We start from the raw sequence: 1153433 nt of genomic DNA on the forward strand, positions 1-1153433 counted from the left end.
TTCAAGCCCCAGTACCACAAAAAAAAAAGGAAAAAAAATAGATTTAAGTCTAAGGCATTTTGAACTAAAGCAACATCATGCTTGCACAGAAGGAAAAATGTAACAGCTTTTCAATTTGTGTGCTCATGTTCAGAACACAAAAATGCTGTAAATGTTATTTAACAATTTTACACAAAAATAACTGTGCTTTCATACCTTGTCCAATGAATTTCTGAAGACGTCAAAAACTCAGGTTAAAACTGTTTGACAAATGCAGCTTGAATTTCAAATACCCCCATGTTACTGTTCTATAGTATAACTTAAATTAGACTGCCATCTGTGTAAACACAGGACTCTTACAGGAATTTATTACTTTTTATAATAGCTTTTGCTAGTTTTTTATTACTCATTTTGTTCTTGTTAAAGTATCAGTCTTTTTTTTGGTGTAAATTATTTTTACACATAAAAAGTACTGTCTTTAATCACATAATATAGCAAAAATCTCCTACTTTTAATTTCCCTTTAAAAATGCTAAAATGTAGCGTAGACACTGGTGGCTCACGCCTGTAATCCCAGCTAAGCAGGAGGCAGAGATAGGATCAGGGTTCAAAGCCAGCCCTAGCAAATAGTTTTCGAGACCTATCTCAAAAAAACCCATCAAAAAAGGGCCTGAGTTCAAGCCCCAGTACCAAAAAAAAAGCTAAAATGTGGGACGGGGGTATATAGTTCAGTGGTAGAGTGCATGCTTAGCACACACGAAGCCATGGGTTCAGTTCTCAATACCAAAAAAATAAAAGTACTAAAATGTGAAGATTTTGATGACACATATGCAACTAATGCAGACATCTTACATGTGTCTGTACAAACTTCATTATTTTTCAAGTTGACATGGTATAATACATTTCTTTCAAGTTAAGTTTGAGACTTGAAATATATTTAAGTCATCTTTTTTTAAATAATGAATTTTTTTTCTTTTATTATTCATATGTGCACACAAGGCTTGGGTCATTTCTCCCCCCTGCCCCCACCCCCTCCCTTACCGCCTAAATAATGAATTTTTAAATACACGTATAACAAAAATAGTTCAGAATAAAAAGGCCATTTTTATCAGCAAATATTTTATTTCTAACGGCTATTTTTGGCATTGTAACCAACAATATAGGATGTTTTCTTGAATTTTATGACTTCTGTTGGTATTCTGGGGTAAACTAGACTGGATCAGAAAAACTGACTTAAGTGAAATATTAAATTGTAAACTCAAGGAAGGTCACCATTAGTGGTATCAATTATGTTTCTTCATTACTTTGAACTATCATAACATTAAAATTATCTGATTATTTCTTTTTAGTAACACCTTAGAGCTCCTAGGTCAGATAATTAGTTCAGACATGACAGACATTTTAATATTTTTATTAGCAATATGACAATGCTTTTGGATCATAAAGTTGAGAAAAAAAAATTTTTTTTAAAGAACTACATTTTGCCAGAATTTAATGGTACTGAAATAACTACTTTGAGGGCCAGTTACTATAGTGCATACCTGTAATACCAGCAGCTCAGAAGGTTGAAGCACCAGAATTGCCTTAGCCTAGGAGTTCAAGGTCAGCCTGGGCAACATAGTGAGATGCCCTCTCAAACCAAACCAAACAAAAACTATTCTAGGACTGGTGGAGTGGTTCAAGCAATAAGAGCTCCTGCCTAGCAACCATGAGGCCCTAGGTTCAAACTCCAGAAGTGCTGCAAAAAAAAAAAGCAAAAACTACTCTAAAATAATTAGAGTTTTAATTTCTAGTGGTTACATTTTATACTCAAATAATTTTTGGTTAAGTTAAAATTACAACTTGTCCTTTGAGCTCGTTTGTCAGTATACAGATTGATGTATGTCAGCGTTCTAGAGGTGGAGAACTGAGCTACTTGATAGTATTTGTCCTACCCCATGTGAAATTTTATTTTTGAAAGTTATGCTAATGACTTTCTAGTATATACAGTGAAATCTTTGGAGGTTGTCAGGTTGTGCTACAAACACAGATGGTGCTTGAGAATTTTTAGTATATATGAATTCACTTGAAATTGTGTACTATGGTACTTATATATATAGTTTAAAATAGATACCAACCCTTTAAAATGTGTAACTGGTACTTAGAAGTTGTGAGATCTTGAAGGTCTAGAGGTTTGTTATTAGACACTGAAACTCCACAAATATCTAGTGTCTTAACTAATTAGATAGCTCTGTTGTATTGGTTTCCTTGCTGGATAGAATAACAGTTAATCATTTTTAGAAGAGTTTTAGATTACTTGCCATAAAATTTGTATGTGTCTCGGCTGTTTGGTAGTTTAGGAGCACAGGTGGTGTTAACTAGTCCCTTCCCATTGATATTGCTGTATGTGTTTGAGACAGCTGGAAACAATGCTCTTATTTCCAAGTTCACTCAAACCTAAAACTATTTAGCTTCTTTTTTTTAATTTGTGCTTAAACTCTTAGTAAATTAAATGTAGATTTTATTTGAAAGCATAAAATGAGTACCTAAATTGCATCTTAAGTCACCAAAATGAATTCAGGTATTACCTCTTTAAAAACTAACCATGATCTCTGAAGACTGTAAGATGTAATGTAAAAAAGAGTAACACTTCCCCAAAAATTATACCTTAGGACTCAGATAATTCACTGTACAGGAATAGTAACGTATTTTAATATGTAATATACAATTAAGAGTTGGTGGAGAGCTTTTGCTCCCATTTCCTTCGAAGGGAACAGGAAATGTCTTTGTCTTCTGACCCTGTTGCTCCCTCTAGAGACACCCGCTTTCAGGCGGTTGACAGTGTAGCTTTCCTAATGAGCTTTACTCTTCCTTTCACTGAAAAAAAAAAGAGCTGGTGGAGTCAAGATATGGGAATGTAACAGTAGAAGGAAGTCACTTGGTCAAAAGAAACCAAGAGGCAGCATGCTGCTGTCTGCCTAGGAGAGAATACAGACAGCAAAGCTACTCCTGCAGATCACCGAGGACAGAGGAGAGGAGGAGACCATTCTGAGGCAGACCATAGACTGCCTAACCAACTGGATAGAAATGAATAGTTTTCCAATCAACAACCAAATGTACAGAGATGATCAGAATGCACCAACAAATGTTATCTGTTGAACAAACAAACAAAAAACCATGCTGAAACAGTTCAAAAGGGATTTCTGGTACATTTGTCGTTTACTACTACCAGGAAGAAGGTCATGAAAACTGCTATTCCAAAATTTAAATTTTCCCACATAGGAACAATTGGTTGACCAAGCTGAAGGAGGAGTGTGAACCTTTGAGAAAGGAGCCTTACTACCTTAGTTCTGGTGAGCCAGATCAAGGAATAATGGGAAAGTAACCTTAATCACTAGTAAAGAAATTCAGGGTGCAGTGTACTGAGAGAAAGATGCCATACCCTTGTGGGCTGAGACTCAGAAAAGTTAATGGCTTAGAGGGCTTTATTGCAAATTATTAGGATTTCTTGCCCACATTGCAGATGATTGGTAAGGACGGTAGTGCCCCAAACCAGGATTTTTATGTAGAAATGTGAGTTAAACTCACCTGGGGAGCATTATTAAACTGCACACGTCCAGAGTGCCCCTGACTTTAACTGCATCATTTCTTACTTTACAATTAAACTGTAATCCTAGCTAGTCAGGAGGCAAAGATCAGGAGGATTGCGGTTTGAAGCCAGCCTGGGGAAAAAAATCTGCATAGATAGTATCAAAAACATTTTTTTCCTGAAAAAAATCTACATAAAAATACTCTTTAAAACATGAAAGTACATTTTGTTGTTTTAAGTTAAAAAGTAGTGTTATTGCTGGTGAAATGGCTCAAAGCAGTAAGAGCGCCTGCCTCATAAGCATGAGGCCAGAGTATAAACCCCCGTATAAAACAACCAAAAAAGTAGTGTTGTTAATGTATCTGGAATATTTTTAACTTTTCTAACTGAAAAGGTGTTTAAGCCTGTTAAAAATTTGTTTTCATAATTGGCTTTATACATAATTGGTTTATTGCAGAGGACTTAATGAAAATTAGATAAAAAGAATTGATCCTTAAATATTCAATAAATGTTTTCTGAGTATCTACTATGTACTAGGTGCTGGGGCAAAAATGGAACCCAAGACACCATTTTCTCACCTCTTCTTCCTTATACTGTGATGGAAAAACACTTCACAAATTAATAATTTCAAGTAAGTACCATTCAGGAAAAGCATAGAATGTATTAAGATAATACAGCCTAATCTTGTAAGGTTAGAGGCTGAAGGTGTAACATTTGAACTACTGGTAGATATAACTAAACTGGGGAGAAGAAAGCACTCAGACTGCAAAGGGCCTGTGGTAGAAAGAGATTTGTATTAAATGTTAATAGTCTTGTTTATTGAGCATGTACTAAGTTCTAGACATTGGTCTAAACATTTTAGGTGAATCAATTCACCCCTCACAGCAACCTTCTGAAATATGTGTACTGTTACTACTTCCAACTTAGAGACAAACAGGTGCAAAGTAAGAGGTTTTGAATTCACAAGCACCTGAAGAGGCTAGATTAAGCCGTACCAAATACAAAATGAGTATAAATAAGATGGCCATATTTTTTCCAGAGATTCAGTGGAGCAGAATCTTTAGTATTGAAACTGGGCCTGTAGGGGTTCATTGAATTGTATTATTTTTCATTAGTTTTGTTTTTGTTTTTTTTTGATGGTGCTGGGGTTTGAACTCAGGGCCTCACACTTGCTAGGTAGGCACTTTACCACTTGAGCCAATCTAGTGAATTTTAATTTATTTTTAAATTTTTTAATTTTTTTAATTTTAAAAATATTTTATTTATATAGTTTACTCATATTTAATTTTAAAAAGTATTATTTTAAAAATATGTTTAAACATTGTCATAGTTCTTTAAAGGCCTGTATACATGGAGCTCAGTGAGGTCGAAGGGAAGCTGGGACCCAATAGTGCAGGCCCTTGAGGCCATGTTAAAGGTGGTGGTCATCATCCCAAGAAGTCAGGACAACCTTTCAAGAGAAGGAGTGATGTGGTCAGATGTGAATTTTGAAAAGATCACAGTGGTGGTAATGAAAAGGGAACAAGAAGGAGTATGAGCCTTTGCATAGTAATTGAGCTGATTCCAAATTACTTTACTCAGGGTAAAGTATACAATTCTGCCTATGGTCATTGCAAAGGTGAAATAATGGCACATGATTTGAGTGTTTCATTTGAAACTTCTTTTAGACACCTACAACAAGTACCCGAAAAGATGTTCTTTTTTTGTTTCTTCCCCCCAAGAATCTTTTGTTCCAGTCAGAAAATTTTCTTTCTTTGTAAACAAAGGATGATTAAATATAGTTTAAATGTGTATAGCTGAAAATGGAGAGGAAATTACTAACTGAAGATATTGATAGAAAATTGATTTTTTAAAGTGAAGTTATTTGTAAAGCATGTGACAGTACCAAGGGAAAAAAAATCATTAAAAATGTTAAAGATTTATGTTTTTTAACTTTAAACGTCATAAAACGAAAACAAAATTAGAATTAAATGCCAACATTCCATTGCTTTCACAAGAAATGTACTGTATGAGGTTACTCCAGAGGCACCAGCACACCCATGTTTATTGTGGCACTATTCACAATAGCCAAGTTATGGAAACAGCCAAGATGCCCCACCACTGACGAATGGATTAAGAAAATGTGGTATCTATACACAATGGAATTTTATGCAGCCATGAAGAAAAACAAAATGTTATCATTCGCTGGTAAATGGATGGAATTGGAGAACATCATTCTGAGTGAGGTTAGCCTGGTCCAAAAGACCAAAAATCGTATGTTCTCCCTCATATGCGGACATTAGATCAAGGGCAAACACAACAAGGGGATTGGACTATGAGCACGTGATAAAAGCGAGAGCACACAAGGAAGGGGTGAGGATAGGTAAGACACCTAAAAAACTAGCTAGCATTTGTTGCCCTTAACGCAGAGAAACTAAAGCAGATACCTTAAAAGCAACTGAGGCCAATAGGAAAAGGGGACCAGGAACTAGAGAAAAGGTTAGATCAAAAAGAATTAACCTAGAAGGTAACACCCATGCACAGGAAATCAATGTGAGTCAATGCCCTGTATAGCTATCCTTATCTCAACCAGCAAAAACCCTTGTTCCTTCCTATTATTGCTTCTACTCTCTCTACAACAAAATTAGAAATAAGGGCAAAATAGTTTCTGCTGGGAATTGAGGGGGTAGGGGGAGATGGAGGGGGCGGAATGGGTGGTAAGGGAGGGGGTGGGGGCAGGGGGGAGAAATGAACCAAGCCTTGTATGCACATATGAATAATAAAAGAAAAAGGGAAGAAAAAAAAAAAAGCTGGTTAAGACCTTTAAGGTGAAAAAAAAAAAAAAGAAAGAAATGTACTGTATGGGTGTAAACTTAAAGCAATTAAAATAAACTGACCTAGTTCTGCAGCATTTCCAAGTGTGCTCAGAGAAACCAGCCAGGGTACCTGTAACAGTTCTATTTTGTATCACTTGCACTTTAATCTCATTCTCCTATCACAGCTAATTGGATGTAGGCTGAATACCTGATCTCACGGAAAGTTAATTTGTAGTCATAGGACCTAGCAAATAAATGAAACAAAAAAGTTCAAGCAGATCTGGTCATTGGAAATTTAGGTTAAAAGTAGGAAAGAATTTGTGTATTGGAAGAAAAGATGTGTTAGGATGACTGTAATAAATTACCCTATTTCTAAGATATTTTTACCAATAAGGGAATTTGAGTTTGCATCAGAATCACATGGAGAGCTTGATAACACAAATCACTGTGTTTGGTCCCCAGAGATTCTGATTTAGGCCTGCCCTGAACCCTGTAAATTCACATCTCTTAACAGATTCCCAAGCATGAGCACACTTGAGAACCACCGATGTGTATGACTTCTTGGCGTTTTCAGTCAATAGTGTGAAAGCCTCTCAATACAGAGAAGACCAAGAAAGCCCCAACCACAAAGCATCTGAATTCAGTGAAATACTGTGTGAAGTTATTTTATCCAATTCAACTATGTTTTATTTGTAATTACAAGTAAACATGAGTATCCAAGGTAAACGATCACACCATACAGGTTTTTTTTTTTAATTGGTACAGTCTGAATTTTTCTTAAACTATTTTAAGAAGTTTTATTCTTTCATATTTTCCCCATTTCATAGTTTTTCTCTACATCTCTGTATAATAATACACACTGTTAATTTTTTGTTTAAAAAAACTAGGATAATTCTATAAACACTTCAGAATCTTTCTGTTGTTTCAGCAGTAGCATGTGGGAATTATTTTGTCATTGCCTTTAATTTTTCTACTAGGCAATGGGTATGCTATGGTAACAATTCCAAAACCTCACGGCCTACCCTCCCCCAACAGTTTCCTTTCTTTGGTCATACTTCATGTCCAAAAGGAAAGTAGAGGGGCTCTGCTTATTAGTTACTCAGCTACCCAGAGTGATGAAGCTCTAGGTTGACCCTAGCTTCCATAACCACTCCAGAGTGGGACAAGAAACTGGGGAGCAGCACATTGACTCAAAGCTTGCACCTCAAACAAGTTACATCACTGACACACAGCACTGGCTTAAGCAATCTTGTGCTTTCCTGACCTCAAAGTGAATAATAAAGTTTACTTTTACCTGCTCTCTCAAGGAGGAGGAATAGCTTTTTGCCCAGGAGGACCTGGACGTGATCTTTTTCTTTTCTTTTTTTCTTTCAGAACTGGAGTTTGAACTCTGGGTCTCAGGCTTCCTAGGCAGGCGCTCTTCCCTTGAGCCACCCTGCCAGCCCTGTGATCTTTCTATTTTGGCCTTCCTACTGTCAGTGGAAAGACAGGCATATGCCACTACACTCAGCCTTTTTCTGTCGAGATAGGAGTCTTGCTAACGTTTTGCCTCTAACCACAATCCTCTAGATCTTAGCCTCCCAAGTAGCTAGGTTTACAGGTGTGAGCCCAAGCGCCCAGACTCCCTGTTTCTTTAAATGGTGGTAGTTTTATTTCTTTGGATTAGATTTGCAAGGATTGGAACAAAGGTAACATATTTTTTTATTTTTACAGATATTATCCACTTGTTTTCCAAAAAGATGCAACAGTTTACCTTTCCTACTATAATTTATCAAAATATGTTTTCTCTGCATCCCCACCAATACTGATTATACTTCTTTTTAATGTTGTAAGCTTTTTGCACATAAAGATATCTTTGGTTATTATTTTGATTTACATCTCCATGATCCTTAGTTGAAAATTGAGCATTTAATAATAGGTTGTGCCCATCATTTGTCTGTTTTTCCATTGGATTACTCTTTTATTTTCCATTAATATCTAGGCCTTCTGCATATTATATTGCCACTTTTGTTATAAATGTACTTTTTTATTTTTTATTTTTTTTTGAGCCCAGGCTTGCCTGGAAGTCATGATCTTCCTGCCTCAGCCACCCCAGTACTGGGATTACAGACATATACCACCATGCTTTGACACAAATGTACTTTTCAATATCTATTACTTATCTGTAGACATTGTTTACATTTTTCATAATAGAATTTTTATTTTTATTTATCTTTTGAGTTTTCAACATCAGTTAAGAAGCTCTTTAACTCAGGATAGTACATATAGTCAGATATTTCTTGGAAGATTTTTTTAAAATTTAAGTAATAAAACTGAAATTTTTTCAGCATATGGCAAAATTTTTGGTTGTTAAATTCTTCAAGATTATTATTTGTGTCAGCATCATTTATTAAAAATCTGGTTTTACATTAAAGTAAATTTCCATATTTCTCAAATTTTTATATCAACATTAATTTCTGAAATTTCTATTCTATTTCTTTGATTTGTATACTCTTTACCTCATTATACCTGACAACTATTTGACACTTTGAAAACATCTCAGAAGAAATTTATAGATTTAAACACTTCTATTATCAGACACAAAATGAAAAAATAAAGAAATTAAAACCTCATATTAAAAACCAGGAACAGAACAATCAAAAAATTTTCGCCCAACCCCCAGTGGCTCATGCCTATATTCCTAGCTACTCAGGAGGCAGAGATCAGGAGGATCACGGTTCAAAGCCAGCCCAGGCAAATAGTTTGCGAGACACTATTTTGAAATACCCTGCACAAAAATTGGACTGGTGGAGTGGCTCAAGGTGAAGGCCCCAAGTTCAAGCCAAAAAAAAAAACCAATTAATATCAAGAACTACATAGGGTCTCATACTAGTCAATGTTTTTTGAATTATAGCAAATGTAATAACACAAGAAAAGTGAAATAACTTGAATAAACTTTGTAAAAAATAAAAGGAAATTTTCTGGTGAATAGGTGATTATATAAGTAAAAAATTTAGGAAACTTGTTTAAAACAAAAAAACAAACCACCAGGACAAATAAGAGAATTGGGTATAGTGCCTGGATAAAAACACCAAAAAAGTAATTATAACAATGAGAATATAGAAAAGGAATTAGGAGACAAAAATATTCAGAATAAAAAAAAATTCAGAATAATGACCAAAAAATATAAAACATAACTAAGAATAAAACTAATAAGAAAGACATGACCTGGATGAGAAAATCGCAGTTCACTGAGGGATATAGAGCAAGACCTGTGAGAATAGAAAGATCATATTTTTTAGATGGGAAGACATATGCAAAAATTTTAGTTCCTTCCTAATGCTATATTTTCCTAATGCAGTTTCAAGAACATAGTACTGAAGTAAGCCAGACTATTAATTGTTACTACCCCTCTACCTGCTGTCCATTTAGGTTGTGGGTTTTAGAATGAACTTAACTGCTTATTATCAACAGAATTTGAAATACTAATTAGCAGACTTTCATAAGTTTTTTAGTTGTTATTATTAAATCTTTAGAGATTTGACTACAAATAGGACAATCGTAAGACTGCTAAGGAGAAATTATTCTCTGGTTATGGCAGTGGTCATAATTTCCTCAAGTTGCCACATGACCTAAAACCCCAGGAGAAGACTAGGTTCATTAACTGGAGATTTATCCTTTCTAGAATAAGCAATGGCTGTCAGACTTTTTGACACAGACATCACTAATAAATATATTTTAGATTTTGTCTCAAAAAAAGTACATTTGTAACAAAAGTAGCAATGTAATATGCAGAAGGCCTAGATAATAATGGGGGGAAAAAAAAGAATAACCCAATGGACAAATGATAGGCACACCCTACTATTAAATGCTCAAATATCAACTAATGATCACAGAGATGCATAAATTTAAAAAGCTAATTCAGAAAGTCTCAATGTTCAGTTTAGCTAATTTAGCTAAACTTGAAATATATTTTTAAATTCTGAAATACTTGGAGGGTATATATTCAGGCAGTTTGTTTCTTAATTTTCTGGCTAACTTTATCATTCTTACTGGCATGATCTAGGTACCATCTTTGTTTGTGGTGCTTGGGATTAAACCCAGGGCCTTATGCATAGCACACAAGTGCTCTACCATTGAGCTAGACTTCTGGCCCCAGTCATTTTTTTAACAGAATATTCCTATGTTATACAGCCTGGCCATGATCCTTCTGTCTCAGCTTCCTCAGAGGCAGGGAATATTGGTGTACACCACCATAACCTTGCATGATCAAATTGTTTTGATCTAAATTCATCTCTCTAGAAACATTTGTTTTAAATATCAAAAGCAAGGTTAGAAGGTTTGATTGCACCCAGAAATCACCTTAGAAATTTTTATGAATTAACCTGAGTTAATTAACTTAGCCTGGTTGTATTCATATCATTAATAAATATGCAAATATGGCTTAATTGCCAGTATGGCATGGCTTTGGTGGTCTTTTATTTGAAGTATTGTGACACAGAAGTCCCCAGTTCATGCACAACGTTTCTAAAACCTTTTTATCTTCTTAAATGATAGAGATAAAATGAACATCTTTCTTGATTTCTTCTATTCCTTGTAAGTTCTTGAAATTGCTCAGGAGCAATAAAGGGGAAGGGAAGTATCTCTTGTTATTCATAGAAGTCTTTTTCAACCACACCTGAGTCTATAGTAATGAGGCCACTTGTCCAGCCTCTTAGCATGAGAGGGCTGGTTGCCAGAGGAACATGTGATTAGCAAGTTGGAACTTTCAGCCCCTGTCTACCAAATCAAACAAAGAAAACACACATACACAACAACTGCAAAAAGCAAAAACAAAAAACAACTTTGGGATCTGAAGACTTGCAATTCGTAGACAGAGATAGCTATTGGGTAGCTATAGCCCAGTGTTCCAAAGGACACAGGCAAAGTGGTAGCGTATATAGGCAAACAGTGCTGATTTATTATAAAGCAGTAAAAATTCCTTTGTAAAAAACTTGTATTGAATGTTGAGAAATATCAGGGGCTATGTGCTCGGAGCTAAATGGCTGGCAGAAGACGAAGAATGTATATATTTAACAGAAGAGTCCATAAAACAGGAGTTCTATAACCTCTCACCAGGATGTGTGATTATCTGGTCGTTCCAGCTGCCTGCAAAGAAAAGGCCAAGATGATCAAAGTTCACATTCCCAAGCAACAGCTTGAGATTATTATATTTCCTGATTGGCTTCCCTATTCCATTTTTAAATGCTTTCTCAAAGTTGCTTTCATTGTGATTTTCATTTTATTTTCACATTTCACACCCCAAACCCAGATCTCCAAAGAGGGGAAATGGCTGGAGAATGACTTAGTCACCAGTGGACAATGATTGAATCAATCTGCTTATGAAACAAAGGCTCCATAAATACCCTAAACTATGAGTTTCTGGATTGGCAAATGAATTCACATGTCGGAGGGTGGCATGTCTGAAGAGAGCATGTGCCATGCAAATTCACATATTAATGGAGACCTTTGGGAGATAACTTGGATTAGATGAGGTCATGAGGTGGGAACCATGATCACATGAGCAGCTGTATTAAGGAGAGGAACAGAGACCTGAGCTAGCATGCTTGCTGTTTCACCACATGAATGAGGCAGCATGTTAGGTTGTATCAAGAAGGCCCTTATCAGATGCTAGTATCTTGGTATTAGATTTCCCAGCCCCTAGAACCATGAGCAAAATAAATTTCTATTCTTTATAGTTGTCCAGTCTCAGGTATTTTATTTTAACAACAGAACAAGTATCTCTTCCATTTGGGTGTTCCAACGTTCTGCCCTTTATAATAAACATAAATAAATGTTTCCCTGAGTTGTAAGTTGTTTCAGCAAATTATCAAACCTAAGGGGGTGGGGGTGGGGTCACAGGAATCCCCAATTTATAACTGGCTTGTCGGAAGTACAGAAGATAACCTGAGACTTGCCACTTTGAAGTGAGAGCAATTTTGCATGAATAATCAGTGTTTTGCTACTACTCCAGGTAGACAAGAGTCAGAATTTAACTGACCTACAGGACACCCAGTTGATGTTGGGAGAGTTGGAAAAGTGTATAATGTGAGGAAAAACCCCCACACATTTCTGTGAGACAGGCTGAGGGTATAACTCAACGGTAGAGTAGAACGTGTGAGGCCCTGGTTCAATCCCCAGCACTCTCCACACTCAAATGTGTTCTGCGATTGTCTAAGAAAAATTTGACTTTTATAATACAACTTTACACATGTAGAAAAAAGTTAACAAAGTCAGGCATGGTGGAGCACACCTGTAGTGCCAGCTACGTGGGAGGACCAGGCAGGAAGTTCACTTGAGCCCAGGAGTTCGGGACCAGCCTGGGTGACATAGCAAGACCATATCTCTTGAAAGAAAGGGAGGAAGGAAGGAAGAAAGAAAGGAAGGAAGGAAGGAAGGGAAAAGTTTAAGAAAAAGAAGTGCAGTCATAGTGCATGTACAGACAAAGCAAACACACATGTATTCTTTCACCCAGGTTAAAAACAGAATATTACCTGTATATCAGAAACCTTCCACAAGCTTCTTTTTATTTTGCAGTGCTGGGGTTTGAACTCAGGGCCTACACCTTCATCCACTCCACCAGCCCTTTTTTGTGTTGGGTTTTTTTAAGATAGGGTCTCTTGAACTAACACTCTCAAATCCTTTTGCTTTAATTTGCTTTTCCAGACAGTAATGTTAGTCTCAAGATAGCTTTACCAGGGTTGGCCGTTCTGTCTGTAGCTGGGACCACAGGTATGTACCACCACACCTGACTTCATCTGCCACTGGTGGAATGTGGGCAGAATTTTAAGCATAGGTTTCAAGAGGTGCCACTGCTTCTGATGCAAGGAGAACCTGCCCAGGCAGCAACCAGGCCATTATCTCGAACTCCAGAGTGAGACACCTAAAACAGACTGAACTGACAAACAGCCTGAATGAGGGCTGCCACAAGTGCCCCACATTCTTTCCAGGAAGGAAATGAATGCTTTTTGCATATACCATTGAGATTTTGTTGGCTACACAGCAAAGATGACTAATATAATAATTATTTGGTAAATCTCAATAAAGCTTAAATGAATCAGCACAGGTTATTACTCTGTAAATTCATTTAATGCTTTGTTCACTCCAAATTTAGGGTTACTATTAACTGTAGGATAATATTTAACTCTGATGTATATTCAGTTAGAAACTTCCTGGTTAGTGATTCCTTGGTACTTCCTTGATCTATTTCAAGATACTACTATTTTTTAAATTTTTATTTATGTGTGTGTTTATTTATTCTGCAGTCCTGGGGCTTGAACTCAGGGCCTACACTGTGAGCCACTGCACCAGCCCTTTTTTGTGATGGGTTTTGAGGTAGAGTCTCATGAACTGTTTGCCTGGGCTGGTTTCGAACCACGATCCTCCCAATCTCTGCCTCCTGAGTTGCTAGGATTACAGGTGTGAACCATATTATTATTGTTGTACTGGGTGGGGGTACAGTGTAGCATTTACAAAGGTTCTTACAATGAAGATACTACTATTTTTAAGGCAAGGAAACTAACCATTACCAAACTTTTCATTTATTTGATGAACATTTCTCAGAAGAATACTAAGTATCACTAATTTCTTTAGTACTCTCCACTTTCAGTGTTTTCTTACTTTTTATTTTATATATAGTAAATTTTATATTATATGGTATCAAATTTGCATATTTTATTTGTTACCTTGAGAGAGGGTACAATTTATTTTCATTTCTTATGTTTTTTGTAAGATAGCAGCATCATAGAGTATCTTACACAGGAGGAACTAAAAAATAATTGGTGAAAATAAAAACTGAATATTGTGAAATTTCATTGTATAGAAAAATGAGATAAAATACCTATCTATCTATACTTTATAAAAGCTCAGTTACCTGTGGAAGTGATTTTATTCATTCATTCAGTTAGAAGTGCTGGGAACGGAACCCAGGTCCTCGCACATGCCAGGCAAGTACTCTCCCACTGAGCCACACTGCTAGTCCTTAAACTTGAAGTTCACGTTCCCATGGAGACTTAAGCAAAGCCCCATGTCTTCTATAACATAGCTCCAAGATATTCTTAAACATATCCATTTCTAAAGACTCCACTGTCAAGAGTATGAACCTGACAGGCTAAAACTCATTCAGTTCTGTACAGTCCATAAACTTTCACTGAGTGTGCCTTTCATGTCCCTCTGGTTTGGGATGCCCAAAGAGAAGCAAGACTCTGAAATCACAAACATAGAAATAAAACTCTTGAGAACCTGGTTCCCCATCTTTGTGGCTCCACACCTTGGGTCCTCCTCATACTGTTCATTGGGTATTAAAAGACCAGTGTCCTTCAGACCATGGAGAACTGGCTACGAGACTCTCACAGATACTAAAATCCAGGCATGCTCCAATCCCTTATAATAAAGTGGCATAGAAGTTGCATATAACCCCGGGGAACATGGCCCTGTGGCCTTTAAATGATCTCAGGTTACTTGTATTTCAGTGTAAATCATATATAGTTATTATTCTGTATTGTTTATGGAGTGATAACAAGAAAAATGTTGCAAAACCACCACAGGCCTGACTGTACAACACCCAGTCCGTGGGCGACCAAATCAAGGATGTCAAGGCTCTGAGTTCAAACCCCAGTACCACCAAAAAAGAAAAAATGATTTATGATTTCACAATGATCACATCAAACTGTATTAAAGTTTATTTTTAAACTTCAATTTAAATTTATTAAACTATTAGAGTTTAATGAAGTACGGTCGATGCAGATGTTGATGGTATATGGCTTGAGGTAAGATACACTGTAAAGAAAAAGGCGTAAAATTGTCTCTGTAGGGAATTGTTCATTTCCTGTAGTTTATTTCACTATAAATTCCCAATGATTGGCTTTAGCACATACTTATTAATAATTACTAATAATGGAGGAAATAACCAAAACTACTTTTAGAATTTACAATATTATAAATGTCATATTTTATATACTTGAGCATTTTAAACACTTGAGTATCTACTCATGCACTCTTCTTTTGGAAAATGGGATCATGATAGAACTTCTCTGTGTAGTCTGGCTGACTTATCAAAAAAAAAAAAAAGAATGTCTTGGAAGAACATTATGCAGCTCACAGAATCACTTGGGCTGGTAGAGAACCAGGTGTGGGAAATGTGCAGGGCCACCCTTTAGGACATCATTGTTGGCACAGGCATTGGCAGACCCTTGCTGCCACATCACCCACATCACCAGGAATCATCTCTTTCCAGCTCTGGATCTTTGCATCACTTTGCCTAAGTTTCAGGTAAGAGTATCTAGTTGGCTTAGTTTCCGTCCAGTGCCAGGTCTGTATCCTACCTGTCAGGTAGTGAGGAGGAGGACTCCGGCTCAAATCAGTTTCCAAAGTGATGCGGCCTCTGCCTCCACCAAAATTCAAAATTTTGGTTAAGGAGCCTTCACAAATAAGACGGAGTTTAGATACCAGTTGGGCAAAAAAGCAAATGATTTTTCCATTGCCTCATAGGACTATGAGGAATTAATGGAAGAATGTCTGTAAAGTGCTTAGCGTAGTGCAGGCACTTGTTTTTTGGCAGCACTGGGGTTTGAACTCTAGCATCTGCTAGGCAGATGCTCTTACAGCTTGAGCCACTCCACCAGACCTTTTTTTGTGATGGGTTTTGCAAGATAGGTTCTTGACATTTGGCTTGGCTGGCTTCAGACCTGGATCCTCCTGATCTCTGCCTCCTGAGAAGCTAAGTTTATAGGCATGAGCCACTGGTGCCTGGCTAGCACTGTTACTTGTATTAATTCAATGAATTAGGTACTGTGTAAATCTTTGGGGATAAGAAATAATAGGGAAGAATTTGTTTTGTTTACCAGGCCTCCCAAGCAGCTGGGACTACAGCTGCATACCACTGCGACTTGGTTAGGTAGAATTTTTAAAATTTTAAAAATTTACTGAAAAAAAAAAAGCTCACTATTTTGTGTTGGGGTAGAGTTCAGTGCTAGAGTGTGTGCTTTGTGTTCACGAGACTCTGGGTGTGATCCCCAGCACTGTAAAAAGAACAAAACAAAACAAATTAAAATCAGTATTTTGGAGGGTTATTAGAGGAAGAAACAGATGTAAAAACTGCTTAACGAGTGCTACAATATAGCTATGAAATGGGTGCTCTGGAAAATAGGGGAAAGAAAAACTAATTTTGCCAGAGTCAAGAGAGAGGTCAACAGTTAAACTGAGTTTCTGAGGATTGAGGGGACATCATGAAGTGGCATAGCCTGTAACTATGACTGTAGGGTGTGTTTGAGAGTGTTCTGAATACCATATGAATGAATTTAAATTTACCTGAAAGGTGTTAAAGAAAATATATTCCACGATATTTGTTAAAGTAGAGTAATTAAGACTTTATTCGGGACCATCAGGATATGCATAGGGACAACGGGCAGTAGCATTTAACAGAAAGAGACTGGGCTCAACTCTGAACACAGCATGAACAAGTGGGAATTTATAGTAAAGGTGCTGGGTGAGGGTCAGCAGATAGAAAATTACTGAAAGATAAGATTCCACCTTACTCCTTGTTAGAATGGCTACCATCAAGAACACAAACAACAAGTGTTGGCCAGGATGTGGAGAAAAAGGAACCCTCATACACTGCTGATAGAAATGTGAGCTAGTACACCCGCTATGAAAAATGTATGGAGGCTCCTCAAAAAACTAAAATTAGAACTGCCATACGATCCAGCAATACCACTCCTAGGGATCCTGAAGGAATGTGAGTCAGGTTACAACAAAGGCACCAGCACACCCATGTTTATTGCAGCACTATTTACAATAGCTAAGCTTTGGAAAAAGCCAAGATGCCCCACTACTGATGAATGGATCAAGAAAATGGAGGGGGAGTATATATACCTGTTGAAACTATTCAAGGAATGGGGGGGGTAGAGAAGGGCAGTGGAGGGGGTGAATTCAAGTATGATATATTTGATACATTGTAAGAACTTTTGTAAATGCCACAATGTACCCCCACCCAGCACAATAAAAAAAAAGAAAGATAGAAAATTACTGAAAGACAACACCACACGTAAAAGAGATTCTGAGTAAAGCAACCTAACAGGATCTAGCTGAGGACAAGGCAAGGTGATAAGGTGATAAGACATCACGAGGATGAGGTGGTAGAAAAACCTGATCAGATATTGAGGGTGGGGTGCTTGCTAAAAGAAGTACACAGATAGCCCTAGGAGAACTTTTAGAAGCCTGATTAAAGTTTCCTTAAGTAAAGAATCTTGCCAAAGGCACTGGCCTTGGTAAAGGTGTAACATAATCAGATTTTTGGGAGAGTAGTAACTCTCTAGGAGTATAGGAAAGAATAGCCTAGAATATCAAGAGTTCAGATAAAAGAAGATGGTGACCTATTCTAAGAGAGAGAGAGTAAGGCATCAATTTGGAATTAAATTTATAACATAGAATGAACTGGATTTGGTGATTCTAAAAGTAGAGTAGAGGAAACTGGTGCCTGACAACAGTATAGGCATAATGAAGTCTGTTGGCAAGGGAATTACTTGAACATTTGGAAAGGAAAGTACTGAGCTTCCCCAACATGCTGAAGGACTGCATGGTCACTGGCTTAATTAACTCCATTTTATCCCTGTCTGACTCGATTTTTGCTTCTTCTTCTTTGTTTTTCATGGAACGCTTCATGCATTGTGCAGGGCCATGCTGATATCCTCTGTATCGTTCCAATTTTAGTATATGTGCTGCTGAAACGAGCACTATTTTTGCTTCTTTAACCTTTTTTTTTTCCTCCTGAGTCTCTCCCTTGCATTCACCTTGGAATTTCTGGAAAGACAGGACTAATGGATAAACATCTTGTGACAGAGCCAGAACTGGTCCTGAGACAACAATACCTTTCTTATCATGACCGGATACTACCTGATCATTCTGAGATGATTAACTGGACTACATCTTTTATTGGGACAGCCTAATTACACATACCTCTCACCCACACCCCAATTCTTCCTCCATTTAAATCTAAAGCACTTGTTTGTGCCCCAGACAGTGGGCTGAAGTGTTTCCTTGCTTTTTCCTGTGGTATGCCTCTTCCTGTGGCAGTGTTAATAAGTCTCCTTTCTCTGCCCTTCACCAATACTCATCTCTTTATTTGGCAAATGTCACAAGTGGCTGGTCCTGATATGTTGGAACCCTTGGAGTTGGGCCTCTGGGCCTAGAACTTCTGGTTGCCATACCTGTAGGAGTTCAACCTACTTTGCTTTAGGAGTTGGCAACATAGATGCAGTTGAAGATGTTGAAGAAGATATCAGCCAGGAACAGTGCACAGATCCTTCATAAATTCCTATTAACATGAAGAAGCAAACCCACAAAATTTTGCACGTGGTTAAGTCAGAGAGCCAGAGGGTGGGGGTAGGGTGGGGGCAGATTCTGTTTATAGAGCTCTCATCTATGATAGATCTCTGGGTCTCAGTTTAGAAATTCCCAGGGTAACACAAGAAGACCCAGATGACAGTCTTACAGATATTCATGGGTCAAAGCAAGGTTTTAAAATTCATAAATAAGAATATTGAATAAAATGTTAAGGTCAGTTTGGGCAAGACTGCTATGCTAAATGACAGTATGTACAATTCCCTAGAATTTTCAACTGCTAGTCATTTGTTCCTCCATCCACCCCATTTATTCATAGTAATACTAATTAATGGAAGGCACTGTTTAAGGAGTGCCTACCATGTGAAGCCACTGTGTTTGGCACTAGAAACACAAAGAAATGTCTATTTTGTCCTCAAGGAGCTTACAGTCTAGTTGGGAATACACATAAGTAAATTTAAGTAGCAATAGTGAAATATATGTTGGAAAAGATAAATTGTAAATAGGTATCAAGTGAGAGATGGGAAAGAGCACAAATTATGCCTAAGATTAGTCACAAGGGACTTTAAGGAAAGAAGCTTGGAGAGGACAAATAGGGTTTGTTCTGAACGATTCATTTGGATTTCGCCTGGCAACACTCCAATGTAATAAATAGCAAAACTGTCTATTTTAGGACACACTGAGCACTTCACAATGGCTTGAGTGTAAAGCAATAGAGAAAGGCAGTGGGTAGAAATAAGACAGGCCAAATAAGCAGGGATAGGACAGTGGTCCAAAATGCAAGTGATTCCATGACAGGCAGGTAACATTGTGTGAAGATACATTGTGTGTGGAACAGCTTTGTGGAGTTTAGGAGCGTGACGAACTGGGAACCATATTACCAATGAAAAGGCATTCAAATTCAATTAATCAAAAACAAAGCAAAAGAAACCCTCACTATGCTAGTCAAACAAAAGCAGCCAGTTTTGTGACTTAAATTAAGAAGAATCTTAAAAAACATTTTAGGGCTGAGGCTGTACTTGAATGGTAGAAGGATCACCTAGCATGCTGAGGTCCTGGGTTCTATCCCCAGCAAGGGAGGGGGGAACGATTCATCTTGAGAGGAAAGAGTACAAGAGCATGATTACGGGCTTTAAGTAGAAAAGACAACCAGATTTTTAATTTTATGAAAGATGAACTGGTGGTATTGTAGATTGGATTAGAAGTGGATGGATTGCAGTGTGGGAAACTGGATAGGTGGCTATGAGTATGCAAAACTTGAAAAGATGATGTTCTGAAAAAAAGACAATGAAGGTCGCTACGAAGAGGAAGTGGATCAAAAGAGAGACGCAAGGATTGGAAGTGGCGGACAAAGAAGAGAGAGAGAGAGAGAGAAAAAAAAAAACCCAGAAAAGTGTGATTAGTCACACTAAATTGTTAAATGTAATCGCTTCTTTTGGCTTGTCAAAGACTTCAATATTAAAATTAAGTCAAAACAGTGCACTGAAATACACAGCAATAGTCATCATTTGAATTGATTTTAAGTCTAGTCATGCGTATTCAAGGTTTACTTCCGTCAGATTATCAAATCTGGAATTAAACTGAGATTGCTGTGAATTACTTCCTTTCTTGATTTCTCTTCCTCTTTCGTACTTCCCTATTTTATTATTAAGGTCTTACTGCTTTAGTTGTATGATAAATGTTCTCATAAGAAGGTAGCTTTTACACCTTCTGTAGGAACTGTAGGGCGTTTCAATATCTGAACCTTCCAGATTCCCTGAAGTTTCCAAGTGGCAAGTTGTAAACGCGGAAAAGGGTACTTACTCCTCATTTGTAAGTACTCTTAGCTTTTTCAGCACATTTAGTGTTGCAGTCAATCGTTTCAATTTCTTAATTGCTTCTTTTCATCGTAAAGGCGATGTATGTTTTCATTGTAACTCAAATTTGCATAGGATCTTCCTACTTGACTTTCAAGGATGACTCACAGATTTGCCACAAAGACACTAACATTAAAACAATCGGAAGCACCAGGATCTCTAAAGTAAATCCGGCGGCGGGTGGGAGGGGGACAAAGGCAGTGACATGCCAACTTTCCATCTCTGGCCGGATCCCTAGCAAATGAGCGGGTCGGGAAGTTTTTCCTGGCGCCTGGAGACCACGCATCCGGCTCCCACGGCGGCGTCGGGGCGCAGCGCGCTTCTCGTCCGCGGCCCGCGCGCCCCCCGCACAGCTTCGGGCTGCTGCGCCCCGCTCGGCAGGGAAAGGCCAGGCTCCTTCCCGGCGCCGCGGAGGCGCAGCGAGCGCAGGGCGGGGCGGCCGCGCGCGGAGAACGCGGCTCCCTCTCCACCACCCCCCGCGCCGCGCGCCCCCGCGGTCCCGCCCCGGCCGCGGGGCCCCCGCCCCCTCGGGCGCTCCGTAGCCGTGACGTGCGCGCGGCGGGGCTGGGGACTCGGCGGGGCGCCGGCCGGCGGGCGGAGACGGCCGGGATCTGTCCGAGCAGGAAGCGACTGCAGCCTGGCCGCGCTCTCCTCCCGGTCGTGCCGCTCCGCCGCGTCGTGGTCCTCGTCCCTCCCGCGCCCCCGCCCCGCCCCCAGCCTCGCCGGCACAGGTAGCCCGGCCGCCGCGCACCTGCCTTCGCTCGCGCACCGGTGAGTGGCCTGGGCTGCGGGCGGCTGCGGGGCCCTGCGGCTCTCTCACCTCCGAGAGCCGGGGACTCAGGTGTCCCAGCTCGGACCCGAGCCGTTCGTGATCGTTTTATTTTCTCTTTTGTAAACTCGCTTAAATGCAATGCAGGAAGAGTGTAGTTTTGTTCTCAGATGTGAAGATCGAATGATCCCATTAATAATTGAGTCGTGTAGATCAGGTTGGAATTCTGTAAAGCTGTATTTTTAGTCTCTAGGCGGTCCAGTTTCTCGAGTGTGTTAATTTACAAATGTAGTATTGATAAAGAACTTTATGATGTGTTAGTATAAAAACTTACTGCTCTAACTTTGGGATTGTATTTTTAAGAACGAAATGATTTGGCAGGGTTATTGGTAGAACACTCGTTTTTATTTCCGTCCGTTTCAGGGAACACTTTTTATCTGATATGAAGTATGTAGTGGGGGATGCTTATATCCTAATGTATAGGTGTTCGTGGGAAACTGCAAACACTGCTCTAATTTAATAGACTACTGTACGTGCTAAGTTATGTTCTGGTGGTATGCACACACTATGTCCAAATCTAGCCAGAGTTTCGAAATTTTTACAAACTCCTACGGTTTAGCATAAACTATCTTCACATCGTAAAATGTGATTCTTGAACTTGGTCATAGTGCAAAGGTTGGCAGAAAAACAGCATTTCTGTACAAATTAACTGAACTTCATATGGGTCTTGGGTTGTGGTTTTCCAGTTGTAAAATGTTTAGTGAAAAAAATTACCTTAGTGTCTTCCAGCATTAAATTTAGAAAGTCACAAATATTACAAAGTGGGCTAGAGTGAGAGCCTGAAACAATGCCGGCGTTCAAAATAGCTCATTGACTTTTAAATAGCCAGCTCATTTGGAGTATTTTTCAGTTGTGCAGGAATTGCATGCACAGTGGGAAACAAGTCATTTTCCTCTCATGCAGATTTGCTCACGCGTTTGCATTTTGTTTTTAAGTTACATATTTTCAAAAAATAACTGTAAAGGAACATAAGTATGGTCTTTAAGAAAAGATTAAAATTTAAAACTGGGGAATACATAAAAATATAGAATATAGAATATACACACATCTCAGTGTTAGTGCCTAGAGACATGAGCAAGAAAAACTAATGGCTGTACTGTTTAATGTAAACTAATGTTAGATGTTACAAAGATCATAAATCATAACCCATGGGGCTTCTCTGAAAGGGATTTTTTCCCCCTGTTTATGTTTGTGTGATGAAGTTTTAAAATAACAGTGGCCAGGAAATCTGAGAGAGGCTGAAGGCTCTTTTTTCATCCTGTTGTGACTTTGCCTGGAGTCTGTGGTGTATCATGTAGCCCATTGTTTAGACAACTGGGCTGTATCTGGGTTCTAAAACGCAGCTTTCTTTAGAAAGTTGAAAAGATTTGACAATATGAGGTTTGAATATGAGCACTCAGACATTAAAAAATTAGCCAGTTTTAACTTTGTGTTGATAGTGGAGGCTCATCTTTGATATGGTAAATGTCAGTTTTAAAAAGCTTTTCAGACTGGGGTGTAATGCAGTGGTAGAGCTCCTGCCTAGTGAGTATGGTGCCCTGAGTTCATTCCCCAGCACAGGGGAGAAATAGTTTTCTAATCTCAGTGAATTTTTCATTTTGGCCATCTAGCAGTGAGAATTTATTACCCATTTTCTAGACATCTGCCATATGAGAACAGAAACCAAGAGCTTGATCTGTTGAATAATTTTCCAGGTTGATGGTCTTGTTCTTTCACAGAGGAGAAAATTGAGGCTCAAGAGACTTAAATACTGGCTCAAGGTCACATGGCTCCAGAGGGGCAAAGTCTGGCTTTCTGCCAGAGCTTCTGATTGTGAGGTCCCCTGCCCTTTCCGCCAGATCAGGTCACTTATTTCAGTTCACTTGAAATAAAGCTACAGAACTGGTGTGCGGATTTGAAGAAGGCACCAGGAGTAGTTGTGATAGGCCATGAATGTGGTCCTGGAGCTGATTGAGAATTCATTCTGTGTGTGTCTTCATTCTCCAGGAGACAGCCTGGACAGTAATATGATAATGCCTTATCATTTCTGGTGTAGATCCAGCATGCTACACTGCTACACATATTCTTTGCTTTTTATTTTGAAGGTTTTATAGAAATTAGAATTAGACCGTACTCTAACACTGGAGATTTCATTATAGCTAAAATGAGTAGTGCAGTTTTCCTGGTTAGGATGCAGTTTTGAGATTTTTCCTCAAATGAGGTAGATTGTTGCTCAAACATGCAGTAATTATCTTTTAAATGTTACATAATTCAGTGTAATCTTGGGTGGGGGTTGTTTTAAGATTATGATTAGATCATCACCACATGTACCATTAGGAAACGTTCTTTTCTGTAGCCCAGGTTTACTTCAGGAATATCCCTTGAACTGTAATAGACCTAAAGGACAAAAATAGCAATAAAATCCCTCTTTTGTAACTGAGAGTAACACATTGTAGCAGGAGAATGTAGTTTGATAAATGCACAGAAAAAAAGATAAACCTGAGTTGGGTAGCTACTTTTACAGGTGGTTTCATTATTTGCACTATTAGGAATTTTGCATTTCAAGGATATTTATATTCAAATATAAATACCAAGCCATTCTCCAGGAGCTTAATATAAATTATTAATGGATGACTGATGACACATACATCTGATTTTTTTTTTGGGGGGGTATGGATAATGAAGAATTAACTAGCATGAAACAAACTTAAACTCTGTTATGTAATGTTCAGAGGGACCAGGGTCTTTTGTATTTAGGACAGTAACACTTTTGGACTGGGGCATGGCTGTAGTGGTAAAGGGCTTGCTTAGCAAGTGGGAGGCCCTGAGTTTAATCCCAGAACTGCAAAAAAAAAAAAAAAAAAGTTTTTAAAAAACAGTTATGCTTTTACTTGACAAATTTTAGTGGACTGGTAATAATCTTAAAACATAAATATTAGAATACCTTTATGTTTATGGTTTTCAAAAACATTTTTTTTTCTTGTGATTAGTATAGGAACAACCTAAGGTTTGAGAAATGGCCGTGAATTCACCAGAAGTTTTCTGTGAGTAGTGAAGTATAGGAAGTAAAGCCCAAAGAAATGCAGGATCTTTAGACATCTAGGTGAGTGTTCAGGAGAGGAAGTCATTTGCTGTACAGAAAGCATGTGTCAAGTGAAACCAAAACACTGCAGCACATTCCTGGGTGACTGTTCATTCACACAGGTACATATTAGTGTTCATGCTGAGTAATGTGCACCAGGGAGGCTCCTGACAAAGACACAGGCGTCTCTTGTGTGTGCATGTTATGGCATTTGTTATTGTCTTTGAAAGGAGTCAGCTCACTGACTTTTACAAGGCGGGATATTTTCATGTGGCAGAATCTTGATTTCTAAAATATGAGGATGAGCATCTTTTTCAACAAGTATTTAGTAATGGCCCACTATGCTTTGGTTCTAATTGTAATTTCTCTCTGTCCTGGCAGGTCTGTGGATGTAGGAAATGGGAAGACTGGCAGAGAGGTAGAAAGATAAATCCATTTAAAATGTGGCCCTGGGTATCCAGTAGTTGTCCCAGCTACTTGGGAGTCTGAGGTGGGAGGATCTGTTCAGCACAGGAGTTTAAGACCAGCCTAGGCACCATAGTGAGATCTCCTCTTAAAACAAACAAACCACAGGTTAAAATCTGAAGATGTTTATGTCAAAAGATAATACTTTACATTTATATGACATTTTATTGTTTTGAAAAATCATTTTATGTACATTTTATCCATAAAACACATAGATAGATTTTGTAAGTTTATCCCTATTTGCAGGTGAAAAAAATGAAGATTCAAAACATTCAAAGTTACTCAAGACTAGGCATGGTGGCTCATACCTGTAATCCCAGCTACTTGGGAGGCAGAGACCAGGAGGATTTATCATCCAGGCCAGCCCTGGGGAAAAAGTTAGCAAGATGCCAGCTCAACCAAAAAAGCTGGGCACAGTGTCTGTCATCTCAGCTATGAGTGAAGTGTAAAGTGGTCCAGGCTACTCTGGCATAAACATGAGACCCTGTCCAAAAACTAAGCACAGAAATAAAGACTGGGGGCTTGGTCCAGGAGGTTAAGCACCTGCCTAGCAAATGTGAGGACTTGGAGTACCATCAAAAAAAAAAAAAAAGTTTACTTGAAATTAAGGAACTTGTTCAAACTCATGGAGTTTAGAAGCATCTCTGAGAATGGAAGCTTTGTAATTCCAAGAGTGGTAGGACCATCCCCTTTCCCCATTCACAGTATTTCTCTCTACTTTCTAAATGTTTTAGCAAAGACTTATTTCATTGCAGGACTTTAAATCAGATAGTCCAGGGAATTCTGAAAAATCAGGATCACTCAATTTTGTTGAAGATTATTTATTTATTTAGGAGATAGGGTCTCGCTGTGTAGCCCAGGCTACCTCCAACTCATTGCCTTCCTGCCTTTACCTCCTGAGTGCTGGGATTACATGTGTACCATCATGTCTGCCTTTGGAGGATGAGCATGACTGAGTTCTTATGGAAACTACATAAACATTTCTGATATATGAATGGACTGAGGTTGGAAATTAACTTTTCTAGTTAGAGAGTTTTTCAAGGAAATCAAGAATCAGTTAAAAAAGAAAGGAGAAAAATGTTCTGGGAGAAATTTGGAGAATAAATTATTACTTGAGACCTTGATATTGACCTAATAACTATGCCTGCTTTTGTAAAGAATAAATAGCTAAGGTTTGTCTGTGATGGTTCTTTGTGACTTCATTAATTTAAAAAGTGTTTGTCTATGAGAGAGCAAGTACTAATCTCAGTGCTGAGGATACAGTGATTAAACTAAGACCAAGTCCTTGTGCTGAGTGACTTTTATTGTTGTTTTGAATTAAGTTAATTATAGATTCGTCATGCTAGTATGTAATCAACAGGGCTGTGTCTAAAGTTGGGAAATAGACAGTTGTCAATGTGGTGCAATCTGAGGGCTACTGAAAGACTTTTTGCTTTAAAATATTCGACTCCTGGCTTTCTGTTGCTGGAGACATGCAGTTCATTGGGTTATAGCACTGTACCACTGTTTTCATCATCCATTATGATCTCAGGAAACAAGACTGAGAGTCTATAAATGGGACGTGAGACTGATGTGTTGGTGTTTTAAGAGTAAGGATTGGCAAAGTAAAATTTTAATAGCAGCTATTGTTTATTTAGCTTTTGCTGTGCCGTAGATATTATGCCAGGCAAGCTCTTGATGTGCATTAGCTCAGTTAATCACTCTATCAGTGGTGTTAGCAAAAGGACTCTTGCTTTACTGATCAGAAAACTGAGGCAGAGATGTTAAGTTTGCTCAGGCTCACAGACAGCACTTAATAGCATGGATTTGACCCCTCCTGGTACTTAGCATAATACTCACCTGGAAAGAGTGCATACAGATATGCACAAACTTCTGCTGTGTGCAGCAGATCTTGTAAGCAAAAGGCCTTGGTGAGGGTGTGATGGGTGGGGGAGAGTCCAGAGAGCTTGTTGGGTGAGTGGTAACAATGAGTTGGGTAGACAGGAGGGTATTGCTTGCTGAACTGCTTGGTCCTCAGACTTACTCCTTCCTGGGACAGCCCTGGGGCTTCAGAGTTGCATTTAAGCACAGACATTTCCTTGTCCTGTTCACGGGTAAGAGGACAGGCACACTTGAGGGGTTTTGGTTTTGCCGTTCATTAACTTGGTCAAATTAATTAGTATCTCGGGTTTTAGTTTTTTCATGTGTGAAAGGGAAGGAGCAGTATTACTTATCTGGTGTGATTCTTGAGAGGACTGAATTAGATATTAATGCCTCCCTCCCTCTCTTCCTTGCCTCCCTCCCTCTCTTCTTGCCTCCTTCCTCTCTTCTTTTCTTGTGGTACTGGGGTTTGAACGCAGGGCCTTGTATTTTCTAGGCAGTTGCTCTTTCTACTCCTTTTGCCAAAAGAAAGAAAGTCCTCTTTCTTTTTTTTTGACCTTATTTAATGTGGAGTTTTCATCCAGAAAGGAATCTTGAAGTTGGTCACTGTTGTTTAGTTCTGAAACTTAGCTGTGCATCAGAATTACCTGGGGAGCTGGTGAAAACAAATCAGGAAGGGTTGGATTGGGCCTGGGCCTTAGCATTTAATAGGTTTCCCTCTTGGTTTACATGCATACCAAAATTTGAAAACTACTGGCTTAAATCTTTTGTTCATCCTGTGCTTAGGGAGGCCTCAACAATAAAATCAAATTGTTTGGGTTAACCAAACAATTTCCTGGTAGCAGGAAGTGGAATATCAGTTACTGGAATCTCTTTATTGAGTTTTGCTTTTTAAATTCTTATTTGGGCTTAAAGCATTTATGTTGAAAGGACATGGTAGTGTTAAGTTTTACACCTAAATGAAATTGTAGACTATTTTAGCTTGTTAATCAGCTTTGTTGAGAAGTGAGATAGTTATATTTAATATTTAATCTATTATAAGAGTAGCAGTAATATAAATTCATGCTTGCTTTAACTCTGGTTTGAACTCAGGGCCTCATGTTTGCTAGGCGCTCTACCACTTGAGCCACTCCACCAGCCCTGTTTAACAAACTTTTTAATTGGATTTCTTTAGACAGTGCACTATTGAATAAGCAGACTTGGTGCTATTAGTCATGACAGGCAAAATGCTGTCAGGAAAGGGATTTCTTCCTTGGTGGTTCCAGTGAAGAGACTATTTGCAGAGTTTAGGGAACAAACAAGAGTGACACAGCACCTAGGGACCAGCAGTAACACAAAAGCCCTGAATTCCCCCAGAGATTACCAGAATTTAGAGCTGGCATTGTGGAGGAGGAGGCCTGTGGGAGCTGTGGCTTTGCAGGAGGCTAGGAGGAGTGAAGGGTCCCTGACCTCTCCTTCCTCTACCTTCAGGTCTTGGCCAGTGACTTTCATAGCTAGGACCCTGCTGGAGAGCCCAAGTGATGATCTATTGCTGCAGGCTTATCCTCCCAGTACAAGAGCAGAGCAGAGGATGCCATGGGCAGATGGAGAATAGCTAGGACATTAATTAGAACCTTTGGGAATTTGTAGCATTTCGTTGGTGCATTTTAAATAACTTTTAGCATTTTGATACATTTGTAAAATGCTGGGAACTATTTGTCATATGCATGCCTTTAGAAAATAGATATTTTCTCATTTAACCAACAGTTATTTTTAGAAACATAATCTAGGTCTGGTAACATAAAACATTTTTTGCTATATGTTATTATACCTTCGTGAGATTTTCTGAAAATTGCTTCATCAGGTAGTCTTGGTTTAATGGAATAAATGGCTTTCATTTAGAATATCTTTTAGTCACTAAATTTAAAAATTGTTTGCAAGAAAAGTTCTTTTCATTCTGAAATTTATACTTGCTGTTCACTTGGACTTTTTTGATAGTGAAAACACCAAAACAGTGCTGATATAACAATAGAAGTAAGACTATTGGATGTAATTATTACTGTGTCTTTTTGATGATGAATTAAATTTCTGTATAAATCTTTTGCAATTACTGTTAACTCATTTCTCTTCTGCTAATTCCAGTTTTACCTTGTCTTTTTGTTGTTGTTGTGGGTGGTGCCATGGACTTATGTATGCTAAGCATGTGCTCTTGCCACTGAGCTAGTTAGTCTTAATTCCTGGAGAAAAGTTCGTGTTCATCATTTTGGATAGATTCCTGAGAGCTACTAAAGAAAGGGTTTCTCTCCTTAAAGAGATGATACAAAGGATCCTAGGATATAAGCAGTACTCCTCCCAGAAGATTAGATTATGATTCATATTTTCTTCTCTTGAAGGTCCCTTGGAAAAGTAAGTGTAAGGTCTTGTTCCACCAAAGGAAGAGCCATATAGCCTTCAGTTGAGCAATTTAATTTGGCTATGGAGAATTGTGCAAACAAATAAAGGTTACCTCTGGTTGTAAAATGTGGTAACTGAGCTTTTAAAAAATGGGTTTCTCAGCTTGTCTTTTTAAAGAGAATATGGTGAAAGTGAGGAGTGGGTTTGGAATGAATAGATTTGGGAGGGAGGTGGCCCAAATAATGTATACATATGTAAGTAAATGTAAAAACAATAAAAATAAAAAACAAAACAAAACAGTATCTGTGCTTGGACTCATGTAATCAGGTGTTTTCTCTGTAAGTGACTTTTTTTTTTTAAAGGACAGATTTCAAACTTTTTTGGAATCTCCTAAAAGCATATTATTTATTTTGATTTGGTACTGATAGAGTTAGTATCCCACAGGAGAGAATTGAAGTTGTTGGCTTTTTCATATTATGTTCTTTGAATTTTTCTGATTTGAGGATTGAGTTATTTCAGAGGGAACTTTTCCTCTTCCTTGTTATTTTTTTTTCTAAAATTAGATGTACCAGCTGTGTTTTGGTTTGTGGGCATGATTTTTTTTGTCTGTTATTCTTTTGGGCTTAGTATTTAGGGAAAGAACAAAGAACATGTGTGTGTTTTGGAGAGGAATGTATTAGTTTCTCTTTTTCGTCTTCATCATTATTGATCTTGAAGATTAGAAGAGCAAGACGATTTATTTATTTATTGTGATGGTGCTTGAGATTTCAAACAAAACCATGGCTTGTGTTAGCCATTGAGGTGATGGTGAAAATGGATGAGTGAAATGTATAAAACTAGTCACCATGTATTCAGATGGCTAATTGAGGAGGTTTATGTTAATTTAAGAAAGATTTTCTACTGGGGGGTGGAGAGGAAAAGGGGATAGAAATTGAATGAGTTTGACCATATAACTAGAAGTCACTACAGATGTTTTAGAAACCAGAAAAAAATTCTTGTTTCAATCAGAATTTTTATGTTTCATAGGGACATATTCTATTTATAAGCTTGGTTTTTGAAAGGCAAGATGGCATAAATTAGGAATTTATAAGTAGGTTGTTTAATGTGGTGATTTTAATAAGTTGTTAGCAAAAAAAAAAGAAAAAAAAGCCACTAGCAAAAATAGAGGCAGTGCCCATCCTGTAGCAGAATGTGGGCTGTTGATCAGGGGTTTGTTCGGGAGCTGGTCCAGAATGCCATGGACTTTGGTCCTGTTCCTTAGGATCCAGCTGTTTGACCTGTAACATTAACATAGAGTAATTTAAAAAAAAAATAGGAAAAAGACCACACAAAATTTATTATACACTTCAGTAGGGGCTTTTAGATTCCTAGATGAGTTTGAGGACATCCAGACAGCTGACTAGGCCAGCGTGACTGAACACTGGGAGGTTCTACTAGATGGTTGTGGGGTGGCAGTGTAGCAATGATGGATCGAATGAATAAGTGACTAGGATCCTCCAAGAACAGTACAACTCTAACAGTTCTTGAGGGCCAGTACATGCCAGACTTCATTTTTTTCACTTCATTTTCACATTAATCCTATGAGGTGGCTGTTAGGATTATCCAGTGTTGCAGTTAAGAGAACTGAGGTCCAAGTAACTTGTTAAAGTGACAGGAGTAGTAAAGTGCTGAACTGAAATGATGCCTTCACATGGTCTGGCTCCAGAATCTTTGCCTAACTTAGAATTCTATGTTCTTACTTTTTGTGTTCTTTTAGTTGCCTTGTTTTTTTTTTGTCTTTTTTGTTTTGCTTTTTTTTTTCTATTTTTTCCTTTTTTTCTTTTCGGTGCTGGGGACCAAACTCAGGGCCTTGCACTTGCCAGGCACGCTCTCTTCTGCTGAGCTAAATCCCCATTTTAAAGGGCATTTTAAAGGAAAAAAAAATTCCTTAAGGATCAATTCATTCTCTCTTTATATATCTACACAAAATCAAGACACTCATGCAGTTGTTGCCCATTTTCAAGTCCAAGGTAGATAGTTCCTGTGTGATGCCCGTTTTCCTCCTGGGTCTAGACTTGCCTTCATATTCCTACTCCATATGAGGCTCCAGCCTCCTCTGCCAGCTGGTGAAGTGGAAGACATGGATGTGCAGTGTGTGGCCAGTCTGTGCAAATATCCACTTAATGACATATGTGCTTTAAACAAATGTGTCCCTGTAAAGTTTTGTATATAAGTTCAATAATGAATTGAATTAGTTTTATTTTTGGGGGGATAGGATCTCACTGTGTAGCCCATACTTGTCTTGAACCCATGAATCTGCTGACTCTGCCTTCCAAGTGCTGGGATTACAAGTGTGAACCACCATGCTGAGTTGAATTACAGTATTTTTACTATCCTGGAAAAGCTTCCTATCTATTCAAGGATCCCAGTGGTGATTTCTTTTTAAGAGGAAGAATCTTTTTATAAGATAAACACTTGTTTTCTAGATTATACTAATAAAATAGGTATTTTTCACATATTACTTTTGTGTAAACATAGGTTCAACTAAATGTACATTTGATATAGATATGCCAAAATGAAATTTGAGCTTATTTTGTACTCAATAAAAAAGGATTGGACAATAGGTTTTGCTTAAATTGATGTCATTTGTTGAACTAGCAATAAAATGTGTTTTAGTAGGGTTATATATACTAAGAATACTCTATTAAACAGTAGATTGAGGTTCAGTACATAGTACAGTTATAAAGGCTTTTTGTGTTGCAAAATTTATGATGTAAATGTAGAGTTCTCCTGTTTGTGCTAAAATCATTGTTTTATGTGACTGAAATAAATGCTCCGAAAATGGATACATTTTAGAGAGATAACTTATTTAAACATTGCTATGGTTGAAAAGCAGACAAACTGTTGTTTGTAAAACTTATTTTCATGTAGCCCTGGTAAAATTGTTTCTGTACCTAATATGCTAATGAGGCTTTGGTTCCACATTTGTTGTAATCTGTGTGCTGTCCCATGGTGACTATGCTGTAAACTCCTCATTAATAGAATCAGTAGCCTCATTTAGATCATCATTCTTTTACAGCCTCTTCAGCTGTTGGCCAGCTAATCCCCCTTAATTCTTTCTTCCTGGTTTCTGTGGTCCTGTGCTCTTTCAGGTCTCTGACTTCTGTTATATTTTGTTATTTTCCTCTTCCCATTCCTTTGCTGTTCATACTTTTTTAAAAATCTTGTTCTTGGCAGTTTGTCCTGTTCACTCTGTTTTTGTTTTTGGTCACTCTATCAGTTCCATTATTCAGATTCTCTATCATCTTTAGGTAGATTTTTCCAAAATTTCTTTCTGTATCATCTCGACTAGCATTTCTAAACTGATGCTGTTAGAAATCTTAATATTTCACACATTCTCATCAACTCATTCTCCTTTCAGAAACTTGCAACTTCTCTTTTCTGCAGCGCACCACTGTTGCCTTAGAGAGTTTCTGCTCAGAGCCTGCATCAACTTTTTCCCCTATTCACTTGGCAGATCCTATCAGGTGCCCAACCCAGTTCTGCCCCTGGAAGGTTCTCTTAACTGTGCATTGCCAATAGGGTTATATTTCAAAGTAGAGCTGCTCAATAAGAACACCCGGTAGCACTTTGTCAATACATTTTTGAACCCAAACTCTTATTGTGGGATTCAAAATCTTTTTTTTTCCCCCACTTCTTTTTGGTCCACTTTTCTACCACAGCACTCATCATACCTCTGTCATACTGTGCTCTAGCCTTATTGGCCTATTCCCCAGACGTGTCTCCATTCTCCCTATTCTTGCTCAAACAGACTTGTTTTCTGGAATGAGTCAGTTTTATCTATCTTTCAAGTCTTGCTTGAATTAACTCTTTCAAAGTAGTCTTTTGGGATGGAGGTGTAGCTCAGTTGTAGAGTACTTGCCTAGTATATGCACGGCCCTGGATTTGCTCTCTAGTACTGTCAAACAAAAATACCAATAACAGCAAACCCAACAAAGTAGCCTTTTCAAATTTACTATTTGAAATTATACCTGTATTCTAATATCTACCAAAATTATTCAATGTGTGTGTGCCCTCAGTCCCTCTTTCATTAGATTGTGAGTGACTAGAAAGTACAAACTGCTGGTCGGTGACTTTCTTGGTTTTTTTTTAGTCTCTCACCAGGTAGTTCAGGTTCACCTGGAACCCACTCCACAGCTCAGGTTGGCCTGGAACTTGTGATCCTACTGCCTCCTGAGTGCTGGAATTACAGGCATCACCACCACATGAGACTCTACCCAGAGGCTTTGTAAAGTTTTATGTACACTAGTATATCTAGTATCTCTGGACTCCATAAAGGTTTTTGTTTTTTTTTTTTTAAGCTATGGGACTTTGATGTAGGTTTTTTTTTTTTTAATTGTTGTGCTGGGGGTACATTGTGGCATTTACAAAAGTTCTTACTATGTAGCAAATATATCATACTTGAATTCACCCCCTCCACCATTCTCCTTAATCTCCCCCTTCCCTACTCCTGCAATAGTTTCAACAGGTATCATTTTTCCATTTGTATTCCTGTATACACAGTAGTTATACCATTTTCACCCTCCTACACCCTTCCCCCACATTTTCTCCCACTGGTACCAACCCCCAGAGCAGGACCTGTTTGGGCCTCCTGTTTTGTATAAGTTTTGTGTAAGAAAAGAAGAAGAAAATGCCATTTTTAATTGTTCAGGAGCTACACAGGAGTTTCCTTGTGGGGCTTCTGTGTCCATATGTATTGTTGCCTGATTTAATTCATCTCCTTTGTTTTTCTTCTTTCGACCTTAGTCCCTTTCTTATGCTGGTTTCAACCAGTTTAAAAATTCTATGTTCATTCTTTTATAGAGAGTACATCAACCATATTCACCTTCTTCCTTCTTTTACCCTGTCCCTCTCATATGTGACCTCCCCTTAGTGTGACCTGTTTTTCATATTGCTATATTCGTATTTGGTCTGTATTCCACATATGAGAGAGAACATGTCACTTTTGACCTTTTGCACCTTGCTAACTTCACTTAGGATGATGTTCCCCAGTTCCATCTATTTACCTGCAAACAACAAAATTTTGTTCTTCTTTGTGGCTGAATAAAATTCTATTGTATATAAATACCACATTTTCTTAATCAGTTCATCAGTAGTGGGGCATCTTGGCTGTTTCCATAGCTTGGCTATTGTGAATAATGCTGCAATAAACATGGTGTGCAGGTGCCTTTGTTGTAACCTGACTCACATTCCTCTGGGTATATCCCTAGGAGTGGAATTGCTGGACCATATGGTAGATCTATTTTTTTAGTTTTTTGAGAAGCCTCCATACTGTTTTCCGTAGTGATTGCACTAGCTCACATTCCTACCAGTATAGTAGCATATGAAGGTTCCTTTTTCCCCATATCCCTGCCAACATTGATTGTGTTCTTCATGGTAGCTATTCTAACAGGAGTGAGGTGGAATATTAACGTGGTTTTGATTTGCATTTTTTTCCATAAAGATGTTGTTGATGTGGGTTATGTCTATGGATATTTACTGTGTTAGAAATTAAAACTTAGAAATTTTAAAGTTATTTAATCCATAGAATGGGCTATTTTCCAAAAAAATTAATGAGAAGAATAGCATTATTTTTCATTTTTGTAAATCTCTGTAATGTCTAACTGAAAAAAGATGGCTAGGTTGTCATATTTGTTTATGCTTTCAACTTGTTGCCATCTGTTATTTTGGTCAAAGTATAAATATGTGAAGAAAACCTACCCTTTCCTTGTTGGGAAAGGGAGAGTATTTGGCCTCTTTAGATAACTTATGTTTTCTCCTTTGATCTTTCACCGAACTCAGCAGATGCAAACTTCTTGAAGTTCTAAGGAGGAATCTTAAAGGCTGTCACTGAACTTCTTGTACTCTGTTACAATACAATCCATTGGTCCTTTTTACACTTTGAATGGATCTTTTACCCATGCAGGATTTTGTAACATGATATATTGGTCATTTGGAACATGCTGCTTTACTGAATCACACAGATTTTCCAAATTCAAGTAATATTAAAAACTCATTCTGATCTCGTCAGAAACAGCTTTAAGTATTGGAAAGCTGTTATATTCATGGTGGCAGATAAAAGTTCTACTTTTGTAATTTTTACTTTCTTGAAAGCTTGAATTTTATCATTGTCCACAGATAGAGTCAACTGCTGTCCTTAAAGTAGTGTAGCAGTCTTGACTCAAACAGAAAACATGAATAATGGAAATATTCCAGGTTTTACAAGACTCAAGGTTGACTAGCCATGGTAAGTCTTTCCATTAAAAATGGTGTTTCATGAAAAAAAGGGCAGTTCCTAAAGATCACGACTGAAAACATTAGTGTAAGTATTTTCCTTGAGGCCAAAATCATACTGTAAGCGGCAGAAAGAAGTGCCTATGCACACTTCCCATTTCACCATCCAGAGTGTTAGACATATATTTATTGATTTATTGTTGTGCTGGGTGAAAAAGATGTACATTTAGTGGTCAAAATGAAATAGCATTAGTTTTTTACTGCTTTATCAAGGGCGTTCTTCCATGAAATGTCATTTTTTTTTTCTCTCAAAGTGCAGGAAATACTGGTAGAGTTTGATGGCGCTGCCCTGTTAGAGGCTGAAGCTTATAAGTTTTGGGTTTTCTTTTGTCAGTACTGGGGTTTGAACTCAGGGCCTTACACTTGGTAGACAGGTGCTCGGCCTCTTGAGCCACTCTGCCAGCCCTGTTTTATGTTGGTTATTTGCCTGGGCTGATCTTGAACCACAATTCTCCAAATCTCTGCCTCATGAGTAGTTAGGATTACAGGCATGAGCCACCAGTGCCAGGCTAAGCTCTGTAAGTTTTATCCACCATTGCTTCTACATCATTTTATCATGAATCCACACAGAACCACAGGCACGTGTCCTGTATTGTTGGGAGAACAGTTGTGACCTTGTTGACTCTGACAGTATCTCAGGGAGTCCAGATCCCACTGGGTAAGAACTGCTGGTTTACACAGTTGTCTACTTGAGAAAGTGTTCAGGTTTTCTGTAGACTATACATGTAGCAGCCCAAAATATTATAATTTCATTGTATCGGAGTTAAAGTAATTCCAATTCTTTACTAAACTTAGAGAGGTCAAAAGACTTGATGAGGGTCAAGCAGAGCTGGAGGATAATTCATATGGTTTAGTTCAGGTTCATTTTTTCTGTCAGTATTGTGCAGTTAAAAAAGTTAGAGGTAATTTCAGGCCCATTTTATATAAAGCTGTGCTAAGATTTTCTTTTTGTGCTATAGTATAGATACTGTTGAAATTCCTTGGAGTATAGATTTTTTTGAACTTTTGTACCCAGTACTCTAGGAACAGCTTTCATTTATTTTCTCATCCTGTTGATGTGAAATTGCTTGTCATTATCAGATGGAAGATGGGGTGAGAAATTGGGATAGCTGGATATTTAATGCATAACCATTGATTTAGAAAAAAAAAACTTTAAACTATCCCCTGGTAAAAAATAGGTATCACCAGTTGGGCATTTAAGAGAGTAGCATATGATTATACATAAAAGTGAAAAATAATTGAAAAATGTCATTTTTGGTGCTGGGGATTGAACCCAGGGCTTCACCAAAGCTTAGCACGCTACTCCTGCCTCTAATTGAGCATTTTTAACAGTATTCTTTTCCTTTTTTTTTTTTTGTGGAACTGGATTTGAACTCAAGGCTTTGCACTTGCAAAGCTGGTGCTCTACTGCTCGAGCCATACTTCCAGTCCATTTTGGTCTGGTTATTTTGGAGATAGGGTCATGAACTGTTTCCTTGGGCTGGCCTTGAACTGTGAGCCTCCCAGTCTCTGCCTCCCAAGTAGCTAGGATTACAGGTTTGAGCCATTGGCACCAGCAAGTTTTTCTTTTTAAAAACTATTTTATTGTGGAAAGGTTTAAGCATATTAAGGAAAAGAGAAAAGAGTATAGGAACCACTCCGTTCACCTCATTCAGATTCAAGTTATCGACTCAAGCTAAACTTGTTTTCCTTTTCTTTATAATTATTTTTCTTTTCATGAAAGATTTTGAATCAAATCCTAGGTATCTCATAATTTTACATAAATGTATTTTTCAAGAGATAATATTTGTTAAAACTTGTAATTAGGCATGTATAATGAAGTTAGGACGTGGTACCTAAAGTAAATTGAATTAATCTCTCAGAAGTCTTTTTCCAGTTTAAACAACAAAAATTAGAAACAAAAGCACCTCCTTTTATACTGCTATCCTCCTTGCTCCACTGCCTTACTTCTTTACTCCTTACTCTAAATTTGTGGAAAGAGAAGGCTCTGTTAGCTGTTTCTGTTTTTTTTCTCTGTTTGCTCTCTTAGCACTGAGTACCATTTCTGGCTCAGTGACTATTTGGAGACCACCAGGACCTTTGCCATTTCCAAACCTTTTAGCTTGTGTTCAGGTGTTACCATCCTCTTCTTGCTGAGGCTTCTTTCTCCTTTGGCATAGTGCTCTTTCCCAAGGCTTTTTTTTTTTTTTCAACCTTTCTGTTTACTTTTTCTCCATTGATTCCCATTCTTCCTTTAAAATGACTGGTTTCTGACCTTAGTCCTGTTCTTTCTTATTGTTAAACTGCTAGCTCTCTCTTAGGTCAGACCTGGTGCTCCCTTTTCATAACAATTATTTTGTAATATACCTTTTACTTTTCTGAAATTAGTAGACAATATAACTTGTATATTCATCTTAAGTGACTATATACATATATACTTGTAAATGTAAAAATTAATGTAGTACTGAAAAGAAATTATGAATATCAATTAATTATAGTAATTAAATGCTTTAATTATGTGTTTTGGTATGCAAAGGCTCAGGCAGTCCTGTATTCCATGGTAGAGTAAAGTAATCAGATCTTAACATCATTATGCAGAATACTCATGAAAGCAGCAGCTGCAAACTGGACTGATGAGCAGGTGTGTTAAATTGGCGGTCCAAACCCTGAGCTTAACACTGCTGTGCTGTATGAGTTTTCCAGAAATGACAGACACCTTTTGGTAAGGTTCCAAGTTAAGGACAATTTTCTTTTAATGCACGTGGTATTATATTTCTGGGAAACCCAGTATATATTAAAACAATGTGAAATATTTTGAATGTGCATCTGCATATGTATATTGGGCTATATATTCTGGGCTTGCCTATCTTTTCCCTTAAGTTTGCTGTTTACTTTGCTGTCAATACATCATTAATGGCGTCAGAATAATTTGAAAATTTGCAATGAAAAATACAGAGTGCTCAGCCCCCTCCCCACAGGCATTGGCTCAGTGTGGAGTGTCTTTCTAGGCATTTGTGTGGCTACAGCATTTAAAAAATTCAGTTTTTTTTTATTGTTCTCCTGGGGATACATTGTGGCATTTACAAAAGTTCTTGCATTATATCATCTATATCCTACTTGAGTTCACCCCCTACATCATTCTCCTCCTGCTGCAGCATTTTTGTTGCATCTTCTTCCTCAGTTCATTTTTTTTTTGTGGTACTGGGGCCTGAACTCAGAGCCTACACCTTGAGCCACTCCACCAGCCCTTTTTTGTGATGGGTTTTTTTCAAGACAGGATCTCGAGAACTATTTGCTTGGGCTGGTTTTGAACCCTAATCTTCCTAATCTCTGCCTCTCGAGTAACTAGGATTACAGATGTGAGTCACCAGCACCCAGCTTCCTCAGTTCATTCTTGAGTGTTGTATGAAAATATAAAGAATAAATGAAATAATAAAAACATTTCATTAATACTAATGTAAACTAGAAACTGCAATAGGTAATAATACAGTTCATTTTAAAATATCACATGATTTACTAATTCCATTCTTAGAATAGAAACTTCTTGTATTTAAAAAATTAATGTACTATCAAAATCATATCTTTCTACCCCAAACATTTTACTGTCAGAATTTTAAGGCCCTATCACTTGTACAATGCATACTCCCAAAATTGGGGTTTCACTAGTATGGTCTATTTTGGATGTAAATTTAAGTATAAAAATTTTTCCTTACTTTATAAAATCAAGTTTCTTTCTAATTGTAAGGTATCTATTTTTATACTACCAAAGAGTAGTGAGTCTGAGAATGAGCAAAGGTTGTATGTGAATATTGTCCATAAAATATGTGAGTTATTTTGCGCTGGAGAGATTGCCATGAAGATACATAGACTGTGTAAAGAGATAACTGAAAGCATAGCCAGAAATAATTTTGTCTTAATGTTCATCAGTATAAAGAAGTTGTTGTGTGTTTAGAAATTGAATTTCTAAACTACCCCCATACCTTAAATTTTATAGACATTTACCTGTGACTATTTTTTGTGTAACTGAAAGTTGTGTGGGGTTTTGTTTTTTGGGTGGGGTGGGGTATGGGGCTAGATTTGAACTCAGGGCTTTGTGTTTACAAAGCAGGGGCTCCATCACTTGAGCCATACCTTCAGTCAGTTTTGCTCTGGTTAGTTTGGAGATGGGGTCTTGTGAACTATTTACCCAGCTTGGCCTTAAACTGTGATCTTCCTAAGCACCCATGTGCTTTACCATTTGAGTCATGCTTTCAGCCCTTTTTGCTCTGGTTACTTTGGAGATAAGGTCTAGCTTTTTGTCTAAACTGGCATGAGCCTTGATCCTTCTGTGTTATGCTTCCTGCCACTGCCATTACTGAGATGAAAAGTGAGTGCCACCATGCTCAGCTTTTTTTTTTTTTTTTTGGGATGTGGTCTCACAACTTTTTTTGCCCAGGCTGACCTTGAACCTCCATCCTCCTGATCTCAGCCTTCTAGTAGCTTGGGATGACAGGCATGAGCCACTGGCTTCCAGTGACTTTATTGATTATTTGATGTCAGATACAAAAGTTAGCAATCTTGATGGACAAAAATAAAGATTTTAGTGTTGTTGATAAAGATAGTATAGATGGCATTCCTTAAGAAATATGTAGAAATGTGAATTTAGAAGACACATTTGTGTCCTTTCCACACATTTGTGTGGAAAGGATTGAATAATGTATTTTATTTATTTATTTTTTACAGTACTGGGGTTTGAACTCATGGCCTATGCCTTGAGCCACTACACCAAGCCTTTTCTTGGAAGGGTTTTTTTTTGAGATAAGAGTCTCAAGAACTATTTTTTGCATGGGCTGACTTCGAACCTCAGTCCTCCTGATCTCTGTCTCTTGAGTAGCTAGGATTACAGGTGTGAGCCACTGGCACCTGGTTAAATCCTGAATTTTTTTTTCTTTTTTTTTTGGTACTGGGGTTTGAAGTCAGGGCCTTGTGCTTGCTAGGCAGGCACTCAGTACTTGAGCTATGTTCCTAGCCCTTGAATAATATATTTTAACTCAGGATGCATTTATAGGTACTTATTCTTTACCAGATAATAAGTATTTCTCTATAAATAGAATTAAAGGGAAAACTAAGCAGTATAAAGAGATTCTGAACAATTAAGAACTCCCCACATTGAACCAAACAAGGTGGTATAGGCCTGTAAGCCCAGGACTTAGGAGGAGGCAGGAGGATTGCTAGTTCAAGGATAGCCTGGGCTACATAGTTAGACCCTGCCTCAGAAAACTAAACAAGTAGGACTGGTTGTGAAGCTCAAGTGGTAGAGTGCTTACTTGGCAAGTGCAAAGCCCTGAGTTCAAACCTCAGTGCCACCAAAGATAAAAGTCCCTAGATTGAGTAAAATAATCTGAAATTTCCTTTTTTCTTTTTCTAGTATAAATGAGAATTTGGGTGACTTTTCAAATAATTATTGTATCAACATGATACATGATGAAATTTACATTTGCTACCATCAGAGGTTAGAGAATTTTAATAGTAGGGTTGTCATCCAGCCCAAGTCATTAATCCTGGAGTGTGGAGGATGGGAACCTAATGTCAGCAATTTCTTAAAGATCCCCAGGTAATTCCAACATACAGTTCTGTTGAACCTAGTTTTTGTTTTGTTTTGGTTTGTTTCCTGGCAAACTATCTAAGTCATTCAAAATAGATCATTTACTGTGTTAACATTTCTTTTTAAAAGATTTTTTTGAAGCAGGGTCTTGCTATGTAGCCCAGTCTGGTCTTGAACCTGCAGTCCTCCTGCCTCGACCTGCTTCGAGTACTTGGATTACAGGTATGTATCACCATGCCTAGCCAGAAATGCTAATGTTTTGAGACAGTACATGATCTGTGTTTGTGACCTTATGATCTCTGACTATTTTAGAAAATATTTAAATTGATTCCATGAGGTAGGAGAGAGATACACTATTCCTCCTTTTTCCAAGTGGGATGCATCCCAGGACCACAATGGATGCTGAGCAGTGGGTAGTAATGAACCCTCTGTATACTGTTTTTTCCTATACATTGCATCTCTCTGATAAAGCTTCATTTGTAAATTAGGCACAGTGGGGATTAATAACAACAATAATAAAATAGAGGAGTTATAACGATATGGTATAATAAAATTGCCAGCATCACTACTCTTATGTTTTGAGGTCATCATTAAGTAAAATAAGTGTTGCTTGAACACTGTGATAGCCCTATAGATGGTGTGATAGCCAGGATGGCTCTTGAGTGACTAGTGGGCCTGCATATAGCATGGATGTGATGGACAAAGGATGACTCATGTCCTGAGTGGAATGGAGCCTTATGGTGTGAGATTTCATCATCCTACTCAGAATGACATGAAATTTAAAACTTATGGATTGTTTAGTTCTAAAAATTTCCATTTAATATTTTCAGACCATGATAGCAGGCTATAAGTCACAGAAAGTGAAACCATGGATAAGGTGGGGACTACTTACTGTATGTTTATTTATGTGTGTTTTTAATGGTGACTTGAAAACAGACTAAGTAATTCCCATAATTATGGCATAGAATCCATTAGAAGTGAGATAATAATAGTTGGTACAACTGCTATGTCGATGATGGTGATGAATGGTGAGAATGAAGCAGTATTTAAAATTTCATATTCTGGTAGGGTAGACTGTTACTGTTACTGTTACTGTTACAAGGGATATTGTAAATGCTTGATTGAATTACCTCTGATCTTATATAAGATTATAAATATTTCTCTATAATTAGTAGTAAATAAGAGTTGGTATGTTTGTTGTAGTACTGAACTCTGTAACTAGGTCATTGTGGAGAAATGGGTTCAGAATGAGAGCCACAAAGTTGGAGAAGATTGTAGGAAGCTGGAATTGACTAAGTTGAAAGAAAAAAGACCATTGAGGTGACTCAAGTCTTCAGGTACAGAAGGTAGTTGTAGTGTGTCAGTCAGTATTTTTTAGTAAAAACAGGAAACCAAACTCATATGGCTGTACTTTAAATAAGTTCTATAAGTGTAATAACAGCATGTGATGGGAAAGAACAGTGAAAGGATGTGGATTTTCCACAGTGAACAAAATAAAATTCAATTTTGTATGGTAGGGGGCAGATTTTTAAAGAGAACTTTTGTGGGCTAGTGAATAAGAATATTTGATATTTCTACATAGAGATGATCATTACTGTTTTGAAGGCCATAGAAATTAAATGCATTTTCATTTTTGTAAGTTAACTGGTAAATTTGTTTTCCAGACCTAGAATTTGAGATTGATGGGTTCTTGACCTTTTCTTCTGTATAAAGAAGAGTCCTTATCCTTACAGAACTTCTGTAATGCCCTTGTGGTGCCCCACTTAATAGTTGCTTAACGACTTATGTAACTGAAGGTCATTTTTTTCTATTTATTTATTTATTTATTTATTTTTGCGGTAATGGGGCTTGAACTCAGGGCCTTTGCCTTGAGCCACTCCCTCAGCCCTTGTTGTGATGGGTATTTTCAAGGTAGGGTCTCATGAATTACTTGACCCAGCTGGCTTTGAACCGTGATCCTCCTGATCTTTGCTTCCTGCATAACTAGGATTGCATAACTAGGATTACAGGTGTGAGCTACCATTGCCTGACTGAAATTCATTTATAGTTCAAAGCAAATGTGATTTTATAGAGATTACATATATATGTATATGTAACAAGTAATATAAATGCTTTTGCCTTTTAATTTTTTTACATAATAAGTAGTTATTAATTATGTATATTTTCCCTAGGACAGTATATTTTGAAAGTATGATAATTTAATATTCTTGTACCTAATAGTTTTAATGAATTTATATTAATATAGCCCTATACAAATTTAAATAATAACTAATAGTTTGAATAAATCGACCTTTTATTTTGGCATTTTTTCCATGCATCCACATCTTTCTACCACTAAGTTGCTGATACCTTTTCACTTGCCTTTGTTAGAGGATGAAAATGATTTAATGTTGTATGTGACTGTTGAGCTCTTTAAATACTGAAATTCCCTGAAGTAACATGGCTGTCTTTACTTTTAACAATTTTCTTCTACATTTAAAAAATAGCTTTCTTAAGTAATAGTTGAAATTTTGTAGTATATTTTTTGGAAATTAGGAAAATCAAGGAAGTGAGTTCTTTTCTTTAACCTTCTACCTTCCCAATTTCCCTTCCCTCCTGCCCTTTTGTGAAATGGTGCTTAAAAACAGGGGCAGTTTAGACGGAGTTGTTTCATTTTGTGTGTACGAGATGATACCTTGACATTCTTAAGCACTTAGTGATCCCAGTAGACCAGTGAGTTCTCTCCAGTTAAGATGGTCTTCTAGGACTTGGTGTTTGTGGTTGTCACAGGTAAGGTGAGAGTCTGGATGGTAAGTGGGTTGAGCGAATTCTTCTGTGTCTAGTGACAGGTGTGGGAGAAGGTGTGCAGGTCACCTATGGGTCGAGAACACATGCAGAAGGTACTGCCGTGCAGCTCCTGGCATGGAGGTTGGGCTGGCTCTTATCCCTGGGAGCTTTGAATGAGACGTGCTGGCAGCCATCCAGATTGGAAATTTACCCTCTCAGGTTCCAGGCCCGCCTTGGCTTGTGTGTGGACAAAGCAGCACCCAGGCCGAGGCCCATCTTGCCAAAGAGCAGTCTTGGTCTGACAGCTGTGCTGCCTATCTGTGGACAGACAGTCCAGGAGCAGACTGCCAGACACAGGTCAGGAGGGGTGGGTGACCTGTAAAAGAATCTGCTCTCTTTCCAACTAGGCCATTCAGGTACTGTTATTTCGTTATTGTTAACAGTTTTGGTGCCTGGTCATGTATTTGTTTGTGCCAGAAGTCATAGTGCTTGCTGCCCTGTGAAGGAATGGAAAAGTGGGTCTTAATGGACTAAGATCCACCAGTAACATTTACAAGATCATTTGAATGGTATATGTAAAGCACACTGGTGTGTTTTGTTAAGGTTTTATCCTGTTCATCTTTTAATATTTTTTTGTTTTTAGTGGTACTGGGATTTGAACTCAGGGCCTTGTGCTTGCTAGGCGCACTCTACCACTTGAGCCACTCCACCAGCCCTATCCTGTTCATCTTTGACTGCACAGTTCAAAAGGGACTCCTTTGTCCTCTCTTGGTCCTTTCCCTTCACTGCCTGTCCCTGCCCCCAGGACTTCATGTCAGCACTTCAGATATTGCCCTGCAGCATTGAACTTGTCTTTCTCCTTAAGAAGGTTATAAATACTTGCATTTTATTCTTGTGTCTTGAGAGCATAGTACTTTGTCCTGTTGTAAAAGATGCTCAGTAAATGTCTATCCAGTAAATAATTTTGCCATAAATTTTATTTTATTTTTGGTACTGGGGTTTGAACTTAGGGCCTGTAACCTTGAGACACTCCACCAGCCCTTTTTTGTGTTTAGTGTTTTTGGGATAGAGCCTCTCAAACTATTTTCCCGGGTTGACTTTGAACTGGGACCATCCTGTCTCTGCCTCCTGAGTGGCTAGGATTACAGGTGTGAGCCACCAGCACCTGGCTAATTTTGCCATAAATTTTAACTGAACATATTGTCAACTTATTTTAAAACTTATTTTAAACATTATTTTCTCCAAATATAAATTGTAGGCAGGCTTAGGATAAAGACCCACTTTACTGTTTGCAGTTGCTGCGTGGTGTTCTGGAATGCAGATAGGATATGGTCTTTAAGTCATTGTCTTTCCTGATCGGCCTTCAGACTGCCTCCACTTGACAGGTGCTCATGGTGCAGTCTAAGGAGAGCTGCAGACAGGACTCTTAAGGTGACAGTCCATAGTTACTATAGCAGCTCAGTGTTACAGAGTTTTACTTTTTTATCACTGTGTGGTGGGTGGAAAAAGTATTTCATTGTTGTTTTGGTTATATGTATCATTGTATTTCCTGAGGGGGAATATCAGAATGTAACGATAAAAATGGATAAAATACGGTTTCTGAATAATTCTTTACATTCTTTACGTTGTTTGGTCTTGTGAAAAAAAGACTTCAAAAAGTTTAATAGTTGAATTTGTGATTTTTATGAAGAAACACTTACCTTTCACTTTGAAACTTTATCGTAGTGTGTAAATTTTGCTCTAGGAGTTATATGTTGTGTTCATTAATATTTTTTGGATAATGGAAAGGGTCATTGTTACAATAGAACACTTTAAACATGGGATGTAAAAGGACTGCTCACGCGCTGGTTTTACTCTTTGCAGAGACAAGTTAAGGTGCCTATTGAAATCTTGGGGCGATGAACTGATAATGATGAGCTCTTCTTCTGCTTCCTCGGAAGCTTTAATTGCGGCATTTGAGACAGGGCCATGCGTCGCGGGTTCAGACCTTGGGGTTGGCTCCTCAGCTGTTCAATCAGCAAATGTCTAATAAGTTCTCACTGTCGTAGGTGCTGGCCATTTGTGGATAAGCTGGCCATGGTTCTTGTCTTTAAGCTGTAAGGAGAGATGACAACTTAACAACAAAGTACAAGAGCAAGCAGAGAGCAGGCAGAGCGCTGTAAGGTGAACGCAGGCGCAGAGGACGGAGGACCCCATCCTGAGAAGGGTTACGGTGGAGAACGTCCGGGAGGAGAGACTTGCTTAATTTGTGAAGCAGTGAGTAGAAATGCCATGCCGTGCACGAAGACGAGGGGAGAGATCTGCGGGTGGGAGAAGAGCAGGACTGGGGACTGTGTGCGTGGGGTGGAGCCCGCAGCGCGTGGTTCAAGGACGCGGCAGGTGCACGGGATGAGCTTGCAGAAGCAGCGCGCGGGACCGTGCCAGATCCCCGTCTCCAGCGGGGAGCCCGCAGGCCTGTCTGCTGTGAAAACTCAGCTTTCCTGGTTTTCAAGATTGCATGTGTTTCATCTCGTGTCACTCGGATAAAGAAACTGTATCTCCTCAAGATAAGATGGGACAAAGAGGCGGGGGAGGGCGCTGTCACCTAAACCGCGCACGGACAGATGAGGGCCTGTGCAGGAGTTGCGAGTGACACTCACTGTTTTGATTAACCACTCTCCGAAGTTAAAGTGAGGCGAGTCTGTAAAATGCAGGCAGGAGAAAGGAGATAACGGGAGTGGGTTTCACAGTTCTTTAGCTCAATAGAATTTTTGTACATATGTAAATAGAATTTCCCTTGCATTTTGATTCTGAATTTGTGCTAGGCATTTTGTTGAAAGTGATGAGTTGAGAGGCAATTACTGTGTATTAGTTATCTTAATTTATATCAGTTTAAAGAAGCTCTATGTTGTTCTGGATTTATCTTGATTTTAATCATTATATTCAAGATTATGGTATCTTACTGCTGCTACTTCCAGTCTTCCTTTTTTTTTTTTTTAAATTCTTTTTTCTTTAGCTGGTTAAAAACAAAAGCAGGAAAACAGATTTATGTTTCAGTCATTTGCTACAGTGATTCTTCCAGACTAACTTCCCCTTTGCCTGCTATTCATGCTGTGTGACTTAGCGTTTCTTAACCCGCTTGTCTGCTCTGGTTGTTACACTTTTCGTCCTTGCCCTGATACCTCATCTCTAGATTCAAGTTTCCTTTCTCCTCTTTCCTTTTCCCTTGTAAGCCTGCTTTCCATCTGCCCTTATTTCCTTGTCCCATATCTGTTGTTTTGTGCTTACTATTTCTTAAATTGAAAACAGATTCTCTCTGTTTCACCAAGGATTCTGACTGTCTTCATGGACCTCTCTGAAATCTATTTGTTGCAAATTTAGCTTTTCACAAAAGAACAAATGATAAGTGTCTGATATCCCCACATAGCTTTTTAGGCTCCTTCTCCAGAGTTTGCTCCTGAAGTTTTAGTTTTTTCTTTCCCAAGAAGGAACCTTACGTGCATAAGGCCTTGTTTTTATTTTGTATGGGAAATATTGCATGAATTACATGGTTGGGTTCACTAAACCAGTAACCCGCTTGTAAAATTAGGACTTTGAAGTAAACTTGTTATGTGAGACTTTCAGCATTCCTCTCTACCTTATCCTGTACTTTGGTGACAGCTCACAGGATGGAATTTTTTAAATTTTCGTAATGAAATGTTTTATAGAGCTGGTAGTTTCCACCTCTGAAATGGCATTTGATATCTCATTAAACAGGACATTGGGCTAAGTCTCGGGGGTCAATAAAATTGATTTATTTTGACAGTGAAGACAGGACTTCTTTGCTAATATACCAGATCCATCTACTTGGATTATTAGTCTGTATTTTCTAGCATTAATTTAGAAGAGTTGGAAATTTCTTATCTAGACTGAGAAACAAAGGACTTGGGACATGGCTCAGGTGGTAGAGCACCTGTGGAGCAACTAGGAGGCCCTGAGTTCAAACCCTAGTACTGTTCCCCCCCAAAAAAAAAGATTTAAAAACAGTTACATTATTTTTATTTGTGACTATTAAATGTATTTGTTGGGGGAGGGTGACAAAAACGGAGACAAGTCAGATTTATGCCTTAAGGTTGAAAGGATGGAGTGAAGAAGTTTGGATGTACACTTCATCAGTTTGTTTTCAAGGGAATCATGGCGGAATGACCTTTTGTATGAATGACATGAGAGATCGTGAATTGGAGGACTTTTTTGAAGGGCCGAGTATTGGGAAGGAGGGGTTAGGGTTGGACGCCAAGAAAGGAGGTGAATTTGAAAACCAGGATTGGGAGCATGGTTCTTAGGGTAGAATCAGGTTGGACAAACCCAAAATATAATGCAATATCTTTTACAGCGTCCAAGAAAAAGAAGAAGGTAGAGCAGAACAAAGCATTAGTCTACTGATTGAGAGGTATTGCTGTAGTATGACACACTGAAAGACATTATTAATTATTTAATTTGTTAATCTTTAGAGAAAGGAGTCACTTGTCACTTTGTAATTTGTCATATATTTTCTGTTTTTTTTTTTTTTTTTTTGAGATACCAGAGGTTGAACTCAGTATCTTATACTTGCTAGGGAAGCACTGTGTACCACTTAAGTTGCACCTCTAATCCTTTTGCTTTTTAGTTTGTTTTTATATAGGGTCTTATGCATTTGCCCAGGCTGGCCTTAACTGTGATCCCCCTACCTCCATGTACCTGGGATTATAGGTGTACACCACCACATTCAACTTGTTTTTGACATAGGGTCTGTCTCTCTGACTTTGTCCAGGCTGTCTTCGAGCTGTAATCCTCCGATCTCCCCTTCCCTAGTATTCATCATGTTTTAATAGTCATACTTTTATTTGTTTTTCAAATATGCATTCATTATATGTATAATTTTTTTATTAAGTATATGTAATTTTTACTTATTCATCTAGCTGTTTACTCATTGGGTATTTTATTGGGTGGCAACTATATGCTAGGCTCTTACAACTCAAGAGAGAGATGTAAATACAGTCTGTTTGTTTCATATAAACAGAACAGTGAGCACTGTATAATGTGAAGGTTGTATTGGTTTATATATGATTGTTCCCAACAAGTTAAATTTTAAAATGTTTTTGGTAGTACTGAGGTTTGAACTCAGTGCCTTGCCTTTGCTAGGCTGGTGCTCCAGCACTTGAGTCACTCCCCCAGCCCTACAAGTTAATGTTTTGAAGCTGAGAGTAGCAAGCTTTCTCATATTGAAGACGAAAGGTAGAGCAGCATTTAAGCCATAAGAAAAGCTGAGAATTCTGTAAAACTGAGTTGTTTGGGGGAAAGTAGTGTAGTAATTAAAAGCATTCTTTTTAAATTAACATATATGTGTGCTTATTTATTGGTTACAGTACGATAACTCAGTACATCTGTACAATGTATAATAACCAAATCAGAGTAAGTAGTCTTTCCATTTTCTCAAATATTACCATTTCTAGGTGTTGGGAAACTTCAAATCCTTCCATAGTTATTGGAAATATATAATGAATTGTTGCAACTATAGTTACCTAGCTGTACTATTGAACATTGGAACTATTTAATGGTATGTGATTACCTATGACCTAATCTCTCACTTTCCCTCCTCCCACCTTCCTAATCTCCAGTGACCTCTGCTTTACACTTTACTTTATGTGATCAACATTTTTAGTGTCCACAAATGGGTGAGAACATGCAGGTTTTGTCTCTCTATTGTTGGCTTATTTCATTTAACATGTGCTTTAGTTCTATCCATGTTACCATAAGTGACATAATTTTCTTATTTTTTGATGGCATTTGTTTGTTTTTTGCGGGACTGCGGCTTGAATTCAGGGCCTTCACCTTGAGCCACTCCACCAGCCTTATTTTTTGAAGGGTTTTTCAGGATAGAGTCTTGTGGAACTATTTGCCTGGCTGACTTCGAACCTTGATCCTCCTGATCTCTGCTTCCTGAATAGCTGGGATTACAGTTGTGAGCCACCAGTGCCCAGCTTGATGTCATTTTTAAATATACCACTTTTTTTTTTTTAATCCATTGCTCTGTTGAGGGACATCTGTGTTGATTCTTTATCTTGGCTATTGTGAATAGCCCTGCAATAAACATGGGAGTCCAGCTATCTCTTTGCTATCATGTCTTCAGTTTCTTTCACTATATACATAGTACTGGAATACCTGGATTATGTTTAAATTCTGTTTATATTTTTGTGAGGAATTTCTATCCTGTTTTTTGTAATGGTTGTACTAATTTATTTTCCTGTAACAGTGTGCAAGAATTTCCCTTTCTCTGCTCTGCATCCTTGTCAGCATTTGATATTTTTGTCCTTTTGATTATTGACATTCTAATGGGTGAGAAAATCTACTAGAAGAAAATAGGAGGAATACCTTAAGACATCAGTATAGACAGAGACTTTCTGGATAAAGTTGTGAAGGAAGGCAACCAAAACAAAATTAAACAAATGAAATTATATCAAACTAGGAAGCTTCTGTCCAGTCCAGGAAATAGTCAACAGAGTGAAAGACAGAAAACATTTGCTAACTATTCATCTGACGGGGGATTATCATTCACAATATAAGAGTAACTCAGTTTAACAACAACAAAAACTCAAATAAGCTGACTCAAAATAGATAGGCAAAAGACCTGAATAGACATTTCTCAAAAGAAGGTGTACACACGGCCAACAAGTACATAAAAAAATGCTCAGCCTCACCACATTGTCAGGGAAATGCGAATCAAAGCCATGATGACACTTCCTTTGTGGTTCTAAGTTCTCTGTTCTGAAGTTATGAAGATAACCTTCTGTATGAATTTATAGAAGATGCATTGTTTGTCTTTCACATATGCACACACACATATAACTCATCTGTACATAATTTTTATGTATGACACAAGGTAGGGCTCAAATTTCATTTTCTCCACCAATGTTTATCCATTTGATGGACACACACACACACACACACACACACACACACACACGTCCTGCGCTTAGTTTCTTTCCTTTGGACTGATGGGATTGATCCCAGGACTTTGTGCATGTGTCCTTGGACAAGCATCCTCTACTGAGCTGCACCCCAGCCTTTTCCTGAACTTTTTGAGCATGAGTTGCATGTGTGTGTAGTCCTGTTACTTCTCAACACTTGGGTTTTCCTTGTCACATTTATTGAAAAGTTTCTCTTTCTTCTTTTGTTGTACATCTAAACCATATTCATATATGTATGAGCTCTTGTTCTGTTTCACTGGTAGATCTATTCATGTATCATTACACACTGTTATTACTGTAGTTTTTTTAGTAAATCTTATCTTTCAGTTGAGTTATTCTTTAAGAATATCTTGGCTATGCTTAGCCCTTATGTTTCTGTATAACTTTTAGAGAATAAACTTGCTAAGTTCTAAAAAGTGAAATCTTTTGGAATGTTCATTGGGATTACATTGAACCTAGAGATCACTTACTTTGGAGAGATCTGTACAGTATTGAGTCTTATCCAGAGTTGTAGTGTGTTGCTTATTTAGGTCTTTGTTAATTCCTCTTTACTCATAGTTTTCTCTCCATTATTATTTTATGTTTTAAAAAACTTTCACTTTGCTCTAATTTCATTCTTTCAGAAGAGTTGCAAGAACAGTACTGTCCAAAGAATTCTTGTATACCCTTTACCCAGATTCCTCAAAGGAATAACTGAGCATGTTTTCTTTATTCCCTTTTCTCTCTTTTTTTCTGCATATGTACACAATACACATGCCCTATACTTGCACCTCTACAGTACTAGGGATTGAACCCAGGACTTGTGCATGCATTGCTGCAAGTGCTCTTTCACTGAGCTGCACCCCAAGCCCCTTTTCCTAAACCTTTTGAGCATAAGTTGCATGCTTCCATGCCACCCCCTTTACCTGTAAACACTTTGTGTGTTTCTCCTAATAACAAAATCATTCTACCTGAACACTGGTGATGGTTATCAATACTGTAAGTTAAAGCTTGCAGTCCTTATTGAAAGTTCACAGACAGTTCTAAAGATGGTGTTCATAGCCAGATAGGTAAATCCCAGATAACATGTTCCATCCCTCGTCATAGGCTTTAGTCTTCTGTCAGCTGGGACAGTTTGTATTTTATAACCTTGAACATTTTTAAGCAGTTAGTCCAGTTATTTTGTAAAGTGCCTCTCTATTTGGGTTTGATTGATGTTTCCTCACAGTGAGGTTCAGATTGTATGTTTTTTGCAGGAATACCACTAAAATGGTATGGTCACTAAGCAGTAACCATACCATTATTAATTATTTTTTTTTGTAATTATTTTTTTTTGTTTTTTGGTTAGGATGGTGCCTGCTACTCTGTGTAAAGTTACTATTTTCTGCTTTGTAAATTAATATCTTTGGGGAGATGTATGCATTTTTAAATTAGTTTTATTTCTTTTGATGTCTTGTATGCTGTGGTAAATATTATCTTTATAAAATTTAACTTCTCACTTTGTTATTGAGTATGGAAATATCATTCATTTGTACATTGATCTCATACTCCACAAACTTACCAAACTCCCTTGTTATTATACTTTATCTGTTTATTTGCATTAGTCAGATTCCATTGCTGTGAAAAGATACCCAAGAAAACAGCTAAGGGAGGAAGGATTTATTTTGGCTTCTGGCTTCAGAGGTGTTAGTCATGGCCTTGTGGCTCCTTTGCCTCTGGACCCATGTGTGGTGAGGTAGACCGTCATGGTGAAGGTGTTTGGCAGAGGCGAACTGCTCACCTCATAAAGCCCCGAAAGTAGACAGAGAAGAGGAAGGGTCAGAAACAAGACAGCCCTTCAATGGCTTACCCCTTGTGACTTCCTTTCTCCAAACAGCCCCACCTCCTAATAGCCCATCAAGCTATGAATTTATCAGTGGATACAGTCACCTCTCCATAGGGCCACCCAACTGGGGACCAAACCTTCAACACCTGAGCTTTTTTGGGGGGACTCTTCATATCCAAACCTATAACAGCATTAAAAAGTGTTTTTGTAATCCTGTATGCACATAGGTCTGTCTTATGTTTCCTTTTCAGGCCTGTATCTTTTGTTTCTTTTTCTTAACTTTGTGTATTGACTAAGACCTCGATTAAAATGCTAAAGCAAGTTGGTGGAAACTGGCACCTTTACCTCATTTCTACTCTAACAGGGAAAACTTTCCAGATTTTACTGGTAAGTATAATTTTCCTTTTTCCATAGACAGCTACATCAAATTAAGAATTCACCTTTCCTCTCCTCCAAGTTTCCTGAGGTCTTTTTTCTTTAACCATACCGGCTGTTGAATTTGAATTTTTATCAGCTTTTTTTTTTTCTTCTTTTTTTTGTGGTACTGAGGATTGAACTGAGGACCTTCTACTTACTAGGCAGGTGCTCTACCACCCGAGCCAAACCCCCGTCCCCTTGGTTTCAGTCATTTTTCAGATAGGATCTTATACTTTTTTCCTGGGCCACTTTCTTCCTATGTGTGTGTCTTAGTGGCTGAGATGACAGGTAGGCACTGTCACATCCAGCTTGTTATCAAGATAGGTTATTACTAACTTGATTTTGCCTGGGCTGGCCTTGAACCACAATCCTCCTGTCTTACTCTTCCAAGTAGCTCACTATCAGACATTTATGCTATTAATTTGGTGAGTTCTCATGATTATCTTACAAAAATTGCATTTATTGGGGTACAATGTACACATAGTAAAATTCCCATTTTTAGGAATTCAATTCGAGATATGGTTGTTTCCCCTAAAAGTTACCTCATTCCCCACTAGAATCAGTTCCATTCCCTTTTGTTAGCATCTGGTTTCTGCCGTTTCAGATTAGTTCTATAGTTTCACATGATACAGTCTTTTTTTTTTTCTTTTATTATTCATATGTGCATACAAGGCTTGGTTCATTTCTCCCCCCTGCCCCCACCCCCTCCCTTACCACCCACTCCACCCCCTCCCGCTCCCCCCCCTCAATACCCAGCAGAAACTATTTTGCCCTTATCTCTAATTTTGTTGTATGATACAGTCTTACACTATGTATCCCTGGGCTCTGGTGTCTTGCGCTTAGCATAGCTTTGAGAGTTACTCATGCTGTGATGTCTCTCAGTAGCTCTGCTGTTTATTCCTGAGTAATTTTCCAGCATATGGGGTATGCATTTATCAGCAATAGTTGGATACTGAAGTTCTTACCAATCAGGCATCTGTAAGCATCCATATGTGAGGCCATTGTGTAGATAAGGCACACTGAGCATCCTGAAATCCGAAACAATTCAAAATCTGAACCTTCTGGAGTCCCAACATGATGCCACAAGTGGGAAATTCCACACCTGACCTCTCATGATGGGCCACAGTCCAAGGACACGTGCACTAAAAACAGTGTATAAAACTACCTTCTGTCCGTGTATAGAGTGTGTATCAAACATGAAGGAGCTCTGTGCTTAGACTTGGGGCCCAACTCCAAGACGGCTCATTATAAATACATATGCAAATCTTTTAAAATCCGAAAAGATCCGAAATGTGAAACGATTCTGGTCTGAAGCCTTTCAGATGGCAGATACTCGGCCTGAACTGGGAGTAAAATTCCAGTAGTGTGAATGCAACACATAAGAGCTCCTGTTATTCTGCATCCTTGTCACGTCTGGTGCTGTAAGTGAAAACGTTGAGTCTGGCAAATTCATGGTGGTGCCTCATGCAATAATTCTGAACAACTTTTCTTGCACTGCTTTGACATACACAATTTCAGTGAATGTTAAATCAAGGCTGTGTTCTTGGCATAAAATAAATTTGGTAACAGTATGTGATGCTTTTAACTTACTGGATTTTGCTTGCTAATCTTTCGTTTAAAATTTTTGTAATATATTCATGAATTTTGTTGTGAAGGTTATCTGCTTTCAAAATGATTTGTGGATTTTTTTTTTTTTTTTGGTGTTACTGTCTCATGCTTGCTAAGCAGGTGCTCTACGATGTGAACCAAACTTCCAACCCTTTCTGTTATAGTTGTTTTTCAGATAGTGTCTTGTGTTTTTGCCCCATCCAGCTTGGACATGATCCTCCTCTATGCCTTCTGCATAGGATGATGACAGATACCTGTAACCAAGCTCAGCTTATTGGTTAAGATGGGCTGGCCTCAAACTGAACCTCCTGATCTCTGCCTCCCAAGTAGCAAGGATTACAGCATGAGCCCAACCTTGTGGAAGCTTTTTTTTTTTGCATGCAAGTTACAAAAGATATGTGTCATTTGGTAGAATTTGCTGGTGAAGATAGATGGTCCTAATTTATGTTTTTATTAAATACAGACTTTATTTCTTTAAGTTTCTAGTGTATTAATCTTTTCTATTTCTTCTTTTGTTAATTTTGGCAAGTTATCTAACTGGAAATTTATCCATTTTAACTAAATTTCAGATCAAGGTTTTTGGTATAAAATTATGAAAAATATCTTGTTATTGTTTTTTATGTCTGTAGGATCTGTAGAAATGTCTCACTTTCAGTCCTGTCTTATCTTTTCTGTCTTATCTTTATTTCAGTCTTAACCATGAACTAGTTGTGTTCATTAGTCTTTTCAGCAATTCCAGAACTACTGTGCTCGATATTGGATTCATTTGAATTAAACCTGCTATTGAACCTTCAAGGGTAGCTGAAGATAGTGTGCAGAGACATTGCCACAGGAGTAACAATTTGATTGAAGAAGTCTGGATTGGATTTTGATGAAACTGGTTTTATTGCTGTTTTGTTTCTGCTTGTTTTTCCCATAAGCCTTGTGGAGCAATTTGCATGATGTAAAAGTTTTATTTTACAATAAAATATGATAGGATATTATTATGCTAGAAGAGACAGGCAGTGAGGTGAACACATATGAATTGCCTTTTCTAGTAGATTTGTAGGTTTGCTAAGGGGGGATGAGTGGAGATCTCAGAGATGGGAGGAGGGGGTCCTGGGAAAGGAAGTTTGCCAACCCACATGAAGAGCAAGTGAGCATGTGAGATGAGAGCAGTGGTAAACATAAGACTGGAGAGAGGGTGGAGTCCAAGTCACAGAAGATCTGATTTGTGCCCTAACTGAAGGATTTGTACTGGAGCCCATGTACACTTTGCTCTGTAGACCACCCTCAGGCCCAGGTCAGCACCACCTGACTGCTGTCATACAGACAGACTTTACTGTATCTGGATATATGCCATTTCTGTTTTAGGCAGGAGTTCTAATTAAAAGAAAGGCCTTTGAAGACTATTATAAATACAGGAATATTGAGAATTTTTATTAATGTTACTGGGAATTGGACCTAAGACCTCATGAATACCAGGCAAGTGCTTTACTTCTTGCACCCTATCCCCAGCCTAAGGAATTTTTATTAATTTTTTTTTTTTAAAGAGACAGGGTCTGTGTTGCCCAGACAGATCATGAGCTTCTGGGCCCAAGGGATCCTTCTGCCTCATCCTCCCAAGTAACCAATACTACAGGCACCTACTACCATACCCAGCTACTTAGACAGATTTTAAGTTGGGCAGATTCACAATTTAAGAATTTCACTTATTGTCATTTTGGAAAATAGCTATTTTTCTGACTAGGTTCTCCCCCCACTTCAGATTTTTGGTAAAAGATAGTTATGAAAATATAAAATAAATTTGGCTTTTCCCCACTTTCATGCATTGTTTTAAGGTTACTTTTATATTTCTTATAAACATCATACTAATTAAATAGCTAGGCATTTAATATTTGCTTGCTAAATTTATTTATTTATTTCCTTTCTTGCTTGCTAAATTTAATATCTTATTAGATAATTTGCTGTCTTTAACAAAAGTTTGAAAATCCTTTTAGCAAAGATGGCTATTATTTCATTTTTTTTTTTTTGGTTTTTTTTTTCTTTTTTTTTTTTTTTTTTTCATTTTTCTTTTATTATTCATATGTGCATACAAGGCTTGGTTTATTTCTCCCCCCTGCCCCCACCCCCTCCCTTACCACCCACTCCACCCCCTCCCGCTCCCCCCCCTCAATACCCAGCAGAAACTATTTTGCCCTTATCTCTAATTTTGTTGTAGAGAGAGTATAAGCAATAATTGGAAGGAACAAGGGGTTTTGCTGGTTGAGATAAGGATAGCTATACAGGGCATTGACTCACATTGATTTCCTGTGCATGGGTGTTACCTTCTAGGTTAATTCTTTTTAATCTAACCTTTTCTCTAGTTCCTGGTCTCCTTTTCCTATTGGCCTCAGTTGCTTTAAGGTATCTGCTTTAGTTTCTCTGCATTAAGGGCAACAAAAGCTAGCTAGTTTTTTAGGTGTCTTACCTATCCTCACCCCTCCCTTGTGTGCTCTCTCTTTTATCATGTGCTTATAGTCCAATCCCCTTGTTGTGTTTGCCCTTGATCTAATGTCCACATATGAGGGAGAACATACGATTTTTGGTCTTTTGAGCCAGGCTAACCTCACTCAGAATGATGTTCTCCAATTCCATCCATTTACCAGCGAATGATAACATTTTGTTCTTCTTCATGGCTGCATAAAATTCCATTGTGTATAGATACCACATTTTCTTAATCCATTCGTCAGTGGTGGGGCATCTTGGCTGTTTCCATAACTTGGCTATTGTGAATAGTGCCGCAATAAACATGGATGTGCAGGTGCCTCTGGAGTAACAGTCTTTTGGGTATATCCCCAAGAGTGGTATTGCTGGATCAAATGGTAGATCGATGTCCAGCTTTTTAAGTAGCCTCCAAATTTTTTTCCAGAGTGGTTGTATGGCTATTATTTCATAATGGCAAAAAATATTTTAATGTAAGTACAAGGTAATTTTGTAACTTAGCCTTGAGGAAATTCTTATTTTCAGATTACATACAGCAAATAGTATATTACAAATAGTAACATGAAGTACTTAAATACTTTGTTTTGGAAGTATATTGGGTGAATAAAATATACTATATTGGGTGAAGAAAAATTGAAATCTGTTCACATTTTATGGTACAAACAAGTATGACTTAAAATATCTGGAGTGTACAGGGCGTAGTCGGATCTCTGGTTATCTGTTTGCAGTCTAAACCCTTTGGGGCATGCAACATTTATGGAGGGTTTACTGTATCCTTGGCTGGAGGATACATACATGAATCAGATATCGCCATCACCAGGGTTCTTCAGTTTAGTGGGAAGAATCTAAGTAAATACTAGCAATACCATTTTCTTGGGCTCTGCTGGAAGGGTGTGGGTGGGATGCACAGGGAACAAAGGTGAGAAAGTGGTGGGAGAGACTTAGGGAAGCTCAGAGAGAGATGAAGCCAGAACTGGTTTCTAGAATGGTTTTGTCAGAGGAAGCCATTTGAGCCCGAGTGTGGAGATGGAATCAGCTTCAAGTACTTGTGGAATGTGGAGTAGTTGCGCTGGCTAGAGTATGGACCTGAGAAGGAGGTGAGAGAAGGTAGTTACTTGAAGAAACAAACATTTTCCATTCCATAAGCAAGCAAGCATGCAAACAAACAAACAAAAAACTGGACTGGGCCTGGTGGTGAATGTCTGTAAGTAACACCAACACTCGTGCTGAGGCAGGAGAATGGAGAGTTTGTGGCAAGCCTAGGCTATACAGCAAGATCCTGTCTCAAAAAAAAAGGTGATAGAATAAAACAAAACGAACAAAAAAAGAACAACAACAAAAAAAGGTGGAGGCAGTGTGGTATTATATTAATTTTCCTTCATCTGCAATGTACGCCTTAACTAAAAACAATAATGAAAGCTATTGTGCATGCTACGTGTGCAACCGATGACGTCAGGCGGAGGCTGAGAAGTCTCCAGACTCACTATCTGGTTGATTCATTTCAGACCATCTTCCTCAAAATACATTGTGCCTTTCAGTTTTGTGCTAGGCTCCCTCAAATCTAGAACACCATTTGTTACACAGTTATTTCATATGTTCCTAAGAGAGAATAAAATCACTGCCAGGTAATGGATTGTTGCACGCATCTTAATATGAAGCCAAAATAATAAAGTAAAGAAAACAAAGCAGAACTGGGATTGCTACCAGGGTACTGGCTGTAACACACGGAGGAGGATGAACAGTGGTAACAATGATTCTGGTAGTTTGGGAACTTATTTTTTTCCTTTATTGTGCTTTTTCACGTATTGTATGTATTTGAGCATTTCTGTGACGCTTGTTTTCATTTCACAGTGCATTTTGTTCCTTCATATTGTTTTTATTTTCTTTCAGATAGGGTCTCGGTATGTTGTCCAAGCTGGTCTCAAATTTGTGGGCTCAGATGATCGTTCCGTCTCAGTTTCCTGAGTAGCCGAGACTACACATGTGTGCTACCATGCCTGACTGTGATAATTTTAACATTTACAAGATCTCAGAAGACTTAGCTGTGCCCTGGAGTCAATCGTCTTTGTCTTTATGGAACACGCTTCCAATTAGATAGTGAGAGTTAGAAAAGAAGTCAGTGAGAACAAGATTTTCTTACTTGAAATGTATTTTATAGCAACCTCTTTTTTTCCTGTACTCTAGTTGAACCTAGCGCCTCAAGAATTGCTAGGCAATGCCACTAACCTACCACTGACCTATGTCCCCAGCTCAGCAATCTTAAAGACTAAGTTACTTTTTTTTTGTTTTATGGTACTAGGGGTTGAATATTAAAACTCTTAATGAATTGTATTAATACAATCATATAGATCAATTAAGTTCTATTAAATATTCCCAAGACAATGATAAAAATATTGAAGTAATGAAAATAATGATCTTTATAAAGATGTTTTACCTTGTAAATGTTAGACTTCTTGTTAAATATGGAGAATTGTTTGCAAAGTTATCTTCTCTGTCTTCTAAAATTTCAGTTAAATGACAATAGAGAAATTGAAAAGCAAAAGAGAATACAAATGTACAAGTGTAAAAACAGAAGAAACCTCAATAGCAGAAGAGAATGCTGAGCAGTTTTGCAAGATGGACAGCAAGACAGAGCAGTGTTAACTGATTTGATTTGATTTAATTTGATTTGACTCAAATCGAAGAATCCCCGGGGCCTTAAATTTTGAAGGTTCTGAGTGGAAGCTCAGGGTAGAGTGGTGAGTCCATGGAAAGGCTATGTGTCAAGAGGTTAGGCCTCCTGGCCCTTAGTGGCCTTGTTCTCTGGAAACCTGACTTTATCACAGGAAGATCAGCAGATACTAACAGTTGGGAACATCTCTATAAAAATGTAACTGGTGCTGTCCAGTCTCTCTTGACTGAAAACTACAAGGTATATTCTAGGCGACAGTGTCTTATCTGTTTACCCATAGCTGCTTTTTTTGTGACTTCTGAATATGTTGAGGGAAGTGTTTCCATGAAAGAGAAGAGTGAAGCAAGAGCAAACAAACAAGAAGGAGACAGAGACAATAGAAATTAAAAATGTGATGAGGAAATTTTCAACTAGAAGAGTTAGAAAGTCAAGTGAAAGACTTCCAAGAAGGCAGAGTAAAAGGATAAATTGGGTAATTGGATAAAGAGAAAATAAAGAGCAGTCTCATAGGGGCCCAATATGGAAGAATCAAGCTTTCAGAAAAAGAGGACAGAAAACTGTTTTTTAAAATAATAGAAATGATGGATGGAATTGGAGAACATCATTCTGAGTGAGGTTAGCCTGGCCCAAAAGACCAAAAATCGTATGTTCTCCCTCATATGTGGACATTAGATCAAGGGCAAACACAACAATGGTATTGGACTATGAGCACATGATAAAAGCGAGAGCACACAAGGGAGGGGTGAGGATAGGTAAGACACCAAAAAATTAGCTAGCATTTGTTGCCCTTAACGCAGAGAAACTAAAGCAGATACCTTAAAAGCAACTGAGGCCAATAGGAAAAGGGGAACAGGAACTAGAGAAAAGGTGAGATCAAAAAGAATTAACCTAGAAGGTAACACACACGCACAGGAAATCAATGTGAGTCAATGCCCTGTATAGCTATCCTTATCTCAACCAGCAAAAACCCTTGTTCCTTCCTATTATTGCTTATACTCTCTCTACAAGAACATTAGAAATAAGGGCAAAATAGTTTCTGCTGGGTATTGGGGGTGGGGGAGCGGGAGGGGGCGGAGTGGGTGATAAGGGAGTGGGTGGGGGCAGGGGGGAGAAATGAACCAAGCCTTGTATGCACATATGAATAATAAAAGAAAAATGAAAAAAAAAAAAGGTACAAAGATGAAAAAAAAAATAATAGAAATGATATCAGAACATTCCTCAGCATTGTGACTGACCCGTGGTCTCAGAATGTGAGGCTTAGTGAGTTCAAGCAATGCATACCGAGCCATTTACCATGGAAGTTCAGAGCACCCAGGATTAAGACAGGACCCTTTAAGTTTTCAGGTCTTGGGAGAGAGACAAAAGCAGGGTACACATCATCAGGAACCTGAAAGGCATAGCAGTTCTGCCTGCTAAGCATGTTTGCTTATACCTCAAATTCCTGAGGAAAATGACCCAGAATTAAATTGTGTGTTTGGGTTCAGTCTATCATTTAAGTATGAAGGTAGAATAAAGACTTTTTTGGATGTGAAAGGGCTCAAATGTGTGCTCAGGAGAGAGTGGAGGGAAGTCCCAGAAGCAGGTCCAGAGAGCAACCAAATAAGAGGGAGGAAAAGGTACCCACTGTGGTGGGTTAAGTAAGCTTTTTAATGCCACATTTGGCTTTAAAAGATAAAATGTGTTCTTTATCACTTTATACAAAATTAATATATAAGTTCATCTTCCTGAGATACTGTCAATATTGAATGGAACTTGTGACATGATTGTAATTGTGAGTACTACTTTAATGTGATCAAATGGAAGAACCAGCTCTAGCATTGAATGCAAACAAAAAATTGTTTCTTTTAAGAGAGTCACTCAGTAATTCTAGGATGGCAGTTCTTGTGAACTGAGACTAAATTGTAGCTGAGTAGAATTTTAATTGTTGTGAACAATCACTTTGTAATTAAGTATAGAGAATGAGATTATAAAACAGTGGGTAATTGAACTAACTCTGATTTAAAGTTTTTGGATTTAACCCACCTTAATAACTGGGAGCTTTAAGTAAAGTTGATAGTGAGACTCAGAATGGGCTTTGGTGTGGGAGGGAGGCAGCCATTTATAAAGGAAGTCATTGCAGCCATGATGGTGGCGAGGAGGATTGGCAGAATGCCCGAAGAACAGTGAGCAAAGTTTTCATTGTAAGATCTGCTGGAAAAAAACCAATAAACCATTCATTCACTTACTTCTAACTCTGGGGAAATAGAAGCCCTTTTTTTCTTTTAACCTTATAAATAGCATTCACTTAAGGTATTATCATGCTTTATAAGCTGGAAAGGTACAGGGTGCTTTTGATCATATAATCAGTCTTTTACATTGTAAAGTATTGGTTATATTTGTTTTCATGAAGTTAACTATTTGAACAACTTCTTAAATACCTTGGTAAAACTTGTCACTTCACAAAGAATTGTAATAATGCATATATTGTGTTTGTTTCAGGTTTTGCTCTAAAAAACATTGAAAGTCCAGGCAGATTATTTTACTCAGACAAATTACTATTATAGTATTTGATTTACTTGGCTTCTTAGTTTAGATTTATTTCGGTCTACTGAAAAAAAAAAAACTTAACTCCTACTTAGACTAGTTAAACTTTGCCTTTTACTCATATTTTGATAACCTATTCTATTTCTTTAATTCTATTAGTCTGCACATTTGTATGAAATCTTGGATGACTAGCAGTGAATATATCTGATTTGAGGGATATTTGTAGTTGAATGAATTTGGAGCAACCAGAAAAATCTAGCTGCTGAATAGTCACAGTAAAAAATGATTGCTATATGAATTTGCTATTTAGAGGATTTGCGAGACAAAAATATAACAATCTTTATATATAGGAATTAAACTTCTAATATATGTGTTCATTTTTAACTTATAACACCCAGTACTGTCTGTTTAATTTTTTTGTTTGTTCACGCATTTATTATTTGTCACTATCTGCTTTTTCTCTGCTACTGCCCTGTTTCTGTTGTCTTTTTTCCCCCCTGCTCTCTTAATACTGGATTCTTGTGTATAGTGTTTTCTACCAGAGTACCATGATCTTTCTAACATGTAAATCTAAATGGATGGTTACCCCTTGTCTGTAAAGATTAAGAGCTAAGGCCTCACACTTTGGCATGGATCTGCCTGTTGCCTTTCTTTCACTGAGCTGCTTTTTTCTTCTTCTCTCATGTAATCTAACCCCTTGTCACACTGAGTATCCTTTGTATACAGTATTTCAGCTTTCAGTTTCACAACTTGGAATTTCTGCTTTTGCTATTCATTTGCTCAGAATCCTCCCCACTTCTATGTTTGTTGAAGTCTTTGGTCCTTCAAAATCCAGTTGAAATTCTTTTTCTCTCTGAGCTGACTTCTGTTAAACAATCAGAAATCCTGTCTTGATGCTCCCATATCAAAATTTTCCTTTTTTCCCTTACTTATGTGGAACACCTTGGCTAGGAAAGATGTTTGCTGCAAGAGGATGGTAGGTTGGCAAAGCAATATGGATGTGGTGGAATTGCAGCCTTATTTTTCTAGTTTATCATTAGTACTTGAAAATTTAAAATTAGCCCTAGGGAATTAATAAGGCAAGCAAATCTACAGATTTGTTTATAAAGCAAGAAAATGTTTGCTGTTTCCTTTTAATTTACTTAATGAAAAGTAGAGTTTGTGTGAACTAATGTTTGAACCTTCATTTCAAGGAATGAAGATAGCCCTTGTTCCTTGATTTTTGTCAGTTCTGTGACATAAGTTAGTGTTCGCACATGGGGAAAAGATGAGGGAGGAGCGTGTGGCTTACTTTACATACTTCACTGTGCTTATGGGTGGTAGTACCTGCCTAACACTGGGGCATTTGGGTACCTGGGATTTTATCACATTAGTTATCCCCTCTCCTCCCCTCCCAAATAATTTATTCAAATTCTTTTGGGCAGTATGTGATAACTGTAATTTTATAAATTTGAGATGTTATTTCTCCATTTTTTAAAAAAGAAAATGTGATTTTGTTTAGGATGAGAAATACTTAATTCTTTTTGGTGCTGTGATTGACACATCATAGAAACCGAGTAAATGTTTGTAGAACGCCTTTGTAATGGTTTCATTTCATGATTCAAAGTCTTCTCCACATTCTGTTTGTTAAAATGAAAGGTGCAGAATGGATCAGTAGGAAGACAACTCAGTGTCAGTGCAGGGTTTATTGTGGACAGGTGGCCCTGTTGAGGGGACCCCAGCAAGAGAGCTGGAGGCCACAGCTGCTCACAGACTGGGGGTGGTGAGTGAGTGATACTGGGTACTGAAGAGATGATGACCCTTTGTGAGAAGACGTGTTTAAAGTATTCGGTCTCATCATCCAGTTACTACATCAAGTAATTCTTCATATTTATAATCAGAAGATGACTCTGGGAGCTCTTTCAGAATGAATTTGCCAGAGGTTTCACATTTAAATGTTTTCATGGTTGTCTGTCCTCCTGGTGGTTGGTAGTTAAGAAATAAAAATTATTCCTGAGGTCCATAAATGTTTCTCAGTTTGTCCTTCCAAAAGTTAGTGATATTACTATTGCCCAGAGGAGTTAGGAATTATTATTAGGCAATGTGTGAATGATAACCCTTAATTCTAGGATACTAAGCTGAGAACTAATTTTGTGAAAAAGATTCATTGACTTTATTATACTTGCTTGCTTTTTTTTTTTAAATCCAAGTGTCTAGAGGAGTCAAGTATAGTATTTACTCTGATTTTAATTAAAAGTTAGAATTTACGTTCTGTTGAAAAATCATTCGTTTTCTAATTATAAAGAATGTTGACTGGATGTGGTGGCTCACTCCTGTAATCCCGGGTATGTGGGAGGCATACATTGGAGGATTATCGTACAAGGCCAGCCCCAGGCAAAAACTTGAGATGCTATCTGAAAAATAAACTAAAGCAAAAAGGCTTGGGATGTGGCTCAATTGGTAGAGTGCCTGCTTTGCAAGCAAGAGGCCAGCAAAAACAAAACTGTTCTGTTAAAGATCCATCTCAGGTAAGTAGTAGGTAAGTAGTAGAGCAGCGCTTAGCATTCATGAGGCCCTCGGTTCAATCCCCCACCACCAGTAACAACAAAAAAATAGAGAAGAGAAAGAAGTAAAAGACCTGGCCCAGTAAACAGTGAGCTTTGCCAGAGCTCCTGTGTGTGGTAGGAATGCATAGCTAACCATGAACATTTGGCTGCTTTTTTCTTGGATTCCTGTTTGTTTTAATTTACGTTACACGAGACGTGTTGCTAAAGTCTTGCTGGCTCACTTGCCCTTAGCAGCCCTTACTTTAACCAAAGAACACTCAGAAGTGGTATGCATCTAAGCAGATGGGAAAAGGTCAACACAGTCACGTGGAGATACCATGATGTATGCTCCCTACACACCTGGGAGCTGCTGCAAAGTACTGCAGTACCCCCCCACCTTTTTTTGTGTGTGGGTGGGACTGAGGTTTGAACTAAGGGGTTTGCACTGGCAAGGCAGGTGCTCTACTGTTTGAGCCATACTTCCTGTCCATTTTCTCTGGTTATTTTGGAGATGGGGGTCTTGGGCTGGCCTTGAGCTGTGATCCTCCTGATCTCAGCCTTCCAAGTAGCTAGGATTACAGGCGTGAGCCACGAGCACCCAGCTTGTAGTTCCCATCTTAAGGGCCTTTGGGTATAGGTAGATCTCAATTTGTTTTCAGTATTTCCAAAGCCTGATAGAGGGTTTGTATTTGCTATAATGAAGCTGAAGTACGCTAACAATTTCCTTACTTTTTTTTTTATCTCACTGCAACAACACTAGTTATTTTATAGTTGACAGGACAATAAAATGATTTGTCAATTTAATAAATCCTTATTGTATACTAAATACCATGCTGGGGTTGAAGATTTATGGCACTGAACAAAACGAAACTCTTGAAGAACTTTATATTCTTTTTTTTTATTGTTATTATTCTTGTACTGGGGTACACTGTACATTTGTAACTTACAAAAGTGCTTACACTATATCTTAGTTAAATTTACACCCTCCTTCATTCTTTTTTATTCTGGCTGTACTCGTGTATGAAAATGGAAAAATGAGACCTGTTGAAAGTATTCTAAGAAGCTTATATTCTAAATAAGTAAAATGTAAGTTTGTCAAATGTAAGGTATTATAGGAAAAACAAAGCAAAGAAGAATGTTAAGGTATGCAGGGTTGGAATAGACAGGTGGAGTTGCTGTTTTAAATAGTAGTCAGAGAAGCCTCCCTGAGAAAGTGATAGTGGAACAAAGACTTGAAAGACAGATGGGGGCAAACCATTCTGATATCTTCAGGCACAGGAATTGAGTACTGTGAAATGTATGCTTGTTTAGGGTGATCAAAGAACAGCAAGGGGACAGTCATGGATCAAATAGAGTGAGCAAAAGGCAGTCAGCGTTGGAGAGGTTATGGGCAAGAAGGACAACGCGCGAAGGCCCGTGGGCCACTGTGAAGAGTTAGGCTTTTGTGAGAGTGAGATGGTGTGCATTTGGAGAGTATTGAGCAGACATACTACACAACTCAGGATAAAAGGCCAAATTGACTGCTGCACTGAGAACTGATTGGAAGGTAGAAAGGAAATGGAGGAAGCAGGGAACCTAGTCAGATGCTTCTGTTATAATCCTGGTGAGAGACGTGGAGTAGGTTCAGGATACAATTGGTTGCACTATGAGATTTTGTCAGATTCTGGGTGAAATTTGAAGATAAAGATAATATCATTTGCTGAAAATTGGAAGTTTTGACATAGAATGTGAAAGTAGGGAGTCAAGGATAACTTCAAAGTCTGTGCAGCTGTGAGGCTGAAATTGTCATTTAGTGAAAAGAGGAAGACTATGAGAGGAACAGACTTAAAAGGCAGATAAGTCAGTTTAGAGTACACTAAGTTTGAAGTGGCTTTTGGTCTCCTAGGTAGTGATGTTGAATAACATATGAGCTCTGGAGGGCTGGAGATCAGGGCAGAGGTGTCAATTCCAGCTATTGGCATATTAATACTATTTATGCTATTAGTAGCTGGTATTAGAATGTTTATAACCTTAAATGTTTAAAGCCAGAAGGTGAGAGTAGACAGAGAAAAACTTAAGGATTTATCCACAGAATTTCTGACATGAAACAGATAAGAAAGGCCAGTAGTAGAAGGAATAGATAAGGAACTGAAGGAATATTTTGGCTAAAGGAGACCAACAAGGAGTTGAGGCAATGCAGGAAGAGGTGGGGGCACGAGCAAGGGAGAGAGAGAGAGACTCAGTCTCAGAGAGACTGAGACTGGGGAGGGGCGGGTGTTAGGATCTGGTGAGTGAATAGAGAGATAATGGTCTCCAAGTAATAATAATTTGGTCTTAGTAACAGAACAGGAGACAGACTATATGAATACTCATCCAAATTGAGGAGTAGACGTGGCTGTGAGAGCTTGAGGAATATTCGATTATTTTTTAAAATGAGAAAATTTTCACTTGCTTTTTTAGAAGTAGAGTAGTAGATACCACCGTCTTCAAAGTGCATTAAGTAGTGGATTCGGAAGTAATTAAATTGGGCTTTGAAATTTGAATAGATAGCTTAAGTGTCTCATTTGTAGAATATCTGCATATATTTGTGATATTATAATGTGTATATATTTTGGTTTTCATCCTTGGTCCCTGACTCATAATATTACTGGAAAAAATGCTGCTGAAAATTACCTCAGTTCTTGTGTCTGGCAGGAGAAGAATTCAAGCAAGACACGAAGATTTAGTAAAAGTAGCAGTAAAGTTTATTAGGAAAGGAACAGGTGGAGAAAAGAGAGAGAGAAGCATTTCCTGTTCCCTACATAGGAAATGGGAGCAAAGACTCAAAATGGTGGTCCCTAACTCCTAGTTAGAGAGCTGGGGGCATACACGTGGTCAAAGATAAGGGGTGGTGGTTTTGTTGGCAAAATAGGGAGGGGTCACCCTCCCAAATCACACCCATGAGGCACCCAGGTCACAGAGACAACAGATTGCTTTAGAACTTCCTTTTTATTACTCTCTCTCCATTCAAGGATATTGGTAGCTTGTTAACGTCTCAAAGAGGAAAGCAGAAGCAGGTAGCTCCTCTTTGTCTCCCTGTTTCTGTAACTTTTGCATCTAAAATATGGGAGGGGGCTAGCTGCTCTGGCTCTCCTTGTTCCAGTGTCTTGAGTCTGACCCTTTAAATATTTATTAAAATAATAGGATTTTCCTGTCTCCTGTTATGGCCATCGCTTATGTCACACTGCTACCTATCCTTAACTCTTATCCTAAGGAAGGCCACAGAAGCTAGAATTTCTCTTTTCCAAGGTGATCATAGAAACTCTAATCTCTAACCATCATTCTGTTTAGAACTGGCCATTAAGAAATTCTCTGACCTATCCTGTCTGGTAGTAGTTAAGACCCTCCTCCTTCTAGAGGGGTCCTGCCCATATGCTGGAGGGAAAATACTGCACAGAGAAGCCAAGACAAATGTTGAATAAAACAGACCTCCCTGCATTTCCCCACCCAGACTGTTGTCATTACAGCATACCCTTGTGTCCACTAAAGTTTCTTTAAGGTTGGCGTCTCAGTTATGTCTGTGCAATTAAGTCTCCACAAAACCCTGTAAAGAACCTCCCATACCTTACCCTATGCATCTCTTCATCTGTATCCTTTGTGATGTCTTTTATAATAAACCAGTAAGTGTGTTAGCCCTGCGTTCTGTGAACTGCCTGAGTAAACTAACAAACCCAAGGAGGGAGTTTTGTGAACTTTTATAGCCAGTGGGTCAGGAGCATGGGTAAAACAATCTGGAGCTTGAAACTGCATCTGAAGTGGGAGGAGGGAATGCAGTCTTGGAGTCTGAGCCCTGAACCTTTCTGACACTGTCTCTCTCAGTTGACAGTGTCAGCATTGACCTGGATTAGATGCTACCCAGCTAGTGTCCACAGCTACAGAACCGATTGCTTACTTGCTGGTGGGGGAAGAGATCTCTATACCTTTTTAGGTCACAGAAGTCTTTTGTGTTGATTGTGGTGTGAGTGTAGAGGAAACAAACAGGTTAATCACCTAAGATTTGGTTAGCTGCTGCCCTATGGAGTCAGTGAATCTAGAAGCAGAACAAGCTGGCCTGTTGGAAGATGGCTGGCTCTTGCTTTTCAGCCAGCATCTTATCTCTTGCCCTAAGAGAATCTTTTATGTGATTTTTTTTTTCCCCACTCCCAAAGGGAAGGTATGTGGTTCCCAGACAGGTGTGAGCCTCTGTATTCCAGTGGTTCAGAGTAGCCTCTTCTGGAGCTGGCCTGGATCTTACCTTTTTCACATAAGTATGTGGGAATGGAAGTTCAGTGGATCTAAAGAAGACATAACTAAGGTTTCTTTGTTGATTAAGGAGATTTGTGTCTGGGTTTTGTTGTGATCAGCGTTTCTGGCAAGCACCCTTCCAGGTATGACCCTCTGTAACTTGGGTTGCTGGGGAAAGGAGGTTTTCTGTATTCCTAGCTAACTTTAGTGTGCAGCTGTTTATCTGTATAAGATAGACCACAGCGGGCAGCTAGTCCTTAAGAGATAGAGCAGGCAGGAGCAAGGAGAAACTCCTGAGAACTGGGTCTTGAGAGGGGACTTATGTGTGCTTTCACAGGCAGCTGTTCTTGACATAATATTTACCATGTATTTTTTATTGATATGTCAATTTAGAGAAAAATCATAACGTAATAGTATTTTGCAACTGAGCCAATAAGTGAAAAATTCCAATAAGAAGCTCCAGTCTGTTTTATTATCTTTCTGTTTCTTAGTCATTTCACTGCAGTATTAACTGGAAAACAAAATTAACTCCCTGTAAAAGGTATGTTTGCCTTTTAGCAGAGGCCATGAAGTTTAGTTTCTACTTTTTTGTAATCCGCTCATTAAAGAATTTAAATCCAAATATAAATTAAGACTTTGCAAGTCAGAAATAAAATTTAATGTTTACATAAGAAATGAGAAGATTTTCATAAAGTCTTTACATATCTTTTAAATTGGATTTATTTTCTATGCCATTAAAAAGTAGGTTAGGACAACATCGTATTAGATAAGTAAATCTTTTTCCAGAACTAGTAACAAATATTAACTACTGGTGCAGACAAGAAGCTCAGTTAGGCAAAGCCAGCTAGTGCAGTGATTACGAGTTTGAACTTGGAGTCACTCCGGTTTTAAATCCTGCCTCTGCAAATGTTTCCTAGTTGTCTGTATTTGGGCAAGTAGCCAAAACGTCAAAACCTCAATTTCCTCTGTTCCAAAACAGAGATTCTGGCAAACTGCCAGGGATTTAAAAACTGAATGAAGGCTAGGGATGTAGCTCTGTGGTAGAAAGCTTGCCTGGCATGTGCAAGGCCCTGTGTTCAAGCCCTGGCCCACAGACACACAAGAAAAATTGAGATAACATGGAAATTACCTTAGTGCAATGTTAGTGTATAACAAATGGTTTGTGAAATGTTGTGATTTTGTTTCCTTTGACCAGCTGTATTTTTTTTATAAAATTTTTTATTAGGACATATTCATTATACGGGGGGTGATTCATGGTGACAATTCCAATTCGACTTACATTGCATATTAGTTACATTGTCCCCATTGTCTCCAACTGGCTGTATTGAACAGCGTAATAGTTATTAGGAAAAAAAGCTCAGTTTGTTGTCATTCTGATTTTTGTATGGTATGCACATCTGTGCACACACAGCCCAAATTAGTAGAGTTTTAAAAAATTAAGTCTTGTGAGTTACATGAGAATATTATTGAGTATTCTACATTTTATTGACTCCTTTATGGGTGAATGGTATAATTTACTGTTGAACAGCACCTTCCACTCTTCCCTTCAATTTCTATATCCCTCAGTTTATTTCTTCCTTTTGAGTTTTAATTTTCTCCCATTTAGCAATCTCTGAACTGAGGAGAACAATATTGCTCGAATTGGGTTGGACTTCAGGTCCCTTCCTAAAAGGAGCCTGAGGCTTACAACTTGTGTTTTAGGGAGCTTGAGGAGAGGTAAAATGTTAGAGATGTTACAGATGTATTTTAGAAGTCTTACAGATTGAAGAGAATTCTCACCACCTTCATTAATCACGGAGCGCCATGTAAATTGTGGTTTTGTTTACATGTAGAATTTTTAGTCCTTGAAAACCTAAGTAACATTAACTCAAGGACGTGATTCAAAATAGGAAATGTTTCCATTTGAGCAGAGTGTGAGCACTATACAGAGGATCCATTTGGATCCTTCTTGCTCTGGGCCTAACGTAGCTTCTGGAAATTTGATTGGTTTTTTTCATTAACTACTTTTGGGGAGACCAGTACTATCCCTTGGGAGAAAAATGGAATTAAAGTCTAAAGTATTTTGTTAATTCCTTTTTTATCTGAAAGACTAACACGTTTCTAAGAAGTGATTTTTAAATCTAACACAAATTATCAAAGTGAGCAATTGTGGGTGTAGTCATTGGACACTAAATAAGATTAGTCACAGGGTTAACAGCGCTGGCGCAGTCTGTGATCAGAAAGATCCTGTTTTTTTTGTGCTCCAAATGGAAAAAATCCAAGCAGAGCTCGTGGATGGGGTGAGATAGGATAGTTTAATTGAGAAAAGGGGAGTCACCGTTCTGCCAGATGTGGGAAGGGAAGAAGAAGAGGGCATGGTGGGCACAGGTGGAGTCTGCTGGTAGAGAGAGCTTTTCTTTCTCAGGTGCCTTTAGAACCTACACTATCCCGTGGGAGGGCAGGTCCAGGAGGTTCCCACCCAATAGTGAATGAGTGGGGAGGGGCATGTGTGGTTCCCAGCCAGGTCAGGGTGGTCCGGCCCATCCCCAGGCAAGCAACCTATGTGAGCCCCAAACTTTTCCTACTTCTAGCCTTCCTCAACAGCATATGGAAAATTTACCACCCAAGATAAATTAATATCTTGCTTTTATTATATATATATATATATATATTTTTTTTTTTTTTCCAGTACTAGAGCTTGAACTCAGGGCCTTCAGGAACTCAGCACCTGTGTGAGCTAGGCAGGTGCTCTGCCACTTGAGTCATGCCCCCAGTCCCTGGGCTGCACTGTTCCTAAGAATCAAGTGATAATGGACTTTATAGGTGCTTAATAAATATTCATCAAAGAATTGAATAAATTATTATCCAAATTACTTTTTGTGTCTGTGTGTGTGGTACTGGGGCTTGAACTCAAGGCCTATATCTTGACCCACTCCACCAGCTCTTTTTTTGTGATGGGTTTTTCAAGATAGGGTCTAATGAGCTATTTGCCTGGACTGGCTTCAAACCTCAATCCTCCTGATCTCTGCCTCCTGAGTAGCTAGGATTACAGGTGTGAACCTCTAGTACCTGACCAAAATTACTTCTTTATTAAATCAGGTATTCAGTTTTTGGATCTTGTTAATTTTGAGATATTTTCTCATTTCTTTGTCCTGAGTTTGGACTTTAGTGGCATTTTCTACTCATTGTTATTGAATGTTTATTTCTTATAAAACCAAAGTATCCACAACAAATTTTAATACTAAGGTTTAATTAATACATAATGTTATAATAAAATAATGCCCATACTTTGAATAACTAGCTGAAGAAGATTAACTTGAAAATGTTTTCTAGGGTGACCCTCTCAAAGGTAATGTAGTGAGTCCTGTTGAAAAGTTTTTGAGAATTTTGGTGTACAAATGTGCTCTTCTGGGACTGAGGTGTCTGATGAAAGATGGTGATAGGTACATACAAGATGCACCAGTCATGGCCGGCTGCTGCCTGTGCGCAGTTTTCTCACAGTGCCTGGGCACCAGGGAAGCTGTAGCCCTGGGGACACTGATACAGGTGAGAGGACTCGCCAGATTAAGGCCGCGTGCCAGAGGTGCACACGACGTTGTTTGGAGCAGCAGGGCCGAGGACCTAGCCAAGCGAGAGAGTAATCTTTTTAAAAGGCAGATTTGATATAGCCACCTTAGCTCTTTAAACCCTCCCCTCTACGAGAACTTAAGATCCTCGGGACGGGGATTTTGGCAATTTTGCTTACCCATCTACCCCAGTGATTGTTTTCTTGTTCGATAGAAAGCTCCCTGAGGCCAGTCATCGTGTTTCGTTTTTGCTCACCATTATATTCCCAGCACCTGCCAGTCTGTGACCCCTAGTAGTTGTCTAAATACAAAAATTAACAAAAAGAACGACTGTGGAAGACAGTCTTAGAAGTGTCCACTTGTCTGCTTGTCTTATTTAGTGCTTCTTCTTCCTCTCTGGCTACCTTATTCTAGCTCTTTCTGTTAACCTAAATTATTTTTAGCTGGTGCTTAATTTCTAGTATCTTAAATAATCAAATGTAAGGTACTGTTGTAGATCACAACTATGTTCCTTAAAGGTCATCTTTGAAGGTATGGTGGCATAGCAGGTAAAGGCTGATATTTTGTAGTGTGAGTCTTCCCATTCTGGTCACTGTTCATGAGCGTTATTGGGGTCATCCTGTTGTGATGTTGTTCCCTCATGATCCTCCTGGTGATAGCCTTTTCACCTTTCAACAAAGAATAAATGAGAGGTTGCCTTCTATAGATGACTTAGTGCTTCTGCAAATTGCTTTTATAGGTTACTAGAGTGCATAGTTTTAAAAAAAAGTATCAGGCTGACAAGATAGTTCACTGGTATTAGCAAGTGTGAAGCCCTGGGTTCAACCCCCAGCTCTGCAAAGCTGATAATAAACGAGTAAGAATAAATAAGAAAACAGTATCAATGGCCTAATGGTAGTAAAAATAATTTTTCAGTTGATGAGGACAGTTCCCTCTTTCTTGATAGAATTTTAAATTTCCTTAAATAACCTCAAATGATTCTTACTCTTTTCCTTTCCCCTTAGTGCACAGACAGTTTTTAATGTGTTTAATAAGGCTGCCAGTGCAATACCACTGGGAATTGAGCCTTTTTACAATTCCCTTCACAGTGTCTTTTAAAATACTCCTCATGCAAACATGCTTAGTAAGAGTGAGTGTGGATTGCATGGGTTTTCTGGAAGATTTTCTGGGACCAGGTAAGCTGCACATCTAAAAGAATTTTGTTGTATTTGGTGAGATGAGTAAACAAGGCTTTATTAGTGAAGGATAATTTATAGTATAAACATTTAGGATTCCATAAGCAACTATATGAAGGACTTACTTAAGAGTTTTATGCTAGTGGAAATGTAGTACTATATAGAAAGCATTACTTTTCTTAATGAGAAAGGGTGAGAAGTAAGTGTTCACAGCTTCCTCCATGGGCATGTATCTCATTATTACACAGTTATAATGAGGTAACTTCAGGTAAGAAGCTGGCTCAGATTCACTTGGTGCAAGGGCAGTGAATGTTTTTTTGCCTTTTTTTTTTTTTTAACCAAACTGGGATTTAAACTCAGGGTTTAGCGCTTGCAAAGCAGACACTCTACTGCTTGAGCCACACCTCCAGTCCAAGTAGATTTTTTTTTTCAAGGAATTGGGGTTTGATCTCAGGGCCTACACCCTGAGCCATCCACCAGCCCTTTTTGTGATTTTTTTTTTTTTTTTTTGAGATAGGGTCTTCCGGACAATGCTCAGGCTGGCTTTGAACAGTGATCCTCCTGATCTCTGCCTCCCGAGTAGCTATAATTACAGGCTGAGCCACCAGTGCCCGGCCCAGTGGATGTTTTTGATGATAATTCCCAATGTGTCTGATTCTTGGGTCATATTTTACCAGTCTAGACTGGTAGTTTGCCTAAGTAGAGTTCTAGGTTGGAAATAATTTTCCTTCAGATTTTTAAAAGCATTGCTTTATTTACTTACTACTGTTTTGAGTGTTGTTCTTGCCCTTCTGAGTCATGGTCCTTTGGATGTGACCTGTTCTTTTTTTCACTTGCCTCTGGAAATGAGTTGCAGCTTTCTTTTGTTTCTGGTGTCCTGAAATTTGACAGGAGTGTCTGCTTTTTCAGTTGTACTGTTAAGGACTCAGTGGATGTTTTGGGCTAGACTTAAGAAAATCATCATGTCATTCAGTTCTGGTGAATTTTCTTTGGGTATTTCAAAGCTTCCTCTTTATTTTTAGGGACTAGAGAGTTTAGTTTTTTTCCTGGTTTTGAGGCTAAATCTTTTTTACTTATCTCATTTTTGTGTCTTGCCTTGTTCATTTTCTTTTCTTTTTTTGTTACTCTTTTGTCTCCTTTTTTTGAAGATTGATTCAACTTTATCTTCTATATCTTCCAATGAATATTTCATTTCTACTATCATGTTGTTAAAGAATTATCCTGACACTTGTTAAGATGGTAGGAATACTTTATTCAGGACTGTTAGAGGAGAGCACATTAGTTGGATTGGGGTGCTGTAGAACAGTACCATAGCTGGGCAGCATAAACAACAATTTTATTTTCTCACAGTTCTGGAGCCTGGAAATCTGAGATCAGTCTGCCAGCATGGTTGGGCTCTGGTAAAAGCACTCTTCCTGGCTTGCAGACAGTTGTCTTTTCACTGTGTGCTCACATGGTTTTTCTTGGCATATGTGCATGGAGAGTCTTTCTCTCTTGCTCTTTTTATAATGCCACCAACCCTCTCTGATTAGAACTCTACCCTAATGAGGGTAGAGTTAAACCCTTAAATGAGGGTTCAACTATAATTACCTCCCCAAAGCCTGCTTCTAAATGCAGTCACACTGAGTGTTATGACTTCAACATATTATTTTAGGGGGACAATTTAGTCACATACATTTAGTTCATGACAAGGGATTTTGCAATGGAGGAGAGCAATGGGGCTCAACTCTGAACACAGTGAAGAAACTGGGGATTTATAACTAAGGAACAGAATGGTGAGAGGAGACCTGAAGGGTATGGGAACTGTTGCTGCACTGACTTACCAGGATTTTTGCTGAGGAAAGGTTAATGTTAATGTCTTATTCATCAAAGGTGGGGGATAAGGAACTTAATCAAGTATCAGGGTAGACAGTTCTCTTGAAACTGTCTTAGCTGCATTCTTGGTACAGCTGGGCTGCAGGCCTGGCAAGGGACAGATTGGTCCAGGAGAGAGTCTTTGTCCGTGTGCAGCAACTCTTGTATGTATGCCTTTTATAGTTCCGGATGATTCTCTCTGCAGGAACCTCCCTCTTTTCCAGAGAATAACCTCTAAATGTCTCTTTGGCAGGAGAGCCAGGAGAATACGTTTGCCCAGCAATAAGTGTGTGTAGTTGGTGTGGGGGCATCTCCTCAGCTTTTACCTAGTATTTTCTCCCTAGTTCTGTAAGTACCTTATACTGTCATTCTTGGTTTGTTTGTTTGTTTGTTTGTTTTAAGGATTCTGTGGTAAATTGATTGGTTTTCATCTTTCCTAATTCCTGACTTGGGATTCAGCTCTCTTGAGTTTGTTAGTTGTCTCTTACCCTTTTGCATTCTAACTTTCAAAATGCAACTGTTGTCTTCTCTTTGTGTTCCCCATCCTTGTGGCCTGATACCCTCTTTTAAAGAATCCCTTCACTGTAGAGTTAGGGCCTTGATGAAGGAGTAACACTAGATGTATGCCTTTAACTTTAGTCTTAACCAGGAAGCTGCAAATGCATGGTGTAGAATGGGAAAGCAATTTGAATAGCTCAGGGAACTTGCTTTCATTTTAAAGCTTTGGGTGTTTTGCTTTGCTGTGACTTTAAATTTTTTAGAGTAGATATTCCTAGATGATCATTCCTGCCTAGTCTTCAGTTTTCCTTAGTATTTAGAACTATCATAAGACCATTGTCTTGAAACTGATTGTTTCAAACGAAGAAGGTGGAGGAAAGAGGGAGAGAGTTGTGATGAGCATCTATTGGGTGCCATTAGAATGGTGATCTCAGTTTTATGTCACCTAATCCTCACAGCAATTCTGTAAGGTAAGTGATATTATCCCACCATATGGATAAGGATAAAGATAAAGATCAGAGAGGTTAAATAACTTGCTTAAGAGCCAGAGTGTGGTAGAGCTGAATTTCAACTCTAGGTTTTAAGCGCATCCAACCCTTTGTAGTCTCCCATCTCCTTTTACTCTTCCCAAACTGTGGGAACAATTCATTCACCCACCAGTGACTATTGGGTTGCCTATTGTATGCTGGGCTGTAGGGGCAGGGGAGAATAGTCCATGCTCCCAGATGGAACAAGAATGACATAAGGAAATTTACCTTGCTGTGGAATTACTGGTGATCTCTGGAGTGGCAGCAGTACAAGCAAGCTGCTCAGACTTGGTAAAAGATGATGTTGGTTTGGACTAGGCATCCTTTGGATGGCAGAGAATGTGCAGGGAAGTGGTAGATTTGAGAAATCTATTGGAGGAAAAGCTGACAAGATTAGGAGTTGATAAGAATTTAGAAGGAACTGGAGGAATTAAGGATGACTCCAAGTTTGACTTGAATTGAGGGTTGTTGTTGCCTTTTACTGAGATGGGGAAGAACAAGCTGGGGAGGTGGACTAGAGTAATAATAACATATAATATCTATTAGATATACCCATGAGGAGGTGTCCAGTAGGCAAGTAGGTATGTGGGAACTCAGAGGAGATCTGGGATGGAGAAATAAACTTGTGTATCACTTCAAATGGTATGAAGTTAAGTGTGATTAGGGAAAGCATGCAGATGTATTTCTGGTAATACAAGCCTGAAGCATGTTATTGATTTACTTCTATGGATAATCTTCAATCAATGTGTTAACTTGGTCTTATACACAATCCTAATAGCACTTGCTGGATGGGGAAGCAGCCCATCCTGTAGTGACTGCATGGAAAATATTAACCAATAATTACATAAGCACATTATGCAAATGCCAATAGTTAGCAATTTTTTTTTGACTGAACTATATGCCAAACATCCTTGACTCTCATGAGAGATTGCTTCTGAGAGCATGCACATGGGGATTCCAGATTGAGATCACAGCCACACAACTCTTCTTTAAGTATAGATAAATAGAAAAAAAGTTAAGTTTCCAGTAAGATGCTGAAATTAGATCATCTGGGATCTCTCACTAGCTAATTCACTGTTACGTCATAGTCTCTTCTCTTACAAGCGCATTAAAAAAAGACATTTTGGATATTGTATACCCAGGCCACTCTTAATAAACAGAATTATAAACACTTTATCTCAGATTGCCAAGCTTTATAGGAACAATAGATAAATTAGACTGAAATTTGCAGTAGGCAAACCTAGAAACAGTCCAAGTGTCCATCAACAGGACACAGATGTGAGATAATCGTTTGGTGGAATGGTACACACAATGAGGTTGAATATAAAAAGACTTTATTAAATAAAGGAGCCAGACACAAAGTAATGCGTACTGTATGATCTCATTTATAGAAAGTTCAAAAATGGGCAAAAGGTAACAGGACAGGGGGGTGAGGGCGGTAAGGACTGACTAAAAAAAGGCCTGAGTCAGCTTTCAGGGGTGACAGAAATGTTGTATGTATTGACTATTGGTATATTCGTTTGTCCAAACTCATCAACTTTTGGATACTTCGGTTTGTATATTTCCCTGTATTAAAGTTTTATCTCAGTAAGAAACTAGAAAACAGTGAAGACTGTATACTGAGTAGTTGTGTGCGGATGAGTACAGGGAGCACATTCTTAGAATCTCAGTGTCAGAAGTCCAGAGGAAGTCATCTGTCTTTTCATCCCTTCAGATCCAAAATGACTTTTTTTCCAATGGTTAGCTAACTCTACAGTGTAACATCTATTCCTACAATGACATACTTAATTTATTGTGAAAACCAGGATGTTAAAAAGGGAGTGCTGTTGTAAATGACAGTGAAACAGTAGGTAAAAATCATGATAGTTTCTGTTTCTGCACTGTCAAAGTGAGGCGCTTCACTACAGTCACAGCCGGAGGCAGACAGTGGCCGAGCAGGTGATGCCTGAGGGTAGAGCAGCCTGGGCCTGGCCGTACTAAAGGGGATTAAAGGGGGAGGAGGCAGTGAGATGGAAGGGAGAAGGTGAATATTTTCTGGAGCAAGAGTAGATATGTTTCTATGAGTTGTGATTTATACATGAACTTAAAAACAATTTTTTTTTGTGTTAAGTTTCCGAAGTTGTTCATATGTTTTTATTTGTTCCTTTGAAACAGAAGATTGTGCATAACCCCCTTCAAAAATGGAAGATGGAAAGCCCGTTTGGGCGCCACATCCTACAGATGGATTTCAGCTGGGCAATATTGTGGACATCGGCCCTGACAGCCTAACAATTGAACCATTGAACCAAAAAGGCAAGGTGAGTTTCTCAGAAGGATTTACAATGTGACGCTTTCAAAAACAGACATCTTTCAAAATAGATAGCTTCTGTCTTCTTAATGTAGTAGATATTCCTGGCCTAGGAAAGGGAAAAGCACAATTATGCTAATTTAATGCTAGTTTTCTGCTGACTTCTTTGATTAAATGAAAAGTATGTATGCTAGGGGAAAAATGTGTCCTATGATAAAATCAGACAGAAATTTAGTGAATTCGGAAATAGCTGTTTAATAAAATATAAACAAAAACTTTTTTACTACTATGCCACATCATTAAAACTATTAGTATGTCTGTGATGTATTCAACGTGTCATGAAAATGTGAAAATGAATGTGGTTGTATTATCAAATTTAGCTTTCTGTTTTTACATAGATCTTTGCTTTTTAAAAAATACATTTTATTTAAAAGTTATTAGCATGTGATTTGGATAAATGTATTTCTATTATGTAAAGATACTTAAGTCTTGAGACTATCCATCTTATTGTTTTTACAATAATGATAGCGTAAAAGAATGCTTTAATTCTATAAACATGTTATTTCCTTTTATTAAAGCTTAGACATAGACTAAATAATAATGCAAAATGCAAGTTTTGAGAAAAGTGACCAGGAGTTGTGAATTGCTTACAGAGATGCAAATATATTCTTCTTTCAGTCTTTATGAGGACTGATAGGATTTGTTTTCGTGGGAGAGCTTCACAGTTTTCAGTTAAACAAGTATTCATGTTATACACTTTTTCTAAGTTAAATTTGTAAATGTCATTTCTGTTTATGCTCTGTACATGCTCGTGAATAACTTATATTCTGTCAACACATAGCTAACTCATACCATATGACTGCCATCCTACGGGAACCTTAGAAAAACAAGCTGGATCTCTCATGAGGTCTTTTCAGAGAGAATACTATTCTGTTACTGTAAACAACCCAAGAACTGAAATGCATAGTATATTTTGTGCCGTGTTAGACGAGACCAGTTACCTTCAGGAATGGAGATGAAGATTTTCCTGTATTAACAGGCACCTATTTGTACTTACAGTACATGTAATACATGTTAGAAAGTGAGAAAAATTTAAAACTTCAGTATTTTATGTATTTGAAAGATTTTTTTAAACATATTTTATAAACAGCAAATCAAAGGGCCAAAATGAAAAGAGAAGCATATTTTCCTAGGTGTGTTCTGTTATATGTACTCTGTTATATCTTCAGGTGACAAAATAATTCAGCTCAAGTGTAAAAGAAACTTGCTTTAAGTGGATATTCTTTTTTTGTATTTTAAATATTTTGATGTACTTTAAAGTATCAATACTAAATTAGTATTAATCAGATGCACATACAGAATCAGTAGAGACACATCTTAAATTACACATTCATCTAAACTTTATGGATTTGTAGATAATTCCATAAACTAAAGACTAAGTGTCTTTCTTACAAAAATCATTGAGGATTAGCAAATTCTCTAGCTTATTACTTTTATCATTCTCCTTTTTTCTGATCAAGGTCTTAATAAATTATTAAGTATCACAAGAGCCATATGCTTTAAAAGATCCATAAGAGAAGCAATCTTTTGCCTTGATAATTCATGGTCTAGATCCCCGTGAGCCTTTAAATGTTAAAAGACTAAGTGCAGGAAACGATGGAGCAGTCAAGAACACCCATGTGACGGAGACAGTGAGGGCAAAGAGAGGGAGTGGGTCCCACTGTGGTGCTTTCAAGTATTTTTTTGATTGTGACACATAGTAAGAACTTGATTTTATATCGTATGTGGATTTTATATGTTTGAAATGATAAGAAATAGGTTTTTCATTTTAACAAGTATGTGTATTACATGTATGTTTGTGTGTGCATTCATAAACAAAAAAGCAGAGTTGATCAAGTGAAGCATATACTACACGTTACTCTGTTAAAAATTTGGTCTTGAAGCCAGGCATGGTGGCACATGTCTGGTGTCTCAGCCAGCACTGGGAGGTTGATCCTGGGGGGATCATGAGGTTGTGGTTAGCCTGGGCTACAGTGCGAGTTCCGAGTTACATAGTGACATCCTGTCTCAAAAAAATATGCAATTGGGCTGGCGGAGGGGCTCAAGTGGTAGAGTGCCTGCCTAGCAAGTGTGAGACCCTGAGTTCAATCCCCAGTACCACCAAAAAAAAAAAAGCTGTCTTGACCCCTTAAGTTTATTTCACTTTCATATTTGCAGCTAAGCTAGCTTTTAGGCTGAAGCCCTAATTATATGGCATCTAAGAGTCTACATTTTCTTTTCCCTGTGTACTTTGTTAGTCTTATATTCTGTCAGCCAACACTCTCCTCTTCATATTTCTGCCTAATTCTTTTGTCCATTTTCTCCTTCTCTTACACGTCTTCCTTCTATAAGCGTTACATGAGTCCTAACCATGGACTAGGTGAGGTTGTAGACTTTGTGTCATTCTTTTTGCCTGGTATCCCAGTCTGTATAGATCTTTGCTTAGCAAATAACTTATTTATCTTTCAAGACTCTGATTGAGGTCATCTTTGTGAAAAGTTTCCACAGATACCCAATCTTTCCCTCCCATAAAATAGAATTAACTATTGATGATGTTTTCATTTGAGACTAGTGGAACTAAGTTCTCCTGTAATCTTCATTGGCTACATTTGTTTGCACGGATCTTCTTTCCCTATTGTGTATTCTTCTCAAGGGAAAGAGTTATTTTCATAGAGCCATTCTGTCATTGGAGTTCAGTGCTCTATGTTTGCTGTGCAGTTTGTGTTTAATGCTGAGTGACTAATGTGTCCTTTGTTATGTGATATTTTTTCTGTAGGAGGAAAAAGTCTCCTCCATTTTTTTTTTTTTTTTTTGCTTATCTCATTTATGTTTTTATTATATTCTTTACAACATTATAACATTTGATCTGGGCGCAGTGGTTCATGCCTACTCATGAGGCAGAAATTAGGAGGATTCAGGTTCTAGGCCAGCCAGGGCAAAAAGTTTGAAAGACCCTCATCTCAACCCAATAAAAGCTGGGCATGATGGTACACACCTGTCATCCCATCTACTCAGAAAGTGTAAGTAGGAGGATTGCAGTCCAGGCCAGCCCATGCATAAACAGTGAGGCCCTATTAAAACAACAAAAGTAAAAAGGGCTGAGGGTGTGGCTCAAGTGGCAGAGTGGCTACTTAGCAAGTTCAAAGCCCTGAGGTCAAACCCCAGTAGCACCAATAAATAAGTAAATAACAGTTGAAAATATGATGGAATCAGACTGCTGATAGAAATGCCGTTCCCAAACAGTAATCAAAGAAACATGCAGGAGTTGCTCAGCAGGGCAAAAGGAAGTTTTACTTCTGCAGAAGGGTGCAGCCACTGACCATAGTCTGATAGGCAGAACACACTGAGCAGGGAGTCAGCTCAGTTTTTAATCTCTCTGCCCCTCACCCTGATGGACAGGTTTGGGTTCACAATCTTCCTGATTGGCTAGCTACTGTTTGGAGTAAGGGCAAGATTTTCTGACGCAGTGACATTTTTACAGCTCAGTGAGAAAGTGATTTCTCAAGGTCCCTTGAAGATAGGGGATAGGGGCTGACATTTTACTCAGTTAAGAAAAACATCTCTTCATCCCACCTCCTCCATTTAAGAAAAAAAAAAATCTTCTTGATTAAGCAGATTTTTTTTTTCTTGGCAAGCAGAAGAAAATGGGGTCTGGTTGATAATTTGGGGTATAAAGAAGGAGAGGAACTATTTGTCAGGGCTTGTCTTAGCCTGCTGTTAATATTCTCATTCTAGCAACCCTGTCTTCCCCCCCTGCTCCACCTTTCACTCCTCCATCTTCTAACTTCGTGGAGTCTTTTTTTTTTTTTTTTTTTGTGGAGGGGGGACATAGCTTCTTCCAAGCTAAAACCAAATTGTGGAGTCAAGGGAGTCCTTAACCCTGTTGCCAAGGCTGTGACAAGTGGGTACACATCATTCTATAACAATAGCAGCTATTTCTGAATGAATTTTTCTATAGAACAAGTGTCGTAACTGTGGATTGTTTTATATTATCATTTGTGTAGTTAACATAAATTATGGATTATTTTAGTTTTGTGGTCTAGCCTCCAGACTTTTCCACATTTATAACATTGAGAACACATGTACTGGGTTATAAATAATTAACCTCCAGAGTTTTTAGAGCATAACAATATTGTAAATTGAAACTTTGAGTCGATGTAGTCCTTATAGCCTGGGTTTTACTTTGTAAATAAACTACAATAGTAGTCTTATCTTTGGCCTTACACAATATTCTTGCATATTATATATATGTGTATATATGTATGCATACATATGTACATACATATATAGACCTACAAATACCATTGTTACTGTTATTTTTTGGTGCTGGAGATCAAACCCAGGGTCTGTACACACTAAATAAGCACATACTCTACCACTGAGATACATCCCAACCCTACAGATATTACTTTAAAATAATTGAACCATTTTTCCTAAGACTTTTGTTTTGTACAACTGGAAACTTCAACCTCGATAGTAATTGTAATTGTTTAAAGGTATAAATTTGTGAATAATTGTTAGAATAACTTGGATTAAAATTTAATTCTCTTTAGATGTCATTTGAGATTATTTGTTTTTTCCTAAAAGAGAAATTTTGCAGTGTCCACCATAGCATTTAAATGAAGGTTATTTTTAAATGGATACTTATAATTTTTTGGACCAAATGTTTTTGGATACTGTCTATGTATCTAGCACATTTGTATTAAATATGTTTTACCCAAATAAAAGCATAAATGTAATCGTTTTTGTTATACTTTATTGAATGTTACTTTTTCTATTTTTGAAGCAACAATTCTGTGTATACAAACATTAAAATTCTTATTGTCTTAAAAATGTGCTAAGTAGCACATTTGTAAATACATATTTAATATTGATGTTCTTCTTGTTTTGTTCCACTGAAGGTGCAATAGCCTTATGCTGTTTATTTCCTGATTGCTGTTGTTGATTCCTGTCCATAGTAATAGAGTGGGTTATGATTTTGAATAAAGTTATTGTCCTGTCTTTTTAAGTTATAGGATCTCTGTTTTATGTTAATAAGTCATACATTGTTATCATTTTTAGAATGTGTGTAACTCATTAAGCTCCTTTATTTTTCTTGCTAGCTGTAAGCCTCCAGTTTAATGAGTTTTTATTGTGTTTATGTTAGACATTTTTGGCTCTCATAAACCAAGTGTTCCCTGCAGAAGAGGACAGTAAAAAAGATGTGGAAGATAACTGTAAGTATAAGTTGAAAGCTATTTCTCAGCATAGAAAAAGAAACTTTACTTTCAGAAAATAAATTGATAGATATATTAAAACTATACTTACTAGGTTCAGGAAAAAATGTAGCCTTTTGACAGGAGGGTTCATGTAAGTGGAGGAGCTTGAAAGTCCTAAGTTAATTATTGTCACAGATGTGCACTTTGGTGAAGGTGTTTCTTAAATGTCATTTTCAGTGTTATTTCAGCTTTGTGAATGTATGGAAGGTGATAATTTCCTATGAGACTTGAAGGTCTCATGAGAATAGTCCTAAAAGTTATTTTGAACCTTATGTAGAGTCAGGTGATTTTTACAGTAATAAGATGTGGCTCAGTAATTTGGAAGTTGGATTGGTAGGAATCATTTAACATTAGTGTTTGAAGAAAACAAGCATTTAAAACTACTGCTCTATTACTACTAATTGAAAATTTTATTTAGGAAATTATATTAAAATACAATATTAATTTGACTTATAAATACTTTAGCATGTTTAGTGATAAAAACATTTATTCAGTGAGCAGACTCTTTTTATTCTTATGTTTTCAGCATTAAGAAATAATCACATTGCAATTTTTTATGGGGAGTCAGCTTTCTGTTAATATGACAAGATACCTCAGTTAATTTAAAAAGAGGAAAGGTTTATTTTGGCTTACAGATTTGGAAGTTTTAGTCTATGTTCGGGTGATCCCATTGCTTTTAGGCCTTGGATGAGGCAGTATATCATGACAGGAGTGCATTGTGGAGGAAGTTGCTCCTATCACAGCAGCCAGGAAGCAAAGAGAGTTAGAAAAGGCTGCATTCCTTCTACCCACTTTGATGGCATGACTCAAATGACTTACCTAAGGTCTTCTGCAGGGCTCAGCTCTTAAAATTCCCATCATTCCAGTAACACCAAGCAGAGGACCAGGCTTTTAACACATGAGCCTTTGGGGACTTTCTAGAAAGTGGCAGCAACAGGGGCAGGCTAGGGGCATTACTTAAGGATCATGTCCAGTTTTCATGGAATTCATAAAAGGCACTTAACATTTGAAACTCTAAAAGATAAGAGAAAGGTACCGACTTGTTCTTATCATTTTCACTGGTGTTTATGTGTAACTGAGCCTGTAAGATCCCATATGTAAATAGGGCATTGAGGAATAGTGGGCAAGGAGAGGGCCCTGGCTGTGGGCTCAGACGGCCCGTGGTCTGATTCGGACTGTGGTTAGGAAGCTTGTTGGCCTGTGGCCACTGTGACTCTTGGGAGATTCTCATCTGTAAGACGAGAGTAATAAAGTACATGTTGCATACTTGGAGATGAGGGATTTAAAATGCCTGCCATAGTCCTTCCCCTCGGACAGACTCAACAAATGATAGCTATTATTCTTAGGTGCAAAAGTTGAGGAAAGAGTGTGTGGTTCCTTCATTCTCCACAGTTACTGGAGAGTTCATCTGATGAGCTAATGCATTTTTGAACAGCAATCAAAGCAAAATAAAAAGAAGAATGAGACTATACTGTAGCTAAAATAAGAGAGAATATCTTTCTGTTGAAAATTTTGAGGGTATGCAAACTACTAACTAACACTTCTCATATATTAAAACATTTTGATTCATATAATATATCCATATCTGGTTAAACATGATAGATTGAAGTTTTTAAATCCATTGATGTACTTCTGGTTTTGTTGCACTGCAGGTGTGATAGCCTTGGGCTGCTTATTTTCTGCTTTCTTTTATAGATTCCTGCCCCACAGAAATAGAGTAGACTATGATTTTGAGTAGAATTACTATCCTGTTTTTGGGTTAATGCCTTGTTAAATGATAGGAACTCTATTGTATGTTAATAAAGAGCATATTGTTACCATTATTACAATGTATGCAACTTTATCAAGCTCCTTTATTTTTCTTACTATCTGTAAGCCTTCAGTTTTTGAAACATTCTTCCCATTTACTTTGCCTTGATATGCTTGGCTATCCTTGAGAAGGCAGGTGGTGAGTATGGAAGGGGGTAAAGAGAGCTTGTACTCATTCGCACGTCAGTATATGTTTATATGATTAACTTTTCAAGGAACTGTACTGTGGGATTAGGAATTTTTACTTAGAGGAAGCAGATGATATCATGTAACCAGCTGTTTCAGCGGCAGGTGAGGTGTGGGGGAGTCATTCAGCAGAGTGCTTTGAATAAAGACATAGCAATATGTAGGCCAGGCTTCGAGGGGATAAGTGTGGAAAAAGAGTAGGGATATAGAAAGGTGATGAAATACTCAAACTAGGGACACTTCTGCTGCTTAGCCCTCTCCAAATCCTTCCTCAGTTTAGAGGGCAGCTGCTTTTCAATTGTTAGGAGGCTCCATCTACTTCTTGCTCTTTTTTTTTTTTTTAAATCTGCTTTAATGGCAATTGGAAGCAGCGAGGCCCTTGGAAAGTGACCTGGCTGCATGGTATAAGTGCAGAAACATGGACTTTCTTTGTTGAGATAGGTGTAGCAAGAGACTCATTGATAGCATTGATTAGGTGTTGAATTGTATGCCAGGCATGCATGCAGTGTAGACACAACCTCAGTGAGGGACCAGACACAAATGAATGAAGTAGCATCTGCCCTATGGGTTTCGTTTAGTAGTCAAAACCATATATGTATGGTCAGCACCATAACGAAAATATAAAGAAGAGAAGATCTCTGGTGGTGGTGGTGGTTAGAATGGCGAAGTTATCATTTGTGAGATAACTTTTGAACTTAAGTATAGGTAACTTTTTGTTTTGATTTTTGGTTGGGACTGGGGTTTGAACTCAGTACTTTGTGCTTACAAAGCAGACTCTCTACCACTTGAGGTACACTTACAGTCCATTTTGCTCTGGTTATTTTGGAGATGGGGGTCTCGCAAACTATTTGCCCAGGTAACCTTGAACTGCAATCCTCCCTATGTCAGTCTCCCAAATAGGTGGCATTACAGGCGTGAGTCACAGCACCTGGCAAACATAGGTAACTTTTTGACAGAGAGGTAGAGGATATTCTAGGTAGAAACCAATGTGTAAATAGTTTCTAGATTTGATATACAGTTCAATCTGTCTATAAGTTAGATCATACTAAAACAAATTGTAGAAAATTATATAGAAAAGACATTTGAATGCAGGTTAGAGCCTTGATAAGACTTGAATGTGAGGGTTGATAGTTAATAGAGAGCCACTGATTTTTTTTTGAGGCAGATATTTAATTAGAGTTCTTGTTTAGTTAATGTGCTGAGCAGTCTGGATTAGCAAGAGAGACTGAGACAATAGACAGGTAAGAGGCTACTATAATACCAAAAGTGGCAATGAGCCCTAAGCAGGGATGGGCAGTAGAAATGGACAGAATGGATAGACGGTTCAGAGATTGAGATTATGCTGCTTTTGGCATGCTTGCCATAAGCCTGGCAATTACTACACGTTTTATGTTATATAAAGGCTTGGATGTTGATTTATAATAAGGAGGATGAGAGAAGATAGTTCTGGTGTTGGTATGGTTTGCAGTTTCTATGACTGGGAGAGTGTGGGGATAGTAACAAGTGAGGTGGTTGAGAAGAGGGTGGTTTCATCTGCTCTAGCATGTGGTGAAGATGAAGCGCAGGGGACTGGAGGGCACTGGAAAGAAACTAACATATCATTAAAACAAACACTAGAAGAACAGGGTATCAACCTCAGTTCTGCCATTACCCATCTCATATCCTGGGATGAAACATAATTTCTCCAGGACTCTTCCTGCATCATGTTAGTTGTCAGGAGTGAATGAATGATCTGATGGTTCCTTGCCATTCTACAGTTTTCTCTTTTATGTTTTACCTTTTAAGATACCTAGAATAGATTAGGGTCTCATTAATAGTACTCAAATAGTACTTTTTTTCTTTATATTTGAATTATACTTGACCAACCTTCATTGGCATGTATTCTTCTGGTACTCACCAGATGTACTTCCTTAGTTGGGAATTCATCATTTAAAAATCCCACATAACATGTATGTAAACTGGATTTATTTTGGGCAAGCATTCTAACTCCACTTCACCCCTAGGTGGATTTATGTTAAATCAGTCCTAGGGGTTTATATGTACCTGGGTTTTAAAAAGATAGAATTAAATGTAACCTAACAAGTGAATTTTAGGTTGGGTCAAAGTGATTGTGATTAGGATAATATTGTTTTCTTTTCTTCTCTTAAACTGTGTGATGATTTAAAATTTTATGTCTTAGGTTCACTAATGTACTTAAATGAAGCCACACTCCTCCATAATATCAAAGTTCGATATAGTAAAGACAGAATTTATGTGAGTATGTAACCTATGGCTTATGTTTTTGTGGGGATAATTAGTTTGCATGCCACTGTTTGATTTCATTAGGCTTAAAATTTTGTACTGGGAAATCATGCTTGATCTGAGTCTGTTGAATAGCACTTGAAATCCATGAAGACAAGGATTGTTTTTCTAATTTGCTGCTGTACCTCTAGGACTTGGAAAATGCCTGGTACACAGTGGGTACTTGGTAAATATTTGTTAAGTGAAACAGGAATTCAGAGCATCATTTAATACCTTTCAGGCTTAAAAATGTCTAATGTCAGTATTTTTTAACTGACATTAACATAACATTATTATGGATTTTGATTTCTTATTTTTGTATATATGTCTGTAGATCTGTTAAAGTAATTTCACTTTTCATATCGTTTTGTAGAGAATTTATTGCAGCATATAAGGATTATATATTGCAATGTAAAATTTTAAATGAGGAAAAATCTGTAAATTAGAGGCAGTATCTGAGGAAATATCAAGAACACACAAATGCTGATCAAAGAGCCTAAGTAATGGCAGTGTTTCAACAGACTCTAGAATATTAGAAAAAGAAAGATAATGCTTTCAATGCATATAGAGTTTGTACCAAATCATTCAGGTGACAACTACTGTGTTTTACTGTATTTATATTATGCTTTAATCATAATTATTCATTGGCACGTACAAGATTTTATTCTAATATGACCTAATCATAGATTCTTTTGTTGGCTGGAGATAAATTACCCCACTCTAGTTCTCCTATTATAAAGATGGGTCTCTTCATTATTTTTGAACGAAGAAAGCACATAGCTTCTTTGACACTTACTAGATCAAATGACAGCCTTAATCTTTTATATCACTATCAATTTGCCTAATTGTACTTACTTAATTCTGACTAAATTACATCTACTCTTTGCCATCTGTCCAAATAGTGACAGCTGGGAAATAGAGCTAGTCTGTTCCAAAAGCATTTACTTGCCTTCTTCTGATTATGCATAGTATGGAGACTTTACTTTCCTCCTTGATTCTTTTTTTCAAAATCAAGCAAATAAAGAGTATTTTTAGCTTTAAATATGGGTATTTTTGAATTAGAAATATATTTAGAAACAAAATTCACTCAATCAGCTGCCTGATGTTGAGGAACTTCTAATGTGTGCCAAATGCTCTTTTAGATACTGAAATTTTATAAAGTTTTGAAGCTTGTTAAAGAAGCTAAACTTATAATAAATCACTTCGGATATAGTCAGGATACATTATCTTTGAAGTAGAACTGGAGAACCAGTATTTTCAAGGTTAACCAGAGCCATGATTGGTATGCTTTTTTCTCTAGCCAGTTAAGCCTTTTAGTTACAAAAAAACCATTAAATGTCAGCAATACATAAATATAGCTGTTTCTGTTACATGTCAATGATGAGGCCATTACTATTGTATAGTACACGTACATATATACATATACATATATATAAGTGTAGGAAGCAATTTAGAGTAATAGTTTAAGGTTTTCATTTTGAGTTTCTTGCTAATCAGAGTAATCACTAATCTCCCTTATATTTGAGTAAAACAATAGCTAATCTGTGTTTTTATGATATTAAAATCTCTGAAACTTCCCTTTTGTTTTCCCTAGAAAGATGAAAATCTGGAATTTGTTTTATTGTTTAACTGTACTCTGGGAAACATCTTTGGGAGCATTCCCTGCATTTCTAGATGAATAATCTGAGAGTTCAAGATTTCCACACCATTTCTCTTCCATACTTAGAAGCAGGAAAGTGAAAAATATGGTTCTGTGTGCCCTAGTTTTGTTTACTAAACCACAACTCTCTATCTACCCAACAGGAATTTTATAAACCCTACTGGTAAAATGTATTGACGTTTTAAATTTAAATTCCAAATTTAAAAGAATCTCATTAAACATTTAGCCTGTCAGTGGTAGCATATGTTGTTTTGCAGATGTCTGGGACCAAGTGGTCACCTCCGAGTTAAATCACTCCTTAGCATTCACTGATGGGGATGGGCCCAGAGTGTGCTCTGACCTTTCTTAAATCCTTCAGTAGGGGTGAAACAGTCTATGTGAGAATACAAATGAACAAAATTCAGCTAGGAATAGAATGAGAGGGTAGATTTTGTAAGTGGAATCTACAGAAGAAACCCAATTGAGACAGAGGTTTTTATAGACTGAGATTTTTGGTAGTGATACCATGCACCTGAGAGAACATGTAGAAAGGGGATGTTTTCTGTGAGGCAGAGGAAGGTGGACAGAGATAATCTTGACTTTGGATGTGCTGAGTTTGAGGTTTCTGAGTGATAACAACATAAAAAAATATATATTATGAGTTGGAGAAATAATGAGTCCTAAAAGTCAGGGAATACTTAGGACTAGAAATGCAGACTTTGGAATTCTGTTTGTAAAGATAATTGGAAGTCTCTGTTTGCTGTGTATTTCTTTTTCCCATTAGCCTTGTTCAGCTTTAAATGAAAATAGTAATTGGAAAATTCCCTGTTTATGCTTTTCCCACATAGACATATGTCGCCAACATTCTGATTGCAGTGAATCCATACTTTGATATACCTAAAATATATTCTTCAGATACAATAAAGTCCTATCAAGGAAAATCTCTTGGCACAATGCCACCTCATGTCTTTGCAATTGGTAAGTGATTTAATTATATTTGAATTTTTAGATTTACAGCATTCAAATTTTATTAGTTTTTCTTTTGGAATAATAAACTGCACCACACATTGAATATATGCTTTGGAAGACCTGTGTGGATATTGGGTGCATCAGCATTGTTAGGAGCTGGTATCTCAGATGAGATGAAGAGGATTTCTGCAGCTACCTTGAGCATCACTATCTTCGGTGAATGCCTGTGTCTTCTCAGGTGTCTCTGCCCAGGTGAAAGGGGGATGTAATAAAAGTTGACCTAATGGTACTTTTTGACTCATCCCTATATTCAGGTCCATCTTAAAAGTTGTCACAGCTTTGAGGCCAGTCCTCATCACTTGTGAGTGCATTACTTGGGTCATATTTGGGCTGTCAGGTGAATTCTCTTGCATCAGGGCTTGAAAATTAAAGGAAATCACAGATATCTGTGGGAAGAGGCTAGTGTTACTTTGACTTTTCTCAGCCTCCCTCATCTTGAAGCCAGAGCCCTTTTGCTCTGGGACACAGAGAGATGGAATTATACTATCATGATTAGAGATTGCCCCACCTCGCTTCTACCAAGCCCAGCGGTGTTAGCCAACTCCTTTGCATCCAGACTAAATCAGTAGCTGAAAATCATACGTGGGTTTCTTGGTGCACCCTGTTTTTCTCTGGGCATTAAGTTTTGGCCTAATCACCCCTCACTTTTTCAGGTTTGGTTGATGTGTGTGCTCTGTACTGTGAGACAGTAATATGTCAGGCAAATCCAGTGCTGATTTGGTTTTGGTTCTAAGATGCTTTGATGAGTGTTGGTATGTTTTCCTCTCAGTCTGAAAAGTGGTGCACAATTGTTAGAACATGAATAGTAGCAAGCTCATCACTGGGGATAAGTAAAATGTTTAAAATGTAAATAGACTAAGAACTGGAGACATGGCTCAAGAGGTAGTGCACCTGCCTAGCAAGTACAAGGCCCCAGTACTTCTCTCCCAAAAGATAAATAAACTGCCTCTTTTTTTAGCCTTACTGCTAAAAAAAAAAGTGTTTAAATGATTCTGTAAAAGTAGGTGGAATGGGTTTTAATAAAGTGGATGAGTGTACTCTTGCATCACCTTTGTGTCACTGTAATGAGATACCTGACACAGGCTACTTGTGAAGAAGATACAGAGTTCAAATGGTGTAGCACAGGCTTTGTGATGTGGGTCACCCCTTGACTGCCTCATTTCATGGGTGATAGCAATGGCTTAGAGGAGGCAATTGATTCCATCTCCAACCAGGAGCGGAGAGAGGATGGGGAGGGACTGGAGTTGCTCATTTTATAACAATTCCCCAGTAACCCAAGGCCTTCTACTGGGTCCCACTTCCCAAAACTCCGACCACCTCTGGATAGCACCACCCTGGAGACTGAGCCTTTGATTACAGTGTACCCTTGGGTGGTACCTAAGCCATGTCCAAATCATAGCATTTGGTCTGCATTCTGTCCTTAGAGCAAAAGCCATTGTAAAACCTTTTTCATTTGTATGGGTAGCATATGATTGAGGTGAGAAATAGTTGTCTTATCAAGCCAAATTGATCAGGAACTAATTTTGACTTAAATTTGTTTTTAGACTATATTAACACAATTAAATTGTGTTTCATTTATCTGTATAGACTTAAAGTTTAAGACATTGTATAGCTTAAGTTGTTGTGTAAGGAAGATAGTTAAAAATTATATATAAATAATAAGTGCTGGGCACTGGTGGCTCATGCCTGTAATCCTAGCTACTCAGGAGACAAGAAATCAGGGGGATCATGGTTCGAAGCCAGCCCGGGCAAATAGTTCTCAAGACTCTATCTTGAAAAAAACACCAGAACATCACAAAAAAAGGGCTGGTGGAGTGGCTCAAGGTGTAGGCCCTGAGTTCAAACTCCAGTACCATAAAAAAAATTGTATATAGATAATTGTAAATGTAGGAAATTTAAAGCAGTTAATTTTGTCTATCTTTGAAATACTGCTATATTCTACAAGATGCTTAATAGTATCATGCAGAAAACCCCACAGAATTCATTTTGCAATTATGTGTTTTTCTCTTCAGAAGAAATTTTGGTCACCAGCCTTCTTAATTGGAAGATTGTTACTTCTTGCTTTTCACTGGGGACTTCATTAGTTCTGCATTGTGAGCATTTTTTATCCCTCTGCTGATCTGCTTTGGTATTAGGCAGAGCGGAGCCACAGCTCCTAATATGGGGACAATTCTCACACAAATTTCAGAGTTGTTTATTTGGATTTCACATTACTTAGCTGTTAAAATAACAAGGAAGAACAATGAAAATAAATACTTTTTGAAATTTTTGAATACTTTTGAATGACCTTCTCTTAAAATTTCATTACAACTGTTGACACATATTTCAGATTTCCTTAGGAGCAATGGCTCCTACAGTGAACTTTCTGTGACTTACGACTTTGTTTAATGTGTTACTCAGCACTAATGTGTTCTTTTGACTCCAGCTGACAAGGCCTTTCGAGACATGAAGGTGCTCAAAATGAGTCAGTCTATCATTGTATCTGGTGAATCAGGAGCTGGCAAAACAGAAAATACAAAATTTGTTCTAAGGTGAGTAATGTAGAATATTTTGAACAGGTCGACATTACTTTGGTGGTAAAACATGAATACCACAAAATTTGCTAACTTAACCATTCCTAAGTGTACAGTTGAGCAGTGCAAGGCATATTTATATTGCTGTTCTGCCACTCTCCAGATATGCTCCTCTTGCAAAACGGATGCTCTGAACCCATTAAAGAACTCTCTATGTACCACCCCCACACCCCCAGCCTCTGACAAAATGCCATTCTATTCTCAGTTTCCGTGAATTTAACTACTCTAGTTAACTCATAAATAGGGCCATGTAGTCCTTATCTTTTGTGACTACTTATTTCATTTAGCTTGGCCTACAGTTCCCCCATGTTTGGGCTGGCAGTGGTGGCATATGCCCATAGTGTATAGTGCCAGTTATTTGGGATGTTGAAGTGGGAGGATCACTTGAGCCTAGGAGTTTGGAATCAGCCTGGAGAACATAGTGAGACCCTATGTCTTTGGAAAGAAAAGTCACCATGTTGTTACATGTATTAGAAATTTCCTTCCTAAATTTTAAAGGGTGAATAATAGTCCACTGTAGGCATATATTACATTTTGTTTATCCATTCATTTGTTGATAGGCACTAGGGTTGCTTCTATCTCTTGGCTATTGTGAATAGTGCAGTTTTGAACATGGGTGTGCAAATATTTCTTTGTTAACTTGAATAGGTTGACTTTAGTAACTTTGCATATTTTGTGGTACAGTTTGAAATGGAAGGTTCTGTCATTTTTAAGAAACAAACACCTTGTAGAAGCTAATCTGTAGGTTGTTGAAAGCCAGCTCTGACATGTTATTTCCATGAGGATCCTAGTATAGATTAGTGCTGGTTAGGCAAAGGGAAATCCAGGAATGTTCCTTCAAACTCCAAAGTCCAAATGGACATTCTGTTCTCAGTGTTTCTGCTATTTGTGTGTTTGAAGCCATTTTTACCTTAAGTTTATGGGGATTGACCTTTTTATTTCTACTTCCTCATACTCCTCCCAACAAATTTCCTTTGCTGCCATAAAATGAAACTTTTAACATTTTGTTTATAATCATAACATTTTAAAATGGAAGGAACCTTAGCATTCATTATTGTTTCATTCTATCAATTTATGTACCCACTGAAATTAAAGCTAGTGATGAAGATACTGCTGGGACCAACATATTCTGAATTTTTACTAATGTTGTTCTTAATGTATCATAGTTCCTAGATGACTGTTAGGTGCTGTGACCTTCTTTGAAATTTTGCTATTTGCTATGTAAATGTGTATGAGAATCTGAGTTAGTTATGTAAAGCAATTGAAGAGTTTTATGTTTTTAATAGGAAATTCCGGTTAAATGAATACTTCCCAATAGTCTTGGAATTCTAAGAGGTTCAGTTATTCTTTATCTTTTATGTTATAGTCATATGGCAAGTCTATGGCTAATTTATGAAACTGAGCAAAAAGTTAAGGAGCTTTAACATTATAATTTGCACTTGCATTGTAAATCAAAGATTGTTTTTTGTTTTGAAATGTGGCAGACAAATAATCATTCCATTGTGTTTTACCTTTCAGTGTAACAACTTAGATTGATGACTTTCAGTTGCTTAGTTGTTCATTGTCTTATTTTCTGTAGTCATTAAGGTTGAATTAATAGGTGATTGCAGAAGGCTTTGAAGTCTCTTGTAGTGGATGAATAATCCCATGTGAATTGTGTTACATATTTAAAACCAAATGGTTGGTAAAAAATCAGAATATCCCCCCAGAACAGCTTCAAAAAGATAAGACTGATTTAGATGTTAAAGGCAATCTGTATAGAATTTTAAATAAATTTAAACCTATAACATAAAAGTTACATTTGGACAGAAATTCATAATTTTTAAACAGTTATAATGATGACCCAGACTTCAGTTTTGCATTGAATAATAACATATTTTGTATTAAATAATACTAAAATTATGAATATACTGTATGCAATATTATTGTCATCTAGTTTTTTTTTATCTTGTATTTTAAATAGATATCTGACAGAATCCTATGGAACAGGTCAAGATATTGATGATAGAATTGTTGAAGGTATTGTCAGTTTTTATTTTCTATTGTTAGGTGTATACTGAAATTAACTTAGAAGAAGCCTTTCAATGGCCTGGAATGTTCTTCTCTCAGAAATGCAGAAAACTTCCATCTGCTGCAAATCTTTGCTCAGACACTGTCTTCTCATTTACCTAATACCTGCTGTCTCTCTCCGCACTTCTGCCCCTGTAAGCACTAAGCAGGCAGGGATTTCTGTTTATATTTCATACTCCTAGAATAGTGCCCGATACATAGCATAAGTATTGATTGAATGAGTGAAAGAGATACAGGAAGCTCTTTGCTTTTCTGTATATTGTTTACTATAAAGAAGGAAAGAGAAAGAAGAGTTATTTGAGGTTATTAAGGTACCCTTTTTCAGAAAATTATCTTAACAGAAGTGTTCCCTTTGAAGGTAAGAATATGTGAATGGATCTCTTAAGCTGTCCATGCTTTTGCCTATGCCTTAGAAAGCTTCTTGCACCTCAGTTTGGAGAATCCTAGTCAAGGCCATCATCATATTGAATTTGTACCCTGCCTGTTCCACCATAACCCTTATCTGGTCTCCTCTCTTACATTCTTGCTTCTCTTTAATCCAGATCCAGTATGGAAATGGGAATAATCTCTTCTGTTTAAATCTTTTAACAGCTTCATATCTCTCTCATGATAATGCTCTTAAACCATAATGCCAGCTGTGGTGTTCTGTGTGGTCTGGCTCCTGCCTATTCTGTCCTAATCTTGAGTCTTGTTTCCTTAACTCCCTCATGCTTTATTTTAGGCCTCTCCATCTATTCTTTCTTTCCCCCTTCCTTAGTTTCCCCCACTAGGTACTCAGTACCACATTCGGGAGATACGGGAATAGGTAGAAAACCCAAAACATGAAAGCATTTGATGTTCCCACTCCAGAGGAACTAATACAGAAACCTTAAAGCAACAGAGGTCAACACGAGAAGGGGATCAGTAACCAGTGTAAAGATCAGTTAGAGTTGAATCAACCTGGGTTGTAACACATTTGTACATGCAAGCAATGCTGGAATCTCTCTGTATAGCTATCCTTATCTCAACTAGCAAAAATGCTTTGTCTTCTTATTATGCTTATGTCTTCTCTTCAACAAAATTAGAGATAAAGGCAGAACAGTTCTGCCTGGAAGCAAGGGGGGCAGGAAGGAGAGGGTGGAGGAAGGGGGAAAGGGAAGAAATGACCCAGTGTATGCACATATGAATAAGTGAATAAAAAAAAATAAAGTAAGAACCCATAACAACTGAAAAAAATTGAGTAAGCAAATAGAATATAATAAATTACGGTTTAAAAAATTTTTTTTACTAGCATATAATAGTTGTACAGAGGATACATTGTGATATTTACATATGTGCTTATAATATATCTTACTTAGATCTACCTCTCCATTGTTCTCCTTCCCCCCCTTGCTTAGAATAATTTCAACAGGTTTCAAATTCTTCTGTTTTCATATATGAATATAAAATACATCCACCACATTCACCCTTTCCTTATCCCCGCCGCAACACACTGGTACTCACCCCTGGACAGGAGTTATTTTTCCTTCCATCCCTTCATTTTTTAAAAAAGTGTATATTGATGGTCCAAGGGGGTTTTGCCTTGGTACTTCAAGCCTGTATATATCATGCTTTAATCAAATTAACCCCTCCCCTTAACTTACTCTTTCTCTATCGCCATGCTCCTCTAATACTCAGCCGCTTACAGCACATTGTATTATCTTCATCTATAGATGGGCTATTTCAATATTTCTCATCCTCTGATGTTTTCTTTTTCACTATCGCCTTCTATAGTCCCCTCAGACAGAACTCACTAATGCAATCTTACTTTCTCTTTCACTATATAAAAATATAAAATATTTTAGAAAAGTAAGTCAAACAGTAACTTTCTTACCTGTATTTTGTCACAAGATCTTTGGTTTTTTTTTTTTTTTTTTTTTTTTAATTTGTGATCAACACTCTTATAGGGCTGATGTGCTTGTTAAAACCTTGAACATTTAGGTAGTAATTTTTAAAGTTGGTGTAACTTAGTGACTTTTTGTAGTTCAGTTTTTCCTATAACATTTACATTTTCTTTTATATATTTTGAGTAATTTTTCTGTCTCCTACACTTGAGTATAGTACCTGAACATAGTGAGTAATCATTAAATATTTGTGGAATTTGACATTACTTAATAGTTTCTCCATGTTAATATTTTTGAGAATATTTACTCTAGCGTTTTTCCTATGGAGACATTTTATGCATATTATTTTGTAAGCTTCCTTCATGCTCACTTTTTGATGAAATATTTTCATTTTTTAATAGCTAATCCACTCTTAGAAGCTTTTGGAAATGCAAAGACTGTTCGCAACAATAATAGCAGTCGATTTGGAAAATTTGTAGAAATTCATTTCAATGAAAAGGTAAGTGAAAGTTACTTTTGAGATGTTTGGGAACATGTTATGTTTGGCGAATGTTTGTGAAAAACACAAGGATCTTATTAGAATTGGTGTTATACTTGAACTTATGGTAAATTTCTTTAAGTTTGTTACTTAATGGATTTTTAGTCATATATTATATTTAAAATTTTTTGAGACAGTGTCTTGCTCTGTAGCCCAGTTTGGCCTTGAACTTGAGATCCTCCTGCCTTACCCTCTTGAGTGCTGGAATTATAGGAAAGCACCACCGTGCCCAGCTTCTTTGTTATTTTAGATAGGACAGTATGTATTTCACTATTCCAAGAGCTCCTTTCACAATTTATAATGCAAGTACTGGATTTGACTATAGCATTGAGTATAAGTTTACATGTAGTTTTTTCCCCTATAATTTATTCTTTTGATGTTTTGATTAATATGTAATCATTGTACATAATTGTGGGATACATGCATATATATTCATATACATACATATATCTCTATCTGTCTATCTCACATACATACCAGATATACTGATTACATCAGGGTAATTAGTATTTCATCTTCATTCTTTACATTTGGTGCCTTTGAGCTTCTATCTTCTGGTTCTTAATAAATGATAGGATAGGTTATTGTGGACATCAGCATTGAGCTATAGTGCAAAGTCAATTCTGATCCTATAGCGCTTCTGATATGGATAGAGACTTGAAAATGTTTAAAATTAAGGATGCCCTCCATAAATACTCTAAGCTTATGTTTAGTTATCTGTTTTTATACCTATATTTGATGAATATTATAACCTTTTTGGTAGACACATTTATTAGAAAAGATAAATTTAGCATTGTTAATTTATACTTTGTCTTTAAACGCAAAAAATATATCTTTGTGTTTTTTTTTTTTTTTGTAGAGTTCAGTTGTTGGAGGATTTGTTTCACATTATCTCCTAGAGAAATCTAGGATCTGTGTTCAAGGCAAGGAGGAAAGGAATTATCATATCTTTTATAGACTGTGTGCTGGGGCTTCTGAAGATATTAGAGAAAAACTTCATTTGAGCTCCCCAGATAATTTTCGGGTAGGTTGGAAGAAAATAAATTTCATACAATGTTTGCAAATTGAATTGCTTCAGTCCTAAAACTTATTTTGGTGTGTTTGGATATCTAGTTTTGTACATACCTAGTTTACGTTGAATAAAATACACATGTCCTCAGTATGTATGGGTTCTGCTTCTGTGGCTTAAGCTCACTGTGAATTCAAAGTATCAGGAATGAAAAAGTTGCATTTGTATTGAATATTCCAGGCTTCTTGTGCTTGTTATTATTCCCTAAACAATAAAGTGTTACATCTTTGCATAACATTTACTTTGTATTAAGCAATCCAGAGATGAGTGAAAGTATATATGAGGATATGTATAGGTTATATACAAATACTGTGCCAAATACTATGAGGATTTGCAGATTTTGGTGTCTGGTATCCACAGGGGGGAGGGGTCAATGAACCAACCCCCCATGGGTTCCTGGGAATGACTATATAATGTATTAGGATGATGGCGGTAAAAAGGGGATCTCTACCGAGGTCGATTTCTGAGGTTATAATACAGGCTAAGCATCTCTGATGCAAAAACCTAAAATGCTAAACACTTAAATCAACTGGTACTCAACTGGAAAGCTTACACAAATACTCCAAGATTTAAAAAACTCCAAATTTCAAACCACTTACCACAAGTATTTTAGATAAGCAGTGCTCTACCACCTCTTTAACAGTAGATGAAACGCTGTGTAATGTGATAGGGAAAAGGGCAGATGTTAAACCCATACTGATTTCAACTCAATTAGAAATTTATAATAGTTCTGTACTACTAGCTTTAAAGTTACCTTTGACTTATCTGCAAGACAGTTTGACCACTGAATTAATGTTAGTAAGGAACACATGATTCCTTAATACATTTCAATAACAAGTATTTAGTGCTTGCCTGTTGGGTGCTAGACATTGTGCCAGGATTAAAATGATATGCAGTCCTTGTCTCTGAACAATTTAGAATGTGGTGGGAAATGTACCCAAAGTCTTACTGATGGGTTGAATAATGAGAAAGAGATACAGTGAATGCTGTGGCAGTTGGGAATTTAAAAAAGCTTAGTGGAAGAATTGAATACTTGGTAAGAATCTTTGGGCACTGATGGCTCACACCTGTAATCCTAGCTACTCAGGAGGCAGAGATCAGGAAGATCATGGTTCGAAGCCAGCCCGGGTGAAAAGTTCTTGAGACCCTATCTCGAAAATACCTAACGCAGAAAAAAAAGGCTGGTGGAGTGGCTCAAGGTGTAGGCCCTGAGTTCAAGCCCCAGTACCGCAAAACAAACAAACAAACAAACAAACAAACCTTGAGGTATTTCCAGTGTTAAGTAGTTGAAGAAAGATGTAAAAGGTATTCCTGGTAGATGCAGAAAATGAACAAAAGCAAGACAAGAAACATTCTTTTAGAAAGTGGTGGGAGGGAGACTGGAGAGCCAGCCAAGGTTTTTAAATACAAACACTATCAGAGCTGTGTTTTACTTTAGCTTTAATATGGAGGATGGCTTGAAGTGGGGAGAGGAGGAGAAGGATAGAAACTAAAATCATAAGTAGACTAGTTAGAAAACTATAGCTAGAGTTGAAGTAAGAGTAACTAAGGTACCTGAATTGCAACTGTAGCATGATGGAGGTAGGGTTGTATAATATATTGGAAAGTGACATTGATAACACTGGGATACTAAATGTAGTAGAGAAAGGGAAGAATCTAGAGTAATTTTCAAAAATTTGACTGTGGTAACTGAATGGATGTAAATGCTATGATGGGGACCTGGCATAAGGCTGTAACATTTAGTTTTGAGCCTATGGATCACCTAAGTGGAGATGTCTGGAAAACGATGGGGTATGTTAATCTCAAGATTGGAGTCTGTGGTGTTTAAAACAGTGGCCGTGAGTGGATGTGATTGTGTCGGGAGATGGCGTAATATAGAGAAGCATGTGCCAGCACCCAAATGCTGGAGCTGATAGGGATGGGGAGAGAAAGCACAGATGGAGTTGTGAGAACCACAAGACCTCAGAGAAGTTTCACGAAGTTGTGATTGGGATGATTAACGTAATTTACAAAATCTCAGCTAGAAAATAGTGTCCCTATATAGGGTAGATGGCAGTTAAGGAATGGGCGTAGGAAATTTAGTCCGTAGAAGGTTGTCCAAGTGATAATCCTCTTTTGGCAGGAGTCCTCCATTGGAGAGTCTGTGGACTTAATTATTGCTCTGTATATGTGTGCTCATTCACTGGGTTTTGCAGATAGCATCGCTTTCACTTCAAGCAGTTTTTTAGAAGAAAAATGTACAATTGGAAATTTTAAAACTTTATTGATTTTGCTTTATAAACGTATCTGTTTATATGCTTGTAGAACATCCAACCTTCTGTAGAACTCTCTAAATTAATTGAAATTTGAAGTTAGTTGCTCACCTAATCTTCATGAAAATGGAATAGGCATTGCTGTAGTTTGGTTTTTAGAAAAGGAATATAAGTTACTTATGAATCATGAATTATAATAATGACGATCTGGCTTTGTCAACACTTAATTGATAATAAAATGATGGGACTATTCTGATATTTATCTAGTATTTCTGTTTGCTTGGAGGCTTGGGAACATAATATTTCAGTATTTCAGAATTTATAGCCTTTCCTGGCACAATAATAGGCATCCTACAGGAGCACATACTGAAATTTATCAGAACAGTAGGTTTCTTGCCTCTGTGTTGTGAAACAGCAGGGATGATGGAGAGCAAGGGGGCACACTCTGTTGCCCTACATGTTCCTCTCTTGTGTTTGCATACAAACACGCCCCTTATCCCTTCCCCAAAGAATTCTGATTTAAAGCAACTTGGAAGTGTGTTGGTAATTTCATCAGGTTTTTCTGTAGTTAAGCCCCATAGTGATAACTGATCATGTTGTAAAAGCAAAGGAGAACCCTAGAGTACTTCCAAATTAGCTTGTACACAAGGAATTATAGAGATACATCTATTTGAAAACATTTGTGTAACTGCATGTGTATTTTAGGGAATAAAAAGTTAAAATGCTCACATTATTAAAACTTTTCTAATATTTTCACGTTTTATGGAAACATTTGGAATAGTCATGCAAAGATCCTTGAATATAAGGAAAGCTTGGATGGAATGACAGTGGATGGCAGGTGCAGTTGCAGCTTTCTAATTATAGAAAAGTTGGAAGAAATAAGTATCTTTGCTAGGTTATTTATTTATTTATTTATTTGTAGTGCTGGGGGTCAAACTTAGGGCCCAGTGGTGGCTAGGCAAGTAGTAGACCACTGAGCTGCTACCCCCACTGCCCAAGGGTTTTTAATTTGTTTTTGAGATAGAGTCTTATTCTACAGTCCAGGTTGGCTTCAAATTTTCAATTCTTTTGCCTCAGCCTCCCAAGTGCTGGGATTACAGGCATGCCACCAGCATGCACCATAGGTTTTAATGTTAGGTTCAGCTAATTTCTGTAAGTCAAATATTTGACCAAGCAATTAGAATGGTGAAATAAAACCCTAGAGAAAACACTTGTTTTGGCTCTACATGGTTAAGCTGTTATTACTCTACTAAATACAACAGCTCTTTTTTTTTTTTTTTTTTTGGAGATAGTTGAAAATGCTTGTTAGTTTTATTCCCTTTCTCTTTTTTTCTTTATTTCCTCAAAGATTCATGGGTAGAAAAACATGTCCACATCATTGTCTGATTTTGCTGTATCTCAGCAGTTAACTATAATGAAGGGGTAATGAAACATGCATCTAAAATATTAATTTGTCCCCAAATCACTAAATGCACTATAATTTTCTTCATATGTGTTTGGTTATAATTTATGCCAAGGAACAGTGGAATCATAGTGATAATGATTTTAGAGAAACTGAGATGTTCAGAATTTTTTCTATCTTCTATGTGCTTTTTTTCCTGAATCCTTTACAACAGATTCTCTTTGAAACCAATATATTACAGATTGAATATCCCTTATCTAGAATGCTTGTAACCAGACAGGTTTCAGATTTCGGAGTTTTTCATATTGTGGAATATTTGCATAGATTTTACCCTAATCTGAAAATCTAAAACCCCCAAATCTGAAAATGATTATGTCAATGCTCAAAAAGCTTTAGATTTTAGAGTATTTTGACTTCTGATTTTTGCGTCAGGAATGCTCAGCCTGAATTTTAGTCATACTCCTTCTCTTGTTCTGTGTATTTAAAACACAGCGCTTTTTTTCCTCCTGTGCATATGCTAGGAAAGTGCTCTTCCACTGAGCTATGGTACCATTCCTTGCATTTAGCTTTTAAAATGCTTTAGGAAGCAGTATAAATCATTGAGATAAGAAAAGCTAAAATTATTTGATCCATGAAACAAGTATTATGATTTACATATAGTCACTGTTAACTGTCAGTAAATGTGAGTCACATTTTGAAGAACTGAGTCTAAAAATCAGAAATTAGGAAATCTAGGCTAATACTTCTTAATTATTCTTAATTCAAAATATTACTTGAGTGCTGGCCATTTGGCTCAAGTGGTGGAGCACCTGCCTAACAAGCGCAAAGCCCTGAGTTCAAACCCCAGTGTAGCCAAAATATTGCTTGAAATATTCAACCACAATGTGTGTGCTTATTTGAAACTCCAAAACTTTAATGGGAAGGTGATTACTTACAGTTGTCTTCTATAGTACTTATATTATCAGCTGTATTTTAAAAGCAATGTTTGACACCTAACATTGATGTAAAATTGAAGAAAAGATGTAAATAAAGATGTAAAATTGTTGCCCTTTGAAAATAGAAAATTATAGTATTGATTTTTGTTTTAATCATTTAATTAAACTATTTTCAAGGATTAGGATTTTTAATAGCCCTAGTTTGACTAGGAGGAATCAAATGCTTATAAAATATAGAAGTACTGATTTTTATTGAAAGATTAATACTCAAATTAAGTTTAAGAACATTTTTGGTTAATACTAGGAACATTTATGGTTAATATTATTTGATATGGTGAATTTTCTTTTGTTTTGTTCCCCTGTGGATCATACATACTAATTATAACTTAAATTTCTTTGTTACAGTATTTAAACCGAGGATGCACTAGATACTTTGCTAACAAAGAAACTGACAAACAGATTTTACAGAACCGCAAAAGTCCTGAGGTATAGTAGACTACTTTTAAAAACTAAAATATTTGATGTAAAAAAAAAATATATATATTTTATTTTGGAGCCTAAATAAGATTTCTTACTTTTAGATTTATGTTTCAAAAATCTAATCATTTAAGTGTCTCTCTTAATACAATACTTTACCTCTGTTAGTATCTACAGAAGCAACTTGAGCCATAATACACTGCTTTTCTCTTGCTCTTTTTCCAGTTGTGAAGGTATTAAATTGCATCATCATCTTTTAGCATACTTACTTGTGTTTTACCCATTGAGATTAAATATATGCATTAGTCAGATTCCTGTTTTATTGATAAAATACCTGAGAAAATCAACTTAAAATAGGAAAGACTTGTCTACAGCCATACCACCCTGAATGTGCCCGATCTTGTCTAAAATAGGAAAGACTTATTTTGGCTCATGAGTTCAGGTTTCAGTCTGTGGTCACTTGACTCCATTGTTCCTGGGCCCTGGTGAGTCAGGACACCTCGGTAGGGGGATCATATGATAGAGCGAAGGTTCCCACCTCATGACGGCCAGAAAGAGACAGGGACAAAAGAGAGGAAGGGTTAGGGGCAGGGACAAGACACAGACCCCTGTGACCTGTTCCCTACAGCTGGGTCCCATCTTCTGAATTTCCAGTACCTCCCAGGAGCCTATCAAATGGATCAGTCTATTGATGAGCTCAGATCGGTCCGTTGATGATTCAGTGACCTTCAGAAAACCTATGTCTGAACACTGTTGCAAGTCTTCAACACATGAGCCTTTTGGGAACATTCAGATCCAAACCATAACAGTATAAAATGTGTTTGTTAATTTATTATCTACTTCAAGGCTGAAATAAGCTTTGAAAAGATAATAAATTAAGCATTCTTGTGAAAGGGTGCTTGTATATTACAGAATTGCTCTTTAAAACACCCGACTTCTGGAATGTATTATGAAGAGTTTTATATGTTGGTCTCATTAAGTTTGTTACAGTATTTCTAAAAATAATTAGATTATTCCATGCAGGACTATTTTAAAAAAACATTAAATCTCAAAAGATCTTCAATCTTTGTAAATTTTAATATGCAGTGTTTAAGTAGTAAGTGGTATTCAGTTGTATCTATACAAGTGGCTTTAATTATGCAAACTAAGTCAAGATTGTTCAAGACTCTAGTAAATCTTGCCTTTATTGATTTTATTAAAAGTTACATTAAGTATTTGATTGAACAAGTTTGTATTATAGTCAGTTTTTAATTTTTCTACACTGTGTCTGATATTTTGACTCCTTTCAGACTGAGTGAGATGAATTACATCTTAAATCTATTTATATATAAAAGAGAGCAAATAAAATTCCCACTATTTCAAATTTTAAGCAGATGAGTCCACAGTTAATTCTTACTTAATTTGATATTTTATCTATCATTTATATATCAGTTTAGGCACAGATGTGTGAATTATAAGTCATAAATTTTGTGTTATAGCTATATAACACATTACATTTATACATTAATATTTATTTTGTTATTTTCTTTTGTCTTGATAAGACTATATTTTTATAAGATACCATCAAAATGTAGGAGTTAAATTCTTTGCATTAAGATAACTAAGACATTTCCCAGGACATGACAGGTATCCTAAAGCAGGGAAAATATATATTTATAAATGTGAGTTTTTGGCATAGAAGAAACTTTGTAGGGAGGAAAGAAAGGTGGCACTTATTTCCAGGGTAGCATGCACTCTACCAAGGAAGAAATGCAAATTTCGTGATTGTAGATGAAGTATTCTTTGAAAGGAATCTTATTCACATCATTGAAACAGAATGTGTATGTGTATAATATACATATATATATATGTATATATGTAAACAATGAATTAATTTGTTTAAATTACTTTTTATGTTTTCTTCATCAGGAGGACGAGGTGACCATATTGACATTAAGCCTTTTGCCTAATTCCATTTGAATGTCTTTAAGTTGTGTGTGATTTTTAGGAGAATGCTGTATTTTTAGTCTGCTATAAAGCAAATATATTCATTAACATTTGATTAGAATTAACATTTGATTAGTTTTTAAATGAAGCAAGCCTTCAATTGCAAGACTAAAAATTGTGCATGATATTTGTTTTCTGTTAACTTGAGCTGCATGCGGTTGTTTCTTTTGCTTCTTTTTAAGAATAAAGTGGAATTTCATTTTCTAGACATTTTCCAGAAATTTCACACATAATTGAACATTTTAAAGAGTTTTGTTCTTGGAAAGACAGAACTTTAGCTGGGAAGCAGTTGTTTACTGGAAGAAAAAAATGTCTTCTGAGGCATCATTAATAGCAATTAATTCTGTTTCCTTATTTTAACTTTCCTTCTTCATTCTCAAGTTCTGGAAAATTCCTAGACCAGTTTTTCTATAATAAGTTATCCTTCTAGCTTCTGTAGGCCTTTCTTCTTTCCCTTTTCTGAGTTTATTATAGATCCTAACAGATGAATGCTTCAGATGCAAGTTCTTTTAAGAGAGAAAACAAATTTTCTCTTCATTTTTTTCTGAAATGTTTTAAGTCATTGCATAAATTCTTAGAGTAAGCCTAATGCTTATATCATGTGTGCTTTACATCACATATATATATATAAAACAAGATTAAAAAATATTTCTCAAGCCATTAAAATTGTATCATCCTAATATTTCACTCTGTTTAACATTGATGCATTTGGAGCTAGTTAACCTAGTGTCATGCTAATTTAAATTTATTTTTTTATCTTTTTGTTGCTTAACTTACTTTTAAGTGACAAATAAAAATTGCCTCTATTTGTAAAAAACTTTGGGGTATGATACATTTTAATAGGTCATACATTGTGGAAAATTAATCAGATTAACTAATATATCCATTACTGCCTCTACTCTTTTTGATCTGAAGAGGTGAAATAATTTTTACCATGGACATTCCCTCCTTTTTCACTGAATTTGTTTTTTATCTACTATCCTATAATTATAATGCTTTAGAATTAAAGTTAGAATTTTATTGCAAAATATCTCTTTCCATTCTTTCAATTGATACTTTTATTCAAATAACTGTCAATTCACGGGTAGTTGTGAGAGATAACAGAGAGAGATCGTGTGCACACATTCCCTACTCCAGCAGTTTTTTGAGTGTGTTATAATGCTTAGGTTTTTCTGTTGACAGATTTTTATTTTGCATGTTACATTCTATTGGTAAACCTGGTGTGGTAGTTTTAGTTTACTAAGGTAATATAAAGATCAGTTAACTGATGCCTTCTTGTTTTGCAGTATATTAAGGCAGGTTCCTTGAAAGATCCTCTGTTAGATGACCATGGAGATTTTATTAGGATGTGCACAGCCATGAAAAAAATCGGTTTGGATGATGAAGAAAAACTCGATCTGTTTCGAGTAGTAGCTGGTGTCCTCCACCTTGGAAATATTGATTTTGAGGAAGCTGGCAGCACTTCAGGTTTGTTCTTTTGTTGTTGTTTTTTAAGAGGAATATAATTAGATAGAATTTCTGTCATTTCTTAGACATGTGAGAAGTCAGTCTGCTTATGTGCACGTTTGTTACAGTTTCTAGAATATGCTGTGTTACAAGGTGACTCTGCCAAAGGAGGGATGTTACATTATATGCTTTGTTTTGAGCAAATTAGTAACTCTGACAAGTAGTAGGTTTATACTTAACTAGTTTCCAACTGATATTATACGTTTAATAATTACCATATTAATTGTCTATTATCCATTAATAGAGAATTTGAAATTTTTCTGACTTGTGGATCTAAACTTGGGTCAGTTAGTTAGGGCAATTAAATACATAAAGGCCTACGTACTTTACTAGTGGGAAGTGAAAACAAATGAAAACTTTCATTCTTACGGACGCTGAAGTAGACTTAAATGCCTGATGATAGTAACCTTTCAACTTTAGGGCTTCATTCTTTATGTAGTCTGACTTTGGCATAGTTCTAAATTTGATTTGTGTCCATGGGTCCAGATCACAGCCACCACCTGTTTTTGTCAATAAGATGTTCCTGGAGCACAGCTACCTCCCCACCTGTGAATTGTCTGCTGGTTTTCATGCTGCGGTGGGAGGGATGAGAAGCTGGGGCAGAGATGGCATGTCCTGCAAAGTCTGAAATGTTTACCTTGTGACCCATTAGGGAAAAAGATTTTTGACCCCTGCATTAAAACTTGTGTCAGATCTTACACCAAGTTAATATAGCATTCAGTAACATGGGCTTTGAGTCAGATCTCTGAGGCTCTCTGAGCTTGGTTTCTTCATTGGCAAAATGAAATCATTCATAAGAAATGCTTTTAAAATACACTATATAGCAATCTTGTACATGCAAAAAAGGAACACAAAAAAAATGAAAAAGACCATTTTAAAAAAGTATGTCAGGACTGGGGAGTATAGCTCAGTTGTAGAGACTTGCCTAGTATTCTTGAGGCCCTAAGTTTGATCCCTAACACTACCAAAAAAAAAGAAAAAGAAGTGCTAAGATCCTTCATTCTGTATTCATCATAATCATAATTGAAATATCATAACCGTAATGAGATAGGAGATAGCTTCTCCATTTTGCAGAAGTGGGACATGTTGTGTGGTGCTGTGAAATGTATGCGATGAGACACAGCACAGTGTAGTGGAGAAGCACATGTTTTTTAATTAGGCTGTTCTACCATGTCCTGTGTATTTGTGTGACCTTGGGCAAGGTGCTCATCATTCCATGCCGGTTTTCTCAGCATATAGGAATAATAACTGTCCCTACCTCATGTTGAGAGGAGGAATGAATGAGTCATTAATTATAAAATGTTTTGAGTGCTTGTATTTATCACATAGTAATCACGGCAATTGATTAAAAAAATAAAAGTGAATAAACAAAAATACAGATTAATTTCTCTTTAAAATGAAAAACAATTAAGCATACTTAGATATCTTTTTAGTGTGCACTAAAAAGTTTTATGAATTTTTTAAAGGAGGAGAATTTATTTTGGAATTGTAAGTTATACTAGCATACATTTTGTTTTGCTGTTTTGCATCGTTACACAAAGTGGGCATGTGAACAGTTCTAAGTAACACACACAAAAGATTCTAGGTTAACTAACATCAGAAATGTTAGAAGTGATGAGTGGCATTCTCAGCCTCTTCTTAGTGCCCTTGTGGAAGAACATGCAGATGTGCAGAGTGTCACAAATGTTGGAGAGCACTAAATAATCAAAAGGGAAGTAGCACATGTGTACTTCACCTCTCATCTCTCACAGTTCTTTCTGTTTCAGGGATGAGCAGAATGCAGGGTAGATTCGAATGAGGCAATGGATCAAGATAATGAGCCAAATTATATTTAATTTATTTTGGCCATTCTGGGGTTTGAATGCAGGGCCTCTCACTTGCTAAGCAAATGCTCTACCGCTTGAGCCACACTCCAAGTCTGTAGATTATTTTAATAGCTAAGATTTTGCTATATTAGACTTCATCTTTCCTGTGACTTCCCATAGAGCCAAATGATTTCTTTCTACGTAGACGTGAGGAGTTTTTTCTTAGCTCTATTTTGGCATGTCCTAACAGTTTTGGGGGGAAAAAATCAGTATTTTTATAATTATTTTATTAGAAAGTTTATTCCCTAATAAACACTTGAAAGTCTTTTAACTGTCATAAGTTTTTGCATGATGGAAATGTGGACAATACTACATTTCCACATAACAACAATGTATGTTATTAAAGGACAAATTTAAAAAACATTTGAGGAATGTTTTTAGAAAGTGAGTGACATGAAAACCCTATTTTATTTTATGGTCTTTGGCCTTTTTAAGACATAAAAATAATTTTATCATCCTAGTCTTACATAATTTCTGAAGGTAATAAGAAACTTTGCAATGTAGTGAAAAAGAAGAAATAACATAAATGAATTAATTCTCCCCTATTTGAGAATTACTTAATTGTAGTGTGTATACACTGAGCAAAGGGGTGATTCACGTCCCCGGAAGAATGGCACAAGATTCTATCATCTTGTTCAGAATAGTGTATAATTTAAACACAGGAATTTTTTATTTCTGGAATTTTCCGTGTAACATTTTCAGACTTCAGTTGGTAGCAGGTAACTGAAACTGTGGAAAGTGAAGCTGCAGTTAAAGGGGGTCTCTTATATTGTGGATCTCTCTCATACCATGGACTCACCCTGAGTTAGGGTCTCTCGTTGACCTTGGTAGTAGGGGTGTCTAACAAGAATGGAAAAATATGAAGTGGATTTAGGAGTTACAAATAAACTCTGTTCTATAATTTCATATAACTGAAGTATAATTATAAGAAATGGGTATTGAAAATTGTGCTTAGATAATGTTAACTTCAAATTAAGATATGTTTCTCATTTTTTCTTACTTTTTTATTAGAATATAATAGAATATTTGTTGTACAGGGGATCCATTGTGACAATTCCAAACAGGCTTACATTGCACATTGTTTAGATCAACCCCACCCTTTCCCCCTGTAACTCTCCTCCCATCCCACTTAAAGCAATTGCAAGAGGTTTCATTGTTAAAAATATGTTTCTTTAGGTGGTTGCAACCTGAAGAATAAATCTGCCCCATCTTTGGAATATTGTGCTGAATTACTGGGTTTGGACCAAGATGACCTTCGTGTAAGTTTAACCACAAGAGTTATGCTAACGACAGCAGGGGGCGCCAAAGGGACAGTTATAAAGTAAGTTCTTCAACCCTTGTGCTACACAAATCCTGCCTTGCAGCTTGTCAGGGGAAAGTATATTTTTTGAGCCCACTGAGATTTAAAGTTCATCTTTATGTATCATTCTTTCTTTTGCTTTTGATGTTCTAAAAAGCTGTGATTGATAGATCAAAATTCTGTGCATCTGACTGCAGTAATCCACCACATAAATAAATGGGGGTTTGCATGGCTTAAAGTCATTCCTTGTAAATATTTGACACAAATTTGGAATTTATGAGAGAGGTTTACTTTTGTAATAGCTATGAAAATACATGTTAATTATCTAAATTAATACCACACTGTTTTAGGCAATAGATTATTTTCTACTTTAAAAGTGGTTTTCTGTGCAAATGATAAAACTTCTGTTAAGTAGAAATCACTTTAGGAAAATACTCAGCAAATGAAGTTTCTTACCTTTAGGATTCTTCATTTAGAGGAAATTGGAAATGATAAGTAAATAAGAATCTAAGTAAAAAAATTTAAAATTAGTAACCAAGAGCTTTTAATTGTGCCTGTGTGTGTATAGTGTTAGCTCAATATCCTATATTTTATGCATTTTTGGGTTTGGTATTGTAGAATAGGATTAATTTAGGCTTATCATCTTGAGGTACTGCAAGAGCTTCATTTGCGAGGAAGAAAGTCAGGCCCTCTGTTCTTTGCTAAATAATTAGTGAGGCAGATGGTGAGTGCTAGTGACTTAATTCAGAAAAATATTCAAAAATTAAAACAAGAATTTTGTTTTAGTGGATAAAATATCTTTAGTAAATTGATTATTTTTGCAGTACTGGGGAATCAAACCCAGAGCCTTATGTGTGTTTCCCAGGCCTTCTACCACTGAGTTACACCCTCAGTAGTTAATTTGTTTTTTATTTTTAATTAATTTACTTTTATTTTTTTAAGAGACAGGATCTTACTGTTTTGCCCAGGGTGGCTCTGGACTCTTGAGCTCAAGTGATTCTCCCACCTCAGCCTTCCAAGTAGCTGGGGCTACATTTGCATGCCTGGTACAGAAGGCCGAATAGCTGGTTAGCTGCTTGGTTCCCCAGAAATCTCTCTGGGGCCCAAGGGAGGGTCCATACAGGCATGGGCAGTTGTCCTCAGATATTGCTTCTTCCATTTCCCCATTTCTTCTTTGTTCCAAAGCATTTCTTTTATGTTTTCTGTATGGTGTACCCACATAAAATTCATTGTAAGAAATGATTCTATTGCAGGAAATATAAGTAGGGAAAGGACTAATTAGAGAGTATTCAAGTATCAGGCTGACTTGAATGATTTTTAAAATTTCTTCCAAATTGACTTTTTTTTTTTTGGTGCTTCCATAGTGCCCCATACATTTCATTATGATAAGATTTAGCATGGTGTATGGAAATTTTCCTTTATTTCAGTCTCTTTTCATTAGATTCTAATTTCCTTGACAACAATAGTTTGTGTCTGTATCTGCAACATCTAATGATGTCGTTCCATATAGTTATTTAGAGAGTTGGACAGTTTAGGATTTTAAGAAGTCACCATCTTTACTGAACTTTAAAGTTGTCCTGAATTAAGCACAGTTTGTTTCACATTTAAGAAAAATCAAAAGGAAAATTATTCCTCTGAATGATTCATATTAATTCAGCATGTAAAGCAAAGTGTAAATTAAGGTTAAAATGAGTTTTTTCAAGCCTAAAGTTCTTTTATGCCATAGATTTTTGATCTAATTTTAGGTAATCTCATTAGTTCTTCTGTTGTAGTTTTCTTCTTCACCCCACTTCTCTGTGCCTACTCACAAATGACCATTGGTAACTGTTTGTTCTTCACAGTGGGCTAGTTCAGGTACTTGTCTTTGGGTATCTGGTGTTAATTGTCACAACGTATTGCTACAGGAATTTTCATTAGTGTGATTTTTTTTTTTTTTTAAAATAGGGTTCCCCTGAAAGTGGAGCAAGCAAACAATGCTCGTGATGCTCTGGCAAAGACCGTCTATAGCCATCTTTTTGATCATGTGGTAAACAGAGTAAACCAGTGTTTTCCTTTTGAAGCTTCATCCTGTTTTATTGGAGTCTTAGACATTGCTGGTTTTGGTAAGTGTAGTTTCTTTTGTAAGTTTATACTTGAGCTTTTTTAAAGTACATATCAAAAATATTTTAAAAAATCTTTCAATTGTTATAATTTTAGTTTTTTCCTCATACTTGTATTTCATAATATGACTTACATAGTAAGCTGATTATTTTATTTGCTCTTTTATTATCCTATTATTGTTGAACTGGGGGTACATTGTGACACAATGCACAGATGTTACAAAAGTGCTTATAATCCAGTAAGCTGATTCTTTAAAAGAAAAGAAAGACTCCTTTGGGGTAGTTTTGGTCCAACAAATGCTAAAATTAAAATACGCTTATTGAAACTACCATATCCCTATACTGTAGATGAATACAACTCTGAGTGTTACTAATAAAGACAATAGGGTCACTAAATATAAATTAAGATAATAAATTCACTAAGACAACACTATACTAACATGTAGGCTAACCTTATTATTATGTGTAAAATAAATATTCATTGCTAGTGTTGTCAACAAATCACTATTTCAGCTCTTTTTCCATAAATGAATAAGATATCAAGATAAGTCATTGTGAACAACTCTGGAGGTGTTTAGCAGAAATTAAATAGACCACACCTGCACCTGCATACTGCTGTGTTCTGAATAATTGTGTTGTAAAAATCTTGAAGTAAATTCAATGGTTTCATAGATGTTATTGATGTGGGCATTTCTTCTGTCTCTAAGGTGTGGTGTTTTTCCTTGTGGTTTTTTGCCTTTGCCAAGGGAAGATAAGAGCATTTACATTTTGAGATAGAGTTTTGCTTTTGATATGGTGTATATTATCAGATTTTCAATAAATCATATATATTTTCAAATTTTCAATAAATCATTACATTTTGTTCAAAGGCAGATAAACCCACCCTTAACTAATTTAAGATTTCACAATCTTAAGACATTTATTTCCTGGTCTACACCAGTTTTAGCATGATGTGCACATATACAAAGTGATAAAATTATAGAGATTTGTGGGTTAGACATTATGTAATACAATCCTTTAATTTTAGAAATGAATCAGTAACCCTAGTATTTGTGTTAACTGTAATTTTACAGATTAATTAGGAAAAACCTCCTCTAAAGCACTTGGATTATGAGTCATTTTGTGCTTCAGATTGCTTTTAAAAATTACCTTATGGGTGCCAGACATGGAGGCTCACACTTGTAATCCCAGCTACTTGGGAGGAGGAGACTGGGAGGAAATCACTGTTTCAGGCCAGCCTGGGCAGAAAGTTAACAAGACCCCAACTCAAACACTAAACCAGGCATGGTGGCATGTGTCCGTGATCTGATCCCAGATATGGGAGGCTGTAGGTAGGAGGATTGCAGTCTGAGACTGGCCAGGGCAAAAAATGAGAGGCCTTACCTGAAAAATAACTAAAGTAAAAAAAGGGGGGGGGCATGGCTCAAGAGGAGGAGCTCCTACTTAGCAGGCGTGAAGTACTGAGTTCAAACCCAGTACTGCCAAAAACCAAATTACATTACAAATAGCTTGCATGCTATTTTATTTTATTTTTTACTGTACAACATCTTATCTGACAAATACCTCTTTGTCAGTTACAGCAAGGTATTTTTTTAGTAGTTAATTTGAGTGCCTTAATTTTTTTTTTCTTTTTTGTGGGGCTAGGGTTTGAACTTAGGGCTTCATGCTTGCAAAGTAGGTGCTCTACCACCTGAGTCACACTTACAGTCCACAAAATTTGTTTTGAAATAAGAACATTGAGGGAACGTAGAAAAATTCTGTGTATTTTAAAGCCTAATTTTAAATTGAGCCATTGAGACAATAACATTTTATCATAAGATAAATTTACATGAAATTGATCTGATGATTTCTCTTGGTGCTGGTTTTATGTTTTCAGAGTACTTTGAGCATAACAGTTTTGAACAATTTTGTATCAACTATTGCAATGAAAAACTTCAACAATTTTTTAACGAAAGGATTCTGAAAGAGGTAATTGCCATTATAATTTAAGTTTCAGACCTACATGAAGGTATTTTAAATTTTAAGGAAGAGAAATATACTACCCAGTTAATGGGGAGTACTATGAGTTGGTCAGGGAATGGGAAAGTCCAGCAGTTGTTAGTGGTTTAGCTGAGTTTAGGGACCTGATAAAAGCTCTTAATAGGTGCTGTCTCAGAAGTGAACATCTGTAATTTTTTTCTAGTGACTTTTATCAGATTCTTCCTCCTCCTCCTCCTTCATTATTATTATTATATATATATATATATATTTTTTTTTTTTCTGATTCTAGTTGCCTCTACTCCTACCACCACTAAACAGTTTTCCACTCTCATCCCTGACCTTGACTTCTCCCACCATTCTTCCCAGTGTGTGCTTCTGCTCACCTGCTCCCCTTCTTGCTGTGTGTAGTGGCAAAGCCACCATGCCAGGAGATTCCATGCAGCTATTGGGCTGGAGTGCCTCTGGGTAGCCCTCTCCCTGCCGTGTTACCTTGGGGACAGCCAGCTGGCCCCCGTTTTTGGTCCTACTGGAACTTCCTGTCACTGCTCCTAGTAAATAACTATGGCATGGCTAATACTTAGAATACAGAGGCTGGCACAGTTACTTTGTTATTCTTTAGAGAGCAGTAAAAATAAAGGTAACATTAGATCAATTGATGTGTGATTAGGTTTATTATTTTTTTTCCCTTATGTCTGAATTCTCCAGTATTTTCTCCCAATACCCTTGACTTTCCTTCCTTGGTACCACTTGAGGTATGCTTTACTGATTGAAGATATCAGGGTTAAAGGGACCTGAGAGGTCATATAGTTCAGCCCTTTATTTTACAGATGAAGAGGAAGCCAATTCCCAGAGGATTTTAGTAACTTCTGCAAGCCTGTGCCTCCTTTCCTGGCTGCTGGCACACCCCGGAACTTTCTTTGTATTAGCACTGCTGTTTCTTTTTCTTTTTTCCTTTTCATTTTTCCCTCCCTCCTTCCCTGTCTTTTCTCTTCCCTCCCTCCCTCCCTTCCTTCCTTCGTTCCTTCCTTCCTTCCATCTTAGAAATGCTATTTTCCTGACTTCTGTCCTCCTCTTTGTTGGGACTGAAATGTACTGTTTCACATTCCATCTGTCTTTTCCCACAACTTTATTATGTTTTGTCTTGATGGGCTTGGCAGCACACCCCAGCTTTTGTACATTTCACTCATGTATTGTTCTTAAGCCATAGAATTGTAGCATAAACAAATGGGTGAAACAAGTAGTTACTGGTAAAATTGCTTCTTTGAAAATGTTTTTATCCAGCTGCTTCAGTTCTTCCATTGCTGTGTGAAATTATACATGCATGCCTTTCATTTACCATACCCTAACCTAGCAAAATGTTAGTTAAAAGCAGGTCCTATATAGAGGAGACACTGTCTTGATTTGTGTCAACAGTCCCTTAGTTTAAATGTGAATTTCAAATTCTGATTGGATTCTAGAATGTCAGAAAGCTTTCCTAGTGTAGCTCATAGGAGGAAATATTTAAACATTCAGGAAAAATTGTTAGGGTACATTAACTTAAGCTCATTGCATAGGTCACCCATCTTATAAAATCCTTTAATTTTTTGAAAAGAATATACTAGACTTACATCTGTGTACTCATTTTTCATTTATAAATTATTCTTCCAAATTGTGTTTCTTCTCCACAAATACATGGTATATATTATATTGCTGTATTGGTATTTGAGCCCATTTGTAGCTAATTATTATTTCCTCGATTTTAGTACCTGTCTGCAAATCAAAATTTGTTCTTAGGGAAATCATTTAGGACTATCCTAACTGGTAAAACTTTTACATTTTGACTAATGAATGTGATCATTAGAAATGGCACAAAACATTGACTCCATTCTATATTGAAACATATTTGCATACCTACGATTACAGTTATTTCATTTATAGGAACAAGAACTCTATCAGAAAGAAGGTTTGGGTGTTAATGAAGTTCATTACGTGGATAATCAGGATTGTATAGGTAGGTGCTTTTTGTTCCGTATTTGGGAAGTGTGGGAAGATACCGCGAATGCCGTTACTAGCCACTTTCCTGTGCTCTGATTTACGTATAGTACTAGTTATGAAACTGGTCTGGCCACTGGCCCCTAAATACCAACTAAAGAGTCATGGTGAAGGCAGAGAAAGGAGATTTATTACATGTCTCGGGACATGCTGTGGGAACAGGCAAAGTAAGCACTCAGCTCATCTTCAGCGTCTTCAGGGTACAGACATGAGCTATAGGTTTAAGTCGACAAAGAACTGGGGACAGGAGACAAGGTATTAATGCTTACGCAGTCCCAGTCACAGGGGTGTTCCGGTTACCATTATCTCAGTCCGGGAGCAATCTGGTTCCCAGGAGATGACTACTCCTGCTCCAGGGTGTTTACAGCTGTATCATTGTAAGTAATTGTTCTCATTTGGAGGGGTGGTCCCGCAAGGCTCCACTGTTCCTCAGGGGAAGTTTCAGTCTTTTGTTATAAAGATGTTATCCATCAGTTCTGTCCTTCCTTGATTTCAAGGTGGCTGCTGGAGAGAATGGCTCAGAGCAAAGGACAATAGCTACAATATGGAGACAGATGTTTTTCCTGTTTTTAGTTAATTCATGGGCCCAAGTAAGGAGCCAGTGCTCTTCAGCAAAAACAGGTTAAACACCTCTTATAGTTAAGCAACTTGGAACTGTGGTATTTAAGAGAAGGTTGCTTTTTTAGTACTATTTGGAAGCTGTTTTTGCTTCCAAAGCATTAAATTCAGCTTTGTTCAAAGTGTTCCTAAAATCGCTTCTATTTATTATGATTTGTATGCATTTTCCTACTTAAACGGCTAATGTGTGAATCAGTTAAGGAGAAGAGTCAGTTGCTCAGGCAGCAGATGGCTTTATCATCTCACATGATGAAGTCCATAGTTGGGCAGGCTCCAGGAGAAGTTTGCCAGGGGTTTCCTTGGTTCTATTCACCTCTGTGCATTGGCACAGCAGGTGAACTGCAGGCTGGCCTTAGAAGGTCCACATGTCACATAGACATAATATTGTGCGCGAGGGTCTCAGTTTTCCTTGTCTGTTTTAGACACTTCCTCTTGTAGCCCTCCTACTAACTTTCAGTCTTCCTTTTCCTTCCCATCCTATCTGAAATCAGAGATCGGACTGTTTTGAGAAACCAGTTTGACAATCTAGTCAGTAACTAGATTTGGACAACATAGTGAGATATTAATAGTAATGTTACTGTATTTTAGTACCACTTTCCAGGGAACTTTCACATCCTACCTGATACACAGCGTTCTTTAACCCACCATGTCCTTCCTTACCTCAGTGCTTTTGTGTGATTCGAAGTCTGGCTGGAATGCCTTCCCTTCTGTTTACTTTTCATCCCACCCACACCTCCTTCTACATCTGTCACAGGACTCCTCATTTACAGCTTAGGTTACCACGCTCTTCCTTCACTACCACTAGTTACTCAAGAAGCATCGTTTTCTGATTGGTGCAGTTAGAATTTTGATTTCTCTTTCTGTGTCCTGGAGCTCTGCCCCACTCAACAGTTTTTATATACCACATTTAAGGAATTTAAATTTTATAGTTATTTTGGAAAGGCAGAAAATTCAGTCACCAGGAAGGAGCATAAAAATGTGCTGTTGCTGGATACATTTTGTTTTAAAGTATTAAAATCAGTCTCTGAAATTAGTACTAAAGAGCGCCACATACGAAGTCTTTGTCGTTTTTCTTCACTTGCAGTATCAAGGTCATCTGGAAAACGGGGAATCTTTGCTTCCTTGGCTTCTTATTCTGGTTTACAAATGGAGTGATTAGTAATCACTTTCTTTATGGAGTTGTTTTTCTAAAACCTGTATTAAAACTATGATCTTACCTTCTAGCAAGTGGCCAGATTTGAAATAAAAGTTCATCTTGCTCTCAGTGGCCTTTGATAAAATACTTTAAGAATCATCTGTTACACTGTTCTAACCAGTCTTTGAAATTTTGTGATCAGTAACTTGCTGACGTTATCTTTAAAGTGTTATTTTTACCCTATCATGATTTTGATTTTTGAAATAGATTTAATTGAGGTGAAACTAGTGGGAATTCTGGATATTTTGGACGAAGAGAATCGCCTCCCTCAGCCAAGTGACCAGCACTTCACATCTGCGGTCCACCAGAAGCACAAGGACCACTTCCGACTCACAGTGAGCTCACCTTGCTAAACTCGATGCTGTTGGGAGATCTTTAAACAGATGCACTAGCAGTCAGATAGTGTTAGACAATTGGAATGAGAAGTTACATAAGGTGTACGGCATATAATACACATATGTATGTATATGTTTAGTTGACGATAAAGCTGGATGTAATCAAGACTCTTTTCTCTGGGTGGAAAGTACATTTCACCTATCTAAAGTGTACAAAGAGATTGCCTACTGGTTTCATGTTCTTCCTTCTGAACTAAGTGGCCATCAGTGGGTCTGCTTTGCATCATGTGCCCTTGATCTCCTTCTAAGGTTTGACATCTGGAATCCCATTTGCTAGTCCATTAATAAACAGCAAAATCACAATGTATGCATGCATCAAACAGTTACTTGGTGCCCCGTTAATATGTAAAAAAGGAAAAATTTAAAAATGATTTAAAAAACCTTTGACAAAAAAAAAAATCAATGGTAAGTAGGTTAAATGAATTTACTTGAAAAAGTGATGCAATTGTGTTAACCTTCTTTAGGGTCTGGAGTCTCACAACTTCTGTTCCATTGACTTGCAGTTCTGCGTCCTAAATATTTCTAGTAGTTTGGAGCCTATTACACTATTACTTCAGTGGAGCTAGAACAAAACGATATGTATTTTCAACAAAACCTTTGCTTAAATTTAAAACATGTATCCAGTCCTATTTTTTCACAGCTTTCTGATTTTTGTTATGAGCACTGATCTCATGGCAACAGAATTGTGACCAGGATCAGGCATGTAACTTAAACTGAAGCATCATGAATGAGGTCTGGCTGCTTTTCTCAAAAGAGGACAAGAGCTAGGCAGTAAATTCTCTTCATAGAGGCTGCCACTTTTATTGTATTTCTTTGGAAAATATAATCACCTTTTATGCAACACTTAGCATAGGCACTTTTAGAATGCTTTTACTTGAATTATATCATTAAATCCTATTAGTGTCCTTAAGCTAAAGATAAGGAGACAAACAAGGAGAAGGTAGGTGACGGGCAGGTATGGCATATGAGGAAGCAGTGGCATGGAAGCAGGCAAAGCAGTTTGGCTGCAGAGTTGTTCTGACTCGTTCTACTTTGCGAGGACAAGAGGCTCTTATTTTAAGAGCTCTCTGGCCTTGAGCAAGACACTAAGAGATCCACTCTTAAGTGTTCTCATTTTTAAATGAGGTTACTTTTCTTTAGGTTATTTTGAGGGTCAGATGTGATTACATATGTGCAACTATTTCAGAAACTTAAATCCAAACATGAGATACTATAATTAAATGGTACATGCTTAAAATGATGTTTCCTTGCAATGGATTCAGGCTCAATTGTGTAAAAATGTTTGGATGGTTGGTTTGAAACAGTGGGGAGTTCCTGTGCTGATTTCAGGTGTTTCTTTACCTGGCTGCAAATGGGACTCTCCTGATGCAAATGCTACCAGCTTTCAGAGGTTTGGAAGATGTCTGGGTGATTCTGATAAGTACCAAGATTGACAACCACTGCTTTAGATAACTTTATAAAATGCTAACTGTGTTTTTGCATTTGCTTCTGAATTGTGTATGTGTATTTCCTTAACACCTATTTTTTTTCCGTAAGAGATTGTAACCCAATTTTTTGTTAGATTTCACTGGTTCTTCAAGGCACAGTAGATATTTAAAAGTACTATAATTGTGAAAAATATATAATCCCCTTATAATTTTAAGTTTTTTTTTTACTTGTCTGATTTTGTCTAAAGAAAATTATCTACTGTATTCTTGATGACTTAGTAACTTGTGTGTGCACTGTTTTCCAGATTCCCAGGAAGTCTAAGCTGGCCGTTCACAGAAATCTCAGAGATGATGAAGGCTTTATTATCAGGCATTTTGCAGGAGCAGTGTGCTACGAAACAGTGAGTCTGGCACTTATAAGCAGAGATCTACTTGATACTGAAGTTGCACTGTGCAATATGGTGGTCTCTAGCTATTTAAACTTAAATGAAATAAAATTCAGAAAATTCTGTTCCTCAGTATACTAGCTGTATTTGACATACTAAATTTCCAACTGGCTAGTGGCGACTGTATTGGAGAATGCTGAGGTAAAACATTTCTCTTGTCACAGAAGTTCTGTTGGACAGACCTGACCTAAGGGATATTTTTCACAAGAAGTACTGAAACTTACTTGATTTATTTTTCAGACCCAGTTTGTGGAGAAAAATAATGATGCATTACATATGTCTCTTGAATCCTTAATATGTGAATCCAGGGATAAGTTTATACGGGAATTATTTGAATCGTCTACAAATAACAACAAAGACACCAAACAAAAAGCAGGAAAACTTAGCTTCATCAGTGTGGGAAACAAGTTTAAGGTATTTGTGTTAAATACATTGAATTTTTTTACTGTGTTTAAAATTAAAATGCATTGGTTTGTATTCTAAAGTGGATAATGTAGGCGACAGTCAGAAGTCCCACGGTGAGCAGACCCTGCACTGGGTGTGCTTGTGTGTAGGACATCACAGTGTAGCCCTGCTAGTAACCAGCCCTACCTAGTAACTGAGCATACAGACGCGAATGTGTCCATCCTCAGCTTACCGCCTACCTGATCGCTTCTCCTAAGGTTCTTGCTTCTGCATTCTGTCTGCTTAACCTTCCAACCTTCTCTTTCCCATGTGTTTTCTGTTTCCTTCCTCATCCAGCAGTTTTGTTTTAGCTGGAGTAGTGCAGCTCGGGATGGCTAGAGAGGACTAGTTGAGTTGAAAAGCAGGCACAGCAGGGGCTTCAGGTAAAATGACTTTCATGGACTCCTGTTTGTCGAGTGGTTGCTGCTTGTTAAGAGCCGGCTCAAGTTAGCGATGCAGTTCGCGATTCATTTGCGATGTGTTCTCTCTCACACTGGTGTTATACGCATGCATATTACCCTGCACATTGATGAAAGCCTTCATAATGTCTATAAAAAATAAGTGCTCAGGTGTGGCCAACTTTAAATTGCTGATTAAACGTTAAAGAATGTTAGTTGTGTTATTAATTTCAGATCAGGAATTTAGTCTTTGAAATCTGACATGGAGTTGTCATAAGATGTGCCTTAGAAATGGAACGCTATCAGTTAATGTAATAATTATTTAGTATTTAATACAGAAGAAATAATTTAAAAAATTTAATGAACAAAAGCTGTAAGACATAGAACAAAGAAATAGAATTAATTTTTCTGCATTTCCATATAAATTATTATAATTATTATTACAACAAATGTCCTTATTTGCTTTATAAAACTTCTACTTTAGATATTAAAAATGATGTAATCAGGGTTGGTGGAGTGGCTCAAGTGGTAGAGTGCCTGCCTAGCAAGTGCGAGGCCCTGAGTTCAAACCCTGGTACCATCCCCCCACCCCCCCAAAAGAAAAGATGTAGTTAGGAACATATTTAAGCATCAGAATACTATGATATAACTAGCAGCATAAACCTTCTCAAATCTCTTTGAACTGAAATGGGCCCTAAGTATCTAACTTAAAATTGTATTTTTAAAAACTAGTTTTTTAACCAGTTTAAGCATAAATATAAGAGAAAGCTCATAATACATTATAGGTAATCAAATACAAAGCTTTGAATTTTGTTTTAAGTTATATTAATGAATTATGAGTTCCTAAGATGCTCAAGCAATATTTTCATTTGAGCATTTTCCATTCTTGATTAGACATTTGATAGGAGATTGCTTTAAAAGCAGCACTTTAGCTGGATGTGGTATGTGCACCTGTAGTTCCACATACTTGGGACACTGAGGCAAGGAAGATTACTTGAGTAGGAGTTCAGGGCCAGTCCTGGGCAATGTAACAAGATTCTGTGTCAAAACAGATAAATAGATATTATTTATTAAGTATTTCCCTACTGCAGTATTATAGTAGAATGATGGGTAAGAACATACTTAAAATTTTAGGTGATACTAACTAACAAAAAAACAATCTTAAAATTCCTCTTTGGTTTACATAATCTTTTATGTTGAGTCTTGAAATGCCTTGTAATTGTTTATATGTAATATATTGTATTTCTCATGTTAATTGCTGAAAGCTGTAACAGTGATATTAATAGCAGTGCATCGCAAACACTATTAAAATACCTTACTATTTTCATAATGAAATTTTGCTGAGATACGTTGATATGAAATGCTAATAGTGATTTTAAATATAGCTAGATAGCTCATTAAATGAAGTTTGAGGCATGTAAGGCAATACCCACAAAATAGGTTGCAATTTACATAATACTTAGCCATCAACATTGTGGGAACCAGAAGTTTTCCACCAAAATGAAAATTTCAGGTTATTAAAACATAATCACCCTTTTACTTTCAATCCTGTTTTAGAAAAAGTAATTCTTTTTGATGGAAATTTTTCACTATTATAAACATGAATATGTATGTTTTAAAAATAAAACACAGAGCATGAGTTGCCAGAGGCTGTCTGCCTTTCTGCTGTATGGTCCTTGACTTCTATTTGCTGATTATTGGCTTGCTTTTTTCTTTTTCTACTGTTGCTAGTTTTCTTCTGTGGCTTCTGTTCTTGTGAATTCACTGTCCATTTTGAGGAGCACACAAGCAGAGTCTATGGATTAAAGAGCATGGACCTTGTGACACAATGTTTTTTTTTTTTTTTTTCCTCCAAATTAGCAGCTCTTATGCTTGCTTTTAAGTTGGGCTCCAGATAAATGAAGGTTGTCAGAATTCTGTCAACCAGATAAGTGGGGTCTGACTATGAATTCATTTTAATAACAAATAATATGCAAGGCATACAGAGACATCACACATAGGAGATGAAATACATGTCAGGCCTACGTTGGAATCACGGCTTTGCCATTACTAGTTCTGTGGCCTCAGACATACGGTTTATCTCCCCGGACCTCAGTGCTGCCCCTGTATTAATGAGGCCAGTAGTATATTCTTAATTAAGTTTATTGCATTTTATCCTTAATTGGATCAAGCATAATGATGCTCTTGAAAACTTTGAACAGTGCCTTACTGCTGAAAGTAAAGCATTCAATAAAGTATACGTGTTGTTAATTATAGCTGTGATGAATGTAATATGCTAATTTGAGAATTAACATCTTAGCCAGACGTGGTATTGCACAGTTGTAATCCTAGCTACTTGGGAGGCAGAGATCAGGAGAACTGAAGTTCAGAGCCAGACCTAGCAAAAAGTAAGTGAGCGAGACCCCCATCTCTTCAAAACAAACCCAGTCTAGTGGCACTTTAGTGTCTGTAATCCCAGCTGTAATCTCAGAATGATAGGTAGGGGGATTGCACTCTGAGGCTGGCCCCAGGCAAAAACATGAGATGCTATCTGCAAAAAAAACTAGAACTAAAAAAGAGCTAGAGGTCTGGGGAGAGCACTTGCCCAACATGCAAGGGACCCCGAATTCCAACTCCAGTACTGCCAACAACAACACAAAAATGTAAGAACTAGCATCTTGATTTGACTTTTCAAAGTAGTATAATAAGCATCTCAATATAAAATCCAGATAAAGAATTTTACATAATTCATTTACTTTGCAGAGTAGTGAAGCAAATAAGTGATTTTAATGTACTGAACCAGGATAAGTTATAATTAGTATTATAAAAATAGGATAAGTATAGTAACATACTATTCACTGTTAGTTTTTTTAGAAAATTGTATAAATTAAAAAAAAAAAAAAACAGTTGAAATGCAAAATCTTTAAAATAGTGAAGAGAATTTCCGAGCTGGAGAGTTTTGTTTATGCTAAGTATTACACAGAACAGTGCCAATGGATAACGAGAGACATATTTTAAATGTCTTCAAACTTAACAGCTCGTGACACAACTGCGCGCAGTTTGCATGTACTCAAATACTAGCCGTGCCACCGATGTCCCATTGCGCATGAGTGTGCCTTCACCGCCCATGTGCTCGCTCCTTACTTACTAGTTTTACTGCTTTTCATTCCTTTAATTATACAAGTTCTGTGTAAGTAAATAAGTTATTGTCCTTGACATTTCATTAGCCATTTTGCATGATGCCGTCTGTTACAGGGCTTGCTGCCAGGGTTGCTGCACTGTAGTGTGTTGTGTGTGAATGTCACCCGGTGTTACTTTATTTTAATATTGTTACATTGTCATGTGTTGTGTGTGAATGTTACCCATGTTATTTTATTCTAATATTGGAGAGTTAATGCTAACTTGTGCCACTGTGTACTTTCACTTCCCGAAATAAGCGGATTTCTTTTTCTTTTTCTTTTTTTTTAACAGACACAGTTAAATTTGCTTCTGGATAAACTTCGAAGTACCGTGAGTATACTTAAAAAGAAAACAGGTTTTTTTTTTTTTTTGGTAATGGTCCTCTAACACAATTATTAGTAATTACTCAAGTAAGCACAATAACCTTGGAATAATTAGAAGTATATTTTAAACCAAATTCCCTTCATTAAAAAGACATTAGTTGACAGACACAGTGGCCCTTGCTTGCTGTTCAGGATGTGAATATTGAGAAGAATGTGGTTCAAGGCCAGACTGGGCAAAAAGTTAGTGAGACCTCATCTCAATAAATCAGCTGGATGTGGCACATCATGTCTGTAGTCCCAGCTATGTGGGAGGCCATAGGTAGGAGGATTGTGGTCTGAGACTGGCCCCAGGCCAACATATAATATCCTACCTCTAAAATAACCTAAAAAAACAAAAAGGGATGGGGGCAGGGCTGAAGTGGTAAAGTGTCTTCAGCTCACATCCAGTTACCACCAAAAAAACGTTTTTTAAAGGGCCAGGCATGCATGGCGACTCACATCTACAGTCCCAGATATGCAGGGGGTGTAGGTCGGAGGGCAGAAGGATCATGGCTTGAGATCAGCCTAGACAAAAGGTTAGCGAAACCCTGTCTCAACAAATAAGTTGGGTGTGGCAGGATATATTATAATCCCAGCTAGTGGGAGGCACAGGAAGGAAGATCAAAGTCTGAAGCCCACCTGGGCAAAAACTCAAGGCACTATATGAAAAATAACTAAAGCAAAAAGAGGACTGGGGTTTGGGTCAAGTGGTAGAGCACCTGCCTAACAGGTATGAGGCCCTGAGTTCAATGCCAAAACAAAAAGAAATTAGTTTTCAAAATGGCTGTTATTTTGTCTAAGTTTGTTCTAAAGAAAGGTTGAATGTATATGTGAAGTTAAATTATTTTATAAATATATGGACTCTTTGAAATGATCAAGATTATCCTGTATGTTCACAAAGGTGAAAATAATTAGTAATTATGGAAAAAGAATTTTTTAGTTAGGATTAAAGGCGTGTAATTTAACTTGATGTTATTATACTTACAGTTATGTTCTCCAGAAATGGCAGTGCTGATCTGACAAAATGGCATCTTAGTTGTATGTACTTTTATAAAGGCCAAGTTCATCTGAAGCCTGGTTACAACTTGCTTTTTAGTAATTCTCCCTGATCTTTTTCTCAGGACCAGGTGCTGCACACTGAGCTGTGTCCCCAGCCTTGTTTTTTAGAAATAGAAAGAATCAACCTACATAGTTCAAGTTTCAAATTATGAAAATATCCTAGTAAAGTCTTAAGCTCCTTCATGATTATGTTGCATTTCATGAGCTGCTGTTAATATGGGTTGAAGGTTGGTGATAGTCACAGAAATAGAAAAATGGGAATGTTGTATGTATCGTCTCAGCAAGCGCCTTTGTTCTCCTAGGGAGCCAGCTTTATTCGCTGCATCAAACCTAATTTAAAGATGACAAGCCACCACTTTGAGGGTGCTCAGATTCTGTCTCAGCTTCAGTGTTCAGGTATTTCCATATTTTTATAATCTGAGTGCCTGTGTGACTCATTTGTTCCTTCCCTCCCGGCGACCCTCCCTCTCTCTCTCTCTCTCTCTGGTTGAACCCAGGGCTTCGTGCATGCTGGGCTGCTACTCTGCCACTTGAGCCACACTCCAGTCCTTCAGTATAATTTAGTAGGACCAATGTTTTGAAATAATTTGCCATTACCTTGATTATTTTTAAATGCAATAAGACTTTATGTTTCCCTTAATCATAAGAAAAGCATGAGGTATAATTTATTATGAAATAAAACTATTTCACATCCTTGAAGTAAGATTGATAACACTTTTAAATAGCAAAGCTGAATCCCCTGTAGGTTGGCTGCTTTCCTGTGGTCTCAGACCAGCCATGATTTATTTCTGGTTCCCCATATGACTGGGTTGGGAGGGAGTTTTGGTGTCCTTGCTTCTCCTCCACCCCATGTGAAAACATAGAAACATGGTGAGACCACTGACTTCTGTGGTACTGATGTGCATTTGATTAATCCCTTCCCCCAGCCTGGTGTCTGCCCTTGCTCAGTCACAGAGCCTCAGGTAGCAGGCTCTGTGTTCTTTCCCCCTGCCTGCCTGTCCTCCATCCCAGCCACAGCCTTCTTCCCTCTCTGTGTGCCTCTCCATCGGCTCGGGCCCCTGACGCTTTCCCAAGCTCTCTTGCTTTTCCGGTTTCTTGGTTTTCTCCTCTGAGAGGCTGGCTTGCTGTGAAGCTCAGGTCTCCTAGGCTTTACAGCCTTTCTTTCCTTTAACCCCTTTTCAATGCCCTGAGCTTAATTTCGTGTTCTTCTTATCATCTGTAATTTTGTATTATTCACTTAAAGAGCCTTCACCAATTCTAGAAGCTTCAGGTTCCCCAAACCTGAATCTACCCCTGACTCCTTACAAAACCCAAGCTACTGATGAATCTAATTCTGCCTTTTTTTTCCTTGTCCGCACAGGGTTGGTAGGATGACACCAAGTCTTACCATGTAAATTCATGGTCACTGACCCTTCGAGGACTCTTTGAACTTGCCCTGCCAGATTTCTCTGGTCAGCACGCTCTGTTTCTCCAGAGAACCAGACACTCACCCTGCTCTCCTCAGACCCCCGAGTCTTTGTCAGTAGATGGCCTCCACTCTGTACTAAGAAGCTAAGCTTCACCTGACTGCCACTAGGCACTTTTCCCGCTCTGGACTGGGGCTGTCGCTCAAGTGGTAGAGCCTAGCAAGCGTGGGGCTTGGATTCCAAGCCAAGGGCCACAGAACAAAAAGAAGTCAGCAGGAACAGGTCTTCAGTACTGGTCTTGTGCACCCATCTTCTGAGATGGATCTCATGCTAAAATCTTACCTCTGATCCATTCTCCCCTGCAGACGCTCTGTCTTTCTCCTCAAGGTTTTCCCAGTTTCCTTTTCCCTCCACCAACAGTCTACTGATTGATAGCTCAGTCTGATGTCTTCCTCTCACTCTAATCCCAGGAGGATCAGCTCTGTCTTGATAAGGATTCTAGCGGTTGACTTATTCCTAAACCAGAGATGTTCATGTTGCAGTCCTTGTCGTGAGAGTTTTCAGGTTTAGGTGTGCCTGTTTTTGGACTCATTTTATGTCAACAATATCCGGTAGAACTTTCCAAGATTGGAATATTGTGTATCTGTGTTATCCAATAAGGTAGCCACTAGATAGACATGTTTGGTTATTAAGCATGTGAAATGTGACCTGTAGGACTTAGTTAAAATTTAGCTAAACTTTATTTTATTTATTTATTTTTTTGTGATGTAATTTGTATTTATTTTTATTTTTTAATTTTTTTATTATTCATATGTGCATACAATGCTTGGGTCATTTCTCCCCCTGCCCCTACCCCCTCCCTTACCCCCCTCCCTTACCACCCACCCCGTCCCCTCCGTCTCCCCCCACCCCCTCGATACCTGACAGAAACTATTTTGCCCTTATCTCTAATTTTGTTGAAGAGAGAATATAAGCAATAATAGGAAGGAACAAGTGTTCCTGGTTGAGATAAGGATAGCTATACAGGGCATTGACTCGCATTGATTTCCTGTGCGTGGGTGTTACCTTCGAGGTTAATTCTTTTTGATCTAACCTTTTCTCTAGTACCTGGTCCCCTTTTCCTATTGGCCTCAGTTGCTTTTAAGGTATCTGCTTTAGTTTCTCTGCGTTAAGGGCAACAAATGCTAGCTAGTTTTTTAGGTGTCTTACCTATCCTCACCCCTCCCTTGTGTGCTCTCGCTTTTATCATGTGCTCCTAGTCCAATCCCCTTGTTGTGTTTGCCCTTGATCTAATGTCCGCATATGAGGGAGAACATACGATTTTTGGTCTTTTGGGCCAGGCTAACTTCACTCAGAATGATGTTCTCCAATTCCATCCATTTACCAGCGAATGATAACATTTCGTTCTTCATGGCTGCATAAAATTCCATTGTGTATAGATAACCACATTTTCTTAATCCATTCATTGATAGTGGGACATCTTGGCTGTTTCCATAACTTGGCTATTGTGAGCAGCACTGCAATAAACATGGATGTGCAGGTGCCTCTGTCTGTGTCACAGTCTTTTGGGTATATCCCCAAGAGTGGTATTGCTGGGTCAAATGGTAGATCAATGTTTATCTTTTTAAGTAGCCTCCAAATTTTTTTCCAGAGTGGTTGTACTAGTTTACATTCCCACCAACAGTGTAAGAGGGTTCCTTTTTCCCCCGCATCCTCGCCAACATTTGTTGGTGGTGGTGTTGCTGATGATGGCTATTCTAACAGGGGTGAGGTGGAATCTTAGTGTGGTTTTAATTTGCATTTCCTTTATTGCTAGAGATGGTGAGCGTTTTTTCGTGTGCTTTTTGGCCATTTGAATTTCTTCTTTTGAGAAAGTTCTGTTTAGTTCACTTGCCCATTTCTTTATTGGTTCATTAGTTTTGGGAGAATTTAGTTTTTTAAGTTCCCTATATATTCTGGTTATCAGTCCTTTGTCTGATGTGTAGCTGGCAAATATTTTCTCCCACTCTGTGGGTGTTCTCTTCAGTTTAGAGACCATTTCTTTAGCTAAACTTTAAATATTATTTAATTTTAATATGTTAAAATTTAAGCATATGTGTCTAGTGAAGCTAAGAGCCTGTGGCTAGTGGCTGCCGTAATGGGCAGCACAAGATTTATTCTTTTTTTTTTTTTTTTTCCTTTTATTATTCATATGTGCATACAAGGCTTGGGTCATTTCTCCCCCCTGCCCCCACGCCCTCCCTTACCACAAGATTTATTCTTTATTTAAGTCTTCCAAGTCCTATTGCTATGATTTCCTAAACAGTGAGTCCTACTCCTTCCTGACTCAAGTGGTCACTTCCTCTCTCTCAGTTTTTTGCTATAGCTTCGTAAGTATCCTCATTGCATGTGCTTAGTGTGTTCTTCACGTGTGTCACAGCTCAGTTCTGACCATGTCTTTTTACTGCTCTGATGGCTCCTAATTAGTACTGAGGTAAAAAGCAAAATCTTGGTAGGATGTGGAGCCCCGTACAGACTGTGTGTCCCTTGCTTTCTTTCCTCTCTCTTCTCTCTGCTCCAGCCACACTGACTTTCCTTTCAGTTCCTTTCTTGATATTTCTGTCTTGGAAGGAAGACTTAATGATGCTGAGTTCTGGTGCCTTTACTTCACAATCATAGCTATAAATTTTATGTACATTTGTATAATTATTTAAAATTTTCTTCCTCTGTAAACTCTATGAGTGTAGGAACTGTATCTGTTTTGATTTATTCAAAATTATCTTGCTTCTCTGATATGTACTAGACTCTTTTATTGTTGGAAGAAATGTACATTGTAGCAGACATGAGGATTCCTTTGTGATTGATTTTAACAAACACTGGAAAATCAAGTAGTTTATGCCTGCTGTAGTCCTGCAGATGAGATGTATTTTTATAAATTGTCTTTATGGTGTTGTTACTTTGAGCTTGATTTTTTTTTCTTATTTAAATTCCTCTTTAGGATTTGCTTATTACAACATAACCAATTCATTTCCTAAGTAAGCATCCCCTCTCCTTGGCACATCAAGTATGTTTAGCTATAGCTATGTATGATATTACATTAGCAGAGTATGGGCTTATTGGTGTTTTAGTGAGGATTCCTCTTTTTGTAAGCACTATATTTTAACATGTTGAGAAAAGTTTGTACTTTAATAGATCTGGGTAATGAGAAAAAAGCAAAAATAATTATTAGAAAAATATTTGTGAATTTTTCTTAAGTAAGATATCTAATATAAGACAGTCTGTTTTGCATTTCTGTTTGTATTTTTTTTTTCCATTTTGAGGAAAACTAATTTAAGATGCCTGCTGCTAAACCTACTGGTCTGACTAGCCACCACCAGGATGAAGTAGGGGAAAAGGAGAAAAAGGCAGCCTTGAGGCTGTGCTTCTTGTGTAGCAAAGAGGGGACTTGAGTATAATTAGCAAATGTAGCACCATGTAGGTTCTTACCAGACTGTCATCGTAAGAACCAGGCCATGAGAGTTTCTAGAAAGAATAATACTTGGCTTTGTGATTTTTTGGTGGACAGTATTGAGGTTTGAACTCAGGTCTCCATGCTTGCAAGGCGAGTGTTCTGCCACCTGAGCCACACCTCCAGCCCTTTTTCTCTGGTTTTTTGGAGATAGAGTTTCACTTTTGCCCAGGCTGGCCTGGACCACAATCTTCTCATTTTACTTCTCTCACCATAGCTGGGATGACAGATATGTACCACCGTGCCTACCTTTTTTTCCATTAAGATGGGGTCTCATTAACTTTGCCTAGGCTGGCCTGGAACTATGATCCTCGTAATCTCAGCTTCCCATGTAGCTTGGGATGACGGGTACATGGCACCATGCCCAGCTATTGGTTGAGATGGCGGTCTCATGAACTTTTTTGCCCAGGCTGGCCTCAAACTGTGATCCTCCTGATCTGATCCTCTTAAGTAGCTAAGATTTAAGTGTGAGCCACCAGCAGCCAGTTTTCTTGGCTTAGTGACTTTGAGGCTTCAAAAGCTCTTAAGAATAAGTGAGCGTCAAGTCCTGTGAAGTCCGTTGTAGGCTTGGTAATTTGTTACACTCCGTGAAGCTCTTAATGAACTTCTGTAAGCCAGGTCATAGTTTGTGGGGAAAGCCAAGCAACTTGGCGGTAGTGAATGAATTTCCAAGATACTTGATGTAAAAAGGCAAAAATTATGATGTCAACCAAACCTTACTTTTATTTCTCCAAGTAAAGCCTAGAACTAAATCTTGTTCTGCTGGTTGTTTTCTCATGAGAATGATGGTCTTGCTGGCCATGGTGGGACATGCTTGTAATCCCAGCACTTGAAGGCAGAAGCAGGAGGATCACAAGTTCAAGACCAGCCTGTGCTATATAGCAAGACTCTGTCCCAAAAACCCAAGGGCTAGGCATGTATCTCAGTGGTAGAGCACTTCCAAAGTATATGCAAGGCCCCGGGTTCAATCCCAAGCACTAGAAAAAAAATATTTTTTTGTTTCATTAATTAGCATACACTTTATATATGTCTCGGATATATATATATATATATGTATATATATATATTTATATTTTTTTATTTATATATATTTTTATAAAAATATATAAATATATAATATTTTTATATATTTTTATGTTGGTTAGATAAAGCTGTGCTCTATTTTTTAAAATTCATGTATGTTACTCTCATATGGTTGTAATGTAATTTAATCATGGATACTTTAGTTTTATGTTTTTCTGTTGTAAACAGTGATCCAGTGTTTACACTCTCCACACATATCTTTGTTTACAAGCATGAAAAATTATAGGTTAGATTCATAGAAATAGAAATTACTGAAGCTGTAATCCCAGCTACTCAGGAGGTGAAGATGGGAGGATTGTGGTTTGAGGCCAATCCAGGCTAAAAGTTATCAAGACCCTATTTCAAAACCAAACTGGAATGAGACACCAATGGCTTATGCCTATAATCATAGCTACTTGGGAGGCTGAGATCAGGAGGATTGTGGTTTGAGGCCAGCCTGAGCAAAAAGTTCATGAAACCCTATCTCAGAGGAAACAAGCTGGGTGTGATGGTAAGCACTTGATGTCCTCGTAGAGCAGGAAGCTTAAGGAAGGAAGAGCAAGGTTGGCCTGGGCAAGACCCTATCTCTAAAATAACCACAGCAAAACAAGGAAGGTTGTGGCTCAAGTGATAAGTGCCTAACCAGCACGTATGAAATGCTGAGTTCAACCCCCAGACCTACCGGCAAAACCAAACCAAACAACAACAATAAAAACAATGAGCAGGGCTTGGTGGTGCACACCTGTGCTCCCAACTGCTCAGGAAGTAGGATTGCGGTCAGAGGTAGGCAGGGCAAAATTGTGAGACCCTATCTGTAAGACAAACTAAAAAAGTAAAAGGACTGAGGGTGTGTATAAATCCTTCAGTTCAATCCCCAGCACCACCAAAAACCACAAACAAAAACAAAAACTCAACAAAAGAAAAGGGGTAACTATTTCTACATTGCCATCCACATTTGTTGCACTAGTTTACTCCTTCACCAAGAGTGTGTGTGTGTGTTTTCCTGTGCTGTTGTTAACTGAGTACTTTGAGCTTTTATATTTTTACCAGTGTGATAGGTTAATATTCAGTCTGACTGCCTAGAAAGGCTATCTTTCCTATAAGATTATTTTAAAATAAAAATTCACTCAATTAAAAAATTGTTATAGCTCCATTTTTAATTTAAATTTTTGACCAGTTTATTTTGATGTAAGGAAAGAGATGAGTGTATGTTATTTTTCTTATTTTTGTTTTTCACATGTTAGTAACTATTTCCACCCTTAACTTCTTTAATGTTGATTTATTAGTTAGCAGCCTCAAAATTTTAAGCACAATTGTTGTACTTAAATAGTCAGTCTTACAAGTTGCATTAAAAAAATGACTAGCCATCTGTGATAACAGTTCTCATTGAATAACTTGTTTTCCCTGTTGGTTTGAGTCGTTCCAGTGACTAAAATCCAGGTGTTGCTGTGAACAAAGGTTTTGGCATTGTCTTTACCTGTTTTTCCAGTCTCAACCTATTGTACTCCTCTCCTGACCTGAAAAGCTCACATTGATTGAGGCTCAGAAAAACCACTTTTTACAATTACACTGATAATGCATGTTTATCCTTAGGTTCAGCTTCCCAGTAGATTAGCTTCTTTCAGAGGGGAGTGGCAGGGGCTGTTTATAGTGAAATAGTGACCTGTTATTTCTCTTCCTTTTGCTTTGTCTAAGTGAGCTATTATTTCTCTTGCTTTGTTTAAGTGCTTAGGAAAAGTTGGGAATGTTTTTGACTACTTTTTGGAGACTCTATCAGGAATCTTATTTTAAAATTAACCTCAGGACTTAGAAAGTGACCAAGTGCATGTATTTGCTTTATATACTCTTAATATTAATGTAGATTAAAAGAAGATACAAAGTAGACTCGAGTTTTCTAGAGACCACTGGTTTGCCTCTAAGAAATGGTTAGTCATGATAGCTTTAGATAGAATTTCATTGTAGTAGTTTTAGGTGATAGATCAGTTGAGATATTTTGGCTAGAAGTACATTTCCTTTGTAATATTTCATTGCTGAGAGTCCCTACAAATTGTTCTTTCCTAAACATGAATTTGTAAAATTATAAAATCACAAGTGGTTCTGGACTTCTGTGCAGTGATTGGCAATGATTTGTGTCTATGAATCCAGGCATGGTATCTGTTCTGGACTTGATGCAGGGTGGTTTCCCATCACGAGCTTCATTCCATGAACTCTACAACATGTACAAAAAGTACATGCCGGATAAACTTGCAAGATTGGATCCAAGGCTATTTTGTAAGGTACAAGTGCCACTTAAAATTTCTTGGCAATAAAGTCTTTCCTATTAATTACTAGTTGGAATTTAACTTTTAAACTTTTCTTTTCCAGGCACTTTTTAAGGCTTTGGGCTTAAATGAAATTGACTACAAGTTTGGGTTAACCAAAGTGTTTTTTAGACCTGGCAAGGTAAATATATTTTTATTTGAAACTTTCACATTGTGAAGGTCCTAGTTGGAGTGTAGATAGCTTTAAGTAATTAGTATTATTAAGTAATAATAGTTTGTGTTATTTTTTAATTACATGGTTCTGACAACATGAAATATATATCTGTATATACACATTCATGATTTTCCTATTTTGACAAGCTTATAATGTATAATTCTCTAAATATAAATTTTATAGTTTTATTCAGTATTGGAATCAGCACTGCTTAATCGACTTTTTTTCTTTAAGGGTTAACCAGAAAATACTAACATTTTAAACAAGTTGAAAGTTTAAAAAAAATATATTAATTTAGTCTTCAATGGACTTTGAAGTCTTCACTGTGAGATAAAATTCTAGAGTTGGGAAGATGTATAAGATACAAGAAATTGAATTTGGACTGGAGTTCATACTCCTGCCAAAACTAGAATGAATGAGTGTATAAATGCTTTTGTGTGGAACATGTTTATTTTTAGGCTAATACATACATAGTCCTGTAGTTTTAATACTCAAAGGTTGTAGAATACTTTTTAACTAAATGTATTCAGTGTAGAAATATGTAAATGTGGTTCACATGTTAGTGATTATATTTTTACTACTCCTAAATTCTTTAATATTGATGTAATAATTGCATCCTCATAATTATAAACACATATTGTTGTTATATTTAAATAACCAATCACAGTAGTTGGATTAAGCAAAATCATTAAGAAATATATTTAGTATCTTCAGGATAAGTTAATCATAATAAGTCTGATTTCACATTTTTGAGCATTAGATGAAATGTATATATACATTACCAGTGAACGTACTGCCTGTAAATATTTTTATCACAGAAGACCCATACCATTTCCTATAAAAATTAAGAGAAAAAAATGTTCACAGTTGCCTTAGCTTTATTCATATATATTTATCATAATCTCAACATTTCTCTTGTTTGAGAACTATACTAATTATTTAAAAATTAATAGCCAGATAGAGAAAGGACTTGATCTTATTTACCTCTAGAAAAATTAGTAGGTTTTGTTGAAAGCCTAAGGCAAATTGACTCAAAAATCTACAACTTCATTATATTACCTTTAATTTAATTTTTATTATAAAAAGATTTTATATTGATTGGTATGTGACATCCTAAATATTGTGGTGAGTTATTTGGTAAAAGATAAAAGTCATTTTAGAATTTGGTCATAAATAGTGGAAATAATATATTTTATTGATGAATAACCAAATAGGTATTTTATTAGAGTTGTCTGTCTCTTTGTCTAAAATGGGGGTGGGTGTTGGGTGAGACAGATGATTTCAGTGGTACCTGATATTTTATAGCTGACCTCATCTTGGAAAGAGCTATACAGATATCTAAGAACCAGAGTGGGCTAATTCAGAGATATGTTAGTCCTTTTCCACCTTTTTCTCAACCAAATATTTTTACCAGTCCTCTTCAATTAAATCATTTAAGATTTTTTTCCTACTTTTTAAAAATTGAATCTTCTACCTTGTAATAAGTAACCTTTCTTACCCCCTAAAAAATGTCATGAAGAAAAGAAGGAAGAGACACTATGTTTGAGAGTTTGCTGTACACCCTAGTAAGATGTACCTAGAATTAGCATACAACCATATTGGGATTTCATTTCTATTTATTTTGTTTTCTTTGTGTTTTATTTTATTTTTTAATTATCATTATTCATATGTGCATACAATGCTTGGGTCATTTCTCCCCCCTGCCCCCACCCCCTCCCTTACTACCCACTCCTTCCCCTCCCTCTTCCCCACCCCCTCGATACCCGGCAGAAACTATTTTGCCCTTATCTCTAATTTTGAACACATTATTTTAAATGCTGATATTAATTTACTTTGCCTCCTAGTTTGCAGAATTTGATCAGATTATGAAGTCTGACCCTGACCACTTGGCAGAGTTGGTTAAAAGAGTGAATCATTGGCTCGTCTGTAGTCGCTGGAAGAAAGTTCAGTGGTGTTCACTCTCAGTCATCAAGCGTAAGTGTTTTTTGCAGGTGTGGTGGTACCCATCTGCAATCCCAGCACTCTGGAGGGTGAGGAGGGAAGAACTCACTATAGTGAGTTTAAGGCCAGCCTAGGCTACATAGCCAGGCCCTGTCAAAACAAAGCAAACAAATCCTAACCCCCCACCCTCCCCTTAAAAATGTGTTTTGTTTCACACCCAGACTTTGTTGCTTTGGACGTGAGGTTGTTTGTGTGATGTTACAAGGCTGTCTTGGGGTTAAATGCTGAGCAACAGAGATGTGACTTTTGTTCGTGCTGTGCCTCTTGGTCTTCAAGCGATGTCTCAGGTGTAGGATGTGATAAACTAGCACTTGGAGATTTTTTGTGTTTTTATTTTTTGAATATATGACACTTATTTTTCACATATGAATGTGTTATAAGAATGAATTTCATCATGTCCTAAACAAAACAGAGCTATCTTGATTCTTTCTCTCTCTCCCTCTCTCTCTCTCTCTCTCTCTCTCTCTCTCTCTCTCTCTTCCCGTGGTCCCCCAGCACCATGTCCTGTTCACTTAGATTTAAACCAGAATTTTTTTGCTTGTACAGCATCTATAATAAGCAATCCAAATGTTTCAGGATTGCAATGGCTCTCACTTACTCATTTATGTATGTATATATGTATGTATGTATTTATTCCTGAGGTGCTGAGGATCAAACCTGCGGTTTCTCACATACCAGGGAACACTATACCATTCAGCTGCATCCCCAGCCATTGCCTCTTCTTTCTTATCTTTGAAATCTCATCAGTCACCAAATCAAGTTGGTTTTCCTGTGAATACTGTAATTCTTTATATTTTATTGCCAATGCCTTAGTACAGCCTCTTTCTCCCACTTGCATGGTAACTTCACTAGCTCCAAAACTGGTTTTCCTGTTTCTCAGAGTTACCTCTCTGAAGTAAACCCCTCCTGTGACCCTTTGTAAATAGAGAGCATAGTCTGAATTCTTAGAATGTCTTTCAAGACCACATAAAATGGGCACCTTTTCTACCACGCCGTCTTAGACCCTGTCCTTTGAGACACTGACTGAGCTACTTCTGTGTGTGTTTCTGCCAGGTTACAGCAACTATTTATCTGGCCCAAAATAACAGTGAGAATATTTTTGGGTCACCCCAGGGTCTGTGGCAAAACTTTAATTGTTGAGAGCTATTTGAGCACCAGTAACTTGATTAAATTTATAATTGCTACCCATACTCACCAGAATACCAGAAATAATGCTGGATACACAGAAAGGATTTAGAATCATTCCTTATTAATTGAAAAGTAAAATTCATTTGGCCCAATTAAAGAAACTGTGCAAACAAAGGTTATTTTTGAGATCTTTTGTTAGATGATTGTGAATATGTATGAAAAGAAACCTATAAGGAAAAAAAGATTAGAACGCCTCTTTTCCCCATCATTTTTCAAGTAAAACCAAACATGTTTGTCCGGCAGCTCAATGCTTTTTGCTTTATATATTGCATTTTGGTGGAAAACACATCATATTAAAATTATCTCTGTTAAAGCATCATTTGTGGACTGTGTTATACAGACACACTGAGGTCAGTAACCTCTGGACAGAGATTTTTGCAGAATGTTAGTAGGGAAGCTCTGAAAAAAATATTTCAAGGTCAGATCATCTTAGAAAATTCTGGGTTACCTGAAGTTAAAAAGATTCCTTTATTATAGGATTCTCAGAGGCCTCATCCACTATGTTCATTGTGAGTTTCTAAAAGGAGGTAAAGTGTGTGTCTTTCCTAAATTAACTTGACTCATTTTATAAAAAAGATATGCCTATTTACATTTAACAGAACAGATACAGCCTTGAACAGTTTGGGAAGCAGTCATGTCTCATCATAAGGAGATAGTACACTTAAAGTGTAAACCCAGTCATATACATGATAGACTTTTATTTTAAGAAGAATTAAGAATTTAACATTAACCTTCCTGATTTTTATGTCTCTGGTGTAATATATTTGTCAGAATTTTGTGTTTCTTGAGAATTGCTTTGTGAAAATGTGTGGGTTTTTAAAAATATGTGTCTAACTTAAAGTGAATTTTTTTCTACCATTTTATTTTACTCTCATGCTTAGTGAAAAACAAAATAAAATATCGAGCCGAAGCTTGCATTAAAATGCAAAAAACTGTTCGAATGTGGCTTTGCAAAAGGAGACACAAACCTCGGTAAGATGAATGTCTAAACAGCCTCCAAAACCTGATTAGCCTCGTACAAAATAGCAATTAGAGTCTAAATGAAAAGCAGTTTGAATCTCAAGTTCTTTGTAAACGTATATATTATTTTGTTATTTATTCAGTACTTGCCTCATTCTACAAAAGGATTTGAAGTGACTTACAAAAATGTAAATACTGTAAAAGGTTTGAGACAAGTTCTATTATTTTTATTATTTTAGTGATTTGAGTTTCCTAATGATGTCAAGTTGACATTGTTTTTAAAAATGTCTTGTTAACATTTTGACCATACTTTTCAAGATTATCCATAAGGTTAATTTTGTTTCACTTGTTTACAGTTTCATTATAAATTAAATTTTTACTGCTTATTTAAATGTTTCACTACTAATTTAGACTTTTAAACTTGGAGATATGTATAACTATTGATCCATCACACCTTTTTATAGAGGTTATTAGGTTAAGTTCTGCATACATACATGATTCTTTTTACCCTCAGTGACAGATCTGAACAGCATACAAAATAATTTCAGAAAAGAAATACAGTGTTTAGCAATATGTGTTAAATAATATGTTATTAATGGAAAATCTACCTAAAGCATCAAATGTTGAAGTTGATCTCTGATGAAGTATTGTCTCTACAGCATTGATGGCCTGGTTAAGGTGGGCACACTGAAAAAACGGCTTGATAAATTTAATGAAGTAGTAAGTGCATTGAAAGATGGAAAACCAGAGATGAACAGACAGATCAAAGATCTTGAAATTTCTATTGATGCTTTGATGGCCAAAATTAAGGTATGTAATTTTAACCCAGATGATGCTGGTTTTTATATAATTTAATAGCTTTTGTTACTGGTATTGAAAAAGTCCTTATTTTTTCAAGATGTCAAATGTCAACAAGCAGATGCTCCTTATCCTCTCTCCCCATTTCTGTGTTTGAAAAATTGCATAGCAGAAAGATAATAAAGACAACTTGATGAAATTTTATCTGTTGTTAGGAAAAATATTTTCTCCTCAAAAGGGTAACTAAAAATACTACACTTTGCTGGTAAACTTTTGTATAGTCATGACTCAGACAGGATCAATGCAAGTTATTTTAATTTGTTTTATGCTTCTCAATTTTCAGAAACTAGATTTTATCTGATCTTATTCATTTTCCTTTGTGATGGCACTGGGGTTGGAACTCATGGCCGGTATATGCTAAGCTGGACTCTCACTGAGCTATATCCTTACTACCCCAGAAACTGACTTCTGAATTATAAAAGTGATATAACATTATTAAAACTTTGAAGAAAAACACCAAAAAACAGCTTATACTCCCACACTAATATATGCAGCAAGTATGCTGTGATGCATTCCCTTGCAATCTTACTTCATATGCATACTTTCTACACGGTTCTTCATTATTCTATGCATTTAATTTTGTATCTCTGCCATTATGTTACATGGATTGTTTATGTTTGCACTTTATTTTTATAGAGTCTATAACATAATTTACTTGACTGCTATAATAGTAACAATTCCCTCAATTTTGTAGGGAAAAAAATGGGTCCACTTTTTTCTCATTTTTACTTATTTGATTACTAGTGGGGTTGAGAATTTTTTTCTACATGCTTGTTTGTTGATCTTATTTCCTCTTTCTCTTCTAGCTTTTCCTCAATTTTATCTTAGGGTTTTACAGTTTTTCTCAGCTAGCTTCATAGGTCAGTGCAATTCTGTAGATAACATAAGTACCTTAAAGTATGTCTTTTATCATATTTTCTATAAATATTTTATGTAGACAATGGCATATCTTAGAGGTAAAAAGGGAAACAGCATCAAGAGAAAAAGGAAAATGCTCTCTCTAGACTTAGCTGATTTTATAAATCCACCCTGGGCCATCCCTATTTGTCAGGTACCATTATCAGGGAAAATTAACCCCACTATATTTTTGGAAGACTCTTAGGAAAATTATTCAGCAATTTTAGATGTAGGTAGTAATTTCTCAAATATTCCTTTTTGTTAAGTATATTCACCATGGCTGCAGAAGAGAGAACTTTTAAAGTATGTGTTCATTGTTTTGTTTTTCAAGTCCACTATGATGACAAGAGAACAAATACAGAGAGAATATGATGCACTAGTTAAAAGCTCAGAGGATCTCCTCAGTGCATTACAGAAAAAAAAGCAGCAAGAGGAAGAAGCAGAAAGGCTGAGGCGGATTCAAGAAGAAATGGAAAAAGAAAGAAAACGACGTGAAGAAGATGAACGACGGCGAAGAAAGGAAGAGGAAGAAAGGCGGATGTAAGATGTTATATTTTTTGAACTAGAGACTTAAGGTCAAATTCTTTGTGTTGCTAATGGTTAATGTCTATCCTTAAAACTGTGTTCTTTTTTAATCACCTAATTTTAGGATGAGTTTGAAAATTGAGAAAGCAAACTCATTTAAAAATAATTATATAAAATGATTTTAACTATAGGTTGAGTATCCCTAATCTGAAAATCCAAATCTAAAATGCTGTGAAGCCCAAAACTTTTTAAATACCATGTGTTGGTGGTCATATTTCAAATTCTACTTTATATTTTAATCGTATATATTAATGGTATTTACATGTATACAGTGTGCATTGACGATACCTGTCTACCATTCTTCCCTTCCCCTCTGCCCCACTCCACACACTTTCGAGTTTCTAGTAATTCTTCTATTTTCAAGTAGACTTTTTTGGCTGAATAACTCTGTGTGTGTGTGTGTGTGTGTGTGTGTGTGACATTTCTTTACCCATTTCTCTGTTGACAAGCACCTAGGCTGATTCCCTATCTTAGCTATTGTGTTCAGTGCTGCAGTAAACATGGAAGTGTGGCATCTCTTTTATATGCTGATTTCATTTCCTGTGGAGGTGTACTCGGAAGTGGGATGTTAGATCATGTAATACTCTAATTTTAGGATTTTTTTGTTTTTGTTTCTGTTTTGAGACAAGGTCTCACTATGTATATATAGCCCATGCTGGTCTTGAACTTGAGCTCTTCCTGCCTCAGTTTCCTAAAAGGTGGGATTAAAAATGTGTGCCAGCAGACCAGGCTCCTATTTTTAGCTTTTTGGGGACTCTCCTTAATGGCTGAACAAATTTACATTGCCACCAAGAGTACATGAGAGTTCTTTTTTTTCCATATCCTCAGTAACTTTTGTTGTTAGTATTCTTTTTTTTTTTTTTTTGCGGTACTGGGGTTTGAAGTCAAGGCCTATACCTTGAGCCACTCCACCAGCCCTTTTTTGTTTGTGATGGGTTTTCTTGAGATAGGGTTTCATGAACTATTTGCCTGGCCTGGCTTTGAACCGTGATCCTCCTGATCTCTGCCTCCTAGGTAGCTAGGATTACAGGCATAAGCCAACAGCACCTGGCCTATTTTTGTTTTCTTGTTGACTAATAATATTGAGCATTTTAAAATACATTTATTGGCCATTAGTACTTCTTTTGAGAACTATCTATTTAGATCATTTGTCTGTTTTTGATTGGCTTCTTTTTTAAGTGGTTAAGTTCTTTATATATTCTGGATAGTAACCCTGTCTCAGATGAATAGTTGACAAATATTTTCTCCCATTGTGCAGGCTGTGTCTTATGTCTGTTGATTATTTCCTTGCCGTGCAGAAGCTTTTTAGTCTGATACAATCTCATTTGTCAATTTTTGCTTTTGTTCTATCCCTTCAGAGTCGTGTCAAGAAAATCTTTGCTTAGACAAATATCTTGAAGTGTTTTCCCCTAATAGTTTTAGAGTTTCAGGTCTTACAGCTATTCAGGGTCTTCTGTGTTTTCATATGAATCTTAGTATTGTTTTTTCTGTCTCTGTGGAGCATGCCATTGGTATTTGATGGGGATTGCACTGGATGTGTAGATCATCTTGTGTAGCATGGACACTAACAGTGTTACACAGCTCATGCACCTAGAGGGTCTTTCTACCTTTTGGTGTCTTCTTCAGTTTCTTTCATCAGTGTTTTACAGTTTTCATTGTAGAGGTCTTTACTTCCTAAGTTAAATTTATTCTTTGTGGGTTTTTTTTTTTTTTTTGGGGGGGTGTGTGTGTACGTGGCTATTGTGAATTCCTGAATTGCTTTCATGGTTTCTTTCTGGGCAATTCATTATTCATATAGAAAAATTACTGATTTTTGTATGCTTATTTTTGTATTTTGCTACTTTGCAGAATTCACTTAGCAGTTTGAATAGTTTTGGTTGAATCTTCAGGTGTTTCTATAAAGAATCATATCATCTGCAAACAGTGACAATTTCACTTCCTCTTTTCCTATTTGTTTGCCTTGTATTTCTTTCTCTTGCCTAATTGCTCTGGCTAAAATTTTTAATTGAGTAAGATTGTTGAGAATGGACACCTTTCTCTTGTTCGGAATATAGAATACTTTCGTTTTTGTTCTCATTCAGAATGATGTTGTGTGTGGGTTGGTCATATGTAGACTGATTTTCAGAATAAGGATGTTAAAATATCTATAGGTATTCCAAACTCGAAAAAAAAAAATGAAATCTGAAACACTTCTGATTCTGAACATAAGGAATACTTAACTTGTATAATTTGAGACCATTACATCTTAGAATTTCTTAACTTCTTTTGAAAGTTGTGACTGTATATTATTTTATATGCTAGAAAAATGCACTTCCCTTTCCTGTCTTTAAAACTCGTAACATTTTGGAAAATTGCCATGACAGGGGAGACAGAAGGAATATGAATTGTTGAGTTAGAAAGGTAGTAGAGGGAAGTGCACGTAATTAGGATCTTATACCTACGCTCTATAACCAAGCTAATCTAGAAGTATTAAACTTTATAGAATAAAATTGTGTTTGTTTTATTTAAGGTTTGTTGTCAGTATAGTCAATTTTTTTATTCAAAATAAGTTGGTAATATATGTGGCCAGCAGGTTAATTTGAGTTCTCATTCTGTCATTCTGTTACCTTTATTTATAGTTAAGTTGCCTTCTAAAGGATTCATGTTTTCTGTTAGAATGTTGAAGAATTTTCTGTTTTTATTAGGAAACTTGAGATGGAAGCAAAGAGAAAACAAGAAGAAGAGGAGAGAAAGAAAAGGGAAGATGATGAAAAACGTATTCAAGTATGTACTCAGTGACTGAATTTCTATCAAAATAGAATCTACTAAGCTATAAAAGAAGTGAAAACGAAATCTTGATTTGCTAAATAAGCTGTCACTGGTTTGTCCCATAGGTTAGAGGCAGCTTCTGAAGTTGTTATAGAATAAGACTTTTAAGCCAGGGGAGTGAGTTCAAATCTAGGCTGTGTCGCTAACAGATTGTGGCACTGTACACATTACAATGAGGGATGGTATAGGCTGCAGTTTCTGTAGAGTGTGGATACATAGTAGCTGTGAGTGTTGAATGAGTTAACACATGTTGAAACATTTAGAACAGTGCCTCATTCAATAAATAATAGTGTTGCTGTTACACCTAGGGGAAAGTCCGAAATACATTCACTTAAAACATAGTTCTTATATTTTAAAAGACTATTTTTGTAACTGTAGAGATACTGGTAATAGTAGATTAGGTTAAGGTATGCACTCTACTCTCAGTTTTTTTTAGCAATCAAACATATCCTTTATTCTCACAATAAGGCCCAAATTTATTGTTCCTTTAGGACAAAAAAGAGGCCCAAATTGTAAATCCAACAGAAACATTATGGATTAAGCATTGGAGTGGTCTACACAGCAATTCTCTTGAAAAAAGAATAAAAAGAAAAAAGGGCAAGAGAAAGAAGAGAATGAAAAGTGACGCACAGTCTAATATTAATGAGAAATCTTGAAACTCTACTATTAAATGTGCTACATTATAATAAAGAGATTTACAAATAGATCTCAGAGGAAATCAAATGAGTCCTCACTAGATTTCAATGTAAAGAGAAAACTGATTCTTGACAGAACAGGCATCATACAATGGTGGCAAAATCAATAAACACTTTAAAATATGAGACAAGGATAAATCCTGGTTCTACTTGAAAACATGCTTTCTATCCTTGTTTATATCTTGGACAATATGCAAATTGCAATGGGAAACAAGATAGATAAAATCTAAACACTTTCAAATGTATCATTTCACATGTTTTTCATCCCAGCATTGGGAAAAAAGAAGTTGGAACATTCTAAGATGAAAGTCACCTGTTACACCTATCCAGTTAAATAAGTACCTGTCTCACTATAAAATGTAGAGCATGTTGAAAGTCACAATCAAAAAGACACACAAAGGGCTGGCACCGTCGCTTAAGTGGTACAAAATCTGGGCAGCAAGCATGTGGTGCTGAATCCAAATTGCAGTTCCACATACAAGGAAATTCTTAAGCCACCCCTTCCAGCACTTAAGCAAGTCTATTGATGCAGGATTCCATGTGGCTGTCTTTATTGGCTGGCACCAGAATAAGAATAAAGACTGTTCTAGAGAAAAAATGTAGACATACATACTCCACAGATCTCTCTAAGTATTTATAAGCCAATTGCCAGTGGCTCAGGCCTATAACCTTAGTACTTGAGAGGGTAGCCACATATGATTGGAGGTCATCCTAGGCAAAGAGTTCACAGGCCCTTGCTCCAAAATAACTAGGAGAAAACAGACTGGATGTGATGTGCAGCTTGGAGATACAGTCCTTTCCCTGGAAGCAAAAGCCATCAGTCACGTCTTCTCCTCACATCATTTTTCATTATTTATTTGGAGAAAAGAAGGTGATATGGCATGCTGTAACAAAACTTACACTAACTGGGCAGTGTCACGAGCGTGAGAATGGAGTTCCTTCAGGTTTCTAAAAGGAAGCAGGATAATAATAGTGTTGCTGTTACACCAGATATACATTCACTTAAAACATAGTTCTTAGGTTTTAAAAGACTATTTTTGTAACTGTAGAGATACTGGTACTAGTAGATTAGGTTAAGGTATGCGCTCTACTCTCAGTTTTTAAAAAGACTTATGACTGGAAATAATTGATGATGTATTCACGTTTCTGTTTGCCTGGACTTTTTACATCATTATAAGCATAACCAGGGAGGTGGCCCAAACAATGTATACACGTGTAAGTAAATGTAAAAATGATAAAATGAGAGAGAGAGAGAGACAGAACAAAGAAAAGAAAGAAAGAAAGAAAAGAAAAGAAAGAAAAAGCATAACTAACACTTTAAAGTCATGACATCTGCTGTCAGTGTGGGTGTTAATTTGACACCTAGGGACTCATGTTTCCGGTACTTACACTGTCCTTATTGAGTGGTAGAGTTGTGTTTCTTCTACCTTCTTTTGGTTCTGTGAAAGTGAAGCATAAATAATATAGAAGAAAACTAGATAGCATCTGATGTCCTCAATGCAGAGAAACTAAAGCAGAAACTTTAAAGTGGCAGAGGCCAACAGGAGAAGGGAACCAGGAACTAGAGAAAAGGTGAGATCAAAAAGAATTAACCTAGAAGGTAACACACACGCACAGGAAATCAATGTGAGTCAATGCCCTGTATAGCTATCCTTATCTCAACCAGCAAAAACCCTTGTTCCTTTCTATTATGGCTTATACTCTCTCTACAACAAAATTAGAGATAAGGGCAAAATAGTTTCTGCCTGGTAGTGAGGGGGTGGGGGGAGGGGGGAAGAAAGTACCCAAACATTGTATGCACATATGAATAAAAGAAATTAAAAAACAAGAAAACTGAGACTGAAGAGGTTTGGGGCTAAACTGTATATTCCTTAGGCAAGAACTTGCGTGGACTATGAAACTTTCCCTTTGTTTGAAGTTATAATTGGAATGATCACTTAAGAAGCGAAGAGCTAAATGTCTCTGTGCTCGGCAGGCTGAAGTGGAGGCGCAGCTGGCCCGGCAGCGGGAGGAGGAGTCCCAGCAGCAGGCAGTTCTGGAGCAGGAGCGCAGGGACCGGGAGCTGGCACTGCGCATCGTCCAGAGTGAATCTGAGCTCATCAGCGATGAGGGCCAGGGTGACCCGGCGCTCCGGAGGTACGGAGCCCCTGCGTGGGCGGTGGCACCCTCTCGTTTGCTTTCTTCTCTCTGCTTCTCATTTTCATATGAAAGGGGACAGGGAAAGTCGTATTACTTAGGTTCTAGGATGTTTGAAGGAAAATTATTTTTAAACTATCTGGATCCACTTTTAACCAAATGACTGAAATGATTTTCCATCAAATCGTTGAACTGTTGGAAAATTAAAACAAAACTTCAGTTAATGAATACTGTGTTAAGAAAACAGATCAACTTTTCCTCTAAAATTTTCTAAGATATATCGGGTAGACATCTAGTTTCTAAATGCTTGTCATTAAACACAAAGTAGTGACTGTTATAATGCAGTTTTATATACTTGATTTTAAGATATTTTTACTTTCCTAATGCAGTCCTTTTTTTTTTTTTTTTAGTATATCTTATATCTTAAAATTTATCCTCCAAAGTCTTAGAATAAATGGGTTTTCTTTCCAAGAAGGAAGGTTAATCATCTTGAAATATTTTGACTCCCCATATTTCTGAATATTTCTAATACTGTAATGCAGTGTGGAGGAATTTGGAAGATCTTAGTATTTTGCAAGAAGTTATAGAAAGGTTTTAGTATTTTTCATTTAATATTTTAGACTATAGAAACATTAGTTATTTTGATTATTTATTTGTAAAAACAAAGCAAAACTTTTTTATAAAGTTCCTTTCCATGTTGGTACCTATGCTGTCTGTATACTGAAAGGCACACAGATCCATGAAACCTTGCTTTTCAGAACATGGAAACAGTTTATGACAAAAATAAATAGTGACCACTAGATGGAGCTATTTCCTTATGAAAGTGAAAAAAACCTGGGTTCAAATTGCAATGCAGATTGTTAAGATTTCATTTAGCTGAAAACAAAAGGTAGGAGAGAGAAGGGATTAAGTTGGCCTGCACACACTTTTCTACCAAGTGTTTTTTAAAGATGTTCTGAAGTCTGAATTACATATGAAAGTATATTATGTTGTTAATGAAATGAATAGGGCTGGGCAAACCAAAGGTGTAATTATTAAGCTCTTGGGTCTGTGCCCAGTATTTGGGCTGTTTATTAACATCTCACTTCAATAAAAATATTTTGGCCTCACTATGGCTTTTATAAATGCAGACTGGCCTCAGTCTGTTCTTCCACCTGTGTTTTTTGGAGTGGCTGGGAGCCTTTGTGTATAACTGGGTAGCAGCTAGGTCAAGCTTTTAGTGAATTGGGCTCTTACAGCTGCTATTCCTGATGTCTTAGCAGAAGTATTACAGTTTGAAAAGTAGGATGCATTGTGGCTGAAGTCCATTTCTTAGGTACTTGTTAATGGAGTCATTATTGGCACTCATTGCGAAGCTTTACATTTAAGCATTTAAAATATTAACTTGTATTCAGCGCCATTCCTCTTGCTGTGGACATGCCACTGGCTGTATGCAGACTTTTTCCTGTCTTCAGGAAGGTACACATCATATAGCATTAATGTTCGCTGAGAAAGGGTGGATATTTAGGACCTTTCGTGTAGGTGGCAGGTTACCTGTGATTTAAGTTAAGTAGAATTAGCTACACAATGGGAACCACTATTAAGTAGTGAGGTATCCAAGCCAGCGTGACTTGAAAGGCAGAATTGTTAGCTTTACTCTGCCGTGGGCGAGCCCTGGGAATGGGTGCCCTCCTTTGGATGCCCTTTCAGATCCTTCTGCCAGCCCGCTTCCTTGACCCCCCAGGTCCTCTGAGACCCTTCCATTTTCATGGTTATTGCATACTCCGTACTACAGACATTACAACTTCATTGTGGATGATGATCTGTATAGACCATCCATGTCTTGACAGTCTCATCCTATTTGGTAGACTGCAACTCAGTGTTTTTGGGTATTTATTTTGCCTTTGTCAGCACTGAATTTTTTTTTTCTATAACTCATTTGTGAGTGATAGTCTCTAGGTAAGCCTGATCTTAAGATATAGTACAGAAATGTTGTTCTTGGGTTCTGTGATGTGTTGACAATATATAGAAATGGATTCTGCCACAATAAACAATTTGAAGTTATTTTTTCCAGCTTGAATTCCTGCCAAGTAACTTCTAAGTAGAGATGTTTTTACATATGTTTTAAAATGTAATCTCAATAAATTGCACATGATTTTTGATGCAAAGTGATGATTTTAATTGCCTGAAATTGTAATATCCACATTTCCACTAACAATAAATCTTACAAATTATAAATTTTCCAATCTAGATGTATTTGCTCTTTACCTTTATTGGGATCCTTTAATTTGTTCTTTTGCATTTCTCTTAATGAAAATTCCAAGTGATCTCGTGTAGATTAAAGATAATCAAAGTCTTAAAATCAATGCGTAAATAATTGGAACCAAATTTACAGTTCAGATTTTTATAATTCAGAGTTGGTGATGCTATTAACGAAAATCCATTCTTTTCACAGAAATGATGGAACAAGACCCAAAATGACACCGTATGTCATTTCCTTTTGTCTTTTTAAAAAAATAGGTGGTGTATACTATTTGGAGAGAAGTAGTTTCTTACTTACAGTAAATTTTAAATTGTTTCCTTTTATTAAAAGAGGATGAGATAACTCATTATTTTTCATGCCTGGGGAAAATGTTTAATGCTCCCTTTTGATGCTCAATCATAGAGTTTATGATTTGGTTTCCTTTTTTCTGTTGTCTTTGTCTAAACTCTAGTGCCAGTTTGTTTTATGTGTTTTTAACTCCCCGTTAATTTACGTATTTATAGGAGCGAGTGTACATGAATAAATAAGAATAAATGAAATATTTGGCTATCAATATATGGTTAATTCTACTAATATTTTAAGTAGATCATGATCTGAAGTTATGTGTATAATGTCAGTGTCTCCACAGAGAGAGAGATTCCTAGTAACACTTGGAAAATGAATATGTTTAGTATATATATGTAAGATATTTTGGAAGATATGTATAAAAGCCAAATTCTAACAGCTTTAAGGACTCCAGCTATAACCTTTATAGTGATAGTGCTCTTCTCTATCAGACTTTAGTACCAATAATACTGTACAAATGATGTAACCTATGTAAGTAATTCTTTCCAAAAATATCTGTAAAGGAGAAATAAAATGACAGTCACTTGTAATAAAACATTTATTTTAGATGAGAATGCATAGTTGCAGCAGAGAGAAAATCAAGTGATCAGATGATTTTCTATGCAATCAGCATGAATGCATAGGAGAAATTTAAATTGATATAGGAATGTTGTCTGAGAAACTCAAACGCCATGAAATTGTGAACAATTCTTTTTAAATTTAGAGAGTTCAGTACAGTCTCCTCTTAATTATACAATATTTACATCCCTAGAAAAATTCTTAATTAAAACTCTGCGAAATATGTTGTTTACATGTAAAACTTTGTATTTGCATATGTGTTTTTCACTATTATATATCTGGCAGACAATTCTTCTTGTGAAGGGCATTTGGAATTCCTGATTTCACACCTCAACACATGCTAGGAGAGCACACCTACAATATATTTTTACCTCAGTGCCACCAAAAACTTACAAAGTGTCTCTGAATGGGTACTGTTTGCCTCCCAAAGTAATTAGAACAATTACTTTGTTGTATTTGCAATATAGTTTAGTAAAATCAGAAAGAAAAAAGCACCTAGATGCTGGGACCATTTCTGCCTAATGAATTTGGTGTAATGTGTTTGGTGAAGGTCAGGTGTATCCCGATGAGAGGGGGTGAGGTAAATATCAATCTGTAGAGATTGCCATCCATTGTAGTGATGGAACCTACAGAAAGTCTTTGTATAATCATCAGGCCACATGGTAAAGAGATTTGAAAAGGCACTTGATTCCTATGAAACATGCTCTGTGAGAACAAATGGAGGAAGCTTTAGGAGTAAAGAGATGGTAATAATAGACAGGAACCTTGAAATGGGGTGATAATAGAAATAAAAATACTGACCAAAATCATACTGAGTTTGAAAGATAGAAAATTCTGAGAAACCACTAACTTAGAGAGATTCCTCAAAAGATAATTTTTATTAGATGGTATTTGTGTCCTTTATTTTGTATTTTTTGCTCTTCCTAATCAGTTTCAAAAGGTTAACTTTCCTCTGGCCATGCTTACTTGGATAGACCTCCGTCAGTATCTAGTGGTAGCCAGTATTCATTCCAAGAACAGGGTCTCAGGGCTTAGCAGTGTCCAGGAACCTGCTCTGCAGCAAACATACCCACCTTCTTTTCTCATGATGTTTGCTGATTTGTAAGGTTTTGAGGTTACCAGAACTGGATGAACAGAACAAATGAGAAAATGATTATGAAGGAAAAGAGCGAAGGGCAGGAAAATGAATTAATGAAATTAATAAGGTGTTGATGAATACACAATGAAATTTCCATTCTATTTCACAGAATTAAATCCTGAGAAAAGTTAAACTCCCCTGGGTAATAAAACAAAAACAGGTTTTTGCTTTGGGCAGTATTTATCTTTGGAATGTCAGAATGATTCAGGTCTTTCATTCAACAAGTGCTTGTATTGCTTTCCTGTTCCTTTTTTCTTAAACATACTTTGATTTAGTATTGTAGAGCTTGCTTTGAATACATTAGGTTCTTAAACTCTGGCACTAAAATATATCCACATGGTTTACCACCACCTTGTCTAATTAGTATTTACTCAGCATGTCTAGTGCAATAGTCCTTGTATAGAATCCATGCCCTGCTAACTTTCCTGCATGTATTTAGAACATGCTACTTATATTCTTTATATAAAAAATATCAAGGAAGCGTGTCTTTGATGAGATTTTTATCTTGAAGTTTCTATGCAAAAATGTGTTCAAATAACTTTAACTGGATTTAAACAAAATTTTTACCATGTTTTATGACAAGATTTGTTGAAAAGTAGATCACAGACTTACAAAGTAAAATAATTGTGAATAGTGAATGAATTAGTAATCATATTGAAAATATAAATTTTAATTGTAATTTTGGATGTTCTAGGCAATTTATGTAGTGTGCCTTGTATATAATTATGTTGTATTATCATTTTTCTTATAGGGAACAAATGGCCAATGAAATGTCAGAATTTTTGAGTAGGTTAGTGCAGTGTGTTTGGGGAAATAAGTGTTCACCACACAGATCACATTTTAAAATTACTCATGATTGTTTGGACTAGAACCTGTTCTATGAATAGCCCACTCTTTCCATGTAAACTTTCTGAGGAAAAAAAATGTTGTCTCCCCTTCACCTCATCTGAACACGGAAAAGATGAAGAGCAACATTCCTCTCAATTGATGTTTCTCAATGAGAATGCAATTGCAATTTGAATGAGGCAGTTCCTTGTCCTTTTGGTTACTGGCCACTCATTCTTGGTGGGGGAATCCCCCCCCCCCCATCCGACAAAACAACCATTTTGTCACTTTCCTTGTGAGGTGCTGCCCCTAGTGTGGGGACCGCTGTGCCCAGCTGAAGGAAGAGTGTGGCTTCTTTGGGGCTTTGTCTCATTTAAAAACCATTGGCACAAATTGAGCCCCCAAAGAATCTTAACTTCCCAGCAGGATCTGGTCCATTACTTTCATGAACAGATGTGAATCAATAACATTTTAATCAACTTCCAAGTTACAAAGTTAATCAGAAGTGTTAAATTAATATATATATATTTTTAAAATATCACAGTTTTGCTACTACTTTATGTATTGTTTACCTGATTGTCTTTATAATAAGTCTAATAATCAATAAATCACGCCTTTATTTCACTGTCCAGAGATGAGGGGAGGGGCACGTTGAATGCATTGTGTTCATGTAATTCTTCTAACACCAGATGTATTTTCAAGTAGGCACATTTAACTTGAAGTAATATGAATGAAAAAACCAGTGTTAAGATTATGTTTTAAGAGTTAATGATGATTTGAACTCAATTTATGTCGTAGAAGTATCAAAACACACCTATATATGTTCTAATGTCTTATATTCTGAAACTATATTATGAAATACATTATATATTATATATATTTTATGAAACTATATTATATAAATAAACTTTCTCTTTCAAAAGAAAAGAAAATAACAAAATCCATAGGAATTTTCAGTAGCTCTTTTAGAAAGATTCCTGGAAGATAAAGGGAAAAATGAGTATATTTTTTGGTTAGTTGATTAGGTATTAATTTAGTGACATAGAAAAGAATGTTTGAATAAATATTAAAGTGTAATTTATTGTTAAGGGAAACAGAGGATCCTTGTGATGCCCAGCTACATGGAGCAGCCAGTCTTTCATGCAGATGTAGTTGGTTGCAGAATAAAAAAGCTTTATGGAAGATTGCTGGTCATACAGCTTCTGAAAAATAAAGATTCTTTAGGGAACCTAGAACAGGTCTTAACCAGAAGACTGAATGGTCACATTTATTCTTTGGCTAGCCATCTATGTAAGACAGTAACTATGTTGAACAATTTTAGTGTGAAATATGCTGATTTTTATTCTCTAAAATGAAAACATAACATAGGCCTTTTAAAGAGGCAAAGATACCTTATTTGCTTCATTATCAGCTGACTGTTGACAGAGTACTTTTCTTTACCTCAGGAAGAAAGTCACATATTTTTAAATACCATTTCCCATTAACATTAGTCCATTCATGTTCAGTGTCTATATCTTGACCATTTGGCAGGATTGCTGTTATCTTTCAAAACATAAAATGGCAAGAAAACATGTGCTTATTTTTGTGTAGTGCATGTTTATCATGTCTAAGTAAATATTTTCCAGGTGAAAAGTGATAAGGGAGAATTTACTTGTTTGATACCCAAGAAGCAGTATTTTAGCTCTTCGATATTGAGTTACTTTAGTATCTGTGCCTCCTTCTTTTCATGTCTTGCATCTTATGTTTCAACTCTTGCTTTGCTACATTGAGTTTAAAAGGCTTCCAGCTTGATTCTGAGTGTCTGCCATGTGCAAAGTATAATCTTTTCTGAAAAATAATGCTCATTATTACATAAAAATTGTTCAGATACTTCTGATTAATGATCTTAAACTTATTAATTTATATAAATATCAACTCTTAGCCAGCACGGTGGCCTACCCTATAATCCCAGAACTCCAGAGGCTGAGGCAGGATTGTGAGTTCAAGGACAGCCTGGACTACATAGCAAGACTGTGTCCAAAAACAAAACAGCAAAATAAATAAGATTCCCAAGTCTTAAGCCCTCAGTAGCACTGCTATGCAAAAGTTGTGTTTATCCATTTTATTGAGCACTTTAGATTTTTCAGTTTCCTTTTCCTCATGCAAATGTTCTCCTAAATGGGTCAAGACAAACTCTTGTGCCCTTTGAAATCTCATGTTATCTGCCCCATCATCTAAAATCTCTTCCTGCAATATTCTGGTCATTGTATTGTGACTCACCAAGCCTAGAATGTCTGCTTGTGGAAGTTTTCTTAGTATTCCCAGGCTCCAGCAATCCTTTCAGCCATCTTTAATTCTTTGGAGTACTGGTTGCAGTTTGGTCACTCACCTGTGGATCATGTAAACATCCAGATGCTCAGGGATGTTCCAGGCCATCTGTGGCTTTCAGTAGTCTGCAGCATGTACTGGGCTGCCTCCTGGCTCATAAACAAACCATTTGTGTCCTGCTAATCATCTTTCAAGTCTGTTGAGGAGTTCTTTCTTGATTTTGAAAAACACATATTTTATACTTATATAAAATATATATACATATATATTTTAAACCTTATTCATATAGCCATCAGTAAGAACATTGAAAATTAATTGACTTGGTCATCTTTTGATGTACTTTTTTAAAAAACGGTGGTGTAGCTTGAACCTAGGGCCTTGTGCATGTCTGGCAGGTGTTCTATCACTGACCTACAGCCCTATCCCTAGTACATAGTCTTAAATCTCACCTGCCAAAGATAAAAAAACAATTATATGTTTTTCTAGTAGGTACCAGTTTTCAAACTTACGTATACTTTCTCGCCTCTTTAGTCAATGTTTCACTCATGTTTCTAGTTTAAATATGTAAAAATTTATACTAATTACAGAGGTCCTGCTGTACAAGCCACCAAGGCAGCTGCTGGTACCAAGAAACACGATCTTAGTAAGTGGAAATACGCAGAACTTCGTGACACCATCAACACTTCTTGCGGTAAGTGTATGGAGAGGATGAAAAATAGGAATGGTCCATTCTGACAGATAAAACAGTAAATACCTAGGCGGGGTGGTATGCAGGTATAAATAAACAAGAATTTAATATAAATATTAAGTTAGCTTAAGCCAGTCTCTTTGTTACTCTCACAGCATTCAGGATACTCTGACTAGGAATGAAAGCATCATCATCTGGCAGAATTTCTCACAATGTATAATTATAAACAAAAAATGTGCTGCAGTTAAATCGGGCTTATATGTGAGGGCACTGACTTTATTCTATTTTCAACTTTTCTGATTCAGTTTCTTTATATGCAGAAGGTGTAATTAGTTCAGGGTCCTGTATGAAACAAATGACATAAGATAGTAATAATGTTTGAAAAAATGCTCTGTAAATATGAAAGAAAATATTACACAATGCTCATCATTATGAGTAATTAAATTTTTGTTTAGTACTATTAAGTTAAAAACAAAAACCTCATTTAATATGTATCTGTTTATGCCACAGAATAATTATGTTAGATGAATAAATAAAAGGATGTTAATTTTTTTTTTGTGGCTCTTTCTGTATAATCAATAGATATTGAGCTCTTGGCAGCTTGCAGAGAAGAATTTCATAGGAGACTAAAAGTGTATCATGCTTGGAAATCTAAGAACAAGAAGAGAAATACTGAAACAGAGCAACGTGCTCCAAAGTCTGTTACTGACTATGGTAAAAACAAATCTGTACTTTTGAATGTTCCAAAGTATATTTATATAAATGTATGTAACTATACATAAGACATTGGGTAAAATATCCAATATAATTTTTCTCTTATTGTACACCGTGATCCATTGAACCTGATACAACTTTGATGGTCTATCTTTTATAACATTATTTCTGCTAACTATATCTTTAAATTTGTATTCATTATGATATATTGAATACAATTGTTAAACTCTACAGGTAAGAATTTTCTTGTCTGTACTGAAGAAGTTGTATAATACTCATGTAAATATATTGTTTCCAGACAAATACACACACATACATCAAGATTACATGTGAAATGTAAAGATTACATATAAAATAGTCATTTTATACTTCCTAAACAGAAGCTTGTTTAATCCTTATTTTCTAAATTTTTCCTTATTTTAAAGTTTAATGTAGTTCTCTGTTTTAGACTATTTCCCTAAAATATTCAAATACTACTTTTTTTTTTTTTTTTTTTTTTTAGTATATAGGCATACATACCTTCTAGTTTCTCTCAGAGTAGGATTATAGCCTAGCAAGCAAGGAATTGGTTTGTGTGTTTCATTAACATTCTCTTTTCTTTAAAAAAAGGTTTACTGAAAACATTCTTTTATAATACTGTCAAAATTTGAGAGTGAGAAACGTTACCTTTGTTCAGACTAGAGTTTTGCCTAGACCAGGATTTGATTTTTTACTGGGATCTTGTTATGCAAAAGGCTAAGTGTATACTTGAAATTGGAAAATAAAGCAGGATAGATCGAAACTAGTAAAAGCAGCATAAGCTTTAACATTAACTGAGAACACTTGTGATGTATGAGCTGTAACTTCAATCTCCAAAACAATAATTGGAATTTCATTTGTCAACTTATTGCTTTTATACTGGCGTAAATTATTAGCTGAATTCCTGTTCATGTCAAGTTGACAGAGGGTTTATTTATTTGTTTTTAAGGGATGTATTCTTAATGCATGATCAAGTTTACTTAGACATGAGCTCTTGGAGGTTTTGTTTTTCTCATCATGTTCCAAGTAAATAAAAGCAATATTGGAATAAAGTCAGTTAAATGGTGGAATTTTAATATTGCTAAGTTGTTGCAAAGAATATATTGAGGGCAATATCGTTTTAATAAGGAGTATGTTAGTGCCAGTGATTGCTCATGGATTGTTAATCAGGCAGAATATCCCACTCCAGGGACATTGGGAGAGGGCTGCAGCTCAGAAATGGCAGGTGTCAGACACACTGAACATGGTAACCATCACATTCTCTTTGTGCTTAAACCCTTTCTCAGTGTTATGAAGATGATAGAATGATTCCATTACCTGTTCATTATCTGTATATTAAGTTTCTGCCACAAGTTATCTATTTTTATAAAAAAAATAGGAACGAGTTATTCTTTTTAGCTGTCATCTTTTTAGCTGTAAATGTTTAAATGATTACCTTTAGTCTGACAGGCTTTCATTCTGTTCTACTTCAAAATTTATATGTCTGAGTGAGTGCACTTCTTAAAACAAAAAGAAATTAATATATTATTTGGCACATAGGTTTTAAATGAATATATAAATATTTCATGTATTTTTAAACAAAACTTTGATGCCATGGTTTATCTAGCTTTGCCTCCAAAGGTGCAAATAATAGTGGCTCACCTTGTTAATTCAAGTGCTATTTCTGTTCCTGATTTATTTGTGAGAACAAAAAACTAGATTAGGAGACTGAGATTGGGAGGATCACAATTTGAGGTCAGCATAGGCAAAAGGTTAAGCAAGAGCCTTTCTCAACCAATACCTAGATGCGATGGAGCACACCTGTCATCTCAGGTTATGTGGGAGCCTGAGATTGGATCAAGATTCCAGGCCAGCCTGAGCCAAAAAAAAAAAATGTTTGTGAAACTCCATCTTAATGGAAAACTGTGTGGTGGGACACAGCTATGGTGGGAAGCATAAGCAGAAGGATCAGGTTGAGAGTGGCCTAGGCAAAAAGTGAAACCTTACTTCCAAAATAACCAGGGCAAAAAGGGCTGGAGCTGTGGCTCAAATGGTAGAGTGCCTATGCAGCAAGTTTGAAGCCCTGACTTCAAACCCTAATACCACCCCCCAAAAAAGAAAAATTTCTGAGTCCCATCCAGGTATATGAGTAAATTCAGGAATTTTATGTGAACACAGTCCATATATATTTAGCTTTCAGATAATTTGGTCATGAGCTATTTTCAGGATAAAATTTAACTTCTCTGAGAAGTACTTATATTGCTTTTGTCTGTAATTTTTTTCCTCATATAAAATTCAACCTTGACACAAGAGCATAGCTGATAGAAACACAGAGGACATTGAGATGTTTAATGTAAAAGTTCAGTGAAGAAAATTCTGTACTTAGGTGGTTTCCAAATGGGGCAACTAAACAACCCTGTAAAAGGAGTTGCTACATGGTGTAAAATTTAAAAGGATTAGAAATTAGGAATTTGAGAACATAAAGTGTTAAAAATTTATGATTAACAGAAATGTAACTTGATATTATTGACTGTAAGACTAATGCATTGACAACTCATGGTAATTTTCCGTAAGAGTGAGCAAGAAGCCTCAGACCCTTTACCTAACACTGTGTGCACAAGCATGCTGTCATCTCATTCATTGCAGACAGATTTTCCAGAAATGATTTGGGGGCAGTGGCAAATAACCCAGTAAATATGTATGATACTTAGTTGCTTAAAACAGTGATTTTGAAAATAGTTTCATTGTTCCTAAAATAAAAGTGGCATGAATTTATGATTTACAAAAATTTGAGGAAATTAAGATATACTAGTGTATAAACAATGCACTGTGTCTGTTGTCATCGTGTTAGGTTTTTGTTTGAATATCACTGAGTCCCAAAATTATAAGTGAAATATAATTTTTAAACTTTGGTCCTTTTCACCTGTGTCTCAAACAGAGTATCCTAAAACATCATGAATCAAAGTAGCTTTTTTCTTCCCCAAATCATAATGCAGTACCTTCTTGTAGGTAATTCCAAGAAGAATTTGGCTTAGGGTTAGGACTTTTACTTGTTATTTACGACCTCAATTGATGGGATGGATTTGTAAATTAGAAAAATGCTCATTTAACAGTTTTGGCATTTTTATCTTTTCTTCAACATAAAATATTTATTCACAGATTTTGCACCATTTTTGAACAATTCACGTAAGTCAATGGTTGGTAACTCATGAGCTAACTGGAGGATGGGTTAAAATACTTTATAAAGTACTAACTTCTGTTAAACACTGTTTTGCTACAATTTTAAATGGAATTGTAGTACATTAAAGTTGGTTTATCTATGTTAAGATGTGTGTTTCAACTTGAGATGATGCATTTATTTGGATCATTCCAAAATATATATACAGAACAAAAATTAACCAGATTTTTCTGTTCTTTTATCAAATTGCTTCCATTTAAAAAATTATATTACACTACGAACATATACAATTCTCATTGTAGCAAAACTCTATCTTAATATAGCAGCTAATCTTTTAGAAGAAAGACTAACTTCTAGGCGCTGGTTCCAAATGCTGTGTTTTCAAGCATCATGCTGGTAGCTGCATTTCTATCCAAAGAGATTTGAGGGTTTTTGTTGGAGTGGGGATTCTTCTTGGTGTTGGTTTTTCTTGAAGGTTAGCAAAGATTTATTTAGCAAAGCAAAACAGTGAGAAATGGAAAGGGAGAAAGAAGCACACCCCAATTTGCAGGAGATAGGAGCAAGAGGCCCCCAAATGGCAGTCTATGTCCTGCATATATTTATATTTTCTGAGCCGGGCAATTCCAGCCCAAACCCTTGCCTAGACACATGTTTTCATTACCCAGCAACCCTTGATCATTTTGCTAAGTTCCTAAGCATGGAGACAATTGGGTTTAGGGTAGGTCTGTTACTACCCCAAATATGGAGATAAAGGGTAGAGCATTTTGCAGTTTCATTTTTGGTGAAATTTTATTTTTGTATGGTATGTGTACAAGTTTAATAATGATATCTCCTAATGCGAAGAGATGATTTTGTTACCTTTATATCTTCCTATGATGTCTGTTGTTCTGTACATTTAGATGCTTTGAGTTAATTTAGTATATAGTAAAATTTTCTAGAACTAATTGAGCAGTAATGATTCAGATACAATGTCATCCTCATTTACTATCTAGTTGGGTATGATTTTTTAAAGTGCTTTGAATAATTTATAGAGCTGTGTTTGAAACTTATTTCACACTTTGAAGATAATGCAATTGAATGTGAAGGAAAATTGCTTAGAAAATTAGTTTCAAGCTTTTAATGTCTGTATTTTTTAACTTCTCCAGGTAGATATTAGTTTTCAGCCTTCTTCAACAATTCAGTTCTTCTAGTCATAGAAAAGACTACCAAATACTTTTGTTTGGTTTCCTAAGTTTACTCAATGTATAAAGTTACAGGAGACTTATTTTAGAAGGGAAAAAGTAGGTTAATTAATGGCTGATAGCAGTAGAGTAGTAAATTTCCGATTAAACATTAAATTGTAATTTACTTGTAAAGATATAGGAAAGGAATTTTTTGTTTGTTTTTGACCCTTTCACAGGTGTTAGTGTATTTTCTGCAGAGTGAGTAATGTTTAAAACTTAAAGTATAATCACGGCCTGAAGTACTATTGGGGAAATAGGAGCAAAAGAATAAATAAGCACATCTCTGTTCATATGCTGAGGTGAAGCGGTGTTTAGTCACTAACAAAACTGCTGGCTTTTCTTTTATTCAGAGGCATATGAAGCTTTGCTAACTGCTTTTTTGCTTTCTCTGGTTTGCAAAACAGTAAATTCAGCTGCTATAAACCTTTTGCTGTTTTTTCGTATAAAAAGTAGAGTGAAGAGTATTTTCATCCTTTCAGTATTTGTAAGTTCTTACAAAAGCCATGTGGCTGTTCTTGATTTTTATATTATGCATATTGTATAGATACATATTTTTTCCCCTGATGTACTTTGATTTTCATACTGAGATTCTCAGAAGTACAGTAAATGGTTGGTCTACTTTTAAAGTTGTAAATATAAAGCATATTAAACAAGCTTATCAAAATTGTGCTGCTAAAGGTATAAAGTTATTGCTCCAGGAGAGTGTTAAATTTGCAGATAAAATAAAAGGCCTAATTCTTTAGTAATGAAAACTGAACAAGGAAGGAAAGATTGATATGAGTGCAGTGCTTAGTATCAGCAGAAAAGCAAGCCTTTTTCTTTCCTCTTGGCTAGGAGAATCAAATATTATACCCTTTTTACTTATTTCAGTGGATTTTATTCCAAGAGAAATCTGATTTTGAAGTAAATATTTCAGAGAAAGTTTATACTTACAGATACAGGTGTTTTTGGTTTGAATTTTTTTGTCAAAACCTGTCTAAATATTATTTATATCTATTATCCTGGCCTTTTAAAATTTCCGAATCAGTTGGCCGAAGAGAATATTTTTATATGGCTTCTACTTTTAAATTAACAAATGTCTAGCTTCCAGATTTTAAAAAATTACTGTTTATTTTGTTTTATTTTAAATAGTCCAATAAAAGTTATCCTGCAACTTACATTTAAAATATTTTGAGGAAAATATAAATCTAGTAAATAATACTAGTTTGCTCTCCCTGACATGTGAGTTTATTGCAGATTACTAATAATGGTCATTTGTGGGAATCTACTAGGGTTTTACTGTGGTTGTTGGTGGGGGGGGGTGGTGTGTGTGTGTTTGCGCACATTGTCAAAGAACATATTCAGGGAAAGACAGTTCTAAGAAATCACCTCTGAATTGCATTCATTTAGAGACAATTAATGTCTGTACTTTAAGCTCACTATTAGGAGCCTCTCTTCTTACCTTTTCAGGTACATTTTAGGAGCAAAGTCTGTTGTTTTCCCTCAGGCTGCTGGTGTAACTTTCCTTGTTCTGTGTTACACATAGCTCAGCAGAACCCTGCAGCTCAGCTTCCTGCCAGGCAGCAGGAGATTGAGATGAACCGGCAGCAGCGCTTCTTCCGCATCCCATTCATCCGCCCTGCTGACCAGTACAAAGACCCCCAGAACAAGAAAAAAGGCTGGTGGTATGCCCACTTTGATGGACCCTGGATTGCCCGGCAAATGGAGCTGCATCCCGACAAGCCACCCATCCTTCTTGTGGCTGGTGTGTATGATTCACATGAAAAAATTACAGAATAAAGGAGTATAAACCCTTCTATATAACATTCTAATATATAATGAAATAAGCCACTGATTTCAGAGTTGAATGATGGAGTAAATCACACTTCTCATTAATTGAAGATTAACTGATTAATAAAGTACAAATGCTTGTGTTATGTCCTTGTAGATCACATTGAAATTTGTCCAAAGAAACTTTGTTCATGTTTGATTATATCCATTGTCTAGTAATAGCTTGAGGACATGTAGCATTTTTATTAAACTTGATGACTTGTTTGATGAACTGGGGTGGGGGGGTTATAAATTTCAAAAGGGTTCTTAGTGGGGGACAGATTTGTTTCTGCAAATTTATTAAGCAAATTTCTATCATAGAGAAGATACAAGTTTTAAAAAGCCCTCACATCTATGAAAATGGGTAGGTTTTCCAGGAGTGAAGCTCATACATATAAATGTGAAAAGTGACATGGCAATTTTCTGATGTCTCTTCTGTGTAGGTAAGGATGACATGGAGATGTGTGAGCTGAATCTTGAAGAGACTGGCCTGACTCGAAAGCGGGGTGCGGAGATTCTGCCCAGGCAGTTTGAAGAGATCTGGGAGCGCTGTGGAGGCATCCAGTACTTGCAGAATGCTATTGAGAGCAGACAGGCTCGGCCCACGTATGCCACAGCCATGCTGCAGAGCCTGCTGAAGTAGATGTTGCACAGGAGCCTTGTGGCGAGGAGCCCTGGCCGTGTTACTAGGTAGGGAGTGTGCCCAACAGAGTTAACCCTTCTCGCTTGTCTTAGAATAATTCCTTATGCAAAGTGAACAGGTTTTATTAATCATGGCTTTTTGAATTTGTTTAAGGTTAATTAAGGTTGTGGTAGTGAATTTGGGATCTAAAAATTATTTTCCTGTACCCAGCTGTAACCCGTACACCTCTCATTATGCTAATGTTTGTTATACTTGGACAGATTGTAGCATCTCTCATTCTTTACCAACAGACTACCTTAAGTCCATCATGAATGTTCTCAAGGAAAAGAGAAATTGTTTTTAAAGGATGACACAGAACCTTATAACTGGAATAATGAAGCCTTAGCTTAAGTTTCTTACAAGAGTTAAGGTACTAAATGATCAAATCCCTGCTGTATATTTTGTCTACTTTCTCAGAAATTAATGGAAATTTCCATCTTTGATGGAAATTCTGGTTTTGCCCCCTCCCCTTTGCAGCATGTCTCCGTTTGGGTAAAGCAATTCTCCCTAAGTTCTGGAATTCTGGAGAGAGCCTTGATGTATGTCATGTGACAAAGGAGGCATTAACGGTATCTGTCCATCCAGCACACGTTTGGTTTTCTTTTCTGTCCAGTTGTGTGGTGTATCAGAATGTTACTTTGATATTTCATGGACAAATAAAGGAAATTCAGATAGTTTAAATGCCTCAAAGTTTTGAGATAAGTTTTGTTTTATTTAGAAAGGGAAACAGAAGTGGCACTATGTCTTAACTGGACTGAACTGAAATATTCTTTCAACTGCATCTCAGTTTCAATTTTTGTATCAGAATCTTGTCCAAGTTGTTTCATATGATTTAAGCTGGTGTTGTTCTGCTTCAAGCATCTCTCTCTCTCTCTCTCTCTCTCTCTCTCTCTTTTTCATTCCTGGTGTCTTTTTTGGACTTTGAGATTTTGGTAATTTTAGAGCTGTTTTATAAACTTTTGAGCCCTTGTACTTCGTAATTGCTTGTTTCATGTTACTGATAATTTTTTAAAAGTTTTCTTTGTGTGCTGTTAGTCTTGATCAAACATCAGCAGGTTTAAGCCTAATATGTATGACTTTCATATTAGGAATTTAGAGAAAAAAAATACATCAAGGAGTTAATGTTGACATCCTAAGGAGTCTTATTTGTATTTCAGAATAAAATTAGAAAGTAAAATTATTCTCTGTACTTTCTCTCTAATTTTTAAATACCCAAACCTTTGAAATGAAATTTCAGTGAATTTTTTTCCTAGAAAGAATACCTCAGTTAGGAAAATATTTCTCAGCTGATTAATGTTTGGAAGCCACAGACACTGTTTTCAGAACTGCCTCTCTCATAATGTCTTAGTACAGATATTTATTTATTATGATTCTGTGCAAATGATTACCTTGTGTTAAGAACAGTCTGTGCTGTTAATTGAGCATATGAATGTGATTATCTTTGGAGACTGTATTACTGCTTAGACTCACCCACCCTTGGGTCATTTGGTCCTGTGATTGGTGACAGAAGGTGCAGTTACTGAAATAAATGACCTGTTCTCTCTGTTCCATCTCTGCCTTTAATTGGTGTTTTTATTTGTGTAGGGTAGTGAATGATAAGCTTTATTTCCTAGCCAGTAATGAATAAAGTCCTTGAAAAAATAAGCAACCAATTTAATTTTTAATGACTTGTCCTTTTAGTACTGTTTTCTAAGGTACTTTTATATACTGCCTAGTATGTGAATAGGCATCAAATGGAAAATTAGTCAAAAAGGTTAAAAATATTATAATGAGAGACTTTACTGTTTTCACAAATTTGTAAGAAGTATGTGACAGCAAAGCATTATTATAAATCTTCTTAGTTTTTGACTCTGCTGATTAATCATAAACCCTGATGTTTCTAATTATACCACCCAACTGTCCTAGAACTTATCTATTTAAAATCGTCTCCTGAGTTAATTTTGCCCTCCAAGAGAACTGCCCTAATTCAAACAGTCTTAGAGTAACCTACATGCAGTAGATGTGCACACACAAAGAAGATGGTGGCTACAGCATTTTTGGACCCAGCAGCCTGTTAGGGGAGAGACAGAAACGGTGTTCTACTAACCATGTTCATTATTGAACCTATAAGAGCTAGGTGAAAACTGTAGGAGCTGAAAGTTAATTAACTCCTATTTTAATCAGCCATTTTAATTGAGATTTAAAATTAAAAGTTTAAGCCAATATACTGTATATAAAGAACTAATCTTCTCCTAATGCTTGTCTCATCAGTTCTTAGTGCTCATTGTCAACACTAGTTCCTTCCATAGTGTATGCTTTGCAAAGATAGGCATACAGAAAATCTTAAAAAGAAAGGAATAATATTTTCACATTCAATTCAATTATAACGTAATCCCTCATCCCACCAGCACAATTGAGACATGTATTATGAGATACGACTTCTCACTGAGAGCAGGAAGTTTCTGTAAGAGAACACGGAGTTTTCTTAGTTGTAAAGTTGGGGAGATGACACCAACTCAGAGGATTTATACAAGTATGAAATAAAATGACTTAGGAACATAAGCCTGCACAAAAAAACATTGTTACTCTCACTTGGCTTCTGTAACGACTTTTTATAGGTCATTCTTCCCAGCAACACTATGAACCCTTTTGTTCTATAGGCAACCAAGTAAAGATCTTAAGGAGGAAAAAAATAGGTGATGTTTGTGAAAGGTTAAACAATAGAAACTTGTAGACAGAAGAATAATACAAGCTTGTTATTTGTAGAGCTTTATCAATTGGATTGTTTTGCAGTGCTGGGGATTGAACGTGGAGCCTCCCATGTAGTAGGCACGTGTTCTACCACTGAACCACATTCCCCAGCCTCTAATGGGATATTTTTGAAAGATATTTTCACTCACAGGTTATTACTGTGGTTCTCAGGGGACCCAAATATGTAGATCTTTGGTTTCTTTGTTTGAAGTAGATTAACAGTACTTGGATCAGCAGAATATTCAGTAACACAAAGTTTAGTGATAGACCTACTTTCCTTACATGAAAGAGGTAACAAAAACCCAGAGAGGTCAAGTAATTTAGATCTAGACCATGAAAAAGATAGAAAGGCTTTGCTCTAATCACGTAGCAAAAATCATCAAAGCAAATTTTTAGCAGCTTCCTAAGGTTTTACGTAGGGTTACTTCTCTGTCACTCGCATCTTCCAGAGGTGTGTCAGATTTCCCATCCCTGTTCATTATTGCCAATGATAAACAAGTACTGGGAGTTTTAATTTCTCTCAGGTATACTTACAAGGGTGAGGACTGGGCAGAGGATATCTAAAAATGAGAACAGAGACAAGTGGAGGGAGTAGAATAATGAAAGAGAAGAGAAGTGTTAGGAGGGAGCAAAGTCATGTCCCTATGCAGATGCTATACCCTCTTTGGGAAACACTGATGCATTTTAGGCAACAAAACGTGGCTGAGTTTTAGACTGAATTGCACATAACATAAAAGCAGTACTGTGGTTTTAAAGTTGGATCATGCTACATTTTAGCATGTAGGAGTGGTGCTGCTACATGGGGTGGCCAGCAGTAAGTTGGCGTTGTGTGAATGAGCCTCACGGAAGGGCAAGGTGGAGATATTTTAAAAGGGAAGTACAACCTACCTGTGTGAGGACCACATCTTCGAATCCAGTTAAGTTCAGATCAGCTCACTCTTTCCCCATCACTAACCTCTAATATGTGAGGTAAGTTTAGTTGTCTCAGAAGTTTTTTCAAGAGGTAATCAGGAAAAATGAATGCATGTTCAAAAGAGAACAAACTTTAATCCTAATTTGTACCAATGTAGAAACTCATCTTCAAATGATAAATAGACTTATTAATTGGCCACTTCTCTTTTCACTTCTGAAAATTTGTCTATTTGCAATTGTTAATTTTTCCTCATTTCATGAAAAATGTATAATTCTTTCCTAAAATACTGGTGTACTGCAAATATAATAAATGCTTTCTCTGTGGAACTTCTTGCATCTTGTGCTTTTAATATAGTTATAGTTTATAAATATTACACTTATTGGCCATTCAGATGGAATAAGTTGGGAAAATCTGGAATGCTGAATTTTATCCAGTCTCCAGGCCCAGACACTGCCCTAGCTCTGCTAGGCAGCTAAAAGAAGAGGCGAGGGACTCAAGGGGATTTAAACTTCCTTGAACCTTGGTGCCAAATTCCAATGTGATTTCCACCCCAGGGAATGGGCCAGGACTGTGTGGGAGCCCCTACTACCCATTTTACCTAGATTGGAGGCACACCAAATCTTGGCTGCCTTTCCCCCAGGTCCTTACTAATCTGTTTATGAGAAGACACAGGATGTAAAAACTGGGGCTCTAAAGTGGACTCTTCCCAAATGCTTTGAATATAACTGGTCTGGATAGCCTAATCTATGCTCCTTGGTCTGGAACCTGCCATGCTCCTGGTGGGTCCTCTGAGAATGGAGAGAGACTGGCCATCTTACCTCACCAGCTCTTCTCTAGCTGCTTGGTTAAGAGTAATCCAAAAGATGAGTGATCCAAAGAGTAAGCGACATTTAACATAAAAGGGGGCCCCTCCTCATGGAATAGAGAGCATTTATCTACTTTTCTTTCTCTACCAAAAGCTATATTCTCTGTACGAGTTAGACCATGACTAAAATGTAGTGGGCACATTATAGACCCATGAATGTGGGCATATATTTTCTCGCTTGATGAATTTTTCTCATGTGCTTTTGGTTAGCTTGTCATGCTTCTAACAAAAATTTGCTTTCCTCTGGGAAGGTCCAGGGATATAGAAATGGGTAAGTATATCCCTGGCCACCATTCTTTGCTCTGTGACACTTGGCACCATATTATAGATACTCCACACATTATAGATAATCACTTTTGGGGAGGATTGGGGTGGGAATGGAGAGGAAAGCTATGCATTTGTGAGATCTACAGGAGTGAATTTTCAAGGATTTATATTTTTGCTCCCTGGGGGAGATACCACTTCCCAGAAGGTTGTCTGCATTATTAGAAACACTTTATTTTCATTTTGGTAGCCTACTGTTAAATGTTGCTATCAGTGTTTATTATTTTACTTTCTTTTGGCAGCATTAAGATAGCCCTCTTAAAATCATTTATTAAATCCATAAAACAAATCCAGGGGATAACTAGTAAAACACAGACTCATTTTATTATAAATCTATGGTTATAGTACTTATATCTTACTGAGAATTAAGATTTTGCAATAAACATATTTGATAATGGGACATTTGGAAGAGATGTGGAGGAATGGATTTTTTTTAAGTAACATGTTAAAAATGGACTGAACTGGATTACATTGATGTCACTCTAGGTATAAACACCACAGTTGGTATGAGGAAATATTCAATAGAGTTATTATAGGTAGACAGTCATGTGGTGGGAAACAGGAATTAGTTATGTCATATAGTACAACCCCTTGCCAATACAATATCTTCCTTTAAAAATACCTTTGTGTAGTAACAAGAAAAGTAAGATTTTTTCCCCCATGGTATATATAACTAAACCTCAGTTCCTCTTTTTTTTGAAAAGCAATTCAGAAGTTACAGGCAACAAAACAATCTAGTGTTTATGCAGTAATTGCTTATATAAAGCTAGTGTGCCTAAAAACTGCCTGAAGAGGGTGCATGTGCGTCTTGACAATGTAGTGCAGAGCACCTGTACACGTATCATCATGCTTACATATTACATTCATGCATTTAGAGAGACCTGTGTCTCCTTGCAGAACCGAATATCTTTAAATGTACATTCTAACATAGGAAGAGCTTCCTTACTGATTTATTGTTCAACCCCCAAAACAACAAGTTGCATTTGTTGCAAATGATTTTTGAATAATATTTTAAGGATGGCTAGAAGCAAACCCAGTTTACTATCATCTTGACTGTTATCCAAGAATAGTAAAAATACATTTTACTGGCTGTTTTAGGTTTTGATTAAAAGTGTCCTTTTTTTTTTTTTTTATTTTTGCAGGGTTTACCAGTTGTCAAGTACATGACTCTAATGTACTTGAAACCTGGTGTATACTGGTCCTCAGTGTTTATCATATCCCTGTAGTCTGATGTCCAGGGAATATACCTGCCTCTGTTTTCAGAATAAAATCATCTCTCTTGAAATAGCTTAAATGATAATTTGTATGTTTTCAGTTTTTAATTTCCTTCCCAATCTTGATGGTTAAATTCTTCAAATTCTATACCAGTAATTCAGAATTTCTTTTCTTCGCTACCTGAAAGAGAAATAGTTTTAAGAATTTAAGAAAAAAAACACATAAGGTAAAAACAATGGTTCATTCCAATATTATCCCCATTGGTGGATGAGATGATGTCTTCTTTGAAAGATTGGAAGTTTCCTCCAAATATTCTTGGCTTTATAGCCTACTAGGAATGTAGCCCATCTTTTCTTAAATCTACTTTTATTTTCAGACTGACAAGTCATCTTGGAATAGAGATGGCAAATAGTCTGTATGTGAAATTATAACACTCCTCCTCATGGAATGTAAATGTGTTCTTGGAACACAGAAACACATGTAGCCTTGGACAGTCAGCATCAGTATTTAATGTTTGTCATTATTGCCTTGAAGTAAGATATAGTTAGTTCTTTTTTTCCTACTATGAAAAATCAGTTTATTTCCTACAGTGAAAAATCAGTTTCTTTTATTCACTTCATTTGAAATGTGGCCTTTAACTCTAACTGATATGTCAAGGTTTTATTGGTATTTGCCTTATTCTGGATATTTTGCCAATGTCAGATCCTTGGGTCTATCATCATTTTATGGTCCTTGTTTAAACTTTTTATGCTTCAGCATTTTTCTTGGTTCCAAGAAATTAAAATGGCACACCTTATTCCCAGTGTGCAGTTCAATTCAAAAGTTATAACGTGATATGATTGATTGTATACTGACTATGCTAACGTTTTCAAGTGCAAGCTTTGAGGCATTTGTTTTCATCTAGCACATAGGTCTCAGACAGAATGGATGCTGGCTGACTATAACCTATTATTACCATCAAAGACTTGGTGTAATTTTTGAAAATAGGTAATTTTAGGGTACAAATATTCAATGTTTCTCTCCATAGTTATTTTTTAAAAAAACCCTAAAGCTCTCTGTAGGATAGATATGTAATCTGGCTATAGATGAGTTATTTTTCTTTGTAAAATAAAATTATCTTTGTAAAATCATATAATTAAGTGGGTATTTTATGGAAGAGGTATCTATCTGGGACGCTGGAGAAAACAATTTATCCAAGGAAGAACTTTTAGAAATTTTTGGAAGTTGCTTATTGTTCACAAATTATGTTTCTTGTACATATCTTGACTTTAGCTGATTGTTTGAAATCAAAAGAAATTTTAAAATAGTCTGTATGAAATTATCCTGTGCCAGAAATATTAATTGTTATTGTGAAATTTCACTTAATGTATGAAATTATCCTGTGCCAGAAATATTAATTATTATTGTGAAATTTCACTTAATGTATGAAATTATCCTGTGCCAGAAATATTAATTATTATTGTGAAATTTCACTTAATTAAAACACATTTAATTACCCACATGTGTAAGAAAAGGTTGGGAATATTATAAAATATTTGGATGGTTTATTTTGTTATTTTAGCTACATTTACTTATCCCTATGTAAAATAAGTCAGGTACAGAAATGTTTTAAATTCTTTCAAAATTCAAATTTCAATAATTCAACATGTAAAAGAAAGAATGATTTCACCTTACTATCTTGCTGATGTGGGAACTCGTTAACATTAGTTTCATGTGCTTGGTTCTTAGAGTGTTCCAGCAACCTACAAAACAAAGCAACAGCATGATATTTGTTTTCTGGGCTCAGCAGCAGCAACAGCAGCTGTAGCTTTCTCACATCTTAGTTTTAAGATTATGACAAATGAAAGTGCCTAGCATGATTTTGTAGGTATCCTCCCAGAGAGGTGGAGGGAGATGTGTTCTGAGTCCCCGGTTTTGTCTCTCTGTGTGCATATAGGCAGTGGTCTCAGAAGGACAGAAAGAAACTCCTGGAATGGATGAAAGGATAAATTCATCTTGCAGTGGAGTTACCTTTTTTTTTTTTTTTGTGGTGGTGAGGATTGAACTCAGGGCCTACACTTTAAGCCACTCCCCCAGTCCTTTTTTGTGTTTTTTTCAAGATTGGGTCTGTGAATTATTTGCCCAGGCTGGTTTTGAACCTTAGTCCTCCTGATCTTTGCCTCCTGAGTTGCTAGGATTACAGCCGTTAGCCACTGGCTATCTTTCAAATCAAACTCTTGAGTGTGGTTGCTGAAAAGCAAATCTGTAAACTTTAAAAATGCTCCTCCATGTCTTAGTGTATGTTTTACTGTCTTATAGCGAATCTACTCATTGTTGTACTTTCACATTTTTTATTCGCATTTTCATTTCCAGGAAACGTTGGGACCCATATTTCAAATTCCATAAGGAATCCTTTTAGGGTTTTAATTGTGATTAACTTGGAAAAAATTTACAGAATATCTTCCTCTTCGCTTCTCTGAGTGGATACTCTGTGCCTGATGATCTTTGTAAAAGTAAAACAGTCATTTCATATGCCCCTTGCAGAAACCCAGTGGGTGGGCTTTACTTGTCTCTTTGTCTTTTCTTTTTCTCTTTTTACTCTCTAGGCAGTACTGGGGTCTGAAATCAGGGCTTCTTACTTGCTGGGCAAGTGATCTACCACTTGCACCACAGCCCCAGCGCTGATTGCTTTAGTTATTTTTCAGATAGGGTCTCACTTTCGCCTGGGCTGGCTTCTGACTGTGGCCACTCTTTCGTTACCTCCAGCATAGCTGGGATTATAATTGTTCACCACCATTTTGTCTCATTATCTAATAAGGACATTGCAGTTTAGAGAAGTTAAGCAATTTTGTCCAAGGTCCCCTGAATAGTAAATTACTAAGTTAAATTTTAAGCATAGACTGACTCCAGAACATTGCTTCTTAGTTACTATCTGATACTTGTTATTAAAGTAGTGTTTTTAAGAAATGGTGTATTTTATCAAGAAAGAGGTGGAATATCATTGTTTTCTTATGGCTCAAGTTTTGGAAATAGCCAAGAGTCACCCTGATGAGAAATTAAGGACTGTGGCCACCAGAATGAACAGTAGGAAAGCAAAAACAAAGAACCCAGGATGATCTGACAGTGAATTGGATCTGAGGAAATGTTCAGGTGTTAACTGGAGGCCATGACTGGGAAAGGCTGGCAGGATTCCCCAGAGTGGCTCAAGGATAGTTTCATGCAGAAGCCTTCTGAGAGCTAACTTTACAGATTTGTCTGGGTGTCACAGAGGTTGAGAAGAATTAGACACCTTTGTGTTCCTACTTGTTCCCTAAGTTCACCTGTACACAGAGAGCCAATTACATCTTACTTTCTTCCCCCTTTCCACCAAAGTGCTTCTCTTACTCCTTTCTTTCCAGGAATGAAGGACTGGTTAAACACGTCATAGCACCTAAGACTTCTAGAGAAGGGACTACTACAACCATCAAAAATAAGGCCACTGAAAATATTTAGTGACAGGAGGAAATGTTCTAGATTAAAATGCTGACTATAAAACAGGAACTCAGTCTGATTACCATTTTGTTAGAAAATTGTTACAAACAAATTCTGTATAAATATGGATACCAAATGATAATAGCAGTTAACGTGACATGTCACACAGGATACTTCTAAGAATTTTCCAGCATTGTTATGATGAAAGCTTTCATGCTTGCAAACAGAGAAAAACCCCACATTTTACCCAGGCACACCAATTAGGTAATAAACCAAGTGTTCTGATACAGGCTCTTTCATCCTGTCCCATTGGACTTACAGAAGTTCTGCCAAAAAGCCCAGAGCCAGGCTCAAGTGTGGTCGTGCAGAACAGCATGTGTGTTCCTGGGTCCCACCCAGACCTGCTAAGTCAGAAGCAGAGCAAGGCCCAGCAATGTGAGTTTTAACAAGCCCTCTTCTGGGTAGTTCTGGTGCTCACTGAAGTTTGGGAACCATAGGTTTAAAGGACCATATGAATTTTTTAACCAACAAAATAGTTTGATTTTTTTTTTTTTTTTTTTGTAATTGACAACATGCACAATACAGCAATTGTATCATTGCAATTTGGTTTCTTAAGTGTCACTTAACAATGCATTAAAAATATATTTACATTTTAGAAATGGGACACATTAAAGAAGTCCTCTGCTCATATAATAATTTGTCGATATATTTTCCTACTTTGTTTTATACCTAAATAATTTGTTCTACAAAATCATAAGTGAAACTATCAACTCTGGCCTAGAGAACTATATGAAATTATCCTGATGATAGATTTCTCAGATGTGTAAGTAATGAATTCTTGAGTCTGGGATGCTAGTGTCCTTGACGTACCTGCACGGAGCTCCCTTTCCTTGGATGGCCTCACATGCCTCTCCAGGCGCACAGAGGCCTTCGTCCATGTGGGTCACGCCCTGCCGGCTCTCATATTCTGGTCTGCAGCGACACTCTGCTTCCTTGGTCCACTCATGCTTTATGCACTGGGCAAACTCACCACAGGCCAGGAATTTGCAGGGATCTGCCTGATCAGCTGTAAGAGATGGGACAGATTTTGATGAATGATGGTTTTCTAAACAGTGGAATGGACAGAAGTGAAAGGTAAGAGACAAAATGTCTTTGCTGTCACTCCATTTTGGAGTGGTTGTACAGTGGTGATAACAGATGGGTGAAAAGAGAATGAACTTTGTATATTTGATAAATGAATTGACAGACATAAGTGATAATACACCTCACTGAAGCAATAATTATGTGTGGAGTTTAGAGTGCTTCAGAATCATCTACAGGCCTTGTTAAAACAGATTCCTCTGGAAGGTGGACTCAACAGCATCTCAGAATATTTCACTCTGAAGGAACAGTGGCCCCTGTGATCCCTCCCTTGTCTCTACAGAGTGGACACAGAGCAGAGAAGCAAATGTCCAGAGTCCCCAAGTGCTGGAATCAGGGCAGGTCATCAGTCATCCTGTCTGCACCAGAAGGGTTTCCTGTTTGATCCCATCAGCCATTTGTCCTTTTAATAGGCATTATTATGAGTGAGGAATGGCAATAATGTATTAAACTTGCAATCATGTATAAAACTGTTCTTCTAACAAGCCTAGGGGAGGTAAGTAATGTAGACAGATAATCCTACACAAGACGTCCAATGCCTCATCTCGTGAAAGAGGTCTTCACATGAAGGTAAGTTTGAAGAATAGATGGTACTGGAGGAGATTGCTCTGGGCTGCACATTTAAAGTGGACTGCTTTTGTGTGGGGGCATGTTTCCTATTTGTGAGAAAAGAACAGAAATCTGAGAAAAAACAGGAAGGAGCAGAGACTTACGAATGAGAAGGAATGAATGAAGACTGGAAAGATAAGGCCAATTCCTCAATGCCATGCTACAGAATTTGGACTTTTCCTACCCTTCCCCACTGACACCTCTAATACTCCCCAGGAATTTGGGGTTTATGGTCAGGTGGGAGCCACAGATGATTTTTGAACAAGGGAGAAGTATGGTTAGAATTGTGCTTTAGGAGGTATAGAAATAGAACTTAAGAGTTTTTAGAATTAGAATGACTTCAGAAATCATTTGGTCCAATATTTCCCAAGTGGGAACATTGCAGAACTCTAATCCAGCAGGATTTGATATATTTTATACTAAAAAGGGGTTTGATGACTAACTAAGTTTTTAAAAATGCTGTGTGACTGTTGGCGAGAATGTAAATTAGTACAGCCATTATGGAAAACAGTGTGGAGATTCCTCAAAATAGTAAAAATAGAACTACCAGATGATCCAGAAATTCTAGTGCTGGGTATATATCCAAAGGAAAAGAAATCAGTATATTGAAGAGATATCTGTACTCCCATGTTCATTGCAGCATTATTCACAACAGCCAAGGTATATTATCCACCTAAATGTCCATTGGTGGATGAACAGATAAAGAAATTGTGGTACATATATACACAGTGGAATACTATTCAACCATAAAAAGTGTTCAGATCCTTTCATTTGCAAAAACATGGATGTGCCTGGAGGACATTATGTTAAGTAAAATAATCCAGGAACAGAAAGGCAAATATTGCTGATCTCACTCATGTGGAATCTAAAAATGTTAATCTCATTAATGTTGAGAGTAGATTAGTGGTAACCAGGTGCTGGGGAGAGTTGGCAGGAGGGAGGGACTTGGAGAGGTTGGTCAACAGGTACAAAGTCACAGATAAATAGGAAGAGTAAGTTCTCTGTCTCCTATTGTGCAATAAATTAACAACAATGCATTGTGTATTTCAAAATAGCTGAAGAGAGGATTCTGAATCACAAAGGAAAAAGCAGTGATAAGACAATGGATATGTTTATTGTCCTGATTTGATTATTGCACAATGTGTACAAGTATTGAAAAATCATATTGTATCCCCAATATGTACAAATATGTACAATTGCTTATCAGTCAATAATAAAAATAAGGTTGCTGTGGTATGTGTCTGTAGTCAGAGCATTCGTGTCATTCCATTTCAGAACTTGTCCCTGAAGTCTTAAGAGGGTTCACTTGAGGTTAGCCTGGGCAACATTTGAGATACCACCTTTTTTTTTTTTTAGTTTTAGTTTATTTTTATTATATTATTGTTGTACTTGGGGTACATTGTGACATTTACAAAAGTGCTTACAATATATCTTAGTTAAATTCACCCCCTCCATCATCTCCTGTTTCCCTCCTCTCCCCGTTAGAATAGTTTCAATAGATCTCATTTTTCCATTCACGAGTACGTAATATTTCCACCATATTCACCCTCCTTTACCCCTTTTTTATATCCTCCTCTCTCCTACTGTTACCAACCCCCCAAACAAGACCTGTCCTTTGTTTTTGAAAAAAAAAAATTAGATATCTATATAGGGAGTTTCATTATGACATTTCCATGTATGTATGTATTATATCTAAAATTGACTCATTACCCCCATTTTCCTCCTTAGTTCCCTCCTTGTGGTGATTTCAACAGGTTTAAATAGTCTGTACTCATTCTTGTATAGAAAGTATATCAGCCATATCCACCTTCTTAATATCCTTCTTTTACCCCCTCTCTCCTGTTTGTGATCTCCCCTTAGCATGACCTGATTTTCATTATAGTCCTTCATTGTTTAGGTCTGAGAAGACACCATCTTCAAAAAAATAATAAAGTAAAAATAAGGCAAGGAAGAAAAATATATTTTATGAAATAAATATAACAAGTCTTCTTTACCTTGCTCTTTCACTCTCCAACCTCACCCCTTCTCTTTTTACTTTCAAACCTTCTAGGGTCACTAATAAGGTCATGTCTTATGAATCTGCAAGCAGAGAATGTAGTCAGGTGCTTTGCTGGATTTTCAGACCAGGGAAACTCTGTGGGTGGCATGAACCACCCATGCTGTGCTCCCTGTTCCCATTGAACGCCTCCTGGTAGCAAAGATAAAACAGGCAAGAACAGGTTTTGAAAACGTTTTTGGGTCTTCCAGCAAGGTAGACTGCTACAAGTCTTGGTGTGAAGTTGTGTTTCTCTGCAGCCTTCAGGTCCCCTATGGACAACCAGACCTGTCTACGTGAATGTTTTTCCCTGCTTCATGATTCCTAAAACTGCTCATGTTACAGAATCCATGTAACGATTTAGGAAATAAATTCAGATTTACACTGATAGCCAGATGATTTCAGGACCAGTGTCCTGTTTAGTAAATAACTGTCAGCAACTTTACACTCAGGGCTGTATTCTAGAAAACAGAGGCCAAGAGAGAATAGTCAAAAGCTGCATATTTTTTTTTCTCTCTCTGCAATGGAGAGAGAGAGACTGGTAAAGCTGATTCTTCCCCTCTGAAGAGCAAGAGCAAATGTGTGATAACCAAAAGAATTTCCCTGTGAAAATAAATGTTTCCATTTTACCATAATTTCCTGTTAGCCAGCATCCCTGAAGTCTGTAAAGTTCTACAGCACACACAGAGAGAGGCAATGTTGGAGCAATGAGTTTATCCAAATCTGGGGGTCCTGCCTAAGGGATATTTGAAGAATGAATGCAGCCAGTTTACAAACTGCTTGATTTTCCCATGTTATTTATTCAGCATCAGTCAGTAGAGAGGACACTTCAAGTCACCAAGCTTATGTTTTGTTTGCTGTGTATACATTCCTCGATACTAAGACAACAGCTGTCCACTTGACAAATATCAACTTGGCCTTTCAAACCTTTCGGCAATGAGGATTTCAGATTTTTATTTTATCCATATATAAAACTTTGCATTTTAGATAGAATTTTAGAGCTACAAGTTATTTTAGAGACCTTCTAGAGTCATTTGCTCACTTTGCTCAATGAGGAATGTTGCCAATATCATGCCTGTCTGTGCTCAAGTCCTCTGATGGTGCCTCAATCTTACACTGTGTGGACTGCATGAGAAGAACCAAGGAAGCCATTGGACCACCTACTACTATAGCAAATGAAGGCAACTACAATTAGAGTCAAAGCAGAAGAGACCTTATTTACAACACGAATGTGTGAAGCAACTCATACTGCTTCCACTTGTATTACCTTAAAAATACTTTCCCTAGATATTTTGATAACCCTCCTTACTTCCATGTCATCTTTTAAGGGACACCTGCAATCCTGGGCTTTAGACAAAGACTGACAATTGGATTGATTCTGGGGAAGAAGAGCCATAGATGAGACAGAAGAGAAAGATTGGCTCTATGAAGAGTGAACGCTTCCTTATGTTATCATTTTCTTTCTTTGTCATAGGCCATAGATATTTCTCTTTAAAATGATGGAGTCATTTGTGATAGTCATTGTGATACACTGTTTGTTTTCCTTAATAATCCCTGGACATTTGTCCAAAACAAGTTAGACTTCTATTCTTTGCTCTTAATTTGGTCAATAATAATAATTCATACATTATGTGGCAATAACCTAAAATTCATTGTCTGAACATGGTTCTATCGTTTGCAAAGAGGGAGGACAAGGAGACTTGAGATTAACTTCCTAGTCTTCCAAGTAGACTAGGAAGGAAAAACTTGCATGCCATTTTCTATGAAAATATTTTCAAGTCATAATCAAATTATGTGTTCAGCCAAGGGAGTGAGGTCATTATGATTGGTTTATAGACTGATTGATCTATAATTGTCTTAGTTTCTTGGATTTGCTTAGATCCCCTTTAAATAGGTTACTTTTATATTGGCACTATAGAGGAGTTTCTCCAAGAGCCTGAATCACACTCATGGTTGGGAGCATCATTTCAACTTACTGTAATTGTTTGATGCAAAATGAACTAATTCTCTATCTTTAGCTGGTCGTGGACAGTTCTTCTGCAAAACACATATGGCAATCTGTCCACAGAGGCAGCCCAGGGTCCTTAGCGTTAGTGAGTTTAGTGTGTCAATCTGCTGGAACACAGCTGGCGGGAAAGGTCCAGTTCCAACTGAGCCCCAGAACCTGGCCTAGTGCTTAGCATCCCATGTGGATTCTAGTCATAGAGCATGTGTCATTCCATTCCATAACTTGTCCCTGAAATGTCACCAGGGATCGTCACCCTGAACCTGTAAGTACCCTCAGAGTGGAAATGGCAATAGTTCATATAAACAGGAAGCTGACATTTGTCAAGAACCATGTGTTTGGCACTGTACCAAACACATTTAACATGCGTCTTAATATTTGCAACCATCTTTTAAATATATATATAGATAGATAAATTAATATTTCTGACATCATTTTCATAGGTGAGAAAATTGAAACCTATTTTAGCTAGTAAATATGATGTAACATCCATTGATGTGTTTTTTACATCACTCTAGTGGTTTTAAATATGGGGTTTCCAGGAGACACCTCAGGGCCCATAGGGGTCTAACAGAGGATGAGGGAGAGAGGGTGGGAGGACCCCTGCACAACAGTGCCTCCACTCTCATTGGTTGAGATATCAAACTGTCCTTTCATTAAAGCAAAGAACGCTTTCCTTTGATTAAAGGTCCTCCCAAGTAAATAAGAGCTCACAACCGCGGTCTGCCCCCACTCTTTCACCAGGCAGAATGTTTCTTGTACAAAGTGCAGTCTGACACTACAGTGGTTCCAGATTTTTCCTCCTGTTCATCTGTGACAGCAATGAACATGTGTTGAAATAAGCAAGCTGCTATGTAAGACTTGGAAATATTTTTACCATTCTGAGATTTCTCCTGTAAGCACATTTTTACATATCAATTTCTTCCCTGGATTTGCTTATATAATGTCATTTATATGCATTTCAAAGGTGTAGGAAAGCATTCCCAACGAGCCGACAGAGGAATGTTTTTCAGCTCTCCATCTCATCGTAAAAAACGCACTTAAACGAACACTCAGACCTGCAGTCGGGGCCTTTTGGCCATTTTACAGCTAAGGCTTAATAAAAGACTTTGTTCTTTTTAATCAACGAGTGTGTAAGTTCCCGGGGATCAAAGGTCCCGGACGCTCCACGACTGTCTCTTTTTCAAACCCGTTTCTGGTCCCAAGGGCACACATACTTGACAGGCGCGAAGGGGGCCCTCCTGGTGTGTCAGGCCCTGGAGGGTCTCGGACTCCCCTGGCCCCTGTCCTGGTGGCTGCGTACAGTTTGCCTTTCTCTCCCTAGACGTTATCATTTCATCATCACCTTCCCTTGCGCTCACCTAACTTACAAGTGGGACAGAAAAGAAAGCATCTTCTTTTTGGGGGTCTTGTCCAAGACAAGATTTCAGTTTAGATGAAATTAGGTTTGAAACACAGGACCTTTGATGTCTCTTGCAGTTGTTTTCGCCAATGCGAGGCAACGCAGCGTTCGCTAGGTGGAGCTCAATAATAAAAGAAGCGGGACCTGATTCGAGTCACGTAACTGCACTGACTTTTGTCTGCTAAAATCCAGGGCGCGGTGCGCGGTCGCGAAGGGCGGGAAGCATGGCCGGGAGCCCCGGGAGCCCCAGGCTCGGGGATTACGGCGGGGCGGTGGTGCCAACGCCTGGGCATCTTTGCCCATCTTGGAAGCGCAGCGCTCGGGCTCCGAGTCCACAAGCTGGAGGACCCCGGCCCGCACCGCCGTGCCCCCGGCCCAGCGCCCCCGGGCTTCAGGCTCTGCAAAACACCAGGCGTCAGTGGTTTCCGCTGACCGCACGGCCCGGCCGGGCCTCCTTTCCCCATCTGACGCACGACTGTGGCCTTGGCTTTGTTATGCCATCGTTCCTTGCCTAGAGCATCAGAAAACGGCAAAGTCACACATCCCAATCAATCTGCAGGACGTGCAGCCTTAGTGCCCACCCTACTTTGAGGGATTCACGAAAATATTTTAAATCAGAAGAAAAAAAATTAATATAATCCAGACTGGTTTTATTCATGCAGTTTTAAGAGATTGTTTTAAATATTTCTTATTAATTCATATTAGTATTCTTTTTTCTCTCCTTTTATTTTATCGTTTTTACATTCACTTACATGTGGATACATTGTGCCAACAAACACCTCCTCCCCCGCTTCCAGGCAGAGCCTGTGCTGCCCTCTTCTCTGATTTTGTTAAAGAGAAAACATAAGAGATAATACGAAAGACAGCATTTTTGCTAGTTTGAGATAAGGATAGCTATACAGAGAGATTCCTTGTGTTGTTTCCATGCACATGTGTATTACAACCCACATTGGTTCATCTCTACCAGACCTCTTCACTACTTCCTGGACCCCTTCCCATAGTGGCTTCGGCCAATTTTTGATTCCTTTATATAGTATTCTTATTAATATTAATGAAGGCAAAAGTGCCTAGAGCCGACGAAATCACGATGTGGCCCCAGTTGTCTGCATGTTCCCTTCTTCACTCATAAATACACTTTTACATAATACTTGTGGCTCAGCCATTAGTCATTTGAATATATCTACCCTAACACCCACAAATGGGGCTTATTTCCCCAAGTCCTGAGGGCACCTTGGGCCTGGTTCCCATAATTGTCTGTGACCTTGGGAATGTACATGTTTGGATCTCACTTTCTCTTCTATAAAACGAAATATTTAAACCAGGTGATCATTAATGTCCCTCCAAGTCAAATGCAAATCGCCCTTTCTGGGTGTTCTACTGGGGTAAAGGCAAGAGACCCACAGCACATGATACTCCAGAACTGTTGACACCACTCAGTGATTAAAAGAAAATTTAAAGAGTTACATTTAAGTTACTGTTTCATTGCTTTGATATTTTATTATTGGCCAGAAGTATTTTGCTTATGGCCTACTGCTGAAAAGTAGGATTAGTGTGAGTATAATTATTCAATGATACATTGAGTGATTGGAGCTTAATACTTGTTTGTGGAATGAGGTCATTAATGGGAGTCCTTCCTGGTTTAAAGGCACAAGCCATGTGAAGCATTTTGAGTTTCATTTCCAGACTTCACCACTCTCAAAAACCACCACAAACTGTTTATAGGTGGCCCCCACTAATTCTTGCACCAGTGGATTTGCAAATGCCTAAAGGTAGCTCGCTCTGTATGTGAGGTTGAAGAATTTTCTCAGCTCTTAGTCATTAACTAACTGTCTGCCAAACTGAGGTGTTCTGGATGGAATGGTGTTAGGGTGAGGGTCTCAGTGTTCCCAGATCAGCCAGTTGTGGGGAGTGGAGGTTGGGCTGCAGCTGGACTGGGGGCCAGACTTGTGGAAAGGGTTTGCATTAGGGCTTGAAGGAAGACCTACAGGGCATCTTAAGGAAGATCCATCTGGTGGTGGGATGTGGCATGAGGACACAGGTTCAAACTGGAGAGGGGTGAGATGTTTCTGGCAGTGCTGACAGTGTTGGGGTTCCCTACCAGAAGCAAGAGTTCATGGACAATCCTGGGAATTGACAACCCAGGAGACAAGGAGCCAGCACTGGAACACAGGAAACAGGGCCAGGGACATAGGAGGCAAATGGACAGAGAGGCAAGGCAGAATCACCTAGAAGGGGAATAGTGACTTCCCCAGCTAGGCAGGGACACTTCCAGCAGTGCACATAAAGGGGACATTTGGAATTTTGGGACTTTTGTTCCTGAGAAGAAATACTTTTTTTTTTGCACTCCAAATGAGAAAACATTCATTCATAAATTTATAAATGTATAAAAATTTATTAAAAATGCATTAAAATTTTCATTTGGTGTAGACTAACAGAATTCACTTAGGATTAATTAAATGCAAGTGCATTGTCAGTTTTTCTAAGTAGATTAAACAGCCACTGAATACTGAGTTGGAGGGCTTGTATGATTTCTTGTGGTAAAGAGGCCACAGGCCTCAAACCTGGCTTTGGATTCCAGCTACAGCCCATGATAATCATGTGACAAGTAAAAGTTCTAATTGTATAACTAATGTAGTTATGCATTAAGATTTAAAGTAGTGTCCATTGCTGGGTGCCTGTGGCACATGCCTGTAATACTAGCTATTTGTGAAGCTGAGACCAGGAGGATTGTGGTTTGAGTTCAGCCAGAAAAAATACTTTGTGAGAGCCCATCTCCAAAATAACCAGAACAATAGACTGGAGGTGTAGCTCTAGCGGTAGATCACCTGCTTTGCACTTGAAAAGACCTGGGTTCAAACCTCAGCACCACCAAAAAAAAAAAAAAAGTATCCATTAATAGTAGCAATCACAACTAATTTTATTGTCTTTATTGTAATGAGTGACATCTACCCCCTATCAGAACTGGGGACTAAATGGGAGAATGACAAATAATGCACTTTACATAAAAATGAGTTTGTTCCATGTTTTCACTGGAAGCCTCCTGGATTTCTATCATTAATTTCAATGTTTACCATTTATCAGCCTTTGGATCTGCCCATTTTTGAGGAGGCTTCTTAGGAATTCAAGTAGAGAAGAACTTACATGTGGTTTTGCCATTTTTGAAATCTGCATCTTGCCCAGCTATGTGGCATAAAAGCCTCCACGCTTCTGCAGAATTTCCACAGCAGCCTAAGTGAAAGACGACTCCAGTTGCTGAAAATGCAGGCAAAATACTGAACAAGCGTGATTTATTCAGTTTTTCGGCTTATAAATCACAGAAAGTTCTAGCATTGGTTTATACTTTTTCTATCACAGATTCATGTATTCAGGGAGTTCTCTAAAAGAGAATGGCAAACCAATTTTTGTAGTAAGTATGTCACGCCTCCTACAGGTGTCTGCACTGCTGCAGGCATTATTTGGCCTCAGGGATCCTGACCTTCATTTAGAGGATTTCAGGTGGTGATCTGAATGTGGAATCTTCACCAGGAAAACTCACTCTCTCTCTCATTGCACCCAAGGTCTTATGGATAATATCTCCCTCTCCCGGCATTACTGTTTGCAAACCACTTTTTGAACTATGATCTTAGGTGGAAGTAAAAAATGAAAGGAAAGGAAAAGACTTAATCTGACTTTCAGATTTTGCAAACAGAACTAAGGAAATGGTCTGTAAATATAATAAGATTGGGGCAGAGACAGGAAATCCTTCTCCTTGAGTTTATTCATCTTTGGACAGACTTCCTCCTGACAACTCCCTGACTTCCCTTTCCCTAGAGCATTTATTTACTTTAGAAAAATTGTAATTGCAATTTCTTTCTCTGCCCCCTTTGACATGTAAGTTTTTAAAAAGCCTCTTGCCAGGCCAGCATGCTGCCACAAGCCTGTAATAATCCCAGCATTTAGGAGGTGGAGGCAGGAGAACAGGGAGTTCAAGGCCAGGCTTGGCTACACAGCTAGATCCTGTCTTGGCATTGGTCATGCCTATAATCCTAGCTACTCAGGAGGAAGAGATCAGGAGGATGATGGTTCAAAGCCAGCCCCAGATGAATACTTCATGAAACCCATCTCTAAAAAACCCATCACAAAAGAGGGCTGGTGGAATGGCTCAAATGGAAGAGCACCTGTATAGTAAGCATGAGTTCAAACCCCAGTTGCCTCAAAAAAATTTAAAAAATACGATTTTTGGTCTTTTGGGCCAGGCTAACCTCACTCAGAATGATGTTCTCCAATTCCATCCATTTACCAGCGAATGATAACATTTCGTTCTTCTTCATGGCTGCATAAAATTCCATTGTGTATAGATACCACATTTTCTTAATCCATTTGTCAATGCTGGGGCATCTTGGCTGCTTCCATAACTTGCCTATTGTGAATAGTGCCTCAGTAAACATGGGTGTGCAAGTGCCTCTGGAATAACCTGTGTCACAGTCTTTTGGGTATATCCCCAAGAGTGGTATTGCTGGATCAAATGGTAGATCAATGTCCAGCTTTTTAAGTAGCCTCCAAATATTTTTCCAGAGTGGTTGTACTAGTCTACATTCCCACCAATAGTGTAAGAGGGTTCCTTTTTCCCCGCATCCTCGCCAACACCTGTTGTTGGTGGTGTTGCTGATGATGGCTATTTAAACGGGTGAGGTGGAATCTTAGCATGGTTTTAATTTGCATTTCCTTTATTGCTAGAGATGGTGAGCATTTTTTCATGTGTTTTCTGGCCATTTGTGGACATTAGATCAAGGGCAAACACAACAATGGGATTGGACTATGAGCACATGATAAAAGCGAGAGCACACAAGGGAGGGTGAGGATAGGTAAGACACCTAAAAAACTAGCTAGCATTTGTTGCCCTTAACGCAGAGAAACTAAAGCAGATACCTTAAAGCAACTGAGGCCAATAGGAAAAGGGGAACAGGTACTAGAGAAAAGGTTAGATCAAAAAGAATTAACCTAGAAGGTAACACCCACGCACAGGAAATCAATGTGAGTCAATGCCCTGTATAGCTATCCTTATCTCAGCCAGCAAAACCCCTTGTTCCTTCCTATTATTGCTTATACTCTCTCTACAACAAAATTAGAAATAAGGGCAAAATAGTTTCTGCTGGGTATTGAGGGGGAGGGAGGGAGAGGGAGGGAGCAGAGTGGGTGGTAAGGGAGGGGGTGGGGGCAGGGGGGAGAAATGAACCAAGCCTTGTATGCACATATGAATAATAAAAGAAAAAGGAAAAAAAATAAAAAAATAAAAATAAATGCCAAATCAAAATCAAAACTGACTCATCACTTTCACAACCCAGTAATGTCTTTCTCTAGGATCTGGGAGCGATCCCTTTGAAAGGCAATTATCAAGAAAGTTAGTGTCCCTGACTCCCAGTGTCTCAGGGAAGCTGGAGCCTGACTTCAAAGGAGGCTTGTCTCTCAAGTTGTAGGACAGAAGGGACATTTGCCTCCAGCCTCACTGGAGTATGGCTTGTACCCTGGCCATCGCTAGCCCACTTTCCCAGAGGGTTCGAATGACCTCTGAACTGTTCACTTAATGGTCTCCACCCACTGCCCTCTCATGGCTGCTGAAACTGATGACCGCTGTGCCACCTCTCTCCCGTGCAACACCATTCTGTTCATGGTTTCTCTCTCTTTTCTTTCTTTCTTCTTTTCTTTCTTTCTTTCTTTCTTTCTTTCTTTCTTTCTTTCTTTCTTTCTTTCTTTCTTTCTTTCTTTCTTTCTTTCTTTCTCTTTCTTTCTTTCTTTTCTTTTCTTTCTTTCTTCCTTCCTTCCTTTCTTTCTTCTCCTCCTCCTCCTTCTCTCTCTCTTCCTCTCTCCCTCTCTTTCTCCTTCCTTCCTTCGCTCTCTTCCTCTCTTCTTTCCATTTATTTCCTTTCTTTTCTTGATGCCTGAGAGCAAACCCCAGGTCTTGAACTTCCTACTCTTTCTTGACTCCCATTTCACTGACAATCCTATTTACCATGTAGTATCAGAATCTCTCAGAGTTGTAGTCCCACCTTTCTTCTGCTTCTGCATTGCCCTGGATCATCTTTACCTGTTTTCTGGCTTCAGCTGAGGTTTCCCATATGTATGTGCTCAGCCTTGGCCTCTCCACACTTACTTCATAAGCAGAGATCAAGTCATCTAATGCCTATTTCCTTAGAACTGTTCCCCCTCCCTCCCCAATTTTTTCAGTATTTTTAAATATTTAAGGTTATGATCTGGAGGTGTGGCTCAAGTGGTAGAGTGCTTGCTTTACAAGCATGAAGCCCTGAGTTCAAACTCCACTCCAAAAGAAAAAAAAAAAGGAAAGGTTTATTTTAGCTGGGCACCAGTAGCTTTCACCTATAATCCTATCTATTTGGGAGGCTAAGATTGGAAGGCTTGAAGTTAAAGACCAGCACAGCAAATAGTTTCTAGAGACCCCATCTCAAAAATAACCAGAGCAAAATGGACTGGAGATGTGGCTCAAGCAGAAGAGTGCCTGCTTTGCAAATAAGAAGCCTGAGTTCAAACACAGTCCTACCAAAAAAAAAAAAGTTATTAATATTGGCCTTAGTTTTTGCATTTAAAATTTTGAAAAAAATGAATTAATCTGTGAACCACCCTTTGTACCTATGTATATATTTTAAGTATTTCCCCCAAACGCAATTTTTATGAATGATAAACTAAATATTTTTAGAACACTTTAAGGACTGTTTAGTACTTACTTTGAAGACTCTGAGTTTTAAAAAATTTATTAAAACCTTACTTTGAAACTACCCTCATGATGGGGAAAAAAGAAAGAAAGAAAAATAGAATACCAACACAGATGCAAATAGTTTTGGCAGGGTTTTGAGACAACCTGGCTTTCAGTGAACTGGCTTTGCTGGCTTTCCCATTGTTCTAGTGAGTTCCCTTCACTCCCTACTCTGTATCTATCACAGTAGAATAACAGAAATTCCTTGTTTCCAGAAATACCTGCATTTTCCTCTTGGCCTTCTGGAATAGCTCTTCCCTACTTTCTTAGCCTGTCCCCTCCTCCCATTCTATGCCAGGGCCCGTCTGTTCTGCTATGTTCTCTTCTTCCTCTTTAGAATTAATTACTCTCTCCTCTGAATTTTGAGAGCATTATTGTTCATATCTTGATTATAGGACTCAGCAGACTCCACTACAGCTTTTGGTATTTGCTTCTATTTCTCTTGCTAGGCATTTAGCTCTTTGAGGCAGAGATGGAGTTGATTCCTACTTGGGTACTGGTGCCTGTAATAGTGTCTGACTCATAGTAGGTAATCCATATTTGTTCACGGAATGTAGGAATGAACAGGGCACCCTAATCACCATTGCATTATCATTTACTTGTTTACTTTCCTATAACAGCAAAGATAAGGGCCAGAGGGAGTAAAAAGCTGGGTGATTGCTGATGGCTTAAGAAAAATTATCCAGTATTTGGAAATAAGAAGAAAAGTTGACTGTATGACCTTCAATGTTATGCTCGAACATGAACTATTCCACCAGGTACACAGGGACCATCTGTGGGCCCATTGGCTCATTTGTTTGCCTTTTTTTTTTTTTTTTACAGTTTTAAATGGTTAAATTTTAAATGGTTATGTAAGTACTTACATAACATTTTTGATTTTGACTTGCAAAGCCTAAAATATTTATTGTCTAGCCCGTGAAGAAAAAATTTGCAGATGCCTAGAAGGCAGTAACTTTATTTGGCTCACTATTTACTATTGATTATGGCCCAGACATTTTACAATTTTATGAAGTTAAAAGGTAAAGCATAGAAAACCAATTTCTGGTTTATATGTACCAGTCTTATTTCAGCATTCTGTTTTGTTCTCCAGCTCTATAAAACCCCAGCTTCCATATCCTCTTTATACCAGCTTTGCTGAAACAGGCTAGAATTAGGGAAAGGTTGGGACTTGTATATTGTATAGGTGTGTAGGTTGCCACCCCTGGCTCACCTGGCTTGGGGTGGCCCATGACTTTCCCCACTCATTGATTATTGGATGGGACTCACCTTGTTCCTCCCTTCCCCTAGGTTAACATAGGTTTTTAAAGCACCTGGAGAAGAGAAGCACACTCTGCTTCCCGGCTTCCACCTGTGTTTCCCTTTCCTAACTTTTAATAAGCTCCATTTACACCCCCCGTGTCCTGCTATGGATTCTTCCACATGAGATACAAGGACTTTGGAAATCTTCTGCCCACAGACGGCACCACTGCTGTTAACATGTGGTGACACCAGTTAGGAGAAAAGTTGAGCCCAAGACCCTGTATTTTAAAGGGTCATTTCTAGTCTCTTTTCTTCTGTTCCTTGGCCTCTGTCTCTCTGAAACCACAGCCAAGGGAATGGGCTGAGCTCTGCCCTCAGGAGATGCAGCTGGGGGTTGGGGGGTGCCAGGACCACCGCCCCTGTGGGCCCCAGCTTTTCCATGTGCCTGGCGTCCCATTGGGGTCCAGGATCTCCTAGGCTACATGCGACGTGGTGCCCCAGGGGCACATGACCTAGGGAGCAGGTTGCCTTAAAACTGCAATGCCCTTTTCTGTTGTCCTTTCTTCTCCCCCTCTTCCTCTTTTTTGCACAATAGACTCGCTTTCCCAAAAACACTGCTGTGTGGAGTGTGTGTGGCAGGGTCTCTGACCACTGAGCCCAGGCAGCCACATGGCCTGGAGAGGGTGATCAGGACCGCCCCAAGGTGGTCCTGCCCCGGGCACTTGGTCCAGACCCCTCTACTGGTGACCCAGCCGGCTCAGGACTTAACCTGCCTGAGGGGCAGGGGATGTAAACCCACCAGCCAGGCCTGTGGCGCCCTCAGGTCCCCAGCCCCACCTCTCGGCCCTGGGGCCCACGGTGCCCCAGCAGGCAGCGTCTGTAGGCGGCTGGAAGGCTCATGGCGCCTGGGCCACCGGGGTCTTCTGCCCGGCAGCCTCCACCCGGCAGCGTGAGGAGGGAATGGCCAGAGCGCTGTCACTGCCCCCAACCAGAGCTGGGTGGGGAGGTGGTCTAGGGCTGCTGCCAGCACCCGGGGAAGCTAGGAAAGGCGCCAACTCTGGCGGCCCTGGGTCTCAGGCCAGACCCCTCTTTTCGTGGCTGCCATGTGTCCACACCCTTCTTCCTCTCCCTTCTTTGTCCCGCTGTCTACCCGCCAAGCGTTTGTTTGCCCTTGTCCCCATGGTCTGCTGGAATCGCAGAAACGTTCACCTCAAGGTCACATTCCCCTATACCAGGGACCCATGCCCCAGCTGACAGTAAGCTGCTGGCACCCGTCACTAATGGTGCTTATGGGGTTACTTACCAGATTCTAAAACAGACTCTAAGTCTCCTCTCTTTAGGAAAGCTAACAAGAACTGGCAGAGTGGCTCAAATGGTAGAATGCCTGCCTAACAAGAATGAGACCATGAGTTCAAATCCCACACAGTCAGGGGCCCCTGCCTTGTTCACTCCAGAGATATATGAGGGAACCAGGTTGAAAGGACCTGCATTGGTGACTTCCTTGATATCCAAAGAAGGGACACCTCACAGATGCAGGAAGCTCTGGCTCTTTCTTAAAGGGTAATTTCCTCCTTCCCTTTACCTTCTCTTTCTCCAGCAGCCAGCATAGGGGAAGCCTGCATATTCACTCGACTGTATCCTTAAATAGTGGGAATGCTTTGATCCTGCTAATCTAAAAAAGATGACTAACTGATACAGACAGTAACACCTGTCTCAGTCTTCTGTTCCTATAACAGATTGCTATTTTGAGCCTGTATGTTACATGTAATATGCCTTTGTGTTCCATTTGAAAGTCCCTTTTGGAGAGACCATGTGGTCACAGGAAATGTGAAGGCCAGTAGGAAACTCATGGGTGATGCCATATTGTCATCTCCAGGAAAATTAAAACTAACTTGTGGTTAAAATTTTCTAAATTAAGATAAGGGCAAAATAGTTTCTGCCTGGTAGTGGGGGGAGGAGAGGAAGGGGGCAGGAGGAAGGGGGGAAAGGGGGGAGAAATGACCCAAACATTGTATGCACATATGAATAAAATAAATTAAAAAAAATTCTCTAATACGTTTTTAATGCATTAATCTGTTAAGGATTGGACAAAGAATAGGGTATTTGTGTTAAAGATCTATTGTAAACTACTTAAAAATTTAGCTGACTAACCTAAAAATAAGGACAAAAAATAATTTCTTTAAGAGGGCACTCTGAATTAATGTGATTTGTTTTGTGCGTGCGTCATTGTGCATTTTCTGTGTGTGTCTTAGTCTGTCTTCTACCAATGTAATTGTGACCACTGAATTTTTACTTTTTTGAGCTCATACATGTGTGCTTAAGTTGATATATTTTGGCATGCCTAGGTCAAGACAGTGTGTGTGTGTGTGTGTGTGTGTGTGTGTGTGTGTGTGTGTGTGTGTGTAGGTGTCTTTAGGATGGTTCTTGAACTACTTTCATGAAGTTAATATGTAAAACTATTATTTAAAAAGTTATCTAAAGTTCTCATCCCAATCAGGCCTAACTATCCTCTGCCTTAGGACTATGGAAAATTTATGGACAATAATCTGTTTCATTCTATTGTGGATGTAATTTACATTTAACTCTTTTATAATAATTAGGTTTATTAACCCATGTGTTCCTATAGATTGCTGTTGTAAAAAAAAAAAAAGGATGGTTTAATTTACTTTTCTTCCTGAGTCTTCTAAGGTATAAGGTTGCTAAAAGTTTTATTAAAAACAGTATTATCTAAATTTGGGTGTTTACAAAGGTTGTTTACAACGGTTGTTTTGAGATACGATCTTAAAGTTTGTAAGTTTATACTAAGTCGGCTATAGTTTACAGTTTGCCTAGAGAATTTTCTGAGGTCAGAATTTAAGATACTAATGTATGTCTAAAAATAGGTTTTTGTTAGCTCTTTTATCCAAGGTACATTCTAGCTAATAAGGTCTTTGATATTTCAGCTGTTTATGACAAATGCTATAAGTTCTGCCATTTAGGCCTGATATCTGTTGGATCTGACATTAGTTGGATAAACATTGTTATACATGCATATTATGCAACATTAAAACAGCGGCTATTTAGGATTATTGACACTGTTTTCCCTTAACTAATGGAAAATTTAGGGTTTTTTATTGTCAGCCCTGTATTGTCAGTACTGAAAACCACTAACCTGTTACTTTACTTCACCAAAATTCAGTGTTTAAACTGTGGTGGTCATGTTTATTGCAATACTATTCACAATAGCCAATTTATGGAAACAGCCAAGATGCCCCACCACTGACGAATGGATTAAGAATATGTGGTATCTATACACAATGGAATTTTATGCAGCCTTGAAGAAGAATGAAATGTTATCATTCGCTGGTAAATGGATGGAACTGGAGAACATCATTCTGAGCGAGGTTAGCCTGGTCCAAAAGACCAAAAATCGTATGTTCTCCCTCATATGTGGACATTAGATCAAGGGTAAACACAACAAGGGGATTGGACTTCGATCACATGATAAAGCGAGAGCATACAAGAGAGGTATGGTAAAACACCCAAAAAACTAGATAGCATTTGTTGCCCTCGATGCAGAGAAACTAATGCAGATACTTTAAAGTGACAGAGGCCAATAGGAGAAGGGCACCAGGAACTAGAGAAAAGGTTAGTTCGAGAAGAATTAACCTAGAAGGTAACACCCATGCACAGGAAATCAATGTGAGTCAATGCCCTGTATAGCTATCCTTATCTCAACAAGCAAAAACTCTTGTTCCTTCCTATTATTGCTTATACTCTCTCTACAACAAAATTAGAAATAAGGGCAAAATAGTTTCTGCCGGGTATCGAGGGGTAAGGGGGTAAGGGAGGGAATGGGAGGGTAAGGAGGGGGCAGGGGGAAGGGGGGAGAAATGACCCAAACATTGTATGCACATATGAATAAAATAAAAATTAGAAAAATACATAAATAAACTGTGGTGGTATTACTGGCTCCTTCATATGTTAGGTGTCTTTGTGTTCTTCCAGTATATAAGCTTCCTAAAGTAGAGTTATAAAGACATTGTACCAAACTGGTGTCTTAGCTTCTTTTACAAGTTTGTGCATATGTTCTCAATGGTAATAAAAAGTTTAGTAATACTATATAGAATTATAAGTAACTAGAATGTTAGGTTAATTGCTAAACTGTTAACCACAGTTACGTTTTGTCATTACAGTTCTGATCCTACTGAAACATGTACAGACAAGCCAATTGAAAATGACCTTGACAAAAGCTTATCTGTCAACCTGGACACATTCTTTAGTATTGGGGTCATTTTGTATTTTCCTTGTAAAACTTTATTACTGTTTTCTGTTGGTATTTTACAACAGTTTAAAGGTGTCAGTACATGCTCTATGGAACAATTTTATTTAATCCTAGCCTAAGAGCCATTTAAAAAATGAATCTCTTTGTTGCTTAATTTGGCCAGAAAGGTCACATTGGTACTGACTTCTGATCTGTTTGATGTGTTACTCTCCCTCCTCCATGGGACAAAAATCTTACTTTCCAGGAGAAGTTACTCCTGGCTCTGAGGGAAAAAACTGCCAAATTGGCAAAATCTTCAGCAGGAACTGTTCAGAACTGTTTAAGAGGGCTACAGTTCAAAAGGGCTACACAAATGAGGGAACTTCTCCAGATCTAGATGGAGTCAATTATGCCAGACCTCTAAAAGTAACCATAGCTGAGAGATTTTTAAAAGGCTCTTACACATGTGCTCTAATTTTTAAGCCTTCTAGGCTCTGGCAAAGAGCAAACTCATGTCTTTGGCCAAGGCCTTCTTTTAAACAAAGTCAATATGGCCATTTCTACTACCTCCAGATCTGTCCTTCTAATAATACTCAGAGTTGTTTATATTTTTTCTTATACTCTACTTTCAATGGTATTTAACTCACATTGTGAGTCTTCTCTCCAGAGACAAAGCTGAGTATTTATTCTTGACATACAATATTTCCAGTAGCTGCCCTTATTCTCTGTGTAGATTTCCTGCTTAATTCTCTTTCAAGAATAATTTCTTCAAGAAACTTGGACTAGCATGCAAATACTCAAAAGGTCAAAACCTGAATTAGGGCAGTTTCTACATTTATTAAAAATGACCTTCTGGTATCACCAGGTACTTTATTGGTGTCCCTCAAGCCATTGAGCTTGAGGATGGGCACTGCTGCAAGCTAGCCCAAGCCTTCATTAGCTGAAAAGACTACAGCAGTAATAGAGCCAAGAGCTGTGTAAATTGGAATCTGAGTCCTTGTTCTCTAGAAACTAGATATAATTATCCTCATTCAGGGTCCAGGGACCTGAGGCAGCAAGAGCAGCTGGTTGCGTTTTGTCTGATGTACTCGGAGGCCATTTTAATCAGTTTACCTATCAATCACCATGACAGCTTACAATCAAACACAGTACCAAAAGGACCAAATCAGGATCAGCCAATCACACTAAAAAACTAGCAGCAAAAGAGCTGTCATATTGCTGGGTTAAAAAAAATATGATTGAAAATCTTCTCCATATTTTTCTTTGTTTTAAAATTTAGACAACTGTTTCCTCTATAATCAAAATAGAGTATGGGGGGATGTAGCTCAGTGGTAAAGAATTTGCCTGCCATGCATGAGGCCCTGGCTTTGATCACTAGTACTAAAAAAAAAAAAAAAAAAAAGAAAAAAGTAATTTTGCATTTATGTCCCCAAGCTAAAATAGTATAGGAATACTAATGCTATAATTGTACAGGCTTTTTTTTTTTTTTTAAAGAACTAACTCTATCCAGAAGTAATAGTGGTGAAGTTTTGGGGTATTAGAGGTACTGTCTGTACCCTGGATTGAAATTAAGGCTGTGAACAGGAGGAGGAGGTGTGACTACATGTGAATGAGGGTGATGTTCGTGAGTCTATGCAGACTAATGACCACATTCTTGGTTCTTTTATATTGCTATGTGACCTGTCAATGTCTTACCTCCCCAGCACTAGCCCTTTGTACCTGCTGATGGCCATGAAGTCCTCCCCATTGTCAACCATCTTAGGCTGGCTCATAACTCAGCCTGGATGGACTAATATTCCTTGTATTAGCTCTACTCCTAAATTCTCTCCTATTCAGGTTACCAGGCCTCAACTATCTGAGATTTAAAGAAAACTGCAATACTCTTCATTTGGGATCATCCCAAACCCACAGGAATTTGGACCATCTAGCATATAAGAAAACAGTCATTAAAAAGTTTTTTTTTTTAATGAAAAAGATATAGTTTTGATCTCAGCATGGCTTTCAGATGTCTCTTTTCAATTTTCTGCAGTTCTTTTGGGCAGAGACTGACTTTCATACATTACCAAGTTACATGGCGGTAGATGAAGGCATGCTAGTTTGCATTAAGCAGATGGAAGATGGTCAGTGTCCCGGTCATCAGCTCTGTCATCCACTTCCTGGCTACTTGGTTGAATCCAACCTTTGCCTTTGGCAAAATAGCTAAGTTAGGATCTCCAGCTGTGAGGAAGCCCACCTGGTCAGTGCCTGTCCCTCCTGCCTGCTCCTACCTTCTTCCTTCCCCATCATTGTTGATTGGGAGAAAAATTTTGGGTGCGGTTTAGCACTGTGGTTTCTCACCTGTGCATAGCACAGTATTGATAGTATTAATGTTCTGTTGGATATCATATTTGTGCATTTCAATTCATATGGATGAATTCATATAGTTCGTTCTTTATTTTTATAAAACCATGTTTGATTTTCTAATTTTTCTGTCCTCAAGCCTTTTTGGTTGAAGCACTGCTTATGTTCTAGCTGGCTCACCACAGCTATATCTTGGCAGGCTTCTTTTTTTTTAAATTTAATTTAATTTAATTTTTTTCTTTTATTCATATGTGCATACAATGTTTGGGTCATTTCTCCCCCCTTCCCCCACCCCCTTCCTTATCCCCCTGCCCCCTCCCTTTCCCCCCCACCCCCTCGCTACCCGGCAGAAACTATTTTTTGGCAGGCTTCTTACAATTATTTATTTCATTCATTGATTCATTATTTTATGAGTTTTCTGTGTATTAAAATCTTAAGGTTTTCTGACTCTCCAGTTATTTAGGAAGGAATAGAGTATGGACTACCATTTCACTGAAAAGCTTCGTGTAACTTTTTGGAGCTTTTGCATAGTATCTCCCTTGTAGATACCAAGAATGGTCATTCATTCACTCAATAAGGTTTCATTCAGATTCACTGCTTTGCCTGGTTAAATATGTCTACTTCTCTGGAAGTTTCTGAGCTGATGAGGCTCAGGTTTGAGCTACCTCTGAAAAGCAGGCAGATAATTTCTCAGGTTGTCCAGCATTATCAGGATTTTCTCTATTGCTCTTCCTCTAAAAGTACAAAGAGGGCATGAGCTCCACAGACTACTGGGACAGCCTAGAGGCATTTTTAGCCTAGTTAGCTCAGCATAAGTTTGACTCCATCAGGGACTCACACTGATTTAGCATCATCTCACTTCTGTTGGTTGCTTAGAGGAAAAGTTATATAGCTGAACTGTTTGTAAGAAATTAGTGAAAATAATTTCAGCTCCAACTTCCAAATGAATACCTTGCCATGCTACTTAAAAAATTATTTTTGCTGGTACCCTATGCAGGTCACAAATTTATAGTCAAATTATTATGACAGGTTAGTACCTAACCTTTATTAAGCAACAATAATGTATCAAATATTGTGCTAAGGATTATAAATATTCTTTTGGTGAAGTCTCACAATTTACTGTCTCCGTGTTCTGGTTGTGGAAATTGAACACTGCTGTTAGCACACAGGAGTCACATTCAGGGCTATGTGATAGTAGTACTTCTACTCACAAGATGGGGATCCTAAGATGGAGAATCCTTGGTTCAGTACATATGTGCAGAAAGCTGTGTATCTTTTCCTTCCTTCCTTCCATCCTTCATTCCATCCTTCCTTCCATCCTTCCTTCCTCCCTCCATCCCAACCTCCCTCCCTCCTTCCCTCTTTTCCTCCCTTTCTCTCTCTTAAACTTCTTGACCTAGGATTCTGGCTCCACCTCATTGCAAAAATGACCCACCAACAGATAGGGAGGAGGACTGGTGTGAACCAGATAGGAGAAGGCCTGATATGGTCATGGCCTCCCCAAGATTCCCAAATGAGACAGGTTCTGGTCTAATCAGTTAATGTGGGCTACTCAAGTTGTCTTTTGTCAATTGATGTGGGAGACCAGTGACTAAATAGACTGAGAAGGAACCTTGCCATGAACATGGCCATGTCAAGGTCCTTTGTGCTGAGAAGGCAAGGCCCCTGCATGAAGGAAGGTTCAGCAAGGCTGCCTTGCAAGAGGGGAGACTGAGGCAGTGGAAATAGACCTTGACATGGGCATGGCTCTGTCAAGGGCCTCTTGGCTGATGGGCATGGACACAGCCAAGGGGAGGCAAGGTTCAGCAAGGCTGCCTTGCAAGAAAAACAGGACACACTGACCTGGGCAGGATAGTTTGTCCTAAATAATAACATAGCACAGCTGCACTGTTCCTGCTGCCTATGAGACTAGACCCATGAGAACTCAATCTGCATGTTACCCTGCTTTCCCAGACATGCTGTATAAATAGATGTGCCTGGAGGCGGAGGAGCTTGCCGGTGTCTCTCATCAGGAGTGTTGGACCCACCTGACCCCAGCTATTCTCTGTGTCTGTCTTTGTGTCTTTTTTCTAATCCTGACTTGCTCCCAGTCAGGTCAAGTGACCTGCTCACACTGGCTGTGAGAAATTGATATGTCATTCACTACATCTCATTGTACTTTAAAATTTCCCCTCTCTGTGGGTTTTTCTTAAGTGGTCATGGGTAATCACATGTGCAAAGTGATTTTCTGAGATGTGTTATAATTCACAACCTTCACGTTAATCACTCTCTGTAGACTGGGCTTGGGGAGGGACTTTGTGCTCCAAGCCCCTTAAACTCCAGCAAAAGCTTGGGCTGGTTTGGAAGTGATGGTTGTTCTTGACCTCTTTCTCTGAGACAACCAAACTTACACCTCTGAAAGTGCTTTTCTAGTCTAAAAAACTATAATTTTTACTACTCTGCTTTGTGTCTTGCCTGAGCTCTTCTCTTACTGGACATAAGAGTCTATATGACTGCACAGACTTCCCAGTCACGTGGACTTCCAAGGCCGCCCTGATGCTGTGCTTCCTTCCAGTATCAGCAGTGTCCTTGTGAGGCAGGATAGATGAGACAGGGAGCTATATTACTTTAATAAATATTTAAAGAGCCAGACTCAGACATTGGAATGAGGAATAAAAACTGAAAAGCCAGAGCAGCTAGCCCTCTCCCATTTCCTTAAGTTACTGGAAAAGGGACACATAAAGGAGCTACCTACTTCTGCTTTTCTTTTTGAGTTGTTAACAAACTCCTAGGCTCTTTCAATGAGTGGAAAATACCATGTCTGGCAGAGGGAAGTTCTAAAGCACATCTTTTCTCCCTGTGATTTGAACAGGCCTGGGTGACACCAATCTTAGCTACCCAGATCCATTATCTTTGACCACGTATATTCTCCCACCATTTTGAGTCTTTACTCCCTTTTCCTCCATTTCTCCCACTTTTATCCAGATATACTATATTCCTTTTCTAATAAATTTTACTATTATTTTTACTATATTTTTGCATCTTACTTAAATTCATCTCTTGCCAGACTCAAGAACTGAGGTATCTGCCCCAGTAAGAGGGGCAAGTGACTGGACCTGTGGCCCTTGTACAGCTCTGGCAATGCACTCTCTTTCTAAGGCACATCTTAAATCGCTACATTGAAAATCCTTTCCTCACAGATGCATACCTGGGCTCTCCCCTGCCTCATCCTCCTTACAGTGAACTTGTGTTGTTGGATGTCTCTAAATAAACTGTCAGCTCTCTGAAGGAGGAAAGAAGGGAGGGATTAGGGTTGTCACTTCAGTTCTCCCCATATCCTTCCAGTTACCTTTATCAGTTGACAGACATTAGACTCCCCATCTTAACTGACTCAGTTCTGTGGCAATATTCAGGGGAAGAAGCAGTCAGTCTCTGGCTGGCATTCAGGAGTCTTTGATTCTTAGGGGGTCCAGGGGCTGACTTAGTTGCTCCCTTTCTGAGGTAACTACTCCCAAACTCAGTGCCTAAGGGTGCTGCTCTCTATCTTTTTAATGACCTGTTTACTAAGTTACTGAGGCAATTTTCTTAAAGTTGCTCAAAACCCTGCTCTGTCAAAGAAGGAATGTTTCCTACTGAGCTTTTTTGGCTTGCCAGTTTTTTTTGCCCAAGGCCTTTTCCCTCTTCCTTCATTGTTAGCCCACAGAGAGCCAGAGAAGGTGTTTTAAGATCCACTTCACTAATTCATGGCCAATTAGGAAGCTTTGTTTTGAACCTGACTGCAAAGTGCTTTGGGAGGCCTGGAGCCCTCTCCTCTTGCACTCCAGGGAATTAAAAAACTTCTTTCAGTTGCTTAGAAAACAGAATTTTTAAACTAATGGTGGAAACCGCCCTGATTTAGGCATAGCTGGTTACAATGACACATATGCTCTGCTTTATTACTGCAGCAAATGCCTGGTGTCTACCATAAAATTTCTAGCTGATCCTTTGTTTATGCTACACAAGGAAGCTGATCTAAGACATACTACTGAGAAGGGAGATTATATTCCTCCTTTGGTGACTGTGAATTGACTTTCCCCAAGTTTAAATTTTCATCTGATTATTTTTCTCTCTTGGATTATGTGGAGAAGAGGCTATTCTGATGATGGTTTACTGTGACTGGAATGGTAGAGGTAGAAGTCACCCAGGTTGTGGCAGTTCACTGAAAAAGTGCTTTTGACTTCTACCATAAAGCTCTCAGATTGTGAAGTAAGGATTGTACTCACTCTTGGATTTTTTTTTTTTTTTTTTTGGCAGTACTGGAGGTTGAATTCAGGCTTTTGGGCTTGGTAGGCAGGCACTGTAACACTTGAAACTCCTTTTAGCCCAGGGTGGCCTAGACTCCAATTTTATGCATCATGCCATAGCTGGGATGACAGATGCATGCCACCACATTCATCTTTTTTTTTTTTTCCCCGTTGAGATGGTGTCTGGCAAACTTTTTTGTTCAGGCTGTCCTGGAATGGGAATCCTCCTTATCTCAGCCTCCTCTGAATTGGTTGAGATGGGGTCTTGTGAGAACTCCCCACACACAGCACCCCCAAATATGCATGCACACAGGTCTCCCCATCTCAGCCTCCCAAGTAGCTGGGATTATAGGTGTGAGCCACGAGTACCTGGCTCACTCTGTGCTTTTTGTTTTTTTTTTTTTCATTTTTCTTTTATTATTCATATGTGCATACAAGGCTTGGTTCATTTCTCCCCCCTGCCCCCACCCCCTCCCTTACCACCCACTCCACCCCCTCCCACTCCCCCCCTCAATACCCAACAGAAACTATTTTGTCCTTATATCTAATTTTGTTGTAGAGAGAGTATAAGCAATAATAGGAAGGAACAAGGGTTTTTGCTGGTTGAGATAAGGATAGCTATACAGGGCATTGACTCACATTGATTTCCTGTGCGTGGGTGTTACCTTCTAGGTTAATTCTTTTTGATCTAACCTTTTCTCTAGTTCCTGGTCCCCTTTTCCTATTGGCCTCAGTTGCTTTAAGGTATCTGCTTTAGTTTCTCTGCATTAAGGGCAACAAATGCTAGCTAGTTTTTTAGGTGTCTTACCTATCCTCACCCCTCCCTTGTGTGCTCTCGCTTTATCATGTGCTCATAGTCCAATCCCCTTGTTGTGTTTGCCCTTGATCTAATGTCCACATATGAGGGAGAACATACGATTTTTGGTTTTTTGAGCCAGGCTAACCTCACTCAGAATGATGTTCTCCAATTCCATCCATTTACCAGCGAATGATAACATTTCGTTCTTCTTCATGGCTGCATAAAATTCCATTGTGTATAGATACCACATTTTCTTAATCCATTCGTCTGTGGTGGGGCATCTTGGCTGTTTCCATAACTTGGCTATTGTGAATAGTGCCGCAATAAACATGGATGTGCAGGTGCCTCTTGAGTAACAGTCTTTTGGGTATATCCCCAAGAGTGGTATTGCTGGGTCAAATGGTAGATCGATGTCCAGCTTTTTAAGTAGCCTCCAAATTTTTTTCCAGAGTGGTTGTACTAGTCTACATTCCCACCAACAGTGTAAGAGGGTTCCTTTTTCCCCACATCCTCGCCAACACCAGTTGTTGGTGGTGTTGCTGATGATGGCTATTCTAACAGGGGTGTCACTCTGTGCTTTTTGATGTAAGAAAACTTTAACTTAGGACTGTCTTCCTAATCACATGACCCATAGCTTCTGCAAGATTGTGTTATCAAGTGTAATTTTAATTTGACTTTTGTGGTTGGACAGCTAAAACCGCCTGCTCAAAAACAAAACAAAATGAACAATAACTTATGATAACTTGCTCTGTTGGATTTGTTTACCTGGTTCAATGTTGAGAGAGTAGTTGTCTATTTCCAGATCAAGTTCAGCTGCAGTGGAGCAGAAATCCTCCAGGATCCCGTGCACAGCCTGGGTGAGGTTATATGGCACTGACTGAGCAAACCTCATTTTGCTATTCACAATCACACTCCCATTTCGGAAGTTAAGAATTTCAAGTTGCTTAAACCCTGTAAGATTGGACCGTAGATATGGAACCAGCTGCAAAAGAAAAGATTGTTTACTTTTAACTGTTAATTCATTTACACTCAGTTTTCACTGTCCGAGGCAGGCATTTCCCTTCCTTTCTATGGTTTTTATTTTTCCTTTTGCATTTAAAGGGAGCCCAGAATACCATGACTTAATGATCTACTGGTAGTAATTATGCCCATATTTCCATCTTTCCCTGTATTGAGATGGATGGGCAGTGATTTCCTTTCCATGAATTATGAGAACAGATGAGCTTTAAAAACCTAAGCCAATGTTATTAGCAAAGAATGCCAGGGCTAGTCATTAAAAAACAAACAAAAAAAGTAAATAAAAACATGTTTCAATGTGAGCTGAGGAGCAGACTGGCCTACGCCTGTGTAAATGGGGCATCAGTTTGGAAAGGACCAATTTTAAATGACCTGTAGAAATAAACAACAGCTTAAACATCAGTGTGTTGGTCTATGCAGAGTGTTTCATGGCCGACACAAATGTGGTGTAGGGGAAACAGCTGGGAGCTGGCAGGCAGGAGACTTGGATGCCAGGCCTGGAACTGTCCCTAACTAGCTGTGTGACCTTTATCAATCCACCACTGTGTTTATACCTTCATGCCCTTATTTGAACAAAAGTGGTGCCCAGGGGCCCAACTATAACTTAATAACCTCAACAGTTTCCTCATGGCATTGTGCCTCGGGTTCCACACTTACCACTTGTGAGCTGCAGCCATCTTTGAGATCATTTTTTTCAGAAATGAATGAAACTCATCGATGTCTGCCTCGTCCCTGGCCCCAAAAGTAAGCACCCTTATTCAAGAACTGCACACCTACGAACACACACAACACAGAGATACGAGCTGCAATCTCCAGGCTTGGTCTAGATCGACTTTTTCCTTTTCTCCTGTCCGTGCTCAACCAGACTGTTGACTGTAACCCTGACACATACTCTAGTACCTCCCTCACCAGATTACTGTGAAAATAAAGTGAAATTTTATACAGGGGCTGGAACTTTTTTCAATCTACTCACTCCTGATTTCTCCTACTTGCTTTGTGCTCATTCTTTGTGCATCAGCATTGCTTTGGCCTCTGGTAGGGATTTTCTGTCTTCACCTGTGTGCAGCTGGCTTGCTGCCCCTTCTCCCTCTCTCATTTCAAGCTGTGATGGAAGAGAAGTTGGCTCATTAGAGACCATGTTTCTTGGCCTCCCTTGCAGCAAGATGTGACCATGTTGCTATGTCCCACCAAAAGCATGTGAGTGAAGGCCATATGGGCAACTTTGGTGTCACATGCTGACAAGGAACTGACTTTTCCTTCTCACAAGTGGAAACAGGGACATTCCCATGACCTAGAGTTTGCTATGCAAATGAGGTTGACAAGGTCACGGGTGGAAGAAATATGGGTCTGTGAATGACCTTGTACAGCAGAACTGTCTTACCTTCCATGTGAAAGAGAAATAATCTTGTATCTAATTTGTTACTGTGTTCTTGATGTCTTCATTATGGTTTCTTAGAACAAATCCCAATGTAGATAGCATCTGGGCTAAGCTCACTGGGCCACTGTTCCCTGAGACTGTCCCAACATCTACTCCCCTCATGGTGTGTGTGTGTGTGGAGGGGGGAAGCATAGAGAGTCTTACTTTAAAGCAAATGTTCATTTGAGAAATTAGATTTTAATTTGCATAATTATTTAATATGAAGCATGCAAGTATTTTATTTTCAGAAATTCTGCAATCCATGCTATATGTATTGTATAACTAATTTTAATGGATGTGGCTCTGTAGGGGTATCACATAGTTTAGCATTTCTTATTGTATAACATGTAGCTTGTGGGTGTTTATTACCAAAGACATGACTAATCATGACAATCATCTCACTTTCTTTATTAAGGATCAGGATGAGAAGTCCTGTAGTCCTTTTTTCAAGTTTATAAGAACTTAAGGGAACTAAACAAAGGAGACTGTGCTCTTGAACTCAGCCTCATCTGTGCTGACCAGTATAGCTTTTGTTTCTTTGTTTTTGAGACTGGATCTCACTATGTAGCCCAGACTGGCCTTGAACTTGTGATCTTCCTGCTTCAGCTTCCCAAGTACTGGGTTACAGGTATGTACCACCATGCCTGGCCTAACCAGTGTAGGTTTGTCCCCTTTCACAGGATGGCTGTAATTTAAGAAAAATTTGCCCATATTGTGTTTTAGATTCCAACTTTCAGTGATTTTTGTATTATTCCTGGATAAAACAATTTACGAAGAACCAAAATGAGGACATTTTAAGGCTATCTTGTTGTTGTTGTTTTTGGTGGTGCTGGGGTTTGAGCTCAGGGCCTCATGCTTGCTAGGCAGGTGCTCTACCACTTACCCGTGACTCCAGCTCTTTTTTGCTTTATTTTTTGGATAGAGTTCCTCATTTTTACATGGGGCCAGCTTTGGACAGTGACTCTCCTATCTCCATTTCCTGCATAGCTGGGTTCATAGAGGAGAGCTACCTATCATGCCCAGCTTGTTTATTGAGAAGGGAGTCTTTCTAATATTTTGTCTGGACAAACATCCTCCTCAATTAGGAGGATTGAATCATAATCCTCTTAATCTCCTCTTTTTGATTACAGGCATGTGCTACTATGCTTAGCCAAGGGTAAATTTGTTGCCACCAAGCTGGGTAGTGATATCTGCCTCTAGTGTCATCCAAAGGACTCACTTCCCTAATTGGATGGAAATCCATCTCAAAACTCTAGTTGAATGCCTTTGGCAACAGCTACCTTGGAGGCTTATCTCTTGTAACCTCCATTGCTTCAGACAGCCAATGATTCTACTCTAAAATGACAACAACAAGAAGGAATGGAGGGGGCTGAGAATTGTGAGCAGCACCCACTTACCAGCTGTGTGAATCGTTGCTCCAGAGCTTGGTACTCCAGAGAGCTCTTGTTGAACAGGTCATCAGAGAAGGGCATATTTGCCACACGCAAACTGAAGAATACAACCAGCTCTTGGCCCCTGGAGGCAGTGGTCATCAAGCTGGTGGTAATGTACTGTGGAGCAGGGACAGGGGTTGTGGTGTCCAAGAAATGGTCAGGAGTAGAAACATATCCATTCTGTCTGGGTACCTCAGGCAAGGCAGGAGTGTCAGATGCATCCATCCCATCGAGAGCTCTCATTATTCCTCTGTGGCCTGCACTCAACCTGCTGTCATCTGAGGGTGCAAGTGAATGTGAAATTTCCAGAGTCAACTGGCTAGTGGCAGAAGAATCCACAGTGGGGAGGGTGAGCCCAGGGATTAGCAATGTCTGGCCAAGGGACGTTAGGTCTGTGGCTCTTTGATCAGTCAGAGAGAAGATGCTTGATGTGGTAAGGAGAGGTGGAGTTTCAGATGGGGAGGCAGAGTCCACTGCAGGTGTAGGCCAAGAGCTATGTGTGGAGGACATTCCTGAGACTGATTTTGTTATGATCAATTATTTACCAAAGAAGAGAAAATGGGAAAAAAAATCAAAATTAGTTAGGATTAAATTAAGAAAAAGATATTTGCATTGATTGCCTTACTGGTCATTTTACACAAAGAGAAGTTGATAGGAAGGGCAGGTACCACCATATCCAAACCTAGGGAGACAAGGGCTAGGTCCCTGAATTCATTTTATTCAGGCCCAATACTTATATGAGACACAAAGAGGACCCATTACCCAGAATTTCTGGAATTACTGCCCAGCCAGACCCAGCACACTTGGGGACCACAGTCCTCCCACATGGAGTGTCCAGAAAACTAGCTGCACATTTTTGGTCCAGAAATTTTATTCGCCTTCTAATAATGCAAACCTACATTACATGCAATTGAATTTTTTGTATTCAATTATCACATTTTGGTAGTTTTACCAAATTCAGTTATACTTTTTCAAAACTGGGTGATCTGATTGAATAACTTGCCAATTTGTAAAATGGTATTGAGAGTGTAAAGGTGTCTGTGACACATATAATTTGAACTTTATATTGGTCAGCTTGCTAAATATTTGATAATATTCAAAATCTTTGCCAGTGTTGCATTATTATGCCCATTGCATTGCTTTCTTGGGTAAGTACACATTGAACTGATGAAGTCCACTCCATTTCTGGTGCAAAATTAAAGTCAATAAATGTTTATGAGCTAAGAAAGTGGTTCTATGAAATTTTCAGGTAAAGAGATTGATGGATTATTAAAATATTCCAATAAACCTAAATCCAGAGCCACTGAGGATGTTTAAGACATAGACAGGGAGCTGTCTATGATTCCTGCAGTGGCATTTTGGCAAATATGTGAGAAAGCTCTGTTGAAATCCAAATGCTAAGTATGATGAATGGACTGTCTGGTGCAGATATCATCTCTGGACTTGCAGTCAGCTAATTTACTATAGTGCAATCACCAAAACTGAAACTCCAAGTGATAAACAGCCCTGATAGGTAGAATCATATTAGTTTTATTACTTTCTTAAAATGAAACCTGACCATTGGTGAGTTATGCCCAGATTTCAGAGAAGCACTCTCTTTTCTCTCACCTGCAGAGTGGTTAGGTGTGTCTATCCATAACTCAACTGTCCGAAATAGTACTTCTTAATATCTAAGATCTCTGTGGACATAAACTTACAATTTTATTCAAATCTTCTTTGTTATGGACTGAATGTTTGTGTCTCCCTCAAGTTCATACAGTAAAACTCTGCTCCCCAGTGTGATTGGAAAGGGGGACTTTAGGAGATAATTAGGTCATGAGAGTGGAATGGTAATTAGGTCATGAATGGAATTGTATTTGTGTCCTTATAATAAGAGGCTTCAAAGAGATGACCTCTCTTTCTGCCATGTGAGGATATAGCAAGAAGGCATCCATCTTTAAACAAGGAGAAGAGCCCTAATCAGGAACCAAATTTGCTAGTTCCTTGATATTGAACTTCCTGAACACCAGAATGGTGAGAAATAAATTTCTGTTGTTTATTCCACCCAGTTCATGGTATTTTGTTATGGTGGCCTGAGCTGACTAAGATATCCATGGAAGGCTCTGGGATGAGTGAATTGAAAGGCTTCCAGTGATATCTGTGATTTGATTTGACTTCTTTGCACCATGGGAAATACATTTGAATCTATGTTGCCATGGTGTGATCTCTGTTCTACTACAGACGACAGGGGTGGGCAAATCTGAGGCAAGAAGCATAGTGATGGATGTCTTCATCCTGCTCCTGGACCAGCATCTTATCACTCACACTTTCCTCACAGCACAGACTTTAACCAGCCTAAAATAAGCTGCTGTATTATGGCAACAATTACCGAGATTCTAACCTACTCTCTTTGTGCCATCTTAATGTTAATCCTCCACATTCACAACAAACCTAACCAAGTGATTTCATTGATGTCACAACTGGCTATTTAAGTGGAGGGTTGCCTCTTACACTGCTGGTGGGAATGTAAAATAGTACAACCATTCTGGAAAAAAATCTGGAGGCTACTTAAAAAAGCTAAACATTGATCTACCATTTGATCCAGCAATACCACTCTTGGGATATACTCAAAAGAATGTGACACAGGTTACCCCAGAGGCACCTGCACACCCATGTTTATTGCAGCACTATTCACAATAGCCAAGTTATGGAAACAGCCAAGATGCCCCACTACTGACGAATGGATCAAGAAAATGTGGTATCTATACACAATGGGATTTTATGCAACCATGAAGAAGAATGAAATGTTATCATTCGTTAGTAAATGGATGGAATTGGAGAACATCATTCTGAGTGAGGCTAGCCTGGCCCAAAAGACCAAAAATCGTATGTTCTCCCTCATATGTGGACATTAGATCACGGGCAAACACAACAAGGGGATTGAACTTTGATCACAAGATAAAAGCGAGAGCACACAAGGGAGATATGAGGATAGATAAGACACCTAAAAAATTAGCTAGCATTTGTTGCCCTCAACGCAGAGAAACTAAAGCAGATACCTTAAAAGCAACTGAGGCCAATAGGAGAAGGGGACCAAGAACTAGAGAAAAGGTTAGATCAAAAAGAATTAACCTAGAAGGTAACACACATGCACAGGAAATCAATGTGAGTCAATTCCCTGTATAGCTATCCTTATCTCAACTAGCAAAAACCCTTGGTCCTTCCTATTATTGCTTAAACTCTCTCTTCAACAAAATTAGAGATAAGGGCAAAATAGTTTCTGCCAGTATGGAGGGGGTGAGGGGGAGAGGGAGGGGGCGGAGTGGGTGATAAGGGAGGGGGTGGGGGCAGGGGAGAGAAATGACCCAAGCACTGTATGCACATATGAATAAAAAAAATAAATAAATGGAGGGTTACTTGATAAAAATACAGGGTACCCATCAACATACATATGTGCTAAAAATTATTTTTGTTTATGAGAAATTCAAATTTAACAGGACATCTTATATTTTTGATTGCAGAATCTAGCAGCCCTATTTAAATGTGATTTTGAGACTATTCTCTTTTTGACTCAAGATTGAAGCAACTAAGGCAACAGGCACTTCCTTGGAGGGAGTAGAGTGGAGAATCACTAAAACCTTACCACAACTTTGGAATATTATTAAATAATTATGCTTTTGTCTAATTCTTATGTAAAAATTAGACATGGCAGTATCACAGGCTATTCCAATATTAAGCACTGTATACTGCAATAAGAAAGTCAAGCACTAAATGCCAAGGTCATTTATTTCATCATGAAGTAAGAAAAATAAAAAGATTCAAAGTACCTGTTATGTTAGGGTGTGAGGGATTCCCATGAAAGCGTGGAGAGTGTTTATATGTATGTGTACATGGTGTAGGCACTAGTTAGGAGTCTGGAAACTGGGCATAGACTAAATGGCTGTTTCAGTCCTTTTCTAAGCAGGAGGTCTGTCCAAAGTCAAGTGCAAAGTGAGATAAGTCAGCAATAGGTGAAGATGAGTGTAGTGTATACATAGGGTGGTGCTGGGGGTTGTAAAGTCCTACCAGTGGCAGAAGATGGCAGGGCAGAGGGTGAGTGTGGTGAGCAAGATGTGCAAAAGAAGGGCCATTTGAAATGCTGCTCGAGGCTCCCAGTTATGCAATGGGTGATATGTGTCAAGTGGTTGCCTATTTCATGTTAAAAATTCTAGGGGGAGGGCAGGGAGGGAGGTGGCCCAAACAATGTATACACATGAGTAAATGTAAAAACAATAAAATTAAAATTCTAAAAAGAAGAGATTCCATAATCTCCTTTAGATTTTCAAGTGGTGTGACCAGCAAGTTCTTAATTTGATATGGAACCAACATGTTTTTACTTGTCATAACTAGAAAGTTGTATTCACTTTTGGCATAGAGATAGAAAATAAGTGTTTATTATTAATTCATTGAGCGAATATTGATAGCTACTACACGACCAGAACAAACAGCTTTTGGCCTCAATGAGCTCACTGTCTAGTAGAGAAATACAGAAGAAAGAAAAAGAAACAACAAAACAAACCCTCAAAGGAAAATACATATTATGCCAGGTGGTGATAAGTATTGTGGAAAAAAAATGAAAGAAGGAAGGGAGATGGACATGCAGATTTGCAAATTTATAGAGAGCGGTCACTGAGATTATAATCTTTGAGGCAAGTTAGCCTGTAGCAAATGCAAATGGAAAGGGGACAGGGAGAGGAGTATCTGTCAAGTTCCAGGAATAACTCCCTGGAGGTCAGCATGACCAGAATGCAGCTCTGTGCCATCAATCAAGCATCATGGTGAATAAAGTTGTCTTCAAGCACAGAGTCTCAAAAAGGTTCTCTCAGGTATGATTTCTTCGGGTGTATTTACCTAAAATGAGGGAGTAACTCAAGAAAGGGGGAGAAATGGGATGCTAAAAAAAGTTAGGGAATGCTCAGGAAGATGACCAAGAGGTGTCTCAGGAGACAGGTGTTCCAGGTATAAAAAGAACCAGTGAAAACTGCACTTGTCTTAAGAGATACATGAAGTGCTTCTATGAGATATATGAAATGCTTATATCATCAAGCCCTCTCACATTGTACCAATTTAAAGTGTTTTACACCTTTGTTAAAGTATAATTGAAAATTGTGTATCAATTTTTTTTTAACATGACAAAACTACTGGAGGATGAAAGTATCCACAGAACAAAAGGAAACTCAGAGACAGAGGCATCAGGGAATCCAACTCAAGAGAAAGGCAAGGTGTCTCCTCTCTGGGTGATGGTAAAGGGAAGACCAAGGTGACAGCTGCCCAAAAGGCAGAGACAGCAGCAGTCTGAGATAAAGAGAAGAATGTTTGTGACAATGGAAGCTGATAAACTACCTGATGTGGAAAGTTATTCTGGAAATTGCAGTGGGAAGTTTGGGAAGAATTAGCAATAAGAACAAAGAAAACTAAGCAAATGAAAAAAATCAAAAGAAAACATTATTTTCAGGAAAATAGAAAGGAAACATAGCAAACAGGTCATCCATGAATATACAGTCAGTACATAGGAAGGATTGGGGTATGCCGAGGGATGCATTTATATATTATATTACTTATAATAATAGAAAGTAGATAAATGAAATGTAAAACTAGTATCTTTCAAAAGAATGAGGAAGACAAAATGCTGGAAGAAACAGCTGAGGCAAGAGGGACTGTTCTTTTGAGTGGGAGCACATAGTAGGCAGACATAAAACTACAAAAACCTATCTTTGTCAGAACACTTTACTAGGATTTAACTTAAAAAAAATTAACCTTTTATTTTGAGATGATTGTGGATTCAAATGCAGGTCCCTGAAATAATTCAGGGAGTGGCATCAATGAAAATGGCAGAGAAATTTCAAAAATCTGTCCCCTCCACAAAAGCAACCAAAAGCTGATGAAAAGTGTTACAACCAACCATGTCAGCACTAAAAATTAACCAAAAATATGCAGCAATTAGGGATGCTTAATTAAGCAAAACTGGCTGAAAATAAGCACAGTGAACTTTGTGGCATTTTTGACTTTCCTGTTCTTAACTCCCACTCTCTAGCTCAGTGGTAACCTTGAAAACATCAGCCCTCATTCTTAGAATCCGGACCTCAGGGCACAGAATAGACCTTCTTAACAAGGAATTGTAATTATTTGTTGTGATCTGTCTTGTGACTTCGTGGAAGACAAACTGGAAAGGCTTGCCTTTTTTTCTCCTAACTAGGAGCCCTTCTGAGGCTAAAGTGGCTCCCTGGGGAAAATCTGTTGAAAATACAGGCAAATGTACTAATTGCCATTGGGGCAAACAACAAATCAACTAAAAGGACTGGGCAGAAAGACTGGAGAAAAAAAAGCTTTGGGGAACAAGGGATTCCAGAGCTCTGACATAGGCCTGGGAGGAAGGCCACTCCACTCTATGCCCTTTCCTGGGCATTCTCAGGAAAGGACTTAAGAAGAACCTATACTCATCTCTGTTTAAAATTCAGGCTTCTGCTAAAGCAGGAAGTGAAGCCTGAGGGGGAGTGGTTGCTGTATGGGTACAGTCTTTCTTTTTGGGGTGAGGAAATAGTTCTGGAATTAGATAGTGGTGAGGGTTATACAACATTGTTACTATAGTAGAAACATTGTCTACTTAAAAATGATTAAAAATGGTAGCTGGGTATGGTGGCACACATCTGTAATCTTAGCTACTTGGGAAGCTGAGATCTGGAGGATTGCAGTTCAAGGCCAGCCTGGGCAAAAAGTTCACTAAGACCCCCATCTCAATCAATAGCTGGATGTGGTAAGAAAAGTGGTTGTAGTGGCACACGCCTGTCATCCCAGCAATGGCAGGAAACTTAACAGGGGAGGACTGAGGTCCAGGTTGGCCTGGATACCTTATCTCCAAAATAACCAGAGTAAAAAGGGTTGGAGTCTTGGCTCAACAGGTAGATCACCTACCTAACAAGTACAAAGCCCTGAGTTCAAACTTCATTACTGGGGGCAGTGGGGAGAGGCACAGTATGACAGAGGAAGGAGAAGGGAGAGAAAGACAGAGATAGGCACAGCATCAAACAGGATGTTGACACTGATAGTCTATATACAGAACGTTTGCATAGGCACTGGTCCTATGGAGTCACCCTCACTTCCTCTTTCATATCTGGAAACCACTAATCTGTTTTCCATTTATGAAATTTTGTCATTTTAAAAAATGTTGTATGGATGGAATAATACAGGATGAAACTTTTTGAAATTAATTTTCTCACTCAGCACACCCCTCTAGAGATTCATGTAAACTGTTATGTGTATCACGAGTTTGGAGTGGCATTCTATGACAGGGACAAACCACAGATGGTTACCCACTGGAGGACCTCTGGGTTTCTAGTTTTGGGTTGTATGAACACTCACGTACAGGTTTTTATAAGTTTTCTTTCTCTACAATAAATGCCCAGTAATAAAACAGCTTGCACGACAGTTGCATGTCTAATCTTTGGAGACAGTGTTTTACAGAGATCTGGACCATTTTTCATTTCCACCAGCAGCAGAGTGGTCCAGCTAGCTACTCTGTGTCCTCGAGCATGTGGTGTTGTTACCGTTTTTTATTTTAGACATTCTGATAACATGGAGTGACATCTCATCCACTACCTTATCGTCTGCTAATTTTCTAAGTGGGTATTTGTTTTAACTGTTGGGTTTCAAGAGTTGTTTATATATACTAGCTACTTGCCCTTGTCAGATATGTGCTTCACAAAGTGGTTTTCCCAGTCTGTATTTTTTTCTTCTAATCCTCTTAACAGTGTCTTTTGGAGAGTCTTTATTTCTTCAAGTACCTGTTTAATCTGGGATATATGAGTCAAGAAGAAAACTCAGCACACTCAGTACCCTGTCATTCCTATGAACCCAAGGTCCTTACCTGGCCTGGCTTCTTCTTTCTACCAGAGTCTTCCCCTGCTTATTTTGTATATAATGTCCAAGACATTCAGTTGTAGTTAGCAGGAGAAATAATAAAACAAAGTACATTTTTTTGTTTTGTTTTTCATTTTTATTAGCATATATTCATTGTGGGGAGGATTCATTACATCGTACACTGGTTAGATTGCCCTGCAATCCCCACCCTAAAAAAGTACATTTATTAGGTGAAAATCTATTTGACTTTTTAAACAATTCCTTATTTTATGTGTGGAAAATTAATAAAAGATATGAAACAAATATGACTGAAGAGAGCCAGGCCAATACTTATAGCTTACTGACAGGAAATCATTAAAGTTAATATGAAAAAGAAGAAAGTCAAGAAACTGATCATAGAAGAGATCCAAAATGAAAGTTAACATCTTAAATAAGGGAACAACAGAACAATGAGTCAGAAAACATCTTCAAAGCTGTGACACAGACTTTTCTGGCATATTAAAATGAACAGCTTTGAATTTAGATGTCTAAAAGATATCAGGAAAGAGCTCAAAATGGAATTAGTCATGACAAGACTTGCTAGGGTCTGAATGCTCGTGTCTCCCCAAAATTCAGATGCTGAGTCCTAACCCTGGGTTTCTTAAGACTCGGAAGAGCTAGCTAGTCCCTTCCACCATGTGTATATACAGCAAGGAGGTAACTGAGAGGAACGGACCCTCTTCTGATTTTAAATGTCAGCTCCTTGATTGTGGGCTATCAACTTCCAGAGCTAGGACTGGAGGTGTAGCTCAAGGGCTCAAGCATTAGAGCACTTCCTTTGCAAATGTGAAGCCCTGGGTTCAAACCCCAGTCACACAAACAAACAACAACAACAACAACAAAGGAGAAGCAATTTTAAGTTAATTCAATCAACTTCCAGAACTATAAGAAATTTATTGTTTCTACTTTATCCAGTCAAAGATATTTTGTTATAGTAGCCTGAATGGACTAAGACATCTATCAAGAAAGAAAAGTTTCAAATCTTAAAAAAACAAATAAAACATCCTGGTATCTAGTTAAAGGAGGCTATATAGACGTGCCCATTAACCCCCTAAAAAAAGAAGAAATGAAAAATCATGCTGGTGTCAACTAATCATATAGCTAAAGACAATGGGATAAATATGTAAGTGAAAGAGTAATTAAGGAATGTTATATTTAGCTAGCCCTCTTACATTCAAAACTTACAGGCAAAAAGCTCCCGGCCTGCAGGAGCTATGGCCGCCAAAGCTGCCATACAACGACTTGATTATATATTCCAGCCAATCAAAAGATAAACAGAACTCAGGCATGGGGCAGATGTGGTAGAAGGTTTGAAGGGATCTCCAAATCCATTTGAGTATTGAAGTCAGTCCATATACTTGTGAGTATAGAACAAATTCTTAAAGTTTGGGGTGTAGGAGAGTGTGGATGGGTGGACTATCAGTGCTCTGAGAATTTCATCTTTTATAAAATTACTTTAAAAATCTTGTCTAATATTAAAACACATAGTGTAAGTGATTATGACTCCAAGTAGTTTAGGTAATCTTTCTTCTTAAACTTTGGGGATCTTTTAAGAACAAATAGCTCATGAGAAGGAAATATTTATCTGAAATTCAGCAGAAAGAAAAGAAAAAAAAATTATTTTTTGAGACAGGGACTTGCTATACAGCACAAGGTGGTCTGGAACTCATTATGTAGCCCAGGCTGGCTTCAATGTCATGGTCCTTCTGCCTCCACCTCCCAAGTGCTGGGATTACAGACATGAACTACCAAGCCAGGCAGCTATTTCTGGAGTTTCATTCTAGTTTCTTTTTCTTTTGTTAAAGTCAAGCTAAATTAAATGTAGTATTTTTTATTAGAAATATAGAAAATTGTATTTTGTAAGAGTACTTCTATTTATCTGCTTATAATTTTAAATGTCAAATATATCTACCTTTTCAGAATGAGAACTATCTGGAATGATAGCTATTCAATCAACTATTTATTTCAAAATAGGAACGTCTTGGCATCATTATTTTACTTTCCTTTATGAATTTTCTCAACTATTTAACATTTTAAATAACTAGTGTATACCACTTGTTTTGAGTAAATTAGTAATTATTATTTTGAAAAGTCTCTATTTAGTCATTCAACCTGTGTAGTTTTTTCACGTCCATATTATTTTTACATTTCTGTTAAGCTCAGCATTCCTATGTTCATTGCAGTATTTATTCACAATAGCCAAGATATGGAAATAACCTAAGTGTCTGTCAATGGATGAATGGATAAATAAAATGTTATACATATACAATAGAATATTATTCAGTCTTCAGAAAGAAATCTGTCATTTGTGACAGCATAAATGAACCTGGTGATATTATATTATGTGAAATAAGTCAGGCACAGAAAGACAAATACCTCAAATCTCACTTCTATGTAGAATTTTTTTTGGCTGTACTGGGGTTTGAACTCAGGGTTTACAACTTGAGCTACTCTACCTGCCCCCCCCCCCCCTTTTTTTCCTTTGTCATTGTGCTGGGTGGGAGAGTACATGGAGGCATTTACAAAGGTTCTTACAATGTATCAACTGTATCATACTTGAATTCCCTCCTCCCTCCTTTCATGGAATGGTTTCAACAGGTATCAGTTTTGCATTTACATGCACATGTACACATTTTTTTGCACTTTATTCCCTCTTGTCCCCCTCCCACTGGTACCAACCTTCCCTACTGGGCAGGACCTGTTCTGCCCTCCTATTCTCTGATTTTGCAAAAGAGAAAAGAGAAAAAGAAAAACATGACATTTTTGCTAGTTTGAGATAAAGATAGCTACACAGGGAGTTTCCTTGTGATGTTTCCATGCATATATGTGTTATACTCCCAATTGGCTTATCTCCTCTGATTATCTACATTCTGCCATAGTCCCTTTCTTATGGTGGGTTCAGCCAGTTTAAGATTTTCATATTCATTCTTGTATAGAGACTATATCACCTGTATTCAAGTTCTTAGTTGCCTTCTTTTACCCTCTCCTTCCCGTGCATGATCTCCCCTTAGTGTGACCAGTGTTTGTATTAGGTCTATATTCCACATATGAGAGAGAACATGCAGCTTTTGGCATTCTGAGTCTGGCTAACCTCACTTAAGGACAGAATAGAATGGTGGTTTCCAAGGGCCTGGGGTGGGGTATAGGCTTGGGGAGTGGTTAGTCTAAGGACACACAGTTTCATTTAGACAAGAGGAGTAAGTTCAGGAGATCTATTATAAGTTGTGGTGACTATAGTTAATAACAATGAATTGTATTTTGAAATTCACTAAGAGAACAAATTTCAAGTGTTCTTATCATAAAAATGATAAGTATGTGACATAATGCATATGTTAACTCCATTGAGCCATTCCCCAATGTGTGTGTGTATATATATATATATATATATATATTTCAAAACTTTATGTTGTACATGCTAAATATGTACAATTTTATTTGTTAATTAAGAAATATATATATATTTCAAAACTTTATGTTGTACATGCTAAATATGTACAATTTTATTTGTTAATTAAGAAATGACACCTTGGTTATCTTGGATAAAGTTGAAATTTTAAAAATACCTGCATATTAAGTAAAGGTCTTGAGCAGAGGCACCAAAGAAGGAAAACATCTTACAGCCATCTTTTTATTACTAATAACACTAGTATAACATCTGGAGTAAAACTGAAACTCATACAAAATTTAATTCCTAAACGCTGGGGGACTTCATTGTTATTTCTTACTATTTTGGTTAGGTGTGTCTATGGTCTTAAAATCCACTTTTAGACCCTTGGGAAGCAGGACTGAGGAAAGGATGGGAAGAAGCTGATATCTCTTTGGCACCTGCTACGTTATTATAGGCACTATGCAAAGGGTATTTTAAACATTTGTCCTAAGCCATTTAATAAGCTCCCAACTGACTGTATTCTCTGCACTTCCTACTTGATGTGGCTTATTGGACTACTTGAAGAATCAGTCTAATTATGTCTTTCCTACGTGATTAAAATGGGTAACTAAGAGAGGCAGCCCAAGGCTACAAGGACCCATGCCCCCTTGACCAGTGGTCATCATTAGAATGAAATATGCACACCAACTTAAAAAAAGATAACGTATTCCTCTTCTCAAACCATCAATCCATGGCACATTTTTCCAGTCTAGCTTTTCACATATTTCTCTCACTAAACAGAAATGCTGAATCTGAAATATTGTTGGACTTAAACAATCCCTCATAAAACTACAGCGCTCATGCCTTATTACTTTCTGTCTCCATTTTGATAAACATCATTCCCACTTGCTTTCGATTTAAAATCACCCCCTGTGTGAGGAAATTGTGAGCATGCCTTTGGAGAAAGAGCCTATCTGTAATTTTCCCAGATTTGTTGGTGACCTGAATAAAATTTGTGGTTGTCTTCCCTGAAGAAATGAACATTTAGTGACAAATGAAGCAGTTGTGGATTTGACTTGCAGTGATGTGCCTTTTAAGAGCATGGTCATAGCTCAATTCTGGATGGTTTGACTTCTTTCAGCTTTGATTTGTAAAGCAAAATAATCAACATATTCTCACAATTAGTAACTTTATGTGTGCCTGAGAAAATGATAAAGGTTAGTACCAAATAAATAAAATATCGACTTGGGATCATGTAAAGCACATAGGACATTACACGGCATGGCAGTCGGCCTCTAAGGTGGCCATGGATGATCCTTCTGTGGTTCTTTTCCCTGCTCGGCCCCTTTGCACATTGCGTGGGGTGCCTTCCACAGAGCGCTGGCATTGTGTGATCCTGAGGCTCGGGCACGAAGCATCTTACTCCTTCTACCTTTCTCTCTTGGAGCAAATGTCCTGGCAGCAGTTACCATGCCCCAATCTCCCTTTAATTTACCCACTAGTTGTATTCCTAGAAAATTCAAATTTAATTAAAAATTTGCAAGATAAACCTTGCAAATTAGGCTTATATAAAACACCAAGTGTTGGAAAAAGATGAATGACTATGTAGTGAAATTTCCAGGCTGTCTGATTTCTTTTTTGTCTTTGCATTTTTTTAGTTATAGAATACTTGTAGTATTGCAGATTATTCTTGTTCATAGAAATGCAAATGATTTTCATCAACAGTAATATAATTGATTATTTTCCTATAGATATTGAGCAGTTTTGTACCTACTTGTGCATTTATTTCTTCACTTCTGATTGCTGATTGGGTGCAGCTTGGATTTTTTTTTGAGTTGGTCTTAGCATCTTAATTGTTACCTCATTAATTAGCTTGTTAAGTATAACCTTTGTCCATGTTCGTTTTATTATTGAATGAGAATGTAATCTTAACTTTTAATATAGTTTTAGATTAAGAGGAGTTAAGGTCTAGGCTTGGAAATGGGCAGTTTTTATGTTCACATATAGGAATATCTCACAGGGTACTATAAAACAAATGGAACTAACATTTATTTAGTTATTTATTTTTGTGGTACTGGGGTCTGAACTTAGGGCCTCATGCTTGCTGGGCAGGAGCTCTACCACTGAGCCACATCCCTGGAACAAACGGACATTTACAGAACATTTCATCCAAAAACAATAATGTGCTTCTCAAAAGCACATGCAACATCTCCAGGACAGATTTTATGTTAGGCTACAAATTAATTCTCAATAAATTTTAAAAATTGAAATCATATGCATCTTTTCAGACCACTAGAGAATAAAACTAAAAATCAACAAGAGAATGGAAAATAAGTAAACACAGAGAAACTGAACAACATGCTCCACAATGATCAACAGATAATTGAAGAAACTGAGAGGAAAATAATGGAATTTCTTGGAACAAATGTTAGCAAAAACACAATGTACCAAAATCTGTGGGATGGGGGGCAGGGAAGATAAAAGGAGAAAGATGGAGGGGGTGAATCTAATTAAAATATTGTAAATACTTATGTAAATATCACAATGTACCCCCTGTACAACAATAACATGCTAATAAAAAAACCTGTGGAATATAGCAAAAGCACTGTAAGAGGAAAACTTATAGCAATAAGTTAGCAGATCAAAAAATGGAAAGACTTCAAATAAATAATCTAACAATGTACTTCAGAGACTTAGCAAAGGAATCATAAGCCAAACCTGAAATTAGAAGGGAAAAAATAATGATCAGAGCATAAAGAAGTAATTGAAACAAAAAATATAAAAGATCAATGAAACAGAAGGGTTTTTTAAGAAAACAATAAACAAAGTTGACAAACTTTAGCTACTCTAATCAAGAAGAAAAAAAGAAGAGATAAGTAAAGTCAGAGATGAAAAAGGAGACATTATATCAGACACTACAGAAATATGAGAGATCATAAAAAACTACTGTGAAAGACTATATGGTTATACACAGGAGGAAATGGATAAATTCCTGTATACATACAACTTACCAAGATTGAATCAAGCAGAATTTATTATTTATTATTGATCTAAACAGACCAATAATTTGTAATGAGATTGAAGCAGTAATTTGTTCTTCATGAAAAAAAAAAGTTCAGTATCCGATGGCTTTACAGCTGAATTCTGCAAAGCGTTAAAAGAAGACTAATTTCAATTCTTCTAATTCCAAAAATGGAACAGAAAGGAACTCTGCTAAACCCCTTTCTTGTAAGTCCAGCTTTCCTGATCCCAAGACCAGACAAAGACGTGACGAAAAAGAAAACCACAGCTCACTGTTCCTGATAAGCATAAATGCAAAGATTCTCAACAAAATACCAGCAAGCCAAAATCCATGGCACATCAAAACAATCACACGCAATGACAAGATCAAGTGGGATTCATCTCAGGGATGCCAGGATGGTTTAACATTCACAGATCAGTAAATGTAGTATATCACATCAACAGAATAAAGAACAAAAACCATGCAATCATCTCAAGAGATGCAGAAAAAGCATTTAATAAGACTCAACACCTCTTCATGATAAAACCTCTTAAAAATCACATATAGAAGGAACACACCTCAACATACCAAGGGCTATATATGAAAAACCCATGACTGACATTACACTTAGTGAGGGAAAAGCTTAATGGATTTCCACTAAGATTGGAAAAGCAAAGGGTGTCCATTCTTATTAAAAATAGTATTGGAAATCTTAGCAAGACCAATTAGGCAAAAGAAAGAAAAAATGAGCATTCAAATGTGGAAGGAGGAAGTCAAGTTGTCCATGCATGAATGATTTTATGCATAGAAAAGCCTAAACACTCCATGAAAAAGCTGTTGGAACTGATGAACAAATACAGTCAGGCTGCAGTATACAAAACCAACATATGAAAAAGTAGTATTGTATTCATGAAAGGAAATCCATTCACAAATAGCTACAAAATTTAAAATATTTCAGAATAAATTTAGCTAAGAAAGTGAAAGATCTCCACAATGAAAGTTATAAAATACTAATGCAGGAAATTATAGAGGACACACAAAAAGAATGATCATATTCACGTATCAGAAGAATCAATATTGTTAAGATGACCATATTATCCAAAGCAGTCTATAGATTCAATATAATCTCTATCAAAATACCAATGACATTCTTCATAGAAATAAAACAAACAATCCTAAAATTCATATGGAACCACAAAAGACTCAGAAGAGCCAAAGAAATCCTGTGCAAAAACCCTAGAGTTGGAGGTATCACAACACTGACTTCAAAACATAGTACAAAGCTATTGTAACCAAAACAGCCTGGCACAGGCATAAAAACTGACCTAGACAAGGGGAACAGAGCAAAGAATGCACAGATCCATGCACATACTTGATTTTTGACAAGGACACCAAGGATCTACTTCCAATTTTTTTTTTTTGATGGTATTGGGGTTTGAACTCAATGCCTCATGCTTGCTAGGCGAGCACTCTACCACTAAAGCCACTTCACCAGCCCCCTTGGAACTATATTGGAGAAAGGGATTCTCTTCAGTAAATGGTGCTGGTAAACTGGATGCACATATGCAGAAGAAAGAAAGTGGATCCCTCCTACCTCTCACCATACACAAGTCAGCTCAAAATGGATCAAAGACCCACATGTAAGACCTGAAACAATGAAATTACTACCTGAAAACATAGGGGAAATACTTTAAGACATTGATATAGGCAAAAATTTTTGAATAGGATCCCCAAAGCACATTGAACTCTTATACATTGTTTGTGGGACTATAAATTAGTAGAGCCATTATGAAAAACTGTATGGAGATTCCTTTAAACACTAAGACCAGAGCTACCAGGTAGTCCAGAAATCTCACTGGGACTGAAATCATTTTATCGAGCAGATACCTGCACTCCCATATTTATGACAGCATTATTTGCAATAGCCCAAATCTGGGCTCAACCAAGGTGTCCATCAGAGGATGAATGGATAAAGAAAGTGTGGTATACATACACACTGGAATGTTATTAAGCCATAAAAAGAATGAAATCCTGTCTTTTGAAACAATATGGATGAAACTGGAGGTCATTATGTTACGTGAAAAAAGTAGACTCAGAAAGACAAACACCACATGTTCTCACTTCTTTGTGGAAATTAAAAAGTGGGTCTCACAGATGAAAGAATGGAGTAAAAGAGTTGTGACTAGAGACCAGGAAGGGTAGGGGTAGAGGGGATGGAAAGGAGTTAGATAAGTGGCAAAAAACCACCATTAGACAAGAGGAATTAGTTATGACTTTCTACAGCACAGTAGGGTAACTAAAGGTTATAATGATCTATGACTGTTTCCCAAATAAGTAGAAGAGCATGAAAGTTCTCAGTGCATAGAAATGATTAAAGTTTGAGGCAATGAAGTGCTTATTATCCTGATTTGATCTTTACACATGACTGTATGATTATAGTATATACCAAGAAGATGTATACATTTTGTTCCTAAAAAGAGATATACACATCTTGTTGGAAACAGGTGTTTTCTTTGTTGTGTAGTGTTGTCTGCATATTACAGAATTACTCTTAGTCACTACATATTAGCAGTGCTCTCCCATTATCATACCAACCAAATGGTGACTGCCCAATCCTGCCAATTTGCAAGATAAATTGTATCTTCAATGTATCTTCTCCCCATTTGTCAATGGAGGGAAGTATGGTCTCTATTAAAAATTGCTCTGACTGGACCTTCACCTGAACTTTTTAAGTATCCCCACTCATCCCAACTTTTTCTTTTCTGATCTCGGAATGGAATGGCTAAGGGCATAACTTAAGAGATGACTTGCTGTCTACACTCTCTCTGGACTCCCACAAGACTTGGGGACAGCTCTCTTGTTTCCCTGCCTCTGTAAAGTCCTGTTCACTTCTTTAAAAAATTCCTCAGTAATGAGTACTCACTATTATTGTCTCAATACAATTGTATCCCTCCTTAGTTGTCTAGTACATTTTGTTTTTCACAGTGCTCTGAGCTCTAACTTTACCAAATTATTTGGATATATGCATTCTTCAGTTATTCTCAAAATCAGTCATTCTTCAAACATTTTATTTACTTATTTATTTTTTGCAGTACTGGGGTTTGAACTCAGGGCCTTCACCTTGAGCCATTCCGCCAGCCCTTTTCTTTGTTGGGTGTTTTTGAGATACGGTCTTGAGAACTATTTGCCCAGGCTGGCTTTGAACCACAATCCTGATCTCAGCCTTCTGAGTAGCTAGAATTACAGGCGTGAGCCACCGGCACCTGGCTCAAACATTTATTGAGTACCTATTCTATGCCAGAATAAAATGGCAATTTAAATCAATTTAATCAATTTAAATCAATTGCTAGAGTTGCATTTATGGTTATTTTATAGGTAGCAGGATTAAAGCCAAGGACTGGTGCGGCAAATCCAGAAAAGAGAAATTTTTCATTTAATTCAATTAATTTTTCAATTAATTTCTTCAGAGACTCAGTGGAATCAGTATTTAACAATTTGCTAGAATCCTGCTTTTTTCCCCCTAAAATTAAGTTTTCTGTGTATTAAAGAAAGTGTGGAAGAAGAGGAAAAAGCAGTTGAGTTGAAATGTTTGATCCATGTCTGCTTTTACTTCACTCAATCATTCATCCATTCATTTAGCAAGTATTTATTTTATTTTTTTGGCGTACTGGGGTTTGAACTCAGGGCCTACACCTACAGCCACTCCACCAGTCCTTTCTTGTGATGGGTTTTCTCGAGACGGGATCTGACGAACTATTTGCCCAGATTGACTTCGAACTGTGATCCTCCTGAGTAGCTAGGATTACAGGCATGAGTCACTGGCGCCCTGCCTACCAAGTAGTTGTTACCTGTTGACTTTGTGTCAGAAATTGTACTAGATCATAACAATAGCTCTCAGTTTTTAAGTACTTTGCTCTTGCAGGCACAGTTCTAAGCACTGCACATCTTCACTCAGAACCGTATGAGGAAAGGTACTTTATAATCATCTCACAAATGGCTAGCTGAGGCACAGAGAAAAGCCACTCATTGGCCCAAGCCTACAAATGGTGGGACTGGGATTGAAGGCACATTCAAACTTCAGAACCCACCTTACTATGCTGTTGAGGCAGAATGGTGAACCCCAGGCCTAGCCTTCTCTTCAGGGAACTTTCAGTCTGTAAGATCTCTTCTCTAATTCCTAGTATACCAGGGGCTGCAGAAGACGGGCTTTGGGAGATGTAAAAGGGGAGACCTAAATCTCTTTAGCTTGATGGGTCTGCATTTGTGAAATTAAGCTGAAAAGATGTGCCCTGCCTGCTTCAGGGACGTGATGAACAAAGCCAGATTGTAAGAAAGCAAAAATTAGCAAGTACAATTGTTTGCATTTTGAAGAAACACAAGCAAAATCAAACTATTAAATGCTGGAGATGCCATCTGGCTTCTACTGTAGTTTGCAGGAAGAGCCTAGTCAGAAAATGACCTTAAACAATTTTGACTGTGAACTAGAAACACCCATTTTTAAGATAACACAGTCATTTAGACAAATTTGGAAAATTATTTCACAAAAGGTTTTCATAAGAATATCATGAAAACACTGAAGGTGTGTTTAAAGTTTTCTTTTCTTTCTTTCTTTTTTTTTTGGTAGCCATGGGGTTTGAACTTTGGACCTTGAGCTTGGTAGGCAAGTGCTCTACTACTTGAAGCACTCTCCTAGCCCTGAGAATTTTCTTTATTGCAACAAATATTCAACAGTTCAAATGAACATAAGGTTGATTTAAAAGTAAAAAATAAACGGTTAACTCTCCAGGGTTCCAGAAGTCCCAAGTGGAGACCCCCACGCTGCTTAAGTAACCTCCGACATAACAAAAGGCGCAGCTGCCTGAGACCACCAGGACACTTCCCCTTATTGCTTCTTGACTGCCTGCAAGGCACAGCTGCCTGAAATCACAAAGACACTTCCCCTTATTGCTCTCTGGCTGCCTACCCCATAGAAGCTCCTCACCACTCTCCCAGGCGCCTTGCACCTCAGCCTGTTGAGAGTGCAGGATGCCCCTCACCACTGCGAAATAAAGCGTGGTCTGGTCTGTAGAGGTCTCCATCCCTTTTTCTTCTCTGCGTCCTCTTTTCTAACAATAGATACATTTTAGAGGATGTTCAGAGATTTGATTTTTACACCTTTTTTTTCTAGTAAATGAAACAAATTCAGTCTGGTAAGAATTTTAGAGAATGGCAGGGTACAGTCATTCGTGTGTGCATCTACTAGGGAGGCAGAAATCAGGAAGATCATGGTTTGAGGCCAACCAGGACAAAAAAAACTAGTGATAGAAATTTATCTCCACCAATAAAAAGCTGGGTATGGTAGCATGCACCTGTTATCCCAGCTACTGTAGGAGGCACAGATAGCAGGATCCACAGGAGGAGACTGTCAGAGGTCAGCCCTGGGCAAAAATTCGAGACCCTATCTGAGCACTAACTAAAGCCCAGCTCTTGCCTTCAGTGGCTCTCTGCCTGGAGTACTTTGCAATATGGCTGATAAGGATTTGTGTTTGGTCAGTGAATGAGAAGCTCATAACTAGGGGCATATTAGTGGTGCTTAGTCCCTGGCACTTCCCAAGTTCCTAGAACAGGCAGAGATGTGTTGTAGAACAGATAAGGGATTTGGCCATGTCCCAAGCATAGCTGGAATCCAGTGAGATCTGGTCAGAGTCTATCTCTGATGTCCTGAAAAAGTTAATGTGGTTTAGCTCATGGCAGGAAAAATTGTGAAAAAATTTGAGATGAGTTTAAAAGATTACTTAGTGTCTTTTCAATGGAGTGCTGAGCATTGCCTAGCAGACCTTTGGGGTTATCTAATTTTAGAGGATGTGGTGCTTTTCATTGTCTGACTGGGCTCTTTGACTCCATAAGCTGTAGGAAACTAAGGGTAATGCAAATAATTCTAGCTCGTGGAGATGCAAGCAAGTTTTATGTGATGCAGATGAGACTGATTTTTCCTTGTGAGAAAATGATGCCAACATTACATTTTATTGCCCAGTGGATTCTGACCGGTATTGCATTATTTTGCAACATTCCTGATTGCCTATATCAGGACTCAGAGAATTTTTTTTTTGTTTGGGGTTTGGACTTAGGGCCTTGCGCTTGCCAGGGGCACTCTACCACTTAAGCCACACCTCCCAGCCCTTTTTGCTTTAGTTAATTTTTGATTAGGGTCTCCAGTTTATGTCTGGCCCAGCTTAGACCACAATCCTATTTATGTTTCCTGCATGGCTGGGATGACAGACATAAGCCACCACGCCCATTCAATGCTGACATATGGTCTTGTGAACTTTTTTCCCATGGGCTGGCCTGGAATCACTATTCTCCTGCTCTCTCCCTCCCGAGTAGCTGGGAGCCACCATGCCAGGTAGCAAACTTTTTTTTTGTTTTGGAAAAGGGCCAAACGGTGAATATTTTAGGCTGCATGGGTCATGTTAGTCTCTATACAACCAGTACTCAACTGTGATGTCTAGCACCACAAAAATAAGTAACTAAATAAGTATTTAAAAATGAAGGCAGTTAATAGAATCCAATTGAGGGGTCTGGAGACCATGAATCAAAGGATGAGTGCCTCTTTCCCCAGAATTCTAGAATCTGGGCAGGCTTTAGGACTTCGGCCATACCTTGTCCCTCCAGGTGGTAATAACGTCTAGCACTTCTGTGATATAATGTGTGTAACATTCTTTAACTGTAAAGCTTAATAGGAAGACCCAATTATATAAAAGAGAAGATAGAGTTGATTTAATTCATCTCTTCTTACAGTATTTCTAATTGTTTGAACTTGGCAATTTAAGATTATTGCTAAAGAATTAAGTACACATTTTATTTATTTAAATCTCCCTTTAGTCCATAAAGAATTATAGGTAGACCAAAGTCCTGGGAGTATAACAACAAAGTATGCAGGGTTATAAATTTCCTCTTTCTCAGAAAGTTCTTAGTTCCTTAGATGGGAAGACTTGGAGAGTCTTTTTAAGGTAGGAACTCCATATTCTCCAAATTTCACAGTTTTGAGTGACTTCATGGTACATACTGCAAATGTAATGGCTTAGTTACAAAAACCAAGCAATTTCTTCTTTGCAAAGGAGTAAAATTTTATACAGTGTGGAGTTCTCCCATATATTTTTATCCACTTTTCGCCTCCAAGGTTTTAATAAATAGCATAAAATTTGTAATTTATTTTCCACAATAAACCAACATTTTCCCCATTATTTCACTGAAGGTCAGTTTCTCAAATACTCAGTACACACCAGGCCTCCACTGGCTTTTTGTCCTGGCTCTCTCTCCTTTGCTTTGTGTAGTGTGTGGCTGGGTCCGCCCTTGATGTCCTACAATCACGCACACTGCAGCTTTGCTGCACCTCTGAGTCTGCATGCAAGGTTATGCATTTTCCTGCCTTCTCCATCTTTCTTTTCAATATGTCCCAGTTCACTTCCATTGCAATATTTTTCTATTGCATTCTTTTCTATATGCTTGATTTTTAGTTCATTTATGTTTATTCACACTGTTCTCAGAAAGGTGAGGAGGTGTTGTTACACATCTTTTACACATCTGAGGCTCAGAAAAATTAATAGTACTATTTAAAATTAACTTATTCTAACACCAGTAATATATTTATTAATATACTATTTTATTTCCATAAAAAAAGCCAAAAGCTTTTCTTTCCTTCTTTGCAGGGCTTCATTCATTCATATATTCATATTTTCATTAATTCAAAAAAATATTGAATATCTACCACCTGCCAGGTACTTTCAAGGCATTGGGGCAATAGCAACAAATAAATACATTCCCTTCCTCATGTGCTTACAGCACCTGAAAATACTGCAATAACACCAGTTGATTGAATAGTTTGTGTGTATCATAGCATCCAAGGTCACAACCAATTTTGAGTCATTGTCACCCCCACAGTGCAGAGTAAAGAAACAGAGGCATAGAACGATTAATAAACGCTTAGTATAGTATCAGTGAGGAGTCCTTACTAAGCTTGGAATGGAGGTAATACATTTATGCTCTTAAAGAGTAACTGGTAGCTTAGCAAGGAGCTAGAACTAACGTAGGTTATGAAGAGTTGGGTGGAAAAGGTGTTGGGAGTGGGTCCTTCCAATGACATGGAATTGCTGAATCTCCTGAATGAGTGTTATATACAGAAACAGAGCAATGGTCCTGCCAGTCAGGAACACATGGGCTTACTACCACACCATAGAAAACAAAATGTCAGCCTTGTACTTTTCAATACTGAATCTGCAACCTCTCAAATCCTGCTTTACAGGTGGTATAACTGTCTTCAAGTGCTGGAAGAGGTAGGTCCACCAACAAGCCCCCTTCCCTTTATGGTTGGGGAGAGTAATTGCCAGAGAATCCAGAGAAACCTTTTCAAATGAAAGTACAGACTGTAGCTATTTCGAGTTGTGGAAATTACATCAGGTGCATTTTAACAGTAGTGAACGTGGCAATTTAGCAAAAGGCTAGTTTTTATTCCTCATAAAATTTCACAACAAAAGAGTAATTATATTCGTTAGCAATAAACTTTTTTTCAGAAGAGCAGCTTACCTTGTTAAACCCCAGGCCATGATGAGGCTAGGGCTTACATTTAATGAGCCAATGGAGAAATTGACAGACTGGAGTCAAGGCACTTGGGATAGGAAAAGCAGACTAAATCCAATACGAGAAAGGAGAATCTGGTTCCAAACAATGCACTGGGGGATTAGCAACTTGGGTTTCCATATGAAGAGTGGGTTTCACCAGCCGTGCCTAACATGCTTGAGCAAGAGTTTCACACAAACACACTTATGAAATGGTTAAGATTTAAAAAGAAGTGCCACAAAATGTGCACATTTGAAGGAGAAATTGGATTCATGAATGTAAAAGAGGACAAAATACATTATGGATGTATAAAAAAAGATAAGCCATCCTGATTTCACATATATTAAACTTTATGAAACACTTTCCTGGAAAAATTTAAACACGAATAGGAAGACACATCAGGAAGAGAAGATAGCAAATGCTAAGGCGCCAAGTGGAAGATACCAGGATTCCCATAACACAGAGGGCAGTTAGGGAGACTTGGACAATGGGTGATGGGAATGGAGTGAGGGCAGTCTTAGGTGACTTTTAGCACATTCATTGATGGTTTTTGTATTCATTGAAACAAGAAACACAGGAGGAGAACTCACAGTATTTCTCGTTGATAATTATAAAATGGAGAGAAGAATAGCTATTTGTTGCATTTTACAAATGGATTAGAAATAAACTAAATAAAAAGCATTAAAGAGCCTTAAAAATGTTAATGCTCATGTATAAGCTATAGTTGCCATCACTGTGGAGCAGTGATTCTCCAAGCTCCTTCTCCCTGAATCAGAATTCTTTGAGTTTGTCAGAAATGCAGATTTGCCCCACCCCAGATCTACTGAAGAAACTCCTCCTGGGATGAGGCTCTGCAATCAGTGCTTTCAGCAGCCAGCAGAGAGAATTCTGATTCATGGAAAAGTCTGATACTAGGAGAAGAAAGGCTCTATAATTTGTTATGGAAAAATTTAGTGAATGAAGTGCGATACAGCCTTGATGTGTCCCTCAAGAGAATGGAAAGCGAGTTTTCTTCTGTCTTTATACCTTTGCTACTACATCATCCACAGGCACTCTTATATTTTGTTAGTATAGAGTCAGGTCAACAAGAGCTATGCAAATATTTATGTTTAATACCAAAACCTAGTGAAGTCCACACAGGGAAAACTCTGATTTAGAATTAATTCAATTAAAGGCAAAAAATTCAACTTCAGGCAGTAGCTTTGTACTTTGAAAAGTAAGAATTCATAAAGTGATCATATTGAAGTTCCTTTAGAAATGTTCTTCCATTTGACATTTAAAACGCTTTTTATATCAATGAACGTCATTTAGGAAAAATAAATGACATTTTCTGCTGTAGATCTAAAGAACTTGTTAAAAAGCAAATCCGTGCTAAAAAGTATGTCTGAATTTCTAGATTGTTGTCATTCCAAGCTGGTTAACATCCTTCTTTGCTTACTAGTAGTAAGCAATCGAATATAAGTCTCTCACAGGAACGATAGCTTGCAGTGGCCAAATTATAGTTGCATGAGGTGCTTGTATTTCAGCTACTTAAAATAATTACATCTTGCCTCAAAGCATTCTGTAAGTTGGTTCTGTAAATGTATATGTATAATGTGTGTGTGTACATGTGCTGAGCTACACCTCCCAGATCTTAGAAATATATATTTTGAAAACATTACTACAGTACATTATATTGTAGCCAGAGGGAACCATTATGTGCAAAGAAAGGAAGCATGCAAGAGACTGGCTCTAAACCTCTGCTTTTAAAAGACAGCTTAGCAACGTGAACTTTTTGGGGATACCTTAATAGTTCCAACTGGAGCTACTTCAAACTCAAATTTCTCAGCATTACTCATCTCCAAGTGATCTACACAATGCACTTGAACTGCCATGAGTGCATTAGATGTCTGAGTAATTTCATGCCCTTGATATTGATAATTATATGTAAAATGTGGTGTAGCACCCCCTTTTATTTTAGAGATGGTTTTGGAGAGTTTGCAAGATTTATTAAGGGAAATGAACTGAATTGGAAAAAAAATCAAAGCCTAATCACGTTAAGTCATAAAAAATTCAGCTCTATAGGACATATTGTTGGGTGTTGATGGTGTTGTAGGGGAGGATTTATAGCATTCTGCAAAGGCTGAAAGGAGTATGAACATTTGGAAGAAGAGCTGAATGATTCAAGTGATAGTTTATTATTTACTAACTGAATAAAGAAGGTATATTCAAACAACTCTTCACCTGCAATGAAGAATGCCTTAATGTGACAATCTTTCTGAGCAAATCACTTGTTTCTATTTTTAACATTTACCTGTGGTTTGAAGATAAAACATCGAGAGACTCCCATTTCTCATGACTGCATCAGCCGATGACTTTATAGTTCTCATTGTCACCAAGAGAAAGGGTGGAGACTGTTCCCACATTTAAATTCCCAGCACATCATATTATCATTAATATACGTTCATCTTCTATGACCCCTCCCTGCCTCCCTTCCATCCCCTCCCTCCCTCACTCCCTTCCTCCCTTTTCTTCCCTCCCTCCCTCCCTTCCTTCCGATAGAGAATGTCCTTGGGCCAGAGGAAAACGAGAAAATGGGTAAGAGTAAGTGTGAAAAGACTGAGTGAAATTGTTTCAATTCAAGGGCAGCTAGAATGGATAACTACATCAAGAAGATGTCAGCCTTAAATGGGAACTATCCCAAGTGATTATGCTATTTATTATTTTATTGAAACTGATAGATTTTGGTGTACAAAGAGATATTTCCCCAGGAAAATAAGCAGTTCTTTAGCTACTTTAGATTACTTAATACAGAGAGAGCACAGCCTCCTGCTTTTAATCACGTACATTTAATAAGGGGAAAGTTTTGGATGACCTTGTGGACTTGTGGCCCCTACAATATTGGAAATGAGCTAATTAGGTTATAAGCACTTTTGGCTGATGCTGTGGGGGCAATATTCAGTGGTGTTACTGGAAGTGCCACATTGCTATCTGATGATAATCAGTCTGATGATGGAGCCCCTTATTTGGGTTCTGATCTGATCCTGGGCTCTCAGAGTCATTCCTTGACCTTCCCTTACTGCTAATATTTCAGGGAGGTGGGGATGGGGTTTGTAGCCCTTCAGGTTATATCAAAGGCTTCTGTATGTTCTGGTTTCTGGTTGGCTTTGGTCAATGTGGGACTATTTCTCTTTTTGCCTTAGTGTACCAAGTGGCTACTCTGGCAACAAATCTCCTCTGTGGCTCCAGCTCCTACATGACATGTGTCCCAGGCTGTCAGCTTCCTGCAAGTGAGCTGGTCCTAGACTCTGGTAGTAGTCCTACTTCCTTTATCTCTAGCCTATGGGCAGCAGAAATGTCTTGCTCTTTTTAATCTCTGGGTATTTCTTTTTTCTGTTTGGATTTTCCTTCTCTAGTAGAGTATCACTTTTCATATACTAAGTTTTTTCCTGTGACTAAAAGTCTGAATCATACAAAGTTGCTGATATTTGACTGTTTTTAGCTTAGGAAAATGACAACCTAATGCTTGATTAGATTCTGACTAATATGAATCAATTAAGGAAGGTAACCAATCCACCAAAAAGGGACTTTCAAATGCTGGCCCAGGCATAGGCGATGTGGTGGGAGCCTATGAGCCCAGGGAGGAGGCAGAGAGGCAGAATCACCTGCTAGTCCTGGGGATGTGCACAGGCAGCCCACATTCTCCAGGTGGGATCAGATCAGAATATAATCTTAAATAGTTTGGTTGAGTCATTAGGGAAAAGAAAATAGAATGCTAGTTCCAGAACCTTGCTGAAAATTATTTATATTTCAGTGAATACATGAAAAAATTAATACATGTCTCATCTAAAATAATGCTTTAGTGATTTATGATAAATCCTCTCATATCCTCGCAAATACTGCTTGTGTTGTCATCTGGACTAGTTTCCCTCCTACTCCTTTATCTAGCACAAGGCTGGACAAAGCTCGGAAAAGAGTTCCACTTAGAGAAGGTAAAGATTTGGGGATCGTAACTTGACTCTGTTCTGAGCTATTTCACCCAGAGGTTATGTGAGAAATGCATGGTCCTGTAGACACGTATCAAAATAAACTTCCAAATTTTGAACCCCAAAGAAAAAGTTAAGGAACAATTTTTAAAAATCACCATATTTGAAGTCTCATGTTGCCCAATCTGTTTGTACTCATGTCAACCCTCATAAACCTGCCTAAAGGGTTTGGCAGACCAGGAACCATGGGTAGTTTGGAAATGATTATTTCTGATACACAATTATGTTTGTAAGACAAACAGCAGCCTATCTTTATCTAAAATTTTGATATTTTTTCATTGTGAAATTTTGCAATGATTCTGATTTTTTGAAATATTGCATTTAAGTATTATCTTAAGCACTTAGTTTTTGGCTGCCCCTTTGAACCCAGGCTGTGCATGGGGACTTCATCTCGCATATGCACAGAGGGTGTGCTGAGATTAGAGGAAGAGAAAGGAGCAAGTCTGCACAGGAATTCATGACAGGAAGTTTCTAAGTAGCTGAAAAAAATATCCCAGTATGGACTTAAGGCTTCATGATTATTATAATAAAGTCTGAGGGAAAAAAAAAAAAAACTAGGTCCATCAAATCTTGGACAAATTGGCCTTGAATTGCTAGTGAGGTTACTGAAGGTTCAGATCCAGATGGGGCTTTATTGCAGAATATAAGTTTGCAAAGAAAGTTTGAAATTAGGAAAATGGCCTTAGAATAGAGGAAGATGATACTTGTAATACAACTTGTCCTTATCAAGCAAAGTAGTTATCAGTAATGAAGACTGAAAGATACCATTATAGGGATATTGCTATAAAATGCATAAAATGTCATATCAGATATCTTGCCCAGCCTGTGCTCCACAAAAGGAAGCAGAAAAGGTTAATATTGAGTACAGGAAATGAGACTGAATAGGGAAGACATGAATTGAGAAGTACATTAGTTTATATGGGAAGGATGCAAACTTAAAAAAATCAAAACAAAACCAGCAAACTCACCAATAGAACTTGAGATGATTCTAAAGAAACAGGAGAGTTTCATATCTTTCATGTATTAAAAAAATGGGTCAAATTGCTCCATAAATGTGATGCTAACATATAACTAAATTTTAGGAAAGTTTCTCAAAATCATTGTTTTCTTGTTTTTAGCCAAGAATTGAGATCTTGTCCTACAGCAGGTTTTGTTTCCCACAGTAAATATGAAGACCTAGGCACGTGGTACTGGTTTCCTGCTTTCCTTTGGCTATGTCTAAGCTCCTCATTGCATAGGAAAGAAGTCCTATTGGGCAGAGTGTTATGTGAACAGACTAACCTGGAATGAAACAGCCAAGCCCTCAGCAAGGGCCAACCACAACTCTTTGCTCTGGCATCCACAGGAAGATGGGAGAATCTTTGGACTTGGGCCTGACACTAAATTCTTGTTACTTACATGTTCTCACTCTCATTTCCATGAGAAGCCATTCAAAATTTCAGCATTTTAGAGCAAGGCTAGAATCATGAGTGAAGCTATAAGAAAGTTAGTAAATTACAGGCACACAGCACAGTAGCAGCCTGGCTTTTCCCACTTTTCAAGATGAGCCTGATTTCCTTTAATTAATTCTGCTTTTCTCCTTTCCCTGACCTAGTGCATGCTCTTCCCCACTCTAGGGTCTAGATGGAAATGTTATTCTTTTAAATTGGCTCTCCTGGGGAAATGTCCACACTGTCCTCTCTTCCCTTCCAGAAAGCCTTTGTTTCCTAGAATCGACATTTCAACCCAGCTTGGATGTCTTGCTCAGCACTGCTCCACTACTGGTCTATTTTCAGGGTCTCCAGCCTTGTTCAACTTCTTTTCTGCTGCCTTACATATCTTGTGGTTGTAAGAAACATTTCTCACAATGAAGATGCTACTTTAGCTATTTCAGTTTTAGTCTACCTTGCTTTCCTTCCTTCTTGCCTTCTTCCTCCTCTTCACAATTCCTTGTAGGATTTCTTGAATACAGGAAAACATCATGTGCAACTGAGGCAGGCTAAAATTAGGGAAAGTTTGGGACTCATAGAAAAAATATTACATCTCAGATTAACCTTGCTCTGGCTCAGGAACTGCCCTCACCTGGCATTGATTATTGGATGAAAATCACCTGGTTCCTCCCTTTCCATTGATTAGCATAAGTTTTAAAAGCTCCTGGAGAAGAGAAGCTCTCTTTCTGCCTCCAGGTTCCACCTGGGTCCCATCATGCTCCCTTTTGTATTTCTGTACTCTAACTTTTGATAAACTCATTTACACATTTGTGTCCTGCCATGGATTCTTCCCTGTGGGACACAAAAAATTTGGAAGTCTTCTGATCACAGACTCCACCCTGCCAGCAACAGAACTACCTTTGCTTAAATTTAACACAAATAAAATGCTTAAAAAAAAAGGATACACATAAAATGGTAAGTATCCTTGAGATAATATAGCTTTCAAAATTGAAGAAATTTACTGAAAGATCATTCAGGAACCTCTTGAATGATCAATGTATAACCTGTTTAAACTATTGCAAACTTTCATGAAAAATCTTCAGATCAGTGGGAAATTTGCCATCCTACGGAAGGAAGATTAGTTTGAGAATCTAAGATAAATTCCAAATATGGGCAGATACCACACATACACAAAAGATAACTGTAAAAGAGAGGAACTGTTAATTATCTTGACTGCGGTAATGAGTTTATTATACATTCATCTGTTAAAAAAAGTCATGTTGTGGTAAATTGCAAGATGGCAGAAGAGTAGAAGATTTCTCCATCGCATTGGACTCGCAAACAAGAGTCTGGATAACAAAGTCTACAAACAGAAGAACAAAAGAGAGGAAGAGATCTGAGAACCACAAAAGAGGGACAGCACAGCTAAAAATGGAGAGAAAAAGAAAAGCAACAAAGTAAATTAAGAAACAGTTTGTGGCTTCAGTCCCAGTTCCCCAGGTGGTGGTAGGGGAGAGTGTGGGCCCTGAAGCCTCCACTCCAAGGTAAGTCAAGTGGCCTCCACAACAGACTAGTAGACCTAGCTGTGGGACAAAACCCACGCCTCCCACAAACTTTAACCCTAGTGCATGTATTTGATGGGACAGTCACTTTTCCCACACAACAGGGCAGCATCAAATAAGACAACCTGTCATTCCTGTTAGCTTAGAGAGGTGGGGCAAGTCTCCATCTTGAGGGGTGGAAAGAGGTTTGTTTTGAAAACAATGAGTCATTGCAACTTAGTGCATCTTGAGAAACCTGACCACAGTTTATGAGATGGAACAGCCATGAGAGGTTTTATGGAGCACGAGAGGCTTTGATTTGGGGCAAGCTGAGAAGTTAAAGGGAGCACTAGAAGGGAAACGTGCAGCTCAACCCTACCTGTCTGTGGAATATTTCAAAAACAAAGCACCTATCGTTCATAGTAGAGAGCTCAGGTTACAGAAGCTGCCTGCAAACAGCCTATAGGCATGTAAGCTTTGAGACTAAAAAATGTATGGGATTTGAAAAATCACAGCCCAGGGAGTCCTGGGCTTACTGGCTACAGCACTCTTGTAGGAGACTGCCACCAGAGGTGGACATAGAGAGGAAGAGGTTTTGACGGGTTTGCTGAGGGCTCCTGGCAGGATCCTGGGAAGCAAAAAGAGGACCAAAGGTAGGCAGCCCCACCCTATCTACCCTGTGACAGCAGCTCCATTGACTAAGGTCAATTTAAAAAACAAAGTGCCTAGCTCTACTGGCAGAGAGCTCAGGTTACAGGAGCTCCCCAAACTTGCTGGTGACCTGGTGGGCTTTGAGACTAAGCCACTGCAGGCACTCAGAAAATTAAGGAAATATCACAGCTCATGATCACAGGGTTGAGAGAGAGAGACAGCCAAAAGAAGTGGTTGAAAAGAGAGAGGAGCTTTGATATGGATGAGCTGAGAAATTAAAACAGTACTTGGAGCTCAGGCAGCAAGGACCAGCGGTTGGTGGCCTTGGCTACAGCAAGTCCCAGTGCCAGGGGACCACTGCAGAAACGGCACCAAGTCTGAGACTGGCACAGTGCTAGCATCCAGGAGCTATCTGGTGACTCTAGGGGCTTGTTATCATGGAGGCTGAAAACTCTGAGCATAGGAATTGGGGCTTATGCAATATCCCCAGCCTCATCCCCTCCATAAGGTGGAGAACTGCTGGAGAGAGTCTGAAAGAACTGAGACCTATAGGCAGAGCACCTGAGCCCTTTGGCTCACCACTGGTGCAGAGCTCAGTGTGCTATTTGTTCCCACCACTATCAGGTACATTTGGGATATTCTGAGACTTTCATGGTAATGTCCTAGGAACACAAAGTAGGGAAGAAGGGGTGACCTGTGTAGCATGTGGGAATTTACCTGGCTTATAGACAAAAGAGCACAATGCAAACAGAAATTGCTTCCAATACACAAAAAGGGAAGCCTCTAAGTGGAAATAACATAGAAGTGAACAACTGATCTTTGGCCAGGATCAGCCCCACCCTCAACCTATTTATAACACTAACTCATACACAAGGAAAAGCAAGACACTCCAGCTACTTTTCCTCTATCTCAGTGGTGCTGGTGGATGAGGCCTGGTGCCTTGGATACACTGGCAAAAGTTTGTCTATGGAGCCAAGTACTAGTCCAATAGTGAGATACTATACTGCAACCTTCTACTATACAGTCCTGTGTGAACACAGAGTACTTTGACTGCAGACCACTGGTAATTAAAACTAAACAATGAACTTGGCCACAGATGCCTAGTTCTCAATGCAGAAACATAAGAAATATCAAAAAACAATACATTGCAACACCCCAAAGGTTAACAACCCCACACTAATAGGCAAAAAGGATAGGAAAGAGGAAGAAAGCACAAAGAACTCAAAAACATGATTTTATAAGAATGATGAAATGAAAGAGAGGACATGTATTAAAAAGAAGTATGAATTTAAAGAAAGGAAAGAAGTCATGTATGAAAAGATTAATGAATTCAAAGAGGATACAAACAGCTGAATGAGATTAGGGAAATAGTGCAGGACATGAAAGAAATTAAAAATAGAGACAGAAATCCCAAAAAAGAAACAGGCTGAAATTCTAGAAATAAAAAGCTCAATAAGTCAAATAAAAAATTCAGTGGGAAGTCTCTCTAGTTGAGTGGATCAAATTGAAGACAGAATATCAAAGCTTGATGACAAGGTATATGCATTAGGATGGTAAGATGAAGTAAAAAGAAAGTAAATAAAAAGGTACAAATGGAAGGTGCAAGAACTCTGCAACTCCATTAAAAAAAAAACCTAGAGATCCAAGATGGTGGACAGGAGAGGGAATCAGAATTCCTGAGCTCCATGATTTCAGAAACCACTTGGAGTTGTGGTAGTTACATTTGGGAAAATCTTCAACAGATAGGCTGCACATAAAATTCAAGGACTGACCCTTAAAATAGCTTTTAATTGCTCCTAACAGTTGGGGAAATCCCAGTGCAACACAGCCACTAGCGCATGTCTGCTGTTTCTCCCTCCCCTCCCCTCTTTTTTTCCAAAAAGCAGAAAACAGAGGACCAAACAGAACTGAATTCTGCAATGTACTGGACCCCTAACCCATGGAAAGCCTACATATGCCCTGCCAGCCTGGATCTAGTCCCAGTGAATGTCTGGCTTAGGAAAAGCCACCTGCCATTTCTCCCCTCCTGTCTGGATCCAAATCTGCCTTTGTAAATCCGCAAACTCAACAGGTGAGCTCCTCACACAACATGAACTTCTGGGACCATAATCCAGCACAGCTCATGAGTGCACCCCCCATGAACAAAACTAGATGACATAGTGAATATAATTTACCATTGTCAGTGGGGGTGACACTGAACCAATCTCAGAGAGTGACAGTGAGTTGAACCCTGCAAGTGAGTTGGGGACAGGAACAAATGCTGAGAGAGAGGGTGTGTTGAGAAGCCAAGCTCCCAGAGTGGGAGCCTGGTGGATCACTGAGCTAATTTCATGGGACTGTGGGTGGTGCACAAAACTGAATTGCCCCACCATGTTGGGGAAGCTGCTGACCAGCCCGAGTTGCAGCTCTGGAGCAACTCAACTGCACCTCTGGTGAAAACAGCAACAGATCTGATCACCTTGGACAATGTGGTAGTAAGCAAGCACAGACCTTAATTGAAATCTGCCCTATGGGCAGAAGGAAGCAACTACTACTCATAAGCCAGCTTTCTGGGGAGATCACTTCAAAGCTCTTGTCTGCACCAGATGGCCCATCAGACCAAGGAAAACAGGACCAAAAAAATCTCCAGCTGACTCTAACCAAGCTGTCTGACAAGAGGGGCATCACCCTTCTCCACACAGCCCAGAATACCATCCCTGAGAAGAGACAGGGACACTGAGAAAGCCCTAATCATAAGTGCCAATACTTGGATTTGATGTCAAGGAATAAGTCCAGAAGTTTTGCTGAACTGATTTTATCACTTTTGTTGTTGTTTTTACTTTATTCCATTTTTTATTTTATTCATTTATTTTATTTTTTTCTGTCTTTCCCATTTTTAATTTAGTATTTTAATTTTATTACTACTATTTTATTATCTCTATTCTTACTCTGTTCAATTTCTCTTCTTTTCTGTGCTATAATCCATTGTTTTCCCCCTCAACTATTTTTTTCTGCCCCATTTCATCCATTCTCTCCTCCTGACTTCACCTCTCCCTCCTCATCTCCCCTCACTTTTCACTCCACCACCCCTTCTTCCCACACACTTACTACCTGCTGATTAGTTTATTATACCAACTGTACATACCTCTATCCCTCTATAATCCCTGACACAACCACCCTTCACTACAACAACTGAACTACACCCCAACACACACAAGGGTTCTAAAACCCATCCCCCCCCTTTTAGGTTCACCTTTTCAAATTGCCCAAGTATCTATTTCTAGCCAAACAATCACAAGCCCCACCAGTTCCCACTGCTTATAGTTATTATTACCAAGAGATTCTCTATATAATGTGTAAACAACTGGTCTGGCATTGAACTTGTGAATTTATTGCTAATTTACAATTTCAGGTCAGGGACAGAAATAGTACATTACCTTAGCTAGTGACTAAGCCAGTCACAACACAGTAATTATGTCAAGAGAAAGATAAAAGCATAGGGAGAAGTAGGCAAGGAAAGTCTACCCCTTAAAAGACCAACAGTTCAATAGAGGATTTAGTGGGAAATGAAGAAAATGAATACCCAGTTCCTGACCCCAACAGACGATGATAAATATGACCACTGAACTAAATGACATCCATACAAAATCTCTCAAAGAGGAGATCATGAATGAGCTCATTGAGATACTCATAGAGAAGCTACAAGAGATGATTAAACAAAATGTATGGGATAAACTCAAAAAATATCAAGACACCACAAATAAAAAGCTTGGGAAGATACAGAAACAACTAAATGAACTCAGAGAGGACTTCAACAAACTATAAAGTGAAACAAAGGAGACTATTAAAAAAAAAGAGATAAAGAAGATGGTACAAGATATGAAAGAGGAGTTTAACAAAGATATAGAAAACCTCAAAAAAGAAACAAACAGAAATTCTGGAAATAAAATTTCCTCAAGTCAAATAAAAAGTGCAGAGGAAATCCATTTAGCAGATGAGACCAAGTGGAAGACAGAATCTCAGGACTTCAAGACACAGTAGATATTTAAGAAAAAAAACCAGAAAAACTCTTAGCCAAAAGACTCAAGAGCTTCGAAAGGAATACACAAGAACTCAGCAACTCTTCAAAAGACCAAACCTAAGAATCATGGGCTTCAAATAAGAGGTGTAAGCCAAAGGGATTTGAAATATGTTCAACAAAATAACACCAAAAAATTTCCCAAATCTCCAGAAAGAGTTGTCCATTCAGGTATAGGAAGCCTCCAGGATGTGAAAAAGTCTTGATCAAAATAAGACATCTCTGTGGCATATTATCATTAAAACAGCTAGCACTGAGAATAAGGAGGGAATATTGAAAGCTGTAGGAGAGAAAAAACCCGAATGACACATAAAGGTAAACCCATCAAAATAAGAGCAGATTTCTCAACAGAAAACTTAAAAGCAAAAAGGGCATGGAGGAATAAATGTCTTTCATGATAATGGTAACTAAAACAATATATAATTACCAAGCCACCACTACAGAAGATTCTGAAAGGAATCCTATTTACAGAAGACAAAAACAAACATAACCATGAAAGGATGGGAAGTATTAAACCTCATGAGGAGACAAGTACTCAGAGAGCAGAGCACTGAATCAGCTGTGAACACGTAAATCCTTAAACAACAAAAATGACTAAATGGCAGGAATCACCACATACTTCTCAATATTAACACTGAAAGTTAATGGATTCAACTTTCCCATCCAAAGACACTGGCAAACTGGATTAAAAAGCAAAACCCGACAATCCGTTATTTACAAGAGACCCACCTTATTGACAGAAACAAACACTGGCTTAGGGTGAAAGGCTAAAAGAAGATTTACCAAGCTAATGGTCCCCCAAAACAGGCAGGAGTAGGAGTACTTTTATCAGAGAAAGTGGACTTCAAACTTATTAGTCAAAAGAGACAAACAAGGTCACTTTATATTAATAAAAGGAGCAATACATGAAGAGGAAATAACAATTATGAACTTATACACACCCTATGTCAGTGATCCCAATTTCATTAAACATAAACTAAAGGACTTAAAATCACATACAGACCCCAATACAGTGGTAGTGGGAGACTTTAATACCCCTATGTCACCAATAGATAGGTTATCCAGACCAAAAAATCAACAAAGAAATCCTAGAACTGAATGACACCATAGATCTAATGGAACTGACATATGTCTACAGAGTATTCCATCCTACAAAAGCACAATATAAATTCTTTCTCCAAAATAGACAATATCTTAGGGCACAAAGCAAGTCTCAACAAAAATAAGAAATTTGAAATAACCCCCTCATACTATTTGATCACAATGCAATAAAAATAGAAGTCAACAACAAAAATAGAAAATTCTCAAACAACTGGAGGCTGAATAACATTTTGCTCAATGATCAGTGAGTCATAGAAGAAATCAGGAAAGAAATCAAAAAGTTCCTGGAATTTAATGACAACAAAAACACAATCTATGAACCTATGGTACATAGCAAAGGAAGTTCTAAGAGGAAAGTTTATAGCCATGAGTGTATATTTTAAAAACACAGAAAGATCTCAAATAAGCAACCTAATAACTCCTAGAAAAACAAGAACAAGCTAAACCCAGAACAAGCAGAAGGAGAGAAATAATAAAAATAAGGGCTGAAATCAAAATAGAGAACCCCCCCCCAAAAAAACCACACAAAGAATCAATGAAAAAAAAGTTGGTTCTTTGAAAAAAATAAACAAGATTGACCAACCCCTGTTAAATCTGACTAAAATGAAGAGGGAAAAGACCCAAATTAATAAAATCAGAAACAAAAAAGGGGAGGTAACAATAAACATCAAGGAAATCCAGGGAATGATTGGGGACTACTTTGAAACCTATATTCAAATAAAATGGAAAATCTAGGAAAAATGAAAAAATTTCTAGATACATATGACATCCAAAACTGAACCAAGAGGATATTAATCACCTAAACAGATCTATAACATGCAATGAAATTAAAGCAGCAATAGAGTCTTTTAAAAAAGAAAAGTCTAGAGCCTGATGGAGTTTCACTGAATTCTATCAGACCTTTATAGAATAACTAATACCAACACTCCTTAAACTTGTCTATGAAATAGAAAGGGAAGGAACACACTGCCTAACTCATTTTATGAAGCCAGTATTACACTCATCCCAGAACAGGACAAAGGCACATCCAAAAAAGAGAACTAGAGGCCAATCTCCTTAATGAACATTTATGCAAAAATCCTCAATAAATTAATGGCAAACTGGATCCAACAACATATTGGAAAAACCACACACTATGACCAAGTCGGTTTCATCCCAGGGATACAGTGGTGGTTCAACATGTGCAAATCCTTAAATGTAATACAGCACATTAATAGAAGCAAAGACAAAAACCACTTGATCATCTCAATAGATGCAGAAAAAGCCTTTAATAAAATTCAACACCATTTTATGATAAAAGCTCTGATGAAACCAGGAATAGAAGCAATGTACCTCAACATAAAAAAAGGCAATATATGACAAACCTATAGCCAACATCATACTTAGTGGGGAAAAACTGAAACCATTTCCCCTAATGTCAGGAATGAGATAAGGTTGCCCACTCCCTGCATTCCTATTTAACAAAGTGTCGGAATTCCCAGCCTGAGCAATAAGGCAGGAAGAAGAAATAAAAGTAATGCAAATAGGTAAAGAAGAAGTCAAACTATCCCTATTTGCAGATGACATGGTCTTATATGTAAAAGACAGGAAAACTCCACCAAAAAACTCCTAGACACCATGAACAACTTCATCAAAGTAGCAGGATACAAAATCAACTTACAAAAATAAGTTGATACATCAACTTTCTATACACCAACAACAAACAGATTGATAAAGAATATAGGAAAACAATTCCATTTACAATATACTAAAAAAAAATCAAATGCCTAGGAGTAAACTTTTGTCATTTTTACATTTACTTACATGTGTATACATTGTTTGTGCTACCTCTCCCCTCCTCCTTCTCTCCTTCACCCCAACCTGCTTCCAGGCAGAACCTGTTCTGCCTTCTTGTTCTCTGATTTTGTTGAAGAGAAAGCATAGGAGATAATAAGAAAAACATATCATTTTTGCTAGATTGAGATAAAGATTGCTATACAGAGAGATTCCTAGTGTTGCTTCCATGCACTTGTGTACTGCAACTCACATTGGTTCGTCTCTACCAGACCACTTTACTACTTCCTGGTCCTCTTCCCATAGTGGCCTCTTCCAGTTTAAGATCACTATATTCGCTCCTTTACAGTGAGCACATCAATCATATTCAAATTTTAGGTTTCCTTTCCTTTCCCTATTTCTCCCATGCATGTTCTCCCCTTAGCATGTGAGCCATGTCCAATAATATTACTGCATTTGTTTTAGGTCTGTAATCCGCATATGAGGGAGAACATGCAATTTTTTGCCTTGTGAGCATGGCTAACTTCTCTTAAGATGATGTTCTCCAGTTCCATCCATTTACTTGTGAATGACAAAATTTCATTCTTCTTTGTGGCTGAGTAAAATCCCGTTATGTATAGATACCATATTTTCTTGATCCATTTGTCAGTAGTGGGGCATCTTGGCTGTTTCCATAGTTCGGCTATTGTAAATAGTGCTGCAATAAACATGGGTGTGTAGGTGCTTTTGTAGTAACTTCAGTTGCATTCCTCTACGAGGATACTACAAACTATTGAAGAAAGAAATTAAAGTAGACTACAGAAGATGGAAATATTTCCCATACTCAGCGATTGGCAGAATCAACATCATAAAATAGCTACACTACCAAAAGCAATTTACATGTTCAATGCAATTCCCATCAAAATCCCAAAGACATTCATTACAGTGATTGAAGAATCAACCCTGAAGTTTATTTGGAAGCACAAAGGACCACGAATAGCCGAGGCAATACTGAGCAAAAAGAGCAATGCTTGAGGTATCACAATTCCTGACTTCAAACTATACTACAGAGCCATAGCAAAACAAAACAAAAAACTGAAAAACAAAACAAAACAAAAACCCAGCATGATACTAGCACAAAAACAGATATGGACTCCAGTGGAACAGAAAAAATTGACCCATCGCTTCTCGGCCTTTTGGCTAAGATCAAGTGTAGAAAAAATTGACCCAGATATGAATCCACACAGCTACTCCCACCTAATTTTTGACAAAGATGCCAAAAATAAATGATGGGGAAAAGACAGCCTCTTCAACAAATGTTGCTGTGAAAACTGGATATTTGCCAGCAGAAAACTGAAACTAGATCTATGTGTGTCTCCCTGTGCAAGTATCAACCCAAAGTGGATTAAGGACCTTAATATCAGAGCTCAAACCTTGAAGCTGTAGTATACGAAAGAGTAGGGAATACACTGGAAGCAAAAGGCATAGGTAAGCACTTCTTCAGTAGAACTCAAGTGGCTCAGCAACTAAGAGAAAGGATGGACAAATGGGACTACATGAAATTAAAATGCTTCTGCTCAACAAAAGAAGTGGTCTTTACATTGGAGAGACCACCAACACAATGGGAGAAAATCTTTGCTAGCTATATATTAGACAAGTAACAGATAACCAGAATATAAAGAGAGCTCAAAAATCTAAACTTCCCAAAAATCAATGACCCAATAAAGAAATGGGCAAATGAACTAAACAGAAGTTTTTCAAAGGAAGAATTCCAAATGGCTAAAAAACACATGAGAAAATGCTCACCATCCCTGGCCATAAAGGAAATGCAAATCAAAACCACCCTAAGATTCTACCTCATTCCTGTTAAGACAGCTACCATCAAGAACACCATCACCACCAAATGTTGGCAAGGATGCAGAGAAAAAGGAGCCATCATAAACTACTGGTGGGAATGTAAGCTAGTACAAGCACTATGGAAAACAGTATTGAGGTCCCTAAAAAACTAAAAATAGATCTGCCAAATGATCCAACAATACTACTCCTAGGGATAGACCCAAAAGAACATGAATCTGGTTACACCAAAGACTCTTGTATACCCTGTTTATTGAAGCACTAGTCACAATAGCTAAGCTATGGAAACAGCTAAGATGCCCCACTACTGATGAATGGATTAAGAAAATGTGGTATTTATACACAATAGAGTTTTACTCAATCACAAACAAGACTGAAATTTTGTTATGTGCAGGTAAATGGATGGAACTGAAGAACATCATCTAAAGTGAAGTTAGTCAGGCTGAGAAGGCCAAAACTGCATATTCTCTTTCATATGTGGATTACAGACTTAAAATAAATGCAGTAATATTATTGGACGTGGGTCACACACTAAGGGGAGGTCACACAAGGGAGGGCTAGGGCTAGGGAAGGAAACCAAAACTTGAATGTAGTTGATGTGCTCACTATACAGGAATGAACATAAAAATCTTAAAGTGGCCAGGGCTACCATGGGAAAGGGACTTGGGAGGCATGAAGAGGGCTAGAAGAGATGAACCAATTAGGGTTATAATACATATATGCATGGAAGCCACACAAGGAAACTCCCTGTGTAGGTATCTTTATCTCAAACTAGTGAAAAGGTCATGTTTCTCTTTTTATCTTTTAAGTTTTTTCTTCTACAAAATTAGAGAACAGAAGAGCAGAACAGGTTCTGCCTGGGAGTGTGTGTTGCAGTGCTTGGCACCCATGGAGAGGGGAGATGGTGGGAAAAGGGGTAGAAAGATAAATATGGTGCAAATAATGTATGTAAATGCAAAAATGACACCTGTTGAATGTGTTCCAGGAATCTGGGGAGATGGGATAAAGAAGAGCAATGGAGGGGGTGAATTCAAGAATGATATATTTGATGCTTTGTAAGAACCTTTGCAAATGCTACTGTGTACTCCCACCCAGCACAAAAATAAAAAAAAGATGAAATGTACAAATCATGGACATAGAAATAGGAGAAGATGTACATGCTAAAGGTATAGGAAACATTTTCAAATAATTTTAGCAGGAAAATTCCCAAATTTTGAGGAGATGCCCATCCAACTCTGGGAGGTGTCTAGGACTCCAAAAAATATGACCAAAATAGAACCTCTCCACAGCATACTATAGTTAAAACATTAGGTATGAAGAACAAGGAAAGACTATTGAAAGGGTCAAGGGAGAAGCTTTTCTGATGGACAGACCCATCAGAAAACAACAGATTTCTCCACATAAACTTTGAAAGCAAGGAGGGCAAGGAATGAGGTATTGCAAGTGGTGAAAGAAAATAATTTCAAACCTAGATTACTCTACCCAGTAAAGCTATCATTCATAATAGAAGGAGAAATAAAAAACTTTCATGATAATCAAAAACTAAAGCAATTTATGAACACTAAACAAGCACTGCAGAAGTTACTTAAAGGAATCCTACATACAGAAGAGCAAGGAAAATGTAACCATGAAAATGTGGGAACAAAAATAAATCTTACCATATAAATGTATAAGCAAATGAAGAATAAAAAGAATTAAACATTATGAAAACAATAAACATCAGGAATTACTACCTTCAAATATTGATAGTGAATGTTAATTGTCTCAATTTTCCAATCAAGATAGTGAATAGAAGATATCAAAAAGCAAGATCTGACCATTTGTTGCCTACAAGAAAGGTATCTCACTTACAAAAATATACATTGTCTCAGGAAGAAAGGGTAGAAAACAATTTTCCAAGCAAATGGACCCTGAAAGCAGGCAGGAATAGCTATACTCACATTCAATAATGTAAAGTTCAAGCTAAAATTAGTCAGAAGAGATAAAGAAGGTCAATTCATATTAATAAAAGGAAAAGTCAGTCAAGAGGAAATAACAATTGTTAGCATACATGCACAAAATGCCAATGCACCTAACCTAATTGAGTGAACAGTATTGAACTTAAAAGGACAGCTAGACCCCAACACAATAATAATGTGAGAATTCAGTGCCCCACTCTCACAAATAGATAGGTAATCAGGACAAAAAAATCAACAAAGAAACCTCAGAATTAAGTAACACTGTAGAACAAATGGACTTAATAGAATAGTCTACAGAGTATTTCATCTAGCAGCTACACAATACACATTCCTCTCAGTAGCCAATGGAGCTTTCTCCAAAATAGATCATATGTTAGGACACAAAGCAAGTCCTACTAGCAAATAAATAAATAAGCAAATATAAGAAAATTGAAATAACTCCCTGTATCATATCAGACCAGAATGGAATTAAACAGGAACTTAACAGCAAAAGAAACTACAGAAAATATTCAAACACATGGAGACTGAATAACATATTGTTGAATGATCAGTGGATTATCAAAGAAATAATGGAGGAAATTCAAAAGATCCTAAGATACAATGAAAATGAAAACACAACCTACCAGAATCTTTGGGATAAGAAAATCAGTGTTAAGTGTATAATTATGTGCATCTACAATAAAAACAAAACAGAGATCTCAAATAAATAGTCTACACCTCAAATTAGTAGATGGAATGAAATAATAAAGATTAGAACAGAAATGAACAAAATAGAATCTGAAAAAAAATTTAAAGAATCAATGAAAAAAGTTGGTTATTTGAAAAGATAAATAAGATGGATAAATCCTTAGCCAAGCTGACTACGATGAGTGTAGGCCCCAAAGTGACCACGCAGAGAGGAGTGATCTGGCCAAGAGATTCTTTATTGCCCCCTGGGAGAGGGAGAGAGCCAAGAGAGAGAGAAGCAGGAAGGGCACAGCCTTAAATACCCCTTGGTGGGATTTGGCATGATCTGATTGGTTAGGACCCTTTGGTCCATGCTGATTGGAGGTTGGGAAGTAAGGAGGTCCTAAGCTGGGTGGTATTATGACCTTGGGAAACTGAAACCCAAGGGCCCTGGGAAATTGAAACCTAAGGGTACAATAAGAAACAGAAACCTATCTATGCCATTATTGCCAACAATGAGGAAGGAAAAGACCCAAGTAAATAAAATGAGATATATTAAAAAGGGATATTACAACCAATATCAATGAAATCCAGAGGGTCAAGAGAGAATACTTTGAAAACTTATATTCAAATGAACTGTAAAAATCTACAAGAAACAGATAAATTTCTAGATACATTTGACCTACCAAAATTAAACCAAGAAGATATAAAAGATTTAAATAGAAGTATAACAAGCAATGGAATTGAAGCAGTAATAAAGAGCCTCCTAACAGAGAAAAGTCCAGGACATGATGGATTTACTGTCAACTTCTACCAGGCCTTTAATGAAGAACTGATATCAACACTCCTCAAACTATTTCATGAAATAGAATGGTGAGGAACTCTACCAAACTCATTTTATGGCCAGTATTGCACTCATCCTAAAACCAAACAAGGACACAACAACAACAAAAAAGAGAATTTTAGGACAATTTATTTAATGAACATAGATGCAACAATTGTTAATAAAATATATTAAAAAGATTTTGCTTTTAATATATTGTTGAATTTAGTTTGCAAGTATTTTATTCCAGGGATGCAAGGATGGTTCAACATATGTAAATCAATAAATGTAATACAGCATATAAACAGAATCAAGGACAAAAATCACATAATCATCTCAATTGATACAGGAAAAGCTTTTGACAAAATTCAACATCTTTTCTTGATAAAAATTCTGAAGAACTAGGAATAGAGGGAATGTACCTCAACATAATAAAGATTATAATTGACAAGTCTATAGCCAACTTCAAACTTAATGGGGAAAAACTAAGCAATTCCTCTAAAGTTAGGAATATGATAAGGATATTCATTCTCTCCACTCTTATTCAGTATAGTGCTGGAATTCCTAGCTATAGCAATAAAGCAAGATAAATAAATAAAAGGGATTAAAATATGGAGGGAAGGAGTCCAGTTATCTCTATTTGCAGATGACATGATGCTATACATAAGACTCAAATGATTCCATCAAAAAAACTCTGAGATCTGAAAAACACATTGAGCAATGTAGCAATATTTAAAATCAACATCAACAAGTGAAAATCAGTAGCTCTTCTATATACCAGTAATGAACAGACTGAGAAAGAAATCAGGAAAACAATCTCATTCATGATAGTGTCAAGAAAAACAAAACCAATTCCAAGATGGCGACTAGAGGTAGGAAGCAGAAAGCGAGCCTCCTATAGTGAAATCTTGGAGAGACACTGGAGACACACTTTGCAGGCATAATCACCGAGAAAAGGCATAACTTTGACTCCTCCACATCTCCAGCCGGCACAGAGAATCTCCACTTCATGTTAAACAAAGAAACGAGGAGGGCCCCCGGGGCCGCCAGTGGCCGGCGCCCATACGGCTTGGGAAGACGTGGACCAGGTGAGCTTTGCGGTACCGCGGTAGCCCCACAGACAAGCCTGGGCCAGAGCAGCATAGCCCCCTGGACAGACTGACCTCCACCCGGGAAAAAAAGAGAAACTGAGTAATAAGCAATATGAACAGTTAAGACACGCTGGAAAGAGGGTGGGGCGCCCTGAGAGCTGAAGATTGGGGGAAGGGAATCCTTCCCGGGACTGTAAATAAACAAGCCAGGCGGGCCGGAGAGCCTCTGGCGGGAGCCGGGCGCGCCCAGCAACCAGGAGCAGGGAAGCTTGTGAGAGGAGGGAAGACCCACTTCCCACGTGAACTGTAAACAAACATGGCGGCTGCCAGGAGCAGCAGCACTGCCCAGTAAGCAGGAGCAGGAAAGCTGCTGAAAGTGGCAGTGGGAGGAAAACTTCAGACGAGAGGGGGGAAGACCCACCTCCCACATGAACTGTAAATAAACACGCAGGCCTGACAACGCAGGGGCAGTGTCACCTTTCCCAGTGCTTGGAAAGGGGAAAGCCTGTACCAGAGGCTCCCGCACAGGAGAACTCTGAGCAAACAAAGCCTGTGGGACCAGGTGAGTGCTAGCTCACCCCAGAGACCTGCATAAATAATGCCAGCTACAGGCTGAGAGCAGCAGGCAGGCAAGCCACAGTTGCAGATACCAGTCTCAGAACTGTCTCCAGACGCTTTTTTTTTTTTCTCCCTACCTTTGATGAGAGAACAACCGAATTACACCTGCAAGCTGAAAAACTTACTGAAACTGTATTGCATTTGAACTGGGGACACTTGGTGGGGCTTTTTGTGTGTGTGTGTGTGTGTGTGTGTGTGTGTGTGTGTGTGTGTGTGTGTAGTTTTGTTCTACTTTATGCTTCCCCTTCAATGAGACAACAACATCTGAGGCACCAACTCCAGGACTGGAGATTGAGACAGACACCCAAATTATTAAGAGTGAAACTGCATTGCATATAAACTTGGAAGTTTTTTGGTTTTTTTTTTTTTTAAATTTTCTATTTTACATTTTATTTTAATTCATTTTTATATATAGATATTACTTTCATTTACTTATTTTTTATTTTTTTATCTTTGATTTTCAATCCTCTCTCTGTCTCTCTAATGTCTGTTCAGCTTACTGTCGATTAGTACACTAACACTCCCTGTTTATACCTTTGAAACTCTCTTGTCTGATACCTTGTTCTGCTTTCTCCCTCTTGTCTGTATATTTGTTTTCCCCTTTTCTTTAACTTCTTGCTTTCCATCTCAGCTCACTCTTCCATTCTAAATATTACCATTGTTATTATTACAAGCTAGAAAATACTTAATTGCACACAGTACAGGGACAGTAACAACACCAAGGACAATGATGGGAAGACAGAAAAAACAGGGAAACCAGTTCCCCACAGCAAAAAATTAGTACAGGAACCAGAGGGGAATGAAGAGAACAGAAACTCAGATCCAGACTCCAACAAAATGAAGATAAACTATGCCAAAGGACCCAATGAAGCCCACAAGAATAATTTAAAAGAAGACATACTACAAGTACTCAATGAGAATTTTATAGAGATGATACTGGATTGGGTCAACCACAATGTACAGGAGACACTCAAGAAATTCCAAGACAATAAAAATAGAGAATTTGAAAAAGCAAAAGAAGAAATAAAGGAAACCATAGAAGCACTGTATAAACACCAAAGTGAAAGAGAGAACACAATGAATAAATGGATAAATGAACTCAGGACAAAAATAGACAACAATAAAGAAGAAAACTGCCAGGATATGGAAAACCTCAGAAAAAAGAACGAAACAGAACTGCAAAACAAAACGGAAGGCCAATCCAGCAGAATAGAACAAACAGAAGACAGAATCTCAGAACTTGAAGATGAAATGGTAATTAAAGGAAAAACAGAAGAACTATTAATTAAACAACTCAAGACCTGTGAAAAGAAAATGCAAGAACTCACTGACTCCATCAAAAGACCAAACTTGAGAATCATGGGCATCGAAGAAGGAGAAGAGGTGCAAGCGAAGGGAATGCGTAATATATTCAACAAAATAATAACGGAAAATTTCCCAAATCTAGAGAAAGATATTCCCATACAGATACAAGAGGCCTCCAGAACACCAAACAGACCAGATCAAAATAGAACTACTCCACGACATATCATCATTAAAACAACAAGTTCAGAAACTAAGGAAAGAATATTGAAGGCTGTAAGAGAGAAAAAACAAGTAACATACAAAGGTAAACCCATCAAAATCACAGCAGACTTCTCAACAGAAACATTAAAAGCAAAAAGAGCATGGAGTGAGATCTTCCGGGCACTGAATGAAAATAACTTCAACCCAAAGATACTCTACCCAGCAAAACTATCATTCAAAATAGATGGAGCAATAAAAGTCTTCCATGATAAGCAGAAACTAAAACAATATGTGACCACAAAGCCACCATTACAAAAGATTCTGCAAGGGATCCTGCACACAGAAAGTGACACCCAACTTAACCATGAAAAGGCAGGCAGCACCAAACCACAGGAAAAGAAAAAGCAAGACAGTAGAGAGTAACCTCAAGTTAGGTACACACAATCAAACCTTCAAACAACTAAGACAACTAAATGACAGGAATCACCACATACCTATCAGTACTAACGCTTAATGTTAACGGACTTAATTCACCCATCAAAAGACACCGCTTGACAAAATGGATTAAAAAAGAAGATCCAACAATTTGTTGCTTACAGGAGACTCATCTCACCGACAGAAATAAGCATATGCTTAGGATGAAAGGCTGGAAGAAGATTACCAAGCCAATGGCCCCCAAAACCAAGCAGGAGTAGCAATACTTATCTCTGACAAAGTAGACTTCAAACCTACATTGATCAAACGAGATAAAGAAGGACATTCCATACTAATAAAAGGGGAAATAGACCAAAAGGAAATAATAATCATCAATCTGTACGCACCCAATGTCAACGCACCCAATTTCATCAAACATACCCTGAAAGACCTAAAAGCATATATAAATGCCAACACAGTGGTTGTGGGAGACTTTAACACCCCATTATCATCAATAGATAGGTCATCCAAACAAAAACTCAATAAAGAAATCCAAGATCTAAAATATGCAATAGATCAAGTGGACCTAGTAAATGTCTACAGAACATTTCATCCAACCTCTACACAATATACATTCTTCTCAGCAGCCCATGGAACCTTCTCCAAAATAGATCATATCCTAGGGCACAAAGCAAGCCTCAGCAAATATAAGAAAATAGAAATAATACCGTGCATACTATCTGACCACAATGCAGTAAAAGTAGAACTCAACAACAAAAGTAAAGACAAAAAACATGCAAACAGCTGGAAACTAAATAACTCATTACTTAATGAAGAATGGATCATCGATGCAATAAAAGAGGAAATTAAAAAGTTCCTGGAAGTCAATGAAAATGAAAACACAACCTACTGGAACCTATGGGACACAGCTAAGGCAGTCTTGAGAGGAAAGTTTATAGCCATGAGTGCATATATTAAAAAGATTGAAAGATCCCAAATCAATGACCTAATGATACATCTCAAACTCCTAGAAAAACAAGAACAAGCAAATCCCAAAACAAATAGGAGAGAAATAATAAAAATAAGAGCTGAAATAGAAACCAAAAAAAACCATACAAAGAATTAATGAAACAAAAAGTTGGTTCTTTGAAAAAATAAACAAGATCGATAGACCCCTGGCAAACCTGACTAAAATGAGGAGAGAAAAAACCCAAATTAGTAGAATTAGGAATACAAAAGGGGAGATAACAACAAACACCATGGAAGTCCAGGAAATCATCAGAGACTACTTTGAGAACCTATATTCAAATAAATTTGAAAATCTAAAAGAAATGGACAGATTTCTAGATACATATGATCATCCAAAACTGAACCAAGAGGAAATTAATCACCTGAATAGACCTATAACACAAAATGAAATTGAAGCAGCAATCAAGAGTCTCCCCAAAAAGAAAAGTCCAGGACCTGATGGATTCTCTGCTGAATTCTATCAGACCTTTAAAGAAGAACTGATACCAACCCTCCTTAAACTGTTCCACAAAATAGAAAGGGAAGGAAAACTGCCAAACACATTTTATGAAGCCAGTATTACACTTATCCCAAAACCAGGCAAAGACACCTCCAAAAAGGAGAACTATAGGCCAATCTCCTTAATGAACATTGATGCAAAAATCCTCAACAAAATAATGGCAAACCGAATTCAGCAACACATCAAAAAGATTATTCACCACGACCAAGTAGGCTTCATCCCAGGGATGCAGGGGTGGTTCAACATATGAAAATCAATAAATGTAATAAACCACATTAACAGAAGCAAAGACAAAAACCACTTGATCATCTCAATAGATGCAGAAAAAGCCTTTGATAAGATCCAACATCATTTCATGATAAAAGCTCTAAGAAAACTAGGAATAGAAGGAAAGTACCTCAACATTATAAAAGCTATATCTGACAAACCTACAGCCAGCGTTATACTTAACGGAGAAAAATTAAAACCATTCCCTCTAAAATCAGGAACCAGACAAGGATGCCCACTATCTCCACTCCTATTCAACATAGTACTGGAATTCCTAGCCAGAGCAATTAGGCAAGAAGAAGGAATAAAAGGAATACAAATAGGTAAAGAAACTGTCAAAATATCCCTATTTGCAGACGACATGATCCTATACCTTAAAGACCCAAAAAAACTCTACTCAGAAGCTTCTAGACATCATCAATAGCTATAGCAAGGTAGCAGGATATAAAATCAACATAGAAAAATCATTAGCATTTCTATACACTAACAATGAGCAAACTGAAAAAGAATGTATGAAAACAATTCCATTTACAATAGCCTCAAAAAAAATCAAATACCTAGGTGTAAACCTAACAAAAGATGTGAAAGACCTCTACAAGGAAAACTATACACTTCTGAAGAAAGAGATTGAGGAAGACTATAGAAAGTGGAGAGATCTCCCATGCTCATGGATTGGTAGAATCAACATAGTAAAAATGTCGATACTCCCAAAAGTAATCTACATGTTTAATGAAATTCCCATCAAAATTCCAATGACATTCATTAAAGAGATTGAAAAATCTACTGTTAAATTTATATGGAAACACAAGAGGCCACGAATAGCCAAGGCAATACTCAGTCAAAAGAACAATGCAGGAGGTATCACAATACCTGACTTCAAACTATATTACAAAGCAATAACAATAAAAACAGCATGGTACTGGCACAAAAACAGACATGAAGACCAGTGGAACAGAATAGAGGATCCAGATATGAAGCCACACAACTATAAGCAACTTATCTTTGACAAAGGAGCTAAAAATATACGATGGAGAAATAGCAGCCTCTTCAACAAAAACTGCTGGGAAAACTGGTTAGCAGTCTGCAAAAAACTGAAACTAGATCCATGTATATCACCCTATACCAAGATTAACTCAAAATGGATCAAGGATCTTAATATCAGACCCCAAACTCTTAAGTTGATACAAGAAAGAGTAGGAAATACTCTGGAGTTAGTAGGTATAGGTAAGAACTTTCTCAATGAAACCCCAGCAGCACAGCAACTAAGACATAGCATAGATAAATGGGACCTCATAAAGCTAAAAAGCTTCTGTTCACCAAAAGAAATGGTCTCTAAACTGAAGAGAACACCCACAGAGTGGGAGAAAATATTTGCCAGCTACACATCAGACAAAGGGCTGATAACCAGAATATATAGGGAACTTAAAAAACTAAATTCTCCCAAAACTAATGAACCAATAAAGAAATGGGCATGTGAACTAAACAGAACTTTCTCAAAAGAAGAAATTCAAATGGCCAGAAAACACATGAAAAAATGCTCACCATCTCTAGCAATAAAGGAAATGCAAATTAAAACCACACTAAGATTCCACCTCACCCCTGTTAGAATAGCCATCATCGGCAACACCACCAACAACAGGTGTTGGCGAGGATGCGGGGAAAAAGGAACCCTCTTACACTGTTGGTGGGAATGTAGACTAGTACAACCACTCTGGAAAAAAATTTGGAGGCTACTTAAAAAGCTGGACATTGATCTACCATTTGATCCAGCAATACCACTCTTGGGGATATACCCAAAAGACTGTTACTCCAGAGGCACCTGCACATCCATGTTTATTGCGGCACTATTCACAATAGCCAAGTTATGGAAACAGCCAAGATGCCTCAGCACTGACGAATGGATTAGGAAAATGTGGTATCTATACACAATGGAATTTTATGCAGCCATGAAGAAGAATGAAATGTTGTCATTCGCTGGTAAATGGATGGAATTGGAGAACATCATTCTGAGTGAGGTTAGCCTGGCTCAAAAAACCAAAAATCGTATGTTCTCCCTCATATATGGACATTAGATCAAGGGCAAACACAACAAGGGGATTGGACTATGAGCACATGATAAAAGCGAGAGCACACAAGGGAGGGGTGAGGATAGGTAAGACACCTAAAAAACTAGCTAGCATTTGTTGCCCTTAACGCAGAGAATCTAAAGCAGAGACCTTAAAGCAACTGAGGCCAATAGGAAAAGGGGAACAGGTACTAGAGAAAAGGTTAGATCAAAAACAATTAACCTAGAAGGTAACACCCACGCGCAGGAAATCAATGTGAGTCAATGCCCTGTATAGCTATCCTTATCTCAACCAGCAAAAACCCTTGTTCCTTCCTATTATGGCTTATACTCTCTCTACAACAAAATTAGAGATAAGGGCAAAATAGTTTCTGCTGGGTATTGGGTTGGGGAGAGGGAGGGGGCGGAGTGGGTGGGTAGGGAGGGGGTGGGGGCAGGGGGGAGAAATGAACCAAGCCTTGTATGCACATATGAATAATAAAAGAAAAATGAAAAAAAAAAAAAAAAGAAAAACAAAACCAAAACCCCAAAAAAACTTAGGTATAAACTTAACCAAGGAGATGAAGGACCTATATAACAAAGAGTATAAAACCTTGAAGGAAGACACCAGAAGATAGAAAGACTTCCCATATTCAGGGGTAGCAGAATTAATATTGTGAAAATAGCTACACTACTGAAAGCAATCTACAGATTCAATGCAATTTCCATCAAAATCTCAATGTCATTCTTTGCAGATAGAAAAGTGAATCCTAAAATTAATTTGGAAGTTAAAAAAACCCCTAGATATCATAAGCAGTCCTGAGCAAAAGAAATAAGCCTGAAGGTATAACAATACCAGACTTCAAATTATATTGCAGACCCATGGTAACATAACCAGCATGGTACTGGTACAAAAACAGACACAAATACCAATGGAACAGAAGAAAGGACCCATAAATAAAATGACACAACTATATCCATCTGATCTTTACAAAAGAATCAAAGACATACACTGGAGAAAAGATAGCCCCTTCAACAAATGGTGCTGTCTACATACAGAAGACTTGAAAGTAGAACCCTATCTCTTACTTTGTACAAAATCAAGCCAGATGGATCAAAGATCTTAATTTGAAATATGAAACTTTGAAACTACTATTGGAAAACAGGGGAAACTCTGGAAGATTCAAGCATAGTAATTATCTTCTAAATAGGACTCCAATTGCCTAGGAAATAACAATAAGAATTGGCAAATGGGACTGCATCAAGTTAAATTTTCTGCATATCAAAGGAAAGAATTACCAGAATCAGGAGACAACCTACAGAATGGCTTACCAGCTCTTCAACAGATAAGGTATTAAGATTCAGAATATACAAAGAACTCAAAAAACTAAAAAGCAGAAGAACAAATATTTCAATTAATAAATGGGCAAATGAGTAGACAGTTCTCAGAACAAATGCAAATGGCTAATACATTATTAATATTCAACATCCTTAATCATATAGGAAATGCAAATGAAAAATACACCAAGATTCCATCTTACCTCAATCAGACTGGCCATCAGCAAGAACGCAAACAACAGCAAAAACAGACGAGGACGTGGGGAAAAAGGGACCCTCATACACTGTTGGTGGGAATATAAACTAGTGCAACCACAATGGAGGTTCCTCAAAAAACTAAAAATAACCTTACTTTATAACCCTGGCATACCACACTGGCATATGATTTACACTCTTGGGAGTTTATATCCATGTATGTGAGGTACCTGGGTATCCATGTTCATTGCAACACTTTTCACAATAGTGAAACTGTGGAATTAGTCATGGTGCCCAACAATCAATGAATGGACAAACAAAATATGATATATAACATATTTTAGTAATATTAATATATTACTATTACTCAGCCATAAAAAATGAAATTATATCATGTGTAAGAAAATGCATGGAACTGGAGATCATTAGGCTGAGTGAGATAAGCCAAGCTCAAAAGGCCAAATATCACATGTTCTCACTCCTTTGTGGAACCTAGGCCTAAAATGATGATGATGATGATGAAGATAATGGGGCATGAATGTATATGAGGGAGTGTTGGGAGGGAGAATCAGTGGGAAAGGAGGGAAAAAGAAAGATACTGAGGGGTGAAGAGGATGAAAGCATGCTGTGTGTATATATATGTGAGGACAGCACAATGAAACCCACCAAACACTGTTTGATACAGAGGGGAAGAAGGAGAGGGAAAATGGGAATATAATGGATGGGGTGAACTTGATCAAGGTACACTGTACACATGTATGAAATTATCACAGTGAAATACTCTCATATTACTAATGTATGATTAAAAAATTGTGGCCAGGCCTGGTGGTTCTTGCCTTTAATCACAGTTACTCTGGAGGTGGAGATCAGGAGGATCATGGTTTGAGGCCATCCCAGGCAAAAAGTTTGCATGAACTTATCTCATCCAGTGGCTGGTTGGTGTGCTCCTGTCATCCCAGCTATGTGGGAGGTATAAATAGGAGGATCAAGGTCGCCAACTGGAGGTGGGTGGAATGTGAGACCCTATTAGAAAAATAACTACAGCAAAGAGGGCTAGAGACATGGCTCAAGTGGTAGAGTGCCTGCCTAACAAGCCCAAGGCCCTGAGTTCAAACACTAGTATCACAAAAAAAATGTTGTATACATATATGTGCAATTTTTACTGAAAAAAAACTAAAGAAACAGTAAACATACTTATTTAAAACAAACTTAATGAATACAAATAGATGTATTCTTTGACCTGTACATAAATACTTTCAATCTGTTCCATCTTTATAAAAAAGTTTGGGGAGTTTTGGAAATGCTGGCTTTGGATGATATTTAGTAAGCATTTTATTGAAATTCTGTGGATTAGTACTTGTCTTAACATTTTAAATGGCATAAAGCTAATACATGTGCTCTGGTGAGGTGTGTTTAACCTGACAACACAGAGCACTTGCCAACTCGCAATGGAGAGTTGTTATTTTTCTTCATTCATTGCCAAGGAAGGAAAAGGGAGGTAGAAGAAAATGCAAATCCTCTCAATCTTTTGCTTTCTAGGTGTTCAAAACATGTTAAATTCTCTCTGAGATTAAAAATATCTATTAGACAATGATCTCATTTTCCTGACATTTGCATTTTTAAGGTCAGGAGGGTGGTGTGACCTGTTGCTCTGAGCAGAAGTGCGTGATGATTACAGAGGGCTGCTCGGTTACTGTTCTGATGATCCTTCTACAAACTGACCACTGCAGACAACTTTAGAGATGAGTTTTCAAACCTTCTCCTTTTTCTTTAGAACTGAGGTTTGAACTCAGGGCCTCTTCCTTGCTAGGCAAGTGCTTTACCACTTGAGCCATGCCCACATCCCTTTTTGATTTGTGTTTCAGGTAGGGTCTTCATTTTGTCTGGGTCCAGCATCAGACCATGATGCTTCTACCTATACCTCCTGAATAGCTGGGATTATAGATGTGACCATCATGCCCAACTTGTTATTTGAGATAGGGACTTGTTAACTTTTTGCTGGACTGGTCTTGAACTATGATCCTCCTATTTTTGTCTCCCAAGTAGCTGAAATTTCAATTGTGAATCAGTGCTTCTTTGATTAAAATGCTAATCATAATATATATCTGTGTTAATGCAATTCTCTACAACAGGACCCAAGTTGACATTCCCTCCCTATGTCAATTCCTGGTCTTAAACTAAATGCATGACTAGTACCTCCTACTCTCTGGAAAAGTGGGGAAAAGAAAGCAGAAATACTTACTTTCCCACCTAATTCTGAGGTTACCTCCTGTGGGTCAAGATCTGGGGCCACAGGATTGAAAGTCTTGTAGCTATGAATACACCACATCCCAACACTTAAGAAGTGACACCTGGAGGAATGGAGAACTGTTGGGTTTGGAGACCTAAGGCAGATGTGTAAGTATGCCATTCCCCATGGAGAGCATATGGTTCCTGTATCCTGAGAAGGAGTTGTCAGTCTGCATTCCTGCACCCTAAAGAGGAGATACAGGATCTGATAGATCTGTCACAGGGCTGATGAGCAAAATGCTCTCAAGATTGTTTCCCCTCCCCCAATAATGGGCAAACAGACCAGTTCATCTAAGAAAGCCTGCAAATCTACGGCCAATGAAAAGAGCCCACCTACCCCTTACCCAAACCCAGAGTTAAAGCATCTATAAAAGCACCAGCCTTCACCTGAGCAGTGAGCTACTGGTTTCTGGCTCTGCTGCATTGTTCTAGCTGTGGCCTTTCCATCCTCTCTAATAAATCCTACTTCATATACTGGCTTTGGTTTATAAGTCAATTAGCTGCCCCACCAGCAACATTTCAAACCAGCACATAACAGAGCTATGGAATTGGTCAGATGCCACACTGACCACCTATCCTGTGCCTTTCTCTTTTTGGTTTTCCTCTGGACACCTTTCTCTATTCTTCCATTGTTGGGTACGTATTTCCTGACCTCTCTTCTTCTAATACGGGGTTCTTCCAATCCCCCAACTACTGAATGTCTGTTACCACCAATGATGAACACACCGTTTAGGGCATTCCATTAAGCAAACACATCATTTTCTCTTCTTTTCTTTTTCTTTTGGCAAGGCAGGCACTCTACCACCTGAGCCACATTTCCAGTCTCCATTTTCTCTTTTTTTTACCAGATGAATTGCTGAATTATTAACTGATTTTTCGCCTGTTCTAGTCCTAGTTTTGCATCTTTTCTGTTGACATAATATGTAAAGTTCCTTCTTTTAAAATTTTTGTCCTTGTTACTCAGGGCCTCACACTTGCTAGGCAGGTGCTCTACCACTTGAGCCATGCTCCAAACCCTGACCACCCCCGCCCCCTGTTTTTTATCTGCTATTTTGAACTCATTCAAGACATATTGTAAGAATTGATTTTATGTGTTAATTTGGCTAGGCCACAGCACGCACATATTTGAATCAGTGTTATTCTGGATGTTTCAGTAAAGGTAGTTTTAGGATGAGATTAAAATTTAAACCAGTAGACTGGAAGAGTCAAGGTGGTGGATAGCTGACAGACCCTGGAAACTTGATCTGCACCCTGGAGTCCTTGAAAGCAAGGATTGGGTAATACTGCTTCTTTTTTTGCCAGCCAAGACACTACCAACACTGGGGTGGCACGTATTTTTGACTGACCCTTAAACTAACTTTTTAAAGAGAATAACAGCCAGACACAGGGATAGGCAGCTACAGCCAAAGTGCCTGTCTGTTTGCTGGCTGGGAACAGCCAGCTACAGCAGGGTCAGATTGACCAGGTTGAACTACTGCTTTTTTCCTTTTTTTCTTCACCTGGGTTGGTAAAGCCAAAACACAACACAAAGAACAGCAGGGACCTGCAAGCATCTGGGAGTACCTGGACCTGCCATAACATGTGTGGACACAGAACCTCCAACTGCCACACACCTGAGCAGATCTCTGTCTTAGTGTGTCTGCAACCTTGCAACACAGAGAACCACAGAAAGAAAGCTGCTGCAAGCATCTGGGAAGACCAGGACCACCAAATGCAAGGGGACACAAAACCTCTGTTGCCACCTGTGCTTCCCTGGAGCTGACCCATTCCCAATCAAGCGAATTTGCTACTCTGCCAGTAAGTGCAACACGCTGTTTGTGAAGGAATCTCATATTCTAGCACAACTGGAGAGCGGATTGTATTCCCTCTGGACAAAACTGGTGGCCACAAAAGACCAAAAATCGTATGTTCTCCCTCATATGTGGACATTAGATCAAGGGCAAACACAACAAGGGGATTGGACTATGAGCACATGATAAAAGCGAGAGCACACAAGGTAGGGGTGAGGATAGGTAAGACACCTAAAAAATTAGCTAGCATTTGTTGCCCTTAACGCAGAGAAACTAAAGCAGATACCTTAAAAGCAACTGAGGCCAATAGGAAAAGGGGAACAGGAACTAGAGAAAAGGTTGGATCAAAAAGAATTATCCTAGAAGGTAACACCCACGCACAGGAAATCAATGTGAGTCAATGCCCTGTATAGCTATCCTTATCTCAACCAGCAAAACCCCTTGTTCCTTCCTATTATTGCTTATACTCTCTCTACAACAAAATTAGAAATAAGGGCAAAATAGTTTCTGCTGGGTATTGGGGGGGGGGAGAGGGAGGGGGTGGAGTGGGTGGTAAGGGAGGGGGTGGGGGCAGGGGGGAGAAATGAGCCAAGCCTTGTATGCACATATGAATAATAAAAGAAAAAGGAAAAAAAAAAGAAAAAAAAAAAACTGGTGGCCAAATACATGGAGGGAATCTTTCCCCTCCGTCTGAGGGGAGAGGAGCAGAACACAGAGCTGAAAAAGCCCATGTGGGGATGGGGCTACTCAGCAGCCCTGTGGAGAAATCCAGGCTTTGCACTGCCTTGGAGAAATCAGGAGCAAGCTGAAACAAAAAGTCTTACCAAAAGAAAAGCTCATCTCTAACTCATGGGCTTGCCCTGTGAGTGGAAGGGACTGGCAACTGCCCACTTGCCAAACCCTCATGGGACCACTTCTTAGAACCCACCTTCTCCAGAGGTCCCACCCCACTAAAGGAAGCCTGGACTCAAATACCCAGAGCTGAGCCCCATCCCCCTCCACCAAAGCTGTCCCGATAGGCAAGAGCAACACTCATGGCCACACAACCCAACATACCAACCTTAAGAAGGGGCAGTCTTGGCCAAATCCCCTACAAAAAAATAAAAATGCCACCACTTCAACCAGAATTCAGAGGAGAGTCCAGAACATTCATTGAACTGATTCTATCTATCTATGTCCTTTTTATTTTTATTTTACTTTACTTTTATTCTAGTTTAATTTATTTTTTTATATTTTGTACATATATTTTTTTTCATTTTTCTTTTATTATTCATATGTGCATACAAGGCTTGGTTCATTTCTCTCCCCTGCCCCCACCCCCTCCCTTACCACCCACTCCGCCCCCTCCCTCTCCACCCCCAATACCCAACAGAAACTATTTTGCCCTTATCTCTAATTTTGTTGTAGAGAGAGTATAAGCAATAATAGGAAGGAACAAGGGGTTTTGCTGGTTGAGATAAGGATAGCTATACAGGGCATTGACTCACATTGATTTCCTGTGCGTGGGTGTTACCTTCTAGGTTAATTCTTTTTGATCCAACCTTTTCTCTAGTACCTGTTCCCCTTTTCCTATTGGCCTCAGTTGCTTTAAGGTATCTGCTTTAGTTTCTCTGCGTTAAGGGCAACAAATGCTAGCTAGTTTTTTAGGTGTCTTACCTATCCTCACCCCTCCCTTGTGTGCTCTCGCTTTTATCATGTGCTCATAGTCCAATCCCCTTGTTGTGTTTGCCCTTGATCTAATGTCCACATATGAGGGAGAACATACGATTTTTGGTTTTTTGAGCCAGGCTAACCTCACTCGGAATGATGTTCTCCAATTCCATCCATTTACCAGCGAATGATAACATTTCGTTCTTCTTCATGGCTGCATAAAATTCCATTGTGTATAGATACCACATTTTCTTAATCCATTCGTCAGTGCTGGGGCATCTTGGCTGTTTCCATAACTTGGCTATTGTGAATAGTGCTGCAATAAACATGGATGTGCAGGTGCCTCTGGAGTAACAGTCTTTTGGGTATATCCCCAAGAATGGTATTGCTGGATCAAATGGTAGATCGATGTCCAGCTTTTTAAGTAGCCTCCAATTTGTACATATTTTTAATTTTAACTTTTATTTTCTTCCATCTTACTGTCACATAACTCTCTTCTGCATTCTGTCCTGACACTAACTTGCTCAGCCCTCTATTGCCCACTTTCCTTTCTCTACCTCAATTTTTTCTTTCTCATCTCTTTCCATCTTCTCCCCCTTCCATTCTCTTCCCAAACAACTGTTTTTCCCCCCCCCAATCTCCGTGGATTATAGATAATGTCACCAAGGAGCTCACTACATTTTGTGTAAATAACTAGTCTGTCTTTGAATCAGTGAATTTGTTATTGCTAATTTATACCACCTAGGCAGAGAAGAGAAATAGCACATCAACTTACCTAATGACTGAGCCAGTCGTTGCACAGTTACTGAGTCAAAGGGAGATAACAGGTGATTAAAATCCCTCAACTTGCCACTCAGTGCCAGGAGCTTGCCACCGCACACCTAAGTGAGTCCCAGGCTCCAGGCTTTGCTACGCTGGTGGTGCCAGGAGGCTTCTCTCCCCACAGAGCATGGAAGCCCAGCACTCATCACTGTCCCTGACAGAAAGAGAACCTTCACTCCACCATCAAAGAGTAAGAATGCCAGATTCCGCACTGAGGGGAGGAAAGCTATAACCTGCTCCTCTTCAGGAGTCACCAGAAGCCCTGGTCCCCCAAGGTGCACAGAAGCCCAGTGCTTCACACACCCCTCCCTGCAGGACAGTCACATCTCTCCTGTCCATGCAGTCCTTCACTGAGCAGCAATCTTCTACTCTGTTGGCGCCAGGAGGTCTTCCCCCCACAGTGCACAGGGACCCAGTGCTCCCTACTGTGACTGAAGGACAGGTCCTGAGCTCCCACCAAAGAGTGGGAACTCCAGCCCCCTTGCTGAGGGGAGAAGAGAGTTAATTGACACCACAACAAGATCCTGCCAGCAGTCTTCTCCTTCTCTGAGGAACACTTCTGGAACTTCAGGAGGAAACAAAACAAAACAAAACTCAAACAACTACTGGGTCACAAGAGATTAAAAGCCTAACCAAAAACAACTTCAGATGTGTAAATCTCAATGCAGAATGAAACAGCAAGACAGCCATGCTTCATCCAAAGCCAATTCCTATATAGTGCATCTACATAGAGGATTGAAACACCTACATAGGGAAGAGCTATCAAATAATGAATTCCAAAAACAATAGTAAAAATGATTAACGACCTCAAAGTAGAAACACAAAAGTTAGTAGCTGACCTCAAAGAGGATGTGAATAAACAATTAAATGAGCTCAAAGAGAATACAAACAGATGAATGAAATTAAGAAGACTATCCAGGATATGAAAGAGGAAATCAATAAAGATATGGAAACCCTGAAAAATAATCTGAAATAAGCAACTCAATATCCCAAATACGTATTGCAATTGAAAGCTTAGTGAACAGAGTGGAGCAAGTTAAAAATAGAGTATCAGGAACAGAAGGCAAAGTAGAGGAATTAGACCAAACAGTAAAAGATCATGAAAGAATGCTAAGAAAATGGAACATGCAAGATATCTGGGACACCATGAAAAGACCAAACCTAGAATCAAGGGTGTAGAAGAAAGATAGGAGATAAAAACTGAAGGAATTGACAACGTATTCAATAGAATAATATCAGAAAAATTCCCTAGCCTTGAGAAAGAGAGAGTCACCCAGATGCAGGAAGCTTACAGAGCACCAAACCATCAGGACCAAAAAAGAAATACCCCAAGACACATCATAATCAAGACACTTAGCACACAGAACAAAGAAAGAATTCTGAAAGCTGAAAAAGAGAAAAGAGAAGTCACATATAAAGGCAAACTCATTAGAATAACAGCAGATTTCTCAATTCACTCTAAATGCAACAAGGTCATAGAAGGACATAATTCAGTCACTGAAAGAGCAACTGTCAATCTAGGCTTGTCTACCCAGCAAAACTAACTATCTTAATTGAAGGAGAAATTAAAACCTTCCAAAACAAGGAAAAACTAAAGGAATTTGCACCACCAAGGCAGCACTACAGAGACACCTAAAGGACTTTTACACATAGAAGAAGAAACTAGAGTGAGATAGGAAGACTCAAGAAAGAATAAACCCTTTTGAGCAAGCAGATCAGTAAACAAGGAATAGATAAAACTGAACAATAAAAATGGCTGGAAACCACAGGCACCTCTCAATATTAACACTGAATGTAAATGGTTTCAATGCCCCAGACAAAAGAGATAGAATAGCATATTGGATTAAAAAACAGGACCCAACCATACATTGCTTACAAGAGACTCATCTCACTGAAAAAAATAAACACTGGCTTAGAGTCAAAAGGTGAAAAAAGTTTTCCAAGCAAATGGACCCCATAAGCAAGCAGGAGTAGCTCTACTCATATTGGACAAAGTAGACTTCAGACTAAAAACCAGTAGACTTCGAGTGTAACAATATTTTCCAAATGCGAATGGGCCTCAACTAATCAGTTGAAGGTCTTAATAGAGAAAGGACTGATCTTCCCAGAGGAAAAGAGAATTCTTTTTTTTTTTTTTCATTTTTCTTTTATTATTCATATGTGCATACAAGGCTTGGTTCATTTCTCTCCCCTGCCCCCACCCCCTCCCTTACCACCCACTCCACCCCCTCCCGCTCCCCCCCTCAATACCCAGCAGAAACTATTTTGCCCTTATCTCTAATTTTGTTGTAGAGAGAGGATAAGCAATAATAGGAAGGAACAAGGGGTTTTGCTGGTTGAGATAAGGATAGCTATACAGGGCATTGACTCACATTGATTTCCTGTGCGTGGGTGTTACCTTCTAGGTTAATTCTTTTTGATCTAACCTTTTCTCTAGTACCTGTTCCCCTTTTCCTATTGGCCTCAGTTGCTTTAAGGTATCTGCTTTAGTTTCTCTGTGTTAAGGGCAACAAATGCTAGCTAGTTTTTTAGGTGTCTTACCTATCCTCACCCCTCCCTTGTGTGCTCTCGCTTTTATCATGTGCTCATAGTCCAATCCCCTTGTTGTGTTTGCCCTTGATCTAATGTCCACATATGAGGGAGAACATACGATTTTTGGTTTTTTGAGCCAGGCTAACCTCACTCGGAATGATGTTCTCCAATTCCATCCATTTACCAGCGAATGATAACATTTCGTTCTTCTTCATGGCTGCATAAAATTCCATTGTGTATAGATACCACATTTTCTTAATCCATTTGTCAGTGCTGGGGCATCTTGGCTGGGAAAAGAGAATTCTGACAGTAGGTGGCACCAAGTGCAGCTGATCCATGCATCTCCAGTCTGTCATCTAACATGCAGATTTTAGACTTGTCAGCTCTCACAATTGTGTGAGCCATGAAACAACTCTTAAATATTTTTTTGTCTCTCTCTTGAGAGTGAGACAATGTGGTGTTCGTTGTGTTCCATTAGTTAGATTATCAGCTCTGGGTTGGGAAGAAATTTGGTGTCTCATATACAACATAGATCACCATATATGTTTGACATCACCATTCTTTTCCATCTGAAGTGGTCCATGGTATTTTTTTAAAGATAAATATTTTGTATCTCTTCTTTCCTCTCCTCTGCTTCCACTGTCATCCATGCCTCCAAGGCTTCACACCCGATGCAAGATAAAAATCTCCTACTATCCTGGTTTTCACCCACCATGCTGTGGCCGGACAGCATTATTTCCTAGCCTTCATTTCATCATCTCTCTTTATTTCCTGAACACCCAGAAACTCCCTTTTGTGAGCTTGAAGGATGTGTTTGATATGTCTTCTTCCCTACTTATTCCTCTGCATTCTTCCCTGAGATGCACTCCACCCTTTGTGTCTTTGCTTATGAGACTTGTTCTACTTGGAGGGTTGCCACCCACTTCAGCAAAGTTCTTTCCCCACTTTTGGCCCCCTTAAAATTCTGCGAATGATTTCTTTGATACCTCTGCTCCTTCCTGATTTTCCTCTCCTTGATTGTAAGATAGTTATAGACATATGTTTAGCCCATATAAAGTTCTTTGTGTTGTTTTTACATTTTATTTATGAATCTTCCATTGTTCACTATTATATGTTGGTCTTGAGTAAAGTCAGTCAGTAGAAAGTGCACCTTGTCCACTGTGAACCTAACTTTCCCTTTCAGAGTCCTTCTCTGTGCTTGGTGGACAACTATGCTGAGCCTCTGGCATTGTTGCAATGAAGAATTCTTCAACATGAAATTTTAATTCACTCCTCCATCTAGGTCTTGGAAAGATCAGAGATGTATGTGACAGAGTGTTGTAATCCTATCGATGGGACTGTGCCTCTGATAGCTGCCCCAGCAGGATACCAGATTTCCTGGCTCAAACAACATGAATGCATCTCTCATAACTCTGGAGGCCAGGAAGATCATGGCACTGGCAAATGAGTGTCTAGTGAAGGTGCCTTTCCTGATTTGCTGATGGCTGATGAGAGAGAGAGAGAGAGAGAGAGAGAGAGAGAGAGAGAGAATCTCTGCCCTAATGACTCAATTACCTCCCTAATGCCCCACTACCAATTAGGAATTTAAGCTTCAAAATAAGTTTTGGCAGGATGCAAACATTCAGTCCATAGCAACAGCAGTGTATTTCCTCCAATATTTCTCCAATGCAATGTCTTAATCTTTCTTCCTCACGTTTTATAATAACCTTTTCCCCTGAAAACATTGTACATGTAACAATCAAATAATAGATTCTGAAGCTAAAATTTATGTTAAAATTGCCTTAAAGGCTTAATCTTGAAATGCATTTAAGTGTTTATTCATGCAGAGTCGTTCTCATCATTAGAGCCGTTGACCATTGATAGATGATCCAGGGGATAGAGCTCAACAAGTGTATTCTAATTGTTTCAGTGCCGCTGAGTGTGAAAGGAAACAAAACAGAGACTGCTTCCAGAGATTACGTGATAGGACTGTAGAGCTTGGGATATGGCACACACCTCTTGCCTAGCTGAGGGAGATGCTGGCAGTACTGGTTTTCTGACACTCGTGAGGCACTGGCATTCTGTTAGCATTGGTAAGATATCAATACAACTCCTGTGGTGTGTTAACACCTACTCCAAAATGTGATAGATTGCAGATGCTAAACCAAAAGTGAAAAATATAACAGACACCCAAAACTGAAATGAAAAAACAACCCAAAACTACCAAATTGTAGAACAGAGTCACTCAGGAAATGAGGAGCAAGCAGCCCTACCAGCTCTACAGAGTTAAAGTAATATTGGTGATTGTGTCCTAAGAAAGGTTATAAAGAGAACCCCAAGACTCCAGGAGTCTTTCTGTTTATCAATTTCATATCCAGTATTTAGTGACCTCTGTTTTTCTCTTCTTTGTTAAATAATGGCTAGATCAATCACAACCATCACTCATAATGGGTATTTATCAATCTTTTTCTTTTTGTAAATGTGAACTTACAACATAGGAAATGACAAAAAAATGGAACCGATAAAGGTGACCATGTCAAGTAGCTGAGAACCAGTAAAGGCTGGCATTTCCTATAACGTGCTTACCAGGCACATGGCAGACTATAAAGAGGTAACTACGGGAAGACAGTATTTGGACATCCACAGTGCATAGCCAAAACCAGTTCATGGGAGAAACTGCTGATATACACGCTACATGTTCCACTGATGTCCTGTGACAGACTTTGCATGTTCATCACGCCAGCCTGAGCATGGCATTTCAGGGAGACACTATTAATTAAGGGAATTCAGTAAGACCTGTTTTCCTCTGTGGTCTACTGCTACTGAAGAGTTTTCTTGGACCTGTGGCTTACAGAATCTCTGGAATCTCAGCTGTGATAGACCAGTCCCTCAATCTACATGGGAGCAGAAGATAACTCCCCTGAGGAAGAAAGAAGGAGAAATGTGACATCAAGATGAGATGAAGCTACCAAGAGTTCCTGAAAACTGCTTGGTACACTGTATCATTTGAGTGTGTATGTGTTTGTGTGGAGGACTGTCAGTGTGCCAGGAAGAAAAAAAATGCAGTTTCTTTCTACAACTGCCTCTAACTGCTTTTTTCCCCTGCAGAAGTGGAAGGATTTACCTTAGAAACATTTGGCTTTTCAGAAAAATGTTAGAAAGAGATTAAAACAGAGCTCTACTCTATATGGAAATCAGACCTTACCTCAGGGAGGGAGAGGGACCATAGTGGGAAAAGGAGAGATTAGAGGGAGTCATCGCTTAACAGCATGGGGCACAGGGAATGACCATGGAAGTACTGACCATTGGAAAGTCTCCATGGACGGTATAACTACAAGTGAAGACAGAGATACTATCTAACTTGAGGTTGCTGTTGGGTGAACCTGCACTACAATTTGACTTCCTCCCTTCCTCATCACCTGGAACTGAACTAGAGTCCACCCTCCCCATGGAAATGTCTTCTATACAAGAATGATGAAGGACAATTGTGGAAATCTAGACCATTAACCTTCACAATGAGGAAAGTGGGAGAAAAGAGAACAGATTTAGGCAGGAATACAGAGTAGGTTAGAACAAGAATTTTCTTGGGAAATGACAAAATTTTGAGCAGGCCATTAAATTTTCCAAACTGAAATCTTGAAGAACAGTACAATTTCACTATTTAACTAGGTTAAATCTAGAAGTACCAAATTTGAGAGATGGAAGAACTTCAATTTACCTTTCATCTTTCCCGAGACATTGTGAAGTTTGTATCTGGGGAATCTTGTGTATGTCAAGCATGCACTGTACCACTGAGTTACATCCTGCCCCAGTACAAATTTTGTAATATACTCATGTTAGGAAAACCTTATTCATTAAGAATTAAAAAAAACCAAAAAACAAAAAATACTGATCACAGTAGCTTGAAGTTCAACTGAGTTTTTCTTATAAGTCTTACTATTATCCTTTTATGCTAAAGTGGAGAATTTAAATCACATCTTTGCCAGGCCTCCCTGATTGATATGTAAATTTTTTGGCTAGGAAAATGGCTTTTGCAAATTTCTTTCACTTCATGCCTACATTTACATTAATCAGTGTGGTAGTTGTTTTATCTTATGAGGTAGAGATGATTAAAGTTCTTCAGCACTCTCATTTTGACAAAAGTATTTACCAATAAGGAACACTGCCCAACACTTGAGCACATTTTAGGAGCCTCAGGGGACAAACATAGGGAGGGGCACCTCCTCCAGGTGTTCACTGCCAGTGACTGATAACACTGATTGGCCCAGTGAGGACAGCAGTGACTAAGAGTTATGAAACCATAATCATGTGCCAGACACTGTGCTAAGTACAGGAGTTAAAAAAAAAAAAAAGGAATAAGAACATATCCTTTTGCTTTAGGAATTCAGTCTGAGAGAGATCTCAGCAATAATTTCAATATCGTATGGCAAATGTTTAATGGAGGTATGTATGACTTTTTTTCCCCATTGAGCCAGGGAACAGATGGTATTTTCGAATCTTTTTCAGGGAGAAACTGGGAAAGGCATCACAGAGAAGGTGGCAGGTTACCTGGAACTTAAAGCATGGGTTGGAGGTCATTAGGCTATAAGAATGGAAAGGCATTATGTGAAGAAGGAAAAATGATTTGGGTAAAGTATGAAAATGGATGACATCTTTTGGCAATGGTGAGTGGTGTGACTAGAAGACTGTTTCAGTGCCATCGATTTGCCTCTGAGCTTCTTAGTAATCAGATTAAGATGGAAATAGATTACTTTCATCAACTCTAATTTTCATGGAGGAAAAATGATATTCATTCATTCATTCCTTTAACTCATTCAACATATATTAATTTCCTATTTTGTGTATGTCAAACATCTGGCAGACATTGATGATACAGCAATGAATAGAAATGGACCATGAATCTTGACTTCATGGAACATTCATTTAACTTAGCCTATCTGACTCTTTCTGATCAAGTCAAAAGGCTGAGATGAGATGAAGAAAAGTTAGAAATGTGCAGATTTTAACATATTACCTAGATCGGAAATAAAAGACAAAACATTTTCCAATAGTAGAATAGCTCTGCCTAAAATGTGCTTCTTCACTTAAAATACTGCAAGTTATTAAGAGACCTGATTACATTTTAAATAGAATGTTTCATAAGTAAAAAAGTCTGTATTTTGAAAGGTAGAATACTAAGGGGCTTCTTTTGGTAGATCAGAGGACCATTCTTATGAAACGTATTGCTGGCTATAGCCACCAAAACCAGACCAATCCAAACTACACAAAGTTTCTATCCCAATGATTTGATACTATATTTGAATAAATTGGATGCATATTGTGTGGCAGACAGACTATTGAGTTTCTTCTATAGGTTTTTAACTCTCATTTTTATGAAATACAAGTGATCTTAACAGATAACAGGCTATGTAAGAAAGTATGTCTTGGGATCAACTGCTCTAAAAATATTAATAATAGAATACCTCACAATTCTATACAACATAACAACTCACTTGGCTTTTTAGAGGTGTATTTGCAGGTACTTTATCTCACAGAATTAACTGCTAAATTAAACTGCTTAAGCTAAAAGATTTCTATGAGTGCTTCACTGAAATTTTAATGGCTGGGTGGGCGTTTGGTGACACTAACCTTAAGAAATTTTCATACTAAAATTATCTTAGCAATATCATGGTGCAGAACTCTGGAGCCCTATGTTTCATTTTATTTGTGCATAGGAGAGATCCAGATTTGTTTTAGGGAAGAAAGCCTTGGTCTTGTCCAAAGCACTCTTCTTTTTGTTCTTTTCCATGAATGAATGGAATGTCTTTTTTTTTTTAAATTAGGAATATTTCCTAGTTATAGTTTACATTTTCATTAAGTTATGTCATTTTTACTTCCACCTGGGTTGATTATGAACTTACATGAATTGGCTTTTCATTGGCAAAATAGAATATTTTGCCACATCAGCAAATATAACTTTTTGCTCAATACTAATCAAAAGCTCAGCTATAATATCCAATTTTTACTTATATAGCATTGACTGAAAGTTATGCAACACATCCATTTCGTTAAGTATTCTAAAATCAATACTTGAATTAGGCAGACTGTCAGAACCTAATCCTTTAGAACTGTTGTAACGAAGTGGACTCTGGTGTTCATTGTGTACCTCCTGTGAAGGCCTTAAAGGAAACACTTGACACTGGTTTTCCACACTATGGAGGTTGATGCAACAAGACTTGATTCACCATAATCCCTTCTGTCCTGATGAGGACCCAAAGGAGAAACCTTTCTCCTAGTCAATTTCCATGCTGTAAGTATGCAGATCTAAATTACATTATGATTGTGTTTTCCTTCTTGCATAGCCTGTTCAGAAGCTCAGAGCCAAACTGATGAGTCACCTAAAGCAAATGTAGAACTTTACAATGTTCATTTTTAATACAACTTTCTCTACAGAATGATCTGATTTCTTAAAAAATTACTGAGGTGAACTCATACAAGGTAAAATCAACCATTTAAAGTTAGTGATTCAGTGGCATTTACTATAGTTACAAACTTATGAAGCCACCACTGTTATCTAGTTCTTTCCATTCCACCAAGAGTCATCTTAGTTTTGTCTGTCTTCCATTTTTCTTTTGATTCTTTAAAATAAAACTATTAAATGCATACCTCCCTGTAAATTGCTACTTAAAAAAAAAGAAGTAGGGTTTTAATAAACATATTTAAAAATCTAAAACATGCCTAAACACAGGAGTCACAGAATATAGGAAGAACCAAAGAGGCATTTTCTGGAAGCCAAATGGAGAAGGAATTTCAAGAAGGGAGTGGTCAAATAAGCCACATGGCAGAAATGTCAAATAAAGCAAAGATGGAAATGAGGCTGCTAATTGACCAGATAGGAGGTCACCTGTGAATTTTGTGAGCATTGGTCTGCCTCTGTAACATGTGGTTAGACATAAAACCTTGTTGTATCTGGAGGTGAAATAGTAGAGACTCAGAAAGCTAGACTATTTTGTTTGAGGGGAAAATAAGTTTGAGGGTGTTTTTGTTTAAAAAGATAGGGCTACTTAGGCCAAATATGGTACAATAGGTTGAAAAAACTTGACTGATGGCCTTGGTTCTGTGATCTTCTCAGGTCAACCAGTTTTTACTTATACAGCATTGACTGAAAATTACACAACACATCCATTCCTCTAATTATTCTAAAATCAAGTCACTTCACTTCTCTAGCCTTGTTTTTCTCATCTGTGAAGCATGGTGACTTAACAATCTCATTTCTGAAATTCCTTCCAGCTTTAGTGTCCTATGGTGCATTACTGATGGAAGGAATATATGAATAAAATGAGACAATAAAGCAATTTTGAAAATACAGTAATACTTGTGTCACGAATACACTATTATTTTTATTAGTCTACCTAAAATACTTGTTTTATAGTAATATTTTATGATCTCATAATGAAAGGAAACAATCCAGTAAGCATTTAATATCTGTCATTTCACCTAAAGGTCTGTTTCATTATGTTCAACCAACTTCTAAATGATTTAAAAGTCAACTTTGGTTGATTATAAATGGCCTGATAATCTTTGATAATTCTCCATGAAGATACATGATCTATGTTTTCTCCCTTCAATCTAGGTGGCTTCCATGGCTACTTAGCTATCAGAATGGAAGGAAGTGATGCTCTTTCTGGGCCCTTAAGAGGCTGGGATACTGACTCTTTCAAACTTGCTACAATGTTGTGAGGAAGCCCAGGCAGCTCTGTTGAAAGGTCTGCACAGAGCAGACACGGAACCACCAGTCAATGCTCTGATTGTTTATTTGCCAGCCATGTGAATGAATCATCTTGAAAATGGGTCTTCAATATGAGTTGAGATATTCCACCTGGCACGCATAGAGCAGAGAAGAGCTGTCCTTAATGATCACAGACCAAATTTCAGACTTATAGGAAAGTAAGTAGCTATTTTAAGCCATTGCCTTTAGGAACTGGGTGTCATGCAGCAATCAACTGTGTCATGAAGTTAACATTTATTTGCTGGTAATCATGCAAACCAAATCCAATTTGTACAGGAGGTTCTGCAATCATGATATATATATATATATATATATATATATATATATATATATATGTATTCTTGAAAAGCATTGTATTCTGTAAAATTTCCTACCTATTTTATACAGAGTTTATGAGGAAAATAGGGTTAAGGAAGGATTTTGCAAGGAATTTCCTGACCAAAACAGTAATAATCCTATTAAAATACCAGCCAAAACAAATCTCCAGTGACATTCACATTTAAAATCACATTGTGTCCTTATCAGCCTTGCACCCTGGGACTTGTGTCCCTAAAAGCACTGTTATTTGTAGTTTCACCAGAGACCTCTATAAAGCCTCTAAATCAGCTTACTTTTTGCACTAAAAAATGTTCTTCTGCAGGATTTTTACCCCACTCCACAGGGTCCTCATACATTGTTGTTTCTTTAACTGTGAAAAAGTTTGATCCTATTGCTTCAAAATTTAATTTCACTGGAAATTCAAATATGAATCAAGAGGATTTCAGTGTTTACTGGCTTTCTTATTTGCAATTAGCACTAGAGAAGATGAATTTGATCAAAGTACATTATATGCATGTATGGAACTTTCACAATGAAACACTTTTGTATAATTAATACACCCTAATTAAAAAAAACAAAACAAAACCAAACCACATGAGCTAGGTGTGATGGTGCACATCTATAATACCAGTGCTCAGGAGGCTGAGGCAGGAGGATCATGAGTTTGATGCCAGCCTGGGCTACATAGAGAGATCCTGTCTCAAAACCTAAATAATACAACAAGCATAACACAACACAACAAAATAAACAAACACAATAAATACATGGAGGTGGGCAACAATTGGTGTCAGCTTCCCTCACTAGATCCATCAGGAAAAGGCTGTTGGTTCTCTCTGGGGGAAACTAGAGTTGAGGAAAGGATGATGTGGGTGTCCTGCTTCTCAGAAGGGGCTTGTTTAGTGGATGCTCTTCCCCTGGAAATGCTGCTAACAGCAGAACTTTCCTGGGTGGAAGATAAATTCATTGTGGGTCTTTGAGATAGTAAATAGATGGATTCACCAAAGAGAATGTTGTCATCTAACATTGACTCTGTGGGAAGAGACTCACCAGGTAGGCCAGGTCCTTCTCTGTCCACTGTCTCAAGCCTGGGTTCACTAAGAGAAAGTCCTGAACTCAAAGCAGCATCCTGAAGAATGGATTAGAAAGACAGATGTTGGGAAGGGACATTTCTCTGTACATGACAAGGGCTATACTTCATAGTTTTAATATTTAAGTTAAAAAAATTATTTTGCAGTTGTCATGAATTTACTATGAAGTAGACTCTGATTTAAAAGTGTGCCCTGAAATGATAACATGTACTGACTCAGTAATCTATTACATGATCTATTCCTTCATGGCCAACTGATTTGCCTGACTAAAAATGGAAATACTTTGAATTGTGCCAATCATGTTTCAGTTTCCAAATTCTTTCATTCATGAGGGAATAGAGCTTAGTCAACATTTCTATTTATGAAAACTCTAGTGACAACTTTTGGCACAAATTAAGTGAACATAGCTGTAAATTAAATGCAAAAGTTACTACTGAATTTATTTATCTTTACTTTCTAAGACATTAATTTGCATTTGCCATCTCCCATAAATAAATATGTAGGTAAGATCTTAAGAATTAAAAATAAATTTACAAGTTATGCTTATATTTATACTTATTTCTGAAAGGTAAAATTAAACAATATGCTGTGCTTTGATTATTCCTTTTTAGTTCATAAAAATGTGTTTATTAAAAATGGAGCACAATTCTGACTCTAATCTAACTAAATTCAAGAAAAGTGAACTTTAGGATATTTGAAATGCATTTGTGAGACATTTTATTAATATAGTTACTGGAAGTGGGTTATTCAAATATAGCCTGTAAAAACAGAAAAAAATTAGAATTCGCATTGCAAAGGGAATTTTCTTCTATTTAGTCCTTAAGCTGATTTTTTTGTCAGAGTTTTTGAGGCTTTGTTCCAAGTTGAACAAGAGAAGGTCAACAAACTCACTTACCTTTTTTTTTTTTTTTTTTTTTCATTTTTCTTTTATTTTTCATATGTGCATACAAGGCTTGGCTCATTTCTCCCCCCTGCCCCCACCCCCTCCCTTACCACCCACTCCACCCCCTCCCTCTTCCCCCCCCAACCAATACCCAGCAGAAACTATTAATTGCCCTTATTTCTAATTTTGTTGTAGAGAGAGTATAAGCAGTAATAGGAAGGAACAAGGGTTTTTGCTGGTTGAGATAAGGATAGCTATATAGGGCATTGACTCACATTGATTTCCTGTGCGTGGGTGTTACCTTCTAGGTTAATTCTTTTTGATCTAACCTTTTCTCTAGTACCTGTTCCCCTTTTCCTATTGGCCTCAGTTGCTTTAAGGTATCTGCTTTAGTTTCTCTGCGTTAAGGGCAACAAATGCTAGCTAGTTTTTTAGGTGTCTTACCTATCCTCACCCCTCCCTTGTGACTCACTTACCTTTGTGATGTCAGCAGGAGACTTAGGCAGCTCTGACTGGGTGTCAAGTTCAGAGGTTGGTGATGACCCAATTTCTGTGGGTGAAAAATTACAAGGTTGGAGTGTTTCTGTTTTCTTTTATGATTGGGGTAATAAAATAGCCAAGAAGAAAAAAATATGGCAATAACTAATTCTTAAGGAATAGCGCAAATAGTCATTAAGAAATAAGGTTCACATGGGCTGATGGTCATTAACCTGAATGATGCATTGAAGGAAAGATATAAGGTTACTTTTACATGTGTATGTGATGAAAGAGTTGGATGAAGGGAGAGGGGGGTGGTGAGGTTGGTTAATGGGCACAACAGTGGGTGTGAGTGGAGAGGAGGAAGGTGTGCCATGTTCTATTGTTCAGTGGGGTGACTACAGTTAACAGCAATGTATTATATATTCCAAAATCACCAGAAGAGAGGCTTTTGAATGCTCTCATCACAAAGAAATGATAAATGTATGACATGTTACATATGCTAATTACCCTGATTTGATCACAACATAATGTATATATGTATCAAATAAGCACATTGTAACCTGTGAATATTTATAAAATGTTACAAAAAGAATAATTGTTAAGGTAGATTTTTAGGGTGTTCACTTTTTTTCTACAGATTTTGGCCAAGCAGTTAGGCTGATTGGCTAGGCCAGTGGGATAAAATATGACTGAGCTGACAAAGGAAGAGATGGTTGGCATAAATCCTACAACCAAGGATTGACTGTGAAGTCCTACTTCCATCTTAAAGCCTGTTTCCTGCTGTGTTGTGCTGGAGATGCCTTTCCACTGTCCGTCTTGTACACTGTGTACTGAGCCTGATGGTGAGTTCCGGGCTTCGGGGTCCTTCCAGGCATCCTCTGAGAATCCTGAGGATGTCTGATTATCTTGACCTTTTTAGATCCATTCTCTTGTCTGCTATTACTTTCTGCTCTGGGGGTTCACTTATATAGACTATATTAATGGTTCCACTTCTATCTTTGGGACAGCTTAGATCATTGGTCAATGCTTCATACCTGGGGATAGTAATGAAGCCTTGCTGCTTCTAGCCTTAGGAAACTACCCTATTCCTTTGAGTATAGACAAGCTCTTATGAGCTGTCCCTTTATCAAATACTCTTCAAATTATCCTAATTTCAATGTTTCATCTATTTCTGCTGGGATCTGACCAACTAATGAGATGAGGGTGTCAGTTTAGTTGTGCCATGGGAGTGAAACTGTCCATGAGTTCTCTCTGACTCTACTGGCTGATCATGGTTGACCTGGACTGAGCTGAAGTCATTGGATTCTCCTAGAGCTATCCTCTTTCCTTGGTACAAAGTGGTCACCCAGGGCTCATTAAACAAGATGCTGGATTTGGAGAGGAGAGACAGAAATAGTACCATGCATGATGTGCCTGTCACAGTAATGATTGACTTTATAAGGCCTGAGTTGAAATGATAATTTCCATGAGACATTCATGTGCTAGTTTCTATGTCTGAATGAGGATAAACTTAAGACTGTGACATTGCCAACTGACCATCTCTGAACTGAATTGTTCTCACATCCAAGGACTGGTCTTCTTCTAGTACCCCGCTGATCAGCTTTTTGAAGTCCACACCTCTGAGGTACATTTCCGGTTGTTTGTTGTCCTCTGTGTCTCCATGATGGACTCCTTCAACTTCAATTTTGTTGGAATCAAAAGACAGGAGGTCACTTGCAGGGCTTTTTGCTTCTGTGCTATCTCTCTTAAAGATGGCTGTCAGGCGTATTGCAATGGAATTTGAACTGTGAACAGTAGAAGACACATCGCACCCAAAGCCATTGTTACACACCTCCTAAAGACAGTCATCCTGCAGGTCTTCAGAACAGCTTCAAACTCTTCTGATAGGCTTTAAAGGAATAGTCTACTTAAAATATTTCAGTGTTTTATAGAAATTTGAAATGTGGAGAAAGAATTAACATATATTTTGAGTTCTAATATCAAATGTCAGCATTGGGGGTAAAGTCCAAGTTAAAGAAGGATTATGAACTGAATCCATCCATATTTTCTTTATGTCTTTTTGAAAAAGTGTTAATGGTCCAATGTTAATTGGCGGTCTTAAAAGTCATGCAGTGACAATTAGGAAGAAGGATGAATTGTCCTTTTTTCTACAAATAGTCTCCTTTATGAAGGTCTATGAAATAGCAATGTAGGATGTAGTAGTGATACAAGAAACTATGGATGTTGCAACCAAGTCAAAGTTTTACTCCTTATGGCCATTTCTCTCTACTTTCTTCCACGAAGTGGTAGATACTGGGGTTTGAAGTCAGGGCCTCATGCTTGCTAGGCAGGTGCTTTACTACTTGACCCACTCTGCAAGCCCACGAAGTATTTTTTTTACGAAGTATAAAAACAAAACCAAAACTTTGGCTGGCATGGTTTCAATGCCTTTAATCCTAGCACTCAGGAGGCTGAGGCTGGAGGATAGACAGATCGTTTGAGGCCAGCCTGGGCTACATACTGAGACCCTGTCTCAAAAACACACAAAAACCCAAAACCAAAACCCATACTAAACAAACAACACTTCTAGATGAAATAACCAGAAGCAGGACATAGAATAACAGAAGGAAGATCTGAAAAAAGAGGAAGGAAAACCATACGTAGAACATGATTAATTGTATTTTTTATCTTATTTATTATTTTAATGCCCTTTTGTATGTAAAAAAGAAACAGGATTCTCCAGAACCCTGCCTTCGAGAATCAGGTTTCATCTTTTGGTTCATGTTATAAATCTACAGAGGGATGCAGAAATATTTTAAATGCCACAGGAACTGACAGTGTGTGGTCTTGACAGTTCTTGAGACCACACAGTCAGTCAGGGTCTGCAGTTCATTATTTCACTAGTCAGTTGTAGCAACCAATGTTAGACTCTTATTTCTGAGCTCTCTAAGGTATACTGGGTCCTTTCTCAGTTTAAACTGACTTTGGAACCAGGGGGCAAAGCAGTGTTTCTGCTTTTTATCAGACTAGTTGGTGGCACGTATGTGTGTAATCCAACCACTCCCATTTCAAACAATATTTAAAGAAATAGTTAAGTCATATTTGCATCACACAGAGACATTTGCACATTTTTCTAAAAACTTGAGTTTTATAGGATCCTTTCCAGATGATTAAGTCAGTGTTTCATTGCTTATCCATATAGTGATTTTGATTAGAGAGTTTTAAAAATTATTAATGGATCAATTACTTCTATCTAAATAAGAAAACACTAAGAACTCATTGGCTTATCCCAGACAAATAAAAATTGTCTGTATAAATAAACAAATAAATAATGTTTATTTGTACAGCAGCAGCATATAAACTTATAGAGGAAAACACACTATATTTCAGAATATTAAAAAAGTCCAAATTACCCATCTGTTTCTTTCTTTGGTCTTCATTTCATCACACACCATGGATACATGCAAGGGGAAAGAATTTTTATGAGATTTATTGATGCATTCAATGAATTATTTCATATGCAAAAATTTTTCCTACATTGTCTTTTATGTTTGTTCAGAGCTTTGAAGCATCTATCTATCTATCTATCCATCTATCTACTGCCATCAGAATTTGGATGCAAATTTTGAGAGCCATGTGCATCTCAGGATGTAAACATCATTACTGGATGGTTCTGAGCCTGTTTTTATGATCTTCTTCCTAAAATCATTGATTTCTTCATAGTACTCCTTGAAGAGGCTGTAAATATATCCTGCACATCTTATATTTTGAGTGCTACTGTTGCCAGAAAGTTTTAAAGTATTTTGTAAATAATTTTCTTACCTCCTAAATGGCATTAAATGAAGAGTTTGTTCCTGAAGGTAATTTATTTGAGGCTGACCCCTAGAACCAGTAACTGGTCCAATTCATCATGGGACAGCTTGTTAGAAAAGCAGCCACCTGTGTACTGCGTGAGTGGTCTGCACCAAGCAGTTTATTTGAGTTCTTCTTTAGTGTTTTCAACAACACAAGCCCCACTTCCAGGTATGGGAACATGCTCAGGGAAAGAAAGTGTCAGTTGGAAATGGCAGAGGTAGAATTTGAAACCTGTTCTGTTTGCCCTCAAACCTGGGCAGACAGATTTGTGTCATCATCTGTCTGTGCCTGCAAAATGGCCCCTTGATCCCACTAAAATGACAGATATATTTTATGCTCCTCTGGGCATATATATGAATTTACTTCACAAACTATATTCAGTTTTCTCTCTTTACATTGCAAATAATAGTTGCTTAAAAAGGCACTCTACACATGTGTTGGGGTAAGTGTCACTGTTCTTTCTGCCTGGACTGTAAATTCATTTAACTTTCATCTTTTCATGTAACATAACTGAAATGGATGTGATGCAGACATGCCACTGCTTTCCCTCTGTGGAGACAAGGGACAGTCTATGACTGTTTAAGGAACCCTGCTCTGTGGAGGAGACTTCTTTCTACCAGCTTTTCACCCAGGGCCTGCCTCTTGCTTGTTTTCAGCAATAGTTCATAATCCACAAAGCTCAGGAGGGAGGGCAGGCTTCCTGGGTGAAGACCCCGTCCTACTAATTAAAAAAACTTGTTTTATTGACATATCATTGCACAAACAAACTGGGCATATTTAAAGTATATAATTTGATAAGTTTGACACTATACACCTGTGAAACCACTACCCCAACCAACGTCAGTAGCATATATATCACCTAAAGCTTTATCCTGCCCCTAGACAATTCCTCCTTGTACCCTCTCTACCTCATCCTCTCCAAGCAACTGCTGATCTGTTTTCTGTCACTATAGATCAGTTTGCATTTTCTAGAATTTAATATAAATGTAATCATAGTGCACTTTTGTCTGGCTTCTTTCACTCAACACAGTTATTTTGAGAGGTCCCCTTGTTGTTATGTATTTCAATAATTCATTCCTTGTTGAGAAGGAGTTTATAGTAAGAATATGCTACAGCTATTTGTTTACTGCTCTGATGATAGACATTTGCTTGTGTTCAGTTCATGGCCATTATGAATAAAGTTGCTATGAACATCTGTGCACCAGCTCTGACTAGATCAAGTGAACATTAATAGATTCCCACATTTGCTGTAAGGGATAAAGCAACATTTAAAGTGGACCTTTTCCTGTTCATCCTTAAAATTGTGTTAATAATAGATGTTCTAACTACTTTCCAGTTGTGTTGAGAAATTGAATGAGGTCACTGATAGGAAAGTACTTGAGAAATTATAAATCAGCTTTTATACAAATGAGCAGAAGGAAAATCTACCATGAGACTCATGGGGTTTCAGTGTTTTGGGGATCTGGCTCCAGAAGAAAGCAATTTCCTTTGTGATAAGCTAACTTTACAATATCCTGAAAAGTTTGTCTGCTCATTTACTGAATGCAGGGGCCAAATTATTTCCTTGTGAACTAAAATGCCCATGACACAATGAAAATCATTGGCAAAATGTGATTAAACTTACTTTATAAGCTTCTTTGGCAGAAATAAGAAAAAGTCCTTACAGAGATAAACACTTGTGAAAGATTCATCTCCCAGGGATCATCTTTAAAAGTTTTACCTTGGAAATTTTCATCATCTAACATTTTGATTTTCTTCTGAAATAGATTTTTAAAATCAGTCTTTCATTTATTGAAGGGAGGTGATAATGAACATGTAACCATTCACTGAGAGAATGACTTCCTCATTTTCTTCAGCTTTTAGATTAAAAATTTGTTCTTTAGTTTGTGATTTGTTCAGAGAACCCTGCCATTTATGCAAAATATTTCCTATCACCTTTTATTTTTCTCTAATCCATCTGATTTCATGTGGAATACTGCAGAACAGCATCTTGAAATAAAGAAGAATGAGTTTGCTGTGGTAAATATTAAGAGTTTCATCTTTTATAACTTTCACTTTTCAATATTTCCTTCCTCTGGAGTTACACAAATCAGAGGAGTCTGACAGCTGTGGAAGCAGCAACCCTGGAGGGCACCCCGGCCCTGCTCTTTGCATGCATTGCTTGCACCAGAAGACAGGAGGACCTTCTGGCCAGGCCGGCTTTCTTGACTCACAGACCCCCTTCAGGGCATGAGTCTCATTCTGCCCATGCCACCACTCATATTTATCCTGAGGCATTGTTAAAAAAAATAACATTTTATGATCCTGCCTGTAGACGTTTGAAATAACGAGAGCTTAGAGATGGATGTAGATATTCTCTTCAAAACCCATGAACCTGCAGGGGAATGTTGAGATGGCAATGGTTACAGGTCTGCTTGTGCCAAAGCCATGAGAACATGATTATACCCTGCTTTCATTTCTTTTATTCAAAAATTTCATTTAATAATTACTATAGTTCATGCACTAAAATAATATAAAAGGTTTGTTTTGGGATGTCTTGCTTTTACAAACCCTGTCCCTGTTCACCTCAGTCTTTCAACCCCTCCACCCCATAGGAACCACCTTTTATTAGGCTCACCTGTCTCTTGGGTAACATGATTTGTTGAAATGATAATGAAATTTAGCCTTGGATAGGAAACCAGTCAATCTGAAACAAGGCAATTAATTGCTACTTTTTTGGATCTGTCTCCACTGAAGTATTTTCCGAAGAGGTTCATTAGTGACATTGCCAAGGACAGCAGATGAACGCTCTGTAGAGGGCAGTATTTCACCAGAAAGAGTAACAACATCCCGTGCTACCCCTAAAAATCACTGAGAGTCATGTTCTAATTAGACTGCTCCTTTATTTGAATTGTATTCAGTCATCAGGAGCTAAACAATGGAGGGAAAACGGACCTTAAAATCCTCCTGACATCGCTTTTAAAAGAGAAAAGGAGAAAGTAATTTAAAAATTGAGAAGAGTCTGATTCTCTTACTTACCTAAATCCTAACACATGGATTTCTTTGAATCCTGGAAGTTTCTTAAATACCTTTTGCAACTGCAGAAAGAAAGACATTTATGAAACATTCTTTGGTTCCACTGGGTCAGATCTTATCAAACTGAAAAAGCCTAAACACTTTTGATGAGTTAGGGGGAAATAAAAATGGAAAAATGAAACAATGAAAAAAGTGAAACTCTTTGTTCTCAGTTGTTTCTGAAACCCAGAGGGAAGTATTTTATTTAAAAGTTGAAGTTGGGTAGTTCTGAGATGCTGTTACATAAAAAGTGAACTAACTTTAAGGTGACATTTATTTCGTTTGGTTTTTGGTGGAATGGGGTTTGAACCCAGGGCTTTCTCTTGCTAAGCTTCTACCATTTGAGAACCTCAGCCTCAGGTAGCATTTGGAGGAACAGTTTTGGTTACTGATTTTCACTTATACAGAGTAACACAGTATTTGCTAAACTCTAAAGTTGATTGTAATATTTTCTGAAATTAATTCAGAAAGTGATTTGGAAAGTATCAGTGATATTAAAGGTATTATTAATTTCAAAATGGCTGCTGTACCTAAACAAAGAGGTAGAAACAGATTCTAATCTCACAGATTAGACTTGCTTTTAGATTTATGTAGACTTCCCAACATTTTCTTAATGAATTCGCCCTTGTTAGTGAGGCTTGTTATCAGAGTAGTTTATAACTGTAAAGCATTAACATATACCCAGCCACTCCCCAGCTCTCTCTCAGTTTGTGTCTTCTCCCTCTGCCCTAGGCTCCCCATGATGCAGGGTTCTCTCCAGGTCAATGACACTCGGCTCTCTACAAATCTAGTAGCATTTTCTGTGCCTCCTTCACAGGGCTGTCCTCCTTCCTACTCTTCCATCTCTCTCACTGCTCTCTCCATCTGATTCCTGTCTTCACTCTCTCCTTTAAATATAAGGAGTCTCCAAGTTTCCATCCTTAGCCTCCACAGCCTGCTTGACTCTTCTTGTTTATTCCATAAACTCCATGGCAGTCATCAGGCTAGGTCCAGAGGGCGCTGTTGCACAGACCAGTGCTGTCTGATCCAGATTCCTTGTAGAGAGGCTGGGAGGCAAGAGAGACTAAGAGTAAGGATAGATGTTTAGTAGAGAAGCCTGGGTGGGAGAGCAGGATGAAAGGTGAGGCTGAACAGGTGAGCAGGAACTCAACCCTGTCCTCCCTTACCTGTCCTCCTCCCTTCTCCCTCTTTTTGGAAGATATCTCATTTTCCCAAATGGCTTCAATGATCACCTGATACACAGTTTTGCGCTCTTCACACAAATAATCCAACATTTCCACTAACTGAATCTGCCCAAACCAGGGTTACTCTGTTTCTCCCACATCTCTTTTTTCCAGGCCTCTGTACCTCAGTCAAGGTCAGGATATACATCGTCTTCATGCCAGAAAGCCCAGGAGCCCTGGATACCCTGTCCCCATGATCTTCACACTAACTCCTATTAGTTTGAATCCCACAATGTCTTTTACTTCTAAGGCAGGAAGATAGAGAAGTACAGTTTGGTCAAGAAGTGGGTAGAGACTGACCAGATATAAAATGTCATAAAAGTCCCACCTAGGACATGTCCCAAATTCTATCTAGGACATACCCTCTTGAGGAGACATCTGGTTAGGAATGTCTCTAGCACACCCCCCACCCTTTGTGTGGTTAACTCAATAACGACTACATTATGATAAAAGAGAATATTTGTACAAAAGGGAAATTCCCGGGCTAGCACATGTGCTGAGGGCTGGGGAACCTGACCTCAGATGAGCTTTTGAGACATCCCCCTACTTAAGCCCCATACAGAATAACATAACAAAATGCATTGCACAGTCAAAAATAAGTTATATAACATCCTCTTGTCAATCAAATCTGTCAATCACCCTACCTCCTTCTGCAAAGACTGCCCAGGCTTTTTCCCGACCTTTGTCCTTACAACCTGTAAATTGCTCTTTGAACGAAGATCAGGGCTTCTGTGCCATCTGGCCAAAGTCCACTGTTCTGTCTTGTGGAGTTTCCTACACTGTATACTTATTTTTTCAATAAAACTCTTCTACTGCTTGCAATCCGTGTCTCTGTCTGATGCTTTGTTCCGAGATACAAGGACCTGAGAACCTCTTGAGCAGGGTGGAGACCATCCACCAGTAATACTTCCACGACAGTCTTCTTATTTCCACAGCCAGCATACTCCCCGTCTCTTCTATTGCATTGCATTGCTGGGTGTGTGTGGAGAGGAAAAGAGATGGTTTTCCAGGAGTTTTTTTTTCCTTAAAGGAATCATTCTTTATCTGATGCTCTTCATTAAAAATCTCTTGATGGGTGCACTGCCTATTGAATGAGGTCCAATTCTTTGGAAAGACATCTAAGACCCTCCTGAATCTGTACCTGTCCCCCTCCATTCCAGCTGCCTTATCAGATGCACTTCTTGCCATGATTATGTCTCTGGCCGGAATCTTGTCCTCTAGTGACACTAAACTGACCTTGGCTCTCCCCATACACAACACACACGTCTATTTTCCAGGCTCCTCTAGTTTATTTTCCTTTAGCCCAAGTTGTACCATCCTCCATCTTCTGCTCATTGACTGCTTTCCCTGCCCACACCTATTTTTAAAGCCAGCTCTAGCGTCTTCTCTACTGAAAAGCATTTGTAGAGAGAGCTCCAGAATCAGATGCCACTATTTCTTCTCTCTGTCACTCTTGACCTCATTACACCATGCAAGGTCTGTGAGGTGCATGTCCATTTCCTTCACCCAGATCATGGTCCCTGCTCAGGGACCATGTCTTGTTCATGCATCTTTATCTCTCTTGCCTTAGGTGCTTAACAGATTGCCATTCACATAGTAGGGACTCAGCAAATATTGTTTGAATTTAGTACATCTCTTCCCTCTTCAAACTCATCAACATACCACTGAATCTAAAATTACAGTGACTCTACATTTCCCGTGCCAGGGACTAGCGCAGCGATGCACAGATAATCCCGGAATCACTGATATTGGGCTTTGCACTGCATCATGGAATTTTTTTCACAGTAGACTGACTTGCCTTGTAATTATACTTTCTTGTGCTAATATTAAAAATAGTTTTCATATTCTGATCCTATAGGAACTGCAATGATGAAGGTAGCCTGGCTTTTGGGTGATAAGGAGATACTTATATAGGTCTGGGTTCCATTACTTTCTAGCTGCAAGATCTTGAGATTATTATTAGTCTTTCTGACTCTTGGTGCCCTTGGGCAAAATGGGATAAGAATACCTGTGCCATAAGGTTGCTGTAAGGAGTGCCTGGCAGAGATGATACTGTTGGTGATGCTATGCTATTTATTTGCTTTTTTTCTATCAGACTCACCACTGGATTCCTAGCTCTGTGAGAGCCTGGTTTTTTCTTACTCCTCCAGTGACCACATAGTAGTGTGGTAAGGGCAGAGCAAGCCTTCAGTCAGTTTTTTTTTTTTAAACTCAAGGGGACAAGCATAATGTGGGTCCCATCAGAGATAGAGCAGGAAGCCTGGGTGATTAAGTTTCTGTGACTCCACTTCTATTCTGTATAGATGTAACAGAGAAAAGCTGGGAGGCCAAGTTCTGCAGAGTTGGTCTTTATCATGAGCAGGAACAGATGGATGTGCTCAGGCTTCAAGTCTTTTCTGGTCTCCTATGGCCAACAGCATTGAGGCCACAGAGAATTTGTTTACTGTTCCAGCAACAGGGACTGTCCCAGTTAAAAGGGTCAGAAGGTTTGAGTGTCAGCTACAATGTTGGGAGCAGGACATTCCGATTTGGAAGCACAGCTCTTTCAGAGATGCTCTTCTTCCTATGACAACAATCGATCAAGTGCAGAACCCCTCTGCAGAGCCTGCAGCTGAGCATCTGCAGCAGGGAGTGGCGATGGGGAGGCTGTTCTCCCCTCCAGGAGCGCTCCACACTAGGCATGAGCTCTGCTGGAGAGAATTTATTGTTTGTTTGTGTTCATGCCCTCTTTGTGAACCTGTCTGCCATTGATTAAGAATCAGCTTTGCTTAGGAGGGTGTAGATGGTGTCAAGGGAGGAGATGACAAAAGCCTTCAATTAATTCTGCTAAATAATCTTCTGGGGAACCTTCCAATCATGGAGCACTAGCCACTAAATTGCTAATTAAGTGCCCAGTTAACCTTATTAATAATACTAAACGCACAGGGGTCTGCTAGATTCTGCTGGAATGTATGTTAACGGGGGTATAAAAAGCAGCTGTGTTGAGGTTGCCATGAATGTTTGCAGCAAAGAAAGCATTCAGACAACAACCAAGTGATTCCTTATGACATTTGTATTAAATTGCTCATTAGCTTTATTGTGGAAATTAAATTACTGCAAAGCACTGTCCATTAATTCCTAATTAAGTCTGAATGGCTGTGGTAATGCAGGCACAGGGCTGTGGTGGGCAGGTTGGTTTTCTGATGGCAGACCCTGGGGTGGTCCTGCTCAGGAACCTAGGAGAGGAACAGATGGTAGAAACAGAGGAGCTCCATCATAGAGAATCAGACTTAGCCAAAGGAACAGCAGGATTGATGTGATGGGTCTTTAGAAAAAGACTGGGCAAGACATAATCTTCTTTGCCTACTTAGTTTTTCAGAGACCAGAAGGGGCATGCCCAGTAGTCCTTTCCCTGCAAGTATTTATTTGGGAAGAATAGGAGACATAGGACAGTGGTGAAGAGCAAAGTTTCTGGTGCCAGACTGCCTGGGTCAGATAACAGATGTGTCATCTGTTGGGGGAACATTACTTGGCCTCCTTGTGCCTCAGTTTCCCCACTTACTAAAAAGAGAAATAATATTGCTTATAAGATTGTGTGAAAAATTAAATGAATTATCACAGATAAAGCATTAAGAGTAGTGCTATCCATCATTTCTTTATACAGCAGTTAGAAAGTTGAGCATGGAAAGGGACTTTGTGACCATTTTCAATTTCTAAGTGAGGAAGCTAAGGCAAGGAAAGGAGTTGAGGACTAAATTCTCATGGCTAATTCTTGACAGAAATAGGAGCTAAAATTCAGTTTTTTTTTAAACACCTACAGTGTTTGCTACTTTCCCTTACATTGGTTTAGGTATTTAGAGAATTACCAAAAGATCAGTGAAGAGTCTTGGCCAATTATGTAACTTTGAAGATGCTCTGACTATATTAAGGATTTGTTGGAAAGAATGCTTCTAAGAACAAATGGAAACTTCTGCAGTCAAATGCTCTACCACTGAGTTATACCCCTAAAATGGAAACTTTTGAACAAACTATTCTGTAGTTCATTCTATCTAATAATCCATGTCTAAGTATTTGTGTGGCTCATAAACACCCTATGCTGACTCTTTCTCTTTGAAGTTGCTAGAAGTGGTGCTTTATATTTTATTGACTGAATGCTGATTTAGGTAGGGGTTGAGGTTGAGAATGTTTCACAAATGCATCTCCTGTTTGGGTGAGAGGAGGTGAGGATGAAATTTTCAAGTGTGAGAAGTGGGATCCATTTGTTCCCTGGATTTACTGAGTATGATTCATGTGTACCCAGACTATCCATAAATGTGGTTAGTGGTTATGTAATCTCACCACACTTCTGTTTTTCAGTTGCACTGATAACAATTACTGTCCCAAACTCTATATTAAGGGGCTTCAGAGATGAAAGAAACAATTTCTACTGTCAAGGGAAGCCCAGAGCCTGGTGTGGTAAGGGTTACGACTCACCTTATTCTCACAATGCAAGGAGGAGCAGAGACAGCAAAGACATGGGCCTGTAAACAAGCTATTTCAAGGCAGGTGGTTAGTGCCATGACAGCAGTATACAGCAGGTGTTAGTGAGCCCAGCAGAGTGACTCTGAACTCAGAGTGGGTAGAAGGAACTTTCTATGATGAAGTACTTAAATGAAACTTGGGTAAGGACATTCAGGTCCAAGGAGGTAGCAGAAGTAAAGGCTAAAGTAAGAAAAAATTGCAAAGTCTGTATTTCTGGAAGGTAAGGTGCAAAGGAGAGTGATGATAAAGAGCTATCATAAGACAAGGCTGAAAAAGAAGGCAGGAGTCTTATCATGGCTATAGATGCTACACTTACCATTGCAGTTGGATTTATTCTGCAGAAAATTAAAGAGCATTTGGGTTCAACCAGAGACAGATAGATATGACGATAGTCAAGGATGGAAAAGACATCTTGGGAAAATTGCTCTGTTTAGTAATTGATGACACACAGTATAATTAATTGCCTTCTACTTATCATCCATGAAAAATGTCATGTCTTTAAATTGCATCAAACTGCAAAAAGTGGAAATATAATATAGAGACAAAATAGTATGAATTAAAAATTCATATTACAAACCAGCATATTCTCTGGTTGGTGACTGTGGTGTCAGTTTATTTTATTCTTTAAAAAATTTTAATCCACTTTACTGATGTATGAATGACATATAAAAAGTTAAAAATACTGGGCACGGAGGTACATGCCTGGGAACCCAGCACTTGGGAGGTAGAGGCAGGAGGTCCAGAGTTTGAGAGTCTCCTGGATTACATAGTGAGATCCTGTCCCAGAGCTGAGCATATTCAACGTATACATCTCCATGAATTTGGGGATAAGTGTGTACTCATGAAACTATGACTACAATGGTCTTCTAGACATCCAGGATATCTATAGCATTCAGTTAAATGATGTTTAAAAACCTACTAACATTTAAAGAAAATCTAAATGTAAACAATGTTTAAAAATGGAAAAACAAGAATGGGCAATTTGTTCTCATATTCTGGGGACTTACTGTAGTGTTGTTTTCTTTTTAATGGTTAAAAATGGACTTCTGGTCACAAGAAATTGGAACTATTAGCCAAAAGGATGTATGTTCGGTTGACTCCCAGACTCTGGATCATGACTTAGGAAGTGAGTGCATGGGCTGGTCCACTCACCTGCACTTGTGACTTTCCTGCCAGCTCCTGGTAGTATGGAGACCTGGAGTCAGCAAGCTCTGCCTTGAACCTCTGGTGTGGCAGAGAGATGCTGAACTCCACCTTCTGGTCCAGTGGGCCCTCAGACATATTAGTGAATTCTTTTTCTCTTTCCTGAGTTAAAAAAACAGAAGGACTTCTATTAATGCAAACCACAAACAAATAACTATTTTATACAATATATTGGCATTATATCAAGAAGTGGATTATGAAGGCTCCAGTGCTTTTAGAATAAAATCTTATTAATTAGAAGTAATCTCTGAATTTCAGTGAGAGAAAAAGTACTAAAACTCCAATGACTTAACTATTTAGAGTAGTTGAGAACACTGTCATTTTATGACCCTGTGATCCTTAAGAAAACATTTATAAACATATACATATACCTCAGCACCCCAAAACCCATGTATACTTCCATATATAAGCATCACTGATGCCTCTCTGGGCTCATACCATGTTGTTGGGTTATTTCATAAATATTCTTTTTTGAGGATTTGACTAAACCAAGTAATCTATGGATGTGGAGATATTATTAAATACAATCCTTCTTAGAGAAGCATCCAGACCAATTTAATGAGAACTTCTTCACTTAACCTTCACACTGAAAATGCTTGGACAATGCTATCAAGCTAAGATAACGTTTGAAATTTTTCTCAGAAGGAATAGTAGGCCATGGTTGGAGGCATGTGGCTGAGAACAGAAGCACTGTTCCAAGGACCTAGATTTGGCCTCCATCATAAAGGGTCAGAGGTCATCCTTGCCTGTTAGTCTGGGAACAAGCAGGGGTCTTTCTCCACTCTGAATTCACATGGGCACAGAGTGAGATTGGAGCTGAGACTCAAACTTGAGGTTTGACAGATTTTCAGCCTTAGGGACCCAGAGAATACTGAGATGGTTACAGCTTTTGCAAACAGGTAAGAAATAAGTCTGCAGGAAATTGAGAGCCTCTGGTTCTGTACGTGGTGTGTTATAGTGAAGCTGGAGCTAAGGAAGCTGAAAGGAAAGAACATTCTATGGGAACTGCCAATGAAGAACAGAGACCATGTGAGTGGGGGTGGATATGTTTTCTCCTTATCACTTGTCATAAACTCCTCTCTTCCATGTGTGTGGACAGCAGCACAATCTTAGAAGGATGTGGATTGACACTTAGTAGACTACTGATGTTTGTTTAAAAGATTCTCTTTTGTTCAGTCAAATTGTACCCATTGAATATCTGTAGGGGTGTGGCACACTGTCAGGATCTATGTGTTGTTAAAAGTACTGCATGTTTAGATGTTTCCCATTTCATGAGGCAGATTTGAGGTTCACACAAAACACTTTAGTGAGTTTTTTAAAAATGTAGTACTGAAGTTACTCTCAGACACTGCATTAATATTTGTATTTAGAAATTAAGTTAAACTCCTAAACATCAAAAACAGCTAAAGCAAGGTGGCAGGATACAAAATCAACTTACAAAAATCATTGGCTTTTCTATACACCAAGAATGAACAAACTGAGATGGAATATATGGAAACAATTCCATTAACAATAGCCTCAAAAAAAATCAAATACCTGGGAGAAAACTTAACAAAGGATGTGAATGACCTCTACAAGGAGAACTACAAACCACTGAAGAAAGAGATCGAGTAAGACTACAGAAGATGGAAAGATCTCCCATGCTCATGGATTGGTAGAATCAACATAGTAAAAATGGCTATACTACCAAAAGCAATCTACATGTTTAATGCAATTTCCATCAAAATCCCAATGACATTCATCACAGAGATTGAAAAATCTACCCTAAAGTTCATTTGGAAACACAAGAGATGGCGAATAGCCAAGGCAATACTCAGAAAACGAGCGATGCTGGAGGTATCACAATACCCGACTTCAAACTATATTACAAAGCAATAGCAATAAAAACAGCATGGTACTGGCACAAAAACAGACATGAAGACCAGTGGAACAGAACAGAGGACCCAGATATGAAGCCACACAACTATACCCACCTCATTTTTGACAAAGGGGCCAAAATATATGAAGAGGCTGAGAAAAACAGCCTCTTCAACAAATGTTTCTGGGAAAAGAGGTTATCTGTCAGCAAGAAACTGAAACTAGATCCATGTTTATCACCCTGTACTAGTATCAACTCAAAATGGATCAAGGACCTTAATATCAGACCCAAAACTCTGAAGTTAGTACAGAAAGGAGCAGGAAACACTCTGGAAGCAATAGGTATAGGCAAGGACTTCCTCAATAGAACCCTAGCAGCTCAGCAACTAAGAGAAAGAATGGACAAATGGGACTTCATAAAATTAAAAAGCTTCTGCACAACAAAAGAAATGGTCTCTAAACTGAAGAGACCACCCACAGAGTGGGAGAAAATATTTGCCAGCTATACATCAGACAAAAGACTGATAACCAGAATATACAGGGAACTTAAGAAATTAAACTCTCCCAAAATCAATGAACCAATAAAGAAGTGGGCAACTGAACTAAACAGAACTTTCTCTAAAGAAGAAATTCAAATGGCCAAAAAACACATGAAAAAATGTTCACCATCTCTAGCCATAAAGGAAATGCAAATCAAATCCACACTAAGAATCCACCTCACCCCTGTTAGAATAGCCATCATCAAAAACACCATCAACAACGGGTGTTGGCGAGGATGTGGGGAAAAAGGTACTCTCATACACTGCTGGTGAGAATGCAAGCTAGTGCAACCACTCTGGAAAAAAAATATGGAGGCTTCTTAAAAATCTAAACTTAGATCTGCTATATGATCCAGCAATCCCACTCCTAGGAATATACCCAAAAGAATGCGACTCAGGTTACTCCAGAGGCACCTGCACACCCATGTTTATTGCAGTGCTATTCACAATAGCCAAGTTATGGAGACAGCCAAGATGCCCCACCACTGACAAATGGATTAAGAAAATGTGAATACTCTTGGGGATATACCCAAAAGACTGTTACTCCAGAGGCACCTGCACATCCATGTTTATTGCGGCACTATTCACAATAGCCAAGTTATGGAAACAGCCAAGATGCCCCAGCACTGACGAATGGATTAAGAAAATGTGGTATCTATACACAATGGAATTTTATGCAGCCATGAAGAAGAACAAAATGTTATCATTCTCTGGTAAATGGATGGAATTGGAGAACATCATTCTGAGTGAGGTTAGCCTGGCTCAAAAAACCAAAAATCATATGTTCTCCCTCATATGTGGACGTTAGATCAAGGGCAAACACAACAAGGGGATTGGACTATGAGCACATGATAAAAGCGAGAGCACACAAGGGAGGGGTGAGGATAGATAAGACACCTAAAAAACTAGCTAGCATTTGTTGCCCTTAACGCAGAGAAACTAAAGCAGATACCTTAAAGCAACTGAGGCCAATAGGAAAAGGGGAACAGGTTACTAGAGAAAAGGTTAGATCAAAAAGAATTAACCTAGAAGGTAACACCCACGCACAGGAAATCAATGTGAGTCAATGCCCTGTATAGCTATCCTTATCTCAACCAGCAAAACCCCTTGTCCCTTCCTATTATTGCTTATCCTCTCTCTACAACAAAATTAGAGATAAGGGCAAAATAGTTTCTGCTGGGTATTGAGGGGGGGGAGTGGGAGGGGGCGGAGTGGGTGGTAAGGGAGGGGGTGGGGGCAGGGGGGAGAAATGAACCAAGCCTTGTATGCACATATGAATAATAAAAGAAAAATGAAAAAAAAAAAAAAAAAGAGGACGACATCTGACCTAAGACTTGCAGAACAGAATAACCATGCCATAAAAACAATGGGAAAACATCATCCTAAAACAGAGGGAATAATGTGTACAAGACAAATACATGTTGACAGATAAAATGGAACTTGTATGGCCTTCAGACGTACAAGGGAAAAAAAATCCCAAACCCAATTTTAAGTATTGTCTTTGATATACAAGTAAAGATATCAAGTATGCAAAAACAAAAAAAAAAAAAAAGAAAATGTGGTATTTATACACAACGGAATTTTACTCAGCTATGAAGAAGAATGAAATCTTATCATTCTCAAGTAAATGGAAGGAACTGGAGAACATCATTCTGAGCGAGGTTAGGCAGGCTCAGAGGACCAAAAATCATATGTTCTCCCTCATATGTGGACTTTAGATCTAGGGCAAATGCAGCAATGTGTTGGACTTGGATCACATGACAAGGGGAGAGCACATACAGGAGTTATGGGAATAGGTAGAAAACCCAAAACATGTAAGCGTTTGATGTCCCCACTCCAGAGGAACTAATACAGAAACCTTAAAGCCACAGAGGTCAACATGAGAAGGGGATCAGGAACCAGTGTAAAGATCAGTTAGTGATGAATCAGCTTGGATGTAACACATTTGTACATCAAAGCAATGCCAGGAATCTCTCTGTATAGCTATCCTTAACTCAACTAGCAAAAACGCTTTGTCTTCCTTATTATGCTTATGTCTTCTTCCTTATGTTTAACTGAAACTTGGTCCACTTCCATCAAATTTCTCATCATCCTTCTTCTCCCAGACTCTGGATGGGTACTATATTATTTAAAATTCACATATATAAAACATGGATGAATTTGTCATATTCCTAGTACCTTCAGAGGCTTCTTATTATCTATGAGTTAAAACCCAAACTCTTTTTCTTGACATTTAAGACTCTCTATAGTCTTATTTCAACCTGTTTGAACAATGTTAGTTTCACTCTCCTCTGCCCGGAATGCCAGGTTGCCCAGGCACCAAATTGCTTGTATTACGTATGTCTTCTTACCAGGAATTCTCCTTACCACTCCTCACTTCCAGAATAACACACACACACACACACACACACACACACACACAGTCATTCATACATGCTCTTTACTTCTTATCAGTATTCCATGGTTCATCTAAAATATTTCCTCTAACCAGCTAGGGCCTAGACATTTTTCTTCCTTTCTGAACTCCTGTAGCGTGAATTAACATCTTATTTGGTACCTATCATACACTCACCTGCTGTCTTCTTTTTATATGCAAGCTTTATTGCACCCATGTGATTCTTATACTTCACTAAATCTCCTCAACCCAAAAGCATGGGGCCATTTATTTATAAAACTCAGTGAACACAGGACTAAGGATTGCATCCCCCCGCAACCTATGCTGCCATGCCATTTTATTTTATTTTTTTTACAGTATTGGGGTTTGAACTCAGGGCTTACACCTTGAGCCACTCTGCCAGTCCTCTTTTGGTGCTTGTTTTTTTCAAGATAGGGTATCGCAAACTGTTTTGCTTGGGCTGGCTTCAAATTGTGATCTTCCTAATCTCTTTCTCCAGAGTAGCTAGGATTACAGGCTTGAGCCATCAGTGTCTGGGTTGGCATGCCATTTTGTCCTAGTCTTTACAGTTGTCATCAATCATAACGCTTGAACTCTTTTGTTATATTCAATTGCATTATACATTTCTTAGAAGCAGGAACTATTTCTTGCTCATCTTTGGTGCCATAGTCTGATGCCTGGCACATCAGCAGATTTTAGTCAGCATTTGTTGAATGAAGAGGCAATCGATGGGAATGGTGAGAGGCTGTTAGGAGAGGATGTGATGAATGTCAAATGAAATATTTAGAGGGAGTGACCTAAATTATATTTTGAAGGGGATGGAGGACAGGTGATGTGAGAAAAGAGGAAGGACAGACTAGTTATCTTAGAAAATTTACAGTAAATATATATTGAATTATAGTCAATAATTTCTCCAATAATACTTTCACTATTGTAGGAGAAATTTTCAGATAAAACAGTATTTTGTATTCTATGTTCACAGCAATAGTTCAGCCAAACCTGCCGCAATCCAGCCTGAAGAGCGGAGAGAATGGTCTGCAGGATGCTAATCCCTGATTTCTCAAAGAACTGGTGTGACAAAATGTTCTGCTTTTGTCCTACCTTACCCTTTTCCTTGGAGGGAGGATGAAGGATAGGGACAGGCAACAGTGTAGGAGTGGATGCCGGTGTCAGTGTAAGCATGAGAGTTCTGGGTTGTCACTCCTTGTATTACTGTCCCCTTTGGAGTCTGCTGCCTCCCTTGGGCTGTCCCAACTCTACCAATCATGAGTAATGAAGGCAGTGCTTCCCTGATTCAGCACTGAGTGTTTGGGCTCCAAGCTTCTGGGGAGGTTAAAAATTTCCCCATTTTGAGGCAGGGATGGAGTTAAGGGGAAAAGATTGTGGGGGCAATCTAACCAATGTACAATATAAACCTATTTGAAATTGTCACAATGAATCCTCCTTGTACAATGAATATATCCTAATAAAAAATTCCCCCATGTTGATAATCAATATTAAATTCTGCAGCAATTCTCTCATCTGCATACTTCTTCACTCAGAGTGATGGCTATCATCTTTGCTTTAGAATACTGTTTTTATTTTCCTCCATTTTGATGTTAAGGATTTTAATATCTATTTGACCTATTCATGCTGGACTAATACAAAACCTTGTCTCTTGCTGTCAAGATGGCCTTATATTTCAGAAGGAGATTGATTGATTAATTGATTTGCTCTAAAGCTTGGTGAGTCCTTACTATATATGTGGCTCTGTTAGGCACCGGGGTGGAAGGGCCCTGCCTTCCAGAGCTTAGAATTAAGTTGTTTCCTGTAATTCTCCCACCTTATTCTAGTTCTTAACTATGTTTTTCCTCATTCCTTAAGAGGAAGTAAAAATAATGAGTAGGAGAAGGTCATTGACTTAATCAGAATAATGAAAATGTGCAGTAGTCATATTGAATAGGTAGTCTACCCATTCTATTTTCTTGTTCTGCTAAAACTCCTACAATAAACATTTGAAGAGTAGATTGATTCAGAACTTCTTACTGTTGTAAGCTTCTCGGTGTCTTTGAAAGTATCATTGAGAATTTCATTTTGGTGTGTGTCATCAGGAATGCGAGGGAAGGGCTCGAGTGAGACATTGGAGACATCTGTGAAAGTAAAAAAAATTACAAACACAAAAATGAAACTAATGGAGTTTAAATTAGAACAAGGTCAAAATTCCATATGCCTTTTCTCTCACTCTGGAATTTATAGATAAGTACATTCAGAAATTATGTTTTACAAATCACATAAATATATTATTGAAGAAATACAACCTAAACTCTCAATCCCAGTTAAATTCTTCCTTCTGCCTTCTAGGACCTGTATTTGTTGCTTCCTGTAGATGGTACCATTAAGTGCTTTTGCTTAATGAGATCGGATTAGTTTTTCTTTTTTGTGAATATCGAAAGGATGCAAAGACAGATATTTACCTTGAATTTGTTCTTCTGAACATTTCCTTAGAATACTGCCCAAGTTTTTAAAATTTGGATTGCTTTAGCAGTCATTGAGACATTAAAATTTTAATCATAAAATCTAAGAGCTGAAAGAACATTAAGATGCTATCAATTTCACTGCTTTTAGAAGAGACCAGCATAGCCATTTCAAATACCTGGCAAACATTTTGATACATTTAAAGATCTCATTGATAGAAGTCTAGGTTCTATCCAAGGAAAGAAAAAACAAATCATTGTGTTATACATGCATTACTATTTTGTAATAAATTACTACTTAAAGATATTCAGGGAAAATAGTGTTATGAAAAATTGGTTTATATTTAGCCAGAAATTGCTTTCCATTTTAATCATAATTGGGAAAAAACATAGAATGTATTAGTTTGTTTATGAGCTTCAGAAAACAGGATATACAAAAAAATAATTTGACATTTCCTTGCTCCCTCAGTGTGTATGGTACCTGGGAATCAATCAGCAGTCATAGTGGTCACTTGTCACTGTGAGGTTCTGTGACATCATTGCACTGGGTGTGGAATTGTGCTTATGAAGGGGGAGTTTTTAGCAGTGGGAATCAGAGTCACCTGGAGAAGGTGACTTTAAAAAAATACTTATTTGTTGAAATTGACACATAAAAAGTGTATATATTTAAGGAGTATCATGCGATGTTTGATACATGTATACATTTTGCAATCATCAAATTGTGGCAGGAAGGCAGGGAGGGAGAAGGGCGATAATGAGAGATAATGAGTGCAACAGTGAAACAAACACAAAAAACCGGATTTGGAGAATGTCATGTAGCATCTGGAGTGAGACTAGAGGAGGGTCACTTCGCCCCAGAGGCTAAAATAGCCAATGACAAGCTGTAGCCCCCATTTCTGTAACCTGCTCTAAATGGTATATAATGAAAGCCCCCTTTGTTCTTGGGGCCCAGCCTTTGGACTCGAGTGCACTGAGTTGCTGTAGCTTGCTTAATAAACTTGCTTCCCTAAATCTTTGGTGTCCCATCTCTCTGTCTGAGCCGTCCTACAACAAATCAGGGTAAACATATCTATCTAATGAAACATTTATCGTTTCTTTGTGGTGAAAATAGTAAACTTTCTCCTAGTTTTTTGGAATATATAGTAAATTATCATTATTTATATAGTCACCTTACTGTGAGATAGAACACCAGAGAGGGCGACTGTTTGGTTAAAAAATATATCCTCTGGCTTATCAGCATCTCAAAGAATTGAAGCAATATAGATAGATGAGGCAACAGGACTCAGTAACTAGAACAGGTAGGAAAACTGAAAAAAACAGAGCAGCAAGCTCCTCTTTCTTCCCCTCCTTCTACATGTTAAGTTACAAGAACAGGGAGAGATACAGGGACCTCTGCTTCTGCATTCCTCTTTAGATGTAGAAGCTCAAGCCTCTTTGAATAGGTAGTGTGACAGAAAATCGGAAGGCATGTCTGGCAAAGGGAAGTTCTGAAACCCTATTGTACCTGTGTTTTGGGTAGACCTAGATCATATAAGCATGTTTTAAAAAAAATAAATGGCACCCATCTTAGACATCCAGAATCAATGCATCTAGATGATATGCCCACATGTATTTCCCCAGCTTAAAGAAACCCAGAAAGACCACCATTTTTGAGCTCATCTCCTGGTTGCAAGGGGATGCAAGCAGGAGGTGCTTTTTTTCCTCCCTTTAATTTCTCATTTTCCCCATTTCTCCCTATTTTATCCTATCATACTAAAATAGGTCCTTTCTAAAATTTCCACCTTGTGAGACTCTTTTTTTCATGAGATTTTTTTTGAAATCCTTTCGTTGTTGATCTCAAGTTCCTGTGATTTTGTGTGGAAACTGGGAAGCTGAGGGAAGACCCTTATGTCTCATCTCATCTGGTAATGGAATGGAGCACCTGGCATCTTCCCCTGCAGTTCTACCTGAGCAACCTTGTGGCAAGTAATTGGGATGGAGGTGTTTGGCATCCTCATCTTCAATTCAAAGTGTCTTCAAGTTTGTAATTCTATGGATAACTGGTTAGTACTTTTGGTTGTTATTATGATAAAAAGTGCTTAGCTAGTATACTAGCAGAACGTTTTCTTTGTTGTTCCTTGGGTATCCCATTCCATTGAAAAGAGAAATTATCTAGACTATGAAAACTAGGAATAACTGTTAGGTAGATTGGATCTTCTTGTGCATTTAACCTCCTTTGGAGATTTCTCACCCTTCCTTCATACTCATGGTATTTAGTAATATTTCCAATCAAACTCTACTCTAAGGAAACTTTTATTGTAAGTAGAAAATTTAGTTACTTACTGTAACTGAAAAAGTCAGTTTCATTAATTGTCTGATTTTACTTAATGTTCTTCTAGTCCCGAGTGTGTTGCATTTACATTTTAAGAATTGAAGGTTCAGGCCAAAGACAGGGGAAATTTAATATTTGAATGTCAAATTTATATATTCATATATTATTACACTTGAAAAAAACTATCAATAATGGATGATAGAGAGGGCTGGGCTGGAGGGTTGAGAGAAGAGAGAGTTTTCTTTTGAGTAAAGTATTCAAAGTGTTCCTGAATTTTGCACCATTAAGAAGATTTTCTATTCTCTTTCTGCATGAGATCATCATTGATGCCAAGTCCCTGGCAAGCATGATGAGAACAGCTGTCATTGCAGCTAGAATCTGGCAGTGCTTTTCGAGCTGTGCTTCAGAAATAATCTTAATGCAGAAGTTTCTGTGCGTGACTCTCAACCCTGGGTGCCCACGAACACTGGGAAAATAATTTTAAAGCACTTCTTGCTGGAACTCAGATATGTACTAGTGATATATCATTTTCTACTGGTGTCTCAAAGCTTTTATAAAGAAAAAAATGGAAAATAGTTCATCAGAAAAGGTTAGTTTTAACTTACTCTTTAGTCACAAAAGTTGCCGTTAGCTAAAGCATACTAACTTCAACTTTTAAAAACAGAAATACAAATTTTGATTCTTTTATTAATTTTGATTATTTTCTAATACAGAAATGAATCAGTGTGAAGGATCTTTTAAATAATTTTCTCCTATATAGTACATTTTGGAATAAGACACTATATTAAGTGTCACAGATCAAATTTTATTTGTTTATAAGGGGAGTGAACAACTATGCAGTGTTCTTGTTATTGTTAACGCATGTGTTTTACCACTAAGATCTTTATAATTGAAATTTAGCTAGTCTTATCCTGTGATTAGCTATAAGTCAGTCTAGAAATAGTAAATTAGTTGAACTTGTGAGAGATACTAACTAAAATGTAGTCACAGAAGTTTTCTCAGAATGTCAGTAAATAAAAAACTGGGAAAATGATATGATCATTTGTCTTAAAAGTCCTTATTTTTCTCAACTTAATAGATTTCAAGTAATCAAAAATTTATTTCTTAAAACATTATTAGCATAGCTAAATCAAATAAACTGAGGAAAACAATGCCCAGAGGCTAATAGCTTTGTTATATGAACCACATTTATACATACACACACTATTATTATTGCTTTTTTGGTGGACTGGGGTTTGAACTCAGGGCTTCACTCTTGCAAAGAAGGCGCTCTACTGCTTGAACCACACCTCCAGTCCATTTTGCTCTGGTTATTTTGGAGATGGGATATTGTGAACTATTTGCCCATGAATGGCCTTGAACCACAATCCTCCTGATCTCAGCCTCCCAAGTAGCTAAGATTACAGGTGTGAGTCACTGGCACCTGGCACATTATTGCTTTTTCGAGACAGGTTCACTATGTGGAGCTCAGACTGGCCTCACACTCATGATCTTCTGTCCTCAGCCTCTTAAATGCTGAGATTACAGGAGTGTACCACTATAGCTGACTAAATGTATTCTTACATTACATGGGAAAATGAAAAGTCTCAAATGAAATAGTAAAATACATGAAAGAGAAATTTCAAAATCTATGAAACAAGAAAAATATTTTCTCTTTTTAGCAAATATTAAAACAAATTGTAATGCTTAATTTTGAGAAGTATGCAATGTCTTTTGGACCAGTGAGTTATGTAAATTCTAACAAAATTTCTATAAATATACAAATTTGGCAAAATCCATCAGAGGCCTTAGAACTTTATTTGTTTATTTATGCATTTATTTATTTTTGGCAGTGCTGAGGATGCAGGTTAGGGCATTGAGCATGCTAGGCAAGCACTCTGACACTAAGTTACATCCTCAGCCTCAGAAATTAAATTTTTGATTTAGTAATATACTTTGAGAAACTAGTGTTTTCATAAAGATTTATGTTTAACTAATTAAGCATTATTTGTTATGGCACAGAAACATTTAGCAACTATGGAATGGCTAAGTTGATCATATTTATATGGATGTCATAGAATATTGGAAGCCATTAAAACAACTTGGACACTTTTTAATGAAACTGTAAAATGTTTTTTATGTCATGTCAAGTGGAAAAATGATGCAAAGTTTAATTAAGTTTGGTTTCAGCAATACATGTACATAATAGAGGAAATAAGGTCAGCAACGTGAAAAAGTGCCAGTGATGGTCATCTCCAAATTGTGGGATAGAGGGTGATTTGTTTTTGCCTGTATTCCTTCTTATATTTTCTAATTTTATAAAATGAATCTACATTTTTTTGTGATGTCAGTGAACCACCAGTTAGAACTGAGAAAGTATATTTTACATTTTAAACTTTATCAACTTCAATTAAGGATTGCTTTGTAAATAACTTGCTTTCCCGATTATTTGAATTAAGGTTTGAAGCAGAGGAAATGAGGTCTAAGCTTACCTGTAGAAAACACAGGCATTTCAGCAGGTTCTGCCAGGGTCTCCTCGATAGATATTTCATCTTTTCTGTTAGGACAACAGGAAAGAAGGAAGAGGTGGTGAAAAGGAACTTGATGACAACAAGGGGCCTATATTTAAATTTGCCTGTGCTGAATAGACCTAAAAATTAGAGAAATAAAAGCATACTGTAAAAGTGAACTTAGCTGTTTTCATTACTAAGGTAATATTTGAATACCTGTCCATTGAAGAAAATTCAATTCCCAATGGTTTCATATACCACGGCTCCATGACTGTCCATAAACTTTGTCACCCTATGGCTATCCATGAACGTCTTGGTGTTGTGTGGTCCCAGGTGTGGGGAGCATTGCCATAGTAGGGAAAGCTGGTCTTTTGGATCTCATATCTTATAGTTCCATTGTACAGACACCATGCCCTTGAAATCAAAGATAATAGATGGTATGTCCTAGAATAATATCTAGTATGTGACTAGAATATTATTCCTAAAAACTCAGGTCCTTGTGCCTGCCAATCCAGAGAAATGTTTCTCTAATAAAGTAACTTTTGGTTAGAGTAATGGGAGAGAGTTAGATTTCTGGGTAATACAGGTATACTAAATCTGTATGCTGAAGACCACCATTGCCTGCAATGGTAGCCAGCCATGGAGTTGAGGGTGTGGTCACAGTGTGAAAGGTAATTTAGGGCCAGATTCAAGTTCTTGGTAGTAGAGCTCTCTACGTAAATAATGTCGACCTGTTCTAGCAAGCTTTATTTAGAAAGGAGAAGTGCCTTTTTAATCTCACCGAAAGACTTGTTTCTATAAGGTGTTAGGTCCCAAATGATCATCTCTGTGTTAGTACAACATATTTGATCTAATTTTCAGTGGCTCTTGATAGGAAGACCAAAGGGAATGATTAGATGTTCTGTTAGAGTCATCTAGATTGTGCAGTCAACATTTCTCCCTACATATTTCTTCCATGCCCAGTTTTTCCAAGGTGCCAATAAGTATAATATTCAAAATATTATCAGCCACCTATGTCTGATCGGCCATCTCTGACCAATCAGAATGGATGTCAGCTGTAACAATGGATGACATATATTGGTGAACACAGGCCAAATATAAGCTTAGATTCTCTAGTGGAATTTAGAAACAGCTGTCCTCTTTATTTCTTTTTCAGGTATTATACTATGGGTTTAGTAAACAGTTTTAATGGAGATTATATTTAAATAAACCCTCACCATATCAAACATAGTTCTTATAATTTACAAAATTTTCTTTCTTTTTAATTATACAGATCTTTGTTTATAGTCATATCTCCTTCTCCTATTATTACTTTAGTCTCCTTCTTTTACTTTGCTGTGAAAAAGAAAATAACCAAGAAGAGAGCTGTAAAAAGCTGTAAAAATGCAGGCTTTTGCATTAGTTGCACATTAACAGCCCACTTTGTGCAGGTCTTTGTGCCAGACACTGTTTGCTTCTCCTTCAGGATTAGGTGTCATCCTGCCACTAAGCTGGCAATCTGCAGCATTGGCCAGGAGCTCTAGTGTGGGAAGCTGGACCACTCAGTTGTTCCACTGGCTTTTATTTCAAAGTCATTTGAAACTGGCAGACTTATGGGCTAGTCAGGTGAGAAAATTTTCTCTTTTGTCTTCTTGGAAAGATTTGAAGTGAAAGAGTTTTTTTCTCCTTCTTCTTTCTTTTTTAAACTTGCTAAGTGTAGTTAATATAAAAGGTCTCCTGTTCCTTCTTTCTCTCCAACAATGCTGGCAGGCACAGGAGTGGATGAATTGACTTTATTTCTTTCTTTTTTGGGCTCAGGTAAAGGTTTCTTATAATTTTTAATGCTTCTCTATCCAGACATGGGATATTGTGTTGATTCTTTTCTTATGGGTGCCCTCTGCTTTGCTTTCTTTTTTTTGAAAGTGGAAAAGTCAGTATCATCCTACATTTGTATCAGTTATCTCTGTGTCTTATAAACAAAGTTAGTAGTCTAGTCCTAAGACTTTCCTAAGTACCTGATTTCTCCTGGCAAAAGTTTATTGAAATTTGTAAGAGTGGCTTCATAGTCATAATTGATTACCCAAATATGTGAGAACTTTGCTCAATTTTGTGCAGCAGATATAGAAGTATAAAACAGTTCCTGCCCTTGAGGAATTTACAGTCCTGAAGGGAAACAGGGTAAGGCAAGGAAATATCCAATAAAAATGTGAGTGTCAAATAGAGCACAAAGCTCAAAGCAGGGGGAAATGCTGTAGGTTTCAAGCAGGGGGAGATAAGTGCAGGCACCAGTAGGCTTGTAAAGACATCATGGGGAGCTTGAAAGAGAATAGGATTTGGATAGGTGCAGTGGAGAAGGAAGGTTCTTTCAGGCAACAGGAAAAGTGCTGGAGTCTGAGTCCAGATTGAGGAGAGTATGTCTGTGTGCTGTGAGGAAGTGACCGGGGCAGCAATGGGATCATGAGTAATGTGAGGAAAGTAGTGAAGGTACTAGGAAGAAGCAGAGGACTCACAGCAGGGTTATTTGAACAAGGGTTAATGAAAGGATTATTTACTAAGTTGTCACAATAATATAGGAGCAATCAGAGGGGAGAGGGCAGTACTTTGCGGCTAGTAACAGTGGAGGTGCTAAGAACATCCCTTGGCCAGGAGGGGTGACAAGGTACCAAGAACCAGAGGCAGAAAGAGCTCTGTGGAAAGAGCTGCTGGACAGGAGTTGGACGGAAGTTGAAGCACGTCAATAGCCCTTAAATACTTTACAGGATGTGTGTGTGTGTGTGCGTGTGATGAATTCTATGACCTGATCTTTCCTCTGATCTTTTTTCTCCATTAGCTGATCCTAACCAAGAACCAGAGGGCAAGGGATAGCTGTGATGCCAGCTCTTACAATCTTATAAGATGTGGGGTGGAGAGGATGGAGGGTGGGATATACAAAAGAGCAAGGGGAAGATGTGGAATCTTTTGAGTGCCACTGAACAGGGCTCAAAATAACAAAAGGAGTATTCTAGACTTATTAATCTAGCAGCAGTTATGCAAGTTAATGGGAAGAGGTTAGAGGCAGAGCCATCTATTAGGGAAATCAGAGTTGACATTTTGTGAATAAGGTTCTGGGCCAGGTTGATGGCAAATAGAAAGAAACAAACAAAAAATGTGAAAGGCACCATAAAGAATTTCTGGTAATTCATATGGTCAAATTAGTCTTTCTTCATAGTATTACCTTCAGGTTCAAATTTCTAAATGTTATAAAATATGCCATTTGTGAGTTTATAGTTTGGCAACAGCATATCTCTTCTTTAAATCACTTTAGCTAGTGCACTTTCTGGTCCTTTTCCATTTTGATTTTCTTAGTTGATATCCAGTTGTTGAGGGTATAACACAGTGCTTTAGTAACTCGCTTTGAGAAATCCTAACATGTTACAGAATACCAAACTAGGGTTCAAAATTCAGGTTGCTCTTTGATTGTATTAAATATTTTCCTGATGTAACTAATAGTTTATCATAAATTCTAAAAATCAAACCTTTTAATTGCTCTGTATCTTGCAAGTGAAAATATATATTAGATATGTATCACACAGTGATGAATTCCTTTCTTCTGCAAGCAAAGCAACATTTATCTCAATGTATAAAGTCTATCCATTTTCCTTTTATATACTCATTTGTCTTCAGTACAATATATGCAAAAATTGTCTATCAGAATAACCTACACAGATCTTTGTGGCTGACATAAAATCGTAAAGGTACAATAGCTTATTCTCACTCCATTATATGATCTTTTGAAAGTCAAGAGCATGCAGCACTCCATTTTGGGTACTTACCTTTCAGGGAAGCTTCTCTGTTTTATTCTCTGCAAAAAAGATAAAAAGCAATTTTATCAAAAGATAATGCCAACTGAATAGTTTTAAGTTTTTTTTTCATTCCCTTCTCCCTCCAACTACACTTCAGCATGCCTGTATGATATTATTTTGTAGCGGTAAAATCTCTGTTGGTCTTCTCAGACATATCTAGTCATTTCTTGAACGCTTATGTTGTGGAAACCAATTCATAAGGAGGGCCTGGAGACCTGGGAGCTCTTTGGGCAGTGTTCCAAATAACCACACAGAAGTTAGATTCACCTGCTCAAGACGATCCAGGTGCTCCTTGGAGTTGCTGAAGTTTTTCCCGATGTCAAAGAGGCAGAAGGTCTCCTGCTGGCAGAGGCTGACCCAGTGCTGGTATTCCCCTGTGTCAGGGATGCGATCCAGAAAGATCCGATATGCTTCCCACACTGCTTCCTGACACACTGCAATGCAGAACCATTGCGGTGAAAGTGGCCACTTCTTATGAAACACCCTTTTCCCCAAAATGTAATATGGAAAGTTCTTTCATGGCTTATGTTGACAACTAATTTATAGCCCATAGAAGTCAAATTCATTTAATGAAATATTTATTGAGCTTCTACTGTGTGCTACAGAAAAACAGAAAAGACAGGAAATAGCGTGTGTGTGTGTGTGTGTGTGGTCATGGGTAAGACTGTAATGTAAAATAGGGTGGTTGAGGAAGATCACACTAATAAAGGTGACTTTTGAGCAGTTTGGGAAAAGCACAGGACTTCAGGTTGGAGAGTGAGGATGTCAGTCTGGCTAAAGCAAGGCTGAGTAATAGAGGATGAAGACAAGAAAAAGATATGGGGAGGGGAACCCAGATTGTGAAGGGCCTTGTAGACCAGTAGCTAGGAATGGGGATACTAGTACCCTGGCTGTCCACAAAGTCTTCCCAATCGATAGCAGGTGCACAACCACTGAAAGGGAATTATTTTGCAGGTCTCATCTTTCCAGTGCCTTCTTAAGGCCATACCTCTTCTTTTTCACCTCTCCTTTGGTCACAATCCTTGCCCCAAATCATCTGTCTCTAATTTTATTGTGGTCCAGTGCCTCTTGTACTGAAGTTGAGAAAAGAAGTGAACTTAGTTGTTGAATAACACACATTTTGGTCACTTGGTGATTTCTGATTCTTTGCTTTCAATAAACTAGAAGAAATCTTAGTGGAGTTGACAGCTGACAGATATTTCAAAATAATGATGACAGATCATAATGTAATTGTTGGCATATAATCACAAAGGAGTTTAAAGAATAAGGATGTTATTATAACAAAATTTGCCCTACTGACTAATTTGTGGAAACAAGTTTTCTAAGCACTTAAGAGAAAAGGAAAAAAAGAATAGGTATGAAATTAATGCTAACCTTTCTCACATTTTAGCAATGCATAATGTGCATAATTACTAATTTTACATGAACTAATCAAGGAGAAAAAGAAAAGCAATCTCATTTAAACAAGCACAAAAACTAAGGGAGTATAAGCCATAGACTCTTCATTTACATGGGTTCTTTTCAAAGCCTTGTTTCCAATTTTGCATCTCCAATTTTATATTTATAAATATTAATATCCACAAAAGCTGGATATTGCCCTATATGATGCATCAACAAAAATATAAAGAAATTTGTCAAACTTACATATTGTTGTAATCAATTACATATTAAAAATCATAAATGAATGAATCTGGTAGAAATTTTTTATATATAAGGCCTGTAGTCATGGGAAATAAAAAATATAATTTAAAGTTGTATACATATTTTTGTTACAAAAAAGTATTTTGGAGTAATCAATAACATTTTTAAGACTAAATATGGGACTGGAGGCATGGCTCAAGCAGTAGAGCACCTGCCTAGTAAATGTGAAGCCCTGAGTTCAAATCCCAGTACCATCAAAAGCCAAACAAACAAAAAGACCAAAGATAAATTACATTGAAAGAAGACTCTAGAAGGGAAGTGGAATGGAAATATGGCTGTCTGATGAGAAGGAAGTGATGTGACAGTTCCTACTTCTAAGGATAGTTTATTCATGTATTGGTTTAAAAGCATTTGAAAACTCAATGAAAGTATTCAGTGGCTGTAGTAGATTCTATTGGATACATAAGAGTGAACCAATTCTTTTTAAATTTTAAATATCAATATTTATTCAGCTCGCTGAAAGTTATACCCTTTCTGATAATTTAAACACGTGAAGAGAATGTACAGGTGAGGTATGTAGCTTAAAAGTTATTTTAAGAATTTAAGTGAGCAAAATTTTTTGAAGACTTCCATTGTATGCAGTAATATGTTGATTTTTTACCTCTAGAGGGGTGGGAAACAATTGGAAACTTTGGGCCAAAGGCTGAAATCATCCAGCTTTCTAAAGAAAAATTGACTGTGGTATTGAAAAAAAAAGGTTATGGGAGGAACAAGGTGAAACAGGATGGTTTTGTAGACCCTTACACCTATGCTTCATCTCCCTTCTCTCCACTTACTCTCTGCCTGGGTTTCTCTAGGCTTTTTGTTTCAAGAGACAAAGGGAATTCCAGGTCAATATAAGCACAAGTCACTTACCAGCAGTGCCAGAGCCTTCAAGGTGAGAGATCATTCAATTGCTAACTCACAAAGACAGGAGAGGCTGAAGTCTAACCATCTCTAACATCTGGTTTCCTACCATTGGGGAAATACCTTGCATTGGAAACAGTGGAGTAGCCTTGCCATAGAGAATGAACTTCTGTGAATTTGATTCTCTCTCCTGCCAGGCAAGGATGGCCGATCAGTTTCAATGTCATTCCTGACATGAATCATGCAGTCTCTGGGCCTTCATCTCTAACCAAGGGTCTCCAGACCATGAAAGAAGGAAACCACACTTGAATGTTTTCAGATTTAGATATGTGCCTTTTTTTTTTGACAGCACTGGGGTTTGAACTCATGGCCTCACACTTTCTAGGCAGGTGCTCTTACCACTTGAGCCATTCCGCCAGCCCTCTTTTCAGATTTAGAGAAACTGTAGCTGTTGTGGGTCCAGTCAGAGCAAATCAGCTGTCCTTGTTATCCTTCTAACCTACACACTCCACTCTCTCTTTGGGATGCTATGTTTCCCTTCCATCTTTCCCCAGCATACTCGCTAGTTTAGTTCAAAGCCCATCTAAGTACCAGAGATACAATACACAAGATAAACTAGCACTGTTTTTGAGAGTTTAGTGTTGGTGACTTTCAGGATTAGTATCTGTGCCAAAAACAAGTGGGAAGCCATGGTGTGATATTTCCTCCTGTTTACCAGTTAGGCACAAACTTAGGCATATAGCTCTTAGACTCCGAATAACTTTTCCTTTTATTTTAGTCCAACTTAAGGCTTGAACTAATTGTATTCTCAGTTGAGCCCAAACTCGGACTTATAGGCTCCACAGGAGATGTACACAGATGTGCAAAGAAATTCATTTTAGCTAGGTGTGGTGGTACAGTTCTATACTCCCAGCACCAAAGAGACCACAGCAGGAGGTTTTAGATTTCTGGACCAGCCTGGGTTATGTAGCAAGTTCAAGGCTGGCCTAAGCTACATAGCAAGACACTATCTAAAAAAAAAAAAAAATCATCTGAGAATACATCACAATTATACAGTGATTTCTGCAGGCAGTGCCCTGTCATGTGGTTGGGAAGACTGAGGCTGGACTGTGGAGTACAAAGTGCTGTTTTTGTATCTTTCTTGTCCTGCTCTTTCCGATGCCATCCATCTTCCCACTGCAGGTCACAGAGCCCTACAGCCCCTATCAGCACTTCCTTCACATAAAGACCCGAAAGAACTTTCTTCCTGAAGCAAAATGAAGCAACTTGATGGATTATCTGCCTGAGAGTTTACCAGCACCAGGATTTTAACCATGAAACCAAAAGCAGTGGATTTTCTTCAGACCCCTTTTGAGAGGTGTGTGCATTTTCTAATGTCAATTTTCTGGCTTCCTGAAAGCTTCCCACAAATCAGTAGGCACAGAATCCTTTTGGATAGGAAGCATCATCCCATGACTTGCCACAGAATCCCGAGTCCTTTCTGAGGGAGCATCAAAGACATCATTGAGAACTGAAGGCATCAAAACATCACAGGGGTAGGAGTTATCAGAAAGCATCTCCAAGTTGGATTATTCTATCCCTTGATTTGTCTGTTTTGTACCATCCTCCTCTGAGCAAACCCACTATCCCTCTACTGGAGGAATTGCCAAAGGGACTCTTTATTTCTTTATATATTTAGGTGGTACTGGGTTTTGAACTCAGGGTCTTGCACTTGTTAAACAGGTGCTCTAGCCATATCCCTATCCCTTTTTTTTAAGATATCCCTATCCCTATTTTTTAAGATAGGGCTTCACTTTTTTTTTTTTTAATGAAGGCCTGGTCTGGGTTGTAATCCTGCTACTAATCCTTCTACTTCTGCTTCCTGCATAGCTTGTATAACAGGTATATGCCACCATGCCCAGCTTAATGGTTGAGATGGTGTCTCATGAACTTTTCTCCTGGCTGGCCTGGACCTGTGATCCTCCTGATCTCTACTTCCTGAGTAGCTGGCATACACATGGGCCATTGCACCTGTCTGTCAAAAGGATTCTTGAAAAATCCAGCACCTGGCCTCAACAGTCTAGGCCAATGCCTAGAATCTGATCATAGAGCCTTTCTGCTTTGATGATGCAGGGAGAACCACAGAAAGCACATGTGGGGGAGGCCAGCTGGCTGTCCATAATTGGAAGTCCATGTCTGCAGATACTTTTCACAATTGAGAAGTATTAACAGAGACCAATGCTGTGACAACGCCAAGAACGGGGTTGCGCAGACATACCATGGAAAGATATGCTGGAATGGGAATTGGACCCCGTGCTTGAGGCATATCACCTCACCTCTTCAGATTTCAGTTTTCCTATCTAACACAATGGGAGTGTTGGCTAGATGTTCTCTAGGTAAGTGCTTCTTGAACTTTTACCTTTGGATGGTACAGATTACCTATGGATCTTGTTAAAATTCACAGTCTGATAGTTGGTCTGGGTAGGATATGATTAGCAGAATGCGTGCTCTACGTCACACTTCACTGAGAAAGAAAGATCTAGCTATTGATATTGGATTAAGGGAGAGAAAAGAGGGGAAAAAGAGTCATGGAATAGAGTGTGGTGGGGATTTTTAGGGGAGGCATTCATAAAGCAGGGATCTTGGCTGGGGAGAATCATAGAGCTTGGCCTGGAGACGACCAGAAACAAACTTGCCTTGTTTGCATTTGTGCTGTGGGATAAGTGTGTTTATTATTGTACCACAAAGCTTTGAACATTTTCACTTCTGTTGCTTTAAGCATTGGGAAAAGGCCAATATTCCATTTGAGTTAGGAACAGAAGAGCCTTCACCCCTGAGTCTGTCGAAAGATGTCAACAGACAATTTTGTAAAGGCAGTGATGAGAACAGTAAGTGGGTTACTCCATCAAAGGAACACTGCTTTGTAGCTAGGTCTTATTTCTTGTTTCTTTATGAACCAATTTGTTAGACTTAAGAAACCCACACTGATGAATAGTAAAATTTCATATCACCCGGGGCAGTCATAAAGATAATGGACTGTCATTGCTGTCGGGAGAAAAATGGTGGTTTGTTTCATCCAGGAAACAATAATGAAAGAGGCAAACCTTATCAAGAAAAAAAGCTAAGAATAAAAAATCAGAGGTAAAAATTTGGTTGCTGCAGTAAATAGTCTATTGTACAAATATCTGTGGCAAATCCTATTTGTGAAAGTTGTAAAGAATTAGATTTTACATGAAAATAGTTAGCAATTCACATTCACTGTGATGCAAATATATATATATATATGTTTTATATGTATATACTTATAGCCACTAGAAAAAAAATACGGAATTTATCAGTGTCATTATCTGATTGATGTGTATGCACATTCAGGATGAATAATTTACACACCACTGTCTTTTCTTTGCATTCCCAATGAATGGGCTCTTTGCCTTTGTATCCATCAGCAAACATTTCCTGAGAAACTGTCTGGTGAAGAGACTGTGCTAGGACTTCAGAATATTAATATAGAGTCCTTCTTTTCTACAATTAGAGTTCTCCTGATTATGACCCCATACTTTTCATTTTTCTGTGAGTGTGGCTATGATCAGAAAGCAAACATCTCTTACTTCCCCATAAACTGAGACATATCAGGAATATAAGGCTCAATATTTTTGAAACTGTAGTTAATTATGCCTCCAAAATCCAATAAGAACCATAAGGTTAATTGAATCCTGTACACATTTTACAGAAGTAGACATCCAAGAACTTTGCCGGACGTTAGTGTCATGAAATGAGTTCTCAGTTGTCAAAATGCATAACACATCACAGACTAGACCTGAACCAGCTTGCTCTAGTGAATGGGCTTTCAACAGAGCAGGGAGAGTCCACATTTTGGAATAGAAGCAAACATCTAGTGTGATTAAGGTAGAAATCAGTAAACCTGTCAACTTTCACAAGTAAGATGAATTGAACTTTGGCTTCAGGAAGTCAAAGTACTTTGTATTATTTGGAGCTACCTATGGAAATTAATAGCAGCTAAAAACATCTATTTTACAGAAGAAGCCATGGGAATTTTTTCATGCATGGTAAGTAAATGAGAAGGCTAGCCCCTGATGGTTATGGTGGGATTTAAACTTTAATGCTTTCCAGGAATGCTGCAAGAATCTGTTATGCTGTCTTGGAGTGGAAACTGTGTTGTATCTCTGCTGGAAAGCTCAGACACATCCTTTCGGTAGACTTTGGTAACCATTCTTAATTATGTCTCCTCTGCACTCCAACCTGGCTCTAGGTCCCCAAACTTCACAAGTTTTTTTTTTTTTTAATCGGTAATAGATAACTTGAACTTACTAAGAAGAGAGAGAATTTGGATTGTAATGTTGCTTTTGAAAAGTGAAATCTTAAGTCATAAATTAACTTGCTCAGATTCCTGATGTGGCAATTGTCTTATATCTTTTATTTCATAAAAACAACATTAAAATTCAATATTGGACTTTGACAAAAATGAAACAAAGACGTAAAACCTGTGTATCAAAACTTTCTGGTGACTTGTCAAGAGCCATAAAGGTTTCATGTCACATAAGACATTATTATTAGCCATAAGAGCTGGGAGCTACCATGGCTTTGAATGTTTATGACTCATTACTATCAGGTTAATGGACTGATTTTTATAACTCTTGTAGCTGAATGAGAGACCCTGCAAGTTCTGAGCTGAAGACAATCTGGATGAATGACAGAGAAGGGATGAAGAGAATAAAGGGCTAAGGAGATTTCATCACTTTCCTTACCTCTCAGTCTATAATAAGCTTCAAGACTGTCTAAAATCTGTCTCATGGATTCCTGTGGACAGACATTAATCCCAGTTGGGAAAAGTGTTGATCTTTTTGTTCGAAGTTTTGCCAAATCAAATATTCGTCTCATGGCTGACACTTTGTACATTTTTGCAGTACTTTCAGTTGTTTCGCTTCGTGGGGCATTGTCTATGTCTTTAGTTTCAGAAGGGTATATGTTAATGGAGATATCTGTAAGAGAAAGGTGGATTTCTTATTGAATATATACATTTTTGTGATATATGTGACATATATGGATAAATGAATGAAATAAATGAAAAATTATGACCCTTTGGTTTATGACATTTCTGCTTTGCTGCAACCGCCAACTGTAATACTATAACAGCAACACATTTTCAAAAAGAAGAGAATAGTATAGCGAGCTGATCAAGTATATATATTTTTAAAAACCAATGTCTCAAATCAACTTGCCTTTAGGAACTGCCAAATATTGAAACTATTTCACACACATCTCTCTGAAAAATCACTTCCCACTTAGCACTCATGCCTCCCAAGAGATCCCCCTTTTGATAGACATTATAATTCAAATGGGGAATGTTACAGCACTGTGGTACCCAGAGGTGTATTCTTGATGGGGAAGTGGAGTGCTTCTAAAAACCTGTGAGAAAAAGCACAACAAAATAACCCATTCTGCCAGTGGCAGCCCTAGGATTTCTATGTGACAGGACTCAGAGGGTGGCAGTCAGTTTGAGTGAGTTGGGGCAGGGGTAAGTTTTAGACTTGTATCTGCAGAGAAAGCTTGGTATGTTATGAAGTTTGGTGGAAGGAAAGATGAAGGAGAGGACAAAGAGAGGAGGCTGGTAGAAAATGTGCTGCCTAAAGCATTTCATCATGCTGGTTCAGTTGTATGTTAGGGTTATTACCAGATGTCATTCTTACCTTTCATAGTAATAGTTTGCAGTCATTGAGACTTTTTTTTTTTTTAGTACTGGAGATTGAGCTCAGGGCTCTATCACTTGAGTTATGTTCCCAGTCCTTTTGCTTTTTGTTTTTATTTTTCAGATAGGGTCTCATACTAACTTTGCCCAGGCTGGCCTCGAATTGCAATCCTCCTACCACGACTCCTGAGTAGCTGGGACCATAGATGTGTACCACCACACACAAGTTGTTTTTTGCCCAGGCTGGCCTCAAACCACAATCCTCCTCTCTCCATCTCTGGAGAAGCTGAGATTATAGGCATGTACCACTACACCCTGTGAAAATATTTTTATCTTGAATTCTTTCATATGTTTCATTTTGTACCATTCTTACAAAGGTTTAATACTGAGATGAACCATATTATTTTTCTCATTTTTAAAAATTTTATCATTTTTACACTTACTCACATGTGTATACATTGTTTGGGCCACCTCACCCTCCCCCCACTGCCCCACTCTGGGCTCTCTCAGTTTATCATGCAGTAAGGTACAAGGCTTACAGGTGACAGAGCATGTTAGCAGTGTAGTCAGGTCTCATTTCTTTCCCTCCCACTTTATCTCTTTCCTCTTACTCATTCTACAAATTAAGAAAGGAAGTGTTGCTGAACAGTTAGCCATTCCTATGAGCTGGCCACTTTCATGGCTCCTTAAGATCCCAAGCATGTGGTTTATAGAGCTATATATTTTCATGTTACTAGGGAAGGTTCAAATTGAGTCACAAAGTGTCACTTTCCTTCTTTATGGGGAGTAGAAAAAATCCTGGGGTGAAGACATAGTCTCTGTCACTTTGAGGAGTCTCTGAGTGCTCCATTGGTCTTGGACAATGGTAAGTTCTTAGGAAAGAATCTTCAGGAAAGAAGGGTGTTTAGAGATTAATTGGCCCTTCCAATCATACAATAGGCCAATAAATCATAATACCTGTGTAGAATGGAGGCATCAATAATTTTTAAAAATCCAAAATAAGAGAGGTGATTCCAATACAAAGAGAGGTTTGGCAAGCACTATTTTATCTATAAGGATATTTTCAGCCAAAGTCAAGACATCCATCTCAAGCTGGCTTACACAATAAGGAAGTCATTACCACACCAATGGAAAACCACAGGTTGGAAATGCCTGGTAAAAATGGAACTCTGGCTCAGACTTTCTTCTCTTCCCTGTCCTCACCTGGTTACCTTATCCACAGGCAGTCTTCCCCTGATGGTGGCTAGCAGCCATTGGACCAACACACTTACCTTGTTCATGTTGAAAATTACCCTTTTTGTTATGTCTGGCTGAGTGAGGCTGTGTGCCTGGATCAAGACCAGTTGTTAAAGGATGACAATGCTGTTGCTTGATCTGGGTAATCACAGAGCAGGGGATTTAGATTACCTGGATTGGCTCATTTTTATTGTGGTGGTTGGAGTCAATTTTCCTTCAATCACACTGGTGGCATGGCAAAGTGAAGGTGCACATTCAACACTGAGGTGAAGTGCCAGAGTGTGATAGCAGCCTGGCAGGCAGCTGTTAGTGCCTACTAACAGCTAGCAGTTAGTAAGTACTAACTGCTAGTAGTTAACTGCTAGTAGTTAACTAGCTAGTAGTTAACTAGCAGTTAGTAAAAATATTTGTTTGTGAATATTAATTTTAATAATTATTTCAAACACTTTATAGATTATAATAGTGTTGTAATAGCAAAATTAGCATTTTATAATTATATTTGCATTGCCATTTAGAATGGAAGAAGTGTGCATCACATAATTCTAGGCCTGTCTATATAGCATAGACTATACTTAGGAAATTGCTCCTCATTTTGCCTTCTTCTCGATGTGGGCAAGTTTTGCTATTATACTTGTCCTGTTTTCTACTTTGTCATCTGCCAGTCTTCAGTCCTTTGGAGTTTGTTCTGTCCTTTCTTTCTGTTATACTTGGTAGAACTCCCTGAATAACTTGCCTTAGGAAGAGTAGGTACAGTACCCTGGCTGTGGGACATGTCCTTGTCCCGGAATCTTCCCCAGGTTTATCCCTCTGGATCCCAACACTATGCTTATGGCTAGGCTTACTTGTATAGATCCTACTTGATGTAGGTTTTTAGATTTCATCCTATCAGGGTGGGTGCAGAAGGAAGGAGAGAAGGTTACAGATTTGTCATGCTTCCCCATATTCCTATGAGCTGTTCATCATCTGTTCTGTTTCCCCTGCTAGGATCCTTCTTTCCCTTTCCTCAATGTCAGCAAATCCATATAGCTTGTGGTCTATAAGAAGGGTGAATTAAGGTAACATGTGTATCAGTTTGCCTAAGCTGTCCTGGTTCATGACTATTATCTGTTCACTCTCAAATATACCCGTTTGTAAAATAAATTTTATGGTTATTCAGTTTTAAATATTTCCCTACTGGAGATACAAATGGCTGTCTCTCTCCTCCAGGAAGCACCTGTTTCATTAAAACATTTTTTTTTGTAGTGAAAGTAATAGCAAAGTTTATTAGGAAAGAAATACAGTTTAATAAACTGAAAGAGGGTCCTCTGGAGTGAGTATGAGAACAATCTGTTTCATTTTTAAATATCTCCACTTAGATGATTCTTTCTTTTGATCTTAAAATTATCTTCTAGTTACTTCCAAACATTATTCCTTCATACCTGCTCTTAGTGCAGTGAAGATGAAGCTGTAGATATTTCCATAAGCAGTTCCTTATATTCTCCCTACTCTACATTGTTTTCTACTGTAGGTTAAACATCCTTTGGTTTCTTGTATCACGTGTGTTAGACATCTCAACTGATTTGCTCCTCTGTTACTTAAAGCTAACCACAGGGGACTCCCTGTGCTCATATTATAGCAGGGACTGGATTGAACTTTTCATTTGTGCCTCTGGCCCAAATCATTGCTAGAGAATAGGTCAAGGTCTCTGAGATCAGGCCCTTTGGGTTACTTCAGTCTAAGGATATCTATGGGGTAGGTGAACTCTGTTGGTACCTTTCTTTATAATTTCAAATTGAAAAAAAGAAAGGAAAGAAGGCATTGAAACATGGAATGTCACAGAGATTTCAATGAAGTAAAATTAATTGATATTTGGGGGAATGAATGAAATCACCCTCTGGTAAGCAATTAGATCAGATTAAATTTTACATAAATAGCAATATTGATACTGAACCAAACTTTTAAAGATTCTTTGGGTACATTTTCATGAGCTCGGTGTTTTATTTCATACAAATATTTGGAAAAAGTATGTCAAAGTCTTATGAGAATGAATTTATAGTTGGAAGACCTGCTATAGAAAGGGAATTTGTTTAAGAGAAGACAGGAAACTATTTGAGGCAGAAAATATTCCTCTAAGATGATGACAAAACATGAGTATAACCTCAATAGTGATGAATTAGGTGCCGTTCACAGCTATCTCTGAGAGAAGTTCAAAGTTACAAAGGGAAGAGATAGGCAAAGTGACTTCATGAAAAAACAATAAACAACCCCAACCATCTTTCCAAGAGTAAAATAATATTATAAAAAAGAAGTTAACTTATTATGCATTTGGAAAAGTGTGCATTATGATATTTTAAAATTTGGTTAAACACCGTTAAACCAATAGTTTTGAGAAATAGCTGTACCACTGAATAAAAATGAAAAAAAAATTATACATTAGAATATTCAGAACTTCCAAATATAGATGAGAAACAGCTATAATACTCAGTGTTTATATTCTAAATTTAACTGTATTATGTTCACTACTTGTGAAAGAAAAAGTTAACAATGAAATCATAATGTTGGTCAACCATTTCAAATATTTTGGTAGCACCAAGGGCACATGCAAGGCACTGGCTCTGCCATTTACTAGCTGTACAATTCGAACGTACTTGACTGCTAAGAACACCCTGAGTTTCCACACCTATAAAATGGGGAATGAAAATGTCTCCCTTGTTGGGCACAGTGCATGTGTTCAGTAAGAACTCCTCTTTCTGACAATCCATGAATTCCACTCCCTGTCATTACTTATTGTGACCTTTCACTTACTATTCCTTATCCTCAACATGACTATACCCATATCTGGAAGTCTTCCTGGGCTTCCACACTGCAGTGCTCACATTTGTCTGCTCTTTCATCAGAGAGGTTTCTTTTCTTTCTCTTTGGTGGACTCCCTTAAGAACCAGCAAAAATGCCACTTGCGCTTTTCTAAGCTTTCTTAGATTCCATATTTAGAATTCATTAATTGCTCCTTCCGTTCCTCTACTGTGGCTTGTATCTCTATAAAATGTACTGATTCACCAGGATTCACTAGTGCTTACTGTGTTTCAGGCCCACTATAGTATATAGCAGTAAATTAGATGACCGAATGACATGGAACTGGTAGTGTGGTGCTTATTTTCTCCTGCCTTGGATAAAAATTTGTGGCAAAAGTATGAATTTCCTGATTAGACTGCAAATACCCTGAGGATCGGTGTTGTGAGCCCAGCCTCAGTGCTTGCTTAGTGTGCATGATGTTTTGTATATGACAGATATGGAATATATATTAAGGGAATAACTGAAAATTACCTGTAGAAATATTAATGGGTCTTTGAAAATATATGTATAAGTTAGATTTGTTTAAAAACCCATTAGATCATGAAAAATATCTTCATATGTCCTGCCTACCTACATTATTGCAATTCCTCTTTGAAATTTCTATCCCTTCTCTAGTTTCTAATATCAGACACTTAGGATATAGCTATATTATTAAAGATATTATCCTAAGCAGTAAGACAAATAAAATTCTTATGTAAACAAACAGGAAAAGACCAGAGGATGTTTTGTATATAAAGTTTATTCTAGTAAAATCTTCATTTCCAGATACTTTCAATGCATCTGGAAATAGATAAATAATGAATGGAGTCAATTAGAATCCTGAGGAATGTTAATACTGCCTTTAGCATGACAAACCCTCAAATCACTTACATCCTGTAGCTAAGCATGGCTGGGGAAGTATTTGGACTTGCTATAAATGTATGATCCTAAATAAAATTGCTACCTTTCCCTGGTCCATACAGTTTCCCATTCTCCTGGAGAGCCACACACACAGCTTTTCTCAGATTTCCTGTGCCTTCTTGCTGATGGTGACTCTTAGTATTTGCTCCACATTTTTCCAAGAGCAAGAGGAGCCAGAAGAGAACTCCATGGGCTTCCAGCACTGCACCAGCTCACTGGATACATCTGTGCTCATATGCTCTGCTTTCTGTCTGTGACTGATGATTGGCACGTGCTCCTGTCTAAGACCAACTCCTTCACTTACACTCCTGGTCCATTCCTTTCTCGTCTCTCAGGGACATTATTTCAGAAACTCTCTTTTCACTTTCTTACATCATTATTTGCCTTTCTTCTACTGAATTATTCCTATATGTATACAAATATGCCACTATGTTTCCTTCTATTAAAACAAACAACAAAAACCTCTCGATACACATCCCCTCCAGCTACTGACTCATTTTTCTATCTGTACTTTTACCAAAATTCTTTGAAAGATCTATTTCTGCCTCCTTTTCCAGAACAAAGCAGGGAGGTACATGAGTGAGGATTCCCCAGTACTACATGCATAGCTACCAAAATCCTTCCCCTATCCCTCTCTCAAACTCTTCTTTCATTTCAATATTTGTGATGTGCTCATGGAGCATGGTATATTCAACATGCTAATGTGACATTTCATCAGAAGGTGTTGCTATTGAACACATGGTAATCCTCTCCTATCTGTGGGTGCTGGGGATAGAGTTAAAGACCACCAGTGGATGCCTGAAAACTTTGATATGCCAAGTCTTACATAAACCATACTTTTCTATACATACATACACAAATTAGCACCTTTCTACCTTAACTTTTAACTTTTTAAATTTTATTATTATTATTAGTGTACTGGGGATTGATCCAGGGACTTACACATGCTAGGTAAGCACCCTACACTTGAGGCGTACTCCTCCTTAACTATTAAGCATGAATGCGTATGGACTGTGGTGGACTAAAATGAATTTTTCCTTCTGTACAATTTCACAAACAGGAGATTTGTTCTTACAACCTAAGATTTGCTAAGAAATCTTGGGAACCACGACATTCAATTCCTTTTCTTTCGTAAGTCAAGACCTTTCACCTTGTCACTTAATGGAAGCACTTTATGGCTTTCTTGGCATATCTGAATTGTCAGGATCACTACTCATGTACTTTGAGGCTATTATTAAGTTATTTTACTTGAACATATGCTCTGCAATACAGTCAATCTGATAATGAAGATGACTACTAAGTGATTAATGAGTAGCATTAACGAGTAGCACATGCAGTGTAGATTTGCTGGACAAAGGAATGATTCATATCCCTAGCAGAAGTGAACAAGACAAAGTGATTTCAATATGCTGAAACTGCATGTGGTAAAATATAATTCCAGTGATCACTTACATGAGTTTGGTTATTGACATTTGTTGGTGGAGGTGGTAGTGTGATGGTGATTTTGTAGCAAAATAGACTATTTGAAGAGGGGCTAAGATTTAGCATGGTAGGATGAACTCCCCTTAAGCTGGAAGGTTCTTATGGAAAGTGTAGCAGGTAGAAATATTTAGGTGGACAAGAAAGAGGATAACATGTCTATGGGCAGGGAAACTTCCAGAAGGCTAAGGAAAATGATCAATAATGGAAGCTTTAGTTGTGGAGGAATTTTACTTTCTCCAGCCACTTTTTCCTGGGGCTGACACAGATTCTGCAAATCAGTGATGCTATGAGAATTCTCAGTTTGGAAAAAAATACATAGGGAAAGACAAATTAAACAAATAATCAATGAATCCAAACACTGAATTTAAACACTGCCTTACTGAAGGAAAAGTAAAATCTAGTCAAGAATGGGAATGGCAGTTCAGAAGTGCTGGGTTTCTGACCCTTCAGTTACTGTTTTAAAATCAGGATTGGATTGAATAATTATGTCTACTAGTTAATGTGAAGCTAGCCCTTCAGTCAAAAGTATCTTTGGCACTGTAGTTTGTAGTCTGATGGCCATGTGGTCTCAATGTTGACTGGCAGCCTACAAGTCATGATACCCCACATCATTTCTCTGTCAAGTCGCTGGAGTTTTTTATGTTTTCCTTCCTGTACAAAGTTGGCCTCCAGTCATAGACTACTGACAAAGTTTCTATTTTTGGCTCAACCTTTCCTGGGAAGCAGTCTCTTTCTTGGTTATTTATTCACGTAACCATGGTACTTGCCAAGTGTTTGGCCACTCCTCACTATACTCTTTCTTCTAGAGAAATTTTTTTTAGCCATGTGTCCCTACAGGCTTATACCATAGGCTCACTGTACATATACAGTGACAACAGCAGACACTAAGAATGGGAGAATGAGACTTTCACTGCAGCACTGCTATTAAAGCAACAGCCACTGATACAAGCACTTAGCAAATCCATTATGTCCTCCTATGGGAAAAAAGCCTCAATGTCTTAATAAATGAAGTAATGGGAGCAGAGATAAACTTACTGGAATTTCTGCACAACAAAATCTTCACTTGAAGGTAGCACTCCATACAGACAAAGTGTATAACATTTCAGAACAAAATTAATGACTGGAAGTTTTCAGAAATAATAATCTTGTACAAACTTTTCTAATCTTGCTATAAAGGGCAGTGACTTTTATGAAAATAACACACTTATTCTGTGGCTCATTGTATCCTGGTCCTCTCCCTCCCTACATCCATACATTTTCAATTATATACCCAAAACTTTTTTCAAAGAGCAAAAGAAATTATACATTATGCTTAACATACCTGAATATATATCAATAAATTATACAGATTTGCTGAACACCTATGTTCAATGCTATGTCAGAAAATTGCATAGACTTTAATCACTCTTTTTTTTTTTTTTTCTGGATGATCAAGTGGAAATTATAGAAGCTTCTGTAACTTGCTTTTTATACCTGTCTTCCTACATCCCAACAAATTTATATAATTCCAATCCTACCCTATTGACTGAGAGTCAAAATATTTTGGAATCAATGATGCCGAAAAGATAATAGAAGTGAAGAAAATCCCCAATCATTTCCTTTTATAAATTATGAAGTAAATAAACATTCACAACAGTCGGTGTGCAGGCTGATTTTCAATGATGCATGGATTCCATACCACATTATTTCCCTCTCTGAAGCTTTTGAAAATTACATGACACTGTACTCTTACTTACTTTCACAACTGGCATTTGTTCAACCATAGCACTCCCTGCTGAGAATGAAAATCAGAAGTCTCCTCTCTCAAAGAATCAGAGCAGTCTCATTGCATTTCTCTTCATTGCAAAAATCGGGTTTAGTTATTAACTTGTTATGTCAGAAGGAAAGGAATTAGGACCTTGGCAAACCCTTACAAGAAGTTAAAGGTGGCTAAGTCTTAATTTTCTACCCTGTACATGTGCATATGTATTGAGCCTTTCTTTCACTCCATGGCACTTAAGAAAATAGAAGAGTCAAGTGAAGGTGAGATGCTGGGAAATTTGCTAAAGTACAAAGTCATAGTTATTGAGGACATAGCAACTTGATGAGTGGGCAGAACAAAACTAATGTTGGAGGGAGAGGCAGGAAAAAAAAAGAAAGCAGGTTGCCTTTTTGTTACTATTTATTATTTGAATAAATAGTAACAATGATTCAGGCCTGGTAAATGTTATGCAAGGAAGTGGCAGGAGTCTAGCAGGGTTATGTCCTTAACTGTACCTGTAACAGAAATGTGTGTGAACTCCCCACCCCTCCCCAGAGAAAGGACAGGATGTATTGAGAATGGGAGAATTCTCAAAGCTGGCTGGCCTCTCTGCAAAAGGAGAGAACACACTGGAAGTTCTCATTATGGGAGTAGCAAGAAGGTACAGCACATGGCTGCTTTCTTCTAAGGTATGAACACATCACTTGATAAGGCAGCCTCCTGCTTGATGTCCATTCACATCTAGCTGTCAGTTCCAGAGGTGCTGCACCTGCTTCAATTGCAGAAGCATACCTGTCGAATGGGGACTGCCTTTATCTCTTCAATAAAGGTATGTATGTCTATAAAGTATCAAGCGTTGTGCCAGGAGCAACAGAAAACCAACTGTCAACATGAGCTGCTTCTTTATAGAGTGTTAAATTTACTTGAGAATTTTAGCAAAAAAGTGTAAATTGTTAAGGATCATAAAAAACTTTCATAGGAATATATAAGCGAAATCAGGTAAAATCCTTTTTCCTCACATATAAGCCATTCTTAAAGTTATAATAGGATAATTTTATAAATTGTGCTTAATTATAAAATGTATAGCTTTGAAATAGTGGTGACTGAAGTTGGACTAATGCTGAGTTAGAGCTGGAGTAAACAGGGAATGAAACTAAGGTGAGAACAATTGTGGGAAGGTTGTTAGCTGAGCTAATTTCTCATACATGATGTCCTAGTTTTCAGGAGTTGAGCAAAGAAACCCATGCTTTCTCTAGCAGCTGACTTTTTAGGATTCTTCAAATCATCCAGTATCTTCTCCTTATAGATGTAGGACCAGCCCTATCTAGCCACTTCTAATCATCTCACTCTTACATTAACTTAAATTCCACTGACTTTTTTCATTGCTTCTGCTTCTCAATTCTTATCCCATTATGTACATTTTTGATACCATCTCCATAGATTTCAGAATGTAGAGTTTAAATAAGTATACAGGTCACTTATAAGAGAATCAGAATGGAATTTCACAAGTATATTTGAATATGTGGCAGATGAGTTACAACTGTACCTCACAGACATAGGGAACAGCGTACTTTTCAGAGCACTTTTATAGCTTAGTTTGACACATGGTTGGAAACCAAGGGGCTAGGCCAGAAAACACTAGATAATACATGATCAGCAGGCAGATTCAGCCCATGACTTGAGAAGGTGACTTGGAGGTGGGTGAGGAGAACGCGTAACAGAAGTTCACACTTACACCAAAAGCCTATACAATAATTTTTTTAAAACTCAGGAAGAAGCTAACTTCAGACACTGTGGTGCACTAAGGTAACATGAAGAGACAGGACTGTAGATTTGCTTATGGGATACATTACTGATTTGTGCCAAAAATCCACTTTCTTTCCGGTTCCAGGAATATTGAGGTTCTGGGTATCTTTTATTCTGGGATTGCTAGGTATGCTACATATTTTTGGTCATAATTTGCCTGTTTTTTGGAACTTTGTGCTGCCTGTGGTTCTAATACTGTGAACCTCTGAAACACAATCTTTGGTTTTAGTGCTCTCATGCACACCTGATCTCAGAGTGTGTTGCGAGTTCTGAGTAGAAGGAATTGTACATATAGCATTGTTTGCACATAAATTGCTACAAAAGTGTGGTATTCTGACTACTCAAGAAGGGCAGGATTAGAACAATTGAACATAAACAGCTGCTTATCTCTGCCAGTTAACTTTCTGATGCATAAGTACCAACCACCATTCCTACAGAAAAGTAAGGTAAATTTCATTTTGGGTTTCTGTGGTGCTAAGACAGCCCTGCTGCTTCCCGAGTCACTTTCTGAACTTGGAGAAAAAAATCTCTATATGCTTCTACCTTCTAACCTAAAAAGGAAATAATAATAAATTCCAACACTGTAGTGTTTAATTAACATATTACTTGGTTCTGTTTTGCATTGAAAATTGAATGTGAAAATAGATGTTAATAGTTTGCAGAGGCCTGGCGCATCATTAGTGGTTATTATGGTTTTGTGCCACTCTATTCTGAGGTTTTGGTCTAGGCCTGGTAGGAACAGGATTGTCTGATGTAGCAGATAAAAATAGAGGACATAGTCAAATTTGAATTTCACATAAACAGTGAATAACATTTTAGCAAAATATGTCCCATGCAATATTTGGGACACATTAGATGTATCTAGACAAAATGTTCCTGTTAAAAGTCAGAGATTGTCAGATTGCATTTGAAAAAGTTTCCATTATATCCTGCTTTAAAAGGTTAAAATTAAAAGATGGAAAAAAAGTTATAACATGCAAACACTAATCAAAAGAAATCTGTTGTGGTAATATTAATATCAAATGAAGTGAGAGCATTGCTGACAAGTGTTCCGTAACCAGCTCTGGACATGCGGTGAGATTTGAGGTACTTGCCAGTTTCTCTGTGTTAGTTATATGTTAATACTTTGCTTGGCTGATTCTCAGTCATGAGCATAACTTAATTGAACACTGAGTTGGGAAGATCTGTGTATAACTGGCTCCTGTGATGTAGTACAAGCCAGTTCCTGCATGTCAGTGAACAAAGCTCATTATTAGGTAGACAGCATTACAAAGATGAAGACAGACACATCATAATGATAAATGTTTGCAGGTCATAGAAATATGTAAAGGGTTAAAATTTCCTGCACTAAGTATATAAATGTATGAAACAAAAGCAAACAGATAAAGAAAATAATATTAAGTATAGTTTAAAATATTTTACCTAATTGATAGAATTAAAAAATAACAAGGACAGAGAAGATCTGAAAACATGTGGAGCCTAAGCAGCACTTTCCCTCTGATCCATAAAGTATGCCTTATTTTCAAATACAGGGAAAACAAATAGAAATTCAATGTATATGGAATTAAAATGTGAATCTCAATGAATTTAAAAGAAGTGATATTGTACACATTATGCTTTAGAAATTAGCTTTACCTACAACTGGAAAATATCCATGTATTTCAAAACTAAAAAAAATTCCTTCCCAATAATCCATGACAAAGAACTCATAGTTTGAAATGAAAGCAGTCTGAGGTAAAATTATATTATTAAGATGCCAGTTTAGAAGAATAAAAAGCCAAATATTAATGAGTTCTGCATCCATCTCCAGAAGTTAGTACAAGAAAACAAGTCCAAAGAAAATACAAAGACCAGAATAATAAAGGTAGGAGCAAAGAGTAAAAAGATGTAGAAGGGAAGATCATAACATAAATGAGAAGGAAAAGAAATGCAAAGGCCAAACCTTTTTCCTTTGAGAATATTAATAACAAAAACACATAAACAAGTGAGACTGATCAAGTAAAGAAGAGAAAATAAAATGAAACAAATCAAGATTTAAAAAGGAAAAAATTTTACTTTCTACAGTCTTCTATAACAAGAAAAGATAAGATATTATTAATAACGTTTTGTCAATAAATTTGAAATTTTATATTAAATAGATAAAGTTTTAGAAACATACAACTTATGGAAACTAATTGAAGATGAAATAGGATAATAAAATATTCTTATACTTTAAGACATTGAGTAGCCATATCTTTCCAAAAATATCTTTTGGGGGGTTTAGCAGAACGTTCCACCAAACATTCAAGGAAAAGATAACTTCATTTTTGTACAAACTCTTTCAGAATTTGACCAGGTAAGTATGAGAAAAAAATTCAGGGTCCAAGTTTATTTATAAATATGAGATTAACAATTATAAATTAAACATTAGCACATGAAATCCCTCAGTGTATGAATGACCAAGTTGGATTTATCTCCAGGATATAGGAAAATGGGTGAAGATAGAATCACATTAATGAATTAAAGAAGAAAAAGTATTTGATAATATTAATAGATATAGAAGAAACACAATAAATTCTCTGTTCATGATTATAAACTCTTAACAAGTTAGGATTAGAAAGAGACATTTTTACTTGCTAAAGAGGACTTTAAAGAGTAAAAGAACTAAATGTCAAGCACAAAAAGTTAAAATAAGCATACTACTTAATGGTTAAGTATGAGAAGAGTCCCTTCAAAGTTGGTAACAAGTTAAGAAACAGTGTTTCTTATCAGTGTTTCTATACTAGATAACCTATGATGGACAGTAAGAAAATATAAAGAATTAAAATCTATAAAGACTGAAAAGAAAAATCTACAATCTCTTTCTTCACAAATGATATGACTTTTTAAAATTCAAAACTCCAAATAACTAGTAAACTTTCAGAATTAATAAGATTATTTAGCAGTTATTGAATACAAACTAATATGAAAATGCCACTTGCATTCCAACACAGAAAATATAGTAAGAAAATCCTTTATGTGATCACTATAGGTGTCGAGGGAGGGGAAAGGCTAAGATGTGGAAAGCTTTTATTGAAATATTATGCAATTTTATTGAAAGGTATTAATTAAGAGGAGAGACAATATTCAAAAGGTATTCATTCTCCCAAAGTTGACCTATGGATTCAACACAAGTCCAATTAAATTCCAACAAGTCAGATTCAGTCATTCTAAAATGTATATAAACTTCAAAACATCACATTATGCACAGAAATCATATATATTTATATATGTATAATTTTATCTGTCAAATTAGAAATAAAAAAATTTCAATTAAATGCTTTGTGGAACTTTGCAAGATAATTTTAGAATACATTATAGAAGGGCTAAGGTCAAGAATAGTTTGAACACTAACAAAGCAGGGGAAATTTGCTGTACAAGATATCAAGGCTGTTAAAAGTTTATAATAATGTAAGTATTGTGCTCTTGGCTCAAGGATAATAAAGTGGAATAGACAGCTTGGATGAACCCATGCTTATGGCAGATTGGGTATTATAGAGCTGAGAGGAGATGAAAACTCTCCATTATATGATGTTAACACAATTACTCAGGCATGTTAACATTTTTTACTGCATATCAGACATACAGACACACACAAAAGATCAGTTCCAATCACTTAAATGTAAAGACAAAACTATAAACTTTTATAAGATAATACTTGAGAACAATTTTGTGACTTTGAAACAGGGAAGTTTCTGTTAAACGAAATAAAAAAATTTCCCACAAACCTCAAAGTTAAAAGGCAAATAAATTTTAAAGAATGTCTGTTCTTGAAGGAATGCTATTAAGAGAGTAAGAAGATGTGCTACAAACTGGAGAGGATAGTTGAAAGATCTGTAGTTTACAAAAACAATTTTTGAAGAACTCCTCTAAATCGACTAGGAAAGACAAACGTCCTAAACATTCTCATTTTAAGAATGAGCCAAACACTTTCTAAGAGAGGACACATAGTGGACCCAAAATATATAAAATGAGTTTAGCACTTCAAAATTTTAACATTAGAAATCAGGACACTATAAATTAAAGCTTCAATGATGTGTGTGTGCATGCATTTGTGTATGTATATAGACACTATTTCACCCAATCATATTACTTATAATAAAATATTACATCTTAATTATTAAAAATTTAAAATCCAGGCAATATGAAATGTGGATGAGGATTTGGAACAAGAGGAACTTCCCTGGAAGTATAAATGGTACTAACATAGGAAAAGTTTGTTGTTACTTGGTAAAATTGAAAGTATGCATATCTTATGCCCTAGGAACTCTTCTCTGGGTGTGCACCCCAGGGGGATTCTTTCCTGTGAGCATGGGACACACAGACAAGTGTGATTGTACTGGTAATGATGCCAAGTCCTTCAATGGAAGACTGAATACATTGTGGTGTATTCATACCAGGCAACAGTATGTATCAGATACTTCTTTTTAAAACATTTCATTGTTTTTATATTAATATTATTTAGATTTATCCATATTTGCTATTTTTGCTCATTTGTATTTATTTTTCCCCTTATAACTGAGATATCCAACATGGGTTTTTGTTATGCATATTTGTAGCGTAATGATTCCTACAGTTAAGCAAATGAAAATATCCATCTCCTCATATAGTGACCTTTTCTGCTTTGTGGTAAGAACAGCTGAAATATACTTTTAGTAAAGTTCTGTACAGTACAATGTTAACTATTTTATCATATGTGCATTAGATTTCTAGACTTAGTCATCCTACAAAACTGCAACTTTGTACCCTTTCACCGATTTCATACCTCCCTCCCTCTGGTAACCACCATTCTGCTCTCTGTTTCTATGAATTCACCTTTTCCAGATAAGTGAGAACATGCAGTATTTTTCTGTGTCTGGCTTATATCACTTAAGTAGGCATTTAGCATAAAGTCCTCCATGTTCATTCGTGTTGTTGCAAATGGCCATATCTCATTTTTAAGGCAGAATATATATATAATATATATTAATGCATTTCCCAATGCAAAGTGACAGGTAAGTTTAGACCCCTAACAGGGTCAGCTCTAGACAACAATCCAGGGGAATTTAAAAATGTTTTATGCACTCAATGTATATTTTCCAAGTAAGGAGATCAACGTAAAGCAATGAGTCTAACCCATGGCAGGGACTGAAGCATTCTGCATAAGTAAGGCTGGAAAGGAAGGTGGGGCATGTATAAAGAGCTCAAATGACCAGCAGGAGCGGGGTGAAAGAAGAAGATGATTTTGTGAACATAATTGAGGTACATTATATGTATGAAAATAGAAATATAAAACATATTAAATTTTTCAAAAAGGGGGAGGAAAGATAAGAAAGTAACAGAGGGTGTGAATATGATCAAAGTACATTAGATGCATGTATGGAACTAGCAGAATGAAACCCCTTTGAGCAGTTAATATACACTAATGAAATGATAATTAAAAGAGCTGATTATTGAGCTTTATTTTTAAAGTTATTTTTAATTTTCTTATTTTTAAGTTGACAGATAAAATGCATTTATCATGTACAACATGATGTTTTGAAATATATATGTGTAAATATATATTGTGAAATGACTAGATCTAGTTAATTAACATGCATTATTTCACAATTAACAGTTTTTTGGTGAAGAAGGCTTGTATCTATTCTTAGCATATATATATGACAGGATATATTGTTAACTATAGTCACCTTGTTGTACAACCTATCTTCCCCAACTCTTCTTCCTATCTAATTAACACCTTATATCCCTGACTGACCTCTCCTCGTACCCCCACTTTCCAATCACCCCAGCTTCTGGTAACTACCATTCTGTTCTCCACTTCTACATGATCAAATTTATTAGATTCTACATAGTTCATGTGGTATTTGTGTTTCTGTGCCTGACTTATTTATTTCACCTGACATAATGTTCTCCATGTTCACCCATGTGGTTGCAAATGGCAAAATTTCCTTCTTTTTAATGGTTGAATAGTATTACATTGTACATATATGCCATATTTTCTTCATTTTTTCCTCTATTGATGGACACTCAGATTGTTTCCTTATGTTGACTATAGTGAATAGTAATGCAATAAATACAGAAGTGTAGATATATTTTTTTAACATGTTGATTTCAGTTCCTTTAAATATATATCCAGTAATAGAATTTATTTTGAAGGCTTTGGAGAGGCTTTGGGAGTTCTTTTTTTCTTTCCTTTTCTTTATTTCAAGTAAGAGAAGGTAGTATATATACATTTTGGTAGCAAAGCTGTATAACATATTTACTAAAAAAAATCCCATGGTGGTCTATAATATGATGACCCCATGTCATATCTTTCCAGAAGAACAATAAGTTGTGCTTCTCAAATCTGACTGCAAAGGAAAATAACTTACATAGATTTAATAATTCTTCCATCTTGAACCCCACCCTAGACCAATGAAATCAGAATCTTCAAAGCTAGAGTCTAGAACTGGAGTTTTTAGTAATGCTGAGAAGTATTACATGAAAATCCTTAGTGTGTTAATTAAAGTCAATGGAAAAGGAGACTGGCAGGGGAAGGTCTTATGGGAACTGATGGTAAGTGGAGTTAAAGTCATAGCTAGATAGAAATAACATTAACAAAGACATAAAATGTTCAATTCTCTTTGAAACAAAAGAGAACTAGAAGAATCTGGGGATAGATACAGAGAAACTTCAGAGTAGAAAGACAAGTCAAAGTCAAATGACTTCTCATTCAGTAGGAGGAGGTGATAATGGTAAGGATGGTAGTCATCAGAGCCCTTTTAGGTGTTAGCATTTATTGAACATTGTAATAGCAGATACTTCATTAAAAGCTTTAGTCCTTTGTGGCAGACACTGCAATTATTGTTCCTATTTTATAGATGAGGAAACCATGAGTGAGTAATGTATGAGACTGAGCAATTTGCTGAAGTCACATAGGTAGTGAATGACAGAGCTGCTCTGTGCAGAATCAAGTTCTGTGCAAGCCTCAGATTCCTTGTTCTTAACTGTGTGTCATCATGGCTTCTGTGAAAGAGAGGACTCAGGCTGTAGGGTTAAGGTGAGAGGGGAGGGTTGGGAGTCTGGGTAGGGGGCTACATTAGGAAATTAGAAAAGGGTATGATGATGGGATAGCTTGCAGGACCCAGATATGGTAATAGTGTATTCATTTCATGAAAACACTCTGTTTATTTAGGTTTCTCTAATAACAGTTGGCAGCTCAGGAATGAGAGTAGAAAAAGTAAAAGTTAAATTTCTCAGGTGGGAGTAGATTGGATGGAAGGTCAAGGAGTAAAGTTACCATTGCATGAACAAGAATGCTGAAAGCAGGTCAGGAGCCCACTGTGGCACCTAGGCCTAGAAGGGATGAAGAACTAGAGCAACTGGGAGAGACTGGGGGCTGGGATATTTTGATAAAAATAGAATCAGCTCCAATAGAAGAAGGGAGGAGGCAAAATCACTAAGAAGGAATGTTTCAGAACTTAGTCTCCAGAAGCCAAAAATATTGGAAACTTGGAGGTGAAATTTTAGTGTTTTGATGAGTGTGGTAGTGTTCTTTTTGGTTTAGAGAAGGTCTTTGTGTCAAATAACAACCATTAGTACTATCTTTAGGTATGTAACACAATCTTCAATAAGTCATCACTAAACTGAGACTCTAATTGTGGGCATTTAAAATAACAGCATGAATATTTCTCTGAGGGGTTTAAAATATCACATCTCTTTCCTAATAAATAATAGGAGTCCTATGATAGGTGCTTCCATTCCCAGGGCAGAGCTAAGGAATATGACCAGCTATTCTGAGATCAGTTATGAGAATAGATCCTAGAAATGGGATCCAGCACCCATCTGGTGTTTTAGCACAGGAAAGTTGGCTTTTGAATCAATAAAAATCATATTAATTCCGTTCAGCATATTGGACTGATTACTAGACTAAATAGACTCAAGATAGGACTGGATGCAGTTCAAATCTCAGCCTTGGTTCTAACTTTCTTCCACATTAAATGATTTTAGGAACATTACTGAACATTTTGCCTTAAGCTTCCAACCACAAATGAGCAAGCACATTACCTATCAACCAGCAAAATATTAAGTAGTATGAATAATTAAAATTATCTTGAATTTTAATAAAAAATATGTTAAGCTAAATGATTACTGACATTTATTAACATGATTACTACCTGCAAAGTGTTTCTATCAGGTTTGGACTGATCTGGGGACAATGGGTTAATCATAGTGCCATTATAGTTCATAGTTCAGCTAATTTAAATATCACTTTTGTTTATTTATAAATGCAACAGAAACCTTAACACAGGTAAATTAATCCTGCATGTTATTTTCTTTTTTTTTTTTTTTTTTCATTTTTCTTTTATTATTCATATGTGCATACAAGGCTTGGTTCATTTCTCCCCCCTGCCTCCACCCCCTCCCTTATCACCCACTCCACCCCCTCCCGCTCCCCCCCTCAATACCCAGCAGAAACTATTTTGCCCTTATCTCTAATTTTGTTGTAGAGAGAGTATAAGCAATAATAGGAAGGAACAAGGGGTTTTGCTGGTTGAGATAAGGATAGCTATACAGGGCATTGACTCACATTGATTTCCTGTGCGTGTGTGGTACCTTCTAGGTTAATTCTTTTTGATCTAACCTTTTCTCTAGTTCCTGGTCCCCTTTTCCTATTGGCCTCAGTTGCTTTAAGGTATCTGCTTTAGTTTCTCTGCATTAAGGGCAACAAATGCTAGCTAGTTTTTAAGTGTCTTACCTATCCTCACCCCTCCCTTGTGTGCTCTCGCTTTTATCATGTGCTCATAGTCCAATCCCCTTGTTGTGTTTGCCCTTGATCTAATGTCCACATATGAGGGAGAACATACGATTTTTGGTCTTTTGAGCCAGGCTAACCTCACTCAGAATGATGTTCTCCAATTCCATCCATTTACCAGCGAATGATAACATTTCGTTCTTCTTCATGGCTGCATAAAATTCCATTGTGTATAGATACCACATTTTCTTAATCCATTCGTCAGTGCTGGGGCATCTTGGCTGTTTCCATAACTTGGCTATTGTGAATAGTGCCGCAATAAACATGGATGTGCAGGTGCCTCTGGAGTAACAGTCTTTTGGGTATATCCCCAAGAGTGGTATTGCTGGATCAAATGGTAGATCGATGTCCAGCTTTTTAAGTAGCCTCCAAATTTTTTTCCAGAGTGGTTGTACTAGTCTACATTCCCACCAACAGTGTAAAAGGGTTCCTTTTTCCCCGCATCCTCGCCAACACCTGTTGTTGGTGGTGTCTGCATGTTATTTTCTGTATGAAGTTAAAGTCTCTCAGAAGTGGAAACTTTTCATTAATTTTAAGATCCTGATTTAGCTCCACAAAATGAGTTTTAGTTTAGCTTCCTTTAACCTTTCTCCTAAGGGCAATTATGAAAATAGATTCTGGCTGTAGTGAAGAGACTTAAGATGGCTGAATAAAGAACACCATGTTAGAATGAATTAAGACAGCTTTTCAAAGTCACCCAGGGACATTGTTTCCTTAAGAATGACCGAACATAAATGGGAAAATACTTATCTGCTGAATGTAAACACATGCTTAGGAGAAGCATTGCTGTTCTATGGCTCTTTCACATTCTTCCTACATTCACTATGGCTGCAAGAGAGGCATGGCAGTGGGAGAACACACAAGGAAGGGGTGAGGATAGGTAAGACACCTAAAAAACTAGCTAGCATGTGTTGCCCTTAACGCAGAGAAACTAAAGCAGATACCTTAAAAGCAACTGAGGCCAATAGGAAAAGGGGACCAGGAACTAGAGAAAAGGTGAGATCAAAAAGAATTAACCTAGAAGGTAACACCCATGCACAGGAAATCAATGTGAGTCAACTCCCTGTATAGCTATCCTTATCTCAACCAGCAAAACCCCTTGTTCCTTCCTATTATTGCTTATACTCTCTCTACAACAAAATTAGAAATAAGGGCAAAATAGTTTCTGCTGGGTATTGAGGGGGGGAGAAGGAGGGGGTGGAGAGGGTGGTAAGGGAGGGGGTGGGGGCAGGGGGGAGAAATGAACCAAGCCTTGTATGCACATATGAATAATAAAAGAAAAAGGAAAAAAAACCTCTCATTTTGGTCAAAAGTTTTACTTCCTTTCAACCAGCTGCTCTCTGCTGTTCTGGGGGTATAGCCAGTTTCCTTCCCCAAACTGCACAGGTGTCTTTCTTACAAGTAAGCAGAAATTCTGTGGAAGGAGATCTCAGTCAACCCAGAGCCTGATACTTCCCAATGCAATGAGAAGGTCAGCACTTTTATTGTGGTCATTACAGAAAATAAACCGAACTATAATGTGAATCTAGAAACTATTGTAAGAAACAAACTTTGTTGTCTCACGTGGATTATTTGAAAATGGCATAAAATCTGTGGAAATGATTGTGGCACCAAGGTACATAAGATCTGAATTTCCAGAGATAATTAGCATAGAAGTAGAGTCAAATATTTAAGGTGGTAGCAGCACTCTTATGATAGAAATGACCAAGAAAGCAGTAGGTCATGTCAGCCCTGTCTAATTACCTTCACAAACAACTGTCCAGTGATATGTCATAAAGGGCCACCAAGCAGCAATGAGTTTTTATTTTTAAAGCAAGTATATAATCTGGAAAATAGTTTCAGGTGTGTCGCCACAGTTGGTTCAGTTGCATATAAGCACTTTTAGTTTACACAGCTTCGATTTTAAGAACATCTTCTCGTATATAATTGAATTAAAAAATCGCTATGATATGTTTGAAGTACACTGTCCTGAGACTGTAGCACAGACAAACAAAGGGCAGGAGCAGCAAGGTCAATGGGACTACCCTTGGGCAGCCATCTCGCTGTACAAATAGAGCCATGTTCTCTGTTAACGGAGCCATGCTAAGGGAGAATACCTTTCTGGATGATTTTATGAAATGAGAATATATCCCAGTAGTACAGGATTAGTAAGAAATGGAGCATCTTCAAATGCAAATTTCCTGACATTTCCATCTACAAAAATAATTATCCTACCTTGGTGAACTAATAATAACATAGCTAAAGGTTTCATTTAGTATAACCAAATGTAACACAAAAGGTACGTACTAAGATAAATACTCTTTCCATTTCAGGACATGCCAGGAGTGGGATTTCTCTGATCTTTCTTCCACACTGAATGTCACTAGCAATGAAATACAATTATTTATGTGAAATGGAAAGGTAAAAGCAGTGTTATACATTTCAGATGAAACAGGCAGTCCCTTGTTAGTTCCAAAGAGAGGAGCCTTGATGGCAATGGAGTAATTGTTCTTTGAAACTTGGAATTATTTTTTTTTGGTGCTAAAATAATTTTATTTAATGGCTGCTTTAAAATCAAAGCGATTTCACCTTTGCATCAATGGAAAAACTACACTTAGAACCTGTAAAGCTTAAAAGAAACCTTTTGCAATACTGGCATAGTTTTGAATCTCTGTATTTTGTGTCTAGCACAGCTTTGGGTACATGGTAAATATTGAAATCAAATTGGGAAAAAAATTATTGAAGGATATAGAAAAACTTTCAGAAGTATTTTGTTAATGTGAATCAAATGACATAAAGCTGTGCATTTCTTTTACCTGACAATTTCTTATTTTAGTGAATCTGTGCTGAGAGTCAAGTACTGACTTACCCACATAGCTATTTGTTGCATTGTTATTTGTATTATCAAAATAATTAGAAATAATAAGTTCTTTTTTGTTGAATATTTAGGTAAAGCTAATCTTAATGTATCTATTGATGTATCTACTGGAAGTAACAGTATGTAGCCAATAAAGTGATGTAAATACTAGATAGCAATATAGAAATTAATATGATAAAATTGCAGAAAGCCTGATAAAATTATGTATTTGTAAAACTAATCATGTAAAAATTAAATAAGCAAATCTAATAGAAAGACTGAGGAAAAATATACAGATGCCAACAAAGGTTGTGTTCAGATAGAAATGTTATGAGTAATTTTTAAAATATCTTTTTGATTTTTCAAATGCTTTTTTTTTTTTTTACAGTAGGAACTGTTGAATTTAGGAATAACCATCTTGTTTTGCTACTTTAATTGAACTGGCTTCCTCTGTTCTTTTCCTAATTTTCCATGTAAAAATGCTCACGATGGCCAACTAGTCACAAACAGCAAACCAGTCTGACTGAGGTGCGTAAACCGTAATTAACATACACCTCAGTAATTGAGGAGTTATAGATAGTCACACATCAGACGTTCTTATGGAACGAAAAGCTCAAAGCTAGTAGCATGCTAGGATATTTTATTATACAATTAGAGCACATTGTTTCACAGAATAGGCATATAACAAATTGCAGCATTTTTGGAGAGTTTATTCTATCTAACTTGATATATACATATATATATAATTATGCTATTTGGAACGGTATATAATGGCTGATATATAACTTATGAAAGTAGAAAGATTATTCAATTAGCATAATTAATTGAACAAATTAACAAAATCAAAGCTGATTTACCTGGGAGAGATTTTGTTGTTGATGTTATTATTTTTTTTACTTATAATGGAATACTGGAATAACATCATTTGTTTCTTTTTTTTTTATTTCCTTTATTCATATGTGCATACAATGATTGGGTCATTACTACCCCCCACCCCTTCCCTTCCCCCCACCCCCTTTCTCTCGCCCCCACCCCTCACTTCCAAGCAGATACTGTTTTGCCCTTATCTCTAATTTTGTTAAGAGAGAGTATAAACACTAATAAGGAGGACCAATACTTTAAAGCAACTGAGGCAAACAGGAGAAGGGAACCAGGAACTAGAGAAAAGGTTAGTTTGAGAAGAATTAACTTAGAAAGTAACATACATGTACAGGAAAGCAATTTGAGTAAACTCCCTGTATAGCTGTCCTTATCTCAACCAGCAAAAACCCTTCGTTCTTCCTATTATTGCTTATACTCTCTCTTCAACAAAATTAGAGATAAGGGCAGAATAGTTTCTGCCTGGTAACGAGGGGTAAGGGGGGGTAAGGGAGGGAGGGTGTAAGGGAGGGGGCGGGGAGAAGGGGGAAGAAATGACCCAAACATTGTATGCACATATGAATATAATAAAGAAAGAAAAAAAAAATAAGGAGGACCAGGGGTTTTTGCTAGTTGAGGTAAGGATAAGCTATATAGGGAGATTCCTAGTTTTGCTTCCATGTACATTTGTGTTACTTTCTAAATTGATTCTTCTCGAACCATTTGTTTCTAATGAAAATGGTTTTATAGATGGTGGAGTGGCTCCAGTGGTAAGAATGCCTGCCTAGCAAGTATGATGCCTGAGTTCAAACCCCAGTACCATCCCCCAAGAAAGAGATATGATTTCATTGGCTGGGTGCCAGTGGCTCACTCCTGTAATCCTAGTACTTATGAGGCAAAGATCAGGAGCATTTTGGTTTGAAGCCAGCCCTGGCAAATAGTTTATGAGACCCTATCTCGAAAAAAACCTATCACAAAAAAGGACTGGTGGAGTGGCTCAAGGTGTAGGCCCTGAATTCAAACCCTAGTACCACACACACACACACACACACACAAGAAAACAAATGGTTTTATAAATGTTAACATTTATGTAGAATTGGTCATTTAAAGGAAGGATAAATAAACTTTTGCTTTATCCTCTATCATTTATAAGTAACAAAACAGGAAGGAAACTTTAATACTATCGTTTCCGGAATTTTTTCCTCCCTGCAATGCAAACACTGAGAAGTCACATATGAAATGCTGGATACAATCACAGTTATTTTGTGAGTTACAATTGTGATGACTATGTTACTTTTCCATGGACATTTTAAGCTAATTAAAATGTCATTGTCCAAACACTTTGATGTCATCCTTAAAGAAAAAACCTAACATCGATTTCAAACATCTTTAAAACATTGTAAATATTGTGATGATTAGGCGTACCCCTAAAATATCAAACTTTATTCATTTTTTAAAACAAAATATATTATTTTCCTTAAATAAGCCTGCCTTGTGGATTGCTTTAATTTCAAATTAATTTGACAACTCCCTATAAGAACCTATACTGCTTAGCTCTTCTGTTCATACAACTTTAGAAACAACCAGGTTTCTAAGCTGGCTGTCATGAAGCACACTTGCTCTTTTCTAAGGGGAGGTGGCTCATGATTTAATTGTGAGAATGTAATAAATACAGTTTGATCTGATCCAATTGTCTTAAAATATTAATTTCCATTTTAGATTTTATATGTTGAATTTAGGCAGGTAAATGGACTTGGTTCTGTGAAGTGACTATTGATGTTAATGATACGAATTTTCCTTAAGTGCTAAATTTATAACAGCAAATAGGAAACATTTATCTTTTATTTTTTTAACACAGAGTGCACTTAACATTGGGAAACATAAAATCATCATCAAACTATCATTTCTGATGATCAGTCATTCTATTATCCACCTAACCAGCCAATCAATCTTTATTCAGGGACTACCATGTACGTGTCCTCTAAGATATAGCGGTAACTTTGATGATTTGAATGTTCACTTCCTCAAATGGAAGTGACTGTATAGATAAACAATTTAAAAATAAACCAACACTTAAATAACTTACCTTTGGTTCCTTGAACTTGGAGAAAAATCCAAAAAATGAAAATAGCTCTTCTAGTTTCCAAATACATTCTGGCCTTTGAGCATTGGCAATTCTGAAAAATCATACAACAACCTCAAATCTCATACAAAGAAATAAAATGACAGAAATATGAAAAGTACTTAAATATTGGGGCTAGCTGAGGGAGAATAACCTTCTTGATTTACCTTTTTAAGGTGCTAGTTTATGAAGAACATGCAGCAGTGTCTGTTTCTGGAATAATCTGCTTATCTTGCTGTCAGGTGTAATCTCTGCTTAATGGCCAGCTGGCCAGCTGGAGGAACCTTTATCTTATTAACCTTGAGAAGCATCTGTCAGCCTGCTCCAGCAAACTGAATGCCATCATAACCAAGTGGCCACAGGCAGACTCTTTTCTTAGTTATTCACCTATGATAGTGACACAGATTAGGGCAAGTCCTTCTACATACAGAGAAGGCTGACAGTTGAGATAAGGTGTTTTCCAAATGATATGCCCAAGGAGCAACCACTGAAAGAACTTAGTTGCTCTCTCTGGAAGGATATTCCAGAGAATACCTCTTATTCTCCACAGGTAGCAGAGCCATCTCCATTTTCTATATACTGCTTTGGAAGTCACTTTTTATCCAGTTTAAAAAATTCTTTTTATCCAGCTTTAAATAATATTTTAAGTCTAGTTTTAATTAAAAAATCTGTTTATGCACAGAGCTTAAGAAGTCAAATACTTTTTTATTTTTGTAAAAAATAACTGTGCCTGCCTTCTGCCAATACTTGTTTAAAGATCAATCATTTTAATTCATTAAACCAATCCTTCCAGCTTTCTCATTTGCACCTCTAAATAGCATGCTTCTATTACTGTCTTTGGAGTTTTCATTTTTAGGTAGTATCAAGTAATAGATATTGAGAATATCTTCCCTTCTACACAGACCCTTTCTCCTCAAAGTAAACATGTACTTTTCTTAATCATACTTCTGCCTCAGAATTATTGTATTTTCAGTTTATTGAAATTCAGTTATAAATTATTTCTGACTGTATACATGTTTAGCAGAGCCATAAAGCATACTCAATTACAAGTATGAATAGAGCTCCTGTGTGGTGAATAGACATTGTTTTTTAGGGATTACTATTGATTACCCATATATTTCTCAATCTAATACTATAAGGTAAGGACTGCAATTACTGTCTCTGTATTAGTTAAAGGAAAATAAGGTGATGTGGCAGAGACAGGACTTGAGCTCAAAGAGTCTGGTTCAAGACACTATATTTTTCATTTTAATCACTACACAGTAATTGTATATATTCATGGGATACTGTATAGTATTTCAACACATGTACAATGTATAGTGATCAGATCTGAGCATTTAGCACATCTTTTTTATTTATTTATTTATTTATTCATTTTTCTTTTATTATTCATATGTGCATACAAGGCTTGGGTCATTTCTCCCCCCTGCCCCCACCCCCTCCCTTACCACCCACTCTGCCCCCTCCCTCTCCCCCCCACCCCCTCAATACCCAGCAGAAACTATTTTGCCCTTATTTCTAATTTTGTTGTAGAGAGAGTATAAGCCATAATAGGAAGGAACAAGTGTTTTTGCTGGGTGAGATAAGGATAGCTATACAGGGAGTTGACGCACATTAATTTCCTGTGTGTGTGTGTTAACTTCTAGGTTAATTCTTTTTGATCTCACCTTTTCTCTAGTTCCTGGTCCCCTTTTCCTATTGGCCTCAGTTGCTTTTAAGGTATCTGCTTTAGTTTCTCTGCGTTAAGGGCAACAAATGCTAGCCAATTTTTTAGGTGTCTTACCTATCCTTACCCCTCCCTTGTGTGCTCTCGCTTTTATCCTGTGCTCAAAGTCCAATCCCCTTGTTGTGTTTGCCCTTGATCTAATGTCCACATGTGAGGGAGAACATACGATTTTTGGTCTTTTGGGCCAGGCTAACCTCACTCAGAATGATGGTCTCCAATTCCGTCCATTTACCAGCGAATGATAACATTTCATTCTTCATGGCTGCATAAAATTCCATTGTGTATAGATACCACATTTTCTTAATCCATTCATCAGTGGTGGGGCATCTTGGCTGTTTCCATAACTTGGCTATTGTGAATAGTGCCACAATAAACATGGGTGTGCAGGTGCCTCTGGAGTAACCTGTGTCATAGTCTTTTGGGTATATCCCCAAGAATGGTATTGCTGGATCAAATGGTAGATCAATGTCTAGCTTTTTAAGTAGCCTCCAAATTTTTTTCCAGAGTGGTTGTACTAGTTTACATTCCCACCAACAATGTAAGAGGGTTCCTTTTTCTCTGCATCCTCGCCAACACCTGTTGTTGGTGGTGTTGCTAATGATGGCTATTCTAACAAGGGTGAGGTGGAACCTTAGTGTGGTTTTAATTTGCATTTCCTTTATTGCTAGAGATGGTGAGCATTTTTTCATGTGTTTTCTGGCCATTTGAATTTCTTCTTTTGAGAAAGCTCTGTTTAGTTCACTTGCCCATTTCTTTATTGGTTCCTTAGTTTTGGGAGAATTTAGTTTTTTAAGTTCCCTATATATTCTGGTTATCAGTCCTTTGTCTGATGTGTAGCTGGCAAATATTTTCTCCCACTCTGTGGGTGTTCTCTTCAGTTTAGAGACCATTTCTTTTGATGAACAGAAGCTTTTTAGCTTTATGAGGTCCCATTTATCTATGCTATCTCCTAGTTGCTGTGCTGCTGGGGTTTTGTTGAGAAAGTTCTTACCTATACCTACTAACTCCAGAGTATTTCCTACTCTTTCCTGTATCACTTTAGAGTTTGTGGTCTGATATTAAGATCCTTGATCCATTTTGAGTTAATATTGGTATAGGGTGATACACATGGATCTAGTTTCAGTTTTTTGCAGACTGCTAACCAGTTTTCCCAGCAGTTTTTGTTGAAGAGGCTGCTATTTCTCCATCGTATATTTTTAGCTCCTTTGTCAAAGACAAGTTGGTTATAGTTGTGTGGCTTCATATCTGGGTCCTCTATTCTGTTCCACTGGTCTTCATGTCTGTTTTTGTGCCAGTACCATGCTGTTTTTATTGTTATTGCTTTGTAATATAGTTTGAAGTCAGGTATCGTGATACCTCCTGCATTGTTCTTTTGACTGAGTATTGCCTTGGCTATTCGTGGCTTCCTATGTTTCCATATAAATTTCACGGTAGATTTTTCGATCTCTTTAATGAATGTCATTGGAATTTTGATGGGAATTGCAGTAAACATGTAGATTACTTTTGGGAGTATCGACATTTTTACTATGTTGATTCTACCAATCCATGAGCATGGGAGATCTCTCCACTTTCTATAGTCTTCATCAATCTCTTTCTTCAGAAGTTTATAGTTTTCCTTGTAGAGGTCTTTCACATCTTTTGTTAGGTTTACACCTAGGTATTTGATTTTTTTTGAGGCTATTGTAAATGGAATTGTTTTCATACATTCTTTTTCAGTTTGCTCATTGTTAGTGTATAGAAATGCTAATGATTTTTCTATGTTGATTTTATATCCTTCTACCTTGCTGTAGCTATTGATGATGTCTAGAAGCTTCTGAGTAGAGTTTTTTGGGTCTTTAAGGTATAGGATCATGTCATCTGCAAATAGGGATATTTTGACAGTTTCTTTACCTATTTGTATTCCTTTTATTTCTTCTTCTTGCCTAATTGCTCTGGCTAGGAATTCCAGTACTATGTTGAATAGGAGTAGAGATAGTGGGCATCCTTGTCTGGTTCCTGATTTTAGAGGGAATGGTTTCACTTTTTCTCTGTTAAGTATAATGCTGGCTGTAAGTTTGTCAGATATAGCTTTTATAATGTTGAGGTACTTTCCTTCTATTCCTAGTTTTCTTAGAGCTTTTATCATGAAATGATGTTGGATCTTATCAAAGGCTTTTTCTGCATCTATTGAGATGATCAAGTGGTTTTTGTCTTTGCTTTTGTTAATGTGGTTTATTACGTTGATTGATTTTCGTATGTTGAACCACCCCTGCATCCCTGGGATGAAGCCTACCTGGTCATGGTGAATAATCTTTTTTATGTGTTGTTGAATTCGGTTTGCCATTATTTTGTTGAGGATTTCTGTGTCAATGTTCATTAAGGAGATTGGCCTATAGTTCTCCTTTTTGGAGGTGTCTTTGCCTGGTTTTGGGATAAGTGTAATACTGGCTTCATAAAATGTGTTTGGCAGTGTTCCTTCCCTTTCTATTTCGTGGAACAGTTTAAGGAGGGTTGGTATCAGTTCTTCTTTAAAGGTCTGATAGAATTCAGCAGAGAATCCATCAGATCCTGGACTTTTCTTTTTGGGGAGACTCTTGATTACTGCTTCAATTTCATTTTGTGTTACAGATCTACTCAGGTGATTAATATCCTCTTGGTTCATTTTTGGATGGTCATATGTATCTAGAAATCTGTCCATTTCTTTTAGATTTTCAAATTTATTTGGATATAAGTTCTCAAAGTAGTCTCTGATGATTTCTTAGAGCTTTTATCATGAAATGATGGACTTCCATGGTGTTTGTTGTTATCTCCCCTTTTGCATTCCTGATTCTACTAATTTGGGTTTTTTCTCTCCTCAGTTTAGTCTCAGTTTAGTTAGACTTCCATGGTGTTTGTTGTTATCTCCCCTTTTGCATTCCTGATTCTACTAATTTGGGTTTTTTCTCTCCTCAGTTTAGTCAGGTTTGCCAGGGGTCTATCGATCTTGTTTATTTTTTCAAAGAACCAGCTTTTTGTTTCATTAATTCTTTGTATGGTTTTTTTGGTTTCTATTTCGTTGATTTCAGCTCTTATTTTGATTATTTCTCTCCTTCTATTTGTTTTGGGATTTGCTTGTTCTTGTTTTTCTAGGAGTTTGAGATGTATCATTAGGTCATTGATTTGGGATCCTTCAATCTTTTTAATATATGCACTCATGGCTATAAACTTTCCTCTCAGGACTGCCTTAGCTGTGTCCCATAGGTTCCGGTAGGTTGTGTTTTTATTTTCATTGACTTCCAGGAACTTTTTAATTTCCTCTTTTATTTCACCGATGATCCATTCTTCATTATTAATGAGTTATTTAGTTTCCAGCTGTTTGCATGTTTTTTGTCTTTACTTTTGTTGTTGAGTTCTACTTTTACTGCATTGTGGTCAGATAGTATGCAAGGTATTATTTCTATTTTCTTATATTTGCTGAGGCTTGCTTTGTGCCCTAGGATATGATCTATTTTGGAGAAGGTTCCATGGGCTGCTGAGAAGAATGTATATTGTGTAGAGGTTGGATGAAATGTTCTATAGAGATCAACTAGGTCCATTTGATCTATTGTATATTTTAGATCTTGGATTTCTTTATTGAGTTTTTGTTTGGATGACCTATCTATTGATGATAATGGAGTGTTAAAGTCTCCCACAACCACTGTGTTGGCGTTTATATAGCTTTTAGGTCTTTCAGGGTATGTTTGATGAAATTGGGTGTGTTGACATTGGGTGCAGACAGGTTGATAATTATTATTTCCTTTTGGTCTATTTCCCCTTTTATTAGTATGGAATGTCCTTCTTTATCTTATTTGATCAATGTAGGTTTGAAGTCTACTTCGTGAGAGATAAGTATTGCTACTCCTGCCTGTTTTCGGGGGCCATTGGCTTGGTAAATCTTCTTCCAGCCTTTCATCCTAAGCCTATGCTTATTTCTGTCAGTGAGATGAGTCTCCTGTAAGCAACAAATTGTTGGATCTTCTTTTTTAATCCATTTTGTCAAGCAGTGCCTTTTGATGGGTGAATTAAGTCCATTAACATTAAGCATTAGTACTGATAGGTATGTGGTGATTCCTGCCATTTAGTTGTCTTAGTTGTTTGAAGGTTTGATTGTGTGTACCTAAATTGAGGTTACTCTCTACTTTCTTGCTTTTTCTTTTCCTGTGGTTTGGTGCTGCCTGTCTTTTCATGGTTAAGTTGGGTTTCACTTTCTGTGTGCAGAATCCCTTGAAGGATCCTTTGTAATGGTGGCTTTGTGGTCACATATTGTTTTAGTTTCTGCTTATCATGGAAGACTTTTTTCTTACATGTTTGAAAATGGCTTCTGTTTACCCTTCTACTTGATTGATAATTTGCTTGGAAATAAAATACCCATTAATTTAGAATATTGAAGATATCTATTATTTACTATTTTCTTTTTTTATCTTTTTTTTGTGTTTTCATATTTAAAACACTCTTTAACATTTTTTTTCTTGGTATATCTGGAGCTAGCAAAAGTCAACAGGTATTTAGCTCTCATCTTTTTATAAATTGTTTAGGTTAATTTAAAGAAAATGATCTGGTAGAATTCAGCAGTAATTCATCAGGTCCTGGATGAATTACTTTTTTGGGAGACTCTTTATTGCTGCTTCAATTTCATTGTTCATTATAGATCTGTTCAGGTTATTTATATACTCTTGGTTCAATTTTGGGTTGTTGGTCATGTATGTCTAGAAATTTGTCCATTTCTTCTAGATTTTCCAATTTATTTGAATATAGTTTTTTAAATTAGTCCCTAATGATTCCATGGATTCCTTGGTGTTTGTTGTTATCTCCCCTTTTTTGTTTCTGATTTTGTTAATCTGGGTGTTTTCCCCCCTCATTTTAGGCATATTTGCTAGGGGCTTATCAATCTTATTTATTTTTTCAAAGAACAAGCTTTTTTTTCATTGATTCTTTTTATGGTTTCTTTTGTTCTCTATTTCATTGATTTTGGCTCTTACTTTTATTATTTCTCTCCTTCTGCTAGTTTTGAGTTTAACTTGATATTGTTTTTCTAAGAGTTTGAGATGTAGAATTAGGTCATTAACTTGAGATCTTTCTGTGTTTTAAATATATGCAGTCATGGCTATAAACTTTCCTCTTAGGACTGCCTTTGCTGTGTCCCGTAGATTATGTTACGTTGTACGTTCCTTTGCATTAAATTCCGGGCACTTTTTGATTTCCTCCCTTATTTGTTCTATGAGCCACTGATCATTGAGCAACATGTTGTTCAACCTCCAAATGTTTGAGTATTTTCTGCTGTTTCTTTTGTTCTAGTTTTATTGTGTTGTGGTCAGACAGTATGTGGGGTTATTTCAATTTTTTTATATTAGTTAAAACTTGCTTTGTGACCTAAAATGTGGTCTACTTTCATGGTCTGCTGAGAAGAATGTATATTGTGCTATTTCAGGATGGAATACTCTGTAGATATGTCAGGTCCACTTGATCTATGGTCATTTAATTCTAGAGTTTCTTTTTTTTTTTTTTTTGTCTCAATGACCTATCTATTGGTGATAGAGCAGTATCGAATTCTCCCACTACCTCTGTGTTGGGGTCTATCTGTGTTTTGCAGTTCAGTAGTGTGTGTTTAATGAAGTTGGGTATACTGACATCGGGCACATATAGATCAACAGTCATTATTTCCTCTTGATGTATTGCTTCTTTTATTCATATGAAGTGACCTTCTTTGTCTCTTCTGATTAATTTAAGTTTGAAGTCTACCTTATCTGATATAAGTATTGCTGCTCCTGACTGTTTTCTGTGTCCATTAGCTTGGTAAATCTTTTTCCACCCTTTCACCCTAAGCCAATGTTTGTTTCTGTCTATAAAGTGGGTTTCTTATAAACAACAAATTGTTGGGTCCTGCATTTTAATTCAGTTTGCCATTTAATGTCTTTTGATGGGGGGAGGTGAGGCCATTAGCATTCAGTGTTAATATTGAGAGGTACATGGTGATTCCTGCCATTTAGTTGTTTTTGTTGTGTGAGGAATCATGTGTGTGCAACTAATTCTATGCTACTCTCTGATTACTTGTCTGCTCTTCTCTTGAGATTTAATAAGTCCCATCCTTTAATGGATATGTGTTCACTGCAGCATTATTCACAATAATTAAGCTATGGAAACAGTCAAGATGCCCCACTACTGATGAAGAGATTAAGAAAATGTGGTATTTATATATAATGGAATTTTATTCAGCCAGAAAGAAGAATGAAATTTTGTCATTTGCAGGTAAATAGATGGAACTGGAAAACATTATCTTAAATGAAGTTAGCTAGGCTCAGAAAACCAAAGGCCACATGTTTTCTCTCATATGTGGAATGTAGACCCAATACAAATACAAACAATATTATGAAAAATAGGTTACACCAAGGAGAGGTCACATATGAGAGAGGGAGGGTAGGAGAAGGAAGTTAAAAAAAAAAAGTGAACATGGTTGATGTACTTCCTATACAAGAATGAATATAGAATTTTAAACCTGTTGAAATCACCATAAGAAAGGATTAAGGTAGAAAGGAGAAAAATAGAAGGGATGAACTATTTTGGGTTATAATACATATATACATGGAAATATCACACCAAAACACCCTGTATAACTATCTTAAACTAACAGAAATGTCATATTTTTAAATAAAAATAGAGAACAGGAAAGCTAAACAGGTCCTGTCTGGGCAGGTGGATGTCAGTGGGAGCGGGGAGGATATAAGGAAAGGAAGTTGAAGGGTGAATATGGTGGAAATATTGTGTACAAATATGTAAATGGAAAAATGAGAACTGTTGAAACTATTTCAGGAATGGGGGAAGGGGGGAATAAGTAAGAATGATGGAGGGGATGAATTCAACTATGACATATATTAAGAAATTTTGTAAATGTCACAATGTACTCCCAGTACAACAGTAATAAACATAAGGTATAAAAAAGAATGAAAAAGAAGAAAATGATCATAAAGTTGGTGTATAATCCTATTTATAATAGTATATCTGAAAATGAGAAATTAACTAAATGGAAGACAAATTTGTTTTATGTAACCAAACCTAGGAAGAATAATATGAGAATGTAATAGAGTACGTGCATACTTATCTATGAATATTTATAATACATATTCATATGGCTGGAATGCTGGAAGAGTTGATGAAATACTTCTCTCTTGGTTTGCTGTATAGCTCTGTGTTATGCTTATGATTCTAAGCTGTTGTGAAATCATGTTCTTTCCTCAGAAAAGAAAGCAACAATGAAAATAATTTCTGTACAATAGTCTTAGTAAAACATGTCACCTAAAGAAGGCTTAGCAAAGATTAATTTGTCCTCAAAAGTGTCTTATATTACAGATATGAATATGAAAGCTTTTAATTTATTATAAAATAATAAATTTGTTTAAGTTTCTTTTGATGGCAGTACCTTATGCCTTTTTCCAATTTTCAGTGAAAAATTTCAGTAACTAGCATTAATTAACTGCTACTTAGGAGGTAAATAAGAATGTTAACTCATTATTCTTGAAACAATGCTTTTTGGAAACATGATATCTTTGTCTAAGTACTGTTGTGTTTAATTATGGGTCACTGTAATTAATCCAGAAGTGATTCTTCAAGCTGGTTGACTGTCAACAGTAATTATATCTCTTTAAAGTGGTAACCTTCTCCTTTAATTTCTCATAGAATATCAGTGGTGCATTTCAAATGCACATGGTAAGGTGGAAAGGTCACTCTGTCTTTGCAGATGTATTCCTTCCTCTGAGATTAGTTGATATAAACAAGACATGGTTACCAAAATGAATCAGTTAATATCATAAAGGAAAAAATTTCATTTGTTAATCATAGTAAATTTTTTGAGTTTCTCTGAATATCAAACTCTCAATTGGGTCCTTTATATATATATATAGTATAATATCTCACCAGCACTCCTATGAGTTAGTTAAGTTAGGTTTTATTGCCACCCTACTAAGGAAACTAAGGCTCCTTACTAGGGAATTAGGCGAATTACTTGACTATGTAGCAGTTTCCAAGTAAGGTCTCTCTAATTCATAAACCTACATTGTTTCTACTGCTCCTTGCTGTGATCCCTCAATGCGGAAAACATGCTAAGAAAGTAACTCATGCTCAACAACACTAAGCAAGGGAGAAGCCACTGAAAATGCAGGGCCACAGCCAAAGCTCTCTGTTAACATTGCTTTTTCCTTTCCCCTTGCCTCTATGAATTTTGGACATAAGTAGGTAGCAATGTAAGGCTCTGGAAAGTTTCCATTTTGGGGATCTTGTTGAAGAAGAACAGCTGCTCTGAGTGCAGTTGAACCACTCTAGAAAGAACCAGTCCTAGGAAAGGCAGGTAGGCAGTACCCTGAGGATTAAAACTGATCTGGAAAGAATTTGTAAAACCTAATGTCCTCAACTGTACTTCTGAGCATTTTGAATAAGTGCTTTTCTTGTTAATAAAAGATTTATTCTGGATAGCTCAGAGAATTTCCCCTGCATTATGACTCATATCTTAGGAAGGAGGGAGACAGTATTCAGAAAGAAAAACAAAGATAATACTGGTTGGAATGTCATTGAAGGTGGGCTGCTATTTTCTCAGTTCGCCCTTTGAATTCATCTCATTTTGATTTTTAGGTAAAGACTATTGAATTAAACAACAAAGAGATTCATCAGGCCTAAAGGGGGGAGGAGCAAAAATAGAATCTGCCCAATGCTGACTGTACTAGGGCAGGAATGGAGGGAAGCAATTGCAGGGCCACAAGGTAGTACTTTTAATGTGAATGACAACACCTGAGGGATGGAGGCTCTGTACCCACCCTATTATTTTCTCAGAGAACATTTTGCTGAACTCTGGGGTGGGAGGCTTGAATGAACCCATTCACTTATGGAGCTAAAACAGACCAGCCTTCCTTCCAGGGCTGTCAACATAGCATTCTTCTTTGTCTTGCCTCCTTGGCCTTCTCCGAGTCTTTTAAGAAATAGTGAATGCAGAATAAATGGAATGAGTGTCTTGGTAAAAATAATTAGAAGATGAACACACATGAGAAATACAGATAAGCAGGTCTTTTTTTTTTAATCTTAAAGTTGTCAATCTGCATATATTTTGGAATGCAGGTTTTCTAGAAGTAATTAGCTACATCTGCTAAGGTAATCAATAAAGTGTTTAGTGCTGGCAAGTTTCATATATTCCCTTCTATATGTGATTTAAAAGGTTATAATAAATATTGCACATTCTAAGAACAATGGGACTTTTGGTGACTTGAATTTCAGTGTCATTAAAACCCACTTGCAGCCCAACATGGTGGTGAATACCTATAATCCCAGCTACTCAGAAGCAGGAGGACTCTGCCAGTTCCAGGCCAGTCTGGGTAAAGTGAACCAGACCCTAACTTAAAAACAAAATGCAAACATAAGTGCTGAGGACATACCTTAAGTGACAGAGCACTTTCCTAGGATATGTGAGGTGCTGGTTTGATTATTTGTATAGCTACATCGAGACTACATGATCTCACACTATGGTTTTATGATATTACCCATCAGGTTTTTCAAAGTACGTTTAGAAATGTGTAGGTCTTTGTACTTTAGGAACACTGTCAAGATCATGAAAACCCTGGGAAGATTTTCACCAGATTTTGTTTGGATTTATGGACAAAATTGGGTAGAATTAAAACTTTTAAAAACCTTAAGTCTTCTTATCATTAAATATGGCATATATAGAATTTCTTTCTAGATTATTTTTAATTGGGGTTCTTTCCTTACTACTCCATTGACTCTCGTGTGATTGTCACAATCTGAAATAACCTCAAGTTGGTAAATTGACAGCCACTTCTCTGTCCTTTTCTTGCTTGACTCTTCAGTAACCTGAAGGCCTTTGACCCTGCTCTGCCTCCCCAGAGTCTCAGTTTAGGTGCCACTTCCTTAGGAAATTTAAAAACTATTCCCTTAGTTAAAGCAGTCATTCAGTGATTTCTTTCACAGAACTTTAATTCTCTGCCCAGCCCTTATCGCTTATCTCATATGGCTCTGCCAACCTCCTTGATTTATCTTATCCTATTTTCCCTGTTGCTAATTGCACTTTCTTTGCCTCTTTGAGTGTGCTGAGCTATCTCTCACAGCAGAGACTCCACCCTTACTTTTTTTTAAGTCTCTATATCTCTTCTCTTAAAGAAGTTTTCATGACTCTTCTCATTATTTAACTCTTTTCTCAGCTGTCACCTGGGAACAGGACGTCTACTGAGGTTACTCTCCAGTTTTCATCACACCTATCCATGCTGTTGTCTTAAACGTTTGGAAATTATCCTGTTCATTTACGTGGTTGCTTGTTGGTTGTTAGTCTCCCATAACTGCGTCTCCCGTACAAGCTACAGGAGAGGTGACTTTGCTCTGTAGACCTCAGCATCCAGAACACTGCCTGGCACAAAGTTAACATTCAGTAAACATTCAGCAAATAAAGCAAGGCACTCTATAGCCTACCCAGGGGAGGCCTGGGTAATTTTTGGAATTGAGCCCAGAGAGACTCCTCCCATGGGTTGTCATAAAATTGCCTTCATCAATAATACTTGCTCAGCTAATAAGATGTGGATCATCATGGAGCGCTTCCTTATAATTTTCTTCTATTGTATATTTAAGATACAATCCCCCAAGGAAAGGTCAGTAAATTACTGCTATAAAATCAGACATCATCTGGCCTTGTTCTTCAGTGATCTGGCTCAGCAGAGTCTAGCTGGAAATGAATGGAAAATTCTCCAGGTCACCCTCCACCCTCTATGTCGTTTTTGCAAATGTTTATATATATGTATGTATATGATAAATATTGGGCAGAAGAAAATCTGAAGTTATATTTCTTGACAAGAAACTGGAGTGCAGATATTTGTGTGATTGGATAAGAGCAATCCATGTACAATAACTATTAGCTGATCTGAGAATAAGGTTAACATCCTCTAATGAAAACCAAAGCAACTAATGAGGATATACGCTTGAGTCAAAAGCTGCTTCCAGAAATGGAAAGGTCAGGGCTCCTCTTATAAAGCAGCCCTGGCTTTGTTCTATTATGGGAATGAATAGGTTATTTGCCCCATAGTTCTGTACACAAAATGCCCCTATATGTTTTGTAGTCCTATATCCTGGACACATTCTTCATTAGGAGCCTAAAGTTAAGGTACAAGTCAGATGTTTCCTTGGAGATTCAGACTTAACCAGTTTCAGGGGCCTTGGCTCTGGTTAGGCCCCAAAGTACCTGGACCCTAGTCAAGGTAGTCAAGTCATCCTTCTCTGGAGTCATGCCTTCCTCTGCAATGTCAGCTGTTTCTGGTGTCTGCAGACTGTATACTGTTTTCTCTGGTTATAACAAACAGTTGTTTGTTCATTTTATCCAACAGATATATGTTATTATATTATATTTCTCAGCAAATCACATTTTGGAGCAGAAGATGGATATGTTAATTTTGAGGTTTCAATTAGACAACCAAGTTTTACTGTTGTATAAAATAGTTGATAGATAAGTGTTAAGTTCTGAGGACAGTACAGGGCCAGAGATTTGAGTGAATAGTCTTAAAGCTTCAAGATTGAATGAGGTTGCTTAGGAAGTGATAACAGCTTAGATGGGCAGTATATTACCAAAGTTCCATTTTTCTTTAAGCAATATCAGGTGCTTGGACTTAGTAATGGGAGGTTGGTCAGTTTCTGCTTTTCCTGTCCTATTCAGACTGTCAAGCACATCTCAACCTTAGCAGCCCCTTTCCTGCCTAAAGCCTGCTTACTTTTTTTTAAAAGAATATTTTTTTGTGTATATTGATTGTACAAAGTGAGGGGTTTCATTGTTACAAATGTAACATGCATAGAATGTACTCTGATGGTATACACCTCCCACTATTACTCTTTCTTATTCTTCTCCTTCCTCCCCCCTTTTTAACTTTTTTACAGTTTTTAAAAATGGTTTCATTATGACCTTTCCATCCATGCATATGATTACTTGCTCTTTTTCTTTTTTGATACTTTTAGAACATACATGAGAAGACATAAGCAGGTAAGACAAAATCAGGACTCTAGAGCTCTTTAAAACCCCAATTAAAATCTGGGATGTTACATGTGTATTCCTTGAGTTCCCTGCGGAGTGATTCTCCATAATCAGTTACCAATTAGGACTTTTAAAGAGTTACTGGGAAAGAATACTCATCCAGGAGTTCTGGGCTGTAAATGTCCTGAGGTTAAACCTTCTTAACCTCTTTTCCTATTATTTAATGAAGGGTGGGAGAGAGCTTGCTAATTGTTTTACTGTTCACTAATAGTGGAAGAAACATCGGCTATCTAGTTAGACTCTCATGGTCTAACTGGGCTGTCACCTGGATACAGCTCCACAGAGAACAGTTTCCGTTTTGCAGGCATCCAGTAGGGTGTGAGAACATGCTGCAAGGCCAGATGCTGAGTGTAACAGGCAATACTGCATAGAAGTGGGAGGGGTTAGCAAATACAGCTGTGCCTTGAACATTGACCATGGTGGTGGATACTGTGCTGTGTGTTTCCTTTGTCACTTAGCCAGGGGTCCTCAAAGGATGCGATATCATTTCCTGGGGGTGTTATGGATATCTGCAGAGGTGTTTTTGTTGTCACAGTGATTTGGGAGTATATGAGGACAGGGGATACTAGACTTCCTGCAAGTTAAGGAACAGTCTCAATAGAGGATTGGTTCACAATACATGTCTCTAATGTCCTTTGGCCACTCCTATGGGTGAAATCCTGTTTTTATAATTTTTCAAGCCCAGGATCTTCATTTACTTGTAAGTAAATAGACAGCAGTTGTTGAATGGTTTTGAGATAGTGATGTTTTCAGGAATGCATTTATCTTGTAAAATGAGAGATTTCGTTCATTCTGTTTGGAACCTTATCAAGAGTTTTGCACTATATCAGATGTTTGGCCCTTCCTGGACCTCATGACTTGATTTTTTTCCTGCTTTTTTTTTTTTTAATTGCTGTGCTGGGTGGGAGTACCTTGTGGCATTTACAAATGTTCTTACAATATATCAAACATACCATATTTGAATTCACCTCCTCCATCATTCTCCTTTATCCCCTCCCCCCCATTCCTGAAATAGTTTCAACAGGTATATTCTTCCATTTACATGCATGTGTACACAGGATTTGCACTATATTCACTCTCCCATTCTCCTTTCCCACTTCCTTCCCCTTCACAGTGGTACCAGCCCCCTAGCAGAACAAATCCTGTTCTCCAATTTTGCAGAAGAGAGAAAAAAGAAGTTTCCTTGTGATATTTCCATGTATATAAAACTGGAGTTTTGAACCCAATGTCCAAACTCCTGAGAGTCCATATGTCAGATCTGGCCACCTGCCTCCAAACACCAAATGTAGAGTCATGGTGAAGGCAGAGAAAGGAGATTCATTGCATGGCTTGGGACATGCCATGGGAAGAGGCAGAGTAAGCACTCAGCTCATCTTCAACCATCTTCAGGGTACAGGCATGAGTTATAGGTTTAAAAAGACAAAAAAACTGAGAGCAGTGGACAAAGATACGCATAGTTAAATAGTCCAATTATAAGTGTGCTCTGGTTGACAATTATCTCAGTCCAAGTGTTCCCAGATGGGTTCCAGAGAAGATGTTACTGCTGTCATCACTTGAGGGGAGCAATTTGGTTCATGTTTGAGAGGATTCTTTGGATAATTGTCCTCACTGGGAGGGTGGCAGCTCCAGGCGGCTCCAGTTCATTGTCCTAAAGATACTATCAGTTCTTGTCCTTTTTGGAATCCAAGGTGATTGTAAAGTGACTATAAAGAGAATGGCTTAGAGCAAAGACAGACACAAAATGGAGAAAGGGATGCCAAGCTTCTCCTGCTTTTAGTTAATTTGTGGGTCCAAGTAAGGAGTCAGTGCTTTTCTGCAAAATCAACTTGACTGCCTCATGTATATGTATATATGTATATATATATATGTATATACCTGTAATATAACCTGAATTGGTTCATCTTCTCTATTTTTCTTATTTCTACCTTAGCTGTAACTCATGACTTGTGGTGGTTGCAGCAGCTGTTTTAATGGTAATTCCAAGTATAAGTGTCAATTTATTGTATCTTCTAGAATCATCTGGTCTAAACATTTACTTATTGAGATGCATATTATTTTATTATAAGTTATCTTTCATTTCTTGTTTATATTACAGTTAATGCATAGATTAATTTCTTTAAATTCTCCTGATAGATAGCATTATCTATGAAGTCCATTTCAAGATATTTAAGAGGTATCAATTATTTGCAATAGAAATCACTGAACTGAGAACTACTTATTTATCTTCATGACAGCCCCATGATCTGGATGACTATCATTTTCTGCACTTTCAGATGAAGACACAAGCAATAACTAGCCTGATCACATAGGTGCTATGGGTCAGGGTTTGGATCCATAATTTGGGATTTAAGAAATATACTGTTAACCACTGTTTTTCTACTTACTAAAACAGGAGGGAAATAGAAACATCAGATAAAAAAGAGATCAGAATTCTGGAAAATCATTGAGTATCAGGGGATGGATGACAAAGTGCAGATCCATTCAGGGTGACTTGTGCTAGGACTAGCAAGGCAACTGAGAGACCTGTTGGCTGCTCCCATGGGTTCCCAGGGAAGGCAAGATGGCCTTTTGATGCTCATGCTGAGTAAGTGATAGCTCATGCTGAGTAAGTGATACTAGTAGAGGTGAGTGGACCATTACCGATAACTCCCCTTGGTTCCATAGTTTCCACATGTCCCCCAAGTTATAGTTTTGAACTCACAGTAGTGTTCCTGCTACACTCCTAGAGGAATCTACAGTATTATACAGTGTCACATTCAACATTTGCTTTTTTTTTAGTGGTACTAGGATTTGAACTCAGAGCTTTTTGGTTGCAAGGCAGGCACTATACTGCTTGAGCCATGCCTGCAGTCCTTTTTGCTCTGGTTATTTTGGAGATAGGGTCTTTCCTTTTGCCCAGGCCATCTTGGACCACAGCCCTTCTATTTTATGCCTCTCACTGTTGCTGGATGACACGTGCATGCCACCATGCTCAGCGTTTTTCTGTTGAGATAGGGTCTTGGGAACTTTTTGCCTGAGTTGGCCTGGAACCGGGATTCTCCCCATCTCAGCCTCCCAAGTTAGGATTACAAGTGAGAGGCACCAGCACCTGGCTAACTTTCTCCTTTGAGAGGTCAAAGAAACACTTTGACTAATATTCTCCACACTTTCTCAAGCATACACTGGAAATCAGACAGCCTTGAATTTTTTCAGTCTGAATTTATCTACTGAATTTTCCATATGTTAACAGGCTGAATTTCTTATTGGTTGATTTAAAGTTTCTCTTAAACAAAGATTACCGAATCTTAAAAATCAAGAGATGCTTTTGTGTGTGAATACATATACTTTCAACAACTTAAAAAAATTTTTTTTTCACTGGGTGTCTTTGTGAATGAAGATTAGAAGAAATAGATTAGAAAAGTTTGCCTGTGTAGACTTATTTCACAGGGGCCTCCATCACCACACTTAACTTTCCATTTTCCCAGGGGATCAGAGAGTGATGAGTGCAGTTCTAATGAGCTGGAACTTTCTTCCTCAGCTACTATTTTGACAGGTTGTTTGCATCAAGCTTGGAGAGACTTACTGAGATTAAATAAAAGTGAAGCATATTCTAGAGAAGTCCTTAGATTAATATGTTAAAATGTCCCTGTCTCTTCTGATTTCAAATTAACTGCTTATGGCAGTTCTTGGCTTATTTGTTGACAAATTATTCCAAAATGACTTAGATAGGAGACAGCAGCATGTATACTTTAACTGGCTGTTTCTGCCTCCAAAACTTTATCAAAACCTTTTCAGTGATGCATTACTGTGGTTCAACATTGCTATAGTTCTCTTAATGCATTTGATTATCTAAGCATATTAAAATCATGAAATATACACATGTGCTAAATAAAATCTATAGAATTAGAAAAGAGGAAAAAGGTAGCAGTGGATTAAAATTGAGGAAGCATGGTAATGACAACTCTTTTTGAAGCATGTTTGCTTTTGCCTATAGGAAGAGTGTGAGCCAGCATTTCTATTCCTGTGTACAATGTATTTAGTCAGGTACTGTGCCCAAGTACCAGTCTGTGGCTGGTGAATGTTATTAACTTTTATGCATGGCTTGTATTTTCCCCCAATAATTCTTAAATTCGCTATTTAGAATTCAGAAATCAATTATTCTTAATGTTGTGTGATTTGTTTCTCATAGTTCTAAAACTATTGTAATGTACATCAAGGTCAGCAATTTTTTTTTCTATAAAGGCCCAGATAGCAAATATTTTCTATGAAGGGCCTTACATATCATATTCTCTTTCTGTCACAGTTATTCATTTTGCCAGAGGCAACACATAAACAAATGGTGTAGCTGTATTCCTTGTATTTATTTCAATCCAATTTGTTTGGGGAAACTGCAATTGAAATTACATTTAAATTTCACATCACAAAATATTTTAAATTTTTCCAGCTGTTTCAAATCTATTTCTAGCTAACAGACTGAATAAAAACAGTAGGCAGAGTGTATTTGACCTTGAACCAGCAGTTTGCAGACTCATGTTATATATGATATAACTTGTGTTTATGTTAAAATACTTGAAACCTTTGACAGTTATGTAGGAAAAATTCATTTTATATCCAATTGGAAATGTTAGGGACACATCTGTTGCAAAATGATCTAAGCCAAGTTTGCAAGTGTATAATGAATACTCCCCGCTGCTACCAGAGAAAACCATTATTATTTTGATGTAAGTGAGAGCTATAGATGGCTCTACTCTACCTTCATTTTACATAGGTGACTTACAAGGAAAGCAAGTCTTACCCCAGATTCTGTGCATATGTACACATTGAATAGCAAGTGGCATGAATGTGGTCATGCAGCCTGTTCTTGTAATCTCAGTGAATCCTCACTGTTGGACACCCTTCATATCTTGTATGAAATGTACATTGAAAGAAAACAATATCCTACAGTCAGAATTTAGACATCTTAGGAATCAGGCTTCAGAATTCCATATTAATGGCAAAACCCAGAACATAAGGAAGCCCTACACTGATAATGTCACTCCAAGGGATAAGGTGCAGAGTGATCAGATGTACAGAAATGCAATTGTTGAGGTATTCACATGATAAGTCTAGCCAATCTCTCTATCTTTAATACCTCTCACTTTATCAATAAATGTCATTTCCAAAATCTCTTATACTAACTAACAAACACTCTAGTGCTGATAGGAGATTGAAATAGTTAAAAAAGCTATAGCAACTGCCTCTGGAATAGAAGCTTCTGATTAGTCATTCAAATATTGACCAAGTAGCATGGACTGGGCTGTAGGCATTATGAAATATAAGTGAATATTTAGATGTATATCAAAACTAACATGTCCACATCACAAGTTCTATACTCAGGCAGTTTAAAATAAATTACAGACATTATGGCATTCTTCCAGGTGAGAACTCAGCAAGATCAGGCAGTCCTTCTCTCCATCCTATTCTACCTACTGAGAACTGAAAGGAGGGAGTTTTTCTTTATGTTGTTGACTTTGCTGTCCATTGGAACCAGTGAGAAAGGAATTGTGTAGGAATAAGGACAGCAATTTTAGAGCTGTGAAATCTTTGAGGACGGGGACTTCCCTAAGTAAAAAGTCATGGGGACAGGTTGTGACCCCAGGCCAATCCCCTAGCCATTCCTTTTCTTCCTTAGACCTTTGATGCCCAGAAGGTCTACTGCTACCCCACAGGACTGCTTCCTTCCAAGACATTGCTTTGTATGTGTCTCTCCCTGGGAAAAATTTCAATGTATCCTTTTCCTTCAAGGTTTTGCCTAAAACCCTACTGAGGTTTGTAAAACATTTAAAAAGTTTATACATTGGATGAAAACAATAAAAAAAGACGAAGTGGATTGTTGCTAAATTCTTCAAATCACAATAAAATAGACCCACGAAAGAATCACTAGCAAGGCAATTCTTTTTCCTTTCTCTCTCTCTCTCTATATATATATATACATATAATATATATAAATATAAACACATATACATATTTTTGTGATACTGAGGCTTGAACTCAGGGCCTATACTTTAAGCCACTCCACCAGCCCTTTTTGTGATGGGCTTTTTAGAGATAGGGTCTCTTGAACTATTTGCCCAGGGCTGGCTTCGATCTATGATCCTCCTGATCTCTGCCTCCTGAGTAGCTAGGATTATAGGCCTAAGCCACTGATGTCCAGCTCCTTTCTATATTTTTAAAGTTGTTTTTCTATAAGATTCCTTTAATTAGGATGTTATCATACTGTGATCCTTCCTAATTCTTTTTTTCTCTACAACCATATCTTTGGGATTGGAACTTTTAAAAAATTATGAAATATGCAAAACATAGCCTGAAACAGAATGGAATTCATGCCAATTGTATTTTAAATATGTCCTTACTCCCTCAAATCTGTATTATTTCTCAAATAAATCTTGTATGGTTTTCCATATATACACATTTTAGTTTATATCTCTATAAATATGGACTGACTTAAAATAATCATAATTCCAATATCACATCAATAAAATTAATAATAATTTCTTAATATCATCAAATATGCCACCAGTGTTAAAATTTCTATTATGTCATAAAAGCCACCAAATGCAACTGCTTAATATGTCATTTAAATTTCTTTTAATACATAGCCTCTCTCTTCCTCACAATTTACTATGTGAAGATATTTTTTTATTTACAGAAGTTTTCCCAGAACTGGGGTTTTCTGATCATACTTGGTTTTGAAGTCTCCTCTTTATTTCTTTTTTTATTCTTTATTCATTTATTCATATGTGCATACATTGTTTGGGCCATCTCTCCCCCTCTGCCCCCAACCCTCTCCCACTTCCCCACCTCTTCACTTCCAGGCAGAACCCGTTCTGCCTTCTCCAATTTTGTTGAAGAGAAAGCATAAGAGATAATAGGAAAGACATAGTATTTTTATGAGCTTGAAATAAAGGCAGCTATACAGAGAGATTCCTAGCATTGCTTCCATGCATATGTATATTACAACCTGCATTGATTCATCTCTACCAGACCTCTTCAGTACTTCCCGGTCACCTTCCCATTGTGGCCTCTGTCAGTTTAAGATTTCTTTATTAGCTCCTCTACAGTGGGCACATGAAACACTTTCAAGTTTTAGGTTTCCTTCCCTTTCCCTATTCCTCCTGTATGCGTTCTGCACTTAGCGTGTGATCCATGTCCAATAATATTACTGCATTTGATTTAGGTCTATAATCTGCATATGAGGGAGAACATATGATTTTTTCTCATGGCCCACACAAGCTTGTCCCAGAAACCTAACAGAAGGCAATGGGAGATGCAGAAAGGACAACAGACAGAAGACAAAACATGCATAAATCTTGGGCCAGGTAGGCTGTGTGCTTGGATGAAGACACACCAGCAACATCCACCTCCAGTGAGTTTATTATATGCAGTAGCAACACGAGGCAGAGAGGCATTTCTCGGGGAAGGAGTCATGACACCATGATCCTCCAGAACAGGAGGAACCTGTGACAGTTTCTCTCTGAGCATAAACATCTTAGAAAAACAGCTGTACTGCATCTTGCCTACTTCTGCAGCTGAGGCTGTGCCAATTAGGAGTACAATTACTGGGCATAACTATATTTGGTCCCTTCTGTGGTCTGGGACTGTGCCAAACTCAAACACGCAGCTTATTCAGCACACCTGTCAGCTCCCAACAACTTTTGGCCTGCTGAGCCTGGCTAACTTCACTTAACATGATGTTCTCCAGTTCCATGCATTTATTTGAGAATGACAAAATTTCATTCTTCTTTGTGGCTGAGTAAAATTCCATTGTGTATAAATACCACATTTTCTTAATCCATTCATTGATAGTGGAACATCTTGGCTGTTTCCATAACTTGGCTATTGTGAGTAGCACTGCAATAAACATGGGTGTGCAGGTGCCTTTGGAATAACCTGAGTGGCATTCCTTTGGGTCTATCCCCAGGAGTGGGATTGCTGGATCATAGGGCAGATCTATGTTTAGTTTTTTAAGAAGCCTCCATATTGTTTTCCAAAGAGGTTGTACTAGCTTACATTCCCACCAGCAGTGTAAAAGGGTTCCTTTTTCCCTGCATCCTTGCCAACATTTGTTGTTGGTGGTATCCTAACAAGAGTGAGGTGGAATCTTAGTGTGGTTTTGATTTGCATTTCCTTTATGGCCAGGGATGGTGAGCATTTTTTTCATGTGTTTTTTGGCCATTTGGATTTCTTTCTTTGAAAAAGTTCTGTTTAGTTCAGTTGCCCACTTCTTTATTGGCTCATTGATTTTGGGGGAGTTTAGTTTTTTGAGTTCCCTGTATATTCTGGTTATCAGTCCCTTGTTTGATGTATAGCCAGGGAATATTTTCTCCCACTCTGTGGGTGGTCTCTTCAGTTTCCAGACCATTTCTTTTGTTGTGCAGAAGCTTTTAAATTTTATGTAGTCCCATTTGTCCATCCTTTTTCTTATTTGCTGGGCTGTTGAAGTTTTACTGAGGAATTCTTTGTCTATACCTATTGCTTCCAGAGTATTCCCTGTTCTTTCCTGTACTAACTTTAGAGTTTTGGATCTGATGTTAAGGTCCTTAATCCACTTTGAGTTGATATTAGTACAAGGTGTCAGGCATGGAGCTAGTTTCAGTTTTCTGCAGGCAGATAACCATTTTTCCCAGCAGCATTTGTTGAAGAGGCTGTTTATTTTCTGTAGTATGTTTTTGGTGTCTTTGTCAAAAATAAGGTGGCATAGCTGTATGGATTCATATTTGGGTCCTCTATTCTGTTCCACTGGTCTTCATATCTGTTTTTGTGCCAGTACCATGCTGTTTTTATTGCTATGGCTCTGTAATATAGTTTGAAGCCAGGTATTGTGATGCCTTCAGTGTTGCTTCTTTTGCTGAGTATTGCCTTGCTATTCATGGTCTCTAGTGTTTCCAAATGAACTTTAGGGTAGATTTTTCAATCTCTGTGATGAATGTCATTGGGATTTTGATGGGAATTGCATTAATCATGTAGATTGCTTTTGGTAGTATAGCCATTTTTACTGTGTTGATTCTAGCAATCCATGAGCACGGGAGATCTTTCCAAATTCTGTAGTCTTCCTCTATCTCTTTTCAGGGGTTTGTAGTTCTCTTTGTAGAGGTCATTCACATCCTTTGTTAAGTTTACTCCTAGGTATTTGATTTTTTTTGAGGCTATTGTAAATAGAATTGTTTTCATATATTCTTTCTCAATTTGTTCATTTTTGGTGTATAGAAAGGATACTGATTTTTGTAAGTTGATTTTGTATCCTGCCACCTTGCTGAAGCTGTTTATGGTGTCTAGGGGTTTTGGGGCAGAGGTTTTTGGGTCTTTGAGATATAGGATCATATCATCTACAAATAGGGATACTTTGACAGTTTCTTTACCTATTTATATTCCTTTTATTACTTCTTGCTTAATTGCCCTGGCTAGGAATTCCAGGACTATGTTGAGTAGGAGTGGGGAGAATGGGCACCCTTGTCTTGTTCCTGATTTTAGGGGAAATGGTTTCAGTTTTTCTCCATTAAGTATAATGCTGGCTGTAGGTTTGTCATATATAGCTTTTATAATGTTGAAGTACTTTCCTTCTATTCCTAGTTTTCTTAGAGCTTTTATCATGAAATGGTGTTGGATCTTATCAAAGGCTTTTTCTGCATCTATTGAGATGATCAAGTGGTTTTTGTCTTTGCTTCTGTTCATGTGGTTTATTATGTTAATTGATTTTCATATGTTGAACCACCCCTGTGTTCCTGGGATGAAGCCAACTTGGTCGTGGTGAACAATCTTTCTGATGTGTTGTTGAATTCGGTTAGCCATTGTTTTACTGAGGATTTTTGCATCAATGCTCATTAAGGAGATTGGCCTATAGTTCTCCTTTTGGAGGTGTCTTTGTCTGGTTTTGGGATGAGTGTAATACTGGCTTCATAGAATGAGTTAGGCAGTGTTTCTTCCCTTTCTATTTCCTGTACCTGAATGGGCAAAACTTTCTCAAGATTTGGGAAATTTTCTGTTATTATTTAATAGAACATATTATGAATCCTTTCTGCTTGGAGCTCTTCTCCTTCAATACCCATGATTCTCAGGTTTGATGTTTTGATGGAGTCAGTGAGTTCTTGCATATTCCTTTCACAGTTCTTGAGTTCTTTGACTAACATTTCTTCAGTTTTTTCTTTAATTTCTATATCTTTGAGTTCTGAGATTCTGTCCTCCACTTGTTCTAATCTGCTGGAGTGATCTTCCATTGTGTTTTGTGTTTCCGTTTGATTCTTTTTTCTGAGGTTTTCCATATCTTGGTTCATCTCCTCTTTAATATATTTTATTTGTATCTTTAATTCACTTATCTCTCTAGTTACAGTGTTCTGTTTCACTTTTGTGTTTATTTAGGGCACCTCTGAGTTCATTTATTTGTTTCTGTATCTTCTCATGTTCTTTATTTTTGGTGTCTTGAAATTTCTTGAGTGCATTTTGTACATTTTGATTAACCATGTCTAGCATCTTCTCCATGAAATTTTCAGTGATTTCTTGAAAGATTTCTTCTTTAAGGGTGTTTTTGTGGGCATTGCTGGGTTCCTTAGTGTCATTTATCCTTGTTTTGTTGGGGTCAGAAACTGAGTATCCATTTTCTTCATTTCACTCTGAATCCTGTATTAAATTATTTTTTTTGAGGAGAGTGGTTTCCATCCCTTCTTTTTCTTCCATCACTCCACTTGGTACTGTGCAACTATGTCTTGATAGGCTAGTTGGTGGTTTTAGTTGCCTGTTTTTTTTCTCTTGATTTAGTTTTTGTGTTGGGGCTGTCTTGGTTGTTAGCTAGGTTGGTGTGCTATTTCTGTCCCTGGTCTGGAGGTGTAATTTAGCAATAACTAATTCATAGATTCAATACCTGACCAGTAGTTTATGTGTTATATAGGAGACCACTTGGTGGTATTATCTATAAACAGTGGGAGTTGGGGAATTGGTTAGAGTGGGACTAAAAAGGGAGGTGGGAAGTGGGGTGGGTGAGTGGGGGAAGCAATGTGGAGGCTGCTGGGTTTTGTGGCCATGTGTATGTTTGGCTGTATTTCTGTTGTTACAGTATAGGGTGCTTGTGTCAGGGATTGCAGGGGGTTGGGGCTGTATGAAGTTTGTACAGTAGGTTGGTCAGCAAGTATTGAGTGTGTAGGAGGGAGAGGTAGTATGGTGACAGATTGGGGGAGAATGGGAAGGGAGGTGAAGGCAAGGGGAGACAGTGATTGAGAAGGGCGAGAAAGAGTAGTTAGGAAGGAGAGCAATGGATTTTAGCACAGGAGAAGGAGGGAGAGTGAAGGTGGTGAGAGTAGGATGAGAAGATACTGATGGTAAAGTTGATAGTACAGAAAGAAAATAAGAATAAGAATGAAAAACCAACAATAATGTAACAAACAAACAAACAAAACAGGGAAAAGACCACACATATACACACAAAAACTCACCAGTTTCAGGAAGAGTAGAATTTCAGTCTTAGTTTAAATTCTGGAGATATCCTTCTGGCAACCCAGTCCTGGTATTGGCATATAAGCAGAAGCTCTGATATGGTCTCACCAGGTGATTGGCTTGTGAGTAGTGTTTTGTTCTTCTGTCTACCAGTTTAATTGAAATTGTGAGGTGCGGTAGGTTTACCAGATCATGCAGAATGGTCAGAACACAACTATTGTTTTCCTGAGCTGATGGCTGTGTATTCTTCAGCTGCATCTGGTTGGTCAGCTCCTCCCCCAGTGAAGTGGGGCAGTTCAATTTTGAATGCTGCCTTCTGGTTCAGGAGATCAATCCTGTGATCCACTACCTGCCCTGCTTTGGAGGTGGCTGTGTTTCTTTACTGAGAGTTCAGCACTGGGAGTTTAGTTCTTTGCCCCACCCCCTTTCTCTGGGGCAGGTTCAGCTTGCTGCCTGCCCCCTCTGATGTCTGTGTTTGATTATAGTTTGCTGTTTGTTTTTCAGTTTTGTGGGGCAGTTTGGTTTTGGATGCTGCCATCTGGCTCAGGAGAGCAGATCAACTACCTGCTCTGCTTCGGGGATTGACTTATTACCTGCCTGCTCTCAACCTTCACTGCCTTTCTTGTGTTTATTTACTGAGAGTTTGGTGCTGAGTTTAGCTCCTTGACCCATCTCCTTCTTCTGGAGCAGGTTCAGCTTGCCACCCACACCCTCCATCATCCATATTTGATTACAGTTCACTGTTTGTTTTTCAGTTTTGTTGAAGAGGGATCAGACTGCCCTGGGGTGTGCTGGTTTATGTTCCTGGGGGTAGCTAGGGGAATCCTGTGTGGTGTGTGGTGCTTACCTGTTCATTCTGTCAATTGACATGCAGGCAGGTTTGCAGCTGCCAGTGGTGGCAAAAAATGCTGCTAACTTTTCTCAGTGCAGTGTGGCATGCAAAGGCTTTCCATGGGCTAGGGGTTCAGGATGTCAAAAGTTTGATTCTGGTTGATGCTTTATTTCTGCTTGATAGAGAAAGAAGAAAAGGAAAGAAAAATAAATTGCTATGGGGGGAGGAGGGTTTCCCTGGGGCTGGACCTGCCTTGATGTCTGTGCTGCAGGTCTCAGCTGTTAGGTGCAATTAAAGGCTGATTTGTGAGTCAGTCTTTGAATTTTTTCCTGCACTTAATGTGATGGCAATTATTATTTTGGTCAGAGGCAATCAGAATTACCCAAGTGTGGCTCCAATGTCTCAGGGAGGTTTTTTGAGTCACGGAGCTTAGGCTTTCTGCTTCCATACTCTAGTCACCATCTTGGGTCTCCCGCTTCTTATTTCTTGATATTTTATTATAAGTGCAATACATTGGTACTCAAAGATATTTTGAAAGTATAGAGAAGAAGAAGTCTTTTAGTTATTCTACTGTTAGGATAATCTTGTTTCTAGATGTCTTTGAACTGTTAGACTAATGTTCTTGGACCCTTAAGAACAAAGCTAAGTCCCTTCTGTGTATCAGCAACTAGTTTTCATTCTTCCCTCTTTTCATTCATTAAGTCAGTTCTTAGTGACAGTTTGTCAAATGCTAGGAAATTTGTTGTGTTTTTGACTTGAGGGGAATTGGAGGGGGGAATAATGAACTCAGTGAAGACTTGTCCCTCATATTGCACTTCTTTCAATTCTTACTCTTAAATTCATGTAGGTAAAAATTATTTATAATTATTTGAGACTAGAATTCAATTCTATTGTACATATACCTACAAAGAAATTTTACATGTTTTCACTATTTACACTGGATTTTCTAGCAATACACTTACTAAGTAAACTGAGGGAAAATGGAGCTCTATTTTTTTTGGAAATTTCTACTTCAGAAAACCACTAGTGTTTACTATTCATAGAATTTGAATTGCCAGACAAAATGCCTGTACCAGTGTGATTTATGCTGTTGCCTTCACTGGGTGCCTATAAACACAGCACCAGATTACTTTCTTATGCTTTCCCATCCAGGCCTTACAAGCCCTGATTGTGAGGGTGCTCTTGTAATTTGCCCAAGCATTTATTTTGTAAAATATATATTACTTCATTGTAGGTTTTGATAGCAACTGCTTATTCTAGTTGTGTGTGCAATCGATTGAATATGGTGAGTGTTTTCAAAGGTCCATGTGCTAAAAGCTTGGTCTCCCATGTGGCTTTATTGGGAAGTGGTGGAAACTTTCAGATGTGGGGTCTACTGAGATGTTCTTAGGTCACTGGAAGTAGGTCCTTGAAGGAGATTGTGGGACCCAGTCTTTTAGTCTCTTTGTGATTGTGGGCTTTTAATGTAACCAATTTGCTCTGCCACGATGACCCTTGATGGAGGAACAAAGCAAAGGGGCTGCCTGATCTTGGACTACAACCTCCAGAATTGTAAGCCAAAATAACACTTTTATTCTTATGAATTAATCACCTCAGTTATCATGATAGCAATACAAAGCTAGTATGATTATTTTTAAACCATACTCAAAGCAGGTTATATTATCTGTGATTTTTTTAAAGCTAGTATTTATGGGACTACAGATATTTGCTATTATAATGGGGGTGGGTGGGTGGGTCTGACAGTATTGAGTCCCATGAACCTGAGTAGATGGAGAAGGTCAAGGCAGCCCTGAGTATTCAGGGACTTCTGAATCAGTGAAGCATTTTAGCAGGAGGGTTTATATAGTAGTGGCTTACACTGATATAGTCCTTACTTAGCATGCTAAGAACTTTTCCTTTTTTCTAAAGTGCTAAATCATCATCTTCAATCCTCAAAACAATTCCAGGAGGAACCAGAAGTTATCACTTTCCCACCTTATAAATGAGGAAACAGAGGGACGCAGAAGTGAAACAGTTTACCCAATGTCATACAGCTGGTAAGTGCAGAATGGGCATTCGAACTCAGGAAGCTTGGATGCAAAGCTTATTCTTTTATTTGCTGCATTTCATTGCTTTTCTTTTGAATCACAAGATAGGAAGGAGAATCAAATATATTGGCAGGAAATACACCATAGGGTAAGATTCAAAGAGAAAATGGCTATGCAAATTGGTGCCTTTTAGAGACTAGGTGAGTTGAACGGGTGGTAGAGTGGGATATAACCATTTAAAGTAACTTGTAGCCTGCCAGAGGAGTTCAGTCAATATTTTTTTGAATGAATGAATAAAGTGCTTTCTAGATTTGGGCCTCAGTCACTTTAGGGTGCACATTTGTAGGGGAGAATGATTTGAATGGCTTTTTAGTTATGCAAATAAATGGTAAGTAGGCCCCTACTCTCCTGGGGGAGAATTGTAAGGAGTTCCCCAAGACCTCTTTAAAGCAGGACTCAGTAATGACTGGAAATTAGATCACTGTGGATAAAAAGGCCTTCAGCTGGAGGAATACAGAGAATCACAGATTTATCTGAATGAGACTAGTGTAGAGGCCCAGGCAACCTTGACCAGCTGGCAGGAAAGTGTATTCACTAAAGGTGTTCTCTTGGCAAAGCAAGAGAACCTGGGCCAGTGAATTCACACATTAACAGGGCCCTTTGGAGACTGGAGAATAGAATTATGGACACATCTCAAAGTAAAAGTAAAACAGTGAAACAAACATTTGGGCACCTATACTACTGAAGTGACCATATCAGATGCTTTGTGAAGTATAGAACACCTAGTCAGGAGGCCTTAAGAATCCTTCCATCATGGGAGTTGCCTAATTTGCCCACTTAGGACCACAGAATCTTAACTAAAATTGTTAATTAGGATACAACTGCTTCAAATTCCCAACCTGATACTTTCTGACCAAAACTAGGGTGAAAGAGGCTTCTTTGAGGAGAACTTTTTATATGAAATAACAAAATCCATATTAGATAATGAACCATATACATCTTTATAAAGTGCTTGCTTAAATATGGAAACAGATATATTCCAATCCCTCCTGAACAAGGATTTGATAGACTGCTATTTAGGAATAGGTTCAGGAATTGTCTTTGTCCCAATCTTATTTGGAGTCCTCTTTGGTTGTCTTTTGCTCCTCTGTAGTGTCCTACCCAAGTCTGGGTGCCATGCCAGCACTGTCGGAATGACTGTTTCCCTTTGCTTCCTTGTGTCCAAAACTGACCAATGTTTCTAAGTGCAGACTATGATTTCAGACTTCTACCAATTGTATCTCTGTTGCTTCAGCTATTGCCTAGATCGGCCTAGGAGGAACTTTAGGAAGCTTGCTGCCTTTGCTTTCCTTCCATTTTTCTCCCCAGTGCATTCTTAGGTCAGTAAATCTTCTTCATACCTTGATCAGCTTTCATTGTGGTCTGATGTGGAGCAAGTATAAGATTTTGGCATTTGGCTTTGCCATTGAGATTCCATTTCTGACCTACAGAATAATAAAAATGATTGAATAAGTATGTACAGGCACGTGAACTGCTTTTGCTGGAAAGCACTGACTCCTTATGGGGCCCATGAATTAACAAAAAGCAGGAGAAGAGGTTAGTATCTTTGCCTCCATTTTGTATATTTCTTTCCTCTAAGCCATTCTTTCTACAGCCACTTTGCAACTGTGGGTTCCATGAAGAGCAGGATTGATAGATAATATCTTTATGACAAGGGACAAAACTACCCGTAAGGAGATCCTTACAGGACAGACCCCTCACAACCACCTCTATCAAATGAGGACAATTACCAATAAGCTGTACCCTGGAGCAGGAGTAATCATCCATGGGAACAAGATTGCTTCCCTTGAGTGATAACAGAGATTATCTGGCATAACAGAACTGAGATAATAATCAATCAGATCACACTTTGACCAGGACTGTTTAATTATTCAAACATTTTTTTTCCCTGCCTCAATTCTTCCTCTATTTAAAGCTAAAGCTCATGCCTATACCCACAAGATGGACTGAGTGATTACATTGCCTCTTCCCACTGCTTCCATGCTGTGTAATAAACCTCCTTTCTCTGCCCTTTACCGTGACCATCTCTTTATTTAGCATATAGAAGCAAGTGGCCAGATCTGACATGTGGAATCCCAGGAGTTTGGACTTGGGGCCTAAAAACTCCAGTTCCAAGTATTCTTAATTCTCCCAAGGATGGTATATTAACAAACATTGTAGACACAATGGAGAAGCATTAATTTATTAATGCAATAAATCCTTTTCTTGTTAGGTCTTCATTTTTACGGGCATCTTTATTCTTACAAAATATTGTAAGAAAATGTTAACTTCTTTTTAAAGAAGAGGAAAACAAACTTGTAATAGTTAAGCAGCTCTAAGTCATTTTTTCACACCTTTAGTCTTCCTACACAATTCCTCAGCACATCCTGTCAACTCCACCTTTGTGGTGATTCTCAGTTTTATTCTTTCATTTCTATTCTCATAGCAATTGCCTTAGAGTAGCACCTCATTAAGACTCACCTGGAGGACTTTAGCAGCTTCCTACCTGGCTTCTAAATTCTAATCTCTCTGTCTTCCTATTCATTCTATGCTACATAGAAAGGTATTTTTCCCCAATACAGAATTCATTTTGCCATATTTATTGCTGTAAATTTACTATCTGCTCAACCTTGTCTTGATGATAGAATAAAGTTCAGAAACCTTAGCATGTGATCCATCACCCTCACCAACCTACCTTTCTAGTGTTTCATATCATGTCTTCAGGCATCTAATACTATAGTCACACAGTTCTCCTGCCCTTTCTAGAACAAGTCCTATGATGTCCTGCCTCTGTACTCTCCTGCAGTTCTCTTGCCTAGTAAGTCTTGCCTCCTTTTTTTACCATCTTTACTTAGGCAGACCACTCCAATATTTCAATATTTCCCTGGTGCTTTGAGAACTTTGTAGACACTTACTGAACTGAGTAAACTATACCCACCTTCACAACTGCTCAGTGTTTATACTTTTCATGACATTTACCACATTCTGCCTATCATTGTAGTCATTTGTGTGCTTTCCTATCACTTCATTAGGATGTTAGAAGAATCCTAATCCTCAAAGAAATTATGTCTTATATCTTCAAACAAACAATAGTGCCTAGGTCAGTTCTCTACATGTATTGACTATCAACAGAGGTTTGGTTGAGTTTAAAGCATCTTCATTTGAAATGAACATATATTTAGAAAGATTTAGAGAAAAAACATTTGAACTTTCATATTTCTGTTTAGTGGAACCCCACTGAGGGTTCCTATGCATCTGTGAAGATGGTAAATGCGGTCCTCCATCCATTTTCAGCATTATGATAAACCTAATGAAAACCATACCTTTACCTGGAATGAGGCTGGGAAGCTAACTAAATGTCAATTTCCTTTATTTTTGTTTATAGTTACATTAACTCTAACAGTATGTTTAGTCTCTTAGTCTAGGATTATTTAGTGGCAAGTAACAAACTATACTCAAATGAGTTTAAGGAAAAGGAAATTTAATACAACAATATGGGGAATTCTTGTACAAGCCCCAAATAGGAATACAACTAGGTCTTACAAAGGATTGAAAGGGAAATCATCAGGTGAAAGGAAAATCACCAAATCCCAAGGCAGCTAGGGCTTTGATCTGATGTTCTCTTTCTGCCTGTCTTTGTTAGTTTCATCCTTCTCTCTGTAAACTGGGTACTTGGGCTCTGCTAGCACACAGATATTATAATATTTTCAATTATTTTAAAACATACCAGTGAAGGCACACATGTACACTTATGTGCATAATATACATACCCACACACATATATACATATGTAAGATGTGTATACCTACATATATGTAGGTACGTGTATATGTGCATGTCCATGCACATATACATACACATATATATATGTACATATATATACACATATAGGTATGTACATAGACATATATGTGTGTGTGTGTATGTGTATAAACGTGTAGGTATGTGAGTGTATTTGCTTATGTAGGAATGTGTGAATAGATACACATTTGTAGATATGTGTATCATAATCTATAAATATATATTCAGTTTGTACCTGAAGGACCATTAGTTAAGATATGAAGTACCAGATCACATACCCCTCTTGGGGAGGTGCTAGTTTGGCAACATGTATTAGTTGGTTAGCATTTAAAATAGCTAGAAGTCTGTACTTCAAAGACTGTTACTTCAAGTTTCATCTATGTTTGCCTCAGATCATCTCTAGACAGTTTTAAAACTAGCAGACAGTCATAATGACTTGTTATCAGTGAAATGTGTGATGTATAAGACATGAGATTGGCTGGTAATAAAGTACCAGTGTCTTGTCGCGGAGCAGATGAACAGGGTATTTTTGCAGAGGCATTTCATGTTATAGGACTCAGTTTGGCTCTATTTACAGATTCTGTCATGCTGTTGTGATGAGTTTAGCAGAATCACAATGCTAAAATATTGTTGACTCTGTCTTCAGTGAAATAATCTAATTCTTGTAAATGGTCAACTTCTGTTAGGTCAGTTTGCAATAAGAATATACTCTAAAACTGGTCCCATCTCAGCATTTATGTCTACAAAAGAACATAGGCCCTTAGGTTCCAGGTGATTGGAATCTCTTGATTCTATTTTGATTTTCCTGGAGAGAGCATTGATTGGCTCAGCTTGGATAAGGTATCCTGGTCCAGTCAGCAGTGGCTAAAGGACTCCTTAGGTTGTGTAGCAGTCAGCAGTGTCAAAGAAAACCTCTACACAGGAGATGTGGGTGTGCATGCCCTGAAAATGGGATCCAAGTTGGTGTGAGTAAAAGGTCAACTTCATAGGGACCAGGTGAATGCTTTGAGACTTCATGCTCAAATTCAAAGCTATTTGTGTCTTTGATTGAAAAAAGACTCTAAAGTTCTTAAAAATTCAGCATTATTTTTAGGTAGGTTAAATCTTACAGACAACAGAGTTGATTGGTAAAAAGATTTAAAAAGATCCTTGCTATGTAATTACTTTTACTTTTATTAGTGGGCTAACTTTTCCAAAGGGTCCTCATGGAGGGTAGGGTAAAGGATCAGTTGTACATGGGGTCCAGTGGAACGGAAGGATAAGGGAGGACTTAGCTGACAAACTGAGACTATTTTCATCTTTATACCTAAGGCCAGCTGTGTCTGCTTATAATGCAAACAACAAACAATAACCAATTAAAAAATTTTTCCACCACCGAGAGTGACTCTTACATGGAGTGTGATTATGACAAGGCCATGGAACAGAGCAAGTGTTTGTTGTGCAAAATTTGTTTTGACTAGGTCGACAAGACTGTTTCTATGGCCCATCTGTTCAGATGTATATGGTTTGTTACTCAAAATACTTGTTTAACCCAGCACTATAAAAATTGGGTTGCTAAGGAAATTAATAAAGTAAGCATGGGAAATATTACGCTGATTGAGAGTGAAGACCTTCAGCTGAATCACTTATTCAAACAATGACTGCGTTCATTTTAAATACGGCATCTTGTGATAATGGAGTCACTGTCTTCCTGAAATGTGTTGAAACCCTCTTTCTTTGAGAAGCGTTCTCTTCCTCAAACTTTTCATTAAGTGACAAAGACTTTTCTCCCTCCTAATTATGATTAATTAAAGAGATTTTACTTAATTGAGTCCAAATGTCAGCAAATTTCAGAGTCAATGTGATGACTGGAGGGAGAGAAGGAAGGGATGAGAAAAGAACCTGGCAAAGGGCTCTGAGGGGTAAAGACAGAAAGGTGGGACTAGAAGAACAATGGACAGGAAGAAAGTGGGATAAAGAGCTGGGGAAGGCCTAAGAAGAAGGAAGGGGAAGACACTGTAGACTTAGGAGAGGGGAGCACTGTGCAGGGAGTGTGGAGTTTGCTGAAAATAACTGACTTGTGGTATTTATTAATCATGTGGAGGTTAAGTCAAACTGCCATTAACAGCGAGCTCCGAGGAAAGAGAAAATCTTTCAAACTTGGCCTTCACCCTTTCTAGTATAGGGAGCATTAGAACAGTACCGAGAGACAGGTATCTGCATACAGGCTGCCTTTTGTTTGCTGTATGGATTGGCTCTGTCTCCTCAGACTTCTTTTAACAAGTCTTCCTATGGGCATGGTGGTTAGCACTGTCTGATTTGGAATGTAAAGGAAATGGTAACTTGTTGGGCAAAGGGTACATGTTTCTTCTAATGTCATTGCTTTCTTCACTTTTTTGCTTCTCTCTTTCTGTTTCTCTGATTTTTTCCCCATGTTTCTGTCCCCCCCGCCCCGCCCCACTGGTCTCTCTCCATACACACACACTGGATGCAGGAAGAACAAAGTTGTACTGGGAAAGGGATGTGCTTAAGTAGGGAAGTCCCTGTAGTACTGCAACTTGTATACATTACGAGACAAACTCCCTCTTAAAACTGAGCAGGGTCTCAGGATAGTCACTAGTCTCTACTACTCTACCTGTGCATTTCTTGGTGGTTGTAACATAAATATCAAGTGTTATTTACCCTTTAAAATAGCTGTGGTTAGAGAATCTAAGATAGTCTTCCTGCTTCCCTCTCACTCCACCCCCCACTGCCTCCTTTTTTTGCTTTACTTACCTTGATTCCAAAGTTGAGGCCTAGGCAGAGAGTGGTTTTTTGTTTATGTACACTTTGATTTCTTGTTCATGAGTTTTCCAGGGAAACTTTTGCACTTAGAGAGGTCATTTGGAAGCAGGAATTTAATGATGACCTCTTATTTTCCTGGGAAACTGTGAAAAACCAGTCTCTGGAGGACTAGGGTTGCATTCATGGCTCCTTTAAGATCTACTACACATTCTGTACTCATTGCATTGTACCTGGACTCCAGGACCCATTTTGCTAATGGTGCTTATTTTCTCGCCTCACTTCCCTGTCAAAGACTTTCCTGAAGCTGATTTTATTATAATTTTTAAAATACCATCTGTCCATCTAAGACTTTTTTCTTCTCCCTTTTGGTCAGATTTGTATCTGATTTCTTTCATGTTGTCGTATTGAACTTCTCCAGTTGCACAGTACCACTGCCCAGGGTCTGTCCAAAGTCCTCTTTTTTTCACATTGCTAGGTAACTGTTGGTGGAGTTTGTCATCCTTAACCTTGGGTCTTTGTTGCAGTGATTAAGCTCCTTTATTGGTTTATCCAGCATGACATCAGCCTAACTTAAAGCACATCCTCATTTATATACAGTTCACTGCTTCCCACCTATATCTGCAGCACAGCTTGTATGGTTTTTCCCTTCTCATATCACGGTAAGGAGGTGTCTTTGAGTCCTTTGTGTTTTATACCTGTATGTTTTTCTGCCTGTGCTATCTTTATTTGTGTACTACATGCACTCCAGTGATCCATGTACTGTTTTGTTGGTTCTAGCCAATGCTCACAGTAACTCCAGAGGTATTGTTTAATTACCCTTTCAGCTACTAACATTTTTGGTAGTAACATCGTATCACTGAAATGTAAAAAAAAAAAAATGTAGTTTTCTGGGTTGCCATTTTATTCTGGTTTTCCTGGGCTATTTTCTCTGAAGATTTTCTTTTGTGGAATTACTGTGGTCACAACTCAAGTTCTTGTGTTTGGTAGACAAGCACTCTACCAATTGAGTCACACCCTGGCCCTTTTTGCTTTTAATTATTTTTCAGATAGGGTCTTGTACCTTTTCCTGGGATCAGCCCTGGATGGCCATATTCCTTACCTCTGCCTCCTGTGCAGCTAAGATTATGGTTGTGCACAACCATCCCCAGCTTGTTCTTTGAGATAGGGTCTTGCTAACTTTTTCCCTGGCCTGGCTTCAAACTGTGTTTCTCTTATCCCTGCCTCCTGAGTAGCTAGGATTCTAAGCATGAGCTATCCTGCTTGGTTGCTTTGTCAGTTTTGCTCTGTACTTTCATTATTGGACTTTGGTAGTCAGAATATTTGTAGTCCAATGACTTACAGATAGACATACTTCTTATCTTTCTTTTTTCCAGCTTTATGGATGCATAATGGACAAATCAAAAGCCTATTTCTTTGAATGGTTCAAAAAAAATAGCAAAATCAGTACCCCTACTATTTATCGATTGATGTCTCTTCAGCTGTCACAATTAGTGGATCACAATCATTGATTCATTCTCAAATTTTGAAAGGTGCCTTTTATGACCCTAACATTTATTGTAGAAAATAGAAGGCACAAAATTCATTAAAAGGCTTCCCTGTATGCACATATGAATAATAAAAAAAAAGAAAAAGAAAAGGCTTCCCTGTTTAAACACTGCATTGCAGGAGTAGAAGATAACCATCTAGCTGGAGACTATCACACCTCATTCATTAATACGAAAACATTAAAGGCTTGCTATGGTACCTGAGCATAGTCAAGACCATTTCTAAGGTTTGTTTTATGGCCAGCAAAGGAGAAGTTTTTGTGACATAGGTGGGGAAGATGATATATTAAGTTGTTCAGCACAGAAGGGCAAAGTAGACTTCATAGTCAAGTTGACCATCCTTCCAAAAGACTTTTTTTTTTAACTTTTGCTCTTCAATCAGTTCTGATTATTTTAAATTAAAATTAAAGTTTAGTTGTTTGTATTATTGTTGTACTAGGGGTACATTGTGACTTTTACCATAGTTTCTATAATATATTGTAGTTGAATTCACCCCCTCCATCATTCTCTTTTATGCCCCCACCCTCATTCCTGGAATAGTTTCAACAGGTCTCATTTTTCCATTTTTCATATATAAATGCATACTACTTCCGCCATATTCACTCTCCTATACCCTTTTCTTATATCCTCCTTCCTCCCACTGGTGCCAGCCCCCATGTAGGACCTATTCTAGCTTCCTGGTCACTGTTTTTGAAAAAAGATGTTTGTGTTTGTTTAGCATAGCTACACAGGGAGTTTTATTGTGATATATCCATATAAATGTATCAAAACCCAAATTGGTTTATTCCTTCTATTTTTCTCCTTTCTGCCTTTGTCCTCTTCTTGTGGTGATTTCAACAGGTTTAAAAATTCTGTATTTATTCTTGTATAGAAAGGTTTACCTTCATAACTTCCTTTAGAAGCATTGATGGCACCCCATAAGACTTTCTTAGGTGAGACAGACCTAGCAGATAGGTAAGTCCTGGAACATATAGAAATGGGGAAAATCCAAATGAAAGGGGCAGGAAGTTACCTAAATATGTTGATCAGTAGTACCAACATTTGACTCACCAATGTGATATTTAGGTCTTTTAAATTATTGATATAGAGCTTGGCATAAAAAACATATACTTGATAAATGTTTATTAAAGCCAAGTACTACAGGACTAATAAAAAGATTAAATAATAAAAAAATAAGTAGCATTTGATGACAATATTGCAAAAGTGGTCCAGTGTTTGAATGGTGAGATATTTAGGGTCTATAAAGAGGGTACAGCGTTTGTGAAGGGGACTAAGGCATGAAATCTCCCTTAGTTGAGCTCTTTACCTTTTGGAACAAACGCTCTGCAGTTGTGTTGTTTATGGAGGGGTTGTATTGTCTTCCATCGTACTAGTACTGGGGTATGATGGCAAGCAGAATGCATAGATTTGCCTTGGTTTTACCTCATGGAATAGAATATGAAATTATAAAATAAACATATATCACTCTGTGCCTTTGAAAGAGAAAAGTGAAATCTTACATTAAATGGCTTATGGCCAAATCCAGGAACCTTTACTTAGTTATCATTTTCCTTATTGGAAATACCTACTGATATAGAAAGTTTTAGTTTTTCCTTTGTTGATTCTTCTGTCTTTGCCATTCTTTCTGTGCTTGCTTCTTAGTTTTAATAATTTCCACAGTCACTTAATGTAAACTCTGCCCAGGCTTTTGTAATAGCTCCTCAACTTTTTGCTTTTATTTTATCATACTGATCACCTCAAGTTCTAGAGACAATGGAAAAATAACAAAACACCCTTTTTCTTTGATTTCAGTGCTTGTTGCTTGCTCCCACTTGTCTGCTTTTATTTCAGTTTTTCCCACCAGAGAACATTGTTTTCTTTACTTTATTCTCTTGCTGAAGATTCTCTCTTGGCTTTCTCCTCTATCCCTTGAACTACTGTGTCCAGTTTCCTACTGAATGTGCCTCTTTTCTTGCAATCTGTTGCCTACTACATTCTTTCTACTGGTCCCACATACATCTTGTACTGCATTTACCCTTAGCCTCTGCCATGCAAGTCTGGTCTCTTATTTGGAAAATAAATCTGTATTCTCTTTATAAGCACCATGTTTATGCAGGTAAACAAAGAGGATGTCAAGCTCTAACTCTTCCATGACACTTCCCCTGATTATTCTGGACCTTGTGGAAATTCTGAGAGTTTCTTTTTTTCAGAGAATAAAATCATACAATAAGACCAAATTCAAGGTTTTATACCAGAGAAGAATTTTGTCCTGGTTTTGAGATAGAGTAGATGGTTTATTTTTCTCTTTATTTTAAGTCTTGCAGGATAATTTAATAGTTGATGTTAGTTGATTTGAGTCTCCTCTATAATTTTGTTTGATTTCTGTTTGGAAGCCTCCTTGATTGTTAATAACTTGATTATCTTTCTGGGCTCTATATTGATATGCTAATGGCTTCTAGAAGAAATCAGCTGGAGATATTGAGTGGTTATTGAAGATTTATGACTGAAGGAATCCTGAGGGATAAATTCTGGGAATCTAGGAGTATACCCAGATGCATAATCCAGATGTGTTCAGTGGGCAGACAGTGTCATGTTTGGATGTTGTGATCGGGGTGGGAGGTTAGGGAGGAATATCCATGACTGAATAGGCCTCTGGGGTAACTGTCAAGAAAAAATGTAGGATTCAGGAATGGAGGCCAGGAATTTGTATGATCCATTATCCCAAGGGTTTGAGTGATCTTGGAAGGATACATGGGAGTTTCTACGTTCCCTGCGATTTCTACTTTATGGTTACCTTTATTGCTATGTATCTGGTCATCACCACTATGTTTATGCCTACTGCTATGGTTTTTATGTGTCTCCCAAAACTCATGTGTTGGAAACTTAATCCCCAGTACAACAGTATTGAGAGGTGGGACCTTTGAGAGATAACTGGGTCATGGATTAGTGCCACTATCATAGGAATGGGTTAGTTATTGTGGGAGTAGATTCCAAATGAGTTTGGCCTCCTTTCTTGCTCTCTCTCACATGTGCTCTCTTGCCCTTCTTTCTTCTGGAATAGGATAGTGAGCACAAAAACCGTCCTCAGATGCAGGTGCAAGTTTAGACTTTCCGCCTTCAGAATAGAAAGAAATTAATCCTGTTCCTTATAAATTACCCAGTCTCAGATATTCTGTCACAGCAGCACAAAACAAACTATCACACCAGTGTTCTGGTTGTTTAACCAGCCCTTGGTTATTGTTACTGTTGACAGCTGTGCTTGAGTGACTGCAAATGGTTTTGTGTCCACCCGAGTCTGAATGCCAGATTTGATGGTCTCTTGTCCAAGTATGGCCTGGGACTACTGTCCATTCTTTCTTGAAACATTTTTTTTTATTTTTAACATTCCTGACAACTCATTGGCCAAGGAGTAAGGAAGATCCTCTTCTGCTTCCCATCTTCTGGCCCCATGGCAGGAGGTTTTCCTTGAGGTTATGTTCTCTACTCTATCTCCCAGAGTTTCCCTGCCCCAGACCCCAGTGACAAGTATTGATGACCATGTAGCTGGTGTCAGGAAAAGTGGAAATTATAACATCTTCATTGGGAGATTTAGACACTTTTGTCTTGGTCTTTTTCTACATAGGAAATTTAGGAGAGCCACCAGTCAAATTACCTCTGTAGGGGAGCTGTTAGACTAACCTTAAAAATGGTTCTGAATGAATTGGAAGAATGCTGTTATGTTATTTTCCAGGACAATTTGGAGCTTCTATGGGCAATTTGTGCTCAGAAATTCATGGTTGTTTACTGTGGCCAATTATACCGAGTGACAGGTATCACAGATAGAGAAGGAAATAAATGCAGAACTTTTTCTAGAGAGGGATCTATAATTTCCTAGGACTGATGCTGGAAGCATCCAGCATCCTCAAAACTTGTTGAGAAAGTCATAATCATTGGAACCTTTTATTAGTTGATCTACATCCAAAAGAAACAAACAAATTATTTTCCTCTAGTCAAGGAATAGATAAAAAATTTTCCTCATATTTTGATATATTCACTCTATTTTAGTTACATAAATTCATCTCCATTTATTTTAATTTTATTTTATCTTCCCTACTTGAATGAGAGCTTCCTGAAGGCATGGAGTATATAGATTTTTTTTTTACTATTGCATCACGAGTATCTAGCAAAATTCCTGGTAAAAAGATATTCAATAAATATTTATAGAATGAATAAATAAATGATTTATGGAAGTCCAGTAGTTTCATGGATTCACACATGATGGGACATGCCAAGAAGACAGGAGGGGCAATTCTACCTTATTCATTGTAGGGAAGAGGAAATCTCTCTGGAGGGAACTTAATCCAAGAAAAAAAATACCAAGATATACTTTGTATAAGTCTGTTTTCTGTTGTTAAAAACAAAGGCGGTAGGAGGGTGCATACAGGGCAAAAAATGTGTACACATGTATAAATGCAAATATGATACCTGTTGAAACTACTCCAGGAATGGGTATAAGGGGGGAATAAAGGAGAGTGATGGAGAGAGTACATTCAAGTATGATGTATTTGATACATTGTAAGAACTTTTGTAAATGCCACAATGTACCCCCACCCAGCACAACAATAAAGGAACTCCCCCAAAACAAACTAACACAGACTGGGTAAATTTTAATGAAAAGAGAATTATTTGGGCTCATGGTTCTTGAGATCTATGGCCAAGAATCTATTAGGCCATCTTGTGGGTAGAGTTCTGAGCAGGTACAGGCCACCACATGGCAAGTGACAGCAAGCACCTGTGTGCACATGTGTCTCCTGGTCCCCCTCCCTCTTCTTATAAGCTGCCAGGATTCAATCATGGGGACTGTATCCTAATTACCTTATGTAACCTAGCAATCAGGTTATCTCACAGTGAGGATAACATTTCAGCACACATCTTGGGGGACACACTCAAACTGTATCCAAATTATAGTGTACTTTAACTTTGATTAAAGGAGTCTGGATCACTGTATTAAAAGAAGAGGGATTTTTGAGGATGGCGGAATGGTATCACTCAGAGTAGGCTCTATTGAAGCTCTTTAGGCTGAGCTCTGGGGTAAGGAAGGCCTAACAAAATCTGAGAGACAACTACAAGGCTATAAACTAAATACAAGCTGCATCAATACCAGTAGCTTTTACAGTGACAGCAGATAGCATTGGTGTCTTTTCAGGGATGGCAGGTGGCACCCTGTGACTTAACAGTGAGCAGTCTCCCAATGTCAGTCCTTGGGATGGGCAGTACCTGCATGTGGGTTGTGGTAGTGGCCCTGCCTCTGGTGAGCAGAATAGCACAGCTGCCTTCAGTGGCCTGACTGCAAGAGGCAGCACGAGTTTGGAGAAGAGGAAGTGAAGGGTACTGTGGACAACTGAGGTGATGCCCCACCCTCTGCCTTGAAACACCCAGTTGACACCATTGGGCATGCTCAGAAATGTAGGTGGAGTATTGGGGAGTGGGGGAGGAGAGAGCTTGCAGGTACACCCTGAAAGGAGGGAGGGAATTCGTGAATTGGGATGGGCATTCCCCTTTTTGCCGATTGCTTTTTCATCCTCTTCCTTTCCTGTGCATTGCTACGTACTAGAAAGCATGATTTGATAAAGAGAAGTTTCAGTGCTGGGAGTTTAGTGCTGGGATCCACAATACTTTGAGATTAGGGAACCTAATTCACTCCTTTGCTCCAGAAAAATAAAGCCTTTTAGTGAACAAAAGAATCTCTGTTGATCATAATTAGGAAATGAAGTTTTCCTATATACGCCCCCCTTTTGTTACCTAGAGAAATATAGTTATATACAAACATAGACATACAAAATGTATAATAGGACAAATACATTATACTGGGTTTCTACTCTGTAGCAGGAAATCATTTATTCTAAATAATCTTCCCATACTCTTAATTTTTCTGCTTCTTTTTTGCTTGAATTCATTTTTGTTGCTCATTTCGGTTATAGCATGCAGATGTTGTGCTGTCCCCACAATTGAGAAACTCATTCCGTTGATTCCCCTCAAACCTTCACACTACCTATTTTTTACCCAAATTTGATTCCCTACAAGTTTTCATTTTATATTCCCACTAGCCAGTGGTTAGCCCCATGCACATTCAATTTCATTCTCATCAACTTTAGTGTACTCACAGCCTGCAGGAGCTGGCAAACTTCTCCTAGCAGCTCTTTTCCTTGGGTATGTTAGCTGGGAAAGTCTAAATTCTTCCACCCCCAAGAAATTGGTCAAGTGCTTTGTATTTACCTGGCTTGTCAAATCCTGTCAGAGCTAGCAAGTCAGAAACTGCAGACACATTTTACTTCAAGTTACAAAAGGCATATAGCTACATATTCCCTGATCTTGTCAGCTCACAATGTTTCTGGAAATAAACAAAAGAATTTTATCTTGAAATTTGACAGGGCAAGGAAGTAAACACATTGGTGCTCACCTGAAATTCGCCCTTCTGTGCCCAGCAGGGTTAAACATACTCTAAACATGACCTGAATTTCAAGGAATAAATTGCCTTCTATTCAAGGTCTTAGCTTTTTCCTCTATGATTTTTCTGTTAGACAAGTCAATAGAAAATGACTCAAGGAGATCTGTATTATTAATTATTCATTGTTTATTATATTGAAACTTTAGATCCCTGGGTGAGAGAGATGGCTTCTTCTTTGACCCTAATACACGACCCCTCAGTATTAACCTTTTTAAGTTTGGCGGCATCTGGAATTAGAACGTTGTCGGGGAAGGTCAGGAACCAGAGGAAGTGAAGGCTTTTTGTTCTGTGAGCCATACCCTTCAGTCCCAGGAACAGACCAGCCTTTTCTGTGACTGCTCACAGAAAAGTTTTTCTTCTACTAACACAGGATAGGTATTAGCAAGATGTGTGTGTGTGTGTGTGTGTGTGTGTGTGAAATATCATCATATTTAGTTATTGGTTCCTAGCAGGCATAACAGGGATTTCTCATAAGTTGCTGAAGGGGAACAGTGTATGCCAGGTGACTGAAAAGGCTGTTCTGCCTTATTGAAGCTGGATTAGATATATGCTTAGGGTAAGCCAAAATGCTAAAGAGGCTCTGGTCACTCTGATTAGATATTAGATTCAAGAATGAGTCAGAAATAAGAAGTATAAAAAGAGTTGAAGATGATCAAGTGTAAGGTTGCATGTGTCAGTTGATGAATCTATGGCCCTGTTATCTAAGGGCCCCCTCCAAGCTCTCCACAGCTTTTTTCACCCATAGGAGATGGTAGGATCCGGGAAAAACAGCTGTACAATTCCTAAGGAATTTTACTCTAAACTGCAGGTCTAGAATTTCTAAAATTAGACTCTGATTTTCCTTCTAATTACATTTTTCCAGGCATATGTGTAGGTGAGTATTAATAGGTACTTAACTAATAACCTCCAAATGTGTAAAATCAGCATGCTAGAAGTTTGCTTCTTGTTCCCAAGCATCTGGTGGGTTGCACTCTTCTAAGCAGTGACATGGGAACCTAGGTCCTTTCTAGAGATGGGGCCTGTGTAAAGGTGAGTTAAAAATCTCCTACAGCTGATGTTTAATCTTAGTTGGCTAACAAAACAACAATGACAAAACAAAACACAAAAGCAAATGAACAAATAAACAAACACCAAACCAACAAAAAGCAAATCAACACACGTTCATGGAAGATCATTTTACTAAGAGATCTTGAAACTTTTCTTATTATAAGTGTGAATTCTTGCAATATTAGTTACTCTAATTTATTCTTCAATATAGACTTCACGAGCAGAACACAAAGTACATTTTTCTTGTCTCCAAATATGCTAATCACCTGCCTCCAAAATTACATGTACATCAGGATTCTAAACAGCTTCACAGATCTTCTCAACCACTTGTTCTGAGGATGGTGTCAGTTTTATGATTTATCTTTTTGCCAGAGGAACAGGAATAATTTAGGTTTACCAGTTCCATAATTGATCACAGTTTTAGTGTTCTGCTTTATCTCCACCAGAATAGTCATTCTTTTTAAAATAAGCTTTTATGGGCTTCTTATTGACCTTTGATTTCATAGACAAACACTGTTCATGAATTGACTGATAGTATCTCTACAAATACCAAACATCCTTTAGATTCTTTCAGAAAATCTTGATTACAAAAAATAGTTTGAGTCAAATCATGCAGAAATAAGCTGCACTAGGGAAAAAATTGTTACTTTTAATGTTGTAAAATAGGTGTGTTTCTTGCCCAATACTTTTAAACTTGTTCTTGAATAATTTTAGGTAAGTTGTGCACAGCAATGTTGTAGACTCATGCAGTCTCTTATCAGAAGAGTCCCAAATTCTTTGTGTCCCACATGGAAGCATCCAGGCAGGACACATGGGTGTTGTAGTAAGGGAGGTAATGGCGTTTATTAAAGATTAAAGAAAGGAGTTTCTTGTATGCACATATGAATAATAAAAGAAAAATGAAAAAAAAAAGATTGTTGATTAACAAAAAAAAAAAAAAAAAAAAAAGAAAGGAGTTTCAAAAGGCCATGTGTGGGTCTGGTGGGAGCCAGAAGCAGAGAGAGTGTCTTCCTCTTTTCAGGTGCTAACATTTGGAAAGGGAAAAACCTGGTGACTCCCAACCACCAATAATTGATGAGTGAGGAGGGTTATGGGTGGCCCCTAAGCTGAGGTGGGAGTGGTATGAGTTGTCCCCAGGCTAGGGTGTGAATAACCTACAGATATTTCCAACTGAAAAGAAGGCTCAGAGAAAGAGAAGAATGTTCAACCTGAAGTACAATATTAAGTCATGTATGTTTTAAGACTCCCAAACTTTTCCTATTTTAGCCTGCCTCAACAAGACTTCCTGCAAAGAGGGTAGAACAGGTGCTCTCTTGAGGGGGTTGGTACCAGTGGGAGGGGGGAGGATGTGGAGAAAAGGTGTAGGAGGGTGAATATGGAGCAAATACTGTATACACAAGTATGTAAATGGAAAAATGATATCTTCTGAAACTATTCCAGAAATGGAGGGAGAGAGGATAAAGGAGAATGATGGAGAGGGTGAATTCAACTATGATATATTTGATGTATTATAAGAACTTTTGTGGATGCCATAATGCACCTCCAATAACAAAAAAATAATGACAATAAAACAAAAGGTTTTTTGAGAATATGATTCAAGGTTTTTCCTGGGCACCAACCTTAAGAATTAGCTTAACCTTTCCAGGAAGAACATCTAAACATTAACTGTTTCAACACCCAAATTAACAGTTTGCTTTGACTCCGAGATAGGTTATGCCTTACAATATTACATAATAAGTCATTCTATTTGTCTAACTGGGAGTCCATTTGTGAATTATATCTTGTCAGTCTCTAGGATTCAGCCCCATTCAAAATTATTTTATCTGTGTCTGCCAAATGTCCACAATTGTAAAGGTGGTAACTTTTGAAATCTATTTCATCCATATTTCATGGAGTTTGGGACATTTGACCAGCATTGGCCTTTGAGAAAAGGCTTGTATCCTCCTTAAAGGGCCTCACTTTTAGATCTGCAGTTAGTCGTACATCTGCAGTGGCCCTTGGAGAACAGCATCTTTGTTACACATATCCTGCTTGTGGGAGCCAGGGGGTATTCTTTGAAGCAGCATCATAGAATGCTGACTTTTCAGCAATCACTAATCAGGAATTGGAAGAGGAACTTAAGGGATAGGTTAAACAGTCACCCTGTTGCTTCCTTGAACTGCATGTGTCAAGCCAAATTATTAGAATGTTATATATGTAGTAATATCACCATGTCCTGCCCTTCACTTGAAATTCTTTATTTTTTTTTTTGAAATTCTTTAAATAATTTTAACATTCCATCTTTAGCTCTCACATAGGTCTAATTTAACAAGTAACCATATGTGGAAGTTCATTTCTGTAGTTTTGGTTAGGTGGCTTTTAAGAATATGTCCATTCATCGTCTCCTAAACAAATATCCTTGTTACAATGCCTTCTTGGGGGCTGATGAATGGCTATTTGTCCTTGTAAGACTATATGGCTAGTAAGCTTATTTTCATAAAATTTTACCTCTGGCTTATAGAAAGTGCAGGTTTTAACCAATTCCTGAAGATTTCCCTAGGCAAACTTTTTTTTTGTGGTACTAGGGGTTGAACTCTGGGACTTGCATATGCTAGGCAAGCATTCTACCACTTGGATCACTTCCCCAGCCCTTTTGCATTTGTTTTTTTTTTCTGAAATAGGGTCATGCTAATTTCTCCAGCTGGCTGAAAACTTTCAATCCTCCTGTCTCTACCTCCCAAGTAGCCAGGATTAATGGGGTGTGCCACTGTGCCACACCTAAACTTTTCATAATTACAATATTTTTCTCCTTTTGCATGTTTCCAGTTTTTGATTTTTGTATTTCTTGTCATTATGCTATTTATCAGTTCAAATGTTGAATTTGGTAATTTTTTGTATTTATATATAATTCAATAAATTCTTTTTGAGGTCCTATTGTGTCTCAGATATAGTATTAGTCATAGGCGTAGTGGTGGTGAACAAGAAGTGAACAAGAAGACATTTCTGTATCTTAATACTTAGAGTTTGCAATCTTTCATTGTGAGCTGTCTCAAAATACTGTGGAAGAACTCAAACACAAATCTGTGTTCCAGCTTTATCTGCGATTGTATTCCTGTAGTGCTCCTCTCTGCTGCTGGAAATCTTTGTTTCTCAGATTCTGCAAAGCACATGTGATGGTCCCTTCATGGCATGTGTTTTCTGTCATTTTTTTCTCCTCTGACTTCCTTTTTAGGTTGGTCTTAGAGCTCTTGAAATGTTTCCCTGCTGCTGTTGATTCCTTCTCAGCTGCTATTGCTTCCTGTTCATGGCTGCATGCCTGTCCAAAGGGTCCTGCACGTCGTCTGACTGAACAAAACCACTCTGTCAATATGGGTAGAGTCTCTTTCCCTTTCTTCCCACCCCCACCTCATTCTGTCATGATAATTTTCAGTGATGCCTTGGATGCCCAAAGCTGTGTAGAGACCTAAATCTTAGCTTTCATTTGCAGCTTGTTTTCAGGAATCTCCTGGTGCTTGCTTCTGGACATCCAAATCCACTACAGCACCTAGTTCATCCTAGATTTGTGTTTTATGTTGATGTATTCATTGTATACTATGACCTGAATGTGTTGAATGAGTTTAAGTTGTGGGATTTCAGAATTTTTCCTCTGCTGTTGTTAAAAGTCTTTCTATTAATTTATCTTTGTTGGTCAGCACTTCAGCTAGTTAGTCTGATGCCATTTTCTATCATAGTTACTGAAGCCATAGTAGAAAATTATAGTTAATGGCTTACTCACTCACAGAAAAGAATGCATGATTATCTTTTAAAGCCCCTTTTCACCTTTTTTTTTGATCAGGAAGGCAACTCCTGATTTTTATTGGTGAGTTGGCCTTTGCTGAATCTATGTTATATGCTCTGGTAATTACCATGACAGCAGAAGAAAAGATAGTTAATATGCTCTGTTTCCAATACACACATGGTCAATCAGACAATTAATTACCTGTGAGTAAATTGAGAAGACTTGTCATGTTAGCATTTTAGTCCAGGGAATGAAGCATTACGCCAGAAAAGAGAGATAAATTCAGCTAACATAGGCGATGAAGGAAAGAATTTTGTTTTATAGAAAGAGGTAGAAGCATTTCAAACCATCTTTTAGTTATGTTTTTGGTCATCTACTTGGTGCTCCTTGGAGACCTTCTATAAGCATTTTGCTGAATTATTCATTAACTTAGTGGCAGAGGTGCAACTAGACTCTCACAAGCCATGTCAGAGTACTATGCTGATGACTGGGAAAGTAATAGGTTTAGAAATGTATATATTTTAGATGTGTGAGAAATTACCATGAAATATACCTAATAAATGATTGATTATAGCATGTTGCTGTTCTTTCCAGGATTCTGAAGGACAACTTATTTTGAAAATACCAATGGGACATTGTAAGTCAGGATAGAAGGGTTACATTCAGTTTTCAAAAGAAGGATTTATTAACAGAAACAGGACTATGATAACAGCTGGGGGATGGTGTCCAAGATAGGATTAGTGGAGTCACTACCAGTCTGCCTGATGTACCAGTGTAAGTGGATAAGTTGGAGCTTGCAGGGAAACCTGCAAAGCTAAGCATAACCAGCTATTGAAGTGGGACTGTGAAGGGGCGGCCCAGGTAGTGGTCTGTAGTAAGCAGCTGCCTCTGTGTAATCCCTAATCAAACATTAGGTGGCTGGCAGAGCCAGTGATTGGGAAGACAAACTTGATATAGAGTGGAAGAAGAGGTGAAACCCAGAATGTTCTTGATAGCATCTTACCACAAAGACTTCTCAAAGTATTATCTCTCCTTCACATCTGCCTTCCAATCTTAGGTAGCTCCTATTTTGGCCAACTATAACTCAGAACTATACAGAAAAGGGAACCCTGGGGAGCATAGTTTCCAGCTTAACCAAATTGGTACAGTGAAATCCAGCAAAATTATTTCAACTGTAAAAAATGCTCTCAGCTCTATGCAGAGGATGGAGTGCAATGGAATTGTAGTATTTTTCCCCACTGTACATGAAGAATTACAAAATCATTAAAAAAATTCTTATTTCATAATGGTAATCTCCAATAAATAGCTATCATAGTGTGTAGCTCAGAGTAGTTGCATAAATGTATGTCAAATGAAAATAATTGACTAAGTCAGATCCCTGAGGTCATTTCTGTTTCCATGTCAGTTGTCTGTCTCTTGGCTCTCAGCCTCATATTTGCCCTTCTAATATTCTCCTCTGTATTGCATATGGTGGGAAGTCTGAAACCACATTTCCTACAGACCCTTGGCTCAGCCTTTGGGGGAACTTGCATAATATGGGAGCTAGAAAGAAGCTTTGTCTCTGTCTGTTTCTGGTTTCAGCAGGTACAGAAGTGACAAATAACTAGGCTCTAGCAGTGAAAGAAACTAGAAATGAACGAAGCTGCAGAAGATCTGCTGGTTCCTGGATTTCTGCCAGGATGCATGTGGGTTCTTACATTTCTGTTCAATGCTACAATGTTCATTGATTTTAGATAACACAACTTTCTTTTCTGTACCTCCAGCTCTAGGTATGGTAGTGTTTCCCTGACATTACAAATCATCTCCTTTTTTTCCTCTATCTCTTCTAATACTCTGGTTACCAATTCTTTGTATTAAATACCCTCAATTGAAATTATGAGTGTGGGTTCTGTTCTCTGGCTGGAACCATATTGATACAACCATATTGGTTCATACTGATACAACTAGTGTTGGAACTTTGAGCATCTGACCTCAGTTACCTCAACTAGAAAATGGGGCTATTTCCCACGCCATTGCCAAGATCTAATACTGTAATATTTTTAATGGTGCCCAGAATACTATGAACTATTTGCATGTGCCATTTATTGTTAGATACCATATAGTTTTTCTAGAGGGAGAGTAGTAAAATGTCTAAATGTATAAGCTCTCCTTGGGTTCATTTTTACTTCAGCTTCTGACTAAGTGAGAGAGACTGGATAAATATACTTCTTAAAGCCCAAGTTCACTTACATGTAAATAGGGTGATGATAGGCTTTCTCTCATGAGATAGGGGTATTAAGTAAGGTGTGACATGTAGAGTGAGTAGCTTACTGTCTGGCATACTTTAAGTGCATAATATTGCTATTTTTAAGTTATAATAATTGGAATAGTGGTTGGTGTGCTGGGGGGAGAGTTGTAAGATGGATACATGAGAGAACTATAAGTGAAAATGAACAAATGGTATAAAATAGCTTAAAATAAAAGTAACTTACTTCTGTTTCATTTGTATGGCTTTAAGACAAGACAAAGGAGGAACATTCTCTCCAACCTATGAATATCAAAACATTGATTTGTGTTTACCTTAAAATAGCTATAATTTATTTATCATTAAGAATGTAATAAGTGGAATTCCAAGATGGCGGCTAGAGCCAGTGCAGAGAATCTCCACTTCAAGTTAAACGGAGAACCGAGGAAGGCCCCCGGGGCCGCCAGTGGCCGGCGCCCATACGGCTTGGGAAGACGCGGACCAGGTGAGCTTTGCGGTACCGCGGTAGCCCCACAGACAAGCCTGGGCCAGAGCAGCATAGCCCCCTGGACAGACTGACCTCCACCCGGGAAAAAAAGAGAAACTGAGTACTAAGCAATAAGAACAGTTAAGACACGCTGGAAAGAGGGTGAGGCGCCCTAAGCGCTGAAGATTGGGGGAAGGGAATCCTTCCTGGGCTGGCTGGAGAGGCTCTGGCGGGAGCGGGGTGCGCCCAGCAACCAGGAGCGGGGACGCTTGTGAGAGGAGGGAAGACCCACTTCCCACGTGAACTGTAAATAAACATGCAGGCCTGACAACGCGGGGCAGTGTCACCTTTCCCAGTGCTTGGAAAGGGGAAAGCCTGTAGCAGAGGCCCTGCACAGGAGAACTCTGAGCAAACAAAGCCTGTGGAACCAGGTGAGTGCTAGCTCACCCTAGAGATCTGCATAAATAACGCCGCCAGCTACAGGCTGAGAGCAGCAGGCAGGCAAGCCACAGTTGCAGATACCACTCTCAGAACTGCCTCCAGACGCTTTTTTTTCTTTTTCTCCCTACCTTTGATGAGAGAACAACCGAATTACACCTGCAAGCCGAAAAACTTACTGAAACTGTATTGCATTTGAACTGGGGACACTTGGTGGGGCTTTTTTTTTTTTTTCTTCTGTGTGTGTGTGAGTGTAGTTTTGTTCTACTTTATGCATCCCCTTTGATGAGACAACTACAGAACAACATCTGAGGCACCAACTCCAGGACTGGAGATTGAGACGGACATCCAAATTATTAAGACTGAAATTGCATTGCATATAAACTTGGAAGTTTTTTGGTTTTTTTTTTTTAAATTTTCTATTTTCCATTTTATTTTAATTCATTTTTATATATAGATATTACTTTCATATACTTATTTTTTATTTTTTTTATCTTTGATTTTCAATCCTCTCTCTGTCTCTCTATTGTCTGTTCAGCTTACTGTCGATTAGTACACTAACACTCCCTGTTTATACCTTTGAAACTCTCTTGTCTGATACCTTGTTCTGCTTTCTCCCTCTTGTCTGTATATTTGTTTTCCCCTTTTCTTTAACTTCTTGCTTTCCATCTCAGCTCACTCTTCCATTCTCAATATTACCATTGTTATTATTACAAGCTAGAAAATACTTAATTGCACACAGTACAGGGACAGTAACAACACCAAGGACAATGACAGGAAGACAGAAAAAACAAGGAAACCAGTTTCCCCACAGCAAAAAATTAGTACAGGAACCAGAGGGGAATGAAGAGAACAGAAACTCAGATCCAGACTCCAACAAAATGAAGATAAACTATGCCAAAGGACCCAATAAAGCCCACAAGAATAATTTAAAAGAAGACATACTACAAGTACTCAATGAGAATTTTATAGAGATGATACTGGATAGGGTCAACCACAATGTACAGGAGACACTCAAGAAATTCCAAGACAATAAAAATAGAGAATTTGAAAAAGCAAAAGAAGAAATAAAGGAAACCATAGAAGCACTGTATAAACACCAAAGTGAAAGAGAGAACATAATGAATAAATGGATAAATGAACTCAGGACAAAAATAGACAACAATAAAGAAGAAAACAGCCAGGATATGGAAAACCTCAGAAAAAAGAACGAAACAGAACTGCAAAACAAAACGGAAGGCCAATCCAGCAGAATAGAACAAACAGAAGACAGAATCTCAGAACTTGAAGATGAAATGGTAATTAAAGGAAAACAGAAGAACTATTAATTAAACAACTCAAGACCTGTGAAAAGAAAATGCAAGAACTCACTGACTCCATCAAAAGACCAAACTTGAGAATCATGGGCATCGAAGAAGGAGAAGAGGTGCAAGCGAAGGGAATGCGTAATATATTCAACAAAATAATAACGGAAAATTTCCCAAATCTAGAGAAAGATATTCCCATACAAATGCAAGAGGCCTCCAGGACACCAAACAGACCAGATCAAAATAGAACTACTCCATGACATATCATCATTAAAACAACAAGTTCAGAAACTAAGGAAAGAATATTGAAGGCTGTAAGAGAGAAAAAACAAGTAACATACAAAGGTAAACCCATCAAAATAACAGCAGACTTCTCAACAGAAACATTAAAAGCAAGAAGAGCGTGGGGTGAGATCTTCCGGGCACTGAATGAAAATAACTTCAACCCCAGGATACTCTACCCAGCAAAGCTATCATTCAAAATAGATGGAACAATAAAAGTCTTCCATGATAAGCAGAAACTAAAATAATATGTGACCACAAAGCCACCATTACAAAAGATTCTGCAAGGGATCCTGCACACAGAAAGTGACACCCAACTTAACCATGAAAAGGCAGGCAGCACCAAACCACAGGATAAGAAAAAGCAAGACAGTAGAGAGTAACATCAAGTTAGGTACACACAATCAAACCTTCAAACAACTAAGATAACTAAATGGCAGGAATCACCACATACCTATCAGTACTAACACTTAATGTTAATGGACTTAATTCACCCATCAAAAGACACCGTTTGACAAAATGGATTAAAAAAGAAGATCCAACAATTTGTTGCTTACAGGAGACTCATCTCACCGACAGAAATAAGCATATGCTTAGGATGAAAGGCTGGAAGAAGATCTACCAAGCCAATGGCCCCCGAAAACAAGCAGGAGTAGCAATACTTATCTCTGACAAAGTAGACTTCAAATCTACATTGATCAAACGAGATAAAGAAGGACATTCCATACTAATAAAAGGGGAAATAGACCAAAAGGAAATAGTAATCATCAATCTGTACGCACCCAATGTCAACGCACCGAATTTCATCAAACACACCCTGAAAGACCTAAAAGCATATATAAACGCCAACACAGTGGTTGTGGGAGACTTTAACACGCCATTATCATCAATAGATAGGTCATCCAAACAAAAACTCAATAAAGAAATACAAGATCTAAAATATGCAATAGATCAAGTGGACCTAGTAGAAGTCTACAGAACATTTCATCCAACCTCTACACAATATACATTCTTCTCACCAGCCCATGGAACCTTCTCCAAAATAGATCATATCCTAGGGCACAAAGCAAGCCTCAGGAAATATAAGAAAATAGAAATAATACCGTGCATACTATCTGACCACAATGCAGTAAAAGTAGAACTCAACAACAAAAGTAAAGACAAAAAACATGCAAACAGCTGGAAACTAAATAACTCATTACTTAATGAAGAATGGATCATCGATGCAATAAAAGAGGAAATTAAAAAGTTCCTGGAAGTCAATGAAAATAAAAACACAACCTACCGGAACCTATGGGACACAGCTAAGGCAGTCTTGAGAGGAAAGTTTATAGCCATGAGTGCATATATTAAAAAGATTGAAAGATCCCAAATCAATGACCTAATGATACATCTCAAACTCCTAGAAAAACAAGAACAAGCAAATCCCAAAACAAATAGAAGGAGAGAAATAATCAAAATAAGAGCTGAAATCAACGAAATAGAAACCAAAAAAACCATACAAAGAATTAATGAAACAAAAAGTTGGTTCTTTGAAAAAATAAACAAGATCGATAGACCCCTGGCAAACCTCACTAAAATGAGGAGAGAAAAAATCCAAATTAGTAGAATTAGGAATGCAAAAGGGGAGATAACAACAAACACCATGGAAGTCCAGGAAATCATCAGAGACTACTTTGAGAACCTATATTCAAATAAATTTGAAAATCTAAAAGAAAAGGACAGATTTCTAGATACATATGATCATCCAAAACTGAACCAAGAGAAAATTAATCACCTGAATAGACCTATAACACAAAATGAAATTGAAGCAGCAATCAAGAGTCTCCCCAAAAATAAAAGTCCAGGACCTGATGGATTCTCTGCTGAATTCTATCAGACCTTTAAAGAAGAACTGATACCAACCCTCCTTAAACTGTTCCATGAAATAGAAAGGGAAGGAAAACTGCCAAACACATTTTATGAAGCCCGTATTACACTTATCCCAAAACCAGGCAAAGACACCTCCAAAAAGGAGAACTATAGGCCAATCTCCTTAATGAACATTGATGCAAAAATCCTCAACAAAATAATGGCAAACCGAATTCAGCAACACATCAAAAAGATTATTCACCACGACCAAGTAGGCTTCATCCCAGGGATGCAGGGGTGGTTCAACATACGAAAATCAATAAACATAATAAACCACATTAACAGAAGCAAAGACAAAAACCACTTGATCATCTCAATAGATGCAGAAAAAGCCTTTGATAAGATCCAACATCATTTCATGATAAAAGCTCTAAGAAAACTAGGAATAGAAGGAAAGTTCCTCAACATTATAAAAGCTATATATGACAAACCTACAGCCAGCGTTATACTTAACGGAGAAAAATTAAAACCATTCCCTCTAAAATCAGGAACCAGACAAGGATGCCCACTATCTCCACTCCTATTCAACATAGTACTGGAATTCCTAGCCAGAGCAATTAGGCAAGAAGAAGGAATAAAAGGAATACAAATAGGTAAAGAAACTGTCAAAATATCCCTATTTGCAGACGACATGATCCTATACCTTAAAGACCCAAAAACTCTACTCAGAAGCTTCTAGACATCATCAATAGCTATAGCAAGGTAGCAGGATATAAAATCAACATAGAAAAATCATTAGCATTTCTATACACTAACAATGAGCAAATGGAAAAAGAATGTATGAAAACAATTCCATTTACAATAGCCTCAAAAAAATCAAATACCTAGGTGTAAACCTAACAAAAGATGTGAAAGACCTCTACAAGGAAAACTATACACTTCTGAAGAAAGAGATTGAGGAAGACTATAGAAAGTGGAGAGATCTCCCATGCTCATGGATTGGTAGAATCAACATAGTAAAAATGTCGATACTCCCCAAAGTAATCTACATGTTTAATGCAATTCCCATCAAAATTCCAATGACATTCATTAAAGAGATTGAAAAATCTACTGTGAAATTTATATGGAAACACAAGAGGCCACGAATAGCCAAGGCAATACTCAGTCAAAAGAACAATGCAGGAGGTATCACAATACCTGACTTCAAACTATATTACAAAGCAATAACAATAAAAACAGCATGGTACTGGCACAAAAACAGACATGAAGACCAGTGGAACAGAATAGAGGTTCCAGATATGAAGCCACACAACTATGAGCAACTTATCTTTGACAAAGGAGCTAAAAATATACGATGGAGAAATAGCAGCCTCTTCAACAAAAACTGCTGGGAAAACTGGTTAGCAGTCTGCAAAAAACTGAAAGTAGATCCATGTATATCACCCTATACCAAGATTAACTCAAAATGGATCAAGGATCTTAATATCAGACCCCAAACTCTTAAGTTGATACAAGAAAGAGTAGGAAATACTCTGGAGTTAGTAGGTATAGGTAAGAACTTTCTCAATGAAACCCCAGCAGCACAGCAACTAAGAGATAGCATAGATAAATGGGACCTCATAAAACTAAAAAGCTTCTGTTCATCAAAAGAAATGGTCTCTAAACTGAAGAGAACACCCACAGAGTGGGAGAAAATATTTGCCAATTATACATCAGACAAAGGACTGATAACCAGAATATACAGGGAACTTAAAAAACTAAATTCTCCCAAAACTAATGAACCAATAAAGAAATGGGCATGTGAACTAAACAGAACTTTCTCAAAAGAAGAAATTCAAATGGCCAGAAAACACATGAAAAAATGCTCACCATCTCTAGCAATAAAGGAAATGCAAATTAAAACCACACTAAGATTCCACCTCACCCCTGTTAGAATAGCCATCATCAGCAACACCACCAACAACAGGTGTTGGCGAGGATGCGGGGAAAAAGGAACCCTCTTACACTCTTGGTGGGAATGTAGACTAGTACAACCACTCTGGAAAAAAATTTGGAGGCTACTTAAAAAGCTAGACATCGATCTACCATTTGATCCAGCAATACCACTCTTGGGGATATACCCAAAAGACTGTTACTCCAGAGGCACCTGCACATCCATGTTTATTGCGGCACTATTCACAATAGCCAAGTTATGGAAACAGCCAAGATGCCCCAGCACTGACGAATGGATTAAGAAAATGTGGTATCTATACACAATGGAATTTTATGCAGCCATGAAGAAGAACGAAATGTTACCATTCGCTGGTAAATGGATGGAATTGGAGAACATCATTCTGAGTGAGGTTAGCCTGGCCCAAAAGACCAAAAATCGTATGTTCTCCCTCATATGTGGACATTAGATCAAGGGCAAACACAACAAGGGGATTGGACTATGAGCACATGATAAAAACGAGAGCACACAAGGGAGGGGTGAGGATCGGTAAGACACCTAAAAAACTAGCTAGCATTCGTTGCCCTTAATGCAGAGAAACTAAAGCAGATACCTTAAAGCAACTGAGGCCAATAGGAAAAGGGGACCAGGAACTGGAGAAAAGGTTAGATCAAAAAGAATTAACCTAGAAGGTAACACCCACGCACAGGAAATCAATGTGAGTCAATGCCCTGTATAGCTATCCTTATCTCAACCAGCAAAACCCCTTGTTCCTTCCTATTATTGCTTATACTCTCTCTACAACAAAATTAGAGATAAGGGCAAAATAGTTTCTGCTGTGTATTGAGTGGGGGGAGCGGGAGGGGGTGGAGTGGGTGGTAAGGGAGGGGGTGGGGGCAGGGGGGAGTAATGAACCAAGCCTTGTATGCACATATGAATAATAAAAGAAAAATGAAAAAAAAAAGAATGTAATAAGTGCTCATTATAAATAAAATTAAAAATACAGAAGCATGAAAGTATCTGGATGGGTATGTTAATATCTTGGTATCAGTAACTCAGCTCTGGACTCTTGCTAGGCAGGCACTCTACCACTTGAGCCATGCCCCCAGACCTTTTTATGTTGGTTATTTTTGAGATAGGGTCTTGTTTTATGTCTGTTTGGCCTGGACACGATCCTCCTATTTGTTCTTCCTCGTGTAGCTGGGAATGACAGGAGCATACCATTGAGTGCAGTCATTGGTTGAGATGGGCTCTCTCAAACTTCCAGACTGTTCTTGAACAGTGATCCTCCCTGCCTCTGCTTGAGTCACAGTGCCCTGCTTAACTGTTTATTCTTTATCCTCCTCCCTCCATCTCTCTCGTTTACAAGTTCATCTTTATCTTTTCTGCAGTTTTTAATACACAATGTCTGTGTATAGCTGGTTCTTAATTAATGTTAATTAAAATTATGCATGCTTCTTGGCTTAAGGTTAAAGTGAATTTAAAAAGTTTCCAGACAGTCTATGGAAAAATGCAATATTCTGAAGGTGTAGTGTAGACTGGGTAGAACAAAACTTTTATTATAAATAGAAGAAGATTCATATAATAATGTGCTCAAATGGGAGATTTATTCTTTATTTCTACAGGCACTTAAAAATAGAAAATCGAGAAAGGTGGCATTTTTCTTGGTGGCAGAGTAGGTCTTAAAATTGATATTGCTTTCTGTTTTCATTATCTTTCCTATTGACCCCTTTCTTTCTTGCATTTCTTCAAACTTTTTTATGCTCTTTTAAATACCAGAATGCTCTCTTCAATTAACCCAAGAGCATCTGACAGCCATCTTTCTGAGTGTTTATTTTTACATTTGATAGCAAAACTACAGTGCTGAATATTTCAGACCTGGGAAAAGCAGTGCCATGCCTGGCCTCCATGGAAGTGTTCCTTACCTGATGGGTCTGCTGACATCTCTAGTCACTCTGAGGAGGCATCTTCCTGTGCATAGGCAAAGACTGCACTCCTAAACATAAAAGAGAAAGAGTAAGTAATAGAAGAGGTTAATTTGATTAAAGTATAACACATGCATGTGTGAAGTACCATGGCAAACTCCCTTTGAACAATCAATATATACTTAAAAAATATGAAGGCAAAACAGGTGCTGTCCAGGAATGGGTACTAGTGGGAGAGAGTAGGGTAAGTGGAGAGAGTGAAGGTGGGCGAATATGGTCGATGTGCTTTGTGTATGTGTATGAAAATCGAACAACAAAACCTATTGAAATTATTCTAAAAAGTAGGGAGGGGGATGAATGAGAATGATGGAGGGGATGAATCTAATTAAAATACATTGTAAGCACATATATAAAAATCACAATGAATCCCCTCTATACAAATGATATATATGTATATATATCCTAATATATATATATATATATATATATATATATATATATGTATATATAAAGGGTCCATTGAATTTAATCATGCCTCAGAGCTCAGAGTAGAGATGTCAGAATTAATCCCTGTTTGGAAGCTGACCCTTAAAATGGGAGAAATTGTGAGTTCTATTTTACTTTCTTTAAACAATATTGAACAGCTTTTTTTTTTTTTTTTTTTAAATAATGGCTTTTATTTTTTTATTTTTTTTTTTTCATTTTTCTTTTATTATTCATATGTGCATACAAGGCTTGGTTTATTTCTCCCCCCTGCTCCCACCCCCTCCCTTACCACCCACTCCACCCCCTCCCGCTCCCCCCCTCAATACCCAGCAGAAACTATTTTGCCCTTATCTCTAATTTTGTTGTAGAGAGAGTATAAGCAATAATAGGAAGGAACAAGGGGTTTTGCTGGTTGAGATAAGGATAGCTATACAGGGCATTGACTCACATTGATTTCCTGTGTGTGGGTGTTACCTTCTAGGTTAATTCTTTTTAATCTAACCTTTTCTCTAGTTCCTGGTCCCCTTTTCCTATTGGCCTCAGTTGCTTTAAGGTATCTGCTTTAGTTTCTCTGCATTAAGGGCAACAAATGCTAGCTAGTTTTTTAGGTGTTAGACATATTTTTAATTCACTTGGAATTTACAATAAAATATCCATTACATCATGTAAAGCTGTATTGTACGCTCATATGAATAATACATTTCCTAAACGTCATGAAATGAAAACAAAGTTGAAAATCTCTTTCATATCTATTCTTTTTTTTTTTTTTTTCATTTTTCTTTTATTATTCATATGTGCATACAAGGCTTGGTTTATTTCTCCCCCCTGCCCCCACCCCCTCCCTTACCACCCACTCCACCCCCTCCCGCTCCCCCCTCAATACCCAGCAGAAACTATTTTGCCCTTGTCTCTAATTTTGTTGTAGAGAGAGTATAAGCAATAATAGGAAGGAACAAGGGGTTTTGCTGGTTGAGAAAAGGATAGCTATACAGGGCATTGACTCACATTGATTTCCTGTGCATGGGTGTTACCTTCTAGGTTAATTCTTTTTAATCTAACCTTTTCTCTAGTATTGAACAGCTTTTAATTCTCATATTTCATATTTAATTTAGTAGTGACTCTAAATAAAACACATTTATTTTTACTTTTGTAAAAATTCTAAACAGCTATATATTTGGACCAATGATACAAAGACTATTGCTAGAAAACACAATCAATTTCTGTGACTTTATACAGAAAATGATTCTTATTTATACAAAACCTAAAAATTTAGCTCCTGGATAATCTCATAACTTTTTGACTGCCCAATCAAGATCTATGTAATCAAAAGTGCTTAGAAATTAGGATCACTAATTTTGTATTCTATAGAAGATGCAGTTTTCCTTTTTGCATCTTTGCTTGGCTAATAGTTTAGCTAAGCTGAAGAAAAGTTCAAGACATCAGAAACAGGTGTAGAGCTAAATGCCCAGACCAGAAATACAAAGACTGGCTTCTCTGTGTGGGTAAGTCTGAGACACCATAACGAGCCAAGAAGACAGTATTTCAAATAATATGTCTAATAGCTTCATACTAATTGACCATCTAAAAGCACAATGGCATGAATCATGCCTTTGTCCATTCTCTATTTCTAGTGCTTAGTAGCACTCTTAGAAAATATTACTGGCTTCCCACAAATGTCTGTTAAGTAAAGAACCAGGGTTCAGAAATCTTGATTTTCAGTTCTCACAGTTTTTATCACCTGTGTACATTCTTTCATTTATTCATTCTTTTGTTCTTCCTTTCGTTTTACCAATATGCATGGAGGATATAACATGTGTTAGACATTGTGTAAAATGCTAGGAATAGCAAGATGAATGAGAAGTAGTTAGTGGCGCTCACTCAGTATCTAAATGGAGGGGCAAGTTGAAGCTTAATTCCCAATGGTAAAATTTGTGAAAGAATGAACACAAAAAGAGGGAATCTGTCTCTGGAGAAAGTGGGAAGGAACAACAGAGATGGTTTCTTTTAGAAAGGATGTTTGAACTGAGTCTGGGAGAATGAGTAAAGGTCTACAAAATGGGTAGGAGTTAGACTAGAGGAAAGGCATTTTATGAAGAAGAAATGACCTAAGAAACAGAATAGGGGTATGGAATATGGAAGGAAGGGGTGAAGGGTATGAATGGAGCCATGGTAAAAGTTACCCTAGGGAAACTAACAGATTCAGATCATGAAGTGTGTTTTGTGCCAGGCTAAAGGGGCTGAACTTTATCCTAAAGGTCAAATGGGAGAAAATTTAAAATGAGTGTGGGGTGTCATGGAATTTTGAAGTTATTTTACCCTTTACGACTTTTTTAATCCATAAGAAAAAGTGCTAGCTACCTCTGAAGGTTATTGTGAAAATTTGATGGGCTGCTAAGCTTGAAAGTACCTTGTAACATGACAAGAATTTTAACCATCAATATTTACTAAAAGTTCACATTTATTATGCACTTTTAAAAATACTCTGTGGATTAAGCAAATATTTCTGAATTTAATCCGTTCAATTGTTAACACAGATGATGAGAGTAATACATGTCATCTATCATAGTTTTCCATTTCTCTGTTTCAATCCTTCAACAGTATAATGAAGTGTGATTATCTTTATTTTTCAGCATCTGTTGAAGTTTTTACAGAGATTTCAAGATAATAGAGTTAGCAATTACTTTCTTTGCAACTTTCCTGCAGTCAAAAGCAGATATCCAATGATGCATGTTTTAAAATTTCTCACCGAAGGTTTTGAAATAGAAACTGTTTAATGGAGGTTACAAATTTGCATATAACAGTGTAAAATAAACTTTTGATGAAGAGAAATGGACTACACATGAAAGGCTGGTAAAGGACCGGCCTCGTTGCTTTATATACAGATCTCATTGAACAAAAGTATTCTCCAAGGCATGAATAATCATGTAGAACATTTATCTCAGCAGTGCCATAAGGGAAACCAAAAAGTAAAGTAACAAAGTCTTCTGAAGTGTGGACCATATGACAGGAGCCACTAGTGGTTTTATGACATATAGCTCCAGTGCAAATATATGTCCAACAATGTTTCAACATTTACCGAAACACATTTTTCAACAAAAATACAAATTTGCTAACTTTGTTAAGAGTTAAGTTTTAAAAGAGAACAAGTGAAGTGATGCTTGATATTTATACTCTCAATATATAGCTGTGTGAATTCTTTACCATGTTGAATATGATATGCAGACAGTAGAGTCTTACTTTGTGTTAATTCTTCTTCTAAAATCCAGGACACTTCTCTGAAACTTATGTTAATACATTATTTTTTGAGATAGTGTCAGAATATTTAAATATAGCCCAAATGAGGTAATTTATTTTTATTTTTATTTTTTAAAATTATTCATTTATTCACATGTGCATACATTGTTTGGGTCATTTCTGCCCTCTGCTCCCCTCTCCTCCTCTCCCCCTCTCACTTCCAGGCAGATCCTGTTCTGCCCTTATCACTAATTTTGTTGAAGAAAAGACAAAAGAATAATAAGAAGACAAAGCATTTTTGCTAGTTAAGGATAGCTATACAGAAATATTCCTAGCATTGCTTTCGTGTACACATGTATTACAACCCATGTTGATTCATCTCTAACTGATCTTTACACTGGTTACTGATCCCCATCTCATGTTAACCTCTGTCATTTTAAGGTTTATGTATTAGTTCCTCTGCAGTGGGGACATCAACTGCTTTCATGTTTTGGGTTTTCTAACTATTCCTATATCTCCCGGATGTGTTCTCCCCTTGTTATATGATCCAAGTCCAACCACATTGCTGCATTTGCCCTAGATCTAAAGTCCACATATGAGGGAGAACATATGATATTTGGTCTTCTGAGCCTGGCTGACCTTGCTCAGAATGATGTTCTCTAGTTCCATCCATTTACCTGCAAATGATAACATTTCGTTCTTCTTCATAGCTGAATAAAATTCCATTGTGTATAAATACCACATTTTCTTGATCCATTCATCAGTAGTGGGGCATCTTGGTTGTTTCCATAATTTGGCTATTGTGAATAGCACTGCAATACACATGGGTGCGCAGGTGCCCAACTGAGGTAATTTAAACTAGTGAAACTATTAAGAATCAGAACTTCTATTTTGGTTTTCATACTTTTTCATTGCTTCATTGGAACAGATAGTGAAAAGCTTTCTATAACCAGGAACTCCATTCCTAAACATGGAGAACAGAATTGTGTACAGTCAAGAAGCTGAAATCTATATAAAATGATTCAATGGATTTTGGAGCAAAACCAGGAAATATTCCTACAGACTGAATAGGAGTTTATAGGCAAGTGAAATCATATTCTGTCAAGTTCAAAGTACTATTTTGACTGCTTTATTAATTTATTCATGTATTCACTATTTTCTGAGTGTCTACTATGTGGTATTAGGTGCTATGTAGGCTATGAAAAACACAAACAACAGACATACAGACCAATGGATGAGAATATAGAGAGTTTGGAAGTAAACCCATACATATACAGCCAACTTGACAAAGGTGCTAAGGACATGCATTGGAAAAAGGAGAGTCTGTTCAATAAAAGTTTCTGGGAAATTTGGATATCCATAAAAATTAACTCAAAACTGATTAAAGGCCCATATGTAAGACCTGAAAGAATGAAATCAGTAGAAGAAAACATAGGAGAAATGCTTTAGGACATTGGAATGGGCAAGGATTTGTTTTTGAACAAGAGCTTGAAAACATAGTAAACAAGTGTAAAAATAAACAAATGGTATTTTGCCAAACCAAACAGCTTCTGTGCTGGAGGAGTGGCTCAAGTGGTAGAGCACCTGCCTAGCAAGTGTGAGGCCCTGAGTTCAAGCCCCAGTGTGACCACCCTCCCCCCAAAGGAAAAAAACTAAACAGTTTCTGCACAGAAAAGGAAATAGTCAACAGAGAGAGGAAACAACACATGAAGTGGGAGAAACCACTTGTAAACTAATTATCTGACAAGGGGTCATAATTGAGAATGTACAAGGAACTCAACTCAGTAGCAAAAAGTGAAATAATCTTATTAAAAACTAGGTAATAAAACTAAATAGACATTTTCAGAAAGTAGCATATAACAAATGGTCAACAGGTAATAAAAATGTTCAGTATCTCTAATCATTGAGGAAATGAAAATCAAAATCTCAATGAGCTATCTATCACCTCACTCAGAATGACAACCAAAAAGACAAAAGATAGCAAAAGCTGGCAAGTGTGTGGAGGAAAAGGGAACCTGTGCACTATTGGTGAGACTGTAAATTAGTGCAGTCATTATGGAAAACGGCATGGAGATTTTTAAAAAAATTAAAAACTAGAACTGTCAGATGATCCAGAAATCCTGCTATTGGGTATGCATCAAAAGAAGCAAAGTCAGTATGTTGAAGAGACATCTGCACACCCATGTTCACTGCAGCACAATTCACAATAACTGAGGTAATGGAAATAGCCTAAGAGTCCATCACCTGATGAATGGATAAAGAAAATGTGGTACATTATACAATGGAATACTATTCCACTACGAAAAAGGATGAAATCCTGTCATTATGACAAGATGGATGGAACTGGAAGTCTTTATGTTCACTGAAATTAGCTAGAATGGGGAGACAAGTAGAACATGATATCATTCAGATAGGGAATCTAAAAAAGTTGGTCTCATAGAAGTTGAGAGTGGGATGGTGGTTTATCAGAGCCTGGAGAGACTGTAGTATAAGAAGGGATGGAAAAAGGTTAGTTGCTAGGTGCTAAGTTATAGTTAGGCATAAAGAGAGTTCTTGTGTGCTTATGCACAGTAGAGAGACTGTAGGTAATGAGATGTACTGTATATTTTTGAAATAGATAAAGAGAGGATTTCAAATGTTTTCATTATAAGGAAAGGATAAATGTTTGAGGAGATAGGAATGTTTACACTGATTTGAATATTGCACAGTGGGTACTTGTACAAAATATCACCATAAATATGTGCACATTTTATGTATCAGCTAAGAAACAGTAATTAAGATAGAATAAGAAGTAAAGGAAAGATTAATAGCAAAATAAAAACTATCTTTCTTTTTAGAAACGTCTATATGGTTATAAGTTTTGCAGGTTTAGGTAGGAAGAGGTTCTGTTAAAGAAATATAATGACAAGAAAATAAAAAGTTATTTTCCAGCTGGGCATTCTAGAAATATGAAGTTTATTGGGAAAGGGATTGACATAAAATCAAGTAGAAATATTCATTTTTATCAGTGAGATACAAAGAGCATGATCAATATCAGACAAAATTTCTATCATAAGATACTATAAGAATAAAGTGTTGAAAACATAGCTTAATTAGTCACCAGTCACTAGTTGTCTCAAATAGTCTTGTTAAATTTACCCCAATTATTCTTGTTAAATTTCCTTACCATGTAGGAAGCTAGCTGATCCACTTTGTCTAAAGATAAAAAAATGGGAAAGTGTGAGCTTTTCTCATAGTGTTTGGGGACTATATGTTTGCAGGTCAAGGGCTACAGAGGAAAATTGTAAGTTTTGCTTGGGGGCTCAGAATTTAACAGTCATTTGAGCTTTATGTATACAAGTAAAAATCACTGAAAAATACAAAGATAAAAAACAGTTTGATTTTTAACAGGTTGAGAATAAAGAACATAGCTTTAAAAAAGTCCTGTCTAGACAGAGGGCAGCAGAAGCAGTTTTTCTAATTTATACGAAAATCTAAGGTGTCTTTTTAGCCTTATCCATTAGAATTCAAATCACTTCTGCCAAAGTGATAACCCATTCACTTAAATTATGCTCAGAAGGACTATAAAGGCAGTCTGATAATAAATGTTGTGGGGTCTGCATAAAGTTCTACAAAAACTTCAAAACTTAGTGTGGATGTGTGGATGATTCAGTATGACATCTGAAATGGCGGTGATAAAATGGACAGGCATATTACTTATTTTCCTGATTTTCTGAGGCTGTTGGCTTGAATTTTTTGAGCTGTGAAGGGAGGTTAAGCAATTTTCTGTGTCTTAGTGAGTGTGTTGTCCATGCAGCATCCTAGGCAAAATGTGTCTACTATGTACATATGCTCTGTAACAGGGGTCCAGTGATTTATCTGAGTTCTGGCTGCTATAGTTAGGAAGCATTTCTTCCTTTTAGCTCTATGTTTGGCTATATTTGGAGGCATTCTTTTTCGTTGTTGTGTTTTGGTGATACTGGAGTTTGAACTCAGGACTTTGTGCTTGTTAGACTGGTGCTATGTTGCTTGAACCACCCCTACAGTCCTTTTTGCTCTGGTTGTTTTAGAGATAAGCTCCTGCTTTTTGCTCAAGCCAGCCTGGACTATGACCCTCCTATTTTATGCTTTCCACCATGTCTAGGATGACAGATAAGTGCCACCACACTCAGCATTTTTTCTGTTGAGATGGAAAACAGCCATTTGCCTGGGCTGGCCTGGAACCTTGATCCTCTCAATCTTAGTCTCCCAGGTAGCTAGGACTCCAGGCATGAGCCACCGACACCTGGCTGGAGAAATATTTTAAACTGGGAGCTTTATGGGGATGATAGAAAATCCAGTGGAGAATGCCTAAATTCTCCTTATAGGTGACATCTATGTTTCTGTAGTAAATTGAAGCATATTTTTCCATGACAGTATGATTCCAAATCCTCTCTTCTAAGGAAAACAACCAAACCAAATGCAAAATGAAGTAAAGCAAACACCCAGAAACATTTTTATCCAGTTTATTCAAGTCTCTTTCTCATTTTCTTCTTCTAACACTGCCAAGAATTCTGAATTTTGCTTGTTTCATGTAGTTTCCAACATGTGCTATTCTGAGTTAAGTTGCCATTTCCTTACATCAAAGACTCATAGTTTTGCTATGCCTGCCATAACAAAGAACCACAGATAGAGTAGCTTTCAGGACAAAAAATAAATTAGGTTCTCATAGTTCTGAAGACTAGAAATGCAAGGTCCTGGTGTTAGAAGGATTAGTTTCTCTTGAGGCCTCTCTCCTTGACTAGTAGATGGCTGACTTCTCTCTGTATTTTCTTATAATCTTCCCTCAGTGTGTGTATGTACTAATGTCCCCTTTTTATTTGGATACCAGTCATTTTGGGTTAAGACCCACTCCAATGAACTCACTTCACCTTTAGTTAAATTGGAGATCTTGCCTCGAACTGTGGTCACATTCTGAGGGTACTCTGGGTTAGAAGTTTAGAAAACGAATCCTGAGGAGACACAATTCATTCATGATGGACAGTTCATGGAAGTAGAAAAAATGACCCATCTTTCATATGTAATTCCTCAGAGTTTAAATACCTGATCTCTATGTATGGTTTTTGTAAGAAATCATTTTATGAAATGTCTGCTATTACTTCCTTTTTTTTATTTTTTTTTTAGTGAATCACACTAAAACAACACATTTTCCTTTGAGATCTATTACACAAATGTGTGTAAATGGTTTCCTGAAACAAGAGTGAGCTCAAGGGACAGAAACAAGTCTTTTCACCCTTAGAATGCACAATGCACTCATTTACTTTCCTATTATAGTCTCCTTTATTTTATGAAAAAACATGGTTTGGATCCACAAAATTGATTTCATTATCCACTTAAAGGTCAAAACCCTCAATTAATAAGCAATGCTTCAAGACACCACTCCGTCTTCTGACTGCTTCTTGCTTTATGCTGTCTGCCTTTATTGCTGCCATAAGGAAAGGAGTTCCTTTTGATAGGAAGAATGACTACCAGGGCTGAGTCTGGGTTTAAAGACCTTTCATTAGAACCACAGAGGCCATGACACCTGCTGTAGTTTTCCTGGCTATTGGTTTCTAGTTTTATTCTGTCATGGTCTGTTAGGACACAGGAAATTATTTCAGTTTTTTTTGTATGTGTTTAGACTTGATTCATGGCCCGAGATATGATTTATTTTGGAGAAAGTTCTATGGGATGCTGAGATGAATGTGTCGCCTTCTGCTGTAGGATGAAATACTCTATAGATGTCTGCTAAGTTCATTTCATCAATGATGTTTAGTTCTAAGGTATCTGTTGATTTTTTTTCTTTTTTTTTCCTTTTTCTTTTATTATTCATATGTGCATACAAGGCTTGGTTCATTTCTCCCCCCTACCCCCACCCCCTCCCTTACCACCCACTCCACCCCCTCCCTCTCCCCCGCCTCAATACCCAGCAGAAACCATTTTGCCCTTATTTCTAATTTTGTTGTAGAGAGAGTATAAGCAATAACAGGAAGGGACAAGGGTTTTTGCTGGTTGAGATAAGGATAGCTATACAGGGCGTTGACTCACATCGATTTCCTGTGCGTGGGTGTTACCTTCTAGGTTAATTCTTTTTGATCTAACCTTTTCTCTAGTACCTGTTCCCCTTTTCCTATTGGCCTCAGTTGCTTTTAAGGTATCTGCTTTAGTTTCTCTGCGTTAAGGGCAACAAATGCTAGCTAGTTTTTTAGGTGTCTTACCTATCCTCACCCCTTCCTTGTGTGCTATACTCTATAGATGTCTGCTAAGTTCATTTCATCAATGATGTTTAGTTCTAAGGTATCTGTTGATTTTTTTTCATCTAGATGTTCCTACTACTATTGATCAGGCCCTACCTGTTCTTTTATGTTCACTAATGTTTGTTTTATGAACTTGAGGGCACAGATATTTGGTGCATATATACTTAGAATTGTTATACCTTCCTGATGGATTGTTCCTTTGTTAATACAGTCCTCTTTAACTCTTGTGACTAGTTTTTGCTTAAAATCTGCTTTGTCTAATATGAGTATAGCTACTCCTGCTTACTTTTGATTTCTGCTTGATTTGTATCTCTTTTTTCACCCTTTCATTTTTAGTCTGTGTGTGTGTCTTGGTTGTGGGGTGTGTTTCTTGTAGACAAAAAATTATTGGATCCTGCTTTGTGATTCGATCAAATAATCTGTGTCTTTTGTTTGGAGAGTTAAATACATTTTGTTTATGGTTATAATTGAGAGGTGTGTACTGTTTTCACTAGTTCAGATTTTTTTCCAGGTTAATTCTGGTGTTTAATTCTAGTGTTATTGGTTCTTTTTTCACCATTATTCATCTTCAGGTTTTGCTGATTTGCTGAATTGGGCATGGTTGATAATTTCCTATGTTCATCCATTCCCTTTTTGAATTTAATTCTTTTTTGGACTATCATATTTGTAACTATCTTTTTTTTCTCCTCTGTGTGTAGTATTCTCTTAAGTATCTTCTGTGATGCAAGATTAGTAGACATAATTGATTTAACTTATTCTGGAAGAATTTTATTTCTGTGTCAAAATTGAATGATAATTTTGTTGGATATGGTATTCTTGATCAGCAGTTGTTTTCTTTTGGGGTTTCAAACACCTTTTTCATGGTTTCCTAGCTTATAGGTTTTGTGCTGAGAGGTCTGAAGTGATTCACATGTGTTTACCTTTGGATGTAGGCTGGTGTTTTTGTTTTGCAGACTTTGTATCTTTTCTTTGTTCTTTAATCATCTAATTACAATGTGATATTGAGATAATATTCTATGGTCAAGTCATTTTGGAATTTGAAATGCATCCTCTACATGAGTGCCTATGTCTTTCTTGAGATTAGATAATTTTTCTGATACAATTTCATTGAAAAGTTTCTTGTGCTTTTCATTTGTATTTCATCTCCTTCTACCCCATGGATTCTTAGGTTTGATCTTTTGATTGAGTCTCAGCATTCTTTTTTTTTTTTTATAGTTTATGGTAACTTTTATTTATTTATTTATTTTATTCATATGTACATACAATGTTTGGGTAATTTCTCCCCCCTTCCCCCTGTTCCACTGGTCTTCATGTCTGTTTTTGTGCCAGTACCATGCTGTTTTTATTGTTATTGCTTTGTAATATAGTTTGAAGTCAGGTATTGTGATACCTCCAGCATTGTTCTTTTGACTGAGTATTGCCTTGGCTATTCGTGGCCTCTTGTGTTTCCATATAAATTTAACAGATTTTTCAATCTCTTTAATGAATGTCATTGGAATTTTGATGGGAATTGCATTAAACATGTATATTACTTTTGGGAGTATAGACATTTTTACTATATTGATTTTACCAATCCATGAGCATGGGAGATCTCTTCACTTTCTATAGTCTTCCTCAATCTCTTTTTTCAGAAGTTTATAGTTTTCCTTGTAGAGGTCATTCACATCTTTTGTTAGGTTTACACCTAGGTATTTGATTTTTTTTGAGGCTATTGTAAATGGAATTGTTTTCATACATTCTTTTTCAGTTTGCTCCTTGTTAGTGTATAGAAATGCTAATGATTTTTCTATGTTGATTTTATATCTTGCTACCTTGCTATACCTATTGACGGTGTCTAGGAGCTTCTGAGTAGCGTTTTTTGGGTCTTTAAGGTGTAGGATCATGTTGTCTGCAAATAGGGATATTTTAACCGTTTCTTTACCTATTTATATTCCTTTTATTCCTTCTTCTTGCCTAATTGCTCTGGCTAGGAATTCTAGTACTATGTTGAATAGGAGTGGAGATAGTGGGCATCCTTGTCTGGTTCCTGATTTTGGAATGGTTTTACTTTTTCTGCATTAAGTGTAATGCTGGCTGTAGGTTTGTCATATATAGCTTTTATAATGTTGAGGTACTTTCCTTCTATTCCTAGTTTTCTTAGAGCTTTTATCATGAAATGGTGTTGGATCTTATCAAAGGCTTTTTCTGCATCTATTGAGATGATCAAGTGGTTTTTGTCTTTGCTTCTGTTAATGTGGTTTATTACGTTTATTGATTTTCGTATGTTGAACCACCCCTGCATCCCTGGGATGAAGCCTACTTGGTCATGGTGAATAATCTTTTTGATGTGTTGTTGAATTCGGTTTGCCATTATTTTGTTGAGGATTTTTGCGTCAATGTTCATTAAGGAGATTGGCCTATAGTTCTCCTTTTTGAAGGTGTCTTTGCCTGGTTTTGGGATAAGTGTGTAATACTGGCTTCATAAAATGTGTTTGGCAGTTTTCCTTCCCTTTCTATTTCGTGGAACAGTTTAAGGAGGGTTGGTATCAGTTCTTTAAAGGTCTGATAGAATTCATCAGAGAATCCATCAGGTCCTGGACTTTTCTTTTTGGGGATACTCTTGATTGCTGCTTCAATTTCTTTTTGTGTTATAGATCTATTCAGGTGATTAATTTCCTCTTAGTTCAGTTTTGGATGATCATATGTATCTAGAATTCTGTCCATTTCTTTAAGATTTTCAAATTTATTTGAATATAGGTTCTCGAAGTAGTCTCTGATGATTTCCTGGACTTCCATGGAGTTTGTTGTTATCTCCCCTTTTGCATTCCTGATTCTACTAATTTGGGTTTTTTCTGTCCTCATTTTAGTCAGGTTTGCTAGGGGCCTATCGATCTTGTTTATTTTTTCAAAGAACCAACTTTTTGTTTCATTAATTCTTTCTATGGTTTTTTTGTTTCTATTTCATTGATTTCAGCTCTTATTTTTATTATTTCTCTCCTATTTGTTTTGGGATTTGCTTGTTCTTGTTTTTCTAGGAGTTTGAGAGGTATCATTGAGTCATTGATTTGGGATCTTTCAATCTTTTTAATATATGCACTCATGGCTATAAACTTTCCTCTCAGGACTGCCTTTACTGTGTCCCATAAATTCTGGTAGGTTGTGTTTTCATTTTCATTGACTTCCAGGAACTTTTTAATTTCCTCTTTTATTTCATCAATGACCCATTGTTCATTAAGGAATGAGTTATTCAGTTTCCAGCTGTTTGCATGTTTTTTGTCTTTACTTTTGTTGTTGAGTTCTAGTTCTGGCCCAGGGTTTTCTGTGGGGGTACTGAGTGCTGCTTAGCTCACCTTGTGGTCCGGATCTTCCCAAGCTGTTTGGCCCTGCTATTTGGTGGCAACGTGGGAGCCCTCTTTGTTTCTCCATTTAACGTGAAGTGGAGATGCTATGCGCAGGCTGGAGGTGCGGAGGAGTCAAAGTTTTGCCTCTTGGTGGATTTTCCTGTAAGATATACCACCAGCGTCTCTCCAAGATTTTAGTTTAGGAGGCATGTTTTCTGGTTCCTTCCTCTAGCCACCATCTTGGAATCTCCCTCAGCATTCTTGAAGATTGTAATAATAGGTTTACATTTTTTCCCTTTGTTATTGTTTGAGTGCAATTTTTCCTCTATCTTTTCATTCTTCCACAATAATCTTTCTTCTGTTTGATCTTATCTGCTGATGATACTATTCATTGTGGTTTTTATTTGATTTATTGTGCTTTTCATTCCTAACATTTCTGTTTTTTCCTCATTATTTCCATTTCCTTTATGAATTTCTCATCCATGTTGTAGACCTTCTTGTTTGGGTCTTGAATTGATTTCGTAACTTCATTTATCTGTTTACTTGAATTCTCTTTGAGGTCATTGATCATTTTTAAAAATAAAATTCTGAATTCTGAATTGGACATTTCAGGTAATTCATTGTCTTTGGATTTGGTTATTGAGTTGTTGTGAGTTTTGAGGGCATGCTATTGTCATGCTTATTCCTATTTGTTTTTCTATGCTGTGATTTGTGCATCTGTGGGGGTGAGTTTCTCTTTTAGTTCCTCTCAGAAGTGAGAGAGCAAACTGCATAAATAAGGTCAGTAATTAAATGGTAAACCAAATATTTAAATAAATAAGAAGTGAGGAGAAATCTCAGGTATAAGGTTGTCTGAGAACACAGCTTGGGTTATTAAGGGATAGTCTGGAAGCTTAACAATAGTTAAGGCTATAGGAATGATAGATGAAGTAATGTAAAGGATATGAGTGAGGAACAGAAGAAAGTAGGAAGACAGGCGGGGGGGGGAAGAAAGGTGCAGGAAATAATAATATGAGAGAGCACTACATATTTGATGAAGAATATTGGCTGTTTTAGGAAATAGAAGAAAAATTCCAAAAGCTCAAAGCCAACCAACCAAACAACAGCAACAGCAACCCCCGCCCCCCCGCCCTGACAACTCAACAGATAAATAAAGTAAGATCAACGGAACAAAACAAAACAAACCAGTCTATATTTCCTGCTGAGTCTGGCATTCTCTTCCAGTCTTTGGCCCTTAGAGATCCATTTGTATCTTTCTTTTGTGTTTGGATACTGTGGCCCTCTGGACAATCACCTGGAGCATCTTGTCTGGAGCAGCCTGCAGTGGGTGCTATAGCAACTGCTTCAGAAGGGTGGGGCTGCCAAGTGAGGATGTCCCTCAGATGCCAGAGTTTTTTGGGAGCCCCAGTGGTGTTTTGCAGTTTAGCAACCCAGGGCAGCCAGGCTGCTTTCTGGCAGGTGGGGGCTCCTAGATGGATGGGATGGCAGCCTTAGAGATGGGGCAGGTGGGACTTGTATCTTTATCTTTTGCTCAGGCCATGGCTGTTTTCTGAACTAGCAGCTATAGGTGTGGAAGAGATTGCTTCTAGCCAGCAGCGACTGGAAACTCCAGGATAACCTGCTCTCTTCTCCAGAGGTGGTCAACTGGGCATTCAGTCATACACAGTAGTGTTGTCCCCATCTCTCCTCCCCACCCCCACATGTAAACAGAGTCTGCTTTGCAATGTAAACCCCCTCTTATTTACTGGATCCACACTGAGTCTCTACTGGAATTTTGTTTGGTTAGTGAGGTTCTGAAGGGTCTGGGAGGTTGGAGGTTGAGAGAAAAGCAAAAATCAAAAACAAAAACAAAACAAAAATACAAACAAACAAACAGAAGAAAACCAAACTGGCAATCTGCCCTTCCTAGCTGGTTATTTATTTTTATGCATTCACTCACCCAGTGAATGAGTGAGGATGCACCAAGCTTCTGTTCAGGCCTGTGACTGCTGAGGAGATTTATTTATGGAGGTTGATGCATGCTGGATCTGTCTCTGTTTCATCACATTCCATGAGTTTGTAGGAGGTATATTCTTTTTTTTTTTTTTTAATCTCAAAATGCAGGTCTATCACCAGGGCACTTGCCTTAGCTTTGTGGTTGGGTCTTTAATTCTCCTTCCTGTCCCAAGATGACTTGGGGTCACACTTGGAACTTATTGCTGATTTTCTTTAGTATTTTTACTTTTCCTTCCTCTCTTGCTGTTCTGCCACCTCGTCAGTGTTTGCTGGAGCCCTTCCTCCCTTTCTCTCTTCAGGATATTGTTTGAACTATCTGACTTTTTTTATCCAGGGAGTCAGAATAATGGATGCTTCTAATCCACCATTGCTTCCCTCTCTATTTTATGTAACTCTTAAGTCAATATTTGTCTATTTTACAATCCCAAAAGTAGACTAAATTAAGCTACTTGTCCAGGGTGTATAAATAGGAAGTGTTGAAGCTTAAATTTAGACACAGATGTAGCTGACTACAATTTCATCTCCCTAAACCCTATGCAATATGTTTTTAATAAATCCTAAGGCCTGGGAGCATGACTCAAGTAATAGAGTGCTTGCCTATTAAGTGTAAACCCTGAGTTCAAACCCCAGTACTGCCAAAATCAATTAATTAATCAATCGATATCCTAAAGAAACCAAAAGTTAAAGACTAACATAAGTGATTTTCATAAACTCTCAAACATAATCATTTTGAGAGTTTGTTTCATTGTACCTCATCTTTTGTTTGACTTGACTAGTTACATAGATTTCTTATATTTTTTCCTGAGGAAAATTTCAGGATATCATGGAAAATACAAAATTTATTGAGAAGTGGATGCTAGGATGATGATGATGCACTCTCAAGAGGCAGGAAGAAGAGAAGTGTAGTGGAGAGTGGGAAAGAAGGCTGTATGGGGCAAAGATGGCACTTGCAGTGCATCAAGAATCAGCTTAATTTTTTGCATGATCCTTTGAAGGAGGGAGGGAATATATTGTTTGAGCTCCCACTTTCTAATTAGTAGCACAGAAATGGAACTATCTGCCTTTCAGGCTTGATGCATAGATTAAGCAAGAAAATGCATAGACAATCCCATGATTTAGTGCTTGACTAGACTATTGTTACCTATGATCATGGATGTTAACTTGGAAATCTAGGATACTGTGGAAAAGTCCCCCAGTATATTTTGGGGAACAGTTGGTCTATTCCAGAACATTGATAATTATGTTGAAAGCTTCAGAAGGAGTGATAATAATTCACATGCAACATTTTTTTTACCCAATGGCACACAGATCATAGAGACTTAAGCAACTTTTTATTATAGTATAAAAATGAAGATTAAGGTATTAATCATTTTGAAGTATAAGAAAAATCTTATGGGAGGGGATATCTATGGAAGAGCAAAAAAAAATTTCTAAAGAGATGCCACATTAAGTAATTATGATTTTTAAGCTGGTAGAGCCAAGAGGAAGAGAATAGCAAGCTGTGGAGTTGTGAGGATTAAATATAAGTTAACAATGTAGTAGAGAAACCATGGAAAAGAACTTAAAAGAACATAGCTCTGATAGTCTATGACAATGTGCAGTCTCTATGTATGTGCAGTACTTTAAATTTATTGTAAGCTAGAAAAGAGATTTTCTAGGCATATTATTTCTTTGGGCTGTATTTTTTTAATGGAAACATTTGATTTTGTCACTTTAACTAAATTGCTTATGGCTCTGGGGATTAGAATTGGTATATTTAGATCAATCAATGTTTTTTTCCCTAAGCCTGATGCTGTAATTGCTTTGTGGGGATCCAAAGGAGGCCAGATGGAAAGAAATAGGCAGATGACACACCACATGGCAGTCTATGAGTGTAGCCCAAGGCCCTATCTGATCAGGAGGATGGGCTGAATTTGAAGGTTCATAACCCAGGCAACCACCAGAGAGGAATCATTCAGTTTGAAGACAACCCTCATTACCTATGAGTCACAAATATTATTTTGCAAGCACCCAATAGTCCTTAGGCTGAAACTGGAAATTAGCATTTTATTTGTAGGATTTAAAAAAATGTGTTGAATACAACTTTTGTTTATCAAAATGACAAATCAGAGGTCTGCATTACATGATAGCCCTTTTCTCCCCTTCTCAATTTTTCTATTTTTAAATTATTTCTTTATGGCTCACTCTTTTTAAATTGGCACATAACTTTTGTACATAATATGGGGCTACATTGTGATAGTTTGACACATATACAATTGCATTTTCACATCAAATAATGATCATTTTTCTTCTAGGTCTATTCTATACTTGAAACATATCATGATTTGTAGACTACATTTATGTGACAGTACTCTAGAATGCCAGAAATTATTCTTCCTATCTAATTGTGATTTGGTACTTAGTATCTAAATGCTCTCCATCTCCTTCCTCTCTCTTACTCTTTAGTGACCACTACACTTCCTCCTTCTTTTACTAGATTTATTTTTTTTTAAGAATCCACAAATTAGTGATAATATGCAGTATTTGTCTTTCTGTGCCTGACTTATTTTACTCAAAATGATGTCTTATGGTTCCATCCAAGTAAATCCATGGCAGGATTTTATTCTTTGTTATGAATGAATAATATTCTTTATGTATATTTGGCACCTTTTCTTTGTTCATTCATTTCTTGATGGACACTTTGATTTATTACAGATTTTTCTGTTGTGATAATACTGCAATAAATATGGGAGTCCAATATCGCCTTGATATAATAATTTAATTATCCTTTGATATAAACCCAGTAGTGGTATTGCTCAATCATAAGTTCTAATTTTAGTTTGTTGAGGAAATGCCATACTGTTTTCCAGACCAGCTGTACTAATTTACATTCTTACTCATTCCTGTATGAGTTCCCCATTCTCCACATTCTCACCAGCATTTTTTTTGTCTTTTTGATAATAGCCATTTCGGTTATGCTGCAGTGACATCTCATTGTGGTTTTGAATTGCATTTCCCTTGTGATTATTGATAGTAAGTATTTTTATTACACCTATAGACCATTTGTATGTTTTCTTTTGAGAAATGTCTGTTCAGATCATTTATTTTTAATTGCACTTTTTGCTGTTGAGCAGTTTGAGTTCCTCATATATTCTGAATATTAATTTCTTGTCAGGTAAATAGTTTTTATATTAACATCACTGTTACAAAATACCTGAGAGAAGCATTTTAAGGGAGAGAAGATTTATTTTGGCTCACAGTTTGAGGTTACAGTCCATGGTCAGCTGGCTCCATTGTTCCTGGGAATGTGGTAAGGCAGAACATCATGGTGGAAGGGCATGGTGGAGCAGAGTTGCTCATCTTATGACAGAGCCAGGAAGCAGTCTGTAATAGGAAGGCTCCAGGGCCAAGATATACCATTTAAAGTCTCACCCCACTGACACACTTACTCCAACTGATCCCACTTCCCACAGTTCCACCGTCTCAATGCTCTTCTTCAATCTTCTAGGTGTGTTTCAACCCAATCAAGTTGCCATCAAGGTTAACCATCACAGTTTGAAAATAGTTTCTCCCACTCTACAGCTTGCCTCTTTGCTCTGCTGTGATTGCTTCTGTTGTTGTGCAGAGCTCCTTAGCTTTATATAATCCCATTTGTCCACTTTATTTTTGCTTCCTGTGCTTTTGAAGTTTTATACCCCCGTCTTTGCTTCCAATGTCTTGAAGAATTTCCCCTATTTTTTTTCTGGTAGCGTCACAGTTTCTGGCCTTATCTATAGGTATTTGACTCACTTAGAGCTGATTTTTGTAAGTGGTAAAAGTCTGAGATTCAAGTTTCACCAGCGCATTTACTGAATGTGTGTTCTTGCACGTCCCAACTCATATGAATGAGGCCTTCCATCCCTATGTCTCTCATTTTTTCCAAATACAATTATTATCTAATTCAACTATGTGATAAATTATTAACTTATAGCTTATCATGTATTGCTTGTTCATTCATTTTTACCTTAAAGAAACATCAATTAATTAGTATGTTTGCTTTTCTTATTACTAAACACAGCATAAGTTCTCTGAACACGTAGGCCTTATTGCTCTTGCAGACTTCAAATCTCCTGGAATTGTGGTCTACTTCTTTGTTTTTCAAATTAAAAAATAAATTTAATTGAAAAATTAGCAAATAAAATTGCATATATCATATATAAGATGATTTGAAATATGTATATATATTATGAAATGGCTAAATTGAGCTAATTTATATATGCATTACTTCTCATATTTATATTTTTGAGGTGAGAACAGTTAAAATCTACTGTCACCATTTTCAAGAATATGATGCATCATTATTGACTATAGTCACCATTTTGTATGATATGTGACCTATAGTTCTTAATAATTATTGTCTAGCTGAATGTTGGGGTGATTGGCCTTCAAGCTGCAACTCAAATATAAGCAAGCAAAAATTTTCAAATTTTTAGATTCCAAATAATTAAAAACTAGGTATAATAGCATATGTAAATTCTCAGTTGCATTTTTAAAAGAGTGAGATATGAGAATTTTATACATATTTATCATCATCTTAACCATCAAATGTTACGTGCCAGCACTTTGATGGGACTTCAAGTTGTTCCAAAATAGGATTCTTACTCATACCGTAGAAGGCAGATTATTGAAATCCTTACTGGATTTCTCATTTTAAGTTAGCCCTAACTGAGTTGTGTTTAGTTAGCCTTAGTTGAACTGTCTGCATTGGAACAAAACAATTTAAAACAGCATTTCAATCAGTCCATATACTATGGTGAAATTGTAGGGAAAGGGAGTTGAAGATGGAGCAAGTTCTAAAAGTTATCTTGAACAACAGAAACTTAGTATGAGAGTGACATCTTAAAGATAATACAAAATCCTACTTTTAAGGGGAAAATGGAGTCTCCAGGAGAAAAAAAATACCCTCACCTTTGGAATAGTTACTCATTTTTGCATTTCTCCAGGATTAGCATTTGCAGTTTGCCCTCGAACTGCATGGAGTATCAGTGTCTCTGGCTACTGATTTCAGGAAAGACACAGGATCAAAGTACTATCACAGTTAATCAACACTGCTTGGTCTTTTACAAAAGTTTCATTTTTCCTTTTATCTCTTTGTTTCTCTCTTTATTTTCCCCTTTCTCCCTCTCTCCCTCCCCCCACCCGCTTTATGTTTGTTGTACTGTGGACTGAACCCAGAGTGTTGTACATGCTAGGTAAGCACTCTTTCTCTTGAGCCACACTCCCAGTCCTTTTGTGTATATTTTTCATTTCTGAGATAGAATCTCAGTAACTTTACCTGGGCTTTCTTTGAACTCTCAATCCTCCTACTTTCATTTACTGAGTAGCTGGAGTTATAGAGGTGAACTACTATACCTAGCTTGCAATAGCTTCATTTCTTCTTCTCTTTTTTCCTGAGAGATTGCTTTGCTCTCAGATTCTTTTGTAATTAGCATAAATTAATTTCACGAATTACATACATATACTTTGATTAAATTGACCCCATCTACACTACTTTTTTTTTAAAGTTTCATTTCTAGATTTCATAAAACCTACTTAAATATATCTTGAAACAAGAGTACATCAAAATAGAAAATACTTCAAATGTTGAATTTACAAACTATTATAGTTCAAATATGAACACTGACACTTTCCCTTTTAAACTTCAACTAAAAATGAAAAGAAGAAAGAAAGAAAGAAAAACAATAAGGAATGGCAGAAAAAAGAATGAGAACAAAGTGGCTCAAGTGGTAGAGGGCCTGCCTAGCAAACATGAGGCCCTGAGTTCAAACCCCAGTGCTGCCAAAAATTTTTTTAAAAAAGAAAGAAATATACTACTACTCTTTCTTAACTCCACTTTTTAACAGTTTTTTTTTGTGTGCTTAATTGTGCTATTTTTCTATATATTATATATAATGTACTTTGATAACTGGTCCCTGCTTCTTATCTCCCCACATTCAGATCCATTCCTTGTAAGTCAGCTAGTATGCTCTTTCTAAGGGGTAAATACTGCTTAATTGTTTTCCTTTTTTGGTTACTGGTGGGTAACAACAACTTCCCTCAGCAACTGAGATTCTGGTTGTTTCCCTGGGCTCATTTTTGCTGTGCTTTCTCTCACACTTTATGCTTCAGTGTTCCTAAACTACTTACATGTTTAAGCATAGCAACCTGTTATAAGCTGCAATGTTTTTGGAAATTCTTGTCTCTCTGGCTCCTGTGACATTTCCCCTTCTTTCCTGTTGAGTTTATTTCAAAACACTTCTTATATAATCAGGTTAAGTGGCAGTAAAATTTTTACTTAAATAAAAACACGTTCAAGTTGTACTTTTTTAGAAGCCTCTGGCTTCCATAGACAAATGTAATCACTCCTGGCTCTCTACTTATGTTGTTTGTGTATATTTTCCACTTTTTTTCTGGAAAAACAGTTCATTGCTTTATGCTATCAGTCATTTTATTGGGTAACCTTGCTCATGTATGACATTATTTATTTTGAACATTGGTTAATGATAAAATTAAATTATGTTGATGAAGATACTGTTATATCAATAATATCCCATGAATATTATTTTTAAAATTTCCAAAGCTAAACCAGGATGAACATTCTAAGAAATTTGTATAAATGAATTTCATGTATAGAAATTTAATCTCAACCTGCCAAATGATATCAACATTTCCTCTTTTTGTCATTTTTTAAGAATACAGTTCCCAGCCAGGCATGATAGCACACTCCTATAATCTTTTACTTGTGAGGTGAACATTGGAAGGATTGCAATTAGTCCATTGTTTTTTGGTGATCTATGACAAATCTGAGGGCTGTAATTGCATTGGCCTCCTGAGGGTAGGTGGGGTAGTCACCCCATAGAAGGCCTTCCTGGAAGCGAATTGGTCTGAACTGAATACCATGGACCCATGGGCTACCAGATTTGGAAGGAACTTGAGTTAGAGCAAGAGAAGACAGGAGCTGGGGGAGGCTGAGGGCCAGTTAAAAGTTTTCTTTTGGCAGTATGGTTAGCTATCTTGTTTGTGATTTGTCTAAAATTTTTATATTTAAAATATTTACTTAAAATTGCATATATTAATCATTTGATGTGATGTTTTGAAATGTGTGTGTGTGTGTGTGTGTGTGTATAAACATTATGGACTGGCCACATCATGCTAACTTACATTTGCATTAACTCACATAATTATAATTTTTGTGATGAGAAGTCTTTTTTAAAAACATATTTATTAACATATATTAGTAGTACAGGGAGATTTCATTGTGATGTTTCCTTACATGTTACAATGTACCTTGGTTAGGTTCATCCTCATCATCATTCTCTCACACCCTCTCCCCCTTCTTAAAACAATTTCAACAGGTTTCATTGTTTTATTTTCATACAGGCATATCAAATACATTGACCATATTCATTTTGTTCACTCTCTCCATTCATCCTCCCTTTCCCCTAGCATCCACCCCTCAACAGCCTAGGCATAAAATTCGCAAGACCCCATTTCAACCAATGGCTGGACACAGTGAAGTGCACAAGTCACCCTAGATATATGGGAAGGCACAAATAGTAGGATCATGGTTCAGGTAGGCTCAGGTATAGAGTTCTTTCAGGTATCTGAAAAACAACAAGCACAAAAAAGACTAGAGGAGTGGCTGAAGTGGTAAAGCACTTGCCTAGCAAGCACTAGACTCTGAGTTCAGCCCCCAGTACTGCTAAAAAAAAAAGAGTATAATATACTGTTATCAATTATAGTCACTATGTTCTACAATGGATCTCTTTAACACATGCCTTATATTTAACTGAAATCTTGTAACCTTTGTCCAACATTTGGCTACCCCCTTCCACCATCCTCCCAGCCCTGCTAAACCATTCTCTTTACTTCTAGGAGAGAAACTTTTTGAAATCTCCTAACTGAGTAAGATCAAGTGGTATTAATCTTTTTTGTGTCTAGCTTATTTTTCTTAGTGTATCATCCTTTGTGCTCTGTGATTATCTTATGTTAAAATTACTGCGAATTTCCAAATGACACTAAATAATGGTGTAAGGAAATGACCCAAGCACATGCTTATAAATGTGACTGCCTGCTAAAGTTAAAACATTTTATCTGACAAAGATGGTAAAGTGAATAATCAAAGGCCAATAATTAGCATATGTCTATGAACTTTCTGAGAGACATTTTGCTTAACAAGTATTTGTGCAATACCTGCTTGATGCCAGACACACTGGAAGACGCTGAAGAGAGGAGAGACAAGAAGCTCCATGTGGTTTCTGACTTTCCAAAGTGTGTGTCCACTGGAGATTTCAGAAGGCAAACGGGAACTTGTAATGCATTAAGAAGGGCGCTGTCACACAGAAGGTGGAGCTTTTTATATGATGAAAGTATATATGGGGTTGCAACATGTAGACTTGGGGGCAGGGTAGGCTTTTCTGAAGAAGAAATGGGGTTACAGCACAGGAAAAGTGATGGACAGATATTGATCGATCTTCCTCATCACACTGCATCATAAATATTTTTGTAAGTTTCTGGCTGGCATACATTCTGTGGGAGAAATGATTGTAAAGTTCAATACCTGCCTGATGTCCTACTCTAGGCAAATATCATTTGTAGCATACATATGCACTTAGAAATTGTAAATGGGCCTGCATTATTCGTACTTTGGTTGCTTAATTCAAAACAATTTTCAAAGCATAGTTTTCCTTCATAAATATTTTAATAAACCATATAAATCATCATTTAAATGATAAGAATACTGATTGGCTTTCCTCTTCTTTTGCCACAAAACATTAAGGATAGCATAGAGGAAAGAAGTTAGATACTGATAGTCATTTGCTATGTGAAAATGAAATGAGAAAGATTTATTGTGCAACGTTCAGGGATAAATTTTTTATTTTTTCCTTAGTTTCTTGTCTTTTCCACATCTGGAAATCATAAATTGACATTAATTTTAATATTGAAGTCACATTTCAGCTGTAAACTATATTAACATGTATTAATTATCATTCTATTAACCAATTAAATGATTCATTGATCATGATTTTTCTTGATTCATTTTACATGAAGAAAATAAAGAGTAAATTTGGAAGAAGAATGATCATGCCAGGTTCAGAATAGGCCCAAGGAAGTACAATTTGTACAGGTCTAGCTTTTCTCCTGATCCAATTAGCTAGGGTTTCTTTCTCTCCAGTCACAATATTAATAGCCATTCTATAGTAGAAAAGTGAATTTTGTATATTTTGGTTGTCATTGATAAATTATGCTCGTTGCTGCTAATTGCCAGGTTTATGGTAACACGGTTTGCATGGTATTAGTAAATCTCTGCATGTGCCCTTGTCTTAAACAGATTTAAAAGTTTAATTACCAGTTTTCCTTATGACCTCGTGCTGATGTTCAAGCTCTTCCTACAGTCTGTCTTCCAAATCCACTTTGCAATGGTGTTGCCATTGTAAGTGACTAACTTAGGACCTGAGATGCAGCCTGGATCTGCACTCTCTTGCCATTAAAAAGAGAGCCAAGAGAGCATTCTGAACGAGTGCTGGTCCACAGATTGGCTTGTTCAGGACCCGTGGTCTGTTCTGCTTCTCCCATACTTTGAAGTATGTTTACTTTGCAGTGTTGGGTCCATCAGAGGAGGAACATTTCAACCCTTTGGATTTTTATAGTTGCTCCTTCAAAGAATGGTCACATATCAAAAAAAAATTTTTTATTAGGCATAGCTCACCCAGGCAATAAGTTGACGTCAGTGTTTTACTGGTGTTTGGTTTTACGCCAAACACTAGCTCCATTTTTCCTCATTCTTCTATAAATTTAACATGAGAAATTACTTCCCACAGGATTTATGTAGACATTCTTGTTGGTGTTGTGAGTGTGCTTGTCAGCTATTCCAGAGAGCAAGTCCCCCCACCAGTGGTGAGAAGCAATTCATCTTGCAAATGACTTTGGACATTAAATGAGATTAAACTCTTATTTCTTGAAAATATACCACTTATTTGGGAAAAAAATCAAGGCCCCAGAATAAAGTAACAGAGTTATATTTCTTCAGTCTCTATCTAAAGTCTCCACTAAAAATCCACTTTTGCTAGCTCCCTGAAATCAGTACCGAATGGGGGCCTCTTGAATACTATAAACATACCTGAGGTGTCCCACTAGAGGGTCAAGCAAGCCTGGGATGTTTATTCACTAACTCCTACCCATGACTGCTATAGGCTACTTCTCAATGCATTAACTTCTCAGGACTTTTAGCCTGCCCATTAAACATACTTCAGTTCAATGTATTTCTCAGGTAGAGTTATAGGTACTGTAATAATGTCTTGGCCTGTACAGGATGGTAAAAGCTAAGGAATGTATGAGAAGCAAAATATGTTTACCTCAGAGGGAGTCTAATGGAGGATTATGGAGAGGAGAATTTCTAGAACATAGAAAATGAGCACAAAGACATGAGGTCTAGAAAATAAAAAGTTCACTTTTCTCATATTTGGCGAGAAGATTTCTGTCATCTTTTACTTAGTCCCACATAAATGAGGGACAGAATGTTGATGTTTGAGACAGTGAGGAATTGATGAGAAAAAGTTACCACCTGTTACTGTGAATGTCTTGTTTTTACATTGGGATTAATCTTTTTAACCTAATTATAATAAAACATATAAACTGACTTAAAGGCCACTTTTTATGAATATAATGAATTATAGTCTTAGTTTTTGGCAAGAATGATGCATTTTAGAGGAGGGAACTATTGGCTTCAAATGATTTATGAAAATTTAAATGTGAAAGATGTGTAGAATTGAGATAGATGATGCCCATAAGAAATTAGCATATTAGTACTTTTTTTCCCTAAGCATTGGTAGAACTTTGGCTGTTTAACACATAAGTAAGTCAACTTCACAAGGTTCACAGAAACTAGTAATTGGTTTTAGAGAGCCAAGATGATTTTTTCAGGTCAATTTACCTGGACAGACTCTCAGGATTTTATAATCATTGTCAGATGTATCAGTTGTTCATTGGGAATAGTGATAAAAAGAGAGGTTACTGAGGTGATGAAGAAACAAATCAGAATTTTTGAAAAGTAATTTTATGAGAGTTTATTATTTATCAAAGTCTGGATTGTCTCTGACAATCTCTCTACTTTGATCATGAACCAAAGTAGGTCAACTATATGCTATATTCTTAATTTTGGAAAAGTTATAGTGTTGTTTTAACTTGAACATTACTATTTTCTTAAATTTTATTTTATTGTTTTTATATTTACTTACATGTGCATACATTATTTGGGCCTTCCCCCCACACCCTGCTTCCAGGCAGAATCTCTTCTGCCTTCTTATTCTCTGATTTGAACACTACTGATTTTGAGAGAGATGCCATTTCAATGACAGAATACAATTTCTACTACTTGGGGAAAAGTTTTGGCATTTTCTTTTCAACTTCAGCAGTCTCAGAATGGCTTAAGAAAAGGGCAAATTTGCAGGATGAAGCTTAGCAGTGTCATTAAAATGCTGCAAGTGTACTGAACAGTTTATTCCTTTTCACAATCAGCCTTTCCAATAAGAAAGCTTCAAAGAAAGTCATAAAGAGAATTAAAAAGTTAGGAAATATGACCCATCTGGCCAAAGTTTAATATGACTCATCAGGCCAGAGTTATTTGGCCTTGATACTAGAGGTCATTTTCTTAATTGTCTTCAAGTATTTGCATAGCATTCACCAAAAATATGATATTCCATATACTTATTTTCACTAAAGAAAAATCAAAGGAAAGTTAGGTGATATTATAATGTAATGAATTTAATTAGGTTTTACAGAATTTTGGGAGGGCTAGTAATAAACTTAAAAATTATAATAAGCAACTGAGGGAAACTTTGGGTCTTCTTGAAGAATTTAAAATATGGGAGAGACATTTGATACTGTCTTTGGGAAGAAGAATGAATGGAATGTGTATTTGTGACTTTAAAAGTCTTCCTGGACATTTTCAGTCTAGGAAATCCTTCACTTTTAGTATTCTTTTAGATACTGTCATTTTATTAATCTAAAAATGAGTCTTTGATTGTTTTCACTTCTAGGTTTTAAATCAGTTTAGAATAATATTTTTAGACTTATAGAAAAGTTGTAAGGAGAATACAAAAAGTGCTCATACATTCTATACTCACTGCCCCCCATTAGGAAACTTATGTTAGTATATTATATTAATATAGCTTGTTTTTCCAACGAATGAACCAATATTGATGCATTGTGTACTGTAACTAGTCCATATTTTATTCACATTTCTTCCTCTTTTTAAAACTTATTGTCCTTTTTAATGGATCCTATTCAGAACAATATTACATTTAGATATCATGTGTCATTAGACAGATACCGCTTAACTGTGACAGTTTCTAAGACTTTTTTTTGATGACCTTAGCAGTTTTTAGAATTACACGTAAAGCATTTTAAAGAAGATGGCTAACACCTTAAAAATATGGCCTGTTAGGGAATTTTGGCTGCAAAATTAAAGGTCATTTAGTCTTTTAGGGTTTGCTTAACTTTTGAAGCTACTTTATTATGATGTATGATTGATACAAAAAAGCAATATGTATTTAATGTGTACAACTTAGTAAGTTTGTAGACAGGTGTACATGTGAAACTGCCACCATAATTAATGCAATAAACATATCAACCATTGGCAAAGTGTTTCCTCCTCCTGTATTTATTTATTTATTTTTTGTGGACCAGGGTCTTGCTATTTGGCTCAGACTAGCCTTGAACCTGTGATTCCAAGTGCCTGGATTACACATGTGTCAACATGTCCATTTCTCTTTATTGTATTTGTTAATTTTTGTATATTTTTCTTATAATTAGAATTGTGATTATAGATTTTTGGGAAGAACATCACAGGGATAAAGTGCTATTGTCGTTAGATCACATGACCCATTATTGGTGATATTAATCTTTAACAACTGGCTGAGGTATTTTTTTTCCTATCTTCTCTACTGTATGATTACTCATTTATCCTTTTCTTTCCATTCTGAACTCTTTAGAAGGAAGCCACTCTGCACAGCTCACAGATAAGGAGGGGCCAGTTATGCTTTGTCTCCTTGAAAGAGTAGTATTGTGTACATTATTTAGCATTTTGTATGTCCAGTTTGATTCTTTCCTCCTATTTACTTATTTATTTGCTTAGCCAATAATTTATTTGTATTAGTATGATCTTATGGATACTTATTTTATACTTTGTGTTATAACTCAATGACACTTTTACATTGCTTAGATTGCTCCAGCTTTGGCCATTGTTGCTCTTTCAGTTGGCTCCTGTGTCTTTTTGACAGATTCCATCATTGAGTATGTGCATATTCTAAAAAGTTCATTTCTATATAGTATCTATTTATGTCTGTATTAAGCTAAGGGTGCTCATATTGATCTTACCAACTTTGATCCACTATCACATGGATCATTCTGACTTTTTCCCTTTATTTGTCTTTAATTTTCCAGTCCAACAATGAGAGACCTGGCTCCACCCACCATCTATTTACTTAAATGCTAATTCTAGTATCATGTTCCTTACTTCCTTCAAATTTAGACCAGATAGCTTTATAAGGGAATCACAAAGTTTTTATGGCACCATAAAAACTTCTACTTATTTGTAGAAGTTATTCTAGAAAATAGAAAAGCATCCCATCTTATTATTTGGATGTAATACAATCTTATTAATAAAACTAGATATGGACAGCAACAAGAAAATAAATGAACTTTTATGACAATTGTTATAGAAATTTTAAATAGAATAGTAGCCAACCAAACTTGGAAGTACATTAAAAAGTTAGCATATCAAACTTAAGTCATGTTTATCCTACAAAGATAGTGATGGCCCCACACAAGAAATCTATCAATACAGTTTATAACTATTGCACTAAAGAAGAGAAACCATAAACATCTCTCAACTTGTTGACAAAAAATCATTAGATAAGGTTCAAAACCTTTTTATTATAAAAAATCTTAACAAATGAGGGCTAGAGAAAACTTCTTTAGAAAGGTGCAAAAGATTCAATGCCAAACATTACGTTTTTCTTTTTTCTTTTTTTTTCATTTTTCTTTTATTTTTCATATGTGCATACAAGGCTTGGCTCATTTCTCCCCCCTGCCCCCACCCCCTCCCTTACCACCCACTCCGCCCCCCTCCCTCTCCCTCCCCCCAATACCCAGCAGAAACTATTTTGCCCTTATTTCTAATTTTGTTGTAGAGAGAGTATAAGCAATAATAGGAAGGAACAAGGGTTTTTGCTGGTTGAGATAAGGATAGCTATACAAGGCATTGACTCACATTGATTTCCTGTGCGTGGGTGTTACCTTCTAGGTTAATTCTTTTTGATCTAACCTTTTCTCTAGTACCTGTTCCCCTTTTCCTATTGGCCTCACTGAATTTAACAGAAACTTCACATGCATTTGTTTTCGTACCAAAGTCTTCAATATTATCTGAGAAATTAAGTTATGTATATGTGCTGGAAAGAAAGATATAATATGCAGATTATGTAGTCATCTGCTTAGAAAAACCAACTATATTAGTCCAGTTTTGTTACTATAATGAAAACCAAGGCTGGGTAACTTTATAAAGGAATGAAATGGAATCTGAATGTAGCTTTATTTAGAATTGCCTTTATGGCTAAGAATGTTGAAAATTTCTTCATGTATTGTTAGTTTTTTGTATAACTCCTTTTGAGAATTCTCTGTTCAATTAATTTGCTATTTATTTATTGGATTATTTTTGAGTCTTTGTATATTCTGGATGTCAATCCCTTGTCAGATGAATAGCTCGTAAAGATTTTCTCCCATTCTGATGGTGTCTCTTCACTCTTCCAACTGTTTCTTTGATGTGCTGAAACTTTTTAATTTTCTTCAATCCTGTTTGTCAATTCCCCCCATTATTTTCTGAGCCATTATAGTCCCGTTTAGAAAGTTGTTGCAAATGCTTGTATCTTGAATGCTTGTAGTTTTCTTATGTTTTCCTCTAGTAGTTTCAGTTACAGATCTTGAGTTAAGGCCTCTGATTTATTTTGAATTGCTTTTTGTGCAAGGTGAGTGACAGTGATCTAGTTTCAGTTTTGTACATGTCGTGTCCAGTTTTCTCAATATCATTTGTTAACGAGACTGTATTTTTGGCAGCTTTGTTGAGAATCTGATGTTTATAGCTATGTGGACTTATTTATGGGTTCTCCAATCTCTTCCATTGATGTCTGTTTTTGTGCTTAGCACCATGCGCTTTTTGTTACTATTGTTCTGTAGTATAATTTCAAATCTGGTGTTGTGGTACCTCCAGCATTTCTCTCTTTGCTCAAGATTGCTTTGTTCAGTCTGAGTCATTTGTGCTTCCGTATGCATTTTAGGATTATGTTTTTCTGTTTCTGTGTTGAATGTCTTTGGAAATTTGATGGGTATTGAATTGACTCTGAAACCATTTTCATAAGATTAATTTTGCTGGTACATGAACATGGGGCACCTTTTCATCTTCTAGTGACTTCTTCAGTTTTTTTCTTCAATGTGTTATAGTTCTCTTTTTTCTGTAGAAATTTTGAGACTTTAATCAGTTAACTCAGACTTTTTCTAAAAGTTCAAAAAAGTAATAAATGGTTAATATAATTTTCTTATAGAGGTCTTTAATCTCTTTAGTTAAGTTTGTTCTTTGTTTTATTTTTATTTTTGAGAGTATTGTGAATGAAATTGTTTTCCTGATTTCTTTCTCAGCATGTTCACTATCAGTATATAGAAAAACTAATGATTTCTGTGTGTCAGTTTTGTATCCAGCTACTTTTCTTCAAGTATCTAAGAGTTTTCTGGTAGAGTCTGATTCTAGGAATTTTACTCCCAGTCACATTTCTTCAATAATTCTTTGATCATTCAAAAGTATATTGTTTAATCTCCATGTGTTTGTACATTTTCTGCTGTTTCTTTTGATTTTAACTTCCAGTTTCAATCCATGTTCTTAGATACAATTAGTTCAATTTTTTTCATTCTTAGTAAGACTTGCTTTGTGGCTTGAAATGTGATCATTTTTGGAGAAAAATCTATGGACTGCTGAAAAAAAATGTGTTTCTCATAATTGTTAGATGGAGTAGTTTGTACATGTCTATTAACTCCACTTGATATATGGTGTAATTTAACTCTGAGGTTTCTTTGTTGGTTATTTTGTTTGTATGATTTATCTATTGATGAAAGTGGAATATTGAAGTCACACACTATTACTGTATCTGAACCTAATTATCACTTTATGTCAAGTAGTTTTATGAAATTATATGCACTCATATTCTGTGCATATATATTTGTAATTGTTATATTTTCTTGATATGTTTGTTCCTTTTACCAACACGTGAACTCGTTTTGTAATTTTAGACTAATTTTTATTTGAAGTCTGCTGCTTTTGGTTATAACTATAGCTACTTCTGGTTTCTTCTGGAGTCCATTTGTTTTTAATATTATTTTATATCCTTTTATTTTGAATCTGTACGTCTTTGCTTATAAGGTGTGTTTCTTCTGCTTACAAGCAGCAACTAGTCAGAACTTTTTTTTTTGATCCAATCAGGCAATAGCTATTTAATTGCTATTAAATTAAGACCATTTACATTTAGGGCTATAATTGAAAGGTATGAACTAATTACTGTCATTTTGTTTTTATAGTTCTTTCCTAATTCTTACTTGCTTACCTATAGATCTAGTGGCATTTATTCCTTCTTGTGCTCTAATGGTTATGCTTGTCCTACTCTTCAGTATGCAGGATTTCTTTAAGCATCTTGTGAAATGCTACCTTACTGGTCATGAATTATTTTAGTTTATACTTATCTTGGAACATCTTTATTTCTCCTTCAATTCTGAATGATAACTTTGATGGACTTAGTAGTTTAGGTAGGCAGATAGTTTCTTTTAGGGCTGGAAATGCATCATTTCACATTCTCCTGGCCTTTAGAATTTCTGTCTATTGATTTTCTGTTATCCTAATGTCTTTGACTAATAAGTGCCTATGTAATCTTCTCACTCACAACTCTCAATATTCTTTCTTTGTTAACTCTTGTAAGTTTATCTATAAGATGGCATGAGAAAGTTCTTTTCTGGTCATTTGTTGATGTTCGAAATGCCTCCTATAACTGGATCCATATCTTTCCAATGATTTGTGATTTTTTTTGGCTATAATTTCACTGAATAGGTTTACTATGCCTTTTGTCTGTGCATTGGTGTCTTCTGCTACACAAAAATATCAAAAATTTGTCTTTTAATCATGTCCCAGAAGCCTTGAATTTTCCATTCATAATTTCTTATTTTTTCTTTATTACTGACTTGATGCTCTAATTCACCAAGCTTGTCTTCAAGCCTTGAAATTCTCTCTTTTGCTTGGTCTAGTCTGTTTTTGAGGCTTTCTGCTGATTTTTAACTTATTGAGTTTTTCATTTCTAAGATTTCTGTTTGGTTCTTTTTAAAAATCTGTTTCTTTATTGAACTTCTTATTCATATATAATATTGCCTCACTTTAAAAAATATTGTCTTCCTGTTTTTAAAATTATTTTTTTCAATTGTTTGTCCAGCATTACATTTACTTTGCTATCTTTGGAGTTAGTTGATAGAGAATTACAAACTTTTGGAGTAGTCATGTTGCATTTCCCTCCTCCCCCACCGCCATTTCTTACATTTCTATGTTGAGATTTGCACAACTTTTGGTATGGATATTACTTCTGAATTTATAGAACAGCCTTCTCTTATGATGTGTGCTGGGATATCAGATTGTTTGAAGTGTTGAATAGATTTTTAGTTGGATTTTCTAGTACTTTCTCTGCTACTTTTTGATGGTAATAAGAGTATTTTGACAATGTATACTGTATTGGAGCCTAAGAATCCTGATTTCTCTTTATGTCTCACAAGAGTGAGGATACTTTTAGTAGTTCAGGGAGATATGTTGTAGACAGTAGAATATATGTAGTATGCTCTCTGTGATTGTTCTTTACTTTTGCCAACAGTGCATTCTCTGAAAGGTTTTGGGTGTGACCAATACTGTGACCTTTCATAGGTTCAGTGTCTAAACTCATTTCCTTGTTTCTCTCTGCTCTTTCTGTAAGGGTATATATGCCTAGTAGTGGGTCCTCAGGTCTCCCTCCTCTCAGGCTATTCCTACATGTATTATGGTTGTTGACTGGGGTTTTTATCTCCCCTATTTTTGAGTTAAAATATTCACTGAAGCTTGAGTGAATGAGTTGTATGTAGAGCAAGGTATGCTGACTCTTAACTGGACTGGGCATGGAGATAGTTGGTAGAGAATTTATCCAACATATTTAAAGTGTTATACTCAATCCATAGCACCATATAGAAAAGGAAAGCAATAGTTACAGCAATAAATAGCAATGAACCAGATACAGAAATAAGGTAAAAACCAAACCAAGTAAGAACTAAGATATACATATCTCTAACAATAACAACAAAAGGAGTGGAGGGTGTGGAGATACCATAAACTAAAATGTTTTAAAAGATGATAAGGAAACAAAGAAATTAAGAGAAAAGAAAATGGAAAATGGAAAGCCAAGAAAAAAGAACATACCCAATTTGAAAAGGGAGAAAGCAGGAAAAGATTGAAAATAAAGGCTATAATTAAAAGAGAGGAGGGGAGAATAAAAGTTTTTGTCTAAAGAAGAAGAGGAAGAGAGAAAAAGTAGCAAAACAACAGAAAAGAAATAAAAAGGCAAAAAGTGGGAGGGGGAGCAAAAAACTTCTACAGGAATCAGTCAGCAAATACATGCAAAAAATTCCTTATTTGAAAAAAAACAGTAAGACTGAAGAAAAAAAAACCTCTCATAGTATCATGATATTGTCTCTGCAGGGGAAACAGTGTGTGCACTGTTGCCACCTCCTCCAGTCTGTACTACCTTTCTCTGTCTTCTTGAGCTATGTGCTTTTTGGAGATAATAAAGGCTGTGGAATATTGACCCCTTCCTTTTTTGGTATTACTCATGAATTGGTTAGCAGGAATAGTTTGGGATCAAAACTGGTTGGAATGATGCACAGATGACGCACACAGGAATTTCAGGTGCTCAGGGTTCTTGAGCCCTCTCTGAGAATGAAGCACAGGCAGACTCTAGCAGCAGAGGTTGGAAAGATTTTATTTGTAGAGAAGAGAAGAGGAAGACTGCATAGTGGGGAATGCAGGGGGACCCAGAAACCAGTGATCCCGCGGGTCAGGTTGGGGATTGGGTTTTATAGCCTTTTTGTGCATTGCCTGAGGATGGAGATGCCTTTCAGATGCAGATGGGCGTTTCTTGGGAAAGAGAAGTGTCTCCTTGACCTCCTGCCCTCCATCCTTCAGGAAGAGCTTTGATTCCCTTATCTCTAGTACACGATAGCATGCAGCCAGAATTTCCTTTGCTGGGTTTACCCTGGACAAAAATAATTCTATATACTCTGAGGGCTGGATTGATGCTAAACTCTGCTTTGCTTCAGGGTCCCAGGCACCCCTGAGAAGTCCATATGAAGGATGAGGCAACAAAGTATACTTGGAGGAGAGGCTCAGCAGGTCTGATTCTTTCCACTGCTCGTGACTGGTTTTCTGAGGTCCAATCCCTGTACACAGTCCTAAATACCTTCTCAGTCTCCTGACCTTCTTTAGCAGTCTGCCTAGCTGCAGTCAAGGAAAAGCTACCTCCATTCCCTTCCTTGAATCCAACCTGACCTTGCATCAGTTAATGTTCTACTGGGGAAACTGGGCCCTAATGTATTCACTAGCTAGAACAATTTGAAAATATTTTCTGTGAGTTCCAGGGGAAAGAAAAATGTAGCAGAAACTCAGATACAACATTCTCAAGATGGCTGACGTTCCTAAAATGCCAAGTACTTCTCAAGTGCTGATTTACTTTGTAGCTACCAGATTAGCTAAATTCAGACTAACTCTCTGTTCTACATCTGTTTCTGGGCCAATTTTTCCTACTAAGTCTTTCCCTCTTTCACTTTCTGTTAATCCTTTCCTTCTTTCATGCTGCCTGGTTACTGTAGGCTAAGCACTGATGTGCTTTTTCTTTCCTGCATTCTGAGAACCAGAGTTTCAGGGTTTCTTCAAGTCTCCATTCAATTTTGAAGTTCAGTGAGTTCTCTCAGTTACCCACCTTGCTGAGAAGCTGTTTGCTGGCTCTTTTGGTTCTGATCTATGGAGAAGTTGGAAAGTGATGCTTACTTCTAATCCACCATATTGGATTTTCAAGAATATTTTATAAATATGTTATAAAATTTGGTTTATTAAAGTGATGTATGACAAACATTGAAGAGTGAAGTTCTAAGGAAAAAAACTATATTCAATTTGTAAGTGTACCTTTTGTGTTGAACATGTTTGAGAGAGTGAATTATACTGATAATTGTTACTTGAACTAAGTGAATTTGAATAATTATGTAAGTGGTATTAAATGCCTTAAAAGCATTTAATATGTCAAATTTATAAGTTATTGCAGATTACACAGAGAGTATGTGAAAGTAAGGCTCTTATTTTTAGCTAAAAATTCAGAAATAAAGTGACATCTTTCAGTTAATCTTACGTTGTTATGTAAAGCTGTTCTTAAAAATGTATAAATTTAATAAATTAAATATTAATTAAAATTTAGAAAATAACAGAGAATTTCTTTCCATGTATGAAAATCTTCTCTTCTAACTTCACATTAAAAGACTGTCAAAAATATTTTCAAGTACAGGTGGTATTCAATATTGTATTACAATAATCAAGACATGGAAAAAACTTAACAAAGGAAGTGAAAGACATTTACAAGAAAACTATAAACCATTGAAAAAAGAAATCAAAGAAGATTTGCTCATGGACTGGCAGAATCAATATTGAGAAAATGTCTATATTAAAAAAGTAATCTACATGTTCAATACACTCTCCATCGAAACTCCATTAAACACCAAAGTTCATGTGGAACCACAAAAGACCACGAATAGCCAAGGCAATACCGAACAAAAACAGTAATGCTGGAGGTATTACAATTCATGACTTCAAACTATACTACTGAGCCATAGCAATAAAAACAGCATGGTAATAGAACAAAAACAGACATGAAAACCCAGAATAGAAGACCCAGCTATGAATCCACATAGCTACACTGATTTGATTTTTGACAAAGGTGTCTAAAACATATGATGATTTTCTCCAGCCTCTTCAACAAATGTTGCTGGGGAAACTGGCTATCTACAGGTAGAAAACTGAAACTAATCCATATCTTTCACCCTGTTCAAGTATCAACTCAAATGGATTAAGGACCTTAATATAAAACCTGAAACTTTGAAACAAGTATAGGAAGTAATAGGAAATACACTGGAACATATATGCATAGGCAACAGCTTCCTAAACAGAAGTTCAAAGGCTCAGCAAATAAGAGAAAGGATGAACAAATGGGACTGCACAAAACTAAAAAGCTTCTGCATAGTGAAAGAAACAATTACTAGATTTAAGAAAGAGGTGCAAATGGCCAGTAAACACATGAATAAGTGCTCAACTTCTCCTGCAGTAAAAGAAATGTAAATCAAAACTACATTAAGATTTTGCCTCACCCTAGTAAGAATGGCTATCGTTAATTGACTGGTGGAGTGGCTCAAGTGGCAGAGTGCCTGCCTAGCTAGAGTGAGGCCCTGAGCTCAAACCTCAGTGCTGTCAAAAAAAAAAAAAAATGGTTATCATCAAGAACACAACAACAAACATTGGTGAGGATGCAGTGAAACAGGAACCCTTATACATTGTTGGTGGGAATGTAAATTAGTACAATCATTATGGAAAGCAGTATTGAGACTCCTTTAAAAATAGAACAATCCAGTGATACCATTCCTGGACATATATGCAAAAGAATGTAAGTCAGGAAACAACAGAACCACTTGCACACTGATATTTATTGTAGCACTGTTCACAATAGCCAAGCTATGGGAACAACCCAAATGCCCTACAACTGATGAGTGGATTAATAAACTGTAGTATTTATATACAATAGAGTTTTATTCAACCATAGTAAGAATGAAACTATGTGGTTTGAAGGTAAATGGATGAAATTGGAGGACACCATGTTAAGTACAGGCTCAGATAGACAAAGGCCTCATGTTTTCTCTCATATGTGGAAGATAGATCCAAAAGATAAATGTATACACAAAAACAAACATGATCATATTCAAATCTATACGTAGAATATGTTGTAATAGTGAAACTACTCAATGGAACTCTGGGGAGGAAGGAAAGGAAAAGAGAATGACAGAGAACCAAACAATATTGAAATGTATTACATCTGTTTAGGTAGAGGACAATGATATGTACTGAAAGCTGCTGAATTATGAGAGGTGGGAGAGAAAGGGTAAGGGAGAGTAGCAGAGGGGGCTGAACTGACCAAAGTAAAGTATACTCACAGGTGGGATACATTGAGAAATCACTTTGAACATTGACTTTGGAATTAAAAAATGAGAGACAGGACTATAAAATAGGTACAGTGCATATCAGGGGGACTTGTGGCAGGGGGGAGGGCAAATGGAGGAGATGAAGGTGAGGGAATATGGTTGATGGGCTTCATACACATACATGAAATAGAATCAAGAAACCTCATGCAATTGCTTTAGTTGGAGTACAGAGTGGGTTGCAGAGGGGAGGTAGTGGGGGCAATCTAGCTAAGAGACAATGTAAGGCTATTCAAAAATTGTCATAACAAATACTCCTGTAAAATGAATATATGCTAATAAAAATTTAAAAAAATTATAGCCAAATTGGAAAAAACCCAAAACACAAAAAATGTAGATTTCCCTGGAAGTAGATACTTACAATGGTATTAGTATGAAATTATTAGTTAACAAATTAGTTGTCTGCTAATACCTCAGTAGGGGTTTAAAGGAAAGGAAGATAAAGACCAAGTATTTTGGAAATGGTGACTAAGAAGACATTAACTGTTGGTGGGAATATAAATTATTGCAATCACCATGGAAAGCAGTATGGAGGTTCCTCAAAAAACTAAAAATAGAGCTGCCTTATGATCCAGTGATACCACTTCTGAGCATACCCGGAGGAATGTGACACAGTTGCGCATCCATATTTATTGAAGCACTATTCACAATAGACAAGCTGTGGAAATAGCCCACATGCCCTACAAATGATGAATTGAAAATGTGTTATATATACACTGTGGAATATTCCTCAGCCATATAGAAGAATTAAATTATGTTGTTTCAAGTAAATGGATGGAACTTGAGATCATCATATTAATTGAAGTAAGCCAGGCTCAGAAGGACAAAAGTCACATTTTCCCTCATATGTGGATGCTATAACTAAAAGATATACATAAATGATCTCATATATATACATATACTTATGAATACTATGTATACATGTATGAATATTGAACAATGAAAGCTGTTAAAATTATTTTAAGGAGAAGGAGAAGAGGGAAGAGGGAGAATAATGAAGGGATGAATCTGTATAACTAATATATGGAAAATGAAAATAAAAAACAAAAATATCTGAAGATCAATAAAAAAGAAGGATAAAACTGTAAAGGAAATCATATTGTTTAAGAACAATTTGATTGTCTACATGGAAATACAAGATAATTAAAAGAAAAGCTATTGTAATAGAGACTGTACAGTTAAGATGCAAAAGTTAAGTCTGAGGCCTTTAAGAAGTTTAGGGAGGGAAGTGAGATTGGAATGGACTGGAGTGTGAAAAGACATCACGGAGAGAGTAGATGGAGGCATGTTTTTGAGAATGCTTAGTCCTAGCTTATAGACAGGATCTGAGATATAAAGAAGAAAAACTTTGCTGGATGGCTTTAAGTTTACTGGACTAAGCAAATTTGGAGAATAGCAGTACAATTTACTGAGACTAGAAAAGTTAGGGGAAGATTAGTTTGACGGTGCTAGGGGACTGACCATTAAGAACCCAGTTACGCATCTAAATGGAAATATCAAGGAGATGACATAGATATGAATCTCAACAGATGATCCTTCAAATCTTGTGAGGTGGGACCTGTGAGTAAGAAAATTAGAGTGAGAGGAAAAGGAAGCCTCGATGCTAAATTAATAGTCTGTAGGACCTGTTTAGTCTTGTAGGATGGGTTTAAATTGTGATGTCAATTTATCACACAACACAGTTATTTTGATATGCTAGAAACATTTTTATTTACTTAGATGATATTTATTTAGCCTCTTGTGAGTGTGGCATTGTGCTATTAATGTGCTATATAAATTAATTTAAGCAAATGCAGCTTTTACTTTCTGTCAGATTTAAATTCTCTTCTCACTCCTCTTCACATACAGAATTAAAAAGGCAGACTAGGCATCAAGTCTATGTAGCTCCAGCCCTGTTCTCTTGTCTGGACCTTCTGAGTAATAAGTGGTGGTTGACTTTTTGTTGAAAAGCTTCAGGACAGGAAAGACTCATATTAGTAAGAAAGTCCATACAATTTTTTTATCGCTTTAATTGCTTAAAAGTTTTCCTTATCAACTGAAATGTTCTTCTCTGTATCTTCTAAGAACAATTCTTATTTTTATTTATGGGTGATCCAGAATAGAAGTCTTTTAAATATCTCATAACTATTACTGTGAGTTTTCTGATACACTAACTTTAGTGTTGAGCATGTTAGGTTTCTGAGTTCTGTGCAGTATTTGGATCACTTCTGCCGTCATTTCTCCCAAACATGACACCATGAATGAAGTCAGTACTCTGGATGTGATCTGAGTTGTGCAAGTTCAGTCCCACTCTGGCCTGTCTTATTTGGACACTAATTTCCTCTTGATAAGCCAATAATTTCTTTGACTTTTAAAAATTTAATTATATTACAATATTATCTCATCCTGGAGCTTGAAATCTGCCAAAATTACTTTATGTACTAGCTGCTAACCATGCCTGCTCTCTTCACAGCAGGTACATTTGTTTTTTAAAACTGAATGATCTGATCTTGCTGTTATTTTGTGAAATCTGATTTTATTAATTTAGCCAATCCTTTTAGCTAGTCAACAGTTTTTTAGAGCTTAGTTTTGTCCTCTAGTACATTAGTTGGTAATACTTGAAGTTCTGTAAGTGAAGCTGACATTTGTTGTCAAGGTGTTTTCATATCTATCCTTCAGTTAGCACTCACAACACCAGGTGCAGTGTTTATGACAGGTCTTTCTGATCCCCGGAGGCAGTGTAACACACGATTGAAAGGAAACTGGAATTTGTATTCTTGCTCAACCATACTAGCTGCATAGTTTTGATAAGTTCCATCATTTTCTGCTTTTCTTTCTTTGCCTGGAAAACAGGGATAATAAGAAGTGCCTTGTTATGAAAAAGTGGAATAAGTCCTATAATCCAGTTATCACAGTCCAAACATAGCACATCTTCAGTAAGTGTTAAGTTTGGTGTTAGTAATTCTTATCCTATCTACTGCAGTAATTGAGATCTGGCATGTGTAACTCATTTTCTTAAGGTCATAAGACAGTCAGAAAAAGTATCAGTGCTTGATTTCTGTTAGCATGGAATTCATTCCACAGGAGATAGGGTTAAAGATCATTAGATTCAAACTCTGATCTTGCCATTTGCTTGTCAGATGTCCTTGGATCAGTTACTTAAGCCAATTTAACCTCAGTTTTCTCATTTATAAAGTGGATAATGTAGTATCTTCATCAGAGATCATTAGAGAATACAATGAATAACGTGCACAAACCCATAATGTCTGGTTCCACAAATGATAACTGTCTTTCCTTTTTTAAATTATTAGTTGTACAAAATGATGAGTCTTATTATGATGTTTTCATACTTTTATGCTACATACTTCCATCACAATCACCCCCCATAACCTCCTCTTGCCCTCCATCTTTCCCCTGAACAATCCTCTCTCTACTTTCATGTCTTTTTTTAAAAAAAATTCTAGAATCACCATCTGAGAGAACACATCTGATATTTATCTGTCTGTGTCTAGTGTATGTCATTTGACATGATTTATAGTTCCACTCATTTCTTGCAAATAACATAATTTTGTTCTTCTTAAGGGACAAAACTCTTCTTAAAATTCTATTATATATATATATATATATATATATATATATATTTATATATACATAATTTTCTTTATCCATTCATCTATTGATGAACAGCTAGGCCGATTCCATGACTCGGCTATGGTGAATAGTGTCATAATAAATATGCGTGTGCAGGTGCTAAATATGTTGACATTGATTCCTTTTGCTATATACCCAGGAGTGGTATAATAGAATCATATGATAATTCTATTTTCCATTTTTTGAGGCATCTCCATATGGATTTCCACAGTGGCTGCACTAATTTACATTCTCACCAACAATGAATAAAGGTTCTCTCCCCCCACCCCCACCATCTCACCAGCAATTGTTGTTGTTTCCTTGGTGATAGCTATTCTGATTGGGATGAGATGGAATCTCAATGTAGTTTGATTTGCATTTCCTTTATGGCTAAGGATATTGAATATTTCTGCATGTATTTATCAACCAGTTGCATGTTTTCTTTTGAGAATGGTTTGTTCAATTCATTCGCTGATTTATTGATTGAATTATTTTTTAATTCTTTTTTTAAAAAATTGTTGTTCTGGGTGGGGATACATTGTGGCATTCATAATAGAATTCTTTATATACCATAAATATTAATTCCTGTCAGATAAACAGATTGTAAAGATTATTTCCCGTTCCTTCAGCTCTATATTCACTCTGGTGATTGTTTTCTTTGTTGTGCAGAGCTTTTTAATTTTCTACAATCTCATTTGTCAATTCTCCATATTATTTTCTGAGATATTAGCATCCTATTCAGAAAGTCATTTTGTAGCCTATGTCTTGAAGAGCTTTAATCTATGTTTTCCACTGGTAGTTTCAATGTTCCAGGTCTTTTATTAAGTTTTTGATGCATTTTGAACTGATTTTTGTACAGGGTGAAGATCATGGTCTAGTTTTAATCTTGCACATGTGGATATCAAATTTTTCCAACACCACTTGTTGAAGAGAATCAAATATATGTGTGGACTTATTTATGGCTCCTCTATTCTGTTCCATTGGTGTGCATATCTGTACATCATGCTGTTTTTACTTCTGTAGTCCAATAGTGTAATTAGAAGTCATATATTGTCATACCTCAGCATTATTCTTTTTGCTCATGATTGCTTTGGCTATTTTAGGATTTTTTTTCTATTTTGTGAAAAATACCATTAGGATTTTGATGGGGACTTCATTGAATTTGAGGATCAGTCTGGGTAATATGGTTATTTTAATAATATATTAATTCTGTCAATCCATGATAATGGGGGGGTCCTTCTGTTTTCTCGTATCTTCAATTTCTTTCATCAGTGTTTTATAGTTTTTGTTATAGAGTTCTTTCAACTTCTTGGTTAGGTTTATTCCTAGGAATTTTATTTTTGGGGGCTGTTGTATATATCCTGATTTCTTTCTTATCATGTTTGTTATTGGTATATAGAAAAGCTACTTATCTTTGTATGGCTATTTTGTATACTGCTACTTTGCTGAAAACAGATCTAAGAGTCTTCTAGAGTATTTAGGGTTTTTAAAGCATAAGATCATATCATCTGCACAAAGAGGTAATTTGACTTCTTCCTTCTCTATTTGTCTGCCTTTTATTTCTTTCTCTTGCCTTATTGCCCTGGCTAAGAATTTAATCATTATATTGAATAAGAGAGTGTAGACACCCTTATTTCATTCCTGATTTTAGAGAAGATGCTTTTAGCTTTTCCCCATTTAGTACAATGGTAGCTCTAGGTTTGTCAAATATAGGCTTTATTATGTTGAGGTATGTTTAATCTTTTCCTGGTTTTTTCATGTCTTTTTCTCATGAAGGGGAGTTGAATTTTGTCACAAGCTTTATCTGCATCTATTGAGATGATCCTGTGTTTTTTTCCTCTTGTTCTATTTATGTGCCATATTGTGTTTATAGGTTTGCATATGTTGAGCCATACTTATATCCCTGGAATGAAACCAATGTGATCATAGCATATGATCATTTTAATATGTTGTTGAATTTGGTTTTCAAGTATTTCATTAATACTTCTACTTGCCTATATTCATCAAGGATAATGGTCTATAGACTCTTTTTTGTTGTTTCCTAGTTTGTTTGGGTATTAGGCTAACACTGGCTTTATAGAACGAGTTTGAAACATTCCTTCCTTTATTCTTTTATGAAAAACTTGAGGATGATTGGTAGTAGCTATTCTTTAAAGGTGCAGTAGAATTCAGTAGTGAATCCATTTAGTCCTGCACTTTTTCTTTATTGGGAGATTCTTATTGGATGCTTCAATTTCATTATTTGTTATAGGTCTTTTTATGTTGTTTGTACCATTTTGCTTCAATTTTGGTATGTTACAATGTGTCTAAAATTTATATATTCCTCCTAGATTTTCCAGATTATTGAAATATAAGTATTCAAAATATTTCCTAATGATTTTCTGCATTTCACTGGTATCTGTTGCACTATTCCCTTTTGTCTCTAATTTTATTAATTTGCATCTTCACTCTTTTTGGTTAGTTTTGCTTAAGTTATTTTAATCTTGTTTGTATTTTTAAAAGTCACTCTTTATTGTATTGATTCCTTGCATTATTGTTTTAGTCTCCATTGCTTTAATTTGCACTTTGGTTTTTATCATTTTATTCTTCCTGCTGATTTATGATTTGGCCTGTTTTTGTTTTCTAAGGCCTTAAGTTGTATCAAGACATTTATTTGAGAACATTGTGATTTTTTAATGTAGGCACTCATAGTTATAAACTTCCCTCCTAGAATTGACTTTGAGGCTTCCCAAAGATTCTGATAAGTTGTGTTTTAACGTTCATTTGATCTAGAAAACTTAAAATTTCTTCTCTGATTTCTTTTTTTTTCTTTTTTTATTATATTCATATGTGCATACAATGTTTGGGTCATTTCTCTCCCCTTCCTCCCTTCCCCCCCCCATAATAGGAAGGACCAAGGGTTTTTGTTAGTTGAGATAAGGATAGCTATACAGGGAGTTGACATGCATTGATTTCCTGTACATGTGTGTTACCTTCTAAGTTAATTCCTCTAGAACTAACCTTTTCTCTAGTTCCTGGTCCCCTTCTCCTATTGGCCTCAGTTGCTTTAAAGTATCTGCTTTAGTTTCTCTGCATTGAGGGCAACAAATGCTATCTAGAATTTGAGTGTTTTACCTATCGTCATACCTTCCTTGTGTGTTCTTGCTTTATCATGTGATCAAAGTCCAATCCCCTTGTTGTGTTTGCCCTTGATCTAATGTCCGCATATGAGGGAGAACATATGTCCGCATATGAGGGAGGCCAGGCTAACCTCACTCAAAATAATGTTCTCCAGTTCCATCCATTTACCTGCTAATGATGACATTTCATTCTTCTTCATGGCTGCAGAAAATTACATTGTGTATAAATACCATATTTTCTTAATCTGTTCATCAGTAGTGGGGCATCTTGGCTGTTTCCATAACTTGGCTATTGTGAATAGTGCCTCAATAAACATGGGTGTGCAGGTGCCTCTGGAGTAACCTGTGTCACAGTCTTTTGGGTATATCCCCAAGAGTGGTATTGCTGGATCAAATGGTAGATCAATGTTTAGCTTTTTTTTTTTTTTTTTGGCAGAACAAAGATTTTATTTTTTTTTTTTAGCTTTCTTTTTTTTTAAATTTTATTAGTCATATGTGCATACAAGGCTTGGGTCATTTCTCCCCCCTGCCCCACCCCCTCCCTTACCACCCACTCCGCCCCCTCCCTCTCCCAATGTTTAGCTTTTTAAGTAGCCTCCAAATTTTTTTCCTGAGTGGTTGTACTAGTTTACATTCCCACCAACAATGTAAGAGGGTTCCTTTTTCCCCACATACTCGCCAACACCTGTTGTTAGTGGTGTTGCTAATGATGGCTATTCTAACAGGGGTGAGGTGCAATCTTAGTGTAGTTTTAATTTGCATTTCCTTTATTGCTAGGGATGGTGAACATTTTTCCATGTGCTTTTTGGCCATTTGAATTTCTTCTTTTGAGAAAGTTCTGTTTGGTTCACTTGCCCATTTCTTTATTGGTTCATTAGTTTTGGGAGAATTTAGTTTTTTGAGTTCCCTATATATTCTGGTTATCAGTCCTTTGTCTGATGTGTAGCTGGCAAATATTTTCTCCCACTCTGTGAGTGGTCTCTTCAGTTTAGAGACCATTTCTTTTGTTGAGCAGAAGCTTTTTAGTTTTATGAAGTCCCATTTATTTAGCTTTATGAGGTCCCATTTATCTATGCTATCTCTTAGTTGCTGTGCTGCTGGGGTTTCATTGAGAAAGTTCTTACCTATACCAACTAACTCCAGAGTATTTCCTGCTCTTTCCTGTACCAACTTTAGAGTTTAGGGTCTGATATTAAAATCCTTGATCCATTTTGAATTAATATTGGTATAGGGTGATAAACATGGATCTAGTTTCAGTTTTTTGCAGACTGCTAACCAGTTTTCCCAGCAGTTTTTGTTGAAGAGGCTGTCTTTTCTCCATTGTATATTTTTAGCTCCTTTGTCAAAGACAAGTTGGTTATAGTTGTGTGGCTTCATATTTGGGTCCTCTATTCTGTTCCACTGGTCTTCATGTCTGTTTTTGTGCCAGTACCATGCTGTTTTTATTGTTATTGCTTTGTAATATAGTTTGAAGTCAGGTATCGTGATACCTCCAGCATTGTTTTTTTTACTGAGTATTGCCTTGGCTCTTTGTGGCCTCTTGTGTTTCCATATAAATTTAACATTAGATTTTTCAATCTCTTTGATGAATGTCATTGGGATTTTGTTGGGAATTGCATTAAACTTGTAGATTACTTTTGGGAATATAGACCTTTTTACTATGTTGATTCTACCAATCCATGAGCATGGGAGATCTCTCCACTTTCTATAGTCTTCCTCAATCTCTTTCTTCAGAAGTTTATAGTTTTCCTTGTTGAGGTCATTCACATCCTTTTTTAAGTTTACACCTAGGTATTTGATTGTTTTTAAGGCTATTGTAAATGGAATTATTTTCATATATTCTTTCTCAGTTTGTTCCTCCGATTTCTTTAGTGACCCATATTCAAAAGTGTATTTTCCAGTCTCCATAAGTTTGCATATTTTCTGTAATTCTTTTGCTATTAATTTCTAATTTTATTATCATTTGGTAAGACACAGGAAAATATTTTGATCTTTTAGTATTTGTTTCACCTTGCTTTGTGGCCTAAAATGTGATACATTTTGGATAAAGTTTTATGAACAGCTGAGATAAATGTGTTTTTTCACAGTGTTGGATAGAATAGTTTTAGATGTCTGCTAAGTCCATTTGATTTATGGTGCAGTTTAACTCTGAGGTGTCTTTGTTGATTTTTTGTTTGGATGATCTATCTATCAATGAGAGTGTGGTATTGAAGTCATTCACTATTGTTGTGTCTGGAGTTATTTGTCCCTTTATATCCAGTATTGTTTGTTTTATGATATTAGGTACACCAATGTTCAGGGCATATGTATTTATAATCATCATATTTTCTTATTGTATTGCTTCCTTTATTAATATATAGTGATCTTTTATATCTTCTCTAACTAATTTTAGCTTCAAGTCTACTTTGTTAAGCAAGAGTATAGCTACTCTTGTTTGCTTTTGACTCCCACTTGCTTGGTATACTAGCTTCCATTTTGGCACATTCAGTTTATATTTGTCTTTGCCAGTGAGGTTTGTTTCTAATAGACAAAAACCAATTAGTTATAGTTTTTAATCTCATCAACCAGTTTGTGTCTTTTGATTGGAAAGTTAAGACCATTAACATTTAGGATTATTACTGAGAGGTTTTTGCTCATTCCTGTGATTTTATTGTTTTTTTTTTTTCCTGGTTATTTCAGTACCATTTGTTCTTTTCTTTCTCCTATGCTCTTCTTAGGAGTTTTCTGGTTACTTAACTGAATATATTTGATTTTTTTTCTTCTTTCATTTGTTGTTTCTCTACTGAAATGTATTCTTTCTTGACCTTTTGTGTTTGTGACTTTCTCATGTGTGTGTAGAATTTATTTAACTATCTTTTGCTATGCTGGTTTAGTGGTCATAGATTAGTTTGTGCTTATCTTGGGTCTTTATTTCTCCAATTATTTCATTTTATTTTACTTTCACAAATGATCTTAGACATTTTATTTGTGATAGCATAAATATAAACTTTCAGAATGTCCATCTCCAGATGAACGATTGGCAAATTATTGTATTGTCATATTATGGAATACTACTCAGTCAATAAAAACTCTATTGATTTTTAAATAACTTTGCTGGATAGCATGTTCATAGCAGCTATTTATTCCTGGGGCATGAATGCATTTTTTAGGCCTGTAGTTTATGTCAAGCTCCTTTTCCTACCTCATGGATTCTTAGGTTTGGTCTCTTAATCATGTCCCAGAGCTGTTGAAAGTTGTGGTCATTCTTATTTATTTTTTTCTTTACTCCTGTCTCAATGTATTATTTTGCTAACTTTGTCTTCAATTCTTGGTAATCTTTTCCTTCTTGATTTAGTCTATTGGTCAGACTTTCTACTATATTTTTATTTGATTTGTTGAATTTTTCATTTCAAACACTTAGTTCTCCCCTCCCCCAAATCCATTTCCTTCCTGAATTTCTTTTTCACATTGCTAACTTTCTTGTCCAAGTTTTAAATTGACTTTCATACTTCATTCATTGGTTGTTTTGCTGGAATCCTCCATGAAGTCGATTTATCATTTTTAAAAATAGAGTTGAACTGTTTGTCTGCATTCCAGCCATTTCAGTATCTTTGAATTTGGTTATTGAGGAATAATGAGCTTTTGGAGGAGTCATATTGTTTTGCTTTTTAACATTTATTTTTGTCTTTGCTTTGCAATTTTTGCCTCTATTTAGATGAATATTTCCTTTGCTATCTCTCAGAAGAAAGAAAGCAGACAGCAGTAACAACAACAACAATTTAAAAATAACCAGCTAGTTCAAAGTAGTAAAAAACAATTGGAAACATCAACTACATCCCCAATAGTTTGGACACAAAAGGAACTAGGATATTTATAGGATGCACTAGGAGTTTAAAAATTATTAAAGGTGTAGTTAATAATAACTAAGCAAGAAAAAGGTGGGAGAAATGGTAAAGGAAAAGAGAAGCAAGTAGGAAAAGGGGAGAACTATATAGGATGAATGCATAAGAAATAAAAGAACACAATAAAATAAGAACAGAGAAAGACAAAATAGTTAGAAAAGCACAACAACCACAGCAAAAAGAAAACAATCCCATCACTTAATATTTCTTCCTTGCCAAAGAGGAGGATGGTTTCATTCCTCCCAGACTTGTCTTTTGCAGTTTACTTTGTGGGTGTGACAGTCTTTTTTTTTTGAAGTCCAAATAGATCAGACCAGAAAGGGCTGTTTGCAGGCTGAGTTCCATCAGAGAGGCGGATGTTCTCCAATCTCTGTTTCTTGGAGTTGCCCACACTCTGTTCAGGGGCAGTTATTCTCTAGGAACAGTCTGACTCATGGTTCTGTTCTGGGCATGGGTTGGCCTGTAGAATCTCTCTGGGCATGGTGTATCCTGTGGTTTTTCTCCTAGCTCACTGTGCTTCTGGCTCTCAGCAGCTCCCAGTTTATGGCCTTTCTCAGATCATGGCTTATATTCTCTACTCAGGCAGCTCTGTGTCCATGCAATCTGAGTTCAAGTCTAAACCAATTTCCTGGGTCCACACTGAATCTTGGTGTGATCACTTGCTCAGCCAGTGGAGGGGAGAGACCTTTTGGCGTTTAGAGATATAAAAATGCAGGGTCTTCTCCTTTGTTTCTTTTATAAATCTAAAATTCAAGTTCTGGTCTCTGTCTACTATTTATTGTTGTCCTCTCTTGCCTTTCTGTATCACCCACCTGTCCCTTCAGCCAAGTATCTGATGTTTTGTTTCAGATTCATGGAGATGAACGAAAGTGCTAGGTATCTCTAATCTGCCATTTTGTAATCTCTTCTTTTTAAACTTAATCTATCTCATTCCCCTTCTATTAAAGATATTAAGTTTAGTGAAATAAAGAATAAAGGGCATTTAGTCTATAGAATGCATTCACTAAATAAAAACTGACTTTATATTTTGTATCTATGGAATTTCAGGAAGTCATAGACAATTTCTGAGTGCTTCCCCTATGGTGTGGTTCATATAAACTGAGATATAATTTCTATTTTTTTTTGGAGACAGGGTCTTGCTATGTAACTTAGACTGGCCTTTGAGATCCTCCTGCCTCAAACTCCCAAATGCTGGGATTATAGAAGTCTGCTACTATGTCCACGTTAATCTCTATGTCTGATATAGTGTCAAACTGATTTAATTTTAATTTTGTCTTCAAACATTTGAATGCTTTAAATTAAACTTACTTAACAATCAGTATAATCAAGTGATCTTCAGCGTATACAAGTTCTGTTAGAAGGTAAGGAAAGTGAAGGCAAAGGGTTGACTGGTATAGGGAAGAAAGATTTGTGAAAGAAATTTCACTCAGGATGGCTTATAAACTATGGGTAAGATTTGAAGAATCCAGAGTAAGAGCCCATGAAGAATATGGAAGGAAAATGCAGTGCCTCCAATGTGTAGATGTAGTTGGCAAATTGTGACTGTGCTGGTAGTGAGAAATAAAGGAGGAAGGGAATTTTGAGCCTTATTGGTTGGCTAGTTACCTAAAAAAAGGCTTATTTAAATGGGTGTTGGTTAAATACAAAATAAAATTATATTTATGCACATGTTCATTTGGAGCTATGACATTTCAGCTTGTTTCAGTTGAAGTCCAACAAGGCAAAGAGGGTCTAGAAAATATCTCCTGTTTCAGGCATTTAGTTCATACGGAGGCAGGGATGGAAAGAGCAGTATCACCTCTACCTTATATAATGAATGTTTAGTATGTATTGGGCAGCTTACATTTAATGCTCACAAGAACTCTATGAGGGAGGTACAATTATTGTTTTCATTTTGCACACTAGGAAACAGGAGCTCAGAGAGACTAAATGAGTTCCTCAAGACTATATGACTTAATAGTGGAGTTTGATTGAGAGAGTTGGTTCAAAGGGCTCTTCTCTCATAAATGTAGAGAGACAGCCAAAGAATAGGGATCCTGAAGAGAAGACAAGGTTTGAGACACAGTAGCATTGACCAAAGATCAGCATCTGACCAATTGTGGGTTTTGGACAAAATCTTCAATCCAGTAGTGATGATGTAATTCCTTCAATTCAAAGTATTGTGTGTCCTTTGGGACTTTTGCTCCCTATAGTCTGCTGCTATGTCTGTATTACTTGAGATGGGAAAGAGTACAAGAAGTTTACATATAACAGTTATCATGCATTTTTGTGCATAATTCCCCAAACTTTTCTTTTTTTATTATTATTTTGTCATTTTTACATTTACTCACATGTGTGTACATTGTTTGGGCCACCTGCACCTTCTCATACCTCCTCCTCCTCCCCGCTCTTCTCTGATTTTGTTGAAGAGAAAACATGAGATAATAAGAAAGACATAGCATTTTTGCTAGTTTGAGATAAAGATAGCTATACAGAGAGTTTCCCAGCATTGTTTTAACTCCCCCCATCAAAAGACACCATTTGGCAAACTGGATTAAAAAGAAAGATTTGACAATCTATTGTTTACAAGAGACCCATCTTATTGACAGAAATAAACACTGGTGGCCCAAACAATGTATGCACATATGAATAAATGAATAAAGAAAAAAAAAAGAAATAAACACTGGCTTAGGGTGAAAGGCTAGAACATTTACAAAGGCAATGGCCCCTGAAAACAGGCAGGAGTAACAATATTTATATTAGACAAAGTAGACTTCAAACTTACATTGGTCAAATGAGACAAAGAAGGACATTTCATATTAATAAAAGGGGCAATACTTCAAAAGTAAATAACAATTATCAACCTATATGCACCCGATGTCAGTGCACTCAATTTCATCAAACATACACTAAAGTACTTAAAAGCACATATAGACTCCAATGTGGGAGACTTTAATGCTTCTCTATCACAAGTAAATAAGTCATCCAAACTTTTCTATTTGTGACTGAGTCGCTTCTATAATGTAATCCAGTCCTCTGATTTTTGACATTTCTTGAGATTTTTTATTTCTGTGCTAATTCCCTTGCCTTCCCATTCTACCCTGCTGAGTTTCATGCAGCTTATTGAGCATTTGAGTCAGCACTGCAGGAGTCAACCAGATTGCTCATAGACAGCCTATCATCAGAGTTCATTGAAAAAGAGGATCTATGTGGGTATAGAATATACTGCCTGGTGTCAGGTGTAATCAGGGTTTAAAAAGCAATAGTTAAAGGAAAGGCAAACTTTCCCCTCAAACTAAACTCACTGCTTAATAAATGCTACACAGCATCTGTCTTCAGGTGAAGGCACTGGGACTGGCTTTAGCCTCATTTTATGTGATATCAAATGAAGACCATCAAGACAAATCAAAAAACAAGAAAGCAAACAAAAACTATAGTTACTTTGCACTCTGATTTAAAGAGGCACTGTGAATAAAGGTACCACTATGAACAACTTATCTGGATAAAACCATAAACACTGTCCTTTACTGATAAGACCAGCGTTTTTGATTGGTAATATTGTCTTGCTTCTTCTTGTAATGATTTTCTGCGTTGGTCTTCTTCATGGGAAGATGTGTCCACAGTAATTTTCAGGGAAATATTTGACAAAAATGGCATAATAACTTCATTGTTCAGTGAAAATCTGAGCAATTAATGAGTTAACAATGAATTCACTAATTTATAATATCTTGAAGTTTTTTTTCTTTTTTACAAAGAACTGGACTGTTAATGATCGTGTAGTAATGTGGCAGTAATAATTTCTAACAGGCTTCCATTACTTTAAAAAATATTAGTTTACAACCTAGTGTCATTGATCATTAAGTAAGGTAACAACAACATCTGTGAAGAAGTGATTGTGTATTTTTCCAGCTGGTATCATCATTATCTTCTGGGATAAGATTTTGATGAAATAGCTGATATCTAACAATAAGTTGCTTGAGTAATAATATATCTCCATTTGACTAAAAGTCTTAAATTCCTTTGAGGGATTCACAACTTTTGTAAATTGAGAATTCAAACAACAGAAATAAATGAAAGTGGGAATAGTTGTACTTGGTTGGTGGGAATGTGAATTAGTATAGCCACTGTGGAAAACATTATAGAGTTTCTTTTAAAAATCAAAAATGGCACTGCTGTACATTTCTGGGTATACATCCAAAGGAAATGAAATCAGTCTGTGAAAGAGACATCTACATCACATGTTCATTATAGCATTATTCACAATAGTTAAGAGATGGAACAAAACTAAGTGTTTATCAACAGGTGACTAGAAAAAGAAAATGTGATATGCACATATACATGTGTTCATTTGTGCATTTGCACACACATACATACAAGAGTATTATTTGGCTATAAAAAAAGAAGAAAATTCTGCCATTTGTAATAACATGGGTGAATATGGAGGATATTATTCTAAATGAAATGAGCTAGACCCAGTAAGTCAAATACTATATGATTTCATTTACATGTATATTTTAAAAAACAGTATAACACTAGCTACAAGAGGCTAAAGAAATGGGGGAAATGGGGCATGGTGGTCATTTGGTACACCTTTCAGTTATAAGGTGAGTAAGTTCTAGGGCCTAATGTACAGTATTGTGGCTATAGATATAATACTGTATTATTTATTTGAAATTTGGTATGAAAGGAAAGATTAAATGTTTTCACTGCACATAAAAAAGGTAACTGTAAAATTAAAGGTAATGTGTTATTTAATTTGTAGTGATAGATTCATAGTGCATGCATATATTAAATTATCACTTTGTACACCTTGAACAATTATTGTCAGTTGAATATTTAAAAAAAAAATAGCACATAAATAGTATACATGTTAATAGCATGCATTAATGTTAAAATGTAGTTTATAGCAATATATATGCTTATTGAGGACACTGAAAAACATAGAAGGCCTAAGAAAATCACTGATAATTCTACCACTCAGAAATAAGCTTTGTTATTTTTGAAAATAACATTTTTATAATTATCTTCCAGTGCTTTTTTATGCTATATATTTTGTTAGGAACACAATTGGAAACTTAATGTTAAACAATATTATTATTTTTTCCTCACTCAAATTTAGTAAGAAGATCTTTTTGTTGCTGTTGATTGTTGTTTTACTGATTTAAACTTTAAAACTCAATATCTTTTATTTTCTAACTCAATAAAATTTAAAGTGCACAAATCTTAGGTGTACATCTCCATTTAATTTTTTATAGTCAGACACCAATGAAACCATTACTGAGATGAAGATAGAAAATAATTTTCATTCCTCAGAAGACTCCACCACATTCCTTATCAATCAAGTCTTTGTGTTCCAGACTCTAGAAGTAAACATTAGTCAGATTTCTATTGCCATGGGTTAGGTATCTTTTTCTTTTAAGAAAAGAAACTTAATCCAAATAGAACAAGACTTTATGTTATCCTTCAGTCTGAGTTCCTGGCTCATCATTGCACTTGTGATATTCACCCGTGTTTGTGTTTCTTTTTCACTGCCATGTTGTGTATGGAGGTGTGCACAGGTTGCATGCTGTCCAGTACACATACAGTCTTGTACATGTTATATAGTGCTCAACATACACATGATTCTGATATTAATCATTCTACCTTTGGGTCATTTCCAGTTTGTGTTTATAATGGAAACATCTACTGTGGATACTCTCGTGCATGTCTTTTGGTGGATATATGAATTCTTTAATGCAGAGTTCAGATCTAGGACTGAATTGCGGTGCTCAGGATAGATACACGCAAGCTTTAGTAAATACTGCCAGTTTTAGTAAATACACCACTTTACACTTCCACCAGTAGTATATGAGAGCTCTATTTCTTCCTTATCCTCTTCAACTCTTGGGACTGTCAGTCTCTTTAATTTCATACATTTGATGAGGGTTTTGCTCTCAATTTTCTTTTTTGTGGTAAATAATGATGTAAGTATTTTTCATCATTTTGTTGATGATTTAAGTATAGTTTTTGAAATGCCTATTAAGTTTTTTGCTCATTAAAAAAATCAGTTTGTTTTTACTGCTTTGTAGAAGTTTTTTCTATATATTAAATACCACTCTTGGCAAATGTATGTCTTATGAGTATCTATTCCTAGCTTGTGACTTGCCTCTTTGTTACCTTGATGATATTTCTCTCTGTCTGTTTCTCTTTTGGAAATAATGAAACTGGAGTTTTGGACCTAAGACCCAAACTTCTGAGATTCCATATGCCAGGTCTGGCCACTCATACCTAAATGGCAACTAAAGAGGTATGGTGAAGACAGAGAAAGGAGATTTATTACATAGGTCAGGTCATACAGTGGGAAGAGACAAAGCTCATTTCAGTCATCTTCAGGGTATAGACATGAGCTATAGGTTTAAGTAGACAAAGAACTGTGGGCAGAGGACAAAGGTATGCATAGTTAAACAGTCCCAGTCACAGGTGTGTTCTGATTGACCACTATTTCAGTCCAAGGGTTCCGAGAGGAGTTCTGGAGAAGATGCTATCACTGTCATCACTTAAGGACAGCAATCTGGTTCCTATGAGATGATTACTTCTGCTCCAGTGTGCAGCCTCATTGTGATAGATAATTGTCCACATATGAAGGGGTGGTCTGTCTTGCAAGTCTCCACTTTCCTTATGGGAAGTTTCAGTCCTCTGTTCATAAAGATGTTATCAGTTCTCTCTTTTCTGGAATCCAAAGTGGTCACAAAGTGACTGCAAAAAGAATGGCTTTGAGCAAGGACAGATACAAAATGGAGGCAGGGATGCCAAGCTTCTCCTACTTTTAGTTAATTCTCCTATTTTTAGTAAATTTAGTTAATTTTTAGTTAATCTCCCAAGTAAGGAGATTTTTGATTTTCTGGAAAAAGCTATTTTAACACCTCTTAAAGTACTGGGGTTTGAACTCAGGTCTTTGTACTTGCTAGGCAAGCACTCTATCACATTTGTAGCACTTTTTGCTTTAGTTTATTTTTTTAGGTAGGGTCTGGTCTACATTTGCCTGGGCTGGCATGGACTACAAGCTTTCTATTCAAGCCTCCTGCATAGCTTAGATGACGTGTACATTACCAAGGCCAACTTTACTGGTTGAGATGGGATCTAGCTACTTTTTGCCTGAGCTGGTCTCAAACTGTGATCTTTCCAGTCCTCCACCTCCCAAGTAGCTGGGATTATAAGCATGAGCTGCCACACCTGGTTGGTATCTCTTGATTATGCTGTGGTTCTTTAATGACTATGCAGTAGCTCAATATAACACTTTGGCATACTGGGTATATATGGATATAAGTGGGAAAAAGAGACCTGTTGAAACTATTCCAGGAATGGGAGTGATAAATGAGAGTGATGGAGGGCATGAATTCAATTATGATAGACTTAATATATTATAAGAACTTTTGTAAATGTCACAACATACCCCTAGTACAAACAATAAAAAAACAAAACTATGGCATAGCTTAATACAAAGTAACTACTATTATTTGGAGGTAGCTATCATTTTATGTTAGTAAAGTTTTTCTAGGTCTTATTCCTGCTTTCAAGTCAGGAGTCAGAGAAAGTCTTTAACAAAATTGTTGTGTCCAAGTAAAATGTTAGTCATCCTTTTGATAACGTAGCACAAATTCATCTATTTTCTCAGGTCTTAACTCAGGTAATATATTCATGGGTACTTCGAGAGTGATTTCAGAGTCAAAGATACTGTATTTAGTGCATGTTGCAGATTAGCTCAGGAAATTAATATTGACTGGAGAGACATTTAGAGTGTCCTAAATCAGCTCAGCTACACAAATATCTACTAACAAATGGCCCTTTGCTTATAGAATAACAAAGACTGTCTATGGAGTGGCTTACTATGTCCACGTTACTGATGACCTCCACTAGAAACAAACCCTGGATTCATACTACTTACAAGGCACTGCATAGTCTTGCTGGTTTCTCCAGTTTATCTTTACAGATTTCCTGCTTGCCCACAGCTCTTCAGTCACCACAACTTCCTTTGTGTTTTCAAACAAGGCAAGCTCATTCCTGCCTCAAAACTTCACCAGAACAATAAATGGGTGGTTCCCTCGTTCTTTAGAAAATCATTTGGTCTCAATTCAATTGTCACCTTCTCAGGAAGGAATAGTTTCCTGCTGACAATATCTAAAGGTCTTCCATCCCTGTCATGATAGCATTCTGTTTATTTCTTTCGTAGCTCTTGATCTCAAGTGACCATGTTTATTAATTTGTTTAATGGTTTGTTATGTGCTCCCCACTTCTAGAGTGTGAATCTGGGGACCACAGCTGCCTTGTTTACTGCTGGGCCTTAGTGCTCACAACAGTGACTGACACAGTGGACTCTGATAATGTTAGTTGGCTGAATTGAAAGAATAAATTTTATGCATGACAGGGTCAATAAATAGAATCTATTGCTTTCAGAAAATTGTAAATGGCTAATCAGCATCTTGCTTGTCTGAATTGATATTTAAAGATTTATATTGTCTAATGTCTGAAGAAAACACAAGAGAAGAGAGAACCCAACACTGCCACCTCCAAGATTCTTCTTAGAAGAGAACATGAGCCAAACTGCGCTACCTGTACTGTTGGTTAGGATTTGATTTTATTTCTATGCTGTAACATGAACTCAAAAAGTAAGTTATCTGGGGAAGGTAAATAGTATGAAGTCAGTTCTTAATTATTTTATCTTATCTTATTGCTAGTGCTTTCAGTGCTTTCTAAAGCTGCTTGCAAATGGTTGTATTTTTCATATTTTCTGAGAATAAGACTGCCTCTCAAAAGTAGAAAGAGTATTAATAACTTTGATCAGATCATTTTCCCTATGTGTGGACAAATATGGACCTGGCATAAATGTATTCTCAATATTGGAAAGATATAATAAGTAGTTTTTATATAACTACTCAGTTATATAAAAATGCATGTGATAAAGACAACAGAGTTGGAGAACTATTACTATTTGATACCAAGACTTATTATAAAGCCATAATAATCAAGACCATGTAGAATTGGACAATAGATCAAAAAACCAAAATAAAATTTCATTGTATATAAATGCCACATTTTCTTAATGCATTCTTCAGTTGTGGGGCATCTTAACTAATTCCATAGCTTAGCTATTGTGAATAATGCTGCAGTATGGACTTTTATCCAGCCATAAAGAAAAATAAAATTTTGTTGTTTGCAGGTAAATGGATGGAACTGAACAATATCATCTTAAGTGAAGTTAGCCATGTTCAGAAAGCCAAAGGCTGCATGTTTTCTCTCATATGTGGACTATAGACCCAATACAAATACAAACATTATGAAAACCAGGTCACAGTAAGAGAAGGTCACTTACAGGAACTGGGGGGTAAAAGAAGGAAGTTAAGAATGTGAATAAGGTTGATGTGCTTTTTTTTTCTTTCTTTTTCTTTATTCATTTATTCACATGTGAACACATTGTTTGGGTCATTTCTCCCCCCAATCCCCAACCTCCTCCCTCTCTCTCAGACCCCCCTTGCTTCCAGGTTTTCTTTCTTTTCACAATTTATTGGAGGGACTTACTGCCAGATGCATGATTCTGGATGAAAGAAAGGTCAAGTAGATCCCTGACATCTGGTTCAAAAGTAGAGGGTTTATAAAGTAGTCAGACAAAAGTGACTTCTTCCAAGACAACTGATACCAAGGATATCAGGCACATTTCTGAGACTGATGGCAGCAAGATCTAAAGTTTCCCACCCACAACACTCTAATACTTTTGTTTACTAATAGTATGCTGGAAAACTATGTGGGTAAAACTGACCAGTCATCAGAGGCAATCGTAGTGGTTGCAACTCAGGATGACTGCAGTTAGGACAAACTGAATCCCTTCACAGAACAAGTGTGCTAGCTCAGGTGTCTCTTTCTCTTTTTACAAAGCCATTACTGCCATGATGGAGTCTCCACCCCCATGACTTCATTTAATCCTAATTACCTCACAAAGGCCTTTGAAATGTTACTAGAATCCCTGAAGCATAGCTTGTCATCCATATTTTACATAAATCTTTATGTATACAAGAATGAATATGGAATTTTAAACATTTTGAAATTATCATAGTAAGGGAACTAAGGTAGAAAGGAGAAAAATGGAGGGGATGAACCAGTTCAGGTTATGATACATATATTCATGGAAATGTTACAAGAAACTCCCTATATAGCTATCTTAAACAAACAAAAATATCTTTTTTTAAAAATCAGAGAACAGGAAGGTAAAAAAGATCCTGTTTTGGGGTTTGATACAAGTGGGAGTGGGGGGATTTGTGGAAAGGGTGTAGGAAGGTGAGTGTGGTGGAAATATGTGCTCATGTATGAAAATGGAAAATGAGACCTGTTGAAACTATCCCAGGAATGGGGGAGGAGGGATAAAGGGGTGACTTCCTCTATGATATATTGTAAGCACTTTTGTAAATATCACAATGTACCCTCAATACAACAATAACATGATGATAAAAGGTAAAAAAACAAAACCAAAAACAAACCCTAAAATAGTCCAGAAGTGGACCCACACATATATGGACAAGATTTTCTATAAAGAAGTAAAGGCAGCTCAGAAAGAACAGTGTTTTTATAAAATGGTATTGGATAATTGGACAGCCATGTAGGAAAAAAGGAGGTTTGACTTTTGACTTAAATAATAGAAAAATGGACTCAGAATGGATTATAAAATCAAATGTATAACCTGAAAGTATAAAATTCTTAGAAAAAGACATGAAAATTTTTATGAGCTTGACTTAGATTTTATGGACACAATACTAAAAGCATGATTTATAACTGTATCAATTGATAATTGGACTTTAACTAAACTAAAACTTCTGTTCTTCAACTAACATTGATAATAGAATGAATGACAAGCTGCATGGTGGGAGAAAGTATCTGCAAATCTTATAATTAATAAAGAACTTGTATCCAGAATAGATAAAAATTCTCAAGCCTCAATGATTAGAAAATAAAAACTTAATTAAAAATAGGAAAAAATATGTTAAAAGATACTTTATTGAAGATGCACGACTGACAAATAAATACAAGATGCTCAACATTATTAGTTACTGAGGAAATAGAAATTAAATCCCTAGTGAGACACCACTTACACACCTATTAGAATGCATCCAATGAAACATCTAGCTATAACAAATGTCTGCAAAAATGTCAACAAAAATAAGGAAGAACTAGAACTTATTCACTGCTACCCGTAAAGTAAAATGGTGCAACTACTTTGGAAAAGTTTGCAATTTCTTACGCAGTTAAATTATGTACATACCATGTTGTCTATCCATCCACTCCTAGATATTTAACAAAGAAATATTAAAAAACACCCATGCAAATATTTGCAGCAACTTTATTTCTAATAAGCAAATCTGGAAGCATCTCAAATGTTTGAGACCTGAATGAATTAACAGACAAACAGTATAGTATATGTACAATGTTTAATATTACTAAACAATTAAAAGAAACAGATTTTGAAACATGTTTCATAAAATAATCTGAAAATAATCACTGAGTTAAGGAAGTCAGGAAAAAAAGAACTCATACAATAAGAGTACATTTATCTGTAATTCTAGGACATATAAACTAATTTATTAGTGGTGCCTGGAGACGGGGGTAGGTCAGGATAAAAAAAATAAGTGGGGGGAATGAACAATTTGAGGGAGAAACTTCAGTTTATTGTATGTTAATTACACCTCAATATAGCTGTTAAAATAAAATTAAATATTAAAGTTCAGTATTATAAAAACACATAAGGTAAAATAGGATCCAGTAAGTAATGTTTTAAAATACTTAAATCATTTGTATTCAGGAGGTGTATCATCTGGTAATACACTAATGGTTGGGCATTGAAACTAAAAAAGAAGAGGATTTAAGTAGATTCTCTTGGAAGCATAAATATATTGTGAAAATAGCACATGCTCATTTATGGTAGTCCTAGCATAGAATCTGGGGAGTTAATATAGTTGGAAGAGTTTGTTGAAAAAATTAAATTGGGTCACAGGCAAGGCTTGGCACTACTTACTACACATAGTGGACTCATAAACTTGTTTGTTAAATCCCCTCCAAATATTCTTTAATTAATTGTTTAATTTGTTTTTCAGCCAAGTCAAGGAACATGGTGGATTCACTTCATATTTTGAAGGAGGCCTATACCTCCTCATTCTGGAAGTGGTAAAATATGAATGAGGACAAGTCAGAACTTCCAGGCCATAATTAAGTTTTGTTTTATGGTTAAGTTTAGTGAATGACGAGTATGTCTGGTCACCTATTTCCAAAACAAAAAAAGCCCTCTTCTAAGAGTCTTGTTCCATTTGCCAAACTTTAAATATAATGCAGACTCATCCTTATTACTGAAACAAGAGGGCCAAGAGCTAGGGAGACAACCAAAAGGAGTAATTGTGGCTGGAGGAGTTATGCAATTTTAGCTGCTACTGATTGATCCACACATCTGCACTCAAACATTAGCATCTGCATGACAATTTAAGCCATTTGGATGTGCTATTCAGAATGGAAGATCCTAAAGGGTAGCAGAAGGCTTTTTAGCTAGTTTGTGACTTAGAATAAGTTAATCTTCAATATTGAAAAACTTAATTTAAAAGTGAGGAAAAATAGTATTAGTTAAAATCCATATTGCATTTACAAATTGAAATAAAATATCAAGATACATTATTAAGATAGTGTGTGTAATGTTTTGCTTACCGGCTACCTCCCTGGACTTTTCTTGTCTCGTATTTGTAGAATAATATTATCTAAAACTGAATGACTCCTGTTAGTGTTAAGTAGAACAAGAATACAGTAAATCCTTATGAGGAGGTCTAATGACACCATCATGAATAATTTAAGTGCAGATTTTTTCCTTTAAACCTTATGCCTTTGACCAGATAAATATCCTGTGATGTAAGTGGGTCATATATGATAGATGATTTTGAAAGATTAAAAAAACCCCTGTAGGATACAGCACCCTTTCTTATCACTTCTACCCTTCTTCCTTTAATTGCTAAAATAGAGTCGTGGTATAATTAAAACCGATCATAATCACAAGATTGAGGTCTTATTGTATAAATTCAAAATAAGAATAAATATAATCCTTCCCAGCAAGCATTTTAACTTGCCTCTTACTAAATTACAGTCAGAAAATAAACTCTTTTGGATAGAATTTCTGGAAAAGTGACAGGGGCTAGGGGTAAGTGATGGGCCAGGGGTGAGTAAAGGAGAGATTAAATTAGGTAAAGCCTCTGAGGAGCCATTGGGAGAATCAGTTCCAGTGTTGTGGCAATATAGTCAAGAGGAGAAACCAAGCAACACTCGGAGGAGTGGAGAACTCAGGTTTTAATTTTACATTAGTGGGCCCAGATGTATACCTGTGTCTGAGTCCCAAACAAAGGATTCACAGGATATTTAAAAGGCAGTGCAGGGTATCAGGTTACAAGGAATGTGCTCTCCCATAAAGTAGGGCTAGTAGTGGGTTAGAGACCTAAGGTTTAGATAAGAACAGCAGGGGAGGCCTGCTTTGGAAAGTTTATTTACAAGTGGAGACAAAGGAAGGCAGGAATGGGTGCTTATCTCTGCATGGTACCTTTCATCTTGGTCCCAAACTTTTGCATGGCTCTAATGGGCAATTCCTCACAGCTCTGTCCAAGGTTACAGCTTTTAATTGACAGTTTACCATATTTTACGACCCTGTTTCAAGGCTATCTTCCTCTTTACCAGTAGAACCAAAGTAGGGGTCGGTGGATTCTAGATCAATGGTTCTTGCATCTTGTTTTAAGGACGTGAACCTGCCTCCTAAAGACAATGGAAAGCCATTGGGAAGTATTAAGCAGAGGAGATAAAGGAGCAGGTTCAAAATGCTCCTTTATCTCTCTCCTTGGTTAAATAACACTATGTCTCATCTCAAAGAAGTTTTGTCTGAATTCCCTAGATTAGACCTCTGTCTTAGTCCATTTGGAATGCTACCAAAAAAAAAAAAAAAAAACAAAAAACCCCGACAATCAATGTTGTGTTTTACGAACAGCAGAAGTTTCTTGTGTTGGGGTCCAGAGTTGACCACCCCTCAGAGGAACAAAAAGACACTCACGATAATGTAAGCCACAAAGCGAGGTTTATTTCCAGCCAGCTGGGGTCCGGGTATCCGCCCGACGCAGTGGGTTTCAACATGGACCCCGAATACAAAATTCAGGCTGCTTTTATATTTTTTTAGACATTAGTCACGGTTACACAACAATATTTATGGTCCCTGGGGTCACATTCTTCTGATATCTCCCACATCCTGGTGGTGGGGCCAGATTACTTGAAGATTATTTATCAGGAATTTGGTAAACACCAGGTGTCTCAACTCATTGACTCACATACCGTTTTAGCAAGATTAACCAGAAACAGTCCCTGTTCCCAGAAACCATCCCACCTCCCTTTGTTCTAGTAAGTGGTGGCTTGGGTCATGTTAGCCATGGCGGGTTTCAGGCTGAGTGGGCTGCAAGCCTCAAAGGTACCCTAGCGTTTGTACCCTAACATTTGTTTACAATTCTCGAGGCTGAAACGACCAGGATCAAGGTGTTGGTAGATTCAATGTGTGGTGGTACTTTCTCTCTGCTTCAAAGACAGTGTCTTATTGCTGTGTCTTCATATAGCGGAAGTAGCCCAGGGACCTTCATTAAGCCCCTTTCATGAGGATACTAATCTCATTCACTCCCCAAAGGCCTCACCTCTTACTACTGGTTATTAATCACACTGGTTATTAGGTTCCAACATGTGAATCTAGGGGGAACATCAATATTTCAAATTGTAGTAGCCTCCCTGTCTTAGAGTATCCTACAGTTCCTCACTTGTAGCTCTCTATGCAATTCCTGCTTTTCATGTTAGATTTTGTTTCAATAACTTAGCAACCATCCTCATCTTGGTCACCTCTGTACCCTCAGAGCTAAGTGTAGTGCATAGGAGGAGCTTACAAGTGCAGATAGCAGTCTCCAGGGGCCTGTAGAACAGGTAGAATGACAGACTCCAGACTGTCTTCTGAATGCAATTCCTCTTCTGATGACCTTGGAGCTTTGTGTTAGGTACTTTTCTCCCTTGAGATGACTATAACATTGTTCCAAGGTTATAGATTTTTATCTAATTTATTTGGACTTGGGATGGGATCTGTGATACAGTCCTTTTGTAAACATCCATCACAACCCCCACTCCACCCAGGATAGGAAAAAAAGTACATAGATGGCACATGATAAGATGCTCCCATAATCTTATATCATCAGATAAATGCAAATTGAAAAGAACATGATATAGCACTATATACTTCTTAGAATGGTCAAAATCCAAAAACAGGACACCAAATGGTGGCAAGGATGTAAAGCAAGAGAAACTCATATTCCCTGATAATAGGAATGCAAAATGGAACAGCTGCATTGGAAGAAAATTTGGCAGTTTCTTATAAAACTAAGCATATTCATGTCATTTGCTCCAACAATCATGCTCTTTGGTATTCATCCAAAGAAGTTGACAACTTATGCACAGATGTTTATAGCAACTCTATTCATACTTGTCAATACTTGGAAACAACCAATGTGATTTCCAGCAGGTGAATGGACAAATTAACTGTGGTATATCCAGACCATGGAATATTATTCAGTGCTAAAAAACTTGGACAAAAGATTGGAGAAACTTAAATGTATATTGCTAATTGAAAGAAGTTGATTAGAAAAAACTATGTGGCATATAATTCCAACTATATGACATTCTGAAAAAGGCAAAACATGAACACAGAAAAAGAAGTCATTAGTTGCCAGGTGTTGGTGTGTATCCAGGGTTGAATACTCAGAACACAGAGAATATTTGAGGCAGTGAAACTATTCTGTATGATACTATACTTGCAGATGCGTATCATTATACATTTGTCTAAATTACCCATAGAATATACCACACTGAAAGTAAATCCTAATGTAAACATATAGACTCTGGACTTTGGGGGATAATGATGGATTGATGTAGGTTCATTAATTGTGACAGATGGGCTATGTTGATGGAGGGTGTTGGCAGTGGGGGAGGCTATTCTTGTGTCGTGGCAGAGGGTGCATGGGAAATCCCTGTCCATTCTGTTCAGTTCAGCTATGAACCTAAAACTGCTCTAAAAAATAAAAGTTAGTTAGCCACACAGGGGGCCAACACCTCTACAATAGTAACCAGTTACTGTCTGGATATGAGTTGACTTGTTTCTACTATTCCTAGGAGAAGCCAATGTCTGACTGTGAAATCTTGTGTGTATTTCGTGTGTGTGTGTTGCTCGGGATTTACTGCAAAACTTCCTGCATACTAAGACTAAGCTGTAGCTTCATCTTCAATCTCTGAGAGAAGTTGTATAACTTTGGCTTTGGGACTTTGGGAGTTTTAGTATGTAGACAAAATTTACTTATATTCTGGTGAGTCTCTGAGTTGTGTAAACTATGCAGTTTCCTTTAGGTACTGAATTTTCCCCAAATTATGTTACTCAACTTGATACACAGTATTGTTTATTCTTTACAAAAGTGACTTCAAGGTTGTCAAATACTTTGCTTCTCCTTACAATTTGTAATTGCTTCTTCCCTCATTTCTGCACCTCTTTTTTCCACTTGCTTATCACCTCTGCCTCTCTGCCATGGCTCAGTGATACACACCTGGTTCTTTTATTTTATTTTATATTTATTCATTTTTTTGTAGTGCACATTCCCAAGACAGCTTGGTGTCATTGTTATCTAGACTCTGGCCTTGACTCATCTGTTTTCTATTGAAGGCTTCACAGTCCTTTAGGCTTAAGAAGAGTGGATGAAATCCAACTGCAGGAAAATCTGCTTGAGCTGCACAGTGAAGGGCCCTTGTCAGTGAGCATAGTGTGGTCGCACATCAATTTTTTTATGTGTCACACTGGCAGCCATGCTGCATTCATTTCTGGGGGCAAAATATGCTGACAGACAGAAGAACACAAATATATCAAATCATTCTTACTGCCACACAAATGTAAACAAAGTAGGTGAGATGAAGCCCTGGTTACCATGGAGTAATTTGAGTTGGTCTGGTTTTATTAAACTTACATTTGGTGTTAACACCACTTCTCTTTTATATTCAGGCCATGTTATATATCCCAATTAAGCTTATAAATCTGAATTTGACTAGAATTTTTTTACCTTGTACAGAGATTTTCCTGAAGCAATTAACATATAGGAGAGAAAAAAAAATCGAGGAAGTTACACACTTCTTCCTTTTTTTCTGAAATGAGCCATGAAATGTAATTTGAATAACAACTTTAAGGAATTACATGCTGTTTCTACTTGATGTGATACAAAAGCCTTCTTCTCCTGTTGGGCACCTCCGTTGTCATGACAACGATCCTGATTTCCCAGTTGCAGCAGTGCATTTGCCAAGCAAGAAAATCAGGCCATTGCTTATGAAAATTATTATTTAAGAACAGGTGCCATTAACATAAGACTCATTGTCAAGCTCATTAGAGCAAAATGCCATATTGCTATCACATAAGATCAAGAGAATGTTAGAAGAATAATAGTGTAAGTATATAAGGCACTTGATAATATAGAGCTTTTTGGGGCTAATTCAATTTAAATATGGAAGTTATTGAAACTTAGTCCTGAAAGGACCTTAGAAATATCTGGAGTAAATTCTCAAGTATTCCTAATGTAAAAAAAGAAGAAAAGAAACAAATGAGTAGACTGTTTCTCAGGAAGCTGTCTGCATAATTTCATGTGGGAAATCAAGGGTCATTAGAAATTTCCATTGCTGCCAGGAGAAATGCAGAACTAATCTAAGTGGACGTCGTCTGGTTTCAAATTTGCCTCCATGTTAATGAAGTAAATGTATCTTCTCATAATAAGTTGCAAGAAGCCTCTGATTGGAATACATAGTTTTATGGTAACGTACTATTACATCTAGGGAGATAATCCCAATTGAGTGAAGCAGTTGAGTTTTTAATACAATTTTTCCTTGCATATATAAGATAACAATTTCTCAATGAAAATGAAAGTGAAGTTGAGTCAAATTATGTTATTTTTGATGGTATAAAGAATGACTCTGAGCTAAAAAGCAGTTGCTGATAGTGCTCTAAACTCTTTTACACATCCTTACAAACCTCTAATAAAAATCTCCTTTTGAAATTACTTGAAAATAAATGGCTTGGGTGAGGACCTTCAAATTTCAAGAGAATTTAGCATTTAGGTGAAGTGCTAATGAATAGTTTATGAACCAATAATAGTAAGTCTGCCCATGGCTCTAATAATGTCCCCAAAATCCCATGGTGGCTCTCTTCTCACAATGTGATTATTATAAGGTTGCATTTTCATGATGATCCCAAGGTTTAAGCTTTTCCTTCTCTAACATTTACAAGACATTTTTTAACATATCAGGTACTATTAGATTTGTCATTTTCAGAAAGTAAATGATATTTTACTGTCAATTGCTATTGTGAAATTCTATCAGCTGTCTTGGCATTATTTCCAAAAACAGTTTTTCTTTTTAAATGTTCAGTCTAAATGTTCAGACTTTTTTTTACTGATAAAGTTGTAGACAAAATTAACGTATGAATTGTATAGTCAAATTATTCCACATTAAAGGAAATAATCTCTTCCACATTTAGATGAAGAAACTGATAGGAAAGGATAGTTTTGGATTAATGAAAACAATTTAAAAGATATTTATTACATAGGTTCATTGGCACCAACTGAAATTTCATTCCAAAGAGTGGAACTGATGTGAAAGGCGGGGGAAATATTGGACTATGGTACAACCGTATAATGAGGAAGTTCGTATATATTAAATGTTGTGGTACGACTGGGGATACAGCTAATGGTAGACTGCTTATCTAGTATGCCCTGGGTTCCATCCCCACACTGAAAATAAGGAAAAAAACCCCCATATATAGCCACAATGCTGTTGCCAATTCAGTTGATGGGTGAATTAAAACCAACTTTCAAAAGGTCATCAATATATATGACCTCTGGTTCTACATGAGTTATGGGATATCAATAATTATTATATTTAGCATAACATTTTGAAATTTTAAAATGGCAACAACAAATACTTGTATGTGGCTGAGGGCATGGAACCACATATGCATAAAAAGCAATAAAATCCAATGCTTTAAAGAATGAGCTTTGAAGGTAATTCTAAACCCAGCTTGCTCTCCTTTATGCTCTGAAACTCTAGGTAAATAACTTAAGCTCCTTAGACTTCACTTTTGCTAAGTAAAATGGGAATAATAATTTCTAACTCATAGAGTGCAATATAAGTGTGATAAAAAATACCTTGCACTTGTAAGTATTTGACGGTAGTAATAGTGATAATATTTTGATAGGTTTAATGATCTTTGTATGCTGAAGGTAAAATTTCATTACTCGTTTTCATTTTAATAGAAATAATTTTGTGTAAGTGGATCTATTAGTACTATTCACAATAGCCAAGCTTTGGAAATAGCCTAGATGCCCTATAGCTGATACATGGGTTAAGAAAATGTGATATATACATATAGAGTACTGAAACTAGACCTCTGTCTCTCATCCTGTACCAATATCAACTTAAAGTGAATTAAAGACCTTAATATAAGGCCTGAAACTTTGAAAAAACTGTAGGAAGTAGTAAGAAATACACTGGAACATGTAGGTATAGGCAACAACTCCCTAAATAGAACTCCAGCATCTCAGCATCTAAGAGAAAGAATGAACAAATGGGACTCCATCAAACTAAAAAGCTTCTGCACAGCAAAAGAAATAGTCACAAGACTCAAGAGACTGCTCACAAAATGAGAGAAAATCTTTGCCAGCTATACATCCAATAAGGGACTAATATCTAGAATCTACAGGGAACTCAAAAAACTCAACCATCCAAAGAATCAACATCCCAATGGAGAAATAGGCACATGAATTGAATAGGGAATTTTCAAAGCAAGAGGTACAAATGGCCAATAAATACATGAAGCAGTGTTCAACTTCCCTGGCTATGAAAGAAATGCAAATCAAAACTATGTAAAGATTTCATCTCACCCCAGTTAAAATGGCCATCTTCAAGAACAAAAACAACAAATGCTGGCAGGGATGCAATGAAACAAGAACATTTATACACTGTTTGTGGAAATGCTAGTTAGTACAACCATTATGGGATTCTTTAAAAAGCTAAAAACAGAATTGCCATGTGATCCACTGATACTGCTACTGGGCATATATCAAAAGGAATGCAAGTCAGAATACAATACAGACACTTGCACACCTGTGTTTGTTGCAACACTGCTCACAACAGCCAAGCTACAGAAACAACCCAGATACCCAACAACTGATGAATGGATCAAGAATATGCATATGTGTGTGTGTGTAAAATATATAAAATGGAGTTTTATTCAGCCACAAGGAAGAATGACACTATTGATTTGAAGGAAAATGTATGCAGTTGGATTTCATCATATTAAGTGAAGAAAGCCAGGTTCAGAATGAAAATGGCTACATGTATTTTTTTCATATGTGGAAGATAGATCCAAAAGATAAACATATACACAAAACAAGCATGATTATAAACAAACTCAGATGTAGAACATGTTTGTAATACTGAACTAGTCTTTGGAACTTGGGGAGGAGGCAAAGAAAAAGAGAATGATAGAGCATCAACAATATTGAAATACATATCTTCTGTGCAGTAGAGGACATAATGATATGTTATTGAAAGCTGTTGAATAATGGGGTGGGGGGAAAAGGAATAAGAGAGAGTAATGGAAAGGGTTGAACTGACCAAAGTAAAGTATACTCAGAGCAGGGATACAAAGAGAAACCCCTTTAAACACTGGCTTTGGAATTAATAATGAAAGACAGGACTGTAAAATATGTTCAGTGTGTGTGGGAGGGGTACTTGTGGGAGGGGGGAGGGATAATGGAGGAAATGAAGGTAAGGGAACATGGTTGATGGGCTTCATATACAAAATAGAGCAATGAAATCTCTTGCAATTGCTTTAAGTGAGGTTGGGGGCAAAGGTGATGGGAGCAATCAAACCAATGTACAATGTAAGATCTATTCGGAATTTTCACAATGAATCCCCCTGTACAGCAAATATATCCTAATTTAAAAAAAGTAAATGTGGTATATATACACAATGGAATATTACTCAGCTGTAAAGAAGAATAAATTATGTTGTTTGTAGGTAAATGGATGGAACTAGAACTGATTAAGCAAAGTGAGCCAGGCTCAAGAGGTCAAAGGTCATACGTTTTCCTTCATTTGTGGAAGCTAAACCTATATGATAAATGTACACATAAATAAATATATGATCTTATGTACATCTACATAAATATATTTACACACACACAGAGAAAGAGAGATGGAGAGGGAGAAATTGAGAGAGAAAGATAAAATAAGAGATTGTATTAGTGGGTCTATCTGAGCAAACTACTGGGAGGTGAGGGAGAGAAAGAGAGTGTTAGAGAATGAAAAATATTGGAGCATTGCATATGCTCCAATGTATGAAGATGATGTAATGCAGGTAGTGACTTGTTGAGTAATAGGGGAGCAGAGTGATAGAAGAAAAGTAATAGGGGGGTTAATTTGATTAAAACATAATATATACATGTCTGAAATACCAAGATGAAAGTCCCTTGTATTATCAATATACACATTAAAAAATGAAGGACAGGAAGGTAAAACAGGTCCTTTCTGAGGGTAGGTATCAGTGAGAGAGGGGAGTGCATAAGGAAAGGGTGAATGAAGGTGAATATGGTGATGTATTTTGTATTTGTGTATGAAAATAGAACAATGAGACTTGTTGAAATTTTTCTAAAGAAGGAGGGGGGATGAAGGAGAGCAATGGAGGAGGTAAATCTGATTAAAATATATTGTAAGCCAATGGAATTTTACGCAGCCATGAATGAAATGTTATCATTCTCAGGTAAATGGATGGAACTGGAGAACATTATTCTGAGTGAGGTTAGTCTGGCTCAAAAGACCAAAAATTGTATGTTCTCCCTCATATGCGGACATTAGATCAAGGGCAAACACAACAAGGGGATTGGACTTTGATCACATGATAAAGCGAGAGCACACAAGGGAGGTATGAAGATAGGTAAGATACCCAAAAAACTAGATAGCATTTGTTGCCCTCAACGCAGAGAAACTAAAGCAGATACTTTAAAGTGACTGAGGGCAATAGGAGAAGGGGACCAGGAACTAGAGAAAAGGTTAGTTCGAGAAGAATTAACTTAGAAGGTAACACACATGTACAGGAAATCAATGCGAGGAATCTCCCTGTATAGCTATCCTTATCTCAACTAGCAAAAACCCTTGGTCCTTCCTATTACTGCTTGTACTCTCTCTTCAACAAAATTAGAGATAAGGGCAAAATAGTTTCTGCCTGGTACTGAGGGGTGGGGGGGGGGGGAAGGGAAGGGGTGGGGGAAGGGGGAAGAAATGACTCAAACATTGTATGCACATACGAATAAAATAAAAAAATATTGTAAGCACATATGTAAATATCACAATGTATCCCTTTTGTACAGCTATTATATGCTTATAAAAAGTTTCATTTTATGAAGTAAACTCATAAGAAATCTAAGATACTGAAAAAATTTTTTTATTTACTTTATTCGTATGTGCATACAATGTTTGGGTCATTTCTCCCCCCTTCCCCCTACCCCCTCCCTCTCCCCCCACCCCCTCACTACCAGGCAGAAATTGTTTTGCCCTTATCTCTAATTTTGCTGAAGAGAGAGTATAAACATTAATAAGGAGGACCAGGGGTTTTTGCTAGATGAGATAGGATAGCTATATTGGGAGAGTCCTAGTTTTTGGATTTTTATACTGATACTTATGTGTGCATTCTATTCTTTATTGTCTAAAAGATGTCAGTTGTAGACATACAGACAATGACCAATAAAGTAATTTGGGTGAGGCCAAGCGCTTTATTCAGGCTAGGCTAAGATAGAAGGCCTCAGCTACAGTGTGATATCACTTCTTTGAACCAACTTCTGTCCTGGCTCCTGGAGTAGAGTGCTCATGGCTTGCTCACCACTTATGTATTATACAATATGAAGTGGCATGCTGACAAACTGCCTTTCTCAACAGTCACGACAAAAGCCCAGTCATAGGACAATTGCTTGTTTCCATAATAGAAGTCATGGTTCATTTCAACTGTAATTCCTAAATATTTAACATTTGGCTACACAGTATGAATCAATTCCTGCACACTACTGCACAAATTCTATTCTGCTCATCCTAGTTTCAGAGTTCATGGTGACCACTTTGGTCAGTCTATTCTTGTCTGCCATCAAAAATTGCTGTCTTTACCCTGCATGTGAGGAGTGAGAGGCAGGTTATAGGCCATAATGCTATTCAATTTAAGAAGCAAATTTGATCTTCATCTCTGAATTTAAGGTCCACAGAAGGAATTAATAACTATTCTCACATTGGAATGTTAACGTATTTGTGAATGCTCAGGTACAGACTAGATGGACCTATGGTAAAGAAAAGGTCAGTTCATTATATTTTGAAATATAGATGGTCATGGATACTCATGGAAATTCAAAAGGCAGAGACGTGATTACATATGAGATTTTTCTGTGGGTATTTTTAATTCATAGAGGAAAAATTTATCTACATAGACTATCTCTATACTTACACACACAGAAATAATTATTTTTCTATCTATCTAGGTATCTATTTATCTATCTACCTACCTATCTATCTTCTATCCCCCATAATGGCTTTGGTAATAATTGGATTAGCTACAAAGACATAGATACAGCTATAATTTTTACATTTATGAATATCATTAAATAATTTGGGATGTATTTGTTCATTTTTGGTTAAAGTATTGTAATTGATGTTACTTAAGGGAACAAATTAGTACTAAATTATAGATATTTGATGTAAAAGAATGTTAATTTTAATGAGATGAAACTGAAATAATTGAATCTTTTATTATAATTGAATGTTCCTCTAGTCTCTTTCGTTATAGCAGTAATGATAGAGTGCAAATTAATTTCCTTTACGTTGTGTGGGTTAATTAAATCTTAACTGTTCTAGATGGAGAATTTTTTTGATTTATTCATATATTCATATCTGCATACATTATTTTGACTATCTGTACCCCCAGCCCCCTGCCCCCTTCCCCTCCCCCCACCCCTTTCACTTCCAGGCAGAACCTGTTCTTCTCTCTTCTGCAATTTTGTTGAATAGAAAACATAAGCAATAATAAGAAAGACATAGTGTTTTTGCTAGTTGAGATAAGGGTAGTTATACAGAAAGATTTCTAGCATTGCTTCCATGCACATGTGTATTACAACCTGAATAGATTCATCTCTACCAGACCTCTTCACTACTTCCTGGGCACCTTCCGTAGTGACCTCTCTTGTTTTAAGGTTACTATATTAACTCCTCTATGGTGGGCACATCAAGCACTTTTAAGTTTTGGGTTCCCTACCTTTCCCTATTTTTCCTGTATTTGCTCTCCCCTTCGTGTGTAACCCAAGTCCAGTAATATTTCTGCATTTGTTTTGGGTCTATAATCCACATATGAGGGAGAACATATGCTTTTTTGGCCTTCTGAGCCTGGCTAACTTCACTTAAGATAATCTTCTCCATTTCCATCCATTAACTTGTGAATGACAAGATTTCATTCTTCTTTATGACTGAGTAAAATTCCATTGTGTATAAATACCACATTTTCTTAATCCATTTGTCAGTAGTGGGGCATCTTGGCTGTTTCCATAACTTGGCTATTGTGAATAGTGCAATAAACATGGGTGTGCAGGTGCCTATGGAATAACCTGAGTGGCATTCCTTTGGGTCTATCCTTTGGGATTGCTGGATCATATTACAGATCTACGTTTAGTTTTTTAAGAAGCCTCCATATTGTTTTCCAAAGTGGTTGTTCTAGCTTGTATTCCTGCCAGCAGTGTATGAGGGTTTGATTTTCCCTGCATCCTTGACAACATTTGTTCCTGGTGATGTTTTTGATGATAACTATTCTAACGGGGGTGAGGTGGAATCTTATTGTGGTTTTGATTTGCATTTCATTTATGGCCAGGGATGCTGAGCATTTTTTCATGTGTTTTTTGGCCATTCGGATTTCTTCTTTTGAAGAAGTTCTGTTTAGTTCAGTTGCCCACTTCTTTATTGGTTCGTTGATTTTGGGGAGTTTAGTTTTTTGAGCTCCCTGTATATTCTGATTATCACTCCCTTGTCTGATGTATAGGTAGCAGACATTTTCTCCCATTCTGTGCATGGTTTCTTCAGTTTAGAGACTATTTCTTTTGTTGTGCAGAAGCTTTTTAATTTCATGTAGTCCCATTTGTCTATCCTTTCTTTTAGTTGATAAGCTGCTGGGTCTTATTGAGGAAGTCCTTGCCTATACCTATTGCTTCCAGAGTATTCCCTGCTCTTTTCTGTACTAACTTCAGAGTTTTGGGTCTGATATTAATGTCCTTGATCCACTTTGAGTTGCTACTAGTACAAGGTGATAGGCATGGATCTAGTTTCAGTTTTCTGCAGGCAGATAATCACTTTTCTCAGCAACATATATTGAAGAGGCTGTCTATTCTACATTGTATGTTTTTGGCACCTTTGTCAAAAAATAAGGTGGGCATAGCTATGTGGATTCATATCTGTGTCCTCTATTCTGTTCTACTGGTCTTCATACCTGTTTTGGTGCCAGTACCATACTGTTTTTATTGCTATGGCTCTGTAATATAGTTTGAAGTCGGCATTGTGATACCTCCAGCATTGATCTTTTTGCTGAGTATTGCCTTGGCTATTCGTGGTCTCTTGTGTTTCCAAATGAACTTTAGGGTTTATTGGGATTTTGATGGGAATTGCATTAAACATGTACATTGCTTTTGATAGTATATCCATTTTTACTATGTTGATTCTACCAATCCATGAGCATGGGAGATCTTTCCACTTTCTGTAGTCTTCCTTGATCTCTTTCTTTAGGAGTTTATAGTTTTCCTTATAGAGGTCATTCACATCCTTTGTTAAGTTTACTCCTAGGTATTTGATTTTTTTTGAGGCTATTGTAAATGGAATTGTTTCCATATATTCTTTCTCAATTTGTTTGGTGTTGGTGTATAGAAAAGCTAATGATTTTTGTAAGTTAATTTTGTATCTTGCCACCTTGCTATAGCTGTTTATGGTGTCTAGGAATTTTTGAGTAAAGTTTTTTGGGTCTTTAAGATATAGGATCAGGTCATCTGCAAATAGGGGTATTTTGATAGTTTCTTTACCTATTTGTACTCCTTTTATTTCTTCTTTTTCCCTAATTGCTCTGGCTATGATTGAATAGGAGTAGGGATAGTGGGCATCCTTGTCTCATTCCGGATTTTAGGGGAAATGGTTTCAGCTTTTCTCCATTAAGTAGCAATAACCTATAGCGGTATAGGTTTGTCATATATAGCCTTTATAATGTTGAGGTACATTCCTTCTATTCCTAGTTTTCTTTGAGCTTTATCATGAAGTGGTGTTGTATCTTATCAAAGGCTTTTTCTTCATCTATTGAGATGAACAAGTGGTTTTTGCCTTTGCTTCTATTAATGTGCTGTATTACATTTATTGATTTGTGTATGTTGAACCACCCCTGCATCCCTGAGATGAAGGTGACTTGGTCATAGTGAATGATCTTTCTGATATGTTGTTGGATTTGGTTTGGCATTATTTTATTGAAGATTTTTGCATTGATTTTCATAAAGGAAATTGGCCTATAGTTTTCCTTTTGGGATGTGTCTTTGTCTGGTTTTGGGATGAGTGTGATACTGGCTTCATAGAATGAGTTAAGCAGTATTTCTTCCCTTTCTATTTTGTGGAAAAGTTTAAGGAGGGTTGATACTAGTTCTTCTTAAAGATCTAATAGAATTCAGTGGAGAATCTGTCAGGTCCTGGACTTTTCTCTTTTGGGAAACTCTTTATTGCTGCTTAAATTTCATTTTGTGTTATAGATCTGTTTAGGTGTTTAATATCCTCTTGGTTCAGTTTTGGGAGGTCATAAGTATCTAGAAATTTTTCCATTTCTTCAAGGTGTTCAAATTTATTGGAATATAGGTTCTCAAAGTAGTCTCTGATGACTCCCTGGATATCCTTGTTGTTTGTTGTTTTCTTCTCTTTTGCACAACTGATTTTTACTGATTTGGGTTTTTTCCCTCCTCATTTTCGTCAGATTTGCCAGGGATATGTCAATCTTGTTTATTTTTCAGAGAACCAGCTTTTTGTTTCATTCATTCTGTATATGGTATTTTTTGTCCCTATTTCATTAATTTTGGCCCTTATTTTTAATATTTCTCTGCTTCTGCTTGTTATGGGTTTTGCTTGTTCTTGTTTTTCTAGGAGTTTGAGATGTAGCATTAGGTCATTTATTTGAGATCTTTCTGTCCTTTTAATATATGTACTCATGGGTATAAACTTTCCTCTTAGGGCTGCCTTTGCTGTGTCCTGTAGGTTCTGGTAGGTCGTGTTTTCATTTTCATTAACTTCTAGGAACCTTTTAATTTCCTCTTTTATTTCATCAATGACCCACTGATCATTGAGCAATGTATTGTTAAGCTTTCAATTGTTTGTGTATTTTCTGCTGTTGCTTTTGTTGTTGAGTTCTAGTTTTAATGCATTGTGGTCAGATAGAATGCAAGAGATGATTTGTATTTTCTTATATTTGCTGAGGCTTGCTTGTGCCCTAAGATATCATCAATTTTGGAGAAATTTCCATGAACTCCTGAGAAGAATGTATGTTGTGCAGTTGTTGTATGAAATATTCTGTAGACATCAGCTAGGTCCATTTGATCTATGGTGTGATTTAGTTCTAGAATTTCTTTATTGGTTTCTTGTTTGGATGACCTATCTATTGGTGATAGGGGGATATTAAAGTCTCCCACTACCACTGTATTGGAGTCTATATGTGCTTTTAAGTCCTTTAAAGTATGTTTGATGAAATTGGGTGCAGTGACATTGGGTGCATATAGGTTTATAATTGTTATTTTGTTTTGGTGTATTTCCCCTTTTATTAGTATGAAGTTTCCTTCTTTATCTCATTTGATCAATGTAAGTTTGAAGTCTACTTTGTCTGAGATAAGTATTGCTTCTCCTGCCTGTTTTCATGGGCCATTTACTTGGTAAATCTTCTTCCAGCCTTTCAGGTTAAACCAGTGTTTGTTTCTGTCAATGAGATGGGTCTCCTGTAAACAACAGATTGTTGGATCTTCCTTTTTAATCCAGTTTGCCAAATGGTGTATTTTGATAGGGAAGTTGTGTTCATTTACATTCAGTGTTAATATTGATAGGTATGTGGTGATTCCTGCCATTTAGTTGTTTTTGTTGTTTAAGGATTTGATTGTGTGCAGCTGAATCACTGCTACCCTCTGATTCCTTGCCTTCTTCTGTGGTTTGATACTGCCCATCTTCTCATGGTTTTGTTTGCTTTCATCTTCTGTGTTCAGATTTCTTTTGTAGTGATGGCTTAGTGGTCATACATTGTTTTAGTTTCTGCTTATTATGAAAGATTTTTATTGCTCCATCTATTCTGAATGATAGTTTTGCTGGGTAGAGTATCCTAGGGTTGAAGTTATTATCATTCAGTGCCTGGAATACCTCACTCCATGTCCTTCTTGCTTTTAAGGTTTCAGTTGAGAAATCTGCTGTGATTTTGATGGGTTTACCTTTATATGTTATTTGTTTTTTCTCTTTTACAGCCTTCAGTATTCTTTCTGTATTCTCTGTGCTTGTTGTTTTAATAATAATATATTGTGAGGAAGTTCTATTTTGGTTAAGTCTGTTTGGTGTGCTGGAGGCTTCCTGTACTTGAATGGGCAAAACTTTCTCAAGATTTGGGAGATTTTCTGTTACTATTTTATTGAATATATTATGAATCCCTTTTGCTTGCACCTCTTTTTCTTCAATGCCCATGATTCTCAGGTTTGGTCTTTTGATGGAGGCAGTGAGTTCTTACATATTCCTTTTGTAGGCCTTGAGTTGTTTGACTAACAGTTCTTCAGTTTTTCCTTTAATCCGTATTTTATCTTCGAGTTTTGAGATTCTGTCTTTTGCTTGTTTTAGTCTCCTGGAGTGGCTTTTCACTTCCTTTTGTGTATTTGTTTGATTCTTTTTTCTGAGGTTTTCCATATCATGGGTCACTTCCTCTTTAACATTTTCTATTTTCATCTTTAATTCATTTATCTCTCTCCTTATAGTGTTCTCTGTTTCACTTTGCTGTTTATTTAGGGCTCCTCTGAGTTCATTTATTTGTTTCTGTGTCTTCTCTTATTCTTTATTTTTGATGTCTTGAAATTTCTTGAGTATATCTTGTATACTTTGGTTAACCTCATCTAGTATCTTCTCCATGAAATTCTCAGTGATTACTTGCATGATTTCTTCTTTGAGGATGTTTTGGTGGGTATCCCTGGGTTCCTTGGTGTTGTTTATCATTGTTTTGTTAGGGTCAGGAACTGGGTATCTGTTTCCTTCATTTCCCTTTGAATCCTGTATTAAATTATTTTTGGGGTGAGAATGGTTTCCATCCCTTCTTCTTCCCATTGCTCCACTTGGTACTGTGCAACTATGTTCTTGATAGGCTAGTTGGTGGTTTTAGTCACCTGTTTTCTTTCCCTTGATTTAATTTTTGTTTTGTGTCTGTCTTGGTATGCTATTTCTGTCCCTGGTCTGGGTATAATTTAGTAATAACTAATTCCCAGGTTTAATACCCGACCAGTAGTTTATGTGTCATATAGAAGATCCCTTGGTGGTAATACCTATAAGCAGTGGGAGTTAGAGGATTAACGTTTGTTAGGCTAGCTATAGAAATTTGGGGAGTTGGATAGGGTGACACTAAATGGGGAGGCAGGAAGTGGGATGGGTGAGTGGGAGAAGGAGTGTGGGCTCTGCTGGGTTTTGTGTTCCTTGTGTGTGTTAGGTGTATTTCTGTTGTTGTAGTGGAGGGTGCTTGGGTCAGGGATTGCAAGGGTTTGGGGCTGTGTAAAGTTAGTATGTAGGTTGGTCAGTGGGTGATGAGTGTGGGTAGTCTGGTGACAGGTTGGGGGAGAATGGGAGGGGAAAGTGAGGGCTGGTGGAGAGAGTGGATGAGAAGGGGCAGAGCGAGTTGTTGGGAAGGAGAACAGGAGGGAGAGTGAAGGGGTGGGAGTAGGGATGAGAAAATGATAGTAAAATTTACAGTATAGAAAGATAAAAAAAGATAATAGGAATGGAAATAAAATAGGAAACCCACAATAACAAAACAAGCAAACAAAAACCCCCAGGAAACCAAAATCAAAACCAAAACAAACAAACAAGCAAACTAAACCAATACCAAAACAACAACAACAACAAAAACAAAAAACAAAAGCAAAAATGAAAAAAATTCAGGTTCAGGAACCATAGAATTTCAGTCTTAGTTTAAGTTCTGGAGTTGCTCTCCCAGAATCCAGTCCTAGTATTGGCATATAAGCAGAAGCTCTGATATGGTCTCACCAGGTGATTGGCTTGTGAGTAGTGTTTTGTTCTTCTGTTTACCAGTTTAATTGAAATTGTGAGGTGACATAGATTTGCCAGAACATGCAGGGTGGTCAGAACTATTGATTTCCCCAGCTGATAGCTGTGTTATTCTTCAGCTGCAGCTGTTTGGTCAGCTCCTCCCCCAGTGAGGTGGGGCAGTTTAGATTTGAATGCAGCCTCTGTTTTAGGAGATCAGTTCTGCATTCCTGTACTTGTTCTGCTTTGGAGAGTCTTTTCACTGTGTTTGTTTACTGGGATTTCATGCTGAGGGTTTATTTCTTTGCCCTGCTCCCTTTCTCTGTGGCAGGTTCTGTGTTCCATCAGTCCCCTTCAGTGTCCACGTTATGATGGTTCTATGGAGCAGTTTGGTTTCTGATGCTGCTCACTGGCTCAGGAGATGATTTCTGTGATCCCTTACCTGTCCTGCTTTGGGGAGTGGCTTAATGCCTGCCTGCTCTCCACCTTCCTGCCTTTCCTGTGTTTGTTTAGTGATAGTTCAGCTCTGAGACCAGCTTCTTTCCCCTCCCCCTTTCTCCAGTGCACTTCAGCATTCTGGCCTCCTCTGCTGTTGTGCTAGATTACAGTTTGATGTTTGTTATTCAGCTTTTTGGGGGTGATAAGTCTACCCAGGGGCTGTACTGGTTTATCCCAGGGGTGGCTGGGGGAGTTCCGCTTTGTGTGTAGTGCTCACCTGTCTGTTCTGTCAAGTGATGCACAGGCAGGTTTGGAACTGGCAGTGGTAGTGGTGGCAGCAGTGAGAAATGGCTCCAAATTTTCTCAGTGTAATGTGGTGTGGAGAAGCTTTCCCCGGGCTAGGAGTTCAGGGTGTTAAATATTTGATTCTGGTTGATGTTTTATTTCTGCTTGATTGAAGAAGGAGAAGAGAAGGAAAGAAAAAAAAAAAGAAGAAACAAAAAATCACTATGGGGAAGGAGGGTTTCCTGGGGGCTGGACCCACCTTGTTGGCTGTGCAGCAGGTTGCAGCTGTTAGGTGCAGTTAAAGGCTGATTTGTAGGTCGGTCTTTGAATTTTTTCATGCACCTGGTGTGATAGAAGTTATTATTTTGGCTAGAATCAGTCAGTTATCCAGGTGTGGTTCCAAATTCTCAGGGAGGTTTGGGAGTCACGGAGGTTAGGATTTCTGCCTCTGTGCCCTAGTCACCATCTTGGATTCCCCCCAAGAATTTTTTTAAAATCCAGTTTTGTTAAAATCCTGGAATTGACTCTTCAACAGGGATTTCTTCATAGTTGGCTTAGTAGGAAAGGTAGGAGGCTGGGTTTTGATTGTTCTTCAAAGACAATATTTGGTCCATATTCTGGATGCAGGCAGAGAGTCATAAATCACTTTAAGCATCATTCACAAGCCTGCATTAAGTACCTACATCATCCAGAACACTAGGCTGGGGATTTGGCAGTAGGTGTTACCAGCAGTATTTGGGCCTTTGCCTTCCCACAGGAAGTCTCAAGTTACATAAAATAGACATCACACTCCAATTTGTGGCTGTTAAGTTGTAATCCTACAATTGCTGTTGGAAAACTCCACCATATATCAGAACTGCTTTACTCTGCTAATTTTAGCTATGACAAGTTATTTTAGGGAATGGATTGGTGATCAATAGCAGCTCTTTGAAGAGCTTTTCTTTAGAAGAAAAATCTTTGTGTCCAGTCATTTGTCCCAGGGACATATATGAACCATAATGAGTACTGAACTCATCTGGTGAGAGGTCTCAGAGTCTAAAGTATTAATGCTTCCTATATCAGCTTCCCTATCTTTGTAATGATGCAAAGAACCTGAAACTTTAAAGAAGGAAAATGAGCACTGAGCAACCAGAACATAGTTACGGTTTCAAGATGAATTCAGGTTAATCTCTCTTGGGAAAGGGTATCTCCTCAAATTGGTGTAGGTCTCAGGATGAGTTGAAAAACAAAGAAATATTGCAAAAGAGGGTGTAGAGAGAATCATTGATTTAGTGAAGCTGTTAATAATCAGGGCAAATGAGCTTCCTTTGAAGCAAGAGACTGTGCCACAGGAAAGAAAGGCAGCATCTCTGAAAATACAAGTGAGAGAGATTCAAGAATACAAAAGATTCTGGCATATTTTTAACTTGATTTTGAGGAGTTTGAGATCTATAACTCTTATAGATACAGCATCAGTTAAATGACAGGAAAGAAAACAGAGAAAGAAACTGGAAGCCTATCATTAAACACTTTTCAAATATTGTTATTTTCACTAGAGCATCATTCTTTGGCTTATCATTTTCATTCCCATTTTGCCATTAAATTCAAGATCATAGCTATGTATGGATTTATAAAGTAGTATCCTGTCCCTGAAGTTCACATTATAGAAGAATTTTAAGGTGATGTAGATTGTTTTACCTACCATATCATGGATTTAAACTCAGAAAGGTAATTCACAGGGAAAAAAAAGTAATCATAATGTGCTTAGGTCTCTGTTCAAGGTAGAAGGGGCTCAGTGTAAGCTTGCTCAGGTTATTTACTGAGATGTTCTCAAGGCCATTGATACCTAGGGAAGATAACTAATATTTACTGAGTACTCATTAGAATCTAGACACTATGGTAAGCTTTAATATTTCTGAACAGCAGCTCTCTGTAGAAGCCTGTGAAATCACACAGAGAGGAGAAATTAGTGTTTGGAGAAGTGAAGTAGTTAGTATACAACAGATTGCACAGCTAATAATGGTGGATCCATATGGTCCTTACTGCAAATGTCAGTGCTGGCTGCTAGAGATGCTATCATTCTAGCAGGGAGCACTGTATAGGTGTGAATGAATGGAATTACAGCTCTTTTAAATGCATTTGTTATGTTCTAGGGGGTATGTATTGTTTTTATTTTTTGAATGAGGAAACTAAATATGGCTAAGATTATGTAACACATTGTAAATTCCAAGTAATTTAGATTTAGATCCTCTTGTTGGCCACTGTCATATCTATGAATCTGTAGGTGCTTCTTTTTTTTTTTTTCTGGTTTGAAATTGCTTTTATTTTATTTTTTTTTCTTTTATTATTCATATGATTCATATGTGCATACAAGGCTTGGGTCATTTCTCCCCCCTGCCCCCACCCCCTCCCTTACCACCCACTCCACCCCCTCCCTCTCCCCCACCCCCTCAATACCCAGCAGAAACTATTTTGCTCTTATTTCTAATTTTGTTGTAGAGAGAGTTTAAGCAATAATAGGAAGGAACAAGGGTTTTTGCTGGTTGAGATGAGGATAGCTATACAGGGCATTGACTCACATTGATTTCCTGTGTGAGTGTGTTACCTTCTAGGTTAATTCTTTTTGATCTCACCTTTTCTCTAGTTCCTGGTCCCCTTTTCCTATTGGCCTCAGTTGCTTTTAAGGTATCTGCTTTAGTTTCTCTGCATTAAGGGCAACACATGCTAGCTAGTTTTTTAGGTGTCTTACCTATCCTCACACCTCCCTTGTGTGCTCTCACTTTTATCATGTGCTCAAAGTCCAATCCCATTGTTGTGTTTGCCCTTGATCTAATGTCCACATATGAGGGAGAACATATGATTTTTGATCTTTTGGGCCAGGCTAACCTCACTCAGAATGATGTTCTTCAATTCCATCCATTTACCAGCGAATGATAACATTTCATTCTTCTTCATGGCTGCATAAAATTCCATTCTGTATAGATACCACATTTTCTTAATCCATTCATCAGTGGTGGGGCATCTTGGCTGTTTCCATAACTTGGCTATTGTGAATAGTGCCACAATAAACATGGGTGTGCAGGTGCCTCTGGAGTAACCTGTGTCACAGTCTTTTGGGTATATCCCCAAGAGTGGTATTGCTGGATCAAATGGTAGATCAATGTGTAGTTTTTTAAGTAGCCTCCAAATTTTTTTCCAGAGTGGTTGTACTAGTCTACATTCCCACCAACAGTGTAAGAGGGTTCCTTTTTCCCCGCATCCTCGCCAACACCTGTTGTTGGTGGTGTTGCTGATGATGGCTATTCTAACAGGGGTGAGGTGGAATCTTAGCATGGTTTTAATTTGCATTTCCTTTATTGCTAGAGATGGTGAGCATTTTTTCATGTCTGTAGGTGCTTCTTAATAGCATATACCATCAAAAGATAAAATCACAAGATCGTCTGCCCATTGAAATTTAAGGGTCAACTTATTTTCTCATGGGGTTTTTCATAACCTTCTACCTCTCTCCTTTTCTTTCCTTCCCCACTTGTGTAAGGATTTGGCTGATTTAGTTTTTTAAGTCACTATTATGATCCATCTGGATTTGTTTTGAGACACTATGGAACCAAATCCAATTCTCTACTATCGCCCTAACTTTCAAAATTAATGCTTAAGCATCTTTTCAGCTTTATAGAAATTTTACTATAGTATCCTAAAGAAAAAAAATGAAATGCTGGTTAATTTAAAAATAGTGAGGACCAAGGAATCTGTGAGTTTCAAGATATCTTAAGAAGCAGAAGCCTAGTTATGAGTGTCTTAGCTCTCTGTGAAGTTGGATAGTGTATGTCTATTACCCTGACCCCTTGTTTGTGATTTAGTCAAGGGGCAATGGACCCAGGGCTAAAGAAATGGGTGAGGGGCATGGTTGTTTATTGTGGTGACTCAAATCTGGCCTCATCTTCTAGACCTAACCTTGTAAAAATGATCATGTAGGCATTAGCTACCCATTTGTTTTGGTCCCAGATACCTCATGATCAATATACAAATACTGAAGGTTTCCATAGGTCAATTCATTTTTTTTCCATGCTGGCCCCATTGCTTATCACAGGCCTCTTGACTCGGTGATTATGAGGTTCTTTTTTTTGGTCTTGGCAAACTCAGCATCCCTGGGGAGATCAAGAATTTCATTTCAAAGCAACAAATTTCAACTTTCTCTTTGGCCTGCCAGGGTCAGATACCAGTGTACTTTTGGGGGATACTGGTGCTTTTTACATTCACATATTTCAGAGATTCTTTGAATCTCTGACTATGTTTCCTGTAGCTAGGGATTTGAAATTCAGAATTTATTACTTAATTTTTAAAGTTCTGAGTATTTAAAAGCAACTAGCCTGATATCTAGTTCCTATGAGGTTTTGTTTGTACCTCTATTATGATTTTTCAGAGAAGTCATTTAGTCTGCCAAATACTTGCTTTCAATAGCCTTTTTATTTCAAGTTACCAAGTTGCTATTTTAAGTAGTATTTGCCACTGCATTCTGTGCCAAAGATTATTGGTATGTTAGTCATATTTTATTAGCTTCAAATACAGCTAGGTTAGACAATCAAGCTCATTTTTCTTCAAATGCATCAGGTATAAACAGTATATAGGACAAGTGTTTTTTTTTTTTTTTTTTGGTGTGGATAACATAATCCACTTCAATTAGTTTAAACAGAATTTCTTAAGGGACATGGAAATCTCAGGATGACTAAAGAGACTGTGTGGTGGTTATTTTTTACTATCTATCTCCCCACCCAGTCCATTCTTTGTCCCCAGGACACAGACTTCTACACATTGCCTCAGATGAACCCTTGGATTCTGACTTCCAATTGGGTACATTTGACAAGAGTCAGTGGGCAAAAGACTAGAGTTCAGAAGAAGGGAGAAGTAGGGTGTTTATTTCTCATCTTTCTTTGCCAGTCTGTGGGTCAAACAGTGGCTGGGTTCATCTAAGAGCCACAACCCATCCCCTCTCCTGGTTTTAGGCTTCCCTGAGATCCAGTTACACCATTACCCTTCAGACTGTGAGGATGGTTAGTCTCTAGTTGCTTTATTATCCAATTTTGTTTCCCTTAAATTTTCCCATATTTCTTCAATAGTCCATCCATTAAACTCTGCTAACTTAAACCTTTCTGAGTATATCAGTGATTTCCTGTTGGAAATCTGACCCATCCAGGTTGAGTTTCTGAGAGTGGCAACATCATCTCTTACATCTGTAAAGACCAGGAAGTTCCCAACTACAAAGGTGCCACCCTGGCTGCCAGTGCAGAAGCATGGCATGTCTTTCATGATCAGAAAGCTGTTGAATAAGGAACTACTGCCATACCTGGGGTCTTCGGAACAATGTTGACACTGTTGTCATCCACCCAGGTAGATGCAGCCTCTTTCCCGTCTCTTTATGTAATTTAGTGCTGAATTGAAGTCTTGTACAGGTGCATCTGATGGTGAAATTTAAATGAATTGTCATTACTTAAGCAACAAGAGAAGATGAAAAAAATAGTCCTTGGATTTTTATATTTGAAAGGAAGATTTACACATATTTACACATGTGGAGAGGTGTTCAGAAAATTTGGGCATGTGTAAAGGACAAATGCTCATTTCTTATTATCCTTTCATTCTCATCTGTCCTTTATCATATTTAACTGATGCCAACCATGTTTAACCTTAACTTTTCTCATTTCTTCTACCCTTATTTGTCTTTATTTGGGTTTCTTGCTCACTCTTCAGTAAGGCTCTTTTGGTTTAGAATACTCTCAGAGTACTGTTTTCCAGGCACCATTTAAAAAAATCCCCTTTAAGCTAGAGTACAGAGTCCTAATATGGTTGAAGTTTGCCTCGTCCCTTACTAAGGACTTACAAGTGCTCTTTCCCAGCCATAGAAAACTTGGATTCCTTTGAAGAAACAGGTGTAAACACCTAATCCAAGGCTAGAGAATATATAAATAGTGTTTGTCTCTCACAATTCTTTCTTTTCCACTAACATATTTCTGCAAGGCTGGATTTTTTGTATCTACTTCAGCAAAATAATACATCACAGCAGGCTGACTGCTGAAGCTCATATGAGAAGTCAGTTGCCTTCTGTTAAGCTAATTGTTAAGTAGTTTTGAAAAAGCAAATGACAACGCTACTCTTCTCACATTCATTTGTGTTTTGGAAATATTGTAATTTATGTATGTATTTATTATTTTAAACAAACACAGAGCTATACATTGTTTTATATAATATTAAATAATAATTACATTAACAAAAATTTACTAAAATGAGTATTTTTTAAACTTCTCAGTTTTATTTTCTAACACAATAAACATCAACAGATAGACAGATAGAATCCACATAAATAAAAACTTTTGGGGGTCTTCAATTTTTAAGAGCTAAAAGGGATCTTAAGACCAACATTTGAGAGCCTCTGACATAAAGTATATTTCTTTAGACTGACCAGGACACAAATCAAAGCACAGCTGAGGAGATAAACTAGGCCTTGCTATGACTATTACATTTTGGAGGCTCATCAATGATTAAAACCCAATTTCATTTTCATTGGTGACTCATGTGGTCTAATTTTTATCTAATTTATTAGTCTTCCAGAAGACAAAAATAATCTCAGAATACAAAAATAACCACTCAAGAAATTTCAGAAATCTCAAATTCCCCAGTTAATCTAATCTACCACTAAAAGTAGTCAGGGAAAAAGTTCCATTCCTTCACTGTAACTGTTTAATTTAAACAATTTTTTAAGTATGTGTAGCCTCATAATATTATTTGGGTTCCTACAAATTAGGTCACAAATCTAATTTAAAATCAAATCTAAAATCCATTACATATGTATAGCTCTAATTTACTTGAGATATTTCTTCTCTTGTTGAATGAACGTACCTTGCTGTTATTCTGGTTATTAATTAATACCTTTACAATTAAGTGCAATAATTCTTGACAGACTTTGAGAGCATTTTATCAATAAAAAGGCAGACAGCTGTGTAGTAAATTTTGGGAATACTCATTTATTCTTTCTTTACAAGCTTTGTTGCAGACTAGGTTCAATGCCCCTAAAGTATTTGCATGGATTGAAATGGCATATCAGTGTCACCAACTTTTCATCCTATGACATTACATACATAGACACAAGTAATGGTGAAGAAGGGAGTCTTACAATTTTAACACAGACAAAACTGATGAACAGGAGTGTGGAACAGGTCCAGCCTGGGAGGGTTGGTACCAGTGGAAGGCGGGTAGAGGTAGGGAGAGGGTGTGGGAGGGTGAATGTGGTGCAAATAGTGTGTACACATGTATGTAAGTGGAGAAATTATACCTGTTGAAACTATTCCAGTAATGGGGAGGGGGGGATAAAGGAGAATGCGGGAGAGTGGGAATTCAAGTATGATATGTTTGCTATATTGTAAGAGCTTTTGTAGATGACACAGTATACCCCCACCCAGCACAATAATAAAAAATTTAAAAAATTCTAACATGGTTAAGCAAATTGACCCACACAATACTATATCTAGTTTAGGCTGCAATCATGACTGAGTGCTGTTGTCAAGCAAGAGATAACATCTATTAGCTCCACTTACAGCTATGCACGCTCATGTTACTAAGTAGTCACAAATGGAATGTGAATTAAAGGCATGCTGGAAGGGTGACCCCGCTGATTTGAGCCTGAGTAGCTTTGTGTAGCTTGCAGTTACTACATGAGGAAGAAGAAAACTTCTGTTATCAGGTCACTGAATTTTGGTCTTCCTTTGTTATAGTAGCTTAGCCTTCACCGCATCTATGCAAGTCCAACGTAAAAATACAATTTTCATATAACATCTTCAGGCTGAAGAATATAACCAACTAAAATTACATTAAAAATTCTATAGCAAAAGGGTATTAGGAGGGTGAATATGGTAGAAATATTATATACACATGTATGAAAATGGAAAAATGAGACCTGTTGAAACTGTTCTAAGAATAGGGGGAGGGGAGGTAAAGGAGAATGATGGAAGGGGTGAATTTAAGTTAGATATATATTGTAAGCACTTTTGTAACTGTCACAATGTACCCCCAGTACAACAATAATAAGGTAATAAAAAATCCTAATCAATAGGCTTAATTATATTAATTTCATAATTTTAAATGTTTATCAACCAATAGAGCTTAACAATTAGAAATATTACCAATTATTATCTGAATGCATTATAAATTGCTTAAATTGAATTTAATTCTCTATGTCTGTCCTGTAGGGCTAACCTAATTCACCTTAATAAGAAAGCCTTGACTGAAATTTCCCCAAACCTTGGTATGCCAAAATGTACATCAAAATGGCCTTGCTTTTCAGCTCTTCACTGAATGATAAGGATTCTGCTAGTGGCTTCTTATTTCTTTGGAATAGCCTGGTTTGATGAATGTCAGTGTGCCTATAGAATAAGAGCCTTCAAGAAAATAGATTCATGGTAGGCCAGTCTTTTGTTTTTGAAAATACTCAAGGACAAGAAGGCAGAGTCCTTGGCAGGGAGGCCAGCATGTCAGCTGTGGTTAGGCTGGAGAGCCTCAACATTTTAATCAGTAAGATGTACTTGACACCCTCCTGCCTGACACTCCTATGGGTTCATTTACCAGTGCCGCTGCCAGCTTGTTAATTATGGCCTCTCTCATGGAAGCACATCAGAATTCAAGTGAGTGAGAATAATCTTATTAATCAGCAATATTGCATGTGCACTAATTTATTGCAAAACTAAAATATTTAAACTTTGCGTTTTTGGTTATTAATAGCTCTAAGTTATTTTTAAATATTTCCTAATAACTGAAGTAAGCATCATGTTGTTTAATTCTATAATGAGTTCTAGGCTAGCAGACTAGAGTTTTAAAAATAGATACAAAAACTCCTGTTAAATTCATTCTGAACATTAATATGATCAGGTATAAATAAAATAGTTATAACTATAGTTATAACTCATTATGAATGAAAACATAATACATTGTCATAATATACAAAGGAAAAAATTTTATGTGTATAATACAAATTTGTTTTTTGGCAGCAATGAGGTTTCAACTCAGGGCCTCATGCTTGCTAGGCAGGCTGTCTACCACCTGAGTCATGCCTCCAGCCCTTAAAATGGTCTTTTGTTTCAATCATAGAAGACTTGGTGCTTGGTAAGTTATGAAATATGAAGCGGGCTAGGGGTGTAGTTCAGTGGTAACACATTTGCTTAGCATATGGAAAGCCCAGAGTTTGATCTCAAGCACCTCAAAATTAAAATAGGATAAAATGTGAACCTTCATAAAATAGTACTATTGAGGAAATTCCAGTGTTGAATAGGGGGCTGTATTCAGTGAATGTTCAAATACTGAGTCTATAATGTTTATAAATTACTTCAGTTTTATGTGTTACCTGATTTTAAAATGTCATCCTTTTAAAATGGTAAATGAAAGGCTGATCAATGGGTACTAGGTTACAGTAACATAGGGGTAAGAAATTTTGGTGTTATATTTCACAGTAGGGTGACTATAGATAGCAGTGAGGTTCTGTACATCTGAAAAAGTGAGAAGAGAGGAAATTGTTTTCACCATGAAGAAATTATAGATGACTGAGGAGGAGATAATCTAGTTTAAATATACATATGCTGAAATGTCATGTGGTAGCCTACTGTTATGTATAATTTTAATGATTTTATGTGTCAGTTAAGATTTTTCAAAATGAGTTTGTGTCTACCTTCTAGAAATATAAGCTTATGAAGTACACTTACTTGGGAAAGGCTATTCCAGATCGGACTCTTGCTTCGTGATCCCCACAGCACCTGAAACTTTCTGCTTTCTAACACTTAACACAAGAGCCATAGGTTTTTTTTGTTTTTTTTTATATAATTTTTATTTTTTATTATTCATATGTGCATACAATGCTTGGGTCATTTCTCCCCCCTGCCCCCACCCCCTCCCTTACCACCCACTCCACCCACTTCTTTTCCCCCCCACCCCCTAGATACCTGGCAGAAACTATTTTGCTCTTATCTCCAATTTTGTTGAAGAGAGAGTATAAGCAATAGTAGGAAGGAAAAATGGTTTTTGCTGGTTGAGGTAAGGATAGCTATACAGGGAGTTGACTTGCATTAATTTCCTGTGCATGTGTGTTACCTTCTAAGTTAATTCTTCTTGAACTAATCTTTTCTCTAGTTCCTAGTCCCCTTCTCCTATTGGCCTCAGTTGCTTTTAAGGTATCTGCTTTAGTTTCTCTGCGTTAAGGGCAACAAATGCTAGCTAGTTTTTTAGGTGTCTTACCTATCTTCACCCTTCCCTTATGTGCTCTCGCTTTTATCATGTGCTCATAGTCGAATCCCATTGTTGTGTTTGCCCTTGATCTAATGTCCACATATGAGGGAGAACATACGATTTTTGGTCTTTTGGTCCAGGCTAACCTCACTCAGAATGATGGTCTCCAATTCCATCCATTTACTAGCGAATGATAACATTTCGTTTTTCTTCATGGCTGCATAAAATTCCATTGTGTACAGATACCACATTTTCTTGATCCATTCGTCAGTAGTGAGGCATCTTGGCTGTTTCCATAACTTGGCTATTGTGAATAGTGCTGGGTGTGAGGGGGCCTCTGGAGTAACCTGTGTCACAGTCTTTTGGGTATATTCCCAAGAGTGGTATTGCTGGATCAAATGGTAGATCAATGTTTAGCTTTTTAAGTAGCCTCCAAATTTTTTTCCAGAGTGGTTGTACTAGTTAAAGATATTCAGAAATATTAACACCTATAGTTGGTATTAATTAAACTATAATAGACTCAAACTTACTCTTTTTTGGTCTTTACTGATGATGTATGTATGGGCTGTTGGGAGTCATAATGGAAACAATCAGTCTTTCTCTTTTTTTTTACTGACTTTTCAGGAAAGCATAGGCTAAATATACAAAACCTAGCATTGGAAGATGGAAATTCAATCACACTGTCTTCCATAGTATGTAGCACTAAGTTGTCATCCATCCTAAATAAAAGAATACTATGACAATTTTGAGGATCTATAAGGCAGGAGTATTCACACTTATGTTCACTTCCATCTTTTCTTGGTTTTGTTACTCATTGCTTTTTCTGAAAATTGTCCATATTTTCAAGTTCATCTCTTTATCAGGTACTTGTAATTTACTTGTGGAAAATAGACACATTTACAAAACAACCAGATAGCAGCAAAAGGCAAAAATGAGAGTTGCAAACAATACTTCAAGCATTGGTAAATGACATTGGTTTGGCATAGCTGGAGAAGGCTTTAAAGAAGGAAAAACCTTTACAGTAGATTTTAAGGATGGGCAGAATTTGAAAAGGCATTGCATGTGGGGCTGGGGAAGGGATGAGCATGAGTATTTACTGGTATGGATGCTGTTGGGGTGTGAGAAGATGCTATGGGAATGCAGAGTTGAAGCTGTTTTGTGATAATCCTTGTACAGCTGCCTAAGCCACCTGGACCGACACTGGATGTTTTTTGCAGCAGAATGACAATGTGAAAGCAGTGTTTTAGGGAGAAAAATTTTGAGTGTATGATAATTACCTTAACTTTTTCCTATTCCAGTTGCATATGAAATGCATAGTGTTAGGAAATGGGGAGTGGGTTGTGAGACTTAATCCTTATTCAAGTAGTCTTGCTTTTAAGAGGAGGAAGGTGAATTTGGGGTCAAGTGCATAGGGAACTCAAGGCCAGAGAGTTCTGACTGAAGTTTAAAGGCACAGAGAGAGTAAGTCAGCTGGTTAGGAAGCTGAGCCGATCTATGAACTCTAACTTGTACTCCTACTTTGCAGGTTTGGTTTATGTTCTCACCTTCCTCCCACTGTCTTCCAAAGCATCTTAAAATTTACATGATCTTCCCAAGCAATTACTTAACCAGCCATATCATCAGCAAGGTCTCTATGCCCCCTATTTGCAATTTGCTATTTCCATCAGATAGGTTAAAACTTTTAAATACCAAAAAACTAAAGTTTTGAAATTTAACCAAAATAGCTGGAAGCTTGTTTCCCGAAAAAACAACAAAAAATGGTTTCTGCCTAAAAAGAAATAATAAAACAATATAGTGAAAATACTATAGAGTAAAAACAACATAGTGAATACACAATCTCATTTGATTTTCTGCATGACCCTCTGAGGCAGGTTGGGCAAATATTAGTGTTGCTGGGGGAAGCTGAAGTCCAAAGCAATGGCAGAGGAGTGGGACCAGACCCAGCTCTGTGTGCTGCAGTCTCTTCTACAAGTGGTGGATTAGCTATGTGTTGTGTTTGGCTGACAGTTTAACCTGTTCATATGTTTTCCTTCCTTTATCAGAAAACTGAGCCAATATTTGTTCCTTTGATTTCAAGAATTGCATAAAATATGAATATTATGTATTAAATTTAAATGTAATAACTTCCTGCAGACAGATCTAGCTAGTATAGCTATTTCCCAATCAAATAATTTTTGAAAGAGGGGCCCAGGGAGAGTGTCTTGAAGTAAGTAGCTTTTTTCAGAAAGTGAAATAGTTTTTTTTTTTTTCTGAGAACATGTCATGGAGTTAAAGACATCAGAAAGAATCTTCAGAATAAGGATAGCTATAATCACGAACAATTTGAAAGTGCAAAACCAATTTTAGAAATCATTTTTGCCTAAGATGTTTAAAAGACATAAATTTGTAGTGCAAGAACTTTTGCAAAGGTCTTGTCTGTGTGATATTACTTGGCTCAAGGAGAAAATACTTTAATCTCATGGCTGATCTCATATGTAACAGACAAAGAGGTTGTCTAAAATGGTGTCATTTTAAAGGTTTCTCCCACCCCTGATTAAGAATGCATACAGACATAAACCTGCACAGACATATAGACACTTAATTTCTGGCTACTTTGTTATTATTTATCTATCTGTCCATCCACCTATCTGTCTTTTTATCATCACATATATTTTGTACTTAGACTATCACAATTCATAAAGCTACTACTAGACAGTTGGCATTTCAGGCTTAAAGTTTATTTAAATATTTGTATGTAAATATAAGCATTCAAAACATTAATGGAGGTAGCTCTTTTATTTGTATGAGAATTGCAATAATCAGAGGGCAGTTAGATGGTGTAAAAGGAGCCATATTAGGAAGAAGATTGACAGAGATTTTTATGGAGCATTATTGTAGGGGTGTGTGTGGGTGTTTATGTGTGATTTTTGGGTGACTAAAGAGTAGTATGAAAGCATTGTGGAAGAAGAAAGCTAAGGAGTGTCCAGCAATGGGAAGAGTCAAATGGGAAGTTTAATATCTTCTTCTTCTTAAGGCCAGCTCTGTTTCTACTTTCTTCATTAGTTTATTATTAGTTCAATAGTGAACCTTTCCTTTTAAGCATTATCATTTGGGCCATCATTGAAAACCAATGCTCTCTGGCATAATCCTGTAATGAGTGACTAGACCCTTGATTAACTTCAATTCATCAGACATATGTATGTGTCTTCTTCTGTACTTAGGATCAATATGTAATAATTATAAATGGGATCTGTGTAGCCTGAGAACTTAGCTACCAGCACAATAAGTAGATATGATTTGATAGAAGAATATATAGAGAATGACATTAATTATTGGAAAACAGCCAAAATATCCTTGGCTGTCTATTCTCAGAAGGGCTTGAAAATTGAGGGAAGATGCTGCCACCTGAGAGAAAGATGATTTTGAGAGAAAGAAATTAAAAATTTCTCCTTCCTCTCCTGGAAGATTATAGCTGCTCTCAAGTGATCCATAGATTTTAGAATGTGTCTGCTGACCTTGATGAGTGCAAGCTCTATGGGAATTTTGTGAGAAATACATATATTTTTATTTCATATTTTTGGCTCCTTTAGCTGAAACCTAAAAGTACTTCTTGCTCTAATATTGCTCAGTTTCACCTTAGTATTACCTAAGCCCCATTTTAGCTCAGTTTTCTCTGAAGTTACACAGCCATTAGTCAATCAAAGTGCACTTGCTTTTCAGTTTCATACAGAGACACGTGGAACTAGAAGTCTTTCAACCTGAAAAATAATTTTCCTGAGGTGTTAACTTTACCCCAAATAGCAAGCAGGGATATAAACTGACCTGAGGAATCTGGTTTTGCTAAAGAGAACTTTTCTGTGGCCTCATAAAAAAACATACATTTGTGTACTGATTTACAGTTTCACAAAAGGATTGCCACATGTACTGTCACACTTCTTGCTAGTGTTCAAACTTTACCTGAGAGAATTATCTTCTGTGTTTTACAACTAAGAAAACTGAAGGTCAGAGAAGACATGTGCCTTGTGTTGCTTAGCTCAAAAGTGACAATGCTGGGATTTCCACTGGGTCTTCTTACTGGGTGTTCAGTGTCTCCTCTACTCACTCTATAGATAAAAAATTGTTGAGTTTTAATTAAGAATTGGGGTCAAGAAAGACCTTTGGAGGGAGCTATGCAGACAAAGTGTGTTTCTTCCATGCCCAGCTGGGTCATATGGAGAACTAATCTTACTAAGAAACAGCTGTGGACCTACCATTGCTGGACTCAAGCCTAAAGTGAGGAATGTGAGAATAGAGGCAGTGTGGTGAGGACTGAAACACTGAAGGTGCCCTGGAGAGCGTGAGAGAATTAGCACGTGCAGTGAGAGAAAATGGTCTCTGGGGTGATGGGTTAGTTCACTCACCTTTCTTTGTTTTAGTCTCATATCAGGCAGAAGATGGTGATCATTTTGGCTTTAGTGATTTTACTTATATTATCTAGTTTTTTTAAAAGTCTTAATCTGTTCAAAAAGGATTTAAATTTCAGTATGGTATCTGATACTAACTTTGATGGAACTAGCCAACATCATGTAGGATTATTATATATAATTAATTCTGGTGGATTTCTAGCTCATGGACATTGTTGATGTTAATTATCAATGATTTTTATCTCTAAATCATAGATTAAATTATAAAGTATTATTATTGGTCAAAGAAGCAATATTTGGTTAATTAATAAATAATTGCCCTTTTTGAGTAAAGAAGGACGATTGACAGTATGTTTAGTGAAATAAGCCCACATAGAAAGAGAAATACTACGTGATTTCACTTTTACATGGAGTGTAAAGGAGTTGAACTCCTGGAAGTAGAGTAAAATGTGACTACCAGGGGCTGGGATTTGGGTGAGGTTAGGGTGTGACTGGTCAAAGAAAACAGAATGGTTAGTTAGGCAGAAGAAGTTTAAGAGATCTATTGTACTACATGGAGACTATAGTCAATAATCATGTATTGCATTCTGGAAAATTGCAAATAGTCACCACAAAAATAGTAAGTATAAGAAATAACTCATTAGGTAATTAATTAGCTTGATCATTATTTCACAATGTTTGTATTCAAATACCAAAAATATCAAAATATAATGCACCCAACAGATATGTACACTCTTATTAGTAGATTAAAATAAGTAAGAAATAAAAAGGATTTGATTTTCATTGGAAAGCTAAGAAAAAAACATTCCATTGGCTACAAGTTTGAATTATTACCCTTCCAATGAGACAAAGCCAGAGAGCAAAGTTTTGTATTTCACTGAATGACAAGAGACCAGTCCTCTCACAGATAGAGAATAATTAATGTGGTGAAAGAAGATCTCTTATTGAAAAGTATCTCTTTTTCTCAAAAAGAAAAATGAGACTTACAGATGGTTTAGGTGGGAGTGTAATTTTATTTGAAATCAGCTGAGATGAAATACTTGATCGTAAATCGAAGGCCAAACAATATCTCAGTAGTAGTTTAGGATAAATGCTTCAAGTTCACTTAAAAGCAGAGACTGAATCAGGAAGTCAGAGGTTTTGTGTGTGTGTGTGTATGTGTGTGTGTGTGTGTGTGTGTGTGTGTATGTGTGTGATTGATAAACCACGTGGCATCTAAGTACAGATCAGTGAATGGGAGAAAGGAATTCAATGTCAGAATAAGGAGTCTAGATTTTATTTTGTGATAAGGAGTTGTTGAGGCTTCCTAAGTATGGCTTAGAAGATTCTGCTTTTGTATGTAAAACAGAAGGTAGAGGAAGGCAAAACAAAAACAGAACAAGAAAGAAGGGAGACAATTTGCAGATGACAGCAATGAGGATGAGCAATTATGAAGGCCTAAAGTAAGATAGAGTGAGATAGAGAGAGAAAGAAATGGATGCAATAGCTGTTATGAAGACAGAATGAATACTAATTACATGCTAGCATGACCTGTGTTATTGAACTTCCCCTGCCACTGCCTTCTTGACATTTCTTTTTAAATTTCTCAGAGAATCCTCAAAATCAGCCTGTCTTTGACTGAACTCATAATATGCACCCTGTGGTGGTCAGTCTCCAAGTCAGCCTCTAATGATCCCTACTTATTGGTGCTCACTCACTGCGTAGCCAGCTCCCTCCCATGTACCAGTGTTGTTCCATGTGACTAATGTCATATGACAGAAGCAATAGTGTGCCAACTCTGATTTTAGGTTAAAAAGTTCTGTAACTTCCATCTTGAATGCTCTCTCTTCCTTGCTATTTGTCTTTGACTACCTTGCACTGGGGCAGCAAGCTGGGTGCTGTGGAGAAGCTCTGTGGCTAGCGTCTGAAGCATCTAACATTAGCAAAAAGAAATGAAGACCTGACACCTGCCAGCAACTACACTAGAGAGCTTGGAAGGAGATTCTTCAGTCACAATAGAATTTTGAGACAATTGTAATCCTGGCTGCTAGCTTGGCAGCCTGATTAGCAAAAGGGCCCTTTGCTAAAACTACCCAACTAACTTGCTCCAGTATTCCTGACCTTCAATCTCTTAGATCATGAATGCTTATTATTTTAACATGTTGACATATGGAGTAATGCATAATAGAGAATTAATATAACCCTGATCCAGACCTCTTCTCAGATTCCTAGTCTCACTGAACTTGCACCACTTGCCCCTCACACAAGCTAAGATTCTAAGAGTCATCCAGGACACCACTTCTTCACTCTGAAAATCAACTTTGAAGTTCTGGTAAGCACCTGTTTTGTACAGGGGATTATTGTGGTACTAGGATACAATGAACAAAATAAAGAAGCATTGTTAAGAAATTTAAATTTTAGTGAGGGGACCAGAGAGTGAACAAGGAATAATTAGATTTGTCTGGTGTTGGTGATAAGCACTTAAGAGGAAGAAAGCAAGGTGAGATAAAAAGTGGTTCTGGTGGTGCTCATTTATGTAGAAGGGTCAGGGAAAGCTTGTATAGTAGTGTCATTTTAGAAGAAGCTGAAGGAATTCATGACACCTATGTGCATATCTCAGAGAAGAATGGTCCAGATAGTGGTATTGTTGATACAAAGACACTGTGGCAGGAGTGGGCTTGATGTAACTAGGTCATATGTGATATGGCTAGGTGGCCATATGGCTGGGGCATAGAGAGTGAGGAGTGTGGTACAGAATGATATTTGAAAGTAATCAGTGACCTTTATTCTATAGCAGTTGGGAAGCCATTGGAAAGTCCTGTGTTTTAGGTTTAGGTTCCAAAAGGATCACTATGGCTATGGGCTGAGAGCAGATTCTCAGGGGGAGGAATGGAAGTGGAAGAGACAGTAAAAAAAAATGGCGATCATGCAGACTAGAGGGGTAGAATTAGAAATGGTCTGACATGGTAAAATTTTAGATGTATTTTAAAGGTAGGACTGGATGTTGGTATGAGACAGTGAGAGATCAAAGACGTCTACAGGCAAGTTTGTGATGCTTCGGTGAACTTGAGGGAAAGTCTGTGTCAGTCTACTTTGGTCCTTTCATTTCGTACACCCCAATGCTGTCACCCCTCCATTCAGCCCATGGCCCCACTCCTTTCTTCCTTTAGGTAACTGTACTCTTGAATGGATTCTTCAGAACACATTAAAAAATGACTACTCTGGTACTAGTAGTCAGAAACTCTGATAATATTGATTTATGAGGTTATGCTGAGTTGACTCATATCCTGAGTTTTATCAGACACTTTCCAATATGTGGGTAAAGTCATTTTCATGCACAAATGATGAAAGTCATGGTGGTTAGTATGTACTGAACACTTTACATGGATTATTGATTGACTCCATACAGCACCCTATGAAGTAGGTACTGTTATTATGACAATTTTGCAGTCAGGAAACTAATGGCTTGAAAAGTTAAAGAAATAATTCCACATTCACATAATAGTGGTGGGGACAGAAATTTCTTACTGATTTCCAAAAGTCCCTATCTAGTTAAATTACATTCCAATGAAGTATTTTATTTACATTCCCACCAACAGTGTAAGAGGGTTCCTTTTTCCCCGCATCCTCACCAACACCTGTTGTTAGTGGTGTTGCTAATGATGGCTATTCTAAGAGGGGTGAGGTGCAATCTTAGTGTGGTTTTAATTTGCATTTCTTTTATTGCTAGAGATGGTGAGCATTTTTTCATGTGTTCTTTGGCCATTTGAATTTCTTCTTTTGAGAAAGTTCTGTTTAGTTCACTTGCCCAGTTTGTTATTGGTTCATTAATTTTGGCAGAATTTAGTTTTTTAAGTTCCCTATATATTCTGGTTATCAGTCCTTTGATGTGTAGCTGGCAAATATTTTCTCCCACTCTGTGGGTGTTCTCTTCAGTTTAGAGACCATCTCTTTTGTTGAGCAGAAGCTTTTTAGTTTTATGAGGTCCCATTTATCTATGCTATCTCTTAGTTGCTGTGCTGCTGGGGTTCCATTGAGAAAGTTCTTACCTATATCTACTAACTCCAGAGTATTTCCTACTCTTTGCTGTACCAGCTTTAGCCTTTGGGGTCTGATATTAAGATCCTTGATCCACTCTATATTGGTATAGAGTGATAAATATGGATCTAGTTTTAGTTTTTTGCAGACTGCTAACCAGTTTTTGTTGAGCAGGCTGTCTTTTCTCCATCGTATATTTTTAGTGCCTTTGTCAAAGACAAGTTGGTTGTAGTTGTGTGGCTTCATATCTGGGTCCTCTATTCTGTTCCCCTGGTCTTCATGTCTGTTTTTGTGCCAGTACCATGCTGTTTTTATTGTTATTGCTTTGTAATGTAGTTTGAAGTCAGGTATCTTGATACCTCCTGCATTGTTCTTTTGACTGAGTATTGCCTTGGCTATTTGTGGCCTCTTGTGTTTCTGTATAAATTTCATGGTAGATTTTTCAATCTCTTTAATGAATGTCATTGGAATTTTGATGGGAATTGCATTAAACATGTAGATTACTTTTGGGAGCATAGACATTTTTACTATGTTGATTCTACTAATCCATGAGCATGGGAGATCTCTTCACTTTCTATAGTCTTCCTCAGTCTCTTTCTTCAGAAGTGTATAGTTTTCCTTGTAGAGGTCTTTCACATCCTTTGTTAGGTTTACACCTAGGTATTTGATTTTTTTTGAGGCTATTGTAAATGGAATTGTTTTCATATATTCTTTCTCAGTTTGTTCATTATTAGTGTATTATCTGTCACTTTTAAATAAGTTTGTTGAAGTTATCCATTTGAGGAATAAAATGTTTATTAATTGGCAAGGATTAGTGAAAATGTGCTAATAGACCTCAGGTAGATGACATCATTGTTACTTATCTACTAAATGAGCTCAGTATTCAGGGTGATAATTGGTGGGGATGTAAATTAGTAGAGTCAGCATGGGAAACAGTATAGAAGTTCCTCAAAAAATTAATAATAGATCTGCCGTATGACCTTGCAATTTGTCTTCTAGGTTATCTAAAGGAAATGAAATTAATGTGTTGCGACACCTGGACTCCATGTTCATTATAGCATCATTCAGAACAGCCAAGATATGGAGTAAACCAAAGGATCTATCAATGGATAAATGAACAAAAGATGTGGTATATTACACAATGGAATATTATTCAGCCTTTAAAAAAAGGAACAAAATCCTGTCATTTAGACACCATGAATGAACCTGGAGGATATTATATTAAGTAAAATAAAGCAGACATTATCATATTCTTACCACAAAGAATGAAAAGTATGTTGAAGTAATACATATGCTAATTATCTTAACTTAGACATAACACAATGTATATATATTTCAAAACATCATCTTGTACATGATAAATATATATGTATATAGTTTTTATTTGTCAATTAAAACAGATTTTAAAATCCTAAATATTTATTTTGGCTCACATCCTAAGTTGTATTAGACACTGATGACTGTGTTCCTATCACTTGATTTAAGAAATAAAGCGTTACTTGTTCATTTACAAAAAATATACCCATTGTGGTGGACTATAATAACTGGTAATAAAAGCTGACTAGTACAAATTATGCTTTACTGTCTCAGTGTTTATTATCAAAGACTTTAATTTTCATGGACAACTGGTATGGGGTTAATGATGAGTGCTAGTATTGAAGTAGCTGCTCTGTTTGTGAGGCAAGAGCACTGAGTAATTGGGCAGATAAGATAATGTGACTTTTTCCATTTGAGCGTCCATTTTCTAAATTGTTTGTCTTAAACTCCTGCTGGTGTAGTTATGGGCTATCAAAGAGTAATCATTCAGGCATTTTATTGAGAAAACAAAAGTCAGAGGTCAAAATAAGAGAGATACTTGTGCTTTTATATATTTCTTAGACATTTGATTTTTTTCAACTGTCGTAATTCACCACAGGTACATTGCATTAGACAGACAATGGCGATGCCATTAGTCCAAGTACCCATTTCCCTTCTTTTCATTGTAAGATGATACTTAACAATTGCTTTAGATTATTATCACTGTGACAATGAGGAAGACAATGTTGATGACGACTGCTATGTATTTTTAGTATATGTTTCTTTTTAGGCTATAAAGAAGATTTCTGAGAAAGTAGAACTATCTGTACGTGTATATACCTTTTTTATATAAAACCAGCAACAGTTGGTCTTCCTTTTTAAAAGTCCTTTGATAGAATGTTCAAAATAATTTTCTATTTCTAAAGAAATTGGGGACATTGAATAATGTCTGTAGCCACCTTTCTTTTTTATCATATTTAATGTTACTGAAAATACCAGACATAACAATGGAGTACCTAAAGGGTCACTTACTTTCTTTAGCAAACTGGTGTTCTGTTTTATTACTAATACTGTTCTAGTGCAGTTAAATGTTGAATCCAGGTAGACAGTTTTTTTTTTCTTTTCAGACAGGCTCTCTCACTATGTATCCTTGCCTGGTCATGAACTCGTTATATAGCCCAGATTGGCCTCCAACTCACAATCCACCTGCCTTGACCTCCTGAGTGCTGGGTTTACAGCCCTGTAACATCATACTTGGCTTAGGCAGAACGTACTGTAAAATCAACATATGCTTCACGAATTCTACTATTCTCATTGTGGAATTGAGTAGCTGTTTTCCACAGGCTAAAAGCAGCATCTAGGGACAAGAATGCCTTAGATGCCATGTCATAATTGTGCAAATTTTTGCTCCTTGAATTTATTTCCTCCAAGTTTTGCAGACATGGAAAGGTCTCCTTTAGTTAGATATGGGTTGATTTGCTCTTTTCTCAAAAAACCTTTCTATGCTGGATTTTATTATTTAACTCTCCAAGAATGAAGTTGGGCCAGTGGATCTTAGGCAATTCATTCTCTCTGCAGGCTCCTGAAGAAGCTAAAATATTGATCCTGTTTTTACATCTTTCCCTTCCTTTGAGTTAACCTCAACAGAGAATGACACAGAAAGGGAAAGATGTTCAGTTGTACTAGGAGAAGATTTTATCAGAAGAAGCTAAATAATAAAGATGCAAAACATGAAGATTTTCATGCATTCTTTTTATTATGCTGTCTAAGTTCATTCTTGATGCTGCAGCAAAATATCTGAGAATGGGTAATATATAAAAACTGGAATTTATTTTTCACCATTTGGGAGCCTGGAACACCTGATCTCTTCTTTTGAGATGGGTCTCATTGACTCATCCTTCAGAAGGGATGGATGCTATGTCCTTACATGGTGAAAGGGCAAAAGGGAGTGTGCATTGTGTCTTCACATGTCAGAGGAACAGGGGAGCAAGAGGAGCTGTTATGTTTCTATCAGTCCTAAGCCTGCAGATCCCATTCATGAGAATTCTGCCTTCATGATTTATTTACCTACTAAAGGCCATATCTCTTAATACTATAGCATTGGTGATTAGATTTCAACAAATGAGTTTGAGAGACATTCATATCATATCATGTCCTTGTTATAAAATTAAGATTTAGAAGTCCTGACTCTTTATAACTCAGAAGGACATGAGTCTCATGAAGTATATACTGTTTTCTACATCTTTATACTTCACACTCACATAATGCTTACCATGTGTCAGGTACTATGCTAATTGTTTTCAATACATATCCTCATTTAATCCCTGAACCCACCCAATGAGATAGATATATTATTATCATCAGGACAGAAGACTGAATCCAGGACCATCTTCATGGGCTTGGGACCTAGGACCTGTTCATTTGCATGGGGTTGGAGGGGAGAGCTGCATTTGGTTTAATATTCTATTGTTACTGTCTTAGAATTTTTAATAATTTTGAACCCTAAGCTCTACATTTTCATTGTGCATTAGGTCCTAAGGGACAATCCTTCTGTCCTCACATGGTAGAAGGCAGAAGGGCAAAAGGAGATAAACACTGTTTCCAGCCAATTGTGTGGCTCTGAGGCACAGTGTTACGTAAAATTAAGTAATTTTCCCATTGTCTCCAGCAATTGAGCAGGTGGTCTGATCTCAGAGCCCATATTCTTAACCCTACTTTATATTATTGATCAGGAGCAATGATTTGTAGTTCAGAACTACCTACTTAATGACAACTGAACATTTTCACATTGAGCACCCACAATGATACTTTAAGACAAAATCATTATTTGTTCCATTGAACAGATGAGGGAAACAGAGGTATTAGTAAGTTAAGGAACTTAGGGAATACCAGCCCTCCAGTCCAGTATAACTCCAAGAAAGGTTTATTTTCTTTAATGATGCCTCATTTTTCTTGTAAACCTTTGTTAAAGCTGAGTGTTGTTGATGAAGATTAACAGAATAAGACACATAGGATGAGAAATTGTTGTTTTATTTTTGTGCTTGCAGTGAGCAGGATGATAATCTTACATAATTTTGTGATGCACGGTTTTAAACTCCTGACAAAGTCTTGCCATTTTGTTCTATACCAAAATTCCAGATGAAAAAATTGAGCATTCTAAAAGTATAAACTTCTTAGTAAATTTTGGCTTATCTTTTGCTTTCTTTAAATGGTTCCATAAATAGCATTTTGACAAGGCTGGAGATGATTTGAGTTTCTTTGAGTGGTCAGAACTGCAATATGGACTTGTCCCTAGGAAGTAGTTAACTTGTTTTGGTTTTTTTGAAGAAAAATTAAATGACCATCATCTTCAACATTGTTAAAATAACTCCATGACCTGGAGCACAGTAGTTAGTTTTCTTCATGATTCAGAAAATATGAAGAAGTTTTTCTATGCCTTAATAATATAATCCTTTCTTTCATAATGTACCTAAGCTTGGTAACTTTAATTCTAGTCAACAGATTTATATTTCTCCCTATGCTAGGAGTTGTAGACTCAAAGAAGAATCAGATCCAGCTCCTGATTTTAATAAGTTCAATGGAAGACCATCAAGGAAGGAGTGACATCATAATAGAACATGGAGACTTTCAGAAAGAACACAGGTGTTTCTGCATGTGGACACTTAATGTTTGGGAAAAAAGGAGAGGTAAATATTGTCTAGGCTCAGAAAAGCCTGGGTCAAGGAACACAGGTGGGAAGCAGTGTGAGCACTTCCTCCTAAAGCATGGTGTGTTGGGTGTATGTAGCAAGAAAGGAGAATATCAAACATCTTTGCTAGGATGGGTCTACACTGCTGGTGTACAAGTCCAGAACTGTAGCCATTACCCTTTTCTGAAACTCTTCTTCCTTGAGTCTGTCCACTTTTGAATATGGCAGCTTCACGCACCCTTGCGTTTGTTCACGCCCATGACTTATCCTTGACACTCACTTCTTCCTTGCTCTTTGCATCCAACCATTACTAATTCTTTTGACTCTGTACTTAGTATCTATTCATATTTCCTTTTTCTGTTGCTGCCACTCCCTACCGAGCCACCATCATTTCTCACCTGGACCATTTGCACTAGATTCCCTAATGATCCCCCTGCCCTTTTCTCTGCCTTTTCTCCCATTTTTCTCCATGCTGTAGTCAGAGTGACCTTATCAAGACACAAATTGGCTCATGGCTGATTAAAGCTCTCCATTTTCTCCACTTTGATTAGAATAAAATCCAAATTCCTGTAGGAGGTGGAATGGGTCTGTCCTTAGCATGTCCTCAATCTTATCTCATGCTTGTCCCCTCACTCAGCAAGATGACAGCCACTGCCTTGGTACTGCTCCAGGAATGTGCCTGACTGTCTCACCTTGAGCCTCAGTGCAGGCTGAGCCCTGTTTTGAATGCATTTCTGCAAAGACCACTTGATTCCTATTTATCATTCAGAACTATGGGTGATATCACTTCTTTAGAGAAGTCCTTCCTCACAAATCAATTTAAAATAGATCCTCTTGCAATCTCTTTCCTAGGGTACCTTACTGTCTCTCTCTCCTGCTAGACTATAAGCTTCTTGAGAGCCAGACTGTGTCTGTCATTTATCTCTATTCCTGAGGGTTAGCATGAAGCACAGAATGTTCAATAAATTTTTAATAAGTGAAATAAGCAGGGATTTAATGTGGTCAGCTTGTGGACTTTGTACATTTTGTACTTTGAAGCTTGCCTTTGGTGGACTCTTCCGAACATCTTTACTTACCCATAGCTAAGTAAAGATGTTCTTTTCCTCTCTCTTCTATCCTGAAGCTGCTCCAACAGTGTTCCACCCCTAACACTCCACTAACCTCTGATGAACTGCTCCCTGCTCAAGGCATGAAGTAGTTTTCACTAAAGTGCCACCCACTAACAGTGTGGGAGGGAGAGGTGAAGGGATTGGGGGAGCATGTCTATGGAGCTCTGGGAATGTGCCCCAGATCCTGGCACGCATGGAATTATTTTGAATCTCTTATCTTAAATTCAAAGTAGATTTGCATCCTACTTCATAATTATTCCACGTTTGTTTTACTGTAAGATGTAGATGCTTGATACCACCCTGGTGACTTGCACATATACCTTAGTGGCTCTGATTTAGCATTTTATACTTTAACAGGCTGCTGTGTCTCAGCCAGCTTGCTTTCCTAAACAGTTCCTTTCTTCTTGTAGCAGAGACCTCCTGAGCACTATGAGTTGTTCAAGTCCTGCGCCTACCTTTCTGATTGTCTTGCACTGATTTACTAGTTTTTATTTTGTACCTAACCCTCACCCCAATTCTGCTTCTGATTTATTTTTTTATTGTGGTACTGGTGTTTGCATTTGGGACCTTGCACTTGTTAGGTAGGTGCTCTACCACTTGAGACGTAGCCATGCCACCAGCCCTTTTTGCTTTAGTTATTTTTCTAAGAGGATCTCACTTTTATGTCTGGGCCAAACTGGACTGCAGTCCTCCTGTTTACTTCCTATGTAGCTGAGTTGATAGGCACAGGCCACAGTGTCCAGCTTTTTATTGGTTGAGATGGGGGGGTTGCTAACTGTTTTCCCAGGCTGGACTTGAGAACAATGATCCTCCTGAGTAGCTAGGATTACATGTGTGAAGCCCACTGTGCTTGGCTCCAATGATTGTTGAGAAGCTGCTGTTTTCATTTTGGTTGGGAAAATTCTTCCTTGTGCTGGACTGTCCTGTAATTGTCCTCTCCACCTCCTTCCGTATTGTGGAAAGTTTTGCATCTCTGCAGTTTACTGACTGATTGCCCACAGCAGCATAGTCATCACGATAAACCAACCCTTGATCATATCTCAGTACCACAAGTATTGAGAAGTGCTTCCTAAAGTCGAGAACTACACAAAATCAAGACTCTTCTGCCTATGGATCAAGAAAATGTGGTATCTATACACAATGGGATTTTATGCAGCCATGAAGAAGAACGAAATGTTATCATTCGCTGGTAAATGGATGGAATTGGAGAACATCATTCTGAGTGAGGTTAGCCTAGCCCAAAAGACCAAAAATCGTGTGTTCTCCCTCATATCTGGACATTAGATCAAGGGCAAACACAACAAGGGGATTGGACTTTGAGCACATGATAAAAGTGAGAGAACACAAGGGAGGGGTGAGGATAGGTAAGACACCTAAAAATCTAGCTAGCATTTGTTGCCCTCAACGCAGAGAAACTAAAGCAGATACCTTAAAAGCAACTGAGGCCAATAGGAAAAGGGGACCAGGGACTAGAGAAAAGGTTAGATCAGAAAGAATTAATCTAGAAGGTAACACCCATGCACAGGAAATTAATGTGAGTTAACTCCCTGTATAGCTATCCTTATCTCAACCAGCAAAAACACTTGTTCCTTCCTATTATTGCTTATACTCTCTCTTCAACAAAATTAAAGATGAGGGCAAAATAGTTTCTGCTGGGTATTGAGGGGGTGGGGGGGAGAGGGAGGGGGCTGAGTGGGTGGTAGGGGAGGGGGTGGGGGCAGGGGAGAGAAATGACCAGAGCCTTGTATGCACATATGAATAATAAAACAATAAAAAAAAAGAAAATGCTTAAGGAAAAGTGTTACTAATAATAGTAAATAATAAGTAAATAAAGGCAGAATTTAAAATTGAAAAAAAAAAGACCCTTCTGCTTGATAATAAAGGCATAAAGGTGAATAATTCCTTTACTTGTTAAAAACTTAACTATGAATTAAATGCATTTTGTGTGCCAGACACTGAAGTAAGTAGTTAATTGGAAATCATTAGTGAACAGAGGTTTATCGCGTCTCTTTCTACCTATCCACTAGTCTTTTTTTAATACTTGTTTCTGAGAAAACCAAGGTTGTCCTCATCCTCATCATTACATTGTCTTCAGAATGTTCTGATGTTTTCTTGTTCAAAAGTTATAAGGACACTATTTACTTCTCAGTAATAAAGAATAGACATTTATATCTCAGAAGATGAGGATAACATTAACAAAAATAGTTTGTGAATATATTAAAAAGCCCAAATCTGAGTGGTAAATGTCTAATAGACCAACTATTGGAAGAATATTAATATTTTAAGCATGCTATACATTTAAAAAGGAGTTTTAATGCTTAATAATGTAATTCATGCAAGAACTTCTCTTTTCTCTTTTTCTTTTAGCATAAATAGTTCACTGTGGCAGCAGTGACTTTATTTGATATATACATTATTTAATTTCACTGGGTTTACTAAATTGGTATGTCATTTTAGTATGTTCATGTATAGTTTGACCTTGTTTAAGGAAGCTGCTGAATGTTGTCAGACACAACAGACAGAGATACCCCAAATCTAGGAAATGAAGCTTGCCAAGGTGTGGGGGTGCTCTGTGCAATATTACTCTTCAGAAAAAGTGCATGATGGGTATTAGCAGGAAGTATTAAAAACAGCTACCTTTTGTTCTCCTTACCCACTAACATTTCGTGGAGATTTCAGAATGTCTACTGGGTAGAAAATATAATAGCACTTTAATATCACTTTCTCTTTGTCAAACATGCTTATATATAAACACTTTGTTATTTTTTTAGTCTTCACAAGAAATACAAGAGGTTATTTCATCATTGTTCCATGCTCATCCTCATTATCACCGTCTTCCATGTTTTCCAAATAAAGACACTGAGGCACTAGGAGACTGACAAGTAGCATTAGAGATGGACTCTAAACCCGGACCCTGTAGCTTTAAGATATGGGTGGTTGATTCTTAAAATGTAGTACTTGTGGTAGGACTAAGTTGGTGGGTAAGTAACAATGATACTGTTTTTATTGATAAGCTGCATGTTGAACTCTTAATGTTTCCACAGATATTTCGTTTACCATTTCTTAAATTGAAATTTGATATTTTAACTTACTTTAATTCATTTTGTGTGTAGGAGAGAGAATTCTACTGTTTCAGTACAACTAAATATAAATTCCTTTAAAAAAGATTATTTTATAGAAAAAAATTTTATACAGTGATATAACAATAACTAGTTAGATTTTATTTCTTTTGGTTTTACATTCCCAGGAAGATGCATTTGAAGTAAACTTAACCCAGAGTGGGTTAAATATCATGTTTTAGTTATTGCCTGTATAAAGACTGTCAATATATAAACACCTGAATGTTTCCTTTTTCTTCTCCTCTACATTGTCTTGTTTTTATTTTTGAATGTAAAAAAGTAATGTTTTTCACACCTTTTTTCCTTTGTAGTATGACTTACTCTTAGTGAAATTGACAATTATCTCTTAAGACCCTCAACTGACTTGCTTTGTCCCAAAAACTGCTTTCCTTCTGAGTCATTTATAGGGTCAGGATAGAATACTCTGCAATAGGATTTGTAGATGAGCTGTTCTTAACTAGTATATATACTTACTATTTGCCAAACACAAATGTCAATTGTGAGAACTGACTGTAGTGTTGTTTCTTTTAATCACATAGCAGATGCCTCACCTTTCACTCATTTATTTATTTCTGTGCTTTCAAAGATTTCTCCGGTTTGACTTCTCCTGACATTCTGATGGCTGTTTGCACAAAATAGAGACTATGTAAGAGATGAGAATAGAAAAACTATGCTTCTTTTCATTTTTTCCCAATTAGATCACATTTTATTTATTCACTTCTTTTTTGTTTTATTGTTGTGCTGGGTGGGAGTACATTATAGCATATACAAAAGTTCTTATAATATATCAAATATATCCTACTTGAATTTACTTCCTCCATCATTCTTCTTTATCCTGTCTCCCCCTATTCCTGGGATAGTTTCAACAGGTACCACTTACCATTTACATACACGTGTATACAGTATTTACGCTATATTCACCCTCCTACATCTTTCTCCATATCCTCCCCCCAACACTGGTACCAACCCCTAAGTAGGACTTGTTCTCCGATTTTGTAAAAGGAAAAACAATGACATTTTTGTTTGTTTAAGGTAGCTATACAGGGTGTTTCCTTGTGACATTTCCATGTATATATGTATTATAACACAAATCAATTCATCCATTCTATTTTTTTTCCTTTCTCCTTTAGTTCCCATCTTCTGGTGATTTCAACATGTTTAAAAATTCTATATTTATTCTTATATAGGAAGTACGTCAACCATATTCACCTTCTTAATGCCCTTCTTTTTACCCTCAGTCTCCTGTAATGTGACCACCTCTTAGTGTGACCTGTTTTTCATAATATTGCTTGTATTTGTATTAGGTCTATAGTCCACATATGAGAGAAAACATGCAGCCTTTTGCCTTCTGAACATGGCTGACTTCACTTAAGATGATGTTCTCCAGTTCCATCCATTTATCTGCAAACAACAAAATTTCATTTTTCTTTATGGCTGAATAAAATTCCATTGTATATAAATACCACATTTTCTTAATCCATTCTTCAGTAGTGAGCCATCTTGGCTGTTTCCATAGCTTAGTTATTATGGATAATGCTGCAATAAACATGGGTGTGCAGGTGTCTTTATTGTAATCTGACATATTTCTTCAGTTATGTACCTATGCTATATGCTGGATCATACAGCAGTTCTATTTTTTAGTTTTCTGAGGTGCCTCCATACTGTTTTCCACAATGGTTGTACTAATTTACATTTCCGCCAACAGTGTATGAGGGTTCCTTTTTCCCAACATCCTTCCTATTTGTTGTTGCTTGTGTTATTGACGACAACAATTCTAACAGAAGTGAGGTGGAATCTTAATGTGGTTTTGATTTGCATTTCCTTTATATCAAGGGACTTTGAGCATTTCTTCTTCTTCTTTTTTTTTTTTTTTTGGCCATTTGGACTTCTTTCTTTGAAAAAACTCTGTTCAGTTTGCCCATTTCTTCATTGGCTCATTGATTTTTTTCTGAGCTCCTTGTATATTATGGTTATTAATCCTTTGTCAGATGTGTAGTTGGCAAAGATTTTCTCCCATTCTGTGGGCAGCCTCTTCAATTTGGTGACCATTTCTTTTGTTGTGTAGAAGCTTTTTAATTTCATAAATTACCGTTTGTCAATCTTTTCTCTTAGTTGCTGAGCCATTTGAGTTCAATTTAGAAAGTCATTTCTATGCCTATTAATTCTAGTGTATCCCCTGCTCTTCCCTGCACTAGCTTCAAAGTTTCAGGTCTTATATTAATGTCCTTAATCTACTTTGATTTAATGCTTGTACAGGGTGAAAGACATGGATCTAGTTTCAGATTTTTCCATGCAGATATCCAGTTTTTCCAGCACATTTGTTGAAGAGGCTGTCATTTCTACATCATTTTGAGCATCTTTGTCAATCAGGTGGGCATAGCTGTGTAGATTCATATCTGGGTCTTCTATTCTGTTCCACTGGTCTTCATATCTGCTTTTTTTTGGTGCCAATGCCATGCTGTTTTTATTTCTATGGCTCTGTAGTATAGGAAAAACTATATTTCTTTTTATTTGAGGAGTATTTTGTTGCAGTAATTACCTAAAAGCAGCAAGAAAATAGGTCTCTTTGATTTATTAGGTTTGAAATGTGAAAATAAAAAGGTTAGAAAAAATATGTTGGTGTCTGCAACTATAAAATATTTTCTATTAATTAAATTTCCACATTTCTGAAGATGATAAAATGTTTTCTTCAGGGCATCACCCCAGGTATCAAGGGACATGAGAGATCCATGGAGACTGTTGAAAGAATTTCAACCACCCAGCGTCACTGAGATGTGCACTGATGAAGTCAAATTTAAATGGAACCATGAAAAACATGGAAAATACCAGTTGTCTGCACATCTGCTGCAAACTGGCTTTCATAGTACACACTTTGGAGGGCTATGAACAGCCATGCTTCTTTGAGATGTGTTTCTCCTTCTTTCCTAGCTCTGTTTATATTACATGGCCTGCATCCCTCTTCACTGCATTTTCCTATATTGGGATACAGAGTGAAGACTGTGGAAATATCTCATTTCCTTGAATCAATGGTTAGATTCCCCCATTAAAATTCTTACATGAGATATCAGGTCTGAAGTGAGTAATGGGTTAAATTACCAGCAGGTTTTTTTGAAATAATATATTCTTAAATATTAAAATTAAGTGAAGTATAATTAGAGACAAGCTCCTCCTTTAATCCTGAAAACTTCCCACAAAACAGTTTTATTACTGAATAAGTATTAAACCAGAATATGATGTGAATCACAGGTAATCTGTTAAGAGATTGAACAGATACAAACAAACCTGGCCTTTTTTATATAACCACGTAGAAATGACCTTTTTCATACATGTTCTCAAGATAAATAGTAACTCAAGATAAATAAGACAGAAGATCTCACAGACCCATTTGTCACACACAGCTCATCTTAAATTTACCTGGTAATTGGAGTGACCTTTGTTTTAGCTAATTGGCTTTACTCAAAGGGATATTAACTTTCTCATATCTTTATGGCAAAATCTGGTTTTGTAGCGTGGAGCAAGGGACACATGAAATTAGAGTCATACCCTCCCACAGAAATGGAGAGTAGGGGTAATATCTCTTTTAATGTCTGCATTTCAAAGAGATGACTCCCAGGTTATTAAGAAAGACCTTAGTGGGTCATAAAGCTGATAAAATGTCAACCTGCTCTTCAAGAGTATTTCAGTGCAGTTCGGTGGAGTTTTCTAAGGTAAATCATCTAAGGAAAAAAAGGAGGGACATCTGCCTTACTTTCAATAGAGAGAATTGTCTCTTCTTTTTCATTTGTATTTATCCTTACAGTTAAGATACTTTATATTTTTTAGCACTTTCTAGTTTACAAAGCAGGGTAACACATGCTATTTTACTTATCTTCACATTTTCTCTGGGAACAGAACAAATATAATTACCTTAATTTTGTAGATAGACAAATAAAGCATCAAAATTTTGTGACTGGTAAAGTAGAGTCTGGGACTATACCCAGGTCTTCTAGAACAAATACAATGTTCTTTCTAATATATAAGCTTCACAAAAATTATCTTTGTGGGTGTATATGTGTGTATGAAGATGCATCTAAAAGGTGGCATTTAAGTTGGAAATAAATGATTGATTCAGACATCAGAGTCCTTTACAACAGACCACAGCATGGCAATCCTTTATAAGCAGCCCTGTATACTGCCTCTTTTACTTCTCACCTTGCGAGGGGCTGGATGGGGGGTGGCAGGAGGGGTACCCAAGCCTTCTCAACCTGGCTTTGATCTCTGTTGAAATGGCTGTTTGAACAACTGATAACCTTTTAATGATCCCATGCAGTGTTCTGTCCCTTTTTCTCATGTTTCTTTGTTGTTGCACAGTAAGTGGTACATAACACAAATTTTACCATTTTAAGCATTTTTAGGTGTATAGTTCTGTTGCGTTATATACATACATACTGTATATTCATACTGTGAAACATCACCATATGCTTTTAGAACTTTTACTTCTTCCCAAACTAAAACTCTGGTCTCATTATTGTGTTCTTATTCCTCCCTCTTCCAGATCCTAGAAGCCAGCATTCTGCTTTCTGACTGTCACAAGTGAACTCACAACATGTGCCAGAATTTTGAAAATTTTTAAGGATGAATAATATTATTTTGTGAATGTATGTGATTATCTATCTATCTGATTATCATTTCATCATCATCTATATGCATCTATCATCTATCTATTATGTATTTACGACATTTTGTTAGTCCATTCATCCATTGGTGAACATTTAGCTTCTTTTTCACCTTTGGCCATTGTGAATAGTGCTGTTAAGAATGTTAGTGTACAAATACCTGTATAAGTCCCTGCTTTCCATTGTTTTGGTTGCATACCCAGAGATGGAATTGCTGGATCATCTGGCATTATTTTTAGGATCTTTCATACTGCTTTCCAAAGTGGCTGCCTTATATTTCACTTTCACAAGTCATGCACAGGGTTCCATTTTTTTTCACATCCTCGTCAGCACTTGTTATTTTGTTTTCTTTCTTTTTCTTTTTGGTAATAACTTTTTCAGCTGGTGTGAAGTGGTATTCTTTTGTGATTTTGATTTGCATTTCCCCAGTGATTAGTGACACTGGAGATCTTTTTAAGTACTTATTGGCCATCACTGACAGACTTTTTTCTTAAAGATATACCAGGCAAGTATCAGAGCTTTTCTAATTCTGACCTTTTCAAATTCAGTTTGCTAAATTTATTCTTGTATTTCCCATGAATTTTCTGTATCCTCCCACATTCCTTTTTGACTGAATCAACTTAGTTTTATTTCTACTCCCTGCTATCAATACTTCTAATTATGATTTTTTGAGAGGGTGGTAATGGGATTTAATCTTAGGGCTTCATGCTTGCTAGGCAGAAGCTCTATCTCTTGAGCCACATTTCTGGTTACATTTTTCCACTGCCTTTTAAATCTTTATGGAGGCTTTGTTTTCATTTCTGAAACCTGATACAAGGTTTAAAACAAAACAGAAAAGTAAACAAAGTAGACAATTTTAATAATCAGCCAAAGTGACCTACTGTGAGACATGATGGTTAACATGTTGCCTGCAGGGACCAAGTTAGCTCATCATCTAGTTTAAACAACCAGTTCTTTTCTTGAACTAATAACAAAAATGACACTTACTACTTAGTAAGTTTCACTATAACTCATGATTTGTGCACTCATTCTTTCTAATTATCTTAATAACCCCTTAGTGCAGGTATCTCCAATTTACAGATGATCAAAATTGAGGCTAAAAATGATTAAGGAACTTGCTTAATGTTCACATAGCTGGAAAGTGCCAAAAGCAGAACATCTGACTCTATCGTTCCTTGCAATCATCCTACAATACATATAATTTTAATGAATCATATAATGTCCTAGCAATTCTAAAGAGGTAGATGAAGGATGATGGAGTGAAAAGAACACTGTTTATTCTAATCCTCAGAAACCATTATCTGTATTTCATTTTGAGCTTTTCTTTTCAATACATTCCAGTAATCTGTAGTACTGGGCTGTATTAGTCAAAGATTGTATTTTGAGTTAGAGTTTCTGTTACTTAACAAGGTAAAGCACCTAACCTAATGCTTTAAGTTCTACTGAATCATGAGAATATTGCAATAAAGACTCTCAACAGTGAAAATTAATTGCCCTTTCCTTTTGCTTGACTTACAAATTCATTAAGCCCACCCAATTCCCTTTGATTTGGTGGTCACCAAGCAAGTTTCTATGAGAATTTTTTCTCTCAGATCTAATTACTCATGTGCAGGGAAAAAAATCCTGGTTAATTAAACTAAACCACAATTCACAAATCCACAGTGATTTAAGGTAACTATTTTCCCTTTAAAATTTTTATTATGTTTTTGAATTAACATGTATTAACAATACAAGAGAGTTTCACTGTGATAATTCCATAGATGTGTACAGAATACTTTCAACAAGTTCACACTAGCATTTAATTCCATTCCTCCTTTGCCGCCTTGCCCCTTTTTCGAACAGTGTTTGGTGGGTTTCAATATGCTGTCTTTATGCATATGTATGTAACTAGCATACTTTGATCCTCTTCGTCTCTCAGTATCTTTTCCTTCCCCTCCCCCCTCTTGTTGGTCCTCTCCAGACTGTCCCCCTTCACATTCGTGTTGATTATTATTATTATTATAACATTGTCATTTTAGTATAGGTTCCACAAGTAAGTGAAAATGTGGTATTTGGCTTTTTGTGCTTGACTCGTCACTCAGCAGGATGATCTTCACTTCCACTCATTTTCCTGAATGTTACATATATGCATAATATACTGTATTTTCTTTATCCATTATCAGTTGTTGGGTACATCTGCTGATTTCATGGTTTAGCTATTGTGAACAGAGCTGTAATAAACAGAGTATCTATGTCTCTCTCTTATGTATATTGATTTATACTTCTTTGAATATGTGTCCAGGTCATAGGCAGATATATTTTAGTTTGTTGAGGAGCATCTACACTGATTTCCACAGTGGTTGTACTAGTTTATATTCCCCTGCATATGAGTGTTCCTTTTCCCCCACATCCTCACCAGGACTTGTCTATTTTTTTGATGATTGTCAATCTAACTGGAGTGAGATGGAATCAGTATAGTTTTGAATTGCATTCTTTTATGGATAAGAACATTGAACATTTCTTCATGTATTTATTAGCCATTTAAATTTCTTCTTTCGAGAACCATCTGTTCCATTTCTTTGTTCATTTATTGGTGGGATATTTTTCTGTTCAGTTTTTGAGCTCTTTGTATATTCTGGATATTAACCTATTGACTGTTGAATAGCAATTTTGTGGGTTGTCACTTGGTTCTGGTAATTGTTTCTCTTGATGCACAGAATGTTTTTAATTTAATGCAGTCCCATTTCTCAATTCTTGCTCTTATTTTCTGGGTAATTGTAGTCTTATTCAGAAAACAATTACCTATGCCCCTATCTTCCAGAGTTTTCCCTATTTTTTCCTGTTTCAAAGTTTAATGTTACACATCAAGATCTCAGATCAAATTGGAGTTGATTTTTGTACAAGGTGAGAGACAAGGGTCTAGTTTTAGTGCTCTTCATGTAGATATCCAGTTTTCCCAGCACCATTTGTTGAAGAGGCTGTCTTTTCTCTAGTGTATGCCTTTGGATCCTTTGTCAAAGATTAGAGGGTTGTCATTACGTGGTTTTATTTTAGTTCTTTTATTCTATTCCATTGGTCTTCATGTTTGTTTTTGTGCCAGTACCATGCTGTTGTTACTATGACTGTAGTATAATTTGAAGTCTGGTGTCATTTTACCTCTGGACATGCTCTTTTTGCTCAGGATTGTTTTTACTTTTGCTACTTAGGGTCTTTATGTTTCCATATAAATTTAAGCATAGTTTTTTTTCTATTTCTGAGAAGAACAACATTGGGATTTTGAAAGGCCTTGCATTGAATCTACAGATTGCTTTTGGTAGTATGGCTATTTTCATGATGTAAGTTCTGGCAATTCATGAGCATGAGAGGTCTTTCCATCTTCTGGTGTCTTCTTCAATTTCTTTCTTCAAGGTTTTGTAGTTTTCGTTACAGAGTTGTTTCATGTGCTTGGTTAAATTTAAACCTAGATATTTTGTTATTTTTTTGAAGCTATTGTGAATGGAATTATTTTCCTGATTTTCTCAGCCTGTTCATTGTTACTACATAGAAAAGCTACTGATTTTTTAATGTTGATTTTTTTATCCTGCTACATTGCTGAAAGTGTTTATCAGATCTAGAAGTATTTTAGGATCTTTAAAATATAAACTCATATAATCTGAAAATAGGGATAATCCAGCTTCTTTCTTCCCTTTTTGAATCCCTTTTATTTTTCTCTCTTGCTTTATCACTCTGGCTACAAATTCCAGTAAGTATGTTGAATAAGAGTGGTGAGAGTGGATACCCTTGTCTCATACTTGACTTTAGAGGAAATGACTGCAGTTTTCCCTATTTATAGAATGATGTTGGCTATAGATTTGTCATACATAGCCTTTATGACATTGAGGAACAGTCCTTCTATTCCTAGTTTCATCAGTGCTTTTGTCATGAAAAAGCCAAAGGCTTTTTCTGCATCAACTGGGATGATCATGCAATTTTTTTGTCTTTGATTCTGTTTACATGATATATTACATGTATTGATTTGCATATGTTGAATCCTACTTGTGTCCCTGGAATAAAAACAATTTGATCATAGGGTATGATTTTTTATGTTATTGAATTTTGCTTGCAAGTATTTTATTAAGAATTTTTGTGTCTATGTTCATGAAAAAGATTGGTCTATAACTGCTTTTTGTTGTATCATTGTCTGGTTTTAGAATGAGTGTTATACTAGCTTCATGGAATGAATTTAGTAGGGTTCTTTCCCTTTCTTGTTCATGGAAAGTTTCAAGGAGTATTTGTGTTCTTTAAAGGTCTGGTAGAATTTGGCAGTGAATCTATCAGGTCTAAGCTTCTCTTTGTTGGGAGACTATTACTATTTCAATCTCATTGCTTGTTATAGATCTATTTAAATGGTTTATTTCCTATATTCAATTTGATAGGTCAAATGCATCTAGAAATTTATCTATTTTTTCTAGTTTTTAGTTTATTTGGATATAGGTTTACAAAGTATTCCGTCATGATCCTCTGGATTTCATTGGTATTTGTTGTGATATCCCCTTTTTATCTCTAATTTTAGTAATTTGGGTTTTTTTTTTCCTTTTTCCTTTTAGTCAGATTGGCTAAAGGTTTACCATTTTATTTGTCATTTCAAAGAACCAAGTTTTTGTTTCATTGTTTCTTTGTGTACTTTTTTTGTCTCTGTTTCATTAATTTCTTCTCTGATCTTAATTATTTATATCTGTCTGTTAATTTTGAATTTGACTTGTTTTTGTTTTTCTAGGCACTTGAGGTGCATCATTAGACTATTTATTTGAGGTCTGCTCTATTTTTTGATGTAGGCACTCATAGCTATAAACTTTCCTCTTAGCACTGCCCTTGCTGTGTCCCATAGATTCTGGCAGTCTGTGTTTCTATTTTTATTAGACTCTAGGATCTTTTGGATTTCCTCCTTATTTTTTTCAGTGATCTATTGGTTGTTCAACAATGTGTTATTCAGTCTCTATGTGTTTGAATATTTTCTGTAGTTTCTTTTGCTCTTGAGTTCTAGTTTTATTCCATATGGTCTGATAGAATCTAGGGAGTTATTTTAGTTTTCTTATATTTGTTAAGACTTGTTTTGTGCCCTAAGATATGAACTATTTTGAAGAAAGTTCTAGACTGCTGAGAAGAATGTGTGTTGTACAGCTGCTGGATGAAATAATCTATAGGCATCTGTCAAGCCCATTTGATCTACAGTATCATTTAATTCTGAAGTTTCTTTGCCAGCCTGGATTGCGATCCTTCCATTTTAGACTTCCTACTGTATCAGGGATGACAGGTGAATACCACTATGCCCAACTTTTTGCCATTGAGATGGGGGTCTCATGAATTTTTTCTTGTCCCAGCTGTCCCGAAACTACCAACCTCTCAATCTCAGTCTCCTGCATTGCTGGGGTGATATGCGCACACCACCATACCAAGCTATTGTTTGAGATAGGGGACTCATGAACTTTTTGCTTAGGCTGGCCTCCAACCATAATTCTCCTGATCTTAACCTCCCAAGTAGCTAGGATTACAGTTGTGAGTCACCAGTGCCCGACTAACTCAGCTTCCAGTAGGGAACTCCATACTCCTCCTTGCCCCACTATGTTTGCATTTAACCAGAACATTTCATCCACCCTGGTATATTTTGTTAAACATTTTCTATTTTTAATTTTTGTAAATAGGGAAAATTATTAGGTGCAGCAGAGAAAATTTTTCAAAATGTTCTTTTTAGTTTAGTGTAGTAAGTAAAAGAGAAATAGTTTAGAGTATCTTTCTTTTCTCTGTGTGAGTCTCAAAGATGCTTGCTTACTGGGCTTCTCATGCTTGTATCTTCTTTTGTAGAGGGTTGTATGTCACCAGTCTAGCAGGAGTCACAGAGTAGGGGAGCTTGTGGATTTGTGGAATTGTGAGTTAAGAAGGTGGAAACTGGGGTGGGAGTTGAGTTTGTTCTGGACTCCATTCCTGTTTTAAAATCTGATAAGGTAGAGTATGAAGTAAATTATAGAATCTGTCTACAGTACTTCACCCAATGTCTGGCATTCAGTAAAATCTTAGTAAAGGTTAACTATCTCTCCCACCAAAAGGCATATTTTTATACTAAAATTTTTAAATTCTTTTTATTTGTAGTGTGAATTTTCTCTGGATGGCATTTAAAGAGCATGAGATACAAGGATTTTATTTCTTTTAAAATTAATGTCTGCATTTGATATAGTAAGATGGCTTTCTAATTGTGTAGTAATTAAACAAATGTCACAGTTGGAAAGGGGCACTGACCATGCTATCATTTAAATGTGAAATGAGGATTAGATCAATGTCTTGATTTTGTGTAATCATTATATGGGTCACATAAGATGCTGTTTTCCTACATTCATTTTCCTCTCAGGACTTCTGAAGCAGTGAAGAAGAAAAAAAATTAAGTTATAGTGTATTTCACTGACAGCTTGGAAGATTTGAATTAATATTCTTTGAAGATCTATAGAGTTTTACTAAATAATAGTTCAGCTCAAATTAAAATGGAAATTGCAGTAATATTTTTCCTCTAGAAAGAATTCCTTTGTCTGATCTGTCACTGTATCATCCTTTATTCTCTTGTTATTAGGGTGATCATTCAATCATTTTTTCTGCTTTTAGGGTTAATTATAAGCCTAATGACTTTCTGTCAACTCTCTACCCAATATGATAGCTATATCCTAGAACATATCACTAAGGTTCTGATAAAGCAGGATCTGGGACCCACATCTATTTTTCTGTCCTGAATTTGGAAGAGACTTGAGTTAAAGAAACTGCATACCTATCAGAAGTAAGAAGTTACCACACTTGGGATTTTTTTTTTTTAGACTTGTGTCTTCTTTTTGTAAGGAATTTTAGATTTTCTTTTGCCAGATTCACTAGTATAGCTGTGGAAAAATTGTGGGTTTGCCCTCAGTCAGTGGAAATGACAGAGCTTGAGCCTAATATTGTGCAGTATTGACAGACTCTGTCAGACATGATTATAGTTTCTGTTTATAACTATTGAATTTCTTAAGTGTGGCCACTCTCTGCTATCTCTCTGAAGAATGTTTGTAGTCTTGATTCTTTTAACACAGAGGTCAGACTTCATGAGAAGACAATATTGTAAGCTGTGCATCAAGTACTCAATAGACATGCATAGCTAATGGTCACTGCATTAGACAGTCTGGTTATTGCACTTCCACTATCTTTTACAATCCAAGTTCTGTTTCCATTTTTCTTTCTTCTGTATATACCCCATGTCCCAGGCAGGGTGACCTCTCTGTGCATATCTGTAGTGCATGCAAGCTGTTTTGCTACGATGTCTGTGTCCTCTTTTGTGTCCACAGAATGCTGCTCTCTTTTCTCATCTCCAAACTGGGAAGTTGTGTCCAAAGATTACCAGACCCATAAATATTATCTTTCCTCACATGAAATAAACTGTCCCCTCTCTAACTTTCCATCACCTATTTTCTGTGATGACAGTTAGCAATCTTAATTTGTCTGTGCTTCCATCATATCTCCTTTATTAGGTCACAAATTTCTTGAAAGCAAGGATGATGTTTTCTTCATTTTGTCACATGTGATGTTTAGCTCTATGCCTTACTCATAAAAGTGTTTACTGAATACTAATGAACCATAAATTAAACTGTCCCAAAGGTGTTATTTTTAACTGGTTTAAGAAATGACTGAAATAGTGAAAAATGAAAAAGTGTATCTGTGTATATATATATTTATTATTGCATTTACATGACACTTAAGACAGTGCTTTTGAGCAAGCAGAAAATATAATTTTATCAACAATGACATACTCATATGGCTTATGTAAAGAATTTGCAAGCACATACTTTATTTAACAAGTGCCAGGAGAATACTTTCAATAGGTTGCTTTGTCATCATCTTGATTAGTGGATGCTACAGGAGGTTGCTTTTATTTTAATTATCATTTCCTTGCTAAGTACCGTAGACCCTCTGCCTCTCCTGACCTCTCCTTGGGTCATAAAACTATGCTTTCTTTTTTATGTGTTTTACATTAGCATGTCTTTCAAGGTGATTGAATCAAGCAGTTGACTATCTCTAGGAAGCTTGGTATTGGTGAGGCTTAGATATAATTCTTTCATGGTGGTGCCTGTCCTTAAATTTGCCTTGGTCTGACACCTACCATTATAAAATGAATTCTTCTAACAAAAAAGCCTAGAATATGTTCATAGATGCACTAAGAAAATGCCAAGTTTTCATATTCCAGCCCAGATTCTTTCTCTTTCTTTGACATAACTTAATGGAAATTTCTCCTGGTCAGCAGATAAGGTACTCCTTACCATTCTAAGCCATGCCAGCCTAACTTCCAATATCCCAGTCCTTTGCACAGCGAGCAGGAAGGGAACACTTCTGGCAGTTGTCTCTAACCAATGACTGAAGGGTGTGGGGATGGTGATATTCCAGCTCCGCCAACCCTGGGCTGGAAGGTACAAGTTTTATACTGTTTTCCACCCACCCATTTCACTGGTTTACTGTGCTTGTCACTTCAATGATGCAATATTTATTGCCTGCCTCCCCTTTCTTTCCCTACACACTCACCCTGCCTTATGTAGCTATGACTTCATCCCCCAATCTACATGCACTCAGCTCTTGACTCACATCTGCTTCCTGGAGGAACCCAACCAGGACACTGAGCTGATCGAGGACCTGTAGCTGTCAATGCACTGTCAATCTCCTCACCTCTCTTTCCCTCCACCCCAATTGTTTTCTCCTTTTCTCTCTCTTCCCAGTGACATTTCTTTTTCTTTCCTTATCCAATAATGTGGAGTGCTGGTTTTATGCCAGTCATTGAACAGCAGAAATGAAAGGCAGTTTCCTTGACCTCAAGAATCTCAGTCTGGTCAGGGAGATACAGTAAAGAAACCATCATAAGTGATAATATAGTGCTGTGCTCTGGGAATGGGTGGAGTTGCCCTCCAAAGGTTCACGTGCTAGAAGCTTGATCCCCAGTGTGGCAATGCCGAGGTGACAGAACCTGTAAGAGGTGAGAAGTAGTGAGAAGTGGTTAGGTGTTTGCAGGGTGCTTCTCTCAGTAAAGATTAATGGAATTTTCATGAGATCCTAGTGATTTCATATGTGAGAAAGTTGTCATAAAAAGAGTGAAATTCTGGCTTCTTGTTTTGCGATATGGTCTTTTTCACATATGTCAACCACCATAAGGCTCTCATGAGAGGCCAAACAGATGTGTCTTCCTGATCTTGGAGTTTCACCCTCCAAAATTGTGAGCTAAATAAACCAATTTTCTTCATAAAGTACACAGACTCAGTGATAAAGTTACAGTGACAGAAAATAGACTAATACATCAGAGTCAGTGTGCCAAGATAGAAATACAAGGTGTTAGCAGAATGAAATATGGAGGAAAATACAAAAAGGCAAGCAGTTGATGCTTGTAATATTTTTATAAATTAATTGAACAAAAGGTTTTCATTATGATATTTCCATAGATGTGTATAAGTTAATTTCATCCAATTAACACTCTCTATTTTATTGTCTTACTCTCTCTCTCCTCTACCTCTTTTCAAACAGTATTTACTATTATATATATATATGATATTATATGATAGTACAATGGATATATATATATATATGATATTATATGATAGTATAATGGAGGTATATATATATATATGTATATATATATATATGTACATACTTTGATCATGTTCACCCCCAGCACCCTCTCTTTTCTTTTCCACCCTCCCAATGATTCCCCCTCAGACATTCCCCTTTTATGCTCATGTCCTAATATCATCATCGTCATCATCATTTTAGATTGATCTAGATTACCCATGTGAGTGAAAACATGCAATATTTGGCTTTTTGGGTTTGGTTCAATACGATGATATTTAGTTCCATCCATTTTCCTACAAATGACATTATTTCATTTTTCTTTATGGCTGAATAATTGTGTATATATACCACATTTTATTTATCCATTCATTGAATGTTGGGCACTAGGCTTATTCTGTAGCTTGGCTATTATGAATAATGTTGTGATAAACATGGGTGTGCAGGTATCTCTATCATATCATGATTTACATTCCTTTGGGTATATGCCCAAGAATGGTAGAGCAGGTCTGAAGGTAGTTCTATTTTTAGTTTTTTGAGGGATTTCCATACTAATTTCCATTGTGGCTACACTAATTTACATTCCCACCCGCAGTTTATAAGAGTGCCCCCATCTTCACCAGCATTTGTTGTTGCTTTTTTCCTTGATGATAACCATTGTGACTGGAATTAGGTAGAATCTCAGTGTAGTTTTAACTTGCATTTCCTTTATGGCAAGGAATGTTGACTATTTCCTCAGGTGCTTATTGGCCATTTGTACTTGTTTTAAGTAGTGTTTATCAATTTATTTGCTCATTTATTAATTGGATCTCTTCTGAGATCTTTGTACATTCTGGTTATTAATCCTTCATCCAAAAAATAGCCAGCAAAGATTTTTCTCTACATTCTGATAATTGTTTCCTTTTATGTATAGGTTTTTTTTAATTTGATGCAATCCTATTTGTCAGTTTTTGCTCTTATTTCCTGGGCAATTGGAATCTTATTCAGAAAACAATTGTCTATACCTATATCTTCAACTGTTTTCCTATAGTAGTTTCATAGTTTTAGGTCTTACATTAAGACTTTTGAGCTATTTTGAGTTGATTTTTATACAGGATGAGAGATAGGAGTTTAGTTTCAGTCTTTGAACATGTGGTTATCTAGCAGCATTTGTTGAGGAGCCTGTCTTTTCTCCAACATGTACTTTGGCTCCTTTGTCAAAAATCAAATGCTTGTAGCTAATTTAAATTAGCACCAGAATCAGTATTTCCTGGGAACTTTTTGTAAATAGCCAACCCAGACCCACTGATTCAGAAGCTCTTAGAAGGGACAGGACAATGTGTTAACAAGCTCTCTAGATGATTCTGATGCATTTGCCTTATCAGTACCTCCTGGAAACACCATCCAAATACCCACATACTTTTTCTCAGAATCAGATTCTGGAAGGACCCAAATTAAGACAGTGTTCTTCAACTACTGCAAGTTTTAATTACTTGGGATTGTTTTTGATGACAGTAGTCTAGTTGTATGCAGGCTTCCTATTGAATTGTGTTGAGTTTTGTTCTACCAAAAGTAGCATGAAATCTCTATGAGCAGATTTGGTCTCTCCCTGTTTTAAAAACCTTTTCTTTTTAACTTCTAAAAAGACTATTTTGGACTCTTATGGATTTTGATGACAGTATTTTTAAAATCTTTTTTGGAAGAATAAAAGATTCTACCCAAATTTGTTTCAACTTATCCCTACAAATATTCTCATCAGATTGGATGGAGAAAATGGTATTGGTTTTGATAAAGACAATTACTTATTGCAAATACATGATTCTAAATTACTAAAGCTAATACACAGGTTTGATCATGTTGATACCCAATGACTAACTTTTACATGTCTCACCATTGCCATTATCAGTCATTCAAGGAGATAAAATAATCTTGAAGATTAGATGTGATATCAGAACAATACCTTGTTGGTTGCTTTTAAGAAGATCCTCTTATGAGGCTTGTTGTTTTACCACCTTAAGTTTGGCAATGAAAAGTCCTTGGTTTGAATGAATATGGCTTTTCCCATTCATTATGAGCCACTGGCACATCATAATAAAAAATAATAAAAACTGAAGCAAAATGAACATAATACCTCAAATCTTTGCAGTAAAATTGTTTGGTAAGCTTATTACCAAGACCATTAGAGAAGAACAAATGAAAACACACACTAGTAACAGACAATTCCAGATAATTTCTTAGATTCTTACAACTTTACTAATCCAGTTTTCTCACATATAAAATCATTGTGTGATTTTTCTACAGAAGATACACTCATTTATTTCTCACTTTATACTCACATGTATCCTCATTTGATTTGCATACCATAAGGTTGGTTAAAGATGGCCTACATTATGTGAATTTAGATTGGTCTTTCCCCAAACTAAGTTCCCCTCTTTACCTTCTACTTACTAGCATCATTATCATTTTCCTGTAAATATCTGAGTTTTGCCTTTAACTCTATTTGTTTTCTACTCTAAGAACCATAATGCAATTCCATAGACTGGTTTGCTGGAATAGCAGGCATTTGTTTTTCCCAGTTTTGAAAGTTGGAAAGTCTAAGATCAGGTTCTGGCAAAGGAGGTTTCATGTTGCAGCCTTCTTAACTTGGTTTATAGATAGCAGTGATTTCACTATGTGTTTGCAGGGAACTTTCTTTATGAGAGAGAGAGAGAAAGAGAGAGAGAGATGAGAGATGAGAGAGCTTGAGGAAGGGAGAGGGAGGGAGGGAGAGAGGGATAGAGGAGGATGAGAGCTTTTTGGTGTCTCTTTTTATAAGGGCACTTAATTCCATGAGGATTCCACTCCCATGATCTCACTAAATCCTAATTACTTCCCAAAAGCCTCATCTCCAATACCATCACATTGAGTGTTAGGGCTCCAACAAATGAGTTTTGGGGAGACAGGAACATTCAGCTCATAGTACATCTTTCTTCTTCTCAGTCATCAAGTTTTGTAGTCTTCTTTGTTCCTTCCTTTCTACTCTGATTATGAACATGGGATTCCAGGTCTTTACTACTTCATGCCTGGGCTGTTGCACAGTTTTCCTTTCTCTCTCTCTCTCTCCCTCTCTCCCCTCTCCCTACTTCACTGCCTACCTCCCTCCTCCCTCCCTCCTTCCCTCCCTCCTTCCTTCCTTCCTGTGTTGAGGATTGAACCCAGAGGGCCTTGCACATGCTAGGTAGGAGTTCGACCACTGAACCACACCCACAACCCCAACATTTCTTATTTTTAATCCTTCACATAATTCCTGGATCAATTTTCCTAAAATGATTTATATTGTGCAAGTGTCTAGCTAAGAGATGTTAGTAATTCCCTACTGTCTGTAGAACAGGGTTATACTACTTGGCCAGGCCAGATCTTCTAAAATCTGCCCACACATCTGCCTTTCTAACTCTATTTCCCTTTGCTCTTACCTTTTCTCTTACCTATCTTTCCAGACAGACCAATGGCCCTGCTGTCTTGAAAGCTGGTCTTCCTGCCCTCAGCTTCATGCCTACCCCACTGTGGCAGCCCTCCCATCCACCTCTCCACCTGTCTATACTGTAGTTGGCCTACATCAGCTGGAATCCTCAAATACACACTGAACTCTCAGGCAGATGTGTTTTATATCTGTCATTTGGCATTTTACTCTATCATGGAATATGAATGTATCAACAAACAGTATATAGTATCTTTGTGCATGTTTTTAATTTTATTGATAAAATATTGACATATTAGATTTGTACTTAAGCTATCATAATTTTTATTGTGATGAAAATAAGATCTTTAAAATTATTTGATCTTTGATGTTTTAGAAATATTATTAATTTTCTTAGCAACTTTCCTGGATACTTGGCTTTTGTTTGTAGCTGAATAAAAAAACATCATCTACCAGTAGTGGTCAGTTTTCTGTACCAGGTACAGTTATAAGCACATTATGTGTATTAATTTTTAATTCTCACAGTAGCAATACAAATGCCTATTATTATCACTGCATTTTACAGATGAGGAAATTGAGGCACAGGAAGGTAAAGTAACTTGTCCAATGTTACATAGTAAATGTAAGCCAGGATCACAACTTACTTAGTCTGGTCTCAGCATCCAATCTTATAACGATTACACAATCATTTCATTTGATTTGCATGTAGTAGCATTTCATAACTTTGTTTTCAGTTTTTTTTCAGTGAAGGGCAGACCCTTCACTGTGGTGTGGAATAGGGAAGACTAATTTTCATTGTAAGTTTGGGGGTAGCTAACCTCTTGCATGGTTCCCAAGGATACCCACCCTCTTGTGACCATGCCCTTCTGCAGACCCCTCTGAATTTATGTCAGAGTTTGCCTATGTGATTCATAGGATATAGTAGAAATGTGGGTACATTATTGTAAAGGAAGGCCATAAATGCACTGTGATTTTTCCTTCTCTTACATTGCTTGCTGTGGATGGCTTTAGCTGTCATTTCCAGTCCTATGGAGGAGCCAAAGTGGTGAGGAACTGAAGCGTCCAGCCAGCAGTCACATGACAGAGCATCTTTGAAGCAGGACCTCCAATTCCCATCCAGTTTTCAAAAGATTGCAATTCTAGTTGACTCTCTTCACCGAAATTTCATGAGGTACCCTGAGAATCATCCAGCTAAGACATTCCTAGAAACTGTGGAATAATAAATGCTTATTATAAGTTTTAGAGTGATTTATTATGCTGGAATAGATAACTTCAGTAAGATAAGGACATTCAAGTCAGATATGTTATCTTCCACTCTTAGTTTTTCTGATATTTTTTAAAAGTTAAGATCATATCTAAGCATTGGATTCAATATTTGCTTCTTCCCTTCCCAGATATATTGATACCATATTTTTTTCTTTTGTCCTATGAGTATGGTGAATAACATTGATAGAATTGTGCTCGTGACTGCATCATTTAAAATTTACTGCAGGATCTCATTTGTTATGTTTTCACTTAGGCCTTTTCATCTCTATTTCTAGATAAGATTGGGTATATATTTTAATTTTTATTGTTTCTTTTTACTTTTAAAAATTATCCTTGCCTAGTTTTGTATAAATATCTTATTAACATTCCCTTATGGCTTCTTTGTGCATTTTTTTAAATTTTGAAATAATTTTTAATGTTTTGAAATTTAGATAATGCACACAATACATGTTTCAGCAGTAGAATGAGAATGTGTACATGGTATTTAATAAAATTTACATTACAAAACCAGACATTAGGAAAACCTCAAAAGTAGAAGTAAACATCTGTGTAAAAACTAAATAAACATGCTAAGGGATATGATTTAAAAATCCTAATAAATGTAGTTATCTAAATCCAGACTTGAGACACATATTTACTTTGCCACTTTAAAAAAAAAAGAAGCAGAATACCCTTCATTATAAATGCAATTTAAAAAAATATTTGCACATTGTTTTCCTGCAGGCAACTGCAGTGTTATCAAGTATTTAAGTGAATATAAGCTGAATTCCAATCTGATAATAAAAATGGACACCAACTGTTAAGCATACAGTTTACCTCAGAAAGCAACAAAAATGCATACTACATACTCATTCCCTTTCAGACCTTCTCCACTGCCCAGGCCCAAAAGTGAGCATAGCTGAAAATGTCTTCAGCTTCAGAGAAAATGAAAACAGAAGTCTTCTGCACCTCGTGGTTTCTAAGCATAGGGAAACATGGCAGAATGGAGCTACAGGAGAAGAACAAAACAGGTGAGACCAATCTGTACTCTTCAGTAAAGTCCACTAATGGATTTATGTATCAGACATCGGGGGGAAATTCAGGATTTCCTGAATGACTCTCTAAAATGCAAAGATTAGAAATAGTCACACAATTGTTTCCCATAACTTCATAAACTAATAACACCATAATGGTGGAGATGAGGAAAAGCAGGCACACTCTTTTTGCTTCCTACCCATTCTTCCCCACCAAATTACTAATGTTCAGTGGGTCCTTACCAAACAAAATAATCCAAAACTTGTATGTTATGCAACTAAAGCACTTATAACTGACCATGTGCTGCTGTAGAGCTACCCTCAACATGCCAAAAGGAGTAGATGATGCTAGAATAATCTGACTTCTCTAAAATCCCAATGACAACTAGTGTCCAGCTGTGCCAGGTTTGATACCATTAGCAATAGCTAATGATAATACTACCTAGAAGAGCTCTGTAGTCGTAACAGGGTAAGGATTTCCTCAGCACAAAAGACTTCTGCTAATTAAGTTATATGGTTGAAAACCTCAAAGTTCAACTATTTCTTTTTCAGATGTGAACATCACAGATAATGGGATCCTATTTTGTTATAAACTTCCCTTCTTGCAAGAAAGCAAATTCAAACCAGCCCTGTCTTACATAAAAATATTTAAATCTTACACAAACCTATTAATGGCCTGAGAAATGCAAGGACATTGCAAGATATTTGTGCAAACTTTTTTTCTCTCAGAGAGTAGGTTAATAGGTAAGAAGAAACAAACCTGTAGAATAAAATTTTAGAAGGAAAGGATTTGTTTCTAACAACCATGGGAGGCTTTATCTAAAATGTGCTTATAACATAAAAATTACTCAATAAATTTAACTTCTAAATAAATACCGACAATTGGTGTTAAAAATATGATTTGTTATGTTTGTGGAATTTGAGGACTTACTATATAAGTTTCTATTACACATTAGTAAAAAAGTAATTGTACATTTCAAATACAATTATGTTTATCTCATGTAGTTCATTCAGAATACCAATTCCCTTGGTTGTCCTTACAACTTTCAAACCTCTAAAAAGTTGGACCAAAATTAAAATCAGATGTAATAGTAATAAATGAGGAAAACACCTCCTTACAGGGTGAATGAGTAAGCCAAATATAAATGCTTAAGAAAACATATTATATAGGTAATATAATTAATTAAAATTGCTCTTTGCTCATTAAAAATGTCTGTTTTAAACTTTAAAATGATGCACAAAAAAGGTCTAAGAACTTTGTGGGTCTTCTGTAATGCTAGCATTACCAGATTATACAGACTTGGACTAACACTGCACCACAGACAGTACTGAGAATGTGTTGCATCTATAATGCCGTCGATGGAAATGGACTGCGTACCAAAGTGCCGGATTTCCCATCTCTTCTCCAGTGTCAGTTCCTTTTTAGTTAGTTGGAGGTGAAGCATCTGCCTTCCCCATGACTTCTTCCCCGAACGGTAGCTTACAAAGTATATTTACATAAAATGGTCCATACATTTGTTTGTTGAGATTCACCATGTTTGCATATTGTGTGCCTAGCACGTGCAGCTCCTGAATGACAGCAAGGCCTCCTGGCATGGGTGGCATGCACTTTTTTTTTTTTTTCATTTTTCTTTTATTATTCATATGTGCATACAAGGCTTGGTTTATTTCTCCCCCCTGCCCCTACCCCCTCCCTTACCACCCACTCCACCCCCTCCCGCTCCCCCCCTCAATACCCAGCAGAAACTATTTTGCCCTTATCTCTAATTTTGTTGTAGAGAGAGTATAAGCAATAATAGGAAGGAACAAGGGGTTTTGCTGGTTGAGATAAGGATAGCTATACAGGGCATTGACTCACATTGATTTCCTGTGCGTGGGTGTTACCTTCTAGGTTAATTCTTTTTGATCTCACCTTTTCTCTAGTTCCTGGTCTCCTTTTCCTATTGGCCTCAGTTGCTTTAAGGTATCTGCTTTAGTTTCTCTGCATTAAGGGCAACAAATGCTAGCTAGTTTTTTAGGTGTCTTACCTATCCTCACCCCTCCCTTGTGTGCTCTCGCTTTTATCATGTGCTCATAGTCCAATCCCCTTGTTGTGTTTGCCCTTGATCTAATGTCCACATATGAGGGAGAACATACGATTTTTGGTCTTTTGAGCCAGGCTAACCTCACTCAGAATGATGTTCTCCAATTCCATCCATTTACCAGCGAATGATAACATTTCGTTCTTCTTCATGGCTGCATAAAATTCCATTGTGTATAGATACCACATTTTCTTAATCCATTCGTCAGTGCTGGGGCATCTTGGCTGTTTCCATAACTTGGCTATTGTGAATAGTGCCGCAATAAACATGGATGTGCAGGTGCCTCTGGAGTAACAGTCTTTTGGGTATATCCCCAAGAGTGGTATTGCTGGATCAAATGGTAGATCGATGTCCAGCTTTTTAAGTAGCCTCCAAATTTTTTTCCAGAGTGGTTGTACTAGTCTACATTCCCACCAACAGTGTAAGAGGGTTCCTTTTTCCCCGCATCCTCGCCAACACCTGTTGTTGGTGGTGTTGCTGATGATGGCTATTCTAACAGGGGTGAGGTGGAATCTTAGTGTGGTTTTAATTTGCATTTCCTTTATTGCTAGAGATGGTGAGCATTTTTTCATGTGTTTTTTGGCCATTTGAATTTCTTCTTTTGAGAAAGTTCTGTTTAGTTCACCTGCCCATTTCTTTATTGGTTCATTAGTTTTGGGAGAATTTAGTTTTTTAAGTTCCCTGTATATTCTGGTTATCAGTCCTTTGTCTGATGTATAGTTGGCAAATATTTTCTCCCACTCTGTGGGTGTTCTCTTCAGTTTAGAGACCATTTCTTTTGATGAACAGAAGCTTTTTAGTTTTATGAGGTCCCATTTATCTATGCTATGTCTTAGTTGCTGTGCTGCTGGGGTTTCATTGAGAAAGTTCTTACCTATACCTACTAACTCCAGAGTATTTCCTACTCTTTCTTGTATCAACTTAAGAGTTTGGGGTCTGATATTAAGATCCTTGATCCATTTTGAGTTAATCTTGGTATAGGGTGATATACATGGATCTAGTTTCAGTTTTTTGCAGACTGCTAACCAGTTTTCCCAGCAGTTTTTGTTGAAGAGGCTGCTATTTCTCCATCGTATATTTTTAGCTCCTTTGTCAAAGATAAGTTGCTTATAGTTGTGTGGCTTCATATCTGGATCCTCTATTCTGTTCCACTGGTCTTCATGTCTGTTTTTGTGCCAGTACCATGCTGTTTTTATTATTATTGCTTTGTAATATAGTTTGAAGTCAGGTATTGTGATACCTCCTGCATTGTTCTTTTGACTGAGTATTGCCTTGGCTATTCGTGGCCTCTTGTGTTTCCATATAAATTTAACAGTAGATTTTTCAATCTCTTTGATGAATGTCATTGGAATTTTGATGGGAATTGCATTAAACATGTAGATTACTTTTGGGAGTATAGACATTTTTACTATGTTGATTCTACCAATCCATGAGCATGGGAGATCTCTCCACTTTCTATAGTCTTCCTCAATCTCTTTCTTCAGAAGTGTATAGTTTTCCTTGTAGAGGTCTTTCACATCTTTTGTTAGGTTTACACCTAGGTATTTGATTTTTTTTGAGGCTATTGTAAATGGAATTGTTTTCATACATTCTTTTTCCGTTTGCTCATTGTTAGTGTATAGAAATGCTAATGATTTTTCTATGTTGATTTTATATCCTGCTACCTTGCTATAGCTATTGATGATGTCTAGAAGCTTCTGAGTAGAGTTTTTTGGGTCTTTAAGGTATAGGATCATGTCGTCTGCAAATAGGGATATTTTGACAGTTTCTTTACCTATTTGTATTCCTTTTATTCCTTCTTCTTGCCTAATTGCTCTGGCTAGGAATTCCAGTACTATGTTGAATAGGAGTGGAGATAGTGGGCATCCTTGTCTGGTTCCTGATTTTAGAGGGAATGGTTTTAATTTTTCTCCATTAAGTATAATGCTGGCTGTAGGTTTGTCATATATAGCTTTTATAATGTTGAGGAACTTTCCTTCTATTCCTAGTTTTCTTAGAGCTTTTATCATGAAATGATGTTGGATCTTATCAAAGGCTTTTTCTGCATCTATTGAGATGATCAAGTGGTTTTTGTCTTTGCTTCTGTTAATGTGGTTTATTACGTTTATTGATTTTCGTATGTTGAACCACCCCTGCATCCCTGGGATGAAGCCTACCTGGTCGTGGTGAATAATCTTTTTGATGTGTTGCTGAATTCGATTTGCCATTATTTTGTTGAGGATTTTTGCATCAATGTTCATTAAGGAGATTGGCCTATAGTTCTCCTTTTGGGAGGTGTCTTTGCCTGGTTTTGGGATAAGTGTAACAGTGGCTTCATAAAATGTGTTTGGCAGTTTTCCTTCCCTTTCTATTTCATGGAACAGTTTAAGGAGGGTTGGTATCAGTTCTTCTTTAAAGGTCTGATAGAATTCAGCAGAGAATCCATCAGGTCCTGGACTTTTCTTTTTGGGGAGACTCTTGATTGCTGCTTCAATTTCATTTTGTGTTATAGGTCTATTCAGGTGATTAATTTCCTCTTGGTTCAGTTTTGGATGATCATATGTATCTAGAAATCTGTCCATTTCTTTTAGATTTTCAAATTTATTTGAATATAGGTTCTCAAAGTAGTCTCTGATGATTTCCTGGACTTCCATGGTGTTTGTTGTTATCTCCCCTTTTGCATTCCTGATTCTACTAATTTGGGTTTTTTCTCTCCTCATTTTAGTCAGGTTTGCCAGGGGTCTATCGATCTTGTTTATTTTTTCAAAGAACCAACTTTTTGTTTCATTAATTCTTTGTATGGTTTTTTTGGTTTCTATTTCGTTGATTTCAGCTCTTATTTTTATTATTTCTCTCCTTCTATTTGTTTTGGGATTTGCTTGTTCTTGTTTTTCTAGGATTTTGAGATGTATCATTAGGTCATTGATTTGGGATCTTTCAATCTTTTTAATATATGCACTCATGGCTATAAACTTTCCTCTCAAGACTGCCTTAGCTGTGTCCCATAGGTTCTGGTAGGTTGTGTTTTCATTTTCATTGACTTCTAGGAACTTTTTAATTTCCTCTTTTATTGCATCGATGATCCATTCTTCATTAAGTAATGAGTTATTTAGTTTCCAGCTGTTTGCATGTTTTTTGTCTTTACTTTTGTTGTTGAGTTCTACTTTTACTGCATTGTGGTCAGATAGTATGCATGGTATTATTTCTATTTTCTTATATTTGCTGAGGCTTGCTTTGTGCCCTAGGATATGATCTATTTTGGAGAAGGTTCCATGGGCTGCTGAGAAGAATGTATATTGTGTAGAGGTTGGATGAAATGTTCTGTAGACATCTACTAGGTCCACTTGATCTATTGCATATTTTAGATCTTGGATTTCTTTATTGGGTTTTTGTTTGGATGACCTATCTATTGATGATAGTGGAGTGTTAAAGTCTCCCACAACCACTGAGTTGGCGTTTATATATGCTTTTAGGTCTTTCAGGGTATGTTTGATGAAATTGGGTGCGTTGACATTGGGTGCGTACAGATTGATGATTATTATTTCCTTTTGGTCTATTTCCCCTTTTATTAGTATGGAATGTCCTTCTTTATCTCGTTTGATCAATGTAGGTTTGAAGTCTACTTTGTCAGAGATAAGTATTGCTACTCCTGCTTGTTTTCGGGGGCCATTGGCTTGGTAGATCTTCTTCCAGCCTTTCATCCTAAGCATATGCTTATTTCTGTCGGTGAGATGAGTCTCCTGTAAGCAACAAATTGTTGGATTTTCTTTTTTAATCCATTTTGTCAAACGGTGTCTTTTGATGGGTGAATTAAGTCCATTAACATTAAGTGTTAGTACTGATAGGTATGTGGTGATTACTGCCATTTAGTTATCTTAGTTGTTTGAAGGTTTGATTGTGTGTACCTAACTTGATGTTACTCTCTACTGTCTTGCTTTTTCTTATCCTGTGGTTTGGTGCTGCCTGCCTTTTCATGGTTAAGTTGGGTGTCACTTTCTGTGTGCAGGATCCCTTGCAGAATCTTTTGTAATGGTGGCTTTGTGGTCACATATTGTTTTAGTTTCTGCTTATCATGGAAGACTTTTATTGCTCCATCTATTTTGAATGATAGCTTTGCTGGGTAGAGTATCCTGGGGTTGAAGTTATTTTCATTCAGTGCCCGGAAGATCTCACCTCACGCTCTTCTTGCTTTTAATGTTTCTGTTGAGAAGTCTGCTGTGATTTTGATGGGTTTACCTTTGTATGTTACTTGTTTTTTCTCTCTTGCAGCTTTCAATATTCTTTCCTTTGTTTCTGAACTTGTTGTTTTAATGATGATATGTCGTGGAGTAGTTCTATTTTGATCTGGTCTGTTTGGTGTCCTGGAGGCCTCTTGCATTTGTATGGGAATATCTTTCTCTAGATTTGGGAAATTTTCCGTTATTATTTTGTTGAATATATTACGCATTCCCTTCGCTTGCACCTCTTCTCCTTCTTCGATGCCCATGATTCTCAAGTTTGGTCTTTTGATGGAGTCGGTGAGTTCTTGCATTTTCTTTTCACAGGTCTTGAGTTGTTTAATTAGTAGTTCTTCAGTTTTTCCTTTAATTACCATTTCATCTTCAAGTTCTGAGATTCTGTCTTCTGTTTGTTCTATTCTGCTGGATTGGCCTTCCGTTTTGTTTTGCAGTTCTGTTTCGTTCTTTTTTCTGAGGTTTTCCATATCCTGGCTGTTTTCTTCTTTATTGTTGTCTATTTTTGTCCTGAGTTCATTTATCCATTTATTCATTGTGTTCTCTCTTTCATTTTGGTGTTTATACAGTGCTTCTATGGTTTCCTTTATTTCTTCTTTTGCTTTTTCAAATTCTCTATTTTTATTATCTTGGAATTTCTTGAGTGTCTCCTGTACATTTTGGTTGACCCTATCCAGTATCATCTCTATAAAATTCTCATTGAGTACTTGTAGTATGTCTTCTTTTAAATTATTCTTGTAGGCTTCATTGGGTCCTTTGGCATAGTTTATCTTCATTTTGTTGGAGTCTGGCTCTGAGTTTCTGTTCTCTTCATTCCCCTCTGGTTCCTGTACTAATTTTTTGCTGTGGGGAAACTGGTTTCCTTGTTTTTTCTGTCTTCCTGTCATTGTCCTTGGTGTTGTTACTATCCCTGTACTGTGTGTAATTAAGTATTTTCTAGCTTGTAATAATAACAATGGTAATATTGAGAATGGAAGAGTGAGCTGAGATGGAAAGCAAGAAGTTAAAGAAAAGGGGAAAACAAATATACAGACAAGAGGGAGAAAGCAGAACAAGGTATCAGACAAGAGAGTTTCAAAGGTATAAACAGGGAGTGTTAGTGTACTAATCGACAGTAAGCTGAACAGACAATAGAGTGACAGAGAGAGGATTGAAAATCAAAGATAAAAAAAATAAAAAATAAGTATATGAAAGTAATATCTATTTATAAAAATGAATTAAAATAAAATGGAAAATAGAAAATTAAAAAAAAAAAAAAACCAAAAAACCAAAAAACTTCCAAGTTTATATGCAATGCAATTTCAGTCTTAATAATTTGGATGTCTGTCTCAATCTCCAGTCCTGGAGTTGGTGCCTCAGATGTTGTTCTGTAGTTGTCTCATCAAAGGGGATGCATAAAGTAGAACAAAACTACACTCACACACACACAGAAGAAAAAAAAAAAAAAGCCCCACCAAGTGTCCCCAGTTCAAATGCAATACAGTTTCAGTAAGTTTTTCGGCTTGCAGGTGTAATTCGGTTGTTCTCTCATCAAAGGTAGGGAGAAAAAGAAGAAAAAAAGCGTCTGGAGGCAGTTCTGAGAGTGGTATCTGCAACTGTGGCTTGCCTGCCTGCTGCTCTCAGCCTGTAGCTGGCGGCATTATTTATGCAGATCTCTGGGGTGAGCTTAGCACTCACCTGGTCCCACAGGCTTTGTTTGCTCAGAGTTCTCCTGTGCGGGGGAGGGGGGCCTCTGCTACAGGCTTTTCCCTTTCCAAGCACTGGGAAAGGTGACACTGCCCTGCGTTGTCAGGCCTGCGTGTTTATTTACAGTTCACGTGGGAAGTGGGTCTTCCCTCCTCTCACAAGCGTCCCTGCTCCTGGTTGCTGGCGCGCCCCGCTCCCGCCAGAGCCTCTCCGGCCCGCCCGGCTCGTTTATTTACAGTCCCGGGAAGGATTCCCTTCCCCCAGTCTTCAGCGCTCAGGGCGCCCCACCCTCTTTCCAGCGTCTTAACTGTTCTTATTGCTTAGTACTCAGTTTCTCTTTTTTCCCCGGGTGGAGGTCAGTCTGTCCAGGGGGCTATGCTGCTCTGGCCCAGGCTTGTCTGTGGGGCTACCACGGTACCGCGAAGCTCACCTGGTCCGCGTCTTCCCAAGCCGTATGGGCGCCGGCCACTGGCGGCCCGGGGGCCTCCTCGGTTCTCCATTTAACGTGAAGTGGAGATTCTCTGCGCTGGCTGGAGATGTGGAGGAGTCAAAGTTATGCCTTTTCTCGGTGATTATGCCTGCAAAGTGTGTCTCCAGCGTCTCTCCAAGATTTCACTATAGGAGGGTCGCTTTCTGCTTCCTACCTCTAGCCGCCATCTTGGAATTCTTGGCATGCACTTTTGAGGGCTTGGAAGACAAGGTAGATTTTTCATGTACAGCTGGATTCTTTTATCAATCAAGAACTGGATAGGATTGCCTTTCTCTTCAATGCTTGAGAATTGACCTACAAGGTTAGCTTGAACCTCAGCATTTACAGTGGGAAAACCTCTCTCTTTCAGGGTCTTGCTAATCTCAACACAAGCCTGAGCACCAATAGAATTCAGGACTTCCTTCAAGTTAAAGGTCTCTTTATTCATGCCTTCAAGGAGAACAGCTGAAATCCTTTTTAATCTTTTTGCAAGCTCAGGCAGGCCTTCTGTAATAGCACCCACCATGTTGTTGGTAATTAAGGACAGGCAGACAATAATTTTCAATTGATTCAGCTTTTCTGTCAGTTCCTGAGTCATGTTCCATCTGTCATGACTTGTCTCTGGCAAGTCTTTTTTCTGATAATCCCACCGTAACAGTTTCAAGTAACTGTTATTTAGCACCAATGTAGGACTCAGGCTTGGCATGGAGCTATTTTCAGCCCCGGAAGTTGTAGAAATCTCACAAACAGAAAGTAATTCTTCATTTACAGATTTCTTTTTATCCATTCTGTAGTTTGACCAAGAGCATTTGGAGTTTCTTCTTAAATTTCCTAGAACTTGGTTCTCTCATAGTCTACCAACTGATGTTGAAGGTATGGTCTAAGACTCATAATTGTAAAATTGGCCATGTCCATTTTCATGAGGTCCAGGACATGGAATATTTGTCCTGGCACCTCCACAATGTTACTAGTAGCCTTTAACTCTCTGATATTGTCGTCTCGCAAATCAGCACATATTTTTCCCATCTTACTGATGACATAGTTGGCCAGGCTTTAGATGTCCACAGTGTTATGCTCAGCCTGCTGCCTAATGAGGTCCATGTCCAAAACTTCACAGATCTGGTTGCAAAGCCAGTTCCTACCAGGAGTCAGAAAAGAGAGAAGAATCTCTCATTTCTTCAAGTAATTTGATAGCATATTCATACTCAGGAGGCTTGGCATTGAGATCCGATTCCAAGACATCCCAGAAGGCCTGGTGAACAATGTGCTTCACTCGACCAGCCAAGCTGTTCTCTGGGAGAGCATCTTGTTTCAATTGGAAATTCTCATTTACAGCAATTTCATGAGCAAGAGTTCTTGCTGCAGCCATCACTTCATCAAATGTTACAACCCTGGGAGGGCTTGTTGAAGCAGGAGAGCTGAATTTGCTGGAGGAATCGCTTGGGAAGCTCTGTCTGGAGCACTCTGAAGCCATGCTTTCAGAAAACCATGAAGAGTCTGAGTTACTGGGCTGGTCCTCGCCTACACACTGCTTCTCACCATTGAAGGGCATTTTGTGCCACTTGAGTGTGGACAGAGAGAGAGCACCGGGTCCCACTCTGACCCAAGAGAAAGGTGGAGTGACGCCAGGACAGGAGTGTCTGGGTTTCTCCTTACAGAGCACCTCACAACCTCAGAAACTCCCAGCCCTGCCATTCTCTCCCCGCTCCACTGTCCCTCCCAACCCCTGTGCATGTTTTTTTAACGAACATAATTAAGTACATTCTTCATTTCTCCCATTGTATTCCCCTCATCTCTTTCTTTAATAACTTGCCATATCCTTTCTTATCACCTTGACTTTGTCATAGGTATAGACTGACAAGTTAGTTTTGTGGCTATTCAGCGCTAGTATGGGGGTAATGCAATCTTTTTCGGTCTCAGTGGATGAATCTAATTTGGAAGAAATATGAGCAATTGTGGTTTGCCCTGATTTAACTAAATGACCTTTGCCAAGACACTTAACATCACAAAAAATCAATTTACTCACCTATAAGTGAGAATTCCCCAATAACTTCTATTGCATACAATATTTCTGTATTGTAAAGACCAAATAAGGTAGTGAATATAGACTTAATTTGCTCTTATGATACAGAGTATACATGTTAACAAATATCATTACTGCTGTTAGGCATCTTGGAAGGTATTAAAATGGGGTAGTTTATTCACTAAAATTAAAAATTTTTTCCTTTTACCTGAACTCCTGATATCTGAGACTAGACACAGGACTTACAATCCTGACACACATAGTTGAACTGGAGGAAGAGGCGGCAGGTAATGTGGTGACCAGGCTGAGGCTCCTAAGTACTGGCTCTCTCAGGAGACCTTGAGTATGATATATGTTTTGTTTTGAATCACATGCTGGTTTTATAGGGATAGAGGAACACAGAAAATAATGGTGACTTTGGTTAAAATAGTGGCTATCTATTCATTTATTATAGTAAAGAGCTTACATCAAAATAAAAATGTCAGCAGCAATTTTTTAGAAATGACTTACTTTCATCTATTTTGTTTGTTGAAAATAAGTTGGTTACTGTTTCCTAAGACTGTGATGATAATAGTTCCCTCCAAAAGATACTGATATCATCATATAAGTTTTCTCCTTTGATCTGGGAATGTGGTGAATTTTACTGATACAAAGTATCTGTTCTTGGAATAAATAATAATGACTGGATCATTATTATTTCTTTGTTTATGTGGTTAGAACACCTGAATAATAGAGTATTATTATTTTCTTGTACTTATTCAAGGCAAATAGGATATCTTTTTTCTTTATTCATCAATGTTATAACTTCACTGAAAACTATCAAGTTATTTCTGATTTATTCCCTCAAAGATCTTGCTGCTTTTGCTAATGGTTCTTTGTGCTATTTTCTTTGTAAATGAGTGTTTCATTATTTTTACTTATATTGGAAAAAGCTTTAAAGAATGCAATTTTCAGGCCTATTCTAAGTATTTGGAAGATCTGTGCCAATTTCTCTGTTAATCTTCACTTCTCCATTTTCTAAAACAAAGGCAAATGATTCATATATGTGTATGTACTCTAACAACTCTATTAGAAGTTAATCTCCAGTGGTGAATAAGACTGTGCCAATGTTGCTTTTGAGCCAAATGAAATAAAAAGGCAAAGCAAGATGTTTAAAGCAAACTTGATGGTTTGGGGCTGGACATATGTTAAATCAACATTTTGTGACTTGCGGGTTTATATTGAGCATAGCCTTAGACCTGCAACTCCTATGGAGACCTTTGCTACTTGCCATTGTTTGCTTTCAAAAAAGTTTCTGTGATAGTTTTAAAGAAAAAAATATTACTCAGACTATGTAATACTTTGCTTTTTTCATTCAAAGGAACCTGACTTGAAAACGAGCAAGAGACATATTGTGAATTATGTTCTATTACTCAGACACAGAATGTCATGTAATGCTTAGAATTTGTCTTAGAAAATACATCTGGTATTTTCAAAACACATTTGACAGGGTGGTTTTCAAAGGAGGCACATAACATAATGCAATGTGATGGCAGGCCTAAGCTAGGGTCACACTAAAGTCAGTTAGGTATTGGTTCTGAATTGATTCTCCTATCAAAAAATATTTATTTCAGAGGAAAAATGAGAGTTGCAGGCACCTAGACATAGAATCTAGCTTTGCAGTGTCTCTACAGCATTCATTAATTTAATTCAATTCAAATACTCATAGTATATTTGAATATGTGTTAATCAAGTCAAGATTCTGGAAGTCTGGGGCAAAAGAATTATTTAAGTTATAAGCTGAGTAAAAGTGATTTGAATAGGAAAAGAAGCAATGGCTTCAGTTTCTTGCTAGAGTTATTGCTTTTTATTGAGGGGATACTTGAAAGGTGAATTTCTTGGCTTTCTGCCAGAAAATGTAAGTTGGTTCTTAGGAGTCATTAGGAGGCATCCAACGGGTTGACAGATGGAGATGAGCTGTCAGATCACCTCTTAAGGAAACCACACATTTCATTGTTTCCAGAATCTAAATTACACCTGTCATTTATTGTTAAATTCCAGGTGTCTTTCTGTAAAACCAACATGTTCTCTATAAATGTGCACTTTGCAGTGACTGATCAATGGTTAAGCAGTTTACAGGAGTGATCAGAAGCTGTGGTATGTGTGCTTCTTCATGTCCTTGTAGTGGGCACTGCTTTAGAGAATAAGTGAATTTGTGGGAATGTATACTGATGTAATTAGTCAGAAAGCATGAAACAGCAGCAGAGGATAGTGCAGAGCTCATTGAACTAAGTCAGTATTGAAAACTGGGTCAGTAGTTTTTCAATTATGGACAAAGACATATTAACCTACCTAGTAATTCTAAAGGCACAATGCTCCATGCGTCCCAGTTTTCTCAGTTAATATAAGAGTAACAAGTTCAGTTTCCTTCTTATAGTTGTAAGAATTAAAACATGATAGTGATAATATACATTCAATATATAATCATTAATGCCAGCCCTAGTCTATGAAGTAACTCTTATCTCAGTTACTCTACAAAACAATTCTAAAATTCAAGGGATGTTTTATAAATCATGTATTTCCTTCCATATACTCATTTTTTAGGTGTCTAGCATGCTTGATATATTAGAAAAATTTAGATCCAGTCTGTATATCATGTCTGTTAATTAAAGTGGAAAATAGGGGAGCAATTTTCTGCAAGTGTAGACTGTGCAATATTTGCATAGGGAAATAGAATTTAAACTAACTAAGTACACGGAATAGAAATGTGTAGTAAACACATGGACTTGGGCTACAAACTTGGGAATTATTGTCATAAAAATAATAATTGAATGAAATAAGGCAGCTTTTTCTCCTTTCTTTACACACACGCCCTAGGCAGTAGATGAAATCCAAAGAAGTAATGACATAAACAGAAAAAAAAAAAAAGGAAACTACAAAATGACTCAGTAAAAGCATTCAGAGAAGAGAGGAAGATCAAGAAGTCGCAGTGTAGCTAGGTGCTGGTGGCTGAGATCAGGCGGACCACTGTCCAGGCAAGCCTGGGCAAAAAAATGAGATCCTATCTCCAAAATAACCAGAGGAGAGGAAAAAAAGAAAAAAAGGACTGAGAGGTGTGGCTCAAGCAATGCATGCAGCACCTAACTAACAAGTGTGAAGCTCTGAGTTTAAAAATAATCCAATACCACTACCAATAAAAGAAAACCTCACAATATCAGAGACGCCTGGGAGAAGAGTATTGTCCTAATGGTGCTAAAGGCTATAGCGAGGCAGAGTAAGGCATGACTTGAAAAGTGAGTATGGAATTTTTCATCAAGAGGTTGGACCTGTCGAGCACAGCTCACAGGGATGAAAATAGGACTGGAGTAGTTTCCAGTGGTGGCAAGTGTAGGATATGGCTGTGATATGGAGGTTGAATGGGAATGAAGGAGCACTAATAATTAAGCAGTAAGATTGCTGTATGGTTATCAGTATGGATACTGAGGATGGCATCAGGATTTGAGATGTGGGATAAGGTCAGGCGACATGTCAAAGTATCACTGGGTTAGTAGAAATAATCAAGGTGTTAATAGAAATCAATTAGGGCCAGGTAGTGACTACTGAAGCACAAAATAGGATTTTTATGATTGTGGTAGAATACTGGTTTATGTTCTGGTAGGGTTTTTTTTTTTTCCTGAGAAAACAAACTAAGCAGTCTAAAGTAGCATGCTAAATAGAGATCTAAGATATTAGAAACAAAGTGACACCACCCAGGGATGTAAATGTGTTCTCAGGAACCAAGTACCTTTTGTGCTTTTCTTCTAAATGCCACACTAAGGCTTGCTCTCCAGTTTTTCTCACTTTATCACTGTCCTGCCCATGATATCCAGTGTCAACTTCAACCTTGACTGTTAGGGCTTCTGATCTTCCCATCACTAAACCCCACGTTTCCCAGTGTATTTCAGTTCAAATGATGTAGGTGGGGGAAAGAGTGAAGTCTGCCTTTATGATGTATGTAAGTGATCAGGGACAATGTCAATTTCACTTCCTGACTTTGAAGGGCATGAAAGAGTAATTCACCTTCACTCAGGAGATTAAAAGAAGCCTGAAGTAGATGCATGGAGAATTTGAGGGGAGAGGTAGTTTTGTTAATCCTAGAAAGGAGCTCCAGAGTGGATTTGGAGGGTGAGAAACCAAGCCAGGATGGCTTGGGAAGAAGAAAACACACAACCATGTGGTTTTATTGTTTCACAGTTTCATCTTATGTTCCCTTAATACACTTCATAGCTTTAACTACATGTAATACCTTTATTGGTTTAGAACTGTATCTTCTGTTGCTTCTTTTTAAATTATTATTATGAAGGATTTTCAAGGGTTCAACAAACCTGTCTTACATCACCACTTGACACATTTAGGGACTGCTTTATCAGGATGGAACATTGTCCATAGTAACTGAGTTATATTCAGGATATTGCTCTGTAAATAGAACAGCTCTCATCCTCACTGGTGAGGTTAATTGTTTTTCTTAACTAGGCACATGTCGACAGCAGAATTCTGCACATCCAAAGTCTTTGGTAATGGGCTGCAGTAATTATATTTCTTTCCATGCTATATTGACACGTTACTGCTGTTGACATGTTGCTGATTTTTAATTTTTTTAAAAAAAATTTGTTGCTTTTACATTTACTCATATATGTATACATTATTTGGGGACTCTCCCCTACCCCCCACCTTCAGGCAGAACCTGTTCTGCCTCTTCTCCAATTTTGTTGAAGAAAAAACATGTAAGATCAAAAGAAAAACATAACATTTTTGCTAGTTTGAGATGAAGGTAACTATACAGGGAGATTCCTTGTGTTGTTTCCATGCATATGTATATACAACCTAAATTGGTTCATCTCTATCAAACTTCTTCACTACTTCCAAGTCCCCTTCCCATCGTAGCCTTTTCCAGTTAAAGATCACTTTATTCACTCTTCTACAGTGAGCACATCGACCACATTCAAGTTTTAGGTTTCCTTCCCTTTCCCCATTCCTCTCGTGCATGTTCTTCCCTTAGCATGTGATCCATGTCCAATAATATTACTGCATTTGTTTTAGGTCTATAATCTGCATAGGAGGGAGAACATATGATTTTTGGCCTTCAGAGCTTGGCTAACTCCAGTTCCATCCACTTACTTGAGAATGATAAGATTTCATTCTTTGTGGCTGAGTATCCATTGTGTATAAATACCACATTTTCTTCATTTGTCAGTAGTGGGGCATCTTGGCTGTTTCCATAACTTGGCTATTGTGAATAATGCTGCAATAAACATGGGTGTGCAGGTGCCTTTGGAGTAACCTGAGTTGCATTCCTTTGGGTATATCCCTAGAAGTAGGATTGCTGGATCATATGGCAGATCTATGATTAGTTTTTTAAGAAGCCTCTGTATTGTTTTCCAAAGTGGTTGTACTAGCTTGCATTTCTACCAGCAGTGTATGAGAGTTCCTTTTTACCTGAATCCTCTGCAACATTTGTTGTTGTTGGTGTTCTTGATGGTAGCAATGTTAAGAGGAGTGTGATTTTGATTTCCATTTCCTTTATGGCCAGGGATGGTGAACATTTTTTTGGCCATTTGGAGTTCTTGTTTTGAAAAAGTTTCATTTAGTTCTGTTGCCTACTTCTTTATTGGTTCATTAATTTTGGGGGAGTTTAGTTTTTTGAGCTCCCTGTATGTTCTAGTTATCAGTCTCTTGGTTGATGTATAGCTGGCAAATATTTTCTCCCACTCTGTGTGTGGTCTCTTCAATTTAGAGACTATTTATTTTGTTGTGTAGAAGCTTTTTGATTTCATGTAGTCCCATTTGTCCATCCTTTCTTTTAGTTGCTCAGCTGCTTGAGTTCTAGTGAGGAAGTCCTTGCCTGTATCTATTGCTTCCAATATATTCCTGCTCTTTTCTGCACTTACTTCAAAGTTTCAAGTCTGATATTAAGGTTCTCAATCCACTTTGAGTTGATACTAGTACAGGTGACAGGCATGGTTCTAGTTTCAGTTTTCTGCAGAAGATAACCACTTTTCCCAGCAACATTTGTTGAAGAGGTTGTCTTTTCTCCATCGTATGTTTTTGGCACCTTTGTCAAAAATTAGGTGGGTGTAGCTGTGTGGATTCAAATGCGGGTTCTCTATTTTATTCCACTGGTCTTCATATCTATTTTTAGGGCCAGTACCATGCTGTTTTTATTGGTATGGCTCTGTAATATAGTTTGAAGTCAGGTATTGTGATACTTCTTTTTGCTTAGAATTGCCTTGGCTATTCTTGGTCTTTTGTGTTTTCAAATGAACATTAGGGTAGATTTTTCAGTCTCTGTAATGAAAGTCATCGGAATTTTAATAGGAATTGCACTGAACCTATATATTGCTTTTGGTAGTATAGCCATTTTTACTATGTTGATTCTACCGATCCACGAGGAGACTACCTTCTGTAGTCTTCTTTGATCTCTTTCTTCAATGGCTTGTAATTCTCCTTGTAGAAGTCATTTACATCCTTTGTTAAATTTATTCCTATGTATTCGATTTTTTTGAGGCTATTGTAAATGGAATTGTTTTCCTATATTCTTTCTCAATTTGTTCATTGTTGGTATATAGAAAGGCTACTGATTTTTGTAAGTTGATGCTGTGTCCTGCTACTTGCTGAAGCTGTTTATACTGTCTAGGAGTTTTTGGGTCTTTAAGGTATAAGACCATATTATCTGTGAATAGGGATTGTTTTACTACTTCTTTACCTATTTGTATTCCTCTTATTTCTTCTTCTTGCCTTATTGCTCTGGGTAGGAATTCCAGGATTATATTGACTAGGAGTGGGGAGAGTGGGCACCCTTGTCTCATTCCTGACTTTAGGGAAAATGGTTTCAGTTCTTCCCCATTAAGTATGATGTTGGCTATAAGTTTGTCATATATAGCCTTTATAACATTGAGGTACATTCCTTCTATTTCTAGTTTCCTTAGAAAATTTATCATGAAATGGTGTTGAATTTTATCGAAGGCTTTTTCTGTATCTATTGAGATGATCATGTGGTTTTTGTCTTTGCTTCTATTAATATGCTGTATTACATTTAATGATTTGCATGTTGAACCATACCTGCATTCCTGGGATGAAGCTGACTTGGTCATGGTGAATGACCTTTCTGATATGTTGTTGAATTTAGTTTGCCATTATTTTATTGAGGATTTTTGCATCAATGTTCATTAAGGAATTAGCCTTTAGTTCTCCTTTTCGGATGTGTCCTTGTCTGTTTTTGGGATGAGTGTAATACTGGTTTCATAGAATGAGTTAAGTAGTATTCCTTCCCTTTCTATTTCATGGAACAGTTTAAGGAGAGTTGGTATTAGTTCTTCTTTAAAGGTCTGATAGAATTCAGTGAAGAATCCATCAGGTCCTGGACTTTTCTTTTTGGGGAGACTCTTTATTGCTGCTTTCATTTTATTTTTTATTATAGATCTATTCAGGTGGTTAATATCCTCTTGGTTCAATTTTGGATGGTCATAACTATCTAGAAATTTGTTCATTTCTTCAAGATTTTCAAGTTTATTGGATATGGGTTCTCAAAGTAGTCTCTGATGATTTCCTTGGTGTTTGTTGTTATCCTCTCTTTTTCATTTCTGATTTTAGTAATTTGGGTCTTTTCTTTCCTCATTTGGGTCAGATTTGCAAGGGGCTTATCAATCTTTTTTTTTCTTCTTTTTCTTCTTCTTCAAAGAACCACCTTTTTGTTTCATTGATTATTATTATTATTTTTTTTTGGTCTCTATTTCATTGATTTTGGCCTTTATTTTTGTTATTTCTCTCCTGGGCAAAGTTAGCATGAGACTGTATGTGAAAAGCAAACTAAAGACAAAAGGATAGAGGGTGTTGCACAAGTAGTAGATCAAGACCCTGGGTTCAATCCCCAGTACTGGAAAAACAAACTGGGAAAGAGAGAGAGAGAGAGAGAGAGAGAGTTAATATCATGTAACTTACTTATCAAACTTTCAATAAAAAGGCCCTGAGACCTTGGGTAACTTCTGTTTACTTACCTTACCTGCTCCCCTGCCTACATGGGACTTTGAAGTATACCTTGTCCTTCAGGCCTTGCTATTTTTCAGCAGTTCAGAATTCTTCAATGTGCTGACTTCAGTTCTCTCCAGAGGTGTACAGGGAACAGCTTTCTCAAAGCAGATTGAATACAACCTTTAGAGTCTGTCCTTTCAAATAGCAGCCCTCAAATCCCAATGTCTTATAGAAAGCCCCTCTTACCTGCTCATGGGGAGCTGCATTTCCCAACTCCTCTCTTCCCCAGCCTTTTGTGACCTTGCCCTGTGAGCCATCGTGATCACCATTTCCCACACTCACAAAGGTCCTTAGTGGGTGCTTCCTCACTCAGTTGTGTCAGGCTTGTCTACTCTGCCAGAATGCAGGGTAGGAGAATTGCTTTTTCACATTTGCTTTATTTATTCTTTTATTTGTTGCCTCTTCCCAGATATTTTTATTTTTTTCTTTATTCTCAGATAAAAGACACCCTAGTTTCTTCAGGTTCTTCTCTTGTTGTTTAATCTAAATGTCATAATAAGTAGAAGAAAGAGTATGGCTAGCATGTGATATTAATTACCTTTTAAAAACTGTCTTATCATTGTTTTCCATCAGCTTTAGGAAATTGTGCACATGTATGTACACACAGCAAAATGACAGAAATATTATTTAGGAGATATGGAAAATAATAAGCATGATACACAGGTCAGAATTTAGTAACACCCCTAGATTGGTTCTCAAATACACATCTCTCATCACCAAAGAGAAATGGAAAATGTCTGTATATCAGTAGTTATCAGGGACAGGAACACAAATAAATACATGAGCCAATTTTAAAGTCAGAAAAAAAATAGTAATTTTTCAATATTATCAAAATTCTTTGAGGGATGGACAAGTGTAAAACTCAGCCTTGTGCTCAAGAGCCCTATGGGTTAGTTTTGTAAAAGAGGTACAAACATGAAAAGTTAATTATTGAATAACAGTGTAAGTCAACCACAAAGGGCTATCACAAGATCATGTAAGTACTTGTCAACTGAGAAATCCAGACAAATTCAGAACAGGAGGTCTGCAAAAAAAAAAAAAATTCTATTGAATGGTTCATACCTTATTTTATACACATTGTCACATTGAATCCTCACAATGACCCTTGACCATTTGCTTTTGGAACATAACATTCAGAGAAGTTAAGCAATTCATTTCAAGTCAAAAGTTTATTGGTAGTAATATTTGTATTCAAAACTGAGTCTGTTCTACTCTAAAGTTTATGTTTTTCACTGTATCAGCATTCCCCAAAGAGTGTTACGTAGAACTTTATGCCAGTGTTACTTCACCAAAACAAGGGTTCTCTGGTCTTTTAGGATTGGGAACTTCTACAGTAGAAGAAACAGCTTAATTTTTTTTAACCATAATGGCCCAAACACTTTATTATGTTTTTTTTTTTCTTTATGGTTATATTCTGCAGGGAGAATAGTTTTCTGTTGTAGTTTTAACTGTGACCTCCTTGGTTCATCAGAGCTTGGTTTTATTATAATTTTTCAATGTTCAGTTGAACTTTGTGTTTGTATGATTCTCCAGTCAATAAATCCCAAGCATCTAAGAATCATGTTATGATAGTTTAAAAATATGATGAAAAATTATTTGTAGCCCATTCATCAAGGATGAATTTCCAATTTCTCATATCTGGGCTGACTTGGTTATTTGCTTTAATTAATGGAATGTGGTTAAGGTAAAATTATACATGGCTTTGTTCTCTCTAGAAACACTGCCCATAATCCTGGAAGGAAGCTGATCTTGCTCTTAAGGGTGAGTAGCCATGTGGGAGAAAATTGAGTATATCCTACCTGACAGCCAGCAGCAATTGTGAGACATGTGTGAAACCATGTTGGATCTTCAGCAAAATCAGGTCTCCATCTGAATGCAACCATATGAACAAGCCAGGTAAACTTACAGAGCAGGAAATTTATGAGAAATAATGAACCAGTTTTTAGCTACTAAATTTTGGGCAGATTTGCTTTTCAAAGTTAATCTATATACACATAAAAAACATACCTGATAATTTATGAACATTGACATTTCCAGATATAAGGTATTGCCAAGTTATAAGACTTATATCCACTTCTGACTAATCTTATTGAAAGTAATGTTTTATGTATTATATGTGCTACGTATTGGAGATAGTTCTCCATAGGTCTCTCAGGTTTCTGCATGCACTTTAGCTTTTGTTTAGTGGTAACTGTTAAAGATGTTTGTATATTGAATAGCCTTGGAAGTTAGAAATAGTATCACCCTATGGGGGAGAAAGAAGATTGATTTTTATCCAGGACAATAATTACAATGTCTCTATCTGAGGCAAATATTTGGTATATTTGCTTATAAAAGATTGCTTGCCTCATTTCAGAGTTTCTCAGTTGTAACAGACCAACTTCATGAGCAGTATCCACTTAGACTCCTCCATTTTGTCAGCATGGGATTTAGAGGCTGAGGGGAGCCAAAGCAAACATGGAACTCATGCTGCTTGGTGTGTCAATGAGTAATAAGTCCTTTGTCTCTGACCCAGATATCTCGTGTCTCCTGCCACCAACAAAACTGTAACAGACTGACTTACTATCTTATAAACTGAAAATTTCAGAAGCCTTACAGTTCTTGATGTTATTTACTTATTTTGAACTGAATGTAGTATATCAGGTACTTTATGAAAATCGTATGAACTACTGACTTTTTCTTTTTTTTTTTTCCTTTTTCTTTTATTATTCATATGTAGAACAAAACTACACACTCACACACACACACACACACACACACACACACACACCAAAAAAAAAAAAAAAAAAGCCCCACCAAGTGTCCCAAGTTCAAATGCAATACAGTTTCAGTAAGTTTTTCAGCTTGCAGGTATAATTTGGTTGTTCTCTTATCAAAGGTAGGTAGAAAAAGAAAAAAAAAGAGTCTGGAGACAGTTCTGAGAGTGGTATCTGCAACTGTGGCTTGCCTGCCTGCTGCTCCCAGCCTGCTGTAGCTGGTGGCATTATTTATGCAGGTCTCTGGGGTGAACTTAGCACTCACCTGGTCCCACAGGCTTTGTTTGTTCAGAGTTCTTCTGTGTGGGAGCCTCTGCTACAGGCTTTCCCCTTTCCAAGCACTTGGAAAGGTGACACTGCCCCGGCATTGTCTGGCCTGCTTGTTTATTTACAGTTCATGTGGGAGGTGGTTCTTCCCCCCTCTCCTGTGCAGTTTTCCTCCCACTGCCACTTTCACAAGCTTTCCTGCTCCTGCTTACTGGGCGGTGCTGCTGCTCCTGCCAGCCGCCATGTTTATTTACAGTTCATGTGGGAAGTGGGTCTTCCCTCCTCTCACCAGCTTCCCCGCTCCTGGTTGCTGGGCGTGCGCCCCGCTCTTGCCAGAGGCTCTCCTGCCCGCCAGGCTTGTTTATTTACAGTCCCGGGAAGGATTCCCTTCCCCCAATCTTCAGCGCTCAGGGCGCCCCACCCTCTTTCCAGTGTGTCTTAACTGTTCTTATTGCTTATTACTCAGTTTCTCTTTTTTTCCCCGGGTGGAGGTCAGTCTGTCCAGGGGGCTATGCTGCTCTGGCCCAGGCTTGTCTGTGGGGGTACCACAGTACCGTGAAGCTCACCTGGTCCACGTCTTCCCAAGCCGTATGGGCACCGGCCACTTGCGGCCCCTGGGGCCCTCCTTGTTTCTCTGTTTAACATGAAGTGGAGATTCTCTGCACCGGCTGGAGGTGTGGAGGGGTCAAAGTTATGCCTTTTCTCAGTGATTATGCCTGCAAAGTGTGTCTCCAGCGTCTCTCCAAGATTTCACTATAGGAGGCTCGCTTTCTGCTTCCTCCCTCTAGCTGCCATCTTGGAATCCACCCCTGACTTTTTCTTAAGAACAGATTTATGAAGATCTGTTTATTCCTTCTGAAATGTGTATCCTATGTAAGAAGCTATATATGTGCCTTTCCTGAGTTCATTATTAAATTCATTAGGAATTACAACAGAAAAGAATGAATTTTTAAATTGAAGTTCTAATTATATATTTGAATGAACAGTATGTTTTTATATTTTATGACTATAAAGTTAGAACAGCATATGTTATGTTGGATATGGTTTGTTTTTCAATAATTATTTAATTTCTTCTATTTGTAATTTTTTCCCATCATATTTTCTGTTTGTAAATTGTGATTTCTCTGTCTCTTGTTATTTTCTTTCAATTAATCAATTATTTATTGTTTTTAGGAGCTCAGCTATTGGTTTTACTTAATGGTTCTGCTTTTTTTTCTGATTTATGATTCATAAATTTTATTCTTTATCAATCCCATCCTTCTGCTTTCCTTGTATTTTTTCCAGCTTTTTAAAATGAAATGCTTAATTCATATATTTTTACTCTGATTTGAGGCTTAGCCTTACAAATCTTGCTGTGTCCTAAAGACTTCTTATTTTCTTACTGTTACTTTTAAGGCTTGGTTGTAATTTTTAATAACAGAGTTATGAAGGTAGGTCTTTCACCTTTTCTGATGGGTGATGTTTTGTTTGTTTCTTGCATTCTTGGATTGAGCGTGTTGTGATCCAATTTTTGCAATTTTGGAGATTTTCTTTGTTTCTGAAGTTTGATTAGTTTTTGGAACTATCAGAGAGGCCCTATTTTTTTTTCCTTTTTCTTTTATTATTCATATGTGCATACAAGGCTTGGTTCATTTCTCTCCCCGGCCCCAACCCCCTCCCTTACCACCCACTCCGCCCCCTCCCACTCCCCCGCCAATTCCCAGCAAAAACTATTTTGCCCTTATTTCTAATTTTGTTGTAGAGAGAGTATAAGCAATAACAGGAAGGGACAAGGGTTTTTGCTGGTTGAGATAAGGATAGCTATACAGGGCATTGACTCACATTGATTTCCTGTGCGTGGGTGTTACCTTCTAGGTTAATTCTTCTTGAACTAACCTCTTCCCTAGTACCTGTTCCCCTTTTCCTATTGGCCTCTGTTTCATTTAAGGTATCTGCTTTAGTTTCTCTGCGTTAAGGGCAACAAATGCTAGCTAATTTTTTAGGTGTCTTACCTATCCTCACCCCTTCCTTGTGTGCTCTCGCTTTTATCATGTGCTCATAGTCCAATGCCCTTGTTGTGTTTGCCCTTGATCTAATGTCCACATATGAGGGAGAACATACGATTTTTGGTCTTTTGAGCCAGGCTAACCTCACTCAGAATGATGTTCTCCAATTCCATCCATTTACCAGCGAATGATAACATTTCGTTCTTCTTCATGGCTGCATAAAATTCCACTGTGTATAGATACCACATTTTCTTAATCCATTCGTCAGTGGTGGGGCATCTTGGCTGTTTCCATAACTTGGCTATTGTGAATAGTGCCGCAATAAACATGGGTGTGGAGGTGCCTCTGGAGTAACCTGTGTCACAGTCTTTTGGGTATATCCCCAAGAGTGGTATTGCTGGATCAAATGGTAGATCAATGTCTAGCTTTTTAAGTAGCCTCCAAATTTTATTCCAGAGTGGTTGTACTAGTCTACATTCCCACCAACAGTGTAAGAGGGTTCCTTCTTCCCCGCATCCTCGCCAACACCTGTTGTTCGTAATGTTGCTAATGATGGCTATTCTAACAGGGGTGAGGTGGAATCTTAGTGTGGTTTTAATTTGCATTTCCTTTATTGCTAGAGATGGTCAGCATTTTTTCATGTGTTTTTTGGCCATTTGAATTTCTTCTTTTGAGAAAGTTCTGTTTAGTTCACTTGCCCATTTCTTTATTGGTTCATTAGTTTTGGGAGAATTTAGTTTTTTGAGTTCCCTATATATTCTTGTTATCAGTCCTTTGATGTGTAGCTGGCAAATATTTTCTCCTACTTTGTGGGTGTTAGCTTCAGTTTAGAGACCATTTCTTTTGATGAACAGAAGCTTTTTAGTTTTATGAGGTCCCATTTATCTATGCTATCTCTTAGTTGCTGTGCTGCTGGGGTTTCATTGAGAAAGTTCTTACCTATACCAACTAACTCCAGAGTATTTCTTACTTTTTCCTGTATCAACTTTAGAGTTTGTGGTCTGATATTAAGATCCTTGATCCATTTTGAGTTAATCTTGGTATAGGGTGATATGCATGGATCTAGTTTCAGTTTTTTGCAGACTGCTAACCAGTTTTCCCATCAGTTTTTGTTGAAGAGGCTGCTATCTCTCCACCATATATTTTTAGCTCCTTTGCCAAAAACAAGTTGGTTACTGTTGTGTGGCTTCATATCTGGGTCCTCTATTCTGTTCCACTAGTCATCATGTCTGTTTTTGTGCCAGTACCATGCTGTTTTTATCGTTATTGCTTTGTAATATAGTTTGAAGTCAGGTATCGTGATACCTCCAGCATTGTTCTTTTGAGTGAGTATTGCCTTGGCTATTCATGGCCTCTTGTGTTTCCATATAAATTTCATGGTATATTTTTCAATCTCTAATGAATGTCATTTGAATTATGATGGGAATTGCATTAAACATGTAGATTACTTTTGGGAGTATAGACATTTTTACTATTTTGATTCTACTAATCCATGAGCATGGGAGATCTCTCCACTTTCTATAGTCTTCCTCAATCTCTTTCTTCAGAAGTTTATAGTTTTCCTTTTGTTTCACATCTTTTGTTAGGTTTACACCTAGGTATTTGATTTTTTTTTGAGGCTATTGTAAATGGAATTGTTTTCATACATTCTTTTTCAGTTTGCTCATTGTTAGTGTATAGAAATGCTAATGATTTTTCTATGTTGATTTTATATCCTGCTACCTTGCTATAGCTATTGATGATGTCTAGAAGCTTCTGAGTAGAGTTTTTTGGGTCTTTAAGGTATAGGATCATGTCATCTGCAAGTAGGGATATTTTGACAGTTTCTTTACCTATTTGTATTCCTTTTATTCCTTCTTCTTGTCTAATTGATCTGGCTAGGAATTCCAGTACTGTGTTGAATAGGAGTGGAGATAGTGTACATCTTTGTCTGGTTCCTGATTTTAGAGGGAATGGTTTCAGTTTTTCTCCATCAAGCAAAATGCTGGCTGTAAGTTTGTCATATATAGCTTTTACAATGTTGAGGTACTTTCCTTCTATTCCTAGTTTTCTTAGAGCTTTTATCATGAAATGGTGTTGGATCTTATCAAAGGCTTTTTCTGCATCTATTGAGATGATCAAGTGGTTTTTGTCTTAGATTCTGTTAATGTGGTCTATTACATTTATTGATTTTCGTTTGTTGAACCACCCCTGCATCCCTGGGATGAAGCCTACTTGGTCGTGGTGAATAATATTTTTGATGTGTTGTTGAATTCGGTTTGCCATTATTTTGTTGAGGATTTTTGCAACAATGTTCATTAAGGAGATTGGCCTATAGTTCTCCTTTTTGGAGGTGTCTTTGCCTGGTTTTGGGATAAGTGTAATAGTGGCTTCATAAAATGTGTTTGGCAGTTTTCCTTCCCTTTCTATTTCGTGGAACAGTTTAAGGAGGGTTGGTATCAGTTCTTCTTTAAAGGTCTGATAGAATTCAGCAGAGAATCCATCAGGTCCTGGACTTTTATTTTGGGGAGACTCTATTGCTGCTTCAATTTCATTTTGTGTTATAGATCGATTCAGGTGATTAATATTCTCTTGGTTCAGTTTTGGATGATCACATGTATCTAGAAATCTGTCCATTTCTTTAAGATTTTCAAATTTATTTAAATATAGGTTCTCCAAGTAGTCTTTGATGATTTCCTGGACTTCCATGGTGTTTATTGCTATCTCCCCTTTTGCATTCCTTATTCTACTAATTTGGGTTTTTTCTCTCCTCATTTTATTCAGGTTTGCCAGGGGTCTATCAATCTTGTTTATTTTTTCAAAGAACCAACTTTTTGTTTCATTAATTCTTTGTATGGTTTTTTTGGTTTCTATTTCATTGATTTCAGCTCTTATTTTTATTATTTCTCTCCTTCTATTTGTTTTGTGAATTGCTTGTTTTTGCTTTTCTAGGATTTTGAGATGTATCATTAGGTCATTGATTTGGGATCTTTCAGTCTTTTTAATATATGCACTCATGGCTATAAACTTTCCTCTCAGCACTACCTTTGCTGTGTCCCATAGGTTCCAGTAATTTGAGTTTTCATTTTCATTGACTTCCAGTAACTTTTAATTTCCTCTTTTATTTCATCAATGATCCATTCTTCATTAAGCAATGAGTTATTTAGTTTCCAGCTGTTTGCATATTTTTTGTCTTTACTTTTGTTGTTGAGTTCTACTTTTACTGCATTGTGATCAGATAGTATGCACGGTATTATTTCTATTTTCTTATATTTGCTGAGGCTTGCTTTGTGCCCTAGGATATGATCTATTTTGGAGAAGTTTCCATGGGCTGCTGAGCAGAATGTATATTGCATAGAAGTTGGATGAAATGTTCTGTAGACATCTACTAGGTCCATTTGATCTATTGTATATTTTAGATCTTGGATTTCTTTATTGATTTTTTGTTTGGATGACCTATCTATTGATGATAATGGCGTGTTAAAGTCTCCCACAACCACTGTGTTGGCGTTAATATATGCTTTTAGGTCTTTCAGGGTTTATTTGATGAAATTGGGTGCGTTGACATTGGGTGCATAAAGGTTGATGATTATTATTTCCTTTTGGTCTATTTCCCCTTTTATTAGTATGTAATGTCCTTCTTTATCTCATTTGATCAATGTAGGTTTGAAGTCTACTTTGTCAGAGATAAGTATTGCTACTCCTGCCTGTTTTGGGGGGCCATTGGCTTGGTAAATCTTCTTCCAGCCTTTCATCCTGAGCCTATGCTTATTTCTGTCAGTGAGATGGGTCTCCTGTAAGCAAGAAATTGTTGGATCTTCCTCTTTAATCCATTTCGTCAAATGGTGTCTTTTGATGGGTGAATTAAGTCCATTAACATTGAGTGTTAGTACTGATACATATGTCGTGATTCCTGTCATTTACTTGTCTTAGTTGTTTCAAGGTTTGATTGTGTGTACCTAAGTTGAGGTTACTCTCTACTTTCTTGCTTTTTCTTTTCCTGTAGCTTGGTGCTGCCTCCCCTTTCATGGTTATGTTGGGTTTCACTTTCTGTGTGCAGAATCCTTTGAAGGATCTTTTGTAGTGGTGGCTTTGTGTTTCCATATTGTTTTAGTTTCTGCTTATCATGGAAGACTTTTATTGTTCCATCTCTTTTGAATGATAGTATTGCCGGGTAGAGTATCCTGGGGTTGAAGTTATTTTCATTCAGTGCTTGGAAGATCTCACCCCATGCTCTTCTTGCTTTTAATGTTTCTGTTGAGAAGTCTGCTATCATTTTGATGGGTTTACCTTTGTATGTTACTTGTTTTTTCTCTCTTACAGCCTTCAATATTCTTTCCCTAGTTTCTGAACTTTTTGTTTTAATGATGATATGTCGTGTGGTAGTTCTCTTTTGATCTGGTCTGTTTGGTGTCCTGGAGTCCTCTTGCATCTGTATGGAAATATCTTTCTCTAGACTTGTGAAATTTTCCATTATTATGTTATGCACTCCCTTCGCTTGCACCTCTTCTCCTTCTTTGATGCCCATGATTCTCAAGTTTGGGCTTTGATGGAGTCGGTGAGTTCTTGCATTTCTTTTCACTTGTCTTGAGTTGTTTAATTAATAGTTCTTCAGTTTTTCCTTTAATTACCATTTCATCTTCAATTCTGAGATTCTGTCTTCTCTTCGTTCTATTCTGCTTGATTGGCCTTCTGATTCATTTTGCAGTTCTGTTTCAATCTTTTTTCTGACTTTTCCATATCCAGGGTGTTTTCCTCTTTAATGTTGTCTATTTTTGTCCTGAGGTCATTTATCTGTTTATTAATTGTGTTCTCTGTTTCACTCTGGTATTTTTACAGTGCTTCTATGGTTTCTTTTGTTTCTTCTTTTGCTTTTTCAAATTCTCTATTTTTGTTGTCTTGGAATTTCTTTTTTTTTTCATTTTTCTTTTATTATTCATATGTGCATACAAGGCTTGGTCCATTTCTCCCCCCTGCCCCCACCCCCTCCCTTACCACCCACTCCGCCCCCTTCCTCTCCCCCCCCTCAATACCCAGCAGAAACTATTTTGCCCTTATTTCTAATTTTGTTGTAGAGAGAGTATAAGCAATAATAGGAAGGAACAAGGGTTTTTGCTGGTTGAGATAAGGATAGCTATACAGGGCATTGACTCACATTGATTTCCTGTGCGTGGGTGTTACCTTCTAGGTTAATTCTTTTTGAACTAACCTTTTCTCTAGTACCTGTTCCCCTTTTCTGATTGGCCTCAGTTGCTTTTAAGGTATCTGCTTTAGTTTCTCTGCGTTAAGGGCAACAAATGCTAGCTAGTTTTTTAGGTGTCTTACCTATCCTCACCACTTCCTTGTGTGCTCTCGCTTTTATCATGTGCTCATAGTCCAATCCCCTTGTTGTGTTTACCCTTGATCTAATGTCCACATTTGAGGGAGAACATACGATTTCTGGTCTTTTGGGCCAGGCTAACCTCACTCAGAATGATGTTCTCCAATTCCATCCATTTACCAGCGAATGATAACATTTCGTTCTTCTTCATGGCTGCATAAAATTCCATTGTGTATAGATTACCACATTTTCTTAATCCATTCGTCAGTGGTGGGGCATCTTGGCTGTTTCCATAACTTGGCTATTGTAAATAGTGCCACAATAAACATGGGTGTGCAGGTGCCTCTGGAGTAACAGTCTTTTGGGTATATCCCCAAGAGTGGTATTACTGGATCAAATGGTAGATCGATGTCTAGCTTTTTAAGTAGCCTCCAAATTTTTTTCCAGAGTGGTTGTACTAGTCTACATTCCCACCAACAGTGTGAGAGGGTTCCTTTTTCCCCGCATCCTCGCCAACACCTGTTGTTGGTGGTGTTGCTGATGATGGCTATACTAACAGGGGTGAGGTGGAATCTTAGCGTGGTTTTAATTTGCATTTCCTTTATTGCTAGAGATGGTGAGCATTTTTTCATGTGTTTTCTGGCCATTTGAATTTCTTCTTTTGAGAAAGTTCTGTTTAGTTCACGTGCCCATTTTTTATTGGTTCATTAGTTTTGGGAGAATTTAGTTTTTTAAGTTCCTTATGTATTCTGATTATCAGTCCTTTGTCTGATGTATAGTTGGCAAATATTTTCTCCCACTCTGTGGGTGTTCTCTTCAGTTTAGAGACCATTTCTTTTGATGAACAGAAGCTTTTTAGCTTTATGAGGTCCCATTTATCTATGCTATCTCTTAGTTGCTGTGCTGCTGGGGTTTCATTGAGGAAGTTCTTACCTATACCAACTAACTCCAGAGTATTTCCTACTCTTTCTTGTATCAACTTAGGAGTTTGGGTCTGATATTAAGATCCTTGATCCATTTTGAGTTAATGTTGGTATAGGGTGATATACGTGGATCTAGTTTCAGTTTTTTGCAGACTGCTAACAAGTTTTCCCAGCAGTTTTTGTTGAAGAGGCTGCTATTTCTCCATCATATATTTTTAGCTCCTTTGTGAAATACAAGTTGTTTATAGTTGTGTGGCTTCATTTTTGGGTCCTCTATTCTGTCACTGATTTGGGATCTTTCAGTCTTTTTAATATATGCCCTCATGGCTATAAACTGTCTTCTCAGGACTGCTTTAGCTGTGTCCCATAGGTTCCGGTAGGTTGTGTTTTCATTTTCATTGACTTCCAGGAACTTTTTAATTTCCTCTTTTATTGCATCGATGATCCATTCTTCATTAAGTAATGAGTTATTTAGCTTCCAGCTGTTTGCATGTTTTTTGTCTTTACTTTTGTTGTTGAGTTCTACTTTTACTGCATTGTGATCAGATACTATGCATGGTATTATTTCTATTTTCTTATATTTGCTGAGGCTAGGATATGATCTATTTGTGCCCTAGGATATGATCTATTTTGGAGAAGGTTCCATGGGCTGCTGAGCAGAATGTATATTGCGTAGAAGTTGGATGAAATGTTCTGTAGACATCTACTAGGTCCATTTGATCTATTGCATATTTTAGATCTTGGATTTCTTTATTGATTTTTTGTTTGGATGACCTATCTATTGATGATAATGGGGTGTTAAAGTCTCCCACAACCACTGTGTTGGCGTTTATATATGCTTTTAGGTCTTTCAGGGTATATTTGATGAAATTGGGTGCTTTGACATTGGGTGCATACAGATTGATGATTATTATTTCCTTTTGGTCTATTTCCCCTTTTATTAGTATGGAATGTCCTTGTTTATCTCGTTTGATCCATGTAGATTTGAAGTCTACTTTGTCAGAGATAAGTATTGCTACTCCTGCTTGTTTTCGGGGGCCACTGGCTTGGTAAATCTTCTTCCAGCCTTTCATCCTAAGCATATGCTTATTTCTGTCGGTGAGATGAGTCTCCTGTAAGCAACAAATTGTTGGATCTTCTTTTTTAATCCATTTTGTCAAACGGTGTCTTTTGATGGGTGAATTAAGTCCATTAACATTAAGCGTTAGTACTGATAGGTATGTGGTGATTCCTGCCATTTAGTTCTTTTAGTTGTTTCAAGGTTTGATTGTGTGTACCTGACTTGATGTTACTCTCTACTGTCTTGCTTTTTCTTATCCTGTGGTTTGGTGCTGCCTGCCTTTTCATGGTTAAGTTGGGTTTCACTTTCTGTGTGCAGAATCCCTTGCAGAATCTTTTGTAATGGTGGCTTTGTGGTCACATATTGTTTTAATTTCTGCTTATCATGGAAGACTTTTATTGCTCCATCTATTTTGAATGATAGTTTTGCTGGGTAGAGTATCCTGGGGTTGAAGTTATTTTCATTCAGTGCCCGGAAGATCTCACCCCACGCTCTTCTTGCTTTTAATGTTTCTGTTGAGAAGTCTGCTGTGATTTTGATGGGTTTACCTTTGTATGTTACTTGTTTTTTCTCTCTTACAGCCTTCAATATTCTTTCCTTAGTTTCTGAACTTTTTGTTTTAATGATGATATGTCGTGGAGTAGTTCTATTTTGATCTGGTCTGTTTGGTGTCCTGGAGGCCTCTTGCATTTGTATGGGAATATCTTTCTCTAGATTTGGGAAATTTTCCGTTATTACTTTGTTGAATATATTACACATTCCCTTCGCTTGCACCTCTTCTCCTTCTTTGATGCCCATGATTCTCACGTTTGGTCTTTTGATGGAGTCAGTGAGTTCTTGCATTTTATTTTCACATGTCTTGAGTTGTGTAATTAATAGTTCTTTGGTTTTTCCTTTAATTACCATTTCATCTTCAAGTTCTGAGATTCTGTCTTCTGTTTGTTCTATTCTGCTGGATTGGCCTTCTGTTTTGTTTTGCAGTTCTGTTTTGTTCTTTTTTCTGAGGTTTTCCATATCCCTGCAGTTTTCCTCTTTAATGTTGTCTATTTTTGTCCTGAGTTCATTTATCCGTTTATTCATTGTGTTCTCTCTTTCACTTTGGTGTTTATACAGTGCTTCTATGGTTTCCTTTATTTCTTCTTTTGCTTTTTCAAATTCTCTATTTTTTGTTGTCTTGTAATTTCTTGAGTGTCTCCTGTACATTTTAGTTGACCCTATTCAGTATCATCTCTATAAAATTCTCATTGAGTACTTGTAGTATGTCTTCTTTTAAATTATTCTTTTGGGCTTCATTGGGTCCTTTGGCATAGTTTATCTTCATTTTGTTGGAGTCTGGATCTGAGTTTCTGTTCTCTTCATTCCCCTCTGGTTCCTGTACTAATTTTTTGCTGTGGGGAAACTGGTTTCCCTGTTTTTTCTGTCTTCCCATCATTGTCTTTGGTCTTCTTACTGTCACTGTACTGTGTGCAATTAAGTATTTTCTAGCTTGTAATAATAACAATGGTAATATTAAGAATGGAAGGGTGAGCTGAGATGGAAAGCAAGAAGTTAAAGAAAAGGGGAAAACAAATATACAGACAAGAGGGAGAAAGCAGAACAAGGTATCAGACTAGAAAATTTCGAAGGTATAAACAGGGAGTGTTAGTGTACTAATCGACAGTAAGCTGAACAGACATTAGAGAGACAGAGAGAGGATTGAAAAATCAAAGATAAAAAAAATAAAAACTAAGTAAATGAAAGAAATATCTATATATAAAAATGAATTAAAATAAAATGGAAAATATAAAATTAAAAAAAACCAAAAACTTCCAAGTTTATATGCAATGCAGTTTCAGTCTTAATAATATGGGTGTCCGTCTCAATCTCCAGTCCTGGAGTTTGTGCCTCAGATGTTGTTCTGTAGTTTCCTGTGCATGGGTGTTACCTTCTAGGTTAATTCTTCTTGATCTAACCTTTTCTCTAGCACTTGTTCCCCTTTTCCTATTGGCCTCAGTTGCTTTAAGGTATCTGCTTTAGTTTCTCTGCGTTAAGGGCAACAAATGCTAGCTGGTTTTTTAGGTGTATTACCTATCCTCACACCTCCCTTGTGTGCTCTCGCTTTTATCATGTGCTGATAGTCCAATCCCCTTGTTGTGTTTGCCCTTGATCTAATGTCCACATATGAGGGAGAACATACGATTTTTGGTCTTTTGGGCCAGGCTAACCTCACTCAGAATGATGTTCTCCAATTCCATCCATTTACCAGCGAATGATAACATTTCATTCTTCTTCATGGCTGCATAAAATTCCATCGTGTATAGATACCACCTTTTCTTAATCCATTCGTCAGTGCTGGGGCATCTTGGCTGTTTCCATAACTTGGCTATTGTGAATAGTGCTGCAATAAACATGGATGTGTAAGTACCTCTGGAGTAACAGTCTTTTGGGTATATCCCCAAGAGTGGTATTGCTGGATCAAATGGTAGATCGATGTCCAGCTTTTTAAGTAGCCTCCAAATTTTTTTCCAGAGTGGTTGTACTAGTCTACATTCCCACTAACAGTGTAAGAGGGTTCCTTTTTCCCCGCATCCTCGCCAACACCTGTTGTTGGTGGTGTTGCTGATGATGGCTATTCTAACAGGGGTGAGGTGGAATCTTAGTGTGGTTTTAATTTGCATTTCCTTTATTGCTAGAGATGGTGAGCATTTTTTCATGTGTTTTCTGGCCATTTGAATTTCTTCTTTTGAGAAAGTTCTGTTTAGTTCACATGCCCATTTCTTTATTGGTTCATTAGTTTTGGGAGAATTTAGTTTTTTAAGTTCCCTGTATATTCTGGTTATCAGTCCTTTGTCTGATGTATAGTTGGCAAATATTTTCTCCCACTCTGTGGATGTTCTCTTCAGTTTAGAGACCATTTCTTTTGATGAACAGAAGCTTTTTAGCTTTATGAGGTCCCATTTATCTATGCTATCTCTTAGTTGCTGTGCTGCTGGGGTTTCATTGAGGAAGTTCTTACCTATACCAACTAACTCCAGAGTATTTCCTACTCTTTCTTGTATCAACTTAAGAGTTTGGGGTCTGATATTAAGATCCTTGATCCATTTTGTGGTAATCTTGGTATAGGGTGATATACATGGATCTAGTTTCAGTTTTTTGCAGACTGCTAACCAGTTTTCCCAGCAGTTTTTTTGAAGAGGCTGCTATTTCTCTATCGTATATTTTTAGCTCCTTTGTCAAAGATAAGTTGGTCATAGTTGTGTGGCTTCATATCTGGGTCCTCTATTCTGTTCCACTGGTCTTCATGTCTTTTTTTTGTGCCAGTACCATGCTTTTTTTATTGTTATTGCTTTGTAGTATAGTTTAAAGTCAGGTATTGTAATACCTCCTACATTGTTCTTTTGACTGAGTATTGCCTTGGCTATTCATGGCCTCTTGTGTTTCCATATAAATTTAACAGTAGATTTTTCAATCTCTTTAATGTGTGTCATTTGAATTATGATGGGAATTGCATTAAACATGTAGATTACTTTTAGGAGATCGACATTTTTACTATGTTGATTCTACCAATCCATGAGCATGGGAGATCTCTCCACTTTCTATAGTCTTCCTCAATCTCTTTCTTCAGAAGTGTATAGTTTTCCTTGTAGAGGTCTTTCACATCTTTTTTAGGTTTACACCTAGGTAGTTGATTTTTTTTGAGGCTATTGTAAATGGAATTGTTTTCATACATTCTTTTTCAGTTTGCTCGTTGTTAGTGTATAGAAATGCTAATGATTTTTCTATGTTGATTTTATATCCTGCTATGTTGCTATAGCTATTGATGATGTCTAGAAGCTTCTGAGTAGAGTTTTTTGGGTCTTTACGGTATAGGATCATGTCATCTGCAAATAGGGATATTTTCACAGTTTCTTTACCCATTTGTATTCCTTTTATTAATCTTGGAATTTCTTGAGTGTCTCCTGTACATTTTGGTTGACCATATGCAGTATCATCTCTGTAAAATTCTCATTGAGTACCTGTAGTATGTCTTCTTTTAAATTGTTCTTGTGGGCTTCATTGGGTTCTTTGGCATAGTTTACCTTCATTTTGTTGGAGTGTGGTTTGGGGTATCTCTTTTCTTCATTCTGCTCTGGTTCCTGTACTAATTTTTTGCTGTGGGCAAACTGGTTTCCCCGTTTTTTCTGTCTTCCTGTCATTGTCCTTGGTGTTGTTACTGTCCCTGTACTGTGTGCAATTAAGTATTTTCTAGCTTGTAATAATAACAGTGATAGTATTTAGAATTTAAGGGTGTGAGGAGATGGAAAGCAAGAAGTTAACGAAAAGGAAAAATCAAATAAACAAACAAGTAGGAGAAAACAAAACAAGGAATTAAACAAAAAAGTTTCAAAGGTATAAACATGGAGAATTAGTGTAATAATTGATAGTAAGCTGAACAGGCATTAGAGAGACAGAGAGAGAATTGAAAATAAAAAGTAAAAAGAATAAAGATAAGAATAAAAATAAAAAATAAGTAAATGAAAGAAATATGTATGTATAAAAATAAAATAAAACAAAATAAAAAAACAAAATAAAAAAAAAATAAAAAAATCCCTCCAAGTTCAAATGCAATGAAGTTTCAGTGTTCATAATTTTGGTGTCTGTCTCAGTTTCCAGTCCTGGAGATGGTTCCTCAGATGTTTTTCTGTAGTTGTCTCATCAAAGGGGATGCATAAAGTAGAACAAAACTGCACACTCACACAAAAAAAACCCACAAAGTGTCCCAAGTTCAACTGTAATACCGTTTCAGTAAGTTTTACAGCATGCAGGTGTCGTTTGGTTGTTTTCTCATCAAAAGTAGGGAGAGAGAGGGGAAAAAGAAAAGAGTCTGGAGACAGTTCTATGAATGGTATCTGTGGCTGTGGCTTGCCTGCCTGCTGCTGTCAGCCTGCTGTTGCTGGAGGCGTTATTTATGCAGATCTCAGGGGTGAGCTTTACACTCACCTGGCCCTGCAGGCTTTGTTTACTCAGAGTTCTCCTGTGGACGAGCCTCTGCTACAAGCTTTCCCCTTTCCAAGCTCACTGGGGTAAGTGACATTGCACCCACTTTGTCAGGCCTGCGTGTTTGTTTACAGCTCATGTGGGAGGTGGGTCTTCCCCCCTCTCCTGTGGAGTTTTCCTCCCTCCACCACTCTCACAAGCTTTCCTGCTCCTGGTTGCTGGGCGTACACCTCCGCCTCTGCCAGAGTCTCTCCGGCCCTCCCAGCTTGTTTATTTACAGTTCCAGGAAGGATTCCCTTCCCCCAATCTTCGGTGCTCAGTGCACCCCACCCTGTTTTCCACGTGTCTTTATTGTTCTTATTGCTTATTACTCAGTTTCTCTTTTTTCCCAGGGTGGAGGTCAGTCTGTCAAGGGGGCTATGCTGCTCTGGCCCAGGGTTGTCTTGGGAATACCTCAGTACCACTAAGCTCACCTTGTCTGCGTCTTTCCAAGCCATCTGGTGTGGGTGACGGGCGGCCCGGGGGCCCTCCTGGTTTCTCCGTTTAATGTGAATTGGAGATGCTCTGCACCGGCTGGAGGTGTGGAGGGGTCAAAGTTTTGCCTCTTCTTGGTGGTTTTGCCTGCAAGATGTGTCTCCAGTGTTTCTCCAAGATTTCACTATAGGAGGCACGCTTTCTGCTTCCTTCCTCTAGCTGCCATCTTGGAATCATGTTGTAGTTTCTTAATGTACGGTTTCACATGGACTAGGATTTGACTTTGGGGTCAAAGTGTAAAAAAAATTAAGGGTGCTGCTTTGGCTTGAATTTGGACCCAACTTCACTCTCTAATATCTATGTATCCATGTGTAAGTTGTTCTGAGTCTCATTTTTATCTTTTATAAAAGTGGAAATAACAAAATCTACCTGCAGTGTCATTTTGAAGATTAAATGAATACAGCAGGAGCATTGGCTAACACAGTTTCACCTCTTCTTCTAATTTAAGCCTTTTGAGCAAATACTGTGGGGAGCAGGGCCTCAGTCTTGATAATGTAACTTAATCAGAAAAATTAAATTCTCTTACCCAATTGGTGTTTTGTGCTTTTGAGTACAGACACAGAGGAGGTTTATTGTGAAATCATTGCACAGAGCACTGGTTTCCTTGCTCAGGGGCAGCACATTTGTATGGTATGATGACAGTTGGGTGTGATGGTGCAGATGTGGACTCTGGAATCCCACCAGCTGAGTCCAAAACCCTAGTTCATTCTTCGAGCTGTGAGAAAATGGCCAAAGTATCTCTCCAAGCCTTGGTTCTTTCTTTTTTTAAAAAAAAACTGGGATAATTATATCAGCATGTGGCTCATAGGTTGTTGTGAGGGATAAATTCAACACAGCATAGAAACTTAGTGTCAGCAGCATGTACATCATGTCACAGTTTCATGGCATGTAATTTTCTCAGTAAATATTCATTACTGAAGGCTAAAAATAGCCTGTGAGACTTAAGGAGTGATAATACAGGATGGTCTGGCAATTGTTTTTCTTCTATTTTCAGGTTTTAATGATTAATATTTCAGGTGAGGAATATCGAAATATGGAAATAAAATACTCAATTCAGCTATTGCATCAGTCTTTCTGAATGTGGACTGTGTCACCGTGCTTTACAGTAGCAGTTATGGCTGCCTTGGAATTAATAAATACAGATTTGTTTGACAAAATCCAAGTGTTTATAGGAAAATCTAAAAATGGAATGGGAAAATATTAGGACAATGAAAAAGAAAAAACCAATGGCAACCCAGTTGTAGTTGTTTATGACAGTAATTGACCCTTGTTTCTGATTGTTGTTGAGTAGGACTGGGTTACTTTTAGGCAAACCACAGGGAACTTTTGGTTGGAATTAGAATGTGTAAGTGGCAGAGTTGGAGATCTCCTTGAAAGAGATTTTTGGGTCCCAGATGGTGAAAACTCTAGATATCTTGGGCCATTTGAATGACACATCACAGGGGACAGTTTTTCTTTCCAAATATTACAGAAACTCACTTCTTTCTTTAAATAGAAGTAGCAAATTTATGTGAAAACACTTATCAAAGCCTCCTAGACCAATGAGCACCTGGTCTGCCCTGGGTCAACAGCATGAAACAGTGTTGCAGATGCCAGAGGATGAATGTCCCTTTTTATAGTGAGACTTCTCAGGACCACTCAGATCCCAGTGTTCCAGTCCTTTCTGTTACATCATAAAAACAAACTAAAGAAAAGGGTTATGCATCATACTAGCTTATATAATACCATATTTTATCATTCCAAAGAAGATGGCTAATTCTTTTAAAATGGAATTCCTAAACCCCAGAGAGATAGGTGGGATTGTAGCACAGTTTTTTTTTTTTTTTGGACGGTGGGACAATTTTTGGTGTCAATTTCATGATTGGATTCATCCTCTTATGAATAGGTATTATCTGAAAATGGGGCAGAATTTAGTAATATGTGTAAGGGCAACATTTTCTTCTTACTTTCATATACTAGCTCTTCTTTAAGTATCATTTATAAATAAGAAACTTTTTCTAAGGAAATTTTGTTCCCATCAAATCTATCAATAAAGTTACTTGATTTAAAGTAAAGCACCAATGTCCTGAAGAGTGCTATATTAAATTGTTATCACAGGGACTTAATTCCTAGGGAAATATTTTCTATCTATGGCAGGCAGGAGAGAGGGACACCTGACCCTTGTTGGGCCTGGGCTGTGGGATCAGATTTTTGAAGAGAGGTCAGAACCAATCCAGATTTCTGACCTCTCTTAAAAATCTAATAGCAATTTTGGTCCCATATTCCTACAATGCTGATTTTTTTATAAATTTATAATTTTTTTGTCAGTAATCAGATTTGATTTGATTTTATAGCCCTTCATATAAAAGAAGGGGCTTGATGTGAGTCTTGAGGGAAAGGGAAAATATTTAAACAATGAAAGTGCATAAAACATTTAAGCACACAAAGGAAGGGTAGGATGCAGCAAGTATTTAATGTACAATAAACAGTCAAATTTAAAAGTAAGGAAGTTCAGCCAAAAGTGGACAGGACATTAAATTGCAGAGATAAATATGTTTCAGGCTGGGAATTGGAGACATTGTCCTGTCAACTATGGAAAATAATTAATGAATCTTAATTGATGTTATAACTAATGTTTTGGTAAGCTTATTATGGACATAGTATGTAAAGTAGGTCAGATGAGAGAGGAAGTAAGGCAGAATTAAAATGGAATTCTGTCTTGAATAGTTTTGAAGTGCTGGTGAGCACCAAGGGGGCAGAAATTTTACCTCAATGTCTAAAATAATAGTTTAGATCATTAGCGACCTCTACGTATCCTACTTCTTTTTTTGTCAGCTATGTTCATTAGGCAGCTAGACAATATTTGTATCAATTTTTGCTAACTTTATTTGATATTGTTGTTTTAAACCTGACATTTCATTTTGTTGAATGCATAAGGCTTGAGTTTAGTGACTTTCTAATACAAAGAGCAGAGTAGACTGAAAAGGCTGGTGAAGCTCTGCTGTGGCCACAAGTGAGCTTTCAAACAGCACAGCCTATGCAAGGGGTGGAGGGAGTCCACTGAGTCAGCGGCCCTGAGCTCCACTCTCACTTGGGACTATTATCTTCTGTTGATGTGAAATCAACTATTGTGGAGTTGCCACTTAGCCAACTCAGAAACAGCATGCTCCTTAGATCGGTTTTTTTTACTGCTTGCTATGCGTGCATGTGTAAAACTGAGTTAGCTTTAAATAGAGTTTTTAAAAATCTGAGTTGCATAAAATGTTATTTGACAATGGCATTATTTTTTTAAGCCAGCATCTTATTCACTTGTGGGTTGCTAGGTACACCTTATTGCTGTTAAAAAATATCTTAAAAATGTATTATGAACAATCTAATAACAATATCAATTATAAACCCTTGAAATTTTTGACAATAGCTTTGCTGTGATTTACTGAGCAATGTGTTATGTGCCAGTTACTGTGCTATAGATCCGATCTAGACCTTTTAAAAATTCTAAAACAATACTACAAGGCAAGTATTCTTATTTCTACTTTTCAAATGAGCCCCAGAAAAACCGAAAATTAATTAAAAATAATACAAATCATAGATAACAGAGCTTTTAAATTTATCATGCTATATCCTAAGTAATGTCACTGATGTTATGTTATCTAAGAATTAGGGTATGTTTTCAAGGAGTCTCCAAATTTTTTTCCAGAGTGGTTGTACCAGCCTGCATTCCCACCATCAGTGGATCAGGGTTCTTTTTTCCCCACATCCCCACCAACACATGCTGTTGGTGGTGTTTTTGATGATGGCTATTCTAACAGGGGTGAAGTGGAATCTTAGTGTGGTTTTGATTTCTGGCCATTTCCTTTATGGCCAGAGATGGTGAGCATTTTTTTATGTGTTTTTTTACCATTTGAATAAGGAACTAATACAGAAACCTTAAAGTAACAGAAGTTATCATGAGAAGGGGATCAGTAACCAGGGTAAAGATCAGTTAGAGATGAATCAACACGGGTCATAACATGTGTACACGAAAGCAATGCTAGGAATATTTCTGGATAGCCATCCTCAACTCAACTAACCAAAACACTTTGTTTTCTTTATTAGACTTGTCTCTTTTCTTCACAAAACTAGTGATAAAGGCAGATCATGACCTGCCTGGAACTGAGGGGGGAAGTGGAGAGGGAGTGGAGGAGGGGGGAAGGGGGGAGAAATGACCCAAAAAATATATGCACATGTGAATAAAAAAAAAGAATTATGGCACGTAATAAAATGAGAACTACATTGATAATGGACTGTAGTTAATGAGAAATGAAGATACTACACTATTACATGAGACAGTGTAAAAATCTCACCTCAGACAAATATATAAAGATAACGTGGTACATTATTTGCTTTATGTTATGGGAATGATTCTGCTAGACTAGTATTAGTAGGTCAAGCATGAATAGTTGCTTTTCTAAGGTGGTGATGAGTTTTGCTGATTTAGTCACACCCCCTCTTTTCTTGTTCACTTTGGAACAGAAGGACACTCATCAGCAAGTAGGCCACTTTCCCTGAGACTGTGTGGCTTCAGAGTGACAGATACCATTACCTTGTTAGCACAAGCTGTTGAAGCATCATCCTTCTATTTAGGATGGTGTAAAATCTTTATGAAATTTAGTCAAAATTATCTCTTATTTTGCTAAAGCACCTGTTTTCTTTTTTACATCATTAGTTATTGGTCATTGGAGGATTTTCTCCTCAAGAGTTTAGAAGATACATTTGTTTGGCAATTTGTGGACTCTGACAAATGTCTAGAGGACAGAAGGACTCTTAGACATTCTGGGACTTCATGGTGTATTTCAACTCAGTGTTTATAAAATCAATAACCCAATTTAGGGCAGTTTGAATAATTTCAATATACTAACTGATTTCAACTCCATTTAAAAATTTTTATAATGAATTACTTCATAAAACACACCAATATATTTATGTCTTAGATTAGGTTATGATAGCAAAAATACTACAGACAGGGTGGCATAAACAATGACCAGTTATTTCTCATTGTTCAGGAATCTAAAATCAGGTATGGGCAGACCCAGTGTCTGATGGAGGGCCTGGTTTGCAGATGGCATTCTCCTTGTTGTATTCTTATGTGGTAAGAGAGTGAGTAATCATCTCTTCATCCAATTATGAATGCACTAATCCCATTCATGGGAACTCCAACCGTATGACCTCCCAAAGATCACACTTCTAAATACCGCCACATCAGGAATTTAGAATTCGGCATATGAATTTTGTGAAGAATGCAAATATTCAGTACAAAACAATTTCCTTTATAGTCTTGTTATAAATAACAATATTAATAAATAATATTTGTGAATAACTAATATTCACAAAGGTAGGGAATTAAATACAACTATTTTTTCTTTATTCATATATTCATATGTACATACATTGTTTGGGTCATTTCTCCCCACTGCCCCCTGCCCCGTGCCTCTCCCCCCTGCTCCTCCCTCTCCCCTCCACTCCCTCACAGAACAGATTCTGCCCTTTTCTCCAATTTTGTTGAAGTGAAGACACAAGCAATAATAAGAAAGACAAAGTGCCTTTGCTAGTTGAGATCAGGATAGCTATACAGAGAGATTCCTAGCATTGCTTCTATGCAGAAGTGTATTACAACCCGAACTAATTCATCTGTACCTGACCTCTTCCCTACTTTCCAGTCACCTTCCCAAATTGACCTAAATTAAGGTTACTGTATTAGTTCCTCTGCAGTGGGCACATCAAACACTTTCAAGTTTTGGGTTTCCTACCTATCCTCATTCCTCATGTATGTGCTCTTCCCTTAGCGTGTGACCCAAGTCCAACAACATTGCTGCATTTGCCCTAGATCTAAAGTCCGCATATGAGGGATGAATACAACTATTTTAGCTGATGGAGTGACAGGGTAGAGCTTTTGTGTAATGAAATATTTATACATTATACTGAAAACAGTTAGTTACATATATCCAAGGAAAAAGTGTCAAACATAATCCTATGTAAATATTTTGGAAATAATATAATGTCTTAAATTATTAAATTATAATACTTTATTCTTTTTATTTTTATTTATTTATTTTTTTGGTGGTGCTGGGGTTTGAACTCAGTGCCTCACATTTGCAAGGCAAGCCACTTTCCCACTTGAGCCACTCTGCCAGGCGTTTTTTGTGTGTGTGTGTTGGCTATTTTTGAGATAAGGTCTCTTGAACTGTTTGCCTGGGCTGGTTTCCAACTGCGATCCTCCTGATCTCTGCCTCCTGAACAGTTAGTGTTACAGGCGTGAGCCACTGGCACCTGATTACTCTTTATTTGTATTCATATATGTTAAACTATACATTGTAAAGGAGTTCATCATGACATTTCCTTGTATGTATACATTGTACTTTGATCATTTTTACCTCCTTTTTCCTTGCCCCAGGCTACATTGGACTTTCATGACCTTGTGTGTTGAAAGGGAAGTGGGTTATATATGCATATATGAATTGATGTAAACCTCTTGATTGTTTTTTGACACACGCATTAAAACTCAAAAATAGTTACATCTTTTAGTGTTGACCTGGGTGGAGGTACATTGTAGAATTTACAAAGCACTTATATCTTTTGACACAGCCATTATATGCCTATGGATTTATGCTCAGATATAGAGAAATACATTCATCTGAGGTAATTTTTTTCTTTACATAGTGAAAAGCAGAAATAAATATTAAATAACTGAGTATGAGTTAATTATTTTCTCTATACAATAAGAATATATACTGCCGTCAAATCTTGTATCAAACTATAGTTATGATCACATTTTTTGAAATTTGCTATGTACCCCTTAATTCACTCAATACATGTTTAAATTTGATCTTTGTAAAACAACAAAAACAAAAACAAAAACAAAAAACACACCCAGTTCCTTGGAAATGTTCTACAACACCCAAAAGTCACTTGTTCAACCAGTGATTGAATCTAGATTCAGATGTAGAGTCACAGTCTATAATGCTTATCAGTCTCTACAAATATTTAATTTTATACAGAAATGCACATAATTTATTGCTAAGGTAAATAATAGAAGTACTATATAAAATATTATCATGTTAAAAATATCCTTAAATGCATAGAGGAAAAAGCTGGAGTGACAGTCCCAAAATGAAAATAGTTACCTTTGGGTGGTGACAATACAGGTTTTGTTTGTTTTATAATTAGGATTTTACTTTATTTCCAACTTTTGTGCAGTGAGCATGAGTTGATTTCATAATTAGAAAAACAATTTTTTCAGCTTCAAATTCCCCTTTTTCAAAATGTTAATTGCATATTATTTCTAATATAATTGGGAATACTTGAAAGTCTAACAATAGAATTATTTAATGAAATATTGTTCATAAACCCAATGAAGTAATATAAAATCAAATGAATGCTGTTATTCACAGATAACAAATTGTGATAATATATGCTAAAAATGTTCTGTAAATTAGGGAGAACTTAAAATATTATTTTTATTAAAAATTACTCTAATTTATATCATGATTATGATGTAAATTCTGTATGCACACAGTGAAAAATGAGTGTATTGAATCCTAAAAGTGATTGTGGTGTTGGCAGAATCAGAGTAATAGAAATATTTTCTTTATTGCTTGAACTATGAGTAATATTGTAAAACAAATAATCGTGATTGCTAAAACTAGATATGTGAAAAAGAAGCTATCTAAATGAAATGCCTGATCTATTTTGACACTGTGTAAAAGGTGTGCTTCTCAGAGGGCAGTATGATTAGGCAGGAATGAGTGTTAATTCAGTGTGTTAATTCTCTCAACATTTTCAGCATCATCAAAAGTGACATGGCTACCCAGGCAGAACAACCTCTAGTTTTCTTCTCCTCCACCCTTACCAGAGCTATTCCTACAGATTGCTGCCATCTCAAATTAGAAAGGAGCCTGAATAAAAGTTCTCCAGATAGGTTGTCCCGGCTGCTTTGACAAATGCCGTGTACTGTATCCCTGAGGTCATGGCAAATGACAGAATGTGAAAAGTGAACAGAAAATGCTTGTCTGGCATTCTCTCATCCCAGGTTTGCTGAGTAAGATAGGCAGTGCAGAAAGCCAGGAGATTCTAGCTGTGCAGTTCCAGAGAGCATCCACAAAGGCAAAAATGCTTGTCCTGACTGGAAATGGATTTATGAGCTCAGCATTTGTCTTGCCTCTGGGGTACTGGAGTGGAAGCTGGCTACTTGCCCAGTTTCCTTTTAGAGCCCAGATACAGAAGAAGCCAAATGTCAACTTGCCTGTTTCTCAGCCAAGTGACTTACCTGTCCCCTTTTCCCTCTCTTCAACTTGCTTCCTGTATAAAGATTGCCACTGGTAGATAGAAGTGCATTATTTCAGGAACTCAGTTGGGTGCCTGAGGTGGTGAGTTCAGCAACAGTCAACCATGACTGTAAAATTTACTTTGTGTGTGTGTGTTTGCTAAACAATTTAATGTTCTATTTATTTTTCATGAATTGTAATTGAATTGGGGAAGTGTGGACTTCTTAAGCTGCTGTGACAAATCAAGGAAGAATTTTGATAGTTCATGGAATCTAAAGAAAAGAAGATATATACTGAACACAGTTGTGTTGCTTACCCAGACACGGAAATCCAGAAGTTCAAAGATAGAGATTTTTAAAGATAGAGGTCACCCAAGTGATCATGATTCTCAATGCCTTCAAGTGTAAGATGCTTGAACTGGAAATGTGAAAAACCCCAATAATGTTCTTACTGAAAACATCTTGAGGAATTCTGGTCTAAAGAATAGTCAAAGGGTGGTGGTGCCTGAAGTAATAGGCAAAGGTTGTGAATACATAGATGACATTCCTGGTACCCCTAGCAATTTTTTTCTTTTTTCATGCTTGCTAGGCAGGTGCGCTGTTTCTTGAGTCATGAGCCAAGCTCTTTTCCTTTGGTTATTTTTGAGCTAAGTACTCAGTTTTTGCCTGGTCGATCCTGGACTACGATTTTCCTGTTTAGGCTTCCTGCAATACCTGGGATGGCAGGTGCACAATCACCGTGCCTAGCTATTGGTTGAGATGGGGTCTTACAAACTTTCTGTCTGGACTGGCCTGCAACTTAAATCCTCCCATCTCCACCTCCCCAGTAACTTTGATTATAGGCATAAGTCATTAAAGGCCAACTCCTAACAGCAATATTTAATGCCAGAGAGTAGCCAAATAGAAGTTCTGGTGTCTGAGATTTTTGGATTAAAATAAAATTAATCATATGATCATTTACTGATAATAAATTTATAAAATATGAATTTATAGCATCATTGAAAAATCAATTAATTCTATGAAATAACATAGTAGTAATTGAGTGTAGTGGACTATATGGTTCCTAACCATTAGAAAATAGGGTGGCTGCATTTATATAGAAAATCTTAACTAATTCATAAAACTTTTTTTGTGTCTTATTATGCTAACCTATCTTACTTTTCTATCAGCAGTGCCTTGCCTTTCTAGGATGTTTCCTTTGTTGGAACCATTTTCAGTTTTGTGTTTTGGGGGGATGATATTTATTCCATTCCTAGCTTCAGGGTTGAGTTCTGATAACTTTTAACCAAGCTGTTCATTTCATCTTTTCAATCATGGTAACTGGTTCAGAGGTGAACACATAAACCAGTCACCAGGATGTTAAAGTTTTTGAAAAAAGAAGCGTCCACTTTTTCCACAACAGTTACAGGAAGATGTGTTTAAGGTCTCAGGCATGTAATATGGCATTTGTGAGGCTACCTCTATACATGGAGTCTGGTTGTGTGTGTGTGTGTGTGTGTGTGTGTGTGTGTGTGTGTGTGTGTGTGTATGTGTGTGTGTGTGTGTGTGTGTGTGTGTGTGTTTGGGTATTGGTGGGAGGGGTCAAATTGTAGTGCCTGTGCATGAAACAGATACTATGGAAGGCACTGCAGATAAATGGAGAGAAATTGGGTCCTGGGTACTATTTACAGGAAAGTCAACCATTGCCTAAACTAAGAATACTTTTTGTTTACCAATTACTTTTATTAAGTTCCTTTGATTTATGCTTTTGATCTCTTATGCTGTAAATAGTCCTAACTAACACAGCATCCCCAAATTTTTATAACAGGATGTTCAGCCATATATTGAGAGAGAGATCATTATTTTGTTAGCCAGGTATAATCCATTTGTTAGAAAATGGGCCACAGTTAGACCATTATTTATTTTAACTCCATACATTCTGGAAAGCTATATTGCAAGGAGTAAATTCATGGCCATCACCCTAGGTATTGTAGGACCAGCTAATAAACCTCACCTTATATTATAACTTGATGTGCAAAAGAGGAGTGAGGTCTGTTTAGTTTAGATCAACAATCATCTATCAAACTCCTTAAAGTGGACTTCTCATATTCATCCAAGAATCCAAATCCTCTTCCTATGAATTTCTGAAGTAAAGCTACATATCTTCTTTCTCAGTCTCCCTTGAAACTAGTGAATGGCCAGATGATCTGTGTTGTGCTATTGATGTCACCTGTTCCAGAACGTTAGGTTAAAAGTTAGTGATGTGAAGAATCAGGGCCCATGAAGAATGTAACAATGACAGCAACACTAGCCAAATCTATTACCTAGATATAGTAGCAGCTGTAGGTTTTAGGGTAGTGCACTGTGTCAGTTTTATTCAGAGGTACAAGATTATGAGTTTATCTTTCAGATCAATGGCAGTAGTGATTTTGCTAGGTCATTTCTTTGGATCTTTGGCTGGCTTACTGACCCACAGAATCCAGTGATCTGAGGTATCTGGACAAATTGAAAATTTACATAAATCTTTGCAAAACTCAACTACGTAGCCTGCATGACATCTGGGTCTGAGATCTAGATTTCTTGAAGGCTACACTATTTTCCTTGTTATTTTCCATTTTGGAATGCTTCATGCAGGATTGCTGGGCAGTTACCCATTTTGAATCTAATTAAACCCAGAGCAGTTTGAAATTCACTGAATGTATGAAATGCTTTGTCATCTATTAACACATTAGTACAGACATCCAAATTTAGAAGTGTTCTTGAAACCATTAGTCGCTAGCAGATGGAGGAATTCTGTGACCTGCACCTCAGTCAGGTAGCAGTGGGGCTGCCCATAAGGGACAGAGTAGATGCACCTCACGGTTCAGCCTGTAGTTACAACTTCTTGAGCGGGGTAGAGTGAAAGCAATTGAAGAACAAGGTTTGAAAAAGTAATGAAAAATCCTTGAGATGAGTTATTTCCAAGGGGTTTCCTAGGAGGTTGTTGCCTATTTACCTACTTGCTTCTCAGAAGGTAGACTCTTATTTAATTATTATTAGTCATTTCAGGTGTATCTCTAATAATTCAAAATTTCATTGTTTATATTCTGGCTCAGAAATCAGTCAAGAGATGGGGCCATGGATTTGAAAATTGTTTATATTTACTAATGTCTTTGACCTTGGATATATTTATGCCATCACTGTTTGTCCTTTCTTATATAAATTGCTATCATAATATCTGAATTGTGTTTTAAATGAAAGTAAGAGCTCTCTTGGTTGGCAAAAACATTTTAAATTCCCTTAGGAAATAATTAGAAATAAATAGCCATTTCAAATGTCTTCACTTTCCTAGAATTTATCAAACAAAAGACTTGTCAACCCTAAACACAATAGTTAATGGTCTCTTCACATGGAGAGTTCCTAATGCTTCTACTTTTTGTGCAGCAGCATTAATCTTTAGCCCACATGGAATTAAAGCTATTTTAATTAGGCCTATAGCTTGGAACTTTGTAACCTTAAATTTGAAGATGCTAAAGCATTTTATAATGGTCAATGAATTAAGAACTCCTGGGGCTTTAATAGACATGATTAGAAAGGGTAACTATCCAATTATTCTAGATGTAGAGCTGATGGATCTGTAATGGCCAGCCAAAAAGCTGGGTGTCTAAAAACATTTTCTTTCCTGGAAATGTGTTTGGAAAGTTGCTGAACAAAAAGAATCATTTATAATGTTAGAGTGGAACTTAATCATTAACAAAAATATTTATTGTACACTTATTCTATGCATTCTTCTGAGCGCTGGAGATAAAATAATGACACAGTTATTATTCTTATAGACACACATTTCAGGGTAGGAAAGAAAACAATAGGCAGTGTTATTGATTAGGGCAGACCAATATTTCAAATAAAATATCCCACTTAGCTAAAAAATCTGGATACACACACATAAATATATGCTGGGTAGTGAAAATTATAGGATCAGGATGGAGGAGTGTAAGAGTTCTTGGTGAGTCTTGAGTTGAAGTTCGCTCCCTCTATCCAACCCTTCTTGGGAGAGGGGCTGTGTATTTATTGGCCATGGACAGGTGGCTGAGAGTGGAGATTTTGACAGTCTCATTGACTAGGAGCACAATTGTTTAAAAAGATTTGAGTATCCCCATTAGTAATAGCTGTACAGTACAGAAATAGTCACTATATTTCAAGAAGCTATTTGAATTAATATCTAGGCAAAATAGGCAAGCTTAATATGAATTAGTAGAAGCAGGAGAAAAGATACTGTTTAATAGTAGAAATCTATCACACATACCACTAAGTTACCTCACTCTCACTGAAATTACTTAATTTAATGAGTTTTCAATATTACATTTAATAGGATATGATGGGAATGTAGCAGTGCCATGTGCCCACGCCATGATTTTCTTGTTACTATGGCTCTGTAGTATAATTTGAAGCCAGGTGTGTGATACTTACAGCATTGCTGTTTTTGCTCAGGATTGCTTAGGCTATTTGGAATCCTTTATGCTTCCATATGAATTTTAGGTTTTCTTTCTCTATCCTGTGAAGAGTGACATTGAAATTTTGATGGGGATTGCATTGAATCAGTACACTGCTTTTAGTAGTACAACCATATTCACAGTATTAGTTCTGCTGACCCATGAATATGAAAATATCTTTCCACCTAATAGCATCTTCTTTAATGTTTTATGTTTTTCAGTATAGAAGTCTTCAACCTCCATACTTAAATTTATTCCTATGTATTTTTGAGGCTATTATGAATGTGATTATTTTCTTGAATTCTTTCTCAGCCTGCTCATTACTGGTAAATAGAAAAACTACTGCATGAAGTATGTTGATTTTTTATCCTCCTAATTTTCCAGAAGTTTTTATAACAACTAAGAATTTTTTGGTGAGTTTTAAATCTTTTAACTATTGGCTCATATCATCTGCGAATAGGTCAATTTAATTTCTTCTTTTCCTGTTAGTATCTTTTCTGTCTTTCTCTTGCCTTATTGATTGGGTGAAAAGTGAACCACTATGTTTAATATGAATATGGAGAGCGGACACCTTTTTCTCATTTCTGATGTCAATGGAAATTCTTTCAGTGTTTCTCCACTTAGTATGATGTTGGCTACAGGTTTGTCATGTGTAGCCTTAATTATTTTTTGATGCACATTCCTTCAATTCCTTGTTTCTTCACAGCCTTTTTAATGAAGGGATGTTGTATTTTGTCAAAGGCTTTTTCTGCATCTGTTGTGAAATCATTTGATTTTTTTCCTTTATTCTATTTCTGCATAGAATTGTATTTATTGATTTACATATGTTGAACCATCCTTGCATTTGTGGAGTGAAACTAACTTGAACATGGTGTATGATCTTTTTCACATGTTGTTGAATGCCAGTTGCAAGTATTTTATTTAAAATTATTGTGTCTATGCTAATCAAGGAAATTGGCCAGTAATTTTCTTTCTTGAGTGTGTCCTTATCTGTTTTTTTTTATCAGAATAATATTGATTTCATAAAATGAGCTTGGTAGAGTTCCTTCCCATTGGTGTTAGTTCTACTTTTAAGGTCCAGTAAAACACACCAGTGAATTCTTCTGGTCCTGGGCTTTTCTTTTTTGGGACAATCTGTTACTATTTCAATCTCTTTTTATTATACATTTGTTTAAGTTGTTTACATTATCTTGGTTCAATTTTGCAGATCATATGCATCTAGAAAGTTTTCTATTTCTTTTAGATTTTCCAGGTTATTGGAATATAAGTTTTCAAAAGATTACCTAATGATCCTATGAATGTCATCGGTACTTGTTGTGATGTCCCATGTTCTCTAATTTCATTAATTTGGATCTTCTCCATTTTTTTCTTGATATGTTTAGCTAAGAGTTTGCCAATATTGTTTATCTTTTCAAAGAACAAATTCTCTTTCATTGGTTCTCTGTATTTTTCTTTTAGACTGTTTTTCTTTAATTTCAGTTCTGATCTTTATTATTTCTTTCTACCTGCTGAATTTGGGTATGCAGTAAGAGCCCCAGGTACATCTTGAGGTTGTTGATTTGAGATTTCTCTGATTTTAAAAAAATTTTGGCACTGATAGTTATAAACTTTCCTTTTATCACTGCCTTTTCTGTGTCCCAAAGGTTCTGATAAATTGAGTTTTCATTTTCATTTGATTCTATAAATTTTCTTTGATGACCCAATGATCATTCAAAAGTATATTATTCAGTCTTCATGTATTTGAGTATTTTCTATAGTTTTTTCTGTTGATTTCTAATTTTATTGTGGCATGATAAAATACAGGAAGTTACTTCAATTTTTTTTTTGGCTTGGGGCATTTCTCCCCCCGGCCCCCACCCCCTCCCTACCCACCCACTCCGCCCCCTCCTTCTCCCCCTACCCCCTCAATACCCAGCAGAAACTATTTTGCCCTTATTTCTAATTTTGTTGTAGAGAGAGTATAAGCCATAATAGGAAGGAACAAGGTTTTTGCTGGTTGAGCTAAGGATAGCTATACAGGGAGTTGACTCACATTAATTTCTTGTGTGTGTGTGTTACCTTCGAGGTTAATTCTTTTTGATCTCACCTTTTCTCTAGTTCCTGGTCTCCTTTTCCTATTGGCCTCAGTTGCTTTTAAGGTATCTGCTTTAGTTTCTCTGCGTTAAGGGCAACAAATGCTAACTAATTTTTTAGGTGTCTTACCTATCACCACCCCTCCCTTGTGTGCTAAGGCTTTTATCATGTGCTCAAAGTCCAATCCCCTTGTTGTGTTTGCCCTTGATCTAATGTCCACATATGAGGGAGAACATACGATTTTTGGTCTTTTGGGCCAGGCTAACCTCACTCAGAATGATGTTCTCCAATTCCATCCATTTACCAGCGAATGATAACATTTTGTTCTTCTTCATGGCTGCATAAAATTCCATTGTGTATAGATAACCACATTTCCTTAATCCATTCGTCAGTGGTGGGGCATCTTGGCTGTTTCCATAACTTGGCTATTGTGAATAGTGCCGCAATAAACATGGGTGTGGAGGTGCCTCTGGAGTAACCTGTGTCGCAGTCTTTTGGGTATATCCCCAAGAGGGGTATTGCTAGATCAAATGGTAGATCAATGTCTAGCTTTTTAAGTAGCACCCAAATTTTTTTCCAGAATGGTTGTACTAGTTTACATTTCCACCAACAGTGTAAGAGGGTTCCTTTTTCCCCGCATCCTCGCCAACACCTGTTGTTGGTGGTGTTGCTGATGATGGCTATTCTAACAGGGGTGAGGTGGAATCTTAGCATGGTTTTAATTTGCATTTCCTTTATTGCTAGAGATGGTGAACATTTTTTCATGTGCTTTTTGGCCATTTGAATTTCTTCTTTTGAGAAAGTTTTGTTTAGTTTACTTGCCCATGTCTTTATTGGTTCATTAGCTTTGGGAGAATTTAGTTTTTTAAGTTCCCTATATATTCTGGTTATCAGTCCTTTGTCTGATGTATAGCTGGAAATATTTTCTCCCACTCTGTGTGTGTTCTCTTTAGTTTAGAGACCATTTCTTTTGATGAACAGAAGCTTTTTAGTTTTATGAGGTCCCATTTATCTATGCTATCTCTTAGTTGCTGTGCTGCTGGGGTTTCATTGAGAAAGTTCTTACCTATACCTACTAACTCCAGAGTATTTCCTACTCTTTCCTGTATCAACTTTAGAGTTTGTGGTCTGATATTAAGATCCTTGATCCATTTTGAGTTAATCTTGGTATAGGGTGATATACATGGATCTAGTTTCAGTTTTTTGTAGATTGCTAACAGCATGGGAGATCTCTCCACTTTCTATAGTCTTCCTCAATCTCTTTCTTCAGAAGTGTATAGTTTTCCTTGTAGAAGTCTTTCACATCTTTTGTTAGGTTTACACCTAGGTATTTGATTTTTTTTGAGGCTATTGTAAATGGAGTTGTTTTCATACATTCTTTTTCAGTTTGCTCATTGCTAGTGTATAGAAATGCTAATGGTTTTTCTATGTTGATTTTATATCCTGCTACCTTGCTGTAGCTATTGATGATGTCTAGAAATTTCTGAGTAGAGTTTTTTGGGTCTTTAAGGTATAGGATCATGTCATCTGCAAATAGGGATATTTTGACAGTTTCTTTACCTGTTTGTATTCCTTTTATTCCTTCTTCTTTCGTAATTGCTCTGGCTAGGAATTCCAGTACTATGCTGAATAGGAGTGGAGATAGTGGGCATCCTTGTCTGGTTCCTGATTTTAGAGGGAATGGTTTCAGTTTTTCTCCGTTAAGTATAATGCTGGCTGTAGGTTTGTCATATATAGCTTTTATAATGTTGAGGTAGGAAGTTACTTCAATTTTCTTGTATTTGCTGAAGCTTGCTTTATGTTATAAAATATGATCTATTTTGGAAAAAGTTTTGTATGCTGTTTAGAGGAATGACTATTCTTTGGCTGTTGGGTGGATTATTCTGTAGATGTCTGTTAAGTTCATTTTATCTACTGTATTATTTAATTCTGAAGTTTCCTTGTGGATTTTTTTGTCTGGATAAACTATTTATTGGTGAAAAAGAGTGATATTGAAGTCTCCCACTATTATCATCTTGATATTTATTTGAGTCATCTTTAATATCTTTGATCATTCTTATAGTCGTTCTTTTGAGGTCTTTGAGATTTTATCTGCTTCACTATTGTTGAAGTCAATTATTGTGGTATTGTTTACTTTTGGAGAGGTTATATTAGTTTGCTTTCCTTTTTTTAACAAAATATTTCTTGTGTTTCAGTACTGAGATTTGCGTATCTGATACCAAGTCATTGGTTGAAGGTTTTAATCATTTGTAATCTTTCCATTGAATTATTCTCAATGTTCAGGCAGAACTGGATATTGGCAGGGTTGATGTTTACTTTCTTACAAATAACTGGGCACATAGGTCAGTAGCCAAAAGCATGCTAAAAGTACTGGGTCTAATCTCCAGCACCATTCAGAGAGAAGTGAACTAGCTGGAGTCTCTTGTAAGTCCTAGTGTACAGATTGGTGATATATGTAGGTTGAGGATGGATTCAGTCGAGGGTGAGAGTTTGGGGCCAGTCAAGGGTCAGTTGTCTGTTTCAGTGATACTTTCACTTTAGAAGCTTCCCTTCTGTCTTCAGGGAGCTGCTGTTGGCTACAAGGTACTTTGCAGCCTGTGGGCCACCCAGATTCCCATTTAATTCATAGGCCCCTCAGTTTGGGACCCCAGGATCAGCAAGTGTCCAAGACTAGAGGTGTCACCTGAATGTATGGGAGAGTGGGAGAAGCACAGAGAGCACTGAGATTTGAACTGGATGATGAGAACAGAGGGACTTAGGCACTCTTCTTGCTGGTCTCAGTGTAGCTACAGAGGTCAAGTTCTCTGATCACCACTCCTGTCATTGCCTGAGCTCCCTGCTGATTAAATTTCTCAGTGAGTACATGTCAGATCCTCCCCTTCTTCATCATCCCTCTCAAATCATATCCTGTCCAGACACTTTGGAAAGATGTCTCTAGGCTACCTCGGCTACAATTGTCCCTTGTTTTCTGGTCACCAGAGTAGTTCAGTCTCAAGCAGTAGGTCTCTGAGACATAGGAGTGACAAAATGTTTTTTTCTCCAATGCTAGACTGCCACAGAGGAGTAGTCACTGTTATATGAAATCCCATACTGAGTTTAAAGCTTGCAAGAAGTGTGGGCTTTGCCTGTGACTAGGTCTGCTGGTCTGCCATCAGGGATGCCTGGCTTACCTTGTGGTTGTGTCTTTGACTTTCCCTACCTGCCCCAGGGAGACAAGGTGAGAGCTGCAAACAGTCTCCTACTTTTCTCTGTTACCTTTCTGCTTCTTCATGCTTTTCACCTGTCCTGTCCTTTTCATGATTCCTGATGCTCTTCGCTCTTTTCAGGATATAGTCTCTCCTTTGTTATCCAGACTCTTCTCATTCACACAGTCAAATGGAGGAAGTTTGTAATCCCCCATGTTGTTCCACTTACCAATGAACTCTTGGTGAGAATTATTATAAAAAATAAAAGATTATCAAATAACCAATGTTAGGAATGCAAAAAAACGTATTTCTACAGAGCCTATGGGCAATATGAATTAGGTAACTGAGAAACTGCAGCTTACTAAAACTACTTATGAGAAGAAATAGAAAAACTGAATAGCTCTATATTTATAAAAGTAATCAAATCTGTAATTTTAAACTAGCTACAATGAAAACGTCAGGTCACTATTAAGTTCTTCCCTGCTCCCTTCCCTCCTCCTTATTCTGTTCTTATGCACCTCAGATCTTTATAAAAGCCAGTGTTAATGTTGATACAGTGTTATTTCAAGAAAATGAGGTGACATATTTTATTTGTAGTCAAATTTATAAAAATCTCAGTGTTAATTTTTCTGAAGCCTTAATAAAAGCTCCAAAGCATGGGAAATATTTATTCTATGGCATTTGTTAATTGAAGCATACTTGTGTGGATTTAATCTTTATGACAGCATATAAAATAAATTCTGTTTTCTTTTTAAAGTGGATATGGAAAAGATGGTTAGGAGAGGTTAAACAGTTCTGAAATAGCAAAGCCAAAAAGAAACTCACCTTGGGCATTGCACTTAATGGAGATAAGAGTATGATCTCATTATTGGGAAGACTTAAGCTCTTCATTTGTTGGCTATGACCTTGAGCAATTCACTTAATGTCTTTATTTCTTATATTTTTCAAATCTATAGAGATGCTTATTATAATACCTGTCACAGGAGATTGTTGGGAAATTTAAATGAAATTGTGCATGTGAGTGTTTTTATGACCATCACCTGGTACTTGATAGCTGATTTAGATTTTTCTTACCTGAATAAAATGACTCAACACAGTAAGCAAGGCTAAGCTTTGAATATTTCCTCATACTGATTTATAAGAAGTCTGAGTCTCTTAGTTATAAGAGGTCTGAGCAGTATCTTTCAAGATATAGGAGTGTTCTGCCCTTTTAAAATGTTCCATTAAACCTCACATGAAAGGTAAACATTCACTTTTTTTTTAATTCTGGCATCAGTACGAGCACCTAGATGCTAATATGATAAGAACACCTGAGAAAAACTTTAAATAGGAATTTTACTGCTTTAATAAATGCTTTTCCTATTGCTCTGATTTCTCATTTTGATTAGCAACACAAGAAAACACCTAGATGGGATTGTCAAGTCTCATCCATCATCAAAAATGAAGTAAGAAATCTGAATAAGAATCTCTAGACACTTACAGTAAACCTGTTACTTCTTTAATCATGCCTCTGTGTTGTTTTCCTTTCTAATTTCTTCCAAATTTGATACAGACACATTCCAGAAAATGACAAGAAAGTAGTTAAACTTCACTAAGTGCAGGATGTCATAGGAATCATCCGACTTCTCACACTATTGTTTTGTTCTTTTTCAGTAGAGTTCAAAGCAGTCATGAAGACAAGAAATGCATTAGTAATGAAATAACTATTGCAGGTGGCTAAATGAATGAGAATGTCACTGAGTTACAAGTGTGAATCATGAAAATCTAATTTTTCAGCTTTCAAGATTTTAAAAGTGGGAGAACATTATTGTTTCTTAGGTCCTCATTAAAAAAACCCTGTATATGATTGTACTTTCATAATTCTAGATTAATAGATCAGGGTAAATTAGTGAAAATTCTTGTTTATTGTTTCTCTATATACACATTAAGGAGGTAGTAATACAGCAATTAAAAATGACCAGTTTTAAGTGAAGGATGTATGTGCTGAGGCCCCAGCTCTGACATGTACCTATTATGTAAGCATGTAAGCCTCGGTTTCCTCTTAGGCTCTACTACTAGACAAACAGCACGATGATCTCACTGTAAGTACTGTACAACGAAATGGCAATGTCTGCTATTACCTTCACAGCGTGTCCCCACAGCCTGCAACTCTTCCACAAAGCTTTGTGCCTCAGAAACTAGATATTACGCAGTCTTTGGAAATGATGTAACTTCTAGGCCCTGAAAATTTTCCTTTTGAAAATGAATCTATGTTGTAAATTTCTGCAGCTATGGATTTTGTAAAAATAAGTAGGTTTTAGGTGTCCTACATGTTAAATGGAATTCCTTTTATTTTATTTCTTTTCCTTTGTCTCTTCCTCCTTTGAGGAAAGTACAGGAAAGTAATTTGTTTGTTGGAATTCCGTAGTTTGTTTTGTAAGAGAGAGTTCTGAAGTTTTTTTTTTTTTTATCATTTTGTTTTGTTTTTACTATATTATTTTGTGCTGGGGGTGCATTGTGACATTTACAAAAGTGCTTACAGTATATTTAATTCAATTCACCCCCTCCATCATTCTCCTTTAATCCTTCCTCTCCCCATTCTTAAAAGAGTCTCAATTTTTCCATGTTCATGTCTGAGTACATAATATGTCTACCATATTCGCCCTCCTACACCCTTTCGTTATATCCTCCCTCTCCCACTGGTACCAATCCTTAGACAGGACCTGTTTTACCTGTCTGTCCTCCATTTTTTAAAAAAGATATTATTTTGTTTATTAAAGACAGTTGTACAGGGAGTTTCATTATGACATTTCCATATCTATATCTATATAGATCCATATATTAGATATAGATATCTAATATATATCCATATATTGGCTCCATATATCCATATATATCAACTGGCTCATCCTCTCCAATTTTCCTTCTTTCTACCTGAGGCCCCTTCTTTATGGTTTAAAAATTCTATATTCATCCTTGTATAGAAAGTACATCAACCATATTCACCTTCTTTAGTTTCTTATGAATTCAAAATAGTGAGTTCTTTATTAGTCATGGTGAAATTGGATTTGTGTTGTTTCTTTCCTACTAGTATGATCTAAAATTGATAGTAGTGTTTGAGAGGATCATTTATGACCTGTCGACTATAGTAACAAAAATGATTAACTTAAACAATGATGCTGTATTTTAAGAAAATTTTCATCACATGTTGAGGTTTCTGCTTGGACATTTAGGGGGCTTTTGCATTCCTTCCAGCACTAGACAGGGTTGAGAGCCAAAGGATTGTTATCAGAATTCTAAAGTAGCAAATTGATACTGAATTAATGTGTGAAAGTTCTTCTATGGGAAAACACTGAACTTTATGACAAATAAGAATATGTTAGGAACATATTAGGGCTGCATTTTACATTCTTTTTTTAAATTGTTTTATTATTCATATGTGCATACAAGGCTTGGGTCATTTCTGCCCCCTGCCCCCACCCCCTCCCTTACCACCCACTCCGCCCCCTCCCTCTCCCCCCACCCCCTCAATACCCAGCAGAAACTATTTTGCCCTTATCTCTAATTTTGTTTTTTTTTTTAATTTTATTTTTAAAATTTTTTAATTTTATTATTCATATGTGAATACAAGGCTTGGATCATTTCTCCTCCCTGCCCCCACCCCCTCCCTTACCACCCAGTCTGCCCCCTCCCTCCCCCCTCCATCCCCTTAATACCCGGCAGAAACTATTTTGCCCTTATCTCTAATTTTGTTGTAGAGAGAGTATAAGCAATAATAGGAGGAACAAGGTTTTTGCTGGTTGAGATAAGGATAGCTATACAGGGCATTGACTCACATTGATTTCCTGTGCGTGGGTGTTACCTTCTAGGTTAATTCTTTTTGATCTAACCTTTTCTCTAGTTCCTGGTCCCCTTCTCCTATTGGCCTCAGTTGCTTTTAAGGTATTTGCTTTAGTTTCTCTGCGTTAAGGGCAACAAATGCTAGCTAATTTTTTAGGTGTCTTACCTATCCTCACCCCTTCCTTGTGTGCTCTCGCTTTTATCATGTGCTCATAGTCCAATCCCCTTGTTGTGTTTGCCCTTGATCTAATGTCCACATATGAGGGAGAACATACGATTTTTGGTCTTTTGGGCCAGGCTAACCTCACTCAGAATGATGTTCTCCAATTCCACCCATTTACCAGCGAATGATAACCTTTTTAAATTCCAGGAAGTATGTGTGTGTGTGTATGTGCAGTCGGTTCACAATTCCAATCAATGAGCAAGCCCCCAGGAGTAGGTGAGAGTTGACCAAAGAAACACTGCTGAGTGCATTTTATATTTGTGAATTCATGGACTGAATAGAGAATCCTATCCCTGAATAAAATTCAAGTCTACTGTGAATTTACTAGTTGGTTTTCTTTTCCTCATTCTTATTCTCAACATCCTCCCTCTACCTGTCATTATTCCGGTCTAGAAAAATTTGCGGTTATTTACTTAGCTTTTGCGTCTCATATACTCAGCATGTTTGGTGTACTTATGTGAGGTTATGCATGACTATATACAGCAGCAACATGAGTTGACTACCTTAGGGGTATTATTAAAATATTTGAAAAATATAGAGAACAATCTTTTAAAATGAACTGATAAATTAGCAAGTTATTAAAGAATAGCCAATGTAAAAACTGAGTGAAAATTGTAAAATAGAGAGGCAAGGAAAGCATCAAACCAAATTTTACGTTGCAGGTACTCACCAAAACTAATGAAATGGATCTTATTTTTAGTTTCACAGGATACAAAAGTAACAAGAGGCAAAGTTAGGGGCATCTAATGGTAGTAAAAAGGACTTCCCTTTATACAAAATACCAAAAGCACACACCAAAACTCTAACCAAAAAGTATATATCTTCAGTGTAAGGGTAAAGTACACATGCTTCTAGTACCCATCCTAAGAGTACATACAGATAATTGCTATATTTGAACCTTAGTACTTCATGGAAGGGGAAGAAAATTCTTCCTAAGAACTCATAGCTGAAAGACAGCTCTGAAGAGGTTTGTGAGTCTGGATTCATGCTACCTAGGTGGTCTAAAAACATTAAACACTAAATTAGTTGGAGGATTCTGAGTTGGGAACCACCAACTGGCAGAATTAAAAGCACATGATTTTTAGAAGAATCTGTCTTCAGCACAGGCTTTAAAAATTTCCACAGACTAAGTTCCAAGATCTGTGAGCTTTTAGTTGAAATTTACCAAGGACCTGACATGGTATTATGAGATAAAATCAGAGGAAGCTGATAAATAATAAACCATAATGAAATCTGGAAAGGGTTTGCCTGTTGGCATTGTCAGGCACAGAATATATAAATTAGAATATTTAATATTTTTAAAGGGAAAAAGTGAAAGATGGCAAAAGGAATTAAAAATCAAAAGATTTAAAAGTGATGACATAGATTTAAAAAGTATCCAAATAGAATTTATAGAAATAAAATTTGTTCAATGTAAAAATACATTAGATAAGTTGACAGAAGATTTATATATATATGAAAAACAGAATTGGAATAAAAGATAATTACTTTTAACTATTATTTTATTTATTCATTAGCATATTATAGTTATACTGAGGGGTACATTATGACATTTACAAAAGTATTAACAATATATTTTATTTGGATTCACCCCATCCATCTTTCTCCTTTATCTCTCCTTCCCCACTTCTTAGAACAGTTTCAGCAGTCTGCATTGTTCCATTTTAATACTTGAATACATAGTACTTCTATGGTATTTTCCCTCCTTCACCTTTTCTTTATGCCCTCTCTCCTCCCTCTGGTACCAACCCCCAACAGGACTTGTTTTACCTTTCTGTTCTTCATTTTTTAAAAAAGACATTTTTGTTTGTTTATGTTGGTTATACAGGGAGTTTCATTGTGACAATTCCATATCTATATGTATGTATTATACCCAGAATTGGTTCATCCCCTCCATTATTCTCCTTTCTACCTTAGTCTTGTTCTTATGGTGATTTAAACAGGTGTGATTGTTCTATATTCATACCTTGTATAGAAAGTACATCAACCATATTCACTTTCTTTGCTTTCTTCATTTACCCTTCCTCCTTGTTAGTGCCCTATCTTTAGAATGACCTGTTTTATAATCTTATCCTTCATTGTCTAGGTATCTGTTCATTGTTCAGTGGGATTTTTGTCTTGGTATTTTGCCTGAAAATGTATGTGCTTAAGTCAATCTCACACCCCTCCACTGCATTTTATCACCCTTTCCCCCATCCTGTGTTTTTCAGCTGTTTTCAATGTGTTTCCTTATGTCTAGTTCCTACACAGATGTGATGTATTTCATTATTATTCACTATCTTTATTTCTTTTCCTCCTCCCTTGGTCTCCACTATCAGTCCCACTTTTGGGTACATGTTCTGTATATATTTATATGTATATATGATATTGTTTCTATTTGTATTGGGCTTATATTCCACATATGAGAGAAAACATGAAGCTTTTGGTTTTCTGAACCTGGCTAACTTCACTTAAGATGATATTCTCCAGTTCCTTCCATTTACCTGCAAACAACAAAATTTCATTCTTCTGTATGACTGTATAAAATTCCATCATATATAAATACCACATTTTCTTAATCTACTCATCAGTAGTGGGGCATCTTGGCTGTTTCCATCGTTTGGCTATTGTGAATACTGCTGCAATAAACATGGGCATACAGGTGCCTTCGTGTTAACCTGACTTATCTTCCTTTGTTTATATCCCTAGGCATGGAATTGCTAGATCGTATGGCAGTTTTATTTTTAGTATTTTGAGGAGCTTCCATACTGCTTTCCATAGTGATTATACTAATTTACATTCCCACCAAAGTGTTTGAGGGTTCCTTTTCCCACACATACTAGCCAACATTTGTTTTGTTTTTTGTTTTTTGCTTTTGATGGTAGCCGTACTAACAGGAGTGAGGTGGAATCTTAATGTGGTTTTGATTTGCATTTCCTTTATGGCCAGGGATGGTGAGCATTTCTTCATGTGCTTTTTGGCCATTTGACCTTCTTCCTTTGAAAAAGGTCTGTTCAGCTCATTTACTCATTTTTTCATTGGGTCATTGATTTTTTGGAGTTTAGTTTTTTGACTGTAAATTCTGGTTATTAATCCCTCGTCAGATGTATAACTGGCAGTTTTTCTCTCACTCTGTGGGCTGTCTCTTTAATCTCATGTCCATTTCTTTTGTTGTGTAGAAGCTTTTTAGTTTTCATGTAATCCTACTTGTCAATCCTTTTTCTTAGTTGCTGAGCCACTGGAGTTCTTTTTAGAATGTTATTGCCTATGCCTATATGTTCCATTGTATTCCTTACTCTTTCCTGAACTAGTTTCATATTTTCAGGTCTTATTTTAAGGTCCTTAATCTACTCTGAGTTAATGCATGTACACTGTGAAAAACATGGATCTAGTTTCAGATTTCTCTTTGCAGATAGCCAGTTTCCCCAGCACATTTGTTGAAGAGGCTATCATTTTTACATCATTTTGGGTGCCTTTATCAAAAATCAGGTGGGCATAGCAGCCTAGATTCATGTCTTCACATCTGTTTTTTGTGCCAGTACCATGCTGACTTTATTGTGATGGCTCTGTGGTATACTATCGTGATATTTCCAGTATTATTCTTTTTGCTCAGTACTGCCTTGACTATTCATAGTCTTTTGTGCTTCCAAATGAAATTTAAGGTTGACTTTCCAATGTCTGTGATGAATGTCAATGGAATTTTGATGGGGATTGCCTTGGACATGTAGATTGCTTTTGGTGTATAACCATTTTCACAGTATTGATTCTACCAATCCGTGAGCATGTGAGATCTTTGCATCTTCTGAAGTCTTCCTCAATTTCTTCAATGGTTTATAGTTTTCATTGAAGAGATCTTTTCACTTTGTTGAGATCATACCTAGGTATTTTATTTTTGTAAGGCTATTGCAAATGGAAGTGCTTGCCTAAATTCTGTCTCAGTCTGTTCATTGTTGGTATATAGAAAAACTACTGATTATTGTATATTGATTTCGCATCCTGTTACTTTAAGTTTTCTGTTGAAAAATATGTTGTTATTTTGATGGGTTTACCTTTATATGTTATTTGATTTTTCTCTCTTACAGCCTTCAATATTCTTTCCTTCCTTGTTGTCTCTTCTAAGACTATTAACTGTAATATGCCATGGAGAGGTTCTACTTTGGTCATGTCTAGTTGGTGTCCTAGAGGCTACCTGTACCTGGATGTCTGGCTATTCCTTGACATTTGGGAACTTTTCTGCTATTATTTTTGTTGATTATGTTTCCTATACCTTTGTCTTACACCTCTTCTCCTTCTTTGATGCCCATAATGTATAGGTTTGGTCTTTTGATGGAGTTGCAGAATTTTTGCATGTTCCTTTGACAACTCTTCAAACTTTTCTCTATGTATTCATCTGTTTTTTCTTAATATCTAGTTTTCTTCAGTTCTTGAAATTCTGTCTTCTTCTTATTTCAGTCTATTAGATTGCCTTTCAAATCTACTCTGTTTGACTTAAGGAATGTTTATTTCCTGGGTTTCTATTTGATTCTTTTTGTTGAGAATTCCCATATCTTTGCTAAGTTCTTCTTTCACATCTTGTAGTGTCTTCCTTTTTTATCTCTTTTTAAAATATTTTCCCTGCTTTTGTTCCAATGTTTGCCTATATACTACTCTTTGAGTTCATTTAGTTGTTTCTGTGTCTTATTCAGTCTTTTGTCTGTATTCTCTTGGGGTTCATTGAGTTGTTTTTTGTAAGCCCTCCTTAAGCTCCTTAAATATGCTTGTTATCATTTTTCTGACCTCATAATTGAGATTTCATCCTCTTCACTGTCCACCAAATACTCTTTTGAAGAATCATATTCCCCTGCCTTCTTCTATTTCCTATTATTTTTGTTTTGAGATTTGTTCATGTGTTATTGATTAGTTGGTTGGGGGTTTTACTTGCCTGTGATGTTTTCCTTGACCTACTTCCTATGTTCTGGCTTGCTTTGTTATTATTTGTATTGTTATTATTATTTGTATTGTTTCTGTTCACAGACCTGGAGCTATAACATAGTAATAACAAATTCATAGATTCAGTGCCAAAGTAGTTATTTACATGGTATATAAAACCCTTATATATAAACAGTGTGATACTGGAAATAAAAGTTGTTTGCATAGAGATTAAAATTTAGGTACTAAAAATGAGAGATTGGTAGAGGAAATGAGGAAGAAGGGAGATGGGGAGAGAGGGAGTAGAAGCATGAGATATGGAGCTACAGGATAATAAGACCCTAATGTGAGTAAAGATGTAGATCAGTCATTGTGGAGGAGGGTACTACTGCCAGGGATTGCAGTGGGATAGAAAGGATGGGAATAATGTATACGATTGGTATAATAAACTAGGGACAATAGGGGGGAAAGGGAGGAGGATAAGGAGAGGAATGTATGGAAAGGGAAGGAAGAAAAAAGAAAAAAGGACAGAAGAAAATGGAGCAAGAGAGGAGGAGGCAAATTAAAAATTTTAACAGAATAGAGAAAAAGATAAATACAAAAAATTATTTCAAGTCCAAATTTCTTCCTTGTTTTGAAGAAGAGTGGGTTTCCTCTGTGTTCAATGAGTACACTGGTGGTCCTCTCTCATTTCTGATCCTCAGGTTTTAGACTACCACTCTCATGCCACGTGCTGTCCCTTTAGGTAGGGTCTTTCTCTGAGTCTCTGTCCCTCCTTAGGATAGTCATGCTGGGCTGGGTGACAATCAGTGTGACCCCTTTTTCAGGCAGGTTTGGGGAAGGGAGTACCACTCAGGTACACAGACTCCTCTTGGGGGAAGAAGTCAGTTTCAGATTGCTTAGATAGATGGGTTCTCTGAAGTGGTCACATGTGAGGTGATAGGAGAGTAGTGGCCAGCCTCTCCTGCTTGCCAGGCAAGCCTGGGAGCTCTCGGAGTTTTGGTCAAAAGTTCTTCTCTGGGAAGTCAGTTAGTTCATCTTTCTTCTATCTTCTCCCAGATGATCAAGTGAGTTGTTATTTTCCACAGGCTGTGCTCTGGCTTAGTTAGTCTGCTCCTGAGCATTGTATAGAGAGGCAGGGCTAGGTCACCTCTTTCCCACCAGGCAGAGTAGGAGATTTCACTCTGTTTATTAGTCCAAAAGCTTTTTTTTTTCTAAAGTGGTGCAATCAGTGCCCACAAGCTGAGCTGGACTATGCAGTTTCCTCCAGGACTGAAAATGAAACAAGTTCACCTTAATGGATTGTAGTGGCTCTTGGTACTATTGGAGGTTGACAGGCCAGGGTTGCAGAAGACAGTCAGCAGTTCTGTGTCCACAGTTCTTTATTATTCTTTTCTCTGGAGTCTTGGATGACACAGGCACTTTCAGGGCCCAGTCTACAGTCCCATGCACTGATTTTTTTGGCACTTCAGAGTAGCGTGGCCATACCTGCATGTCAGAGGCTGTTTTGCACTTTGAAAGCTTATTTAAAGGTTGATGGTAAGTTTGGTCTGCTTATGCATTGGCAACCTCTTATTTGGCAGTCCAGCCAGATCCCCTATGATTGTTACCATGAACCTAAGGCTTGCGAGAGCTCAGTGTGTTTTGGGGTCTTTCAGTAGTCCATATTTTGGCTCCCCTAAAAGACATTTCCGAAGTACAAAAAGATAAAGAAATGGAAAATTTGAAAGAGAAATTAAGACTCATGAAGTATAAAATGAGAAGGTCTAAGTATAATTTAATCATGAGAAAGAAAATGGGAAGTCAAACAAAGCAAAGGAAAATCTCAAGAGTTTTCTGAAACAGTTGAGATTGGACTCCACAAACTCAGGAAGTCCCCTGAAATACCAAGAAAGGAATATCCATATCTAGACATAAAGTAGTAATACTACAGGACATAAAGAAAATCTGAGTATAAGAATAGTCAGAGCCAGAAACAATAACTGAGTTACAAGTAGATTGGCTGACTTCTTCCAAAATAATGGGAGTAGAATTAAAATAATTATCTTTAATGAGATGGGAGAAAACACTGCAAATGTCAATCTTGAATCACACAATGGAAATATTGGTTAAGAACAAGGCAAATAAAAACATTTTGAGACAAAGAAAATGGGGATTTGCAACAAATATAACAGGAAAATTATCCTAATTGCAGGAGCTAAAATGTAAGGAGGAATGATAAAGGTATTAAAACTCAAAAGAAACATGAACTATATGAGATGAAAGCAATAAATATAATATCTTTGTGGGTTTAAAAACAAATGGAATTAAAACATACAACAATGATATGTCTGGGTAGAATAATGGGGGTTTAACATATCCAAAGTACTTGGGAGAAGGTAAAGAGATTAAGAAATTTTATATTTTGATAAGAAGATGGGATAAAATATCTAGGTTTTTAAGGACAGTTACATAAAATAAAATGTATTATTAAAAACTTTCTAACTAGTAGAAGGGAAAAAAGAGATAAGAGTAGAGAATCAACTTAAAAGCAGGTACATGGAAATGTCAAAATGCAACAGTGTGTATAGCTATCTTAAACAAAAATGTACTTTTTTTTTTTATACAAAAACAGAGAACAGGAAGGCAAAACAGGTCCTGTTTGGAAGATTAATACCAGTGGGAAGGGAAGGATATAAGAAAAGGGGGTTGGAGGGTGAAAATGGTGGAAATATTTTGTACATGTGTATGTAAATGGAAAAATGAGACCCATTGAAACTATTCCAGGAATGGGGGAGGTGTAATAAAGGAGAATGATGAAGGGGATGAATTCAACTATGATATATTGTAAGAATTTTGCAACTGTCACAATGTTTAGTTTCTACGTAGTTAATTTTCCATGATTCCTATAATTATTGATTTCTAGTTTCATAAAAATGTAGTTGGAAAAGTTTAATGTTGTTAAGACCTAGTGTGATTTTTCCAGGAGAATTTGTATTATGTTGCTGTTGGGTAGAATGTTCTGTATTTGTCTGTTAGGTATGTTTGATATAAAGTATAGTACAAATTCAATGTTTTCTTATTGATTATCTGTTTGATGATCTGTCCAATAATTAAATTGATGGTACTGAAATTCATGATTATTATTGTGTTGTAGTCTGTTTCTCTCTACACAGAGTCTACATATAGGAGATCTAATATATAGATCCTATATATAGATCCTATATATTAGATCTCCTATATATTTAGGTGCTCTAATGTTGGATGTGTGTATATATGTATATGTATACATATACATAATTTTATATATTTTATAGACATATAATACAATAATAAATATATAATTCATATGTAATAAAGTTAAGAAATACATTTTTCTGTATTTATAATTGTCATGTCCATTTGATGAATTGATCCCTTTATCACTATATAATGATTTTATTTATTACAGTTTTTTTTAATTTTGAATTTATTTTATTAATTGGATTTTCAACAGCATTATTGAGCTATAATTTGCCATACAATTCACACTTTTAAACTATACAATTCTGTGGGTTTTTTTTTTTTAGTAAATTCACAGAATAGTTCAAAAATTACCAAAATTAATTTTCTGTTGTTTATGTTTTTTTCATTTATTCACATGTGCATACATTGTTTGGGACATTTCTCCCCCCTGCCCCTCTCCCTCACCCTTTCCCCCTCCCCCCCTCAGTTCCAAGCAGGTCCTGTTCTGCCCTTATCACTAATTTTGTTGTAGAAATGACATAAGCATAATAAGGAAGACAAAGTGTTTTTGCTAGTTGAGTTAAGGATAGCTATACAGAGAGATTCCTACTATTATTACTTTTTTACAGGTTTTTATCTAAAGTATACTTTGTCTGACATAAAGTTAGCTAGCCCTGCCCTATGTTTATTTTCATGTGTATGTGTTATTTTTTTCTGTATTTTTAGACAACACGTAGTTGGGTCCTTTTTAAAAAAATTCCTTCAGTCATTCTGTACCTTCTGATTGAAGAATTTAATATATTTACATTCTAATTGATTATTGATAAGTAAGGACTTAATAGTGCCATTTTGTTCATTGTTTTCTATATCCATTTTTCTTCCTCTATTGTTGTCTTCCATTATATTTTAATGAATTTCTGTAGTGGAACTCTTTGGATCCTTTTTTTTTTTGGTGGTACTGGGGTTGAACTCAGGGCTTTGTGTTTTAGGCAGGCACTCTATCATGTGAGCCACTCCACTAGCCCTCTTTTTGTCTTTTTTGTATCTATTATAGGCTGTTCCTTTATGGGTACTCTGAGGGTTCCATTGATCATCTTATAGAAACCTGACATTGCTGTAATACTACCAGCCAAAATATAAAGCACTGAGTATTTCTAGGGATCAAAAACCATTTATTCATGATAAGAGCTCAATTGATTAAGAAGATATAATAATCTGAATGTCTATGCTTCTAGTACTTAGCCTGAAAAGTATATAAAGCAATAACTGATCAAATACAATTAAATTAACAAAATGTTACCACAGTAGGATATTTAAATCATACATTTTACAATTAATAGAATACACTGATGTTATAGAGTATTTGGAAAACTTAACTACTCTTTTCAACAAAATTAGAGACAAGAGCAAAATAGTTTCTGCCTGGTAGCAAGGGGGTGGTGGGGGGAGAGGGAGGGGGCAGGGAGACAAGGGAGGAGGTGGGAGGAAAGGGGGAGAAATGATCCAAACATTATATGCACATACAAATAAAAGAAAAAAGAAAAGAAAAGAAAAAATAAAATAAAAGAAAAACATGACTAAAGCTTCAAAGAGAAACTGTAGGATACATATTCTTTCTTAGAACAAAGCAATATTAAGAGTATAACATAACAGGTTATCCATTAATGGATGGATTTATAAACATTTTGCTCTGTAACTGCAATGTAATGAACTCATAATAACTTGAATACATATTTAAATGAGTACAAAAGATAATTTGAAATCCCTCCTTAAAGACTCAAATTTTAAAAAATGTGTTAGAACTAATCAATTTAGTAATTATAGGATACAAAATAACAGGCAAAAATAAATTGTGTTTCTTCACACCAATAATAATCTTTCTAAAAAGGAAGTCAATAAAACAATACCATTTATGATGGCTTCAAAAAGAATAAAATACTTATGAGTAAATTTAGCCAAGTGAAAGGTCTAGACAGAAAAATACAAAATATAGGTGAAAGAAACTGATGACATAAATAACTTGAAAGATACTTTGTGTTCTTGGATTTTAAGAAATAACATTGTAAAAATTCTCATATTACTCAAACTGGTCTTCAGTTTCAAGGCAAACCCTATCAAATTCCAATGGCATTTTTCCTAGAAATATAAAAATTAATCTTAACATTTTAATCCCATATAGACAAAGCAATCTTGAGAAAAAAGAATAGAGTTAGAAGTGAAAAGGTCTTAGGAAGGGATATAGGATTGTCCTAACAACTATCCTGAAGTAAAGTGATGCCTTTCCAGACCTATTCTGGTCTTGATGAGCATCCTGCTATTCTGAGAGCTGTCTATGAGATGACAGCATGCTGCTATTTGCTATTCTACTACCTTGTTAACTCTATTAGCAGCCCCTTATTCTGTGAAACATTCTTCCTGAGACATACTGCTATTCATCAGCTCTGCCCTACCTAACATCCTTTTGTTCCACTTTTACCAAATGTTTACATAAAGAACAGTCAGAGGTTTTTGCATTTGCTGCCTTGGGAATTGTCAATTTGGTTTTGAGCTGACCTTGTATGGTAATCTTATATCCAGCCCCTTCCTGAGAAAGTCTATGATTATGTACATCTTCTTAACGTACTCATTAACTGGTGGTTATAAATTCTTAAAACCCTGAGAATCAGGATATATGATTACTGGAGTGAGTTGCTGCTCTTCTCTAAGAATGCAGTGTTACTTTTGTCTCATAAATACCATTGCATGAAATCATCCCTTTGTCCTTCCAACTCTGAATGCTTTCTTTGGTGAGACCAAGAATCCCATGGGTCTGGAGCTCTGTCTGTCTCTGATGGAAGAACCATTACAACTTTCTGATTTTAAATTATATACAAACATATAAGAATCAGAGCAATATGGTAGTAACATTAGAACAGACATATGGGCCAATGGAACAGAAATAAATCAAGCCAACCAAGTCAACCAAGTGTTGAAAAGGCCACCAAGAAAATGCAACAAGGATTCTATAGGCTATTTAAGAAAATCAGGTATGTTCATGAAACTGGAATATTATACACAAAAATCTACTCAAGATGGACTAAAAATGGACACATCAGAATAGAAAGTATGAAATTCCTTGAAGAAAAATTATCCTTGAGGGAAAATTATCTATAGTATTGGTCTGGGTAATATGGTTTTGTGTATGACTCCAAAAGCAAAGGCAACAAAACCAAAAGTAGACAAGTGGGGTCACATCAAAGGGCTGAGTTTCTGTACAGCTGAGAGTGAAGGTATAACCAGCAGAAAGGATAAAACATCTGTAAACTATAAAACTGCTAAGAGGTTAATATCCAAAATATATAAGCATCCCACACAATTTAATAGGAAAAAAACAGAAATTGCCCAAATTAAAAATGGGCAAAGGACACTAATGGCCAACAGATATAGGAAAACATGCCAGACATCACTAATTATCAGGAAAATGCAAATTAAAACCACAATGAGATATGGTAATATCACACTTATTAGATTCACTATTATCTAAAAGAAAAGAGATAAAATATATTTGGCAGATATGTGAAGAAAAAGGAACCTTTGTATGTAGAACCATTATGGAAAACAGGATGACATTTCCTTAAAAAAAAGTAAAAGTATAATTACATATGACCCAGCAAATAAAATCAGCATGCCAAAGAGATATCTGCACCTCTGTGTTTGCTATAGTGTTATTCACAACAACCAAGATATGGAAAAAATCTCAGTGTCCATCAAGAAATTAATAGAAGGCCAGACATAAAAGTTCATGCCTGTAATACCAGCCCTCAAGCAGCTGAGGCACATGGATCATGAGGTCGAGGCCAGTCTGGACTACATACCGAGAACTTGTCTTTAAAAAAATGAACAAAACGAATGAAATCAATAAATAAAATGTGAAAAAATGTAATATATATAAACAGAAATTTATGTATATAATAATACATAAAGTGAAAGGAAATCTTGCCATCTCTGACAACATACACAGACAAATTGGAGGACACTATGCTAATTGAAATAAGCTAGATGCAAAAAAGATAAATACTATAGATTCTTACATATATGTGGAATCTAAAATTGTCTATTCATAAAAGAAGAGAGTAGAATGGTGGTTACAAGGGGCTAATGGAGAGGGAAAATGGGAACTGGATAAAGGGTACAAAACTGTGATTTATAGGATGAATAAGTCTAGAGATCTAATGATGACTACAGTTAATAATATTTAATTGACTTGGAAAGTTGCTAAGAGAATAGATTTCAGGTATCTCACCATAAAAAAATAAACAAAAGCAGAGCAAAATCCAAAAATGTGACTGAAATGACAGATGTGTTAATTTGCTTGGCTTCAGTAATCATTTCACTATTTGTATGTATATCAAAATATGTGTCTAACTTAAGTATGTATAAATTTTTTTTCAAAAAAGAGCAGAGCATCCTTCCTATAACTCTGTGAGCAGTGAACTAATCGTTTACTCTTCCTAATATTGAACCACTTATGGCGCTCCAATTGTATGACATTCAACTTGGAATGTTTTCTTTTAGTGTGCATTCTCTTTGTTTCCAGTTAATGATAGATGCAGAACCTGCCCAGTCTCTGTGGGCCTTGCACTTCAGGTACTTTGGGATTCTAACAAATCACTAGGGGAGTCATGGACATTGAGAATAGAAGAGGGATTGACAGAGTGTCTCAAGTGGTAGAGTTCCTGCCCAGCAAGTGTGAAGCACTGAGTTCAGACCCTAGTGCCACCAAAAAGAAAAAAAAAATCCTGTGAATAAAAGAGAAGCAATCAGGATCCACAAAACCATACAACCCACACAGCTGCTGCCTGAAGTGCTCCTTTACATATCCTTGAAGAAACGAGGTGATGTCCTAAGTGGTCTTCTTTTCTAGGGGATAATCTGATATTTGAGGCAAGGCAATAATATTTGTTAAACAGTAGCAGTGCTCAAAATTTTAAGTGTGAGATGGTTCCTTTTTTTTTTTTGGTGGGACTGGAGGTTGAACTCAAGGCCTTGTGCCTTCTAGGCAGGTGCTGTTACCAACTTGAGCTACTCTGCCAGCCTGAAGGACATTCACACATTTTAAAATTTTTGGTAATACTGGGGTTTGGTAGTACTGCCTCACACTTGCTGGGCAGGCACTCTACCACTTGAGTCACTCCACCAGCCACTGGTTCCATGTTTTGAAGTGGTACATTTGGAAGAAAATTAGAGCACATGTTTTGTGGCCATGACTTGAGAGAAGAGATAAAATATCAGAAAGAGGCAGTATGACACTTTGAAATTGTCTGGCCTACATGCTTAAGATGTATTGTTCAAAGAAATACTTAATTTCCATAGGAATGACGTTGCTGGAATATCAGTGGAAATCAAATAAAATGTACTCAAAGAATGTGTTTACCCAGTGAAAAAGAGTGGCAGCAGGTTAAGAGGTGCCTTAAATTTCTTGCAGATAGGAGTTTTTAAAAAATTCATATTTTTATGAATTTAGCACATGTTCATAAATAACCCACAAGTTAAAGCATTATAAGAAAACTGCACAATAACAAATTATTGTAAAGCAAAATTTGGGGGAATCTAAGTGATTTTGAAATATTCTTATAGGGGAAGAAAGTCTCAAAATTAATGAGCTAGGTTGCTAAATTAAGATGTGAAAGAACAATGAATTGAATACAAAGAGTGTGGAAGGAAGGAAATCATCAACATGATAGAGTAAGTGAGTGTAATAGATAACAAATATATAACAGAATAGATCAACAAAACCGAAGGTTTCACTAGGAATGACTAACAAAATTAAAACACCATTCTCAAGATTGATTATAAAAGGAGGGTGACATAGTAAGCAGTAGTAGGAATAAAAAAATGAGGCAATTACAGAAGTTACAGAGATTTAAAAGACAATGGGAAAATTTTTTGTACCTTTGTAAAAATGAACTTGAAAGTTTTGATGAGAAGACAAATTTCTAGGAAAAAAATGTATGCACAAAAATGATACAGGAAACCCCAACAATCTTTAATAGTCATAAAATAGCAAGAGTACAGTTAAAATATGACTTCAAGGACAAATCAAGAGGAAGGACAGAGAATTCTTACCTATGTGTTCTAATATCATTCAAAGAACAAATAACTCTATTATGGCAAAGAAGAAATGTGCTTAACTCCTTTTCTAGGAATGAAAATTACAGGTCAGTTTCATTTATGATCATTGGTACAAAAATCCTAAAGTAATCTTAGCAAACTGATTCTGACAATGCATAAAAAGTTGAGGCATTGGGAGTAATGAGGGTTATTCCAGCATTGTGGAGTTTGTGTGAAACTATAAAATAATTTAACTTATCATTTTATCAGTTAAAAAGAGAAGAAATATATCATGATCTTTATGGAGGCAGAGAGAGAATTTATCCAAAGCATGCATTTATGATAAAGTATCTTAGGATATGAACAATAACAGGGATTTCTTGAACTCATGAAGAGATACCTATAGAAAAACAATGGCAAATAATGGATTATTGGTAAAAGATAAATAGCATTCTTTTCTGACTCTTTTAAATATGTATTTCCAATTTATTTATTTATTTTTATTATTGTTTTAAGATCAAGCAGAAAATTTAAAAATGCCAACCATTACCACTTCTACACAATATTGTACTGGAAATCGAGGCAGCTTAGTAAGGCAAAACCAAAAACGAAACAACAAAAAAAAAAAAAAAAAAGAAAGAAGGTATTAAGATTGAGTAAAGGATTAATAAAACTATCATTATTCACAGATGGCATGATTATGTGAGTAAAAACAAAACAAAGAATGTGTTGGTAAACTTGTAGAATTACAAGAAGTTTTAACTGCATATATAAAAAAATTAATTTATTATTTGGAATTTACAAATACAAATTCTATATATTTAAGTTTTGAAATATGCATACATGTGGAATGGCTAAATTGAGCTAATTAGCATATCCATTACCTCACATACTTATTTTTTTATGTTGAGAACACTTAACATCTACTTTCTGAGTAGTTGTCAAGAATACAACACATTATTATTAACTATAGCTGCCATATTTTACAAGAGATCTTTTGAATTTCTTCCTTTTATCTATTGCAAGATTATAATCTTTGACTAACAACTCCCTAATCCCTCACCCCTAGTCCACTACTCCACTTTGTGCTTCTATGAGTTCAAATTTTTAGATTACACATGTAGGTGAGATCATTCATCTTTCTGTGCCTGGCTTATTTCATTTAACGGAACGCTACCTGAGCTCATCCATGTTGATACAAATGATAGGATTCTTTGTGATTTTAAGGTGGAATAATATTCCACCTTAAAACAGTGCACAAAGCAAGCCTCCGCAAATATAAAAAAAAGAAATTATACCATGCATTCTATCTGATCACAATGTAATAAAACTAGAACTCAACAACAAAAATAAAGACAAAAACCATGCAAACAGCTGGAAACTGAATAACTCATTGCTTAAAGAACAATGGGCCATCGATGAAATAAAAGAGGAAATTAAAAAGTTCCTGGAAGTCAATGAAAATGAAAACACAACTTACCGGAACCTATGGGACACAGCCAAGGCAGTCCTGAGAGGAAAGTTTATAGCCATGAGTGCATATATTAAAAAGACTGAAAGATCCCAAATCAATGATCTAATGATACATCTCAAACTCCTAGAAACACAAGAACAAGCAAATCCCAAAACAAATAGGAGATAAATAATAAAAGTAAGAGCTGAAATCAATGAAATAGAAACAAAAAAAACCATACAAAGAATTAATGAAACAAAAAGTTGGTTCTTTGAAAAAATAAACAAGATCGATAGACCCCTGGCAAACCTGACTAAAATGAAGAGAGAAAAAACCCAAATTAGTGGAATCAGGAATGCAAAAGGGGAGATAACAACAAACACCATGGAAATCCAGAAAATCATCAGAGACTACCTCAAGAACCTATATTCAAATAAATTTGAAAATCTTAATAGAATGGACAGATATCTTGGTTCATTCAAAACTGAACCAAGAGTATATTAATCACCTGAATAGATCTATAACACAAAATGAAATTGAAGTAGCAATCAAGAATCTCCCTTTTCTTTTTAGGACCTGGTGGATTCTCTGCTGAATTCTATCAGACCTTTAAAGAAGAACTGATACCAACCCTCCTTAAACTGTTCCATGAAATAGAAAGGGAAGGAAAACTGCCTAACACATTTTATGAAGCCAGTATTACACTTATCCCAAAACCAGGCAAAGACACCTCCAAAAAGGAGAACTATAGGCCAATCTCCTTAATGAACATTGATGCAAAAATCCTCAATAAAATAATGGCAAACTGAATTTAACAACACATCAAAAATATCATTCACCATGACCAGGAATGCAGGGGTAGTTCAACATATGAAAATCAATAGACGTAATAAACCACATTAACAGAAGCAAAGGTAAAAACCACTTGATCACCTCAATAGATGCAGAAAAAGCCTTTGATAAGATCCAACACCATTTCATGATAAAAGCTCTAAGAAAACTAGGAATAGAAGAAAAGTACCTCAACATTATAAAAGCTATATATGACAAACCTACAGCCAGCATTGTACTTAATGGTGAAAAACTGAAACCATTCCCTCTAAAATTAGCAACGAGACAAGAATGCCAGCTATCTCCACTGCTATTCAACATAGTACTGGAATTCCTAGCCAGAGCAATTAGGCAAGAAGAAGGAAAAAAAGGAATACAAATAGGTAAAGAAACTGTCAAACTATCCCTATTTGCAGATGATATGTTCCTATACCTTAAAGACCCAAAAAACTCTACTCAAAAGCTCCTAGACACCATCAACAGCTATAGCAAGGTAGCAGGATATAAAATCAACATAGAAAAATCTTTAGCATTTCTATACACTAATAATGAACAAACTGAGAAAGAATATATGAAAACAATTCCATTTACAATAGCCTCAAAAAAAATCAAATACCTAGGTGTAAACCTAACAATGGATGTGACGACCTCTACAAGGAAAACCATAAACTTCTGAAGAAAGAGATTGAGGAAGACTATAGAAATTGGAGAGATCTCCCATGCTCATGGATTGGTAGAATCAACATAGTAAAAATGTCGATACTCCCAAAAGTAATCTACATGTTTAATGCAATTCCCATCAAAATTCCAATGACATTCATTAAAGAGATTAAAAAATCTACTGTTAAATTTATATGGAAACACAAGAGGCCATGAATAGCCAAGGCAATACTCAGTCAAAAGAACAATGCAGGAGGTATCACAATATCTGACTTCAAACTATATTACAAAGCAATAGCAATAAAAACAGCATGGTACTGGCACAAAAACAGACATGAAGACCAGTGGAACAGAATAGAGGACCCGGATATGAAGCCACACAACTATAACCAATTTATCTTTGACAAAGGCGCTAAAAATATATAATGGAGAAAAGACAGCTTCTTCAACAAAAACTGCTGGGACAACTGGTTGGCAGTCTGCAAAAAACTGAAACAAGATCCATATTTATCACCCTATACCAATATTAACTCAAAATCGATCAAAGATCTTAATATCAGACTCCAAACTCTAAAGTTAGTACAGGAAAGAGTAGAAATACTCAGGAATTAATAGGTATAGGTAAGAACTTTCTCAATGGAACCCCAGCAGCTCAGCAACTAAGAGATGGCATAGATAAATGGGACTTCATAAAACTAAAAAGCTTCTGCTCAACAAAAGAAATGGTCTCTAAACTGAAGAGACCACTCACAGAGTGGGAGAAAATATTTGCCAGCTACACATCACACAAAGGACTGATAACCAGAATATATAGGGAACTTAAAAAAAAACTAAATTCTCTCAAAATTAATGAACCAATAAAGAAATGGGCAAGTGAACTAAACAGAACTTTCTCAAAAGAAGAAGTTCAAATGGCCCAAAAACACATGAAAAGATGTTCACCATCCCTAGCAATAAAGGAAATGCAAATGAAAACCACGCTAAGATTCCACCTCACCCTGTTAGAATAGCCATCATTAGCAACACCACTAACAACAGATGTTGGTGAGGATGTGGGGAAAAAGGAATCCTCTTACACTGCTTGTGGGAATGTAAACTAGTACAACCACTCTGGAAAAAAATTTGGAGGCTACTTAAAAATCTAAAGATAGATCTACCCTATGATCCAGCAATACCACTCTTGGGGATATACCCAAAAGACTGTGACACAGGTTACTCCAGAGGCACCTCCACACCCATGTTTATTGCAGCACTATTCACAATAGCCAAGTTATGGAAACAGCCAAGGTGCCCCACTACTGACAAATGGATTAAGACAATGTGGTATTTATACACAATGGAATTTTATGCAGCCACGAAGAAGAATGAAATGTTAACATTCGCAGGTAAGTGGATGGAACTGAAGAACATCATTCTGAGTGAAGTTAGCCTGGCCCAAAAGACCAAAAATCGTATGTTCCCCCTCATATGCGGACATTAGATCAAGGGCAAACACAACAAGGGGATTGGACTTTGATTACATGATAAAGTGAGCATATACAAGGAAGGTATGAGGATAGGTAAGATACCCAAAAAACTAGATAGTATTTTTTGCCCTTAATGTAGAGAAACTAATGCAGATACTTTAAAGTAACTTAACCCAATAGGAGAAGGGGACCAGGAACTAGAGAAAAGGTTAGTTCGAGAAGAATTAAGTTGGAAGGTAACACACATGTACAGGAAAGCAATGTGAGTCAACTCCCTGTTTAGCTATCCTTATCTCAACTAGCAAAAACCCTTGGTCCTTCCTATTATTGGTTATATTCTCTCTTCAACAAAACTAGAGATAAGGGCAAAATAATTTCTGCCTGGTAGTGAGGGGTTAGGGGGGATAAGTGAGGGGGCGGGGCAAAGAGGGGAGAAATGACCCAAACATTGCATGCACACGTGAATAAAAAAAAAACTTTAATGAGAAGTAAGCGTATGAAATATTTAGAAGCATGTGTTTACCTTAGAACATAGAGGAACTGGAATGGATTGGGGAGAGACCAGAGCAAGTCCACCAGAAAGGATGAGGAATCATTCTTTTATTTAAATAGCCAGCATTTAACAAGCATTTGGATTACTTTTCTTTACAATTCACATGTATCTAATAAATATTCTTTTGTATCTAGTCAATATTTACCAAAATAATAAAAACAAATTACAACTGAACAGACACATGATTTTGAAAAGTTTGCATGAATCTTGATTATCAGGATGGAAATACATAGATTGAGTTTTTCCACAGTTTTGCTGTAGATACATAGATTGAGTTTTTCCCCAGTTTTGCTGTGGTTGATTTTGTGTGATTGATACTACCAGTTCCAGTATTAGTCCAGACTTCAGCCTCCTGACCAGTGTCTCTGTGAATTCTTAATCTCATCTTTAGCACTGAGATGGTTTTAGGTGTCCAAATTAGCAAGAGGCTGACTCTACATTTTCATTTCTACATTGAGCCATAGGAAGAGGTACTTTGCAGAGAATCTGTGTCCAAGTGTGTTGCTGTGAGCTCCTCACATCCTCTAGGTATATGGAGCTTACACTGCATCTCAGAGTGGCCCATCCATGAACTCTGATGTTGTGTCTTTCTTTTTGTGGTACAGCCAGTCTCCCATCTTCTGGCCAAGAAGTTTATCCTTCTATCTTCCAATATCTTTGGTCTTTTAACCTAAAACTAGTAAAATAAAACTTGAATAACAGCTGGATATAGTGACTCATGCCTGCATTCTGAGCTAATCTGGAGGCAGAGATCAGAAGGATCATGGTTCTGCAGTTGAGGCCAGTAGGAGTCAAAAGAACTCTAGATCTCAACTCGACCAATAAAAATCTGGGCATGGTAGCATATGCCTATCTCCCCAGCTAGGCAGAAAGCATGAAAAGGAAGATTGTGGTCTAGGCCCACATAGACTCAAAAGTAAGTCTCTATTTGAAAAATAACTAATGCAAAAACGAGCTGTGGACATGGTCTCAAGTGGCAGACACCTGCCTAGCAAACATGAGTTCAAACCCCAGTACTGAAAAAACAAAATCAACCCAAAGCACAGAGATCAAGTATTAAATGAAACAAATTAATCATAAACATTACAAATAAAGGCAGATAGTCTGCTTCATGTAACATTTCATATGAGGGTCTTTTTTTTTTCTTTTCTTTTAAAATTGGTTTGCTGGGTGGGGTACATTGTGGCATTTACAAAAGTTCTTACAATGTATCAAATGTATCATACTTAGATTCATTTCCACTCCTTCCAACTCTCCTTTATCCCCTCCTCCCCTCATTCCTGGAATAGTTTCAGTAGGTATCAATTTTGCAATTATATACCTATGTAAACAGTATTTGCACCCTATTGGGTTTAGACTCAGGGCCTCACCCTTGTTAGACAGGCACTCTTGCCACCTGGGTCTCCAAACTATTTGCTTGGGGCTGGCTTTGAACTGCCCAGATCCTCCTGATCTCTGTCCTCTGAATAGCTAGGATTACAGGTGTGAGCCACTGGCTCCGGCTCACATGAAGTTTCATTAAGAGCTCTTGTCTGGGTAGTAGGATTGTGTTCTGGTTTCTGTTCTTCCATTAGCCACAAAGTCCCTAAATTAAAAAATTTTGGTCTTTTGAGCATTTTTTGTATACCAGGCATTTGAAATAACACATTTAATCTTTAAAACAATACAGACTAAGCAGTTGGAGGCTCAGGTTAGTTAACTGTCTCAAGCTCAAATACCTTTTAAGTGGCAAAAAACAGATTTTGAGCTCATTTCTTCTGGTTCCAAAGTCAGACAAGTCCTTTCCATTTCATTCTGCTTCTTCCTGGGATCCATGAAAGAGAGGGCTGTGGGATAAATCATCACCTTCCATGGTTTCCATCCTCATTTGGTGCTAATTAACACCAGTTTTGTAGTTTTCTGCCTCATTGTAACTGGAGGGTTGAATACAACAGTGCACACAGGAGAGCTTTTACTCTGTGGAACTCTGTTTCCATATGGACCTATAAACCTTCAATTTAACTATTTTCACCTTCCATTTAAAGGTTTTTTTTTTTTAATCTTACTGTGTTAATCATTCTGAATTTGAAGAACCTAGGAAAAAATGCTAATATTTCCAAATCAAGAAGAGTTTTTATGGCATAATTTTGGGATGATAAATGCAAAGCAAGAGATAGACTTTCATTACAAAAAGTTGGTATCTCTGTGGCATTTCAATAGTAAGTTGAAAAAGGCCAAAACAACTTTTTAAATTGTAGTTTCTTTGTTGCAAATTTCAGTTAGTCTTCTTTGGCTTTGGAAAATTAGAGCTTGCAAGGGAGCAGAGAGACAGGGTGACTATGAAAACATTTACTTTTCAGATTGTTTTGGGGGCCTCTCAGAATGGCATCTTTGTCATGTAGCACATAACAGAAAAAATCCATTAATTAAGTTTAATTTGGCATTGCATCATATGGCCAGAAATGCTCTTATTTAATTTTCTATTGCTTGGAAAATAAGTCAATTCTTTATATCTATCTCCAGTAATTTAGTTCTTAAAAACACCATCCCATATTCGGGAGGTAGTTCTTGGGAGGATCACAGTTTGAGGCCAGACCAGGCAAAATGTTTACCAGTCCCTATTTCAACCAGTTGCTGGTGCAGTGGCTTGTGCTTGTCATCACAGCTACGTGAGGAAGCACAAACAAGAGGATCACAATCCAGGCTGGACTAGGCATATCCCATTCTACTGAAATATATGTTTATTGGTACTTCTTAAAAAGTGACAATTTAAATATACAGCATGACCTTTACTCAGAGTCTAGACTCACTTTCGAGTTTTGTGATTTCAGATAGATAAACTCAGCTCTCTCTCTCTGTCTCTGTGAGTCTAACTTGGATATGCTTACTCTGACCTTTCAAGGTTTTCTTCTAATGCTAGATCTAGAATATGTTTGCAAAGTGCTTGCTATGTGAGAAGCATCCAATAAAAAACTGCTGCTTCTTTCATTATGTATTGTTATAAGTGAAATTTATTCTTTCTCTTAGGGATAGTGTTGTGTGTTTCAATATAAATGCTAGAAAGAATTAAGAATATTGGTCATGAAAGTCATTATTACAAGAATTTCTGGTCTAGACATTTTGAAAAAGGGGTTTTGGACTATGGTGTGACCCCATGTTATGTAAAAGGAGATATCGGCAGTGTCAGAGGCCTGTGATACAACCTCCTCCTCTCTTCCCACTCTATGCTTTAACATTGGCTTTCCCATCAGTTCAAACAGGAGCATCTGCAGAATTGTCTTTACTCTTACGTCACTGCAGGAGTGGGGTCCAGCCCGTTTGTCTGGTCTATGTGGTGCAAAAGCCACTTTCTTTTGAATTGGACTAAAGGAGTAAAAGATCATTATTGTAAGAATTTCAGATTGTGTCTACAGTGTACCCTGTCTTTATTCTTTCTCAAAATAATTTATATTTTGTCTTTGGCAAAATGGATTTATTTTTAATTCTCTAAGTAAATGGGCAATGGACAAATTTGAGAGAGAAAGGGTATAGAAATTTTAGTAAATGTATGGATATATCCTTATACATGCACATCCATGTTTTACATATGTAAAATACTTTTGTTGCTTTAAATATTATGGAGAATAATCTTCTGAAAATAAGAATTATTCTTTAAATAATGTATAGTTGAAAGGGGAAAAATGTATTTCATAGTGATTATATTTCTAGCATAAGGAAAGCATAGTGGGGGAAGGGGATATGGTCAGAAGAGATAGAAGAACAAAGAGAGAAAAGAAATTCCACTGAATTCAACAAGAATTTTCTAAGTGGCTACAAAGGATATGAAACTTACTTTCAGGTGGCTGTGGTCCAGAAGAGGAGACAAAAATGTAAAACAAAAAGTTAAAATATGCGTGATAATGTGAGTCACAGAAGTCTTCTGCTATTGCACCTCTTGTGAGATAAGGGGCAGTCATGGTGTGGAGAAGGAGGAGTAGACTCTACAGTGGTCTGAAAAGAAGGAGTCAAAGCTTGTGCACAGTGGGACTGTTTGGCCAGTGGAGTGAAGGAATCACCGAAGCAGTTTAAGGATGTACATCTTCTGGACATCAACTCGGTCGTTTATACACTGAAAGAGTTCAACCAAATGAGATCTAAGGTCACTTCTAGCTTTACAAATATGGCTTTGTGAAGTAGGAGAGACAAACTTAGGAGGTGATGACTTAATTCTCACTGAAAGGTGATTTACTCAGTGTTAAGTCCCTGATTTTTAGAATTCTAGCATCAATTTTTTAGTGCTTCTTTTATTAATTTTATACAAGTCTTTTTTGGTGGCACTGGGATTTGAACCTAGGGCCTCATACTTGGTAGGCAGGTGCTCTACCACTTGAGCCACTCCCCCAGCTTATACAAGTCTTAAAGACCAAATTAAGTCTGAGTTATGATTCAGAATATTTTAATTCAAAGTCTTTACATTAGAATCCACTTGGGATAAATGCAAATGCTATGATCTTTGAAGTCAGGTAAACCTAGGATCAGTTCCGACTGCTACCATTTATTGAGGGAAAGACTGAGTCTTAAGGTGGGGGTCTCAACCTGCAGTGAGACATGTGCATTCTTCAGCCAAATCTCAGACTTCTTAAATCAGGAATACTCAGGGAAGACCCAGCAATGTATCTTCCAACAAGCCCTCCAAGTGATATTGGTATGCCCCAGAGTTTGAGAACTGATACCTAACAAGATTATACTTACACACATAACTTACCTTTCAATGTAGAAATGAGAATAGCAATTTCTATTGTGGTTGTCAGGTTTGAATGACACCATATTTATTACTTGGGACATCACAGGTCCCCACCAGGTAATAATTATTATTTTTATTACTTTACAAACATAACCTTACACATTGTTCTTTCCATGAAGAATATCTAAGTTTAATACTCCTTTGTACTACTTACAATGTTGAATGTATGCTCATTGAATAAATTATATTTCTTTGAAAGAAAGCATCACATTTGGTGAAACAAGTAAGTTATTTATTATTGAGAGGTGCTTTCTAGAAATCACAGTGTATGTGATGACTGTTGATGCTTTAAATTTACTGATGTGGAGCACTGAGCAGTTGTGCCCCTTTGGCTTGTCACCCTTTGCTGTGGCACAGGGGAAATCCCTTGACAAAACTGGGGTCTCAGGTTTCTATGTCATCATTATCTAGTTATGGCTTTAAGTCTGCCCTGGAACTTCAATGAACCTGCTTTCTAATCTATAAAACCGGCATTATCACTGGGTGAGGGGTGATGGGGTTCCCTCAGCTTCCCAGTTTCCATGCCAAATCATAGGAAACAGAGATCTGTCTACACATGAAAAGAGTTTCAAGATGTCTCACAAGGAGAGTCTCACAGGATAGACATTTTAGCAAGGATTTATTTTAATGTAGCAGGGTAAAATAGTGAGAAATGGGGAAAAAAGGGAAAAACATTTCGTGCTCCCCATGTAGGAAATGTGAGTAAAATTGAAAGTGGTGGTTCTTATCTGTGATATTTGTACTTTTCTGAGCTGGGAGAATACACATGGTGGTCATGTTGTCTAGCAGCTCCAAATTATTAGATCATTGCTGTGGATGGTTGAGATAGATGGTGTTTATTATGCTAAAACATGGAGATATGATCTAGGTCTACCCAAAATATGGAGACAACAGGTGAGTTTTAGGACTTCCCTTTGCCAGATTTTGTCTCTTTACCCCTTAGTGGAGGAGTTTGCAGCTTCTTGCAGTTTCTTAACATTTCAAACATCTCAAAGGCAGATGTAGGTAGCTCCTTTTTGTCTCCTTATTCTTGTTACTTAACACGTAAAAGATGGGAGGAAGCTTGCTTCTCTGGTTTTTCAGTTTTTACTTCCTACTCTTAATGTCTGATTGTGACCCTTCTAACATAATTAAATTTAATTTTTCTATATCCTCATATATCCTTCCTCAGCATACATTGTTGATAATCCAATGAGATAGATATACAGGTTAATGTTCTTTTTTTTTTTTTTTTTTTTTTTTTTTTTTCATTTTTCTTTTATTATTCATATGTGCATACAAGGCTTGGTTCATTTCTCCCCCCTGCCCCCACCCCCTCCCTTACCACCCACTCCGCCCCCTCCCGCTCCCCCCCTCAATACCCAGCAGAAACTATTTTGCCCTTATCTCTAATTTTGTTGTAGAGAGAGTATAAGCAATAATAGGAAGGAACAAGGGGTTTTGCTGGTTGAGATAAGGATAGCTATACAGGGCATTGACTCACATTGATTTCCTGTGTGTGGGTGTTACCTTCTAGGTTAATTCTTTTTGATCTAACCTTTTCTCTAGTTCCTGGTCCCCTTTTCCTATTGGCCTCAGTTGCTTTAAGGTATCTGCTTTAGTTTCTCTGCGTTAAGGGCAACAAATGCTAGCTAGTTTTTTAGGTGTCTTACCTATCCTCACCCCTCCCTTGTGTGCTCTCGCTTTTATCATGTGCTCATAGTCCAATCCCCTTGTTGTGTTTGCCCTTGATCTAATGTCCACATATGAGGGAGAACATACGATTTTTGGTCTTTTGAGCCAGGCTAACCTCACTCAGAATGATGTTCTCCAATTCCATCCATTTACCAGCGAATGATAACATTTCGTTCTTCTTCATGGCTGCATAGAATTCCATTGTGTATAGATACCACATTTTCTTAATCCATTCGTCAGTGCTGGGACATCTTGGCTGTTTCCATAACTTGGCTATTGTGAATAGTGCCGCAATAAACATGGATGTGCAGGTGCCTCTGGAGTAACAGTCTTTTGGGTATATCCCCAAGAGTGGTATTGCTGGATCAAATGGTAGATCGATGTCCAGCTTTTTAAGTAGCCTCCAAATTTTTTTCCAGAGTGGTTGTACTAGTCTACATTCCCACCAACAGTGTAAAAGGGTTCCTTTTTCCCCGCATCCTCGCCAACACCTGTTGGTGGTGTTGCTGATGCTGGCTATTCTAACAGGGGTGAGGTGGAATCTTAGTGTGGTTTTAATTTGCATTTCCTTTATTGCTAGAGATGGTGAGCATTTTTTCATGTGTTTTCTGGCCATTTGAATTTCTTCTTTTGAGAAAGTTCTGTTTAGTTCACATGCCCATTTCTTTATTGGTTCATTAGTTTTGGGAGAATTTAGTTTTTTAAGTTCCCTGTATATTCTGGTTATCAGTCCTTTGTCTGATGTATAATTGGCAAATATTTTCTCCCACTCTGTGGGTGTTCTCTTCAGTTTAGAGACCATTTCTTTTGATGAACAGAAGCTTTTTAGTTTTATGAGGTCCCATTTATCTATGCTATCTCTTAGTTGCTGTGCTGCTGGGGTTTCATTGAGAAAGTTTTTACCTATACCTACTAACTCCAGAGTATTTCCTACTCTTTCTTGTATCAACTTAAGAGTTTGGGGTCTGATATTAAGATCCTTGATCCATTTTGAGTTAATCTTGGTATAGGGTGATATACATGGATCTAGTTTCAGTTTTTTGCAGACTGCTAACCAGTTTTCCCAGCAGTTTTTGTTGAAGAGGCTGCTATTTCTCCATCGTATATTTTTAGCTCCTTTGTCAAAGATAAGTTGCTCATAGTTGTGTGGCTTCATATCTGGATCCTCTATTCTGTTCCACTGGTCTTCATGTCTGTTTTTGTGCCAGTACCATGCTGTTTTTATTGTTATTGCTTTGTAATATAGTTTGAAGTCAGGTATTGTGATACCTCCTGCATTGTTCTTTTGACTGAGTATTGCCTTGGCTATTCGTGGCCTCTTGTGTTTCCATATAAATTTAACAGTAGATTTTTCAATCTCTTTAATGAATGTCATTGGAATTTTGATGGGAATTGCATTAAACATGTAGATTACTTTGGGGAGTATCGACATTTTTACTATGTTGATTCTACCAATCCATGAGCATGGGAGATCTCTCCACTTTCTATAGTCTTCCTCAATCTCTTTCTTCAGAAGTGTATAGTTTTCCTTGTAGAGGTCTTTCACATCTTTTGTTAGGTTTACACCTAGGTATTTGATTTTTTTTGAGGCTATTGTAAATGGAATTGTTTTCATACATTCTTTTTCCGTTTGCTCATTGTTAGTGTATAGAAATGCTAATGATTTTTCTATGTTGATTTTATATCCTGCTACTTTGCTATAGCTATTGATGATGTCTAGAAGCTTCTGAGTAGAGTTTTTTGGGTCTTTAAGGTATAGGATCATGTCATCTGCAAATAGGGATATTTTGACAGTTTCTTTACCTATTTGTATTCCTTTTATTCCTTCTTCTTGCCTAATTGCTCTGGCTAGGAATTCCAGTACTATGTTGAATAGGAGTGGAGATAGTGGGCATCCTTGTCTGGTTCCTGATTTTAGAAGGAACGGTTTTAATTTTTCTCCGTTAAGTATAATGCTGGCTGTAGGTTTGTCATATATAGCTTTTATAATGTTGAGGAACTTTCCTTCTATTCCTAGTTTTCTTAGAGCTTTTATCATGAAATGATGTTGGATCTTATCAAAGGCTTTTTCTGCGTCTATTGAGATGATCAAGTGGTTTTTGTCTTTGCTTCTGTTAATGTGGTTTATTACGTTTATTGATTTTCGTATGTTGAACCACCCCTGCATCCCTGGGATGAAGCCTACCTGGTCGTGGTGGATAATCTTTTTGATGTGTTGCTGAATTCGGTTTGCCATTATTTTGTTGAGGATTTTTGCATCAATGTTCATTAAGGAGATTGGCCTATAGTTCTCCTTTTTGGAGGTGTCTTTGCCTGGTTTTGGGATAAGTGTAATACTGGCTTCATAAAATGTGTTTGGCAGTTTTCCTTCCCTTTCTATTTCGTGGAACAGTTTAAGGAGGGTTGGTATCAGTTCTTCTTTAAAGGTCTGATAGAATTCAGCAGAGAATCCATCAGGTCCTGGACTTTTCTTTTTGGGGAGACTCTTGATTGCTGCTTCAATTTCATTTTGTGTTATAGGTCTATTCAGGTGATTAATTTCCTCTTGGTTCAGTTTTGGATGATCATATGTATCTAGAAATCTGTCCATTTCTTTTAGATTTTCAAATTTATTTGAATATAGGTCCTCAAAGTAGTCTCTGATGATTTCCTGGATTTCCATGGTGTTTGTTGTTATCTCCCCTTTTGCATTCCTGATTCTACTAATTTGGGTTTTTTCTCTCCTCATTTTAGTCAGGTTTGCCAGGGGTCTATCGATCTTGTTTATTTTTTCAAAGAACCAACTTTTTGTTTCATTAATTCTTTGTATGGTTTTTTTGGTTTCTATTTCGTTGATTTCAGCTCTTATTTTTATTATTTCTCTCCTTCTATTTGTTTTGGGATTTGCTTGTTCTTGTTTTTCTAGGAGTTTGAGATGTATCATTAGGTCATTGATTTGGGATCTTTCAATCTTTTTAATATATGCACTCATGGCTATAAACTTTCCTCTCAAGACTGCCTTAGCTGTGTCCCATAGGTTCCGGTAGGTTGTGTTTTCATTTTCATTGACTTCTAGGAACTTTTTAATTTCCTCTTTTATTGCATCGATGATCCATTCTTCATTAAGTAATGAGTTATTTAGTTTCCAGCTGTTTGCATGTTTTTTGTCTTTACTTTTGTTGTTGAGTTCTACTTTTACTGCATTGTGGTCAGATAGTATGCACGGTATTATTTCTATTTTCTTATATTTGCTGAGGCTTGCTTTGTGCCCTAGGATATGATCTATTTTGGAGAAGGTTCCATGGGCTGCTGAGAAGAATGTATATTGTGTAGAGGTTGGATGAAATGTTCTATAGACATCTACTAGGTCCACTTGATCTATTGCATATTTTAGATCTTGGATTTCTTTATTGAGTTTTTGTTTGGATGACCTATCTATTGATGATAATGGAGTGTTAAAGTCTCCCACAACCACTGTGTTGGCGTTTATATATGCTTTTAGGTCTTTTAGGGTATGTTTGATGAAATTGGGTGCGTTGACATTGGGTGCGTACAGATTGATGATTATTATTTCCTTTTGGTCTATTTCCCCTTTTATTAGTATGGAATGTCCTTCTTTGTCTCGTTTGATCAATGTAGGTTTGAAGTCTACTTTGTCAGAGATAAGTATTGCTACTCCTGCTTGTTTTCGGGGGCCATTAGCTTGGTAAATCTTCTTCCAGCCTTTCATCCTAAGCATATGCTTATTTCTGTCGGTGAGATGAGTCTCCTGTAAGCAACAAATTGTTGGATCTTCTTTTTTAATCCATTTTGTCAAACGGTGTCTTTTGATGGGTGAATTAAGTCCATTGACATTAAGTGTTAGTACTGATAGGTATGTGGTGATTCCTGCCATTTAGTTATCTTAGTTGTTTGAAGGTTTGATTGTGTGTACCTAACTTGATGTTACTCTCTACTGTCTTGCTTTTTCTTATCCTGTGGTTTGGTGCTGCCTGCCTTTTCATGGTTAAGTTGGGTGTCACTTTCTGTGTGCAGGATCCCTTGCAGAATCTTTTGTAATGGTGGCTTTGTGGTCACATATTGTTTTAGTTTCTGCTTATCATGGAAGACTTTTATTGCTCCATCTATTTTGAATGATAGCTTTGCTGGGTAGAGTATCCTGGGGTTGAAGTTATTTTCATTCAGTGCCCGGAAGATCTCACCCCACGCTCTTCTTGCTTTTAATGTTTCTGTTGAGAAGTCTGCTGTGATTTTGATGGGTTTACCTTTGTATGTTACTTGTTTTTTCTCTCTTGCAGCCTTCAATATTCTTTCCTTAGTTTCTGAACTTGTTGTTTTAATGATGATATGTCGTGGAGTAGTTCTATTTTGATCTGGTCTGTTTGGTGTCCTGGAGGCCTCTTGCATTTGTATGGGAATATCTTTCTCTAGATTTGGGAAATTTTCCATTATTATTTTGTTGAATATATTACGCATTCCCTTCGCTTGCACCTCTTCTCCTTCTTCGATGCCCATGATTCTCAAGTTTGGTCTTTTGATGGAGTCGGTGAGTTCTTGCATTTTCTTTTCACAGGTCTTGAGTTGTTTAATTAATAGTTCTTCGGTTTTTCCTTTAATTACCATTTCATCTTCAAGTTCTGAGATTCTGTCTTCTGTTTGTTCTATTCTGCTGGATTGGCTTTCCGTTTTGTTTTGCAGTTCTGTTTCGTTCTTTTTTCTGAGGTTTTCCATATCCTGGCTGTTTTCTTCTTTATTGTTGTCTATTTTTGTCCTGAGTTCATTTATCCATTTATTCATTGTGTTCTCTCTTTCACTTTGGTGTTTATACAGTGCTTCTATGGTTTCCTTTATTTCTTCTTTTGCTTTTTCAAATTCTCTATTTTTATTGTCTTGGAATTTCTTGAGTGTCTCCTGTACATTTTGGTTGACCCTATCCAGTATCATCTCTATAAAATTCTCATTGAGTACTTGTAGTATGTCTTCTTTTAAATTATTCTTGTAGGCTTCATTGGGTCCTTTGGCATAGTTTATCTTCATTTTGTTGGAGTCTGGCTCTGAGTTTCTGTTCTCTTCATTCCCCTCTGGTTCCTGTACTAATTTTTTGCTGTGGGGAAACTGGTTTCCTTGTTTTTTCTGTCTTCCTGTCATTGTCCTTGGTGTTGTTACTGTCCCTGTACTGTGTGTAATTAAGTATTTTCTAGCTTGTAATAATAACAATGGTAATATTGAGAACGGAAGAGTGAGCTGAGATGGAAAGCAAGAAGTTAAAGAAAAGGGGAAAACAAATATACAGACAAGAGGGAGAAAGCAGAACAAGGTATCAGACAAGAGAGTTTCAAAGGTATAAACAGGGAGTGTTAGTGTACTAATCGACAGTAAGCTGAACAGACAATAGAGAGACAGAGAGAGGATTGAAAATCAAAGATAAAAAAAATAAAAAATAAGTATATGAAAGTAATATCTATTTATAAAAATGAATTAAAATAAAATGGAAAATAGGAAATTAAAAAAAAAAAAAAAAAAACCAAAAAACTTCCAAGTTTATATGCAATGCAATTTCAGTCTTAATAATTTGGATGTCCGTCTTAATCTCCAGTCCTGGAGTTGGTGCCTCAGATGTTGTTCTGTAGTTGTCTCATCAAAGGGGATGCATAAAGTAGAACAAAACTACACTCACACACACACAGAAGAAAAAATAAAAAAAAAGCCCCACCAAGTGTCCCCAGTTCAAATGCAATAGTTTCAGTAAGTTTTTCGGCTTGCAGGTGTAATTCGGTTGTTCTCTCATCAAAGGTAGGGAGAAAAAGAAAAAAAAGCGTCTGGAGGCAGTTCTGAGGGTGGTATCTGCAACTGTGGCTTGCCTGCCTGCTGCTCTCCGCCTGTAGCTGGCGGCGTTATTTATGCAGATCTCTGGGGTGAGCTTAGCACTCACCTGGTCCCACAGGCTTTGTTTGCTCAGAGTTCCCCTGTGCCGGGGGCCTCTGCTACAGGCTTTTCCCTTTCCAAGCACTGGGAAAGGCGACACTGCCCCGCGTTGTCAGGCCTGCGTGTTTATTTACAGTTCACGTGGGAAGTGGGTCTTCCCTCCTCTCACAAGCGTCCCCGCTCCTGGTTGCTGGGCGCGTGCCCCGCTCCTGCCAGAGCCTCTCCGGCCCGCCCGGCTCGTTTATTTACAGTCCCGGGAAGGATTCCCTTCCCCCAATCTTCAGCGCTCAGGGCGCCCCACCCTCTTTCCAGCGTGTCTTAACTGTTCTTATTGCTTAGTACTCAGTTTCTCTTTTTTCCCCGGGTGGAGGTCAGTCTGTCCAGGGGGCTATGCTGCTCTGGCCCAGGCTTGTCTGTGGGGGAACCGCGGTACCGCGAAGCTCACCTGGTCCGCGTCTTCCCGAGCCGTATGGGCGCCGGCCACTGGCGGCCCGGGGGCCTCCTCGTTTCTCCGTTTAACGTGAAGTGGAGATTCTCTGCGCCGGCTGGAGGTGTGGAGGGGTCAAAGTTATGCCTTTTCTCGGTGATTATGCCTGCAAAGTGTGTCTCCAGCGTCTCTCCAAGATTTCACTATAGGAGGGTCGCTTTCTGCTTCCTACCTCTAGCCGCCATCTTGGAATTCCCCCAGGTTAATGTTCTTTATAAAGCACACATTGACTGGAACGTTTAAATGCTCTGTGGAAGGTCATCATTCATTTATTCACTGAATTTGACAAATACTTATTGAATACCCATGCTGCAGTAGGCTCTGTGCTGGCAGTTATTGCACAGAGACAGATAGAAGCTGCCTTTGAGTTAAGGGATGGCAAACATTTCTGAAACTCTGACTCATAATGCCAATGAGTACCCTATGTAAAAATTAATGTGTTCCAGGATGATTTTTACCTTTTGAGGAAGCCTAAAGTTAGAAGGCTTAAAATTTGATGAGAGTGACAAGAATTAACAATTCTCAAATATAACATCATACAATTTTTAGAAAAACAATTTACTAATATCTATCAAGAATCATTTAAATGACATATCCTTTTTGGGGCAGTAGGTGTGGCTTAGGTGGTAAAGTAATCACAAGGCCCTGAGTTCAAACCTCAGTGCTTTCTGTTTATAAATAAATACAAAGAAAAGAAAAAAATTTGACTTACTAATTTCAATCTATGATTTAAAAATAACTAGATTATACTCTATTTGCAATAGTGAAAAATTGGCAACAATGACTAACAACAAAGGAATGATTGAGTTACATTAATAAACATGGTACATATCACTGACATTTAATGTTTAATAAAGTGGTGAAATCCCCTGGATGAAATCATACTTGAAATCAAGTAGTGAGAAATGTATTCAGAATAACTGCAATTAAAGAACATACAGTCAAAGAATAAAGATTTTTTCAAAATGGACCAAGGTAAGTCCTTGGATTGCAGCAAGGAAACAGAGAAAAATAAATTCTTTGATGAGTCATTTTATACTTTATACTTTGTGAATTTTTCTTTTATAATCAAAAGTTCCCTGCATATTCTCCTTCTCAAAGGATTTGTGAGTGCAGCATTATCTTTGCCTTCCTCTGGCAGCATTTTAAAGTTAAAATCAGGAACTTCTGAGAGATGTCAACCATTAAGCATTCAGCAGTGACCATGTAAATGGGAGACATGTCTTTTCATTCAGCAACTGAGTCAGTAACTTAGAGAAGAGGTTATCCATTTTGATAAATGTCATCTATATTTTATAAATACAAAAGTCCCCCATACAGCTGGGCTTCAGGCAAGATAATTCTTTCTTAGGTCTGGAATAAAGAGAACCAGTTTTGCACCTCTGCCATTTGTATGGTTCCCTAGTGCTGCAGTGTCATTTTACAGGAGAGTCTGTTAGTGAGAACTCTACAGAAGAATTGTTTAGGAAAAAAGATCAGAATTATGACAAGTTTATTTTTTTATTTTATCGTTTTTGCATTTAGTCACATATGTATACATTCTTTGGGCCATCTCCAATCCCTTGTCCCGCCCTCTTGTTCTTCAATTTTGTTGAAGAGGAGACAAAAGCGATAGTAAGAAAGACATAGCGTTTTTGCTAGTTTGAGATAAAGATAGCCATAAAGAGAGATTCTTAGCATTGCTTCCATGCACAAGTGTATTACAACCAGAATTGGTTCATTTCTACCAGACCTCTTCACTACTTCCTAATCCCCTTGCCATAGTGGCCTCGGTCAGTTTAAGATTACTGTATTCCTCCTCTACAGTGAGCACATCAACCACATTTAAGTTTTAGGTTTCCTTCCCTTTTCCTATTCCTCCCATGTGCATTCTCCCCTTAGTGTGTGACCCATGTCCAATAATATTACTGCATTTGTTTTGGGTCTGTAATCCACATATGAGGGAGAACATGTGATTTTTAGCCTTCTGAGCCTGGCTAACTTTGCTTAAGATAATGTTCTCCAGTTCCATCCATTGCCTTGTGAATGACAAAATTTCATTCTTTGTGGCTGAGTAAAATTCCATTGTGTATAAATACCACATTTTCTTAATCCATTCCATGATACTTTTAAAACACAGAGACTCTCCTACAAACATTAATTTTTAGTGCTCTTACATTTCTGAATGAGTGTAGTGAAAACTGTCATTTGGAAAAGTATTAAAATTTTCAAAAACTAAAAAATAACACCATTAATTAAAAACAGTATCACTTAGCAAATACCAATCAACTAACTGAGCTTATTTCAGTGTTTGTGAGGTTCATTTTGTATTAAATCTTGAAATGTTTGTTTTCGGGCAATGGAGTATAATGAAATAACCATGTTTTTGAGTGAGAATGATTCTGGCTTAAATCCTGCCTCTTTCACCTAAGATCTTGACAAGTTACTTATTTACTAAGTGTTACACCTCAATTTTACCATGAATAAAATAAAATAAAAGGTAATATATATCTTACGGAATAATTTTGAGAATAAATTGCTGATTAAGTGTGTATGTTGAGTGTCTTCAACATTGTAGCATATACCAATACTGGACATGTCCTAGAAGTTACAATTTCACTTTTAAGAAGTATATTACTTTTCTATCTTTTGGAAGTTGGTGAATGCCTGCATCATTATGGTGAGAGCCAAAACACAAACTCAGGCACAACTAAAGAGGAGCAAGGAATTCCTTTCTGTACATTATCTCTGTTCTACATTATCTCAAAGAATTCTGGTCCTCTGTGAATTCAATAGGCCCAATTTATTTATCTTCTCTTCTGATAAAAAAAAAGGAACCCCCTCCACCGCCCTGTGTATATTCTTCAATATAGCTCAAAATTTTTATTGTCTTATGTCCTTAGAAATGCTTAGCCAGATGAAACTAAGACCTTCAATAAAACTTTGGTACAGATTTTGGAAATATCTCAGCAGTCTCTGCTTTTTCTAGCATCACACTATTCTTCTCTAATACATCATTTATGAGCACTTCTCCACACATATAATATTTTCAACTGTCACTTAAGGGAGCATGAAGCTGGAAATATGAGTTTCAGGTTGAATTCCCGTAAACAACTCGCCTTCAAATTGTTCCAGGAACTAATTTGTCTCTATTTGATAACTCAAGGAATCTATGAACAAGATCTGGGGTACATTTTCAAAGAAAGCATTTTAAAGCATTTCATCCCTTGGAGTAAAAACGGTAGGCAGGTATAATCATTTTTAAAAAATGGATTCTTTGCCCTTTTGGTTTATGAACAACCCTGCACACAGGGAACTGGAATGGAATTTGACTGTAGCACTAAGCCCTGTACAGAGTGGATGGAGAGAACAACAGCCAATGCAGACAATGCTGTGATTTTCACTTAATGCCATTGTTTTGGGTCCCACCCATTTGTGAACCTGACTCATATGTTCTCTTTGGATCAAAGCCCTGGCTGCAAAAGTGAAACAGTGACCCTTTGTACCTTGCATAAATGATGTTCATCTTCTGTTTCTGTTTCTCAGAGGTCATAGACACATTCTAATGGTGGAAGTGGGTTTTTCTTTTCTGAACTCTTTGGAAAAAATCACCAAGTGCCAAAGACAGTAAGCAATGATGACAGTAATATCTTGTTACATGGTTTGTATAGTTGCAGTGATTTTCCTGTAGTGCCCACTCAAGAGCACCATGTGTTTTGCATTTCAAATTTGGTCTGAAATGTTAGGCTCCTGACAGAACAGAAAATACAGTTGCTAGCCCTCCAAAGAACAGGCTTTTATAATGGCATTTTCTTTCCTCCCATAATAATTTGAATAAAGCTGACTAGCATGTACTAGCATTCAGATCTTATAATTTTGGTCAGTGTGATGATTTCATGCTACTATTATAAAGAAGGATATTTGGAACTATAGCTGGAGGAGGGGTGAGGAAATTCCCAGTTTCCATGCAAAATCACAGATTCTTGAGAGCCACAAGTGAAAAGCATTTCAAGGTGTCTTATAACATGGAGTCTTACAATGTGGAAGTTTTAGCAAGGATTTATCTTAGTATAAGAGGATAAAGTAAGGAGAAGTGGGGGAAAATGGAAAAATATTTTCTTTTCCTCATGTAGGAAATGGGAGTAAAGATGCAAAATGGTGGTCCCTCTCTGTGGTCTTATACTTTTTTGTGCTGGGAGAATACACATGGTCATGTAGTCTAGCAACCACTAATTATTAAGACACTGGATTTGGGTAGCAAAGATGGGTGCTAAAACATGGAGATGTCATCTATACCTACCCAAAACTCAGGGACCTTGGGTAAATTTTAGGACTTTCCTTTGTCAGACATACCTTTCATCCTTTCTGTTCCTCTACCCAATCAAGGAGCCTTGCAGCCTGTTAATATCTCAAAGGGAAAGGCAGATGCAGACAGCCCCTCTATTTTTCCTTATTCTTGTACCTTAATCTCTAAAAGATGATAGGAAGAGGCAAGTTGCTCTGGCTTTTTAGTTTTTACTTCCTCTTTCCTGTGTCTGAGTCTAGTCCTTTCAGTATTTATTAAAACAATATAATTTCCAATTTCCTCATCTATCTGTACTGCCTCAGAACAAAGAAAATTCTCTGATAGGAAAAGGGGGAATTTTCTGCCGACTGTCCCAATCATTGAATGCAGTCAAGGTCCTTGAAATCCTTGATGAAAAGTACCTCAAATGGATTTCACACAAAACAGGAAACTCACAACGTGGAAGGCCAGCAAAGATTTCTTTATGAAAGCAGGACAAAGTAAGGAGAAATAGAAAGAGGAACACCTCCTGCCTGACACATCGGAGGTGGGAGCAAGGAGATTCAAAGAAAGCAGTCCTGCTCCTTATACCTTCTAATTAAGCTGGGAATCTTCTTTAAATTTTTGCTAGATAAGTCATCATGTCACCTGACAACCTTCAATCATTTTGCTGTTTTGATATTATCACTCAAACATGGAAACAATGAGTTTAGGGTGGTTTTACTATTTAGCCAAGTGAGAGACAATGGATTAAGGGTAGGCTTATTATTGCCCAAGAATGGAGAAAATGTGTCTAACCTTTTTTGGGTAGTCCTTTCTAGTCAAAGAATTACCTTGTACTTGCAGAGCAAGTCCCTATTTATTCAGGGAGATTGCAACTCACTTGGCATCTAAAGAAAGGGAGGGTCATGGAGGGAACCAGGCATCTACATCCAGTTCCTTCCTGCTCTAGTGATTTTCAGCATTAGTTCCTGATTTTTGTCTTAGTTCATAATTCTGGTTTTTAAAACTGTTTTGTTTTGACCTTTTAAGATGATTTTTTAGCCCTGTCTCTTGTGCCTCAGTGTACTCACACACTCGATCCTTCTTCAGGTTTCTTGCTGGTATGAAGAGCTGCGGATTCTTCAAAGCTGTACTTGATCATGGACGTGACTTCTTGGACTCATTCTTTTCCTAAACTCCATTTATCTAACATGTTATTTTTTTTTCTTTTCATAATGCCTCTCAAGTTTTTATTCTTTCTGTCATCTAAACAGCCCAGGCAGTTCCTGTTGTGCTCTGCTTAGAGCAACACTTGCCCAGATGTCTGAATGAGAGAGAAAGGGGGCCTTTCTTTTTTCTCCTTGTGCTCGGACACACTTGCCTTTGGACACAAGAAAGTAAGTTCTTCCCAGAAGACAGGGTAATTTATATTTCTCACCAAGAAAGATCAAAACCTGCTGTTAATGATAAAGTGATCCATTGTTGATTTATTTCAAAACCTATTTGTTTTTAAGCTAATTTATATCTTGTCATATTATTTTGAGTCCTCCTGAGCTTCTCCCTTTCACAACAAGCACCTTCCTCATCCAGCTGCCTGCTTTCTAGTCTACTTGTGGCTTTCTGTAGTTGACAGGGCAGCAGGCTGTTGCTGTCAGAAACCCGGTTTCTGGTCTCTGTTTCTCATGCTATCAAAGTCACAGAGCCACTCGGTCATGGACTCTTTCCTGTGCTTCCTGCAAGTAGAGGATTTTAGGACCTGTTCAATGCTTTCCACGGCAGTGCGTTGCAGGAATCTCAAGCTGAGATACGGGACACTGAAGCAATTTAGCAGGAATCAACATTTTATTGTGCCAGCACAGACCCAGTGGACTTGTGTCCAAAGGCTGAGCCCCGAGAACAAAGGGGTCTCACCTTATATACCGTTGCAAGCAGGTTACAGAAGCAAAAAGCAAATGAGATAGCATATTTGAAGACACTTTGCAAAACATAAACCTTTATCTACTCTATACATACAGCACTATATACCTATATAAAATATGTAAATATATTCGTTTTTGTTTAATAATATTTTTATACGTTTTTAATGTGGTTATAGACCATAGCTATTTCATGTGCTAATAACCTTTAGTGGGTTTTCAACTCTGTTTTCATCTTCAGTTTTCTTTTGGACCTGTAATTAATCTTGCAAGGTGTTGTGAACTGGCTGACTGAGATTATGTATACTAAAGAGGTCATTCTTCATTGGAGCTTTATTTGCTGCAAATGGTTGATAAACTTGTCTTTGTTCTTTGAATCCTAGATGAATGCAAATGATTTTCATTGTTTTTCAATACTTGAAAGTCACAAGAGCCAAGGGAATTCAGAAGGAAAGTTTACATATCCTGTATAATAATATATGTTTATTCATGCATAGACTTTAACTCACCTTAAAGAAATAAAACCCAAGTATTTATTGTTCTCACAACATTACAACTGGATTAATTTTCTGACAGAGTCAAACCTATACATATGTTTGAAATGAAAATGTATAGGAAGAAAATACGTATTTTCTTCCATTACCCACATTTCAAAATCATTTAAGCTCTACTATTTCTGGCTTTCCAAGGCATTGTTACAAGGAAAGAAATGCAGAATTATTACAATGCATAATTCTAGGAAAGTGCTTGTAATTTTACAATACAGATTACCTTTGGTATAGTCATCTGTTAAAATTTAGATGGCCCTGTTACACAAAGTTTCATCTCTTTTTTGGAAAATTGCTTAAAATCCATCAATTTTACATAGACTTCTGGCGATTCTGTAGAGTTTTCACAGGTTTCTATTTCCAAGCCAGTAAGGGAGAGATTAGGCATGTTTGCATCACATTAAGATCATAATCTGGCAAGCTACAACTGGAACAGCTAATATGACAAAACGCATTGAATTATAGTTAAAAAAAAAAAAGAAAGCTTTTCCTTGTCTTCTGTTCTTATAAGTGGTTAATAGTGGTCTCAAATGTTCATATACATCCTTTGCCACAGGTAAATAGCCTGGTTTGGAACTCTAGTTTTTATGCCAAGGCCCAATTTCTTCATATTTACAACACAATGCTGTGCACTAAAATGAAATATTAAATGCGAAATACCAATGCATAATAATACCTGAAAACAAAGAAGGCACTTAGCAAATGGCACATTTTTACTTCCTGAGGATGCTTGGTTCAATTTTTACTGTTAGCTCCAGGGTGCAGATGAGAAATCATTTATATATTTGCAGGAATAGCATCCTCAAGAAGGAAGGAGTCTTGAATGGCTCCTGCTGGGCTGGGTGACTAGCTGTTCCAGAAGGGACACCATCTACCCCTTCCCCAACCAGGTATGGGAGTTCTTTGTCTCTGGTAGTATGAGTTCTACTGTTGTGAGTTATTGACCCACACTGCTTGGATAACACATGCAAATAGGTGGCCTTCCCTTTTGTCAATCACAAAAACAGAATGAAACTGTTTGCCCATACCCATTTATGTTTAAAATTCAGATGAAAATAGTCAAATGCAATGCCTTGCTTTACATAATTCAAAGTGATAGGATTAAAAAGTACCTACCTTAGTGACCAGTTTCTCTCAGATCTAGTTGATCCTGAAAATTCTGAAAGTTGAAGTTACATTATTGATCTTAGTGATCAAAATGAACCTTTTTATGTTCACAGAAAAAAATACATTTTTGAGAGTTCTAAGTTTCATTTTTAAAATGAGAAGTCTGGTTGTCTTCTTATCCTAATGTAGTTGGCAATTCTTATTGTCATTATAATATTACCTACAGTAGAAAGTTATGACATGTGCTGGGACAGTGCTCCACATGGATGTGGGTGAAACCTTTAAACAAAAGAATGTGAGTCAACTCCCTGTATAGCTATCCTTATCTCAACCAGCAAAAACCCTTGTTTCTTCCTATTATTGCTTATACTCTCTCTACAACAAAATTAGAGTTAAGGGCAAAATAGTTTCTGCTGGGTATTGAGGGGGTGGGGGGGAGAGGAAGGAAGGGGGCGGAGTGGGTGGTAAGGGAGGGGGTGGGGGCAGGGGGGAGAAATGACCCAAGCATTGCATACACATATGAATAATAAAAAAAAAAGAACTGGTAAAGCAAAATTTCTAGCATGTTCCTTGTCAAAGGATGGAATATTTCCCTTTCTAAATTATGTTTTGGAAGAGAAAATAAGTTCTGTTTCAATGAAATTTAAAGTGAAAGGAATAGAAGTATAGCCATTCTTTGCTTTTTTTGAGAACACTGACATATTTAAGCTTTGTAGGTTTGATAATTTGTAATTTGTAATTTCCTGGTACAATAATAGATATCATTTATTAAGTGCTTACTGTTAAGAAATCAACTTTAACTATCAGTCTTATAAGTATTTTATGCTCTACTTTTGAGGCGAGGAAATTCAGACAAAAGGAAGTTAAGTAACTTGGTGCACATGCAGTTCTAACTCAGATTTCTCTAGTTTTGAGCTGGAGCTCCTTATTACACTTTGCTGTTGCTCTAAGAATGCTCCCACTTGTCCTTATGGATCCTGTTCCTATACAAAGATGCTTCATATACTCAAAATTCTTAGTAATTCACGTCTCAAATATCATTTGTCTTATGTATTTCAATGTTCTCTAATAGCTATACTCTCTTTCTCTTAAAATGTCTTTTGTAGTTTTAAAACCACTCCTTGTTTCTAGTCTTCATTAACCTTTATGTCAGGTCTAATGTGGTAGTCTTAACTGTACTCCTCTTATCACCATAGGTATCTTCTTAAAAACATAGTCTAATCTTTCATTTAAAGTGCTGCCTTGTCTTATAATCATGTTTATGAACACTTCCTTGTTCCTCTCTCGCCCATGCCAGGGAAGAATTACTTTGTATTCTGCTATCATACAGCATCATACATATAAAGAGAAAATTAGTGATTAAAAGGTAATTAGTTGTTGTATACACATATGATTTCCTCAGTAGACTTTTCAGAGTTTTTATATGATATATATTTGTCCATTTGCAGCCCTGACTCAATAATAGGGACATAATGAGTATTTTATTTAATTAATCATGATGTGCTATAAGTTTTGGTAAAGGGCATCATATAGATTAGGCAAAACTTACTTTTTAATAACTATACATAGCCAGCCTTTTCTTTTTTTTATTTTATTATTCATATGTGCATACAAGGCTTGGGTCATTTCTCCCCCGTGCCCCCACCCCCTCACTTACCACCCACTCGGCCCCCTCCCTTTCCCCCCCAACCCCTTAATACCCAGCAGAAACTATTTTGCCTTTATTTCTAATTTTGTTGTAGAGAGAGTATAAGCCATAATGGGAAGGAACAAGGGTTTTTGCTGGTTGAGATAAGGATAGCTATACAGGGAGTTGACGCACATTCATTTCCTGTGCGTGTGTGTTAACTTCTAGGTTAATTTTTTTTTTTTAATCTCAATTTTCTCTAGTTCCTGGTCTCCTTTTCCTATTGGCCTCAGTTGCTTTTAAGGTATCTGCTTTAGTTTCTCTGCGTTAAGGGCAACAAATGCTAGCCAATTTTTTAGGTGTCTTACCTATCCTCACCACTCCCTTGTGTGCTAAAGCTTTTATCATGTGCTCAAAGTCCAATCCCCTTGTTGTGTTTGCCCTTGATCTAATGTCCACATATGAGGGAGAACATATGATTTTTGGTCTTTTGGGCGAGACTAACCTCACTCAGAATGATGTTCTTCAATTTCATCCATTTACCAGCAAATGATAACATTTTGTTCTTCTTCATGGCTGCATAAAATTCCATTGTGTATAGATACCACATTTTCTTGATCGATTCATCAGTAGTGGGGCATCATGGCTGTGTCCATAACTTGGCTATTGTGATTAGTGTCACAATAAAAATGGGTGTGGAGGTGCCTCTGGAGTAACCTGTGTCACAGTCTTTTGGGTATATCCCCAAGAGTGGTATAGCTGGATCAAATGGTAGATCAATGTCTAGCTTTTTAAGTAGCCTCCAAATTTTATTCCAGAGTGGTTGTACTAGTTTACATTCCCACCAACAGTGTAAGAGGGTTCCTTTTTCCCCACATCCTCACCAACACCTGTCATTGGTGGTGTTGCTGATGATGGCTATTCTAACAGGGGTGAGGTGGAATCTTAGCGTGGTTTTAATTTGCATTTCCTTTATTGCTAGAGATGGTGAGCATTTTTTCATGTGCTTTTTGGCCATTTGAATTTCTTCTTTTGAGAAAGTTCTGTTTAGTTCACTTGCCCATTTCTTTATTGGTTCATTAGCTTTGGGAGAATTTAGTTTTTTAAGTTCCCTATGTATTCTGGTTATCAGTCCTTTGTCTGATGTATAGCTGGAAATATTTTCTCCCACTCTGTGGGTGTTCTCTTCAGTTTAGAGACCATTTCTTTTGATGAACAGAAGCTTTTTAGATTTATGAGGTCCCATTTATCTATGCTATCTCTTAGTTGCTCTGCTGCTGGGGTTTCATTGAGGAAGTTACCTATACCTACTAACTCCAGAGTATTTCCTACTCTTTCCTGTATCAACTTTAGAGTTTGGGGTCTGATATTAAGATCCTTGATCCATTTTGAGTTAATCTTGGTATAGGGTGATATACATGGATCTAGTTTCAGTTTTTTGCAGACTGCTAACCAGTTTTCCCAGCAGTTTTTGTGGAAGAGGCTGCTATTTCTCCATGGTATATTTTTAGCTTCTTTGTCAAAGACAAGTTGGTTATAGTTGTGTGGCTTCATATTTGGGTCCTCTATTCTGTTCCACTGGTCTTCATGTCTGTTTTTGTGCCAGTACCATGCTGTTTTTATTATTATTGCTTTGTAATATAGTTTGAAGTCAGGTATTGTGATACCTCCTGCATTGTTTTTTTGACTGAGTATTGCCTTGGCTATTCGTGGCCTCTTGTGTTTCCATATAAATTTCATGGTAGATTTTTTGATCTCTTTAATGAATGTCATTGGAATTTTGATGGGAATTGCATTAAACATGTAGATTACTTTTGGGAGTATCGACATTTTTACTATGTTGATTCTACCAATCCATGAGCATGGGAGATCTCTCCACTTTCTATAGTCTTCCTCAATCTCTTTCTTCAGAAGTGTATAGTTTTCCTTGTAGAAGTCTTTCACATCTTTTGTTAGGTTTACACCTAGGTATTTGATTTTTTTTGAGGCTATTGTAAATGGAATTGTTTTCATACATTCTTTTTCAGTTTGTTCATTGTTAATGTATAGAAATGTTAATGATTTTTCTATGTTGATTTTATATCCTGCTACTTTGCTATAGCTATTGATGATGTCTAGAAGCTTCTGAGTAGAGTTTTTTGGGTCTTTAAGATATAGGATCATGTCATCTGCCAATAGGGATATTTTGACAGTTTCTTTACCTATTTATATTCCTTTTATTCCTTCTTCTAGCCTAATTGCTATTGCTAGGAATTCCAGTACTATGTTGAATAGGAGTGGAGATAGTGGGCATCCTTGTCTGGTTCCTGATTTTAGAGGGAATGGTTTCAGTTTTTCTCTGTTAAGTATAATGCTGGCTGTAGGTTTGTCATATATAGCTTTTATAATGTTGAGGTGCTTTCCTTCTATTCCTAGTTTTCGTAGAACTTTTATCATGAAATGGTGTTAGATCTTATCAAAGGCTTTTCCTGCATCTATTGAGATGATCAAGTGGTTTTTTTCTTTGCTTCTGTTAATGTGGTTTGTTACGTTTATTGATTTTCGTATGTTGAATCACCCCTGCATCCCTGGGATGAAGCCTACTTGGTTGTGGTGAATAATCTTTTTGATGTGTTGTTGAATTCGGTTTGCCATTATTTTGTTGAGGATTTTTGCGTCAATGTTCATTAAGGAGATCGGCCTATAGTTCTCCTTTTTGAAGGTGTCTTTACCTGGTTTTGGGATAAGTGTAATACTGGCTTCATAAAATGTGTTTGGCAGTGTTCCTTCCCTTTCTATTTCGTGGAATAGTTTAAGGAGGGTTGGTATCAGTTCTTCTTTAAAGGTCTGATAGAATTCAGCAGAGAATCCATCAGGTCCTGGACTTTTGTTTTTGGGGAGACTCTTGATTGTTGCTTCAATTTCATTTTGTGTTATAGATCTATTCAGGTGATTAATTTCCTCTTGGTTTAGTTTTGGATGGTCATATGTATGTAGAAATCTGTCCATTTCTTTAAAATTTTCAAATTTATTTGAATATGGTTCTCAAAGTAGTCGCTGATGATTTCCTGGACTTCCATGGTGTTTGTTGTTATCTTCCCTTTTGCATTCCTGATTCTACTAATTTGGGTTTTTTCTCTCCTTATTTTAGTCAAGTTTGCCAGGGGTCTATCGATCTTATTTATTTTTTCAAAGAACCAACTTTTTGTTTCATTAATTTTTTGTTCGGTTTTTTTGGTTTCTATTTCATTGATTTTAGCTCATTTTTATTATTTCTCTCCTTCTATTTCTATTGGGATTTGCTTGTTCTTGTTTTTCTAGGAGTTTGAGATGTATCATTAGATCATTGATTTGAGATCTTTCAGTCTTTTTAATATATGCACTCATGGCTATAAACTTTCCTCTCAGGAATGCCTTTGCTGTGTGCCATAGGTTCCGGTAGGTTGTGTTTTCATTTTCATTGACTTCCAGGAACTTTTTAATTTCCTCTTTTATTGCATTGATGATCCACTCTTCATTAAGTAATGAGTTATTTAGTTTCCAGCTGTTTGCATGTTTTTTGTCTTTACTTTTGTTGTTGAGTTCTACTTTTACTGCATTGTGATCAGATTGTATGCATGGTATAATTTCTATTTTCTTATATTTGCTGAGACTTGCTTTGTGCCCTAGGATATGATCTATTTTGGAGAAGGTTCCATGGGCTGCTGAGAAGAATGTATATTGTGTTAAAGTTGGATGAAATGTTCTGTAGACATCAACTAGGTCCATTTGATCTAATGCATATTTTAGATCTTGGATTTCTTTAATGATTTTTTGTTTGGATGACCTATCTATTGATGATAATGGGGTGTTAAAGTCTCCCACAACCACTGTGTTGGCGTTTATATATGCTTTTAGGTCTTTCAGGGTATGTTTGATGAAATTGGGTACCTTGACATTGGGTGCATACAGGTTGATCATTGTTATTTCCTTTTGGTCTATTTCCCCTTTTATTAGTATGGAATGTCCTTCTTTATCTCATTTGATCAATGTAGGTTTGAAGTCTACTTTGTCAGAGGTAAGTATTGCTACTCCTGCCTTTTTTTGGGGGCCAATGGCTTGGTAAATCTTCTTCCAGCCTTTCATCCTAAGCCTATGCTTATTTCTGTCATTTAGATGGGTCTCCTGTAAGCAACAAATTGTTGGATCTTCCTTTTTAATCCATTTCGTCAAGTGGTGCCTTTTGATGGGTGAATTAAGTCTGTTAACATTAAGCGTTAGTACTGATAGGTATGTGGTGATTCCTGTCATTTAGTTGTCTTAGTTGTTTGAAGGTTTGATTGTGTATACCTAAGTTGAGGTTACTCACTACTTTCTTGCTTTTTCTTTTCCTGTGGTTTGGTGCTGCCTGTCTTTTCATGGTTAAGTTGGGTTTCACTTTCTATGTGCAGAATCCCTTGCAGAATCTTTTGTAGTGGAGGCTTTGTGGTCACATATTGTTTTAGTTTCTGCTTATCATGGAAGACTTTTATTGCTCCATCTATTTTGAATGATAGTTTTGCTGGGTAGAGTATCCTGGGGTTGAAGTTATTTTCATTCAGCGCCCGGAAGATCTCACCCCATGCTCTGCTTGCTTTTAATGTTTCTGTTGAAAAGTCTGCTGCAATTTTGATGGGTTTACCTTTGTATGTTACTTGTTTTTTCTCTCTTACAGGGTTCAATATTCTTTTCTTAATTTCTGAACTTGTTGTTTTAATGATGATATGTTGTGGGGTAGTTCTATTTTGGTCTGGTCTGTTTGGTGTCCTGGAGGCCTCTTGCATCTGTATGGGAATATCTTTCTCTAGATTTGGGAAATTTTCCATTATTATTTTGTTGAATATATTACGCATTCCCTTTGTTTGCACCTCTTCTCCTTCTTCGATGCCCATGATTCTCACGTTTGGTCTTTTGATGGAGCCGGTGAGTTGTTGCATTTTCTTTTCACAGGTCTTGAGTTGTTTAATTAATAGTTCTTCGGTTTTTCCTTTAATTATCATTTCATCTTCAAGTGTTGAGATTCTGTCTTCTGTTTGTTCTATTCTGCTGGATTGGCCTTCCCTTTTGTTTTGCAATTGTGTTTTGTTCTTTTTTCTGAGGTTTTCCATATCCTGGGTAGTTTCCTCTTTAATGTTGTCTATTTTTGTCCTGAGTTCATTTGTCTGTTTATTCATCGTGTTCTCTCTTTCACTTTGGTGTTTATACAGTGCTTCTATGGTTTCCTTTATTTCTTCTTTTGCTTTTTCAAATTCTCTCTTTTTGTTGTCTTGGAATTTCTTGAGTGTCTCCTGTATATTTTGGTTGACCCTATCTGGTATCATCTCTATAAAATTCTCATTGAGTACCTGTAGTATGTCTTCTTTTAAATTATTCTTGTATGCTTCATTGGGTCCTTTGGCATAGTTTATCTTCATTTTGTTGGAGACTGTATCTGAGTATCTGTTCTGTTCTTTCCTCTCTGGTTCCTGTACTTATTTTTTGCTGTGGGGAAACTGCTTTCCCTGTTTTTTCTGTCTTCCCATCATTGTCTTTGGTGTTGTTACTGTCCCTGTACTGTGTGCAATTAAGTATTTTCTAGCTTGTAATAATAACAATGGTAATATTTAGAATGGAAGGGTGAGCTGAGATGGAAAGCAAGAAGTTAAAGAAAAGAGAAAAACAAATACATAGACAAGAAGGAGAAAACAGAACAAGGTATCAGACAAGAAAGTTTCAAAGGTGTCAACATGGAGCATTAGTGTACTAATCGACAGTAAGCTGAACAGACATTAGAGAGAGAGAGGATTGAAAATCAAAAATAAAAAAAACTAAAGATAAGAATAAAAAAATAAGTAATTGAAAGAAATATCTATATATAAAAGTGAATTAAAATAAATTGAAAAATAGAAAATTAAAAAAAAAAACAACAAAAAACCAAAAAACCTCCAAGTTCAAATGCAATGAAGTTTCAGTGTTAATAATTTTGGTGTCCGTCTCAGTCTCCAGTCCTGGAGATGGTGCCTCAGATGTTGTTCTGTAGTTGTCTCATCAAAGGGGACGCATAAAGTAGAACAAAACTGCACACACACACACACACACACACACACACACAAAACCCCAAGTGTCCCAAGTTCAAAATCAATACAGTTTCAGTAAGTTTTTCAGCATGCAGGTGTAATTCAGTTGTTCTCTCATCAAAGGTAAGGAGAAAAAGAAAAAAAAAGTCTGGAGACAGTACTGAGAATGGTATCTGTGCCTGTGGCTTGCCTGCCCACTGCTGTCAGCCTTCTGTTGCTGGAGGTGTTATTTATGCAGATCTCTGGGGTGAGCTTAGCACTCACCTGGCCCCGCACACTTTGTTTGCTCAAAGTTCTCCTGTGCAGGAGCCTCTGCTACAAGCTTTACCCTTTCCAAGCACGCTGGGAAAGGTGACACAGCACCTGCATTCTCAGGCCTGCATGTTTATTTACAGTTCATGTGGGAGGTGGGTCTTCCCTCCCTCCTGTGGAGTTTTTCTCCCACAGCCACTTTTACAAGCTTTTCTGCTCCTGATTACTGGGTGGTGCTGCTGCTCCTGCCAGCCGCCATGTTTGTTTACAGTTCACGTGAGAAGTGGGTCTTCCCTCCTCTCCTGTGGAGTTTTCCTCCCTCCGCCACTCTCACAAGCTTTCCCACTTCTGGTTGCTGGGTGCGTGCCCCCACTCCCGCCGGAGCCTCTGCTGCCCACCCAGCTTGTTTATTTATAGTCCCGGGAAGGATTCCCTTCCCCCAATCTTTAGGGCACTCAGTGTGCCCCACCCTCTTTCCTTCGTGTCTTCATTGTTTTTATTGCTTATTAGTCAGTTTCTCTTTTTTCCCCAGGTGGAGGTCAGTCTGTCCAGGGGGATATGCTGCTCTGGCCCAGGCTTGTCTGTGGGAGTACCATGGTACTGTGAAGCTCATCTGGTCCGCGTTTTCCCAAGCCATCTGGGCACGGGTGACTGGCGGCCTGGGGGCCCTCCTGGTTTCTCCGTTTAACGTGAAGTGGAGATTCTCTGCACCGGCTGGAGATGTGGAGGGGTCTAAGTTATGCCTCTTCTCAGTGATTATGCCTGCAAAGTGTGTCTCCAGCATCTCTCCAAGATTTCACTATAGGAGGCTCGCTTTCTGCTTCCTCCCTCTAGCCGCCATCTTGGAATCTCCCAGCCTTTTCTGTTTATCTATGCACTCAAAGGAGAATAAAGCTGAACAAATTGGTTGAAAATTTAAAATGATTTTTATTTATACAATTTTAAATCTATAGTGTTTTAGGAATAAAATACAGTATGTTTAATATAGGCTATGTCTATAGTATGTTGATAATACTATTGGATAAGAATAAAATCCCTCCTAAAGAAACACACTTGAGAAAACAAATATGTGTTTATTGTGATTATGAATCCAAGTGAGTGCTTGGTTTCTCCTTTTCTTGGGATTTTTAGAGAATATAGAGAAAGTGTAAAAAATTAACCATGATCTATTTTAAAATCAGGAACAACTGTACCAACTGAAAATTTAGGATTTTAATTTCCATTGGAACCTGGCCTTGCATAACTAGGAACATGTTTTGAAGCTTTACTTCCAATTTATGCTGCAAGAAATGTTGTTTTTCTTTAAGCTTTTGAGGTTTGTTGGAGCAACATTGCATAAATGGAGCATTAGGTGAACAGGGCTGGTCTGGACCTTTCAGTTAGGTAAAATTGGAAGTTCATTCCAATTCATTAAAAGTTCTTATAGATTTATTAAGTTTATTTCTCCATTTGTAAAGCACAGAGTTAATAATAACAGAGTTATTATTCTGGGCTAAATTACATCTACAAACCACAGCATCCAAAATAGTTTCTATGTTTTGTCTTATTTTAAGTCATTGAATGGGTATTTTATATTTTTGGAAAGGTGATTCTTAAATTTTATATCAAATATATGGTACTTTGAATAAACTATGTGAGTTCTTTATAATAAGTTCCCATTCTTATTAAGTATAATCAACTTAAAAAGATAATTAAGCATGTATATTATAGGTTGATTTGCTAAAAACAGATATGAAGCATTATGCTTGTGATATACTCCTAACAGAAAATATGAAGAGTGACAGATCAGAGGAAGAAGAATTTACTGAATGTTTGCATAGTGTTGCTAGTGCTTGTGTTTTGTATAACATATAATGTGTTTATGTTTCAGTATGCTTGGGACTTCTTGCCTAATCAAATAGCTACTTTCACTTATGAAATAGGAGCATATTCCTGTTATTCCCAGACAGGAATGTGTTCATCTAAAACGTCATGTTCCTCAATTTTCCTTGTAGATAGTGGTGATCAATTACATGTGAGAAGTTCTAGGGTGGTTCTAAAATTCCTGAAGATTCTAAGGCTCCTTCAGGGAAAACTAGACAGCTGTCATGTACTGGTTCCTTCTTTCATTTTTCTACTTATTGCTGCCTGGCAAGTAGTTATGATAACTGGAATTCTACCAGCCATTTGGGATCAAAAAAAGATCTTGCAGATGGAGGCAATATATATTGTGTCATTGGAAAGCACAAGGTAAGCTTTGAGCAAGAATACCTTAAACTTGATCAGTTGAACAAAAGTTCAGTTTTTTTCTCTGATTTTAGTCCTTCAACCTCTTTTTTCACTGAGCATTTATTTTGGGAAAACTTTCAATGAAAAAGTTGTCTTGAGATGGGAATTTTCTTTCTGTCTGTCATCAGGTTTATAATCCAGACATATTATTCTCAAGGACCTGGGAGTTAAGTTTTAGAAGAATAATTATTAAGAAAGATGGATCCTCTCTCACCCAGTCTCTGTAGAAAGCGAGAAGTCTCATTTCCACAAGTGATAACTGCCAAACACAGATGGCTGATCACATTGATTCTCCTACCCTTACATCTTCCAGACCTTTCTACAGCCTCAACCAGTACTTAAACATCCTCTGCCTTTTGTTTTCCAGATATGCCATCTGTCTCTCCCCTCTTGGGATAGTCTTCAATAAACTCTCCCTGTTTACATAACTATTGAGTAAAATTTTTCTTTTTTCATCATGGAACATCTTATTATGTGAGAGGACCTTGTCTTCAGAGAATAATGCTAGTTAACAAATAAGGAAGGCAAGAGAGAATTAGATAACTAACACATGTGAACCTCAGTATAAAACCATGTAGGCAAGAATCATCAATGCACACAGACATCATAGGGGAATAGGGCATATCAGCATGGTCTCAGGGTAGTAGTATTTAGATAACTTATTAATTGCAAAAGAACAATGCACTAGTATAACCAAGAGATTTTGCTGTCACCCATTTAACTAAGTGCTGTCCCTTGTGTCACTAATAAGGAACAACTTGACATTATGTGCCTCCTGATGTAGTATAATATGAAATATAGCACATGAACTGTTAAATTTCCTTGCCAAAAAGGTTTCCTAAATCTAACACTTGGATTGTAAGCTGTTATTTTTTAAATGAAAATACTTCTGTTACAGAAGATAGAAAGAGCAATTAAGGGAATGAATATTTCCCTTGATCTTCATAATTAGAGGGGCATTAGAGCCCAAAGATAGGGGGAATTTGGATCCCTTGTGCTGCCTGAGATGCTGTATCCAGATTGCAGACTCTGGACTTGTTTCTATGGAAACATAGATGTGAACTTCTATCTTATATAAGGCACCATATCTTAGAGTTTATGTTATATGAAACTGAAACATGATGTGGAGTTTTGGAATCTGAATCAAAGGTTCATCTAAATCAGCAAAACTGCAGTGACACTCTCTGTGACAATAAATAAACCCTGTTTTCTGTATCAATGAGCAAAGCTACTTGCAAAGACAGAGTGGGTGGAAAACTCTACTTGAGCATTCTTAAAAGAAACCAGTCCAAAAATAGTGCAGGTTTGTATATTGGCCCTACAATCAAAAAACCCATTTAGCATCACATGAAGATAAGATGTAATGAATAATGTGTCTGTAGCTAAATGTCCCTGAAAACATAAAATCTTTGAAACATAAAAGAAACAAAAACTTTAGTCCACATTCTCTTCCCACACATTTGAAAACTCATTTGCAGAAGTTATAGAGAATTCTTCAAAGTTATGCCACTCACTAAAAGCACAGCTGACCAAAGTGAAAGCCCTCACATACTCACCGGTGTCCTCATGCCCTCAGGTGGAAACAAGCGACAAAGTGCACATGTACAAATCCACTTTAGGGTTCCACTGAGGTTATAAACCTGGATCATAAATCAGGAGAATTTCTCCATGGCATTTGAATGGAGATGTTGAAGAGGACAATAAAATTAAATTCCAATATTTCACCAAAATGGAATAAATAGAAAGATTCTACTACCTATCCAGAAAGGAATAGTAGACTAATTAAAGATGTAGCATCATGAAAACACGTCTTCAAAATGTTTGGATGAAGAGCTGCTCTATTTTGACCAAAAGAAAATTGACCAAAAGTTGACATCAGTATTTTTCAGGACAAATAGATATTTAATTTTTAAATTCATAGATAAAATTATATGTATTTACTATGTACAGCATAAAGTGTGTTTATTTTTCTTTATAGTATAATATTTCCTTGAACTCAGGGCCTTCTGCTTGCTAGGCAGGCTCTGTGCCATTTGAGCCACACCCCCAGCCCAATTTTGCTTTAGTTACTTTTCAGGTAGAGCCTTGAATTTTTGTCCAAGGCCAGCCTTAAAACTTGATGTTTCTACCTCCATTCTCCCGTTATCTGGGATCACATATATGCCTGGCTTATTTGTTGAGATAAGGTCTCACTAACTGTTTTGATTGGACTGGACTGGCCTCGAACTGTGGTTCTCCTGATTTCTGCCTTCCTGTATAACTGGAATTATAAGTGTGAGCCACTGTGTCAAGCCCAGAATGATGTTTTGAAGGATATATATTGTAGAATCACTAAACGTAGATTATATATAACATATACATTATATATATATATATATTCTCACATGCTTTTTATTTTTGTGGTGAAAACACTGCATCCATTCTCAGCATTTTTCAAGAATACTGTATGTTATGAACTATAGTTGCACACTAATTCCTGAATTTATTCAGTTATACTTTTTTTTTGTATCTTTTAACCAACACCTCTCTAGGAACCATACCTGCCACCAACAACTCTAGTCCCTGGGGATTACTCTCAACTTCTATAAGATCAACTTTTCTAGGTTGCACATTTGAGTGAGATGGTGTGGTATTTGTCTTGATGGACTTTCTGGCTTGTTTAACTTGACATAATGTTATCCATTTTGTCCATTTTCTCATTTGCATAAAAAACATTTCAGTCAGTGGCTCACACCTGTAATCCTGGCAATTTGGAAGGTTGAGATCAAGAGGATCATGGTTCAAGGCCAGCCTGGGCAAATAGTTCCTAAGACCCATCTCCAAAATAACCATAGCAAATGGACTGGAAGTATGTCTCAAGTGTTAGAGTGCCTGCTTTGCAAGCATAAAACCCTGAGTTCAAATACCAGTTCCACAAAAAACAAAAAGAAAAAAAAGATTTTATTTTTTTATGGCTGAATATTTTCTTTAACTATTCGTCAACTGATGGACACTTAGGATGATACCATAATGTGATTATTATGAACAATGCTATAACTAGAATGGGGTACAAATGTCCTTTGAAATGTTGAATTCCTCCCTTTTGGATATATTCTCATTGGATCACCTGGTATTTCCATTTTTAATTTTTTGAGGAACCTCTATGTTGTTTTTTGTATTTCTATTCTAATTTATATTTCCATCAACAGAGTGCCATGGTTTCCTTTTCTCCACACCCTCACTAACACTTGATATTTCTCCACCTCAATAAGTAGGAAATGATATTTCATTGTGTTTTAAATTTGCATATTTTCATTTCTCTCCTGATTAGTGATGTTGAACAGTTTTCATAGACATGTTGGCCACCTGTATATCTTCTTTTGAGAAATATCTATTCAGATCTTTTGCCCCTTATAAATCAAGTTCTTTCTCTCTCTTTCTCTTTGTTTATGGGGGTCAAACTTAGAATACTGTGCTTGCTAGGCAAGCCATGTACCACACTAAGCTGTATCACCAATCCAAGTATTTCTTTTTTCTTTTTACTATTGAAGGTTTTCTTTGTATTTTTTCCTATTAACCTCTTTTTAGATGTAGAGTTTGCAAGCACATTCTTCCATCTGCAGGCTATGTTTTAACTCTGTTGATTGTTTGTTATACAGCTTTTTAGTGTGTAATCCATTAAGGACAAATACATATTTGATGATGTACTTTTTTATTTGATGATCACTCAAACTTCCCTTTATTTTCTGGGAAAAATTTCTCTGTCAGGTTTTACAGTTAGGTATTGTAGTCCCTCAAAAATTCTCCCATATTTGTCCCTCCAGTCAAATTTTGTTTTTAATGTATATATTAAGGATGGTTTAAATGTTATATTTATTATTTCAGCATTATCAAACATTTGCTATTTGAATATTTGGTTTACTTTTGAAGACATCGCAATAAAAATCAATCATAGTACCAATTGTACATTACAAATCACTGCCTGTCAGTTCTCTACAATCATATACACTAGCCTTTCCTCACAGTGCTATTGTTAATAATCTTTTGTAGACATCTTTTTTCAGGACATTGATATTTATAAATTAAAATTTTATGTGAATAATAATAGTACAGAGCATTCACTACTTATTCTGTGTGAAATGCTGTTGAAAGAACACACCATAAACCATGAAATAATTTTTAAAAGGTGAGCAGATGAAGCCAGGTAAGGGGAATACCCAGGCATCAGAAACAAGGAGGGAACAATTAGCAATGTGAAGAGATCCTGAGGATAAATACCTGGTGGAAGGAAATATTGGAACCATCTTTTATAAACAACTTTCATATCCCGAGCCACACAGGGCCCCCAGGGAAGTCAACTCCTGCTGAAGTTAAGCTCAATGTCTAAAGTACGAATTAATAAGGATGAGTCAGCACCATGAAAATATTAAAGAGTTTAAATGAATTATGTTACAAGTGTTCAGATAAATGAAAGGAGAAATTGAATCATAAGCCAAGAAGAGGAATAAAAAATTATTACACAGAAATTTTAAAAATAAAAAGTATTGTCAAATGGAATGAAATAAAATGGTTATATTTAAAATATATTTGATACATGTGTGGAAGGAATTAGTTAATTGGGAGACAAATCTAAGGAGCTAGACTAGACCAGTGTTTCTCTCAGTGTGGTCTGCAGGTCAATGTAATTCTACCAATTACTATAGACTGAGAAAGATCAGCATAGACACAGATAGTCAGAATTTAGGGTATTTCATAATAAGTTGACTGCATAATTTTATTTTGTTGAATTAAAGAACAAAAAATAAGTTGGGACTTGTTTTTTTGCCTTTTCTAGTCTATTGTTTTCCATTAATTCATTTCATTTTATTTTATAAATGTTCATCTATAATGGATTGAAAAAAATAAAACTGATCCTTTATATCAAATATTTTGAGAACATTATTAACCATAGCAGACTGACACAAAAGGGTAGTAGTCATAAAAGAGAAACTTAGAGGCATAGGGGATTGATAATCCTTTAGGCCTTGAATTGGTGACACCCAAGGGACCTATATAATTTATTTTCTAAATCCTATAGAGGTCAGGATTTTTAACCTTTTACAGTATAATAATACAGCCCCAAGAAGAGTGAGTCTCCTGAGGTTGTACTATTGTAGTGGTGTATTCCAAAGGAACAGACATAATTGCCTTAATGAAGAAGGCAGGTGGGAGAGAATGATTTTACACAAAGAGGCCCAAAGCCTCTTCTCTTTTACCTTCCTTATTCTATTGTCTTGTAATTCTGATGTTTTTAGCACACATCATCTATGAGGACTACATTTCTACATTTCAAAATTGAGGTTTAAAAAATGATGTATTCTTGTACACACCCACCATAAACATTCTGCCCCATCTGTGTGTGTATAATTTTGTAATTTACTTTCATAAATGATTTAAAGTACTGCATTAACTCCTTTCTGCTAAATGGTAACAGTGTATAATTTTGTAGTATTTTCCTCTACATTATTAATAGCTCCATGGACAAAACAATTGTCCAGTTCTGGCTTAATAGAGTTTATAATTTTAATTTCCCTATTGCCCAAAAGAGGGATAGAATTGATCTTATTCTGTTACACTAAGAAAAAGTAGAAGATATTCCAACAGAAAAGAGAATTGGAGCTTCATTGGAGATGATGGTTTTCAAATTTATCCTTATGTTCTTCCTCTAACCTCTAACCTGTTGTCAAAGCTATTAACCACAAAAAAGATAGAGAGACAAGGGACTTAAAGTTAGGTGGTTCTGTTAAGATCGGTCCTGTGCACTTTGCTTTATAAACTGACCATTTTCATTTGCCTGTAATGGCATGGGGAGGTGTCTCTAAACTACCAGCTTAAGCAGAGTTGCAATTATTATATGCTTTCATGTGGAGGCAACCTTAATGATCATATTAATGTCAAAAGAATTTCTCAGACCTTAACTTTGCTTATGAAAATATTCTGCTACAATAGCAAAGCAAAATTTTTGCTGACTGAAAAAAGATTAACATTGCTAGGTTAAATAAACATGGTGAGTATAATATTAAAGCAATAGAAAAAAATGAAAAGGGAATTATTTATCATTTTGAATAATAATGCAAACTGTTTAGTTAAGGGGATATGCAAAAACTTTTAGAATATTTGACTATTCAAAATCTTTTCAAATTTAAGTAATTTAAAATTCTTGTAATATGTATGCAAAAGTTTCCTTAATGATTTTTTAATAATTTCAAATAGAATATGTAATATTTAGAAGCTCAAGGATTGGAATCAGAGAAATTTGGGGTTGAATCTTTGCAAGTTCTGTCTCTAAACCTCAGTCTAGCCATTCATCTCCCCCTGCCTCCATCAAATACTAGCACCAGTCTTACAGGTTATGCTTGTAAAGCGAATGTGTTGCATAATGTTTACAGCACAGTGCTTAGCACATTACCAGAAGTCAGGAAATGCTAGTGCATTGCTATTATGCTTACTACTATTATTGTAAAAAGTCATGTATTCCAAGAAATTATTGCTCGTGCAAAAAATCATGCTAGGAGTTCTTCAAATGATAATTGGGGAAAAATGATCCAGTATTTATGTATGTATTTATGTATTTACTTATTTATTTATGTTTGGAGACAGGGTCTCACTATGTAGCTCTGGCTGACCTTGAATCCTAGATCCTCCTGCCTCAGGCTCCTGAGTGAAGAGATTATAGATGTGTACCACCAAACCAGGAGTATTGTATCCTCTTAATGTTGAATGACTTTTATTAATGCTCAATGCTGCAGGTCCTTTTGTCCTTGACCAAGGGATTATATTTATTTTAGTTAAAGGAACCAGACGAATAATGCCTTTGTTGTAAATCAAGAAATGCACGTTTGCTTCCATGTTTCATTGTACATAGCCTATTTGTACATTTAGGAATGTACAAAGTCAAGAGATTTGGGGAGTCAAATGACATCAATGTGAAGGGAATGGTGCAAATGGTATTTTTTGGCAGTGGTAATATTCAATGTAAATAAGGAAATATAAGAAAATATTTTTGGGGTAGGGCAAGTTGCTTTGTTACATTTTTTCTGTTATTTGCAAGGATGTGGCAAATGCTTAATCCTAGATTGTTCTTGAGGCAGAACAGCCAATTGTGACAAATTATACTCAGTTACCTACTTGCCACCAGACACCTAGCTAAATTGAATTTGTTCTTGGAAACCAGAGCCAGGGCCTTGGTCAGCTAAACTGCTCTTCACAGTTTTGAAGGGCCATAATGGATGTATTTTTAACTATTTCATGGACTGTGTTCTCTATAAATGCCTCCTGATATACACCTCCCAAGAAGCCGTACAAGTTTTTACCATAGAGAAGAGCAAATTGAGGATTAGAACATTTCAAAGAGCGATGAATCCAAGTCATGCTACTTAGAGTTAAGAAAAATTGGGACAATAGATCAAAATACAGAAGTACATTCACAGACTTGAAACAAAGTTTTAGATGAGCAGGCTAATGAAATCACCCTGGGAAAGCAGCCAGGTGTCCACAGATTACATAGTATCTTCTGTTAGAGTAAACCATATCTTGCAAGAGCAGAAGTGGGTGAGAAGAGAAAGAAAGGGAGGTTGAGAGAGAAAAAATGAGAGAGATAGAAAGAGAGAGAGAAAGAGAGAGAGAGAGACAGAGAGAGAGAGAGAGAGAGAGAGAGAAAGAAAGAGAGAGGGAGAGAGGAGGACAGGGAGGGGAAGGGAGAGGGGAAGGAAATGGAGATTCCCAATATAAATTTAGATGGCTGAATTTTTGATGTTTGTTTAATTCAGATCAGTAGAGTAGCACCCAGAAAAACTTGAATTGAAACTGTAATACCAGTAAGTAAAACTGATATCTAAAGCTGGTCCCTCAGGTAGAGGGCTAGTTCCAAATGTATTTGGCTATAATTTAAAGTGGTTCTGTACTATAAAAATCAAATGTGCTTTCTAGGCCACCACCATACTTATCTTCTTGATTTGTTTGCATTCTAGGCCCAAAGGTGGAAGCGCAGCCACAGAGTATTCAGTTTTGAATTGATTGGGCTTTTCAGTGGCTGAGAAAGGATGACCCCAACATTTCCTTTGGTGAAGGACAACAGATCTGGGCATGGATTAACAAATCATCTTTGTCTGTATATTAAAATTGGAGAAGCTGAGTGGAAAGGCCACAGAGGGTAGGGAAGTTGTAAATACATCCCAAATGTTGATTAGTTAAATGGACAATGAGGTCTATGTCTCTTACAGGACATCTTTTAATCAGGAGAAATATTTATTTATATGATCTTTGAAACAATCTTTGGCAAAGTGCCATCTGAAAGTATTTTAAGATTACAGAGCTGAAAGACTGGTTCTCTTGAAGCCCTGTCATTTGGACTAGAATTTCTACAGTTGCTATTAGTGTTGAGATGTCAGAAATTTCCCATGAGTTTTTGCTTCCAAATATAAAATAATTGGTTTTGCAACTCATTGCTTTCCCCTTAAATGTTTTGTTTTCTTGGGAATGATGCTGGCTGCTGTACAGCTAACTTCGAGTCTGGGACCAATGGACCTGCCACCTAGTTTCTGGGGAAGGGAGTGATGTGGGATGAGGACACCCAGTACACACTCTTTCTCTGGAAGTCCAAGAGAATGAATATTTTCTTAATGTACTGGGACCAAAAATATAGGTTTAAACAAATAAGTTGGATGGACTTTTGATTTATTACCCTTTTCTCTTGCCAGAAAATTTTGTCTTCCATGCAGGAAACCTAGATGAGGTAGACTAGGAGCCAGGTTTCAGTTTAATGAAAAATTCATCCAAGTCTTGTTAGCTCTGAGAGAAAACCCACGTCTGTCTCTTTTCCTTTAGGTTTATGCCAATTTACTATGCAGACTACCTGATTCTTCTGCCCAAGTCTCAGATTTGAGCTTTGTGAATTTAAATATCACTGCTGTTTACACAATTTTTAAATTTTTCATATGCCTTTTAATAGCAAATTTGTTTAAAATGATTACTTGCTGAATTTTATAATCTGTAATTTGCATTGCTTTATATTTTCTAACTATATGACTGCATTATTGAACTTGCTTTGATTTTTTCTGCTTAAAATAGAATTGGTATAAAGTATTGCTAATATAAAAGGATTTACAGAAAATTTTATAAATCATACAATTCTAGAGAAAAAAGTACAATTATTCAAAACCTGATAATCAGGGATAAATTATGGCTTGAAATTTTAGTCATTTTTTTCTTATTTATTACACAAATACACATTTTTACACATGCATGTGTACACATATATTCAAACTAAAATGAAATTATACTACGTGAACAGCTAAATGTCTTGTGTCTTGTGTCTGGTAGTTAGTGTCATAAACATTTCCTCATATGGAATATTGTATAATAAATACATTCACATTTTATTGATTATTTCTTAAAATTTTTTCTTGCTGGTTAAGGAATTTTATTAAAGCAAGAATTCTATAATTCAAATTACATTTGCTTGCTCAGTTCTGAAATCTGTTTTTTTAAATAGAACTGAAATTCTCAGCTGTTACACAGTAAGGAATGATAAAAATAAATTTCATATTTTTGTACTTTGTTGAAAATTCTTTTTACCAGGGCCTATAAAAGAGTGATTTGTTGAAAATATAATCTTTAATTATGATATATGAACTTTCATTTATATTTTTCTGGGATATATTATATTTGTGTACATTTTATATAAGCATATAATGTACTTGGGATTTTAGAACATATTTAATATATATATATATATATATATATATATATATATATATATATATATATATATATATATAAATAATATTGAATCATATCATGCTGCAGCAAATTTTTGACCAGTTCAACAATTTATTGTCAAGACAGTTGTTGGTTATTTTACAATTCTATCCATGTGTTTTGTGAGCTAATTCATAAATATTAAAATGTCAAATATATGCTAAATAATTAATTAAGGGATGTAATTTTTAAAAGAATATTTAATGATTTATAAACTAATCCTTGCACTGTAACTGAACTTAAAGATTGTGAATTTTCAGTAAAATAATTCCTTGTTGATAAAACTCATTTATTCTTCCAAAGCAAATGCTTACTGGGTGCCTACTATGTGTCAAGGACCATTTTAAGCACTGGAAATAAAAGTGGATAGTTCAATTTTTATGATGTCTTGGAGCATGTAGTCTACTGGGAAGAGAAAATAAACAAGTAAAAATAGGCATATACCTTTATAACAGTATACATAAATGCTGCAAAGATAAAGCAGAGTGCAAAGATTGAGTTTTAGGGGATACATAATAAAGTAGGCCTATTTCAGGTTGTTTGGTTATTGAAGACCTTTCTCTAAAGAGAAAAACTGAGCAGAACTACTGTGATGGTCTTTGGTAGCAGATATAGGCTTCTTCTTAAGACAGCTGTTGGCATCTGTTGCTCTTTAGAAGTCAAATGAAAAATTCCAGAACACAAAACCAAAACAAATACAAACCTAAATCTACAATGTCATCTTGAAGGGAGAGAAGCAGTTGTAAACATCTCATTCTGGCGGGCAAAGTACTCTTATTCTAGCCCTTGCTTCTCTCTCCAACTTTCTCTTTCACCTGATCCCAATATAATACTTCCACATCAAACATGGATTTGTTCTTTGCCTATGAACACTCAATATTTCATCTTCTGTCATTGCTTCTTCCTCTTAGAGGAAAATTTCTCTGTATGTTTACAAAGCAATTTAAAGTCTCAACTCCAACCTTACTCTGTTAGGTAACTATTTATTAAATTTGGATTTATGAACAATGATTTTCTTTGATTTTTATTCTAGAGATATTCAAGAATTTATTACTTTAGCATTAGATGCAGTAAAATCTTTTTAAATGCCTATTCCCAGTACCTATTTTCTTACCTTCTTAAACATTCAATTGTAAGCATCATTTAATCAACCTCAATGATACTACAATGATTAGTTACTAGTAGCTCAGTAACTCAGAAAGCTCTTATAGCTTTCTGATTCATTTGTTAGTCAGTCTGTCCATCTACACACATTCCTCCATCCATTCATCAACATGTCTTTCATGAGGCTTACATTCTACAATAAGCAAACATCAAAAAACATATGAAGCTAGGATTTAATACAAGGTAAAGATGTGTAAATAAGAGCAATTATAAAAGCTAACCATTTCTAATATCACACAAATAGGTGCTTTCCCAAACCCCATCCATCCATCCATCCATCCTCTCTTCTGCTTTTTATCAATTCATCCGTTTACCCACCCATTCACTCTTAACACATATACCAACACACTAGTTTGAGTATAAAGTATATGAAAATAACAATACTTATTCTACAACTAAAATTTAACATTCATATTACTGGTCATATGCTTTTCTGTGGTCTCAGCTCCTAATTGGTGATGGGTCATATAGTAAGTGTCTAGTAAATATTGGCAGAGGATGCAAATCTCAATTTGGAAACATGACTGAATTATTTGTGAAATGACATTCGTTAGAGCATCTGTGTTTTACTAAATGAATGACTTTGTCTAGAGAATATTCAGAAGGCAAAAATAGTAAAAAAATTTCTAGTTTTGTAAGTCAGTGAGTTTCAGTAGCTGGTAAAAATTGTACTAGCTACTTTTTCATACTTCTTTAAGTTTATTTATAAAGTAGGGAATACCTTTTTTCCTGCTTAGCTTATAAAAAAATAGCAGAAAATATGAAAAAGTATGTGTAAAATACCCACTAACTGTTTAGAGTAGAGTGAGCAGGTGCCATAATACCTATTCATCCTCACAAGACTTAACTTTCCTTACTTAGTCATTTTCAACTTATTTTTTGCAAAGCCTGGGGATCCCTTTCCTTAAAGAATTTTCAAGGGCAACAAGGTGTGTGATGTGGGAGGTTGGATGTGAGCAGGGCACTGACTGTGGCATGAACCAAATCCATCACACATTTGCATGTTGTACTTAGAATTTTGAAAAAGTGACTCAATTTACTTTTGTGTAAAATGAACAAAAAATAATAGTTCACATCTCAGATGGATGATGTGTGATTAATTGAATTACTAAATGAATTATTCTAGGAAAAACACTTGGAAAGTGCCTGTTGTGTGGTTTTGCTGTAATTATTATACTCAATATTAAATCCCAGTTTCATGTGGGTTTTTTTTTGTACTTATTCCAGAATGTAGGCCCCATGAAAACTGGAATCTTTGTTTCCTTTGTTCAAAGATTGTCTCCATTTCCTAGAGCACAGGCACAGTACAGAAGACACTCAGTGGAAGGTACTTGAACTTTATGTAAAACAAAAACAGATTGGATGAGAGGGAATGTGTAAGAACTTAACTATAAATGTCATGAGCAGATAGACTTCTTTTGCGATCAATTATGCTCGGTGCTTTGCAGAGTGCCTGGTCTACATTGTGTACTTATTTTTCCTTTCTGGTAGATGAGAGAATGCCTGCGTCAATAAAGGAAATGGAATAATACCTTTCTTGACTACTTAACTTGGCTTGGAGGCTGTGTATTCTATAGGTTAAGTTTTAAGATAGAAAGTTCCAGGCATGAAAAATATTGTGACTTCAAGATAATATTGTAGTTATTTTATTATTCTGTTCATATTGTAACAAATCATCACAAAGAAAAGTTTAGGGAATTTAGATTTCTCTATTTTATTTCACCCTCAATATTAAAGTTATCAGTAATTTTAACTCCTAGCTTAGTTAAAAGTAAAGATTAAAAATAGGTTGCACCAGATTCCAAGACGGCGGCTAGAGGGAGGAAGCAGAAAGTGAGCCTCTTATAGTGAAATCTTGGAGAGACGCTGGAGACACACTTTGCAGGCATAATCACTGAGAAGAGGCATAACTTTGACTCCTCCACATCTCCAGCCGGCGCAGAGAATCTCCACTTCACGTTAAATGGAGAAATGAAGAGGGCCCCCGAGCCGCCAGTTGCCTGCACCCAGATAGCTTAGGAAGACGCGGACCAGGTGAGCTTCGTGGTACCACGGTACTCCCACAGACAAGCCTGGGCCAGAGCAGCATAGCCCCCTGGACAGACTGACCTCCACCTGGGGAAAAAAGAGAAACTGACTAATAAGCAATAAGAACAATAAAGACACATGGGAAAGAGGGTGGGGCACACTGAGCACCAAAGATTGGGGGAAGGGAATCCTTCCCGGGACTGTAAATAAACAAGCCAGGCGGGCAGCAGAGGCTCCGGCAGGAGCGGGGGCGCACGCCCAGCACCAGGATCAGGAAAGCTTGTGAGAGTGGCAGAGGGAGGAAAATTCCACAGGAGGGGAGGGAAGACCCACTTCTCACATGAACTGTAAATAAACATGCAGGCCTGAGAACACGGGTGCAGTGTCACCTTTCCCAGTGTGCTTGGAAAGGGTAAAGCTTGTAGCAGAGGCTCCTGCACAGGAGAACTCTGAGCAAACAAAGTGTGTGGGGCCAGGTGAGTGCTAAGCTCACCCCAGAGATCTGCATAAATAACGCCGCTAGCAACAGTAGGCTGACAGCAGCAGGCAGGCAAGCCACAGCCGCAGGTACCATTCTCAGTACTGTCTCCAGACTCTTTTTTTTTCTTTTTCTCCTTACCTTTGATGAGAGAACAACCGAATTACATCTGCATGCTGAAAAACTTACTGAAACTGTATTGATTTTGAACTTGGGACACTTGGTGGGGTTTTTGTGTGTGTGTGTTTGTGTAGTTTTGTTCTACTTTATGCATCCCCTTTGATGAGACAACTGCAGAACAACATCTGAGGCACCATCTCCAGGATTGGAGACTGAGACGGACACCCAAATTATTAAGACTGAAACTTCATTGCATTTGAACTTGGAGGTTTTTAGTTTCTTGGTTTTTTTTTTTAATTTTTCCATTTTTCATGTTATTTTAATTCATTTTTATATATAGATATTTCTTTCATTTACTTATTTTTTATTTTATTCGTATCTTTACTTTTTACTTTTGATTTTCAATCCTCTCTCTGTCTCGCTAATGTCTGTTCAGCTTACTATCGATTAGTACACTAATGCTCCCTGTTTATACCTTTGAAACTTTCATGTCTGATACCCTGTTGTTTTCTCCTTGTCTGTGTGTTTGTTTTTCCTTTTTCTTCTTGCTTCCCATCTCAGCTCACCCTTCCATTCTAAATATTACCATTGTTATTATTACAAGCTAGAAAATACTTAATTGCACACAGTACAGGGACAGTAACAACACCAAAGACAATGATGGGAAGACAGAAAAAACAGGGAAAGAAGTTTCCCCACAGCAAAAAATTAGTACAGGAACCAGAGGGGAATGAAGAAAACAGATACTCAGATACAGACTCCAACAAAATGAAGATAAATTATGCCAAAGGACCCAATGAAGCATAAAAGAACAATTTAAAAGAAGACATACTGCAGGTACTCAGCTGTTTGCATGTTTTTTGTCTTTACTTTTGTTGTTGAGTTCTACTTTTACTGCATTGTGATCAGATTGTATGCACGGTATAATTTCTATTTTCTTATATTTGCTGAGACTTGCTTTGTGCCCTAGGATATGATCTATTTTGGAGAAGGTTCCATGGGCTGCTGAGAAGAATGTATATTATGTAGAAGTTGGATGAATTGTTCTGTAGACATCAACTAGGTCCATTTGATCTATTGCATATTTTAGATCTTGGATTTCTTTAATGATTTTTTGTTTGGATGACCTATCTATTGATGATAATGAGGTGTTAAAGTCTCCCAGGACCACTGTGTTGGCATTACTATATGCTTTTAGGTCCTTCAGTGTATGTTTGATGAAATTGGGTGCGTTGACATTGGGTACATACAGATTGATAATTAGTATTTCCTTTTGGTCTATTTCCCCTTTTATTAGTATGGAATGTCCTTCTTTATCTTGTTTGATCAATGTAGGTTTGAAGTCTACTTTGTCAGAGATAAGTATTGCTACTCCTGCCTGTTTTCAGGGGCCATTGGCTTGGTAAATCTCCTTCCAGCCTTTCATCCTAAGCCTATGCTTATTTCTGTTGGTGAGATGGGTCTCCTGTAAGCAACAAATTGTTGGATCTTCCTTTTTAATCCACTTCGTCAAGCAGTGACTTTTGATGGGTGAATTAAGTCCATTAACATTAAGTGTTAGTACTGATAGGTATGTGGTGATTCCTGTCATTTAGTTGTCTTAGTTGTTTGAAGGTTTGATTGTGTGTACCTAAGTTGAGGTTACTCTCTACTTTCTTGCTTTTTCTTTTCCTGTGGTTTGGTGCTGCCTGTCTTTTCATGGTTAAGTTGGGTTTCACTTTCTGTGTGCAGAATCCCTTGAAGAATTTTTTGTAGTGGAGGCTTTGTGGTCACATATTGTTTTAGTTTCTGCTTATCATGGAAGACTTTTATTGCTCCATCTATTTTGAATGATAGCTTTGCTGGGTAGAGTATCCTGGGGTTGAAGTTATTTTCATTCAGTGCCCGGAAGATCTCACCCCACGCTCTTCTTGCTTTTAATGTTTCTGTTGAAAAGTCTGCTGTGATTTTGATGGGTTTACTTTTGTATGTTACTTGTTTTTTCTCTCTTACAGCATTCAATATTCTTTCCTTAGTTTCTGAACTTGTTGTTTGTTTTAATGATGATATGTCGTGGAGTAGTTCTATTTTGATCTGGTCTGCTTGGTGTCCTGGAGGCCTCTTGCATCTGTATGGGAATATCTTTCTCTAGATTTGGGAAATTTTCCATTATTATTTTGTTGAATATATTATGCATTCCCTTCGCTTGCACCTCTTCTCCTTCTTCAATGTCCATGATTCTCAAGTTTGGTCTTTTGATGGAGTCAGTGAGTTCTTGCATTTTTTTTTCCACAGGTCTTGAGTTGTTTAATTAATAGTTCTTCTGTTTTTCCTTTAATTATCATTTCATCTTCAAGTTCTGAGATTCTGTCTTCTGTTTGTTCTGTTCTGCTGGATTGGCCTTCCGTTTTGTTTTGCAGTTCTGTTTTGTTCTTTTTTCTGAGGTTTTTCATATCCTGGGTGGTTTCCTCTTTTATGTGTCTATTTTTGTTCTGAGTTCATTTATCTGTTTATTCATCATGTTCTTGTTTCACTTTGGTGTTTATACAGTGCTTCTATGGTTTCCTTTATTTCTTCTTTTGCTTTTTCAAATTCTTTTTGTTGTCTTGGAATTTCTTGAGTGTCTCCAGTACATTTTGGTTGACCCTTTCTGGTATCATCTCTATAAAATTCTCATTGAGTATGTGCAGTATGTCTTCTTTTAAATTATGCTTGTATGCTTCATTGAGTCCTTTGGCCTAGTTTATCTTCATTTTGTTGGAGTCTGTATCTGAGTATCTGTTTTCTTCATTCCCTTCTGGTCCCTGTACTAATTTTTTGCTGTGGGTAAATAGCTTTCCCTGTTTTTTCTGTCTTCCCATCATTGTCTTTGGTGTTGTTACTGTCCCTGTACTGTGTGCAATTAAGTATTTTCTAGCTCATAATAATAACAATGGTGATATTTAGAATGGAAGTGTGAGTGGAGATGGAAAGCAAGAAGTTAAAGAAAGGGGAAAAAATAAACAGACAAGAAGGAGAAAACAGAACAAGGAATCAGACAAGAATGTTTCAAAGGTATAAACAGGGAGCATTAGTGTACTAATTGACAGTAAGCTGAACAGGCATTAGAGAGACACAGAGAGGATTGAAAATAAAAAATAAAAACAAGATAAAAATAAAAATACAAAATAATTAAATGAGAGAAATATATGTATATAAAAATAAAATAAAATGAAAAATAGAAAATTTAAAAAAACCAAAAAACCAAAAAACCTCCAAGTTCAAACGCAATGAAGTTTCAGTCTTAATAATTTGGATGTCTGTCTCAGTCTCCAATCCTGGAGTTGGTGCCTCAGATGTTGTTCTGTAGTTGTCTCATCAAAGGGGATGCATAAAGTAGAACAAAACTACACACACACACACACACACACACACACAAAACCCCACCAAGTATCCCAAGTTCAAATGCAATACAGTTTCAGTAAGTTTTTCAGCATGCAGGTGCAATTCGGTTGTTGTCTCAGCAAAGGTAGGGAGAAAAAGAGAAAAAAAAAATAGTCTGGAGACAGTTCTGTGAATGGTATCTGCGGCTGTGGCTTGCCTGCCTGCTGCTGTCAGCCTGCTGTTGCTGGAGGCGTTATTTATGCAGATCTCAGGGGTGAGCTTAGCACTCACCTGGCCCCCTCTCTCTTCCCCCCCTAGTACCTCCCTCCCCCCCCACCCACTTGCTTCCAGGCAGAAACTGTTTTGCCCTTATCTCAAATTTTGTTGAAGAGAGAGTATAAACATTAATAAGAAGGACCAATGGTTTTTGCTAGTTGAAGCACTTCCTTGGCAGTCACATGATGGCTGGGGAGACATGGAGGAGGACATATGAAGACCAAGGCCACATCTTTAGTTCTTCTTTTTAGTAAAAGGCAAAAGATTAACTTCTTTAAAATTTTTCTTTCTTGTTTTGATTTTTAATTTTTTTTGTTAGTGAATCATTCTATCAGTCTTGATTTTTGTCAAATCAGTTATTTTTTTTCCAGATTTATTGCAATAATTAACAAAATTTGTGTATATCTCAGATAAGCAATGTGATTTTCTTATACACATATACATTGTGAAATCACTACCACAACCAAGCTGCTTAACATTTTTATCATCTCACGTAATTGTCCTTTTGTGTGTCGGTGGTGGAGGATACTTAACAGCTATTCTCTTAGTAAGTGTCAAGTATATATTACATTACGATTAGTTCTAGATACCGCTGTGCACATTAGATCCCAAATACATATTCACTTCATAATTTAAACTTCTAAACTTTGACCAACATCTCCCCATTTCCCTCATAGCCCCTACTTCTGGTAACACCCTCCTTCTGTTTCTATGAGTTTGACATTTTTTAGAGTTTGCTTGCAAATGAGAGTATACATTTTTTGTCTTTGTTACATTTATTTCTGTCCATACAATATTCTTCAAGTTCATCCATGTTGTTGTGAATGGCAGGAGTTCCTTTGTTTTATGGTCGAATGTGTGTGTGTGTGTATCATGTGTGCATATATTCTCCTTGTCCATTCATCCACTGATGGACACTTAGGTTGTTTCTAAATTGTCCTCAGTGAATACTCTCATGGTGAGCATGAAAGCTGGAGGTAACATTTTGAGACTGATTTTTATTTCTTTTGAACATATAGTGGGGTTGCTATGTGTTAGTCCAATTTTTAGTGTTTTGAGAAACATCTATACTATTTTTCATAATCATTGTACTAATTTATATTCTTACCAATAATATATGTTCTCCATATCCTAGCCAATCCTTGTTAACTTTAATCCTCTTGGTAATAGCTATTCTGAGAAGTATGAAGCAATATCTCATTTACATCTCCTTGATGATTGGTGATACCGAACATTTTTCATGGGTCTGTTGATCATTTTTATGTCTTGTTTTGAAAAATATCTACTCAAGTCCTTTGTTCATTTTCTGAATTTTTGTTATTAAGTTATATGCATTCCGTATATATTTTGGATGTTACCCCTTATCAGATACACAGTTTGTAACTACTTTTGCCCATAGGTTGGTTTTCATTTTGTTTATATATCCTTTGCTGTGCAGAATCTTGTTTATTTTTGCTTTGGTTGCCTGTACTCTAGTTGTCAAATACAAAGAAATGATTGTCAAAGCCAATGGCAAGAATTCTTTTCCTTATGCTTACTCCCAGGAGTTTTAGAGTTTCAGATGTAACATTTAAGGCTTTTTGAGTTGATTTTTTTGTACATCATATAAGGGTCTAATTTCATGTGGATATCCAGTTTTCCCAACATCATTTCTAGGAGAGATGATCTTTTCCCTATTGTGTGTTCTTGGTGCCTGTATTGATAAAGTCAAGGTGCATGCATCAATAACTTTTTCCTCTTTATATCTGAAAATATTCCACACTGGATATACCACAGTCTGCTTAATCATTTATCTGTTAAGGGAAGCTGGCTGCCTCCAGTTCACCATGAAAAGTTATTGTGAACATTTGTGCACATACTCCTGTCTGCATAAAAATAAATTTCTACCTCTTTGAAATAAACTGCCAAGACTGTAATTGTTAGGCCATATGTCAATTGTATGTTTATTATTATTTTAAAAACAAGCCAAACTAATTTCTAGTGTGGTTGAAAAATGGGTTTCTTTTTCTCACCAGCAGTATAGGAGAGATCCCTTTTATCTGCATATATACCAGTATTAGATGTTCTTGCCATTTTTTTTTTATTTTAGGCATTCTTCTAATAGGCCTGAGAGATATATAGTGTAATTTTAGTTCATTTTAGGTAGGGATGCTATTGAATCTGCAGATCTCTTAGGATAGTATGGACATATTGATAATATCAATTCTTTTACTGCATTATATGTGGTATCTTTCTATTTATTTTTGTCTTCTTCAGTTTCTTTTTATCTATTCAGTTACTCTATGTATTTTAATTGGAGATATACATTTAGGGTATTTATCAGTAGGTAAGGTCTTAATATAGCCATCTTGCAGGTTGCTTTTTGTTTTATTGTTGCTCCTTTCATCCTCTCTTACATTCTTCCTTTGTGGTAGGTGACTTACTCTAGTAGTGTGTTTCGATTCCTTGCTTATTGTTTTGAGTATGTCTACTTTATAGATTTTTAGTTCATGCTTACTACGAGGCTTACAAAATATATTTTGTTTACAACAAACTATGTTGCATTGATTACAAGATTGTGAAGCAAAGACACAAAAAAGAGAGAATTTACTAGTAAAAAAATCTCTCTACTTGCATCCTATTTCATCTTACATTTTCCACATTTTTATATTCCTTTTTTAAACATATTGATCTAGTTTTTTTTATTATTTTGGTTTTAGTCTTTATACTAAGATTTTTAACTTCTGAGGCTCTCACCTTATTCATTAATATCTTTCAGTTTTAAGAATTCCCTTTACATTTCACATAGAACAGGTATGATGGATACCTTTTGTTTGTCTGGAAATGTCTTGATCATTCCTGCATTTCTGGGTATAACATTCTTAGTTTGCAGTGTTTGTTCCTTCAGTACTGTAAAAATTTAATGCTGCCTGGTCTGTAAGATTTCTGTTGAGAACACTACTGTCAGGCAAAGTGGGGTACCTTATATGATATTTGTTTCTCTTCTCTTGAGACCTTGAGAACCTTCCCTGTCTGTTTTGCCTTTAAAAGCTTGATTAAAATATATTTAGGTGCAGAATTGGTTGAGTTAAATTTATCCACTGATTTTCTGGTATCATCTCTTTAAATAAACTTTCTACCCCTTTGGCATTATATCAACCTCCCAAACACAAATATTTGCTCATTTAATGCTCTCCCAGAATTCCCATGAGTCTTCCTCATTTCTCCTCATTTTTTTTCTCCTCCGAATTTTCCCAGGTTTGCTCTAAATTTGCAGTTAGTAGGTTGCCCAGCATGAGGTAGTATAGCAGGGAGGAGGGCCAGAAGAGAAACAGACAAGCTGTATTCTGAAGAGACAGCAGAAAGAGATGGCAAAGCAGAGAGATAAAACTTAAAAACTTGAAACATGAAGGTCACATAACACTGAGGAACTGAAATAGCCAATAAAGTCACATGCAGCCACAAGTGGGTTGAGCTTTGCTTTTTGCTTCTGTAACCTGCTTGCCGGGGTATATGAGGTGAGATCTCTTTGTTCTTGGGGCTCAGCCTTAAGACATGAGTCTGCTGGGTCTGTGTCACCACAATAAAATGTTGCTTCCTGCTAAAGTGCATCAGTGTCCCGAACTCAGCTTGAGATTCCTGCAACAGGTAAAGGAATACATGGAAAGGGTAATCATCCTGGCTCTGGGCAGGACCAGCTTCTGGAAGGACCAGCTTCAGGCTATACCATTCCTGTGGCAAATCAATACTGCAATGATGTGTCATTTCCTTAGACCACAGATGTGCAGCACTGTCACAGCAATGCTGCTATGGTTTGCCTACTGCTGAACTGGACTTGTAGTCACTGTAGACTACTGTTATCAGTCACATGTGACTCTGGCTAGAAAGGAAGTCCAATAAACTGGGGTCTTATGTCTTATCCTGGCCACAAGAGCTATTCCAGAGGATTTGTTTAAAGGCACAATCCTAGTAATGGGGTTTGCTAGAATCTTCCCAGTGTTAGGTTTTAGTGTGTGGCACTGAGTTCCAAGGCAAGGTCCAAGGCCAACTGCTTTGTCTTACCTTAGCGAATGGAGTCTTATTCTACTATATACTGTCAAGATTGGGGTAGTATTGGTGAAGGCAGTCCCCTGGTCAGCAAAGTTGATGCTAACCTGGGTTGCTCCTGAGTCTCAAAGCCATACGGACCTGCACACTCTCAGATGTTTGCCCAGGCCCATGCCACAGGTGACCAAAATACAAATCTGTAGCAACTGAGTTCATGTCTCTACCTAGGATGTGGAGGTAGGTATAGAGGCACCCTTTATGAACTCTGTCCTGTGCATATGAGCCATGATTGTCACTTGGTACTGTTTCTCACCACAACAGGCCTGGCACTGGACTTCAAGCCAAAGTACCATGCTAGCTTTGTACTCGGCTCTCCAGTGGATAGGGTCTTGCTCCCTTCTCTGTTGTATACAGTTGAAGGAAGGTGATAGAAGCAGTCAGCAACATGGCTAATACAGTTCCAGCAGCTCAGTCTGCAGGTTAGTGCTTGTAGAGTTCTGCCCAGCCCTGACCTTCATTCTGATAGGCCTGGTATTAGGTTACAGGTCTAAGGCTTGGACATAATTTCCTCTCCTTCTTCCCAAAAGAAGGTGCCTTTCTCCATGCTGCTTAGAGTGAGGGAGAGAGATGAGGCAGTCTCTTTCCTGCTTCATTTAATGTCTTATTATTATTCTAAAGTCAGGCACTATTTTCTCTTAGCTGGATCTGTAAGTTTGTAAAGATCCAGGTAAGAGACAATAGTTCCTCTTGGTGTGTGAATAGCTATTCCAATTGACTTGTCTACTTTTAGACAAATGGCTGGAGGATCTTAGCCACAATCTTACTTTGCCTCCAAATTCCTCTTATCAATTTTTCATAGTTTTTAGTCTACAGATATTTCACATTGCTGATTAAAATTATTTATAAATACTTTAATATTTTAAATGCTAGTATAAATGTGATTGTTTATTTAGTTTTTTCCAGATGGTTTACTATTAGTGTAGTGAGTTGCAACATATATTTGTGTATGCTCATTTTGTATTCTGTAACTTAAAAGTTTCTGGGTGGGATTACTGTGATTTTTCTATATGTAAGAATTTATTTTATTTTCAGAGATAATTTAACTTCTTTTCCATTTTGTATGGCTTTCATTTCTTTTTCTTGTCAAATTACTCTGTGTAGGACTTGGAGTACTGTGTTGAATAAAAGTGATAAAAATGGAAGTTCCTGATCTTACACTTCTGAGTATGTTAGTATTTGTGGGCTTGAATCTATGGCCTTTATTAATGAGTTCATTTTATGGAGAGTTTTTTTAATCACAAAAGGATGTTGCATTTTGTTAAATACATTTCTGCTGCCACTGAGATGATCACAGTTAGATATTTTGATAAGAGATCAATCAAGGAAAGGATCTCTCTGATTTACAGAATTTGAAGAAACACTCACACAACCAATCTTCCGTTTTACTGTGTAAGGCTGTGAACACTTGGTAGGTTTATGGACTGTCTAAGATGACAGCTTTTCAGAAACAGAGCAGGCTATGGAACAATCTAGGTTGTGGAACTCTCACTTCAGTGCCCTTTCAACTATGGTAGTCTGTTAAGACTAGAACTAAGAATTTCAGTCACTTCTGAAAGCCCTTTCCTTTGTATAACCAGTTTCTGAGTTCTGGTTAGAGATACTAAAGTTAAAAGATTATTTTCTGGCTAACATGTACACTTTTCCTGTGGAGAAAATGAGTATGAAAGGAGAGTGAGAGACGGTGAAAGATGCTGCCTTTGGAGAAGATGCTGAGTTCCAGTGGTAATGTGTTGAAAGACTTTCCAATTTAACATCGGCTAAGCTACAAGTTCTGTTTTCTGGCAGTTGCTTTTATGAAGGAATGTTTTCAGATCATGTCTCTAAAAGTACTTTTGTCTGAAGTGCCATCCCTCTCTAATATAAACAAATAACAATAGTCTTGAAATATGGTGACAGGCTAGATGGGTCAGGTCCTATTCTCAGAGATATATCTATATTTTCTCATATTTCTGTTTTATAATACATCCTTTGAGGTAAATACTATCCCAAATGTGACTTTTACAGACAAAGAAACAAAGATTCTTCCAGCTTCATGAACCTGCTGAAATTCTCACAGCTAGCAAGGTGGAGAGTCTTGACTCAGATGGAGGCTATTTTCCCTAAACACCTGGGTTCCTACACTGCTGAATTGGCAAATTCTTTGCTCTGATATTGAGAAGAACTAAAGCAATAATCCAACAGACCACTAAACCAAAAACTACTTAAATTTACTTTAAGCTGAATACTGCAGGAGATTCTTACAATATTTATTTCACTTTAACTTATATAATTTTTAGCAGAGAATCTGAATGAACATCACAAGTGCAGAGCACATCCCTTGGTGATGTGCAGAGCTCGTTAAGGGTGGCTGTTTTGAAAACCATTCACAGGCTATGCAAATTGGAATACAGAATCTTGGTTTTGCCCAACTTTTTTTTTTTTTCAATTTGATTCACTCTATTTTATTATCACTGAGGGTGATAGAGTGTCTAGCTGTGCTAGGATTTTGAGCCAGGCATCTTGTGGTGTTTTTTTATTATTATTATTCATATGTGCATACAAGGCTTGGATCATTTCTCCCCCCTGCCCCCACCCCCTCCCATACCACCCACTCTGCCCCCTCCCTCTCCCCCTACCCCCTCAATACCCAGCAGAAACTATTTTGCCCTTATTTCTAATTTTGTTGTAGAGAGAGTATAAGCAATAATAGGAAGGAACAAGGGTTTTTGCTGGTTGAGATAAGGATAGCTATACAGGGAGTTGACTCACATTAATTTCCTGTGCATGTGTGTTACCTTCTAGGTTAATTCTTTTTGATCTCACCTTTTCTCTAGTTCCTGGTCCCCTTTACCTATTGGCCTCAGTTGCTTTTAAGGTATCTGCTTTAGTTTCTCTGCGTTAAGGGCAACAAATGCTAACTAATTTTTTAGGTGTCTTACCTATCCTCATACCTCCCTTGTATGCTAAAGCTTTTATCATGTGCTCAAAGTCCAATCCCCTTGTTGTGTTTGCCCTTGATCTAATGTCCACATATGAGGGAGAACATACGATTTTTGGTCTTTTGGGCCAGGCTAACCTCACTCAGAATGATGTTCTCCAATTCCATCCATTTACCAGTGAATGATAACATTTTGTTCTTCTTCATGGCTGCATAAAATTCCATTGTGTATTGATACCACATTTCCTTAATCCATTCGTCAGTGCTGGGGCATCTTGGCTGTTTCCATAACTTGGCTATTGTGAATAGTGCTGCAATAAACATGGGTGTGCAGGTGCCTCTGGAGTAACCTGTGTCACAGTCTTTTGGGTATATCCCCAAGAGTGGTATTGCTGGATTAAATGGTAGATCAATGTTTAGCTTGTTAAGTAGCCTCCAAATTTTTTTCCAGAATGGTTGTACTAGTTTACATTCCCACCAACAGTGTAAGAGGGTTCCTTTTTTCCCTCAACTTCGCCAACACCTGTTGTTGGTGGTGTTGCTAATGATGGCTATTCAAACAGGGGTGAGGTGGAATCTTAGTGTGGTTTCAATTTGCATTTCCTTTATTGCTAGAGATGGTGAACATTTTTTCATGTGTTTTTTGGCCATTTTAATTTCTTCTTTTGAGAAAGTTCTGTTTAGTTCACTTGCCCATTTCTTTATTGGTTCATTAGATTTGGGTAATTTAGTTTTTTAAGTTCCCTATATATTCTGGTTATCAGTCCTTTGTCTGATGTGTAGCTGGCAAATATTTTCTCCTACTCTGTGGGTGTTCTCTTCAGTTTAGAGACCATTTCTTTTGATGAACAGAAGCTTTTTAGTTTTATGAGGTCCCATTTATCTACGCTATCTCTTAGTTGCTGTGCTGCTGGGGTTTCGTTGAGCAAGTTCTTACCTATACCTACTAACTCCAGAGTATTTCCTACTCTTTCCTGTATCAGCTTTAGAGTTTGTGGTCTGATATTAAGATCCTTGATCCATTTTGAGTTAATCTTGGTATAGGGTGATATACATGGATCTAGTTTTAGTTTTTTGCAGACTGCTAACCAGTTTTACCAGCAGTTTTTGTTGAAGAGGCTGCTATTTCTCTGTTGTATATTTTTAGCTCCTTTGTCAAAGATAAGTTGTTTATAGTTGTGTGGCTTCATATCTGGGTCCTCTATTCTGTTCCACTGGTCTTCATGTCTGTTTTTGTGCCAGTACCATGCTGTTTTTATTGTTATTGCTTTGTAATATAGTTTGAAGTCAAGTATTGTGATACCTCCTGCATTGTTCTTTTGACTGAGTATTGCCCTGGCTATTCGTGGCTTCCTGCGTTTCCATATAAATTTCATGGTAGATTTTTCGATCTCTTTAATGAATGACCTTGGAATTTTGATGGGAATTGCATTAAACATGTAGATTACTTTGGGGAGTATCGACATTTTTACTATGTTGATTCTACCAATCCATGAGCATGGGAGATCTCTCCACTTTCTATAGTCTTCCTCAATCTCTTCCTTCAGAAGTGTATAGTTTTCCTTGTAGAAGTCTTTCACATCTTTTGTTAGGTTTACACCTAGGTATTTGATTTTGTTTGAGGCTATTGTAAATGGAATTGTTTTCATACATTCTTTTTCTTTTTGCTCATTGTTAGTGTATAGAAATGCTAATGATTTTTCTATGTTGATTTTATATCTTGCTACCTTGCTATAGCTATTGATGATGTTTAGAAGCTTCTGAGTAGTGCTTTTTGGGTCTTTAAGGTATAGGATCATGTCATCTGCCAATAGGGATATTTTGACAGTTTCTTTACCTATTTGTATTCCTTTTATTCCTTCTTCTTTCGTAATTGCTCTGGCTAGGAATTCCAGTACTATGTTGAATAGGAGTGGGGATAGTGTGGATCCTTGTCTGGTTCCTGATTTTAGAGGGAATGGTTTCAGTCTTTCTCCGTTAAGTATAATGCTATGTGTAGGTCTGTCATATATAGCTTTTATAAGTTGAGGTAGTTTCCTTCTATTCTTCGTTTTCTTAGAGCTTTTATCATGAAATGGTGTTGGATCTTATCAAAGGCTTTTTCTGCATCTATTGAGATGATCAAGTGGTTTTTGTCTTTGCTTCTGTTAATGTGGTTTGTTACGTTTATTGATTTTCATATGTTGAACCACCCCTGCATCCCTGGGATGAAGCCTACTTGGTCATGGTGAATAATCTTTTTGATGTGTTGTTGAATTCAGTTTGCCATTATTTTGTTGAGGATTTTTGCAACAATGTTCATTAAGGAGATTGGCCTATAGTTCTCCTTTTTGGAGGTGTCTTTGCCTGGTTTTGGGATAAGTGCAATACTGGCTTCATAAAATGTGTTTGGCAGTTTTCCTTCCCTTTCTATTTCGTGGAACAGTTTAAAGAGGGTTGGTATCAGTTCTTCTTTAAAGGTCTGATAGAATTCATCAGAGAATCCATCAGGTCCTGGACTTTTGTTTTTGGGGAGACTCTTGATTGCTGCTTCAATTTCATTTTGTGTTATAGATCTATTCAGGTGATTAATTTCCTCTTAGTTCAGTTTTGGATGGTCATATGTATGTAGAAATCTGTCCATTTCTTTAAGATTTTCAAATTTATTTGAATATAGGTTCTCAAATTAGTCTGATGATTTCCTGGACTTCCACGGTGTTTGTTGTTATCTTCCCTTTTGCATTCCTGATTCTACTAATTTAGGTTTTTTCTCTCCTCATTTTAGTCAAGTTTGCCAGGGGTCTATTGATCTTGTTTATTTTTTCAAAGAACCAACTTTTTGTTTCATTAATTCCTTGTACTTTTTTTTTTTTGGTTTCTGTTTCATTGATTTCAGCTCTTATTTTTATTATTTGTCTCTTTCTATTTGTTTTGGGATTTGCTTGTTCTTGTGTTTCTAGGAGTTTGAGATGTATCATCAGGTCATTGATTTGAGATCTTTCAGTATTTTTAATATATGCACTCATGGCTATAAACTTTCCTCTCAGGACTGTCTTTGCTGTGTGCCATAGGTTCCGGTAGGTTGTGTTTTCATTTTCATTGACTTCCAGGAACTTTTTAATTTCCTCTTTTATTGCATTGATGATCCACTCTTCATTAAGTAATGAGTTATTTAGTTTCCACCTGTTTGCATATTTTTTGTCTTTACTTTTGTTGTTGAGGTCTACTTTTACTGCATTGTGATCAGATAGTATGCACGGTATAATTTCTATTTTCTTATATTTGCTGAGACTTGCTTTGTGCCCTAGGATATGATCTATTTTGGAGAAGGTTCCATGAGCTGCTTAGAAGAATGTGTATTGTGTAGAAGTTGGATGAAATGCTCTGTAGATATCAACTAGGTCCATTTGATCTATTGCATATTTTAGATCTTGGATTTTTTTAATGATTTTTTGTTTGGATGACCTATCTATTGATGATAATGGGGTGTTAAAGTCTCCCACAACCACTGTGTTGGCATTTATACATGCTTTTAGGTCTTTCAGGGTATGTTTGATGAAATTGGGTGCATTGACATCATTGGGTGCATACAGGTTGATAATTATTATTTCCTTTTGTTCTATTTCCCCTTTTATTAGTATGGAATGTCCTTCTTTATCTCGGTTGATCCATGTAGGTTTGAAGTCTACTTTGTCAGAGATAAGTATAGCTACTTCTGCCTGTTTTAGGGGGCCATTGGCTTGGTAAATCTTCTTCCAGCCTTTCATCCTTAGCCTATGCTTATTTCTGTCATTTAGATGGGTCTCCTGCAAGCAACAAATTGTTGGATCTTCCTTTTTTAATCCACTCCATCAAGCAGTGACTTTTGATGGGTGAATTAAGTCCATTAACATTAAGTGTTAGTACTGATAGGTATGTGGTGATTCCTGTCATTTAGTTGTCTTAGTTGTTTGAAGGTTTGATTGTGTGTACCTAAGTTGAGTTTACTCTCTACTGTCTTTCTTTTTCTTTTCCTGTCGTTTGGTGCTGCCTGTCTTTTCTTGGTTAAGTTGGGTTTCACTTTCTGTGTGCAGAATCCCTTGAAGAATCTTTTGTAGTGGTGGCTTTGTGGTCACATATTGTTTTAGTTTCTGCTTATCATGAAGACTTTTATTGCTTCATCTATTTTGAATGATAGTTTTGCTGGGTAGAGTATCCTGGGGTTGAAGTTATTTTCATTCAGTGCCCAGAAGATCTCACCCCACGCTCTTCTTGCTTTTAATGTTTCTGTTGAGAATCTGCTGTGATTTTGATGGGTTTACCTTTGTATGTTACTTGTTTTTTCTCTCTTACAGCCTTCAATATTCTTTTCTTAATTTCTGAACTTGTTGTTTTAATGATGATATGTCATGGCGTAGTTCACATAGTAGATGACACCAAGAATAACTGAATTACAATACAGCTACACAATAATATGAATAAATCTCTAATACAATATTGAGTGAAAGAAGCCATCCACAGAAGAAAACATTGTGTGACTCCATTTATACAAGAACAGAATAGGGATAACTAATCTATGGTATTAAAAATCAGGATAGTGATTAGCCTTGGGGGAGTAGTGACTTTTGGGGGTTGGAGACTCTAGGGCTTCTTAGTCTTTGTGCAATTTTCACAGGTGTGTTAAGTTATAACAATTCATTACGTTTACACTTATGTAAGCTTTCTGTATGTGGAACTCATTTGGATGCTAACAAAAACTGGGCTGTTAATATGAACACATAGAAAAGTTGTTCTCTTGTTTTCTGTAAATATTACTTGATAAAGACCAATAAATATTGCTAATTAAGGAACAATGTTTCTGAAATCTCTCAAATATACTGCAGTGAAAAATGAGTGCTTGAGTTTGCTAATATCAGATGATTAATTATTCCATAAAACCTGAGATTTGACCTGTATTTTTACTTCTATTCACTTTGTTTAGTTGTCATGGCTGATTTGGATTTTGAGATAAGTTAGGATGAAAAGGTCTATAAGTTGAGGATTTCATTTTTTAAAAACTTAAAAAAATGTATTTTATTTTATTATTTCTTTTATTATTTTCGTTTGGGGATACATTGTGACATTTACAAAAGTTCTTTTTTTGTTCTTTTTTCTTTTATTATTCATATGTGCATACAAGGCTTGGTTCATTTCTCCCCCCTGCCCCCACCCTCTCCCTTACCACCCACTCCACCCCCTCCCTCTCCCCCCCTCAATACCCAGCAGAAACTATTTTGCCCTTCTTTCTAATTTTGTTGTAGAGAGAGTATAAGCAATAATAGGAAGGAACAAGGGTTTTTGTAGTTGAGATAAGGATAGCTATACAGGGTACTGACTCACATTGATTTCCTGTTCGTGGGTGTTACCTTCTAGGTTAATTCTTTTTGATCTAACCTTTTTCATAGTTGAATTTACCCCTTCCATCATTTTCCTCATTGCTTTTAATAATTCAAAAGAAATATTCCTTTTATTCAACTTTTTATTAGCATACACTAATAGCATACATTGTTGCATTATTAATAGCAATGATGCAATAGATGCATAAAGTATACTTCTATATTATATTACCTTAAACCCCTATCTTCATATATATACATATATATATATATATATATGTAACTTACCTTTCTTTTTCCCCTTCCCCATCTTACTAATTTCTCCCACCCCAAGACAGTATTCCTTTTGTCATGTTCCTTTATTATTATTAATATCATCATCATTTTAATTCTACATTGCAGGTATGAGTGAATACATGTGATATATAACTTCCTGAGCTTGGCTTATTTCATTCTTCGGTTCTATCCATTTTCCTACATATTATATAATTTAATTCTTTATGGTTGAATAATACTGCATTGTGCATATATATATGTATATATATATCACATTTCAGTTAATTATAATGTAAGATTTAAAAGAATTTCTTAATGATCCTCTGGATTTATTAGTATTTGTTTCATTTCTGCATTTTCACTTCTGATTTTAATTTAGCTATTCTCTCTTCTTTCAATTAATTTGACTAAGGGTTCCTTTTCAAGGAACCAATTTTTTTGTTTCATTGATTCTCTAATTGTTTTGGGGATCTACATTTCATTAATTTCTGCATTAATCATTATTTCTTTCTGCTTACTAACTTTGGGTTTGGCTTGTTCTTGTTTTTCTAAAACCTTAAGGTGAATCATTATCTTTACTTTTTTGAGATTGCTCTGGTTTTTTGGTGTAGGTGCTCGTAGCAAAAACTAGTAAGTTGATTGTGAGTTAGTCAAACTTGAGATTATCCAGAGTATGCATAGCATAATCTGATTATTTTTTGAAAGGAGCCAGAGTTGCTTAAATTACCAGTATCAGTTCCTGTTAAAGGGTCTTTAATAGGAAAAGAACAATGGTGTGGTGAGGGCTACATAGCTGGTTATGCTGCATGCCCTCTGATAGGTGAGAATGACCCCTGTTTGACAACGCACAGGAAAGAAGGAACCTCTGTCTTACAACTGTAAGGAAGTGAACCTACCAACAACCACGTGAACTTGGAAGAGGGTTCCTAGCGCCACAAGAAATGTAGGCTACCTGTACCTTGTTTTCATACTGAGAGTGAGCAGAGAATCAAGCCACAATGTACCTGGATTGTGACCTATTGACCTGTGGGATAATAAATGGGTGTGATTTGATGCAGCTAAGTGTGGGGTAATTTGTTATTTAGCATTAGAAAACCCTCATAGCATGTGAATTTTCTGGTACTGTAAGGTCATTTAGATTTTCCCTGGGCATCTTTGTGAAAGTACTGAGGAGTTTTTGACCTCTGTTGAGCAATCTCCGTAGCCTCACTATCCTTACCTCATGTCTCTAAGGAAATTCATTTCTTTTTTTAAATTTATATTTTTTAAATTTTAACTTTTTATTGTGCTGAGTGAGGATACATAGTGGTATTTACAAAGTTTCTTACAATATATCAAATACATAATACTTGAATTCACTCCCTCCATCATTCTTCTTTGTCTCCCTTCTACCCCCATTCCTGGAATAGTTTCAACAGGTATCATTTTTCCATTTACATAGATATGTATATAGTATTTGCACTATATTCGCTCTCCCACAGCCTTTCCCCACTTCTTCCCTCCTCCCAGTGGTACCAACCCTCCCTCCCCCAGATAGGACCTGTTCTTCATGCATGAATACTTGATCTATAATTGTCTGACTCTTAGACGTTCTGATTTATTTGCTTGGAGGTGAGGCTCAGACTTTGAACATAATGTGACTATGTGATTTTATTTTAATGTCCTGGTGATTTTACTGTGCAGCCATTATTAAGAATCAGTGATCCAGAATGACATCCTGTGAGGCTCAGGTCAGACTTCCATGAGCCATGCAAAGTTCTGTTCAGCAGACTGAACAAGAGTGGTGAGCACAGGAAGCTCAGTTTCTGCCAGCAACTGCAAATGTGGTCACTGGTAGAAGTCCTTACCAGAGAAGGCTGGGTAAGTGCTTCTTGATTGAGTCTTTTATTTATTTAGAAGATCCAGATGCCAGACATGAAAATTCTGAAGAATATATCCAATTCTTTGAGATAGCACATTCTAAAACTTTAAGGAGAAAGAACACATTGTCCTAACTATAATATGAAAGGTTGATTCACTATCATGCAATTAATGCTCCATATTATTATGCAGCAATTAAGTTCCCTGCTCAGATTTGTGCCACTTTGGTTACAGCTGAGTCATATGCTTAAAAGCTATTATCTTAGCCACAGATGCATTTAGAAAGAAACTTTAAAATAATTACTTGTAAATCATTAATTTTTTTTAGTAATGTGTCTTTAGTCTGTTTGGGTTGCTGTAACAAATTACTCTAGAGTAGGTGACTTATAAACAACAAAAATTTATCACAGTTCTGAGGGTTGAGAAGGACAAGATCAAGGCAGATTTGGTGTCTAGTGAGAACCCACTTTCTAGCTCATTTATGTATGTTTTTATTGTATTGTCATGGCAGAAGAACTGATAGAATTCCCTTGGCCTCTTTTACAAGGGTATTAATCTCATTCATGAAGGATCTGCCCTCATGATCTAGTCACCTCCTAAATATCATCTACCTCTCATTATCATTACCTTTGGGGTAAGGATTTCAATATGTAAATTTGGTGCGAGGGGATTGAACTATTCAGTCCAAAGCACAAAGATTCATAAATCTTCCCATTCTGTGTGTGGAGGATGAGGTGGAGAGAGAAGTTGATTTTATTATTCTAATTTGTAATATCATACATATTAACATATACTTGGTTCACATCCATTCATATATGCTATAAACAGGTTCATCTTTGACATCCCTCTATGAATTAGGGTAAGGTTTTGATTCTTTTTCATTATTATTTGTGTTTGAACCAGTCCTTATGACAGCAAACAATATATTTGAGAGTCTAAAATTCTTTCTGAAAAAAACATGTGAATCATGAGAGATTAAGCAAATTGGTGGAGTAGAAAAAGAATATTTTCTTTGGTATTAAATACTAGTTTTTGAAGTAGTATATTAGGTGGGAATTTTTTTCTATAACTGATAGAGAACCATTTAGTTTGTAATAAATTTAGTGTGAAGTGTGAGTGTGTGTGTGTGTGTGTGTGTGTGTGTTTGTTTGTTTGTTTACATTTGCCTTGTTGTGGGGGCTCATATGAATCAGCTCCAGAAAGATAAAAGTCAAATGTGGCTTGGTTTATTGAGTGAAACTTATAGCTATGAAATAAAGCCTGAGGATATGGAGGCAAAAGACTGAGCAGTTGTGAAGTCAGCTGTCAGGTAGGAATTGATAGACAGCATCTTGTTGGGACTCATCCACTCATGAGAGTCTTGTGAAAGTGAGGTAGAGAAAATGCTAAACCACCACTGAGAAGGAATCTGAGTTACAGGTCTCTATTGAAGCAGCAAAACAAATTGGATTTTTAAAGCAAGAACATACTTTATGTTCAGGGATGGGTTTTGATGCATATAATGGATATTTGGATGGAAAATGTTAATGAAAATGTACTGAAATTATTTCCATCATTATTGGGGTTACAAAACTTTCAGATGTCTTTCACTGAGGCAATAGAAAAGGAACATGTGTAAAGTACTTAAATAATTTTTGGATAAATAGGTGAGCAATGTATAGAGCCTTATCATATTTTTCAGTTTTGGTAGATTGAGAGAGGCTATAATTATCAGTAGAGAGATTCTGTGTTTTTAAAAAAGATGTGATATTCTGAAAAATTTTCCATTAGAACTAATAGAACTTAATGGGGGAAAACAGAGTAAGGGTAAGAGGAGCCCATTTGCACCAGTGCACCTTTGCGATCAGAGCACTAACGCAGAGAGTAACTGGTGTTATGGGAGCTAGCTGACCACTCAGGCAGGCAGTACAGTACAGCTAGAAGCTACTGCAGAAGATATGGAAAGCCCACAGAAAACGTACTGCAACCTTACTGGGCAGAAAGTTGGCAGACAGATGGAAGCAGAGCTCTATATCAGTGGGGCTGCTTTGAAGATGAGCCTGGGAGGAGTGAAATCTCTCCTGAGACAAAGCCATAGCAAGCTTGGGTGCTCCTCTCTGGGGAGGGATTCCCTGGTGTACAACTTATTTATGATTTTGTTAATACAGAGCGAAAAATTCTTCTGTTGCCTGAGCAGTTGTGGGCTGTGAGTTTTATCCTTTGCTTCTGAAGAGTCTGCTTTTACCTCTGCTTTTCTGATTACCTTTGCTTATTAAAAAAAAAAAAGTCTGTTCAAAACAGATTATGCCTACATTACACTGACATAAATCCTCTAATCCCCAATTTTGTACCACCTGTTTGGTGTTTAGAACAGAGTTGTAGCAGAACAGTCTGTTTGGTAATGTGGATTTTTGTAAAGCGTGAATTGAACTCTAGACTCCTTCATAGTGGCCATTCAGCAAGTCCCATTTTATAAGTAAGGAAACAGGGAATTGGAAAAAATTACATACTTTGTGCAAGGTCCAATAGTAACTTAACATTTAGCAACTAAGACACATTTAAACACCACAATTGGGGGTACTTTGTAAATTTATGATAGATATAAAAACACAGGATTTGGAGATACCTTGGAATTAGCTTATCTTTAATAGCAACTATTCATTACAATTACATCACATACAAATATTCTGCTTTTCTAGCTTATTTAAAGCTAAAATTGCATTAGGTAAAGTTACACAGGTAGAGAAAACCTTATTCATTACAACACAATAGAGGTCCAAACTCAGCTTGAATTCAGTCCATTGGAGGCAGAGGACTTGGGAGTTTTTAATGACTGGAATTTGGGGAATCCTAGGCTGCTTGTGTGTGCTCATTAGTCTTACCCAAGGAAAAATAAACTTTCTCACATTTTTCTGACAGCAAGAATGTAGTTAATTTAGGTCAAGGCTCCAACCCTCCTACAGAGTAGGCTCCTACTTTTCCGGGGAGATTGGGAGACAAGAGGGTCTGTCTTGGTGGTCCTGAAGTTTGAATTTGGGGCCTTGTGTTTGGTAGGCTCTACCACTTGAACCTTGTCCCCAGTCCAAGGTGCTCTGTCTTTTTGATGATAGCATTGCAAAGGGATAGTTTTCAGGTCCATGGCAAAGATAGTCCTAGGTTCTAAAGCTAGCCTATGTAAAAAATCTATTAAAATACTTGTATCTTAAAGAGACAGTGAAAGAATATATATACAATTACAAGTATTCTGAAACAAATGCTTAGGAGAAGGAAGGTCAGGAGCCTAGTGTGTGGAAGAACGCTGACAATGGTTTGGTCAAGCTGGAGGACATGTTAAAGCTGTCTTGGTCAGAAATTGTTACCTGTCAACCCTTTCGATGACCCAATGTTAACTCACCTTCCTGAGACTGTGATAAACTCCCATTGATTAATTATTCTAGGACCTTCTTCAACATTAGATCTAACATGGCATGTATTTATTTGTTACATCAAAGTGACTGGATGTTCTCATATTTTGTTGGTAGGGGGCAAATTGATGTAATCTTTTGTGAGGATACCTTATGTATCAAAGATAAGAAAACCTTCATGCTCTTAATATGTTTTCATTCCACTTTAAGAAATAGTCTTAAAGAAATAATCAAAGATGCCTTCAAATGTAGGCATACAATTATGATTGCAATCTTTGTTTATTATAATAGTAAAAGCTTGGAAATAATCCCCAAGTCTATAGTAAGAGAAATGAGAAACAAAAACTGAAAATAGAATCTTAAATTCATCTTTATATTATTATGTAAGTCTTTGCAGCTGTTAAAAATGAAAGAAGAAAACAAAAATGCTGATACACACTTTAAGTAAACAAAGAATACTATTTCCCTAATTGTGTTACATACTTGTACATAAATAATAATATGTTACATGATGCTCTGTGGTAAGTTTTTCCACTTACTAAATGTTTATATTCTCATCATGATCTTGTTTTCAAATCCTGTTCCTACAGGACATTGATGTCTTGCCTTCTGCAATCTTTCATTTTACTCCATAAAAATGCAAAATGTACTTTCCCTGATTTCTCCTAAGCATCCTCAACACAAAGCAGCTGTGCACAGCACAACATTTCACTGCAAGCTTGAGGTGATGGCAAAGGGTTAGATAGCACATCCAGAGTTAAACTAAAATCATATGTTAGCATCTCTCTCCTCAGTATTCCATGGTTATTTCTTCCACCAGGCATTTCTTCTGGATTTTCCTGTGACCTTACATGGTTGCTTTTGGCCAATCTCTTTACTTTTCTCTCCAGATGTCTTCATCATTATCCTTTTCTGGATATTTTTCCTGCAGATATAGCTAATTCCAAATTATGTGGAATGAAAATTAATGTAGCAAGGTCTTACTTTCTCTGCCTTAGCTGCCTTAATGTTAATAAATTCCCTTTCTAAGAGAAGAATAATACTCCTTTTGTCTTACCATCTATCAAGAGAAATTGTTTTTTGACAGTCTGCAAAATCAAAGACAGTACTACTCTATATTTCCTTGCTTCTTTCTTCCTCGCTCCAATGAGACTGCACTTATTCCAAAATCCTTTTTTCTATTTTCTAGAGTCCCTGTCTATGGAAAATCTTTGAGCTGTTGAATGACCAATACTGTCCAGTGATTTTGGAACCCTCAAGCCAAATATGTAAGACAAAGTCATACCTGTTTTTGCTAAAGTGTGTTGTGGTCAGCTGGGAAGGAATCAAAGCAGAATACCCTTGCATCCCCCAATCTTCCTGAGGTCTTGAAGAAAGCAGTCTTCATCCATTTGTGACATCCTGCTTGTAGGGATTCCACTGGAGCTGGACCATAGGACAAACCTGAATGATGACCTCCATGCCTGACCTGTTGTCTCCTTCTGCTGATTCTGGCTTTGATGGTAGCTCCACTTGGTTTGTTTCCTTTGTCTCTTAGAACAAATTCTCCCCTTATTCTAGAAAGCCCTTCAAATGCTTTTGGAAATAAAATCCTTACTATCCTATCCTAACAGAGTTTATTAGAGTGATCTGAAAATTTCTGACCTTATAGACAGGGAAGAAATACATCAAAACTTAAAAGTGGTAAGATTATGAATAATCTTAATGTTTTTTGTGTTTCTCTATTTTTCTATACTATTTACGTTTAACATCTATTATTCTTACAATCAGAATAGTTAATTTTTTTAACAATAAATGGAAAGCCTCAAGTATCTGAGACATATTATACAATAAAAACTTTGTTATAGTTCTCGAGACATAGGTGATCTTCTCTTTCATGTAACCAAAAATGATCTGAACACAATCTTCCTAACTACTCAAACACACCCCCTTCTGTCAGCAAATATTTGTGGCCAACTTTATTCAAAACATTCTTTTTTGCAATCCTGAGGAAAAACTTATGTAGGGGGAATTATATATTGTGGAAAAATTGAGACCACATTGCTAAAATCCCTAGAGATGTATTTAATAAGACTGAGAGAAATAGATATTCTTTAAGAAGAAAGAGATGAAATTTCATCAATTAAAAATAAAAAACAAAGCTTTTCTTTAACTTCAGCTATTTCTAACTGCCTTCATCTGACTCAGCTGCTGCTCCTAGCATGTGTTGAATGAATGGTTGATTGTCAATAGGCCAATAGTAGCATGGGATGTTCGTTGCCAAATTTCACACTAAAAGGGAGAGGAACCTCTGCCCTAGTGTGGGTGGAATTATTGTGGAGGTGGAGAAGCATGGATGGATGCTACCTCCTCCTGTGAGGTGCTGGTATGACTCTTTGGCTGTGGTGATGTCTTGGTGACATCAACACTGATGCTCTGGCCATTGGCTCTGCAGTTTTTGCTCCTGGCAGCATTTGAATTTGGAGAGTCGCTCAGAAGCCTGCTGTGCACTCACTGGGAATTCACAGATTTAGGGAGCCCTTAGTGGATTGTTTCGAAGACAATTAAAATAAAATGACATGAAGAGACAAATTTTTCTGAGTGGTCACATCTCAGGAATTCAAGATAGGTTTTCTCAGATTAGCATGACAGTGGTGGTGGTAAGGAATTAAGGTCATATTAATTGTATTGTTAAAAGTCCCATGACTGCATTTTCTACTCTGAGCTGAGGATGTGAGAGATCTTGTTTACTCTGAGGGCATTCATGGCTATATCACATTTCATTATGCCAGATACTTTAGCTAGAGAATGTAAAAATAGTAATTTTATATATTGAATATATTCTTGTTCCAAACATTGTATTAGGCCTTGAGAATAAACACAAACAAAACATTTATTATTTCTGACCCTCAGAAATTCACAAATGAACTAGTGTTTATTAAGATATAGTTAATGGCTATACTAGAGGTATGTAATAAGTGCTATGGAAATCTATGCAAAACATGGGAGGAAGCCCACCTGACTAAGCTCCACCATGTCCAGCCCATGTGATTAGTAGGCAGGTTTTTAATGTGTGAAACCCCGACCTTCTTTCTTCATGATAGTTTAGCTCAGTAATGAATATGGATTAGTGATACTGTATAACGGTGAACATTTATACAGGTAATAATCAATCTATAAATTATTTGATTTTTGCCTAATGCAAGCACTGTCCCTGACATTTCAGTCATGTTACTCTAAGCACCAGGGGATCATGCAAAGAGAGAGTGCCATTCTCTGGTAATAGGCTAATTCAATGAAAAGGGAAGAATTATCAATGTAGAGAATAAACAATGCATGCATTTTGCTAGGTAGGCGTTCTATCACTTGAGCCACTCTGCCAGCCCAATGCGTGCATTTTGGAATCAGAAATATCCTGGCTCAAGCTCACTTTCAATTTTTAAAACCTAGAGCTATTTAACTTCTCTCAACCTCAGTTCACACTGGCATAAAATGAAGACAATAATATTAGTACCAACCTTAATGAGCAGCTTTAATAAATAAATGAGTTCATTATTCAAAGGAAGTGGTTCAGGCATTGGAACTTAGTACAAGTTTAATAAATAGTAGCTATTACTATAGAGTTCCAGAATGCCCTAAATATATTGAAGGCAATTTAAGCAAAGCAGGTACAATTAGCAGGTACAATTACAAAGCAGGCTATTACCAGGTAATAGCCACTTTAAGAAAATTATTTGAGGCAGGAACTACTATTCCATATACAAGAAGGTCCCCACGTCAAACAGCTAGGTTGTGGAGGAGTAGTAGCCTCAGTCAGAAACACGGCACTGCTGACATTTTGATATATACCACTTGAGACTTTAAAATATCAATCATTTAATCAATCAGCTATTGTATCTAGATATGTTTATTTTGCATCATATCTATAGATTTTGCTCCCTTAGCAAAATGTCACAATATCTGTTTATTTGACAAATATGTACCTCAAGCAATTTTGTATTTTTGTATTCTATCATGGAAGGCAGGCCTCAAGCTGTATGTGCTTTTACCAGTCTCCTGGGAATGAATGTGCTCAAACTGGGAGAGATGCATATACACACATCACACACACATACACACATAACACACACACACACATGCACACATCACACACACATACATCACACATACACACACATCACACGTCACACACATACATTACACATATACACACACATCACACGTCACACACACATACATTACACATATACACACACATCACACGTCACACACACATACATTACACATATACACACACATCACACATCACACACACATACGTCACACATACACACACATCACACGTCACACACACATACATTACACATATACACACACGTCACACACACATACATCACACATACACACACATGCACACATCACACACACACACATTACACATATACACACACATGCACACGTCACACACACATACATTACACATATACACACACATCACACGTCACACACACATGCATACATATATCACACATACACACAAGGGATAGCTAGAGGAACTAGTTATCTTAGTTATGTGGAAATAGCTTAGCCTTCTTAGAACCAAAAAGAAAGTAGGAAGATGATATTCACATGTGGTGGGCATTAAAATTCTGTGAAAGACCAATCCTTGTGGTTCTGGTACTTTGCTTCTGTAAGAATGTGGTAAATTTTTTAGACTTTACCTCACTCTTGTCATAAGTGTGATGGGGAGTATCATAAAGGAGAGAAGAACATTAATTTAGTCTTTTCCCCCAGAAAACCAATATGGTTGACAATTGCCATTTACTTTTGTCAAAGACATATTGATGTTTTTACCTGTTCTTCTTTTAGGATACTTATTTTTATATTGAATTATATTTCTCCCTGTACATTTAGAGTACATTTTGTCTGCCTGCTCTATAGGTTTCAAGCACTTATTCCCAGATCGATGTGTACCTTTTATTTTGTATATGGGGTTTTTGGATATACACATATTAAAAATGTTAATGCCAATGTATATTCCATTGCTTTCATTTATGTTTTCTGCCTGTAGTGTCATGCTGAGAGAAGCTCTTCTTTTTCTCAGTGTATTTAAGAGCTCATGTGTTTTTTCCTTCAGTCTTTCAGTGAATATGGGAGAGTTCTCCATTTCAAGTTAGTATCTACTTCTTTGAAAACTTTGGTGGTTTTCTACATATAGTTTCCACATTTTTGTTTTGTTATTCCCAGACATTTGTTGTACTCTATGGTTTGGCAAATTTTAGGTGAAAAGAAAAGGTGTGGGAATATCAATGTATGTTATTTAAACTGACCTCTTCAGTGAGTGATCTGGGAAAATAATTTTTTTCACCCTGGGCTTTCTCAACACTACTTTCATCTGTACTCATTGAGAACTTTTTCCTCCTTTTCATTTTTAGTTCTTATTTTATTATTCCTTATTTTGGTTAAAGATTTTTTAAAATTGTTATTCTGGGTGGGGTTACATTGTGGCAATTAGTTCTTATATTATATCCTAGTTGAATTCACCCCCTCCACCATTCTCTTTTATTTCCTCCTCCCCCCAATTCCTGAAATAATTTCAACAGGTATCATTTTTCCATTTACATACATGTGTACACAATATAGAGATTTTTTTTAATGCCATAGAGTTTTCACTCTTAAATTCTATTATGGGAGCGTGGATTTACTAACCCTTCTAGGGTTAAAAAGGTTTTATTTTAGGAAGAGAATATGAATTGTACACTGTCAGAGGGCTTGAATGTCTTAGGATCTTTTGTGTGTGTGTTCGCACAACAGTATCATTTGATTGGTAGAGAATTTCAAGTCACAACTTTTTGCCCTCACATTCATGCTGATCTTGCTTCAATACCTCTGCCATCTTGTCTTGCAGTAATATCATGGGTCAGCCTGAGTTTGTTGGTTTTGACTAGGAAACATTAGAACCACAAAAGAAGTTGTTTTTCTCAGATAAGTCACTTTTTACACTGACAGATAACTTTTGCTTTTTATGCCCTCGGAGAGCTCTTTAGAACCAAAGCTGATAGAAGCCTTCTATTCATGACAGGCAAACTTATCTGCTTATAATTTGTCTCCTGTGATGTGGTTAAACTTCCTAGAAGGATTCAGAAGATAACGGTGGTGATCAAATGTGTACTGGGACTTTATTATGTTTTAGGAACTTTAACCTAATTTTTATAGTCTATAACCATATTCTAATTAAGGCAAAGTTCTTCCAGTGATTCCAGATTTATTGACCAGGTGTTGTTGACTATGTTTCTGGCTGCACTCTGAAGGATTAGCACCAGCCAGAGGATGGTGTCAGCCTAATAAGTACTCAGAAATCTCTCCATAAAATCTCAGACCTGGATCAAAAATTCAGGATAGTTTTCATTTAAATATATATTTTTTGGTGGTACTGGGATTTGAACTCAGGGCTTTGCATTTGCTAGGCAGGCACTCTACCTTTTAAGCCACATGTCCAGCCCTTTTTACTCCGGTTATTTTGCAGATAAAATTTTACTTTTTGCTCAGGTCACTCTAGACTGCAATCTTCTTATTTTATACTTCCCACAATAGCTGGGAAGACAGGTGCTCCCACCACGCCTAGCTTTTTTCTTCCATTGAGATGGGGTCTCTTGAATTTTTTTTCCCTGGACACTGCCCTAAATGTCTCTTACATTGCTAATTTTAATTTCTATCATCTTACTGCACTACCCTGTGTCCTTTCTTATTCTTATGTCATGCTGGGCTCAGAAAACTATGGATTTTTAGAGAAGTTTCAGGCCCAACTTGGGGCAAGGGATCCCTTGTTCTCATTTTTCTAAAATACAACCAAACTTGGTATTTTTCTCAGACTACTGGATGGGACAATGCTGATATCCTTTCCCAGGGCTCTCTCTTTCTCTCTTAATTTGGCAAGAGAAACTTTATCCAACCTAGGGATGGGCAGTATGATTTTTCATCATTTTCCCAAAGTCATCTGTTTATAGTGTAAACTTTATGCCCTGAAACGTTTGAAACTCAAAAATGTCATTTTGTTTTCTCAAAAAAATGCCTCTGCCAAGAGTGTTAAAAGACCTTTTTTCTTTCCCTTGATGACATTCTTTCCCTGGGGCCTGAAGCTTAAAATACCCTAGCTGCTGCCTGAGTTGAGGTGTCATAGCAAACATGGAAAGAAACACTTCTGTCTACGTGGTTAATAAGTACCTTATTGATGGCAGGCATTCATTTAAATTTTTTACACACATCACCCATTTAGAGTTTAAAACAATCCTGTGTGTCAAGTAGTGTGAACACCCTAACTTATGCATGAAGAAATGGGGGCATAAAAAAGTGATTTGCCAGTGGTCACATAGCTAAGAAGTGACAGATCTGGATTTCCACCCCAGGAATTGACTTGGCCAAACTTATACTTTTAAGTTATCATTTTCACTACTGAGAGGGGAATATATTACATATGAACAAGAGAAGAAAGCTTGTACTTTTTTTTCTTAAAAAAGTAGTAAGAAGGGTGGCTTTCACAATGAAACCTCTGTACTGTGGAGTTTCAGACTCCAGCCCCAAATTCCCATGATTCATCAAGCCAGGCCCAGTCACTGCCCTATACAGCAAATGAAGAGACGTGGCGAAGGGCAGAGGAAGGAGGTTTATTATGTACATGAACAGGCAGCCTGATGGAAGAGGCAAGCTAAGCCTTTGGTGCATTTTTGGTGTATAGACATGAGCTTTGTGTTTAAGTAGAAAGTGAATTAGGAAAGGGGTAAGAAGTATACACAGTTAAGCAGTCCCATTCATAGGTGTGGCTTGGTTGATCATTGCCTTAGTTCTTGTTTTAGGAGGGTTCTGGAGAAGTTATCACTGTCATCACATGAGGTGAACCATCTGGTCAGGAAAGCAAGTCATTGTTGCTCAGTCCAGAGGAGGCTCTGAAGTTCCCTTCCTTGGGAGCAGTTTCTCCAACCTTGTAAAGATGCTATCTGATCAGTTCTGTCCTTCCTGGATTCCAAGGTGGTTGAATGACTCAGAACAAAGACAGATACAAAATGGAGACAGAGATGTACCTTTTTTCCTGCTTTTAGTTAATTCATAGACCTAAGAAAAGGGTCAATACTTTCCAGCAAAAGCAGTTCAAGTAAACGTGCTTCACTACTGATGTATGTTAACTAGAAAAAAAGATTTTTTTAAAAAAAAGCAGTCCTGGCTGTGTAGGTTGAGTGTGCATGTGAGGTGTGGCATCCTGATGGTAGATGGAGATGGAGATTAAAAAACAGACTTACTAGGTCATAATTTGATCTACAGCTACTCTGATTTCTATTGGAAACTAGTACATACACATTTCATAGATCAACAAGAAACCAAAAATTTATTTAAAAAAGAAATCCTAATTTGGTCAAATTATTAGTAAACAGTTTTTTAAGAGTAAACAGTAAAATTTAGTAAACTGTTTAGTAAACAGTAAAATTTGGATATTTGGAATGTTAAAATGGCTATCTAAATATTTTCTCTTTTCCTTTTTGTACATACTGCTCTGATTCTTTTTTGATATTCATATAGGAAATGTATTGTCAGTAGCTGGGGAATATTGTGTGATGTCCCCAAAGAGGTATTTTTTCTTTTGATAGTTAAAGTAAGAAATCACTACATAATGGGTGAAAGAGAGAATTTATTCTTCATGGTATAGCATCTGCAGAATGCATTGATAATTCTCAACATATATTTGTAGAAAGCATAGATGAATAGCCCCTATCCAATAAGATTTAATTTTACAAATGGAAACGCTTCTTCAGAAGAAATGCACAATCAAACGGTGATTGGATGGGATGGGAGACATATTTTTTGCCTTGACAACTCAGTAAAAACAGAATCAGAAGATGGATTTTGCAGTGTGGATTGAGGTACTTTTTGAAGGTTAGACTACTTTGGCCTACAGTGTCTCAGGAGGTATTAGAAAGGCAGTGGAAGAGACTCTAGGCTATGTTAGCCTAAGGTCATAAAACATTGGAATGATATAATTAACTCCCCTCAGTCTTAATCTAGACTTACCAAGCATTACCAAGCACACTTTTGAATATTTCAACTATAAGTTGTTTTCTCAGTTAAATGCCACAGTGAAAAGTAAACTAGCTGGAAGTCTCTGGCTTCCAATCCTCCTGACAACATCAGTTATTGTTGTGTTTTAATTATCATTCTTATTTTATCCTGCCATCCTGAACTCTGCTTCCATGAGTCCTTCTTCAAAGTATGGATGTGGTGTGCTAACAAGAGAGGTTCTGGAGGTGAAAGAATGAAAATAAGTCCTTGGTTCATGTTAAATGCATTAGGTAGTTCCACTGTGCGAGCAGTCAGAGTTCTGTACTATTAGAAAATGGAATATGCTCCTGATGCTTTAAATGAAGAGACTTAATAAGGGGATGACTTGCCCAGGTGTGGGGTAGGATTTGAAGAACAAGCATGGAGGACTGAGGTCCTCACAGGGAGAAAAGGAAACATCTTCCTCATTCTTATGGTCAAAGGGAGAAAAAGAGGAAATGGATTATGCAGTCTTGAAAAAGCCACCCTGGGAGTGAGGAGGTCAGTGGCTATTTTAAGATATTGGCTTGAGGAACAGCAGAGAAGGAGCAAGGCAGAAATACCACATATCCTCTCCTTCCTCTCTTTTCATCTCTTAACTGTGAATTCTACCTGCAGGAATGAAGCTGGTGCCAGAGAACCCAGGAGATGTTGCAAGTCAGCATCTTGGGCCACAAAGCAGGCCATGAAAGAAAGATGGCCCAGGGGAAAAAAGGGTGGAGTATGGTGAGGGTCAGGTGGAAAATAAACACTGTGACCTCTAAGAGGTAGCTGTGTGGAGTCCAGAGTAGCATAGCTGAACAATAGCCTGTTTTTGTGGGCCTTACTCATGATTTTATAATAAGACTTTATTAGTGTGTTTCCTTGCATAATTTTGATAGGAAAAATTATACACACATATTTGTGGGTCTGGGGTTTGAACTCAGAGCAAGTGCTCTACCACTTAAGCCACATCACTAGTCCTTTTTGCTTTGGTTATTTTGCAAATAGGATCTTACCCTTTTTGCACAGGGCCAGCCTCAGATCCCATCCTCTTACCTATGCCTCTCGAATAGCTGGGTAGGATTACAGATGTGAACCAACATGCTAGCTTATGGATCTAGATGGAATCTCAGTAATTTATTGCATAGGCTGGACTCAAACCATGATGCTCCTAATCTATGCCTCCTAAGTAGTTGGGATTATAGACATGTATCACCATACCTGGTCATAAATGTATTGTAACTAGTATCCATTATGATAAGTTGGAATCCTTATTTCTAAGGGGTTTAGCCAGAACAGCAGCTGAGAAAAATTCAAAACAGACTAATTTTTTCAGATATTTGTTGGTCTTTGAAGAGCTTAAGGAAGAAGGTCAAAAAGTAACAACTGCACACTGTGCATTTGGTATAAAAATATAAACTTCCCCACCCAAAGACATAAGCAGACTATTTAGAACAAAATAATGTGCCTTGCCCATTATTAAAATTTATTACTATTCAGGAAAGCATGTGCCTGTTTAAAAGCTGGCCAAGAGAAAATAAGTTGGCCTTTAAGCACTGAAAACATCTTTGCCCTGCTTGGTCCACATGGAATGTTTGAAGGTCAGTGATAATTATATTGCATCAGCATTCCCAGAACTTCACAAGTGTTCTATATCCATTTCTGAATTTCTGCCTTTATGGGGATGCCAAAAGGTTTTAGATAAAGTATATTATCAGAACTTTTCATCCTAGTCTCATAAAAAACAATCAAACAACAAATAAAAAAGTTTCACAGTTTTCAATGCAAATGAAATAATGATATTAAAAACAATGTGAGACTGTTCAATAACACACAAATATCAGCATTTGTATTTGTAGTATTTACATAAAATACTGGATATGGCTCTTATTCACAGATTACAGACTCTATACAAAAGTTTAGATGGCTATCAGAATTGCAGAATTTCTGAGAAATCTGGAGAAGGCTTGAGAAACAGGCAGGAGAAGAGAGGCCACCAGAATCAGTGTTGTGAGGATGGTGCTGCTGACGTTTCTGTACATTGGACCCAGCACCTCATAAAGCCTCCAGTTGACAGTGAACCCCAACTGTTTCACCAGCTGCTGAATCACAGTTCCAGCCCAGGGTGTTTGATTGGCCTACAGCGCATTTGATTGGCTGCCCTCTGTAAGTACTTATGTCTTACTTGGAAGGGCTTAATGCTTGAGTGTTTTGCTTTTTTTGACATCTATAGTGGAAGACATTTTGCCTCTTATTAACATTCATAAACTTGAGAATTTCAACAATCTAGAATGTTTAAATGCTGGGTATGTATACCAAAACATGATATAAAACAAAATCCTACCATAGTTATAAAGAGTCTGGTTTTATCTCTATTACAACAAGGTAAAATTGTAAAGATGTAGTACAAATATTTAGACCAGGTCAAAGGAAAAGTTACCTGATTATCAAATTTCCAATTTGACAAACTAAGTGGTTATGGTGTCTCCTTTCTATACTTCTTTAAAAATACGTTCCTTGTTTTGAAAGATGCAAATTTTTGTTATTACCTTTTCTGAACTCAGAATATTTGATTTAACTGATAGTTATTTACTTATTTTGAGAGTTGCTATTAGGTGAGGGTAAAATTATTAACGTAAGCACAAAGAAGACAAAAACTTGATAAAACTTGATAAATGAAAAAGGGCAGAGTCAAGGCAGGGACTTGGTGAGTCATATACAAACCTTCTTTTTGTTTCTTAGCAAAAGCATCTCAAAGATTCAGTGATATAGATTAATATTTTGGATTCACTGGGTGTTTTAAAATGTAAATATATTTCTATAAAAATAAATAACCAAAAGATGCAATTAAATCTGAGCAGTCTAATTTGAATTCACTCTAAAATTAGATTTAAAGTGACCTAGCTGTTTACCCATTTTAAAAAAAAATGAAATGACAGAGTCAGGGTCTTGGTGTGGAATTTTATTGAGTATTTTAAAATAACTTTTTAGATGAATTCTATAGGTGTTCATTACATACTTTTCATATTGACAGCAGTGTATAAGATGAATATGACCCTGCTTCTGTTTCAAGAAGTTTTGCCTCCAGCGTGATGAGTCATTCATGATGCAAAGCAGAAAGGCAAAAGTGCCAACTAGAAAATCTCCAAACCATGGAGCACCAACAATGTGATCAGGAGAAAGTAGTACAAAATTTAATAGAAGATATAGGGAACGAGAAGATGAATGTAAGTGCTTGGCCTACTCAGGAAATACCAGGTAAAACTGCCTAGAAGCACAAGATGGCAACAAATTTGGCTTTGGCTTATACTATCTGGATCTTTCCTGAGGCAACCACTGCAGGCACTTTCCCCACAATCATCTGCCTTCTTATTTGTAAACAGAATCTCCATTTTACTCATTACTGTGCACCCCAGGGGATGAATGTCTATTTGTCCAATCCAGTTAAACAATTCCTTCCTCCTTGGACTGGTTTAGGTATGGAAGTGTAATAAAACCCTGGTCAGTGAATATAAGGAGATGTGTGCTGGGAGCCTTCCAGAATAGGACCCCAGACAGCAAGTTGAACCTTCTGGTCTTTGGACATGATCTAAGAGATGAGTTGCTTGGAAAAAATGGCAGTTCACCTGTGTGTGTATAGTCTTTGTATGAATTGCTGAAACAGCCAACATAGGAGCACTTGTGACAGATGTTTATAGCCCTCGTCTCTGGATATTCTGTTACTTGTAATGAAAACATTTGCACTTGAAGTGAAAGATATAGCTCTTCTGCTCAAATCCAATGCCAAATTTTACATGGGAAATTCAGAATTAAAGAAAATCCCTACTTTTTCATCTGTCACTCTATGTAAGAAGCTTTTTCTTATTAATCATAATTATTTTTGTAATTAATACTTTTGTCCCTTAGGAACAAGTTCGCTCTCTGAAGTTCTGCTAAGTATTTATTCAGCTGTTATACCCAAGAACAGAGGAACAAATGAGGATGGAAAATGCCTCCAGAGTTAAGTGTTCAAATATATGCATATGCTAGAATGTGCTTTTATCATTTATTAGAGAATATTCATTTTTCTGTAGAAATGCGAAGCTTTGTACTTTCTGCACTACTTGGGAAGCCTGTCTTTATTAGGTTTCTCATTTGAAGAAAACAAATAAACTTTTGGCAAAGTTTTCATAAAAGAGATTATTCTCTTCACTCCAGGGAGCCCTTTAAAATCTGTGCTATAGATCAGAAAACTGAACCAAGAAAAAATGGACTCCTTTGGAACCTAAATTTGCTTGTTGAGATTGTGCCAGCTCTGGCTTTGTTCTTTTTCCTTCACTCTTGATGATTCTTTTATTCTCTCTTTGTTTTTAGCAGGTGCTACTGGAATTTCATTTAGCCTGCTTTTCCCACTCAGTGTGATATCTTTTCCTTTGATCAGTGTGTTAATTTATGATTAGAGCTGCCCCTGTAACTTGAGCCTGCCTCTAGCTGACCACATGAGACCTGGCAGCTGATTTGCAGGGAGCAGTGTCCTTTGCCTTAGTGGCTCTTAAGGCTAAGAGTGTGTAAGATTTCTGAAGTTCAAACTGATTTGGGTCTCAAAACTTCACACATGGTAGTGCGTGAATTCAGTCTCGAATCTCATGAGTTTCTGAATATTTACTTTTCCAACTTCCTTAAATAATAAATATTTGAAATACCATATTTGAGTTTATTCATTTAAATATGAAGACATATGGGCTGAGTTATAATTTGAAGCCATTATTTATTTATGTACATGTTCCATAAAAAGAGGATTTGGGTTGTTTTTGTTTATTATTATTATTGTTGTTATTATTAGAGACAAGGTCTTGCTATGTAAGCCAGGCTGGCCTGGAACTCACTGTGTAGCCGTGGCTGGCCTAGAACTTGTGATCCTTCTGGCTCTTAGTGCTAGCATTACAGACATGAGTTACCAAGCCTGGTACAAAGAGTATTTAATGTCTTTTTGAGATATTTTTTAAATGTAATTTATATTTATTAGAAATTTTGGAAAATATTGAAATAATGTATAAAAGGAACTTGTCCCAAATCACATCAATGAGTGTGGCAGTTCAGGATAAGACTGCCTATTTTTTCTCCATGTGTATCTGAGTGAGTGTACAAAGGATATTTTCATGTATACCCACTCACACACAGGCATATGATACATCTATATGTAAATATGTACATTTAGATTGGTATTTGTTATATTTACTGTTTTCAGACAACTTTTTATGTTGTTATAATTTTTTTCCTTTTTTATTATATTCATATGTGCATACAATGTTTGGGTCATTTCTCCTCCCTTTCCCCCACTCCCTTCCTTACACTCCCAACCCCTTGCTACCAGGCAGAAACTATTTTGCCCTTATCTCTAGTTTTGTTGAAGAGAGAGTACAAGCAATAATAGGAAGGACCAAGGGTTTTTGCTAGTTAAGATATGGATAGCTATACAGGGAGTTGACTTGCATTGATTTCCTTTGCATGTGTGTTACCTTCTAAGTTAATTCTTCTCGAACTAACCTTTTCTCTAGTTCCTGGTCCCCTTCTCCTATTGGCCTCAGTTGCTTTAAAGTATCTGCATTAGTTTCTCTGCGTTGAGGGCAACAAATGCTATCTAGTTTTTTGGGTGTCTTACCTATCCTCATACCCTCCTTGTGTGTTTTCGCTTTATCATGTGATCAAAGTCCAATCCCCTTGTTGTGTTTGCCCTTGATCTAATGTCTGCATACGAGGGAGAAGATACGATTTTTGGTCTTTTGGGCCAGGCTAACCTCACTCAGAATGATGTTCTCTAGTTCCGTCCATTTACCTGCGAATGATAACATTTCATTCTTCTTGGCTGCATAAAATTCTATTGCTTATAAATACCACATTTTCTTAATCCATTCGTCAGTGGTGAGGCATCTTGGCTGTTTCCATAACTTGGCTATTGTGAATAGTGCTGCAATAAACATGGGTGTGCAGGTGCCTCTGGAGTAACCTGTGTCACATTCTTTTGGGTATATCCCCAAGAGGGGTATTGCTGGATCATATGGTAGATCAGTGTTTAGCTTTTTAAGTAGCCTCCAAATTTTTTTCCAGAGTGGTTGTGCTAGTTTACATTCCCACCAGCAGTGTAAGAGGGTTCCTTTTTCCCCGAATCCTCACCAACACCTGTTGTTAGTGGTGTTGCTAATGATGGCTATTCTAACAGGGGTGAGGTGAAATCTTAGTGTGGTTTTAATTTGAATTTCCTTTATGGCTAGAGATGGTGAGCATTTTTTCATGATTTTTCTTCTTTTGAGAAAGTTCTGTTTAGTTCACTTGCCCATTTCTTTATTGGTTCATTAATTTTGGGAGAATTTAGTTTTTTGAGTTCCCTATATATTCTGGTTATCAGTCCTGTGTCTAATGTGTAGCTGGCAAATATTTTCTCCCACTCTGTAGATGGTCTCTTCAGTTTAGAGACCATTTCTTTTGTTGAGCAGAAGCTTTTTAGTTCTATGAAGTCCATTTATCTATGCTATCTCTTAGTTGCTGAGCTGCTGGGGTTCCATTGAGAAAGGTCTCGCCTATACCTATTAATTCCAAGGTATTTCCTACTCTTTCCTGTACCATATGTTGATATAATTTAAAACTTACATCCAATTTACAAAATTGGTACAAAGAACCCCAGTATACTCTCTTCTCAGTTTTACTAATTGTTTACATTTTCCTATTTGTGCACAGCATTTTATAACTTACTTTTTTTTCTCACTAAATATAATGCATTTGCTGGCATCTACTAAACATGATTACAGTGTATCACTCTTATGATGATAGTGGGGATGATATTAGTGATAATCATCACTACATAGTTATTGCATACTTTTATGTACCACGAACTATTTTAAGTGCTTCATATGTAATTCTTCAATCTTAGAAATATGTTATAGTCGTGCATTATTATTTCTCATGGTTAAAGAGAATAAATCAGGGCATAAAAACGTGAAGCAACATGAACCAGTGAGGTGAAAAAGCAAGGAGTTGGTTAGGAAAAAACCTTAAATCTCATAGCAGAGGTGCTGAAAGTAGCCTATCATGAGTCAGAGCAAGACAAACAGCAGGAAGATCAGCACAGTAGTTCCAGCTCCTTTGACCTTAAGTGTCAATGGGCAGTGAGCAGGGCTGTACCTCAGGGCTCAGTGCATTCTGCAGTAAGCAGCAAACAGGGCACCTTTAACAGTCACATGATAGTGATGTGTGGTGGCCTTGACCTACATAATTGTATATGTGTCTGGCTGCAGAAATAGCTTTAAGTCAGGGGAGGTTAGACCTTGTAACCTGGCACAGTGAGCAGGGTTGTACAGGAATGCTCAGGCCTTTTCTACTTGATTGGTAGTTAGATAAATTGATCCACATTTGATTACATTATACCTTCCATCTCATTAAAAAAGTTACTATAAATGATTTGAGTAATTACATTGGGATACAAAAGATATGTCATTTTTTAAACCAGATAAATAAAGTTATCATAAACATGTGTGGTTAAACTGATTTAGAGGAGGGCCAACCTGAGAAGGCATTGATCCTCCACACAAATACGTGCTCACATCTCTGATGAGTTACTTCAAATCAGTTTATTGACCTTGAATTATTACAGGAAAGAGAATGAAAAGTTCAATTTTTTTTGCTATATTTGCAAATTGTACCCTCAAAGTGTTGCATTAGTCAGTTTTTCTAGCAGCATTTCCTACAAATAATAACTTTGTCTCTTGCTTTCCAGTATTTACAGCTCATATCAGCCTAGCAGATAAGAATTTCTTTGTTTATTGAATTGACTAGAAAGTCCAAAACACTGGTATTAGACATATTTATCTCAGCAAAAATCCATTTCTAATGTTAATTTTCTGTCTTCCATTGATTTATGGCCTACCTAGACAATAAACCTTTTTACAAGCCAAACTTAGTTACTTGCTCTTGAGGAAATAAAGTTAGTACTTTATAAAACAGTAAAAATAATCTGTTCTATGTATATAGTGAGGCTGGATTGTAAACTTGTTTAATTTATATTCTGTATTTATGGATTCTTGGCAGTGGGTGCTATTACACAATTCTGTTCTTTTTTCATAATGGAATAAATTGGTGAAAATCAGAATGTGTGGAGACAGGAATGGTTTGCTCATGTTTAATTTTCATGTTTCTTCTTCCAGTCTTGATGACTGTCTTCTGTACCCATCCTGTTCTTGTTCCACAGTGTTTTAATCCTATGTCAATCTGTTCCAGGATGTTTTGCTGCAACTGCAATTTGCATAAGATTTCTAGTCATTGCCTATGCCTTTGCTTAGCATTCATTTGAATTTGAGTTTTTATCCAGCTTTACAAGGAACTTTTACTTCTCTCCAGAATACTCTGCAAAATGCTTGCTCTTGATTATTCATTCCTTAGGATCAGCTTTGCTCTCTGCAAGGCACCAAAGTTCTGTTTCTCTATTCTTATTACTCTCCACTGCCTCCAGCTTTTTCTTTTTGGAACCTCCTATGGCCCAGAGAAAGTCAGAGCTGGCCTGTGACTAAAATGACGAGTGGAGGGCCAACCTTAGAGGCTTTGATCGGTTTCTGCACAAGATGACTCTCCATGTTGCTGTTTTTAGCATTGATCTTGATAAAAACAAATTTTTAATATTATCAGAGGTAAATTGAATAATAGCCTAGTTTATTTAATATGCCTTCATCTGTGTTTCATCATTTTGATTGATCACAATATCATACTATGAGAAACCTTAGGGACCCAAGAGAAGGCAGCAGTAATCTGAGGGAGACAGGTTGATCAGTCAATCTCATAGGCAGTTGAGTTTGTTGAATGGCTTTTGCATCAGTTAGCTTCACAGTTAACAAGAATACTGCCCCAGGTTCTGCCCACTGGTATAATTTTCTTATCTACCTCCTTCAGAGTCACCCAAAGGGAGTATTGGGGAGGATTTTCACAAGGGGACTATTCATAGTGTATAGAAATAGTCTGCTGATGCCAACATCCTTTGTTATCGTGTCTAAAATACCCTTGATGTCAAGTTTCTGTCTTGGTTTAGTCATTCACATTTTGTTGATCAATGTGAGAATTTCCTTTTTTCTTTCTTTTTTTTTTTTAATGCTTACATTCTTGTAGAATTTGTTGGCATACTTGTCACTATTGTTTGGCTTGAGGGAGCTGAATTTGAAGAAAACCAAGCCAGAAAACTTGTTCCATTTTAGTACTGTATGGATTTTCTCAGCTGAACTGTCAGAGCTGGGTTTATCATTCTGATCAACATCCCTTCTTAGGATCCATTTTTATTTATTGGCCTTAATTTTAAAGCCTAGAAAAAATACTGGTCATAATTTCTTTAATCTACTCATGTTTATTACTCCTAGGTCATGAAATCCAGTTTAGTTTTTGAGGCATTTGTTTATGTATTAGGCTGTAACTGTGGGATGGCCCACAGTAGGAGGCCATACCCTAACTCATGAAGGGACCTATGCGTAATTATTTCTTTCCATCTGCTTGGCTACACTCATTCCAAATGTTAATACGTTACTTACTTTCCTTCCCATTCCAATGGGAATGTCATGAGCATTTGAAATATTTGGATGTTGTCTTTTGGCCAGGCACAGAATTTCTTGGTGGGGAACCCAGAAATCTTAAGGTACTCACTCTGCTTTCCTCTTGGTCCATGGACAGAATATTCTTGTCTTAGATTTGTCTCTGTTGTTATACATTTCACAAACTGTAATAACAGATTAAAATGAATTTCAAATTGGCTGTGACATCCTTTAAAACCTCAGTTTTTGTGGAAATACAGTCTGGGGATAAATGAACTATTTTATTGTTGCCCAAAAGAAACTGGTAGCTTCTTATTTCTTGATACAGGATTCATCATTTTTCCTCAACTTGGATTCCTCCTCAACTTTCCAAGTTTTATGGTTTTAAAAATGTGCATTAATTATAACTTCATTTCTCACATTAATTTCTGTTGTCTTTAAGGGTATTTTAACTGCAAATAACTGAAACCTCTTCAAAGCAACTTAAAAGAGAAGTTATAAATGCACACTGGCACTTCATGAAAAAACATAAAATATGAACCTAAACAGCCTTGCTCTTAGTTCAACTAAGATTATCTCTTTCTTCTTTATATTTGTTTTGTTTGTTTCTATCAACACATTAGTTTTCTATTTAGCCAAATTTGAGTTCTAGCATTACATATTTTCAGTTGCAGTGTCTGTGTCTCAATCCTAGCCCTCAGGGGAGAGAACTGACTGGCCTAGCTGAAGTAATTACACATTCTTGTCTAGTTAGCTCTGTCTGTGACATAGGGCTGCATGGGACAGATACCATAGAGATTTTGTACACCATAGAGATTTTGGGACTCTTTGGAGTTTAGAATGGGGATCATGGACATCCAAAAAATAAGTTACCACAGATCATATCAGCTGAAGAAGCTCAGACTTTATCCATATTACTATCTAAGCTACACTTGGCTTTGAGGAGAATTCCAGAACATTGAAGTTAAAATAGCATTATTTTTTTTATTTTATTTTATATTGTTATATAATGCCTGCTTGTGTTTAGCTTTAGTTCTACACTTAAATCAGTTCTTTAAATTCATCTTCACTTCATTTTTTTTCACTTCATTTTTTTCATTGTTAGATATCATCGGCCAGAAACTTTGTGAATAAAAACTCATGGATGCTGTAATCATTGAAACTCTGCCTCCTTGAGAGTGTCAGTTATCTTTATAGTTGAAAAATGATTTGGCCAACCATAAGATCTTTGGATTCTATGATCTTTTCCTCAGAACTTTGGAGACTTCTCCCTTCCCCAACCTATCTATGGTGCTGCCATGTAGAAGTCTGAGATGGTCTGATTATTTCCTTTTTGCTTGCAGCATTCTTTATGTACCTGAAGATATATATGATTCTCCTGATCATTAAAGCTCAAGAAGTCATCAGGATGTACATTGGGATTAATCATTTGGACCTGTTTTTGCTGGGATATGATGTGTTCATGTTTCAGGGAGATTCTCTTGTAAAATACCTTGATAATTTTATCTGGGTTCTCTTTTTCAGGAATAACAAATATACATACTACCATATTCCAGAAAAAAAGGCTGTTTTTTCCCAAATTTTTAAATCTTTGTTAGTTGTCATGTTCTTCCAACCCATGATGTCCTTCCTGGAATTTAGTCATGTTATTCTGTTTTTTAAAAATTGACTTTCTTGGTGATGATGCTTGATGTTTTACTCTTTCCTTTCTTTACTGAGTTCTGTGTGTTTATTCTTCATCTTTTTTTCTTCATGTAATCTCTTCTTTGAAACTTTCTTTCTCTTGCCTGAACCTTTCCCCTTGGGAGAAGCACCCATTTGTTGTGATTTAACTGAAGTTGCAAAAAACATGGAGGAATTTTGTGATTTCATTTGTTTATACACCTTTTCTATGTATTCATAGATTCTCCTTGGTTGCCTTTTGAATATTCCTCATGTTTAAATTGAAACAGATTGTATTTTATGAGAATTATATTGGAAATGTGTTGTGACTGAGCTGGTATAATCCAAAGCCTTGATTTGGGGTTCATTGTCTCAAATATCCTCTTAGAAGCTGATGTTTTCATTGTTCTAGAATGAAACTCTGTGTATGAGTTTGAGCATGTTCTAGAAGTTGGTGATGTAGCAATACTCATTAAGTCTTTAGTTTTATCACTTGAAACCTGGTTGTTTCTCCCTGTCTGTACTGCTCCTCACACTGAACTACAAACTGAGTTGCTGTTTGCTATCCCACTTGGGTTCCTAGATATTATCACTTTGTTTGCATAGGCTGGATGTCTGTGACAGTGACTTTTCTGTTTTGAACTTAAAATCAACTCTGTAGAGATATACTTTACAGATAAAAATGTATACATTGTAAATGAGAAAGTCAGGAAGGAGTAAAAGTCTTTAATGTTGAAGAAATAGGGAGATGCATAGATTAAAATAACAAAGAGAGTAGTGCATGTTTACTGTTAGAAAGTGACAGCATCAAAGGAACCATGGATTTGTAAGAGAAGAGAGCAAAAATGTTTTGGGGAAATGAGTGAGGAGCAGGGAACATACCTGATCCACTTCCAGGCATTGAGGCATGTAGGAGGTTGGACATGAAAACCTGTGTTCCATAGGACTGCGTGGGAAATTGAGTCCTCTGACAGGGCTCCATTTTACGTAAAGCACAGTATGAATAGTGGCTGTGAGTTTCTGCTGCTTATAGAAAAGTCTATTCCCAGGTATACTGAGATTTTTTAGTTTTGGGTAGAGATTTTTTTAAAAACTCAAAGAGCATTGTAAGATTTATAGTCGTCTACTTTAACACTCCTTTTTGTCCTATGACTCCTGTTTTCAAGAGGCAAGAATTCCTGCTGCTACCTACTTCCATATCTTGCTGAAAGCATTCCTATCGTACTGTTCCATAGCAATTTTTACTTTTGTACATTCTTTTGCTAACTTTTTGCTCCATCTTCCTCTCATACACACTTTCCCCTTCCTGATCCTCTGATTTGGTTGTATTAAAATTCTTGGATAAGCATACAGTACTTATGTTATAATGGCTCCATGAGCACTATTTGGACAATTACATAGTATATTGAAAATTTCTTTCATTTTCTTACATAATTCTCTGGGACAATTTTTTGAATTATTCTAATATTTGTTAACAAACCTTACAAACTCTTAAATATAACTGTACATTCAAACCCTTGAAATGTATATATGTTTATTCTTTTCTTAGGTGTCCTTCCTGGAACCCTCAGTGCTCCATTTTCACTTAGAACTATTCTCATAGCCTGTGGCAAAACTATCTTCCTAGAAGTTCTCTTTGCCTCTTTGCTCTGTTGTATTGTTTCCTGCCCCCTCTATTTTCTGTCTTCTTTGTTTATTCTTTCTTTATGTTCCTTTTTTTTAGTCAGAAAAGGTTTATTTTATTTGTTTAATTAACTTATTTATTTATTTATTTGCAGTGCTGGAGATCAAACCTAGGTTGTTGATCATGCTAGGCAAGTGATCTAATACACTTCTGCACTGCTACATCTTCAATCCTGCTTCCCCCATTGCTTTTAAAGGCTTTTGTTTTTCTCTGAAGTTCTCAAATTTTATACGGTCTTCCTTGCTGAGGGCAGTCTTCATCTACTTTGTTTGGGTATTCAGTGGTCTCTTCTAATCTGATCTTCATGTACTTCAAGTCTTGAAATATTTTTGTGCTATTTATTTGAGAATGCTTACCCTGCCAATTCTCTTGACTCAGACTGGTATTCTTTTTATGTGCATGTCAAATACTATTGACTACTATAGATTTTAATTCTTTATTTTTAATCTTCTTTTAAAATATTTTTCAGGGACTTAACAACTTTCCTGAATTAAAAATTGCTGTAATCTTATTTTTAATATCTAAGAATCATATTTTGTGGGTTTTCTTTTCTTTTTCTTTTTTGGTCATATCAAGGGTTGAATTCAGGGGCTCATGCTTGCTAATCAGGCACTCTACCACTTGGGTCACATCACCAGCTCTTTTTGCATCAATTATTTTTGAGATTGAGTTTCCCTTTATGCCAGAATGGGCCTGGACTGTGATCCTCCTGATTTCTACCTCCCAAGTAGCTAGCACTACAAGCATGAGTCACTGTGTCTGGCCTAAAAGAATAGCATCTTACCATCCTTTTTGAGGGTATGCAATGTATGTTAATTTTGATATATTTAAAAATATATTAGTTAATAGATGCAATATGTGGTTATATGTGCATATGTATGTATATATAAATTATATACTAAGTATATAAAATATTATAGATTCTAGTATATTCACAGTGTTCTTTTGAGTCTAGTGTCAGAAATGCCATTCCCAAATGATGATCAAAGAAACACTTGGGAGTCACTCACAAGGCAGAAAGAAAAGTTTTAGTTCTTCAGAAGGGTGCAGCCACAGACCATAGTCTGATAGGTACAACACAGTGAGCAGGGAGTCAGCTCAGTTTTTATCACAATGATTTGTTACTTAGAAGAGGGGGCACATGGGGTAAGGGGAAACTTGAAGCAGGGAGAACAAGAAAATTCTTTTGGGCAATATTCATCTTTAAGCATCTGTTGATAAACAGCTCTTTGATTGACCCCAAGAATCTTGCAAGGTCAAGCAACATTTCACAAAGCATGTAGGCAGCAATTTGGGAAGGTTAGCTAACATCTACACAATGATAGTTTTAGATTAACTCCTTTGACAGAAAAGATCTAACTTTAGTTGATTTTCACACTAGCACAGTCCCTATTGCCCCTGTCTACTTGTTTGCTTTGACACCTAGATTTCATATTCTAGGCTTTTCTCAGTTGTCAGGTGATTCTTAGCTTTCCTTTCATGTGCTAAAGTAGAACACTAGACTGTAAACTCTAGAACACTAGACTATACACTGTCTGGTGAGGCCAAGGTTTGTTGATTTTAGGGTTTCACTGATAGTCACTGATTGGCTATCTCACTTAGGGATCCACAATGGTAGCTACTTCTTGAACCTTCTTTTAGCTAATTTCTCCTAAGACAGTATCGTTAACCTTATGCTTAGAGATATAAACCAAGGTCTGGGAGCCCAGTGAGTCTCAGTCCTCAAATGTCAAATATTGCTCAATTTCCCAGTTTTTGATTCTAGAACCTCTTCCTTAGCTCTATCTGGTGTCTTTTGAGCTATTTAGTTCAGCTTAAATGGCCAGTTCTCTCAGAATGGATAAGAAAGCTTGATTATTTCAAGTGGTCTAAGGATTTAGGTGAGTATTATAAGGATCTTCAGCCAAACCTTTTATTTTGAAATTACAAGTATTTCTACTTTCTGGTTAGTTCTAATTCTTGTATATCATGTATTCAAATTCTCATGACTTTACAGAGCTCTGGGATGTATGTTTTTGAATTTCCTGATTCCCATATACTTGAACTTCTAAGTAATGTCTTATTATGCTTTGCATAATTAGCTAACAATGTACTATCAGCTCTCTTGATTCTATTTTTAAAGTTTTCTTACTTTCTGAGGTTTTCTGTCTTATTCTCGCTGACCTTAAAAATTAATAGCATATTAATTCCTTCACTGTAACTATGGTTGGGTTTTCTGGGGTTTGGTGATAAAATACATATTTGATTTATAGTGCTTCACTAGAAATGCTACCTATACTTTAAAATCCTCAAATATTATTTAATTAAACTAGGGAACTTTTAAGGGTCTGATGGTGAAATGGATTCGAGATATTATTCAAGTACTTTATGTTGTAGAGTGGTTCATTGTACTGAAAATTCAGTTTGTTTTTATTGAATCTTACAGTTTCATTGATGATAAACTTCAGAAGTAAAGTCTTTCTGTGGTGATGGGAAGCTACATGTTGTTATTAACTAAAATGCTATTACTTTCCCCAAAATGTTGATTGAATAAATTCTTTCAAAGCTTTTGTCATGAAATGCTGCAGGGAGGAAAAAGAAAATGGCACAACTAGAACAGTATTAAATCTGGATAAGCTTATATATAGAGAAGATTATTCTAATCTAATCTTAAATATTCAGACTCCATTTAAACTCTATTATTTGTTATTTTATGCATTTTGGGTTTGTTTAAAAATTCATGGACTTTAATTTGAAGTAAACAACTACAAAACTCAGTATTATTTTTGCATTAGCAGTTGCAAGGACTTTTCAGGGTTTTGATAGACTTCAGGATAGCTTTTCAAGACAAACTCAAATGATTTGACTTTTATTTGAGTGTTATTTTTTACATTGTAGTTTTTTTCTTCTAAAGACTCTTTTTGTTTGGCAAGTATACACCTTAGTGTGATTTTAATGCTGCATTTCATTGGAATTAACATATATGCCATTTTAATTTTTAATAATATTTATTTAGTAAAAGGAAGAAGAGAAACACCATAAATATTTATGTTAGTGGAGTAAAATAGTCAATATTAATAAATATTCAATTATAAAAATGATCCCAGAGTCACTGATATATGACAATTTATATGTATGTAAGTACTGTATATGTATATGTTCTGGTATCAAGCAATAAATATTATAATTTTAAGCTCTCTAGTAAGCAAATTATAAAGCAACAACTTATATAAATCTGAAAATATATTTAAAATGTTTTAAATAATATAACTTATTATTAATATATTGCTTTCCATTAAGAGTCAGAATTTCTATTTATTATTTTATTCTTTATGCTAATTGATAGTATATGATTTAGGGCAAATAGATACATTTAAGTGTTTTTTCAAGATTTATGAAACAGAATGAAAATAGAAAAATTCTATCATATTAATTTTTTTTCTAGAACAACTGGTATTTCTTTGAATACATGTCACATTTTTCTAATAAAGATAACAGAATCCTTCTTTTAATTCTAAAAAATAATACCTTTACCATATATATATATATATACACTACAATTTCATGTTGTTTTACCTTTCAAGAAACAACATAAATTGCAAATGACCTTTCATGTAGTTAAACATATGCACTGAACATTTACTTAGTTTTTACAGTTTTCCCAATTATTTCTTCTGTTTTCTTTCTTTTTTTTTTTTTTGTGGTGCTGGGGTTTGAGCTCAGGGCCTACACCTTGAGCCACTCCACCAGTCCTTTTTCGTGATAGGTTTTTTAGAGATAGGGTCTTTTTTAGAGGTATGGTCTCTCAAACTATTTGCTTGGGCTGGCTTCAAACCAAGACCCTTCTGATCTCTGCCTCCTGAGTAGCTAGGATTGCAAGCGAGAGCCACTGGTGCTAGGCTGTTTATTCTTTTATATTTTGCAACTGAAGTTTAAAATCTATGATTTCTCCTGTCTTTTCTATTTACCTGCAGTAAAGGCATGACATAACTTAAAAACCTATTTCCTTTCATATGCTTTAGCAGAAAATGTAAGGAGAAGGGATGCAATGTTTGTTTTACCCTTCAGTAATGGGATGGCTTATATATCTTTTAAAATAAGTTTTACTTTTTGAACATTTCTTGTAGAAAAAAACCCTTTATTCCTTCTTATCTGTCCTCCTTCCTGTACTGTGACTGGAAATAAGTCAGTTCTGTCCTTTCAAGGGCAGTGTTTTTCTCTATAAATTTAGATGTCTTTGCAGTATTAGCACAAAGGTATTGAAGCCATCTACAAAGTAATCTGAGCACACAATCCTTGTAGAGTTTGGTGGATTGTTCTGCTATTTTCACAGTATTCTATCTAATTTCTTGGCATTTTTTTTTTTACTGACTCTCTTTGTTAACTTCTTCAAAGACTTCAATTTAGTCTTCATAGGAACAGCTATATTTAGCACTTGTAGTTCTCAACTTGTGTTATAATGAGAGTAATGTGTAAAACTGGCATAAACTTGCTTGGGTGAAAACACAACTAACTCTTCAAAACTGACAGGAACAGTGCAAACCCAACAAGATTTGCTCAAAAGCTCTCAGTATTAGTGCACTGTAGCCACTGTGTATTACTTTTAACTGAGGGAATGAAGAGCATCAGCGAGGTGGATGAGTCAGTTAAGTGGAGGCTGATTGCTGTAGCAGAACTCAATCTTCCAAGAGGGAGAGACCCCTGTGATATGTTTCTGCAGATGTAAGGATAACCTCCTTCTTGATATTCAGAGCTTACATGGGTATAGGTTTATGCATAATTTTTATTTGCCAATTAAGTCAGGAAAAACAATTCTGTTTAAATAAGTTATGGCACATGCATGTACAGATTACTATATATAAAATAGTAGCACGCATCACGAGGCCCGTGAGCCATAATTAAATGCGTGGGATTGCTATATGTGCCTGTGTGTCTGTTTAACTGCTGCTGCAGAATGAGATTGTAATGGGCGTGGGGAGAAATTACTTTTAATACACTTCAAAGTATTTATGCTATAATCAGATTGCTATTTCTTCTATAATGCTACAGCAAAAAGAGGTATTGAAAGAGATTACATAAAAAAGATTTATCTTCCTTTTGGGATATGTTTTAATCTTCTTCCTTTTCTACTCTTTATTGAGATAAAGAATCTCTTTGGTGCTTTTAATAAATATATAATTTCTTTAGATTACCCAATGGAGGCAATGTAAAGGAGAACCTAGGAAAGAGAATTCCATGCTATCAATGTCCTCCTTAGTTAAATGGAAATAAGAGACTTTTCATACACATTTGTTAGAATGAATAAATGAAGTAATAGATGTAAATGTGCTTAGACTCCTATCTTGTGCATAGTAAGCACTACATGTGATTGTAGCGTTATCGTCAGTATGGAGTGTGTTACAGAGTTTTGTCAACCCTGTATTTATTGAAGTTCTGCCACCAGTGCCATTCTTAACACTCCCTAGCTTAGAGGATAGAACAGGTATGGACTTTGGAGTCAGACAGATCTGGCTGTGAATGTAGACTTCATCTTAAACCAGTATGTGTTCTTCCAGATGTTATTTTAATGCTCTGTGCTTCTAGATTTTATTCTATAAAAAAAACCGAGTTATCATAAGTATCATCCAAGTTTGTGATTATTGAATGATTTCAAGGGCTATAAAGCATTCAAGTGTAGTAGGGAGCATACAGGTACTCAGTAATGCTGTCTGCCTCTCTCCATTCACCCCCATGCCTCCTTTTTTACCATCACTTCCGCTTTCCTCTACATGACTGAACAGACATTCTCTTTTTACTGGTTTTTTAAGCAGTAGGAATGTATATGTTCCCTCTATGTCTTTTTGCATTTTATTTGGGTGATAACTCTTCCACAGACACATACCAAACACTCTTACAATATTACAGTTCTGTTTGTTACATTTGTTACTAAATTTTCTGATACAATCTGAGTTTCTATCTATAGAGAATGAATATTATCTTTTGTGTATTTCCCTGATCTTCATAGATGCAGAATTGGAACACAACTTTAATTATTCATTTGCAGTTTGATGGTTCCATTCATTTTTTATGATTTTTGGGAATCATTTAGAATAGCTAACTCACTTGTCCTCAGATGAGACTTGTGTTACGACACCACTGATAACCTTCAAGTGAGTAACAGGTCTTAGTATACTTTTTCTTTGTGAAATTTCTTGGAATTTTAAAGAACATGTAGATTTTTGTCTTTTCTTAAATAAACACATTACATTTTTAAAAAGGTAGCTGGGAAGGGAAGGTTAGGGAAAATCAGGTACAATTGATTGAGTCTTATGTTATTATCACTTGTCAATATAATTAAACAAAATATGTCTACATTTTGTATTTCCTGGAAATAGATCCTTCTTGGTGCACATGTCATGTAAAGCTGATGATAAATGTACACAGAGTGCTCTCTGTCTTTTACATTGTGACTTCAGGGATTAAGTTTTATGATATAAGCAGGAAGAGATTCCATTTTGTCTTATGTAAAGATTACACAAATACCAGGGGCACTTTTTAATAAAAGAAATACAAAATTTAAAATAGAAATTTAGATGCAAGAGTGAACTTTTATGTAGGAAAAGTGAAAGTTCAATTTATAATTTTGAATAGTTTAAATATTCTATAAATATTTAAAACTTCAGAAGACTAGCGTGTTACATTTATTGACTAATTGCCACATGAAGTTCTGCAATACTGTCACGTGTGTTTTGATTAACTCATTATAAAACAAGTAATTTGATAATATTCTCTATAAAGACTATAGAAAACTAATGTAATTTTTTAGCAGTGTGATTAAAATTTGTTTTTTATCATTAATAGCTTGGGTGCATTCAGTATGAGATCTTACAATGAGGCATACTATTTGTAATATTGTTGTTGACTTGTGTCCTACAAATGCAGGGATTCTAAACAATTCTATTTTGAAAGATTCCTATAAAATATCATATTATGCTGATAATTATATATGTAGCATTACTGAGCATATTCCTGAAGGAATAGAATTTCTATTTGGATTAGTATCAATGAAAACCGAATCTTCTCCTTATAATTTTACTTGTTTGACCAGCTTCTTTTGCAATTCATTTCAAACCTCATTTCTTCTCTATTATCTGTGGCTCTTCTCATGTTTATGTCACATTATGGTCTCTGTAATGAATAAATCTACACATTTATTTTAGTTATGACTGGTAAGCCAGCAACAGCTTAACTATTCATGTAAAAAAAAATCGAGTAAATATATTTCCAACTGGACCTTCTTTTAGTCAGTCTACAATGGCCGTGGTCATTCTGGGTGATTTGTGAAGGAAAGGAGGAAAGAGACAGCAGCTTCACCAATTGCCATTAAAATATCTCAGTTTTGGAAACTTTAGAAAAACCAGTGATTTGAAGAACATGTTGCAAGGGAGAGTTCTAGAGCATTCCAAAGGCCTCATCTACGTGAAGTGCCCTACAGTTAATTTCATTAGCCTCATAGAAATACTCCTCTGATTACAGAAATTTCTGGTTAAAATCATTTCCCAGAAGCCCTGTTTTCTCCAGACACTGATATGATGCATTTGTTTTAGGGCATGGGTGCCTTTTCCTATTCTGTATTTTTTCAAAACTTAAGAGTAACTTTGAAGGCCTGAAGTTGTAATCTAAGAATTGTTCCCTGCTTTTTAGATCACTGATTGTCTGTATACCGTAAAAAAGGCAAGCTTGCAGCAATATAGACAACATGGATGTTAGAAGAGAGCAGAGAATACGTACTGATCTACAAAAAAACCCCAAAACAAAGAATAAAAGTAAGACCTAGTTCAAATTGTTGAAGGAAGATGCATTAGTGTTTCAAAGCCTAGCAGTTTCCAAAAGATACACTGGCTTTCTAACAAGAGGTCTATAACAAGTTGAAAACTGTCCAGACTCTTAATCTCTTAGGAAAAGAGATTTGAACTTTGTTAGTCTTGTAGAGTTGAATGGATGAAGAGATCAACTTATAATAGTTAGATTCTCTAGAGATGGAAGTATAATCCTGGATGTGAAATGATTAATGTATAGTAAAACTAGACTCTACACAGACAAGAATACTTATGTTAGTGTGAAAGGTTTATTTTCCTGTAGATTAGCTAGACTGGCAAGTCTGGTAATGAATATAAGGTTGGCTGGTTAGTATGGATGACAACATAGAATGTATATTCTCTTAAGCTTCCTCCATCAATGTATATCAAACCATCCTTGTAATGTCTATTGGCCAAGGTTTGCTTTTCTCTTGCTTTGCTAGTACATTTGTCATGTGTGTTCTTCCTGATTGACACCATCTTTATTCAAACATATTAAAGTCATTGCTGTGGCTTCAGTCAAACACCTAAATGAATTGGAAGGTATTGTTAATCCTCCTTTCTCTGTTTTTAAAAATGTTAAATTTTTATCCAATTAATATTCACCTGTGCTTGACAAATCAGAGGACTTCCTCATCACTACCATTCCCAGGTCTTACAGAGGATACCTGCTAATCTACAAATACTGTGTTCATTAGATATTTTCTTTAATTTTTTATTGTTTATTCATTTATTCATATGTGCACACATTGTTTGGACCATCTCTCTCTCCCCAAGTACAAGGTGAAGGGCATGTATCTAGTTTCAGTTTTCTGCAGGCAGATAACCACTTTTCCCAGCAACATTTTTTGAAAGAGGTCATCTTTTCTCCATCATATGCTTTAGGTGCCTTTGTCAAAAATAAGGTGGGCATAGATGTGTGGATTCATATCCAGGTCTTCTATTTTGTTCCACTGGTCTTCATATCTGTTTTTGTGCCAGTACCATGCTGTTTTTATTGCTATGGCTCTGTAATATAGTTTGAAGTCGATATTGTGATACCTCCAGCATTGCTCTTTTTGCTGAGTATTGCCTTGGCTATTCATGGTATCTTGTGTTTTCAAATGAATTTTAGGGTAGATTTTTCAATCTCTATGGTGCCTATCATTGGGATTTTGATGGGTATGGGTATGCATTGAACATGTAGATTGCTTTTGATTCTACCAATCCATGAGAATAGGAGATCTTTCCACCTTCTGAAATCTTCCTCAATCTCTTTCTTCAGAGGTTCATAGTTCTTCTTATAGAGGTCATCCATGTCCTTTGTTAAGTTTACTCTTAGGTGTTTGATTTTTGGGGGGCTACTGTAAATGGAATTGTTCTCAAATATTCTTTCTCAATTTGTTCATTATTGGTGTATACAAAAGCTAATAGTTTTTATAAGCTGATTTTTGTATCCTGGGAGAATCTTTTGTAGTGGTGGCTTTGTGGTCATATATTGTCTTAGTTTCCACTTACTGTGGAAGATTTTTATTGCTCCAACTATTTTGAATGATAGTTTTGCTGAGTAGAGTGTCCTAGGTTTGAAGTTATTGTCATTTAGTGCCTGGAATACCTCTCTCTATGACCTTCTTGCTTTTAAGGTTTTCTTTGAGAAATTTGCTGTGATTTTGATCAGTTTAACTTTACGTTTTTTTTTTTCTCTCTTTCAGCCTTCAATATTCTTTCTCTGTTTTCTGTGTTTGTTGTTTTGATGCTAATATATGGTGGGGAGGTTCTATTTTGTTCTAATCTGTTTGGTGTCCTGGAGGCTTCCTGTACCTGAGTGGACAAAAGTTTCTTGAGGTTTGGGAAATTTTCTGTTTTTATTTTGTTGAATATATTACAAATCCCTTTTGCTTGGACCTCTTCTCCTTCTTCAATGCCCATGATTCTCAGGTTTGGTCTTTTAATGGAGTCAGTGTGTTCTTCCATATTCCTTTCACTGGCCTTGTGTTGTTTCACTAGCAGTTCTTCAATTTTTTCTTTATTGTCTATTTTTACCTTTGAGTTCTGAGATTCTGTCTTCCACTTGTTCTAGTCTGCTGGAGTAGCTTTCTACTATGCTTTGTGTTTCTGTTTGATTCTTTTTTTTTGCTCAGGTTTTCCATATCATGGGTCACTTCCTCTTTAATATTTTCTATTTTAAACTTTAATTCCTTTATCTCTCCTTTTATAGTAGTCTCTATTTCACTTTGGTGTTCGATTAGGGCTCCTCTGAGTTCATGTATTGGTTTCTGTGTCTTCTTATATTCTTTATTTTTGGTGTCTTGAAATTTCTTGAGTGCATCTTGTACATTTTGGTTAGCCACATCTAGTATCTTCTCCATGAAATTCTCAGTGATTACTTCCAAGTATTCTTCTTTGAGGATGACTTATGGGCTTTGCTGGGTTCCTTGGTATCATTTATCTTTGTTTTATTGGTGTCAGTAATTGGGTATCTGTTTTCTTCATTTCCCTCTGAATCCTGTGTTAAATTATTTTTTTGAGGACAGTGGTTTCTATCCCTTCTTTTTCTTCCCTTTGCTCCACTTGGTACTGTGCAACTTTGTTCCTGATAAGCTAATGGGTGGTTTTAGACACCTGTTTTCTTTCCCTTGATTTAATTTTTGTGTTTTGGCTGTCTTGGTTGTTAGCTGGGTTGGTGTGCTATTTCTGTCCCTGGTCTGGAGGTGTAATTTAACAATAGCTAATTCACATGTTCAATACCCAACTCCTAGTTCATATGTTATATAGAAGACCACTTGGTGGTAATATCTATAAGAGTGGGAGTTGGGGGGTTAATGTTTGTTAGTCCAGCTATAATTTGGGGAGTTGCATAGGGTGTCACTAAAAGGGGAGGTGGGAACTGGGGTGGGTGAGTGAGGGAAGCAGTGTGGGTGCTGCTGGGTTTTGTGGTTCTTGTGTGTGCTTGGGTGTATTTCTGCTGTTGTAGTGCTGCTGTGTCAGGGATTGCAGGGGTTGGGGTTATGTAAAGTTGGTATAGTAGGCTCATCAATAAGTGGTGAGTGTGGAGAAGGGAGGAGTAGTCTGGTGACAGGTTAGGGGAGAATGGGAGGAGAAGGTGGTGACAGGGGGAGAGAGTAGATGAGAAGGGAAAAAAGGAGTACTATGGCAGGAAAGCAATGGATTATAGCACAGAAGAAGGAGGGAGAATGAAGTGGGTGAGAGTGAGAATGAGAAGATGATGATGGAAAAGATGATAGTATAAAAAGAAAAAAGAAAATAGGAATAAAAATAAAAACAAAAAACAATAATAAGACAAACAGAAAAATAGGAAAAAACAATTAAAGCAAAACAAAACAAAAAAACCCTCACAAGGTTCAGGAACAATAGAATTTCAGTCTTAGTTTAAGTTCTGGAGTTACTCTTCCGGCATCCAGTCCTGGTATTGATGTATAAGCAGAAGCTCTGACATGGTCTCACTAGGTGATTGGCTTGTGAATAGTGTTTCTTCTGTCTACCACTTTAATTGAAATTGTGAGATGAGGTAGGTTTGCCAGATCATTCAGGGTGGTTAGAGCTATTGATTTCCCTAGCTGATAGCTGTGTTATTCTTCAGCTGCAGCAGTTTGGTCAGCTCCTCCTCCAGTGAGGTGGGGCAGCTCAGTTTTGAATGCTGCCATCTGATTCAGGAGATCAGTTCTGGAATCTACTATCTGTGTTGCTTTGGAGATGGATTGTCACTGTGTTTGTTCACTGAGAGTTCAGTGATGAGAGTTTAATTCTTTGCCCTGCCCCCTTTCTCCAGGGAAGATTCAGCATTCCACCCACTCCTCTGCTGTTTGTGTTTTATTATATTTTGTTGTTTGTTTTTTCAGTTTTGTGGGGCAGTTCAGTTTTGGACACTGCTCTCTGGCTCAGGGGATGATCTTTGTGATCCACTACCTGCCCTGCTTCAGGGAGTGGCTTATTACCCACCTGCTGTCAGTCTTCACTGCCTTTCCTGTTTTTGTTTACTGATAGTTCTGCCCTGAGACCAGCTTCTTGTCCCTCTCCCTTTCTCCAGTGCACTTTTAGCATTCCACCCACCCTCTCTACTGTACATGTTAGATTACAGTTCTCTGTTTGTTATTCAGTTTTCTTGGGTTGGGAGGAGGGATCAGTCTTCCCAGGGGCTGTGCTTGTTATGTTCCTTGAAAGTTTTGCCTAGTGCATGGTGCTCACCTATTTGTCTGTCAATTGATGTGCAGGCAGGTTTGGAGCTGACAGCAGCAGTGGCAAGAAATGGCATCAAATTTTTTCAGTATAATATGGTGTGGGGAGGCTTTCTACAAGCTAGGGGTTCAGGATGTCAAAAGTTTGATTCTGGTTGGTGCTTTATTTACACTTGATGGAGGGGGGAGAAAAGAAAGAAAGAAAAAGAAAAGTAGAAAAAAATCACCGCAGGGAAGGATTTCCCCAGAGACGGACCCACCTTGCTGGCTGTGCAGTGGGGTCACAGCTGTTATGTGCAATTAAAGGCTGATTTGTGAGTCAGTCTTTGAATTTTTCTGGCACCTAGTTTGACAGCAGTTATTATTTTGGCTATAAGCAGTCAGACTTACCCAGGTGTGGCTCCAACATCTCAGGGAAGTTTTGAGGTACAGAGCTTAGGCTTTCTGCTTCCATATCCTAGTCACCATCTTGGATCTCTTAGATATTTTCTACTGAATTTTTACTAAGGCAGATGAAGATTTATGTTGCTTTTAGCTACCCAATTTTTATTCCTTCTAATATAGCCATAATATCATTTTTGTTCCTCAATTCTTATGTTTGAAACTTTAAATTGTATACTTATACTTTTGCTTTTTTTTCTGTCAATTATAAGTGGCAAATCAAAACCACACTAAGATTCCACCTCACCCCTGTTAGAATAGCCATCATTAACAACACCAACAACAACAGGTGTTGGCGAGGATGTGAGGAAAAAGGAACCCTCTTATACTGTTGGTGGGAATGTAAACTAGTACAATCACTCTGGAAAAAATTTGGAGGCTACTTAAAAAGCTAAACATTGATCTACCATTTGATCCAGCAATACCACTCTTGGGGATATACCCAAAAGACTGTGACACAGGTTACTCCAGAGGCACCTACACACCCATGTTTATTGCGGCACTATTCACAATAGTCAAGTTATGGAAACAGCCAAGATACCCCACCACTGATGAATGGATTAAGAAAATGTGGTATCTATACACAATGGAATTTTATGCAGCCATGAAGAAGAATGAAATGTTATCATTCGCTGGTAAATGGATGGAATTGGAGAACATCATTCTGAGTGAGGTTAGCCTGGCCCAAAAGACCAAAAATCATAAGTTCTCCCTCATATGTGGACATTAGATCAAGGGCAAACACAGCAAGGGAATTGGACTTTGAGCACATGATAAAAGCGAGAGCACACAAGGGAGGGGTGAAGATAGGTAAGACACCTAAAAAATTAGCTAGCATTTGTCGCCCTATTGCAGAGAAATTAAAGCAGAAACCTTAAAAGCAACTGAGGACAATAGGAAAAGGGGACCAGGAACTAGAGAAAAGGTTAGATCAAAAAGAATTAACCTAGAAGGTAACACCTACGCACAGGAAATTAATGTGAGTCCACTCCCTGTATAGCTATCCTTATCTCAACCAGCAAAAACTCTTATTCCTTCCTATTGTTGCTTATACTCTCTTTTCAACAAAATTAGAGATAAGGGCAAAATAGTTTTTGCTGGGTATTGAGGGGGGGGTAGAGGGAAGGGGTGAAGTGGGTGGTAAGGGAGGGGATGGGGGCAGGGGGAAGAAATGACCCAAGCATTGTATGCACATATGAAAAATAAAACAATAAAAAAAACCCACCATCAACAGGTGTTGGTGAGGATGTGGGGAAAAAGGAACCCTAGTACATTGCTGGTGTGAATGCAAACTAGTACAACCACTCTGCAAAAATTTGGAGGCTTCTTAAGAATCTAAACATAGATCTGCCATATGATCTAGCAGTCCCACTCCTGGGGATATACCCAAAGGAATGCAACACAGGTTACTCCAAAGGCACCTGCACACCCACATGTTTATTGCAGCACTATTCACAGTAGCCAAATTATTGAAACAGCCAAGATGCTCCACTACAGATGAATGGATTAAGAAAATGTGGTACTTATACACAATGGAGTTTTACTCATTTATTTACTCAAATAAATGGATGGAACTGGAGAACATCATTCTGAGCTAGGTTAGCCAGACTCAGAACACCAAAATTAGATCTAGGGCAAAGGCAGTAATGTTGTTGGATTTGGGTCACATGCTAAGGGGAGACCACATACAGGAGGAATGAGGGTAGGTAGGAATCCCAAAACTTGAAAATGTTTGATGTCCCCACTGCAGAGGAGTAAATACAGTAATTTTAATTTAGGTCAGTTTGGGAAGGTGACCGGGAAGTAGTGAAGAGGTGAGGAGGTAGAGATGAATCAGTTCGGGTTGTAATATACTTGTACATGGAAGCAATGCTAGGAATCTCTCTGTATAGCTATCCTTATCTCAACTAGCAAAAACACTATGTCTTTCTTATTATTGCTTATGTCTTCTCTTCAACAAAATTACAGATGAGGGAAAACAGGTTCTGCCTGGAAGCAAGGGGGTCTGGGTGAGAAAGAGGTGGTGGGGGTGTTGTGGAGAAATGGCCTAAACCTCGTATGCACATATGAGTAAATGATTTAAAAAAATAAAAAAAATAAAAAGAGTGATTTGATTATGTCAGTTTTCACTGTTCTCACTACTGCTGCCTGGTTTAGTCTGAACTATATTGTGAATCCTCTCATTGAGGAAATGCTGCTTTTAGTTGCTTTCCTTGCTTCCAGTCTTACTTTAAGCTATTCTCCAAACCCAGTTAGAATAATATTTCTTATATCCAGATCTGATTAAATACATTTTTTTTTGCTTAAAAGCCTTACTACTTTTTCATGATATTTCTAAATTTGACTTTCAAGGTTTTCCGTTGTCTACATTCTGTTTATCTCACTAGCCTTATATCTTATTGTATCTCCTTTCACACTCTACTTCTGTCACACTGAAATAATTCAGAGTCTCTCATATGAAGCATATGCTTTTGTTTTTGCCTTTTTTCATATTCTCTCCTCTCTTATTGGAACATCTTGCAATCACTCACTTCACCTGGCAAACTTGTGTGCCTAGTCTCTATTTTAAAGAGACTATCCTTTCAAGGAAGGATTTTCCCTTCCTTGAATATCTTTTTCTATAATAGTTCAGTGATAACTATTTTGTGTTTCAAAAGCTAATGTCCTAATTGCTTCTCAGAATACACAGTATTCTGAAATTATCTCTTTGCTTCCCTGATTTGAATGTGTGTTCTTCCTGAAGAGGACATCTTATTCACTGTGTATCTCCAGTGCCTATTTTCGATGGCAACATTGCCTGGTATCTGTTTGCTAAGTGGATAAATCCCTCCTCAAAGATTACCTGATTCTGTCAAATAATTTTCAGTAAAGAAGATGGCTATCTCATGGGATGATAGAAGTATAATTTTTCTTTAAAAGGAATGAATGAACTGGAGACTTCTAGTTGCTGCTGGGTTGCAAGGGTAATACATTTCCCTTTGAAAATTCAGAAGTGGACACTATTATATCAACTTTTGTATAGCCCTCTTCAAGCTACCAGGCCTTTTCTATGGCTGGTAAGAATTGGCACATGACTAGGACAGCTGTTTTCTGTGTATTTTAATTCTCCAATTGAATCAATTTGAGAAAAGCAACTGTTCGTGGAGCTTTTAGAGTATAAATAATGATCTTTGTGGTTATTCTGAGACATACAGGATTATCATAAATTTGCTTCAACTTTTGAATTTAAATCCAACTGAGTTGTTTCATTTTTTTCTCTCAGAAAGCTATTTGAAATCTTATTTTGCAATCCATTCATTAAAAAAAACCTTTCCAAATAGGAAATTTGTTCTTTATTTCCTTAACTAATCTCTACAAATTTGTTTATTGACATTCTCTCTGCAGAGATTTCAAAATCTCTGTAGGCCTTGTAATGTTGATGTGTCACTGGGAGGGTAACAGTTACTTAAACTGCTTTTGCTGAAAATTACTGACTTCTTACTTGGGTTCACAAATTAGCTAAAAGCAGGAGAAAAGCCCAGCATCCTTAGCCTGTTTACTCTAAGTCATTCTATCTGCCATCACTTTGCTATCACCTTCAAAATCAGGTAGCACAGGACCAATCAATAGCATGTTTATAAGAATGGATGGAAGGAACAGTCCCAAAAAAAGAGAACAGCAAATCTCCTTAGACTAGCCCACATACCAGACTATAATTACTTATTTGGTCCCCCAAGTGACAACAGGGATAATAACTTCTCTATAATCCTACCATAATAATCAACTGGCCCATACTTTGACCAGGATCATTTAGTAATTATGCATATCTCTCGCCCACTGCCCCAAGTTCTTTTGCTATTTAAATCATGTATGTACCCCGAAGATGGGTGATGATAAACTGTGGTATGTCTGTACCACATGATAAGCTTCCTTTCTCTGCCCTTACCATGTCTATTTGGCCTATAGGGGCAAGTGGCTAGATCTATCATGTGGAATCCCAGGAGTTTGGGACTAGGGTCTGAAACTGCAGTGTCAGCATTGGTTAGCCACAAGAGGAAAATACACACCCCTTAAGCAGTAAGCACTTCTAGCTAGTCCATCATTGACAGAGAAGAAAAGTAGAATTTATTCCATGCAGCTGCTGAAATTACATGTCAGGGACCTTTATATTTCTGCTCTGACCAGAATTGGCTGCTTTTCACCATCATCTGGTGAGGCAGAGACATGAATATTTGAACTCTAGGGACCCTGATGTCTGATATTGGTCAGACTAGTACCTTCCTCTTTCTTTTCCTTGCTGTCTGTAGGCTTTTCTAGGTCACTTGTGGTTCATCTGAACTATATTTGCTGACGTCTGACAAGGAAATTTGGATCCTTTGTTCAGAGGGTTTTCTGAGCAATTGAGGTCATTTGTAAACTTTGTGCTGGCAGTTAGCAGGGAAGGGATGTAAGATACACAGAGAAAAAGGTTATTTGTATTGGAGATCTCTGATGAGTTGCTTACGATTGAAAAACCTTAGGTTTATTTTGTTCCCTAAGGAGAATTCTAGTTGACTATTCTACTAAAAAATAAAAATAAAAATAAAAAAAGCACAAGGTTGATTTGTGTAAAATTACACTATGATTAATGTAATTGTTGTTGAGTGTCATTGTGTATATGTCTATTAGTTTGTGTCTATGATTGGCTTGATGGAGGCTAAAATTCTGATGGTGGCAGCAACAATTCTACTGAAGACTGACTCTTGCTTCAGCTGTCAAAATGAGCACCTAAAAAATGAACCCTAGAAGTACAACACTGAGAAAAGCTCCATTTGCTCCTGAAATTCCTAGAAATAACTGACCAATGTACTTGTGGCCACTAAATTAAATTTTTAAAATTTTCTTGAGTTTTCAAAGCTATGCATGCTTAAATTGACATTTTTGTTACAGCTAATTTAAAACCTTTGCTTGTGTGTGTGTGTGTGTGTGTGTGTGTGTGTGCATTGTATCTTCAAGATGTTTATTACTTTAGAGTTAATGTAAAGGAACTGTCGCTTCTGTTCTCTCTCTTCTGCTGCCACTTCTAAGAAAACTAGTTTTCCAAAGTTCTTTTTTAAATCAAGTCTAACTAAAACACATAATTCAAGAATTATCCTCAACCTTGAGACTGAGGAAAAAAGGATTTTATGGATGGTATTCTTGACTTGCTTCATTCTATCATAATTGTAATTTATTGAGTCTACTAACAAATGTATCTTTGTACATTGTTATTGTATAGAAAAAGAGTTTAAGATTTCTTTTCTTCATGGGTTTTCATTAAATATAAGGCTACTAAGAGTATTCTATTTTTTTTTGGAAAAAAGAAACAATTTTTGTCTAAATTCCAAATTTTGTAAAAGTTGTTTCAAAATGCAAATTAGAAAAAGACAGAAAAAAATCAGCAAATAGGGAAACAATAAGAATGTTTGAGGATATTTTTTGAGAACAATGTTAAAGGGAAAAAGAAATGCATTTGGATGAGAAAAGATTTTTGTAATGTAAACTTTGTCCTGAAGGATTGTTCCAAAAATAGAAAAAGGAAGCTAAGACAAAGTTAGAAGGTACATAAGAAGTTACAAAGTATATGAGTCAGTCTTAAGAAGTATATAAGACCTTTATGAAATGCTTATGCGTGTAATTAAAAAAGTTATAATTTTTAAGTTATCTAAAATTTTTTCTAGGTCAAAATTTGATTTATTCATGTAAAACTAAAACCTTACTCTCTACATCCATAATAATAAGGCTGTCTTAAGAATATTGCTCTGATCTTAGTACTATGTAAGAAACTGACTTAAAGATTTTATGTTTTATGAAGATAATTGTTTTTTGTCAATCTTGTCAAGCTTTTGACTACTTCAGAGAATAAACCCTAACTAAATCAGAGTTCATTTAAGTAACTGTTTATTTGACCAAGTTTTTTAAATGACCGTCTTATAATACAGTGCCCTATATGTCTATGACTAGAAGTATGTAGAGCTATGTGTTTGAACTTATCTAAATGCTGTGCAAGGATGTGCAGAGTTAAAAGTGTGTAAGTTTAATACATGTAAAATGGTCAGTTAATGCTCTCTTCTATCCACAATGTACTACATTTAAACCTCTACACATAAATAAGAGTGATAAAACTTCTGGCATTTCTGCTGTTTGTAAACAATACTATTCAGATGGGAGAAAAAAAAACCCTACCATTTGGGCAATCCTACTATTTGAAACCTGGCCAACTAATATTTGTCTTCACTGACTGAATGTTGAGTATATGAGATGCACTTGCACAATAGAAAATAAGGCTATTTGAGGTCACTGGCACTGTCCCCTTCACTTGTAAGAGATCTAAAGTTTAAACTTTTGTCAGTACTGTAAACCTATTATCTCATGTAGCCCAAGAGTCAAAATTATACTCCAAAGGAAAAAGCTAAATTAGTATATATATATGACATCTGTATAACTGTGATGCTAATATTTGTTTGTTCCATTGTATATTAAATGTATTTATATTCCTCAAATATGTAAACCTTCTAGTATGAGAAGCTTAAAAGAACACTTGACCAATCTGGGTCCTCCAAATTAACCTTGATAATGATGCTAGCTAGCCTTTTACAGGCTTAGGTCCATGTGTTCCTAATTGTAACAAGGAGCGCTTAATGGTGCTGGTAAAATGCTGTCAATCATAATTGTTATTCTAAAATGCTACATGCTATGGAAATAACTAGGCTTTTCCATCCATTGCTAAACCAACTTTCAAAATTTTAACTATGGCTATTCTAAGCATTTTGTCATTCATCTGGGGCCTTCTCTGGAACTTTTGCAACCAAACCAGTGGGAAATGACTCTAACAAGAACTTCTCTGTCAAATGAGTTAGCTTTTTAAAATATTTACTTTTGTATTTTCCTTAAAAATCTTTATAACTATTATCTATCGACATTCTGAGTATTTTTTAAAATACTAGGACATTAACTACAAACAGACAGAATTAAAATTAATGAACTCTGGATAACCCCAGCCTAAGCATTGCTCCTTTTAAACTTCTTAGTGGCTTAAATTTGGCCAAAAGGGTCTTAAATGTCACTGACTCCCACCTGACCTGTTGCTTCTCCTCTGATATTGGGTCAGATCAGACCATCTGGGAAACTAATCCCAGCAATGAGTGACTTTTGTTAAAGCCAATCCTGATTAAAGTATAATATGTTTACAGGCAAAATGCCAAGGTAAACCTCACCAAACAATGGACAGACACTTAAACAATGAAGTAAAACAGGTCATGCTAAGAAGAGAGTAAGAGAGGGAGGGAGAGGGTAAATGAAGAGGGTAAAGGAGGATGAATATGGTTGAGGTACTTTCTATACATACATGAATAGGGAACATTGAAAATTGACAAAGTCATTTTAAGAAGAGAAGTGGGGGAAGAGGGAGAAAAATGGAAGGGATGAACAAAGGAGTGTATAAAACATGTATTATAAGAATTGTATGGAACTACCACAATGGAACCCCCTGTATAACTATCATATACAATAAAAACATTTTAAAAAGAAAAACAAAAATTATTACTAGGAAAAAACAGGATCATTTTATAATGATAGAAGCATCAAATTTCAATAAATACAACAAATCTAAATTTCAAAAAAAAAACACATCAGAGTGACTGATTGAAATCTTCAGAAAAAAAAATTTCAGAGACAAACAGTTTGGAGAAAAAATTGTTCAGATAAGAGGGAAAGCTGTTTAAATTTAATGCACTCGCTCCTCCCCACCCTTCTAAAAGTAACCAAAGCTGAGAGGCTGTGAGGAAAAGGTCTCTTGGGCAAGGCACCTCTGACAGAAGACAAGCTCATACTGCTGACCAGAACTTCTATTTAAATACAGACAAAAATGGCTATTCATTTTGCCTCCAACCACATTTTAGTAGTCCATGCTTATGGAATTATTCTAAATGAGGATCCTCTATACAATTTATTTAATTGTATGTCTTCTGACTTTTACTTCCTCTTGGATTCTGTTTATCATGGTGTTTCCCTAAGCAATGAGTTCTTTTGACTTCAGCTATTACAATTCTCCCTTTCTCCTGTACCAGTTTATCACTAGATAAGAAACCTGCAAAGCCAGATGGGCTTACCCCTAATTCCCTCAAGACTGAGGAAGCTTCAAACACAAGGGAGAATTTGTAATAGGTACTTAAACTACTTTTGTTTAAAAGTGCTACTCCTTACTTGGGCTCACGAATTAATTAAAAAGAGGATAAAAGCTTGACATCCCTGCCTCCATTTTGTATCTGTCTTTACTCTAAGTCATTCTCTGCCATCACTTTGCAGTCACCTTGGAACTCAGGAAGGATAGGACTTACCTATACCATGCTTACAAGGAGGATGTAGGGAACTGTCTCAAAGGAAAAGAACAACAAAACCTCCTCAGAACAGACCACCTGCCAAACTACAATTACTTTTTTGTTCCCCTCAAGTGATGACAGTGATAACAACTTCCCCATAATCCTTCCATAATGGTCAACGAGGCCATACTTTGACCAAGACTTTTTAATAATTATGCATACCCCTCTTGTTCTTCCCCAGTTTTTTGTCTTGTCTGCTTAAATCTATAGTTTATGTCTATACCCTGAAGATGAAGGAAGTGCTGTCTTCTAGTGGCAAGCCCAAGCCTCATACTAACCCTCCTTTCTCTGCCCTTCACCACATCTCTTCATTTAGTGTATAGGGAAGAAGCTAGAGCTGAATGAGCAGACAACCACATGCTCCCCCACCACACTCAGCTTAGGAAACTTCACTTTTATTTGCTTTATATATTGGGCTTCTGAGTAAGACTTCGTTTGAAAAAATGAATGCAGAATTTTGCTATAAAATATTCTTAAAATCTCTTAAAACGTGGCTAAGTCTTAGGCAGTAGATGTAATTCAAAGTTCCCTAAGAGCACAATTTCCTTTTGGTCTGGTTACCTCCTACATGGCCTGAGTGTCCTGCCCATTCTGTGCACAGAGTGCTAACAGATTAACACTTCACTCATTCAACTATGGATCATCACACTTGGAATCTTCAAAGACAATTACTGTTAAGTATGAATGATGCCATGCTCACCCTCTGAAGTAATTGTCTAGTGAGTGCCTTTGAAATGTCTTTCCCACGTAGGGTTGAGGGCTAGATTCCTCATATTGAAGAAAATCCTGGAAAATATCCTTTTTTCTGAAAACTTATTTAAGTTGGCATAATATGCATTTATTCTGCTTGTTTTTACATTTTAAATGCACATCTAAAAGATGTAAGTGCATAGGAGAATGAGTTTGTTTACATCAGTTTCTTTCTACTGAAGCTCATGTTTCCCTGGTCAGTTGGGGAGGAAATTGCTTGGTTCCTGATAGACCATCAGGACTTCCCTCCTTTGGATTTAGCTCTCATCTTTTCTTTGGGGAAATGCTCTTCCTCCACTTTATAGATTCTTGGGAAGAGTATGAATAGTGCCCTCTTCAATCTAGTTGAGGGTGAGTTACATGACCCAATTGTCTGAACAAAAGTTCTCCTATGGGATTCATACTTTCTTCCCATATGAAAATAAGTTCTCTTTCCCTCAGCTTTACTAAAGTGGAAAGGAGGTGAGCCTGAATAATTGCAGACTGTTCTTAGCTATCCATAGGTATGCTCAGTTTTTGTCTTTGTGATAGGAGGGATATTTATATATATTCCTGATAAATTTCTTAGGGTGGCAAGGAGTCTGTCTCCCTGGCAGAATGCCTCTAGCCTCAGGAAAAAGACACTTTCTATAAAGTAGAAAATTTCTGTTTTTGAGACTTTCAAAGTTTTAGCTTTCCCATTTCCAAATACTGCCATCTCTTCTTGCTTCAGAATAAGTTAGGAAACTAAAACTAAAGTTTTAGTACAGATTGCTATTCCCACAGAACAACAGCTGTTCTGTGGTTGAGATAAAAACAAACAAACATTAAACAGTTTTCACCTTTTTACTTGCTCTTGTTTATGATACACCGAATATGTACTTACTTTTTTTCCTATCGCAACCTACAACATGTTTACTGTAAGCTACATATGCTTTTCCTGTAGTCTGCATGCATGTACTAATGACACGGACCTATCTCATAAACATATGAGATAAAGAGAATTAAAACAATGATCCAATTCAACTATTCTAATACTGCTACCTCCGTACTTCTTGTCCCATGAAAATATGAACATTATCCATAAGCTCAAATTTATGTTCTCCCATACTTTGTGAGTTACTGTCTATCTTCATAACCAACTTGCATTGAATAGACACTTTTTTCACTTCATAACACACAGTGTGGGACGGACTAATGGGACTCAAGGAGCACTCAGAAGTTATCTGCTGTCCAGGTGAGCCAAGAAGCAGGAAACAGCTCATCACTTGACCCTCATTGCTGAACTTGACTGGATCCTGTATCTCTTAATCCTTAAAAGACTACAGTGGTTGAGGAAAAGCATCATTTCAGCAGAGGACATTTCTTTAGTAGTGAAAATGAAGCAAAGTTGTAGTATTTTAAAGATGCAATCATCATATATTATTTTATTGCATTGTTTCCCTAATCATTCATCACTTCCCTGTTTTTAAAAGGGTAGATTAACTTGCAGCTTGCCTATCTTTGGCTGCAGAATCTGGGATTGCATGTCACTTCTGGAATTGCTACTCCTTTGAAGTAATTGTCCACCTATCAGTCAAATGGATGCTGAAAGTAGGAAATAAAATGCCTATTTAAGTTGTGTTATACTAAGATTTATATGTGATATCGGAATCTAAATCTTATATTCCTTGACACGGAACATAATTTAGATTAAGAAATTGTAACATTTACCTCCTATTAGCAAACATTCCATAAAGAATTTTTTCGATTAGAATTAGGTATATCAATCCAAGACAGTTATGTTTATTGTTTAGTAAAAATTTAGCTTCCATTAGGTTAAAGTAACAAGTGTTTTAATGGAGCTATCTAGATATTGCCATCCAAACATGTTTATAAATTATCTCATAATGAATTTTCCTATGCAGACTTTTATTAAAATTTACTTATGGGAGAGTAAAAGAGATCCACTCAGATACATAGATATTAACTACAGGTAAAGGAAGGGACAATTCCTTAAAATAAAAGAGAGTCTCACAAATGATATAATTGAGGAGGAAGTAATAAATCTTTAAAAATTTTAATGTATTTTTGTTTCAATTACCAGAGTTATTGTACATGTTCACGAGGTATGTGTGACACTTTAATACATGTATACTATGTGCAAAGTTTAGATCAGTGTAATTGGCATATCTGTCACTTCAAGGATATTTATTATCCTTTGTATTGGGAACATTTGAAATACTTTCTTCTAACTATTTTGAAGTTCAATTAATTGTTGTCAATCATAGTTATCCTACTGTGCTAAAGAATATTAGAAGTTATTGCTCTTACCCAATGCATCCCCATACTGATAAGTAAGTCCTCTCCATAGTACCTTCCTCCACTCAGTTCCCAGGCTCTGATAACTACTCTTCTAGTCTCTATGGAATCAATAAGTCTGATCTCTGCAGTCCTAATGATAGAATATGACTTGTTATTGAAAACATAACTGGTGTATATTTTGAAAGTTTTCACATATTACTTGAATATAAGGACCTTCGAAGTTGTTAAATATTTCAAGTACAAATAGTACTTGAAACTGGGCATACAAAGCTATGCCCAGTTTTCATTAACAAATAAAAACTATAGTTACTATTACCAGATATTCTTACCACACTTTATATCACTCATTGGGAAGCCATTACAGGCTTCTAGTTATCATTATGCTCAAATATTCAGTATTCAAAATGTATAATTTTCTCTAGATCCCTAGACGAATGTGCATTGCAGTATTTAGAGATGCATAATGAAAACTTCTTGAGTATACAAAATGCAGTAAAATGTGAATGAATATCCTAAATATTTTTAGGTGTAGGTTAGAAGATTTTGAATTGGGAGAAAAAGGCAATAGTGTTATGCTCTATATTATTTTCTGAAATATAAATATCTCTGTGGTTTAAATGTGTCTTACTAAGGCAAACAGGATTTAATGTTTGCATCCCGAAGAGGCAAAGTATGAAACAGAATATATTCTATCTGGCCCATTAACCACATTAATAAAATATCTCTACTTATGAGATAACCTATCTAACTTCATGGACCATTAAAAGTATGTGAGAAGCTTTCATGCAAGATAGCTTTTGAAGTTCTTTAACATAATCTTTATGGACAGAAAAATGTAACATATTTTCCAGTAAGTTTAAAACGATTCCTTCTGTGGAATTCTAGGAATTTCACTTTTATTGAACATTAGAAAGAAAGAGAGACTCCTTGCCCCATTTTGCCTTTGGGAAAAAACAATGAAGGGCAAGTTTTCTTTCACTTAGCAAAATTCTCTTTCTGAACCCTTCTTCCAGATGGTGAAGATGGAAAATTGACCTTCATTTCCCTGAGTCAGGTTCTGAAATACCTGCTTTCATATTTCCTACCAATTTTCTCCCTATTTTATCAGTGTGTCCAGTGTAAGGACTCAGTGAGAAAACATAGTGATTAAATGTAAAAGATGGATCTTCCATGTTTGTTTCCAGTGTATAAGAATATATGTAATCTACTTGTCTTTGACAAAGGAGCTAAAAATATACGATGGAGAAATAGCAGCCTTTTAAACAAAAATTGCTGGGAAAACTGGTTAGCAGTCTGCAAAAAACTGAAACTAGATCCATGTATATCACCCTATACCAAGATTAACTCAAAATGGATCAAGGATCTTAATATCAGACCACAAACTCTAAGTTGATACAGGAAAGAGTAGGAAATACTCTGGAATTAGTAGGTATAGGTAAGAACTTTCTCAACGAAACCCCAGCAGCACAGCAACTAAGAGATAGCATAGATAAATGGGACCTCATAAAACTAAAAAGCTTCTGTTCATCAAAGAAATGATCTCTAAACTGAAGAGAACACCCACAGAGTTGGAGAAAATATTTGCCAGCTACACATCAGACAAAGGACTGATAACCAGAATATACAGGGAACTTAAAAAACTAAATTCTCCCAAAACCAATGAACCAATAAAGAAATGGGCAAGTGAACTAAACAGAACTTTCTCAAAAGAAGAAATTCAAATGGCCAAAAAACACATGAAAAAATGCTCACCATCTCTAGCAATAAAGGAAATGCAAATTAAAACCACGCTAAGATTCCACCTCACCCGTTAGAATAGCCATCATTAGCAACACCAACAACAACAGGTGTTGGTGAGGATGCGGGAAAAAAGGAACCCTCTTACACTGTTGGTGGGAATGTAAACTAGTACAACCACTCTGGAAAAAAATTTGGAGGCTACTTAACAAGCTAAACATTTTATATTTATATAAAATACCACTCTTGGGGATATACCAAAAAGACTGTGACACAGTTTACTCCAGAGGCACCTGCACACCCATGTTTATTGCGGCACTATTCACAATAGCCAAGTTATGGAAACAGCCAAGATGCCCCACCACTGATGAATGGATTAAGAAAATGTGGTATCTATACACAATGGAATTCTATGCAGCCATGAAGAAGAACGAAATGTTATCATTCTCTGGTAAATGGATGGAATTGGAGAACATCATTCTGAGTGAGGTTAGCCTGGCCCAAAAGACCAAAAATCGTATGTTCCCCCTCATATGTGGACATTAGATCAAGGGCAAACACAACAAGGGAATTGGACTTTGAGCACATGATAAAAGCGAGAGCATACAAGGGAGGGGTGAGGATAGGTAAGACACCTAAAAAATTAGCTAGCATTTGTTGCCCTCAATGCAGAGAAACTAAAGCAGATACCTTAAAAGCAACTGAGGGCAATAGGTAAAGGGGAACAGGAACTAGAGAAAAGGTGAGATCAAAAAGAATTAACCTAGAAGGTAACACACACGCACAGGAAATTAATGTGAGTCAACTCCCTGTATAGCTCTCCTATCTCAACCAGCAAAAACCCTTGTTCCTTCCTATTATAGCTTATACTCTCTCTACAACAAAATTAGAAATAAGGGCAAAATAGTTTCTGCTGGGTATTGAGGGGGTGGGGGGGAGAAGGAGGGGGTGTAGTGGGTGGTAAGGGAAGGGGTTGGGGTAGGGGGGAGAAATGACCCAAGCCTTGTATGCACGTATGAATAATAAAACAATAAAAAAAAGAGTATATGTAATCTCAAGTTGATATCAAACTGGAGAAACTTACTGATTACAAACAGAAGAGCAGGATTATGGTGTAGTGAGCATAGGAGAAGGGTCTTTGTTTATCATATCATGCACTTGTATATAAAAATTAGGAACAATTTGATACTTCTCAAGCAGGGTTATCATACTTTGTTCCATGACAGTTGTGGTTTGGTGCCCACTTGGTGTGGAAGATAGACGCTCAGACTTGGGAGATTGAGACCAGGAAGTGTTTCCTTTGGAAAGTTGTGTGCAGAGCCATCAGTAGTTCTCAACCTCAGTCCTTCTTTTGTCTTCTCTCCACTCCAGTAATTGCAAAGCTGCTTTGTCCTAGCATGTTTAAGCTGCTCTACCCTAAACTGAAAATGATGAACTCATTTTCTCTCAAGTATGAGATTCCAGGTTACTGTTGTACTTCTCCAGACCTTTTAATAGCTCGAGTTGTTACAATTAGTTTGTAATCATGTTGTAGAGAGAGGTAATTTCTATTCAAAATAAAATGGATGTAATACTTGCCAGGAGAGTCATTTTGTCTTCTCATGTGATATTGAAGACTACATGAGTAATTGGAATTTTGAAACTGGGAGAGTATTTGGTATCATCAATATGTTTTAGCTGAAGGATAGTCTTTTGAATCTGGGCTGGTAATTCTAAAGATTCTCTGTGAGTCGTGGCAAATAAGTGGTGTGAATGGACACTTTTGAAGAAAAAGAAGGGTCAAACGAATGGAGAAGAATCAGAAATATAAGCAGCAAAAGGGCCCTGGGCTCTTAGATACTTATTGTGCTTGTTTTAATTCATCTATGGAAGGAAATAGTTACAGGTGGAGTGTACTTTTTCATCACTTGGTACTAGGAGAAAAGCCTGTTGTATTTCACAATTTTGATTATTAATCAAAATCTTCAGCAGACAGAAGAGTGAGTGTTACAATGCATACTTAATGAATTAACTTACTAAGATTTTTTTCATCTTTAAAATGCTCAAATTTTATTTAAAAATAAATATTGAAGGACAGTCAGATGGTAAACTTTTAATAAATTTTGTCAGAAAAAGTGGCTTCTTTATCTCCTTTGCAAAGAAGACTGATAGCTTACTTATGGCACAGTGCATAATATAACAGAACATAAACTTCTCTACCATAGAGATCAGTTCTCCTACTGAGAACAGACATTGAGAGAAGAACAGCATAGGTAATGGAATTTATCAAAGAGGAGGCATTTTCAAACACTGGTTGTTAACATGACCAACGACGCAAAATACAGAACTTTTTAAAACGGGAAAATACTGATCAATTTTATTCAGTTACTCAGAAAAATGATTTATATTTAAAAATAGCATTTTCTACTTGACTTTCCACTTGTCTTTTCACGTATGTTTTACAGGTGAAGTGATAAAATAGAATGTTTCGATGGAAGCTTTGAGTATAATTTGAACAGGCAAAAGTTGCTTGCATATGTGTTTTGGGAAATCCAGGGCTTCATAAGAAAATTATAAGGTAGTAGCATAAGCTAGGTCTTTTCTGGGGAGTTCTAACCATCTTGTATGTATTCTGTCATTTGTCCTCACAAATCAGCATGGATGATTGTAAGAGAATTCAGTGTATTAATCGTATCCAGCAGATAGACTGGGGATAAAACTTACCATATTGGAAATTATTTTCTTCGTATTCTGAGTTTTCAAGGTCTGAATATTTTGTACAAAAATTACAGTTTCTATGTTTATAAGCTTTATTTTTAGATCGCTTTTTATTTTCAGAATTGTTACAGCAAGTAAGATTTTATTTTCCTTTTACTATTTGGGTTTATCTAATGAGCAAGAAAAAACACAAATGTCTCCTTGATGAAATTTAATTAAAATACTTGTGCATGAATTCCTTTTCCCAATGAAAGGTACCAAAAATGAGTATGCACTTAGGAATTTTTAGTTGTCCACTTTATGAGCATTGCTTTGATAATATAGTCTTTGGGGTCAATAAAAGATTACATAAAAGTCAAAATGCCATAAATAAGGCCTTTCTGGTGCTACAATATAGACACATTTTAGTTGTGACAGCGTAGAAAGTACCATTCTTTCCAATTTCAGCCTTTTGGGGACTCAGTTCAAGTCCAACTGTCATTGTTTAAATCTCTTGCTATTTTTGTAACAAATAATTGCTTGAATCCAGAGAAAACATTTCTTTTTGAAAAGAATTAAAATTATCTACCATGGAAATGTTACTTCATTTGTGAAGGTCTTTCTTTCAGTTAAAAAAAATCAAAAAATTTTGTGCCTTTGTCATAGCCTATTGTGCTGCTGTGATAACATATTACCATAGACTGGCAAATTATAAAGAACATACATTTGTTAATTACAGTTCTGGAGGCTGAGAAGATCAAGATGCCAGGAATGGAATCCTGCAACAGCTTTCCTGCTGGGACATCCCACGGCAGAGGGTAGAAGAGCATCCAGGGTCTGCTTTGCGCCTTTTGAGAACCGACTCCCACCATTGGGAGTACTGATTCATCTATGAGGCCAGAGTTTTATGTCCTAATCACTACTTACCTGTCTTACCTCCTAATACTGTTACAATATCAATTGAAGTTCAACATGGGCTCTGTAGCAGGCAATCAACTCAGAGTGACCTTATTGAAGTGAAATCAAGAAAGTTTGTAGTTTTATAGCACATAAATTTGGTACTACCTTGATAATATGTTAGCAAATTTTGTATGGTAAAAACATTTGTTGAAGAGGGAGACTTTGAACAGAGTGAAAACCTATAACAATAATTGTGCTGAAATAGTTACACATTTTAAAACAAATTCAGAATTGAAAATCTCCTTTACTTACCAGAATTTTTACAGTTTTGACCAGGTGCATGAGTAGTTGTAGAGGAATTATTTTCTTGATTAAAAATATGGCATATTGAAAAGAGTCAATTGAGAATATCAATTTAAGTAAGCATTAACCACACAATTCAAGTGAATCAGGATTGTTATTTAAATTTTTAAATAATCAAATATTACAAAAATGTATTGTTTAAATAAGATATGGTTGAAAAAATATTTTTGATATTTTATTGGAAAGTCATGAAATAGGAATCTAATTAAGGAATATGGATGTATACTAAGAATTATTCTGCTTAAAATTGCTTTATAATCAGTACAGAGATTTTATATTTTTAAATATGTATCGATACACATAGATTGTGGTATTATAATTTTTACAAAATATTTTCTTCAAAAATTAGCTTTTGAGTATAACCTTATTGCAAAATAAAGCCTTTGCTTATTTTAAGTGGAACCACTGTTTTTTTTTTCTTCTTTTATCATTTTTACATTTACTTACATGTATATACATTGTTTGTGCTACCACCCTCCCCCTTGTTTCCGGGTAGAATCTGTTCCACACTTCTCCGATTTTGTTGAAGACAAAACATAAGAGATAATAAGAAAGACATAGTGTTTTTGCTAGTTTGAGACAAAGATAGCTATACAGAGAGATTCTTAGTGTTGCTTCCATGCCCTTGTGTATTGAAACCCACATTGGTTTGTTTCTACCAGACCTCTTCGCTACTTCTTGGTCCCCTTCCTATAGTGGCCTCTGCCAATTTAAAATTACTTTATTCGCTCCTCAACAGGGAGCCCATCAACCACATTCAAGTTTTAGGTTTCCTTTCCTTTCCCCATTCCTCCTATGCATGTTATTCCCTTACTGTGTGACCACATCCAATAATATTACTGCATTGGTTTTAGGTCTAAAGTCTGCATATGAGGGAGAACATATGATTTTTGGCCTTCTGAGCCTGGCTAACTTCACTCAAGATGATGTTCTTTAGTTCATCCATTTATTAGCAAAGGGCAAAATTTCATTCTTTTTGTGGATGAGTAAAATTCCATTTTGTATAACTACCACATTTTCTTGGTCCATTCATCAGTTGTGGGACATCTTAGCTATTTTCCATAGCTTGGCAATTGTAAGCAGTGCTGCAAGAAACATGGGTGTGCAGGTGCCCATGTAATAACTCGAGTCACATTCCTTCAGGTATATCCCTAGGGGTGGTATCGCTGGATTATGTGGCAGATCTATGCTTAGTTTTTTAAGGAGCTTCCATTTTGTTTTGCAAAGTGATTATATTAGCTTACGTTCCCACCAGCAGTGTATGAGAATTCATTTTTTCCTACATCCTTGCCAGCATTTTTTGTTGGTGGTGTTCTAACAGAGGTTAAGTGGAATCTTAGTGTGGTTTTGATTTGCATTTCCTTTATGGCCAGGGATGGTGAGCACTTTTTCATGGTTTTTTTTTGGCCATTTGGATTTCTTCCTTTGAAAAAGTTCTGTTTATCTCAGTTGCCCACTTCTTTATTGGTTCACTGATTTTGGGGGGGTGCTTAGTTTTTTGAGCTCCCTGTATATTATGACTATCTTTTGTCAGATGTATAGGTAGCAAATATTTTCTCCCACTCTGTGGGTGGTCTCTTCAGTTTAGAGATCATTTCTTTTGTTGTTCATAGCTTTTTAATTTCATGTAGTCCCCTTTGTCCATCCTTCCTCTTAGTTGCTGGGCTGCTGAGGTTCTATTGAGGAAGTCCTTGCCAATACCTACTGTTTCCAGGGTATTTCCTGCTCTTTCATGTACTAATTGTAATGTTTCAGGTCTGATATTGAGGTCCTTAATCCACTTTGAGTTGGTAGGGTGACAGGCATGGATCTAGTTTTAGTTTTCTGCAGGCAGATAGCCATTTTTCCCAGCAGCATTTGTTAAAGAGGCTTTTTTTCTCCATTGTATGTTTTTGGTGACTTTGTCAAAAATAAGGTGGGCATAGCTGTGTGGATTCATTTCCAGGTCCTCTGTTCTGTTCCACTTGTCTTCATATCTGTTTTTGTGCCAGTACCATGCTGTTTTTATTGCTATTGCTTTGTAATATAGTTTGAAGTTGGGCATTGTGATACCTCTAGCATTGGTCTTTTTGCTCCTATATTGCCTTGGCTATTTACTGTCTTTTGTGTTTCCATATGAACTTTAGGGTAGATTTTTCAATCTCTTTGGTGAATGTCATTGGAATTTTAATGGGTATTGCATTGAACATGTAGATTGCTTTTGTAGTATAGCCATTTTTATGATGTTGATTTTACTGATCCATGAGCAAAGATCTTTCCATCTTCAGTAGTCTTCCTCGATCTCTTTCTTCAGTGGTTTGTAGTTCTCCTTGAAGAGGTCATTTATGTCCTTCATTAAGTTTACTCCTAGGTTTTTAATTTTTTTGAGGCTATTGCAAATGGAATTGTTTTCCTGTATTCTTTCTCAATTTGTTCATTGTTGGTGTATAGAAAGGTTACTGTTTTGTATGCTGCCACATTGCTGAAGCTGTTTATGGTGTCTAGAAGTTTTTGATGGAGCTTTTTTGGGTCTTTGAGGTATAGGATCATGTCATCTGCAAACAGGGATATTTTGACTGTTTCTTTACCTATTTGTATTTATTTTATTTCTACTTTTTGCCTTATTGCTCTGGCTAGGAATTCCAGGACTATGTTGAATAGAAGTGGGAAGAGTGGGCACCCTTGGCTCATTCCTGAGTTTAAGGGAAATGATTTCAGTTTTTCCCCCTTAACTATGGTGTTGGCTGTAGGTTTGTCATATATAGCCTATACAATGTTGAGGTACATTCCTTCTATTCCTAGTTTTCTTAGCGCTTTTATCATGAAATGGTGTTGTATGTTGTTGAAGGCTTTTTCTGCATCTATTGAGATGATCAAGTGGTTTTTGTCTTTGCTTCTGTTAATGTGGTTTATTACATTTATAGATTTGCATATGTTGAACCACCCCTGCATCCCTGGGATGAAGCCCACTTGGTCATGGTGAATGATCTTTTTGACGTGTTGTTGAATTCAGTTTGCCATTACTTTATTGAGCATTTTTGCATCAAGGTTCATTAAGGAGATTGGCCTATAGTTCTCCTTTTTGGAGGTGTCTTTGCCTGGTTTTGGGATAAGTGTAATACTGGCTTCATAAAATGACTTAGGCAGTTTTCCTTCCCTTTCTATTTCATGGAACAGTTTAAGGAGGGTTGGTATCAGTTCTTCTTTAAAGGTCTGATAGAATTCAGTGGAGAATCCATCAGGTCCTGGACTTTTCTTTTTTGGGAGACTATTGCTGCTTCAATTTCATTTTGTGTTATAGATCTACTCAGGTGATTAATATCCTCTTGGTTCAATTATGGGTGGTCATAAGTATCTAGAAATTTGTCCATTTCTTCAAGATTTTCAAATTTATTGGAATATAGGTTCTGAAAGTAGTCTCTTATGATTCCCTGGATTCCTATGGTGTTAGTTGTTATGTCCCTTTTTTTGTTTCTGATTTTGCTAATTTGGGTCTTTTCCCTCCTCATTTTAGTCACATTTGCCAAAGGCTTGTCAATCTTGTTTATTTTTTCAAAGAACCAGCTTTTGTTTCACTGATTCTTTGTATGGTTTTTTTGGTTTCTATATTGGCCCTTATTTTTTGTTATATCTCTCCTTCTTCTTTTTTGGGTTTTGCTTGCTGTTGCTTTTCTAGGAGTATGTAGCATGTCCTTTTAATATATGCACTCATGGCTTTAAACTTTTCTCTTAGGACTGCCTTTGCTGTGTCCCATAGTTTCTGCTAGCTTTTGTTTGATTTTCATTAGCTTCCAGGAAGGTTTTTATTTCCTCTCTTATTTCTGCTATGACCCATTGATCATTGAGCAATGTATTATTCAGACTCCAATTATTTGTGTGTTTTGTGCTGTTGTTTTTGTTGTTGAGTTCTAGTTTTAATGCATTCAGACAGAATGCAGAGGGTTATTTCTATTTTTTTTTATATTTGCTGAGGCTTGCTTTATGCCCTAAGATATGATCTGCTTTGGAGAAAGCTCCATAGGCTGCTGAGAACAATGTATATTGTGTTGTTGAAATATGCTGTAGACATCAGTCAGGTCCATTTGATTCATGGTTTGGACATGATTTTTTGTTTGGACATCCTATCTATTGGTTAGAGAGGGGTATTAAAGTCTCTGACTACCACTGTGTTGAGTTTACATGTGCTTTTAAGTCCTTTAGTGTATAGTTGATGACATTCGATGCACTGACATTTGGTGCATGTAAGTTGATACTTGCTATTTCCTTTTGATGTATTGCACCTTTTATTAGTATGAAGTGTCCTTCCTTCTTTATCTCATTTGACCAATGTAGTTTTGAAGTCTGCTTTGTCTGATATAAGTATTGCTACTTCTGCATGTTTTTGGGGGCCATTGGCTTTGTAAATCTTCTAGCCTTTCACCCTAAGCCAGTGTTTATTTCTGTCAATAAAGTGGGTCTCTTTAAACAACAGATTGATGTATCTTCCGTTTTAGTTCAGTTTGCCAAATGGTATCTTTTGATGGGGGAATTGGGTCTGTTAACATTCAGTGTTAATATTGATAGGTATGTGGTGATTCCTCCCATTTAGTGTTTTTTGTTTGTTTGTTTAAGGATTTGATTGTGTACAGTTGAATCAGTGCTGCTCTCTGATTGCTTGTTTTTCTTCTCCTGTGGTTGATACTTCCCTTCCTCTCATGGTTTTGTTTGCTTTCATCTTCTGTGTGCAGAATTCATTGTAGAATCTTCTGTAGTGGTGGCTTGGTGATCATATATTGTTTTAGTTTCTGTTTAACATGGAAGATTTTTATTGTTCTGTCAATTTTGAATGATAGTTTTGCAGGGTAGAATATCCTAGGTTTGAAGTTATTTTCATTCAGTGCCTGAAATACCTCACTCCATGCCCTTCTTCCTTTTAAGTTTCCCATTGAGAAATCTGTTATTTTGATGGGCTTGTCTTTATATGTTATTTGTTTCTTCTCTTTCACCTTCTGTATTCTTTCTTTGTTCTCTATGCTTGTTGTTTTGATGATAATATGCTGTGGGAGTGTCTATTTTGGTTAAGTCTATTTGGTGTCTTGGAGGCTTCCTGTACCTGAATGGGCAAAACTTTCCTGAAATTTGGGAAACCTTTTCTTATTATTTTATTGAATAAGTTACATATCCATTTGGTTTGTACATTTTCTCCTTCTTCAATGCCCATGATTCTCAGGTTTGGTATTTTGATGGAGTCACTGAGTTCTTGCATTGTCCTTTCACAGCTCTTGAGTCATTTGAATAAGATTTCTTCTTCTTCTTCTTCTTTTTTAATATCTATTTTATCTTAGAGCTCTGAGATTCTGTCTTCCACTTGTTCTAATCTGCTGTATTGGTCTTCTCCACTTTTTATTTTCAGAATTTCTGTTTGATTGTTTCGTCTGAGGTTTTCCAAATCTTTGTTCAACTCTTCTTTTATATTTGTGTTGTCCTCTTTAATTCATGTATCTCTCTTTTTTACAGTGTCCTTTGTTTCACTTTGGTATTTGTTGAGGTCCTCTCTGAGTTCCTTTATTTGTTTCTCTGTTATCTTATATTCCTTACTTTTGGTGTCTTGAAATTTCTTGAGCTCATTTTGTATATTCTGGTTTACCATGTCTAATATCTTCTCCATGAATTTCTCAGAGATTTCTTTCCAGATTTCTTCTTTGAGGGTTTTTTTGGTAGGCATCACTGAGCTCCTTAGTTACATTTATAATTGTTTTGTTGAGATCAGGAACTGGGTATCCATTTTCTTCATTACCCACTGAATCTTATATTGAATTATTTTTTTTGAGGAGAGTTCTCTCCATCCCTTCTTCTTCTTCCCATAGCTCTACTTGGTGTTGTGCCACTATATTTTTGGCAGGCTAGTTGGTGGATTTGATTGTCTGATTTCTTTCTCTGATTTAATTTTTGTATTGTGGCTGACTTGGTTGTTAGTCAGGTGGATGTGCTTTATCTGACCCTGGTCTAGAGGTATAATTTAGCATTAACAGGTTCACAAGTTCAATGCCAGACCAGTTGTTTATTTTACAGAAAGCCCCTTGATGATAATATCTATAAAATGTTGGAGTTGGGAGGATAATGGTCATTAGGCTAGTTATACATTATGGAGAACTGGTAAAGGAGACACTAAAAAAGGGGGGTGGGAAAAGAAGTGGGTGAGTGGGTTAAGAGATATGGGTGCTGCTGGGTTTTGTGGCTTTTGTGTGTGTTTGGGCGTATTTCTGTTGTTGTAGTGGAGGGTGTTTGTTTCAGGGATTGCAGGGTCTGGGGTTGTGTGCAGTTGGTAAAGTAGGCTAGTCAGCAGGTGGTGAGTGTGTGGGAGGGAGGGGTAGTGTGGTGACAGATTGGGGGAGGATAGGAGGGCTAGGTGAAGACAAAGGAAAGAGTGGATGAGAAGGGGAAGAAAGAGAAGTTCGGAGGAAGAACAATGGATTGTAGTATAGGAGAAGGAGGGAGAGTAAAGAGAAAGAGAATAGGGATAAGAGAATAGTGATAATGGTGTTAATAATACAGGAATAGAAAAGAAAAAAAAAAGAATAAAATGCACCAGGTTCAAGAACCTCAAAAAGTTAAGTCTACTAATAAAAGTTCTGGAGTTATTCCTTAGGTGTCCAATCCTGGTATTGGTGTTCAAGCAGAAGCTCTGATGTGTTCTCACCAGGTGATTGCCTTTGTGAGTGGTATTTGGACCTTCTGTCCACAAGATTAATTGGAGTTGTGAGGTGAGGTTAGATTGCCAGCTGATGCAGATTGGTCAGAGCTGTTTTTAGCAGGTGGCAGCTGTGTTGTTCTTCAGCTGCAACTCTCTTTGGTCAGCTCCTCCCCCACCAAGGTGGTGCAATTCAGCTTTGAAAGCTGCCCTCTGTCCCAGACATCAGCTCTGGGATCTACTTCCTGCCTTGCTTTGTGTGGTTAGTTTGTTGCTCTGCTCACTCTCTCATCCTTTATGCCTCTCCTGATCTCTACTGGGTGCCAGTGGCTCTTCTAGGAGGTTGGCTTTACAGCTGGCCCCCAATCTTAGCCTTGGCTGCTTTATGCCACATCACTGAGAGTTAGGTGCTGAGAGCTCAGTTTCTTGCCATACCCCTGACAGTAAAGCCAGCTGGTGGAGAGAAATGGTGCTGTTGTTTTCAATGCAGCATGGCATAGGGAGGCTTTCCATGGGTGGAAACTTTTTTTTTTAATAGCATTGGCTTTATACATTGTATAGGTTGTCCAAGAAAATCAACCTAATTATCAGTTTGTTTACAAATATTCCAAAAATATCTAATTTTTATTGTTTCTTATGCCTCTTTTTACTCTGAAAATACTACACTTTTAACATTATTTGCTCACCTGCAGCTACTTGATATTTAGTCTAAATTCTGTAAAATTTTAAAGTGACATTATTACAATTGCAATTTTAAAATCAACTTCTACTTTGCCTAATTCTATTTTTTATTAGACACATGGGCCAGAATTGTCATTTGTGGCTGATTTGTCTGTATAATCTCTTTCTTAGCCTTTGATCCCTGAACATATTTCTCCAATTAAAATGAGGAAGGTAGTAATGAAATCTCTAGAATACAAAGTAGCAGTTCTCCATTTACTTTCACTTGTAATACTTTTAAGACTGAAAAGTAATCTCAGGGCAGTCATTTTTCCCATAGCATGTAAAGTGGAACTTTGTGCTATATGCAAGATTATGTTCTTGTCAACATGCAGTAGAATAAAGTTATCTCCAGAAATGAGCAATAAGAACAGGCTGATGGGACCACTAGGACTGGAGAGGTGCAGAGGAGATGCTATTACAAGGACCCAGAAGCTAAGAAGAGCTAGACCCAAAGAGATGTCATTCCTCAAGGAAAGCCTGAACAGTAAAGGAGATAGAACTGCTTAAAGCAAGTTGGGGGGGGTGGCTTTCTCTTCCTCCAGCCATTTATTCATCTCTCGGTGATCTGTTTGGTCAAAGTTACTGGGGGACAGAGCAGTGGAAGAAGCTGGAAGTATGGGAGGATAGGCATATAAACAGCATAGAATTACCCTTTGACAAACAAATATCCTCAAAGATAAGAAAGAGTTTTTTCAGTGCTCACCATATTTCTTATGAAGTATGGCATATGGATACAACTACCTGGCACCCCCAAATAATGCAGAGCAGCAATTATCAGTTTACAGAAATAAAAGTACAACAGACAAATATTATATTCACAGGTCTTTGCTCAGAATCTAACTATTGACTTGGTTTTGCATGTGATTACCTTATGTACTGATTGAAATAGCACTTTGGAAAGGTAAAATTGGTTAGCAGGCAAAGACGAATTCAAAGTTAAATATTTAGCTTTTTGGCAATGAGGGAGAAAACAGAAATAAAATATTCAGACAAAATAAGTTGGAAGTTTTTCAGTGGTTGTTTATTATATTTTAAAAACTACCTGTCAGCTCCAAGTTGAGATCTCCAAAGGCATTCCCCTAAGGCTTGAAGTCTTGCATTTATTGATGTTACTAAAGGTGAGCATGAATCATTGAGAAAAGGTTAAATTATTCACAGTATCAGCTGTTTAAATGGGGAGCAGATATAAAAGTTATTGTACAGAACTGTGGCCTCAAGTGGTATCTGTTCCCTAGTTGAAAAAAACTAATGTATTTTGAATACTTCATAACATCTTGACACGAGATATATGTGGCATTACTAAAATTTGACATGTGAAAACATTAAATGATGCAGAAGAAAGATTACTTTAATGTGGGAAGCAGATGAAAGGCTGTGTTAACTTCCCTTATACACACACACACATACACAATTCACAATGAAAAATACAAAGCAACATTAATTCATTTATTCCACAAATATTTGTGGAATACATAATTCCACAGTAGACATAATTTAAAATATGCTTTCTGTGTTAAAAAGTGACTTAATTTCCAAAAACTATCTCACAGAGTAATTTTAAAATATTTAAACATCTAGATGAAGTGCAAATGCATTTTTAATTGTCATTCTTGTTTATTGTTTATTGAGACTGACCTTTTAAAATTGTTGATTTTTGAGAGAGTATCTGTCTATTTAGCACTGTCTGTTCTTGAACTTACTGTGTAATTCAGGCTGGGATTATACAGCCTGATTATTCTGGGATTATAGGCCAAACCCACCATGCCCAACTATGAGATGGAGTTTAAATGTTAGTTGGTCTTATGGCAAGTGTGACACTTTATTTTGTTTACTGATATTGGAATAGATAGTTCATTACATTCAGTAACTGGAATAGATTAATAATCCGTGATACAAATATGGGGCATTTGGTAAGAATGCCATAGAATTTTTTTACAAAAGAGAGAGATGAAACTAGTATTTGCATATTATAACCTCCAAATCTACAATGTTAATAAAAACCTGTTGTGAAGTTTGAAAGACATTATAACAGAAAATCAGATGAGAGGTAATGCTAGAGGTTGGGTCACTGACCCAGATCCTGTCTTCAATCAACCTCCCTGCCCAAAATGATCTATAAAGTGTGTTTGTGTTCAACTGAATATTTCTAGAGAAAAAGCCATAGCTTTCATACACTAAAGACCTCAAACTATCAGGTACTACAAACTAGACTATCTACTCTGCTATCTCACTATCTCCACAAAAGGTACATTACAAATTACTGTTGAAAAATATCTGATTTTTGAGTTCGGTTATTTATATGTCTTAGTGTATTTATTAATAATAAAAGTGTCACCCTTATTTCTGTAAATGTATCAGATGTGTTTTAGTGAGCAACTGAGCAAAAATGAATTAGATTTTCTAATGTTGTATTTGCTTTTGATTATCAAATTCCAAGTCAATGAATGAGCTAACATTCAGTGTAGCCCTTAGGGAAGTGATATGAAAAGATGACGGTTCTTCTTTTATAAAAGTTAAGTGGTGGAAAATAGAATTGCACTATTTAATAACATAATTTAGATGATGAAAGAGTGAATATTTTTATCATTTCACAGAAAAATATAGTTTATATATTTAATTTATACCTTCCCTAAATAGCCTCAAATCATTGTACAGGAAAAGAGTAAATTTCTGCAAGGACTTTAAAAATGATTAATCTGAAAAACAGTAAAGGGAAAAATTATAAACGACAAATTTATTAAAGTCACCCTCTCTCTTTTCTCTCTTCAACTTTCTCCCTCCTCTCTTCTCAATTCCATCTCCAGGCTCCATTACGATTCTTATGCTGGATTCTTTATAAGAGGTATTCCAACCCTCATTATATAAGTTTTTGAACAGCCTCACTGTTGCATACATTGCACCTGACTCAGACTTTAAATTTCTTACCAATGAATGCCAAAATTGTTCCATTTAATCTGTACCTATGAATTTCATTTTTCACTTGTATTGATAAATTTGTCCAGATATTGCCAATGTGAATCTGAAGATTTTTGTACAGTAAATCCTCACCATGGATGTTATTCTGCTATCTATTTAATGAAGCACAGCTATATATAGTTTGAATTTTGAAACTATTAATCAAAACAGATTAATGATGGAAGCACTGTATGTTCCGCAGTTCTTTTCTATGTCTTGCTTTTGCTAAAGGTAAACTTTTGGTTTAATGCCCTGTTCTTTAATTTCTGATCTTTGTGTTGACATTTTGTTATTAGAGTTTGACACTTGTCTCTCTCATTTTTTATTTCTTTACATTTTTATATCTAATTGCTTTGTTTATATTTCATTTACATTTATATTATTAAATATTACTTTATCTTTAGTGTGATCTGAGTCAGAAGGGGAATGGGTAGATGAGAGGATGCTTTAGGGGAAAAGATGTAACAGTGTACATCTCATCCTCTTTTTCTTTTCCCTAAGTGCCTGTCAATTCTCTATTCAATACAGTCAGCAACGTTCCTGGTCTGTCCAGGAGTAATGCATTTCTTGAAATCTGGGATTTTAAAAAGTGGTAAAACTGAGACAGACCTGGAAAAACAGAGATGGTTGATCATCTAGTCATCGAACCACACTGGATAACTCTTAAGGCCTTGCCTTGGCTCCAATGTTTGTGAACAAAGCTCTAAAGCACCCTTTTGAGTGTTAAAGTCATTTTTAATGACAAAACCTTGAAGTTCTGATTACCCTGCCTGTTTCTGATGTAAGTATGCCCCTGAGGACATGGATCCTACTATTAATGTGATTAAAATGATACAATGTGAAGTGTATGTTATGAAGTTTAAATGACATTTCTTTAAAAATAGTTCTATAACTTAAATTGAAGTACTTCGATTAAACTAGTGAGAGTTACACAATACAGAAAGGATCTATTAAGGATCTAAGTAGTCATTTTTAGTAATAGTGTCATTAAATTCTGTATCATTGAATATTATACTCTCTTAAACATATTTAACTTGGTACAACAAAAGTATTCAATTTAGGAATATATAATTCATCTTACTTCCAAAGAAAATTTGAGGTCAAATGCTGGTATGGAAGGATTTGAACAGGCCTGTTCTTTGGCTTTTAAGAACAAGTCATTTGAGACATGCAAATTTGTACCAATTCAGTGTTCTGTAAGTGGCTTTCAGTTCTGAGGTAATCTGTCTTTCTTAACAGGCTCTCCATTTAATGTTGTGTGAACTCCCATGCAATCATTGCTACCAGTGCAGTGAAGTGTATTTATAATTAAATCTATATTGAATGGATTTCTTTATCTTTCCTAGGCAGTTTCCTGCTGTGTGTTTAAACTTGTTGTATTGCCACAGAAGATGCAAAATATGTGACTAAAATGGAATTGTGTTCTATGGTGGGGAAAATACATTTATTGTTAAATAAATATGCATCAATTTGCATTCACTTATCTAATCACATAGCTTGTAATGCCAGTTATAGCTTAGGACAGATAAACCTTCTCCTAAGGTGGTTTTGTGAAATCTATGGAAAATATTATAAAGTAGCATGGCAAACAATGTAGAAATGGTTGTAATAAGCTCTTTCACCATTTGATCTTTCTAGGTACTCCATGGGAAGCATGATTAATGGAGGTTGGGAAAATGAGCTCTTGGTTGGCAAGAGCTTACTTCTGGTTGTTCTATGCACTATCACCATGACCTTGGGTTATTTGTTAATCACCTGTAGGGTTTTAACATGGGGCAAATGATAGTACCTGTGGCATAGAGTGAATTTGAGATTTATACACACACACACACACACACACACACACACACACATACACACACACACGCTTCCTAGTGTAGAGTCTGGTGCTAACACATATTAGTGAAGTTATATTTTCATCTTACTTAAGAAAACTATATGGATGCACATTTCAAATTTAGCCTACAAATTGGGCAACTGATATTGATAGAAAGTACTATTTTACAAAATCATTTGTATATTTCCTGTCTCATACTATTCTATGTTTTGATTTACCAAAATCTAAGCCATATTTAAATATATTAATTTACCCACATACAGTAAATGCCACAAAATGATTATTTTAGAGCTAGTGCTTTGGCTCAAATCTTGATTCTCTTTCAAAAATTAATTACAGGACAGATTTATTAATATTAGTACCATAATATCAATATGTCAATGTGTGAATTTAAGAAAATATTTGAAAGAAGTAGTTTTAGTAGACAGAATTTGTGGATGTATATTTCACAATCATGGATAAATACATGTTTCTAATTTCGTTTTATAAAATCAGCGATTATGGAACATTTGAGTATACAAGTGTTAAAGCAACTATTACTTACCAGACTATTAGGATATAATGGGTAAATAATTAGCAGTATTCATCTTATCCTTCACCTTGTGTTCTTCAGTGTCAGTTAGTCCAACTCCCCTCTGGGGGTGTCATCATAGTAGATTCCTACAACTACAGCTCATGAGATTTAAACTGAAATTATTGTTGCAAGCTCATCATACTATTTTGAAGTGATAAATAGAAAGAGGATAATGAGGGATTAACTATATTTTTGCATAGTTAAAAAGGTCCTGAAAATTAAAAGTTCACAAGTGTGAATAAAAAATATTTTCAGTGCTAATTAAAATATTTGATGATAGGGATTGTCAAAAACAATTGGACAGTGCCATTTTATTTTTCAAGCAAGTACAAATGCAAATGCATCAAAATAAATTTGTATTTTTGGTAGATTTGGAAGAAACAACAAGCTGGCATTTCAGTGTGTGGCTTGATGTACTCTATTTTTCCATGGAAGGGTAAAAGTGGTTCCTTGTATTTTCCTGCAAACTTGAAATGATGTTAAATGTTGCTTTGTTTCTTTCTTTCCATGAAAGTACTCTTTGGTCTTCTGAATCTTGTGTTCCCTTTGTTAAGAAAAATTTGGGAAGAGTTATATTTCACATAGTTTATGTGAGCAAGGAGGAAGGTTCTAGAACTGGGCAGAATTCTGGATTAAAGTTGGTTCAGAATGCTCTACCCCATCACATGTGCAAGTTATATTTATACCCAGAGAAGAGAAAATGAGGAACAGAAACCACCTGACTGGTTGCAGTTCAGCACTTGTCTGGTGTGTGCATGGTTTGATTAGTTGACATGCTGGGATTGTCCAGAGCTGGAGGGCTGTGATTAGTTGAGACTCAGCTGTTACAAGAATATACTCCTATGTTAGTTTGTAATTTGTTTACATACTAATTAGGTTTCATTTCACTACATACAGAGACAGCTTTGTGCAAAATTTTATTACCCAAATATGGAGATAGACTTAGGCAAAGCTTAACAGATTAAAAACTCTAACCCACATGGGTCAGATACTTTAAACCTAGAAAGATTAAAAGATATTGCAGACCAGCACTCTGGATGGCATGCAAACTTGTTGTTCAAAATCAGCTTATTTCTACCCAGTGAGTCAGAATGAAAACACAGAGAAAGGAATCTGACCAAGAGAAGAAGCATGAAAAGCATTACTCAATTAACTGAGGAAAGAGGACCTATGCCTTATTATCCTAAAATTACCTAGACAAGATGGGGATTATTAACATGTGTCCAAATGAAATGCTGTTTACGTAGAGTTTTATTACAAAAAATAATGTTGGTATCTATCAACATAAGCTAAAGTCTGACATAAGTTGGTATTTACATGAAGTGAATACTAATTGTCAGTGCTGTATTACTGTCTGGATAGATCTAAATCTTACTATTTTAGTATATCCTTTGACTTCTGTGATGTCTTGTGAATTTTGAAAAGAACATTGGTTTCCATATTAGTTCAGACACTGTCTCTGCCACTAAGTCATTCCTTTGAGCTTTGGTTTTTGTAATTTTTAAAGTGTTACTATGGAAAGTTAGTGTGAGTGTATATTAAGATAAGTATTCAAGTCACTTCTATGATTTGGGAGTTTATTTGTTTGGGTTCTTGTCCATTCATTATTATTTTTTATATTTGAACCAAAATATGTTGAGGATAGTTAAGATTCTTTTTCTTAATCTTTTTCCATGTTAAACTGGACTTACTAGTGATAATGGAACTGGTCTTTTGAAATACATAGTTATTTTGTAAAAGTCACGTACTAGGAAAAAATATGCATAATAGAAGGAAGGAAATGGACGTAAGTATCAACAACCTCAGTTTGAATTGTGTTCCTACAGTCTAAAAGGTATATAACTTCTTGCATCCGAGTTTCCTCATTAGTAGAATGAAAATAATAACTGCTTTGTCTCATAAGGCAGTAAGAGAATCAAATCAGTGATTTTCTGAAAATGTTTCTTAAACTGAAAACAATTTGAAATTGTAGTCTATTCTCTTCATTGAGCTATTTTACAAATGACAGTTTCATTTTTGTGGGATGATTGAATATTGGTTATAGTTTTTTACTTTCTTGACAAATTTTTTCATAGTCTCACATTGTTTCTTTCAAAATGGCTGATTGCAGTTAGGAGGGCAGTCTGTTGCCTAGCAACAGTGCTTCCTGAATGCCCTCTTAGCAATATAGCTTTTGGATTCAGGTATGCACTACTAAACTATTATTCACATTTAGCAAACAAATCTGTGTAGTTTCTATAGCTAATCATATGAACAAGAATTTGATAATCATGACTAAGTCCCAAACATGGGTAAATAACTTTTGTAATTTTTTTTAGAAATTAGATTTTACCTGTTCATCAAGTGTAAATTTTTTTTTGAACTGACACTCCTTTGTTTCAACAATCATTACTGCTTATCACCAGGAGCTACTGTCTGTGAGTTTCACTAGCATCTACAAAATTGTATGCTTCCTATACATCTGACAAGTATCTATCTGGTCTTACAACATACATACTTATAATAATAGCTGTAGTCAAAGCACAGATTTTTATTTAAGCTAGCAAATAATTACCTTTCACAATAGACTTATGACCTGTAAGTTTGTAATGGTTGTTTGTTGTTCATGTAAATGATTCCAAATTGGCTTTTGGCTAAACCTAAGCCACTAGTTTTACTAAATATCATATTGAATAGCTCTGTACGTATTGGTTAGGCAAATAAATTGGGGAGGGTGTTTAATACTTGTATCTCTTTTGTTCTACTGAAACACATTTTTCTCAAAGTGACTATGTAAATCACTAGAAGTTTGCAGGCATTTGGAGTAAATCAGATATCTCTCAGTAATCAGTCTGTGAATAGTTCTGACAGCTCACATTAGTGCTAATTAGTTTATGACTATGTTGATTGCTGCAAAACTAAGTGATTATTGCTTTGGGATTGTTTCTTGTTCTTTCCAAAGTCTTTGAGGCAGTCATAATATCCATTTATAGAGCCTGATGTAAAACTGGAAATGTGTAATACTTTGAATTTTTCCATTTGCACTTTAACACTTTATCCTATGGCATTAACAAGATGAATGGTTCCTAAAATTCAGAATATTAGCTTTAGTTTCCAAAAGAGAAACAAGTTAAGAACTAAATTCATCTGAAGTTTCTTTCTTCACTAAAGCCATCATCTGACTTTTTAAAAAATGAAATCTTATTTGTTATGTGTAGAGTCTTATTTTCCACACAGCACTCAAGGAATATGTGTGCAAATTATTTTTCCTGTCACCTACTATGATATTCCCTGGTGCTTCTGAAAAAAAAAATGGTTAGAAGGAATAGAGATGGGGGAGGGAGGATTGAGAACTATGTTTTCAGTATTTTAAATTTTTAAAATTGGTTGTTACAAAGTAAAAATGTTGTAACCTTGTTTTCTGTATAAGGCATATACATCTCTTTCCAGTCAACCATGCCAATTTTCACTAGAAATTTTAGTAGAATGCAATATACTATTCTATTAATAATAGACAATTTTTAGAGAAATGGAAAAAAGTATAAACATTTGAAGATGATGTGTTATGCTACCATGATTAGGGGAATATGAACAAAAATATTTAATGTAGTTGTTTTGTAACCCATTGGATTGTCAAAACATAAAATTCTAACAATATCAGGTGTTTAAAAAACTTTTTTTATCATATATACTAATTGTAGAAAAGAGTTTCATTTTGATATTTTCACACACACATATAATGTACTTTGATCAAATTCACCCCCTCTATTACTCTTTCTTATTCTTCTTCCCCATTTTAAAACCATTTTTTATTGAGTTTCATTATTCTGTTTTCATGCATGTGTATAAAGTTCTTCTGCTATTGTATTCCCCTGGCTTTACCATCTTCTTTTGCTCTCCCTGCTCCATGGTGACTCACATCTCTAATCTCAGCACTCAGGAGGCTGAGGCAGGAGGACTGTGGGTTTGAACCCAGTCTTGGTTACAGACCAAGTTCAAGGCTAGCCTGTGCTGTATGGGAGAATCTACCTCAAAAAAAAAAAATCCCACAAACCACCAACAATAGCAGATGTTGATGAGGTTTTTCTGGAAAATAGTAGCTCCTTCACATCATTAGTTGGTGAAATGTATGCTTTTTTTAGAGACTATAAACTGGACCAACATATCATTGCTGGGTATCTAGAAAAGAGATTAACACATCTGGCTAAGCATGGATGATGTGGAAACAAATTAAAGCTTCATCAAAAGGGCACAGAATAGGTAAAATTTGACACATAGTTATACCAAGAAACTATCACTAGCAATACTTAGTAAAAATAGTAAGCTGAAGAATAAGATTTCCACAGATACTGGAGGTATTGGAGTGATGAGATAAAGCAGATTAAATGAGGGCTCTCATTTAAAGAATAAAAGACAGAAGTAAAAGTATGGTTCAGGAATAACAGCCTGTTAAAATTCACTGGGTAGATTGTTATTTTTAGCAAAGAATCTAATAGAATTTCTAGAAATCAAAATAGTAATATATAGCAATGAAACAAAAGCAGAGTTAAAGATGTAACTAATAAAATGGAAAATGGAGCAGAGGAAATTACTCAAAATGAACCAATGAGAGACAAACACATGAAAAAACTGCAAGGGAGGTTAGAGCACACAAAGATAATAGTGAGACAGTTGAGTCCATGTCTTAAAGGGTTCCTGAAGGAGAATGTAAGAAGTAAAAAGATGGTATTATGTGAGATAAGGTCTCCTTTTCCCTCCTCTAGAATGTAAAACACAGGTACTTAGATTCTGAAAGCCCTACATACCTTAAGCAGGATTATTAAAGAAAACTCTACATTTAGATAAACTGTAGTGAAACTAAAGAACCCAGAAGAAAACCTTAAAACCAGCCCCCCAAACCAGACTGATTATCTACAAACTGCTAACATTTTAACAACAGAAGCTGAAAAAGCAGTGGTAGCAATGTCTCTTATGTGCTGAGAGAGGACAATCAGGCTATAAATGTGAATGCAAAAGGATGATTTTTCATGATGTTGTCATGCAGGCAGTGCAGACAACAGATATTAAGTGTTCATATTAACACTCTCTCTTGAGGGACTTTTACATCTTACAGAATGTAGTTGAGAATAAAAAAAATGACCACAGATCTGGTATCCCCAAAGAATATATCAACAAATAAAACATAAAATGTGTGAATAAATGGGGCATTATATAAAACAATAAACATCTAATTTGGGAGTTAAAATCAAACTACAATTGAAATCCTAGAAAACAACATGAAAGTTGGGAGGACAGTGATAGTTAAAACAGTCTAAGCAGTATATGTGTCTTTGAGAAGACCAAGATACTGATTATCCTTTAACTTTATTCACACTTAAATATATCTGTGAAAATATCTTGGGCAATAACTAGTGGAAAATAGAATAATGGGATGTGAAAAAGCAAAATTCACTCTAAACAGAGCAGGAAGATTTATGGAGAATAAAAGGAAATATGGGACAAATAGAAAACACAAAACTAGGTGGCAGAAGTGAATAAACATCTGCATTGTGAGCTCAACTCTCCTAATAAAAGGTATTGATTGTGAAAAATTAATTAAACTGCTTTATATAAGAGACATAGTTAAAATAGAAGGACATGAAAGGCAAGTGACACATGAATGGTTGGAAAAATCTATATCAGGAAAAAATCAACTAAGATAGCTCTTAGAACAACACTAATACTTTATAAAGTACATTTTTAAAGAAAACCTTAAAAGAGAAATAAAGGGACATTGTAGTTTTTTTTAAAGAAAAGGTTCAATACATCCCGAAGATATGTTTCAACTTATGAATTCCCAATGACATAGCTTTAAAACATACAAGATAAAAGTTGATGTACCACCATGGAGAAATAGATTCTTCATCATATTCTTAGAAAGAAATATATGAAATTATTAAAAACATCAGGGAGGATTTAAGGTTTAAATGGCTCCATAAACGGTTTTGATCTAGAAGGCTATATATAATCTATTTCACAGCTTAAAAATTAATGTTTTATGAATTTTGTAAAAAAAATTTTATAAAAATTGATCACTTACTGGGCTGTAACCTTAAGATATTGGTATTCTACAGCCACATTTTTTCTGACCAAAAGAGAATCATGGATTAGACCATATGCTGTTACCATACACCATTTTTTTAGCTATAGAAATGGAAATAAGCATACATTTGAAATCAAATATGAAGATATTCATAAGTGTTCTGTATCTTCACTTATTTAAAAGCTATATTTCATACTGTCATGGATCATGAAGAATAAAAAGGTAAATCAGAAAATATTTAATTTTGAAAAGCAATAAAATTTTTACTTATTGAAAAATGTGTAAAGTGATATCATAGATCAAATGGACTTAACAGACATCTGCAGAGTATTTCATCCAGCAGCATGTGGAACTTTCTACAAAACAGAACATATTTTAGGATACAAAGCAAGTATTAACAAATACAAGAAAATAGAAATAACTCCATGCACCCTGTCTGACCACAATGTAATAAAACTAGAACTCAATAACAAAAGAAACAGCAGAAAATATTCAAACACCTGGAGAGTAACAACATGTTGCTGCACGACCAGTGGATCATCAAACAATAAAGGAGGAAACAAAAAAGCTCCTGGAATCTAACAAAAATGAAAACACAACCTACCTTAACCTATGGAATGCTGGAAAACAATCTTAAGGGGAAAGTTTGTATCTGTGAGTGCCTACATTAAAAACACCGAGAGAATACTGGAGGTGTGGCCTAAGCAGTAGAGTACCTGCTTTGCAAGCATGAGGCCCTGAGTTCAAACCCCAGTCCCTCCAAAAAATAAAAAATGAAATAAAAAGCACAAGGAGATCTTGAATAATGATCTAATTCTGAATCGAAAGCTCCTAGAATACCTACAACTAGCTAAACCTAAAACCAACAGGAGAGAGATAATAAAAATAAAGGCCCAAATCAATGAAATAGAGACAAAAAAAAAAACCCCCATAAAATGAATCAATGAAACAAAAAGTTGGTTCTTTGAAAAGATAAATAAGATTGATAAACTTGATTGATAAATAAAATTGATAAGATTGATTTACTAAGGAGTAAATCTAACTAAAATTCTCAAAAGAATCGAGGTAAACCAAATTCAATAACATACCAAAATGATCATACACCATGATCAAGTTGGTTTCATTCCAGAGATGCAGGGATGATTCAATATACAAGTCAATAAATGTAATACAGCATATTAACAGAAGCAAGGACAAAAATCACATAATCATCTCAATAGACTCAGAAAAACTCTTTGACAAAATTCAACATCCTTTCTTGATAAAAGCTCTGAAGAAACTAGGAACAGAAGGAATGTACCTCAATATGATAAAGGCTATATATGACATATGTATAGTCGACATCATACTAAGTGGGAAAAAACTGAAAATATTTCCTCTAAAATCAGGAATGAGACACGGGTGTCCACTCTCTCCACACTTCTTCAATATAGTACTAGAATTCTCAGCCAGAATAATATGAAAAGAAGAAGAAACAAAAGGAATTCCAACAGGAAAGGAAGAAATCAAATTATCCCTATTTGCAGATGACATGATCTTATACCTAAAATACCCAAACAAATTCCACTAAAAAACTAGACATTATAAACACTTTCAGCATAGTAGCATGATATAAAATCAGTAGCTTTTCTATATACAAACAGACTGAGAAAGAATTTAGGAAAGCAATACCATTTACAATAGTCTTATAAAAATAAAATACCTAGGAATAAACTTAACAAAGAAAGTGAAAGCCCTCTACAATAAGAACTATAAACCATTGAAGAAAGAAATTGAAAAAAATCAGAAGATGGAAAGATTTCACATGCTTATGGATTAATAGAATTAATATCACAAAAATGACTATACTATCAAAAGTAATCTACTTGTTCAATGAAATTCCTATCATAATTCCAATGACAGTCTTCATAAAGATTTAAAAACAAACCCTAAAGTTCATATGGAAACACAAAAGACCACAAATAACCAAGGCAATATTGGATAAAAAGAGCAAGTTTGGAGGTATCACAATACCTGACTTCAAAACACTGAAGAACCATAGCAATAAACACAGGATGGGACTGGCACAAATACAGACAGGAAGACCAACTGGAAAACAATAGAATACCTGGACATAAATCTATGCAGCTACAGCCACCTAATTCTTGATAATTGTGTCTAAAACATATGATGGAGAAAAGACAACAAATGGTGCTGGGAAAACTGGATGTCTACATGTAGAAAACTGTAACTAAAACCCTGTCTTTCATCCTGTACAAATATCAATTCAAACTGGATCAAAGACCTTAATATAAGATTTGAAACTTGAAACTAGTGCAGGGAAGAGTAGGGCAAGTATGTGTGCATGTGTATGTGTGTATGTGTGTGAATATTATTCAGCCATAATGAAGAATGAAATTTTGTCATTCACATGCAAATGAATGGAACTGGAGTACATCATGTTAAGTGAAGAAAACCAGAGTCAAAAATACATAGGTCACATGTTTTCTATCATATGTGGATGATAGATCCAATACAAATACAAGCATTATCGTATATACATATAAATACATATAGAACATGCTTCCAAAAGTGGGATTGTTAGAGGAGACTATGGGAGGAAGAAAAAAAAGAAAAGAATGATAGCGAGTGAATAAAATCAAAATACATCTCATCTGTGTAGGAACAAGACACAGTGAAATGCACTGAAGTCTGTTGAACACTATAGACTAGGCAGAAAAGTATAAGGAAGAGTAGTAATAACAGGGGGTTAGGCTGATTAATGTGCACACATGTAAGTAAATGCAAAAAGGATACTTGCTGAAACTATACCAGGAATTGGGGGAGGGGGTGGAGGAGAATGGTTGAGGAGGTGAATTCATGTATGATGTAGTTGATATATTGTAAGAACCTTTGTAAATACCACAATGTACCCCCACCCATCACAACAATAAGGGGGAAAAAAGTACAATATAATCACAGGCAAAATATGAAGGCAAAACCCCATTTAACAATGAATGGACAATTAAGGACAGGAATGTAAACAGATTATGTTAAGAGGAGGATACAGCAGGAAGAGAAGGGTAAATTTATAAAAATGTCTATAAATGCATGAATATGGAGCATTGAAACCTGTTGAAGTCATTTTAAGAAGGAGGGGGGAAAGAGGAAGAATAACAGAGAGGATGATACAAAGGGATTATATATATTCTACTAATAAATAGTATATATATTATACAAATAAAAACATTTGTAAAAACGCAAAGTGGGAAAAATATACAAATGCGCAATTTATAGAATTAAGGCTTCATATTAATTGTATTATAGTATTTTCTAATTAGTAAAGAAATGAGACTGGAAACACTGGATTAGGAAACTAATTTAAGAACTAAAGAAAGGAGGACTAGCATAAACCCAGAGGAAAATAAAGAGAAGGAAAATTTAAATGGAATAAAAGAAATCAATGGATAGACAATAGAAATAATTTTGAAAGAATCAATAAAACTAAAACTAATTCTTTAAAAAATATTCCAGATAGCTTCTGATAAAAGAAATCAATAGACAACATGAGACAAAAATAATATTAGGACTGGGTCTGATGATACTTGTAATCTCAGCACTGGAGAGGCTGAGGTAGGAGAATCACAAGTTTGACCAGTCTGGGTTACATAAATGAAACAGCAACACACACACACATGCATACATATATATGTATACACACTCACATATATGCAATGAATGTCATATAGCAGATATTTTAAAACCTAAGTGGCACATTGGTTGGTGGAAAAGTATTGTAGAAGACACTAAATCCGTGTCAGAGAGCTCATTTAGATTTTTTTAATCTTCTGTTAGAAACTTTTCACTAGGTAAGTAGGGAGGCAGTTATTCAGACAATGAAAAAGTAAAATCTGTTTTATTCTGTTTTTTTTTCCTGCTTATCAGTTTGTTGCTGCAATTAGGTAAAGAATGTAACCTATAAATTGGGCTGCCAGACCCATGATCAGTTTCTTTTTCTTCTTTGGGTAAGAAAAGATGTTTATTTTTCTTTTATTTATCTGTAACACTTTTTGCATATATGTATGCTTTGGCCCTTTGGATTATGCTACTCAGTTTTCATCCTATCTATTTTTAGGAGAAGTTGAAAATCTGGCAACTATGTTTTGCACACTTTCTTGCAACTCGGTGTCATGTGAGTATATTTCTGCCATTTAGATGACTTTCAGTAGCATTCGGAAGGCAGAAGTGATGTGGAGGCCACAAGCCTGATACTCCTCTCTTTACTGTTCATTACCCTGTCTCCAGTTTTCAGGTTTGAAGAGGCAAGCAGTAGTGAGGGCTCTGGCTTTTTTATCCTAAACTCTGGAGCTTAATTTCAAGTTGAATATTTTTTTCTCAGTGTGAGAGGTGTTTGTGGCTTTTTAAAATTTTTATTTATTTATTTTTTATTGTGCTGGGTGGGGGTACATTGTGGCATTTACAAAAGTTCTTACAGTATAACAAATATATCAGACTTGAATTCACTCCCTCTTCCTTTTCAATTCCCCCTTCCCCTCATTCCTGAAATAGTTTCAACAGGTGTCATTTTTCCATTTACATACAGTATTTGTACCATGTTCACCCTCCTTTCCCCTTTCCCCACCTCCTTCCCCTTTCATATATACCAACCTATACCAACACCTCCTGCCCCCAGGCAGGACCTGTCCCACTTTCCTGTTTTCTGATTTGTAAAAGAAAACAAAATACATTTTTGTTTGTTTAAGATAGCTACACAAGGATTTTTCTTGTGGCACTTCCATGTATATATGTACTATAGCCTGAAGAGTTTCATCTCAGAATCTGCTCCTCCCAACATTTAGGCACCTAATTCTCTCATGAAGTTTCCTTCTGCTTTAAAGTATAATGTCTTCTTTCTTGTTTTAAACCCTAACTTTGGGTACTTTTTTCTTTATACGATAAAGTATCAATTCAAGGGGTAGGGCTTTGATTGTGTTTTTTAGCCATGGACTTGACAATAGACTCGCTGACAATTTAAGCAGTGTTGATTTGTTTTTGTCATATGAATCATTCAGTGTTAGTACCAAGATAGCTAATCATTCACGGTCTACAAACAGTATTGATTTCAATTTGACCAGTCTCCCTGTCAAGATGGGTCTTGCTATAACATGTTCTGTAGCAGTTTACCTCTAGCTGTCTCCTCCTCATGTCTGTAGGTGAAAGCCTCTGCCTGAGAAAAAGAAGTCATTGCCAACATAAATCCTCATGGTTAGCCATACTCAAAACTAGGAACACTTTTCATGAATATTTCTCAGTGGAAATCTAGCTGATTATTTTTTAAATCGATGGATCTGATTAAGAGATAGTTTTTCATGCACCTATATGATTACTAATTTAGTCAATTTATTCAAGATGACAGTAAACTATTCATTCATTAACAGGAGTCATATTTTACTTTGAGGGATACTTGGACATATCAACAGACCCTTGGCCTAAATCATGTATTGCTCCTGGAAAGAATCAATGTGTGACAAGTGGCCATTTATCAAAATTTATATATGCCATTTGGTTTTGCCTCAGTAATCTCAGGGTCTTCAGTTTTAGACAAGCTTGGTGTAAAATAATCCCAGAGGATTTGAGCATCAAGTTCTGGAGCATCACATTTGCTGTCAGCTGTTCTTTCTGCACAGAAGATATATTGTGCTTCTCCTGTTTCCTATGTTAAGTTCAGGGAAGTAGGATAGGAATTGAGTTTTACCACTTTATCTAAAATCTTTGAGTTCAATATATTATAAGTTTAATTTTGTTTCATTAGAAAATGTCTATAAGTAGCTTTTCACTCTGAAAATGAATTTGCTAATAATCGTTGAATTAGTGACTAATATATGTGATGCTACTTTTCTTAGGGCCATAATATATGGTTCAAGAGTAAAGGGATACAAAGTAACATGAAAGGTTTTAGTTATCAAACTAAAGAGTGTCACAATAATCCAAGATCTTACTTTATTAATAAGTTTGAGCAGTCAAGAGACACAAGTGAAACTGGAAGGACGTCCATGAGATCATGTGTGGGTCCCCAGCATCAGGCATGTTAGGGCCTAGAGAAATAGACAATGGTTCTAATTGGGTTTTCAGGTCTACTCACACAGCATAGTGTGGTTAGAATATATAATGTTTCTGTTTTCCATCTCAGACAGGACTAAATCTTATATGCCATTCTTTAGCAAGACCTGACTTAGGAATTCATAAATTGGCATACAATAAAGAACTCTGGACCAGAGACAAGGACATCCTCTTAAAGGTATTCTATAGATAAGGATTCTCTTTCCAATTAGCAACATTAGTTTATTCACCACAAGAACCAGATATAAGATTATTTTAAAATTGATTAGACCACGGTTGTCTCTCTTGCTTTCCCTGTGATATTGCCTCCTGATCGTTGTTACAAACACAGAGATTCATTGCTTTACCCCTTTTTATGAGGCAGGAAATGAGAGTGGCTCCTTTCACTATTTTCCTTAATGTACTACCTGTAAGACTTTTGGTTCCCATCCCTATAAATTTGAACTTTCCAGGTTTGGATGTCATAGTTCCTCGAGGAAGGGAAAAAGGCCTCTACCAAAGGTACACAATAGTTTCATTAACTGGAAGTTAAGATTGACACCTGAATGCTTTACCAAGAGTTAGAGTTTGCTGAGATGTTTAGTCCAAGTCAGCAAGGGGAAATCATATTGCTATGCATATTCAGGTGGGAGAACTGTCTACAACCCAGGAGATCCTATGGAGATGCCAAATCTATTAGCAAATATAAAGGAAAATGAAAACTCCTGTAATACAAAATGGGCAGGAACACTGAGGTTTCTAAACCTTTGGGAGTGACTAGGTAAATAATTCCAACCCACTAAGGTGCTGGCTAACTACAAAGGAAATGTTGAATGATTTGTGGAAGAATAAAGTTATAAAATCAACTACAGTTCTCAGGCTAGTTACAGAAAAAAAACCCTCACTATTCCAGATATATGTATTTCTTTCCTTATATATCATGAGCATATCCATGTAAAATAATATTTCTCTTTTCTTTCATCTTATAATTTTATGTAAGGATTGTTGTTGATGGTCAACTTCACAATTTTGTTTTAAGCTATTTTAAGCCAAATCTTCCTCTAAGTTCCTATAAAAATAATAAAAAAAATTCTAAAAAATTTCAGACTGCATCATTCTATTGTCAGAATGAGTGATAAAAATAATATTGTTAGTTTTACTAATTTCAAGATTTATGAAGTTAGAATAAAGGGCAGTCTATGGTTTAGTCCTGCTCTGCAGCCAGAAGAGGACTCCTTCCACTGAGTTGTGGAATGAACACCCTTGGTTTTTTCCCATGGAGTCTATTACTTAGCATTATTAATAAGTTTAATGTTATTTTTCTTCATGAGTCTTTGTAATTTCGTTTTTTAACTCCTGACAGCATTTTAACTTTTTATTTATAATTTGATGCTCTGAGATTTCACAATGAATTGTCTTGATATCTTCATTTTTCTTTATATAATTTACGAGTCAAATTTCTTATCTGGAGACCCACACAACTCAGCTCTAGGATATTCTTGCCTATTTTTCTTTTGAAAATTTCTCCTTTTCACTTTCTCATTCCAATAATCTTACTAGTTGGATATTGAACTCAGTTGGGCTTCCCTGGATTGTCACTGTTGGATCAGCAGCCATTTTTTATTTGTTTATTAAATCTTTTTCTTTATCATGTTAGGTATCTTCAATGTATGCTACTTCTTGCATGTATGTTTGTAACTTGGATTAATATTTATAGAGATAGTAACTGATAACTGTATTCTTCAGGTTTTCCTGGAACTGAGAAAAATTCTCAATTTCAGAGTGTGGGTATGTGCTAAGGCAAAAAAAAAAAGTAAAGTCCTTCTTCTAGGCCATTTTATTTCCATATTTTAGAGACAAACAATTTTTTTGTTTGTTAATTTTTGTTAAAGAGATAAATACTTGCCTTCTAGGCAAATAATATAATATTAGAGTGGAAAAATCCATTCTTTCATGTTCATTATTCAATAATTCTCATTTTCATGAACACATTCTTTCACACTGCTGCCTCAAAGTATTAAGCTTTCCCTGAGTCTAGCCAGGCTGATCAATTTCTTTTTGCTCATCTTTCAGGAGGTTGATTTCTATATTAGATATAAATCATTGCTCTTCTATGTGCTATCTTATAGGAATTTGAAATTATATCATCTATAACTTCCCCTTTACTAAAAGTTATTTTAGTTTACATTTCAATAATGTCTTTTTATAGTACAATGTTCAGCCTCTTTCCCAATAAACTTAGTTTCCCTGTCAAAAGAGTTTTCTACCTAAATAACAACTATAAACATGTCAATGATGTTTAAAATCTTCTCTCATCTCACCACTGACTATACAATAAAATGTAAACCTTTGATTTAGTTGATAGAATCTTAAAGATCTTTCCTTAACTTTATACTTGAGTGTGCTTTAAGTAGGTAACTTCACTTATTTAATTATATTTCTCTAATGTCTTGTCTTCCAAATATGCCTCTAAGCAAGGAGTCAGTTTTCATTTACCTGTGTATCTTAGTGCCAATGTAAGTTGTGCCTCAAAATATTTCACTTATCCATTTAAAACACATTTTGAAAGCCCATACTATAAGTCAATTATTTTTCTAGATTCTGGGTACACAGTCTTGAATAAGACATACAGAATTACTATTTTCATAAAACCTGTCAGACACAAACCTTTCCATTTTTCTCACCTTCAACCCATTTACACTGATGTACTGTGCTTTTCACCATTTCTATAAAACATCAAGAATGTTCAGAATTCCACTCCCTTTACATTCCATTTTTGTGATTAGGACTTATAATTACTACTCAAAGTCCCAGTCATCAAATGATCACAAATATCAAAGGACCAGTAGTGGTTTTCAGTTCCCTGACAGCTGTGGAATTATTTGAACCTCCACCCACAGGTATGAGGGGAGCATCCCACCCTTGTGATACTGCAAAACCTGCCTTCCATAGCTCCCAGTTGCTCACTCTATTCCCAAGTGCTACCCCTATGGTGCCCTGTGTGTTATAGGGTCATCTTCTTCATGATCAGTAACTACTTCTGACTTCCTCTGTTCAAGTTTGGGTCATTCCTACAAATATGGGACAAGAAGACTTCCTTCCCCAATGGACCAAAATAATTCCTCTGCCTGTGAATCTGTAGCTTTACTTCTCTTCTTTATATCTGAAAAGTCAAAGTATAGCAGATACTTAAACTGCTTTTGCTGAAAAGCACTGACTCCTTACTTGGCTCCATGAATTAAGTAAAAGCAGGAGAAAAGCTTGGCCTCCTTGCCTCCATTTTGTATCTGTCTTTACACTAAGCCATTCTTTCTATAGTCACTTTGCAATCACCTTGGGTTCCAGGTTGACAACATCTTTCTCTCTCTCTCTCTCTCTCTTTTTTAGTTTTATTGTTGTACTGGGGGTTCATTGTGACATTTACAAAAGTTCTTACAATATACTATAGTTTAATTCACCCATTCCATCATTCTCCATTATCTGCCCTTCCTCTATTCCTGGAACAGTTTCAACATGTCTCATTTTTCCATTTTAATACATGGGTACATAGTATTTCTCATGACAAGGTAATGAAATTACTCCAAAAGAAAGCAGAGCCTTGCAAGACAGGAACCCTCCCCCCAACAAATGAGAACGATTATTTATAATGATGAGGCTGCACCCTGGAACAAGAATAATAATCTCATGGGAACCAGATTGCTTCCTTGAAGTGATAATAGTGATAACAACTCCTCTGGAACCCTTGGAGAACCAGAATTCAGATAATAATTAATTAGGCCACACTTTGTGACCAGGATTTTTAATTATGAATACCTTTCTCCTCCTTCCCCAATCATCTTCCTTTATTTGAATCTAAAGCTCATATCTGTATCCTGAAGATGGTGGAAGATGAGCTAAAGTGTCTACTTTGCCTCTTACTGTGGCATGACGCTGACTGCATAATAAATCTTCTTTCTCTGCTCTTCACCATTGCTGTCTCTTTTTATAGCATATAGGGACAATGAGCTGGGCCTAACGTGCAATCCCAAGAGTTTGATCCTGGGACCTAAAACTCCTGTTTCCAAAGGACTTACCTACACCAAATGTGTTCTTTTGTGAAGATTTCTTAGTTTTTTAGATAGTTACTCTATTCCCTTTACTCTTGATCACCTATTCAATTTCTCTGTACCAAGATACATACTTCTTACTTATGTGTATTGTCTCCTCTTTCATATGGTGAACAGCTCTAGAAAAATATCTCTATTTTTATTGCCCTAGTAACTAGTAGAATGCATGACAATGCGTATTTGATCTATATTATTTGTTAGATTATATGTTTAAATATCATTCTTTTAAACTGGGACTTATAGCAACCATTTAGAATCATCGCACTAGGCCAGTACGATGTAGCAAATCTTACCAACTTAGGGTTGCAAGTCATGGCTAGGAAAAGTCAGCTTGATCCCTCAAATAGTTGGGGTACATATAAAGAAAATAAGCAGGTAATAATATGGTTGACTTGGAATGCCTTAGATAAAATTGTATATTATTTTGAAGATTTCCTTTTTATGGTAGTATATTGCTATAGCTTAGATGAAATACAATCTTAAAAGATTGACTGGGAAAAAACATGTTCTAAATATGTCTCAAGGAAGCAAAGATTTCCTGAGAAGTCTAGTACATTCAGGCAATATAATTATGTAGAAATTGCTGAAAGACTATTTGAAGTCAAGAGTTGCAATCTCAATTCCATTCACATTGCTTCATTAAGTGGATAATAGTCATTGGAACTTTCCATCATCATTCCTTAATATTTTATTAAAGTCCTAAAGCTCTAATGAACAGTAGAAAGCAGAATACGCAAAGCTGCATATTGTTGCACTCTTGTTCTAAATGTTATGAGAGAAGACATAGGAATTAGTGTTCAGTAGATTTCTATAAAAACCAGGAAGTAACAGAACTTAGCAGTAACAGATCTCTATGGTACTTTTATTTTAGAATATGAGTTGCCTATATTCTCCTATGTGAGAGAGAGGGGAAGAGGGGCTAGAAGTGTGGACAAATAGAGGTGAGATAGGCTAGATATGCTAGGGGAAAAAAAGCAGCAAACTGCATGGTGGCTAGTGGCTGATGCAATCCCAGAGCTGTATTAAAGTAGGATATCACATGGCTGCTCAAGTAGTAAAAAGCAAGACCAACCCAAACCATCTGAGTTCAACATGGCCAGCCAGGACACCAGCTAACTGTCCTTTTCTTCAACATAATGGCATCTCCATATCACTCACTTTGCAAATGTGCCTATACCTATCATGCATTTGATGTCATGACATAACCAAAATCTGAGTACAGAAAAGGGGAATAAACCCTATTCTGGAAAAAAAAACCCAGACCCTTTCCTGGAATTCCCCATCTTAACCCATGAATAATCTTCCCCTCCATTAAAGTTTGCCCATAAAACAAGATTCTGGGAGATGTGACTTTCTCTTGAGAAGCCCATATTCGTACCTCGAATGCATACTTTCACTCTGCAATAAAATGTCCTCTCAAGTTCTTTGTCTCATCTCTGAATTCTTTCTCAGATGGCAGCATGAACCTGGAAGTAGATAGAGGTCTTACTCCAGTCTCTTTCTCTGAGATCTCCCCAGCCTTTACCACCAGTGACAGGAATGAAAAGCAAGAAAGAAAAAGTGATTGTTACTAGAAGGAGAATGTTCTTCTGGTTTTCAGTAAGACAATTACAACATACTGTGGCAGCATAGTTTTAGACAATGACAGGAAAGTAAACGTCTCATTGATATTTCACAAAAGAATCATTTATTTATTATGTTAGAGATTGGCATTTCCTAGTGATGTATTAATTCATAATCCAAATCAATTAGACTTTGCAATGTCTATTTATATCAAAAACTATTGCTATGAAATAAACCATGTCAAAATTTATTGGCTTAAAACAGTAATCATTTATTTAGCTTGTGACTTTGCTGGATGACCGTATAGACTGGCCTCATTTGAGCAGTTTTTCTATGTGACTGGATCCCCTTATTCCTCCTGAGACATGTAGGCAGCTTTGCTGGTCTTGGATGGACGTTTTCAATGTCTGGGGTCTTTCTTAGGAGACATAGGCTGTAACTAGTTCGCACAGTCTCTTTATAGCCCAGCAGACTAGCCCAGGCTTGTTCATATGATGGCTGAGAAAGAAGCATGCAAGGCCTCTGGATGTCTAGTCCTGGAACAGCTACATTGTCTCTTTTACTGCAGCGCATTTGCCAAAACAAGCCATAAAGTCATCTCAGATGCAAGAGACCCCTCGGTAAAAGACTCTTATAATATCATATCACAAAATATGTACATAGAGAGGACTAATAAATATGATCATTGCTGTACTTTGTCACCAAATACACAGAGATAGAGACTCTTGGGAACAAAATCTCAGAAACAATGATGGAAAATATCAAATATTTTAAACTTAGAAATTCTTCCAGAAGTTTGTCTTAAACTTTGATCAGTATTTGTCTTAGATTATTTCTATTACTTAGTAGATACTTTCTCAATAGTATTGATGAGTTTAATATGAAAAATAGTGGATCTTACTGACAGCATAAATATACTAATTTACAGAGAACACAAACTAAGCTGCTCATGTTCACAAACTTGAATTGATGCTATTCTAGCTACAAGTGAATTTTCCAGTTATTAATCTTTGTGCAGTTGAGGTTAAGTTAAGGTATTTGAATACAAAGTACTTACTGATCAATTTGATACTTTATTAATATTGCTTAAAAGCATGTCTTATTTGAAAATGTCTAATTAAAAGCAATAAAAAAGCCGTGTCAAGGGTTTTCAGTTGTATTTGTTATTAGAGAATAAAATGTATACATTAACATCATAATTGATAAGGGGATAATGTTTTACTTAAAGATTTCCATGCCATAGCTTATAAATTAACAGTAACTGAGTTCTATAGAACTTCCTAGGACCCAGCAAGTGATCAGAATCAACCAAGGTTGGTTATAAACACCAATGGTGACAAATTTTCTGTCCCAGAATATTGTTCTTAGCTTCTGTAAGATGAAGACTGATTATAGAAAAAAATTCTCTTGTTTATTGACTGCTAGTTCAGAAAACAAAGAATCCAAAGCTATTACAATGAATATTTATTACTGATAATCCATTTTTATATACTGGAGGCCAAATAAACCAATGCTAAAGTGGGTAACACAGATCCCATATTTTTTTAAGATGGAGATTGATACATGATTTGCTGACAGACAGGGATATCAGTAATGAACTAGCATTATTTTTTAAGTAAAATAGTGACTAAAGTCTTCCCTGAGGAAATACAGGAGATGAAGCAGTGAAACTGCTTTTCTGTAATCTAAGCTTCAGTGCATGCCATTGTGGAGAATTATGTTTGACTTTATACTTTACTTGGGAACTGAATAGCAAACTCCATGACAAAAAAGAGGAAACAAATTTTACTTCAGTTTTAGTTAGATTAGGTGAAATACAGGAAGCATAGATTTATTTTCCTTATCTCAGTATGAAGCTAAATCATGACTTGGAGATTAACAAAGTTGAATTGTAGTGCATTTCAAACAATATTTCAATTGTTTGCAATTTGGTTATTGACACAATAACTGAGACTGAGTTCGAGAGGGATGGGGAAACTTTATTTTACTGCTGGTTCAACCACAGCTATTTGAATATAGCTCGCAGGAGCACTAAATTTTTCTCTCATGGATTTCAAAGAAAAATATTTGAGCAACCTTAAAAACCTGCCAGTGTTAGCATCTCAATCTAAATGAATGTGTTTGGCCAAGTCAATTTCTTTTTCATGACTACATAGTCATATATATTTTTGTTATCATTTTAAATTTTAAAGAATTTTCCTTAAAATAGCTAAAGCTATTTTTGTGCATGGAATATTAAACCATCACATTATTTTCAAAATGTATTCTAAGCTTAAATATTTCATTATCTAAAACAGAGTTAGGGAAGTTTGGTATTGTCTACCACTAGCATACTATCTCATAGGTAGTTTGGAATGATTTACTCAGAACCACTGCCTAAACATTTCTTTCTTTATGCTTTCATAAGGTCATAAAATTTATTCAAGTTTACATTACAATTACAAGTAGTTATTCTAATGACAAAAGACAATTTCTATGTTATTGACTATATTGCATTATTCTTTTATATAGTGTTTTAGATAACTAAATTTCGATAGCACTTATTATGCCAATTGAGTTATGGTCTTAGAGTCTTTTACCTATATGCTGCAACCACACTGTATTAGGATAATGTTGCTTTAAGAACTGACCCTGATATTGATCTGCAGAGCAGTCAATCATGTAATGGGTACTGAATAATGTGCCCTTTTGAGGGTTTCGACAGACTAGTCAAGGCATTTTGATGCAATTTCATCCTTGTCAGCTATTGATATAACAGGGGTTTCTTTAAATAAGGAAATTTAAAAAGTGTCTCTGTTTTATTGCTCATCTTATTCCCTAAGCAAATGTTCTTTCTAGTACTCCAATTGGAATCCAGCATTTTCCTACTCGAAGACAGGATTTATTGAGTAAGAGGGAATAAGTGGAAATTCAGTTTATTATCTGTGTGACCTAGAAGTTGTCCTCAGAGGGTAGGTAATGACTGTCTTTGTCCACTCCTTCACTTGGGTACTTAGGTCTGTCTGGCAAGGTCATGGTCTGCTGAGCTGAAGGCAGGAGTCCTCATCTAAGACTGTGACAGATGATGGATAAATCAGACAGGTTCATTGTTCCCAAGAAACAAAACTAGCCAAGGCTAAACTCAGCAAAAAAGAAATTTATTGTAAAGCTGGGGAATCAAACTTAATAGAGAACATTTATTGGGTGTTTAATAGGTAAAATGAGCTATTTTCAGTCCTTCGATTTTCTCATTTAATCTTTACCATAACCCTGTAGATATTTATTATTGTTCATGTTTTACAGCTAAGAAAATAGGGGCACAGTGAACTAAAGAAATTGCCCAAGATGACACAGAGAGTGCAGTAGAGGTCCCAGGATAGGCAACAGGTGGTGACCGTGCATCTTAACAGAATACTCAACTCTCCTACACTGCAATATTCATTTTCAAGGGCTTGAAAGTCTCTGTTCAAATTTCATGGGAGATGTTGATTGACTTAACTTGGATCTTAGCTAAAATGAATATGAGTGACTTTGAAAGAATTCCTACTGTATTCCCCTTAAAGGAAATAGAAATGCTTGTTTTAGTTTACTGGGGCTGCTATAACATACTATCATAAAATGTATAGCTTATAAACAGTAAGCACTATTTTTTACAATTCTAGGGGCTGGGAAGACCAAGATCAAAGCAGATTTGGTGTCTGGTGAGAGTTTATTTGAGTGTGCTGCCCTTTTGACCTAATCACCTTCCAAAATCCTTACCACCCAATACCTCCACCTTGGGGGATGGGATTTTAATCCAAGAATTTTGGAGGACACACAAACATTCAGATTCTCACAGGGGTGATCCTGTAAAAATCAAATCTATTGTATCCTAAAGGACTAACAAAGTTAAAAATCACAAAAGGGAAATGAAACTAGAATTAGGAATTAGAATTAGGAAGGTGAGAGCAAGCATCAAATGAAAGGAATAAAGAGTTTCCTAAAACTTCAGCATGCTTTTATAGACATGCATGGTTTATACAGATACCAACCATAAATTGAAGAGCAGTAAAGCCACATTACAAATTAGAATAATAGTTCACCATCCAGCTAATTTAGACATATAACCAGTTAAATACCATATGCAACAGTATTTAAGTAGTGATAACTTTTTGTCTTTCTGTAGTTCAGAAACTGATGAAGCCCTTAACAAAAAATCTTTTTCTTTTCTAGTTTTCTATGTTTCCCACATAGACACATTTGTTTATATCATGTATCATCTTTCCTTTATAAAGGCTGAAATAAAAATCTCAGATGCTACTTAGACACATCATGTATAAATGAACTATACAAAATTGACACTGAGCAGTGGGCAGATTAGGGAGGCATCCCTTCTTTTCTTAACAAGGCTTTATCATGTTTGGGATGCACCATGCTATTCATTAATAGGGGCCCAATGAAAGCTTTTAGATGGGTTGTGTGATCTAGCCACACTCTCTTGTTAGTTTATCCAATTCAATATCTTAAAAGTTGCCAAGAGGATCGATCCTGTGATGAGAAAACAGAAACCAAGGAAGGCCCAAAGGAGATGGGGCCAATAGAATGTGTTGACTAGAAAACTCCATGAAATACTCATCTATGTCTGATTCATTCCCCCTCATAGAGGAATTTGCTTGTAAGTATACTTACGATCAATTGTATATATTTAACCAAAATATTCGGTAAAGCTTTTTATAATTTCATCCACTGTAATTATTTTATGAAAAATCATTTTTTGCTTGTTTTGTCCTATTTTTATCAGCATTGAGGGTAACTTTTGGCTGAAAAATATTGCTAAGAGGGTCTTTTATATTAATTGCCATAATGTTCTTATACTTGAATAGGTAATAATTAGTTATTTTTAATTAAAAGAAAAATGTGATATGATTTTATTGTTCTAGGTGGACATTACTAATTAGATGCAAACACTTGTTTGTCTGTTTGTTGGTCACAATTCTGTCTTTCCTGATTGAAGTTCTTGGTATTTTATAGAGAGGAAAGAAAGTTGAGTGAATTCCGTGATTGTTCTGCAGTGTAATTTATTTGCTTAAATAAATTATTAAAAAGATGTTTGTTTATGCATACATATTCTAGATGGGGTAACAGTAGCTTACTTGGGTAAGCCAAATTTAATCCAGTCCAAAATATTGTGAATAGCTACTGATTTTCCAGTATTTTCTGAACTAATTTGGAAAGACACTAGTTTTGTTTGGATGTGGTAATCATAAAAGTTTGACAAAATGTTCCAATGTTTCTATACCTATGGTGAATAATATTGACTCTTTCATCCAGCTAAAAAATGACCAATTAAAGAAACAAATGACAAAAATGGTAATAAGCTTAGGTAATAGCTGGGACTGTGCATGGAGAGGGAACAGGTAGGGATAGCAGAGCTGTGGGCTGATAGCAAAGATACAGTTTTTTTTCTTAATGCCCTATTTCAGAATGAGTTTTTAAAATAATATGAGAGGAATTATGATGTTACCTTAGAATTCTTAGAAAAATAGGGAAGTTTCCTTTCTCATCCTGTAGTGAGTGAGTGAATGAGCTACTGCTATATTTTGCCCCTATCTGTCAACTTCTTGAAGAAAATTTTCAGTTGCTGTCTACACCTACTCTTACTGTAATTTGGCTTTTACCTCCACTTCAACGAAGCTGTTCCTGTCAAAGTAGATGATGAGCTTTCACACTGACAAACACATCTGGATATTTTCAGTTTTCTGCATATTTGTTTCTCTACTATATTTGATTCTGTTGGTTTCTATGTCTTCCTTATCAAAGTTTTAAATTATAAAAATGAATTTTTACCAAAGCATTTCATAAAACATCAGTGTACTAAAGTCATCAGCATCAGAGCAATAATAAAAAACAGTCCTGATCACCATCCAGCACCCTCTCCATGACTCTCCAGACGCAAATGTTAGACTTCATCATTTTTTTTTCACATTTTATGTTCCATGATGTTCTATGAATATTTTAGCCCATACTTTCTCTTCTTGTACCCATAACACCTCAGTAAAATTTAACATAAATTCTTGGATAAGACCATAATTAGTACCTTCACTATTGTGATAATTTAAGTATTAAATAGTGTTGGTGATTTTATTTTCTTTCTCAGAACTTTATTAACATTATCTCATTATTTAATTTATTAGAATATTTGCATTCCTCTGTAAAATATTTCCCAATACAATTTTCTACCTGGACAAGTCTGTTAAATAATTGGTCAGTTCAATTACATTTTTTTCTGGAGTATTTCCCTAGAACTCTCCAATCTCTTCTTCTAGCCTGAAGGTGCTCCTCTTTTACCAGTTGATAAAATTTGTCTTGGGAATTCTTGCATTTTTTTGATCCTGTGTTCACCTCTCTCATTCTTGGTTTACTCTTTTCTTGGTTGCACATGTTTATCTAGAAATTTCCCAAGAATAGGCCAATGGGATGCAAATATACAGAGATTTGCATGTTAAAGAATGTCTTCATTTTCTCTGTTAATTGTTAACTTTTAAGAAAAAATGAGGTGTGAATTGATTAAGAAGCAGTTTTTTGGGCTGATCAGAATTGCAACTTTGGCGGCACAAATTCAGGTGGGTTGAGCATGTGGTCTGGATAACAGATTTCAAGGAAATTTAAAGGCAAAAACCACAGGTAGGGAGGGTAATTACATCAGTTATTTATGAGGAATTTAGAGAGGTGCAAGTTTTCTTATAAGAAAGGGAATCTGTAGTTTAAAGAATATACATAAAGCAGTTCTCAGAGATGGGGATGAGGTGGGGAAGGACAAGAACAAAGAAATTCATGAGAAAGGGGGGAGGGGAGTTAAGGACAAGATGACCCTGGTGGCTATCTGCAGGGCTGGGATTTTTCTGCTTTAATGAAAACTGTAGCTTACAGCAGGTTTTGACCTGGAGAGGTTTTGTACATGATGGGAAAAGGATGTAGCACTTTCATGGGGTCAAGTTTATTTGATGGAGATGTGAATGGAGCCTGGTTTCTCATGCCCTCTTGGCCTGGTATTTTGGGACATGTAAATCTGCCTGTAACCTGTTTGAGTCAAAATTGTCCTCATCACTTTTCTGATAGTTTAAATTGGTGGAGAGATTTACATCAAGTATCATTTCCCTCAGCATTTTGAAAGCATGCCTTTGTTGTCTTCAGTATAGCTTTGGAAAAGATGAAATTGCATCTTTTATTTTTTTCTGTGTGACCTCAGTTCTTTCTTGGGGAGCTTTTAAGGCTTCTTCTTTTTAAAATCTTTTCATTTTGAAATTTTCTGATAATGTGTCTTACTACAAGGGTTCTTTTAGTATAGGTTTCCCCCAACTTCTTTAGCCCTCGATTAAGCTGTTTCTTTCTTTCTTTTTTTTTTTTTTTTTTGGCAAGGGGGCTTAGAGGGTCTTCAACTTTAGAAAATATTATTTTCTTAGTTTTTCAATAGTTACTTTTCCATTTTTATATTCTGTTTGTGAAATTCCTATTTAGTTAGTGCTTTACGTCCTAGATTAGTGCTATCTTCCTTTCCTGTTTTTATTTTGGTTTTTCTCTATTGTATGTTCTAAGCCCTCTATTAAATCTTTCACGTTTTTCAGTTTTCATAGTATTTGAATAGATCTGTTTTATCTTTCAAAGTTTTTCAACATTTTTTAATTGTATTGCATACTTTTATTTCATTTCTCTCTCTCTCTCTCCCCACCCCCACCCCCCTTTTTTCCCTGCTTTTCTTGCTAGAACCTCTTTCAATGTATAATTTAGGACTAAGACAATAACAGACAGAGGTCAGAGAGATTCTGCTTTTGTGAAGGATTCCCAGCTTTCTAAGGTATGAAAGGTGTTTCTTTGGTGAGTTCAGTTTTTCTGGAAGAGAATCTATTTGCTTCCCTGAACTGGAGGTAGAGTGCAGTGGGAGGGAAGGCACAGAATAAACATGGTTCCTGGTATTGAGGAACTGGAAAGGGAAGGAGGGTGGGTCAAACATTCATTTTTCAGAAAAAAGCTTTCAATTAAAGTTTAGGAAGTATTGAAGAGATCAGGTAGAGATGAACCAATGTGGGTTGCAATATAAATGTGATGGAAGCAATGCTAGGAATCTCTCTGTATAGCTATCTTTATCTCAAACTAGCAAAAACACTGTGTCTTTCTTATTATCTCTCATGTTTTCTCTTCAACAAAATCCGAGAACAAGAGGATGGAACAGGTTCTGCCAGGAAGCAGGAGAGGGGGTGGGGAGGTAGCCCAAACACTGTATACACATGTGAATAAATCAGATGCTGAGTCTAAGTCTCTGTCTATAATTTGGGAGGCAACAGTCCACTCATTGACTATTCACCTTTAAATTGTTCAAACCTTAAATAATTTCCTCATGTGGGCTTCACTTAGCTTTCCCCTGACTTTGGAGGAAACTGGTACTTCTTAATTCTCAAGTCCCAAGTTTCTATTTCTTCTGCAGATTCACATTTTAAGCATCGAGGTTTTCTCCTGAGCTTCTTATCATTTCATCATCAGCATTCCTTCTCCACATATCATAACTTAGGTTTTAAGTTGTTTCTTTATTTTTATTTGAATATGCATGTCTGTGTTTGCTTTTTTTCCTCTTTTTTTTTTTTTCGAGCTGTCATTCAAGGGAAGAAAGTAGAGTGTTCTCCATCTTTTCTGTTCAAGAACATTTACTCTTTTTGTTTTATTCCTACTTATGTGGCTAATGTCTACCTCACTTATGGGTTTTTATTGTATTTTTCATATATAGTTATTTTGAGTCATAATCTTACTTCTAACTTTTGCTCTTCACCTCTATTCTTTGCCCTGGAGATGATCTTTACAGTTTACAATCATTCTTGTGTACTCAGCATTCACAAATATGTATGTCTACATTCCTTACTTGTTTTGTAACACCCACTTCTTCTTTCATTATTGATATTTATCATTTATTGGTAATATTATATTGTCAGTCTCCTGGGCTAGAAATCTTAAAATAAGTTTCAACTTCTCTTTCTTGCACATATATTTCCATACAATGTTAATTAGTCACTAGTGTGTACATACTTTGAATTCAGGCATTCCTTTCCACTCCATTACCATTGCTTCAGTTTAGGACATCTTAGTTTCTCTTGTATTTTTACAGCACTGTGTTTGCCCTTTATTTTTCTTTTTGTTCTAATTTGTCATGCATATTGCCACCAATACTCTAGCAAAAGTATAAATGTGCTCTCCTCTCTCTCTTTCCAAAAATCCTTTATTCGCTTATTAGCCACATGAATCCCTGTGAAAGTCATGAGTTTGGAGACCAAAGTTCAAGGCTGACTCAGAGAACTGGTTAGCTTTGTAAGTGTGGTAATGGGCATGCAGCATTACCTTTCATCAGCTTCCTCATTTCTGCACAGAAATAATGCTCAACTTGCAGACTGCTTAGAAGATTATGGATAATAAGCTCACCAGTAGACAAAGTAAACCATGGAAGAAATAAATGTATTTTTAAACTTTTTTTTCTTTTTTCTTATTATCATCATTTGGTTTCTCCTTTTCCTCTTCACTTTCTTTTTTTCTACAGCAAGTATATCTAAATTTCTTAGCAGTGCACAAGTGGTACTGTAGTATTCGATGTTCACTAGCTGCCCATCTCTTCAGTTCCACTATTCTCCAGGCTTGACAAGACTGTATCCAGTCTTCTGAGCATGCTGTGTTGTCTCATGCCTTTGTGACTTTGTTGATCCAATTTATAGAAACACTCTGGGTTTTGTAATCAGGACAATTCTTCAATCTAACATTACATTCCTATCTTTGTATTTGGCATCCACTATTTTAGTGAATTTTGTGTTTTCTCTCCTCTTCCACTAAATTGTAAATTTCTTATGGGTAAAACATTGAGCTCTATTTACTGCTATAGCCAACATAGTTTATATCACAGAGTAGAGGATCAATAGACATCTAAAATAATATCCTTTGTCATTTCATAAGTCGTACAAAAATAACCCCAAACATTAAAGTTCACCCATGTACATTCATCTCTTACGTTACTTAAAAAGTGTGACTTGTCACTTTCCAGGAAGTCAAAGACATGTTATTAAGAAAACAATGAACATAGAGGAAGCACAATTTGTGCAACAACAGTCATTTAACATAGTTTATAGAAAAATAAACTTTGTGATTAATATAAATAGGAAATTGACTTTATTGAATTTATAGGACATCTTTCTAGCTTGTCAGATGATTGCTGAACAAAACCTATTCTTTATCCATTTCCAAAACATTATTAACATATAAGGGATCCAACTGAGACATATTGCTATACTTTTAAAAAAACCTACTTCTATTTTCTTTACTTGATGTCTAGTTCCTTTATTGGAAAACATTAGATATTTAATAATGCAAAATATAAGTAAAATCAAAAGAAGTTTATCACAATTAAGATTACTATGTGAAACACACATAGTTTTGATCCATGGTATATTTCTGACAAAAAATGACAATGTCATTTTGCAGACTCCAAGTACAGCAAAACTATTCTAAGTTGTGGTTTAGAGGTTGAATTTTTCTTATGTTCTTTTGTTATAGCTTATAAGCATTTTTAATTAGTAGAATTAATTAATTAGTTAATTTCTGTGGTACTGGTGGGGTTGAACTGAAGACCTAGCACTTGCTAGGCAGGCGTGTTACCACTTCAGCCACTCCCCAGCCCTTTTTGTGGTGAATATTTTTGAGCTAGGGTCTTTCTTTAGGTCCAGGACCAGCCTGGACCTTACCCTCCTATTTGTGTGTCTCTGAGTAGCCTGGAGATGACAGGCAAGTATCACCATGCCCAGTTGTTGGTTGAGGTGGGGATCTTGTGAACTTTTTGCTTGGGCTGGCCTTGAACTGCAATTGTCTGGAACTCTGCCTCCCATGTAGCCAGGATTAAAAGTTTGAGCTACCACACCTGGCTTAAACTTTATTTTTAAGAGAAGTTTGAGATTCATAACAAAATTGAGCAGAAAACATAAAAAGAGTTCTGATATACCTCCTGTCCTCATATTATCTGTGAACAAAAAGTATTATTTCCTCCTTACCAAGATGTACATCTATTATTTCCATTTCTTATCATATTGCATTAGCTAGGACTTTCCAGTATGATGTTTAAAAGTAGACATCCATGGCTTTTTCCTTATCTTAGCAACAAAGATTCAAGTTTCTCCCCATGAAATATAATGCTAGTTAAACTTTTTGTAGATATTCCTTATCAATTTGACGATATTCCTCATTATTCCAAGTTTGCCAAGGGCTTTTGTCAAGCACATGTTTTGGCATTTGCCAATGATTTTCTGGAATCTACTAGTATTATATGTGATTTTTCTTCTTTAACCTATTGATATGATGTGTACTGGTCTTGAATATCTAGGATAAATTCTACTTTGTCATGGTGTATGATTTATGCACTGTTTTGTTAGATTTAATAATGCTTTGTTGACAAGTTTTCTGTGTTTATGAGAGAAGTTTGTAGGTTTCTTTTCTTGTAATGTCTTTGGTTTAGGTATTATGGTAATGCTAGCCTTACAGAATGATATAGGAAGGATTTCCTCTGCTTCTGTCTTCTTAAAGAGAATGCAGAGAATAGTACTTGTCTTCTATTAGGACTTGATAGAATCCACTAGGGAGCCTATCTCAGCCTGGTGTTTTTCATTTTGGAAGGTTATTAACTTTTACTCAATTTCTTTAATAGATATAGGCTGCTATGTTCTGACAGTTTGTGTCCCTCCAAAATTTACATTAATGTAAATTAATTACAAAATTTACATGTTAAAATCCTAATCTTCAAGGTGATGATTTTTGTACTAGCATGAGGGCATTTGGGGGGCATGATTAGGTCTTGAGGTTGAAGTTCTCTTATGAATGGGATTGGTGATATTATAGAGATCCTGAGAGATGTCCCTTTTGCTATATGAGCTTACAATAAAAAGACATCTGTGTAGGAAATGACCCTCACCAGATATGAAACCTCCTTGTTCCTTGATCTTGGCCTTCCCAGTCCCCAGAAAGGTGAGAAATAACTTCCTACTGTTTAGAAGTCAGTCAGTCATTCTGAGATATTTTGAGAAATCTGATAAACAGACAAAGATATTGTCTAGTCAGTTTGTCTATACCATCTTATATAAATTTTGGTAGAATGTATCTTTTAAGGAATCGGTCCATTTCATCTATGTTATAAAACTTGTGGACATGAAGCTTTTCATAGTATACTTTTATTATCCTTTTCATGGTTTTGGGACCTGTAGTTATGTTCTGTTTTCATTTCTGATAGTAGTAATTTATGTCTTCTCTTCTTCTCTCTCTTTTTTTTCTTAGCTTGATTTTGCAATTTTATTGATTTTCTCAAAGAAGTAGCTTTTGTTTCTTTGACATTTTTCTATTGATTTCTTATTTTCAATCTCACTGATTTATGTTCTAATTTTTATTATTTCTTTTTGCAATATTATAAAATTCTAAGCACTATTTTTCACTGTATCTCACAAATTTTGATGCTTTATTTCCATTTTAATTTAGTTCAACATATTTAAAATTTTCTCTCAAGATTTCTTTTTTTATACTTATCTATTATTTAGACAGTGTTCTTTAGTGTCTAAGTTTTTTTCAGCCATTTTTCTGTTATTGACTTCAAGTTTAATTCCATTGCTGCCTGAGAGGAGACATCCTATTTCTCTCCCTTTACATTTGTTAAGTTAGGTTTTATGGCCCAGAATGTGGTCTATTTCGGTGAATGATCCACTTTTCAGCATGTGAAGAATGTTTATGGAAGTGTTAGTTATATATATATTGGTGGGGCTCTTGAGATTCTTCCCTCAGCTATGCCAGTCTAATAATGAGCCACTGATGCATTCTTCATTCTGATACACTGTCTTTGATCTCTAGAATTTCTGTTTTCTTATCTTGAAATTTCCATTTTTTTTACATCACTAATCTGTTACCATACATTTTTGACTATTTTATTAGGACTTTAGAAATATTAATCATGGTGTTTTTAAATGCCTGGTATGATAATGTCAAAAATCTCTGCTGTGTCTAACATTGTTTTGGATACTTGTTCAGGCTCTCCATACTGGGCTTTTATTTTGCTTTTAGTATGCCATGTCATTTTTCTTTTTTTGTCATTGAAGTCTGAAGATGATGTATGTGGTGAAAGAAACTGTGGTAGAGAGGTGTTTAGTGGTATGGTGGTAATGTGTGTGTGTGTGTGTGTGTGTGTGTGTGTGTGTGTGTAATGTGTGTGTAATGCATTGTATAGTCCTATGATTAAGTCTGTCTTTTGGTGAGCCAATCACTGGTGAACTTCAGCAGTGCTTCTCAGCCTTTCTACCACTTGGGTGGGACAAGATGGCTCTATAGAGGAGGCTATGTTTTGGTATTTCATTTCCTTTGAGTAAAGGAGTGAGCTGGAGTTGGGTATTTCCCTTCCCCCATACAGAAGATTAGATCAAGCTGAGTTGGGTATTTCCCTTCCTCCAGGTAGGTTAGGCTCTGATAAAACCCTAGGTCAGGCTATGGTTTAAAAAAAAAAAAATCCTTGTTAAGAATAAAAAGTTCTGCCAGACACTAGTGGCTCACTCCTGTAATCGTAGCTACTCAGGAGGCAGACATCAGGAGGACTGCAGTTTGAAGCCAGCCTTGTTAAATAGCTCATGAGATCCTATTTCAAAAATACCCACACAAAAAAGGGCTGGCGGAGTGGTTCAAGGTGAAGGCCTTGAGTTCAAGCCATAGTACTGCAAAAAAAAAGAAAAAACAAAAAGAAAGTTCTAATGTATTTCAAAATAATATTACCCCTTAGAATTGTTGTGAGGATTAAATACATTAATATAGCTGAGAATGGTTACAGAAATATAATAAATACTAATGTCAGCCATTATTAGCTACTTGTTTTTAATACATTGCTTTTAACAGTATGCACCAGTAATTATTGGGAACTGATAATGAAGTAAGACATTCTAATACACTTAGATACCAAATGACTTCCTCAATAACAGATTAGCTGTGCTATGAACGCTTGTGTATGGCTGTTGAGATTTCTCAATGAATAGAGTTGGTTGTGGCAGAATGAGGGTTTTGGAATTTCATCATTGTATTCTTTTATATAAAACATTTTATTTTATAAGAATTATGTGAGAAAATTTGCTTAGTGGTGGTAATATGACAGCATAATCTCAGATTTTTTTTTTTTTTGTGATACTGGGGCTTAAACTAAGGGTCTACACCTTGAGCCACTCTACCAGCCCCATTTTTGTGAAGGGTTTTTTGAGATAGGGTCTTGTAGAACTGTTTGCCTGGCCTGGCTTTGAACTGCAATCCTCCTGAATAGCTAAGATTATAAGCATGAGCCACTGGCGCTTAGCCTCAGATATTATTAGTAAAATTAAGTAATTTAAAGTATAAGAACTGATGTAGAATTATTTTCTTGAAATAAGAATTCTGGTTTTTGCTATCCCTACCTCAGTGAGATATCAAGCCTAGACATTACTTTACTCGTTTTTATCTTAAAAAACCATGCAATTAGGTGGTGTGTGTATTTGTGTGTGTTTAAGAGATGTGAAAGTGAAGAGTAAAAGAGCCTCTGAAAAAATTTTAAATACCTGAGAGTTAGCTAATATATTTATGGAATTCACTGCATAATGAGCCAAAGCATATTAAACCAGAATGTTCCTGACTATTCCTTTAATGATGATAAAGGGTGGTTTTGAAAAGACATACATGTTTCCGGACAATCCACATTTGCTTTTATTCTATAATCTAACCAAGAACTAACTCTTTCTGTATAATCATGGGTTAAAATTTCTCTTCTTTTGCCCACCATGTGAATAATGTACAGAGCACAGAACTGGCAATCAAAGACCTAGAAGATACCACATTTACAGCAAGTATTAGTGGGGCAAATGAATAAAGCAACACTCACTACCTCCACTTTCCACCAATTGTTTCCCCACTAATCCAGTCCTTGCTGACCCTAGTTCCCTCAATCCACCTTAGTTCCCTCAAACAACATCTATGGAGACCCCCTCTGACTCCCACCTTATCACTCCCCACTCAGCCCACACAACTTCTCAGTAGCTTTGGAAGCTGATCTTGCCATTCCTGAAGCACTGTCATCTCCAGGCTTCAGGGATGTCATCATCCCTTCACTCCACTGCCACTCATCTTCCTCATCTATTTTTCTGGTTCCTTCTAAATCTGATTTTCCCCTTTCCTCTTCTCTATCTGAATGTGCTTCCTACCTGACCTCACACAGTCCTGTGCCTTAAAGTATCACGTATATGTTGATGTTTCTCAAATATGTATGTTCAGGCATAATATTATCCCCTTGAACTTGATTCTATTTGAATATTTATAAACTGAATTAGGATATAAAACTTAAACATATCCAAAATAGGACACTTGATTTCTCACCCATATGTTTGGCCCTCATAATAACAATTATCATCAAATTACTTACTTCAAGCACTTAGGAGATTTTCCTCCCTTCTTCCCTTCCTCCCTCCCTCCCTCCCTCCAACTCTCCTTCCTCTCTCTCTCTCTCTCTCTCTCTCTCTCTCTTTCTTTATCTATCTCCCTCTCTCTTCTTTCTGTGGTGCTAGGGATTGAACACATGCTAAGCAAGTGCTCATCATTGGTCTACCTTCTCAGTCTAAGACATTCTTGATTCCTCTATTTCTCGCTTTCCCCATATTTCACTTGTTATAAAGCTAGTGATGCTTTCAGAAACATCCCAAATATCACCTGTTCTCTCTCTTGTTCTATGCTTATCCAAGCCTCCAATCTTTCTTACATTCTTTTATTTCAAATTCTTCATCCATCTTTCAAAATGATCTTGCAATGCTTAAATCAGGTCCTATCATTTTTTTCTTCTTAATACTACTATATAATATAGTTTAAATAAATTTTTAAATGCTCAATATGGTCTCTAAGGTTCTATCTAATCTGGATGGTGTCCATCACTCACTTTTATTGCCAATGTGCTCTGATCTGTACTCATTCAAATATGCCAAACTTCCAGGACTTTTCATTGGGATACCTTTTTGCCTAGAATCATTTCTCCCAGATAGTTATATTGTTGTCTGCTTTTCATTCAGCTCTCAGTCAAATAACATCTCTGCAGAGTGCTCCTCTTAGCCTATTTGAAGAATGCTACTCTTACCACTTCTGTTTAAGATTTTGCTGTGCTTTTTTTCACTTTTAGGACATTCATCATTTTCTCTGATGAGCAGAAAATGCAAAATCTGCACTAAAAAGCTTGGTGAGGAAAGGAAAGTTACCCTTTATACTGTGGTTGGAGCATACAATAATGTCCAGCAAGAGCAGATGTTTGATAAATGTAAGATGAATGAATGAATGACTTAATCTACAGATAAAAAGCCAATTTTTGAAGAATGCACTTTGATGAACTATAAATTGAAATTAATAGTCAAGGACATGAGTAAAAAAGTAAAAAATCACGAGCCAGATAGCCTGGGGAAAGAAATTTTTGGTATTCAAGAATTTGGCGAATAGAATGTGATGCTATTACTTCCCTCTTAGTTGTTAAAGGTTGTAAATAATATCGTGAACAGCAGCTAAACCTTGGTATGAGAACTCTTCTATTTGCTGTCTATAAGCATAATAAATGTTATATAAGTCTTACTGCAGATAGCAGAATATAATGTCATCCTTTATTTTGTCATCTTTAAGGAATCCACAGCAAATCTTTTCAAAGCTAACTTAATATAAGCATTGTGTGTGGTATATCCTACCTACATGAACGAGGCAAGTAAGCAGTGCCATTTATAGAATTCTGTCTTCATGAGGTTAATTTCTATTAGAGCCTTCCATGCACACACACAGGTATTAAAAACATGGCAGAAGAAATAAGAGTGCAACATTAGTAACACTAGATTTAGTAGGGACTACTCTTTCAGTCCAACCCTAGAAAGAGAAGTATAAAAGAAAAAATGTATTTGTTTTATTCTGATCTATTTATTTAATATTCCAAAACATTGAAAACTTTTGAATTGCACACAATTATACTGTATACCTAGAGATGCTATCCTAATTTTCAAAATGAGAACATTTAGCTCAACAAGATTCAAATGTCACCACTGAAATTAAGTTAAAATAACAGATGTGAATATTAAGAGAGAAAATATCTCCCTAAGGAGTAGGGTGGGATTACTGAGAAGGCACACTTTGATAAAATGTTGCTTTTTATAATATAGTTAGTCAAGTGATAGAAGTAATATAGCAAATTTGGATGTCAGTAGCAATTTGACAATTTAAAAAATTGTGTTTCATAGGGAAAGACATGTCTGGTATCTGGTAATAAATTGCAAGAATTCTTAATTGCTGGAACAACTATGCCAAAAGGATCCTGCTGATTATGTCATTGGCGATCCATAGGACATAAGTTTAAAATGATGCCACATGATGCTATTGGGTTTAGTGTTTTCATCATTAATTTAAGTGTTAACATAAAAGTAATTCTTAGTAATTTATAGACAGCATGAAGTTGGGAGTATAACAAATGTTCAAGTGACAGAATCACTATCTAAACTGATGTTCATATGCTACAAAGTTGTTTTGCATCTAAAGAGATAAAATTTATTTGGAACAAACCCAAGTGTTAGATAACATTTTAAGAAAACTATCTTCACTTTGAGGAGAAAAGTCTTATTTATAAAATCAATATGAATTAACAGTTTGATTTGCTAAATAGGTGCTTATTAAGTAAACATTTATGCTTACTTTTAAACATCTTTTATGGATTTACCTTTTGGTTGTTAACTTTTCTTTTTTACTGTTTTGGCTACATTATCACTAATATATTGTTTTTGCTTTTCATTGCTCACTTTAAAGTAGACAATTACAAATTTAAGTTTATAGAATGGGGAAGGTTCTGACAATGTTGATTTATGAAAAAAATGATAGAAAGTTCTGAGATGATGACCTGTAAAGAAAACAATTTAGGAGGAATTAATAATTCTAAAATGGATTAGATATTATATGATTTGTTTGCAGATCCAATGCGAAAGTTCAGTGCCAGTGAATACAAGTAATGTGGGAGTAACTGATAACTCAATGTAAGAATAATCTTTCAACTACTATTAACTTCCTTAATAATACAATGCTGAGAGATTTTAAACATTGGAAAATGTTCAAACAAATATAAGATGTCCAATTTCTATGAATGTTGAAGATAAGATTCATGCATAGACAGATTTAATTTGCTTTCCAGTATTTATATTCACTGCATCCACCTTAGTTTTAAGAATTTTTCACTTTTGAAAAGCTCTATAATGATCTTGAACTAAAGACAAGAGTAATTTTTAAATGCTTTCTTGTGGCTCCCTAAAAATTTTGGCTGTTCTCCTGGTTTCATCAAACTACAAAACAGAAATATACAGATAATGAACTTGTAATTTCTTAAACTATTATCATTTAATGTTTTAATTTTTCTCATGTTTATACAATTTGAACTTTGAATATTTCCTGTAATTTTATAATGAGTTGAAGGTTTTTTTTTTTAACTTTTTCTATTCATATTACATATTAGATAACATTATTTTATTTATCTTTGTTTTGGGTGGTCGTGGTACTGGGGTTTGAACTCAGGGACTCACACTTGCTCAGTAGGTGCTCTACCACTTGAGCCTCTCTGCTAGCCTTAGATAACATTATTTTTAATATTCTCCAATAATGAAAATATTTTTAAAGAAGTTTACTGCTGAAGATTCAAGATGGCTACTATGGTGCAGAAGCAGACAGTGTGAGCTCCATGATTCCAAAACCTTGGTGAGATGCTGGAGCCACAGTTGGTGGAAATAAAGCACCAAGGAGAATTGAAACTTGGACACCCTAAACCCCTAGCATGTGGAAAGCTTCTCCATGCCACATTATCCTGAGAAAACAGGAGGGCTGCCACCACTGCCAGATGCCAGCTCCAAACATGCTTGGGAGACATTCGGCAGACCAAACAGGTGAGTGCCAAGCATCATGCAGTATTCCCCCAGCCACCCCTGGGACAAACCAGCATAGCCCCCTTGGCAGACTGAATGAACACCCCCCAAAAAATAAAAAAACCTGAACAATAAACAAGGAACTGAAAACTAGCACGCAGCAGAGGGATAGAAGTGATGAAGGGAGGAGAGGCAAGAAGATGATCTCCATATGAACTTTCAGTAAACAAAGGCTGGAAAAGCAAAAGGGCCAACAGTGGGTGGGTGATAAGCTGCTGCCTGAAATAGGGCAGATAGCATTCCACAAAGTTCATCTCCTGAGCCAGTGAGCAACACCCAAAGTCAAATGACACTGTAAAGTTGAAAAATAATCAGCAAACCATCACAACATGCTGACAGTAGGGGGCTGGCTGAAGGATCACTGACCTTGCCCCAGAAAAAGGGAAGGAGGCAAAGAAACAAGCCCCCAGTAATCAAGCACAGTGATAAACCCAACTCCAAAGAAGGACAGCTGGTGGGCTACAGAGCTGATTCCAGAACCTGAGGAAAACATACAAACTTAAACTGCCACACCCCACTGAGGGAGGAGATGAACAAGCAGCTGCCTCTGAAAGATAAAAGGAAAAAAAAAAAAACAAACAAACACTACCCAATCACCTGGCAGATGACGAGAGCTTCTACTTAAATACCAACACCAGGACTGGATACTGGAAGAGTAACACCAGAACTTAAACTAAGACTGAAATACTATTGTTCCTGAACCTGGAATTTTTTGTTTGTTGGTTGGTTTGTTCTGTTTCTTGTTTGTTTGTGTTTGTGTGTATCTTTCCACATTGATTTCATTGGTTTTTTTTTTTTTTTTTTTTTGGTTAGTTTTACTATTGTGAATTAGCTAATAGTAAATTACACCCTGACCAGGGACAGAAATAGCGCACACACACACTTAGCTACAAACCCAATACAGTCACAAAACAAAATTAAACCGACAGAAAGAAAACAGGTGACTGAAACCACAACTAGCCTATCAAGAACATAGTTGCACAGTACTAAGAGGAACGATGGGAAGCAAAAAAAGGATAGAAACCTTTCTCCCTCCCAAAATAATTTAATACAGGATTCAGAGGGAAATAAAGAAAATGGATACCCAGTTCCAGACTCCAACAAAACAAAAATAAACAATGCCAGGAAACCCAATGATGCCCACAAGAACACCTTCAAAAAAGAAATCCTGCAAGTAATCTCTGAGAATTTCATGGGCGTGTTATTAGATATGGTTAACCAAAATGTACAAGAGGCACTCAAGAAATTTCAAGACACCAAAAATAAAAAAATAAGAGAAGACAAGGACAAATAAATGAACTCAGAGGAGCCCTAAATAAACACCAAAGTGAAACAGAGAACTCTATAAATAGAGAGATAAATGAACTAAAGACAAAAATAGACAATATTAAAGAGTAAGTGATCCATGATATGAAAAACCTGAGAAAAAAGAATGAAACAAAATACAAAACACAATGGAAGATCACTCCAGCAGACTAGAACAAGCGAAAGAAAGAATCTCAGAACTTGAGATAAAATGGAAATTAAAGGAAAAACTGAAGAGGTATTAGTCAAACAACTCAAGACCTATGAAATAAACAGGCAAGAACTCACTGACACCACCAAAAGACCAAACCTGAGAATCATGGACACTGAAGAAGGAGAAGAGGTAAAGCAAAAGGGATTCATAATATATTCAACAAAATAATAACAGAAAATTTCCCAAACCTAGAGAAAGCTATGCCCATTCAGGTACAAGAAACCTCCAGGACACCAAACATACTTGACTAAAATAGAACTAGCCCACAAAATATTATCATGAAAACAACAAGCTGTAAGAGAGAAAAAACAAATAACAGGCAAAGGTAAACCCATCAAAATCACAGCAGATTTCTCAATGGAAAACCTTAAAAGCAAGAAGGGCATGGAATGAGGTATCCAGGGCACTGAATGAAAACAACTTCAACCCTAGGATACTCTAGATGGATCAATAAGAGTCTTCCATGGTAAACAGAAACTAAAACAATATATGACCACCAAGCCACCACTACAAAAGATTCTCCAAGGAATTTGGCACACACAAAATGAAAGCAAACAAAACCATGAGAACACACGCAGCACCAAATCAGGTGCCCACTATCTCTATCCCCACTCCTATTCCACATAGTCATGGAATTCCTACCCAGAGCAATTAAGGAAGAAGAAGAAATAAAAGGAATACAAACAAATAAAGAAACTGTCAAAATATCCCTATTTGCAGATTACATGATCCTAAATCTTAAAGACCCAAAAAACTCTACCCCAAAACTCCTAGACACCATAAATAGCTACAGCAAGGTGGCAGGATACAAAATCAACCAAAAAAAAAAAAAAATCATTAGCTTTCCTTATACCAACAATGAACAAATTGAGAAAGAATATATGGAAACAATTCCATTTAAAATAGCCTCAAAAAAAAAAAAAAAAAACTAGCAGTAAACTTAACAATGGATGTGAATGACCTCTACAAGGAGAACTACAAACCTCTGAAGAAAGAGACTGAGGAAGACTACAGAAGGTGGAAAGACCTCCTGTGCTTATGGACTGGTTAAAATCAACATAGTAAAAATGGCTATACTACTAAAAGAAACCTACATGTTTAATTCAATTCCCATCAAAATCCCAAAGACATTCATCAAAGAGATTGAAAAATCTACCCTGAAGTTCATTTGGAAACACAAGAGACCACGAATAGCCAAGACAATACTCAGCAATAAGAGCAATGCTGGAGGTATCACAATAACCGACTTCAAATGATATTACAAAGCAATAGCAATAAAAACAGCATAGTACTGGCAGAAAAACAGACATGAATACCAGTGGAACAGAATAGAGGACCCAGATATGAATCCACACAGCTATGCCCACCTTATTTTTGACAAAGGTGCCAAAGACATATGGTGGAGAAAAGACAGCATCTTCAACAAATGCTGTTGGGAAAAGTGGTTATCTGCCTGCAAAAACTGAAACTAGATCCATGTTTATCACCCTGTACTAGTATCAACACAAAATGGATCAAGGACCTTGATATCATACCCAAAACTCTGAAGTTAGTACAGGAAAGAGCAGGGAATACTCTGGAAGCAATAGGTATAGGAAAGGACTTCCTCAATAGAAACCCAGCAGCTCAGTAACTAAGAGAAAAGATAGACAAATGGAACTACATAAAATTAAAAAGCTTCTGCACAACAAAAGAAATGATCTCTAAACTGAAGAGACCACCCACTGAGTGGGAAAAACATTTGCTCCTATACATTAGACAAAGGGCTGATAACCAGAATATACAGGGAGCTCAAAAAACTAAACTCTCCCCAAATCAATGAATCAATAAAGAAATGGGCAGGTGAACTAAACAGAACTTTTTCAAAAGAAGAAATTCAAATGGCCCCAAAACACATGCAAAAATGCTTACCATCTCTGGGCATACAGGAAATGCAAATCAAAACCACACTAAGGGGAGATTCCAAGATGGCAGCTAGAGGGAGGAAGCAGAAAGCATGCCTCCTATAGTGAAATCTTGGAGAGACACTGGAGACACACCTTGCAGGCAAAACTACTGAAAAGAGGCAAAACTTTGACCCCTCCACACCTCCAGCCGGAGCAGAGCATCTCCACTTCATATTAAACGGAGAAATCAGGAGGGCCCCCAGGCTGTCAGTCACCCCATGCCCAGACGGCTTGGGAAGATGTGGACAAGGTGAGTTTAGCAGTACCGCAGTACTCCCACAGACAACCCTGGGCCAGAGCAGCATAGAGGGTGGGGTGCACTGAGTGCCAAAAAGTGGGGGAAGGGAAATCCTTCCCAGAACTGTAAATAAACAAGCCAGTGAGTGGGAGAGACTCCGGTGGGAGTGGGGGCCTGAGTCCAGCAACCAGGAGCGGGAAAGCTTGTGAGAGTGGTGGAGGGAGGAAAACTCCATAGGAGAGGAGGGAAAACCCACTTCCAACATGAGCTGTTAAAAAACATGGCAGCTGGGAGGAGCAGCAGCACTGTCCAGTAATCACAAGTGGGAAAGCTTGTAAAAGTGGCTGTGGGAGGAAAACTCCACAGGAGAGGGGGGAAGACCCACTTCCCACATGAACTGTAAACAAACATGCAAGCCTGAGAAAGCGGGTGCAGTGTCACCTCCCTCAGTGTGCTTGGAAAGGGGAAAGCTTGTAGCAGAGGCTAATGCACAGGAGAACTCTTAGTAAACAAAGTCTGCAGGGCCAAGTGAGTGCTAAACTCACCCCTGAGATCTGCATAAATAATGCCTCCAGCAACAGCAGGATGACAGCAGTGGGCAGGCAAGCCACAGCTGCAGATACCATTCACTGAGCTGTCTCCAGACTCTTTTTTTTTTTTTTTTAATCTCCCTACCTTTGATGAGAAAACAACCGAACTACACCTGCATGCTGAAAAACTCACTGAAACTGTACTGCATTTGAACTTGGGACACTTTGTGGGTTTTTTTTGTTTTTTGTTTTTTATTTATTTATTTTTTGTGCAGTTTTGTTCTACTTTAGGCATCCCCTTTGATGAGACAACAACAGAACAACATCTGAGGCACCATCTCCAGGATTGGAGACTGAGACAGACACCAAAATTATTAACACTGAAACTTCATTCCATTTGAATTGGAGGTTTTTAAATTTTTATTTATTTTTTCTTATTTTCCATTTTTCATTTTCTTTTATTCTATTTTTATACATATATTACTTTCATTTACTTATTTTTTATTTTTATTCTTATCTTAATTCTTTTTATTTTTTATTTTCAATCCTCTCTCTGTCTCTCTAAGGCCTGTTCAGCTTACTGTCAACTAGTACACTAACACTCCCTGTTTACACCTTTGAAACTTTGTTTGATTCCTTGTTTTGTTTTTCCCTACCTGTCTGTTTGTTTTTCCCTTTTCTTTAACTTCTTGCTTTCTATCTCCTCTCACTCTTCCATTTTAAATATTACCATTGTTATTATTACAAGCTAGAAAATACTTAATTGCACACAGTACAGGGACAGTAACAACAACAAAGACAATGATAGGAAGACAGAATAAAAAAGGAAACCAGTTTCCCCACAGCAAAAAATCATTTAAAATAGATGGAGCAATAAAAGTCTTCCATGATAAGCAGAAACTAAAACAATATGTGACCACAAAGCCACCACTACAAAGAATTCTTCAAGAGATTCTGCAAACAGAAAGTGAAACCCAACTTAACCATGAAAAGGCAGGCAGCACCAAACCACAGGAAAAGAAAAAGCAAGAAAGTAGAGAGTAACCTCAACTTAGGTACACACAATCAAACCTTCAAACAACTAAGACAACTAAATGACAGGAATCACCACATACCTGTCAGTACTAAAACTTAATGTTAACGGACTTAATTCACCCATCAAAAGGCACCGCTTGACCAAATGGATTAAAAGGGAAGATCCAACAATGTGTTGCTTACAGGAGACCCATCTCACTGACAGAAATAAGCATAGGCTTAGGATGAAAGGCTGGAAGAAGATTTACCAAGCAGGAGTAGCAGGAGTAGCAATACTTATCTCTGACAAAGTAGACTTCAAACCTACATTGATCAAATGAGATAAAGAAGGACATTCCATACTAATAAAAGGGGAAATAGAACAAAAGGAAATAATCATCATCAATCTGTATCCACCCAATGTCAACGCACCCAATTTCATCAAACATACCCTGAAAGACCTAAAAGCATATATTAACGTCAACACAATGGTTGTGGGAGACTTTAACACCCCATTATCATCAATAGATAGGTCATCCAAACAAAAAAATCAATAAAGATATCCAAGATCTAAAATATACAATAGATCAAATGGACCTAGTTGATGTCTACAGAACATTTCATCCAACTTCTACACAATATACATTCTGCTCAGCAGCCCATGGAACCTTCTCCAAAATAGATCATATCCTAGCACACAAAACAAGCCTCAGCAAATATAAGAAAATAGAAATTATACCGTGTATACGATCTGATCACAATGCAGTAAAAGTAGAACTCAACAACAAAAGTAAAGACAAAAAACATGCAAACAGCTGGAAACTAAATAACTCACTACTTAATGAACAAGAATCATTGATGAAATAAAAGAGGAAATTAAAAAGTTCCTGGAACTCAATGAAAATGAAAACACAACCTACCGGAACCTATGGGACACAGCAAAGGCCGTCCTGAGAGGAAAGTTTATAGCCATGAGTGCATATATTAAAAAGACTGAAAGATCCCAAATCAATGACCTAATGATACTTCTCAAACTCCTAGAAAAGCAAGAACAGGCAAATCCCAAAACAAATAGGAGATAAATAATAAAAGTAAGAGCTGAAATCAATGAAATAGAAACCAAAAAAAAATACAAAGAATTAATGAAACAAAAAGCCTGTTCTTTGAAAAAATAAACAAGATCGATAGACCCCTGGCAAACCTGACTAAAATGAGGAGAGAAAAAACCCAAATTAGTACGATCAGGAATGCAAAAGGGGAGATAACAACAAACACCATGGAAGTCCAGGAAATCATCAGAGACTACTTCTAGAACCTATATTCAAATAAATTCGAAAATCTTAAACAAATGGACAGATTTCTAGATACATATGACCATCCAAAACTGACACAGGAGGAAATTAATCACCTGAATAGATCTATAACACAAAATGAAGCAGCAATCAAGAGTCTCCCCAAAAAGAAAAGTCCAGGACCTGATTGATTCTCTGCTGAATTCTATCAGACCTTTATAGTAGAATTCATACCAATCCTCCTTAAACTGTTGCACAAAATAGAAAGGGAAGGAAAACTGCCAAACACATTTTATGAAGACAGTATTCCACTTATCCCAAAACCAGGCAAAGACACCTCCAAAAAGGAGAACTATAGGCCAATCTCCTTAATGAACATTGATGCAAAAATCCTCAACAAACTAATGGCAAGCCGAATTCAGCAACACATCAAAAAGATTATTCACCATGACCAAGTAGACTTCATCCCAGGAATGCAGGGGTGGTTCAACATATGAAAATCAATGAACATAATAAACCACATTAACAGAAGCAAAGACAAAAACCACTTGATCATCTCAATAGATGCAGAAAAATCCTTTGATAAGATCCATGATAAAAGTTCTAAGAAAACTAGGAATAGAAGGAAAGTACCTCAACATTATAAAAGCTATATATGACAAGCCTACACCCAGCATTATACTTAATGGGGAAAAACTGAAACCATTCCCTCTAAAATCAGGAACCAGACAAGGATGCCCACTATCTCCACTGCTATTCAACATAGTACTGAAATTCCTATCCAGAGCAATTAGGCAAGAATAAGGAATAAAAGGAATACAAATAGGTAAAGAAACTGTCAAAATATCCCTAGTTGCAGATGACATGATCCTATACTTTAAAGACCCAAAAAACACTACTCAGAAGCTTCTAGACATCATCAATAGCTATAGCAACGTAGCAGGATATAAAATCAACATAGAAAAATCATTAGCATTTCTATACACTAGGAATGAGCAAACTGAAAAAGAATGTATGAAAACAATTCCATTTACAATAGCCTCAAACAAAATCAAATACCTAGGTGTAAACCTAACAAAAGATGTGAAAGACCTCTACAAGGAAAACTATACACTTCTGAAGAAAGAGATTGAGGAAGACTATAGAAATTGGAGCGATCTCCCATGCTCATGGATTGGTAGAATCAACACAGTAAAAATGTCTATACTCCCAAAAGTAATCTACATGTTTAATGCAATTCCCATCAAAATTCCAATGACATTCATTAAAGAGATTGAAAAATCTACTGTTAAATTTATATGGAAACACAAGAGACCATGAATAGCCAAGGCAATACTCAGTCAAAAGAACAATGCTGGAGGTATCACGATACCTGACTTCAAACTATATTACAAAGCAATAACAATGAAAACAGCCTGGTAGTGGCACAAAAACAGACATGCAGACCAGTGGAACAGAATAGAGGACCCAGATATGAAGCCACACAACTATAACCAACTTGTCTTTGACAAAGGAGCTAAAAATATACGACGGAGAAATAGCAGCCTCTTCAACAAAAACTGCTGGGAAAACTCGTTAGCAGTCTGCAAAAAACTGAAAGTAGATCCATGCATATCACCCTATACCAATATTAACTCAAAATGGATCAAGGATCTTAATATCAGACCACAAACTCTAAAGTTGATACAGGAAAGAGTAGGAACTACTCTGGAGTTAGTAGGTATAGGTAAGAACTTTCTCAATGGAACCCCAGCAGCACAGCAACTAAGGCATAGATAAATGGTACCTCATAAAACTAAAAAGCTTCTGTTCATCAAAAGAAATGGTCTCTAAACTGAAGAGAACACCCACAGAGTGGGAGAAAATATTTGCCAGCTACACATCAGACAAAGGACTGATAACCAGAATATACAGGGAACTTAAAAAGCTAAATTCTCCCAAAACTAATGAACCAATAAAGAAATGGGCAAGTGAACTAAACAGAACTTTCTCAAAAGAAGAAATTCAAATGGCCAAAAAACACATGAAAAAATGCTCACCATCTCTAGCAATAAAGGAAATGCAAATTAAAACTATGCTAAGATTCCACCTCACCCCTGTTAGAATAGCCATCATCAGCAACACCACCAACAACAGGTGTTGGAGAGGATGGAGGGAAAAAGGAACCCTCTTACACTGTTGGTGGGAATGTAAACTAGTACAACCCCTCTTGGAAAAAATTTGGAGGCTACTTAAAAAGCTAGACATTGATCTACCATTTGATCTAGCAATACCACTCTTGGGGATATACCCAAAAGACTGTGACACAGGTTACTCCAGAGGCACCTGCACACCCATGTTTATTGTGGCACTATTCACAATAGCAAATTTTTCTAGACCGGAATAATGACAGGTAGAGGGAGGATGTTGAGAATAAGAATGAGGAAAAGAAAACCAACTAGTAAATTCACAGTAGACTTGAATTTTATTCAGGGATAGGATTCTCCATTCAGTCCATGAATTCACAAATATAAAATGCACTCAGCATTGTTTCTTTGGTCAATTCTCACCTACTCCTGGGGGCTTGCTCATTGATTGGAATTGTGAACCGACTGCACATACACACACACACATACGTCCTGGAATTTAAAAAGGTTATCATTCACTGGTAAATGGATGAAATTGGAGAACATCATTCTGAGTGAGGTTACTCTGGCCCAAAAGACCAAAAATCGTATGTTCTCTCTCATATGTGGACATTAGATCAAGGTCAAACACAACAATGGGATTGGACTTTGAGCACATGATAAAAGCGAGAGCACACAAGGGAGGGGTGAGGATAGGTAAGACACCTAAAAAGCTAGCTAGCATTTGTTGCCCTTAACGCAGAGAAACTAAAGCAGATACCTTAAAAGCAACTGAGGCCAATAGGAAAAGGGGACCAGGAACTAGAGAAAAGGTTAGATCAAAAAGAATTAACCTAGAAGGTAACACACATGCACAGGAAATTAATGTGAGTCAACTCCCTGTTTGGCTATCCTTGTCTCAACCAGCAAAAATACTTGTTCCTCCTAGTATTGCTTATGTTCTCTCTTCAACAAAGTTAGAGATAAGGGAAAAATAGATTCTGCTGGTTATTGAGGGGGTGGGGAGGAGAGAGAGGGGGTTGTGTGGGTGGTAAGGGAGGGAGTGGGTGCAGGAGGGAGAAATGACCCAAGCCTTGTATGCACATATGAATAATAAAACAATTAAAAAAAAACCACACTAAGATTCCACCACACACCTGTTAGAGCAGCTGTCATAAAAAACAGCACCACCAACAGGTGTTGGTGAGGATGTGGGGACAAAGGAACCCCCCTACAGTGCTGGGAATGCAAGCTGGTGCAACCACTCTGGAAAACAATATGGAGGCTTCTTGAGAGCTTGTTTGGAGGTTCTAGCAGGGGAGCGCAGCTACTCGTATACCCTTGACCGAAGAACGGTCCTCCTCTATCGGGGATGGTTGTCCTCTTCGACCGAGCGCGCAGCTTCAGGAGGGACGCACATGGAGCGGTGAGGGAGGAAGGGGACACCCGCCTAGCCAGCCAGATCAGCCAAATCAACCCTGGCGATCAATGGGGTGACAGATGTCGCAGCCAGATAGCCCTCACATCCAATATGGAGGCTTCTTAAAAAACTAAACATAGATCTGCTATATGATCCAGCAATCCCACTCCTAGGGATATACCGAAAGGAATGTGACGCAGGTTACTCCAGAGGCACCTGCACATCCATGTTTATTGTAGTGCTATTCACAATAGCCAAGTTATGGAAACAGCCAAGATTCCCCACTACTGACATATGGATTAAGAAAATGTGGTATTTATATGCATTGGAGTTTTACCCAGCCATGAAGAATGAAATCTTATCATTCTCAAGTAAATGGATGGAACTGGAGAACATCATCCTGAGCTACATTAGCTAGGTTCAGAAGTCCAAAAATCCTATGTTCTCCCTCATATGAAGACTTTGCAGACTTTAGATCTAGGACTAAGGCAGTAACGTTGTTGGGCTTGGGTCACACGCTAAGGGGAGAGCACATACGGGAGGAATGGGATAGGTAGGAAACTCAAAACTTGAAAGCATTTGATGTCCCCACTGCAGAGGAGCTAATGCAGCAACCTTAAAGTGACAGAGGTCAATATGGGAAGGTGATTGGGAAGTAGTGGAGAGGTCAGATAGAGAAGAATCAATTTGGGTTGTAATATATTTGTACATGGAAGCAATGCTAGGCATCTCTCTGTATAGCTATCCTTATCTCAACTAGCATAAACACTTTGTCTTTCTCATTGTTACTTATGTCTTCTCTTCAACAAAATTGGAGAAAAGGGAAAAACAGGTACTGCTTGGAGCGAGGGGTATGGGGAGGAGAGGGAGAGGATGGGGGCAAGGGGCTAAATGACCCAAACATTGTATGTACATTTGCATATATGAATAAAGAATAAAAAAATTAAAAATAAAAAAAAAGTTTACTGCTTATTTTCTATGGCAGGATCTTATTACACTGTCCAGGATGTATTCAAACTCACTTGTGTTTGAGGAAGTGAGTTTGCCAGGACCTCTCTTTTGCTATATTTATTTTAAATCCCTGTCTCCATGGCCTTCCTCCCTCCATAGATTCTCATTCTAATGTGTTTAACATATATTATTTAATAGAAATATAGCCCAGTCAAAGATGTAAGTGTCCATACATATTTGTGTATGCACATGGTTACCTATATACATATCATTGGGTTATAGAGTTTACTCTGTTTTTGTTTTTCTGCAATATTACTTGTAGGAGCTACATTGGAGCTTTTGCAGCTGGATCTTTGCTTCTGGCAGCTGCTTATTATGTACACATAGTAGATACATTATGTATCTACCAAATTTAGCTTGTTTATTTACCTTTAATGAACTTATAAGCTGTTCTTAGCTACCAGTTATTACAATCAACATTCAGATAGACATCATCCTCACACATGTTCTTTCAGAACCATGTGGGAGTATTCTTAGGAAATATACCATGAATGAAATTACTAGAGTACGTGTTATATAAACTTACTCTAGTTTGGTTAGTAAAGCCAGATTGCTCTGAAGAACAGCTTCAATAGTTTGTTCCTATTTGTGATAGGTACATTTTCCCACACAGTGTTTCTTTGTCATCACTTGGTGTTAACTCAATTTTTATCTTTTGGCAATATGATTGAAATAAAATGGTATCTCACTGATGACTTAATATGGGTTTTACTGATTACATGTGAAATTGAACATCTTTTCTTAAAATTGTTCAAGTATCTTAGTCCAGGATTTGACTTTTCATATCTACTGACCTTGGGCTGTTAAGATAATACTTTTTCTTATCTATTTCAGTTAATTATCTGTCATCAATAATGCGATTATATTGTAGTATGGGCAATGGTATATATATTCTCTCACTCTTTGTTCTGCTATTCTTATCTTTAAGATCCTTTTTAAAAGAGCAATTCCTTTGATCTATGTAATTGATCTTATCAGTTGTTAAATTTATGCTTTAACTTTTTGAATTTTAGGAAATTCTTCTGTACATCTCCATGGTGCTAATACTCTTCTACATTATCTTTTATTAATATTGTACTTTTGCATTTTACATGTAGGTTTTTCATCAAATTGGGATTAAGCAGATAACATATAATGAAAGGAAGGCCCATTCCCCCAAATAATCTATTGAATAAGCCATCCTTTCCTTACTAATTTATAGTGTCATTTGTATTATATGTTAATTTCCCATATATAAATAGGTTGTCTTAATTTGAGTTCAAGGACAACTCTTAGATGAGCATTTTATTATAAGCAATTTATTTGGATAAAGGAGTGTTTTGAATCTAGAAACCATGCTTATCCCATTTGTAAACTTGTGGAGCCAGAATAAATACAGGAATTGGTGAACCCAGAGTAAGTGATCCAGGAATGTATATACATCAAACCATTAGTACACTGATAAAGGGGGAACAACTGCCTTTTAGGAAATGAACAGAGAAACCCTTGATTTGTAGTACTGGTTGATATCTGCTACAAAACTCACCATGGATGACTATAACCTTCTAAATGACTTTGACTAGGCTGCAAAAATCCTTAAGTTTTAACAATTGGCTCTCTTGAGCTGATAAGAATTGAATCCAGAACATCACTGAAAACCCCACCAATAGTTATTGGTTGAGTGTTGTCTCTGAAGAGTGAGTCTGTAGCACTTGTAGCCATCTACGCAAGTGGAAAAACAACTCCCATGGCAAAAGAAAGCTGCTAGACAAAATAATTAAACAGTCAGTTGGAGAGTCAGGCATGTAAAGGGAGATGGATAATGCATCAAGAGTAGCAACTAGCCGCATGGGCTTTTCTCTGGAACAAAATAAAAGTCTTTTCTATTGTTTCATTTTATCCTTGTTGGTTTCTTTTTTTGTGACTAGTATTTATTAGTGTCTTTTCTTTTTCCTTGTTATTGTGTTGGGTGGGGGTACATTGGGAATTGACAAAAGTTCTTGCAATTATCACATATATCATACTTGAATTCACCCCCTTCACCATTCTCCTTTATCTCCCCTCCAACGGATCCTGGAATAGTTTCATCAGGTATCATTTTTGCATTTACATACATGTGTATACATTTTTTCACCCTTCTACCCTTTTTCTCCATTAATGCTCCCCTCCCACTGATGCCAACCCTCCTCCCTGGGCAGGACCTGTTTCACCATCCTGTTCTATGATTTTGTAGAGAAAAAAAGAGAAAAGAGAAAAATAAAAATGTGACATTTTAGCTTGTTTGAGATGAAGATAGTTACACAGAGCGTTTCCTTGTGGTATTTTCATGTATATATCTATTATAATCTCAACTGCTTTATCTCCTCTAATTTTCTTGGTTTTGCCCTAATCCCTTTCTTATGGTGGTTTCAGCAAGTTTAAATTTCTACATTCATTCTTGTATAGAGAGTGCATCGACCATATTCAAATTCTTAGTTTCCTACTTTTACCCTATCCCTCCCATGCATAACCTCCCCTTAGTGTGACCACTGTTTCATAATTTGCTGCATTTGTATTAGGTCTGTATTCCACATATGATAGAGAACATGTGGCTTTTGGCCTTCTGAGCCTGGCTAACTTCACTTAAGATGATGTTCTCCAGTTCCGATCATTTACCTGCAAATGACAAAATTTCATTCTTTTTTGTGGCTGAGTAAAATTCCATTGTACATAAATACCACATTTTCTTAAGCCATTCATTAGTAGTGGGGCATCTTGACTGTTTCCATAGCTTAGCTTTTGTGAATAATGCTGCAATAAACATGGGTGCAGGTGCCTTTGTAAGCTGACTTACATTCCTTCTGGTATATCCCTAGGAATGGTGTTGCTGGATCATATGGCAGGTCTATTTTTAGCTTTGTAAGGAGCTTCCATACTGTTTTCCATAGTGGGTGCACTAATCTACATTCCTACCAGTAGTCTATGGGGGTTCCTTTTCCTCACTCCCTGCATCCTTGCCAACATTTGCTATTGTTTGCATTCTTGATGGTAGCCAGTCTAACAGCAGTGAGATGGAATCTTAATGTGGTTTTGATTTGCATTTCCTTTATGGACAGGGATGGTGAGCATTTCTTCATGTTTTTTTTTTTTTTTTTTAGCCATTTGGACTTCTTCCTTTGAAAAGTCTTTGTTCAGTTTATTTGCGAATTTCTTCATTAGGTCATTGATTTTGGGGGGAGTTTAGTGTTTTGAGCTCCCTGTATATTCTGGTTTCAGTCCCTTGTCTGATGTATAGTTGGCAAAGATTTCTCTCCCTTTCTGTGGATGGCATTTTCAATTTCGAAACCATTTCTTTTGTTGTGCAGAAGTTTTTAAATTTCATGCAGTTCCATTTGTCCATCCTTTTTCTTAGTTTCTGAGCCACTTGAGTTCTGCTGAGGAAGTCATTGCCTATTTCTTCCAGAGTATTCCCTGCTCTGTCTTGCACTAGCTTAAAAATTTCACATCTTATATTAAAGTCTTTAATCCACTTTGAGTTGATACTTGTACAGGGTGAAAGACATGGATCTAGTTTCAATTTTCTGCATGCAGCTATCCAGTTTTCCCAGCAATATTTACTGATGAGGCTGTCTTTTCTCCATCATGTATTTTTGGCTCCTTTGTCAAAAATTAGGTAGGCGTAGCTTTGTGGATTCATATCCGGTCCTCTATTCTGTTCCACTGGTCTTCATATCTGTTTTTGTGCCAGTACCATGCTGTTTTTATTGCTATGGCTCTGTAGTATAGTTTGAAGTTGGGTATTGTGATACTTCCAGTGTTACTCTTTGCCTGGGCTATTCACAGACTTTTTTGATTCCAAATGAATTTTCAGGTTGATTTTTCAATCTATTATCAGGATTTAAAACTATGTTTTCAAATCTTTTAGGACTTGTTCTCTTCTCCATTTCTGTTATTCTTTTCTAAAAATGTACTACTTATTTATAGATCTTTTATTTCAAATTTTGATTACATTGTATTTGCGATTAATTTTGGAGAATATTTGTATCTTTAAAATGCTAGACATCTCATATGTTAGCAAGGGTTTATTTGTGTATTTGCTTATGTCTCCTTTCTGTCTTCTGTAATAAGTATAATACTTTTCTGTATAAAAATCTTGAACTTTATATGTTAACATCTAGATAATTCATGGGTTTTGATGTTATTGTGAACAGCGATGTTTTTCTGTCACATTATCTAGTTAGTTATTGCTGCCATAGGTTGGTTTATTGATACTTTTGAGCCATATATGTATATATACCAGACTTTTTGGTTTCAGGATCCTCTTATGATTCTAAAAATTATTTATGACCTCCAAGCAATTGCCCCCAAATTATTTATGAGTTTTCATTTATGTGTGGTGATATTTATTTCATTAGATATTATAATAGAAATTTTGAAAATATTTATTAATTCCTTTAAAATAATAATAACTCTCTGTTGGAAGTTAAAATAATACTTTTCTATTTTACCTGTTATTAAGATTTTCATCTAGCTTCTTTTTTTTTTTTTTATTTCCAGAGTTGAAAGAAAATAATTTCCTTGATTCACTAGTGATTACAGTTTGTGAGCTGTTTCTATAATCCTGGTAGCACTACTGGCCAGAAGAGATCATGAATTCTTTAAGTCAAAAAAGAACATGACTGTACTAAAGTGAAAGAAATGATGGTACTGGTACCCTCCCCACTGCCCTGGACTGTGACTGACACATTAGAATACTGAGTTAGAATTAGAATGAATTTTTATTGATGACAAAGTAATTGCAGTATTTCTGAGGATTAGGAAGGTGACATATATGTTGGATTACACAATTTAGAGTCACTAGCTTCCTTTTAAAGTTTTTTTTCTGATACATTCTTTCTACTGTATTTACATTCTAATTTTTTACATTGATTTGCTATAAGTTTGTCTCTTTTAGACAAAATATTTCTGGATCTTTTTCTTTGCTTTTTAGAAAATCAAATCTGAGGGATCTTTCTTTTATTTAATAATTTAATACATATGTTTCTATTATTAGTGCATTTAATGCATACACTCAATACATACACTTTATACCTACTGTGTAAATTGGATAATGCTAGGATTTATCCTGTCATTTTATTTCACTATATTTTCTATTTGGATTTTTGGAATTTCCTAGCCTCAAGTGTAAACATTGATTATTCAAATTTGAGAGTTTAAAAAAAGTCAATTATTAAGTTTCTGAAGGTTACTTCTTTTATATTAAGAAGCATATTGAAGTTTACTTTTATTTATACCTTTCTGAAATCTATTGATATCTTAATTTTTGCACAAACAGGGCAGTGACCTTGGCAGCAGTCTCCTTTGAAGCTCATGCTAATCTCTTCCCCTCCCAGTCCTTTACCCTAGCCATGTTACTTCTTTCTTTCTTTTGGCAGATTTTGCATATTCCTTTTTAGGTTATGACATAGTGTTTCAAGTTACTTATTGCAGCCTCCTTCCATTATAAATTTTAATGATTTCCTGTATTTATTTATTTTTCTTGTTGGAGTTCTATTTCCAGGATGCATTACAGAGTTTCTTTGTGTTCCTAAAACTTCTGAGGCATTTTATGGCTGAGAATATCTTTCTTTTATCTTCTTACTTAGTGAGAGTTTTGTTGTACACAAGATGCTTGATTTTTCTTCTTTTATAGGAAGACACAGGCTCTTTCTCTGTGTTTCCAGACTATGAGACTCTATTTATCTTATGTTTGTTTAACACCTTTATTCTGAAAACTTTCATTGCTTTTCAATTCTGAAAAATTATCAGTTGTGTATTTTTAAAAATATTTTCATATTTTTTCTTGTTCTAAGATTTATGTTATGTGGTTAATGACACTTCTTTCTAAAATCCATATATCTCAACTTCTCCTGGATGAACAAAAGAAGTAGTTTACATAATAAGTAGTTGTAGTCAGTTTCAACTAATTTTAACTAATAATTTGAATTAAACCTGTACCTTTCTATGGATTTTCCCAAGGGTTGTACTAATAAACATGCAGGTAGTTTTTACTTTTTTTTGCAGAAGGAGATATTAAAATCCAGAGAAGGTATACAATTTACTCACAAACTTAACAAAAAGTGAACTGGAATTCAAACTTAAACCTGTGTTTTTTTCATCCATGGTAGTGCCTCATCCAAGTAGGTATAACTGGATAAGAAGAAATGTGAGTGTCAATGCTAGAAAATAACTATAAATATTGAAACAGCAGGTTTTAAAAGGTGCTTTTAACTGAAGATGGCCCTTAAAGAATTTAGGGGTACCAATGAATCAAGAATTAATAATTATGAACAAAACTAAAAATAAAATAGTGGAAAAGTAGTTAAAATAATGGAAATGTACATACATTTTAAGTGGACATATTATAAAATATAACTTTCATATAAAATGGGAGTAAGAACTTTAAAAAGAAATGACAATATGGTGTGGAGTTTTTATTCTGTTTAAGTCTTACCTTTGTTGGTTATAGATTTTATAATTTATAAAAGGAGGACATAGATAAAGATAAACTTATAAAAATTTAAGGTTCAAAGAGCAGATGCACACAATGCTCTCTGGCTTTCAGTGTAGGTGTAATATTGTTGTGATTGGGCAATTAATGCATATTTTATCTTCCTGTAATCCACACACAGGACTCATTAGAACCCCCGAACAGCTCACTCTGCAGCTCTTTTCCTGGGGCTTGGATTTACTAGGCTGTGATGGCCTGGAAATTTGAAAACTAACAGATATCCTTTAGAAAATTTACAACAAGGTTTGGGCAATACTGCAACATGTTAAAATATCAGTAATTCTAAGAAAAATGAGTATGGTGCTTCCGTAGGTAGAAGAAATTGTTCTAGGCTCTTGGAAGCATAAAAGGATGATTATCTCTCAAGTTCTTAAAAAATTAATTTGTTGGAAGAAAGTGGCAATAAAAGTGCTACAGGAAAGTTAAAAGTAAGAGAAATTTGCTTTCCCTTTGGAAGGTTGGAGAAATTGAGAAGACTTTCTCCCATCCAAGTACTAACCAGGCCTGCCCCTGCTTAGCTTCTGAGGTCAGACAAGAGCAGGCACATTCAGGGTGGTATGGCTGTAAAGAAGACTTTCTAAATAGGATCTTGATAAATGATTTTTCTTCATAGGATCCATGGAAAGAAGGCATTCCAGGCACAAGCAATAATGTTAACAACACCAACAAAATATGATTGAAGATAGGTTCAGTAGATTTGGGGAAAGGAGAACAATACAATTTAGATGAAATTGATGGCCAAATATTCATCCATTTAATAAATATTTATGGAGAGTAAATGATGAAAAATGAAGTAATTAAGTGTGATTACAAGTAAGTATCATTCAGCTGGTACTCAACTAGAACTTAAAGATTACTTACTTAAATGTATGCAAGATCTCAGTGACTGAGTGGGCTTGGCAGGATGTGAGGGAGAGGATTGAGGGGTCTCAAGATTTCTGCTGTGAACCTTTGCCTGTGTTACAATACTAGTTACTGGTTTTTGTATGCTCATATGTTATGGGCACTGAGCTTTCCCTTTTCATGTTTGTTCTTATTTAAACTTTGTAACGGTACAATAAAGTGGGTGTTACAGCTCTTTTGTTGATACCTATATGTAGACATTGGGGCTAAATTTCTAGGATATACTTTCATACTCATGAATAAATGTCATTTCTGTCCTTTACAGGATCACATTAATTTTTTTTCCTTGTTAAATAAATTAGGAACCAGGTAAGTGTGGTAGTTCACACCTTCAAACCCAGCTATTCTCAGAGATCAGGAGGATGTGGTTCAAGGCCACCTTGGGGGTCTGAGACTGAAACTGACTAAATAACATGAGATCCTATCTGAACAATAACTAAAGCAAAAAGGAGTGGCTAAAGTGGTAGTGTACCTGCCTGGCAAGTGCAAGGCCTTGAATTCAAACCCTGGGACTGCAAAGAAAAGACAGAATTGGAATAGACTAATTAGTACTTTATCCGTGGCAAATGATACTTTTGAATTCATATTGAAAATAAAAGTATTTTGCAATTATATTTTCTTTAGTTAAAACAACGAAATTTGAAGCAGTTCTTTCATTTGAAATCTGCTATGATTTTGTTTACCATTGATCTTAAGTCTTCATTAATACTGTTTACTCCTCTTAATTTAGTTGCATGCTTCCAGACACATTTTTTAAAAAAATGATACCCCGGAAACTGCTTATCTTTAGAGATTATGAAAACAAAGTCAGTTGTAATAGAAAGCACAAATCATGTGCTTTCTGTTCTCAATTTTCACTCAGAATGAGAGGATATTTTTTACATAATTCCCAGAAAAGCTAGTGTTCCCTACTCAATTTTTTAAACCTCCAAAGTGTGTGTTTTTCACAGAAAAATATTAAAAATTACAGACTAGAGTGAAATCAACAAATTAAGGATAGTTTTAAATGAAGGTAATATTCACTAATATGCTTACTATGCTTTAAAAATTATTTTTACTATCATGCTTCTGTTGTTCCAGGGGTACATTGTGAAGTTTACAAAAGTTTTTTACAATATATATATAGTTGAATTCACCCACCTTCACTATTCATTTTAACTTAGGCATTATGCCCTTGTGAAAAAATTGATTGGAATTTCAAAAGAAAAATGGAATTTTACTTTGAAATTCGATTCAAACTTCTGTGACAAATTTATTTGAGGTTGAGCATTGCAGCCACAAAATGAACACATCCGTAGTTATAGCAACTGCAATCCAGGGTTACATGACAGGGTATATTGTGTTCCCCAGCACAGATCTTGGGACCACTTACATTACACCTAAACTTAGTTAACACTCACTTTGGATTGAAGAAAGAAAACCTCATCAAAGTTTAGTTGAAGACTGTATGTAGTCACGAGTGATAAAAATGGGAAGGATTAAAATTCTACTGTGTAATGCACTCTCAGGCCCAGGTGACATTTGAAGCAAGGCTACATTCTACCATCATCAGCTCTGAATTCAGCCAAGTTCAATAGTGACTAGAGACAGACTGTGACCCTCAGAGCAGTTTGAAGTAACAAAGAAAAGGATTAGAAAAAAAAGTGGAGATACTGTGAATGTGCAAAGCAGATCTATAAACTGCGTGAAGCTCCAGTAATAGTGTGGTCACAGTTTTTGTCAAGTTCATAAGGAAGAAACTGCTATCACTCATTTGCTTTAATTCAACTCCACTCTACTAGGTAGATCAGAACAGTTTCTTGTTATAAAATGAATCTATATATCAAACCTATATGAAAATAGTAGCACATAATTTTATGAAGCTGTATAGATTGATGAGTAAATAGACACCATTAGTGTTCAGAGGTTGGGAAAAGAATGTGTGCTTAGTCTTTGGACCTGTTTCTTAGTTTCTAGAAACCAACCCCCATTGGTTGACAGCTACTGGTAGAGTACCATCAACTAGAGGCAAGTATCCTAGGGAGGATGAGATCTCAGATCTGAAATTAAACCTAGGTAATTACTCAAATCATTTTATTGGAATAAAAAAGCATATACTAATAACAAAATAATGTAATTTTTCATTGTAGAGCAAAGGAAGAGAAAATGAAGTCTAAATGCAAGCAGTAAACAGTTACCAGTGTAGTTAACACTGACTCATACACATAGGCCATTCGCAGATGTGTGTTGAGCTCACATGGTCCATTTATACATCCAAATTAAAATTATTTTGTTAGTGAGAATCAGAGGCAGCAAGGTTTTTAGGGCCCAGCTGCTTTGTTTGTAATGGCCATCTTTCTATAGCTAAATAGTTTGAATTATTTTTTCTGTGAAGAAAAACTTACTGCCCATCTTCACACCCACCACCATTTTGGCAGGGTCTGTACAGCACCTGCTTGCCCTTTCTGCTTTTTTTTTTTTTTTTTTTTGCCATGTACCATAGTTTCTCTCTCTCTCTCCTCTTTCTCTGTCTCTTTCCTAGTTTTTCTTATGTAGTGCTCGTTAAGTCTGTTGGTAAATACTCCAATTTCTTTCTCCTTCCAAAAACAAGGTAGATTCGTACTTTCCAACCAAGTTGAAGAGAGGCATGATTGTTTCCCTTTCCTTGGACAATGGACTGCAGAGAAGTGTCAGGTGCTAGTGTGTCATTTGCTACTCTTACTTTTTGCTGTCTCGGGTTTATAAAAATGCCTGTTGACATGATATCTTTCTGCAGGACTTTGGAATAAATGGAAAGAGTAGAGCCCTCTTCCAAAACTGCATTAGACATGAAGCATTTGGCCACTGAAAATCTGAAGTTTATTAATGCAGCAAAGCACAGTCTTACTAACTGACTTTTTACACTCAAGGTAAGGCGATTCTGTACTCAAGTTTACAACTTATCATGAAATGCCACTGATATGCATGCTGCTACAAGATGATTTTCCAAAGGCCATTATTTTTTAAATTTGTTTTAATCCAGAACACTGCCATGGCATAGTCACAGGAAACAAATTTTTTAAATCATATTTTTGTATGATGGAAAACTCACTTTCTATTTTGACTTTTTTAAAAAACTTACCACACACATTGCAAAGCTCAACTGTATAAATTATATCTCCAAAGAAATGATATTTTATAGTAGTAGTGAAAATAGTAATTTAAGTTATTTAAAACACCACGTTTTTGGAGGAAAACGTAAACATGTCAAGCAATAAGTAGCTAAAACTGCAGCTCATGTCACCTACGCCAAAATGGGGAAAAGCAGCATAAATCTGAAATATACTTCCACCACTTTGAAGGTTTACGGTTTTCTCATTAAATTGATGTCTGAGTCTGGTTATAAAGCAGGACAATAAAAAGGTACAGCTGTTGCCATGAGAAGTATAAAATCAGTATATGAGCTTGGCTTTAATCATTTCCATTTTTCTGGCTTTTCATTTCACAGTTTTCTCTTGATTTTTTTCCCTTTTCTTTGCAGTATCTTATCTAAGATTCAAGGAAGAACTTGTCTTAAGTTGCAAATTACAGTAACTTTGATTTTTGCCATCTGACTCATTTCTTTGTCTTTTGCTCTCTTTTGTGTCAACATCCTTCTTTTCCTCTGTGATTTTCACACATACAAACACTGATTCAACTTCTAGCTCTAACATGAGGAATTTGTACCTTATCACTAACACAAGTTTTCCTTTTCTCAGAAATACAGGCATTTCCAAAGTGTCCTTTGGGATGGAGAGGGTCCATGTATATCCTCTGAGAAATTTCAGAGGTCAGATGGAAGGAGGGCTTGAGCGAACAGGGGTTCTCTCTAGAACCTCTCAGATCATACTTTGTATTGGAAGCTTTTCAGCCAACAGACAAGGGCAGCCTGGCTTTGATGTTCAGACAAAAGAAGACAGGGAATCTGGTCACTTCCATATGCATAAATAGCTTTATTTGCATTCAACTGTGTTTCAACTGACTTTCTAACTTTTGAGAAAACAACATTTAGATTCTTCACACCACACAGAAGTCCTGTGTGAAATTTACCACATTTCCAACAGAAACTCCTTTTGGCTTCACATGACTGAACATTTGATTAAAACTGTGGAAACTACTCCCAGGCAACTCCTTCCGGCTCTGTATGAAACATCTGCTAGAGTAAGCCTTTAGAAGTCAGACGGAATTGAAATGTCACGCTCTAGGGGAAATATACACAACACAAAATTAAATAATGAACATGAAGGGAAGAGCTCATACAGTGTGAGCTAGGAATAAGATGAATAGTTACTGGTTTAACATGGGGGATTCAGGAAGCAGAGAAAGAGAGGGTTTACAGATATGTTTTCTTGTTGCTGTAGCCTAATTATGTGCTGTACTAGCTTAATCCAAGTGCAGTAAAATGGTAGGCGATATAAAGGTTTTAATATAACTAATAAAGGTAAATTATAATTCAAATTTTAAGTGTTAAAGTAGTATACATATTTTAAAACATGAAAAGATTCACAATTATTATAATAAAACACTTTAGTATATAAACTTTCAGAACTCAGGAAAAAGCAAAATTATTTGAGTTAACATAACTAGAAATATTGAGAAATAAAAACGTAAAAACATGTAAAATGTTTAGCAAGGGTGCTAAAATTTCAACAACTCTATAAAGATATAACTGACAGTGACAACTTAGATGGTAATACATGTTTCTAAAGCATTTGTTGACATATTTCTTAATCAGCTAACTAGAATTTTTTTCTAATTTGTACTAGTGGCAAATTAAAGCCACTGAAACAATATAAAATAAATAATTATTGGCACTTTCCTATTTTTATAGAGGAAATTACCAGTGTTGATTTAGACCAATATCAGTTTTATATCAACCAACATTGATTTAAGCTGAGTACATACTAGGTAGAACATAGGTCAAATTAGTATTATTGGTTATGTCTTCCTTTGTCATAGGTTAACTAGTCAATCAGTTAACCTGTAACATAATACAGCTTGGTGGGAAGAATATTATTATTGTTCATTTCTCAAAATAATCATGGGTAATAAGTATTCAAAGTTATTTAAATAATAGTTTTTAGCAGTTGCTTTATTTATGTTTTACTATTGAAATATTATTCTTGGTTTTGTTCTTTCAATGCAAAAAACTGGTTACAGAATCAAACTTCCAATGCTTATACTTGAGAGGGGAATAGAAAAGTCTGAAGAATAATACAGTAAAAAGGTATGAGGGGAGAGCAGTCTGAAGAATTATGCAGCTGTAACACTTGTTGAAATTCATATAGTGCATTAATTTCAGCGAGATATACAATATTAATAAAGATTTAAAAGATATAGAGATGTTAGTAATTCATTGATCAATAGAAATAGGTTTTCATTAACAGGTACATCAGAAAAACTTTATTTCGAATGCATGCTTTAATAAAAATACTCTTACATATTCATGCAGAAATTCAAATGTTTGGGCTTCTTAGTGATTTGGGCAAGGATTAGAATTAGCCCATGGTAGTGGGCCTGTGACTTCCCTGCTGCTATTCCTTCGAAAACCATGGTGCCTGAATAACTGCATTGTGGTTACCATGTTGGTCCTTAGGATGAAACTTTAGGACCCTGATGTTATTTGTTGGCTTGAACTTACAGTTAACATTTTGGAATACGTTTCTGAGTCTAGGTTAAGTATATACAGGTTCAGGAAAAGTATGGTGAAATTAAAACTTTAGTCTATGTACTACTGAAGTAGAGGTTGAAATGTACTAAGGTAGGTTGTAGGGTTTTTTAAAAAGGGAAATGTGTATGAGTAAGAAATATAGACAACTAAGTACATTCATGTGACATTACTGAAGAAAAAACCTCGAGGAATCACAGAAAAACATTGATGTCACAGTTGCAGCCCATGGGGTTAATGCACAATGCTGGGATTTTGGAATTGGAATTCAAGGTCATGATTAGATAGGGTCTTGACTTTCTAATAACTGATAAAGTAAAGAACTATAAAAGCATAATAAAATTGTGGAGTATATTCTGTGAGTTTGCGTTTTGACTTTTTAGTGACGTTGAAAAGTATGACTTGCTTCTGCATAGCACATTTCCTCTACAAAACAATTTGTGTAGCTATTAGGAACTAGGTATAATAAGCAATTATCATTAGAATACATCCCAAATTGGACCTATCAGTTTGAGTTAAATTGTACTTCACTGAAGATTTATAAGTCTGTGTTATAAAGTGTTACTCTATTTCTATTAAATGGAAAGCAGATAAAATCTGGGAGACTTAAAGTACTTATTAACTTTGGACTTGGTTGATTCTTTAATTAAGTAAATGAGCCTAGAAATTTATAAGATATATTAAAGAAAGCTCTAAGATGAATTTTGTAGATTTATTCCAACTCGGTGATCACACTTTAACAAGCGGTTTCTTGACTAGGTATAAACCAAACCAAATAAAACATCTGAGTTGATAACTTTGTCATTCATCTAATCTGTTTACCCACACTAGATTATATTTTGAATTTGAGAATATTGCTAAGCACTTTAGTGCAAAAAAAATCACTCATTGACATTATACTTATTTAGAAATAAAATAAACTATAACAATTTCCTATGTGAAATTTTATCTAATTGCAAGAATGTCTTTCCACAAATAAGGATGTTTGAAAACATGCCACTCAATCTAAATCACTGAATGAAGTACATTTTTTGAAAAATGGTGTTACTTTTTACCTTATCATTGGAAAAGTTATAGGCATATGTGTGCAGATGCATATATAGGCATATGTATACCTAACTAAATTTTATTTGGAGTTAGACAGAAAATATATAATCTGATGGGAACCCTGATCCTTTAGATACTGCCTGGTTATTCAGTACACATGTGTATGCATACAATATACTGGAGAGACATGTAAGTGGAGGGAAATAAGAACCAAGGTTTCACTTCTCTCCTAATCAAGCAAAACCTACCTGCTGGAATAGAAACTACCTCAAGAGAAGGATCAGCAGAGCTTCTCAGGACAAACCATCCCCCAAATCAAGACAGATATCTATAGGAATGACTTTACTTTTTCCAAAGTGATTCAGAAAAGAGTGAGACAGAAGATGCAATGTCTTTTATGACCTAGCTTCAGAAATCATTTGATTGTTACTCAAGTCAGCCCTTGACATGTAGAACATCAAACAGTGAGAATACCCAGCAGCAAGAATCATTGAGAGGCAACTTGAAGGCAAATTATTACAAACATATTCAAATTATTACAAATATATATATATATATATATCTCAAATGTATATATATGGCTTTCTCTCACTTCCATTCTGATCATGCAATATTTCTCAGTTGGATAATTTTTATTAAATGCCTACTTTCCTCTTACATAAATTTTGAAATTTTATAATATCAAATCCATGATTGCATTTTATAATCTTGAATTAATGGAAGCTTCAGTGTCAGTCTCATAGTGTTGTTTTCTCAATAGACAATTTTATAACAAACAATAGGAGAAACATTTGCATATTGTCACATTTTAGCACAATTTTTGTCAACTTTTCCTGTCACCACCAGCATCAACTTGTTCTAACTATTTTCTCCATTGTTGCTCAACTTTTGACAACTAGCATTATGTCTAGGCTATCCTATCAGCTTGTGCTATCGTTGTTATTTTTGTATGTTATAATGTCATTATTTTTATTATTGTAACCACAGAGCATTCTAGATGCATTATTTTACAAGAATATATCCCCAATTCTACCTGAATGAGTTGAAAATTTATGTGTACACAAAAGCCTGCATATGAATGTTTAAAGAAACTTCATTCATAATTGACAAAACTTAGAACTAACCAAGATGTCATGTAGTATGTACAAGGATAAATATATTGTGGTACATCATACAGTGAAATACTATTCAGCACTACAAAGAAATGAACTAGCAACCCATGAAAAGACTTGGAAGAAGCTTGGATGTGTATTGTTGTGTTAAAAAGCAAATCTGAAAAAGGTTCATATTGAATGATACCAAATATATGAGATAAGAGATAGCAAAATAGTCAGAGGGTACCAATGTGTGGGTTTTGAATAGCAGAACATAGAGGGGTTTAGGGCAGTGGACATACTCAGTATAATACCATAATGGCAAATATACGACATTCTAATTTTGTCCAAACCCACAGAGTGTACAATGCCAGGAGTGAACACCAATGTAAACTATGGATTTTGGGTGCTAATGATGTAACTGTATATAGGTTTGTGAACTGCAATAAAGGTACTAGTCTGGTGGGGCATGTTGATAGGGTGGAAGCCTGCATGTGTGCACAGGGAGTTCAGGGACTATCTCTGTAACTTACCGTAGGCTTTGCTGCAAAGAAAATCCTGCCCTAAAAGAATGAAGGCTTTAAAAGACTCAGATTCACCTTGGTTTTTATCAGACACAGGATACTGAGTCTACTGTTATTCCAGGAGATTGGGTCCTTTTTAGTAGAGAATAGCATTAAAGACAAAAATATGGGAAGCAAAAGAGCACATTTGATTGTTTCTAATGAAGCCTGAAGTTGATTTACTTTATGTTATGATTTGTTTTTGTTTTGTGAAGTTTCAGATTATGTGGTTATGTGAAAATAGTCACAACCAATCATACTTCCATTTAAAATTAGTCTAACAAGGAGCATGATTTGGGTTGATTTCACATATAACAAGTAGAGTTATGAGGCAAGAAATTAATTACATGACATGTGTAGATCTGAGAGAGATAAAGAGCCATGGAGGGACTAGCTGCTAATTGTTGGTGTCTCACCTGAAATTTAAAACATTTTTATGTGACAGTAATGCCATCACAAATGTGTTGGGTAATAGATGCTCATGCCTTGTGCTTTCCTTCTGAAGCTATATATTTTGGAGTAGTTCTCCAGTTTTTGTCAATCCATTGTAGATTTTATGAATAACTTCTGGGTTCTTTCCCCCAAATCATGAGGCTTGATGGTTGGGAGCCCAAGCTTTGAAATCAGCTTAAAAATGGTCGCCTTTCATGGTACTGTGTGACTATAAGCAAGATATCTGAAGTCCCCAAACTTGGTTTTTCATCTGTGTAATAAGGACCAGAAGATAACCTCATGATATTTTGAATATAAAAGTAACATTAAAAAAACTTTCATTTAACATTGAAAGAATGAGTGAATGATAAATGATATATGTATAATATTTTGAATGTTTTATATGACCAAGGGATAAGTTTAGTCTTTGGAATCTAATATATAGTGGCTTAATGCTAGTTTCTTATTATTAATCCAATACAACCTCTCCGTTTTTTTAAAGAAACTTTTTAATCGTCATTTTTATTCTAGTAGAGTACTTCCAAAAACCTAAAGCTTTACTTCCTGGTCATGAAGACTCTCACAATATTTAATAGACTTTGTGCAGGAAGGCAATAAAACCAACTGGAAAAAGAACTAGTTTGAGAGCAAATGGAAAAACTGTGTGACTTTGAATAAATTATTAGACCTTTCTGAAACTTTTATACCATATTTTCTAGAAAAATATGGTATAATAGTATCCATCACTAAAATCATAGTAAGGATTAAATACATACCTTTTATTGTATAGTAATAAACATCTCTATTTTTGAAAACATGACTAATTCCAATGTAATTATTTATCCATTAATGACACCTGCTAGAAAGTTTTACTCTCTACCGCTTCACAGCCACGAAATGCTAAAAAAAAAACAACAAAAAAAACCCAAAACTGTGTCCTTTCTTTACTGGTGGCAATTGCTCTGATCAGTGGTATTTGCTTTGAAGTGAAATTGATTATGTTTTCATTTGTGTTTTACCAATTTAATTTTATTTTAAATAAGAAAGTTAAATTTATCAGTTAACCTAAATGAAGTTTAGGTCTCATTAATGCTTATTTGTAAGGAAAGTATTTTTCTATCATAGTGTAGAAATTAAGAGGCTCAAACGATTACCACATAAACATATTGGCTGATAATCTATGTGAAGGTGATTGAGGTGTTGCTTGATCACATCTCTGTATTGTAGCTTGTCATTTTGGTAAAGTCCTGTGTGAAAGCCATATTCAGAATAACCCAAGGAAAATTTATATGACTTTAAAGAGAACATAGTGGACAATTTAGACAGTGAGACATGACCAAGGGGTTATGTCATATATCTGTAGTCCTTTGGTAAATTTTCTAAATCAATTTGTTCTTGGTCTTGTTGTTTTTTATGCTTCGTTATATTGTCATGTTATATTATAAATTTATTAACTAGATTTTAGTCGTTTTTCATAAAAAGTTTGTACTGAAGAGGTCAATATTAGAACAAAAGAGGAAAAGACAAAGTCAATAAAATGTATTTCTAACAAACAAAACACTTTTTTCCTGTATTTATTAGATATTTAACCTAATCAGTTGCTTCAAAAGTTATCTTCAAGTAAAGTTAAGATTTTTAAAGTGACAAAAGGAACAGAATTGCTTATTTATTCTTAAAAAATAATTGTCAGCAGAGTGTGATATGTAATTGAATTAATTCTGGAAGATGTTGACTGTCAGAGGACACCTAAGCATAACAGCTTCTGCAATTTTACTATGGGGAATATTTTCCAAGCATTGGATTCTTATGGGCCTATGTTTTGGCCTCAAGCTAATAATTAGCTAACAGAAAACTAATTTTTCTTGGAATGGTTTGGCACAGTTAGGAGTATAATGGGTACTACACTTTCCCCTAAGCATTAAACATTGCTCACTGAGAGATACAGAATGTTGGACCTGATAAACCACTGATTTTTAAAGCTTAATAGTTCTTTTATTTTTATGGTTATTATCCTTGGTTGGGCAATAACAGAAATGATGTACACATGAGGGTTCAAACCAACTATTGGGTTCCATTTGCTTCAGGGCTCTTCTAAGTTAGAGAGCTTAAAAAAATAAAATGAGAAACATATGAATATAATATTCTACAGAAATTCATGCCCTATGATAAAGGACTTGAAATTATATGGGTTACTTTATAGGTGAATAGGTACAGTCTTGTAAATAAAAGTTCAAAAACAATGTAGAACATTGATTTAAAATAAAACATGACAGTAGAAATAGAGGAAGAGATCTTTAAAACAAAATATATAGTTAAAATAGAAAGATATATATTTAGCTAAAAGAAATAAAAACAAAAGATTGTAAAATATGTGGAGTGAAAATGAGATGATATGATGAAAATTTATTAATAAAACATGGAAACAGGAAGTTCAAAACTTCAATAACATGGTTTTTTAAAGCAAATGTTTTAAAGGTTTACAAAGCAGCTGATACATAGTGGGCAATAGTTCTTACTTATCACATGAGTAATTGCAGGCCTAAAGACTTCTACCCTAAAATATTCTTGAAATCCACAGTTTTAGAGACCTTTAAAAGGGATAAATGTTCAGTTTAGTGAGTTTCTACAGTTTCTAAATGTTGTAGATATACTACATGTATTATTCTTACAATACTGTAAGTTGATTTATTGCTCCATTTCAAGATTCACAAGCTGAGGTTCACACAGTAAGAAATAAAAATGCCAGGATTTGAGCCTAGTCTATCTGACTCTGAAGCCTAAGCACTTAACCCTTCTGCTACATTTACCTCTATATTAAAGAAGAAGGAAAAGAAAAGTTAAATTTAAACTCAAGGCTCAAAGGCAATATTCACTAAAGACATTCATGAGCACAGATTATGTGCTAGGTAATCCGTAGGATCTGAGAATATAAAAAGACTATGGTTTCGAGTGGTAGCAGAGGCAAAGTCAGAAAGATGATTACATTTTCAAGTAAATGAGTTCTGACCTAAAATACAAAAAAGCCCAGGATGCTTTGGGTGCACAGAGCAGGCTCACCTATCCCTGTCTAAAAAGTTTTGGGGGTATGAATCCTGAGCTAAATATTTAGCAATAAATGAAATTGAGCTCAGTGGAGTCAGGGGTAGTTTACAGAATGAGAAAGGAGCATCTGTAAGGTTTGGAGCAGTCAGGGAACAAGGAAGACATCTAGATATGGGCTGGGGGAGATGACTAAAGATAATAAACCGAAAAGGATGTCCTATGATTCCTTCCCTCTCATTGAGACAGGATAATTCATTGAAGGACTTTAAACAAAGGAGCATGATATTTTTTGTTTGTTCAGAACATCCTCTGTTAATAGTGGTGTAACAATGGTAGAGACAGAACACAGCTGTAGTATTCTAGGCAGACTAACATAATGACGTCCAGACCTATAGTATCTGATGTAAGGGGTGCAAACCAAGCAATGCATAGGATCAGTTAATGAGACCAAGAAAAGAAACATTCCAACTTCTATTTATTTTAATTTTATTTCAACCACTTAATATTTCTACTTTTGTTGTATTCTTACAATGTGCAAATGTTTATACATAAAACAATGTGTTGAAATTAAAAAGTTTGGAGACTGCTGTTTCAAAACAGGTGATCAAATATATGCAATGTGATAAATTTTGAAAGGGTTTGGTAGGACTTGGATAAGGTGACAAGTACTATAAGTAGAAGAAGAAATACAAGAGAAACATATAATATGTAATAAGTTGATTCTGTGATGAATTTTTGATGTAATAGTTTAAGCAGAAATTCTTTAAAGGTAGATTGATGTATTAGCACAAAGAGAACTAAAGAAAATATGAACCAGAGACTCAAGTTTTGATATCAGCAGGACAATGAAAATCTATTAAAATGATGGAAGTTGATGAAGTCAAGAAAGCCCTTATAAGGGGATCAGAAATGATGATGTGTCCCAAATCTCAGAGGCATCAACACATAAAAGACCAGAGAATGAGACTGAGGTAAAACATCTGGGAGGAAGAAAGAAAATTGAGGAAGAAGTGATTTCATGGAAACTAACATGATGTTGCTACAGAGCAATTGATGGGCAATTCTGATGAGAGTTCAAAGAGAAGAATTAAAAAGTGTATTTTGTGTTTAGAACAGAACATTTTTAGGAAGAACTTCAATGATATGAGAATGGAAGACATCGTGGAACTTCCAGTGGTAGAAAAGAGAATGACAAGTGAGGAAGTGGAGGTAGGAAATGTTTTCAATAACTTTATGAATGTGGAAGAGAGAAGGCAGTAGTTAGAGTGTGGTGATTGGTTTACTAAAATATGGTAGAAAATCACTTGTTTAAATAATGGTTCTGATGAAAAGTTATTAACTACAGAAACGTTGAGGACACAGGATCTGTGATCTTTTTCTTGCCCTTGTAAATATCTATTTTATTTAATATACCCACTTTAAACCACAAAACTAAAGCAAAGTATTCTAAAATCAAAATCCTAACCATCTGTGAATTGAACTTACAGACTTTAACATAATGATCCTTCATTTTGATTCATGCTAATAAAAAAATAAGAGAAAAAGAAGAAAAGAAAGTTTCCAGCAACTTGGAGTCCTAGAGAAGCTCTCAATGCTTCAACTTGAGAATGGTATCTACCTCTCACAAAATTAGCTAGTTCCTAATGAGTAGAACTGAAGATGCTAAAACACCATCCTGTCCCTTAAATGGGACCTGGAAGCTGGGTGCATGGAACTGTAGACCCAAGCTAAGAGGAAGATTTGAGTGAGAGATGCTGATCAAAGGAAAATAACTGGTATTATCATAAAGTCTCTTCTCCAGTCCATTTTACTCTAAGAACTTCATTTGATAGAATTTTCCTACTCATCCCTTAATAATTCTTTCACATGTTATCTCTTTGGAATCTTTCCCTAACTCCTCTGTATTTTGCCAGTCCTTCGTTTGTTTTTTTCTTCATATTTCTAATACATTAGTTAAACTAATCAAGTCACAATTTTATTTTTCCCCAATAAATCTCTGAATATCTAGTCTGAAAAAATATCACAGCCAGCTGTACTATCCTACGGCCCAGCATGTACCCTGACAATTATACTCAGCTTAATAATATTGTGAAATGAATGAATGGATAACATATCATGGAAACATTTTTCCTGTTTCTCTAAAATATGTACATTTCTTAAGGACTTATTTCCTTAATTGTAATATAATTTAAGTCCCAAATACAACTCCAGAAACATCTCATATTCATTGATTCAGGAAGTATGTTAATCACTTTGAAGTCATTATACTTTAAATTTTCACAAGCCTGTAAATTAGTGGTAATTAGCTCTATTTTATAGATGAGAAAACTAAAGATAAAGAGATGAAGAAAATTATTTAAGATTTCATAACCAATAAGGCAGAGTCAGAACTTAATAAGAGACACAAAGATGTCAATATGGCATCTTTAATTTTCTGGGCTCTGATTTTTGTCTTACTGCCAGGGCTTTGCAGCTCTGATTGTCTGATTGTTGCCTCTCCAAAGATGGCTACTATTGATAACTTCCCTCCCTTATGGAGGGAATCTGTTCTTCCACCTCCTTGAACCAGGGATACATGTCCATTTGATCAAGAGACTATATCAGAAGCTTTCCAATTTCAGACTTAATTGTTAAGAGGACTGCAGCTTCTTTCTCCTGCCTCTAAGAGATCTGAGGTACCCTATAAAAAGTCCAGATTGGAGAGAGAGGCTATGGGGAGGAACAGGGACCCATCAACTCTGTAAGTGAAGTCATCTTGGACAACTATCCCAATGAATCCTTTTCAGGACTCTATGCACCACACTCTGAGGGTCTAAAACAGCCTGAGAAGCCCCAAATGACGCTGCCCTACTTAATGGGGTCAACCTGCAGAATCCTGAGAGATAGTAACAAATTGCTATTGTGAACCCCTAAATTTTAGGGATAATCTGTTACATAGCCAGAAATAACAGAACAAACATTTTCTCAAGTTCAAGTTGAAGTTACAAATCATAGTTCTCTGTGCTTATTTTATCTGATTGAATATGTTAATATCCTGTAACTTTTCTTCTTTTTCCTATTTTAAATTTAGAGCTCAGTGGAGAATAATCTTTTGCAGTGCATTTAATTTTATCTGGATGACCAAGCAAAAGTCTGTCTCAGAGTTTGTCTAGAATCTGAAGGGGAAAAATTCATTCATTGAGTTTTTTTCTTTTTGGTAACAAACTTGCTTTGTCATCATTACTAATGCCATTTAAAAAGTTAATGTAAATTAATATTATTTAGTGCTGACTTAAGATTCATTACTATTATCCAGATGCTAGGACTACCTAGCATTAAAATTCGCTCAAAGTTATATTTTCATTTACAACTTCAGATATAATAATTTGTTCATTTGTTCTGCCTCATTAAGAATTATTATCCTTTTTGTGATATGGTTGATTCAGAGATGTGTGATACTCATCCAAACTTGCATAACCAGTTAGTAATCAAGTTTGGCCTCTTTTTATCTTTGGATATACTGCTAATTTCAACTACAGAAACTTTTTCATTAAAGGTTTCTTTAGTGTTTAAGAAAGCTTTATAAAGCTTTACCAAATGAAGAGAAATACTAACAAATTTTATTAGCTGGAATCATACAAAATCGTCAATATTTACCAATTTTTACCTACAAAATTGAGTATTTCACAGTATTATATTCTGGGTACATTTTTGCTTAAGCCTTACACTAATCTCATATGGCAAGACAGGTGAAAAACAGCATAAACACACTTTTTCTGGGTAGGATGGAAAGCTAGATGCTAAGTGACTTACTTTTGTCTCACAGCTAGAAAGTTAGAGAGCTGGAATTTGGATTCAGGATGCTAACATTGAGGCACCTAATGCACAATTTGTTTTCTTCGCTAAGGCACTATTTTTTTCTGCTTATAAACACAAACTTATCTTCAGTGGTTATAGGGTTTTGGCCACATTTAGTATCTCAAGGTCAATACGGTAAATTCATCTGTTACCTCTACAGTGTGTTGGCTGTAGAGAAGAAGGTGAAGTGATGTGAATACAGCACAATGTAGTTTGTCTATTATCAAACATTTCCTGTGTTTTTCTATTCACATACATTTGTAATAATACCTCATTAGGTCTAGGTGTTTTCAATAAGGCAGAACATAAACACTTTGAGAAAGTAAAAGTCACAGAAATTTTATAAAGGTAAGGTTGATTAGAGGATCTGGACATAATATGACTGGTGTTAATTAAACTGAGAAGATTGAAAATCTGACATACACTTAGAGGTCAAGATTTGTGATATGCAGGAAGAGAAGTTTCATCTTCCTGCAGTGGCTGAAGTCACTGTACCTTCTGCACCTGCAGCACTCATCCTAATAGGCTGGGTGGCTCAACCACATCAAAAGGAGTCAAGGAAAACCAACCAAGGCTGGTCTCAGTAGCTCATGCCTGTAATCCCAATTACTGGGGATGCAGAAATCCAAAAGATCACAGCTTAAGTGAATACAGAGCAAATACTGGTGCACATGTATGTAAATGTAAAAATCATACCTGTTGAAACTCTTCCAGGAATGGGAGGAGGGATAGAGGAAAGGGGTAGAGGGAGTGAATTCAGGTTATGATATATTTGATACATTCTAAGAACTTTTGTAAATGTGTTGCCAGCACAATAATAAAAATGGAAATGTTTAGCACTGGAAAAAAAAAGGAAAAGATAAGTTTGAGACAAGCTAGTAAGGCTTCATCTCAACAAAAAAGCCAGTCATGGTGGTGCATGCCTTTGCTCCCAGAGGCACAGGTAGGAGGATGGTAATCTGAGACTAGCCTTGGGGAAAACACGAGTCCCTACTTGAAAAACAAATAAAAAAATGACTAGGGGCATGGCTCAAGTGGTAGAGTGCTTGCCTTGCAAGCGTGAGACCCTGAGTTCAAATCCCAGTACCACCAAAAAAGTAAAATAAAGAAGCAAAAACAAATAAAATCCCTCAAAGCAAAAATAACAAAATACAGAGAAAACTTGCTAAATCAGCTCAAAGCCAAAACAGAGTTCTGTGATTGTCACTGAAAGGTTCTGTAGAGGAACTGCGGCTATAGGAGGCTCCAAGAGCTTCAGTGTGCCAGCATTACTGTTTCACTTTGAATAATGCTGAAGACCTGTTCCAGAGGAGAAATGCTTGTCGTTAGTGGAATGACAATACTAATTGCTAAGATTAATACTGTAGTGCTTTCTTAATCTAGGAAACTTGTTCTTTTGGCACATTATAGCTCCTAGATGTAGAGTAGTCCAGTTCAGGGTCTAGCAGTCCAAGATGATGTGGGCTTGTCTTGTTACTTACTAAATGTTTATATGCTTTCCTGTTTCCACTGGCTGATTTATTCAGCTCATTCATGGCCATTCTGATCCAATTACTGTCCTTGCCTAAGATTAACTCCTTCAGCCAGAAGTGATTCTCCCTTGTAAAGTCACATCTGCAAGATGTGTTTTCACAACTAACACAGAAAAGCCTTTAAGCTTCCAGTTATTTTTTGTGCTGGAATAGAATTCTTCCCATTTATCCAGGCAGTGAAAACTTCCAGAACTAGCAAGAATCAGAGAAAAATGCTTGATTTTTGATTTAATACCTTGTTTAGGATTAACATAAAAATAAAAACTCTCAGGACCACCCTTTCATTTTATTTATTGTTGATTGATTTATTTATTCTTGGTACAGAAATTTGAACTCAATGCATTGGCCTTGATAGGCAGGGGCTCTGACACTTGAACTATCTCCAGCCCAAGCCCATCCTTTTAAAAATGGGATTACCCACACCTTCTCTTAAATATTCCCCACTTCCTTTCTGCTTTATTACCCTCTAGGTTACTGATAATCTCTTTTATTTAGGGTGGTACTAGGGTTTGAACTCTGGGTTTTGTGCTTGTAAGGCAGGAGTTCTGCCACTTCAGTCACACCTCCAAGCCTTTATGCTTTCTTAAAAAGCATGGGAAAATAGGATATTACATTTTTTTCCTGGCTGGCCTGGACTGTAATCTTCCAATTTATGCTTCTCATCATACTTGGAATGATAGGAACTTGCCACCACTCTCAGCTTTTTTCTGTTGAGATGGGATCTCACAAACTTTTTTTGCCCAAGCTAGCCTAAGATTGTGATCCTCCTAATTTTAGGCTTTCTACCATCACTGGGATGACAAGCACACATCACCCCATCCAGCTATTGATTATAAAGGGGTCTCGCTAACTTTTTGCCCGGGCTGGCCTTGAACTGCTGTCCTCCTGATCTCAGCCTCCCAAATATTATAGGTATGAGCCACTGGCACTTCCTGATAATCTCTTAAAATTATTTCTTAATACTAACTTACTTATTTTGGTAATTGTCTTTCATATCCCAGGATTCTTTGGAATAACCATCATATGAGGTTAGATATCTTTGTTCATCTACTACATTATTATCAGTGTCAACACAAAATGCACAGTGAATGTTGTTAAATCAATAAGCTTACATGGAGGTCTGTCCATAAATTTTTGATAATGAAAGTATAGGAAGCTCTTATTCACCAAATCATTTTTAAAATTTTTATTATTGTTTTACTGGGGGTACATTGTGACACTTAACAAAACTTATAATATATCATAATTGAATTTACCTGCTCCATCATTTTCTTTTGCCCTCCCAATCCCCATTCCTGGAATAGTTTCAATAAGTCTCATTTTTCCATTCACATACATGTGAACATAATATTTCTACCATTTTCACCCTTCTACACCCTTCCCTTATATCCTCTCCCTTCCCACTGGTACTTATCCCCCAGAAAAGACCTATTTTTCCCTCCTGTTCTCCATTTTGTTAAAAAATAAGTGATATTTTTGTTTGTCTAAGATAGCTATATAGAGAGTTTTCTTGTTACATTTTCATGTACATATGCATTAGAACCCAAATTGGTTCATTCTCTTTATTATTTTCCTTCCTACCTTAGTCCCTTTTTATTGTGATTTCAATAGGCTTAAAAATTCTACATTCATTCTTGAACAGGAAGTACATCAACCACATTCACCTTAACTTCCTTCGATTACCCTCGCTCTGTGGTATGTGACCTCCCTGTTTTTCATAAAATTTCTTGCATTAGTATTGGGTCTATAGTCCACATATGAGAGAAAACATGCAGCTTTTGGCTTTATGAACCTGGCAAACTTACCTTAAGATTCTTTATGGCTGAATAAAATTCCATTATGTATAAATACCACATTTTCTTAATGCATTCATCAGTGGTGGAGCATCTTGACTGTTTCCATGGCTTAGCTATTGTGAATCATGCTGCAATAAATATGGGTGTGCAGGTGCCTTTATTGTAACCTGACTTACATCCCTTTGGGTATATCCCTAGGTGTGGTATTGACAGATCTTATGGCAGTTATATTTTTAGTTTTTGGGGAGCCTCCATACTGGGTACACTAATTTTCATTCCCACAAACAGTATATGGGGGTTCCTTTTCCTCTACATCCTCACCGACATTTGTTGTTGTGTGTTATTGATGGTAGTCATTCTAACAGGAATGAGGTGGAATCTTAATGTGGTTTTGATTTGTATTTCCTTTATGCGCAGGGATGTTAAGAATTTCTTCATGTGTTTTTTGGCCATTTGGACTTCTTCACTTGAAAAAACTCTACTTAGTCATTTGCCCATATCTTCACTGGGTCATTGATTTTTGGGTGGGAGTTTAGTTTTTTGAGTTTTCTACATATTTTCGTTATCAGTCCCTTGTCTGATATATAGCTGACAAAGAAATTTTCCCATTCTGTAGGATTCCTGGTGACTGTTTCTTTTGTTGTGCAGAAGATTTTAATTTCATGTAGTCCCTCTGTCAATCCTTTCTCTTAGTTTCTGAGCCTTGTGAGTTCTCTTTAGGAAGTAATTTCTGTGCCGATTAATTCAAGTGTATTCCCTTGCTCTTTCCTGTACTAGCTTCAAAGTTTCAGGTGTTATATTGAGATAATTAATCTGTGTTGAGTTGATACCTGTGCAGGGTGAAAGACATGCATCTAGTTTTAGTTTCCTGCATGCAGATATCCAGTTTTCTCAGCAACATTTGTTGAAGAGGCTGTCTTTTCTCCATCATTCATTTTGGGTGCCTTTGTCAAAAATCAGGTGGGCATAGCTGCATGGATTCATAACTGGTTCTTCTATTCTGTTCCATTTGTCTTCATGTCTGTTTTTGTGTCAGTGCCATGCTGTTTTTTTTTATGGCTCTGTATAATAGTTTGAAGTTGGATATTATGATACATCTAGTGTTATTCTTTTTGCTCAGTATTTCCTTGACTATTTGCAGTCTTTTGTGCTTCCAAGTGAACTTTAGGGTTGATTTATCATTGTCTGTGATGAATGTCATTGGAATTTTGATGGGGATTGCATTGAACATGTAGATTGTTTTTGATAATATAGCCATTTTCACAATATTGATTAAGGCAATTAATGAGTATGGGAGATCTTTCCATCTTCTGTAGTCTTCTTTGATTTCTTTATTCCATAATTTATAGTTTTAATTGTAGAGGTTTTTCACTACATTTATTAAGCTTATTCCTAGGTATTTTTGTGAGGCTATTGTAAATGGAATTGTTTTCCTATATTTTTTCTCATTCTGTCCATTGTTTGTATATAGAAAGGCTACTGATTTTTGTAAATCGATTTTGTATCCTGCTACTTGGCTGAAGGTGTTTGTGATGTCCAGGAGGTTTTTGGGTCTTTTTTGTATAAGATTATGTTGTCTGCAAATAGGGATAGTTTGACTTCTTCCTTTCCTATTTGAATTCCTTTTATCTCTTCTTCCTGTCTTATTGCTCTGGCTAGGAATTCCAAGACTATGTTGAATAAGAGTAGAGAGAGTGGACACCCTTGTCTCTCTCATTCCTGAATTCAGAGGAAATTATTTCAGTTTTCTCCAATTAGTATGATGTTGGCCAAAGCCTTAATATATATAGCCATTATTATGTTGAGGTACACTCCTTCTATTCCTTGATTCATCAGAGCTTTTATCATGAAAGGATGTTGAATCTTGTCGAAGGCTTTTCTGCATCTTTTGAGATGATTGTGTAGTTTTTGTCCTTGCTTTTGTCAATATGCTATATTACATTTAATGATTTGTGCATGTTGAATAAACCCTTCATCCTTGAGATGAAATGGACTTGATCAAGGTGTATGATGTTTTTGATATGTTGAATTCGGTTATCAGTATTTTATTGAGGATTTTTGCATCTAAGTTCGTTAAAGAGATTGGCCTGCAATTTTCTTTCCTTTACTTTTTTTTTTTTGTTGTGTCTTTGTCCAGTTTTAGGATGAGTGTAATACTGGCTTCATAAAATGAGTTTGGCAGTGTTCCTCCCCTCTCTATTTCATGGAAATATTTGACAAGTATTGGTATTAGTTCTTTAAAGGTTTGGTAGAATTCAACAGTGAATCTGTCAGGTCTTAGACTTTTCTTTTTTGAGAGACTCTATTTCTGCTTCAGATTCCTTGCTTGTTATAGATGTATTTAGGTGATTTGCAGCCTCTTGGTTCAATTTTAGATGCTCATATGTGTTTAGAAATTTGTCCATTTCCTCTAGGTTTTCCAATTCATTTGAATATAGGATTTCCTTGGTGTTTGTTGTGGTCTCCCCTTTTTCATTTCTAATTTTATTAATTGCTGTCTTTTCCCTCCTCATTTTAGTCAGATTTCCAAGGGTTTGTCAATCATATTTATCTTTTCAAAGAATCAACTTTTTGTTTCATTGATTCTTTGTATGGTTGTTTTGGACCTATTTTGTTGATTTGGGGCCTTGTTTTTATTATTTCCCTTCTGCTAGCTTTGGATTTAGCTTGTTCTTGTTTTGAGATGCATCATTAGTTTATTTATTTGAGATCTTTTTGTGTTTTTAATATTAGCCAAATCATTTTTATTTCATAAAGTATATTTATAGCAAATTTCCAGATAGCAAGAATATTTTCCATTATTTAACAAACATATTAGCATATATCAACAGAACAAAATAATGAATTTAACTGTGGAATTTTCATAGATGTATATTACATACTTTGATCATACTTACTCTCATTATGTTACTTGCCCCCAGTTGCCTGCTTTCCTCATCCCAAATAGATGCCTTCGACTTTCATGTCTTTTTAGAAAATGCTGATTTCACACAGGAGATTTGACATGCAGTATTTGTGTTTCTGAGTCTGGCTTATTTTGTCTAACATGATGACTTCCTGTTCCATCCATTTTCCTGCAAATGACATGATTTCATTCTCTCTTATGGCTGAATAATACTCTGTTTTGTGAGTATGTGTGTGTGTGTGTGTATATATATATATATATATAAAGTTTTATTTATCCATTCATTTGATGATAGGTACGATGTTAATTTGACAAAGTTGATTATTGTGAATAGTGCTGCTATAAATATGGATGCACAGGTATCTCTATTGTTGGATTCCTTTAGGTATATACCCAAGAGTATATAGTCTAGGTATATAACTAAGTCATATGGTAGTTTTTAAAAAAAAATCTTTTAAGAACTTCCATACTGATTTCCATAGTGACTGAAGTAATTACCATTCCTAGCAGCAGCGTATGAGGGCTCCTTTTTCCTCTTATCTTCAACAGAATTTGTTGTTATTTGTTTTCTTGATAATAGCCATTTGACTGAAGTGATGGAATTTCAATGAAGTTTTGATTTGCATTTCCCTTATGGCTACAGATAGTGAACATTTTTAAATGTATTTGCTGTTTGTACTTGGTATTTTGAGAAATGTCTGTTCATTTTCCTACACTTGATTGCATTTTTCTACTCTTTTGGTGTTTAATTTTTAGAGTTCTTTATATATCTTGGATATTAATCATTTGTTGGATGAACATCTAACATGGATTTTTCTCCCATTCTATAGGCTGATACTTCACGCTGGTAAATGTTTCTTTTAATGAAGAGAAGTTTTTAAATTTGATACAATCCCATTAGTCAATTCTTAGTTGATTTCCTCAATTCTTGGAGTCCTATTCAGAAACTCATTGTGCTATACCATAAAGTGTTTCCCCAAGCTATACTCTAATAATTTCAAAGTTTTAGGTCTTCAAAGTCTTTGGTCCATTTTGAATTGATTTTTGTGCAAGGTGAGGAATAGGTATCTACTTTCATTCGTCTATATGAGGTGGTCTAGTTTGCTAGAACTACTAGTTAAAGAGGTCGTCTTCTAACCAATGTATGTTTTGGCAATTTTGTCAAGACTCATATGGCTTAAGCTGTGCATGTTAATTTCTGGTTCCTATATTCTGTTCTGTTGATCTATGTGTCTGTTTTGGTTCCAGTACCATGCTGGTTTTGATGCTACAGTTCTATAGTACAGTTTGAAGTTGGGTATTGTGTGTGATACCTCTAGCATTTTTCAGGTTTGCTTTGAATTCAGGATCTCAGGATTTTAGGATTGCTGTTTTTCTATTTACGTGAAGACAATCATTGGAATTTTGATAGGGACTACATTGAATCTATAGATGGCTTTCAGTAATATGGCCATTTTCGCAGTATTTTATTCTGCCAATCCATGAATATTAGAAGTCTTTCCATCTTCTAGTGTCTTCTATAATTTCTTTCTTCAGTGTTTTGTAGTTTTGATTATTGAGGTGTTTCACCTTCTTGGTTAAATTTATTCCTAGGTGTTTTATTATTTTTTTCTAGGCTATTATGAATGGTATTGTTTCCTGATTTATTTCTCAGCATGTTAATCAGTGGTATATAGACAATTATTAATTTTTCATACTGTTACTTTGATGAAAGTTTTATTTTGGTTAGTTGTCCCTTTTATTTATATGTAGTGACCTTCTTTATCTCTTCCAACTAACTTTGACTTGAAGTATGCTTTATCAGAAATAAGTACAGTATGCCCATCTTGTTTGAAATGTATATGCAGTTCTGACCAAACATTATTAAAAAATCAATTAAAAAAGAAATTTCAAAACCCAAAATTTTAAGTTTCCATGCACATATTATTCAGTTCAGTTGGAATGGAAAAGTTCACCGTTAGTCCTGCATTATTGTCAGTTGTGTTTAAGTCATTGGATGATCTACTGAGTGTTTCCCCTGCCCGCATTTGTGTGAAAATATGTCTCCCAAAAAACCAAAGAGTCCAAAAAGCAAGGTAAAATTAATATTAGTCCTCCCCAAAAGGGTACATAATGTGCTTAATTTAAGTGATAAAATGAAAATTTTAGATTTATAGAAGGGCAGCATGTCTTTAATGGAAGTTGGCTGGCATTGTGGGAAAAATTGGATAGGCATATACAATAGATAGTGAACTCTATTCATCCTGAACACTCATGGTTTTTCCTCAATGGTGACATTTTTAATGGGAGAAATTACAAGGGATTCCAAGCCAATTCCCAAAGTTGAAACAAATCTTACAGGAATAATCTTAAATACCAAAAATAACAATCCAGAAGTGATTTCTCTATAACATAGGGCATTAAAAATACAAAGTACCTAAATTTTAAACAAGTAATAAAGCCACTGGTAAGTACGCTTTTGTGCCATATACATTAATACTTTGAGTTTTTCTTTTCCACTGCAAAGAGAAGGTAATCCAATGCCAATAAACAATGAAACAATATGTTAAATATAGAAAATAATCTGAATAGATAAAAACTTGTTGGTTGTTCCCTTAGGCACCTGACATAAACAAACAGAAATATATGACAGCATAAGCATCTAAGTAAAGTGTGCAGAAGAAAAGACATAGCAGATTTAAACTACTTTAATAGGTTTTATAATCACATCAAGAGACTAGCAGTAATAACACAGCAAAATGATTAAAGGTTCTTTCACAAAGGTAAGCATTCAGTACAAATGTCTGCTGATATGCACATGCATTTTTCATAATCAGTTTTTTTTAATTTTTTTTCATTTTTCTTTTATTATTCATATGTGCATACAAGGCTTGGTTCATTTCTCCCCCCTGCCCCCTCCCTTACCACCCACTCCGCCCCCTCCCTCTCTCCCCCCTCAATACCCAGCAGAAACTATTTTGCCCTTATTTCTAATTTTGTTGTAGAGAGAGTATAAGCAATAATAGGAAGGAACAAGGGTTTTTGCTGGTTGAGATAAGGATAGCTATACAGGGCATTGACTCACATTGATTTCCTGTGTGTGGGTGTTACCTTCTAGGTTAATTCTTTTTGATCTAGCCTTTTCTCCAGTACCTGTTCCCCTTTTCCTATTGGCCTTAGTTGCTTTAAGGTATCTGCTTTAGTTTCTCTGCATTAAGGGCAACAAATGCTAGCTAGTTTTTTAGGTATCTTACCTATCCTCACCCCTTCCTTGTGTGCTCTCGCTTTTATCATGTGCTCAAAGTCCAATCCCATTGTTGTGTTTGCCCTTGATCTAATGTCCACATATGAGGGAGAACATACGATTTTTGGTCTTTTGGGCCAGGCTAACCTCACTCAGAATGATGTTCTCCAATTCCATCCATTTACCAGCGAATGATAACATTTCGTTCTTCTTCATGGCTGCATAAAATTCCATTGTGTATAGATACCACATTTTCTTAATCCAATCGTCAGTGCTGGGGCATCTTGGCTGTTTCCATAACTTGGCTATTGTGAATAGTGCCGCAATAAACATGGATGTGCAGGTGCTTCTGGAGTAACAGTCTTTTGGGTATATCCCCAAGAGTGGTATTGCTGGATCAATGGTAGATCGATGTCTAGCTTTTTAAGTAGCCTCCAAATTTTTTTCCAGAGTGGTTGTACTAGTCTACATTCCCACCAACAGTGTAAGAGGGTTCCTTTTTCCCCGCATCCTCGCCAACACCTGTTGTTGGTGGTGTTGCTGATGATGGCTATTCTAACAGGGGTGAGGTGGAATCTTAGCGTGGTTTTAATTTGCATTTCCTATATTGCTAGAGATGGTGAGCATTTTTTCATGTGTTTTCTGGCCATTTGAATTTCTTCTTTTGAGAAAGTTCTGTTTAGTTCACTTGCCCATTTCTTTATTGGTTCATTAGTTTTGGGAGAATTTAGTTTTTTAAGTTCCCTGTATATTCTGGTTATCAGTCCTTTGTCTGATATGTAGCTGGCAAATATTTTCTCTCACTCTGTGGGTGTTCTCTTCAGTTTAGAGACCAGGTCTTTTGATGAACAGAAGCTTTTTAGCTTTAAGAGGTCCCATTTATCTATGCTATCTCTTAGTTGCTGTGCTGCTGGGGTTTCATTGAGAAAGTTCTTAACTATAAATACTAACTCCAGAGTATTTCCTACTCTTTCTTGTATCAACATAAGAGTTTGGGGTCTGATATGAAGATCCTTGATCCATTTTGAGTTAATATTGGTATAGGGTGATATACATGGATCTAGTTTCAGTTTTTTGCACACTGCTAATGAGTTTTCCCAGCAGTTTTTGTTGAAGAGGCTGCTATTTCTCCATCGTATATTTTTAGCTCCTTTGTCAAAGATAAGTTGCTTATAGTTGTGTGGCTTCATATCTGGGTCCTCTATTCTGTTCCACTGGTCTTCATTTCTGTTTTTGTGCCAGTACCATGCTGTTTTTATTGTTATTGCTTTGTAATATAGTTTGAAGTCAGGTATCGTGATACCTCCTGCATTGTTCTTTTGACTGAGTATTGCCTTGGCTATTCGTGGCCTCTTGTGTTTCCATATAAATTTAACAGTAGATTTTTTAATCTCTTTAATGAATGTCATTGGAATTTTGATGGGAATTGCATTAAACATGTAGATTACTTTTGGGAGTATAGACATTTTTACTATGTTGATTCTACCAATCCATGAGCATGGGAGATCTCTCCACTTTCTATAGTCTTCCTCAATCTCTTTCTTCAGAAGTGTATACTTTTCCTTGTAGAGGTCATTCACATCTTTTGTTAGGTTTACACCTAGGTATTTGATTTTTTTTGAGGCTATTGTAGATGGAATTGTTTTCATACATTCTTTTTCCATTTGCTCATTGTTAGTGTATAGAAATGCTAATGATTTTTCTATGTTGATTTTCTATCCTGCTACCTTGCTATAGCTATTGATGATGTCTAGAAGCTTCTCAGTAGAGCTTTTTGGGTCTTTAAGGTATAGGATCATGTCGTCTGCAAATAGGGATATTTTGACAGTTTTTTTACCTATTTGTATTCCTTTTATTCCTTATTCTTGCCTAATTGCTCTGGCTAGGAATTCCAATACTATGTTGAATAGGAGTGGAGATAGTGGGCATCCTTGTCTGGTTCCTGATTTTAGAGGGAATGGTTTTAGTTTTTCTCCATTAAGTATAATGCTGGCTGTAGGTTTGTCATATATAGCTTTTATAATGTTGAGGAACTTTCCTTCTATTCCTAGTTTTCTTAGAGCTTTTATCATGAAATGATGTTGGATCTTATCAAAGGCTTTTTCTGCATCTATTGAGATGATCAAGTGGTTTTTGTCTTTGCTTCTGTTAATGTGGTTTATTACGTTTATTGATTTTCATACGTTGAACCACCCCTGCATCCCTGGGATGAAGCCTACTTGGTCGTGGTGAATAATCTTTTTGATGTGTTGGTGAATTCGGTTTGCCATTATTTTGTTGAGGATTTTTGCATCAATGTTCATTAAGGAGATTGGCCTATAGTTCTCCTTTTTGGAGGTGTCTTTGCCTGGTTTTGGGATAAGTGTAATACTGGCTTCATAAAATGTGTTTGGCAGTGTTCCTTCACTTTCTATTTCATGGAACAGTTTAAGGAGGGTTGGTATCAGTTCTTCTTTAAAGGTCTGATAGAATTCATCAGAGAATCCATCAGGTCCTGGACTTTTCTTTTTGGGGAGACTCTTGATTGCTGCTTCAATTTCATTTTGTGTGATAGGTCTATTCAGGTGATTAATTTCCTCTTGGTTCAGTTTTGGATGATCATATGTATCTAGAAATCTGTCCATTTCTTTTAGATTTTCAAATTTATTTGAATATAGGTTCTCAAAGTAGTCTCTGATGATTTCCTGGACTTCCATGGTGTTTGTTGTTATCTCCCCTTTTTCATTCCTAATTCTACTAATTTGGGTTTTTTCTCTCCTCATTTTAGTCAGGTTTGCCAGGGGTCTATCGATCTTGTTTATTTTTCAAAGAACCAACTTTTTGTTTCATTAATTCTTTGTATGTTTTTTTTGTTTCTATTTTGCTGATTTCAACTCTTATTTTTATTATTTCTCTCCTTCTATTTGTTTTGGGATTTGCTTGTTCTTGTTTTTCTAGGAGTTTGAGATGTATCATTAGGTCATTGATTTGGGATCTTTCAATCTTTTTTAATATATGCACTCATGGCTATAAACTTTCCTCTCAAGACTGCATTAGCTGTGTCCCACAGGTTCCGGTAGGTTGTGTTTTCATTTTCATTGAGTTCCAGGAACTTTTTAATTTCCTCTTTTATTGCATCAATGATCCATTCTTCATTAAGTAATGAGTTATTTAGTTTCCAGCTGTTTGCATGTTTTTTGTCTTTACTTTTGTTGTTGAGTTCTACTTTTACTGCATTGTGGTCAGATAGTATGCACGGTATTATTTCTATTTTCTTATATTTGCTGAGGCTTGCTTTGTGCCCTAGGATATGATCTATATTGGACAAGGTTCCATGGGCTGCTGAGAAGAATGTATATTGTGTAGAGGTTGGATGAAATGTTCTGCAGACATCTACTAGGTCCATTTGATCTATTGCATATTTCAGATCTTGGATTTCTTTATTGAGTTTTTGTTTGGATGACCTATCTATTGATGATAATGGAGTGTTAAAGTCTCCCACAACCATTGTGTTGGCGTTTATATATGCTTTTAGGTCTTTCAGGGTATGTTTGATGAAATTGGGTGCGTTGACATTGGGTGCGTACAGATTGATGATTATTATTTCCTTTTGGTCTATTTCCCCTTGTATTAGTATGGAATGTCCTTCTTTATCTCGTTTGATCAATGTAGGTTTGAAGTCTACTTTGTCAGAGATAAGTATTGCTACTCCTGCTTGTTTTCCGGGGGCCATTGGCTTGGTAAATCTTCTTCCAGCCTTTCATCCTAAGCCTATGCTTATTTCTGTCGGGGAGATGAGTCTCCTGTAAGCAACAAATTGTTGGATCTTCTTTTTTAATCCATTTTGTCAAACGGTGTCTTTTGATGGGTGAATTAAGTCCATTAACATTAAGCGTTAGTACTGATATGTATGTGGTGATTCCTGCCATTTAGTTGTCTTAGTTGTTTGAAGGTTTGATTGTGTGTACCTAAGTTGATGTTACTCTCTACTGTCTTGCTTTTTCTTATCCTGTGGTTTGGTGCTGCCTGCCTTTTCATGGTTAAGTTGGGTGTCACTTTCTGTGTGCAGGATCCCTTGCAGAATCTTTTGTAATGGTGGCTTTGTGGTCACATATTGTTTTAGTTTGTGCTTATCATGGAAGACTTTTATTGCTCCATCTATTTTGAATGATAGCTTTGCTGGGTAGAGTATCCTGGGGTTGAAGTTATTTTCATTCAGTGCCCGGAAGATCTCACCCCACACTCTTCTTGCTTTTAATGTTTCTGTTGAGAAGTCTGCTGTGATTTTGATGGGTTTACCTTTGTATGTTACTTGTTTTTTCTCTCTTACAGCCTTCAATATTCTTTCTTTAGTTTCTGAACTTGTTTTAATGATGATATGTCGTGGAGTAGTTCTATTTTAATCTGGTCTGTTTGGTGTCCTGGAGGCCTCTTGCATTTGTATGGGAATATCTTTCTCTAGATTTGGGAAATTTTCCATTATTATTTTGTTGAATATATTACGCATTCCCTTTGCTTGCACCTCTTCTCCTTCTTTGATGCCCATGATTCTCAAGTTTGGTCTTTTGATGGAGTCAGTGAGTTCTTGCATTTTCTTTTCACAGGTCTTGAGTTGTTTAATTAATAGTTCTTCAGTTTTTCCTTTAATTACCATTTCATCTTCAAGTTCTGAGATTCTGTCTTCTGTTTGTTCTATTCTGCTGGATTGGCCTTCCGTTTTGTTTTGCAGTTCTGTTTCGTTCTTTTTTCTGAGGTTTTCCATATCCTGGCAGTTTTCTTCTTTAATGTTGTCTATTTTTGTCCTGAGTTAATTTATCCATTTATTCATCGTGTTCTCTCTTTCACTTTGGTGTTTATACAGTGCTTCTATGGTTTCCTTTACTTCTTCTTTTGCTTTTTCAAATTCTCTATTTTTGTTGTCTTGGAATTTCTTGAGTGTCTCCTGTACATTTTGGTTGACCCTACCTGGTATCATCTCTATAAAATTCTCATTGAGTACCTGTAGTATGTCTTCTTTTAAATTATTCTTGTAGGCTTCATTGCGTCCTTTGGTATAGTTTATCTTCATTTTGTTGGAGTCTGGATCTGAGTTTCTGTTCTCTTCATTCCCCTCTGGTTCCTGTACTAATTTTTTGCTGTGGGGAAACTGGTTTCCCTGTTTTTTCTGTCTTCCTGTCATTGTCCTTGGTGTTGTTACTGTCCCTATACTGTGTGCAATTAAGTATTTTCTAGCTTGTAATAATAACAATGGTAATATTTAGAATGGAAGGGTGAGCTGAGATGGAAAGCAAGAAGTTAAAGAAAAGAGGAAAACAAATAACAGACAAGAGGGAGAAAGCAGAACAAGGTATCAGACAAGAGAGTTTCAAAGGTATAAACAGGGAGTGTTAGTGTACTAATCGACAGTAAGCTGAACAGACATTAGAGAGACAGAGAGAGGATTGAAAATCAAAGATAAAAAAAAATAAGTAAATGAAAGAAATATCTATATATAAAAATGAATTAAAATAAAATGGAAAATAGAAAATTAAAAAAAAAAATCAAAAAACTTCCAAGTTTATATGCAATGCAGTTTCAGTCTTAATAATTTGGTTGTCCCTCTCAATCTCCAGTCCTGGAGTTGGTGCCTCAGATGTTCTGTATTTGTCTCATCAAAGGGGATGCATAAAGTAGAACAAAACTACACACTCACACACACACACACACACACACACACACACACACACACACAAAGCCCCACCAAGTGTCCCCAGTTCAAATGCAATACAATTTCAGTAAGTTTTTCAGCTTGCAGATGTAATTTGGTTGTTCTCTCATCAAAGGTAGGGAGAAAAAGAAAAAACAGCGTCTGGAGACCGTTCTGAGAGTGGTATCTGCAACTGTGGCTTGCCTGCCTGCTGCTCTCAGCCTGTAGCTGGCAGCGTTATTTATGCAGATCTCTGGGGTGAGCTAGCACTCACCTGGTCACACAGGCTTTGTTTGCTCAGAGTTCTCCTGTGCGGGAGCCTCTGCTACAGGCTTTCCCCCTTCCAAGCACTGGGAAAGGTGACACTGCCCCCGTGTTGTCAGGCCTGCGTGTTTATTTACAGTTCATGTGGGAGGTGGGTCTTCCCCTCTCTCCTCTGAAGTTTTCCTCCCATTGCCACTTTCAGAAGCTTTCCTGCTCCTGCTTACTGGGCGGTGCTGCTGCTCCTGCCGGCCGCCATGTTTATTTACAGTTCACGTGGGAAGTGGGTCTTCCCTCCTCTCCTGTGGAGTTTTCCTCCCTCAGCCACTCTCACAAGCTTTCCTGCTCCTGGTTGCTGGGTGTGCACCCCGCTCCCACCAGAGACTCTCCGGCCCACCCGGCTTGTTTATTTACAGTCCCGGGAAGGATTCCCTTCCCCCAATCTTCAGTGCTCAGGGCGCCCCACCCTCTTTCCAGCATGTCTTAATTGTTCTTATTGCTTATTACTCAGTTTCCCTTTTTTTCCCAGGTGGAGGTCAGTCTGTCGAGGGGGCTATGCTGCTCTGGCCCAGGCTTTCTGTGGGGGTACCGCGGTACCGCGAAGCTCACCTGGTCCACGTCTTCCCAAGACATATGGGCGCTGGCTACTGGCGGCCCCGGGGGCCCTCCTCATTTCTCCGTTTAATGTGAAGTGGAGATTCTCTGCACCGGCTGGAGATGTGGAGGGGTCAAAGTTATGCCTTTTCTCAGTGATTATGCCTGCAAAGTGTGTCTCCAGCGTCTCTCCAAGATTTCACTATAGGAGGGTCGCTTTCTGCTTCCTACCTCTAGCCGCCATCTTGGAATCTCATCATAATCAGTTTTGATGTTGATTTTCATCGTCAATTTCTGAAAAAAAGTTTACAAGTCACTATAGAAAATGGATGGTGAGTTTGAACATCAAGAGTTAATTTTACACATCGTGAGAGGTTTTTAAGAGTCCCGGCCCTATTGCTCATTGTATAAGAATGAATATTATATTTTTAAAGAAGAAAAAAAAAGATGTAATTGTTATTACTAAACTCTCCAAAAATTAATGCTATGCTTTTTTTATGTTTGTGAATATTCTCTCTTTCCTAGCCATCAACTACTTTTTCTGACGCAATAATTAATGATTTGCCAATTTTAGGGAAATGAAATAAAAGATAACCTGAAAACTGTCACATTAAAATGTCATTCTGCTTAATTGTGAGCAAGCAACCCACTGTCCTGCAGCTGCAAAGAGACCATTATTCTTTATAGTTGCTCTTAATAACACTCTTAACTCATATTGATTAGCCTGGAGTTCAAAATAATTTTCCAAAAGTGTTTCCTAGGGTCTAAAAACTGATTAGGTTGTTTAAAAAATTTGGGAAGAATTGATATTCTATTCTTCCTATTCCAAATTTTGCTGTATTATTTCAAATGCCTGATCATATAAGTGACAGCTGTCTGTGTGTCATGTATCAGAGATATGGCTGACAAGCTGATCCTGAATATATGGTGTCTGTTATTGCCACTGTGGCACACTTACATATCTAGTCTGGTTTATGACAACACAGAGAAATCTTAAGGTTAAAAAAAATTGAAGCCCATGATTAATATGTACTATTATTCTAGGAAGTTATAGATTATAAACTGGAAAATTCTCAATGGTTTCAAAGCCAATATAGATAGAGACAGATCACTGCAGACTTTTAAAATTTTTATTATTTTATATTTTTTGTGGTACTTATGGGTATTGAACCTAGGATCCAATGCTTAAAATACCCTAACAACTTCATTAGAAGACTCTTAGGTATATACTTTCAGCAAAGCAGCAGGATGAAAAATCACCACACAAAAACAATAGATTTCTATACATCAAAAGATAACTTGTTGAAAAAGAAGTTAGGAAAGCAATCCCTTTACAATAGCCTTAGGAAACAATATTAAAACAAAACAAAAACCCCAACCTGAACAAACAAACAAAAATATATCGAAAATGTTAAATACCTCTATAATGAAAACTGTAAAACACTGAATTGAAATTGTAGAAGTCACTAGAAGATGGAAAAACTTCCCATCTTCATGAATCAGCAAAATTAATATTGTGAAAATGTCCATTTTACCGAAGCCATCTACAGATTCTGTGCAGTCTTCATCAAAATTCCAGTGACATTCTCACACAAATAGAAAAAAATCTAAAATTCATACAGAAGCACAAAAGATCCCAAATAGCCAAAGCAATCCTGTGGGAAAAAAAGAGCAATATTGGAGGTAACATACACAACACCTGACTTCAAAATTTACTATAGAGTCCTAGTAACAAAACCAGTCTGGTGCTGGTACAAAAATAGACATAGCCCAGTGGAATGGAATATAAGATTGAAAAACAAGTCCATGCAAGTACTGCCAACTGATTAAAAATAGAATTTCCATATGACCCAACCATACTGATTTCTGGGTCTATACTCAAAAGAACCAAAGTAAACTTACTACACAGATATCTATATAGCCATGTTTATTGCAGAACCATGACCAAATTATGGAATTAGCCTAGATGCCTATCAGTGGTTGTATGGGTAAAGAAAATGTGTTGTTATGTGTATATATACAATGGAGTTTTACTAAGACGTTAAGAAGAATGAAATTATGCCATTTTTTGGAGAATGGATAGAACTGGAGCTCATCATGTTAAGTGAAATAAGACAGTTCCACAAAGGCAAATATTGTGTTTTTTCTCTCATTTGTGGGAGCTAGGAGAAGCAAAACAAGCAAACAGACAATGACAATGAAAACCAAGAGCATGAAAGTGAAAGGAAGACTACTAGGAAGGCAGAGGGGAAGTGAAATGGAGAATAACAGGGGCTTAAGGAAAAGTAAAATGGGGTGAATATGATTAAAGTACACTGTATGAATGTATAGAAGTGTCATGGTGAAATCCCTTGCCATGTATGATATAAAATACACCAACAAAAAAGTCTCTTTTCATGTAAACATATGTTTAGTTTTATTGGATAAAATATAAACCATTAGAATACATACAAGCAGAAAAATGGTGACTGGGACACAGAGGCAGACTATGTGAGCTCTGTGAATCAGGGCCTTGCTGAGATGCTGAAGACACACTTGGCTGAGGTAAAGCACAAGGGAGAGCTGAAACTTCAGCACCCTGAACCCCTAACCTGTGGAAGGCTTTTTCACGCCATGATACACTGAAAGAACAGGTGGGCCGCCACCCCCATGCTGCTGCTGCCTGCCGGTTGGCCAGGCCACCACCCACAGGCCCACATTTGGGTATTTCCCAGGAGTGGTATTGCTGGATCATATGGCAGATCAATGTTTAGATTATTAAGAAGCCTCCAAATTTTTTTCCAGAGTGGTTGCACTAGAGAAGCTTTATCTTAAAGACACAAAAAACTCTACCCCCAAACTCCTAAACATCATAAACAGCTAAAGCAAGGTAGCTTTTCTATATACCAACAACGAACAAATTGAGAAAGAATATATGGAAACAACTCCATTTAGAATAGACTCAAAAAAAATCAAATACCTAGGAGTAAATTTAACAAAGGATGTGAATGACCTCTACAAGGAGAACTACAAACCTCTGAAGAAAGAGATCAAGGAAGACTACAGAAGGTGGAAAGGTCTCCTGTGCTCATGGATTGGTAGAATCAACATAGTAAAAATGGCTATACTACCAAAAGCAATCTACATGTTTAATGCAATTCCCATCAAAATCCCAATGACATTCACCAAAGTGATTGAAAAATCTATCTTAAAGTTCATTTGGAAACACAAGAGACCACGAATAGCCAAGGCAATACTCAGCAAAAAGAGCAATGCTGGAGGTATCACAATACCCAACTTCAAACTATATTACAAAGCAATAGCAATAAAAACAGCATGGTACTGGCACAAAAACAGACATGAAGACCAGTGGAGCAGAATAGAGGACCCAGATATGAATCCACACAGCTATGCCCACCTTATTTTTGACAAAGGCGCCAAAAACATACTATGGAGAAAAGACAGCCACTTCAACAAATGTTGCTGGGAAAAGTGGTTATCTGCCTGCAAAAACTGAAACTTGATCCATGTTTATCACCTTCTACTAGTATCAACTCAAAATGGATTAAGGATCTTAATCAAAAAGAATTAACCTAGAAGGTAACACCCACACACAGGAAATCAATGTGAGTCAATGCCCTGTATAGCTATCCTTATCTCAACCAGCAAAAACCCTTGTTCCTTCCTATTATTGCTTATACTCTCTCTACAACAAAATTAGAGATAAGGGCAAAATAGTTTCTGCTGGGTATTGAGGGGGGAGCGGGAGGGGGTGGAGTGGGTGGTAAGGGAGGGGGTGGGGGCAGGGGGGAGAAATGAACCAAGCCTTGTATGCACATATGAATAATAAAAGAAAAATGAAAAAAAAAAAAAGGATCTTAATATCAGACCCAAAATTCTGAAGTTAGTACAGGAAAGAGCAGGGAAAAAATAGGTATAGGAAAGGACTTCCTCAATGCACCCCAGCAGCTCAGCAACTAAGAAAAAGGATGGACAAATGGGACTATATGAAGATTTTCAATGGCAAAAGCAAAGTCTAGAATCTGGTTACCTGATTCGATTACAAATATTCTGTGTTTTGTATATCTTCCTAATACTTTGAAAATAAAAATGTGTCCAAATGTGTTAGGGCCCTATATATTTCAGATAAACATGAAGAAAGTGAAATGCATGTTCAATAACAATATTAAATATTCAGAAATATAATATGGTTTCTTAAATCTGTAATTAACAGTGCTGCAGACAGAAACTATATGTAAATGAGAAAGTGCAATGCCATGTGGCATTTGAATGCCTGACTCAATTTTTAGTGATGCAGCATCTAACAGAATTGGATCAGTCAGGCAACTTTATGGATACAATAAATAGGAACTAATAAAATCTGAATATTACAGCATTTGTGTGAATACAAATATGGTCACCAAAAATTATTACACATTATTTTGGTTAAGAAAAAGAACTGAACAATTAAAACAATGATGCATGTGAATAAGAAATTAACATTGAATGAATTAAGAAGTGATATTAGTCAATTTATTTTACATATATATAATATAAAAATATATGTACATTTGATGTTTAATTCATGAAATAAACTTGTTTCAATGGTTTGCTCTGAAAAATTCCAAATGCTTATTTTATAGATGAGAACATGATTTTTTGTCTGGGATTACTCAGTAGATGACAAACTGGAGAGCCTCAAAGAAACACTGGATGGACATTCTCAGACTACTCTCAAAGATTAGGAAATGAAATTAGTTTTAAACATAATATTTGAGTCATTATTCTTTACTATGTGTTTAAATTTTAGACTATATTAATAGACTCTGATGTAACGGTTGAAATAATTTACATTCTGTTACCTCATATTAAAATCTCCCAATTTTTAATTGTATGTTTGCTTTGTTTTACTTTATCATTGTCTGTAATATTTACAGTGTGCTTTGTTACTATATGACTGATTAGTTTTAATTCCGTGTTTAAATTACAGATGTTCTAACATAAATGGAAAATATGGTAAGTAAAAAAATGTACTAAATACACATATCCTACCTTAAACATGCCTACTAGCACTTATAGGAGGGCTTTTAGCTAGGGATTAGGGATAGGTATTGTTTCTAAATGACAAATCAGGATATATGATTTGACAAAAGACTTTTATGCCCCTTCCCAGTGCAAGTGGCAGTTTAGAAGATAAAGAGCTTGAATTCAAATATTTGAATCATGCTGATGGTTTATGAGCTTGTAAGGAAGAATACAGAACGCATATTTTTAGAATAACCTAAGAATAAGAATATCTAAAGCTTGTCGTAAGAGAGTAGTAGATGACTCCAGAACTATAAAACAAACAAACCAAAAAAACAGAGAAAGAAGAGAAGGAGAGAGAAGGAGAATGACGAGGAGGAGGAGAAATAATATAGGCATTACTCTCAAAGAACTTAAAATCTAATTCAGAATATTGGACAAATATATAGAACATTTGGGGGATTATTTCAAAATAACATGCAGAATAATAGAGAATTTAGAATTCTGACATCAGAATAACAGGCCTAAATAAATAACATTATTTAGGCATAAATTTACAGTGAAAAGTGGGGTTGTACTTGAGCTAGAAGGATGAGAAGATCTGAATTTGTGAGGGTGAGACTAGAATTCATTTTAGTCAGAATGAACAGCTCTGATGTGAGGGTGAACACAGGACCTGGAAGAAATGGAAATGAACTGGTCTGCAGTAATATGAGTACTAGGACAAGGGGTGTTTAGGGATAAAGTGGCACAGGTAGGTTATGTGAGTCGACAGGAACACCTGAGAGGGGCCCACACATCACTCTCAGCTCTACAAAGGAATGTACGTGTATATGTTCTGATTGCTAAAACATCACAAATTTAAACATGCAAAATAGAAGGAGAGGTCTTTAATTAATAGACCAAAGAAAGTAATTTATTCATCTGAGTCTTAGATACATACCTCAAATTACCTTTAATAATTATCCATTAGTTTAAAGATAGAAAAGGTGACAGTTTGCCACCTTCGTGGATAGAAAACAAGAGAAGTTAGACAAATTATAATGGAGCTGCATTAGAAATACAAAGCATTAGGTCTTGACAATTTGATAAATTGAGATGGAAAATATGGGACCTGAAAACACGAACATCTCTAATGCCCAAGCAAGCACATTGATATTGAACAAATACAAATGTATGAGGCCTTCAGACTCTATTTTGGCTCATCCAAATCAGATTGAGAGAATGTGAGGTTTCTACCTGAATATCTATAAACCAGGCAGATAAACCAATGTGGGAATCAGGCTGAGGGCAAAACAACAGGGAAGGTCCAGGGCTGGAGAGAACATGCTTCTGTGCCCTGCCTGAGGGGAGTTCAATTCAATTTTTCTGAAAACACTGCATCTGCCAGAGAAAATTTGTGCAACAGTCATAAGCAACTGGTGAGAAGCCACTTTGCCTACTCTATCTTAATTTGAAACCTGACCTTTAAAGAAAGTACAGATATAATGACAGTCTAAAACTTGTTTAAAAAGGCATATTAGCTTTTTAGGATTCGTGATTCACCTGAAATCTTTCTTACAAACAAAATGGGGTTTTAGTAATGCACAAAATAAATACTGAACCCAATGATTCCATTCTTTTAGGCTGTGTTCAGATGATCCCAGCTGTACCCTCATCTGCAAGAAGCATTATAGATAGGTGAAATCCTATGTCTCAATCTCTGCTGCCCTGCTGCGTTCACTTATATGTGCTCCTTATTCACTCTCTCTCTGGCTCCTGAAAGCAGATAATAAAGGCTAATCTACTTGGGCAAACAGCAGAGGTTAAGAAAGGACATTGAAATGATTCAATCTGCAGGGAAAAGCTGGACCAAAGAGTTACATTTCCATACATCCTCTTATCATCTCTTTCAAATACAATTTAGTCTTTTCCTTTTTTGAGCCTGATAGATTCTTATCACTTGCTAATTGACTGTGAGTGCCTAGTGGGTTTAGTTTCTGTTCAAACTGAGTCTGCAAAGAGGAAGCAGTGAAAGGCAAATGAGAAGGAAAGGCTGGAGGCAAAGGAGACTTGCAGCCCTCAATAACATCACAAGGACCCAAGAGAGTAACTGAGAATGAGAAGTCTGCTCCCTCATAGCTGTGCTCTGAGAAATGGGCACAGGAAGTGGGGGTGGAAGTGGGCAAGCGTTTCTCTATCACTGATTGCGCTCCACTTCAGTAGAACACAATGTTAAGAATGCTTCCGGTGCTTTTGATAACCACACACCAAGCCATGACTTGGCTCCATCTTTCCCCTTAATTTGCACCTCTTTTTTTCCTTCTTCAACCACTATGCTCAAATCCAAATGAGAAAGCAATGTTTTTGCAAAGTGTTTCAATTGTCCATTTAAAAGAATAACACAAATGATCTAAAAGATGAGGTCTTTTGGGCCAGCTGTGAGGGCTCTAATCTTAGCTACTCAGGAGGCAGAGGCGGGGAAGATCTTGGTTTGAGGTCAGCCCTGGGCAAAAAGTTAGCAAGATCCCCCATCTCAACATATAAGCCAGGCATGGTAGCACATTCTGTGATCCCAGTTACACAGGAAAAGTAGATAGTAGGCCAGAGATCTCAAGCTGTTCCCCCACCAAAAAAAAGCAAAACAAAACAACAAAAACAAGACTCTAAAAAACAAAACCTAAAGGCAAAAAAGATAAATAACAGGTCTGGAGGAGATGTGTGTTGCTCAGGTGTTTGAGCACCTACCATCAAGGGTGAAAGGTGAAACCTTGAGTTCAAACTCTGGAACCACCAAAAGATGAGGTCTCTGAGTTGTCCTAAATTTTATAGGTAGAAGGGAAAAGACAGGGAGATATATCTTATGGACAAATATTAATTAAAAATAAGAAACTTATTTCTCCCTATTAAAAATAAAGGCTTTTTCCCTCTTATCTCTTGGAGTATTTACTTTAGAAAATGTTTAATTTTAAGTACTTTCTCCTCTTTTTGAAATATATGTATATATATAAACCCTTTTGAAAGCATTTGTCACTTAAAAGTCTTTTTCCAGGATATGGGAACAATATTCTTTGTGAATATCCAGGAAAGTAGCATGCCTGTCTCCTAATTTCAACAGCAGAGTAGGAGCCTAAATTTATATCACTTCTGGGTCCAAATTGTAAAACTATCCACTTTCAGAAGGATAAGAGAAAATTATTTTTCCTTTGGATAAAACCAATTAGTTAACACATCCATAGCCTCAATTATCAGGCAAGTTTATGTAACTATGTGTAAGAAACTTTGTTATGAAACCTCTTGGTTGAGAACTAATGTATCTTCAGAGCACATGTACATATGTAGTGGAATGTCTCTTCTTGGCTATGTAAAGGTGAAGGGTGAAGTATCTTTGTCTTTTTAATCTACTAGCAATTGCCTATGAAGTGTATTACATTCTGTTGTAATGATTATTCAATAGTTGATGTCTTTTTTTTTCCCTACTTTTGTAGAGAGGATCTCTGAGTTGGAAGATTTTTTTAAATTATATTTTTCTTGTGTCAGTAATTATACAAGCCTTGTTTTCAGGGCATGTTTTACTGTACCTATGTATAATGTACTTGTAGACAAAGAAAGAGGCTGCCAACCTTATTAAAATACATCAATGTGCTCACTCACCATCAGGTGTTCATTCGGAGGAAGCATGACTTTCATTATCCTTGACTCTAAAAACGTGTTTAGGATATTTTCCTTTAACTTTTAAAAAGTGAATATGGAATGATTTTTCTTTGGTTATGGAAGTTTTCCATATTAAAAAAAAAACTCTGTAAAAATATGACCATATACAATTAAAAACAGAACACCAAAATGTATTTACATGTGAATATTCAGTAATAGGAGCTTACTTTTATGGCAATATGTTGAGATTTTTTATGAAAAATTAATATACATGTATAAACCCTTTCTCATTTCAGTATGTTTGTCTTTTGTTCTTTTGTATTTGTTTCAGTTTCTCTTACCTTGAATGCTTTCAAGACAATGTCTTATAAAGAATGACCTTCTGCTTTCATCAATGTTGTCCTTACTTCTTATCTGAAATGGACCAACCACATCAGTGCCAAGCCGATAAATAAAAAACAAACCTTAGTGACCTCTATACAACTTTCCTTCAATACATATTGTAGTTATGATATTTTTCAGGAAAAGAAAATACAATTAAGCAGTGTTTGTAATGTAAAAATGAATTTGCAATGTTATTTTAAGTACTATGTTAGATTTGACAATGTTTTAAACGATAACACAAATTGCTTTAACTTGAAGTTACATTGTATTTTTTTCTCTTTTGCATATGTTTATTTGAGCATTTTATTTGTGCCTATAAGATCTCAAATATCACCCCCTTAATTTGTTTTCTTTGGTTTTCTCTTTTAAAAATATGTGTCTATCAGCTGATTATTGGATGGGGGAGAATTTCACCATTAGATGAACATGTTATGGTTCTAACATAAATATTGACAGTCATTGGAGAAAGAACCTGTAAAGAACTAGGTGCACACATTGTCTTTAAAAATACACTCACAAAAGCCTCTAAGGCAGATATGCTATAAGCCCTTGCTACCGTCACAGCCACAGAGACGTTAAAAGAGGTCATATATGCCCCTCCTCAAAACAAACCATCCATTGCTGCCTTATCCCACAGATGTGAAGGTATATTCCTCCTGCAAGACTCCCTGAGAGTCCTTCCCACTGTCTCTTTGGTCTCATTTCTTGCACCTTCCTGCCTCACTTCTCTCCAGCCACAATGGTAGCCTCATTGATTATCACTGGAGTTGCCCTTTCCCCATTCACTCCTTATCTTCACTCAAATGCCAACTTCATGCTTGCTGAAATTATACCTTCTTTTTCCATAAAGTCTGGAATCTCTATTTCTTGTTTTTATTTTGTATTTAACAACTACCATGATCTTTGTACTACACACTTGGCATGTTTTTCTTAATTATTTTCCAATAAAATATAAACCCATGAAGGCAGGGATTTTTGTCTGTATTGTTTACTCTTTTAACCTGAGCTCCAAGAACAATAAAATGGCATGGAGTAGGTGTGGAAAAACCATTTATTTATTAGATTAACTAGCATAAAATTATACCTTTTTATTTAATGGAATGAATATAGAGATAATAAACATTTGTCTAAGACCCCAGGAGTGCTACTAAGTGATGGATGGAGATGATATTGAAGCCAGAAAAGTAAATTAACAAAGGCAGAGGTCATTTCACTCACAAACAGCTTCCAAAGGTGAGCATATTGCTCTTCAGTTGAAGCTCCCTGGGGTACTCCTGCCATTCTAGTATGCTATTACTCAACAGCATTTGCCGATTACAGATTATGTTCCAAGTCTTGTATCTGGTATTGGCACTTGGTGATGCACTCAATGGGCAAGGATCCTGCCTGCTTAAAACTTATGTCTTCTAGTTGAAGTACAACAACAATAAATAAAAATGAAGGTATCAGTTAGTGATAAATGTTGTAAAACATTATGATGTCATATTCAGTGTTTGGTGTGAAGTGTCAGGGAAGGACTTAATTCAAATTTGGTTTTCCAGAGAAGAATTCACTGAGGAAGGGATAGTCAAGCAAAGTCTACATGAAAAGAATAAGATAATCTGCAAATACCTGGGGAAAGACCTTTCTTGACCAAGAGACTCGCTGGTAAAAAGGTTTGTAATTAGAAAGAACTTAGTATGTTATAGCAGTAGAAAGTTCCTTGTTGGAACATAATAAAAAGACAGAATTATATGAGATGAATTTAAAGAGACAAGAAGGAGGTAGCTCATATGTTGCCTCTGTTATGGTTTGAGTATGAAATGTCCTCCACAAGCTGGTGTGGTAAAAGACTTGGTCCTCCACTTGTGGTGCTATTTTGGGAGGTGGTAAAAACTAGGAGGTGGGGCCTAGTTGTAGGTACCAACTTATAGGGAGGGAGGGGTATCTTTGAAGATATCTTGCCTCTGGCCCCCTTCTTTCTCTCTCCCTCTGCTTCCTGTCTGGTATGAAGTGAGCTGCTTTGCTCCCTACCGTGATGTCCTTCCTCACATCAGGCCCACAGCAAGAGAGCCAGTCAACTCTGGGTGGAAACCTCTGGTACTATGAGCCAAAATAAATCTGTATTTCTCAGGTATTTTTTTAAGGTGACAAAAACTGTAAAACAGCCTTTTTTTTCCTACAGTACTGGGAGCTGAACTCAGGGCCTCATGCTTCCTAGGCAGGCACTCTACTACTTGAGCCACTCAACCAGCCTTAATATAGCCTCTTAAATCAAAGTAAGGAAACACTGAAGTATTATTTTTTAAGAAAGCAAATATCCTGATCTGATTTACTGAGCACACTAGCATGGTTTTTAGAGGACAGGAGGATACAGTAAATATTGCAGTAGTCTAGGAGAACTATGATGATGTCCTGAGCAAGAGGTGAAACAGTGAAGATAGAGAGAACTGGATGTATGTGAGAGAAAATTTGAAGTTTGAATCATCAGAAATTGCTAACATATGAAGAACGTAAAGGCTGAGAAAAAACTCAAAAAAGAAAAATCCTTCGGATTTTGGATTAAGATACCCAGGTATGCTGTTGTTAAGGATGATGAAGTGGAAAATATTTTTGGAGAGAGAAAGTTTTAAAATTCTGTTTTGTGGGGCTGGCAGAGTGGCTCAAGTTGTAGAGTGCCTGTTTAGCAAGCATGAGACCATGAGTTCAAAGCCCAATACTTCAATTAAAAAAAATCTGTTTTGGCTATGTACATAGCAAGATGTCTACCAGAAGTCAGGTAAAGATGTCAGGTTGGCAGGTGACCATATGAATCTAAGCTGATGATTCAAATTGTGGAACCATCATATAAATAGGACCTGAACTCACGGAACGGGATTACATAGAAAGGATAGCTAATGAATTCAACCAGTATTTGGTGATTGAGTGGAGAAGTCACTCAACCTCTTGGGAAGGGATGGCTAATGAGGGAAGAGGAGAACCTGCAGGTATGATGTTAGAGAAGAGGCAAGAGAGCAGTTAACTCTATAGGATAAGGCAGGATGATCCACAAGAAAGAGCAGTGACCACTGTGTGTGGCAATAGGGAAGTAATTGAAGACCATGACAAGATCAGTGCTGCTGAGGTGGTGGGATAGAATCTTGTAGATACAGACTCCATGAGGTAGTGATATCACTGGAAAAAAACATAGCAATTATTGTACCAATTGATAAATTACATGACTTCAAATCTTATTTAGTGAGACTGTTTTCAGTTGTTTTTCTTCATGAAACTATCTATACTCATAATTCATTTAATCATACATATTTTCGTTGCAAAATGAGTTTTAAAAATAAAAGAAAATCTCAGATATAAGTTTATTCATAATGTTAAACATTTAACATTAAACAGTTAGTTGAAAATTCAAAGTTATGAAGTCAGTTGTGTTTAAGAACAAATCAGATTGAGAGGAGCTTCTTTTTATATGTATGTATGTATATAAGCATATATATTTATGTGTGTCATGAAATGTTAAATAAATATTTTCAAAGATACTTTGAACTTATAATATCTCGAGTATATATGTATCATAAATACTTGGAAGATGGCAAATCTCAGTAAATTATTTTGCCTTTCATAAACACAGCATTTTTTAAAATTAAGATATCAGCTTAAGTCTCTCATTTGCTATTGTTGATTGGGTTCCTTTCCTTCCCACTGACGGGGACCATGGGCAGTGTATCACAAAGTGCACAGACATGGTCTGAGATGTTGTTGAGGCTTACCATGTTCTATATTGAAAGTTAGAAATTCTTAGAGTTTGAACTCATCACAATGAGTATTAAAGAGAGAGAAAAGAGCACCATCATATGTTAATACAGCCTGTTGAACCCTCCTGATATGTACAATATGGTCTGCTGTTCCAAATACATTATTTTCCTGCTTAAAGTGGTCCATCTGTTTAGGAAGTGTTCTTTAAACTACTTTAGTTGAAAAGAGAAAATAAATACACTTTCTGAAAGTTTCTTTTGAGTTCTTATGGATTTTATAATAGCATTCAACATAATATATCCAAAACAAAGAATTTATTTAAATAAAGAGAGAGAGAGAGAGAGAGAGAGAGAGAGAGAAGAGAGAGAGAGACTCATTTTCTGTCTTCATCTTTTAAAGATCACAGCTTGAAGATGTTCAGAGAGCAGTAGAGCATAGGGCAAAGTGTCTTAGGGAAATAAGTTGTGTGGGTGGCAAAATACCTATACATAAGTGGGTTAATAACTTCTGTATACTAACCAAATAAAAGTACCATTCAAATCTCAATTGTAAATATGCTATTTTTTCTCAAAGGGAGTATATTTGTAAAGCATTTATAAATATTTTAAGAACAAATACATCTTTTCAATATTGAAAAATGTTTATCTAAGTGTGAAATTATATCATTAAATATAATACAAATTAAAGGGGAGTAGATAAGGTCTAATGTTTCTCCCAGTATACATTTCAGATATATGGATTTCTATACAATTCAATAAGCAATTTCCTCTTTCTGAAATTAGGAGCTATGGTTTTAAAACAAGGAAATATTTGATTTAATTCTAAAGGGTATCAGTGTAAAACTAAAAGAATACCTAGTAAAGACTGAAATGCAAAAAGAGTGTGAGTTCTACAATTCTTTTCTTTCCCTTAGTTTCTATAAGTACTTCTTAAAGGTTTTTGTAGAGCCTTATATATATATATATATATATATATATATATATATATATGTACCATTATATATATATATTTATATATATATATATATATATGTCTGTGGACTTTGTTCTGTAATATTAAATTCAGAACAATCTCAATGGAAGAGTTGTCTGTGTTTTACTGGGATCTATTATTAATAATAAATATTCCATATATTACATAAAACATTATTGCAAAATATAGAAACACAAACTACTCCAAAGGCATTTTCAACAAAATGTGATTCGCAAGGCTTTGCTTCCCCTTTGTTCTTTTTCATGTATTTTTCTACACCTCTCACTGTGTTTTCCTCCCCTGCTTCTTTAGAGCTGAAGAAGTCAAGGCAGTAAGACCCAAGTTGTTTTCTACAAGAAGCAGTTCATATTGTCACACTACAGTGACTTTTGAAGTGTTCTATCCAATAATTTGATAAGCTATGATTAGTTTATAAACAAATTGGAAGTCACTTGTGGGTTTGGTGAAATAGACTACTGAAAATAGTGATTTATATCACTAAAGATAAGGGCTTTTTATGGTAAACAGAATAACTATCTTATCATTTCTTAATGGAAAAACCAACAACAATTTTCTGATAATTTGAGTGTCTAAGTATTGAATCACATGACCTTAATCCTCATTTCATTCCTTTTAATACAAGTAACACTTTGTTCCTGTGAACATGCATTTATTAAGATATTTGCCATTTAAAGACTTTGTGTATGATTTATGAGTGTATGGTACCCAAGATATCTGAAAGTGTTTCTTAACACTTCAAATTCAATACATTTGTCATGTACAGTTTCTTAGCTCTTAAAATACTTTTTTATTTCTAGGAAGAAAATAATGAAGTCAATTTAGGTTTTAATATTATCCAAAATACCCTTTTCTTACATTGAGGAAATCAAATAGCATAACCTTTCCATCAATAATGGGTGTTCAAAGTCATCCTCTTTGTTTTCTACTAAGTAGTTTAGGTGTAGGAATTTACTATCATATTTTTTCTTTCTCCTGGCAACTTTCCAGGGAAGCAGGGAACTTAGGGTATATGGACAGTTACCCTTATTTAATAAGAGTATTTTGCCTTTCCCACTTAAAGAACTAATATTTGCTCACAATGCTGTCTGTTTCTGCTATAAGTATACTATCTGAGATAGACTTGAAAAAAAGGGTTGTCCTCACGTACAAGAGGAAGTGAAGTAATTTAACAAGACAACACAAAGAAAAACACAGTGCTTTTTTACTTTTACTTTGTTTAGTTTTCATTGTCCCAACAATTCATCTTTTGAAGGAAACATTGATAAAAATGCCAGTAATATGACCTGAGCACATATATTTTGCAGTCATCATCAACATCTCTCTCTTGTTTTGCTCTATTTTGGAGTAGTCTTTAAAGCAAAACTTGGCTAATCTAAGATGCAATCACCATGAAAGTTGAATGTTCTTTTTCTCTTTGTAGAAAAAAATCATTGTTTTTCTTCATTCCTGATGTGGTAAAGTTCTGATTCAAGCCAAGTAACTCCATGAAGTCAGTTACCACTTGACTTGTTTTCCTTAATTTAATAATAACAAAGCCTTATTGTTATTCAGTTTGCAAAGTACTTTTGAGTCTTTCATCAACCTGGTGGAATAAGCAGGACAGGTGTGTGTTATTGTTCTCAGTGGAAACTGAACATAAGACTTCTGACTCTAAATTCAATGCATCCCTCTCATTTGTCTCTAACACACACACACACACACACACACATACACACACACACACACACAAAACAATAGCATGTGACTTGACACAAAGCATCAAAACACATGTAAATACACCAGGACTTTCCACTGCACAAACTTATTTTAGAGAGCTCATCATGGTTCAGAGAACCCCAGGAGGACAAAGAGCTGGCTAGAAGGAAGGTAGAAGTTAATTTTACCATGGTTACAAGTCCATGGTAGTGCCCTGACTATTCCAGTACAGATTGTAAGTCATTCTCTTCCATGTTTTCTCCATACTACAAAAGCACCAATGGATGAGATTTGGTAGAGGGAGAAGTTTGGGAGAAAATACCTAACATTGCAAGAATTTGTTATAATCAATTTGTGTACCTTATAACACTGCTTTTTATTTTTGATGTTTTAAAATATACTTTAATAATTTGTTTTTTTCTTTCTCTGAAAAATAAATAATGCTAGCAACAAACATTGTCATGGATTACTTGATTTTCCAAAAATCCCAGATGAGATATGTAAAGTACACATTGCTCATTTCTTTTATATGTTATCTTAAAAGATCTTATTTATATCTTATTGAAAATCTCATTGAAAATCCCTGAAATATAAAAATATTCTTCAGGTATTGTTTTTCTCATCTTTAGAAAACTATCACATTATCAAAGTAATCTATCATGCTGAGTTAGAAGAAGAGCAAACGTTGGGCAGACAGATGGCAATCAGGAATTAGCTCATAGCTTAGGGCTGCTCCCTATGAGAAAGGAAGGACCAAGTGGTATGTCAAGGAGTCATACTGCAGTACAGCTGACTTGATATAGGGAGTGAGTTTCATCCCACATAGGGAGCAAGATAGTAACATGGCTCAGTAGGTTTCAAAATTAGACATAGTAGGGTTTAATTCTCAAATACGTGACTTGCTACCTGGGTGAGCATATCCATGTAGGTTTTTAACTTCTGTAAGTGTCACTGAATGTACACATACAAACACACACATACACATTTGTTTTTAAACAGGCCATATAGTCACACAATTCGAAGAATGTAAACAATGTAAAAAGTATAAAATTAAAAACAATTTTGCTCTTACCACTACCTCCCATTATGCCTTCTCATTCCAGTTAAAACATAACCACTTCTGTAATATTTTGGACTTCTTAATGCAAATAAAAATTCAAATATATATTTTTCCCCACCATCTTATACTAAAGTTAGGAAGTCAAACATGTACATCTCAAGTCTTATTTACTTACTATATACTACAAAATATGACAGATTGTACCTTCTTTTTAAAATGTAAGGATTGCTGAGCACAGTGGAAATGGTATAGAGACTTTAGAGTCTAGGTCATAAGAGAGTTGCAGTTTTCTTCTGGTTCATGTGAGTTGCTGCTCTTGTTCTCAGTTACCAAGAAATCTAGACAGAGAGGAATCATGGTGCACAACCAGAGCCCTATCAACTCTGTAGCCAACTGGTAGCACTGACTTGTCCTGAGTTTGAACAAGTCAAATGGAAGTGGCTATTCCAGCATCTAATCAAGCAACTTCAGCTACTATTGAATAGAACCATGATAACTTTGCCAAAACTTTCCCAAATTGTGGATTTATATAAAAAACAAATGATTATTGTTTCTAATCACTTAAGTTTTGGGATAGGTTTTAACGGATATTATGTAATTGCAGTAGATTTTATTTTAGCATTTTTCTATTGATAGAGACTTGGATTGTTTCTAATTTTTTTGCTACTGTAAACAAAGCTGCAATAAGTAAACCCCTACATATGTGGTGTGTGTATTTCTAGGATGAATTTGTAGAAGTAAGATTTATGGTTAATGAAGAAATAGCATTTCAAATATTTCAATAGATACTACCAAACTGCCGTCTATAATAAAGGGTTTTCTAAAACTAATGCAGTAGAATTTAGAAGGAGAATTTACTTCATATGAAAGTTACAAGATTAAATTTCACACTCCACTGTATAGCAGAAACCTCAGGGCCTGGACTCACTGTTAACAAAATGCAACAATCCACAGTGAAATGCTTTTTGAATCTTTATTTTTTCAAAAAAAATTATTGAATATTTGATATGAAGACTCTGTTACCTACATTTTATACTTTATTTAGTAATTATAAAATAAAACATTCCAAGGGACAATTATTATGTGTACTTCTATTCAATTATATTGGTCCTATCAAAAAAATAAGTTATAATATTATTTTCCAAAATATAATCTATCCTTTTGAAAAATTAGCTTCCTTTGTAATGACATGACCTTATTTTCATGTTGATTTTAGATAAGTACTGGATAAATCAGGTTTTTCCAAGGAGACAAGGAACTCCCACTAAACCTCACCTGTTAAAGGTTCTACCATCTCCTATTAGTGCCATCCTAGGGACCACACCTATAATGCATGGGCCTTCAGGTGACATTCACCATCCAAACCATAGCAGTATATATCCAAATAATTGAAATCAAGGTCTCAAAGATATATATTCTATATATTCTATTCAAGTTCATTGTAGCAGTATTCACAATAGTCAAGATACAAAAATGATAAATGAATGGAAAAATAAAATGTATACCATATATACATGCACACAAATACACATACATATACACACATATGGAGCATTATTCACTATTCAACTTTAAAAAAAAGGATATTGGTCCATTTGTGACAAAATAGATGGGCCTAGAGAATATTATATTAAGTGACAAAAAGCAGTCACAAAAGGACAAGTAATGCATGAAGTACTGAAACTCATAAAAGCAGAGAATACAATGGTGGCTGCCAGGGGCTGGTGGGGGAAGGTAAACAGGGAAATATTGCTCAAGTCAGTATAAAATTTCATTCATGCAAGATGAATAAGTGCTGGAGATCATCTTTACAACATAGGACTGTTGGATAACAATACAGTATTATGCATTTCAAAATCGGAAAGGGGGAGTCTTATGTGTTCTTATTACAAACATATAAAACTACAAAAGACTGTGTAGTGATGTATGTGTAGTCCCACGTCATCAAAACAAAACAAACATGTATTAGGTATAAATTTCGTAATACATTTTTATAGTTCAATTATACCTCAATAAAACTTACACATAACCAAATAAATATGTAAATACAAATGGACTTTGGGAAAAACATCTTCTGTATTCTATAAAATGGATATGTCATAGAGTTAAACCCTCACTTATTGATGGGTACTTGGGTTGTTTCCATGTTTTCACAATTATTGTCAATGCTACAACATATATCTTAAAATAAATCTCTGTGCTAATGTGCCAGAACTTCTGAAACCCTAATTCTAAAGATGGTCAGGCTTTGAAGGATATGTAAAGTTGAAGGCCAGGCTCTCGCACATTAAATTTAGTGAATAATGAATATGAACTATGCATTAGCCTATACTATGCTTAAAGAAAGTAACAAAAGATGTGGGTCATGTTTCAGCCCAATTGATATGTTTAGCAACAACATCTGAATATTGTTTTATAAAATAAATACAAAGTGATTATCAAAGAAATTGTCTTGGACTGGGCATTGTGGAACACATCTGTAATACCAGCATTCAGGAGGCTGAGGTAGGAGAATCAAGAGTTTGAGACCTGCTTGGGCGATGTACTGAGACTGTCTCAAACAAAACAAAGCAAATCAAAGCTATTGCCTTACTTTGGTAAGCAAAATGTAATGCCATTTTCATGAAGAGCTAAAAAAATCCTAGAGTTACTTTATTTAAAATGGGATTTAGTTGAAATGAATTAAATAAAACTAGATCTGGAAATTTCAATAAAATCATCTGGATACATTTAAATTTCATATATTTTGACAACACTTAAAGAAACCTGCTGATGACTATTATTTTGATGCTATTATTTGGAAAGTTTGCCCTAAATCTGACAACAGGAACTAGTGTTTAAAGGAAGACAATTATGTATATCCAAATACCAAGTAAACTCAACAACATTAAGCCAATGAAAAGAAAAGCACTTATATAATTCTCCAATAGAGAACTTTCAGGAAACAGTGTAGGCAGCCTAGATAAGAAGGTAGTTTAGTAAACACAAAGTTTATAGTTCACCTCCTTCTAACTGGATAAAGTTCCAGAAGTGTAAATTTGGGTAGTGTCTGAAAAAATATATCTTCTACACTTTGTGGGACTAGAGGCCTCATTTTATCAATTCAATGGGAAATAATAATAAGATTCAAAATGCTTCTTTATGCTAGAAACAGTAGTAAAACAATTGCCTACAACCCAGAAAGTGAAAAGTTTTGCCATGTTCCAGATGGTTTATTATATGCTTCATATTCTATCACATTTATTTCCTAAAATTCTATAAATTAGCTAATATTATCTTCATTTTTCAGATAAGAAACAGCCCCAGAGTAATTAAACTATTTCTCCTCGGTTGTAAAATTTGTTAGGAGCCCCATTCAGAAAGCAACCTTATTCTAATTAACAAATGTTATTTGTACTTATTTATGGGACACACTGGTGTAATTCAGTGCATGTTTACTTTAAAGGCAGAGACTGAACTTTGTTTATAGCTCAGTCTCTAATGGGTTACATATAAGATCTTAATAAATATTGGATGATCATTCTAATCCTTCTTATTCCAAAGCCAGGGCTATTTTGACAAAACATTGTATTATTATAATGAGAGTAATTCTTTCCAGTCACCAAAATAGCTACTCAATTACAATATCAAGATACTAAATCAATAAGTATAAAATGAACTGATAAATGGTGCTGAGATTTATTTTATCTAGGTCAATAAAATACAAAGGAATTATATGCACCTTGCAGTAAATGGTCATGAAATAATCTTGGAAATTTTTATTTTAATACTTTAAAAATCCATCACCATAACTATTGTTATTTCATGTCAATCAAAATATATGTATTACAGATTTCTTTTGTATTAGTGATAGTTCAGTAATGTCTTTTGGAGAATATACCTCCAATTTTTTATAAGAAATTTCACATGTATTTAAAAATAGAATAGCCATCACATGGATTTAACAGTTATCAGGTTTTGGCATACTTGTTTCATCAATTTCACCTTTTAAAAAAAATACGTTAAAGCACATTTTCACGCCATTTAATCAAATGCTTTACTAGATTTAAGAGAGATTCCAAAGATGAATTGTGTGTAGAATGGATCAGAACTAATCTTCAAAAAGAGCAGTTCAGTTATTAGAATGATCCTAAGTCATGTTTTCCCTGACCCATTACAACTACCTTCTATTCTATAGGTCATGTCAACTAGTCAAGATAGAATAGTCTTATGTTATAGAACAACATAACAATCCTCAAATTGAAGCAGATGAGAAATGTCTTCTCTTAGCCATCACTTGATTTATGACATTAGGCAGATTGTGAAATTACAAAGAAAAGTGTGAAAGACACAAAAGTGTGAGAGATGAGTATAGCAGAAGTTTTCAGTGATTAATTATTGATCATCCATACCCAGTATTTTAATGTTAGGATGATATTCTAGTGTAGGGATGTTTGAATATTATGTACTTCAACCTGTATCACGTCTAAATCTAGAATTCTGTGAAATAGCAGCACCAACCTCAGTTTTTTGAAAAGAAAAACAACAGTCTTATAATAGTAAAGAATCAAAGATGAGAGAAGAAGACAATGTAGTAATGAGAGATGTGTACCAAAAACAAAACTACACTAAGAGTGCAAAACATATCTTTCAATGTTGTGAGAAATGATTTGCATGTATTCAAACAACTAATTTGTTTTTAAAATTTCATGTAGGCTCTCTCCTACACATATCTCAACTCTGGACAGACCCAAAACCCAATCCATTTACTGTGCCACAATAATGTAATGAGTTTCTTGGAAACAGTTCCCTACATAAGTAATTTCATCAGAATGCTTGCCTGACTCCACACTGTGAGTCTGTTAGATTAGGGCTTCTATCTAGAATAGAAAGGTTAAGGTGTGCGGTGGGGGTAGGACCTTATAATTTGGTGAAATGCCAAGTCTATGTTTTTTGCCTTTCTGAAATATTGTTTTGACACAAATGTTTGTCCCTCCCCAATACCCCACAAATTCACTACACTAAAACTCTAATCCTCTGTGTGATGTTATTAGGAGGTGGAGTGCTTGGGAGATTACTAGGACTGGTACATTTATAGAAGCACTCTTTGTTGCTCCTTTGTTCCCTCCTGGCATGTGAGGACACAGCAAAGAAGTAACTATCAATGAACTAGAAAACAGTTCCTACCATCTAGATACCAAATCTGCCTAGATCTTGGACTTTCCAGCTCCCAGAGCTATGAGAAATAAATGCATATCACTTAAGCTACCTTGATTATGACATTTTGTTACAGCAATCTGAACATATGAAGACTTACAAAGAAAAGAAAAAAAATTGAAATGCAAATCTTCTTGTCTCATCTCTTTATGAGCAGATAAAACAGATGACCATTTGTTTAAATATTTACAGTTAGTTTTTATATGGAAAACAGAAATAAGAGTATCAGCCTAGTAGTGGCAAGGATCTTTGGGTTAAAGAACAATGTTTGGGTTTTGGTCAGTGCAGTTGCCACTTGTAAGTCAAATATAGGGGATATAAGCTAATTAATTAAAATGAGATACAATGAGTATAAAATTGCAAGGATTTGTGAAAGGAATGAGAGTGATCGGGATTAATACGTATATAGGGAGTAACAGTTCAGGTCAGCTGTTTCGAGTGATTTTAAATATTTTTGCTTTTCTGACAGTGAAAAGGAGTGGTTTAAAGCTAACTTGTCCTGTATTGTTACAGGATTTTTCATTAATATTGATCCTGCCAGTTTTAGTCAAGGTTGACTTTAAAGAATGAAGGAAATTATATCTGCGCATACCTGTAAATCTTAGTGATTCCCCTGGGCATTTTTAGATGACTTGACTGGTAATGATCTCTTAACTTCACACAGTCTTAGTATTTTTTTCCTGCTGAAAAGTCAGTAAGCCTCCTTCCTTCTTTGTTTCTGTTCAGTGCAGTACTGACACAGACAGGACATTTTACTTACATTCTAAATGATAAAATGTCACATGTGTTTTCATCTACATTTTCTCTTTTATGTTCATGTTGACAATGAACTCTGAGTTCCCAATCTTTTTATCCTTTTTCTTATACCTAGTTATCTATCTGTTTTCAGGCAAAATATGTACAATAATGAAAGCTACTGTTTCTTCAGCATGTACTAGACACAACTGTGCTTAACATTTTATGTACACCTCAGAATCTAATTTTGAAAGTAATCCTATGATGTGTAACATGCATAAACATTTTTAAATTTTTCTACTAATAATTTGTTTTGCTAAAACAGCATTTCATTTTAGCTATTAAATGACCTAAGATACAATTATATACTATAGGGCAAAAATATTGTTTTGAATATTGTACATGAACCAATTAGTTAATTTCTTCAGTTTAAAATTTTGTAATGCATATGCATATGTATGAATATATGTGTATGTACATACATATGTGGTAGTTTTTCAGTGAATTGTACTTATATCTTTGTCACTTGACCACCACAATAAGATACCCCTTCAGAGGAAGATGGGAGTGTAGAAGAGTGGCTGGAGAGAGGCAACACCGCTGCCTTTGAAAATGGAGGAAGATGCCTGTGGGTGAAAAGTGTATGTAGCCTTTCCTGATAAGATCAAGAGAAAGAACTTTCCGGTGGTGCCTCTGTAGAGGAATGTGTTGTTGTGTGCTTTGATTTTAGCTCCCAGCTAATCCATTTTGGACTTCTAACCTACATAACAGTAAAATAATATGTTTGTTTATTTTAAGTCACTAAATTTGTGATAAATTCTTAGGACGGTAATAGAAAGTTGATAGATATACCCTTATTTCTCATTAGTGAACCCATGATTATGTTCCTTGGTAGAAGCAGTTCTCTCTTGAAAAGTAAGTACTTTAAACCCACTGAGCTGTAGGTCAGAAGGAAGGAAAACATTTTTCTTTAGTGAGATGTGCCATTCTAACCTGTACCACTTGCTTCTTAGTTCTATGCATTTGGCCTTGTGACACATTGGTTGGTGGCTAAAAATGTTTGCTAGACTCTATCGGACAAGGTGTCAACTTCTCAATATCATTCCCTGGCTGACAAGCAACAGAGACTTCAACAAGCCATTCCATTATTTGCCAGTCCAGTTGCTTCTAGTGTTGTTTCACATATAAGATCAGTGAACATGCTAGTCATAATCCCATTTCCATGTTTCCTTCACTAGAAATAAATTCCTTGGTTTGAAGTAATATTGTCTTAGGAATTATATGTAATATGTATCTCTTCCCATGAAGACAAGTCAAGGCCCTCACAATTGTGGAAGGACTTTACTGTAATTAACATGCTTCAAAGTGCCTAGTTTTAACTTGGAATGATTCAATAATAGAAACTTAGTATTGTCTAACTATTTAGACGCTAGTGTTTAGTGTTTTGCATTCATTATTTTGGGTACTACTAAAGGTTTAAAGCAGAACTTTCATCCCTGCCTGTGCCTAGTGTTTATTCTCAGACCTGTATGTATACATTGATACTAAAGAATAAATATGATATTTGTGAATCAGATTTTATAATTAACTCCCTTCTGGGCACTGGTGGCTCACACTTGTACACTGGAGGCTGAAATCAGGAGAATTACAGTTCTAAGCCAGTCTGGGCAAATAGTTCATGAGACCCCATCTCCAAAATAACCAGTGCAAAATGGACTGGAGGAGTGGCTCAAGCTGTAGAGCAGCCGCTTTGCAAGTGTAGTCTCCTTTGTTCAAATCCCACTTCACCAAAAAAAAAAAAAAAAAGAAAAAGAGAAAAGCTATAATAAACTCCTCCTGCTATCATACTTCTCTTCAAATATTTTTCCATACAAATCCTTGACCAATTGGTTAAATCCTGCCTCTGAATAAGTGTAGATTGATACCATGGTCATCTCTTCCCATAAAACAAGAAACCAAATATTCTACATGAAAATATTCCAACTGGGATCATACTCTTCTATTGCTGAATTTTATGACAATACTAACTAGGGAGCTAATGCATCAACTCTTAATTTCATAGTAACTGCTCCCAGATTACCATGCAGAGCCATCTGTATTCTTAGTCTATATTTTCTTAGTCTGTTCCAGGAAACTCCTCATGTGGTCACAAGTACTTCTGAAGTTTATTTTTGCCTTCTAGAGCAACTGGGCCTAGATGTCACACAATGGGAGACTGTGTATTACATGTTGTAATTCAATGGATCAGTAGCACTCAGTCCAGATGGGACATTTTGGTAGTACGGTTATTTAATGTATCATGGTTGAACATTAATTTGCCACTAGAAGCTGCTTTCCAAATGGAGAACAGTTATGAGCCTCATTCTGAATTCTATGGATTTGTACCACAATATACTTATTAGGGATTTCAAGATGCTCTTTAACCCCTCTATCTACACTAGATATTGCCCACACCATTAGGTATGTTGGACCATAAGACCCAGAAGTTGAGGTATCTTGCCCAAGTAGTCTGAACCAGTCTTCTTTTTGTAGGTTATTCAGTAAAAGAGTTAAAATGTCTCTGATCATTTTCATTCTATATATTTTCACAGTTTGACAGACCCTTACAGTGTCCCTTTATTTCAGAGGGGACTATTGATGATTGTGGGATTTTCTAACTTCTGATAATATCAGTGTGATGTTCCCCAAGATAAGAAAATTGTATTTCTGATAGACTCTACAATGACAGAAGTCAAGAGAGTTGATATTAATCTGAGATATGACATCGAGAGTGTATTGCTACTAAAGACATAAGAAAAGGTGCTACCTTGTCTTACCAAGTGGGATAGGAAGAAGTTCCTAGGTTAATGGCTGCTTACTAAGTGATAGGGGGTTGAGATGATTCCCTCTTTGATGTTTGCTTGACAAAACTTATAGTTCCATTTGGCATCACTACCTGATTACAATATTGATTTTTTTATCTCAGATTTTCAGTGGTCAAAAATATGTTAAATGCCACCTGTACCTCCTGTGAGTCTTTGATAATGACTAATCTCTGCAAACCTTGGTATGAAATGTTTTTAGTTACTTTGTCAATGATATAGGTGAAGGTTAGCTCTTCAGACATTCTTTCCATGAAAATAATCATTGCTCAACTTGTTCAGGAACTAATGCAGGATTCTCTCTGTTCTCACTATTATTTTTTGCAGTAATAACTATGGGAAATTTCTGTAGTCCCACCAAACTATTATGACATGAACTGAGGCCAAAGCATTATCTGTCACCTAACTTGCATAAGCCCTGACTCTGACCTGTGGCCCATGGTAGCGTTTTTCCCCCTCTGGATATGGGAATCTGTTCAGAGCCAATATCTAATAGCTCTTAAAAAGTCTTGGTATTTATCTTCCCGTAATGCTCAGGTATCTTGAGAAGTATCTAGTGGTCCCTCTGGAGAAAAAAATTTAAAGACCTTATTTTATAGGGTCGTTAATCAAATAGACATGGCCTCTTTTTCATTAGCAGGGCTTTAGGTTTATTATTAGGAGAAAAACTTATGTTCCCACTACTGTATCTGCACTTAGATTTCTGTTCATTAAGTGTAGATTTTTTCACTAATTTTTTCTCAAGAAGCATATTCACAACAAACACACATTTCTTGATGTCTTGATAAGATTTGTGTCTTGTAAGTTGTTCATTAGGATGTGGTTAGGTGGTAGCTGATTAGGTGTTATTTAATGGATCTATTATATCTCCTGAACCTTAGAACATTTTCCGCTCAGATTGTTGACACTAATCCCAGGAGCTCATACCAATATATTAAATTCTGAATCCTAGGAGAATGTACTAATGAAGTTGGTCTAATTTAATATTTTGCCCTCTTATTTCCTGCTTTACATGTTCTCCAAATCTTATGCAGATAAATCAACAAGATCTTGACAATTTGTTCTACCCATTTTGTCTGTAAAGATCATCTCTTGTATATCTCCTTCTGGGATAATAGTTTGTGAGACCCCCATCTCTAAAATTACTAGAGAAAAATCTGTATTAGAGAAATGGCTCAAGAAGTAGAGCATCTGCTTTGCAAATGCAAAGCCCAGAGTTCAGACTCCAATCCCACCAAGGAAAAAGGAAAGAAAAGTTTGAAGAGTGGGGTTCTGTGGCAATGACTTTTGATCAGGGTGTCCTGAGAATAAAATAAATGACTAGATGCCCAAGACTGTGAACAAATTAAGCAAACAAATTAATCTGAAAATTTTTAGGCCAATTTCATGAGGAATATGTCCTGTACATCTTTGTCTTAAGGTAAAATGATTCTAGTCCTACTGTGAATAAAATCCTTCAAAGGGAAATTTGGGCATGGGAACATTTTCAGAAGGAAAAGGATGGCTCTAAGTAAAGCTAAGAAGAAAACTGTTAACATGACTTTCTGTTTTTTAATACATTACATATTATATTGTATTGTAAAATTCCCAATTGTAAAATTGGGAATCCCCTGTATTTTACCCTCTGATACTCAGTTTCTTTTAATTTTACCATTCTTAGCTCCACATGGCATTTATCACAATATGAAAAAAAGTAAAAATATAACAAGGACTATTTTTGCATCAGGTACTTTATAAAGTCCTTATGAAAATGAATAATTGAAAATATTACATTTGTGAATATTAAGTAATTTCTACATATTGACTAAATTCAAATTAGTAAAATTAATATAATATAAGAACTTATCTTAATGAAAAGTAGGTAGTGGGAGAGGGAGATCTAAATTGAAGTTTGCTGAATTGCAAAACCCATGCCTACTGACAGACTAGTTAAGACATTTACTTATAGAATTCATAAATTGTTAAATGTGAGAGAAAATATAATTTATTACACCGTAATTACTGAGCAGGAATGATGCTTCCCTAATGGGAACAACTGAATTTTCTTTAGAGAATCACAAAAGCACCCTCAAGGGAAGGAGTGTTGAAATCAAATAAGAATTTCAACTATAATGTCTTTCATTTAAAGAACAAAGCTTCATTTGTTCATTGGGTTTCAGAATGTAGTTGTAATCTGTCTTTTGCATTCTTATAATTTCTTTTATTACTACAAAGAAATTGAGGTGCAAAGAAACTGACATGCAGTAACTGCTACTGAGATCATGCAAACAGAGTGAAGTTTTTGAAAAGGCATGCCAGTCTTGGTGCTAGATACAATTAGGGACACTTCAGATAGAACTTTTCCTTTCTGGAGCCCCTTTTCATGACAGCTTTAGAAAGTCATATTTGTATTATGCATTCTGTCCTCTCTTTATACTCAACTATCAGATTAGATTACACATGAGTAATGAAATTGGGAGAAGTTAGACTTTGGTATTCTGGTGAAAGGAGGATAATCTCCTTCTAAGCAACACTTTTGGGGAAATGGTGAGAACCAAAAAATTAGAAATAAATGTAGAACTGAAGGAACATATAAAAAATAGCCATCATTTTCAATTCATAGTATGCATAGGAACAAAAATTCAATAAACTTTTCAAAAAATGAGAATATATTATTCAATTTGATTCATTTTTACATATTTAGGATTAAACATTACTAAATTCATCAAAACACATGTAACAGAATGTTGAAGGTCTGGGAATTTTATCAACAGCAAGCACTCAAGTTAGCCTGCCACGGTTTATGGATGCTAGGTGAGACAGGACTCCTGGATCAGAGACAAAGGATCATTGTTACCCTAATAGCAATAGTAACAATATGAGCTTTTTGTGCTATTTCACAAGCCATATATCCCAAAAGGCAACAGGAAGAAAAAAAGATGTTGTTTGTGTGTGCAGTAGACCGCATGGCAGAAGAAGAGCCCTGAGCCCAGGAAACTTGAATTTTTTAATGGGCAGTATTCATGCCTCCCTTTTCTCAAAGTGAGACCATCCAAGCTATAGGAACATCTGTTTCTTGCTCCAAGGGAGTACTCTCCAAGGCTGTTTTTAATATAAACATTCTTAGTCAAAAAATAAAAAAGAAAGAAACACGAGAGACCATAGAGAATTATTTTAATAGTGAACCAGATATAAAAAAATTTAGATATATAAATTCAGATATATAGAATTCCTACATATCTAAGGAATCAATGGAACATACTGGAAAACACTTAATCTTTGTAATATATGTAAGCATTTCCTAAACAGAAAAATGATAATTATGATAAAGTTTTGTTTTTATGTATTATCAAATCATAATCTGATAATATATTATGAATGCATCAATTTATTTCTAAATGTGCATTAAGTTTATGAATGTAAAAGTAGGATTTCAAATGCTGAATGGTAAAATTTTCTTTTGTTTAAATTTTTGTGCTTTATATCACTAAATTTAATAACTAAATTTCCATCTCTGTTTCTAAATTATTTTCATGTCTGTTTCTAAATGGTACAAAGTAATTTAATATATAAATTGCTTCAATTATGCAATATACATATTTCTCTTTTGGAGGGGGATATAAGGGTTGAATTCAGGGTCTTCTGCTTGTTAGGTAGGTGCCTGCCACTTGAGTCATATCCCAGTCCCTTTTTGCTTTAGTTATTTTTCAGATAGAGTCTCACATTTTTGTCTGGAGTTAGCCTTGGGCTGCTATCCTACTACCTATGCCTCCTGAGTAGCTGGTATTAAAGGCATAGGGCCCCCACACCAGGCCCTGCAACACACTTCTGAACAAATGTATAGATTGTAGGAACACAATCTGCATCAGACACTGTTATGCTTAAGGATTCTAGTAAAAGTAGTCCAACTTGAATGTGTGCTTTTTAATTATTATTGCTGTATGTGAGTTACCCTAAAGTAAAAGAGTCTAAGATCCAGGAATGTAGGCCTAAAGTTTATCAAATATCCTGCAATATTTTCTTCCAGTGATGACCAGAGGTTATCCTATGAATGTATACTTCTATGTTTCTCTATGCAGGTTGCACTGTTTTTACCTATAATTTTCCAAAAGAAATATACACATTATTTCAAGGGTACTAGGTTACTTCTCACTACTCAGTTATGTGGATGTACCTCCTGTATTTAACAACATGTACAAAAACTCATGAATCTGATTTTCCACTTACTAGTTTATAGTTAATATTTTGGCCTTACTAACTAAATCCAATCAACAAAACATTAATTCCTTTAAGGGGGGCTATTTAATTGATTTAGGATTCATCCATGTCACACTAAACAATTAGTTTCTTATTCTTTTTCTAAATTAAGTTTGAATCATTTAAATTGTAATACAAATATTTTCTGTTTTTTTTATGTTAAATGTGGGAGTAATGTTTGGTGGGATATCAAGTACCCTATTGACTTTGTTGTAATCCTACATTAAAAATACTTTTATTATGGAAAATTTCATAGGATGTAAGTATACATAAGAAAAGTATGAGAAATTTTCCATGTACCTATCACCCATCTTACATTACTAACTCATAGACAAACTTGTTTCAGTTTTGTACCACACTTCCAGACTTACTAGTCTATTTTGAAGCAAATCTCAGATACAGTATTTTATCATTTTTAAATATTTCACTAAATGTTTTTCAAAGATAAAGACTTTTAAAAGCACAATTATACCATTAACCATCTAGAAATAAATTATAGTTCCAGGTTTATAAACCTACTCAGTATTCAAGTATTTCCTACATATTTTCCAATTTGTTTTATAACCGAATGGCATTGTTTGACATATTCCTAGCTTCCTGAATTTCCTACAGAGTAATGATTAGACCTAGAATGTTTGATTAGATTTGGATTTTATTTTTCAATGGTATTTGGCTAGAATAACCTTATAAGAGGCACTGTGTACCTTTATCAGAAAGTATTCAAATGTCTTTTTGTCCTTAATTTTCTGACATTAGTAAACATTGATAACCATTCTTTACATTATTTCATTGTAGGTTTGCAAAATAGGATATTCTAACTTTACTGTTTCTTTTTCATTTTTTAAAAAAGGCTGGCATACTGCTACAATGAGAAACTTCTCTTTATTGACTATTTGACTTAGAACTCTAAGGTTTTAGAGTATAGAAAAGACAAACTACTTAATAATTTCTCCCAGAGTCCCAGGGTTAGGCCATGTTGGTTGCTTCCTGGTATGGAGAATTACTACATCTATTTTTAAAACATACTTATAAACTCATATTTGGTTTATTTCAGTTCACTGCAGTTATTATACTTATTGAAGCTCAAATATCCCCATCTTTAACTAGAGAGAAACTTCTCAAGTTCACTCCTGAGTCCTTCTGATGTCACACAGATTTTTAAATTGGATTACCTACTTTTGGTTACTTTTTAAAAAACTCTTTATGTATTCTGGATATTAACCCCCTGTTAGATGAGTACCTGGGAATATTTTCTCCCATTCTGTAGGCTGTCTCTTCACTCTGCAATAGAAATTTTAGTATCTTTTTCATTTTCTATTATGATAAGATGTTCCAGAAAACATTTGCTGCTATAATTTATGCACAAGTGGTGCTCATTATTGTAGGAGTGGTTATTTTTCTTCTCTGTGGACAGAGTTAAGGAAAATGCACTTTAAAAAATTAAAAATGCATTATAAATTCATATTGATAGTTCCAATTTAAATTTGATTGCTAGCTTTTATTTGAGTTCATTGATTTTTCTATTTCTCTTAAGCCATAAACCTTTCTTTCTCATGATACTTCGTATGTATTTGTTTACAGCAGCCATACATACACATATAGACATATACATATAAATTTCAAAGACATCAGTTTGAGTAATAGTCTTCCAGTTCTGCAGAAACATTTAAACTAATGTTTGTTTTCTCTAACCTCCCCAGCAGACAGAAAACAAACAAATCACCATGAAAAAAACCTGTCCTTTGACTCCTCCCTTGTAGAGCATAAAGCCTAGGTTGTCATTCTTAGCAAAATTCAGGAAGCCACTATGTTTTTGGGCCATTGAGATGAAAAAAGGAGGGCCAGGTCAGCTTTTAAGACCTACACAACTCAAAAACTAAAATGTTATCTTTGTTTTCTGGGCATAAAATTTCTTTTTTCAAAAATTTTTTATTACTCATTTATTCACATGTGCCTACATAGTTTGGGTCATTTCTCCCCTCTGCCCCCTCCCCCACCCTCTCCTCCCTTGCATCCAGGCAGAACCTGTTCTGCCCTTATCTCTAATTTTGTTGAAGAGAAGGCATAAGAATAATAAGGAAGACAAACCATTTTTGATAGTTGAGTTAAGGATAGCTATACAGAAAGATTCCTAGCATTGCTCTCATGTAAAAATGTGTTACAATCCAAGTTGATTCATCTCTAACTGATCTTTACACTGGTTCCTGATCCCCTTCTCATGTTGACCTCTGTCGCTTTAAGGATTCTGTATTAGTTCCTCTGATGTGAGGACATCAAATGCTTTCATGTTTTGGGTTTTCTACTTATTCCCATATCTCCCTTATGTGCTCTCCCCTTGTCATGTGATCCAAGTTCAACAACATTGATGCATTTGCCCTAGATCTAAAGTCCACATCTGAGGGGGAACATAGGATTTTTATCTTCTGAGCCTGGCTAACCTCACTCAGAATTATGTTCTCTAGTTCCATCCATCTACCTGCAAATGATAAGATTTCATTCTTCTTCGTGGCTGAGTAAAATTCCTTTGTGTATAAATACCACATTTTCTTAATCCATTCATCAGTAGTGGGGCATCTTGGTTGTTTCCATAACTTGGCTATTATGAATAGTGCTGCAATAAACATGGGTGTGCAGGTGCCTCTGGAGTAACCTGTAGTCTTTTGGATATATCCCCAGGAGTGGGATCGCTGGATCATATAGCAGATCTATGTATAGATTTTTAAGAAGCCTTCAAATTTTTTTCCAGAATGGTTGCACCAGCTTGCATTCTCACCAGCAGTGTAGGAGGGTTCCTTTTGCCCCACATCCTTGCCAACACATGTTGTTGGTGGTGTTTTTGATGATGGCTATTCTAACAGGGGTGAGGTGGAATCTTAGTGTGGTTTTGATTTGCATTTCCTTTATGGCTAGAGATGGTGGGCATCAAACTTCTATTTTACCAACTGCTTATTAAAAGTACTCCTTTTATGTGTCAGCTAGTTAAGTTTTAAATATATAAAGTTAATAATATATAAAAAAGAATAAGAAATCCAAATGTGGTGAAACTCTAAGAGGGAGTCTCTAGTGAAGAGTTAGAAGTTGGTTTGACACTTACTAGAGAATTTTCCAGGAGCCTTTAATATATATATAAGAAGTGTAACAAATTCTGTAACACTGGGGGACTGCTTCTGAGTCAGAAGCTGAAAGAATTAGAACATTTCTTTAGACTTGATATTAATTATAATGGTGAAACAACTAGAATGTTATTTTAAATGTGCACTAAATTTTTTCCTGTGACTAAATGCTTTATTTTTCAATGTGGTATATGTTGGAACTCACATATCTAGGTAAGATATTCTATTCAGCCATCCATCTCAGGCCCATTATCATGATGTTAAGAGGCTTTTCTGTTTGGGTGGTTTTGAAATAGCAATTATACACCAAAGAGAATGATCACTGCTTAATCTTTGGGCTAATAATAACAAAATTAGCAATCTGTCTCACTGCTTCACTATCAAACATCCTGTTTTGTTTTGTTTCCTGAAGGTGAAAATAAAATCACAAATGTGTCTACTACTTTTTTGACTTTCATGTTCTGTTTTTCTATTCATGACAAAGAATAAGTGACTTGGCATAACCTAACTCAATTTTGATTTTCTGGTCAAAACTAAGAGCAAAATTTCTATTCAATAAGAAGGAATAAGTTCAGGAGCTTTACTGTGAAACACAGTGACTGTAATTAATAGCTATTATTGTATGCATGAAAAATGCTCAGATAATAGTTTCAAATATTTCTCCCTTTCAAAATATATGTGACATAGGGCAGTGTAAGTTAACTTGATTTAGCCATCCTACAATGTGTATAAACATTAAAATATAATGATACATAGCATAAATATATGCAATTTTAATTTGTCATTTAATAATACATAAATTTAAATATATAAGAATTTTTTTAGAAATTGAAAATAAAAAGCAACATGTCCAAAAAAATCATACAAATAAAACAAACAAAAGGAATTACTGACTGTCATGTGTAACCACATCACATAGTTATTAGTTCCAAAATGCTATAAGTAGGGTTATTGTTGGGTTTTGTTTAATGAGCCAAGAATCTAGGTTCCAAACTTATATTTCTTACTACTTATTGCATCAGATATTCCACTATTTGAGATTCTATTGAATGAGAGCCAGAACAGATTGGGAAGAAGTAAAACAGAAATCTGTTTTGATACAAGTGGGATTTTGCATCTCTTATTTTTGGACTTAAAGAGCAGTTGAGGAGGCAGACATGTTTGTGATAAATGTTCTTCTTTAGCCAACAGATTTAAACTGTCTATGGAATGTTGAATTCAAGATCTAATTTTCTCCCAGGAATCGCATGCCAGTGTTTGGAGTTGAAGGTGAAACAGTCAATATCAAACTGTTATCTCTTCTAAAAATTTCCTCAGTCTTTCTGAAACAATTGCTGAAGCTGGATTTTTTTTTAAATAGAAAACAACCTTGCAATTCCCAACTGGAGATAAGAATTTACCACAGAAATAGCAAAAGCAGAATTAACATAGAACTGGATGAGTTTTTATCAAAGTATAACCCTATTTGAGTCTTTCCTGGGTTAATAAGGAATTTGCCTGTGTTTGACACAAAGAGGTACTGATGGGAGCAGAGAAGAAGAAAGAGACTGTAGAGAATTATGGCTTCACAAATTGCTTTGTGCGGTTCTACTCATTTCCCTTGGTCAGTGATATTTTTAAACTGTGGTTAGCACACACATAAGAAAGACCAAAGCTGCCAAAACTTAGAGCAGCTGTCACACTAGTAGACACTTTTAATCATATTTAATCTATACAGAATACATACCTGACAGTATGATATAGGAGGAAATAGTAGAACTATTTTAATGAATGAAGAATGGTTCTTGGAAATTACATTTTGATCCTTTTCTATTCTTTTCTGTGGTTTAGGGGAACATGGTGTCTCTTTCTTTTGTTCTGGTTCTTTCTCTTTCACTAATCTGTATATTTCATAAAATCTATTCTCTAACTTATCTATGGCATACAAATCACCTTCTTATATTACATCATATTTACTGTATCTTTTGTTCTCTGAACTTAGAACTAGGTACTCAGTACCTAGGTATAGATGACAGTGTGTTCACATACTGAGAGAAACTGTAATATCTGAAACTATTTGCTTCCCTGGTTTTAGATGTAGAATAATGAGAGTTCAGTTCATGAAGAATTTATCTGAAAATTTATTTGAACCAATTTGATTACTTTAAACAGATAATAAGTGTTCAGCTACCAAGCATCATTTGCAATTATGGAGACTTCTTAGTCCTTTTGTCAGTAATTTCTCAAAGCTCATAGTGTGTTTGCAATGGTATTGATTATTTCAAAACACTAAATTTAGAGGAATCTAACCCATTATATTCCTTACTGAACAGAAGCTGGAATTTAAAGACACAAAGATGTGCTTCATAGTGTTTCTCTTTGTAGATAAGTAATACAGACTAATACAAATACATAAGTATTTAGTAAATGCTATTTCATTTATTGCATCATATAGACTCAACACAGCTAAACTTTTGTCATGTTTATGATTTTATTAAACAAATCCATCAGAAATTCGTATTTCCAGTCTTTTGGCACATTCTCTTCCTTGCTCACATATCCTGAAAAGCATCTACAAATGTATCTATAAATGCCTTTATGTCTAAGAGAAAAGTAAGGAAAATTCTGTAGCTGCTCTAGGGAATCCCATTTATTCATGGTTAGCTCCACAAACTTTATTTGTATGGATATCCAGGACTACTAGGGTAAAAAGACAAAGTCTAGGTCCTGTTCTATGCCAGAAGTTTAGCAGGAGACCTTCTATATAGAGTCCAATCAAGACTGGCTACCTAGTATATCAAACACTTGGCAAGGAATAAATACTCTGCAGAGGTTGTGAGTGCAAGGGCATAATTGAACTCCACATTCTTGAGAGAATCTGAAGATTTCTGGTCAAACCTAAGACTCATCGTATTGAAACTTTAGATCATAAAAGATAAAAGGAAAATCTTGGAAACAACAAGAGGGAAAAGACTGATAAAATATAGGAAAAGACAAATCAACAAGATATTTTGGAGGACTTTGGATTAATATTTTCAAAGTGTGCTATGAAAACAAACCTTAACTTAGCACAATGTAACTAAGGAAGCAGGAGGACATAAGGGCATTTTTACATAAATCCAAATTGAGACTGTGTGCCACTAATAGCTCTTTACCAAAAGATAATTACAAGGACATAACCTAGAAGACTAGAAAATGATCCCACACAGAAGATCTGTGATTCAAGAAGGAAAGATTAGAAGAGCATTTGGTAAAAAATGGAGAAATCTCAACAAATGTCTATAAACCAAAAACAAGTAAATGTGATTTGTCAAGTAATAAAATCACAAAATACTGGACAATAATAACATGTGAGTCAGTATTAAATTATACTATTTGGGAAGGTCAAAGTATAATTTTGGTTTTCAGAGCATTAAGTATCATTTTAACATTTTAGGTAGGGTTAAAATATAATTTTGGTCTTTAGAGAATTCAATATACTTTCACCATTTTAGGGTAAATGCAAAAAGTAGCTTCCAAATTTGAGGGGGAAAATGGAATAAGAAAAAAAATATCAATCAAGTTAAATGAATGGACAAAAGGAAGTGGAAGGATGTGGATACATTGCAATGTCTTCTTTGGTCCTGAAATGTTAGTGCAGAAGATTTGCAACCCAGAAAAAGGTTTACATCTCTTCCCTTCTCCTGTGAGACTGACAGAAGCTGTTGCTGAGCCCTGGAAGGAAGATGACATGGGGAGCTGGCATCACTGTAATGTATGTACAGAGTGAGTGAGACCAAAAAACCCCTAAAACCCTATTGTAGTAGGTTTCTGAGAATTTGTAGGTAATTATTGTACAAAACATAAGCTAGCCTATCCTTACCAATATTTAAGAATGCAAGAAAGCTCAGTTATAAAATATGTGACTAATAGCTACAAAACTTTGGGAAAGTCGATTCACCTCTAGAAATCTTAATTTTGTCTTCCTATTGAAAAGGTATTGTATTGACAGAAAAATCCCCGAAAGACCTAAGGGTAAAAGGAAAATCAGAAAACATGATCAATTTTTTGTAAGCAGAATCCTCAAAACAAAAACCATTCCCAATCATATATGTGCATATGTGCACCTATACATATGTATTTGTAAATGCAGAAGAAAAAGTCTAGGACAACACAAACTAAATTGTTAGCAGCCAGCAGAAGAGGAGTGAAATGGAAGTGGAGGTAGAGAAATACATAATTTTTATTCTACATATTTACTATTGACCTTTTTGTAGTTGATTTTTACACAATCAAATACAATTTTAGTCACAAAATGCAATGAAATGAGTGGTGGTGAAAAAGATGATCCTTGGGGAGATCAAGACAGAGGAAGAGAGAGAGAGAGAGAGAGAGAGAGAGAGAGAGAGAGAGAGAGAGAGAGAGAGAGAGAGAGAGCTATTTCAGGAGAGAAGTTTGAACTTGGGAACTTCAACCCCAACAAACAATTAAGCTGATGGTCTCTAAACTGAAGAGACCACCCACAGAGTGGGAGAAAATATTTGCTGGCTATACATCAAAGGACTGATAACCAGAATATATAGGGAGCTCAAAAAACTAAACTTACCCCAAAATCAATGAACCTATGAAGAAATGAGCAACTGAGCTAAACAGATCTTTTTCAAAAGAAGAAATTCAAATGGCCAAAAAACACATGAAAAAAATGCTCACCATCTCTGGTCATAAATGAAATACAAATCAAAACCACACTAAGATTCTACCTCACTCCTGTTAGAATAGCTTTCATCAAAAACACCACCAACAACAAATGTTGGTGAGGATGTGGGAAAAAGGAACCCTTATACACCGCTGGTGGGAATGCAAGCTAGTACAACCATTCTGGAAAACAATATGGAGGCTTTTTAAGAAACTAAACATAGATCTGCCATATGATCCAGCAATCCCACTCCTGGGGATATACCCAATGGAATGCCACTCAGGTTACTCCCGTGTTTATTGCAGTGCTATTCACAATAGCCAAGTTATAGAAAAAGCCAGGATGCCCCACTACTGATGAATGGGTTAAGAAAATGTGGCATTTAATACTATGGAATTTTACTCAGCCATGAAGAATGAAATCTTACCATTCATAAGTAAATGGATGGAACTGGAGAACATCATTCTGAGTGAGATTAGCCAGGCTCAGAAGACCAAAATTGTATGTTCTCCCTCATATGCAGATTATAGACCCAAAACAAATGCAGCAATATTATTTGATATGGGTCACATGCTAAGGGGAGAACGTGTACAGGAACAATAGGGAAAGGTAAGAAAAACTAACACTTCAAAGTTTGATGTGCCCATTGTAGAGGAGTGAATAAAGTAATCTTAAACTGACAGAGGCCACTATGGGAAGGTAACCAGAAAGTAGTGAAGAGGTCTGGTGGAGATGAACCAATTCGGGATGTAACACACATGTGCATGGAAGCAGTGCTAGGAATCTCTCTGTATAGCTATCTTTATCTCAAGCTAGCAAAAATGCTATGTCTTTCTTATTATCTCTTATGTTTTCACTTCAACAAAATTGGAGAAGAGGGCAGAACAGGCTTTGCCTGAAAGTGAGGGGAGTGGGGGAGACGGGGTAGGGGAAAAGGTAAGGGGGGAAGGTAGGGGAGATGGCCCAAACAATGTATGTACATATGAATAAATGTATAAAGAATTAAAAAAATTTTTAAAAATTCAGGAGTAAGGTCAAGATTCTGGTGTTCAGAGTGAATAATATTTACTTTAAAGGAAGTTCAAATACAGTCTTTTACTGTCGTGTGTGCCATCAATTATATATGCACAAAACATTTCATGTCAAAGGTGCTTCTGAAGATACACATTCTAGTATAATCTGTGGCTGTTACTCACACTGTTTCTGCAAATTTGGGAAAGGAAGACTAAATAATTTGATTCATGTTCATGGGAGAAAAGGGAGAATAATGGAGGGGATGAACCAAACCATAGTACTCCCTATATTAAGAAAGTCATCATGTAATTCTATAATTTAGACCCTTACAAATGTAAGGGTCTAAATTTTAATTTCATACTATTGTAACATTTTTCACTAGTATCATGCTACATAAATCCAACATCAGAACAACTTCAGAAAGAGAAAAATAGAATAAAAGCTTTATGGTTGTCATTTTCACTTATTTCTATAATTGATTTTATGCTTTCTAAACTGACCACACAAAATAATAAAGGATAAAACTGAAACAGACTGTGTCTGCTTTTTTGGATATTACTTCTTCTTAGTTTTTTCCAAGTCAATTAATATACTCCTAAGTATTTTATACTTTTAGGGCTATATTGATCTAAACAAAGAATTGATTGGCTATTTTGGTTACATTTGTCTTATTTTTTTCTAATCATATTTTTCTGAAAGGCAACTTAAAAAAAAGTCATAGTGTGCTGGGATGCTTACAGCAAAATAGTCATTCCTTCCTGAAGTGTTTCAGCCTTGTGGGAGTCATATAGTTACTCAGAAGAATGTTTATGAAATTGATGAAAAATGCTTCAGTGAGCTTACATTTCAGATACTTTTCTAAAATGACCATTGATCAAAACCTTTAAAAAATGATGTCAAATTGGGCAGTCTCCTAGGACTTGAATATTGATAATTTGAGTTTTTCTGACGATTGGCAGAAGCGGAAAGAGGAAAGCAGAATCTCTGAGTGCACATGCATTAAAAATAACATAGTGTTAGGGATAGGCCTATAGATTATGAATTGACACAGGTTAGTAACTCTGTAATTTACTAGCTTGGACAAGTCCCTTAGCAATGCTAAGCCTCAAAAATAAAACTTATCAGACTCAGATACTAATACCTCTAGCACCTAAATATTATGGAAGCTGCTACTACTACAGGCTTGAAGATGCAAGGCCAAAAATGCATCATTGGAGTCTTGAGAATGGGAGCCATGGAACAGAGGCTCTTATCAGAAACTGAGGTCGTAGACAGATGCAATTGCAGTACTGAGAGAGAGGAAGCTGGGGGAAAATCCTCCCTTCCTCTGTCTTCTGAGGTCCTGATTCCTCTCATTGATAAACCCAAATGGAATCCAGAAGGAAAGGACCTCAGGTCTTGTAGTTTGTAGAGTTCATCTTTTTGGCCACTGAGAACTGAAGAGAAGGGTGAAGAATGAATATTATGGAAGAGTTTATGTAGAATATCAGGAGGAAGATATTATCATCTTCTACTCATGATAGGCTCAAAGTTTGAGTGAGATTTTTGTATGTTAAAGTTCTTTGTAAACCATAATAGCTCTAGAAAAGTAACATTTGATTCTAACACATTTAACCAGCTTGTAAACCTATCCACTGTCATTGTCATCTAAGAATAGCTGGAAGGACTTCCCTTCTATTCTCCATAGATTAAATGCTATGCACTTCCTTATTCCACTTTTTCTCTTCTTCAAGGCTCCAAATTTTTTTCCAGAGTGGTTGTACTAGTCTACATTCCCACCAACAGTGTAAGAGGGTTCCTTTTTCCCCACATCCTCGCCAACACCTGTTGTTGGTGGTGTTGCTGATGATGGCTATTCTAACAGGGGTGAGGTGGAATCTTAGCGTGGTTTTAATTTGCATTTCCTTTATTGCTAGAGATGGTGAGCATTTTTTCATGTGTTTTCTGGCCATTTGAATTTCTTCTTTTGAGAAAGCAGAAAATTTTTCATTGTTTGAATTTTCTCATGTCAATCACTGACAGTCCTCATTGCTCTTCTGCCAGATGTGACCTGACATACCTGCTGGATACTTGCTAGAGCTCTGATTAGTATATACTGTCATCACAGTCATTTCCCAAGCTGTCTTGTGTGTACATTGGAGACCTAGTGCATTACAGCATAGTGACTTTTGAATGGAGAATAAGTTAGTCAATAAACTATTACATTTGATGTTGGTCAAAGAATAATATCTAACATTCTACTTAAATTTTCAAAATTTGATTTTTATGAGTAAATGTACTAAAAATATAAAGTTATTTTGTGTGAACCTTTCCTATTTTTATGTACTTCTATTCTTCCCAAAACTTTGCTAATCAACTTAAGACATGGACCATAATCAGTGACCTGAATACATCCCTTAATTTCTCCACCAGAATCCTAGAATCTTGGATGTTGAACTCATATTATGTATTATTTAGAATGTGTAAGACTGCAAGTACAAACTCCCCAATTAAAAGTGGTTTTAGCAACTCCTATGTCAAATAATAAGAAATTCAGGGAAATGTGAGTCCAAGGTTAGTTCAATAACTCAGTGAAATCATTGGAGACCCACAAACATTTGTGTGGGTGACAGCTTGCTTCATTTTCACAGATGGCAACAAAAGAGAATCTCTAGTTTCTCTTTTTATCAGGAAGAAAATCTTACTCTATTAGTTCCCAGTAGATTTTCCCTTATGTTCACTGGCTAAAACTGGCCAGGGTGGGGGAGGGTGGGTCACATGACCATAGTTATTCTGGTCACTGGCAAAGGGGCTTGAGGCTTTGTGATTGGTTGAGATGAATTATAATTTACCTGGTGTTACCCACATTCCCTGAGCACAAGACTGCAGAATTTTGGACAAACTAAATGTAAGGAAGATGGAGCAGATCATTGTGGAGTACATTTAGGTGCAGAATAAAGTACTTTTCTAATGTTTGCTCCTCTGTCTCTTTTTGGTGCCATAATCCCTTTTTCATGAATTTTTGTGTCATCCTTTTCTCTGGCCACATAGAGCTAGTATCTTCCTTCCTGTCAAAGTACCCTTTAGCCTGACAAGAACCATCTGCTTCTAGTCATGATTCTGAATATAAATTCTTAGGCCAGCATTTGGAGAGGACAATGGGGGTTGAAGAAGTACATAAAGAGTTAGAAGTTCCTTGTATTCCCCCTACAATTTCCACTGAGTCCACTGCTGTGGTAGATACTGGTGGTATCTCTCTCTCTCTCTCTCTCTCTCTCTCTCTCCATTGCAATTTCCTTCTTTATCTTCTATATTGTAGAGACTGAACAGTAAACTTTTCACTTCCTTATGGCTGTGGGTGGCCATTTCTGGCATGGAGAGGTAAGCTCAAATATCTGAGGGGAACCTACTATCCTGAATTAGAAGGGAAAACAAAGCTTCTGCATTTATCTTTTGTCCCTGCTCTTTGATTCTGCTTTGACACCAATACATGACTGCAGGTTAGGTGCAGTGTATAGTTTGCATGTATGCTGGGTGACAGAAAAGGAAGCATAGTACACCATGAGTCCCTAAAAATCTCCCTTAGTAGTCATGGATTGCTGACAAGTGATTTAAAAAGCTAACAATACACAATGAAATATTGTACTATTACTGAATCTATTACGTACACAATTGTAGGCATTGAAACAGAGTTCTTAGTTAATATGTTAGCAATCCAGTCTGTTTATCTATTTATTTTTGCTGAGCTGGTCTTGTTTTTATGAAATCCTATAAAACATGTGATTGTATTTTCAAAGGTTGGCCCATTATTTCATCTTCCTGGAACCAGGTGCAACTGTTACTAAAATGAAATTTTTTGAAAGATGGCAGATTGTTTCTTTGGTCAAACTAATTCTAAGATAAATTGGCATCCAAGGTATCTAGCTTATAGTTCTAAGGTTTTTAGCTTGTACTTCCTACCTCAGTGTCCAGATTTACCTCATACTGTCTTCTAACTTACATAATAGCCATGTCTGATTCATCTCCATTAGCCATATGCACTTATTTCCATCTGCCACTTTTCTCATTCATGCTTTTTACTTGTTGGGAACATTTTTCAATTTCTTCTCCAATGGTTCATTTTTGTTCCATTTTTATGACCTAATTCAAGTGAATAAGCAACTTAGTGCTTACAAGAATATCCTGCATATAGTAAATGCTAACATAATAAATTAGCTAATATTATTATCTTTCCTTCCTCTGGATTATGTGAAACATACATCAATTAAATATAAATTGTGCTGTTTAAAAGTAGTTACTTTTGTAAGTAATCTCTTCCCCTAGAAGATTTTAAACTCTTTGTGGGTAGACCTAACCTGCATTGTGTAATTTCAGTTGATAAACTGTACTTAGGTTGACATAAATTGGGTAGCATAACTACTTTGAGTTCTTATCATTTAAAAAAAATTTTATTAGCATATATTGTTGTTTGGGGGTTTCATTTCACAATTCTACATATACTTATAAAATATCTCAGTTAGGGTCACTCCAACCATCATTCTCCCTCACCCCCTCCATGCCTACTTGAAATGATTTAAACAGGTTTCACTGTTCTCTTTTCATAAAATTATATAAAGTCTTCACCTTCTTCACCTTCTCTATTCACCCTACTGACACCCAGTAATATCTCCACTTAACAGCACCTATTTCACTTTCCTGTCCGTCATTTAAAAGCATATATATATTCATTGTTCAAAGGGGTTTCTCCATGGTATTTTCACCAATGATATATTTTATTGAGTTCTTCTGTAAGATAATGGTTGAAATTCACAATATGGGAATCATAAGCAGGTTGCACAAGTTGAGATGAATCTTGTACCCTTCTTCACACAAAGATATCTAACTACCCATAATTTAGGACACCTCTAGGGTTTGCTTTTTTCAATTTTTCCAATTGCCTCTTTCCCTCCTTTAAAAAGTTAATGTCATAATAACTTTTTCCTGGTTTTCATTATAAAGTGCCTCTACTCCAAGTCTCTGAAATAAGAATTAATTATAGGGCAATTTAATTACTATAGTAAAATTGATGACAATCATGGTAAACTCTTGGTACCTGCTATACGTCTCATTGTAAAATCAGTATGTTCATATACCAATTAATTGAAAGTCATATGTAGATTGGTAATAATGTAAATATGTAGATTGGCAATAATGGTACTTTTCAGAGGTATTATTTAGGTGGTACCAAATGACCATCAGTAACATGAAGTAAAAGCTTTGAATTATAATTAGCTTTTAATTCTATTTCTATGCCTAGGTGTATTTACATTTGGTAAATATACATATTTTGTTCATTAAAGATCTACCTTCTTTGTCCATGCATCTCACTTTCTTGATTTAATGCTACATGCCTTTATAGAGCAATTTGGGAGGTACAGCACAGCAAAGGCATATTTTTACTTGTTTTATTAATATTAGTGCAATAAGTAGACATGGTTTTTAATAATAGAATATTTACTAAGTGGCAGGATTTAAGACTTGCATTGCTCATGTCCAGATGTGCTGATGTAAAAGTTTAGAGTGGACTATACACACCTTCTACCTTAGTTTTCTTTGTGTCCAACAGTACAGATGTGAAATGTGGTTGGAGTAGAGCATGGCAGAGTGGTGATTTCCTTACTTGTGTAAAACTTACATACTAATGTGGAAGCTGGTCAGTTCTTAACATAACTCCAGCACTTTCCAGGGAGCAGCAAATTTGATCTGCTTCATCATTATCAGGTTTGCATCTCCACTGCTCACTATGGTTCATTGGAAGACTTTTAGTAAGTGAAGAATCTGTATACTGTTACAATGTTAAAATCAAAGAATTCCTAATTTGCTCCTCTAACACTCTGGTTCCCTGATGAGCAGTATTAGCCTATTTAAGAACCACCCCTCCACACACACACACACATGCACGTTACTTGCTTGCTTTAAACTTATTTTGTGAAACACTAAAATTTTTGCGTGCACTTTCCCCCATGCTATCCCTTCGCCCATGAATAGAATACTGCCCTGACCCCAAACCACGTGATGTGGGTCTCAGCGTCCCATTGGCGCTTTCTGAGGCCTGATGAACTGACCCATTAGCCAGCTCTCCCAGAGCTGTGCCTGTCTGCCTGCCACATACATTGACAGTGTTCAATAGTTTTCTGGACTTCTAGTTGCTGTGTCCAGTCCCCAGACTGCTTCGGAAGCACTGACCAACACCGCTTCTTTTCAGATAGGTCGGGGTTAGCCTTTAGGTATATCATTCTCAATCTGACCCCAGGTAACAGAATAATCCAATATCTACTATCTTTTCTTCCTTCTTCATTCATTCTGAGTCTTTTCTGCCTGATCTGCCTGGAGCATGGCACAAATGTCGCTGGACAATCAATAGACTGATATGCTTGGGACGCCAATTTCTCTACTGATCTTTTTAAAGTTGGAATGGATACAAAACAGAAAGAAAAACATTGGGTTAATTTCTGGTCTTTTAGTGAGAAACATTTCTCACAGAAATAGGTGAAATTCACAAAGGAAAAAAACACAAAAAAAGAAAGAAAAGATACCTTGATAGGAAAAAATGTGCATAAGCCTAAATATTAGCCACACCTACTTTTATTCACTCAAAGATTGCTTTGTATAGGAGCAAACTAATAGGCAGTGACCCACATCAAATTTTTAGCACAGAATTAGATTATGGTTTAATTTAATAGATTATAATGCTGGCTGAAACTATATGGTGAATTTCTTAGCATGAAGTTAGCCTATGGTTTGTGTGAAACTATATCACCAGGATATAATTATATTTCATCCAATATAACTTATCGGATAGTTCTTCTGGTTCATTACAAAGGGACCAATGATCGCTCTCCACAAAACAGCTAAACTCACCATCTGATCTTCACCAGCTTTGTGGGCTTTGTTAGGTTGGCATATGTCCCATAAGGATAGAGTCAACATCCAGTTATCCCTAGCTTTGTACTTTCCATTAGATGTTTTCATGAAGGTTGTGTGACAGCCATAGGATCTTTTGGTAAGATTCAGTCACAGTAAGACATATGTTGCCAATGCTGACTAGAAAGAATTTGGAGGGCTCTAAGAGTTATAAAAGATAGATGTGGTGTTCTGATCTTATTTGTAGACATGATCTAAGCCTAATGAAACAAAATATGTTTATTTTGATTAGTGTATTTGAGCCTTCCCCAGTTTTGTCTAGATCCCAGTATATATTTTTTAATTTGCAAACAACACAAAATGGAAATAATTGGAAAGGGATATCTGTTGATTTGTGTTCTGATACCTGAATACCTAGTCTAATTAAGTTCCAAGTGCTAACCAAATCCATAGGTTCTATAAAAAGACTTCATGATTTTTTCCCCTGTAGTTATAGTGTTTGCTTTCATTTCCTTTGCTTTCCTTTTCTATACATTTCTTTCCAGTTTTCCTTTTTCTTTCTTTCCTCCCTCTCTTCTTCTTTCCTTCCTTTTTCTTCTCTTTCTCCTTCCCTCCTTCATCCTCCCTCCTTCCCTCCCTTCTCCTTCTCTCCCTCTCCCTCCTTTCCTTCCTTCAGTTTTAAAATGAACCACACTAAGAGGTGTCACTGAAAACATACTAATGTTACTATGGCAACAGTTTTAATAATACAAATTAATTTCTATATTACACCTGTCCTGTTTATAATGAGGTCTTCCTGCTCTAATGAGATCAAGAACAATTACCAGCATGAGTCTGTACACTTTCTATATCACACAAATGACTTTAGCATTTATGGGGGATGTACCTAATCAATACTCTGTGTTCAAGTAGAGGAAAGATTCACATCATTAATGTTCTATTTACATTAGTGATACATATTCACTTTAGAAAATACAGAAGTAAAAATTTCCTAAAATTCCAGCAGACCTCTACTATTTATACGTCATTCTATTTCTCTATCTAGCTCACTCTGAGGTTGTATTTGAGATTATGATAAGTTAATTATACCCCATCTCTTAACCTGATATTCTAATGGAAACACTTTTTTCTGTTTTTAAATATTTTATAGACTTAATGGTTAAGGATTGTTTTGATATTTTTCAATTTGAATTTGGGGTAGTTTGCTTACATAGTTCCCTCTCGTTAACCCTTAAAGTTGGTTCTGTTAATTCAATATTACAAACAATACTGTTAACTTTAATTTTACATTAATATTTTATTGAATTTCTATTTTTTCCTTAAGATACATTCTTGATAAGAAAATTATTCATGAAAAGAATAAACAATATAGTATCAGATTGTACAATTGAGAAATGTTTTACACCAATTTATAATCCTTCTATTACCATCTCACAGTATAGTTCAACATATCCTCCAGCATGATTGGAACTTTCTTGCTTGTGATTTTCTTTTCTCAAGATGTAATGCCAAATTATCACAGTCCTCTATTGTCATATACTACCTACACTATTCACAAATTTTGACTGGGTTTATGTCAACAATGGTAGTCAAATGAGACACAGCATTTTTTGAAGGTTATTTTTGCTATATCCTAATAGAATTTTAAAAAATTCTGCTTATGGAACAAAAGCTGTCATAGTGATGAAGTAACAGTGAACAGAAATTGAAGTTTCTCTGCTTGGCAATCTATTCAGTCCTATTATATAAAGGGTTACTAATTTATTTTCCACCTTTAAGCCAAGCTGCAAAGCTAGATTGCTGAGCAGATAGCATAACAACCTCTGCTCTCCTGTGTTGAAGGCAGAATGTTGGTCAATTTCCAATTATCCATATTATAGCATATTACATACCAACTAGCACTCCAATCCTGGTGTTTGAGGCTTTTTCAATGAAATTCAAGATCAAGAATGAGCAATGCTACAAAGGTTAACTAGGAATAAATTATTATACTGGGGTCATTTCTTTCAAGTTCTGGGATTGCTATCTCAGTGGAATAGTGCAAAGAACAAACCTTTGCCTCCTGTTGACCCTGAGCTGCCCAGTGAGGTTCCTAGGTGCCCACATTCCTCCTCCAAGTAAACAGGCAGATATGAAGTTATCTACTGACCAAAGATGGAAAAACTCCCAAATGTCTTAAATTGTTAGATGCATTGTATCTGGCATACTGATATGTTTTAAGGAAATTGCTCACCACAGTATTTGAAAAAAAAAGAAAAAAAGTTTTCTGTTCAATAAAAACAAAACAAATGAAATAAATGCTTTCAGTAGCTTATAGGAGTTTTCAGTTGAACTGTTTGGGTCTTTTAGAGAATCTCATGCAATATTTATTCCGTTCATTCAGATGAATGAATTTGGAAGCTTTATCACACATTTCAGATTACTCTGACTCTCAATCTCATTTGTCTCTGAGGTAGCTGCCACCCATCCCTTCCCTCCCATAGGTTCTTTCTTTTCTTTTTAAACACATAAACAGTGATACTGTCGTTTAGTTTCCAGACCTTTGATCTGATTGTTTTGTTTGCCCCTTTTAAATTGTGAGATGTACCAGGGGAAAAACGCAGATGTGCTGGCTCTTGCTTCATATGAAGAGAATAGCATAGGGAGTTTTCTTCCTCATTGCTGCCTCTCCTTTTCATCATTTGTTCAACATAGGAAGAGAATTGCTGCCTTTCCTTTTTATCTCTTTCTCACAAATGGTTTCTAAGAATTAAAAGCTTTCTTCCCTTGGAATAGATTCAGTGTGTTTTGCCCCCTGTATTCTATGTTGCAACTAAAATTTAAATATAAACTGTGACTTATTTTACATGTGCTGCCCTCCCTGCTGGTGACACAGTATCCTTAGCTCTTCAACCTACTATATTTAAATGAGAACAACTTTATACAAAAGTATAACAAACATAGAGGTCACCTAGATTTGTGCCTCTGTTTTACAGATGAAACAATCCAGAAAGATATAATGAATCACTCAAAGTCACAAAATTGATAATGGAATTAGAGCTAAAATTTTCCAGACTTTTTTGACTTTTAGATTAAGAAGAAGGAAGAAACTGAGCCCTGTTTTTCAGAAATATTGTAGGAGGTGCTTATATAATTTAGAAATGATATCTAGAAAATACTTTGTTAGTTATTTCCTATAAAGAAATGATTAGTCATGGAGATGAAGATATCACACCTATCTGAACCCTTAAGAGCAGAAAGATGACAAAAATGTGCTGACGGAGTGGTTCAAATGGTATAGTGCCTGCCTAGCAAGTGTCAGGCCCTGAGTTCAAACCAAAAATCTGACTTACAGGAGAAAGTTCCACAAATTTTGTGAGTTGTGTCATCAACATCCTCATTGTATTACATCCTTTGAATTTCTATTCACCTAGTTTCTAGCCTACTGCTATGATCTGAATGTTTGTGTCCTTCAAAATTCATATTTGAAGCCTGATCACCAACGTGACAGTATTAGGAGGTAGGGACTAGGGACATGATTACATCATGAAAGATCTATATTAGTTCCCTTATAAAAGGTATGAGTTACCTTATTAAAAGATACCCCAGAGAGATAGCTTCTCTCTTGTACCATGTGAGGACATGGCCAGCAGGTGTTAGCTATGAACCAGAAAGCCCTTTTGGGACACTGAATATGCTGACACATTGATCTTGGATTTCCTAGCATCCACAACTGAGGAATCAAATTTTGTTGTTTATAAGACAACTACTTTATAGGATTTTATTGCAGCAGGCTAGATGGACTAAGATACCTATTTTCAAAATAATATACATCTTACTGACACCATTCATCTATCCATTCATTCAAAACATTTATTGACAGATCCTATTTATATATTAGAAATAAAGTGATCAAAGTCCTTGATTTCAGACTCTTTGATGTTATAGTGGGTAAAATGAATATTTTCTAAGTATGAATATATTGACTAAACAAATTAAAACATGGAAAGTATTCAGAAAAAATAAAGAGAATGATATGGTAAAAAGTACTTGGATTCAGGCCAACTCTGGATACTCAGGAAAAACCTCACTGGAAGGAGACCTTGGAGGTGTCACCTGGATGACCTGGAAGAAGAGCACTCTAAGTGTTGAAGAGAGCAAGTGAAAAGACCCCAGAGTGTCAGTGAATATAGAGCATGCAAAACTGGAAGAAAATCAGTGTGAAACCAGTAGCATGAGACGAAGTCAGACAAATAGATGGGGGCTGATCTTATGGGGCCTGTCATGGTTAGGGACTTAGATATTACTCCATGTGCAATGGAAAACCATTAATAGATTAAAGAAAGAGTATGAAATGATTTGGTTTACATTTTTAAAAAGTAACTTTGCTGTTGAGTTACAATGGACTGACTGTAGGAGGCAGGAGTAGAAGCACAAAGACCATTTAGGAGCTACAGATTTTGCCATGTAGAGATGGTGAGGAGAGGTGGAATCCAGATATGTTTTGGCAGGGAGTTTATTCAGTTCAGTGAGGGGTTGTATGTGGGTGAGTAAGGAGGCAGGGGTGAGAGGAACTAGGGGGTCATCTTAGAATTTCACTGCAGAAAACTTGTTGATAGTGGTAATATTTAAGAAGAGAAAATCTTGGGGGGAAAAGTTTGGGAGAAAAAAAATAAATGATTCCTTTTGGGTCACATTAGATTAGAGATACCTATCATGTTTCCATATAGAGATGCCAAGAGGGCAATTTATGAGACTTACTAAAGTTGGATCTTAAGTGATCCCAAAGGCTCATATGTTGAAGGCTTGGTCATCAGTCTGAGGTACTATTGCGAGATGGTGAAACCTTTAAGGAGTGAGGTCTAACGAGAGGAAGATAGGTTAGGAGGGCATCCCCTTGGAAGAGGGGCATTGGCATGCTGTCCCTTTGCTTTCCAGTCACCATGAGGTAAATAGTTTTACTTCCCATGACTCCCCACTATGGTATTCTACCTTGTCATGGACTGAAACCCTTGAAACTGAAAGCCAAAAAACCCTTTTCTTCCTTTGAGATGTTTTTCTCAGTTATTTTGTCACAATGATGGAAATCAGAATAATATAAGCCTGGAGATGTGTGGTAAGACTGAAGCAGGGTATATTAATAGTTTTGTGAGTGAATGAGCTGTCATATGGATCCAGTGTATGCAGAGGTGAGAAAGGTCAAAGACCAAGCCTGAAGGGGTGGAGGTAGACACTGAGAGCTGGCCAACCTTTCAAAATTGAAAAGGGAAACTGGAAAAGAGACTAAAAGGAGATGTAGTCATTCAGATTAGAAGAAACATAAATATTAATAGAGAGACACAGGCACAAAGCTTTGATATTTTTCTTTAAGAAGAACTTAATATATATATATTTATTTTTGTACAGGTTAGCTGCCATCTTAATCTAACATATCTGCTATATAGTATTTTTAATTTATCCAATAAATACTTCCTCTTCAATGGCTAAATTGTGTCCTCCAAAAGTCTTAGGTTGAAGTCTGGACTCTTAGTAGCAAAAAGTATGACTGTATTTGGAGATGGGGGTCTTCAAAGAGTTAATTAGGTTAAATGGAGGTCATTAGGTTGGTCTAAATCCAGGAAGCTGAGACCACCTGAATGAGACCAACTAAAAAGCAGAGATTCTAAGACTGGAGAGAAAAGGAAAATTGTTTCTCAAGATAGCTTTATCCATAGTAGACACTAAAAATATGAATTTAATAACTTTGAGTTTATCTTGCTATTTGATTTTACCTGTCTTTTTACAAAGAGGAGATTAGGACATGCATGCGCAAAGGAAAGACTGTGTAAGAGAAGGTAGCTTTTGGTAAGCTGAGGAGAGAGATCTCCGGAGAAATAAAGCCTGCTGCCACTTGGATCATGGTCTTTTAGTCTGCAGAACTGGGAAAATAAATTTTTGTTTTTACATCACTCATCTGTAGTGTTCATTATGAAAATCTGGCAAACTAATATGAACTTTCTGTCTTATTTCATTTTTCTGCAGCATCTGAAACTAACTATTCATTTTTAAGTGTCCTATTTTATTATTTCTGATATAAATTGGACTAGAGTAAAAGAGTCCCAAAATAACAGAAGTAAGGTAGAAGCTGATTTTCTCACATTAAAGATTCTGAGTGTAAGTCCATGGCTAATGTGGTCACTCCATGGTTTCAGACATCCAAGGTGTTGATGCTAGCATTTTGCCTTGGCATCTTTGGCATTTTGCTTCATTTGTCCAAATTAGCTCAATTCCATGCCTTCATTTCAGAAGAAGAAAGGGCATGTTCTCTCCCTTAAAGAATGACCTCAAAGCTGCTAGCATTACTGGCTCTTACATACCGTCATAAGGTATTAGTGACTTAGGCATGTGTGCTCTGAAAAGGAAGCTGAGACCACCTGAATGAGACCAAATAAAAAGCAGGGATTCCAGTACTAGAGAGAAAAGGAAAACTGTTTCTCAAGATAGCTTTATCCATAGTAGACACTAAAAATATGAATTTAATAACTTTGATTTTATCTTGCTATTAGTTCTATTTTAAATTATTCTTATAAAACTTGAGAAGCTTTATATTTCCTAAAATTACTTGATCTATATTTGTATTTAACCTTTCTTATTTACCCAGTAGTGATGTAGAGGAAGGCAAGGTAAGACTTTTTTTTTTCTATTTCCTGATTTTCTCACTTGTAAAATTAAAAGACTTGATTAAACAATTCCTAAATTTTCTCCAGCATAAAACTGGTTCTATTATAATCTATTATATAGCACATATATTCATTATACATAAATAATTCTGAAACAAGGTATGTAAGTGTAATTGTCATGTATAATATATGTGTGGTGATTATTTCCTTATAACTAGTGATGAAATTCCTAAAAGCTCTTCTTTTAAAAAACAGGTAGAACAAAATATTCAAAACATTGTAGCTAATGATCTTTTTTAAGGCTGTCCACACATATTAAACCACCAGGTGGCAGCAGGAGAGAAATTTCTCTTGATTTGCTCAGGCTAAGAAAACACCTGTTCAGAGAAATGGCCCAAGTAGAGACTATTTTTGTCTTTTAAGTCCATATGCACTTTTTTGCCCTGATAAAAAGGTGCAAAAATACTGGTTCATATGTATTTAAATTTTATTAGGAAGAAAAGAAAAGAAAACCTTTTAAATTTTGGTAATTTTTAGGAGTGTAAAAATTAGGATATCTAAATACTTTACATTAATGCAAGCTATAAACTGATGTTCATGCCATCATAGAAGACCCAAAATAAAACATTTTTAATTTCCTACAGTTTGCATGCTTATGCTTAGACGTAAGTAGTTAGCATTCTGAAATTGCTTCTTTATTCTTTCTAGTAGAGATTATTTTATAATCAGCAAAGCATCCAATTGCTATTTTATCTGTATTTTAACAGTGTTTTTCATAATGTGTACACAATATTTATTACTTATGGTAATGTATATTTTATAGAATAAATTAACAAAATATTTGCCTTGCAAATAATTTAGAAACTATATTCTGGCTGAGTTCAAGGGGCAAAAAATAAACAAATTTATTGTTTTCTATTATCAGAGACAACCAAGGGTCATTTGAGGATGTGAGCAGTCTTTAAGAACTACATAATCAAATAATGAAAACTCCAAGATATAAATCAACTATAAAATTTCACTTTGAAGTTTGCATCATAGGGCTGCATGAGGTGGCAGCATGCCTGGAATCCCAGCTACTTGGGAGGTAGAAGTAGGAAGATCTTGGTCCAGGTAAAAGCATGAGACATATCAACATCAAAATAAATAAATAAATGAAAGTTTAGGTCACATAAATGGAGATAAAAGTAACAGTGTACCCATACATCATTAAGATTCACACGTAATCTAAGTTTGGAAGAGATAAATTTTCTGAATGCTCAATGAAATTGCTTATGAATGATAATATCCAAAATGCAGTCCCTCACCAAAGTTCCTATCTTCCCCTCTCAGAGGTACATGTCCTGCCCATAATCAGAGCACTGTCTACCAGTTCTTCATTTCTACAAATGACTATTTAGGCTTTGGGCTTAAAGTTACCCGATAGGCCTTAATGTGGGCAAATACCCTCACTTTCTGTTGTGCTCTGCTCTAGACTAGAGTGCTGAGCTCTGGGCTGCTGGTGCTGCCCTGCTACCTTGGTGAACAGGGTTGCCTGGGAATGGTGCTGCCTGGTGTTCGTCTGGCCACCATGTTGTCCTGTGGTGCCATAGACAAGAAGATTCCTGTTTCTGGTGTTTCCATTTCAGTGGACACAGGGTTCCTCTTCTATCTCCACTTCATGTGCAGTGAGTGTCTCACTGCCTATTTAAGGAGTTGACAAAAATCTATGTGAAAGTATCTTGTTCTTCCTCTAAGATTCTGAGAGACAACACTTCTTGAAGCAATGGTTTTCAGCATGAGAGTGACCATTCCTGGGTCAGCCCCCTTTCAGACACTTGGCAGAATGAATTGGTATTAGCAGGTCTTGGTTAAACTCATTTGTCCTGTCTCATGTCTCCTGTGTATCTTCAGTTGGGGTGAAAACAGCGTCTAACCAGACTCAGGATGCCTCTCTATAAAAACTCACATGCGATTGGCAAATACCCAATTCCCCATTATTTGGAGATCTCGTTGTTTAGTTTCTGAATGATCAACATCTGTCTAATCCATGTGCACCTGTTTTCCATTCCCTCTAACTTACTTCATTCACTCTCTGCTCGGGCTTTCCACTTCACACCAACTTTAATGCAAAAAATAGTCCTTCACAAGAAGTCCAAGCACAATAAATATACTGTTTTAGTTATCAATTCATCTAATGTAGTTTTGTCTTATGTCAATTTATCAAAGCTGAAACTTGTTTCCACACGTGGTTATTGGTGGCTCCTCATCCCAAAGGCATTGTGAAGTGGCTGCCCTTATTTGATTTAGGAGACTGGTATAGGATGGGAGATGTGCAGTTCATTTGTGATTGCACACTCACTGTCTCATCTTGTTGCACAGATAGCTACTTTTGCACAGTAGCTATCTGTGCCTGCGGCTCTTGCACCTCCCTTCCAATCTCCCCATTTAGTCACATGACACATGACACAGGTTCTCCTGCTTTCCAGCCCTGTGTACGGGAAACAGGAGGGACCAGAGCAGATGAGTATATTCTTGGTTATCCTTGAAATTTTCATCTCTTTCTACCAGATATCTATTTGCTGCTCCTCCCTACCTTTCTTCATCACTGGAGCATCACACATTTTGTATCTGCCTGTGTTAAAATCCATTTGTTCTTCTTGACTGACTATTCTTCTGACTCAAGGCTCTACCTCAGGTTCAGAAGCAACAGGAATGTATAAAAACCTTAAAAATCCTCATAATATTGTAATGCCAACCTCCATAACACATCCTTTATTTTTATATAATTTCTAGTAGTTATTGTTCTTGGATCAAACCCTGCACAGCAAATAGATTACTTATTTATATCTTACATATAAATTCTTTGCACTGATTCTGGGATATTCGGAATTGGTTCTTTAATTTGGTTAGACAATGCATTTATTGATTTTTTTATTAATGGTACTGGGGTTTGAACTCAGGGTTTTGCACTTGCTAAGCAGGTACTTTAAAGCAGATGCTTTCTCCAGCCTTTTTTGTTCCAGTTATTTTGGAAATAGGGTCTCAATTTTTGCTCAGCCTAGCCTGAAACATAATCCTTCTATTTTATCTTCCCACTATAGCTGGATTGTCAGGAACATGCCATTGCACCCAACTATTGATTGAGATGGAGTCTCACTAACTTTTTGCCCCAACTAGCCTTGAATCTTGATCCTCTCAATCTTAGACTCCCCAAGTAACTAGGATTACAGGCTTTAGCCAACAGCACCCAGCCATTTACCACTTTTATAGTGGTAAATGTAAAACTAGTTCTCCATGGCATGCACTAGAAAAATATTCAAATTATCTTCTTTAGACATTTTTAACCAAATGTATTTATGTGCTTTATGTTAAAACTAGGACATTGATTAAGAATGAAAAGGGCCTTGTGAATTGGAAAGGGTTTATATGGCTGTATTTTGATGAAACTGTTGACATCAAGAACATACATTTATTAAAACTGCTTCACTAAGCAGATTTTTAAATTCCATATATTAGTTAAAAGGCTGGGAATTGTTCTAACAGTTGATGTAATGGGTAGTTTGAAACTTGGACTTGTTGATGGCCTACATTAACAGAGGTCAACTTTGGATAGAAAAATATCCATCCAAAAGTTTGAAAGCCATTGAGATGCTGGATTGGATTTATCATGCAAGATCTATAAGTCCTCTCCCTAAATAGATACCCTGGGAAGAATACATTCCTTCACTACATCTCAGAAGTATATTCAAGAAGGGAGTCCCAGAATTCTTGAGGAGCTCTATGGTAGATATTCTCCATAGGCGAGAAAGGAGAAATGAGACTGGAATACCTAGTTTTAGTAGGGATGACGGGATTCTGGGTGGCGGGAGTGAGGAAGTTAAGGGTAAAAGATAACGCAGGCATGGTAACTGCAAAAGGTAATGGGTCTAAAACAATGATCAGAATGGTCTGACCAACAAAGATCTTCAGCTTTGCTTGACTAGAGGTGGGATAGGTGGGCAGTCCGCTAGAGTCTTAAGTGATTTGTATAAGCAGAAACCCTCTAGATCTTCTGAGCAGAAGCCACAGGCTCTCAGTAAATTTTCAGACTTGAGACAATTAACAGATGCAGAAACCCCTGACTGAAGGACAGGTCATTTCTTGTTAATGAACAAGGTTCTGTGAGTTGCCTGCCATTCAGGATATCTGAGCTAACACATCCAATCACACCAAAATTATTTGTAGTAAATAGGGATGTGTGCATAGTACATCATCCCACCATTCTTCCCTCTTACGTTGTACCCTGGTCCATGGGGAGTATCCTTTGACTAGCTGACTGAAGAAGACAAAAATTCAGTATGATATGCTGGTACCATCAGAAACTGAACAGTGGTAGCACCATAGCCTCTCCCACGGCTGTGAACCAATGGTAAAAGGTAATGTTTTCAGTTGTCAGAACTTTGAGCACAGCTCTTTCATTTTACCTTGAAAGAAAGATAGTTGACTATCCATAGATAATAATTTATAATCAGTAGTTAAGAGTTTGGAGCACAGCTACCTGACCTCTCTTCCTTGCTAGTCTTCTTCCTCTCACCTTTTCCTTTTCCCAACCTCTTCCTTTCTGCTTTCTGTACCCACCTCTTTTCTTTCGTACAAAATATTAGCATCATCTGACTCCCATGTCCTAACATATTTCTCAACTGTTATCAAAATACACTTTGAACAGAGCCTATCTCTCCCAACATGGCAATAACATCTGTTAAGGAAATGAAAATTTTCCAGGTGAGATGCGTATGAAAGTGACAGAAGAAAATATTTTTTAATGTTCTACCTATGACTTCTCTTCTGGGAGGGTGATAACTCAGCTCCAACATGGTCTTAATACATCCTTAGCTAGACATCTAGGGCATTATCTTTTTGATAAAGATAATAACAAAAGGAAATAAATGTTTTTTCTTCTAGTTTTAGTGCCAGTTGCTATATGCATTGGGGTCTCCAAAACCACTTCAGATTTTATGACTTACTAGAAAGACTTATAGGAGTCAACAGCTGTTTTATTTATGGTTATGATTTATTACTGTGAAGGGATATGGATTGAATTCAGCAAAGGTAAAAAGTCCATGGGGAGAAATCCAGAAGAAAGAAGACACAAACTTTTAGTTATCTTCTCTCAGTAGGATTATACAGGATGCATTTAATTCTCCATGTAGTAGTGTGTGATAACAGATGCAAAGTGTTGCCAACCAAAAAGTTAGCTCAAGTTCACCCTGATACCCAGGGTCTTTATTGGAGTCAGTCAAGGAGCATGCAACACCTGTGCAACTAACCTCTACTCTTTAATCCAGCCTCAGTGCACAATGGGTTTATACTATAAATCACATTGTTCACACAAACTATGTGGTTGAACTGGGCCAGCATGTCTCAATCCTCATGCATACAGAAATACTTAACAAGCAGAACTCAAAGTTCAGTTGTCTAGCATCTGTCAAGGGCTAATTTGGAATACAGACATTTCACAGGATTTGAGAAATGGAGGCTTGCTGAGTTAATCCTTTCAGCAGGTGGGACCTGCTTACCTTAATGGTGTCCTTGTTCAGCAAGAAAATTCAGAAGAAGAAAAGTAGCATTAGACAGGAGTTATAGGACAGTAATTAACATTTATGGCTTTGATTGCATTGATTGGCAGTACTACATTTTTGTGTTTGACTTTGGAGAAGTTAGTGAACTTTTCTATTGCTACTTCCATTCCCAGTTATGGAATTGGATATTTGGAATATACTATCAAAGATTGGTTGTAAAGATTAAATGAACTAATTTATATAAAGTATTTATCACAATAATTACTAAACAGATCTTAGCAAGGGCAAAAATGTTCCAGGACACTATCTGCAAACACCATAGCCACTTTGCCCTAGAATCTCTGCCATTTCCTATAGCAGACTCCACCAGGTGACAGCTCAGTACCCTCTGGACAATGATGTATGAAAAAAGAAGCTAGGTACGGGAAAAGCTTCTGTGCCAATGGTTGTTGTGTTTTTAAGCACATGGATTTTTGTTTTCTTGAAAGTCTAGTTGTACAGATTGAGTTCCCTGGGAACAGGCTGTAAGGGGCATTACCTTGCAGAAGTTTTATCTTGGAGTGCCTGAAGATTAATGCCTGTGGGAGGGAAAGGAGGAGAAGGAAACCAGGTTGGGAACAGGGTAGATTGGTCAGCTTGATCACCAGCATCTCTGAGGCTTTCATGACCCCTGCGATTTGCCCCTACTTGGGGCAAAGGAAGCAAGATTTTATACCCTGGTGTCAACTCAGTTATTGAAAGGGCACTGCTTTGGGTGGGGCAGTTTTCCTCTGCATCATCACTACAGGTGGCTGGTAGTAAGGGCAGGATTGGCTTTAAGATGTACAACCTTGACCAACAGAGTTCCTAAGCTTGGAAGTACACAGCACTTATTTTTACTGTTGTGCTGCCACCACATTGAAAGTTCTTAAGAAAATTTGAACAAAAAGCCTCACATTTTAATTTTTCACTGGACCCTGAAAATTATGTGTTTATTTCTGAACAAGGGTTGTCTGTGGTAGCACTCTTAGTATCTGGGATCGTGAGTTTTTATTTAATAAAGGAGATCGAGTATCAAATCATAGCAACAACTGTGTCTAATATAATAGTGAAGAGGACACTTCTAATAAGAAATTAAGTAATTTAAAGTTAACAAATAGCATAATTAAACTGATTAGAATTAAAAATTCAATTCCATTCCTAAAACTTGAGTTCTGTTCCATTTTCTGGCATCCTGAAATATAAGGTCGAATCTTTTAGGGTATAATACAACTATTTGAAATACTGTGAAAAGCTCAGAAGTTAAGTAAGCAACAAGAAGATGGAATTTTATATATCCTAGAGTCTCTGTTAGAGAGATTATGGTCTTGTGCCACTCAGTAGTTTGGCTGCAGATCAGCACATTGAGAAAGCAGAGAATGTAGAATGAAGTAGGCATTTGCTGTTTCTGGTAGTCAACTTGCAAGGAACTATATTATATCATTCAATATGGGAAGAACACACACAAAAAAAGCAATTTTTCTTCCTTTCTCATCAGTTGAGGACACTTTTTCCAGATTCTCAATTTTTGAGTTGAGCTTTAGTTTTGATATTTCTTATGTTTTCCTCAGAGCATTTTTCTGGGAAGTGCCACAGATATTAGTTATGGTATGCAGGGGATAGGAAATAATATGAGAAAATCTTGTCTCCTAAATGCCTTCTCAGTAAATACATATCCTGTAACTTGGTGTATGGAAGTTTTACCAAAATGGAGATCCTGAACAAGTCCATATAACTACTGAATTCTGTGTTTGCAGTTATTTAATCTGTTGCTTTGAGAGGGATCAGGACACCGATATCTATAACAATATAATATCACTCTTTATTCCAACTAAATCCTTTAGTCAGTATCTATTTCAGGTATATCCAATGTTTTTGCAGTCAAGACAAGTGTTTTTAAAATGCTAATCATAAAAATGATGTAATATCTTGATTATATTTTAGTAAATTTGGCCTTGAAAAATCATTGAGCATTTGAATACATGTATCAGGTAGTAGGCAACAATTCTGGGATAGCTCAAAAATGGGTAAGAATATTATTTCAACCCAATTATCATGAAAACTTTGAACATAAGAAACTATAGGTATCTGTTCTTTGATGTCAGGGAAAAAAAAAGAAGGTCACCCAGTGGAAAAGGCATGCAATTATGGATAGAAAATGAAGTACAAAATAATGTAAGAAACAATGCTGGATTTGAGGATCATTTTGTGATGGTGAACATTTAATATAACTCTCTTCCCCATTATGTCTTAGTTTCCTCCTGTATAAATAAGGATAGTATTTATACCATGGAGGTTAAGAGAATGAATGAGTTAATGGAGTACTTAGAATAATTCCTGACATACAAGTGCTTTATTAGAGTTTTAAAAAATTTAAAGAATAAAAGGATTACTAATACTGTAGGTACTTATACACCTTGGGTTAGTAAGTCTTTCGATGATTAAAATACAGGGTTTGCTATTATTTCTCTACAGATGAGAAAATTGAGGATTAGGTAGATTAAATAATTTGGCAAAACCAAACAAGTTGATATTAGAAAAAGAAATTCAATCTAGGTAATACCATTGCAACCTTTAGCATTAATTTAAAAAAAATCTTAGCATATATTAGCTGTACAAATAGGGTTTCATTGTGATATGTCCAGATAAGCATATAAAGTCCTTTGACCAAGTTCATCCTTTCTATTACTCTTTCTTATCCTCCTCCATCTCCCCTTTTTTACTTATTTAGTGGATTTCAGTATGCTATTTTCACCATACATATAGATAATTAACTTTGATCATATTCACCCCATCTCCTGCTTTTTTCACCTTACTCCTTCCTATTGGTTCCTTCTCCAATCTCCCTTTTACAATCATGTCAGATTACTATTACTATTATTAATAACATTATTATTAAGTCCAGATTTCACATATGAGAGAAAACATGCAATATCTGTCTTTCTAAACTTGTCTTATTTCTTTTAACATGGTGGTCTCCAGTTCCATCCATTTTTCTGCAGACAACATTTCTTCATTCTTCTTTATGGTTGAATAATACTCCATTGTGTGTATATACCACCTTTTCTTTATCCATTCATTTGTTGATGGGCATCAAGGTTGATTCCATTGCGTGGCTATTGTGAATAATGTTACATAAAATATGGGCATCTCTATTGTATGTAGACTTCTAATCCTTTGGATATAGAGTTCCAAAGGAACCACTGCTAGAGTGGTATAGCAGAGTCAAATGGGAGTTCTATTTTTAGTTTTCTGAGTAACCTCATACTGAGTTCCACAGTGGCAGTACTAGTTTGCATTCCCACCAACCATGAATAAAGTTTTCTTTTCCTCCACATCCTTGCCAGCAATAAACTCTCCAGTGACTCCCCATGTGGTGGAAAGAGGCTCAGATCAGAAGGTATCAAGAATATGGTCCCACTTAGAGAAGACTTTAACAGACAGAAACAAGTTACAGTCAAGGTATGCACTTACATTGTTTACTTTGTTGCATTGACTTTTCAATACAGATGTCTTCAATTATGTAAAGTAATTTTAGAAAAATATTAGCTGAGCTTCTTACAGTCAAGAACTGCCTGCCTAAATATACAGGACCTGTGGCAGTAGGTGAGTGTCCTCAAAGTCACAGGAAACTCAGGCTTCTTTGAGACTGCTGGCTCCGATGTTTCTAAGTAACAGAAGGAAATCAGGAAAGACTGGCCGATCATCTTCTCTTTGCAGTCTCATTATTGTCAAAATGAACGTGTACTGTAACTAAGTAAACAGAAACTGGATGCATGTGTGGGTGATTAATGGTATGCAATGGGAAAGACCAATTTTTTTAAAGCATAGGGCCTTTGTGCACCTGGCAAGTACTCTACCCCTGAGACATACTCTAGGCCCCTTTTGCTTTCAGTTATTTTTTTCAGATAGGGTCTGAAATGTTTTTGCCTGTATATCCACTGGCACTCGACGTATGTGCATCTTTATAGCAGAAATTCCAGCAGGCTTTTGTAGTCTCTATTAGTATTTTTTATGTTAGCAATTTATTTAGGTAAGCTTTATAAATACATTCCAAGAAATCATCTGACTCTGAAACAGAGTAGAGTCAAGCTCCCTACATTTTATATATATTTCAGCACCATTACATAGAATATTTCAAGTGGTACTTCATAAAAGTATAAGTATCAGTCACATATAAATAAACTCGAATTCAAAATATTTAAATTGTCAATAAATTTAAATACTTTACATTATGTCCTTTTAGTTTATTTTGTATTCATTACATTCTCATACAGACAGGGATTATACTCACACCTTGGTGTTTCAAATTTCTGATGATATTCAATTACTATGCCCTATTATAGTCATTACTTCTCTTCATCAACACCTGATTCTTTTATGTTTCTGGGTACCTGAGTAGTATAATCTCTCTTTCATTGTAGTTAGGTATGACCACATATCTTTCTTGGAAAAAATGAAGCGTGAATGTTGAAGAAGCATTTATTGATGGTGTTTAGCTCTTCACACTAAATCATTGCTGAGGAAGCACATGATAATAGAGGTGGCATAAAATCCAAACTCAGGGAACATTGAGGCAAGGGGACAGCTGTCCTGAAAGCTGCTTAGAACTGCAGTAGGCTTTGCGAGACCAACAAATAAAGTGGTATTCAGGTAGAGAGATTCGAAGGTTGTTTGGTGCTGAAGCATAACTTAGAGTAACAGCTTCATGACTCCTTACATTCTCATGCAGCTCTAAACTTGTGTTCTGGAGAATGGAAGATCCCACTTTCAACATAATACATGTGATTAATGTAAATATAGTCTAATGTTCTCACCTGTATATCCAGTGTTATTTCTGCTACATGTAACTATGTCTTCCATCCTTGCCTACTCTTTCATCATAAACCATGCCACTGGAAATTATAATGTGTTGGAGTGAAGAGAAGCACAGCACTTAAATGTCTGCTAAAAGCTATATTAGAAGAGCAGATAAGATGGATCATTAATATTTATTCAAATTAATGGAATGTTTCAGTAATAATAAGATATAGAGCTCAAGTGAAAAAATAAGAATTAGGCACATTTGGTAAAGAAGTTTGATAATCATAAATCAAGCCAGAGAACTGATCTCCCGGGGAGTCCCCTGCAGAACTTCTGAGAGCCTAAGGACCCCCAGTGTGCACCACCGCACCCAGCTTGTTTTTGAGATAGGACTCTAATTTTTTGCTATTTCTGTCTGCCAAGTAGTATATATTTTCTTAATCAGCATTTCTTTGGGCACATGAATCTCTCTGTCCATTCATATTAAAGTAATAAGTTTATTACAGATATTTTCAGTGGTTGACAGGGGGCAAGAAGTAGATTTTCTAAAAGACATATTTCATTCTCTTTAGTTTTCCTGTAAGTTTAAAGTAACATTTCTGCATCATGCCAACTGGAGTCCTTTTGATCCTAAATTTAGCTGACATTAAATAACTAAAAGCCACCAACTTGGTCTGGTATGGAGGTTCACATCTATAATTCCAGCTACTCAGGAGGTAGAGTTGGGAGGATCACAGTTTGAGGCCAGCCCAGAAAAAAGTTAGCAAGACTCATCTCAATTAATAGGTGTAGTATGGTGCTTTACATCTGTAATCCTAGGTATAAGGGAATCCTAGGTAGGTGGATTGTGGTCTGAGCCTGGCCCTGGATAAAAACATGAGACTCTACCTGAAAAATAACAAAAATATAAAAGGGCTGGGGCATGTCTCAAATGGTAGAGTACCTGCCTAGCAAATGTAAGGTACTGAGTTCCACCTCCTGTACTGCAGAAAAAAAAAATCCTTATCTTATTTTACATTTAGTCACAAACTCTTCACATATTTCTCTTGGGATTAAAAATATATCAGTCATGAGGAAATCTTACCATATATCTCATTACAGTGTTACATATTATAATAAAAATTTGGAAAATAATATCTATTGTAGAAAAATGTATATGCTCTTGCTTTAATATTACTTCCAAAAATATTTGAAAAAACAAATATTTGCTGTTTCATTTATGACCCTGAAGGTGGCAGTGATGATACTAAAACTTTCTTGATTTGTACAATGTATCTGCAAGGGTTAATCCGTGAGCTCTGGCCTTTTCCTATGATATCCTGTTTTCAGGTTGTGATTTGCAGGAAAGGAGGAGAATTTGTAGAAACCAGTTTGATCTGGATTATCTGTCTCTCCATCACAGCAGCTTCCAAAGTTTTAATTAAGCTCAGTGTATAGTAATCTCTTTTACTTAATAAAGCAGTTATTGCATTTTTTATTTCCTTCCAAACATTTATAACTTCCATTCTAGGCTCTACTTTAGCAACAAGAATGCTACCTTAGGAGTTTTGAGAATAGGCAGTAAAATATGATAAGTCAATGAAATGACAAAGAAGTCACCAGAAGAAATGGCCACTTTTAACTGAGCCATGTAGCATTTTATTTAAATAATAGTGAGTTACTAGTAAATGTGGTCAGCATAATATTTGCCAGAAAAATGTCAAAATCAATCATTGTGCTTCCACAGAAGTGTGGTACTCCAGTATACTGAAACACTTTGAAGTCAGATGAGGTCAAGGTATAAAACTTGGCTCTAAGCATTGCATTGTGTCTTTATGACTATTTCTTTCTCTGAAACTTGTTTTTCCTACTTGTGAAACTAAATTAATAATGCATAAATGAGTGGACATGTGTATAGAGCCTAATAAAAGGAGTATGCTTTCAATAACTTCTAACCTTTCTAGCTAAATCTGCCCAATTACTGCCAGTCTTTCCTGAAACATCTTGCCAGGAATATTCCTATGCATATGATCAATAATATTTTGAAAATATTGAAAATCTTAAAGACAATAGTGCTTGAAATCTGATCAAAATTTAGGCATTGGATAAGGCAATTTATCTAAAAGTTACATCATAATTGTTTTTTCTGTTAAAATATAATGAAAATAAACCTAGGAAACCACAGGGACATTTGCCAAGGAATGGATCAATAAGTCCATTCTAGAATGTTGACACTTCTTAGCACAGTTCTTGGCACAAGCTTAGTATTCAATAGTTAGTTGTTGATTATGAAATTTAATTGCTTGCTGAGTAACTATTTCGTTATTTTCTTCAACCCATTCAAGTGAAGAAACAAGGCAAGGGAAACTAAGGAACTGGCCCAAAGTTACCCAGCTTCTTGGTGTTTGAATGAGAATTGGCACCCAGTGTTATGCCGTTTGGTCCAAAGCAGACCATGTGTCATGACTGCTGAGCACTCTGCTTTATAAAAAGATGGAGGGATTTCTTCCTCTGTCTAAACTGCTAAGCTTAAAAATACATACATGTTTTTAATCCTTGCTTAATACTGTGCTAGGTTTTGGATAGGTTTCAAAGATAATGGACAATATGATATTCAGAAAATCTTAGTCCATTTGGCAAGAGAATACACTAACAGAACACTGGAGAAAAATGTAGAATTTTATAGGTAGAAACATAAATGAGTTTGGGTTGGATGTAGTTTATCTGAGGAAAAGTTGAGGCATGCATATGCTACCATGTCTGGTGTATCACACTTCAGAGAAAGGAGAACACAGTGTTGATAACTGGAGATCCTGATGGGCTGGAACAAAGCCCCTTAAGATTTCCTTTGTTTTCATAAGAAGAAGCTATTTTGGAGGGAAGTGGACTCATTCAGTCTTATTAAGAGGCTGTAAGCTGGTGAGGCACATAGTCCAGGACAGGATAATAGTGATAAATGGAGCAGTTGCTAAGGATGGAGCAATCTCGTGCAGGTGTCCCACATGAAATCCTCAGAGACAATTGAGGTTAATGATATCTCCAGAGCACTTTGGTGTCTTCTATACCTGTGCTCTTCTCCCCAGCATGGGACTGGGTTTATTCCACGGAACCATATTATCTGTCTCTTAATCTTAATCTGTGTGTCTACCTGTACATTACATTATGGCACATTATAGTTCTGACTCTGGAAATCCACTTTTACATCTGCAGGGAAAGTCTATGGAATTATCTATGATGGATGAAAATAAAACTCTAAAATAATTGAACTTATTTTTCTCTGAATATACATGCAATACATGATAATGAACAAAATTTAAATACAGGGGAAAAGTGGCACTTGACATTTTCTTCCATTCCCCATGTGCCCTTCAAGTAGTTGGGACCTGATGTAGAAAAAGCATGAACTTGAAAGCCCCTCTGCCTGCAACTTCTACCTGCTCACTATGTGACTGGAGAAGTTATTTAACATCAGTGTCTCAGTTTTTCTCAACAGTGATAATAGTAGACTCTATCTGAGTTGTGAGAATTCATTGAGATGACACCCATGGAGCTCTGAGAATAGGGGTTGGGACTTAGTCAGAGTTCAGCAAAGGCTGCTTGTCATTCTTATTTCATTTTTCTCAGTGGCAGAAAGAAGCAGGAAAGACAATGTAGTTTCTTATCATACCTAATTAGTCAAATCCAGGTCCCAGGGAAAATGAGCTCATGAATCTTTCAGTGGTGGGGACTCCTTCAATATAGTCATTGCTACTCGATAGAAATGGGTGACAGCAGATTAACAAGCACTTGGTACATTTTCATCAAATATGGCTATATCAAACAGATAGCTAAACAGACCAGCAGGGACCAACAAATATTTGCACTCAGATCATCAACATGATCGATTTTGTTTAGCACCTTAGATTATCCTCTTGAGAAATAATTCTTTAGTACCTACACAAACCATCCCCAAACTCCCATTCAGACCTTCTCTTAAGGTAGATCTAGGTAGATTATGAGTGATTTCACCCTAATTACTATGTACTTTCTTTGCACATTCTCATGTATTCAGTCTTAGACGCATCCCATGAGCCATTTGTTTCCACATGCTGTATCTTTGGATCACCTCAGTTTATGGTCAAAACAATATACTGTTTGAAATTGTTTCCATATTTTATTTTATATTACTTTGATTTCAATTCCTTTATTGTTGAAAATTGTGGGAGTCTACCTTTTAACTGCTACATACAATGCTAACCTGAAATTCCCTAATACAATAATTGCAACTTTCAAAATGTAAGGACAAGGGACATGGCTCAACACTTGCCCAAAAAGTACAAGGCCCTGAGTTCAATCCCCAGTGCCATAAAAAAGGGGAAAATGTGTTCTATTGCCTTCTTTCAATATAATAGATTTACATATTCATTCAATAATCCAACTGTATATGGGAAAGTTGAATTTGACTAGAGTTATTAAGGCTAATCAATAATAGAGAAGAAATGGTTTGTACACAGAATGACTGAAATGATTGACAAAAATACAAATTCAAAGAACTAAGGAATTCTATGTCCAGAACTCTTATAGGTAATCACTGCCCAGCAGGGGTGGTGGGTAGCATGGTTGGAAAGCAGGTGTTGTAAGAAATAGTAAGCCTTTAGGGAGGACAGCAAGCAGTTTGTGAATGACAATGTGGAATAAAAAGGACACCCAGATCATTTCCACGTGGAAAGGTACAAGAGATAGAAGAACAACTCAATTTCCACTTGAGTGGATTTCAGGGAACAGTGTTTGCAAGAGAGAGCCAGATTCCTGTTAGAGCAGAAAGGTGAAAGGAATGTCTTCAGAAGCAGCTGAGAATAGAAGGAGCTCCCACTGGTGATTGACCTTGAGTTCTTAGATAAGTTATGAAAGTTTTAGGAGATTAGTCTTCAAAAGAGTATACACAAAGCAGGTAGCAATATAGAGTGTGCTGGAGGTCAAGGATGCCCAGTGTTTCTTGGTACTAAATCATGGGAATGTGGGATGCAGAGGTTAGTCCCATGTTTGGAGGTCAAGAGAATTGTCTAGAGGGCAATAGGTCTGTCTTGCTCTGAACGTGCAGGCTCCTTCTTCATCTCTGGCATGCAGGCTTTGAGGACGACAGGTAAAATATCTAAAATAAATATGTGAATTGAAGTATTTGTCACTTTGGTGAATAAAATGCTTTAAAATATTATATTTGTATATACTTATAAAATTGAGGTTGTACTGCATATGATTCCTATTTTCTTTTATAACTTCCACTTTATACCATAAACATGCCATTAAATATTCTTCGAAACCATGATTTTAAAGAGGCTGTAGATAGATATGGAGGAGTTCATTTAAACATCCCCTTACTGTTGGAGAGTTGTTTCTGTAAATATAGAACATATAAATTTTACCCAAGTCATATGCCACAGAAAACACATTTAGAAATGGAGTTATGAACACTAGGGAAGGTGCCAGTATTTACTGTCAAATTTAAATAACTATGTTAGATTTAAGACTCTGTAGAGGCAAAAAATTGAAATGAGATCTGTAGAAGTCAAACTCAAAATGGTTAGAGGTTACTCAATTCTGTGACTCTTTTTGGAGCCAAATTTACCATTAGGTCCAAGGATAATCACTCCTGAGGAAATTAATCCAGAATTTTGCAAAGACTGGTCAGGGTCACAAGTGAGATCCTATGAATCAGCAGCATTGGAATTAAAAGACCCAGTCTTCTGATGTTTTGTGAGGGTCTTTGGGATACAGGGAACTTTTATGTCAAGGATATTTTTGCTTTATCTCCAATCTCTGGCATAGACTGGAATATATAATGATGGTTTGTGACGTATGTTAACTCTTAAGGACACTAAGTACCATTTAATATTTAGGAAGAAATAAGTGACATGTTTGCTTATGATCCTTTTAATAAATCTTTAAGCTTCAACTTCATGATCTTTTTTGTTGTTGTTTGCTGGGTTGGGGTATACTGTAGCATTTATAAAAGTTCTTGCAATTTGTCTCACTTGAATGTATCCCCTCTACTATTTTTCACTCCCCCATCCTCCCATTCCTGGAATAGCTTCAACAGATAACATTTTTCCATTTACACGCATGTGTCCACAGTATATGCACCATACTCACCCTCCTTCACCATTTCCCCACCTCATCTTCTTACTGTTACCAATCCCCTCCACCCCTGCCTCAGTACTCCAGACAGGACCTGTTCTGCCCTCCTGTTCTCTGATTTTGTATAAGAAAAGAAGAAGAAGAAATGTGACATTTTTGGTTTGTTTAAGATAGCTACACAGGAAGTTTCCTTGTGGCACTTCTATGTTTGTATGCATTACAGTCCAATTTGGTTCATCTCCTATTTTTCTTCTTTCTACCACACATATGAGAAGGGGAGGGTAAAAGAAGTGAATTAAGAAGGTGACTATCGTTGAATCGTTGATGTACTCTCTATGCAAGAATGAATATAGAAATTTGAAACAGGTGAAACCATCAACTTCATGATCTATCTTGGATAGAATTTTTTTCACCACATATTGACATTACTGGAGTTAGGTGCAATTTTGGTGGACATAAACTTGATAAATTGAACCTGGGCTAGACTTAGACCCTGTACATAGGGGAATATAAATTACTGAAATTTTGAAAAATATCTTGCCTTCACATGTTACCAACAAATTATTGGTTCTCAACCAGGGCAGTGTTATTTACCTTATCCTCAAAGAGATATCTGGCAAGGTCTCTTGGCATTTTTAGTTTTCACAACTGGGCTATTGTCACTACTATCATCTCATGCATAGAGGCCAGGGCTGGCTGATGAACATCCTGCAATGAACGGGGGTCCTTACAGTCAAAAATTACCCAGCCCCAAACAACAGTTGAGAAACTCTGTAATTAGCAGCCTTGTGTAACAGCTAGTGGTCCAGCAAGTTGTGAAGCCATTTTATCTCAAAACATATTTTAGAAAAATCTTAAGTGTCTTCAATAGGTAGGTGTCGGAATGTCATTGTCTTCCTTTAACGCTTTTTGTATATCATTAAATATATTGTGCTTTTATTTGTAATAGATTTCTTACTCTTAATGGTAATGTAGGAGGTATATTTGGCTGTCCTAAATATCCTACTTTTATATTTCCCTGCTTACATAATCAATACCAAAGATTTACAAAAGAAAAATATACCTTCCCCATCATTTCCAAAACATATATTTTAATTCTTTTTCTTTGAAGTAGCAACTAGAGTTTCCTTTGTGACTCAAAGAATAGCAGTCATGTTCACAGCTGCAAGCAGGATGCTTTCCTTGGAAACGTCTTTTCTAATAAATTGTGCTAAATTCTTGCCAGGGCAGAAAACAGTTAAAGTAGTGGAAACAACTGCCTCTGGCTGGTAGGGGAGAGGGAGGAAGAAGGCCTCAATTAACCCTTCTCAATCTTCTTTTCCCCTCTTATTTTCTTTCTTTTTCCCATATCCTGGAGTTCTTAATGCCCAGAGTGGCTGGAAATTAATGACAAGTCTGCAGCCTCTTTACATCCATCCATCCCACAACGCATTTCATTATTCTGCTTGCCTCTCTTACTTCCCATGTGCACTGGGCACTTAGTACAATTTCTTAAAGCAATGGCTCCCAAACTTGAAATAAAAATGGAATGGCATTAACATAGATTCCTGAGATCAACTCCCAGATATTCTGTACCTGGTATACCAGGGTATCTATAGTCATACACCACCTCTGGAATGTGTGTTCCATTGCCCAGATATGGAAGACTTTTCCACAAGACCACTCCTGAGTTCATGCTCCTTCCTCAGCCTAAACTGTTCTAACCTGCTTTGTGGAGTTTTTCTTGGCCTTTCCAGGTCAATTTAAATACTCCCACTTCTGTGTCCCATTAGTGTATAGCTTGCATGTTATTATTCAGACAAATAGTAACAATCTATAACAATCCTGCAACATTATTTTACTGTGTAGATTTTGATCTCATTAGGAGACAAATATTTCATTAAAGAATCAGTATAAAAATATAATTCATACCAAGCAAGTGCCTCCTTTCTTCTGCCGGGTTAGATGCTTTTAACTGAAGAAAAAACAAACAAAAAAAACTTTTTAGGTCCTAAAAGTAAACTAAACCTTTAGTCACTTATCAATCACTGTTTTCTTAACTCTTTTTTACAAAAACAGAAGTAACCATTCACATTAGGATTTACCTAAGGCTTTGAATACTGAGGAAAAGCCTGAATAAATACTTAAATAATAAATAATATTCAGCAATAATGAATAATGAAATGGGTAAGTAAAATGTAAGATGGTACATACATGTAGACATATTACGAATGACTAGAAAGAAATATACTATGATTTCTGTGAGATATTATATATTACATATCATAAGGACAAACAAATTTAAGATATGTAAGAGCTTTTCCTTCCTTTTACTTACTTTAGAAAATGTGTAATTATGAGTACTCTCTCACCTCTTTGAAAAGTATATATATCCTTTTGACCACTAGATAGGCCTTTTGTCAATTTTATGTCCCAGTAAAGTATTCTGGAGAACCTAGGAGCTATCTCTTTGAAATGCAAACATTAACAATGACAGTGTCCTACTCCCACCTTCGGTGGGAAGGATGGAGAGTAACAGTAGTGGGTATCTTCCAAGTTGCAAAATTACCTCCTCCTGTCACATAGAAATGAGGAATTTGTTTTCCCCCTGGATAAAGCTAATTAGTTAACAGATGGTCACCTCAGCTACCAGTTAAAGTCAGAATGAGTTATGTGTAACAAATGGTGTTGTCAAGACCTCTTCTTGCTTGAGGGCTGGTTATAGTTTCTCTTGAGAACATGTATGGAAAGTTTGGGACCTGCTTGGCTGTATGAAAGGACAGGATTTCTTTCTGTCTTGCAATCTCTTAGCAGACTGACTGTGATATACATCACAGTTTTCTGTAGTGCTTATTCAATATTATATCCATTTTTCTGCACTACCTTCATTGATATGACTTCTACATTTAGAAATTATGTCTCTCCCAAAATATCTGTCTAGTTCACACATATTGTATGATGAACTATTTGCTCAAATTTTAATTGGAAATTTCCTTAAAATATTTTTACAACTTGCCAAGACTACTCCTTTTTTTCTTAAACTTTTGAACTAAATGATATCAAGAAAAGAAAGCATGATGGGCGAGGGTTGGGGAGATGGGCCGTGGAAGGGGGATGGGGTGACAAGTATGTATTTAATGTCTGTTGTTGAGTATGTATGGAGATATAGGAATAATGATGAAAATCATGGTGTCTACTTCAACCCAGCACCTCACAATGTACAATTCACTGGCATTCATTCCCATACACAATATTATACAACTACCTCATTATCTGTTTTCAAAATCTAAACCAAAACATTGTACTCATTAAGTAACACTTCTCCATTCTCTTTCCCCTTAGCCTCTGGTAACCACTAATCTGTATTCTGTATCTATAAATTTGTTTATCTTTATTATTTCATATAGGTGAAATAAAGAAATGTTTGTGCTTTTGTGCCTGGCTTATTTCACTTAGCATGATGTCTTTATAGTTTATCCATGCTCTTGTGTGTAACACAATTTCATTTCTTTTTAGGGACAGATAATATTTCATTGAGTGTGTTTGACATATATTGTTTACCATTCATTCATTGATGGACACCTAGTTGTTGCCAACTTTTAACTGTTGTGTACGTTAGGCTTTTGTGTACAGATATTATTTGTATCATTCTGTGGTTCTCAGTGGTTAACAACAAGCTTCTCTCCTATTATCAAAGCTGAAAGCATGAATTTTGTTTTTTTTAAGTTTTTCACAGTAGTCCACTGACTGAATAATTTTTACTTTAACCAGGCCTGTATTGTTGGAATGTAGGTTTTCAGGCTTCTGCCATTAAACCCATGTTGCAATGCTTGACCAAGTTATTTCAAAACTCTAAGTAAAATTGTACATTGGACTCCTCAGCTTGGTATGTGTGTGTGTTTTGGAGGTACTGGAGCTTGAACTCAGGGCCTCACACTTGCTAGGCAGGTGCTCTTACTATTTGACCATTCCACTAGCCTTAAAATTATACATTTGATAAATAGTATCAAGTTTGAGTTTGTAGTCATTTCATTCCCATGATTAATATGTGACAATGTCTATCCCATCAGTTTCTTAGGACAGTGTATGTTCTCATAGTTTAAGATTTTAGATAAGTCTAAATTCCTTTAGTTCCAGGCCTACTTTTATGTTAGCATTAGTTTATTTTTTTTGCAGGTGAGGAAATTGAGGTAAGAGGTCAACTAACATTCCCTAAAATCCTTTTACATAGAGGCAGAATTGAAACATAGAAATTTTGCAAAGTTTGTACTCTTAATAGGATAATAAGAACCTGGATAATGATTCCAGGTATAATTTTCAATATATGACTATTTTCCCTAAGGTAAAAATAAGGTTCATATAGCTATTTGTATTCTGTCTTCCTTTGAAAATCAAATGTATTACTAGAAGCTATTAAAACACCTATATTGCATTAATTTCCTGGGGCTGCTATTAAAAATTACCAAAAGTTGGCTGGCATGCAAGAATGGAAATTTATTACCTGACAGTTCCAGAGGCCAGAAGTCTGAAATCATCATGACTTCAGCAGAGCCACACCCTCTTGAAGGCTCTAGGGAAATCATGATCCTTGCTAATTACAGATTCTGGTGATGCTGCCAATTGACTTGTAGCCCCATTACTCCAACTGCTGCCTTCGCAGTCACATTGCTTCCTTTTATGTGTTTTTCTTTGCTCCCTGCCTCTCTTAGAAGATAAAAGTGATTAATTTAGTACCTAGCCAGAACAAGCTCCTTCTGTCTAGATCCTTAACTTAATCATAGCTTTTACAGTAGAAGGTGCTAGTCATTCTCCATATAAAGTAATATAGCCACATATTCTGGAGTTGGGATCTGAAAAAACATTTAGAGGAGCCATTTTCACTTTATTTCCCATATTTTCCATTCAATTTGAAAGTAGCTTGAATACCTTCATTTCCTTCATTCTGCATCCATTCATTTGAAGGTATTCATAAAAGGATTTCCATGTGGCAGCCCCTGTTCAGTGTGTGGAGGAAAGGGACATGAGTAGAGATGACCACTCTGCCTTTATGGTGCTCATATCTTGGTTGAGGGAGTGCAATAATATAAGAAATAAGTAAAATGCAGAGTGTCATTGGGTGATAAATGGCACGGAAAGAAATAAAGAGAGGAAGAGTTGTGAAGAGGGTGATTAAAATGTCAAGGGTGATAACATAGGAAGACCTTTCTGAGAAAATGAATCCCAGGATGACAAATGGCTTCCCAAGAGGTATTAAGATTATCCCCAGAACTGTAAATGTTACCTTAATGCAAAAGCTTTCTTGATTATCTTAAATTAGGGACCTAGAGATGGGGAGTTTATCTGTGCGATCTGGGTGGGTGCTGAATGTTACAATAAATGTCTTTATAATAGAAACAGAAGATTTTATGTGCAGAACAAGAAGCAATGTGACCATGAGGCAGATTGGTGTCATGTGACCAGTCCAGCTTCACTAGAAGCTAAAAGAGACAAGGGACAAATCAGATTCCCTATAAAGCCCCTGTGGGAAGGTGACCTTGCTGACACTTTGATTTGGGTCCAGCAAAACATAGTTCTAGAATAATGAGAGAATCAACTTCTGTTGTTTTAAGGCACAATGCACCATGCTTGTGACAATTCTCTATAGCATCCACAGGAAACTAACACAATGACATTGGTAGAAATAATACCTAAAGAAGATGAAGGAGCAAGTCAAGCATTCATCTGGGGAATGGGAATGCCAGGTAGTGGGAAACTATGTTTAACAGCCTCGCAGTGGACATGTAGAGCTGACATTATTGAAGACACATTGGCGTAGCTCCTGAGATTGGAGTGCAATGAGAAGGCAGAGGTTAGGACAAGATAAAATCTTTCAGAGGACTTGAGGGCTCAGTGCTGAAGATCATTTGTACTTCAGATATAGGGATGATAAGAGCTGACCCTTACTCTGAACAGCTCTATATTTCTACTAAAAGGAGCCACAATTGGCTATAGGATTGATAATAGACTATAGGGGGCTAAGGGCAGTAACAGGAAACCAATTAAAGGTATTGATTATGTTTAGTCCACAACTGATGCCAAGTCTGAAGTTTCTAAGAAAGGTCTGTGTTGGATAAATACTACTGAGTGTTATAACACTGGAAATATGCTTTAAAACACTTCAGCACAAGCCATAGCACATTTTGTATGTATTAATTCAACTGCTCTCCAACGGAAGTTTGTTTTCCTAACAGGGAGTACTTTATACAGACATGGGGGCAGTAGCTTTTAATTTAAAGGCAGCTTCAGAGTTCTGGCCATCACTGTCTCTGAAATACCAGAAGAGGTATTTCAGTGGCGAATTTAGTGACTTTTTAATAGCGTAATGGATATACTATAAATTATGTGCACACTTAAATGTATTGGACATGTGCACTTTGGTTAGCTATGTGAGACTTCCTATCACTGCTTGTAAAAGCTAATCAAGTATGGGAAAAGTTTTCCAGCTCACTTTTCAGCGTGTCATTCAAGACATGATTCTCATGAGTTATGATTGGAATAGTCTGGTTAACTGTGTCAAAAATTTAATTAACTCAATTATACCTCTAAAATGTTGTAGGTAAAACATGGTTGCTTCACCATGCAAAGCCAGGTTCCTGGGCTGGGCACGGTGGCTCATGGCTATAATCCTAGCTACTGAAGAGGCAAATATCAAGAGGATCATAATTTGAAGTCAGCTTGGGGAGAAAATTCCTGAGACCCTATCTCAACTATCCCAACTGGACTCTTTTGTGCATGTCTGTCATCCCAGCTACCTGTGGAGCATGAATAGGGGAGTCATAGTCCAAGCCAGCCTGGGCATAACCATGAGAACCTATTTGAAAAATAACTGAAGCAAGAAGGGCTGGAGGAGATGTGGCTGAAGTTATAGAGAGCCTGCTTAGCAAGGGCAAGGACCCAAATTCAAACTCTCATACCTCAAAAAAAAAAAAAAAGTCAGGGACTTGGGACTTCAGGTTGACAAGAAAAGGCTGTGTAAATATTTTTGTGCCAGAATAAGGGTTTGACTTACAAATGGAAGTATATGTACATAATTCAGTTTGAGTTTTGTTTTCATTTACAGCCTGAGTGTGATTGTGAGAGAGCAGAAACCCTTCACACCCTTCATTTTCTTCAGTACCAACTTTGTTCAAGAAGGTGTTTACATGAGCTTTTATGTTCTCTAGATGAACATACACATATGAAACCACTTCGGAATGAAAGGTCAAGCAGAGAGATTCAGAATGTATTCCCTGCCCCTTGATACTTGACTATTACCTAATATGTTATCTATTATTTTATCACAGGGTCACCCTGAGCACCATCAAAATGATTTTTCTAAATCATATTTTTTGGAAAACTTCAACAGCAGGTTGATTCCTTCTCAATAAAAGACATTCTTTGGTAGTACATTATGGAAAACAAAATGTTAGAGTACAGACAGACTTTACTCATCTTATACATGAGGTAACAGTGGTATAGAAAAAATGAATACATGACCAAATATTTTTTAGAAATACACCTTTTTGGAGGAAAAGTTTTGTAAAACATTTATTTTTTACATTGTATCATAAGATTAGTACAGAATAGACTAATGGATGCTGAAGAAATAAATAATAATATTGAACTTCAGATGTTTAGAACTACTTTGAATAATTTTAGATTTCAGAAAAGGTAAATTCTACCCATTCCTCACACTTTCTGGCTTCATCAATTTGGATTTGAGGTACAGAAATGATGTTGGTGAGAGAATGTGAAAATATATTATCTCTACAGGGTATTCTTGCATATGCAGAATAAATTTCACTAGTCATTCCTTGTTCCTGCTAAGGGATCTATTAGAATCTAGGTTATTATAATAATAGTTTTCATTTTAATAATATTTTAAGTTTATAACCCTAATAATGGAGACCATTTAAAGATTACCCCCTTTTCCTATATAAATTGCTTAATTCTTAGCGTTACCTTGAGAGTAGCTATTATTTTCCATGTGATGAAATCCAAGTTATGACTTGCATAAGTAACTTATCAGGTTCACATAACTAGGAAAGTCATATTGCTTAATGACAATAACCCTGAGAAGTACAGAAGTTAGTTCTGTTAAGAATGTATCCACAGTAGTGAAGAGGTCTGGTAGAAATGAACCAATGTGAGTTGCAATACACAAGTGCACAGAAGCAATACTAGGAATCTTTATCTCACACTAGCAAAAATGATATGTCTTTCTTTTTAGCTCCTATTTTTCTCTTCAACAAAATCGAGAACAAGAAGGTGGAACAGGTTCCACCCCGAAGCAGGGGCAGGGCGGGGAAGAGGTGGCCCAAACAATGTATACACATGTAAGTAAGTGCAAAAATGATAAAATAAAAGGAGAAAAGAAAAAAAAGAAAATTTACAAGAAAACAAAAAAGAATGCATCCACAAAGAAAGTAAGTTCTTGTCTTAAATGACAGAGCTAGTTAATGGAAGAAGTGGCCTTTACCAGACTTCCTTGAGTGGTAGCTCTTATTTTGAGTCTTTCAGCAACCAAATTTATGGTGTATACTTTTTTTTTCTTACCATCTCAAAACAAGCATCCTGAAAAATCTTTCTTTAGATTCTCAATCCTGAACGTTTATGCACAGAATGACTTAAATCTCTGATTAGATATGAACATCTCTACAGTTCACTCATTTTATTTTCTTAAACTGTGCAAATTTGAGAAAATCCATTAGACAAATACATTGAGTAAAGTCACTTTAATGCAGTTTCTTAAAACAGGGCTTTTTATTGAACAAAGAGAAGAATTGGCTCTATCAAACTTATTTCACTTTGCTATGAATTCTCTAAAAATGTCCCTAATTTCCTTAAGGAAATTGGTTTACAGATGGCTTATTTTTCTTTATATCATCATGAACACTTAGGAACATGCATTGATTTCTTTTTCTGTAGAGTTATTCAATGTAAAAAGCAAACCCCATCTCATTTGTAGTGCATAAACACATAGCCTACCACCGTGTTCCCGAAAATGCTTTCTTCAAAAGATTTGAAAGCATCAGCCAAATTTCTCATAATCAAGATTAAGTCTCTAGCTTTTTGGAAATTAATATAAATTAACTCTCTCTGGTATTTAGTTGAGTTAAAAAGATTAACAGGAAGAAGAGAAGGAGAGAAGAAGAGAAGGACAAGTAGAAAGAAAGAGAAATAGAAGGAAAATAAATGCACATATGTATATGTATGTATTTACAAACATATATATCTATATACCCATACCAGTATACATATCTAAATATATGTAGCATTTTAAAGTAAACTAACACACATTTAAATATTTTATCTATGTGACTACGCACTTTTGTATCCTGGGAAACAAGGGTATTTGAAAGGAATGTATGATTGTAGTAAGAAAAATTCTAAGATGGTCCCCAAGATTTCTGGCCTTCCATAATGTGTGAGTAGGACTTCTGAATATGATGAGATGTCACTTCTGTGATTGTTATGTTATATGACAAAGGCAAAGGGATATTTCAGATATAAGTAAAGTTCCAAATCAGCTGATTTTGAGTTAATCAGAAAGGAGATTATCCTAGGTGGGCCTGGCTTAATCAGGTAAAGGTCCTTAAAAATTAATCTGGATTCTTCCTTCAGAGAGGACCTCTTCTCTTGGCTTTGAAGAAGATGCTGTGTTGTGAGAAGATCTGTGATAGGGTCACACAGCCAGGAGCTGAACATAGTCCAGAGCCAACAACCAATAAGAAAACAGGATTTTAGGCATATAACTACATGGAGTGGACCTAAATTTTAACAACAGCCATTTACTTTGGTGGAAAACTCCTAATTCTAGAAAGGAACACGGACTAACTGAATGTGTTTCTCAGTCTGCGAGGCCCTTCACAGAGGATCCAGACAGGCTATGACTGGCTCTTGATGCCCAGAAACATAAACAATGTGTCTTTTTAAGCTATTATATTTATAACTTGCTACACAGCAATAAAAAAGAAACACAAAGATTTAGTCAAGAGTAATGTGTGTCACAGGTTCTTAGATCACACAGAAGCTTTCTAGAATGTGTGATGTGGTAGATAAATTTTTAAACTCTAGGTTCAGGAAATTTACGGGCTCAAAGCTCATAAACCGAATTGCATTCATGGCACATATAGAGATGTACACAGAGCGTGAAGCTGTTCCACAGTTAGACAACGGGAGGGTTACCTCTCCATTGCTAACACTGCAGGTGCACTGCCTGCCTAGTCACAGAGTCTTTTAAAATACTTCTCAGATCAAACAGAATGACCAGAAACAGTCTGTGATCATATAAATCTTGGGGAACCCGAGATTGAGATCGTGTTATAGGATTACTCATAGAGGAGAACGATTAATTAGATAAATTTTTATATTCCATATCTGGGAAGTAAAACTTAAAATAGAATAGTGCTTTTGTATCTGCTATAAACATTTATCAAATGCATTCTGTGTACAGTCACTGCCCCAGTTTCGGGGGGTAAAACTCACAATGTGTCAAGGAAACCAATAACTAAACTAACAGCACAGAATAAATAAGGAAGGTTCCTTCCTGTTGTACGATCTTTTTATTGAAGAGGAAAATATTTTGTATTGCACATTAAAATAACATTATATGGATAAAATAGTATTGTTAGCCATCTCATTTAAGGTTTAAATTCAAACTGCTACAAAATTTGTTTAGGGAGACCAAATTTTGAAAGTCTACTTACCATTAAAATAATGAACAAATCATGATAGATGGAAAATAGTTGACTAGTGTGTTGAACTTACTGCTGATTAACTAATATTTTCATAATTTCAGTGTGGCATCCAAACAGTTCTGGCAAAGGATGAAACGGTTACCTCTACTGGCGTTACGAGGACAAATTCCTCTGTAGAACTCAATTAGCAATTTTCTCTGTCTTCTAGAATCATTTTTATATTGTTTGGCTTCATGTTAAATGAGCTGGTGCCTGTAATTTCTGGTATGCAGTCAACCTGTTAAATGAATTTATTTTAATGGATTAACTCATACTGCGGATTTCTGGCATTTTTTATTACGCCAAATCAGTTTTTTTGAAAAGTCAGACTTATTATAAAGATGTGATATGTTAAAGAGTGCAAAAATTTTTTTTAATGTTTTGATCTGAAATCTTAAGAATTATAATAGAGCTTCATTAATTTCCTAATATTTGGCAAGTACTAAGTTAATGTACACATAAGATTGAGAACTAGGTACTGTACATGGTACTGCATGTTTTTTTTCCTTTAGTCTTGAATTATATTTATAAACACACTGAAATCAAAAGGTCCTTGTGTTGACTATGCTTTGAGTGCATTATGTACCCTGCATTAAGGGCTTGCTGGTGCCTCACACCACACAGCATGCCCACTATTTCAGATCATTTTCAATAGGGTCAGACAATAGGATTTTCTATTAAGTAAATAAATGGTAAATTCAAAATGTATATGAATATATAATAGGGGTGATTTTTCACTTCGGTTTATTTTGGGTAATTGCACAGTGCATGGAACTTATTTTCCAGGTTTTATTGCTCTGATGTATAATATTTAACACCTGTGTTCTTTCTGAAATGCTTTCCAAATTATTCTCATGAGCTCCTAATAGGTTACATTCTTTGAGTCTAATTTCTGTTCTAGTTCTAGATATTGGCCATAATGATAAAGAAAAGTGAAAGAAGATACCACAAGATGAAGAAAAAGATTGAGAAAAATAAAAAATAAATGTAGAAACAAAAAGATAAGAATTGAATTAAAAAGCAATACTCTAAAGGAGGCCCAGAAGGAGTTAGAGTAATATAAAGGGGAAAAAAGAGACAGAAACAGGAAATTAAAGCATTCCATTTATACCCAGAGCTAGAAAACCCCACGTACACTTCACTTCTGTGGTCAGGCTCCTGCTCATCTAGGTAATAAAAATAGACATGACTTTCTATCACAAGCTGGACAGATAATCCTCAATAGTCTAAGTCTATGACAGTCCTTGAATCAAGCTTTCCATTTAGATTTTTGAAGACCTGGGGAGACATAAGAAACAGATTTGTTCAGAGTATTTAGATACCACAGCTGGTTAGAAGTGAATTCACAGAACTTTTACTAAGACAAATGGTATTAACGACCAGGAAATCCTAACATACTTCTGTCTCCTGAGAGGCTCGAGGGTTTCATTTCATTGTTTCTTTATTCCCTATCACTTAACCCCTCAGAACTTGGAGGATGAGTATGTATGCTGAGATCTATGCCAAGAATTTAACTAATATCCATTAGAATCCCATGGAGAGTATAAAAATTCACATATCTGGATCTCTTTTAAAAGCAAATAAACCTCAGCGTTTTCAAGGATAAATCCAAGGCATTGGCATTTAAAATAAAAAAATCCCAATCTACTCTACTGCTAACTCACAATTGTGATTCAATTTCTTGAGGTACATCAGCCTTATTTATATCTGAATTCCCTCAGTAACATCTACCTCTGAAAGATCATGTTCCTTTTCCTGGATGCTATAACATTTAGGATCTTAGGAAAAACTACTGCTCTATGGAGCTTTAGGAATATATTAAACATTTGTGAAGTATTTGCTTGGCATATTTTTTCAGGCTAGTTCCTGACAGTAACCAATCAAATTGTGACATTTTTGGTCAAAATTATGGTAAACAATGGTAAACATTTGTGTAGACACATTTTAACGGAAAAAAAAAAGAGACGCAGTTATGAGCCACTTATGTTCTCAATTTGGTAAGGCAAATGTGTCAAAAGTTTGTTTCTTTTTCATTGGTAATTGTGGCATAGTGGTCTAGGCTACAAAGAAGTGTACCATTCATTAGCCATACCAACTGTGTCCTACTACCATACTTGTTAATAGTGTTTTCAGCTAGATCATTTCTAGCAGCATACAAGCATGCCATTATTTCTCCCATCTTAAGAAAACAGAACTTTTATTGAGCCCACATCTACTTGTGGTAATTCTCTCATTTCTCAAATTCTCTCTGTACTAAAACTTACCTCAAAATTATTTTTTCAGACTCCTCTTCACTGGTGACTGTTTTGTCCTGAATCAACCCATCCCCTCACAACTCCACTGAAACTTCTTGTAGAGGTTAACAATTACTTTATAGTGTTAAGCCTCGAGACCTTCCTACTGACATGTCAACATTCAAGTCAGAGTTAATCTCTATCTCCTCCTTGAAATATTTCCTTCACCTTGCTTCCAGGACTCATTCCAGACTTGTGCTTTTCTTCTGACCTAACTGATTACCTTTTCCTAGTTCTTTGCTTGTTCCTTCTCTTTCCTTCAGTCTCTGAATGTTGATGTGTCCCAAGAATCAGGACCTGGGATCTTATCTATGCCCTTTACATGTACACTGTGGTAACTATATCCAGTGTCCTTGCTTTAAACACTATCTTCTTTCTGGTGACTAACACATTTATACTTCTCACCTAGATGATCTCCTCATGTAGCATCAGCAATAATTGTCACAGCACAATATTTTTCAGTCCAAACTCCTATTTTTCTATCTTTGTTCCTGCTGTCAGGTAAGCCCAAATGGACTTAATAATAATCCAAGAGCTATTTGGAATATTTTTGAAGTGGTATTACCATCAGGTTCCCAAAGATGGCTACACCTTCCTGGCACCATATACCTATATATGAACAGTTCTATGATTCAGACACTGGGGGCAACTAGGAGCAAGTTGGCCAATGTTGATTTGCCAGATATGAGAAAAACTGCAATGCTGCTGCTGTTATCAGCATGTTCCTTGATTACTTAATGCAGGTGAGGCTGTATTTAGGTCACAGGAAAGATTTCATTTTGTTTATAGTGTTGAAACATTTATACCAGACTGTGCAAACTTATGTCATTATATTACTATGTTCACAGGAGTTAGTATAAGGTGGCAAGATTGAAAGATGACTTTCATTATATCTCCTTTTTCTATTTAGTTAAGTGTATGAAGTTTCTGAGAAGTAAATCTGAAGAAAATTAATTTGGAAATTGCTGTGATGACTCTTTGCTTGTGAGTCACCAAATATATTGTGTAAAGAGTTATAAACATCTTATAAGCATGGAAATATCACAGTGAAACATATTAATATACAATTAATACAAATACTTACTTCAGGAGTAAGTTCCTGATTTGATATAGTCTTTGGACATTATTTATTTTAAAATGTACTTCAAATGAAAAATTAAGAATAGTAACAAGAAGAGTTGAAAACTTTCCAAATTCACCTAGCAAAGGGGGAGAAATGAAGCAGCTGACACTATGTTTCTATGTAGTATATACCAGTAATAATAGATAATTAGTACAAAAACGAATGCTCTATCTAGCTTTCCACTTTAAAAAGATGTATGCCATCAGTTTTGTGTCTGAAAATCTTTCAGGTGCAAAACATAGCTGGATTGAGAGGGTTACCATGGGCATCATGGAAACCTAAGATAATTACACAATGCTCAGAATTTACAAATTATAAGAAAGGATTAGTTTGGGATTATTGGAGGTTCACTGTAGTAAGGTGTATTGGCTATGACGGCTCACAGACCTATGTGAAATTGCAAATGATGAGAGTTTTTATTCAGAACACCTGCCAACTAGAAGGAAAACATTTTAGAAACTCAGTTTTACATAAGCAGTTTGATAAATTAAGATTGCATTTATGGCATTTATGGGGCAATTGATTTTTAACATTTTAAAGTTGTAAAATGGATGTAGTATTGGCAGAGACAAAAGGGAGTAGAGACCAGAGAAATTTCTGGGTACAAGATTTTTATATGTCTAATAAAACAACATACACAAAATGCATTACTAGTCAAATTAAAACACCTGAGATTTAACAAAAATAAAATTAAAGATGCATGTTTATCATTACACTAACTTCACCAGAAAAGAATATTAAAGAGGAGTCAGTCATAAGATGGAGGCTACATGAAATAAAAATTTATAACTCTGCATCACAAAGGTTGTTATTAAAACACCAAAGAAACAGTTCAGAGCTTGAGAATTCTTTATGATAGTGTTGATTTAAATGATTCATCCTTCTCAGAAAAAATTTGGTTTATCTTGAAATTATTTATTTATAAGGAAGCTAAACATTATTTGATGTTAGATGTGTTTTTACATTGTAATATAAACTGGCAACTCAAGCACCCTCAATTTCATTTTAATGACTTCAAAATTAATATTACATAGGTCACTTCCTTTTATAAAACAAAAGAATGCCAGTACTAAATGTTCAATTATAATGAAATCCAGCATAGGAAAATTACATTGTGGTAAATTGTTTCCTTTTTCTAAAGACCATTTAGTTTAGGCTGCTTATGCAAGTTACAATTACAGTGATCATAAAATGTTGTCTTTATTTCGGAACACTGTCTTTCACGGCTCCAGTTCTGAGAACTCGGAGTCAACTTGCCCTCATCATCTCAAAATGCAACATCTTCAGATTTGTTTTTGTTCTGCTGGAACTGTGGTTTGAATTCCGGGCTCATGCTCATAAAGCAGACACCCTACCTCTTGAGCCACACTGTCATCCCATTTTGTTTTGGTTACTTTAGAGTTGGATTCTCATGAACTATTTGCCTAGGCTGGCCTTGAACCATGATCCTTCTGATCTCAGCCTCCCAAGTAGCTAGGATTATAGGCATGAACCACCAGTGCCTGGCTGAGCTGCAACATGTTAAACAAAGTTTGTTTTTTGTTTTTTTCTATTTTCGGTTTCTTGTGGCAGTATCTCTCCATGGAGCCCAGCCAGCCCTTGAGCCTAGGGTCTTTCTAGCCTCTTCCTGCCTAGTAAGAGCATTAGAGTCACATGCTACCATGCCTAACCTGGATTATCATTAAAAATGTGATTTTAATTTTTGGCACAATAATTATTTCTGCATTGTTTTTCTATTCTTTTTTTTTTTTCTGGCAGTACTGAGGGTTGAACTTCCAACATTATGTGCTTCCTCATATAGCTGATATAAAAGACTTTCACCACCAGGACCAGCCACTGGTTGAGATGGGGTCTCATGAGCATTTTGCCCTGACTAGCCTCAAACCTTGATTCTCCTGATCTCTGCCTCCCAGCCAGCTAGGATTACAGGCTTGAGCCACTATGCATGGCCTGGTTTTTCCTATTCTTGGCTTCTTCTTTTACCTCATTTTTTTTGATCCAAAATGCCTATGCCAAAACTGAATTATCTTTTTCTCCTTAATTGTTGCCTCTTCCTTACTTTTTTTTTAATTTTATTTTATTTTTGAATTTATATGCATTAATAATACAAGGGGATTTCATTGTGATAATTCCTTTTTTGTGGTACTGGGGTTTGAACTCAGGGCCTCACACTTACTAGGCAGACACTCTATCACTTGAGCCATGACGCCAACCCCTCATTGTGATAATTCTATGTGTGTAGAGTGTAACTTGTACAAGTTCGTCCTGTGTTAATTTTAAAATTTTGCCAACATTATTGTTCTCTTCATTATCTAGGGACAAAACTTTAAAGTTGCTTTGATTTTCTTATTTGCAATGACATTCCCCCCCTAATTTGTGACCAATGTGATCAAGTATTGTTAACTGACCCTCAAGTGCCTTTTGTGTGTATTTCTTTCTCTAGTCTAATCTCTTTGGCAATGTCTAAAAGAGCTTCATGACTTTTCATCTAGCCTATTGTAATAATCTCTAGTCTTTACTTTTTCCTCACTTCTAATTGTTTTTGTATCACAGGCCTAGTACAGCAGCAATTGCTCAAGTATTTAGATTATTTTCTTTATTTTTAAGAGGATGGCATTCCTTAATTGAAGTATCAGATAGCTAATGGGTTTTTTTCCTATAAATTATAAAAATTGTTCCAGTCTTCACCTCTCAGTTTTCAACCTTTTTTAGCTTAAAATGTGAATCTTATAAGTGCTACTCTTTTTCATTTTTAATTAATTTAGTAATAATGTATTTTTCTGCATCATTAAATGTATATATACATATTCACACATACAAATACATATATATATGTGTGCATTCTTAAGTAGTTATGAAAAGTAAAAGCAAATAAGTTTTAAAGAAAATGCTGCGAGTCATTTATTTACTGAATTCTTATTGAACGCCTATTTTGTGCTTATAACAATCCTTAGTACTTGATATCACAATAAACAAAGCAAGATCTTACCTTAATGGAGCTAATATTCTAAAGGAGTTAGAAAGATAATATCAAATTAATTAATTAATATACATGGCTTTACCAGATATAAATAAGTCACATCATGTCAAATAAACTATGGTAAAAGAATAAGTAACAAGAAACTGAGGGAAGCTTTTAGGAAGAACTGTCAGGAAAGTTGTCTCAGAAGAAAGGACCATGTGACAGAGATCTAAATGAAATGGGGGAGCCAGCTATGGGAGGATGTATGGGAAAAGCATTCCTGGAAGAGAAGTAACAAATGAGAAGGTCCAAAGAGTCAGTGAGCCTGGTTGTCCAAAGAAGGAAGGAGACCAGTTCTTGGGGAAATTAAATGGGTAGAATAGGTATTGGAAACCAACTCTGGAAGACAGTACTAGGAGCAAAGAATATGAATCTTCATAGGTTGTATGAAGGATTTGGGATTGTGTATCCCAAGTAGCTCTGAGTAGAGGTATCAAAGTATCTAGTTGAAATTTTTTAAATTTATTTTATTGTATGTATTTAAGGTATGCAGCATGTTATGTTAAGATATGTGTAGATAGTAAGATGGTTACTAAAATCAAGCAAATTAACACTATCATCTCACATAGCATTTGCTGTGAGGAGGAAACTCAAGATGTAGAATCTGGATAATCTATGAGAAATCATTTGCAGATTCTAGACTAGAGAAAATGTTGGTTTAGGGTCTGGTGATGGTGGAAAGATGACAAGTGTTCCATTGGATTTGTGATCATTTGTAAGATAGAGCTGATGACACTTGCTCAGAGAACATTGGATGTGTGGTGTGACAGAAAGAAGATTCAAAGATAATGCCTCATCTTTCTTTTCTCCTTCCTTTCTGCCTTCCTCCTTCCCTTCCTTCATTCCTTTCATACATTCTTCCCTTCTCCTTCCTCCCTCCTTTCTTCCCTCCCTTCCTTCCTCCCTTCCTTCTTCTCTCTCATTATTTCTTTCAACAGGAGAGAATAATTTGAGAGGATACCATGAACATTCTCTCTTGTCTATGTTAAATTTAAGACTTCTATAACATTCAAGTACACATGAAAATAGATCTCTGACTATACTGGAAAATAAGTCTATGTTGGATAAAAAAGGGGGCTAACTAATTATTGATGGCACTGAAATTCTTGGAACTAGATGAGTATACTTACCAATGGTGGTATGGGTAGAGATGAAGAGACACAAACCACAAGAACAGAAGCTACTGATAATATAGATGTGTTGGTAAGGAGGAGTGGCAGAAGAAAAACATAGTGAGATCATTCATAGATTATGGGATCAGTGAAAGCTTCATTTAAGAGATGACTAGGAACTAGGACTGAGGTGTGGGCAAAGTTCTCACAGCAATGTTGGTAAGAGGAATTTGAGGCAGCAAGGACCTTCATAAACAAAATTACATGGTTGGAAAAGAGTGGAATGCATTTGACAAACAAGTCATTTAACTACCAGCCTACTTTGAATACTTATTTTTCTCTAAAAAAACCTTATACCATTCTCTTCATCATTCTTTTGTTTGGTATTATCAATCATGATAGGTGGTATTTTTTGATCCTGGAGTTTCATTCCATTTCATGCTATTTTATCACAGTGGACATAAGTTGCTATTTTTTTTAACCACTGACTTCTCATTTTTTAGAGAAGGTTTTTTGCTTAGCCATGAAGTACCAGATGGCAATGATGCATTGATTATAATCCAAGAACAAGCATGTCTATAGACTAGAACATAGCATAAACTCATCAAGAAGCCCTGGATATTATCATTGAGGAGCTTCCACAATTGTCTGTGCTGTTACCTTCCAAATTTATAAGCACACATTCTCTTGAAATTCAATCTGAAGTAGGTATTATCCATGCCCTCAAAATGTTTACCCTGTAGTACAAAGAATGTGTTAAGTACATATGGTAATTGTTGTACCAAGCTGACTATGCTATCAGTTTTTTCCCTTCTAGCTACTGACTCTTTATGGTAGTTGAAAACTTTAGTTGCTGGCATCATCCTGGCTAAGGCAGGACTTACAGAGGTGAATAGAGGGTCAGACCTAAAATCCCATGTACTTTGATGACTGGGCACAAATATACTCAGAACATAGTGCTGACCTCCTCAGCTGGGGATTCTGTCTTTGTTTCTACGTTCAATATTGCTGTTTCCCATCTTGTCTTGTGAATACTTTCATAACACATAAACTGTTGTTGCGGGAATCTCAAGCTGAGATACAGGACACTGAGGCAGTTTATCAGGAAGCAATGTTTATTGTGCCGACAGAGACCCAGCAGACTCGTATCTAAAGGCTGAGCCCGGAGAACAAAGGGGTCTCACCTGATATACCCTTGCAAGCAGGAACAGAAACAAAAAGCAAAGCTCAACCCACTTGTGGCTGCATATGACTTCATTGACTATTTCATTTCCCCAGGGTTATGTGACCTTCTTTATGTTTCTCTCTGCTTTGCCATCCCTTCCCCCTGCCTCATTATCAGAGCACAGCCTGTCTGTTTCTCTTCTGGCCCTCCTCCCTGCTACACTACCTCTAGTGTATACTTCCAGGAATATGGTTCTTTACACACTCCAAGTTGCTGGCCAGATAGCTGCTTTCTATATACTAATGACCCAGAATTCACTCTACCACTGCTGCATACGTACATCCATTCTGCATTTCTGCCTTTTCCTATAAATAGTTGTCATTTCCTGGGTGATCCACTGCTGAAGGGTATAAATCTATATTTTTCTCATCACATTATTACAGATTGGCAAAATAAAGCCTCAGGACCAGAAGTGCCACTGAATTGGTTTTCCTTCAATGTTTTAGTCTTGATGCTCTTTCTTTTTCCATTATACCTAGTAGTGGTGAGAATCTAGGATGTCTCAATTAAAGCCCATCTATACCTTTGTGACAAGTACCGTAAAAGAAGTACAAAGTCATTTGTGCAAGGGCCAATCAGCTGCATTGAAGTTATTAATGAAAACTTCTCAGTGTTCTCTGAATCCTAGAACTCTGAGGGCATAAGGAGTGGAGTCCTGCTCACTTTTTCCTGATTCAGGAAAAGAAAACATTGGGTAAAGGGGTTAGAACTAAAAGTCTCATAGTGATGGAAGTCCTTGGAAACTAACCCCTTTTGATCCCAACTGATATGTTTACCTTCATATGTATGCAGTGGAACCCTACACTTTTACTGTTCTTTGTTACACAGGGACTTCAAGAGATCAGGTACAAAGAGAGAGTAGTATCTCATGGCTGTGGTTCATCATTTGCTTTTTTCCTTCAATTAAATGTGCCAAGAAGGAAGCCATGAAAACAGCTCATGTCAATCTCTTATGCTAGTTTACTTAATTATACACAATTTGAATTGGATATAAATATAACAACATTAAGCATAATTTAATTCCAACATCTAATTGCTTGCATCAATTGTGCATTTACCTGATTATACCAACATACACCTAGATCATTCTGTTTTTGGTTGATTTCAATGCCATTAATTAGATACTCGTGCTTTGTGGTGTTGCTTAGGGCTGTGCCTCCCAGCTGGCTGTCCCATTGTACCTGTCCTTGTTTTTCCACTTTGTTAAACAATTTGTGGAATTTAATGTCATTGTTTCTGTTCTCTCCTCCATTTTCATAAATGTTCTGTTCCCTGTTCTTTCTTTTGTAAATTTTTATTTTAATATTTGACACATTTTTAATATTTCTGAGGATGAGTTCACAAAATTTAAGATTGGAATAGTGGTTACTAAGGAATGGGAAGAGAAGAAGAAGACGAGATGGGGAGAGGACAGTCAGTGATGTATAATTCCATAGGAGGAATAAGTTCTAGTACCCACCCTTTTTAAAAGTAAAAGCTATTGGACTGATATGTAAAATTGTACATACTTATTGGGCACCATATGATGGCTTGATATATGTATACATTATGCTGCGTAAGTTAGGCAAAATATATGTGTATATGTGTGTAGATATATGTGTATGTGTATACACACCACACACACATATGTATAGATAGATAGATAGATGATAGATAGATAGATAGATAATTCTCAAGCATTTATCATTTTATGTGGGTAAAAAATTCCAAGGACTTTCTTCTAGCTTTTGAAAATCCAGCACATTATTATTATCTAGAGTCACCCTATGGTGCAGCACACCAGAACTTCCTTCTCGCAGGTGAGTCTCTCCCTATCTCTGGTTCTTCACTCCTATCCCCAGTTTCTGATAACCACTTTTCTACTTTCAACTTCCATGAGATCAAGTTTATTAGATTCCACAGATTAGTGCTATCACATGGTACTTGTCTTTTTATGCCTGGCTTATTTTAATCAATATAATGACCCTCAGTTCCTTTTATGCTGTCACAAATAAAAGGATTTCTTTCTTTTATGGCTGAATAGTATTCCATTGCATATACTGTATCACAATATCTTTACACATTCATCAGTTGAAGGACACTTGGGTTATTTCTATTTCTTGGTTATTGTGAATAATGAATGGAGTGTAAATGTCTTTTTGACATGCTGATTTTATTTCCTTTGTGTATATGCTCAGTAGTAGAAATGCCGTTTTGAGTTTTTTGAGGAAACTTCACAATGTTTTCCATAATGGCTGCACCAGTTTACATTCCCACAACAGCTTGCAGGGGTTCCATTTGTTCCACATCCTTTCCAGCACTTTTGCCTTTATAAATTTTTTAACAGTTTTATTAACATACATTAGTTATACAAGGAAGTTTCATTGTGACATTTTCATATATACTTACAATGTATCTTGATTAGATTCACCACCTCCATCATTCTTCCTCATCCCCTCTTTCTGACTTCTTAAAACAGTTTCAACAGGTTTCATTACAAGTACAAAAGGACATCAACCATATTCACTCCCCTTTACCATCTCTACTCACCCTCCCTCAGCTAACAAATACCCACCCACCCCCAAGAAAAACAGGACCTGCTTTATATTTCTGTCCTTCAGTTTTTAAGTGAATATTAATTATTCAAAGTGGTTTCACTATGGTATTTCATACATGCATATATTGTAACTTAATCAGGTTAAATTCCTCTATTACTCTTTCTTTTCCTATCCCTACCATTTTTCAACAGCTTTCAGTGAGTTTCATTATGTCATCTTTGTACAATGTATTTCAAAGTCATTCACATCTGTCATTCTCTTTTTTCTCTGCATCCTCTCCTTAGTTCCCTGAAACAGTCTCACTATTATAAACATGTTCCTTCTCTCTCTCTCTCTCTCTCTCTATATATATATATGATTATGCTTGTATTTATGATTTATGTATATCTTTTAGGTATATATTCTACATATGAGAGAAAACATGATCTTTACCTTCTGAACGATGAGCCATGTCCCCAGTCATCATTCTTCTTTATGACTGAATAGTATTCCATAGTGCATATATGCCACATTTTCTTAATCCATTCATCACTTGTAGGGTATCTGGGCTGTTTCCAAAGCTTGGCTATTATGAATAGTGCTGCAATATACATGGGGCATACAAGTATCTCTATTTTATCCTGACTTATATTCCTTCAGATATAAGAACAGAACCAGTATTGCTGGATCATGTGTGGTAGTTCTATTTTTAGGTTTTTTGCACTAATTTACATTCTCACTAACAGTACTTAAAAGTTTCTTTCCTTCTACATCCTTCCCAGAATTTGTTGTTTGTTTTATTTTTATAGCTATTCTAACCTGTGAAGTGAAATCTTAAGGTAGTTTTGATTTGCATTTCCCTTAGGGCTAGAGATGTTGAGCCTTTCTTTATGTATTTCTTGGCCATTTTCACTTTGATAATTGCCTGTTCAGTTCATTTTACAATTTATTCATTGAGATATTGATCCTTTGTGAATCCTGATTATTAATTCCTTGTCAGATGTATAGCTGACAGTGATTTTCTCCCACTTTGGAAGCTTTCTCTTCAGTCTGTTGACTATTTCCTTTCCTGTACAGAAGTTCTTTAGTTTGATATAGTCTTATTTGTCAATCTTATCTCTTATTTGCAGAGCTATTGAAGTTTATTCAGGAAGTTATTGCCTATGTGTATATGTGCCAGTGTTTTCCCTATTCTTTCCTGTAATAGTTTCACATATTTCATTAAGATCTTGGATCTTTGAATTGATATTAGTACAGGGTGAGAGATAGGGATCCAGTTTCAGTTTTCTACATGTAATATCCACTTTTCCCAGGACCATTTGTTGAAGAGGCTGTCCTTTCTCCAACAGATGTTTTGTACTCCTTTGTCAAAATTCAAATTTCTGTAGCAGCACAGTTTTGTGTCTAGGTCTTCTATTTTGTTCCATTAGTCTTTGTGACTTTTTTGTGTTGGTAACATGTTATTTTTGTTATTATGGCTCTGTAGTATAGTCTGAAGTAAGACAATATGATACCTCAAATGTTGTTCTTTTTGCTCAGGATTGCTTTGGTTATTCAAGGTCTTTTGTGCTTCCATAAGAAATTTAAGATTGAGTTTTCTACTTCTGTGAAAAGTGTCATTATATCTTTTATGGGGATTGCACTGAAAATATAGATTGCTCATGGTAGGATAACCACTTCAAATTTTAATTTTGTGTGATCTTTCCATCTTCTGATATCTTCTACAATTTCCACCTTCAGTGATTTGTAGAAGACTTTTACTTACTTTGTTAAATTTATTCCTAGATATTTTTGTTTTTAAAAAACTGTTGTGAATGGGAATGATTTCCATTCCAGTTTGTTCATTATTAGATAGAAAAGCAGCTAATTTTTGTATATTATTTTTAATCTTGCTAATTTGCTTAACATGTTTATGATATGTGAGAGTTTTTGGTGGACTTTTTAGGGTCTTTTAGATGTAAGAACGTATCATCTTCTAATCTAGATAATTTGGATTTTTCCTTCCCTGTTTGAGTCCCTAGAATTTCTTTTTCCTGTCTTGTTCCAGCTAAGAAGGTCAATATTATATTGAATGAATTTGCAGAGACTGGACATCCTTGTCTCAAGAAATAGCTTCAATGTCTCCCCATTTAGTATGATGTTGGTTATAGGCTTGTCATATATAGTCTTTATTATGTTGATGCGCATTCTGTTTATTCCCAGTTCTCCAGGGCTTTTATCATGAAAGTGAGTTACAGTTTGTCTAAGACTTTTTCTGAATCAATTGAGATGACCATGTGACTTTTGTCCTAGATTCTGTTTATATGCTGTATTACACTTATTGATTTGTGTAAGTAGAAGCATCCTTGTATTCCTGGAATGAAACCAACTTGATTATGGTGTATGATCATTTTGATGTGTTGTTAAACTTGGTTTGCAAGTATTTGGAGAATTTTTGTTACTATGCTTATTAAAGTGATTACTCTATAATTCCCTTTTTTTTGGTGTATCCTGTTTTGGAGTGAATGAAATACTGACTTCATAGAATTTAGTTTGGTAGTATTCCCTCCCTTTCTATTTTATTGAAAAGTTTGAGAAGTATTGCTATTAGTTCTTTTTAAAGGTCTGGTAGAATATGGCAGTGAATCAATTGGGTCCTGAGCTTTCCTTTCTTGGGAGAGTATTACTGATTTATTAATGACATTGCTTGTTATTTAAGTGGCTTATACCATCTTGGTTCAATTTTGTCTGGTCAAATGCATCTAGAAATTTATTCATTTCTTCTATATTTTCCACTTTCTTTGAATATATTTGCAAAGTATTCCCTCATGATCTTCTGGACTTCATTGGCATTTGTTGTAATATTACCTTCTTCACCTCTAAATTTATTAATTTGGGTCTTTTCCCTCCTTTTAGTCAGATTAGCTGAGTTTATAGAACTAATTTATCTTTTTGAACAATAAATGTTTTGTTTCATTGATTATTTATACAGGTTTTTTTATCTCTATTTTATTGACTTCTGTCCCAATTGTTATTGTCTTTCTATCTGATAACTTTAGGTTTGGCCTGTTTTTGTTTTCTTAGGTGCCTGAAGTGTATCCTTAAACTATTTATTTGAGATCATTCTGTTTCTTTAATGTAGGTGCTCATAGCTATAAACTTTCCCCTTAGCACTGCCTTTGCTGTATCGTATAGGCAGGTTGTGTTTTCATTTCATTTGATATTAGGAACTTTTTGTTTTCCCTTATTTCTTTAATTACTCATTCAACATTGTGTTGTTTAGTCTCCATGTGTTTGAATATTTTGTGCTGTTGCTTTTGGTTTTGGATTCTAGCTTTATTCTATTATGGTTAGACAGTATGCAGGGACTTATTTCAATTTTCTTATATTTGCTAAGATTTGCTTTGTGTGATAAAATATTATGTATTTTGGAGAAAGTTCCATGGGCTGCTGAGAATAATGTGTATTGTGCCATTGCTGGATGAAAAACTGTAGATATCTGCTAAGTCCATTTTGTCAGTTAGTGTCTTTTAATTCTGAGGTTTCTTTGTTGACTTTTTTTTTTAATCACCCATCTATTGGTGATAGTGGGGTGTTGAAGTATCCCACTATCAATGTGTTAGGTCTGTCTATGCTTTGAAGTCCAGATGTATTTGTTTAATGAAGTGGGTTCACCAAAATTTAGCATATGCATGTTAACATTTGTTATTTCCTTTTCATGGATTGTTCCCTTTATTAGTATAAAGTGACCTTTACCTTTTAGTGAACTTTATCAAACACGAGTATAGCTATTCCTGTTTGTTTCAGGATCCATTTATTTGGAAAATCCTTTTCCACTTATTTTACCCTGAGCCAATGTTTGTCTTTTATCAGTGAGATTAATTTCTATGTATTTACTTATTTCTCTATTTATTTTTATTAACATTGAAACCTGTTAAGATGCATTTTTAGTAGGCAACAAACCTTGTGTCTTGCATTTTAATTCAGCTGGTCACTCTACATCTTTTGATTAGCAAATTGAGACCATTATATTCAGTGTTACCGTTAAAATGTATGGTCCTACCATTTTATTGTTTTGTGTGTGTGTGTGTGTGTGTGTGTGTGTGTGTGTAGGAGTTCTTCAAGTATGGCTATGTTTAGAGTCATCTTCTGGTGTAGGAGTCCTTAGAGTATATTCTGCAGTGCTGGTTTAGTGGTCATAATGCTTTAGTTTTTGTTCATCTTGGAAAGTTTTTATTTCTCCTTCAATTATGAATGATAGTATTGCTTGATAGAGTAATCTAGGTTTGCAGTTATTTTCTTTCACTACTTGAAATTTCTCATCCCCTGCCCTTCATTTGCTTTTAAGTTTTATTTTGAGAAATCTGCTGTTATTTTGATGAGGTTGTTTTTATAGGTGACTTAGTGCTTCTCCCTTGCAGTTTTCAATATTCTTTCTTTCTTTGTTTTAACTATAATATTCCATGGAGTGTTTCTATTTTGGTCATATCTGTTTGAAGTCCTAGAATCCTGTTTCTGGATAGGCATCTTTCTCAATAGGAACTTGAGATAGGAAACTTTCCTATTATTTTGTTGAAAATGTTTCCTATGCCTTTAGTTTTTGCTTCTTCTACTTCTTCAATGTTGATGATTTGAAGGCATGATCTTTTAATGGGGTCACAGAGTTCTTGCATATTTCATTCATATTTCTTTATTCTATTCTCTATACATTCATTTGATTTTTCTATTATATCTTCCTTGACTTCAAGCCCTGATACTCAGTCTTCAACATGATTTGGTTTCCTGGAGAGGCTTTTAGCTGAAGGTTTTATTTGACTTAAGCAGCTTTTCATTTCCAGAACTTCAATTTACTTTCAGGCTTTCTATATCTTCACTGAAGTTCCCTTTCATATCTTGCATTGTCTTCCTTATTTCATTTAGTTTTTAGTCATATACTCTGTGAGTTCATTCAATGTTTGCCCATATTCTCAATGAATTAATTTAGCTGTTTGTTTTCTCTTTGATTTTATTGAGTTATTTATGTATGTCTTCTTTTTAACTTATTCTTTTGAGCTTTTGAGTTATTTATGTATGTCTTCTTTTTAACTTATTAACATTCTTATCATCCTTCTTTTGAGCTTGGAAATTTAGATTTCATCCCCTTTACTATCAATCAGATCATTTGTTGTGTGATTTCTGACCTTGTGAAAAGTAATGTTCCCTTGCATTTTCATATTTCTTGTGACTCTATTTTGGGATTTGCTCATCTGTAGTCAATTAGTTTGTTGGGGTGTAAGTCTTTCCCTTGAATTATTTTCCATGTTCTGACAATCTTTCTGCTGAATTATTTTCTATATTCTGGAAGCATTGATTAGATTGATGTGCTGTTTCTGACCACTGGCCTGATGGTATACTTTAGCAATGGCACATTCACCAATTCAATAACAAACCAGATAGTTACAGGATGTAGAATATCATTGGCAGCATTATCTTTACAACTGGTCATGTTGTATATGAAAGGGTCTAGCATTCTTTTATGGTAAAGTATGGGGTTAGAAAAACAAAACTTGTTTGCATTGGAGTCAAAAAACTTAGGTACTAAAAATAAGGGTGGAAGTAAGGAAAGAAGTAAGGAAGAAGGAAGATAGGAAGAAGGGAAGTGAAGTGTGAGTGATACAGGTAAACAGAACACTAGTATATAGGGGTATAGTTAAATTGTGGAGAAAGGTGCTATCATCCTGGATTGCAAAGGGAAAGATAGTTTGGTAGTAATAAAAGGAAGAGGTAGAATAAACCAACAGTAGAATGATTTGTAAAGAAGAGATAGGAAAAATTTTTAAAAAGGAATAAATGAAAAAGTAAGAAGAGAAAAAGTAATAGAAAAGGTAAATTAAAACTTTAACAAATTTTAAAAGCCAATATTTCTTCCTGTTGAGGAGAAGAATCAATGTCTTCAATGCTTCATCAGTACACTGGATGCTCCATTTCAACTGCAGTTTTGAGATTTTGATCTGAAGTTCTTCTGTTGTGCTTTCTCATGTGTCCCATTAGGGCCCTTTTTTGTCCAGCTATAAGCTATGTGTGGGTCTGCACGAGGGAAGATGCTAGAGTAAGATTGGGAAGTTCCAGGAATATGAGGTAGCAATTGGGGGGTTAGGGGTGGAATGTCTGAGCACAGCTAGTGGGTTAGAATGCACTCTGTCACTTTTGGAGCAAGTATTTTTCCTTATTTATGGAGTCCAATGGCTGCTCTGGCTTGTCCCTAATGAGCCTCTTCCCTCTCATACCCTTTTCTACATGGGCCTCCAGTTTAATGTTTCATTTCAAGAGTGAGAAAATAGCTCCTGTAACTTTGTGTATATGTGTACCCTCCTGGGTTGAGCAGTAGATTAAGTGCTCTATAACTGGTCAGCTTACTATGAAAAGTTCCTTGTTTTGGGATAGAGACTTGGATGTTGAGCTATAGCAAGCTAGCTTGTGCACTTCCAACCCCTCCTTTGTCTAGAGACCCTGGGTTGAGTGGCTTCATTCTGCCTCACTAGGGCTGGTCATGGAGCCTTTTCTCAGTTTGCTTAGACAAAATTTTCTCTGGCAAGACATTGCCTTGTTTGCTATTATATCTTGAGCACTCAGAATAGTAATAGGCACAGTGTAGCCATTCAATATATTTGGTATAAATGAATGGAATGTTACAGCATTTTCTTTGAAACATGTTTATTTTGTTTTTATTTTCCATGATTAAGTATACACAAATATGTGCATATACACATATTTACATGTACATGTATGTATAGATAGATAAAGATACAGACACATACAGATAGATGCCACTGTAATACTGCAAGCTGCTCAGGAATATGTAAGTATGCATCCATGTATAACCCAGCATGTTGCTCAAAATTTAATAATGAAGAAAAATACATAATTACTAAATTAATTAAAAATGAAAAGGGCTAGTGCTTAGAATTTTTAAATTTTAAGCTAATAAGGTGACATCTAAGAGGTGAAGACTGAAGAATAATTTTGACAGGTTTAGGAAGAAAAAAAACACAGTTTATCTGATACCTTAATTAAGGAATGCCATCCTCTTAAAAATATGGGAAATAACCTAAATACTTCAGCAATTGCTGCTAAACTAAGCCTATGATATGAAAACATTTGGAATTGAGGAAGAAGTAAAGGCTAGAGATTATTACAATAGGCTAGATGAAAAGTTAAGAAGTTCAAACTAAAGGAAAATGCCAAACAGATCAGAGAGAAAGGATGAGGCTCTTGTGGGTTTGTAAACAATACTTGATCACCTTGGTCAAAAATTAGAGGTATAAGTCATTGCAAATAAGAGAAATTGGAGCTGGTACAGTGGCTGAAGTGTTAGAGCCCCAGCTTAGCAAGTGTAAGGCACTGAGTTCAAACCCCAGTACACCAAAAAAAAAAAAAAAAAAAAAGGAAATTAAAGCAACTTTAAAGTTTTGTACTTGGATACAGAAAAAGGGCAATAACATTGTCAAAAATTAAAAAATAACAGACGGGTGAACTTATTCAAAGTATACTGTACACATATATATAATTAACATAATCAAATCTCATATTATTGATTTTTGCTAATTCAAAAATAAGACATAATTAAAAGCTAAGTTAGGAGATGGAAACAATTAAAGATAAAAAATAATCTAGTTCAGAAATTTTGACTCATAAAAGCATGAGATAAAAGAGGAAGTCAAGAATAGGAACAAGAGGCCAAGCATGGTTGCCTAAGCCTGTAATCCTAGCTATGTGGGAGGCAGAGATGCAGAGGATCAAAATTCAAGACTAGCCAGGGTAAATGTTCAAGAGCCCCACCCCACCCCTATTTCAACCAGTGGCTGATCATGGTGGCAGGTACCTGTCACCCCAGCTGTGTGTGGAGGCATAAATAGGAGGGAGTTCAATTCTCCTTTAGAGTAACTGTGGTTGTAGTAAGATGACAGTTTCTCCCTTGGTCATTGGTTCCTGTCCTTGTCTGGACAGGTTTATTCAGCCCACTTAGCAAAATGTTTGCTCAGAGGTCAGAAGTTATTTTATGTATGGTAGGCTTGGCTGAACAGTGGCCTGTAGTGGTAGCATTGGTCATTGTACCATTCAAGAAGGTTCATTCCCACTTCTACATTCTGGGGCCAGTGCAAGGACTTTTATTTAATCAGCCCACTTTGCCAAAAGTTTTCTCAGGGATCAGAAGTATTTTCTCTTGCCTGCTGAGCTGGTCTGCACTATGGTCCTTAAGATTGAAACTAGCTCACCCACCTTGTTGGTTTCCAGTGTTTGTCTTTCTGGTTTGGGAGGTGATGCACAGTCACTGGTCACTTTCTGTCCAGTGGCCTGGGCAAGGCTTTCCAATCTGATTTTAGCCCTGCATGCGGTTGTTTTGTTCAGAGTGTGGCCCTTGTGAGTGGCTTTCATGGGAAGCAAGTCAAGTCCATACAGAAAAAAAAAAAAAGCAATAAACAAAAAAACTCCAGCTTGAGGGACACGGACTGGAACAGGTACAGGTCCAGGCCCTCACACCCATGACTGATCTGTGCTTTTAGAGGTTTAGTTACCGGTGGTAATTCTAGCTACTATCCGTCCTTATACTGGCACCCTCTTTCTTGGGATACTAATTTGCCCACTTCTCCTTGCAGCCACGTATCTGAGGTTTTATTTCAGGTTTTTGGAGACATGGGGAAGTGGTTCCTATTGGCAATCTACCATCTTGGAACACCCCCATCATTGATAATCTTTAACAGTAGGCTTCTGAATTCTCTATGTAACATTTCAGCCCATTCTTTATCATTGGATTCAGTTGCTGAGTTGTGAGATTTTGTAGGGGTAGCAATATCTCGCTTTTGCATAGTTAAATTGCCATGCTGTGCTTTATGCATCTTAAGTTTCACTTTTACTCCCGTGTAAACATGGGTAAACCTACTGCAGTCATAAAGTTAACAATTCAACAATAAACAGAATGACTGAACTTGCTTTATTTTGGCTATTATTTTAGCAAGACCGTCCAAGGCAGTAGATGGTCTTCACATGTTTTTTTTTTATCTGTAATTTAAAGCAATTATCTATGAAGTTTTAATAATGCAATTAAATAATTACAATTAAAACTGAATGAAATTTTCATACACGATCATGAACACAGTCAAGATTAATATATATAAACATATACATTTATATATATATATATATATATATATATATATATATGTAGGTCTTCACGTTTTAAAATTTCCTTTCCACTGAAACCTAGACCACCAACATGTGATTTTCTGTGTTGTTGTCTGAGTTACCCCTGTCCCAAGTTGGCCTCACAAACATATACTTACTCAAGATGGCATTTAAATCAAGAATATAAAAAGTACTGTTAGGTTAGCTATCAGCTGACCCATTCTACTCTTTTCCTATCTTTACCCCAATTTGAGCAATGACCTGCATTGTCACCCAAATTCTAAGCTCCTGTGTTCACCTACAGCAATACCTCCCTTAAGCAAAGGGCAAGACATAAAAGAACCAGTCTGGGATGAGTTGGCACAAGAGGAAAATCTAAAGTAGCTTCTTCCTTTAGTACTCCACCACTTAACTCCAACATCTCAATAAGGCTCCTTGGGTTTCCCACTTCCTGTTGTAGAGAGGAATTAATCTTGGGGGATCTGTTATCTCACAAAAATTTTTTCATGGAAGTTTTCTTTCTTTCTCCCTTTTTCTTTTGGCACTACTGTGGCTTGAACTCGGGGCCTCACACTTCCTAGGCAGGTACTCTATCACTCGAGCCACTATGCCATCCCTGTTTTGTGATTTTTTTTTTGAAATAGGGTTTTGTGAACTGTTTGCTCGGGCTGGCTTTGAGTTGTGATCCTTCTGATCTCTGCCGTCTGAGTAGCTAGGATTACAGAAGTGAAACATTGGCACCTGGCATGAAGGATTTCTTGAACTGTGTGACACAAGCAAAACACAAACTAGATCTGACAGCTACAACGATTATCTTGGTAATTCAGCTAAAACAGTTCTTGGATAAAATGAGAAATTTTTTGCATGAAATGTTTAATTCTCTACACTACCTAAATGTAAGGGATTTTAATGATAGCATGATCCTTAGCATTCGTACTGTGACCATTATAATGTGAACCTTCAGGTCTTTTAGTAATTAGAACCCAGTTGATAAAATAACACTTTTACCAAAGCAAAGTTTCATAAACAGCAAATAGTTGCTCAACTTTTTGTTTTACTTTATTTTAGAGTTATACTTTGGAGAATTCTTAATATTAAAGTGCATCTTAGTGAACTGAATCTTAGAATTCTATTGAAACAAAGTTTTAATTTTAAAACAAATAGCAGATACTTCCAAGTCATGTGTCCTCTGTGTGTCTGAGACTGCAGTGACTCTATGTAGTTACAATGAACCTATCATGAGAAGTCATCATGATCTATTCTGGGCCAAACCCTCTTCCTTTGACTCTAATAAAACTGAAAAGTTGAAAACTTCTTTCAGCTGGCACCTTTGGCCCACGCCAGCCAGCTCCTCAGGAGGCAGAGATAGGGAGGATTAAGTTTTGAAGCCAGCCCAGGCAAATAGTTCATGAGACCCTATCTCAAAAACAAAACAAAACAAAACAAAAAAAAAACCCATCACAAAAAAAAAAAAAATAGCTGGTGGAGTGGCTCAAGGTATAGACCCAGAGTTCAAACCTCAGTACCACAAAAACAAAATAACAACAAAAAAACACACTTCTTTCTACCTAGTACAAAATAGTAGAAAAACAGGACCTTTATCTTATAGTTAATTTTTTAGTTTACTTTTTCTTTATAAAATCTATGCATAAGTTTTATTGCCATGCAACTTTATTGGAGAAGATAAGGTTTCCAATTGTGTCCTAATGGGTGATCTGGGAGCTTAACAATGGTTGCACATATAAGAAGTGGAAATTGAATAACATAAGGCATGGGAGTAGGCAAAGGAAAGAAATAAGATAGTGAATGGGGATGGAAGGTGTAGGAAATAATACTATGAGAGAGCACTGTAAAGCTATTACAGAGAAAGACAGAATGGTTTGGGAAATAGGAAGAAAAAAGAAAAAAATCTGACAGAAAGGAAACAAATAAAAAGAACAACAGTTTATATTTATCGCTGAAGAGAAGCGTGGATACTGCTTGGACTCTGTCCAAATGTTTAGTGTTCTTCTCCAACCTGTGGTCCATATAGATTTGTGTGTCTGTGTGTTCCAAATGTGGTTAGTGTTGGATTTCTCTTGAAATTCTCTCTGAATTGCCATCGCTAGCTTCAGCTCACCACTGATCTGCTGTGGTTCAGGGAACAGCTTTGAGAGGCAGAGTTGCTCCTCTGAGCTTCTCAGTCTGCCGGGTTGGTTCTCCTAGGAAAGAGGTTTTTGCAACAGGTGGAAGGCACTAGCTTACTTGGCAGGCAGGGGTATTTAGGGATCCCATAGCCTCTGTAGGTGGGACAGGCACAACTTCCTGTAATGGCTGGACTGCTTCCTGTAAAGGCCCCTGTCTATGTAGTCAGAGCTGTCCTCAGACAGTGGAACTGCACCCAGCAGTTGGCAACTAGAAACATTTTGGTGACATATTCTAAGTTTTGTGCTACCCTCTTCTCTCAACTTCACCACTTAAGCCCTTCTGTCACTAGGAACACACAGCCCTCATCTCCATTCTTGTAGCTCTTGTCTGTGAAGAATCTAAATCCCCACCAGCTTGCTATTTGCACGTGGGATTTCAATTTTCAATTGGTCTCTCTCTCACTGAGCCCCTATGAGTTAGATTTAAGGCTTGTGGGAGGTAGGGACTTATTCAACAGCTGGTAATTCAGGCTTACCCCCATGGCCTTTGCCTTACCTGTGCTACTATCTTTAGTTCTTCTCCCCCACATGAAGGGGGTTTGATTATGCTTTGGGGTATGCTGTTTTTCTGTCCTGCCACCAATTTCATGGATCCTGAAGCTCTTTCTTTCTTCAGAATATAGTCTTTCCTTGGTTATTTGACTTTTTAAAATCAGAGTCAGCACAGTGAATACTTCAAATCTGCCATCTTACTTCTTTTCTACATCCTTAGTCTATCAGATATTACCCATTATTACTGGAGTAAGATACTAATACATAACTCCAATGAGTTTTGATTCTATTTCCTTGATGGTTGTGATGTTGAGCTTTTTTTCCCTATAAAACTGTTGGTCATTTTAGTATCTTATTTTGAGGAATGTCTCTATAGGTCTATTGTTCAGTTTTTATTTGAATCTTTCTTTCTTACTTGCTTATAATTGAGTACTTGGGTCCCTTATATATCTGGATATTTATGTCATGCTAGATGTGTGATTTGCTCATATTTTCTACCATTTGATAGGTTGTCTCTTCATTCTTTTGCTATGAAGAGACTTAGTTTGATTTTGTTTCCTATGCTTTTGGGATCATGCCCAAAATATCCTAGCCCATTCAAATTTTCTGAAGTATTTTCCTTTCTTTTCTTCTTGAAGTTTCATAGTTTCAGGTCATACATTTAAATCTTTAGTCCATTTTGTATTGATTTTCAAAACTGGTGAGAGAAAAAGGACTAATTTCATTCTGTATATAGAGGCTCAATTTTTTTACCACCATTTACTGAAAAGATTCTCCTTTGTCCAATGTATGTTTTTAGTACCTTTGTTGAAAATTAGTTATCTATAGATGCATGGGTTTAATTCTAGGCTATCTATTCTGTTCTACTGATCTACATGTCTGTATTTATGCCAATACCGTTCTGTTTTGATCATACAGCTTTGTAACATAATCTGAAGTCAGGTAGTGTAACATTTCCAGCTTTGTTTTTTTTTTTTGCTCAAAAAGACTTTGTAATTTTTGGAACTCCATACAATTTTAGGATTGTCCATACAATTTTAGGATTTTTTTTTCTAATCTGTGAAGAATGTGATTGGTATTTTTATAGGGATTACATTGAATCTATAGATTACTTTTGGTAGTATAGACATTTTAACTGTCCAATCCGTAACATGGTATCTTTCCCTTTTTTGTGCATCTTCTTAAATTTTTTCTTTAATATTCTAGAGTTTTCACTGTAATGATCCTTCACCTCTTTGATTTAATTTTACCTAGAAATTTTAATTTATTAACCTACTATAAATGAGGTTGCTGTTATTGTTTCTATTTAGATAATTTGTTCTTAATGTTATAACTGTTACTGATTCTGGGGGTTGATTTTGTATTTTGAAAAATTGCTGGATTCATTTGCTAGTTCTAATAGTTTGTTTGGCATATTCTTTTTCAGCTTTCTGCATAAAACACCATGTCAGCTACAGGCAGTGACAATTTGACTTCTTCCAGTTTGGTTGCCTTTTATTTCTCTGGTGCCTGTTTTTTCTGACTATGACTTTTGGCACTATGAGAACAAATGTGATGAAAGTGAACTTTCCTGCCTTGCTCCAGATCTTAAAGAAAAGCTTTCAGCCCTGCCCTATTCAGCATCAGGGGAGCTGTTGTTTAGTATATATGGTATTTATTATGCAGAGGTACTTTCTTCTATGCCTAATTTGTTTGACATTTTTTGTCATGAAGAGATACTAAATTTTATCAATATGTCTTTTCTACATCTATTGAGATGTCATATTTTTTGCTTTTCATCATGTTGATGCATTGTATTATGTTTATTGATTTACATTGCTGAGTCATTCTTGTATCCCTGTGATGAAACTCATTTGATTGGGGTAAATCTCTGCTTTTTCTTATGTACTCTATTTTAAAACATTTTTTTTAATGAAACTCTTTGATAATTCTTTGGAGGGAGTCCATGTTCTTTCTTATTTTTCATGTCATCCTCCTTGAAGCCTATCACATGGACAAGGCTCATGCTTTTCCCAACATAAGGCACCCATAGAGAATGTAGCATTGAAATGATTACTTCCAGATTAGGTAAGGTTTGTGCAAATGGCATTAAAAAAATGAAGAAGTTCTACATGGAAGAACTTCCATGGCAGAAGCAGTGTATTTACTACAAAAGCAGGTTTTTGCTAAATAGTAATTTTAAATTTTTTTGGTAAAAGTGTGTAACCTGAGATTTATCTTTTCAACAAAATTGTAAGTGTATAATATATCACTAAAATAAACACAATGTCACACACTAGATATTTAGACGTTTTCATCTTGCATAGTGGAAATTCTATACTCATTGAGAAGCAACTCCCCATATCCACCACATCTCAGCCTCCGACAACCATCATTCTAGTTAAATTTTTCCATGAGTTTGATCATTTTACATACCTCATGTAAGTGGAATCAAGCAGTGTTTGTTCTTCTATACTGGGTTATTTTATTTAGTTTGATGTCATCAAGGTTCATATATGTAGCATATGATAGATTTTCCCTTTTATGGCTTTATAGTATTCCATTCTGTATTTAGTTCACATTTGCTTTATCCATTTACTCATAAATAGACACTTTGTTTAGGTCAAGAGTCAATCTACATAAGTTCTACGAAAAACTAATGTCTATGAAATTGTCATTTTTGTTGAATGTCCATTAATTCAGTATGATTAATATTTTATATTTATAGCAACTTAAAGGATAAAATTCTACCATGAATTCAAAATTTATAAAGTTACAAAATTAAAGCACATAGTTCTCTGGCAGACTTAGTGTTTTTCTCTCCATGGTTCAGTCTTTTAATCAGCAGGGGCATGGGGTCACAAACTTTACTGCACATTATTTAATTTATTTTTATATATATATTTTATTCATTTATTCACATGTGCATACATTTTTTGGGTCATTTCTCCCTCCTGCCCCTGTCTCCACCCTCTGCCCCTCCTTCCAGGCGGAACCTGTTCTGTGCTTTTCTCCAGTTCTGTTGAAGAGTTGAATAAGCAATAACAAGAAAGACATAGCACTTTTGTTAGATCAGATAAGGACAGCTATACAGAGAGATTCCTAGCATTGCTTTCATGTACAAATGTGTTACAACCCAGGTTGACTAATCTCTAACTAATCTTTACACTGGTTCTTGATCCCCTTCTCGTGTTGACCTCTGTCACTTTAAGGTTTCTGTATTAGTTCCTCTGGAGTGGGTACATCAAATGCTTTCATGTTTTGGGTTTTCTTTATAATCCCATACCTCCCATATATGTTCTCCCTTTGTCATGTAACCCAAGTCCTACAACATTGCTGTATTTGCCCTAGATATAAAGACTGCATATGAGGGAGAACATAAGATTTTTGGTCTTCTGAGCCTGGCTAACCTTGCTCAGAATGATGTTCTCCAGTTCCATCCATTTACTTGTGAGTGATAAGATTTCATTCTTCTTCATGGCTGAGTAAAATTCCATTGTTATAAATACCACATTTTCTTGATCCATTCGTCAGTATTGGGGCATCTTGGTTGTTTCTGTAACTTGGCTGTTGTGCATAGTGCTGCAATAAACATGGGTGTGCAGGTGCCTCTGGAGTAACTTGTGTTGCATTCCTTTGGGTGTATCCCTAGGAATGGGATTGTTGGATCATATGGCAGATCTATGTTTAGATTTTTAAGAAGCCTCCAAATTTTTTTACAGAGTGGTTGCACCAGCTTGCATTCCCACCAATAGTGTACAATGGTTCCTTTTTCCCCACATCCTCTCCAACACATGTTGTTGGTGGTGATTTTGATGATGGCTGTTCTAACAGAGGTGAGGTGGAATCTTAGTGTGGTTTTGATTTGCATTTCCTTTATTGCTAGAGATGGTGAGCATTTTTTCATGTGCTTTTTGGCTATTTGAATTTCTTCTTTTGAGAAAGTTCTGTTTAGTTCACTTGCCCATTTCTTAATTAGTTCATTGATTTGGGGAGAGTTTAGTTTCTTAAGTTCCCTGTATATTCTGGCTATCAGTCCTTTGTCTGACATATAGCTAGCAAATATTTTCTCCCACTGTGTGGGTGGTTCTTCAGTTTAGAGACCATTTCTTTTGTTGTGCAGAAGCTTTTTAGTTTTATGAAGTCCCATTTGTCCATCCTTTCTCTTAGTTGCTGATCTGCTGGGGTTCTATTGAGGAAGTCTTTGCCTATACCTATTAGTTCCAGAGTGTTTCCTGCTCCTTCTTGTAGTAACTTCAGAGTTTTGGGTCTGATATTAAGGTCCTTGATCCATTTTGAGTTGATACTAGTACAGAGTGATGGACATGGATATAGTTTTAGTTTCTTTTTACCATACTTTAGAATCAACAAAGGAGAGATAGCGATATCAAAGTCAAGGTCATACCCCACAATAAACAAATAGAATTCCTGGGAGGTGGGCCTTTTTAACATCACAAGCTAATTCCAAATGTATCAGTGTTTAGGATTACAAAGGAATTTCCCATTTTAAGGCATCCGTTATATCCTTTTAGTGGTCATAGAATGAGTAGTGATTACACATCATTGGCTAGTACTGTCAGGCAAGGATCCCTTTCCTTCATGTCACTGTTGTAAAAAGTGAATAGCCAGGATATGCACTTCTTGTCAGAAAGGATATGAAGACATGCTGCCCTTTAGCTCTGAGTCAGCTTTTTCTGCCACTGTAGCCCTTCACTTTCCTCCTGAGAAACCAGAGCATCTGATAGAATGACAGATAAAATATTTTGTGCCTATGTTAATGTAGTGTACTTAAATTAACCATTTAATTGTTAATAAATAGAATGGGTATAAGTATTGTCTTCATTTTATAGATGAGGAACTTGTGGTACAAAGAGATGAAGGACATTTAAGGTAGTAGATCAATGATTTATATATGGCAATCTGGTCTAATAACATTAGCTGGTATCATACTTTTAATTAAAACAAGATTCTTTCTCCTGTGCTTCTTCTTGTTCTTTCAGCTGTTGTGGTGGTTGTTGCTCCTCTTCCTCCTTCTCCTCCTCCTTCTTCTTCTCTTCCTCCTCCTTCTTCTCCTCCCCCCTCTTCCTTCTTCCTTGGCCAGATAGCTGGCTGACCCATTTTACATTCCAGAACTGTAGAAGAATAAATTTTGTGCTATTCTAAGCCATTTAACTTGAACCAATTTTTTATATGAATAATAGGAAGCTAATATGCTGGCCAAATAAGGTAAGGAATTGCTGTAGATTTTATTCTTTTAGGAAATTCATGGTGTGTGTTAATTCACTGATGTCAATGGTTAATACTGAACTATTTAATAGAATTACAATAATTTTCTACTAAGAAAACAACTTTCACTAACAGAGTGGTTTGGTTATGAACAATCTGAATTATTTGGCTAAAGTTTTTGTTGGTAACTTTCTCCATACCCAGTACTTAAGGTCCTGCAGACATGTTCTACAGAAAAGACTGAGTTATAAGAAATATCTCAAGACTTTTCTGTGATACATCTGCTATTTGATCCATTTTAGGTAGTATATATCCTCTGTGTTTTCTGTGCATAAAAAATGGTACCCTTATAGATAATGGTCTTAGGTTAGTAACAATATTCATTTAGGATGGCTGGTGCTTTAGAGATAAATGTTGTTTTGGCTAACAATTTTGGTCATTATTTCATTTTATGACAACAGGAGAATAAAACAAAAAGAAATTTTGGACAAAGTTCTGTATGATGAATTTTGCTATGAGAAATATTTTATAATAAGCTTTTTATGTTTTAGGAAAAAACATGCTCTGATAAATCAATTATTTGCTATTTTGAGAATTTTCTTAACACCTTTTTAGAACATGATGAATGAAATTCTAAAAATCTTGATGTTTTTGCTTTGGCTTTCACATATTAATTGGGGAGGAAACTGACATAAAGATAAGATGGCTTTTAAAAACATTTGTTCTAGGAATTAATTTCTGGCTAGACATATAGTTTTGTATAGCAAAATGACCTTTCTGGGTTTATTAAAATACATTTTTCTAGTTTGTTGTGGGTTTCTCTCATGTGACGTGCCAGAATTAAATTTATTTCTCTAGCATTCTATATATCTCACTTTGGAGAATCTCATTTTAGAACTGGAGATAATTCAGAAATAAAGAGGAATTAACTAATCAAAAAGAAATAAATGCTTACCCTATTTATTTAAAAACATAGATTTTTATTTTAAGCTAGGTTTGCAAGTTGGTATTTCCTGAAAAGAGAAATTTAGCCTTTACTTTCATTATGCTTATAATACTATTTTTAAAAATACCTAGTTTTCTCAGTTTTCCTTGATTTACATATAAAACTCAGGGATTTTTGTTAACTATAAGGATGAATTAGCTGACTGGGATTTTTACCATTCAAAATGATGGCTGAGTTATACTACATTTTTCTTTTATCTAAGAGGACTTCAAATATTCAAGAGATTGTCTCCATCCAGGCCGAGGTTCTAATGCTTTAGTGACATTGTCTGTGCATTTGAGGACAAATCACATTTTTCTCATTTGAAAAAAGTAGTGACAGAAAATAGTACCATGTTAAGAATTGTGGTGACCAAAAGAGGTGGTTCATGGAAAATTTTTCCAGATGTAGTGAATGGCTTCACTGACAGAAGAGTTCATTTCCCCATGGCAGTAATTCTTCCAATGTGGGCATTAGATCAGTAACTTCCACATTACCTCATAGGGACAATTATCTGGCCCTACCCAAGACCTGTTGAATTAGACATTCTGGGCTTTAAGTCTTCCAGTTGACTTTTTTCCTTTCTGAATTGACACATGATAATTTTACAAATATATGGGGTACAGTGAGATACATGTGTATATTATGCAATGATCAAGTCATAGTATTTAACATATACATCATTTCAAACATTCATCACTTTCTTTGGGGTGAGATCATTTTCCAGGTGATTCTGATGCATGATGAAATTTGAGAAGCATAATTCTAAATTGTTACATGAACAATTTAGAGCATGACTGCTCTGAACCCACAGAAAGCTGTGCTAATGATTTTCAACCTAGACATCTCCCCCAGGGGTCTTGGCCTTCAAACATATTGATGGAGAGATTTTCACCTGCCAAGTAGTTCACATTCTCATTTCTGATACTCAGTATATTTACTAGATGTTTTTAACATGCATCTATTTATTCCTTTGTTTGTTTGCTTTGAGGCAGAGTCTTGCTATGTAGTCCAGGTTGGTTTTAAATTCATGATTCTCCTGCCTTCAGTGTTGGGATTATAAGTATGATCCATGTTTCTGGGCTTGTTTTTTTATTTTAATATAGAAAAAGATCTTATTATAGTTGGTAGATTCTATTATAACATTTTTACTGTATCACTATATTTTAGTGTTTTTTAAATATCATAGCAAAATTTACTTCAAATGTAAGTAAAGATGATATTTATTTTACTTTTCTGTCTCCATTTTATATTTACTTTTAATCATTACCATTCCATTCAACATGTGACTCAGAGAAGTCACATAATTATTAAGTTGCACCGGCAGAATTCAAATGTGGAGCTATCTAATTCCAAGGTAAGAAATTTTATCATATGTCATGTTCCCTCCCAAACAGAACAACTTATGGATTTTCTTCCAGTATCACAAACCAATCATACATTTTTATTTTACATTTTGAGATTCAAGTTTCTAGGTTTTATTTTGAAAATGAAAGAACAAGATAATTATTTTGTTCAGGAATTTTATGAGTGGGCTCAAAATACAACTGTCTTATGATAATACAATACAAACTTTGGCTAGGAATGAAAATATTTCAATTCTTCTTACTAGGCAAATATAACTCATACAAAATCCTTAAAAGAGATTCTAAAAATGATAGTACTATATCAAACACATTTATAGATAAGAATTTCAAATGCCATATTTAAAGATTACAAGTAGAACACAAATTGTTTTAAAGGAACATACTCAAGTGAGGTTTTCTTTAAAAACAGAAAGAGAGCTCATAATCAATGCATCTATTTAAAAATTTTTCTTATCAATAGAACAAAGAAAATAAAATTCATTCTAAATATAGAAAAGACCAGTGCTTGATAAAATACAACATGTATCACACATTGAAAGAAATTTATGAGACTAGAAGCAAGAGGGGTAAGGGAGTGAGAGAGGGTAGGGAGCAGCAGGGAGAGATGGCACAAACAATGTATACCATATGAAAAAATGTAGAAACAATTTTTAGAAATAAATAAAAATTAAAAAAAGAAATTTGTGAGAGTGATTGCAAAGGAAATACTTATGATAACGTCAATAACCAACTCTATATTTTTGATAACCAATAGAAAATTTTTCATAAATAAAATATCAACATTTTAACAATACATGCAGTCTTACTGAACACTTCCATTGTAGAAATTTTATTAGGGAATTATTATATGAGGATGTATATATAGGATATTGTTTATGCTTATGAATATAAGCCAATAAACTCAAGTTTATGATTATTCATGATATATTCTAATAAGCAAGTGTTATAAGCCATAGAAACGATGACTGAGGGCTCCAGTTGAAAGTTGAAACACACATGTTCTCTCAACTTCATGAGATGCTGTTCAATGACAGTACAGAAATAAAACAAACATTACAAATACAAGTACAAGGAGAATGAAAAATGAAATGTATGTGGAATAAGATTCCAATGAGTTTTTGAAAGAATGCAAATGAAAAAGCAGTAACTGACTGAATATTGGGAAGAAAGTATACTCTACTGTGACTACACAGGGTATTTAGGGTATTTTTTTGAGCAGGAAGCATGTTCACCTTGTAGAACCACTGAAAATTGACAGGTACACCAGAAATTAAGTGTAGCTGGAGCTGAGTTGAAGAATACCTCGAAAGTGTGTGTGAAGGATTATTGGATCTCATTTCCCCTTATCTCCTTGGCCAACTTTCAGGGAACACATTTAGGAAAATGCATTTCTAGTGAAATTTTACTAGAGAAATTCTGGGCTCACTAACAGAAAAATAAAAAGTTAGAATTAAACCAAAGGTACAGACTTTTTTTTTTTAGTACTGTGGTTTGAACTCAGAGACTTGGGCTGTTAGGTAGGTACTCTACCACTTGAGCCATGCTCCCAGTCTATAATGACACAGACTTAAACATAGAAGGATTGGTTAAGCGAAAGTTTGCCTTAGTGAAAGTTTGGCAGCTCACTCAAATGTTCACATTCAGACACTTGCATGTTAGACTGAAGACTGGATAAGTCCTTTGTGACCCATCCTAAGGACTAAACTAGACATTGATGCTTATGAGTTATGAATTTAAAAGTAGCAACATCCTACTACTGTCCTTTGATACATTTGAGTGAACAAGTCTGGCAGAAGCACAAAGACCATCCTTTTCTATAGGTTTTTCAGTTTGAAATGCAAAAATATTTCTAAATTTTAGGATATATTTAAGGAAGAACTTCAATCTGAAAAAGAGAGATAGAAAGAAACCCCAAAGAAAACAGGGACAGTACGATACACAGAGGAAACACTAAAAAAGAAAAAGAAAAAAGAAAACTCATGTCATTATTATCCTTAGAAAGATGAAAAATATTAGGGAAAACATATTAGAAAATTATATGAAAATGATACTTATTAAAACCAAAGGATAAGACATCAGAAATCAAAATGTAATTGCTAAAATAAAATTTCCCAAAGAAGACTGGAAATACAAAGCCTAGGAATATCCAAGGAATAAGAAGGAAAAAAATGTAAAAATAGATAAGAAAGTACTAAAGTATGAAAATGGATGAATAACAACTGAATAACAAAAGTTTCAGAAAAGGAAATTAAAAGAAAATGGAGGATAAATTATCAGCAACATATTGCACTAAAAATTTCTACAGCATAATGTACATATCTGTGGATTTAAAGTAGCAATATACATCCAGTTTAAAGAATGAATAAAGTACACTGTGAGGCATGTCAGAAAAAAAATTCAGAATCCTTAGTGTAAGATTGTCTACATAATTTTTGTAGCCCTACAAAATGAAAATGAGGGTCCCTGGCTTAAAATGCAGTAAAAAAGAATCATTAGAGGTGCTAGAATATCAAATACTTTCCTTTATTCTGTAGTGCCTTTCGGCCTGTCAGGTGCTTTTTGTTTCCCATGAATGATGTGCTCCCTTGAGCATGGCAACGCAGGCAACATGAGTGCAGACCCTCATGGGCACCTGGAACACAGTCACTTGATTGGGCAGGTCCCTTTTCCTTCCAGCTGCCCAAAACATGTGCTACATTCTACCTAGGAACAGGAAAGTCAAGATAGGCAAGTTCCTGTCCCACAGTACTTTCACTTCAACCCACTGTAACAGGGAAATCCCAAAGTTATGCAAGTCTGCCCTGGACTGTGTTTGGTAGCTGAACACCTAGGACTAATGGGCTTGGAGGTGGGCAGGAATCACTGGGCAAGGGTAGGGAGTGAAAATGCCTGGGGCCTGGAGAAAACTCACTTCATGCTAGAGAGAGATGGTGGCACCTATGACTATGTATGGGTACCCAACATGTGCCATTAGATTTCACTAATTCAAAAACAATTAATAATTTTAAGACCTTAAACAGAGACAAATTATTAAAGAAAGCTGGGACCCCTTCTGAACCTGGGGCCCTGAGTCAGTGTACTAGTTATATGCTCATGTAGTGAGAACTAAATACATATGAAGATCCTAAAAGCTTCATGGGTCATGTATAAAAGTCTAAGAATCTGAATCACATTTGTCTTCAAAAATAAAAATAGATGCTAGAAATAAATGAAGCAATTCCTTCAACTTTCTTAGTGAAACCATTTTAATTTAGACTCTAATGATCAGGTAATTTATGAATCAAATATGAAGACCAGACACAAACTTTAAAGTATGAAAGACTCGAAATTTGTCCTTTTTATCCATTTTTAGATTCTCCTTTTCCATCTTGCTGCTAATCTCTCTCTTCATAACAACCATGCTATCTCTGATAATCATGAAGATAGAAGAAGGCTTGCTGGCAGCCTTCTTCTTCACCATAAGGGAATAAAGATTATCCTTTACCCTTTCAGGAAGGGGGAAGGGTCCAAATAGGCCCAATTTGAGACATGTATTCCTGTACCAATAATATCTAGCCACAGTGATGGCAACAATGACTGAACTCAGCATAGGATGTATGATCTCATTCCTCAACCATTCAAAGAGGACTGAGAGGCCTTCTATCAGAAATGCAAACTCATTTTCCTGAAGAAAGGAGTGACTCTCATGGCTAGAGGAAAAAAATCCAACTATTCCAAAATAGTGAAATGAAAGGAACTTTGCCAAATTGTTTTTATGAGGCAGCATAAAACTATACAAAGATACAACAAAAAAAAGAGAAAAGTACAGACTTGTATCTCTGATGAACATGGATAATTTTGCTTAATTAACCTCCACACAAATTTCCACAGTTTTTGCACTAATTTATATTCCCACCAACAGTGTGCAAGAGTTCCATTTTCCTTGCATCCTCACCAGCATTTGTTGCTGTTTTTTTATTTTTGATTGCCATTATGACTGGGGTCAGATGGGCTTTCTTTTGGAGGTATAGCCATTTTCAAATATCATTTCTTGGATGTGAGGGCGATCTGGCTGTGACATCTGTCACCCCATTGATCGCCAGGGTTGATTCGGCTGATCTAGGCGGGTGTCCCCTTCCTCCCTCACCGCTCCATGTGCGTCCCTCCCGAAGCTGCGCGCTTGGTGGAAGAGGACGACCATCCCCGATAGAGGAGGACCGTTCTTCGGTCAAGGGTATACGAGTAGCTGCGCTCCCCTGCTAGAACCTCCAAACAAGCTCTCAAATATCATTTCTTTCAATGCATGAAAATGAGCTATCTTTCCATATTTTTTGGTTATTTTTCTATTTTCTCAAAATTTTACAGTTCTCATTGCAGAGGTCGTTCACTTCCTTAGTTCATTCCTTGGTCTATTGTTTTTTAGTGTATTGCAAATTGTTTTTGAATTCTATCTCAGCCTGTTCATTGTTGATCTATAGAGATGCTACTGATTTTTGTGTGCTGATTTTGTATCCTACTACATTGCAAAAGAGTTTATCAAATATACGAGTTTTTTGGTGGACTCTTTAGGGTCTTTTTATGTATAGAGTCATATCATCTGCAAGTAGTGATAATTTGACTTCTTTTCCTATTTGAATCCCTTTTATTTCTTTCTTTTGTTTTATTGCTCTGGCTAGGATTCTATTTTCTTATATTGAATAAGAGTAGGGAGAGTGGGCATCCTTGTCTCATTCACTGTCTCATTTCACTGTTTAATGTGGTGTTCACTATAGGTTTGTTATATATAGCCTTTATTATGTTGAGATATGTTCTTTCTATTCCTATTTCTTCAAAGCTTTTATCATGAAAAAGGTTTGAATTTTGTTGAAGTCTATTTCTGCTTCAAGAAATGAAGCGAGAAATGAGAAGATCATGTGGTTTTTATCTTTGATTCTGTTTATGTGCTGTTTTCCATTTATTGATTTGCATATGCTGAACTATCATGGCTCAAAACTGGAATAAAACCAACTTGATCATAGTATATGATCTTTATAGTATGTTGATTTCAGTATGAGGATATTTTATTGAGAACTTTTACATTTATGAACATAAATAATATTTTTGTTATATATAATTTATATATTTTAATAATTTTATTATATTTTTATAATTTATATATTTTTGGTATATAATATTTTTGTTTTGTTGTATCTTTATTGGATTTTGGTATCAGGGTAATACTGGCTTCATTGAATAAATTCGGTAGCACTCCTTTTCATTCTATTTTAAGGAATTGTTGGGATCATTGGTATTAGTTTTTCCTTGAAGGTCTGGTAAAATGTTGGCAGTGAATTCATCTGGTTCTCGGCTCTTCTTTGTTGGACACTCCTTTCTACCTAACTGATTCCTCTATCTCATTACCCCTCTCTTTTGACCTTGGTTACCTTCACTTCCAGCCTTGTAATGGCATACCTATTATACCATTCACTAGCATTATGCTTACTATCTTCTTTTCATAACTACCCTTATGAACCAAGGTCCCCCTAATTAACAAATTTTTTATTTTGCTCAATTGTTCCTCTAAAGATACTTGATCAAGGCAGAGATTGTTGTTTATTAGGGATTGCTATATTCTCTTGATGGGAGTCTATCAAGTATGATTGCTTCTGCAACTAAATATTCTTCACTAGGTCAGAGGTTACTTTGAGTCCCATAGATTTGTAACAATTCGCTGAACACATTTTTCCATGAGACATTGTTTCACTTGACTTGGATTGGTGTTATATAATCTAGAAATTTTAACATAACATATTTTTGATGGCAAGAATGGCTTAGGTTTAATCTGCATAATTGTGTGACTAAAGGTGGGCTGAGTAACTTTTTTATGAATTCAGTCTGCTTGTGATTTGACTGAGCATCCAGGAAACTTTAGCAAATCCAGACATTGTGCCATTTAATGTAGACATACGGAATGTGGCTCCAAGTGCTACCATCATGGGTGTGGCCCACAAGTCCAAGGAGGATGCAGCTTCAATTATTATAGTGCTCCAAGAGAAGGTCCTTTATTTGGTATACCATGAGGTGAAATCACTGTTCACATGATGGGCAGATTTCTTTCTAACAAAATCCAGGAGATCATCATGATCTGAATTATTGGAGATACAAGACTAGAAAATAACACCATATTTAGTTGGTGATTGGACCATGAGATTTACCTTTCAGAGTATGGTAGGACATCATATGGTTGAAGCTGTCTCCCTTAAAAAAAAAACTCTGATATGCAGAAATCATTGCATGTGGTCTTCCTGTACCTTGCCAAATTTCCTGCCCCTGATTTTTTTGTGTATTTAAGAATTTATAAATCAAAGCCTGGCATATTTCCAAGAGATTTCCCCAATTCTTTTCTTAAAGTGAATAGAAAGCTGACAATATTAACATAAGGAAATTCATTTTTTTCTCTGTTACTCCCTTGTAAAATTTACAAGGTACCTTGTGGCATTTACCAGAGTTCTTACAATATATCAAATATATCATACTTGAATTCACTCCCTTCATCATTCTCAATTCTTTACATCAGTGACTATTCAGGTGTTACTCATGTACTATATGGAAAACCTTGAAGAACCCTTGGTCCTCATTTGGAATAGTGGCTGCAGAGAGATTTCTCATTTATAATTGTTATCTCAGATCTTGGAGTTTTAAAAATGTTACCCATCTTATTTAAACATCAGGGCAGATATACCAGTGCTGCAGCAGCAAGACTGGATTTTTCTTGGTTAATGAATTTTATGAGACAATTGTCCTATATCTTTTACAGAGTATTATTAGACTAGTTGACATTATTTCCTTGGGTGTGTGTTAAGGCATATTTAATCACATTTCATCTATTTTGACGGAGGAGAAAATTTCACATTTAAGTTCATTTTCCACAGTGGATAGATTTCTACATTGGATTAAATTAAATTAATTTACTGACCTAAATTACCAAATAAGAACAAACTATACATTTACTTACTTGTAATTGCTTGAGCATTTTAAAAGCTTGCTTCAAAATAATTTGACTATTTATAAAGATTCAGAAAAAATTTCATTGGCATACTTTTATTTTCACAGTGAAAGAAGACTATAAGTCTAGAGGACCTTTAAGAAAGGAGGAGGTCTGTTTTGGTTAAATGGCAAGTAGATGTGAACTAGCTACATATGTCAGTCCATTTTGATTTCTGCATAGGCTAAGGAAACCACATCATACACTACAAATATCACATACTTAACAGTCATTAATTTCTGTAACTATCTTGGAGAATGTTTGGGTGGTACAAGTGAAAAAAAACTCTAAAAACCATAAATTATCAACAATTTCATTTTGACTACATCATAGTAACTTTCATCAAATGAAATACCACATTAAAACATTAAGAAAGACTAGATTAAAAAGACAAAAAAGAGAACTAGTATTTGAAAGGCTGAGGCCACAGAGAGTGCAAGCTAACCTCCATTGTGCTTTCCTTCTGTATTTCCCAAATGTGTCAGATGGATCAAGTAGAAATCTGAAACTGAAAGGTATTGAGAATTTCCCGCTAAAAATTAAAATCAAGGAATAAAAAGCCATCTAGGCCAAGGCCCTAGAAAAAAAAAGATCCCAGGGGAGTGAACTCAATATTCTGTAGAAATTTGGCAAATCCTGTGCCATGCTGATATTATAATCTGAGAAGTAGATGCTGCTGGACTGTTCTCTAAGTTGCCTTAGGCTAAGTCAGTTCTCTCCCTGTTCTTGCTTGTATTACTCAAGAATAGCTGTAGACTATGCTGGGAATGCAGAGTATTGATTTAGGGGGGAAATACAAGAACAGTCTGGGGTTTGTTTCTTCCTCTCCTGGAAGCAGAAGGTTCTTCAAAGCTTTGCCAAGTAGGTCACATGGCTCGTAAGATGCATACCCCAGGATGGGCTGCCTTTAGAGTTCCTACACTGTGGTGAAAATGGAATTCTTTAATTGTAACTCCATCTGCACAGAAAAACTCTGTCGAGCTTTGGAGAACTGGCTGACAGTAGATCCAAAACTTACTTTTTCTCTCAGTGCCAATCTACAAGTGATAAATCTTCTTCTTTGGGTAATTTGTTGATGTGTGTGTAGTCTTACCAGACTTAGGCAGATGGCACTTAGTGAACCTGCTTCACAGATCTAAGAATCTAAAAGCTAATCCAAGATGTCAATGTTGCCACAGTGATGGGGAGACTAGATCTGAAGTCCAGAGCCTTGAATGGAGGACAGTGCAAGTAAACATCCAAACCAGGAGACAAAGGACAAAACACAGCGTGAAATTCACTACCTGCTATAAGTCACTTTTATGATTTAACTGCAGCCCCCAATCAGCCTATTAGCATTTACTTTTCAGGATCTTTATGTAGTTGCTCAGTGATTGAGGTATATTGCAGTTGGCTTCATCTGGGTGACAGTTGAGAGTCTTGTTTTGAAAATCATGGACTACTAAAATCATACATCAAAGGGTCAGTATCTTTACAGATGGTTTCCTGCATCAAATGTAATATTTCTGCATTGTAGAAAGCTCCTCTATCCAGACAAATCTAAAGTTTCAGTTTAGAACACTCATTTTTCTTTTATTCACCTGGTTCCACCAGTTTGAATGTCAGGAGGATTTTGAGAATCTCAAAATCCAGTGAGCATCCAGTGTAGTAGTCAATTCAAAATAGCTTTTTATTCTAACTCTAACATCTATATTATTCTGACAAAAATGATGCTAATGAAATTATCTTAAAATTTGAATAAAATAATCTAATATCAACTTCCTTTAAGTGTTCAGTGAACCTTATATTTTATATATGAAGTACTTTTTAATGTGAAAACAAAACCAAGTAAAAGTATCAGTTGAACTTGCAAAAAAGATGGCAACATAAGCAGCACTGGAGACTCTAATATAATATCTGATTTCAAGAACTGATTGCAGTGACAATAGAAACAAACTTAGAAAACCTACATTGTGTCTGGGGACAATGGAGGTATATCTCTCATTTATTAAAACTTTGGGAATTTGTCCTCAAGATAGAAGATGACACAGGTAACCTGAATCCACCTACAACTCTCCTTCCAAAGTTACCATCTTTGGGTAGCACTAGTGGAGAAGCCCTAGAGAGCCTCAGTAAGGTTTACTCAACCCAAATACTGTGATGTGAGGAAATGTTAGGTAAGAGGATACATAGCAGAGAAGATGGAAGTATAAAAATACAGTTAATAAGGAAAGCCTACTTTGAATAGCATCAAGATCTCAACCTGCATGTACCAGGGTCCCCTGACTATAATTGAAATTAATAAAATGACACCAGCTTTCAAGTATTCTCCTTTGAAATATTTTCATACTGTTTGTAAAAAAAAAAAAAAAGGTGGAAAACCTCAGGAGAGACAATGAAAGAAAAAAATGGGACCAGTCTCAGACTTGTTAATACTAAAACTCTGAATTTGTTGGTGCAACTTCTTTAGAATTTTTAGGATAAAAAATACATATGATGTTAGCTTTCCCTGCACAGCACTTTGAAGGCAATAGATATATTTTCATATTTTTTTATTATTTATGAAATGAATCAGGACATATGCTAACACCCATGAAAAGGGATTATGGAAATTAATTGGTCTCTTGGTATTAAAGTAAATTTTAGTTTGCCTTCAATAATTAAGTTAAAATTTTATTTCACTGGTAGAACACATAGAAAGAGAAATATTTTCTTATGCAAGTAAAATTTTTAGATTTTGATAAGTTTATTTTCACTGGATTTTAAACATAAAAACATTTTGGTCCTATAGTAATATCTTGGTTATGGCTGACTACCTCTGCAAAACATTAGAAATATTGATTCCAGTTAATATCTATCATGATGAATTTAATATGTCATTGGGACAGGATTTATTTTTAAGTTTTGATTTAAGAAATGACTATGTTAGGGAATTAACAGGTGCACTAGCATTTTGTTGTGTAATAATTTCTGTTCTTTGTTTCCACCCATTGTTTCCAAGTGTTTTTTTTTTTTTCCTCTGCCATGCTGAGGACAGTTTTCCTGAGAGAAAACAAAAGCCTTCTGATTGGTTCAGGTTAACATCATACCTTATCATTTACATCCCTTCAAACTCAGTAGAGAGAAAACAATGTCTGTGTGGGGAGGTGGTGGAAGGTGAGAGAAGTGTACCAGAGAGAGCATGCATTTTTAATTCTGGTGCAGTGGTACAGATGAGGAGTAGCTCACATACAGTCTTCTCATCTATGCTTAACCATAGAATGCTTTTAATATGTCCCTTTCCCTGTGGGAAGAGAGAAAATAAAGAATGGAAAAGAGAATTGAATATATTCTTTCATTTGCAGCAAAATCCAAATACAATTTTGAAGGTAAACAGGAAAAGGTATTGTTAACTTATAAACAACTACTCTCATTCTCAGTACTTAGATCAGAAATGCATGGCTGCTTTTGCCATGAATACTTTAAAATTTCTGTGAGTCTTACAGAGGGGCACGCAAATGACAGTATTTGAAGGACAAAATGCGACTCACTCTTTTCTTTGGTGAGTGTGCATGTGTGTGCGTGTGAGTGTGCGCGTGCATGCGTGTGTGTGTGTGTGGCTCATTTGAAGTTATTAAATCAGTATGCTGTATTTCATCTCTTGTGGTTCCCCCAGTGAAAAGCCAACAATACTCTTAAGATATTCTCTTCAGTGTTTTCAGTGCAACTGCATTTCATAAGTGATAAATATCCATATACATTGAGTAATTTTTTCAATGTAAATTCTCAAAGGTCCAACATTAATTAAGAAAGTACAGCATTTTCACAACAAAGAAGTATAACCAAATATGTCATTGGTACTCTATTTAGTGGAATATGACACAGGCAGTATAGTTAACAAAAGTAACTATAAAAGATTTTGTAGTGACTGAAATTTGGGGCATCCTAAATATTTAAATTCATGTGGAGATCTACACCAGTTCTTCAGGAAAGTGGTGAAAAGTTCATCACATGGAAAATGTTTCAAGAATAATCTAAAGTTATATTCTGGAAATGCAATTAATTTCTTGGTACAAAAACCTTTCAAGTATGGGAAATATGGTATAAATACAATTTTGATAACAATTCCATAACCAAATGATTTATATAAATGAGACACTGAATTACTTTCATTTACTTGGACCATTTCTGGGTATGTATCAGTGCCAGAAATGTGCTAGATACAGTTCCTCTTTTTAAAATAATTTTAGTCTAGAGGAAGAGGGAAATTATAAATACATATATCATAAGCTAAACAATAATATTATCTTTAAGAATTCTGATAATCCTTAAAGGGATTGCCATTGTAGTTAAATCAATTACAAATATGATAGCTATTATGGGAGAGTTCAGAGGATGAATTAATATCTTCTATTTAGGAAAGATTATCCTAAGGAGACAGAATAAGAAATACACCTTGTGAATGTTTCTTTTGATGTTAGAACAGAGACAATAGTCTATGTGGCATATTAAAAGTGAGTGTGTGGGAGTCAGAGGAAAGGCCTCCAAAAATTACTTCCTGTGTAAAAGCAATGAGAACACTGACAAAATGATCATAATTAACTTTTTAAAAACTAGAAATTAACAGAGTTGCAGCAAAAAATGTCAGAACCTGGAGAAGATTGCTGAGATTTGCATGTTTTAACTTGCTTCATCCTATCCTCCTGCCCTTAGCTCCAAGACTGATTTGAAAACAAGCATCTCACAGTCATGGTGACAACCAGCAGTCTGACAGACATGAGAGGAGGCAGATGTTATGACATAAAGCTGCATTCAAAGAGTGTTATCTTTAAAGTTTCTTGATTTCTGTTGAAAGAGAAGGGTGGGGATAAAGCAGAATGGTGGAGGGGATGAATTCAACTAAGATATATTGTAAGAACTTTTTGAATGCTACAATGTACCTCTACCCAGAAAAACAATATAAAAATAAAGAAAACAACCTTAGGAATGAGACATCCATAAGGTGTTTAGAAAAACTTTGACCTATTTCCAAGGATCTACAAGGTCATGCATATGTATAAAGCTATGTTTGCTCAGGGCTGAGCAATTGCTCTGGAAAGACACAAGGAATTCCTAAGCTCTCACTGTTAGTTAAACTCAAGGCTCTGTGCAAATAGGAAATAAAGGCTAAGGCAGTTATAAAAAATTTGCTCAGTGTTGAGAAGATATTTGCCAATAAGCCTGAAGAGTGACTTGTCAAAGTCTAAGAGATATTTAAGAAAACCTTTCTTTAATCATGAGCTGACAATACACCACTAGAACACAAAATTCAGTGACCACACCTCATACTATATTTTAAAAGTTAACTAAAAATGGATTAGAGGTCTTAATGTTACAGATAAAATTACACAACTCTTAGAGAAAAACAAGCATAAATCATTGGGACAATGATGTCTTAATCCTGGCATCAAAAGTCTTAAGTGGTCAAAAAAAAACTAGTAATAATTATTCTTTATCAAAATTAAAAGCTTCTGTACATTAAAGCACATTATCGAGAAAGTGGTAAGATTATCCTCATAATAGGACAAAATAGTTATAATAATACCTGGTGAAGGTCTAGTTTTATAGAATATATAAATAACCCTCAGAACTCAATAATAAAACACCTGACAAATTTGGGATTTTTTCTTCTTCTTTCTACTCAGATAGGCTAAAAGTTTATTGATATTATTAATCTTTTAAAAGCACCAACTTATTGTTTCATTAATTCTTTATATAGTTTTTTGGTCTCAATTTCATTGAACTTGGCACTGATGTTTATTACTTCTCTCCATCTGCTAGTTTGGGGTTTGGTTTGTTCTTGTTTTTCTGAAAGCTTAAGGTATATCATCAGGCTGTTTATTTGAGATGTCTTTGTTTTTTTTTAATGTAGGCACTCATACCTATAAACTTTCCCCTTAACACAGCATTTGCTATGTCTGACAGGTTCTGGTAGGTTGTGTTTTCATTTAGATTCTAGGAACTTTTTGATTCTTCCTTTTTTTCTTTGATGACTTACTAGTCATTCAGCAGTGTGTTGTTCAGTCTCCATGTGTTTGAATATTTTCTGTAATTTCTTTTGTATTTGAGTCCTAGTTTTATTGCATTGTGATTTGATATGATACAGGAGGATATTATGATTTTCTTAAATTTGTTAACACATGCTATGTGTCTTAAAATATGATATATTTTGAAGAAAGTTACATGAGCTGCTGAGAAGAATGTGCATTGTATGGTAGTTGGATGAAATACTCTGTAGATGTCTATTCAGTCTATTTGTTCTAAAGTGTCTATTAATTCTGATGTTTATTTGTTGAATTTTTTGTCTGGATGACCTGTCTATTGGTGATAGTATTACTTTCATTGTGTCAGGGTCTATCTGTGTTTTTAAGTCCATCAGTGTTTTTTAGTGTAGTTGGGTGTCCCGATGTTTGGCACATAGATGTTAAGAACTGTTATTTCCTTTTGATGAGTAGTTCTGTTCTGACTGATTTTAGTCTGAAATCTACTTCACCATATATAAGTATAGCTAATCCTTCCCTGCTTTGGGAGTCCATTTGTGGAAAATCTTTTTCTGCCTATTCACTCTGAGTCAGTGTTTGCTTTTCTATGTGAGATGTGTTTCTTGAAAGTAACAAATGATTGAATCTTGTTTTTTTATTTCAACTTGCTATTCTGTCTTTTGATTGGGACACTGAGGCCATTAGCATTCAGTGTTAGTATTAGGAAGTGTGTGATATTTCCTGTCATTTTTTTCCCCTGATTTTTACTTTTCTTATCATCTATTTCTTATTTTGTAGTCTGGTTGGTCAGAGGGATTTATTCTATCTTACATTTTCCTGACTGACTCTAATTTCTTCTTCTGTGTGTGGGATTCTGTTAAGTATTTTCTGCAGTACTGATTTGGTGGTGATGAATTCCTTTAGGCTTTGCTTGTTGTGGAAGGTTTTCATTTTTCCTTCAATTAAGGATAGTTTTACTGGATAGCTTAGTCTAAGTTGACAGTTGTTTCTTTCAGGGCCTATGATATAACTTTCCATGACCTCATTGCATTTATAATTTGTGCTGAGAAATCTGTTGTCATTCTAATAGGTTTGCTTTTATATGTGACCTGTCATTTCACTGTTGAAGCTTTCAGTATTCTTTCTTTGTTCTGTATATTGAGTGTTTTGATTATAATATGTCTGGGGTGTTTTTTTTCTAGTTCTGATGGCTTGGTGTTCTGTAAGTCTCCTATACCTGGATATACTTCCATTTTTCAAGATTGGGGAAGTTTTCAGCTATTATGTTATTGAATACATTGTCTATGCCTTTAGTTTATATCTCTTCTCCTTCTATGCCCATGATTCATAGATTTGGTCTTTTGATGGTATCCTAGAGATGATCTTACATGCTCCATTCATGTTTTTGTAGCATTTTTTTCATGGTCTTTGTATTAAGAAAAAAAAATATTATATATATATATATATATATATGGAAGAATGAAATTATGTTTTTTGTAGGTAAATGTATAGAATATCTTAAATAAAGTAAGATTCTGAACCTCGTTAGGGTCAGAAAATGAAAGGCTACATATTTTCTCTCATGTGGAATATAGATGCACAAGATAAATACATACACAAAACAAACATGATCATACACAAACTTATATGTAGAACATTTTTGTAATAGTGGAACTACTCTATAGAGTTGGGGGAGGATGGAAAGAAAAAGAGAATGATAATCAACAATATTGAAATACGTTACATTTGTATAGGTAGAAGACATAATGATATGTACTGGAAGCTGTTGAATAATGGGGGTAGGAGGGAAAGTGTAAGGGAGAGTGTAGTCACAGCTAGTATAACTCTGAACAATGACTTTTGAATTAAAAATGAAAGACAGGATGGGAAAATAGGTACAGTGGTGGAAATAATTCTGGGGGGGGTGAACAGATAGAGATGAAGGTGAGAGAATATGGTTGACGTGCTTCATATAAAACAGAATGATGAAACCTCTTGTAATTGCTTTAACTGAGGCAAGGAACGTGTTAGATAGGGGAGATAGTGGGGTGACCTAACTAATGTATAATATAAGGATATTTAGAATTGTCACAATGAATTCCCCCTGCACAATGAATATATGCTAATAAAAAAAACCTCATTAAAAAAATCTGACAAAAATAAGCAAAGGATTTGAATAGACCTATTTCCAAAGATGACACATGATTGTCAAATAAGCACATTAAAAGCTTCTCAGTTCCATTAATTATTAGGAAAATGTAAATCCAAACCACAATTATATACCACCTTAAAAACAGTAGGATGTTTTAATCAACATATATAGAAAATAACCAGGTCTGCCACGGATTTTGGGGGAAGAAGGAATACTCATATATTACTGGTAAGAATGCAAAATAGCATAACTAAACATTTAAAAACAATCATAAACATATGTCCCTACAAAAATGTTGAATGTTTATAGCATGACTATTCATAATAGACCTGGAATGGCAAGAACTCTCATGTGTTTATCAAGCGATGGATGTGTAAACCAAATGTATATCCATACAATGTATTTATTATTCAGCCACAAAAAGTAATGAAATACTGATACATGTCAAAACATGGGTGAACTTTGAAAAATTATGCTAAAGAAATAATTCATACACAAAATGCCATATATTATATGAATATATAATATATGGAAAGAAATGACTATAATAGGCAAATAAATAGATACAGAGATGATATGATCTTATACCGTAAAGACCCAAAAAACTCAACTCAAAACACTTAGACACCATAAACAGGTATACCAAGGTGGCAGGATACAAAATCAACTTACAAAAATCACTAGCTTTTCTATACACCAACAATGAACAAACTGAGAAAGAATATATGGAAACAATTCCATTTACAATAGACTCAAAAAAAAATCAAATACCTAGGAGTAAACTTAACAAAAGATGTGAATGACCTCTACAAGGAGAATTACAAACCCCTGAAGAAAGAGATCGAGGAAGACTACAGAAGATGGAAAGATCTCCCATGCTGATGGATTAGAAGAATTAACATAGATAAAAATGGCTATGCTACCAAAAGCAATCTACATGTTTAATGCAATTCCCATCAAAGTTCCAATGACTTTCATCACAGAGATTGAAAAATATACCCTAAAGTTCATTTGGAAACACAAGAGACCACGAATAGCCAAGGCAATTCTCAGCAAAAAAGAGCAATGCTGGCGGTATCACAATACCGACTTCATACTATATTACAAAGCAATAACAATAAAAACAGCATGGTACTGGCACAGAAACAGATATGAAGACAAGTGGAACAGAATAGAGGACCCAGATATGAATCCACACAACTATATCCATGTTATGTTTGACAAAGAGGCCAAAAATATATGATGGAGAAAAGACAGCCTCTTCAATAAATTCTGCTGGGAAAAGTGATTATCCATCTTCAAGAAACTAAAACTAGATCCACATCTATCACCCTTTACTGATATCAACTCAAAATGGGTCAAGGACCTTAATATCAGACCCGATACTCTGAAGTTACTACAGAAAGGAGCAGAAAATACTCTGGAACTAATAGGTATAGGCAAGGACTTCCTAAATAGAACCCCAGCATCCCAGTAACTAAGGGAAAGAATGGACAAATGAGACTTTATAAAACTAAAAAGCTTCTACACAACAAAAGAAATGGGCTCTAAACTGAAGAGATCATCCACAGAGTGGGAGAAAATATTTGCCAGCTACACATCAGACAAAGGACTGATAAACAGAATATACAGGCAACTCAAAAAACTAAACTCTCCCAAAATCAATGACCCAATAAAGAAATGGGCAACTGAACTAAGCAGAACTTTCTGCAAAGAAGAAATTCAAATAGCCAAAAAACACATAAAAAATGCTTACCATCTCTAGCCATAAAGGAAATGCAAATCAAAACCACACTAAGATTCCACCTCACCTCTGTTAGAACAGCCATCATCAAAAACACCATCAACAACAGGTGTTGATGAGGATGTGGGGAAAAAGGAACCCTTTTACACTGCTGGTGGGAATGCAAGCTGGTGCAACCACCTTGGAAAAAAATTTGGAGGCTTCTTAAAAATCTAAACATAAATCTGTTATATGATCCGGCAATCCCACTCCTGGGGATATACCCAAAGGAATGCAACACAGGTTACTCCAAAGGCACCTGCACACCCATGTTTATTGCAGAGCTATTCACAATAGTCAAGTTATGGAAATAACCAAGATGCCCCACTACTGATGAATGGTTCAAGAAAATGTGGTATTTACAGCAAAGGAATTTTACTCAGCCATGAAGAAAAATTAAATCTTATCATTTGCAAGTAAATAGACGGAGCTGGAGAACATCATCGTGAGCGAGGTTAGCTATGCTCAGAAGACCAAAAATCATATATTCTGCCTTATATGCGGTCTTTAGATCTAGAGCAAATACAGTAATGTTGTAGGACATGGGTTACATGACAAGGGGAGAACATATACAGGAGGTATGGGGTTAGATCAAAAACCCAAAACATGAAAGCATTTGATGTCCCCACTCCAGAGGAACTAATACAGAAACCTTAAAGCGACAGAGGTCAACATGAGAAGGGGATCAAGAACCAGTGTAAAGATCAGTTAGAGATGAATCAACATGGATTATAACACATTTGTACATGAAAGCAATGCTAGGAATCTCTCTGTATAGCTGTTCTTATCTCAACTAGCAAAAATACTATGTCTTTCTTGTTATTGCTTATTTCTACTCTTCAAGGGAACTGGAGAAAAGCACAGAACAGGTTCTGCCTAGAAGGGACAGGGTTGAGGGGGCACAGAGGAGAGAGTGGGGGCTGGGCAGGAGGGAGAAATGACCCAAACAATGTATGCAATGTGAATAAATGAATAATAAATAGAAAAAAAAAAGAAAGTTGCTTCCTAAGATTCAGCCTAGGATGGGACGGAAAATAACTATTAATGACAAAGGGGCTTCTTTCTGGGTAAGATAAGCCTGAGGGGATGCAGGCTGTAAAAACAGAGCTCTGAAACTCCACCTGAAGACTAACTTTTTAGGAACACAGTGTGCGGAAGTTCTTTGTATAAAACAAAGGAGATCTTTGGGGGTGAATAAATAAGAGAATGCTGATACCTCCATCTTATTAATCATACCAAATGGAAATGTAGATTAACTAGAGGTTTATTTGGGAGAACTAGAAAGAGTTGAGAAGATCACTCATAGGACTGGAGTATTCTCATACTAACAAAACACAGTCTTTCAAAGGGGCCTGCTTTTAATCAGATCACAATGTGAAGCAATTTATGTTTCAGTGTTGTTGCAAACAATAAAGCAATCAACTAGCAATTAGTGGATACTAATAGCTAGATATGATTTCCATGGTGGTGGTTCTGTCAGAAACTTAATAGGGCAATCACAGAAAAAGACAAAATGAACTGTTAACAACCTCGTCACCTCATTTCCAAGCTTGTCTTCTGAGGAGCAACATCAGAAGCTGCATTGTTTGGGAGAAATCACTTTCACTAAAATAGTCCAGTCAAATAGGAAAATGTCAACAGCAATTAGCTGCAAAGAGGGAGGGACTATTGTCAAGCATTTATGCAACATACTATTTACAATGTCCAAATTTCAAAAAATGGTGAGATATGTAAAGAATCAGAAAAATAAGATCCATAAATTACATGAAAAAGAAAAGCAATAGAAACTGCCTTGAGGAGATCCACAAGGTGAAGTTAGCAAATAAAAACTTCAAAGCAGTTATTATTAACATGGCCAAAAAGCCAAAGGAAACCATGTTGAATGGAACAAATGAAGCTGTGATGACAAATCTCATCAAACAATATCAATAAAAGGGAAAATATGATACAAGGGAACATGATTAAATAAAAACTGAGGAATTTATTGATACAACCTGACCTATAAGTTTTCCTAAAGGAAGTCATTCTGGTTAAAAGGAAATGAAACTACATAGTTATTTAAATCTGAAATAAGGTACATAGGTAAAATCAACCTATAGGTATTGTTGAATATTTCTTCTCCTGTCTTTCCTTAATGATTTTTAAGGTACTTGCACAAAATTATATATATACAATTATATTTTAGGCACATAAGGTAAAGAAGAATGCAATTGTGTCATGGATGGAAATAGAGAACATCACGTTAAGTGAAATGAAACAAATTCACAAAGACAAAGGTCATATGTTTTCTTTGATGTGTTGGAAATAGATACAATTAAAAATACAAGCATTATCATATATACATATATATGCATGTGTGTGTATGTATATATGTGTACATATATATGTGTATATATATATATATATATATACACATAGAGAGAGAGAGAGAGAGAGAGAGAGAGACAGAGAGAGAGAGAGAACATCTTTCCAAAAGTGGGAATGTTAGAGTAAGAGAGGTAGGAAAAGAACTATAGAGAGTGAATAAAATTGAAATACATTTTATCTGTGTAGGAATAAGACACAGAAGAATGCAGTGAAAAATGTTGAACACTACAGGGTAGGGAGAAAAAGCTAAGGAAGATTGATAGAGGGGGGTTAAACTGATTAAAGTACAATATATTTGCAGGTAAAATATCAAGGCAAATCCCACTGAACTATGAACAGACAAATAATGAAGTACAGAAATGTAAAATAGATCATGATAAGGGGAGGGCACAAGTAGGAGAGAGACAGTAAATGATGAAAGTAAAGGAGGGTGAATAGGGTTGATGTGTTTTCTACATATGTATGAATATGGAACATTGAACTCTGTCAAAGTTATTTTAAGAAGGGGGAGGGGAAATAGGAAAAATAATGGAGGGATGAACCAACCAAGGTACAATATATGTATAGATGGATATGTCACAACAAAACTCCCTGTATAGCTATCATTTGCTAATAAAATATTTTAAAATATAAACAAATGAAATACATCTTGAAATAATAGCAGAAAAGAGATGGATGGACACAATATTTTATTAGAGCAAGGAAATAACATCTGAATATACAAGAAGAAAGGAAGATAACCAATAATGATAAAATGAAGGCTACTATAATAAACTACATTATATAGTTACTGTCTTCTCTTCTTTAAATTTCTGTAAAAGATACAGTCATATAAGTAATAATTATAACAATATGTTAATGGGTTTGAGGCATATATAAATGTATAGCAATGATAATAGTAATGAGGGTCGAGAGCAAATAAAGATGTACAGGAATAAATTTTCTATGTATTTCTGGAATCACTGTATATCTCACATTGATTCTGATAATTTAAGATGTATATTATGAGCCCTATAGAACTAATAAAAATATTAGGTTAGGATTCTAAGGTAAGGTGATGGTTTAGAAGTTTCTTCCATGAGACTCTGGAATGAGAAGAGTCAGGGTAACAAAAGAGAGACTGCTATGAAGAGAGAAAGAAAGGAAGAGCAGTAGGAATTAAGAAACAGTTAGGTAACAGGACAGTTAAAAACCACAGAGAAAGAGAATGGTGACACAGAAAAAAATAGGAAACAGTTTGTAACTCCAGTCCCAGCTTCACAGGATGAGGTGAACCTGAAGCCACAATCAAAAGGTAAGGCAGGTATCCTTATGACAACATACTGACAGTCCTAGCTGCAAAAGAAACACACAGCTCTTGCAAGCCTCAAATCCAGTAGGAATTTTTGGGTTGCAAATGACTCCTCCTAATGGCATGCTGGCATTGAAGAAAAAGTCTATCACATTGATTTCCGTCTTGAGAGGGGACTTACTGTTTGAGACTGAACTACTCTGGGGACTTGAAAACAATGAAAAATTACCACTAACAAAGTTTAATGGACCCAGAGCTAGAAGGGATACTTCCAAAGTGCATTGCTAGTTTCATGGAGGATGGTAAATTAAGGGAACCCAACTGGAAAGTGATATCCATGTTAGTAAGAATTGAATTGACTTTAAGTGCTATGACCATAAATAATAGTATGTATTATTTAATATGAACAATTTATATTGGTTACAAATGTCCATATGTAAACAACATTATGTGAGTTAATATTTAATGAAAAATGGTCAGATTCTGGAGTTAATGTACTTGCTTATATGCTCATGACCATGTATGTAGAGTATATAACATAGCATGTTTAGGCCTGCTACATTATTAATGTGGAAAGGAATGTAATTCATGGGCCTGGAAATAAGAGAGTGTGTGCTTGAGAATTTTGAGTTGTGGTTGCTGATTGTTCAACCTCGGTTGTTACTTCCCTCTGTGTGTGATTTGCTGCCATGCTGATCTGAGAGCTCACAGCTCAGGTGCAGCAGGTCAATCAATATCTATAGTCTCCTCCTTCCAACAGTGTGATTTATTTCTGGGCAGGGTCTGAGAGCACTGAGCCCAGCAGGCAGAGTGCTAAGATCCTTCAGATCCTCCATCTGTGCAGAACTCAGTGTTCTGTTTACTTCTTCCACTCTCTGAGAAACTTGGGAGACAGCCTTGTCTTGGACATTCGCCATCTCTGGGTACACAAACTGGGAAAGGCACTCTGCAATGAGTGGGCACTTGCTTAACCCAGAGGCCACAGAGCTCATTGGGGCAGCCCTGGTTCCTGGCAGGCAAACAAGGACAAATTCTAAAGTGAACACAGCCTTTTTCCTGACAACATTCCCTGGAATGGCTTAGCCTTTAGCTTGCACAAAGCACCAAACAATACAGAGGATCTACAATAAACCTCAGCTATGCACACTGAACAGCCATCCCAGGCCAGCAGAGTTCAATATTAGAAGACACAGAAAGATGCTTCTCCAATTCTCTCTTGTTTTGTTGTTCAATATATTTTCTTTTCTTTTTTTTGGAGTAATATTATTTTTTATTATCATATTATTATTGTATTAGGGATAAATTGTGACATTTTAAAAAGTTCTTACACAATATCATAGTTGAATTAATTCTATCGTACTCTTTTAACCTCCTCTCTCCACTCCTGAAATAGTTTCAGCAGGTCTCATTTTTCCATTTTCATACTGAGTACAGAATATTTCCACCATTTTCACCCTCCTACACCCTTTTCTTGTATTCTCTCCCCTCTTACTGCTACCAACCCCCACCCCCCCATAGGACCTGTTTTCTGTTTTTGAAACAACACATTTTCATTTGTGTAAGATAGCTATAGAGGGAGTTTCATTGTAATCCACTTCATCCTGCTTTACCTTCCTGTTCTCTATTTTTGAGAAAAGGCATCTTTGTTTGTTTAAGGTAGTTATACACAGAGTTTCATGTGACCCAATTCAGGCTGTAATACATATATACAAGGAAATGTCACAATATTTTCAATTTCTTTGTTCTTTTTCTTTTCTTTTTTACTTCCTTCTTTTTACTATTATTTATAGCTGTTTTAACTTAATTTTTGTTTAAAATCTTTTGATTTTAATTGCTCTTCATACTTTTATTTTATTTATATATTTTTTCTTTAGTTTCTAATGTTTCTCTCTCTTATTCTTTTAGCTTTCTCTTTTTCACATTCTTTTTTCTTTTTTTTTTGTGTTTTCTTTGACCATTCTTCTTTCTTTTTCTATTTCCTTCCCCTTCATCATTTAATTTGAATTATTAGTTCTACCTTTATAACTTTCTAATTTCATAGTTTTTTCTATATTATTTTTACCCCCTTTTTTTCTATGGTTTTGGTGTCATTGCAGTTGTCTTTAATTGATTTATATTCTATTTCTATGTCTGGTTTGGTGTTCCTGTTTTGTGGTTTGTTTTCTCCCGTCTGAGTGGTACTAGGGTTTGGCCCCTCAAAAGAAGGCTTTATACTAAGAAGAATCACATTTAAAAGTGGAAGAAATATCCATTTCAACACATACAAAAATTATAACATAGAAGTATAATAAATATGAAAAAGCAAGGTCACATGACTCTTTCAAAAATTCTGAACTGCTTAACTGAATTTGAAAATGTGGAAATGAATGAAATGATAGTCAAAGAATTAAAATATATGGCTTTAAAAATAATCTATGACTAAGAGGGTACATTGATTTATGCCTATAATCTCAGCTACCTGAGCAACAGAGTTTGGGAGGATTATGGTTTGAGGTTAGTCCAGTCAAAAATTTAGTAAAAACTTAATCTCAATTAATAACCCTGTAATTCCAGCTATACAAAAGGCCATAGGTAGGAGGACCACAGTCTGAAGGTGGTCCCAGTAAAACATGAGATCCTACTTGAAAAAAAAGCTAAAAACAAAAAAGAACATAGTAGGTTGTTGTGCCAGCTTAGCAAGCATGAGGCATTGAGTTCAAGCCTAATACTGCAAAAATAAATAAATAAATAATCAATGACTTCAAAGAGCATTTAGATAAAGTGATGAATGAAGTAAAGAAATCAAGTCAAGACTTGGATAAGAAATTCAGCAACTTGGATGAGAAATTGAATAAACACAGAGATTTTTACTAAAAGTCCATGAACATTCTGCAAAATAAAGAATGTTACATTTTAGGCTATAAAGAAAGCCTTAACAGGGCTACTGGAGTGTCTCATGTGGTAGAATGCCTACTTAGCAAGTGTGAGACCTGGAGTTCAAGTCCCATTACTGACAAAAAAGAAGAGAAAGCCTTAACAAATATAAAAAATGTTGAAATAGTTTCTTACCAGATCAATAAAAATGGAAATCAATAGCAGGAGAAACCCCAGAAACTATATAAACATATGAAGATTGAATAATACATTTTTGGGTGATGAGTGAGTCATAAAAAATAAGGTGGGAAAATTTTTAAAAGATCCTAGAATCAAATGAAAATAAAAACAGAACCTTTAGGATACCACGAAGGAAGTTCTAAGAGGAAGGTATATAGCTATGAGTGCCTATATTTAAAGAGAGAGAGAGAGAGAGAGAGAGAGAGAGAGACAGAGAGACAGACAGTGAGACGATCTTAAATAAATAACAAAGTTATTCACCTCTAGGTTTTAGAAAAACAGAACAATTCAAACCCAAACTAGTAGACAGAAATAATAAAGAAAAAATTATGAAATGGAAGCTAAAAGAATAACACAAAGGATCGATAGAACAAATATTAGGCTTTTTGAAATGATAAGGAAGATTGACAAACCCTTAGCCAAACTAACCAAAAGAAAGGAGGAGAAGAACCAAATTAATACAATTATAGATGAAAGACGTAATATTATGACAGATATCATGGAAATCCAGAGGTCATTCTATGAAGCCCAATATTATCCTGATATTAAAATTGGACAGGGACACACACACACACACACACACACACAAAGAACTCTACAGACCAATTTCCTTGAACATAGGTGCAAAAATCCTAAATAAAATACTTGAAAGCCACGTTTAACAACACATTGAAAGGATAATATACCATGATAAAGTGGGTTTCATTCCAGGGATGCAAGGATAATTCAAAGTACATAAATCAGCAAATGTAATATAGCACATAAACAAAATGAGGGACAAAAAACACATGAGTACCTCAATAGATGCAAAATAAAAATGAATTTGACAAAATCCAACATCCTATCATGAGAAAAGCTCCAAAGAAACTAGGAACAAAAAGATTATACCTCAATGTTATAAAGATCATATAGCCTGTAGCCAACATTATACTAAATGGGGAAAAATGAGAAGCATTTCTTGTAAAATCAGGAATTAAATAAGATTGTCTACTGTCTGTACTGTTACTAAAGGTAGTGTTTGAAATCTTAGCCAGAACAAAAAGGAGAAAGAAATAAAAGGGATATAAATAAGAAAGGAAGAAGTTAAATTATCCCTATTTGTAGATGATATAATTTTATACTTAAAAGACCCTAAAAACTCCACTGGAAAACACTTCATTGTGATAAACACTTTGAGCAATGTAGCAGGATATAAAATCAGCATATGAAAACCAATAGCTTTTCTATATATCAATAATGAACATACTGAGAAAGAAATAGAAAACATTCTAATTCACAATAGCCACAAAAAGTACCTAGGAATAAACCAAAGAGGTGAAATCCTACTACAGTTAATAAAACTTATAAAAGACTGAAGAAAGAAATTGAGGGACACTAGAAAATTGAAAGACCTCCCATGCTCATGGATCAGTGGAATTAATGGAATTAATGTTGGTAAAATGGCTACATTTCACATAGTTATCAATAAATTCAATGTAATCCCCTTCAAAATTCAAATGATACTCTTCATATAAATATAAAAATTAATCCTAAATTTATATGGAAGCACAAAAGACTCCAAATAACCCAGTAATCCACAACAAAAATAACAATGCTAGAGTTATCAAAATACCTGATTTTAAAAAATATTTAAGAACCATGGAAACAAAAATGCATGGTGCTGGTACACACAAAAAACTAAAGCAAACAAGCTAACAAAACCAGACATGTAGACCATCGGAACAGAATTGGGGAGATGGGGATAAATCTATACCACTACAGCTGTCTGATTGTCAAAATCATTCATGGGGAAAAGAGCCTCTTTAACAAATGACATTGGGAAAACTGGATATCTACAAGTAGAAGATTGAAGGGAGATCACCATCTCTCATCCTGTACAGAAATCAATTCAAAATGTATGAAAGACCTTAATGCAGTAAGACCCAAAACATTGAAACATCTATAGGAAAACATGGGAAAAACACTTCTAGACATAGGCAATGACTTTCTGAATAAGCTCCAATAGCTCATGGAAAAATAATAAAAATTGACAAATGGAATTGCATCAAAGTGAGATGTATCTGCATAACAAAAGACATAATTAGCAAAGTGAAAAGACAGGCTTCAGATTTGGAGAAAATCTTTACCAGTAACTCATTTGACAGGGAATTAATATTTAGAGTATTTAAACAACTCAAAAAATGAAAAGCACCATAAGAGCAAATAACCTAATTAGTAAATTAGCAAAGAACTGAACAGTTTTCAAAAGAATGCATAAAACTTGCCCATAAATACATGAAAAAATATTTAGCATCTATAACCCTCAGGGTTATGCAAATCAGAACTACAAAAAGGCCAGGTGGATGGCTCATGCCTGTAATCCTAGCCCTTAGGAGGCTGAGATCAGAAGGATCATGGTTTGAAGTTAACCTGGACAAAATAGTTCTTGAAACACCATCTCAACCAACAAAAACTGGGCATGGTAACATACACCTGTCATCCCAGCTACCGTGGAAGCATAAATAGGAAAATGGAAACCTAGGCCAGTCTGAGCATAAATATGAGACCCTATTTGAAAAAATAACTAAAAGAAAAAAGGACTAGAGATGTTACTCAAATGAGAGACCCTGCCTAGCTAGTAAGCACAAGTCCTCAGTTCAAAGTTTAGTACAACCAAACATTATAATAACTATGTTGAAATTCCATATCACCCTTCTGAGAATGGCTATCACCATAAAAACAAAAGGCCACAAATAGTGGGGGTTGGGGGTAGAAGGAAACTTCATAGGTTGTTGGTGGCAATGTAAATTAGTCCATCCACTATGGCAATTAAAATAGAGATTTCTTAAAAAACTGAAATAAAACTATCATATTATCTAGCTGTAACGTTCTTGCTTATATACCTGAAGCACTCAAGATTGGCATACAATAGAGATACCTGAATATCCATGTACTTTCAGTTTTGCTATTTCTTCTTCAAAAACTTTTGGCCAATGTATCTATTGAGCCTTGATCAGTAGAGGTTGGACAGCTTCCCAATGTGGCAGAGTACTCTTAACACCAAATATAGAATAATCTTCCAATTGTAACCTTCTAAGAAAAGTACAAGTTATGAATGTGATATTAATTTTGAACTTATCAAAAGAGAATTCAAGTTAAACCACTGTTTTCCTACTTTTTAAACTATAAACCAGTGTTCTTTATAATTATACATAGATGATCTTTTATTTACAGGATCAGACCTAAACCTGATACTCTGGATTGTCGAATAAGATTATTTCTAAATCCCAAACATTCAAGAAATTGCTTATAATTTGAATATAGCAAAATCCACTGTCATCTATATTTTCAGAAAACTGCTAAAAACAGTTTGGTAGTCTTCACTGTTAACTCTTCCTGCCGTGCTCATCCTTTTCTCTTCATCTAGCAGATTTAATGGGGCTAAAATATTCTCCTTGCAATACATTATTCAGGCAATGCTGAGCACAAAGTTAGTCTTGTTTCTTGAGGAAGGTAGAGTCAATGTTTATTTGTCACCAATACAATTTTGAAGAACAAAGTTGAAGAACAAACACTACCAAATGTTAAGACTTAAAAAGCTATCATAATTAAGACAGTATGGTATTTTGTGGAAGAACAGACACATAAACCAATGTAAGAGAATAGAAAGCCCAGAAATATTCTCACAGAAATAGAAGTAACAGATCTTTGTGGAGAGGCAAAGACAATAAAAGGAAAAACACTCCTTTTTTGTAAATGGGGCTGGACAATTGGACACCCATTGGCAAAAAAAGAATATGGTCATAGACCTTACACCTTTCATCAAAATTCATTCAACATGGAACACAGACCTGAATGCAAAAGTATAAAACATGTAGGAGGTAGCATAAATGAAAAATTTAGATGACCTTGGGTTTGGTAATGACTCTTTAGATCTGATACCAAATAATTCATTAAAAAAATTGATAGGCCAACTTTATTAAAATACAAAACTTTTGCTCTGCAAAAGAGAATACCAGGAGAATTTGGAAACAAACCACAATCTAGAAGATCTTTTAAAAAGACACTCTGATAAAGGATTGTTGTACAAAATATGCAAAAGAACCCTTAAAATAACTGAATTAAAAATGGCAAAAATTCTTAAAAATATCTCACCAAAGAAATGTAAAGATGGCAAAGGCATAGGAAAAGACATTTATATCATGTCATCATTATATATCTGTCCAAAACTCATAGAAAGTACAACACAATGAAGGAACCCTAATAGAAACTGGATTTCAGGTGATGATAATAAGCAGACATAGGTTCATCAATTGTAACAAATGTGCCACTCAGGTGGTAAATATTGATAATGTGGAAACAATGAGTCAGCCACTTCATAGCAGATTGAATACATGGGATCTCTCCCCGCCTAGAGAGGGGAAGAATATGTCTTCACTATAATAAATATTTATATTGAATATTGCTATGGTTTGAGTGCAGTTTGTCCTCACCAAATGTTGATAATTCACTAATGTGGCAATAGTGAGATGGTGGCGTCTTTAAGGGAGATAATTAGATCAGGGAACTACCAGTTTGGATTAATGCCAAACTGGAGTCAATGGTGTAGGTATCCCAGCACTGGATTAGTTATTCGAAAGTGGACTGTTGTAAAGTGAGACCACCCCAATTGCTTGACTTTTTTTACACATGTCTATTTCCTCTTCTTCTTCCACATCATGTTTTGATACAACCTGTGTGCTCTTGTTAGTACTCAAGCTGTGCTATTTTGACTTTCCAGCTCCCAGAATCATGAGCCAAATAAACCTCTTTTGTTTATGCATTACCAGTGTCAGTTTATAGCAACACAAATAGACTAAGAAAAATAATGATTTGCTTTCTCTGCCCACTAACTATCTACCAGGAAAAACATACTGTGGTTTATTGAATGTCTTATTTCATGTCATGCATCTGATATGTTATTTTTTCTGACTGTGAGATTTATTTTACTGTAGCATGAAGAAGTATTAAGTTAGCTCTCAAGAGGTTTACTAATTTTACATGCATCTAGAAGCATCTGGCTTTGGAATATGGAGAAATGGATAGCTAAAGACATGTATATACCAATGACTCTACAATGTATTTCCAGACCATCTCCTGAATCCCATACTCATATATCCAGTTGTCTAACTGATATATAAATATCTAATAGGCTTCTTAAAATGAGCAAGTTCAAAACTGAACACTTGATTTTATGCTTCTTTTCTCTTATAGTCTTCTTCATCTTAGTCAATGGAAACCTTTCTTCCAGTAGATTGGACCCACAATCTTAGGTATATGCCTTAATCAAATCATTTATCTCCACTTTGTCTTGCCTGAGTTATTGGATAGCTTTCCAATGTATTTCCTCTGTGTCTATCCTTGAAAAACCTCTATCATCCAGTCTAATCTTTAGAGATCATTAATTTGGACCTTTAAAAATGTGTCAAATCATAAAATTTGTATTTTAAAATTCTTTAATTGATACCCATTTCTACTAGAAAATCCCACAAGACATGGTATATTGTGATCCTCCCTTCCCTCATATTTCTTTCATCTTTTTCACATCCCTTATATTGGTGTTTTTCCACAAGTTAAGATGTCCTTTACAGCACTTGCTTTTGCTCCTCTTCTTCCTAGAGTGTTTTTCTTTCCATGTATTTATACATATTTCTTCATTACCTGAGGTTTCTGCTCAAATATCATTCAGAGAGGTATTCTCTGACTATTATTAATAGCATAGAACATATATCTTTCACATCACTGCTTTGTGTCTCCATTTCCCTGCCTTTTATTCTTAGTACTTACAACCACAATAGATGATTTACTACTTCTCCATATCCTTCATCTTCTTTTATTATTCCATTTATCTCTTCCCTCTAGAATATAAGTTCCCCAAATGTAGATACTTGTCTGTTTCATTAACTGCTACATCCGTAGTCTAGAATGAGTCCTACCACAGAGATGTATAGTCAGTAAGTGCTTGCACAGTATAATTAAATTTTAATTAGTGGCATGCTAAAACTTTGGATAAACAAGTGATATACAAAGAAAATTTTTCTTTTATAGTAGTAAAAATCCTAGATTTAAAAATTAGTCTCTAAAGTCAATACTTCTCTATTTTAGTCATTTATTCTTTTGAAAGTCACAAGATCAATAACAGAAAAGGACCATTTCAGAAATTTTCCACTTGGTCCCTTTATATTACTCATCCCATCCACTACTTTCAATGTATATAAGCTTAAAGATCCTCTGAACTCATTCCTTTAACTTTTCTGTGCCAGCTAGATTTTTATCAACCCTTGTGGACATTTTTTAACTTGTAGTTTAACCAATTGTCTTAGCTTCATAATTTCTTCTATATTCATTTGTTTATTTATTTACTTTTGGTCTTGCTTTCTTTGCTTCTTTCAGTAAGAAATATTTTCTAGTGCTAGTAGTAGTGCCTAAAACATAAGGTACTTGAGTAATAAGTTCCTTCCTCCTAACTAAGAATATAAAAGAATCTCTGGACATACCCCATGCAAGCCAAAAGTCAGTAAAATGTCCTGGATATAATTTTATATTTTGTTGAATACACTTAAGGACACTGTTTAACTAAATTTAGTGAAAATTAGTTTGTAAAGACATTGCTTCTCTGAAGTTACAATTTAACCCTATATGTGAAAATGTTTTATAGAAAGCTTACAATAATATACTAAGCTAACAACCAAGGTATTGCTGTTTCAGAGAGTACACAGAATGAGCCTGAGTCATCTTTTATTGCCAGAATGTAATAAAGTACTCTAAAAACAAAGCAATTGGTATTTGAGAAAATAAAAGTTAATAAAAAGACCTCTTAATGGATAAGCTGGAGCAAAGTAAAAATATAAAGTAGTACCAGATTATAACCTAAAATATAAAATACATATACACAAGTTCATAGTAATGTAAATAAATAATGGAATGAAAATAAATGTATAAAAAAATTCCAGCTAATCAATGTACTCACTCTTCTTTCAAAGAGGTTGACATCACTCTACAGTCCAAACATAGGCATGCTTAGAGACTTGTTTCCAAAGAGTTCAACATAGAAAAGGAAAAGGACAACTTTTACAGTGGAGAAACATGACAAACACTACCTCACCCAGGAGATGAAGGTTCACCTAATTAATGAAAAGGCCAGCTGATAGGATTGATATGACATAATGAAAGAGACAAGTTATCTTTTTTTTCTCTCTCCTTCAAATTCAGAACTCCAGTTTAATCATGAGACAATTATTCAACAAACTCTAGTTCCAATGAAATTCTACAGAATACTCAACCAATATTCCATAAAGTCTAAGACATCAAAAAAAAAAAGTCTGAGAAACTGTCAGGGCTAAGAGAAGCCTAAGGGAACACACTGATTATGTAAAATATGGTATCTTGGATGGAATCCTGGAACAAAAAGCTCTCATTAGCAAAAAATAATGCAAATATGGATTTTAATTAATAATAATGCAGCATTATTGGTTCATTAGCTGTGACAAATATACCATAGTAATGTAAAATGTTAACAAGAGTTAAAATGTTGTGGGGGATATTAGAATTCTTAATTTTGCAACCTATCTAAAAACCTAAATTTAATTCAGTAGATCTGTTTGATTTTGCAGGATGGATTCAAAGATGGTGACTAGAGGGAGGAAGCAGAAAGTGTGCTTCTTAAAATAAAATCTTGGAGAGATACTGGAGATCCACCTTACAGGAAAAACCACCAAGAAGAGGCAAAACTCTGACTCCTCCACACCCCCAACCCACACATAGCATCCCCACTCCATGTTAAATGGAGAAACCAGGAGGGCTTCAATGCCACCAGACACCAACTCCCAGACCACTTGGGAAGATGCAGACCACCAGGTGAGCTAAGTGGCACATGGTACTCCCACAGACAACCCTGGGCCAGATCAGCATACCCCCCTGGACAGACTGACACCCACCCAGGGAAAAAAGAGAAAAAACCAAACTGAATAATAAACAACAATAACAAAAAAGACACATAGCAAAGAGGGAGGGGTGCCCTGAGAGCCAAAGGGAGGGGAGAGGCAATCCCTCACAGAACTGTAAATAAACAAGCTGGCTGGAGAAGGCAGGAGTGGCAGCACCCACCCAGCAACCAAGGAGCAGGAAAGCTTGTAAAAGTGGCGGTGGGAGGAAAACTGCACAGGAGAAGGGGAACACCCACTTCCCATGTGAACTATAAATAAATAAGCCAGCCAGAGAAGACAGGAGTGGTGGCACTTGCCCAGCAACCAGGAGCAGGAAAGCTTGTAAATGTGGCAGTGGGAGGAAACCTCTGCAGGAGAGAGGGAAAGGGTCACTTCACACGTGAACTGTACATAAACACGCCAGTGTTATGTACCACTACCTCCCCCAGTGTGCTTGGAAAGGGGAAAGTTTGTAACAGTGGTGGTTGCGCCCAGGAGAACTCTAAGTAAACAAAGCCTGAGGGGCTAGGTGAGTGTTAAGCTCACTCCTGAGATCTGCAATCAATAAAGCCAGCAGCAACAATCAGCTGACAGTAGTGGGCAGGTGAGCTGCAGCCTCAGATAGACATTCACAAAGCTGTCTCCAGACTCCTTTTCTTTTTTTTCCTTTTACCTTTGATGAGACAACAACCGAACTACACCTGCATGCTGAAAAACTTACTGAAACTGTATTGCATTTGAACTTAGGACACTTTGTGGTGTTTTGTTTTTTTTCCTTTTGATGAGACAATGACAGAACTACTTCTGAGACACCATCTCCAGGATTGGAGGCTGAGGGACTAACACCAAAATTATTAAGACTGAAACTTTATTGCATTTGAACTTGGAGATTTTTTTTAAACTCTTTCTCTGTCTCTCTAATGCCTGTTTAGCTTACTGTTGATTAGTATACTATCTGTCCCTGTTTGTATTTTTGAAACTGTTGTTTTTGTTTGTTTTGCCTTTTTTACTTGTTTATTTGTTTTTCCCTTTTTCTTTACCTTCTTTGCTTTTCCTCTCCAATTACCCTTCCATTCTAAATATCACCATTGTTATTATTACAAGCTAGAAAATACTTAATTGCACAGAGTACATGGACAGTAACAATACCAAGGGCAATGATGGGAAGACAGATAAAACAGGGAAACCAGTTTCTCCACAGAAAAAAATTAGTAGAGGAACCAGAGGGAAATGAAGAAAACAGACACTCAGATCCAAACTCCAACAAAAAGAAGATAAACTATTCCAAAGAACCCAATGAAGCCCACAATAATAATCTGAAAGAGGAAATCCTCCAAGTAATCAATGAGAATTTTATAGAGATGATACTAGATATGGTCAACCAAAATATACAGGACACACTCAAGAAATTCCATGACAACAAAAATAGAGAATTTGAGAAAGCACAAGAAGAAATAAAAGAAACCATAGAAACGCTGTAGAAACACCAATGTGAAACAAAGTGCACAATTAATAAAGAGATAAATGAACTCAGGACGAAAATAGACAAAATTAAAGAGGAAGTGACTCAGGATATGGAAAACCTCAGAAAAAAGAACAAAACAGAAATGCAAAACAAAATGGAAGGCTAATCCAGCAGACTAGAACAAGCAGAAGGCAGAATCTCAGAACTCGAAGATGAAATGGTAATTAAAGGGAAAACTGAAGAACTATTAGTTAAACAACTCAAGACTTGTGAAAAGAAAATGCAAGAACTCACTGACTCCATTAAAACACCAAACCTGAGAATCATGGGCATTGAAGAAGGAGAAGAGGTGCAAGCAAAAGGAATGCATAATATATTCAACAAAATAATAACAGAAAATTTCCCAAATCTAGAGAAATTTATGCCTATACAGATGCAAGTGGCCTCCAGAATACCAAACAGACCAGACGAAAATAGAATTACCCCACAGCATATTATCATTAAAACAACAAGTACAGAGACACAAGACAGAATATTGAAGGCTGTAAGAGAGAAAAAACAAATAACATGCAAAGGTAAACCATCAAAATCACAGCAGACTTTTAAACAGAAACATTAAAAGCAAGAAGAGCATGGGGTGAGATCTTCCGGGCACTGAATGAAAATAACTTCAACCCCCAGCAAAACTATCATTCAAAATAGATGGAGCAATAAAAGTCTTCCATGATAAGCAGAAACTAAAACAATATGTGACCACAAAGCTACCAGTACAAAAGATTCTTCAAGGGACTCTGCACACAGAAAGTGAAACCCAAGATAACCATGAAAGGGCAGGCAGCCCCAAACTACAGGAACAGAAAAAGCAAGAAAGTAGAGAGTAACCTCAATTTAGGTACACACAATCAAACCTTCAAACAACTAAGACAACTAAATGACAGGAATCAACACATACCTATCAGTACTAACGCTTAATGTTAATGGACTTAATTTCCCCATCAAATGGCACCATTTGACGAACTGGATTAAAAAGGAAGATCCAACAATTTGTTGCTTACAGGAGACCCATCTCACCAACAGAAATAAGCATAGGCTTAGGATAAAAGACTGTAAGAAGATTTACCAAGCCAATGGCCCCTGAAAACAGGCAGGAGTAGCAATACTTATCTCTGACAAAGTAGACTTCAAACCTACATTGATCAAATGAGATGAAGAGGACATTCCATACTAATAAAAGGGGAATTAGACCAAAAGGAAATAACAATTATCAACCTATATGAACCCAATGTCAACACACCCAATTTCATCAAACATAGCCTGAAGGACCTAAAAGCATATATTAACTCCAACACAGTGGTAGTGGGAGATTTTAACGCCCTGTTATCATCAATAGATAGGTCATCCAAACAAAAAATCAATAAAGAAATCCTAGATCTAAAATATACAATAGATCAAATGGACCTTGTTGATGTCTACAGAACATTTCATACAACTTCGACACAATATACATTCTTCTCAGCAGCCCATGGAACCTTCTCCAAAATAGATCATATCCTAGGACACAAAGCAAGCCTCAGCAAATATAAGAAAATAGAAATTATACCATGCATTCTATCGGATCACGACGCATTAAAACTAGAACTCAACAACAAAAATAAAGGCAAAAACATCCAAACAGATGGAAACTGAATGACTCATTGCTTAATGAACAATGGGTCATTGATGAAATAAAAGAGGAAATTAAAAAGTTCCTGGAAGTCAATGAAAATGAAAACACAACCTCCCGGAATGTATGGGACACAGCAAAGGCAGTCCTGAGAAGAAAGCTTATAGCCATGAGTGCATATATTAAAAAGACTGAAAGAGCTCAAACCAATGACCTAGTGCTACATCTCGAACTCCTAGAAAAACAAGAACAAGCAAATCCCAAAACAAGTAGAAGGAGAGAAATAAAAATAAGAGCTGAAATCAATGAAATAGGAACCACAAAAAAAATACAAAGAATTAATGAAACAAAAAGCTGGTTCTTTGAAAAAATAAACAAGATCAATAGACCTCTCGGAAATCTGACTAAAATGAGGAGAGAAAAAGCCCAAATTAGTATAATCAGGAATGCAAAAGGATAGATAACAACTAACACCATGGAAGTTCAGGAAACCACCAGAGACTACTTTGAGAAGCTATATACAAATAAATTTGAAAATCTTAAAGAAATGGACAGATTTCTAGATACTTATGATCATCCAAAACAGAACTAAGAGGATATTAATCACCTGAATAGATCTATAATATAAAATGAAATTGAAGCAGTAATCAAGTCTCCCCAAAAAGAAAAGTCCAGGACCTGATGGATTCTCTGCTGAATTCTATCAGACCTTTAAAGAAGAACTGATACCAACCCTCCTTAAACTGTTCCACGAAATAGAAAGGGAAGGAAAACTGCCTAACACATTTTATGAAGCCAGTATTACACTTATCCCAAAACCAGGAAAAGACACCTTCAAAAAGGAGAACTATAGGCCAATCTCTTTAATGAACATTGATGCAAAAATCCTCAATAAAATAATGGCAAACTGAATTCAACAACACATCAAAAAAATCATTCACCACAACCAAGTAGGCTTCATCTGAGGAATGCAGGGATGGTCCAACATAAGAAAATCAATAAATGTAATAAACCACATTAACAGAAGCAAAGACAAAAACCACTTGATCGTCTCAATAGGTGCAGAAAAAGCCTTTGAAAAGATCCAACATGATTTCATGATAAAAGCTCTAAGAAAACTAAGAAAAGAAGGAAAGTACCTCAACATTATAAAAGCTATATATGACAAACCTACAGCCAGCATTATATTAAATGGAGAAAAACTGAAACCATACCCTATAAAATCAGGAACTAGACAAGGATGCCCACTATCTCTACTCCTATTAACAAAATACTAGAATTCCTAGCCAGAGCAACATAGGCAAGAAGAGGTAATAAAACAAATACAAATAGGTAAAGAAACTGTCAAAATACCCCTATTTGCAGATGATATGATTCTATACTTTAAAGACCCAAAAAACTCTACTCAAAAGTTCCTAGACACCATCAATAGCTATAGCAAGGTAGCAGGATATAAAATCAACATAGAAAAATCATTAGCATTTTTATACACTAATAATGAACAAACTGAGAAAGAATATATGAAAACAATTCCATTTACAATAGCCTCAAAAAAAATCAAATACCTAGGTGTAAACTTAACAAAGTATGCGAATGACCTCTACAAAGAAAACTATACACTTCTGAAGAAAGAGACTGAGGAAGACTATAGAAAGTGGAGAGATCTCCCATGCTCATGGATTGGTAGAATCAACATAGTAAAAATGTCGATACTCCCAAAAGTAATCTACATGTTTAATGCAATTCCCATCAAAATTCCAATGACATTCATTAAAGAGATTGAAAAATCTACCATGAAATTTATATGGAAACACAAGAGGCCACGAATAGCCAAGGCAATACTCAGTCAAAAGAACAATGTTGGAGGTATCACGATACTTGACTTCAAACTATATTATAAAGCAATAACAGTAAAAACAGCATGGTACTGGCTCAAAAACAGACATGAAGACCAGTGGAACAGAATAGAGGACCCGGATATGAAGCCACACAGCTATAACCAACTTATCTTTGACAAAGGCACTAAAAATAAATATATGATGGAGAAATAGCAGCCTCTTCAACAAAAGCTGCTGGGAAAACTGGTAAGCAGTCTGCAAAAAACTGAAACTAGATGTATGTTTATTACCTTATACCAATATTACTCAAATTGGAAAAAGGATCTTAATATCAGACCCCAAACTCTAAAGTTGGTACAGGAGAGAGTAGGAAATACCTTGGAATTAATAGGCATAGGCAAGAACTTTCTCAATGGAACACTAGCAGCTCAGCAACTAAGAGATAGCATAAATAAATGGTACTTCATAAAACTAAAAAGCTTCTGCTCAACAAAAGAAATGGTCTGTAAACTGAAGAGACCACCCACAGAGTGGGATAAAATATTTGCCAGCTATACATCAGACAAAGGACTGATAACCAGAATATATAGGGAACTCAATAAAGTAAATTCTTCCAAAATTAATGAACCAATAAAGAATGGGCAAGTGAACTAAACAAAACTTTCTCAAAAGAAGAAATTCAAATAGCCAAAAAAACACATGAAAAAATGCTCACCATCTTTAGCAACTTAACCACACTAAGATTCCACCTCACCCCTGTTAGAATAGCCATCATTAGCAACACCACTAACAACAGGTGTTGGCAGGGATGCAGGGAAAAAGGAACCCTCTTACACTTCTGGTGGGAATGTAAACTAGTACAACCAGTCTAGAAAAAAATTTGGAGGCTACTTAAAAAGCTAAACATTGATCTACCATATGATCCAGCAATACCACTCTTGGGGATATACCCAAAAGAATGTGACAGAGGTTACTCCAGAGGCACCTGCACACCCATGTTTATTGCAGCACTATTTACAATAGTCAAGTTATGGAAACAGCCAAGATTTCCCACTACTGATGAATGGATTAAGAAATTGTTGTATTTATACACAATTGAATTTTATGCAGCCATGAAGAAGAATGAAATGTTATCATTTGCAGGTAATTGGATGGAATTGGAGAACATCATTCTGAGTGAGGTTAGCCTTGCCCAAAAGACCAAAAATCGTATGTTCTCCCTCATATGATGACATTAGATCAAAGGCAAACACAAGGGGATTGGACTTTGATCACATGGTAAAGCAAGAGCACGCAGGAAGGTATGAGGATAGGTAAGATACCCAAAAAGCTAGATAGCATTTGTTGCCCTCAATGCAGAGAAACTAAAGCAGATACTTTAAAGCAACTGAGGCCAATAGTAGAAGGGAACCAGGAACTAGAGAAAAGGTTAGTTCGAGAAGAATTAACTTAGAAGGTAACACCCACGCACAGGAAATCACTGAGAGTCAACTCCCTATATAGCTATCCTTATCTCAACTAGCAAAAAGCCTTGGTCCTTCCTACTATTGCTTATACTCTCTTTCCAACAAAATTAGAGATAAGGGCAGAATTTTTTCTGCCTGGTAGTAAGGGGTAAGGGGTGGTAATGGAGGGAGTGGAGGGGGGTAAGGGAGAGGGTGGGGGAAGGGGGGGAGAATTAACCTAAATATTGTATGCACATATGAATAAAATAAAAATAAAAAAAAAGAGAGATAGGATTGACAAATGGGACTGAATCAAACTAAAAAGCCTCTGCATAGCAAAGGAAATAGTACACTGAAGCGATACCCTACACAATGAGAGAAAATCTTTAATAACCAAAATACATAGGGAACTCAAAAAACTGACCACACAAAGAATCAACAACCCAATTAATATATAGGCAAAGGAACTCAGCATAAAATTCTCAATATAATTAGTACAGATGGCTAATAAATACAAGAAGAATGCCCAACATCCCTGGCCATAAAGGAAAAAACAAGAAATGTTTGTGAGTATGTGGAGAAAAAGGAATACTTCTACACTGTTGGTGGAAATGTAAATTAGGGCAATCACAAGAAGGAAAAGTATAGAAATTCTTCAATAAACTAAAAATGGAACTAGCATACAATCCAATGATGTTCCTGGGCATGTATCTGAAGGAATGAAATCAGGATACAATAGAGACACTTGCACACTCATGTTTATTGCAACTCTGTTCACAAGAGGCAAGCAATGAAAACAGAATTAAGAAAATATGACATATATACACAATGGAGTATCCTTCAGCTATTTAGAAGAACAACTTTATGTTGCTTGCAGCTAAACAGATGGAACTGGAGATCATTATGTTAAATCAAGTAAGCTAGAGTCAGAAGGACATATGTTTTCCCTCATATGTGGAAACTGGACCTAAAAGACAGATCAATATATAATTACATATGATCATATATGCATATGTGATATTATGTACATATATGTATATTTAAATACATGTATGGTCTACATACACATATGCATATATAAATACACATGTGATCATGTATATACCTATGTATGTTCTCCATAGTACTGTGTTAGTATGTTTCATGCTGCTATGACAGAATATCTGAGAATGAGTAACTTACAAGAGCAGAGATTTAGAAATTGGGATGTAGCTCCTTTGTAAAATACATGTGTTGTATGTATGAGACCTTAGTGTCAATTTCTAACACCATACTCTTACACACATGCTACACACATATCCCTATGGTTAATTTTGACTAGGATATTAGTAAATCCTTAGTAAACTATGATGTGAGCTGCTGCACTCCACCATATTCTCACCATCAGGATGGGTTGAAATTTATGAAATCATGAGCCAAAATAAATGTTTACTCCCTTGTAAAAAAGAAATTCAGTAAATCTAAATCTATAAATTTATTGTAAAAATTTCACTTAAAATTTGTAAAGGAGATAATAGACAATTTTGTTCTCTCTCTAAGATACATTATTTCTTTTGGAGGGATTTCTTTTAATCAGGATATATTTGTTGTACAGGGAGATTCATTGTGACAATTCCCTATAAGCTTATATTGTACATTGGTTAGGTCACCCCCATATTTTCTTTTCTTGAAGTAGATCTCCTAAAGATTTCAGTCAAACATAATTTCATCTCAGAGTAAAAATAAAATCTACAAGAGCTATCACTTTTCTAAGCCTTATGGATAGATGTTTGTAATACTCTTGGATTTTTATCATTCAGTATTTCAAAGTGGCAGCTTAGAGACCAGTTTGAGATGCACACTGACACCAGGTGTCAAGACATCAAGCCAAGGCAATTTCTCTCCATACCCATTCAATCCCACCTTCCCTTTATTACCTCTGGTTACTGGTCCTTGAAGAAAAAAACAATATAGAAGCACACAGAATTTAGAAATAGGTAAACAGTCTGCATTATTTTTCTTAAAGCAATTCCCTCCCATTCATTGGTACTTCTCATCAGATTAAACCTATGTCCACACAGACCACATGCCATAGCTAAAGCAGTTTAGTCAGTTTTGAACTTGGTATGCTTATTACTTCTTACTCATTAGGTAAGCACCACTTTTACCTGACCCATGCATCCTCTATATAGGCTCCTAGTGATTTCTGGTATCCATCATGCCATTTGAACCCCCTTAGCCTTGGTAATGTATATCTAGGCATTACTTTAGTCAGGATTTAGATGGGTTAGGCTAAGTAACTTTTGCTAGACACATGCAGGTGTACATTATGTACATTTTGGTTTTCAAGTCTGAAGTTGTTTTGGGGCAAAAATATATTTAATCAAACATTTCAATTACTGATTTACACAGGTTACAACTGTGATTTCAAGAAGGATACACCATAAGCAGATAGCATTCCTGAAGCAAATTCTGTGTGTTGCAATGCATTAAGTTATACTGATGCTCTGTTTACTTCGTTGTCCCACTCTGGGTCTCTTGGTGGGTTCCTAACCAGAGTTTAACATTTGAATGAGTTTGTTACTTGTGATCCATTTCTGATATTCCTGACTGACTTTCTAACCATCTCCTCAGGTTAACTCCATAGAGATCCTATCTCCAATTTTCAGGAGTACCTGTCATTGTGGGCAGTTGCACACCATCCTGTGTGACTTCTTGAGTGGGAGAATGGTTCCAAACGGCTCAGTTTCTCTGACTGAAAGCATCCCCATGGAATTACAGCTTGAGAGTAACATTACTTTCTTAGGGTTTAGAATAATGTGACATATATCAAAGAGATGATAATAAGCATTGCATAACAACAGACAGTGCTGGATTGATGAGACCACTGACTCACTTTTTATGGGAAAGTGTATCAATATTCCTAATTACCAAAACATTAAGTTATGTAGGGGTTGAAACAAACAACTAAGATTGATTGGTTAACACCAATATAGTTAGTATAACAGTGAAAGCATTTTACTTACTCCTCACGACAATTTTATGAGTCAGGTGTTAAAGTCCCTAATATATGGGTAGGAATCAGAATTAACAAGGTTAAATGATGTCTGCCCATATTCTCACATATAACAGGCAATAAAGGAATTGAACCCAGATACATTCAACTTCACTTGTACTCCCTAGCTTTTCTTTATCAAAACAATGAAGCAAATGAACAAAAATATAAGCAAAAAAAGTAAGATAGGAAAAATGCTTCACGTGTATTCAAGTGTCTTATTTGTCCACAAATATTTTTCTATACATATAATTGCCACATTTTAAGGTCATGAATCATTAATAAAGAGGATGGAGAAAAAAGAAAAGAAAGGGAAGGAAACAAAGACAACGATAAGAGTAATTTTATATTTTGTAGGTATTTTTCTAACTTACAAGTAAAGGGCTAAATGCAGTGATTTTACCAATCAAATGTAAGTGAAAACTGATGTTGGGAGAAGAATCTAAGAAAGACCATTTCATGGTGAGAGTCTAGCATGAGAGTTCTAGTGCAAACCAAGTGCCCTTTTAGGAAAATAACAAGATTGGAAGATGGGCCGATTACAAGAGCCATTTAGGTACCAGCTATGGGATAAAAACTAAAAAGAATGATCAAAACAGTTACTGCTAGATAGTTCAAAATGACTATAGAGAAGAGATGTGAATTTTTTTTTTGTGAGAAAAATAGGTTGCAATAGAAGTTTCTGTTTAAGTGCCTGTGAGGAACAGATTTGAAATAATTGTTTTTATGGGCCATTGAAACTGAGTTGGCTTTGAAAGTACTCTTCTCTGAAGGAGTTTTCATTTGGCTTATTCACTGAGTATTTTAAATAGTTTTTGGATATGAATTGCAAATTCAATTACCCCATCATCATAAACAATAATGTAGAATTGTCATGGCACTAGGTCAATTATTAAAAATGTCTTGTTTTTTTCTTTTGCTCTTATAGAATTAGTTTAAAATATGGTATGAGGGAGGGATCTACATTTTTTTTCTTAAATTTATTTCCCTTATCACTTGTTAAACAATCTATCCTTTCTCTAATGACATTTTCAACCTATTACATCTTGCAAACCTATAGGTGTGTCCTAGGTTTTATGCCATTGCCATATCAACACTTTTGGGAACCAACATGAATTTTAATTACATTTTTAAAGTGTATTTTAAGATCTAGTAGGGGAAGGCATCTTTTTCATAATTTTGCTTACTTTCTATAATCTATTCTTTTTAATAAATTTCAAAATTATTTGCCAGTGTGTAAAGCATTCATCATGTTCAAAAGCCAGCGACATTAAAGGGTATGAAGAATGAAAATTCTCCCTCCAGTCCTCATTGTTGTCTTCTTAGTTCCCATGCTTCACTTACCCAACAAACTAATATGCACTAAACTAGTGTCATGTATACACTTCCATAATTTCTTTTGTACACTAAATGAACTACTTAACATGACATTTTATCACTTAGCAACACACCTTGGAGATGTCATCATTTCAATATAACATCCTCATTTTTTTGTGGTGCTGGGGATCAAACCCAGGACCTCATGTATTCTAGGCTAGTGGTCTAAACTTTATCTACTGGACTTCCTCAATTCTATTATTTAACAGCATTTTATGCATGGCTACAATTTATTTAACTAGTTTCCTAGTGATTTTCTAATCCTCTGCTCTTATAAACAATAGTATGGTAAGAAAACATGTACATATGTAAATTAAATTATCATAAGAACAAGTGTATCAGTAGAATGTTGTTTTCAGAAATGGAGTTGCCAGGCTAAAAAAACACATCAAATATGATTTCAGTAAATCTTACCAAATTGTCTTCTGCATGGAATCATAAATTTATACATGAGGTTATCTGTTTCCTCTCTGCCTTGACAACATTTAATGTTATTCAACTTCTTGATTTTTGCTTATCTGATAATGACAAATGGTATCATATTTGTGTTTTCCATATTATGAATGGTGCTAAGAATCTTTCCACATGTTTGGGTTAACATACATACGTATATGTGTGTGTATGTTTGTGTGTGTGTGCATTTAAAGGGTATGACCATTTTCCTATCCAGTTCTTTAGTTTTTAATGGAAAATTTTGGAAGATCTCTTTCTGAATAAGTAACAAATAATATACTTTGAGATATGTGTTAATTTGTTACTTTTCTTTGAGATTGATTTATTTATAGCTTTTCAAATTTGATTAAATGATATCAACTATTTTTTATGGTTTCTGAAGTTTGAGTCATGATTAGCTGGGATTACAAGTATGAACTACCTTATCTGGCTGTATTTATAGTTTTCAGTTAAATATGCATGTTTATTATTTGAATTAGCCATCCATATGACTTGAGGTATAGGTCCAACATTTTTGTGTAGTTGATTATGAAATTGTCTAAACCCCATTTTCCCACTGATTTGATATGCCATCAAACCCAGGACCTCATGTATTCTAGGCTAGTGGTCTAAACTCTATCTACTGGACTTCCTCAATTCTATTATTTAACAGCATTTTATGCATGGCTACAATTTATTTAATTAGTTTCCTAGTGATTTTCTAATCCTCTACTCTTATAAACAATAGTATGGTAAGAAAACATGTACATATGTAAATTAAATTATCATAAGAACAAGTGTATCAGTAGAATGTTGTTTTCAGAAATGGAGTTGCCATTCCATATTGTATTCCAATAGTCTATTTCTAATTCCATTTGCCTACTTATGCAAATTCTCGTGGCTTTCATTATTGATGTTCTATGACACATTTGAACATCTGGTAGTATTTCCCTGCCCCATTGCTCTTTTTATCAGAGAATTTTCTGACTTTTCTTTTTTTCCCTTATTTTCTACATTTCTTTTATGACCAATTGTCTACTTCCAAAGGAATCCTCATTTAGAAAATTAGAATCATGGCACAGTTGTTAAATAGTTTAGGGATGATAGCATTATGCTGCAGTTTGAACTTTCAAACAGAAAGAATACGTTATATTATTTTCACTTGTTCAAGTTCTCCTTTATCCATTAGTGTATTTAAACTTTTTCTTCATAAAGGTCTAACATATTTATAGCAACCCTCCCTTCTTGGTAATTTGTATTTTTGTGGCCAATGGAAATTGATCTTTTTTTCCTTCTACATTAGCATCTAAGCGATTATATACATAACATTGATTTCTGTGTATTAACTTTATGCCTTTCTATTTTTACTGAATTCTCTTAGAATTTGTCATATTGTCTGCAAATAGTGATACTTTTCTTTTTTTCATTCTCGTAGTTTGAATTTTTTTCATTTTATAGGAAGTAAAATGTCAGACAATAACAGTGGTATCCTTTTTCTTGTCTTCTTTTATTTAGGATGTTTTCTAGTGTTTCCCTGATGAGGATAATGCTAGGTATTGGGTTAGGAAGAAAACATTTACACATACATATATGTATACATATATACCTATATATGTCTATATTTAACTAATCTATAACTTTCTAATTGTGTTTTAAAAATAACATTGACAACTTTGAATTAAATTGCACTAGTTTAAAATGTTAGTTTTGGGAAGTTAGATCTTTTTGTTTTTTCATGAAATGGAATATGCCTTCCAATTGGCTATTTCATATTCTTCAGTAAAATTGTGTAGCTTTCTTCCTTTGGGGGTTTCACTCAATTGTGGTAACCTCTTTGTCTTGATATCTAATGTACATGTAAGTCCTCATTTCATTTTACCTATGGGCTGCCTTTGACCCTGCTATAAATTCTCATTTTTTAAAAACACTCCTTTCTCTTCTACCTGAAAATGCCTCACTCTCCTGTTTTCCTCCAATACTCTGAACTCAATTCCTACCTTCTTTATGTTTATTTTCACTATTATAAGTAGTATCTTTCTGTCACACTTTCCTAAAATGGTTCTTATAGATACAGGTGGTAAAGGAACTGTGATCTCACTGAAAGACTTCCTAGTAGATGTTTTTCTAGTTTTACTATCAAAAACAAAGAACAATGCTAAAGGTATAGAAAATGAGCACATTTTTCCTATTCTTCCTTTCAATCTGCAGGGTTTTTTTTTACTATTTAAAAATATGTGTAGATCTTTTCCAACAAATATAATAGTGAAGCTTGGTTATTCTCTTATTTCTGTTATGTAAACGTAATTTCTTTCTTAATAGGGTCTATTTCTAGAATTTCTGAGACAGAAGAAAGTCACAACTTTTCTGAGTGGCAAGGTAAAATCACATGTATTTTCTTTCTTATTTCTAATGTTAATTGGCTACATTCTAACAGATGCATTCTGGAAAAATGTTGCTAAATTGTGATGGCTTAATTCTTATTTGTAAATATTTCATTTAGGATTCTGAAATTACTAGTATTTAAAATTATACAGATAGCTTATCATATGCTAACTAGCAATAGTATTTCATTCAGCTATCACACAAATACTTAGTAGTCATCCAGTTTGCTACAGTCAGGAGGTTGGTGACAGGAGTACATTATGTCATCCCTGAAACCACAGCATAGGGTACAATTAGAACCATCATATGTTTTATAACAAGTGTTTATAATGTTATGAAGAGACACAAAAGGACAGTGTGAAGTAGTTGGGAGTTTCTAAATATTCAGGAATTTTTTTCTGGGGAAATGAAAATTGAGTAGATGTGTATATGTGACAGGATTGGAGAATCAGAAAGAAAAGAGACCTGGTAGCAGAAGAGAGTAAAGCACATTGAATGTGCGTGCATGCGTACGTGTGTGTGTGTGTGTGTGTGTGTGTGTGTGTGTGTGTGTGTGTGTTTGTTTATGGTGCAGGGGACCAGTTCTTGCAACTATTTCAGCAATTTCTTTTGGTGTTTATTAACATATTTCTAAACCAAGTGCTTATCTCACTGCTTCATGAAAGTTCATTGTTGATTACCTTGGAGCTCTTGAAGATGGTTACTGACATACTCTCCACTGTTCTATGACTTACATGAATACGTCTTTTTTTCTCATGATCCTCTGGTTGTCATAGCAGATTATTTACATTTTTGCATACTTTTTCTATGTAAAATGAATTCAAAGTAGAACCACATAGCACAATATGATCAATCATTTTTCTACACTTTTTGCTTTTAAGTTAATAAAATAATTGTCTTCATTTGATTCAATTACAGTATGTCCTCCAAATCTCTTCCAGTTGCTTAAATTGCCTCTGATGCCCTTAAACACACAGGATTTTGTTAATTTCACCCTATTCTAGAGATCTACCCTTTCTCAGAGATCCATGACTGCTTCTTCGAGGACTACATTCTTCCTCGGACTGCTATAAGCTTATTACCTTGGAATCTCCCTTTGTTAGTAGCCATTCAGTTTCCTTTTTTCTTGCTCATGGAATCTCCTATTTTCTGAAACCTATGACTTCCTCTTCCTTGGTTTCTTATTTCAGTTTCTTCCTTAGAAGATAGAATTCTAGAGGTAATATATGTCCAAAACCACTTTCTACTTTGCCCTGGAATTTGTGTATTAATTTGGCTGAAGATAAAATACTAGGCTGGAAGTAAGCATTATTGAAGTCAACACTGTTGTTTTTTGGCTTCTGGTCTTGCTACTTACATCCTGATTTGTTGTCCTTTGTAATGGTACAGGTTTTACTTTACTCTTATATTCCCTAAATTTTCAAATTTTATGAGATTTGTCTTTATTGTGGCTGTATTTTCTCTGTTGTGTTGAGGCTTCAATAGGTCATTTTGTGACCCTATTTCTGACAAATTCTGTTGGTGATTCCTTTCCCTGTTTTTTTGTTTGTTTGTTTTTGTTTTTTTTCTTTCTGGGACTCTGATTCATGTGTTGGAACTTCTGGGCTGCACTTTAAAAACAAAATCTTTTTACTACATTTCTTTGTTTATTGTCCTAATTAACCTCCCAATCACAGTGTTGTTTCTTCATTTCAGCAAACATATTTATGACTTCCACAAAGTTCTTTTCCTTTAATATTCATTTATCAAAGTTCTTCTTATTTTGTAGTCTGTTTGTTTAAGCATACTTTTCTCTTTGTTTATTTGCTTGTTTGTTTTGGCCTCCATTCCTTTTGTTAGAAAATTTTCTCAGAATTCTGCATTTGCAAGAGAAACACCCAATAAGCAAATTGGTATTTTCTATGCATGAGTGGGTTTCTTGGTCTCTGTGATAGATTCAGTTTTTCACAATATGTTTCTGAAAGAGAATTTGTGCTGCAGAATATTTGACTATTTTCTCATTTTTTTCTTTTTTTTTTGTTTTTTATTTTTTATTTTTATTTTTTATTTTTTTTTCATTTTTCTTTTATTATTCATATGTGCATACAAGGCTTGGTTCATTTCTCCCCCCTGCCTCCACCCCCTCCCTTACTACCCACTCCGCCACCTCCCTCTCCCCCCACAATACCCAGCAGAAACTATTTTGCCCTTATTTCTAATTTTGTTGTAGAGAGAGTATAAGCAATAATAGGAAGGAACAAGGGTTTTTGCTGGTTGAGATAAGGATAGCTATACAGGGCATTGACTCACATTGATTTCCTGTGCGTGGGTGTTACCTTCTAGGTTAATTCTTTTTGATCTAACATTTTCTCTAGTACCTGTTCTGCTTTTCCTATTGGCCTCAGTTGCTTTAAGGTATCTGCTTTAGTTTCTCTGCGTTAAGGACAACAAATGCTAGCTAGTTTTTTAGGTGTCTTACCTATCCTCACCCCTTCCTTGTGTGCTCTCGCTTTTATCAGGTGCTCATAGTCCAATTCCCTTGTTGTGTTTGCCCTTGATCTAATGTCCACGTATGAGGGAGAACATACGATTTTTGGTCTTTTGGGCCAGGCTAACATCACTCAGAATGAAGTTCTCCAATTCCATCCATTTACCAGCGAATGATAACATTTTGTTCTTCTTCATGGCTGCATAAAATTCCATTGTGTATAGATACCACATTTTCTTAATCCATTCATCAGTGGTGGGGCATCTTGGCTATTTCCATAACTTGGCTATTGTGAATAGTGCCGCAATAAACATGGATGTGCAGGTGCCTCTGGAGTAACAGTCTTTTGGGTATCCCCAAGAGTGATATTGCTGGATCAAATGGTAGATCGATGTCCAGCTTTTTAAGTAGCCTCCAAATTTTTTTCCAGAGTGGTTGTACTAGTCTACATTCCCACCAACAGTGTAAGAGGGTTCCTTTTTCCCTGCATCCTCGCCAACACCTGTTGTTGGTGGTGTTGCTGATGATGGCTATTCTAACAGGGGTGAGGTGGAATCTTAGTGTGGTTTTAATTTGCATTTCCTTTATTGCTAGAGATGGTGGGCATTTTTTCATGTGTTTTCTGGCCATTTGAATTTCTTCTTTTGAGAAAGTTCTGTTTAGTTCACTTGCCCATTTCTTTATTGGTTCATTAGATTTGGGAGAATTTAGTTTTTTAAGTTCCCTGTATATTCTGGTTATCAGTCCTTTGTCTGATGTATAATTGGCAAATATTTTCTCCCACTCTGTGGGTGTTCTCTTCAGTTTAGAGACCATTTCTTTTGATGAACAGAAGCTTTTTAGTTTTATGAGGTCCCATTTATCTATGCTATCTCTTAGTTGCTGTGCTGCTGGGGTTTCATTGAGAAAGTTCTTACCTATACCTACTAACTCAAGAGTATTTCCTACTCTTTCCTGTATCAACTTAAGAGTTTGGAGTCTGATATTAAGATCCTTGATCCATTTTGAGTTAATCTTGGTATAGGGTGATATACATGGATCTAGTTTCAGTTTTTTGCAGACTGCTAACCAGTTTTCCCAGCAGTTTTTGTTGAAGAGGCTGCTATTTCTCCATCGTATATTTTTAGCTCCTTTGTCAAAGATAAGTTGCTTATAGTTGTGTGGCTTCATATCCGGGTCCTCTATTCTGTTCCACTGGTCTTCATGTCTGTTTTTGAGCCAGTACCATGCTGTTTTTACTGTTATTGCTTTATAATATAGTTTGAAGTCAAGTATCGTGATACCTCCAACATTGTTCTTTTGACTGAGTATTGCCTTGGCTATTCGTGGCCTCTTGTGTTTCCATATAAATTTCATGGTAGATTTTTCAATCTCTTTAATGAATGTCATTGGAATTTTGATGGGAATTGCATTAAACATGTAGATTACTTTTGGGAGTATCGACATTTTTACTATGTTGATTCTACCAATCCATGAGCATGGGAGATCTCTCCACTTTCTATAGTCTTCCTCAGTCTCTTTCTTCAGAAGTGTATAGTTTTCTTTGTAGAGGTCATTCGCATACTTTGTTAAGTTTACACCTAGGTATTTGATTTTTTTTGAGGCTATTGTAAATGGAATTGTTTTCATATATTCTTTCTCAGTTTGTTCATTATTAGTGTATAAAAATGCTAATGATTTTTCTATGTTGATTTTATATCCTGCTACCTTGCTATAGCTATTGATGGTGTCTAGGAACTTTTGAGTAGAGTTTTTTGGGTCTTTAAAGTATAGAATCATATCATCTGCAAATAGGGGTATTTTGACAGTTTCTTTACCTATTTGTATTTGTTTTATTACCTCTTCTTGCCTGTGTTGCTCTGGCTAGGAATTCTAGTATTTTGTTAATAGGAGTAGAGATAGTGGGCATCCTTGTCTAGTTCCTGATTTTATAGGGTATGGTTTCAGTTTTTCTCCATTTAATATAATGCTGGCTGTAGGTTTGTCATATATAGCTTTTATAATGTTGAGGTACTTTCCTTCTTTTCTTAGTTTTCTTAGAGCTTTTATCATGAAATCATGTTGGATCTTTTCAAAGGCTTTTTCTGCACCTATTGAGACGATCAAGTGGTTTTTGTCTTTGCTTCTGTTAATGTGGTTTATTACATTTATTGATTTTCTTATGTTGGACCATCCCTGCATTCCTCAGATGAAGCCTACTTGGTTGTGGTGAATGATTTTTTTGATGTGTTGTTGAATTCAGTTTGCCATTATTTTATTGAGGATTTTTGCATCAATGTTCATTAAAGAGATTGGCCTATAGTTCTCCTTTTTGAAGGTGTCTTTTCCTGGTTTTGGGATAAGTGTAATACTGGCTTCATAAAATGTGTTAGGCAGTTTTCCTTCCCTTTCTATTTCGTGGAACAGTTTAAGGAGGGTTGGTATCAGTTCTTCTTTAAAGGTCTGATAGAATTCAGCAGAGAATCCATCAGGTCCTGGACTTTTCTTTTTGGGGAGACTTGATTACTGCTTCAATTTCATTTTATATTATAGATCTATTCAGGTGATTAATATCCTCTTAGTTCTGTTTTGGATGATCATAAGTATCTAGAAATCTGTCCATTTCTTTAAGATTTTCAAATTTATTTGTATATAGCTTCTCAAAGTAGTCTCTGGTGGTTTCCTGAATTTCCATGGTGTTAGTTGTTATCTATCCTTTTGCATTCCTGATTATACTAATTTGGGTTTTTTCTCTCCTCATTTTAGTCAGATTTCCCAGAGGTCTATTGATCTTGTTTATTTTTTCAAAGAACCAGCTTTTTGTTTCATTAATTCTTTGTATTTTTTTTGTGGTTCCTATTTCATTGATTTCAGCTCTTATTTTTATTTCTCTCCTTCTACTTGTTTTGGGATTTGCTTGTTCTTGTTTTTCTAGGAGTTCGAGATGTAGCACTAGGTCATTGGTTTGAGCTCTTTCAGTCTTTTTAATATATGCACTCATGGCTATAAGCTTTCTTCTCAGGACTGCCTTTGCTGTGTCCCATACATTCCGGGAGGTTGTGTTTTCATTTTCATTGACTTCCAGGAACTTTTTAATTTCCTCTTTTATTTCATCAATGACCCATTGTTCATTAAGCAATGAGTCATTCAGTTTCCATCTGTTTGGATGTTTTTGCCTTTATTTTTGTTGTTGAGTTCTAGTTTTAATGCGTCGTGATCCGATAGAATGCATGGTATAATTTCTATTTTCTTATATTTGCTGAGGCTTGCTTTGTGTCCTAGGATATGATCTATTTTGGAGAAGGTTCCATGGGCTGCTGAGAAGAATGTATATTGTGTCGAAGTTGTATGAAATGTTCTGTAGACATCAACAAGGTCCATTTGATCTATTGTATATTTTAGATCTAGGATTTCTTTATTGATTTTTTGTTTGGATGACCTATCTATTGATGATAACAGGGCGTTAAAATCTCCCACTACCACTGTGTTGGAGTTAATATATGCTTTTAGGTCCTTCAGGCTATGTTTGATGAAATTGGGTGTGTTGACATTGGGTTCATATAGGTTGATAATTGTTATTTCCTTTTGGTCTAATTCCCCTTTTATTAGTATGGAATGTCCTCTTCATCTCATTTGATCAATGTAGGTTTGAAGTCTACTTTGTCAGAGATAAGTATTGCTACTCCTGCCTGTTTTCAGGGGCCATTGGCTTGGTAAATCTTCTTACAGTCTTTTATCCTAAGCCTATGCTTATTTCTGTTGGTGAGATGGGTCTCCTGTAAGCAACAAATTGTTGGATCTTCCTTTTTAATCCAGTTCGTCAAATGGTGCCATTTGATGGGGAAATTAAGTCCATTAACATTAAGCGTTAGTACTGATAGGTATGTGTTGATTCCTGTCATTTAGTTGTCTTAGTTGTTTGAAGGTTTGATTGTGTGTACCTAAATTGAGGTTACTCTCTACTTTCTTGCTTTTTCTGTTCCTGTAGTTTGGGGCTGCCTGCCCTTTCATGGTTATCTTGGGTTTCACTTTCTGTGTGCAGAGTCCCTTGAAGAATCTTTTGTACTGGTAGCTTTGTGGTCACATATTGTTTTAGTTTCTGCTTATCATGGAAGACTTTTATTGCTCCATCTATTTTGAATGATAGTTTTGCTGGGGGTTGAAGTTATTTTCATTCAGTGCCCGGAAGATCTCACCCCATGCTCTTCTTGCTTTTAATGTTTCTGTTTAAAAGTCTGCTGTGATTTTGATGGTTTACCTTTGCATGTTATTTGTTTTTTCTCTCTTACAGCCTTCAATATTCTGTCTTGTGTCTCTGTACTTGTTGTTTTAATGATAATATGCTGTGGGGTAATTCTATTTTCGTCTGGTCTGTTTGGTATTCTGGAGGCCACTTGCATCTGTATAGGCATAAATTTCTCTAGATTTGGGAAATTTTCTGTTATTATTTTGTTGAATATATTATGCATTCCTTTTGCTTGCACCTCTTCTCCTTCTTCAATGCCCATGATTCTCAGGTTTGGTGTTTTAATGGAGTCAGTGAGTTCTTGCATTTTCTTTTCACAAGTCTTGAGTTGTTTAACTAATAGTTCTTCAGTTTTCCCTTTAATTACCATTTCATCTTCGAGTTCTGAGATTCTGCCTTCTGCTTGTTCTAGTCTGCTGGATTAGCCTTCTATTTTGTTTTGCATTTCTGTTTTGTTCTTTTTTCTGAGGTTTTCCATATCCTGAGTCACTTCCTCTTTAATTTTGTCTATTTTCGTCCTGAGTTCATTTATCTCTTTATTAATTGTGCACTTTGTTTCACATTGGTGTTTCTACAGCGTTTCTATGGTTTCTTTTATTTCTTCTTGTGCTTTCTCAAATTCTCTATTTTTGTTGTCATGGAATTTCTTGAGTGTGTCCTGTATATTTTGGTTGACCATATCTAGTATCATCTCTATAAAATTCTCATTGATTACTTGGAGGATTTCCTCTTTCAGATTATTATTGTGGGCTTCATTGGGTTCTTTGGAATAGTTTATCTTCTTTTTGTTGGAGTTTGGATCTGAGTGTCTGTTTTTTTCATTTCCCTCTGGTTCCTCTACTAATTTTTTTCTGTGGAGAAACTGGTTTCCCTGTTTTATCTGTCTTCCCATCATTGCCCTTGGTATTGTTACTGTCCATGTACTCTGTGCAATTAAGTATTTTCTAGCTTGTAATAATAACAATGGTGATATTTAGAATGGAAGGGTAATTGGAGAGGAAAAGCAAAGAAGGTAAAGAAAAAGGGAAAAACAAATAAACAAGTAAAAAAGGCAAAACAAACAAAAACAACAGTTTCAAAAATACAAACAGGGACAGATAGTGTACTAATCAACAGTAAGCTAAACAGGCATTAGAGAGACAGAGAAAGAGTTTAAAAAAAATCTCCAAGTTCAAATGCAATAAAGTTTCAGTCTTAATAATTTTGGTGTTAGTCCCTCAGCCTCCAATCCTGGAGATGGTGTCTCAGAAGTAGTTCTGTCATTGTCTCATCAAAAGGAAAAAAAACAAAACACCACAAAGTGTCCTAAGTTCAAATGCAATACAGTTTCAGTAAGTTTTTCAGCATGCAGGTGTAGTTCGGTTGTTGTCTCATCAAAGGTAAAAGGAAAAAAAAGAAAAGGAGTCTGGAGACAGCTTTGTGAATGTCTATCTGAGGCTGCAGCTCACCTGCCCACTACTGTCAGCTGATTGTTGCTGCTGGCTTTATTGATTGCAGATCTCAGGAGTGAGCTTAACACTCACCTAGCCCCTCAGGCTTTGTTTACTTAGAGTTCTCCTGGGCGCAACCACCACTGTTACAAACTTTCCCCTTTCCAAGCACACTGGGGGAGGTAGTGGTACATAACACTGGCGTGTTTATGTACAGTTCACGTGTGAAGTGACCCTTTCCCTCTCTCCTGCAGAGGTTTCCTCCCACTGCCACATTTACAAGCTTTCCTGCTCCTGGTTGCTGGGCAAGTGCCACCACTCCTGTCTTCTCTGGCTGGCTTATTTATTTATAGTTCACATGGGAAGTGGGTGTTCCCCTTCTCCTGTGCAGTTTTCCTCCCACCGCCACTTTTACAAGCTTTCCTGCTCCTTGGTTGCTGGGTGGGTGCTGCCACTCCTGCCTTCTCCAGCCAGCTTGTTTATTTACAGTTCTGTGAGGGATTGCCTCTCCCCTCCCTTTGGCTCTCAGGGCACCCCTCCCTCTTTGCTATGTGTCTTTTTTGTTATTGTTGTTTATTATTCAGTTTGGTTTTTTCTTTTTTCCCTGGGTGGGTGTCAGTCTGTCCAGGGGGGTATGCTGATCTGGCCCAGGGTTGTCTGTGGGAGTACCATGTGCCACTTAGCTCACCTGGTGGTCTGCATCTTCCCAAGTGGTCTGGGAGTTGGTGTCTGGTGGCATTGAAGCCCTCCTGGTTTCTCCATTTAACATGGAGTGGGGATGCTATGTGTGGGTTGGGGGTGTGGAGGAGTCAGAGTTTTGCCTCTTCTTGGTGGTTTTTCCTGTAAGATGGATCTCCAGTATCTCTCCAAGATTTTATTTTAAGAAGCACACTTTCTGCTTCCTCCCTCTAGTCACCATCTTTGAATCCATCCTGCAAAATCAAACAGATCTACTGAATTAAATTTAGGTTTTTAGATAGGTTGCAAAATTAAGAATTCTAATATCCCCCACAACATTTTAACTCTTGTTAACATTTTACATTACTATGGTATATTTGTCACAGCTAATGAACCAATAATGCTGCATTATTATTAATTAAAATCCATATTTGCATTATTTTTTGCTAATGAGAGCTTTTTGTTCCAGGATTCCATCCAAGATACCATATTTTACATAATCAGTGTGTTCCCTTAGGCTTCTCTTAGCCCTGACAGTTTCTCAGACTTTTTTTTTTTGATGTCTTAGACTTTATGGAATATTGGTTGAGTATTCTGTAGAATTTCATTGGAACTAGAGTTTGTTGAATAATTGTCTCATGATTAAACTGGAGTTCTGAATTTGAAGGAGAGAGAAAAAAAAGATAACTTGTCTCTTTCATTATGTCATATCAATCCTATCAGCTGGCCTTTTCATTAATTAGGTGAACCTTCATCTCCTGGGTGAGGTAGTGTTTGTCATGTTTCTCCACTGTAAAAGTTGTCCTTTTCCTTTTCTATGTTGAACTCTTTGGAAACAAGTCTCTAAGCATGCCTATGTTTGGACTGTAGAGTGATGTCAACCTCTTTGAAAGAAGAGTGAGTACATTGATTAGCTGGAATTTTTTTATACATTTATTTTCATTCCATTATTTATTTACATTACTATGAACTTGTGTATATGTATTTTATATTTTAGGTTATAATCTGGTACTACTTTATATTTTTACTTTGCTCCAGCTTATCCATTAAGAAGTCTTTTTATTAACTTTTATTTTCTCAAATACCAATTGCTTTGTTTTTAGAGTACTTTATTACATTCTGGCAATAAAAGATGACTCAGGCTCATTCTGTGTACTCTCTGAAACAGCAATACCTTGGTTGTTAGCTTAGTATATTATTGTAAGCTTTCTATAAAACATTTTCACATATAGGGTTAAATTGTAACTTCAGAGAAGCAATGTCTTTACAAACTAATTTTCACTAAATTTAGTTAAACAGTGTCCTTAAGTGTATTCAACAAAATATAAAATTATATCCAGGACATTTTACTGACTTTTGGCTTGCATGGGGTATGTCCAGAGATTCTTTTATATTCTTAGTTAGGAGGAAGGAACTTATTACTCAAGTACCTTATGTTTTAGGCACTACTACTAGCACTAGAAAATATTTCTTACTGAAAGAAGCAAAGAAAGCAAGACCAAAAGTAAATAAATAAACAAATGAATATAGAAGAAATTATGAAGCTAAGACAATTGGTTAAACTACAAGTTAAAAAATGTCCACAAGGGTTGATAAAAATCTAGCTGGCACAGAAAAGTTAAAGGAATGAGTTCAGAGGATCTTTAAGCTTATATACAGACAAGAGGGAGAAAGCAGAACAAGGTATCAGACGAGAGTTTCAAAGTATAAACAGGAAGTGTTAGTGTACTAATCGACAATAAGCTGAACAGACATTAGAGAGACAGAGAGAGGATTGAAAATCAAAGGTAAAAAAATAAAAAATAAGTAAATGAAAGAAATATCTATATATAAAAATGAATTAAAATAAAATGGAAAATAGAAAATTAAAAAAAAAAACAAAATCAAAATACGTCCAAGTTTTTATGCAATGCAGTTTCAGTCTTAATAATTTGGGTGTCCGTCTCAATCTCCAGTCCTGGAGTTGGTGCCTCAGATGTTGTTCTGTAGTTGTCTCATCAAAGGGGATGCATAAAGTAGAACAAAACTACACACTGACACACACACACACACACACACACACACACACACACACACACACACACAAAAGCCCCACCAAGTGTCCCAAGTTCAAATGCAATCCAGTTTCAGTAAGTTTTTCGGCTTGCAGGTGTAATTCGGTTGTTCTCTCATCAAAGGTAGGGAGAAAAAGAAAAAAAGCATCTGGAGACAGTTCTGAGAGTGGTATCTGCAACTGTGGCTTGCCTGCCTGCTGCTCTCAGCATGTAGCTGGCGGCGTTATTTATGCAGATCTCTGGGGTGAACTTAGCATTCACCTGGTCCCACAGGCTTTGTTTGCTCATAGTTCTCCTGTGCAGGATCCTCTGCTACAGGCTTTCCCCTTTCCAAGCACTGGGAAAGGTGACACTGCCCCCGTGTTGTCAGGCCTGCATGTTTATTTACAGTTCTTGTGGGAGGTGGGTCTTCCCCCCTCTCCTCTGAAGTTTTCCTCCCACTGCCACTTTCAGAAGCTTTCCTGCTCCTGCTTACTGGGTGGTGCTGCTGCTCCTGCCAGCCGCCATGTTTGTTTACAGTTCACGTGGGAAGTGGGTCTTCCCTCTTCTCACAAGCTTTCCTGCTCCTGGTTGCTGGGTGCGCACCCCGCTCCCACCAGAGGCTCTCTGGCCCACCCAGCTTGTTTATTTACAGTCCCGGGAAGGATTCCCTCCCCCAATCTTCAGCGCTCAGGGCACCCCACCCTCTTTCCAGCATGTCTTAACTGTTCTTATTGCTTATTACTCAGTTTCTGTTTTTTTTCTCGGGTGGAGGTCAGTCTGTCCAGGGGGCTATGCTGCTCTGGCCCAGGCTTGTCTGTGGGGGTACTGCAGTACCGTGAAGCTCACCTGGTCCGCGTCTTCCCAAGCCGTATGGGCACCAGCCACTGGCGGCCCTGGGGGCCCTCCTCATTTCTCCATTTAACGTGAATTGGAGATTCTCTGCACCGGCTGGAGATGTGGAGGGGTCAAAGTTATGCCTTTTCTCGGTGATTATGCCTGCAAAGTGTGTCTCCAGCGTCTCTCCAAGATTTCACTATAGGAGGGTCGCTTTCTGTTTCCTACCTCTAGCCACCATCTTGGAATCCTCCTCATTTTTTTCAAATGAAGATAGGTAGCTAGTATCATTCTACATGCAGTGCACAATGGAAATCCTAGCACTTTAGGGCTTAAATTCTCCTATGAAACTTAGTTTGAAAAGGATTGCTTTGGCCCCAGTATAAATTGTGAATTTTTATTTTGAGTTGGTCAATATTCCTCAGAAAATAATCTTTCAACCAACTGTCTGGATGAAATAAATTGATACCTCTCCGGAAGCTATAATGCACGGATGACACTCGCAGGAATTTCAGATGCTCAGGGTTCTTGAGCCTGCTCTGAGAATGAAAGCACAGGCAGACTCCAACAGCAGAGGTTGGAAAGATTTTATTTGTAGAGAATTTAGTTGGAGAAAAGAGAAGAGAAAGACTGCATATTGGAGAATGCAGGGGGACCCAGAAACAGGTGATCCCGTGGGCCAGGGTGGGGAGTGGGATTTTATAGCCTATTTGCATTGCCTGATGGCGGAGATGGCTTTCAGATGCAAACAGGCATTTCCTAGGGAGGAGAAGTGTCTCCTTGACCACTTATCACCTTTTGGGACCTCCCGCAGTCCGTTCTTCAGTCCTTCATTCCCCCCTCTCAATGGTAGCCCTAACTGCTGTTAGGGATAGGGACAACGAAGTCTATTCAGTAACTGCTTCCTGCTGACAGGGGGCGATGAAGGAGCCTGCAGCGTCAGGAGTGACCATGAGAGGGGTTGTCAAGGGGACCGCGGTAGCAGGTCGTTTTCATGTCCACCAGAGGCATTTGTAGTTTAATGGATTCTAGGCAAGAAGAGACAAACTTGACAAGTAAGTTTAAAATGCAAGGCCCAAACACAAGCAAGAGAATATGGCAACTATAGGCCCCAGAAAGGGTAGGAACCAAGTCCTGGAGAGGAGCCAGGATTTTATTTGTTCCCATACCTGAGTAGAAACCTGAGTTTCAAGAGATTGCTCCCGGAGCCATTTAGCCTGTTGGAGAATGTAATCTGCACGTTCCTCTACAATGCCTGAGTGTTTATATATGTGTAACAGGAGGTATTGGCAATGGCACATACCCTTCCTTGTTTAGCCAAAAGAAAATCTAGGGCCAGGCAGTGGTTCGTTACCATACAGGCAAGGGATGACAAAGACCTTTGCATGCCCTTAATGGCAAGGCCTACCTGGTCTGAGGTGTCCTCTACCAGTTTGGTTAGGGTTTTTTTGTAGTTACATGATTGGCAATCACCCCATAGCTGATTCCAGCAAGGGCTGCAACTAATGCTATTATCCCTAAAACTATTAAAGTAACCTCTCATATCTATGGGAAGCTGTTCCTGTTGTAGTTCACATTGTCCTTTTCTTCCCCATGGCTGCATGAGCATGCAAGATCAGGAAGGCATACTTAGGATATATATAGATGTTGACTCTCTGTTCTTTTGACAGTCTTAGGGCTTCTGTTAGGGCCACTAATTCTGCCAATTGAGCACTTGTATTAGGAGGAAGAGGACCTGATTTGAGGATGCCAAATTCTGTCACAACTGCATTTGCATTGCCTGATGGCAGAAATGGCTTTCAGATGCAAACAGGCATTTCCTAGGGAGGAGAAGTGTCTCCTTGACCACTTATCGCCTTTTGGGACCTCCCACAGTCCATCCTTCAGTCCTTCAGCTACGTACAGAAATCATACCAGATGTGTTGATATTTTGGTGAGTAAAGGTTTCCTGAGGTCTCTACTTATGTGGTGGACTCTCATTCCCAACAGGCCAGACCTTCATTAGTCTGTTGCAAAAGAGAAGAGTGGGAGGAGTCCCACCAGGAATCCAGGGAGAGGCTTAGCATAAGCCATCTCATTGCACTCTAGCCAATGCTTCTTTTGCTCTCCTTTCACCTCAGCTTCCAGAGTGTGCCATTCTTCAGGCTTCTGGAAGTGTGTGCAAGGCAGATGGACCTGCTGACTCCTTAGGATTCTGTGTTCTGGTGTCTGCTAAGTTTTTTGCTACTCATCTTCTGGTTTTAAGTTTTTCAAATTATGTTTCTAGTACCTCTTCTTCCAGTATCCTTATTCTGGAAACAAAATAAAATGTATTTTTTACTGTGATTTCAAGGAGTTCAGGAAGGAGCAGAGAAAATGCATGTGTTTAATCCACTACCTATAACCAAAAGCTTAATTATTTTGACATTAAATTACATTTTAATATTCTACAGAGATAAGATTAGCTCATTCTTCACCATTTCAGAAAAACCTATTTGCTCCTGTTTATTCTGTCTTCATGAATTTCAAAGTAATTAACAATATGCATCTATTGGTATATTTGCAAGTATATTAAATATTTATACATATTTATTGGAAAGAGCTTTTACAATGTCACAGTTTGAGTATCAAGAAAATAAGCTTGTGTTTCCCATTTTTATGTCTCCTTTTAAGACTTCTTACCAAAAAAGAGTTATATTTCTTATATTTCTTGCCAAGATGGTTACACATTATTTTAAATTACTTTGTAGTTTTAGAAGGCAAGATTTTATTACCATTTAATTTCCTGAACTTTTTCTAAGATATAAATACATGTAAATTTATGAATATTCATTTTCTAAACAGAGCTAGTTATGCCTTTTTTTGTTCTAATAGATTTTCCTAGACTTTTTGTTTAAGCTTTAGGAAGACAAATGTCACTGGTAAATAACAATTTTCTTACTCTTTATGTGATCATTCTTATTTTTGAAGCTCTAAACTAAACTCATTTATTTGTCTTTCTTAAACTCTGTTATTTTTCTACCTTCTTATGAAATTACTTTAATAATTTTTTCCTTCACTGTGCATTGTATACTTTTCTATTGATGTGCAGCATTGACTTTACAACAACTGTTTCTGTAAATAATGTTATTTTATAACTTCATAAATTATCTTCAATGATTTATTTTTGACCCATTATTTCAAAGGAATTTTCTTTGGTTGGGGGAGGCAGATGGGGTTTGAATTTAGGGTCTCATACTGTCTAAGCAAGTGTTCTAACACTTGCATCAAGTGCAACCCCTTATTGCTTTAGTTATTTTTCAGGTAGGGTCTGGCATTTTTGCCAGGGGTGGACCTTGGACCATGATCCTCCTACCTACATCCTCCCTTGTGGCTGTGATCATAGACACATACCACCATGCCTGGCTTACTGATTGAGATGGGGGTCTCAATAACGTTTTGCCCATGCTGGTCTCAAACATGAAAGGATCAGATATGACCCTCTGGAGCTCCTCTTCCAGAGGAGCTGGGATTACAGACACAAGCCACCACATGTAGTTGGTTTTGTGCTTTAAGAAATTTAGATGACTTTTTGAACTTTCATGATTACATTTTTAAATTACTTTGTGTAGTAGGTGTTTTAGGTGGGTGGCCTCAGGGCTGCATTCCACCCACAGACATATTCTGTTTAGGAATTTTGATATGTCTATGAAGTCTTTTAAAATGCAAATCACTGCATAGGTGTGGAATTGATTTTAATGCTAGAAACTCAGAACTTACTGTGTTATACCTGACCAACTTCACCTAACATATGTAAACAATTATCCTTTTAAGCCCTAGTTTAGGAACTACAATTCTATTTATGTTTATGTCATATTTACAATCATGATTACCTCATAATTATGAGACAAGAAAACAAAATCTTTTTGATGATTAATCAATGAAAAATCTTCAAATTTGTTTATAAGCAGCATAACAAATGACAAAAATGTTTTGTACGTATTACAAAATAGTTAACCGAATACTGCTTTATTTATTTTACTTGAGACTGTTTTGTTTTCAAACACAAGATTGTAATGGCTGGTTTGAAGTGTTGTGGGCCGGTGTCAAGGGTCCTGGCCTGTGAAGGCAAGGAACTGGCTCTTGAGGCAGCTGAATGATGAGCCAAAGCCAGGATATGAAGTAGGATTTATTAGAGGGAAAGGAAAGGCTACATACAGCTAGAGCAATATAGTGGAGCCTGGAAACTGGTAGCTCCCTGCTCAGGTGAAAGCCGGGGTTTTTATGGATGTTTTAACCCTGGGTTAGGTGGGTTAATCTCATTGGCTGTGGATTCATGAGCTTTCTCAGGTGAACTCGTTTGGTTTGCACCTTTATTGGGGGAGGGGAAACAATCTTGAGAGCATTTTGCTCATCAGCCCTGTGGCAGATTTATCAGACCCTGTATCTTTTCTTTAGGATGCAGAAATGCCTTTTACATCTTGCTCTCAGGGTGCAGGAATGCAGGCTTCTAACTCCTCAGGATGCAGGAATGATATTCCTCTCCAAGGGGGATGGGATACTCACTCATCTGCCTTTAGTCTCCAGACCCAACAAGATTTTACAGCAAAAATCGTTAGTTGAACAGTATAAATGTACATTCATGTGAAATGGTTAAAAAATTCAACTAGAAAATCTACTTCTTATGAGCCCCAATACCCACATTTTACAGTACAAAAGAGGAGTGTGAACAAGCAACAAAATCAAATCTCTCCCAAGAGAAGTGACTTAAAAATGTAAATTCCCTCTTCACATAGGATCCAAGGATGAGTGTGATTTATGCCACCAAAGGATGGATGAGGGGGTACCCACAGCTTCCCAGTTTCCATGCAAAGTCTCAGTCCTTGAGCTCCACAAACACTGAAAAGCATTTCAAGGTGTCTCACAACAAGGAGTCACACAAGGTGAAAGTTTTAGCAAGGATTTATTTTAGTATAACAGGATAAAGTATGGGGGGAGAGAAAGAGGAACATTTCCTGTTCCCCATGCAGGAAATGGGAGCAAAGACTCAAAATAGTGGTTCCAACTCTTTAGTTTTATAGTGTAGAGCTGGGGGAATATACGTGGTTGAAGACAATGGGTATGGGTTGCTGAGATGGCAGTTAAAACAAGGAGGGGTCCATCCTGAGCCACCCATATCAGAGAAAGCAGGTGTGGTTTAGAACTTTCTTTTGCTAGACATGATTATTCTCCATCCATCCAAGGATTCTTGCAGCTTAAAGCTAATAGGATTTTTAAAAAGAATCATAGCAACATTAAGGAAATGTATAAAGTGCATAGCTTTGGCATACTGAAAACACCTGCCATTCATAGAAATAGCTGTTGTCTATTCTAGATGGAAATGGTTAAGAGGTAGGTTGTTATGAAAAACTCAATTTTGCCTTTAGAGTAAATGAATTTTAAATAAATTACAATATGCTTTTTTTATTACAGATGTATTTATGAGTGACCAATGTCCAATCCTTAATTGTACTGTTTTTAATTTTAGAAAAGTAATAGAACTTAAGTACAGTTAACATTTAAAGACATTAACAATTAGCATCACAGCTACACAGATGTCATATATATGTTAATTTAAATTTTTACCTTTCAAGTAAGATTTGGCAGAGGTTTTAGACCTCTTACAAGCTTAGGGAGACAGTGTCAGTGCTCCAAATAGACTTGTTTTCTATTGATTGAGTGTTGTTTGTGTTAAACTTTTATAACTTTCACCCTATAAACTTTTGCATAACATTTGAATGAAATTTAGACATACAGTCCACACATTTTTGGCATGTTAAGTGTATTAAAATCACTGGAAAGAGAGATACTTAGGCAAGCTGATTTATAGTTAGAACTTAGTTCTAAATAACGTTAGCAAAATACAAGCAATTACTTATCTCAAAAAAACAAAACCTTCCCTATAAGCCAGTTTTTAGCAGTTACTAAGAGCAGAACATTTAAAACAGAGAATTTGGTGTTAGCTTTATAACAATTTATTATATTTTGACTTGAGGAAATCCTTTAGATAAACACTTAAATTACAGTCAACTTAATTATACACATGAACTTTTATAAACTCCATCCATCATACACTTTTTAAGACTTACTTGGGACCTGCATATAACACTCTGACCTGCTGATAATTTGTCCATATCTGTCTTTTATTTTTGAAACAATCCTTTATTTACAAAACCTTTTCTCATCCAAAAGCAGTCTTTCTCCCTTCAACTTTTCCCCAAACACATACTCAATACCTTTCTATTTGTTGACTTTATAACTGTATTTTAAAATAGCTTTTAGTAGAATTTTAAATCTAAATAAAACTGTCTTTTCAAGAGAATAAAATACTCTATGAGCTTTACGTTTTTAATACAGAGATACATGAAAGGCAATCTTAAGGTGTTTATCTATACAATAAACAACTTATAAAGACACATTTGCTAACTAATGCAATTATGAAAGAGTTAAATACAAATTACACTTAAGGCAGGATGAAACATATCAAAATTACTGCCATAAAATAATGCCTGTATTTTAGTTAGACCTGGTTCAAAACCTAGTTTTTCTAAAAAGCAGTAGCAAAAGAGGTGGGAAGAGAAGAGAATGGAATAACTGGATGAGCTGGAATTCCAGAAGCAAAAGAGTTGTGCCCAATGCTGTTTTCAAACTCACTTTGTTAGAGGCTTATCTTGGTGGTTGAAGCAAAATAAAATCTCTAACAAGACTGTTGCAGACTTTGAGACTTTGCCTCCATTAAGTCAATCATAAACACAAGACAGACAGACACAAAAAGACACACAAAAACAATTAGAGTGCACTCACAGAAACTATAGAACAAACCATAGAATTTTCCTTAAGGTGCCAATAAGACAGATTCAGGCAGCAATAAGATAAGCTCAGGGCCTTTAATCTTTATGCAAATCACAACAGATCTCTTTAAACCTCCTGTTTAAATATGTACCATCCCTTCCTTGCTAATGACCAAAATAGAATCCAAATTTCCCTGGATTCTATTCCAAACTGCAGGAACTCAACATCAGTTTAAAAGTAATACAAATGGCTCAAAATACCAAAGTTGCAATTAGAGTCTTTTTAGGCCCAATTCTGAGGCATCTTAATGTTAAGTTTGGCCATATATTATCTTGCTTAATCTGCCTTTAAAATTCCACACATTTAGTATACCCTTAACACTGTAAGCAGCACTCGTAAAACCCTAGAGGAGAATTGCCAGAACTGCATTTTCTCCTATACTGTCTCAAATTTGTGCCTGGAGAAGAAACACAGAAGGAAGAAAAAACAGAAATGGAGCCATACATAGCTGCTGGGGGATGGAAGTTTCCTTCTCCTGCTTCCTAAGTACCATGTTTCCTTTACTCAGAACAATTAATCTATACCCTTAAGGATGGATGTTTCTTTACACCTTAATGATCATAATTAATTAAACCTGCAATGATTTTTGTTTTAATGGAGATGTCCCTTCCTAATCATTGCACCTCCCCAGTCATTATTTCTGGGTCCTGGATTTCTCCATCTTCTATTGAATCCCCTTACTAGACTTTTTGAGACACACAACTAGGATCAAGGAGTGAGATCTTAACATAAAAATGGCCTCTTTTTATATTAAAAGTCTTCAGATTTACCTCTAGAGGGTGCTTGTTAAATAATTTCCAATAATAGTTTACCTTGGGCTACAGCAACTTTGCTATTAGTCAAACTTTTTAAAGAAAGTTTAAGAGCTTAATTTTGGGTGGAAAGTTGGCATCCTATATCCTCCTCTGGAAAAAGGATGCAGGATGTACAAGTCTACCCTCTTAATTTACACCAAAAATTAGTTTTTCAAATCAGAATCTGTATGTCAGGTAAGGAAAAGGGACTACATCTCCAATGGAACTAGTGATATCTGGCTATCTTAGTAAGCATGGGAAAAGTAGAATGAATTAGATCATCAAGAGTTAATTTCAGAGAAGGAGACCCTTATAATCATAAAAAAAACCAAACAAACAAATGCCTAATTGAATCCAAGAAGGGGACTGTCTTATTGCCTTTTAGCTAATGTAATAACCTGGAATACTAAGGTCCCAATTTTAAATACACAGGGCATTTGCAGGAGATAAAGAAAAGCTTGGATAGAAAATTGAAAATCCCTCTCTGGTCCCTCCAGCCTTTGTGCACATGAGGCTGTGTGTATGGACTCTTAACCCCAACCACATGGTGTCTTGGCCAGAATGAGCCAGCTCATGATTGCCACCTATAGTGACCTGGATATGACCTGTTCCCTGTCCTGGCCTTTGACATGCCTGTGATGGGACAAGTGTCCCATCTTAGAGGCAAGACTTAAAGGAGTTAACTGTTAGTAGAGAGTTTACACAGATGTAGAGACTTAGGTGGAAAAAATCCAGGACAGAAGCGGCTCCAATTCTCAGCCATATGCCATTTAGATTCCCAATTGATTCTATGTTTTTAACCCTGGAATCCTGTGAGTCACTCTGGAAGATAAGAAAACTAACAGTGGGACTTGAGGAGGGCTTTTCTCCCTGTTCCTAACTCCTCATCCATCTTTGTTTCTGTTGTCCTCACCTGGGTGGTCAGTCCAGGAGAGGAGACAGGAGCAGGCAATGGAATAGGAGAAAGAAATCTCCACCATGGTTAAGACAGGTTACAGAGAAAAGTTCCAATGCTAAATGCTTTCATACCTTGTGAGAGTCAACTCCTGGCTCAGGCTTACCCATTTATGTCACTGGAAGATGGATAAAGGGGCTTGCACAGTTTCCCACTTTTCATGCAAAATCACAGGTCCTTCAGATCCACAAACATTGAAAAGCTTTTCATGGTATCTCATAACAAGAAATCTCACAAGATGAAAGTTTTAGCAAGGATTTATTTTATTACAACAAGATAAAATACAAAGTGGGGGGAAGGGAGTAGCAAGAAAGAGAGAGAAACATTTCCAGAACAAAGACTCCAAATTGTGGTCCCCAAGTCTTAGTTTTAAAGTGGAGAGCTGGGAGAATACATGTGGAAAAAGATAATGGGTCCAGGTGGCTGAGATGGCTTACAGGAAGGAGTCACCCTTCCAAATCACACCCTAAATCAGAGACAATAGGATGCTTTAGAACTTCCCATTCTGAGACATGCTTATTCTCCATCCCTCCAAAGATCCTTTCAGCTTCTTAACATCTCAAAGAAGAAAGCAGAAGCAGGTAGTTCCTTTTTGTCTTCCAGTTTCTGTAACTTAACATCTAAGAGATGGTGGAGGGCCAGCTACTCTGGCTCTCCTTGCTCCACTGTCAGAGTCTGACCCTTTAAATATTGATTAAAATATGACTTCCCAGTCTCATCTATCTATCCAGCCTCAATTTACAGCCAATCCTTTTCAGCTGTAGAGTTAATTCCCATGTCTTCCTCCTAGTCCCTTCTTACATGTATTTCTTCCTCTTGGTCTTGCTCCATGTCTTTGGGCTGTTGTGGTCTTCTTTCTTCTTTGCTTCAGAGTTAATGTTTAAAGGGAGATGAAGTATTCTCCTCCTCTCCTCCTCCTCCTCTTCCTTCTCCTCCTCCTCCTTCTTTCTTCTTTCTTCTTTCTTCTCCTTCTCCTTCTCTTTCTTCTTCTTCTTGCTTTGTATTTACAGATGAGTTTTTAGGGCTCACCAAAAAAGTATAATACATGAAAAGAAAAAGAAAATAGATGAATTAGACTTTATTAAAACATCACTTCCTCTAAGATTCACTGTCAAAGCCCCCCTTTTTTTTAATCCTATTTTTATGTGCATTGGTGTCTGATAGAAGATGTCATGACTGAAGAGTTGCCATTTCAAACAAAACCAGAGAAGGATCAAAACCATTTTTCATCTTGATCCTTCTTTATTGTATGAAGAATTGTAGCTGAAAGGAAAGTGAAGAACCAGAAAAGAGACATACCGAGAAAGAATCTGAGACCTTCATAAGCACCAGCTCTTTATTAGGGAGAGGAAACCTGAGAGGGACCCTTGGGCATCAGTGTAACACTCTGAGAGGGGTGAGAGCACAACTTTCTTACAGGCTGGGGATTTTAAACATCCAGTGGTGGGAAAAGGGAGGTTGGAGGGGGGATGGCAAGGAAGATGGGGAGAGGTGCTAGACTTTAGTGGGAAGGTCATTGGGATTGGGCAGGTATGCATGGTGTTATCTCAACATTCCAGCAATTTCAGCATTTTCATTGTTTCAGTGCTTCTTGACATTCCAGCATTCCAGGGTCTTTGATTGATTGATATATATATTTATTTTTTTATTTATATATATATATCTACACACACACACACATACTTTAGTGGCATGGGGGGGTGCTACCCATCTTCTGACTACTTTCTGCTGGCTAGGGGCAATGTGTGAGGTTGTTGAGACTGGAGAGTTTGTAGAAGCATGATGGCCATGAACTGCTCCCCTTAGATAGCCCAAGAAATAGCAGTAATATGTTCCTGTAAAAATTTTTGGAGAGTATTAATGAGGCATGGTAGAAATATTACAGCCAGACAAACAAGGATGAGAGGTACTGACAGTGAGATGAGCCATGGGTACAAGGAGGAAAGAATATTAGTAGGTTGTGAGGATGTTTTTATCTTGTCACTAACTACACCAAACTTATTGGTGTTGGTGAAGAAACAACAATCATCTCCTAGCAAGAGGCATAGTCTGCCTTTTTCAGCTGTGAAGAGATCTAATCTCCTCTGTTAGGACCCGGAATCCTATTCCCCCGAGAGACAGAGAGCCAGGCGTGAATGCAATCAACAAAGCAGAGTTTATTGGGCTGGCTAGCCAGGGTCGAGCTCCCACACGGACACGCAGGACCGGTTAGGAAAACACGACCCTGAGCCTCTTTAGGGGAAATCTTATATAGACCGCGGTGGCATGCATATTTTCGTTATCAACATTGGGCAAGCAGGCAGAGCACATCTTGCGCGTACCTCACATCTTGCACGTACTTCACATCTTGCATGTACCCCCCGCTCACATTCCCCACATTCTATATGCCCTAACTGAGCCCTGCCGCATTGCTTATCTTATCTACATGGGATGTTTGGTACTGGTTTCTCCAACAAGGGGGTTGGGGCCCGCTGAGACCTCCTATTCCTTTCATTCCCCCCTTTTCTTATGGCCTAAATTGAGGAATCATTTTCAAGGGGATGAAGAGCCTGATATTGTTGGCGGAGGACCAGAAGTTGGATAGTATTAATTTGACTTTTGGCAAAAGTCATAAGTCGGTTTAGAATCCAGGGTCCTATGGTAACAAGTAATAGGATGATTATTATTGGCCCTGCCAATGCAGATAAGAGGGTAGCCAACCATGGGGACTGGTTAAACCAAGACTCGAACCAGCTTTTTTCAGCCTCTCTTTCTCGTTTTTTTTGTTTTAGGCTCTTTTGAAGTTTAGACATGGAGTCACGAACAACTCTGGTATGGTCAGCGTAAAAACAACATTTTTTCCCTAGAGCAACACATAGTCCCCCCTTTTGGAGGAACAACAAGTCTAGACCTCGTCGGTTTTGAAGTACTACCTCAGACAGGGAAGTGAGGGATTTTTTTAGGTGGCTAATGGAGGTTTTTATTTTTTTTATATCTTTGTCTATGGCTGTACGCAGCGAAGACATCCCTTTTTGCTGGGTGGCCAAAGAAGCTATGCCGGTTTCTGTTTCCGCTAACCCTAGGCTGAGTAGGGTAGCAATAGTTACTGTGGAAATAGGTTTTTTTTTTTTTTTAACTATTTTTGTATTTTAGTATGAATATAGACTCTCTTTCGAATGATAGAGGATGCGGGGCAGCACAGTCACTATAACACAGAATTTTTTAGAGCTGTTAAACACCTTAGTTGATAGGCACGGGGTGAGTCCAGACCACGAGCATAGCCACCACCCATTGTCCTTTGGAATTACCCATTTAATAGCATTTTCCCAGGTAGAACTGGCGTTAATAACAGTACATAAGTCCCATTTGTTTTTTGGCACTTTTCTTAAGCAGGTTTCTTGGCCGCTTACCTGTTGTATGGTCAGACCTCTCTTACGGTCTCCCCAGGAACATTGAGTAGGGTTTTTCTCAGATGAGGTATCGTGAGTGGTGTTTAGCCCTATTGCCTCATAGAATGGGGGCCTCACATCATAACATAACCAACAGGAGTTAGTCATGTTAGGGTTGGTGTGGTTTAACGTCAGGAAGGCAGCACCCACTAGCTCCCAGAGGGGGTCTTTAGATCCGGTCATGAGACTGGGCCTCACCAGGGGAGGGCTGGTTTTTGATGGTCTTGGAGTTGTAACATTAGCCCGGGCTATGGTTGAGGGAAGGTGATGAGCTGTGGAAGGTCGGGGAGGTGGCTTTACATAGGGTGGCCTAAGTACCTTATTAGGGCCTATTGTTAGAGTAGAGACTGGTTGTTGCACACGCCGCAAAGTAAAAAGGGCTCCTGGGTGATTTGTTTTGTAGAGTCTGACTCCCCAGGATTTACCCAATTTCCAATTCGTTGTCTTTTTTCCTAAATCAGTGAAATTTATTATAATGGGATTACAATTGGGGGGAGTTGGGCATCCCTTATTTATAGGTCTAGGTTGGTGGTATGTAATGCCAGATTGAGAGACTCTACTTAATTGAATAAGGTCCCCCTGTTTGGCTGGTGGCCACCATATATCCCCTGAGCTCTCACAACCCCATGACTTACAATAATAGTCTGCGATTTCTCTACATTTTTTTTTGTGGTTGGGTTGGGGAGCGGGGCAGACATAGAAGTAACTTTGGCGCAAATCCCATTGTCCCCTGCCAGTGAATAAGGCCCTTAAGTCAAAGTATAATTCTGGGAACCAGGTGCTGGGAGGGGTCACCTTGGAGGTCTGGTTAAGAATGTCTCCTGTGGATACATCTACAATCATCTAGGTCAGGTTAAAAGGTTGATGTGGATTTGTATGTCCCCAGCAAGTGGTGGACAGGGTTAGAAAAAGGAATAAAGTTACCGAGGTCCAGTATGAAGTTTGAGTTTGAAAAAATTTTCCTTGTGGTGGGACACCCTTTTTGTTGGCAGGAAGCCTTTCTTTATAGCTACCGGATCTGCCGGTCTGATGTGGGTGTAGTGGACCCAGGTGATAATCCCATTCTAGGAGGGCTGCGGAGCATCTGGAGTGTTTTTGTTTTTTGGAGCATCCCGTATCAGCCGGAGCTTGAGTGGGTTTGTTGGATGCTTTCGTGCGGACCAATTTTTCTGTTTTTTTTCCGGAGGGTGAGCCCGTCTTACATGGGAATGGTGTACCCATGCTGCAATCCCGTCGACCTTGAGGGCGGTAGGGGTAGTAAACAGTATAACATAAGGTCCTTTTCATCTAGGCTCTAGGGTTTTGGACTGATGCCTTTTAACCCATACCATGTCACCCGGGACTATGCCATGTTCCGGAGCCGGGTCCCTCTTAACAGCGTGGTATGTTTGAATTAAGGGCCAAATCTGTTGTTGCACTTTAGCTAAAGCCTGCAACATGGTCAGGTAATTTGGGGCCAGATCACCTAGTTCTGGGCTTAAGGTCCTCTGAATGATGGGGGGTGGAGCCCCATACAGGATCTCAAAGGGAGTTAGCCCATGGACATAGGGGGAGTTCCGGACTCGGAAGATGGCCAAGGGAAGGAGCGTCACCCAATCACCGCCAGTCTCTAGGGCCAATTTGGCTAAAGTCTCCTTTAGTGTCCTATTTATCCTTTTTACTTGCCCTGAGCTCTGGGGGTTATATTTACAATGTAGCTTCCAATTGGCCCCCATAGTCTGGGCTAGTCCCTGCAGGACTTTACTAACAAAAGCCGGACCGTTATCTGACCCAATTGCCTCGGGCACCCCATATCTGGGTATGATTTCCTCTAGCAAAAGCCTTTGCCACTACCTGACTCGTCTCCTTTTTTGTAGGAAAAGCCTCCACCCAGCCTGAAAAGGTATCTATGAATACCAGCAAATATTTGTACCCAAACTTTTTTGGTTTTACCTCAGTAAAATCCACTTTTTAACTTTTTTTCGGAGCCCTCCCCCATTCCCGAGTACCTGTATGGTGCCCCTCCCTTTGTCCTGGTTTTATGATTGTGCAGCTGGCACAATCTTTTACAATTTGGCGGACTGCTATGGTCTGGTTCGGAAATCGGAGCTGCGCAGATGTCAACGAGTCTAGTAATTTTTTCCGCCCCAAATGGGTGGACTTATGTAAGTTAGCCAACAGGAATCGTCCGAGTTTTTTAGGCAGAATTAACTTGCCTTTCAAGTCGCTTTTCCATCCGTCTTCCCCTTCTCTAAAGGGGGAGTGGGCTCTCATCCAAGTGAAATCCTCTGTGGAGTATTCTGGTCTGGGGGGTAGCGGAGGGAGCTCTGGGACCGGCACGTCTATCGCCGCAACCGTGGAAGGTTGCCCTGTCTCCATGGGAGGACTCACCATTGCTACTCTCTTTGCTTCTTGATCTGTTCTGTTGTTACCGACAGCTTTCGGCGTCTTGGCAGACTGGTGGCCTGGGACATACATCACTGCCACTGCCTTCGGTTTTTTCACTGCCATTAATAGATGCTGGACTTCGGCTAGGTTTTTTAGATGTTTTTCTTTTGCTGTGCAGAATCCTCTTTCACGATAGATGGCCCCGTGGACATGGATGGTACCGAAAGCATAGCGGCTATCGGTGTAGATATTGACTCGCTTTCCTTTTGCCCTCTCCAGGGCCTCTGCCAAGGCAATTAATTCCGCTTTTTGGGCTGATGTTTCGGGTGGGAGGGCGCTGCTCCATACCGTATTTCCTTTTTGGTCGACTACAGCTGCCCCTGCCCTTCGGGCTCCATCTTGGAAAAAACTGCTTCCATCCGTGTACCAGTTTAATTTGCAGCCAGACAGGGGGGTATCCTTTAGGTCAGCCCGTACCTGTGTAACTTTGGAGAGGAATTCTTTGCAGTTATGGACAGGTGTCTGCAGTTCCGGGTTAGGCAACAAGGTGGCAGGGTTCAGGATTACGGGATCTGTGAATGTGATCCGAGGGGAATCCAACAAGAGCCCCTGGTAGTGGGTGAGCCTGGCATTCGTCATCCATTTTCCAGGGGGTTGTTTAAGGATTTCCTCCACCGGGTGAGGGGCCGTTACCCAGAGGGCCTGTCCAAAGGTTAGTTTATCGGCTTCTCTTACCAGCACGGCAATGGCCGCTATGATGCGGAGGCAGGGGGGCCATTCTGTCGCTACTGCGTCTAATTTCTTGGAAAAGTATGTCACTGGTCTCTTCCAGGGACCTAGCTGTTGGGTCAAGACTCCTTTGGCTACCCCCTTTTTCTCATCTACAAACAGAGTGAATGGTCTTGTAGGATCTGGCAAGGCTAAGGCAGGGGCCTGCAAAAGAGCGTCTTTTAGCTGATCAAAGGCCTGTTGTTCTCTCTCTCCCCAACTCCAATCTGGAGCTTCTTTGGTGGCCTCATATAGGGGTCTGGCTATTTTCGCAAATCCTGGAATCCAGAGTCTACAGAACCCCGCGGAGCCCAGGAATTCTCTCACCCCCCTAGTGGATGTCGGGGATGGGATAGCCAGAATAGTCTGTTTCATGGCATCAGTCAGCCATCTTGCCCCATCTGCAATCCGATAACCCAAATATGTCACTGACCTTTTACAGATGTGAGTTTTTTTGGCACTTGTCCGATACCCCAGCTCACCTAATTCCGTTAGCAGGTGTTTAGTAGCCTTGATGCACTCCTCTCGGGTTTTTGCCGCTAACAGTAAGTCATCAACATACTGTAATAGAGTGACTCGTGGGTGGCTCCGACGAAAAGGTTCCAGGTCCTGGCTCAGGGCCTCATTAAACAGGGTGGGAGAGTTTTTAAATCCTTGCGGCAGTCTGGTCCAAGTGAGCTGTCTGGATTGGCCCCCATCTTCTTGCCATTCGAAAGCAAATAGCGGCTGACTAATTTCTGACAATGGAATGCTGAAGAAAGCATCTTTTAAATCAAGGGTTGTATAACATACTTGCGAGGGGGGTAGGTGGCTGAGCAAGGTATAGGGATTCGGAACGGTGGGATGAATGTCCTCCGTCCGCTCGTTTACCTTTTGTAGGTCTTGTACAGGCCTATAGTCCCTGCTTCCCGGCTTTCGGACGGGGAGCAGAGGAGTATTCCAGGCAGACTGACAAGGCCGCAGTACTCCTTTCTTTATTAGCCTGTGGATATGAGGGGCTATGCCTCTTCGGGCCTCCTCAGGCATAGGATACTGTTTTACCCGAATGGGGAGAGCAGAAGCCTTCAATTGTATAACTACGGGCGGGAGGTGTTTGGCGAGGCCGGTTCCCGCAGTCTCTGCCCAGGCCATGGGAAATCTTTTTACCCAATGAGTCATGTCCCCTCCTGGTTCCTGTTGACTCTCAAACAGACGATGCTCGTCAGCCAATGATAGGGACAAGACATGAATCGGGCTCCCTTCTCGATTAGTCACAATTATTTCATCTGGTTTAAAATGGATATGGGCCCCTATTTTGGTGAGTAGGTCCTGTCCGAGCAGGGGAGCGGGGCTCTCAGGGACGACCAAGAAGGAGTGTGTGACCTGGTGTTTTCCTAAGTTTACCTTTCTTTTGGTAGTCCATGTACATAACTGCGTACCGGTGGCCCCCTGAACAACACTTGTTTGTGCCTTGTTTAAAGGTCCATGTGCCTTGTTTAAAACCGAATATTGGGTGCCGGTATCCACCATGAACCCCATTGGCTTTCCCTCCACATGCATTGTTACCCAGGATTCGGGGAGGGGGTCTGAGCCCCGTCTCCTTTAGTCCTCTTCTCCGGCTAGGAGGACTCTAGCCTGTTCTACTGCTCGTTCCCTTTCCCTGTTTTTCCCCGGTCTCCTTCCAAACCCTCTTCTTCCCTTTAACTTAGGACATTTTCTCTTCAAATGCCCCGTTTCCTTACAGTAAAAACAGTGTTTCTTATCCGGGGTCCTGGCGTGGCCCCCTCCCCTGGGTTGGTCCCGGACACCCGCTAGGAAAATACGAGCCATTTTTCTTTGTTGCTTTCGGTTTTCCTTAGCCTGGAACTCCCGGTCCTCCTTTCTCAATTTCTCCTGGGCCTCCCTGTCTTCCTTTCTCTGTCTTTCCTCCCTTTCTTTTGGAGTTTCCCTAGCGGTAAAGACCTTTTCCGCTACCTGCAGCATTTTCCTTATAGTCATCTCCCCTAAGTTTTCCTGTTTATTGAGTTTTTTCCTAATGTCTGGAGCTGCCTGATTAATGAATGAGAGTACCACAGCAGACCGGTGGAGGTCCGCCTCAGGGTCAATAGGGGTGTACTGACGGTATGCCTCATAGAGGCACTCTAAGAAACCGGCTGGGCTTTTGTTTTCCCTTTGAATGACTGCTTTTACTTTTGCAAAATTGGTGGGCCTTCTGGCGGCCGCTTGGAGACCGGCCATAAGAGTCTGGCGGTAGATCCGAAGACGCTCCCTACCTTCTGCGGTCCCGAAATCCCAATCAGGGCGGCGTAGGGGAAAAGCCTCGTCTATGGCCGGTTGGAGAGTTGTGGGTCTCCCATTATCCCCCAAGACGTTCTTCCTCGCTTCGTTGAGGATGCGCTCTCATTCCTCCGTCGTAAAAAGAGTATTGAGCAGCTGATGACAGTCATCCCAAGTGGGATGGTGTGTATGCATGATGGACTCCAAGAGATCTATGAGACACTTGGGGTCTTCAGAAAAGGGCGGGTTTTGCGTCCTCCAGTTATATAGATCACTGGAGGAGAAGGGCCAGTACTGAAACTGTTGCCCTCCTCCCAGTCCCCCTTGGCCCACCATCCGGACTGGAAGTGTAGGGACAGTTTCCTCCCCCTGTGTTGATGAGGGGGGCCCATCTTCCCCCTCCCTTTCCCGGATCCCTCGGGGGCGAAGTCTTCGACCCATTCCTCCTCCTGCTGTCAGTCCTGTTGAGGAGGATGAGGAAATTTCCTCCTCCGGGGCACTGGCTTGGCCAGGGGGAGTCACGTATGGAGGCGGCCGATCTTTCTCTGCCCCTGCGAGGGATGGGTAAAGGGGGGAACTCTCTGGTAAGACCGGAGATGGTGAAGGAGATGCCCTAATTTGAGGACTGGTCAAGGTGGGAAGAGGAAGTTTTTCCTCCTCCTTTATGACCAAGGCGGGCGTGACTGGGGTTTTAGCCCCGGGGGCCGAACTGGAGGGGTGGGTCAGAAAAACTGTTAACCAAGGGGGAGGGTTCCTCACCAGATCCTCCCAAACCAAAATGTAAGGAACTTGGTCTGGATGGCCTCGATTGTCTGGCTGAAGAATGACTGCTTTAACCTTAGTGATCAGGTCTAGGGAGAGGGAACCTTGAATGGGCCACCCGACTCCAAAGGTGGGCCACTCTGCAGAACAAAAGGTGTCGAACTTACCTTTCTTGATGACCAGACCTGCATTTAAGGCCCTTTCTTTAACTTCTGGAAAGTGAGAAAGGATCAGAGACTTTGGGGTTGTTTGTCCCTGTCCCATTGTGGAAGGAGACTCAAACACCAAGAGAGATAGAACAAAAAGGGTAAAGGCAACAATAATTCCACACACACACAACACTCTCCAGCACTCGCTCGGACCGGTCCTTCTCTCACACTGGTGCGCACCCCATTCAACCTCCTCACCATCCAACTGGGATATCAGGCCGAAAGGCGTCCACTTGACGGGTGGTCGGTCGACTAGCTCAATTAGTTCTTCACCTGGCACCAGGGTTCCTAAAATGCTCGAGCCCAAATGAGAGGAAAGCCTCTCCCAATAGGACCCTGTGGTCCTCCTTGCGAGATTCCCAGAATGAATCTCCCTGGGGATTGGCCGAATCCCAGCCGCGGCCCAAATGGAACACTCAAGTTCCTCCAAATGAGGGTCTGGGATCCCCTCCCAACGCCTAGGACTTGGGATCGCCCCTGCTTTCTCGCAGGCAGGTTCTGTCTCTCGAGAAAATAAAATCTCGGTGGAACCTCCAAATCTTAGGACCCGGAATCCTATTCCCCCGAGAGACAGAGAGCCAGGCGTGAATGCAATCAACAAAGCAGAGTTTATTGGGCTGGCTAGCCAGGGTCGAGCTCCCACACGGACACGCAGGACCGGTTAGGAAAACACGACCCTGAGCCTCTTTAGGGGAAATCTTATATAGACCGCGGTGGCATGCATATTTTCATTATCAACATTGGGCAAGCAGGCAGAGCACATCTTGCGCATACCTCACATCTTGCATGTACTTCACATTTTGCATGTACCCCCCGCTCACATTCCCCACATTCTATATGCCCTAACTGAGCCCTGTCGCATTGCTTATCTTATCTACATGGGATGTTTGGTACTGGTTTCTCCAACAAGGGGGTTGGGGCCCGCTGAGACCTCCTATTCCTTTCACCTCCTGTTCTGAAGGCAAGGTCACAATGGAAAAAATAAGGGGTCCCAGTAGAGAGAAGACCCATGGCATTCACTTAGCCCAGGAAGACCACTGTTCCCAGCTGTCTGTTGTTCATTGTTTGAGATTGGCATTGAGTTCCTGAAGTCTCTTAGGGGCATCATGAATGATCCTGGACTGGCTGACATAAATGCAGCATTGACATAAAAACAGCATTCTTTGACCATGGTTTTGAGTAGCAACCTGTACAAAGGAATGTAGTTTTCAGGAAATTAAAAAGAGACATGCAGTTAAATACACATGGGCCAAAGGCTATCAGCATAAGGAAAAACTAAAGGATCTTGGAGTATAGACATTGGCTATAGGTTTAAGTACACAAAAGAACAGGGGGCAGGGGACAAAGGAATGTGTAGTAAATGGTTCCAAGCACAGGTGTGGCCTGGTTGGTCATTACCTCAGTCTTTGTTTTGGAAGAGGTTCCAGAGCTATTATCTGGAGGGTGTTCTGTAAAAACAGTTTAAGTCTAAAACTAGAAACACCTTTATCAAGTAGAATATAGAGGAAGTAAAATCCAGAATGCTCCCAATTAAATAGAAAATAACTCCATGAGCATAGACTACTCAAAAGATAAGTTTGGAGCCAGCAAAAATAATGTTTTTTACTTAAATGGAAGGCCTTGGCCAAAAATATGAGTTTACCTTCTGTCAGAGGTGTTTGCAAGGGCTTGAATGTCCAGTAGCCCTGCATAAGATCCCTTCTTTAAAAACTCTCAGCCTTAGTAACTTTTGTGAAGTCTGGCACAGGTCAGTCCATCCGTATTGTGACAGTTTTCCCTTCTTGTCTCCAAACTGTCTCTGAAGAGTCTCCTCTGAAGATTTTGTCAATTAACCATTCTGGTTAATGAGAATCCCTTGGTGCAGAAAAACCTTTCCTGGATGTTCACAGCATTACAGGGGATGTTTCAGAAAGGTCAGGTGGGAATCAGTGCCAAATAAGACCCACTTGGTCAAATTATAAACAACAAAGGAGGTTTAGAAGAAGTGGGCTTACTTAGCATCCATTTTGAGTTCTGTCTGGACTATAGATGATATCCTGATAAGTTAAACATGCTGCAGAATGTCAACAGACATAGTTAAAGGTTTGAAAAAAGCCAACAAAAGCAAATATCTAGAAGGCCGACTCAGTTGAAAAATAGGTACAGGGTAGAGTCATTTTGGAGGTTTAATGGCAAGTGCTCTGAAGAAGAACCCAGACTGAGAATGAAAAGATGTAGAATAGCCATAGTTTGGCAATTTCCAGAACACTTAGTTATTTCCATTGTAGATAGTATTTTTAGGAAAATAATTATGACTGATAGTATTAAAACAGTGGCACTAAATGCTCCTTGTTACAACTAGGAACACCGGGACACAAGTTTGCAAAAGTCTAGACTTTGTAAGTTAGGTGGCCAATGCCTGTGATCCCAAATGGCCTTACCTTTTAATGTAAAAGCACATTTCATACATATACATTAACACTTATTTGACTAAACCTAAGGCTAGGTTTTAAGTAGCAGGATTGCCCAAATGGTAAGGTTTTTCTGAATGTTACTGATTACAAACAGCACACCTGCCAAAAAGTTTTATAAACCATTTTATATGTCAAAGGTTTACATGTAATGCTTTTAGGTAAAGAACTTTAGCTGGTCAGTTAAATGTAATACTTTTGGATTAAAGAGAGCCTTAGCTCATCATTTTTTTATAAACTGACATTTTTAACTTTGTAAATGTTTGTACAATATTTAGTTAAAGTCTAGACACAGAACACAGTTAGAAGGTGGTCATTTAAGAGACCTTTGCACAAGCAAATATGTAAATGAACTCTGACTTAGTGGTACTTATAGCTTGACAAAATCAGCAGAAAACACAAGTAATTACTTTGATAAAATCTTTCTCTATAAGAGTTTTTTGCAGATGTTACTCAGAGCAAAACAATATTAAGATAGTCTTCTTATTTTATGAGCATAGAGAATTAGATTTTAGTTTGACATGACCCTAGAAAATCTTTTAGATAACTCTTAGATTATAGTCAATTTTAACTTTACCACACACTGAAGCTTTTATTATACACTTTTAAGACTTACTCAGACCTTCATATAACATACTAAACCCTCTGATGGTTTGTCCTTACCCCTCCTCTCCATATTTAAACAATCTTTAGGACAAACCCTTCTTTTCAAAATCCTTTCTCATCCAAAAGCACTCTTTTTTTCCCTTTAACTTTTCCCCAAAAATACACTCAATACCTATCTATATCCTTTCTACTTGTTTACTTTGTAACTTGTGTTTTAAAAGAATTTATATAAGAATTGTTTTTTCAGTTAGCCTTATATTTTATTATATAGACCCATATAGAAAGGCAATTTTAAACTCTTTTTATACAATAAGTAACTTATAAAGACACCATTTGTTAATAGATCTAATTGTAAAAGAATTGAATGTAAATTACTTATGACAAAATTAAACATATTAAGGTTACTGTCCATATAATAACACCTATAATCTGTTAGACCTGATAGACATTATCTTTGAAAAACTGGTTTTTCTTAAAAGTAACAGCAGTAGAGGTGGGGGAGAGAAGAGAACAGAAGCCTTTTGTTTCTTTACATTGATTCTATAATAAGAATCATCCTAAAGATATTTAAACACATGCATATGCAAAAAAGTTTTAATTTAGTCATATCATAAATGCCAGTTTAAGTATGCATAGATCCAAGAGCTCAAAAGCATGTAAAAATTCAGTGGCCACAAGTACTTTGATTAGTTATCTTTTTTTTTTAATTTTAGGAACAGATTGAGATGTATCCCATTCCGTTATTTTAGGATTTGTTTTGGGCAGCTTAACAGCTGAGGCAAGAGTTAATTCTAGGAAAGTGTTTTGAGTCAGCCTCAGTCTCCAATAAGATTTTTGTCTTCAATAAGTTAATCATACAATAGCCATACACAAAATTTACACAATGAAACACAAAACAATTACATTAATTTCGAGTGAACTCCTAGATATTGAAGGCTTTAAATTTACTTCTAGAGGGTGTTTTTAATAACTTTTAATAATAGTTTACCTTGGGCTAGAGTAACTTTGTTATAAACCAAATCTTTAAAGTAAATTTAGGGAGCTTAGTCTTGGTGTAGTGTTGGCATCCCATATGTGAGGACAAAGCATACAGGATGCACCAGGGGATATACAAGTCCATCTTCTTATTATATACTAAAAAAATGTTCTTAAATTAGAATTTGTATGACAGACTGGGAAATGGACAGAGTGCAAGGTAAAAAGGATTACAACTCCATTGAAACTGGTGATAGTAAGCATAGAAAAGGGAGAATGAATTAGACCCTCAAGAGTTAATTTTAGGTAAGGGTCTTAATGAAAAAAATCCAAATGCCTTATTGAATTCATAGCAGAACTCAGGGAAGCTGCCCTTTTGTCTTTCAGCTAATGCTATAACCTAGAAAACTGAGATTTTAATTTTAAATATATGGGGTAGTTTAGATAGAGAATTGAAATTCTCTCATTGGTTTTTCCAGCCTGTGCTCCCATGAAGTTGAGATAGTGGATCCATCATCCCAACTGCATGGTGCCTTGGCCGTGAAAGCAAATGGACCAGTCCAGCATCACCACCTGCAGTGACCTGGATATGACCTGATCTTCTCCCTCCCAGTCTTGACATGTCTGCAATGGAAAAATTGTCCATCTCAAAAGCTAGACTTAAAGAAGAACACTGTTAGTAGAGTGTTTAGGCAGACTTAGAGGCTTACTTTTTAGGTGGGAGGTCAGGAGGTCAGAGCAGAAAAGCAGATCCAATCATTGGCCATATGTCATTTAGATTTCTAATTGATTTTATGTTCGGAGCCATGGGACTATGTGAGTCACTCAGGATGCTGAGAGAACTGATAATGTGAATTGAGCAGGGCTTTTCTTTTCCTTTTTCTCTGTCAATTTTTGTCTCTGTTGTCCTCACCTGGATGGACAGTGGAGAGGAGACAGGAGCTGGACACGGAGTAGGAAGAGTGAAAGTAACCTCCATTATGGCTGAGAGAGATTTAGAGAGAAGTTTTAAAGTTATACACTATTTATAACTTGTGAAAGGAGAAAAAAGGAAAGGATGACATAAAGTCAGAGGAGGAGGTTTTTAATGGTGATGTAGCTGTGGATGGCAAGGTGGAAATCCAGTGATGGGAGATGGTGTGGTGTGGAGCCATCAAAGAAAGAAAGATAGGAAAGGGTGGGAGAGCAGAGAAAAAAAGGAGAGAGACAGTGGGTATGGGGGAGGAAGACTCCAGTCTCTATTCAGGTCCCAGGAGTAAACCTGGGAAAATCTGCTGCTGTCCACCATTTTTCAGGTTGTGACAGCAGAGATATGGAGTCAAACTTACAAGCTCCAGCAGTTTGAACAAAGGGAGGGTCAGGACTTGAGATAAGAGAAAGCCTGAAAATAAGAGACCGCTTGCCATTTGCTGTTTTTCACAATAAAATTTTCAAGGTCTTGGAAGACATTGGGAGTAAAAGTTTGAAATTTGGGCCATTTAGAGGAATATCTAATTTGTATTGAGGTCAAATTTTCATAGAAAAGTGGATGAAGTTTATTGGTCTTAGATCACCCTTTATACCCAGTTTGGTAAGATTGTGTAAAAGACACCCCAGGGGTGAGTCAGGGAAATCTTTGAGTAGATATTACCCATGGCCAGGGTTAGGAAATTTTCTCTAGCACATCCTCCAGAGAAAACTTGTAAAACCAGAAAAATGAACCTGGGGACATAAGTAGATGTCTCTAACCTACCTAGCCAGGGACCAGACTCATTAGGGGTCAATGCCTGGAAGGTGAGCATGAGAAATAGGAATACTGAAGGCAAGAGTGGCCAGAGACTGACACACCAAGGTGCCATCAGGTGCCAGACAGAGAGGTCAGGTCTTACCTGTCCCTGTAGAAATCAGAGCTGGTGTTGAGTGTGTGGAGTAGAATCAGCGAAGGACCCTGCAGGAGGTCGCAGAGGAGTGGGAAGTCAAGGGCGTATGTGTGACCAAAAGGTCAGACCCCAGAGTAGTGTGGCAGAAAATACAGTAGTGGTAGAGTCATATAGAAGATAGTGAGGTGGGGAAGAGGAGAAAGAGAGAAAGAGAGAAAGAAAGAGAGAAAGAGAGAGAGAGGTTCAGAGAGATGTTGGGCAGTTTTGAAAATGCAGGAGGACACTACCCATGACCCTTGCTGGAACCTAAGTGCCTCTTGGTCTCAGTGCATCCATATCAAGCCTGGACCACAGGCCCCATAGGGTGCACCATTGACCATATGAGGACTGCCACAGAATCACAGTAACCCAAGAAGGGCATTTCCCCCACTCAGAATTCTCTCTTGGGTTTCATCACCAAATGAAAGGAAAGTGAAGAAGCAGAAAAGAGACATACTGAGAAAGAATCCAAGACCTTCATAAGCACCAGCTCTTTATTAGGGAGAGGAGACCTGAGAGGGACCCTCTGCCATCAGAGTAACACTCTCAGAGGAGCAAGAGCATGCCTTTCTTACAGGCTGAGAATTTTAAACATCCTGTGGTGGGAAAAGGGAGGTTAGGGGGGATGGGCATTAGGTAAAGTGGTTGGGAAGGAGGATAGGGGGAGGTACTGAACATTAGTGGAAAGGTCATTGGGGTTGGGCAGGTATGCATGTTGTTATCTCAACATTCCAGCAATTCCAGCATTTACATTGTTTCTTGACATTCCAGCAGTAGCAGAAAGGAGGACCAGAAGAGAAACAGACAAGTCTGTGTTCTGATAAAGTAGCAGGGGAGGAAGAGGTAGCATAGCAGAGAGATAAAACCTAAAGAATCCAAACATGAAGAAGGTCATGTAGCACTAGGGGTAGAAGGGCACTTAGGGATGAAACAGCCTATATTGTTGCATATAAGTATATATCAGTTAAACCTTATATATATATTTTTAATTTTATTTCCTCTGTAACCTGCTTGCAAGGGTATATTAGGTGACACTTCTTTGTCCTTGGGGCTTAGCATTTGGACATGAGACTGCTGAGCCTGTGCTGGCACAATAAAGCAGGCACAATAAAGGATTGCTTCCTTGATTCAGAGTTCTATTTCTCTGTTCAGTTTTCCCATAACATTTTTTGGGGGCTCACTGCCAGGATTGTGGAGATGGTAGTTTTTTCACCTCCCTGTCACCCGGGTGTGTAACCCAAACTGCTGGGTGTCTGCAAGGTGCCAGTGGACAGTTTGATTCTGAGGAGGGATATGTCCTCTCAGTGAGTCTGGGTGAGGACCTTGGACATACAATGGAACCCATTGAGATGCAGGAACCAATAAAGGGTGCACCACCTATCAGACTGGTAAGAACCTGGGTTTGAATTCAGGTCTGCCTCAAGAGGCAGAAGGAGAGTCTGTTCAACAGCCAGTGAAAAACCCTAGTAACTGCATTTTGCGGGGGAAATCATGTCTCTCAGGTTCAGGGAGTAGAGTGGAAGTACTGTGTTGTGTAAGAGTGTGTGAAAGTGTGAGCCTGAGATGCAACTCATCTGCAAAGCAAATGTGGATTCCCAATCCATGGGTCCATAGTGAACTCATATGGTCTAGGGTGAGCCCGAGCAAGGCCTTGAGTCTGGGGTTTATACATACTCATTATGGCCAAAGAGACACCTAAGTCCCCATGAAAGGAGTGGCTGGAGATGGATGAAGCAAGTGAGGACCCTGTGTAGGTGCAGTTCCTGCCTGGGCAACTGCGTCCAGGTCACCAATAGAGAGGGTGCATATTTTTCTCCCTTGTGTGTTAGAGAAGAGACCCCCTTTACCTCTCCTCCAAAATCTCTACTCCTCTGTGTCTGTCTTGCTATCTGGTAATGGGAGGAGATGGGAAATCAGAGTAAAAATACTCTCTTGGAGTGTATGGTTAAAAGCTTTAAAAAGACATTTAATGAAGTCTATGGAGTTAAGTTAACTCTTAACAAGCTTAAGGCTGTTTGTGAAGTAGATTGACTTGCTGTTGGTGTAGGGTGGCCTCCAGAAGGGTCATTAGATAAAACTGTGGTTAATGAAGTTTATTGGGCAATTGTAGGAAGGCCTGGACACTTAGATCAATTTCCTTATATTGATTGCTGGCAGGATGCTGTCCTCAGCTGGCCCCCATGGCTAAGGCCCTGTCTGGAAGAGGCCTGTAGTTATGGTAGCTAGGGTGATTGCAATTTCCAAATGTAGAGAGAAAACAAAGGAACATATACTGACTGAGGAAATACCACCACCCTATGTGCCAATTTATCCACCTCTGCCACCAGCACCCAGTTGCGCACCCCTGCCTCTGACATTGTATGGGGAAGCTTGAGGGACAGTCACACCTGTAAAATCTGGCTCAGAAGCCTCTGGGATCTTGACTCCCCTGACTTCCCAGAGTCCTATGGGCCCCATACCCACTCCAAGTCCTCCAGTGCTCACCCCACATCCCCCACTCAAACAGGAGCATCTAACCAGTCTTTGTGAGAACCCCTCCTGTCCTCAGACCCCTCCTGCCCTGCAGATGCCCCTGAGGGAAGCCCAGAGACTTATGTATTATGACCAGGAAGGCCAAATACAAGGAGGAGGATGGACTTTTGTCTACTAGCCCTTTACTACCACAGATCTCCTCAACTGGAAACATCATACCCCTCCCTCATGAAAGAGCCCCAGGTCCTAAATGATTTGATGTAGTCTATCATTCAAACTCACAAACCCACCTAGACAGACTGTTGACAGTTTCTTCTGACTCTATTTAATACTGAAGAGCAGTGCTGTATAATGTTGGCAGCTCTAACATCATTAGAAGATCTTGTTTCTGAGGGCACTCTAAATGCCCAAACACACACTCAGGTCCATTTCCCTGAGGAAGACCTCCATTGGGACCCCGATAATGGCTGAGATTACCAGTGACTTGAATGGTATCAGGAGTTACTATTGTGAGGTATGAAGGAAGAGGGGAAAAGGGTCATGAACATGAGCAAAATATAAGAAGACATCCAAGGGACAGATGAAAGTCCCAGCCAGTTTTATGAGCATTTGTGTGAGGCCTTCCATTTGTACACCCCCTTTGAACAAGAAGACATTGAAGCCCAGTGAATGATTAATTCCACTTTTGTTGGCCAGGCCCAGGGGGACAAAAGGTGAAAACTGCAGAAACTGGAGGGATTCACTGGAATGAATGCTATCCAGCTTCTGGAGATGGCCACAATGGTTTTCATCAATCAAATTCAGGAGACTAGGTAGGATTCCAACAGGAAGATGAAAAAGAAAGTGGACCTCCTTACAGCAGCCCTTGCTGGACAGTCATATGGGCCCCAGAGAGCTAATTCAGGCAGACGCAGAGGCAATCCCCAAAGATGGTGACAAATGCTCCTAGGACACCCCCACCCTAGGGAGGAAATAGAATGAAATCAATGTTCCTACTGTCATTAGGAAAGGCACTGGAAGAATGAATGTCTTCAATGGGCCAGAGACTCCCAAAAGCTCCCCCAGACCAGAGCAGAAGCCAGGTTATTGAAGGAAAATATCAGCCCAACTGCAGGGGAGCCAGCACATGGGAGGAAAAATATTGTCAGTCTGGCAGGACTGGAATGCTATAAGGAGGACTATGACAGACCAGACTCCATTCTACTGGGCCTCCAGGAGCCTATGACCAAATGAAAATAGGAGGCCATCTCATTGATCTAATGGTGCATATAGGTGCAGAACATTCAGTTCTGACCTAGCCAGTGGTTCCTCTTTCCAACAAACATAAAGAGATTATTGGGGCTACAAGGGACCAGGTTCACTGCCTCTTCTTAATGACCAGATGATGCAATTTTGGGAGTAATGAAGTAAGGCATGAATTCTTTTATCTCCCTGATTGCCCTATGGGCCTGTGGGCAAGGACTTATAAGGACATAGATAACTTTTGATTCAGATGGCACAGTAGCCTTAACTATGAGAGGACCGGAGGCAAAGACTGTAATCCTCATGGTTGCCCAAAAAGAGGAATGGTGGTTTTAACCCTTGAAGGGAGGCCTCTTGAGATTCCTGACCTTCCCTTCAAGATTCTAGGTGTATGGTCTGAAGATACCCACCAGGTCTAGCCCAAAATGTGGTGGAACTAAAGCCAAGAGTCAACCTTGTCAGTGAAAAATAGTACTTCATTCCCCACAAGGCCCAAGTCAGTATTCAAAAACACTTTGACAGACTCTTAAAATGTGGGATCCTCCGATCTTGTCAGTCATCCTAGAACACCCCCTTATTATCAGTCCAGAAACCAGGGGCTGAGGATTTCAGGCCAGTTCAGGACCTCCAGGCAGTAAATTCAGCAACTGTCACTTTGCACCCTACAGTCCCAAATCCATGCATGCTTATAGGCCTTGTCCCAGCAGAAACAAAGTTTTTTTTTACCTGTCTAGATCTTAAAGTTGTATTCTTCTGCATTTGCCTGGCCCCACAGAGCCAGCCTATTTTTTCTTTCCAATGGGAAATTCCCAACACTGGGAAAAGGGGCAACTAACTTCAGTTCCCACAAAGTTTCAAATATTTGCCCACTATTTTTGGAACTGCCTTAGCATGTGAGCCAAAAACCTTCTCAACTGATCAGCATGGCTGCACACTCCTCCAGTATGTAGATGACCTCCTGCTGGCTGGACCAACTCAGGAGGACTGTATGGGAGGCAGGATACAAAGTCTCTAGGAAAAAGGCCCAGATTTGCTAAAACACTGTCAAATACCTCAGCTTTCTCCTGTTCCAGTGGCAAAGCAGTCTCAGCCCTGAGAGGAAATAGGCTGTATGTTCTATCCCAGCCCCTAAAACCCCTGGTAAATTAGAGTTTTGGGGAGCTCCAGGTCTGTCAAATCTGGATCCCTAACTACTTCCTCTTGGTCAAACCCCTCTATGAAGCCACAAAAGGGGAGAACTGGAACCTTTAGTATGGGAGAGAGAGCAAGAAAAAGTCTTTAAAGAAATCAAGAAGGCGTTCACAAATTTCCCTGCTCTAGGCCTGCCAGATGTGATGAAACACTTTTTCTTGTATATCCATGAATGAAAGGGAACAGCTATTGGGGTCCTGACTTAGTTACCTGGCCCTATCCAGTGGCTTACTTGTCAAAACAACTTGATGCCATTTCCTGAGGCTGCTGCCTTGCCTGCATTCCCTAGCAGCCACCACTGCCCTGGTGACAAAAGCAGACAAACTCACCCTTGGGCAAGAACTCACTGTCTGGGTTCTCCACTCTGTCCTGACACTCATGGAGTATAAGGTAAAGTATTGGCTGACTAACTCTTGGATGGTCAAATACCAGAGTATGCTATGTGAAAACCCATGCAACTGGCTGGAGGTTGTTAAGACTAAAACTGGCCACTCTATTGACGATTGACTTGGGCCCCCCAGATCATGACTGCTGAGAAGTTATGGATGAAGTTTTCTCAAGCTGGCCAGATCTAACCAATCAGCCTATCAGCAATCCAGATGTTGAATATTTCACAGATGACAGCAGCTTTGTCTGGGATGGCACATACTTTGCCAGATATGAACTGGTAACTTTGAACTCAATTGTTGAGGCTTGCCCACTGCCAATTGGGACTTCTGCACAAAAGGCTGAACTTGTTGCCCTCATGGGCACTCTGGCTTGCTGCAGGAGTATGAGTAAACATCTACACTGCTTGCACAATCATTCATGTCCATAGGCCTTATATAAAGAGAGGGGACTCATTAACTTTGGAGGAGAAAGTATCAAGTATGGGCAGGAAATCCTCAAACAGCTAAGTGTGTGGTGTGGTCCTTTAAATGGGTGGCAGTTATATGCTGCTGAGGGCACCAGAAGGGAGATGCAACAATTGCCTGGGGAAACTGGAAAAGTGACAGAGGCCAAGCAAGTGGCTTTCTTGAGGGGATCAGCCCCAACCGTTCTGACAGCTGCCTTGTTCCCATACCCCTTAGCTGAATGGGACTCATGGTACACACCATAGAACAGGCTCGGTTTAAGACTGAGGAGGGAAATTTGCTACAAAATGGATGGTGGAAGTTTGCTGATGGCTGCATTGCTATACCTGTTTCTGTGGTCCCTACATTGTCAAGCAGTTCCATGAAGGAACTCATTCAGGGAAAACAGCTCTTGAGACCACCCTGGCTTAGCATTTTTGTTATCAAGCTCTCCAGCAAAAGTAAGGCAGTATGTGAGAAATGTAGCCTATGTGCCCAAAATAACCCCAGACAAGGGCCAACAGTGCCCCATTCCCAGGTGCAGAATGTTGGTAAAACTCCTCTTGAAAACTTGAACATGGACTTCACTGAAATGTTGCAAGCTCAAGGATGCAAATATTTGTAGGTGTTTGTTTGTACCTTCTCAGAATGGGTGGAAGCCTGGGAGGTGGCCAGATGTCTGTTAAAGGAAATCATCCTTTGGTTTGGAATATCTGTGTCTATTGGGTTGAATAATGGGTCAGCCTTTGTGGCAGAGGTGGTACTGCTAATGGCTAAGGGCTTAGGAATCACCTGGAAGTTGCATATGGCCTACTGCCCCCAGAGTTTAGGAAAAGTGGAGTGCACAAGTAGAATCCTAAAAATGCATTTAGGTAAACTGTGTCAGGAGAGCCACCAGCAGTGGTATCAATTTATTGCCCATAGCATTACTAAGGATTAGGTCTAGTCCCATGAAATGGACAGGGCTCTTACTCCTTGAAGTCCTTTATGGATGCCCATCCTTAATCAAGGGCATAAGGGGGGACCTTAAGGAAATAGGTGAACTCACCTTGAGGCATCAGATGCAGGCCATTGGTTTAACTCTCTCAAAGATCAACGACTGGGTCTAGGAGAAACTTCCTGTCAACCTGATAACTCCCACACACCCTTACAGGCCAAGGGATACCATCTAGGTAAAGGAATGGAATGTCCAACCATTAAAGCTTCATTGGAGAGGCTCTTTTGTAGCTATTTTATCTACCCCTACCACGGTTAAAGCAACAGAGGTAGCTCCTTGGATCCACTACAGCCAAATCAAGCCAGCCTCTCTCAAGGGAGAGTGCATCCCTGATCCAGCTTCACCATGTAAGATCACCCTCCAGAACATCAGTGCTTTTCCTTGGCAGGACTCCACTTCCTGGGGAACAACAGAGGACCACAAACAATGAGACAACAGCTCTGCTCTAGTCACTCCAGAAGCTGACTTGTCTACACACGGCAGAAGTATGAGGAATCAACAGTGTAAGAGAATAAACGAACTGTTTTTTATGTCAGTTATTTTACTGTAACGCATTGTCTCCCCTTGTCTGTATCCATTGCTGCAGTTCTCACCCTAATCTTCTCCATAGGTTTGGTGGGAACATCCCCCACCAACTGGACTCATGGTGAAAAGTTTTTATTCACTCTCTTCTATGTCTTTTGGGCAAGATGCATAATTATTGTTTATTGTTACCGATGTGGTTTCCCTTCGTGGTCCCAGAGCTCTCATCCTGTGAGCCATGTATTCACATCACTCCATCAGGTCAGGGTTACTTGGACCCTGCTTTATCACGTTCATTTCTTCTGCCAAGAAACAGTCTTAGGGACTTGCAGGCATAACAAAACCAGCCATTCTATTTGCTTGCAAGAGAGCCAGTGTACTTGTTTTGACCCACAGTAGTCTCCAAATGATGAATGGCTAGAAGTCAGGAACCAGGACAAGAAAGGCAACAAAACACAAAGGGTCCAGATCACCAATCCAAGACAGCAGTGTCAATACAATTTGATGTGTGTGGGGCCCTAAAACATGCTGAGTCCCCTCACCTGTACACGATAAGTAAGACAGCACTAATGGAAACCAGCTATTGCAGTCTGTGTGGAAGCCTATCTTGGCAACGGGAGTACAGGTTCAATGATAAGTGTATGTGTAAGACAACTGAGACTTACAAATGTGCCCTATCCTGCCCCAGCTGGAAATGTCTCCTGGGCCACCTGACAAAGTAAGATAAGACAATGCTCCTTCAAAAGAGTGTCACTACCTCAGGGTGTCACTTAGGGGCCTGTAACCCTGTTAATTTTACCATCCTTGATCCAGAAGACCATAAGTGGAAAAATGACCAGCAGATTGCCATATATATCTACAGGCAGTGCAAAGACCTGGGGAATATATCGTACTTTAAAAAAATTACAGTCTCCCATAAAGCCTCTTCCCACCAGGTTTTTCACTCATTATATGAAGAAATTGAGAAAACTGTGTCCCCCATTTCTACTACTACCAGAAATCTGTTTCTAGAACTAGCAGAAACTATAGCTCAATCTTTAAAAATCACTTCCTGATATGTATATGGTGGAACTAATATGGGGATCAGTGGCCCATGGAAGCTAGAGAGTCAGATCCCCTTGAGCCCTCTAATGAGACAAGGTATCCTTAGCTATCCACTGGGGTTTGGCTTCTCAAAACCTCAATTATCAGAAAGCACTGTCTTGCTCAATGGGGAGGACAATTTAACACTTCAGTTGGAAACCTGACTGTCCTTTCCTGGGCCAAAGATTCTATAATATAAATGCCCAGAATATCAATAGTGGGGATCCCCAATCCATACTGAACCAAACCCCCATCTCTTGTCCAATTTCTGTCATGTCTAACAGGCCTGGAATGATGTCAATGCAGACATCGAAAACAGCTCACACTGTACTTCCCCTGACCTGGTCAGGATCTTGTGTGTTGGAATCATTTCTATCCTTTCTGCTCCCACTTGCCAGGAGGGAACTCTTAGGAGCTCTAGTATATGAAAGCTGGGAAGCCCAAAGAAAACACAGTTCCTTACAAATTGGCAACTGGAAGGATGACAAATGGCACCCATAGCATATAACCCATTATTACGGCCCAACCACTTGGGCACAGAATGGATCTTGGGTGTACTGTACTCCCATCTATATGTTGAACTGTATCATCAGGTTATAGGCTGTTGTTGAATATAATAATGAGACTGTAAGAGCCTTCAATGTATTGGTTAAGCAAAGCACTAAGATGCACAATGCCATCTATCAGAACCACTTGCCCTTAGACTATTTGCTTGCTTCTGAGGGAGGACTTTGTGGAAAATTTAACATAAGCAACTGCTGCTTACAGATAGATGATGAAGGAAAGGTCATAGAAGAAATCACAGACTGAACGAGAAAAATCACCTACGTCTCACACTTGGAAAGGTTAGAACCCTGGAGATTATTTGGAGGATAGTTTTCAACTTTTGGGGGATTTAAAACCCTCAATAGTGTTATATTTTTGATTTTAGGGGATTGCCTGCTTTTTCCCTGCCTGGCCCCTCTGATTGTAAGGTCTGTCTCCATCCTTATTGAAGCCATGGTTGAAAGAAAAACAGCCTCCCATGTAATGATGTTATGGAAATATAAACCCCTAAATTAAGATGATGCTCTTTGACCCTAGATGGGTCCAAGCATCAAAGAGGGGAATAAGGGAGCAGGGAGCAGGACTAGAAGAGAAACAGGGCTATGTTCTAATAAAGTAGCAGGGGGGAAGGGACGGCATAGCAGATAGATAAAGCCTAAAAAATCCAAACGTGAAGAAGATCATATATCACTAAGGGTAGAAGAGCACTAGCACTAGGTGAAGTAGCTTATAGAATTGCATATAACTATATATGGGTTAAACCTTGTTTTTTGATTTTATTGCCTGCTTGCAAGGGCATATAAGGTGAGACCTTATAACCTGCTTGCGAGGGCATATAAGGTGAGACTCCTTTGTTCTCAGGGCTCAGCCTTTGGACACGAGTCCACTGAGTCTGTGCCAGCACAATAAAGTGTTGCTTCTTTGCCTCAAAGTCCTTTGTCTCTGTTCGAGTTTCCCATAACAGTATAAACTGTGTAAACTCCCAACATCTGGCCTAGCTGATGTTTCGGGTATGGACTACTCTTGAATAAAGAAAGGATTAAGCTTTAGGTGAGTAGCTGATTTCAAGGCATCCTGTGGTCAAGTAGCAATTTTAATACAGACTAGTCATCTGTAGAGTTTAATTACAGTCATTTTTTTCTTCCTCTTGTGGCCATCACTTATGACTACTTGCTCTGGCTTTTTAGTTTTACTTCCTTCTTTTAATGTCTAAGTCTGGCCCTTTAAGTATTTATTAAAATAATGTATTTTTTGTCTTCTCTTCTATCTATCCTGTTTCATCCATCACTTACGGCTAATTGCTACTGAACAATACCACTGTTTCATCTAGCTAAGCAAGATGAAAGAAAAGAACTAATAAAAAAAGTCATCCCTGATTTTAATTGCAAGATGTAAAAGTGGGCAACCCTCTCTCAGGACCCCTCCCAACTAAGTATTATTATTCTATCTCAATAGAAAGCAAAAAAAGATATAAAAATAATGATGTCAAAAGAAGTATACCCTTGGAGCAGAGGTTTAAAAAATTAGAGGGAACAGAGAAATTGCTACAGTTTTTCTGTAAAGGGCCAATATTTTTATGTGCCCAGAAATCTTTTCTATACAATTTATCCTGTATCTAAATTATTTTCAGTTTTGCCTGGCATTTTGTCTCTATTGCATCAACTCACCTGTGCTGTGGGAGAAGAAAGCCATTGAGAGCATGTAAACTCAGGAGCATGGCTGTGTTTCAATAATTTTTTTAAACAAGTAATAATATTACAATGGATCCATATGCCATAGTTTGCCAACCTTTTCAATAGGACCATTTACTAGATCTTACTGCAAAAAAAGAAGTGGGGAAAACTCTAAAATTTGCCTGTAGTGTGGTCATGGGGTTGCAGGATGGCTTGGCCTTCAGCTTTCCATTTCTGATCTAGTAACTAAGGATAGGGATGTCAGTCAAGACATACACTTAAAGATGGTATATGTACTCATTCTCTTAACCCATTATACCAAATTAGTGGGTTACTTTTCTTTATGGTTCTGGTATAAGGGTAATAAAGATTTTCATTTAATCTTTAATATTTCTGGCTAAATTAGAAGCAATTGAAATGTAATTAGGGAAATAGACTCGTAAACTGTATTTTCCTATGGGAATTTTTCTTTGTGAAGGTACTAAATATCTTCTATTTGGCCTAACAGATCTAATCCCCACACTTCTCTATTCTGTGTGTGGCCCAAGAGACAGACTTATATGTACTTAATCCATGGATTTCCATTTACACTGGCCACTGATTATCTTCAGTTAGAAGGAGCAAGGAGGGAGCAATTTAGTAAGTCAGAGAGGAGATTAGAAGGATGACTGAGTACTTCATCCTTTCAGTGCCTTGTCATCTCTGAAAGTTTCAACTTCTTCCCATGATTCTCTCAGGGGTTTGCAGGCTCCTTCTCCTCACCCTTTTAGGAATCTAGGTGCAGCTTCTTGATTTTGGACCCGTCTTTGTGGTTACCCTACACTTTCTCTTTTCTTTATAATCTTAAAAAAAAAAACTAATCTCAAATTAGCAACTTTTGTGTACAATTTGTTTGTTGCCAACACCCTAAATGACAGCAAATAAAATTTTAATATCTTGCTGACCTAAGAGAATGGATAGTTTCTAATAATAGAATACAATGTCTGTTAGATTGTTTAATTCTTTTATTTAATTAAATTTTATCTTATTAAAATTTGTTGTTTATATAATCAAAAAAGAAAGGGTTGCATTATAATATAACAAATGTATTCCTGCAGTTTTCTAATTTTTTATATAATGTTATTTAATTGCCCATAAAATCTTTAGATTTTAATTTTATCTGTATGAAATGACTAATTTTCCTATTTAATAATTTTTCATCTTTAACATTTTAGTTTGAATACTACTTCTCCAACATTTGTTTCTTTCCATTAAACTGATAACACTTTGCCTCTTTAACTTTTATTGTATGTAAATTATTTACTCTGATTACTTAACTAATGCAATTTCATAACCAAGTTGAGAAAACGATGAGAGTAATGGCAGTAAAGAGATCATTAAGGGTCTTAACTTTGCAGGCAGATATTGTAAATTTATATTTGACATATTCAAGATAGTGAATTAATTGAAATAGTTGGTAAAAGCAAAGAATCATAGGGTCTGGGGATGTAGCTCAGTGGTAGTGCACTTGCCTAGCATGTAGAAAGTCCTCGGTTTGATCTCCAGCACCATAAAAACAAAACAAAAAATAAAAGTGAAAGTGAAATTTTCATGCCTAAACTTTATTTTCACTGAAAATTTATAAAGTAGCACAAATCAACATTATTTTAAAGTACCCAGAGATCTTTTCTACATGTAACACTATGTATATGACCGTGATGATGACAGCAATGATAATGACACTGCTTTCATAGACACTATGAAATTAAGTAACAAAAAAGTATTTCCATGTGGCCTTTGTTTTAATCCTCTATGTCTTTCTTAACAGTCTAATTCTCAGACACTATATTTTTTTTAATTTTTAATTTTTTTATTATTGTGGTGGGTGGGGGTACGAGTGGCATTTACAAAAATTCTTGCAAGGTATCAAACTTGAATTCACCCTCTCTATCATAGCAATTCTCATTTATTAGAACTAGAGAAGGATTTGAGCATTTGTGTGCTTAACTAGAACTCAAGGTACTTTAGGTACAAAGTGGTCTTTAGATCACTCTTCCTAAAAATATTTTTCTTGATAGGACCAATAAGGTTTTTCAGGGTCTAGTCACTTGTGACTGTAACTTCCTCTCTCAGAGGGTCTTGCCCTACTCTCCTCAGTCACACATAACTGTTTGGAGTCTCTGGTTGTTGCCAGGTTTATTTATGCTTCACAACTTTGTTCACAGTGTTCTCTTGAATTTGTCCATCTGTAAACAATGGTTCATTTGTTGACTCTCGTTTCTTGTGCTGTTTTCATCTGAAGCCACCAGTCATTGCCAGATATGCTGTGTGAGGGAAGAAGTTGTCTGGGAAATCATCTTACTGATGTCATCTTACTCTTTCTAGAATAGTACAATGCTCAGTAAGAGCCATTGGGGCAGATTCTATCATGACCCCATGCCCACTTAATATAGGCACTGAGACATTCCTGGAGTTCAATAATCACAATTATCAATGAAACTCTTGCCTTTCTGCTACTCTGCTCTGTGCACTTATCCTGTGTTACCCAAATCTTCCCACTGTGTTCCCAGAATTATGGGTAGGTGATCAACACAGTATCCCCAGCCTCTTTGCTAACAGCTCTTCTATTTCCAACTCTTAACTGAACTTGGCTGTTCCATGAAGACTTTATGTTCTCAAAATTATATATTCCCAAATAACTTCTCGTGTTGACATCGTCTTTGTAAGCCTTTTTTCTTGCAAATTGTTACTTTATCTTCTCTTTGTAAGAGAGAAAGATCTATTGCTACTTTGAGGCTAGCACCATTAAATTTACTCCCTTGACTCTACCTCATCATTGTCACCCAGCCTTCTCCTTTTTATTCTCTGAGGACAATACAGTGTCCTTATTAAACAAGGTGTCTATTAAGCCATTCTGGCTTTAAGATGCCATTAGATCTGATATAAACACACATGTTCTAAGTAAACAGGGCAGGTACTAATCTAACTATCATAAAAAGAATGCAAAAGAAAAATGCTTTGCTTTTCTATTTATCTTAATTTATCTCAGTAAGCTTCTTCAATTTAGTTCACTCTGTTGTACTTCACAATTCAAAATATTTTCTAAACTGCAATTACATAGTGTTTATGTTCTGTGTTTACACATTGTGCTGTAAGTTATTAATATAAATGTAAATATGCATGTATATTAACACATATACATATATTCTTACATATATATTTATATGAATGAAGAGAAAGTGCAAATATTTATAAATCATCTATTTGTATGGTAGGTATTTGTGTTGCTGTCTTCCATTGCAATTTAAACTGTCTTGACAATAGGGGCCATGATGTCAATGAGAATTTGTTCCCAGATTTCTTCTTTTCCCACAAGGCCCTGACAGATGAGAAGCAGGAACTTCTGTTAAAAATCATCTTCCTGTGGTCATAGAATCATGGAACAATTCTGAAGTATTATCACCTTTTCAAGTGTTCGAGTAGTAAGAAAGACACCAGGATTTTTAATTTCAGAACAAACATGAAGATATTTAAGATTATGTTACTATAAAGTCAAAGGATTAGTACGGAAAGTAAAGAGTACTTTCAACCTAAGATAACAACTTTGACTTAAGAAAAAAAAATACTAAGGCACTTGTCCTAGATAAAAGCCAGTAAGAGTAGCCTAACCACTGACTATGTGTTTCTCAGAATAATATTTTGTGAAGCCATCCCACAGCTAGATTTCTAAACATAGATCTTGTAAATCAGAAGGAAAAATCCAGAAGACATTTTTGTACATGGAGGTCAAATGAAATTTTCCACTCTGTAGTACTCTATCCATTTAAGCAATGTTATTTATCCTTTCTTTAAGCATTGGGGAGTAGTTCTGGAGATTTAGTTAAGAAATTCTAATGAAGTATTTAAAGGAATAATTTATAGAAATATTAAGTAATCAAATTATCATTACTTTTCTTGATTTGGTTTTTCCCATCTTACAGCTTTGACTGTACTCTTCCCCTCCTCATTTCCACATTACCACATATCCCTCCTAATGCCAAGATCAGAAAAAAACCTTCCCTCCTTCCTGGGAATATGACTGTCTAGAAAACAACTTGGGTCAGGGACTAGATTTCACTTCTACATATGGTTATGGAATTTTAGGAATCAAAGCAAAATAAAAGACCATGAGATCCAAGAACACATAAAACACAGTCTTCAAAATTATGCAATGGTGTCACTCTTCTATACAACCAGTTGACCAGTGCTAGCCATTTGAATTACTGCAGCTCCTGAAACTAAAAGCATGTTTCTCAGGCACACTGTACTAGAAATACATGGTGATTTTTGGCAATATACATATAGAGAAAATTTACTTAAGTGATTATTTAAGTAAACAATGGAGAATAAAATTAGCATTTATTGAAAGCAGAATTGTAAGTTTAGAAGATCAGCAAAATAGTAGTTAAGAAAGTTGTATTCTGCAAAGAGGTTCTTGAAGAATTACACTTAATCCCAATCAAATGATCCTTTACACACTATTGTGCAGATATGATTACGAAGCAATCTTATTAGTAGAGAATGTTTACCAAGTAAATATGTTTAATAACTATAATCAGAAAAAATGTTTTTGGTATTTTCTAACTAATCCACTGTGACATGCAAGTGTAATGCTTACTGTTGAAAAGAGTTTTATTTGAATGAAAAATGAATCAATGAATTATTTTATCTTTTAGAAAGTATGGATTTCTATTTTTCAGAAAAGAAAACAACTGTATACATTGGTGTTACATCTGCAGAGATTTGGGTATATATTCATTGCATATCAGTATAGATAATATATCTTTTGAAGTATTTGTGTAACTCAGGATAAGAAACATGCTATATTAAACATTCCCCTGAGACACAATTTAGAATCACTGGTTGTTTCATTTGAAAAGGGGAGCCTTTATTCATAAGAAAAAAGGCCAACTACAACACACAAATTTCCTGAAAGAACAGCCTTAGATGAAATAGGTATCCTTGTCTAAATGAACAACCAGAACAGATATGGAGACAGACTACCTTGATTTAGAGCCTTTAACTGGCATGTCCTGGCAATGCTAATGTGTCAAGCTATAAATTTGGTTGGGGAGAAGTTCTGTTTTGGCAGATGATAATAGCTATTATTTTGTGTTACTTTTAATTGCCTATATACCAACTTGGAAAAGAAAAGTTTTCATGAAGCAGATGATCTTCAAATGTTGAATATTTTTTAAAGATAGATTCAGTTTTAAGTCCACAGTTGGGTTTATACTTTAAAATGTTGTTAAGAAGCATTTGCATATCATGTTTGGTCAATATGATTTTTTAATTTTTTGATTAGAATAAACTAATTGTACAAAGGGGACATTCAAAATCTTTTCTTCCAGTGATTTTGAAATACTCAATTAATTATTGCCAACCATGGTTATTCTTCTGAGCTACTTTTGATTGCTGTAAGTTTTTTTCTTATTTTGAGGTTGTTCTCTAATGTCCTCTGTCTGCAGTATCTTCTTCAGTTTTCTGACTTGATCTTTATCTCTTTAATGCATTGATCACTGTTATGGTGTTATATCTGAGCCACTGTTTCCATCATCAGCTGTTTTGCTGATTTTAGTACATGTTTATTATATTCATGTCTCTTGTGAGTTTTGATTTTCTTCTAAGTAGTTTATCTGAAAAAGTTAGGAAGATTTTTGAGAAAAAGAATATGTTATTTTCCTTTAGGGAGGATTTTCTTTGCCTGATTCTGAAACCATTAACAATGTCATATCAATATAATCCAATTTTAAGAATTGATTTCTCTTTTCCAGACATTAGATAATTTGAAGTTTAACCATGGTTTGCAGAGGAACTATTGTGTATTAACTTCACCATTATTTTCAGAACATAGCCATTGGTCATTCTAACTCCAAAAGAGGGAATCTTGCTAGCAATACCATTCTTCATGGATCCTCTTCTCTAACTTTTGTGGAGCCACAGACCTGTCAAAAATGGTGCTTTTCCTATCATTTGTATTTCTGACATCAATAAACTCTCTCCAACAGGTTCCAGGGGAGAGGCTACTGCCCAGAAAGAATCCATGTCCCTTTAGATTAAGTGATCTTAAGGAAATTAAACAGGACTTGGGTAGCTTTACTGATGACCCAGACTAGTACATTCAAGTCTTTATTACTGTTATCCAAACATTTAAACTGGCTTGGAAAGGTGTCATACTGCTCCTAGATCAAACCCTCACTTCCCTGGAGAGGTCGAGTCCTTGATCATCCCACTCAGGTAGGTAATGATCTAACAAAACTCTTCTGTTAAGCTTGTACCCCTAGAGGGGAAGCTAAGGACCTAGGAGTCCCAGCTAGAGCCCAAGCAGTTCCTAGGATGGATCCCAATGGGAGCCCAGAATAGAATGGGTGTCTAGAATGGGCTAGACACCATTCTATTCTCCTCACCATTGAAGGTTTAAAGAAGGCTAAGGTCAAACCCCTTAATACTCCCAAGTTATTGCTGTCTAACAAAGACCTGATTAATCACCCATGGCCTTCTTACAGCATCTAAAAGAGGCCATTACAAAACACACCACAGTGGATCCCAAGTTGTAGGTCCAGGAGGTCCTCCTAAGAGATACATTCCTTATCCAATTGGCCCCAGACATTTGTACAAAACTTCAAAGCTGGTGGCCAAGGGCAACAAAATGTTAGACCAGTTGGTGCAGACACTTACTTCTGTGTACTATGGTCAGGACCTTACTAAAAAGAGAGAAAAAGACAGAAGACACCAAAACCTAATGGTAGCTCTTAGAGAATTCCCCTCTTGACAGGGACCAAATGTCAGGACCTGCATTGTGGACAGATGGAATACTGCAAGTGGGAGTCTCCACAAGGGGGGCAGCCCAGGAGATAACCCTGGCCCCCTCTGGGACCCTGCCCTCTCTGTAAGACCAACAACTGGAAGTCACACTGTCCTCATCTCCATTTGGAGAAAAGGCCAGATGGTTCCATTGAATTATGGGTCCCAGAGCCTCCTGTCCAGGCTCCGGTTCTTGACATCTAGACAGAGGACCACTGGGTAGTCCTGATGGTTGCAAAGTACAAGGTCATCTTCTTTTTGGACAGTATGCCTGCTTCTCTGTCATTCCTTTCTCTCCAGGTCCCAGGTCTGACAACAAAGTCAGCGTCCAGGGCATATCAGGCTAGCCCCTAGAACAATATTTTACCTAGCCTTTGGTGTGCTTTTGGGGGAACTTCCACTTCTGCCACTCATTTTTGCTAGTCACCAAGACCCCTTGTTGGGAAGAGACCTCCTGTCCAAACTCTATTCCCCCCTCCACATTGAAACAGCCAGACTTACCTCCCATATCACCCAGATAGCTAAGTTCCAACAAATCCTAACTGAGTTACACCAAGGCATCTCTCATGGCCCCTCTTCTTCTCCTCCACTCTTTTGTCCCATTGATTTGGTGCTCATTAAAATTCCTCACATATCCATAGAGCCTTCAGAGTCCCTGTGGGAGGAGCCATACCCTGTGCTTCTTTCCACCTCAACAGGAGTCCGAATAGCTGGATTGGAATCTTGGAGCCACATCTCCAGAGTCAAGCACTGGATTTCCCCTACTGACACAGCCACCATTAAACCTACTCCTGAAGAGACTCACAACTCAGATCTTAATTTCTCTTTGAGAAGACTCCATCAAGGAAGTAACTTATGTCAGATCTCCTCCCCTACCTTTTCATCTCACTCTATTTCACTCTAGCTATAGTTCTAAGCATAGGCCAATGAGTGATTTCTCCCCAAGACTGGACCTGCCTACACTGTGGGGCTCTAATTTTTGGTTTACTCTTTCTGTGCTCTCTTCCACCCATAATCCACTTTAAGTTATGAGACCTGGCCAAAGTTACTAATCTCACCAACTGCTGGGTCTGTCCCAAGGATCTTTGAGCACAAAATGGGAGTTGGGGTTACCAGATTCCCATTTACATGCTCAATCGAATCATTAGGTTATAAGCTGTGGTAGAAAATTATCACCAACCAGTGATTCTAGTTCTGCCTTAGAGTTACTGGCCAGACAACAGACCAAAATGCATGCCACTATATATCAAAACTGCCTGGACTTAGACTATCTTCTAGTTGAGGAAGGAGGCATATGTGGCAAATTCAACCATTCAGACTGCTGCCTTCAAATTGATGACAACAGACAAGTGTAACAAACATTGCCACTGACAACAGAAAAATCACCCATGTCCCTGTACAAACTTGGGATGTGTGGAAACCTAACAATTGACTTGGTGGCTGGTTCTTATGACTTTTCCCTCTCCTGGGACCCATTGCTGCTATTGGAGCTGTCCTGTGCTTTGGTCCATGCCTCCTTAACCTTCTTGTGTGTTTCATTTCCTCTCACTTAGACTTCATCAAACTCCAAATGTTACTCTGCACCCTTATTACTGTGTACCTTTGGACACCTCCTTGGGTTTGGATCCATCACTCCTGCCAAGGCCCTTCTTCACCCTCTCTCAGCAGGAAGTAGCTAAAGACTGGATCTCAGTGCTCCATCTCCCGAACAGCAGTTAGGGGCTCCAACCCATGGGGGGATTTATAGCAGTCCCATAACGTAAATCAGCCCCATGACATCTTAGAAATGAGGAAGCCCCCAGGACCTGGAAGAAGCAGAGGAACCAGTTTGTCCAGGTGACCAGGAGATACTGGAGGCCTCAGTTTTCCCAAGAATGGACCTATAGAATTCCACTATGAACTGTTCTTTAGGTTAGGATGGAGTCCCTACATATATATATATCCCTCCACTCCAACACTCGGGGGCACCTGGTTTCTGGACCCTGCTGTGCTTCTTCCACTTAGCCTTTCTCTTTCAATAAAGTTTCTTTCCTACCAGTAACTCCAGTGCTCCAGTCTCTCATTCTTGATAGTTTTCTGAGAGCAAGAACCCTTTAGTATGTCCATGGATTCCCCTATGATATCTCATGCCTGTGACAAAACTTACTCCTTGTCCTACTTTTTTCTTACTACTGTATTAATTCTTTGATAACTTCTAGAAGATTCTATATAATTTCCAGATTTTCTAATTTTCTTTAGCTGGTAGTTTGATCTGAATTATTTAAATCTTCTATTAATCTGAAGTCAATGTACTATTTTATACTCCATCTCAGATATCTTTATGTCCTGATTCTTTATTGGAATGCTGTATAGCATTGTAATTAAAATCATGGCCTTCAGATCTTTACTGCTTGAGTTCAAATTCTTCTATCCTTCCTATTACCTCTTTGAAATTTGGTGAATAACTTCATCCCTCATGCCTTAGTTTCCTCATCTGTAAAGAAGGAGAAACTGTGCTTTATTTGTTAACATTTATATTTAAGAAACATTAAAAACAACTTGATGTTTTAGATTACTTGACATAAAGTATCATATAATATTATAAAGTTGCAGTTCATTTGTGAGAAATGCAAGCTGTTTTATGCATCTTTCCTTCTTAATGCATTTCTCTCCTGGTCAAACTTCTTTCACAGTTTCATGCATAGACTTTGCGTTTATGACTAAAGAGTGTAGGAGGGCTCAGAGAGAGAGATAGGGCATCACAGCTTTTGGGAAGTAAGTTTATTAAGCAGGCTAGCAGCAACTCAGTGGACTCAGGTCCAAAGATTGAGCCCTAAGAACAAAGGGGATTTTCCTTCTATACCATTTAGTGTAGGTTAAAGAAATAGGGGGCACAGCTTGTCCCATACATGGTCACATACTATTTCATTGACCATTTTAACCTCTGGAGCAATGTGACCCTTCTCTGGTCTCACCCCATGTGACATTCCTCAAATCTGTTTATTTTTTGTTGTTTCACTGTTGTACTCATTATTTCTCATTATCTCCCTTCCCACTCCCTGCCACACTGTTATTAAGATGTTTTTCTTACTTTCAAGAACAAAACTATAGTATTTTTCTGGTTGATCCTATACTTGCACTTCAGATAATTTAGCAGTTAGGCCTAAAATTACATAATGTCAGAGTTATATGGGACATTCCAATTAAGTGATTCCAATACACATTAGCTAAATCAGAATCATGTAAAGGGTTTTGTGAAAACTAGTCTCACAAGAGACTCACTAGTGCAATTCAAATGAGACATTCAGATGTATTATTAAATTGGAATCATTTTCAAGAATCAAGCTTTAAGTCTTGTTTTTATTCTACTGAGTCACACTTCTTCATCTTAATCCTCTGCTATTTTACACTGTCTGAAAGTGTAGACAGCAAATGTTTTTTAGAAGTAAAATGAAAATCCATCTTCTTTTTTGCCTGTGTGGAGAGAACAATATATGGTCATTCTCATGCTATCATAGTTTAGTTTTTTTAAACCTCTATGCTTAAAACACTTTTCAGTAGCAAAATGTGGGAAAATTTTATTTTGATTTTGGTCTTATATTTAGCATTGTAGCATGAAAAAGCCTGAGTGAATTATTTATTCCTTTCAATTCTTAAAAAAACATAAAACCCTACTAAGAATTATTTGACTAGTTTTGAATTCTATAAATTGTGTGCATTTCCACATAAAGCATTCTGAATACAAAGCATCAAAATTATAATATGCACATTAAGAAATTGTTTATATATTTATTTATATTTAGCTTAGTTCTTTTTCTTAGTTCCTTCAAAACTGACTCAAATCAGGTTTTGAGAAGCAAAGTAAAAGGCCAAAAATAAATTTATAAACTAGGCTCACATTATATTTCATTTCAGTAAGTAAGGTTAGTCTCTTAAGGCAATTTGACAAGGTGTGTGTTAGTGAGTATTTGTGTATTTATTTTACTGACACTAGTGAAAGGGAAGACTGTCACTGGAGGATGGATGAGGGGGCTCCCACAGCTTCCCAGTTTCCACACAAAATCACAGGCCCTTGAGATCCACAAGCATGAAAAGCATTTCAAGGTGTCTCACAACAAGGAATCCCACAAGGTGAAAGTTTTAGTAAGGATTTATTTTAGTACAACCAAATAAAGTAGGAAGAAATTTAAAGGGAAGAAGAAAATACACCTCCTGCTAGTGGTGCAGGGGTTAGAGACAAGCTCCAGAATATGGTCCTTTCCTGGGGTCTTTAATTTCTAATGTGGGGAAATACACATCCTGAAGTGAAAGTCTAGCAGCTAATCAGTAGACAATGGTTCTGAGTCACCAAGATGGGAGCTGCTTACCATGGCAACATATAGAGATGTTACCCAGAACACCAGGATGAGCATTAGAACTTCCTTTTGCTAGACATGATTATTCTCCAACTCTTGCAGCTTCTTAACATCACAAAGAGGAAACCAGAAGCAGGTAGCTCCAGTATTTGTAACTTAGCATCTAAAAGGAGATGGGAGATGGCTAACTGCTCTGGCTCTCCAGTCTTTACTTCCTGTTTTAATGTCAGAGTTTAACCTCTTAAATATTTATTAAAATAATGTAATTTCCCTGTCTCCTGATCTATCTATCCTGCTTCAAGACAGTCTCAGTAACTGTCATAAACCAGTCTTGTCTCACCCACCCCATTCAGTATCTTTGTATCTGGTAGTGCTTCATCTTTCAGGGCACTTGTCACAAATGAAGCTGATCTGTCTGCTCAACCCTTTACTGTCTTTTCCAAGACATTAAACTTCAGGAGAATGAGCACCCTAGTTATCCCTAGGTATAGTCAAGTTTCTGGCATGTGCTATATGATCAATAAATAGTTAGAAAATTATTTTAAAAATCAAGTGTTTGAGTGAATCAATGCTATGCCTATATGCTATACTTTCCAATATAGGAAAATTTATATTTAGCTGAAAAGGTTTTTTAGCTGGAGTTCAGATAAATTACTATACACTGTGATGTTTTTACTTTCCTGAAGACATTTCCAATGAATGAAATTAAGTATTCAAACTTATCTTTAACTTTCCTGCTTGCACATTTTTTCTTAAAACCAGTGTGTTTCTGAGATAGCTAACCTTATAAGTGGTAATAATTAAAAAGCACAATTGTATTAAGGATAAAAGTAAAAATTGTTTGGGCTAAAAGGTACACCATACTATGCCTTGAATAAACACATCAATTGAACTTATAATTAAATAGTCAGTTTAGTAAAATTTACATGCATTGTAACTAACCCAAACTTGTCCTCTATGCTGATTATCTTCTTTGTTATTTATGAAATAAAAGATGTAAATTATGATGTTTATAATTAGCAATTAAAGTTAGTAATTAAATCTTCTCCTATAACAGAATTTTTCTATAGAGAAAGGGTAATGATGTTACTCAGCATGATTAAAGATTAAAGTTTAATCTAATTTAAGATACTTTGTCATTCCATTTTGAGCCTACTGAATACAGCAAGATTCATTGGTTTAATTACATTCATGTCTATAGCAAGAATGTTTTTGAGAATATATATATATGCATACATATAAGAGAATATATAATGTATTCATACATGCATACACACATATTAACCTTATTTGAGGAGAGTACAACCATCAATTCATGAAACTCAGCTATGTGGCAAGTAAGAAACTTCTGCTTCTAAAGACAGAGTTATTCTCCTTGATGAAATTCTTTCCCTCAGGGTGAAAACAAGAATGATAGAATGTATCAAGTTCCTTTGTGCCCAGTTCTGTTCTAAGTGTTTTACATCCCCTTACTAATCCAATTCTCACAACACTCCTGTGAAGTGTTATCACTAGCTCTATTAACAGTCTTCAGACAGAGAGGAATGGAATTTTTACCCAAGGTCACAAACCAAGAAAGTAGCAAGCCAAGATTCCAATTCATTCAGGCAGCCCTTGAGCCTTTACCCTTCTCCATCAGATCATTTAGAACTCTGCACTCTTCCATCTTCCAGAATGACCACTCTTCATTCTGCCCTGAAGCTTTCAGCTTTTATCTCTCTCATGTCACCAACCACAATTTTCTCACTGTCATTATTACTGTTATATTGTCACCTCTGGGGAGTAACACAGGTTCTTAATGTTTATGTTTAAAATTCTTTATAAATGTATGGACATAGAAATATATGTTTGATATGACGCTAAAAATCCACATCCTTGCCACATTTATCATTTTTGCTTCAATATGTTTGATAAAATAAATTCAATATTATGGATAAATAAAGGCCTTTATTTTCAACTCCCCAGGCTCATTTTCTGATTTCCTTCCATAGAAATAGACACTATTGTGATTTTCACCTCCATTTTTCTGATTGGCTTGCAAAAATTTTAACAATATACATATATGTAGGTAAAGATAGATAGATATTCATAACATATACAGTATTGAATATTGGGAATAACTTTCAAAAGTTTTCACATATATTGGTATATGCTACTGATGATTATGCATCTAACTTTTCCACCTAATATTATATTTCCTTTCTTTGTTGAATTAAGAAGCATACAAAAAGTGCACAAATGGGAAGTGTGCAGCTGGAAGAATTTTTACTAAATGAATGGACCCTTAGACAATCATGCAGATTATGATAAGGAATGTTACCAGCACAGGGGGACATCTTCCCTGCAGTCTACCCTTGTCACAACTCTCCAAATAGAATCACTCTGCTGACTTCTAGCTCATGGAATATATCTGTTCTTGTTTTACTCTAAATAAATGGAATCATAAGATATGATTTATCAAATCAGATTTCTCTCACTTCCACTATGACTGTGAGGTTTATCTACTTCTTTAGCATGGAGCAATAATTTCTTCACTTTCATTGTTCAATAACCTTTCATTATATCAGTATATGATAATTTATTGAAACATTTGATTGTTGATGATATTTGGATTATTTATAGTTTTCCACTTCAGATAGGAATATAAGTTGACATAAACACTTTGAAAATCATCAAGCTGTATAATCTATTTAAAAAAATTATTGGCATATAATAGTTTTACAGAGGAATACATTGTGATATTAACATATGTGCTTACAATATATTTTAGTTAGTTTACCCTCTCCATTGTTTTCCCTCCCCACCTTCTTAGAACAATTTCAACAGACTTCATTGTTCTATTTTCATATATGAGTACAAAATACATCTATCATTTTCACCCTTTCCTTATACCCACCCATCTCTCACTGGTACCCATTCCTGGAAAAGACCTAGTTTGCTCTCCTGCTTCATTTTTTAAAAAGTGTATATTGATAGTTCAAGAAGGCTTTGCTCTGGTACTTCAGGCTTGTTTATATCATGCTTTAATAAAATTACATTACTTATACTTTATCACCATGCTCTCCTAATATTCAACAACTTACAATACAGTGTATTATATTAATATTCATATATAGATTGTAATATAATCTATTAAGCTATTCTACTAAGGCAAAACATAGAATACCCTCTAATCCAGCCATTTCATTTTCAGGTAACTACCCAAGAGAAATGCATTTACATAAGTATCAGAAATATATGCACAAGAATGTTTAATGAGGTATTATTTTTAGTAAGTAGCATTATAATATTTCAATTCTACCCTCTTAATATATGAATATAGTTCATTCACTTGGACTGTCTTAGATACTTTCATTGTGTGAATATTAAGATTTTGTTTTTGCTAATGTAAATAACAGTGCAAAATCTTATGTTACACTTGGACAGAACTTCTCCAAGGTATAAGTATAGCCAGAAGCCAGATTGCTTGACATTTTTAGAGTCATAATATTTGAAGTATTACTGGACATTTATAAATCACTCTACAAAATAGTCTGTCCCAATATGTTTGCATGAGAAACATGTTTAACAATAAATACTGGGAAATGCCTGGGTTATTTTTTGTGGATATAACATATTTTGTGAATGGCATTTACTCTTCTGGCTTTGATTAGTACTTCTCCAATTGACAGTCAATTTGGACAGCAACCTTGTTTTTTTTTTCTTTTCTTTTTTTTTGTAGAAAAAGCAGGGCATTTTGTACCCTGCCCTAATCCCTGTTAGGAATTACTTACACATTTCAGTTTGGTTGTTTTCTTTTGTATGCAAAGTTCTTCATCTATTCTGTATGTTAAATTTATTATGAACTTGGTTTATGGAATCTTTCACATGCCAGAATACTTATTCATGATGTCACATTTTTTTCCATTAGTTTTTCTTTTATGAGGTTTGCTTTTGTATCATCCCTAAATATTCCTTTATATTCTAATATCATGGAAAGTATCTCCTGTATTATTTCTCATGTTTAAAACAATTGTTATCAAGTTTACATCTTTAATCAATCTGGATTTTATTTAAAAAGGTATAGTTTCAGAAATCTATTTTTATGATTTAGAATGTCATTTGGATTAAGAAAATATGATACACACGCACAAACACACACACACACACACACACACATTTTTTTTTTTTTTTGGATTTCTTGCCTATCCTCATACCTCCCTTGTGTACTCTCGCCTAATCATGTGATCAAAGTCCAATCCCCCTGTTGTCTTTGCCCTTGATCTAATGTCCACATATGAGGGAGAACATACAATTTTTGGTCTTCTGGGCCTGGCTAACCTCACTCAGAATGATGTTCTCCAGTTCCATCTATTTACCAGCGAATGATAACATTTCATTCTTCATGGCTGCATAAAATTCCATTGTGTATAAATACCACATTTTCTTAATCCATTCATCAGTAGTGGGGCATCTTGTCTGTTTCCATAACTTGGCTATTGTGAATAGTGTTGCAATAAACACGGGTGTGCAAGTGTCTTTGGAGTAACCTCTGTTGCATTCCTTTGGGTATATCCCCAAGAATGGTATTGCTGGGTCATATGGCAGATCTATGTTTAGATTTTTAAGAAGCCTCCATATTTTTTTCCAGAGTGGTTGCACTAGCTTGCATTCCCACCAGCAGTGTACAAGGGTTCTTTTTTCCCCACATCCTTGCCAACACCTGTTGTTGTTTCTAATAATAGCTATTCTAACAGGGGCGAGATGGAATCTTAGTGTGGTTTTGATTTGCCTTTCCTTAATGGCTAGAGATGGTGAGCATTTTTTCATGTGTTGTTTTGGCCATTTGAATTTCTTCTTTTGAGAAAGTTCTGTTTAGTTCACTTGCCCATTTCTTTACACGCATATATATGTAATGAAATATTTTTCAGCCACAAAGAAGAACACAATTTTTGTCTTTCTCAGGTAAATGGACAGAACAGGAAAACATCATGTTGAGTGAAGTAAACCAGGTTCAGAAAGCCAAAGGTCACATGTTTTCCCTCCTATGTGGATGATAGATCCAAATTGAAATCCAAATCCAAATGTAAGCATTATCATATGTACATATCATATATGTGTATATATATGATATGTATATATGATATCATATATATGTATATATATGGTATGTATATCATATATATACATATATATATCACATGGTTTCAATAGTGAGACTGTTAAAGGGGAGTAGAGAAAGAGGGATTGAAGAAGAGAATGATAGAGAGTGAATAATATTGAAATACATAACATCTGTATAGGAATAAAACACTGAAACTGCTTAGAAACATGGAGTAGGGAGAAAAGGGTAAGGAAGAGTCATTGAGGGTTTAGACAGATTAATGTACAATATATTTATAGGTAAAATACCGAGGCAAAAAAGCCCATTGAACAATGAATAGACATTTAAACAATGAAGGACAGGAATGTGAAATAGGTCATGTTACTAGTGGGAGGGAGAGGGTGAGGGAGGGTGAATGTGATAGATGTATTTTCTATACATGTATGAATAGGGAACATTGAAACCTGTCTAAGTTATTTTAAGAAGGGGGAGGGAGAAGAGAGAGAATAATGGAGGAGATCAACCTAACTGGGGTACATCATATGCATAAATGGAAGTGTCACATGCAGCCCCCTGTACAACTATTATATACTAATGAAATGTTCAAAATACAAGGTGGGATTCCCTGGGACTTGGACCTCAGGGATCTCTCATCTTAGGCATCCAGAAAAAAAGGAAGAATGTCATTTGTCCCAACATTTATTGAAGAGTTCATTTTATGCCGCTTTTTTACACAATAATCTTGGACATCATGCCAAGAAAATGCACAGTAGTATATTTTCCTTCTTATCTAGAAAACAAACAACTGTTGTGAGTTTTTTTTGTGAAACAGAGTAAAGACATGAGATGACAGTTGGACTAAAGTATAGAGCAAAGTTCTGTCTATCCAGTTCCCAAAAAAGTCTTGATTATTGCATTCTTCACAATGGCAAGACTCCACAGACAACACAGAAACAACTTTACGGTGTTTCTCCAAGGTCCAAGATATCATTTTCTACATGGGCCACAAACTTCCCTCATTGGTCTTCCATTTCGCACTTTGACTTTCCTCTCCTCTGCATCACCTCTTCTATGTAACTTACCATTTTAATATACTTTATCACATAATAAGATGAATATAATGCCTGGTCAAGTTGGTTAATTCACTCATGAATTAACCCATTAAGTATCCAGAATTTTTATCATTGCTCTGAAATACATTGATAATGTCTTTCTTTCTTTTTCCTTTTTAAAAAATTTTTGGTGGTAATGGGGTTTGAACTCAGGGCCTCATGCTTGCTAGGTAGGCACTCTACCACTTGAGACATTCTGCCAGCCCTTGTGTGTGTGTGCGTGTGTGTGTGTGTGTGTGTGTGTGTGTGTCTGTGTGTGTGTTGGGTATTTTTGAGATAGAGTCTTGGAACTATTTGCCTGGGCTGGCCTTGAACCACAATCCTGATTTCTGCCTCCCAGGTAGCTAGGATTACAGACATGAGCCACTGGCACCAGATGGTGTCATTTTTAAGGCTGTTACCTTTGTGGTGATAGCATGGCAGCCTGGTGTGATCGAAGTGCTTTCGCATGAAAAGGAACAAACCTGTAGTTGATGTAATTTTTAATTATTTTGCCCTTGACCCATGGGCTATGCTTGCTGCAGCTGGGAACACTTTGGTTGTCATAATTATGGATAGTTTTACTGGCTCCTGAAGACTGAGGCCAGAGGTACTACTAAACATCCCATGCTGCACAGAACAGACCCTGCAACAAAGAAATGTTAGCACTAAGATTAAGAAACACAGTTCTTAAATTGTGTTCCTTAAATTGACTAGAAGACACTGCATAATCTTGTCTTTACCACCCTCTTCATGGCCATTCACATGCAACTTTTCTCAGTGTTTCTGTAACAAAGTTTTCAAGCTTTCTCTTCAAAGAAAGCTTACACAAAGCTCCTGAGTCCTGGTTTCAAAGTTCACATTTTTTTTTTTTTTGGATTTGGGAAACATAACAGATCTGTACACAGTATAACATGCTGCAGGTTCCGTACAACATCCTGCTATCAAACTAATTAGTTTCTCCAGCAAAACAAGTGAATATTGACCTAAGCAGAGCAAATGTAGGCTATGTACAGTTCCATACCAGTTCAAGTAAGTCTTTGATATCAAATGAGTTCAAGATGGATCAGGTTTTATTACAAAAGGAAGAACAAAAAACTCCCTGTACACAAACTTGTAGTTTTGGATTTGGAATTGCAGATAGGTGTAGTCAATCTTGTGAAACATTCACTGATGGATAATCATGCTACACAAGTAAGTGTCTTACATATTTTAACTCAATTAGTACTACTTGTTTTTTCCCTTTTTTTGAAACAGAGAAGTAGTGGAATAGAAATGTCACAAAGCTAGAAGGGTGGGTACATAGCAAAATGACGAAGCAGGGATTTGTTTTGACAGGAGGCAATTTTTGATATATTCTCTCTCACACAAACTACTTCCACTACTTATCTGAACCTTGCATGCAAGATGAAAACATTGAAAGGGAGGCCAAAGAGATAGAAGGGATTCACAAAAATATTAAGGGAGAGGAACATGGTAGAAATTAAATAACTAGTCATTATCTTCAACGGGATTTTTCTAATCTATGAATTTTCAGTCCTTCTCCAACTATTCTTCTTGGAAGATTTATCTGCAGAACAAATAAATAAGTAAGGAGACTCTGCTAATCCTTATTTGTCTTAAATGAATTTCACTTACGATTTGTAAATCCTAATTATTCCATGCCCAAGGGAAATTACCTTCAAGGGACTAAATCTTCCCAGGGTCCAAAAATGACTTTTGAAAATGTGAAATGTCTTCAGAAAGCCAGTGTACCTCTGCTAAGAACATAAAGTGACTTTGGAGGTTCAAGACTTTGGTGCTCCCATAGAGCTGTTTTTCTCATCTTGGAAATCTCTCTCAGACTGACAGGAGTGGGAAGCTCTCTCATATATTACACTACTTGTAAGAAAACACAAAAACAATCTTTGCTTGCCTTGGGAAGCTGTTCAGCAGCTTCTTCCTTACCTCAGAGAGGCAGACATAGCTGTAGGGTAAAGGAAAAATACAAAACCCAGAGAGAACTCTGATTTCTCACTATGGGGCAGTGCTTACAGAGTGAGAAGAGTAAACTACATCCTTCTCTGGTCACAAGGTCCTCAGTTTTATGGTGACCAACTTAGACAAGGGGTGCTCTGATTTCTTTCTCTTTCTCTCCTTCCTTCTTCCTTTAATTTTTGTTTCATAGTTTTTATTATAATCATCTGATTATAGTGTCTGGCATATTCTAAATATTGTAAATATAGAAGATGTTGTAAGTCCAGGTCTTGCATTGTCATATTTGATGCTTTATCCATTAATGTAACAAATATTTGTTGAGGTAATGCAAGGAACCATAAGAAGACTGAAAAAAAAATACACAGGTTTTCTTTCCTCATGGTAATCTTCTCCTATGCAAAACAGAATCATTATGTAGGTGACGACAATACAGTAGAATCCATGCCATAATGGGCTCTGGAGCAATGTGGAGGAGCCACTTAAGTCAGAATCAAGGCAAGGGTTTTTAAGAGAGGGAAAATTATGTAAAATCCAAAGTAGCTTTAATCACCACTGTCTTCTATTTGAAGCAAGGTAGTTCACATTAGTGGAAAATAGATTGTTTAATGTATGATTCTCATTTTTCATAGTAGTAGAGATTGGCTAATAAAGATAAAGGGAAAAAAATCTTTGGGTAAGTCTGCAGTACTGGTAAAGACTCATTTTATCAGTAGAGGATCCTTTATTTTATTAGGCAAGTGTGAACTGGGTAAAGGGAGTGACAAGTTCTGCATAAAAACCTGAAAGATATTGAAATACTGATTTTTTTAAGCAGTCCTAGGGATTAAACTGAGAACCTGGCACTTATTGGCAAGCACTCTTCTACTTGAGCCATGTTCCAGTCTTGAAATGTTGAAATTTTGTAGCAGAACAACATGTGTATAACTTGACAGAAAATGGGCAACTACAACTTTTAAAGAAAGATGGTTAATTCTTATAACCTCATATTTTCAAGATTTCAAATGTTTGTACCTTACTTAAAAATGAATAAAGTCTAGTTATATACAACAAATGAAGTCATCTTGGGACTGTTATCATCTGGATGTATCCCTCAAAATGTATGTGTTGCAACAATATTGGGAGATGGGCCTTTTGGGAGGTGTGATTGTCATGAGGGCTCCGCTTTCAGGCACTGCTGTTATAAAAAGGGCTGTGAGAATTGGTTTGCTCTCTCTTCTTCTCTTCTGCCATGTAAGGGTGCATCAAGAAAATCCTTACTGGATGCCATGGGCTTGCTGGTGGTCCTCTTTGTTGAAGTCTCTGATGATTTTTATCAGAAGATTTAGTCCTTGTTCTCTGTCAAGGAAGAATCTAAGTAGAACACATGGGTGTGTTTTATTATAGGAAAGGAGGAAAGGGATTACAAGTGGGGTCTCTGCCAGGTGGAGTGGAAGTGCCACATGTAAGGAAAAAAAGTGTGGGGAAAGATTTTATTTTGTGTCATTTTTATATCATTCTGAAATTGGAGGTAGAGAAAAAAATCTATGTTACTCCCAATTCTCAATGACCTTCAAGCCAGGGGGAGGATCTGGGTGGATTTATGAGTACACCTATGCTAATTCTCAGGTACACTAAGTCCATGTGGGAGAAAATTTCCACTCAAGTTTAACAATGGTTTTGCCATTGAAATGGAGCTCTCTGGGCTCAGAGGGGATGGGTCAAGGTAGAGTAAGACAGGTGCTCTAAATCAGGCTGTTTATGTGTTTTAGAAGTCCAGAACTTTCCCTAGGATCTAGCTTGCCTCACTCTCAACTTCCAGAACCATGCGAAATAAATCTCTGTTCTTTGTACATTATTTAGTCTCTGGTATTCTACTGGAGCAGCACAAAGTGAACTAAGTTATGGGGGAAATCAAAGAAAAGGAGCAGGCATAGAAATTCTGTTTACACATGGGAGAGAAGGTGAAAAACAGGGAAAGTAGTTGAAAAATGACTGAGATCAAGGGTTCTGAAGGGTGGCGATTCAGGGTGAGAAGAGACTAAGAAGGTTTATGTGCCTATTGTGTCATATAATCTTGACTAAATCATTGGACTTCCCCTGAAGTAGAGGATAGGGACTGGAATTAATGTAACTTTAAATAGTCCAGCTGGTGTCAGAGTTGCAGTATCATAGAGAAAGGGGAAGACAGATAACAGTTATGAGTTAACACCCCTGGAGAGACTGTATTCTGTCTAATGCTCATCTTCCTTTTCTCTATCCTGAAATGATTCATAGAGCAGGGGAAAATGAATATTTCTAGAAAAAAAATCAAGGCCAAAACCATTCTCTTGTTCTTCCAAAAATTTTTAAGTATCAGATTCCAAAATTTATCTTTGACTAACATTCCGGTGTGGGTACAGTACGGTATATGTTATTATTACCTGTGAATTTTCGAAGATTTCATATGATGCATACAGCAGAGAAATGAGAGAAACTATTATGAAGGACAGAGTATAGTCATTACCTAAGACCCTAAATAACATTTCTTTCCTTCTTGTGATTGAAATGAAGGATGAAATGGAAGGTCGAGTTTGGGGAATCCCAGGCTTTATATATCATTGCTAACATATGTTTAACGTGTTGCTTCATATTACTTGTCATTTCTTTCAACTTGTGTTCTAGACCTCTGTTTTTGTTTCTTAACAAGGCATGAGAGATTGTGTAAATTAAGTCACTTATTTATAGATGTTGTTGCAAACTGAAAAAAGATGACTTGTGGCTGATGACATACACTAGGACTGAAGGTCAAGGCTCAGGTTCTCACATGTTGTTCTCCATCCTGATTTCTTACTGAAATGTATGGTACAGAAAGATGGGGTACCATGTCTATTTTGCTTCTTAGCTATACTGGCCTAAATTCTCAGCACAATGTGTGTCACATACTAGAATTCACTTAATATCTATATGAAAGAAGAATAGACATTTATGTAATAGTGGTTATGAACTCACACCATGTAAATGTGTTTTTCATTTCACTATAAGGATGTGTTCTACTTGAGGTTGTTTTTTTGTCCATGATGATGAAGTTGCATCAATATACCTAAAATACATTCTTTATTACAACTATTTCATAATAAATGCAGAGGAGTAAGGTTATGGTTTTTAAATATCCTCAGATCAGTATCCTAAATAAAGCTGTACTTGCTTCATTAGCAAGTGACTTTAGTAGTCATATGATGAATATTTTGAACTGTAAACTAAGTTAAGTGGCAAATATTGCTAAAGAAACTTTTATTAGTGTACATAGTAATGTGTTTCATCATGACACTTCCATACATGCATATAAATTACTATAATTTTATTTATCCTTCTATTACTCTCCCACAGTGACTGTGGCTTGCTGAATGAACGTTCACTGATGTTTTTGAAAACTATTCTACTGTGTTTCAGACCCAAAGTTAGGTTACAAAAGAAACTACACATTAAGACTGACTGCAATGGTCAATGTCTTTACATTTGGCAGTTGAGAAAACTTTACTGGTACCTTGATATTAAGAGTTTTAATTGTCAGGGGCTAATCTTGATAATTTTGTCTTAAATAATTTAAAAACCATAGCAATTGGTTTGTATTTAAGTTCTTAAAAACATGTTTTTCCTCAGGGTCTAAATGTGCATTTGCATAATTTACAAATATAAATTATTAAGTCATTGCTGGTTTATGGATGTCTTGCAAAATGTCAACTCATTGCTATTTGTCCTTTTGCAGATTTTCTGTTTGAGTCCTTTCACTTCTTTTTTCCCAGTAGAGGGGGGTTATAAACTACCACAGCACCAAATAAGGCCATAGTGGAAAAGCATTTTGACATTTTAAAATGTGTTTTGACAGATCAGGTAGTGCTTTTCAAGTAAACTTGAGAAACTTATGAATTTTTTATGGTTAACTGTGTGCAGCATGATCTGACTGTGAAAACCCACTAGGTAGAGAAAAGGGACATAAAAAATATAGTGCAAGAATATTTATAATCACATCTTAGATTACTCTCAGAGTTACTGTAGCATGCCACACATATGTTAAAAATATATAGGAATTTAAAATTTCCTGGATAAGAAAACTAAATAATTTAATATGACCCCCAAATTATTATTAACTATATTCCACAATTTACATTGATCAAATTGGACAAAAAAGTCATCAAGTATTACTCTTGCTTTAATATCTGATACTGCATAGATATCAGCTGTATATCTATAAAACAAGTAAACAGAACAATATTAGAGAGAAAGAAGTCACTAGCAATTATCCCACTGCTGCATAATAAACCACTTTTAAACTAAGTGGCTTAATGCAACAATTATTATTTTGAATTGGCTTTGGGTTAAGGCCAACTTTGATCTTCCTTGGGATAGATATCTCTGTCTCCTGAAAATGCAGTCAGACAAGTGGTGCATGGACTCTACACCATATGAAGGATTAGTTTAACTGTAATGTCCAAGATGGTTTACTCACATGGCTGGCAGTAGAGTAGAGCAGTTAAACAAGTAGCTACTTCCTCACACTTAAAAGTCTCAGTGTGAAGCACCTGGGTTCTGAGAGGGGGAAAAAAACCCAGCTGCAACACTTGTTGAGGACTCTGCCTGGAGTAAGCTGTATCCACAGCTTAACTCACCCATTTTTAAGGAAGTAAAGTCATATATCCAGATCCTTACTGGAGCACATGCAATTTCAATTGTGGTTTTACTTATCAATAGTGTGTGTATGAAAAACTGTTGATCTATTATGTAAATAGATCAATAATAAATGATTAAATTAGTTACAATATTTATTAGAATAATAACATGTAGTAGGAATTATGCTGTATAAAGGTAATATGATTCCCTAATTTTTCTGTCTCATTTTCTCCTGCATCTGTTGGTGTTTTTTTTGGAAAATGTCCAAAATGCATGTTGAAAAAGACATGTAAAAAGCCTGCTGTCCAAGAACTTACATTCCAATATTGAAAACAGAAATTACAGTATACAAATAAATAGAAATATAGAATTTGGAATTGCTGTAAAGGAAATACGCAGGGCTATCTGTATAGAGAATGGGAGAAGAGGGAGTACGTTACTCCCAGGAGTATGGCCAGGGAACATCTCTGAGAAGACATTTAAGCTGAGAGATGAAGCAGGAGAAGAAGCCAAATGCTATGGCCTGGAGCTGGAATGTTTCCCAAAGACCCATGTGGCAAAGTCTTGGTCCCCAGGGAGGTGCTGTTGGGTGGTGCTAGAACCTTTAGGAGGTAGGGCTAGTGGAAGGTCTTCAGGCTATTGGGGGTGTGCTCTTGAAAGGAAAAGTGGAACCTGGGCACTTCCTTCTTTTTCCCTTTTACTTCTTAGCCAGGAGGTGACTAGGTTTCTTCTCCCATGCATTCCTACAATGATGTGCCATCGCAGGCACAAAGGTACAGAAACAATCAATTACAGACTGAAACCTCTAACACTGTGAACCAAATAACATTTTCTCTTGATGATTATCTCAGATTTTTGTGATAATTACTGAAAGCTAATTAACACACCAATCATGCAAAGAACCAGAAGCGTATGCATTGACCTCAAAGTAACTGAAAAGAAGCCGAAGTAAGATCAATCATTCCAAGAAATGTATAAAAGTCAGTGTGGCTGGAAATTTTTTTATTAAAGTAGACAAAACCAGAAAATAGCCAGACCATAGTTAGATTGTGTCATACTTCACAGGATGATAAGAAATACACAAAATGCAATCAGAAGCCAATTAGCTTTTAAGTGAGGATGACTTATGCTTTTAATATATCATTCTGGCTGCTTTGTGGAGAATGGTTTGGAGAAGGCAAGACAAGAAGTGATGAAAAGAGTTACAAAACTGCCTTGGTTCCCCAGAGGAGAAATGAGGGTGGGTTGGGTGGAGGGAGTGGAGATAGAAAGAGAACCCAGATATATGAGGTAGATTAAAAAAGATTTGAGAATGAGATAGGGAGAATAATATGATTCCTATGTTTTTGACTATAATAGCAAGGTAGAGTTAAGTGTCTTTTACTGAGTTAGGAAATACTGAGGGAGAAATGAACAGGAGAACATTGAGGGCTCTCTTTGGAAATACTAAATGTAAATTATTTGTGTGATGGACAAGAGGAGATGTCCAGTAATCATTTGGATGTATAAACCTAGAAATTGTGAAGTTTCCTATGTACTCTAGAAATTTCCTAGAGACCACTATTCTAGATAGAAAGAAAAGAGGGTTCATGGTTAAGCTTTGATGCATCTTACATTTAGAAACAGACAAAGAGAAGGTAAAACAAACAAAAACAACTGAGAAATAATAAGAAACAAATCAAAATTGTGTGGTATTCTAAATCATGTGAAGAGAAGACCAAGAAGAAAGATGTTCTCCTTTGGCTGAGAGTTGCTGAGAGATAGCTACTGGAGCATGTGGAGAGAGAACAATATTAAATTTGTCTTAAAATAAAAATGTCTTCAATTTCAACAGGTTTAAAAATTCTATATTTCTTCTTGTATAGAGAGTACATCAACCATATTTACCTTCTTAACTTTCTTCTTTTACCCTCCCCCTCTCAGATGTGACCTTCCCTTAGCATAACCTGTTTTTCATAATATTACTGTATTTGCATTAGGTCTGTATTCTACATATGAGAGAAAACATGTGGCCTTTGGCCTTCTGAACCTGGCTAACTTAAGATGATGTTCTCCAGTTCCATGCACTTACCTGCAAATGATAAAATTTCATTCTTCTTTGTGGCTGAATAAAATTCCATTGTATGTAAATACTACATTTTTTCCCATTCATCAGCAGTGGGAGAAGAAAAACAGAGGAGATAAACCAATTCAGGTTATAATACATAGATACATGGAAATGTTAGGGAAACTCCCTGTATAGCTATCTTAAACAAACAGAAATGTCTGTCTTTATTTTTTGCAAAATTGGGGAACAGGAGGGTAGAATAGATCTGTCTGCGGGGTTGTTACCAGTAGGAGTGGGAAGAATTGGGAGAAAGGATGCAAGAGGGTGAATATAGTGCAAGTACTATGTACTCATTATGTAAACAGAAAAATGAGACCTTTTGAGACTATTCCAGGAATCAGGGTAGGAGAGGATAAAGGAGAATGATGGAGGGGGTGCTTTCAAGTATGATATATTACAAAAGCTTTTGTAAATGCCACAATGTACCCCCACCCAGCACAATTAAAAAAACAAATAAAAATGTCTTTGACAGCTGATACAATGATGTGTTAGGAAATAACAGAATCTTGGTTGAAACTGGCTAGCCTTTTACATCAGAAGCTCTTGCAACTTGGTTATTTGTACTTAGCAAGTCATCCTGGGCATTTTCCCTATTGGTCATGCAGAGATTCTTTTCCCCACAGCTACATAGTGTAGCACTCCATGGGATAATTCTCTCATATATTATTAAAACATTTGTGCTATGTCTTATCTTTTTTATTATACCTCATGCTGTGATTATGTATTGGATTTGCATTGCTGTTCTTTGGTTTGTTTGTTTTTTGGGATTTTTTGTGCGGTACTGGGGTTTAAACTAAGGTCTTTGCCTTACTAACCAGGAGCTTTACTATTTGAGCCAGGTCTCTTCTTAAGGTCTGTAGTAATTTGCATTTCTAACAACAATGTATAAAGATGATGATTCTTTCATAGTTTAGTTAATTTTATTCATTATCATAGTTTTTCTAATATAATAAATTATAAATTCACATATATAATAAGTGAAAATAATAAAACATAAAATTGAACACTTTTAAGTGCATAATTTAGGGAAATTCAGTACATTGACAATGTTTAGAAATAATTACTTCTATCAAATTCCAAACTTTTTAATTTTAATTTAATATATTTTAATTTTTTTAATTTTTCATTTATTCATATATGCATACATTGTTTGGGCCATCTCACCCCCCTGGCCCCCACTCCCTTTTTTCCCCCATCCCCCTCCCTTCCAGGAAGAACTTGTTCTGCTCTCTTTTCCAATTGTGTTGAAAGAAAACATAAGAGATAATTAGAAAGACATAGCGTTTTTGCTAGTTTGAGATAAAGATAGCTATACAGACAGATTCCTAGCATTGCTTCCATGCATATGTGTATCACAACCTGAATTGGTTCATCTCTGCCAGACTTCTTCACTTCTTCCTGGTCACCTAACCATAGTAGCCTCTGTCAGTTTAAGATTACTTTATTCATTCCTCCATAGTGGGCACATCAAACATTTTCAAGTTTTGCATTTCCTACCTTTCCATATTTCTCCTTTACACATTCTCCCCTTAGCATGTGACCCATGTCCAATAATATTACTGCATTTGTTTTAGGTCTAAAGTCTGCATATGAGGGACAACATATGATTTTTGGCCTTCTGGGCCTGGCTAACTTCACTTAAGATGATGTTCTCCAGTTCCATACATTTCCTTGCGAATGATAGGATTTCATTCTGCATAAATACCACTTTTTAGTGGCTGAGTAAAATTCCATTGTGTATAAATACCACATTTTTAAATCCAATTTTCAGTAGTGGAGCATCTTGGCTGTTTCCATAACTTGGCTATTGTAAATAGTGCTGCAAAAAACTTGGGTATGCAGGTGCCTATGGAGTAACCCGAGTCACATTCCTTTGGGTATATTCCTAGGAGTGGGATTGCTGGATCTTAGGGCAGATCTATGTTTAGTATTTTAATAAGCCTCCATAGCATTTTCCAAAGTAGTTATACTAGCTTACATTCCCACCAACAGTGTATGAGGGTTCCTTTTCCCCACAACCTTGCCAACATTTTTTGTTGGTATTTTTGATGATAGCTATTCTAACAGGAGTTAGGTACAATCTCAGTGTGGTTTTGATTTGCATTTCCTTTATAGCCAGAGATGGTAAGCATTTTTTCATGTGTTTTTTGCCCTTTTGAACTTCTTCCTTTAAAAAAGTTCTGTTTAGTTCAGTTGCCCACTTCTTTATTGGTTCATTGATTTTGGGGAAGTTTAGCTTTTTGAGCTTCCTGTATATTCTGGTCATCAGTCTTTGTCTGATGTATAGCTAGCAAATATTTTCTCCCATTCTGTGGGTGGTCTCTTCAATTTAGAGACCATTTCTTTTTTTTTTTTATTACTTTATTATTCATATGTGCATACAAGGCTTGGGTCATTTCTCTCCCCTGCCCCCACCCCCTCCCTTACCACCCACTCCACTCCCTCCCTCTCCCCCCAACCCCCTCAATACCCAGCAGAAACTATTTTGACCTTATTTCTAATTTTGTTGTAGAGAGAATATAAGCAATAATAGGAAGGAACAAGGGTTTTTGCTGGTTGAGATAAGGATAGCTATACAGGGAGTTGACTCACATTAATTTCCTGTGCGTTTGTGTTACCTTCTAGGTTAATTAGAGACCATTTCTTTTGCTGTGAAGAAGCATTTAAATTTTATGTAGTCCCATTTGTCTATCCTTTCTCTTAGTTGCTGAGCTGTTGGGGTTCTATTGAGGAAGTCCTTGCCTATACCTATTGCTTCCAGAGTATTCCCTGCTCTTTTCTGTACTAGCTTCAGAGTTTTGGGTCAGATATTAAGATCCTTGATCCATTTTGAGTTGATACTAATACAGGATGATAAACAGTTTTCTGCAGGCAGATAACCACTTTTCCCAGCAACATTTGTTGAAGAGCCTGTCTTTTCTCCATTGTATGTTTTTGGGAACTTTGTCAAAAATAAGGTAGGCATATCTGTGTGGATTCATATCTGGGTCCTCTATTCTGTTCCACTGGACTTCTTATATGTTTTTGTGTCAGTACCATGCTGTTTTTATTGCTATGGCTTGGTAATATAGTTTGAAGTGGGGTATTGTGATACCTCCAACATTGTTCTTTTTGATGAGTATCACCTAGGCTATTTGTGGTCTCTTGTGTTTCCAAATGAACTTTAGCTTAGATTTTTCAATCTCTGTGGTGAATGTCATTGGGATTTTGATGGGAATTGCATTAAACATGTAGATTGCTTTTGGTAGTGTAGCCATTTTTATTATGTTGAGTCTACCAATCCATGAACACAGGAGATCTTTCCATCTTCTGTAATCTTCCTCAATCTCTTTCTTCGGAGGTTTTAGTTCTCCTTGTAGATATCATTCACATCTTTTGTTAAGTTTACTCCTAGGTTTTTGATTTTTTTTTGAGGCTATTGTAAATGGAATTATTTTTATATGTTCATTCTCAACTTGTTCATTTTTGATGTATAAAAAGCTAATGATTTTTGTAAGTTGATTTTGTATTCTGCTACATTGCTGAAGCTGTTTATGGTGTCTAGGAGATTTTGGGTAGAGATTTTTGGGTTTTTGAGGTATAGGATCATGTCGTCTGCAACTAGGGATACTTTGACAGTTTCTTTACGTATTTGTATTCCTTTTATTTCTTCTTCTTGCCTAATTGCTCTGGCTAGGAATTCTAGTACTGTGTTGAATAGGAGTGGGGAAAGTGGGCACCCTTGTCTAGTTCCTGATTTTAGGGGAAGTGGTTTTAGTTTTTCTCCATTAAGTATGATGTTGGCTATAGGTTTGTCACATATACCCTTTATAATGTTGAGGTACATTCCTTCTATTCCTATTCTATGAAGTGGTGTTGAATCTTATCAAAGGCTTTTTCTGCATCTATTTTTTTGTCTTAACTTCTATTAATATGCTATATTACATTTATTGATTTGCATATTTTGAACCACCCTTGCATCCCTGGGATGAAGCTGACTTGGTCATGGTGAATGATCTTTCTGATATGTTGTCAGATTCAGTTTGCCAATATTTTATGGAGGTTTTTCGCATATATGTTCATTAACGAAATTGGTCTATAGTTCTCCTTTTTGGACGTGTCTTTGTCTGGTTTTGGGATGAATGTAATACTGGCTTCATAAAATGAGTTAAGCAGTATTCCTTCCCTTTTTATTTCAGGGAAAAGTTTAAGGAGAGTTGATATTTGTTCTTCTTTAAAAGTGTCATAGAATTCAGCAGAGAATCCATCAGGTCCCGGACTTTTCTTTTCTGGGAGACTCTTTATTGCTGCTTCAATTTCATTTTGTGTTATAGATCTGTTTAGGTGGTTAATATTCTCTTGGTTTAGAATTTGGATAATCATAAATATAGAGAAATTTGTTCATTTCTTCAAGATTTTCAAATTTATTGGAATATAGGTTCTCAAAGTAGTCTCTGATGATTCCCTGGATTTCCTTGGCATTTTTTGGTATCTCCCCTTTTGCATTTCTGATTTTACTGATTTGGATCTTTTCCCTCCTCATTTTAATCAGATTCACCAGGTGTCTGTCAATCTTGTTTATTTTTTCAAAGAATCAGCTTTTTGTTTCATTGATTCTTTGTGTGGTTTTTTTGGTCTGTATTTCATTAATATTGGCTGTTATTTTTGTTATTTCTCTCCTTCTCCTTGATTTGGGTTTTGCTTGTACTTGTTTTTCTAGGAGTTTGAGATGTAGCATTAAGTCATTTATTTGAGATTTCTGTCCTTTTAATATATACACTCATGGCTATAAACTTTCCTCTTAGGACTGCCTTTGCTGTGTCCCATAGGTTCTGGTGGGTGGAGTTTTCATTTTCATTAACTTTCAGGAAACTTTTAATTTCCCCTTTTATTTCATCAATGACCCATTGATCATTGAGCAATGTGTTTTTCAGCTTCCAACTGTTAGCATGATTTTTACTATTGTTTTTGTTGTTGAGTTCTAGTTTTAATGCACTGTGATCAGATAGAATGCAGGAAATTATTCCTATTTTCTTGTATTTGCTGAGGCTTGTTTTGTGCCCTAAGATATGGTCAATTTTTGAGAATGTTCCATGGGCTGCTGAGAAGAATGTATATTGTGCAGATATTGGATGAAATATTCTGTAGACATTAGTTAGGTCCATTTGATCTATGGTGTGATTTAGTTCTAGAATTTCTATATTGATTTTTTATTTGGATGACCTATCTACTGGTGATAGGGTGGGTATTAAAGTCTCCCAGTACCACTGTGTTAGGGTCTATATGTGCTTTTAAGTCCTTTAGAGTATGTTTGATGAAATTGGGTGCACTGACATTGGGTGCACATAGGTTGATAATTGTTATTTCCTTTTGGTGTATTTCCCCTTTTATTAGTATGATGTCTTTCTTTATCTCATTTGATCAATGTAAGTTTGAAGTCTACTTTGTCTGAGATAAGTATTGCTACTCCTGTCTGTTTTCAGGAGCTGTTGGCTTGGTAAAACTTCATCCAGCCTTTCACCCTAAGCCATTGTTAGTTTCTATCAATGTTTTTCCTGTAAACAACACATTGTTGCATCTTGCTTTTTAATCCAGTTTGCCTAATGGTGTCTTTTGATGGGGGAGTTGAGTCCATTGACATCCAGGGTTAATATTGATAGGTATGTGGTGAGTCCTGCCATTTAGTTGTTTTTGTTATTTAAGGATTTGATTGCATGCAACTGAATCACTGCTACTCTCTGATTCCTTGTCTTTTCTTCTCCTGTGGTTTGATACTGCTTGTCCTCTCATGGTTTGTTTGCTTTCATCTTCTGTGTGCAGAATTCATTGGAGAATCTTTTGTAGTGGTGGCTTGGTGGTCATATATTGTTTTAGTTTCTGCTTATCATTGAAGATTTTCATTTCTCCATCTGTTTTGAATGGTAGTTTTGCTGGTTAGAGTATTGTAAGGTTGAAGTTATTTTCATTCAGTACTTGGAATAGCTCACTCCATGCCCTTCTTGCTTTTAAGATTTCTGTTGAGAAATCTGCTGTGATTTTGAAGGGTTTACCTTTATATGTTACTTGTTTTTTCTCTCTTACAGCTGTCACTATTCTTTTTGTATTTTCTGTGCTTGTTGTTTTAATACTAATATGACAGGGGGAGGTTCCATTTTGGTCAAGTCTGTTTGGTGTCCTGAAGGCTTCCTGTGCCTGAATGGGCAAAACTTTCTTGAGATTTGGGAAATTCTCTGTTACTATTTTATTGAATATATTCTGAATCCCTTTTGCTTGGAGCTCTTCTTTCAAAGCCCATAATTCTCAGGTTTGTTCTTTTGATGGAGTCAGTGAGTTCTTGCATATTCCTTTCACAGGTCTTGAGTTGCTTGACTAACATTTCTTTAGTTTTTTCTTTAATTTCTATTTTATCTTAGAGTTCTGAGATTCTGTCTTCCACTTGTTCTAGTCTGCTGAAGTGGCCTACTCTGTTTTGTGTTTTGGCTTAAGTGTTTTTTTGAGGTTTTCTATATCATTGGTCACTTCCTCTTTAATATTTTTTAGTTTCATCTTTAATTAATTTATCTCTAGTTATAGTGTTCTCTGTTTCACTTTGGTGTTTACTTAGGGCTCCTCTGAGTTCATTTACTTGTTTCTGTGTCTTCTCATGCTCTTTATTTTCAGTATCTTGAAATTTGTTGAGTGCATCTTGTACATTTTGGTTAATCACATCTAGTATATTCTTCATGGAATTCTTAGTGATTACTTGGAAGATTTCTTCTTTGAGGTTGTTTTTGTGGGCATCATTGGGTTTCTTGGTGTTGTTTATCTTTTGTTGTTGGGTTCAGGAACTGAGTATCTGTTTTCTTCATTTCTTTCTGAATCCTGTATTAAATTTTCTTTTGAAGAGAGTGGTTTCCATCTCTTCTTTTTCTTTCCATCACTCCACTTGGTACTGTGCAACTATGTTCTTGATAGGCTAGTTGGTGTTTTGGTCACCTGTTTTCTTCCCCTTGATTTATTTTTTCTGTTCTGACTGCCTTGTTTGTTAACTAGGTTGGTTTGCTACTTCTGTCCCTGTTCTGAATGTATAATTTAGCAATAACTAATTCACAGTTTCAATGCCAGACCAGTATTTTATATATTATATAGAAGACCCCTTGGTGGTAATATCTAGAAGCAGTGGGATATGAGGGATTAACATTTTTTATGTTAGCTATAAAAATTTGGGGAGTTACATAGGGTGGCACTAAATGGGGAGGTGGGAAGTGGGGTGGGTGAGTGGGGAAAGCAGTGTGGATGCCTCTGGGTTTTGTGACCCTTGTGTGTGTTTGGGTATATTTCTGCTGTTGTAGTGTAGGGTGCTTGTGTCAGGGATTGCAAGGGTTGGGTTTGTGTAAAGTTCAAATAATAGATTGGTCAGCAGGTTGTGATTGTGTAGGAGAGAGGAGTAGTCTGGTGACAGGTTGGGGGAGAATGGGAGGGGAAGTCTGGGTAGGGGTGAGAGTAGATGAAAAGGGGCATAAAGAGTAGTTGGGAAGGAGAGCAATGGATTTTAGCATAGGAGAAGGAGGGAGAGTGAAGGGGGTGAGTGTGGGGATGAGAAGATGATGATGGCAAAGTTGATAGTATGGAAATATAAAAAAGAAAATAGGAATAAAAATAGAAAACCCACAATAATAAGACAAACAAACAACAAAAATAAGCAACAGGAAAAAAAAATTGAAAAAAAAAAAGAAAAAAAAAAAACCCACCAGGTTCAGGAACAATAGAATTTCAGTCTTAGTTTAAGTTCTGGAGTTACTCTTCTGTCATTCAGTCCTGGTAACTGGCATAAAAGCAGAAGCTCTGACATGATCTTACCAGGTGATTGACTTATGAGTAGTGTTTCTTCTGTCTACCAGTTTAATTGAAGTTGTGAGGTGAGGTAGGTTTGCCAGATCATGCAGGGTGGTCAGAGCTATTGGTTTCCCCAGCTGATAGTTGTGTTATTTTTCAGCTGCAGCTGTTTGGTCAGCTCCCCTCCCAGCAGGGTGGGGCAGTTCAGTTTTGATTGCTACCCTCTGTTGAGGAGATCAGCTTTATAATCTACTACCTGCCCTGCTTTGGAGGCTTGTCACTGTGTTTGTTTACTGGGATTTCCATGCTGTGAGTTTTTTTCTTTGTCTAGCCCCCTTTCTCTGGGTTCCACCCGCCCCCTTCACTGTCCTGTTTTATTACAGTTTGTTGTTTCTTTTTCAGTTTTGTAGGGCAGTTTGGTTTTGGATGCTTCTCTCTGACTAAGGTGATGAGCTCTGTGATCTACTACCTTCCCTGCTCTGGGGAGTGGTATATTACCCAACCTCTCTCAGTGTTCACTGTCTTTCCTGTATTTGTTTACTGATGTTTCAGTGCTGAGGCCAGCTCCTTGCCTCTCCCCTTTTCTCTGGTGCACATTCTGCATTCCACACACACTCTCCACTGTCCATGCTAGATTATAGTTGGCTGTTTGTTATTCATTTTTGTTGGGTGGGGGGATCAGTCTGCCAAGGGCTTGCTGGTTTATGTTCCTGGGAGTGGAAAAGGGAGTTCCACGTGGTGCGTGGTGCTCACCTGTTTGTTCTGTCAATTGATGCGCAGGCAGTTTTGGAGCAGCAGCAGCAAGAAATGGTGCCACATTTTCTTATTATAACATGGCATGAGGAGGCCTTCCATGGGCTTAGGGGTACAAGATGTCAAAAATTTGATTCTGGTTGGTGCTTTATTTCTGCTTGATGGAGGGAGGAGAAGAGAAGGAAAGAAAAGAAGTAAAAGGTAAAGAAGTCATCATGGGGAAGGAGGGTTTCCCTGGGGCTGGACCCACTCTGCTGACTGTGCAGTGGGTTGCAGCTATTAAGTACAATTAGAAGCTCATTTGTGTGTCTGTCTTTGAAATTTTTCCTGCACCTAGTTTGATGGTAGTTATTATTTTGGATAGAAGCAGTCAGAATTACCCAAATGTGGCTTCAATGTCTCAGGGAGCTTTTGTAGTCACTGAATTTAGGCTATCTGCTTTGGTACCTTAGTCACCATCTTGAATCCCTCTTAATTTAATTTTTTTAAATAAATTTTTATTAAGATATATTCATTATATGGAGGGGAATCTGCAGTAACAATTCAAAGTAGCCTTATATTGTACATTATTTACATTGCTCCCATCATTTCTCCCAATCAGCCCCCTCCCCACCCCACTTAAAGCAATTGCAAGAGGTTTTTTAGTTCTGTTTCATATAGGTATATGAAGTCTATCAACCATATATCCTCACCTTAAACTTCTTCCTTCACCCTCCCCCCATTCCCTCCCACTAGTATCTCCCCTCCCTATGCATACACCATGCCTATTTTACAGTCCTGGTTTTCATTATTAATGTTTGAGTTGACATTCAATAGGGTGTCTCAATGTATGACTATTGTCAGTGTTCTTTACTTTGGTCTGTTCAATCCCTTCAAATACTCTCCCTTACCCTTTTACCTCCCATACCCCCACCATTTTCAACAGCTTTCATTATACATCTTCATATCCTCTACCTTCATCTCTTATGGTATGTAATATTACTGATGCTATATCATTCTCTTTTCTTTTCTCTTTTCCTCCATGTTCCATAGAGTAGTTCCTCTGTTACAAATATGTTCTACAGAGGATTCCAAGATGGAGGCTAGAGGTAGGAAGCAGAAAGCGACCCTCCTATAGTGAAATCTTGGAGAGACGCTGGAGACACACTTTGCAGGCATAATCACTGAGAAAAGGCATAACTTTGAGCCATCCACATTTCCAGCCGGTGCAGAGAATCTCTACCTCACGTTAAACGGAGAAACGAGGAGGGCCCCCAGGGCCGCCAGTGGCCGGGGCCCATATGGCTTGGGAAGATGCAGACCAGGTGAGCTTCGCGGTACCACGGTTCTCCCACAGACAAGCCTGGGCCAGAGCAGCATAGCCCCCTGGACAGACTGACCTCCACCCGGGGGAAAAAAAGAGAAACTGAGTAATAAGCAATAAGAACAGTTAAGACACGCTGGAAAAAGGGTGGGGCGCCCTGAGCACTGAAGATTGGGGGAAGGGAATCCTTCCTGGGACTGTAAATAAACTGTAAATAAACAAGCCAGGCAGGCCGGAGAGCCTCTGGAGGGAGCGGGGCACGCACCCCGCAACCAGGAGCAGGGAAGCTTTGAGAGTGGCTGAGGGAAGAAAACTCCACAGGAGAGGAGGGAAGACACACTTCCCACGTGAACTGTAAATAAACATGGTGGCCGGCAGGAGCAGGAGCACCACCCAGTAAGCAGGAGCAGGAAAGCTTGTGAAAGTGGCAGTGGGAGGAAAACTTCAGAGGAGAGGGGGGAAGACCCACCTCACACATGAAGTGTAAATAAACATGCAGGCCTGACAACACGGGGGCAGTGTCACCTTTCCCAGTGCTTGGAAAGGGGAAAGCCTGTAGCAGAGGCTCCCGCACAGGAGAACTCTGAGCAAACAAAGCCTGTGGGACCAGGTGAGCGCTAAGCTCACCCCAGAGATCTGCATAAATAATGCCACCAGCTACAGGCCAAGAGCAGCAGGCAGGCAAGCCACAGTTGCAGATACCACTCTCAGAACTGTCTCCAGACACTTTTTTTTCTTTTTCTCCCTACCTTTGACGAGAGAACAATCGAATTACACCTGCAAGCCGAAAAACTTACTGAAACTGGATTGCATTTGAACTTGGGACACTTGGTGGGGCTTTTGTGTGTGTGTGTGTGTGTGTGTGTGTGTGTGTGAGTGAGTGTGTAGTTTTCTACTTTATGCATCCCCATCCCCTTTGATGAGACAACTACAGAACAACATCTGAGGCACCAACTCCAGGACTGGAGATTGAGAGGGACAACCAAATTATTAAGACGGAAACTGCATTGCATATAAACTTGGAAGTGTTTTGGTTTTTTTTTTTTCTATTTTCCATTTTATTTTAATTCATTTTTATATATAGATATTTCTTTCATTTACTTATTTTTTATTTTTTTATCTTCGATTTTCAATCCTCTCTCTGTCTCTCTAATGTCTGTTCAGCTTACTGTCAATTAGTACACTAACACCTTTGAAACTCTCTTGTCTGATACCTTGTTCTGCTTTCTCCCTCGTGTCTGTATATTTGTTTTCCCCTTTTCTTTAACTTCTTGCTTTCCACCTCAGCTCACTCTTCCATTCTAAATATTACCATTGTTATTATTACAAGCTAGAAATATTTAATTGCACACAGTACAGGGACAGTAACAACACCAAAGACAATGACGGGAAGACAGAAAAAAACAGGGAAACCAGTTTCCCCACAGCAAAAAATTAGTACAGGAACCAGAGGGCAATGAAGAGAACAGAAACTCAGATTGAGACTCCAACAAAATGAAGATAAACTATGCCAAAGGACCCAATGAAGCCCACAAGAATAATTTAAAAGAAGACATACTACAAGTACTCAATGAGAATTTTATAGAGATGATACTGGATAGGTCAACCAAAATGTACAGGAGACACTCAAGAAATTCCAAGACAGCAAAAATAGAGAATTTGAAAAAGCAAAGGAAGAAATAAAGGAAACCATAGAAACACTGTATAAACACCAAAGTGAAAGAGAGAACACAATGAATAAATGGATAAATGAACTCAGGACAAAAATAGACAACATTAAAGAGGAAAACTGCCAGGATATGGAAAACCTCAGAAAAAAGAATGAAACAGAACTGCAAAACAAAACAGAAGGCCAATCCAGCAGAATAGAACAAACAGAAGACAGAATCTCAGAACTTGAAGATGAAATGGTAATTAAAGGAAAAACCAAAGAACTATTAATTAAACAACTCAAGACCTGTGAAAAGAAAATGCAAGAACTCACTGACTCCATCAAAAGACCAAACTTGAGAATCATGGGCATTGAAGAAGGAGAAGAGGTGCAAGCGAAGGGAATGCATAATATATTCAACAAAATAATAACAGAAAATTTCCCAAATCTAGAGAAAGATATTCCCATACAAATGCAAGAGGCCTCCAGGACACCAAACAGACCAGATCAAAATAGAACTACTCCACGACATATCATCATTAAAACAACAAGTTCAGAAACTAAGGAAAGAATATTGAAGGCTGTAAGAGAGAAAAAACAAGTAACATACAAAGGTAAACCCATCAAAATCACAGCAGACTTCTCAACAGAAACATTAAAAGCAAGAAGAGCATGGGGTGAGATCTTCCGGGCACTGAATGAAAATAACTTCAACCCCAGGATACTCTACCCAGCAAAGCTATCATTTAAAATAGATGGAGCAATAAAAGTCTTCCATGATAAGCAGAAACTAAAACAATATGTGACCACAAAGCCACCATTACAAAAGATTCTGCAAGGGATCCTGCACACAGAAAGTGACACCCAACTTAACCATGAAAAGGCAGGCAGCACCAAACCACAGGAAAAGAAAAGGCAAGACAGTAGAGAGTAACATCAAGTTGGGTACACACAATCAAACCTTCAAACAACTAAGACAACTAAATGGCAGGAATCACCACATACCTATCAGTACTAGCGCTTTATGTTAATGGACTTAATTCACCCATCAAAAGACACCGTTTGACAAAATGGATTAAAAAGGAAGATCCAACAATTTGTTGCTTACAGGCGACCCATCTCACAGACAGAAATAAGCATAGGCTTAGGATGAAAGGCTGGAAGAAGATGTACCAAGCCAATGGCCCCCAAAAACAAGCAGGAGTAGCAATATTTATCTCTGACAAAGTAGACTTCAAACCTACATTGATCAAATGAGATAAAGAAGGACATTCCATACTAATAAAAGGGGAAATAGACCAAAAGGAAATAATAATCATCAATCTGTATGCACCCAATGTCAACACACCCAATTTCATCAAACATACCCTGAAAACCTAAAAGCATATATAAACGCCAACACAGTGGTTGTGGGAGACTTTGACACCCCATTATCACCAATAGATAGGTCATCCAAAAAAAAACTCAATAAAGAAATCCAAGATCTAAAATATGCAATAGATCAAATGGACCTAGTAGATGTCTACAGAACATTTCATCCAACCTCTACACAATATACATTCTTCTCAGCAGCCCATGGAACCTTGTCCAATATAGATCATATCCTAGGGCACAAAGCAAGCCTCAGCAAATATAAGAAAATAGAAATAATACCGTGCATACTATCTGACCACAATGCAGTAAAAGTAGAACGCAACAACAAAAGTAAAGACAACAAACATGCAAACAGCTGGAAACTAAATAACTCATTACTTAATGAAGAATGGATCATTGATGCAATAAAAGAGGAAATTAAAAAGTTCCTGGAAGTCAATGAAAATGAAAACACAACCTACCGGAATCTATGGGACACAGCTAAGGCAGTCTTGAGAGGAAAGTTTATAGCCATGAGTGCATATATTAAAAAGACTGAAAGTTCCCAAATGAATGACCTAATGATACATCTCAAACTCCTAGAAAAACAAGAACAAACAAATCCCAAAACAAATAGAAGGAGAGAAATAATAAAAATAAGAGCTGAAATCAATGAAATAGAAACAAAAAAAACCATACAAAGAGTTAATGAAACAAAAAGTTGGTTCTTTGAAAAAATAAACAAGATCAATAGACCCCTGGCAAACCTGACTAAAATGAGGAGAGAACAAACCCAAATTAGTAGAATTAGGAATGCAAAAGGGGAGATAACAACAAACACCATGGAAGTCCAGGAAATCATCAGAGACTACTTTGAGAACCTATATTCAAATAAATTTGAAAATCTTAAAGAAATGGACAGATTTCTAGATACATATGATCATCCAAAACTGAACCAAGAGGAAATTAATCACCTGAATAGACCTATAACGCAAAATGAAATTGAAGCAGCAATCAAGAGTCTCCGCAAAAAGAAAAGTCTAGGACCTGATGGATTCTCAGCTGAATTCTATCAGACCTTTAAAGAAGAACTGACACCAATGCTCCTTAACTGTTCCACGAAATAGAAAGGGAAGGGAAAACTGCCAAACACATTTTATGAAGCCAGTATTACACTTATCCCAAAACCAGGAAAAGACACCTCCAAAAAGGAGAACTATAGGCCGATCTCCTTAATGAACATTGATGCAAAAATCCTCAACAAAATAATGGCAAACCAAATTCAGCAACACATCAAAAAGATTATTCACCACAACCAAGTAGGCTTCATCCCAGGGATGCAGGGGTGGTTCAACATACGAAAATCAATAAACGTAATAAACCACATTAACAGAAGCAAAGACAAAAACCATTTAATCATCTCAATAGATGCAGAAAAAGCCTTTGATAAGATCCAACACCATTTCATGATAAAAGCTCTAAGAAAAGGAGGAATAGAAGGAAAGTACCTCAACATTATAAAAGCTATATATGACAAACCTACAGCCAGCATTATACTTAATGGAGAAAAACTAAAACCATTCCCTCTAAATCAGGAACCAGACAAGGATGCCCACTATCTCCACTCCTATTCAACATAGTACTGGAATTCCTAGCCAGAACAATTAGGCAAGAAGAAGGAATAAAAGGAATACAAACAGGTAAAGAAACTGTCAAAATATCCCTATTTGCAGACGACATGATCCTATACCTTAAAGACTCAAAAAACTCTACTCAGAAGCTTCTAGACATCATCAATAGCTATAGCAAGGTAGCAGGATATAAAATCAACATAGAAAAATCATTAGCATTTCTATACACTAACAATGAGCAAACTGAAAAAGAATGTATGAAAACAATTCCATTTACAATAGCCTCAAAAAAAAATCAAATACCTAAGTGTAAACCTAACAAAAGATGTGAAAGACCTCTACAAGGAAAACTATACACTTCTGAAGAAAGAGACTGAGGAAGACTATAGAAAGTGGAGAGATCTCCCATGCTCATGGATTGGTAGAATCAACATAGTAAAAATGTCGATACTCCCCAAAGTAATCTACATGTTTAATGCAATTCCCATCAACATTCCAATGACATTCATTAAAGAGATTGAAAAATCTACTGTTAAATTTATATGGAAACACAAGAGGCCACGAATAGCCAAGGCAATACTCAGTCAAAAGAACAATGCAGAAGGTATCACAATACCTGACTTCAAACTATATTACAAAGCAATAACAATAAAAACAGCATGGTACTTGCACAAAAACAGACATGAAGACCAGTGGAACAGAATAGAGGACCCAGATATGAAGCCACACAACTATAAGCAGCTTATCTTTGACAAAGGAGCTAAAAATTTATGATGGAGAAATAGCAGCCTCTTCAACAGAAACTGCTGGGAAAACTGGTTAGCAGTCTGCAAAAAACTGAAACTAGATCCATGTATATCACCCTATACCAAGATTAACTCAAAATGGATCAAGGATCTTAATATCAGACCCCAAACTCTTAAGTTGATACAGGAAAGAGTAGGAAATACTCTGGAGTTAGTATTTATAGTTAAGAACTTTCTCAATGAAACCCCAGCAGCACAGCAACTAAGAGATGGCATAGACAAATGGGACCTCATAAAACTAAACAGCTTCTGTTCATCAAAAGAAATGGTCTCTAAACTGAAGAGAACACCCACTGAGTGGGAGAAAATATTTGCCAGCTATACATCAGACAAAGGACTGATAACCAGAATATACAGGGAATTTAAAAAACTAAATTCTCCCAAACCTAATGAACCAATAAAGAAATGGGCAAGTGAACTAAACAGAACTTTCTCAAAAGAAGAAATTCAAACAGCCAGAAAACACATGAAAAAATGCTAACCATCTCTAGCAATAAAGGAAATGCAAATTAAAACCACGCTAAGATTCCACCTCACCCCTGTTAGAATAGCCATCATCAGCAACACCACCAACAACAGGTGTTGGCGAGGATGCGGGAAAAAGGAACCCTCTTACACTGTTGGTGGGAATGTAGACTAGTACAACCACTCTGGAAAAAAATTTGGAGGCTACTTAAAAAGCTGGACATCGATCTACCATTTGATCCAGCAATACCACTCTTGGGGATATACCCAAAAGACTGTGACACAGGTTACTCCAGAGGCACCTGCACACCCATGTTTATTGTGGCACTATTCACAATAGCCAAGTTATGGAAACAGCCAAGATGCCCCACCACTGATGAATGGATTAAGAAAATGTGGTATCTATACACAATGGAATTTTATGCAGCCATGAAGAAGAACGAAATGTTATCATTTGCTGGTAAATGGATGGAATTGGAGAACGTCATTCTGAGTGAGGTTAGCCTGGCCCAAAAGACCAAAAATCATATGTTCTCCCTCATATGTGGACATTAGATCAAGGGCAAACACAACAAGGGGATTAGACTATGAGCACATGATAAAAGCAAGAGCACACAAGGAAGGGGTGAGGATAGGTAAGACACCTGAAACACTAGCTAGCATTTGTTGCCCTTAACGCAGAGAAACTAAAGCAGATACCTTAAAGCAACTGAGGACAATAGGAAAAGGGGAACAGGTACTAGAGAAAAGGTTAGATCAAAAAGAATTAACTTAGAAGGTAACACCCATGCACAGGAAATTAATGTGAGTCAATGCCCTGTATAGCTATCCTTATCTCAACCAGCAAAAACCCTTGTTCCTTCCTATTATTGCTTATACTCTGTCTACAATAAAATTAAAAATAAGGGCAAAATAGTTTCTGCTGGGTATTGGGGGGGAGAGGAAGGGGATGGAGTGGGTGGTAAGGGAGGGGGTGGGGGCAGGGGGGAGAAATGAACCAAGCCTTGTATGCACATATGAATAATAAAAGAAAAATGAAACAAAAAATAAGAAAAAACAAAAACAAAAAAATACAAATATGTTCTACAATTGAGTTGGTATATAATCATGCTTGTTTTCATGTACATGTTTATCATTGGATCTATCTTCCACATTTGGGAGAAAACATACATCCTTTGTGTTTTTGATCATGATTTAACATGATATCCTCCAACTGCATCCATTTGCCTTCAAACCCTGTCATTATTCCTTGTGGCTGAGCTATATTCCATTATATATATATATATACATACATATATATACATATATATATAACCACAATTTCATGATCCATTCATCAGTTGTAGTAGATCTGGGTTGTTTCAAGAACTTGGCTGTTGTGAATAGTGTTGCAATGAACATTGGTGCATAGGTGTCTCTACTGTAGCCTGTATTACATTCTTTTGGGTAGATGCCCAGAAGTGGTATCACTGGATCATATGGCAGTGCTATCTCTACTTTTTTTGAGGAGTCTCCATATTGCTTTCCAGAGTGATTGTACTAATCTGCATTCCCAATAGCAGTGTATAAGGGTTCCTGTTTAGCCAGATCCTCATCAGCATTTGTTGTTGTTATGGTCATTTTAACTGGTGAGATGAAATGTAATGTTGTTTTGATTTGCATCTCTTTTATAACCAGGGAAGTTGAACACATCTTCATGTATTTACTGGCCATTTGTACCTCTTCCTTTGAGAATTCCTTGTTTAATTCATGTGCTCATTTCTTCATTGGGGTGTTGATTCTCTGGGGGCTGAGTTTTTTCAGCTCCCTATAGATTCTGGATATCAGTCCCTTGTCAGCTGAGTAGCTGGCAAAGATTTTCTCCCATTCTGTGCACTGTCTCTTGAGTCTGGTGACTATTTCCTTTGCAGTGCAGAAGCTCTTTAGTTTGATGCAGTCCCATTTATTCACTGTTTCTCTTAAATGTTGTTCATTTTGAGTTCTGTTTAGGAAGTCATTCCCTATACCTATCAGTTCCAGTGTATTTCTTACTGTTTTGTGGAGTTGTTTCAAAGTTTCAGGCCTTATATTAAGGTCTGTGATCCACTTTGAGTTGATTTTAGCACAGGGTGAAAGACAGAGATCTAGTTTTCCCAAGCTTCTGCATGTGGATATCCAGTTTTTCCAGCAGCATTTGTTGAAGAGGCTGTCTTTTCTCCATCTTGTGTTTTGGGCTCCTTTGTCGAAGATCTGTTGGCTATAGATGTGTGGGTTTATATCTGCATCTTCTGTTCTGATCCATTGGTTTTTCCTGTCTGTTTTTTGTGCCCATACCATGCTGTTTTTATTTTTATGGCTCCATAGTATAGTTTGAAGTTGGGTATTGCAATGCCTCCAGCATTGGACTTTTTGTCTAGAATTGCTTTGGCTATTTGAGATCTTTTGTGTTTCCATATGTATTTCATGATTGTTTTTTTCTATTCCTGTGCAGAATGTCATTGGAATTTTGTGCATTACCAAACTTTTATAGTTTTTCTAATATGATAAATTATAAATTCACATATATAATTGAAGTTAGTAAAATAAAAAATTGAACATTTTAAGTGTACAATTTAGTAAAATTTAGTACATTGACAATGTTTTGAAATCATTACTTCTATTAAATTCCAAACCTTTTCATCACTCCAAAAGAAGAAATTGTGTATATTACACTGATACTTCTAATTTTCCCTTTTCCCTAGCCCCTAACAACCACTAATCTATTTTCTGTCCTTAGGGATTTACCTATTCTGGACTTTTTCTGTAAATGGAATCAGGTAAAGCCATTTTTTTCCTGGATTTTTACAGTTAGTATAGTGTTTTTGAGGTTCATTCACATTGTAGGATGTATCAATACTACCTTTCTGTAGCTATTTAATATTCAATTTTATATATATTACAACTTGTTCATCCATTGATTCATTGATGGATATTTGGGGTCTTTTCTCTCATTTGCCTGTTATGAACAGTGTTGTCAAGAACATTCATGTATAAGTTTAGATAAAGTAATCCAACGTATAGCTTTTTTTGAGGAAAAGACAAACTGCTTTTGGCAACAGCAGCATCATTTTATCTTCCTTCCAGTAATTTATTTTTTATTTTTTATTATTTATTTATTTTTTCTTTTATTATTTACATGTGCATACAAGGCTTGGGTCATTTCTTCCCCCTGCCCCCACCCCCTCCCTTACCACCCACTCCATCCCCTCCCTCTCCTCCCCACCCCCTCAATACCCAGCAGAAACTATTTTGCCCTTATTTCTAATTTTGTTGTAGAGAGAGTATAAGCAATAATTGGAAGGAACAAGGGTTTTTACTGGTTGAGATAAGGATAGCTATACAGGGCATTGACTCACATTAATTTCCTGTGCGTGTGTGTTACCTTCTAGGTTAATTCTTTTTGATCTCACCTTTTCTATAGTCCCTGGTCCCCTTCTCCTATTGGCCTCAGTTGCTTTTAAGGTATCCATTTTAGTTTCTCTGCATTAAGGGCAACAAATGCTAGCTAATTTTTTAGGTGTCTTACCTATCCTCACCCCTTCCTTGTGTGCTCTCGCTTTTATCAGGTGCTCATAGTCCAATCCCCTTGTTGTGTTTGCCCTTGATCTAATGTCCACATATGAGGGAGAACATACGATTTTTGGTCTTTTGGGCCAGGCTAACCTCACTTAGAATGATGTTCTCCAATTCCATCCATTTACCAGCGAATGATAACATTTCATTCTTCTTCATGGCTGCATAAAATTCCAATGTGTATAGATACCACATTTTCTTAATCCATTCATCAGTGGTGGGGCATCTTGACTGTTTCCATAACTTGACTATTGTGAATAGTCCTGCAATAAACATGGGTGTGCAGGAGCCTCTGGAGTAACCTGTGTCACAGTCTTTTGGGTATATCCCCAAGAGTGATATTGCTGGGTCAAATGGTAGATCAATGTCCAGCTTTTTAAGTAGCCTCCAAATTTTTTTCCAGAGTGGTTGTACTAGTTTACATTCCCACTAACAGTGTATGAGGGTTCCTTTTTCCCTGCATCCTCGCCAACACCTGTTGTTGGTGGTGTTGCTAATGATGGCTATTCTAACAGGGGTGAGGTGGAATCTTAGCGTGGTTTTATTTTGCATTTCCTTTATTGCTAGAGATGGTGAGCATTTTTTCATGTGTTTTCTGGCCGTTTGAAATACTTCCTTTGAGAAAGTTCTGTTTAGTTCACTTGCCCATTTCTTTATTGGTTCATTAGGTTTGGGAGAATTTAGTTTTTTAAGTTCCCTATATATTCTGGTTATCAGTCCTTTGTCTGATGTATAGCTGGCAAATATTTTCTCCCACTCAGTGGGTGTTCTCTTCAGTTTAGAGACCATTTTTTTTGATGAACAGAAGCTTTTTAGTTTTATGAGGTCCCATTTATCTATGCTATCTCTTAGTTGCTGTGCTGCTGGGGTTTCATTGAGAAAGTTCTTACCTGTACCTACTAACTTCAGAGTATTTCCTACTCTTTCCTGTATCAACTTAAGAGTTTGGGGTCTGATATTAAGATCCATGATCCATTTTGAGTTAATCTTGGTATAGGGTGATATACATGGATCTAGTTTCAGTTTTTTGCAGACTGCTAACCAGTTTTCCCAGCAGTTTTTGTTGAAGAGGCTGCTATTTCTCCATCATACATTTTTAGCTCCTTTGTCAAAGATAAGTTGCTTATAGTTGTGTGGCTTCATATCTGGGTCCTCTATTCTGTTCCACTGGTCTTCATGTCTGTTTTTGTGCCAGTACCAGGCTGTTTTTATTGTTATTGCTTTGTAATATAGTTTGAAGTCAAGTATCATGATACCTCCAGCATTGTTCTTTTGACTGAGTATTGCCTTGGCTATTCTTGGCCCCTTGTGTTTCCATATAAATTTAACAGTAGATTTTTCAATCTCTTTAATGAATGTCATTGGAATTTTGATGGGAATTGCATTAAACATGTAGATTACTTTTGGGAGTATCGACATTTTTACTATGTTGATTCTACCAATCCATGAGCATGGGAGATCTCTCCACTTTCTATAGTCTTCCTCAGTCTCTTTCTTCAGAAGTTTATAGTTTTCTTTGTAGAGGTCATTCAGATCTTTTGTGAGGTTTTTACCTAGGTATTTGATTTTTTTGAGGCTATTGTAAATGGAATTGTTTTCATACATTCTTTTTCAGTTTGCTCATTGTTAGTGTATAGAAATGCTAATGATTTTTCTATGTTGATTTTATATCCTGCTACCTTGCTATAGCTATTGATGATGTCTAGAAGCTTCTGAGTAGAGTTTTTGGGTCTTTAAGGTATAGGATCATGTCATCTGCAAATAGGGATATTTTGACAGTTTCTTAACCTATTTGTATAACTTTTATTTCTTCTTCTTGCCTAATTGCTCTGGCTAGGAATTCCAGTACTATATTGAATAGGAGTAGAGATAGTGGGCATCCTTGTCCTGTTCCTGATTTTAGAGGGAATGGTTTCAGTTTTTCTCCGTTAAGCATAATGCTGGCTGTAGGTTTGTCATATATAGCTTTTGTAATGTTGAGGTACTTTCCTTGTATTCCTACTTTTGTTAGAGCTTTTATCATGAAATGGTGTTGGATCTTATCAAAGGCTTTTTCTGCATCTATTGAGATGATTAAATGGTTTTTGTCTTTGCTTCTGTTAATGTGGTTTATTATGTTTATTGATTTTCGTATGTTGAACCACCCCTGCATCCCTGGGATGAAACCTACTTGGTCGTGGTGAATAATGTTTTTGATGTGTTGTTGAATTCGGTTTTCCATTATTTGGTTGAGGATTTTTGCGTCAATGTTCATTTAGGAGATTGGCCTATAGTTCTCCTTTTTGGAGGTGTTTTTGCCTATTTTTTGGATAAGTGTAATACTGGCTTCATAAAATGTGTTTGGCAGTTTTCCTTCCCTTTCTATTTTGTGGAACAGTTTAAGGAGGGTTGGTGTCAGTTCTTCTTTAAAGGTCTCATAGAATTCAGCAGAGAATCCATCAGGTCCTGGACTTTTCTTTTTGGGGAGACTCTTGATTGTTACTTCAATTTCATTTTGTGTTATAATTCTGTTCAGGTGATTAATTTCCTCTTGGTTCAGTTTTGGATGATCATATGTATCTAGAAATCTGTCCATTTCTTTAAGATTTTCAAATTTATTTGAATATAGGTTCTCAAAGTAGTCTCTGATGATTTCCTGGACCTCCATGGTGTTTGTTGTTATGTCCCCTTTTGCATTCCTGATTCTACTAATTTGGGTTTTTTCTATCTTCATTTTAATCAGGTTTATCAAGGGTCTATCAATCTTGCTTATTTTTTCAAAGAATCAGCTTTTTGTTTCATTAATTCTTTGTATGTTTTTTTTGGTTTCTATTTCATTGATTTCAGCTCTTATTTTTATTATTTCTCTCCTTCTATTTGTTTTGGGATTTGCTTGTTCTAGTTTTTCTAGGAGTTTGAGATGTATCATTAGGTCATTCATTTGGGATCTTTCAGTCTTTTTAATATATGCACTCATGGCTATAAACTTTCCTCTCAAGACTGCCTTAGCTCTGTCCCATAGGTTCTGGTAGGTTGTGTTTTCATTTTCATTGAGTTCCAGGAACTTTTTAATTTCCTCTTTTGTTTCATGATGATCCATTCTTCATTAAGTAATGAGTTATTTAGTTTCCAGCTCTTTGCATGTTTGTTGTCGTTACTTTTGTTGGTCAGTTCTGCTTTTACTGTATTGTGATCAGATAGTATGCACGGTATAATTTCTATTTTCTTATATTTGCTGAGACTTGCTTTGTGCCCTAGGATATGATCTATTTTGGAGAAGGTTCCATGGGCTGCTGAGAAGAATTTATATTCTGTAGAAGTTGGATGAAATGTTCTGTAGACATCAACTAGGTCCATTTGATCTATTGCATATTTTAGATCTTGGATTTCTTTATTGAATTCTTTTTGATAATCTATCTATTGATGATAATGGGGTGTTAAAGTCTTCCACAACCACTGTGTTGGTGTTTATATATGCTTTTAGGTCTTTCAGGGTATGTTTGATGAAATTGGGTGCATTGACATTGGGTGGAGACAGGTTGATAATTATTATTTCCTTTTGGTCTATTTCCCCTTTTATTAGTATGGAATGTCCTTCTTTATCTCGTTTGATCCATATAGGTTTGAAGTCTACTTTGTCAGAGATAAGTATTGCTACTCCTGCCTGTTTTCGGGGGCTTTTGGCTTGGTAAATCTTCTTCCAGCCTTTCATCCTAAGCCTATGCTTATTTCTGTCCGTGAGATGGGTCACCTGTAAGCAACAAATTGTTGGATCTTCCTTTTTAATCCATTTCGTCAAGTGGTGCCTTTGATGGTTGAATTAAGTCCATTAACATAAAGCGTTAGTACTGATAGGTATGTGTTGATTCCTGTCATTTAGTTGTCTTAGTTGTTTGAACGTTTGATTGTGTGTACCTAAGTTGAGGTTACTCTCTATTGTCTTGCTTTTTCTTTTCCTGCGGTTTTTTGCTGCCTGTCTTTACTTGGTTAAGTTGGATTTCACTTTCTGTGTGCAGAATACCTTGCAGAATCTTTTGTAGTGGTGGCTTTGTGGTCACATATTGTTTTAGTTTCTGCTTATCATGGAAGACTTTTATTGCTCCATCTATTTTGAATGATAGTTTTGCTGGGTAGAGTATCCTGGGGTTGAAGTTATTTTCATTCAGTGCCCGGAAGATCTCACCCCATGTTCTTCTTGCTTTTAATGTTTCTGTTGAGAAGTCTGCTGTGATTTTGATGGGTTTACCTTTGTATGTTACTTGTTTTTTGACTCTTACAGTCTTCAATATTCTTTCCTTAGTTTCTGAACTTGTTGTTTTAATGATGATATGTTGTGGGGTAGTTCTATTTTGACCTGGTCTGTTTGGTGTTCTGGAGGCCTCTTGCATCTGTATGGGAATATCTTTCTCTAGATTTGGGAAATTTTCCGTTACTATTTTGTTGAATGTATTACACATTCCCTTCGCTTGCACCTCTTCTCCTTCTTTGATGCCCATGATTGTCAAGTTTGTTCTTTTAATGGAGTTGGTGAGTTCTTGCATTTTCTTTTCACAGGTTTTGAGTTGTTAATTAATAGTTCTTTGGTTTTTCCTTTAATTAGCATTTCATCTTCAAGTTCTGAGATTCTGTCTTCTGTGTGTTCTATTCAGCTGGATTGGCCTTCCGTTTTGTTTTGCAGTTCTGTTTTGTTCTTTTTTCTGAGGGTTTCCGTATCCTGGGTGGTTTCCTCATTAATGTTGTGTATTTTTGTCCTGAGTTAATTTATCTGTTTATTCATCATGTTCTCTGTTTCACTTTGGTGTTTATACAGTGCTTCTTGGTTTCCTTTATATTTCTTCTTTCACTTTTCCAAATTCTCTATTTTTTGTTGTCTTCAAATTTCTTGAGTGTCTCCTGTACATTTTGGTTGACCCTATCCAGTATCATCTCTATATAATTCTCATTGAGTACCTGTAGTATGTCTTCTTTTAAATTATTCTTGTGGGCTTCATTGGGTCCTTTGGCATAGTTTATCTTCATTTTGTTGGAGTCTGGATCTGAGTTTCTGTTTTCTTCATTCCCTCTGGTTCCTGTACTAATTTTTTGCTGTGGGGAAACTGGTTTCCCTGTTTTTTCTGTCTTCCTGTCATTGTCTTTGGTGTTGTTACTGTCCCTGTACTGTGTGCAATTAAGTATTTTCTAGCTTGTAATAATAACAATGGTAATATTTAGAATGGAAGGGTGAGCTGAGATGGAAAACACGAAGTTAAAGAAAAGGGGAAATCAAATACACAGACTGTAGGGAGAAAGCAGAACAAGGTATTAGACAAGAAAGTTTCAAAGGTATAAACAGGGAGCATTAGTGTACTAATTGACAGTAAGCTGAACAGACATTAGAGGGACAGAGATAGGATTGAAAATCAAAAATAAAAAAAAATTAAGATAGGAATAAAAATAAAAAATAAGTAAATGAAAGAAATATCTACATATTAAAAATGAATTAAAATAAAATGGAAAATAGAAAATAAAAAAAAAACCAAAAAACCCTCCAAATTCAAATGCAATGAAGTTTCCGTCTTAATAATTTAGGTGTCCATCTCAGTCTCTAATCCTGAAGATGGTGCCTCAGATGTTGTTCTGTAGTTGTCTCATCAAAGGGGATGCATAAAGTAGAACAAATCTACACACACACACACACACACACACACACACACACACACACACACAAAAACCCCATCAAGTGTCCCAAGTTCAAATGCAATACAGTTTCAGTAAGGTTTTCAGCATGCAAGTGTAATTCGGTTGTTCTCTCATCTAGGTAGGGAGAAAAAGAAAAAAAAGAAAAGAAAAAAAAGAGTCTGGAGACAGTTCTGAGAGTGGTATCTGTGCCTTTGGCCTGCCTGCCTGCTGCTGTCAGCCTGCTGTTGCTGGAGGCGTTATTTATGCAGATCTCTGGGGTGAGCTTAGCACTCACCTGGCCCCACAGGCTTTGTTTGTTCAGAGTTCTCCTGTGTGGGAGCCTCTGCTACAAGTTTTCCCCTTTCCAAGCACACTGGGACAGGTGACACTGCACCCGCATTGTCAAGCCTGCATGTTTATTTACAGTTCATGTGGGAGGTGGGTCTTCCCCCTCTCCTGTGCAGTTTTCCTCCCACTGCCACTTTCACAAGCTTTCCTGCTCTTGATTACTGGGAGGTGCTGCTGCTCCTGCCAGCCCCCATGTTTGTTTACAGTTCATGTGGGAAGTGGGTCTTCCCTCCTCACCTGTGGAGTTTTCCTCCCTCTGCCACTCTCACAAGCTTTCCCACTCCTGGTTGCTGGGTGCGTGCCCCCGCTCCCGCCAGAGCCTCTCTGGCCTGCCTAGCTTGTTTATTTACAGTCCCGCGTAGGATTCCCTTCCCCCAATCTTCAGCGCTCAGGGCGCCCCACCCTCTTTCCCGTGTGTCTTTATTGTTCTTATTGCTTATTACTCAGTTTCTTTTTTTTCCCCAGGTGGAGGTCAGTCTGTCCAGGGGGCTATGCTGCTGTGGCCCAGGCTTGTCTGTGGGAGTACCGCTGTACCGCAAAGCTCACCTGGTCTGCGTCTTCCCAAGCTGTCTGGGCGCCGGTGACTGGCAGCCTGGGGACCCTCCTGGTTTCTCCATTTAACGTGAAGTGGAGATTCTCTGCACCGGCTGGAGGTGTGGAAGGGTCAAAGTTATGCCTCTTCTCAGTGATTATGCCTGCAAAGTGTGTCTCCAATGTCTCTCCAAGATTTCACTATAGGATGCTCTCTTTCAGCTTCCTCCCTCTAGCCGCCATCTTGGAATCCTCCAGTAATGTTTGAGGGCTTCACTTTTGCCATACCACTGCCAACATGTATTTAAAATAAGTATCATATATCTTAAAAATAATTATTTATTGAAGAATAAGTAGGTATATATTAAGGCAAGAATGTTGGCTAAATTGACACTTTTAACAAAATTAACTTCCACTTCCATTTTGTTCAAGTCCACCAATTTGGATGGCTATAGCAATTACATACCTTTTTATCACAGGACAAGCTTGGTTCTTCCATCCTTTGTATTTTCACTTTCTTCTTATACTTGCTATTGTGTGCTTGCTGGCAATGACAGTATCTCACTTTTCCATTCCTTACTCTTCTTAAATTCTTCCCATCTTAAAATACTATGTAAATATAACCAATCCTAAACACTCACCTTAGTTTGCTCCTACTTTCTACTCAGAATTCACATTCTTAAGTGTAAAATTTTAGGACTGTTGAGAAAATTACCATTTGATTGTCAAGGACTTCAGTTTCTAGCTAGCAATTTAAAAATAGATTAAACAGCGAATATTCTTTTTTAAAAAGAAGCATTATTTATTTTTGACTATTTAGTTTCATTTTTGTTATCATACATTAATAAAAAGGGGATTTCACTGTGCTAATTCCATACGTGTGTACAGTTACCTTGAACAAGTTTACCCTCTCCAAGAGTAAATATTCTTAATTTATGTGGTCACACAGCACTGAAAGTATTGTTACTTAAGTATGGACAGAACATTCATAATTAAAATTATTTGACTATCCAATAAAGGTTGGAATATGTTATTTAACAGTCATAAAAATTATTGACTTGTGGATACTCACATGGTTTTCTTTTTCCTATCTCTGTATAATTCACCAGCTGAATATTTCTCCTCCTCCTATTGGTTGTCCCTGCTTTTCAAGCTGCTAGTTTTACTTGCATATATTAAAATAAACTGGTTAATTTGGGGGTGTGGAACAGAGAGACTAAAAAAAGGAAGTAAATGGTTGCTTCTGGAAAGGCTCTGATTCAGTAATTTGTGAAAAAAATACAGAGGAGGGGAAGTAAGAGAGAGAAGGGAAAGAAAAAGAAAGAAGAGAATCGTTATATGTGCAGGGGCTTAGAGTAGGAGTTTAGTTTCAGAGAGGCTGAAGGGAGAGAGCAGTACTTGGAACTCCAGAACTAAGGGACAAAATTTCTGTGAAATGTTATTTTGGATAATGAATGAGATTTGTTACAGTGTCTTTTGGATCTGTCAATAAAGGCTAAAATGTATTTTAAATTCTTATAGTTGCTACCTTTGTTATGCTAAATGTAACATCCATTGGAAAGTGGATTATGGAAAGTCAAACTTATTTTTAGGTTGTGTTTTTATTTTTCTGTTTGCAGTTTTTGTTTTTGAAATGAAAACATAATAATAAAAGAAAATTCTGGAAGATAACTTGCAAATCCTGAAAACATGTTTACTAAATTCAAGGACTTTAACCATATTTCTCTGTAAGTGTACATGAAAAATAGCAGAGGTAGAGAGGGAGACTTCCATAGAAAGCCACGGTTCATAGGGACACAGGAGACTGGAACAAAAAATTGAAACGTAAGCATGGTTGTAAGTCAAGGGCATCAGCAATAAGATCAATTTGTATTTCAGTGGTAATGAAGAAAAACTATGTTTAGAAAGATTTGTCTTTCTCTTAATACTACTCATTTCTTCTTGTTATATCTACTCTTCCTCCTCTTATAAATATAAAAAACTATGAAGGTAAGCAAAAATTTGAAATCAAAATGATTTCTTTTTTCCTGCAGTTGCCTCAAGTTTTTGCTCATTGTTTATATATGTATGTGTATATAATAGTTCAGTTAAAATAAACAGAAAAGCCATAAAATAAATACATCAAAAGTGAAGAGCCCCAACACTACACTAGCAAACATCTAACCTCTCAAAATGAGGTTGCTTCTCATAACTTCCTTGCTCTTCAGAGCAACATAAATGAAAATAGTCATTTATGTTTACTTCTAACAGGAAGAGAGAATGAAGATAGTGTTTACCAATTAGGCTGTGTGTTGTATCCAGCTTATCTCAAATAGCTCTTTATGATGGCTCTATTTTTTCTTTTCTTATGAATCTTCTTATAAAAGAAATGCTGGCGAAAGTGTGTTTGTTGCCAAGACTTCAGGACATATGACTAGTTCTAATCCATCAAAATCACACTACTAGCAGGTGTGGTGGCATAGACATGCAACCCCAGCACTTAGCAGACTTAAGTAGGAAAATTATGAGTTCCATGTCAGCCAAGGGTATGCATCAAGACCCTGACTTACAATTCCAAAAATATTAAATTAAAATTTCTAAAAAAGAAAAGAAAAACCACAATACTGACTAGCAAGCTATATTCTTTACAGCATTAAGTCAATAGCATAAATTCTGCACACAGCATTGATAAAGGCCCTTTCCTCTTGTCATCAAAGTTTATATTTGACATTACCCAAGTGAAGCAACTTTGTGGAGTCACCCAAAGTTAACTCGGAGAGAGAGATCTCTGAAGGTCATTCCAGTCATTCACTTTCATTGTTCATTCTTTTCAGGATGTATTTATTGAGCACTGTCTGTGTTTTGCACTTGGCAATGAAATGAACACATAGCATTTCAATCTGCCTGCTCTACCATCTTCAAAAAAGTTTGCGAACATGCAAAGTTTAATAACAATATAAAAGTTAAATAATAAAAGTAAAATTATCATAGGATTTTTTTCTCATTATCAAATAATGGATTTGGGCATAATCTATGACAATTACAAGAAAAATGAGGATATCCTCAAGTTGAAGAGGTAGGACTTTTACTGAAAACTTGTAAGAAATAATTGAAAACTTAAAAGAAAAGAATCATTTTCTTTTCTTTTGAGACAGGTTCTAGATAGGTCTATAGGTACCCCAGGCTAGCCTAGAGCTTTCCTTCCTTCCAACTCAGACTCCCGAATGCTGTGATTTGAGGCTTGTGCCGTTACACCCAGCTTGAAACCAATCAGAAGAGAAAAGAACAATTTCAAAAAAGAAACTTGGGTAAAATTGTCATGATAGGAAAATATAACCTTTCCAAAGGATAGGAGATTCTGAATGCACTAATTAGAAGGGCAGGATAAAGATCCCTTTGGGGAAGCAGCATTAGAGTTTAAAAAAAAAAAGCATTGCTAGAGTTCTCATAGCATTTTTTATTTACTATGTGAATTAAGAGACTAACATTAAAATATTCAAAATATTTTTCATACCTAAATTAAGTAAATTAAATAGACAGGAACCATTCTAAATTTTTCAAAATGGTAAAATATTTAATCCTTTTGGGATTTTTTTTTTTTTTTTACTGTTGCCTTTGATGTGACATTTGCACTGCTTGTGGAAGTGCTAGGAAGCTTTCTATCTCATGGTTAAAAGATGAGCAAGTCTTGTTAGGGATATATAATTCTCCATGTTAATCTTTGCAGAATTATGTAATTATTGGTATTCATAATTGGTGTCCATAAGAAAGTGCAATTGCCTGGAGCCTAATCTAACTTTAAGTTTTAAATAACTAGACCATATTGACCTATTTCTTTGATGAAACTATTGAAACATTAATTGGATGTTAACAGAGGCTAATCTTCAAAGAATTTTTAAATTACTGTCCCCTCAATAGCCTTTGGGTTGTATCTGTACAAAAACTTTTCTGCCCAAATAATATAATTCACATAAAAATTTTAAAAACATTTCAAATCTTAATTTTATGTTCAAACACACTAAGGATTATAGTGTGGCCTACTGATAATAATTTTTCTCTTTTAAAATGTAAACACCATAAGGTATTAAAATAGACTCAGTAAAATCTATCACCTTCAAAGCACCATGGCTCCTTTCTGCATAATATGCTTTGCTAGTTGCTGTGCACAGCAAGTTCAACGGACATATCTGTTCCTGAGGAATTTACAATCCCAGAGTGCCAATGCTGAGACAGGTGTTCCAAGGCGATTCAGGTAAAGAAATCAGCATTAAACAGACAGATAACGTACATAGTTGAATGCTAACAACAGCTAAAGAATAACATTAAATACAGAACAGTTTATCATCTGATACTCCAATATTGTTAGTTTTCAAAAAATTCATGGATCTTACAAGATCTGTGTCTCAAGTGATATACAAAGGCACAAGACCATAACAGAGAATGGTAAATATGTTGTATACTTGACAGGATGGAAAGAGAAACATGAACAGAGAGGTTAGAAATTTCAAGGAAGAGAAGGAATTGACTTGTGATTAGGGCAAGCCACCTCCTCAAAAGACTTGAGACAAGCAAGCTCAAAGAACAAATTCCACCAAGAATGATATTTAAAATATTTACAAATCACTTTTCTGCAACACTTCTTTACAACTGACATTCAAATGGATGCCAGTTGTAAATAACCAGTGTGGCCATAAAAGCTGTTATGCCCACTTTTATCATCCACTAATGTCAGATGAAGATTAGGAGAGCAGATACTACATCTGTAGGACATAATTGCTTCCCATGAAAGCTAAGAGATGGAGCAGAAGGCAGCCTTTACAAAGATGAGAAGCTTGCTTTCAATAATGGAAGACTGTTTTTTTATTTGCCCATTGATTGGGAAATGCTATCTTCCTGATGTCATTGGAATGACATCAGATAGAAAGTCAGGCTGTCTGTAGAAAGGAAATCTTAAGTAAAAGATTACTAAGGCAAACAGAGGGATTGTTTTCTTTCTCATTAATTGAGATTGGATGTCAAGGGTGGATGAGATTGAGGGTTGCTATCTTCCCTTTACTGCCACCATGTGGTTGCCAAGGAAACCTATATATCCCAGGGAGGAAGTGTGGTGCCATCTGATTGAGGCCAAGAAAAACACAGGGTGCTTATAGGAACTGCACATGGATTCATCTCTTCCTTATCTGGACAACTTCACCTATCCAAATCACATACAAGAAGAGTAATGCTAATTTTATCAGAAATTTCTACTTCCTGCTACTTCAATCCTCTTGCAGGTCTTCAGTCTCCACATCGTCACTATGTCTCCTCTTGTCCTTGTTCTTTCAGTTAACCCTTCTTTTGTCCATCAGTACATCCTCATTTTAGAAGCTCAAGCAATGTTGTATTTTAATGATCACCTGCATCTTGTTTATGGTGAGGGCTTCTTTCTTTTATCTATTCTTTACACATCAGCCTCTGCTAATCCACATCATATAGCACATACTGTGTTTACTTATTTTTAAAAAATCCTTCGTTTCAGTTGGGAGCAGTCCTGCAAATTCATAGTTTGGCAATCAGAGAATGGCTGAAGTTCAACACCCTTTTTCTAATCCCAGAAGTCCTGGTACCATCAAAAATCTGCACAGCCCTGTACCACAGGCATGCCTAAAATGCTAAACAAGACAAAGTGAAAGCCATTCAAATAAACTTTATAAAACCTTCTTATCTGAAAAAAAAAAAAAACAGCCAACAGCATGAAATTGCTATAGAATTTATGTGTAGTGAGAGGAAACAAATATATTATTTATCCAATCAACCATTTGGGAAATTGACTATTAGAAGATTGTTTTTGGTGAACTGGTTTAAGCAAATTAATTTCCATGGAATTGACCTTGAGAATGGCCCCAACTTCAGAGGATAAAAGTAGTGAAGGGAAAAGTGCACTAGAAAAGTTCTTGACTTTTCCTTCTATTCCGAGATGATCCAATCTGAATCAGACAGAAGAATGACATTTAAAATGCTTTTAGCAACTAAAATAAGTCCATTTAAATATGGAAAAAGATGAAGAAGTTCTGAAATTTGAGAAACCATTAAGGGAAAAATCATTCATTTAATTGCCATGTGAGTCCAGAGGGCACATGAAAAACAGTGATTAGGAAACAATTCAAACTTGTATTTTTGTATTCTCAAAATGTAATGTTGCTCTATGACCAAAAGAAATCATTTGGAATTCAAACGAATATGATTTTATCACTTTTATTAGAGTAAACTTTGATGGTTTGCAGAAAATTTACATGAAATGTTTTATTTATTAAATTCCACTCCTTAATAAAGTGTCCTGTTCCATTGCAACTTGAGAATTAAGTATACTTACTAATTCAGGAGCTTAATTAAAATGAAGTCTGTTTCCACTTACTCCCTTTTAGAGCCAATACACAGCAACCCCTTTTCTCCAGGTGCACTCATCACCTGTGTAGCCATTTGTCAGTAGTTTAGCCAGAGGTTTTAGCCAGATACAAGGTTAACTTTGGAAATCTTCCCCCCCACCAGGGATATGTAATGTACGAGTTGATGTGCTCATTGGAATCATGCATTTCTACATTCTAGATGAACACAATTGTGGCGAGAAGACAATCTGTGTATTCAGGTCTTCACAAAATACAAGTGTGTGGGCAAAGTGTCATTTTATATTGTCATCTAATATCTGACATTAACAAGTGTATCTAAGTACTTGACTCAACTGCCACCCAGGTCTTTTTAATTTTAATTTTTTAAACATTATGTTATATCTCCACTGCAAGTAATTCAGGTGATTTAGCCAAGAGTAGACTATAAATCTTTTCGAACTTGACTTGTCATTTGGAAATGTACCCAAGGCTGTGAACTTGATTTTGGCTTTCAGAGTGGTTTCTAACTGATGTGGTGTTTTTGTGTATGTGAGAAAAGGACAAGGAATTTGGGGAGAAGCTCTGTAACTTTATGTTTGGTCTATTCTCTTCTCTTAATTAATATTTGTGCTACTCTCTTTCTCTGTGAAAGAATTTCCATGCCTGGCTGGAGGGAATCTATCTGCCAATTTACCACCCTGATCCCTCTAGCATATACTAGAGGAGATATATATCTCCTCTAGTATATGTATATATTTATACGTATATTTTTTTCAAAGACATTTTAAACATCTATTTATTTAAGATTCTCAGTAGTAAAATTAAAACTGCACTCTGTGAGGGAATCTAAGTATGAAAGTCTAGTATTTTGATAATTACTCTCTTATTCTTTAAATAACATCACTTCATTGGCCAGTATTGATATGTCAAGCATAAATGTTTCTAGGCTAGAAGAATGTTACGCTTGAACGATTCTCTCTCATGATTGCTTTTCTTTGTCTAAGCCATTGCCTGTCCCTTGCCTTTGACTTTTTACCTTCCTATCCCCTTACTAAATCCCGTTTCTCAGCTCAATATGCTGCCAGTTAAAAGTTAACACTATCCGAACTGCTATTTGAGACCTATTCATTTTACAGCTTGCAGCCTACCAGCCTCTGTTGTCTGAGTGAGTTCTTTCCTTCATTACCTGTACTCCTGGGAAGAGGAGCAGAGGAAAAGATTTGAAAGCGAAGGAAGGAAGCAGAGACCAAAGACAGTAGTTGAAATCCTGAACTGTCCACTGCATTTTATGTTTTCTTCTTCTTTATAAAACCTTTGGTTATCTTGAACATCTAGGTCAATCATATATATCCTGCACAGGTCTGACTAATCTCTTGCCAATAACAGCCCTTGCTGTGTCTTCATGTAAGATCCATAATCCACTTGCTAGTATAAAATTGACCTCATTATCTTCAAAGAGAACTGTTGGTGTTCCTAACCTTGAATTCTTTTTCAGGGTCTTTTTCTGTTTACTTGACATTTTAACCTTTCATTGGAATCTTAATTACTAAGTTTCTGCCTCTGCCCACTGTGGAAAGAGGGGTTATGAATAATCTTCTCTTCTTAAGTAGTTAGGCATGACACATTTAAAGATTTTTGGAGTGTTTTCAAGACTTTTTTCAAATTTTCTACACTGGAGGTCTTATTGAAAGAAATGACAGAGGATGTTCTGATTCTTTTTCCTGTTTCTGGAGCAGCAGCAATGGGAGAGAAACATAAGGAGCTATGTCAGTCAATTAAGAAGAAAGACTCTTTTTGTATACTGTCTATTAAAGTTCCACTTTCTGAGGACGGATGATAGAACCCTAAGCAACTATTCTAAAAAGGTAATTTGACTAGCATACAAGAATGAATCTTGTCTTGTTACTTGCCTTGGCTAAAATTATAACATGTTTTTGATTGTTAAGATATTAAGTATAATGAAATAACTATTTTTGTAGTAATTTACATGTTAAATAAAATGTTTTTAAAGGCTGACCTTCATGAAAAAATTACAATATGGTAAGAAGTTAAAAAAGAAAATGCAATAAGAACATTACTATATGTGGTGTGATTCCTATTGTATTCCTACAGAGAGAGAAAAAAGATTGAAACAGTAAGTGTGGTTTTGTATGAGTAATGTATGGCATTATGGGTGATTGTTCACACAGTAATGTAAAGATACCAAAGTTTGCTTTGTCAAGTCATATAACATAAAATTAGAGGTTCTGCCCAATATAAACCTTTACTAAACTTTTCCTAGGGCTCTGGTGTTGTGAGTGAGTCACAGACAAGGTAGGGAGAAGTGCAGAGTTGTCAATGACTTCCTGGATATTGTCTTATGGCTCTAGTATGCTATGGTGCAAATTTAACATATAAAGCATCTGAAGTATCTAACTGGCCATCACTTAAATAAAAAGGAACTGCGTCAATCATGAGAACATCTCATGATGTTCTGTAGTTATGAAGTTTGTGTGACTTTTTCAGGAAGTGTATTTCATAATTCCACAAATTCCACATTTCTTCCCATAAACAACACTGGACAAACCTGGTGCATTCCACAGAATCCATTCCATAGACAATAACAGTCTTACTATCTATGCTATTAAATGCCATTAGTGTGTTATTCAGAAAGATGTCTGTTATCTTGTCTACAAGGACATTTGTTTGAGTTCTTTTCTCTTTTATGAGACAGTACATGAAAGGCAACAGTAGATTGTTGGCCTGCTACAAACTCTTTCTATAATATAAATAATTACTTAAAAATCTTTTGTGTGACAGGCACTGTGATAAGTTCTTTGTATGTAGACTTCCACTTACTCTTCACTGTAATTCTGTTACATATGTAATTAGAGATGAATAAATTGATACTTATAATGAATCATTATTTCACATATGATTGCAAAGATAAAAAGCTATAGTTGGAAATCAAACACACATAGTCTTATCACAAATTGACAGCTATGGCTACTGCGGGCATTGCTTATCATATTTATTTAAAAATATTTTATGGTCAACATCTACTTCTGTAAATATATGCACTTTGTCTATTTATCAGATAAGTACAACTAAAAACACTGAACATTATATACAAAACAGGAATAAGAGTACTTTGAAAAATGGAGAAAAGTAGATTAGTTAAGGATTTGGGGACTCAAAGAACAACATAATGGTGAATGCCGTGGTTTTCTTGTTGACTTATATCCCTTACTGTGCAATGGAAAGCAAACAGTCTGCAAGATCAATGCATGCGAGCACACAAAAAGTCTGAACAAAAGCCTGATCTCTCCATCTGAGGACTATAACATAAAATTAGCCACTGTCTTGCAGCTAAACATAACTGAAAAAAATGAGCCCCATTAGCAGACACACCAGCAAATACTTAAGGGACAGCCTGATTTCCACCATTGCTTTGCTAAAATGAGGTGATGTTATAAATCTGCTGAGGTAGAAAACTGGATATCCACATGTAGAAGACTGAAACTAGATCTCTGTCTCTCACCTTGTACCAAAATCAACTCAAAGTGAATTAAAGACCTTAATATAATGTCTGAAACCTTGACACAACTACAGGAAGCAGTAGGAAATACCCTGGAATAGATAAGCATAGGGAATGACTTCCTAAGTAGAACTGAAAAGGCTTGGCATCTAAGAGAAAGAATGAACAAATGGGACTGCATCAAACTAAAAAAGCTTCTGCACAGCAAAGGAAACAGTCACTAGACTCAAGAGACAGCCCACAGAATGGGAGAAAATCTTTGCAGCTACTCATCTGATAAGGGACTAATATCCAGAATCTACAGGGAACTAAATAAACTCAGCCTCCAAAGAGTCAACACCCCAATAAAGAAATGGGCACATGAATTTAATGGAGAATTCTCAAAAGAAGAGGTACAAACCTACACTAAGATTTTATTTCACCCCAGTCAGAATGGCCATATTCAAGGGTAATAACAACAACAAATTCTGGCGAGGATGCAGCAAAACGGGAACACCTGTACACTGTTGGTGGGAATGCAAATTATTACAACCTTTATGGAAAGCAGTATGGAGATTCCCCAAAAAGCTAAAGATAGTGCTGCCATATGAACCATTGATACCACTCCAGGGCACACATCAAAGAAATGTAAGGCAGGATACAATAGATATACCTGTACACCGATGTTCATCAAAGCACTATTCATCTGGGAAATAACCTAGATGCCCTACAGCTGATGAACAGTTCAACAAAATATGGCATATATACACAATAGAGTATTAGCCATAAAGAATAATGATACTATGTGGTTTGAAGATAAATAGATGCAATTGAAGTTCACCATAAGTGAAGTAAGCCACTTATGTTGAAAGACAAAAGCCACATGTTTTCTCTCATGTGTGGAAGATGGATCCAAAAGATAAACATACGCAGAAAAATGAACATGATCACATACAAACTCATATGTAGAATATGTTTGTAATAGTAGAACTACTCTAAGGATCTTGGGGAAAGAGGGAAAGGAAAAGAGAATGATAAAGCATCCACAATATTATAAAACATAATATCTGTGAGGGTAGAGGATATAAGGATATGTATTGAAAGCTATTGAAAAGTGGAGGGTGGGAGGTAAAAGGGTAAGGGAGAGCAATGGATGGGGTAGAATGAACCAAAGTTAAGTGTTACTTGCAGCAGGGATATATTGAGAAACTCGTTTGAACATAGACTTAAATATTAATAAGAAAAGACGGGACTGTAAAATAGGTACAGTGTACATGAGGGTACGAGTGGGAGGGAGAGGGTGAATGAAAGAATGAAGGTGAGGGTATATGGCTGATAAACTTCATATACTTATAAGAAATAGAAAATGAAACCTCTTTGCTTTAAGTGGGGTGAGAAGTGGGTCAAGGAGGAGAGACAGTAGGGGATGATCTAACCTATGTACAATATAAGCCTACATGGAATTATCACAATGAATCTCTCCTGTACAACAAATATATCCTAATAAAAAAGACATATTTAGATGTAAAAGTCTAAGAAAATTTGTAGCCAGAAGAGTTATCCTAAAGGAACACTTAAAAGAGTTTTGCTAAACAGAAAGAAAATTACAATACAAGCTTGAAACATAAGGGAGATTAATGAAATGAGAAAATTGTGGCCAAATACATTTTCTTTTCTTTTTGAGGTTTCTAAAACATATTTGACACTTTATATAGCCACTGTTTTATGTGGTTTTAAATACAGGTAGAAAAATTATTTTAGCTAATTACAATATGAATGGTGAAGGATAAAGGAATATAAATGGAGATCTTCAAAAGTGTTAAAATGTTTTAAAAAATGTTTCTATTCTTCACATATACCAGTATAAATATGATACCAGTTGACTAGGTTAAGTAATACCTTGAAAAATGATCAAAGAGTTATAAAAAGAGATAGCTTAGATATGCTATACACAAATACAAATGAAAATTTAAAAATAACTTCAATGAACCTACAGAAAGGCAGGACAAAGAAAGTAGAGAAATGAAAAACAGACAGAGTAAACAGAAAACAAAAAATACATTACAGGGTTAAATCCCAACATAACAAGAATAGCATTACATTAAAATATCCTAAATATTCTAAGGCAGAGTAGATTTAAAAACACAATTCAACTATGTTCTAACTACAAGAAACACTTTAAATACAAGGAAATAGGCTTGTAGGAAACTAAAAGGATATGAAAAGTAGTGACTATATAAATCTCGGGTTAAATAGATTTCATAGCAATGAAAATTTCTATTGTGTAATGACAAATGTATCAGTTTTCCAAGAAGACATAGAAATTCTACTTACTTAGGCATCAAATAACAGAGTTTTAAAATATATTGAACAAAAAATAGATGCTAGATGAACTGAGGGGAAAATAAACAAATGGACAGTTTTGTTTAAAGACTTTAGCACTCCTCAACAATAGATAGACTAATGGACTGTAAATCTTACTAATTTAGATAAAGGCTCTCCCCTCTCTCTTCCCCCTTCTCTCTCTCTCTCTCTCTCAGTGTGTGTGTGTGTAGAGAAAAAAGAAGATATAGAAAATCTGGATATAGACAAATTCAACAACAGTATCAACCAAAAGGATGTATTTCAGCTTTGTAGAGAACTCCACCCAACAACTGCAGAGTACACAGTTTTTCAAGGGTCCACACAATATGTAACCAGAAAGACCATATTCTCATGCATAAAATAAGCCTCAATAAATTTATATTAATTGAAGCCATCCCAAATTGCATTTCTATTGTGTACATAATTAGAAACAAAATTAGAAAGCAATAATAGAAAACAAGGAAAATTTCTAGGCCCTGGAAATTAACAATACATATATAATCCATGGGTCAAAGAAGTCTCAAGGGAAATAAATTTTAAAATACACTGAACAGAATAACAGTAAAAAATATATCAACTGTGTGTGATAAATCTAAAGCTACTGCTTTAATTCAACAGAGTGCTAGAAGTTCTAGCAAGTGCAAAAAAGCAAAAAGACAAAAATGAAAGACATACATATTGGGAAGGAAGAAATAAGATCACCTCTACTTGCAGAAAACATGATCGTTTATATAGAAAATGCCCAAAGCTTAATAAAAACAAGCAAACCGTAGAACCAATAAGTGAATTCAGCAAGACTAAACGATACAAAATTTAAAAAATAATAGTTGTGTTCTGTAACACAGAAATGAACATGTAGACATAGAATTTAAAAGTAAAAACTCATAAAATAACGTGAACTTTTGTGTTTTAAGAGGAAGAATATGGATGTTAGATTTTTTTCTCTTGCTTATTAAGACTGTTTCAGCAGTTTGGATTCTCTAGTACATTTTTCAATATGTTTGTGTAAATATACTCATCTTTATAATGTATGAATTAAATTTTTCTATTTTATTTTTCTCTTTATTAAAGTATTTGTGTAATTTGTTTTAGCCTATATATTTTATATTATTACTTTATTATGTTAAAATTGTTATTAGTATATATTAATTGTAAAAAGCAAATGATTTCTTATACCCCTCCCACCTTGCCTTTTTCCCTCTTCCTCATCCCTAGGTCTCCAGTTTACTTTCATATACTTTTTTATCCTCTCCCTTTCACATATGGGAGAAAACCTGGACTACTTTGTGAACTGCCTGATTTCATTTGGCACAATTATGATCTCCAGTCATCTATTTTCCTGACACAACCCAATTGCATACTTCTTTCTGGCTGAATAAAATCCCATTGAATATATACACTACATTTTCTTTTTATTGACATATATTGGTTGTACAAGGGGGTTTCTTTGTGATATTCACATACATGCATATTAGGTACTTGATTATATTCACATTTTTCATTTCTATTTTTATCCTGGCTTTTTATAATACTAGCGGGTTTCATTACTCTACTTCCATACATGCATAGAATGCCATTTTTTCATGTTCACCTCTTCCGTCACGTTTTGCTATTCCCCTGCCCACTGGTTCTACACAAAATAGTTCTCCTTTTATGCTGATTTCTTATTTTGTAGGTCTAGCTTCTACATATGGAGAAGATGTGATACTTGTCTTTCTGAGTCAGGCTTATTTCGCTTAATAGGATTATTTCCAGTTCCATCCATTTGTCTGCAAATGAAGTAATTTATTTGGTCTTTATGGCTGAATAATACTCTGTTGTGTAGATATATCATATTTTCTTTATCCAATAATCAGTTAATGGGTACCTAGACTGATTCCATAGCTTGGCTATTGTAAATAGTGCTACAGTAAACATTCATGTTCAGATATCTCTATTGAATACAGACTTACATTTCTTTACATAGTATAAGAGGATAATATAGAAATTCTATTTTTAGTTTTTTTGAGGAAGCTCCATACTGATTTTAATTGTGGCTCACATTCTTGCCAGAATGTTTTGTTGTTTTCTTAATAATAGTCATTCTGATTGGGGTACTTTGAATCTAAATATTGTTTTGATTTGTATTTCCATTATGGCTAAGGATGAATATTTTTCATGTATTTATTGATCATTTGCATTTTTTTGGTGGATACTGGGGTTTGAACTCAGGACTTCACGCTAGCTAGTGAGATGATCTGCCATTTGAACCTTGCTCCCAGCCCCCTTAAAAACAGTTTCAGGTTGGGTCTAGTGGGTTTTTGCCCTGGCTGGCCAGGACTGCAAGCCTCCTACTTACGCTTCCTGTGTAGCTTGGATGACAGGTGTGCCACCATGCCCAAGTTTCTCATTGAGATGGTGTCTCACTAACTTTTTGCCCGAGCCAGTTCCAAACCATGATTTTGCTGATCTTTGCCTCCCAAGTTGCTGGGATTACAGGTGTGTGTCTCCACACCTGACTTGGACTTCTCAGAACCGTCCAATTTATTTGTCCATTTATTATTTGGATTGTTTGTTCTTTTGGTTTTAAGTTTTTGAGTTGTTCATATATTCTGGATATTAATTCTTTTGAATAGCTGGCTAGCACAAAAAACAATGGACAAAGATTTTCTTCCATTCTGTGGGTTGTCGCTTCATTCTCATAATTGTTTCCTTTGATGAGCAGAAGATTTAAGTTTGATAAATTCCTTTTGTCAACTCTTGCTCTTACTTCTTGAGCTCTTGGGTTCATATAAAGAAATTCATTGCCTATGCCTATTTCTTCAAGTCTTTTCCACATGTTTTCCTCTTGTAGTTACAAAGATTCAGGTATTGAATGTTCTTAAGACACTCATCCATTTTGAATTGATTTTCATATCCCGTTTTCCAATTACCATTTGTTAAAGAGGCTATCTTTTCTCCACTGTGTATTTTTGGCACCTTCCTCAGAGATCAGATGGGTATAGCTCTGTGGGCTTATTTGTTTCTCAATCTTCTATTCCAGTGTCTGGTTTTGTGCCATCACCATAATGGTTTTGTTATGATGGCTTTGTAATATAGTTTGAAGTCAGGTATTGTGATACCTCCCACATTGCTCTTTTGCTCAGAATTTCTTTGGCCATTTGGAGTTTTTTTATGCTTCTACATAAATTTTAGGTTTGGTTCTTCTATTTATGTGAATAATAACATTGGACTTTTGGTGGGGATTGCATTGAATTGCTAGAATGCTTTCAGTAGTACAGCCACATACACAGATTAATTCTGCCAATGCACAACATTTTCTAATGTCTTCTTCAATTTCTTTCTTCAATATTTTAAAATTTTTATTGCAGAGGTCTTCCACCTCCTTAGTTAAGTTTATTCTTGGGTATTTGAGGCTATAATAAATGGATTATTTTCCTGACTTAATTCTCAACCTGTATAATCAGTAATAGAAAAGCAAGAGAATATTGTATGTTGACATTATATCCTGAATTTTGCTGAAATTTTTTTAGTAAATCTCAGAGTGTTTTGGTGGAGTCTTCTGGTGCCTTTTAAGTGTAGGAACACATCATCTGTAAATAGAGATAATATAAATTATTCCTTTCCTGTTTCTATTCCTTTTATTTCTTTCTCTTGTCTTATTATTCTGGCTAAGAATTGAGGAACCATACTGAACAAGAGGAAGAGAGGACACCCTTTTCTCATTCATGAGTTTAGAGGAAATGCTTTCAGGTTTGTCCTGTTCAATATGATGTTGGCTATAGCTTTGTCAAATATAGCCTTTTCCATTTAAAGGTATGTTTCTTATATTCCTAGTTTCTTCAATGTTTTTATCTTGAAAGGATGATAAATTTTGTCCAAGGCTTTATCTGCATTAATTGAAATGATTGTGTGATTTGTGTCCTGGGTTCTTTTTGGGAACCTGTGGCTTAGCAGCATTCTGACAAGGTTGGAATCTGCAGGTGCGCCATGCCTCTATCACGGTGGGAAGGAAGCTCAATGGTTTCCCTTGACTGAAAGAAAGTTTATACTTAGTCAAGGACACTGGCAGTAAAAACACATGATGGCAAAAACAGAAAGGTTGTAACTAGGACAGAATGTTGTGATGTTTAAGTCTCTTCCTCTTTTTTATAAAGCTTGCTGAGAAAAATAAACTTTTGCCAGTTGGTCATCAGCCTGATGGCCCTCTCAATATGTGTTTTGTCATTCCCTTCCTGAGTGAGTGAGTCCTTTTGTATGTCCTGTCTTGTTCATTCCTTTCTTGAGCCCTTTCGGGTCAAGGACCTCTGTGATCCCAGCAGATTCTGCCTATGAACTGTATTTTAAGTATTGATTTGTATATTTGAACCATCCTTGCATCCCAGAAATGAAACCAAGTTGATTATGGTGTGTATCCTTTTCAATACATTGTTGAATTTGCTTTGAGATTATTTTATTGAGAAATTTTGTATCTATGTTTGCCAAGTGAATTTGTCTATGATTTTATTTATTTTATATCTTATTGGGTTTTGGTATTAGGGTAATACTAGCTTCATAGAATACATTTGGTAGTATTCATTTCCTCTCTATTTTATGGGATAATTTAGGAATATTGGTATTAGTTTTTCTTTAAAAATCTAGTAGAATCCAATAGTGAATCCATCTGTTTTGGGCTTTTCTTTGTTGGGAGATTCTTTATTACTGTTTCAATCTCCTTGTTGATATATATCTATTTAAGCTGTTTATATGCTTTTGATTCAATTTTAGTAGTTCATATGCATCCAGAGACTTATCCATCTCTACTAGATTTTCCAGTTTATTGAAAAAACAAGTCTTGAAATATTCCCCAACAATCCCCGGAATTTCATTGGTGTTTATTGTGATATTTCTTTTTTCTTTTTTATTTTATTACTTTGCATCTTCAACCTCTGTCCTTGGTTAGTTTTTCGAAGGCTTGGTCAATCTTGTTTATGTTTTCAAAGAACCGAATCTCTATTTCATTGTCTCATCATTCTTTTGTTTCCATTTTATTAAATTCTGCACAGAACTTTGTTATCATTTTTAATTTACAGATATAGGTTTGGCTTGTTCCTGTTTTCTTTGGTGTGTAAAGTGTCTTATTTAGGGATCTCTTTGATTTTATAATGTAGGCAGTGATAGCTGTAAACTTTCCTCTTCACATTGCCTTTGCTGTGCCCCAAAGGTTCTGGAAAATCATGTTTCCATTTTTATTTCATTCTAGGAATTTTCTGATTTCCTCAAAATTTTCTTTGGTCATTCAAAAGTGTATTGTTCAGTCTCTGTGTATTTGTATACTTTCTGTAGTTTGTCTTGTTATTGATTTCTTATTGTATCCCATGTGGTATTAAAATAAAGGAAGCTATTACAACTTTCTTTTATTTGTTGTGGCTTGATTTATGTCCTAAAATATGATCTATTTGGTCAAAATTCCATGGGCTGCTGAGAAGAATGTGCTTTTTGTGACTCTTGGTTGGAATATTCTGTAGATGTTTGTTAAGTCCACATGATCTACAGTTGTTTAATTCTGAAATTTCCTTCTTGATTTAGTTTCTGTTTGCATGTCTTATCTATTGGTGAAGTTTATGTGCTTTTATGTGCAGCAGTGTTTGTTTTAAGAAATAGGATGTGCTGATGTTTGGTGAACAAGCCTTTGTAATCTCTTAGAGAATTATTCTTTTTATTAATATGAAAATTATCCTCTATGACTCAGACTATTTTTGATTTGAAGTTTTCTCTGTCAGATATGAATATAGCTACTCTTGTTTGCTTTTGAGCTCCATTGGCAGGAATTTATTTTTCCATCATATCACTTTAAGCCTATGTATGCCTTTGCCAAAAGTGCATTTCTCTTTTCCTTTTTTTTTTTAATGGTGGGACTGGGGTTTGAACTCAGGGCTTCACACTTGCAAAACAGGCACTTTATTACTTGTGCCTGCCACATTTCCAGTACATTTTACTCTGGTTAGTTTGGAGATGGGCTCTCATGAATTATTTGCTTAGACTGGCCTCAAAGTGCATTCCTCCAAATCTTAGCCTCCCAAGTAGTGAGGATTATAGGTGTGAGCCACTGATGCCTGGATTAAAGAGAACAAATGGTAGAGAACAAATGGTTATGTCTTGTTTTTTTTTAATCAAATCCACAATAATGTATCATTTGATGAGAGATTGAGGACACTGGCATTCAGAGTTATTATTGAAAGGTATGTAGTAATCTCTGTAATTTTACCCTTTCTGTACTGTTTGATTATTTCTTACTCCTCATGTGCTTATCTTCTTGTCTAGTGAAATTTATTCTTTCCTGTATTTTGTGTTTGCTTTTATTTTCTTCTTCTGAGTTTATAATTTCTTTATATTCATCAGTGCTAGCTTAGTAATAACTTCCTTTAGTTTTTGTTTCATGGAAGGTTTTTAATTCTCCTTCAATTATGAAAGATAGCCTTTTTAGTTCACTTGCCCATTTCTTTATTGGTTCATTAGTTTTGGGAGAATTTAGTTTTTTAAGTTCCCTATATATTCTGGTTATCAGTCCTTTGTCTGATGTATAGCTGGCAAATATTTTCTCCCACTCAGTGGGTGTTCTCTTCAGTTTAGAGACCATTTCTTTTCATGAAGAGAAGCTTTTTAGTTTTATGAGGTCCCATTTATCTATGCTATCTCTTAGTTGTTGTGAGAAAGTTCTTACCTATACCTACTAACTCCAGAGTATTTCCTACTCTTTCCTGTATCAACTTTAGAGTTTGGGGTCTGATATTAAGATCCTTGATCCATTTTGAGTTAACTTGGTATAGGGTGATATACATGGATCTAGTTTCAGTTTTTTGCAGACTGCTAACCAGTTTTCCCAGCAGTTTTTGTTGAAGAGGCTGCTATTTCTGCATCGTATATTTTTAGCTCCTTTGTCAAAGACAAGTTGGTTATAGTTGTGTGGCTTCATATCTGGGTCCTCTATTCTGTTCCACTGGTCTTCATGTCTGTTATTGTGCCAGTACCATGCTGTTTTTATTGTTATTGCTTTGTAATATAGTTTGAAGTCAGGTATTGTGATACCTCCTGCATTGTTCTTTTGACTGAGTATTGCCTTGGCTATTCGTGACTTCCTGTGTTTACATATAAATTTCATGGTAGATTTTTTGATCTCCTTAATGAATGTCATTGGAATTTTGATGGGAATTGCATTAAACATGTAGATTACTTTTGGGAGTATTGACATTTTTACTATGTTGATTCTACCAATCCATGAGCATGGGAGATTTCTCCACTTTCAATAGTCTTCCTCAATCTCTTTCTTCAGAAGTTTATAGTTTTCTTTGTAGAGGTCATTCACATACTTTGTTAAGTTTACACCTAGGTATTTGATTTTTTTTGAGATGTTGTAAATGGAATTGTTTTCATATAGTCTTTCTCAGTTTGTTCATTATTAGTGTATAAAAATGCTAATGATTTTTCTATGTTGATATTTCTATAGCTATTGATGGTGTCTAGAAGCTTTTGAGTAGAGTTTTTTTGGGTCTTTAACTTATAGAATCATATCATCTGCAAATAGTCTTGTTGGATACAGTAATATACCTTACAGTTATTTTCCTTCAGTGCTTAAAATGCCTCATCCCATGCCTTCTGTTCTTTTAGAGTTTCTGTTGAGAAATCTGCTTGCTGTTATTCTGATAGGTTTGTCTTTATATGTGACTTAATGCTTCTCTCTTGATACTTTCAGTATTTACTTCTTGCTCTGTATCATGAATGTTTTAACTATAAAATGCCTTGGAGAGTTTATTTTTTGATTTTGTCTGTTTGTTGTTCTATAAGACTTCTGTAGCTGGATGACCATTTCTTTTGAAGGTTTGAGACATTTTATGGTATTATTTGCTATGTTTTCTTTGTCTTTAGCTTGCAACTGCTCTCTACTTTTTGTGTTCATGATTGAACACAATGGTAACCCTTATATGGTCTAATGTGTTACATTCATACTTTCTTATTTTTTTCCATATCATTAAGTGAGTGTTCTGGTTCATCTGCCTTATCTTCAAGCCCTAATTTTCTGTTCTGAACTTAATCTAGCCTATCAATAAGACTATGAACTGAGTTTTTTTTACTTGACTTACTAAGCTTTTTATTTTCAGAATTTCATTTTTTTAGGATTTCTGTATTCTTATGTAATTCCTCTTTCATATTGTATATTGTCTCCCTCATTGCATTCAGGTGCATTTGTATTCTCTTTGCATTCTTTCAGTTATGTGTATTCTCTCCTTTTTAAATTCTTTAGTTATTCTTACAATTGTTTTCTTGGATCCTTTGTCTGGATTTCACTACTTCACTGTCATGTGTATCCTTTATTCTGGAAATGTTGGCTTTTGAAGGATTTGTGATGCTATGTAAAAAATTTCTTGGGCTTTTCTATATTGGGATTTGTACATCTGTAGCCATATTTTTGGTTGGAGGTTTTAATTACCTTCAGTATTTCAGTTGAAGTATTCTCAATGTTCAGACAAGACAAGATATTATTAGGGCTGGCATGAAGTTTCCCACCACTGAAATGAGAGTATAGCTCAGTATTCAAACATCTTCCAACATGCCCAGGGCACTGGACCTGATTCCCAGAATCACTGAGAGAGAAGAAGAATAGCTGGAGTCTCTAGTAGTTCCTAATGTCCATGTTGGTGCTGTCTCTGGGCTGAAGGAGGAAGTCAAGGTCAAGGTAAAGCTATCTGCTTCAGTGCTTCTTTCACTTAGGCGTTCCCCTTGTTTTTGTACCAGGAGCTGCTATTGGCCAAAATAATCTTTGCTGATGTGACAAGGCAAGTTCCCACTTTCTCCATAGTTTGTGACCCCAAAGGCAGCAAGAATGCAAGTCTAAGGGTGTCTCTCAAATACATGGGAGAATGGGGGAGCAAACGATTCTGGACTAGAGGGGGGAAAAATAAGGGAATCAGGTACTCTTTTGGTCAGTGTTTTAGGATACCACCCAGCAGTTAATCACCCTGTGGAAAGGAAGGAGGGTGGGGAAATTGCATGATACATGTGACCTGAGACCAGATTCCTGTCTGGTAACAACTTCCATGCAACTGGGAGCATAAGGCTAGGCACTCTGTCAGCCACTATCTCCAAGTTCTTGTTTTGCAGTGATCCTTGGGGGATGGAGTTTGCTCCTCACCAGAAAGGGCAGGGCCACAAAATACCTCATTTATCACTGCTTGAGCACACCAAGGGTTAAACTTCTCAGCATGTCCATGTTAGACTGATCTCAATCTCTCCTGGATGTATCCCACCCAGACACTGTGACAGGGCATTCTTTGTTCCCTGTTCCATGATTATTCCTTGTTTTCAGGCCCCCAGAGTAGCTCAGCCTCAGACATTCTCAAGATCATGCCTGGCTCTACCTCTCCAACATAAGGGAGCAACAAAGCATCTTTCTTTTCCAATGTAAGCCTGCTATGCTGGAGTAGTCACTGCCACAGCAATTCCTTGTCCTATGTTTAGGGCTTAAAGGAAATGTTGTCTTATCCTGTGGTTACATCTGCCAGTTTGTTGCCAGGGCTGCCTAGCTTACTTTGAGGTTGTGGCTGAGGATTCTTCTTACCCCTGAGGAGCCAAGTTTGGATCTACAGACTGTGTTATACTTTTTTTCTGACACAGTTCTGTTTTTCCATGCTCTTCAGCTGTTCTGTCACCCCTTTCATTTTTCACAATGTTCTTCCTCTCTTTCTCTCTTTATAATATAGTCACACCTTTGTTAAACTGACTCATATCATTCACAGAGTGAAAGAGGAAGATTTTAATCCAGTACTTTGTCCTGCCCTCCCTTCACATTTTCTTTAACTATTAATCTGTTGATAGACACAAAGGCTGACTCAATAACAGGGCTATGGTAAATAGTGCAATGTTAAACACAGTATGCAGGTATCTCTATAGTAAAGTGATTTTGATTCTTCTGGGTATGTACCCCAAAGTGGTATAGCTGTATCATATAATAGTTCAATTTTTAGTTTTCTGAAGAAATGCCATACTGATTTCCATAGTTGCTGCACTAAATTACATTTCCACCAACAGTACATAGTTTTCTTATAGAGGTCTGTAACATCTTTGACTAATTTTATGCCTATGTATTTTATTTGTTTGGAGTGGCTGTAATAAATGAATAATTTTCCTGATGTTTTTCAGTGAGTTCATTGTGATACTGAAAAACTATATATATATATTTTTTATGCTGAGTTTGTATCCTACTTTGCTGAAAGTATTTATCTAAGAGTTTTTGGAGTCTTCAGGGTATTTTAAATAGTTATACTTCATCCTTTCCAATATGTACCCCTTGGTTTCCTGCCCTTAACTTATTACTGTACTTAAGATTTAAGCACTGTAATGAATAATGGTAATATTCATATAATGGTAATAGTAGATAGCCTTATCTCATTATTTATTTTAGAGGAAATGTTTTCACTATACTGTTGGCTATAGATTTATTTTATATAGCTTTTATTATGTTCAACTATAATTCTTCTATTCCTAGTTTATTCAGGATTTTTATCATGGAAGGATATTAAGTTTTGCCTAAGGAACTTTCTGTATCTATTTAAATGATCTTGTGAATTTTGTCATTTTCTCTGTTTATCTGCTGTATTACTTCTATTTATATTGTGAACCATCCTTGAATTCCTGATATTAAGTCAACTTGATCATGTTGTATGATTTATTTTATGTGTTGTTAAATTTGGTTTCCAAGGATTTTGCTGAGAATTTTTGTGTCTGTGTTCATCAAGGTAATTGGACCATGGTTTTCTCTTTTTATTTTGCCATTATATGGTTTGTTGTCAGTGTAATACTGGCTTCATAGAATGAATTTGGTAGCATTCCTTCAATTTCTATTTTATGGAATATGTTGAGGAGCACAGGTGTTAGTTCTTCTTTAACAGTCTGGTAGAATTTGGTAGTGAATCTGTCTAGTCCTGGGCTTGTGATTTTTGGGAGACTGTTTTTTATTCATGTTCATTGGTCATAAATCTGTTTTCTACATTCTCTTTGCTCAATTGTCATAGGTTGCATGTGTCTTTAAATTTATTTTGTCATTCAGGTTTTCCAATGCACTGAAATATAATTTTTGAAAATATTCCTTAATGATTCTCTAAATTTCAGTGATATGTGATTTAATATTTTCCTTTCATCACTAATTTTATTAACTCTGGTCTTATGTTTCTTTGGTTAGTTTGGTGAAGGGTTTGTCAATATTTTTTTTCAAATGACAAACTCTTTCATTGGTACTTTGTATTATTCATTTGGTTTCCATTTCAGTTCAGATCTTTTTTATTTTCTTTCTTCTACTAATTTTGAGTATGGCATATGGCATGTTCTTGTTTTGCTAAGGTTAAAGTGTAGAGAGTGAATTATGAGAAGCCTATGAGAACTGGACATAAGTAAGGTGAGATGCAGTTCAGCTGCTTTTCCCAAGATGTTTATCTGTAGGCTGAGATTGGCACAGTCCCAGCTACAAAAGAGGAAAATGCAGAACAGCTGCCTCTCCTAAGCTTTTTATGTTCACAGAAGAGGAACATAGGTTTCTACTGTTACAATATCATGCCCCTCCCTGAGACCTGCCGTTCCACCATGTTTACCACTGGATATAAAAGACTCACTGAAGGAGGATGGGGGGATGACTTTTTGCTTTGGGCTTTTGTTTTGGGGTTTTTGCTTTGGGCTTTTTGCTTGAGGCTTTTGCTTTTGGCTTTTGGACTTTTGACTTTTGGCTTTTTTATGTGGGAGGCTTTGAAAAGGAAAAGGATAGCCAAAGGGAAAAGGATTGCTGAAGGGAAATGAATTGCTGAAGAATTGCTAAATGGTAATTGCTGAAGAGCGGTTGGTAGAAACTCTGCACTGAGAACTTTATACATAGGCTTTAGAAAAGCTAATCTAAGGCAAAGCTAAAGAGAATATGGGGCAGTGCAAGTATGAGTACTGAAGCTTTAAAAAAGCTAAACAGAGAACATGGGACAGTGCAGGTCTGATGGGACAGTGCAAAGTCTGAGAGCAAAGACTTTAAGAGAGATTATGCTAAAGAAAAGCTAAGAGAAAACATGGGACATAACAAATCTAAGGAGAGAGACTTTAAAGAACAGAAAAGAAGAGCATAAAAGCAAGGTTTTAAAGAATTGTAAAGGAGTAAGGCCATAAAGAATAAAGAGATAAGAAGCAGAGTAAAGAGAAGAGATTAATAAAGATAAAAAATAACCAGGCAGTTGTGTGTCTCCACCAGAGAGCCCAATACACCTGATCCCACTTTCTTTCTGTCTGTCTATTCTTTGTCCTTTCTGCATCTCCCATTACTGCCCAATTAAACCCAGTAAGGTTCAGTAATAACCAAGAGCAAGAGAAAGCTCACTCCAACAAGGGAGCAAGAAAAAGCTTGCTCTATTAAGGTGCAGGTCATTTATTTGAGATCTCTCTTATTTTATAAGGTAGTCATTCTTACACATACCTATAAACTTCCCTCTTACAACTTCATTACCTGTATCACTAAACTCTGATAAGTTCTGTTTTAATTTTTTTTTGATTCTAGGATTTTTAAAATCTTCTCCCAGTTTCTTCAATGACACACTGATTGATCAGAAACATATAGTTCAGTCTACATTTGTTTGTCTATTTCCTGTAGTTTCTCATGGTCTTGATTTCTAGTTTTATTCCATTATGATCTGATAAGAGTTAATCAATTGTTTCAACTACTTTGCATTTTAAGTCTTGTTTCATGTATTAATATATAATGTATTTTGGAGAAAGTTCCAAGGGCTGCTGAAAAGAATGTATATTCCAAAGTTGTTGGATAAGTATTCTAACTTATCCAATATTTGATCTATGGTGCAGTTTAATTCTGAAGTTTCTTTGAAAATTTTTTTACATGCATGACTTATTGTGAAGAGTGGAATATTAAGATCTCTCTTCTTTATTGTTCTGTAACTATAAGTTCCTTTTTATCAACTAGTGTTTATTTTGAAATTTAGTGCACAAACATTCAGTGCATATATATTTACAATCATTATATTGTCTGCATGGATTTTTTTTTATTAGCATATTATGACCTTTATCTCTTCTGACTAACTTTAGATTGAAGAATCTTAGTCAGACATGACCATGGCTATTCCATCTTGCTTTTGGATTCCATTTGCTTGGCATATCACTTTCCATCTTTTAACTTTCAGTCTGTATGGGTCTTTGGCATTGAGGTGTTTCTTGAAAACAAAAAAATTTAAATTTTGGTTTTTAATCCAATCAGTTAGTCATCAACTCATAGTTGTAGAGTTAAAACAATTTAAATTTAGGGATATTCACTCTTGGGCATATACCCCAAAGAATGTATACCAGAATACAATAGAGTCACTTGCTCACCATGTTTTTGCAGAACTATTCACAATAGTTCTGGAAACAGCCCAGATGGTCCACAACTGGTGAATGGATTTAAAAAATGCGGTATATACACACAATGGAGAATTATTCAGTCAGAAAGAAGAACAAAATTGTATTATTTGTAGGTAAATGGATGAGAACTAGAGAACAGCATACTAAGTGAAATAAGCCAGGCTCAAAAGATAAAAGGTAGCATGTTTTTCTTCATATTTGGAAGTTAGACTTATAAGACAAATGTGTGTGCAATCATATATATATGTATATGAGTGAGAGCATCAGTATATTAGTGGATCTATGAGGTGACTACGGAGTGGTAGGAGAGGGAAAAAGAATGTTAGAGAGTGAAAAATATTGAAACATTGCATCTGTATATCAAGATAATATAATCAATGCACTGTAAGCTGTTAAATATTAGGGGAGCAGGATGATATAGAAAGCATAAGTAATGGGGGGGTTAATCTGATTAAAGAATGATCTATACGTATCTGAATTACTAACCCAAATCCCCTTGAATTATCAATATGCACTTAAAAAAATGAAGGATAGGAAGATAAAACAGGTCCTTTCTGGGAGTGGGTATAGTGGGAAGGCAGAAGACATAGGAAAGGGTGAAGAAGGATGAACATGGCTGATGTATTTTTGTATTCATGTATGAAAACAAAACAATGAAACTTGTTGAAATTTTTCTAAGAACAGAGAGGGGGGATGAGGGAGAACAATGAAGGGGGTGAATCTGTTATGATATGTTGCAATCACATCTGTACATGCTATAATGTGTCCCTCTGTACAACAATTACATGCTAATTAAAAAATTAGAAGTATTATTGAGAGTTTGTGATTATTCCTGTAATCTTGTTGTATATTTTTTCTTTCATTGATTTAAATATTATTTGTTCCTTTCTCCATTTTTCATCTGAAGAGTTTGCTACTTTACTGAATTTACATATTTGATTCTTTGCCAAATCTCATCTGCTCATCCATTCCTTTTGTGAATTTTAGTCTTTCCAAATCTCTCATAATTTGGGACTGCCTGCCTTCTTCATCTCTATGTAGGGTTCCTTTACATATCTTCTGCAATGTTGGCTTAATGGTCATGAATTGCTTTAATTTTTGCTTACCTTAGAAGGTCTTTATTTCTTCATAGGTTTTTTAAGAATAACTTTGCTATATATAATAATCTTGCTTGGCAGCTATTTTAGTCCCAAGGCTTAAATATATCATTCCATGCTTTCCTGATTTTCATTAGAGTTTCTCCTGAGATAGCAGATGTAATTCTGATGAGTTTGCCTCTGTTAGTAAATCGGGGCTTCTGTCTTACAGCTTTAAACATTCTTTTGTTCTCTATTTTGAGCATTTTAACTATAATGTGATATGGAGAGACTATTTGAGGTTCTAAATGCCTTCTGTATTTGGATGTCTATATCTTTATCTGACTTTGGGAAACTTTCTGCTGTATTTTCATTGAATTGGTTTTCTATACAGTTAGTTTGTGGCTCAGCTCCTCTTTCTACCCCATGGAATTCTAAGGTTTGGTCCACAGATCATGTTCCAGAGTTCTTGAAATTTGTGGTTGTGCTTACTTATTTTATTTCTGTCTGAATATAATATTTCTTCAGGTTTATTTTTAATCCCTGATAGTCCTTCTTTTGATTGATTTAATCTATTGGTGATTCTTTCCACTGGGTTTTCATTTTAGCAGAAACTCAATTTCCTCACTGAATTTCTCAACTAATTTGCTGAATTTATCATCCTGGGTTTGAATTGACTTCCTTACTTCATTCATCTATTTATTTGAATCCTCTTTGAGGTCACTGGTTATTTTTAAATCTAGACTTTTCAATTATTTGTCCACCATTTTGACCATGTCTGTATATTTCAATTTGGTTATTGAGTAGTCATGACCTTTTGGAGGACTTATATTGCCTTGTTTTTTTTTCCTATTTCTTGTGTTTTTACACTATGTTGTGATTTGTACTTCTGTTGGGATGGAAACCTCTTTCAGGTTTTCATGGAGTTCTTCAAAATGGGCAGTCCATTCTTGGGGTCTCATTCCTTACTAGAACTCAGAGGAGATGAAGCAGACAGCAATAATAAAAATGGGAATTTGCAAACAAATCAGGTTTTTAAATGTAATAACAAAACTATTAGAAATGTCAACTGTACCCCCAATAAACTTAGAGAAAAAAGAGCTAGGGTACATGTAGAATTAACTAAATATTTAAAATTATTAAAGCTAAAGTATTGACAATCAAGTAACAGAAGTGGGAGTGTGAAAATGCAAAAAGAGAGAAGAGGCAAGATAAGAAAGATACAAAAAGCATACTGGAGGAAAGTATGTTAATAGTAGTGAGGGATAGCACTATAAAACAAATATATAGCAAGACAAAACAACAACAACATGGCTGGTCAATATTTCTTCCTTTCCTGAGTAGATACAGGATGGAGATACTTGGATTTTTCTCAGGTTTGTCATTTGGTAGTTTACTTAGTGTGGGGATGGACAGGTCGATATTGAATTATTTTTTCTCTGAAGTCTTAACAGCTTAGACTAGAAAGAGTTGTTTATAAGCTGAGCCCTGCTTTTCCTTTCCTGCAAGACTGTGCTACTGTGACAGTAACTGGGCTAATTTCCAGCCAGTGTTTCCTATATCCAGGCCCAGCAACATGGTGGATACAGAGATTGCTCTCAAACTGTTCCTGCCATCTGAGCCTGAGGACACCTCAATTGGATGCCCTTTTGTACCAGAGGTGCTCTTTCTGTGTGGCCATGGGCACAAGAAATGCCTAAGAAGAAGCTGTGTTTCCACCAATGGTCTCCAGCATTCTGAGATTTTAGAAAACAGTCAGATCAGAGCAATTCACAGTAGTAGGGTAAGGCACATTGGGCACTGAGTATGATACTGCATTCCCTGGCCATCTGCTGTCTCCATCCTTCTTGCTTATATTCACACATAGCTGGTCTCTCTCCTCTTTCTAGTCTTCAAGATATAGATTCCCAAATGTAATTGGTCTTGCCTTCCCTCTGCAGAACAACATGCACTTAATACTCCAGAAGGCCATGTTTGTGAATCTGAGTCCACATAACAGTTTCTTGTGTCCACACTGATACTTGGGGTGGTCACTCACTTAGCCAGTGGAGAGGAGGAGAGATTTGGGATATAGAATGCTAGGGCTTCTATTCTCTGTAAGAACTCTCTTAAGATGATTTCTAACCATGTCACCAGTGAGCAAAGTTGAAAGAGTAGGGATACTTTCTTGATATCTCCTTGCTGTATGGATTGTAGATCTGCTGTCTGAAGTTGTATTTTTGCAGATACCAGATTGTGTGCCTGTGGAGCATATTGTAACTTTCCTTTTCTATTTTGCTTAAAGTTTCATGGGGGCTCAGTACTTCTGGATTTCACTTGTTCTCTATCTACTACTTACTATTGCCCTTTAATCTGCCACTTGCATTTCTCATCAACTATATTTTAACAGCTTCTCATGCTTTTATAGGTTTATGTTCTTGTCAAGTTTTATGTTAAATGCTTGAAGCAAAGAAATTAGGTCAAAGCAAGAAATTCAAAATACTAAAAGAATATATAATATAAATAATTCTTAATTTCTTAATGCTTAATATAATTGTTTTTTTAAGAAAATATAATTTTTCCTCTTCCTAAATGCATAATAACCATATATCATATTGTGTCAATTTTTTATTAAAGTTTTTCAAAATCTAAATATTACTCAGCTTATATAGTTTCTACTCAGATATCTTCAGCTTTTGATTTTTTTCTGAGTTTCTGTCTATAACACTATTCATTTCAGATAAATTTTCTGTTATACATATTCTATTTAATCACTTCAATCTCCCATTTATTATCTCCTAATTATATTTCTTTTTTCTTTGAACATATTCATGATTGATATTTTACAATTTTTATCTGCTATTTTCACATCTTTACCCTTTTGAATCTGTTTCTATTAACTTATCATTTTATAACTACTTATGATTTTTTTGTTCTTCAAATTCTAGTGATTTTTAAATTAGAAGTGGGGCAATTATTAATATTCCATGCCTTTATTTAAATAGTATCAATGTTCATTTTGAAGAAGATGTTAAACTGCTTGAGATTACCTTGATTCTATCAAGGTTTACTTTAGTTTTGATAGAGCGGAGCCAGGGTAGACAATAACATGACTAGAATATGACCCTCTAGGGCAACATTCAATTACATATCTGCCTTCGCTCACTAGAAATTGAATGTCTGCTAATCTTTTATGATCTCTAGGTTCTGTTCAGCTCATAGGTCTTAGTTACTCTCTTCCTGTCCTTATGGAGTTTTACTCAAAATAGATGAAGCTTAGAATCCACAACAGATTCATTGTGACCCGTAGGCAGATTTCTGGAGCTACTCTCCAACTTATAGCCTTCCTTACTGATTTCAAGTTGCATAAATTTTAGCATTATAAGCTTCTTATACTTGAACTCAGTTTCCTCTACTTAGTGGTGCTATTATTCTTTGCTTAGGTTACCTCTTTTTAGAGTAAAGTATAAAAGTGCCATGGAGCATAAAAATCAGAGATATTATATGTCTTATATTGTTTTTTCCCCTTCTGTCAAGCAGTATAGTCCAATGTTACAAGCTCTCCAAAGCCTAAAAAAGAGTTGACTTATTTTGTCCAGTTTTCTAGCTTATTGATAGGAGAACAAATCTGATTCCAAATCTAGTATCATGGCTGTATGTAGAATTCCAGAGGCCACTTTTTAATTAAAATAAAATCAAATAGTAAGTTTTGCAAATGTTAGAAACTTGTTTCTTCTATCATTAGTAAATGATAAAACTCTAGACCAAATTGCTTTTCATATGGTAAGAAAAATAGACTTTCAATACAAAGGTCTTGAAAAGCAAGAAGAGAATCCATGAAGTTTGATAAGAAAGTACTGAAATTTAATAAAAACTTTATTTTTATCCTTATTATAAGTATACAGATTGGAGTTATATATACCAATGGATTGGTCTAGATTCTTTTCAGAAAGTAGAAACCTCAAAACAGGTTAAACAGTGGAAGTTTAACATAAAGAACTATTAAATATGATAAAAGAATAATTATAAAATATTAAAAATCTGAAGAAGGTATAATTCCAGCAACATGACAGCTGACAGAATTGCTGGTTTGGTCAAGCTAGAGTTGGTTTACAGTCCCTGGTTAAGCAGAAAGAGACCTGGGGTGCCAGTAATGAACAGGGCTATCAAAGCTTTTCTAGAACATGGTGAAGACATGTAAGTCTACAGAGAGAGCAAAGGTCCAGCAGGGACCCTTTGGGAAAGGCAAATACACTGTGAGGGGGCTTATACTGCAAATATGGGACCACCATGGGCAAGATATCCTAATTAGTTATTGTTGTAAGTTTGGGCAATGATTTGGATAGTCGTTGGGGTGATGATTTCTGGAATGGGAAGGCTATAGGAAGGCAAGCATCAAGGTCACTGATGGACCATGCATTCTGGGACCACATTATGGGGTAGAGCTTCACTAGATATGCCTAGACCCACAGTGTTGACACATCAAGCTGTAGAAGAAAAGAGCTTGATAGTTGAGTCCTACCACCAGATTCCCTTGCACCTCCTAATGAGAAAGTTTAAGATCCTCTTCCTTGTGTCTGAGAGATGTATAAGGAAGTTTCCTTCCTTTATGACAGTTCATATATGAAAGATCAAATTTGAACTTGAGAAGCAATACATATATAATGGGCAAGTTTTGGTATTTACTGAATTTTCAGGTTAAAAAAAAAAACTACATGCTTTTCATATCAAAACAAATTGTGAGATGTATGACCTTGACTGAAGTGCTTAGGTAACATATCAAAAATGTAATGTGTATTTATTTACTAACCAGAAAGGTATTATTTTATATTTATGGAATTTCTATTATAACTTAGTTATAGTATCTGGTCTTTTAACTGTATAATTGCTTGAACAGTAGCTTATAAGATTATGACATAGGAGGCCAGACTTGGTGGTATACATCTGTAATCTCAGGTACATAAGGGCAGAGATCAGGAGAATCATTGTTTGAGGCTAGCCCTGGCAAAAATGTTAGGGAGACCCCACATCAATCAATAAGCCAGTGTGGTGGTGCATAACAGTAATCCCAGATACATACATAGGAGGCATAGGTAAAAACCCCTCAGTCTGAGGCTGTCTCCAGGCCATAAAAAAAAGATGGTGGGGAGGAGCTCCTATCCAAAAAACAAAAAGTGAAAAAAGTGCTGAGAGTATGGCTCAAGTGACACCTCATTCTTAGCAAGCAAGATGTCCTGAGTACAAACTCTAGTTCTTCTGAAAAGTAAAATAAAATGATTATGATAGATTTTTTCTGTTACATTCATTAGAAAGCACTATGAAAGTTTATTGCTTTTGTGTTTTAACAGGTATTATTTGTTTATGCTTGAAATTTTCTCACACTACAATAAACAAATCTATTTTTTAAATCTTTAGATGATTCTGTCATTTCATTCTTAGACCCCAAAATTAATTTACTTGGACAAAGTTTTAAAAATGAGGATGAGGAGAAAAGCATTTTCAAACACATTGATGTTTGAAAGCTGAGTTTTCAACCTTTACCTGGGGTACATTTACAAAGGACTTAGAAAGGACACAGAATGTGGCTAAATTGGAAACATGCAACACTGAATCATATAGAACTGCTCAAAATAAGAAATAATCCTTCATGCAATTATCAGATAATATAACTAGAAAATTTATTCAGTTCATCTAAGTCATGAGTCATTTCTGTATTAAAGCAAATCTAATTTTATCTTTTGAGTAGAATCATGAAATACTTATGTTGTTCATTTGGCACTTCTTAAAACTGTGGACTATTTCTACCAAGAATTTAATCAATATTCTTAAGCTCATCTTTGATATCTACTAAAACCATTGGTCAGATGGTAAAATGTTAACAGGTCTTAAAAAAATTAAAAAATAATGTTGCTTTTACTTCAGCCCCTAAACTGTCAGGATTTCTCCTACTCTGCTTTGATAGTCACATTTCTCACTTTGTGAAATAAATCTCTAATTCCTTTAGACAGGTCATTAGCTTCAACACAGATAGAATCATTAGAATAATTTATCAACCATCCAAACCAAAGAGAAGCAAAAATTTGTAAGAAATAAGCAGAGTTAAGAGTGAAAGATATTGCTCATGAAATTTACTTGGAAGGTGGGAATATTCTAGATTTAAATTTCTGAAGTTAAAATTATATTTGAAGACTTTGCCTAAATCAACAGAAAATGAAAGTAGAAGAGAACCAGTGGCATCACTGGGAATCTGGAAAGACTCCTTATAGTCACAGAGTAGAAGTATCACCTGACAATCTAAGGCAAATTCATTTAAACTGAAATGTTCATTGAGAAGAAGGGAATTTTTCACTAGAATATATTTAGTCTAAATCTACTACTTCTTTAGGAAATTAAGATCCAATAAGTAATTGCTCTTTTCTCAAGGAGAATAATTTTATTTACTTTGTTGTTTGTGTGTAGGGGTGAAGGGGGGAGTTGGGAATATTGCATCCCATGTGTGACACGCACTAATGACCATGTGATTATATGACTTGCCATCTTCAGCTTTGAAATCATAGCAGGACAGTCAATCCTCATCTTCTGCACACATACCACTTAGAAATTCACTGCCTCTTACGCATTGCTATCATATTGGACTGCAATTAATTATTTAACCATGGATGGATAATATAAAGTGCTTTTCTTTTTCAGGCCCTTGGTTGTGTTTTATTTGCTTATTACACTTAGGACTTGGCTATTCAGAATACACCTGATTTATATAATACAGCATCAACTTGCTTCTACTCAAGAAAAGAAAAAGTACAGTGAGGAATGCAAAGGAACAACTCTTTTTGGGGCTACCATATCTAGAAACATGTTAAAATAAAGGCAGAAACTGGGTTTTGTTTTTTTATTTTGTACTATGGTTGCCAAAGAAAACATCTTTACATCCTATCAGTTCTTCTGGGAAAGAGATGGCTTTCATTCATATACATCCTTAGTAGTTAGGTGGGAATCAGTAAATGTGTATTATTTATGAATTAATAAATATTCAACGTAATTATTTGAGAACTTTCTCCACAATAATATGGAATATTTTTTACTGTTTGATTTATAATGGTACATACTTCTTATCATCAGTTGTTTACACCAAATGTGCATCGGGGTTTCATACTTACTTTATTCTCTGGATGAAAGTGAATTCAATGTTTTGAAGGATATTCTGTTCCCATAACAAATTTTAAGCAGGTTTTTTAACATCACTTTTTAAACACTTGTAATACCTAATTCTAATTATTTAACAGAAATTAATTTCATTATTCCTAACAAAAAAAACCCACAAAACTTTGCTGTGTTTGAATGTGCCCTCCAATACACAAGTGTTGGAACCTTAATTGCCTTTGTAACAGTATTTAAAGATGATTAGTTACTCTCACCAATGTATTAATGACATTATTTTGGGTGTGGTTTTGTTATTATAAGAGTAGACTGGGGAAAGTAAATACCGTGTTAATCTCTCTCTCTCTCTCTCTCCTCCCTCTCTCCTTCTCTTCTGCCATTGTATGATCCAGCAAGAAAGTCCTCACCAGAGAGCTCCAACATGATCTTAGTTTTCCAAGATCCCACAATTGTGAGCCAATAACTTTCTATTCATGTTAAATTATCCATACATGAGGAAACAAATAGACAAATTGAAGAAGCTCTCCACATTAACACAGGTGTGATTGTGAGGATCCAGCATCTGTGCATTAAGGCCTTTGTAGCATGGACATGTTTGGAGTGTTTTAGTGAAAAGTCACAAGAGCTTTTCTGGAAAAAATTACTCTATAAACTTCCATACATCAGACATGTGGTTATCTCTTCATTTTATACCTGTACTCCCTAGTCTCTTAAACCTCTAGTTTCCATAATTGTGGTTATGTAATAATCTCCTAGACCTTTAGAAACTCAGGGTGGAATGTGGTACAAAAATTAAAATCTGACCATTTGTCCATCTGGGTGATTTCTGGGAATAATCTTTGTACTAGATTATTAGAAAAAAAGGTTTCACTCTGCTCTGTAACTGTAATTCAGTGAAATTTGAAATACATATAGAAAATCTTTCTATATTTAAGGAAAACAAAGATATCATTAACAGGACAACAGTCTAAATATATATATATAGAGAGAGATGAATAAATAGAAAGAAAAAGAGAAAATGAGAAAGAGGGAGGAAAAGGTTTTCAATTTATAAATATTTAGGCTAAAGAAAAAATGGAAAACGTAGGGTCATGCTTTATTTTAAGCCAAAAATGGGAAAAAAATAAACTATTCATATTCTAAAAGAACTTTCTTTCCAGTTTGCTGACCATGTTTATTTTGGGTATTTATTCATACATTTTAATTCAAGGTGCCCAGATTCCTGGAGCCTTTAAAGTACCTAATGTCCATCCCTCAAGAAAGGGAGGCATGTGAATTCTATTTGTCATGAACCTGAGGAAGTCAGATTGTTTGATGGTGTTTCTATGTGAAATACTATAGTGATTTAGGAACACTCTGAAAACCTCACCAGGAGTCATGAGAACCACACTAATTGCTGAATTAAACCTTCTTATTTTCTTTTCTCTTAACATCCAATTTTTTGAAGTAGAATTACCTCCTACTCCCAGCCCCAGAGAGGAGTCTACTTCCCCAAAACTTTTAGCATGGTGTTTCGCTACACAGAAGTTTCTCCACATAGGCAACCATACATTTAGAGAATTACTGGACTCGGGACTGAAGAGACTTGAAGGTCCACTGAACTAATTCTCTTTTCAGGGACAGACTAGGTCCTTGTTTCTGGCAAAGAGCTATTTTAGCATATCTTGGTTGGCATCCTATGCCTCCATCCAGGGAAGTATTTTCATCTTTTATAGAGTTCTAATTTCTTGGAAAGATTTCCTCCCATTATATACAAATCTACATTCTTGTCAGTTTCACTATTTTTCCTGTTTCTAATACTCTCCTACCACATAGGCAATACTTATTTCTTCTACCCACCATCTGCAAATATTGAAAAACAGGTAACAGTATCACTTAATAAACATTAATTGAACACATTCTATACATTGGGTGCTGCACTAATGACTAAAAACTTAGCAATAAAGAATACATAACCCCTTCCCTAAAAGGTCTTGTGGGTAATACAGGAGAAGGAAAAGTGAACCTCAATGAAATGGTCACAACAAGATTGCCTGAGGCAAGAGAAAATGATGGCTAAGGTAGGGAATCAGATTTCTTAAGCTCTGTGACTTCAGAACCATCCTTGAAATGCTGGAGCCCCACTTGGGTATTTCTGATTGCTCCTAGCCAAAATAATAACCTCCACCACATTAAGTGCAGGTAAAGTTCAAAGACTGACCTTTGTATCAGTCTTTAATTGCACCTAACAGCTGCAAAAATCCTGCCTGGCACTGCCAGAAAGTTGTATACAGCTCTGGTCCTGGGAAAAAAGCCCCCAGCTGCTTCACTTTTCTTTCTTATTTTTTCTTTTCTTTTCATTCTTCTCCCAAAAAGCAGAAGACAGAGCTTCATCCTGGACATCCTGGACCCCTAGCCCATGGAAAGCTTCACTATGCTGTGCTGAACAATGCATTTCTCCTGACAGCTGGCTCCAAAACTATCTGCATGGAAATGCAGGATATAGGTGAGCACCACATACCACACATGACTCCCTTAGCCATTCCCCCACCCCAGGAAAATAATCCAGAGTAGCTCCTGGGCAGACTGAACACCCCCTTAACAAAACTGAAAGCCATAAATGGCAAACAGTAATCTAACACTGATATGGGGGGGGCATGGAATGCTGAATCCCCCCTGGAAAATGGGGAAGGGCAAGAGCCAATCTCTCACTACTGAACTGTCAGGGGCATGGGAAGGAATTGGGTCCTCAGCACTGAACTCTCAGTGAAGTGCCATAAAGCAGCAAAGGCTAAGAGCAGAGGTGGCTGACAAGCCAACTGCCTAGAGGAGCTGCCAGCCCCCAGCAGAGACTGGGAATCATAAAAGGCTAAGAGAGGGAAACTAACCTCCCAAAACAGGGCCAGAGGTGGGTCCCAGAGCCAATATCCAGGACAGAGGGCAATATTCAAAACTGAATTTCGCCATCTTCCTGGGAGAGGAGCTGACTAATCAGACCTGCAACTGAAGAACACCCCAGCTGCTACCTACTGAAAACAGCTCTGACCCCCCTGCATATTGTGGCAATCCTACCTCACTTTACAACTCCAACTAATCTTATGGATGGAAGATCCAAATACCACTGGAAAGCTAGTCATCTTGTGAGACCACATGATAGCTTCTGCTTGAACACCAATAGCAGGATTGAACACCTAAGGAATAACTCCAGAACTTTTATTAATAGACTGAACTGAAGCAGGTTTCTGAACCTAGGTTTTTTTTTTTTTATTGTGTTTTTTCTTTTTTCTTTCTTTCTTTCTCTTTTTATTCTTTTATTATTAATTCCATCATCTCTACTCTCTTATCCCCATTCTCATACTCTTCACTTTCTCTCCTTTTCCTGTACTACAATCAATCATTTTCCCTCCCAATTACTCTTTCTGCCTCTTCTTATCCACTCTTTTCCTTGTCTTCACCTCATTCTCCTATCCTTCCCCAACCTGTTACCACACTACGCCTCCATCCTACACACTCACCACCTGCTGACTAGCCTACTTTACCAAGTGCACACCACCCCAGTTCCCGGCAATCCTTGACACAAACATTCTTCACTACAACAAAAGAAATACACCCAAACACACACAAGGGCCACAAAACACAGCAACCCACTTACCCACTCCTTTTCCCACCCCTGTTTTTTAGTGCCTCCTTTACCACTTCTCCTTAATCTGTAACTAGACTGATAGTTATTACTGCCTCCTCAACTCTGTTTATAGATATTATCATCAAGGGTTTTTCTATAGAATATCTTAACAACTGGTCTGGCATTGAACCTGTGAAATTGTTAATGCTAAATTACACTCCCAGACAAGGGTCAGATAGAGCACAACAACATAGTTAACAACCAAGTCAGCCACAATGCAAAAATTAAATTAGGGAAAGAAATCAGGCAATGAAGCCCACCAACTAGCCTACCAAAAATATGGTGAAATCATAGGAAGAAGAAAGTATGGAAACCACTCTCCTCAAAAAAATAATTCAATACAGAATTCAGTGAGAAATGAAGAAAATGGATATACAGTCCTTGATCTCAAGAAAACAATGATAAATGTAACTAAGAAACTCAGCAATGCCCACAAAAACCCCTCAAAGAAGAAGTCTGGGAAGAAATCTGAGAAATTCTAGGACAAAATATTAGACATGGTCAGCCAGAATGTACAAGATGCACTCAAGAAATTTCAAGACATCAAAACCAAAGAACACAAGATGACACAGAAACAAATAAGGGAATTTCAAGAGGATTTCAACAAACCAAAGTGAAACAAAGGACACTATAAAAAGAGGGATATATGAATTAAAGAGGACCACACAAATTATAAAAGAAGAGTTGCTCATAGATTTGGAAAACCATAGAAGAAAGAATCAAACAGAAATCCAGGAAATTAAAAGTCCCTATAGTCAAACAAAAAAACACAGTGGAAGTCCACTCCAGCAAAGTAGAACAAGTGGAAGACTGAACCTCAGAGTTCAAAGATAAAATTAAAACTAAGGAAAAAACAAAAGAAATCTTACTCAAACAATTCAAAAGTTGTGAAAGGAATATGCAAGAACTCAGCAAATCCATCAAAAGACCAAACCTGAGAATCATGGGAATTGAACAAGGAGAAGAGGTACAAACCAAAGGGGTAAATAACATATTCAATAAAATAATAACAGAAAATTTCCCAAATCTTGAGAAAGTTTTGGCCAACAGGTACAGAAAGCCTCCAAACAGACTCGACCAAAATAGAACCTCCCCATGTCATATCATCATCAAAACAATAAACACAGAGAACAGAGAAAGAATATTGAAGTCTGTAAGAAGGGGAAAATAAATAATAGATAAAGGTAAACCCATCAAAATCAAAGCAGATTTCTCAACTGAAACTTTAAAAGCAAAAAGGGCATGGAGTGACATATTCTGGGCCCTGAATGAAAATAACTATAATCCTAGGATATTCTACCCAGCAAAACTATCATTCAAAACAGATGGAGCAAAAAAATCTTCCATGACAAGCAGATACTAAGACAATATATGTCCCCTAAGCTACCACTACAGAAGATTCTCCAAGGAATTCTGCACACAGAAGATGAAAGCAAACAAAGTCACAAGAGGATGGGCAGTATCAAACCACAGAAGAAGAAAAGACAAGGAATCACAGAGTAGCATTGATTTAACTGCGTATAATCAAATCCTTAAGCAACAAAAACAACTAAATGGTAGGAATCACCACATACCTATCAATACTAACACTGAATGTTAATGGACTCAACTCTCCCATTAAAAGACACTGTTTGACAAGCTGGATTAAAAAGGAAGATACAATAACCTGTTGTTTACAGGAGACCCATCTCATTGACAGTAACAAGCACTAGCTTGGGGTAAAAAGCTGGAGAAGATTTACCAAGCCAATGGCCCCCTAAAAAAGGACAGGAGTAGCAATATTTATATGAGACAAAATAGACTTCAAGCTTACATTGACCAAATGAGACAAAGAAGGAAACTTCATACTAATAAAAAGGGCAATACATGAAAAAGAAATAACAATTATCAACCTATATGCACCCAATGTCAGTAAACCCAATTTCATGAAACATACACAAAAGGACTTAAAAGCAGATATAGACTCCAATACGGTGATGGTGGGAGAATTTAATATGCCTTTATCACCAGTAGATAGGTCATCCAAACAAAAAATCAGCAAAGAAATCCTAGAACTAAATGACACCATAAATCATATGGACCTAACTGATATTTTCAGAATATTGCATCCAACAACAACACAATGTACATTCTCTCAGCAGCCTATGGAACTTTCTCCAAAGTATATCATATCTTAGGACACAAAGCAAGCCTCAGCAAATATAACAAAATTGAAATAATTCTCTGCATTCTATCTGATTGCAGAAAATGAAAACATGAACTCAATGACAAAAACAACAGAAAATACACAGATAATTGGAGGCTGAATAATCTATTGCTCCATGATCAGTGAGCCATAGCAGAAATAAGATAGGAAATAAAAAGTTTCCTGGATGCTAATGAAAATCAAAACACAACCTTCCAGAGCCTATGGGATACAGCAAAAGCAGTCCTAAGAGAAAAGTTTATAGCCATGAATGCCCATATTAAAAGAACAGAAAGATCTTAACTAAACCACCTAATGCTACATCTCAAACTCTTAGAGAAGCAAAAGCAAGCAAAACTCAAAACAAGCAGAAGGAGAGAAATAATAAAAATAAGGACCAAAATTAATCAAATAGAGACCAAAAAAACCTTACAAAGAATCACTGAAACAAAAAGCTGGTTCTTTGAAAAATTGAACAAGGTTGACAAGACCCTGGCAAATCTGACTAAAATGAAGAGGCAAAAGACCCAAATTAGCAAAATCAGAAACAAAAAAGGGGAGATAACAGCAAACACCATGGAAATCTAGGAATCATCAGAGACTACTTTGACAACCTACATTCCAATAAATTGGAAAACCTTCAAGAAATGAACAAATTTTTATATACTTATGACTATTCAAAACTAAACCAAGAAGATATTAAGCACCTAAATGGATCTATAACACATAATGAAATTGAAGCAGCAATAGTCTCCCAAAAAAGAAAAGTCCAGGAACTGACAGATTCTTACCTGAATTCTACCAGACCTTCAAAGAAGAACTACTATCAACACTCCTTAAACTTTTCTATGGAATAGAAAGGAATTCTATTCCATATGGAATACTATGGAATACTGCCCAACTCATTCTATAAAGCCAGCATTTCGCTCATCCCAAAATGGGACAAGGACCCATCCAAAAAGGAGAAATACAAGCCAATCTCCTTAATGAACATTGATGCAAAAATCCTCAATAAAATAATGGCAAACTGAATCCAACAACATATCAGAAAGATCATTCACCTCAAACAAGTCAGCTTCATCCTAGGGATGCAGGGATGGTTCAACTACACAAACCAATACATATTAGTGTGTGTAATACAGCACATTAATAGAGGCAAAGGCAAAAACCACATGATCCTCTTAATAGATACAGTAAAAACCTTTGGTAAGATTCAATACCACTTCATAATAAAAGCTCTAAGGAAACTAGGAATAGATGGAATGCACCTCAACATTATAAACATTATATAGCCAACATCTTACTTAATGGAGAAAAACTGAAACCATTCCTCCTTAATGCAGGAATGAGACAAGGGTGCCCACTCTCCCCACTCTTATTGAACATAGTCCTGGAATTTCTAGCAGAGCAATAAGGCAAGAAGAAGAAATAAAAGGAATAGAAATAGGTAAAGAAACTGTCAAAGTATCCCTATTTGCAGACAAAATGACCCTAAACCTCAAAAACCTAAAAAACTACCCCCAAACTCCTAGACACCATAAACACATACAACAATGTGGCAGGATACAAAATCAACTTTCAAAACTCAGTAGCTTTTCTATACACCAACAATGAACAAATTGAGAAAGAATACAGGAAAACAATTCCATTTACAATAGCCTCAAAAAAGATTAAATACCTAGGAGTAAAATTAATGAAGGATTTAAATGGCCTCTTTGTGGAGAACTACAAACCACTGAAGAAAGACATTTAGGAAGACTACAGAAGCTGGAACTATCTCCTAGGCTCATGGATTGGCAGAATAAACATAGTAAAAATGGCTATATCACCAAAAGCAGTCTAAATATTCAATGGAATACCCATCAAAATTCCAATGATGCTCATCACAGTGATTGAAAAATCTACCCTAAAATACATAGTGGAACAAAAAAGACCACAAATAGCCAAGGTAATACTGAGAAAAAAAGAGCAACACTGGAGGTATCACAGTACCTGACTTCAAGCCATGCTATGGAGCCATAGCAACAAAAACAGCATGGTACTGACACAAAAACTGATATGAATCCTAGTGGAACAGAATAGAGGACCCAGATATGAGCAGTGGACACAGATATGCCTACTTTATCTTTGACAAAGGTGCCAAAAACAAACGATGGAGAAAAGACAGCCTCTTCAACAAATGGTGCTAGTAAAAGTGGCTATCTGTCTGCAGAAAACTGAAATTAGATCCATGTTTGTCACCCTGTACAAGTTCTCACTGAAAGTGGATTAGGGACCTTAATATCAGATCTGAAACCTTACAGTTAGTATAGGAAAGAGTAGGGATATCCTGGAAACAATAGGCATAGGCAAGGACTTCCTCAATAGAACTCCATCAGCCCAGCAACTAAGAGAAAGTATGGACAAATGGGACTACATGAAATTAAAAAACTTTTGCACAACAAAATAAATGGTCTTTATTTTTATTTATTTATTTTATTTTATTTAATTAATTAATTAATTTATTATTCATATGTGCATACAATGTTTGGGTCATTTCTCCCCCTCCCTCCACACCCTCCTTTATCCCCCTGCTCCCTCCCTCCCCCCACCCCCTCGATACCTGGCAGAAACTTTTTTGCCCTTATCTCTAATTTTGTTGTAGAGAGAATATAAGCAATAATAGGAAGGACCAAGGATTTTTGCTAGTTAAGATAAGGATAGCTATACAGGGAGTTGACTCACATTGATTTTCTGTGCATGTGTGTTACCTTCTAGGTTAATTCTTCTTGATCTAAACTTTTCTCTAGTTCCTGGTCCCCTTCTCCTATAGGCCTCAGTCGCTTTAAAGTATCTGCATTAATTTTTCTGTGTTGCCTCTGCATTGAGGGCAACAAATACTATCCAGTTTTTTAGGTGTCTTACCTATCCTCATACCTCCCTTGTGTGCTCTTGCTTTTATCATGTGATCAAAGTCCAATCTCCTTGTTGTGTTTGCCCTTGATCTAATGTTTGCATATGAGGGAGAACATACGATTTTTTGTCTTTTGGGCCAGGCTAACCTCACTCAGAATGATATTCTCCAATTCCATCCATTTACCAGCGAATGATAACATTTCATTCTTCTTCATGGCTGCATAAAATTCCATTGTGCATAAATACCACATTTTCTTAATCCATTTGGCAATAGTGGGGCATCTTGGCTGTTTCCATAACTTGGCTATTGTGAATAGTGCTGCCATAAACATGGGTGTGCAGGTGCCTCTGGAGTAACCTGTGTCACATTCTTTTGGGTATATCCTCAAGAGTGGTATTGCTGGATCATAGGGTAGACCAATGTTTAGGTTTTTAAGTAGCCTCCAAGTTTTTTTCCAGAGTGATTGTACTAGTTTACATTCCCACCAACAGTGTAAGAGAGTTCCTTTTCCTGCATCCTCAACAACACCTGTTGTTAGTGGTGTTGCTAATGATGGCTATTCTAACAGGGGTGAGGTGGAATGTTAGTGTGGTTTTAATTTGCATTTCCTATTAAATGGTCTTTAAATTGAAGAGACCACCCACAGAGTGGGAGAAAATAGTTGCTAGCTATCCATCACACTAAGGACTGATAACTAGAATATGGAGAGAGCTAAGAAAACTAAACTCCCCCCAAATCAATGAACCAATAAAGAACTGGGCAACTGAATTAAGCAGAACTTTATCAAAGGAAGAAATCCAAATGGCCAAAAAACACATGAAAAAATTCTCACCATCCTTGGCCATAAAGGAAAGGAAAATCACAACCACACTAAGATTCCACCTCACCGTTAGAATAGTTATCATCAAAAACACCTTCAACAACAGGTATTGGCGAAGATGTGGGGAAAAAGAAACCCTCATACACTGCTGGTGGGAATGTAAGCTAGTACACCCACTATGGAAAACATTAAGGAGGCTCCTTAAAAAGCTAAAAATAGATCTGCCACACAATCCAGCAATACCACTCCTAGGGATATACTCAAATGATGTGACTCAAGTTATAACAAAAGCACCTGCACAATCTTGTTTAATGCAGCTCTATTTACAATAGCCAAGCTATGGAAACAGCAAAGATGCCCCAATACTGATGACATTATCAAGAAAATGGGGTATTTATACATAATGGAACTTTACTCAGCCACAAACAAGAGTGAAATTTTATCATTCACAAGTAAATGGATGGAACTAGACTAGAACATAATGTTAAGCAAAGTTAGCGAGGCTCAGACAGCCAAAAATTGCGTGTTCTCTCTCATATGCAAATTATAGACCCCAAACAAATGCAGCAATATTATTGGACATGGGTCACACACTAAGGGGAGAACACCCATGGGAGAAATAGGGAAAGGAATGGAAACCTAAAACTTGAATGTGGTAGATGTGCTCTCTGTTGAGGAGCAAATAAAATAACTTAAATTAGCTGAGGCTCCTATAGGAAGGGGACCAAGAGTACAGAAGAGGTCTGTTAGAAATGTACCAATGTGGGTTGCGATATACAAGTGCATAGAAGCAACTCTAGGACTCTCTCTGTATAGCTATTTTTATCCCAAACTAGCAAAAATGCTATGTCTTTCTTATAATCTCTTATGGTCCTCTTTAACAAAATCAGAGAAGAAGACGGCAGAACAGTTTCTGCCTGGAATCTGGTGGGGGGGCGGTTGGGGAGGAGGTGGTACAAACAATGTATACACATGTTAGTAAATTAAAAATGACAAAATAAAAGGAGAAAAAAAAATAACCACTCAGAGTCCTGGTGGGAGCAGACAGCAGACAGCAGCCTGGGAACTGAGTGTATAGGGGAGGTAAGAGCTGAGGAGGTCAGTGAGCATAAGGCCTGCAACAACTTTGAGACTTTTCTGAAATTTTTAGATTTTGATGATATTGTAAAGTTCCAAGTTATGTGCTTTTAATGTCATTTTAAGAAATATGTCAAATTAAATAATGACATATCATGGGAATAGTTTTTCTTTAAAATTAACAGCATTACTTAAACAAACAAACAAACAAACAAAAATCAAGATCACCTGAGCCTGGATAAGTGGCACTGAATTCTATGGGAAGATCAGATGGCTTTCTGAGAAGGGATGCTTGAGCTGAATTGTAGAAAGAAGATGGCTTATTTAAGGGAAAAAAATGAGAAAAATATTTCCATGAATAATCTGAACAAAAGCATACAATCTTTTGATCATCTGGTTCAAAATGTTGAATTGTAGGTTTTCTTCTAGAGAAGAAATAATTTTTGTGAGAGGTCACATTATAGGTGAAAATGTTTTCTTGGTGTATCAGGATATTTGGCTTTGTCCTGTAGACATGGTAGCCTTTAGAAGGCTATAAGCCAAGTAATGATACAATAGAATTTAACTTTAAATTTTATATAATTTGATCACATAGTCATGCCTAATTTTCCTGGTATTAAGCTTGCACAGGTCTTTAATCATATCTCAGATGATATTGTTTGTCCCTTCACTGCCTAGCCATGTGTTTTGAAAAATATCTTTTATTTATTTGTATCAGTGGTCTGGAAAATCAAATCCCTGCCAGGGGTGGGGAAAAAGAAGAAAGGTGTACAATTGTACAACAGCTGGGAATGAGACACCAAGGAGTGTGTAGGCCTATGGAAAATCAGAGACTTCCTACAGGCATGCATGTTTCAAGTTTTTCATATTATTATTCTTCTGTTGAGCAAATAATATTGGTGGGCTGGATTTCACTAAGCCTGCTGGAGGTCTCTGATGGAGACCTTTTATCCTTATTTTTCTTAAAGCAAAGGCTCCAGAACTCTAAGCCATCAGATGAAACACACATGGTTGCCTTTTTCTCACAAGTCTATGCTTCTGCTAACCTAGCCCACTATTTATTTAAAATTATGCTTTTACATCTTGCTAGGGATTTAAATTTATGTTGCAGAGCCATTTCTTTCCCTGCTAGTGTGAAACAATTCATTTTATCAATCAAAATTCAGGAGCCCAGCATAATGGAAAAAGAATTCTTGTAAGAAAACTTGGCCTTCAGTTTATTTTTATTATTTGCAAATGACATAATATTCAGTATAGACAATTGTAAAATACTACTAAAGTAAGACTAGAACTGAGAAAACAGGTGGAATAATGGCTCAGTGTAATAGGTGAATAAAATTATCTAATGAGTTTCTATACACTAGGAAATAATATAAACAGAAAAACAGTTCTATTAAAATATTTCCAAGAAAGGGAAGGGAGTTGAAGATCAGAAGGTCAGCCTGCCAGCCTCAGCCTCACTATATTTTCTAGAGCTTGATGGCAACTAGAGGGAGGAAGCAGATAGCATGTGTTTCTCAAAGTAAAAAATTTCCTGAGATGCTGGAGACACACTGGACAGGAAAAACCAACAAGAAGATGCAAAACTTTGACACTTCCACACCCCCAGCCCACACATAGCTCCCCCACATCATGGTATATGGAGAAACCGGGAGGACTCCTGCACCGCCAGGCACTGGGTTCTAACAAGCTTGGTGGACCTACAGGTGAGCAATAAGCAGCACATGGTTCTCCCACAGCCACCCCTGAGAAAAATCAGCATAGCCACCTGGACAGACTGACTCCCACCCTGCAAAAAAAAACAAAAACAAAAACTGAATAATAAACAAGCAACTGAAAAAATGACATGTAGCAAAGAGGGCGGGGTGCCCTGAGCTCTGGAGTAAAGGGTGGGGCACTTTCCTGTTGGCATGCTCTACCAAAGTGTGGGGGAGGGCACTTCCCCTTGTGCACTCTAAACAAACAAGCTTGCAGAAGGCAGGGGTGGAGGCCCCCACAGAGAGCTTGGAGAGGGGAATGCTCCCAACAGAGGCTGACAAGCAGCATGCTTTGCCGGAGAGTGAGGAAAGGAACTTCCCCAAACAAACTGTGAATAAACAACCTGCAGGAGAAGGCAGGTGTACAGCCCCCCACCCCCCACAATGAGTGCTTGGATAGGGGAAGACTTCAAACAGTGACTGACATGAGGCACACCCCACTGGAGAGTGGGGGAGGGCACTTCCCCATTTTAACTGTAAATAAACAAGGACTACAATTGCAACAGGCTGCTAGGGCCATACACTGGAGAAAAGAAAAGGGGCAGGCATCCAGAAGAACCATAAATAAACAAAACCAACTGGATTAGATGGGTGTGATGACTCATCCCTGAGAACTGTAAATATAAAGCCTGCAGCAGCAGCCGCTGACAGTAGGTGCCAGGTGGGCCACACACTCAAACAGAGCAGATGAAAGTTCACTAAGCTGTTTCCAGATCCAATCACCTGGTGAGATAACCACAGGGCTACTGATTAAATACCATCACCAAGACTGGATGCTGAAGGAACAACACCATCACAACTACTAAGATGGAAATGATGTGGTTTCTGGACCTGAAACTTTTATTCTTTTATAGTTTTAGATACCTTTTCTATTTTTCTTTCCTTTGATGTGACAACAACAGAACTACCTACTCAAACACCAACTGGATGCTGAAGAAGTAACAGCAGAAACAGAACTCTTAAGGGTGAAACTATTGCATTTGAACATGTTTTTGTTTTTTTTTTCTCTTTCTCTGTTTTTCTAATGCCTGTTTAGCTCACTGCTGATTAGTACACTATCTCTCCCTGTTTACTTCTTTGGCTCTGTATCTTTTTTTTCTTCTCCATTCTTCTTTCCTTACTTTCTTTGCTTTCTTTCTCCTCTTACCCTTCCACTCCAGATACCCTAATTTTTACTATTACTAGCTGGACAATACTAAATTGCACACAGTACAAGGACAGTAACAGCAGCAAGTGGAATGATGGGAAGACAGAAAAAAGATGGAAACCATTTTCCCCACCAATAATAAATGAGTACAAAAACAAGAGGGAAATGAAGAAAACAGATATTCATCCAGACTCAAACAAAACAAAGAAAAACTACAACAAAGAACCTAATGAAACCCACAAAAACAATCTGAAAGAAGAAATCCTGCAAGAAATCAATGAGAATTTTATAGAATTTTATAGAGAATTTTGGCCAACCAAAATGTGCAGGAGACATTCAAGAAATTCCAAGACCACAAAAATAGAGAATTTGAGAAAGCACAAGAACAAATAAAAGAAACTATAGAAGCACTGTATAAAAACCAAAGTGAAACAAAGAACACCGTAAAAAGGAATATAAATGAACTCAGGATGAAAATAGGCAATATTAAAAAGGAAGTGACCCAGGATTTGGAAAACCTCAGAAAAAAGAATGAAATAGGAATGCAAAACAAAATGGAAGGCCAATCCAGCAGACTAGAACAAGCAGAAGACAGAATCTCAGAACTCAAAGATGAAATGGTAATTAAAAGAAAATCTGAAGAACTACTAGTTAGACAACTCAAGACCTATGAAAGGAACATTCAAGAATTCAATGACTCCATCAAAAGACCAAACCTGAGAATCATGGGCATTGAAGAAGAAGAGGTGTAAACAAAAGGAATTCATAATATATTTAACAAAATAATAACAGAAAATTTCCCAAATCTAAAGAAAACTATGCCCATTTGGATACAGGAAGCCTCCAGGACACCAAAAAGACTTGACCAAAAAAGACCTACCCTATGACATATTATCATTAAAACAACAAGTACAGAGACTAGAGAAAGAATATTGAAGGCTGTAAGAGAGAAAAAACAAGTAACTTACAAAGGTAAACCCATGAAAATCACTGCAGATTTCTCAACAGAAAAATGAAAAGCAAGAAGAGCATGGGGTGAGGTCTTCCGGGCAATGAATGAAAATAACTTCAACCCGAGGACATTCTACCCAGCAAAACTATCATTCAAAATAGATGGAACAATAAAAGTCTTCCATGATAAGCAGATACTAAAACATTATATGACCACAAATCCATCTCTTCAAAAGATTCTTCAAGGGATTCTACATGCAGAAAGTGAAACCCAGCATAATCATGAAAAGACAGGCAGTACCAAACCACAGGAAAAAAAAAAGCAAGAAAGTAGAGAGTAACATTGATTTAGCTACACACGGTCAAACCCTTAAACAACTAAGATGACTAAATGACAGGAATCACCACATACCTATCAGTACTAACACTCAATGTTAACAGACTTAATTCCCCCATCAAAAGGCACCATTTAATGAACTGAATTAAAAAGGAAGATCCAACAATTTGTTGCTTACAGGAGACCCATCTCACTGACAGAAATAAGCATAGCCTTAGGATAAAAGGCTGGAAGAAGATTTACCAAGCCAATGGCCCCTGAAAACAGGCAGGAGTAGCAATATTTATCTCTGACAAAGTAGACTTCAAACCTACATTGATCAAACTAGATGAAGAAGGACATTCCATACTAATAAAAGGGGAAATAGACCAAAAGGAAATAACAATTATCAATCTATATGCACCCAACATCAACACACCCAATTCCATCAAACATACCCTGAAGGACCTAAAAACATATACAAACTCCAACACAGTGGTACTGGAAGACTTTATTACCCCCCTATCACCAATAGATAGGTCATCCAAACAAAAAATCAATAAAGAAATCCTAGACCTAAAACATACCATAGATCAAATGGACCTAGTTGATGTCCACAGAACATTTCATCCAACTTCTACACAATATACATTTTTCTCAGCAGCCCATGGAACCTTCTCCAAAATAGATCATATCCTAGGGCACAAAGCAAGCCTCAGCAAATGTAAGTAAAAAGAAATAATACCATGCATTCTATCTGATCATAATGCATTAAAACTAGAACTCAACAACAAAAATAATAACAAAAACATGCAAGCAGCTGGAAACTGAATAACACATTGCTCAAACACCAATGGGTCATCGATGAAATAAAAGAGGAAATTAAAAGTTTCCTAGAAGCTAATGAAAATGAAAATGCAATCTACCAGAACCTATGGGACACAGCAAAGGCAGTCCTGAGAGGATAGTTAATAGTCATGAGTGCATATATTAAAAAGACAGAAAGATCTTAAATCAATGACCTAATGTTACATCTCAAACTCCTAGAAAAACAAGAACAAGCAAATCCTAAAACAAGCAGGAGAGAAATAATAAAAATAAGAGTTGAAATCAATGAAATAGAAACCAAAAAACTATACAAAGAATTAATGAAACGAAAAGTTGGTTCTTTGAAAAAATAAGCAAGATTGGCAGACCCCTGGGAAACCTGACTAAAATGAGGAGAAAAAAAACTCAAGTCAGGAAAATCAAGAATGCAAAAGGGGAAATAACAACAAACACCACAGAAGTACAGGAAATCATCAGAGACTACTTTGAGAAACTATATTCTAATAAATATGAAAATCTTGAAGAAATGGATAGATTTCTAGATACTTACGATCATTCAAAACTGAACCAAGAAGACATTAATCACTTGAATAGATCTATAACACAAAATGAAATTGAAGCAGCAATCAAGAGGCTCCCAAAAAAGAAAAGTGCAGGACCTGATGGATTCTCTGCTGAATTCTATCAGACATTTAAAGAAGAAATAATACCAACCCTTCTTAAACTGTTCTATGAAATAGAAAGGGAAGGAATACTGCCTAATACATTTTATGAAGACAGTATTACACAAAACTCAAAACCAGGCAAAGACACCTCCAAAAAGGAGAACTATAGGCCAATTGCCTTAATGAACATTGATGCAAAAATCCTCAATAAAGTAATGGCAAGCTGAATTCAACAACACATCAAAAAGATCATTTACAACAACCAAGTTGGCTCCATCCCAGGCATGTAAGGATGGTTCAATATACGCAAATCAATAAACGTAATAAACCACATTAACAGAAGCAAAGACAAAAACCACTTGATCATCTCAATAGATGCAGAAAAAGCCTTTGATAAGATCCAACACCATTTCATGATAAAAGCTCTAAGAAAACTAGGAATAGAAGGAAAGTACCTCAACATTATAAAAACTATATATGACAAACCTACAGCCAGCATCATACTTAACAGTGAAAAACTGAAACCATTCCCTCAAAAACAGGAATGAGATAAGAATGCCTACTATCCCCACTCCTATACAACATAGTACTGGAATTCCTAGCAAGAGCAATTAGGCAAGAAGAAGGAATAAAAAGAATACAAATAGGTAAAGAAACTGTCAAAATATCCTTATTTGCAGATGATATGATTATATACCTTAAAGAGACAAAAAACTCTACCCAAAAACTCCTAGATACCATCAACAGCTATAGCAAGGTGGCAGAACACAAAATCAACTTACAAAAATCATTAGCTTTTCTATACACTAATAATGAACAAACTGCAAAAGAATATATGAAAATAATTCCATTTACAATAGCCTCAAAAAAATCAAATACCTAGGAATAAGCTTAACAAAAGATGTGAATGACCTCTACAAGGAAAACTATAAACCCCTGAACAAAGAGATTGAGGAAGACCATAGAAAGTGGAGAGATCTCACATGTTCATGGATAGGTAGAATCAACATAGTACAAATGGTTATACTACCAAAATCAATCTACATGTTTAATGCAATTCCCATCAAAATCCCAATGACATTCATCAAAGAGATTGAAAATTTTACCCTAAAATTCATTTGGAAACACAAGAGACCACAAATAGCCAAGGCAATGCTTAGTAAAAAGAGCCATGCTGGAGGTAACACAATACCTGACTTCAAACTATATTACAAAGCAATAGCAATAAAAACAGCATGGTTCTGGCACAAAAACAGACATGAAGACCAGTGGAACAGAATAGAGGACCCAGATATGAAACCACACAACTATACCCAATTTATTTTTGACAAAGGCGCTAAAAAATATATAATGAAGAAAAGACAGCCTCTTCAACAAAAACTGCTGGGAAAACTGGTTAGCAGTCTGCAAAAAACTGAAACTAGATCCATGTACATCACCCTATACCAATATTAACTCAAAATGGATCAAGGACCTTAATATCAGACACTAAACTCTAAAGTTGATATAGGAAAGAGTAGGAAATACCTTGGAAATAATAGGTATAGGCAAGGACTTCCTCAATGGAATCCCAGCAGCTCAACAACTAAGAGAAAGCATAGACAAATGGGACTTCATAAAACTAAAAAGCTTCTTCTCAACAAAAGAAATGGTCTCTAAACTGAAGAGACCACCCACAGAGTGGGAGAAAATATTTGCCAGCTACACATCAGACACAGGACTGATAACCAGAATATACAGGAAACTCAAAAAACTAAACTTTCCCGAAATTAATGAACCAATAAAGAAATGGGCAAGTGAACTAAACAGAACTTTCTCAAAAGAAGAAATTCAAATGGCCAAAAAACACATGAAGAAATGCTCACCATCTCTAGTCATAAAGGAAATGCAAATCAAAACCACACTAAGATTCCACCTCTCTCCTGTTAGAACAGCCATCATTAGAAACACCACCAAAAACAGGTGTTGGCAAGGATGTGGAGAAAAAGGAACCCTCTTACACTGCTGGTGGGAATGTAAACTAGTACAACCATTCTGGAAAAAATTTTGGAGGCTTCTTAAAAATCTAAACATAGACCTGCCATATGATTCAGCAATATCACTCTTGGGGATATACCCCAAAAAATGTGACACAGGTTACTCCAGAGGCACCCACATACCCATGTTTATTGAAGCACTATTCACAATAGCCAAGTTATGGGAACAGCCAATTTGTCCCACTACTGATGAATGGATTAAAAAAATGTGGTATTTATACACAATAGAATATTACTCAGCCATGAAAAAGAATGAAATCTTATCATTTGCAAGCAAATGGATGGAATTGGAGAACATCTTCTTGAGCGAGGTTAGCCAGGCTCAGAAGACCAAAAATCGTATGTTCTCCCTCATATGCAGACTTTAGATCAAGGGCAAACACAACAAGGGGATAGGACTTTGATTACATGATAAGGTGAGTGCACACAAGGGAGGTATGAGGATAGGTAGGTAACCCCCTCCCAAAAAAAAATAGCATTTGATGTCTTCAATGCAAAGAAACTAATGCAGAAAGTTTAAAGCAACAGAGGCTAATAGGAGAAGGGGACTAGGAACTAGAGAAAAGGTTAGTTCAAGAAGAATCAATTTAGAAAGTAACACATATGTACATGGAAGGAAAACTAGGAATCTCCCTATATAGCTATCCTTACCTCAACTAGCAAAAACCCCTGGTCTTCCTTATTAATGTTTATACTCTCTCTTCAACAAAATTAGAGATAAGGGCAAAACAGTATTTGCTTGGAAGCAAGGGTTGGGGCGAGAGGAAGGGGTTGGGGATAAAGGGAAGGGGCAGGGGGAAGGGGGGAGTAATGACCCAATCATTGTATGTACATGTGAATAAAGGAAATATAAAAACACTAAATATATCCTAATAAGAAAATGAAATGATTATTCAAAAAAAATTTCCACAAAGAAAATAAATTATGAATGGGCTTTAAAAAATAGGTAAGACATATACATTATATTATGTTAATATATGAAATATATAAAACATGATGAATGAAATTAAGTCCTAAATAAATATGGAAAACCATGATCCTGGATGAGAAGGCTTAATAGTGTTATGATGGTAATACTTTCCAAATGGATCCATATATCCAACACGATACTTCTGACCTACAGTTTTGATTCTGCTGCTTTTAGGTATTTTGATCTTGAGAAAAAGAAATTTGCTATCTGAGATGCTTCATTTTAAAAAATATATTGATGCCTTCCTGAGCCATCCCAAGTGACTGCTGTTGTATAACTCAGGTAACACACTGTATAAAAGGTTCTTAAACTGTGAAACAGGTCATAAGTATTTCTAGTTATTTTCTTGGTTAAATCTTCCCTATTTGATTTTGTTCTTTATCCTCCCTTTTCTGTTTCCTTTAGCAAAGTTAATAGCTAAGTAATTTGTTGGATCTGTGATGTGTGATTTTGACAGTGGCTATTCCACATCCTGTGTTTATCATCACATCTCATTCATATTCTGGATCATGTGGCTATAGAAAATTATCAATTGTTTAAGTAAATAAGTTGACCTATTCTTTGTTTTTATACAAAGGAAATTTTAATGATTTCTTAATATGAAAATGCCACAGATGAAGATTGCAGATTCATTTCTGATTAGATTAAAATTTTCTGTTTAGTGTAAGTCTATATATATTTGGTTTAGGGAGGATGTTTTGTCTTTGATTTTAATTTTGTTCTTCAAGAGAAAAATAGCAAAACAAAATCCTTTTGTCATTCAAATATATGGAGTTAAATGTAATCACAGAACATTCTTTTTTTTTCCATTTTTCTTTTATTATTCATATGTGCATACAAGGCTTGGTTCATTTCTCCCCCCTGCCCCCACCCACTACCTTACCACCCACTCCGCCCCCTTCCTTTTCCCCCCTCAATACCCAGCAGAAACTATTTTGCCCTTATTTCTAATTTTGTTGTAGAGAGAGTATAAGCAATAAGAGGAAGGAACAAGGGTTTTTGCTGGTTGAGATAAGGATAGCTTTACAGGGCACTGACTCACATTGATTTCCTGTGCGTGGGTGTTACCTTCTAGGTTAATTCTTTTTGATCTAACCTTTTCTCTAGTACCTGTTCCCTTTTTCCTATTGGCCTCAGTTGCTTTAAGGTATCTGCTTTAGTTTCTCTGCGTTAAGGACAACAAATGCTAGCTAGTTTTTTAGGTGTCTTACCTATCCTCACCCCTCCCTTGTGTGCTCTCGCTTTTATCATGTGCTCATAGTCCAATCCCCTTGTTGTGTTTGCCCTTGATCTAATGTCCACATATGAGGGAGAACATACGATTTTTGGTTTTTTGAGCCAGGCTAACCTCACTCAGAATGATGTTCTCCAATTCCATCCATTTACAGGCGAATGATAACATTACGTTCTTCTTCATGGCTGCATAAAATTCCATTGTGTATAGATACCACATTTTCTTAATCCATTCGTCAGTGGTGGGGCATCTTGGCTGTTTTCATAACTTGGCTATTGTGAATAGTGCCACAATAAACATGGATGTGCAGGTGCCTCTGGAGTAACAGTCTTTTGGGTATATCCCCAAGAGTGGTATTGCTGGATCAAATGGTAGATCGATGTCCAGCTTTTTAAGTAGCCTCCAAATTTCTTTCCAGAGTGGTTGTACTAGTCTACATTCCCACCAACAGTGTAAGAGGGTTCCTTTTTCCCCGCATCCTCGCCAACACCTGTTGTTGGTGGTGTTGCTGATGATGGCTATTCTAACAGGGGTGAGGTGGAATCTTAGCGTGGTTTTAATTTGCATTTCCTTTATTGCTAGAGATGGTGAGCATTTTTCATGTGTTTTCTGGCCGTTTGAATTTCTTCTTTTGAGAAAGTTCTGTTTAGTTCACATGCCCATTTCTTTATTGGTTCATTAGTTTTGGGAGAATTTAGTTTTTTAAGTTCCCTGTATATTCTGGTTATCAGTCCTTTGTCTGATGTATAGTTGGCAAATATTTTCTCCCACTCTGTGGGTGTTCTCTTCAGTTTAGAGACCATTTCTTTTGATGAACAGAAGCTTTTTAGTTTTATGAGGTTCCATTTATCTATGCTATCTATTTAGTTGCTGTGCTGCTGGGGTTTCATTGAGAAAGTTCTTACCTATACCTACTAACTCCAGAGTATTTCCTACTCTTTCTTGTATCAACTTAAGAGTTTGGGGTCTGATATTAAGATGCTTGATCCATTTTGAGTTAATCTTGGTATAGGGTGATATACATGGATCTAGTTTCAGTTTTTTGCAGACTGCTAACCAGTTTTCCCAGCAGTTTTTGTTGAAGAGGCTGCTATTTCTCCATCGTATATTTTTAGCTCCTTTGTCAAAGATAAGTTGCTTATAGTTGTGTGGCTTCATAGCTGGGTCCTCTATTCTGTTCCACTGGTCTTCATGTCTGTTTTTGTGCCAGTACCATGCTGTTTTTATTGTTTTTGCTTTGTAATATAGTCTGAAGTCAGGTATTGTGATACCTCCTGCATTGTTCTTTTGACTGAATATTGCCTTGGCTATTCGTGGCCTCTTGTGTTTCCATATAAATTTAACAGTAGATTTTTCAATCTCTTTAATGAATGTCATTGGAATTTTGATGGGAATTGCATTAAACATGTAGATTACTTTTGGGAGTATCGACGTTTTTACTATGTTGATTCTACCAATCCATGAGCATGGGAGATCTCTCCACATTCTATAGTCTTCCTCAATCTCTTTCTTCAGAAGTGTACAGTTTTCCTTGTGGAGGTCTTTCACATCTTTTGTTAGGTTTACACCTAGGTATTTGATTTTTTTTGAGGCTATTGTAAATGGAATTGTTTTCATACATTCTTTTTCCGTTTGCTCATTGTTAGTGTATAGAAATGCTAATGATTTTTCTATGTTGACTTTATATCCTGCTACCTTGCTATAGCTATTGATGATGTCTAGAAGCTTCTGAGTAGCATTTTTTGGGTCTTTAAAGTATAGGATTATGTCGTCTGCAAATAGGGATATTTTGACAGTTTCTTTACCTATTTGTATTCCTTTTATTCCTTCTTCTTGCCTAATTGCTCTGGATAGGAATTCCAGTACTATGTTGAATAGGAGTGGAGATAGTGGGCATCCTTGTCTGGTTCCTGATTTTAGAGGGAATGGTTTCAGTTTTTCTCAATTAAGTATAATGCTGGCTGTAGGTTTGTCATATATAGCTTCTATAATGTTGAGGTACTTTCCTTCTATTCCTCGTTTTCTTAGAGCTTTTATCATGAAATGATGTTGGATCTTATCAAAGGCTTTTTCTGCATCTATTGAGATGATTAAGTGGTTTTTGTCTTTGCTTCTGTTAATGTGGTTTATTACGTTTATTGATTTTCGTATGTTGAACCACCCCTGCATCCCTGGGATGAAGCCTACTTGGTCGTATTGAATAAATTTTTGATGTGTTGCTGAATTCGGTTTGCCATTATTTTGTTGAGGATGTTTGCATCAATGTTCATTAAGGAGATTGGCCTATAGTTTTCCTTTTTGGAGGTGTCTTTGCCTGGTTTTCGGATAAGTGTAATACTGGCTTCATAAAATGTGTTTGGCAGTTTTCCTTCCCTTTCTATTTCATGGAACAGTTTAAGGAGGGTTGGTATCAGTTCTTCTTTAAAGGTCTGATAGAATTCAGCTGAGAATCCATCAGGTCCTGGACTTTTGTTTTTGGGGAGAATCTTGATTGCTGCTTCAATTTCATTTTGTGTTATAGGTCTATTCAGGTGATTAATTTCCTCTTGGTTCAGTTTTGGATGATCATATGTATCTAGAAATCTGTCCATTTCTTTTAGACTTTCAAATTTATTTGAATATAGGTTCTGAAAGTAGTCTCTGATGATTTCCTGGTCTTCCATGGTGTTTGTTGTTATCTCCCCTTTTGCATTCCTAATTCTACTAATTTGGGTTTTTTCTCTCCTCCTTTTTGTCAGGTTTGCCAGTGGTCTATCGATCTTGTTTATTTTTTCAAAGAACCAACTTTTTGTTTCATTAAATCTTTGTATGGCTTTTTTGGTTTCTATTTCGTTGATTTCAGCTCTTATTTTTATTATTTCTCTCCTTCTATTTGTTTTGGGATTTGCTTGTTCTTGTTTTTCTAGGAGTTTGAGATGTATCATTAGGTCATTGATTTGGGATCTTTCAATCTTTTTAATGTATGCACTCATGGCTATAAACTTTCCTCTCAAGACTGCCTTAGCTGTGTCGCATAGGTTCCGGTAGGTTGTGTTTTCATTTTCATTGACTTTCAGGAACTTTTTGATTTCCTCTTTTATTGCATTGATGATCCATTCTTCATTAAGTAATGAGTTATTTAGTTTCCAGCTGTTTGCATGTTTTTTGTCTTTACTTTTGTTGTTGAGTTCTACTTTTACTGCATTGTGGTCAGATAGTATGCACGGTATTATTTCTATTTTCTTATATTTGCTGAGACTTGCTTTGTGCCCTAGGATATGATCTATTTTGGAGAAGGTTCCATGGGCTGCTGAGAAGAATGTATATTGTGTAGAGGTTGGATGAAATGTTCTGTAGACATCTACTAGGTCCACTTGATCTATTGCATATTTTAGATCTTGGATTTCTCTATTGAGTTTTTGTTTGGATGACCTATCTATTGATGACAATGGAGTGTTAAAGTCTCCCACAACCACTTTGTTGGCGTTTATATTTGCTTTTAGGTCTTTCAGGGTATGTTTGATGAAATTGGGTGCGTTGACATTGGGTGCATACAGATTGATGATTATTATTTCCTTTTGGTCTATTTCCCCTTTTAGTAGTATGGAATGTCCTTCTTTATCTCATTTGATCAATGTAGGTTTGAAGTCTACTTTGTCAGTGATAAGTATTGCTACTCCTGCTTGTTTTTGGGGGCCATTGGCTTGGTAAATCTTCTTCCAGCCTTTCATCCTAAGCATATGCTTATTTCTGTCGGTGAGATGAGTCTCCTGTAAGCAACAAATTGATGGGTCTTCTTTTTTAATCCATTTTGTCAAACGGTGTCTTTTGATGGGTGAATTAAATCCATTAACATTAAGCGTTAGTACTGATAGATATGTGGTGATTCCTGCCATTTAGTTGTCTTAGTTGTTTGAAGGTTTGATTGTGTGTACCTAACTTGATGTCTTGCTTTTTCTTATCCTGTGGTTTGGTGCTGCCTGCCTTTTCATGGTTAAGTTGGGTGTCACTTTCTGTGTGCAGGATCCCTTGCAGAATGTTTTGTAATGGTGGCTTTGTGGTCACATATTGTTTTAGTTTCTGCTTATCATGGAAGACTTTTATTGCTCCATCTATTTTGAATGATAGCTTTGCTGGGTAGAGTATCCTGGGGTTGAAGTTATTTTCATTCAGTGCCCGGAAGATCTCACCCCATGCTCTTCTTGCTTTTAATGTTTCTGTTGAGAAGTCTGCTGTGATTTTGATGGGTTTACCTTTGTATGTTACTTGTTTTTTCTCTCTTACAGCCTTCAATATTCTTTCCTTAGTTTCTGAACTTGTTGTTTTAATGATGATATGTCATGGAGTAGTTCTATTTTGATCTGGTCTGTTTGGTGTCCTGGAGGCCTCTTGCATTTGTATGGGAATATCTTTCTCTAGATTTGGGAAATTTTCCATTATTATTTTGTTGAATATATTACGCATTCCCTTCGCTTGCACCTCTTCTCCTTCTTCGATGCCCATGATTCTCAAGTTTGGTCTTTTGATGGAGTCAGTGAGTTCTTGCATTTTCTTTTCACAGGTCTTGAGTTGTTTAATTAATAGTTCTTCAGTTTTTCCTTTAATTACCATTTCATCTTCAAGTTCTGAGATTCTGTCTTCTGTTTGTTCTATTCTGCTGGATTGGCCTTCTGTTTTGTTTTGCAGTTCTGTTTCATTCTTTTTTCTGAGGTTTTCCATATCCTTGCAGTTTTCTTCTTTATTGTTGTCTATTTTTGTCCTGAGTTCATTTATCCATTTATTCATTGTGTTCTCTCTTTCACTTTGGTGTTTATACAGTGCTTCTATGGTTTCCTTTATTTCTTCCTTTGCTTTTTCAAATTCTCTATTTTTGCTGTCTTGGAATTTCTTGAGTGTCTCCTGTACATTTTGGTTGACCTATCCAGTATCATCTCTATAAAATTCTCATTGAGTACTTGTAGTATGTCTTCTTTTAAATTATTCTTGTGGGCTTCATTGGGTCCTTTGGCATAGTTTATCTTCATTTTGTTGGAGTCTGGATCTGAGTTTCTGTTCTCTTCATTCCCCTCTGGTTCCTGTACTAATTTTTTGCTGTGGGGAAACTGGTTTCCCTGTTTTTTCTGTCTTCCCGTCATTGTCCTTGGTGTTGTTACTGTCCCTGTACTGTGTGCAATTAAGTATTTTCTAGCTTGTAATAATAACAATGGTAATATTCAGAATGGAAGGGTGAGCTGAGATGGAAAGCAAGAAGTTAAAGAAAAGGGGAAAACAAATATATAGACAAGAGGGAGAAAGCAGAACAAGGTATCAGACAAGAGAGTTTCAAAGGTATAAACAGGGAGTGTTAGTGTACTAATCGACAGTAAGCTGAACAGACATTAGAGAGACAGAGAGAGGATTGAAAATCAAAGATAAAAAAAATAAAAAATAAGTAAGTGAAAGTAATATCTATATATAAAAATGAATTAAAATAAAATGGAAAATAGAAAATTAAAAAAAACCAAAAGACTCCCAAGTTTATATGCAATGTAGTTTCAGTCTTATTAATTTGTGTGTCCGTCTCAATCTCCGGTCCTCGAGTTGGTGCCTCAGATGTTGTTCTGTAGTTGTCTCATCAAAGGGGATACATAAAGTAGAACGAAACTACACACTCACACACACACACACACACACACACACACACAAAAAGCCCCACCAAGTGTCCCCAGTTCAAATGCAATACAGTTTCAGTAAGTTTTTCGGCTTGCTGGTGTAATTTGGTTGTTTTCTCATCACAGGTAGGGAGAAAAAGAAAAAAAAGTGTCTGGAGACAGTTCTGAGAGTGGTATCTTCAGCTGTGGCTTGCCTGCCTGCTGCTCTCAGCCTGTAGCTGGCGGCATTATTTATGCAGATCTCTGGGGTGAGCCAGCACTCACCTGGTCCCACAGGCTTTGTTTGCTCAGAGTTCTCCTGTGCGGGAGCCTCTGCTACAGGCTTTCCCCTTTCCAAGCACTGGGAAAGGTGACACTGCCCCCGCGTTGTGAGGCCTGCATGTTTAGTTACAGTTCATGTGGGAGGTGGGTCTTCCCCCCTCTCCTGTGCAGTTTTCCTCCCACTGCCACTTTCACAAGATTTCCTGCTCCTGATTACTGGGCGGTGCTGCTGCTCCTGCCAGCCCCCATGTTTGTTTACAGTTCACGTGGGAAGTGGGTCTTCCCTCCTCGCCTGTGGAGTTTTCCTCCCTCTGCCACTCTCACAAGCTTTCCCGCTCCTGGTTGCTGGGCGCATGCCCCGCTCCCGCCAGAGGCTCTCCAGCCCACCTGGCTTGTTTATTTACAGTCCTGGGAAGGATTCCCTTCCCCCAATCTTCAGCGCTCAGGGCGCCCCAACCTCTTTCCAGCATGCCTTAACTGTTCTTATTGCTTATTACTCAGTTTCTCTTTTTTTCCCAGGTGGAGGTTAGTCTGTCCAGGGGGCTATGCTGCTCTGGCCCAGGCTTGTCTGTAGGGGTACCACGGTACCGCGAAGCTCACCTGGTCCGAGTCTTCCCAAGCTGTATGGGCGCCGGCCACTGGCGGCCCCGGGGGCCCTCCTCGTTTCTCTGTTTAACGTGAAGTGGAGATTCTCTGCACCGGCTGGAGATGTGGAGGGGTCAAAGTTATGCCTTTTCTCGGTGATTATGCCTGCAAAGTGTGTCTCCAGCATCTCTCCAAGATTTCACTATAGGAGGGTCGCTTTCTGCTTCCTACCTCTAGCTGCCATCTTGGAATTCCCACAGAACATTCTAATTGAAGTGATTATGTTAATGTTATAGAGTATTCAACTATTGCTTATGGCATTGGTGTAAATGTATTTCCAATATCTTTAAGAGGTACTTCTTAATTTTTATCTTATCATAAAGAGAATGCTATTAAAGGAATGCAGGTTAAATTGTATGATATTTCTTTACATCATTCTTTTATTTTATTGAGTTTTGTTTCCTTAGTCTTATTTCATGCTTGATTAAAATGGGAATCTATCAACTAAGACTGTTGCAAAGGTTTATTTGACACTCAAATTGATTGAAATCAGTGAAGGAGAAAATATGTATTTGATTGTCAGTGCCAGCAATTTGGTGTGTTCCCTCTTTCATGCATACAGCAGCTGCCTTTACCTTATCGTTATTTAATAGTGCCCCATAGGAAATATTAATATCAAATTATAAATAATTAGCTATTTCAAGTGTTAATGTCTTAGTTCGAATAAATATGAGAGGATAAAAGCTGAAATAATATAAATGGTTGAAAATCAACATCTTTCTGCATTTTAAATCTTTGAAGGTTGAAGTGATGCAATTTCCAGGGCCTGACCAGAAAAGCTACTACTTGCTTACCTTCCATCTGGCCATTTCATCAGATGTAGAATTAGTTATTCACTATTGACCATCTGTACTGCTAACAAGTTCCCATATTTGTCACACATTTAAGTTAAAGGGTAAAGAAGAGGTTATAGTTCAAGTCCTCCTTTTTAAAGTATTTCTGTGTGATGCCTTTCAGTTATTTGTTTCTATATCCAGTCAAAGAAGAGTTAAAGTACTCTATGCAGGAGAATTAACATAGAACTACTGCAGGCCAGACACTGAGCCAGCACTGGTTACCTTCCCATTATAAGGATGTATATCCTTTCTTTCCTCATGAAAGGAGAGATTGAGATTAAACCATTAACCCATAGATTAATCTTTTCACTGTAATTTGCTAACAACATTAGAGAATTGCAGAGTGTTATGTGTTACATAATATAAAGTAGGCAGACTTGACTTTGCACATTAGAATAACTTCCTAAGAAATAATCTTTGATCTGAAATTAATGAAAGTGAGAAATGAGGAAGGAATAGTTTCACAAGTCTCTCAATGCAGGAATGAGCATGACCAACAGGAAGAACCAAAGACCAGTGGAGCTGAGGTCTGAATCCACACGGGAAGAAGGGTGTGAGATTCATTTGTTCTGCTCATTTAATGATTTATTTAGCCCTACTCTGTGTCACCTCTGTACAAGGTCCTGGAAAGAGATTTATTATAAATATAGTCCATGGGGGATAAAAGAACATGACATTTTTTAAGGATTAGTAACTTTTACTTTTGACAGTTTGGTGGAATGGATATCTTAAATTGCCATCTTGTTAGAACAATTAAAATATTTAGCTGACTTGGCACAAAAATAAGGAAAAATTCTAGTGATAAAAATCTGATGTGAGAATAAGAATCCTGGGACATAAATTAAACTTCCACTTTGACTGCTGCATGGGGTAAACAAGACAGAGAAAACAACCAGGATGCTGGCATGATGTAATCTAAGCACAGACTCTTCATAGGTCTGACAGGCAGCACTCAGGTAAGATGAACTCTACTCTGTCAAGTGTAGACATAGTCTGCTACGGCTCTGAGCTGCGTTGAAGAGATCTGTTTCAGAATTCATAATACTCAGTGTCTTTCATGAGTTGTGTTTTGAATTCATGCAACCAGAGTGGACTTCATTCACTAAACTAGCTAATCATTTAATTAATTGAAAGTGGGTCTTAATCAGAAATGTCTCCAGACACTGACTGAAGAAAGCCCTAAGTCTTTCCAAGCAACTTAATTTCAGCCTTCATCTCAATAAATTACCATAAATCAGGCTCAGTGTAAAATGTTTCATTTAGAATCAAAAATCATAAAACATGCCTCCACGAATGAGAACCAGCAGAAACAACAGCTGAAACAGACTCACAGAGCCTTTCAGATATTAGAACTATCAAACAATGTGAAATAATTAAGTGCTTAGAAAAATAAAAAAAGAATGAAATGCTACCAGAAAGCAAGTAAGTACAAAAACAAAAAGAGACTAATCATTTTTGAGGAGAAAACAACATGACACCTGTAGAAATGACACGCATATTAATTAAAAACTCAAGAACAAATGAAACAACTAAATAATCAGTGATTTTAGAAAAGGTAGAGGCAAAAAGTGTTGCTGCAGAGTTATACTCAGGAGTGTCTGTATCTCTCGGTCTTTGACTGTTTTCTCTTTGCTATTGATTTATCATTACCTAGTTCTATCCTGTTCAGGTCTGGCTTTTCCTTGGGCTCAGAAAGCTGCTTTTGCCTTCAGACATGAGGCTGAATTACTGAACCAATTTTGGTTCCACCACATTTCTACTCTGCATTGAGGTACTTAGGTTACCATCAAGAATCTAAGCCATTGACTGGGCAGAGTGGGCTGCCTGTCTGACAAGCAAGCACATAGCCCCAAGTTCAACCCCCCACTATCACCAAAAATAAATAAATACATAAATAAAAGAATTTGATCCATGGATGCTTGTGTGTACCCAGAGAGTGGCAGTAGCAGGATTAAAGCAGACCTTTGGAGAACTGCATGGCTCCTGCTTAAATAAAAGAAGGATTTTTACCTTATATAACCTGACAGGGATATTCCCTCTCAGGGTTTGAGCAGACTGATCTGTGACCCATGGGACAAAGCACTGTGACTGACTGCTGACTCACTGTGCCACTTTTGTGTACACAAAGGCCTGAATGCATTTCATGCTGTATCCTGTGTTGAGTTATTTTGAAAGTTCAAATTAATAGGGCCTCTGTGTGAGGTTCTCGGATCTGGAAAATAGCATTTTGAATTATTGACTCCTTTTGTAATGATATGAGTTAATATTCCCCAAAGGATCTGATTTTTTTTTCCCTGCATGTTTTCTGCTAAATTGGAATCTGTTGTTATACTATTATATTTTATTTGGCAGATAGATTCTAGAGAAAATCTTAAACCAATGTTCACATCCAGGGTCTGAACCAAGACCACCAAGTAGTTAAGAAAACCAACTTGAAGCTGCAGGTGCCCATTTGATTCCTTGCAGATAGCAGGAGAAATTTTAAAAAATTAATTTCTAAGGTAATTTACTTATAATGTTAAAATGAAGCCAGTTCACAGCCCCAAGGTTAGAATAATTTGTCAATTTATTCAATAGTGTTCTGTATATATTTCATTATGGGTTGTTTGTTTTTTAATGTGGATGTTCTACAATATATCAAATTTCTAATAGGTCTGTTTTAAGAGATCTTGTACACAAATGATCCTAACTATAAAGGTCTCTGCATGCATGACTATTGCATATATGTGTGTGTGTGTGTTTAATATATATAAACTGAATTATCCTAAAAGACATTGCAGAATGTAGGTTAATAATAGGTAGAAGATGGAATTAGATCAACTTTTAATATACTATATATATGAATATATACAAATATATTTGAATAATATGCCATGCAGTTAAGCATAAAAATATCACTGTTACCAATGCAAAGTCAGAATCTGTAACTATGAATGACTCAAAGAAACACCTCAACTTTAAAGTATTCAAAAAGCTGACAATTTAATAGTGCAAATGTTCAAAATGCATGTGATTAATTGTGCATTATAAAAAGAGTACTTTTAAAAAAATTTCTCCAGTTATTGCTTTTAACTTTGTTATGTCTAATTTGCCTTTTCATTCCATCTTCCCTGTGACTCCATCACATAACATTTGGCTATTACCAAACATTAGCACAGCCACTTAGTCAAAAGGTAAGGGGGAATTCTGTTGTAAGACTAGCAGTAAGTGCAGGCTTTTATCTTCCATCACAGAAGGTGTTTTACTCCCTACCCATCCCAAGCCTTGTGAAGGAACCACAAAGGAATGATGTCCTTCAAAGAGAATTGTCCTGGCACCTTGTTTCTGATGGATGGTTTATCAAAGGCAAGAGATTGGTTGATCTCCCTGATCTCTAAACCACTCCACCATTTGCCTCTACCAGGAGATCAAAGAATTCTGGGAAAGATGGAGTACAAGACAATCGTTAAGTTCTGAGAAGTCTACTTTCTAAAAGAAAGAATAAGCCTGAATAAGAATAACTGACAGGAGACAAGGAGAGTCAAAGTCGAGTTAAAAGTAGAGACACTAGAATTAAAAATAAAATGGCACTTTCCATGATTGAAGCTTTCTGTTCAGTCTGCCTAGAGGTTAAATAGGCCACCCTTGCCTTCAAGCATTTGACTAGGAACTCAGTTATTAATAGGATAGGCATATTCAGGAGGCATTCTAATAGTAGGCAGAAAATGGGACTGAATCAACTTTTAATTTCTCCCTAAATTTAAATTTCACAGTATTAGTTTTTTAATAATATTTTCCTTTCTCTTCCTCAAAAACAAGAGATGAATAAAACAGAAAAATCTTCTAAAAACTCATCAACCTAAAAGAGTATTGTCACTGCTCATGCATGTCATTCTCACCCACGTATCTCTATGTAGCTTCCAGAACAGGAACTCCACATACCCAATCAAATTTTCTCTTTAATTAAAAGATGTGATTTTAGTGATATAAAACATGACTTTTTAATCTTAATATATAGTGTGCAACTTTCTTGACTAATAGATGAAGATCTCTACAGTTAACATTTTAAAAATGCATAATATCTCACTTATTGATAAATTTTATGAAAAGAGTTGCTGGTTTTGATCTTTGATTTTTATCTGTATTTTCCTTGCTATTTATAAATAACACTAGGATCAGCATTTTACAAAGAAAATCACTAAATACATCATTAATAAATTGCATAGGGTTCAATTCATTATTCATAAATCATAAAATATAATTTTATAGTTATTATATAAAATTAAATTCGTGTTTTTTAAAGTGAGTAAGGCATTCAGATGAAGGCAACTAATACAAACCTACTATCGCTATAGGTTTCCAGATATTTTGAAAGGATGAGAGTTTCTTTACCTTCCAATTAATTGACTATGAGCTGAGTCTTTTTTTAAAAATTAATTTACTTTTTCATTGTTGTGTTAGTGAGGATACATTGTGGCATTTACAAAGGTTCTTACAGTGTATCAAATATATCATACTTGAATTCACCCCCTCCACAGCTCTCCTCTATCTCTCCCTCCTCTTTTAGAAGTCTACTCTACTATATCAATCCATTTTCTTCTGCCATAACATAGCAACTTAGGCTGGGTAACTTATAAAGAAAAGAGGTTTATTTAGCTCATAGTTTAAGAGGTTGAAAACTCAAGCTTGGGACCCCATCAGTCTGGTGGCCCCTCACATGGTAGATGGTATCATGGTAAGAAGTCACATGGCAAGGGAGGAAGCCAGGAAAGGATTTTGGGGCAAGTTTGCTCTTTTATAACAGCTCATGTTTATGAGAACTAACTCACTCAAGAAGAGGATGATCTCTTACTACCTTCCACTAGGCCCCACCACTTAAAAGTTCCATCATTACATTGGGTACCAAGCCTCCAACACATGAAGCCTTAGGGGAAAACCCACATCCAAACCACAGTGCCAAATTTGTATTTAACACTGCCTCTATCTCTTTTGGCTAAATGTACTGAAAGGAGAAGAAAGTGAGCTGCATAGGAATATAGCATTGCTCTCCAGTGGCATTGTGTCCAAACATCTAAGGAAAGCTTTTTTGAACAGATGTATTATACTGCTGTCGCCTTCACTGAATCCTTGACATTCTGGAGAGGGCTTAACAGGAAAGTTTATATGTGGAACAAAGAAAAATCAATAATAGGCTAAGGACTTGGAATTGATTTTACCTTGCTACATTTCTAGGGGAAAGGAAAATCATTGGCAATATTCCTGAAGAAAGGACTTGGCACTGAAATATAAACTCTACTAGGAATTGTATTATATTTGCAATATTCTTAATTCTTGTAAAAGAGCTCAATTTAGAGGATGAAGTAATTTATAAAATATGAACACACACAATGTTTGCTTTGTAAGGATGAACAGAAGAAAAGCTTGTTCTGATTTCTTTCTTATGCTGTTATTTTTTCTTAATTCTCTGTAGAATATAATGTATTTTGGGGGAGATTTGTTAGCATTCCTGTCTTTTGCTTTAATTTTTCTTTTATCTGTATCTTTACCTTACTTTCCTAAACCCCAACATCTCTTGTTATTTTTTCCCTTCAAATAAGAACTGCTTCTATCTTTATATATTCAATGAATATGGTTTTAGTTCTCAGGTTGTTTTATTTCCTGTGGCCATTTTTAATAACTAGCTGAAATAATAGCTTTCCGTAATTAAGATATAAATGATTTATTTCTTTAAAAGTTGGGGCAAAAATAGACCTTCAGATACCCAGCAGACTAAATAAAAAGTTGCTTAATAAAGACCCACAAGGACCCATTTTCAGTGGCCTTAGGCAGGTTTTGTAGTGTTCAATGCCAAAGGTGTTAATTAATTTTACTCTTTCCAAGTTATAAAATAATGCTTACTGCTTGAAGGTTCATCACTTGATGCAATCAATGCTGAATATGAATTAATACCAGGAAGAAACTCATACACCTAAGGAAAAGGAAAACTTGGTTACTTGCACAACTGATATGTGGAGCACAGAGTTGGAAAGGGACAGTTAGGGATGGCCAGTGTGATGGGCCTTCTCTTCCCTTTATGGTTAAAACTGCATCACAGATAAAGCCTTCTCTGAATGTCCCTTACCTCAGCAAATGGCTTTCACTTATGTGCAAAAAGTCTTTTCTCTGTCCCTGGCTCCTAGCCTACTTTTCTCCTGCAGGATAGGTAGCCACTTATTCTCTTTCAGTCAAATCATGGCCCTAATACAGGCATGCCACCATTGTGCCAAATAGCCTGCCTGTATGCAGGCAAAATTCCTTATCCAACTTGGCTTTGCACTTATGCTGCTGTCACACTGAAGAATGCCTGAAGCTGAAAATAAGGAAACATCTATCTCACAGTGGCTTATTTCTACTATCCTTACCATGTTCAATCTTCTGCCTCATAATTATTCCTTCATAGTCACAAGTGGCTGCTACAGTTCTAGGCATCCTATCTGAATTAAATCAGTATACTTTGTACCACTACCTTCTGTGTTTCTAAAATCCATTTCACTTCCTATTTTCACTTATGAATTAACTTAAATTTTGGCATTATGAAAGACCTTATCTTTTTTATCAGATTAAAATCAGATCTACACATACAGTCATAAAAATATCTTATAAATTTTATAGCTGTGTACTTCCAAAAATCTAGGCAAGATATATTTTTTTTTGATGGTACCACTTGAGCCACACCCCCAGTCCACTTTTGCCTTAGTTATTTTTTGAATAGGGTCTTATGTTTTTGCCCTGGATGGCTTGGATTCTGATCCCTCTATTTATATCTTCAGCATAGCTAGGATAACAGGAATGTACCACCATGCCCAACTTGTGTGTTGAGAGGGGTCTCACTAACTTTTGCCTGGACTGAACTTAAACCATGATGCTCCAGATCTCTGCCTCCCAGGTAGCTAGGATTACAAGTGTGAGTGACCATGCCTGGGGCCTTAGGCATATTAACTCATGTAAGTATATTTACCTGTGTTCGTTGGGCATCACTGTCATTACAAAGACAACTTCCAGGTGGAAGTTCTCTTTCTTTTTTGTCCTTTTATCTTCAATGCCTAAAACCTATTGGCTTTATTAGCCAATAGGATTAGCCTTAGTATTAGCTTTACTAAGAGAGTAAATGAATATAACATTTTCCTTTAATGCTTTGTATCACCATTTTCTCCCCAACTCCATTTGTTTGGTTTGTTAACAGGTCTATATTTTACAAGTAGCATGTGAAGCCACTTATTTTTGCTTTTGCAATTCTGGTGTTCTTTTATTGATTTTTTCCTCAGAGGGGTAGCTAACTGCTATGAACCAAAACCATCAAAGTTCAAGGATTTCCTGCCTTTGAACGATCATGCTTGTACACTGGAAGCACAAGGGCAAATCTGTACACTATTCTCTGGTAGCCACAGCCTATGGATACTGTACGTGTCATCACATATTGAAAATTATTTGAGTTGGGACATGAGAAGGTAAGTATTCGCCTTAAATCTTACTGCAAACAAAAGCAGTATGAAAATGCCACATGGGAAGAAAGAAAATGATTTTTCATCTACTGGATGGCATTCTAATTTTCAGATTGAAAAGACCATGCATTTAAATATCCTCTTTTAAATCTTCCTAAAGAGTAGAGGAAATTGTGGACTTAAAGTGGATATATTTAAAAAATTTACTGACTGAGCATGCTGAGACTTTATTCTTCATGACATTTTTAAGCATTTTCTACTTATGTTCAGCTTGTCTCATTTTCCAGCATTTTTTGCTTGTCTTAACAAAATTCCAGTGGAAACCGATCTTTTTCAAAACTCTGCATTGGCGCCATCAGGAGATCTGCTGCTAGGTATCCCTCTGGAAAGAACACCACAGTGAACAGTCTGAGAAAGAGCTGGAAGGAACTAGCAAGCCACACTTAAATAATTGTGCAGACACCTATAAAGTTTTACCTTCCTTAACTTCCAGTAAAAGTAACCTCTTCCATATTGTCAGTGTGTAGGCTCATTTACCAGTGACAATATCTTCTTTTGGGATTATCAAAAGTAAGACAAAACAAGCATGTAAGCACACTTGTAACATCAATGCAAATAAAAAATATATTCAGGATTGAGATTTCCTCTACTTGGATATTACATGATAGACTGAGGATCTGTTTTCATGTGGGCACTTGTTTTGGATGCTAAATTACCAGTAACACATAGTTGAGAATCTTGAAAATGGAGCATTTCTGAAGGGACATTGTTAGGACAACAAGGTTGCCATGCTTTGTTTGTCTTTCTCTTTCCTGCAGTAAGATACATGGAGACTTTCATGAGTAGAAATTGCTTAATAAATGTAACAAAACAATTGGTGATAATTTATGATGGTTTATCTTGATTAAGGAGCTGCTGATTTAAAGGTCTTCACATGTCATGACTCCTCTCTAAAATCCTGCCAGATCTGAATTGGGTGGATAGGAAAACTGAGGTACAGGCAACAAAGGAAGTTTGCACAGTTGGTAACTGGAACAACAGAGATTTAAGCCTAGCTTCGGGCTCTTGATTTCTGTTCTTCAGGAAGGAATACACCTTTAAAAGCTACTAAATACTCCTAGGAAGTTTTAATTTTATGATCAATGGATATTTCCCTGAGGTAAAGCAAAAAAAATATATTTTAAAACAATGGTTGATTCATAGTATAGACAAGGTCTCTATCTTTTCATGCATTATCTATCCTATAATAAAGATTTTAATGGCGCTACTGCTCAGACATACTGTAGGAGACAGACATATAAAATTATCAAAATAATTTGATGCCTAATATTAATGCTGGAATGCACCAAGTGGCTTAGGTTATCAGCCTTATTCAAAAACAGATTAGCATAGTAAAGGGGAATGGATTATGATGTGAAAATCATGCCAAACTCTGTTAAGTGCAATTTTGCAGCCTTTCTAGCTTCCTAAGAATAATAAAAATAAATACACACTAGACTCTGTCACTGTTATTCTTCATGATACAAGGCTGGAGAAATCTCACTTCCAATTCATACCATTCTAAAGAAAGATTTTCCCTATTTGCAAATTGAGGAAATTTCTGTACCTAAAAGTCAGGTCCATTTTTATAGCAGCCTTCTCATTTTAACACTTACTGATTTCTTACAGGTATGCAGGGAGAAGATATTTTCTTCTCAGAATCTTGTCATGTGTTAAAATAATAATGTAGAATCCATGTTTCTTGACATGTCACCTTAGAAAAGACTGATTACCACAGCACCTGAAGATGATTGAGCTGAAGTTATTTAGGTTGACTCAAAGGCAAAACATATTGAATATTTTTAAATTTTCAGGTTTTCCTTCCTCACATCAAAAGAAAACTCAGTAATAACACTTTCCTTTTTAAACATTTATGCTTCACTTCTAAAGTATCCTAAAGAGAAGAGCAAGTTACACAGAAAGTTGAGTGTCAGCATTCTGAAAATACCCCAAAGCTCCTCACTGTCTGCATAGTATGGAGCCCTGTTCCATTCTGGGTGAATCAACAAAAATCAAAATAGCACAGATTTTTTTCAGAGCTAATTGTATACTAGATTTTGCTAAGAAAGTTAGGTAATTAAAATATTCATTAAATCATTGTCTCTACCTCTAGAGAATCAACAATCTAAATATGATCAAATTTATTGGGGACACCAAACTTTGTTTCTTACTTAAAGTTAGGACACGGAGCTGTCATGGATTTCCTTTCTTAAAGGACATCTCTGGCTTCCTGCTGTGACTTCATTGTTACTGTTCCTTAAGGACCAGTGTTGGATCTTTTTTCTGACTCTTCATCCTCCTGCGGTAATGCTGAGGGCTCCTATCTCGAGTCTGTGTGCATGAGTGTTAGACATTAAGCTCAAATCTATTGTCTCTCTGTGTACTCCATCCCCAGGTTACTTACAGCCTCAGAGATGTTACCACTTGGATAGCTCATTGGCTTGCCAATGCTAGTATATCCAAAATAACTTTACTTCTCTCCCAGTAAATTAAGTTCCCTTAACTTTCCCATGTCTGAAAATGTTTCCAACTTCCTCTCAAACCCTTAGCTCTGTTCTTGGTCTTGTCTTTGATTTCACCTCTTAGGTTTGCCTCATACACAATCTGGAATATTCTTTTTATTTGATACTCTACCCTCTGCCACACTATCCTGAAACAATTGAATTATCTTTCACTCAAAATATCACTGTAGTCTCCCAGTTGGTCCCTCTGACAATCCTTCTCATATATTTTAGTAGTCTCTGTCTACTACAGTTGTTAACAATCAAAGCCTTCTTCCATCTTCCAATTACACCTGACTTAGAGTATAATTTAAATATTCCTTGCAGCAAGATAGTAGCTGAAGGTGTGGCCATCATATTTGTTTTCCAGGAAGAAAGAAAGAGAAAGGTGAAAGTAATGGTTAAAGTTAGTCCCATTAGAGAGATTTCTTGAAGATTGCACTCAAAAACTTCTCTTTACATAACATTGGTCACTCTAGTCTTCAAAGGAAATGCAAAAGTGATTTTATTTGGTGCCAAGAGTTGGATCTTAGGAGTCTTCCAAGGTCTTGCTATTGGGAGATGGTGGAACCTTTAGAATGTGAGACATAGTAGAAGGAAGTTAGGGTATCACGGGTGTGTGCTTGAAAAAGATATTAGGACACTGTTCTCCCTCCTCCTTCTTTTCTCTTTATTTCTTGGCTATCATCAGGAGAGAAGCTTGCTCTGCCACATCTTCTGTCATGATGTAGGCCTAAAGACAATGGGGCCAAATGACCATGGACTGGAACCTCTGAAATCATAAGTCAAAACAAATCTTACTTCTTAATCCTCAGCTATTTGTTACAATCATGAAAAGTTGACTGACAGAATTGGGTAATGCCCCTCTTAAAACATAGGTTTTACTAAAAAGGAGGAGGAAGATGTATAGATATTGAGAAAGTGACTGGATTTATTTATATTTATCTAAGCAAAGATAGTTGAAGGTATTTCCACCATGAGGTTTTCATGAGTGCTCATGAGTATGCAGTTCATGAGCTGTCTGTCTTGTTTTCTTTTATATCCTCATTGCATTAAATATTGAATAATGTTTAATAATATTCCAATAAATAACTTGCATACAAATGAATTTGGAAATTAATGGGGCAATAGTTTCTTAATATATGACTTCAAAACCTTTTTTTATGTTCAAGACACTTGGAAAAAAGATAAAAAACAAAACCAGTTCTTGTCATTAAGGATATCACAGACTACTACAAGTACTAATCAAAATCAGCAGATAAATATGATGTAGGATATATAATATTAAAAACAGAAAAATTTTCTTAAATACTGGGTTTTCTTGGGACACAAAGGAGGGACAATTAATCTTGGGTTGGACAGACAAGAACATATTTGTGAAGAACAATGTATAATCGCTTCATGAAGACTGGAATTATACACCTTCACATTGTACTATACCTGGTACATACTAAGTGTTCAATAAACATTTACTTAAAAAGTATAAAATCATACAGGCAAAAGAAGGCAGAAAATGTAGAAATCCTCAAACTTTTCTCTTCCTTACACTAAATTTGGTTTAATTTCTATAAACCTTGCAAATGTTACATTTTTTCTTTGAAGATATTATTTGCAATATTATATGCTATATATTTTATTGATTCCATTAGATTTCAAGACACTGACCATAAGAATTGCATCTTACTCACCTATTTACCCAGATTGATGAACAATTTCAAGCATATTGTGGGTAATCAGTACCTGTTTGCAAATAAAGGAAGAGAACATGATTGTGTAATGTGTTTTATAGAGAGCTCTGTTCTGTTCACTTGGTAAACTTGACAGACAATTGCTTTTCTGGTCAGCAATCTGATGTTGTAAAAAAGGTCACGATGCTGTTCTTTCCTCAATTTGTTTATTTAAAAACTAATCATTGAACATCTAACTATCATTCATTATTCTCAGTTTGGGGACAACAAAATACAAAGTGAATACAAACTGCTCTTCACCTTAAGAGGACTTCAATATATAGAATGAGATAAAGAAGTAGGGGAGTGTGTGTATTTATTAAGGGAAAGAAGACACATACAGAGACACTGACATGAAGAGAGACAGAGAGAAGAGAGAAAGAGAGTTAAAAGAAAACACAAAGGATCTAGTAGGAAAGTTTGTTTTGATAAAGCCTCATGTCTAGAAAAAGGAGTTGGGTTTTCTTAGGTAACAAAAAGGAAAGACCATTTGTTTGCAGAGAAATCAGCAAGAACAAAACATGAAGAAGCACAGCAGTCTGCAAGAATCATTATGCTTTGGCCTTGTCTGCAGGTGGGACAAGTTATAGATTTTGAAAGACTCATGGGTCATACAAAAGGAATTTATTTCTTTAGTTTTCATTCTGAAGGTCCTGGGAACTTTTATCTGTTCTTATGTTTTCTAGCTGAATTCATGGTTCAAGGACAAATGAAGGTGATTTCTCTAATTTTCCTATTAATCCTTACTTACCAATTCTAACTCCCTCCTACAACATTATTTCACCCAAAAAATGCCAGCATTAAAGTTTATTATTAGCTAGCATAATCATATTGTCATTTTTTTCAATTGCACAATAGAACTTTTATAGTTATATGGATATGTGTTCTCTGATCAAGAATCTCTTCAAAACTCAGACCCTGAATTCTCTCCCTAGTTACTAATAAGACTAGAAGCACTCTTATACTACTAATGTAAGAAGTCTAATATCAAATCTTTGAAGAATAAAGGCCAGCTCTCTTTTAGAAAACCCTCATGCTTAATTTTTCTGACTGTTTCACATTAGATTGATTATATTCAATTTGAATGTTTACCACAAAGACTAATTTCATTATGTATGTGTGTTAGATACACACAAATGGAATTTTGCATTTTGTCTTTTGATTTTTCCTCTTTTCATCACAAAATTTTTTTTAATCTTCTATCAATACTGTGCAAAACGGTATTGATCACAGGAAAGTTTCTGATCACAGGAAAGTAATCATCAGTGGACTATTCCTGAAGACTCAGGCTTTATCCAATTCACTGTGACCAAAGACAAAACCATGTATATGAATATAAATTTGAGCTATATCCCCCTAAACTAGTTTTTAAGCAGGATAGTAACATGGTCACTTGTGTGTTTTTCAAGGATCACATCTGAGTAGCATAGATTAATTGCAGGGCATGGATACAAGTAAACAGATAGGAGTTAAATAACCAAATCTGGGAGAAAGATGAAGCAGGACTGGTTTACAAGAGCACTGGTAGTTGTCATGGTGAAGAGGGAGAAAGATGGAGTTTAAGAAGACAGAATTGATAGAATTATATTGAAATGTTTCCACATTTGGGAAAGAACATCAATTGTCCTAAATCTCCCAGACCCCTTTGTGATACTGAGTTCTGTGAAGGAGATTTTCAGGGAAAATGAGAATACAAAATTAACTTTCTTAATCATTTACATTTACACTCTGGGGGAGAGAATGGCCATGGAAAAGCAGTGGGGCAAGATAAGCAGAGGCTAGGAAGCTGAAATTCTTCTTAGGCTGAGAGCAGCCTGGGCCTTAGGAGTGGGGTACAATGTCTTTGATGGTTTAATTCATTTTCAGAAGTCTGGACAATTATTTCTTAATTCTACATATCACATGTATTCAATTCTATTAGTAATTTTTCCATTGCTATGACAAAAATATTTTAGATGAACAATTTAAAAGAAGGAAGATTTATTTTGACTCATTGTTTCAGGGTTTTCAGTCCATGGTTGCTTGGCTTCTTTGTTTTGGGGACTGTGATAAGATGGGACATTGCGCATGCTAGATAGAGCAAAGATGGTCTCCTCTTGGCAGCCGGGAAGCAAACAGAGAGAAGAAGGGGTCAGGTCCAAATATCCCCTTTGAGAGTATGGTCCTCCATTGGGGATCTAACTTCCTTCCATTAGGCCCCACCTCTTAAAGTTTCTACCACCTCCCAGTATCATCATAGACTGGCCACTAGGCCTTTCAACACATGAACCTTTGGAGGATACTAAGATTCAAACATAACAAATGATAAGGAAGCCAACTGGCAAATTTGTTCAGGAAACAAAAAAGCAAACTCAGAGGAGAGCATATAGTATTTAAGAAAATATTTTCTAAAAAGTGATAGCAGGGAAGATGGTGGCACTAGAAGCATGACATTCAACTTCTTACCTAGGCAGTATCTGTATGATATAACTATTATGGAAGTCTGGATTCTGTTAAAGGCTTTCCACATCTAGGGAAAGGCTTGGATGGCAAATTACACTTAGTTTTGGTGAATTTTAGCTCTTAGAGCTATCACTATCTTCTACTCTACAAGTCTGTTGCAAGCAGTTGTGCTTGTGTTCATAGAGGAGTTAATAAGTAGCTGTAGGATCTAAGTTGGTCCCATTCTCCAAATAGTGTAGACCTGTTTTTCTGGTTATGGACTGACTCTTGTTACAGTGGAGGTGAAACTGTTATTGCAACCGTCTCTTAACATCAATGATACAATACCCTTTTCTTTAAAGGGATTTAATGGTCAGTGCCTTTTCTTCTTCTTCTTTTTTCTTTTTTCTCCTTTTAGCAGTCAAACAATTAAGGACTAAGTCATTCAAAGGCAACCACACATAAAGAGCAGTTTTGAAAGTCACCTCATATGTTCAGGGTTCAGACACAGGCTTAGAAAAGACCCAAGATGCTTAAGTTTACAGTTCAGGCTTGACAAAGTGAAAACCCACAGTAAACAACAACAACAAAAGTGCATAAAACTTGAGTAAGGAGGATTATCTGATCTCTAAAGTTATTGCATTTGAAGTTCAAACATTCAGTTTTCAACAATAGCAACAAAAAATCACAAGTCTACAAAGAAAACACCAACAAGGTAAAACACCAACAGAAACCATGCATGACAAATAGCACATGGTCAGACTTACTAGACAAAAATTTAAGAACAATTGCCTACAGATGCTCCAAGTTATAAGATGTGAACAAAGTCAAGAAAATGATGGATTAACAAAATAAACATATAACAAATAAATATAAAACACACTACCAGAAAAATTCTAGAACTAAAACCATAATAATAATGGAAATGAAAAAATGTACTCATAGGGTTTCAAAAATTTTTAAGTTAAATTTTTAAGATAAGCATTATATTTCAATAAAAGATTCAGTGAAGCAAAAAGATGCAGAAATTATAAATACTCATGAATAAAATAGTAGACTTACCAAAATATCTCCAGCAAGATTGATAGAACTGAAGTGATAGAGAGTTTTACAGTAATAGAGGATTCAGTGCCCCACTCTCAGTAATAAACAGCTCAAAGAAGTTTAAAGCATAGAGGACTAGAAATAACATGGTAAATCAACAAGATACAACATATATATATATATATTATATATATATATTATATATATATTATATATATAATATATATATATTATATATATATATATATATGTATATATATATTATATATATATATATATATATAATATTGTACACAACAATGGAACACATATTCCTCTCAAGTGCATATAGGATGTTCTTCATAATGACTGTATGTTAGGCCAAATTTGTGGCCCAATCCTCAATGCATTTAAAGAGATCAATATCATACAGAGTATATTCTCCAAGTACATTTGGATGAAATTAGAAATATAAATCAATGGGTACAGGGTCATAGGAGCAGGAAGTTTTCATGTGCTATTGTGTAATAGAGTGACTATATGTAACAAAAATACATTATACATTTTAAAATTTAGAAGAACAGTTTTTGAAAACTTTCACTATAAGGAAATAATGCATGTTTGCAGAAAAAATGTTTAGCCTCATTTAAACATTATGTATGTATACATATGTTGAATGATAACATGGTCTCACATTAATATGTACTATGTTTATATTTTTATTCATCAAATAAAAAATAAATTGTAAAAAAAGCTATCAGTAGTGAGAAAAACTGAAAAATTCACAAGTTTGTGGAAATTAAACAGCACATTTAAAAACAGCACTCAGAAATGACCCAAGCCTTGTATGTACATATGAATAAAAAAAAAAACCAGCACTCAGGTGAAAGAATAAATCATAAGGAAATTAGAAACTACTGGGTGAATTAAAATAAAAAATACTTGTGGAATACAGGGAAAGCAAAATTAGGGGGGAAATTATAGTTATAAATATGTTGAAAAAAAGATCAATCTCAAATGACTAGCCAAATTTTACAACAGGAAAATACAAAGAAAATGAACTAAATCCACAGTTAGCAGAAGGAAGAAAGTAATAATTACTAGAGCAGAGACAAATAAAAAAGAGCACAAAACAGAAAAAACATGAAACCAAAAACTGATTCTTTAAAATTTTTAACATAATTGAAAGTTTCCTCCTAGACTGCCTAAGAAAAGGAGAGCATACACAAATGATGCATCTCAGAATGAAAATGGTAGCATTACTACTAAGTTATAGAAATAAAAAGGATTAAGGAGAGTACTACAAGCAATCACATGCAAAAAAATGCATATCCTGGACAAAATGGACAAAATCTTAGTACCACAAAACCTAAAAATACTGAATCATGAAGAAATTAAAAATCCAAAATAGACCAATTTATAGTAAGAAGATTGAAACATTGATTAAAAAAATCTCAGGACAAAAATATCCCTGCTTAACTGGTGATTTTTTTTTTTACCTAATGCTTAAAAAGAACCAATTCCATTGTTTTGAAACTCTTCCAAAAAAATCAAAGACATGGAAGCATCTTCACTTTTATTATATGAGGCCAACATTACCTGATGATACCAAAACCAAATAATGACACTGCAAGAAAAGAATATACAGACCAATATCAATATCATTGATGAAAATTAATGTAAAATATCCTCAACAAAATAAACAACCTATTAAAAGGATTTTGTACTATGACCAGCTGGGATTCAGGTCAATAAATGCAGATGTCCAACAAATGCATAAACATGTCAGATGTTCAAGAACGGATGTTCAATATCACTAGCCATCAAGGAAAGGCAATCAATATCACAATGAGATACCACCTCACATCCATTACACTGGCTACTACTGAGAAAAAACAGGAAAGAAGTTTTGATGAGGAAAAAGAGAATTTGGCATCTCTGTGCACTGGTGATGAGAATGTAAAGTGGTGTAACTGCTATGGAAAACATGGCAGCTTCTCAAAAATTAAAAAAAATATCATTACTATTTGATCTAGCAATAACACTTTTTGTACTCAGAAGACTTGAAAACAGGAAGTTGAAAGATGTTTGTACATCTAAGTTTATAGCAACATTATTCATAGTAACCAAAAGATAAAAGCAACTCAAGTGTCTACCAATAATAGTAAAATGCGGCATATACATATATGTATTCATTCATGTATGTATGGAATTATTAAAGGAAGGCAAATCTGAATTATGCTACAACATGCATGAACCTTTAAGACATTATGTTAAGTGGAATTAGCCAATCATGAAAGGACACATTTTGTATGATTCCACTTATATGTATTACAAAGAATAATCCAATATAGAAAACAAAATGTGATTGCCAGGGGTAGGACATTGATTTTTTAATGGTTGGAAAATGTCAGTTTAGGAAGATGAAAAGAAGTCTGAATATGAAAAAAGGAGTGATGTTTGCACAGCAATAAACTGACTGAACACTTAAAACTGTCCAACATGATAAATTTTACTTTTTTTAATATATTAACACAACTTTAAAAATTCATATTCTCTAGCATTCTTGAACCTGGATGTGATTCTAGCTTTGCTGCCCACCAGCTAAGTGATCAACATGTCACTAACTCTTTTTGCCCCTGTTTTCCTGTTTTTCGAAAGGAATTAACAACAGTTCTTGCCTTACAAATTTTCATGCAGATGAGATAAAGATTACAAAGTACCCAGACAGGGATTCACCCTTTGTAAGTGCTCAAAAAGAGTTTCAAAAATTAATACTATTCCAAGGCACATTGCAATGAGAATGCAGAAAAACAGAAAATTGCATACAATCTAAGTTATTGTAATGGGAATTCTTTTATTCTCCTTTCCCATTGTGAATATTTATCAACAGATATCTCATATGCAAATTGATTTTACTCTACACAGAATTTTTTATGATTTGATTTAGAACAATCCGTGTAGTTTTCTCTTTTTATTGGTGTATATTGATTGTACAAAGGAGTCTCATTGTGATATTTCCAAACATGCATATCATGTACTTTGATCAAATCATCCCCTTAATGCTCTCTTCCTCCCTCCCCCATTTTTGAACAACTTTAATGAGTTTCATTATTCTATTTTCATGCATGCCTACAAAGCACTTCAATCATTTCAGAACTTCATTACCTTTATTGAATTCCTTTTTTGTGTCCTGCCTTGCCTTTTCTCTTTATCTGTTTTCATTTTTTAGTGAGACTGGATTTGAACTCAGGGCTTTGCACTTGCAAGGCAGAAACTCTACCAATTGAACCACACTTTAGAACATTTTGCTCTGGTTATTTTGGAAATGGGGTCTCATAAACTACTTGCCTAGACTGCCCTTGAACTGTGATCTTCCCAATCTCAGCCTCCCAAGTAACTAGTTTTACAGCTGTGAGCCACCAGAACCTGGTTGCCTTCTTTATATCATTCAGCTCTTTGTTTGTGCTTTCCTTGGAATTTGTTCAGGTGTTTACTTGTATTGATCATTCTTATACTCATTTTTTAATTCTTTGAAATTTCATACACTTCAATATCTTTAGTGTTTATTACTGTAGAGTGGTAGAATTTTGGAGTTGTCAAATGGAAAAAAACATTTTGCATTTTTTTCACATTTCTTATGTTAATACAGTGGGATTTGAGCTTTTGAAGCCAAATATTTGGCTGGAAGTTTTAATCACTGATAGTCTTTCATTTGAAATTTTCTCAGCATCTGGCAGGACAGGATTAGTGGCCAGGTCAAGGTGCCTTTCCTCACCACTGAACTGAGGTATGATTTGGTAGCCCAGCTTTTGCTGACGCGCTCAGGGCATTGAGCCTAATCCTCAGCACTACTTAGATCATGGCAAACCAGATGAGGTCTCTTATAGAAGGGTCAGTTGTATACTAGCGGGTTGCTTTCCCTTCTTGTGTATTGAAAGCTGTTGTTGGCTGCCAGGATTTTTCCAGCCTGTGGATCACAAGTCCAAGTTTGTGTCCTCTGGGGCAGCAAGTGTCAAGTGACCCTGAATGTGTCAGAGAGTAGGGGAGCAGAGCAAGGATTTCTGCACTGGCTGGAGGAGAACTGAGGGAGCTGGTAACTCCAGGAAGCTATGGAAGTGTCATCATTTAAAGGATCTGGACTTGGGGCCCTCAGACTTGCCTGGTGGTTATTGCATGCTGTGATGCAATTCCTGGAGGTAGTCTCAGTGGTCTCACATATCACCTAGTAGGTCTCTTCTTTGCATAGGGGAGGAAGCTGTGAAGTCATGTGACCAGAGGGTCTGAGATCAGCATCCTCCAACTGGCTTGGCATAGAATATAGCCCAGGATGTATTTCCCAGAGGTGGGTTTCTCTCCTGTCACACTTATGAGGCAGGTCACTTCCCTATAGAGGCTGTCTAAGTCACATGATTTGGCAGACATGGGCTGGGGGCCTTTATGCCCACTGGGGAGCAAACACATTCTAAGAACCCTTAAACCATGGGTGTTCCTTGTTTTCAAGCCCCCAGAATATCTCAGTCTCAAAAAATAGGCCCTTTCTTAAGAAAGCATCTTGCTATCATCCTCTGAAATAAGGAGAGCATCTTTCTTAATTTAGGCTAACTTTTTATACCAGAGCAGTCACAGTCTCAACAAATTCCCATAATGGGTTTAAGACTTGTGACAAAGTTGGATTTATCCTGCAGTTAGAATTGTCAGTATGTCACCAGAGTCATTGGCTTTCCTTCTGAATGTGTCTTCAGCTTCTCTTCCCTCTAGATCATATCTAAATACAGTCTTGGAGCTGTTTGTTGTCTAGATATCTCTGTATTTTTCTGCCATTCTGCCACCTCTTTCATGATTCCAGATGCTCTTCCTCTTTTTCTGTCTTCAGAATATTGTTTCCCATATGTTTTCTCTCATAGGGAAAAATGAATCCAAAATAAGCATATACACAAAACAAACATGATCATATACAAATTTATATGTAGAACATGTTTTAATAGTGAAACTACTCTGTGGAACTTGGGGAAAGAAGGAAAGGAAAAGAGAATGATATTCAACAGTATCAAAATATATTACATCTGTGCAGGTAGAGGATATAATGATATGTATTGAAAGCTGTTGAATAATGGGGAATGGGAGGGAAGGGATAAGGAAAAGTAATGAGAGGGGTTGAATTGACCAAAGGAAAGTATACCCACAGTAGAAATATATCAAGAAACCTCCATGAATACTGACTTTAGAATTAATAATGAAAGACAAGATTGTAAAATAGGTAGCGTGTTTGTGTTTGCAGATGGGGTATTTGTGCGAGGGGAAGAGGTAATGGAGGAGATGAAAGTGAGGGAATATGGTTGATGGGCTTGGTATACATACACAAAATAGAACAGAGAAAGCTACTGCAAATGCTTTGAGTGGGTTTGAGAAGGGGTTGTAGGTCAGGGAGACAAAAGACTGATAACCAGAATATATAGGGAACTCAAAAAACTAAACTCTCCCAAAATTAATGAACCAATAAAGAAATGGGCAAGTGAACTAAACAGAACTTTCTCAGAAGAAGAAATTCAAATGGCCAAAAAACATATGAAAAAAATGCTCACCATATCTAGCCATAAAGGAAAGGCAAATCAAAACCACACTAAGATTCCACCTCACTTCTGTTAAGAATAGCCATCATTAGAAACACCAACAACAACAGATGTTGGCAAGGATATGGGGAAAAAGGAACCCTCATACACTGCTGGTGGGAATGCAAACTAGTATAACCACTCTGGAAAAAAATTTGGAGGCTTCTTAAAAATCTAAACATAGATCTGCCATATGATCCAGCAATACCTCTCTTGGGGATATACCCAAAGGCATGTGACACAGTTTATTCCAAAGGCACATGCACACCCATGTTTATTGCAGAACAATTCACAATAGCCAAGTTATGGAAACAGCCAAGATGCCCCTCTATTGATGAATGGATTAAGAAAATGTGGTATTTATACACAATGGAATACTACTCAGCCATGAAGAAGAATGAAATCTTATCATTCGCAGGTAAATGGATGGAACTGGAGAACAACATCCTGAGCGAGGTTAGACAGGCCCAGAAGACCAAAAATCATATGTTCTCATTGGTTTGATATCTTTCAGTCTTTTTAATATATGCACTCATGGCTATTAACTTTCCTCTTAGGACTGCCTTTGCTGTGTTACATATGTTCCAGTAGGTTGTGTTTTCATTTTCATTGACTTCCAGGAACCTTTTAATTTCCTCTTTTATTTCATTAATGACCCATTGTTCATTAAGCAATGAGGTGTTCAGTTTCCAGCTGTTTGCATGTTTTTTGTCTTTATTTTTGTTGTTGAGTTCTAGCTTTACTGCATTGTGATCAGGTAAAATGCATGGTATAATTTCTATTTTCTTATATTTGCTGAGGCTTGCTTTGTGCCCTAGGATATGATCAATTTTGGAGAGGTTCCATGGGCTGCTGAGAAGAATGTATATTGTGTAGAAGTTGGATGAAATGTTCGGTGGACATCAACTAGGTCCATTTGATCTATTGTATGTTTTAGATCTAGGATTTCTTTATTGATTTTTTGTTTGGATGACCTATCTATTGTTGATAGTAGGGTGTTAAAATCTCC

At 36.6% G+C, this 1153433-nt stretch overlaps 3 protein-coding genes, 3 long non-coding RNA genes, 1 other non-coding gene and 2 pseudogenes across 19 annotated transcripts; 4 read left to right on the top strand and 5 right to left on the bottom strand.

The window, feature by feature from the left end:
* Window positions 1-17984: 17984 nt before the first annotated feature.
* Window positions 17985-18092, bottom strand: LOC141416384 (U6 spliceosomal RNA). The gene has a single exon (XR_012441120.1). It is a non-coding gene; the product is annotated as a U6 spliceosomal RNA (small nuclear RNA).
* Window positions 18093-21124: 3032 nt separating this feature from the next.
* On the top strand, window positions 21125-164389 carry Myo6 (myosin VI). 10 transcript variants are annotated; one of them, XM_074079497.1, is made up of 37 exons: window positions 21125-21325; window positions 45832-46039; window positions 78755-78897; window positions 84073-84142; window positions 88359-88432; window positions 90947-91076; window positions 93553-93658; window positions 95664-95719; window positions 98034-98131; window positions 99030-99194; window positions 104234-104314; window positions 107578-107758; window positions 110839-110983; window positions 112907-113064; window positions 114938-115029; window positions 116959-117031; window positions 119093-119220; window positions 121013-121108; window positions 121394-121567; window positions 125446-125484; window positions 126878-126971; window positions 134676-134806; window positions 134895-134972; window positions 136850-136979; window positions 139076-139166; window positions 139814-139964; window positions 141241-141449; window positions 144179-144257; window positions 146973-147133; window positions 149187-149213; window positions 149568-149597; window positions 152168-152206; window positions 155136-155239; window positions 155819-155950; window positions 159107-159133; window positions 161874-162092; window positions 162601-164389. In XM_074079497.1, exons 3-37 carry the CDS (start codon window positions 78781-78783, stop codon window positions 162798-162800), a joined length of 3885 nt encoding a protein of 1294 aa, XP_073935598.1. In that variant the 5' UTR covers window positions 21125-21325; window positions 45832-46039; window positions 78755-78780; the 3' UTR covers window positions 162801-164389. The 10 variants fall into 10 exon arrangements, with proteins under 10 accessions (XP_073935598.1, XP_073935593.1, XP_073935604.1 ...); XM_074079492.1 differs by lacking the exon at window positions 45832-46039; XM_074079503.1 differs by lacking the exon at window positions 45832-46039 and having other exon boundaries at window positions 78758-78897.
* A 4641-nt stretch (window positions 164390-169030) lies between these two features.
* LOC109686457 (interphotoreceptor matrix proteoglycan 1-like) lies at window positions 169031-276118 on the bottom strand. The gene is made up of 8 exons (XM_074068359.1): window positions 275876-276118; window positions 274336-274409; window positions 272936-273014; window positions 202990-203543; window positions 199924-200140; window positions 173207-173402; window positions 170556-170628; window positions 169031-169066 (listed from the first exon to the last, which is right to left on the bottom strand). Exons 1-8 carry the CDS (start codon window positions 275967-275969, stop codon window positions 169031-169033), a joined length of 1323 nt encoding a protein of 440 aa, XP_073924460.1. The 5' UTR covers window positions 275970-276118.
* Window positions 276119-281187: 5069 nt separating this feature from the next.
* On the bottom strand, window positions 281188-320532 carry LOC109702353 (interphotoreceptor matrix proteoglycan 1-like). 2 transcript variants are annotated; one of them, XM_020187720.2, is made up of 8 exons: window positions 320438-320532; window positions 311311-311544; window positions 304286-304452; window positions 303989-304017; window positions 300180-300244; window positions 294970-295073; window positions 288103-288255; window positions 281188-281250 (listed from the first exon to the last, which is right to left on the bottom strand). In XM_020187720.2, exons 2-8 carry the CDS (start codon window positions 311459-311461, stop codon window positions 281188-281190), a joined length of 732 nt encoding a protein of 243 aa, XP_020043309.2. In that variant the 5' UTR covers window positions 311462-311544; window positions 320438-320532. The 2 variants fall into 2 exon arrangements, with proteins under 2 accessions (XP_020043309.2, XP_073935628.1); XM_074079527.1 differs by lacking the exon at window positions 281188-281250 and adding an exon at window positions 285502-285665.
* Window positions 301694-308761, top strand: LOC141424871 (uncharacterized). Its single transcript, XR_012449832.1, has 3 exons — window positions 301694-301802; window positions 307748-307922; window positions 308435-308761. It is a non-coding gene; the product is annotated as an uncharacterized lncRNA (long non-coding RNA).
* A 222-nt stretch (window positions 320533-320754) lies between the features above and the next one.
* On the top strand, window positions 320755-494777 carry LOC141424867 (uncharacterized). Of its 2 annotated transcripts, XR_012449829.1 has the most exons (4): window positions 320755-321271; window positions 326531-326672; window positions 491074-491181; window positions 493887-494777. It is a non-coding gene; the product is annotated as an uncharacterized lncRNA (long non-coding RNA). The 2 variants fall into 2 exon arrangements; XR_012449830.1 differs by lacking the exon at window positions 491074-491181.
* A 1947-nt stretch (window positions 494778-496724) lies between these two features.
* Window positions 496725-629453, top strand: LOC141420789 (uncharacterized). 2 transcript variants are annotated; one of them, XR_012445428.1, is made up of 5 exons: window positions 496725-497869; window positions 520775-520934; window positions 521892-522039; window positions 542274-542319; window positions 628620-629453. It is a non-coding gene; the product is annotated as an uncharacterized lncRNA (long non-coding RNA). The 2 variants fall into 2 exon arrangements; XR_012445427.1 differs by lacking the exon at window positions 628620-629453 and having other exon boundaries at window positions 542274-542502.
* LOC109675327 (T-complex protein 11-like protein 2) lies at window positions 523240-532041 on the bottom strand (annotated as a pseudogene).
* A 323324-nt stretch (window positions 629454-952777) lies between the features above and the next one.
* On the bottom strand, window positions 952778-953392 carry LOC141421621 (ataxin-3-like; annotated as a pseudogene).
* Between the last annotated feature and the right edge of the window lie 200041 nt (window positions 953393-1153433).

Source organism: Castor canadensis, chromosome 1 (genome assembly GCF_047511655.1).
Source record: "Castor canadensis chromosome 1, mCasCan1.hap1v2, whole genome shotgun sequence".
Lineage (NCBI taxonomy): Eukaryota > Metazoa > Chordata > Mammalia > Rodentia > Castoridae > Castor > Castor canadensis.

Coding starts and splice junctions, on each gene's coding strand:
- Myo6 (XM_074079497.1), top strand. CDS start 78,781: ATGGAAGATGGAAAGCCCGTTTGGGCGCCACATCCTACAGATGGATTT. Junction 107,759..110,838: donor GGAAGCTGGCAGCACTTCAG/GTTTGTTCTTTT, acceptor ATGTTTCTTTAG/GTGGTTGCAACCTGAAGAAT. Junction 126,972..134,675: donor GTCTCAGCTTCAGTGTTCAG/GTATTTCCATAT, acceptor CTATGAATCCAG/GCATGGTATCTGTTCTGGAC.
- LOC109686457 (XM_074068359.1), bottom strand. CDS start 275,969: ATGTACCTCAGAGGTGTGGACTTCAAAAAGCTGATCAGCGGGGTACTA. Junction 274,410..275,875: donor AACAATTCAGTTCAGAGATG/GTCAGTTGGCAA, acceptor TTTCACCCACAG/AAATTGGGTCATCACCAACC. Junction 273,015..274,335: donor CTCCTGCTGACATCACAAAG/GTAAGTGAGTCA, acceptor TCCATTCTTCAG/GATGCTGCTTTGAGTTCAGG.
- LOC109702353 (XM_074079527.1), bottom strand. CDS start 311,461: ATGTACAAAGTGTCAGCCATGAGACGAATATTTGATTTGGCAAAACTT. Junction 304,453..311,310: donor AGCTTATTATAGACTGAGAG/GTAAGGAAAGTG, acceptor TCTGCATTGCAG/TGTGTCAGGAAGCAGTGTGG. Junction 285,666..288,102: donor CAGGAAAGTCACAAGTGCAG/GTGAGTGGACCA, acceptor TTCCTCTCCTAG/GTTCCTGAGCAGGACCACCC.